The following is a 1,153,433-nucleotide window of genomic DNA, read 5'->3' as shown; positions in this document are numbered from 1 at the left end:
GTGGTAATATCAGATACTCATCAACTTTGGTTAACTATGTTTCAATTTTCTCCATTAGTGCATATTAATAATACTATTAGTCAATATTTATTGTGTTTATTATTTTGTGTTGAACACTCCTCTAGGCACCAAGATAATTATCAGAACTTGCCTATGAAGAATTTGTCATCCTCAATCTTGACCAAACACATAAGACTCTCTTGATCTTTTGTTTTGGTGTGGTGTGGGGGTTGAGGGAAGGCAAATAATTCCTATGCAAAGTGGACCATCTAGTTCCTAGGGCATCACATCAAATGATATAAAGCTCTAAAAGTAGTAAGATCTTAGTGCAGACTGGGGTCACCCATAAATGGTGTTCACTTAAGCTCTCCAAAAGGCTTCAACAATAGTATAAAACTTGGTCCTGTGCTTTGAATGTAGAGGAATGTGCAATTTAGATTTTAAAAATCAATGTAAATTAGTCTTAATCTGAATTCACTTCAAGAGAAAGCAATAGTCCAGGAGATAGTATAATGATTAGAAATCAATTTTTACTGGTTTCATTTTTTAAATGTCTCATATATTCAGTATATGAGACCAGCTTTATAATGAAGTTTAAAAAAAGGTAAAAATACCAGTAGAACATAGCAGATGACTGGCTCCTATTATTTACTTAACAGGCTTTCAGACAGTGGTTTAATTTAGGATTTACTGGGTGAAGCTGATGCTTGGAAGGGAAGCCTGTGGTGCAAATAAGAATCCCTGCCCAACTATCTGGGACCATAAAGAAATCGACCAAAGTTGCAAGGAGAGAAGGGTCACAAAATTGCTCATGGTCTGCAGTGAGAGCTGCTGGCCCAGAACACAGTGTTGTTGTTTTTTTGTTTTTTGTTTTTCATTTGACATCCCTTGGGGGATGGTGGGAGATAAGGAATTTGGTTGCATATTGAGGGTGGGGATTCTAGCTACACTGACTGAACAGCATTCTTTCTAAAACTGAACTCTTGAGGACATGCCAAATAACGGGGTCTGGTCAGGCTCAGAGGAGCCTGTCTAGAGTTTGTTCGAGGAGAGAATCCTTGTCAGGTCTCAGCTCTGCCAAAAACATGGGCAACATTAGGCAAGTCACTTAACTTCTCAAAGACTTGTTTTTTGAGGTGCTAATTTAAATCACTGCTTAAGATGTGACCTGAGACAATTTTGGTGAAATTTATGGTTTATAAACTGTAAAGTACAATGAGATTATTAGGTATATGTTTATTCTTCTATTTTTCATGTCAGTTCTCTCACATATCCCTCATTTCTCTTATAATCAATACTGGACCAATTCCTGCCAAGAGAAGGAGGTCACACCTAAAGCATGGAGGTTCTAGACCTGAAAGAAGAACTGTAAGTGTGAGTGTGTGCATGTGTGCATGCATGTGGGCCTCTATGTCATGAATCACAGGGTTTGCCATTGATCAGATGGAATAATAAGAATCAAAATACTAGCTACAATTTATTGAGATCCCACTGTGAGCCAGGTGCCATACATGTCTCTTTTCCTATATTATTTCCAATCTATACAAGTACTTATGGTTACATATCATCCATGGCCTATAGATGAGGAAACAAGGCTTGGAGAGGTTTGATAGCTTGCCAGGCTCACACAGGTAGTGCATAATAGAACATGGACTCTTCCCCTTGGCCACAGAGCCTGCTGTGCGATAGTTAGTATATCCTGAAATGATTTGTCTTCTGCCAGGCATGGAGAACAGCTGATGGAAACATCTTGTGGCTCTCTAGGCTTTCTTGGGTGGTGGAAGAACTTTCGGAAAGGAGAATAATTTTATTTTGGAAAACTGGGGTGGGGCTGGAATGCTCTCTGTGCAATAAAATAAAAACAATAACAATAGTAGTTAACACTCACTGAGAGATTACTGCCTATTACCTGGAGTGTAAGTTCCATGATTATTATCTGTACTTTTCCCTTTTCCCCTTAATTGAATCAGAGAAAGGATGAGAAATTTGCTAAGGTCACATGGATCCTAGAGGCAGATCCAGGGTTCACACCCATACCATTGGAGGGGCACACATGCTGAGCAGTTTCTCTAGGCAAAGCAGTCGGCGTGGAGGCCCAGCTCTGCAGATAACCAGCCAGTCAGCATGGCCCCTTGTGGCTCCTAAGCTTCTTTTAGAGTCCCATCTATAAAACAGGGGTGAGTTCCATCCTGGTGGTCCTCCCCTCTCGCTCACCTTAGCGATGGGAGGACTTCAGAGCCTGATAAAAGCAAGAAGAGAAATTCTTCTACCCATGCAATCTTTCTTTAGGGCCTGGTTTTTGTTTTCTTTTTTTTAATTGAATATTTTTATTGATTTTAGAGAGGAAGGGAGAGGGAGAGAGAGACAGAAACATCAATGATGAGAGAGAATCATTGATCGCTGTGTCCTACATGCCCCACGCTGGGGATTGAGCCCGCCACCAGGGCATTTGCCCTGACCAGGAATGGAACCAAGACCTCCTGGTTCATAGGTTGATGTTCAACCACTGAGCCACGTCGGCCGGACTTTGTTTTTGTTGGCACTCTTTGGCCTGTGACTAAAGTTGACAAGAGAGGAAGCAAGGAGTTCCCAGTTTAGGGCCCACTCAAGATTTGAAAAAAAAGAGAAGAGGAAAAAAAGCATTCTCTGTTTGTTTCTAGATCTCTGTTAGCTACACACTATATTGCTGAATGATGCAATCATATTGCCCATGTATTTTTTTCTGATCAGAGGGTTGGTTAGGGGATCCAGGTGGGACATTTTCCCAGAGCAAACACCATGCTCATAATTGGGAATCAGTGGCTCCGAGGAGCTCTCCCACCATAAGGGCCAAATCAAAACAAACTGGTACAAAACCTACAGAGGATGCAGGCTTAGGGCACCAAGACCACCCTGAGTAGACCCCAGCAGGGCATCCAAGAGCACTTAGGTGTTCCAGCAACCCCTCAGCGTTAACATTGAGGCTCTGCAGCTTGTGCCAATTTTTCCATCCCAAAAGGAAAGCAGCTCCCATGGCCACAGGCAGGAAGGCTTAGGTGTCAACAGATCTGATGTTCTTCATAGCCCGCCACTGGGGCCTGCCTTGTATGGGGTCTGGCTCCAGTGAAACCTCATCAAACTTTCTACCTTACTCTGTCTCTGGATATTTCACTTCTCTCAGAGGCATTTTCCTTTATAAAAGATCATAGTAACATTCACCTTGTGGGATCATTTGAAGAGACAATGCTTATAAACAAACTTCAAAGCGTTATATAAATGTGAGAGATGTAAGAAAGCTCCTTCTTTTTACCATTTCTCAGATATACCCAAAAAAGCAAACTGTCCCAGCACTCAGGGTACAGAGCCATGAGGGTCTAGGGACCCGGCCGCACAGGACATTTCGGAGGACTGAATCATGCACTGAAAAATGTAGTGTTTGGTTAAGGAGGATTTTGTAATAAAGCCCCTGATTCACACATAAGCCCATTGTTTCTGCACTGGTTTCTGAACAGAGAAATTTCCTCAGTCAGTGAACCTGCTCTGGTTGTCACTTTGGCTGTTCAATAGGTGTTTAGTTTCTCCCCTTCAGGGCACGTGAGAATCACATTTCTCTGCCCCTCCTTGAAGGTGGGATGCCCATGGGTGCTGAGAATTCTCTGCCCATTAGATATATTCCCTCCCTTTTCTGCTCAGCTCCCTGCTCCAGAGGGCCGATCTCTAGGGACTGCACATTACAGGGACCTTAATAACTTTGTCACCATCTAACCTAAATGTTAGAATGAGCTGTCTCCTCTTTTAAACTTCAGGTGAAACTAACCTACCTACCCCCAGCTTCGGGGATTGGCTTGCTATCCTGAATGCGCTGTCATTATTTTATATTTTTTCTCCCAGATATATTCTATTTAACAATGCCCACTCCCCACACCCACAATCATAAAGCTTTTGTGTGGATAACAGACTATTTGGAGAAGAAGGAGGCAGTTTCTATGACAGATAGGCAAACAGAAGTGAAAAGCAGATATTCTTGTCCTTTTGTTCTTTCCACCAATTCAGGCTTCTTCCAAACCCAACTCTGGGCCTCTCTGTGTAACCAGGGGGGCATAGTCTCTGGATCTCCCCTCCTCCTCCTGCACCTGTCTCTGCAGTGGGAAGGGAGCTGAACAGACAAACTAGTACATTCCCCTTCAACATAGAGTCTATCACCTTGTCCCCCCATCCTCTACAGCCCCCTCTATCCCCAGGCACCATCAGGACACAAAAGCAGGTACAAATGCTGACCCCTTCCATACACACCCACATTCCAGGTTGTGTTGCCTTTTTTTTGCTTCTTTTCACCATAGGTATGGGAAGTTTTGAAGGTGCTGACCAAGAGAAAAGGGGCCAAGGAGGCCTGGTTCTAGAAAAGTCCATAGACAACCAGGCTGCTGTGCAGTTGCTGACCACAGAGGCATCCTGTTGGGGTGTGGGAACCAGAGCCAGCTTGTTTAGCATCTTCGGTCAGCGGCTAGATGTACTCTCCTTAATCTCTGGATAGAGATACCCTATGAGCTTAAACAGGGGTGTTCCCAGCTTGGGAAGCTCTGGATCTGGCCATCTCTCCATTTCTTTCTACCACAAAACTCAGACTATCAAATCAAATACCTCGTCATTACTGGGCCACCAATGCAGCGCCTAAGCCACAGCTTGTCTAACTCAGAGCAGCTCCTCTTTGTCATCCTCCTCACTAGAGTGCTACTTCAGGTCCCCTCAGTCCCTGCCAGGACCAGCTGCCTCCAGATGGTTGGCACGCCTTCTGCTCCTCCATTACCCTACCTGTCCTCACACTGCCACTGGGGAGCCACCTAAAATCAGATGTGATTGGGTCAACACCTCCTCTGTTAGTATTTTAGTTAAAAAATACTCTCTTTCTGATTTCAGCTTTAACGGTAGAGATAGAACTTACCTATTAAAAATACAGACAAAAAATATTTGGAGAGAAAAAGTGTAAGTCCTTCAGACCCTGCTTCGATCACTTCCTGGAGGTAGCCATAGTCAATAGTTTATTGTGTATCCCTCTGTACATTTTTCTATGTGTGTACAAGCACGTGCACAGACATAAATACACGTAACACACACACACATACATGCACGCTTTGACACATACTTTTCTGCAACTTGATTTCACTTAAAAATATATGGAGAGATCTTCTAATGTCAGTACACATCAACCTACCCTTTATTTTCAAAGGCTGTGAAATAGTCAATTTATTTCATGGATTTACTGATATTTATTTAACCAGTCCCTACTGATGAACATTTAAGTTAACTCTCTTCACTGTTACAGACTACTTGTTTCATTGAAGTCGTATATCTATCAACCTGCTGACTTTTGCTGTCAAACTTGCAGCATTTTAAAAAATTCAGATCATTTCCTAAGTCATAAATTTACAGTTTAAATGATCAAATAGCACAGCTAGAAGTATAATAAAAACAAGAGGATCCCTGTATGCAACTTTTTTCACCTCTGTTTCCTATACTATAATCTAACTTCTTGTCCCATTCAATTTATTATTTTCTCTTGAATTATTTATTATTTTTAAAATTTTCCATGCAGGTATTATTTATTCACCCCCAATTTATCAATAGAAGTGGAAATCTTCTTTCTATACTTTTTAAAAAATGTATTTTTATTTTATTTTAGAAAGGAAGGGAGATGAAGAGAGAGAGAAACATCAGTGATGAGAGAGAATCATTGATAGGCTGTCTCTTGTGTGCCCCACACTGGGGATTGAGCCCACAACCTTGGCATGTGCCCTGACCAGGAATTGAACCGTGAACTCCTGCTTCATAGGTCGAGGCTCAACCACTGAGTCATGCCGGCTGGGCTCTATACTTTTAAACTCTTTGGTCATTCCAACAGCTTACTTTTTTCTTGGATACACATTTTTCTACAGATTTCTGTCCTTTTTATTCCTAATCAGAGATCATTTTTTCTAGGACTGCTGCACAACTGTCTCAGGACTTGCATTCACATCAACTTGGGTCCTCCCTTCATCTCTCTCCTCTGTCGAATTTCCTGTTTCTTCAGTGATAGGTTTTCCTTTTTTTCTCATTTACCGTGATATTTATAGCACAATACCTCCAAAGAGGGAGTAGTCAAATATTTGTTGATTAACAGAAGGAATAGAGGTGTGACTAAATTAATTTCTTACTGCTAGGTTAGACCATTAGTTGAAACTCTAAAAAAAAAAAAAAGTATCTCCATATTTACTAAGAATTCAATAAAATTCTCAGAGAGTTAACCTGAGGAGACACCAGTAAAAGTAAATACACATGTGTGAAGTTCATGGTATATCTTAGTGGTGGAATCCATAACAGTGGAAAAGTCTAAAGCTAACTGGTCTTTGTAGGAATTCAGCCTCCTGCCCTTGACCTCATTAACTCCCTACTCTATTCAACTGAGCCAACCAGCTATAGGCAAGCAGCTCATGAAATAGCCTGGTAATCTGGCCCCCATAATACAGTCTCTGGATTTCTGTTCCTAATGAGGATGGCTATTGTCCTTGAATTTAGCCCAATTTCTCCCAGCAAGCTGCCCTTTAAGGATGTGTCTTATCAGCAGTCATTGCCCCAACAAGGTGAGGTGGGTTTCCTCCTCTCATAATGACTCTCTATGTATTTTGTCCAGACCAATTTACTACTGGAACCCACCTTCACATAGTGGAGCTTTGCTCTAAGCTCCAGAGGTTAAGGTCAAGCTTTCTTCAAAAGCCTTTCTTCCAAAACCTTAAATCATTTATTTGTTTGCCTTCCACTGCACTCTTTCAAGCTCAGTCAGCATTACCCTTTCCTTGCCCACAGTTCAGAATTGCAGGGACCTCATTGAACACAGGCTGTTGATGCCTCCCAGGGCCTCTTTGACTCTCAGATTTTCATGAGAACAGACAGCCTGCAAGTAAAAGCCATTCTCTTTTGGCTGCCACTGCGAATTTCAGAATTCTTGGTTGTCAGGCACACTTGCTTTCATTTGATTGCACAGATGTGGAAACGATCCAGTGAGCAGGTAAAGGTGAGACTGCACCTTTCAAAAGGGTATTAAAGGGCATGTGTGATGAGGCCGGAGGCTAGCCAGAGTGGGAGTTGATCGGGGCAGTTTTCTCTTTCATTTCCCAAGGTGGGAGACTTTCCCTCAAAATAATGTTGACTCATCCTTACCAACGACCTGTGCTGCTACTACATATACACCGAGTGGCCAGATTATTATGATCTCTGAACGCATAATAATCTGGCCACTCAGTATATATATATTAGAGGCCCGGTGCATGAATTTGTGCATGGGTGGGGTCCGGCCAGCCTGGCCAGGGGGAGGGGACATGGGTGATTGGCCAGCCTGCCTGCTGGTCGAACTCCTGGTCAAGGGGACAATTTGCATATTAGCCTTTTATTATATAGGATATACACTGAGTGGCCAGATTATTATGCATTCAGAGATCATAATAATCTGGCCACTCAGTGTATATCATATTATTGAATCTTTACAAAAACCCCACAAGGAAGAAGAAAAGTGGAGGCTTCAGAGGTTGAATAGCCCAATGAGCAGCCCAGCTGGAATTTAAATCCAGGTCTGAATATCTTCAAAGGCCAAGCTTATTCTCAAACCCAGTAGGTGGACCAGAAACAGGAGAGATAAAGTAAGAGTCAGGCCCTCCAGGACAGGGAGTATAGCACCCCTTCTCCCTGGTGGGGGAACCAGAGGTGTACTTCCCTTGTATTGTAGCAAGAACTGCCACCATGGGCTCAGCGGACAGCCTCTGCCTGAAGCCCCTTCAAGGTCTGCCTCAGCTTTGGGGCCTGAGACTCAGTGAGACATGGGCCCAACATAGAACAAGTGCTAGGGTGACCGGCTGTCCCAATTTGCTGAGGACTACGAGGCTTCTATGCGGCCAACTTACATTGCTGAAATAAGGAAAGTCTTGGGCAAGCCAGGACAAATTGGTGACTCTATGACAACACTGATGGGCCATATCTACTCAACAGAGCATCACTGGTTTGGCCAAGGCTTTGTCTGACCTCTGATGTGCATCTCAGTCCTACTTTTCCCTCTGTCCAATCTGTTTCTTCCCCTCTTTTCTATAAGCATTGATTCCTGATAAGCATCTTGCACATCACATTCTATCTCAGCTCTCTTTCTGGAGACCCCCTGCAAACTTCCACTGTTACAGAGCATCAAAATTGCAGAGGAATGCAAACCCCAACCAGCCAAAGCCCATGACATAAAGAGATACAGTATGTGGGAGAGATTTGGAGCAGGGCTACTTACATTTCCACTCTCAGGTACAGGGACTGAACTGCAAAAGTCATGGTACACAGGACAGGCTGATGATATTCTGACTTGCTAACCTCCCATTGGTTAGAAGAGAGGAGGAAGCAGGCTACAGGTAGCCAGAGACATGTGCAAGGGTGCAAAGAGTGATGGGCAGTATTAGCTTGCTCAAACATTTATACAGCTATTGCTCCTTCCAGCCCTGCTTGTGTCACCCTCTTGCCTCAGCTGCTTGGCTTTCTAATCCTACCCAGGCTTTTCATTGTGGCCTTATTTAGTGAGAATATTTTATCTCTGACTTAATGGCTTTCTAGATGCAGGTTTCTTAATTTAAAAGTGGATTTTGGTGAGGATGTACTGTTTCAGTTAAAAAAATCCTAGTCCTAGAAATGATCTTTGCCCTTATCTACAGGTCGTAGATGATCTTTTCCCCCTGGAAAATCCACCTCCAAGTCCCAATGTGGTCACGTGTCCATCCTACTCAGGTGTGCATGGAGACAGCACATGCCTCTTCGCCACCTTTCCTAAGGCCTCTGAAGTTGCCAAGGCAGGATGGTTTGGGACAGGTATTTGGACAGTAGCTGAGGAGGCATATCTTCTCCTAGTCAAAGTCCTCTCTGTCTGACAGCTCTGCCACATCCACATCACATACTTCTTTACACTTCATCACACTTGGTCACACTTACGGGCATTGACGAATCAATTAACAGCATCCTGTAGGTGCTCACACATCACTTTGCATCAAACCAACCATTCTTTTGACAGGGACTGACGTTTACCATCCTTGTTGGAAACTTGCCAAGGAATGAATCAAAATGCAACAAACTTGGCTGCAAAACCATTGAGAGGATTAGTAAGGTCCACAAGCAATTCAAGTTGTAAGTGAGAGTGAAATCTCTGTTATTTTAATGTGACAGCCATTGCAATGTGTGGTGTGCCAACTGCCACTTGTTGTGCATTTGACCTTGGGACAAGAAGATTTCCTCTGAACTGAGTTTAATCATTAGAAAAATGCAGATAATAACACCTACTATAATTTTTATATCACGGAGTTGTTGAGGATCTAGTGAAACTGTGTGTGAAAGCACTCTTGCCAAATACCAAAGAACTGTGTCATTGCTAGGCATTTGGTATACTGCAAAAACATAAACTATAAAACAACAAAACAAACAGATAATCCAATCTAATAGATTAATGAAGAAGATTATTGATTAGTATTAATTAGAAATACTGGTAAATTAAAAAAATGGTGGTATTGGTCATTACAGGTCACACAGCTAGATCAAATTAAATATTAAGGAGAGATTATTCTGTTGATGATATTTCTTAATGCTTTCTGATAATAAGACACCAAAAGTTTGATTAAAGTTAGGCAGAATGTCATTCTTAAAGAGTGGTGTGAAAAAAGCACAGAGAGGTTAAGTAACAGCTAGTTAAGTTTTAGAGCTGGGATTCAGTGCATCCAGGCGGTCTGTCCCCAAAGCCATGTGTGTAACATTCACTACACTGCATCTCAGAGGGAGAAGGAAAAAAGGTGGGTGTTTGACAGGCTCTGAGTGGGGCAAGGAGAAGAAAAGTATTTAGTGAAGAATATATTGTGATGTGCAGCTCTGAGCACTGTCAGGAAGCCATGGGGAAGGGGAGATCAGGGAAGCTGCCAGTTGATTTTGGCAGGCAGCAGAGGCTTAGTTTTAGCAAGAGCAGCTCAGCAGCAGTATGAACAGCCTGAGAAATGCAGAAGTTGATCCTCAGATACAAGATCTACATGGGTTTGTTGAGTGACAGACTGAAATTATGGGTGTCTGGAAACAAGAGGGCCACTGGGCATGCTCCAGGTTTTCAAGACACAGCTTCACACATGTGTCAAAACAACAATGACCACATCGGCAAATAGAAGACAGCAGCAGACTTGCTCTGGCATTCCTGTGTGAGATCTTAAGACTTTCTAGAGAGCTCTGAGCCAGGCCCTTAGTCAATACCAAGGCAAACGTGTACCACGAAGACCAGAGGAATAAAAGCCACTACTGTGCACAATCCCAGTCACCCCTTGTCAGTGGGAGAAGCCTCTTCCTCTAGTCAGTGTGCATGCTTTAAGTGGATCTAACCTTTTACCGGAATTTGAATGGATCTTTCATCCTGTTGCCTGCTCTGGGTTTCTCCGTCTGCCTTTTTTTTTCTCTCCCTGGGAATTGGCATGGTAGTTGCCTTGTAGACTGACTATCATTCTGTCCCAGAATGAATTTCTGTAAAAGGGAGTATTTCCCATCCATCAATATAAGGACTTACTCTTCTCCTGAATCAAGGATCTTGCTAGGCCTCAGGACAGGCATTTGGTCAGCTGTCCAAATCACACCACCAAGGGGCCCTCTTTTGTCCAATGGGTAGAGATACTTGGATGAGGTACCATGGTTCTTTTCCTTTCTTTCACCACCAGCCTTCTCATTCCTTAATCCCTGCACTTTGTCCCTATTCAGCCACAGAAAGAGATCTCCAGGTCACTGGTGATCGCCAAGTCCATCCACCTCCCCTTCATCCACATGCTTTATAATATCCAGGCTGCATTCAACATGGTTTCACTCCAGCTCTTTCTTAACACTGTCTTCTCCCTTAGAATCCTCCACTCTACTTGGCCCAGGTTTTTCTCTTCCCTCCCTGGGCATGGCTGCTCTCCCTCCTGTGCGCCCTGCTCCTTCCCATCACTGGGTGCCATGCACATGGCTTAGCTCTCAGGTGATTGCTGGGTACTGTCATGAGGGGCTGAGCAAAACAGGCTGCTTCAGGGATGGTTTCTCTGTACCTGGGGCAGCTTAGGGAACTTGGGTAGGGGCCTCCTATGCAAAAATATAGGGACATGCAGAATAATTTTGACTTCTGGCAATTTTACCTTTAATTGGAGAATTAGGCTTATTGAAGAACTTCATTTTTGCTTATTTTTCAAAAGAGACATTGTGTGCTTTGACAGTTTGGTACTGTGTATGAAATTGCTGATTTATCTTGTCTCAAGAACAGATCTGTCAGCTAAAGGTCTATGATTCTTATTTTTATAAATATAAATATTTCATAACCAGGCCTTTTAAAAGCACTGGTGTCAAGGGCCAGAAAAGCCTTCATCCTTATTGGGTGGCGAGTTTATGTGAAATTATGTTTTAAGAGGTGACAATGCCCTATGGTAAAGCTGGATCAACATAACAGGCATGCTATAACACTGGTCAGCCAGATACTAAAATGTGGTATGTTTGGTTTAAGATACACCAGGGTGATTTTGAGTATCATTTGCTCCATGAACGGTAACTGTTATGCTCCCTCTCAGTCTCTCCAACGAGGTTTCCCACAGTTACGTCGAGAATGAAAGCAAGTGAAATTTGTGTTTAAGACTCAGTAATCTTTTAATTCATTGAATTAAGGATTTCCCAATTAGAGGTAAAAGGCAGATGTAGGAAAAGAAATGTGTGAGTATTTACTTTCTGTTTAAAGACTTTTTGGATTAAAAGATATTGGAACAGATAACAGCACAAAATTAGTTTTTGCTATGATGGCAAGGTTAAGACTTCTGCTGTTGCTAGGATATACCGCCCTATCACAGCTGATCTTGAAGGTGAAAATTGGTGCCTTAATTTCCCAGTGGTCCGTGCTACTTCTGACTTAGACCTCATTCTGGTTAATCACACTGTCATTCTCGCTGCAGATTGCCTTTTGACATCTTCATCTGCACAAGGGTCCTGCAGCCAAGACTTGGTGTGTGGAGTCAATTCAACAGTCCTCAGTGGTCAGAGCCTGGTCTCTGGGACCTGGTGGCTGATGGGGGAGGAGAGGAGCTCAGGAAGGACAGCTGGAAGCAAGATTGGAAGTAAATGACATTTCTCTTTGTGAGCATGGGGCTGTGAGTTGGAGCTATACGTAAATGAAATTATGGGGAGAGATTTAATGTGCAGAGTTAAAGTCTGCAGTAATTAGAACCAGTGTTTTCTAGTGAAATAACACTAATGGGGGAAAAATCTATCATTTACATTTTTAAATTCTGGGAACGTGGAAAAATCTGGTGTATTGTACTTGAAAATTTAGCTTTAATCAACCCCTATTTTATATCTTTAACTAGTCAATTCTATATAATAAAAGCCCAGCGACCGAACAATGGAATGATCAGAACGACTGGTCAACAAGTTGCTATGACGCACACTGACCACCAGGGGGCAGAAACTTAATGCAGGAGCTGCCCCCTGGTGGTCAGTGTGCTCCCACAGTGGGAGCACTGCTCTGCTGACTGGGATGAGCAACTGTTCCCACAGCGGGCCAATCCCTGCAGGCCACGCCCCCCCCCCACCACCAGTGCAAGAATCCGTGCACTGGGTCTCTAGTACATGCATAAAAGTTTTTCAGCTCGGACCTCATTTCCTAAGTCTATGATGGCTCATCTAAAGTATTTCCATGTTGCCAATTACTTGTTCTAATATTTTAAAAAATGTCAAGAACAGGTGTTTTTCATTAGAGTGTTATCTCAGTGAAAGCTTTGACTTGAATTATCACTATCATTTTTTTCAGCATCCGATTTGAGATCTCGTATGTAACAGACATATCTCTAAAACTCACACAGCTCTATGCAGTAGGTATGAAGGAACTAAGGTCTGGAGATGTTAGGTCATTTGCCCTGGGACACAGAGCTAGTAAGTGGCAGAACCAATTTGAATATTTACCCTTCTGTCCTTAAAGCCTATAGTCTTTTCATTACAATATTTTTAAACTGCCTCCTTACCACACTGGAAGTTGTATCATATATTTCTGGATGAATATAACTCATAAATTGTAACTTACAAATAGTATGTTTACGCCTGTTTTTCCATTGCAATGTTTTTCCTTATGATTATGTTATAGATAGTATTCTGGGCTAGGGCCACCCAAAGAACCTATAATCTGTCAGCAAGAGGTTGCAAGTAGAGAGGGGAAGTAGGAGGTAATTTTTTTTTGCCACCAGGAGTTTGGGGAAATTACTTTAATAGAATGAAAGAGAAATATGACTTAATCCACTAACTCAACATGTGACCTTGGGCAAGTCACTTAAACTCTCCCAAGATTTCCACAAAATGAGCAGACAAGGCTGTGTGCTCTAGAGTTCTGTTCCAGTAAAAAATTATGTGATCAAAACCCTGGAGATGAACCGTGGTGATATTTAGTATGTTCACATGTTGGCAGGTTATGTTCATCCAACTCAATTATACTTCATCTCTTCATGCTGAGGGAAGCCTCACAGTTCAGAAAATGGTTCTTCCTCAAAGAAATTGCAGATATGCCTACCTGACAGGACAGCCTAAGGGGGCATTATGGGTTCGCACATAGTGATCCATTTTCTCTCCCCAACTTTTAGCATCTCAGTTTCCATACAATAAAACTAGCGAGGACTCACATTTTTGAGCACTTGCTTAATGCGTTTGTGAAATACTTTACCATGACTGATCTTGTCATCCTCCCAATATACCCTATAAGACAAGTGCAGTTCTCATTCCAATGTTTAGATGAGGAAACTGAGGCCAGAGAAGCACACTGACATACATTTAGACAGAGCTAATTAGTGGGAAGGCTGGATTGGAACCCTGTCTGTCTGACCCCCCGTCTGTGACTTCCCTCGTCATAGCACGGCCTCCTATTTGGTGGCTAATATACACCTAGGTCTGATTTCCATAACTCCAGATGTTAAACAGATGTGTGTTTTTACTCTACAGATGCCAGTATGAAAATAGTCACTGTTTTGCTTAATAGAGAGCTAATTAAAAACAAACAAACCCAGTCCTCCAATTTTCCTCTCTGGAGTGCTAATACCAGTAAGTCACATCTCTGGGATGGAGTGTGCATAGGGTCCTGCCGATGAATAGACCTCAGCATGCAGTGGGGCCCTCCCAGCTACTTCTCCTCCTTCCTTATTGCCCTATTGATTGGCCTCTTTCATTTACAAAGCATGTCGCACTTGAAGAAGGAGATAAATGGCCCAGTGTCTGCCCTGATCCCCTTCCTTCCTGTTAATGACCGAAGAAACCTGAAATACCAGGTTTGGGGGCCAGTGGATAGACACACCTTCCACAACACAAAAACTAGGAGTCAGACAGACAAAGAGGCAACAGCAAACCTGAAGCAGCCACTGCCTCTTCCTTTGTCTGCAGTTGAAGCAACATCTCCTCAAGACCTTCTCGTTTTTATAGGCCAAATGGATTTCTCAGTTCTAAAGAGGTAGACAGCTAAAGTGCTCATTCAAGTTTTTTCCCCTTTGTTAAAATAAGCAGGTTGGCAAGTCAAAAAAGTACTATATGGCATATTCTTGTTGAATGAAAGAAAACATTCCCCTGGAACAGACCATTTCTATCTTCTTTATTAACCACCTCTCTCTAAAATGTCAGTTAGGGCCTCGGAACATATCAGGGAAATTGACCTCTCACCTCTGCAGGACCCAGTGCAGCAGTCAGCACGTGCAGCTCAGAGGTAAAGGTTAATGCCTCTGTGACAATCCCCAGGTAGCATGCACAGTGTGCCGAGGAGGGTTTGCATATGCTGAAGAGGAGACTATTGAAAGGTGCCGGGGATCGGTGCCTTCACAAACAGCATGTGCGCCTGAAGCAGCTCAGGTCATGACAACAATTTTGGAAGAGGATGCAAGCTGGCCCTCATCCTGGGAGGTCCGTCCCCTCCCCTTTTTGTGGAGTTTGTCTTCGCTCTGGCCCCATGACTAAATACTCCACCCCAAATGATTCTGTTTTCCAGCGACGCACATTTTGGGCTCAAAGAATATGTTTTATTGATTTTTTTACAGAGAGGAAGGGAGGGAGAGAGTTAGAAACATCTATCAGCTGCCTACTGCACACCCCCTACTGGGGATGTGCCCACAACCAAGGTACATGCCCTTGACCGGAATCGAACCTGGGACCCTTCAGTCCGCAGGCTGACGCTCTATCCACTGAGCCAAACAGGTTAGGGCTCGCGACGCACATTTTGTAAAGTAGATTCCATCTCGTTTGACTCTGGCAAATTCAAGGGCTGCTTCCAGCTGACCACCTTTCCCCCATCGGTGCCAATCAGGTGGACAGAAGTCGTTTTTCCAGTACATCCCACCTGTGTGCGCTCCAGTGTTTAATCCATGGATCCCCACAGAACAAGCCCTTTAACTGTTTACAAGCCACATGCTCTGAATAGATGTAAAACTTGACACTGATTTCTGTTGTAAGCTTAGAGAGGTTTCACTCGCTCTTTCTGTAGTGGATGCTGCCAACAGTACGCTGTGCAAGTGTTCCAGATCGGCCAAAGCATCTGAAATAGCAGGAATGATCTAGAATGAAGTGAGCAGTTTCTTTTTCCTTCACTCTTTAGTACAGGTTGCAACATTTATCACACCTTGCTATACTTCAGTAGTAAGATATGTAGCATAGATATTTCCTTCTGTACCTTTCTTTCCTTTATAAAATAATTAACTACAGTATAAATAATCATGACCTCTCCTGTAGCACTTTTTAGCAAGTAAAGTATAGATATTCTTTAAAATACTAAGAGACTACATGGGGTTTTCAAACACTTTTGTGAGGTAGAGCATTCTCTTCTCCTTACTAGCAGAAGGGAAAACTGAAGCTCAGAGAGGTTGAGTGATTTAGCCAAGGCCACACAGGTAGGACAGGGCAGACTAGAAATACAAAATCAGGCCACATAGTTCCAGAATCAGGGCTGTTTCCATTATTCTATGCTGCCTCTTGAGAATGCCTTCATGGAAGAAATTTTTGCCTCTAAAACCCTGTAATGGTCTCTTCCACACACTGAAGTCAAAGTCACAGGATCCAGGGGCATATACCACCCGGCCACGTTCACAAAGAGCAGACAAGTCACAGAGGGACGCAGGGCATACAAACGGCTGCTGGAAAGCCCAGCCATCAATATGGATTACTGCACAGCTGATGGCGTCCAGGAGACCGCATCAATTTCCCAACAGGCAGTGATGAACAGTGGGAGCTCTGCCGTCGTCTATTTAGCACACACCTGGAGATGGGCAAACTTGCCACTTGAAAAATAGCGGGGTACACAACCCAGACAGCTCCCCTACTGCACACAAAGCCCTCCCTTCTGGTCTGTGCTGTGAGAGGGTCTGGCTGAGGCTGCAGCATTGTCACCATCAGCAGCAGAGCGGGCTCCATGAGAGCCAGCCTCTATTGGCGAGTCCTGGACCTTCCTGCAGGCTCTGTCCTTCACCTTCCCATCCCCCACCGCTGCCGTGCAGCTGACAATAAAAAACAATGCCCTAGGCTGCCCTGTTTTTATTATTAGTTATATGGCATCATAAATGTACATAGAGATGTTCAGTAAATGAAATTGTGCCAAACACCAAACAGGGCCACTGCCCCAAAGATCTTTTGGCCTTAGGGCAATGGCAGAACAATATAAGAGGAATAAAGGGAGCTGGGAGACAGATGATGTGAGGTTTTAGTACTGTTTGGCTTTTGAGAGGGGGTGGGAGGAGCGGTCAGGCAGGCTGATGGAAAGGTACAGCAGCAGAAAGCAATCACCGCCATGAAGGGACTTTGAGGCATAGAGACTGCCTCTCAGGAATGGGCTGGGGACGATGTGGGGAAGTCAGGGGAATCAGGCACTTCTGTTATTTAATAAGATAAATTCAAGAGGGGGAAAAGGTGCAATGACTGGCTTTTGATCGTGAGCAATCCGACTTCCTTAGGAGAGGCATAAACTGCAGGCTCACCCTCTTTGTAAGTGTCTCTTCGGATTCCACACAGTATTAAATTGCACAGACTTCTCCAGCAGATGCAATGTGTAAATATAGGACAATAACTGGAAATTTATGAGGTTAAATACCAAGGAATTGCTGAGTAGTAAAATGAAGAGACATAAATTACAGGAAATGCTGCCCTTCAATGAATACATTATGCATAATAATGAAACTTTTAAAAGGTAACAGAAATCAAATATCAGAAGAGGGTCTAAAAGGAGAAAAGCCAAGTAAAGAACTAGGACTAGGACAGTCCAAAGTCAGAGCTGCTTTGTCACTGTTAAATGGTCATATCAGTTCCCTTAGATTTCTGTGGCTCTTTGTCCTCAGGGACAAAGCAGTGTCATTCTTTAAAGGTGACCTGGTAGAGTGAAAAAGAGTATGGAGAGGGCAGTCTGAGGAAGCTGCCTCACTACCCACATAACCTTGTCCAAGTTACTTTATCTCTATTGTCTCAGTTTCCCCATCTGTAAAATGGTTTTGTAAAATGGGTTTCTTAGAATTATTATGTGAATTAAAAAGGACAGACATGTAAACCACTTAGCCCAGCATACAGGAATGTTTTTTTTTTTTTTAAATGAGTTCCCTCTACTAGTAAGTCCTATATAAAAAAATAACAACATGTTAGCAAAATACAGAGGAGGAAGGTAGATTCTGGCCAGAGAGATTGGGAAAGCCTTCTGAGGTGGGGAAGCATTTGATGCAGAGATGGGAAGGACATGAATCAAAGCAAGGGCGAGAGAGAGAGAGAGGGGAGAGAGAGAGAGAGAGAGAGAGAGAGAGAGAGAGAGAGAGAGAGAGAGAGAGAGAGAGAGAGAGAGAGAGAGAGAGAGAGAGAGAGAACAAGGAGTGTTCTGGAACCAGAAGGCAGGGGGAAAAAAGGGAGGAAGCAAAATGGGCATTGGGCCCAAATCCAGAGGGTCTTGTCTGGCATGCTAGTCATCTATCCGGTCACGACTCTGTAGGCACTAGGGAGACATCAGAGGCATCAGAACAGGGAGTGATATGATGAGAGAGCTATTTCAAGAACATGACTCTGGCACAGTGTGGAAAATATATTGGAGTGGGGACAGACTAGGGGCAGGGAAGCCAACCAGGAGATGGTGGCAGTTCTCCAGGTAAGAACTAATAAAGAACAGAGGCAGTGGGGGAAAAACGAAGGGACAAATGAGGAGGGTATTCTGGCTATTGATCGATTGTGGGGTGAGGGATAGCAAGGAGTGTAAGAAGGCTTAAGGTTCTAAGTCCAGGGGACAAAGATCTGATCATGTCATTAACAAAAAGGAAGACGGGGAAACGGATAAAATAAAGTTAGTTTTATTGAGTCTGGGGTGCCAATAACATTTCTAAGAAGGACTGTTGAAGAGATTACTGGCAATGCAGGTCTGTAGCTTGAGTCTTGATTAATACCAAGACTTTGGAGTCATTTACATTGTAGCCCAAGTTGAAACCATGGCAGTGATTGGTCCACCAAGGGAGCTAGAATGAGGTTGGGGTAGAAGCAAGTGGAAAATATGGCAGGAGAGGAGGAAGGCAAATGCCAGAAAATGTGTTTGTTTGGGAGCAGAAAAAGGAGGCTGCAAAGGAGGTGGAAACAGCATGAGAGAGACAGAGTCAAGGAGGGCATTTCTAGGAGACTAGACCATCAACAGTGTCAAAATCAGAGAAGACCCGAGATGGGTAAAAGCTAAGGATCCATAGGTCTTGGTGACTTTAGTAACTTGGATTTACTCCCTGTCTTCTTCCCAAAAGCAGTTGAAGAAACCTGAAAGATTAGAACACACCTCAAAGAGTACAGTTTAAATAAACATTTTAAGACAGCAATTCAAAAGCTAACTCGACGATGGCTCTAAGGGTCAGGTAAGTGCTACAACTGAGCACTAAATTGGCACTGCACCCCTGGCACGTAGGGAATTTTGAGGTGGTGTGCCTTTAAGGTTCAGTTACATCAGGAATAGGAGACACACAACTTAAAATGCAAAGGGATATGGAGCAAGGAAGGAAGTGGAAGAGCAAGTGTAGACCTCTGAGAGTGGTTTTGTGGTGCAGAGAAGGAGAAAGAAGGACAGTCTTGGAGCCTGGGATAGGACGTAAGTTGTGGTGCTACAGATAGAAAAAGGAGAAGTAGATACCCTGGCCAAGCAGAGGAGAGAGACCAAAGCAGCCTCTTATATACCTTAGCTACAGATATATATATATATGCATCAAAATGTATAAGAAATCAGAATGACCTGTGTGAGTCATAGGTAAAGCTACAGAGAAAGAACAGGCAATGGGAGAGAGGGGTGGGTGCAGCTACAGAAAGGTGCTGAGGTGGACAATGCATGGTGGCTCTTGAGTGGTGAAGAGTCTGTTTCTTGAACCAATTTCATGGTCTTTCTCTTGAGCTCCACTCAGTTTTCTAACTTCATGTGATTACACCATAATGACTCCCATAGCAGAAGACAGCCGGTCAGGATGAAGCCTTGAACCAGGCTTCTCCCATAAGTTCCTAAAATGGTTCCTACTGTGGCTCCAAGTACCTGTTGGCACGTATATGCCTCAAACAAACTGTATATGTGCATCTACAATGGGCATTTCTGTCACCCAACAAGTATTATGTCTGTTGAACTGTTCAACCGACAGACCTTGGACATTGAAAGGGGACAGATGGTAGATGAACACTGAAAGAGCTTGCAGACAGAATAGCCCATTATATACAAAGATGTGAAAGAAAAATCACAAACAGGGGCATAAAATGTATCCAGAAATGAGGTAAATAATAATTAATAGGTAATATTAAACCCTGTTATACAGAGGAAGAAACTAAACTATGGCATGTTTAGGCAACTTGCACAAGATGGAACAGAAATTTCCCCCAGTTTGTTTAAAAGCTCCTTCCAAGCAAAGAAAATAGGACCAGTGAAATGGAACAGAGGATCTATTTCATATCAGTTTATTTTCTCCCTTTTCATACCTAAATTCTAACATGCAAACAACATGGTAAACTGGGACAAAAATACAACTGGACAAAGGTAACTTGTTCTACTTTTTCACAGTATTCCTTTCACTAGTTTCATGGAGTACCATGACTTAACTCATTTCATCTGGCTGTTTCTTCATGACATATTTACTTAATTAAGCATCTTACAAATATTAAGTATACAGAATTCTAAAAATGCTGCTAAACTCTGGAGTTAAAGTGATAGGTAAAATATAGTTCCTGCCCTCAAAGGGCTCCCAGATCCCACAAGAGAAAACTTGTAGACAAGTCCACAAGTAATTATCACAAATCAGACTGTAATAAAATACCCTAAGTGAGGTAGGCACAGCAAGGTGTTATGGGAATTGGAGAAACGAATATGAAATAATTTTTAATGGAGGTGGGGGATCTGAACAGACTTCATGAAAACAAACCCACAAAAAAACCTCTTTTGAAAACTGGATCAAATTTCAATAGAGACTGGAAGGGAAAATCTGAGCCAGGAGCTTGATAATGAAAAAGCAAATTTTGTGCAGGGAAGCTGAGGGTGAATATATACAAATAGAGATGAATGGAGATAAGGATGGAAAGTCATGCAGGACTAAAATGTGAGCCACCATGAACATCATGGACTTTAAACTTTACTTGGAGGACAACAGGAGATATTTACACACTGTAGGTTAAGAGATTTGTAGACTGTTAAACAGCGTCCAGATGAAGGGCATGCAAGAAAGGACAGTCAGGGGGCTGCAGTACTGAGGAACGGAGTGAGCATTGACAATGGGCTTGGATGTCCGCCAGACCCCACTCTGAGTACTACCTCCTCTCCTGCTAGTTCTGCAGCTAGAAATAACAGCAAGTTATTTCTTCTCTCTGGACCTCAGTTTCCTCATATATAAACTGGGGAAAAAATAACACTTATTAGGAAGATTGAATGAAATACTGTGTACAAATCTCTTAATAGATAATAAGCATAGATGAATGAGAGCATAACCAAAATTAGGAACAGCCCTCTAAATCCTGGTGTCTCATCCACTCACCAGTTTCATTGGAAAACCTGTTAACTGCATTGTGCTGAGTTTTCACAATCTTCCCCATATTTAGCATACTCTGAGGAAAATTCCCATCACATTAGAAGATTTTGCTTCATTTTCCCACTCTGAGCATCAGGTTAGTGGCATATTTCCTGCAACAGGCTCTCTTTAAACATCTACTCAGCGATGACCACATCACATTGCCAGGATGATTGCACAGGCCTGATCCCAGGGTCTTGCCTGGGACCCCAAGTGAACTCTGGGGGAGAGGAAAAAGCAATTAACTGCTCTATGTCTACAGGGCAAAGATAATGGGAAGAAAGCCATCTCATGACTGTCCATGAGTTGGACTGAGACACACTGACCCAAGCGCCATGCCTTCCAGAGGGACAGTGACACCTCTGTGAGTTCATGCCTCTTTCAGATCCGATGTGGCTTCTAAGTGCACAGCACAGCCAATTACCTGTGCGTCCTTCATATGCTACGATTATGTGTTCAGTAAATAGCACGGAGATTGTAAAGACTTTATTGTGAAATCAAGCAACATTTACTCATTAAGTCAATAATTCATGGACTCTTTTATCTAAAGTGGCAACATCACACCATCAATTCACAAAACAGCCACTTCTCTGAAGTGTATGTGATGATAATAATGGATTTTCTAACAATACCCTCTCAAAGCAAGGTCATTGCGCCCAGATGCTGTGGACATGCCGATCTGACCCAGGTCAGCAAAACAAGCTTTATTATTGAACCTAATTATGAACTATCAAGATAATGGTCTAGACTAAACTGCTTCCTAGGGGATTATTTAGAAACTGGTAAGCCATTTTAGTTTTGAATTTACTATACTTGGCAGTACCTGCATTTGCTATGTGGAATATACTACAATTGGTTCAAATATTTTGGAATCTTAGGCATAGCAGTGACATTGCAATGTTACATTGTACTTGTACATAATTCTCAGGTTACTGACTATAGTTTAATGCCCATCTATCTATCTATATAAAAGCCTAAGCGACCATTCAGCTATTCGACTGGTTGGACCAGTTGCTATAATGTGCACTGACTACCAGGGGGCAGATGCTCAGTGAAGGAGCTGCCCCCTGGTGGTCAGTATGCTCCCACAGCGGGAGCGTTGCTCAGCTGACCCATGGGCGCCAGATGCAGGGCTCATGGCTGGCCACCGCAGCCTGAAGACCACAGTGGAGCAGCAGTGAGCCTATCGAGCAGCGGCAGCGGGCGCAGCAGGGCTGGGATGAGCAGGAGTGGCAGGCAGGAGTGGCAGGCCGCATTGCACTGCCGGTTTCAGCCCAATCTCTGCAGGCCAACCTGAGGGACCCCACCAGTGCACAAATCCCTGCATCGGGCCTCTAGTCTTATATAAAAATAGCTATGTAGGTATAGGGCAGATAATCAAAGCTCATAATCAAGTATGCCATTCTGAGTACCTGTAGTCAGTTCTATAATATGATATACCGGGCTACACGGTTTGCTGCAGCAGCTTTTGGGTCTTAACTTGGGAACTCTTCATGACTGCCCAACACTGGGTAATGCACCCACATTGGCTCACCTTTGAATAAGAGCCAGCATTGGGGACTAATCTCTGAGAGAAGGAGCCAAAGAACCCAATATTTCCTGGATTTCAAACCAGCAGGTTCATAGCAGTTTTTGGGCAAATCCCAGCTAAAGGTAGGCAATGGTTATAAGATAAACCACCAAATCAGAAACGTTAAATTGAGGAAAAAAATGCACCTTAGAATTGAGGAAATGAGCTATATTCTCTTTGACATACTCGTTAGACTATTCATCTTACATGAACAAAGACTGCATTTTCAGGTATAATAATGATATCATGATCAATGAAACCAATGTTATGTGACATTAGCCCAGTGTCATCATCTCTAACAAACTGAATAGAATACTATGAGGTCATTCCAAACCATCTTTGGTGATGTACAATCAGGTATAGGGTGTGTATCTTTCTTGTCTTCTTGTCACTTTAAATGCAAGTTTTAGCAGTTACCGGAGAAAAAGATTTCATGCATTATGTCAACTAAGAGCACCGTCAGCCTATAGAGTTTCTGCTTCATAATTTTGGTATGGAATTTTGCAGTAATTTGAATTATCTTTGAAACTCTTAAATTAGAAAAGAGGTAAATAGTGTGGTAGTTGATAATACGGTCTCTGTAACCAGAGTGCCAAGTTTGTATCCTGCCTTTCCCACTTTCTAGAAAGACCATGGGCGAGTTGCTTTAACCTCTTTAAACCTCAGTACTCTCAACCTAAAATGGCGAGAATAATAGCCGTTAATTATAGGCTGGCTGGGAAGATAAAATAAAGTAATATCCCAAAGTGCCTGGCACTTAGTGAATATAACAAATACCTTAGTTCTACTAAATAAAAATTATCATTCTTCAATATAAATTGCCTGAAATGACCATTTGTAGAATTTGTTTTTCCTTGGGTTGTCTTAAAATGTTTAATTCTTTATCTAGATTAAGGAGTAGGACTCCTACTATAGTTATCTTCTTTCTTCACTCTTAGCAGCTTAAATGTTATGAAGCTGGACTTTGATTAGACTGCAATGATTTATTTTTCTTGCCTCTCTGTATTTTAAACATTATTTTTATAATAAACATGTTATTGAATAGTTGGGGAAAGGGCTCAGAAAACAAAACTCTCTCTTCCCATGCATACATGTACACACACACACACACACACACACACACACACCACAGACAAGCCCCAGATTTAGAACGATTTCAATGACAATGATTCTGTCAATTTTGATCTATAAATCTGCCTAAAATAAATAAACTAAAAACTGAACAGTCGACACATGTAGGAATAGATTTTGTTAAAATATTTGCTTGTAGAGCATATTATTTTTTACATCTCATGCCATAAGAGTTAATAAGAAATCCTCATTATTTCTTATGGTTTTAAAAATGAACAGCAATAAATTAGGTACTAGAAAGAAATTAATAGAACTTTCACAAGAACTCAAATAATTACCCCACCTATAGACTTCACCCCTGTTCGGGTCATAATGAAATGGTTTTACATAATAAGTACATTTACTATATATGTTATCAACCACATAGATAGCTAAATTATTACATTAAATTATGTTGAGAGAGAAAAAATATATTTAAGTAAAATTATTTCATTTTATTTTATTCTAATTTTAAAGGGATAAAATTAACTAATGTCTGAAACATTATCAGTGGAAATATGCCTTTCTATTTATGAGGTGAAATAATTTTTCTGTATTTTTATTTCTTGTATCTGATTTTCATAATAACAACAAAAATAACAGTTGCTATGGAAAATGATAGTTGTTTTAATGGCTGGGAATTCTTTAACTTCAAGTAATCTTCTATGACTCAATTAATATAAAAAGACCCAGGATAAAGAGAGACTCTCATATATGAGCTTCCTCCAAATAAAGAGATATTTCTGTTAGTAGCTAATCAACCCTGCAGGAATTAGTCAACAAATTCTAAACTAGTGCCCGGCCCTCAAGAACCTCTTGCTTCTCTGAGGAGCACCCATCGGGGTTGGATTAGCACCTCTTCACTCAGAAGGCAGCTTCCAGATGCACTTAAACAATGAATCTGTGCCATTGCTCTTGGCTTGGGTGGTGGTTGGCCACATTTCAGGGCTTCAGGATGAAGAAGATGAATTACTCTGACACGTAATTCACGAGAGCCCAGGCCCCTGAAGCCCTGAGAACAGGCTTTGTGGTGGCTCCAATAGCAAGGTTTGGGCTTCTGAGGTGCCATTGTCAAAGTAGCATGATGGGATGGAGCCAAAGAACATTTGGGAGCCACACAGCTGCAGAGGTCCCTTCACTGAGAACGTCTGTTTTCACCTCCCCTGCTTCTGGTGGAAGCTCTGAATTATTCTTCTTGTATGACTTGTGGGTCACTTCAGGAAGGAGTTCATGTTTCTCATCAGCCAAAGTAGGGGGAGACCAGTTAGCATATTAATAATAATTATCCCTTGTAGTTGGTGCTTAAAAGCACCAAGAAAGAATGAGAGAGAGAGAGAGAGAGAGAGAGAGAGAGAGAGAGAGAGAGAGAGAGAACAAATGAATAGATTAAATGTATAAAGTGCTTTGTAATTTATAGAATTTAAATATATTATCTCAGTTCAGCCTTTAGCTGATGAGTTTGGTATCACTGTTTTTATTTTTAAAGGTAAACTCCTGTTTCTTCTACTCTCAACATTTCTGACACCAAATGTGTGGGTTTTGCACACCAAGCAGTTCTGACACTACCCAGAGTTAGTGCAGACCCCACAGGTTAAGGCCTCAGTTCCACAAGACTGCCCTACTTCAGATGCCAGTCACAAGTCACGTGCACTTCTGACTGACCTGCTATAAATCAGGGGTTTATCACCAACTTCCTCAGCTTACATAATTTGCTGGAATGATTTACATAACACAGCAAAGCTCTTACTATTACCGGTTTGTTATAAAGAATACAACTTGAAAATAGCCAATGGAAGAGATGATCAGGGTCAGGTACATGGGAAGGTGCTTGGACCTCCTGTGCCCTCTTCAGGCATGCCATTCTCCCAGCACCATCATGTGATCACTAACCTGAAAGCCCCCTGAACCTCCTCAGTTAGGGTTTTCATGGAGGCTTCACTGTATAGGCATGATTGATGAAATCACTGGCCATTGGCGATCTCCCGACAGTTGGGTGGTGGGACTGAAAGTTTCAACTCTCTAATCAATGGTCCCCATCCTTCAAGAGTCATCTGATTAATATAAGCTCAGGCATAGATAAAGGGGCTTGTTATGGATAACAAAAGATGCTCCTCTCACTACCACTGAGGAAGCACAAGAGTCTTAGGAACTCTGTGTCATGAACTGTGATAACATCACAACCTTAAAGGTGGGGAAACTAAAATTCTGAGCAGTGAAATGACTTGCTCAAACACATGTTGATTGGATGTGGCAAAGCCAAGGCCAGAACTCAGAAATTTTCTATATTAATCTGGTGGTCTTTCTAGTCTCTCAGATCTGAGAGGCTGAGCAGAGAAGACCTAGATTGGGGACAGAAAGAAATTAAGATGATGCAAAAGAAGGAAGGCACAGGAAAATGAGATAGAGAAAAAGTGGGCAAGGTCTTGCTCTGCTTGACCCTGTATATAATGTGTAATGAAAATATAAGATAATCAAACACTGGAAATTTACCAGTGGCCATGTGACTAAGTTCAGGCTGGTGATATTTAGGTAAATATGATGGGTACCCCTTTCAAATCTTGCCCATAAAATGATTGGTTGTTATTTTACCTAGCTTTTTGTCCTCTTCCTGTTAGCAGGGAAATAGCAAAAACTGGGACAGCTGCCTCTTACCCAGTGGGGCAGGGGTGGGGGACCTGTTTGAACTTGGCAGAGCTGACTGCTAGCCCTCGATGGCCTGCCCACCTTTGGACTACTACATGAGAAATAGATCATTTATATTTTTAAGGGGAATTGTGTTTTTTATCTTGGTTATAGCAGTTTAGCTTGCACCCTAACCCTAATAATATCTGCCATCTCATCCACACCAGATCTTAGTCTATTGTATGCCCTAAGAAACTGGACTCTGGCCACCAGGACATGGTCTCTCTGCTAATACTGCTCACCAGGGCTGCTGTGGCCAGTGATCATGTTGGGCCCAATAGATGGTCAGGTTTCTCTACTCTTATTTACACACTAGTGGCCCAGTGCACGAAATTTGTGCACATTAAAAGGGAATTAATTAGAGGACATATTTTAATACTGCTATTTGTCCTTTGTCTATAATAGAAGTGTCAGAGATGAAAGAAAATTAGTAAAATGTAAATGAAAATCTTCTTCCTATCAGAGTCTGGGGCCCGCCGCGGGACTCAGAGTCAAGTCCCCTCCCACCTGTGCATGCCTCGAAATCACGCGAGACCCAGACCCAGCCGGCCCCACCCCCATCAAGCCGTACTGGGCAGGGGGTGCAACCTCAGGTCCCCTGACCCGGCACTGGGGCAGGGGGCATAGCAGCCTGAGATCCCCCAGCCCAGCACCAGGGCAGGGGGCATGCCTTGAGGTCCCCTGTCAAGCCCTGCTGGGTGGGGGGTGTGGCCTGAGGTCCCCTGGCCTGGCACTGGGGCAGGGGCATGTCCTGAGGTCCCCTGTCAAGCCCCAATGGGCGGGGGGCATGGCCTGAGGTCCCCTGGCCCGGTGATGGGGCAGGGGGCATGGCCTGAGGTCCCCTGTCAAGCTCCAACCAGCAGGGGAGTGCTGCCCAAGGTCCCCTGTCAAGCCCTGCTGAGCGGGGTTTTGCAGCCTCAGGTCCTCTGCTGATCACTTGTTACGGGAACCCCACCTCCGTTGTGGGCACAGCCATCTTGTGATGGCATGAGGTTCAATTTGCATATCACCTCTTTATTATATAAGATGAGTTTCCCATGGTCTGCTCAGTCTGGCCAGTATAAGGGAAAATGTACTTTCTTGGTTTGGGAAGGAAAGAATAGTAACTAGGAGCCATTGTGTCCTCTTCCCTTGAGCCAAGTCTAGGAGTCAATCCTTCTAAGAGTTTTTCTGTTTCCCTGTTTCAGAGCTCTCTCTCTCTGAGAAGAAAGAGGAGGGAACAAAAGATACTAGTAGTGCTTCAGGAGCTACACACTAAGTCAAAGAGCTGTCATTCGGTGGGAAATCTTTTGGCACTTGTAACCTTCAAACTGCTTCCTGCTGGTCATCTCATGCCCCTTTTGTCTTTCTTAGTCCTAAATTTTATTGAGTTCTATCTTTTGGTTTGATATTTTCTTTTGAACTACACCAAGCAGTTTTAGGAAAATTTGATATATATGAATGATATAAATTTTTAAAATGTGATTTGCATTCATCTCTTTTATACATATATTCCACAAAATTAGTTTGTGGTCAGGATTGATCTTGTAAAACTGAGGAATCAATAAACTTTGTCTCCTGCCTTTATATCTTGCATTTTTCTGTCCTTTCCAGCTCTCTTTATTCCCCTTCCCTCCAGAAGATTTCTGGTTTCATTAAGCTTCCCTGATCACTCTTGCTATTTAAAACCACCCTTCTCAAAACTGATAAGGTAATCAAAAACAAGGGAAATCTGAGAAATCCACACAGCAGAGACTAAAGATACATGATGACTTAATGGAGTGCTGGGTAGGATAGCAAAAAAGGCAATCAGAGAACAAATATAAGATCCCAAAACCTGTGGGGAGTTTAGTTAATAGTAATGAACCAGTGTTGGTTTCTTAGTTGTATCACAGCAATGCATGATGTTAAAATTAGGCCCTAGTGGTTGGCAAACTCATTAGTCAACGGAGTCAAATATCAACAGTACAACGATTGAAATTTCTTTTGAGAGCCAAATTTTTTAAACTTAAACTTCTTCTAATGCCACTTCTTCAAAATAGACTCGCCCAGGCCGTGGTATTTTGTGGAAGAGCCACACTCAAGGGGCCAAAGAGCCACATGTGGCTCGCAAGCCGCAGTTTGCCGACCATGGAATTAGGGGAACCTGGTTGTGGGCTGCAGGAGAACTCCATAATACCTTTGTAACTTTGTTGAAAATCTAAAACTATTCTCAAATATTAAATGTATTTAGGAAAACACATTTTTAAAAACTAAAAGAACCTTGCAAGCTCCTTTACAGTAGGAATCAGGGGACAAAATGTAAAGCCATCCCTGGAGTATTTCACGAAGGCAGCATGTCCTGAAGTATGTTTCTCAGAATAATCCACTAGATGGTTTATGATCAAATGCTCATTGTGAAATGTTTGTTTCATATCAATCCTCCCTTAGAAATTTCTAATACAGATATATAATTCATAGTGCACGCTACACATTAACTCAAAAAGTGCCCTGAAATCAAGGCACCTCTTTATCTAATACAGCATTTCCCATGTTTATTTGGCCATGTGAACTTTGTTTTTCCTTAAATGATATCTCACTTCCTGTGGAAATAAAATGCTGAAAACATACCCCAGGAAAGCTGGTCCAGAGAAAGCAATCCTTAGCTTGGAAGCTTGAATGGTGTGAGATTAAGGATGGCATTAAACCTCTGGCGGCAGTACTGACGTGGTATTGCTCATGTCACCCCACACTTCTCCACTGAGCCACAAATGTGACCCCTCAGGGAATGATCCAGCTATAGGAAAATCACTAAGGTTTTATTATAGATACAAAGGATGCAAATTATACTTAGAAACACACAATGTCAGTCTCCTGACTCTGCTAATTGACTTCAACTTTAATGGTGCTAGGCTCATTATTCCCCTTTTAGCAGTGTCCAACATCAGCATTTGGGAGCCTTTGAAACCATATGCATCTTGAATAGGTTGCAGTTTGGTCATTTAAAGAACCAAAGATCAATTGTCCAGGCTCTAGCTATATAGGGCTGGAAAACTAGACTGCAGGACGGCTGATCCTCTTACTTCAGCTGCCTTCCAATTGATACTGATTGCTGCATCCTCATCAATCAGTCAGTGACTCACATCAATTAAAGCCGCTCAAAGGCACAGAAAGAAGTTGCTTTATCCAACTTGACTTCAGAAATATAGGAGCAGCTAAAGGGGGAAAAAAGGCTTTTGTGGGACTTCTAGCAGAATATATTCATCATACTGATCCATCGTCTGTCAATTTGCTTGAAGAGGATTCTGATGAGCTACCTCCTGGCTTCCCAGGAAAAAGAGTAGATTTGTGCTCCCACTCTTTCCTGCTTGAGTCACATTTAGTTAGCTTTGGGGACATGTGGGGGGGTAAGTCACCCTCTCCTCACTCACTTCCGGTATTCAGGCTGCCACTGGCTCCAGTGCAGGAACCATGATTTGCATTTGGAGATTTTATTACTTGGTTCACTCAACCATACCTCATTTGATTTAAATAAATATTGATTGAGCACACTTACTCTATGTCAGGCTCTATGCCATGATATATCAGTGAACAAAATACACCCTCTACCCTCAAGGCACTCCCAGGCTGGCAGGAAAGACAGACAAGAAAATAGACAATTACAGTACAGTAGGATGGGAGCTTTGATAGGGGGACGTTCCAGGTGCTTTGGCTACACTGTGACCTGTCTTGGAGTGGGGAAGGGGTAGAGGGACTCTCAGGGAAGACTTCCTAAGAGAGTGACATCTGATCTAACAAAATAGTAGTATGTGTCCTGTTCCATGATCTTCCTAATCAGCAGAATATGGAGGGATTTTATACAATAAGGACATCTACTAAGCCATGGGCTTCCTAAATGAAACAGAAGTTTAGCACCATGGAGACATTTTTGCATTCCATTTTGTTTAGGTACTGAGTAGTCTTTAACTTATTTGGCAAATATGGACAAGAACCAAACGTGTGTGACAAGTATGTTGAAGAAGTGCAACTTCTGATTTAATCGAAATACAATTTCACTGCTTTCTTCCCCGTTGCTCTACTTACACTTGACTCAGGGTGAGTAGCCTGGTGCTGCCCCCAAAAGAAATCTGGGCAAGTTCCTGAATTTTGCAGTGCACTCTAAGGTAGTAGAGAGACCTGCAGCCCCTTTAAATCACAAACACTAACTCAATTCAGAAAATCGGATGGCTAGAACCATGTAATAATAAAATCTCCAAAAGCAGGTTGCTGTGCCAGCACTGGGACCAGAGGCAGGCTGAACACCTGAAGCGGGGGGCAAGAGGGTGGGCTTCCCACACTGCTTCCTTCATTCCCAGCTCGAGCCAGTGCTGTGCTGCTCCCTGTCTCTGGGGCTAAGAGTGTGGTGGGGGAAGAAGTACAGGGTAGAAGGATTTGTGCTTGGCTAGGTGGTGTCTTACCTTCCGGGCCAGGGAGGTGATGGAAGCTGGCTCCCTTTGAAAAGAGACACCAGGCTCTGTGTCCTGACCCTGTAAATGCACAGCTATTCCAGGCTAATGGCTCCTTCCTCAGCCCCTGGGGATCTCCTGCTATGTTTAGTGTCTTTTCCTGCTGAAGCCACCTCACCTTGGATATGTGACTTCTTGAGTAAGACTTAGACCACCCCACATCTGCACCTCAGGAAACAATTCCCACATTTTGCACACCTTGCCCTTGTGAACTCGGGGAGAGCAGTTCCAAGTCGTCCGTGGAAGCTTCTTCTCGGGTAAGAGGTGAAAGGAAAGGCAGTCCCTCCCCAACCCCTTACATACACATCCCTGGGATGAGAGTAGTGGGGGACCCGGGGCTCGTAGACCAGTTTTCTATAAAGACATCACTCGCATAAAATTATTCTCTTTCCTTCTCTCTCTTTCCCCCTATCCTTTCCATGCTGTGACAATTTAAAAATTTGTTTGTTTGTTTAATTACTGACTTAGGTGTCACTGATTAAAAGGATGAGAGAAAGACTTTGGGGTAAAGAAGGCATGGAGCTGTGATGAATGATATATGTGGTGCACTTTACCTCATTTTGTGTTGCTGGTGCATAAAAGAAAATGGTGACTGGAGGCTCAACTCCCTGATCCTCAGGTGTGGGCTGTGCAGAGTGACTACCTTCCAAGGAGGAGTGAATGGAAAGAGGCTGGAAGTCAGGGGTCAGCCCTGCAGTGGAGAAACCTGAGGAACAGTACCTCAGCCAGGTGATAGGGGATCAAAGTCAACATTAACAGTGAAAAGTTATGTTGATTGCATATACTCTTGACATGATGTGATAAAAACAGCACTTTAACTGTGGTCCTTCTCTCAAAAACACATTACCCCAGTCCCATCATTCAAAAACAAACAAACATTGGACAGATTCTAGTAGAGGGACATTTTATAAATGACCGTATACTTGAACACTTCCAAGGTCATCAAAAGCAAGGACAGTCTGAGAAACTTAGAGGCAGGAGGAACCTGAGGAGACATGACAAGTAAATGTAACGTGGTCTCCTTGATGGGATCCTTAACAGCAGGGGACACTTAGAAAAACTAAGAAAATATGAATAAACTATGGACTTTACTTAATAATAATATATCACTATTAGTTCATTAATTGTAACGAATGTACTAATTAATTGTACTGATTAATGTAAGATGTTAATAACAAGGGAAACTGTTATTATGGGAACTCTTTATATATCTTTGAATATTTTCTGTAAATCTAAAATTGTTCTAAAGAATAAAGTTTATTAAAAAATAAAAGGAAGATGGAGAAGGAAGCAACACAACCTCCACAAACCTACTTTTCAGGTCCCATCCAAGCTAAGTCAGTTAGCCTTGGATTTGCAGACCACCTTTGTCTTAATCCTGCTCTCTGGTGTATTCCATCACTGTGTAATCATCTGTTTCCTCCCCCACTATACCATCATCTCCTGCAAGAAAGGAATCAGGATATATTTATTTTTATAACTCCAGGAGTTATAAAAATAAATATATTTTTATAAAAAAAATATATTTTAAAAAAAATATATAAATATATTAAAAAAAAAACTGAGAGAAGAGACAGTGCAGTGACTTAGTACTGCTCGTGTTCATGAAGTTGCCCAATATGTATATATCATATTGAAACACACCCTTGAATGTTAGTTTATGTTTCTACTTTGTGTAACTTATATTTTCCCATGACAAGTATTAGTATGCCAAAGAGTCAGATATCCTATATAATAAAAGCCTAATATGCTAAGTATCTGGCCGTCCAGTTGGCCATTCAACCAATCAAAGTGTAATATGCTAATGATATGCTAAGGCCACTCAACTGCTCTCTATGACATGCACTGACCACCAGGGGGCAGACAGTCGACCAGTCACTATGACGCACACTGACCACCAGGGGGCAAACGCTCAACACAGGAGCTGCCCCCGATGGTCAGTGTGCTCCCACAAGCGGAGTGCTGCTCAGCCAGAAGCCGGGCTCAGGGCTGGCGAGTGTAGCGGTGGTGGTGGGTCAGGGCTGGCGAGTGCAGCGGTGGTGGCGGGAGCCTCTCCTGCCTCCTTGTCAGCGCTAAGGATGTCTGACTGCTGGCTTAGCACTGCTCGTGTTCATGAAGTTGGCAGTCAGATATCCCCCGAGGGCTCCCGGACTGCAAGAGGGTGCAGGCTGGGCTGAGGGATTTCTCCGCCCTCTCCCCCCAAGTGCACAAATTTTGTGCACCGGGCCTCTAGTATGTTAAATATGACTGAATTCTCTTTTTCTCTCTTCAAAGTACTTTCTTTTGTTGAGAACTGAGAGAAGAGAGAGTGCAGGTGAGTGAGCTATATTTCCTCATCCTAAAACCCTCTGTTGTTTTTTTTTTCTCTCCCTCCACTGAGCGATCAGTTTCTGATTTTGACACATTCTTGTCTGCATTTTCATCTGCATTCACTTCTATCTTCTGTAACAGCACATCAATCTAAAAAATCAAAGCAGTACTAAATAATCCATATGCCCAACATCTAAGCACTTCTTCCTTGAACTGATGTGTTCTGTTTCCAGGTCCCTTGGTGACCCTTCAGGCTAGGAGCTCTAGGTCTGTGCTGTTTGAAAATGACCACTTTAGCTCCTCACTGGCCACAAGACTTGTCTTCTGGTACACGTGTGTTATTTACTCATAATCCAAACTTCCCTCAGGACCTAATGAGTGACCACACTGCTTGACTGATGGGGGTCAGTGCTGGTTCAAACATCAATGTTCATTTTCCAATCAAAAGCAGTTAATTTCAGGAAGATAATTTTGGCTGTAGGACACTTTCATTTTATAACCGCTGCCAAAAATAGAAAGCATATTAAAATAGGTAGCTAAAACACACACACCAAAAAACTATGGTTCATGGTTCCTCTCTCATTCAACTGAAGGGAAAGAAACTTCATGGTGAATATATCATTTGAAACACACACACACACACACACACACACACAATTAATTTTACAGTTATGTCTTAGTTGGATTTCATATTCAGCAGAAAGATCAGGTCATAATGATATTTTCTCATATGTATGCATAAATAAATGAACTCCAAATGATCCCAAAGGTTGAAAGGACACAGAGAATTCAAGCCTAAGATGAGAAGTTGGACACGATGGTCTTCAAAATAGGGTGAGCACCTAATGCAATATAGATGATATATTCTAGAATTGTACACCTGAAATGTATGTATTATTAACCAATAAATTTAATAAAAATTAAAAATATAAGTTACTAAATCTAAAAAAACATTGGTCTCTTTCAATAAGAGAAAACCTGATTCTAAGGTTCTGTAAAGTGTATAGTCAGAATATCATAGAGTGTATCTGAATGAAAATTTGAGTCAAGGTCCCCAAAAGGTTATGTTTTGAAATTAAAACCAGAAAAAAATAGAACATGTAGATAAGAATATAAGCAGAGGTGACCTTCATTGGAAGATAGTTTGTAGATATGTGCCTAATAAAACCCAAAACCAACATGTATACAATCATTACCCCAAAACTTTTAAAGAAACTGTGCATAAGACACTGAAATGTGTATTCTTTTATTTATTTATTTATTTATTTATTTATTTATTTATTTATTTTTAATTGAATTTATTGGGGTTACATTGGTTAATAAAATCATATAGGTTTAAGGTGTACAGTTCTATAATACATCACCTGTATGTTGTACTGTGTGTTCATCACCCCAAGTCATGTATTTTTCCATTACTGTTTATCCCCTCTTTACCCTCTGCTGCCTCCTCCCTCCCCCATTTTCTTCTGGCTATGACCATACTGTTGTCTGTCTATGAGGTGTTGTTCTTTTTTTTTTTACTTAATCCCTTCACCCTTTTCACCCAGCCTCCTTCTTAGGTAGACGCATCGGATGAAATATAACAGCTTTAATTTAATAGATGTTGGTATTGGACAAGGCACTGTAGGGATTAAAAGATGTAAAAATACCTCAATGCCATTCTTGCCCTGATTCCATAACATAGAAACAACATTCTGATGATTTTGTTTGTAGGGTACAGAACATAGGGACACTGTGGGGAACTGGCACAGGGGCTCTGGTTACTGGGAAGATGGTTCACTTTGGAAGAAATTTGGCGTTTGGTTTATAAATCACCCACTTATGAATTTGGTTAATACAAGTCAGACGCTGAGTATATGGTCACTCCTATGGAACAAATGAAAATAAGTTTTTGAACTTGAAAGGCTGAGGTGAGACCTTGGATCCACATAGACTCCATGAAAGATATAACCACATGGGAAGTTCACCTTAGACTGGCAAACTAACCTCACTCTTTAATATCACTGCAGTGCAGCCTAATCAGCTTAATCTTCAGTAGTATCGTTATCCCAAAACACTTCCTCTCTTAAATATGCCTGTATTTGACTTTGTAACACATTAACATTCTGGGGAGCACACTTTCCATCATGGTTTAAATTTCTAGTGAAATTATTTTTTTTCATAATGACTGTTATTTCATTATTAATCAAGAGAGAATGAGGAAACAAGACAGAAAATGGTAAGACCAGGGGACATTATATTGAAGTAAAAATTCATCCCAGATAATCTACAAACCTCATAATACCCACAAAGAGAAATAGAGGATCTGTCTATCATCTATCTATCATCTATATCTATCTATCTATCTATCTATCTATCTATCTATCTATCTATCATCTATCTATTGTGCATGAGCATACCTTACTTAAGTAAATTTCTTTTAGACATTCTAGACTTCAAATTATAGTTCAGAGTGTCAACAGCATCAATAACTGAAGCAAAATATTTAAGAGACTGATATTGTTTAGATAAAGGGATGTATGCTTCCTGTCATGCAGATCAGGGCCCACGACTCTGAGCCCCTCACCTTATGTCAGCAATCAACATGCTACAAAGGAAAAGAATAAACCCTAAACCCATGTGACATCACTTCTTCCAGATGCTCTCCCGATCTTTCCGCGCCTCCATTATTTATCAAGGAAGAGGCTCTCTGAGAACTCAGTGCAAGTTTTTGTGTGTGTGATGACCTGGACACTGGTTCAGGAAAGAAAAATAATTTCCTTGTTGATTCAATCGAGGATAGACGATTTGCTTTAAAATATGTCTTTCTCTGACTACTAGTCATTTTCTTCAGAGATCCTTGCCATCAATAAGAATTATAACCTCTGAAATGCTTTTCCCTAATGAAAAAGTATTTTCATTTTGATAATGTAGCGTGTGATTAGAAAGACTCTTTAACTGACTTATTTTCTGGAGGTTTGGGCATGGTTTTGAATTTTTTCTCAGAGAAGAGAGTTTTTTTCCATCAGAATAAAGCTGGGTTGACCCTTCCCATGCAGGTTCAGGTGGTTCTGCCCATCACCAAGGGCTTGCCTTTGTTGTTCTTTTGGGCAGAGCCCTCTTGGGCAGCTGCCCTGAAAACAGCCTACAAGTGAGGTTACTCTGCATATTGCAGGCAATTATTATATTAGCTTCCAAACCATGAGTACTTCCTATGCTATGGGTGTTCTGCAAGCACTTCATATGAATTACCAACCTCAGTCATCCCTACAACCCTATGAGCAATATCCCCATTTCATAGGAGAGGAAATTGAGTCTTTGAGAGGTTCAATGATTTATCTATCCAAACCTCCCTAGCTAACTAATGATAGGGCCAGGATTTGGACTGAGGTTAATTAGAAATCCAAAACATACTTTTGGCCAATTAGCTGGACCTACTTGTAGTTGTCTCTGTAATGTAATAGGAGCATTTAGAGACCTGGAAAACTTGTTTGGTTCTTTAAAATTTTTCATTTCCTCTTCTCTGATCCTGCCACTTTCTCTGTGAAACTGACCAAATCAAGAGGCTGCAGTTTTAGGAAATTTGTACCTTTTCTAAAAACAGCGTGCTTGGCAGTGGCAAGTACCTAACAAATGGGTTAATATTTATGTAATTTACTGTATTTCATCATACTAAGATGCATGGATTGTGAGAGGCACCATTATTTTATATATATTGAAAAAGGGAAAAGGCTGCCAATTAAGCTTTCTTATCTCTTAGAATTTTTATTTTAGACTTCTTATAAAAAGCTTAAACTCCACTAACAATTTTATAGCTTATCATCCATATGTACACAAGAAAAGAAAAAAAAATATTTAAAAAGTGGATTTGAGATTTTTTAATTTCCTCACATTTAGAGTCTTACTCTTCTGAATTTCTTTTTTACTCAGCCAGCTTTTCTGCACAATATCCTCCATGCCATCAAGTGCATTGAAGATGTAGCATTTCTTTAGAAATCCCACAAATAAACTAAAAACCATTTGTTCTAGGTTCCTAGGCTGGCTTTGCAATCATGTAGAGCTAGCCTACCTCTGGGAATATTGCTAAACATGTCTGATTTACCATCTCCTCCACCACACAACCATCTGGTTCTTAGAAGACAAAGCATTCTTCACTCTTGTCCCCTAGATTTTCTTCCAAGCCCTGGCATCTGTTCTGTAGGCTTTGAGGTTCTTTTAAGCATGCAGGCCAGTGGACCTGAAACTTGAGCGTGTGTCAGAATCACCTGGAAGACTTGTTAAAGCACAGACTGCCGAGTCAGATTCTTTGCTTCTGTTAACTGGGGTGGGGCCTATGAATTTGCATTTCTAACAGGTTCCCCCAGGTGATGCTGCTGCTGCTGGTGGAAGAGGCAGACACACTTAGAACCATTGGTACAGCAATCTCAACCACACCGCTGCCGTGCTGACAGCCCCTATGAGACGTCCTCGATTTTAAGAGGCAGTCTGATTTTTGAGATATTAAAATGAAAAAAAGTTCACACGTTTTTAAATGGATAAAATATGGTAAATCACATTTTCTCTTTAACATAGCTATAATATTTTCATTCTAATTGATTTTCATTGACTTACATTTAACTTGTTCATTCATTTATCCGCAATATCCTCTACTTGTTCCAAAGATGAACTGAAATGGCTTCTATGATTATAGCTAAAGTTTCATCCTCTTAATGTTTTAGGCAAGAAATTTTCTCTAAATATATGTATTTGACTATGTTTATATATGACTATGTGTATACACGTGGAGGAACTCATTCTACATAGCAAATTCTGCTGTCATAGAGAACTCACTGCTTCGTGAAGGAGCCCTCTTTGCTTCTGATAACTAAAAGGAACTTCCTTTTACATGTGTGACACGGAGGACCAACTAATCAGACAACATTATGATATGATTTAATAAAGAGCCCCAAGTGATGCATGACTATACCTGGACATCACGTACTTCTGTCTTCTGAGAAAACACATGAGAAATACTTCTATCCAGTCTTAGTATTGGGAACAGTTATGTTTGTCTTAAATAACTATTTTGTGCAGTTTTTTATAAATAAATTTTTAATTGAGCATGTTTCCCTTTTTCTCTTTGCTCCCTGGTAGCTCAGTCAAGTTTCTTGCCAGCTTTTAGCAACTAAATGGACTGTTCTCTCTCTCTGCTCCTGGTCGCCTGCGACCACTCAGATCTTAACCCTCCACTCTCAGAGCAGGCTGCTCACTACTTCATAGATGTTAGTACCCTAGAGACTGGGGACTTCTCACTGGGACTCATACACTTAATCAGATCCTTGAAGAAAGACTGAAGTCACTCTATCCATCTGAGCCTGAGACCTACTTAGAGGGCAGTCTTTGCAGGCTGTATATGATTTGTAGGATGCCACAGATGTGGTGGGTGCATTCTGTTAGCAACTTTGAGCCAGTCATACCCACCGCGTTCCTGAGGGCCAGGTTCTCTGGCTACTTATCTTCTCTAGTACCTTCCAGTTTTCTTCTTCAGCCAATCTTCCTCTGACCCGATCTTTCCACCTTGACCCCAGGAACTTTGTTGTCTGATTAACAAAATCCTTTGTCCTCTTCATTGAAAAATCCTACTTCCTTTCCCCATCAAAAACCTGGTTTCTCCTTGAGGACTTCATTCCCATCAGCCTCTAAAGGAGAGACAGCTTTTTCTCCCATTCCAAGTGCCTAGAATTAGGTGCTAAGGCCAGAACTGTCCTGGTAAAAACCCCTGCTCATTGGTACGTGTTAATAAGCTTAGCCACTCTCTATACCTCCCCATTACTGTCACCTATTTACTGAAAGCAGGGGCACCTAACATACAGACTTCTTCCCCCAGTCCTTTCCTTTTATTATTCTGGGCAATTTCATTTTTTTTTTTTAAGTCCTAACTGGAGGGAAACTTTTCCCATTAATTTCTAGAGAATGGAAGGGAGGGAAAAGGGGGAGAGAGAGAGAGAAAGAAATATTGATGTGAGAGAGACACATGGATTGGTAGCCTCCCACATGCGCCCCTATCAGGGCTGGGGAACCTGCAACCGAGGTACCTGCCCTTGAGCAGGAATCAAACCCACGACATTACCCTTGGGTGCACAGGCTGATGCTCTAACCACTGACTCAAACTGGCCAGGGCAAGCAATTTCAATTTGATATTGATGTTGAACCCAACTCATTTGCTACTTAATTATGACTGGACCTGATGAAATAACAGGGACTGAATTTACCCTTCTATCTGATAAAATAAAACAAACAAACAATGGTTTTCAATATATTAGACATTAGGTAACAAAGGACAGAGATCCCTGATGGTTGGAAAAATAAATGAGGTGAGCTGTATGCTTTCCTCAGCTAATTTCCCTGAGAGAGCTTCCAGGCTGTGGTGCAGGGAGAGGGGATCCAGGTGGAGCTCAGCAGTCTCTCTCAGTTGAGAAGAGGAAGCTGGGAATCCAGGTTGGCCAAGGTGGCTAGAGGTTATAAGAAAGTATACCAAAGAGGAGACAGCTTCACAGAGAAAGAGCTCTGAGATCTGAAGAAGGTCCCCCTCAATGTTCATTTGAGTACCAATTAGCATGTGGATGTGACAAAACTACCTGAGGCTTGGGAAAGAACCAACTGAAAAGATTGGAGGAAATAATCTTCAGAGTGAACATGGGGAAGCAATGGTTCCTGATTCCATTTCCACAAGCTAGAGATTACATAACTCATGGGGCATTAGTGAGAGCACTCAGGAGGAAAAATTAGTACTTGACTGAATTCTACTCTGGTTCAATCTAACAAAGTCTAAAATACTGCACTTTACAAGAGACTGCACTGTATTCCAGAATAAATTTCAAATATATATTTATAACAATACAAACATATCTAGCACTTAAAAATTTGAAATCACAATGTTTGCATTCCAATCACACAATAGTAGGTATGTGAAAGAGAAGGAAAATATGACCCATAGTAAGGAGATAAATTAAACAAAACCATCCCAGAAATAACTTCGATGATAAAATTATATTCTAAGACATAAAATGGCTATTACAACTGTATTTCATATAGTGAAGTAGCTAGAGGAAAGACTGAACATGTTAAGTAGAGATATTAAAGATCTTAAAAAGACACATGTAGAATGTTGAAAGATATAAAACACAATATCTTATACCAAAAAATGCATCTAGAGGAAAACATAGGGAGTTAACAAGCAGATTAGACATAACAAAGGGAAATTTATGACCTTTAAAACATAGCAATAGAAATTATCCAAAATGAAATACAGAGAAACGTATCTTTTTTTTGAGGGGGGTCATGATTCAACACATGATACAAGGTCATAGGATATAATACAAATATATTTCTATACTAGAGGCCCAGTGCACAAAATTCGTGCATGGAGATGTGTGTCCCTCAGCCCAGCCTGCACCCTCTCCAATCCGGAACCCCTCAAAGGATGTCCACCAGGATGGGGCCTAAACGGGCAGTTGGACATCCCTTTCACAATCCAGGACTGCTGGCTCCCAACTGCTCTCCTGCCTGCCAGCCTGATTGCCCCTAACTGCTTCTGCCTGCCAGCCTGATCAACCCTTAACCACTCCCCTGCCAGCCTGATTGACACCTAACTGCTCCCCTACCAGCCCAATTGCCCCTAACTGCCCACCCCTGCCAACCTGGTCACCTCTTACTGCCCCCCATGCTGGCCTGGTCACCCAAACTGCCCCCCCCCGTTTGCCCCCAACTGCCCCCCCACACCAGCCGGGTCACCCCACACAGCCTGCTGTTCATTCATTTGGTCGTCCCTCACTGACCCCCCTGCTGGCCTGGTCACCCCACCAAGCCTGCTTGTTCAGTCATTTGGTTGTCCCTCGGGCCAGCCCTGGGAGGCTGAGCAGCCACCATCTGAGGCTTTCCTGTACCTTGAGCCAGCCCTGGGCGGCTGGGGGGCTGAGGGTGCTGGGGGACTCCAGAGGCAGGCATGCAGAGTGGCCGGACCCACCTGGGGGCAGCCCAGCCGTGCTGCATGCCTGCCACCCTGATGGGACTGAGGGGACTGGGCGCCACCAACTTGTGGCTGTGGGCACTGCCATCTTTGAGGGCGTGGCAGTCAATTAGCATATTCCCTCCTTATTGGCGGTGGGTGTTGCCATCTTTGTGCTGGTGTGATGGTCAATTAGCATATTCCCTCTTTATTAGGTAGGACTAGAGGCCCGGTGCACAAAATTCATGCACGGGGACGGGTGTGTCCCTCAATCCAGCCTGCACCCTCTCCGATATGGGACCCCTTATCAGACATCCCTCTCACAATCCAGGACTGCTGGCTCCCAACTGCTCACCTGCCTGCCTTCCTGATTGCCCCTAATCGCTTCTGCCTGGCTGCCTGATCACCCCCTAACCACTCCCGTGCCAGCCTGATTGATGCCTAACTGCTCCCTTGCCAGACTGTTTGCCCCTAACTGCCCTCCCCTGCAGGCCTGGGTCCCCCACAACTGCCCTTCTCTGCAGGCCCGGTCACCCCCAACTTCCCTCCTCTGCTGGCCTGGACACTCCAAACTGCCCTCACCTGCAGGCTTGATCGCCCCCAACTGCCCTCCCTTGTAGGCCTGGTCCCTCCCAACTGTCCTCCCCTGCTGGCAATCTTGTGATGGCCATCTTGTGTCCACATGGGGGCAGCCATCTTTGACCACATGGGGCAGCCATCTTGTGTGTTGGAGTGATGGTCAATTTGCATATTACTCTTTTATTAGATAGGATAGAGGCTTGGTGCATGGGTGGGGGCCAGCTGGTTTTCCCTGACGGGCATCCCGGATCAGGGTGGGGGTTCCCTTGGGGCATGGGGCGGCCTGGGTGAGGGGCCTGTGGTGGTTTGCAGGGTGGCCACACCTCCCAGTGACCCAAGTGGAGGCCCTGGTAGCTGGGATTTATTTATCTTCTATAATTGAAACTTTGTAGCCTTGAGTGGAGCCAAGCCTTTTTCTTGCTCCGTGGCTGCAGCCATTTTTGTTGGGATTTATTTATCTTCTATAATTGAAACTTTTGTAGTGGAGGCCAAGGCAGGCCAGGGCTGTGGGAGCTTGGCCTCCTCCATCGCCAGGGACAACCCAAGCCTCCTGCTCTCTCCAGCTCCGTGGCTGCTGCCATTTTTGTTGGGATTTATTTATCTTCTATAATTGAAACTTTGTAGCCTTGAGTGGAGGCCTGGGCCCGCCAGGGTTTGTGGAAAGCTTGGCTTCCTCCATTGCCGGGGAAACCCAAGCCTCCTGCTCGCTCTGTTGCTGCAGCCATCTTGATTGGGTTAATTTGCATACTTGCTCCTGATTGGCTGGTGGGCATGGCTTGTGGGTGTAGTGGAGTGATGGTTAATTTGCATATTACTCTTTTATTAGATAAGATTACGCTTTGATTGATTGAACGGCCGACCAGTCAACCATACACTTAGAGCATATTAGGCTTTTATTATATAGGATGCTGATACAGTTGAATATATGTAGGCAAAAAATTAATCTTGAACCTATTAATCATACACAAAAACTAACTAAATGAATCATGTGCCTAATGTAAGAGCTAATACTATAAAATATCTAGAGGAAAACTTAGAGGAACTTGTTTATGACCTTGGATTAGGCAATTATTTCTTAGACTAGAGGCCCAGTGCACGAAATTCGTGCATGGGAGGGGGTGTCCCTAAGCCTGGCCTGCACCCTCTCCAATCTGGGACCCCTTGGGGGATGTCCAACTGCTGGTTTAGGCCCAAAACTGGCAGTCAGACATCCCTCTCACAATTTGGGACCACTGGCTCCTAACCACTTGCCTGCCTGCCTCCCTGATCTCCCCTAACCACCTCTGCCTGCCTGCCTGCCTGATTGCCCCTAACTGCCTCTGCCTGCCTGCCTGATCACCCCAACCACCTCTGCCTGCCTGCCTGATTGCTCCCTAACTGCTCCCCTGCCGGCCTGATAGCACCCCTAACTGCTTACTCCCCTGTGCCAGCCTTATCTCACCCCTAACTGCTTGCTCCCTCATGCCAGCCTGATTGTGCTCCTAACTGCCTGCTCCCCCGTGCAGGCCTGTTGCCTCCTAAGTACTTGCTCCCCTGTGCCAGCCTGATAGCACCCCTAACTGCTTACTCCCCTGCACTGGCCTGATCTTGCCCCTAACTGCTTGCTCCCTTTTGCCGGCCTGATTGCACCCCTAACTGCCTGCTCCCCCACGCTGGCCTCGTAGCCCCCTAACTACTTCCTCCCCTGTGCCGGCCTGATTATGCCCCTAACTGCTTGCTCCTCTGCTGGCCTGATGGCCCCTAACTGCCTCTGCCTCGGCCCCCACCACCGTGGCTTTGTGAGGGAGGAAGTGGGATGTCCAGAAGACATCCGGTTGACCTGGTCTAATTAGCATATTACCCTTTTATTAGTAGAGATAAGACACAAAAAGCATGGAACATAACAGAAAAAAATAATAAATTGTACTTCTTAAGAATTGAAAAGTTTTGCCCTTCAAAATACATAATTATTAATAAAATAAAAAAGCAAGCAACTAACTTGTAGAAAATATTTGCAAAACCTATATCTGATAAAAGACATGATTCAAAATATATAAAGGACTTGTCAAAAAGCCTATAATAAAATGATAAGCAACCCAATAAAAGGTGAGCAAAAATTTGAATAGACACTTTACCAAATGTATATAGAGATGAAAAAATAAGCATATGAGAAGATGTTTAACATTATTAGTCACTAGGGAAATGCAAATGAAAACCAAAGCTAATACCACTACATACCCACTAGAATGGCTAATATTAAAAAGACTGACAATAGCAAGTATTGGTGAGGATGTGCGGTTATTGAAATGCTCAGACATTGTAAATAAGAATACAAAAATGTTACAGCCACTTTGCCATTTGGCAGTTTCTTGAAAACTTAACCACACCTTATGGACTCATCAGATGATCAGCAATACCAATCCTAATATTCAAGAGAGATGAAAACATTTATTCACACCAAAATTTGTACATGAATGTTTGTAGTGGCTTTATTCATAATATCCAAAAAGTGGTGAATGTATAAATAAGTTGTGGCACATCCATACAATTGAATGCTACTCAAGAATAAAAATAATGAACTACTGATAATGCAACATGGTTGAATCTGAAAAGCATTATGCTAAATAAAGAAGCAGACAAAAATATTATCATTCCATTTAATTGAAATTCTAGAAAATTCTACAGTGACAGAAAGCAGACCTGTGGTAGTTGTGGCAAGGGGTGAGGGGAGGTGACTGACTGCAAAGGAGCATGAGGAAACTGTTTGGATTAATGGAACTGTTATTCATTATGATTGTGCTGGTGGTTACTTGACAGTATACATTTGTAAAAATTCATCAAAATGTGCATTTAAAAATCAAGCTGATTTTTAAAAATTGCAAGTGTCCTTTTTGTTGTTGTTGTTAAATTCAGTGGGTACCATTTTTATTTGTACTCTATATAGCATTTGACAATGTTCACTATTGCCTTCTTCTTGAAATTCTCTCATTCTTTGTCTTCTGTAGTACCACATTTTCCTGGTTCTTTCTTTAGCTCTCTGGGGATTCATCTTTAAGTATCTTTGCTGGAATCTCTTTCTTCATTTGTCCACTAAGTATTGGAGTTCCTTAATGGTCTGTCATGAGCCCTCTTTTTTCTTCCATACCTTTGGATGCTCTTATCCAATTTCCTGGCTTCAACTATGATAGATGAACTCATCTCTCCTGAGATTTGGACCCATATATACCCATATATATAGTCCTTTGCTGGAATCTCCATTTGGATGTACCACTGACCTGTCCAACTCAACAAGTCAAAAACTGGACTCATCTCATCACCTCTACATCTTCTCCCTATGTCAGTGAAGGGCATACTATACCTCACTCCAAGTTTTGTCAATTCCAGTTTCCACTCTGTTACTCCATCTGCCTTTATTCCCATCTCCACTGCTACTGTCATAGTGTAGACCACCACCACCTATCTCCTGGATCACCTCCAACAGCCTTCCAGCTGATTTCCTGACCTCAAAATTTCCCCTTTTTCCAATCCAGTCTGTCTTCTGAAAAACTGTAAGTTAAGGTCAGAGGATTTGTCCCTGAGTATTGCTTATCAACTCCCCCAAACACCACAGACTGTGAAACTTCATTGTTTCCACTTATGCAAGTGGGAACTTCAATATCCAAATTACTAGGTACATCGATTATGCTAGGAATAATAACTAATAGTAATAAAATAATAGGAATACTAACCTTTCCTTTCTGTAAACATTAGGCTTTAGAATGCATTGTCATATTCATATTTAATCCTTAAAGATGTTCTTAGCCACATTTCATAGATGAGGAAACTGAGGCTCAGAGTACTTGAGTCACTTTCAATATTCACGTAGTAGTAACAAATCAGGGATTTAAATTCTTCTATTTCCCAGCCCAATGCTCTTTCCTGTCCACCAAGCTATACCATATCAGAGACTGTGTTTTACATTTAAAATGCCAATGACTTGGTTCTTAAGTGGAGAAAAATGTGGCAATCAGAACCTGTGATGCACAAAGCTGCACATATGTCCATCAAGATGAATTGAGCAGAGGAGACTTCCTTTGATAGATTGCCACTTCTATAAATGTGATGAAAGTGTTAATGTAACATCAAGAATGCAGTTTCACACACAGGAAAGCCAGAACATCAGTTATGCCTATCACAACAATATTTAGGAAAAAAAACCACATTACTGGCCATCTTTGCTTCTTAGCATTTTTCCCCTCATTTTTTTCTGACTGTTATTGGGAAAAAAAACCAACAGGGTCTATCTAATTTGTTCATTCTTTGAGAGGGAAGTTGCTTTATTTTTAAACTATAATCAATCTTGAACATAGAAATGATATTTATAATTGGCCAACACATTTTTATAGTCGTAAAGAAATCCAATGAATGCATTCAAATTTTTGTTCAGAAGCAAGGAGTGGTGCTTATTTATTCCTTTATTTGAGTGCCTTTGGCTCTCAAATGCATTATGAAGCTGGAATGGGAGGACTCTGTACTTAATTGAGGAACAAATAGTAGCCTATAACCTGATCTGCTGTAGATGGCATTTGCCCTGTTCACTACGGAACAGATCTTCAAAAGGATTTCAAGAAATAGCCGCCAATGGCCCTAATTTAATAGCTGTGCTGAACTATTGGGGAGCATCCAGATGGGAAATAAACCCCAGCCAAAGGATTATGCTAATGTTTACCTGTGGGCCCAGGATTCCTGGACATTATAGAACTCAGTGTGTCCATCCTGTCTTTGTTTAAGGGGGTTATCAGAGTAATTACTCATAAATAGGCCAGCAGATGTTTTCCCAGTTGAGTCATCTTATACTCCAATGATTTTCAACCCTTTTCATCTCATGGCACACATAAATTAATTACAAAAATTCTGTGTCACATCAAAAAAGATATTATATTTTTATATTATACTAGAGGCCCAATGCACGAAATTCATGCAAGGGGGTCGGCCCCCACTGCAGTGGCTGCCTCAGCCCCCACTGCTGTGGCTTTGTCTGGAAGGTCGTCCGGAAGAACATCCGGTCTAATTAGCATATTACACTTTCATTATTATGGATAGATTTTTTTGCTGATCTGACAAAAAATAGGTATGATTTTGATTCATTCACACTGGACAGATATTGTTGTGTTGGCTGTTATCATTATTCTATTTGATAATCTAAGGGAAAAAGGGTCAGTGCCCCTGACTAAATAGCATGTATTGCATGCTTTAAGATGTTGGGGGGCACACCTGTTGGAAATCACTGACCTGAGCCATAATTTTCTCACCTGTAATAACTTTAACACTAGGGAAAGTAAACAATAAATAAACAAAAACAGGTGACATCTATCTCCATGCATTTTATTGTTAACTAGGGGTCTGCTGCACGAAATTTGTGCATGGGTAGGGTCCCTAGGCCTGGCCAGCGATCAGGGTCAATCAGGGCCTTCTGGCTGCCAGCCAGGGCCTTCCTTGGTTCTGCGCCACCCCCTGGTGGTCAGCACTCGTCATAGCAGGTGATCCAACTCCCAGTCTAACTCCTGGGGGACACTTTGCATATTAGCCATTTATATATAGAGATTCCTAAAATCACAAAGAAGGGCTGAGTTCATCCACCGATTGAAATGATCTTCAGATTTGAAGAGAAGCCTTTTATGCCCTGCTGTACTTCAGACTTCACTATTTTTATTATTGTCCAATTCATAATTCAAAAATAACACTGTTCTGCCTAGAAATTTAAGGCTAACTCAAAGAAGAACTCAGCATAAAACACAAATGCTTGAAAGTGTTGTCTCTGCAGCCACATAGAGGAACTAAAATTCTCAGAAAGCAAATTGTCAGATACACTTCATGACTTGCTGGCTTGGGTTAGATTTACTCATACTTGCCTCACAGACTCTAAACTATAAAATGATTATTTCAGTCCATATTAATTTCTGCAAACAAGTTGTTGGGGGGAGGCTTGGGAGGAGTGAGCGAAATTTAAGGGAGAAATAAATGTAATCATGGCATGATGGGTAAAAGCAGAGACCTGGGGGCCCGGAGATGTGGGTTCCAGTAGTGGCTTTGTCACTACTTTCTCCGAAGTTTGCTTCACCTCTCTCGGCCTCGGTTTCTCCTTTTGTTAAATGAAGGGCTTGGACCAGATGAGTAATGAGGTCCTATTGGCTTTGACATTTTACATTTTTATGGGAGATGAGCAATCCTATAAAAGAAGATAATGATTACAACCAGGCATTTTCTTCAACATAAAAGTCCATTTTTATGAGTGAAACTGGAAAAGCAACTAACTAACCCCAGAGAGGTGGCAGAGCCCTGAGGAAGTGACCATCTTAGTAGACATGTAGCTGGACTCCAGGGAATCATCAGTGCCTTCAGACAAGGAATGGAACTCTGGGGGAGAAGATGTAATTGGAAGAGGCAGCTCAGGCAGCTTGTGAGCAAGTCAGGACTAAAGAGAGGTTTGTATAAGGGACACACACACACACACACACACACACACACACACACACAGCAGTATTTCAGGCAGGCTTCTTTTTGTGTAGCTCATGCTTAGAAATCAAACCTATTGTTCTGCCAGAACAGATTTTTTCCCCTCGTCTTCAATAATTAGGAAAGAAGTTTGCTGGTCTATACTGTTTATTTCTTTACTTCCCATTGCCATGCCCCATTTCCAGCCTAACATTATGAAATGGCAGTTATAAATGGTAAGGAATAACATCCAGTGAGCTTTTAATTAGCATAGACATCTCGTTGTTGGGTCAGAGAGGAGAAGCTGAGGAAAAGACCTGCACGGTAAGACCCTGTATCCACACTCACTTGTTCCTTGGATGGAATGGTTCACTGAAGAGTCATCTTCATCCGCTCTCATCCAACTCCCATGCACCATGTTTGTCCCTGTCTCTCTCCATCCATTATTTTAAAGCTTATCCACACTGTTTTTCTGGAAATTTTCTTCTCTTTCCTCCATCTGTTCAGATCCAAGGACATTTTGAAACATCAGCAACAGTTATAACATCTTTTTATTTCAGAAGCTTTATATACATGTGGTCAGACATGTTTGTCTTTGCAAAAGTCAAGTTAAGTTAAATAATCAGACAGATACTTGCTTTTATTTGATTTTTTGCAGTGTGGTAGGTGATCAGCATTCCCATCTGTCTCCCTTTATGAATTCCTTTTTCCTCCTCCCTAATCTAGTCTCCTTCCCCTCAACATTAATTCTTTGTTTCTTGACTAGGTAATTCACAAACATGAGTATCCAGATAGCTAATTTACAGATGCAAATGGATCAACTTTTTAATTATAAGGGAAATATAAACCTAAACCACAATGAGATAGCTGTATTACCCATGAGAATGGGTAACATTAGAACAGTTGACAATAACAATGTTAACAACTTGATGAGAACAATGGAACTTTCATACACTGCTAGAAGGAGTGAAAAGAGGTGAAAATTACTTTGCAAAACTGTTTGGAAGTATCTCCATCCTATATAATAAAAGGCCAGGGACCATAAGCATAACGACTGGAACAACCGCTTAACCAGTTGCCATGAGGTGCATTGACCACCTCTCGGTCCCTCCCCTCCCCCACCCCCCACACCCCACCCCCGCCTGCAGGTGAATGGGGAATCACAGGGAAGTGGGTGAGTGGCAGCAAGGCAGGACTGGGGACTGGCGAACGGCTGACCTCTTGGTCCCTCCCCCCAGTCCCGCAGGCTCTGATGGATCAGCGATGCTGAACAAGGGAATTGGGGTGGGTGGCAGGAGGACCCGGCTGGCTGTTAGGCTGTTGGGATCACCAGCTCTTCCCCGGCTGCTTGGGGGCTTAGGCTGGCAAGAAAGTGGGTGCCGGCGACTTCACCTCCATGCACATGCGCCGGGCCAGCCGCTGATGGAACACGCTGCCCACTTGGGGCCACTCATGTGGGCGCTGCCACCACTGCCACTGCTTCTGCCACTGCCGCTGCTGCTGGGGCTTGCAGCGCTGACGGAAGCTGTGGGGCATGCCCACGACCTACCCGCCCTGGTGGCGGAGGCGGTGTTCAGCCTGGGGACTGGCGAACGGGCAGAAGATGGCCCTGATGGCAGGCTAGGCCTAGGGACCCTACCCGCACGATTTTGTGCGCTGGGCCTCTATGTACTATATATATTAACTACAGCTACACACAAAATGAATGAACCTCACAGACATGCCATTGAATGAAAGAGGCCCAGCAAAAAAGAGTACATACTGTTAATTCATTCATGTGAATTAAAGACAAGACTAATCTATGGGGCGATAAGAGTCAGAAGAGAAGTTATTTTTCCAGGGGAGGAGTGGTTATTGACTGTGAAGGAACATAAGGGAGCCTTCTACAAAATGTTGAAAATATTCTTCCTCTTGATCAGAACGATAGTTACATGAGTGTATTCAGATGTCAATGTTCATTCAGTTACATACCTAAGAACAGTGCATTGTGCTGTTTATTGTGGTATAATACACCAATAGTGGAAAAAAGCAAAAAAAAAAAAAAAAAATAGGCTGCTCCAGGTGGTGAATGCCACAGAGCCTGGTCATTCTACTTGTCATGTATCAGATGCTCTCTAAATCAAGGGTTACATAATTGTGTTAACAGCAATGTTTAAATGTGCTGAATATTACCTTCTAACGACTCTACTTCTTCTGATGTCTTGTGGATCATATTTGAAAGACTGTAAGACACTGTAAAGAAAATCTAGGAGTAGCCGCTCTGCACATTAAGACACGCCTTTAGCTTGAGCACTCAACTAGACACTGGAGAGAATCATTCCAAATAATTCAAAAGCAGGCTGGCATCTGCTCCGTAGTTGTGAGCACATTGGTTCCACTTACAATGAAAGAAAAAATTATTAAAAGGGAGAGCACCAGATAGTGAACATCATTCAATTAAATGAAATGTTTACTGTTACAGCAGATAGCGTTCTAGTAGCTGAGATGACAAAACTGAACATGTTCCTGTTCTCCAGGTGCTTATACTTACTGGTTATGAGAAGCAGTTGTGCATGGAGCTAAGTATCATTCTAGGAAGAGAGGGTAAGAGCTAGGAGGGAGGCATAAAATCTGACAAGGGCATACTGAGAAAATGGGAGAAGGCTTCCTGAATGGGTAGCATTCTACCTGAGCCTTGAAGGATGGGAAGGAATTTCACAGACTATATAAGTGGGAAAGGGGAAGGGGAGGAGGACACATTGTTATAGAAGGAAAACGAAGCCAACTTTGATATGACCACTATGACCACCCTTCAACTACTCTCAGTTTGAAGGCCCCCATCTCATGAACTGTCTTGTTTGTGCTGACAAGTGTTCTAGACTGAACCAGCAGCGTCTGCCCTCACTACTTCTGCTCCAGATGTTGATATATGAGAGTTTGTGACACTGCCAGTGATGGGTGCTCTGTAATGTCACTTTAAGACCTACAACACATTAGTGCAAAGGAGACCTTGAACATGGACCCCTAGCAACTCTGCTGCACTTAAGAGCCCTCGCTCTTCTGACTTGAAGATAACTTACCAAAAGGCCAAGCATGGGAATAATTTATTGCCAAACTGGTTTAAAAGTGAGAGCAAAACCAGACTTTAGCATTTGTTTTTTTGTCTGATTTACCATGAGGTTGAAGTCTATCTCTTTCGATAAGAAATCACTCTTATGGACAACGGGGGTGAGAATCTCATCCTGTGTCACATTTTATGGGCTCAGAAACATGAGGATAAGAATAGGTTTTTAACCTTATCTTATTTGACTGAAAACATATTTGATCTTTTGTCAGTCTCATAGCAATGACTCCCATATTTATTTTCCCTTTTTCAAAAAAAATCATGAAACTTCAAATGGATAAAGGCTCCCTGAGTTATTTAGGGTGATTGTTTAATTTATCTCCCAGACGGTGATACTTTTGACAGTGTTAGTGCTCAAGGTGGATGAGATGTCAGGACATAGGCATAATGTAGGACCATCATGGGCAAATGAGGAGATACAGGCATTCTTATTATTATAGAGAGAAAAATTTGAGGATGCAAAAGAAATACATTTTCAAACAGTGCCTTAAAATAAGCATCAGATTTGGAAATTGCCATTGAAAATCACTCTTATGGTTGGGCACAGTAGTTCTGCACAGTTATTGAAGAGGAGGGGCAAGTTTCATCTTTCACATTATATTTCATTGAAGAGTTAGAATCTCATTTCCTATCCTTGGCGTATTTTAGTATCTTTGTGACAGTGAAATATGGGTGAAGCTCTGAAACTGTGATTTCTAGTGCTTTTCTTTTGCTCCATGAAAGAGAGGGCCTATCAATCAGCATGCTTCCTATCGCCATGAGGTCTGGTGGGGAGGTGAAAAATGCAGGTCATTTCTAATACAAAATTCATCATTAGATGTTTGGAATAATGAATGTTTTACTAAATTTAATGTTTCCCATTATATCATAACCATGCATTCTATGCTTTACTTCATACTCTTTTTTTTTTTAATGTACTTTGTGTGAATGCATTCAACAACTGACGACACAAACTAGCTAACACACACTCATACACACACATTTGTGTACTGGCAGTGAAAAGCAGGTGGATCACTGTGGACCACTATAGATCACTCTGTATCCACAATGCTATGAACCTGAGCCCAAACTCCACTGATATCTGACCTCCATAATCCCCTCCTCTGGCTGGTGTCTCTCAGACTGGCATTTTGAGCCTTCAGGAATTAGTTTCAATTCAGAGCTATTATCCAGTAATCCCCTTCCACAATGCACAGTCATTCTGGTAAATGGCCACAGCTCTTTGGAGAAGACTGAAGGGGAAGATATACAGTATAAATTGTTGATAGAGTAGGGTATTTCCTCAAGGGGATCCAGCCACTCCCTCATTCAAGGGACTTTGGGTCTGTGAATTGCTCCAATCCTGAGAATTTGTGACTCTGTTATAGGAATTTAAATCAGGCTTCCTGTTTACCAGACTTAGAGCTTTTCCACTTATACCAATCAAGTAAGGCTTCAATTGTTTGCTTATCTATTTCAATTCCAGCCCTGATCTGTGAGGCTCAAACAATTTTCATTATTGCTTTGACTCTGTTGCCCTTTAGAGAACCATGCTCACATAGACTTTGGTGATGGTGTGCCACCACTTGGTCCCTGCCACCCACAAACTCATCCTGGTTGAATTCAAGTTTGATGGCAGCCTTTCCCACTCTCATTTCTCACTTACAAAGAACAGCACCACAAAGCTCTTCAAAGATGATGGGGCTCCTTTCATAAATGTAGTTCTCCCAGGTTGGATAAACAAAGTATACTTTAGAGCTTTACAGAGGACATAGTGAGGAGATGAGGAAAGTTCTTATGTGCTGGATACACTCTAACATTCCAGTCTGCCTGAAGTCTCAGGCCCCTTTAAAATCTATGTTCCAAAATTAAACCTTAAGAAATTAAATAAAGAAAAGTAGATCAAAGTAAGTAAAAGGAATAATTAACAAATACTTAAATAGTAATAATTAATAATAAAAATACTAAATATTTAGATAAATACATAAAATTGGAAGCAATCAATTGAGAAAATTACCAAAGGAGTACTATGCAGCTGTTAAAATGAATGCAGACTCTCATTATATACTACCATGGAATAATCTTTAGAATAAATTAAGGTGAAAATATGGATGTATGATGTTACCATTTATTTAATAGAGGGGTTTATAAAAATATACATGTATTTTGTTATGTTTTATAAAACAAGGGAAAGACAAATTATCAAAAATAGGGAAGGGACAGAATAAGGTGGGACAGAAATAGAAGGTAGATTTTTTGGAATACACCTTGCTTTAGGGATTTGACTTTAGAATCTTATAAGTAGTTTACATAATTATAAAATACAATTAGGTAAAAACAAATCTTTTAAAAATCCTTAAATTGTTTTAGTAATCATATTTTAATTGATACTTTTATTATCCAACTGTTTTATATATATACTAGAGGCCCGTTGCAGGAATATTCCTGCAAGAATAGGGCTTCCTCAGGCCTATTCCTACAAGAATAGGACTTCCTGTGGCCGTCTCCACCATCCTGCCTGCTTCCCTCCCTTCTCCACCGCCCCGCTTGCTTTTCTGCAGCTTCGCTCCCTTCTGCAGCGCTTGGCTTCCATCTATGCTGTCTCCAGTCTTTGCTCTGCACCTGGATATGCAAATTAACTGCCATCTTGGTTGGGTTAATTTGCATACTCGCTCCTGATTGGCTGGTGGGCATGGCTTGTGGGTGTAGCGGAGGTACTGTCAATTTGCATGTTTCTCTTTTATTAGATAGAATATTAGAATAAATCAAATAAATAATTTTCTTAGTGTTATTAAGAACTATAATTTTGTCACAGGAGAAAGGAGATATAGATGTAAGATCAATGAGGGTAATAAAAATACTGTGTCTGAATTTGAGTGGAAATACCAGAATAAATTTATGATCTATTTCATTTTTATTAAAAAATACATTTTTAATGACTCAGACTAATGGTGGAATTTGGTTTTTTGAACAAGCTTTCTTATCAATAATAATGAGAAATATTGGACAAAATACCAAGAACATCAAGAGAGTTTCCAAGACTGGCAGGATTTAAGGAGAAAAATATTTCACAGAATAGAAAAGCCCATGAAATGAGATATTGTTCCCTTTGAAGAATTTGCTGATTTGTAATGGGTTTGGGACTGAGAATAAAGCAGAACAAAAAGTGATAGCTCAGTGTTTGGGAAGCTGAGATGCAATTTTGTCAGTATTGTGGTCCTGGGGATACAGATTAGGGTAAAGGTGGGCCAAGGAGGAGGAGTGCAGTTAATAATTTCACCCTTCCATTTAGGAATCCTTAGTAAGATACACTTTGGTAAAGGAGGACAAGAAATAGACCAGCAAATGGACAAGAGTACAATCAAATTTCAAAGAACCTCAATCCCAATCATGGACTAGGTCTCTGTTGTTTTACTGCCTCCCTAAAAGCAAACATCTTCTCTGGAGAAAGATAACATTAACAAGAGCTACAAATTATCTCTGTAATGTTTTCATATACATTATCTGGTATTTAGTAAAATATTAGCAGGTATAGTAGAATACATGATCAAATTACCCAAGCCTGGGAGAAAATAACAATTAATAGAATTAGACTCACAGATAATAGAGATATTAGAGAAATCAGATATGACTTTAAAATAACTTGATTAATAAGTCAAAAAAGGAAATGGCAAAATAGAGAAATTCTCCAGAGAACTTAAGTCTATATATATATATAAGAAATTCAAATGAAAATTCTAGTACTAAAATATATAATTGAAATGAAGGACCAAACCAGATGTTTAACAGGATATTAGACACAGAAGGAGCTACATTAGTGAAATCAGAAGGTAGATCAATAGAAAATACCCAGACTGAAATTCAAAGAGAGAAAAAATGGATAGGGAAACAGAGAAGAGTATAGGACACATGATCTATGTCTAATATAGAATTAAAATACATGTTAAAAATAGAAAGTTTAGGAGTTAATGTGTTTAAGGTCTTTTTATTTTCATGGAAATGATGAAAGTAGTAACTTAGTTATGTGCTGCTTAACAACGGGTATACAGTCTGAGAACTGCATTGTTAGGTGAGGTGTTGTGTGAACATCATAAAAAGCACTTACACAAACTAGATTGTATAGCCTACTATGCAACCTGAGCTACATTGTACAGCCTATTGCTCCTAGGCTACAAACCTATACAGCATGTGCTTATTTTGTATGTATCTTCTTTGGTCAGGTGTTTGTTCATATGTTTTGAACATTTTAAAAACGGTGGTTTGTTTTCTTATTGTTGAGTTTTAAGAATTCTTTGTATATCTTTATCAGATTTGTGTTTTTCATATGTCCAGTCTGTGGCTTCCTTCTCATTCTCTTGACTGTGTCTTGACAGAGGTCTCTGGAAATAGACAGAACATATGTTTTTAATTCTAGTGAAGTCTATCTTGTGAATTGTTTTTCATGAATCATGTCTTTAGATATATCTAAGCTCAAGGTCATCTAGATTTTCTTTTATCTTATATTTTAGGATTTTTATATTTTTGTGTTTTATATATAGGTCTATGGTCCATTTTGAGTTAACTTTTATGAAGAGCATAATGTCATATCTAAATTCTCTTTTTTTGCATCTGGATGTCCAATTATTTCATCACCATGCTAATCTCATTGTTAAGGTATTCAATGAGTTATAAGTCCTAAATATTCTATTTTCCATGTTTAGAAGCTAAGGTGATTATTTACAAGTCATTGATCATTTTTATATATCGTACTTCCCATTCAAATCTTGTTCGGGCCAACTTAAAAAATTATGCACAATTATTTTAGAGTCTGTCTGATCATTCCAATATCTGAGATTCTTGAAAGCCTAAGTTTTGTGGTTGGTTGGTTGTGCTGCTTCTCAGCCATTGTGGCTTACTTTTGTATGTTTATGGCATTTTTATTGCAAGCTCATATTTGGCTGAACTTAATTGATATCTCAAGGAGCCTGGGTTTATAATGCATTCTTCAAGGGAAAAACAGTGCTTCTTACAAGTATCAGGGGCATTATTAAACTGAGACCACTTATTTAATTTCTTGGCATGCTGTTTTCATGACTAAACACAGTAGAAATTTGAGTCTCAAACTCATTTGAGAGCTGGTCTATATTTAAAAATTCTAAGGAGATGCTGTTATTATCATCATTGCTATTATTTTCTATCTAGAAGTGTGGTAAAGACAAGTTTCCTTAATGGCTCACTTTGAGCCAGGCACATTTTTATCTAGCTGTCATCATTGAGTCAGCACCACCTGTAGTGTACCAGCTCTATGTGGAATTTTCAGATTCAGCTGCAACTTTGCACAGGTATAAGATACAGTTTTCCATTCCTTTTATTACATTAATCCCTGAGTCCTAAGTTTTGTTTTATGGCATTTGCCATCCGGGTTACCTCTACTCACTTAACATTCTGGTTTCTGGATCTATTCGCTTATTCTGGTTTCCACTCCCTTTTAGGGATTTCCCTCATTTTTTAGCGAGTTCAACAATGTATAAGTAAATACAGTTTGCATATCATCTAGGGTTTTGCAGAAGAAAAGCTTTTCAAAATATTCAGTCTAGCATACCTCTAGAAGCTGATGATTGATTTTTGTTTTTACATCAATTCATGGTTGCATTGTCTTCTTATATTTCTCTAAGGGTATTGACTTTGTAGGGTTTTTTTTTTTTTTTTGTAAAGTTTCCTCTCTTCCCCAAAATTACTTTTCCAGGGATCATGTTTTCTACTTTTTTGTTCTTTAACATTCTAAGGTGTTTTCTCAAGTATCTTTGAGCTTAGCTTGCTTGCTCATATTTAAAAGTGAGATAAAAATATGATTGGGGATTTGTGTTATATTAATGCAGCTGTTTTCTGTTGGGCTTCTTAAAACACACACACACGCACACACACACACACACACACACATACACACACAGAAAAACTAAATGTCTTCTCTTGAAACCATCTAAATAATTTATTAAAAGAGAAACCTCTGATATATATTTGCCTATGGGATAGATGACTGACTTCTTGCCGGTGCTTCATGAAAGAGCAGAGGAGGAATTAGGGGTGAGGAACCTCTTTTGAGCCTCTTTTATCTGGGCATTAATCCCATTCATGAGGACTCTACCCTCATGACTAATTACCTCTCAAATTCCCCACCTGCAAAACCATCACATTGGGGATTAGGTTGCAACATATGAATTTTGGGGGATACAAATATTCAGTGCATAACAGAGTCTTCCAGTTCAGATAGACATATGCACATATATGTAAAAGATATATATGTAAAAGCTTGTGGCATTCTGAAGTTGAGAAGAAAATCTTGGAAAGAGCTGACTTCATACTCTGCAGATAGATTTCATAACAATTAAGAGCACTGACTCTGAAGGCAGAAAGATACAGGGTAAACCCCAGCACTGCCGCTTATCTATTTCATTCATTGTGTGACCTTAGGTAAGTCACTTCCCCTCTCTGAGCCTCTGTGTCCTCATTTTGAAAATGGGTATACCCACACTAACCTCCTAGACTGGGTGGAAGACTTAAATAAACATTCATAGTGAGCACTGAGTAAAGTCTACTCCTGTAATAATGTTACCTATAATAATTACTTGTAATAATGTTACCATGATGCCTTATTTTGTAGACTTACTTTTGCATTTGTTCAGCCTTTAGGTAAGAAATTCAGATACAGGAGGTCATGTTTCCTTTTAGTACAATCTGAAAAATGACTGGATTTCTGTCTCTCTAATCTGAAAGTCTCTGTCATTGTGTATTGGTCACCAGGCCCTCTCAAATGTAGCCAGAATTCTTTCATACAACATTGAGACAGAAAGGAGCTGAAGGATTTTTTTCTCAGAGTCCATGTTGAAGTACCTTCCAACATTGTTTAAGACCATGACAGTTCTTACTTGGCATTAACAAGCCTGAGAGGTACATGGGTATTAATATTATCATTTAACAGATAAAAAAGTTGAGTTGCAGAAAAATTAAGTTGATTATCTTGGGCCTTTAGATCTGAAAACTTCACTTCATTCTGGCCTTCTTGTGATGGCTGAGGGAATGTCTCCAGTTTAAGTCAGGGTCATCCTTTCCCCTGAAATTTACAGCTGTATTTCCTGTACTTTGGCTTTGCAGCTGTGATGGATTTGCTGAAAATTGGATGGCTAGAGAGACAGGGTTTTGAGCAGTATTCAAAGTGTATGCAAATCTCCAAATGCACAAATTATGATTAATAGAAATTGTTCTAATATGCGAATTAGCTGTAAGTGTATTTTTGTGATTTAATTTAGGTTGGAAAGTCTAACCTTAGAGGTTCTAAGTAATGAGGCATTAACTTCACTGCTATTTTTCCAAACTACCACCAAATATAAGCACATGTCACAAAATGAATCAGATGATGATAGCTGTTTTATGGGTGGTCTTTTTAATGTCATTATTGCCATCAGAAACCCAAGCAAAATGAATCAGTAATTTCAGCAAAATCTCAGTGAGCAATAGTGCCCATTCAGAGGTAAGGCTCACATCTTGGTAGGTTTGTCCACCGCTGCTCAAAGGAGTCCCAAGGCTGTGGAGCTTATCTTTCCTGGATTGAGGAGGGGTCTTCTGAGTTAAGATTTCTGGCTTGGCCTTTTAGGGTTCGCTCATACAGGAAACTGAAAAAAAAAATTGCTTTTAGGATCCATAGTGTTTTGGTGCCATTTTCCCTAACAGAATTGTCACCTCTGTGATTTCAAGGATTAACTTAAACTTCTTTTATTATCTGCCTTGTTTGACTTCATTATTTGGTTCTCTCTCTCTCTCTCTCTCTCTCTCTCTCTCTATATATATCTATATATATATATATATATATATATATATATGATCTTATACTTTCTTCCAGGTTCTGACCTCACATGCCCATAAAATCCTGCTCCTAGTAACTATGCCCTAGAACTTCCTACTAAAACCTCAGGCAACAGGTTGCAGAACATGATCCAGCTCAGCAGCCCTACTTTGGTCTGGTCCACGTAAACCCCAACCTCTGTCTGTTAGGGTAAAGGCGGGTAGGCAGGGAGGCTGAAAGAGCTCTCGCTTTCTTCTTGGTTTAGTATTTAACCAGTACTTCCTTCCTTCCTCCACACACACATGATGCACTCAGAACCATCATTTCCTTTCAGATTCACATGACGGATAATGTCAAGCAAGCAGTGTTTCATAACCTTTTAACTGCCAGGGACACAATTTACTACTTTCTTCTCATAGATGCCATGTTTTGAAATATTTTTATCTACATACAAAGCTTTATTATTAATTTGTTTTCAGATTTCTTTATTCATCACATACATGTACAAATGCCAAACAGATTTTTTTTTTATTGTGGTAAGAACACTTCACATGACATCTACCCTTTAACAAGTTCTTAAGTGTAACATACAGTGTTGTTTGACTGCATGTACAATGTTGTACAGCAGAGCTATAGAGCTTAGTCATCTTACTTGACTGATGCCCATTGGCTAGTAACTCCTAATCACATCCCCTAATCTCGCTTCTGACAACCATCATTTCACTCTTTGATTCAATGAATTTGGCTATTATTACATACCTCATATAAGTGGAATCATGTAGTATTTGTCTTTCTGTGACTGGTTTACTTCACTTAACATAATGTCCTCCAGGTTCATCCATGTTGGCACATATTAAAGAATATCCTTCTTTTTAAAGGCTGATTAGTGTTCCATTGTCTGTATATACCACATTTTTTTTCATCCACTCATCTGTCAGTGAACATTTAGGCTCTTTCTACATCTTGGCTATTATAAATAGTTCTGCAGTGAATGTGGAAATGCTACTATTTCTTTAAGATCCTGATTTCAATTCTTTTGGATAAATATCCAGAAGTGGGATTGCTGGATCATGTGGTAGTTCCATTTTTAATTTTTTGAGGACCATCCACACTGGTTTTCAGTGGCGTCACCGTTCTGCGTTCCCATCAACAGTGTGCAATGGCTCTGGTTTTCTCACAGCCTTGTCAATACTTGTCCTGTGATTTTGTTTTTTAATAATAACCATTTTGACAGGTGGGAGGTGATATCTCACTGTGGTTGTGATTTGCATTTCCCTGTTGATAAGTGGCATTGGTGGTATTGTGGTGAGCTGAGCTATTTTCCAATCAGATTTTATCAGTTGACTAACCAGGCTTACCACACTGACCTGATATCATCATTGCAGCCCAAATCAAAGGAACTTAACATGTAGTTAGCCTTTGCAGCTTCATCCATATTCTCCAGTCAGCATCTTTCTCATTGGAATCTTTACTCATAAGTTGCAATTACTGACTTTTTTTTCTCTCTCTCAGAGGAAGTTATTTGAACAGGGGAAAACTTCAAGCTAGAGAAATAAAACTCAAAAGGAAGAATTAGGAAGTTGCCAAAGAAAGATTTCTAGGAACATTTGGCCAATTGGTAGCACAATGTGTGGAACATATTAAACACTTAAGAGATTTTGTATTGTAGATTAGCCTATAAAATTTCAGATACAAATCAGTGTTATGTGAATTTGAGGATGGCAAACCACAAGTTCCCAAAGCTCTGTTATTCCCATGATGGCCCTAACGTGAAGTTTCTAGATCTGCAAGGCCAGGCAGGCCCTGAGTTTTCATCCTCTCTACCAGTTTCCAGGCTGAATGTCATTGCTCCAGGACGCAGCCTGGATACTTAAAGCTCATTTGTTTCCATCAATTGCACTAGACTCTCCATTTTTAAGATGTCAGAGGTACCTCTCTTGGCACTAGTTTTTGTGTGTTTTTTTCCTGAACACGTTTCAGACAAATTATTTATATTAGACTAGTAGCCCTGCGCATGAATCCGTGCACCAGTAGCTCTCTGCGGGGCCTGGCCGCTCCGCGCCTGCTGCCCAGAGGCCCATCTGCGCTCCAGCCTGGCCAGAGACACATCTGCGGCTGGGCATGGAATGCTTGCCTCATCGCTGGGGCAACGACGCAAGCATTCTGCACCCCGGCCAGGCCAGAGGCCAATCTGTGGCCAGGCGCGGAACACTTGCCTTGTCGCTGCGGCAACGAAGCAAGCATTCTGCCAGGCCGCTCACACTGCCCACTCTCAGCAGCCACCCTCCCCCCCCCCCCCCAGGACTGGGGGACTCCAGCAGGGCTGAGAGGACTTGTCGCCATCATCTTGTGGCTATGGGTGCCGCCATCTTTGTGACGGAGTGACTATTAATTTGCATATTGCCCTTTTATTAGATAGGATTTTTATTAATTAATTGGAACATGATATTTAGCAAGATATTTTGATCTTAAAATGGAAACAAACTTATCCTGATCTAAAAAATAAAATTATGCACCCTAATGGATATCATACACATTGCTTTCCTTTTTACCACGTTCAATAAACACATCTTTAGGAGTTAACTGGAATTTTTCTTCATTAGCAACATGTTACTAACCATGCAGCATCTGTGTCCTACATTCAGAGAACACATGGATGAGTAAGATGCAACCCTGGCCTTCCGGAGGCCCACAGGGCACTGAGCCTAAGGCAGCTTGGAGATGGCTATCAATCCCATGTGGCCCAGGGCAGCTAAAGGGGAGGCCCATGGGTGGGCTGGGCAGTGGGAGGGGGAGGCAACCCTTAGAGAGGAGACAGTTTTACCTCTTACATGGTGTATCCTTCTGAGGCTGCTTTTAATAAAGTAACAGAATGAAAGGAGGCTTCATAGGACCCAAATGATGAGCACGGCCCATTTCAGAAATACAGGAAGCAAACAGGATTCTTTGCTATAAGAAATTTGACTATTGTCAGATGGTAAAAAGTGAGACTCTGGGATTTTCAGGAATTTTGTTGGTTGGTTGTGATTTGCAGCCCAAATCAAAGGAACTTAAAATGTAGTTAGCCTTTGCAGCTTCATCAATATTCTTCATTCAGCATCCTTGTCATTGGAATCTTTACTCATAAGTTGCAACTACTGACTTTTTTTTTCTCTCAGAAGAAGTTATCCCTCCCACTCTAACCATCACATAGACCAACTCCACACACACTCCCCATACACATACACCCATCAAAATCTGTTTGCGCTGCTGCACAGCCAGCGTTGGCCACTCCAACTCCCACTCCGACTCCCTGGTAGACATTAAGGATAAGGAAGCAATTACACTCTTGACAAAACACATTTATGGACATTTGACATGCTCATTCAAACCCTTTCTCCTAGCAAGTCTTGCCTTTGGCTGCTTCCAAGTAAGGAGGCCATTTTAAAGCCATTATTACACGTGTGTGTACAATTGTAGCTTCAGAAAGCATTTATACATTTAGAATTCTTTTTTTACCTTTGCCTTCTGTTTAAACAAGCAAGGATTATGACATTTGATCTTTAAGTGTGGGACATTATTCAAACCCCCGAAATATAACTCCTTGGATTTGTATGGCTTACAGAGAATACATTCTCTTGTAAAACATGTTTTGTTTTTTTTTAATATATATAAACCTCATCGATTTTTAGATGGACTGTAGTTAGAGTGTGCACATTGATATCTATTCAGGAACACCTCTGGAGTTCTCTTCATATAAGCCAGTGTGCTGGTCTGCCTATAGAACAATGGTGAGATAATTTTAATTTAAACAGAATTTGTTTCTTTTACTATTGAGCATGTTTAAGGTTTTATTTTTCTGAATCATTTTTAATCTTAAATGAAAGATGTTCATTTCCAGGCTGAATTTTATTTTGCAAACCTTTTTCTCATCAGAAACTTTACTTGAGAAAAAGCAAATTTTTTTCTTGCTTCTCTGTGCCTGTAGAAATTTCCTATTTTTCTGTACATCTGCAGTATCTTTGTAGAGGCTTGATTTGGGCTTGACTTTCATTCCCCAAAACATTCCACTTAAAAAAACAAACACCTGCTCATGTATTTTCTGAACAAAAGCACAAACTAGCAATATGCATAGCCTGACATGTTAATTCATCTCAGGAAGAACAAGATGAGCGAAGAGGCAAAATACAAGGTGAGCAGAGACGTTGTCTCACATGCTTTGTTTGGAGCAGCACAATCTTGGGGGGGTGATTGTATCTCTGTCCAGAGGTTGTGGTGAGGGTTAAATGAATACACATAAAGCAATCAGAAGAGTGCCTGGCCCTGGGAGTGCTCAGTGATGGTTATCTAGTATTATTATTATCTGGGGGGAAAAAACACATAGAATTGAAAATAGCATTTATACCCAGTGCTTGGTGGTGGAGGAATTTGGTCAAGGATATATTGGCAGGAACAATTTTCAGTTTATTTTAAATGCCCCACTCCCTTTCTTTTTAGCTTTCCATCATGCTAGATGGAAGTCAATATTTTTTCCACATGGGAAACAAAACAGCTTCTCTGTCTCCTAAGGGCCCACCCTATTAAGGCAACACACAAAACAAGTAATAATAATAATAATAATAATAATAATAATAATAATAGTAGAATTCTTTCTGGATGCTATCCTTTTCTAAGTCCACATCTGTGCTGACTGGTCACTGGTCATCAGTCAGAGGGTCTTGGGTTCAGGGCTACATGAGCAGCTCTCTCTCCAACAGGATGACTCTCCACTAATTGGAATGAGAAGTTAATCTCTCTCACACTGAACCCAGCTGAGTCTCAGAGAGCAATGATGTATTTAAAAGATCTCTGGCCGTCCGGGGCATGTGGACTAACGGGATTTAGCTCATTAGCAAATCCACAAGGCCTGCTGACACTGCACCCAGAATAAAATACATGAGGCCAGCCCATGCCCTGTGGGCATCTACAGCATGACTACATAATAAAAAGGCATTTATTAATAATCTCATTGGTCACACAATACAAAGGGAGGCAACAAGAAGTCAAACGCTGTCATTTGTCGTGACTAGAGAGGCATAATTAAAATAAGTGTCATGTGATTAACCTTTGAAAAATTAATCTGGTATGAAAACAGGCACAAAAACAAGGAAGATAGGCTCTTAAAGTCAATTTAATACCATAGGCAGCTGTTATATGCACTTGGATCAAATTCCATGTGCTTGTGAAATGCTAGTCACTGATAGCAAGGGGAAATTAGCAAATTTAGTAAGCAAGTGTCTGTTATTAAAGGTAACAGCAGGCCGCAGAGAGGCAGAGTGGTACAGAGCGTAGGATTTTAGGTGTCATCCATCTGGGTTCGAGTTCAGGTTCCTCTATTTACCACCTAGGTATCCTTGAGCAATTTTCTTAACCTTTTATGAACTCAGTTTTTATATTTGTAAAATGGAGATATTAATATATATATATATATATATATATATATATATATATATATATATATCATGTGATTCTTGTGATGGATAAATAAGGTTGCAGAGTTAGGCACATTGTAAGTGCTCAAAAAACCTTAGCGACGATACAAAGTATTTGTTGAGGCCTTGATGTGAAAAAAGAAGCTTGCTCTGCATGGGAAACACGGAGTGCACGCTCAGCGCTGTGATCTATGATGCTGCAATGCTGGTCAGCGGAGTTTTTCCCCGGTCTTGCTGGCAGTGATCTTATCCTGTGATTCATTGTCAAGGGCAACACATCGGTAAACCTGAAGGAACGTTATGGGCAATGGCAGAACAAATTTCCTGAAGGTTCAAGGATAACATGTCTACATTTGGTCTAGCTTCAGAATGCTCAGCTCAGATATTATGGGGGCCAGGCAGTAACAAACTGGCCAGAAATTGGAGGCGGGCTGTGGAGAACGGGACAGTGATACCCCCCATGGAGGCAGCTGCCACCCGGATGCTGCCACTTTTTGCCATGTGCAAATGCAAGTCCAATGTTGCCAGATATTTACATGTTTACAAGGAATGCTGGAAATGCTGATTTTTATGGGAAATGTCCCACTTAAGAAACACTCTGCTAGCCATATCCAGTCTTTCATCAAGGGCTGGGGACTAGGGGTGAGATAAGTGAGGCAGGTGCTAAGTTTAAGGGAATGCCCCCAAATTCAAAAATAACCAAGTTAAATAATATCTTAACACAGTATTTTAAAAATCAAAATTAAAGCAAAAAATCACGATAAAGAAAATATCAAAATCTTAAACTAAGACAGGGTAAGTATTACTGACTTTTCATTTTGCTTTGGGCTCCGACCGGGCTCCGCGTGGCACTGCCTTCAGCCTCCAGCGTGCAGCCTCTGTCTGGGCTCCAACATGTCACTGCCCCCGACGGCCAGGCCCATTGCCAGCTTTGCATTAGAACATTCATGGAACAACCAAGGGATTGCCCAATTTTGTATGAATTACCAATTAGTATTAATGATATACTCAACTCCATCTATATTCAACAAAATGTCACTAATACCAACTAAGGAAGAATGAGTAAAAAGTCAGAATTAATCTGTTTGTAAGTGAAATCATTGTGTTGCTTTCTAGTACAGTTATTTAAAAAATGTACTGCTCACAAAATGGCTTCGAATGGATGACCCGTTTTTCTGAAGAGAAAAGAAGAGATTTATAGGTAGGCAGTAGGACAGCATGCTTGAGTTGAAAACCCTCTTTGAAGCCATATGCAGCATTGTCAATGTGTTCTGTTTCTCACCTTTCGTAAGATTCATATAAGGCCCAGGACCCCCAGGGGACCAGAAATTATTGCAATCTAACCTGAGGGTGTGAGCACAGGCTTTGAGCCAGTCAGACCTGGGTTTGAATCCTCTTTCCTGCCTTGATACCTTGAATAAGTCAAATGATCTCTTTCTTAGTTTTCTTACCCATACAACAGGATCATCTCATAGGCTCGCTGTGAAGACCACAGCAGGTAGTATGTCATGGTATCTGATTCCTGGGCTGGCAGCAGACACAGCATAGGCCTGTTGTTATTGTCATTTAGGTACTATTCACTGCAAACCATCATCCCCTGCCAACATCCTTAAAAATGCATGATTCCATTTAAGATAAATATGTCCTTTACTTGTGCTATTAATTTGCTTGGTTCATCTTTTCTTCAAAAACAGCACAAAATTCAGCTTCAGTTTGGGTGGACTTGCCACAAACCCTAAATTTAGTGGGCCTACATTGGAAAAATCTAACTATGCTTGATAGAGCACGTTTCCCCCTCTCAACTAAAAGAAAAAAAAACACATAGCATTAAAACAGTAAACTATAAATATAAGTGGCTGCAGTGTCTGTACATTCTGAGAGGAGAATGACTGCTGGTCGCTTAGCAGCACAACCAAATGGACTCTCGAGCTGCCGCGGGCTGTGGCCCAGGAGAATCAGTGGTGGAATTCAACCTTAGCAGCCAGGTTTGCTGATGTCAAGTTTTGCAATAATATGGTCGCTTCTGAGAAGAGAAACCGAGTCATAACTCAGTGGCTCTGGGTTCAAATCCCATTCCCACCACAAATTTGCAGAATGACTGAGGGCAAGTTCAATTAACTTAGAGGAGCCTTAGTTTCCCCCTGTTGTAAATTACTTCCCAGAGGGCTTCCCACTGGAGCCCTGTCATATGCACTAAAGAAAAATGTGAACCTTGCATAGCTTTGCTCTCCTCTGCAATACATCTTTATTTTATGTGCCTTTCCTCCCAACTGTTCTTCTAAGAAGCAGCTAAAATTTCTTACTTAATTGGGAAGCCATTTTTTATCATCAATGAAAGTGTAAAATCTCTATCATTTAGAATTGAGTATTTATGTCAGACTCATCTGATTGGAACTTAACTCTATTTCATTAATATGGAGAAATGTCACCCTTTTAACTACTGAAACACGACAGTAAGAGAGCTTTATTTTTAAAGGCATATCATCAGAAATAGCCACATGCAAAATGCCTTTCAAAGTACAAGCAAGTTCCTCTATAGAAGTCTCTCTTTGCTGTGTGCATCCCTGATCTGAGTGAAAATATAGTTTTGCTGGAGGGGGCAATGTTTTGTTATGGAAAAAAACACACAATTTCCATTGCTTCCCCACCTGAGGAAAATATTCCTGTGTTAGCCTCTCACTTAAGCATATTTGAAGGGCATTGTAAACCATTCACTTAAAACATTCAGTGCCACAGATGACACCCTGGAACCCACCCTGGAGAAAATCAGAGGATTTGTAAAAACACTTGAAGCAAGTTTATTTTGAGGCCGTTTGACCCCCACGAACAGTTTTCTCCTTTGCTCTTCTTCACCACCCTACAAAGTGTGTGACCAGAAGGTGCGAGGGAAAGGGGTTTTAAAACATCACCCCGTCTGTCTGATTGGAAGACCCAGTATTGTTCCTCTTGGCAGCATCTTCAACACGACTTTGCAGAAGCAAACAGTAGAGTCTTCAGAGGGCATCACTGAATAAATCATGCTCTGGGGTGCCCTCTCAGCTCCAACACAGAGCTGGCTGGGTTAGCAATGCAACCGGAACTGTAGCCCAGGGCCTCACACGCCTGGAGAAATTGGTTTTTTATCTCCCCTCCCTCCCTCCCTCCCTCCCTCCTTCCCTCCCTCCCTCCCTCCCTCCCTCCCTCCCTCCCTCCCTCTCTCCCTCCCTCCCTCCTCTTTATCCCTTGCTTACTTTCTTTCTTATTCTTCCCATTTAATAATTTATTCAAAAACATTTATTTATGGTTTGGTGATTCCAAGTACAGTATTAGGCTCTGGAATACAAATGAATGCCCCTGTTCTTCATGCATTAAATAACCCAACAATGGGATGCTCTATAGTAGAACTCAAAGGTGAGGTGATCACCTCTGCTTACTTGTGTCAGGGAAGAGGAGGTGACTTTGAAATGGCTTGTGAAAGAGCAATCATAAGCTCACCAGGTCAATCCGGAGGGAGGAAGACGTTCCAGGCAGAGGAGGTAACTGGTACAAGGGTGAGGTGCATGGCAGTACCCATGTGCCACTGTGCACTAGGACCAATTTAAATGGGTGGTATAGGGGGACCTGGGCACTGGAACAGGTAAGCTAAGTAGGGTGCTATTGCCAGATCAGGGAAGACTACTCAAATAGATTGGACAGATAGGTTTGGAGCCACTACTGTGGATCACATGCTGTTCTTGGTGCTCAGAATATAGTCCACATTGTCACAAAGCTTGTATTATTTGGTGCAAAGATAGACAATAAAGAAACAAGCAAATTCTAATATGCTGGACCTTGAGAAATGCTATCCTATATAATAAAAGCCTAGGTGGTGTCACGCTCTCATGCCATGCCATCATAAGATGGCCACTGCAAGATGGCCATCACAAGATGGCTGCCACAAGATGGCCACCACAAGATGGCCATGTGCACAGCAGAGGCAGGGCCTGGTGGCCGCTCTGCGTGGTGAGGCCTGGGGGTCCCGCGGCTCTGCAGGGCATGGAGGAGGCCAGTCCCAGCTTCTGGGCTGCCTCGTGTGGAGTAGGCGGGTCCCGGTGGAGGAAGCAGGTTGCAGCAGGAGAGGGTAGGTGTGGGCAATCAGGTCAGCAGGGGAGGGCAGTTGGGGGCCATAAGGCCAGCAGGGGAGGGCAGTTGTGGGTGATCAGTCCAGCAGGGGAGGGAAGTTGGGGGCCATTAGGCTGGCAGGGGAGCAGTTAGGTGTCAATCAGGCTGGCAGGGGAGTGGTTAGGGGGTGATCAGGCAGGCAGGCGAGCGGTTAGGAGCCAGCGGTCCCAGATTGTGAGAGGGATATCCGACCGCTGGCAATCCCGGATTGTGAGAGGGATGTTTGACTGCTGGGGTCTCAGATTAGAGAGGGTGCAGGCCGGGTTGAGGGACACCCCTCTTCCCCCCATGCACAAATTTTGTGCACTGGGCCTCTAGTCCTATATAATAAAAGCATAGTATGCAAATTGTCCCCTTGACCATGAGTTGTCCAGGAGTTCAACCAGGGGGCGGGGCCAGCCAGGGGAAGGGAGGAAGGCCCCGGTGGGCAGCTGGCAGTTGCAAGGGACCCTACCAGTGCACTAATTTCATGCACTGGGCCTCTAGTTAAGAAAATAAAACAGGGTAATAGGATTGAATAGGGAATTCTCTTATAAATAGGACCAACAGAGAAGCCCTCTCTAAAGAGGGGACATCAAAGGAATATGTATTTTTTCAGACTTAGTACTTTGGAGGTGAGATCTGGACATCTATGCTTTTAGAAAGCATCCCAAGATTCTGATGTGCAGCTGGGGTGGAGCAGCCTTCCACAGGAATGGCGGCCTGTCTGGGTGTGTCTTGGAGAGTTAGCTCACAGCGGGGGCACTGAAAGCACTCGGGATGCAGTGTGGAAATGTTAGATTGGAGGCAGGGAGGCCTGTTGGAGCCCACTAGGCAGTGATGGGCACAGGTGGGTGGAATTATATCTACTGGCCTCTGCTTACAGAGGTAGAAACAATGGCTTTAAAGGAGCTCAAAAATGGGGACCAAAAGAGGTGGAGGTAAGAACCACAACTAGCTGTGACCACATATTCCTGGCCAGCCAGACACCATGTTGGACAGCTACCCCAGAAAACCCTCACCCAAGAGGTGGAATTCAGTTTAGCTTTGCCTAAAACTAAAATGCTCTAATCCAGTGCTCAGCAAACATGTCCTGTAAAAGACTTGATAGTAAATATTTTAGAATTTGTGGGTCCTAGAGTCTCTGACACCACTCTTCAATTCTGCCATTTTGGCTCAAGAGTGGCCATAGACAATATGTGTTCAAATAAAACCTTATTTACAAAAACAGCCAGCTGGCTGGTTGGCCCATAGGTGGTAGTTTTCCATCCTCTGCTCTAATCTGTCCAGGAGATTCTGTGCGATTGTAGCCCTAGGCGCTAATGGAAGGAGGTCCGTGAGTATCTCCCTAGGTATGTTATACATATTATAAAATACTTTCATTTCTTATGTTGACACTCTTAATTTCTAGGTCTTCTGGTCCTGGTTTTGTGCTTTGTTGGCTCATAGAATTATAAAACCCTGCAATCACACAGGGCAACAACTTAGCACAGTGAGAGCATCCACAGGCATCAGAAGACTTGGGTTTAAAGTTCATCTACCACCCTGTGTGGCTTCATCTCTGAGCCTCTGCTTCCGTTTTAATAAATTGAGAGCATTGGACTAGATGACTCTAAGTTGGTGTGCTTTATACATTAGCTGGGATGTTAGTGATATTTGACAAATAGAGGCCCAAAGAGAAAAGGAGGAAGTCAACCAGATGAGAAATGACCCAGGTCAGAACGAGGGATTTGGCGGTGTGGATGGAGACAGCAGCATGCAGATGACAGCTGTTCAAAGTCTGATGCCAAGCACATGATTAAAATTAAATGAATCAGTGACATTGTCAATATGAATGACAATTGGATAGATGTGGATGTTGTTCATTGGGAAAGAGTAGAAGATGATCCTGAAACCTTGAGTGTGAAGGACAAAAGTCTTTCTCATGTTCAGCTTGAATGAAGGGTGGGGAGTAGATGGATGCAGACCCCACAGTGGTGTCTTGGAAGTAAATTGTTAAGTCAGGCCTGAAGGAATCTGGCTGAGGATCTTTTAAATATGGGTACATCCACTACCTGAAATTGACCTCTACTTCCCCCACTCAATCCTGTCTGGTGTGTGACTTCTGGAAAAATATTCTCCAACACACAGCTTTTACCCTATTATTTGACCACTCAAATAGCTGTGGCTCCCTATCACTTATATCCTTGCATGAGCATGCTAGACCACTGATAATTTGGCCCACTGACCTTTCAGGTCCTATGGTTTCCTTATACCTCTTCACAGATGCCACACTCTGCACCCTGGCATCTCACTGATCCCTGAGCATACCTAGGCTTCTTCACCTCCAGGTATACCTTGAATTACACCTAGAATGTATTGTCTCCAATTTCTTTATGTTTCTGAAACCCCTGTGTCCTTCAAGCCTCACTATTACTCTGAACCTTTCATGCCATAAGTCCATAGTGTCTTTGTTCTTACCCCAACACCACTTATTTGGTATGTATCACCTGTCACCTGGTACAAGAACCCCCATCTGCTGTGTATATCTTTTACATAAATGTGTGGCCTGTGTAGCTGGTCACTTCTGAGAATTTGAGTTCTACTTCCCATTTGGATTGATGGAAGTTGCAGGGTGGGCACCAGCTGACCAGAGAGAGGAGTTAGGCACAAGGAAGAACAGACGCTGATGGAGCACCTCATGTGTGCCCCACGTGTTGTTTGACACCTCAGAAACATTGTTTCATTTTGTAATAACTGTAAAGTAGGTTGTATAATTCCCATTTTTACAGGTGATAAAACTGGTTCCAAAAAAATTAGGTGACTTGTCCAAGAGCAAAAGACAACTAAGTGGTGGATCTGGAATCAGGAGGAACATGTAAAACTAAAGCCCACATGTTGTGACTAGAGGAAGAACAGCACTGCAAAGAGGTTTGAAGACAGGCTGGCCCCACATCATTCTGAAGATTAAATGTGAAGATGCCTAATCATCTCTAGCACAAAGTAGGTGTTTGATAAATGGTGATTATTATTATTAAATCACATTGAGAGGATACAGTATTTCTATTTCCTCTTTGAATATTCCATATTACTTAGTAAAGATATTACTTGTTTGTCATATAATTGACATGAGAGCTATTTGATTTTGCCAAGAAATTGGTTTGACATTTTCTTTTTTCTAAACTGGATGGGCATATTGTCTTCATATTCTCACATGAAAGGAGACAAAATTCAAGAATCCAAGGATATGGAGTGTCACAGGTAGTCTACATTAAGTACTTTGAGTAAGGGCTGTACTATGCTACCACATAGTAGGTGCTCGATAAACATGTGTTCCATGATGCTGTTGAATGAATGAATATGTTCAGGACATGCCTTCAGGCATCTATTATCACTCTGAGCACATTTACTCCTGTTCTGATGAGTCTCCTGAATGGATATGGAAGCCATTCCAGTTGTTCTTAAACTGGTTGATCATCAGAATGTCTTGCTTTTGTTCTTTATTATTTTTTAAAGCACAGATTTCAGGGCTGTATCGCTGGAAAATCTGATTTATTGACTCTGGATGTTAAGAAGCTCCCCAGGAAGTTCTTCTCACTAGCCAGGTTTGGAGATATCATATATCTAGGTGGTGATGACCAATTTCCACCCGAAACCCTGCCACCTATATGCTCTGTTCAATCAATGAGGCACTCAATGGCTGTGAGTTTAATTTCCTTGAGGCTGACCAACCACAGGTGGGAACAGCACCCTTCCTTCCACCTCATGCTGGTCGCAGGCTTCCTGAAGACGGCCCCTGCAGGAAAAGAGGCTGTCACTATTACTCAGGACACCTTGATGCTAGAAAAGCAAAAGAAAGAGAAGACAGAGGAAAAGATGAGGTACCGTAGTTCTTAAAAGCTACCCTGCCAAAGAAGGCCTCTGGGAGGGATGAGCACCGATCCATCATCATTGTGTGGTGTTGTAGCTAGACTCAGGCTCTGTGGTCAGATTGTCTGAGTACAAATCCTGACTCACACCTTTCTAGTTACTACTTAACCTCTCTAGGCCTCAATTTTCTAATATGTACGATGGGGATGAGAGGAATATCTACCTCCTGTGATTGTAAAGCTTAACTAAAGTGCCAGGTACGTTTCTGAATTCTAAATAGAGACTAACTGTGGTTAGTCATTCATTTGGCAAATATTTATTGAATTCATCCTGTGTGCCAGGCACAGGGCTGACATGGCACAGGTGATTAACATGGCCCTAGCCCTTCTTACTCTCAAAAAAGTAGACACAGGTGAAGGACAGATTCTATTGTGAAGAATATTATAATGGTCTCTACAAAGGGGAAGAGCAGAGGAGGGAGAGGGAGTGGGTGGGAGCAGAGGAGAGAAAGCCCCAGGGCAGAGGATACTTGTTTTTGGCTGACACCTATTGCATTTCTATGCTACTCAAAACAAATTGCTGAATATTTTGTCCAAAACACAATTTTAATATAAAAATTCTTAAAATGTATATATATTTAAAATATTTATCCTCCTCATCTCAATTGTAAATAAATAGCACTAGCCACCAGAAAATGAGAGTACACGGAGCTTTTGATGATGAAGAGAGGTTAAGCCAAACCCCTTGCCATTGGTACTGTTCTGTGCTGTGGAGAACTCACACTTCTCTTTGGGTCCAGGAGAGCGGTTCGGTAGGAACTGAATCTGACATTCTGAGCTGGTTTCCTATGTCAATATCACCACTGAAAGGAAGCCATTGATCAACCAAGCAAAGCTGCTAAACATGGATTCCAGCCTGGAAAAATTCACTGGGGAAACTGTGACTGTGACTGGCCTGTCTTGGCAAGGCTGGGCTCTTTGTGACCCCCCTGGGCGAGAGCTGAGGGCTGCCAGCCAAGCCCCTAACAATGGTAACCAGACTCCCCAGGCTCCAGATCCCCAGCACTCACTTGGGGCAGAGTGGAGGGTGGGAGGAAGAAGCGGGCCGCCCCAAGCCCACTGGGCCAAGATGCAGTCTGACAAGGCTCAGTGGCCATCCACACACCCTGGCTGATCCCAGCCTCCCCAGAAGGATGACGTAATGAGGGGCTGGGGTGGCCCTGCCTCATCTCTGCCCTCTTTCTGGCTTAGTGGCTCCTCACAGTTTGATAGAGATGAACAATGGGGGGAGGGGCTAGAAGGCCAGTGAGTTCTACAAAGAATGAAACTGTGCCTGGGCCAGATCCACGCCAATTATGTCTGAATAAACAAATCCACAGTACAAGCTAAGAGCCTTCCCTCCCCACCCCACCCTACCCCGGTTTTTATTTATTTTTATCTTGGTCTGGAAAGTTGGACATATTCCCTGCACCTTCCTGGTACCCAGATGGCCTGTTTGAGTAAGCAGTGGGGAAGAAGGTCAATAATACATCAGCATGCAGAGTCTCTCCGAAGGTCAGTCCTGCATAAAATATACCATGACAACCTGAGGGCAAGTTTAAAATGGAGCTCCACAATGGGATGGGGGTGGGGAGGACCGGTACCACCTTCTCACAATTACTGCAAAATTGACTTCTGCCCCCAAAGTATATTTTATTGGGTTCCTGTATTGGTCCTTTAGGAAAAGTTTGCTTCACATACAGGAGTGCTCATGATCTAAGTGAGGAGGGTTTTAGGAGGGTCTGTCTATGTATACAAATACCAGTCACGTTAGGGGATTTTTTCAAAAATGACCAGATCTAATTTCCCCAAACAGGAACACAATGGCTACTGCAGTGTCTCAGATTCTAATCTATTGAAAAAGCTCTCTCTCTCTCTCCCTCCCCCCATCCCTCTCTCTCTCTCTCTCTCTCTCTCTCTCTCTCTCTATCTATATATATATATATATATATATATATATATATTTTTTTTCAAACACACACACACACACACACACACACACACACACATATATATACACACACACATACATATGTTTGAATAAGATGCAAGGTGCTGAACTAGGCAATACAATGAGGAGTTTAAAATTCATTTTCTTGAGAGGCATTTCTCAATTATATTTGGATTATGACTATTTAACTAATAAATTTAAAAGCAGATAAATATATCTAGAGTCACCAGCAATTTTATAAGGGTTCTGCTTCCCTCTTTCTTTATTAAGATTGGGGAGAAATCCAGCAACACCTTTTTAATGCAAAAAATAGAAAAAAATCCATTTCATCTGGGGAATGTATTCAAATTGCAGGCGAATACTGACACAAATATTCTTGAAGATTGATCCAGGTTGAAGCGTGTTGCGCATGGGTTTACTGTTCAACTTGCAAGTAATTTGTAAAGCCAGAGTCAGTGTTGACTATGAAACATTGTATCACTGTGATTGGAATCAATAGTTCTTGCACTGTCATTTGTCACATATTTACAAGCTTGAAAAATAGTTCATTTTGTCCTCATCCCATAACTCAAAAGATTGAATCAGAGCCCTGGAGGGATCTGCCAACAGGACACATTCATTACCGATCACCCGTCTTGGTGAGGTTATAATCACAACCACACCAAAAACAGAATATAAATAAAAATTAAAGTACTACTCATTTGATACACTCTGAAATATTTTCGGCTTCAAATATTCAAAAGTCTGCTGGGAGACTTCAATCACCTTGGTGACCTACCTCAGTGACCACAAAGAGAAAAATCACTGTAGCTGATTTTCCCAGAACACTCTCAAGACATTCAAAGGCATCATTTTTTTTAAATGAAGAAAAATCAAAATCTAGAGTTAATGGTCCAAAAATTTCATAAAGTATACTTCTTCCAGTTATCTCAGATATAGTTCATAAACGACCTTCTATTCCCATGAAAGATTTGTAGAACGCATTTAAAGATAATGCTTTCAATTTTAAGATAAGAGATTTACGAATGATAGAACTTGTGTCTATGAAATCACTAATCTCCACTCTCTTATATTTCAGATGGAGAGCTTCATAAAATGAAAATACTGCCCATAAAGTTGTACTACACCTGCTGTCAGAGACAATCAGTAATAGAACTGCAAAGTGAATATTGAAAAGGATGTGAGAGATGTACACTTTGGGTTATAATAATGTATTTAAGTCCCCTTCACTCCACTGTTGTATTGATAGAGTATTAATGGGTGGAGTATTAGGAGGGACACCAATTCAGATTCTTTAAAAAGTCCCCAGATACTAACAGATGATCACATTGCTCATCAAATTTAGTTGCTAAAATAACCCCAAATCCTAGGATTGCAGCTAGTTTCCTCTGTCGTTTTCCTAACTAAATTCAGCCTGTGGGAGATAGACCCATTTCTCAAGTCTCAGCCTAAAGCAACCTAACAACTCAGGCTGCCTTCCCAATGCTCAGTTGAGTGGTTCTGCATAGATGTAACCTGGCATTTCTTTTGTTAGAACAAGGCTGAAAACGGATGTTACGTATCAGTCATTTCCTTCCTAAATCTCTTCAATTTGTAACTTTAATATTTGGGTTCTATGAGCTTAATATTTTTTTCATGAAGTGACACCATGTCCTCCATACACATTCTCACTGAGAATGGCTGAAATTCAATGAGAGGATCTGATCTATCTTTATCTCTTTGGAAAAGAGATGGGGAGGTGCCCTTCTCATGAAGGGGGAGGCCTGAACTTGAACACGTGTGCATTAAACAGAGTTCCTGGTGTCTGCCCATCACACATCTTCTTTTAGGAAGAAAGAGATGGTGGTGGAACAGGAGACATGTGCCCTCTCCCCCTGCAGCCCATGAGTCTAGGGGTGGACCTGTAACCCAGAGGAGCCCCATCCATAACACACCCGTCAGTCATCTGGGATTATGTGTCCTGGCTCAGAAATGAACTGGTCAGTCATTTAAACTGAGAGATCGAAAGAGAAGTTGCAGTGGGTGGTGCTAGAGGTGAAAGGTTTTATAGGGATATGTTTGGGGCAACCATTACTATCTGTGTGCAAAATGAGAGCGTGCCCTCAGAAAGAGAAAAGGAAGCAGCAAGTAGAGAGAGGGGCACTAGCTCAGCCTGCTCGGCTTGTGAACCCTCTCTGCAAATGCCCAGTCTCTTCCTTTGTTTGGAGCTGGTTTGAGTGAACCTCATACAACAGATGGAATGTATTTAATGTGGTGTCTCCGTCAGCGCTAACCTCTCAAGGCGGGGGCCATTGTCCCATTCATTTCATGTTTCTGCCGTGCTTCTTGAAGGATCGGTGCAATCTGAAGTTTAGTTTTGGTGCCCATCTTTGTACCTCTTATACTCTAGTAAGATACCGTATTTAGGCACAAGCAATCGACACATGACTGGCAAAATGGCTAAGTGCATATGCTGAGATAGGCTAGGAGTTGTGCTAATAACCTAACAAACTAATAGGAAGCTTCACATATTCTACTGATAGAGGTACCTTACTTGTAATTTGTGACAGGAGTATGGGGAGATGGCACAGTTCAAAGAAACATGCATTCTGAGTGGAGTCTAGGAAGAGGAAACTTTGTCCTTTTTGGGAAAAAGCATAAGGTAGAGTCAATTAAATCTGGGATTGAATTCCGACTGCCATTTATGAGCGTTGTGACCTGGAACAAGTTATGATGTCTCTGAGTCTCAATTATATTTGCACAATTGTGATAATACCTTTTCTTATAGGGTGGTAAGGATTAAATAAGATAATACATGCATCGGATAAGTAAATGTTTTTGTCATTTTGTGAGACTGAAGGAAAAGGTTCATTGTCATTGTCACAGAAGCTTATTTCTTTGTCAAAAATCTATGGAGAAGCTCAGCATATGTGCTCTTTAAATATGTTTATATATGGAAATTCAGGGAACTTAGTAAGAATCCCTTCTGGCTCACAAATCATTTCTGAGAGCTGATTTGATGGCAAATGTTCATACATCCATTTTACTGATGAGGAAGCAGTTTCTCAGGATAAGTAAACTCAAAACCAGTTAGCAGTGACAGCCTTGAAGCCTTAGGTAATTTGGGGGAATATGCTAAACCCTCTGGAGGCTTTTAGGGAGACCTGGGATTGTTACCAACCAGAACCGCTGATAAACTATTTAATTGTGTGGCTGTGGGATCTGATAAAGGTTTGGTTGTTTTTGTTTGGGCAGCAAGCTCAAATATTCAAACAATTAACTTCCTATGAAGATATCCTTACATGCTCTTTATTATGCAATTTCAGACCTATATGTCTGCTTATATACTTAAAAAAGGCATTAGGCTATGATCATTGTTTATACTTTAAGCTTATCATGACCATTTCTGATATTAATCTGTGGATGTGCTAATTTCTCATCTGCCACTTATAGCAACTTAGTCTCTCATGAAGACCGCGCCCATTTCATTTGTGAAGACACAGGTGGGAGATAATTGCTGAATGTATGTATTTCTTTGTCCTCTACGTCCTGTTTCATCGTCATGCTGAAAGATCCAAATTGTTCTTGACACATCTCTGTGGATATGAGAACATTTTTATTAACAGCTTACATTTTAATTTTATAATGTGGTGCTCATTACTTACTATTTCTTTTGCCTTCCTAACTTGCTGCAGCCTCTTTCTATAATTTAATTTTTCCTGAGACAAAAGTCATAGAGAATTAACAAGAGCAGAGTTAAAAAAAAAAATTACAAACAAACTAAAGAAGGAAATAAGGGAGAACACCCAGCGAGAACACATTTATAAATGCCAGATGTGGTTTTATTTGTGGCAAATACGTGGAGAAACTTAATAATACTTCTCCAAAGTAAGTAGACATTGTAGCATTATGAAACATCAGCATATAAGGAATGAGGTCGGCTATGCAAAAAGATGATCCACCCTACAAAATAAATGGGAAATAACTAGATGAGAAAGTTTCAAGTTTATTGCAAGTAACATATGTCAATCTCAAAGAGGGCAGTCTAGAATATGATCGAATAAGAAAAGTGTGGAACAAGATGAGCTGAATGTTACCCAGTCTTGGAGAAAATAATTTGTGGGTTGAAGAAAGATAAATCATCTGCATATACTCAAGAGGGGAGAAGCCAGGGATGAAGGTCTTGTAGCATGTTAATAGCTTGTACTCTGGCCAGAGTGCCTTGACTGGAGTCCTCTTAAATTCATTCAGCAAGGGTATTGAGCCCGACCCTGGACCACACACTGTGGTAGGCCCAGGGCCAATGCGGAAGCAGATGGATAAGCTCTCTGCCTCATCCTTTCCATTCTTTATTTTAGCAAAGTCTTTTACTCTGACATACCATTGGGTTTATATTTACTGTCTTTATTCTGTCTTCCCTGCAATAAAGTGCAAGTGTTACAAAGACAGGGATTTATATCCAGAGGTGTCAGTTCACTGCTATAACCCCTTTGTCTAGTAAGTCCTTGGTACCTGGTAGTGTCCAGTTAATTTAGTGAATAAATGAATCACAAGTAAACAAATAAGCAAGGGAGTTAAGAAAGTTGTAAAGAAGACAAAGAGAACATCCATAGGACCCTTCCCTTTGCCTATATTAGACACTTACGACTATTCCCATGTTGGTGCATATCCTTCCATCCACAAAACAAGTGAATGTGTTATTCTGCACCTTCCATTTCACAAGAAGCGTTTTCTTTTTAACTTAGCAATACATTGCATATCAGTTCCATAATGTAGCTTTCTATTGGTTGCTTGGTATTCTACTGTTCGGCTCATGCCATATATTTAAGCACTCACCACTGATAAACATTTAACTTGTTTCGATTATGTTGTAATATAGGCAGTGCTATGTTGAGTCTCTGTAAACAAGTATTGTAACACACTTGCCTGATTTCACCCATAGGATTAATTCCGGAGAGCAATTCACTAGGTTAAAAAGGTTGCATATTTAGATTTTGATACCTATTTTCAAATCATGCTCCAGTCGTATACAGTGTGTACTCCTAACACCAGAGAAAGAAAATATTTATTTCTTCCCACACCTAACACCTCTTGGTATTATCATTCTTTTTTATGTTTGCCAATCTGATAAGGAAACCTTTGTACTTCCTCACTGTCTCGATGTACATTTCTTTGATTTCTCTGAGGGCTAGACACCATCCTACCTAATAAAATAGTAATATGCAAATTGACTGCACATCTGCTATGCCCAAGCCACGCCCACTAGCCAAAGCCATGCCCGCCAGCCAATCAGGGTGAGTATGCAAATTACCCAACAAAGATGGCGGTTAATTTGCATACACTGAGGGAGGGAGGAGTGAAGACTGAAGACAACTTAGAAGGAAGAGGGAGGAAAAGCGGAAAGCAAGGTGGCTGCCAGAGGGAAAGCCTGGGCAGGGCAGAACGGGGCGGGCGGCAGCGGCGTGCAGGTGCAGGTGCGATGGCTGCAACTGCGGCAGCAGAGGCAGCTCACGCAGCTGCAGCGGCCGCTTGCAGGATTCTTCCTGCAAATGGGCTACTAGTTGTATATAACATATTAGCCATTTCTATTTGTGTGTGTGTGTGCGCTCATTGCTTGTTCTTGTCTTTTTCTAATTCTTCTACTGTAGTTACTCAACATTTTTAAACATTTATTATGAACTCTACCATTTTCCACATTGGCCCATTCAATATAGAAGGCCTAAAAACATAGGGTCTTTATTTCCAGAAGAAATGAAAAATACAAACACACACTTACACAGTAAGACAGCATTACATTAGACTTTTGATAGTAGCAGTGTACAGGGTGGGGCAAAAGTAGGCTTACAGTTGTTTGTAGTCAAAATAATACAATAATTAATCATTAATAATCCAAGAATGAACTGTGTTTTGCATACTCACAACTGTATAACTGCTTTCCCCACCCAGTATTTACTAAGAATTATTGAATTACTAGAGGCCCAGCATGAAATTCATGCGCGGGTACAGTCCCTAGTCCTGGCCTGCGATCAGGGCCATCTCCCCTGGCTGCCCGCAGCTGGCCCCGCCCCCCAGTTCACCATGGGGGGAGATTGGTGCCTGACGGCTGGGGGAAGGGACAGAGAGGTCAGCTGTTCCCACCCGCTTGCCAGCCCCACCCCACTGTGGGTCGCCTTCTGTGTGGGGGTGAACGATGGGGCAGAGGCCTTGGCCTGGCACCCCCCCACATCTATTGCCACCCACACCCAGTTCCCCATTCACCATCAGGCGATCGGAGCCTGCTGGCCAGGGAAAGGGACCAAGAGGTGGTCAGTGCGCCTCATAGTGACTGGTCCAGCGGTTGTTCTGGTTGTTCTACTGTTAGAGTCACTTTGCATATTACCCTTTTTTTTTTAATATAGGATAACTTCAAATACCTGCTTGAATTCAACCTTTAGTGTTTAGCGCAATATCCACTGTGCTATGTTGTGACAGCAAGGTCATAGCAACACTGACCCAGTGGGGACATGATGCCAGCATGCTGGAGAGATTAAGGAAGAGCTCACAGCCATGGAGGGCACCTAGGACATCGTTTCTTCAAGGATGCTGTAATCGGGCAGTGTGCCACCATCTCCTTAAACATCCTGGACGTACTTGGAAGTTTGGTGTTGCCAGATACACTGACCAACTGCCAGGGCAGGAAAGGCTCAATCTCTTTCAAACTGCAGCTTTTAGCCAATTTGGGAGCAGCAGCAGTGAAACTCATTTATGCTGGTCCCATGTGGCTTTCTGTCTGGTATGGATTGTTCAAGTCTCTCCATCCCACCAGCAAACCGTAAGCCTGATGCTAAGTTGTCTCCTGTGTACCATTTTGGCTCATATAGTTTTGCTCAGCCTGTCATCCTTCCTTCTCAGTCTTAGAGGATATAAAAAGGAGCCCTTGAAGGACATACACAATCCCTAAATATCCCAGCAACATCAAGATCTTGCCGTAAAAAGCATTATCCTTTATCTATATAGCTCCTCTCTAACTAGGGTAGAGAGATGAGCAATAAACCAAGGCTGGAAGCTCACATGTTTCTGTTCTGTAAAAATCTGAGGGAAGAAAACGTTGGGGCTGAAATTGCCTTCCTTTTCTTTTCCTGCTGCTGTACTTCCCTTTTCCACATGTCTCATCCATGGCAAGCCTAAAGTTCTGTCACTGGAGAAACACCGATCTTCATCGTACAACTTAGATTCCCTGGGGCGTGACCATGGAAGTCGCTCTCACTGTCTGGAAACAATATTCATACTTTTCTTCAAAATTCACATTTCCAAATTGGACTAGATTTGTGTGGGTTTTCTAATTGGAAACTGACTGAACTGTGCTGAAAATATTTAAATGTTGCTGGTAGATTACGAATAGGATTTTTGTATGCATTTAATAAACTGCCTCTCAGAATTGCTTTTGTTTGGTTTTAAATGTGGGCCCAGGAGTCACAACCCACACAATTTCATCCCAACTTTTAGAGATGAAAAGAATGTCTGCATATTCATTAAAAGTTCAAACATATTTAGTGTAAATATAAATACGGCCAAATTTTTTTCAAAATAATAGATATACATTATATGTAAAGTATATATAAGATATGTATATCTTGGAATAAAAACTAGACATATATGTGCTTATTTCATGTTGCATTTATTTAATGGATTAATAAAGCAAACATGGAAGTGGGCTATTCAGCTTCTTCTTCTGTCTATTTTATGTTCATCCTCCCCTGTCTTACTGTTCCTTCCCCAAGGCAATAAAGCTCTGTAGGGTCTTATATGTCATCATTTCAAGACCATGTAGGCATCTGTACCAAAGCTATTATTAAAATTGCTTAAGATGTCCTCTAGCATCCTCTTGGAGATTCAAAGGCTCATTTCCGATGCTCGTTCCTTACTTGGGACCACTCAGTAATAAAGCAGGAAGCTCCAAATGCAGGCCCCCTTGAAGATGGCTGAGTGGTGTTCAATCTGGTGACAGAAAAATAAGTAAATAAAATTATGCTGGTGATGAGACATCACTTACATATACATGCAGGAAGCAGAGAAAAGCTCTCCACGCTTGGACTTTATAACAAGTCACATATTGATGTGTCCTTCCCTCTAAAAGGGAGGGTTTACCCACTTAGCGGCAGCCGTGCAATAGGAAGGAGCGGCCTGGAGAATGCCCGTCAGGATTGGTTATCTTCACGGTGACTGGGGCAGTGGGGCGGGTCTTTCAAACATCCCAACAGGAAAGCCCAGAAGGTTTGTCCTGAGAGTCACAGCCAGTGTCTCTGCCAGACCCCTCTCCTGTTCTTTGCCAGGGGGTCTGGACTTACCATCTCAGTCCTGGAGCTGTCCTCTTGCTTCTTTGTGGGCATTGCTGGCTCAGCTTCAGTCCTTTCTCCTTCCCAAAGCCATCCCTGAGGCCGCAGGACACTGAAAGCATGTGGGACTTAGAGCCAGGTCCACCGTGTCCTCTGCCATACATGGACTTAGGTAACCTCAAGTCCCCAAACTTACAGCACAGGAGAATACTACCCATTTCTCAGGGTTGTGGTACGGATTATCCTATATAATAAAAGACTAATATGCAAATTGACCGAACAGCGGAATGACCGGCTGTTATGATGTGTACTGACCACCAGGGGGCAGACGCTCAATGCAGGCACTGTCCCCTGGAGGTCAGTGTGCTTCCACAGGGGGAGCACTGCTCAGCCAGAAGCTGGGCTCGTGGCTGGTGAGCACCGCAGAGGTGGCGGCATCCTCTCCTGCCTCAGCAGCAGCGCTCAGGATGTCCATGGGGAGTGGGCCTAAGCTGTCAGTTGGATATCCCCTGAGGGCTCCTGTACTGAGAGAGGGTGCAGGCTGGGATGAGGGACTGCCCCCCTGCCCCCTGCGAGTGCATGATTTTCGTGCACTGGGCCTCTAGTAAGGTAATATTGAATAGTCACAGTTGAAGCTGAAAACTGAGTACATGGGGTTCATTGTACTATTCTCTCTGCTTTTATGTATGTGTATTTCCATAATAAAGATCGTTCCATGAAAGGGAATGAATATAAAGTACCATAGTAGATGATTTCTATTTCCCCTTCCTTCCCAATCTTCACTCTCTTCCTCCTCCTCAGAGCTATATGATAGTCATTCCTAGCGTTCACGTACGTGTGCCTCAGGTAGAGCATGGTTGAAGGGTAGCTGGTCCTGCGGCATGTACCCTCAGATGCTCCTTGGTGAGGCCACTAAGGAAGACACCATCAGGCAAAGGAGCCCTTATTGTAAGCAGAGGTTCTAAATACAGACCCCAGTGTGGGTGTCCCATGGCCTGGTCCTGCTGTGGCGTCTATAGGGCATCCTTCTCACAGGCCAGAGGCAGACCTACAGCCTCAGCCAGCTGAGTAGCTTCTTCATCTTTACTTTGGGCCATCATCCTAATTTTACACCTGTAGATACTTCAACTCTCATAATGAGAAAAAATAAATTGAAGGGAAGGAAGAGGCAAAGAAAGTATTCTTCCCAAGGGCCTGAAGCTGCTCTTCTTGGGGACCAGGTTCTCAAGGGATAAATCAGAAAATGCTGGGGTAGGGGAGCCATGAGGAACAGAAGAGCTAACTCTTCAAGAGATTCCAAGTTGTATTCCTCCTTTCCTCATTCCTTCTCTTCATAGATGCCCAGGCCACATCCTTATTCATATATATATATGGCCCAGTGCATGAAAATTCATGCACTGAAGGGTGGGTACCTCAGCCCGGCCTGCCCCCTCTCACAGTCCAGGAGCCCTCAGGGATGGGAGGCAACCCAGCAATCAGGGGAAGCCAATGCCCCATCACACCTCTGCTGCTGCCACTGCCGGCAGCGCAAGCCTTGGCCAGCCCTGGTTTCCTGAGCCTCAGGTGGCCCTGGGTGGCTGGGCAGCCACGATCCGAGGCTTGCCTGCACCTCTGGCCAGCCCTGGGCGGCTGGGGGGCGGAGGGGACTGAGGGACTCTGGAGGCAGGCAGATGAAGCAGCCGGGCCCACCTGGGGGTGGGCCCGGCCTTGCTGTGTGTCTGCCACCCCAGCAGGGCTGAGGGGACTGGGCACCACCACCTTGTGGCTGTGGGTGCTGCCATCTTTGAGGGTGTGACAGTCAATTAGCATATTCCCTCCTTATTGGCTGTGGGTGCCATCATTTTTCGATGGCATGAGGGTCAATTAGTATGTTCCCTCTTTATTAGATAGGATTTTTTTTTTCTTTCAGAGAGGAAGGGAGAGGGAGAGAGAAATAGAAACATCAATGATGAGAGAGAATCATTGATTAGCTGCCTCCTACATGCACCATACTGGGGATCGAGCCCACAACCCGGGCATGTGCCCTGACTGGGAATTGAACTGTGACCTCCTGGTTCATAGTAATGCTCAATCACTGAGCCACACCAGCTGGGCCACATCCTCATTCTTAACGCTCTCTTCCTGGAAGGAGGCAGCCCATATGGGGTTGGTAGTGGAAAGAGACTTGAATTCTTCCCAGAATTTCTGAAAGCTTAGGGTAAAATGATTTGTTTGATGTTAGAAACCAGGGGGGCGGAGGAATGGAGTGGGTAGATTCAAAGGCAGTGAGCTGGGGGATGTGGGCTGAAATAAGGAATCTGACTCCATCTTTTGATGTTTGACTGCAGAGAGCTTTTAAAGCCTTACCTCTCTCTCTTCTTCTGCCCACACCTGGGAAAGAAGAAATCCCCATGCTCCTTTCCCACCAGATGACCAGATCATATAATCTCCTGCTCTCCTTTGGAAATGCTCGCCTTGGCACTACTCCTACCCATCATAAACACCCGGCCTATCTCCTTCCCTTGCTCTGTCAAGTCATTTTCAGACCAATCTGAGAGCTCTTTCCTACTACTCTCCCCAAAATGCCTCAATTATATCAATAATCAACCTTTTATAACCTCTTGGTGTGTGTGTAGCATCACCATTCTCAACATCTGTACCAAATACTGTTTCTAAAGAGTGGCTTCCACTCTATGTATTATATGAATAAAGGGAGTCATGGGTAATATTAACATTAGCTATATCTGGGTAATGAGATTATGAGAGATTTATTTTTCTCTTTAGCTCTTTTTCTTTCTTTTTTTGGTATAGGTCTAAGTAGTGAATATTTTAGGCTTTTTAGAACATATAGGCACAGCTACTCAACTCTCCTCCACACTCAACTAGCAGTGCGAAAGCAGCCACAAACAATGCTAAACAAATGGGCATGGCTCTGATCCAATAAAACTTTATTTGTGAAACAAGGTAGAAGGCCAGTTTTGACCTGCAGATCATAGTCCGCTCTGATATTTCTATGCTGAAAGTCTATTACATGCATGATTAAGAAATATAGACATAAAACTTTAAAAATTGGGATACATTGATAATCTTAATTAAGACCTAATGGTTGGCACTTTTGGGGGTGATAAAAGGAGACAATAAGAGCTGACCCACTCCTTATCTTTGGCTTCCTAAGGGGCTGGCTTACTTCTAGAGAGGAGTCTTAGAGACTTAGATTGCCCTGCCCCTCTCCTCTATGCTGGACCCCTGGTCCTGCCAAGATTAATAACAGCTACAGAATAACACCTTGCAATCTAGAATGAAATGCACATCCTTAAAAAGAATCAGTCAGTCCCAGCCCTCTAGTAGCAATAGAATAACTGAAAAGCTTGGAGAAAGCTTCTGAGAAATTCAACATGCTGCCATTGCATGGCCTTGACTTGGTTTTCCTCCTCACTTAGACTTAGGCTTTCTTGTTTCTGCTGACAGGACTGGGATCTTTTAGGATAATACAAGGGGGCCAAGACACTCCAGAGAACCCCACCCTCTGCCCAGCAACTCTGGGGAATTCCCACCACAGTTTATATTTTACCAGGAAAAATACTGACCAGACTTCCAAAACGCTGCCCTGTTCACAGGCCCCCAACTGTTTCTTTTAAAGTGTGTCTGTCTAATCAGCAGGTTTGCTGTGAAGGAACCTCCAAGTGTGGCAGAAATTGTCTTCCTGTGGGGAGAACAGTGGGGGAGCAGGTGCTTGAACGTGGGAATGTCAGAGCTCAGAGTAGAGGCAATTATTCTCCCCCATGTCACTCAGCATGGTGGAGAAATTAGCAAGGAAAAAGCAGGCAGCTGCTCTCCCCTGGGTGTCCTGGGCCGCTATGAGGAGAGGGCGCTCCGCACACCTGGGCACAGGAGCTGCGCTGGCGCCGGCAGCTCTCACGGGCCCGGTGCTCAGCTTTCTCAGATGCAGTGCAGAGGCCTGTCCCGGGAAGAAGCTGGAAGGAGATTGATCACTTCTGGACCCCTGGCAGGAGCTGGAGGTGAAACCAGGAAGACGATGCTCACCCATCTTCCCCAGCAGGGACAGTTTTCAAAATCAAAATTAACTTAGAGGAATAACATTATATCCCCTCCCCATCTTTTTTTTTAAAAATATATTTTTATTGATTTCAGAGAGGAAGGGAGAGGGAGAGAGATAGAAACATCATCAATGATGAGAGAGAATCATTGATGGGCTGCCTCCTGCATGCCCCACACTGGGGATCAAGCCCATAACCCGGGCATGTGCCCTTGACTGGAATTGAACCCGGGACCCTTCAATCCACAGGCTGATGCTCTATCCACTGAGCCAAACCAGCTAAGGTTATCCTCTCCCCATCTTGACACTCATTCATCCGGGCTTAATTTTTACCCACATTTAACGATAAAACCAATGGTGGTTTGATCCCCTTTTTATGAGCTAAGCCCAAAGATGGGGCCCCAAATAGCTTATCTGGAGAAAGGGAAGCATTTTAATAAGATGACCTTCACCCACATCTCCTTCAGGGCAGGACAGGCTATTAATTCAGGCTGCCCAGGGCATACACTGTCATACCCAACTAGACCCTGGTGACCAGAAGGTTCAAGTTCCTTTGAGGCATTTCTGTGTGAGGTACCTGGTCTCTCTCTGCTGTTTGCACTATGGGGAGGGTAAAAAGATTCTAACATAGGCCTGAGAGAAAGGACACTGTATTGACCAGAGGAAATGAGACTTTTAATGCAGTCACCTGCCATTTCTGTGTGGCTTGGCAATCCTATGTTAGACTTTAGGTTTCCAGAACTCATTTGTCTGAGAGGCAAAAATGAGAACTCCATGGGGTCCTACAGGGTTTAGTTTCTAAGTATGTTAATGATTATATTAGCTTCAGGCTGCAGCAAACCAGTCCACAATCTCGGTGGTTTTAAAAATATACACTTTTTTCTCACATCTGCAAAAGTTCAATGAGATGCTTCTGTTTGGAGGTGGCTTTACTCCACATGGTCACTCAGGGGCCCCAGGCTTCTTCTACCTTGCAGCTCCAGCTTTTCCTTGGGTCTCAACGCTTTTTCCAGTTCCTGATGGGTGGGGAACAAAGAAAGGGGGAAGCATATATACTTCTTATCCACTCAGACCCCAAAGGGACACACATCATTTCTGACCACATTCTTTTCATGAAAATTAGTTGCACAGCCACACTAGATGCCAGGGCACTGTGACACACAGCCACTGTCCAGCAGCAAGCTGACACTATGCATCTGGGAGGGTCAGCTGGCTGTCAGTCCATTCCCAGCCCTGCAGCCCTTCTCAAACTGCTGCTGATGCTGCCACTCACATCCAGGATGACTGCATGTCCTGAGGTACTGCTTCATTTTGACTTCACTGTCCCTCTATTATTAAAGGTCCCGCAGGTAGGTTTCTGCAAATGCTTCAGTCTAAGCCACCGGAAGATATGGAGCTGGGGGTAAGAGTTGGTAATCTCACCAGGAAGGCCAACCTGTCTGCCTAGTGAGAGAGAGGGGAGAACTAATGGTCATCTGTATGAGAGGTGCAGCCTCACACCTGAGGGATATAACTGGCAACTAGGAGCAATCCAAGATGGCTCGGTGAACAGAGCTCCGTTCAAAGTCATTGCTATATCTTGAGAAAGAACAAAGTTTGAGGGATCACAATACCAGATATCCAGTTATACCACAAAGCCACTGTAATCAAAACAGCCTGGTAATGGCACAAAAATAGGCATATAGATCAATGGAATAGAACATAGAATCCAGAAATCAACCTAAGCCATTATGCTCAATTAATAATTGACAAAGGAGGCAGAGCATACAATGGAGTAAAGACAGTCTCTTCAATACATGGTGTTGGGAAAATTGGACAGATACGTGCAAAAAAAAAAAAGAAAAAAAAAAGAAAGAAAGAAACTGGAACACCAACTTAAACTATACACAAGAATAAACTCAAAATGGATAAAAGACTTAAATGTAAGTCATGAAACCATAAAAAACCTAGAAGAAACCATAAGCAGCAAAATCTCAGACATCTCTCATAGCAATATATTTGCGGATACATCTCCTAAGGCAAGGGAAAATAAGCAAATGGGACCACACATCACTTCTACATCAAAATAAAAAGCTTGTGCACAGCGAAAGAAACCATCAACAAAATGAAAAGGGAGCCCACTGATACATCTGATAAGGGTTTAATTTCCAAAATATATAAGGAACTCATTCAAATTAACAAAAGGAAAACAAACAATCCATTCAAAAAATAAATAGGCAAAGGACCTAAGTAGAGACTTCTCCAAAGTGGACATACAGAAGGCCAAGAGACATATGAAAAATGCTCAAAGTCACTAATCATCAGAGAGATGCAAATTAAAATGACAATGAGTTACGACAGTACACCTGTTAGAATGGCTACATCAAGAAATCAACAAATGACAAGTGCTGGTGAGGATGTGGAGAAAAAGGATCCCTCGTGCACTGCTGGTAGAAATGCAGACTGGTACAGCCACTATGGAAACAGTGTGGAGTTTCCTCAAAAAATTAAAAATGGAACTGCCATTTGACCCAGTGATCCCACTTTCAGGAATATATCCCAAGAAACCTGAACACCAATCAGAAAGAATACATGCACCCCTATGTTCATAGCAGCACATAGCTAAGATCTGGAAATAGTCCACATGCCTATCAGTAGGTGATTGGATAAAAAATCTGTGGTAAATTTATACCATGGAATACTATGCAGCTGTAAAAAAGAAGGATCAATTACCCTTCGAGACAGCATGGAGGAACCTGGAGAGTACTATGCTAAGCAAAATAAGCCAGTCAGGGAAAGATAAGTATCACATGATCTCACTCATATGTGGAATCTAATAAACCAAATAAACTGATGAACAAAGAAGATCCAGAGACATAGAAACATGGAACAGACTGATGAATCTCAGAGGGAAGGTGAGGGTGGGTGGTGAGTGGGGAGAGATTAACCAGGGAATTTATATACATATATGCGTAGCCCATGGTCACAGACAATAGTTGGGTGAAGGCCTGGTAGGGATAGGTGCAGGGTGAAGGGGTCAGTGGGATGAAAAAAGGGGGACATCTGTAATACCTTTAACAATAAAGATAAATTAAAAAAAGAAATCAAACCCTAAAGTAAAAAAATACCCTAGCTATAATAAAATTCAATAGTTAAAGAAATAAGGTATTTGCGACTAAAACAAAACAAAACAACGAAGTCATTGCTCTGAGAGCAACCACCAGAGTTTCCCTTTCTTTACACTGAGCATGAATGATCAGATAATTATTTTAGGAAGAAAACGATAACCATCTGGATTTCAATGGTGCTAGCCCAATTCCCAGTTCTTTCTGATCCATTGCAACACAATTCTTCATATATGTTTATCTTTTATGCCTTTCCTTCCCGGGTCTTTACATTTCTAGGGCATTTTAAGGTTTCTAAGTCTTTTTGGATCTATTTTCTCCTTGTTTCTTAGAAAACTCCTATGGGCTAAGAAGTACCAAAAAAAAGCTTGAATGACACAAGGTAGCTGATGTCACATGGCCAACTCAGAACAGCACTATCACCCAGATCTCCCAAATGTCCTTAATGCTCTAAATTTAAGTGTACAGGGCTACTTCTCTCATCTCTTTCACAGTCCATCTTACCCAAAGAATTTCTGATCAGCCTGGCCAGTGGCTTAGTTGGTTGGAGCATTGTCCAGACACCAAAAGGTTGCAGGTTTGTTCCCTGTCAGGACACATATCCAGGTTTTGGGTTCAATATTCAGTTGGGGCATGATTGGGAAGCAACCCATTGATGTTTCTCTCTCTCTCCTCTCCTCTCCTCTCCTCTCCTCTCCTCTCCTCTCCTCTCCTCTCCTCTCCTCTCCTCTCCTCTCCTCTCCTCTCCTCTCCTCTCCTCTCCTCTCCTCTCCTCTCCTCTCCTCTCCTCTCTCTCTTCTCTCTCTCTCTCTCTCTCTCTCTCTCTCTCTCTCTCTCTCTCTCTTTCTCTCCCCCTTCCTCTCTTTCTAAAATTAATCAAAACATATCCTTCGGTGAGGATTAAAAAAAAAGAATTTTTGTTCAAAGCACCTTCTGAATACCAAGCAATGGTCCATCTACCTCCTCCTACTTCATTCCTCCCTACGAACCTTTCAACAGCAGTGAATCACAAAAGTTTTCTTCAAACCACTGAGACTAGAATTACTTACCACTCACGTTGGCACACCTTCATCAGTGTAGAAAGAGAAAGGATTTTTATAAATCATCATATGCATGGTCCCCAGCTCCAAATCCTTATAGTAAGTCAAGACACATCCGCACCTCATTTTGGATGGGGCATGGAGCACATGCAGAGTACCATGTCCATTCGTGGAAAAGAATCGCTGCTCTCTCTCGAAAAGCTGAAGTTCCACCACAGGCTCTCTTAGGGGGAGGTGAAGAGTTTCCGCTCCTGACATGCTGTCCTCGGTGGCCTTTGTTCCACATCTTTGGACTCAAATGGGTGAGAGACAATATAGCTGAATGCGCAGAGCAGGACTGTGAAAAACCCAGTCTCTGCCCCGTACTAGCTGTGTGACTGTGGACACCGTATTAGCCTTCTGTTCCTCATTTCTCACCTGTAACATGGGAATCATAACACTTACCAAGGTTGATGAATTACATGAGATATTTTAGGGAAAGAACTTAGCAAATAGTAAGTGCTAAAAATAGCAATAAATGATTACTATTTTAATTATTACCATAGACCTAGAAGAATGGATTTTGAGACAGATGAACAAATAGATAAGCAAATGATCAGCAACCAGAAGCCTAAAAGAAAATGTTCTGTGCCTTCCTGTCTAAAAATGCATCCTGGACTTGCACAGGTATGCAGGTATGCAAAGATGCATACACAGGGTTTTCACTGCTGCATTACTTGTAAATGCAGAACACAGGATATCTTTGACTTTGGCTAATTGATCCTGCTAAGTCTAGCATTGTATTAGATGAGCAGTCTACTTACTTTTATAAGAGGAACCATTCTGAATCCGGTGACCAGAAGTCATATTTAATCACCACAATAGAGAGTTACAGCCCCATCAAGCCCTGCACCTGAGCCAGAGTGCAGACCCAGAGCCCCTGAAATGGAGTTTGGGGTCCCCTAGAGGAAGGAGCTTACTACACTGCTGAAAATGTACATTGTGAATCCCTCTCTGAGACCTCTCTGTGATAAAAGTCAGTGGAAAACTATGACAACTCACTTCAGGCAAGACTGCCACTGCCCACTCCTCAGGAATGAAGATTTAGGTCATCCCACCAGACAAGGAACACCTGTAGCCAAGGGACAACTCTAGCCGAGACGCTGGCCAAAGACAGAGAAATATGGAATGAGTAATAGGAGAAAGTAGTTACAAATACCAGTATAACATGTGAGAAGTTGCAAAAACAAAGATTCAAATAGTTATGAGCATTTCTTCCTTATTTTGATATAAATACATTTGCATATATTTTAGCCAATTTGTCTTCCCCTTTCACATTTCTCTAACACAAAAATGTATTAATCAAATCTCATCCCAAGGAAAAAGAAATTATAACTATGTGAGATGTTGACTGTTGGCTAAACTTTTGGTGGTAATCATTCCATAATTTCTATATATAAAAAGCTAATATGCAAAGTGTCCCCTTGGGAGTTTGACTGAGAGACCAGGAGTTCAATCTCTCACTATGATATGTGCTGACCACCAAGGGGTGGTGTGGAATGAAGGAAGGCCCCAGCCAGCAGCCAGGAAGGCCCTGATCGGCCCTGATTGCTGGCCAGTGCTAGGGACCCTACCCATGCACAAATTTCATGCACTGGGCCTCTAGTATATGCATAAATCAAATCACTGTGGCTTACACCTAAAACTAATACAACATTATATGTCAATTATATCTCAATAAAACTGGGGGGAACAGATGTATCCATAGTAGTTAACCTTATAGCCACTATGTAGACTATCAAAAAGTCATGTGACTCAGAAGAAGAAAGAACATCATCCAGATATGAGTAAAACAACTTTCTGTTCTCTTTTGTGGAGAGGGTTAACATGTTTTGATTGGAGGAGGAATAGCTGCATCATGTTAAATGCGAAAGAGATTTTACTGTTGTCTTTATTTGGAAGTTAAGTTTGGTGAAAGAAGTGTGTATGGAAGCCACATTAACGAGGAGTGGACTGTGGGGGCTTTATATTTTATTAATTAACTTGGTAAGCTAAACTGCATTTCCAAAAATTCTCTTTCCTTTATGATTTTGGATTAGGGTTGGCCATAGGAGATATTTACATAAGATTGTGGAGGTGAAGTTAAGTAACAGCCTACTTCATGCTCTGCAGGTAGCTGTCAGGCACTGTGGCAGCCCTTACATATGGTTGCCGACACGCTGGCTCACCTTCTTAGTGTGGGGCAGCACCCAGGCCTGCAGCTCCTCCAGCTCCCACCTGCCCTATTTCTTTACCTTCCAGGGCCAGGTGTGAGTTCAGCCCCATGGACAACAGTGCCAGCTTCTGCAGGTCACCCACCTCATCAAGATTAGAGTAACTAAGACAGTCTTAGATTCCAGTCTGCCTTTGTTCTCTCTTTCTCCCAGTCCAGTTCCCCCCTCCCCCCACCCCGCTGCTATCACAGCTGACCTATAATAACCTCTGCTCAACACCAGGTGCAAGAGCCTTATGGGGACCATGTTATACACTTCACATTACTTGTAAATGCAGAACACAGGATATTCACAATTGCGTAAGGTCTAATCCCTATTAAGAATCCTTTATCCCTACCACTCAGAGTGGTCCTGATTCTCTGATCAAACTCTGACTGATACACTATGATTTTTGTTTTTATTTAACATTTGATCGTTTGGATATCTGGTTTTTATGAAAGATTGATTATGCTGAGCCCAGACTTCGCCTGGCCACAATTAGCTGGAGCTGAGCAGTGGCTATGCCCTGAGATGATGCATGAAGTGTCCGGTTTGCCACAATCCCCATATGGCCCTCATTTATATTTCATGCCTGGTCCCCAGAAGCTTTTGGGGTTTATGGTCCCTAAACTGGAGGTTTTCCTAAATGGTCTGGTCTGATTTCTAGTCACAGGGCATGAAGCCTTTAGTATTACCTGGCCGAACAAACTGCATTGTCAGGTTGACTGAGTAGCATGTAACAAAAGTACCAACACCTCATTCAAATAATTATTTATTCCTCATTAAATTATTACTAGTAGCCTGTTTGCACGAAGATTCGTGCAATAGACCTTCATTCACCTGGCTGCCTGCACCAGTTTTCTGCCGGCACCAGGGACCCAGGCCTTGGCTATGGCCACCGCCTTCTGCCTTCTTTCAGAGTCGGGGCTTAGCCCAGGGCGGTGGCCTTGGGCTCGGCCGCACCCAGCATCCCTGCTAAGGATCGAAGGAGCCGACCCCCAGTGGTTTCCTGCGATCCCTGCAGGCTCCCCGCTGGTGCCCAAGGCTGGGAAAGCCTCGGGTGGCTTTCCCAGCCTTGGGCTCGGCCACACCCAGCGTCCCTGCAATGGTTTCCTGGTGGGCGTGGTTGGCGGGCGTGGCTTGGACGTAGCGAAGGTGCGGTAAATTTGCATATTTGTCTATTATAAGGTAAGATTCCATCCTCAGTAAGCATAGCATAATACCCACATTTTATTCAGTTTAATTCATTGCAGTTGATAGAGTGATGGAAAGTATACTTTTCACAAACTTTGAAGTTGGAAGATTTGTGAGATAATACCTGGTTGAACAGGTTCCAAAGTCTGCTCCACCATCACCCAGGTTCCTCTGAGACTCTTTGGGGCTCAGAGATGGGGCTGTGCATCTCAGCGGGCGAGGCTTCTTCACTCTGTTCAACAAGAGAAGCTTCATGTTACTCATGTCATGTTGAGTTTCTGCTTAACTTTCTTTTGCTTTAAAGAGGGACCTTGTCTAAACCTCTCATTTCACAGGTGAGGAAATTCAAGGACAAAGAGCCCCCAAATTAACAATGAGCAACTGCATAAGATGCAATAAGATCTCAGGACTCCAGACTTCCACCCAAGGATTTAGTCCATTCACTCACTGTCTCAAAAGGCAACAATATTGGTTGTGCCAAGAGAACTCAGATTGTACCCAAGACCAGATGTCATGTGGGTAGATCCGCTTCATGATCACGCAGAAAGGGCTAACCCTAGGATGCTGCTGGTTTTCTCCCAGTGGCACAGAAAGACTCTAATCCCCTATTATTAGTCCTTTGTGTTTTTTGTACCAGGACCTGAATGAATAAGACATAGAGAAACATTCAGAAGTTATTTATTTCCCTATTTAACTGAAACAGTTTATTTGTTTTGTCTTAAAGAAGAGGCATCTTGTTCCCTTTAAATCCACTTAGACAAAAACTGGATGTTATTGACAGAAGGCCAGTGATATGCATCTCAGGTTTTATATGGGGATTTTCATTTTGTCACATCTAGTTTAAGCCACCAGCCTAATTTAATTACAATTAATGAATCACCATTTACCCTGAGGCAAAACCAGGTTTTCTTGCTGAAGAGGTGTTCAGTGCATAGCATTCAAATTCATGACCTAGACCTCAAATTAACGGGCTGTCCATTAAGAATGGATGAGTGGCTTTGAAGACTGCATTTATCGGTTGTCGACAGTCCTCTCTTGCAGTCCCCAGCAGTCCCTTTGGAAGAGACAATCAGAAAGGGAAGATACAGCTGATGAATGTCCCTGATAGCCTACCTAGTGCCCAATGAGGTTTCATTAAAGTGCAGCTCTGCCCTTGCGGGGGTGAGGCCCATGAAGTGGTAGAAAGAAATAAGCCCACTGAGAAGTCGGATTTTTCCCACAGCCCCTAGGGTCTTATTGTTGGGAAAAGGCTAATAGAACCCTACTCCAAATTTGTTCAGTAAGGATTTGGTGAGCATTTACTATGTGCCTAAACCTGGAGATATTTAGCAATGCCAAGATGTGTAATATTACCTATTACCTATAAATATGAGGAATATAGACAATCTTGGGCTGGGATAGAAAAGTTTACCTTGTAGAGTTGTCAGTCATGCTACTAGTATGTTTGTCAGGGTTGATTATTCATCTGGCCTAATTATTTGGCTTGGTGTCCTTTTCTTTCTTCCATTGCTTTATTGGCCAAAGAGGGTAGAGGCTATGGTAGGTGTGCTTCCTTGCTAGGACTTCAATGGTATAGGATTCAGAGACTAAGAAGGGTTGGATGTTGAGGAGAAGGGTCTCAGGAGGTGCCAGAATGCCCCTAAAAGGTGAGAAAGCCTGTGGGAATGCATTCCTGGTACTGATTTCAAGATGTTTTAAAGGTGATCCACAGCAAGGCCCATGGATAAGCAGGTCACTGCTCTGTCTGGAGGGGTGAGTTCCTGTTGGTGGTGACAGGAATTATTGCTGGCTCAGCCACAAGGACAAAGAGTTGCACTCCCATCTGCAGTGTTCTTTGAGTCGAGGCCGTGGCTGTGGTTGCTCTGAATGGAGCCCCACTCTCCCACAATCAGCCCTTTCATCTTTGTCCATTGCTGTGGTGACTTCTTAAGCCACAGCCATAGGCTCCACACTGGCCTTCTCCAGACCGTCTCAGGACTCCTGGATCACTGGCCTATCCCTATTTCTTCCAAAAAGCTTAAAACTAGATCACAATGTATCTTCTTGCAATTTCTACCTCTGCCACTTTCCTGTAATCATTCCATTATTGGAACAACCTCTCTTTTCAGGCTATCAAATCACCCTGCTGCTTCTCTCAGATTCTCTGTAGAAGTTCTAACAACACATGAGGCTGAAAAGTGGGACTGATGAACTGCATAGATGGGGGGAAATGTGCTAACTTTGAGAAATGAAGTTCATGAAGATTGAACTTGACTTCCTCCAGATAGCCCCTCTAATTCCTCTGACCAGCATCTCTGCGTTCTCTTTCTAACAGTCCTCGGCACATTATGAGCTAAGTTTGAATGTTCTCGTTAACATTTGATGCATATTCACTCATTTAGCAGGACGGAGTAGAGCCTGTGGGAAGCAACTAATCGGTTATTTCTTTCCCTCAAAGATTTGATCATCTTATTGAAGAGACATCATCATCAACACCACACACACACACACACACACACACACACACACACACACACACACACACACACACTCAATTAAATAGTAAGACAACAACATAAGAGTTGTTACATGACAAGGTACAAGAAATGTTAAATGAGTGCTCTCAGCTATAGGTGTGATATGAATTGCGGGGGGGAGCCTGGGGGCCTGGGCCTGGGATGTCAGGACACCCTATAAGACCGATTTAAGCTTTTCCAAAAACAGGGTGAGAATTTGATAAGCAACATGCCAGTTTGCCATGATAATAAAACATCACATTCTCTATTTATTTAATGTGTGTCCGGGTTGTCTCCATAGCCAGACTGCAAGTTTTTGAGTAGAGGGACTCTGCCCTATGTTCCTGTTGGATCATTCTCCCCTACGTCAGTCTTACAGAAAAAAAAGCATAATATCTTCCAGGATTGTATGCCAGAGACATGCACTGGATTGAATAGAGCAAGTCACACCCTAAAACATTCCTGCTGGGCTTTTCCAAAGAGGAAAGAACCCAAGCTTGGAGGCCAGCTTGAGTAAAAAGAGATCTTTAGGCAGCACAAGTCACCGAGTGCCAGGACTGACCAGGAGAAACTGAGAAACAGATGAATGATTACTCTGACACATGTTTCTGTGAAAGAGAGGGCTAAGGGACTGCTTGGCTGTAGGAACCAAACAGCCCCATTCACCTGCCTCCTTAGGCTTTTATTGTAGCAACAGCTTGAACTAAAATTAACCTCTAGATATCAGCAGGGTAAGTATCCTTGAGAAAGCACATGCTTCTATAAGGTTATGTCTAAAGACTAAACATAGAGATTCTAGTAAAACACCCGGGGGCTCAGACTTGTTTGGAAAAGTCAAGGCAGGGGCTGCTGCCTTCAGCAAGGACCCCTACAGGCCCCCAACCTTTCAGAGAATCCTCCTTACAGACTTTCCAACCACGTCTCGTGCTTCCCCACAACCAAGACCCTCACAGGAAAGGCAAACTTTCCTTTCTTTAGCATAGTCAGAAATTCTCCCTTGTAGCTTATAACTTTCAAAGGGATCAAAATAGTTTATGCTATTAATTCTTATAATGACCGTGTGATATCATTTCCCCCATGAAGCTTAAGATTCATGGACTCTCACTTGCACAGACATCTTCTAAAACCATGTACCTAGTCATCTTAAATTCCTTTTCATAATGAGGACCCTTCACATTGTATTTTTTAGTCCCCAGAAAATGAATCTGCCCCTGTAATTTATCATCCATTTGCTAAATGCTTTTCTTATGGCAGCTTGAGAAAACTATAAGCCAAATTACATATAACTTAGACTTTATGAAGAATCCCAGAGAGGTTAACTGACTTGCTCAAGGCCACACAGAAAGTTAATACAGGTACATTTAACATCTATAAATGAGTTTCAGAACAGAGATGAGATATTCTTAAAAATTATCCAAGTTTGAATATTGGAATCTTTTTATCTCCTCTCCCAGACAATGAAAATGAGAACACAGTTCTGAGAAACATTATGTTCTTTCGAAGCTACACTCTGCTTGTAAGGTGAGAAGCATGGAGTTGTGGGCCTAAGTCACCAGGTCTCATGGGAGAAGACACCAAATGGAATTATCCGGTTGTGTATTGGTGCTAAAGTTCACCACATTCTCCACTTCAAACTACAGCAGCAAACGGATAGAAAACAGCCTTGGGAAAACTGGCAATTTAAAGATATAACTGAACATCCAAATTGTTTATAGTTTCTGAGTTTCATTTTGTTTTCTGCCCTTTTTTGCTATAGTGTAGTCAAACGTGTCCCATAGAATGGTTCTGTTGTATAGGAAGGAAGTATACCAACATCCAGTTGTATATGAATAGTTGTTCAGTCATCAAATATTTAGTGAGCATCTCCTGTGGGCTCCACACTGTGTGAAGGGCTGGCCACAGCCTAGTTGTGAGTGCTGTAGAGTCACGGGCTATTTAAGCAACTATATCTCTTTCTGCAAATCCTTTGGCCTCAGATCCCTTAAAGTGAGGCTCCATCATAGGGCCAGGTACAGGAGTAGAGGGCCTGTGTGAGAGGGCCATGTGGCCAAGGTCCTCCACTATAGATTTCTAATATTAAAGTGAGGCTTTAAAGATATCATAGTAAGATGCAGCAAAGACATGCATAATACATCTTGAAATGTGTGCCGTTTCCAGACCACACAACCTGTAGTACATTACAAATTTATAAAGTTTTTATAAAGCAAAACCTTCCATTATCTTATAAACAACACATTCATATATCATGGCATTTGGGGCAACAAAAGTGTTAAATCTTCTACCAACATTGAGGTTCATTTAGTTTATATAAGCTACCTCCGGCAGGCGTGTCAATGAATTCCTCTCGAGAAAACCAGCACCATCTCCAATGGTTTTCTTATACATGCGGTCATCTCCATCTATTTCATGATTAGCCAATGCCTCTCCCACCTGGAGGTAAGCTCCCAGAGAGCAGGCACTGTGACTACCTTGTTCACTACCGAACCCCTAGTGCTTGTCTGACACAAAGCATGAGTACTCATTAAAACATTTGTTGAAGAAATGAATAAATGAAGTTTAACCCCAAAGAGTAAATAAGATGGAACGTGAATGACTATTTGGCAAGTATGATTAATGCTTTAATTCTTAACAACTTTGGGATTTGGATGGATAACTGTTGTTATCCCCATTTTATAGATGAAAAAATTAAGGCTTAGTGTTCTTTTAAAAGATTACAGTGTAGAGCGTACATTTAAACCCATGACTGCCTGACTCCATAGCATGAGCTTAAACCATTTATTCTTTTGCTTCACTATCTTCTGACATAGACAATAACAATAATAATAAATATTACTGAATACTTTGTTCTTATTACTGTGCTGACCACTTATAATAAAAATTATATTGATTATTTGTACCAAAAACTTCTGAAATAGGAACTATTGCTGTTTCCATTTTACAGATGGGGAAACTGAAGGGTAGAGGGAATCAACTAACCACTAATGAGCTATTTAGATTATGTTGAATTTCAACCAATAGAACAGTCACACAAGTCCATGTAACTTGATTTTTCTTTGCCTGATTTAAATTACAAAGTATTCAGACCTTTCTAGTAATATTCAGAGAAGCAATTGCATATTAGGAGTTTTCTCAGAAGTTGGTGTCTCACAAATGAGAGCCTCTCTGTTTTGTGTGTGTGTGTGTGGGGGGGGGGAGGGGGCTTTTGTGTTATTTCCAGCAATTATTTTCCATTTACCTCTGCTGAGCAAGCCAATAATTGGTGACTTTCCATCTTACCGCTTCCCTGGATGACAAATCACATTACTCTGAATTCCCCATAGCTTTCTAAGTCTCTCCAAGGCCGATGGTCGAACACAAGAAATGAAACTTTGATCACTTGTGTTCATGAGAGAGAAAATGGGCTTCTGGGGGCCCCAGGTGCTGTGGCAAGGCCCATGCACTCTGAAGGCCCTGTGTCCCTGGGGCTGCTGAAGGAACTCAGATCAGAGACAAATCTTACAGAAGGTGTGGGGCTATTTGCTTCTAGAAGGTGTGGGGCTATGTCAGTTCCTGTGGCTGCCATGACAAATTACCACAAGCTTAGTGGCTTAAACAATAGAAATTTATTCCCTCCCAGTTCTGGAAATTAATTCTCTTAATGAAGTTGAAATCAAGGTGTCTTCAGGGCTTTGTTCTCCTGGAGGCTTTATTAGAGAATCTTTCCTTGCCTCTTCTGCTGCTGGTGGCTGCAGGTGTTTCTTAGCTGTGACTGCAAATCCAACCTCTGCCTCTGTCTTCTTGTGTCTTTTCTAAGGACCCTTAGTCTCTGCTTCTTGGAATCTAATCAGACAGACTGATCCACTCCTCCTGATCAAATACTCATGATACAATGTGGCATGTTCTCTAAAAGAGGTATATGCAAGGATCATGAAATGTGTTTAGTGGACATGTAAGAAGGAAGGGCAGGCAGTCTAGATTCTCATTTATTCTCAGGTACCTGGGGACCAGCGACACTGATTGGTCAAAGATCCCACAGCTCAGACATGATGGAAATAAGGTTTGAACCCAGAGCTTCTGACGATGGCTCAGAGGCCACCTGCTTCTGGCAGCTGAAAACAAAGAGGTTGTCCTCTGTCAAGGTAGATCACCAAGGTCTTAGTGACTTTCCTTTGAGTTCTAGAGATTTTTATTAGATCTGGAGAGACACTGGGGGAAGGTCTTACAGACTGGTAGTTATCTAATGGTCTTGCTTTGTGTCCCATCAATCATTTTTTTCTTTACCTTTTCTTTTTTGAGGCAAGAGACGCTGGATATGGAAACCTGAACTATCTCTTGATAAAAAGTTTTCAAACATCAGTGAGACAGAATAGCAAGGTCCCAGGCCAAGAAATAGAATAGTGTAAATTGTAATTTTACTTTAAATAAGTTGCTAATTGACTTCCTCTTCAGCCTAATACCCTACGAGAAGACTTGGAGGTGAGCTTTGCCTCAGTGCCCCTCTTTGCCACTATCTCTATTTACTTTATTCCTTCGCTCAGAGGCTCCATCTAGGGAAATGGGGTAGAGACACAAGCACAATAAATTACTGTGGGCACATAGGGGGTCCTCAGGTTTGGGATCACCCAAGATAGTTCAGTTCAACAGACATTTATTGAGCATCTACCAGGAGTCAAGAATTGAGCTTGAGGTGGGACACAAGACAAGGACCGTGATGGTATAGGTTATGCCTTCAAGGGGCTTATTGTTTAAATGACTCAAGGGGAGAGACACTTGTTGCTGAGCAGAAGGAACAAATACATTGGAGACAAACCCATTGTCAAGGTATCTATTTAAAGGCCCGAGGGATGGATGGCTAAGCCATGGCAGATATGTGGTTGCAGATGGGTCACACTTTAGTGAGACATGGAAATGGAAGGAGAACACATTTCTATGTGCTTATAGAATAACTAGAGGCCCGATGCATGAAATTCACGCAAGAATAGGCCTTCCTTCCCCTGGCTGCCAGCACCGGCTTCCCTCTGGCACCTGGGACCTGGGTTTCCCTCACAGCCCTGGCTTCGTCCGGAAGGTCGCCCAGATGGATGTCTGGTCTAATTAGCATATTACGGTTTTATTATTATAGATGGGTTAGATTGAACCTGCAGGCGGCAAAGTTGGGGATGGAAGACTTATGGCAAAACAGTCCCAATCCAGATGGTATGGATCAATTTTGATGCCTCGAAGAATTTTGGCATTGAAAACAACCACCCACACCTCCTTTAATGGAAGAGTGTTATGAGAATAAAGGAAGTTAGTAAACTGTAATCAATAATTTTTACACTACCAATTACTAGTAAGCTGGGTGTGTCTTCTCGTCCATGCTTGCTGCTGGGCTTTTTCTGCTCTGAGACACATTTCAAAGAAATCCTGGCAAGTAGTTTCTCTGGGGCCGAGTTGCTTTTTTTATGGGGGCATAATCCAGTCACAGGTTTGTTAGTGAACCTTGTATATTTAAAAATGTACGTGTTTGTTTAGCAATTCCAAAAGGAGTTACTGTTAAAACCACTTTATGTAAATTCTAAGCGGCAGCTTCTTTCTTGTCAAAAGCTACTATTGCTACTTTTTGGACCCCATGGATAGTGTCACAGAGAAAAGAGTATTTCCAATACAAAAGAGAGCATTAAAAATGGGATAAATTAGCCCACCTGGTGTGGTTCAGTGGTTGAGTGTTGACCTATGAACCAGTAGGTCAGGGTTTGATTCCCAGTCAGGGAATATGCCTGGGTTGCTGGCTCGATCCCCAGTAGGGGGTATGCAGGAGGCAACTGATCTATGATTCTCTCTCATCATTGATGTTTCTATCTCTTTCTGCTTCTCCCTTTCTCTCTGAAATATATATATATAATTGCAAAAGGGAAAAAAGATAGATATAAATGCAAGGTGTACCAGCTGGATAGGAATCATCAAAAGACCCCTGAGGATTAAACAGGAGTTCAGGACAGCATAACCCTACCTCCAGTTGTAAGGCTTTGACATACATGTAGAATTCTTCCTTATATCTTGGACTGCTCCTCTATGATCTCCATTTCTGGTGTTGTCTGAAATGGTTTCTTGAACACAGGATGCCTTTCTACTTAGTGGGAATGAAGATTGGTGTTGGCATTTCAACAGGCAGCCAGGAAAGAGGTAGTTGATCCTGGGATGAGTGGTTGTTCTGAAGACTCTTAAGCAATTTAGGTCTTCTCAGCCTCACCTGTCTCTTCTGCCAGCCACTGCTGCAGGGACCAGTGCTCTGAGGGCTCCCACCAGCTTTGCCCAAAGCACCATGTCTCAGACTCATGCTACACATTTTGTCTCTTGCCCTGGGTCTGCTGCCTTGTGGGTCTCCACAAGAACCCATTTATTTGACTTCCTGTGTACAACCCCATCAATGAGCCTTTGATAAATGGGAGATAGGAGTGGATGTATAAACATCTTCTCCTTTGCACTCTAAGGAGGCACTTCTAAGATGCATTTCTATGACTTCTAAGAAGGTCCTCTAAGATGAAGCAATCTGTATGTGGTGGTGATGCAATAACTCAACCTTAAACTGACATATCCCCTTCCCTGCTTCCTTCCTCATCTTTCCCTTATACTCCCTGGGTTCACATGCCCAACAGTGTACATAAACATAAACATTTCTAGGGAATACAAGGTAAATGCTAATTATAAAAGAAAATGTTTTTGGATAGTCTCTAGATCTGAATTAAAATGAGTAATCTACCTTTGTCATTCATGACCTTTAGGATTTGTGGATTTTAATCCTTTTCATCAATTTGCAGGAGACTTTCAAGATCATTGACATATGATCATCTATACTAATTAAAGGGTAATATGCTAATTAGAGCAGACGTCCTTCCAGACAAAGCCACAGCAGCTGCGAGGGCTGAGGCTCAGGCAGCTGTGGGCAGCTGCGAAGGGCCCAGACTCAGGCCGGCAGTGGCAGCAGCAGTGGGGTGATGGGGGCAGTGCCTTCCCCTGATCCACCAGGTTGCCTCCCACAGAGGGAGGCTAGACTGCTGGGGGCCAAGGCAGAGGCAGTTAGGGGTGATCAGGCTGGCAGGGGAGCAAGTTAGGGTCAATCAGTCTGGCAGGGGGGCAAGTTAGGGGCATTCAGGCTGGCAGAGGGTCAAGGTAGGGGTGATCAGGCCAGCATGGGGGTAAGGCAGGGGCAATCAGGCCGGCATGGGGGCAAGGTAGGGGCGATCAGGCCGGCAGGCAGAGGCAGGGGCGATCAGGCCAACAGGCAGAGGGGTTAGGGGCGATCAGGCAGGCAGGTGAGCAGGTAGAAGCCAGCGGTCCCAGATTGCTAGAGGGATGTCTGACTGCCGGTTTAGGATTGGGCCTAAACCAGCAGTCGGATATCCCCTGAGAAGTCCCAGATTGGAGAGGGTGCAGGCTGGGCTGAGGGACCCCCCCCTCCCATGCACGAGTTTCATACACCGGGCCTCTAGTTTATAATAATGATGCTGAGACATCCTGGAAGTCTCATCCTGGTGGAGTCATTTGGCTAATGACTGACCCACTAATTAAGTGTCCTCTTGGTTAATGTTTCTAAGTTTGAGGATTCAGGAAAGTCTGAAGATTTACCTCAATCCAATGGCAGGGGTTTACTGTAATGGCAATGAAGAAATTGCACCCCATTTAGCAATTTTTTTACAATGTTTGTTTCCCCCCCTCTCTCTCTGTGGTCTGCTGACCACAGCTGAGAACCAGTGATGTAGAGGGTGGTGATGAGATGCCATAGGAACTTATACAATTAATAAACTCTTGTTTATACAATTATGGGAACTTAACTTTTATTTATATCAATTAGCCTATGGTAAAATTGGTTTTATTATATGTTGTTTCACTTAATGTCACAGAACCTATCAACACTATTAAGTGAGGACTTACTGAATAGACCTTGAGAGAGGCATAGCAGATCTACATAATACATAGTCACAAACCCAAACAGGCAGCCAAAATGAGGAGACAAAGAAACAACCCCCAAATGAAGGAACAAGATAATTCTCCAGAAGTGATAAATGAAATGGAGATAAGAAATTTATCTGATATAGAGTTCAGAATATAGATGGTAAAGATTCTCAACAGCATGATAAAAGATATAGTAACTATAAAAACAGACATAAAGAATGACATAGCACAAATAAAGAACACATTGTAAGGAATACACAGCAGATTAGGGGAAGTTTAGGATTAAATCAGTGAATTAAAAGAAGGGTTGAAAAAAAATCAGAGAACCAAAAAGAAAAAACAATTAGACCCTGGGCTCAGGGAGAATCTGGTCTAGAGCACTGTTTCCTCAAGTATGTTCTTCACAATCTAGTCTCATAGAGGTTTCAGTTTTTTTATCTATATATATAAAAGCCTAAGTGACCATTCGACCATTCAACTGTTTGACCAGTCACTATGATGCGCACTGACTACCAGGGGGCAGACCCTCAATGCAGGAGCTGTCCCCTGGTGGTCAGTGTGCTGCCACAGTGGCAGCGCCGCTCAGCTGATTGACAGGCGGCAGACACCGGGCTCACAGCTGGCAAGTGCAGCTGTGGGGGCGGTGCAAGCCTCTCCTGCAGACACTCCCCCTGCACACCACTCCCCGATCCAGACTGGGACCAGGACCAGCACTGGGACTGGCATTGGGATTGACTGGGCATGAGCTTGCGGCCACTTCTCGGTCATGGGCGCATCAGTATCACCTAGGACGGGCCCATGAAAACCACAACGGAGCGGCAGCGAGCCTATGGAGTGGCGGCGGTGGCAGGCGCAGCAGGGCCAGGATGAGTGGAAGTGGTGCGGTGCCCGGACTGGGCTGGGGCTCCTCCCTTGCTGCCTGCCACGTCGCTCACTACTATATCCATTGGGGGATGTTGGACTGCTGGTTTCAGCCTGATCCCCGCAGGCCACTCCGAGGGACCCCACTGGTGCACCAATCCGTGCGCTGGGCCTCTAGTCCTATATAATAAAAGCCTAATATGCTGTCGACTGTTTGTTTGACTGTTCAACCAGTCACTATTATGCGCACTGACCACCAGGGAGCAGACACTCTGACTGGTAGGTTAGCTTGTTGCTGGGGTCCAGCAGATGGGGACTAGGCTAGATGGGCCAGACATGGCCTGGAGACCTTCCATGGTGCCTCCCCAGCCCCTATTGGCCCTGATCGGCCCCGATCAGGACTGGGTGAGACAGGCCAGACACGCCGTGGAGCCAAACTCTCATGGTCCCTCCCCAACCTCTAAAATATTTCTTCTCATTAATTTGCTTTCAATATGCACAAATCTGTGCACTGGGCCTCTAGTTGGGAAATAAAGTTCTACATACTAATTTTTTAGTGTTTATTAGCCTTAAAGGTTTGAAAATGTCTGGTCTATAAAAATGCTTATCTTTGTTTAACTCAGTTTTTCCCAAATTTGAGAATGTAGACTCATATTCTGGGGAACATTAAGTACCCTGATGAGGGCTCAGGGATTCTTAATCTCTGGGCTCTCTCCCCATGTGTCGCCATCACTGGCCGGTGTAGGCCACTTTTCCCAGTCTCACTCAAATAAGAGAAAATTATTCAAAAATGATTCAGCAGTCACCTGTTTCAGCCTTTCCATGTGGCGGGTGGTGTGGCAAGTGCCTTATATAAATCACTTCCTTTGTCCATCAAACAATCCTTTGAAGCAGGTTTTAGTACCTGCATTTTACAGGTGAGAAAAACTAGGTGTTAAACTACAGCAGTTAAATAACTTTCCAGGAACACTCAATTAACAAATTTCAGTAATAAATACTGAACTCGTGACCATCTGACTCCAAAGATCATGCCCATTAGCAATAAGCCAGGGTTTTCCAAAGTGAGTTACCTGAGCTAACTTTAACAGAATAAGGAACATTGTTATATATACGGATAGTCATTACAATGAACATTAGAAAACTGTAGCTAGTGAAATAAATTTGTGATATATCATTTCCTTTTGAAATATAAGAAATTTTTCAGTAAGAAAAAGTAAGTAGGTTGAAAGAAAAAAACATTACTTTAATAATAATCTAAGAAGTTTGTGACAGTGTAGCAAACACTGTGTAGGTGATGCACAGAGAGCAAGAGTCTGGAAAGCACTGAACTAAGTCCAACTGCTTCCTATTGTTTTTAATATACCTGACATACCCCTGGGAGTCCACAGACCCCATCCCTCTGCTGACTTCACTCCTGGATGGTGCTCCTCTCACTCCTGGATGGTGCTCCTCTCACTGGGGGTAAAGTCTCTTGGAAGTCATGGGGAAAAACCCATGGCTCGGCCTGAGACTCTCTGTCTTGTAGACTGTCAAGAGATCCCAGGGGTGTGGCTGGTGGTGGGAGTTTAGAGAAGAGGCACACCCAAGAATGCAGAGACAACTTGCTGTTGCATTCCTGACTTGGCTTTCTAACCAACTGACCTCTCTGTTTGGATATTTCATAGGCATCTTTGCAGGAATGACAGCACCAAGGCAGAAATCACCCATGTATGGGAGGCATGGTGAGTGGCTTGGTCTAATTTTAGCCCTAACAAATGAAGAAAGGGTTCATTTGTTAGGGTTAAAATGGAAGCCAAGGACAAACCTTATAAAAAATGAGGGGCAGTAATATACTTACTGCCTAAGTTCACAGTTCAAGGGACACGCCAAGTCCAGGGTAGTCAGGACAGTGGTTCTGAAGAATTCAAACAGCACAGCCTGTTTTTCATGATCTTTCCCATGTTGTTCTAGCTCCTTTCTCTTTGTCAGGGGACTGTGAGGACCATATTCACCCTCAGGGCTTGTTGAGGAAAACAGGAAGAGATGCACAGCTAGAGCATGGACCAGCTCCTCTTTTTACATCACTGTAGTGGGTAAGTAGCAAAATGATAATTTACTAAAAAGACATTGGAATCTAGCTTGAGTTTTCACGTGATTTTATCTGGAGATTCTGATTTCTTTCTGGAAGTCCTCCCTGGTGATCACTAATACCTTTGTCTTACTGAGATCCCCACTTCTGTTATAAACACTATCTTAAATATAGCAACTTACTAGCTAATTGACTTTGGGCAAGTTACTTAAACTCTCTATCTCTGCCTCAGTTTCTTTATTGGCAAAATGGAAATAATAGAGGTGTCATTATGAAGTATTTTTAAAAAGCCTGGAAGACATACAGGCACCACTTTCCTTATTGTATCTATTCATATATTTACATTGACTTCTTCTTCTCTAGAGTCACACTTTCTACTCTCTGCCTCCTCCTGGGCAATAAGGTAGCATTCTGGGAATGGTAGTTGTAGTGTGCCCCATCTGTTCCAGTTTAAATAGCTCAATCCCTATAGTTGGCCTTACAAGTTGCTTCCTCAGTAGGACAAGGCTTGGACCTGGGCATTTAGGAAGATTTCTTCCACTAACTTGGTTTGATAGCTACTTCATTGATGTATCTCATCCCTGCATCATTCTCTCTCTTGAATATCATCCCACAGGAAAGGTATTAAAATGTCCATGGATTTAGTTAGTTTTGCCCTTGTAAACTTTCAAGTGCATATTTGCAAGAGTGAGGCTCTATCTGACTTGAATCTCTGTGCTAGGGCCTCTTGTTGTGGTCATAATCCCTCTAGGTCTAGGCCAGTTGCTGCTTCAAAGGGCCAATCATTTTGAATGGTTCCACTTAAAGACTTAAAGTTTGTCTACAAGGCCAGACTGAAAGAGCTCTTTTCCAGTTGACTTGGTTTTATCGGCCACAGTAACAGCCAGTCAATGAGCTATCTATGGATGCATGCATGGTTGATCCAATTCAGTTGTTAAGGTGCCTGAAATAACATCAATCCATTGATTGCTTCACCCTTAATGACAATCAGCCCTTATGATGACCAAAAAAAAACTCTATTTTATTGGGAAATTATCAATGGAGTAATAATCATTGCATGTAGATATGTTCAGGTGAGCACCAAAGGATTTTTTCTTTCCTTAATTCCCCAAAATGAGTCTTCCTGGTTGTGATGATCAGGAAATGGCATTGAGTGTGAAGGGGAAAGGGGTGTAGGGATAAAGGGTAGGAGCCACTTTAGGATAAACAGTCCTTTTCTCAGTGAGCTTATGTGAAGTTCTCCCTTTGATTAATAATCATAACCAAAGGGCCCATCTCTATTTTAATTCCTCATAATTGCTATGAATCTATGATAGTCACTTCATTCCTCACAGAGACCCACTTGTTCTCTCAAATCCAGATGAACTGTCGATGGCCTCTGGGATAGTCCATAATTTTAATAGCTATCCTGAATCGACCACGTGTGAACTGAGTCAATGCAATCTGATTGTCACACTCTGCTCCCCTCCCCCAAATGAAAGCAAACATATCTGTATATGTCATTTATCTGGTTTGTGTTCATTTTCTTCTTGTTTGAATATAAATGAACAAGTATAATCCACTACCCATTCAGAGGAAGAGAGTTTATAATCAAAGTTCCAAAATACATATTAGATTATTTTTAGAAGTTGATAGGAACTAAATTTTACATTTATTTTAGAATAAAAAAAATTGACAACCTGAAATTATATTGAAACATTAAATTTATTTAAAAAGAGAAAGTATACAAAAATCTGTTTTATATGAGAAAATAGAACTTTTATAGAATAGAATGCAGAATAACTATAAAAAGCTTGAAAATGGAAACATGCAAAATAAAAACATGTCAAAGCATTAAATACAAATACTGAAATTATTTCTCTACTTAAAAAAACCCACAGAACTAATATATTGTATGAGTAATGGAAATAATAGAAGTGTCATTGTGAATGACATCTGAAGCATTTTTTAAAAGCCTGGAAGATACATGAATCACTTTCCATATTATATATATTCATATATTTACATTGCCTTCTTCTTCTCTAAAGTAACACTTTCTACTCCATACCTCCTCCTGGGCAATCAGATAGGATTCTTGGAATGGTAGTTGTAGTGTGCCCCATCTGTTCCAGTTTAAATACCTCAATCCCTATAGTTGGCCTTACAAATTGCTTTGTATATATCTCCAGATTATGCATCATGGAGAAACAGAAGCAAAGGAGTTAACCTAGTTTGTAGTCAGTCTCTCCCATTAAAGACATTACCGATAAATCCAGGTTGGGAACACATCTATTCCCATTCGGGGTGGGCTTTTGTGCATTTCTCTTAACTTTGGGCCAGGAAAATTCTTTTCTGTGGGAGGGAGTTTGATTTCTGCTTCACTGACAGAGGTGAGGTACAAGACTTCATTCCATTAATGACTGTTTGAGTCTGCTTCACCTTTTCACTAAGACTGAGAAACTTTCTTTTTAAAATTTGCCTTGTTCTATTTTCTAAGACTAAATTACATAGCATAGTATCAAATAGACTCAATGAAACAGAACAACATCTGTGGTGTCATGTACATGATCTGATAGAAATTTGTGATTCAAATTGCATTACCAAATTACTTCCCACTTCTTAATGAACTTAATGAGTTAAACTTGACCACAGAAATCAACTTTGTGTACTTGAAGAAATGCTAACATCTTATTTCACCATGGAGGTAATCAGATAACATTTTTATGGGGGGTGGGGGAGCTGTTTAGTTTGACCAAACACCAAATTTTCTTTTGAAAATTCAAATTATACTTGTGCCAACTGATAGCTAAGGTCTTCAGAATATAAAATGTTTGCTTTTTAATTTAAAAAAAGTGCTCCATTGTGCCCAGTAATTACAAAGAAGGCTCTGGGACCATTTGTACTGCAAAAGGAGTACTCGGTCTGCATGGTGAGTGGTCCTCTCACAGAACAAGCTATGACTCAAGGAGGCTGGATTCAAGATGGCGGTGCCTTTGTCCAGCAGCTGCACTTTTGGTCCAGTTGAAACCAACATCCCAGCTCTTTCTTACTCACTGACTGTATAATTTATTTCCAAAGTAACTCATTTTTCCATCTGAAAAATAAGGGTTTGAGGCTTGCTCAGTGGTTGACAGCCATTCATTCTGAGGGCATATTTTATCCCATTTCATTCTCATGACACTATTAGAATACTATTATCCCAGTTTACTGATGAGAAAACCACAGTACAGAAAGGTAAATTAGGTGATGGACACAGAGGACAAAACACTGACTGTTGATTACAGAGCATGCGTTCTGAACCACCACAGAGCAGAATACAGTGCTTTTAGTCACTGGCCTCAGTGGGTCTGGGGCCAAGGTGTTTACCATCCCGGAGCCTCAGTTTCCTCTACTGCCCATTTTAGCTTCCACATTCTAGTTCCATCTCTGTTTGCTAACAGATTCACCTGCCTCTCTCCACTTCACCTTCTGCCCTTGTCCTCCTCCCCTCAAAAATAAAATAAAATAAAATAAAATAAAATAAAATAAAATAAAATAAAATAAAATAAAATAAAATAAAAATCTACTGTTGCAGCCTGGTGAGATATTAGGATGCAAACAAAACTTTAGCCTAAAACACAACTGCAGAACCATTCTTTTTTCTTCATAAGTGAGAGGATGCTGCATGTGCCAGGGTTGCCTGAATGTTTCTACTGGAATGTTGTGATTGTTATTTATTACAATTATGTCAAACTTTAAATCCCCCTTGCTGCATTCTTGCCAGCACCCCTGCAGGGGCCAGTTTCCCTACCCAGGGCCCTGCTATGCTGCAGTGCTGTTCATTAGAATGGGATTTTACCTGGGTAATGGCTTTTGAGGAATGCATCCCAGCATTTGAGGCAGCTCCCAGCTGAACAACCTGCCATTTGTGATGCCTCCTTCAGGTTAAACATTTTAGATTAATCAATAAGTAAATGGCAAATAAATGGCATGAGCCCATGTCCAATATAAATGAGATCAACTGCAGAAGCAGAAAAGGGCAGTTTCGGCAATGTCCAATACGCCTGAGCAGTGCTGCCTGCAGCTCATCTATTTGAGGTGAAATATCCAGATGAAAAGTGAACAATGAAGTGCATCCTCCAGATGTTTTAGAACATCAGGATTTCTGGCGTCCTTTATCTTAACACACTGACTTCATTGCGAGGTGGCAGAGGTGCTATTGTTCTGAATCTCTGTCACCCAGAAGGAAGGTCATGACTCTGGTGAGACATTCTCCCTCCTCCAATAGAGACCTAACCAGCCAGCCCGGAACAGTGCGATGAAAATGCTCAGGCCAGCACACAAGCCAGTCATTGGCTCTGAAGATTTGCCAAACATGCCCCAAATATGCATTTCATAAAAAATTCCATTTATTTCTCCCAATTCTTTCTGCTAATTTACTTCAGTTACACTTTTCAAATGTGTAATATCTCATTTTTGAGGAAAAATATATTGCAGCCAAAAGAGCTGACCTCCGTGCATTTTCAGACTCTCTGCTGTATACCTGACAAATGAGGCAGTGCGGCCTTTCCATATTCGGTCTGGGGGGTCTATTGGCTGAGGAATCCTTGGTCATCCCACCTGCCTGGCGTCTAGGATCATGATGAATTGTCTCCAACTCTAGCCTCAGATTGTTTTTTAACATTTAATTTAGTTTCTTCCTGTGCTTGGATGAACATGGCCATGTTATGGATTTCTGCTCTAATGTACACCAGCAGCCTGGAAGAACAAGCCTCAGCAAGCTGTGGAAATTAGAGAGGCCGGATCAATAGGCAAGGTCACGACCCCCCGGCTCTGATTCTGTACACTGTCCTGAAATTCTCTCCCCTGAAAATCCTCCCGCTGCTTCTAATGTGAATCCAGAGAGGAATTCATGTAGACCAGCCCACCCCAGATTCTCACGTCCCAGGGAGGGACCCCCATCATCACAAACACTGAAAAATTTGTGTAAACAGCAGCCTACAAATAGAAACATCTAGGCATTCACTTTATGTGAGGATGGTTAACACCATTGTCCCAAGAGCCTTTCAGAGGGAGGACAATAGACAAGGACAAAGAGAAAGCACACCTAACACTTTTGGAGCAAACATCTAAGAAATGAGCCTGTATCATACACATAATTCAGACAAAGGGACACAATCCTCTGGCCAATGCCTTGACATTTTTATGAAATACAAAATGGTAAAAATCAACCTGATTTCAACTCTAAGAAACATCTCTGGGTTCAGTGAAATTGTTTGAGGAGAAAATACTTGAAAATATTTCAAAAGATAGCAGGTGCCAATAATGCTATAAGATTTGATCTTGTCAATATAAAAGATCTACATTTCCAGCACAAAGCAATATTTTGAGCAAACTAGTTTTCCATCTGGAAATTGAGAAGTTGATACTGTTCAGAGTGATAATTTTTCTGGGTGGAAATAACTAATGCATCAAAACTTCAAAACCTGCAAAAGCAAACCCACGACTGGTAATTTATCATATTCACTAATCACTGGTTCCAAAATGACCTGACATCGAAATGATCTATTTAGAAAAAAAAAAAAATCTTAAAGATCTGTCTTTTGAAGAGAAGGTTAAGGGTGTGAAAAAAATGGGAGAAGAAGAGAGGTTCAGGTCACGGAGAGGGGGAGGAAGCCTGTGAGTGCCTTGTCTGGAATGTGGGCACCACTTTCACTTTGTAAATCTCAAGCCACACAGCTCATGAAGCAGAATCTCTTTTGTTTGGAGAGTAAATTCAGTATGTGATAAAGCATATCCTTATCTAAACCCCTTATTCAGGAACAGCAGAAGAAGCCCTTTCTGTACAACCCAGTAATTCCACGATGTTTTGCTTCAGAATTTAGATAACTAGGTTGTATTCCGAGGGGGTAACCTGTTTCATTGTTGACAAACCACTTCGCCAATCTCCTGTCTTTCTATCATATCAGGGATTTTAGGCAAAACGACATCACACTTTAAATCTCCAGGTGAAAAATTAGTTTATTGAGAATATTGCTGTGGACTTGGGAATGTAGGTCTTTGCTGGCAAAAGATTTATTTGCAAGAACTCTGGAAAATTAGAGTATTTTCTTTGTAGCACAAGACTAATTGCCAAAGAGTAAATCTTGTACTTTGCCAATACTTTGTTTTTAAAGGAAAATATACACACATACACTATTTTCTTTGTATGGGCTGCAAGAATCACATTTACTCTTATCATGTAGAAATAATCTCAGTCCAAGAGTATATATGAACACAGGATGGGTGAGGTTGGCGAGGGGGTGGTTCAGAAGACACAAAGAGGTGAGTGATGATGTTTTTTGTCCTATGGCTACTATTTTTTCTACCTAATTTTCAGTGCAAGCTTTTAGTTTGGAAATAAATCTCAAGTTTAATCAGAATGGCATGTCACAATAAGTATCTATATATATAAAAGCCTTAGTGACTGTTTGACCATTTGACCTGTAGCTATGATGTGCACTGACCACCAGGGGACAGAAGCTCAACGCAGGCGCTGTCCCTGGTGGCCAGTGCACTCCCACAGTGGAAGCACCGCTCAAGTGACCAATGGGCGCCCGCGGACACTTCCTCTGTGCTCCCCTCCCCGGTTTGGACCGGGACTGGGATCGGGACTGGCATCTGGCATGAGCAGGCAGCCACTTCTTGGTTATGGGTGAGCTGGTATCTGGCAGTGAACCTTCTTAGTGGCGGCAGGGCCGGGATGAATGGGAGCAATGCCGCCTGCCACTTTGCACACTACTACATCCCTCAGGGGATGTAGGACTGCCAGTTTCAGCTGATCCCCACAGGCCAGACCAAGGGACCCCCATTGGTGTATGAATCCATGCACTGGGCCTCTAGTTTAAATAAATAAGTGGCAATTTTGAATCATAAAGTCTAGAGCAGGATATAACCTAATCTTAAGAATGTTTTCTTTTATGAATAAATTTGTCATGTCAGTTTTTCAGATGAGGCCCATAAGATCCTGACATTTGGACATATGGTCCAAGGTCTCCCAGCTCGGGGTACAGGGCAGAATGGACTCTGTGTTTTGCCTCCTGATATAGAGTTTTATCTTCATATAAAGCAGTATCCTCATTTCAGAGCTGTGCTTGGATTCAGGATTCTACCACTAATGCAGGCTGTATCCCCCATACAGAATTCTACCACAATGCAAGGTTCTATTCCAATACAGAGCTCTACCCTAGTACAAGGCTCTGCCCTCAATGCAGGGTCATTCTGCTCTTACTGGTTGAAGCAATCCCAAGCCCTTGCCCAGATTCAAGGGAGTAGACCTCACCTCTCAGTGGGAGGTGCCTCAATATTTTGTGATGTCATAGGTGATTAAATGGAATGGAATATATTGTTGCATGTAGGAAAATACAGTCTGCATAATCTACCTCTGGCCACACAATTCAAATCCCCCCACATGCAAAATATACTCATGTCTTCTCTCCAAGCCCCCAAGTCTCATCCCATTGAGATGAACATGGCCATGTTATGGATTTCACAAGAAACCAATTAATAATAACATATTTATTAATATGTTAATAAAACCTATTTATTGAACATTGAGGCATCAGTTTGAAGACCAAGATCTCATATAACTCAGTTCCTGGTAAGAAGGAAGCTTGTCCAGTATGTTTCCTTGGTTTCAGGTCCTCTTGATATGAAGCCCTCTGAACTACAGAGACAAGTATGTACAGAGTAGGTAGCCTATCTCTGCTCCACTGGGCATCAGATAGGTAGCTAAGGCTTGGGGCTGGGATCATCTGAAGTATCATTCACTCAGATGTCTGGTAGGTGATGCTGGATATTGGCTGGAGGCCTCACTTTCTTTCCAGGTGGCATTCCCCATGTGGTCGCTCTGTGTGGTAAGTTTGGGCTTCCTCACAGCTTTCCCAGAACAAACATCCCGAAGAGTGGCCCAGCTGGAAGCTCTTTTTGTGAGCTGGCCTCAGAAGTCCCAGAGCATCACTCTGCTGCACTCTGTTGGTTGGAGCAGTACCAGACTCTGTCCAGATTCAAGTGGAGGAGCCCTAGGCTCCATTCTTGGTGGGAGAAGCCTCCAAGTCTCACTGTAAGAAGAACAGCTGGGATACAAGGTATTATTTACTGGAATTGGATGCTTTGCAAATCAGTGATCACCACAGCCAATGGTGCTGTAGAAGGGATTCTACTTTAGGCAGAAGACTTGACTAAGTGACCTTCCAAGTCTCAGATTCTATGACACTATGAAAAGGTCAACTGAGTGAGGTAATCTGAAGACTTTGGCGAGCTGGATTATATAGCCCTGTGGCATATAAGAAAAGGGGCAGGAGAAAGTATACGTATGGATAAATTGAAGGTGCCAAAAAAGCAGTCCTAGAATAGCTTGTGTCCCAATACTATGACCCTGTCTGATAACAAGAGCCATGACCTCAGCTGGAGTCCAGAGGTATACTGTCCAGGCTGTTGAGGAAGGTGGCAGCTCATATAGGAGTTTTTGGTAAGGACCCAAACCAAAGTGAACTTGAAAAAACAAGTGGAACAGTGCCTGTATCCTCTGCTGGCTCAGGATGAGGGCCCATACAACGAGCTATGAGTCTTGGGAGTAATAAGAGTAAAATGTGATTGTGTGTGAGAGGACTTTATAAACTATAAAGTGTTATTTATTGTGTTGGGACTTCATAAAGCAGAGACTTTTGTAAACATCCCTCTGAACCCTCTCTTGCTCTCTATCCCACACATGGATTGTTTACCTTCAGTCAGAACATCTTTTCATGGAGTGGTTTGTCTGTGTGCATTGCCTGTGAGACCCTGTCTTAACATTCTTAATCAATCAGTTTGGTAAAAATATTGGCTCCTAACCAATGACAGGGATGTAGCAGTGGATACAGCCTCAGAATGTATTGCTCTGGGTCTGTTTGTCATCTCTCATCATATCCTCTTCTCATCAGTTTTTCAAAACCAGGCACTTTTTCTGCTTCCCTACACTGGGCTGGCTTCCAACAGTACCTTGCTCTGGGGCAGAATTGTACTGGCAAATGCATAATTCAGTGGTTTGTACTTTGCATCTATTAACCATGGCACCAAATGCAAGAATGACACAATGTGAGGCTTTTGCTTAGATAGTGTTTTTTCCTGAGTAAAGCTTAACATTCAAGCCAATTTATAGTTCCTTTGCATAGTAGAAAGTCTCATAATAGTCTTTTAATAGATGACTTGACAGAAACACATACATTATAAGGTCAATGTCACGGGAAATTATTACAACAGGTCCAATTCAAGGTTCCTAACTCTCCATATTTAACTTTTACCACTAGATTATGCATAGTACATAGTAGGTATTTAAAAATATTCATTGGACTTTATTATATTATCAATAGGCAATTAAATAAAATGCAACTTCAAGACTTTTGTTTAAAATCCAAGACTAAGTTAAAACAGACTCATTTAACTGATTTGAAAATCTCTGGCAGAATAATAACCATTCCATTGGGTAAATGATGGCAGCTAGATAAGGTTTCAACTAACTAAATATGATATTTTTCATTATATTTTACTTGCCCTTATGTTATTTTTGGAAATAGAAATAGAGCTATTTTGGTAAATCTTTATTTATTTTCCATACCTTACACTTAAATATATTTTGCAAAGTATAAATATTCATTATTCTAGTTATTCACAGTACAAGCCTGGGAAACCTATTGGTATAGATATTATTCCCATTTAAAAGATAGGCGTCAAAAGGCTAGAAGAGATTCATTGGGAATTAGAGTTTAGGCTCATTTTCTGTTTCAATTTTCTTTCTATTATTTATTACCTAATAAATTAATAATAAAACCTATTTATTGAACATTTATTTATTTATTCCAAGTCCTGTGCTAAGCACTTTACTGTTATTTCATGTAATCTTCACAATAACTCTTGAAGTAGACACTATTATTTGTGATATTTTACAAATGAATAAATTCAGGCACAGAGTTGGGGAAACTTGTGACAAAGTTCTAAAGCTAGTAAGTAAAAGAGATGGATTTACAAACCATGCAAAAGTGTTAAACCACAGTGCTATGTAGTTTCTCATGTCAGGTACCACTGAGAAACGAGAAGATGGGAAAGTGTGGGTAAAAGAAGTATGTATGAACATTTTTTTTCCAAAAATAGCATTTTAAATCCTAAAATTAAGATTCAGCTATTATATGAATAATACTCTTACTCCTATAAACTTAAAACTTCCCTCCCGCTCCCGATTACATTATTACAGACCAGTGGATGTTGAAGTAGGAAGGAATGTGCTCTAGAGTGGGTTTATATTTTATAAGATGAAATAGGCCATTTTCATGCCCAATTCACTCAGGCTTGTTCTCTGTCTGTAACCTGGTAACACCTAAGTGTCTGTCCATTCAAGGATATCATCCAACTTGAACAGGCCGGCCTGTGTAATCCACACTTTCCAGTTGCCTGGTTATCATTACTGATGTATCGGAATCTTCCTGAGAACTGTGCACCTTTCAACTCAGTGAGCCACAATTTCTTATTCAACATCTGGTCTCTAGATATTAGGCTTCTTGTTTCATGTGATCCTTCTCCTTTGCTTCATGCTAGTCCTTCAGGGCCTCCACTGCAGGCTGTGTATCAGCTACTCTCCCTGACGCTAAAGGCAGTGATGGGGGTATTTTGATTAAAGTTTCTGTGAGAGCTCCTTATTCCTGATCTTCTTCAGTAAATCAAAATTTTGGAAAACATCAGTGTGTCCAGGAACTGAACTAAGTCTGAACCTGAGATGTCAAGTTCTATGTAAGATACTTTGATCCAAGTGTCAAGTAGCTAAGAGCAAGACCAGGTTCCTGCGTTCTGTCACTATGAAACTTCCTAATTTAACTCTCCACCACAGTGATGAGGAGCACATTACAACTAATTTTCTAAGTAAGAGACTCAAGAATATGTTGGAGTTAACATTGCTGATGGTTTTCACAAGAAACCAATGGCCCAAATATCCTTCCACTTTTCCATTCTGAACCTAAAACTATGACATAGGTCCAGACACGTCCATTTCTTTTCTTCTTTTTTATATTATTTTATATATAATATATATATTTTTTTTTTAAATGCTCTCTTCAAGTGTTCTTTCTGAATAATGGGAAGATAGATAGAAAATTCCCTTAAAATGTTTTTTAACTTAAACAAGCAGCTCCCAGGCTTCTAACCACTTGCCACCCCCTGCCATGTGTAATCATATCTTACAAATCACTCTATTTAAAGAGTGTGGACTGTGGTGAACTGGGATTGCTATGGTCTGAATGTTTGGGTCCCCCCAAATTCATGTTGAAATCTTAACCCACAAAGATAATGGTATTAGGAGGCAGGGTCTTCAGGAACTGCTGAGGTAATGGTGGTGGAGTCTTCATGAGTGAGATTAGTGTCCTTATAAAAGAGACACCACAGCAATCCCCCCCACTTCCACCATGTGACGACACCAGAAGAAGCCTGAGACTCAGAAGGGGACTCGCACATGAACATGGTGGCACATTAATCTTGGATTTCCAGCTTTCAGAACTGTGAGAAATAAATTTCTGTTGTTTATAGGCTAAGCAATCTGTCATATTTTGTTACAGCATCCTGACTTGGCTAAAACATAGTTTGTCTATACATATCACAACACCATGCCCAAGGAACCTAAAGTTTTCTATTACCCGTGGTCCTCAATTATCTGCTGTAGTAATTTTTTTTTTTCAAGATTACAATGATTTCTTCTGGTTAAATCCAGGGAATGGCATTTGGCCCATAGTTTCTATCTCTGCAGCTTTTACACTGGTGATTATTTATTTGAGTCTTACGACAAAATTTTTTCGAATGAATGGTGCACCCTGTTTCTCCTGGTTCTCTCCTACCTCTCTGATTTTTCTCCTCTGTAAGAACCTCAGTTCTTGATCATCAGCTCTTATTTCTCCAAAATTTTACCCTAAGAGTATTTACCAAGTCTTGGATTTCAGTACTATCACTGTGAAGATATTTTCAAATCTGCCTATCCTACTTATTGCCATATCCCTATCTTACCATTTTCTTACCAAGTCTAACCCATCATTTATTCCCCAAATAATTTTGTCCTGATTTTTCCATTTCTGAGAAAAAATAAGATGTACCGTTTAGGTGGATGTGGTTGATGTGGTGGTAGACAAAATTAGAAGAAAGGAATGTAATTTCAAGAAATTTTCAAGGGATACATGTGATTAATGACTGGTGAGAGATAGAAAATGATTCAATGGTAAACTGTTATCATAAGCTCAGTGTCCCTGCAACAGATTCCAAGTCACTTTTTTTAAAGGGTGTGTTGGGGGGTAGGATGGAACAGAAGTCTTTATTTCAAGGAGAGAAAAGCTAACTGGAATAAAGTGGAGAAATGTGTTTTTTAAAGTAAGTTTTTATTGACTTTAGAGAGAGGAAGGGAGAAGGGGAGAGAATCATTGACCAGTTGTCTTCTGCACGCCCCCTACTGGGCACCAAGCCTGCAACCTAGGCACGTGCCCTGACCTGGAATTGGACTGTGACCTCCTGGTTCAGAGGTTGGCACTCAACCATCGAGCCACTGTGGCTGGGCATAACTCCATTCTTTATTCATTCCTTTCCTCAGCTAGCTAATTTTTTTTTTCAAACTACTCTTTCTTATTTTTACCCTCTACAGAGCCAATCATAGCAATAGGCTAAATAAATATTTGTTAAAAGAATGAACAAATGCAATGAATGGATCTCATATTCAAACTTTCTTAAGGAGACCTTCCAATGGCTGCCAGCAGCTTTGAATACTCATTCTCTCAGTTCGGGTCTCTTCAGACAAGTTTTGGAAACCATTACTATTTCCGATTTGTGATGAGAATCTAAAATCCACATGATTCTTCCATCAACCACCTATGATCCATGTCAGAACACTCTCAGAATCACAATAATCTCAGGTCATGCTTGCTTAATTCTTGGTTAATCTCTGCTAAGAGACCCAAGTCTCTTTTGCAATTTCCTGCTCTATTCATCCATTTACCAGGCCCTGGGGTAGGCAGAATGATGCCTCCCTCCCAAAGATGTCCACCTGTGACTATGTTAGGTTACATGGCAAAAGTATTTTGCAAATGTGATTAATATGTTGAGATGGGAAATATCCTGAATAAACTGAATGGATCCAACATAAGCACAAGGGTCTTTATAAGAGGAAGAGGAAGGCAGAGGAGGAGGTGTGATGATGGGAGCAGAGGTCAAAGTGATATTGCTGTAAAGAGACCACAAGTCAAGAAAGCAGGGTAAACCTCTAGATTCTTGGAAAAACAAGAAACAGATTGTCCTCTGGAGTTTCCAGAAGAAACTCAGCCATGCTGACACAGATTTTAACCCTGAAGTTCCATTTTCGGACTTCTGACCTTTAGAACTATAAGATTCATTTGTGTTGTTTTAAGCCCCTAAATTTGTGGTAATTTGTGATAGCAGCTATGAGAACCTACTAATCCCCTGCACCAAACATTGTTTGCCATTCTATGATCCTGGTCATTGCCCAAGACTCACCCTTAAGTTCATCAATTTTCCCCCAGACTTTCATCCCACAACTGTTCTGTGCTTCCTCTGATGATCTAACTCTCACTGATCTTCTCCTCTTCAAATCTTTCCACTAAGTTCTCTAGGTTTTCTGTTACGTTGCACACACACTCCCCTGTGTTCTTGGGCTCTCCACCAAATGCGTCTACTAACTGCTGGCTTTTACGGTAAAATGATCTTTCCTGAGGACACCAGTACCCTTAAAATTTCCTCAAGAATACACTTTTATTTATCTTACATTCCAAGTATTTCACTCCCCAAAATATGCAGCTTCCCAAATATTTACTTCTCCCCTTGTCTGAAAATCTCTGGGCCTTCTAGACTACCAATGGTATTTGACCATATCACTCTTGGGTTCTTGTCACTCTTATCTTCTATCCTCATGATAACCTCCCTGCATTTATTGAAGATTTTAAATCTGGATCACTTAATTGGATCTCTGCACCAAGCTCGGTATCATCTTGGAGGATTTGAAAATTCTTAAGAATAACCTATCATAGCCAATCCACGTCTTAATCTCTTATATTCTAGTTACCTTCACATCCATTCTAGCCACTAATGGCCAAGGTCACACTCTGGGCCTTTTTATACTTAGAATTTCTCCACCTCTGAAATCCTGCATTCAAATATACTATAAACAATTGAATTTGGAATTAAAGACAAAAATAACCAGAATGTATTAGCCCAACCACACCACACCCCAAAGGAAATACCTGCTCTTTCTCTCCCCGTGCCTGGCTCAGTAAATGGCAGCACCACTCACACATGTTCCCAAGACAGACTGAGTACTGTTTTTAATTCTACCTTTGCCTTCCACTTTCCACATCTAATCAATCCCTAAGGTCCTGTCAAGTTTATCTCTGAAACCTATTCTTTCTCTCCAGCCCCATCATCACTACACTAAATAATTTTTTTTTTCTGGATTACTGCTGATCTCTAATTGTTCTCTCTCCAACTGAATCCCTAATACCTACCAAACTAAAATCTTTTCATTGTCAGGTTGATCTTTCTGAAAGACATTATGATCATGTTACTGCTCTGCTTAAAATTCTTCAAGAGTTTCCCATTCCTTTGCAATAAAATTCATCTTAACATATCCTTAGTGACTGACTGCTGCTTACCCAGTAGCTTCACCTGGTGTACCTGCCATATGCCATCTCCTTTACCCTACTACCCTAAGCACACTCATCCCATAGTTGTCCTAAACTACTTTCTGATTTTGCTGTCAGTGTCACCTCCAAGCTTTGCTTCCTGCAGAGGTGCTCACCACCTTTACTTATTTGATGACACCATACATCCTTCAGATCTTAGCTAACCTGTTGCTTTTTCTGAAAAGCCTTGCCTTATTTCCCATCATTCCTCCTCATCTCATTGAGAAGGCTCTCTTTCCATGGAGCAACCTGTGCTTACATCCATTCTAGCACTTGTCTCACTCCACTGCAAATGTCTCCTTTGTTATCTCTCCAGCCAGTTTATAAACTTGAGAGAGGACCATGTCTTTTGTACTCTTGAAGCCTCAATGCATGACACAGACAATTGGTAATTTTTACTGAAGTAACAGGTTAACTAAGTATAGATTTGTGTTTCTAAGTACATTCTGTCCCTTTTATCGTCTTTACTAGCGGCCCAGTGCATGAAATTCATGCACGGGGCGGGGGAGGGGAGGAGGAGGTTGTCCCTCAGCCTGGCCTGAACCCTCTCCAATCTGGGACCCCCTCAAAGGATGTCCTACTGCCGGTTTACAGGGATCGGGCCTAAATCGGCAGTCGGACATCCCTCTTGGAATCCGGGACTGCTGGCTCCTAACTGCTCACCTGCCTGCCTGCCTGATTGCCCCTAACCACTCTGCCTGCCAGCCTGCTTGCCCCCAATTGCCCCCCACTGCCAGCCTGCTCACCCCCAAATGCCCCCCCTGCAGCCTGATCACCCCCAACTGCCCCCTGTGCCAGCGTGCTCACCCCCAACTGCCACCCCTGCCAGACTGCTTGCCCCCAACTGCCCCCCCTGCTCTCCTGCTCACTCTAAACTGCCCACCCCGCTGTCTTGATCACCCCCAACTGACCCCCACTGATGGCCTGCTTGCCCCCCATTGCCCCCCCTGCTGGTCTGCTCACTCCCAACTGCCCACCCCCGCCAGCCTGATCACCCACAACTGCCCTCCCCTCTTGGCCTCTAACCGCCTCTACCTTGGCCCCGCCACCATGGCTTTGTCCAGGAGAATGTCCGGAAGGTCTCCTGGAAGGTATCCCAGTCTAATTAGCATATTACCCTTTTATTAGTATAGATAGAGGCCTGGTGCACTGCACGGGTGGGGGTCGGCTGGTTTGCCCTGAAGGGTGTCCCGGATCAGGGTGGGGGTTCCCTTGGGGCATGGGGCAGCCTGGGTGAGGGGCCTGTGGTGGTTTGCAGGCCAGCCATGCCCCCATGGGGTGAGGGTCCCCGCTGGAGGGGCATGGCCAGCCTGGGTGAGGGGCTGAGGGCTGTTTTAAGTCTGGCCACACCCCCATCAGGGTGGGGGTCCCCACTGGGGTACCTGGCCAGCCTGGGTAAGGGGCTGAGGGCTGTTTTCAGGCTGGCCATGCCCTCCAGAGACCCAGGTTCCCAGCTCCTCCTTTTTTTCCCCAGCCTCTCCTTGAGCGGAGGCCAGGGCAGGCTGGAAGCTTGGCTTCCTCCATCGCAGGGGGCAACCCAAGCCTCCTGCTCACTCCAGCTCTGTGGCCGCCATCATCTTTATTGGGTTAATTTGCATACTCGCTCCTGATTGGCTGGTGGGCGTAGTGGAGGGATGGTCAATTTGCATGTTTCTCTTTTATTAGTGTAGATTAATATGAGGCTTCTTAATATGTATCCTAATAGGAGCTAAATTTTAATATCTAACTTAAATCTCTTTTTTTAACAACTTTCATTTTTTAAAATATTTTTATTAATTTCAGAGAGGAAGGGAGAGGGAGAGAGAGATAGAAACATCAATAATGAGAGAGAATCACTGATTGGCTGCCTCCTGCACACCCCCTACTGGGGCTCAAACCTACAACCCAGGCATGTGCCCTTGACTAGAATCGAACCTGAGACCCTTCAATCCACAGGCCAACCCTCTATCCACTGAGCCAAACCGGCTAGGGCTAACTTAAATGTCTTGATGCATGCTTGTTAGATGGTTTGTTCTGTCTATTCACAATAACAAATGCACTTCTTTTCATGACCTGTATTTGACCCATACTGGCTTATGGGTATGGTGTTCTAATCCATCTACCTATCATTGATTCTGTCTTAAACCATCTCCAATTATCCAAGGATTTCCTATGCATCTTGTTCTGGCTCAAGCAGTCCAAATGACACAGGCGTCTGTGTGGTTCCTGAAATACTTCCGCTCCATCATCATCAACAACCCTAGTTATCATCAGAGAAGCTAGAAACCAACTCACAGTTTGTTCCTTGGTCAGCTAAAACCCCAATCTGTCTGCAGAGTGACCAGTTCTGCAGACCACTATACTCTCAGCTGGTCTAAAAACACAATTCAAAGATTTCTAGTCCAACCACAAAGAGAATGGAGATTACCAAGAAACTTTGAGGGAGCCATTTTAATCACATAATAATGAGACTCATGTCAATCCCTTTGTATACCGAATAAGGAGGCTCTAAACCTTTCCAAGTAAGAGAACTTTTCCCTGCAAAAATATCCCAAGATTCTCACATAAGAGGTATGGTGTTGTGGTTGATAGAGAACAAAGAAGCTCCTATGAAAAATAAATTTTTCATTATTAGTCACAGGAGCAATTTACATGCTTCTGAAAAATTTTAGTACATCCATGTGTAAGATGTATGAGCACATAAACTTGCAATAACTATAATGTCTCCTGGGCTTGAGAATTGCTCATAGTTTGAGAACTTTTTGAGTTAGAAAACCCTTAATCTATTAATCCATTCTACTACTGCTAACATTCTCTGATTCTATAGTATAGGTCAGTGATTTTCTACCCTTTTCATCTCATGGCACACATAAACTAATTGCTAAAATTTTGCAGCATACCAAAAAATATATTTTGTGCAGATCTGACCACAATTTTGGTTCATTCACACCAGATGGCTACTATTGTTTTATCTGTTATCATTTTTTATTTTTATTTGACAACGTAAGGGAAAAGAGTTCAGTGCCTCTGACTAAACAGCAGGTATTGCATATTTTTAAAATTGTTGTGGCACACAAGGGTGCCTACCGTGGCACACTGGTTGAAAATCACTGGGATTACATGATGCAATATACAGAGGGTGTATTATAGAGTTGTACACTTGAAACCTGTATAATTTTATTAACCAAGGTCATCTCAGTAAATTCAATGAAAAAATCACTGGTATAGGTCATTTCCACTGACAAGTTAGACAGAGTTTCTCACTCTCCTTAGTTCAGCATTTTCTAGGTTTTGTACCATGACAATATGATTGTTGATTAAAATAAATACTTCAGGACAAATAATTTTGGGAAATGCATGTAATATTGTCTTCTTAGAGATGCTTTATGGGTATAACCATATTAAAGTACAGTAAAGAAATTTGTTTATATTATTTAGTTCAGCATTTCCCAAAACTATTTGTCCATAGAGCAGGTTTCCCCCCCATGGAACTCCTGTGAACATATCATGGAGCATTGATTTGAGAAAACATGATTTGTAAACACTTTGCAAGTGGGTGTGGCACTGTCAGCCAAGGAAACATGAAATCCCAGAGTGCCGAATTCCACTGGTTATTACAGGCATTATGTATTCATCCTTTCATAGGGGCTGAGGCTGAGTAGATGTGCATGGCAGTCTGAAAGATTTTGATTTGGAGATGTGGCCACCCATGCTAATTGCATTCTCACTGAACCAAACTCAGGGCATTGTAGAGACTCTGAAAAACCCAGTTGGCCTCTCAGATTATAGTGTAGTTGCAAATATTTCTGTCCTAAAGACATAACCACATTCTGCAATTTCTCAGATGCTGACCCTTTAGAAGTGCAATCCATATAAGGAGGATTATTCTACACCAGCAAAGAGAATACTTGCATCTTCCCTGGCATTGCAGCATGCACTAGTCCATCCTGTTTACCAGAATAAGTGTGAAGGATCTTAGTCCTGTCCCTGGTTCAGCACACAAACACTTAGTATCCAAGGCAGGCTGGAGAAGAGATGAGGAAACTCTTCTGGCGTAACTGTAAGGTCAACAAATTGGAAAAAGCCACAAGTCACCCTTGGGAAGGATTAAATACACTGACATCCTCCAAATTGATTTACCTAGATCAGACCACATGTTAATGAGGCAGGCAAGTTACTCTAATTCATTGTTACTATTCTAAATGCAGAGACCTTTTCACATTAAAGAGGTGGGGCCATGGATTCAAATCAGCATCACTTATGGTCTGTCACTCAACCTGCCTGGGCCAGTGTCCTCAGAGCCATTTGTAATTGTTGTAATCCAAACTGCACCAAAAGTAACTAGACATTCAAAGAGCACAGCTCCCATGAAATGAAGTGAGTTTTCTTTCCCTATTAGCTACACTTCTGAATAGTGGTGCCCAAATGCTGTTAGCTGACTAAGTATGAGCACTTAGACTTTTGGGAACAGACATTTCTAAATACTTGAAGAATTTCTATTATTTGAAGGATCCCCTTGAAAATGTATCACTCACTTTTCAAGACTAACTCCTGAGTAACACAATTTATCATAGATGTGATTTATACCACAGATGTAAGATCTACAGATCTCAGCTTTGTCCAACTTGTAAGATTTCTTTTAAAATTTTATTTATTTTCATTTCAGAGAAGAAGGGAGAGGGATAGAGAGATAGAAACATCAATGATGAGAGAGAATCATTGATTGGCTTCCTTCTGCATGCCCCACATTGTGGATCGAGCACACAACCTGGGCATATGCCCTGACCAGGAGTCAAACTATGTGACCTCCTGGTTCATAGGTGGATGCTCAACCACTGAGCCATGCCGGCTGGGGTAAATTATAAGATTTCTTAATGGCTTCATGCCTACACGTGAGTTTTATCTCTATCAAAAGGTAAAGTTTATACATGTATAAAAGCAATATTTACTGGTGTGTTTATATGATAACTCATACACACAGTGCTTTGTAATAATCATCTAATATGTAAAAAACAAACAAAAAAAAAAAACACCAAGGGCCAGGTAGTAAATACTTTGTAGGCCATATGGTCTGTTGCAACTTTCAACTCTGCCATTGTGATGTGAAAGCAGACATTGACAATGTGTAAATGAATGAGTGTGACTATATTGCATACATTTTTATTTATGGAAGACACTAAAATTTGAGTTTCACATGGATTTTATTTCACAAAATATTTTTCTTTAAAATGTTTTTTCAACAATTCAAAAATGCAAAAACCATTCTTCACCGGCAGGGTCATACTAAAACAGGTGATGGGCTGCATTTGGCCCAGAGCCCATAGTTTATTGACCATTGCTTTAACCTGTAGCTTTGAAAACAAGACATATTAACCTCTTTGCTTACATTTTATTTTTAAGTTCTTTATCAACATAAACTCAACGTGATTCGATGAGAAGGTCAGTGGAACAATAAAAAACACATATAGAACTATTGCAATGTGCATAATATACCAGGAATTGCAGATTTCACTTTTATAGAGTCAGAAGAATATCCAGAAAAAAAATTAAGAGATATCAAGACTATGTTTATTACAACACATACTTTGAAAAATATTGCTGTGCTTTTCTTGTACTTTTATTACTCTTAATTTTTTTCTCAGAAGAATACACTCTTAGATCCATAACATATTCTAAATTTTGCTCTCTAAAAAATAAATATTTATTATTCGTAGTCATAAAAAAACCACATAATAAAATTACTTTTTTTCTGATTACAAAAGCTGCATTTTTTTTAGACTACATGGAAAATGCATAAAAACCAGATTACTTCTAGTTTAAGAAAGATTGCCATTTAAAACCAAAAGCTTTTAAAAATCTTCTCTCATGTGTCTATAGCTATTACCTAAAAAAAACCTTTCTGCTGGTGAATCAAATGTCAAACACAACACTTGACTATTTGGCTAGGAAGCTTACAGTTTAACCCTGCGTGTAGATTCAGGGTGAAGCAAAGGTCTCTAATTCTAAATATTTGTTGGTGGATGTTGCTCCATCAGCTACTTGGAAATCAGTTGCCACCAGATTGGGTAAAGCCTGATAACCAAACAAAGCAGCAATTAGGACTCCAGTCAGAAAACAGCCCCTGTTTTGCTTACTCCTGTGCCTGTGCCCTATGCCCAGTTAATTTGTCCTTGGCCTCTGTGCTCCCTCCCTTCGTTGTCTTGGGGATACAAAGTCTTTGGCGTGCAAAGCAACCTCAGTGAGTTTATTAATTCATTTTTGGACAGCTCGCTATGAGTCATGGGACTCACAGGTGTTCATTCTCTGAGCCGTCCCCGCCTGTGTGACTGTGGCTTTTTCGAGTCCTCTTGCCTGTTGGCAGGTTGCTCAAAGCGGCACCCCCGTCGCTTCTCTTTAATGGGAATATGAACACTGAGAGGGAAGCCCTGGACCTCCAGGGTTTTCTTAAAGCAAATTCAGCTCTTTAAAGAAAAATAACAACAATTCTTTGCCTTCAAATCCCTCTCCCCTGCCCCCAGTCCACACCCCCAAGTCAGACAGGCCAGATGTTTGTGAAAACTGCAGTTTCCACAATCAAAAGTATAACATTTACCATAGCTTTTATCAAAGATTTCAATTCCCCTCATCTTAAGGAAAATGACCCTTTTATTTTGTTGTGGACATAAAATTATGGCCCTGGGAAAATTGGAAGCATTTCTGTTCGGGGAAATCAATTTTCTCACTGCCATATATGATCAACATGTCACAGCCATCACCTAGATAATAACAGGAAAGTACAAGTAAAATAGCTGGTAATACTGGCTTTAAAGGTAGAAAAAGATAGAAGCAAGATAACACCCCCACCCTTTTTTAGAGCGTGTTTGCCTAAAGGAAAAAAAAAAAAAAAGAAAAGAAAAACGTCCAAGTATGGTTTTTTTGTTCTTTAATTTTCTTCCTTCCCGCCCCACGTTCTTCCCTTCCCTAGTGCTTTCTAGAGTGTAAGTATTTTATTTTGTGTCCTAATCAGCCAAAGCATTAATGAAACTGTAGTGATGTGTGTTCTTCCTGGAAAAGAGTAAGCACTTTATGTGTAAACCACTCTGGCTCCTTTTCAATCTTCCTGTTAATGGGTGGCTAATTGTCAAAAGATGTGACCAGAGTGAGATGACCCAAGAGTGTGTTTAGGTGGGAGGCAACAGGGAAAGTACAGAAGCAGCTTCTTAATTTGGATCCTGCAAACAAAAGGAAACATCAAATCTGACCTCACTGCTGGAGTGTTAATGGCTTTCTCCCCATCGCCCCTGCCACTTAGCATCTTTTGTGCCCCACCCCGGGAAGCTTCCCGGCAGAAGTGTGCATTAGCCGAACTCTACAGTTACAAAATGCTGCTTACTACAGACGAGGGGAAAAACCTTCAGAGTGATTAAGTGTTCTTTGGACAAACACATCCACAGCTATAAATGTGCCATTTTTATTTCAGGAAGGCCTCTCAGTGCGGTCCCTGCGTGGCTCCCCGCACAAAGGAGTGTTGTACCCAGAATGTCTTCAAAGAAGATCCAAACGTCACCCCTCTTTATGGGAAAGTTGGCCCCACATGGGAACATGGAAAGCTTAAAGCCAAAACTGTTAATTCAGGCCAAGGCCATACCTGAGAAAAAAATCAGGCGAGATTTTGGTAAAACTTCAAATATTTTAAATAATGGAACCATTTGCAAGCAAAACATAGACAAAACCAACTGGTTGTTTTACAATGAAAATCAGAGAGGACAGTAAGAATGAGAGGAAAAACTAACCTATGAAATCTAGACTAAGGGAATCTCACAGATACGGTAAATGTGTCTGTACAGAGATGTCCATAGAAGTATACTTTAGAGTTGAAAATAACCTGTATGTTTAACAATGAATGATTTAAAAAGCTAAACTATGGCATATACACTTGATAACATATTTTGCAGTTATTAGAAACATTGGTTTTGAGCAAATAATGCTTAAAGAAATAGGATAAAAGTATATACTATGGTCTAAGTAAAAAATAATAAGAAATTATAGGTATGGAGCAATGCCTGCTTAGGAAAACATACAAAAGAGAATGTTATGGTTGTGTTAGGATGGTGATATTATGAGTGAAGTTTGTTTTCCCTTCTATTTCAATTAGGAGTGATTTGGATATTGTTTTGATTATAAAGAAAACAAAACAAACCAAAGAAACCTAGGCAGAAATAGGCCCTGAGAAACTCTTTTTGGTGGGCAAGATCATCATTCAAAAAAGATTTTTTTCCCCAGATTTTATTAGAATTTGTTAATACCACATTTGTCCAGTGGTTAGGTAGTAAGTTGGGAATGAAAGGACCAATGGGCTCATTCTAGCCCAGGGGAGGCCGTTTTATTCTGCTGCTAACAGCAAAACTCCCAGTACCCTCCCAAGTCAATCTTCAAAAGGCCATGCACCTCTGTGCTGTGATGTTCACAGAGACAGTGACAGAATTTGGAGACTCTAGGCAATGCATGTAAGTACATAATGTCTGTACTCAAATGGGGGGAAAGGGCTGATGGTTTTTCTCATCCATTTTATAGCTTCTTTTTTTAACCCTGCTTTTTTTACACTGGATATGTGAATAGTTCATCTGCACATTTATTTCTAGCTCAATCTCTCTCTCTCTCTCTCTCTCTCTCTCTCTCTCTCTCTCTCTCTCTCAAAGCCAAGATTATTCTGATATATCCATATCCAAGCCCATTTCCCATTCACACTTCCAAAATGGGTGGGTTATCTTCAGGTCAGGATGCAAGTCTGGCATCAGAAAAATGCTCCTCCTCCTGGGGGAGACATGGGTGCCTGTGGCCCACTTAGCACTGTGACTGGTGAGGCTCTCAGCTCGCCAGACAGTGGAACAGACCATGTGTTGGAAAAAATCAAACTCAGTGGCTTATTGGAGTGGAATGGTTGGGAGAGAGGTGTTCAAAGAACACTTCCTCTTGGTAAGTAAAAGCACATCGATAAAAATAAATCAATGCCCACTTGTTTTCTAGGAATCTGTTTCATATTCAGCAAAGGCTCCCATTATGCTGCATTTCTGATCAAGTAACCTAGAAAAGATGTGTTTTGAAGCTTGAGTAAAATCTTTTGAAGGAAAGCATTACACCGAGATGCTGAGTCTTTTTATGTGCACCAAAATGCAAAGCACAGATAAACTCAGCTATAAACAAATAAAACTGCTCTGTGACTTATTTGAGAAGAGGATTGTGAAGGAATTGCATTGGGTTGGAAAACCTCAGTTTGATTTTTGACTAATTCATTGACCATCTATCTGTGTGGCTTTAAGTCTTCCCCTATTAAAGCCTTAGCTTTATTCATTGTAAAATAAAAGGGTTGAACTAGATCAGGGGACTAATATACACCACCACTCATCTGTACAACACTGTAACAGAAGTGGCTAATCACTTGTGGCTCTTTCCTGCTGATCCTGGCTGAGGCCTTAGAATCTTTCATTTGATAGTGCCCCTGGCAGCCATTACTAATTGATAAGTTTAGTTATAATGGATAAAACTTTCCCATTACAGGGAAAAATGAGTTCCTAGGTCCCTGCCCTCCATGACCCTATAAGCTCTTTCTCAACCCTCAACAGAGCAGAGTAAGACCTCTTCCATTAGATATCCAGACACTCAAGTTCATTGACACTCTGTAGGCTCCAGATCAACTTTGCTCCAAACTTACATCTAAGCAACCCTGTTTCAAGAATTATTGTGCTAAAAGAATCAGCTTATGCCAATGTTATTTCCCTTTTTAGTAGCCCATTTGTACCAATGACAGACAGCAAGTGTTTCTTTGTGTGGCATAAATTACCTGGCAATCCCCACCACATGTATTCTATACATTATGGTAAGAAAGCATACATTATTAATTCTTCTAAGTGCAGGATGATATTCATTAATTTATAATTCTAATAGTTGACATACAGTGTTCAACATAACTTTATTTTCTCCCCAAATCCATTATAAAACAGAGCAATGCTGACCCCTTCCATAGATCGTCTCAGAATCCATCAGAACTGCTGCTTTATATGCTCAAGCTATGAAAACACATACCACATTCCTTCTTCAAAACCTGAGGTTGCTCCACTGTTTCATTGAGTCCAGACTCATTGCTTTGTGCTTTATAAGCATTTTATTTGTTGGACTTATCCTTGTGCCACCAAGCCTCATTATTTATCTTCACATTTTTACCCCCTTTAGAGAGACCTGCCTGCTGTGTCTTTGCCTAGACCAGGAAGAGGATGAAGCAAGTGAGGAGACTAGACAAAATCTAGACAAAGGCACACTATCAGAGTCATGTGGGATGTCTCCTTGAATTTTGCACCCTAGCAGCTCATTTGCCTTATTCTAGCTACGGCCTCTCCTTGTACCATCCTATATAATAAAAGTGTAGTATGCAAATTGAACAAACGGCAGAACAACCAGTTGGCGGGGGGCGGGTCTGGCGAGCAGGCGGTGCCAGGCCAGCCAAGGTGCATGTCAGCAGGCAGAGGGAGGGAACAGTGATGGGGGGCAGCAACCAGCAATGGCGGAGGGGTGATGCGGGGGCCGGTGCTGTCCCCTGATCGGCCCGTCTGGTTCCCTCCCACAGAGGGAGGCCAGACTGCTGCGGGAGCGGGCCTAAGCCATCAGTAAGACATCCCCTGAGGACTCCCAGACTGTGAGAGGGCCCAGGCTGGGTTGAGGAACACCCCTCCCCCTGGTGCATGAATTTTTGTGCACTGGGCCTCTAGTCAAATAAAAAATCTTTATTGCTGTTCAGCTCTTCAAAGCAAATTCACACACATGATCTAATCATATCCTCTCTACCATTAGACATGCCAATATTATTATTTCCCTGCTCTACAAGGGTGAGGCAACCTGAGTCTCAAGAAAGTTAAAGATAGAGCGTGTCAGGATCAGAACTCAATATCACATCTTCTGAATCTGAGCAGAATATTACTTTCAGTAGAATGAGACTTAATCCCCTTTACTGTGCTCTGTGACAAGGCATGTCTTTCTCTTCTTTCAAGATCCACATTTTAACTAAACTTTTTAGTTCTAATTATTTCATTTACTCCAAGATTTCCCCCACACCCATGTATTATTCATTTGCTTTGAAAATATCTATTATGTGTAATCATTGCATTCTTTTTGTGTGTGTCTTGTTCCTTTAATACTGTGGTCGGCAAAATGCGGCTCTCGAGCCACATGCGGCTCTTTGGCCCCTTGAGTGTGGTTCTTCCACAAAATATGACGGCCTGGGTGAGTCTATTTTGAAGAAGTGGCATTAGAAGAAGTTTAAGTTTAAAAAATGTGGCTCTCAAAAGAAATTTCAATTGTTGTACTGTTGATATTTGGCTCTGTTGACTAATGAGTTTGCTGACCACTGCTTTAATAGATTGAATACTCTTTGGGGGTGTAAACAATTTATAATGAATAAAGTTGTATATTTTTGTAGAGCCTGAACATGTCAGTGGACTTTGTGAGGAATAGGGAGATTTGCTTTATAGCAAAGTTTACAAATGTGGAAACTGAGTGAATAAGAAAGACAATGACAACTAGCATATATTGAGGACATCAGTGTTGTAAGCACTTAGCAGGCAACATCTCCATGAATTTCATTAACAACCCAGTGAGATAGATTTTGTTATTCACATTTAAAAGGTGAGAAAATGCAGCTTTAGAAAACAGCAAACTGCATAAGGTCATAGTACTTGTAAGTGTGGAGGGCCAGGATTCATACCCAGGTCTGACTCCAAACCCCAGGCGTTAGAGTGATTAGTCCAGGGCTGCAGAACCAATGAGGGGTCAAGTTGGAACCTAAACCTGACAGTTTTGACTCCAATCTAGTTCTAGTTATCATTGCCCTAGTCTGCTTTTAATTCTCACAAAATAGTATAGGCACTTAATGCCTTTTTATTTTAAGTGAACTGGTATTATATTAAGAATAATTTTAGTCTATGTTTACTTTAGTGATTTACATGTCTCCTTACATGAAAGTAAAGCCTAAGTAGAAACATTACCAGCCTCTATCTCTGCTACTTGGTTATGGTATGGGATGGATGTAGTGTCTTTGGAGCATGCAAATCTAAAGACAACTCAGTCAGTGTAGTCTTCATGTCTGTGTCTTGCAGGTTGAGAAGCAAAATAGGACTTGTGATAATTCTGTGCTGGTTGATCCCCAAGGACATGAAAAGTGGGTTGAGGGAACACTATAGCACAGGATGGCAAATCAGCAGCATGGCTAATCTATCTCAGCCTTCTTTCCTCTGGGGGTCTGCAGTGGCCTCACAGTGCATTTCAACAAGCTCTCCAGGCGGCCACTGCCCATGGATCAGGGAACTTATTAGACATTGTAGGCTATGGACAGGAAGAGACTTAGTTCCCAGCCCTGGAAGTGCTACTCATTGGCTGAGTGGCCCTGGGCATGTTACTTAACTCCGAAGATTCTCAGTCACACCATTACTAGATAGAGATGACAATGGTACCTTCTTCCCAGAGTTGATGTGAGAGATAAAGAGATACATACAGCACAGGACCTGAATAGACATTAATTACCTTTGAAAGAAAACAGGAACAATGCCTCTTTAACTCCCTTTTCTAATTGCAAAATCATCCAGAAAAATAAAAAATGGCATCCACAATTCCAATATCAACTCCTACCTTTTAATTTTAACTTCTGAGCTTAATGAGAATAATTCTGAGTTTTTATACCTTTTTTTAATTTTTAAATGGTGCAAATCCATCAGTTCATGGCATTTGGCGTCAGCCAGACCTAGGTTTGAGTTACAATTCTGTCATTTACTTGGTGACTAAGAGTAAATTGTTAAACTCTCTGAACTTTGGTCTCCTCATCTATAAAATGAGAATAACATCACCTATACCACAATATTATTGTAAGATTTTAACAAGACAAAGCACAGAAGTGATAAATCACTTGGTAAATAGTCATTGTAATCATTCCTGCAAGGCAGGCCTCTAAAGGGCACCTGTGCCCATTCCAGTGAAAGGAGACACCTGGCCATGACACTGCACTTTGAGCTTGTCCTGGGTAGTGTGGCCATTGTGCTAGTTGCTGTTTACCTAACTCTGGTGAAGTTACTCAGTTCTTGTCCTTGGCTACTTCCTGGCCCTTGTGCAATACCTCCTGATTGGAGGCTGGATCCCTGCAGGTCATGTAACTAGTCTCAGCAGAAGTGGTTATGCGTTAACTGCCTTTTGTACTCAGTATTAAGAACTATCACGTAGAAAAAGACTGAAGGGACTGAGGGGTCAGAGTTGGAGACTATCAGGGATCCTGTTCTACCTGATCTTTTGCATCTGATTCAATAATTATTGATTACCTACCATATGCCAGGCTCCGGGGGTATAAACAGGACATGCCCCCTGCCTCTGGGAGCTCATAACTTGGTGATGCAGCGAGAATAAGTTTTCACTTATATGAAGTTACACAAATACTAAGTGGAATGTAATAAAAGATTCCTTCAAGAATTGTGTGTAAGTATGCACATGGCAACTTCAAGGAGAATATAAGTATGTTTACTCAAAATACCCCTTTAAATGTAAAAGAAAAATCCTTCTTTAAAGAAGGATATAACTAGAAGCTACTAAGGTGTATGCAGATTTTAATATGTGGGTGTATAATTTTTATTACATATATAGGAAAATTGAAAATATAATTTTTTGTTAAGTATATACACATATATACATACCATCACTGTAGAGCTCAGTGAAATCTTACAAACTGGACACACTTATGTCTAAAGATAAGAAACAGAACCTGACCAGCACCCCAGAATTTCCCAGCATGTTTCGCTTAGTCACTGCCCCCCAGAGTAACCAAGATCTTATAACCAGTATCTTATAGTCTTAGCATGAAATGCATTTTTGTGTCTCTGTATTTCATATAAATAGAATCAGACTTTAGAAACATTTCCCATCAAATTTCAATTCATTATTTGATGCTTTTTCATTAAACTAAACCAGCAGAGTTTGATCCACTGTGAAGCCTGGGCCGGGAATGAAGTATCCCCAGGCTTGCATAAGAATCGCTAAATCTTTCTGCACAGAGTGATGCCTTTGTACCTGGGTATTCTGATCTTGGAGGTTACACTTCAGAATGTGAACTCATTCATTAGAAAAACGCTTTATTTGATCGAGGGCTAGGCATTCGCTTCCCAGCAACACAGCTTAAGTAAATGCCCAACTCAGACAGTCAACATTACTGTCTCAAAAATCTTTCATTCTGACACATTATCACACATTTGTCATTAGGGAACTGCATACTCACATATGTCCATAAATATTTGGTCTTGGTAGACCCAGGTTGACCTGCTTGAGAATCAGAAGGGGGAAAAAAAATCTTATCTCTGTCCTTGGAAAACGTACAATTAAATGAAGGGAACATTTGAATGTGGCCTCTGAGAGACTTTGTTTCCCTGAAAACAAAATCATTTTGCTCTGGTCAATCAATAACTCTACATGGCAAATGTGAATCTTAGGCTCAGAAAGAGGTTATCGGCCATAACATTTCTTAACACTTTCATAATGTTATCAGGAATTAAAAGGTAACATTTATCAAATATTTACAAGTTACGTGGGACACAGCACAGTGTAAACATATGAATCTGATAATATTCAAGCTGCAGTTTTAAAACAGATCCAAAAAAATCTCAAAAATGTTTGCTCTTCAATGATGCATTCTCCATCATGTAAAAATTTAACTATTGAGGCACTCTAATGACACGTGGAATGAGTCACACAAGGAGGAAGATATCTCAGGTGAAAGGTCAGTATCAACACAGATGAGAGATTGCATTCGGCAGGGTATGCCAACCAGGAAGGTAACGCGTTTTCTAAATGAACATAAGGAAAAATATAACTTATACTAGTAAAATGGAAAATGTGAGACAAATATCATTTACTTCAGTTGATTATGTATGAAAGGTATGTTCTAACACACAAAGGAAATAGCCCACCTTCCTGTGGTCACCTCCACTCTTCTCTTTGTTGTCAGTGGTGCGTTTCTCCAGGTTCTATGGGGGCAGAACTTTACTTTTCTCCCTCCTCAATCCCTGGCACTTTCCTTTTGCATAAGGGGCGTTCAGTCCACAGCCACTATGCCTACTTCTCTTGTGGTGGATCCTTTATTCTATTAATTAGAGGAGGGGGGAGAGGAGAGAAGTGTAAGCTGGGAGGCAAGAGTCATTACAAATAAAAAGGAGAGTAGCACAGCCCCAACACTCCAATTTCCACACCCCCCTTCCTCCTGGTGAACTTGATGGCCCAGGACACCACTGCGTGGTGGGTGCCTTGCATGCTGCTGCTGTCTCTCAGGCCTTCGCGTCTGGGCCACGTATGCGGGCCAGAGCTCAGCAGAACTGCAGCGGGTTTGCTGGAGAGGAAGGGGTGGCTGCAGTGGTCTGACGGACGTAAACAAAGGAATATCACTTCCCAACAAAGAAAATGTTCTATAGTTGATTTTGTTGGTAGAACATTTGTTTCTTTGTTTTTAGAGTTCAATGTGTTTACGTTGTGACTTTTCTTTGCTTTTTAAATCTGGGAACTGTATTTAATTTTATAGTGTTGGCAGATGACAGCTGGAAATTCAGGTTACATTGCAAGGGTAATTGGAAATAAAGCCCAGATGGCCTTACAGAAAGAGAACAAAACAAAACAAAAAGATGTTTCTTTTAAAAATATAATGTGAAGGTTTTTATCAAATATACTTAGAGGCATTGAGGGTCAAAGAGAACCAGAACTTGACTATCACAAGACATTGGGCTTCTATAGACCAGGCCTATGTACGTTTGTTTGTTTGTTTGTTTGTTTGTTTGTTTTATTTTGTTAATCCTCACCTAAGGAAATTTTTCCATTGATTTTTAGAGAGAGGGAAGGGAGAGGCAGAGGCAGAGACAGAGAAAGAGAAACATAGACGTGAGAGAGACTCTTCAATTGGTTGCCTCCCGCATGCACCCCAACCAGAGCCGGGGATCGAGCCTGCAAGTGAGGTATGTCGTGCCCTTGACAGGAATCAAACCTAGGACTCTTCAGTCCCCTGGGCCAACACTCTATCCACTAGCGAAACCGGCTACTAGGGCTATACATTTTTTTAGTTCAGCATTTTGCTGGGTGTTAAATACTGCAAGATGTAAAATGTAGTTATTTTTATTTATATGTATAACAAATAATAAAATTAGGAACATCATAAGCTTTTAAAATTAGGCTGTAGAATATAAATCACAATTTATTAAAAATTCAAATTAGGTAAGGCGTACATCTGAAGATTTCCTTCCTGGAGCAGGCCTTTCCCTCTGAATCTCTTGGGCAGGGAAGGAGGGTCAAACATTATTTTTGCATCTTTTATTTTTTAATAACCAGCTAAAATCAACATCCCAATTAGGGTGGCAAAACTTTAGTCCCCTTCAATATTGTATGTGATAAGGTACCGAGAAGAGCGGTAAGTATAACCTTGCATATGGTAGTTCTGTACAACAGCAAAAGAACTTGATGAATTATGAGTCAATAAAAAAACAATTTCCCCCAAAAATGTTTTGTGGGTAATGCTGGAAATCATCACTAACACCAGTTAGCATTCGAGCCAAAGAACAAATAATGATTAATTCACTGATAGAACGTGGGTCAGTTATTATTTTAGCCTTTGAATTGGGAATGTAGACATTTATTACACAGTATTTCTGGACTTATAAAATCATATTATTTTCTCCCCAAAGAAGATAATACCCTTCACACAATATCCAAATAAAAAATAATTGGAACTTTAATGGATAGTCACCCTGTATAAGTACGTGTGGAAGAAAGGAGAGCCTCATAACTAATTGACTCCCTGCCTCAGGCACCCAAACATCTTTCTGCAACTCTGGATTTGTCCCTCCAGGATACTACTGCCAAAATGATCAACACAAGGTCCCAAAATAACAATTTATTCTGCCCAAAGGACACTGTGCCCTCAGTCTCCTGGCCAGATGAATTGGCACAATTACAACCTTCTCTCTTGCTTTTCCCCTCAGGATATCCTGGGTGTCAGGGCTTTACATGTTGTGATGATTCGGAGCAAAAAATCCACTAAAAGGGAAGACAGCGCTACAAGCGGCTTCTTAGACTCTTAGGTCCAAACTGATGGAGCGAAACACAAATCCTCCATTGGTTTGTTTCCTTCAAAACTTCGCTGCCCCTCAGGCACATCCACAGATCAAGTGAAGAGCTAAATCCTTTTCTGACTCCTGACACAAATATATTGGCATCAACCAACAACGGCCCCAAATTAGCCAATTTCCAGCCTTCTTTTCCACCTGCCCCTCTGCCCCCAGCAGGAGTTAGTGACTTAAAGACCATTGTGCAAATGCCAATTTAGTCTGTTGGGCTACAGTGCTCTCTCTGATAGAGAGGCAAGCACATTTATTTCTGCTTTAGGAAATAAAACTCTGTTCAACGTGGTTTCTCAATGATGACCTCTTATTTGCTTTGCCTCTTTTGGCTTAAAAATCTCTTCTCTCGGTACTTTCCTTTGGTCCGAGCTGGTTTTTAAAAAATGTTATTTTTTTCTCATTTTTCTTTCTTAGACTCACTGAGCATGTCCTTTTACTCAAAAGATCCCTTTAAATGTGAAAGAAAAAGCAAACCCTTTTGTCAGGAAACCCCACAGTTTACCCTGGGGATGATCAGGAACAGGTGTGTCTGCTGCAAAAGCTTTAAAGCCATGTAAATAAGCGCCAGGTGGGGCTCTTACAGAGAGCCAGGGAAGCTGGGAGAGGAAGGTGATCACTCCCTCAGAGGCTCAACATCTCGTCCCCCAAGGCGTCCCCACTGCTGTGTTAGGAGTGACTCTTGCCCTGCACACAGGTAGGCAAGAGCTTCTGACCTTTAAGCACTTCCTACTAGAGAATAATTCACCACCAATATTTAACTGCCAGTTAAAAAAGATAATGCTGTTATTTGGGTGTGAGGGAGGGGTGTGGAGAAGGAAAGGGCCTGGGGGAGATCATGCCCAATGAAAATGAAAAAGAGAAGGTATTTCCATAAGAACTCCTCTGTAGTTCTGCAAGACTAAAATCTTATTTACAAAATTTTGCAGCAAAACGCAGAAATAGGCTATCTCTGTGCACTGTCCATTTCACCTCTGGGACACTTTCTAAGAGAGACTTAGTTTTCTATTGAACTTTAAATTTTAATGAGGATTAATTAGTTTGAAGAATCATCTTGATTGTCCATTTGCTCATTTGTTCTTTCATTTATTCAACATTAATTATTGAGTGCCAACTATATGGTAGGAAACGGGGAAACAACAGTGAGCTGAACCAGGCACCTGAAGCTCTCCATGGAGATGATGAAAGATATTAATTAACTAATCACATAAATAAACATGAAATTACTAAGCCCTCCAAGGAGAGGGACATGGAATAATGAAAACCTACATTAGGTTTGTTTGCCTAATCAGGGAACACTTACCTGGGGAAGTTGATTGAGCTTGGATGTGAGTGAGCAGTAGTAACTCCAGGGAACTGAAAGTGTGGCTGGATTGGAGAGTGAGGATAGATGGGAGGTAAGATCATGCAGGGACAGAATTACGCAGACCCTCACTAAGGGTCCTGTGAAGGCCTGGCTTTATCTAAGAGCAATGGAAGGTTTTACATAAGATAAATGATATATGATATGATATGACATGTGATATGATGTGTTATGATATAATAGCATGAGGTTGGATTTCTCTGCCTGTAGTATGTCAGTGGTGGCAAGAACAGAAGTATAGGCAAGCTATCAATAAACTGAAAGACACCAGAAAGCTGATTGGTGGAGGTTATTTTATTCAGAAACCTGTACACATTTATTAAATCGGTCTGTTACTTATGAGGTAAGTCAGATCCTGGTTTTTGTCTAACACACCGTATAATTCTCCTAGTGGGGCCTATTTACCTTTTCCCAGCACCTTCCTAAAAGCCTGTTACCTCCATTTATTCAACAGAGGATTTGGTTTTGCCACTTAGAAACCAAAATCACTTAGCCAACCCATCTTAGAATCTTTGTAAGAAGGCTAATTATAGTCTACAAGCTTCCTTCATGGGGTTGATTATTTTAAGTATAATCTACAGTAATAGGTGTGAAAGTGCCTTGTACACTGGAATACATGAGATCAATGTAGGTAGGCATGATTGCAATACTCCTGCTTACGTGTGATGTCCACCTTCTCTGGGAGTTAACAGAGTGTTGGTATAAATATTTTGGCAGGAAAAAAAAAACTTTATATGCTTTAATTAGGATACTCATCCTAGCCAGTGCAATAATTAGTTCAGAAATAAAAGACACAAGAAAGGCAAAACTGGAGGGAGAGTGGGCTGAAGGGGTAGCCACTGCCTCAGGTCTCAGGATGCCAGGAGGATGTACTGCAATCCATTCACAATGATGAAAAGGATGTGTGACAGCAGCAGGTGGCATCACACCCTCAGAGTGCATTCATTCACAACTGTGAAGAGCCAGAAAGGCTCAGAGAACCAAGAGATGGCATCACTGTTCTCCTTGGGGGCAAGTGTCAGGGAAGAACCTCTAATCTCCCCAACAGAACAAACAGAGCTGTGCTTACTCTCCAACTTGTGTTTGTGAGAATATACCCGACTCATATTCTAGGGAGGGGTAGGCAGTCATAAGCTTGTTGTGGAGTGTGGAGAAAAGAAGGAAGGCGTCAGGAGCATCCCCTTCATCTGTGAGCATTGCCTCTAATGCACTGAGAATCAGCTCTGCCTTTGCATTGTCTAGGTCTCCTATTTCAAGTGGTATTGGAAAAACCCTCCCCTAATTGAAGCAGTGAATTCTAAGGAATGATAATCCTGCCTAGATATTTCTGTTCTCTCCTGGTAAGGTAGGACGCCCTGGGGAAAGTTGGGAGGACCCAAACCATGCTTTAGGATGCTTCAGTTTAAGAGTAGAGAGGGCTCATAAGGTCTGAGAAGATAAGACCTGAGATTCTCACTTCTTGTCTCTCAAAGAACCTTTGGGATGTTGGTGACTATTTATATGGCAGGGGTGGGGCTGTTGCACATTCACCTTTGTAAGAGATGAGGTATGTGGAGGGGAGCTGAGGAATTTTCTAAATGGCCTATCAAATGCAATAAATATTTGCTGACATGAGTGTAGTTCAGGTGGGAGTACCATTTAATCAGTCATTTCCAGAAATATTATTGAGTGTGACTATATGCCAGACATAGTTCCTGGTACTTGAAACACCTCAGGGGACACAAAAGATGAACATTCCTGCCATTCTGGGATTTACATTCTAGGAATGACAATCCACTTTATCTGCCATTGACTCTTACCGTTCATGAACTAATGTCATCCTTACAACCCTGTAAGGTTGGCACTAGGATTAACCTGTTTTACAGATGGGAAAATTGAGGCACAGGGAGGTTAAGCTTGTTGCCCAAGGTCACACTGCTAGTAAATATCTGGAGTTCTCTTAACTGTTGCATTACACTGTTGTAAGAGCTGAAAGAGCAGAATTTCAAGGTGGTGTGTTTGGCAAGGGGGACTGGTAAGGAGCAGCAATTGCAAGGCTGTCGAGACCAGGTGTCTGAATCAGCTTTGGCTACCACAACAAAACTGATTAAAAAAGAGTGGGGCTTACCCAACAGACAATTACTTCTCACAGCTCTAGAGGCTGTAAGCCTGAGGTCAGGGGGCCAGCATGGTCAGATTCTCTGCCTGGCTTGCAGACAGCTGCTTTCTTGCCGAGTCCTCACATGGCTTCTCCTTGGTGGGTGTGCATGGAGAGAGAGAGATAGCTCTCTCCCCTATTGCTCTTTCCCTCCCTCTGTTTTTTTTTTTAACTACTTTATTGTGGTCTGATTTACATACAAAAATGCTGTATGCATATACATACTTAATGTTTACAACTCAATGAATTTGGAGAAAAGTGTGAATGCATGAAACTATCACCACAATCTATGCCTTAAACACATTCATCACCTGCAAAAGTTTCCTCCCACTTTATCCACTTATTGATTTATTATTTTATGTGTGTTTAATAAGAACACAAGTAAAATAGTCAAACTTCTAGAACTAGAGAGTGGAATGATGGTTGCCAAGAGTAGGGGGAGGGAGAAATGGGGAGATATTTGTCAGTGTACAAAGCTTCAATTATCCAAGATGAGTAAGTCCTCGAAGTCTTCTCTAAGGGTAGTGCCTGTAGAGGATAATACTGAATTGTATACTGAAAAATTTGCTAAGAGAGTAGATCTTATATTAAGTGTTTACTTCCTCTTTTTATAAGACCACTAGTCCTATTAGACTAAGACCCACCCTTACTACCTTATTTCACTTTAATTATTTCTAAAGGTTTTGTTTCCAAATACAGTCACATTGGGGTTAGAGCCTCAACATATACATTTGGGGGAGACAAAATTCAGTCTATAGCACCAAGCAACATTAAGATTTTTTAAATTCTCTAGTAATTGTCCATGCTTGCTACGTCCATATTTTCCTTTAAACCACAGCTCCACATTCTGTGTACTGTATGGCACTGCCTGAGAGCTGCCCACATCTTAGCCTCAGTGCCTGGCCAAGTCCTGAAGGCTCTGTAACCCGGGACTGGGGGCTCTCAGCCTGTGCTGGAGGCCCTCGCTATAAAGATGGGGGCAGGCTCCTTCTGTACCTGAGGCCCCACAGGGGAGAGGGCAGGGCCTGGCAGAGCTTCCTGGGAGCTGGGAAAGAAGTTTTTGCTCTAAGAAACTCAGTCTGGAAAGGAGATTCAGAGAAGGAAGGTTTGGGTGGAGAATTACTTATCTAAGTCAGTTTAAGAAAAATAATTTATATTTATATTTGTAAAGGAGAACTTCAGGGGGAAACATGGTAGATAATTTTTCAGGGTGGAATTAGTTATTTGGGGGAAATTAAAATGTTTCATGTAAATGGTAAAGCTAAGCCTCCTTTTTTCATAGCTACCTTTTATGGATTTTCTTTTTTATATGCCTTCGTTCTCTCATTCATTTCTTCATGGTCTGCTATGAGCATGGCTCTGTGTAAGGGCTGAGGAAAATGTGTTTGAAATTAACGTGACAAGCTTCTGGAAAGTGCCCTGAAAGACAGCTCTGGTTAAAATTATGAGCATGCATTGGTTGAATTGTTCATTAAGTACACATTCATCTTTCCATCCCAACTATCTGATCTTCTAGATAGAGCCTTGCAGAGCTTGGATGCCTAGGAACTGACTCACCCCTCAGGTGACAAGAGTAAGTGAGCATTGAGGCATCTTATCACTTGGATCTGTGTACCAACAGCTCTGTGGGAAAGGTAAATCAAAGCGAGAGCTAAATTCAACAGCTTATATTTGCACAAGTTAATGCGTTTCTCTTAAACTCATAATAAGTAACATAGAAACATGGGTTTGATACACGATGTCTATTATTAATCAGCTAATATTTGCCTCCCAAAACTCTAATAGCTCATCTTTGCTTTTGAACGCTCCCAGATCTTACATTTACTTGAGTAGTTTATCTGCACTTAGAGAATTCACATATGTTAAATAAATTAATCTTAACAATGACCTACTAAGACAAAAATATTTCCATATTACAGTGAGGAAACTGAAGCTCAGGGAAATGAGTGATGCACACCTGTTCTAAGTTTGCTGTGCCTACATATGTCCGTCATACCTCCAGGGCTCAGTGAAGTATCTCCATAGTAGCTGCTTAATATTTTTTTGTGTGAAATTATTGAAAAGTAACAGAGCTAGATCTCAAACTCAGATTTTTGGTTTTAATGATAGCAAATGTCAGAATGACTTCTTATTTGGTAATATTGGAAAAATATTTCTCTCTGTTTGGCACTACTACTGAAGCCTGATAGACATACTTTGCAACATCCATTTGGATTTCTCTACCCTTCATAAAAGCATAATATAAGAAACACATGTTCACTGTAGAAGAATTGGGGAGTACAAATGAGAGTAAGAATAACAACTAACAAATTTAAATCACTTGGAATCAGTCCATCAGAAACACCTGTCTCTTAAAGTAGACTTCTAGGACTCCTCTTGCATAATAAAGTCTGTTTCCTAAATAACAGGGTGTCCTACCTCATACTGTTCAGTGGAAACAAGTTCAGGTGATTTGCTACTAACCATCAGTCTGCCTATCTAGTGCCTCCTTGTAAAGGGGAAGGTGATCACTCAGATGGTGACTAGGATCATTTCCAATCCAAGAATGCTATGTCTCAGTCAGAGAAGTGAAAAAGGCAACGTGTATAAGGTGTGTGTAGCTCACCTGCCAGCCTCCTCCCAGATAGGAAGGATGAGAGGGGTATGGGCTAGGGGTAGTTAGGTAAGCACTCCCCATCCCCATTGCTAGTTGCCTTATGGACTCAATACCAGTTGCTTCTCAGCTGCCAATCACTGCTGGGTAATAAGAAACTGAATTTCAGTGTTCTTCAGAGAAACATACATATAAATAATAATATAAGAATGTACCTATATTATAAAAATAAATATATATTTACATAGGAATTGGCTCACGTGATTATGGAGACTGAGAAATCCCATAATCTGCCATCTGCCAGCTGGAGACCCAGGAAAGCCAGTGGTGCAACTAAGTTTGTCTGAAGACCTGAGAAGCAGGAGGACTGATGCTTGGGGCAGGGGGGAGGGGGTAGGGGAGGGGGGTGTGGATGTCTCAGCTCAGAGAGAGGACAAATTCACCCTTTCTTTACCTTTTTTTATTCCTATAGTCAGTGGGTTGGGTGATGCCCATCCACATTGGGGAGGGCCATATGCTTTACTCAGTTTGTGAATTTAAATGCTATTCTCTTGTGTATACACCCTCACAAACACACAAAAATAATGTTTTACTTGCTATCTGGGCATCACTTAGCCCAGTGGTCAGCAAACTCATTAGTCTACAGAGCGGCAAACTGTGTCTCTCGAGCCGCAGTTTGCCGACCACTGACTTAGCCCAATCAAGCTGACACATAATATTACCCCTCACAGTAACACTGCCTCCTTGACTGTGGAGTCTGAGGGTGAGGACTCGACAAATATTGGGAGAGGTACCGATTTATCCCCCAAAATACAAATTTTCAAAGGACTTCTCTTGTTGCAATCACAATAACCCTAACTCTGAATGGTGGATAACAGAACCTTCCATTTACCATTAAAATATCCCAGAAAAACCAGAGGGTAGGTTTCAGGTCACTGGAGATGAGATCCAGACCTTTAATAGCCACCTAACCCCCAGATCCTGCTGGTGACTTACCTACCAGAACGTGCAATTTTCCATGTTCTCTCCCTACAAATGAAGATACAGACATGCTGCTTTATATTTAATTGATCAAAATGTGTGCTTGTTTCTCTTTTTCTTTGGCTTTATTTGACATAAATGATAACTAAAAGGTTGATCTGATTGGTAAGAGGTATTAAGGAAAAAGCTGTTCGGTCCAGTGAATTTCACCATAAGTTGTTCCCTCGGTTCTTTCCTCTCCTTTGTCCCCTAATGTGACTGCAACATTGGGCGTAGCCTGGCCATGCCCCATGGCCCTTTTTCCTAATAGCAATGGATGGATAGTTCTTAAGAGTCGGGGTGGGGGAGTTCTATTCTAAAGGGACTGCCATCACTCTTACTTCACAAGAGATTTTATTTTTTTGTTCTTTTATTATTTTTAAGATCCATGGGTTGATTTTTGTGAGGGAGGTATGGGAAGAATGGCAAATGTAGAGAGGATAAAAAGAGCAGCATGATATTATCTTCTACAGAAAAGTGCATTTTGGGTGTCAGGAGCTGACAGGGGAAAGCACACAGACGTTCATGGCAGAAGACTTGATGGAAGCTTAGGGGACTAATCCTGATGCTTACTTTATTTTCTTTTTAATGGGATGTCAGTTCTGAAGAATAAACAGTCTTTCCTGAATCCAGAGCTATAAGCACTTATTTGTCTAGATAAAGTACAGAAAAGAAATATTGTGTGCTGTGGCCCATAAGTCATCTTCAATGGCCTTTCAGGTAAACTACCAAGGATTTTTACTGTTCAACTCAGTGGAACACAAATTGGGAAACTGAGAGCTAACTGATGGCAGCCATTGCAACAGTCCAGAGTTGACACCCGAAATTTCATCTTAATCTGAAATGGCAACATCAATTACCAGCAGAAGTACCACAGTAGGGATGCCCATAAAAGGGCAGCATGCATCAGACACTTCAAGAAAAGCAACAGTTCAGGGACTGGTCTAAATCATCCAGCGTTTTCCTTTTTAAAATTGTATGTGCTCTAAAAATTGAAAGCAGTGATCAAGTTCTAATTCAAACAGAAAATCTGAAGAATGGTGGCCAGAACCAAATGTGTTTGGGGACTTCAGTTTCTATTTTTTTTAGCTATTTTGTCGGCATCATCTGGAAAATGGAAACACACCTTGGCTGGATTCCTAAATGCTTCTGGTCTCATCTGATCTGGTTCATATTATTATGAACCTTTTTCCCTTTGTAGTGATCATTATTGTGCCAGACATTGTATCCAAGGGCGAGGGCCCCAGAGATGATGGTACAGTCTCTCTCCTCCTGCAGGTCATGGTTGACGGGAAAGATAATAAGTATATGACTATGACACAATAGACTCAGAGTCATGTTAGTAGTTTGATTATAATTGGAACCTTAAAGAATGTGTCATTAATTCTGCTTGGAGAGATAGGAAAAATGATTCTTGAACTTTGACATCAGCCAAATTCTCTATCTTCTTAAACCTTTCATCAGGGCCACATACCCCTGACAAGAGCAAAAATAGAGGCCCACATAGCACTGTCCAAGTGTTGAAAATTTATAAATCAAGCTAACAGGCTGATAAATAGATCACGTTTTATCTTTGTACATTGAAAAAATATAACTGAATCACCACCTGAAAGACCAAGTTTGAATTTAGACTTCTGGAGTTCATGTAACGTCCTAGGGTGAGCAGTCTTAAGCTCCTGGCTCCTGCTTACATCCACCCATCTTCCGCTCACATTGTGGCTGCGGCCTGCATCACGGAGAGTCTCAGTGCTCCCTTGGAACCTGCAGATTGGTCAGTCCTGAGGCAGATGGAGTGGAGAAGAGTACACACAGGTCCAGGGATGGAGCCCAAAGATGTCTGGGCAGGAGATTCTGGATCCTGGTACCTAGAGCACAGTCTCAAAGAAGCACACAATCTGAGTGGGTACACGTGTGTGATCCCGTGGACCCCTTGCTCCTTGTGTCAGGGTGCAGACAGTGAAGGACAAAAGCAGAGTCCTCTGCTGTTTTGCCAATAACAGGAACTCCATGGCCAGGTCTGAGAGTGGTGGCCACTCTTCCCTTCCTGCTCTCACTAACTAAAACCTAGCTCTTCCTGAGGACACTGCTTCCCTGCAGCCCGCTCAGCCATGCCTGTGTTTAACCTTGCACTTCTTGAAGATGGGATAGGTGACTTCCTTGCTCCCTGTTGCCAGTTCCAGACCATTCTCCCTCCATCTACCCTCTTCCAGTTTAAGCTCTTGGACTATGTCATCTGCCACCTCTCCTTGTGAGAGACATCTACAAACCCACAGTCACCCGCCCCCCTCATTTCTTCAGGGTGTTTTAGCATCTGGATCGCTACTATTCTCTCCAACACAATCTGTGAAACTTTTAGTGTTTCAGTGTCCCCCTAGGTAATCCTTCTCAGTTTCTTAACCCCCTGCCTTTCAATAATCCTGTCTGTTACCCTACTTCAGCCAATCATTCCCAGGGGTCCGTGCTAGACTTGTCATTTTCAACAACTGCATCGCCCATAATGCTAATTTCAAGCAGACCTCCTACTTTTTCTAGTCACACCCTCTAACTTAGTCCCATGAATCTTGAACTAATCAGGATCTTTAATCTACTGATCCTATCACCTTCATTTTGATCTGTCCTTCGTCCATCTCATTTTGTCATTTCCCTCTTTACCCTAAGTCAAGTTCCACAGCCAGTCTTGCTTTCACCCCTGTCTCCCATGTCCAACTCCCCCTTCCTCATGCCCCCTTAGAAGTCCCTAGCCCTCCTCTTGTTCTGTGGCTGCATGCACAAAATGGAAAGTCTGGGGACACATGAATTCAGACTGCCTTTAAATCCAATACAGCAGAAGGGCTATGTAACAACCGTAATGACAAAAGGAAATGTAACATGGCTTCCCCAATTTTCTACTCAGGGAAGTTGGAAAGTTAATACCAGAACTATGCTGTCTATTATAACATTATAATACATGATTCTAATGGAGAGTCCTTTCTTGCAAACGGTTCATATATTCCTCAAGTTTAAACAATGCTGGTATAATGGAGTTGGGGAACCTGGCCTCAAGTCTTATCTATGCCTATTGCTAAATGCTCATTTATTCACTGATGTAGCCAATCAGTCATTCCAACAAAACTCTTAAAAACCCATTTATATTTTAGTCTCGATGTGAGCTTAAGCAACTGTCTTATAACTCTGAAACTCAGGATACTCATGATGGGGATAGCAGTTCCTATGCTGACAATCTTATAAAGTATACAGAGGATCAGATGAGATAGTGTGAGAATGAGCTGAACTACACATATAACTTTTTTTCTGGAAAATGAACATAAGCTCATCTTACTGATTTAGACCTGGCCTAAGTACTGTGGAGATTATCTTGGCACTACTCCTGCAGAATCGTCTTTGATCTTCTGAGTCACAAGTGAAAGTAGGAGCAGCACTCAGTCCTCACTCTGAGTGCTTTCAACAGGTACGGGGTTCAATTTTACTTGAAAACTGTCAAATATCAATTGAGATTAGTCTGATTCCATTGATCTCTTCATCCAGTTAAATAGAAAAATATCAGTTTCAGTATCTATCACATGACAAAAAAAGAAGAAAGTCCTTATTGTGCATAAACAGGTCTGGATGGCAGTAGAGAAGGCTCAAGGAACTGCTCCCTAGCACAGACACTCGTCGTCCAGCAAGCCCTGCCTCGTCATTGTGTCCAGCGCACTCATGTGCACTTGGTAGCATTCAGCATGCAGTGTGGAGATGCCTCCCACTCTTCCCTTCATGCAAAGGGGCCTGATTTAAAAATTCCTTCTGGGTAGTTATAAACTCAATTGCTAGAGCAGCCAGGATATTAGCACAGTGCATCTTTCTAGCCCACGGATGGTTTTAGGTGGTTGCACATTAATGAGAGAATACAGATGTACAGGGTGGGACAAAAGTAGGTTTACAGTTGTGAGTACACGAAACACAATTTATTCTTGTATTATTATTTATTGTATTATTTTCCCTATGAACAATTGTAAACCTACTTTTGCCCCACCCTGTATAACTGCTTTGTCTTCTTTTCTGACTTAATTTCTCACCAATGACCAAGCTCCTTCTTGCATGTAATGGGCCCTTTAGGAGGTAGGAAAAATATCCCATAATTATGTTGAATAACTTTAACCCCGTTATCAAGTTTTCAGTGTTTTATGGAAAGCCAGAGAAAAACAAATGTCTCTCAGGACCTGGACCAGGAATGGTCACAATGTCACCAATCAAAAGAGAACTTTCCTGACCCAATGTCCATGAAAAGCCCATTGAGTTGTAGCTGCTCTCTCCCTTGCATGTGACAAGCTTGTCTGCACTGAACTTTGGAGTTCACAGAGCATTGTTCTTGGCTCTTTCTCATTTTATAATCACAGCAACTCAGATAGGTTTATTATTCCCAATTTATAAAGGATAATTCCAAAGAATGAATTGATCCTCAGGGGCTCAGTGACCTGAATTAGAATTCAGGTCTCCTGACTCCCAAGACCTTGCTGGTGACTCTTTGAGCCAGGAAAGGGGAGCTAGCACTGGGTGATAGACAATTATCACAGCACCTTGGATGCTCATTGTGAGTCACCAATTTTGTTTATGGGAATTCACAAAGAGATCCCAAAACTTCACAACTTATTTACTACTGCCCTGGCCATCATTTTATCACTTTATCTACCTTGATAGGGTGCACTACATATGTAGGTATATTGTAAAACTTCTTCCAAGTTACTCTAATCCATCATATTAAAAACCATGCCTTCCCACCCCTGGCATTTAGCACTCCTATGGGGCTATTTTATAAACAATGTACTCTGAAGCTGCATGCTAGAAAGACAGTATTTGGGATGTAGAAGATGATAGCACAATTCTATGCTGCTCTGGCCACTTCTCAAACATAACTTTCAGTTAAGGACATTGATGAAGAAATGTTGTATACATTGTTTAAAAAATGTCATATACATTGATAAAAGAAGTATTGTCTGTGTCCAATAATTGTGTCTCAATCACTAGGACTTAGGCATTTAGGTTGGGGATGAAAAAAAATGTAGGGAGGACATGATTGCCTTCTTCGCATTTGGAAAGCCTGTCCCAGCAGACAGATTAGTCTCCCTCTGTGCTGCCCTCTAGGGCCACAGGAGGATCAATGGGTGGAAGGTGAAGAGAGGCAGACTGAGGCTCCACAGAAGGAAGACTAATCTAAATGATTAGATCAGGTCACATTGGCATGAGCTGCCTTGGGAGGTAAGAGCTCCCTGGGTCCAGAAATGTACTGAGCTATGCTTTGGCAGAACAGTCACTGCAGGTGGTCCAGCACTAGAGAGCATTTAAAGAAATAACATCTCAGATCCCTTTTACTCCAGATATTCTTGGGCCCTAGGTCTCACGGCGCAGCAGCCTGCTTAGAGCCCTCTCTCTTGTCTTCACACAACCGAAACCAGCTTTCTTGAACACTTTTCCCAACAGGCAAGCAGGAATATGTATATTGTTTTGGTATCCCTTTGGGTTTATTCTCAATTCTTCCTTACTTGTTCCTCATTTAGGCAGAAAACATTTACTCCATAGTGGAAATCCAGACATACTTGAAATTCTTATAAACTCTGAAATTTAAAATAAATTGTCAGTTTTCTCTTTTTTGTGTTTTAGAGACAATTTTTTAGAGCCATTTTAGGTTCACAGGAAAATTGAGGGGGAAGTAGAGAGATTTCCTATTCAGCCCTTGCCCCACCCAGACACAGCCTCCCCATTATCAACATTCCAACCAGAGTGGTACATGTGTTGCAAGTGATGAACCTATCTTGACACATCATCATCAGCGCAAGCGTGTACTCTACATCAGGGTTCATTCTTGGTGTTGTACGTTTTAAGGTTTTGGACAAATGTATAATGACATCTATCCATTATTATAGTGTTTCTTTTTATAGAAAGCATAGTACCACTCTGGTGAAAGATGGGAAGGTTGCCCATATGTGAAGGCAGGGGTATATGGGAAATTTCTGTACCTTTCTCTGAATTTTACTGTTTCTGAAAACTTCTATCAAAAAAGTCAATATACTAGTATATTAAAAACCAATAGTATTTGCATAAAAAGACCTTGACCCTGCACCTTCCTGAGAAGGGCATTGTGCTGCTCTTCCATGAACTCTTTTGGTCTTTTTTCAGCAAGAAAGAACTGCACACTCAAACTTCATAACTGAGTTGAGTGTAATATAAGAAATGATTTTAAAAATATGGACAGGGTTTAGGAAATAAATTGTACAGATGGGTCTAATATTATTGGGTGCACTTACCACCTTGAAAAAGCAAGAGACAGGGGCAGTTCTAAAAACACACTGAGGGTCACTTTATGGAAAGAAATACTGCCTGGAGCTCCAGCCGGTTTGGATCAGTGGGTAGAGCATCAGCCCAAGGATGGAAGGCTCACAGGTTCGATTCCAGTCAAGGGCATGTTTCTCAGTTGCAGGCTTGATCTGTGGCCGGTCTCTCTCACATCTATGTTTTTCTCTCTCTCTGTCTCTCCCCCTCCCTTCTACTCTCTCTAAAAATCAATGGAAAAAATATTCTTGGGTGAGGATTAACAAAGAAAAATAAAAGAAATACTGCTTGGATCTGGACCCCTGGTAGAGACCAAGCCAACCACCTTGACCTGGTAGGGATGGAGCTGAGGGAAACCTCCCTCATCCTCACTTTCTGTCCATCCTCTGTCATCTAGTAGAATCTGTCACTGTAGAACCAACTGGAAGCCAGTGGGCAAAGGCGCTTGTCGATGCTGTCCACCTGGGTCAGCTTCACAGGGCATAGAGAAGGATGGAGAAGGGTGCAGAGTGGACATGGAGAGGCCAGTGGAAAGTTTCCAGCTCTGCCCTCTTTCAGAGCAGACACCTAGGTAGCCATAACTGTCTGTTCTCCTTGTTGCCTGGAATGCACGTCCTGAGCCAAGCCTGTTTAATTGATTAACACTTGCAGTTGGCTCTAAAGTGAGATTAAAAGTAGTCATTTTAAAAGAAAATTTCTGTCTTCTGACTATGAGAGCTAAAATATTTATCAATAGTAAATACTTACATGGCAATAAAATATTTGAGACCACCTAAGAAAAGATTTTATATATAAAATCTTCTGCTTCTGAAAATGCTTTATCAGAATTGAGTGGCTCATTCTCTCAAGGAAACCATGGACATCTTATTGCTTTTCCCCCACAGCCATCTGGTACTGTCTTTGATGTGAAGTCTGTGATATCTCATCTAATTTCATTCTAAATATTCATATTCAATGAAACATTTCATCATCTTGTGTAGATAATCAAAATATTCACTTTTATTAGATGTACAGAACATAATTTCAATGTTAATATTTGTTGTAGAGCCTGTAACAAGTTGCCAAGAGAAGATATACACTTCGTTTATGGGATATGAAATACCACAGTGTTAGGAAATCAATGAGGTTATGACTGTAGAAAGGGAGATGGGCTAGCTGGCCATCCCAGATTCTGTGCACATACATCCCCCTCCTCACCCATAAGAAATTATCAGAAAGCTAGTGAGTCTGGTGTTTAAACATAAATTCGCCTGTAATTTGGTGCTTTTCAATTGAGGTTTTCAGAGCTCAATTTCAGTTTCATCTCAAAGTGGAATTTCAGAGTTACTTGACAATAACAGGTTTGCTCTTGAAAAATGAAAGTGCAAAGTGAAATCTGGATCACACCCCCCGACCCCCACTTACCCTGCTGTAGACTTTCAGCCTCTTCCAGAGTGAAGAGCATGCTCAATGTTGATGGAAACACAGTGAGCTACCTTGCGGGAAATACTTCAGTGCAATCCAGTGTTTACTGTACCAGACATGTCTGAATATCACTGAGAATTTCATAGCACTAAAAGCAAAAGCTTGGCATAACCTAGTAGATTTACGTATTTCATCTCCTGTAAAATCTGACATGCTTTTGGACTCAAACAAAATATATGTAAGTAAGCCCTGATGGAGTCCCATATTTTGATTCTGAATCTCTCTACTTTTGCATATAGAAGGGTTTTCTTTGTCATGCATCCAACAGGAAGAGCTGAAAAGACAGTTAAGAGCAAAGGTGTGCCGTGCTGCCCCCAAAAAACAGATCTAGATGGTCTCTAGAAAAGAAATCATCCCCTTACAATTAGCATAAGTTCTCCATTTGAGGGACTGGGTTGGAAGAAGGTGATTGAGCTGAGTATTTGGAGATATTTTCTGAAACTGCTTAGATCCTGATGGTGATGCAAGAGGGATTAAAGGCACAAAACTGTGGCTAATAAAAACTAAAAATCAAGTATTTTTAATACTTTGTAATTCAATTATGTTTATATTTGATAGAAAATAAAACTATTATTAGAATTCCTAAAAAATGAGGGAAAGATTAAAAGGAAACATATAATTCATTGTCAGTAATTAGATATAAAGTTGGTAAAAAAATCTATCTTGTGGTCTTAGTTTAATCTGTTTTTAGATAGTGCTGCTCAATTATTCTATACCAGTTACATTTAAGAATATAACAGGACTCAGTTCAGGTCATTAATTTATGCCTCTCTTATAATTTACTTTTTGATAACTATTGTGTAGTGAAAATATATTTATTCAGATTCAACATGTTTTGTTTTTTTTCTAGAAAATATTCAAAGCGGATAGATGCCTTTCCTAAGTAAAGCTGGAACTTGTACAGATTAATCAAAAGGACATTTTCAGTACAAAAAATGAAAAGCTACCCATTGGTCAAATAATTGGGGGTTAGGCAGAGGGAGAATCCAGAATATATTGCATTTGATCTCAATTGTACAAATATATCCTGGGAGACAGCCTGCTCAGTTCTTTTGCAATAGAGTCAGTTTGGGAAGCAATACACAATCTTTACTGTTTTACTATATCATGTGCATTTTGTACACTTACAGTGTTTGGTAATAAAAACAAAAATATGGAAAGGGTTTGTCAGAGTGTGAAAATGACAAATGATCATATATTTATGTTTCAGGTGCGAATGGAGGTAGAAAATAGTATACAATGGTCATAGTTTCTCTTAAATTATTGTACCATTTAAGAAATAAGATCAGTCATTGCTTACTTCCCCAAAGTAGTCCCTCAATTGGTAGAAAGAAAAAAGCAATAATGTAGTTAGCAATTAGCAAGAAACAGGATATAATTATGGTGCTTAGGCCAATGGTAGAATGTAGCATTTCCTTTCGAAATCCTGCAGATGTACACAAAGCAGAGACTAAGCATTCTTTGTTCCCAAGGTCATACTTTCTTACATGGGTGACCTTGGTCAAAACACCAAAACCTCATTATGTGTCAAGACACTGCTTTACCACTCCTCAGCAGTTCCCCATCATTTGGGGATGCCATTCTCATCACTCCAAATGGCATACAAGAAACTTTACAACCTCACCCTTGCCTGCCTCTTCAGTCTCATATCCTGACACCCACACATCTACTCATCACCATAGTGGATCACAATTAACTATTGTAGCTCCTAAGGGAACTCTTTCCTCAAGCCCCCATGCCTTTCTTTTCTCATTCAATAAATATTTGGGGGTGGGGATAGCTATACACCATGCCAAGGGCAATTGTATAAATAGGAGTAAGGCAAGAGGATCTAAGGCCTCCTGCAATTTATGGTCTAGTGTTGTTAACAAGGAAAACACCCACTCTCTGCCAAAAGTAAATAAATAAACAAATTAATTATTACAGATGGTGATAGGTTCTGGGAAGGAAAACAAAAACCCCAGTGTTAACAGAGACTGAATGGGGATGTGAGGGAGGAGGTTGTGATGTTTAAAGTGTGCCAGGTGAACCTGGGGCCAAGATTCCAGACAGAGGAAACAGCATGTGCAGGTTCTAAGTATGAAAGACTTTCTCAGGTTCAGGTTCAATGACTTGAAGAAAGGCCAATGTAGCTATAGTATGGTGTGTGTGTGTGTGTGTGTGTGTGTGTGTGTGTGTGTGTGTGTGTGTGTGTGTGTGTGTGGCGGGGGTACAGAACAAAGTAAAGATGAAGGGGTAGCCAGTTGTCAGACTAAGCAGGGCCTTATAGCTCATAGCAAGGAGTTTTGTCTCAGTGAAATCAGAAATTATTGGTTGGATTTAAGCAAAGTTGGATCATGATTCAATTTATTTTTATAAACAAATGCTCTAGCTTCTGTACGATAAACAAATTAGAGAATTACAAGAGAGAAAGTGAGTGGGACAGGTACTTAGGAGACTATTCTGGAAGACCAGAAAAGGGAGCAGAGTGGATGCATTCAAGAATTCACAACGCAATTGAGGTTCCCTCTTTTCTGACTAATTCCTACCACCTTAAAGTCCCAGCCCAAGCATCACCTCCCTTACAAAGCGAATCCCTTACAAAGGGGATGGAAAGCCCCTCAGTCCCCACAGGGTTAGAGACCCCCTCCTGTTCTCTAAGCAGCCTGTCACATGGCTCCACAATGTGACATACCATAATATTGGCTGCTTTGCCTGCCACCTAAAAGACTGAACTTTTTTGAGACAATGGCCGTGTCTTGCCCATCCCTGCAGCTCTTGTCCTGAGCCCAGAGCCCAATGCATGAAGTGCTCAATAGATGTCAAATATGTGGGGGAATCCTGCCCTCTGGACTGTGGGTGAGCTCTTCGTGGGACATGAAACACTGAATGGGAGCCAGATCTAAGGGCTTGCAATCGATTCTGATCGTGAAAGGACTGTGGAGGAGCCACTGCATACCAAGAACACCTACAACTGTACGAAGTGACCAAGAAATCACAGACAGGAAGCCGAATTGATTTTCCATGGCCATTTCAGGGGAAGGAGTTCTTGACTAAGGTGGACTCTCTCCAAAGTACTTTGAGTTCCATTTAAACCCTGCTGCAACAATTGCAGTTCAGAAACGCTTGCTTGCAACACATAGCTTAGCAGACACTGTCATTTTTGACAAGGGGTTTGCATTTATATCAGTCCTGTGCCTGGAAACTGTTGGACAGAAATCATAACCAAGCTGTCACTACAGCCTCCATTACCTTCAAACAGATTCATTTTCATTCCTCTCCATAAAGACTTCAGTGCCTCACACGAACCAGGTGTTGTGCCTGGCTGTTAGGACAGAGATGGATGTCAGGATATTTGTAAAGGGTGTCTCTGTTCCTGAGGGACTCGCAGTCCCATGGGGGAAACAACTAAAATAGCATTGCAATAGAAAAAGCTGAGTTATAATGGGAATGTGTAACATAAGTATATTCCTAGTGGAGAAAGCATAATAGGATAATTTATTCATTCTTCTGGGAAGAAGAGAGTATTTATTCAGAAAGAAGCTTAAGTTTAGCTGGATCCCTAGGAGTTCCTCTCTCTCTCTCTCTCTCTCTCTCTCTCTCTCTCTCTCTCTCTCTCTCTCTCTCAACTTCTCAGAGGCAGGGAAGCCTGAGGCTTAACGGCATTGGGTCCAGAGCTCACCTGTCTATGTTCACATCCATTCTGTTATGGCCCGTGTCACAACTGCCAAATTATTGAACAACGCTTCACCTTGGCTTTTTCAACTGTTAATGGGATAAGAATTTGTGCCCCATCATGTTGCTGTGAGGATTAAATAAGTCTGTGCTTATGAACATGAACATGTTATTCCAGGCAGAGGAAATAGTATAAGCAAAGGTGATGGGCGTCCAAGGAATGTCAGGGAAGAACAAGTCTCTGGTACGAACAGGGTGCAGGGTGGGTTTGGAGAACATTGGAGGGGAGATTGGAAACATGGTTTGTGGCCCAGATCCTGAAGAGCTTTGCAAACCACACCAAGAAATCTGGATTCTGTGCTACTGGGAATGAGGAACTGCCAAGGATTTCAAATGGCAGTAGTGTGATCAGGGAAAGAAAATGGGAGGCTGAGGGTACAGTCAGGAGGTGATAGCGGTAATCCGTGAGAGATGATTCAAAACCTGGAATAGGGGGATTGCTTACCCTACAGCTAACCTGCTAAATTTAAGGCTTCCCAAATGTTTTCACCATGAACTCTTTTCTCCTTATGTAACCAAAAAAATTTTCAGGACTCAGTTTGGAGAATGCTGACATTAACATCTCATTTTAAAAATATTTTTATTTTATTTCTTTACATCCTTCTGCATCTCAGATTGTTCATTTTTTATAACCCAGTGGGGAATCACGACCATGGACAAAGGTACTTGTAAGTTATCTGATGAGGATCAGTTTAGCAGATCAATGAATGAGTAAGTGTTCCATGGGAACCCAGTTTATGCTGACTTTCACCTTAGCCAGCCCTCTGACACATTGCTCTCTCCCTTTTGCTGTGGGAGAAGTTTGTGAGAGAGCAGTGTACTAGCAGTAGTATTGGGAAATAGGAATATATAGTTGGAATATATTTTAGATTCAAAGGAGAAAAAATGATGCTCTGGAGTCTTAGAATGTCCTTCTCAATGCATTTGGCACCATTTTCTCTGAAGAAAAAAATGACAAATCCTTAGGCTATCCTCGGTATTATTCTAAGTGCTACCTACATAAACACACACAAACACACACACTGTTTAATCTTTACAATAACCCTATAAGAAGCAACTGTTATTATCTTTTTAAAAAATATATATTTTTGGCTTTCAGAAAGGAAAGGAGAGGGAGAGAGAGATAGAAACATCAATGATGAAAGAGAATCATTGATCAGCTGCCTCCTGCATATCGTCTACTGGGGAGCGAGCCCAAAACCAAGGGCATGTGCCCTGACCAGGAATCAAACCATGACCTTCTGGTTCATAGGTCAACACTCAACTACTTAGCCACACCAGCCGGGCTATTATCTCTATTTTATGAATGAGGAAACTTAGTCACAAGGAGGGTCAGTGGCATCAGCTGGTACAAATAAATGTTGAAGGAATATGTGAGTGAATGAGTGATTGAGTGAACAGAATGAATGAACAAAAGATTGGTGGTAAATATTAGAAAAGGAAGAAGCAATTAAGCATTCAGGTTAAGGATAACATAAGGAGCAAAAACAGGAAAAGAGGTTACCTGTTAACCTGGGCAATCCTCCAAAGAAATGACTCTTCAAACGAGAGAGTTTGAAGTAGAGGTAGTAAAGAAGAGTGAAATTTACTCAAGATTACAGTAAATATAGCACATTGGGGAAGTTAACACATATCTCTGCTGTCAAGAAGATCAGCTCTTATATTATTACTGGCTCTTATAAGTGACATTTGAAACAGATACCATTTCAACTGCAAAGAATTTACTGAGGCCCAAGAAATGTTTTCAATTTGGTGGATTCTGTGACCTCAAGAATAGAAATACCATCTGTGTATCCAGAAAAAGGTGCAGAATGTGTCCTGTGTAGAAGGCTTGCTGACAGTTCTAAATAAGAGACTAGTCCCTACTTGAACCTGTCAATAGCGCTTACTCAGCTTTTAGGTACCTAACCCTGTGCTAGGTATCATCAGAGGACAAAGGCATACATATCATCAATCAGTAAACATTCCCAGAGCATACACTAGTGTTAAATACTAGGGAACCCAAAATAAATAAGATATAATATCTACTCTCAAAAGCCTCCTACTCAACTGGGAAGGAGATGATATAAACACAGCTCTACATGCAGACACCAGGTTTATAAAACCTGCTGTTGCCATAAAACATACCTAGAAAGGCATAGTAGGAAAATACAGTTCATGAATTATATAATAAAGGCCAAAGTGCAAAAACAATATTGAGTAAGAATAGCTCACTACAGATATAGGACTGGAGAAGGAATTTTCAGTGGGTCCAGATTATTAAGCAATGAATGATGAAAAGAAGAGAATGCCAAGGAGGGGAAGCAGCAGCATCTAATGTGGATAAAAGATCAGGGAAACTGTAAAAGGTTTTTATTTTTTTAAAAAAGCCTCTGGGCTTCCCTTTAGAGAAGGATTTAACTGACCTTGAATTATGAAATTACCCAGAGAGTATAATGCTAACCACAACTATTATTTCTTCTGAAAGCAGAGGCCCTGCTTAGATCTTTCATGATTTCTCCCAATCTTTCTACTTTGGAGTTCTTCGGTCTTCAGAGCCCTAGAAACATTCTCTTCCATATATGTCCAATTCTTTTGTTTCCCAGGTTGGCTGCAAGGTGTTCTGAGTCATTTGTTCACACAACATAGATACTCTGCCTTCTTACTAGTTTAGAATTCTGTTATTCTCTGACCCATCCTTGACCTCAGATGAAGCGCAGCTGAGCACCTATCCAATTAAGCTCATCCTTATGCTAAGAGGTAGACCCAGGCCAGCGTCCTCTGGTGCTGTACTTTTATATGAGTGCACAGCTCATGTGTCACAGCAGGCAACCTGGTACTGACATACAGCAAGCCCTGACTGCCATCAATCTGCTCCCAGAACCATCTACCCAACCATCACAAGATATCACTTTGGGGCTGACATCTTTGGGGGCCAGTCCCAGCCAGGAGATGTGAGTCACCCAGGGATGACAGTCTGATCAAAACGCATGATGGATAGGGCCTAACCATCTTCCCATCACTCATGAGCAAGGAGGCAAAAATCGTCAAGGTAGGAGTGTCAGGTGAGGGGAAGGTAATTTCTGACATGTGATTAATGCCAGGGAGCCAGCAATCATCCAGGTTCTGCCAAGAGAAATGGGCAGTTATATATATTTTTTCTATGACAGTGCCTCCCTTCCCCCACTCTTGACCTCTGGTTTTATAGTGCTGCAGAAAAGGCTCATGGGTGATTTTTTTCTTTCCCAGATTTTATATATTTATGCCCCTCAAAATCTAGAGCTTACATACACTGTACATACACACCTACACTAAATGTAATTCTAGTTGAAACCTCAGCCCCATCATCATTTGGAAAACAACTGCAATGTTCCCCAGTTGATATTACTCTGATGGTCATTAAAAAAGAAATAGCTCAGTCTGCCTGGGGCCAAAGTTGGTTTCATCCATGACCCTGAGCAAATGATTACACCTCTCTGTGTCTCAGCTTCCTCATCTATAAAATAAGATTGTTTAGAGGATTAAATGAGGATTTCTCACCTTTGTGGTTATGGTAAGTAATTAATAAATGCTAGGTAATGTTATTATTGTCCCTTGCTGTGCTTCTTATACGTGAGAAAAATTCAAAAACTGCAAAGATTTTGTGGAACATAGGACATCTGAAAGAACAGGTAAAATGGGCAAGGGCAGAGGGCACTTTGAACACAAAATGGGTGTGGGTCCTTTGAAATGGGACATGGAGCAAAATAGCAGAATGTAGGGAACAAAAGCCACACTTAGGGTGAAGGTGGTCAAATATATGGTGATGAGAGAAAACTAGACTTTGTGTGGTCAGCACACAATGCAATATACAGATGATTAATTATAGAATTGTACACCAGAAACTATATAATGTTATTAACTTTGCATTTTACATTTCTGTCTATAATCCATTTCGAGTTAATTTTTGTAAAGGGTATAAGGTCTGTGCCAGTTTTTTGGATATCTAGTTTTCTAGCATCATTTGTTGAAGAAACTATTAGCTCCATTGTGTTCTCTTTGCTTCTTTGCCAAAATCAGTTGACTACATTTATAAGGGTCTACTTCTGGACTCTCTATTCCAGTGATTTTCAGGCACACTGGTGTGCTGCAAGAATTTTTAAAACATGCAACACCTGACTAGTCAGGGGTACTGTCCTCTTTTCCCTTAGACTGTAAATAAATAAATAACAACAACCAATACAACAAGAATTATGTGGTGTGAATGAATCAAAATTATACCTATTTTTTGTTAGATCAGCAAACAATATGTTTTTTGGTGTGCCGAGAATTTTACTAATTAGTTTATGTGTGCCATGGGATGAAAAAGGTTAAAAATAGCTGCTCTATTCTGTTCCATTCATCTATCCGTCCATTCTTTCACTAATACCATGCTGTCTTGGTTATTGTAACTTTATAGTAAGTCAAAGTTTGGTAGTGTCAATCCTCCAGTTTTGTTTGTTTTTAATATTGTGTTTGGCCATTTTGAGACTTTTCACTCTCTATAAATTTTAGAATCAGTTTGTCAATATCCATAAAATAACTTGATGGGATTTTGATTGAAATTGTATTGGATCTATCAATCAAGTTGGGAAAAAATCAACATCTTGACAATATTGGCTCTTCCTACCCTCTAAAAGGAAATATTTTTCCTTTTAGTTTCCTTGATATTGTTCATTCCATTCTGTAGTTTTTCTCATATAGATTTTATACATGTTTTGTTAGATGTATACCCAAGTATTTCATATTTTGTGGTGCTAATGTAAATGATAATTGAGTTTTTGATCTTAAAATCCACTTGTTCATTTTTAGTATATAGGAAAGCAATTGGCTTTTCTACATCAATCTTTTATCCTTCAAACTTGCTATTATTACTTACTAGTTTCAGGAGTTTTTTTTTATTGATTCAGATTTTCTACATAGCCAATAATATCATCTACAAACAAAGACAGTTTTATGTCTTCCTTCTTAATCTGTGCACTTTATATTTCCTTTTCTTGTCTTATTGCATTAGTAAGGACTTCCAATATGTTGTTGAAAAGGAGTGGTGAGAGGGGACATTATTGCATTGTACCTGATCTTAATAGGAAAGCTTCATGTTTCCACAATTAAGTATGTTAACTGTAGGTTTTTAATATATATATTATTTATCAAGTTGAGAAATCTCCCTTCTATAAAATGGCTGTTGAATTTTGCAAATATTTTTCTGCATCTATTGATATGATCATGTTATTTATCTTTTTCAGTTTATTGATATGATGTATTACATTACTAGATTTTCAGATGTGGAACCAACTTTGCATAGGTGGGATAAATCCCATTTGGTTGTGGCGAATAATTATTTTTATAATTTCTTCTATTTGATTTGCTAATGTTTTGTTGAGGAGTTTTGCATCCTTCTTATCTTTATTCTTCCATAGGTAAGGTTTTTCCCCTCTGGCTTCTGTCAGGATTTTTCTTTATCCTTGATTTCCTATCATTTGAAAGCCATATGCCTAGGTGTAGTTTTTGCCATTCTTACATCTTGGTGTTCTCTGAGCTTCCTGAATATGTTTTTTTGTTGTTTGACATTAATTTAGGAAAATTTTCAGTCATTATTGTTTCAAGTATTTCTTCTGTTCTTTTACTCTTTCTTCTCCTTCTGATATTCCCGTTCTGCACATGTTTTACCTTTTGTAGTTGACCTACAGTCCTTGGATATTCTTCAGTTCCCCACCCCCCTCCCAAAGTATTTGTTCTCTCTGCTTTTCAGTTTTCAAGGATTCTATTGACATATCCTGTAGTTCCAAGATTCTTTCCTCAACCATTTCCAGTCTATTAATAAGCCTATTGAAGGTATTCTTCATTTCTGTTACAATATTTTTTTGTTCTTTTTTAGGATTTTTATCTCTGCTTACATTGGCCATCTATACATGCATATTATCTAGTTGGACCTTTAAAGCCCTTAGCATATTAATCATAGTTGTTTTAAATTCCAGTCTGACATCTTTAACATCCTTGCCATGTCTGGTTCTGAGGTTGTTCTGTCTCTTCAAAGCCTTTTTATGCTTTGTAATTTTTTTCTTGATGGTGAGCCATGATGTACTAGATAAAAAGAAGTAGTATCAATAGGTCTTTAGCAAGCATGTGGGGAGACAGGAAGTATTCTAGAGTTCTATGATTAGGTCTCAGTCTTTTAGTGAGCATATGCCCCCAGACTGTGAACTTTATGTGTGTCTCAGTCCCCTCCCCCACGCCCTCCCCTTATGTGGGACTAAATGGCTAGAAGGTCTGGAATTTGTGTTTTTTTTTTCTCTCAGGTCAGTTAGGCTCTTATCAAACCCCAGCAGGTGAGGCTCTGGTGAATTTCCTCCTGGGGGCAGGCCTTGTTAAGGAGAAAAGAATGCTCAGGTGTATTTCAGAATAGTTTCTTTTCCCCTTTGCCTGGGAGAAATATGAAGGGATTGTGCTAAGTCTCACCATATTGTGCCCCCCCACCCACCCCCTGGAGCTTTTAACTCTCAGACTTGTCCACACCGAGCCTCCCGGCACTTCATCAATTATACTAGCAGTTCAGGCTTTCCTCCCCAGCACAGGGTCCCCCGCAGTCTCCACCTCTGCTTCCATAAGCTGTGCTTGTATTTGCTGTCTCTCCAACCTCAGGAGCAGAGGCTTGCCCTGTTTTCTCTCCTCGAATGGATCCAAGAAGAACTGTTTGTTTTTCACTCTGTTCAGCTTTTAACTTGTTAGAACAAAATGGTGAATTCCAAGCTTCTTGCATTGGAACTGGAAACTAAAAGTTTCCTTTACCTATTTTTCTAAAATTTATTACATATCACCCTAGCTATTAAATAGAAATCACTGCCTAATATTTAAGCCTTTCTCAATGACTCAGAGTCTTTACCAGGAGCATTAATTAATTCGCAATTTATGAAATAACATAAGACCTTCAGGCATAAAGGGCTCGTTTGCCTCTATATTAAGTGGCCCAGCTTTTCTCTCCTCCCTTGCTCTTGGCTGCTAATAGGAAACCTGCCAGTAGCTTTTCTACCCTCTCCTAACAGGAAGCTAAATGGACAAAAGATTCCTTGGCAAAGAGTACCATCAGTACTCATGTCTGCGGTAACTTCCTGCCCTGCCCTTTTCTTCTCTTGAGGTAGACTCCATCAGGATACTTGCTGGATTTGTTTGATCTGAGCACTTTTGTGCCATATGGATGGTGTTTTTCTTCTCTGAATTCTCTTCTCTCCAGGTTCCAGATTGTGAATCAGGCTCCATTCATGTCATACGCACTAACTTGTGGAAAGTACTTAGACTAAGCTGATATAAAAAATAGGTTTGCTTGAGAATATCTTCAACCTCTAGGATGATGCAGGTTTAGTTCACATATCATCTCCTTCATGATACTTTCCACAATCCCTTTAGTCAAGTTCCTTCTCTAGATTCAAAGCATATTACTTTTATACTTATAACATTTATTTTATTGTACCTTCAATAAATATTGTACCTGGAGTTCAATAGGTTATGTGTGCCTGTCTTCCTATCCCCTACTCTATGCTACTACCAACACTGTACCCAGTCCCACTGTACCCCCCAACTCTAATTTTAAATAATAGAATCTGTTTAAATTCATAGTAAAAGCTCAATATTTGCTGCATGGGAACATTCTTATGAAATGTGATCAAACCTGCTAAATCTGACTGCCAATTCTTCCAAAAGCACAGTGACTGGGTAAAAAGTCTCTGGGCCGGAATATTCTGAGGCGGGTCTCAGTCGTGCTGTCTCAGATGGTTGAAATGATCCTTCATCTTTGTGTATCTAACTGCCCTTCAGAATTCCCTCCACGTTTATCTACTTAATGTGCATCATATTACTAGGGCACTCAGCCCCGGCTACCAATCCTCCTCAGACTGGTTCCTCCCCTTTGTCCAGCACTCCGCACCCTAGTTAGATTCCCTGTTCTCTTATGCAGTTTTCTGCACTTTGGTTCCGTAAAACATCATCTGCTGATTCTGTCTCCTCCCCGCGCTTTCATTCTCTAGCTGAGACGCCACTGGCCTCCCTCTGGCTCCTGGTTGCTTCCCTGGGGCTCGCGGCCCTCCTCAGGCCAGACATTTGGCTACCAGTTGTCTGCAGTCTCCCTACCTACCAACTGCCCCATGGGAGACTGATTGTATTGCTATATTTTTCTCTTTCTCACCCGATATATCACAAAAGAGTTATTTACTTGAACAGGAGGCTCATTCCCCCAGGAGACAGACCAGAAATTCTTTCCATGGCACTTCAGGTTTTCTCATTTTCCCTTCAGTAAAGCAGCAGGATCCCGAGACTGGGTTTTAAAGACGTCACTTTCCATATGAGTTTCACTGGCTTTAGAGGTCTCTGTTTTGACTGCTTTTTTTCTCTTTTTTTTCTTCTTCTGTTACCCCTTCATTGACAGAGAAACAAATGATATTAATATTGTTCTACTTTCTGATAGCAATACCCTGGTTTCTACCTTTAATGACTTGATAATAATGGGCTTCAGTTTTTTGATCACCAGCAGTACCAAGATTTTTTTCTGAATTCTATGTTCTCTTCCCATCCTCCAGGATTCACATCTGCTGGGAACTCCAGTTTAGAGATGTAGTTTGCTTTTTATTATCAACCAACATAACAGCAATTCAATTAGTGGAGCTGATTCAAAACCAATTTTTATTGATAGATGGATGAAAAGACAACGAGCTAGCTAGATACTTATCTCTGAGGGTTTCTCAGCCTTGGGACTATTGATATTTTTGTTTAGATATTTCTTTGTTGTGGAGACTTTTCTATTTATTGCAGGATGCTTCACAGTTTCTCTGGTTTCTCTTTACCTACTAGATAGTAGTCTTTCCAACCCTACACCCCCCACATCTTTTAATAAAAAATATCTTCAGATATAATAAAATGTTCCTGGGAGGCAAAATCGCCGCCAGTTAAGAACCGGTGTTCTAAGTCCATTTTACTCTAAATTATTACTAAATAATAATGACAAAAATGAATTTAATATACATTGAGTAAATACTGTAGGCCAGGCCCTTCAGAAAGCACTTTCACATATGACCTTATTCTGTACTTACAAGACTTATGGGTTAAGTATGAGAAAACAGGATTTAGAGAGAGTCAAATAGCTAGCAAATGTTAAAGCATTTTTTAAAACAGCCATTACCCAAGCTCATGCCTTTGACAGTTATGTCATACATTTTACATCTTGTCTTCTAAGGCATAGCTATATCTATCTATGTACACCTTTCTCTAGGAGGAGGAAGGGTTTTTATCTTGCTAGCTCATTAGTGCTAAGACTAAGAATGGTGCTTAGTCCATAACAGGTATCAAGGAATACTAGTTGAACTGACTGTCTTTTTGATTGATCTGAGAATAAAATATTGTCATACTTTGCACATAGTAGTTTCTTAATAAATATTTGCTAAAGTAACGTATTACATAGTCTAGAAAAACTAGATAGCTTACCCTCTGTTGGTTTTCTATATTTCTCTGTACTTTTATGATGAGGGGTAAGGGGATGGTGAGGGGTCAGGTTAAGATGGCATTTGTATAACCTTTCTGAATTTTTTCCTTTCATTCACTTGCTTGTTGTTCTCATCTGGTCTTGGTCAACAATCATAACCAGACTAATGTTGCATTATCTTCACACGGTGCCATTTTCCGAGGAAGCAGAGCTCTTTACAAACACTATTCAATTTATCCTAAGTCTTTAGTGAGGAGAGTAGGGGATATTATTTTTTCCTTTTAGAAGACAGGGTTAATTGGAAGCATCAAGTAACTGACACACCCAAAGATTATTAAATCAAATTCCTGGCTCTAATTCATAGCATTACCATTACTAAAGTTAACTTCTCTATTAGGAAATAATGGAACCCTTACTGTCTAACTCCCCACCTTGATTTAATCAATGAACTGGACTGTTTCCTATAGACCAGACATTATGGAAATGAGGAAAACGCATTTATTTTGTGTCTACATTATTCTGGCTGCTCTGATAGGCACTTTAAATTTGTCAGCTCATTTTGGAATGAGTATTAGTGTCTCCATTTTATAAAGTGAGGCTGAGTGATATTCAGAAACCCGCTTCAAATATATAGCTAGAAAGTAGCAGAACCAGGTATCAAAACAGGTTTATGATTGTTGTATTTTAATTAATTTTCACAAACTCTTCCATCAATAAGGAGCAGTCAGAACAAATCAGCACTTAGGGAAGGTTTCTTCAGTTCCCCACAGTTGCTCAAGAATCAGCCTTCCCACTAAAGCAAAGAACGTGAAAATGGAAGAGTTTATCTTTTGGATCCACAGGTCATACGTGTGAAACTAGAGAGTAAGTCATGTAGGTTCTGGAGGGGCTAGAAAAGTGAAAATACTTACTCTGGCCTTCTCCCCAAGAATACCCAGACTGTGGAATATTGCACGCACAGAGGGTTGCCACTGTATTGCAGCAACTACTTTATTTCTTCACTAGATGAAGTGATCCCAGGATACCACAGGACACTTTGGGATTCTTACAGATGAAAGGTGCTATATACACGTCAGATATTACTATACAGCACTTATAAAAATGGTTTCCACTTGCTGTTGTGAACTCACTGCTCAACAGCTTAGAGATGATAGTTATTACTGGTAATAGCAGTCAGAATAACGGTGTAAGTGGCACTCTTTGCAATACTTTGCTCCATATTTTATCGTTTTTTGCTCTATAATCCAGAGTGGCCTAGAACAGATATTTGCTGACAAGGCTTAAAAATAGAGAGACAGCTTTTTTTTTTTTTTTTTTTGTGGTCAAGGTCAACAAACAAGGTTAAGGAATTTTCATGAGTGCATCATAAACAAAGACCACATAAAATTTTAAAAATTGCTAGAATGTATCATTTATTGCTTTAAGACTCATGTTATATTCTGGCAATACAGCCATTGTAATTGGAAATGTGCACATTTTATTGATAGAAAATGCAGTATAATGCTGTCTTTATGTTTTCAATTTAATTTTAAAATCTCTTTTTAGGACAATCACCTGGCCCTGAGTTAGTTGGCTTGGCTAATTGTGCTACCCACCTGTGTTCACTGGCTTCCTATCTATTTATCAAGCATCTGTAAGAAACCACTAAAGAGATATGCCCATCACTTTACCCTGGTGTCAGTGAACTCTTCAAACCTGCTATTGTTCAGCTGAGCAAACAGTGCTACCTTGGGAAGCAAACCATCCCAGTTCTTTTTATTCCAGTTTAGCTACAAGCTAGATTTCCACTCTAGTGTTAGGAAAACCTCAGTATGACATAGAAATGAGAATTCTCTCTCTCGATTTGGCAATACAACTCTTCATATTCACATACACTGACTACAACTTTGCAACTACAAACCATTGTCATGTACATTAGCTTATCTAATTCTCAAAATTTCTTGAATTAGACATGATTCATATTTTTCAGAGAAGGAAACTTAATTCAGAGAAGTTAAATGAAATACCTAAGAGTATATTGTCATTAAATCTAGTCAGAACAAGGTATCAAATTCAGGTCACATTCTGTAAAAGGCTTGATAGTAAATATTTTCAGCCTTGCCGGCCATAGGATTTCTATTGCAACTACTCCACACTGCCCTTGTTGAGAAAAAGCAGACATAGATAATATGTAAACAAACGGCTGTGTTCTAATAAAACTTTATTTACAAATCAGGCAGTGTCTGATCTGTAGTTTGTCAACCTCTGCTTTATACTGTTTCCCCTGTAATTCTACTCCATTTGAGACTTATTTATGGACTTTTTTTCAGGTTAAATGTTTACAAAGTTTATTTATAAAGATTAGAAAAGAAGAGAACATGTTTCCTGATCTAAGCTTCTAGGCTGACAAAATTTACTAGAGTAATAGTCTATTAATAGAGTAGAAATAGCACTGGACTTAACAGTCAGAAACTTGAATTTGAAGTTGGTCTATCTATAACCTCAGAGATATGTGGCCCTGAGCAAATTATTAATTTCTCTGAGACTCAGGCTAATGTGAATATTATTTTAATAGTCATCTCACAGGGTGTTCCTAAGGATTAAATATGGTGTATGTGTACACCAGTACCTACTGTGTAGTAAGCCCTTAATAAGACTTGTCAAGTTTCTGTTTAATATAATGATGAAAGCTTTCTGTCTTCTAATCCTGAAGTATTGGCCAAAAAATTTGAGTGTGATACCAGTCAGGTAATTTCTTGCATATTTGTTGAGCTATTAGTTTGTTAAACCCAAATGGCGTTTGGGGCTAATAAAAGGCAGCCTTTTATAGAAATCTGGGGTTATGGATATTATATTTCTACTACAATGTTTTTTTTTTCAGTTATTTATTTTAATCAGAGGTGTGATAAATTTTGTGGTTGGTTCCTTCAATATCCCTTCTACTCTCAAATGATTAATCTAGGAAAATCCTGGTAATCTTATTTATCTTGTGGTGATTGCTTTGGGAACACGCATGTCTCATAGTCCTAGACACTGAGATAAGAGAGGAATTCTGCTGTTTGGAGGTTTCTAAAAAAGGAAACCTTCCTCCCTCCTAAGAAGGAGGCATAATAAGGACTCCTCCTTTCTTCCAATGCACATCCTTCTTGCTGGAGGTTTTGTCTGGAATTGACATAGTCAGCTTGCAACTATGAGGGGGCCATGAGGCAAAGCTGACACAGAGGATGGCAAAGCAGAAGGAGGGAGAGAACTGGGACTTCTGATGACCCTGTTGAGCCTCTGAAGCAACCAAGCTGGGGACCTTATGTTAGATGACAAGATTACCTACGGGATTGCTTAAGCTCATTTGATTGCAGTGTTTGATTCCAAAAGCCCTGATACTATAGGTTGTCTAATATATTGTTTTTTGTCATTTTTATGTAACTTTATTTAGGGGCTAAGATAAAAATGAGAAATGTTGGATTGCTATCTTGATTCTGCCACTCTGATCAACTGAATGATTTCCTGAGAATCATTTTACTTTTCTGAGTTTTGGTTTTTCTATTCATGTAATGAAAGAGTTAGATCAAAAGCTTAAACTTCAAATATATTTCCCCCCTCTAATAATCTAGAAGTCCACCATAATGCACAGAAATGCCTCTTCTCTCTGGCAACACATTTAGCCTATACTCACACTGTCCAATATGTTAGCCATTAGCCACTTGTAGCTAGTCCATATTAAGATGTGCTAAAAGTATAAAATATGTATAAAGTTTTGAAGACTTAGTATAAAAAGTGGAATATAAAATATAATATCTTATTAATTATTTTTGTGTTTCTTACATGTTGAAATGAGATTTTGAATACATAGTTTAAATAAAATATACTATTAATTTCATTTATTTCTTTTTACTCATTAATTACTGAAATCTAGTTTTTTGTTAATAGCTGAAATCTGTAGGAAAGGACAGCAGGCTGGTAACTCAGGCAGATAACTATGTTGCAGTCTTGGGGAGAGTTTCTTCCACTTTGGGAAATCTCAGTCATTTCTCTTCAGGCCTTCACATGATGAGATGGCATTCATCCACATTATGGAAGGTAAATGGCTTTACACACAGTCTCCTGATTTAAATGTTAAATGTATCTTAAAAATACTTTTATAGCAACACCTAGACTGGTGTTTGGCCAAATAACTGGTCACCGTTGCCTAACCACATCAACATAAAATTACCCATCTCAACTTCCAGAGTGTTTTTCTTCTACTTTAGAATTCATTTGCCTTCAGTATATGAAAAAATTTAATATGATATTATGCTTATCAAGGGTTTGGGTTGTATCATGTTCTGTAGTTTCTTACCACCCCTCACCCTCTTATTGTCAGCAGCATTCATTGTCTTAGGGGAAAAATGATAAGATACGTGAGAAAAATCACCCTTGTGTTTCAATAAGGCGTTTGCATTTAAAAATTCATAGCTCTACAATACCAGAGTATAATGTTTATGTCATAAATAATAAATCTGAGCAAATAGACAACAAGTCAGGCTGTCTCATTGCAGAAGAGGTAAAGATTACATGGAGAGGGCAAAGAGAAGACAAATAACTTTGATGTAGTTGGATTTCTAAAAAGCAATCCTGTGTCTCATCCACTGTCTGTTTCCTAGTTAGGGGTGGGGTACAGAATATAAATATGAGATAGAACTCAAAATTCAGGAACAATGGAGAGCTCTACCTGGATTTCTGGGTGGAGCTCAGGAGGACTGCAAGCCCACAGCATGCATCATGACACAGACATGGTGGGGACAGCCATGCTCCATGTCCATGAAGAGCAGATTACAATTTTTTTTGTTCACCTCGGTGGGCTTGGAAGGGGACTGAAAATGAGCCAGACTGCAGATGCTTATTGCTAGAAAAGAGACTGGAAGTAGCTGAGCTAAGTATGGACAGGTGATCAAAGACCAGATAGGAATGAGGTAAAACATTTTTCTATTTTTTACTTCTAGATACTAGGTTTCTGAATATAGTATTATATTATCTAGAGTCTATCTAATATGGACAGATGATGACTGAATATTCCCCAGACACCCATACCCTTCTACTACTAGACTGATATTACTAAAGTCAAAGGTGACAATATATCTCCATTTGCCTAGGATATTCCTGATTATACTGTTGGCCTCATGCCTAATTGGTAAATATCAGCCCTTTTCACTCTAGAAAGTGTCCTACTTTGCACTAAATACTATGTGGTCATCTACCTAAACCCTCAAAACTTAGATGCAACATAGGAGAAAAAGTGGGAAGCCTGAACTAGTTGAGATTAAGTTTATGCTACATGGAAAAGTAATGCGGAGAGTCTAACAGAAATTAAATTGATTTATAAAGAAAATAAGATTGGGTTTAGGCATATATGAGACTCTGTGCTGAAATTTGCCTTTCCTAATTTAGAAGGCCCCAGAACATCAGGAGTTTACATCCTGAAATCCATTATGCTATGCACAAACCTTACCTGAATGCATATAAAATTTCAATATTTTATATATTTAATTTCAGGTTCAAGTTCTTATAGTGTCTTTTTTTTCTAACAGCAAATGTAATCCTCACAATTTATTATTGTAAATGGTAGAAAGCAAGGGATACTTTATGGAGGACTTCACAAGCACAGCAGAGGGAGTTTGGACTATATTCAAGGGAGTGAAGGAATGATTTGTGCTTTAACAAATTAGCTTGGGCTACACTATGGACAATGGGAGGAACCTCAAGGAGTAGCCGGTAAACTCCCAAGGGAATATGGATGGGAAATGAGTCTGAACTGAGGAAGTAACAGTGGGAATGCCTTGCAAACAGATTTGATATCCATTTAGGAAATTGATGGAAGATATTTGGAGACCAATTTTATACTGGGAGTAAGGAACAGAGAAATCTGTGGAAGTAGGGAATGAGTTTAGCATGGGACACATTGGCTTCAGTATCCTGAGGGATGCTCAGTGGGAGACAATGGTTTCACAGGGGCATTTTGGGGTTTAGAGATTGACATGAAGATGTGTATGAGGGACATGTAATTTGGAGGCACCAGCCTGTAAGAGTTAGAGAAAGTAGTAAGCAAACTATATATATATATAAATTTTAATAGTATATGTTATTTAAACTATGTATTCAAAATCTCATTTGAACTTGTAAGCAATATAAAAATAATAAGATGATATTATATTTTATATTCCACTTTATCTTAGTCTCTCAGTAGATGCAAACTTAACCCACATAAGCTTTATGTGAAAGTCAGACTAGATGGTATTATTCTAAAATAAATAAAACAATATAATAATTTATGAACTTTTGTTTAGAAATTTACATAGAAATAATTTTTCCTTAGCCAGTGTTTCTTCAATGGGGGCAATTTTGTCCTTCCCTTCAGGGGACATTTAACAATGTCTGGAAAAATTTTTGGTTGTCATAACTAAAAGGGGGTATGGGAACTCTTACTGGCATCTGGTGCCAGTAAATATCCTACAGTTCATAGGACTGACCCCCAAAAAACAAAGAATTATCTAGCTCAAAATGTCAATAGTGCCGAGAGTGAGAAACCTCTGCCTTAGACAGTTGAACTAACAATTTTGTTGAAAGAGCTGAAATCATCCTTAAATTGTTTTTCTGATCAAGAAACACCACAGAAAGACTTTGATGTAATGCATGAAAGAAACTTGATATTCTGGCTGGGAAGTCCATTTCAGTTAGATTTTCTAACTCAACAGGCCACTTATCTGGTCAGAAACCCTTGTGTGTACAGGAGCTCTCTGGGTACATACCACATTGAGGTCTCCAAGAAAGAAAGTACAGGCCTTTCACCCACTGAACCCCACAACAAAGGTTAGCAATTGATGCAAAGATAAGTTCTATCACATGGGAACAGATGGGACATTATATATGACTAAAGTCATCTGAGAAATGGAGGGTTGAAAATGACCATTAAATTTGGCTACTACATTGTCAGATATGAGGACAGAAGATGGTGACAGTGGTCAGCACCATAGTAAGATAATGGATAAAAGCACAGGTTGCTGAGTTCAACTGTCTGGACTTGCAAGACTCTTTGTTCTATGATTTATTAGTTGGGTGATCTTAAGCATATTCCTTGTCCACGTGTAAAATGGGGATAAAATAATACCTGTTTCAAAGAGTTATGTTTGAGAGTAAGTCCAATATCACACACAAAGCTGATGAAGTGATTGGCACATGGTAATAAATTGCTTTGGGAGCTGGTGGAATGTGCTATCAATGGAGCAAAAGAAGACTAGACCCAGACCATTGCTTCTAAAGTGACTCTCCATTCAAGGGCTTCCAGGTCATTGACGCAAGATATTGATAGTATTATGCTGGGTTTATGACAATACCTATTGTTTCATTTTAAATCAAATCAATAATTTGCTGATAAATACTTGTTAAAAGTTGATTACACTAGTTTCTACCATAAGGAATGGGAATAAATAAATTAGATTTATGCTTTTCAAATTGTAGTTCTTATACCCCTAATGAAAAAGTGGGACCACAGATAAAATGGGGCAGTTATAAAAGACTCTGATTTCAAAGAGACTAAATGCAGAGCCTGCATGCATATAAACCAGTTATAAACCAGTTATATTTAAATTCTTTTTTTTTTTTTTACTGCTCACTAGCTGTGTGATCTTTGGCAAATTACTTAGCCTTCCTGTGTTTCTGTTTTCCTTATCTATAAATTAAGAATAGCAACTACCTCATAAAATGGCTGTGAAGATTGAATAAGAAACTCTATGTAAAGTATTAGGCAAAACACAACCAGAAAATATTTAGTAAATGTTAGCTATTTAAATTTTAAGCATGTAGCAACCATATATGTATATGCATGCAAAATTTAAGTGACTCTTTAAAGATCAGCTATGAGATGCCAGAGAAATTTCACATTTACAGTGTGCTATTGTAAGGCCACTTTTGTATATTATTTGGCTTTTCTTCTATGAACACTTTGGTGAATTTTTGAGAAGCATAGATATAGTGGCGTCCTAGGCTTCTGGACAGCTATCCAGGCCTAGAATATTTTCTAGGCCAATACTCTTAGATGTTATCCACAATAACCTAATGACAGCTTCATACTCAATATAATTTTCAGCTGTTCAGTGTCACTATTTCACCCTCATTAATCACACACTACACTCATTAATCACATTACAAAGGAGGACCACTAACAACTGAGGCCAGGTGTGCAGGAAATCCCTGCCTGGAAGCCAGCCTGCTGGATCACCCTGCAGACTGGGTCACACCAACTGTGGTAGGACAGCATCAAATGGGTGACATTGCTGTGAAGTTGAGAGGAACCCCAGGACCCAGGTAACTTCTTGAGCTATGATCTTCAATAACTAGAGACCTCAGACAGGGCAAGCAGAGGTGAGCCACTCAAAGATTCCAGGTAGTTAACTCTTTTGTAAATAAATTTAGTATGCCAACACTGGCTGTAACAAAATTTGTAAAGTTGGAATTTACTCACTATTTTAGGTTAATTGAGTTCTCTTCTCTGTCTCTCTCTCATATATATATATATATATATATATATATATATATATATATATTATGTAGATTCTATATGCAGTCATTCTATTGAATTACAGGAGATAAGGATTTAGCTTTCCTTTTTCCCATTCCCCACTCTCCTCACAATTCTCTCATCCTCCTGATACTTTCATTATCTTTTATTTTGTTGGAGTATTAATTACTTTGTAAAAACTATTATTGTATTATTCACAGTTGGACCATATAATACACCATGATTACATTTCTTCTTGGTCTCTTTTCATTTGCTTTGTTTTCTGTCATACACAATACCTGTCACTAATTCATTACCAATCCCAGCAACAGCACTCTGAAATCACTCTCAGTACAGCCAGACTTATTAGGTAATCTCCTGGTTTCATTGTTATCCTGGAGACCTCTCTCCTGGAATCTTCTACTCTTTGCTACAACTGGCCCTGTATACAGCAGTAGACATGCAATCTATCTTCGCCATTCTCTGGGGAATTTTTCTACTTTCCTATGTTGTGTGTGCTGCTCTTGCTTGTTTTACTCCATCTTGAAATTGGATCATACCCTCCAGTAGTTTTATAAGAAAGAGTGAACGATATAGATTGGCTATGTATAAAATTCCAGAGTGGAAATGGTTTTCATTAGGATATTTAAGTTGTTACTCCATTTTCTTCTATCATCGTTAATTGCAATTGAGAAGTAAATGCCATTCTGATTCCCTATTATTCTTACGGGGCAGAAGTTCACTTCCTCTTTCTCAAGTTTTTAAGATCATCTCCTTGTCTCTAGTGTTCTGAACTTTCACTAAAATGTGCCTTGATGTAGATCTTTTTCATAAATTTTCCTGAGCACACCATCAGTTCTTTTAATATGGAATTTGTTTTCATCACTTCTGGAAAGTTGCTTGATTTTATTTTACACTAGAGGCCTGGTGCATGAAATTCATGCACGGAGGGGGGTTGTCCCTCAGCCCAGCCTGTACCCTCTCCAATCTGGGACCCCTCGAGGGATGTCCGACTGCCCGTTTAGGCCCAGTGGGATTGGGCCTAAACGGGCAGTCGGACATCCCTCTCACAATCCAGGACTGCTGGCTCCCAACTGCTTGCCTGCCTGCCTTCCTGATTGCCCCTAACCACTTCTGCCTGCCAGCCTGATCACCCCGTAACCACTCCGCTGCCAGCCTGTTTGCTCCCAACTTCCCTCCTCTGCCGGCCTGGTCACTCCTAACTGCCCTCTCCTTCAGGGTTGATCACCTCCAACTGCCCTCCCTTGCAGGCCTGGTCCCTCTCAACTGCCCTCCCTTGCAGGCTGGGTGCCTCCCAACTGCCCTCTCCTGCTGGCCATCTTGTGGTGGCCATCTTGTGTCCACATGGGGGCAGGATCTTTGACCACATGGGGGCAGCTATATTGTGTGTTGCAGTGATGATCAATCTGCATATTACTCTTTTATTAGATAGGATAGAGGTCTGGTACAGGGGTGGGGGCCAGCTGGTTTGCCCTGAAGGGCGTCCCGGATCAGGTGGGGGTTCCCTTGGGGTGTGGGGCGGCCTGAGCGAGGGGCCTTAGGTGGTTTGCAGGCCGGCCACGCTCCCTGGCAACCCAAGCAGAGGCCCTGGTATGTGGAATTTATTTTCCTTCTACAATTGAAACTTTGTAGCCTGGAGCAGAGCCAAGCCTGGGGCTCCCTCTGAGGCCCGCAGCCATTTGTTTTGGGGTTATAATTGAAACTTTGTTGCTTTAAGTGGGTGGGCCCGGCCAGGGTGTGCATAAAGCTTTGCTTCCCCTGTTGCCGGCGGCAACCCTGGCCTGCTCCCTCAAGCTCCATTCTGCTGCCATTTGTTTGAATGTGTTTACCTTCTATAATTGAAACTTTGTAGCTTGAGTGGAGGCTTAGGCCTGGCAAGGGTAGGCGGAAAGCTTGGCTTCCTCTGTTACCTAGGAAACCTTGCTCTCTGTGGCTGTAGCCATCTTGGTTTGGGTTAATTTGCATACTCGCTCTGATTGGGTGGTGGATGTGGCTTGTGGGCGTGGCTTGTGGATGTGTCAGAGGTATGGTCAATTTGCATATTTGTCTATTATTAGATAGGATAATATTTTCCCTCTAGAGGTTTTCTTTTTCTAAAAGTCTCATTAATATTATTTTTAATATTGGACTTTTTCTAATTGAATTTATCTTTAAAATTTCATATTATTTCTCCTATTTTCTACTTTCTGGGATATTTCTGCAATTATATCTTCCAAACTTTCTTTTCTGAAAAAGAAATTGCTAGCCTTTGAGTATGTGTATATATTTTTTGTTTACTGCTGTATTCTCAATGGTTAGAACAGTGCCTAGCACATAATAGAAATTGAAAAAAAAAGTGATGGATTGAATAAATGAATGCTACCCATATATTTTTTTAACATATACTTTATTGATTTTTTACAGAGAGGAAGGGAGAGTGATAGAGAGCTAGAAACATCGATGAGAGAGAATCATCGACCAGCTGCCTCCTGCACACCCCCTACCAGGGATGTGCCCGCAGCCAACCTGGGACCTTTCAGTCCGTAGACCGATGCTCTATCCATTGAGCCAAACCAGTTTCGGCTGAATGCTACCCATATTTTTAACTTTGTGAATGTTCTTCTTTATTACCTCCTATTTTTGTTTCTTGAAGATACTTTTTTATCTTATCTCCATGATTATATTAACTATAGATGTTTTAGAATTTTCTTGTAAGAAACTATATTGCCTTTATTTTGTTCACTTTCTTTCATATTGGAAGCTTTCCTCATATATTTGTTGATATTTAGCTTTCCAACTGGTGAGGCATAAGAATACTTTGTGTTCCGGGCAGGCTAGAGAGCTGGACTGCTATCCGGTTATCTGGCTATGAGTTTGGGTGGAGGAGCCTGAGTGGTCAGTATCTGTAGATCTTTTTTTTTTTCCCCTCAGGGTGATTTTTTAAATTTAATGTGGTAAAGTACACATAGTGTCAAATGTACTATCTTAACCATTTTAAGTGTACAGTTCACTAGGGTTAAGTGTATTCTCATTGTTGTATAGATTTCAATATGCTTTCATCTTGCAAAATAAAAATTTTTCCCTATTAACAAAAACTCCTTATTTCTCCATTCACTCTCCCTCCCCCACTTTCTTGTAACCACTATTTCATCTTATGTCTCTATGAACCTGAGTTCTCGGGTAGACTCGTGCAACATCTGTCATTTTGTGACTGGCTTATTTTATTTAGCATAATATTTTCAAGATTTATCTATGTTGTAGGATGTATTCCAATTCTTTCTTGTTAAGGCTAAATAATTTTTCACTGTATTAATATACCACATGCTGTTTACCCATTCATCTGTTGATGGGCACTTGGGTTTGATTATTGTGAATAATACTGCTATGAACATGAATGTACAAATATCTCTTTAGGATCCTGCTTTCAAATATTCTTTTGGAAACGTACCCAGAAATAGAATTGCTGGGTTATAATTCTGTTTTGCACTTTTTGAGGCATCGCCATACTATTTCCCATAGCATCTGCCTCATTTTGCATCCACCAGTGCACAGGGGGTCCAGTTTCTTGACATTCCACCAAGGCTCGTGATTTTCTGTGGTGTTGTTTTGTTAATAGTAGCCATCCTACTGAGAATGGGGTGGTATCTCATTGTGATTTACATTTGTATTTTCTTAATGATTCATGATATTGAGTATCTTTTCATGAGCTTGCTGGCCTCAGTCTTTTTTTTTTTTTTTAGCAGAAAAAAATTATATGCCTCTTGTCCAGAGTTAATAAGAATGGTTATCATCATTTTGGAAGCAAAGCAGAAGGGAGTTAGAGTAGGGATGTTGCCATCAGTGTGCTGATTTTTATCCATCCTTCGTTTTCAGGATGATGCCCCAACCCTTACCTGGTACTGGTGTCCTGAGTCCAGAATCCCTCCTGTTCACCTGTCCAGGGAGGGAACCTCCAGACATCAGCTGGGTAGGGAAATGGAGGTGGGAATCAAAGATATTAACTTTTTCTTTTAAACTAGAGGTCTGGTGCATGAAATTCGTGCATGGGGGGTCCCTCAGCTTGGCTTGCACCCTCTCACAATCCAGGACCCCTCAGACATCCCTCTCACAATACAGGACCACTGGCTCCTAACCACTGGTCTGCCTGCCTGCCTGGTCGCCCCTAATCACTCTGCCTGCCTGCCTGATCGCCCCTAACTGCCTCTTCCTGGGCCTCCGCTGCTGCTTCATCTGGAAGGACGTCCGGAAGGTCATTTGGCTATCCAGTCTAATTAGCATATTATGCTTATATTATTATAGATAGTTTTCCTGTTTCAGTAACAACTGCACCCCCACTTAGAGAGATCACAATTGACTCTAATTTCTGAAGCTTAAGGAGCTCTGTAACACCCGTTCATTTCTTGGCATTATACCCTATGGCATTTATTTGCTTTTCAGTTTTTAAGTTTTTTCTGTTTTTATTCCTTTTCTCATTCTCTATTTCATCTGGGTTTATGTCTTTTATCCCATTGTTTCATTGGAACTTCAGAAGAGAGTGGAGTGAATAGGCCTTTAATTTTCCACTTCAGTTGAAAACCTCCATAGTTGTTGACATTGTCCTTTTTCTTTTTTTCCTTCCCCTCCTCTTCTTCCTCCTTCCCCTCCTCCTCCTCCTCCTCCTCTTCTATGTCCTCCTCCTCCTCCTCTATGTCCTCCTCCTCCTCCTCCTCCTCCTCCTCCTCCTCCTCCTCTATGTCCTCCTCCTCCTCCTTCTTCCTAATCAATGTTCTCTCTCTACTTAGAGAGAGAGAGGGAAAAGAAGGGGACAGAAGCAGAGGCAGATATTTTACCAGGGTGTATTAAAATAAAAACAAAGATGAGCATCCCTCTTCAGATGTTTGATGCCCCTGATACCACAGTCACCCCCCACTATAACCCTTCCTTGCCTTGGATTTTTCCACTCAGTGCATCCATTTCCAGATTTTTGTCTAATAGGAAAACATTTCTTGATACATACCATCCTCAGTGGGAAGATAGAATGGGATATACACTGCTTTACACACAGTCTCTCAGGAACTCATTCACTGACTTTCTAAGTTTCAGGGTACCTCTTTAGTGCCTATGTGTTTTGGTTTGGTCTCTTTCATCACACGCATATAAAGCTATAGAAACATGCTTTTTAGGGTCATCTGATAATATGAAGACTGATAAAAAATCTAGAGGGAAGCTATCTGTCATTTTGTATGACCTTCGATAAACCTGTCCCAATCTGACATAAAACATTCCCGGGAAATTATCTTTCAGGACCCAGAATTAAAGTTATTTACTATTTATTATTACCCACTAAGCTAGTGAAAGCCTTGTCTTTTCAATAAACTGTTGAAAACTTTGAAACTAGCTCTTGATCCTGGGAGTACTCAGCTAACATGAAACATTTTAAATGAAGAAACTTATTAAAACAGCCTATTTAGCTTGTTTATGCCAAACTGCTCTTTCTAATCTGAGTGAAAAGTTTGCTCAACAACTGAAGTGCCATATGGTAGTCTATAATTAAGATTATAATCAGGTATTTCTTGTATGTGCAGTAATTTCAATTATTTGTGATACTATATTCAATAATAATAGTACACAATATGGTGCTTGAGAAATTGGAATGATTAGTCCCAATGTATAGATGAGAAAATTGAGGTTCAGGGTATTCCATAAAACTACTTTTCTTTATATATATATTATAATATTTTACATCAACTATAGGTGAATACATATATGTATGTATTCACCTATAGTTGATGTAAAATATTATATGAGTTTCAGGTGATTAGACATTTATATAACTTATGAGGTGATCTCCCTGATAAATCTGATACTCATCTGGCACCATACATAGTAATTATAATATTATTGGTTATGGTGTACTTTACATCCCCATGACTATTCTGTAACTACAAACTTGTACTTCTTAATACCTTTACCTTTCCCCCACTTCCCTCAAATACCCCTTCCAACTGGCAACCATCAAAATCTTTCTGTATCTATGAGTCTGTTTCTGTTATGCTTGTTCATTTCGCTTGTTTTCACTCAGCACAATACTCTTTAGGTCCATTCATATTGTTGTAGATGGCAAGATTTTATTCTATTTTTATGGCTGAGTCATATTCCATTGTATATATGTATCACCTCTTTATTCATTCCTCTTTATTCAATCCAATACTTATATTGCTTTCATATCTTGACTATTGTAAACAATGCTGCAATGAACATGTGGATGATAGATATGCATTTATTGTCATTTTATTGTTCATACCCTTTGTCTTTCTTCTTTTTCTTCTTCTTAAAGACCACTTAACATGTCTTGTAATACTGGTTTGGGGGTGATAAACTCCTTTAGCTTTTCCTTGTCTGGGAAGCTAATTTATATGTCCTTAGATTCTAAATTATGGCTTTGCTGTCTAGAATAATATTGGTTGTAGGTTCTTGCTTTTCATTACTTTGGATATTGATTGCCAATCCCTTCTGGCCTACAGAGTTTCTGTTGAGAAATCATCTGACAGTCTTATGTGAGTTCCCTTGTAGGTAACTGTTTTTCTCTTGCTGCTTTTAAGATTCTCTACTTGTCTTTAATCTTTGCCATTTTAATTATGATGTGTCTTGGTGTGGTCATCTTTGGGTTCCTCTTGTTTGGAACTCTTGTGCTTCCCTAACTTGTGTGTCTATTTCTTTCACCAGGTTAGGGAAGTTTCCAATCATTTTTTCAAATAAGTTTTCCATTCCTTGTTTTCTCTCTTCACCTTGCAGCATCCCCATGATGTGGATATTGGTATGCTTGACTTGGTCCTAGAGCCGTGGTCGGCAAACTGTGGCTCACAAGCCACATGTGGCTCTTTGGCCCCTTGAGTGAGGCTCTTCCACAAAATACCACAGGCCTGGGCGAGTCTATTTTGAAGAAGTGGCGTTAGAAGAAGTTTAAGTTTAAAAAATTTGGCTCTCAAAAGAAATTTCCATCGTTGTACTGTTGATATTTGGCTCTGTTGAGTAATGAGTTTGCCGACCACTGTCCTAGAGGCTCCTTAAATTATCCTCTTTTTTAAAAAAATTCTTTTTTCTTTTTACTGTTCTGATTGGGTGTTTTCTGCCTCCTTATCTTCCAACTTGCTGGCTTGATCCTCTGCTTTGTCTACTCTAATGTTGATTTCTGTAAAGTATTCTTCATTTCAGTTAGTGTATTCTTCATTTCTGACTCACTGAGCCACAATCCCTGCTGGCTTTCACAGCCAGTCTGGCTGGGAAACCCTAGGTTTCTGGCACTGGAACCCTGGCTGGGGGACCAGGTGTGGGTCTGGGACTGCTTAGGGCAGGCGTCCTCAAACTATGGCCCGCGGGCCACATGCGGCCCGCCGAGGACATTTATCTGGCTCGCCGGGTGTTTTTGCCATTTTGTTTTTTTACTTCAAAATAAGATATGTGCAGTGTGCATAGGAATTTGTTCATAGTTTTTTTTTTTAAACTATAGTCTGGCACTCCAACGGTCTGAGGGACAGTGAACTGGCTCCCTGTTTAAAAAGTTTGAGGACCCCTGGCTTAGGGGAACCTCTGCAGCTTAATTTTTAACAACCACACATGGGTGTGGGACCAGCCTGTTCTGTGTCTCTGCCCCTCCTATCAGTCTGTCTGTGGCTTCTTCTTTGTATCCTTAGTTATAGGACTTCCATTCAACTTAAATTTCATGCAATTCTGAGTGACGTTTGTACTGTAGTTTAGTTGTAATTTTGATGTGGTTGTGAGAGAATGCAAATATCATGTTTACCTGTGCTGCCATCTTGACCAGAAGCTTGAAATTGCTTTTTTAATGCCAAATAACTAGTAAGAAAGTGAAGGAGCTTAGACACAATGACTGTATTTTAGACTCTGTCTTCAATGCCTCCTATAATTCAAAAAACTATGTAGATATTAGGGGAAAGTGATCAAGGACATGAAGGACAAAAGAAGTGAGAAGCATTAAAAACTAGAGTGAAAGATATTAGATAGAATCCTCTCCTCACCTTCCCCAAACCATGCAACGACCTCCCCAGACCTAGGAATTTAATAATCTTCTTCTCCTGTGCATCAGGGTGCGTATCCTGCTTGTCTTGACCCTCAGGTGTCTTGGGCCTCTCTGCTTGGACTTCATTTGATTTGCACATAGCAGTGACTTGAATGCAGTCACCTCTAGTTAGGACAATCAGAGAAAATGGCTTCATTTGAAAGACTAAAGGAAAATTTGTCCACATTTACTAAATACTCTGCTCCTTGGTTGTTTACAAAGAATAAAGGGACAGACTTTTACTATTTCCCAGGTGGTAGTGGTTTGAGGCAGTTTTCTTTCTTTTTCATCAGAAAAAGGCTTTAGCCCGAGAAACCGTAAGAGGTAAGATCCTAGTAAATAAAGAAACAGAAACCTAATATTACCAACATGTACGAGAGCAGAATATGACTTCTGTATTAAGGGGAATGATGAATGTTTTCACATCATGGGAACCACTTTAGCACAACCTTAAAATAGTGCTTTAGAGATATGTGAGGACATAGAGAAATTTGTCTGTACACTTTAAGCCTTTTCTCTTCCACAAAGACTTTCTGTAAGAATATGCTTTGGGCTAGAGCTAAGAGACTATAAAAGAACATTTCTAGCCTTGAGTGTTGCTGCCACCTACATGGCAGGGAGACTACACACAAAGCCCAACACCTTTCTGGGCAGGCATGCATTGCAGTATTTATATGTTCTATGAAAACATACTTTAGAAATCCCCAAATTCGTTTCCTTACTTTGACTATGCCAATGACAATTGAAATGATAGTATTTGTTATTTTCACCTCATTTCCTATCTCGAGTTCTTGCAGAAATTGGACCAAATGGTTTTGCTATGATTGGTGGGAATACACTGATTATTTGAAATAGAGGTTGATCCAATAAAATCTTCCTTATCATAAAAACAGTCCTAAGTATAACTTGATATTCATGGCTGTAACTGTCTCCGGGAGAGGATGAAAGCTCTTAATGTCACTGGGCTATAGGGGTTTTGTTGTTGTAGTTTGTTTTCCTGGCAGGCTCTACCATACAAAAGGAAAAATTAAAGAATGTTTCTTCAGTTGGCTATAACTATAAATTGATGTAAATGGAGATAACATAAATGTAAGAATTCTTTTGATGTAGATAAGAGTGGTTATTTCTGATAGGAAATGTGATTGCCACTGCAGAATTAACAGGACATCTCTTTAAAGTCTATAGGAAACTTGTGATATGTCAAGAGCACATCATCGACTGTCCTCTTATCTGAGATGGCATCATTTGAGACCACCAAGCTCAGTTACTGAGGCTGTGCGAAAACACTTTCTCCCTAGAAAACACAGGAGCAAGATCGAAAAGCTGATTGATGACTTTATAGATGATAGCAATTAAAATGATTGTTAAGTGAATAAATGACAGGTTTTGTGAGCATGGACCAAGCAATTATTGCTGTTGCATAATGTTATGAATATTGGCAGTTTGCAGGCATATGGCACTTTGCAGATTTAGGTGCAGTATTGTACTAAATCTGTACTAATTATTAAAAACCTTGTAACCTTGAGTAAGAAAATAAAAATAACTGCTGCCTTTACAATCAGCAGTGTGCTGAAGACAGAAAGGATCCCTAAAATCGATGATGGAAAAATACGCTCTGTGCAATGAAAAGAAAAAAAAGGCACTTGGAGAAACAGTGTCAAAAGAAAGAACCATATATTTCCCCTGTGCACCAACAGAAGCCATGTCAAACATTTGCAATGGTCTGTGGCTTTAGTTTTCACAGGGCATTAAAATGTGTTTTTTTTAACCATTTGTATCATTGTAATCATGCTCATAATGATGCAATGGTAAGTCTACTTATCTGCAGGATCCTTTTTGAGATAAAGGTACATTTTTCCCAGACTTAATAAATAGGGTTTAAGACTAGGGAGTGGCAAAAAACTCAGTAATCAAGATACATATATTTGAATACAATATTAATGAAAATCAAATGAATGAAAAACACACACACACCACATGTCAAAATTCTAAATAAAGATGGGATCTGAGGAGCTTGGAATGAAGGTGAGAGGAGTAAGGAGTTATGCCAGGACAGGCCTCCCCCAAGCCCTGCCCTGGGAAACTGTTTAATTCCAGTTTATACATTTTCCTTCATGCCATCTGTTGTGTCCTTATTGATGAAATCACAGCAAAGTGGCCTGGGAAACACTCACTATCCATGAAGCCATGTGGAACTCCATCAGAAAGATAGCTACTCAAGGAAGTTTTAACTTTGCAACTTTTTGGTTACAGCTACTTTTGAAAGTATTTTACAATGCTAACTATGTACACATTTACCAAGCAATGACTTTCTTACGTGATGAGATAAAACTTTGGGCAGTTTACACGTAAAACAACATTTTGTGGAGAATCAAAGGGTATAGAGCACTGCTTTTAAATAACCATATAATCAAAATGTCTGCAATATAAAAATTGCATGAATGGTCCATTCTGTAAAAATAAGACTTTAAAAATCAATTGGATTAATGCATTCTGAGCCGTCACTTTAAACACGTGGCATAAAACTCAGTTTTTAAAAATTCAATTATTATAATGTGCCCTCTAAAGATTGAAGAGAAACGTTATTTTTTGAGTAATTACTCACTTGAATAATTATAGAAGGTTTAAAAAAGAAGCAGAACATTGGAGAAAAATGCCCAAGGAAATAAAAATTACCCCAAAATACTACCAACTCGGTAGCATGGTACTATTTAGCAAAGTGTTTTCTTATCATTTTTCTAATGTGTCACGTTCAAAGTAGCCTTAACTTATTTTCTCAAATAGCAACAGAATGTTTCAGGCCTAAGGCCACATCTGTAGTTGTACGTTTATAATGCTATACATTTCACCTTCTATTGGGAGGACTTTACAGTGTTCAGCTTGCCTTCCATAGCCCATCCTGTGGCGTGCCTTCACACAGACCCTGTGAGGAGCTCTCTATGTGGACAGAGAAGCGAGGCTCTGAGAAGCACAGCAGGGACATGCTGCCTGGACACGTGGCAATGAAACCTACGTGCCTTCCAGATTCTGTCCTTCGTAGTATAGCCGGGGTGTAACTCAACAATGAAGAACAGAATTCCTACCTGCAAATTAGAAATATGATATTCCTTGGAGGGAAATATATAATCATAAATATCACCAAGATTATTGTCAGAAAAAAAGCACAAGATAATTTTTAATGAATTATTACAATGACAAAGAAGACTCTGGATACAAACATGTTTGCTCACTAATACAATTCATCCACTGGTTACTTAAGGCGAGGCCATCAGAAAGGACAGTCACATAATCAACTTTTGAGCTGTTAGCTGTGGTTAGGGTTGCCACGTGGTTGATCCAAATAATTGTCTGACAACTTACTAGTTTAAGTTCTCCTTACAATGGAAATTATTGAAATGTTGAATGTAACTCAATATTAAAAATAATTTTTAAAGAGACTAGATTTGGTTAATAAGTTACACATGGATATTAGGGAGTATTATATAAAGTCACATGTTTAGGAATTAAAATGTTTGATAGTTGTTGATGTTGGCCTCCAGAATTCATATTGATAAAGTATTTTAATTAGCCATGTAATATGAATTATTAATTTTAGCACCTACAAAATGATGCCAAAAAATCTTAAAAATCTCATTTAGTAATGTCAGGATTATGTCAGTTCTAATTTAATATGGCTAGGGACATCATAAAATATTCATTAAGGTTTCAGTATTGGTTTCCTTAGACCTAAAAAAATGCTAAATTGGGCAGTGGCTTAAAATTATCTTTATTCTTCTTTGAAAAGAGAATAATACACAATACAGCAAATAAAGCAGATTACCAAGGGCCTTCATAGATGAGCAGTTTAGGTCTGTTCCTGCTTATATTGCTTTGCATATTTTGGTTTAAGAATTCTTGCTAGTCAAGCTTCTTTCTGGAAAAAGACCTGCAAGAGTTTATCCTCCATAAGGACCAGTTGTGATGTGCTATAAGTATGGTGCCCTTCCCAAATTCACATCTATATGTAAATAAGATCAACCTTTAGCTAGAGACATCAGCTTCCGTGTTATTAGAAATCCAACTTAACTGCACAAGCTAGGTCCCTATTATACTCTGTATCACTTATTTGGGCTAATTGATGACTAAATGGAGCTGGCTATTTGTTGACAACATTTCATCCTTAGGGATTAGATTTACTGCAGGGTGATTGATCTGAATTAAAGCTTCTACTAAAACAAAATGTCCTAACCTAACAAATCAAACAAATTTGGTAAAGTTTTGATTAAATACATTGAAGCAACATTAAATTTAAAAGCATAGTGTGTTACACTGTTTAAAAGCAATGTGGTTTTAGTGTTGCTTGTTATATAATTCAGGAACTTAAAATATGGAAGAAAATCCAAAATGGTGTTAAATTTATGTCTGTGGGCTGACATTCCTTGTTGAAAATATTAAAATAAAAGTAAGAAGCAGGAGTATAGAATGAATTGGACAACGGTTTTCTAAAATTAGATAAATTTGGGTATTTTCTATCAGTAATTACACTTTTAATATACTCTGGCTAAAGTATTAGCAAATCTACTACAACCTAATATCCCGATCAACAACAACATAGCATATATACGACGATAAACAAATGGCATGTTTTGGGTCTCTTAATATGTTCAAATACAATTCCTATAGATGCTATTTCATTTAGCACAGCTTGCAGAAGCACATCTTTGCTATCCATGACCGATGCCTTGGCTCACCTGAAAAGAAAACAGATTATCTTGCATTATATGATGAAATAAAGAAAGGAGGAAGAAAGGTGGGGTGGAAGGGAGGAAGAGAGGGAAGGATTAAAGGAAAAAAGGAATGAGAAAAGAAATAAAGGAAGATAAGAAGAAAGGAAGAAAAAAGGAATTACCTATAATTTCTGCATTTTTAAATTTATATTAAATCATATTAGTGTAAGAATAAAATTATATTAAATATATTAGTATAATAAAATAATGTTATCTTGTAAACCAGGTTTCAGGTATATTTTAATTAAACAAATTATTAATATAGGTTGTTTTTTATTGCCAAAAAGCTGAAAGTTTTCAACAAGATGAAACACATTAGAAATTAGCAATTTTTCTTAAATTTCAAGGAGCTGAATTATTTTTTAAAAAGCCCACAATTGCAGTTTTAGGCTCAAATGTTTAAATGTTAGTTGAAATATGATTTGAATTATAAAATAAAAGAAAAACATTTATTTCTCACACTACTTAGATGATTGTTATTGTAGTCTAAAATATATCACTTGCTTTCAATTAATTTGATTATCAAACTAATTGGAGCACTGTGCCTTAGTTAACTACTTCTAAACACATTTATATCAGTGATGTGACCATACATACTAACTACCACTCCTAGTTGGCAAAAACTCAAAAAACCTGATTATTTGGTTTAGTTAAACCCTAGTCTATATTGTATAATATATGCTACATAAAATAATATATTAGCCAAGAAATTTTACATTATTTAAAAGTTATTAGTTAATGCTTTAAATGTTTCCCTTTGGGTAAATAAAAAAAAAATTGATACTTTAAACACAACTAGAAAGAGTTTAAATTTTTTTTTTTTTTTTTTTTTTACTATTGAAATTGTTTTTACTCCTTCTAGAACATTTTTTTTTTTTAGCAGCAACCATAAGAGTGTGTTCTCGATGGCTATGATTGATGGGCTGCTCACACATTCCACATTTTTTCTGCTTCATGCATCATCATCAGCCATCTCCAACACTCCAGTCCTGAATCTGTCCTACTTTCTGTTACCTGATTTTTGCCGGTGATTCATGAGCCAGAGTAGTAAAAGGAAAAAAAATCCACCTTAGCTCTTCACAATGTAGTATCCCCTGGAAACTGGGAGGAATCTAGTTTTGTTCATCAGATTCATGCAAATGCTATATTGATTGACAATGATGTATATAAATCTACACACATAACGTGCTATATAAAAATCACTAAAATGTTCTATTAATGGCAGAATGCATACTGATTATAAATTACTTCAGAATGACGTAGAAATGCTTGTCTGAGTGCTTTTTTGGTACTTTCTCTATTGTCACTACTATTTTCAGCTGAAGCTATGTTTATGTGTACTATCCCTAAGTGCACCAGGAAGTAAAATTCTTCATTTTCCAAGCCAATAAGGTGATAAAAGCTCAAGGTCTCTCATTAACACTAGGATAAACATTGTGAATGTCACACTAAATTTTTTATCATGAGTGCAAAGATGAGAGGCAAGAAGACTTTTATAACCTAGAGAATGGGAACTGAGCTTTAATCACAGCATGAAACAGAAAACAAGAAGTTAACCAGCAAAGGACTAAACTGAACTATTTTGGGGATAGCATCTTTCAGATTCAGAAGCGACCAGGCCTTAAAGAGCCAAAGAAAGAAAGCCTAACGGCCCTAAAATCTCAAAATAAAAGGGAGCTGCGAGTTCACAATGTGGTCTCAATGCTTCTATTACTAGACATCCAAGTTATTCCCACAGGTTTCAGGGATATATAAATGCCATTGAAGGAGAAAGTAGACTTCACAGACTCTAAGGCAGAAACTTCAATCTGGGATTCACCTGTGAGGCAAAACTCTTTGCTAATGAATTATTCCAAAGGAAAGACACAGCTGAGGGAGACCTTAACCTATCAGACAAGACCCCCAGGTTCACTAGCAGAGTCAGAGTAACAAGAACGCTCTGGTCTAAAGTTGCTTTGCCAACCTTAATGGACTGCAGTCACTCACCTGGGTATACAGCTTGAACCAATAAAGAGATCACAATGGCATGATGAACCAGGTAGAGCGCTCTGGAGACCAGCTGAACAACCACAGCACCAGACCTCTAAATCGTGACCTACATGCACACTCCAGCCCATTTACAAACGGTCATCCCAGTCTCTCCAGTGCCAGAGAGCAGTGATGATGGAAAAATAACACTCTACAGATGAAGTTCAAAACCCACTGTATTCAAATATAGTCAGTTCACGAAGTCAATCTTACTGTCTTATATAAATTCTAAAAATTTGGTTTTAGTAATAACATTTTAAATGTTCTATCAATGTTTAAAAAACTTCGACTTCACCTTTTAAAAAAGCTATTTTAGTTTTTCTATCTTCAATGCCCCTTTGCACTCTGCATGTGCAAATGAGTTGGTAGCAGCAATATGAAGCTAGAAGAACTAAAGTGAAATGTTTAGAGGATTTACAAAGAAAAGACTTTATGTGAAAAGAACAATATATGAGACCATATTCTTCAACTGTGCTTGAATGGGAAAATGATTTTTTTGTTTTCATTTTCTATATGCTGTCCCAACAACGGGTCTATTCATTAAAAAATGATGTAATAAATATGTTAGTCACTTAGAATTGCATAGATAAAACTATATAAGGTCAATATCCATTAAAGCTTGAAGACTGACCACATTCAATTTTGTAACTGGGGGATTTTGCACATACATGAAAATGTTAAAAGGAATTTTAAATTATTGATAATATCCCAGGTGAAAATGGTAAGAATGATGCATTCATGATTTAAATTCACTTCCTTCCATACAAGGAATAACAAATATACAAATACAATTATAAGCTTAGCTACTGAAGCACATGTATTGGTTTGAAGACACCTTACCAAAGCTTATCACTTAAAACCCCCAATTTCTTTTTTTTTTTCTAACAAAGGTGGTTAAACACCCTCTTACATGGTAAATAGAGCTAACTAGATCACTAAAGTAATATTTCTAGTTTTGGAGTCCTTATATTTGAATGACTTAATAGTTTGAATATTTGAATGACATAATAGTTTGAAGTTAATTTTTGGACATTGAGAAGTAGACAGTCATATTTTCACAGGTCAAGAAAGTCCCTCTCTGCCACCAATTTCACATATCTCCCTTCATGTTCGGTTTTAAGAATTTTGCTTCTCCAATGCTCATACTTCAAAAAAAATGATGCACTCTTTCATCAAAATTTCTTCTTACTAAACAAGCACCTCTGTCAGAAGTGTCTTAATTTCTTATCACAGAATGTTATCCACACAAGGAGCAATAAATAATTCATGCCACTGCCTCTTGGCTGTGTGTCCCTGAGCTGCACGGAGCTGGAAGGCTGGCAGCTGTGTCAGGACGAGCGCCAAAGATCTGACATGACAAGTGACTAACAAGTTTCTTTCAGTTCATAGTGAAAGAAGACAATGGCCCAAAGTGCAGAAAGAAATCCTGAAACAAAATAAAACTGCTTCTTTCTTTTTACCTAAGTGTTTGCAATGAGCTTATTTCCACCCCACAAGCCCTGGTCATTTTATAGGACTGCCCAGCCCCCTTTATTCCTCACACTTGCTTGGCCATTTACGCCTGGCCACGGATCAATATGAGAAATTCTTGGAGAAATACGATGTCTCCATGACAACCAAGCCACAAATTCTCAGTGGAAGGCAGTGAGACCAGTAGTGAACTCTCCAGAGGTTTCCAGGCCTATAAGGCAAGATGTCTTAAAATGCAGGAGTGGACAGAGGGAAAAGCCAGAGTAATTCATTCTTTATTACCAGTTTAATGATGTCCGATGTATAGACAGTACTCACTTTTTAAGTTAAGAATCTTTATCAGCACCTATATTTTCTAATTAATCTTTCTGTTTTTTGATACCTCCTTTTGTTGATGTCAATCAGATTTGACTATGTTATATTTGAATCTCACTACAATTCCATACAGAGGGATGATGGAAATTTATGCGACTTTTGAAATGGTATAAAGTGAATCTATTCTTGCCAAAGCAATGAACACTTAGGTAAAGACATGCCTCATGGACTTAACTGCCTGACAAATGGTTGATAGAAAACCAATTATTAAGACAGTTTAAAAACCTAGTCAAAATTAGGTGATTTGAGTCAAAACAAAAAGTTTATTTTAAATTAATTTTAATTTGGAAATGTAATGCTACCCCTATCCTCTCCCTTTTAGAGTAGGGTAGATCTACACTTGTCTTTTAGATATGGCAGGGGATGGGTTTACTGTACTGATGAGACATTTCTGTCATTGCTAAAGATGCCGTTTCTCCGTTTGCGGGAGAGCAGAAGTGCGGCTGAGAGCAGACACAGGGCGGCAGTCCATCTTTTGAGGAATCTTCGTGCAGTGGAGGGACTGAAATACAATGCCATCGCCACTGGGCCTATTGGGGTTCCGAGATGACTTAGGGGACCTGACATAGATTGCAGGCTGCACCTTTCACTGAAAATTAAATCTCAGTAGCTCTCCTCGGGGAAGGATCAGGGGACTGTTTGCAGCTGCCCCCTGTCAGCGAAGGCTACAAGATTTGGAAATCTCTTAACTAAGCTGACAGGCCACAGAGAGGATGAATCAAAAATCTGATACATGGATCAGCACACAAAGATGGGAGAGGGGAGAGGGTACCCAGCAGCCAGAGAAAATAGGAAAGAAAAATGTTTAGTGGAGGAAGATAGTTAACTCTTTCATTCATAACAATAAGGTACTTTTTAGCACCTTATGGCTTTGTAGTGATCCAGGAATGCCCTTCAACTTTCACAAAGATTTTTTTTCTCTTTAGCTAATTAGTTGTTAAAATTAGGCATGCTTCAAAAAGATAAAAAAACGGAAACAAAAATCTATGCTAAAGCGTTCTGGTCTTATTTTTCCAATACATTTCTGCCTATTCTTTCTACAAAGAAAATACAAACATAAATAACTTGACATTGGGTAAATTTTATTGCATGGGGAAGGATTATTATTTTCTTTTTCTTTCTTTCTAAACAGCTGACAACATCCTTTAGTACATTACTGTTATGCTAAAATCCTCTCATGCCAGGTAGAGTCCTGTTTGTATTTAGAAAGGTAAATAGATTGTAATGATGACAATTTGCGTCTCTTTTGTCCCTAATTCTCCCTTTCCGCTCGATCCTATTATTTGAAATATTTAAAATATTGCCATTTCTTCAGTTTCCAATCTCTGCCTCTATTAACCAGTTTAGCCTAAAATTGATGATAATGAACTAATAGTGTCAGCTTCCTTTTCAGTCATAAAGCCTTTGTACTTCCTCCAACTGAATTCTTGATGAAAGAGGAAAAGATAACAGCTCCACGCCGTGACCCCTGGAGGTGACCATTAATTTGACAGTGCAGCTGCTAAGAGCAAACAGCATTACAATGTCCTGTCTCCCCACCCCCTTCCAAGGACCCCAAAGCTGTGTCAAATTTATCATTTTATACTTGACTATTTTTAAATGGCTTTCACCTGGACTCTCAGACTCTTTCACGACACATCTGTCAGGCATGTCCTCAGTGTCTTGGAAGTTTGCCGAGTTTGAGTCGCTGTCATGCTTGACCAGACTGGCTGAAGCTATTAAAAAGAGAGAGCGAGAGAGAAAAGAAAGAGTGATGAAAAGTAGTAATAAACACCATTAAAACATTTCCTTTCAGTTCCACAGTGATTTCCAGGGACACATGATGTAAACACAAACAATAAATTGAAATAAAATGTATCCTCTAAGTATGTATTGGCAGACATGTAATTAGTTGAAAAATCTATAGATGAGACTTTATCTTAGAAGAAAAATAAGTTCATGGCATCAGCTTAAAAGCTACAAAGTAACAAAGTGATCCCTTCAAAGTAGAAATCGTATTTTTAATGCATAAATCTAAAACAATATAGTCAATTAATGGCAATAGGACACAGAGAGAAGGACATGAGGCTAGTCAATTAGAAAGACCAGTGCATGGCTGGTGCAATGGTTCCTTTTGTCACACAAATCATCACTGATGAACACTTCTCATACATTGTGGTTCTCCATCAAATTAAAAAAAAACTATGATACCAATTATCTAAAAAAAAAGGCCCTATAAAATAATTTTTAAAATATAGAATGAATACACTGCACACAATAATAAAGAGGGCTGGTATTTTCCATGGGAGGTCTCCAGGAAACTTGTCATGAGATACTATTTTCTGAGTAGGAATTATGAACAGAAACAGAAGCTATCACAGGAACCTAAGCACATTACAACCACTAGTTCCACTAGAGAAAACATAGACTCAAGTTTCCACATTTTCCCATAGGTTGTAATTCTTGGTCTAAATTATCTCCATAAGAAACATATTTCCATATTACATTTGTTCACTGAATCATATCTCAGGAAAAGTGGACATGTCTTCATGAGAAAAACCCCGTGAATAATGAAACAAAGCAAGCCTAAAATAATATAAATTGTCATACTTCTCTGGAGTCAAACAACATAAACATGTATATTTTTTACTACATTGGAATTTTATCTCTTACAAATTGCTGCAGCAAGCATGACCACTGTCTCCTCAGGTCTTGATAACACACAAGACATTTATAAGCAATAAGTGCAATCAAGAAAATATGTATTTATAACTCACGCATGAAATAACACATTTGTTGGCACAGGGGAATGTACAGGGACACTGTTCCCAAACCTTCGTTAGGAGATGAGAGCAAGTGCAGAGGCTGAGGCCAGGCCACTTCACACTTTCCATGAGTGACACAGGGGACCGGCCAGGTCCAGAGCGGCTTTAGTAGGGCTCTTGTTTTTTTGTTTTTTGTGGAGTGTGCATTGTGTTGGCGATCACAGCCTGAGGCTCATATATGCACACTTTAAAGGAGACTAGTAACATACTTCTGATCCACAGAGTCCGGTCCCACAGTTTCAGCACCCCTCAGAATGGACAGTACTCTGTTCCGTGGAAGTGCCTGCAGAGTTTGGATTCACTGCATCTCTAAAACCTTTGTTTGAGAACACATTATGAGGAAAATATATGAAATTCTGATTTTAAATGAATAAAACCAACTTTTTATGTTGTACATTTGAATTTTTTGAAAAAATAAATGAAAGTAAGTAGCCTGTTTTATTCACTTCTGTATATCATGGGCCATAGAAGGTATTTTTGAAGGATTTGCAAAATGAATGAATGAAGCAGAGGTACCCTGTTGGATGTCCTCCTGATCTGAGAGGATATGTGCTTTAAACTACTGTCTCCTGTTTAGGCCCACTTGGTATGAAGGATGCTTATTTGCAAAATGGTGGTCTGGGTTAGTCTGTGACTTGAAAGGAGCAACACGACACACATGGCCTAAGTTGTTATTGGTGTAGCTGCCTTTAATTTCCCCCAGGTTAGATCACACTTACAGATTATTTTTGAATCCAAAGGTTTTTGTGAACTGTTTCAGTGGGATAATTAAATGCATCAAAATTGCAGAACAATATGACATTGGTCAAGATTTCTTGGCCTGTTTTAATCATTTTTATCTCTATGTATCTTGCTAATTTTCTGAAATACTGATGTTAGTATTTATAACAAGGAATTAATCATATAGGGAAATCTATTATGAATGGCTAATGAGGTATAACCTGTGTTTATTTGGGCAAATGCAATAGCCCTTATCACCTCATACACTGTTCTTTCATAATTTAAAATGTTCACCTATTCATTCATTCATTCCTCCAATAAAACTCTGTTCTCTTCTAGAGGAAGACAGCATGGTATTAGAACAGCAAAGTAAATACCTGCAAACACTTTTAGTGGCATTAAAGGGGCCCAGGATGAATTGACATCTCAAGAAAGCCAGAAAGTTTGATGTAGTTTTTAGCTACATGATCTTCAGTAAACTCACAGGGGTGGGAGCCATGCAGCTATTTTTTTCTTCACCACTGATGTTGAAGGGTGTGGTTTGTGTGGGGGTAGGAGAATGGTGAAAGCTATTCTTCAGATATTTTGCTTCATTACACTTTAGCTTTCAAATCTGAGATGGTACGAGATTTGCCATTTTTACTGGATAGTTTATAGGGGTTCCAATTAAATTTACTGCAAAAGAAATACCTACATTCTGTCAATGGGGAACAACAAGCATTGGAAAGGTTAATTACCGCCATTCTACTTTTTTTTTTTTTTTTTTTGAGAGGCTAATCTTTGCAATTGTTCTTTTGGGTGTTTCCTGTGATATTTCATCATTAAAGTCTGACATGATGTGTGACCAAGGCTTCTCTAATGAATCATTTCCAAAATGATGAAATCAACAACTATTGATTTAGTGCTTATTATGGATAGAGCGCCTTGCTAGACAATGTGAGGGGTAAAAAATGAAAGCACTTTTTATATGCCCTCATACAACTTGTGATCTAGTTGAGGTAGATCACAAGTTGTATGAGGGCATATAAGTAACTAGTAACTAGTAGGATCATTAGAGAGAATATTTCAAGAGTGATATGGTTTTAAGGAATGCAGAGGTAATTTCCCTGCAAGAGGGTAGTCTGGAAGTAAAATTTGAATTAGATCTTCTTGATAGGAAAAACAGTTAGCTGAATGGGAGTTCATTCAGGTAAAAGAAAAAGTTGTGAACCTGGCTGGGTATGACCAAAGAAATATATTAGTCTAGTGCCACAAATATATTTGTTAACAAAATGTTGCTGCCTACTTTTGTATGTATTTTTAATGAATTCTCTTTGAGCTTTTTCTGAACTGCTGTTGTGGCTAATTTTTCTCACCTGTATAAGTTAGTTATAGACAGGTTTTTCCTAGCCCTAGATAGTCAATAATTTGATCTTTACTGATGGTGGGCCCATTTATCACAGTAAGTTGTCCTTTCACTATACATATTGACTTTTATTTATCAATACCAAAGTCCATTTGTAGCTCATCACTAAAGTTCTTGGATATTTTCAGTAGTTTTTGAAGATGCATTTTAGGGCTTGGCAAAGAGATACTTTTGACATCAATATAGTGCAAATGGTTGCTAGGCTCACCCTTAACTTAAAATCAACTGTTTATTTCCTCTGTAATGGATTCTGAAATAGTCTGCATTTGGGAGGCAAGGGTCAAAAAAATGAACTCTTCTTGACAGTTCTACCACTAAAGATGTTAGGCTCTTCCATTTACACATCACACACCTCAAAATATTGACAACTGAAAGGGAAGTGTTCTAAATATCTTTGTGATATCTTTGGTAGCTATATAGAGGGTGAAGTCCATGCACTTTGTATGGATGTGTTTGACTAGGGTGTGTGCTTAATGAGTGTAATTCTAGATCCTAAACAAATGAATGGTTCAACTGTAGACAATATCAGATCAGCAACTTTTAAAAGTGATTTTAGAGAGAGGAAGGGATAGGGAGAGGGAGAGATAGAAACATTGATCAACTGCCTCCTGCAGGCCCCCTACTGGGGATTGAGTTTGAATACCAGTCAGCAACCTGGGCATGTGCCCTAGGATTTGAACTCTTGGGGCATGGACTATGCTCCCGAGCCATACTGACTGGGCTGAAATCAGTAATTATTAAACCAAATTTAAGAATATCTAACAAACCCTGGTCAGTTTGCTCAGAGGTTAGAGCATCTGCCTGTGGACCTAAGGGTTGAGGGTTCTATTCCCAGTCAATGGCACATACCTGGGTTCTGTCCAAACTCAGGTCAAGTCCATGTAGGAGACAGCCAACTGATGTGTCTCTCTCACTCACACACTGATGTTTCTCTCTCTATTTCTCTCTCCCTTTCTCTCCTCACTTCCACTCTTTAAAAATCAATGGCATATATATATATATATATATATATATATATATATATATATATATATGGAAACCCAGAAGATTGCATGACAAAGGCTCTATAGAAGAATTTACTATAAAAAATGTGATGACAGGGTCATCAGTGTTTATGCTCCTTCACTTCCCTCTAGTCTCTATTTTGATTTTGGTTAACCGCTAAAAATTCCCTTTCCTTTTCAACTCATTTGCAAATAGATGGTATTAACTCTTAAAGGTGGGTAGACCTAGGCAGCAAACAGCTCCAAGAAATGTACCCTCGCCCCCACAAGAGGATCAGCACTGACAAAAATCTCTGTCTCCTTCACAAATAGGAACTTGTCTTTCCAAGCTAGGCCAGCATGCAGTATATGTAGAGTCCTTGTTAAAAATCCATATCATTTACAGTGTGAATAAAATCTGCAGTCCAAATAATGTTTTCAATACAATGACTTATATATGATTTAAAAATAGATCCCATTCATCTTATGTATGGACTTTTTGGAAGTATTTTAGATATTGATAGGAAAATCATTAATAAAAACATATAACAGTTTGAAATATTGGTCAACTGAACAAAATAAATCACTGTAGTAGCAGATAAAACTCAGACAAAAATCTTAATCACACTTTAAAAATAATGGAGAGTTTGCAGAGATCAGGAAAGACTAAAAGACTGCTCAGATTTGTGGAATGAGCAGGGAAAAGAAAGAAGTCAAAGTCCTGAGTTCAAGTCTACTAGCGCAATATGGTGGCCAAGAGGGTCACTTCCTCTTTGATAATTTAGGTCTCTTCCTAATCTTAAGGAGTCAGTATGAAATCAACTAAAAACAAAAAATATTTCCAGAGGCTTACAAGAAAAAAGAAAAAAAAATACATTAAATTCAAGTAGAAGTTAATACTAATGCAATACTCACAGATCACAAAAGACTGCAATAAATTTTAAGTTGAGGTATTAATTATTTACTAAATCTTTTAAAACACAGCTTATGCCTCTCAGGTACAGAAATTTCCTCTGTTCTCCAGGGTGTTTGAACAATGGACTGCTTTGGTAAGGCCTCTAAACAAGCAAGTGCATCTCTAGCCTAAGGCAGGTACTCGGAGTACTTATGAAATAGCTGAGTGAAACTACTAACAAGGATTCCTAAGAATTTAAAAAGCAATGATTAATTTCACTTGTAATTTAAGGGAGAACTCTTAAGGTCAGGCCTAGATTATAGTTCAAACATATCCAAACATCCCTCCAAATCTATTATTAATTTCAACAGTCTACATAATAAGGAAGACTCTGTCTGCCTTATTTCTGAATGGAAAATATAATTTCTCATTGTTTAAATTAATACATATATTTGGGTGCTAAACAAAAGTGAGTATCAATAATTTTACTGTAAAGAGGAACTTCTGAGTTCCTGAATATGCGTGTGTGGGGGAGTGGTTGGTTTTAGTGGAAGAAAGCTCAAGTAACAGGACCTGGAAGATCTGTTTTTTAATTCCATCTGTACTCATAACAGTATGTCCTTGAATATGTCATTTCACTTTCCTGGAATTTTATTAATAAAACTAGAGGCCTGGTGCATGAAATTTGTGCATGGGGGTGTGTGTCCCTCAGCCCAGCCTGCACCCTCTCCAACTGGGACCCCTCTCACAATCCAGGACTGCTGGCTTCCAACTGCTCGCCTGCCTGCCTTCCTGATTGCCCCTAACCGCTTCTGCCTGCCAGCCTGATCACCCCCTAACCACTCCCCTGACAGCCTGATTGATGCCTAATTGCTCCCCTGCCAGCCTGTTTGCCCCTAACTGCCCTCCCCTGCAGGCCTGGTCACACCTAACTGCCCTCCCCTGCCAGCTTGGTCACCCCTAACTGCTCTCCCCTGCAGGCCTGGGTCTCCCCCAACTGCCCTTCTCTGCAGGCCCAGTTGCCCCCAACTTCCATCCTCTGCTGGCCTGGTCCCCCGCAACTGCCCTCCCCTGCAGGCTTGATCGCCCTCAACTGCCCTCCCTTGCAGGCCTGGTCCCTCCCAACTGCCCTCCCCTACTGGCCATCTTGTGGTGGCCATCTTGTGTCCACATGGGGGCAGCCACCTTTGACCACATGGGGGCAGCCATCTTGTGTGTTGGAGTGACAGTCTATTTGCATATTACTCTTTTATTAGATAGGATGAGACAGGTGGACAGGACAACCTTCTTGACATTTTCTGGCTCTGAGATAAATATTCTGCGAGCTCAGAGTCCAACACCAACCAACCATTCAATATATCACTGAGCAGGATACTAGGAGCATAAGTGGCTACTACACTACCCTTATAGTAAATAATGAGAACTTCTGAGGCACTTTCTGAATTAAGTGAGATTGTTATTTTACTACACGTGGCAATGTCCAATCTCACTGAGGGACAGAAGAAATCAGGGCAGCTTCAGAGAGATACTTGGGTAGTTGCAATGCCAATGTGAAGCAGCCCTAAGAAAAGATGACCAAGAAAGGACTGAGGCTACAGTATGACTACTCCTGAGAACAAACAAGGTGAATCTTTAGCACAGAAAATCATCCACTAGATGTTTGCCGATGATGCAAAAAAAATCTTTAAAAGCAAATCTTACTTTTCTTAGAATCATGTTTATGCAATTAATTCCTTTAAACAACCCCTCTCTTCATCCATCAATTAGGCAAATATGTCTTTCAGTACAAGATAAATCATCCTAAACTAAATTAATTGGGTATATGTAATAATTACAAGAAACACAATTGCTGTGGACAAGCTCTGGCCTGGATGTGAGGTGGTCTGGGTTAGGTTAGGCTGTATGTGCACTAGACTCATTTGAAGTCTGGCTCCATCCTGGCTTCAGAGCTCCAGGCATGAAGAAGTTTCAAATGCCCTAGCTGGTTTGGCTCAGTGGATAGAGCATTAGCCTGTGGACTGAAGGGCCCCAGGTTCGATTCTGGCAAAGGGCACATGCCTGGGTTGTGGGCTCAATCTCTCTTTCTTTCTCTCTCTCTCTCTCTCTCTTTCTCTCTTCTCTCTCTCTCTCTCTCTCTCTCTCTCTCTCTCTCTCTCTCTCTCCCCTTCCTCTCTGAAATCAATAAAGGTATATATTTTTAAAAAAAGAAGTTCTCAATTATTGTTTGTCGAGTAAATGGACAGGTTCATGGAGAGGTGTGGTATTCCTGTGGAGCTGTATTTTCCTCAGTCAAATCTCTTAAAGGAGAATCAGTGGAGTTCCAACTCTTTCCATTCCATCCTATATAATAAAAACCTAAAATGCAAATTGACCTAAGGGTGGAATGACCAGTAGCTATGATGCACACTGACCACTAGGGGCAGATGCTCAACACAAGAGCTGACCCTCCCCCCACCCCCCCGTGGTCAGTGCACTCCCACAGGGGAAGCGCCGCTTAGCCAGAAGCCAGGCTCATGGGTGGCGAGCACAGCGGCAGTGGTGGGAGCCTCTCCTGCCTCTGCAGCAGCGCTAAGGACCCCTTGGGGGATGTCTGCCTGCCGGCTTAGGCCCGCTTCCCCTGGGCAGGCAGACATTCCCAGAGGGGTCCTGGACTGTGAGAGGACACAGGCCGGGGTGAGGGAGCCACCCCTCCCCAGTGCACGAATGTCTTTTATGTGTAAGGATGGGACCCATGACGTCATTTGTCTTAGTCAAGCCTGGCATGAAAACAAACTCTAATGAAGTTATTTAAACTCTCAAACTGAAACAGACTGTTGAGACATATTGGATGGAGGATGAAGAGAGTATGACATTGGAAACATGTAAGTTGAGAAGTAGGAAGGGAGAATAACAGGGAATGATGCAATTATTTCTCCTCTTTCTGCTGCATTTCCTCACCCCCCACACCCCCCAAAGGGTAATTTTCAGGGTCACCAATGAGAGGTTTGCTTGAATTTCTGTATGTGCCCTTTAGCATACCATTTCACTGGCAAGCGGTGCTCTAAGGAGAGGTGATCAGTGGAAGAGTACCCCCCTCCCCTTTTTAAACATCAAATCAAAATAATTTCCACTACTTTAGCCCCTGAGCATCTTCTACAACATTACTCCTTAATTTTCTTCTGAGTAAATTAAGAGTGGATATAACCCAGGAAAACATTACTTACATCATTTTTATACTTACCTATAATTTGGTAGAGAATTTCTAGGTGTAAGAAATAAACTGGTCAAATCAGCAAGCTTAAATGCTTTTTCATTTAAGCCATAGAGACAATTATTCAAGACAAAGGGACTCAAGAACATCTTATCTGAAAGGATCTCTTCATTACTATAAGGAAGTATAGGTGATGAATGAGTTCTAAGAATGTACGGAAATCAACTTCCACACTCTTCATGTAGTTGAGGTTTTCTGCAAAAGTCATTTGACATTTCTTATAAGGGCCAAATCCTATGGTAAGTACAGAAATGCATTACTGTTCAGAAGTTCAAGAAGTTGAAAGCAGGAATGTATTCCAAAGAAGAAAACAAGTAGATCCCCATGTATTGACAAATTGAAGAACGGTAAGTAAAGGGAGAATCCTAAGAAGAATTTATAGCAAACTTCCCAGCTTGCATTTAAAAATTTAGAAAAAAGTTGGGGAAACAAAAGAGATCCTTCAATCAAAAGAGTATCAAGCTAGCATTGAGATCAGAGATAAAGATGATTTATATAGAAACTTAAGATAAGGATTCACAGCATGGGGCAATTTAAACCACAGCAAAGTTTATGGTTTCCCACAAGAAAAAATACCCAACGTTTTCCTCTCGAATCGGAGGGAGAAGAAACTGTCATGTGGCACTACCATTGGAATTCTTAAGAGCAGCAACTTTTCCAGAGGCCGAACCTAAGATGACAATATCAGCATGGGGAGAATGGTTGGCAGGTAGTCTCAAATTCCTAGCTGATAGCTGTCTCTATCTCAAGGGAAAGCCTTTGTCTCAGATGGTTAGTCCAGTATCAGAGCACTTGTATCTCCTAGATAGAAAATGGAAAATAAGAAAATCAAATTATCTAGATTATACCTTCATCTTCTAGTGCTTTGTCAACATTAAGAAGGATGCAAGGAAGACTAGGTCTAAGTTACCATATCGTGTATCATTAGGCTTGGTTACTTCTCTGAATTGATTTATTTTTATTTGAATAACATCAAAAGGGTATGTTAGCATACTTGAGCACTTGCTGAAATTGAATGGAAGACATGTTTGGATGGTAATACTGTGACTTACCACTGTATTATAATGTACTCTGCAGCAAGCATCACTCTCTTGCACACCACACCCAACACATGCACTGGTGCCAAACACAGAAAGCATAGGTGGTCTGTTGGAATTGATTGCTTCTTATGGTCACACATTTAAAGTGCAGCCATTCATTTCAAAATACTAATTTTGCTGGGGGATAAATAATTAAAAGATGCCTTCTCAAATCCTTAAGCTGTGTCACTGTATTATAGTCAGTAATTGTACTAATATCTCTAAGAGATGTAAAGTGGGGGGGAGTGGGGGAGGAGTGACGGACATCTGTAATGGTGTCAACAATAAATAAATTTTAAAAAGAGATGGTTTCCCAAAATATAGAAATGACCTTGACCTTGACAAGTAGTAGAGTTTCATTTGGATACTAGACAAGCCAGTGCATCTATAAATAAAGGATAAGAGAAACACACCTAAAGAAAGTAAACTTTTAAAGAACAAGTATGATATGAATAAAGGGAAATGAGCAACTATAATGAGACTTGCACAAAACTAAATTCCATACAAAAGAGAATCATAGAGAAATAAAGAATAGAAAACAAAAGCTAAGAGATAAACAGATATTTTTACTATTTATTTTTTAATCCTTGCCTAAGGGTATGTTTATTTATTTTAGAGAGAGAATGGAAGGGAGAGAGAAAAACATCGATGTGGGAGAGAAACATCAATCGGTTGCCTCCATAGGTGTCCTGACGGGATGGAACCTGCAGCCTTCTGGTGTATAGGATGATGCTCCAACCGACTGAGCCACCTGGCCAGGGCCCATATTTTCAGATAAGACAGTATAAAATAGTCTCCTAGATTAGTGTAAAATATGCCTCTTAATAAATTTTTACCAATCTTTTGCAAGAATACATGGTGAAATCTCCAGGATTTATGAGGACACAAAGGGTTCCTGAATTGTGAAATGTTAGACTGATCAGCTTAACTACAGAAGCAATTTCTAAATCCAAATCAGTGAGAACACCTGCTATATACACATTTCAGTATAGAAAATCTTAGGAAACATTAAAAGAAAACATGATCCAACGTATATGTAATAAGAACATGTCTCTTAGCTACCATTTGCTATGACTCAAGGACCTTAGCCAATGTAAAAATGTAGGCAAGTGGTTAAGAGAAGGCTGGCACTTTAGGAAGGGGATGATCAACACAATAAACCAACCACAAGAAAACCAACAAGTGAGCCCAGGAGGCCTCCACACCTGGGATCCTGTGTGTGTCGCCAGTGATGGTAGCCAATACAGGATACAATGGCATTTAAGGCCAACTACAGGTCTGGGAGGAAGTAGGGGTCGGGAGGAGATTTAATAAAGTATCAGAATATCTCTGGAAGAAATTAGGAAGACCAAGACTCCATTACAAAGAAGAATGTAACTGATAATTGTAAAATTGCCAAGAAGTTATACATACCTATGCTATGACTGCCATTTTCTAACCTTTAGTTCCTCCAACCCCTCTCATCCCATTTTCCATTACCAGAGTCACTCCTCTATTTTAATAGCCTGATGAGACATATCTTTCTCTCCAGTAATTCTTTAAACAGACAAGTCATATCCCTAAAACCAAGGTTTAATCACATGTAGCTTCTATTTAGAAAAACCTACAATCACTTCTCTTGTCAGCAATGAGGGATTCTGGAGCCATGGAATTGAGGGCCTTTCATGATATCTTTTCAACTCACATCTAGAGGTTTCTCGATGGATGAGACCCCCACCCCCCTCCCCCTTTTAAATTCTGATATCATATCCTGTAGCTGGATGTCCCCTAGGTATGCTATTTATATTCCACCTCGGTGCTTTTGAGAGCCTCACCAGCTTGATATATCCTCTCTCATTCCAATCTCCAAATCTCTGCTTGCCAAAATACTCCTCCTTATTCAAGACTCAACTCAAATGCTACCTTTTCCTAAAGTTTTCATCAACCTACAAGTTAACATTATTTTTTCTTCCCTATTCTGTGTTTCTTAGCAGTTTATTTGGCCTGTGTTATTATTCTTATCCCATTCTTTGATTATTGTGTCTGATTTTTTTCAATGAGCTACATTAATAAAGAAGGAAGATATTTTAGGCACATCTTGAAATTTTGAAGCTGATGTGAGGACAACTTTACTTCACTACAATCAAACCTTTAGTGCTGCAATCAGAAGACTGAACTGGAAGAATCATAGGCCCGACCCATTGTTTCAATTTCTGTCATCTGTAGCTTGTCTCAGGTAGTTGGAAATTCATAGACAGTATGAATTTCCAAACAAACATGATGCGTCTCATGCTCAGGGGACAGCTTCCTTAAGGCAAGGACAGCAATTGCTAGGGAAGTCTTCCTCTGTATTGAGTGAGATTATGTAGACATTGGGTGATTATGTAGACAATCATGTTGAGCAAGATTTCTAGCTAGGTCAAAGCATCATTACAACACTACTTTCCCTCCCTTCAAAGAATTTTGTAAACTAAGAGTCCTACATTGTAAAATATTATACCTGTGCCCTACAACAGAAGAGAAAATTCACTGATTTTCACTCTCTTTTCTTTTCCCTCATAAATCATAAAGTTAAATTTACCCTAGGGATTTCATTTCTCTGAACTCAATGTACAGGCATAAAGCAAATTTTGTTCTCACAGGACATCCCATTTTTGTTTCATTAGTTCAAGGAAAGGGTCACTCAATTTTTAAAGCTTTTGATTTGATCTTTGCTATGATTCATGCCATCTAACATCCATAGACTTACTATACACTGAAATGTATCTTATATATAAAATGTGTCTCCATGGACCTGGTAATGGTTGTACCTTCACATAAAGTACGCACAAGCTACCTTACAGACACATGAGTCTGGGAGAGGGGACCCGAAACAGAAAGCACACTTATTTGTTGAATAAACAATTTTTGTTTTGCCCAAGTTCTTATTCTAAGATAGATTTTTTTCTCTTTTTATGAAAGGCAAAATGCTTCCATGGAGATGGAGGTGAAAATGCTCTTATACATTTTCCCCAAATATGAGGCTTACATTTATTCTTTTTTATATATTTTTATTCATGCCTAACCATCTCACTGGTGATAAAAAATGTTTTATTAATGTAATAAAGGAACAAAGAAATAATGATAAATTTGTTGTAATTTAATTAGATAAAATGAATTCTTGTGGTCTTAATGTAAGAATAGATTATGTTCTCTAAAGAAATATTGAATTATAGAAACATGATTTTTATATAATATCATTTAAACTTACCATTTAATCATATTAAATACTAATTCTTATGGATCTAGTGGTTCATATGCTTTTTTGTCTCTACATTCTTTCTATGGATCAGTTACATGATTTTAAAAGGTTCTCTCATCCTATTGCTATTGAGGGGCTTTGCCAATGTTCTCCAATAGCCAAAATGTGATTTCCCACGCTGGGCATCTACAGGGAACCACGATCATAGGCTTTGCATAGAACCTCCATCTGGTCATGAATTAAAGATTATACAAATTTATTCCTCAAAATCAAACAAACAACAAACAAAAAAAACCGGAGAGATTTGGATTGAACTTGTTTTGACTAATGATGGTAACTTTTTTTGTTTTAAAATCTTCCAGGTGTTAGGAGGCTCAGCCCAACACAGCACAGGTGGAGTACACAAAATGGCAGCTTGAGCCAGGAGGAAGCCATTCTTCCCAGGGCATTTCTCTTCTATTTTTTCCCCTGAAAGAAGTCCAACTTAGAGCCATTCAGAATAGTCAGAGTAGGGAGGTAAACAAAAATGCTTTCCATTTCATTGACAAATCTAAAACACAGTGCAAATTGGCCTTCCTCCAAGAATAAGCAGCCCCGACATTGTCCCCATTCTGTGGAAAAGAATCTCAGAGATTCCAGCTCACATGCGGCAGAAGGCCCTGGCCGCCAGTCAGCCAGCTAGTTATCCACGGAAGTGGCTCAAGGCTGACACTCAGATTAACTGGTTCACACTAATTTACTTCACACAGATTCCATTTATCTCCTAGAAGATCCCCTGGCAGCAGCTTATAATGGCATATCCTAGGATGCCTGCCTGCATGCGTTTTTAAAGCAGCAGTGCTTGATGAATCTGAGTTCAGAAAACAGTTCACAGATTGAGGAGTAGGTGCAATCAGAAAACATCAAGAGGCACAGCTGGGACTTGGTAGCTTGCTTGACTGGTCTGAGCAGCTGAGCATTAACTGTCTGCTTTTGTGTGGACTGCTCACTGCCATTGGGACAAATCAGAGAGCCACTCCCATTTTCCTTTACTACTCACCCTCCCAAGGAAATGAGAAAGTGCATCACCCTCCAAGTAGCATGTGCAGCTGTAGGGAAAGCTAATTTGACCATTTAACCTTTACTCTTCAAATTCAATGATATTGCTGATCTAGGTAAAACTGCAGCTGATAGTTCTAAGGTTAACATGCTGGATAATTGGACTAGGCAAATGTAGCTAGAAAAAATAAGTAAAAGTGAACTCCAAATTATTTTATTTACTTTCCTCAGTGAGGTCCAAAGAGCTGGCTAAGATGCCATGATTGTGGGGCGAGGTGGTTACCACCTTGATGCCTGCTCTCCCATGTCTACCTACCATCAGGCTTGGGAAACACACAAAAGGGCTCCATATTGGTGTCAAATGAATAAATGGGTGGATGAGTGCACAACCAAGTCACTATTCTCTATTTGACATTTTAGAAGTGTGGCGAACCACTCACTGTTTTCAAATTAAGGTGCAAAATACTGGAATCCTAACGGTCAGTATCCAACGGCAGAAGGAATTGAGAAGATCTAATGGCAGCGAGGCTAACAGAATTAAACAATAACCATTCGTGGCAAATCTACCAGAGCAGTAACAAAGCACATTTAGTATTTAGAAGGTTAAACACTGGGCTGCCATAGCTGGTTGATGGAAAAAAGTAGGATTAAGGCTTTTGCATGAGCCTTGACATGATCGTGTTGTCTGCCTGCTGTCATAAGCTTTGAAAAACAGCTGAGATCACCTTCTTATAAGCTCCAACTCAAAGATGTTTAAGCAGCCCCAAATCCAATTAAACAGGGGTAAACAGGAGGAAGAATTTTACTGAGCACAATCATCACATTGTTTCTTAATGCAAAACAGCATAATTGCAGGTTAGACAGCGCCTTAATCTCCCATTAAATCTCATAGATTGCTGATTTATACAGAGAGTGGCAGTCCTGCTTTCTATATCGGTGTGCTTAATTTTAGGTCATTATCCTTTATTATGTGACTTGTAATCCTTAAAGCCCATGATTGTGTCTGGGTATTTGGGAAGGATTGTACTTGGCAATACACGGCTTCTGCTTCTAAGAGTGATGATTTAATTGAAAGATATAGTATGATTAGATGTTGAATTACATACATTGCCTTTCTTTTGTAATTAGCTAGTTTCTTGTAAGTATTTCCTTCAACAAACACGGTTTAAGATCACTATTCATTTTTAAGAAGGGGGTGGGGGGTGGGGAGTGGAGACAGCTTTTATAACTTAAAGGCAAATAGCTTATTGTTATGGAAATTTATCCCTATTGAATAGACAATTCAAATAAAATCCTGGCTCATCCACAAACAGGGTAGTTTTAGTCCAGTTACTTGTTATTTTTGTATCTCAGTTTTCACATCAACATAATAATAATAGTAATAATGATTGATAGTAATAATTCTACCAGATGCATAGAATTGTACAATTAAATGAGTTAAAACACAAAAAGTGCTTAGACTAGTGGCCAGAAGCAGAAGGCCTGAATAAATTTAATATTATTACTTTTATTTAGCCCTAGCAGGTTTGGCTCAGTGGATAGTGTTGGACTGCAGACCAAAGGATCCTGGGTTCAATTCTGGTCAGGGGCACTTACCTTGGTTGCAGGCTCCTCCCAGACCCTGGCCTTAGTAGGGGTGTGTGCAGGAGGCAACCAATATTTGTGTCCCGTCAATATTTCTCTCTGTCTTTCCCTCTCTCTTCCACTCTCTAAAAGTCAATGGAAAAATATCCTTGGGTGAGGATTAAATAAAAATATTATTACTTTTGTTTATATGACTTTGCCTAGAAATGTGTGTAAATGGCAAAATGTCCAGCCTTCAGATTAAGGCACTTTGTTTTTACTGTATTTAAAATTTCTCTGACCTAAGAATAAAAAATTCAAATAATTATGTAATTTTGAATTTCACTTTAAATTGTAGAAATCTAGAAGATAATTGTAGAGATCCATTAAAAAATAGTTTAAGGAGGCATGTGGGTTTGTGTCCATTTGATAAAATCCTGCACAAGGTCATTTGTAATCCTCCCTTTTTCCTATCAAGCATGCTAAATATAGAAAGAAGTAATACCTACTGGTTTCTGATAGTGCCAACAAACTAAGTACATATCTTTTACCATCACTTATGTGTGATCTTTGATTGCCAGTCATTTTACTGGTTTCCATTCATGTATTATGAGCTAGTATTGAAACTGAAAGTCTAATCTAGCTCAGCCCCGACAAAGGCAAAAACATTAAAGGAGGGTAGTCATTGGATGGATTCCAAAACTAAAACACAGACATAGAGGCTTCTCACTGCCATTTCCCTTCTCTCTGGTTTCTAGGATAGAGAGCACCGTATCAAATAATACAATGAAACCTTTTCCTGGACATCAAGTTAAACAAGATCAAAAGCATGCTTACATACACCTTAATTAAGCACAAAGTTGAAAAACCTATTTATTTCAGCTCAATATTATGTTTCATAAACATAAATCCTAAGTTAAGATTGTTTTATATCCACCTTTGGCCATAACTAAAAACTCATCTTCTTTGACCAGATTATTTACTGCTGCTTCTCTCGCCCCTGTATCTTCAGGATAAAAAAAAAAAAAAAAAAAAAAATGATCAGAACACTATATGGCTGATGCTTTTGAAACAGCAGCTGAAATAACTGTATCAGACTTGGTGTTTGGCAAGATCTTAGCAAGTACATAAGATATTAAGCAGTGCCTTGCTTTTGGTCTTTGACAACACATCATGAAATCTCACTAACATGAATTTACTGATTATAGCACTATTACAAATTCGAACAAAGTTTCAAAATAGAATAAGAAGTGGGTCAAGTTACTCATAAGAGAAAGAAAATCAGATTGTCATAAGATTTTGATGACAACAGTTTACCACAGAAAATGAAGGAGTAACGTGCTTTAAAAATTCAGGAAAAGAAAAATTTGAGCTAAGATTTTCTAACCAGCGAGACTGACCTTTAGATATAAAGGCTGCAAGCTAATATGAGCACGCAATAACTTAAGGAATATATTTTAATAAACCTTTCCTAAGAGCCTACTAGAGAATGAGCTTTAGACAACCAGCATACTTAAAGAGACACTTGCGTAAGAACAAGTGGTAAGTGTTAATTACAGGAGTGAGTAAAAGCAGGTTTACATAATACAAATAAATAATATAATAATTAATAAATAATAATGATACAAAAATAAATTCTGTGTTTCACATACTCATAACTGTACACCTACTTTTGCCCACCCCTGTATACATTTACCTGTAGGACTAAGTCTAAGTGATGTCCATAGAAACATGACTACCTGCTCTGACAATGCAGGGACAGAACTGTGGAAAAACTGGGAGGGATTAGAAGGATACAGAAAAAGTATAGAAAGCAAGATAAACTCACTGATTACAAGTATTACCTGGGATTAAATATTATTTCAAATTAGATGCTGGGTGAGAGGGAGCTGATGTGTTACCAGCAAAGTTATTTCAATATTGCTCATAGTTGAGAACCAATTGGCAATGGCAAATATATATATTTATAAAGGTATTAGCCTAGAGGTAAGTATTAGAACAAAAATAAACTTTCCCAATAGTTTCCCATTCTTCCCCCTAAAAAAGGCAGAAAGAAGAAAGAGATTTTGAGAAACTGACCATATAGTGAAAGAAGACATACATTTTAATATATTTATTTGTATGAAACATTATCAATAAATGTCAATACTGTAAACTTTATTAACCTATTAGAAGAAAAAATGATATTAGCTAAAAAAGTAAAATCTAACACTATGTTGTATAGAAAAGACCCACTAAAAACAGAGATTAAGAAATATTAAAAATGAAAAATGAGCAGAATATAAATAAAAAGAAAGCAGTGGTCACAATATTATCGAACATGGTGGAATGGAAATCTTTCCATTAATTAAGCATTAAGTAAGGACACAATGAAGGGCATTTTATGATGCTCAGGGCTACAATTCACAATGAAGTTATTTCAACTACTGATATGAGTCATATTAATATAATACAGTCACTTAATAAAAAAGACTAGGAAGTCCAGAGAGAAAAAAAATTAATAATAGATAATTTAACACATCTCTCTCAATCTGAGATAGTTGACAGAAACAAAATATTGACAAATATATAGAAAACTCACACAACTAAATCAAGAAGGTAGATCTAATAATCAAATTCTGAATGCCAATAATAGACAGAACACATTGTTTTTAAGTGCACGTAGAACACTCAGGAAAATTGGCCATATCTTAAACTCCAAAGAAAACCCACCAATAGTCCAAGAAAGAGAATTAGCATAGACAATATTCTCTGATCACAATGCAATAGTAGAAATTAATATCAAAAACCAAAATGATCTTTTCACCTAGAAATTTCAAAACTTTCAAAATACTATACTGAGTAACTCTGGGCTCTAAATGGAAATTCAATACAAAATTGAAGAACTTTTACAAAATTACAATAATAAAAGTCTAACATAACAGAATCAGTGAAATTAATCCAGCTAGGAAAGAACATTTTATAAGATTAAAAACCTAATTAATAAAAATGAAAATGAATTAAATACCCAACTCAAAAAGGTAAAGAATAAAGTAAACCAAAAGAAAATAAGAGGAAAAAAATATATGGGTTAGAAAACAGAAGAACAAAAACAGAGATTCAAAAGTTATTAAACACACACACACACACACACACACACACACACACACACACGAAACAATAGCCCTGGAAGGTGTAGCTTAGCTGGTTGGGCATCCTCCTGTGCACTGAAAGGTTGCTGGTTTGATTCCTGGTCAGGGTACATGCCCAGGTTGTGGACTCAATCCCCTGGTGGAGGGTGTGCAGGAGGCAGCCGATTGATGTTTTGCTTTCACATCTCTCTCTCTCTCTCTTCTCTCTCTCTCTCTCTCTCTCTCTCTCTCTCTCTCTCTGTGTGTCTGTGTTTCTCTCTCTCCCTTCTTCTCTAAAAATTAATAAAATATTTCTAAAATAAAAAATAATCAATAAAACTAACAAGCCACTAGCAAATCTAAGAAGTAAAGGAAAATTCATACATACACAAAATCAAAAACAAAAGAGGGGAATAGCTATCAATAGGAAGAAAGTTTTAAAAAGTCATGAGATGACAGTGTTTAAATCTGTACAAATTAATCTGAAAAGCTAGATTAAGCAATTTTATGGAAACTTTGGGGAAATGGACAATTACCATAGCAGAAATGGGAAAGAAAACTAACTTGACAAAATTTAACACTCTGCTATGATAAAATATATATATGCCTCAGCCCCAAAGCCAGCATCCTACCTAATATAGAAATTTTGACTTTCTCACCAAAGTAAGAAAAACAGCAGGATGTCTACTATTTCCAACTACTATGTAACATTGTGTTTGAAGTATTCATTAATGCAATTAGCCAAACAAAAATAATGAGAGCCATGGTAACTGAAAACGAAGTAATAAAGCAATCCTATATAGTAAAGAGATAATATGCAAATTGACCATCACTACAATACAAGATGGCCGCCCCCATGTGGACACAAGATGGCCACCACAAGATGGCCAGCAGGGGAGGGCAGTTGTGGGCAATCAGGGAAGTAGGGGAGGGCAGTTGGGAGAGACCAGGCCTACAAGGGAGGGCAGTTGGGGGTGACCAGGCCTGCAGGGGAGGGCAGTTGGGGCCGACCAAGCCTGCAGGGGAGGGCAGTTGGGGGAAACCAGGCCTGCAGGGGAGGGCAGTTGGGGGTGACCAGGTCAGCAGGGGAGGGCAATAAGGGGTAATCGGGCCGGCAGGGGAACAGTTAGGTGTCAATCAGGCTGGCAGGGGAGTGGTTAGGAGGTGATCAGGCTGGCAGGCAGAAGTGGTTAGGGTCAATCAGGCAGGCAGGCAGGTGAGCCATTGGGAGCCAGCAGTCCTCAAACGGTCCCAGATTGGAGGGTGCAGGCTAAGCTGAGGGACACCCATCCCCCTGCACAAATTTCATGTACCGGGCCTCTAGTTTTTTATTATAAGATACAGTTATGTATCTTGAAAACCCAAAGAATCTATGAAAAACACATATCAAGCAAAAGGAGAATTTAGTAAAGTAGCATGGCATATAAATCAATAGTCTTCAAAAATTCAAACAAAACCAGTTAGAAGATATAATGAAAACTAAGGCTGTATTTACAGTAATCTTAATAAATAATAAGAAATATCCAATATTTATATGCAGAAAACTCTAAAGTACTCTTAAAATACACAAAAATAGATTTGAACAAATGGCAAGATATACCTTATTCTTGTAAGAAAAAACTTTGAGTAACTAACTAAATTATTTAACTCTCTGAATTTAGTCCTATAGCTTAATATCATTAGAAAACAAACAAAAAATAAAAAACAAGTTCAGAGATGTTAAAAAAAATAAGGAAGAGCATGGCCTTATCTGAACTCATGATTTGGTGTTCAATAGAATACACCCGGTCGCCTAAGAATTATAACTATCACATGAGAAGACATACAAAAAATATTTTCAGTGTAAAGTTTTCAAACATAAAATTTCAACAATGGCGTGGTTATTTTCATTAAAACATCTAGAAATTATTTGTTAGAAATGAGTTGCACGAATCGTTCATGCTCTGATATTGCAGAATAACTGAAGCATTACTATTATATGATTAACTCCAAAAACAATTAGTGGTGGCTGAGTATCAGCTATGTGAGGTGTCAGGTAAACAGTGGTAATCAATTTCTATAATTCACTGAAAATCTTTGTATTCCAGTGGTAATATCTGTATTTCAGGTTTTGGTGGTTCTAGGCACTAAAAATCAACCATTAACAAGAATAATGTTCAACAAAGGGTAAAGGGGCAGGCTGGAAAGCCAGGCCCAGAGCAGACAGGAACAGGGAGCATCCAAAATTTCTTTGTAGAAAGAATGCCTTAGCCTCTATTAGATGCCACGCCTGGAATAAATGAACTTCATCCACTGGTTCTGCCCTTGCCTTGTTCAGTGTAAAGTTTTGAGCCTCGGCAAATTAATTGATTGGTTGAGCTACAGGCACCTGCTACCCATTGGCCATATTGGGGGAAAAGACAGAAGAATTAATCTGGCAGTAGATGCTTCAGGCATGCCTATGGCGTCTGAAGTGGAAGGACAAATGAATTTATTGTCCCTGCAGAAATGCACAAAAGAAAATGAGGTGCTCCTGGGGCAGCAATGAATGTTAGGCAGCTAAAAAGAACAGATGCCACTGATTTCCCAAGGTTGACACGATAAGCTGCGTGCCTTTTTTGTAATTGACCACTTGGGTTTGTTTGCTGTATAAGTCTATACTGAATGTGAATTAATCTTTTCCAATGGATGACAAATATAATATTGGTCATAGGGCACTCATCAACTTAGCTCACTCCCTGTAGTAATTTAGAACTACATGCTGACCATCTCCTACCTAAATGTTCCTTTCTTTAAAGTACCATATTCCTGACCTTCCTTCTAAATGTACCTATGATATAGTATATTTAATAGGTAAGACTTCCCAAATAAAAGAGAAATGGCCAGTGCCACCTTGCTCCTGTGGATTAAGCAGAGCAAACCTGGTGTGAGAACTTGAACTCTAAGATGCAACATGGTTAGTTTCCATTACACACTGGGCTTGGAATTCCTGTCGTGCCTCCAGACCATGTGCAGAATTTCAGCTGACTTCAAAGAAAGCGATTTTGAGAAGAGTGAGTTAGTTACCAAAAGGAGAAAGCAGGGTATTAATCTTTGATAAGCCCCATTTACTAATTTATAAAGGCAATGGGAATTGGAGTGAGGTGAAAAAGTAAGCTCTGAGGGAAATATTTGTAGTGAATGCTAATGATTTCTCCAACCATGTCACGAACTGTGCTTCTTTTGGGGGAAGGGGACAAGATGCATAGCTTGACTGTAAAACATTACATATTATTTGGTTGTTTATAAGTGATTATCAGATAAAAACAAAACAGCTCTGGCCACTGAAAATGGAAGAGCCATTTGCTAGAAGGGACTTACTCAAAGTTGTTACAGAAGACATTTGTGGAATTCCAAGTCCACAGGAGAGATTAGCATAGTCAGCAGTGCAAATAGTGCTTACATGTTTGTGTTCATCATCTTAACGAATGGAAAGAAGGCTGGGAAGGACAGGCAAGAAGCTCTTGAAAGAATCTGGGGCAACTTAGAGAAGTATGAGAACCCACAGCTGTGCCCCGAGCATGAAGAACACAAACATAAACAGCTAAGCACAGTTTGTGGCAGTAAGTATGAATGACAATGCATTCTTTATTCTTAGGGATTTTAATTTTATTCACCATTTAGATGGACATGGTTGGTGCCCTTACAGATCTTACAGTTTCCCAGGGAAGAGACACTGAACAAGGAATTGCAATCGTGCACATGTGATGAAGGCCATGTTGGGGGACTAGAGTGCTTTTGGAGCATTCAGCAAGAGGATGTTAGAGCATTTCGTTTCTTGACAGAAGTAGAATATAGCAGATAGACTCTGTTTAAACATTGTTAAGTCAATTTTCAGAAGATTTGATTGCACACACACACACACACACACACACACACACAAACACACACACACTCATTCTTTATATACATAAGTAAAGGCCCGATGCATGAAATTCGTGCAAGAGTAGGTCTTCCTTCCCCCTGCTGCTGGCACTGGCTTCCCTCTGGCACCCAGGACTTGGGCTTCCCTCACAGCCCTGGCTTTATCCGGAATATCGTCCAGAAATGTGTCTGGTTTAATTAGCATATTACACTTTTATTATTATAGACTAGAGGCCCAGTGCACAAAATTGGTGCATGGGGGGGGGGACCCCTCAGCCCAGCCTGCACCCTCTCCAACCCAGGACCCCTCAGGGGATGACTAGGCTGGCAGGGGGGGGCAGTTAGCGGTGATCAGACTGGGTTAGGCCCGATTCCTGGGATTGAGCCTAAACGGGCAGGCAGACATCCCTCTCACAATCCGGGACTGCGGGCTCCTAACTGTTCACCTGCCTGCCTCCCTGATCACCGCTAACCGCCTCTGCCTGCCAGCTGATCACCCCTAACTGCCCCCCCTGCCAGCCTAGTCACCCCAACTGGCCCCTACTGCCAGCCTGGTTGCCCCCAACTTCTCCCCCTGCCGGCCTAGTCACACCCAACTGACCCCCACCAGCCTGGTTGCCCTTACTGCCCCCCTGCCAGCCTGGTTGCCCCCAGTTGCCCCCCTCTGCCTGCCTGGTCGCCCCTTACTGCTGGCCTGGTTGTCCCCAACTGCTCCCCCCCTTGCTGGCCTAGTTGCCCCCAACTGCCCCCCTCTGCTGGCCTGGTCACCTCTAACTCCTCCCCCCCCCCCCCCAACCAGCCTGGTCCCCCCTCACAGCAGCAGCAGCATCACCTGGGAACTTGAGAGACACGCACATCTTGCACCTGACCTCAGACCTACTGAATCAACAACTCTGGGTGTGGGCCTAGGAACCTATTTTAGGAAGGCTTTCTGAATCTGACAACCCCAGAGTAACTCTCCACTGGAGGTTTCATTATTTTTAAGTGCTCCTCTGGCTTTGTATACATGAGTGTCAAAAGATATGAAGGCGGAGATTTACTTAAAAGACTGGTTTGTGTTTTGTTTCTACATTAGCAATACTTGAAGAATCAAGTGATCTGCATATCTGTTTTAGAATAAAAAACACTGAGTTAGGAGAAGTTAGTGACTCTGATCCAAGTGAATGAAGTAGGAGGTTAAGAGAGATCATGGGAAGATCATTTTTGGTAATGTAATAATTGAATGACAGAGTTCTAACCACCCTGAGAAGGCTACCTGAATTCTGATTTGAGGTTTGACATACCCTTCATCTCCCAGTGTCACCATCTCCGCCACAGCAAATGTTGGTACTTCCACAGAAGCAATGGTGAGAAGATTGTCATAAACACCAGAGGCTTCAAACCTACTATACATTAGAATCACTTGACACAATTTATGAACATAACTATGACTGGTTCAACTGACAATAATTAAATCAAAATGGGGGTAGGGGTGGGGTTGTAAAGCTCAGGTGATTCCAGTTAGCAGCCAGCATTGGGAACTATTGAACTGGGCAATTCCATGTGATTAAATTAGATGATCTATTTAAAGTGCCTGCCCTAGTTGGTTTGGCTTAGTGGATAGAGTGTCCACCTGCGGACTGAAGGGTCCCCGGTTCAATTCTGGTCAAGGGCACATGCCTGGGTTGTGGGCTCTATCCCACAGGAGGCAGCCAATAAATGATTCTCTCTCATCATTGATGTTTCTGTTCTCTCTCCCTCTCCCTTCCTCTCTAAAATAAATAAAAATATATTTTAAAAATAATAAAATAATAAAGTGCCTGCCATAGTACAGGGCATATAGAGCAGGTGCTTAGTAAATGTTCCCTCCTAAATTTTTTCCATGCTCAACAAAAAGTTGTGGAAATAAAAGGTACTAATTTACACCTTTTCTAAGCAGCTAGAGTCCATATACCTCTCTCTCCATTTCCTGACCTCACATAACACCTTGCCTTTCCCAAAAGTTTCCATAACTATTACATTTCATATTTTCCTACCTGTACGTTGTTTACTCAACCTAGATGTAAACTCCTTGAAGGAAAAGAATCTATTGTTATAATAGATTTCAAAATCCCCTCTTTTTAGGACCTGTAGTTCATGATTATTCTGTTCTTTCCCCCCTCTTTCCAGTACCTACAACAGGTAACCACAGAGCTCCTGACCCCAGAATCAGCTTGTTCCTACTGAATATACTCTATCCTGAATCATGATTTATTACCTACTAGAGGCCTAGTGCATGAAATTTGTGCATGGGTAGGGTCCCTAGGCCTGGCTGGCAATCAGGGCCTTCCTGCTGCCAGCTGGGGCCTTCCTTCACTCCACGCTGCCCCCTGGTGGTCAGCTCACATCATAGAGAGCGATCAAACTCCAGGTCTCGCGGTTGAACTCCTGAGGGGACACTTTGCATATTAGCCTTTTATATGTATAGAAGATGTCTGCCTTATTCTTGTACTCAATTCCATAATATATTCCCAAAGTCAAGTACTTAAACCCTGGCTTTAGACTTAGGTCCTAGGGTTTCCCAGAGTTATCTGTTTCATCTGTCATAATTTGCTTTTCATTTCATTCATGCAGATACTTTTCATTCAAGAAGATACCAAATTACCTTCTGACTGCTGGTGTTCTCCTTAGTAACACAAGCTCCACAAATCAGTTTCAATTAAACCAGAAAAATCCAAGTTTAATTAAATGCAATCATTGTTCATTGAATACTGTTTGGTGGCAAGTACTGTGATAAGTGTTGAGGAAGTAGGCATGATGAGACATAATTTATGTTCCACAGTTGCTTCCCCCTCTCAAGGGTCTTGACCAGGATTAGCAAATTTTTTCTTAAAAGGCCAGATATTAAATATTTTAGATTTGTGGGCTATACAGTTCCTATTGTAACTACACAACTCTGCAGTTGTAGCATGAAAGCAGCACAAAAAAATACATGAAGAAAAGGGAACCCTCACTGGCTGCTGGTGGGAATATAGACTCATACAGACACTGTGGAAAACAGTTTGGAGGTTCCTCAAAAAATTAAGAATGAGTTACTATATGACACAGCAAACTGTCTCCTGAGCATCTACCCAAAAAACTTGAAAACATATATTTGCAAAGATATATACTACACCCCTGTGTCCATTGTAGCATTATTCATGGTGGCCAAGACATGGAGACAATCAAAGTGTCCTTTGATAGAGACTTGGATAAAGAACATGTAGTACATATACACAATGGAATATTACTTAGACATAAGAAAAGATGAAATATTACCATTTGTGATAACATGAATAGACCTTGAGAATATTATACTAAGAGAAGTCAGTCAGTCAGAAAATGCTAGGAACCATATGATTTCACTCATATACGGAATATGAAACTAAAATTCATAGACACAGACAACAGTATGGTGGTTACCAGAGGGAAGGGGTGGAAGGGTATTGAGGGGTAAATAGGGCCACATATATGGTGATGAAGATGGTTTGATTGTGGGGGGGTGGGCAAACAATGCAAAATACAGATTATGTATCATAAAAACGTACACTTAAAACTTATATAATACTATTAACCAATATAACCCCAATAAATTTAATAATAGTGAAAAAGAAAAACTGAAAAAAATTCATGAACTAATTGGTGGTGGTTGTATTCCAATAAATTTTATTTTAAAAAACAGACAGCAGGTTGGATTTGGCCCACAGGCTATAGTTTGCAAACTCCTGGTCTTGATCATTTCTGGTTGACTCATCAAACCACCAGCTGAGCCCAAGTTTCCACAGCACAATGATAGTGTTAATATTAATGGAGAGCTCCTTATACCTCTACTTATTAAACATTAAATTAAACTTGCTGCCTTTTTCATTTAAAACCCCATCCAAACACCACACTAGTCCATTTTGACCTCCTCCATAAGGAATGGTTAGGAAAATGGATAGAGACTTTCTATACACACACTGTCTTATCAGATAAATAGGACTCCATTCTAGAAGTGCTATAAATCAACAAGTAGTTAGAATTAAATCACCATTAATTTAAGGAATATTTATTGGGCACCTACTATGAGATAAGTCCTGGAATATAGGTCTTGAAGATGGAATAGCAAACACAACACACATGATCTCCATCCCATAAAGATTAGAAACTTACTAGGAGATATATAATACATACATAAACATTAAAAGTAGAAATAATTACTAATTACACATGAAAAGAAGTGATCTGAAAGGAAGTCGCAGGGTGTGAGAATGAATAATGGAGGGAACATAATGAAGTCTGGACCTCAGGCTTCTCCAAGGAAGCAACCTTTATAGTAAGGCCTGAAAGATGGGTAGAAATGAGGTGAAGATGGGAAAGGTCACAGGATGAATGGGTGCCTTCCTGAGGCAGGAAGGAGCTTGGCCCAGTCTGGGGATTGGAGCGAGGCCAGAAGGACCGGAGTAAGGAAACTTAGGGAAGCACCTGGCAAGAGACTGAAGCTGGAGAGGTAGAAGGTCAAACCATAGCCTAATAGAACTTGTTGAGGGCTTTATATTATATCCTACTTCCAATGAGAAGGCACTGAAATAATTGATGCAGGGAATGGCATGATTAGACTTACATTTTTAAAAGACCATTCTGACTGTTGTGTAAAAAATAGCTTAGAAAGAAAATTTGATCAAACTCACTCTGTATCTTCCTCCTTCTAGCAATTTCTCTGGAGAAATTGCTTTGAAGCAACTATGTACACAGTAAGGATATGGGTAAAGGGAGAAACTCATACCTCTCATCTCCAGATATAACTGGAAACATTTATTACCATAAATTTGCTTCCCTGTGCAAACACACAATCATATTGCTATATACGAATTCCATTTATAAATCCTAGAGTCACCATATAAAACAATTAATATTCAACCATTAGATGGTCTCTGGATGAAGAGAGCAGGGTATCAGAGGTGGAAACTCCTTCGAGGAGGACTCTGCTAAGGAAAGGCATTAATTGGGAGTGGTAACAATAGCCGTAGGGTGATAATTCTGATACGGAGAGAGACATTTTAGAATAGACAGATACACACACACACACACACACACACACGCACACACACACACACACACTCACTCACTCACACACACTCACAGACATCCAAACAGTATTTGCTGGGCAGGAAGCCCCTGACCCTGTCTGGCAGTTGGTCTCCATTTAGTTCATGGTCCTGTGAGATGAGGGTGAGGAAGGAAAGGAAGTGGCCATTCGGCCATCTGCTGCTGAGCAGATTCAGAGAATGGAAGGAGTGTGGTTGCTTGGAATGCCCCATAACTGTCACCTGACATTTTTACACGATCCTCAAATGAATTTTTCTACATCTATCTCTGCCTTTGTGTGTGTACTATTATGTATAAATATTCCAAAACACAGAGTCAATATCAGGGAATTTCATTTTGGTGATAAAGCTATACATCTAAGATTAGAGTTCTGGCTTCGGCTGTATAGTATATCAGTGCCTCCCTGGGTTCATGAATGCCACATATTCTCCACTATTTGTTTACTGGCTTGTCAGAGTTATTCATCATATACAGTGTCACAAAGCACATGGTCACATCTCATTTGTCTGTTTCAAGGGCAGGACCAATATGACCTTTGACTTTTCTACAAAAGATAAAATAATTCCTTAGAAACATTGTCTATTTGCACAGCTATTAAAGGGAGTCTCAATTTTCTGCAATATTGCTTGTTAAATGTTTATAGCTAATTTTATAGGCTAGACTAGATATCTGAATATTTTCTAATCTCTTAATTGTTTCTCTTCCCTTATGTTTTATGAAATGAAATATCGGAAATAACAAGGTGGTTTAAAAAACTCTTTCTTGGCTGAAAAACCTGTGTAATATAGAAGAATGCTCACAAATATATTCTGCATTGGAAGACATGTTAAGACATTTGTTTCTCACTTATTTTTCTTTCCATCACAAATATTAACCAGTAAATACCTAATGCCATTTGATTCACCCACTTTTGCTTTTGAAACCTATGACTACCCAAATTCAGGGAGAGTCAGCAGGGTTAGTCCTTGTTTCTCTGGAGTACAGAAGCCCTACACAAAGTGATGGAATTCCAAATGTGGGTTGAAAGGTTCAAATCACAGCCAAGAAAATGACTTCGACCACTGTCAACAGTCAATATCATTTAAATCTCTAGAAATCTTACTTAAAACGAAAAACTAAAACCAATGGCATTCTTTTGAGGCCTTCCCACAGAATATTACAGGATTAGATAGGGGAGGAGAAAATCCTATTGCCCAGTAGAAGGTAGAAGTAATTTTATTATCTGGCAAAATAGTGGCTTCATCATTAAAAAATTCAGCCAACGAGAATACAACGTCCTTTGACCTAGCAGATAAAAGGTCAGAAAGCAATTTTGAATAATAAATGAGACCTGTTGACCTAGTGACCCAAATCTGGCAGGGTCAGTGTTTCCCCTTTCACCAGATGCTGATGGCAGACACATACTCACAGACAGCTCAGCTAATGAGCCATCTCAGCCCAGGCTGTAGGTGCTGCAGTATTTCAGGGTTATGTAGCACAAGAGAGAATAGGATTTTAAAGCTGTTGTGTCATATAAAAAGATATCACAGAAATAGTTCTATTGTTCTCTCAAAGAGGATCCTTTCCTGCCTCCTCATGCTTCTACTTAGCTGTAAAATTTAGCAGAAACGTAAGCAGTGGTCAAGGTTTATCTTCTAATTTCTTATTTTAGCTATGGAAAAAAGAGCTCCTTTTATTATATTTATTTCAGTTATGTTATCATTAAGGTGATTGCATGAGGATTTTCTGAAGGTCAGAATGATTCTACTTATCTTTAAAGATGTGACTTTTGCCCTTTGTTTTATAGCAAATAGTCCTCATGTTTAGATATTTAGAGTGCAATTAAGCTATATGAATATTTCTGATATAGTAGTTGAAATTTTTAAGTTTATTTATATGACAAAGTGGTCTAATATAGAAATATTAAAAATTTCAACAAAAATAAAAACAGAAATATGGCTTCAAACTAAGCAATCCATTCTTATAATTTTAATCTTTTAAAATTTTGTTATTGCTTTTGGGAAAAACAGATGTTATAAAGTCAACTTAGTAAAGGTTTATAATATTTTAAGGAATGTCATTTTGACATCTTTGATTAAGACAATGCACAGTACATTTAATTTGTGTTTACTTGGTATTCTTTTAAATAAAAAAAGTCAGGAGTCTGGCCAAATTCTAGTTTAACTAATTACATTTTTCTTGCTAAGCCCCCTTTCAGCTTTCAACTGAAAATGATATTCTTTTCCACTCTTCATATTAAACTACTGCCAATGTGTGAATTGCAGAAGGATCACTTAGTAAAATGTCATTATTTCCCCTTGCAGTAACATAATACAGGAGTGCAGGGAATTTTTAAACCAATAGTTTATTGTTTATTATAAATTAAAAACAAACACACCTGAACAATGGAGGATTTGAAGAAAAGCCCATCACATATTCATTAAAATTCCCTATATCTTCAAAAAACAGAAGGCAAAATGGCAGCCAAAGCTATTCAATTTGTTTCAAGTTTATTCAAATTGACTCAACTGAATAAATGCATATTGAATATTTTTGGTGTGCAGAGTCTTGATAAGCATCATTGCGGTATGTGAAAACATTTTGTCTTTTGAATACTGAGCTTTTCTATCAATTCACAAACTTTCCAAGTAAAAGCACTTGACTTGGATTTATGGTGAGGTCACCTTCTAATTAATTTATGGAATAGTCCTGCACCTGCTGAGCTGTGACACAGGAGAAGAAATGAAGTGAATCCACAGGCTTGAGGAGAATAAAGTGACTCGTAATGGGTAGTGTGGGCATTTCTTTGTCCCACCAGAGCACTTCACATTCCTTTTCATTTGGCCTCCCTATAACCTGATTTGGAACATATGCAGTTATGTAATGGTGGATTTTTAACAACCTGCTCTAAAAAAATAGAAAAACCCCCCAAAAACTTAATTTGTACCATTTGCTGATTTTCATGGTGCAAATACTCCCACCATAACCAATTCAAGCTACCAGTGAAGCCTGGAAGAGATGTGTACAATGGGCCCCCTGACCTGGTGCTGGCTGGCTCAATCACACCACTGGATATAGGGCAGATATTAGTATCCTCCTTTTAAAATTGAGAAAACTGATGTGGAGAGATTAAGGAACTGATCAGAGATGAAGAGGTAAAGAATAGCAGGGTCAACACTAGATGTTTTTACTACCAGTTTCTGAGCTTTTCTCCATTTCTGTACATTTAGGGGGGAAATAAAAGGAAAAAGCATTAAGTGACAGAAGAGTAAGAATAGTGTACACCGATGCCGGGAAGCACATACCCTCCATAGAGACGAGAGAGGCAGGGCAGCCACATGGAGATCTCAGATGCAAAGACAGGAAATTAGGAGATAAAGACTCATACACAGAGGAAAGAATGGTAGAGAGAGCTGGACAAGGATAGAAAGGTAGGGGGAGAAACACAGAGAAATAGCCATCCGATATAATAAGGAGGTAATATGCAAATTGACTGTCATGCCCTTGCACAAGATGACTGCCCCCATGTGGTCACAAGATGGCCACCCCCATGTGGTCACAAGATGGCCACCACAAGAAGCCATCAGGGGAGAGCAGTTGGAGGCGACCAGGCCAGCAGGGGAGCAGTTAGGTGTCGATAAGGCTGGCAGGGGAGTGGTTAGGGGTGATCAGGCTGGAAGGCAGAAGTGGTTAGGGGCAATCAGGCAGGCAGGCAGGTGAGTGGTTGGGATCCAGCAGTCCCAGATTGTGAAAGGGATGTCCGACTGCCGATTTAGGCCTGATCCCACAGGCAGTCGGACATCTCCTGAGGGGTCCCAGATTGGAGAGGGTACAGGCTGGGCTGAGGGACATCCCCCCCCCCAGTGCACGAATTTCATGCACCAGGCCTCTAGTACACACACACACACACACACACACACACACACACACACACACACACGTATATATGTGAGTGAGAGAGGGGGAGAAAACAAGAACCAGAGAGAAAGAGCACCAGGGTGAACCAGCATGTCTTACAGGAACAAAGCCTACCTCAGGCACCTCTGGTCTCAAATCCCTTCAACTGGATTTGCCTTCTTTCCCTAAATAAGGATTTGTTTGCCCCTATTTAAGCAGGTACTCATAGAAACATATATGCTGAGGATGTATTGATCTCTTTTTCCAATTTATAAAGTACTTTTACATCTCTGGCCATCCAGTGGTAGACCACGGAGTTCATCCTTGAATAGAGTCTATTGTTTTCTGCAATTCCTTCTTTCTCTTATAAAGCTCATCTGAGGTTGTACTTCACATGAACTATTCTGTGTGAGGATGCTGGGGAGGGGGAGGCAAATAGTCCAATCCACTTCCTGAAAAACAAAGCAAAATGAAAACTGCAAAAAAAAAAAAAATGTTCCAAGTGGCTTTGTTTAGTAGGTTTTCATTCACTAGATTTTGAAAATCAGTGAAAAGAATTTCACATTAAAAGAGGGTGGGATTGGCTGGAGAGAGGTCAAGGGAGGAAAAAAAAAAACTATTGTAATAGCTATGTATGGGGCAGGTGGTGGGGGGAGGGGTACTTGAAATATTAGGAGGACCACTCTGTAAAGTATATGATTGTCTAACTGCTGTGTTGTGTATCTGAAACTAATACAGAATGGTATTGAGTGTGAACAATATTGGAAAAAAAAGATGGAAAATTGTATGTTATATGTTTTTCATGATAATTTTTTAAAAAGTCTTATGCCGGGGAGAGACACCCCTGGCCTTTGACTTAATTTCATCTAGGCAATAAGACAGATTAAATATAATATCCTGATTTATTCTTATAATTAGTAAAAGGCAAAGTGCAGTTGAAGGTTGTCATCTATAATATATTAAAATGTCACAAGTATAGGGCTATCATTCCATAACATTTCATCTTTCTCTCTCTTTTTGGATGTGTATTAATTTTTCCCTTTTGGCTCATTTCCCTCTTTCCCATTTTTATTTCTCTTCTCCTTCATGCTGTAATAAATATATTTCTTATTTGTGGTATTCTTTCCAGTTTTTGAGTCCCTATTAATATAATGACTAACCACCTTATGTTTCATTTCCCCCACTCTTCCACCCTATCACTTGCAATGTAAGTAAATTAAAATGAGGTTTGGTTTATTTGTTTTATAATCAGACCACTTATTTGATTATTTTGCTGGATACCTGCTTTGCAACTAACAACAAAATGTTTCCCGACTCTTCATGATAGCATTACTTTGCAAAGAAGATGGGGGGTTTACATCTACTACATAAAAATTCTTATAGCACCCCTTCAGAAAAATGGGCTATTATGTATTTTCATTTTACAAAATACAGAAGACAAAGGAAATAAGGTAATTTTCTTTTAAAAATAGCAAAATGAACTCAGGATTGAATCCATATTTATAAATTATTATTTTAGGTTATTTTTCACTATGATATACTATTTCAAAATTGAAATATACACTAAAAATTTAAACACCTTTTCTTTGAACATTAATGTTTGGGTAAAAATATATTCCACCATTTCTCTGTAGAGAAAACACATAATAATGTTACCCTGAACTTGCCAATGTAAATGTTAACAGAGGTATAATAAAGAGGCAAATGGGTAAATGGGATCCATCTCTTGGAGAAAACACTTTACAAGCAGTAAAATAATAAGATTGGATAGATTAACATTAGTATGAGGATATGGATCATGATGATGAAACTTTACAGCATTAAAAATATGTAGAGTATTCTTTTTAGAACTAAAGGTTCACGTTTCCTCATTCATTTCAGCTTTCATTATGTTGCAAAGAAGTCACTTTTCCTCTCATCTGTGAGTTCACAGAATTCACATAAGTGTTTACAGAAGCACTGCTCCTCGCAGGGTCTGGGAATCAGCAGGGTGACGCTCGCAGTGCTGCTGTGCATGGATGGATGGAACTGACTCATCAACTGTCACCTATGTCACCCAAATCATCCATGTGAAGCAGGCTGACTGGGCACCGAGCTGGCAATTATCTGGTGAACCCAGCCAGTAAACTGCCTAGACTGATAAAAGTTCAAAGAATAAACATAATTGCATTGGGAAACTGTTGAGAATCCTTTCTAATGGTTCAAAATGCAATATCTTGACTGGATTCAATTCACAACAGCAGGCCAATCAAGCCATATAAAATCAGATAAAAATATAGAATGCCATTACAGGTATTTTAATAACTACTTTAAAACATAGCATAAATCTTATCTTTATAAAAATGTAAATTACTGGTATAAGTCACGGTGAATACATGTATAAAAGTTACTCGCCAACGTCACAAAATATACATTACACGTACAACAAACACAATGCATACATACACTCATATTGCACACGCATTCACCATAACCTGAATGAAGAATTCAGATTAATAGGGCAATCACAAGAGTTTCACTCTGTGTAGGTAAAAGAGTAGACGTCTGACTTCAACAACTAAACAATGGGTATTGCCAAGGTTGTCTCAGGCAGAATAAGAAGCTGCACTCTGAAAGGTAATTTACTTTATTAGCTCTTAGTATATCAGGCTATCCAGAGAGCATGGATGCCAAGAGGCAGGGGCACAGCAATCAGAGCAAAATGAACAATTATAATGTCATTACACTTAATTTTCTAAGGTTAGGAAGTCCTTTCCTCTTTTCTAAATGAAGAGAGCCATGCTGTGTTCAGCATTTATTAAATTTTCTTGAAATGTCAGGCAGTCTTGGGGAAACAAGTTGACTGTGCCTTTAATATGATATAAGGTCCCCGAAAGTAAGGAGCACTATATGGAAACTTATTTTGGGTGAGCTTCAGGGTTGCTTAGACATTGAGATGACAAAGAGTTTCACCTCACATGCCACATCCAAGAAAAGTGCAGTGACTGCTTGAAAGGATATGTCCAGAAGATTTCTAATGTTCTATGTGGACCTAACAAAAACAGTGCCTTGATCAGTGAGCAATGTGTGCTGTAAGCTAGGAATGAAAAGAAAGCTCATAGGGCACCTGTTGTGATCATGTGTAATGAGATCTGGGCTGAGGTCAAGAGATATCCAGCCCCGTGAGCTTGGGAAAGTGGCCATCAACCATCATGAAGCTAATTTCTTTAACTTTTAATAAAGGGGGCACTACTAAATAATTTTCAACGTTCTCATTAGCCCTAAGATAATTTACTAGTACCTAATATTTGTACAGTGATATTACAATTCAAAAAACATTTTACATATATTAATTTCTTATATTCTTATTATTCATCTCTCTATATAAAAAACCAGTGACTGGAATGCCTTAACTACGGGAACGACCAGTTGCTATGACACCCACTGCGGCCAGCAAACCACCCAATCAAAGGCGGGCAGGCAGCCAACCCTCCCCGCCCCCCGAGGCCCTTCCCCCTGGCTGGTCTGCCCTTGATCGACCTGCCCCACACCAATAGGGGGTGGGGCCAGCCTGCCAACATTTTGCAGCCCCTCCCCCTGGCCAGCCCTGTCCCTGATCATACCCCCTATCCCAATAGGGGGCGGGGTCAGCCAGCAAACCTCCTGCAGCCCCTCCCCCCACCCTGCCCCACCCCTGATGGTCCCTCCACCCCAATCAGGGGCAGGGCCGGCCAGCCAACCACTCATGGCCTTCCCCCAGGCTACTGGCCCCTGCTCAGCCTCCCCACCCCATTCGGGGGTGGGGCCAGCAGGCCTACCACCCACAGCCCCTTCCCATGGCCAGCCCCACCCCTGATCAGCCCCCTCCACCCTGATCAGCCTATGGCCCCTCCCCTCTGCCAGCTCTGCCTCCAATTGCTCCACCTACACCAATTGGGGGTGGGGCTGGCCAGCCAACCTTCCACAGCCCCTCCCCTAGCCAATGAGCCCCGATAGGCTCCTCCTACCCCAATCGGGGGCAGGGCCCACTGGCCAATTGCCTGAAGCCCCTAACTCCAGCTGGCCTGGCCCTGCTCATGCCCTGATCAGACCTGATCCGGGGCAAGCCAGTGGCTAACCTCGTGCAGTCTCCTCCTCCCAACAGGCCTGGCCCCGATCCACCCCGATTAGGGCCAGGTCGGCTGGGCCCCACCCATGCACAAATTGGTGCACTGGGTCTCTAGTATATAGATAAAGAAACTAAAGCTCAAGGAGGCTACTCAAAATGAGATACATATCAATGGTTCTGGGATTCAAACTTAGTTTTCATCCAATGAACACATTGCCTCATACATATTCAAGTGTACATTTCTATGGACATGTCAATTGTATTTTCTATTCCAGCACCTACCAAATTATCAAGTGCCTCTCCTGGCTTCTCCCTCCTGGGGCTGTGGGGAGAGATCCCTAATCTATCATGGCAGCCTTTCTTGCTTAGCCCAGACTTCAATACATTACTGCTGGAGCCACTGCTTGTTGATGGGCTTCCACCTCAGAAGGGACCAGACCCATAGACTTCCCTGCAATGCTAACGATCTCTAGCCAGAGCCCAGCCTGGAACTCCAGGAGGGAGGGAAGCAGCAGATGCTTTTTTCCCCTCAAGATCCTGCTGTCTGCTTTGTGGGTCATAAAAACAAATGAGCTGAGACATAAGGTTGTCATTGGGAAGCATTAAAGGAAGCAGTTTATGTTTGCTGAGATTAGCTTGAACAAAATAGACAATGGTTGTATAGGAACCTGAAAAAGAAAATGCTTCCAGTACCGTCACTGCTGTACTTGGATTATCTAATCTAATAAAAGAGTAATATGCAAATTGACCATATCGCCACTGCACCCACAAGCCACACCCACCAGCCAATCAGGAGCGAGTATGCAAATTAACCCAACCAAGATGGCTCCGGCCATGAAGCTGCAGCAAGCAGGAGGCTTGTGTTTCCCTGGCAATGGAGGAAGTCAAGCTTCCCTGCTGCCCTGGTCTGTCTTGGCCTCCGCTACAAAGTTTCAATTATAGAAGATAAATAAATCCCAACAGAAATGGCTGCCACCATGGGGTGAGCAGGAGGCTTGGCTCTGTTGAAGGCTACAAAGTTTCAATTATAGAAGATAAATAAACCCCAGATAACAGGGCCTCCACTTGGGTCGCCGGGGTGTGTGGCCGGCCTGCAAACCACCACAGGCCCCTCGCCCAGGCCGCCCCATACCCAAAGGAACCCCCACCCTGATCCGGGACACCCTTTAGGGCAAACCAGCTGGCTCCCACCCGTGCACCAGGTCTCTATCCTATCTAATAAAAGAGTAATGTGCAAATTGACCATCGCTCCAACACACAAGATGGATGCCCCCATGTGGACACAAGATGGCCACCACAAGATGGCCAGCAGGGGAGGGCAGTTGGGAGGGACCAGGCCTGCAAGGGAGGGCAGTTGGGGGCGGTCAAGCCTGCAGGGGAGGGCAGTTAGGGGTGACCAGGCTGGTAGAGGAGGGAAGTTAGGGGTGACCAGGCCTGCAGGGGAGGGCAGTTAGGGGCAAACAGGCTGGCAGGGGAGCAGTTAGGCATCAATCAAACTGTTAGGGGAGTGGTTAGTGGGTGATCAGGCTGGCAGGCAGAAGCAGATAGGGGCAATCAGGATGGCAGGCAGGTGAGCAGTTGGGAGCCAGCAGTCCTGGATTGTGAGAGGGATGTCCAACTGCCCGTTTAGGCCCTAAACGGGCAGTCGGACATCCCTCGAGGGGTCCCAGATTGGAGAGGGTGCAGGCTAGGCTGAGGGACACACTCCCCCATGCATGAATTTCATGCACCGGGGCTCTAGTTTTATTAATAAAATTCCAGGAAAGTGAAATGACATATTCAAGGTCATACTGTTATGAGTACAGGTGGAATTAAAAAACAGATCTTCTGGGTCCTGTTAATTGAGCTTTCACCCTCCCTGCGCACGAATTTCGTGCACTGGGCCTCTAGTCCTATATAATAAAGAGGACATATGCAAATTGACCATCACTCCATCACAAAGATGGCTGCACCCACAGCTGAGGCCAAATTCCCATAAGGAGCCTTAACGAGCAATCAGCAGGGACCTGAGGCTACACCCTCCCCTGCCCCCATGGGGCTTGACAGGGGAACTCAGGCTGTGTCCCCCACATAGCAGGGCTTGACAGGGGATCTCAGGCTGCACCCCCCACCCGGCAGGGCTTGACAGGGGACCGCAGGCTGTGCCCCCCACCCAGCAGGGCTTGACAGGGGATTTCAGACCATGTCTCCCACCTGACGGGCTTGACGGAGGACCTCAAGGCATGCCCCCCACCCTGGTCTGGGCTGGGGGACCTCAGGCCATGCCCCCCATCCTGGCGCCGGGCCAGGAGACCTGAGGCTACAACCCCCTGCCTGGTAGGGCTTGACAAGGATGAGATTGGCGGGGTCTGGATCTAGCTCAATGGGGAGCGGGCTGGCTGGGTCTGGGTCTCATGTGATTTTGAGGTGCATGTGGGTGGGTGGGGACTTGACTCTGGGTTCCGTGGTGAGCCCCAGACTCTGACAGGAGGAAGGTTTTCATATACATTTTACTAATTTTCTTTCATTTCTGACACTTCTATTATAGAGAAAGGGCAAATAGCAATATTAAATTATTTCCTCTAATTAATCCCATTTTAATGTGCACGAATTTCGTGCAATGGGTCACCAGTATGAAATAGTGGGTAGGAATAGCTTCTTCCCCATTGACAATAAAATAGTAGTGATGGTAGAACCATGGCACAGTGGGTAGAGCTCAGGGCAAGAGCCCAATCCATTGTCTTCCCAAGGACACTGATTGACATGGTTCCACTTCTACCATAAATGTGACCTGGAATCTATTGCTCCTTCCATAATAGGAATTCATAAACTCTAATATTATTTGAATGCATCTTGATAGCAAACTATTATCCTGTACTAGTATATCCTTAATTGTCCACATTTTAAACATTTAATTCCAGATTACCTCTTCCTATCACCTAGCAGGTTTTTGGGATTGTTCTAGCAGACACTAATTATTCAAGCAAACCAAACTAGAAGTATAATATAAAGTAGTCTTGATGTCAAAAAAAGAGAAGAAAAAAGAATACTAAAAAAAAAACCTGATTATAAATTCCACATATCAAATGTCATTAGACAATTGAAACTTCATTGAATATTATTTCATATATACTACCCTTTGTCTTTGATCTTTAGAGAAATGGCCTAGGGATGGAGTGAAGGAGGAACAAAGATTATTTGATTACCCCTCAAAATGATGATTTAGCAATTCAACATCCATTAAAGTATGTTTAATGCAATGTCGATTGATTTCCTAATTTATAAATTCAAAAAAGTTAAAGACCACAAACTAGGTTGCTGTGTAAAAGAGAACCCTGTAATGCATTCCAAAACCTTATGCAGATGACTTTTTGATTTTATATGCAACTGCTTTCTTCTAGTCCAGCCAATGAGTGAGGCTGGCTTATTCTGATTCACAGCAGTAAATGTTACTTGCCTTTTGATTTCATTTGTGTGATAGGTTTTTTTTTACAGTGAAGCAAGAAATCAGTTTCAGAATTAAAGTCTCAATAAAATCTTTTGCCTTTCAAATAAAATGGGGCATTATGCTTTTTAACTTACTCTATTTGCATAATATATATATATATATATATATATATACACTTCAATTCACTTTCTTGGTGAGTTAGAATCTCTGGTATGCAGACAAGCAGTTATCTGTTTGGTTTATCAATTTATGAACCAAACCCAGGATTAGTCCAAAGAAATATAATTCAAAAGCAATAGCAACCTTAAGTGGGTATTTACTTATAACTTGCTAGTATATTTTCTCCTTGGTTATCAGCACTATTTTTTTTTTTTTTTTTTTTAGGATTGAAAGACATGGACTCTGCTCCTGTAGAGCATTTTCTTTTCCTTTTAACCATGGGCTAGAAAGCAAAAGGAGTTTTCATTCCCAATATGAACAACCTTTCATGAGGGTAATTGTATGGATTTTTTTTTTAAGTACAATGAAAGAGTAAGAAAAAGCATGCAGATTTTCCTCTCTTTTTAAAATACGTGTCTTAAAGATTAGGTGAAGATCGGCCTCCCCGGTAGACTCCTATTTTTCCTTACAGTATCTGCAGGAAAAACTCATTTGCAGACAGCTGCAGTATGAGCTTCCGTTCCTTGCCCTGTCATTGACCTCCAACCTGATCTGAAAGAACCACCTTCTTTCAAAGTGAGAAGTTATTCATTTACCATAATAGCTCAATTCTGAGCCTCTTTAGCAGGAACTGGCAGTTGTGCCCAAATAAGAAGGTTTTGTGATCCTGACTACTGTCCTTACACAAGAGGACAAAACCACTAGGAAATTTCCGTTCCCATAGCCACAGTAGGTAGCCATAAAGTTGGTGTTTAAAACTATGGCTGATGTGCAGCAATCACAAAAAGAGAAAGAGAAATCATTAGGAGTTTGCACTTGCTCTGCTTATATGCCAGGGTTTGCCAATTATGTTCTCTTAACTTGACAGCTTATTCATTGAGCAAGAGCTGCTACATTAATAGTTCCCCGACAGTCTTCTGTGTGCAACTTTAAAATAAAACCACTTCACGAAGAGAAGTGATAAACATAAATGGTAAGCCTATTGGATAATCATTACGAATAAATAAAAAGCCTTTGATACAAGCAATTAGTCACGAGCATTACAAGTGGAAATGCAGTCCAGTGTTAAAGAGACAGTTTAGAAGTGCGTGGCACATTTATCACAGCTCCACAGACAAGTTATTGAGCTGTCTGTGAAAAAACAGAGCCAAACAGGAAAGCTTTCAACAGCGAGCAGCGGTTGAGGTCCTTGATTGATAGAGCTAGATGATGCAAAGCTGTCCAATGGCTTTCTGCAAAATAAAATGAAAGAACTCAAGGTCTTTCATGGTGCTCTCTGACCACAGATGAACAGCTACTTTATTATGGCCCAGATTGAGGTTACACCTTGCTCCACAGTCTGCCACTTTCTGATGCACACTGTTGACTTGACTAACCAGCCATTGTGTTTAACATAAGGGGGTCTCCCATCTTCAGTTTTTTTTTAAAGGTTTATTATAAAGGGCAGAAGACTGCACTGGCTAAAAGCTGTGATTCTTCATGTCCTTACCAACAGCTCTTCTAATGGCCATGGTGTAAAGGAAGAGTGTTATGGTGGGTTTCCTGAGTTCATCCACTTTTTTCTTCATTTGCATGTTGTCATTCAAAAGAGACACAGCAAGGAAGTACTACAGGCCCAACGTGCCAGGTGGTTTTTTTCCCCTGAAGAATCAAGGTGCTGCCCTTATTTATTTTTGAGGATGCTGTATTTATTCTCATTTTCATTGTATGTTTTAAAATAGGGATTGAGTTTTAAATAGGGCAAGGGCAGTATTGGGAGGATTGTTTAAGAGAAGGCCATCAACTTTTCAGTTGCTTTTAGTAAGTTTTAGTAGCTGAAATTTTGCTAGGGCGTTTAATAGGAAATAATAAAATGCTTTGATCTTAGTTTCTAGCTTGATTTTGCCAACTAAATTTATTAATTTCAAAATAACCATTCTGTATTCTTCTAAAATTTTCTTATTTGTGTATGCGTGTGTGCATGAGAGAGAGAGAGAGAGAGAGAGAGAGAGAGAGAGAGAGAGAATAAGGAGAAAGAAGAAACTTGCTCTGGAATAATTTTTTAAAGATTATATTCTTTCAACTATCTCTTTATACATCATTCCCAGAGTTCACTCTCTAAAGGTATTATTACCATAGTCCTTTGTTTGAGATTAGAGCATCATAAATATTCAAGTTCTAATTCTTTATTGGCATTTTTTAGTTGTATTATTTGATTTTGAGTACCAAATACTGCATTGTTCTGAACACTTGAAATTTTATCTTTAATAAATGACTAAACTGATATAGCACACTCAACAAAAAGGACTTCATATAAAATTAATTCAGATCAGAATATATTTCTATAACCTAAATATGTGACCAAAACCTAATATTAGAACTCTTCCCCCTAAAGAAAATTAGCAGTTGTACTATATTGTAAAATTTCTCGAGAAACAAAACAATGATAATGAAGCTATTAATCTATTCAGAGCCCAAATTTGTATCCCAAATGTAAAAATATAAATACTAAGCAAAGTCATTATTAAAATATAGCCAAAGTATAACAGATTGACTTTGGTTAAAACTGAGGGCAATGAGAGTATTCCTCTACATAAAACAGGTAAGTGCTTTAGCACATTCTGGCTCTGTTTTCTCTCACAGCTAAAACAAAAGTTTGTTTCTCCCTAGAACCTCACATATTTCTCAGTACCTGAATTCCTTGTTATTCAAAGTACCTGTCACCTGGGGAATTCTTAGACTATCTAAGACCTCACCCGACAAAAGCAAGAACTCTGAATTTTAACAAGATCCCTGGGTGATTCATATGCACTTCAAGTTTGGAAAGCCCTGCTTTAATGCAGTAGTTTTCAATCCTGCCTGCATTTTATGTTAACCTGAGGACCTCTTTAAAAATAGAGATGCCCGCATTCCACTATAGACCAATTAAATCAGCATGTCTGACAGTAGGACTCCAGCACTGGCATTTTTTAAAGCTCCCTAGGTGATTCAAATGTGCATTCAGAGATAGGGACCACCATTCCAATCAAAGCTTTGTGATCTGTTGTGTTTAACTTTTTAGAGCAGCTGCTAGGAACCTCAAGTAGTTAACATGAGTCTTTTTTACATAAATTAGAATATACTTTAAAGTTTCAGCTTTATTGTGATACTAGAGGCCCAGTGCACGACATTCCATTCGTGCACTGGTGTTGAGGGTCCCTCAGCCAGGCCTGCGCCCTTTCACAGTCCAGGAGCCCCGCTTGTAGCTGAGCAGTGCTTCCCTGTGGGAGCATACTGACCACCAGGGGGCAGCTCCTGCATTGAGCGTCTTCTGCCCCCTGGTGATCAGTGCGTGTCATAGGGACTGGTCATTGTGCTGTTCGGTCGATTTGCATATACCCTTTTATTATATAGGATAATTGACATATAAAACTGTAAGATATTTACTGCACACCTGGTGATTGGATATACATACAAAGGGTTTTCCCCCATCTAGTTAATTAACACATCCATCAACTCACATATTTGTGTGTGTGTGTGTGTGTGTGTGTGTGTGTGTGTGAACATTTAAGTTCTATTCTCTTAGCAAATTTCAATTACACAATATAGCATTATTATCAATTATAGTCACCATATCTTACACTAGATCCTCAGACCTTCTCTTTTATGGTTGAAAGTTTGTACCCTTTTACCAACCTCTCCCTCCCTATTTCCCCCACCACCCAACCCTGGCAACCAATTTTCTACTTTGTTTCTATGAGTTTGACTTCTGAGTATTTTTTTAAAGACTCTACATATAAGTGATACCATGCAGTAATTGTCTTTTTCTGTCTGACTTACTTCACTTAGCATAATGCTCTTAAGGTTCATCCATACTGTCATAAATGGGGTAAATTAAAATATTAATTATCATTTTATATTAAGAGCAACAGACAATAAGTTAAAAAGCAATATGCATATATCTCATGCTAGTCACCACAGTATGCTTTCTTACACATTTTTTTTTCATTTAGCTCTCAAAGCAAAGTTATTTTTCCCATTTTATATTTAATCAAACTAAGACTAGGTGGGGTTGAATAAATTGAATAAAAGATCAGATAGCTCATCAGTAGCAGAACCTCTAGGAATCAAAATCCCCTGTGCCTAAATACAGAGCTTACACCCTAAAATCTCTTTGAGTATTCAGTTCTTGTAGCTTTTAGAATCTGTAAAATGGCTTTCTTTTAGTTGCCACCTCTCTTCCCTAGACACTCTCTCTCTCTCTCTCTCTCTCTCTCTCTCACACTCACTCACACACACACACACACACACACACACACATCCTACTTATTTCTTAGTTCTTAGCGTTAGTTTAGACTCTCAAAATGAAAGTGGGTCTCACACTGTGGTGTGACTTACAATAAACTGGGAAGTTTGTTAAAACATAGATTGCTGATTCAGTATGTCTTGGGTGGGGCATCAAGAATTTGTATTTCTAAGCAATTCCTGGTCTATGCTCTAAGAATCATTGGGCTGGTTTAATTGTAATGGATCTTATTATGTTACCTGTCTTAACTATGAACATCATAAAATCATTTATGTAAATAGAAAAAGTACATACAAATAAAAATAGAAAAGAAGGGACAGAGGGCTGGTGATATATAAATTATGTCAGTTAGAATTGATAATAAGACTTTAAGTAAGAAGTGATTTCCTATCCCCTACTGTGAGCCCTTCCCAAGAGATAAATAGACTTCAACATTATTTTCTTTACAAAGCTAAAATTAGACTTGGTGTATGATGACAGGCAATGCAAGTATTCTAAAAGTCAAAGAAACTTACATCTTGACATTGTTTAGAAAATAAATGAGCAATTATGAACAATTTTAAGGATTTCTCTGCTTTGTGTTCCCTAAGTTACTTAAATCATATCAAGATACATTTAATTATTCCATGAAATGTTTTGCTTCAAGTTATAAATTATAGTGTCTGAAACAATAAAAGCAAGGGAATCTTGTTGAGTTTATCTCAGTGATTTATGCTCTCAGAGCAAAATTGACAATTTAAGATATACACTTGGTTTTTCTTCAGCACTTTTAGAAAGAAATCTCCCACACAACTGAATAGTAGCTAGGATGATACCCTTAATTACTGTGTTGAATAGTGGTCAGATGAGATTCAGAGAATGCTATTTACATAAATCATTTTTAGCAAAGACAGTTCTCTATGACTTAAAGTTAACAAGCAGACTCATTTATTAAATTGAAAATTTGGGATTGAAAATATGCAATTATTTTAATGGCTTCTTTCTCTTCCTGGCCTGAGTAAAGTTTAAAAGAAACACATTTGCATCTTTCCCCTATCACTTCAATGACACATGTACTTTATTACTTGAGCTGTTAAAGAAAAGCAAGACCCACTTGTTAAAACAAAGGTATTTTTAAAATGTCCATTAACAGCCAGGTTTGAGGTGAAGCTGTTTGATCCAGTAATAGGACTGTCAGCTAGAACACAATTCTTGAGGGTTTTTTTAAATGTGAAATACTGTTCCTGCAGAAAGTTGGTTGGATGACATGAAGAGCAAGGCTTGCCTATCACACTGATTACTTGATGTAATAGTAAGCAAGCTTAAGTGAACTGTGTGTCTTCAATCTTTCCAATCACTTAGGGATGGGCATCAGAGCTTGCCATCCATCATCCCTGGCCTGAAACATACGGTGCATCAGCAATCTTGGGCTGACCTAAATGATAGTAAAAGCCACTGTGCTGTTCACAATAAGAAATTGTTGTCCACTGAATTACAGGTTTGTGATTAGATTGCTAACATGGCCAACTTGATGTATAAGTGAAGTGTCTAGGGAAGATATTCTTTAGGGTCTTCTGAAGATTAATTTATACCCTTGAAATGTAGACCAATCACAGAGTCAAAAAATATGTCAAGGTATTTTTCTTGTAACCAAGAAAGCCCAGCTGTTGTAACCGTCATTAATTTATTTTTGGCACCTTTATCTGCAGCAGAATTTAATAAACAAGGTGTCTAATGGCTATCATTCAGCATGGCCAGAATTGCTCAATACGATAATTAATATTTTGGCGTCAAAATTCACATGGGAGGAGTTATATCCTATTAGGAGTATAAACCTAAAATGTCAACGGTTCCCCATAATTTTAAATTTTTACATTTCAAAAGTTTTAAATCTCTCTAAATGCCTATCTAAAATTTCTGGTTGTGTGCTGTGCTATGCTCTCATATCTCAGAACTGTCTGAAGCTATCATGTAAATCACCTGTAGACACGCTATATATTACTTGTTTGCTCCCCTTCCCAAGATTAAAGAAGCTGGAATTTGAAATTCAACTTTAAAGACATTATCTCCAGGTCAACGAAACAGGCCTAGAAGAAGATTGGCACAGAAGGAGGTGGCCAGGCTTTGATCCAGTGTCTGTGTCTGAATTTCCCATACAGCCCTAGACAAGCACGTGGCTGCTCTTACCACTAGTATCCACATTTGGAACATAACAATGATGTTTGTTGGTTTAGCCAAAGTCTTATTCAGGAGAAAAGGAAATAATTTTACCCTATTTTTCACCCCTATTTTCAGTCACTCTGCACAGTGAATAAAATGATGAAGACACAAGTACTGCCGACAGCCCAGGGGAAGGAGGCAGACAGGAAAACAAGGCACGTGATAGAGAGCTCAGAATGCAGACAAACCAGCCAGGTGCTTACATCAAATGAAAATTCTAGGGGTCCAAAAGCTCAGATTCGGAGTCAACAGATCTAGATACCTGCCGTTTTAACGTGTACTCTATATGATTCTAGTACAGACAGTCCATGGACTACAAGAGAGTTCCCTAAGTGCCTGGAATAAGTGCTGGGTGCTTTGGGATACAGGAAAAACGTTTTACTTAATCTTAAAAGCCCAGAAAAGATTTTGGGAAAAGGTGGTAGAAAAATAGAAACTTCACGAGCATAATCTGGGAAGATAGTGAAGTGTTGCTAGCGAGGGACCTGCATCAGAGAGCGTGGGGACTCCAGCAGCTGAGTTTACAAAACTCCAGAGGCCAAGACAGGAGCTGCATTTCAAGGAATTGCAAGGAGCCTATTATGAAAGACATCTGCTTCTTTGGGTAATAATTTGTTTTTGAACATGTGTGGATGGAACGAAATGTGTAAAAGGCTACACAATAAAAAGTTTCCCTTCCATCCTCTCCCCAGGGACCCATTTCTCCTTCTGGAAGGAAAAGGCCATTAACCATTTCTTGTATGTCTTTCCATAAATATTAAATGTATTGATATATAGGGTATCTGAAAATGTATACACATTTTAACAGCTGATAACTCACTTAATTTTCACTCCTTTTCAGGTTTAACTGACTGAAATAATTGGTGAAGCCAGACTAAGCTTTGAACAAAGAAAATTTATCCTAAAGTGCCACTAGACTTTTTTTTTTATGGGGATACATAAAGATAAAGTTTATGGTACAAAACCGGCAACAGTCTATGAATTGAGGGCACACAAATACTGCACAAAATGATTCTTGATGTTTGTGATTCCATTGCTTGGTGTTATCAGCAATGCCTGGACCAGAATAGTCATCAGTTTAAAAACAGGCATTGACAAAAAAGTTACTCATTTCTGTAGATTCCTTAAAATTTTAAAAATGAACTGTATGTTAATAACTACTGACTTACAATCATTCAAACTGTGCATACAGTTTATTGGGACACCCTGTATATTCCTGATGCCCTGTCTCAATAAATTAAAGAATAAGGTATACTATGCACAGTTCTGCATCATACTTTTTTGACATAATATATTTTAGAGACTGAACCACATCTCATTCTTTGTAAATACCCACATAGTATCTATTATATACATACATTTTACCATTCACTTGCTGATGGACAATTAACTTATTTCTAATCTTTTGCTTTATAAGCAATGCTGTAAAGACTAAACTTATACCTAAGTCATGTCAAACACAGACATATGTTAAATTCAAGAAATAGAATGTTGGAATCACAGGCATTAGCATTTAACATGTTAGTAGATTTTGGCAAATTGTTCTCCATGAGGCTATAATAATGTGCAATCCCATTTGCAAGGTATGAGAAAACTGTTTCCTTACTCTCTGAGAAGTTTGGCTTTTACTTTGAGAACACTGGGGAGTAAACCAAGGGTCTTTAGAGGAGGAATGACCTCATTAGGCTTATATTTTAGAAAGATATGCTCTCACTGCCATGTGGAGAATGGATGGATGGGAGTAGGTAAAACAGGAAGCAAGAAGGGCAGTGAGAAAGCTGTGAGGTAGTTAGCCAAAAAGAGAAAACCCAATATGGATGATTTGGAAGGACAAGAATATTTATTAAGCAACTATTATATGCTAACGTCTGTGCTGAGCATGTAAACTGTATTATCTCAGTTGTTACTTATGACAGCATTGACGCATAGCAGTTGTTATTTTTTATTTCAGAGAAAAAAACCGACAAAGCTGAAACTCAAGTTAATTGTGCATTTTTATGCAGGGTGTTCATGGAAAAGCTGGGGTTGAAATCCATGGAAGTATTAGTTCCCAGCAAGTTTTTTTAACCACTGAACTATACTATTTGGAATGGAGGGAAGCTGATGCATTTGAGATTTATCAAAGAAGTAGAACTGACAGAATTTGGCAACTGACTGGATGCAGAGCAGAAAGAAAATGGGACATATCAGTATTACTTATGAGACTGGGAACCCATGAAGACTTAAAATTGGAAACAAGGAAGAGGGTGGGGGGTACATTGATTTTGGGTTTGAGGTGGGAGGTAAAGTAGAGGACGTCCACTGGGAAGTCACCAGGATGGATGAGCTCACCTGGGGAGCAATGTTTCGGGAACAGGCCCAAGATGGGAAGAACATGAACAAGACTAAGAATAAACCAAGAGATAAGAAGAGAGGAAAGAAAACCAGAAGACAATGTTATCTCCAGAGCCAACTAAAACCAAACTAAACAAAAAACATTTTGAATTACTTTACAAATAAGTTATTGTGTTTTTTTCTTATTTCTAAGATCTCTCATATATTATGAAAGTAATGTTCATGAAATGTTCCCGAACACAAGAAAAGAAAAGGTTGCTAACACATCCCCACCAGTACTGTCTTGTGGAGGTGATAGTCCAGGGGAAAATCGCTTTCCCTAAGCTGGCTGAGAGTTCTGATACATTTCTTTAAAGCTCTAATAACCATGCAGAAAAGTGTCAAATTGAGGATTTAAAGGCAATGGCTATAGTCTCCAGAGAATGTCTGGGAGTGATTCCTATGTACCTGACATAACTCAGAAGCAGGAGAGTCACACTCAATGGCTAGAATTCTCCTGCACCACCTCGCATAAATCTATGAGGGCTACCCGAAGGTTTATGTGAGCTGTGTGTCTAACATGTGTTAGAAAATCAGTCTCTTTATATTTTCCCCGTAAATCCTTCCAGGAGTCTTCTAGGTTTAAGGGGGACCTTCACATTTGGAATCAAGAAATGAGTATAGATTTTCTGAGGCTGCCTAGATTGTGTAATATGCAGTTCATACAATATATTTGAGGGGAAGAATATGTAGGCGCTGTCAGTCAATTGATGGATTCAGTCTCAAGAAGTTCCAACCTGCCCACTCTCCCCAATTCCCTCCCAAGAAAAAGAAAAGACCTCTTTTTCAAAGGGAGGTACATTCTCTGAAAGTGGCAGCACAATTTCTGTGGCATATCTAGTGTGTGGCATGACCTGGAGAGATGGGACTTATTTTCGTGTTTAACAGTTTATAGAACCCATCTTGTAAATTTTACAAATAATATCTTCTAAGTTAGCAAATTTCATTCCACTTCTGAATAAATCTCACCTAAAAATTTATTATTAGATTAAAGTGTAGAATATAAACATTTTATGTGTTTAAACTGGTCTTTATAGGAACAGAAGCCTTGAGAAGCATATAAATAAAATTATAATATTATTAAAATATTCTGGGGAAAAAAAATCATTAAATACCTAGTAGATACTATTAATATTTAAGTCAAAATAATAGCTAATTTTTTAAATAAATACTTTTAAATCATTAGCCCAGATTTTATATTTTATAGATAAAAATACAGTACTGGAATGATTATTTCTTAAATTTATTAGAAATATCAAAATTTCAATATTCTTTCATTCTATCAAGTTTTATCTTCAACATCAATTGCTCTCTATCCTGAAAATAATGAGCACAGTCATCATAAACAAAGATACAAACAAACAAAATTATTGATTATTTAGGATGCTTCAAAGCAAGTTTTTATTTTAGGCATGTTTTTTCCTAAGTTTATTTTCTTTAAGTAAACTCTACCTAATTACTAATCAACAAATATCTGATTTTTAAGCAGGTGGGCTTACGTATATTAAATACAAAAGAATTCTTCACCATTTAACATGTGAATCATAGGTGTGTGGATTATATGTATGTGGAAGTATTATTATTATTATTATTATTATTATTATTATTATTATTAGAGGCCCGATGCATGAAATTCATGCACAGGGGGTGTGTGTGTGTGGGGGGGGTGTCCCTCAACCTGACCTGCACCTTCTCCAATCGGGACCCCTTGGGGGATGTCCTACTGCTGGTTTAGGCCCAATCCCATAGGACTGGCAGTAGGACATCCCTCTCACAATTCGGGACCGCTGGCTCCTAACCACTCACCTGTCTGCCTGATCACCCCTAACTGCCTCTGCCTGCTGGTCTGATGCCCCTAACTGCTCCCCCACCTGCCTGATTGCCCCCTAACTGCTCCCCATACCTGCCTGATCCCCCCTAACTGCCTCTGCCTCGCCCCCCGCCACTGTGGCTTTGTCTGGAAGATGTCTGGTCTAATTAGCATATTACCCTTTTATTAGTGCTGTCTAGATTATTATTATTATTATTTAAAATATATTTTATTGATTTTTTACAGAGAGGAAGGGAGAGGGATAGAGAGCTAGAAACATCGATGAGAGAGAAACATCGATCAGCTGCCTCCTGCACACCTCCTACTGGGGATGTGCTCGCAACCAAGGTACATGCCCTTGACCGGAATCGAACCTGGTACCTCTCAGTCTGCAGGCCAACGCTCTATCCACTGAGCCAAACCGGTTAGGGTTTATTATTATTATTTAGATACTAAAATCCTTGAACAAACAGCAGCAGCTTTAAAAAGCAGTTCCTGTTAAGCACGTAAGCTTTGTTTTTACAGATCCTTGAGATGCTCAGAATAGTGAAATTAATTTCTCTGGAGTGGAAAATAGGGATTTTTCTAACCAATCTCATACCCAAAATAGTGATTCTGGCTTCCTGATCCCCACTATTAGAACAGTAACAGGGATTTCACCACCTAATGAGTCAGCCTGTTTGTTCATCATTCAACAGATCCCAGAGTTCTAATCTTTTTGCTTAAATACTGTACACAAATTTCCCTGTATGTCTAGCAGTGGCCCTCATTCTGGCATTTAGAACAAACCAGTCTTCCACCTTTTCACTAGGATGGCACCTAATCATGTCTCTCAGGCTAAGGTTTTACTTTTTGAGGCAAAGCACTCCTATTTTCTCTAGTCATTCTTCTACCTTATGGTTTTAAAAGTCACTCATCAATTCCTGCTCTAAAAGCTTCTGGTCATCTCTAGTAGGACTATATAGATGATCTAACTCCAATATCACACAACTCCACCTGGAGGGTTATTATTTCCCAGGTGTTGGGCACTTAGCTTCTATCAATGGAACTGATAGTATAAGCATACTAGAGGCCCGGTGCACAAAATTCGTAAATGGGGTGGGGGTCCACTCAGCCCAGCCTGCACCCTCTCCAATCCGGGACCCCTCATGAGATGTTCGGGCCTAAACCGGCAGTCAGAAATCCCTCTCACAATCTGGGACCACTGGCTCCTAACTGCTCACCTGCCTGCCTGCCTGATCACAACTAACTGCCCGGCTGCTGGCCTGGTCATCCCCAACTGCCCCCCCTGCAGGCGTATTTGCCCCCAACTGCTCCCCCCATCAGCCTGGTAGCCCCCAACTTCCCCCCCACCACCAACCTGGTCGCCCCCACTGCCCCTCTCTGCTGGCCTGGTTGCCCCTCACTAACCTCCCTGCCGGCCTGGTCACCCCTGCAGCCTGCTGCTCAGTCATTTGGTCACCCCTCACTAACCCCCCTGCCAGCCTGGTTGCCCCTAACTGCCCCTGCCCCGCCGGCCTGGTCACCCCTAATGCCCCCCACTGCTGGTCTAGTCGCCCCCAACTGCCCCTCCCCCACTGGCCTGGTCGCCCCTAACTGCCCCCCACCAGCCTGGTTGCCCCTTACTGCCCCCCATGCAGGCCTGGTAAGCCCCAACTAGCCCCCTCTGCCGGCCTGGTCGCCCCTCACTGCCTCCCCCCTTCCCCCCGCCGGCCTGGTCGCATCCAGCTGCCCCCTCTGCGGGCCTGGTCACCCCATGCAGCCTGCTGCTTGGTCGTTTGGTTGCCCCTCACTAACCCCCCTGCCAGCCTGGTCACCCCACACAGCCTGTTCAGTCATCCGGTTGTTTCGGATGCGATGGTCGCTTAGCCTTTTATACATATAGATATAACTCGAACATACCCTTGGCACATATAAATTTCCATTGTCTTTTGGAGTTTAGCACAAAAAACAAGGGAAATGTTTAATTATAATATATTTAAATTGCAAAATAATATTTAATTTACCAATATGTCTTAAGAGGAACTAGGAGAATTGGAAGAAATCAGAATATTTAAGCTTAATGGGGAGTTTATTGAAACATACATACAAGTCCAAGGTGTTCTTTACTCTTTACAGGGCTATGGTCTATTCCTTTCTGCACATGTGAACATTCTTCTTTCCCTCTCTCTGCAGATGGGCCTGCAATGCTTTGAATTACTATAGCCAACCCATCCTTGTCTTTATGTGGTCATTCTGATCTACATAAAATAGAAACTGCATTTCCTCTATATTCCCACCTTCCAATTCCTGGGTCAGAAAATCTCATCTATCCCAGGTCTCTACCCACTATTGGTCCAATTAAAGATGAGGGTCACAAGGACACATGCCCTGTAACCCATGTATTTGCATTGTAGGTCCAGGTTATCTGAAAGGTCATGGACAAGGTTTTGGGAAAACCATCAACCAGACAGGCACCCTGAGAGTTGTCTACTGTAATACTATCGAAGCATGTGCCTATTTGGCTAAACCACAGTATTAAATATAGAGCCAGGATACTTAGCATCATAGAACAGTCACTCTGAATCATGCAAGTCATGAGAATTTCATATATCAGGAATTCCATCTAATATCTTGGCATACTCTTATCAGCTATTTATTTGCATGCACAAGACCAAATATACAATGTGGGTATCACAAAATATGAGCCACCTGGACATCTTTAAAGAGGTATAGTTGCTATAGCTTTCATTAAGCCCCTCCTCTCTGAGTGCTCATGCTCTCACAGGAGGAAGGATCTCATTCATCATGCTCCCCTCACCAGGATTCCATTATGAGTGAGTAAATATAATTTGTATTGTTTTCCATGTTTTTTATTTTGGATTTATTTATCTTTGCATTAATAGTGAATTAGGAAAAAATAAGGCATGAGATCAATGAACCTTTAAAGTAGGTGGTCTTTGTAGTCTTTAGTGAAAGGTGTATAAAGGTGATTCACACTCAACAATTCAGTAGAAATGAGTTGATCTTCCACCCAGGACAATATGCTTTTGTAGGAATGCATTCTCTCTCTTTTTCTCTTTCTCCTTATGATATCTTTCTCTCACACTGAAAACTTAAATTTTTAAAAAGCTTATTAATACAAAAATTAGGAGAAGAATTTTCAGGATCTGGGGCTAGGCCAAAGAGTTGTTGGTTAAAATTGACTCCAGAAATGCAACCCATAAAAGTAAAAATTTGATAAGTTGGACTTCATCAAAATTATTATTTTTTCCTGTGGGAGATAATGGGGTTACTGCTACTAGAAACTCATGGCCTATCTCTGAAAATTGACCTTAGTAGATGGGCATCAACTTGACTAGAGATGCTGGGACATTGAATACCCCACTGCAGTCAATGATGAACTGATATTGGGATTTAAAAAAAGCCCATGTCTTTTGTCACTGTCCTTGCTGTGCTCCAGGAATTGCTCTTCTGGAAACACTTCCGACCTTCACCAGCATCCAGCAGCAATTAAGACTCTCTTTTTCAGAGAACCACATTTTCCCTTACTTCACCACAAATACAAATTGTCCACAGTCACTGGGTTTTTATTAATTGGAAATACAACCAAAGAAAAACACCATTATGTTGCTATATTGCAAACCAGTGACCTTAGAGTTGGAATTGAAAGAAGAGAGGTGGCAAATTTTCAATCAGGATACTTTCTCCCATGGTCACAGACTCCAAATAGTGCTGATGGCAAATGTTGTCAAAACTGTTTATCTTTTTTTTTTCTATAACATTCAAATGTCAACTAAGTGAACTTTATTCATTTTTACTAAGTACCTCATTTTGTCCAAATGACACCCCCCAAAAAAATATGTGAGTGTGTGTGTGTGTGTGTGTGTGTGTGTTTCCTTCATTCCAAATTACCATCAATTCTAAATGTGTTGTTAGGCTGAATGAGATTCCACATTAATTGTCCACATTTTGTATCAATTCACAATACAGTTATTCATAGAATACATACCCTTTTCTTTTCCAATATCCTAATAATGTTGAGCTATAATCCTGTGTGTGTTCAAAGACATGGATTTTTCTGATTCTTTTTGGCTGATGCCTTTTTGTACAATGTCATTTGATAAAGTGCTTTTTCTAATTCTTGCTTATAATTTTAACTCCTTTATCAATTTTAATGTTACTGTTTCATGCAATTTTCTATTTGTAAATGTTATAGTTTTGTATTTGCTTATATTTCTTGAATTGAATGATATGTCTAGAATATTAAACAGATCCTTTTCAAATTCTGCTGGAAACTTGTTAGTCCTTTATGGTGCATGAGTCAGTTACAAGAATATCTCCAGATTGAAAATCTGATGATTTCTTATGAAAGGATTACTTGTTTCTACTGTCTTCAATCATCTCTCTTCATGTGTGACAGGCAGTCTTCTGTATACAAAGCAGTATTTGTTTCAGTGCTATATCACAGTGTCATTTTTCTGAATATATTATAGATAACTAAAAATCCAAATTTAATTTAAAATTTAGCCACAAACAGTGCTACGAATGCAAATAATTCAAACAAAGTAAAATGTAAATGACGAGATAGATGCATTCAACATGTGCATAAGTTCATGTATAGGCAATGACTAATTCTTTGGATGACTGGCAACTGTTTTTAACTTAGATTCATGCATTCATACAACAAATATTTATGTTATAGCCTAATATTGACAAGTACTGACCTAGGTACAAGGGAAAGAGGATGAATAATATAGATAAAATCTTTACTCTCATTAAGCTTATGTTCTTAAATTCCAAATATGCATCTCAGAATAAAGGGGGGAAAATCATGTAGCTTTCTGGTCTTCCAGATATTCTAATTCAACTTTATCAAAAACTTTTCCTGCCCTAACCTGTTTGGCTCAGTGGATAGAGCAGCAGCCTGCAGACTGAAGGGTCCCAGGTTTGATTCCGGTCTAGGGCATGTACCTTGGTTGCGGGCACATACCCAGTAGGGGGTGTGCAGGAGGCGGCTGTTAGATGTTTCTCTCTCATGAATGTTTCTAACTCCCTATCTCTCTCCCTTCCTCTCCGTAAAAATATCAATAAAATATATTAAAAACAAACAAACAAACAAAAAATTTTCCTAAAGAGACTGCTTTAGTATTAAAATATTTTCCTTGAAAAGATGTTTCTTTCACTATATAATTTCTAATGCAAAATACTACAAGTATATAACAAGTCACATAAAACCGAGACCTTCTCCTCCTCCTGCTGTTTTTACTTTTATAAAACAAATTAACAGAAAATTTCATAGGATATAGTCCATTGGATATAGTCCATATATTTTCTCTGAATTCAGATATGAAAAAGTGCATATGAGAAGTGGACAAGGAGATACATAGGTATTCGTGGTGGTGGTGTGGGGTAAAATTAAAACAACTCACACATCAAACATTCACTTCAAAGGAAGGAAAAATTCTAACAGATGCTGTCCCAGAATGCATTTAAACAGGCTTGTAAAAATTAAAAATAATACATATATTTAAATTTATACGTACCTATATGTGCATTATAATTTATATATGTGGGTATGTTTTGATACATATTTTAAAAAGCAATATAGGGAAACTAGTAGTAAATTTTTTTTTCATGTCAGTACTAACATATCATATGTACCTTACACAACAGAACCACTACTAACTATATTTGAAAACTGCCCAGTGAGCATGTACTTTCATGTGTAAATGTGGATTTAATCTTTGATGTTCAAGGGAAATGATTCATGGCCAGTTTCCACAATATGCCAAGGAAATGCTTTATATCTCGGTACTGACACTTTATGTATTAGGCTATAATCAATACTATTGGCTACATGCTCTGTCACTGAAATGAAACTGTGATTGCTCTGTGAATAAAGTTTTAATTACTAACACAAACATCCCTGTTTTGAAATGTAGTAAATCTGTGTATCCTCTAACACAACCTTATTACTAGGCATAAAAATCAACCTAAGGATTAAAAGTCTTAAAATGTTGATACTTGAAAGGTACAACCTGAGCCTGTGTATTGCTTTTGATTTTTTATGCAAAAGGTCATGCGTCTTAGAAGTGAGACTGAACTCAGTTTCTTCATCTGCAAAATAGATGTAATAGTTGCCAGCTCACAAAGTTGTTACCAAAATTAAATTAGGCATGTGCAAAGCACATAGAATTTGGGGGCTGCCACTAAAATTGCAGAATGATAAAAACCTGAATTTGAGTATTGATATTCATATTTAGATTAGTTTTAATCTGTGCATTTCATTAGCTGCTATCAATACCCATAACACACAGATATTTAACAACTGATCTCCCTGCATTAGTCCCTTTGATCCATCTACCATACTGAGAAATGTCTAAATTACAAACCCCAAAACTTCCTAGTACCTACAGGATAGCATACAAAACCTTTCATAAAGCGCTCCCTCTCCATTCTAAACCTGCTCTACACTCCCAAAAGATTTACTCTAATTACACTCCTAAAATAGCCCACTTGGCACTGTGTTATCATGAGTTCATCAGGAACCTAACCTTCTCTAGATAGTGTATCAGGGGCTATACCGCAAAGTACAAGAGTTGGCTGGGGAAAAGTCAACCAGGGTATGCCTTCCATATCTCCCAACATAATCACACTTGAAAGGATTCCCAGTGGTTAGCATCTTTTCAGACCCCTTGAGCTATCAGTAGATGAACATTTGAAATTAAATTTTAAGGATATTCAGAAAAGAGGAGTAAAATATAATGCCTCCCACCCCTCTGAAGCTCTCCATAAGCAGGTGGGTTGAGGGCAGCCACTTCCTTTGTCCTAAGCCAGTGATGGGCAACCTTTTGAGCTTGGTGTGTCAAACTTGGCCAAAAAACTGAGCATAACTCAGGTAGTGTGTCACTTTGAGGAAAAAACTAACTCGAAGACTCTAGTCGCAAATGTTTCATCCTCAGGAGCAGCAAATGTTTCATCCTCGGCATGCGGCCACGTGTCATCAGAAATGGCTACGCGTGTCGGTGCTGACATGCGTGTCATAGGTTCACCATCACTGTCCTAAGCAAAGGATACACCTTAAAGTAATCCTGTGTCTTATTCCTTTTTGTATATATATGAAAACTTGTACAGTGCCTATTAATTAATAGGTGAAATGTAGATGCCCTTCAAATGTTAACTCCTTTCCTCATCTCTTCCTCTCCCATCCCTACAAACGGACACATACGGAATTTTCCAAGCTACACTTTATGGAATTGAGCAAGTGAAAAACTCAGATTCCTGTCAGAACCTAGTGAATAAAGCAGGTTTGGTTGATACCGAGATGACCTGGAGAGCACACACTCACTATGGAAAGGTTGTCACCCATAACCATCTGCGTCTCAGCTCCAGTCTCATGTTACCACATTGAATAAGAACTAAGTGTGTCCTCTCTTGCTAATTTTTATGTGAAGCCAAAGAGCCAGATCATTTTGTGAGATCTCCTGATTTTTAAAATGTTGACAATGAAGTGTTTTGGGGTGTGTGTGTGTTTTTGTTTTTTTTGCCATGAGGTACTGTGTAGTTCAGGCAGAATCCATATACAGAAAACCAGTTTGAACCTGTGCTACTGAGCTCTAAGACCTGGCAGTCTTTAGAAATTGCTACTATGCATCAGAGCCTGAAAAGATCCACTCCTCCTTCCAAAAGATTAGGATGCTACTTGTAAGCACCCAGGCTGTTCATGGCTGGATTCCAGCATGCTGTCTTTCCTTATGTAAGAAATTTGGTCAGTACCTGACTCATAAAATTATGGCTCTCATTTTAATCAGCAAGGAAGAAATTTCTGCACTGTAAAATCTTATTAAGGGAATTTGATTTCAAATTGAATGTGGTCCAGCACCTCTCCAAAGCTCATTTAAGATATTTGATATTTGAGAGAAAAGGCCTAAATGGGCATGTTAACTATCCATTTACCTACACAATTCCAAATTCTATCCCTGCACTCTCAGACCATCAGAAAATAATGTCTTGAACCACATTATCTTAGTCAATCAAAGACATGGCTTCTGAGCTATGGCTTAATGTCATGCTCTTGGAGTTTATAGATGGCCGATCACAGACAATGGTGTGCTGAAGGTCAGGAGTGGGCCTGAAACCAGGTGGAGGGGGGCAATGGGAGAAAATGGGGGACATCTGTAATATTCTCAACAATAAAGATTTTTAAAAGTGTCATATTTAAGTGTACTTTTTGTACCTTTTAGAAAGCTGGTTGGAGGTATATTCTACTGTGTGGCTTGTTACCACTTTACATTGGAACTCATGTGATAAAGTTCAGGAAAAGTAGTTCCAGGAAAGGATGTTCATCCTCACAGATGCATCCGTATATGATACCTTAATGGAAAACAATTTATTTTCTTTAGGGCCAAGCTACACTTCAAAAACTGCCTTACCTGAGAATAAGAATCCTAGATTCCTTTCTGTGTTTTTAAGGCTCTACGGACTTTCCTCATTATTTGTCTACTAATGTTAACACTGGCTTTGGATTTTTTTTTTTTATATATATATTTTTTATTGATTTTTTACAGAGAGAAGAGAGAGGGATAGAGAGTTAGAAACATCGATGAGAGAGAAACATCGATCAGCTGCCTCTTGCACACCCTCTACTGGGGATGTGCCCGCAACCAAGGTACATGCCCTTGACCGGAATCGAACCCGGGACCTTTGAGTCCGCAGGCCGACGCTCTATCCACTGAGCCAAGCCAGTTTAGGCTGGCTTTGGATTTTAACCCAGGTATAGTAGTTTGCTTTTATTCAAGTGATTTGATTGTGGATAATCAAAATTTTAAAATTTATTTACTCTATTTTCTATACTATTAATATTTATATTAATATATATGGAGCATTTCACTAATATCATAGACTTTGGTGGGAATCTCCCAAAATATCTTCTTCATTACTTATAACAGGGCCTAATATTTTAACTTTAGAAATATATCGTGGTTTCAAATGCATATTGAAATTCTAAAATTCCTGTGTTATATGAAAGGAGAGGAGGTTAGCAATTCTAGAATTCCTAGAATTGTCACCTACATATTTTTTTAAAAAAAATTTTATAGGTTTTTATTGACTTCAGAGAGAGAGGAAGGGAGAAGGAGAGAGAGATAGAAACATTAATGATGAGAGAGAATCATCTACCTGCTGTCTTTTGCACATCCTCTACTGAGGATTGAGTCCAAAACCTAGGCATGTGCCCTGAGCAGGAATTGAACTGGGACCTCCTAGTTCATGGGCCAACACTCAAACACTGAGCCACGGGGGCTGGGCTTGTCACCTACCTATTTCTTTATCACGTATTTCTCGAGTATCTATCTGTGGAGAACCTGTCCCTGACGTAGGCATTGGAGATATAATGGTGCGCAAGTTAGTAATATTCTTTTCCCATCATGGAGCTCATAATCTCATGGGGAGTAGATAAGAAATCAGGCAATGTCAATCCAGGGCAGTCAGTGTTGTGACAGATGCACAGGGTGGGCCACCTCACCTATTTTGAGTGAACAGAGAGGGCACTTCAGAGGATGTTAACATTCAGTTAGAGACAAGAAGATTTCAAGCAATGGTAGGAGAGGGGAAAGGCTTTTAAGAAGGGTCTATGGACTCCACAGAGCTGATTTTCTTCATTGTATCCTCCCGGCAAGCTATGCCTATGAGTTGTTGCAAAATATATGACTGTAAGCAGAGTGGCTTCCCCAGATGACTCTGGACTGCTGCAAAGATGCTCAATGAGGAAGGCCTGCTGCTGCCCTGCAGGCAAACTGTGGTTCCTAATCTGTCCTTCAGAGTGGAGAGGTGTCAGGTGTGGTGCATGGTCACCTCGTGAGTATGAATGTTCAGTTGAACCTAAAGAAGAATGCTTGGTGGGCATTGCACCACTGCAGGGTTTTAAGTAGGATAGTTCATATGAACAGATTTGTTTCTTATAGAATCACTTTGGCTACTGAAAACAATTGCCTCTAGGGCAGGTTACTCTAATAATACATTAACCAAAATTAGTGTTGCTGAAACAAGAGGAAAGCTTACAAAGAGGGAGAAAAGAGAGGAAAGCACCCTCTACTAATAAGTTTCATCTAGAGATACTAACAACAACAAATGGGATTTACAGAAATGCAACCTCCCTCCATATCTTTTTGTGTATGCAATTCATTTGCCACTTACCAGAGAAAACAATAAGCTTGACTGGCAAAGAAGCACAACCAGAGGATATGAATGAAAAACTAAATGGGACTACCAGGCCATTTAAAAAAAAATCACAAATATTAAAAAGGGGTAGGTTTGGATACTGTCTCCCTCCTTATCTTGCTGTATGACCTTAAGTAAGTCACTACTGAGCCTCTCTGAGCATCAAGTTTGTAGGCAGGAAAACAAAGGGCTTAGACTCAATAACCTCCAAATGATCTTGACTCAAAGGTCAAATGAGTCCTTTATCAGAGTACCACTCATATTCCAAGTGCTATAGTAATCTCTATCACCCCTTCCTAACCCCTCAAAGGTATTTAAAATCAAGTAAACACCAGATACCGATAATAGAAAGATCAAGGAATGGGGACCAATAGTTGGAGTCAGTCCTTAGTCCAAGGTGATTACTCCATTCTGTCTCTACACCCGAATTTCACCCTGGGAAACATGGTGATCACATCAATCACTGAAGGGCTTTATGTGCTTTAGATTCCTCAAGGGACAGGTGCTATGGTGGGCTCTGATCGGCCAGTCTAATCTGAGATCACCCAAGATAGCTGCCCACATGTCTAGAGTACTTACTGCAACATCTGCCCACCATAAACTCTCAGTGACTGCTGATGATTGACAGAAGTAATAGAAATTAGTAATAATTTAATACTCCTGTGTTCTTCAACCATCTTGAAGTAAGACATAAAACTCGGGTATAATTTAAGCTTAACATCTGAAACAAAATGATGTGAAGTGAAAATAATAATAACTTAATTTTTAAAAGGATATCTCCAAGAGATCTGAGCACTTTCATATCTTAGGGGGACACAAAAATGTACTGACGTGGTTGTGTGACAGTAAGAATGCAGAGGAAAACCTCCCTTTTGACAAAAAGTTTTGAATTAGGAAATTTTAGTGAAATCATTGAGGGTACTTCTAGGAAATCTCATCATGATCTCAGAGTAATAGCCATTTGTAACAGAGCCCTGGACTGAGTCCATGCCGGGGAGCAGTATTGGAAAACGGCCCGCGCTGCTGACTTCCTGGAATTCCTCTCTGTGCCAATCAGCAGCTTGCCTGGCACCAGCTGGGCACGAAGCTGAGGCACTGAGAAATGTAAGGACACATTCTGGAGTGATGCAGTATGTGATTTATAACTAGAGTCTTAAAGCATGGCAGCCAGGCAACAGCTCACACTATTCCTATCACGAGATCAGCCTTCTTTAAAAAAAATCAAACATACAACTAAAAGTGGTCATTAAAGTAATTGGTGTAATAATTATGCATGTATTTATTGCACTGCCACCGTTTTGTACAGAAGAAATGATATAGATTATCTCCTCATAACCTGTCCAGTGGTTTCCAAACTTCAGGTCAGGGAATCTCATCAAGTATCAGAGAGAATTACATAATTGTCTGATTCAGAATTTTTTAAATGTATATGGTGTAGAAATTGTTAAAGAACTGTGATCTTTATACTAAGTTTTAATAAACTTGGAAACCATAAACATGTTGATTTATGCTGGCATATAACTGTTTCCGTACAGATTCAAAATTAACCTCCATGCCTATATTTATATTATAAAGATATCACTGATTAAAGAGGTTGTGTTAGTGGTAGATATCCCCCTCATGTAATGTTATACAAACAAGTGCTATTGTACCTACCAGGATGACTGATATTTTTTTCATGACAATTTATCCAAAGCAATTTACCAAAATGAATTAGATGTTGAGACCAACAGTTTACATGACTGTTATCCATCTAATTTCAATGCTCATAATTCATTGAAATATACTTGATTTCAGTGTTTAACTTTGTAATATGTAAATTATTATCATTAAAATAATAGGATAGTTTTATTTGACTGGTTACTTCATTTTCACAAAAGATTTAGATGCTTACAAAACTTTTAAAACACCAGTTTAGATCATTTTTCAAATAACAAAAGAAAGCTAGTCATTGGTAAAAATCTTTAGAAACGTTGATGCTTTACATAGGACATAGAAGTTATCAGTGAAGCGTGGCTTTATTTTTTAATATTTTGCAAAGTTATCAGTGAAGCGTGGCTTTATTTTTCTAATATTTTGCAAATTCTAAATTACTGCTGTGTAGAAAGCCACACAAAGGGGAAAACAACCTAATTCACTTCATAGTGTAGGAATTATTTTATAGTAACTTTCTGATATTTAAGCATCTATGTATACGGGGTTAGCACACAGCTCCTTCCTCAAGGATCAGAAATGGAAAATGTTAGAACTTGTGCTCTAAAAAAGTACTTCAACCTAGAAAAGGCCTATGAAGGATACTGGGCATATTCCATGGTTGATCTGATAGAAGAATAATCTTGGATTACTGCTACACATTAAAAGAATATATTAACATTTATAATTATGCCTTGTGAAATTAAGCAAATGAGGATTGGGCAAGAATGGACAGGGGAAGTAAGATTATATCCAATACAACTAGGAAGGGAAATCTGCCAATTGTAATAAATAAAATGACTTATGATGCCTTCACCCTCTTCATATAGTTGTTATAACTGGAGCAATCTAAGTGCTTTCTACCATTAGTCACTACTATATTGCAGTTTCATTCTTACATTTTTCAGTACCTTTTATACTTATGATTTATACCTACAGAATAACTAGGAAAATCAATCTATGCCTTCCATACAGATTCCAGAAGGAGACAGAACTCAAATTAGTAAACTTATTTTTTTAAATCCAGTTCTGCACTGGTGTTCTAAGACACATAGTTTTCCAGTAAAACATACCCCTGTAGCTCCACTTTCCACACATGAACTTCTTTCAGGGCTGCACTGCTCTCTTAAGCTATACCACCATGGAATCTTATCCTTTATATTGTTTTGGAGAAAGCTGAGGGTGGCGCCTGCACAATTTGATTTGGTGTAAAAATACACACCAAATCTGATTTCTGTTACATTAAGGCATTCTCTGGCAAAATATACAGAACAAGAAATGAAGTGAATTGCGTTTTAGAAATATCTTGCAAGCTTGTTTCCCCGAATACCTGACCACTAATTTTAAAAAATGGATCAAAACCCACTTTAATTGAATATTTAATAGATGATTTAATGGTCAAGTTGAGATGCATTTTAAATGCTAAATATAAAAATGATTTGTGTTTGCTTACTGGAAATATTTGTAATACAAGCAAACATATATAAAAACTAATATTTAAAGCAAATTTACTATGGAAAAAATGAAATGACGATCTTTAATTTATAAACATACTACATTCATCAAACTATATTTTTTACTAATAGTTGGCTTTTATATTATGAATGTCATAATAGTGGATTGCCATTAACAGTAGACATAGTTTAACTAATTTTTTAAATGTGTAATATATTTTCTTTAAAATGAGCCATTGAAAATATAAAAATGGCAATATCCTCTGAGGGAAAGGCCTGCATTTAGTTAGAGAGAAATGCATCATGAATTTATTCTCTTGTAGATTCTGTCCTCTACATAATGCCGATGAAATAGTGTGATTTACATAAAAGAATCTGAGAGTAGCAACTAGGAGCATGCAATCTAGTCTAAGGCCATTTTCCAACAAGTCATATCAATATAGTAAAGGTACTTAAGTCTATCGTGTCCTACTTTTTCTCTCAAAGAAACTGGCAAAGGCTCACTTCATTTAATATTTGCAAAGAGAAATAAAAAGACATGCCAAAAGAAGAAATCTGTTTAAAAAATGTGTTATGTAACTACTAGAAAAGGATCATCTATAATAATAAAAGCATAATATGCTAATTAGACCGGATGACCTTGCAAATAAAGCCGCTGCAGTGTGTGTGTGTGTGTGTGGGGGGGGGGGGGGGGGGGGGGAAGTGGGGGCAAGCCCCTTGCACGAATTTTGTGCATCGGGACTCTAGTTTGAAAATAATCCCCCTAATATTTTTTTTTCTAGTTTCTGAAAATAATGTTCAAGTAGATATTTCCAGGGTCCCGAAATAGCCATTTCTTCAGAGTACATTTTGAGTAGACTTTAGCTATTTGGGAGAGCTTGGAATATGAAATCCCTAAGATAATTCGAAAAACTCCTTTGCATCCCACAATTTTAAGTACATAGATTATGGTATCTGAGTACTATTATCCAGAGATTCCCCTGACCATCTTTACTACAGAAAAAAATGACTGATTAAAACCTTTCATTCCCTTTCAGTCTAATGAGAATCCCAGACCAATGTTAATGGCTAGGTTACTGATTCACACAGGTAAGCAGGCAATTCTACCCTGTGTTACAGGTATTTTGCCATTACCTTATGAAATACTGTTTGATAGTGCAGGGGGTGTTATATTAAAAAATAAATGATACTTCTCAAACTCAGTAGCCTGAAGGAAGCATAAATCAATGGCATAAGGGAAGCAGGTGATGTAATGACTCTAGACTGAAGTAGATGACTCGAAGAGATGGATCAAAAGTTTAACCTTTGAAATCATTCATTGATATTAATATAAACACACAGAAAAGCACATTTCAAAGTTACCTTGCTATGCTAAAACTCAATTCATTATGTTAAGATTTTTCTTAAGTGTTAAAGAGAAATAATATATTATATTCCTGGAAAATAGATAATAGCAAATACTTAATAAGCCTGAGCTTAATGTTTCAGTTTCAATAAAAACAAACAAACAACACACACATACAACACACAGGATGGTAACACCCAACCTTGTCAATAAATGGTAAGTGATAAAAAAGTATCCAAAGGAAATAAGAAGTCAGACCAAATATTAGTGCATACAAGCTGGGAAAAGTTTAAGAACTGATTCGGGAGATTGAGATAATAGCCACATATATTTCAAATTAGCACCCAGAACCACAGCAACACTGATGATTCAGAAGAACATTCAGTGTTGTCTGGCCTAAAAGCAAGAAAGCAAAACCCCCCTCCTCTATGTAATGCGAAGGTATTTTCTCCATGAGGGACAAGAAGCATTGAGAGTCTATTTAAATAACCTAGCAATAAAAATTAAGAAAAAAAAAGTATTGCTTTACAAGGAAAATACTAAACAGAGAAATACTCTGACAAAATTTGGACACAAGGGGTTCTTTGTATCTGCTGCTTTACTAACTCCCTACTTTGCACTGGAAAGGACTCATTTTTCTTTTGAAAGGAATTGATAATGATTCCCACTATCTTTCAGGAATAAAACCCCACCAAAGCCTTTACCTTCTAGGTGTCTCCCCTTCTGGATCCAGACTGGAGGGGCATCCTCTCTTCCTATATGCTGCCCACACCAAACTTATCCCCATTTCCTGACCAGAAGACACTGCATGTCCCCATGTCTGTCCTTATCCATTCCTTTTGCCTGAAATATGCTCCTCACAACAAACTCTTTCCCATTGGTGTCAGCTGGGTGTCAGCTGTAACACCAGATACAGGTGTTAAGATGGAGTTAGCAATGCAAAGGGTGTATCGGGAGTAACACCTGAGAAAGAAAAAGGGCAAAAGCAGAATCGAGTAAGGAGCTTTCGATTCACTATGCAGACCTGATAAAATCTCTATCAGCCCAATGAAAACTCCAGAACAAAATCAGCTATTGGGGGTTTGTATAAATCAGAAATAGTGAGGCAGGCCCTGCACCACCACCTTGCTCAGTCATTATCCCAAGAAGAGTCTGACCTCTGTTCCAATGTGGGGGTGGATCCCAGAGGTGCCAACTTCCGGAAGCTGTCAGCCAGCACACTCCTCACAGCTGGGCCAGTAGTTCTTTCTTGTAGAGTGATCTCAGCAGTGCATCTCCCCACGTCTGCCACATTCTTCTCCAAGCCCACGTGAATGCCTGCACCTGCATGAAGCCTCCAGAAAGCATCCCTGGCAACTAGTGGCTCTCCGGGCTTCCACAGCAAAGTGAACTTTAACATCTCATACTGCCCTGTGGCCTCATTATGTTTACAGGACTCTACTTTTAGAAAGTAGCAACAATATCATATTCTTCTCAGATTCGCAATAGAGAGCACGAGAAAAGAATTCTAACATATAACAGATTCAAAAGAAGATTGTTGGGTGGCCCCACCAGCTAGGTGATCTGTCAGGTTGGTTATTCTCTGCTCTGGTGCAGACACACTGAGGGGTGTACCTTATTATGTCAAAGGGTATTATGAACTTCTCCAAAATAACTTTAATATACTTTAAGTACTAACAGACTACTGAACATTAAGGATAAAATGTATCAGAATTAGTATGTGCTAAGCCAAAGGTTTTGTTCTGTTCCCAATTATTTAATGAACCTACTTGTGTAACACTTTCCACCCTTTTTTCTCATTCCCAGTTTCCTCATTTCACAGATTAGGAAATAGGTCATCATTTAATTTTTAAATTATAAGATGTGCTGTATTTGTTCTGTTTTGTAAAATAATTTCATTTCAATTGTACATTTTGGAGTTTTCCTTGATGGCTTCCTTGGAGAAGACTTGGTAGTTCATGCACTGTTTATTTAATCAGCCAACAAAATTGACTCTATGTTAGGCCCAGACCAAAGGTGAAAGGGAGAAAACAAGACAAGAAGCTTTTCTTCCTTCCTTCCTTTCTTCCTTCCTTCCTTCCTTCCTTCCTTCCTTCCTTCCTTCCTTCCTTCCTTCCTTTCTTTCTTTCTTTCTTCTTCCTTCCTTCCTTCCTTCCTTCCTTCGTTCCTTCCTTCCTTCCTTCCTTCCTTCCTTCCTTCTTTCTTTCTTTTTTTCTTTCTTTCTTTCTTTCTTTCTTTCTTTCTTTCTTTCTTTCTTTCTTTCTTTCTTCTTTCTCTCTCTTTCTCTCTCTCTCTCTCTCTCTCTTTTAATGGAGGAGACAGAACTGCGATTTGATGATTTACTGCATAGCCTGGGAAATACTGCAATCAAAGAATAATCCACACAGATGGAACAAACACAGGGCGTTAGGGAAGGACCTTCCCGAGTTAGCTGAAGGTTACTAATTTGGTTTCATTTCCAAGCGTGCACTACTAAAAGGGAAGAGAGACAGAAACAAATAAAGGCCTCAGAACATACACAATCCCTTTCCTGAAAAAAGTGCTACTCAGCAGGGTTGGTACTGCCCCCTAGGGGAAGGCGTTGGAAACTGTTGAGGCAAGGGACATTTGGTTTCCCCAATGATACTGGAGACACTTACTGGCACTTAGAACAGAATTGCCAGATGTCCTGTAATGCTCAGCACAGTCTTTGACAATGAATAATTGTCCTGATATTTCACATGGTTTCCAAATAATCCACTGGCCAACTGTGGAAGTGCAAGCTCTGTTTGTAATTCCCTGAGCCCAGAATCTGACTTTATTTTACACATAAGAATAGTTCAAGGTGTTTAATATACCCTGAATTTTCTAGGAAGACCACTAACCCTGTATATTAAGGAATGGCCATAGTTTGCTGCTGCTGTTGTCTAGAATTTTACTGTGAAAATCCATCTGAACACCTGTGTCACACACAGCACCCGCACACATGCGCAGGGATATGCAGTGGTAACTGTTGTCCTCTCACAATGGGATGTGTCCCTGTTAGCATTTTATTAAATCCTTTGGTACAGTCATGTCCAAGCTGTTATCTACTGAGACACATATTATTATAAATTACTTACTCTTTGTTTTTCCCTTTCAATTTTATGTAAATTATGTGAGTAGATAAGTTGTATTACTCCAGAATTTTATTTTAGGATGATAAATAGTGACTATAAAGTCAGTGCTGAGATTGAGAAGAGTTGAGAAACACTACACTTAATTTTTCTGAAATGTCAAGACCGACCTCATTTGTATGACAAGAAACCTAGGAAGCTGGTAGAGTGTTCACAATGACCATGCTTATGTTTAGTCGGCTAGTAAGGTGTGCTCTGACATTTTCCCACCTTAGTAGGACTGCCTGGCTGGGTGCTCCTGCACAGATATAAATAAAGGGCCCATGTTCACCTGTAACAGGTAAAAGAAAAAATACAACCAACAACTCTTCTCTGAACGGTCTTCATTTCTTGTAAGTTATTCACAGGGATTGAAAATCAAGTCTTTGCCTTTTTTTTTTTTTTTGCCTTAAAACATCAGCATTATTTTTTTCCTGGTGGCTCTCTATACAGATAAATTGCTCCTGAACTAAACAGATAAATTTGAAGTACTGCCTGTGGATTAACACTTTAGAAGAAAACCAACATCCCTATAATAATCTTTTTTTCATTCTCTTTCTACCTACAGACCATTAACATGTTACTTAGGATTGCTTTCCTTCTGCCTAAGCTCAGAATTCTTTGATGCGTGTCTGTCACCATCATTTATCATCCATTCGCTTACCAGGCAGCAAACATTAAATGAGCACCCATCATGAGCCACGTGGTTCATTAGCTGCTAAGAGCATAAGATTAATATGTTCCCATTTTGCCCTGAAGGAGTTCAGAGACATGGTGAGAAAAGGCAAATAAACAAACAATTAGCATGCCTGATGATAAGTACTATTTTAGAAGGATACGTAAGAAGTGTAGAACGTGATATAATAAAAAATTTCCCCAGATTGCATTGATCCTTATACATAGTAAGCCCTTAATAATAGCTGTTTTGAAGTTATTCAAATTGTTCTAAGACTAAGAATTGGGTCAATATTTTGATGTGTTAAAATGGAAAAATAAGGCTCCTGCCAGCAAGGTGAATGGCATTCTGATGGAACGAGACATTTCAATGCCATGGGGGCAACTGGATAATTTTTCCTTTAGCCACCATTTCTCCAGCAATTGCCTTTCCATGTGCCAGACACAGTGCTAACTGCAGAGAATATAAAGCTGAGTAAATCCTTGCTTTTCCTCTCAAGGAATATTGTCATACCAAAATTGTTTCCAGAATGAGGAATGCATATCCATACCATCTAATGGAATTGCATTTTAGGGAGGAACTAATATCACACAAAGTCCCAGGCTCAGAAGTAGGAAAGGAGTCCATGGGGAGGAGGTTGACCCAGTGAGCTGGGTTGTAAAGAGGGCCCCAGGTTTGCAGCCTAAGGGGTCCTGGCTGCAAAAGATCAGGAATGAGCCAGAAGTCCAGATGCTGAGGAGATAGTGTTTGACGTAGCAGCTCCTTAAATATTTCCATGAGAAGCTGTAACTGAATAAGAATGCAAAGACAAGTTTAAGGCAAGGCTTGGGCTCTCTAAACACAGACTGAAACCAGATCATGACAAAATGAGGAGGGAAGAGCCAAATACTAGTAATCAGCCATCAGCAAAGAGCCGTGTTCTGGATGGTTACAAATGAGATTCATTCATGTGTCTATGTTTAATTTTTTTGTGTGAGCCTGCTGTGTATGTTCCACATGAGCCTAGGGTGAGGATGCTTAGGAAGCACAATTTTAGTTTATATTCCAGACGATCTCTGGCTGCTAAAGAAAAGCAATCAGCTGATTTTCCTTGTCTCCTCTTTCTCTTACTAATTAGGAGTTAACTGAATCTTTAGTACAAGCCTTCCCCCGGTCCTTCCATTCATCCATCCACTCAATAAACACTTATTACCAGCTACAGGGTGAAGGACCATCCTAGGTGATGGGAGGAAAAAAGATAAATAGACCCGACCCTTGTCCTTGAGGGGTCAGTATTGGGAGGCCAGTCTCAGCGTGGGAGAACAATAGCGCAAAACACATCGATTTCAGCGACAGAATCTAGATCACTTTTTCTTTGTCAATAAATTTAAATGGGTATGCAGACGATAATCAATACGTGGTGCCTGCACAACTGTTACCAAGGAAATATTTAACTCAATCCCTTGATGCTGCAGTCTCTGTGCAGTCGGGCCAGGTTGGCATGCTGATTGCTCAGGAGGAAAAAAGACGATGAAATACTCGAGTTCTTCATATGCCAAGATGAAAATCATCAATCTCAATCTCTGTGAAAGGTGAAACTACTTTTGGAAAAAGAGCAGTGAACTCTATCAGTCTCTCTAAGGCAATGTGATCTTTCAGATGATACAGAGAGGGCAGAGGCAGTGGAGAAGTTGAGAGGAATTTATATGGAGGATAAGGGAAATGATGAGATTTCTCCATCAATTTTATGAGGAGCTAAAAATAAAATAGGACGTATATTAAACTCAAATGACAAACAGTGTTTTTTTGAAGTGTATGCAATATATTCTAGGTGCTCAATAATTTATTTGCTTACCATACATAAATTTGTCTTCACCTAATATGAATACCTTGATATTTGAGTAAGATTGTCTAGTACATGATTCAAATTAATGCAAAAAATAAAAATTTAAATTTCCTCATCTCTTCCTTGCACACTGCTAACCATTAACCCCTTTAACTAATATATATGCCAGGTCTTTTTCATTTCTACCTTATACCAGTTGGCATTTCCAGCTCCCAGTTGTAAAACATTCTATCTTTTAACCACTGAAACTTGTAATTATCTAAATTTATATTCCAAATAAAAATCTTTAGTATTAAGTACATTTTTAGTGGAATAGCTTATTTTTTGTAGAAATTAGGTATTTGATATTTGCTGACTAACTTCTTTAAGACAATCTTTCCTGTGTGGTTATGCCAAATATTTCAGTTTGTGCTGCCTTTTAATCTAAACAAGGGTAATACTTATCTCTGTAACTATCATAGAGGACACGCTGGCAAATATTTGCTGAATTAAGAAGTAGTGAAGGTTAAATGGTTAATTGGGATGCAGTGCCTGATAGTTATAAAGAATCCAGATACTGAAACCAGAATGCCTGGAGTTAACTCCTGGCTCTGTTGGTAGTAAGACTCTGTGCAAGTTTCTTCACTTCTTTTATCTATTTTCTCATCAACAAAATGGGCATGACAATATTACCTCTCTCCACAGAATTGTTGGTTGGATCAAATGCTTTAAGTTAAGTAAGGCACTTAGAACATACTAGGCCCTATCGGTGTAAGCTCTTACTGTCATTCCCGTTATCATTATCATTATTCTGGAAGCATGAGAGTTAGGAAAAGAGCGGCGCTGGCACAGCCAGATTCAAGGAAGACATAGGTGTGTCCCAGAGAGGAAATTCAAGTCATAGGTTTCTCTCTAATGTACAAGTTTCCCTTTCAGGCAGGTGTTAATCAGGTAATTCTTGGGAGGAAGAAAAGAGCATAGATGGCTTCTCTGGTCTTCGCAAATAGCTAGCTACCTTCTCCCTCTCCAACTTATTCATTGGCTGAATCATATTCATATTTCAGGATTTTGATTAGGCCTCTCTTTTTCCCAAGAAGCCTCCTTGATTCCAAAGACTGAGTTAGGTGCCTCTTTGAAGTGCTCCTGCAGCCTCTTCTGGGCTGTCTGACACGCTTCTATGGTTACCTGACACTAGTTTGTGTCTTCCACTGAAGATTTCCAATTCATTCTCTGTGGTATCCCCGACTCTTGGATCAGTGCAGAGAGGCAGAGACAAGTGATATAGAGGAGTTATGCATAAAGACTTTTTAAAAAGTTTTAGGGATAGAACAGTGTGCAATATAGACTATGAAGTTACCAACCCCACATAACCAAAAGCTTATCACATCTGCCTACTTAGCTCAATCCATCCAAAGGCTGCGGTTGGGACACTTCCTTGCAGAAAATAACAAGGAGGAGCTCTGAGGCATGCACCACCAATATATACAGCAGACACACACACACACGTATGACATAGCTTAAGATAACTTTGCCAATGTAATTTACATCTTATTTGCTTAAGCTTGCATTATTAGTATTGTCTTCTATCCATAGTTACTTGGCAGGAAACTCTTGTCCATTTTCTGAGGGTTAGTTAATACTAGAAGTCATCTAAGCAGGGACACTTGAAACTGAACACAGCAGGGGCAGGTGGGAGGGTGGAGTGGGTTTTCCACTCTTCCTTCAGCATACCTGGAATACCAGATGCAACACTGCACTGCCAAATCAAGCCAGAACAGCAGGGTCGATCTTGTATCAAATACTTTTTGTTTGAAATAATCTAAGTATAGATTTTCATCTCCACTCCTCCCTACTCACCCCATCAGCAAATACTGTCAGTTCTACCTTCAAAATACATTTGGAGTCTGATCAATTTTCATCTTCTTCATCCAGGCTACCATATTTGAGCCAGGCTGCCATCTTCAAGATTAGTATAATGGCTCCCAACTGGTCTCCCTGCTTCTGTCCTTGGACCCTCAACCTCAGACAATGTGATTCCATTGAAATGTGTGCCATTTGTCTGCTCAAATGGTTTCTCATCTCAGAGAGAAAAACCTAGGATCTCACTATGACAACCAAGGCCTTCTATGATGTGCCCCCCACCATTACTTTTCTGCTGCTTGCTCACTCGTATCACACAGACCTTTCCTAAATGACTTCTGTGGCCAGAAAGAAGAAAGTCTTGGTATTCTCACTTAGCCTGAAGACCTCATAGAGGGCGGTAGAAGATGCATTTACTATAAATAAAGACAGTTTAAAAAGTGTGGTCCCTGTGAAGTAGTCAACTGTATTTCAAAGCCTTTTAACAACTGGACAGATTTCCTTCTAAGAAACTCAGCAGGCAAAGGAAGACCATCCCAAGCCAGTCCCTCTGCTATCGGCCACCAGGATCACAAAACTTTTCTGTTGAATCAATGTTTATTTCCTTGATTTACTATAAACAAAGTTCACATTTTCATTATTTAATTCTGTAGATAAGTCTTTGAAAATGGTGCATCTAATAAAGATTATTTGCAATACCCATATTTGATGCATGATCTTCACAACTACAGTTTAATGTGAATTTAAATTCAGCCAATAATTTCAGGTGACAGCTTTATCTGCAAAGCCTCCATTTCTATTTAAACCAATTTATTTAATGGAACAATTTAGAGCACTTGTTTAAACTGATCCAAATAACATTCAAAAAATAAAGGAAAATAACTTTCAAATGTATTTTAATAATAGGAAACACTACTATTTTTAAATCAATGAATCTTAGCCTCAAATGTGAGTGTTAGTTATATAATTTCTTAATAAAGAGATTTAAGGAAGATAGCGAAGTAATCATTATAAAAAAGTAAACTCAGATAAAATCCACCACTCTCCCATAAAATACCAATAGACAAATATTAAAACCTCAAATAAAATACGTGCTGTGAAATGTAAGAAATGAAAACACTGAAAATAAACAAGATACGGAATTATAAAGTTCAAACGCATTATGCTTCAATTTTCATTTCACTCCCATTTCCACTGCTTTCTAGATGCATCTCACGTACAAATAGTTTAAAAAAATCTGGTGATTTTCTTTATTATAAGGGCTGAGAGGGCAGCGATTGAACACTCTGCATTTTCTTTGGTAATAGAAAGTATGATTTATGAGAGAGGAATAAAAATCTAAGAAAACCACTCAATAAATTATTCAATTTTCAGACTGAGCTGATTTAGAGCAAATTTCCTTCAAGCTGCCAGTGTGGAAAATGCAGTTTACTGGACAAGAACACAGTGTTTAAGAGAATATGCATCCATGTTTTCAGTATTTTTTTTACTGTAGACAAGGTACTCACCCTTTTTTAAATCCCAGTTTTATTCATTGAAAAAAAAATAGGATAATAAAAGAAAGCATATCTCAAGGTACAAGATATACACTACTGGTGGCATTCAAGATAGCTGGTATGGTGATGGAGTTATTTTTTTCAAATATTATTTATTTCATGTATATGAGGGAGATATATAATTAGTGTGTCAAATAACAAAATTACAGGGGCAATTTCTCAGGCTCTGTCTTTCTCAGAGAGTAGTTTCTTTCAGCTGTACATTAAAAACTTCATTTCCATGAACATGGACATTTAAAAACTGTAAAATTGATTACACAGATGACTCAAATGTTGAAGACAGATTTAAGGTTCATGTGAATTATGTCTGAATCAAAGGAAAAAGTGAGAGAACACTTACAATTGTGTTGGAATGTACTAAGAATACGATAATTGTTGTTATTATTATTTTTTCCATATCTATTATTGCTATATTACTATTATACCAATAAACCAATTATACTATGCCCTGGCATAAAAGGAGTTTTTGAGTATCTGTGCATCATAAAACCATCATCTCTTACTTTCCAAATGATTAACAAAGAGGATGCATCAAGTAACCAAAAAAAAAAAAATAATAATAAAAAAATTCAATTAAAAAGAAAAAATAATTTTAAAAGGGTGTGGAGGGGAGCTCACAGACAACAAGCGAACAAGAACTTGATAAAATTAAATGACATAAACCATTTATTATAATAATATTTGGTAAAATAATAGATGTTTCAAGGACATTCTGCCTACAAAATTTGAGGAATAATCACACTGATGAAGAGTACCACACCATCTCCATAACCTTTGAATCCAGACATTTGAAATAAGTAAAATAGTTTTTTTACTTATATATATTTTAAAATTTCTTCAAGTAATGCAATACATACTACTGTAATAAAAGTCTAAAATTTTTCCTGTCATTTTTCTAAGTTTCTCTGAATAGGCAGTGTTAATGTAAATATAATATTACTTGGAAATTTTCCTCTTCAATGCATGTTATATGTTTCTGATTTACTTATAATTGCAGTTAATATTTTCCTACAGGCAGCATTTCCCCCCCAAAAAAAGATTCTCAGCATTTTTTGAATATATTTTTTTTAGTTAAAATATTCTAACTTTCATCTACCAACATATAATACAACATATAAATTGTAATATTTTTGTGTTCCAATTCTTATCACAAACAAACCCTAAATTTTCTTTTAACATTAGCAAAGCTCATTCCATAATGATTTAAAGATAGTTAATATCTAACATGAATTCTGAGTGTCTCTAGTCACAGTAAGATGACATTTTATAGTATTAACTAGAGGCCCAGTGCACAGAATTCATGCACGGAGGGGGGAGTGTCCCTCAGCCCCCCAATGTGGGACCCTCTCCAATCTGGGACCTCTTGAGGGATGTCCGACTGCCCAGGATTGGGCCTAAACTGGCAGTCGGAGATCCCTCTCACAATCCAGGACTTCTGGCGCCCAACAGCTCGCCTGCCTGCCTGATTGCCCCTAACTGCTTCTGCCTGCCAGCCTGTTCACCCCCTAATCACTCCCCTGCCAGCCTGATTTATGCCTAACTGCTCCCCTGCCAGCCTGATCGCCCCTAACTGCCCTCCCCTACCTGCCTGGTCGACCCTAACTGCCCTTCCCTGCTGGCCTGGTCCCTCCCAACTGCCCTCCCTTTCAGGCCTGGTTCCCCCCCCATCTGCCCTCCCCTGCTGGCCTGGTCACCCCTAACTGTCTTCCCCTGCAGGTCTGGTCCCCCACAACTGCCCTCCCCTGCTGGCCTGGTCACCCCTAACTGTCTTCCCCTGCTGGCCTGGTCCTCCCCAACTGCCCTTCTTTCAAGCCTGGTCCCTCCCAACTGCCCTCCCCTGCTGGCCTGGTCCCTCCCAACTGCCCTCCCTTTCAGGCCTGGTCCCCTCCCCATCTGCCCTCCCCTGCTGGCCTGGTCACCCCTAACTGTCTTCCCCTGCAGGTCTGGTCCCCCACAACTGCCCTCCCCTGCTGGCCTGGTCACCCCTAACTGTCCTCCCCTGCTGGCCTGGTCCTCCCCAACTGCCCTTCTTTCAAGCCTGATCCCTCCCAACTGCCCTCCCCTGCTGGCCTGGTCCCTCCCAATTGCCCTCCCCTGCTGGCCTGGTCCCTCCCAACTGCCCTCTCTTTCAGGCCTGGTTGCCCTTAACTGCCCTCCCCTGCAGGCTGGGTCCCCACTAACTGCCCTCCCCTGCAGGCCTGATCATCCCCAACTGCCCTCCCCTGCAGGCTGGGTCCCCCCTAACTGCCCTTCCCTGCTGGCCTGATCGCCCACAATTGCCTTCCCCTGCTGGCCATCTGGTGTCCACATGGGGGCGGCCATCTTTGACCACATGGAGGCGGCCATCTTGTGTGTTGGAGTGATGGTCAATTTGCATATTACCTCATTATTAGATAGGATAGTTTTTATACCCAATAAAACTGGGGACAGAACAGGGCCTCAGTGAAACTTCAAATAATGGGTAATTCATGTGACAACAAAACTCATCAGAAGTTTCACCTTGATTTCCTGCCATGAATTTCTCACCAAGAAAAAGGTCTTTGGGCCAATGGATAAGTTAGACACTCATGATTAGGAATAAGGCACAGAAATGCCACCTAAGGAGCATTTACACATGATGAATGACATTAGCTGTGTTTGGACAGTTGGAAGAAACCTATTAATGGCATATGGGTGCCTCTCCAAATGAATTGAAAACTCAAACATAGTAATAGAAAATTAATTTAAAAGGGGTTTTTATGCTTCTTGCTTGAAATGTGTCACACAACTACAATTATATGATGTAATAAAAAAGGAGCTCCTTGAAGTGGGTGAATTTATCAGTTAATTGAAGCTAATTTCTGGTCAACTAACAAACAAATGACTTGAGATCACCACTGAGATTTATCAAATTACTTATTGGATTTTCCATCTTCAGTAACTGTGTTGGTATCAGGAAATATTCTATTTTGATTTTTGGCCTTAACTGAAGAAGCTTTTTTTCTGCTATGTACCTTCTTTCACTACATAGTGCTCTCCAATCAGTATCTTATAAAAATAGTAAGAAGAAAAAAATGTAATGCATTTTTTCTTTATTGATGAAAGTATTACATATGTGTCCTTATCCCTGCATAGCCCCTCCACTCCCTCACACATGCCCTCACCCCCCTCTTGTCTATGTCCATTGGTTAGGCTAATATGCATGCATACAAGTCCTTTGGTTGATCGCTCTCCCTTACCCCAAAAAATGACATCTCTTCTAAGATTTAAACATTTTAACTATAGCAACATTTTTCAGAGTCCCAAATAAATAAAAAGAAAATCTCTTTTTGAGTACCTAACAATTTTAAACAACCTGCAACATGTAAATTTGTAACATGTTTTCCTGACAAAAATATACATTTGGTCATATTATAAATCAATTTTTTCATCAAAAACTTACTAATAAATTTGAAAATCAAATTGCACTTATTTTTAACTGTTTTTTACTTATTTTTTTTAAGTCACAGCTAATGACTGAAAAATGAGTTAATGTTTTACAGCAGAAATTTAGATTCATTTGCTTGCCATAAGCCATAAACATTATCATTATAAAGTTATAATAAAATGTGTTATAAAATCAAGTGGACCAACTATAAACCAGTTTATATATGTGCTGCCGAAGCGAGCACATATAAACCAGTTTAATTTTAGTTTCTATTATGTCTCTTATTCCCAGAAAAGAAAAAATCTGGCACATGGGTACTATCATGGTAGCAAATGAAAACAAACTTAGGACCCATTATGATGAGGTATTCTTATACTGTATATCCCATTAAGCTATTACTGTTAATCCTGTTTTCATTTTTAATCACTTAATTTCAAAACATTTTTAATAAATAATATAGATTTTGTTTTGGAAAATATTTACTGATTATAATAGAATTTAGAAGTTCTTTAAAAATCTGACAATTATAAGAGGAAATTGATGGCAGAACAGGTCAGATACAGGGCACTTGGCATGGTTTTTGCAGAAATGATATATTGTGAACTCATATTCTCAAGAAGTTCTAAGTAGTAGAAAAAATCCTGATGAAAGAGGATGCCAATAAATTTTGCACTTACTTTGCAGAGACAAACTGTCTGTAATACACTGTAACTCTAGTTCCTCCGTGCATTCCATCCGTGGCTGGATCTGCATCATCCGGTAGTTACCATTCTCATTCACGGACCCTGGTTCACTGCTGACTGGTGTCTTTCTCAAGGTCTTCATGTGCTGTTGAACTTCCGCCAAGAGAACAGCTTGTATTGCTTCAATTACCTGTTAAGTTTGTGTTTCCATACAAATTATATTTAGTATTATTACAAATAATAATAATTTGTTTTGCACAAAACCCAAAGCCTGAAATTTCTATTAGGAAGGTTTCACATAAATTGCAATGTTCCATTTCACTAGGATTAGCATATGAAATAATTAAAATGCAGATACTGAGAACTGGCACCCAAACCTTCACACTGATCTTTTGTAAATGCAAAATACTATACAGGAAAGTTGAAAGGAGTTTTGAATTCCTTCTCTTTAGATATTTTCACTGAAAAATAAAGGAAATAAAGGAAATTAATTTGAATATGTCATAATGCTCTTAAAGACAAGTGTAGTTCCTCAAACAATGTCTAGCTCTAAAGCACTGTTTAGCTAAAAACACGTGATTTAAACTAGGTTTAATACAGAAAGTTAAAGACAAGACTTTAATAGTAAATCTTACTAAACTCTGTGTATATGCACGTGGCTTTATATAGATCAAAATACTGCAAGGTGCAATTTCCCATTATTGTACATGCCCACTCAAGGACCTGTGGTTGACTGGAGGAGATGGGGGAATACTTGTCACAGGGCACCTAATCCACTATGTTCATTTTCAAAATAAATAATATGGTATATGACATCCCAAGTTCTACACAGACTTGATAGACAGGTCTTCTGAGCTTTGTTCCTCTGTCCTTTTTGCATAGCTTGTGCCAAGTTTCTTCCCCTCTATCGCTGAGTAAAAAGCTGGTGTACCTTAGCCTCTTTCTGGAAAGAAATGAGATACAGTCTAGGTGTTAGGTCAAGTTCAAGGAAAGCCAAGTGAGGGAAAAATGAAGGACACTGCTGATCTAGGTGAACTTGGGACACCTTCCTATTATCCTTCTCTGGCTGACAGTTAAATCTTTCATATAGCCACCACCCAATGCCTGCTCCTTTCTCCTCTGAAACCTGCCCTCCAATGACTCAGGTTCCACAATTGCCACTGCCCCCTCCGCATTATCCCCAGTCTGCTCTTACAATGCCTGGGGCGTGGGCTTTGGGGCAACACTAGGGTGATGGAGAGAGGCTGATGCCAAAAACAGAACATGTATTCATCTAAATATTTATTTAGTCTCTTTTATGTGGCATGACCGCGAATGAGACTTTTAGGCTCCAGGGACACTCAGAGAGCTGTTGCTGAGGGCAGATGCTTACTAAGAGACTGTGGCAGAAGGACCTGGGCCCTTGACCTTCCAATATGGGAAGCTTCCTAAAAGTATCAGAGGTTTCTTGATTACTGATCATTCCTCTGTTCTTAACCATTCAAATGCTCACACTCAAATGCTTGGTTAGCTTGTGAAAAAATAGATAATGAGTGAAGTGATTTTACTATACCAGTGGTCGGCAAACTTATTAGTCAACAGAGCCAAATATCAACAGTACAATGATTGAAATTTCTTTTGAGAGCCAAATTTTTTAAACTTTTTCTAACACCACTTCTTCAAAATAGACTCGCCCAGGCCATGGTATTTTGTGGAAAAGCCATACTCAAGGGGCCAAAGAGCCACATGTGGCTCGCGAGCCGCGGTTTGCCGACCACTGTACTATACCATGTCTACCAACACTGTAGTACTGCCTGTCACAGTACAGGTACATAATGCTCACTCATGCATATCACGTGATGAGATTCTCAACACTGTGTCAGTTATTGCATACCATGAATCTAACAGTTCTACAAATCAAGGTACTAGTGAATCATGATATTAATATCTACATGTTATAATATGTGATATTGTATTAACTATTAGAAATAATGTTTGCTAGCATACACTCTATACCACAATATAGGTGATCCATGCTTATTTATGTGTGTCATATAGTGGACCAAACTATATTAATTATTCATGAACAATTTCACATCAATGAATTTTACTTTAATTTTGTCACACATTTTATTTGACAGCACTGATTACAAGATGTGGATGATGTGGTAAAAAGAAATCTAAATAAGAAATGAGAAAGCCTGGGCTTCTGATCCAACTATGACAGTAACTACAACCTTTGACAAGTGCGGGTGGTACTCTGGGACTTCATGGCCTCAGTTATGAAACAAAGTCTGTGATACTGAGAGCGGCTAGAATGAGAGCTTCCAATCACAGAATCCTGTGTGGAACTTTCTTCTGCGCATAATTGTAATTCAGAAGGCTATTGGAGGACATCCTCAGACCCATGGTCCCTCCAGATTTTGGCCTACCCCTCCAAATGAGCAGTTTGGCCATTTGCCCCATGGAAGTATGGCTGCCTCTCACTGTGATCATTATCATCTCTAGGAACGCCCACCACTGCGACTTAGAAAGTCCTCTATCCCACTGGATACAACAGTCTATAACAACCAGGATCAATATTCTTTCTTAAAAACCTATAAGGGTGTATGTAATTTCATCTAACATTTCTAATTATTGGATTTATATATAATGACCACATTTTTTAACTATTGTATTTTGGGGTTTTTGACATATTTGTCACTACAAATACATATCAAAAGAATAATTAATAATAGTATCATTGAAAACAAGAGGAAGTAAAAATAACAAAATGAAACATTAATCATAATGAATAGGATACTCAGAGCCACAAAACTTAAAAGTGAATACTGAATGGCATACACCTAGCTGGAGACAAACTCAAAATATACACTTGATGCTCAGTGTGAAATCAATAAAGCATGGTTCCAATTCAGAGAAACTATACCGCTTATAAGCAGGTTAAAATAACATTATCACTGTATCTGGTATACAGTGGGCACTAAATAAATACTAATGGAATTGAAATAGATCCTGAACACTTTAAAAACATAAACTGTGGAAAGTATAATTTATTGGTTCTTTTAAACTATCAATACTTCAGCTTCTCTAATATATAAATATAGTAGATAAATTTTATAGATAGTAGGGATAAAATTTATGCCCCTAAATGTAACATTTATACAGTATTTGTGATTTTAATAAAGAGCTAGAATTGAAAGCACTATGGATATCAAGCTGTCTTCTGAATGCAAGTTTCTCTGCAAATAGATATGCAAAGTATTAAACTCTTATGAGGGACTGTGCGGTGATTTAAAATAAGGTTTACTAATCCATTAGCTGGAAAGAGATAGCCACAAATCTGGGCCATATACTTATTACTAGAAGTATTACAGTGCCATAGGCAAGCTAAAAATTTTAATGTTTTTTTACTAAGACCTTGAAACAGCAAAGTGAAATAGCACAGAATGTTATAAAGACTCATAAGAGCCCCCAAGGCCTGCTTATAGTTCCAATGTCCGGATTTTCTGGTATAAAAGCATTTTTCCAATATCTGGCTCACACTGGTCTTTGCAGCATCTCCTGAAAAAAGCCACAACACCTCTGCCTTAGAGGTGTTGATGTCATATTTCACTCACTGGAGTTCGATGAGAAAATCCCAAGTATGTCAGTGCAGCTTCAGAAACATGCAAATTAGCAACCCCAAAACCTTGCTGCTGCTTTTTCATCCCTTATTCCAATAAGATAAGTTGTATAGATAGTAGGGATAAAATATGGGTATGTTTCTTGTGTGAGAAGCAAAAGAGACAATTTCCAGACAAACTTATTCATCTGAAAAATACATTCCTTCTTACTTGCTCCCTTAAAGGTACGCCCCCATTCAACTTCTGAAGTGGGATTTTGCTCTATTTTACAAAAGCATTCCATTCCCACCTAGTGATTCTAAAATACATTGAAAAGTAGATTCAAGTTAACATGATTTCACAAACTACTTAAATGAACAGCTTTATCAGTAATTTGTGGACTGCTTAATGAAGAATTTAAATGGATACTTGCAAAAATTCTCATTCCCACTTTATACATGAGGAAAATAGTCAAGTTAACCCTATCTTCCAGAGTCATTCATCAGGCTAGTGGCAGAGATGAAAGGCAAACTGTGAAGCTTGGACTTCCTATAGTGTGAGTCATAAATACTCTGGTAATATTTGTACCTGCTCCCAGCATTTTGCACAAGGTCATAGTATCATAGAACCTTAAGGATCCACTAGTCCAAGCAAGTCCAAACCACATTAAAACTTATCTGAAAGTCAAATTAACAACTACAAAATATCTTTAGTTAGAGCAATTCAGGATAAATGTTCTGTTGAATTCATTTTCTTAAGGATTTCTCCCAATTGTGGAATTCGTTGGCTAGTAGGAAAAAAAAAATCGCACCTTTAATAGATAGACTCCTTTATTGATAATATGCTGGTAAAGTAAACATGTACTGATGTCCATTTGATTATCACAGAGGCTTTTGCATAGCTATTCATTCATTCATTCATTCATTCATTCAGTATTTATTGACTGGCTACTGTCACTACTGCTTTTCTGGGCACTGGTCAAAGAGGGGTGAGTGATACCAAGCCCCTGCTCTCAGCAAGCTGAATATAACAGTGAGGGAACAGAAGATAAGCAAGCAAAAAAATAAAGGTGTAGCCTGGCCAGCGTGGCTCAGTGATAGAGCATTGACCTATGAATCATGAGGTCACAGTTCCATTCCCAGTCAGTGCACATGCCCAGGTGGCAGGCTCCATCCCCAGTGTGCAGTGTGTAGGAGGCAGCTGATCAATGATTCTCTCTCATCATTGATGTTTCTATCTCTCTCTCCCTCTCCTTTCCTATCTGAAATAATAAAAATATATTAAAAAATAAAGGTATACTCTCCATTTAAAAAAGCACACAAAAAAGAAAATAAAACTGGGTAATGTGATGGTGGCTGGAGGCATGGGGTTGGTGAGGGAGGAGGTGGCACTATTAGATGGAGTGATCAGGGTAGACCTCTCTAAGAATTGACTTCTGAGCAAATGATAAATGGAAAAATGAACAGCTCAAGAGAACAGTAATGATCTAAGGTGGAAATGAGCTTTGTATGTTCTGGAAATATAAAGATGCTCAGTATGGCAAAAATAGGAGGGAGAAGGATGAGCAAAGAGGTTAGGCTAAGGGCAAATCATATAGAAACTTGTTGGCCATGGTAACCCCCCATGGCCAGTTTCAATAACCATTCCAGTTGTGTTTACTTGGTTTTATAGTGTCAACCCCCACAGTTTATTCTGAGTTAATTTTCTTTTGTTTTCCTGTACCCAAAATAGCCACTTTTAATTGTCATTACAGCTATTCTTGTCTTGCAAATTTGATATGCATTAAGCTCATGAAGAAGAACAAAGTTCCAATAAGTACCCATCTAATCAATGCACAGATTTTTTTTGTATGTATTCAGCTATCCACTTACTTTTAGGACTGAAAAAAGAAAATACTTCAATTGGGCATTGAAACCAGCCCTCTAAATTAGCTCACAAATGAATTACTCTCAGGATAGAAAAAGAATTTCTAATTACACTTACCAAATTCCTAAGCCTAGGGACATTTTGAAATAAAATAATAGACAATTGTGCCACAAACTGAAATTTCAATGAGTAGTAAGTTACTGATCCCATGAACATCTCTTCCTTAGCTCCCTCCATTCAGACCCCCTAACTTGGTGCACCCTCGTATATATTATTTTCCACTTTCCCCCTCATTATTAGTCTCTGCGTTAATCCTGTTAAGTGAAATGCCCTGGGAGGACATTGTGTGAGGACAAGCATGCCTACTCAGTCATACTTTTAAGCAAAGGGGAGGATGAATGAACCACAGCAGCAATAAGCTCTTCCATAATCAAAAACATGCGCTGTGTCATACCTGCACAGACTGGTCTCTCCAACAGGAAATTAGCTTCAAAAGAGAAACATCAGCTTCAGGTAGATGGGGTTCATTCTTACCTAGAAACATACAGAACACATTTATATCCTGAAAGTATTCTAAATGGATGCACCCAATAGTCCTCAACTCCAGCTGCGCAGAAGAATCACTTGGGGAGACTTTTTTCATAAACCAAAGCCCAGGGTCAGTCTTTTAGGGATTCTGATTTAATAAGTCTCAGGATGACAGTGGGTCAGGCATGAATACTCTGTAAAAGTACCTCAGATGATTTTCATGTACAGAGAGAGTCAAAAACCACTCATTAATGTACGTATTTATAATAATTATACTAATACATATCTATGTTAAATCAAATTCATCTTTACACCTTAAACCCATCTTTGTACCTTTTTTTGCCAACAAAATGTAATGACTAATATTACCACTCAAACAGATCACCAAATTTTATAATTCTTTCTTAATGCAAATAGTTCCTGAAATTGTACATTGCGTCTATCATGCAGAAATCATATAAAAGACTTCCCTTGATTTGTCCTCACACAGCTCTGCTACTCTGATCAATAGGTACAGCACTTCGGTTTTAATTTGCCTCATTTTGTTATGTATTGTTTCTTTTAAGTCTGCCCTCTTGAATCTCCTTTCTATCCATTTGCCTTAATGTTCAGTGTGAAATTTTAAGAGTGAGCTAGGGCTTGGTTTATTTAAATTGATCTATAGAGTGTCCAGCAGTTTCCTACACAAAAAGCACTTAATAAGTACCTTTTCATTAATTGAAAATGTACATATTATCACCTAAGTGAAAAATCGATGAATTAAGGCTTTCTGATGGGTAAAATATATTATCTAGGTACCAGATCCCTGAATGAGATAAAAAACAATGAGGGCTTGCGCTGGAGAGAAAAATGACTATGATTGTCTATTTAAATTAATGTATTATATAGGTCTGAAATCCTGCTATCAACTTTTAAAATTAGTACTAGTCTAATATGTATTTCATTAAATCACCATTTTAAATATTAATAGATATATGTATGTGTGTATTATATTAGTGGTCAATGGAAATGTGCTAGAAGGTATTAAATATACTATAAATTGAGAACATGAAAGAAATGTATACAATACATAAGAAACTTATAACTCATTAATATCATTATTTTTCCTGATGAAACATATTATGTGAATTTGAAATGACCAAGATCAGGGCATAAAACATGATGGAGCACTATGATTTTGAAGTCATATTTTCCATTTCTTCATGAGCACAGCAGGTAAGAGGACACTTTTTTTATCTCTCTCCTTTTGTTGACTTTGTGACTCTACCATCAAAGCGAAGTATTGGTCTCAACTGTAACTGCTTACTGGCATCAGGGGGTACTTCACAGTGCACTTTAATGTGATATTAAAATTTAATATGAGGTGGAAATGAGAGCCAACTTTTCTTGGCAATGTCAGGGAGTTAAAGAATTAATTGCAACTTAAGGGGGAGAGATAAAAAGAAAACATCCCAGGTTTACCACTATTACCTAGTCACCATTCTTGCTGACAGAAGTGGGCATTGGTTCCTGTCAACCTTTTAGAATGAGTGCCACAGTATAATTTTATTCTTCAGGCGTTGATTATAGAATTAATAGCTCGAAGTAAATCCCTTCTTTCCCTTTACCTCTCATCTTTCAATTATTAAAACACATAACATTTTCTTATTACCTAACTGGGTTTTAAATGCTATAAAGGCCAACTTTAAACATCAGGGATGCATCAGTAATAACACTAGTTGCTCTGGCTGCTTTGGTTTCGGCAGCCATAGGAAAATCTGGGGCTCCCTGGCTCTGGTTAGCAAGTCTCTTGGTCTCTGCAGAAACCACCTATATTATGCCTCAAATTCCAATCCATTTCCTAGTCTAATAAAAAAATGAAAACAAGAATAAGTACCCTAACAAGAACCACTATCTAAGGAAAAGACAGGTGACCCAGAATGGGGCCATATAGGGAGAACATTACTAGCAATCGTAGATGTCAGAAGTGGCCTGACATACTGGAAAAAGCCAGGGATTTGGAATCAGACAGAGTTGGACTAGAATCTGGCCCCTCTTCTTATGACTATAAGTAAGTCATCTAAGTTCCCTGACCTCCACTTTTTCTAAGGGTAAAACAGAGATAGTTCATCCTACTACATAGTGTCCTTTATATATCAATTGAGATAATATATGCAAAATTATTAGCATAATTCTTTGAAAATACTCAGTAAACTAGAAGCTATTACTAAACTCCCACTCTAAAATATCCCAACTATTCTTTTCAATAGTCCTATGAGGGTCTGCATGTGTTGCTGTTCAGGCCATTCCAATGTAGTAATAATATACACTAATAAAAGAGAAACATGCAAATTGACCATACATCCACTACACCCACAAGCCACACCCACCAGCCAATCAGTAGTGAGTATGCAAATTAACCCAACCAAGATGGCTTCGGCCACAAAGCGAGCAGGAGGCTTGGGTTTCTCCAGCAATGGAGGAAGCCAAGCTTCCCGCACTCCCTGGCTGGCCCTGTCCTCCACCTATGGAACTTACATTTTATTAGCAAGACATGATGACAAATTTAAAAAACAAGTATGTCAGATAGTGAAAAGGATTTTGGAAAACAGTAAAACAGGGAAAGGGGTCAGGTTGCTGGGAGAAGGGATGAAATGGCATGTGAGCAAGCATTGAAGGATGTGTGGTGGAGGTGAGGGGCAGCAGGCTGACCTCTGAAATCTGGGGAAAGAATTCCAGGCAGAGGAAACAGCCAATACAAAGGCCCTTAGACCTGCCTGTCATGTTTGGGTATGAGTAAAAAGACCAGTGTAGCTGGAGTATGGGAAGCAGGAAATGAGTAGAAAGAGATGAGGTCAGCTGGGAGTGTGAACAATGATGTAGGCAGAAAAGCCTTGTGAGTTATCCTAAACACTGTGGCTTTTATTCAGAGTGATGCAGAAGCCACTGAAAGGTTTTTAAGCAGAAGCATGAGGTTCTGACTTTGTTTCTAATAGGTCTCTCTGGTTGCCTGGTTGGGAATAGAATGTAGGAATGAAAAATAGGAGGCCTCTGTAGTCATCAAGGCAAGAGATGATTAAGGATCATGAAGGGTGGTTCTGTAGTGGAGAGAAGCAGTCAAAATCTGGGGTATATTCTGAAGGTAGAACCAAGGTGATTACTAAAAGGTTAGATCTGGAGTGTGAGAGAAAGGGAAATGTCAAAATGGCCTCAAAGTTTTTAGCCTTAACAACTGAAAGGATAGAATTGCATCATAGTGAGATGTCAAATATTTGAAGAAGCAGGTTTTGGGATGAATCTAAAAAGCAAGATTGTCACAGATTTCAAGGACCATTATATGACTTCTGAAATAGCTCTAACATTCTCTAGTGTAATAATCACTTATTTGGTAATAAAGATACTGATGCGCCCTAGCTGGTTTGCTTAGTGCAGTGGTCGGCAAACTCATTAGTCAACAGAGCCAAATATCAACAGTACAATGATTGAAATTTCTTTTGAGAGCCAAAAACCGACTTCTGCGCATAGGCCACGAAGTTTCAACTGCACTTTACGTGCGTGCGCGCACACTTGTGGTATTTTGTGGAAGAGCCACACTCAAGGGGCCAAAGAGCCGCATGTGGCTTGTGAGCCGCGGTTTGCCGACCACTGGCTCAGTGGATAGAGCATCGGCCTGTGGACTGAAGGGTACATGCCCTGGTTGCGGGCTTGATCCCCAGTATGGAGCGTGCAGGAGGCAGCCGATCAATGATTCTCTCTCATCATTGATGTTTCTATCTCTCCCTCTGCCTTCCTCTCTGAAATCAATAAAAATATATTTAAAAAAGATAATGATGCAATAAACTTCAAAAATCATGTAAGACCTTAACTTAATATACAAATATTTCAGACTTTTAGAAAGTTTCAGACTACTATGCTTTTCAAATACCATTTGATAAAACCAACACATAGCATATTATTTATTTTAATTAAAATGTTCACATATAGCCCTAGCCGGTTTGGCTGAGTAGTTAGAGTGTCTGCCTATGAACTGAAGGATCCCAGATTTGATTCTGGTCAAGGGCACATGCCTGGGTTGCAGGCTCCATCCCCAGTGCGGGGCATGCAGGAGGCAGCCGATCAATGATGCTCTCTCTTCATTGATGTCTCTATCTCTCTCTCCCTCTCCCTTCCTTTCTGAAATAAATAAAAATATATTTTAAAAAGAAGACATGCATAAGGCTAATTTAAAAAAAGGTATACTTTAAAAATTTTTCATATATATGTCAATATTGGCAGAATACAAAAATATAACCATGTGAAATGTAGACTAAATAATATAATAAAAGACACTTGCTTATTCTAAATTGTAGAGTGCTATTCAGTCATAGAAACTAGTTATTTTATGTCATAGAAATAAAAACAGAACAGACTATATCTGTAACTTTACCATTTCTTAAGTAACTGTAGAAGCTTGAAATATGCAAAATATCATTCCCAGGACTTTTCACTTTGTTATGCACAGAATCCATTCTGAAAGAGCTATTGAAAAAAAAAAAAGATTTAAAGTATATTATTGAAAATGTATGAAAAATATTTTGAAAAATAGATTAAATAAATGAAATATATGAGCGTATGACCAATTTAACAAATTTGGGAGGTGAACACAGATTATTTTTAGCAATGTCTTCCACATTAATCTCTTTGATGAATCTTATTCCCTCATATTTCTCCTACCTAACACCTTAATTCCAATTGAATTCTGAATCTTAGTTTATCAGTATTTCTTGTGATCTACTTTTACAGATGGGGTCTTACTAATTTAGGTCATGCAATTTGTGGCTAATGCAAAATAAACATTTATTTTTAATCCTAATATGTTGACATCTGCCAAAGATTTCTCCCCAGGTTCCATGGGGACGTGAGGAAGGCAGGCTATGCTCTAATGCAGTGACTCAGAAGCAGCTTTCAGAGACTGCCAAGGATGTGCTCAGAGGCAGTTATCTGTTTCCTTAAAATTCAGCTACATCATGCACCTGATTGTTAAGCAGACAAGGACTTCTCAGCCTTCACAACCACAGTGAAATGGTCAAACTTGTTGGAAGGATCTGGTGAGACATTTAATGCACATTATTTTGATTTCCTGCAAAAGGACATGCAGTCAGAATATCAAATCTGAAGCAAATGATTGAGGGTAGCAGTCTCTAATCCTGACACCTCCATTGGATAATGTTTTAATTAAGAAGTCTGTAAAGAATTTGCTAATGTGTGCTAACAATTTCTTTTTAATCCTCTCCTGAGGATATGGCTTTTTAAATTGATTTTAGAGAGAGAGATAGAGAGAAACATGGATCAGTTGCCTCCTGTACATGTGCTGACCCGGGATCAAACTCACAACCTTTCAGTGTATGGGATGATGCTCCAACTTAGCCACTCGGCCAGGGCTGTGCTACCGATATTAAGGGAAGGCATGGTGAAAGTCTATCATCTTCCCTAGTGGGCTTGAGACACATCCTGTACTTTGTACTTGGTAATCAGGAACAAACTCAGAACAAACACCTCTGACAAACAATAACTAAGTCCCTCACCTGCTCTGTGGGATCACAATTAGGGAAATACATATACTTTTGTAGCAGCCCAAGTTTTTTAATAATTTGAAGAAATCTTAATGATCACCTATCCCATCCACCTCATTTTAAAAATGAGGAAAGCAAGGCCCAGAGGGTTAAGTGACTAGTACAAAGGCACATGGTTAGTTAACAATAAAATCAGGATGCATTCCTGGGTTTTCGGGCTCCTGGCTGCCTGCATTTTATTTTTAACCTGATTTTAGGTACGATGTAATTTTCTTAGTAATAGAAAGAAAAGTAAATGAAGCCTATCTGAATTAAAATAAATAAATAGGAGAAAATAGAGGATGGTAAAGAACCAAAATTTACCAGTCTGTTTTCTCATTGTTAGGGCTATGAACAGAAAATGGAAAACCCAGTAGCACAAAAGCATTATAATGGAAGGAAGTATAATACTGACTCCTGCATAATCCATAGGGACTGCTTTGCTACCAGACTGTTAGTTCACTGAGGGCAGGAACTCTGTCCATTACACAGTGCCTGGCACAGGTATCTGTTGAATTGAGCTCTTATCAAAGAACATAAATGTCAAGAACCATTTACCACCATGTATTGGATAGTTCAAACAGTATCTCTTCTGTAAAGGCTTCTAGATGTTTTTATCTCACACTAATTATTCTCTTTACAAAACCACCTAAAATACCTGTATTACAAATGGTTTTCCTAGTTTTTCTTTATCTTACTTCAATGTTTTCTATGTATTTTATGTGCATTATTTTAATCATTACAATGAGCTCATACCCAAATGAGAAATTTTTGTATATTTCCCCTATAGGCTGGAGAATTGCATTAAATCTTCTAATAGCAAACTGAAAAACTGCATTGCATTTTAGCAGTGGGAGAGGGTAAACACTCAGAGTCAAGGTTAGTGATTAATAAGGCTTTGGAAAGAAACTGGTACTCAGCCTTGAATCAGACTCCAAAAAGCTGAATTAATCAGACTCCAAAAAGCTGAATTAATTAGTCTTCTCTCCAAAAGCCTTAATATCGTCACCTACACAATGAGCAAAATAATAGGGCCTATAGCACAGCTTTGCTGTGCATACTAAATAAAATCATGTATGTAAAGGGCTTCCATGGTGACCAGCAGATACTAAGCACTAAAAAAACCCAAAAACACAGCAGTTATTATTACTAAACTGTACTTTCTACAAATTAATTACTGATGGTCTCTTCTATTTTAAAATGCCAAAGTATACATTAAATGGTGAGATTTCAGGAATGAAATTTTCAAACTTTTCCTTTCTCTATGATATATGAAACATATCATTATAGGCAATTACTTAAATGTTCTTTGTTCATATATAATTCATAGCAACTGCAATGTATTTCAAGGTTGTATATATGTATGTATGTATGTATGTATGTATGTATGTATCATCTATCTATTTATTGAATCATTCAGCATCCAGGACTCTGATTTTCCTGGCACATATAATGAGAACAAGGGTTATTTGTTGAACAAATATATTTTAAAACAAATTTATTGCTCAAATTATCCTCCAATCCCAAAAATTAAAAGAAAGGTTTTTTTTAAATGTCTTTGGAGCTAAAGGAGTTGTTGCATATTCATTCTTCATGTAAATGAAGAAAAGAAGGAGAAAGGCTAGAGAACTGAATACAACAAATAATGATAATTTTTAAAATATCCCAAATAAGAATAATCAAAATCTCTTGGCATGCCTTACCTATCAGTTCCATATGCCAAGTCTACAGGCATGTTAACTAATTTGTTAACTAAAAATAGTCTTCTCAATAAATAAATGATAGTGTTTGACTCATGCAAAGCATCACAATTATTTTCCAGTCCTCTTGGCATCCCAGCTTGATTTGGAAGAGTGGATGTGTATTTGTTTGACAAGTCCAACACTTTTCTGGAAAACAAATTGACTTTTGAGTAGTCTTTCTTCATTTCGGCATTGCATAAATCCCAACCTGGCAACATCAGTGAGAAGTGATCTTCATTTGAAGCAAGTCCTAAAGAAACGGGACCCTGAAGCTTCAAAATATTGAGATGTTTAATGCAGAGGTTATCTAATTCCTTATCCACTCCCCATGGCAAAAGGCAAGATAGCAGCAATTTGGCTGCATCTATTATGAGGTTGGCATCAAATTTTCTTGATGGCTTAGGGTGTGTCTTTTTGGAGCTCTTCATTTTCTTTTGCCTTTTAATTCCATCATATTCTTCTAAGACCATGATGGAATTATCTCCGTGGGCTGGGGCTTCACTCACAGGCTTGGCTTGTGCCTCTGCCGAGAGAGAACCACAGGCAGTTTTATTTCTCTTCAGCGTCAGTGTTTTCTTCTCAACTGTACTTTTGGCTCTTCTCAGGATCTCACTGCCATAGAATGAATTGGAAGGGTCACTGTCGCAGACTGGTGTTGACAGCAGAAGCTCAACAAGATTTTCCAAGTCAAATAGAAGGATATGAAAGCCAATGTTACTCCATTTGGTCTTCACAGGCAAGACATTAAAAGGACCTGAGAAAGTCTTGGCATCAGCAACCTGAAGGAGATTGAAAGAAACACAAAACTTTATGTGTTAAAGTCCTTATTTTTAAGTGATTTTACTAAAGGTCCCATGGGGTTAAAGTGGCATAAACAGAAAGTATTAAGTAGCAGTACAAGTACTGGCAAGTCATTTTAATTTTTTTGTATTAATTACAAAAATTCTCCTCTAAATTAAACATTCTATATTCTAATATACTTAAATCATTTTTTTTCTTTCTGAAACTTTTGTTTTTCTTTTAAAAAATATAAATTAGAACCCATGGAATATTATGGCATTAGATTGACATCTTTTCATATACACTTTCACATCTTCCTATCAGTATGGCCATGAAGACATACAATAGGGGAAAAATAAGTTTGAAAATTAAGGAGAACAGTTAGAATACTTGCAAAAATATAGAAAATCTTTAAGAAGAATGGTCTCTCCAAACTTGTTTAACATTTTATTTAAATTTTTAAATAATTGGAGGTAATCTAAATGTTAACCAATGTCAAATTGTTTTTATTTTTTTTTAAAGGTACACTTTGTTCTTTCTCTGCCTAAAATGATCTTGCCCTAAATATTGGCATGGGGGATCCCATACTTCAATGAGTTTCCTGTTCCTTGAAAAAGCCTTCCTAAAGTACCTCATCCCCTCATGCCAACCTAGTACTTTCTATCATCTTCCTTTTTTTTCTTTCTTCCTAGTACTTATGTTTTATACAATATTTATTTGTTTACTGTATATTTTCTCCAATAGCATTCAAACTTGACCTCTGCAGGAGTTTTGTATGTTGTTTTATTCCCAGTGCTGCTCTACAGCATTATTAGGGTCTTTTTAAAAAAATTTATTTCAGAGGGGAAGGGAGAGGGAGAGGGAAATAGAAACATCAATGATGAGAGAGAATCATTGATTGGCTGCCCCTGCATGGCCCACACTGGGGATCAAGGCCACAACCCGGGCATGTGCCTTGACTGGAAATCAAATATGACCTCCTGGTTCCTATGTTAACACTCAACCACTTTGCCATGCCAGCTGGGCCACTATTAGGGTCTTAATAAGTATTTGTTGAATAAATAATTAGCATATGTATATAATGACATACCATTCAAATATTTTGAAATAATGGTGTAAAACTATATTTACTGGGGAAAATGTGTTCTATAAGGCAGAGAAATAATACCTTTCTAATAAAGCCATGTGTGTATGAATGTATAGGTATCCTATCTAATAAAAGAGTAATATGCAAATTAACCATCAGTCCCCTACACCCACAAGCCATGCCCACCAGCCAATCAGGAGCAAGTATGCAAATTAACCCCAACCAAGATGGCTGCGGCCACAGAGAGAGCATGAGGCTTGGGTTTCCCCGGCAATGGAGGAAGCCAAGCTTTCCACATACCCTGGCGGGCCCAGGCCTCCACTCAAGGCTACAAAGTTTCAATTATAGAAGATAAATAAATCCCAACAAAAATGGCAGCAGCCACAGAATGAGCAGGAGGCTTGGCTCTGCTCCAGGCTACAAAGTTTCAATTATAGAAGATAAATGAATCCCAGATACCAGGGCCTCCTCTTGGGTCACTGGGGGGCATGGCCGGCCTGCAAACCACCACAGGCCCCTTGCCCAGGCTGCCCCACACCCCAAGGGAACCCCCACCCTGATCCGGGACACCCTTCAGGGCAAACCAGCTGGCCCCCATCTGTGCACCAGGCCTCTATCCTATCTAATAAAAGAGTAATATGCAAATTGACTGTCATTCCAACACACAAGATGGCTGCCCCTATGTGGTCAAAGATCCTGCCCCTATGTGGACACAAGATGGCCACCACAAGATGGCCAGCAGGGGAGGGCAGTTGGGAAGGACCAGGCCTGCAAGGGAGGGCAGTTGGGGGCAATCCATCCTGCAGGGGAGGGCAGTTAGGGGTGCCCAGGCTGGCAGGAGAGCAGTTAGGCATCAATCAGGCTGGCAGGGGAGTGGTTAGGGGGTGATCAGGCTGGCAGGCAGAAGCATTTAGGGGCAATCAGGAAGGCAGGCAGGAGAGCAGTTTGGAACCAGCAGTCCTGGATTGTGAGAGGGATGTCTGACTGCCCATTTAGGCTCGATCCCAGTAGGATTAGGATTAGGGTTAGGGTGAGAGGGATTCCGACTGCCCATTTAGGCCTGATCCTACCAGGATCAGTTATCCCTCGAGGGGTCCCAGATTGGAGAGGGTGCAGGCTGGGCTGAGGGACACACATCCCCGTGCCCAAATTTTGTGCACCAGGCCTCTAGTAGATAATAGCTGCAAAAACATTTTACATATTTAGTTACGTTAGAGCAAGAAGAGTTTAAAAATTACCTAATCTGATCCCCTCCCCTTTAATGAAGGGAAAATTAGGAACAGAGAACTAACTTGTTCACAATTACCTATTTTGTAAATATCCAAGTCAGGGTTCCAAGTCTATTTTTTCTGATTCTTCAGCTTACAGTATCCACTCAAAGTTTTCAAAGACTGGAATAATATTTCTTATTTGTCATGTCTAAGATATATAAGGAGTCCTCATTAGCTAAGCTTTTATTTAATGAGCATATTCATTGCAATGTATAAGGAAGAGTCATCCTTATATGAACATATTCACTAATGAACTGATTACATACAAAATTAGAACCAAGCCCTCCCCCCTTTGTAACATAAAGGGCCATCCCCATTCATTAGACAAGTTCTGATGTCCGGTCAAGTCCTTTCTCCCTTTCCCAGCTAAGTTTACTAACCTCCTCTGGCATTTGATTGGATTTCTCTAACTGACCCTCCTACAAGTTTGTGATTCCCACATGTGAGTCGTTGCCTCTACTCATTACCTTAACAGCATCCTCCTAGTCTCAAGCTCTACCCCAAATCCAACCTCCTATGGTTTGCATTTTCACCTACTGCAGTCCCATATTCTCTCTCTCCTCTCTCAACTCTTCAGCAATTCACTTGTAGCCTTAGTCATGAACATTTTCATGCATGAAATTTAATCTTCCCCGAGGAAGGAGGCAACTTCAATCCAGGAATGATAGCCTATATCTTCTGGTATGACTTATTTGAGAGTAGGATTCACATCTGATTCTTTTGGCTACTTCTGAAATGAACTATTTTACAAATAGTAAGATTTAAGAAAACTCATAAGAGCTTATATCTCCTACACAACCAGGAAAACAAATAACACTGACTAATGAAAGCAGTTTTTCCTTGAAGACTAAAAGGAGTAAGTGTAAATGTCAGCCTCACTCTCACATCACCAACAAAGAGCTGGGAATAATTCTGAAGATATGTATGTCCAATCTCTTACTGTAACATTAGACAGGGTCTTTTTTTTAGGGGTGATATGAGAAAAGTTCAGCACCACCGTGGGGGCTCTCTAAAGGCAGATCCATCACTGCCTGATATCCTCTGTGCCGTATGGAGTTAGAGAGAGATGCCCAGGTTTAATTTCCAGACCAGCATGGCTTTCCTGTCCTGCCAGTCAGACAACAGAGGATTCTCCTAAACCAGAAAAGTGACATCAGGAACCAGGACCATTCTACTCCACTGCATCATGGTAAAGGCTTATTTAAGCATGGCCCTGGAAGTCAGGGAAAGTGACAGTCACTGGTACAACAGATACCCTTGTAGATTTGTGATCAGGATTTTATATTGTCTCCTCATCACATTTTTCTGTTTGCCAATGCTTTTCACCAAATTACAGGGAAACATATTGAAAAATCAGAAAATTTTTGTAACTACCAAGAAGGCATTATTTGTGCTCTAAAACATGCTTGTTAAACCATGGTTACTGCTTCACCAGCATCGTAGCTAAGAACATCTACTCCATCTCCTGAGATGCCTGGCAGCATTCTCCCAGAGAACCAGGCTTAAATCTGGATATTATTCTTTCCTCCTCTCTTCTTAAGTTCTCTCTTTCTTCAATGCCTCTCACACCAGGTCCTCAACTTAATATTTTATCAATCATCCATCCATCCATCCCCATCCATCCATCCATCCATCCATCCATCCAACCATCATATGTTTACTAAGCATCTATGGCTGCTTGCTGTGCCATGTGTGAAAGACTCAATGGTGAGCAAGACAGAGTCCTTGCAGCATGCAGCTTGACAGTTTAGTTCCTCTCACTCGAATACTTTCCCAGCCTCCTCTCCTAACTGCAATCTGTCCGTGGCACTGCTGCCTGACTTCTCTGCTGTTTGTCTTGGCCTCTCAACCTTTTCTGATGTCTCTGCCTCTGTGTATCTTCTCACACTGAGAATGTCCTAACACCATCAACAGAAATTCTACCCTTAAAGAAAGCTCATTTTGCCCTAGCCAGTTTTGCTCAGTGGATAGAGCGTCGGCTTGTGGACTGAAGAGTCCCAGGTTAGATTCTGGTCAAGGGCACATGCCTGGGTTGTGGGCTCCATCCCCAGTGGGGGGTGTGCAGGAGGCAGCTGATCATTGATTCTCTCTCATCATTGATGTTTCTCTCTCTCTCCTTCTCCTATTCCTCTCTGAAATCAATAAAAATCTATTTTAAGAAAGAAAGAAAGAAAGAAAGAAAGAAAGAAAGGAAGAAAGGAAGGAAGGAAGGAAGGAAGGAAGGAAGGAAGGAAGGAAGGAAGCTCATTTCCCCCAATTGATTTAACCTCATATACTTTTTCTAATGTCCCCTTCTAACTGTAATCTTGCTTTTTCCTTGGATGTCTCATGACATGTTTTTTTCCCAACAGTTACCTTTTGTAATCATCATATGTATATGTATCCTTATTTTCATCGCCTGCAATCTCTAAAAAGCTGAGCCTGCCTCAATCTCAGTGCATGACATCAGCAAAAATTTTTTTTAAATAGATCTTTATTGCTCAGATTATTACAATTGTTTCTCCTTTTTTCCCCCCATATCACCCCATCACCCGGTTCCCTCCCCCCCGTTGTCCTTATCCATAGATGTATGATTTTTGTCCAGTCTCTTCCCATACCCCCCACACAGACACCCCTTTCCCCCTGAGAATTATTAATCACTCCCATTCTATGCCCTGATTCTATTATGTTCACCAGTTTATTCTGTTCCTCAGATTTTTAATTCACTTGATTTTTAGAATCACTTGTTGATAGATGTGTATTTGTTGTTCATAATTTTTATCTTTACTTTTTTCTTATTTTTCCTCTTTTTAAAGAATACCTTTCAGCATTTCATATAATACTGGTTTGGTGGTGATGAACTCCTTTAGCTTTTTCTTATCTGTGAAGCTCTTTATCTGCCCTTCAATTCTGAATGATAACTTTGCTGGGTAGAGTAGTCTTGGTTGTAGGTTCTTGCTATTCATCACTTTGAATATTTCTTGCCATTCCTGTCTGGCCTGCATAGTTTCTGTTGAGAAATCAGCTGACAGTCATATGGGTGCTCCCTTGTAGGGAACTAACTGTTTTTCTCTTGCTGCTTGTAAGATTCTCTCTTTGTCTTTTGCCCTTGGCATTTTAATTATGATGTGTCTTGGTGTGGTCCTCTTTGGATTCCTCTTGTTTGGGGTTCTGTGCACTTCCTGAACCTGTAAGTCTATTTCTTTCACCAGGTGGGGGAAGTTTTCTGTCATTATTTCTTCAAATAGGTTTTCAGTATCTTGCTCTCTCTCTTCTGGCACCCCAAAAATTCAGATATTGGTATGCTTAAAGCCATCCCGGAGTCTCCTTATGCTATCCTCACACTTTTGGATTCTTCTTTCTTTCCGCCCCTCTGGTTGGGTGTTTTTTTCTTCCTCATATTCCAGATCTTTGGTTTGCCTCTTCGGGTGCGGTGGTCTACTCTGTATATTCTTTATTTCAGACAGTGTATGCATAATTTCTGACTGGTCCTTTTCCATTTTTTTGGTATTCTCATTTAGGTCCTTGAAGGTCTCTTCAAGTTTCTCAGCGGTTTTTAGAAGATTCTTGAGTAACCTTATAAATGTGGTTCTGAACACTGTGTCGTCCATTAGTTTGCTTTCATCTATCTCTCCTACTTGTGACATACTTCGATGTCTCCACATTTTGGCTGCCTCCCTGTGTTGATGGAGTGGCTTCGTGTGGTCAGTGACCTATAGGGGCCGGTAGCTCAGCTTCCCCAATCACCCTAGGTGGTCGCTCTTGGTACTCCCCTTTGTGGGCTGAGTGGAAAGTCTTGGTGTAGTTAAAAGCCCTGATTGCTGTTGGTACACTGGGAGGAATTGACCTCCGGTCCAATTGGTTGTGAGGGCCTGCTGTGTCTATAACAGAAGAATTGCTGTGCTGGAGACACAGTAGGGCTTTGGTGCTCACTGAGTCTGCCTCTTGAATGTGTCCCTTATGAGAGTGGTTGAAATCTGGTGTCGTCCACACCGACAGAAAAGTCACTCTCACTCTCCGACCGATGGCCGAGAGTCCTGTAGGCGTCTGGGTCCCCCGCGTGTCCCCAGAAACTGGAGTTCAGAGTGGTTGGGATTTTTGGTATCACTAGCGGGAGTTGATCTCCAAGCCAGTTGGCTGTGAGGATCAGCAGTGTCTCCGCTGGGAGAGCTTCTGTGCTCAGCTTGGATGGGGCAGAGTCTTAGGGTGGTGCAGACAAGCTTTGGTTTCCCATCTGCTCCGCCCTAAGAGGGGCGGTTTCTCCGTGCCAGAATTAATGGCTGCGCGCCTCTGAGAGAAGGCAGCTTTCGAGCCTCGCCCGCTGCCAAATAGACCAGTTTTTTCCTGACTGCAGCTGGATTTCAGTGCAGTCAGGAGGTTTTGTTTTTCTCCCAAACGAGAAAGCTAGCCACGCGCGTCTGCTGCCCTCCCTCTCCGCGCGCCGCCGTGTATTCAGCCGCCAGCCCTTTCCGCGCTCACGGGTCTCCGCACCTCCACAGCTCCTGAGGTTCAGCGTCCCCCTCTCTTTTTTTTCTCTAGTTGTAGGTTTTCCACTCTGCCAGCTTTCCGGTGGTTCTGGACGGTGTGCGCTCTGTTTTCCAGTTGTAGTTTCAAAATTGTTGTGGCAGGCAACAATTAGGTGTTTACCTTATGCCGCCATCTTGGTTTCCCTCGCAAAATTTGTTCTGTTAAGACTTCATAGAATATGAGGATTTTTACAAAATACTTTATTGAGCCTAAAAGTGCTGGATAAGCTGAGTCACATAACCATTGAGAGTAAACGTACTGAGTTTATGGCTTTCTCTAGTAACTATTAAGTGCTGAAACATAGTGATTGAAGATGTTATTCCAGGTCTTCTTGAAAAATAACAAATAAAATTGGGCACACTTTAAAAAATCATTATTAAATTCAGTTTTGTTTGCAGTAACTTGGGATTCAGCCTTTAGGTGTTAGTTCTTCACATTTCTGTAAACCCAACTCTAACCTCTGTGTGACCAGAGAAATTCACTTAAAAAACTGTCGCCTAAGTGAAAAATAAGTGTCTCACAACACTAGCCCATTTAAGCACCTAATTACAGGGTCAGTCAAGAGTCAACCTGCTCCCGTAACAGATTGCCTTTGTCAGGGGGATCCGATCTGCCCAGAGCTTCACTCAGGGTGCCCCCACTCTTGGCTCCTGGTATATTCAGATATCATTGCCTTGACTTTGAACTATGTCTCTTCAAAATCTTGTTGATGCAGAGGCTGGGGTAATTTGGAAAAGAACAAAAGTGTTCTATAACTAAGCCATTTCTCCACAGACACAAATGAAACCACTATTTCCTATCCCTTCTCTGAACACACCTGTGCCTAAAATCATAGACCACTTTCCTGGTTCTCTTAAAAATTCTTTGAAAAAGAATTTCAGGGTGAAATGGTTAGAATGTGCTCCACCAAGGCTGTTTCAAAACACACTTCAACCAAGAGTGAATCTATATGGTATTTTGTTACACATGCCCAAGATTCCTCTTTTTCTTAATTTTTCTTAGGTCATTTTATATATTTATTTTTCCAGAGGAAGTTTGTAATCAACTCATCAAGTTTCCAAAAGCCCACCCAGGAGATTTTGAAAGTTATTGTTATTAAATGTATAAATTTGTTACTATGTTAATTTAAAAAGTGCTGTGCTTTCTCTCTGGAGTTGCATTATATTATTAAATCAATATATTTTTCATGTCTTTTAGTAATTTTAAAAACATGTATTCATATGGGTGTTACATATTTTTTTAAAATTTATCCCTATTTATTTTCTATTTTTGTTGCAATTATGAAGAGAATTTTTATATTTATTGTATTTTCAAAAAAGTATTTTTTGTATTATTATGTTAATTTTGGTTTGAGTACTCCCATGCTTATCTTTATTTTTTGTGCTATTAGGTTTTCTGTTTTATTCATATTTTTATGTAGAGTATCCACCATTATTATATTTAAATAAAGGCAATTTGTTCCATTCTTTCCATCCTTATTCTTTCTATTTCTTTTTCTTTTTCTTTTTCTTTTTTTAGTTAATCCTCACCTGAGGATATTTTGATTTTCAGAGAGAGTGAGACAGGAGAGAAATATTGATGTGAGAGAGGCACACCAATTAGTTGCATCCCACAAGTAACCCAACTGGGGCCGGGAATTGAGTCTGTAACTGAGGTATGTGCCCTCATCCAGAATCGAACCCAAGACCCTTTAGTGCATTGGCCATTGCTCTAGCCACTGAGCCAAACTAGTTAGGGCATATTTACTCTTCTTAACCCCTGGCATTTGCTAAAATGTTAAAAAATATGTTCAATAATAGTAGGAATGGCATATTATTATAAATTAAATCAGTATGATTATTGTTGGGTGTTTTTTTAATTTTTTAAATAATTTGATTCATACATTTTCCTAATACTGGATAAGTTGGAATGGTTTCCTAAATCCATGTATGTGAATAGCTACTCCTCTTTAATCTCTGGACATTTAAATTAGATTTATACAGTAATATCAGGTAAATGAAAGAATACTATTTCAACAGCATAAACTAGCAATAATCATATATTAACATATAGTTCTAAATATCTCCCCCATCAAAGATTTCTGAAAGAGAAAAATAAAATAGTAGTTATTGGAGGCTTGGTTAAAAATCTAACCAGGGTACTGATATAGAAGGATGTACTCCAAATATTTCTCATTTGTCAAAGCAACCTGTCAAATAAGACAGCATCTATAATATAATCGCATTTCTATATGAAAACAAATTTATACATATGCACACAGACCTATACACATGCCTTTATTCTATGGTCTAGAAAGAAACACATCAACAGCATCATAATAATGAGACTAACACAAAGGCAGTGGTTTGAAGAGGGAGAGAGGTTTGTTTACTACCCATAAACGTCAGGGTCCTCCCTGTACTGTCAAGCACTCATTTCCTAAAATTCAGCCTTGATCCATTAGTGATGCATGAAAACCAATACTGCTACATCGTATTTTGGAAAGTCTTAAGTTACAACATAAACCATACCTGAAAAGTCAAATTACTGTATGTATTACTGACATGATGTCCCGGAAAAGAAAATGCTTTTATATTTTCCCTCCTCAAATATATCAAGACATGCCATCTACTTTAACTGATTTAATACACAGAACCGCATAAAAATTTCATGGAAAGTACAACTTAAATGCTATTTTACCTATCTACCTTCTTGTCTCCAAAGGCTGTTTACCATAGGGATTCAACTTATTCTGGGAACTCTGCTACCTCCCTTAGAAGACACATTTCCATTAGCTGATGGAGAATCCCACATTGGTTCACCCTCTTTCCCGAGACAATAGTCATTTTTCTAACCAGACACACACTCCTGATGAACAAGCTCCTGCTTTGTCTGCGCTTTGCCCTTTGGCTGATTCCAGGGTAGAAAATGCAGGTTAGAAAATATTGATAATTAATGTAATGATAAGCTAACATTTATCCAGTGCTGAAATCTTTCACACAATTTCACTTTAAAATTTTAGTTCTAAAAATTCGAACTCTGAGCTAAAGCAGATATTGCCTTAAGGATTCTTTGGCTTATGAATATTAGTGATATAGGGGATAATGAACGCCTGACCTCCATTAGTTAATTAATTAATTGCATGTCACCCAGCCAGTGTGGCTCAGTGGTTGAGTGTTGCCCTATGAATCTGAGGGTCACCAGTTTGATTCCAGGGCAGGGCACATGCCTGGGTTGCAGGCTCAATGACCAGTAGGGGGCGTGCAGAAGTCAGCCAATCAATGATTATCTTTCATCATTGATGTTTCTATCTCTCCCTCTCCCTTCCACTCTCTGAAAGTAATAAAAACATATTACAAAATTAAAAAAATAATAATTCCATGTTTATTGAGTTCAAAATTTTAATTCAGCAAGTCAAGCAATTCCTCAAAGTGCAGAAACAGGTTATTAGGATTTATTTTTTTATTTCTGAAATGCCTTTCTCTACCAATCCTTGAAAAGATGATGCAGTTCCACTCTGGCCTTCAGAGCTGAAGTTCGTAGTTGTTTAGAAGTGCAAAGCACTGTGGTTTCTAAAATTGATTCGAGGTAGCTCGGGAAATGCTTCCCATCAAACTGCCTTTGGAATACTCAGACACAGTCCTGAGAACCTTTCAAAATAAAAGCAGCTGGTGGAGGAGAGGCCGACTCTGGTCTGTAGCTTTCTACTCATCACAGATCTAGTTGTAGATAATGTTTGCATAGCTTAAAAGCTGAAATGCGTGTGTGTGTGTGTGTGTGTGTGTGTGTAGAGAAAATAACATTTTCAACGATTTATTAATTTTCATGATTTAAACCAAAATGTCTAAACTTTAATTAAAGTGACATTTCCACGAAGCATTATAATAGCACATCATTTAATTTTAAATATGCAACCCAAATGTATGAAAGAGTACTTTAGCCATTAAACATGCATACAGTAATAAACCTTTAGTACACTATCTGGACCCTCATTTATGAAAACAAAGTCAAGATTGTTATGCTGAACTATAAATGCTAAGTTAATATTGCTTTCTACGTATAATTATTTCAGAAATAAATTTAAGTCATGAGATGAAGCAGACCTGGAAGTGAACACAAATGTTTGAGGAAGGTAGGAGTACCCATCTGCTTACTGCCTTTCACTCTTTCTATAAGGGTGGGGCTGTTATAAAGCAGACACAGACACAAACCAAAAACAAAACCCGCACCTTCCATATAAAATTGGAAATGTGAAATAAGATTTATTTTACCATGTCTGTGCTGGCAATTAGGAAATTCTCTCCTTTAATCTATCTTTCTTCAGTGCTATATACTTTATCTTAAGATATTTTTATGGAAAAATGTCTGGATGTTCAAAAGAGCTCATTTATATTTCTCCATGGGAATTTTATCTTCATTGACAGAAACCAGTAACTATTTTTAAAAGGACTTTTTTTTTATTGATTGACTAAATGAAAAAGATCTACAAAGGGCTTTGCTCATATTGCACCAAATACATTTCAACATTTATAACAAATGACTTAATTTCATAGAAACCATGAACAGGTAGGGATATACTGGTTACAAAAAGCATACATCTTACAAAGATATGAAAACCCATTGGTGGAACGACAGGAATGGGCAGATATCCCAACAGTGCATAAATCAAAGAACAAGGGGTAAGTGAAAGTGCCAGCCATTCATTTTTAGACCCATTGAGCCCAAGGGTTGCTGGAGATGGTTGTTGGTAGTAAAAACTGTCACCCTCCAAAGGGCCAGGGGAAAGCAGTGTGACTGGCAGCACAAATAGAAGACAAAAGAGAAAGCCTTCAATCTGCAGCTGATGTGCAGGAAGAACCTGGGGAGCTGAGTTTACAATAGAGACGACATTACCAAGCTAATGGCACAGGCAATCATGGGGCCACCACTCAACCCTGGTACCAGCAGGGCATCTATTTTCAGCTAAGTGTTAGAGGACCTTTTTGCTTTCTCTCACCACTGCAGGAGTAAAACAACCTAGTGGGGGAAACCCACTGACTGGTAATAAATTACTATATTGGATACTTTTTGTTTTCTTTCAGCAATAACTTTACTGGGTATTCTTGCTATCATTACCAATTAAAGTGGAGCCTGCTTTAGCGAACTGCATCTAACGGTATATCGGTCCCGATGTTCCAATTGCATTGGCAAGTATCACAGGGTCAAGAGGCTCCTTTGACCTTGATCATCTAAGTCTTTCTGACCTCTCACTATTTAAAGCAATCTCAGCTGAACAGATGGACACTCTCTGCGACACTATAAAGCTTAGAATATAAAGATAAATGAAATTGTGTTTCAGGCTTCAAATTGGTTTATGGGTGTAAAATATTGTTCATGTATCCTACAGAATCTCAGTTTTAAAGTGCTCACTCTGACTCTGGCTAATGAACAAAATTACATGCTTCTTTTATAATTAATTATAGGTTAAATTATGCCATTCACCTACTAGAAAAAGAGTATAGAATTTTTTTCATATCTGAATATGAAAGGGAAATGTTTAACCATCAACTGTATACTTTATTAATCTCTTTGTGTTAGTATATTATCATGGTTATTTAATACTTTGAGATATTTGGTTTAACTTAAAGTAGAAGATACATATAATTTTCTTCACTAGAACTGAACTCTCCTTTAAATAAAATGACTGTATAATTTATTGTTCAAACCAGGCCAATTTTGAGGGTGGAATAGTGCACTATTAATAATTACACTGGAACAATAGGCATGTACTAAAATTGTCCCTGTCAAACTGGATGTATAGTAAGTAACCCTATCTTAAAGGAATATGGCAATTGAGTATGCTTATTTAAAAAAAAAAATCTTTCTGTATCACTCTTGAAATGTGACTATTTTTCTGTAAATCACAATTATAACTCTACTAGAGGCCCGATGCACGAAGATTCGTGCAAGAATGGGCCTTCCTTCCCCTGGCTGCCGGCACCGCCTTTCCACTCCAGCCTGGAGCTGCCTTTCCACTCCAGCCTGGAGCTGCCTTTCCACCTTCCCACCCTGTCCCCAGCCACTCAGTGCCTATGTATGCAAATTAACCCGCCATCTTTGTTGGTGGCTTAATTTGCATACTCACTCCTGATTGGCTGGTGGGTGTCATGAAGGCATGGTCAATTTGCATCTTACTATTTTATTAGTGTAGATAATTCTATTTCTTATGTGACTAAAAGAAGTTTATTTTTAAACTTTCAGATTCAATATATTTAGTTCCAATTCTTAAAAACTTTTAATAATGCTAAGTAAAAAAAAATAAACAAAGCCCCAATCAGAATATTACTACGTCATTCAAAACTTTTTATTTCTATACTTTTTGCTTATGAAGTCGATGCAGTTAGTATTCTGCTATGGTATATCCAAAATATTCTCTCAGCAATCAACTAGACTTCTGTAGTGTAAAAAGATTTGGTTGCAGGCAAGTGAGAAACAATGGATATAATGGCTTTAGAGATAAACAAACCACTCACTACTTTGTGAAAAACTTACAAGTTCAGGGAGAGAGGGAGGGATAGAGGAAGAGAAAGAGTAAAACAAAATTACTAACAGGTCAGAAGGAATGTTTCAGGGCAGCCTGGATTGGGAACTGACTAACAAACTAGAAACAAAGTTTAGGGACCCTTTCATGACATCTGGTCCTCTCCAAAATTCCATGGAGATATTTGACTCATGCCAAAAGGTCCTTCAAATGTGGTCCTATCAAGAACATCCATGAGCATATTGGTCCATGACAGATGGTCCTTGATATTTGGTCTGCCAGAAACATCCACACTTAGAAAACATCCTTGGGTTCAAATAGCCCACTTTTATTTATACTTTTGGTTTACAGGATTAATACATAAAAATACCATGTTTTATTGTCCCAATAATTGTGTTGCGTTTTTATTGCCAATAATATCCATTCTTGTCTCAGTAGACCTGCTACAAATTTTTGTGGCATTTTGGACAGGACCAAATGTCCCCTAATCATTAGGGACCAATGCGGCCTCCCGAACAAAGAATAACCATAACCAGAAGTGTGTCCCCACATTTAGTAAAGGGATAAAGACCAAATACCAGCTTTAAAGTTTCAGGGTTTTATAAGTAATTCTGAAAAGCAAATACACAACATAGTCTTCTTTCCATGAAATGAAATAACGAAGTGACAGAAATCAACTTCAGGGAAAGGCTCTGAGAGAGTTCAGAAAAAAAAAAAATGGCAAGTGGAGGTGTGGCCAAATAGGAATTATGGAAAATAATTCACATAACCTAATGCTATGGACTGAATGTTTGTGCTGCCCCCAAATCCATGTTAAAACCCTGATCTCAATGTGATGGTATTTGGAGGTGGGAACTTGGAGAGGTAGTTATGAGGATGGAGTCCTCAAGAATGGGATTAGTGCCCCTCTGAGAAGAGAACAGAAAGCCAGATGACTCTTTCTGTCATGTAAGTCTGCAATAAAATCCCCTGCAGCCACGAAGAGGGCCCTCACCAAACACCAAATCAGTTAGCCTCTTGATCTTGGACTTCCAAAACTCCAGAATTGAGAAATATATTTCTCTTATATAAGTCACCCAGTCTATAGTATTTTGTTATAGTATCCCAATATAAGATTTTTTAAAAATCTAGGAATAATTAAGGGTCTTTGCTAATAAACTTATTTAATGTTCTACCGAAGCCCAAAGTCTTCCAATTGTAGGGCACCACCAGAACTGTAGACAATATGGAAAGAATTATTCTATTGTGGTGCGAAGCCATGGTGAGGACTCCATCAGAATGCTGGATACATCTGGCCAGATCTCAAAAACAAAATGCGCAGAGGTGGGATTACTTCTGCAGACAGAAAGACTGAAAAATAACATGACTCAGTCTGGAAAGTTGAAAAGGAATATTTCATTGTTATGAAATAATAATAATACAGAACGTGAAATGTTAACTCAGGCATCAATTTTTGAATTATTAAAGAGGGTGAAGATATTTATATACACTCATAGATTTTTTTTAAAATTAGTAAAGTAAACAAGGGACATTTGAATGATATACTTAAATATAGAAAAATAACTTTTGCTATATTGCTTTGCCTTTAGTAAACAATACTAATACTACTTATATAATATTAAAAATATAGATAAACAAAAAGAAAATTAAAGTCACCCATAATCATAGCATCTAAGAGAGTCTTAACTTTTTAAAATAGAAATCTGAACAAAAAACAAAACACAACAGTCATTCCCACAAAAGTTCATAGACTTTTATAGATACCTGGATCTTAGAAATTAATACCTGTGTAGTCCTTAGCATATTTACCAAATGTTTCTAGTTCTCCATCTTCCCCAGCACACGGCTTTGACTTTATTAGCTTGATCTCTGTGACTGTCAAGAGCAGAGACCCTCTTTTGGCCTCAGATAGGTGCATGGAGAGAGCAAAAAATAAACTTTTGACTGTTTTTACTTTTGAGGCATTCTTTGTTGCTACCTATCCTAATCTAGACTTTATGCAACTTGATCTCAGTAGATGGATGAATAGATAAAACAGACAGATTCATTGCAAAGGAAAGCACTTCTTAACTCTTCTATCATCATCACTCAAGTTTTTGTTCTCTCAATACCCTGACAGCACATGGGTGGGAGTTTTACCCCAGCAATTCTCAGAAACCTAGGTAGGTGTCCTACAATTAAACTGAATTCACACTATCTACCTGGAGTAAATATCAGATGCCACAAGTGATGAGCTTAACCCCACAAGACTGCCCACTTCAGACATCCATTGGCGTCCAGGTTGTTACCTATGCTTTTGACCAACTGACTATACATCATAGGTTCCTACCACCCTCTCCTCTGGTTCCAGTATTTGCTAGAATGGCTCATAGAATTCAGAAAAACACTTTACTTACTAGATTGCCAGTTTATTACAAAGAGTAATAAAGGATACAAATGAGCTGCCTGATAAAGAGATATAGGCATACCACATTTTACTGAGTTTCACAGATACTGCATTTTTTTTTTTTTTTTTACAAATTGAAGGTCTGTGACCGTCCTATATGAATTGAGCCCATATAGGAAGGTGAACTTAATCAATAAATGCTGTGTGTGTTCTGACTGTTTCACTGATTGGCCATTCTATCTGTCTCTGTCTTGTCAGGCCTCCCTATTCCCTGACACATAGCAATATTGAAATTAAGCCAATTAATAACCCCACAAAGGCCTCTGACTGTCCAAGTGAAAGGAAAAGTCATATGTCTGACTTTAAATAAAAAACTGAAAATGATTACTAGTAAACTTAATGAAGAAGGCATGTCAAAAGCCAATACAGCCTGAAAACTAGGCCTCTTGTGCCAAACAGTTAGCCAAATTGTGAATGCAAAGAAAAAGTTTTGAAGGAAATTAAAAGTGCCACTTGAGTGAACACACAAATGATAATAAAGCAAAACAGCCTCATTGCTGATATGAATAAATTATATTGGGCTGTATAGAAGACTAATCCAGCCACAGCATTCCCTTAAGCCAAAGCCTAACCCAGAACAAAGCTCTTACTCTCTTCAATTTTATGAATACTGAGAGAGGTGACAAAGCTGAAAAAGAAAAGTGTGAATCATGAAATTTAAGAAAAGAAGCTGTTTCCATAACATAATAGTGCAAGGTGAAACAGCAAGTGCTGACGTAGAAGCTGCAGCCAGTTATCCAGATCTAGCTAAGATAATAAACAAAGGTGGCTGTGTTTTGTTTTGTTTTGTTTGTTTTGTTTTTGTTAATTCATACCTGAGGACATTTTTTTCCATTACTTTTTTTAGAGACAGTGGAATAGAGGGAGGTAGGGAGGAGAGAGAAACATGGATGTGAGAGAGATACATTCACTGGTTTCACTGGTTGCCTCCTGCATGCACCCCAGCCCTGACTGAGGGTGGGAAGCGAACCCACAACCCAGATACGTGCCCTTGACCAGGAATCCAACCCTTGACCCTTCAGTGTGCAGGGCTCTAACCACTTAGCCACAATAGCCAGGGCAAAAAAGGTTTTTAATGTAGACAAAACAACCTTATATTGGAAGAGGAAGCCATCTAGAACTTTCATAGCTAGAGAGGAAAAGTCAATGCCTGACTTCAAGGCTTCAAAGCCTCAAAGGACAGGCTGGCTCTCTTGTTAGAGACTAATGTGAAGCCAATGCTCATTTACCATTCTGAAAATCCTAAAGCCATTAAGAATTTTGCTAAATCTACTCTGCCTGGTCTCTATAATTGAAACCACAAAGCCTGGATGATAGCACAACTGTTTAAAAATTGGTTTACTAAATATTTTAAGCCCCCTGTGAGACCTAGTGCTTAGAAAAGATTTTTTTCAAAATATTATTGCTCATTGGCAGTGCACCTGGTCACCCAAGAGCTCTGATGGAGACTGACAAAGAGATTAATGTTCTTTTCATGCCTGCTAACACAACATCCATTCTGCAGCCCCTGGATCAAGGAACCACTTTTACTTCCAACTCTTATTATTTAAGAAATGCATGTTGTAGGACTAAAGCTGCCATAGTGATTCCTCTGATGAACCTGAGCAAAGTAATTTGCAAGCCTTCCAGACTCACCATTCTAGATACTATTAAGAACATATGCAATTCATGGGCAGGGGAAAAAATATCAACATTGAAAGAAGTTGATTCAACACTCCTGGATGACTGAAGAGGTCAAGACTTCAGTGAAAGAAGTAACTGCAGATGTGGTAGAAATGGCAAGAGAACTGGAATTAGGTGTGAAGCCTGAAGACGGGACTGAATTGCTGCAATCTCATGACAAAAAAATTTAACAGATGAGGAGTTGCTTCTTATGGATGAACAAAGAAAGTGGTTTTTTAGATGAAATCTACTCCTTGCGAAGATTCTCTGATAATTGTTGAAATGTCAGCAAAGGATTTAGAATATTACATAAATTTAGTTTACAAACAGCAGCAGGATTTGAGAGGAATGACTCCAATTTTGAAAGAAGTTCTGAGTAAAATGCTGTCAAACAGCATCTCATGCTACAGAGAAATCATTCATGAAAGGAACAGTCAATCAATGTTGCAATCTTCATTGTTGTCTTTTTTTTTTAATATATTTTATTGATTTTTTACAGAGAGGAAGAGAGAGGGATAGAGAGTTAGAAACATCGATGAGAGAGAAACATCGACCAGCTGCCTCCTGCACACCCCCTACTGGGGATGTGCCCGCAACCAAGGTACATGCCCTTGACCGGAATCGAACCCGGGACCTTTGAGTCCGCAGGCCGACGCTCTATCCACTGAGCCAAACCGGTTTCGGCTGTTGTCTTTTTTTAAAAAAATTGCCAGAGACACTCCAACCTGTAGCAACCCCACCTTGATCAGTCAACAGCCATCAACATCAAGGCAAGACCCTCTACCAGCAAAAAGATTATGTATGACTCACTGAAGGCTCAGATGATGGTCAGCACTTTTTTTTTTAGCAATAAACTATTTTTTAATTAAGGTATTTACATTGTTCTTTTTGGACATAATGCTTTTGCATAGTTAATAGACTACAGTATAGTATAAACATAAATTTTATATGCATTGGAAAACCAAAAATATTTGTGTGACTGGCTGTATTACCATATTGCTTTATTGCATTGGTCTGGAAAAGAACTGCAGTATCCCTGAGGTATCCCTGTACAAAGGGCAGAGTATATGGGAAGGGGTGTGGTGCTTCCATGCCCACTCCAGGGGAGTCAGGATAGCTAAATTAGGGTTCCGGGCCCTCCTCCCTCTCCTCTACGTGGAAACAGACTTGCAAGAGGTAACAGTCTTGTAAGAAACTGCAGAGACAAACAAAAACCAGTTCTGTCCAGCCAGGCCAGGAACCCTGACTGAAGAATGACCTATAGCTAACTGCTATGCTATTATAATACTATTATTATTGCAGATAGATCAGTACCCAACATGCACCAATGTCATGACACTTCCCAAGAGGACCAAATGAAGACAAAAATCCCTCCTCTTGTCGGGAAGGAGGTGCTTCACTTACCCCTCCTCAACTCCACCCAGGACCACCCAAAATTTGCCCTTTCCTGAGTTCTTCCTCACTAGCCCAAAACTTAAACCTAGGCCCCAGACTCTGAGAGGCAACTCACTTCTGGAGTCTGCCTGCACTCCCTTATCTGTGTGTACTTTCACTTTAATCAAATCTCTGTGTTTTACTGAGTCTTTCTGTTTCAGTTAAGGACCTGGACACTGCCACAGGGTTGAGGCCTCTTTTGGCCTCCCCATCAGTCTCCGAAATCACAGGTGTATCGCCCTCCCAGGACCTCTATGTGTTCAACAACTCAGAAGCTCTCTGAACCCTCTCCTTTTCAGTATTTATTAAGCTTCACTACATAGGCATGATTGATTAAACCATTGACCACTGGTGATTAATTTAACCTCCAGCTCCTCTCCCTGCCCTGGAGGTCAGTGTGCAGGGCTAGAAGTTCTACCCCTCAATGGACATGGTTGGTTCAGCTGGCAACCGGCCCCCATCCAGAAGCTATCCATCCAGGGCTTTTCCAAAAATCATCTTATTAACATAAACTCCCACGTGGTTGAAAAGGCTTGATATGAGTAACAGAAGACACCCTTATGGCTCTTATAGCTTAGGGAATTCCAAGGGTTTTAGGAGCCGTGTGTCAGGAACCATAGATGAAGTCCAAAATATACACTTAGTGGCCAGATTATTATGATCTCTGAATGCATAATAATCTGGCCACTCAGTGTGTGTAGTGTGTGTGTGTGTGTGTGTGTGTGTGTGTGTGTGTGTATTAGAGGCCCAGTGCATGAATTCGTGCGTCGGGGGGGGTCCGGCCAGCCTGGCCAGGGGGAGGGGACATGGGCGGTTGGCTGGCCTGCCTGCTGGTCGAACTCCTGGTTGAGGGGACAATTTGCATATTAGCCTTTTATTATATAGGATATACACTGAGTGGCCAGATTATTATGCGTTCAGAGATCATAATAATCTAGCCACTCAGTGTATACTTCTTATTATATCACACTATCACAATAGCAAAGAGAGGCTTGGTGACTGATTCAAACTCATACAGCCATTGATTTAATTAACCCAACCACTTAAGGGCCACAGTTTAAATTAGAACACTGCAATGCTCTTTCCACCATATAAAATGGGGTCTCTCATGCTTATGTGCCTTGTTTCTCTTAGAAATTACTAGAAGACACTGAAACCACCCTCCCTCCCACCACTTTTCAGAAAGATGGTCATAGCTGAGCAAACACATCATAATTAAACTTTGGTTTGCTTTTCATCCTATATAAAACTTCAATGACACTAAGAAAAAATTATTCAATATCAAATTCAAAAGCAATTTCATTAAGCAGCTAAATTATAAGTGGCAAAAAGATGCTATTTCATATACTCTCCTTAAATTGCAACTGTTTTCATCAATTTTTGTACTACTCTCTGTATATAATTGTCAATTAAGATAACAAGTAAGGTTGCTAAATTACTCTGTACTCACTCCCTAGAGATGAAAACTAATTAAAAGACATGTGCTGTAGATATGCTAATTTGACTTACGGCTAACACCTTTGCTTCCCAAGTATGACATGTCAGAGGCATCATGCTGATGCTTTCCAAACATCATACTAATAAGCTTATAATTGGCCAAGAGGTCAGAAAGGATGTAGGTTGAAGAAAAAATAACTTAGAATTGGTTTACCACAAAATAGACCAAAGTACAAAACAACAACAACAAACAAACAAACAAACAAGAAACACTACCACCACTAACAATAAAACAGTGCTACTTCTCTTTGGAGTGATTTTTATGTGTATTTACATAAAGAATAACCAGCCAAATATACATTTGGGGTATATGTCTCTATGTAGTCACCAGATATCTTAGTCAATTGAATTTAACACATATGTATTAAATTTAAATCAATACCTAGAGAATACCCTCATGTAAAAAAACCAAAACGTATAATTTAAACTAAAGTTAATGAAATGCCTGAGGACATGGGTTCTTTCAAAGGACCATAGAACTATAGATTGTCCATATCCAGTAATTGCTCAATAAGATCATGTTTGAAGACTACCTTAAAGAACTAAGAGTGGGGAAAATAAAAATGTCCAAAAGTCAATATAGATTTTATAAATCAGGGCTCAAAAATTGAGTGAAAACATTTATAAAATTTAGCAAAGAAGGAGCATTACAATATTATCTGTTAACGACAAAAACCAAATATAATTTTTCCAGTGAAAAGCTTCTATTCCTCTTTTCATGACCTATTACACTGAATTATAATGGAATCTAATCATAGTCCTCCCTACTGTAGAGTTTAGAAAACCATGGCCAACAGGCTAAATATTGACTACCACCTTTTTTAAAAAAATAAAATATTATTTTAATACAGAAAAATGTATCATCTTCGGCTATTTGGATATTATAAAGAGTTGAGTAGCTGTGACAGAGACCATATAGCCCACAAAGCCAATGATATTAACAACTGGCCCTTTACAGGGAAAGTTTGCCAACCCTTGGCCTGTTCTAAATTAACAGAAATTTTAAATGTATACAGAAACATTTTTATCTCAAAAACCACAATATAAATATAAATCATGCAATTTAAGGTGTTAAATCCCCTTGATTAGGAAAGTTTTAACAGAGACTCTATTATAAGGTTATATTGGCTGTTTGTTTGTCACCTATTTTAGTTTTCATTACAAATATAAGTTGCTCTCAGATGTCCAAGGCTGGGTTCAAAGACTTGCTTTTCCTGCTGGAGTATAAGACACAGTCATCCTCTACCATTACCGCTGTAAATACTACCTCCAGTCATATCAGCTTCTCATCAATCCCCTACTGTAGTGTGGGCTTTTGGATCCAACGTTTCCCCATAGCAAAAGCATATCCATCAAGTTTTAGACCTAACATTATTTCTAGCATTCTGTGGGCAGCATCAGCTCACCATCTACAGGGGTTCTCCTGGCACTTTGGGATGTAGGTCTACCAGAGCACATATATTCTATCCTATTATGGTCTTTACCAATCTGGTATTCAAAATCTCAATACCAACTAACAATTTCTCTCTCTCTCTCTTTAAAAATTTTATTGAATTTATTGGGGTGATATTAGTTAATAACATTATGTAGGTTTTAAGTGTACAATCTAGAATACATCATCTGTACACTGAGTGGCCAGATTATTATGACCTCTGAATGCATAATAATCTGGCCAGTCAGTGTGTGTGTGTGTGTTTGTGTATATATATACTAGAGGCCCGGTGCATGAATTCGTGCATGGGTGTGGTCCCGCCAGCCTGGCCAGGGGGAGGGGACAGGGCCATGGGTGGTTGGCCAGCTTGCCTGCTGGTCGAACTCCTGGTCAAGGGGACAATTTGCATATTAGCCTTTTATTATATAGAATATACACTGAGTGGCCAGGTTATTATGCATTCAGAGATCATAATAATTTGGCCACTCAGTGTATATTGTATTGTGTGTTCACCACCCAAAGTCATCTCCTTCCATCACCATTTAGCTATCCCCCCTTTACTCTCTTCTACCTCACCCAATAATTTCCTCCTCTTGATGCAACTATGCAATAGCTTCCTCTTTCTGACACTCCTCTCTGCTAATATAATTTTTCACATAGCAAGCAAGTGATATTTTCAAAACAATAAATCAGATCCCATCACTTCTTTTGAGTAAAATGAAGACTCCCTTTATTACTTACAATAAAAGTCAAGCTCCATACTCTGGATTACCACACCCAGCATGGTCTACACCACCTCACTCTTGAATATGGACTTCTAATTCTCTCCCCATGCGTTTCTCTCCAGTCACACTGGCCTTGGCTTCATTGCTACTTTAGGCTCTTTACTTTGCCTAGAATATTCTCCCCTCTGCTAGTCACATGATTAGCTGGCTTCTTCTCCTCATTCAGACAGTATAATGCTATCTTATCCTCTGACCACTCAGTCTACACTAAATTTCTAGGCATGTCTATCACCCCACCTGTTGTTAATTCCCTGTAGAGCCTTGATCACTATCTGACATTGTTGTGGTTTTGTTTTGTTTAAATTATGGTCTCTCTCCTCTCCCCAGAAATGTTAAGTGGCATGAGCTCCAGGACTTTGTTGAAAGTACTAGTATCAAGAAAAGTATCTAGACCTGGCCCAGTGGTTGAGCATTTACCTATGAACCAGGAGGTCATGGTTTGATTTCCGGTCAGAGTATATGCCCGGGTTGCTGGCTTGATCCCCAGTGGGAGGTGCATAGGAGGCAATCGATCAATAATTACCTCATCATTGATGTTTCTACCTCTCTCTCCTTCTCCCTTCCTCTCTGAAATCAATAAAAAATATTTTTTAAAGGAAAGTGTCTGGCACGTACTAGGTATTCATTGAATATTTGCTGAATAAATGAAGTATTCTGTTCTTTATTCCATGCTACAAAATTTACATAGCATACAGGCACTGTAGTTCTTTATTTCCAATGAGCTTAAGGCCTAATTGAGAAGATAAGACAGATACATACTTGAAAAATAAGCAGGTAATTCATAGTTAATTAGCAGTCGCATGTTAAATAGTGCAGACAGATGCTGTAGTGTGGGTGGGATTTAAACAGGTGGAGAGTAGACCATCTCCTGTGCATGAGATTGGGCAGAAAGAGATGCAGAGAGAGCAGAGTCATCAGGGCAGCCACAAGGAGGAGCACTGGCTTGTTCACTGTCACTGAGTCACCTCCTCCCTGGAGGCAAGCAGACAAGGAAGAGAATCCCCATGGGGCTCGATACCTCCTGGGACTGCTAATCCAGCATGATACCCTATATCTCTGCAGTAAGGAGTTACATACAAGCATTTGCCATTATACACATCACAGAATAGAATCAGTCCTCTCTTCACCAACCTGTGATGAGAGGGAGATTTCTGCAACTTTCAAATAATCTAGGAAAGTAGGAAGCAATGCTTGCCACTGGAGCGATGCAGAATTGTGCCAGAGACTCTGCATCTGGGAAATAAAACATAAATCAGGCCTCTTCATATTTATTACACTTACATTTCTAAAAGTTATTACAAACCCATTGATTAGATTGTAGCTGGCTTCAGGGTTTTTGCATTGAGGAGAGGTCTTAGTAAAGTAATTATTTAAGGGAAGCGGAGGGCCCACGATATACAATATAATCCTCAGGCTATTTTTGAGTGCTTATTTTAGGTAATTTTGTTACTAGAAAAAGGAGTCTGAGATTTAAGGACAAGTGAATGGGGCAATAATATAAAGGTTGTTGGTATAAGGAACCATATAACCACACTGTCTTTTAATCTTTCTTTATAAATCTATATCAGCTCACTTTTGCCCATCTTACCTATAGTGAATCATTTCTCCCCAATGTACTAAACATGCCAAATTTCATCACCAGTGTTTAATATATTTTTTTCTTATAAACTTTTGAATTGATTTGGACTGGTATATGCCTTATAAACTTTTGAACTGATTTGGATTGGTGTCTAAATATCAGTGGGGTACCCATTGTGTTTTAACAGCCTCTTTGCTGGTATTGACTATTGTTACTAGGTCGCTCTCCTCTGTAAGATCAAGTCACATGCAACCCAATTTTGACTGAAAGCAAATGACTGACTAAATATGTATTTTGGGGCAGTTATTTTTTCATTTTTCCCTTACAATTCAAAAAAGGAAGGATCCTCCACTTTCTTACCACCTATTTTTCATGTCTAGACTTTAGTAGTATTTAGTCCATGTGTTTATTCAACAAATATTTCTGAATGCCTGCCTTGTGTCCTACATATGCTAGATGATGATTTCATTGTGATAAACTAGTAAAGCAGATCACTGACCCCTTTGAACTGAGGGTTTGCTCTTCCTTGTCCACTTGCCTCCAAGCAAGATGGTGGGGAGGATAAAAAAGTAAAATAAAAAAAATGCCAAGAAAGAGAATGGAAGGTGGGCTGCTACTCACTTAATAGGGAAGTGCCATTGAAGCTTAAACTTCACGGTAAAGAATCAGAGGGAAAAGAGTCTGGCAGAAGACCAGCAGCAGGGGGAATATGAGTTTCTTTCAAGAGGCCAGGTAGCTGGGAATTAAATATCTGCGTTATAGTGCCAAATATACAGTTGACATTTTTCAATATATTTTTCATGTATGCTTCATAATTTTGAATTGTATTCCAAGGATGAATATAACACAGGTTAATATAACTGGATGTCCATTTCCAAGACTCTTTTCTTCTCATCCAGGTCATGCTATTGGAAGATGAAAAGCCAAATTCATAAACTATGATGTGAGTTCAACAGATTGGAAAGTCATGTGGCTGAAGAGTGTGTGTAACCTTTATAGGACATTTACCCTACCCTCAAGATAGTATCAAAATCAAATTTAAAACTCAGAAGGCATTCTTGCTAAGAAAAGAGTAGAATTGGTTTCCAGTTTAGGAGATAAAATAAAAATCACCCAGTAATAATACTAGTTAGCATTTTAATTTTATGAACATTTTGAAATATTAAAGGGGATATTTTCTAGGTTTTGATTATGCATTAAGGTGTCCAGAATTTGGAAACAAACAAAATGTCACCAGATAATAGTGAAAATCAATTAAAATTTTCTTCAGGTACCAGTCTTTGACTACTGGCTATACCTGCTTTAATTCTCAAGTGAGGAAACTTTTAATTATAATATGGTGTTGCATGTTTTCTCTGAATGAAATTCAGCATCTCCTGAGAATGAGAATTAGAAACAACCATATTAAATGATTTATCAAGAAGACATCAGGCAAAAGCTTTATGGGATATGTTGTATCATTTATAGGTAATGAAGTACTGAGTATCTTGTAGATTATACTGCTTAATTCTTTTGTACTTAATGATTTGCTATGAATGAAGCACCACTTACAATGCTTTATTATTATTATTATTATTTTTGCAGATAGATAAAATAAGGGCCCAAATCCTTAGGTTTAATCCTTATATTTTTTATAATTAATTCCTATTATAAAACTGAATTTTAATAAATAATAATAATATAATGTTTTAGACTGCAAGAGCTTAGTTCTAGAATCAATGAACATAGAATACTAGTGTAAGGCAAAAACTGTAAAGCTGTGGCCCCTTTATTGGGCCTCAATACTAGTGAACCAAACCATCATCTGGGGTGCTATGTGTTATCCGGGCACTCTCTCCTTGGGACACCCATTGAATCTTCTGTACCTGATTCTACTGCTCTTTTAAGTCTGATAGAAGAGTAGATCATTTAAGTCAGATGTATATTTCAATGGCATAACTTATGATTAATGGAATTATCATAAAAATTTGTATAAAATATCCTCAACACTGGTAGTTTTCTGCTATTATTATTAATTCTAGACATTCTTAATAACTTCAGAAATTTCATGCCTAAGGTCAAAGAATGTTCTAAGGATTGGCTAAGCTGATCATTAGCATAATTGAACATTAAAGCATAAAGAAAAAATATGCTTAAGAGGGCTTAAAGCCCTAGTTGGTTTTGCTCAGTGGATAGAGCATTGGCCTGTGGACTGAAGGGTCCCGGGTTCGATTCTGGTCAAGGGCATGTACCTTGGTTGCGGGCACATCCCCAGTAGGAGGTGTGCAGGAGACAGCTGATTGATGTTTCTCTCTCATCGATGTTTCTAACTCTCTATCCCACTCCCTTCCTCTCTGTAGAAAAATCAATAAAAATATTTTAAAAAAAGAGGGCATAAAGACAAACAAATTTTTACTATCTATGAACTTGACTTTAACTATAAATGGCAGAGTTGAATAAAATATAATAAAAAATGTTGGACTGCCAATCATACAATAACAAAGTTTGCATAAGTTCTGGATTCAGGTGACTTCTTAGATTTGGAGAGCCCTATCAACTATAAAATTATTTTCTTACTTAAACCTCATGATAATCATGTAGGCAGAGACAGGACTCCTATTATTCACTTCATACTCTGCCACAGAATCACATGATCAATACCACACTATGATTTTTTGCATAACAGGGTTTGGCCTGAGAGTCAAGAGAGACAGATCTGCTATACCACAGGTCAACTCTTCAAAGGAGCAGACAGGGGGAAGAGGTCCCAAGGAGAAACAGGAGTCTTGATTCATGACAGCTAATCAGAGCATTTAGGCAGAGGTTAAATGTTCCAGAATCAGAAGAGAGTAATGGTCCTCAAATAGCAGTTCCCGTCTGTAGGCAGAATCATAAAGTTGCCCCCAAGATTCCCCGACCCTGGTGAAATATACCTTCTTCCAATTAGTCATCCAAGCACTCGATACTGTGCTGAAGGGATTGTGTTGATGTAATTAAGGTTCCAAACCAGTTGACTTTAAAATAGAGAGATAGAGTCATCCAGACTTAATCACATGGAGTTTTTGAAAGCAGAGAGTTCTTTATAGCTGGTGGCAGAGGGAGACGTTAGAGATTCAAAGTATGAGGGGACTTTATACACAAGTTCTCCACTGCTTGTTTAAAGATAAAGGGCACTATGTGGCAAGGAGTGTATGATCCCTAGTCAACAGCCACCAATAAATAGGACTCCAGTCTTGCCACCACAAGGAACGGAATTCCACCCTTAACCTGAATAAGCTTGGAAGAGGACCCTCAACCTTGGATGACATAGCAGCCCAGCCCACACCTGGATATCAGCCATATGAGACCCTGAACAGAGAACTCAGCCAGGCTATGCCAGACTCCCAGAACATGGGAAATGGCGATAGAATAAATGTGTATTGTTCTAAGCTCAAACCTACATTTGTGGTAATTTGTTACATAGCAAAATAACACTACAGTACCACCACCTCGAAGGGCGCAGGCAGATGAACCCAGAGACGATGGAGATTGAAGATTCTGGTTCCTAGAGAGGCAACCTGGAAGGAAGAAGTATACTAAGCCAGGTAATCAGATAGAGAAACTAAAAATCAGAGATCCAGCAAAAGTTAAGTCTCATCAACTAATCACATCAAACACAAGGAATTCTGAAGTTCTAGGACTACAGAAATAACCCAAACTAACTTGTAGTGTATCTGATCCAAGCTTAGCTGGCAATGAATGTTCAAGAAAATAAGGTGGGGAGGTGAAGATGGGACAACATGGGAACCCAGCAGTGAGAGGAGAAATTGGGCAGGTTGGAGCCTGGATGCAGGGGCCATCCATCAGTGGATTCAGCTACACTGGGGCTAAGACAGTGGAGATAGGAACCAATTTACATATGATTCAGTCAAGACTGGGCTCCAAAATCTAAGGAAAGAAAGAAAAGGAGAGAACAGGTATCTTGACCACCTGGCATTCTAACATGCTATGGCTAAAAATAAAGGTTCTGGCAAACCCTGTACCCCTCCATTACTACTTATTATGCACCTAGATTAATATTTTAGTTCAAGGAGCAAAAAGAAAAACAAAATGTTGAGAGTAAATGGAGGCCAAGTTTTGTATAATGAGCAGAGACCTCTAGTGGGAGCTGGGAAGAAAGGAATAAAGGTGAGCACAGCTGTATTCCATTTCAAATGGCCTTTGACAAACCATCAGGTCTTGGACAACATGTAAAGACAAAACACAAAAACAAGCAGAAAAACAACTAAAATGATCAGTGCTATGTGGATGTGCCTGGAGTTTAATGTGTGTATAAGAAGCCCCAGCTGCTTCTAGCAGCCTCTTATGAGCATTTTTTTATACCTGGTATGAATAAGCATATTTAGACTACAAGCTTATGGAGGGCATTTTAACTTAGGATTAAAGCAGCCATTTTCATAAGCTTAATAGTATGTAGAAAATTACAAATAATGTCACTTAGTCATTAATTGTATTTAATGTCATGAATGCCATTTAAGGATGCAGAGAACTGGCTGTGCCACCAGGATGTCACTAGTAAATGTAATTCAGAAAAATAGATGGGGATATTAGTTGGATATCTTTTTCAATAAGTTCATGCTCCTAATATCAATGAATAAAGCAAAAGTCTTAATACATTTTGTTTTTACCAGCATAGGGAAAATATTTCATTAGAATAAATGCCTTCTTTTTTCCTGAGAATGGCTTCCTGTTACATTTTTGCATTTGCTGCTCTCTTAGGACCAGCTTCAACATAAGTCATTGGAACAGAAGGAGTGCCTGTTGGGGTTCCTTTAAATGGGTCCAGATGGTACTCGCAGTCAATAAGAGATTACCAGCTTTCAAGAAGAAAGATTTTATTTTCCTTCTTTTCTTTCCTGGTATAAGCCACTAACCCTTTTAGGTAACTCAACATCCAAATTTCTACAAACTTCACTTTTTTACATCTGACAATATCATCCACTGTGTGGTAGTCATCAAAAATAGGATATAAACACAAGCTATTACTGATGCAGGACAACAACTTGGTTACCAAGGAAATGCCAAGTCTCTGTAAAGGGGTAACATTTAACATCACCTTTTAATCAGAACCACGAAGTTGCTCAATAATGGAATATTCAAGGCCATTGAAGTGAATTTCTATCCCAGCCGATACGAACTTATTTCAGTAGGATGAATAAGTTCATCTTTGTGTCCTACAAATAGCTGGTTCTTAACCAATTTGGAAACATCAAAGGTTTTTAAAAAGCAAAAACAATTTACAACTGAGAAGAATAAAAAGGAGGGAAAAAAGAAGTGAGGGAGGAAAATGTCTATAAACGGTTATGGGTAGATAATATAGGATTGAGATGATTACAGAATTCATAGTTTTAAAATATCTACATAAAAATTATTAATGCAAGTTTAAAGATACGCTTGATAAATTATGCAACATTGTCCCTACGTTAAACTAACTACAAAATTATAATGCCTTTTATTCATATTTCTACACTAGAATCCCCAGCCCACAAGTCAATTGATGACTATAATCAGAATGTTTAATTCAAAAGGTTATAATCTTAAGATTCTCATGTTTCTTAAGAATTAATGAATATTGTAGGGTTAGAGGGAGAAACTGAGATAAACCTAGGTTAAATCTAATACTAAAAAATGACATAAGCATTCATTTAGTAAAAAGGTTTACTTTGGAGTTAACAGAATAACTAACATTTTTTGAAATCAGCTAAAACCAAAGCAGAACAAATCCTTTGGTAGAAATCCACAACTGCCTATCAGCAATTATAAAAACAATAACACTGACCTTGAATCAGCCTTAAAGGTCTCTGAAAACAATTATTATTATCAGCTTTATGAATTTTCAGTTGCAATCTCAGCCACAAATTCAATAAATTCAGAGTTGACGACTAATAGGAAGATGGCTCTTTAACAGCTTTCATTGGAAAAGGCTTTTGAGAAAGTACACATTTTACCAGCATTTTCCATGTTACAAATGACAGCTCTTTCAAATCCTGCTCAGCACACCTTAGATGAAGATTTATGATATCTCAGGCAAATAACAATAAAATTCAAAATCAAATTCAGTCAAAACTAGAAATGATTTAAGTAAATCATATCTGCAATCTTGGGAAATCAACAGTGAACTAAAAGGATTTTATACCTGGAATATTTTTTTATTCAATGCAACTCTTGAAACATTTTTTTTTATCATCTTGAGTATATAATTTCACTTCCTGCTCTCTCTTAATAGCTAACACAGTGGAGAAACCCAATGAAAAAAGATCCCTTGCATGTAGTCATTATAACTAACAGATTCAAAATCTATTACTGACAGTCAGGTACCATAACAACCTTGCATTGCTGAAAACTGCTAGGAAAGTCTTCAAAACCAGCAAGAGTCTGCTTTAGGGAAATCCTGGACAACACCGAGGACATTACTGGTAGTCAACATCTGTGGGTGTTGCTATGGGCACAGCCACAAAGAACCCCGCCATCTCTACAAAAAGGAATACACACAGAGAAGATGGGAGGGTCGCAGAAGGTAAATTAATAAAGGAATCAAAAAGAACACGTACGCCGGCAGTATAGAATAGGTACACGATTTTGAGTCCATGCTTTACGCTAATTCTTTTCTACTGAAGCTGGAGAATCCAAATTCAACTGGCCTGTAATTGTGACTAAACATGAACCAGGGGGCGGAAATAATATCCTAAAACTCTGCACTTGTACCATCTTATCACAAGCCTTCATTTGAAACTCAAAGTCAATTATATTTAAAATAATATTTAAACTTCCACTTCTAAACCCTTGATGGTCGTTTATAAATGTACAGAAGAGAAAAGAACAGGTTACTAGGAACAAGAACCCAATATTGATTTTCGGCAGTGCAGTAAGGCATCTCCATTCTATTTGGCTGCTGTCAAAGCCACTCTTTTAACAGCTGGAGTCAAATTGCACTATTTACAGCAAGAGCCCTTGTCAAGTGGACCATAAGTATCCTAACAATACACTATTCAAATGGCACTTTGCCACACAAATTGCTGACTTGATGAATAACCTATGTCAATGACTAAGGCCAATATAAAAGTTTCATTTTTATGAGAGGTTTTTACATTCCCACATTAAGTGAGCTTGCTTCGGAGAACTATTCGGCTATATATTGCGGGCCTTTGGACGATGAAAATAATTAAAATCTGTTTAAATACATCAAGGGAACTTGACAACATTAATACGGATCTGGTGTTAACTACATTTGTCACACGAGTCAGAACCGTGCCCTTCTGTTGCTGGCACTTCCCACCGGCACGTGCGGCACAATGCAGGGCTTCAGCCGGCCACGCACCATGAAATACGAGCATTCTCCTTTTGTGCCTCTGATTTACGTCCAACGAATGTTTAGATACAAGCCAGCCTTTGAAGTCCTGTGAGGAAATCCGAGGTTGCTTCTGTGTGCAAGAGGACAGCTGGAGTCACTGAATGGTGCATGGTGCATTTCCTGCTCTTCCTAGTGCCGCTGAGGCCTCCTAAATTAGTTTGGAAACAAAGCTGTGATAGGCTTTTCATAGTGTTCCTCAACATTGAGGCAACTTTGTACCAAAAAATATTTAAACCCATACCACAAAGTGAGAAGAGGGACATTCTTCATTAAGCAGATGTAAAAAAAAAAAAAAAAATGTATTATTTAAAAAATTTTTTTATTTAACTCCATGATAGTTAAAATATAAATGTAAAATACATACTTGTGAGAAATGGGTATCCTCTGTCAAAAACATGTATCACTTCACATGTGTTCCAAAAGCAAATTGCCTTGTATATTTCTTCACCTTTGTATTGTATATTTCTCTATTCTATCACTAGGAAGGGTGTTACTGTGTAGGTGAATCCTATATATCCAACTCTCATTTTAACATGTGGTGCTAGGCAAATTTCAAGTGCTCAACAGCCACGCGTGGTTAACGGCTACCATATTAAACAGTGAAGCTCTAAATAAGCAACAGGGGGAGCCATTGGGGACGCGTTCTCTAGAAAATCAGTTTTTTAAACACACATGCCCAGGACAGACAGTGCAATGGGTTTACATTGTAGCAGTTGAAATAATCCAGTTTCTCCTCTTACTCATTTTTCAGAGAAGCAATGCAGATAAAGAATTTAAAATCAACAAGCCAACAGGCAAAGCAGGCCTTCTTTCTTTAAAATATAATGAAGCTATCAAGATTTCTGCCTTGTAGAGATGATTTTAGTAAGATTGTTTATTTCTTACTTTGAAGCTAATTTCCTCCCACTGCAATTTAAACAGTTTCTATCTTGTTTCATCCTCAGCAGAATCTGAGAAAAATCAGTTCCCCATCACTAATATATTGTGTTTCTTTAAATCCTTTGAGACCTTGGCCCTCTCCTTCCCTGAAGACTTTTCTTTGGGTAACTGCACAAATTCAACTCCTCCAGCATTTCAAATTGGACTCATTTTAAAAATGTTTTATTGTAGTTGTTGTTCTTTTTAAAACCTTTCCCCAAATCTATGTGCGCTCTTCAAATGCAAGAGGAAAATATGAATAGACCACGCTAATAAATTCCAAATATTGCCAAACACAAAGAACTCACTCAATAGTTCTTACAAGCTATGCGTCCACTTAGACAGTTTACCATTCTAAAATGTTTCATTTGTGTTTTACTAAAATTCACACTAAAAAATCCTGAAACACAGAGTACCCTTAAACAGTTCTAAATTTCACTGGCTTATTGTACCTCATTTTTCCCACTTCTAAAATGAGGGTTCTTTATATCTTCTTTTTCAAAAGGGATTTTTTTCTGGTAAAAACTTATCAAGCATTTTACTATATTAATAATAAGGAAAATGGAGAATTTATAAGCACTCTTGAAATTTCACCTTTATCAAATTGATAAATAGGATTAAGATAAAAAATCTCAATGGCTCAAATCTAAGAGAATGAAATGAAGAGATGCAGTTCATAAGTGGAGAAGAACAAACGAAAAAAGCTCTAGTTAACAGTAAGCTCATTAGAAGCATAGGATATAGAACCAAGGAGGGGATAGCCCTGTCTAATTCAACTCTCTTACTCTGTAGACAGTGAAGGTTGGAAACTGTAATCATCTAAGGTAAAGCACTAAAAAAGTAAAGTGGAAGTCAGCCTAAGAGTAAGAAAACAAGACCCTGGCATTTTATTGCTTCCTGGAGTCAAGAAAGAAACAAAATTGTATAAAGAAAATAAAATCTATATATACTATTATCACTACCTAAAGGGTAGCTCTGAGGTCCTTTAAGAAACTGAAAGAAATAGTAACGAGTTTACCTTCTGGGCATTAAACTCGTAAAATGGGCACTTAATGAATGAGATTTGCTCCTGCAGACCCTAGACATTGGAAACCTAAAAAGCTGGTGATCCTAGTGATGCTGAGTGTATCTAAATAATTGTCCCCACAATGATCCAGTTTTTATGATACATTTTTAGTTTATTTGTAATTAGCACTATAAAAAAAGGTAAAATACTCTCAACTAAAAAAAAACAACCAACCAAATAAACAAACAAACCAACAACAAACCTAGACCACAGAATGTACGTTTCTTTCCTCTTATCAATGGAAAACCATCCATCTAGAGTTCAAGAGTTAATATAAAATTGGCTCAATTTTTATAAGCTACAACCTATTTTATCAAAAAGAATGCTACACCAAGAGAAATAATCATTCAAAAAGATATCCTGATTTACAGAAGATCACTTGGTGATATGTCTGGTAGATGCAGATCATATGAGTTCTTGTTTTTGTGCTGATATTTACTCACCACATATTTATAAGGCATATTAGTTCTTAGTCAGGGTTGATGATGTCTGTTAAGCAGCAGCTTGATTTGAACTTACCTTACATGAAGACTCCACCTGCAGACCAGGGCAAGGTATTGGCCCAAACTGGTAGGAGCTGGAGGGTCTCTGCTCTATACTTTTGTGCTTATGTGTCTCTGAGGCAACTGAAAGTACTGACTCAGGCTTTAGAAACTGTGAATCATCACAATTAAGAATAATTCTTGCTCTTTCTCCTGTTTCATGTCTTTCCAAAGTGCCTGGAAAACAAGATTAGAAATAAAAATGTATGAAAAATATTTGTCCCAAAAGAATGCAAATTAAAAAAAAAAACACTTTGAACAGAAAAATCACAATTCTTTAGCTTTCTCTAAATTATTCAAATAATGGTCTTACAAAGGCTGAAATTATGGATTTGAAAAGCTTATCTTCCTCTTTGTGCTTTTTCATCCACTGAAATCAACATGGCATTCAATAATCTTTAACAGTAAAATCTCTTACTTATTATAGAATAAGTAAGTGATCAATAACAAAAAACGATAGAATATTTTAGGGCCGTTTCTTAGTGTACTAACTCACAAACAACAGAGAGCCCACAGTGCTTTGCTTGGGTTCCTAAGCTTAAAAGATTTGTGTTGGTGATATAGTTCAAGTGAATAGGGCAAGTAAGAACTCACATGCTTTATTACTACCTCCCTCACCCAAGTGTTCTCACAGCTTCAGGAATGCAGGCCACTCTAGGGTGTTGTTGTTGGTAATGTTGGTATTGTAGCTGTTATAACATTTGACCTTTATTTCTTATGTTATTAGAAGAGGAAAAAAATCCTTCGCCCTTTTCTCTGCCATTCTTGCAGTTTCAGAATTTCAAGGTGTTGGCAAGTTCAATTTAAAGTTAAAAGGAACAAATATAAAACAGAGCAACAGTATCAGAAAACAATTTATAGAGTGTTTTTATGAAATACAGTGCCATATGCTCAGTGAAATCTCAATATATATGAATTAATTATGATCATTGTCTCATATCAGTTGAGTTTAGTTGCATTATTCAGACCTTATTAAATACACAACCTATATAACTACAAAATAAAGAAAATTAACTTGACATACAAACCTATTGTATGTCAAACCCTGACAGCAAATAGGTAGAGAGTCCCATGTGTGCCAGTTATTGGTTTATTAATTTATTACTTTATTGTCTTTTAGTTCCAAATCCACCCTTTATTGCCTGCTCTGGAAAATAGATATGGTCCCTTTAAATATTTTTCTTTTACCAGCTGTTGCAATGTTAACCTGTGTGGATAAAAGGTGCTGGAAAGGCCTGTAGAAGAAAGGACTATTTCTTCTCGTTTCCATGCTCTACTGCAGCAGCGTGGGGGGCTTCGCAGCACCTGCCTCCTGCAGGGCACGGCAGCCAGCGGCACCCAGCAGACAGCAGCTTCCTCGGGGACACTCGGGATGATTTTGTAACAGAGTGCCTCCAGGGAGACATTTCCGGCAACACCATACCACCCCACATCACAGCGGCTTCTTTACATCCTGACCACAGCTATGTGCTCTCCTATAAGGTCAGGATCTTAGTGCTGGGGGAACCTGTGCCTCGGGCAGCTTACTCCAGCTCTAGGGATAGTGGTTGCTCCTTAATCTGTTATTCCTGTACCTTTAGTTCTTATTAACCAGTCCCTGATATTCTTTGTGACTGTTAATAATTCTTTATGTTAAATTTTCTCTGTTCAAAATACTGCGTCATTCCTCTTTCCTGATTAGACCGATTAATACTATATACCATAATAAATAATTTCCGATGCAGAATGTTCCATTAAATATATCCCTAAAACTATGGAATTACACAACTTCAGAGATACAGTTAAATAGAGAGTAAATAGTAAAAACAGTAACCTAGGAGGGAGGGCATGACCCCAGGGAGGTCCAAGGAGTGACTGTGCAACTCTAGTCCAAAGAGACAGAATAGCCCCTGTCCCTGATATTAAAGAAATAACAAAACCTGAAGGGTAACAAAACTACTTAGTTCAATTTCTAATTTAAGGAGGCCCTTTGCTTTCCAAAGTGCATGAATGATAATTAGATCTTTTTCTTTTCCCTTTTGTACTGTGCTATGTCAAGATGATGAGTTAACTCACACTCTCCATTTGGATCGATCGGAACATGGTAAGCAAAGATGTAGAGACATATTTGAGTTAAATATTATTGAAAGTGACAATTGCATTTCCACCCTCAAAGTAAATGTTGTACAAAAAAAAAGAAATACCACAAAATCTATCCCAAGTAAACTCTTCATTGTATGACATGTATTCCAGTAAATACCTTGCATTTTCTATTATTTTATTAATATGTGTTTTGATATAATCTGTTTTGTCCTAAACTATATAATAGTACATTAGAGGATGTTATAAATCCAGAAGAAAAGGGAGTTTAGAACCATTGCATCCTAATAGGAAGTGAAGGAAGGAGGGCACTAGCAAGCATCCAAAGCAGCTTTCACTGAGGCAACGTCGCCTGTCCCTCCAAAGTCACACACAGAAACATAATAAGCAGCCAAGATCCTGGTTGCAGGCCCCTATGGATGATAGTTCCCCCTGTATGCCCTGCTTTTATCACCAACTCAGCACAGCCCAGAGAATACGTAATCTCAATTTTCAACCAGCACTTTCTCTACGACCCCCTTTGCCAGCCTGTACCAAGCAGATGCCCTGCCCACCTGTCAAGGCTGACAGCCAAGACATCACTGTGTGGTGGGTAAGAGCAGACTCGGCACCAGCCCGCACTGCACTCCACTCCTGGTTTTACCCTTACCTGTCCTGTGGCCTCGGGCCAACCAGTTTATACTTCTGTGCCTCACTTTCCTCATCTGGGCAGTGGGGATAAGAATTCTTATCTCACAGGGTTACTATGAGGATGAAATCGAGCAGCTATTTGAAAAGGTTCCTGAGGTTTGACACACAAGGAGTGCTGTGCTATACAGCAGCCCTCTGACACAGGGCAGGTTCTTACTCAGCCCCGTGAGCAGTTTAACAAACCTCTTTGGCTCTGTGGCTTTGAGATGTCTGATACCCGGGCCCAGTGTGCCCCCCACACCCCCGCCTCCTACCTGAGACTCTAACCTCCTCAATAAAAATCTGGGTAGGATTATATATTTGACTTATTTTTTTAATTCTCCTCAGTGAACCAGACTGAAGTTTGCCATAAATTAAAGGCTAGATAAATACTTCTTAATGGATTATATGACATCAGCACCCTGGCTAATGAGTGTGTACTGTGGCTACACTTGGGATTAAATCCAAAATCCTTGACCTACAAATCATATTCTTGCCTCTACTTCCTCCCATGTCATTCTCTCCTTGCTCACAAGCTACATCTTTTTTCTTTAAAAGTTCCCTGAAAATATATCTTCTACTGCTAACTCCATCTCATTCTTTTTTTAAAATTAAACTTATTGGGGTGATATTTGTTAATAAAACTATATAGCAGTGATGGCGAACCTATGACACGCGTGTCAGCACTGACACGCATAGCCATTTCTGATGACACGTGGCCGCGGAGGCAGCCGCATGCCGAGGATGAAACATTTGCTGCTCCTGAGGGTGAAACATTTGCGAAATAATGTTTTTTCCTCAAAGTGACACACTACCCGAGTTATGCTCAGTTTTTTGGCGAAGTTTGACACACCAAGCTCAAAAGGTTGCCCATCACTGCTATATAGGTTTCTGGTGTACAATTCTAGAATACCTCATCTGTATATTGTATGGTGTGTTCACCAGTCCAAGTCAAGTCTCCTTCATCACCATTTATTTCCGGTGTACCCTCTTCTACCTCCCCTCCCATTTCCCTCTGGTAATCACCATACTGTTGCCTGTGTCTATGAGTTTTGTTTTGTTTTCTTAACCCCTTTACCTTTTTCACCTTTTTAAAATAAATCCTTCTCCAATCTTGCATTGTTTTCTACCTCAGTTTCTTTACTTTGAAGAGCTTAACACATTTGTAATTGGTATATTTTTATTTGCTTGCTTAAATTCAGAGCTGCCTCCCTACTAGATGCTAAATTCTTTTTTTAAAATATATTTTATTGATTTTTACAAAGAGGGAAGGGAGAGGGATAGAGAGTTAGAAACATCCATCAGCTGCCTCCTGCACACCCCTCACTGGGGATGTGCCTGCAACCAAGGTACATGCCCTTGACCGGAATCGAACCTGGGACCATTCAGTCCACAGGCCAACACTCTATCCACTGAGCCAAACTGGTCAGGGTGCTAAATTCTTTTTGATAAATATGTAGTCTATGAGCTTGATATAAAGTAGGGCTTAATCCATGTTCACAGAATGAGAATAAATCAAATTGTACCCTTTACCTGTACCAGTGCAGGGAGGCAGCTAAGAAAGCATCAGAGCCTACCAAGGTCTTGGTGTGACAGATGTTACCACCAAACTGCACCCTTTATAAACTTGCCCCCTAGAGTCCAAGGGGGGCCCACACAAGGAAAAGCAGAATTCACATGCCCCTGCCAGTTCCAGCTCTCAGGTCTGCTGCCAGGTGGGTTCTGAGGCCCCAAGAATTTGGAATTGGAAACAGTAAGTCAGTCTCTGAATGTGACATGTTAGCCTGGCGAAGAGTAGCCATTTCTTGACCTGCGGACTGAGGAGCAGAGAGAAAAGAATAAGAAAATGCAGAATCACGGGCAGAGATGGGGAGGGAGAGAGAGGGAAGGATGCAGAAAAGGAGAAAAAGGAAGAGAGGAAGGAGAGAGGCAGGAAGAAGGGAGGGACAGAGAGAGAGAGAGAGAGAGAGAGAGAGAGAGAGAGAGAGAGAGAGAGATTTTCAACTTCTAGTTCTCTTTTTAATTCTTTCCTAAAGACTCCTGCCCCTCTGAGATCTCTGCAACAGAGTCCTTTCTGATACAAATACCTCTTTCTGATAAAACCAACTTCGTTTGGCTTCTGCAGCTTGCTAGCTACCTAAAGGGCCCTGAAAAAGAAGGAAAGAGATGTTTGTTCCTACTGTTGTAAAGGCCAAGTTTGAAGACAACCAAACAGACATACAATGTTAATATGCAGAGTTCTAGGTAGAGATCAGGGGCAAAGGCTTAAGCATTGTTGGCAAATGGGTGAGGATTATATCCCGAGGAAAGAATGCCATCTCCAAGAGAATTTGGAGTGAGCTGCATCAAGAGACCAGAACAAAACCTTCACCAGTTTTTGTACATAAAAAGGAAAGGAAAGGAGGAAGATTCAGAAGATGTTGAAAACCAGTATGTTGCTAAAGTACAGCTGTACTGTAAATGCATTGGGATTGTCAATATTCATAGGGCACCTACAGTATTTTGTATTGTTTTTAAAGAGGGCAAATGATCACTAAACTTCTACCTAAACATTTTTTTCACAATCAATAACATTATCACATCCTACTATCAATTAATGAATAGTTTTCAGTTACATATTTAAAAGCCCTACCTAGACAAATTCCATCTCACAACTTAACAACGAGGTCACTAATGTAAAAAAAGCAATTGCTAATATCCTCAAAGGTACAGAAATGGTTTAAAAAAATCATAGCCACTTGACGAATTCATCTACAAATGATCTGGAGTAAATTAAGATTCAAAAACAATTCCCAGGCTAGCCGGGCATAGTTCAGCAATTGAGTGTCGACCTTTGAACCAGGATGTCACTGTTCAATTCCTGGCCAGGGCACATGCTCAGGTTGTGGGCTCGATCCCCAATAGGGGCCATGCAGGAGGCAGCCTATCAATGATTCTCTCTCATCATTGATGTTTCTATCTCTCTCCCTCTCCATTCCTCTCTGAAATCAATAAAAACATAATTTAAAAAAAGAAAGAAAGCAGTGCCATGTGAATACATAAGACAAACCAAAATTAAAAAAAAAATCCCAAGTGGATTAATATTTTATCACATTGTACAGAAAACATTTTATAACTTTTTTAACATAAAAATTATACATAAATAAATTTGAGACAGTAATTAACTTACTGTACCCCAGTTGCTTCTCCTCAGTAGAACATTATAGAAATTGCATTGCTACAGGAATGTAAAATCTTCCTCGCTCCCTAAAATCACATACATTGTAAACCAATAAATTTTAAACCATTTGTTTCACAAAAAATAAAACATTTCCAATTAAGTATTCTACTTATTATAGGATTGTGTAAAGAAATATATAAACAATTTCTAATATGTGATAGGAATGAATAAATGTAAATTGCACTTACATAAAATAACAGCAAGAACATGTGAGTGGATACATTATAGAATTAGGTCTTTTTCTACATGAGGCCGACATTTCCTAACTGAATTCACCACAATATTGGGCAATGATTAAGAGGACAGTTATATTTCAAAACGGTTCTCTCTAAAACAGAATAGACTAAAAAAATGGCCTCATCTACCAAATTTAGTAGTCAAGTTTGAAAAATCAGATTTCAACAAATCAGCTGATGGACAGCTATAATCAAATTCTACTTATCAAGGAATTTGACCACTGGGTCTTTTGTAAGATTTATCATTTATCTTCAGTTACACATGAAGTTCATTGTCTTGCTCACATAAGTGTATGGAGATCGACCTGATGCCCTCTTTCTAATAAAGCCATTTCACAGTTACTGCATCTTACTCCAGAAAATGTATCACTGATGGGAGTTCTCCCCAGGGGCAGGGGATCCTAGAGGTATCAAACTTAACTAGGTAGAAAATAGTGGGGGGGAAGGAATAAATCTGAAAATATTAAATTAGGCATAAAAGCACGTACCATCATTCCTAAATATATATGAATACAATAAAGTCAGCTGTAACATAGATTGTCAAGGATGTGGCTCATTTTGTTCTATAAAAAGATCCTATTTTGATAACAAACTCAGGATTGGCTTTATATCAACCTTCTATTCCTTAAGGGTATATAGAATACATTTTACAAAGTCCCTGACCACTTTGACCTTAACCCCAGCACTGCCACTGCCTCCAGCACAATCACAGCAACACTGGGATTTATCAGCTGGGCCACCCCACCCTCACGTCTAATTCTGACTATTGACCTCCAGAAAGACAGCATATAGGGTTGCGGGGGCGGGGGGGGGGGGGTGGTGGAAGAAAAAATATAAGAATCAAAACACATAGAGGTTTAAAGTTGTTGAGATATAGAAGGAATACAAATAATGCATTGATTTTAAAGCATAATTTTCTGGATGAGGCATTTACTTATTAAATAATCCTTCTTCTTAAACATGCTAATACCTTAGAACCAACTATGACTAAATTTTAATTTTTAACCTTACTCTAAAACTTAACACAATTTGTAACCAATTTAAGAGGTGCGTGTATATTGAAAAGTGTTTCTGTATTATGATATAAAGTATATATTTAATTAAGTTCATAATTACTTATATGCAAAACATTAAAATTATATAAAAACTTTATAAATATCTTTTACATACAAAACATGAAAAAATATTGAAAATATCATTCACTTTGTTGTTTGAATTTTTGATACCAGGCATGCTCATATTTAAATTTTAAAATATTTCAAACACAGATCTTTTCTTTCGTCATGCTCTTAGTTGAATGTTAAGTACCTTAGGAGAGATTTGACTTCATTGTTTATTCACTCTGGTGTCAATTAATTTAAATATTTTGCTGAGTTGATCTGGCATTTTGCCTGGAAAAAAGGGAGAGAATTGGAAAAGAAAAAATTGGGGTGCAGTCTCCTGAATAAGGTGCTGGATGAGGATTGAAGTCATATAAATTAACTTTATTTGCAGGAGGTTGGGGGGACATGGTGAAGATGGAAGGATGAAAATATTTTAATTTCACATAGTCCCGGGGACATGGGAGTGGTTTTCTTTAGAGAAATAATGGACAACCAAAGCTTCTGCAGGAATGTCAGGGTGCTGCTTTGAAAGCACCAACTCTTGGTCCCTTTACTACAGTCCTGGCTCCCCTGGCCACTTGTGAAATTTCATATCATGTTTCTTTCCAATGACCCAAAAGGCTTCTCGCACACATCTCTTCACTCTTCTGTTCCATAGACTCACTTACCCAGAAACTACCTACCTGAGTACTGATGTAATAAGCAGATTCTAAAAAACCCCTAATAATCCTCATCCTTATGTGATTCCTTCCCCTGTGCATATAATGGAATAGCACGATGATATTGCTTCATGGCAAAAAAAAAAAAAAAAAAGACACTGCAGATATAATTAAGGTTTCTAAACAGTTGATCATAAATAAAATATGGACATTATTCAGGTGGGCTAGGCCTAAATAGGTGAGCTCTTTAAAAGCAGAGTTTTCTCCAACTGATAGAAGGAAGTCAGAAAGAGTTAAAGCATAAGAAGAATTAAAAGTGCCATTGCTAGCTTTGAGGATGGAGGAGGCCATGTACAAGGATCACAGTGACAGCTGGCCAACAGCCAGCAAAGACCTCAGACCTACAAGTACTAGGCTAAATTCTGCATGAGCTTCAAGTAGATTCTTCCCCTGAGCCTCCAGTTAAGAGCCCAGTTGGCTGACACCTTGATTTTGATCCGTAAGAACTTAATTGAGCTAGCCTGGACTTCTAACTTACAAAGCTGTGAGATAATAAACAGGTGTTGTTTTAAGCTGCTATACTTATGGTAACTTTTTATACAACGATAGGGAAGTAATACAACTAGGACTTGGCAGCAGTACTTTTACTCTGGCCCATGGATTTAGATCTCTTTTTTTATTCTTATTTGTTTTATGTTTTAATCCTCACCTGAAGATAAGTTTTGGCTAACTGATTTTGAGAGAGACACACAGAGAGAAAAGGAAGCATTGATGTGAGAGAAACACCGATCGGTTGCCTCCCATACACTCCCTGACCAGGAATCAGACTGCAACCTTTTGGTATATGGGATGATGCTCCAACCAACTGAGCCACCCAGCCAGGGCTCTTCTTTTATTCTTTTCTCCCAGTGGTTTATATGTGCAAGCCCTGCCTCTTAAACAAAGTAACTAAATACATAAATGCAAAAACAATCATAAAAACAAATAAGTGTGAAGCCTGGTTAAACATTTCATACTTTTTGAATAGAAGGAATCATAAAAATATTCACTAAATAACTGGTGATTGAACAATCATATACCACATTCAAAAAATGCCTTTTTAAGCATTGGATTACTTCAAATGAAATAACCGGTAAGATATATTATCTTCTCATCCTTTTATCATCATCAAAATTGTCATTAGCTGCCATTACTTGAGTTATTTATTTATTTATTTATTTATTTATTTATTTATATTTACTTCAGAGAGGGAGGGAGAGGGAGAGAGAGATAGAAACATCAATGATAAGAGAGAATCATTGATCAGCTGCCTCCTGCACACCCCACACCAGGGATTGAGCCCACAACCTGGACATAGGCCCTGACCAGGAATTGAACCGTGACCTCCTAGTTCATAGTTTGATGCTCAACCACTGAGCCATGCTGGCTGGGCCATTACTTGAGTACTTTTACATGCAAAGTGCTTTGCTTAGTATTTCACATAGCTCATTTAATTCTTAAAACAATGCAGCAAGGCACAAAGGAACTGTAGTTCAGGAAAGGTAAGTTGAGGGGTACTTGTGTATACTGTGGTTGGGAGGATGGTTAGGGGAGGTGTTTTAACTAAAAAGCTAGGAAAGGATGGCAATTCCCTGCAGGGAGTTACATTTCCACCTCACATCATAGGGAATCCACTTTCAGGGCTGAGTTTAATGTAGAGAATGTTTGTTTGGAAAAACAGAGAAGAGAATGGAAGGGTTTGACTAGCAAGATAATCAGTTAGGAAAACTTTCAATAGTTCATGCAAAAGATGATGAAGATCCCAATCCTTACTGGCCCTATAGCATTTTAACTTTAAATGTTTTGGGTAGCTCTGAACTACATTACATATTCCCATGTTTTACTGGAGGCTTACAAAAAATGTAGCACACAGTTTATCTTTCAGTTGATCCAAGTACCTCACTAGATATTATTGATAGTATTGGGGCTAAGAAACAGTAATTCCTTCTGGAATTAATGATCAGGACATTCATAGAATGGCTGTATAGGTTCCAGTGGTCTTTGGCAGGATCTTAACACTATAGAACCATTCCCTTCTTCTTCTTCTTTTGCCAGTTCATTTATCCTATTCCTCTCACCACCATCATTGTTCCTGTAGTTTATCATCTGCTACAACTTCCTGCAGGCAGTTTGTATATAGTTGCATATACCTTATGTCATAGAAGGCGCCTTACAGAACAGATAGGTCCTTTCGGCATCAGTCTTTGTTCTATTTCCTTCCATACTGTATTGTGGTCCTTTGTCAAGAAAAGATCCCATTATGGGTGGCTGCTTACCTCTGCCACAATCTGCCACAACCCACCTCTCAGGATGTGTAGATAGTAGTTGAAAGACCTGTGTTGACTTCTGAGTGTGTACCCAAAAGAACTGAAAACAGAGTCTTAAAGAGACATTTGTGCATTTGTGTTCATAGCTGTGGAAGCAACCAAAGTGTCCATCAAAAATGAATAGATAAAGAAAATGTGGTATATACGTACAATGGGATATTGTTCAGTCTTGAAAAGGAATTTCTGACCCAACATGGATGAACCTTGAGGAGATTATGCTAAATGAAATAAGCCAATCACAAAAGGACAAATGCTGCATGAGGTACTTAGAGTAGTCAAATTCATAGAGACAGAAAGTTGTCAAGGGCTGAGGAATGGAACTTAATGTTTAATGGGTACAGAATCTCATTTTGGGAAGCTGAAAAGGTTCCAGAGATGGATAGAGGTAATGGTTGCCCAATGAGGTGAATGTATTTAATACCAGTGAATATGCATGTAATAATAGTTAAAATTGTATATTTAATGTTATATCTATTTTACCACAATTACACACACATACACACAATATCTCTGTTGATAAAGCAGCCCAAGGAAAACACAAGTAAAAAGAGAAGGTAGCTAGGTTAGAGCATCTCGATATGCCAAGGTTGCAGGTTTGATACCCAGTCAGGACACATGCAAGAATCAACCAATGAATGCATCAATAAGTGGAACAATAACTTGATGTTTCTCTCTCTCAAATCAAGCAAGTAAAATAAAGAGAAGTACACTAAGAATAAATCCAGGGAATAATATAGAGAGCACATGCAGAAGTAAAACCACCTGAGAAAGAGGGGCCATTGGCCATCAGGAGAAGGCAGTCTCAAGTAAGGGTGAGGATGGAGACAGACAAGAGAGGTAAATTCAGACTAGTCAAGTACTTGGAACCCAGAGAATGACTACTGAACTTGGAAGTGAGAAAACCTCAAAAAAAGAACAGTTTCATTGGAGTAGTGTAGGGAGATGCCAGATTACAATGTGTGAAATAAATGGGAGGCAAGAAAATAAAGACATGGAGTAGAGATGGTATTTTGTAGAAAACTATCAATTACTTTGGGGAGGATAACAAAGAAAGATAACCAAAGCCCACAATCCCATACCCAAAACATCTCAGACCATAGGGTTTTAGAATTCATGATTTTTCAGATTTTGGAGATATACGACAATGCACATATTTTTAACAGCTATAGCAGGGCCTAGGAGAGCAGACAATAATCAAACATGTCATATATCTGCAGCAACTAACGAAAAGAATATTTGGACATGGTGAAGTAAATGGACTCGTGTGAGGTTCAGTTTTGTTGCTTTACTACAAACTAAAATAAAGAGGGGAAAAAAGAAAAAAAAAGCTTTTTAGGTTTTAAATTAGGGCTAAAAATGTGGACATGTATTAAAAATAATTGGTAGCCATGAGGCCACAGCTAATGAAAAAGATATTCTCTGAGATAAGTTGGTAGAATGTTTGGTTTTGTAGAATACAGGATATCCGCTCTTGCATTTGACCTCCCCTTATAGCTATTAGATGACTTAGGTAAACTAAGTCATCTAATTCCATACCCCTAATTTTTCTGATGGCTTTGTCTATGTCACTTATGAGTAGACTATAATGTACTAAAGATTATTTTATTTCCAATGCTTTAACAAAAGCACAACTTATAAAATCATTGATGAGGGATAGCTTTGCCAGCCTACCAGTCTTGGGAAAACAACATGGTTATAAGAAATAAAGACAACAGTATTAGAAATATATAACAATAGGATTTTAAAACTAGACTTACAGTTGATGCTTCTGGAAGAAAGAGAAACTGTGAACACTTAGGAAGTGTAAATCTAGTGTAAATCATGAATTCAAAGTAAATTGTCTTGTCAAATCTTATTCCAGTTTTTTTCTTGGCATCTCAAGGCATAAATGTTCTTAATTTTGATCTATTGGGATAAATTACTATTCATTTAACTAAATTTACAAAGACAACTTGGTGTCTGTTCAACTACTGAACTAACTCTCAGGTGATACCCTGTGTCCCTCAGGGGAGCTTCTGGCACTCTGATGCGTCCTGGTGGCCGAAACAAGCCCTTGTCTTCCCAGTGTATGAGTCTAGAGTGGAATGGAATCTACTTACACTGAATGTGAAAAAGATGGGGAAAATAGCAGGTCAATCCATGCTGAGGACTTTTTGACAAGGCTGAGATTAGCAACTGACATTCCTGGTAGCACTCAAGATAAAATCTGACACCATTCCCACAGTCAAATTCTCTGCTCACCACTCCCAAGCCTAGAACTTGACCTTTGGGTTTGTTTTCACCTGATTCATCCCTAGAAACACAAAAGATCGTTCCCATTGAATCCTAACAAGTAAGTTAAAGGTACAAGTTGGATATTATTGATACACTTGAATGAATCAAGGGCATCCAATATCCTTTATCTCGCTGCCAAATCAAAGAATCTGCTTTCCCAGAGAATAACAATCATTACAGTCCACTGAGTCTTGCTTTTCCAATAATTTCTGTGGCAGCTGGCTACTGGGAAGTTGCTAGGGAATTAAAAGGAGGCAGCATGGGGAGGGGCAGATGGCTCCTTTGGGTTTATTTTGCCAAACATGGCAGCTGTGAAACCCACTAACGTTCCAAATGTCCCTATAAAATGTTTGTGTGGGGTGGGGGAGGGGGGCGGCAAAGTAAGGAGGAGCCACAGAGCAGCCATCCTGACCTGTTTCTCTTTCTTCTGCTGTAATGTAAGCCCCAGAGATCACTAAATGCAGATATGTAACAAGCAAATCCAGCCAACACTGGATCCAAAAGTGTCATCAGCTGCAGGAATCAGCGAAAATGTTTTCTTTACTAAAGTAAAACCCAGGACGATAGCAACTGAACAGGAAAGAACAAAGGCAGCAGCAAAGGATGCAACTTAATTGTCAAAAGTAATTTTAAGAGCAGAAAATGTTCATTGTATCATCAGAATGAGATTATACTGATATTTGTTTCTGAGCATACAAAATGTTCCAAAGACACCCTAGAAATACCTCAATAATATGCCTAATATATATTAAGATGCCAGAGATTAATTCCTTAATTAAAATACACACACACACACACACACACACACACACACACACACACACACACACAGTATATGTGTTTTAACAGATAAAAATAAATCACATAAAGTAGAATTTTGAAAATGAGTCTGGGGTATCTAAAAACAATGAAAGTATAGTTCTATAATATAATGCCGATAATTGTTCAGATGTTTAGACTAATAAGAACTGAGAAAGAACCAAATTCACGTTTGGGAAAAGAAAATTACTTGTGCTTCTTTTGTTAATGGCCTTCAGTGTGACATCTGGATTTTAAAGAGCACAGCAGAAACTACCCCATGCAGATCTTTTATTCTCTTGGATTTTTCTACATCCTTGGAATTTCCTCACTTTGAAGAGTTTGTAAAATTATAAGATCAAATTAACATTTATATAGTTTCACCAAAGAGGAGGTCCATGTTCATTAGGTGGAATTATGGAAGACTACTGTGTTGGGGGCGGGAGGAGATTTGGGGGATAATGCGGTCCTATTCTGTGTGCACACACGCACATGGGTGAACACACATGCATGTAAAGTTGTCTACCAAAACTTTATATTGAAATTTTTAAAATTATACAGTAAGACTTATATGCCTTTCTTCAGTGATCCAGTGTTAATTGTTGAATTTTTTTAATTTGGTTGAAAATAAGGTTAAACTCTTTATTATTGTACTAGAGACCCAGTGCATGAGGTGGGGGGGTTCCTCAGCCCGGCCTGCACCCTCTCACAATTGGGAACCCCTCAGGGGATGTCCAATTGCCGGTTTAGGACCTGTGGGATCGGGCTTAAACTGGCAGTCAGACTTCCCTCTCGCAATCCGGGACTGCTGGCTCCTAACCACTCTGTCTGCCTGCCTCATCGCCCCTAACCACTCTGCTTGCCTGCCTCATCGGCCCTAACCACTCTGCCTGCCTGCCTGATTGCCCCTAACCACTCGCCTGCCTGCCTGATTGCCCATAACTGCTTGCCTGCCTGCTGATCGCCCCTAACTGCTCAACTGCCTACAGATGCCCCTAACTGCTCGCCTGCCTGCCTGGTCAGCCCATCTGCTCACCTGCCTGCCTGATCGCCTCTAACCACCTCTGCCTCAGCCCCCTCTGTGGCGGACGTCCGGAATGATGTCTGGAAGGTCGTTTGGCTGTCCAATCTAATTAGCATATTACGCTTTTATTATTATAGATTTTTCCTCTGGTATTAAAAAAAGGCAGATATCTACTTATATTCCCTAACTGTACTACCATTGAGTAATTTTGATGCATATTTTAAAAAAATTTTTAGACTAATGGAATTCCTAACCTTTCCCATGCCATGAACCCACCCCTTCAGTAGTTTGGGAAACCAATGAACCCTTTTTTACAATATTGGATTAAAATGTTGCTAATAAAACACATATGCTAATGAAGGATAGCAATTATATTGAAATACAATCATCAAAATACTTTAAAAAAACAAACTTTTTTTAATTAATGTATTAAGTAACAAGAGCTAGAGGTGTGCCTAAAAGTTTATGGCAGTAAACAATATAAAACTTGGAGATATTGTTGACAACTGTAAAGTGATATGAAAATATCTGTGATGTCTATTGGTGATGTCACAGGTATTGCTAATGCTGCTGTAAAGTGTTCCTTACATTCAAAAGGGACAGCAATACTTAATTTCTTTTAGGCTTCACAAACCCTTAAATAGGGACTTGCAGATTGTGGAGCCAGTGGAAGGAAATGGCTTTCTAAAACCTCTCATTACACCTCCCAGGGTGTTACATTAATAATGAAAATAATGAACTGATAATTGGATAACCCTTACAAAAGACTTGTAATATAAAAAGAAATATAAGCATGCTTCTGTACAGATTAATATGTAAAAGGAAAAAACACTGAAAGTATTTTTACTAACTGTTATATACTCACTGTTAATAAGGATAACCAACAAATATTGACAGCAATAGAAATTGCTTTTAAAAATTATATTATCTGTAGTAAGGTGAAATTGACATAATGTACAGTGAACTATTTCAAGGTATACAATTCATTGGCATTTAGTGCATTCACAATTGTGCAACCAACAACTCTAGTTTCAAAACTTCTTTTTAATCTCCCCTAAAGATCCGTCTATACCCATTAAGTAATCACTCCCCATTCTCTCCTCCCCTCATTTCCAGGCGACCACTAATCTGCTTTCTATCTCTATGAATTTGCTTATTCTGGACATTTTATATTTTAAAAAAATCATACAATATGCGATCTTTTGTGTCTGGCTTCTTTTGCTTAACATACTACATTCAAGGTTCATCCAAGTTGTAGCATGTATCAGTACTTCATTCCTTTTTAGGCTGGAATAATACTTCATTATAAGTAAATACCACAATTTGTTTATCCATTCATTCATTGGTGGACATTTGGATTGTTTTCACCTTTGGACTATTATAAATAATGCTACTGTGAATACACATGCTCTGTGTTGACATATTTTCTTTTCTCTGGACCTATGCTAGAAGTGAACTTGCTGGTTCATGCAGTAATTCTATGTTTAAGTTTGAGGAATTGCAGAACTGTTTTGTACAATAGCTACACCATTTTATATTCTCATCAGTAATATAAAAGGGTTCCTATTTCTCCACATCCTTGGCAAAACTTATGTTCCTTTTTTAAAAAAATATGTTTTATTGATTTTTACAGAGAGGAAGGGAGAGGGATAGAGAGTTAGAAACATCGACGAGAGAGAAACATCGATCAGCTGCCTCCTGCACACCCCCTACTGGGGATGTGCCCACAACCAAGGTACATGCCCTCGACTGGAATCGAACCTGGGATCCTTCAGTCCACAGGCTGACGCTCTATCCACTGAGCCAAACCAGTCAGGGCTCCTTTTTTTTTTATTATAAGCATCTTAGTGAATGTGGAGTGGTATCACAATGTGATTTTAATTTACATTTCCCTCCTGGCTAATATTATTGATAATCTTTTTGTGTGCTCCTTGGCCATTTGCATATCTTTTTTGAACAAATATCTATTCAAGTCCTTTGTCCTTTTTAAAATTGGGCTATTTGTTTTTTTGTTGTGTTTTACGTGTTCTTTATATATTCTGAATATTAAACCTGTATCAGATATGTGATTTGCAAGTAAATTCCCCCATTCTGTAGGCTGTCTTTTCATATTCTTGATAATGTCTTTTGATGCACAAAATTTTTAATTTTTATGAAGGCCCATTTATCTATTTTTCGTTGTTGCTCTGGTTTCTTTTTTATTAGAGTAACCATATGTCATATACATATATATGTATATGGTTTTATTTTTTAATTGTCTTTTGAAGACTGTGTACTTTGAAACCACAGAAGAACAAATGTTTCATTTCTATTGAGTCATAGTGGATTGACTAATTTTCTAGCTAACTGCTACTAATTTTACTAAGAAAAGTAAATTAAGAAAGAAAATTTAACCTTTGTAGTGAAAATAACTCTAAAATGTATTATCTGCTTTATTACTTCCTCAGTTGCATATACATAGGTTTTGTTCCAGTGGCCTGTTCATAAGATGGTTGTTCTAAAACACAGAATGTGTCCTCCCACAGAACCACATCATAGACAGAAGCTGGGTCCTCAAGCCATGCTACAGGAGTAAAGCTTCCTGCTCGAATCACATGGTTCCCATTACCTGAGCAAGAACAGGAAAAAATGAACAAAAATAGATTCACATTCACCCTAAATTCTACGTTCTCACTGGCCAAAGACTTCAGTGTCCCTGACCTCCAGGTCCCAGGCTGCTTCTGATATCACCTTAGGTCTGCAATCCACCATGGATATAATGAATACATTTAAATATGCCTACTGAAGCCAGACATGCCCAATAAGGAGAAAGCCCAGATTTCCAGCAGGCGTCATGGGACCTGGGCTGGAGGCTGCCCAGAACCTGTGTAGGCATCGCTAAGAGCTTCCTGAACGGTGGAAACAATTCAAGCTTCGGTTTGGTGATTGTCCTCCTGTGAGCACAGGAAAGACGGCCCTGAGCAGTGAGACAGTGTTGCCTCTCCTCCCTTCCTGTCAGCTGTCGCTTCTGCTATCAGAGTGCCTGCCACTAACAGCCTCCCCGCTTGTGATTTGCTGTTTCCAGTCTGTGACCTGGGAAATCAGATGACCAGAGCTGTTAGAACTGTGTGTCAATGGAGAGCCGAGTGCTGAGAGATAGACAGAGATCATCTCCTATAAGAGAGCAGGCAGCAGGCTTCCTGGCAGCCGTTTCTTCTCAGAGCTTTTCTTAGCCAATTCCGTGCTTGACAGTCTCACAAAGCTGACCTCCACCTGCAAGGTGTTCCTATTGTTTGGTACGGTGGAGAACACACGAGAATGAGAGATATGAACCTTCTAGGGCAGGTGCCCAGCACCTAACCCGGGAACCTTCAGGCTCAATCTCTCTCTGTTCCACTTTCTCACTAGCAAAATGGGTATAAGCATATAGTCAGTGAAGTATAATAAATTAAAACTATAAACTGCTTTAGAATAAGCTATTATAAAAATAATGATCTTTAAAAAGAACTATCATCAGTCTTAAAGGTCTACAAACTACATCTGCAGGCCAAATCCAGCCTGCTGCCTGCTTTTGTAAATAAAGATTTAATGGAACACAGCCTTGCCCACTTCTTCATGGATTGTCTATGGTTTTTCTTGTGCTACAAGGGCAGTGTTCAGCAGTTGCATCAGAGATCATCATATGGCCTACAAAGTTGAAATTATCCAGCCCTTTACAACAAGATTTTCTGATCTATCTTCTTAGGAGTTGTTTTATTTTCAAGCAAGTCAGGTTTCATTTTTCCACACAAAAAAATCCAGTTGCTTAATATGGCGTATTTTACAACGTAAACCATAAGCTTAACAGGAGACCTTCCATCATAATAATGTTATATTAGTAACATACAAGAAATTCATTACACAAGTTTTCTGCTTGTGAATCCATTACTGTGAACAGAAAAGTCCTTGGAATTATCTAATTTTAAAGGAACAATAAGCACAGAGCTGAGACTTATTTCTGGTGTGCATTTTAGGGGGGGGGCGGGAGAGGATCAGTATTACATTATCCCTATTGTGCCTCACAGCAATGAGGGCCACAAAGCTGCCCAGAGTTGTCGGTGCCAAACACACTGTGGGAGCTGAAAGATGAATCTAAATGACAACTCCAATTTTTTCTCCTTCCTAATCAGGCCTAACCATCATGGGACATCCGGCAAATCAATAAGCAAAACTGGATGCTATCGTCACTCCCAACCTGGCAGCACTGCATTTTTAGAGCCAAAAGATGAGGGCCTTCACTGTGACATAAAGAGTCCTCTATTCGGTTGCGTACTTCTTCCCTGAGAGGACATGCCAGTCTACGATCCTGAAACTCACCCCGGCATGCACCTGACCATGCCACCTGTCACAGAAAGAAACACCTCTTGTGATTCAATATAAAATGGACATGAGGGTAAGTGGCTCTAGAATATGCTTGTATATTCTACCAAAGAGTTTCATGAATAAAGCAGGAATAGACTATTGTATAGTGTTTGTGAAAAACTGAAGACGTTTTATAGCCTCTTCTCAACACCTAGGAGAAGGTGGCACAGGGATTGACCTATACTCAGTCTCTCTCAACTTTTCACCAAAGCAGACTGTTGGCACAGTTGAGAATTACTGACTTCCTTACTTTGGCTTCAAGCCGCTCCCTCCCCCTGCCCCCTCGCCTTTTCTTTCCAGGCCCATTTCTCCCAGCCCTTATCCACTGACACCTCCTGTTTTCCTCTCTGTGGGCTCTGAAGTTGCTCTAGTGCTGAAAGATCTGATAAATGCCTAAGTGTCAATGTATTCCTCTTGTGTATATAGAGGAGGCAGAGTGCTGGAAAAGAGGAGCAAAGAATAGATCTGTTCATACATACCATTAGAATTAAGATTGACCTTTTAGCAAAACTGAAAGGCAAAGGCACAGAAAACACTGGCAAGAGTAGAAAACACACAGACTTATACCTGCGGTGAGATATGCTCTGCAAACTCCAGGAACTCCAGGGGAGACGTGGAGGAGAAAGCTAAGAACATACCTACATTTGAGCAGCCACGATCTACGAGCCACCACAACTGGCCAAGGTTAAAATGAACTCATTTGTACTCAATCTACTGAGACCCAAGAATATTTGGGTTATTTAGTTCATTCGTTCATTACTTACTTAATTAATTAATTTATGTGCCAGGCACACCAATGAGCAAATGCATCCTATGCCCTCACAAAACTCTTTTCAGACTAACTGTATTTGGTCTTTAGCTGATATTTCCACCCTCAGTTTATGACACTATAAATGGAAAAGTTTCCTGATCCTAGATTTGTCCACCTTTAAGGAAAAAGATGAAATAGAAATCAAGTACAATAAACATGATGAAAGCATCATAGCTACCTGAAATCCAGCTTGGGAAAGAAAAAAAGATCATTAAACTTTAAGCAAAATTGGAATTGCAGAGTTTAAAGGGAAGCCAAAGCAAAATTAATGCCAGGCACAAGATTAAAGGAATAACGTAAACTTATTTAAAAGGAATGTGTGTGGTAAGAAAATTTAGGCTGCCAGCCACCTCCACAGAGTGTTGTGGGACTACGATGAGATCATCAATGAGAGGATGCTTTGAAAAAGTGAAGAGGCACATCTCAGATGGGAAGGCATTGATACAATGATTAATAATATTTTCACCTATAATAAGATCCATCTTAGGTTGAGTTACAGTTGTTTATAAACTTAATGTAGATAACCTAGAGATAAACAGCTTCACTGTCTCATTTGAAACAAATATTTTGTAAGTTAATATGGCACATTAATTAACTATTAATATTAGACAATGCACACTAAACGTGTGCATATTATTTGATATAACAATTCTAAAAGTTTTTTTAATAAAATATATTTTTTATTGATTTCATAGAGGAAAGGAGAGGGAGGGAGAGAGAAACATCAGTCATGAGAGAGAATAATTGATCAGCTGCCTCCTACTAATACATGTCCCCTCCTGGGTATCGAGCCTGCAACCCAGGCATGTGCCCTGACCAGGAATTGAACCGGGACCTCCTGGTTCATTCGTCAGCACTCAACCTCTGAGCCACACTGGCCAGGCTAAAACATTTCTACAGAAAGCAATATAAATAACCAACTGTAGGAGATTCCTTAGTTAAAGCATGATGTATTCATAATGGCCACTATGATGATTATTGTCCATTTGACAATCCACTCCATCTTTCCCTCCCCTTCTCTGTCCTCCTCTGTCCGCTGGCTGATGCCTAGAACTGAACATCCTTCTCCTCTGTCTTCCAGTTGAATTCAGCTAAGGGAGGTTATTTCAGAAGGAGAGAGAAGAGAATTTTTTCCAACCCTTCATCTCAGTCCTGCATCTCTGGTGGGAGCTGTTTCTCTTCCATCATTTCAGGAAGTGACCACTCCTCCTTTGCTTCAGCCAAACCTGGGCTCCAGCAACACCATTTTCTCCTCTTCCCACTTTAGCCCTAGAGGTAGTAAGCACTTCCTGATCCTGCCAGTATCTGGGTATTGGGGACCTCACTTGTCTGTTCCCTAATCCCTATCCACACCCCTAAAATAATCCTTTCATTAAAGTCTCTTTATTTGAGCCACCTGGGTTGAATTCAGTTTCCTGCCAGGACCATGACTTAAACACAATACAGGTATCTTTTTATTGACATAGAAAGATGTCTGACAGAAAGTATATCAAAATATTAATAGCAGCTACCTTTAGGCAGTGAGATAGGATTATTTGGTGGTTATTTTTTATGTTTCTCTGTATTTTTCAAATGTTTATATTTTTGGAGTATAAAAAGAAATAATGAAATTACTTGTAAAATGCAATGTGGGAATAAATATGGTCTCAAGAAGTCCTAGTGGGGACATGAGAAGAGATAAACCAAAGAACTTATATTCTTATATGCATGGCCCATGGACAGGGGCAATAGGGTAGTGAAGACCTGGAGGGGTGGGTAGGAGCTGGGAGGAGGGGGCTAAAGGGGGGGATGGGAGACATCTGTAATACTATCAACAATAATATATTTGTATATGTGGAGATTATATATATATATCTCCACATATACAAATATATTATTGTTGATACACACACACACACACACACACACACACACACACATACACATACATACATTAGAGGCCTGATGCACGAAATTTGTGCAAGAGTAGGTCTTCCTTCCCCCGGCTGCCTGTACCGGCTTCCCTCTGGCACCTGGGGCCCGGGCTTCTCTTGCAGCCCTGGCTTCGTCTGGAAGGTCATCCAGAAGGACGTCCGGTCTAATTAGCATATTACGTTTTTATTACTATAGATATATGAAGTACTAGCAGTTTGGTTTCCCTCCTTTACTGCCTACCCCATCAAAAAATAAATTAAGAAAAAAGTTGCATAGCCTAAAAGGTATGATGGGGCAACAGAACCATAAACACTTGTAAGTGGCCAGAGGTCTCTGTATTCTAGCTTGATTCCATTTTCTAGGAAAAATATTTTATTAGCAGAATTCACAACAGAAAACAATGCAACTGCACATATTTATAAGTGCATGTGTTCTACAGACTCAGACTTCACAAGCAGAAGTCAAGATTTTGCCGCATTCTTTCATGATGTTAATGACAATAATAATCTATAATAATAAAAGCATAATATGCTAATTAGACTGGACAGCTGAAGGACCTTCCGGACATCTTTCCGGAATGACCAGTGGGTGGGGGTGGGGCCAGCGAGCCTGCACTGCCAGGCCAGCCATGGTGGTCCCAGCACCCCCTTTCCGCAGAGGCAGTGCGAGAGGCTGCAGCACAGGCCTGGTCCCAGGCCTGGTCCCAGCGCTGCCCCTTCCACAGAGGTGGCAGGAGAGGTGACACTGGGATCAGCCCATGCCGCCGCCTATCCTGGTGCAGCTGGAGAGGCCAAGGCAAGGGGTGGTCCCAGTGCTGCCCCTTCCGCAGAGGTGGCAGAAGGGGCTGCGCAGTCCAGGTCCAGGTGCCACGCCTTCCACAGAGGTGGGGGTGGGGGGGTTAAGGGTGCAGCATGGGCCCAGAGCCACTGCAGAGGCAGGACAGGGTGCAACCCTGGTGCCTCAACCTCCCACAGCCCCTCCCCCGGCCAGCCCAGCTCCAGATCACCTCCTCCACACCAGTGGGCAGGGTATGGGGCCAGTGCTAAGGAGCAGTAAGCCGACTTCTGGTTGAGGGGCACTCGCCCACTCCACCCCCCCACTAGCCAGAAGCCTGGCTCAGGGCTGGTGAGCACAGCAGAGGTGGCATGAGCCTCTCCTGCCTCTGCAGCAGGCGGGCAGTAAGGAACAAGGGGTCCTGGACTGCGAGAGCCCCGGACTGCAAGAGGGATGTATGAGTCCCAGCTTAGGCCCGATCTCCAGGGCATCCTGGACTACGAGAGGGCACAGGCCAGGCTGAGGGACACCCCCCCCCCCGTTCCCTGCACGAATTTCGTGCACCGGGCCTCTAGTAGTAATAATATTTAACTATTGCTAAGGGCTTAGCACCTATAGGCACTGTTACAAGCATTGCTCTTAATCCTAACAGGAGGGCAGAACTATGACTCCCACTGCACAGATGAGAAAATCGACATGTGAAGAAGCCAAGTCATTTGCCAAGGTCTTATAGATCTTTGCTATCAGGCCCTGTTGGCAGGCCTGGACTTTATAGTCTATTTTATCCATTATACTTAACTGTCTCTCAGGTTGATAGGTTATGTAAGAACTCTAAAACTCTCCTAATTTTGTATATATTGTGCAAACAACAAGGGCCCTTATATTGGTTGCACATTTATACATCAGAGCTACAAATTCCACATCAATAAAATGGAGAATAAGACCTTTCCTTTCTTTCCTAGAATTGTGACAATCTAATGTGAAAACAAGCATGAAATCCTGTCCAAACTAGGAAGCAAGGTACACATACAGTATAAGATGGATTATGTTGCACCCATTATAAACCAGTACATTAGCCATCATTATTAACACACGAGAGTCGAATGTAAAGAAAATAGCAATTATTTTGGTGAAGTACAGCTCTAACCTAGAATATTACAAACTATCCAGTCTGTTAGTAATACCTGGCATAAAACCACCACTGATTAATCAATAAATATCATGCAATGGTTTCAGTAAAATGTACTCTCCAGGGTACTCCCTGATTCATTTATTAATTACCTTGCCTTATTTGATATGCTCCCAACATTTGCCTGAGATGTGTTACTCTCAAGTTATATATCCAAACTTTCTTTTAAAAATTGAAGGTTCAAACTATACATTCGCTAAGACATCAAAAGTTCAGGTGAGCCACTCAATTTTCAGTTTCCCTGACTCAACTTTTTGGAGTTTTTGTAATTAATAATATTCCATTGTTACTGGTCATCAATTCACTCAAAATGTTTCTGAGATGGTGAGTATGCTGAAGGAGGCAGAATTGAATGATAATCTGAGACTTGGTAGGACACTAAATTTCTCTCTTGTTAATAATTAAAGTAGATAACGTATGCCTTTATTTATAGCTTCCAGAAATATCCGGCTTGTTCCTGTGCACTGCCCTGTCAGCTAATTATCATTGGTCAGGACCTGATGTGGGACATTGTGTTTTATTTTCCACACCCACCTTCCCCTGAAGCCATCAAACGCAGCCCACCCAAAAGTTAAAGAGGCGACCACAGCATATTCTCTGGAATTCTCCACCTAGCCAAATGTTTTGATGCATAAAAATGTAAAGGATGAAAAGGGGTAAAATGTCAGTTTACCTGTTTCAATCTCCCAGATGTAAACGGAGTCATCTGCACATCCAACAATCAAAAAATTCTCAACCGGGTGCCACTTGATCACCTTCACCGGGAAAAGGTGCTTCCGGGCACAGAAGAGGAACCGCTTCTCCTCCAGGTGGAGGAGGGCCACGGAGTGGTCACCGCACACACAGAAAACCACCTGATTACTCCTCAGCTGTGGTGGAGCAAACAAGCAATATCCTTTGTAAGTAAACAGCCAGATGCTTTCTTTAAAACTGATTCAGACGCTCCCCCTGCTAATGTAAAATGTTTATTAAAGCCCCATTTGTAAAATGACATTCTACAGCACGCCTTCAACTAACACGCTGGAGGAGAGCTTTAGACACCGCGTGGATTTTAAACCCAATACCCTCTCGGGAAGGTCAAGAGATGCAAGTAAAAAGGAGAATTCCAGGCCAGATCCACTTGTAAGATAAATGAAGGACTTGACCATCACTCAGCAAATTCAGGCAGTGTGAGGCAAGACATCGGAAATAATGCAGAGTGAAATAAACCCCAGAGCTAATTTGTTGCCACAAAAAGAAGCTATTTGTAGACACAAGCTTAGGCCCAAGGGTATCATGAGCTGGTATTTTCCACTTAAAGCCTCAAAATGTGATTTGGTGCTGTTCCCAGAACGATACAGATTCTAATCCAAACAGGAAGCTCGGTGTAGACACAATTTAAAAGAAGTCAGCATTAGATAGTTCCCAATTAATGTTCCGACTCAAAGACACAAGGACCAAAAATAGGCTCATAGGATAAAGATTCTTAAGATACTTTGGAAAAAGTCAGCACAGTTTAGGGCCAACACCGTCCATGCTGGTGCTGCTGAAGGTAGTCGGGGAGGAGTTTATAGCAGCTCTGGGTGCGCCTCCCCACCACTCACACCATAGTCAGACCACGGATGCAGGTGGGCTGGGGTGGGGTGGGGTGAGTTAGGGTGGGGTGGGGTGGGATGGCACACACAGGTGGGGTGGGGTGAGGCAGGTGGGGCAGGAGGAAAGCAGGTAGTGGCTTTTCTACCTTCTGTTTCTTTTCTAATCACCTGGCTATATGGATGTTCCCACTTTCACAAAGGCAACTAGCCAGAGTTTCAGCTGCTATGTTTAAAGCATCAGTTGGGATCCCTTGAAAATCTCCCAGTGCCCATCATTGGCCACATTCAATGGGGCATTGGGGAGCATGTTCTTTTTGAGGAGACTACAGAAATCCTGAGGGAAACAAAGTCACAAAGTGGCAGGTGAATAGATGGGGAGAGCCTGGACTTGAGAATGGGGAAGATGGCATTGCCTCCCCAATATTACCTCCTGAAGAATGTGCACAACCCACAGCCTCTAGAATGGACAGCCCAATGTACTTCAGATAAAAACATACAGATGTGAACATTAGGCCAATAAGAATCTTTTCTCCAGGCATTTGAATTGTAAAGTTAAAAAAAGGCATAGGGAGAAGCAAGAGGAATGAGCAATCACAGAAAAGTAGACTTCTGAGGTACAGAGACTTGAGGAGTAACCTTGGTTTCTGTATTTCAATTCAAGTTCCACTAGGGACTTGCTGTAGTGTTTCATATTGTATGTATAACGATTGCCTCTTATGTCCTTTCAGCAACCTCCCTTGTTAATCTGACTTGGTTTGAATGGGTTCTGATCCTTAGAGTTAAATTATCTCTGAGTGAAGCAGAGGTAAAAGGGGTCAGGAGTGGAACTGACTTGGACTACCATGCTGGAGCTGAGAAAAAAAATAGTTTAAAAAAAGGATAAAGGAGGGGAACCTCAGAAATAAAAGATATAGCAAGATATCCCAAATCAGCACATGGAAGTTTATTATTTTAAGTCAGTTAGCTTTATTTCACTGTTTTTTTAAATTATTTGTATTGCTGAAATATTGCTTTATTTATGTCTACTACAAAAACACAGTGTAAGTTTTGTCCAAGTTTACTTAAAGCTGATTTTTTATAATCTTACTATGAAGAAATAATTTTTACAAGCCAATTAACTAACTTAAAAATTCAGGAAACTCAAAGGGTTAGTTTAACAAATATATAAGATCTGTGGAATTTAAATCTACATTGCATAATAAAATTATACCTGAAAGTATTTCCATTTGCCCCACACAAGGTAGATGCTCATAAATTTATTAACATTTATTATTTGTTAAAAATATGGAAGAACAAACAAAAATTTATTTAAGAAAAAGAAAATGTACCTATCAATAGTATTATAAAAGTAAATTGTTGAAGGCAAAAATTTCTAATTTGTAAATTCCTATATATTTGATTTTTTTACATTGTCATCACTTTTATAATTTTACTCCATCAACAATTAAAAACTAGAAGAAAACAGACAAGAATGTAAGTACTTTAGAATTAACTGGCTTTTCTGAAGGCAAGAGTTGACAAAACCTTTGCTTTAAAATCAAATTATTTGTTTAAGCTGTAATAATAAAATGCATACAAAAAGATTAGAAAGGAATGCATAAAATCATCTAGTTTTAATGTTAAATAACTTTTAAATTTATGTGATATATTTTACTATTTGTCTGAACTTACTCTGAAGTTCTCTGGTGGCATCAAAAGACTTGTTACTGGACCAGCTTCCAAAAAGAATTTATGCAAAATTTCTTCAGTAAAGATATCCCACATGATAACACAAGAGTCCTGGTCCCCAGACACCAGCCAACTTTGGTCCAATTTTGAAGAGAGACCATGTGGGTAAAGTAATGAAATAACACTTTGGTGATGGCCTTTGAGAACTTTGTAAGGAAGGGAGTCTGAAAAACAACCAACACCAAATAATACAAAAGTTATTTTTGTTCAAGAAATAGTCCTGAGATTGTCTTTTATAAATTTTTAATGTAAGAAAACTACAAAAGTAAGGCAATTGGCTAACAAAATTATTAAACAATCCTTGGACCATCTCAAAGGCAAGTGCCTCCTCCTAAGCTAGATCATTACTGGTGAAGCACTAACACTGCTTGTTCAAAATCTACTAATTCTTTAAGGACATTAGCGAGTTACCAACACCAGTGCCAAGAAATAGCAAATGCTGTACTAAAAGAGTGAACAATTTTGAAAGTTTTGCCTCTACAAAAAAAATTTAAAACATTACTGCTGTACTTTTAATTAACATGACCAAATGCATAAAAGGAAAACAAAGTTTCACAGAGCATTTTTGCTTTCCAAGATATTAGAGATTACCTACTTCCAAATCTTAGTTTTACAGATAAAGTATTTGAGGCCCAGAGAGGTTAGGTGACTTGAATCCAAATGAAAAAGCACAGCATAATGTTTAATAGCATAGCTTTCTGTTAAACAAATATGACTTTGCTTTTCTGGATCTATCACTCAATAGATATGTCTCCATGGACAAGTTATTTTGTGCCTAAAAAACAAAACAAAAAACTGAGGTAATAACAGCACATCTTCACACAAGACTGTTGTGTTGTGAAATAAATAAGATAGAGGCCATAATTTCTTAATACTGGCACTTGGTAGAAAATGGTATTTTATACCATAATTATACTAGAACTTGGGGCTACTGACACCTAGTCTCCACACTGTTTCTTCTTTTATTAGCTAACTAAAAAATTTGGAAAGGACCACAAGACCACAAACTCTATTTATTCAAATTAAAAATGAGTGTCAAGGAGTCATTATTACTTCTTTAAAGAATCACTGTTTATTTCTATTCCATCAGGTATGCCCTCACTTTATATCCCCTGTGCAAACCAAGATAAATATTAATTCATTTTAAGAGTTAGTGCTCAGGCTGGTTTTCTCAGTGGTTAGAGCCTCAGCCCACAGACCAAAGGGTCCTGGGTTCGATTTCCAGTCAAGGGCATATACTTGGTTGCAGGTTCTACCCCAGGCCCCAAGTTGGGGCATGAGTGGGAGGCAACCAATCGATGTGTCTTTCTCACTTTGATGTTTCTCTCTCTCTCTTCACGCCCTTCCTCCCCTTCCCCAAATCAATTAAAAAAAAAAAAATCCTTGGATGAGGATTAAAAAAAAATGAGAGTTAGTGAAAATAAAACCTACTAGTCAAATGCAGGTTTCTGCTTATTTTCTGGGTAAGACAAAATAGCCCTGGTAAAAACTGCTAAGGTCTTAAGCTTTTTCACTAACTTTAACAGCAGCCATTGAGCTGTATAAGAGGACATTACTTCTCCTCGGTTCGGTTCATTGCTATTCACAGCTCTATTTCAGTCAATTACTGAGTCACAAGTTAGTAAGAAGCCAAAGTAAGCTGAGAACATTAGTAGACAAGGTAAAAAGTTTTTCTTTTCTTTTTTCTTTTTTTTTTTTTTTTAATGAGATTTGGTCTTTACCATTAAGGACCTTGCAATCAAGTAGGATCTGTGGAATAAAACATAGAATACAAATTCTTCTACACATCTCCAAATCTCAATCACCTCCTACATTTCCTGCCTTTACTTAAGACAACTTACTACATAAATCTTTATTTAATAAGTATTCCCTGTTGCAATGCTCAAAGATGTAGAACAGCATATTTAGATTTCATTAATAAAGAAATAAAAATTAAAGCAGGAAGATACCTTTTTCTACTGACTGGCAAATATTAAAAAATTTACTAGCATACAAAGTTGGCTAAGACTTGAGGAATAAGGCATTTGCATAAGCTGTTAGTGGATGCACATAGACATTGGTGCATGTTCTTTGGAGAACATTTTTAGATAAATTTTCAAAATTAAAAATTCACACAAATGTTGATTCAGTAATTCTGGGAATTAATACTATAGATATATTCACATATATGTGCAAAGACAGTTAATTCTGCATTGTTTCAGTAGCCAAAGCTTAGAAAAACTTAAACATCCATGAACAAGGTATTTTTAAAAATTAAAATTTGATAATTATTAATCATTTAAAATGAGCTCATAAATAATGTGCTCCAAAATATTTTATTGAGATTTATTTAAGAACATTTCAGTAAAGTGTGCATAATATGTTTCCATTTGTATAAAATAATTAAATAAATGCATATTGCTATGCTGTATATGCTTATATATGCATAGAATTTTTTTGAGAAAGGTATAAAGAAATGCATTAGCTATTGCCTTTGGTGAAGGAAACAGGAAAATCAAGGAAGGACAGAAACACTTCTCAATGTATAATCTTCTGTTTGAATTTTTAAAAAACATATTACTTTAACTTTAAAACATGTTTTAAAGTTAACAAATTTATTAACAAATGCCAGCAAACTTTTTAAGCTTCAGCAATCTTCTTAGTACAATTTGTTAAAGTTGAAACTTAGATAAATTAAATAAATAGGGTTAAGTAAAATTCAATGACCTTTTAATAGAGAACCTCCTTCCAGAAGTCCTGCTTTGGCAGCACTCAAAGCCTGTGTAATGAAAATGTTCCCATCTTCACAGCCACATACTAGTTTATCAAGACTTGGGACATACTCTGATGAAGTGACCACCACAGTTCCAGCTCCGTCTTTAAACCCGGAGAAGTAGTCGATAATGCTTTGTGACATAATATGATGCTTATCAAAATTATCTTGAAGGGTCCAGGTAGTAGTTATTGGTATCTCTAAAAGGAAAACATACAAGAAGGGAAATTGTGGTTTATATAGCCAGCATAGATTGGGAAAATATTATCAAGACACCATCCCTTGGGGGGTACATAGAGGCTCCTTTGCTATCCTAATAGTGGGCTATAGGCATAAAAGTTCTCCTGAATCCACTGTCTTCATTCAAAATGCAATTTTATTGGTCTTCTGTCCTTCGAGGAGCCTTGAAGAATAAATGTGTATGAATGCATTCATTTTAGACTTAGGTCTACTGAACAGAACTGAGGAACTACTGCAGTGATGTAAACTGTAAGACCAATCTCATGAGTTCTCCACTTGCCTTAGCAATGTTAAGAAAGAAAATTGGTGTGTTTTTTTTTAGTTGTGTGAGATAAAGGGAAGAAATTTATTCTTTTAATGTCAAGGATAGGAACATCTCAAAATTGTACCATAACCCTAGGCAATTATCTATGGCTACCCAAAGTGCTGGTTACCATTTTATGTAGCTGACAACCCAAGCATGAGAACTGGGCTTTGGATAGGCTCAGGAAGTGAGAGAGGCTTGGCATCCAGGACAGCAGAAGGCAAGTTAAAGCCAACCTATCTCGCTATGAACTGGCCTCCTTGGCCTTATGGTCCCCATGCTACAGTGACTGTGAAAACCTCGACCCCAAAACTTAGACTAGCACCAAGAGTTGTCATAAATGTCTATGGCTCTCATTACAAAGGAGGTTGACTGGACATTTAATGCTGCTGCTGTAAGTAGAACAGACATGAAAAATCCTAGAGCCACCATCAAGTGGCCTCAGCAGTGGGCATGGCATACTTTTTTAACTCTTAAGATTGGCTTGTAAGAAACTTTTCCACACACTACACCAAGCTCTTAGTCTATTTCTCGACCCATTTCTTATTAATCTCGGTCTAAATAAACCATTTTGAAAACATTTGGGTCAGGGACACTAAAAGTGATACCAGTGAAATAATTTACTAATGGAAACTTGTGTTTGGAAATGCAAGTATAAAGAACCATGATTCAGCTGTGCCCCAGACAAAGATTCACAGAGGTGACAAACTGATTAGGAATAAATGGGAAAGAGTAAAATGGGGTTCCTCAATTTGGAACACACTGTCTCAGGAGTTTGAAAGTTCTCCACAATAACATTTACGTTGATGATTTCAGTGTTTTATTCTAAGAAAAAATAAAATAAGCAAATGTGAAATCATCTAATCATTCAAATTGTCAGATGTTTTAGTGCCCATGTTTATATATGTGCTTCCTGTTCCAAGCAGCTGTAATAATCCCAATCGAGGAATTGGTTAAAAAAGGCGTACAGCATATGGACACGACAAAATAAAAAATATGAATATGATGTAGCAGGCTGCTCTATATTGTTATTGCCAGCATTCATTTTACTTCAATAAGATATCACTCATGTTAAATTAATGTTATTTTGTATTATATTGGCTGTATAGCTGCATATAAGACCTATAAGGGATTTATGTTGGCATCTAGTGCATAGTAATACATGAGAAATTTTTTCCTGTTTGTAATTCATGTTACTCAACTTAGAAAAGCATGGAGTTGATTATAAACTAGTTCTCAGGAGACATGTGAAAGTCATCTTACCTCCAGGAGAGCCATCAAACTTGGATACAGGAACATCGGGGATGTGCCACAAAGTAATTCTTCCTGAGACTTCTCCAGAGAAAAGTACCTTATAGAAAGGCTCTTTCCTTTCATTCATGTAGCCCATAACACAGGGCAGGCTCTGGTCCAAAACAAGAAGTTAGCTTTTATGTAGGAAAATATCTAAGTATACAATGACAGCCACTGTTTTTAAATGAAGGAACAAAACTTCATAGATGAACTAAATTGCTTCTGTTTTATTTCCCACTGTTTCTAAATTTTCAAGTACTTATAATCTCTTATTCAAGACAAAAACATTTTTATAAAATAAAAAGAAATGCCATCAGCTAGACTTCAGAGAGTTAATAGGAATATCTAACATTTATTGAACATGTTCTGTGTATGTATTACATATACTACTAGGAGCTTTGCATGTATTCAGTTAAATAATCCTCTCAATCATCCTGTGAAGTTAGTACTATTATTGTCTTCACTCTACATATGAATAAACTGAGAGTGAAGATTTGATTTATCGAAGGTGATATAGACGGTAGTGAATTTGAGTCCAACAATTCTGACTCAAGAGCCCATATCTTGATAACAATAGTCTACTGTCCACTAAGAAGGCTTCATTTTTTATGTTCCATCTGTCCATTAAAATAGTAACAACTAATGTTTGTATAGTAATTTTGAGTAATTAATATACGTTCCACTTTCTGTTGACCATTTTTTCTTCAAATTCAACATACTTGATATCAAATTTCCTAAGTGGCCACAAAGAAAAATAAGAATGAGTCCATAAATTGTTAAAATATGTATACTATATAACTTTAAGTTTATATTGATGTTATATGTTTAGAGAGAGTTACAATTTTGCTGAGGCAGAGTATGAATATTGGGCACCAATGCTCTGAAAGGTAGGTTTCCATTAGTGAATGAGGCTAGCATCTCCCCAGGAACTCAGTGCAGTGTAGATGTGCTTTGGATAGATTGGGATTATGCACAAGGGACCAAAATGATCAGATGATTAGAAAAACAAAAATTACTTTTGATTTATAAATAAAAAGGAGCACTGAAAAGAAAGCCAACTGCTGGTGCTAAATGAAAGATGCCTAAGAAAGTCTTATTGATTGGATCACTTCGTAAGTTATATAAATGTCTAACCAGTATGCTGTACACCTGAAGGTAATATAATACTGAAAGTCAACTGTAATTAAAAAATGTTTAATTAAAAAAAGAAGACTAAGAAAGTCAATTTCCTCATCAGAAAATACATGTTTGAAGGTCCAAACTTAAATAAATTAGTGGGAAAATTCTATAATTTATCTTTAGAAAATATTAGGGGTCAAAATACTGCTACATTCAATCCTCACAACAAAGCTACAAAGTAAGTAAATATTGTTATTCTACTTGTTATGGAGATAAGGAAAGAAAATAAGAAACTAATCCAAGACAGTTCAAAGAAGATATGTAATCCTCTATAATCCTAAGAAATGAAAAGAAAAACAGTTCCTATGAAGTCAGTTCTCTGAATAAACCTTGTTTTGTCTTGTTTTTAAGATTCAGGAGGCAATGTGGGGTCTTAGAATTCTCATAGCCATCATCATTGTAAGTGTTGGAATGGTGTTGATAAAACTTGGTTAAATTAACTTCTCAAACACGCTCAGCCTTTAGGGACCTTAGAATTGACCAGTCCAGCCTCCTGCAATGTGTTGATGAGAATGAAGCTCTAGAGAGGCTGGTGGGTTACTCAGGTTGGGTCAGAGCATCTCTTCCCTCCCAGCTCCATGTGCTGTTGTTCCCTCGCTAGTTCGGCAATTCACCTGAAAGCCTGCTCAGAGTCTCTTACCATATGAATTCTGATTGTTCATCCCAGGATACAGTACCCATCACAAGGAATATCCATCCTCCAAGATGTAATAAAATAGTCATTGAGAGTGAATTCTTGGGGGCTAACTGCCTGGATTCAAATACTGGTTTTAGCACATACTAACTCTATTATAGGAGCTAATTACTTGATTTAGACAATTTACTTAACTTCTTTATGTCTCATGGTCCCTAGCTATGCAATGAAAGCTAATAAAGACACCTACTATAGCCCAGCCTGCGTGACTCTCGACCAATGAACCAGGAGGTCACGGTTCGATTCCCAGTCAGGGCACATGCCTGGTTGCAGTCTCGGTCCACAGTATGGGGTGTGCAGGAGGAAGCCAATCAGTGATTCTCTCTCATCATTGATGTTTCAATCTCTCTCCTTCCCCCTTCCTCTCTGAAATCAATAAAAACATATTTAGCCGAAACCGGTTTGGCTCAGTGGATGGAGCGTCGACCTGCGGACTCAAGGGTCCCAGGTTCGATTCCAGTCAAGGGCATGTACCTTGGTTGCGGGCACATCCCCAGTAGGGAGTGTGCAAGAGGCAGCTGATCGATGTTCTCTCTCATCGATGTTTCTAACTCTCTATCCCTCTCTCTTCCTCTCTGTAAAAAAATCAATAAAATATATTTCTTAAAAAGCATAATTTAAAAAATAAAGGCACCTACTATGTGGGACTACTGTCAGGACTGAGTTGATAAGGTAAGGTGCTTAGAATGGTGCCAGGCATTTGGCACATACTCAACAAATATTAACCAGTCTTATTATCCACTTTCAGAACAACTGAGAAACTCACTCCAAAGACCCATTACCAGACTCTCGGGCCAAACTGCCTGGGTTCAAATCCTGGGAATTAACCTCTCTGAACATCCGTTTTAAAATGGGAACATGGCGGGTACTCATGGAAATGAAGCTGTGTGTATGTTTGACACTAATAAGAACTGTCATCACCATCGTTGTCATTACTCAGTTCATGCAATCAAATGTCTTACCTGCAACCCTCGGGTTGTTTCTATCCCAGTTACTCCCCCTCGGACTGCAGCCGTACTCCTCAGCTAAGACCCTGGGAAGCCCGGCTCCTCATTGTAACAGCCAGGAGCCCAGCCACAGGCCTCATCAGATATGACTGAAAGCTTGGAAGACTCTAAGGAAGCTGCTGAAAAGAAGGGGAGGCCCCATTCTTGCTACTACAACTCCATCAGCAGATATGTCCCCTGCATCACAAAGGGTGACCCTGAGAGCATATTACTATCAATTCCTGAGATTTAATTCTATGGTATCTACCCTCTCCTCCCCCCAAAAAACCCAGTTAATACTAAATATTTACACAGCACTCTTTCCTAAGCTCACCAGGTCTAACAAACTCATCTCCCCACTCCACCAAAATGCTTTCATACCTAATTGCAAGTGCGACTAAGAAGTCTTATAATTAGTGAGTAGTGATGATGTTTTGAATAAGGTGAATAATATCTGACTTCCTTTTCTTGGCTGGATAAAGGGCGAGCAAGTGTCTAGGATAGAACATCATCTTTCAGTTTTAGATCATTCTGGTATATTGCACTGGTTTACAAGCACTTCCCACCTTTCAAATACAGACACAACTGCGGTTGTCTAAACAACAATCACTGATAGAGGGCCCATCAATATTTATCTTCACATTTTGAGAAACAAAACAAGGTAGCTTCCCACAGATTTGTACTTTTTAAAGTAGCTTTGTAATTGCTGTATTTTTTCCTTGTAATTATGTGTACAGTGTTCATACTTGCAGTAGACTAGAAGCTCCTAAAGGACACTACGTATATGCAGCTTTTAGGGAAAACTGAGCTTTGTAAAATTGCAATCTAGAGGTAAAAAGGAAAAAAGGGCAGGCCCTTTCAAAAGAACTAAAAACGCCTCTTGAGTCAGCCACAATGCTGCTTTTGTGATCAACGGGACACAGATGCATTGCTGCCCACAGACGACTGCAGAAATAGCGCTGAATGCCATAATTCTGAGGTCTGCCTACGCCCCAGCGGTACCAGCAGTTCTAATTTTTGGCTGACAGCTTCTTAATCAACTTTTTGCAACAAAACCTCACAGATATGTCAGCGGAACAATCACTGAACTGTAGGATTTCCGACAGCTATGCTGTCTGATTATGCAAACCATCACTCTGTAACAATTAACATGCTTCCTTGGTTGACACATCAGTAATTCAAAACTCCTCCATTCTCCATGAAATACCTTTTCGATAATTAACTGATGACTAAGTCCAATAGGTTAAAAAAAAAACACCACTTTGGTTAACACTACTATAACAAAATAACTGCTTAAATTTTCAGGCTTCATAGAGTGTCAAAGATATAATTCCGCCAAGTCAAAGCTCACAATTATATCCTCAAATTTGTCAGGAATCATAAATAAATTTGTTTTAATTCGAACAATTATTCATAAAAAGAGCTAAATACGTGTGAAAATGATTTCAATATTTTTTTAAAAAGCGGGATATAAACATTTTGATAAAGTTTAAAAATTGGAAAGATACATTAAAAGGTTAATCTTGTATCAAACCATATATTAAAAGGATCAGTGAAAAGTGTGTGTGTGTGTGTGTGTGTGTGTGTGTGTGTGTGTGAGAGAGACAGAGAGAGAGACAGAAAGAGAGAGAGAGAGAGACTAAATAAAGTAAAATGTTGGCAACTGGTGGATCTAGGCAAGAGGTAAATGACTGATGATTGAAATAATTTTGCAACTTTTCAAATATTTAAAAAGTTTTCCAATTACAGTGAGTAAATACACATAATAAAACATACTTACAATGAATATTTATGGTGGCAGAGTTGGAATTTTAATTCCTCCTTTTTAAAAACATTTATAATTTTTCTATAATAGATATGTATTGTTTAATCAGACTTGAAAACAGATTTTTTTTAAATGCAAAGTTTTCTCTTTAGTAGCCACTAACTGTTAGATTTGATTTTCTCATTAACAAATTGATGTGATTCTTCAATTCAATTTTTCAAGCCTGACTCTGTGACAGACAAAGCAGCACTTATCTGAGAACCGGAGCGAAGCAGCACTGAGCAGCCCCTTTTCTTGCATTACCTTATTTTCCTGCACAGACGCAGAGCACAGTAAATGAGGATAAATGGTCTCTCTAAGCACTCTTCCATCAGCAGGGTATATGCTTTTTGAAAGCCCACTGCGTGGCAAAAAAATAAAAAGCAAAGTTTAGAACTTTGGGGCTCTTTATTCGTGTGTGTGTTTTTTCCCCTCCCCAATTTCAAAAGCCGGATGGTACCATTCAAGTTTCTAAACTCTAGTTAGAAATTGTTGGGTTAATAATTACAAGTGACTTTTTGAAAGCCCAGCACCAGCTGTACAAGTTATACATGGCTAATCTCATTCCTTCATCCCCTGCTGTTTTATACAAAGGCCGAAGCCCACCAAGCCCAGAGTAAATCTTCCAGTGCCAAAGTTGTTTTGTTCTGGTTTTTGATCATGGGCAGCATGCGGGGATTTTTCCATAATAAACCTCCCAAAGTTCATTTCCAACCTGAATGTTTTGTATGCCGCTCCCATCTGAGCCCACCTGTTCAGCAGCTGATAGATGTAACTGTGACCATCTTCTGTCCAGATGATGATTCTGTGGGCAGCAAGCACCTCTCCACCAGCAAAGAACTGCCCACTTCTACTGACTTCAGTCCGCAGAAGGGAAAAATCGCAATAATCATAAACCTAAAGCCCAAAATGAATGATGCACATTAGCAAAAGCTTCCAATCTAATCTGCCAATGAGGTGAAAGATAAATTGTGCTCATCAAGACTATTTAGATGACAGTATTAATGCAACAACATACTAATTATTGATGATAGCCCACACTGTACTCATGTATTAAGATATTCTACTAGTACTTAGTTTTTCTTATTGTCCTAAGGTAGGTTTCAGTAGGTAAACTTTATTTGGCTAATGTGTCCATTAAGCTCAGAGACTAGAAATCCCAAAATCTCTATATGATTTTATTCTTCCCATATGGGTAATCCACTTTAACATTTGAAAATTTATTACACAAAAAGTCTAAATAGTAGAAATCATTTGTTAGATCATACACTTAGTATTTTTGTTTTAAATTGTATCAGCATATACATAAGACAATATAGAGTCATTAACTGAACCCTGTATATGAAACATCAAAGGAAAAGAGAGTGCTATCAAGTGATGGTAACTTTGCTTTTTTTTTTTTTAATCTTCTTGGAGACATCAGTGAATATATTTACAAAAAATAAATATACATCCCCTAAAAAACAAATGTAGTGACAAAGCAAACAAAGAAATACATCCTATATAATAAAAGGGTAATATGCAAATTGACTGAACGGCGGAACGACTGGTCACTACGACGTGCACTGACCACCAGGGAGCAAACGCTCAATGCAGGAGCTGCCCCCTGGTGGTCAGTGAGCTCCCACAGGGGGAGCGCCGCTCAGCCAGAAGCCAGGCTATGGCTGGTGAGTGCAGCAGCGGTGGCGGGAGCAAGGGCACCCGAACTGCAAAAGGGCGCAGGCTGGACTGAGGGATTCCCCTCGCCGCCTGAGAGCACAAATGTCAAATCTCGTGCACCGGGCCTCTCGTATATAAATAAGACTGATTTATGTAGGTGAAAGTATTAGTTTTATTTTTAATTCTAAAGATCAAGCATCAACTTTTGAAAATAATCTAGAGATAAATGCTCTTTACTAATATGGTTTGTTATTAATAACATGAGCACTTACTATTTACATGTACAATCTCCTGAGAGGTAAAACAGCAGAACTAATAAAAGTCAGTCAAAAAAGATAGGTCATCCATGCTGTGGTCATAATATAATAAAAAGTTTGTATTATATTTTAAATCATATCCTTATAACTGTTGCACTGAACAAGAAAAAAAATTTAAAAATTATATTTGTATACCATTGGTATTTATTATGTTGTTTTATAATACCTTCCAACATCTAGAAAATACCACCAACAGAAGTCTCTCTGTATATGTGCAAAATCGTATTGTCCGGCAGTTCAGGGAGTCAAGAAATTTGGATTCCTTTTCATAGACATCTTGCTTTTCCTTCAAAAGGAATGAAAACATTTTAGTACTAGTTCTAGGTCATTTACATGCAACTGTATCAGAAGATTTGCTTGTCTGAACATCTGAAGTAGATCACACCATTATTAAAAAATGAAAAGCACCCCAGTTTCCTTTTTAGTCTTCTGAACTACGAAGTTACTTTGCAAAAAATAGCATGAGCAGGAAACCCACTTGGACTCAAGGATTCATCATGTAAACTCATTCAACAAATATTCTGTGGGGGACTAGGCTGGATGCTGAGAATGTTAAGATTGAGTTACTGACATTCAGACTTGGCAGAAGGACAAACCAAGAAAAAAAAAAAAAGGAAAATAAAATTTTTAAACCCTGCAGTATCTTAATTGCTATCACAGAAAAATACACAAAATGCTTTGAAAAGATCGAAGAGTGGCCAGACACTATATTCTCAATCTGAAAATGCTGGGTGTGTGTTTCTTGGGCTCAGGATGCCAATACAGTTCCGAGGCTTCCTCATTCTAGACACTCCTGAGGAGAGCCCAGAGCCCCAGGGGGCAGCCAAAACAATTCCCTCACCAGCAAGCACAACAAATACTATGACTGTTCTTTTGTCCATCACCTCAACTTGCAGCCTAAAGCCAGGGAGCAGGGGAATATACTGGACTCCCAGGGTATGTGACCCCCGGCTGCGCATAGTTATCTCCCTGCCACTGCTCACACACACACCCAGAAGAAAGAGGGTCTCCTGCTGTAAGGGACAGAAGGAGATTCTTCTACAATTTGTATTTTTAATTAAAACATAATCTGTGTGTGTGTGTGTGTGTGTGTGTGTGTGTGTGTGTGTGTAAAAACATTTGCATGTGCATGGAGAAAAGGATGGAAGGACACAATGCAACTGTTTCCAGTGCCCACCCCTGGCACTGGAAGCAGGAAGAGGAATAGGGGAAGCACACAGAGATACACCGAGATAAAATGTAGACTCTTCTATATTCTTTGAACTTCTAAAAATAAGCATGTACTATCCCTGTAATTTTAAAAATGTCCATAAACAGGAAGGGGGAAAAAAAGTTTCACAAGCCAACCTGAATGCTGTTGATAGATGAAGAGAGATCCCACACTTTGAGTTCACCCGTCACTGATACCACCAAGAGAGAATCTTCTGCAAAGACAACAATGGTTGCATATCAGCGGACCACTGCAGTAACTGGCTGATGTAAAGATCATTGCATAGTCATTTAGGGATTGTGCAGGGCTATGCCAGTGGAAAATATTCAGCTTTGTTGTTTTCTTAAATAAACATTGTAGATTAGGTTTTACATTGATTTTAGCATTCCAAAGTGGCCCCATGTAAAAGGAGAGCCGCGCTAAAAGCAGAACCACATAAACACCATCCTGTTGGCAATATCACACCTTCCTATCCCAGGCGTCAGTACGGAGCCAGCCTTCCTTTCCCTGGGCAGTCGCTCATTATAGAAATGAAATTCTCTTCACTAGCACATCTGGAAGATACAGCAGGATGAGAGTTCCAAGAGTCCTGCTAAGCCACAGGAAACCCGCTCTTGTCACGTTTAAACATGTGCCAAGCAGAGTTGGGCGGTGGACACACAGGTTCTCCTCCTTCCACATTTTAACCTTGTGCTGACTTCCCAACAACACCCTGAACCACTTGCCTGGGTGTTCCCAGTTTTTCTTAACCTGGCTTAGGGAGCTCTCCCCACTACCAAGTAAACATAAAGAAGCATTCTAGCTGCTTGCCCAATAACTTAACAAATAGTTCCAAAGTGATATTTTCATAGACAGTCTCCTAGTGTTATGTATTACCCAACCATTACCTTGAATTCTCATGGAGTGAACGATGCACATGCAATTGATCCAATCAGGAGATTGGGACGATGTGAAAGTGTGAACTAGAACCAAGGTTTTGGCGTCAATTATAAGAATGTCTTGATATTCTCCACAGCATAGAAGCCAGCCTTCTCCTGTCATCCGGAATGAGCAGTGGTAATACTGTGCAAATGGAATTCAAGCAAAAATGTAATTATCACTAGCCATTAACATAAATTCTCTGGATTTGAATTTTATCATCTATTCAACTAAGGTATCAGACTGAAGAGCAACTAAAATTTCTTTGACTTAGGTTATTCCCTACTTCTAAAGTGTTGATTTTGCACTTTAGTCTCATTTGTATTTCATAATTTCTTTATAGAAAGGGGGATCTTTCGTGAAGAGGGAACATTATTCCAAATCATGGAAAGCTCGCAAGTCTATTATTGCTGGAGTGCTGTGTAGAACTAAACAACAACAACAACAAAAAACCAGATTCCTTATTCTAGCAACATTGCTACATGTTAAGAAGAGATAAAAGTGTTTGAAGAGCATTGGAGGAATTCTGGTGCTGAATAAGTTTTGAGAATGGCTTTCATTAAAGATTTCGTAGTATGGTGTACCCTTGAGGCTCTCTCACTGCACCGGTTTTGGTTGCTGAAGAGAGTTGGTTTGTGTTGCAGTGCAGGTCATGGATGCTAAAAGCAGTAAGTGAAATATGAAAATCAGTCAGCACCACTGGGATCATGCAACTACCTTACATCTATGCTGGAGTCTGTCTACCAAAAGCCAAGACCCGTATTAAATATTGGGAAGTGATTACAAAGGTTATAACTATGCCTCTTGCTCTCTTCATGGATAACAAAATCAGAATCTATCCACTCAAAAAAAGGTTAATATTGGAAACCAGGAAAAAACACACACAAAAAAAAAACTCTTTTTGCTTTATAAAACAGCACATCATTAAAATTGAATCTTTCTGTGTGTGTGTGTGTGTGTGTGTGTGTGTGTGTGTGTGTGTGTTGTGAGTGTACCTAAGGAAAAAATAAGAAAATCGTCTTTCAAATTTATCTATGCTAAGAACAGAAAAAAATTGGCTGAATAATAACTTTGGGGGGAGAAAAATGCCAAAGTAAAAGATGATAACTGACCGCTTTATAGTCCAATGACAAAAATAAAACATTCAAGAAAAAAAAATATCCTCCAAAGACATTTCTTCGAATGTGTGCCCGGCGATGCCCTGAAGGAGTTGCAGAACCCAGCAATGTGCTGAAGGAGGTGCCCGTACTTACGCAGATTGCGGTGTGCCTGTAGGGAAGGGTGGCCTTCTCCACGCACTGCCCGTTGGTGACATTCCACACACACATCTCCCTAGCAGAGATAACCTCGTATTACTCTCTGTCATTTCCACTCAATTGGCTGGAATAATTTTTGTGCCACTAAGTTTTTCTTTAGCGCTGCACTTAAATGCGGCCTGATCGTTTATGGGGCTTTTTGTTACAGATTACTGGGCAAGAAAATGTCGTGGTCATTAGCAGGGATGACATACTGTATCTGTGTCTTTTTGTCTGGGTAATTACACCCTGCCGCCAGCCTGCACACCTTCCCTTAGTGCCAACCTGACCTACAGCAGATTGTGAGGATACAGCCATCACAGCCTTTTGGAGTGACAGTACAACAAGCTTTCCTTGGAAACTGCCTCCTCTTGAAAATGGTTGATTTCACTGAGCTTAAACTACATATTCTGAAAAGCATAATGCATCCTCCTGTGGAGGCCAGGTAGCAGTTTTGTAAAAATGAACAGTGCCACCAAGAGGCCACATTTGGTCTCTCGTTGATGGGGTTTATTTCTTTGCTTCTGAAATCCTGAAATCGTCCTTGCAACTTAATGTTTAAAAAATTTTCGTTGTTTAGAAACCTGACTTGATTACATATATGTGACAAACAGATAGACACAGTTGTGAAATACAGCTTTAAAATACATCGAGTGTAAGGCAGTTTAAATCTCTATGGTTTCTGTTCACAAAAACCAAAATGGCTGTTTCAGAATTGTTCTGTAATATTCTTCTATTTTGACAGTTTCAAAACATAAGCACAATTTTTCATGGAAGAAATGAAAGTGTTATTGGCATTAAGGGAGAAGCTATTAAGAAACAAGATATGGCCGAAACCGGTTTGGCTCAGTGGATAGAGCATTGGTCTGCGGACTGAAAGGTCCCAGGTTCGATTCGGGTCAAGGGCATGTACCTTGGTTGCGGGCACATCCCTGGTAGGGGGTGTGCAGGAGGCAGCTGGCCGATGTTACTCTCTCATCGATGTTTCTAGCTCTCTGTCCCTCTCCTTTCCTCTCTGTAAAAAGTCAATAAAATATATTAAAAAAAAAAAGAGAAAAAAAGAAACAAGATATGGACTAATATTGTTCATGGTACTTTGTGATTGGCAGGCTCTTTTTTGCTTTTTTAGTCAAACACCAGGACTCAATGTTTAAATCAGTGATTTTCAACCTGGGTGACTTTGCCCCACAAAGGATATTCGGCAATGTTTAAGAATAGTTGGGTTGTCCCAATTTAGGAACACACGGCTGGCATCTAGTGGAGAAAGACTAGAATGCTGCTACACATCTTTAATGCATAAGATGATCCCCACAACAAAGAATTTTCTAGTGGTTCAAATGCCATTAGTATTAAGGTTGAGAAACCATGTTCTAGAAAGAAAATTTTCATGTTTCTTCATCTCTGTTAATATCCAACCTTATTCCAAAAATAACTTGAGTCATGGGTGAGGGTATCTGTGTGTGTCTGAAAAATAAGACCGGAAGAAAGGTAGAAAGTGAAATAATGTATCTTAAAGGTAAAAAACAAACAAACAAACAAAACAAAAAACAACAAAAAAATGTATGTCAAAAGTAAAAATAAAATAGAATCTTAAGCAGCCATCAATATAAATTTTTTATCTCTATAAGGAATTTGAGTTTATTAGCATGGTGCTCAATTTTTCTGGGAATAGTTCAAAAAATACCCTCATAAATTCTAAATTTATGATTCAGTGTTTGGGTCCTAGCATGTGGAGTTTCGAAAATCTCCTGGTCAGTTAACCTGTTCCTAGGTAAGTCTATCTCTAAACTAGTGGTTCTAAACTCTGGCTATCCATTAGAATTATCGGGAAGTTTTCAAAAGTACTAATATCTGGCCTGGCCAGAGTGGCTCTGGGATTAAGCACTGGTCCATGAACCAGGAGGTCAGAGTTCAGTTCAATTTCCAGTCAGGGCACATGCTCAGGTTGTGGGTTTGATCCCAAGTGAGGGAGGGGCTTTTGGGAGCCAGCTGATTAATGATTTCTCTCTCATCACTGATGTTTCTCTCTCTCCCTCTCCCTTCCTCTCTCTGAGTACAATAAAAAAATATATATATTTTAAGTTACTGATATCTGGGACCCAACCCAGACATCAAGCCAGACTAATTAAATCATATTGTTCAGGCTTAAAACCTGGACATCAGGCAAAGTTCCCCCAGTGATACTGATGTTTCTACACTCTCAACTACAAATATGTTCTCTGAACCAGCAGCATGAGCATTGTTCTGGAATATTCCAGCAATGTCCAGGAAGGTGTTAGAAAATGCAAATTCTTGAACCTCAACCCAGACCTACTGAACCCATTCCTCCAAGGTGGGGCCCACACATTTTAGTTAAACAAGCTGTGCAGGTAATCTGATGCAAGCTCCGGTGAGGATGTTTGCCCATCTCTTTAGTCTCATCTCTTGCTGGTGCTTAAAAGTTTTACTAACACGCAAAAGCCCTTTTTATCAATGCCAAGACTTTTTGCCTTAAAGAATATCTGTTAATATAAAATATTTATTAATATAAAATATTAATACTACTATATCAACCTTATTTGGGATGTTATTCATCTGATAAATCTTTTTTTCCGTCCACTTACTTTTAACTTTTCCATGTCCTTATGCTGGTTTGTGTTTTGTTTTCTTTTTAATTGTCTGCCAATCTTTGTAATTTAATTGAAGGGCTTAGAACCTTTACATAATTTAGATTGCTGTTCTATTCCAAGTTATTTCAACTATCTTATTTTGTGCTTTCTATTTGTCCCATTTATTTGTGTCTTCTTTAGATTAAACAACATGTGTTTTTTCTTTTTTTAAGTTGGAAGTTATATATTCTATTTGTTTTATTTTTATTTCTTTTGTCTGTTCTTTTAGCAGGTACCCTGGAAATGTCACCATGTACTGTACATCTAGCTTAAAGTCTAAAGTTAATCAACATCTTCACATACTGCTAAAACACAAGAACATTTGGAATCTGATCATTACACTGTTATATGCAACTGTTGATTAGGATTGTGCAGAGATGGGGTGGGGAGTGTATATAAATATTATTGTGCCTTACAAAAAATATTTTTATTTGCATTTTTAAAATATTTGCTCTGTTTTGTTCAATATTTCTTCTCCCATCTCAGATTCCCCTTCTGAAATCACTATCTTTACTCAAGAACATAATTTAAAATTTTGTTACTTAGAGAGCATCTGTTGGCAGTGATGAAAAGTTTTACTAATATTCGACTTAAATGTTACTATTTTGTTTTGAAGGTATATTTGTTAGAGATACACTTCTAAATTGATAGATATCTTCTGAAGCTATTTCTCTGTGTCTAGTTTCACTTAGTGTTGAGAAGTCAGCTCTCAGTCTAATTAGCATTCTTTTGTAAATAATGCTTTTTCTCACTGACTACTTTCAGGATCTTCTCTCTCTTTCTCTTATTCTCTCTCTCTCTTTCTCTTGCGCATTCAGTTGTTTCATAATCAGGTCTCCAATTGTTTATTTCCTCTCATTTACCCCAGAATTTACTGGGATTCCTGAATCTTAGGATTTATGCTTACACATGTAATACTTAGGGGGGGGGGGGAAACACATGAAAAACTGGGTTATGAGGCAATTTTATGTCCCCTCTGATCATCTTGGAGGCAAAAAGGCTAAGCACCCAGACATATCCTGAGACTTCTGAAAACTATACAAAATCATTGTTGTTTGGGAAATAATAGGGCAAGTCTAGTAATTTTCATAATTTCTAACAGATTAAATTAGCATATGTTGAGTATGCAATAGCTCTAAGAAATATGTTATAGATGCAGGATAAGTTTTGGACACCAAAGGAACCGAGTTCTAGAAAATTCAAATTCTATTGGAAAAGGAAAACCAAACCAGACTCCTTGGCTGTTTAATAATCATATTCACAGGATTTATACAGCTGAATTCATCAATCATCAAGAATAGACTCTTTTTTTGGAGTTAGACCACTGTGGGCAAAAACCTCAATCTGGAACTCAGTTACATTTCAGATCTATTTCTCACATAGCTACTATTTTTCTCAATTCTCCAAGTAGACTCAGAAAAAAATCACACACACACCCAAATTCTCTAGAGTGGGAATACATATTTCAGTATGTGTAGCAGGTTTTTGTATGAGAATTACTGGCAACTGTTAAAAAAAGAAGATACTAAGACATTTCACTTTATTTAGGCCTTATCCAAAATTCAATCTCTCTAAGTATAACAATTATGGGAATAGGTACTTCTGTGGTATAAGCTATGGAAATAAGTACTTTTTAGATATCAGTTCCTCTAGCTGTTTTGTTATAAACTATTTAGTTTCTCCAGGTTGGACACTTGATTCCTCATTATTTTAGTTCTCAGAAATTAGAGCCATGTAATTTCTCTTCGGATTAAAACCAAAAAAGGAGGGGTTCTCTTGTTTCAACCAGTAACCCAACCCCTCATTCACAAATGCATACTCATTCAATTTTGTGTTCTTGAGTATACTTGGGCAAATAACTCATCAGCCGGGTCTGCTTTCTCCTAGCTCTTTCATCAGTGGGGCTTTTTCCTACAAGTCCTGTTTCATTGAAACACATCTCACTTCTACAAAACAGAACCCAAATCACTGTCTACGTTCCTTTCCCTTCTCTCTCCCACCATTCCACTTACAATTGAATCCTCTCCTCTGTTCATTTTATAATGATTTTAGACAAGTGTACAACACGAGGATTGTAACAACTGAATTGTTTCACAGAACTGCGAAGGCTTGGATGGGTTTGCTTAAGAGCTCAAAGTGAGTTGCTACATGAAAGAAGACAAGCGCCCAGACTTTCCCACTTTCAATTCTGTAATAGCTGGCATTTGCCAGTGTCCCTGACACAGTGGGGCTGCCAGAAAGCAGAGTACACACACACTGGGATGTTTCAATATTGGGAGTCCGAGTACTGATTGCATTCCTTGGGATCATCACACTAATTAATCAACCCCTCAAAATCTAAACTTTTCTATGTACAAAAGGAACATGTTCATCACTAAGGTTTCCTTTGACCCTAGAATTCTGTACCCCATGTTTTTAAAAAAATAGAGAGGAAATGGAGACGCATACAAAGTTTCACACATCATACCTACCCATTTTCAGCAGCACTAACGACATAGCGCTGTTTAGAGAAGTCTCTGGCTTTCGCCACACATATTACTGAAGCTGAATGACCAAACAGAAGTTCTTTGGCTGAAATCTGAAAATGATGAGGGTAAGCTTTTAAAGAGCTGTAAACGTTTTATTTAAAAACATACAAAAAATATGCACGACACGTTTATATTTAAAATTCTGCTAAGGAAATCCTGTTGTGTTATGTTACATACATCAAGAAAACTGATACATGGCATATCCAAATCCACAGAACAATAAACTTCTAAGTAAAGGAACTGTGTTGTATAAATTTTTTGGTTTGTTTTTGGTTTTGTATCCACCATGAAACCTAGAAGGTGGCCAGACCAGTTTTGCAACATCTGGCTTTTGAATACAAATAAGTCAGTGTTGATGTTTATTATGCACAAAATGTGCCTCATATAATAGTAGGATATTAATATGCTAGTTTCAGAATTCAGAAATGAGTTTACAAAACACAAACAAAATATTTGCCTTTTCTAACCATTATAATTCCTTACTTGACTTCTTGCCTTTGAAATAAACTTTTCTATATTAAAAATAAAATTGCAACTAAGCTGTTATTTAAAATGCCAGTTTTTTCTCTAATCTGTGAATTTAAAGCTATGGCACTAAGGCCTAATCCTCCCATTATTTCATTTGTGAAAGAAGTCTATTCCTCATTATTTTGTAAAACTTGATTATAAAAATCAAACTACAAAATGGAAAACATGCAAGATACCCTGAAATGGAGGAATTGTTATTAAGAGACTAAAATTTAATTTGAATAACTAGAAAGTATGTGGTTAATAAAACTTGTCTCATGAGTAATAAAAATCTAATTTCCTAATGAATTAATATTCATGTTGTTGTTTTTTTTCTGAACTCTGCAGACATAGATGGTTGTGGATGATAACCCAACCATATCAATGAGAACAAATTATTTCATAGCATAATTGTTCTCTCCATCATCTTATTTCTATCATAACCAGAAATATTTCTTTAAAAAGTCTATTATCAGACTACATTTCAAGTGCTACAAGGAGGGTTTTGTGGTTGATTAGAATCACTTACAATCCAAGTTCTGACTCTACCTTATTCCTGGGAAATTCAGAAGGTTCCATCTCAGAACAACATTAGTAAGTTTCCCCATCATCATACTTGGAAATGCTTACCCCTAGGAATTTAACCCCATGTCCCACATATTGCAGACCCAATTAAACAATGAATTGGGGCACATCAGGACATCCCTTCCTCGAGAAAAAATCCACTATGGATAAGATATCAGAATGGAACACCATTGCTTTTCATATGAAGTTCTCATTCTGCTACTAAATCCCCACATGGAGTTGAATAAGCTTGTCAATTCACTAGTCGCCTAACTTTATCACACTTTAGATCTGCTGTGAAGAATAATTTAAAAATTCTGCAATCACACCTAGTCATTATCATGATGAGAGCCAGGAGACCTTTACTTCTATCCACTGGCTCTCCCTCTATGAAGCAGTGTCTCCCCACCCCAACCCCGACCCCAGGTACCTCCAATGGCACAGATGATAAAAAGCAAAGAACACACAAGTTGAGAAGCATCTACCAAATTCACTGGCACTGGTACAACTATGAACAGTGCTTAATCTTCATTTCAAAGGTGAGGAAATCAAGGTTCAAAGAATGTAAGTCATTTGCCCAATAATACAAGAGTTGGTAAATATGAACTAGAACTTTACCCAGGTATCTCCGTTCTTTCTTCATTTTGTCATTGTTATGTTTCCTTGTGAGTATTAAACAGAAAGAAAATAGAGCATTCCAAAACTAAGGAAATGTATGTTCAACTCACCTTTTTTATGCTCAAAGGTATGATGAATACCAGCAATCAATACCAGCAAACCCAGGTGAGAAAGTTCCTAGCATGGGACTTGGAGAGCTCCTCATTAGGAGACAAAAGTTCCAGAGGTCTTTGGGTAGACCCTGAGCCTGGAAGCAGCATGCATAAGCTGTACCCTGCCATCCTACACCCACAGACAGGGACAGACTGAGATATGTACCCAATCCTCTGATGAATATTTGGATACTCCAAAATGTCCAGAACTTAAACAACCTTCTTTCCCTCCCTATTCCTACTCTCTGATCACCTCTATTCCTTATACAAGTACACAATGCCATGATCCCACCTATCCCACCCATCCCACCCATCACTCAAACTCTAAATCTGAAAGGATTCTTTAACTGCTCCTGCTCCTTTACCCCACATCTAACTGTTGCCCAGTTCTCTTTTCTTAACAACTGTCCAGGCTTCATTTCCTTTTCTTTCCCAGGGCCACTGATTTGGTTCATGCTCAAAAACTCACCGGAATAACATACTGTAGAAGTCCGCTATCCATAATCCCTGGCCCTTTCTCCTCTCCCCCTCCCTTCAAAATGCCCTTCACATTAATACCCAGTGATATTCTAAATCACAAATGTAATAATATAGTATTATGTTATCTCTTTGCATAAAACATCTTCAATTCTCTCAATAGCACCATGTTTAATTAACATGTAGTGTTAGCTCTTGCTAGTTAAATAAAAATCTAAACCCCTCATCATGTCAAACTCCAAATTGAGTCTGCTCCATCCCTTTAACCTACCTATCACCTCTAACTCACCTACTCAACTGTGTTCCAGGCCTACTCAACTACTTTTAACAGTTCCCTGAAAGCAAAATATTTATGCTTTTTATACACTCTTATTCTGTCTGCATTCTCCTCTGACCTTCTTTTCCTCTTCAAATCCTGTGCATACTCCAGAGTTCAGTTCAACCATCACCCTCAGGAAGCTTTTCCCTTCAAAACCACAATGATAGCACGTCATACTGATTAGGATGGCTATTATAAAACAAACAAAACAGAACATAATAAGTGTTGGTGAGAATGTTGAGAAATTGGAACCCTTGCACGCTTCTGGTGAGGAATATAAAATGTAAACTGCTATGTAAACCAGTTTGGCAATTCCTCAAAAAATAAAAAATACAACTACCATATGATCCAGAAATTCTACTTCTGGATATATATCCCAAAGAAGTAAAAGCAGTAGCTCAAACAGGTAGTTGTATACTCAGATTCACAGCAGCATTATTCACATTAATCAAAAGGTAGAAGCAACCCCAGTGTCTATTGATGGGTGAATGACTAAACAAAATGTGGTCTAGACAAACAATGGAATAGTTTTCAGCCTTAAATGGGAAGGACATTCCGATACATGCTGGAGCATGGATGGATCTTAAGGACATTATGCTAAGTGAAAAATGCAAGTCACAAAAGGGTAAATACTGTATGCGTTCATTTATATGATATACATAGTCATATTTATAGAAACAGAAGGGATCCCACTGCTTTACAACTTAAAGTCTGTCTCCTACATTAAACTGAGAAACTTGAAGGAGGGATCTATGCCTAGAACAACAACAACAACAACAAAACACCACATCTGTGTAACCTGTCTAATAACTGCGTGAGTAAGTGTCCTTAAGTTAGTTTTACAACTACATGTGGTGGCAAGTGAGTGTTTAAGACCCTAGAACCTGATGTATTTTCTTACCTAAATCCTTTTGGAGAGGGGAAGGCACTTTCCAAGTTTAGTATAAGGAGAAAATAAATGCTCCCAGATTATTTTACACTCCACTCCCTGCAACTTCCTTCTCCGCTACCTGCTGTCCTCACCTTGATATGCCCTTAAGCTTCAAACTGCCCAACAGCCACTCAGTCACCCACATATTTATATCCTCTCTCTCTTACAATCTCCCATGTCCTCCAGGTCTCCCTTCTACCTCCCTTGCCCAAATTATGCCTTTTTATATTCATTTTTTCAAAGAAAAATAAAATTAAACCACTAAGTATTAATATCAATGATGGACCACTCACTTGACTGCCTTTCCGATCCCAAAAGGATTAAAAATGTCCTTGATTTTTGAAAAGCCTATATTTTTTTCCTTCTAATAGTTAATACATTGTTGGATGAGATTTATGAGAAAAATAAGAGATGTTCATTCTTTCTGGCCCTATGGTTAGCCATAGAAAATGTTAAGGAGAACTCTCATGTGGAAAATCTCACATTGATACTAATGGTTATCTTATTCATGTTACTAACTTTCTCAACCTATCCTCACAGTAAATTTCCAAAACATAAAGCTGATACAACCTCCTATTTAAAACTCCCTAATGGTTCTCCTTGTTTCTTCCATGTCTGCTGATCGGATTCCAATTCCTACATCATATCTGTAACTGTGGATTTCTCAATATCATTACTACAGGACTGGCATTTTGGATGGGATAATTCTTTGTTGTGAGGGGCTGTCATGTGCCCTAGAGGATGTTTACAGCATCCCTGGCCTCTGTCCACTCCATGCCAGCAGCACCCCCCTTCCTCTAGTTGTAACAACCAACAAGTTTCTGCCATCATTTCCAAATGTCTCTTGGGGTGTGGGAGGGCAAGAACTATTGCTCTAATCCCAAGCAAAAGACTTGCTTCTAAGAAAAGTGTAGCTTAGTTTCCCATGGACGATGCAGTGCAGACCACTCCCTACTTAGAATACCTTGTATTATAACATAACTGCATTGCATTCGTCTGCATTGTTCCTCTACTGCAACCCCTGGGCAGCTAGCACCAGGTCTTCTCGTTCATGTTTGAACTCAGGTACCTAGCATACTACCTAACTTATAATATCCACTCAATAAATGCATATTGAATAAATGTTAAATAAATACCAGGAACATACCTAAAAAAATACAGAAGTGAGGATTCGAAATTTCTTAAGCTATAGCAACCTACATATTATAAGACAACTATTCCAGCCAGAAAACACAACACTTCAATATTAAAAAGAATATCAAGACATTTTTAGCCATTTAGGGGTCTGAATTTAAATTATGAGATAATAAGTGTGAGGGCCACCATTTTCAAAGCTCAACTGCTGAAATAACACCAGTTCGTTCTCTCAGGAATATTCATTAACGTTGAGCTGAGCTGCTCTGCTATGCAGTTCTTGGCAGTCCTATAGTGAAACTGCTCAGTGATGGGAGATGTTAACTAATCACACTATAAAATAGAATTACAATTAATTGTTAATTTAGGTTTTAAAGTGACAAACTTTAAAGGCTAAAAATAGTCTTTGATCTTTAAAAGGCTTCTTAATGAGGGCAGTATACTTTAAGTACATCATTAGTTTAAATGTTCAAATTGGGTCCATTGGCTGCTAGCACTAAGCAAATATCTCTTCCAATATGTTAAATGTTTATGACTTGGGACATAGACAATTAATTGCTAATCAATGGGCCAAATCTTAGGTGAGGTCAGGTTCTGAAACAGGAGGACGACAATAGTAAATTGGATTTAGGGCTTTGTGATACGATCTGTGAAAATCACAGGCAAGTGGAGACTAAAAGAATAGCAGGAAGGCCAACTGACAGAAACACCCAGATAATTAAGATATTACTCATTTAGTTAATAGTGGTTTTCAAGGATGCCCTTTGTTTAGATTAATGAGCCATAATTTTTAGAATTACACTTACACGTCTGTAGTTCAGTTACTTAAACATATAATTCAGGATATAAAATAGTAAAACTCAGCATAGCTTAAAGGGTGATAATATCTGATAACTAAAATTAGCATTAGCCATAATATAATTTCCAATATGATCTTGATCCACCATGTAACACTTCATTCTCTCCAAATCCAGAAGTAAAACCAATTTATGACTTTAAGAAGCATCTCCCTAACAATCATGCAACTCTTCCACTGTCATTGCAGACAGATGCAAGCTGTGCTTATTTTGTGAGTGTTGTCTATTTCTATATAATATTTTCACTAACCTTTAGTTCAGGTGAGAGACTCCAGAGACAGAGCTGACCCTCCTGACTTCCAGTCACAATTGTTTGCTGGTCATCGGTGATCATGATGGTGGTGATGCTGTGGGAAGGGGCCTTCTCCCCCCAGAGCGCGACTGCCTGCAGGGAGGACCTCATGTTGAGAGAATCCTGGAAACACAGAAATGAAAGAAGCGTACACAGTAAACAGTCTTAGATTCAGGAAACTGATCACATCGCAAAGTGGATTTATAATGACACAAATTTGAGTATGTTCTACCAGAGCCATCCATTAGAGGGGGAGGTAGTCATGAGACACTTAAATGACCATGCTTAGTGTTAATCTGTCCAAGATGAATGACTTTTATTCCAATTCTTGATAACTGATGCTGATGAAGAGAAGAATAGAAACAGTCTGCCCACTCCACACCCAGCTCTGATGCTAGGCGATCCTGACCTCTCCAAAACCCAGCTAGGCCTCTCTAGAATAGAGCTGTCAGCCCAGCCAGCATGGCTCAGCAGTTGAGCACCAATCTATGGACCAGAAGGTCGTGGTGCAATTCCCAGTCAGGGCGTATGCCAGGTTGCGGGCTCGATCCCCATTATGGGGCATGCAGGAAGCAACTGATCAATGATTCTCTCTCATTATTGATGTTTCTATCTCTCTCTCCCTCTCCCTTCCTCTCTGAAATCAATAAAAATATATTAAAAGTAATGAAAAATTAAAAATAAACTAAAAAGAATAGAGCTGACTATATACTATAAACTTTCAGACAGCTTTGCAGACTCTCTCTCCCCAGAAATGTCACCTCAACTAATTAACAATTATTTGAATTTTGCTATTAAAAAGTAAATCTTTTCCATAAAACCAGTGTTTCCTGGTCATCAAAGATTGATATATGACTGTCATGATTTCCATCATATTCATGTTCCATCTATACTACTTTAATAATAATTTTTATTTGACTAAATTTTGTATTTGGTAATCTTTTTAAACAGTAATTTTCATAAAATTTATACTTTCATGTGTTAGTGACAAATGTTAAAATGAATACATAATTATCATTTTAACCTGTGTACCACCCAAAATGATCTGAAAAATCATCTAGTGATACGCACATTACATTTTGTGAAACATTGAGTTAAAAGTTTCTCCTCAAATAGGCATTCTTTTCAGAAATACAAATAATTTGGGAGTGAATAATGCTTTAAGTTGTCAGAATAAATTAGTAAGTTTTCTCCTGTGACTTAGTAATATACACTGAGTGGCCAGATTATTATGATCTCTGAACACATAATAATCTGGCCACTCAGTGTATATCCTATATAATAAATCCTATATAATAAAAGGCTAATATGCAAATTGTCCTCTCCACCAGGAGTTCGACCAGCAGGCAGGCTGGTCAACTGCCCATGTCCCCTCCCCCTGGCCAGGCTGGCCGGACTCCACCCATGCATGAATTCATGCACTGAGTCTCTATATATACACACACACTGAGTGGCCAGATTATTATGCGTTCAGAGATCATAATAATCTGGCCATTCAGTGTATATTTCCTCTCAACAAAAATATCAAAGATAAGAGAGGAGGAAGGTACCAACCTTACTTTCCACATTTGGCTTGAGAAATTAAAAAAATGAAGACCTGTCCTGCAAGACCTCTGGTACTAAAGCATTACAAGGGTAAGAACCAATATAAAATTTAAAAACCTGTAGCATATGTTATTTAGAATGTTCAGTTATACAGATAAACACACAGGCACATAACCTTGAGTACTCATTGATAGCATGAACATAAAATCAATATAGGCAGTGCTTAGCTCACAAATCAGTTGCCTTCAAAATTTTATTTGTTGTTCATTTATTTGGAATTTAGTAACTAATTTCTCATGGCTCACTTCTTAGGCCAGCATACAAGAGTATGTAACCTATAATAGATCTGTACTAATCTTACTATAGTACCTAAGCACCATGCAAACAAGATTTATTTATAGGAAATATTCTCAGCGTTGCAATTCAGTATATCAGGATCACACATTAATCCTAGTACTAAACTAACCCAGGAGTTCTGAGTTCTGGTTTCAATAACACTATAATCCCAACTTGAACCTCTTCTGCTTCAAACACAGAGAAGTAATACTATATACAGGAAAAACCTATCAGACACCACCTTAATCACATAATGAAAGTAAACAACTTCAGTGATGGGACAAAAACAAATTCATGTGTCACTTGACAACATGCAATGAGAAGGAAAAATGCAATGAGAAGAACACATATCAATTCTGTGATATTCCTACCAAAGATGCACAACCTGAATCTTATCACGACAAATACAAATTGAAGGACTCTCTACACAATAACAGGTCTGTAATCTTCAAACATGTCAAGATCATGAAAGTCAAAGAAAGAATAAGAAACTGTTCCAACCATAGGAGACCAAAGAGACATGAACTAACTGCAAACACCTTGTTCTAGACTGGATTCATTTGCTCTAAGAGACTCACTGGAATAACTGGCAAACTTGAATGAGGTCTAAGGATTGAATGGTAGTAATCCGATATAATAAAAGCCTAATATGCTAAGTGTCTGGTCAACCAATCAAAGCATAATATGCTGATATGCAAAGGCCGCTCAACCGCTCACTATGATGTGCACTGACCACCAGGGGGAAGATGCTCCAACTGGTAGGTTAGCTTGCTGCTGGGGTCCTGAAGATCAGGACTGAGTGAGATGGGCCGGACACACCCTAGAGCCCTTCCACAGCCCCTCCCTAGCTGGCCAACCTCCCACGTCTCTCCCTGGCCCTGATCATGCACCAGTGGGGTCCCTTGGCCTGGCCTGTGCCCTCTCGCAATCTGGGACCCCTAAAGGGATGATGGAGAGCTAGTTTTGGCCCAATCCCACAGGCCAGGCTGTGGGACCCCCCACTGGTGCACAAATTCGTGCACTGGGCCTCTAGTATATCAATATTAACTTCCTAATTTTGAAGGATTTATTGTGATTGCAAGGGTTAATAACCTTGTTCTATATACTAAAGTATTCTGAAAAGATGGTGGGGGGAGGTAATACTTCGGCAACTTCCTATCAAATAGTTTTCATGAAAATAGATTTGTGTGTTATCCTTACTACTTGTCTGTGAGTTTTAAATGTTTTTAAAATTAAGCATTTGAGCTTCATTGTTCTCATCTGTAACATGAGAATAATAACTATATAAGCGCAGGGTACTGTGAGGATGAAATGAGAACATGCATACAATATAGAACACAGAATGTACTCAGTAAATTACTACTGTTTTAATTCTAGCTTCCATACCTTGGAATAATAGCAACAGTTACTCAAAGCAAACTTCACGCCATTACACTTTTGCTTTATTCTGATTCATATGAAATTCATTTCAAATTCACTAGATTTTAAATTCTCTTCCAAAGACAGGGACTTCTTTTTGACTTGCCCACTAGTATATTCTGGGGGCATAGAGAGGGTTTAGGACAGGCAGGCATTCGGTAACTATTTGCTGAACAAATGAATGAAAATATACATTATAATATGAAGACCCCCATCTGATAAAGCATCTACCCATGCAAATATGGACAAATGTTTAAATACCTAACAAAATACAAGACATTTGGAGTTTAGAAAATCAAACAATTCAAAACATTTCATAGATTAAAACCATTGATAGTCATAGGGTTCTTAATATACAGATCAGAAAACAAAAACACCAAGACCAAAGCCACAAGAAATCAGATCTTAACCAGAATTGATCCTGAACAATCTGGATTGCTAAATGTAGTGGAAACAGACATGGAATTCAGATACCTGTCCTAGGGTGGCTATTGTGACCTTTATATCTAGATTATACAGGTAATATGTAGTAAAATGAGGTTACCATCACCTGTGTTGCCTACATCTCAGCATTCTTATGAGGAATATATTCATAATGTAAATAAAAGCACATGGGTATAATATACATAGTATGCTATCATTATACCTTGCATGTATAATCTAGAACTCAGGGCAAGAAGTGGCCTTGGAGATCATTAATCTAATCCCCATAATTTATAAGAAAGCTGACAATGAGAAATGTGGTCTAGATAACTATTAAGATCATTTGAGACTCTGAGACACTAAACAAATTGTGCAGTGAGAATGAGTAATTGAGTAAAATGATGCACATCTTTGAAGTCACTTTTTAAAAGGCTCTCTTTCTCTCTCTCTTATTTTTTTGCCTGCAAAATTTCAAAAATCACCCCAGAAATTTAGTGCCTTGCTAACAATAGGAGAGAGAGTAAATCCATGTGTTCTGAGACCCTGGACAATTCCTCAGAAATCTCTAATCTATACTAATAATAGCCTAGGTGGCGTCACGCCCTCACGTCATCACAAGATGGCTGTCACAAGACGGCCGTCACAAGATGGCTGCTCATACAGCAGAGGCAGGGTCCAGTGGCCACTCTGCAAGGTGAGGCCTGGGGGTCCCATGGCTCTACATGGCACAGAATAGGCCGGTCCTAGCGTCTCCGCCATCTCACGAGGAAGAGGCAAGTCGTGCCAGGCGAGGGCAGTTGGGGGTGATCAGGCCCAGGCAAGGGAGGGCAGTTGGGGGCCATCAGGCTGGCATGGGAGGGCAGTTGGGGGCCATCAGGCTGACAGGGGAGTGGTTAGGGGGCAATCAGGCTGGCAGGCAGGTGAGCGGTTAGGAGCCAGTGGTCCCATATTGTGAGAGGGATGTCCAACTGCCAGTCCAGCAGTCGGACATCCCCCAAGGGGTCCAAGATTGAAGAGGGTGCAGGCTGGGCTGAGGGACACCCCTCCCCATGCACGAATTTCGTGCACTAGGCCTCTAGTCAAAAATAAATCTCAAAGGGAAAGGCAGTCTACTGTAGAGTCTCTAAGTTAGAGGGGAACTCTGACATACAGCAGTTAAGTTGTTCCCCTGACAGATGCATACTGTCCCATTTCAAATAATTATGCATTCAGCTAAGTTGTTAAATCTTTGGAAAAAGATTACAAACCTCTATCACAGCCCTAAATTTATAATTATTGTATCCTAAAATGAGCACCTGAATAATACTTTGAAATGTCTAAAAGATTATGAATAGTATGTTTATAGTAGTATATAGTGCAATGTTCTGGATGTGTTTATAGGTCCTTAAATAATTTTTAAATCTGGTCCATTTAATGGCAATTTAAAACAAACACACACTGGAGGGGGAAATTGGCATTAAACAAACAAAGAAACTCGACCTAGCTGGTTTGGCTCAATGGATAGAGTGTTGGCCTGCGGACTGAAGGTCCTGGATTCGATTCCAGTCAAGGGCACGTGCCTGGGGTGGTGAGCTCAACCCCCAGTAGGGTGCATGTAGGAGGCAGCCAATCAATGATTCTCTCTCATCATTGATGTTTCTATCTCTCTTTCCATCTCCCGTCCTCTCTGAAATCAATTTTATATATATATACACACACACACACACATACATATATATACATATATATCCTATCTAATAATAGACAAATATGCAAATTGACCACACCTCCGACACACCCACAAGCCATGCCCACAAGCCAATCAGAGCGAGTATGCAAATTAACCCAAACCAAGATGGCTACAGCCACAGAGAGCAAGGTTTCCTAGGTAACAGAGGAAGCCAAGCTTTCCACCTGCCCTTGCCAGGCCTAAGCCTCCACTCAAGCTACAAAGTTTCAATTATAGAAGGTAAACAAATTCAAACAAATGGCGGCAGAATGGAGCTTGAGAGAGCAGGCCAGGGTTGCCGCCAGCAACAGGGAAAGCAAAGCTTTCCACACACCCTGGCCGGGCCCACCTGCTTAAGGCAACAAAGTTTCAATTATAACCCCAACACAAATGGCTGCCGGCCTCAGAGGGAGCCCCAGGCTTGGCTCTGCTCCAGGCTACAAAGTTTCAATTGTAGAAGGAAAATAAATTCCAGATACCAGGGCCTCTGCTTGGGTTGCCAGGGGGCGTGGTCGGCCTGCAAACCACCACAGGCCCCTCGCTCAGGCCACCCCACACCCCAAGGGAACCCCACCCTGATCTGGGACACCCTTCAGGGCAAACTAGCTGGCCCCCACCCCTGTACCAGGCCTCTATCCTATCTAATAAAAGAGTAATATGAAGATTGATCATCACTGCAACACACAATATAGCTGCCCCCATGTGGTCAAAGATCCTGCCCCCATGTGGACACAAGATGGCCACCACAAGATGGCCAGCAGGAGAGGGCAGTTGGGAGGCACCCGGCCTACAAGGGAGGGCAGTTGAGAGGGACCAAGCCTGCAAGGGAGGGCAATTGGAGGTGATCAACCCTGCAGGAGAGGGCAGTTAGGGGTGACCAGGCCGGCAAAGGAGGGAATTTGGGGGCAAACAGGCTGGCAGCAGAGTGGTTAGGGGGTGATCAGGCTGGCAGGCAGAAGCGGTTAGGGGCAATCAGGAAGGAAGGCAGGCAAGCAGTTGGGAGCCAGCATTCCTGGATTGTGAGAGAGATGTCCGACTGCCCGTTTAGGCCCGATCCCAGTGGGATCGGGCCTAAATGGGCAGTCGGACATCCCTCAAGGGGTCCCATATTGGAGAGGGTACAGGCTGGGCTGAGGGACAACCCCCCTCCGTGCACGAATTTCGTGCACCGGGCCTCTAGTATATATATATATATATATATATATATATATATATATATATATATATATACACACACACATATATATTACACACACACACACACACACACTCTAGAGGCCCGGTGCATGGCGGGGGGTGGGGGGGGGGGTTGTCCCTCAGCCCAGCCTGCACCCTCTCTAATCTGGGACCCCTCAGGGTATGTCCAACTTCCGGCAGTCGGATGCCCTCTCACGTTCTGGGACCGCTGGCTCCTAACCACTCGCCTGCCTGTCTGCCTGCCTGATCACCCTTAACCCCTCTGCCTGCCTCTCTGATCGCCCCTACCTTGCCCCCCTGCCAGCCTGATCGCCCCTCCCTGCCCTCCCCTGCAGGCCTGATCACCCCTAACTGCCTGTGCCTTGGCCCCCAGTCTGGTCGCCCTCTGTGGAGGCGACCTGGTGGATCAGGGGAAGGGACTGCCCCCATTACCTCACTGCTGCTGCCACTGCCAGCCTGAGCCTCAGCCCTTCACAGCTGCCCACAGTTGCCTGAGCCTAGACCCTCTCAGCCACTGCAGCTTTGTCTGGAAAGACGTCCAGAAAACAACCACTCTAATTAGCATATTTCCCTTTTGTTAGAATAGATATATACACTAGTAGCCCTGTACATGAATCCGTGTGCCAGTAGCTCACCAGTAGCTCACTGCCGCCCTTCAGTAGCTCTCTGCCTGCTGCCTTGCTCCTGTAGCTCCCTCCGCCCCCCCCTCCTCCATATAGCTTGCTGCCCTGCCCCCTCCTGTAGCTCTCCGCTGCCCGCTGTAGCCAGTAGCTCGCTACCGCCCTCCTGTAGCTCTCTGCCCACTGCCCCACCCTCCTGTAGCTCCCTTCGCCACCTGCCCCCACCATAGCTTGTTGTCCTGCCCCCTCCTGTAGCTCTCCACCGCCCGCTTGTAGCTCACTGCCCCACCCTCTTGCTGATCCATGATCCGGTCATTACGTGGTCGGTCGTTACACTTCACAGCATAACAACCATTTGCATATTACATCTTTATTATATAGGATATCTCCTACAGATGGGGTAAAGTCACAGAGTATATTGTAAAAGTCAAATAAATTTTCCTCATTTGGGTCTAGTCATAGTAGCAAGTCACAGAACCAAGTAGAACACTTTAAATTTTGATAAATTGTATTTTGTATCTTATATAATCAATATTTTATCATATAATCAGTATAGCTATTAGGAAAATATATATATATATATATATATAAAACCCTAATATGCAAATAGACCAAACAGCGGAACAACTGAACAACTGGTTGCTATGATGTGCGCTGACCACCAAGGGGCATGCGTGGAACATGGCGGATGTTAGCAGCAGGCGGCAGAGCATGGAACATGGAGGGCATCGGCCATGGCAAGATGGTGGAGCAGGTGAGCAGGGGCACCAGACCAAGGCAGGGCACCAGTCGTCATCAGGGCGAGCCTCTGGTGGTTACTGAAAATTATTTGCTCCTGCGGGCCGTGGTCCCGCCAGGCACTCACACCTGCTGCCAACGCCTGCATCTGCTGCCAGCGCCAGCCCCGCTCGCACCCACTGCCGTCACCAGAGCCGCCACTTGCACCTGCTGCTGGCTCCTGGCGCTGGCCCTGATCGCTGGACACCATCAGCGGGTGCCAGAGGCGGCTGCCGGCCCTGATCACCCCTCAGGGCTTCTCTACTTCCCCCTGCTCCTGAGGGGCGATTGGGGCAGCAGCCGCTGCTCGAACCCACTGATAGCGCCGGCCCCACTCACACCTGCTGCTGGCATTGGCCCCAATTCCTCTGAGCAGTCAGTGGGTGTGAGTGCGGCTGGCACTGTCAGTGCCTGGGAACATCAGCAGTGGGAGCGGGGCTGGCAGCAGACAGGGGACTGGGGACCATGGTGGGAGGGGCCAGGCGGGAATGCGGAGGATGGGCCAAGACCCTCCCCTGTGCCCACAGCAGCTTTGCGGCCCACAGTTGCTTTCAAAGTGTATGAATCCATGCACTGGGCCCCTAGTAGTTATATAAACACACACATGAACACACTGTACTCTTAAGTGACTCTCAAATAATTTCTGCACAAATTTTTACTGCAGCCTACCCAGATATCACAGTGGATTTTCAGGGTGAGAAGACAGATGACCTTCAAGAAGCTTACAGTCTACAAGTAGAATACCAATGTAAATATGTTACTCACTGGTTATAAACTTCCATATATATATAGGAGCTAAAATTAAAATATTAGCAATTTACTGAATACCACTCTGTATTCTCATTATACAGAAGTTCTCATTTTCCCACATGATACCCTGAGATAGGAATTGTTATTATTCTCAAGTTATAAATGAGAAAACTGAAGCTCAAAGGGCTTAAGTAACTCACATTAATTCTAACCCAACGAAGTCCATATTCTTAACTCCCTCCCTTTTGGAATATAGAGCTTAAAATCATAATGAAAGGAGTTTATTTAAATACTAGAGGCCCATTGCACGAATTTGTGCATGGGTGGGGTCCAGCCAGCCTGGTCCTAATCGGTGGATTGGGGCAGGGGCCTGTCAGAAGGAGGAGACGGTGGGAGGTTAACTGGTCGGCCTGCCACTATCGGGGCCTGACTAGGGCCGGGCTGGCCAGGGGGGAGGGGCCACAGCCAAACTGGCCAGTGGGCCCTGCCCCCGATTGGGGGAGAGGCCGGCTGTGGGGTGGGGCTGTGGAGGTGTGCCATTCTGGGGCAGGGGCCGTAGGAGTTTGGCCAGCCAGCCCCACCCTTGATTGGAGTGAGGGGGCCAATAGGGTGTGAAGTTGGCTGGGGAGAGAGGCCAGGGGTCAATCAGGGTTGTGGCAGCCCATCAGGGGCGGGGCTGGCTGGGGGGAGGGGCTGCAGACCAATCAGGGTGGTGGGGGCCCATCGGGGGTGGGGCAGGCTGGGGGGAGGGGCTGCAGGAGGTTGGCCAGCTGGCCCCACCACCTATTGGGTTAAGGGGTGGCAATCAGGGGCCTGGCCGGCCAGGGGGAGGGGCTGAGGGCCAATAGGGTTGGGGTGGGTCATGGGGGTGGGGCCAGCTGGGGAGAGGGGTCACGGGAGGTTGGATGGCTGACCCTACCCCCAGATTGGGCTGGTTCACTGGCCGCAGTGGGCGTCATAGTGGCCAGTGGTTCTGGTTGTTCCGGCATTCTGGTTGCTGGCTTTTTATATATATAGATGCACAAACTGTACTCTTGTGTGTGTGTGTGTGTGTGTGTGTGTGTGTGTGTGTTCCACCAATTTTCCCGCAGTGGCTTTAATACTATGTAACAGCATAGTTCAGTGCTCTGGATACATGTTAGCACTATGGGAACACAGATAAGAGTGTGTTGTGACCTGTAAGAGTATCTGGTGTTTCAACTTTCCCATCCATTTGACTTTTGTCCTGTTTTTCAATAATATGTAATCTCTCAAAACCCTTTTCATATATATACCTATTATTTTGTTATTTCTTAATAGTGCAATGAAAAATAATTTTAAGAGAAAACAATATTTTATATTTAATAATTAATAAAGTGTGTATGATAAAGTTGATTTTGATAGTTTAATTTTATATAAAGACAAATTCAATTTATATCCTACCTAATAAAATGGTAATATGTAAATTACCATCACTCCGCTATGCCCACGATTGGGCCAGTGGGAGGCGCAGGGGGCGGGACTCAGGGTGGCCGGGGTAGCCGATTGGGCCAGCAGGACGCTGAGCTCGCATCGCCAGCGGCGGCATGAGCTCAGCGTCTGCACCATGGCTGTGCTATGGAACAGAAGGGGCCTCTGGGGCAGCGAGCTCACGTCCCGCCGCAGACCATCAAAAGCGGGGGAGCTGGGTGCCTGTCTGCTCTGGCACCAGGCCTTTCGGAAGCCTCCACTGCGCCGGAGGCTTCCGAAAGGCCTGGTGCACCAGCGGACAGGCACCCAGCTCCCCCGCGATCGAAAGCAAAAGCGTGTAGGGGACCCTACACGTGCATGATTCAATCATGCACTGGGCCTCTAGTCTAACTATAAAATAAAAGCATAATATTAAATTTAAACATGATTTTAATATTACTTATTTAAATATAGATAGAAATTAAGGTACATATCAAATAAGACCAGTACTGCATTTGTGCCATAATGCTTAGATTCCCTATTATGACTAATAAAATCAAACATTCATTTTATAATCTCCACATTTTTTTTCTAAATAAGAGGTTTCATACTGTTAATTGCCAATCGTTATTTGAATGATTTTTAGTCATTCAAAATACATAAATGTGTGATTTTTTTTCCTTCTAGGAAAAGCCATATTCAATGAAATCATTATGATTTTCCTCATTTTAGTATTGATTTTTAAAGTACTAGTTACAGCTTGATGTTTTATATAAGGATTTTTATCAAATGAATGTACCTTATAGATTGAAGGAACACCTTCAATACTTACTGCTTTCATTTTCACTGAAATAGGATTTCAACAATAGAAGTCTTTGTCCTTCCTTCCTATAACCTATGATGTAAATTAAATAAATCAGAGCCTCCCAACCTATGCCATGGCACATACTGGATCATAAACAGTTGACACAAAGGGTGAGAGAAATAGACACCCTCAACCCAGGGGTATACAAAGACAGTCTTTTTCTATATTTATGTTTTGATGTGGAAAAGAATGGGAAACACTGAATTAAGTAAAACTTGTCTAGGAACATAAATGATTTAAAGCTATAGAGAGTCCAAACTATAACATGGTTGGAAAAAACATACTGGCAACTAAAAATAGCCATCAACTGCTTCCAGATTTATTAAATAATGTTTAGAATAGGTCTGTCCTAAGAAATATTTGGGACATGTGTACACACACATGCAAAAACTATTGCCTATTGTATGGGACATGCTGACAAAAAATTATTCATTGTTTAACTGAAATCCATATTGAGCTGGGTATCCTGTAGACATCCTAGGGCCACTGGATACCTTAAACTACAGCCAAAATCCAGTCTTGGAGATCACTATCATCCCCTTTCCTCCTACAAATGAGGGAATGAAGGCCGGGACAGTTGGTTACTTGGCCAAAGTAACCCAGGAAGAGAGTGGCTGAGCAAGAACCAGAACTAGGCTGTTTGCTAATAGCCCACCAAGAAGTCTCCCCAATACACTATGACAAAGTCAAACCAGACTTCCCCACCAGACAGTCTTAGTGATCTGCTAAGCAAAACTCTTTGTTATTTTGGTGCTTACTGAAAACAAAATTTTAAATATAATAAACAAAAAACAAAAAGTCAAGCAAAACAGCAACAATAAAACTTCTTATGCATTCAGGCTCCAATATAGCCACCATTACCTTTCAGAAACCTGGGCTAACACTTTCTAGCCCCTTTTCCATAAATACAATATCTGGCAAGTGCAAGAAAAGGCAGTGCAGCATTAATTACAGTCTTATCCTCCTTCTCACCTTCATCTTCTTCCCCGTAACAATTTGTTTTCATCTCTCTGACTTAGGTGAGGCTAACAGAATGCTGAGTATGATGCAAATGTGGTTTTGTGGCTGGTGTCTACTGGACATTGGAATTGTTTGCCTGGTTACAAATAGCTTTCTTCAGGGACACACCCAGACATTGAGTCTCTGCCTCGCCAGCCTCAAAGACACAGACAAATTTCAACCCCCTAGACTGCAGGCTGCCAAACAAAAAATACAATGGATGAAGACCTCAGTTACCAGGCATAACAATAACTTCCTGAACAAGGTAACACCTTGTGAGGAAAGTACAAATAGCCTAGCAGTTAATAATATAAGCTTTGAAATAAGATCTGTGTTAAATTCTCAGATCTGCTACTTATGACTTGTGCTACCTCTCTGAAATTAGAGAGAAATCCCAACTACTTCTTCAAAACTCAGACCTGGATGTTGTAAGGGAAACAAATTACTTCGTGTTCCTGGCTTCACATAAAAGATAACTTGGTCATCTAGAGGCCAGAGAGAGTTTTGTTTCTAAATGTGGAGTTTAGGTTAAAAGAGTTTGGAGTGTTAAAATTCATCAAAATGTACACTTTAAACGGGTGTAGTTTATTATTACACCTTAATAAAGTTGAAACCATAAGAGAGACTGGAGACCAAAGTTTGGATAATGTCACAGAGCTAGCTAGTCTAAGTGTTAATAAATTGGGAGGGCAAAGAGGGCTTTCTGAAGGAACAAGGAGTAGAAGTAAGCTGGAGAGAAAGTATCTGGGTATAAGATAAGGCAGAGTGAGGGCTACTTTAACTACAGGGGAATATGAAGCGAGCAGCCTCAGGGTTCCAAGCACAGCTGGGTGGGGTCTCAGAAGAAGGAAGCCCTATCCCCCAAAAGTTGTGTGCAGATGCTCTGGAAGCAAAAGACAGGTTGTAATTCAGATCACTCCTTAGAAAAAGTAAAAACAAACAAAAAACAAACAAATAAATAAACACTCTATGGTTTCTACAAAGTCAAAGGCTGCCCAAGGCATATTTGAACAACACATAAAATTCCACCTGGTCTGCCCAGTGGAGCATGACTATTTCAGAATTAACCCTTAACCACTACCAACGCCACACGCCTCCAAAAATGTTATTGAGTGATTTGATTAACTGGTACTTAAGAATCTCTAGAAAGTAATGTATTTTAGGTAAGGAATGCCTTGGTAGGTAAAATAACCCAGAGAGCAAGGGAAGAATTAAACAGATATGCAAATTAATCCTGAACTCAAAACACCCATGATCTGGAACGTGTATAAAGCAAAAGAAATCACAATCCCTTTCACTATACAGGTGAAATTTCCATCACAGTTCTCAGCAACACCCAGGCTTGTGAGAGATTTTCACAAAGTACTGAATTACCTTCAAATTTCACCTCCTTGCTCATTAAGCTGTAGTTCAACAGAGGTCACTCAACTAAACTAATACCAAGTGTGTTTCATTGACAGTCATTGTTAAAGAGATAGCATTAGGGTAGTTAAAGAAAAACGAGGACAGTTCATTTCTTTCTGGGTGGCTCCTTTATTTGTCACTGAACAATTTCATGGATTTCCAATCTGTTTCTAAAATCTTAGTTGTAGGCTTTAAGAAGTGACTATGTTTTCTTTTAGTTTATTCTACATGAAACATGCTGAATTTTACAAAATCTCTTTTTTTAACTTAAAGGCATTTACTATGACCCAAAACACCACTATTCTAGTCCATTCTTAAATAAATTCAACAAATACTTATTGAAAACCAAATGTATTGAAGGAGGTGGGTTGGGCTACAGAGAGCACAAGGAACAGAAAAACACAGTCCCTGACCTCAAAGTATTTAAATTGAGTCATCTTATGATTCATTTTAACTAAGTATTCATACTATTAGATAAAAAAACATTTTTGTGTGAATTCTGTAAACCTATTTCCAATCATGAGTGATTTTTTTTTGCTGTATTTAAGTATAATCTGTAAAACTATTTGCCTAACATTACTTCAAATCAACTCACTTTATTTTAAGTATTAACTTACTTAAGAATAAATTAAGATATCTAAGAGTCTCTTTAAAATTATTTAAATCATTAATATCCACAAAACCAAGGAATATGATGTGCTGGCTAGATTTTCTCAGAATATAAATAAAATAACTACTGTGTAAGTACTTATCTTACTTGTGATAAAAGTTTGCTGTGCACTACCTAAAATCATATTGGGAAACATAACTCTAATTGATTCCCATAGTGAATTATTTTCCTCTAATTCTTAAACAAACAATTCCTTGCCCCAAAGCACTCTTAGTTGACGATTCTTCCTTCCAATTAACCAAGAAAATCCAGCACTTAGAAATTAATGAACTTCCTTTCATCATTTCAATATTCTGTATCTGTTCCTTATTTTAAGCCTAGTTTTCTAAGATAGACATACTCATCTTAACATAATAACATTTTTCTCTTTACCCCAAATTTCATCTTCTGTCACTTCAGTTACTCCATGTATTAACCCTTTCTTGTATATTCCACTGGTCTCCCTTTTCCTTGGCCTCTTTGCCTTTACTTCTAGACAATTAGTTAACAAATATTTATTGAGTATTGACTATGTGCCAGAGACCATGCAAAATTCTAGGGATGTGGACCTGAAAGTTAAAGACCGTTACAAACCTCAAGGAGCTCACTGGCATCTAAGGAGACAGGCATGTCCTGAGTCACCACACGTGTGATCAGTAAACTAAATACAAGAGTATTTGGGGAGAAAACACAGGTGGAGTTTGAAATCAAACAAGGAAAAATTCGCCCAGAAAGATAAAATTAAATGTTATATACTTGCTGGTTTTGTGACCCAGCAAGTTCCTAGTTAATTTAAACTTTATTTTACTCACCCATCAAATAGAATGATATCAATCTTATCTGGCTATAATAAGACAAAGAAGGAAGTATGTACCCAGTGGTGAGGCCCTAGAGGTCATCAACCTGGATTGGAATGCCAACTCTACTACTCTATGTCCTTGGGTAGGTAGCTTACTTTACAACTGCATACTGGTTTCTCCTCAATAAAATATAAGTAAATAACAATATCAATCTAATAGGGTTGATATGAAAGTGGGACAATCTAGATAAATTTTTAGAGAGTGAGAATTCAATAAAGTTAGCTGCTGTTATTGGCAGGTATTTTTAATCTCAAAATCTGTGTATAGCCGAGACCGGTTTGGCTCAGTGGATGGAGCGTCGGTCTGCGGACTGAAGGGTCCCAGGTTCGATTCCGGTCAAGGGCATGTGCATTGGTTGCGGGCACATCCCCGGTGGGGGGTGTGCAGGAGGCGGCTGGTCGATGTTTCTCTCTCATCGACGTTTCTGGCTCTCTGTCCCTCTCCCTTCCTCTCTGTAAAAAATCAATAAAATATATTTAAAAAAAAAAATCTGTGTATAAATCCTGCTAAGTAAACAGCAGTACAACAAATGGAATCTTGTCATTTATAATGCTTCATTTCATTATTCATAATTTATAGAAGATTCTGTTTACTAGCAAATTAAGCAGGGGAGATGAAGATAGAATTATATAGCTATCAAGTTGGTAAAGTAGAGCAAAGTCTACCACTTTCCCATCTGTTACGGTTGGATTGAGCCCACGCCAAAATTCATATGTTGAAGTCCTAAGCCCCAGAACTTCAAAATGTGACTTCATTTTGAAATTAGGTCATTGTAAATATAATTAATTAAATAAAGATGAGGTCGCCCTAACCGGTTTGGCTCAGTGGATAGAGCATCGGCCTGCGGATTCAAGGGTCCCAGGTTTGATTCAGGTCAAGGGCATGTACCTTGGTTGCGGGCACATCCCCAGTAGGGGGTGTGCAGGAGGCAGCTGATCAATGTTTCTCCCTCATCGATGTTTCTAACTCTCTATCCCTCTCCCTTCCTCTCTGTAAAAATCAATTTAAAAAATATTTAAAAAAAATAAAGAATAAAAATAAAGATGAGGTCATACTGGATTAGGGTGGCCCTTTATCCAATATGACTGGCATCCATATAATGTAGGGATATTTGAAGAAAGACACACATAGGGAGAGAGCCACGTGAAGATGAAGGCTGAGATGAGATGATACTTCTACAAGCCACGGAATGCCAAATATTGCCAGCAAAACACCAGAAACTAGGGGGCAGGCAGGAACAGATTCCTCCTCAGAGCCCTCACAAGGACCCAACCATGCTTACACCCTGGCTTCAAGGAATAAGTCTCCTTTCTGTCCACATTATAGGTTCCCTGTGGAAAGAATATATTCATTTAATCGTTCATCAGGTTATTATTAAAAGCCCTAGTAAATGAAAGGTGAAATAATTTTTTTAAAACACAGTTTCTAACCTCTAGGAATTCAGAACCTATAAGTCAAGTCATAAATACATAAATAACTGATACAGAGTGGGCTGAGATGAATATTATCAAAGCACAAGGGCAGAGCTCACTTCATTCCCAATGTTGCTGATGGCGTATCCCTTACAACGAGGCTTCCCTCTTAGAAATATCCTGTGTTTTTCCATGGGCCACTGTCTCCTTCCTTGGCTCTGACATCTACATCCCTTCTCCCAACTTCAACACAAGCTGACACTGGAAGTCAGTCCACAGCCATCATGACAATTCTCCTTTCCTCCCAGAATAAACATGGAAGGCACACCCACAGGCAGGAATATGGATTTATTTAGACAGTCCTATTTGGAGAAGCCTCCCTAACGCCCCTGATGCTGGTGTTTTCTGACTGGACAGAAAACAGGGATCCTCTGCCAACAATCCCACCCTCTCGCACTCCAGGATCCTAGCAGAAGCTTGATTAAAATAGATTTACATTGAGAAGGCTATGAATGCAGAATTTCATGGTAGTTTAGAAAAAGTAGTAGAGGGAGGAATAGGACTTGAAGGTCAGAATCCAATGGAACTTTAGCCTTACTGGAATATCCAATTTTTAAAAAGATATATTCTGGGACTTCCAGCCCATTCTAACACTAATTTAAGACACGGGAGGTGGGTTGTTTTCAACCATTCTTCTCATCTTTGTGAATTTCTGTCATGATCAAAGGCAAATCCTATCTCCTTTTGATACTCCCCTACCTCACTGTTGTATAATTGATTTCCTAGTCCTGGGTCCTCCCACTTTCCCTATTCCAGAACACATCCCCACTTTCTGCCTTAATTATCCTTTCCCCTTTTTCTTAGTCTTAAGACAAAGTGTTATAAATTCAATTCATCAAGTGTTTTTTCTGAATGGTAACTAGAATCATGGGTATTCCAGATGTGCCGGGAGATTTTCCATGCATTTACATCACTTAACCAGTGCACCCACCATCAGTGTTATTGGGAAAATAACACTGAAAATATGCTTGGTAAATCTAAATGAAAATATGCTTGGTAAATCTAAATCCTTTGGCTTTGATAACATCCTAGATCTGTCTGACTTCAGGGACCATCCTCGTTCTCAAAGGGGTTGAGAGTGAGTGAATTCACTCAATAATGACACTAGTACCTGTCATAGCTTAGAGTTCCTGTTTACAGACAGGCCAGCCCACCTATTTTTAAAATCAAAACAAAACAAACACAACACAGTTTCAACCACAGTGGTGGTTAAGATGCCAAATCACTCTTTACTCTGAGGGTAAATGTATAAGTAGATTTTGTCTACTTAATCTGCAAGACCTATTCATTACATGTGTAGAAGTGCATGCATGGGCAAGAGTGTTTTCAAAGCATCGGGGCATAAAACAACAACAAAGCCCACAGTAACCCCGGTGCCATGGAACAAGACTCACAGTACAAATTTGGATTTCCACACTGCGATGATTTAATACAGTGAATGTCACAGAGGCAGCTAAGGGGGACGGGGAAGAGCTTGACTGGACCTATAGGCCAACAGAAACCAGGCAAATGGAGCACTTTCTAATATCCCCGGCCTCTGCTTATTCTAAAGGGGAAAAAAAGTTCCTGGCAAGGGGGACCTCTGTCGTCTCTGCTCTGCTCTGCTCGGTTTCTACTGGCCAAAGAAGTCACTATCCAGTGATATAAAGAAATTCCCTGGGACATAAATAAATATCCAACGCCCATAGTTTACGGGTATATGTGAGACTGAAAGGTCTGGAAAAGATCCAAGCCATTTTAACTAGCAAGAAACTAGCTGGTAATGCCTGGTTTGTATTTCTTGGAGGAGGGGCCCCAGAAACACTTATTTCATTCCACACAATAATTCACCGCAATCAGAGGGAGCACAGCGAGGGCAACACCATCTCCCAGCTGCTGATTACATCAAGGGCTTGCAGCACAAATTCAATTTTATGATGTTAATCTCAGCCTGCCACTCAGAAATTTTCTCTGAGGGATATGATTTTTCTCTGGATTTCATTTTAAGAATGATTTTCTTCATCCACAATCAATAAAGATATGTTTTCATCAAAAGACTCTATCTTGGTAGAATTCAATTGGCTATTTCAATCCCTTTTGGTGACACAATATTAATTAAAATAGTTTATGTTGCACTTCAACTGGAAAAAGAGGCAGCGAAAATAGCAGCTACTCAGAACATATGTTCTATACACATGAACACGGAGGGCAGAAAATAATTTTCTCCTTCAGTAGACAGACATTAGCTATTCAAGAGAGTTTCTCGGACTTGGTTTATATCTGTGATCTAACTTAAAAAACAACAACAACAATAAGACAAAACAAAGAAAAACAACAACAAAAAAATCACTCTTTCTGTATTTATTGTTCAATAGGAAATCAAAATGCACATAAAAAGATGCTTCAAATGCTCACCTACCAGTGCCTCAGAAGAGGAGAAATAAGTACCATTGTGCTCATGTGACCTGATGGGGTATCAAAAATCACAGTCACTGTTTCTCTTAACTAAAATAAAAGTATATATAATGCTACTAAAATTTATTTTTACTTTCAGTTTCTAAAGAGTGATTGTGGTTGAATACACTGTATTTTTCAAAGCAAGCATCTAGAATTAGCACAGAGTTTTTCACATTTACAAGAGAAAAGAAGCCCAGCTGGTATGGCTCAGAGGTTGAGTGTTGACCCATGAACCAAGAGGTCCCAGGTTTCATTCTCAGGCAGGGAATACGCCCAGGCTCAATCCCCAGTAGGAGGAGGCAGCCAATCAATGATGTTTCTCATTGATGTTTCTAACTCTCTATCCCTCCCCCTACCTTGATGTTTCTAGCTCTCTATCCCTCTCCTTTCTTCTATCTCTAAAAATCAATAAAAACATTTTGTAAAGAGAAAATTATAAAATGTGTTACAAAAAATAAGTAAATTTTGTTTCAATAGTGATTCCAAACATAGTGGTTAATTTGCTTAACAAGTATTTACAAAGCACCGACTATGTGCCTAACTCTGGTCACCCCTTGAGACTGGGAGGAAGGCTCCAGTCCCCATCACCACACAGTGGGAAGGGCTGAGGCCTGATTCCTACAAGGTATATGGAGCACTCATGGGAGGCTGCACTTAACCCCAGCTAGGGAGAGGATCAAAGAGGGCTTCTCAGGGAGGACTTTATTTTATTTTTTTTTATTTTTTTTTTTTTTAAATTTCTTTATTGATTAAGGTGTCACATATTTGTCCTCATCCCCCCATTCCCATCCCACCCCTCTCCCCACGCATGCCCCAATCCCCTGTTGAACTTAACCGTTGGATAGGCTTATATGCATGCATACAGGTCCTTTGGTTGAACTCTCCCCCTCCCCCCACCCTCCCCCTACCCTCCCCTATCCTCCCTCTGAGGCCCGATAGTCCGATCGATGCCTCCTTGATTCTGGTTCTGTTCTTGTTCCTCAGTCTATGTTGTTCATCATTTCCTCTAGATGAATGAGATCAAATGTCACTAGATATATACTAATAAGAACTGAATGTGAGACGAGCAATAATATTTATGCTGACAGGCAAATGAATCAATCTGTAGCGAGCTTCCCCCTGGACCAACAGTTCTTTTGAGACCCAATTTCGATGTCCAGTAGTTCCTTATGTGTACATGTCAGCACTGACCCCTCAGCTCTGGATGGTGGACAAATGGTGGTAATGGAGGTCCGACTCCCTCTGGTTTGGTCTCGGCCGAACCCAGGGGCACGGCGTCACCCGGACTAAGGGGCACGTGGCCTCACCCATACCCAAGGGGCGCGTGGTCTCACCCGGGCCTGGGACCCAGCCTCACCCGGATGGATCCAGGGGCGCACGGCCTCACCCGGACCCAGGATCTGGCTTCACCCGTACCCAGGGACGCTTGGCCTCTCCCAGACCCAGGGGCACGTGGCCTCACCCGGGCTTAGTTGCACAAGGCCTCACCTGGATCCAGGGACACATGGTCTCACCCAGACCCAGGAACGTTTGGCCACTCCCATACCCAGGGCCACTTGGGCTCACCCGGGCCTTGGTGCACGAGGCCTCATCCGGATCCGGGGACGCATGGTCTCACCCGGACCCAGGGATGCTTGGCCTTTTCCAGACCCAGGCCCACTTGGGCTCACCCGGGCCTAGGTGCACGAGGCCTCACCCGGATCCAGGGACACATGGTCTCACCCGGAGCCAGGGATGCTTGGCCTCCCCCAGACCCAGGGCCACTTGGGCTCACCCGGGCCTAGGTGCACGAGGCCTCACCCGGATCCAGGGACATATGGTCTCACCCGGAACCAGGGACGCTTGGCCTCTCCCAGACCCAGGGCCACTTGGGCTCACCCGGGCCTAGGTGCACGAGGCCTCACCCGGATCCAGGGACACATGGTCTCACCCGGACCCAGGGATGCTTGGCCTCTCCCCGACCCAGGGCCACTTGGGCTCACCCGGGCCTAGGTGCACGAGGCCTCACCCGGATCCAGGGACACATGGTCTCACCCGGACCCAGGGACGCTTGGCCTCTCCCCGACCCAGGGCCACTTGGGCTCACCCGGGCCTAGGTGCATGAAGCCTCACCCGGATCCAGGGACACATGGTCTCACCCGGACCCAGGGACGCTTGGCCTCTCCCCGACCCAGGGCCACTTGGGCTCACCCGGGCCTAGGTGCACGAGGCCTCACCCGGATCCAGGGACACATGGTCTCACCCGGACCCAGGGACGCTTGGCCTCTCCCAGACCCAGGGCCACTTGGGCTCACCCGGGCCTAGGTGCACGAGGCCTCACCCGGATCCAGGGACACATGGTCTCACCCGAACCCAGGGACGCTTGGCCTCTCCCCGACCCAGGGCCACTTGGGCTCACCCGGGCCTAGGTGCACGAGGCCTCACCCGGATCCAGGGACACATGGTCTCACCCGGACCCAGGGACGCTTGGCCTCTCCCAGACCCAGGGCCACTTGGGCTCACCCGGGCCTAGGTGCACGAGGCCTCACCCGGATCCTGGGACACATGGTCTCACCCGGACCCAGGGACGCTTGGCCTCTCCCAGACCCAGGGCCACTTGGGCTCACCCGGGCCTAGGTGCACGAGGCCTCACCCGGATCCAGGGACACATGGTCTCACCCGGACCCAGGGATGCTTGGCCTCTCCCAGACCCAGGGCCACTTGGGCTCACCCGGGCCTAGGTGCACGAGGCCTCACCCGGATCCAGGGACACATGGTCTCACCCGGACCCAGGGACGCTTGGCCTCTCCCAGACCCAGGGCCACTTGGGCTCACCCGGGCCTAGGTGCACGAGGCCTCACCCGGATCCAGGGACACATGGTCTCACCCGGACCCAGGGACGCTTGGCCTCTCCCCGACCCAGGGCCACTTGGGCTCACCCGGGCCTAGGTGCACGAGGCCTCACCCGGATCCAGGGACACATGGTCTCACCCGGACCCAGGGACGCTTGGCCTCTCCCCGACCCAGGGCCACTTGGGCTCACCCGGGCCTAGGTGCACGAGGCCTCACCCGGATCCAGGGACACATGGTCTCACCCGGACCCAGGGACGCTTGGCCTCTCCCAGACCCAGGGCCACTTGGGCTCACCCGGGCCTAGGTGCACGAGGCCTCACCCGGATCCAGGGACACATGGTCTCACCCGGACCCAGGGACGCGTGGCCTCTCCCCGACCCAGGGCCACTTGGGCTCACCCGGGCCTAGGTGCACGAGGCCTCATCCGGATCCAGGGTCGCATGGTCTCGCCCGGACCCAGGGATGCTTGGCCTCTCCCAGACCCAGGGCCACTTGGGCTCACCCGGGCCTAGGTGCCCGAGGCCTCACCCGGATCCAGGGACACATGGTCTCACCCGGACCCAGGGACGCTTGGCCTCTCCCAGACCCAGGGCCACTTGGGCTCTCCCGGGCCTAGGTGCACGCGGCCTCACCCGGATCCAGGGACACATGGTCTGCCTGGACCCAGGGGTGTGTGGGCTCTCCCAGACCCAGGGGCGCTTGGCCTCGCCCGGGCACGGGATCCAGCGTCATCCGGGTCCAGGGGCACTTGGCCTCACCCGGACCCGGAGTCCGGCCTCACCTGGACCCAGGGGCATGTGGCCTCACCTAGACCCAGGGACGTGAGGCCTCACTTATACCCAGAGGCGTGTGACCACACCCGAGCCCAGAGGCGCGCAACCCCGCCCGCACCCGGGTCTCAGTGGGGCCCCGTCTTCCCGATCCCAATTCCTGCCGGTCAATCCCCCCTCAGCAATTCCCCTGGCCATCCTTCCGGAGCTCCAGTATGGCTGCTGCAGAACTCGTCGGGCGGCGGCTCGGCGAAGCTCCGGTGCACCCGGTGCATGGCGGTGGGCCAGTCTGGCGTCGCTGTGTCGGCCCTTGGGTCTGCATCGGTGGCCGGTCGCCGAGCATGCGCACCTGGCCGCTTCCGGGGCGTTGAGATTCTTGACGGACTCAGAGGTCAGCAAGCGCGGAGTCTCCCACCCCATGTCTCATAGGGGCTCGTCTGTCCGTGCTTGGCTGCCAGTGGAGCTGTCCCCTCAGCCGGAGACCGCCGGGGGAACTGCGCCGAGCACGTTCCAGGCCGCTGTTGTATCGCCTGAGCCATAGTTCTTTTGTGTCGCCTGAGCTGTAGTTCTTAAAGTGTGGTCTTTGGGTCACCGGCATCAGCATCATCCCACATCCCCCTCTTTTATTCTAGTTGTAGAGCATCTACTCAGCCAGCCCTATGGTGGTCTTGGATGGTGTCTGCTCTGCTCTCTTGTCGTAGTCTCAAAGTTGTTGTGGTAGGCAACAATCAGGCTTCCGCCCTATGCCTCCATCTTGGTCCTCCTTTGTATAGTTAAGTCTTGATTGGTGTTGGTGTCACTGGGGGGGCTCTCTTTGTCTATAAAGGAAGAGTTGCTGTGCAGGAGATACGTTTATGGGCCGGGTCTTGGTGCAGCAAAGCTTTGGCACTCACTGAATATTCCCGTTGAATGTGTCCCTTATGCACGTGGTTGAAATCTCTCAGGGAGGACTTTAATTACTGTAATATTCAGCTGGTAATTTACATTCACATTTAAAAATGCTTAAGGGCCCTAGCTGGTTTAGCTCAGTGGATAAAGCGTTGGCCTTGGGGACTGAAGGGTCCCAGGTTTGATTCAGGCCCAGGGCATATGTCTGGGTTGCAGGCTCGATCCCCAGTAGGGGGCGTGCAGGAGGCAGCTGATCAATGATTCTCTCTCATCATTGATGTTTCTCTCTTTCTCTCTTCCTTCCTCTCTAAAATCAATTAAAAATATTTAAAAATAAAAATGCTTAAGGTAAGCTTAGTCTCTAACCAGGTCTCTACAGATGGAATCTTTTCATTTTCATAGGCTTGAAATCACCCATCCATTATATCTTAAAGTGAGAGGGTGGTAATGAACTGTTAAAAGATTTTATTTCAGCAAAAATAGATTTGAATCAGGCAGCATCAAATTGTTAGAGGTTAGGAGAGCAGCACCAATAGGATGAGCTCAGGGAGAGATTTTATAGAGAAAAGGCAGAAGCAAAATAAGGAAATTATTTCTTGGCTATAGCTAAACATGTGATGTATGTATAGGCATGCTTTCTAACTGAGCATGTGTGGGAATGTCCACACCTGCACATGTGATGAGAAAGCTCAATGTTTATGCATGAATTTCCCTGAATCAAAATAAATCCCATCCTTTGTTCAGGGACAAACCAATTTGGGAAAGGATCTTGCTCTCCCTCTTGCTCAAACACACACACACACACACACACACACACACACACACACACACACACGTCATTGTCTGCAGGCTCGCAGTACAGTACCTTCATTCTCATGAAATCTTCTCAGAGTGGTCTTTTTGCAACTACCGAGTAATTGCACCAGGTTCTGTCTGGTAAAAGAATCTTTAAAACTGGAACTAAAATTTAACTCCTTTTGAGGCAGGACAGTAAGCTAGAAAAATTCCTTAGCAAGTGAAATGGGGAAACTGAGACAGATGGCTAATCAAGGCTGAGGAATTTTACAGCCAGCGAATAAATTGAAAGGTCTTATTTTCCCTAACCACTGACACTTAGAAGCAGTGGTTTTGCCCTGGCCAAGTCACTCAGTTGATTAGAGCATCCTCTAGATATGCCAAGGTTTTGGGTTTGATACCCAGTCAGGGCACCTACAAAAATTAACAAATGAATGAACAAATAAGTGGAACAACAAATTGGTCTCTCTCTCTCTTTCTCTTTTCTTTCCTCTCTCTCTCTATAAAAATCAATAAATAAAAACTTTAAAAAAGGAAGTGGTTTATTCCAGACCATGCAAGGGCAGACCTGCCTCAGTCCGGTCCCTTTCAGGTGACACTTTGAGCCTCCCCTGGTTGATATTTAGAACTTCTCAACTCTCACCTTTCCTTTTACTCCCTTTATCAGAGCTTTTATCACTGCTGTAACTATTCCTGTCTGTTACCTGAACTACATACTATGAATGCTTAGAGGGCAGGAACATGTCCCTTTTTCCTTTGCATTCTACCGTCAGGTAGATTCACATATATCAAAAGGTGAAAAAATGCTGAGGGGCAAGTCAAAGTGTTTTCGTTATGAATAAATATGATAGGGCTCCAAGAGTTGCCTCTCCTTTCTTCCCTGAGAAAAGTCATTGTGTAAATGACCACCTTGAGTGTAGCTCTAAGGTCTGCACAAAAAGCAAAAGACAAATGTAGAAAAAAATATCCTTGGTTATAGAAGTGCATTCCAATTTCCACTAAAGCAGCCAAAAATCTTGCTGGGCCCTCACAACCCTCTGCTGACTCAGGGGAAACATACAGTCAATTAACCATGAGGTTGATTAATTACAACTTCCTCATCCTGTACTTGCTTATTTTTTAAAAACTCATACATAGAACTTGACTTTTTTTTTTCAGGTTAACTGTTATCTTGTTAAAGTAAAAGAGGGGAGAGGTCAGTGTTGAAAACAAACAATTCTTACTGAAAAGAGAAAACTACAGGCCCAAAATGGTGTCGCTCTTGCTGAAAAGCCCACATACCAAACCTAGATTTAATACCTAATCTAATTGAAGTTTCAACACTCCCAGACACATAATATTAATCAGTCTGGAATTTTCTGGTCAACACCAATGAGGTAATCTGTTATATGGGCCCTGTCCATCCACCCCACACCCCTACCGCATGGACAGTCAATTTGCATGGTAAGAAACCTTCCCCAAGAAACCTTGCCCTTGCCCAAGAGTATTCCCTTTTTTCTTTTGTTAATAACTCCCCCTACCCTTCTTCCCATCAAGACCTTTCATTTTCAGAACCTTTAAGAGCACTCCAAGTTGCTAGATGGGATGCTGACCCATTCATGAATCTCCTAATAAAACCAATCAGATCTTCAAATACACTCATTTGAATTTTGTTTTGCAACACTACCGTGTATTAACTTATAGACACTGTACTACTTACATTATGTGCATCACTTCACTTGACCTTCATGACCCGAGTAATTATTATTATCTGTATTCTAAACTGGAAAATGAGATTGGAGATTATATGTAGCTTGCCCAAGATCAGAGCTGGAAAATGGAGAGATCCATCAGTCTTAGAACTCATGCTCTTAACCATGGCACCACACTGCTTACTTAGGTGGGGTCGGGGCAGTGCCTAGCAAGTTAGGACACCTTCTGGAAACTCTAGAAGAGACTTCTCTAGAGCAGTGATACCTACCTCTAGAAATAAGGATTTGACTTTTATACAAGAGTTCAAAGAGATCTGAATGTCCTTTTAGTAAGAACAATGAGAACCTCCTTATTTTGAAGGAAAAAAAAATGGCATATATAAGTTTCCCAGAATTAACTTGGGAACTTGCCAAGACTTCAAAGCTGATCTGGCACTAGAACTCAGTGCACAGGTTCTCTTGATCCTCACCTCCTCTCCCTGTCTCTAATTCAGTCTAGAGCAGAACTAAACCTAAAAATATTACCAACTCAGTTGGAAAAAAAATAACTATTCATTCAAAATAGGGTTCCAGAGAGAAGCCCTTTATAATACACTGACAGAATTATTAATAAGAGATGTCACATGTTATAACATTATTAAATACCAGAAAGAATAGGTGAATTTTTCAAGCCACAAAGACATCTAACTGAATGTAGAAATCTTGAAACCTTAAAATATTCCTAATATCATTATTATCAAGGTTCCAAAAAGTCCTTTATAACTTAAATACACTTCTATTATAGTTGATCCCATGTTAACCAGAACCTCATGTTTCTAAGGCATTCACTCCATTGGGTAGATTTCACACACAGGGAGAGGCTTAACAGTGAATGTTTTTGTTTTGTTTTTCTAATATATTTTTTTATTGATCTCAGAGAGGTAGGGAGAGGGAGAGAGAGATAGAAACATCAATGATGAGAGAGAATCACTGATTGGCTGGGGATCCAGCAGGCAACCCAGGCATGTGCCCTGACCAGAATAGAACCCTGACCTCCTGGTTCATAAGTTGACACTCAATCACTGAGCCATACCAGCTGGGCAACAATCGATGTTTTGTTAATATTTTGTTAATATTATAATTAATTTTAAAACATCTTTCCTCCAAAGAGGTAAAAATATTGGAATTCAATGGAGTTCCAACTTTTGCAGTTTAAAAAAATAATCACTTTACTAGACCACTTCATGGGCAGTTTCCTTTTCTCCTCCATCCCTTGGCTTTCTTTACAGAAAACACAACTAGTACATTCTAATAATGAAGGAACTAAATAAAGGAAGGCTAAGGAACAAATCACGAGACCAAATTAACCACAAGTATTTGCGTGGCAATAGTGGTTGCATTCCTCTCCCCAGGTGGAGAGGAGCTGCCCAGTGCACAGTGGGGCGAGAGGAAGGGGGAAGGGGGAAGGGACCCTTTCTTTAGGTAAAAACATTCCCAACAGGTGACCTAGTCTCCAGTGGGTGACCTTGAAGTCATTTAGTACACAACTGGAGGAGGGAGGAAGGAAAAGTTAAGGTCGCTGAACTGCAACGTTCTCTTTACACCTTAGTTAAATGTTTAGGTAAGTACCAAAACATGCTCTAATGGAGGGGGAATAAAAAAGCGCCCATCGCGAAGGCAGTATTCCTAGTATTTCACCTTTTCCAGATTTTCGTCAGTGCAGACATCACACACACACACACACACACGCACACACACACACACACACACACACACTTTATTTCCCTGCTCTTTGTCCAACTTTACAGGTGACGAAAGTCCCGTGTCTGCATTGGTTATTGCCGGCTCAGCCGCAGGTGCGCTGGGGGAGGTTTTCGCCAGGCCCGCTCCCCAGCAGCCCCGAGGCTGTCACCCCCGCTCTGGCTCAGGCCCACCGGGTGGTGTTTTACGGAAATCAATTTGGAATTAAAGTAAAGGGCGCCGATTCCCTAGCAGCCCGACTTCCGAGTCTCAAGGAACTGTCCTAAGGAACAGGCGGGTCTCTAAAAGTCTCTGGAAGCATCTCCTCCCAGGACGACAGGTAGGAATACTGAGCCCCTTGCCAACTCCCCGCCCCCCATCTCCACACACACACACACACACACACACACACACACACACACACACCAAAGGACGATCTGACAGATGCGCGGCCTGGGTCACTCCTGCTGCCACATCTGGACATTTTCCACGTGCAGAAGAGGATGGACCCACTGCTGCGTGCGCTCACCTTCCTTCCCCGCCCGAGGGCTCTGGGAGCGGGAGCCCAGTGGCGGCACCTCTTGGGCAGCCGGAGACGCCCCGCCTGGGATCCGAAGCCTGAGCCGAGCCAGGGGCTGCCGCCTCACCTGAGGCTCCCTCCGTGCGATGCGACGGAGCAGCCGGCCCGGCAGCCTGGCGGTCCGAGGGCTGGACAACCGGACAGCGGGACCGCCCTTCTGGACGGCGAGGCCACGCCCCTTCCCCCACGGGCCCTCCCCTCCCCCGCTCTGCCCCACCCTCACCTCCAATAACCTCCCCTCCTCCGCCCCCTCCGGCCTGGCCCGGGCTCCCCGTGCCCCGCCCTGTGGTCGCAGCTCCCTCCCTCCCTCTCTCTCCCAGGGCCTCGGCGGCTGGAACTGGCCCACCCACAGCTTGGAGGTGCCTGTCCGCCCAGGGCTGGAGAGAACTGGCGCTAATTGGAAATTCAAGGTAGGCCAGGTGAGGTGGCAGGGACTCGCCCAGGGCATTAGCAGGGACTGGGACCCCCAAGATTTTTCATAAGGCAGGAGAGGAACGCCCCCTCAAAACTGCATCCTCCTGCAGGGAAGATACCTGGAATCTGTCTGGAATGGGTGGAAAAGTCAACAGGGAAACCGGCATCCTAACCTAGGAGTGGCCCAAGGACCAGAACTGACTGGGTGGTGTAGGAAAATGGGAGAGACAGTTTGTTTTTCTGCAGGTTTCTCAGTTATTTTACTTGACCCTTCAAGCCCTCTGGGCAATTTAGTCTTGGGTTCCTGAAGCAGGTGGGGAGAGATTTTAACCACTCCCTGTTCACTAAAATCTGGCTTTCCCAATACTAAGGGTATTTGGTCAGGTACAAGTTTTAGGTCGGCTCTGAGGTCAAAGTTTAGATATCGTGGATCTTCCTGTGTGAAATCCCTCAGACTAGGACACTCCTGGCACCTTCCCGAAGTTCCTATCATTGGTCCACCTGGAATTTCACTTTCCCCTGGGTTAGGTGTTCCTGTGGTTCACCCTCAAGATTTCCTCACTTCCTCTGCCCGTAGGTAACACTAGTCACAACTAATTGAAATTGTTTGTTGCTTGGCTTCCCTGCCTGTGAGCTGAGTCACATAGTAAAGGTGTTTTAGGCAGCAGGAATGGCACCAGGTGTCTGACAGGTGGGGTCAGATCAAACGTGGGTTCAGCAACCTGGCTACTTGGGTTCTGGCTAGGAAAGAATTCAGAGTCAAGACCCAACTGTAAGAGAACACTTATTTGATAAATCACAGACTAGAAGAAGTAATTCCTAGAAGAAATGGGCTGAGGAAAGGAGTTATGGAAGCAAGGGAATAGCTTTAGGAGCATGGGGGTGAGGAAGGTAATAGGAATGCACCTGGAATGGCCTGGGCCGGGGGTGGGGGTGGGAGGGAAAGGCACCTGGCCAGTGCACTCTGGGAGGGGAGCTCTGCTGGGTCCTTGTCCCAGGGTGTATTTTATTTATTTATTTATTTATTTTATTTATTTATTTATTTAATCTTTATTGTTGAACATGTTACATTAACCTCTTCCCGCTGCTCCAATCCCCTCCTACTCCTCCCAGGCCCTCATCACCCTATTGTCTGTGTCCAGGGGTTATGCATAAATGCATACAAGTTCATTGGTTGATCTCTTCCCATCCACCCTCCCTTGCCTTTCCTCTGATGATCAACAGTCTGTTTACAATGTCCTAAGGATTTTAAAGGTGGAGATTGGAGGTTCCAGGAAAAGATCTCAGTGGAATATTCAGCAGTTTTCCAGGTGTGTCCTTTCAGGGTGTGGTCTCCACTAATTGATTGGCAGGCACCAGGGCAGGGGATCATTATTCAATGAGCTGGTCCTGAGGTCAGCTTTGGCTGGTTTTGTTGCTCTTCTGGGCCTGGAGCTGAAATACAACTGAGACCAGATGTTATCTCTAGGGAGGAAAGGCCAGGGGATCCAAACCTCAAGATTGGCCTTATGCTAGGGAAGGAAAAGTCACCCTGGGGGCTAGGTCCCACCCTACAATTGTCCTTTGCTAGGCACCTGGGCTTTCCACCCTGGAGAATATAGCCCATCTTCCTTGCTCTGCTTATGCCTATCTAATTGCCTACCACAAATGCATAATAAATGTTGTTGAATGATGACATGCATGTAACAGACTATTAAAGCACCCCAGGCCCAGTTCTTTAAGGAAATTCCCTCACCTGTCTTTACCTTATAAGTCTGCAGGATCTTATCTCACAGTTGGTATTTCCATCTCCTCCTCACCCCCGAGTCTTCATCCTACCTCTGAGCAGAGTCGTCTTCATTTTCGTAGAGGTGCCGGTGTAGTAAAAACCTGGGACTTGGTTCCTCTTGTCTGAACTCTGCAATAACTAGCTCTGTGATCTTCAAGGTCTTTAATCTCTCTGTGTCTCAGGTCAAAGTCCTAGATACTTTTAGGGCCTACCAAATTGTAAAAAAGATTTTAAAAAACTATTAGGGTGAAGAAAGTTATATTATTTGGTCTGTATAGGAGTGTGGTTCTTAACAATGTTCAACTTTACTCAAACCCTGTAATCCTAGAAAACAGTAAGTTCAAGAAGTCTTCCCACCTATTTGTGTTCAGAAAATGGTTTGCTGCAAATGAAATGACTTTCATAATACTTACTGACAAAACTTACTTTGTTTATCTATGATAAGCTACTCACAGACCCTTCAAATCCCCCCTTTTTTATTCCCTCACTAGAGGCCAGGTGCATGAAATTTGTGCATGGGTAGGGTCCCTAGGCCTGGCCAGTGATCAGGGCCAATCTGGGCCGTCCGACTGCCGGCCGGGGCCTTCCTTCATTCCACGCTGCCCCCTGGTGGTCAGTGCACATCATATCGAGCAATCTAACTCCCAGTCGAACTCCTGAGGGGACACTTTGCATGTTAGCCTTTTGTGTATATATAGATTCCTATCTTTAAAATGGAGAAGTTGTATTAGATAGGCCAAGATCTTTTATGGCTCCCAAAATAATGAATTCTGAAGCAAAATTTCATTAAAAAGAAGAAGCAAGTCAGACCTTTTAGACTTCAACAGAAGAGCAAGGTTGCAGCTGAGAGCCAAACTGGGCACTTACAGGTATTTTATTTGACTAGCCTGGTATTGTTGTTGCCATTATTTTTTTAATTGGATTTGAATATTAAAGGCCTCACCTCTCTTTATAGTCTTCACCATTTATATTATCTCTTTGGCCACTGAAGACACTTAGTTTGTGTTTCTAGAATACTTTTGTGCTCTCAGAAAATTACAAAAATGCCTCCTTCCTTTCTTTCCCTCCACATCAACAGAGATAGCTAGGCAGTGATACAATGATGTCTATTAATCTCTACATGGTAGGGGTAGGATTGGGCATTTGAACAAATGGACACATTTCATTTATAATTGAAATGTGTTTCTTTGGTATTCAGATGCTATCCAGGACAACCCTCTCTCATTTTTAAGCTCTGAAAGATTTTTACCAGATAACATAAATATCCCTGGAGGTGTGTGGTAATTTAACTTTAAATTGTAATAGATTCTCTGGCATATTATAATACAAAAAATGAAGAGAGATAATGCATAAAGAGATTAATTTGGTCATTTCTGGGGGGAAAATAACTGTGATGTTTTAATACATCTCCAAAAATTCTGATATTCTTCCTTTTGGTGGAGCCCAATTTCCCTCCCTTTGAGTGTGGGCTATACTTTGTAACTAGCTTCTAACAAATATGGTGGGTTAGGAATGATGAAGAGTCACATCTACATCCTAAAGTGACATTGTAACTTCCATTTTATTCTCACTCTTGCTTGGATCACTCTCTGTAGAGGAAGCCAACTAGCATGTTCTTAGGGCATTCAAGTAGCTGTACAGAGAGGCCCATGTGGTTAGGAAGTGAAGCCTCCTGCCAATAGCCGTTATGGAACTGAGGCCAACTCATATGAAGATACCATTCTGGAAATGGATCCTCCGATCCCAGCTGGCATCTTGACTGCAACCTTTTGAGAGACCCTAGACCAGAACCATACAGTTCAGGCACTCTTGAATCCCTAACACACAGATACTCTGCTATAATAAATGTCGTGGTGATTTGTTCCACAGCAATAGGAAACTAATACAAAAGTTATTTAAGAAACGTTCCTGATGATGATGTGCTAAAAATGATGATACTAATAATATTGGGCATTTTTAGATGTTTCTGCAGTCTGATGTTTTATATATCTTCCAAAGACGTTTTTGATAGCATGAACTATGTGGACACTTATCATCCTTCTTAACTACCCAGTCTTTCACCCTGTTTTTGTTTTTTTTTATGTTTGCAAAATCCTCACCCTCCTAATGATACAGAGCCTATTTCTTCCTGGAGAAACTGCAAACCCGTGCCATTGTTTACTCTTTAATATGCCATTGCACACAGCACATAGACACATATTCTAGGCCATGCCAATCCGATTCACAGCCCCAGACAAAATCCATCCTGGTGAGAGAAGTGGCAGCACCACAGCCACATCTGGTTTCCAGAGGCAGCAATCTAACGTGTGTGGCTGCTGCATCCAACCACTAGCAGCAGAGGTCTCAGTGTCTGTGCCCAATGCTGGTGGCAGTGATGCCTCATGGTACAGTGCTGCAGTGTGATTCTGGACTTTGTCATGACTACATAATATCCAGTCTTAGTTGTTGTTGTTTTTATTCCCCTTTGCATTTAGGTTAGCAAATATTACTTTCTTTTGCATACAACTAAAAACCCTGACTGCAAGAGGCAGATACTATCTCCATTTTAAAGATGAGAACATTGAGGACCAAAGTTGTTAAATGATGTACCATTAGATACAAGTAGCAACTGATAGAATTGGAATACATCAATTAGTACAGATTGAGCTAAGAAAACACTTAACTTTAGCATTTAAAAGACAAAGGGCTTACACACTTTAAAAAAATATGTTTTTCTTTAAATCAGATGAAATGGTGCTTTCCTGCCCTGGCCCACATATTAAATGTCAACATTATGGCATTGAACCCCCTACTGCTTCTGCATGGACCATGCTCTTTCAGGCTTCCTTGATATTGCACAGGTATTTCTTTCTGCAGATGCCTTTCTCTGTCCATCACTGCCTCCCATCCATTTTAGTTAATTTGGCTCTTCTTCAAAACCTAGATTTAGTGATGATTCCTCTTTGCAGTCTCTCTAAGCCCTAATTATTCTCACCCACTCCTCATGCTCTCCCAGGATTCTGTTTCTATTCATGATAAAATACTTGCTAAGCTTGTTTACCTTTCTTAAACCCATGTCATCACAACAACAAAAAAACAGAAAGAATCCAGACTCTGCCCAAGCAATGGAGGGTGTCCTGAAAACTAAGGGGCTAGGAGAAAGTTTACATACTGAACAGGGACCCTGTGCTTTAATTCCATCAACTGAAAGGATGCTGACAACTAAGCATATAACCCTATGCAGTATACTGGAGACATTTTCTCAAAGAGAAGAAAATGGTTCTAGAAAAAAAAGAAGAAAAGAAAAGAAAAAAAAAAAGCATGCCAGAAGCCAGTTCCAGCATGTCATAATTGCAAGAGTTTCATCAAAAGGTTGATGGAACTTGGGGACTCAACAAGGGCTGAGTCACATATGTTATCACCTGTTGGGAATGGCTGAAGGCATTTCCCCCAAACCTGAATAGGATGATTGTTTGCTGCCAGAGAGCTCAGGGCATCTTAATCTACATGTTATTGCCTTCTACTGGCCAAATACCTGAACAGCCGTAAGCTATTCCCCAATCTGACAATGCTTCTGTAGGAAACTCACCCTTTGAAGTGTGTATCTCCACCTTGCCTTAGGACAATTTGTGTTAATAAAAAGCAAGGGTTCCTGAGACAAGGAGAACTTAGCTCCTTTAGCTGAAGCTCCTCTGACCCCCAATGCCTTTCAAAATTATCTTTCATCTCTGGACTCTTACTTCAGTTACACACGGCCTTTCTCTAGATTGCTGAACCCTTCTTAATGCTGGAACAAGAACCCTGGCAAAAGCATCAAGAAAATGACTTTTTAAAGTTTCTCAAGTAAATGGGTGAATATCCATCTGACTCTGAAGGTCACTACTTCACAAGTCCAGCACTTACACAAATAGTGTCCACGCAGATTTTTAGTACATCAATTTTACATTTTAGCAAGAAACAAAGGATCACCAGAATTATGTGGAAACCTCCAGCATGAAAGAGATTAAAATATATCAATTAGAAAGGGTAAATTAAAACAAAAAACAAAACACAGACCATTCAGGGAGCAGGATAAAATTTCAAATAAGAAATTAATATTTTCAGCCCTGGGCAGTGTGACTCAGTTGGCTGAGCTTCATCCCATGCAGGGAAAGGTCACTGGCTTAATTCCTGGTGTGGGCTCAATCCCCAGTATGGAGCTTGCAGGAGGTAGCTGATCTATGCTTCTCTCTCATCCTTCCTCTCTCTCTCTAAAATCAATAAAAACATTTTTTTAAAAAATAATATTTTCTTGGATAAAAGAATTTGAATCCATGAAACAAGATTAAGGCACTCTATATTTTAAAAAGAAATAGAGAATGAAAAGTTCTTTTGAGTTAAAGCAGTGCTAAAATGTATACATTTCAATAGAAAGATTAAAAAACAAAGTCAAGGCAATCTGAAAATAAAAAAAAGATAAAGAATTAACAGTGGGAAGAAAAACTAAATCAATACAGGAGTTCCAACACCTTACCAACCATTCCCCTAAGAGAGAACAGAGAAAAGGTGGAGTTTGAATGACCAATAAAAAAAGTAATAATGACAGAAGAAAATCTAATAGAAAAGAAAAAGGACATGAATTTCTAGGTAGGAAGAGTCTACTGAGCACCCAGAGAAATAAAAATAAAACCTTGTAGGCAAATATTTATTGCAGTTTTATTCATAACCAGAAATAACTTAAATATCCTTCAACTGGTGAGTATACAAACTCTAACATATCCACATACACTAAGGGGAAGACTCAATAGTTTAAAAGTGTTCCCCAAACTAATGTATAAAATTGGTGCATCTCAAACAAAATTCCATAAGAAAATTGTATACAAATTGACAAACTGTTTCTAAAATTATATGGAAAAGTGAAGAAATTAGAATAATAAACAATTTTGAAAAAGAACAAATTTGGAGGGCTTACATTCTCTGACTTAAATATAAAATAGCACACTACATTTCAGTAGCAGTAGTGAAAGAGCAGACATACAGATCAGTGAAATATAATAGAGTTCAGAAACAGATTCAGACATAGTCACTTGATATTTTTTATTTTTCTATTATTTTTTAAAAAAATATTTTATTGATTTCAGAGAGCAAGGGAGGCAGAAAGAGAGATAGAAACATCAATGGTGAGAGAGAATCATTGATCAGCTGCTACCTACATGCCCCCCTCTGGGGATCGAAGCTGCAACCCAGGCATGTGCCCTTGACTGGAATCGAACCTGGGACCCTTCAGTCCGCAGGCTGACTACTCTGTCCACTGAGCTAAACCAGCTAAGGCTCAATTGATATTTTTTTAAAGATGCAAAGGCTATTAAATGGAGGATAGTCTTTTCAACAAATGGCACTGGAACTATTATCATCCCTATGTTGAATGAATGAACAAACTTTAACCTATATCTTGCATCTAAACTCAAACTGAATCATACATTTAGATAAATGTAAATCATAAAACTAAATTTTCCTGCCTTAGCTCAGTGGTTGGCAAACCGCGGCTCATAAGCCACATGCAGCTCTTTGGCCCCTTGAGTTTGGCTCTTCCACAAAAATACCACATGCAGGCGTGCACATACAGTGCGATTGAAACTTTGTGGCCCATGCGCAGAAGTTGGATTTCGGCCTGGGCGAGTCTATTTTGAAGAAGTGGTGTTAGAAGAAGTGGGGGTGTCGGTCGCATGTGGCTCGCGAGGCGCAGTTTGCCGACCACTGCCTTAGCTGGTCTGGCGCAGTGGATAGAGCATTGGCCTGCGGACTGAAGGGTCCAGAGGTTTGATTCTGGTTGAGGGCACATACCTTGATTGCAGGCTCAATCCTCAGCCCCAGATAGGGCACATGTGGAAGGAAACCAATGGATGTGGCTCTCCTCACATCAATGTTTTTCTATGTCTCTTCCCCTCTCTTCCACTCTCTCTAAAAAATAATATTCAGTGGAAAATATCCTCGGTGAGGATTAACATAAAAAACAACAACAACTAAGCTAAATCTTGAAGAAATTATAGGAGAAAAAAATTTGTGATTTTTGGATTAGGGCAAAGGTTTCTGAATATGACATCAAAAAGCATGATCCATAAAAGAAAAAGATGAAAAATGAGATGTCATAAGGACTGGTCCATGAAAAGCACTAAGAGAATGTTTTAAAAAAGTCACAGATTAGGAGAAATTTTTTCAAATTATATATCTGATAAAGGACTTGTATCCAAAACATTAAATGAAATCTCCAAACTCAGTAATAAGTTAACTAACAACTAAATTTTAAAATGCCAAAATATTTGGCCATTTCACCAAAAAAATTATGGATAGAAAATGTACATATGAAACACATGCTCAACAGTACTTACTAAAGACATAAAAATTAAAATGGCTAAAATTAAAAACAAACAAACCTGATATTGATAGATGCTGGTGAAGATATAGAAAATCTGGAATTCTTATACATGGTTAGTAAATTTGGAAAATGATTCAAACACTTTAGAAACACTTTAACAGTTTCTTCCAAAGTTAAATATATTCTTGCTTTATGATCTAACAATCCCACTCCCTGATATTTACCCAAGATCAATGAAAATTTATGTATACAAATGCTTATGGTAGCAACTCAAATGTCTTTCTGCTGGCAAATACGCAGGTTGTGTTATAGCCATATAATGAAATATTAATCAGCAATGAAAAGGGAGAATGGAGGTGGTTCTGGTGATAGGATCCAGTTCCTGCAGCAGCAATGAAAGTTCTGCTGGCTATGCCCAATAGTGACGGCATTCACATCTCCACAGGACAGTTCTAAACTGTTAGCTGCCCTTAGCAGTGCTCACAAAACCTTTAATAAGTCAATTTTCTGCTGAAACTTCTAGAGTAGGTTTCTATCATTTACAACTTAAACCAAAAGTACATAGTAAGAATTTAGCATTTACTGTTGACACTTCATATGCATTTTTATTACTAGACTACAGGCCCGATGCACAAAATTCGTACAAGAGTAGGCCTTCACAGCCACAGCTGCCTGGATTCCTCCCTCGCAGCCACAGTCGGCTGCCTCAATCCCAAGACTGCTGCCCCAGCTTCATCCTGGAAGGACATCTGGAAGGACATCCAGTCTAATTAGCATATTATGCTTTTATTATTATAGATTATAATCTTTTAAACTAATACTGTGTAATATAAAAACTATGAAAATACTGGACAGTGACAAAGACCTATAGAGACTGGAAAATTGTCCTTCTGATTGGTTATTGGGGAGAGAAGTACAGGACTTTCAATTTTTATGCTCTTCAGCTAAAGCTCTAACTATTACAATGATAGGATTTTAAACATTATCAAGTCAACATAACATTTTAGCTACGAAAATGGAAGCCTTAAGAAATTGAGACCTTCTGCAAAATTCCTTTAGGTCACTCTTAACAGAGTTTCTTTTCTTCTATTGTTTTGTGCACTGTAATATATGAAATTGCTTATGTTGACCTATACTGAAAATTATGGTAGTTATGTGTTTATGTATATTTCAAGGTAAAATGGGCTTTCAGTTGACCTAAAGAGTACATGCAGTTTGAGAGAAAAAACCCCTCCATTATCTTATGCTTCTGGTGGGAAATAAAGCAGTTAAGGGATTCACTAAAGGCTGTGCATTTTTTTATGACAGAGGTGGGCTCAAATATTAACCTTTCAGCCCACTGGTCTTCCCACTACCCCCCCCCCCCCCACCATCTTTGTGAATATTTAGATCATGCTAGTAACTTCTTGCTTATTACTTAAATCAATAATTTAATGGTTTTATAAACACATATTTGGGAAAACAGGCTGAAAACTTAAAATTGAATAACCGTGTGTGTGTGTGTGTGTGTGTGTGTGTGTGTGTGTGTTCTTTCCTGAAATGACAGTGAGATTGAAGATCCTTGGGTGACTTTTAAAGAAGTTATGTCTGTGAAACTAGGAGCTTAAAAAATGATGGCAGATTCTTGATTATAGCAGTACCATTGAGCAGTCCCTAAAATATAATATTTTAGATGAAAAGTAACAGTTAGACAGGTTATTTTTCTAGCACTTGATTTCAAGGTCAAATATACTTCTTCATGTATTTTTTTTGAAATGCCTACAGTGAAGACAAAATTATAAAAGACAAGTAATTGTATTTTTATGGTAGAATTGTGCATCTTAGAAAAGGTAGCTATTGAAGCAATTTGAAGTTATTACTACAACAGTGACCAAACCAAGTTATTTTTCATGCTCTAACTGCTTCATGCAAGAAGAAGAGTAATTATCTGAGACAATGTTATAGAATGACCCAGATACAGTTTGGATTTTGCAGTCTCCTGGTGAATTCTGCTCAGCTGTCTATATAAATGATTGTGACATTGTGTACTTAATCATCAGCAAATGGAAGTTTCTAGAAGAAAAAACGTCCCATAGATTTCAGCACTCTCTGACATGAAAGGAAGGTTAATCCCAGAACTTAATTATATTAATATCCCAGAAAGGGTCAAGGAACAGAGTAGTCTATAGTAAGCATCCTAGTACTATATATGTTATCCTGAGAAAATCAATTCACAAAGTAGGACTGAACTTCAAATTATAACAGCAAAAATGCCTGGCATTTAGATAGTGCTTCTTCAACAAACTTTCATACATATTATTTTAACTGATACAATGAAAGGAGAAGTTTCACAAGTAACCAAGAACGTTACATATAAATTATTTGCTTGTGACTTTGCATTGCTCTTGACAATTCTGCATGATGCCATTTTGAGGTGAACTCTAATTGTCATCTTAAGGAGTTTTTATTTTTTTTTTGGGTTATCATCTATATATTGGTCCATTTAACTGAATCCAGCTCATTCCATGGATACTATAAACTTCCTTCAATTCTCAACTTCCATTCTCAGAAATAATCCATATCAGTTCCCATTTGTTCACTCTTTTCATGTTCTCTGGTTCCTCAAAGTACTCTCCTCTGGGATTTAACCTGTGGCTGCCTAACTCTAAAGTTTATTCTTAGTCCATTTAAAGGCTTTCACTTCTATTAAAATATATCACTGGGGTCAATTTAGGGCTCCTGAGATAACAATAATGGGAAGCTCAAATCTCCTTGGTTACCACAGTGACACTGCCAGTAAAGATTTATTTACAGGTCTGGCTGTTGACAAATTTGTCAAATGAGAGAAGTTGGTGTAGTCTTATTGAGATCTTTCAGACAGTTTAGTTATTATGGCTGTCACTTCAATGTTATCTCCTTGAGAAAACACTGTTTCTAATTTATCCCCTCTAACTCCCATTTCATCAGAGAGGGCACTGGGACCCAATTTATCTCATTAACCCATGCTGATAGGCCAATGGTATTGATGGGTTATCCCATTTTGTTGTACATCTAAATGCAATCCTATATAATAAGAGAGAAATATGCTAATTATCCATTACACCGCAATGTCATGACCAATCTACAAGTGGTGGGGAGTACAGGAGGGCGGGCCAGTGGGCGGAGAACTCCAGGAGGGTGTGACAGTGAGCTATGAGCAGTAGAGAGCTACCAGCAGCAGTTGGGCAGTTGGCAGGTGGCCAGCTGAGGCAAGTGGCAGCAAGCTACTCATGCACGGATTTGTGCGCAGGGCTACTAGTAATTAATAAATGTGTTGGCTCTTATTATTGACTCAACAAATATTTAGTAAACGTCTATTACATTTTAGGTGCTGGTGAAAAAGCAATGAACAGTCTATAAGACCTTACTTCTGTCTTATAAATGAAGACACATCCTTTCAAACTGATAGTCTGAAAGTCTAAGAAAAATTCCTCTCCAATCAACCTCTTGGTTCCAGTGCTTCTTTTGTACTCCCCTACTAATGTTCTCTCTCTTTACTTTCATCATTATTATTTACTAGAGGCCCAGTGCATGAATTTATGCATGGGTGGGGTCCGGCTGGCCCACCCCAATCAGAGCTGATGGGGGTTAGGGGGAGGGGCTTCAGGAAGTTAACCACTAGCCCCACCCCTGATCAGGAGTGGGGAGGGCTGATTAGGGGTGAGGGTGGTTGGGGGGAGGGGCCAAGGGAGGTTGGCCAGCCAGCCCCACCCCCATCAGGCTGGTTGGCTGGCTGCAGTGGGCATCATAATGACCAGTCGTTCTGGTCCTTCCAGTTGTTCTGGTAGCTTGGCTTTTATATATATACTAGTAGATTCCCCATTTAGTGTCATAGGAGAAGCCAGAGGTATTGAAATTTTCTTTATCCCTTAACAGTGGATCAAGGTATCGGTAGCTGGTGCACTAATTGATCACTGTGCTTACTACATTTATCTCTCTTCCTTAGAGGCAGATATTCTAATTCCCAAAACCTTATCATGATCTTCCTAATTTTAGGCTATTTTTTTCCTCATTGATTAGCCCTTTCTTTCCTACTCATTTCCAGATAACAACTAAAGACATTAATTTGAGTCTCTCAGAGATCTAAGTCTTGTGCAAGAGTCCTAAAATATCAGCGTTTTATTTTTTAAAAAGTATTTTATTGAGTTTTAGAGAGAGAAATATCAATGTGGGAGTGAAACATCAAATGGCTGCCTCTTATGCACTACCAGGGATCAAGCCTGCAACCCAGGTGTGTGCCCTAATCCCTGACTTGGAATTGAAACAGCAACCTTTTGGTGCACAGGACAACACCCAACCAACTGAGCCATACCAGCCAGGGCTAAAAAAACATCAGTGTTTTAATCCAGATTAAGAATCTATCGATGAAATTTCAGATATCCTAGCAGGGACTAAATAATGAGAAAAATTCACATTCAGAAAAGGAACCCAATTGAATGAACCTCCCAAGACCCCTCATGGAAACAAATAAAAGTGATGGTTGTAACAATCTAGTCATGTTAAGAGGCCTCTTCTTCTTTGGTACGATGACAGAACAGTAAAGACAGGAACGATCATCAGGCAGTAATTCTCTACTGAGGGCATTTTTGGTGGTGACAATGCCTGAGTTTGCTCCTGGAATTTAATGCCGGCGTCCCACATGCCCACAGTGTAGCAGTGCCCTGATAAGCAGCACTGTCAGGCCATTCTCTTGCCAAGGGAAAGGAAACACAAGGCGGACTCTTTTCCCCAAAGTTGTATGCCTGGCCAGTGCCAGAGCTGGAGACAGAACTTAGAATTTTGTTCCAGAATTTCTAAAATTGGAACCACTTTTCTACATAACTTCTCCTTACACAGCCAAAGGGAAATTGTCCCATTCAAAAGTTTCTTTAAGGTCTGATATTCTCCTTCTTCTAAGATGTTTTCTCACACTCTAAATTCTTCTCTGGATGTGATTTTAGTGATACAAGAAAATGTCTCATTCTGTAGTTGTGATGTTTAAGGGAGGGGAGCTGTTACATTATCATACAAAAATACTTATTAACCTTGATCATTTGCTTTGTCTTCCTACTTTTGACTACTTTAGAAAACAAAACCTACTCTTTTTAAGTATTGAAAGGAATGAGTGTGCAGTTCTCATTCAACATATAACATACATTCCAAGTATATCATGTGCCAGGCGTTGTGTTAGGTTCTTTAGGTGCAGGAGACATAATGTTAACAGTAAAAAGCATAATCCCTCCTTCAGACATGTGAGAAGGTGAGTCCAATATAGTAGTCACAATGATATGATAGGATGCTATATGACCGTAGAGAAAGGGCACTTAACCCCAACATGGGTAGTCAGAAAGGCCTTCAGGAGGTTTGATATCCCAGTTGAGAATTGAAGGGTAGCAGGTGATAGTCAGACAACTGGTAGTACGAAGATGGTTGGGTGAGAAGAATAGAAGATGGAAATCTAGATAAAAAGAACAGTGTCTGCAAAGCTGGGGTTACACTAGTAAATGTGTCACAATTGTGGAAAAGCAAATAGTTTAGTTTGTCAGAAACATAGATAAGCTTGTCTGTCAGTTGAGAAATGGGGATGGAAGGAATAAAGAGGCAAGGATGAGATTGGATAGGACAGGTCTTATTCATCCGGGACATAGAGCTTAGGTTTATTTTGAGGGAAATAAGTAACCATTGAATAATTTTAAGAAGAGAGCTGGTAATTCAAAAAATAGAGTTTTGAATAAATAATCAGCTTCTAAAAATTAGGGCTTCATTGGACAACTCTCATTAGATGCAGAACATATAACCTAACATTTTTGTTGAAATTCATCACATCCACTCCCATCGATGTGGTAGACATGTTTCTGACCCTGGAGTATCTCTGACATGAATCCTGTCCTCCCTTCTACATCCAGTGGCAGGCCTCTGTCCCCCCACAAAATACTCCTAATCAGTGCTCATCAGTTTTGGGGAGAGATAGTATCAAAGTAAATAAAGAGGAGACAGAGTACTTGAGGACAGTGTCAAAGAGGGAAGTTTTATCACATAATTGTACACAGAGTGCAAATATTAATGAAAAATATCACTTTTCCTATCATTACCAAGATTTTCTTTTGCAAAGATAATCTACTGGACCAAATGGTGAACAATACATATAATAGTGTTTTCTGTCTGAGTGAATGTTAGAGATGTGATTACAGTGTTTTGAAAAACAATGTGATTTTACAAATTGCTAAAGAATAGATTGGCAAAAAATGTTCACGAGAGACAATACATGCAATAATTAAAGAGTGATTTTCCAGTCTGATCAAGGAATATTTTTGTGAAATAGTAGTAGAATTCTATTGATAGTCTTCCACATTAAATTAAAGCACCAACCATACTCACAGGTTTAATTTGGAGGAGCTGTTCAATTTTGCATAGTTATATGCAAGTGAAAACTCAGTTTCAGCCTCAATAAAATAGAAGTGAAACATTCTTCAGAAAATCGACTTTGAAAAAAGTAATAATTATGGCAGTAGTAAAAGAGTAAAGGTTTTCTCAAGATAGAACTTGGTACTTATTTAAAACAGATAGCAACAAGTCAGGTGACAAGAGAATAAAAATACTGGAGAAGGAAAAAGAAATAGGACATTAAATTTTTTTTAGACAACACAAAAGAATGAAACAAAATAAAAGGAGATATGAGAATGTAGAGGCAAATGATTGAGAAACAAGAAAATCATTGCTTATTTATACCTTCTCTATTTTCTAAAAGAATTTTAGGCAGCTTACAAGAAAAGACACAGGAATAAAAATATTAATAAACAGAACTGGCACACGGTCTAAAGAGCAGCAAGCAGAACTTGCTTTTATGACTTTAGACATGGAAGTCACTCAGAATCATTTCCTCTGTGGTTCTTTAAAGGCAAATTTCTAAGGCTGATCTGTTTTCAAGGTAAGGGGACTTAGACTCCCCTTTTTGAAAAGAGAAAATGCCAAATAATCTGAACCATCTTTTAAAACTACTACACGATGTAATAGATTTCTCACTGTCAACAAGGTGGTAGTGTATCAGTCATCCAAGCTGGTGTTTAGTAATCTTTTGTTTTAGATGAAGTGAGGGGGAAGAGCATCAAGCATAAGAGTAGAGAGGAAAAGAGAAAGGTGTGTGTCTAAAATATCTCCTCACAGGGGCATATAACCCCAGCATAGTAGAGCCTTGCTTCTCAGAGTGTGGACTAGGACCAGTAGCATTTGTACAGTGAGAGCTTGTTAGAAATGTGGAACCTTGGCCCCTATCTCATACCTACTGAATCAGAATTGCATCTTAATAAGACCACAGGGGATTTCTATGTGGAATATAGTTTGAAAAGCATTGCTGAAGAGGTCAAATAAAATTGTAGGGTAAAAGGAGGAAAAATTATTGCCGTGTACACACTTAGAGCAGACCATGTACCCTCCTTTATGGAATAGTAATAGAAGATAAGTGGGATAAGGAAATTACTAAATAGTAAAAGTTCCATGCATCCATTGACCAAGATGTCTAGGATGAGTGTTGGGTATTTGGGTGAAATTGAGTTGGGAATAAGATCTAAATGTGTCAGGAGAGAGGAGGTACAGTTACAGAGGATGATAGTTGAAATAGGCTGGAGAGCCGATAATGCAGAAGTACAAATAATAGTATCCAAATAAATGTAGCCAAAAAGGAAGAATACCAAGTTAGTGTTCAGAGATCAATAAATATTATTGTGGTGCACTAGAATACTGTTGTATGAAATGTTATTTAAAGCAAGTAGGTATGGGGATAAGGGAGAAAGATCAACCAAAGGACTTGTGTGCTTGCATATGAGCCTAACCAGTGATCACGGACAACAGGGGGGTGGGGGTATGCGTGTGGAGGGGTTTGGGATGGGAATGGGGGAGGGGGATTTGTGGACAAATATGTGATACCTTAATCAATAAAGTAATAAAAAATAAAATAAAGCAAGTAGGTAATTGAGACATTAACTTTGTTTTACTGAATTATCTGTAGTAATGATATGTGTTATCCTGAAAAACATTCTACATATAGTTAAGGGCCAAGAACCAACAGAATGGTGCAAAAATATTAGCAAATTGCAGTTTATCATCACTGATATTTCAAACTGTTTTGTATGTGTGGCTTGTATTAAGAGTGTAGGGATCCTTGGAGAAATGGCCTATACCAATTCTGGACCAAGAAAGGCATAAAATGTCTCTGAAATATCTTATACTGAAAAACAAGAAAGCTATTAGAGACAGCTGGATTCATGTCAAATGGACACCAGAGCCAATTTGAAGTTGAGTGCACTTGCCAAAGAAGGGATAATATTAGCAAAAAGAGGGAGGGGGAATAATGATAATGGATTGAGACAAATCAAATATGTTAAAATCCACTAGTTCTTAATACTACATACAAAAACTCTCATTTGGTCACCTTTTGAAGATACTATGGAATCAACACTTTATTCTGAAAACTAGTAAGTGCAGGGATGCAATTAAGCATTTACATCACATTTCTTGTAGAAATAGTATTTAAGGGTGCCAAATGGTTAATTTTGGAAAGATCCTTTAAGAGTGAATAAATATTGAAGCAATAGTAGAATTAGAATATCACCATTGAACTCCTAATGAAATAATGGATTTAGGCCATGATCATCAACGGCTATTAAAGCCATTAGGTGAATTGCTGATGGGGAGCTTTATAATGGTGGATCAGGCTGACAACAGCAAGCCCATTGCCCAGTATTAATGTCACCCACACAATATGAGAAAGGACTAGACATTATGTGTCTCCTAATGGAACTATACAACACCCTTATAAAATAGTCATGTCATAAATCTCAGCTGCATTTGATCAAGCTTTTAGCTTTCCAGAGAATATAGGAAACAGAAGAATATGTGAAAAGTCCCCATAAAAGAGGCAATCAGCAAAGTTTAGAATATCAGAATCTACTTTCTTCAACAAAGAAATCATGAGGGAAGAGAAACAGTGAGGGGAAATTTATAGATTAAATGATATGTAAGACTTTGGGTTTCAGTTCTGACACATAAAGAGCTGGGAAATGATCACTTCTATTCTTGCAATAGGAAAAAAAAATGCTGATAAAACTGAAAAATCAGTTATTTTCTTGTGGAGATACTGGAGTCCCAGGACAACTGCCACCCCAAATCTGGAGAGACAGGTGAAGACAGAGAATCTTAACTGAGATCAGCTTATATGGAACAGAAACCACTGGGTCCATAAACAGGTAAGAGTATTTAAATGGAAATTTGAATGTTTGGAATCTGAGTGTTGAATAACTTGAGAGTGAGAAACTACCAGAGCCTCAGGTTTAGGGTCTCCATACTTTTTGGAGTTTTACCTTCTGAAACTTAACTTTCCTGTCTCACCTAAAGGGAGGAAAACATTTTTTTAAAAAGACTAAGAAACTTTTGTGAAAAAAAAAAAAAAAAAGAACTTTTGTGAAGGTCACAGCTCAGATACATAAGCCCAGTAAAAGGTACCTGCACTACCTATGAAATAGCACAGTATTATTTAAAAAGTAAATTTAGATTAGCTGTCAATGTGTATTTCAAACTCTAAGGAAACCACTAAACACAGGGGAAATCAAATATAATGGATTTGCTGAAAGAGGAGAGAAAATGGAATCATGTGAAATGTTCAGTTAAAACCAGAGAAGGGAGAAAAAGAGAAGATTTTAAAAAATGAAACAAAGAACAAATGTGATGAATAGAAAACACTTTAAAACATAGCATATATTAATTCAATTATATAAAAAATCACTTACAATGTGAATGTTCTAAATATACTGATTAAATGACAGATTGTGGTAGTAGATAAAATACAAGACCTAACTCTATGTTTTCTGCAAGATGGTAACTTTAAATATAAAGAAATACACAGATCCATTAAAAATAAGGGATGTGAAAGGACATACCACAGTAACACAAGTAAAAGAAAGAGAGAGTACTTATGTTAATTTCAGACAAAGCAGACTCAAGAACAAGGAAAATTATCTGGGGTAAAGAGGGTGTTACATAAAGATAAATTGGTCAGTTCTCTAAGAAGACATAACAATACTTTAAATGTTTGCATCTAATAACAAAGCATCAAAATATATAAGGCAAAACCTTATAGAACTGCAAGGAAATATAGCCAAATCCATAACTATGATTGTAAACTTCAACACCCCTTTTTTCAGTGATTGATAAATACAAGTAGAAAAAAATCAGTATGGATATAGCTGAACAAAACAGTGACATCAGCTAATTGACATTTATAAAATACTTCCTCTAACAACAGCATTATACATGTTATTCTCAAAATCACATGGAAAATTTACAAAAATAAGCTATGTTCTAGGACATATAACACTGAAAATTTTTAAATAATAGGAATCATCAAAATTATGTTCTCAGACCACAATGGAATCAAACTCAAGTCAATTAGAAAAATACAGATATAGATTAAGCAACACATATTTAAATAAATAAAACATGCATCAAAGAAGTTTTTAGAGATATTAGAATATTTTAAACTAAATGAAAATACAACTTGGAAAAAACTATGGGATTCAGTGAAAGCAGTGCTTAGAGGAAAATTTATAGCACTGAATATGCATGTATTTGAAAATAAGATAGGTATAAAATCAAGTTAAGCTTCCACATTAAGTAAGTATAGAAAAAAAGAGTAATATAAACCTATCCAAGTAGAAGAAAAAAATAATAAAAGTTAAAGCAGCAATCAAATAAATTGAAAACAGTAACTTAATAGAGAACATTAACCAAATCAAAAGCTTATACTTTGAAAAGATCAATAACAAAAATGAGAAAAGATGCAAATTATTAATATCAATAATGAAAGAGGAGGTATCTACTGATATGGATATTGAATAGAAAATAAAAGAATATATAAACAACTCTATCACCAATATTCTGATAACTTAAATGAAATAAGGGAGTACGAACTTTTCCTCTACTCATCTTAGATTATCCACTGGGATTCTGCAACAAAAAACAAAGTTGACAAGAGCAAAGCAAACAAGTTTATTAACATACTAGAGGCCCAGCACATGATTAAATTGTGCGTGTGTAGGGTCTCCGAGGCCTAACCTGCCATCAGAGCCATGTCCACCACCCTGTGAAGCCTCACACGCTCTGCGGACACTGCCAGCACCCTGTGACGCTCCAGAAGTCCCGCCCACTGAGGCCTCCATGGGACCCAGAAGTCCCACCTGCCGAGGCCACCGCGGGACCCATCAATGCATCTCCTGGTGAGTCTAGTAGTTGGTTGTGATGCCATGACGGTATCACGACCACAGGCCTTTTATGATATAGACTAGAGGCCCAGTGCATGAAATTCGTACGGGGGGAGGGGTTCCTCAGCCCAGCCTGAACCCTCTCCAATCTGGGACCCCTCGATGGATGTTCGACTGCCCTAAATGGGCAGTCAGACATCCCTCTCACAATCCAGGACTGCTGGCTCCCAACTGCTCACCTGCCTGCCTTCCTGATTGCCCCTAACCACTTCTGCCTGCCAGCCTGATCATCCCCAAACCACTGCCCTGCTAGCCTGATTGATGTCTAACTGCTCCCCTGCCAGCCTGTTTGCCCCCAACTTCCCTCCTCTGCTGGCCTGGTCATCCCTAACTGCCCTGTTCTGCAGGCTTGATCGCCCCCAACTTCGCTCCTCTACAGGCCTGGTCCCTCCCAACTGCCCTCCTCTGCTGGCCATCTTGTGGTGGCCATTTTGTGTCCACATGGAGGCAGGATCTTTGACCACATGGGGGCAGCCATGTGGTGTGTTGGAGTGATGGTCAATCTGCATATTACTCTTTTTTTAGATAGAATAGAGGCCTGGTGCATGGGTAGGGGCCAGCTGGTTTGCCCTGAAGGGTGTCCTGGATCAAGGTGGGGGTTCCCTTGGGGCGTGGGGCAGCCTGGGCGAGGGGCCTGTGGTGGTTTGCAGGCCAGCCATGCCCCTTGGTGACCCAAGCGGAGGCTCTGGTATCTGGGATATATTTATCTTCTACAATTGAAACTTTGTAGCCTGGAATGGAGCCAAGCTTTCTGCTCACTCTGTGGCGGCAGCCATTTCTGTTTGGGTTTATTCACCTTCTATAATTGAAACTTTGTAGCCTTGAGTGGAGGCCTAGGCTGGCCAGGGCAGGTGGAAAGCTTGGCTTCCTCCATCGCTGGGGGCAACCCTAGCCTGCTCTCTCCAGCTCCGTGGCTGCCACCATTTTTCTTGGGATTTATCTTCTATAATTGAAACTTTGTAGCCTTAAGTAAAGGCCTGGGCCGGCCAGGGTGTGCGGAAAGCTTGGCTTCCTCCATTGTCGGGGAAACCCAAGCCTTCCACCTGCTCTCTCCATGGATGCAGCCATCTTGTTTGGGTTAATTTGCATAATCGCTCCTGATTGGCTTGTGGGTGTGGCTTGTGGGTATAGCGGAGTGATGGTTAATTTGCATATCACTCTTTTATTAGATAGGATATCTCATATTTACATGGGCAGAACTCAGAGGTGAATAACTCAAAGAGGTGGTTTGGAACTCTGGCTTGGATAGCATCTTAACTAAAGAACAATGATTTTTAGAGGAGTGACGAGACAAAGAAAAAAAAAGTTTTAGTGGTTTCAGGAGTGGCAACCTGTGAGAAAGTAAGTAGTATATGGGGTGAAATTAATAGATTAATGGTTTTCTACTGACTCCTCTGGTGACATCTCTGGGCTAAGTGTCCAGATCAACAACTTTTAACCTATTTGTCACAAGAATTTTTAAAACATGCAATACATGACTATTTAATCAGAGGCACTGAATACATATATATATATATATGAATATATATATATATATATATATATATATATATATATACATGTATATAATTTATTTCAGAGAGGAAGGGAGAGGGAAGAGAGATAGAAACATCAATGATGAGAGAGAATCATTGATTGGCTTCCTCCTGCTAGCCCCCAGCTGGGGATTGAGCCCACAACCCAAGCATGTGCCCTTAACTGGAAATTAATAGAGGACACTTCACCCAGTAGGTTGATCCTCTATTCACCAAGCCAAAGCAGCAAGGGTGGTACCAGAAATTCTTATATACAAGTATAGGTAGCTGATTTTTTAAAAAGTCACCTTGGAGCCAAAAAGGTAAGTAATTGCTCTTATTATTTTTTTTAATAAATCAATAAAAATTATACCTATTTTTTGTCATATCAGCAAAACATATAGTTTTTGGTGTGCTGCAGAATTTTAGTAATTTATGTGTGCCATGAGATGAAAAAGGTTGAAAATCATTGGTCTAGATTTATCTTCAGTAAAGAAAAATTTATATCCTTCCTCTAGGCAGAAAAAGGAAGCATAAAGAGAGCTTTTCTTATATTTACTGCTTCATAATTGCCTTAATCTCAAAATAATTCTTGTCAAACAACCATATTATTCAGTGCTAAAAAGAAATGAACTACTAAGCCATGAAAGACATGTAGGAACTTTAAGTGCTTAATACTAAGTGAACAAAGCCTGTCTGAAAAGGCTATGTGCTATATGATTCCAACTGTATGATTTTCTATAAAAGGCAAAACAATAAAAATATCAGTATTTGCCATAAGCAGATAGAGAGGTGAGTAAGAAGAGCATAAAGGATTTTTAAGGCAGTGAACTTATATACTCTGTATGATATTATAATTATAAATGTAAGTCATTAAACATTTGTCTAAAACCACATATGTTCAACACCAAGAATGTCTAAACTATGATTGAAACTATGGTCAACTATGGACTTTGGGTGATTATGATATGTCAATGTAGTTAGCTTCATACTTGGTAAAAGTTCTCTACATTTTTAAAAAGGATTTGAGCAGGCATCTCACTAAAGATATACAAGAGTCCTCAAAAAACTAAAAATAGAACTACCGTATGACCCAGTAATTCCACTTCTTGGTATTTATTCAAAGGAAAGAAAAGCACAAATTTGAAAAAATATGCAACCCGATGTTTATTGCAGCATTATTTACAATAGCCAAGATATGAAAGCAATCGATAGATGAATATATAAAGAAGATGTATACATATAATGGAAAATTTGCCATATAAAATAGCAAAATCTTGCTCTTTGTGATAGCATACATGTGAAAGAAGACAGAGGAAGACAAATACCATATGATTCCACTTACATGTGGAATCTAGAAATAAAACAAAACAAATGAGCAAACAAAACAAAAACAGGCCCATAGAAACAGAGAACAATCTAATGGTTGCCAGAGAGGGGTGGGGATGGTTGAAAAAGTTGAAGGAGAGTATAGTTAATAATATTGTGATCACTTAGCACAGTGACAGATGGTTACTAGACTTATTGTGGTGATAATATTGTAAGGTATATAAATGTCAAATCACTATGTTGTACATCTGAAACTAATATATTGTTTGTCAACTACACTTAAAACAACAACAACCCACAAGTTCTGTCTAATCGTGACAAAAACATCAGACAAATTCTAACAGCGAGGCATCCTATAATGTATTTGACCAGTACTCCTCAAAATTGGCACGGTTATCAAAAACAAGGAAAGTCTGAAAAACTGTTACAGCCAAGAGGAGCACTCTTCGAATAGTTTCCTTTTATTTATATGTGTTAGTTTAAACAAAAACGTAACTACTCTGCTAATAGTATCATAGGTAATCTGGATGTGAATTTAGTTTGACTCCTCTTGTTCTTGAGTACAGGTCACCCATTTCTGTCTCATTGCAAATCTACTGAGTTTTGATTGGATACCTGATATTATGAATGATACATAGCAGACACATGGAAGAGTAACTTTTATTCTAGTTAACACTTTAACTTGGCTGGACTGAAAACTTCACACTCCGTCTCCTCTGTAGTCAGTAGCTGGTATTTCCCTCAGACCTGTAGTGTCCAGCTCCGGGTTTTTGTTTGTTTTTAACTAGTTCCTCTCTGGTTCCCCTTGCAAATGTTGTTTAATGGTCCGCCGACATTGCAGGCCAATGTTGGTTGCATATTTTGGGACTCATTCCCTATATGGCTCTTCCCTTCCAAGCTTTCTTCTGTAGCTTTGTTTGCTCTCCAAACCCTGCACTCTGGCGTGTTATGCTTCAGAGCAGTTCGTCTTTGTCTTGCTGCCTTGAGCTGCTGTACAAATTGGGGAATGTCCTCAGGGAAGAAGCCACAAATTTTCCATTCTCACCAGGTGCAATTCCTGATTCTCCAGATCAGATATCCTTCCAGTTTTCACTTGCTTTTGATTGTTCTCCACTGTTTCCAATGAGTTTTCTTAAATAATTTAGTTCAAGTTTTACAACTGTAATCTGTGGTTAGTTTGATCTATCCAAGCTAGTATCACTATCTCACCAGTATCACTGTCGGCTCTTACCTGGACTACTGTGCCAGCTTTTTAACCTGGATCTGCCTTCTGGTTTTCTCCAAGTTCCAATCCATTCTCCACATGCGTGGCAGATTGATTTTCTTTGGAACAAATTAAATTATGTCATCCTTCTGCTTAAAATTCTAAATGGCTCCCCATTCTCTTTGGAAAAGCATCCCATTATCTATGTTAATTTGGAAGATTTTTTTTCATGCTGTGACTTCAGTCATCCTGCTTAGTCCTTTCATCCATCCTTCCCACCTTGCTCCAGTCACATCTAACTGTTGGCAATTTCATGAACAGTCATGCCTTTTATTTTTGTTCGTTTCAATATCCTCTTTATGTTTAGATCCAAAGTACTTAGTAAATGGTTGTACATATAATAAGTACCTAAACAAATATTATTTGAATAAACAACACATTTTCACATGTTCTCTGAGGTTGAATTCAGGGAGAGAAATTGCAAGACTCAAGCATTTCCAAAAGGCAGTGAAAATCCAGGTTATAATAATAACTAGAGGCCCAGTGCATGAAAATTTGTGCACTCAGGGGGAGGGGGTCCCTCAGCCTGGCCTGTGCCCTCTCGCAGTCCTGGATCCCTCAGGGGATGACTGACTGATGTATTAGGCCCATTCCCCATAGGGGTAAGCCGCAGTCTGGCCTCCCTCTGTGGTAGGTGACCGGGCGGGCTGATCAGGGGACTGCGCCGGCCAGCAAGCAACCGGCCTTGCCCCCCAGATTGCCCCTCCACCGCTGGCATAAGCCTTGGCTGGCCTGGCACTGCCTGTTCACCAGCCACGCCCCCTACACCCCCACCTCCCGCCCCCGATCGTCATTCCACCATTCGGTCGATTTGCATATTGCACTTTTATTATATAGGATAACAATAGTAATATTGTAATATCATTACTAATATTATTAGTAACAATAGCTAGCATTTATTAAACACTAACTATGTATCAGGCACCTCTGTCATAAGACACATTAAAATATCCCTTTAATTTTAGGAGGTGGATACTACTATCCCCATCAAGCAGAAAAGTAAACTGAGGCATAGTTTGGTTAAGTAACTTGCTTACATTAACCTGGCCAGCAAAAGATGTAGTAAAAAGATTTGAATACCATCAAATACCACTAGAACCTGCATATTACACTGATTTGAAGTACACTGTAGTTGAAGAACTTCTGTGGCATGAAACCAAAGGTTGTTGGTTTTGAAAAATTTGATGAATTGTAGTGTCAAAGTATAAAGAAGAATATTGACCTGTATTTTTTATTACCCATTAATTGTCTACATTCCTCGCTAGCAGGAAAACACCATAGAGGAAGGCAACTGGTCTCTTTTTTTTTTTTAATATATTTTATTGATTTTTTACAGAGAGGAAGAGAGAGGGATAGAGAGCTAGAAACATCGATGAGAGAGAACATCGATCAGCTGCCTCTTGAACACCCCCCACTGGGGATGTGCCCACAACCAAGGTACATGCCCCTGACCGGAATCGAACCCGGGACCCTTGAGTCCGCAGGCCGACGCTCTATCCACTGAGCCAAACCGGTTTCGGCGCAACTGGTCTCTTTTTCACATTGAACACCAAGTGCCTAGAAATGTTTAGCGCGTATCAAGTAGGTACTCCATAAATACTGAAGAATGGAAGGAAGTAGGAAAGGAATTACAAAGGATGTGTTGAAATTACAAAGGATCTGTTTTAGGCATTGGCCTCATTTTACCAAGCGTATTTTAAATTCCTTCAGCATATGTAACTTTCCTTTCCTTACCCTGTAGTTAGTCTGACTCTGAATATAACAGGTGTTTAATAAGTAATTATTGATTGGTTGAGGAGTATCAGAAAAATTAATGAAAGTATTTGAAATGGGCACCCTTTCTGCTTTCAATATTTTTTATGATTTTACAATTCAATAAGTTGTAGAAAATTTAAAATAATGCAAATTATTTTGTCCATAAAATGCAAATTAGCTATATCTGGTGAAATGCAATTGATTATTGATCCATTTCATTTCAGAATTTCTTATGTGTCTATATTCATGTGTTCCTTGAATTCTTCTTTGAACAGGTTGTAAAAATTTACTGGTTCCCTCATTAATTAGTGAGTTAAGTAAAATATTTGAAACAGGATCATTTATAGGGTTATACTCTCTTTGAAAAACTACCTTTTGATAAATGCAAACATTTTTCTTTCACAGCCATACCTCTTCCTAGAAATAGGCAGTATTTGTGGGATCTCTAGACCAATCATTAAATTATGAGAATCCACCCTGAAAAGTTTATGTTTAGGATCAAGCGTGTGTTTTATGCCCAGTTGAGGCACTGCCTCCTTTTGAAATTTGTAATATTTTCACAATTTTTAAAGAAGTGGGAGTCAGGTAGAAATGTTGTCTTGCTAGACATGTTACCACTGTTTGTCCACCAGGTGTCACCCTGGCATCTTAGGATCCATAGAAAATAAAATAGCCAGACTTCCTTTTATAATTAGGTTATTTTTGCTAGTGCATATATAAACTGTAACTTAACAATTATAGACATAATTTTGCAATCAAATCAGAATACTAGGCAATCTCAAAAATAAAATAATGTGTTTTGCATTATTTAGTCTCTGTTATTATTGACAGTATTTCTACTGTCAAAAATTAATATCCTTTCACTTTACTCCAGTGTAAACTTTAATTGATGTGTATGTGTGTGCACACTCTATAATGATAAGTCAGAATTTGCATTCTTCATCAGAGACCTTCCACCATCTTCCAAAATTTGTTCTTTGATATTTTAATTTTTACATGAATTTTCTACTTAAGTCAAATGATTCCCAAAATTAAATTTTATTTATTAGGAAAAATGAAGTTAATATGAACAAAGAGCCAACATTTCTGTAACATCTACTATATGACAGGTACTTTGGATGTGTGATTTAGATATTGCTTAAATTCTTTTTGTCCTTTTTAAGATTTGCTTTTGACTGATAGAAATCCCATTCTATGCAGAGTAAGCAATACCACCTGCCTGATTATTTTTGATGGGGGAGAGAGTCCTGGATGGCTGACATTTCTGTTCATCACCTCTGGCTCCATTGTCCTGAATTCTTGATCCCACTTGTATCTTATTTTTGATAATTGCATTTTCCTATACTCTCTAAAGACTCAATATGAAACAGAAAACGTTCCCCTCAATTTTCCTCCAAACCCTGCTCTTAAAAAGATTCAGAAAATTTTAGTAATTTCCTTAAGAGAACAGTGATGGAACAGGAACATGACTTCAAGTTTGCCTCCATCACCAGAACTATTCCTGTTTACCTTTATTTCCAGAATATTTGTAAACTATATACAGTGGGTTTGGAGTTAATAAAGAAAATGTATTTATTGTGAGATAGTAGGATATCTAAAATGGTGAGAATTTATAAATTCTTATTTCAAAGGGAAATTTTCATTGTTTAGAGAAACGATTCTTATATCAAGATCAATTAATTAGAGATATTATTACCATAGATTGTGTAAATGTTAATTATATGTAAAATCATATAACATTCAAATATGTACAAAGCAACTGTGTAGTTACTCCCCATTTCTCACCCTTCTCTATGTATTATACCACAGTGGGCCACCAGATGTCGCTCTAACACAGAAATTATCTAAAAAGTTTCAAGCTGAGTTCACTTAGAAGGTAGAAGGAGGGTCTATTTTGCCTTGTCAAGTACAATATAAGACTTTTGTGTCAACTCAGTCCTGGATATCTATCTGCCCTGGGGGAAGATTAAAATTATTTTACTGAAATAAAACTATTTTACTACCAAGAGAAAGGAATAGATGACTTTTGATATTCAAAATTATAGTCCTAACGCAGTGGTCAGCAAACTCATTAGTCAACAGAGCCAAATATCAACAGTACAATGATTGAAATTTCTTTTGAGAGCCAAATTTTTTAAACTTAAACTTCTTCTAACACCACTTCTTCAAAATAGACTCGCCCAGGCTGTGGTATTTTGTGGAAGAGCCACACTCAAGGGGTCAAAGAGCTGCATGTGGCTCGTGAGCCGCAGTTTGCCAACCACGGTCCTAATGGATATAATTTTAAAATTATTTTAGAATAGCAACAAAGATGACAATATACCTAGGAATAAACCTAACAAGAATATGCCAAACCCACATGGGGAAAACTTTACAGCAGTCTTGAAAGACACACAATGGACATGAGCAAATTAAAGACATCCCTTCTTTATGGACAGGATGTGTCAATGACATGTAGATGTCAGTCCCCCAAAGTTAACAGTGTATTTACTGCTATCCCAATTGAAATAACACAAGTATTTCTGGAGCAAAACAAATTAATTCTAAGCTTTGTATAAAAAAATAAAATTGCAAAAATATCTATGAAAGTCCTGTTTTAAATAAAACGGAACAATGAGGGGGCTTAACCCTACCAAGGATTAAAACACACTATAAAGCCTCTATGATCAAAATATCATGGTTCTGGGGAATAACAGACTAATGAAGAAAACATCAAATCCAGAAACAGACCAAAGTATGTGTGTGTGGAATGCCGGGGTTCTTGATCCAGCATCTAGAAGGGTTCAGGAATCTGGAGAAGGTGCTGTGTGTACATTAATCAAGAGTCCAGAGATGAAACATAATTTTGAAAGGCATTTGGGGGGCCAGAGGAGCTTGGCTAAAGAAAACCAAGTTCTCTCTTGTCTCAGAACCCCTTGCTTTTTATTAACACAAATTGTCCTAAGGCAAGGTAGATAGATATACACATCAAAGGGCAGGATTTACTTCACAGAATCCATTGTCAGATTGGTGAAACTACCTCTGGCTGTTCAGGTGCATATATATATATATATATATATATATATATATATATATATATACTAGAGGCCCGGTGCACAAAATTCGTGCACAGAGGGGGGTTGTCCCTCAGCCTAGCCTGTACCCTCTCCAATCTGGGATCCCTCTCACAATCCAGGACTGCTGGCTCCCAACTGCTTGCCTGCCTGCCTTCCTGATTGCCCCTAACCGCTTCTGCCTGCCAGCCTGATCACCCCCTAACCACTCTGCTGCCAGCCTCTTTGCCCCCAACTTCCCTCCTTTGCTGGCCTGGTCACCCCTAACTGCCCTCTCCTGCAGGGTTGATCACCTCCAACTGCCCTCCCTTGCAGGCCTGGTCCTTCCCAACTGCCCTCCCTTGCAGGCCGGGTGCCTCCCAACTGCCCTCTCCTGCTGGCCATCTTGTGGTGGCCATCTTGTGTCCACATGGGGGCAGGATCTTTGACCACATGGGGGCAGCTATATTGTGTGTTGCAGTGATGATCAATCTGCATATTACTCTTTTATTAGATAGGATAGAGGCCTGGTACAGGGGTGGGGGCCAGCTGGTTTGCCCTGAAGGGTGTCCCGGATCAGGTGGGGGTTCCCTTGGGGTGTGGGGCAGCCTGAGCAAGGGCCTGTGGTGGTTTGCAGGCAGGCCACGCCCCCTGGCAATGCAAGTGGAGGTCCTGGTATCTGGAATTTATTTTCCTTCTACAGTTGAAACTTTGTAGCCTGGAGTGGAGCCAATCCTGGGCTCCCTCCAATGCCAGCAGCCATTTGTGTTGGGGTTATAATTGAAACTTTGTTGCCTTAAGCGGGTGGGCCTGGCCAGGGTGTATGGAAAGCTTTGCTTCCCCTGTTGCCAGCGGCAACCCTGGCCTGCTCTCTCAAGCTCCATTCTGCCGCCATTTGTTTGAATTTGTTTACCTTCTATAATTGAAACTTTGTAGCTTGAGTGGAGGCTTAGGCCTGCAACAGCTGGCAGAAAGCTTGGCTTCCTCTGTTACCTAGGAAACCTTGCTCTCTGTGGCTGTAGCCATCTTGGTTTAGGTTAATTTGCATACTCGCTCTGATTGGATGGTGGGCGTGGCTTGTGGGTGTGTTGGAGGTATGGTCAATTTGCATATTTGTCTATTATTAGATAGGATATCTCCTATATAATAAAGAGCTAACATAATATATAATAAACTACCTCCGGCTGTTCAGGTGCATATATATATATATATATATATATATATATATATATATATATATATCTCCTGTATAATAAAGAGCTAACATAATACATCTCTATATAATAAAGAGATAACATAATATATATATATATATCCTATATAATAAAGAGCTAACATGCTAATTAGACCGAACAGCAGGACAACCATCTGGACGGCCTTCTGATGAAGCTGGGGCTGCGAGGGCCTACTCTTGCGTGAATTATATATATATTCTATGTGTAGCCACTCAAATCTCTGGGGGAAAGATATGCTTTTAAATAAATGCTATTGTGACATCTTGGTGGTCATTAGATCCATAATCTATCATGCATAATAATAAACTCCAAATGGATCAAAGGTATCCGTGTAAAATAAAAAATCATAGAAATTAGAAGCAAACTGTGGTGGATTCCTTTAAACTTTATTTCTAAGAGAAACTCCTGTATAACTTTATAATTATAAATTATTTTCTACAGTTAAAAGAGCCAAATGAAATAAAAAAAGATAGTTAAATTGATAACAGAAGAGGTATCAGGTTGTAGGAAACAATATATTATTTCAAGATTAGGTTATATATTAGGATCTTTTTATTTTTTTCCTATTAATATAAAAGGTTGACATCTAGGATTAGCATTAGTAAACCTCAGCATAATAAAATGATATATTGCATTTTTATAGTTCTTTAGTTTATCAGACTTTACCTTGTGGTACGTATCACATGAACTTGACAACTTCCTAAAACCTAGATAATTTCCTGATGAGGTCTTTGGCCATGATAACAAATATGACTTTTTTCATTGTAAAATAAAATGCATCAATTTGAATCATCTTCATAACTTCATAAATCAATATTCTACAAATGACCAATGTATGATATTATAAAATCATATATATGAGTAAACAGTTTGTTATAAGTATAAGATAGACCAATGGATATTAACACAATAGAGTATGGCTTTATATTTCATGTTGGAAGTAGTCTAAAACACTACCATCTGTGGATTTTGGTATAATATTAAAGAATATCTGTAATTGTATGGATTGCCATTAAAAGAGTATTTTTTTTCCTAACTACATATCTGTGTGAGGCCAGATTTTCTTTATATACCTCAACCCAAAGAGTATATTAAAACAGGTTGAATGTAGAAGCAGATATGAGAATGTAGTTTTCTTCGACATCAAGGGGTTCCCAAAATTGTGAAACAATGTCACAAAATTTTCACTAGTTTTGAAAATATAGGTAACTTTCAAAAACTAAGTTTTTTAATGTTAAAATGTCATGGCTTATTATTTTTAATTAAATAATAAATATTTTTAAAATTCTCAGTTTATTTCCTAATTAGTAAATATTGATAGAGAGATGTGTTCAGAGACTGCTTTTTGTAGTTCCAGAGAATGAAACAATCTAAGTGACCAATATATAGCAATATGGCTCTAGCTCAGGACACACACATATTTCAAATATGGTTCCATCCTTGATTTAAAAAACAAATGCCTGCTTGGAATACGAATTCAAGTTGACTTGATACATTTTGGGACCAGGAGGACAAATGGAAGACCCAGATAATTCTTTTGTTGTATTTCCTCCAATTTTTCACCATAACTTATGGGCAAAGGTTTGAATTTGACATGATTTGGAATTAAAATTTCTTTTCATTTCTTGCTGACTCTTGTCCAAGATTGTCATTTTATTAAAAAATATTCTCCTCCATAATGTAGACACATAGAAAATTACACATTTTAAATTACTACTCACAACTTAGTGTTTTGGCCTCCTTTCATGACATAATTAGATAAACACTTAAAATATCAAATGAAAGAAAAAAATGATGGGGCAATCTGTAGATAGAATTGCAAATTATTCATCCAAGAATTAAGACATTCTTGGTTATCACTATTTAGAGAAAACTAATTAAAGATGCAATAGTATTTTCCCAGCTCGACTCTGAGTACCTTCTGATCAATAGCTGAATACCACTGACTTTTTTTTTAATTTAAGTTTTTTACATTTAAAAGCCTTTATTCATCTCATTATATATTTTCCATGTCACATAATGTATTATTTTGGAAAAAAAAATAAGAAAAGCTATCTGGTCAGAATCAATGCATTGAAGATCCACAAAGTTTCCTCGTACATAATGTAGCTATTCTAAGAGATTTTTTTAAATTATTTTTTTCTTTATCACTTGGTAGAAAACACTTTTCACAAATAAAATACTTCTTTATTTTTATTAAGGCAGATGGTTAATTTAAATGGTAAATGGGTATTATTGGAGAAATATACTTAAAAACAAAATTTTCTCCCAACCCAGAAATCATCTCCACAAAGTTAGGTGAGATGTGATGTGCATCACAGGCATTCAACTAAGTTCTCAAAGACAGAAAGAAATCTTCCCCTTTTACATAGCCAAGCAGATACAACCCATTATGTACATGTTCTCAAAATAAACAAAACTGGTCCTCAAGTAAGGGGTCTTGTCACACCTTTTGTCATACAGAGTTTATCCAAACCGTATTTGGTTATTGGGGTGACCATCTATGCTGTTGAATTATCTTCCTCAAGAGGAAAACCAAATGTCATATTTCTATGACAGGAGGTAGTTTTGCAAGATGCACAGGAGATTAGGCTCCTACCCTCCCCTGGAAACTGACAGATAGGAGTGCTATCTCCCTTGATGGATGTATACCTTTCAAACACATGGCTCCAGGTCCTTGAGAAAGATATTCCTAGGTCCTAAGGCTGACAAAATGCCAATCTAGTCTTCAAAGGGAGTTACATACATTTCAAAGAAAGTACATAGTATTTATATTTATGTTTTCTAAAGTAAATGCTCAAAGGAAAGAAAAGGATAGAAGAATCTCTTTATTTTCAAAAAAGAAAATTAAGCCTCTGACTTTTAATTTGTAACTATCATTACAGTATCTACTATCTGGCTGCTTTAGGCAAATATCTATGGTAATTGAGTGGGAGTGGTGAAGACAGAGAGGGAACACTACTCTCATCTCACTCTTCCCTGTTTTTTGTTTTGAATTTTAGTTTGTCTCTTTCTCATGTTTCTGAATAATAAACTTGGCATTTGTTGGCCAAGCCATGACCTGAAATGACTATTGCACTTAGTTCTTGAAGAGCTAGGTTTGTTCTTCAAGATCCTGGCATGCTGAGAGATCTGCACACAGCTTTCTCGGCTTCCTTCTCCTTGGTCTCAGGGTCACAAGCCCCCAAACCAACCTCTGGGAAATAAAAATACCAGGTTAATAAGTAAAGAGATTAAATGTCCTTTTAATAAATATCCAAATTATTTCTCTTTTTTTCCTTTACAAAATTATTATTTGTTATACTTTCTGATTTAAAACTTTTTTTACTCCACATAGCAAATTTCAACTATTGGCCAATAGAAGGTATGGTTCAGAGGTTTGGAAAAGCTTTTATCTCTTGCCTCCCACCATGCTTCATGCTCCAGTTTTTCCTCCTACTTCACTGGCTCCCACTTTTTGGTTTTCTTATAGGATCCTCCTGCTCTGCTTGACCCCAAATGAAGGAGAGCATCTGGATGGAGTCAAAAGTTCTCTATTCACCATCACTTCAAACGTGGGTTCTTCTCGTCCGATGGATTTAGTACCATCTGATATTGATAAGACCACATTTATATCTACAGCTCAGATCTTTCCTTTCCATTGCAAACCTTTATATCCCATAGCTTGACCTAATAAGCACCTCACACTTAATATGTAGAAATAGAATTATTGATGTCTCCCGGTTATGCCCTTCCTCCAGGTTTCTGAATTCAACAAATGACACCATTATCCATTCAGATGCTCAATCAAAACACAAAGCAAAACAAAAACCTTAGAGTCATTGCACTGACTTTTATGGCCCACATCAAACCCATCAGTAAATCCTGTTGGTTCTACTTCCAAATATATTTGATAGCCCTCTCTCTATCAGTTCTTATAGCCACCACCCCAGTCCATACCACCATCCTTTCTCATAAAAGGATGGGAAACTGCCTTTCTACCAGTCTCTCTCTTTTACTCTTTAACCTCTTTCCCCACGTATAACCACCATGGTCTTTTAAGAATATGAATCTTATCACTCGGCAATCTCATGATAAACCTTTAAGAACTTTCCATTGCTCTTAGAACTAAATTAAAAATCTTTATTGGAATGTTTTTTATATGTTTTTGTTTAAATGCCCCTAGATATTTAAACATGGACAACTAAGAGTAAAATTTGAGAAAAATCCCTTGCATTTAAAAAATACAGCATTTTAAAATAAAAAGGTTACACAATTCTCCTAAATATATTCAACTAATAATTAAATATACTAAGAACAATCATTTAATAAAATAATCCCTGAGTGCTGCATAACACTTTTTTCCAAATAGATTATATTTCTGTAGATTAATATTTTTATACTAGAATAAGAAGCGTTCAGGATTCAGCATTAGTTCCATTTCTATTGTGAACTTTAGGGTTTTTTTTGCAAAGCCAAATTTCAATTATATAGGTTGTTTCAATATGCCTTAATAAGTGTGATAGAAAGATGAACACTGATTATACGTGGTCACATTTGTAATTTCATTTCATGGTTGAAACTATTAATTTATAATTAATTTGATGGAACAAGCACATCCTATCAACATCTGAGAGGGAGGAATCCATCCTAATTGACCCAAGTTGGTATTCTATACTTCAGAACAGGTAATTTGGGAACATTTTGTTCTATACCCATACTTAAAGTGGATAATGTGCAATTTAATCAACTTTGTAGAAATTAACAGCAAAAAAGAAGCTAAAATATTAGTCATTAAGCATCCTTTAAAAGAAAACCCTAATATGCAAATCGACCTAATGGCGGAATGACCAGTCACTATGATGCGCACTGACCACCAGGGGGCAGACGCTCAATGCAGGAGCTGCCCCCTGGTGGTCAGTGCGCTCCCACAGGAGGAGCGCTGCTCAGCCAAAAGCCAGGCTCACAGCTGGCGAGCGCAGAGGTGGTGGCAGGAGCCTCTCCCACCTCTGCAGCAGCACTAAGGACCCCGCGGGGGATGTCCGCCTGCCGGTTTAGGCCTGCTGGTCGAGAGCGGGCACAGGCCGAACTGAGGGGCCCCCCCACCCCACAGTGCACGAATGTCATGCACTGGGCCTCTAGTGTGCTTATAAAAGATGTACAATTTAGAGGAGAATCTATAGCATATTTATGTTAATTTAAATCTAATAAATGAATCATGAGAATACATAAAATAGGGGATAAGCGGCTGAGTGACAATAAGCAGAAGGCTTTCATTCAACTAAAATAATAAGTGATCTTTTAGCAAAAATTAAATGAAATGTATATTTTTCAACTCTGAATAAATACTTAAGAAAAAAAATTTAAAACTTCCATCTTATTTCCAATCTATGTATTTTTCTAATGATCTAATGTTGATCAAAAGTAACTTTAAAAATCAGATCTCTTCGCCCTGACCAGTGTGGCTCAGTTGGCTGAGTGCCGTTCCATGCAAGGAGCAGACACTGATTCTGTTCCCGCCCAGTCGGAGCATATGCCGGGGCATAATCCCCACTAGGGAGTGTGCAGGAGGCCGCCAATTGATGTTTCTCTCTCATTGATGCTTCTCTCTATATATATAAAAGTTGACCTCTTTAAAAAGATTGTGCAAAATATGCAACTGAGACAGACAGTAACAATGTATAAAATTGTTTTGACTGGATTACCAGAACTCACTCAAAATTATGGCTTTCCTTAGATCTGTATCTAACTGGTCTTGTGTAATACAGAACTTACAGCGACTGATTCTAGGAGTATATATCACATACAGATTTCAGTATACTCTTTAGATTTCTTTCTAAAAATGCTTATAGTTATTGAGTTTTAATGAATGCCATGATATCTTGTTTAATTTTTTCCTACTTAAAGGGTTAATATGTCTTTCAGAAAATTAGAACATTTAAAAATCCACATGTTTTAAATAATGTATTTAAATTCTTAAAAGAATTTTAAGAATTAGAACTGAATAATGATTTTAAAAAGATAAAATGGGTTCACCGTTAATTTCTTTTTCAAATCACATACTTCATGCCACTGCAGTCTTCGTCTTCTAGTTTAATTCTTTTGAAAACTGTGATTCTGATTACAGATGCAATCAAGCAGGCTATCTTTCCAAGGTTTGGGTCATTCCATCAGGAAATATGCAGTTGCTTGTTTTATAAAAACAGTCTCAGCAAGAAGTGGGCAATGGAAATTTATTCATGCAAGACATTATTCTATAAAACAGGTTGTGCCCAGCCAGGGTGGCCCAGTGATTGAGTGTCAGCCCATGAACCAGGAGGTCACGGGTTTGATTCCCTGTCAGGGCACAGACCCAGGTTGCAGGCTCGATCCTCAGTAGGGGGCATACAGGAGGCAACCAATCAATGTTTCTATCTATCCCTCTCCCTTTCTCTCTCTAAAATCAATAAATATATATATTTTAAGAAAACAGGTTGTAATTTTATGATAGGTTTTGTAGTCACCTCAAATTTGGTATATTAATCCTTTAATATTATTTTACTTTTCTACATGACAAAAATATGGAGAATCTTAAACATTTTTTTTTTGGTAAAAGTAAAGCATGCTTATCATATAAAAAGTAGAGAAATTAGAAGGAATAAAATACCATATCATTGGCAATATGTAGATTCTTAGGGTGTAATAAATTAGGTTCAAATCCCACCTGTGCCACCAACTAACTGTATGACCTTGGAAGTGTTATTTTCTTGTCAGTGCCTCAATTTTTTCATTCATAAAATGGAGATGATATTAATAGTAACTAGACTGTATGGTTGCTGTGAGATAAAATGAGTCATGAACTATCTGGCTCCTGTAGCTCAGATGATTAGAGCATTTTCCTGATACAACAAGATTTTGGGTTCTATCCCCTGTCAGGGCACATATAATAAGCAACCAATGACTGCATAAATAAGTGGAACAACAAGTCTCTCTCTCTCTCTCTCTCTCTCTCTCTCTCTCTCTCTCTCTCTCTCTCTCTCCCTCTCTCTCCCTCTCTCTCTCCCTCTCTCTCTCTCTCTCTCTCTCTCTCTCCATCTCTCTCTTCCCTTTCTTCTCTCTCTCTAAAATCAATACATAAACAAACAAATAAACAAACAAAAACATCTGGCTCCAGAAAGTATTCAGTAAGCATGAACTCACATCATCTAATATGACAACTGTTCATGATTTGATGTTATGCTTTTTTTCTCATGTGTTTTTAAAATTTGTAATAATAATAATAATGTTTTTTTGTGTATATGGGCAACCTGCTTTTCTTTTAACGTTAAATTTAAAAATTTTTATAACTACAAAATGGTTACTCTTTGTAGTAAAAAAATGCAGGTACCACATTGGCTCAGAAATACTGTTTTGATCATGGAAGCTATTTACTAGTAAAATGCTTGTTCTGGAGTGTCTGAGAACACTGGTATAAACAGCTGAAGACATCCTTCTTTCTCTGTGAGAAAGCACAATACTGCTCTGAAGATTGGATGCTTGTCCTAAGGGAAATTAGACCTCATTCCCCATAACACATCTTCAGAAGGAACTTGTAAAGCGGTCCTAATGCTGGCTGCCTCAGCGATGGATGTGTGACTTAGTGTCAGTATCTTGAAGAGAAACAGTTCCATTTACCACCCCTCGCCAGGATAGTTTGTTTCACTCAGGATACAGTTCTCAGATGAGTCCTTCAGCAGCAAATAAGCTCTAACAGTTTGTGGAACAGAAATATCAGAAGACTCCTGTCTTAGTCAGCTTATGTTGCTGTAACAAAATAACACAGGTTGAGTAACTTCAACAAAAATTTCTCACAGTTCGGGAGGCTGGGACGTCCAAGATCAAGGTGCTGGGTCACTTGATTTCTGGTGGGGGCTCCTTTTCTGGCTGGCAGATGACCACCTTCTTGCTGACTCTTCACCTTCTTATAAGGCCACATGCCTATCAAATTAAGGCTCCATCCTTATGAGCTCATTTAATCTTAACTTCCTCCCAAAGATCTTCTCTCCAGATATAATTATACTAGTAGCCCTGTGCACAAATCCGTGCTCCAGTAGCTCGCTGCTGCCCTCCTGCAGCTCTCCGCCCCTGACCCACCCTGCAGCTCCCCCCCACCCCCCTCTCCCCCTCATAGCTTGCTGTCCAGCCCCCTCCTGTAGCTTTTTGCTGCTTGCTTGTAGTTCACTGCCCCACCCTCCTGCAGATCCGTGATCCGGTCTTTACGGGGTTGGTCGTTACGTCTCAAGGTGTAATGGATAATTAGCATATTCCTCTCTTATTATATAGGATTGGGGCTTCAACATATGAATTTTTATGGGGCAACAATTCAGTCCATAGCAGCTCCCATGTCCTGTACAGATGAGGAGGAATTCAGGGACTGTTAATCCTATTATTTGGGTGATTGCATTCTCCTTGCCCTATTAGTACACACAGACCAAGGGAAAGGTTGTGGCACTGCAAAGCTACCTCTGTAAGAGGAGGGCAGGGAAAGATCTAAGAAAGAAGCTAGTCACTCCAGTCTTGTAATTAATAGTGTATTAAGAGAAACTTATATACGAGGCATATCTCAGGGGGGGCTGTAATGGCAGAAGCAAAAAAATTATATAGGGTAAAGTGGGGGATAGTCGTGGGACTAGTAAAGAAAGGCCACCAGATACAAGGAATTACTTTATATGCTTGACCAGATCAGAGCAATGGCCTGTCCCAGGAGCCAGCACAGAGTTTATGTCAAGCATCAATTACGATGAGAATCTCCAAGGAGGGTTTTCGGAAAGCAATCTCCCTCTGCTAGCCTGAATCTAGCTCGTGGATCAGGTAGCACTCCTGTGTTGAAACAATCTCTCCTCCACAGACAGAAAAGGAATTTCTGTTTGGTTTAACATCCAACATGTCACCATGATAACGTATTGTGAACATCTTCCTGTGAGCTAGGAACTGTGCTGGGTCCTGGGGCTTGAACTCTGTTCTACAGAAAATGTGTTGCCTCCATATCTAAACGCATCCTGTTTCAAGACTTTTGATGACTTTATCTCATCTTTTGGCCACACTTAATCTCTCACATAGTACTCCAGTATGAACCACTCAACCCACTTCCTTCCTCCGTTCTATACACAATTCTGAGTGCTTACCTCATGCTGGGTTGTTGTAGGCTCTGGGGATACAGAGGCCATCTAAACAAAGGCCCTGCTCTCATGGATTTTAAAGGCAGTAGGGCATTCAGACAACAAACAAACTAACATGGTGTCAGTTAGTAATCCTTATCGTAAGGAAATAATCAGAGGGATAGTAGGAGAGAGCATAATTTAGATGAATACGTGGGCTATTTCGGACAGGTTAGTTAAGGGAGTTTTCTTGGATTATGGGGCGTTTGAACAGGGACTTGCATAATTGAGGGAGGGAGTTGTTTGACTCTTTAGGGAAAGAACATTGCAGGCAGAGGGGAGAATAAGTGAAAAGTTGTTGAAGTGGAAAAAAAACCTGAGGTATTTGCTGAATAGAAAGCTGGCCAAAGTGGATGAGGGGCATGAACTCAGGGAAAGAATGGTAGGAAATGTAATTGAAGACACAGTCGGAGGCCAGATTCCATGAGACTGGAGGGCATGGTAAGTCTTTGAGTTTCGGGCAGAGAGGAAGCCCGCAGTGGGTTTGGTGGCTGTGTGGAGATCAGGAGGTGGGGGGCCCTCGTGCAGACAGCCGTCAGCCAGTGCAGAAGAGCCATCTCAGTCCCTCATGCATCACCCGGATGCCTGCTTCCTCACCTTTGCCCTGGCCCCCTTGTTCAGCGCCATCCCACCTCTCTTTTCACTTATTTAGTCCTTCGTGGTCCAGCCCATGTCATGGACTGACGTCATTCACTTCCAGCATATTTTATCCTGGAAAAAATACGGCAGGCGACTTCTCTTCACATCTTTTAAGTAGCTTAACATCCCTGGATTCTGCAGACTAAATTTGTTATTTTAAGAATGACTTCCTCATTCTGTATGAGTCTCTCTTACTAAAGTAACACTTGTCTTACCTGAAGATTTCTGACTCCAACGTCTTATCGGAATCAAATATAGAAGAGAATCTAGAAAAATACGCCTCTGCGCTGCCAGGAAATATGCTGCAAACCCGTGCCCTGAGGCCCACGTTCTCCTCCTATAGCCTCATCTCCACAGGTGGCCACTGAGGTGATAAATGTCCGTGGCGCACTGTGGCAGGAAGTTTCCCTCCCTTCTTGTTTCTGGGGATCCCAGTTACTATCCAACTGAGTGTGAAGAAGAATTTGCTTTCCCCAGCCCACGGGATGCACCGTTAAGCTCACTCGGCATGCTGGAGGGTGAAGTCAGTCCCTCCCACATGCCTAAACCTCCCCATCAGTAGAAAATGTTGGGGACACCTGAAGAAACAGACAAGGCAGTCCAAGCAGAAGGAGCAAAGAGATAGCTGGCATTTTTATAGTTTAGAAATGACAGGTCCTGAAAGGGCTGCCGTTGACAAAGTAGAAAGCGTTTCTCACTCTTATGCTTTCTGTTTTTCTCCTCCAAGTTCGTTTCTTTGTCCCTCTTCCACTTTGTGTATCTTTTTTTTTTTTCATCTTTGGGGGAAAGGGAAGGTGGGTTTTGTATCTCGTTCTAAGTAATCGATTCATTCTTTAAGAACTGGAGAGGAATTTCTGGAAATCATGAAAGAATAGAGTAAAATGTGTATAGGTGCCCGTTAAAGCATTACTCTTTATAATGGCGACCGCATACTGCATTTATTTAAGTTTAGCATCTCTTTTTTTTTATGTTGCAGAGCTGGCACCTAAATGAATCAAGATTAACGAGCTGGCCCTGCAGATAATGATCAGTGTCTAAATGACTGTGGCATGGGTTCTCAATGAATGCTTGTTGAATGGGATTCAATTTCAATACTAATCTGCCCCATTTAAATGAATGATATAAATCCTGAGAAAGGCAACTAGTATATCCGGCTCATAATTAGGACAGCTGTGCGGAGACAGGAATGCTCTTGTTAGGCTCCTGAAATACAATAAATTGGACATTTTACTCAGGTTTCTTATGGGCCTCATCCCAACAGATCTGCCTTGAAGTTTGCTACTAACAGTTTCGGTTGAGAGAGGCATACGTTCTCTGTCTCACTTTTCTTAGCTATAGGATGGTCATAAGGATTGACACTGCTCTAGGACTTTGACAAGAGAGGCCCCTGTTCTGGGCCCCACTCCAGCCCTTTCCTGACTGTGCCCCTCTGCAAGGAGCGAAGAGTTAGCAGGGCCAGGAGAATGTACCCACCTAGAGGCTACAGTGCCCTGGCTCCCCCAACAGGCCACTTCTGAGGATCTAGGGCTAAGTTGGTGGGACCCAACCTGCCCAAGATGTCCAGGGAGGGGGTGGGCGGAGCTTGTATATTCCATTGGGGATCCATTGATATGCATTTTGAAACCGGGGGTCCTTATGACTTCGATTAAATTCAGGTTTAAATTCTAGCTCTAGGAATCATATCCCTCTCTTTTGATACCTAGCCTTTACCCCTGATAATTAGACCCCCACAGTCTGGACCTCTGGCAGGCTAATGACAAAGTCTTGACCTAAGTTATGTTTTAGTTCCTGAGCCCTCAGGTGGAGCAACCCACTAACTACTTTCTCATGAGGCCAGACAGGAACACCAGAAAAGACCTCAGAACTGTCCTCAAGACCTGGAGAAACGATTCATTACCCTTACCTCACCTCTGACCAGTTCAGCTCCCAGCATGACCCAAACCCCTAACCCACAGTTTCTTGTAATTTTTCCCCTATACTAGTATAAGCTGTAACTTACGGTTCATTGAGAGAGTTCAAGCTTTTGAGTATTAGCTTCTCATTCTCTTAAATGGTGCCATCTATAAGAAAATAACCAGACTTCCCCACTGCAATTCTTGGTGTCTAGTGTTTGGCTCTGCGGGTACCAGGTGGATGAACTCTTTCTGTTCTCTAACAAGTTCAGTCACTTTGTGCAGCGTAGGTGAAGCCTGGGGGGTAGAAAAAGAGGGGTGCACCTGGAATCGATACCCTAGAGTAGCCACACTCCAGTGTAATACTCTAAGAAGTGAGAGACTATGAAATTTGAACTTGGAATTCTATGTAGTTATGGAGCACATTTTAAAAACTAGGGGATAAAATACATTTTATTTATACATGGGGCTTGTGGAAGGGTTTCTATTTCCTCTGATTCCTTGGACACGCTGTGTCTCTGCTCTTTACTGCTCAACACTTCACATTTATATATTGTTTACTCAACACTCCTTTTGTTCCTTATTGCTCAATACTTTGCGTCTATGCACATAGGAAAGCTGACCTGAGATAACCCTCATATTTTAGCAAAGCTCTTAGGCTTCCTAGGAGCTTTGATTCCCATAGAGCTTGTAGGAGGGTTGTGGACCATCCTGCTTATCTTTTTAGGATGTACAAACTTCTCAGATTTATACTCTACCCTGGGTATAGACTTTTAGGGTAACTAGGTTAGCTTATGTTCTACTGGGGCAGTAGAAAAGGCAGAGAGAAATTTTTTCCCTGCTAATCGTGAGAATTATTATGGAAAGGGGTGAAAAGGGAGAAAGCACTATGAGATAGGGGATAAAAGTAAGACCCTCATGGAACGTAATCAAATGAGAAAAATTGTAGCTAGGTTATCATCAGGGTTTAGGTTGCAACAGGTCCACCCCTGAACTCCATAAAGCTTGTCACAGATGTTCTGTAGGCCGCCCTGAAATCCTTTAGATGGCTGGCAGGCGCCTCTGGTCTGCTTCCCTTCACCAGAGGCAGCTTGTTGGCTAGCTGAGCGACCAGCTCATTCTTCAAGCTCTTCTTTTCCAGTCTTTTGGCTTCTAAGTATCTGCATTTCCAGCAGTTGATTGACTCCTAGCAGGAGCCAAAACCTAATCTGGGACTGAAGCCAGGACCCAGGGCAGCCAAAAGGCAAAAATTGGCTGTGAAAATAAACCCAGTACTTCCTCAGGGACTCTGGGAGGTTAGCAGCATCATGGAGGCAAATCTTTGCTTATTTTAGGGTTCATTTTTTGGCCCATGTGTTAGACAAATGACTGGAACCCTAAAATTAATGCAACTGAGAGCATATGTTGTAAGTAGCTGCTAAGAACATCAGTTTGGGTAGCAGGGTTACAGGGAGGAGTGGGAGCTAACAGAAGAGAATTCGTCTTGTAACTTGAGTGCAGTCAAGTCATATTGAAGGAGAAATTTAATTGATTTCCGTTTCATAAATCTTTGTTGTTTCTTTAATTTAAAAAACCCAGAAAGATCATTAATAAATAAAACCACTAATTTACCATACAGAGAAAAATGACTATTAATATTTTGATTTAGTTTTTTTATCCATATATTTACCATAAATTATATTTGCAAGAATTTAAAAGTGATAATTATCTGAAGTAATAAAATAAAAAATAGAAATAAAATGTAAATCAACCATAATTTTACTACTCATAGCACCACTATTAACATTTTGGTGTATATCCTTCTAAAATGTGTGTGTGTGCCTGTGTGTACCATTTGTTAAAACATATTGCAATATATACTTTAATAAAGTTGAGTTATATATATGGCCTATTTTATAATTTGTCTTTTCTACTTAATGATGTGTCTTGAACATTTTTCCATATTCTTATAAAACATGACGTTTATGATAGATAAATAGTATTATATCCACAGATATGCCATAATTGACTTAAGACTATTCTCATTTTTATATTTGAGTGGTTTCCAATATGTCATGATAGAAAAAAAGAAAGTGGCAAGAATTTAACATTGGGTGTCAGAGGGACTTGCTAAAAATGATTCTCCTGCTTCCATCCCCTGCTGTTTTTGGAAAGCATCAACCATCTCCTGGTTTTCTGTGAAGAGCATGGATATGATTATAAGACTAGAGGCCTGGTGCATGAATTTGTGCATGGTGGGGTCCCTCAGCTGGGCTGGCGATTGGGACCAATCGGGGCCATGGGAGGTTGGCCAGGGGGAGGGGCCGTAGGAGGTTGGCTGGCCACCTCGATCAGGGCCATTGGGGCCAGCCAGCCAGGGGAAGGGGCCACAGGAGGTTGGTTGGCTGCCCCAATCAGGGCCAATGGGGCTGGCTGGCTGAGGGGAGGGAACATGGGAGGTTCCACTGGCCGGGGGGAGGGACCACAGGAGGTTGGCCGGCTGTGGGAGGTTGGCTGTGGGAGCACACTGACCACCAGGGGGCAGCTCCTGTGTTGAGTGTCTGCCCCCTGGTAGTCAGTGCGCATCATAGCAACTGGTCGTTCGGTCATTCAGTCGTTCGGTTATTCAGTTGTTCAGTCTCTTAGGCTTTTATATATATAGACTACAGGCCCAGTGCACGAAAATTCGTGCACTTGGGGGAGGGGGTTCCCTCAGCCCAGCCTGCACCCTCTCGCAGTCTGGGAACCCTTAGGGGATGTCCACCTGCTAGTGTAGGCCCACTCCCTGAGGGATCAGGCCTAAGCTGGCAGTCAGACATCCCTCTGGCAGCCCAGGAGCCCTTGGGGGAGGTCCAACTGACTGCTTAGGCCTGCTCCCCCGGCGATTGGGACCTAAGCAGTCAGTTGGACATCCCTAGCACTGCCGAGGCTCCCACCACCACCACTGCTCTCGCAGCTGTTAGCCCAGCTTGTGGCTGAGCAGAGCTCCCCCTGAGGGAGTGCACTGACCACCAGGGGGCAGCTCCTGCGTTGAGCATCTGCCCCTGGTGGTCAGTGCGCATCATAGCAACCAGTCATTCCCGGTCATTCCACTGTTAGGGTCAATTTGCATATTATCCTTTTATTATATAGGATGATATAGGTGAGGGTATGCCTGTAGCCAGGCCAGACAGAACAGGATTCTAATCTTAAAACTGCCATTTCTCAGCTCCCAAAGGCTCCATTATGTCATCTGTAAAACAGAGTATTTGGTAAGGATTAAACGAGCCAGTGTATCCAAATGTATGTAGTTATTTAGCTGGTAATAGTGTTGTTATTTATTGGCTCATGTTTGAGACATATTTTCTGAGCATTTTAATGTGGCAAGCATCCTGTTAAGTGCCAAAGATAGGAAAAATAAGCACAGCCCTGGCCTTGGGCTTTTACAGTCCAGCATTATAGAAAACCATCAAGCAGTCATGTCTTAAGACATTCACAATTGTAGCTATGCCAAGTGCCAGGAAGGAGAGAGGCCTGGTTCAATGAGGCCTGTCATAGGGGATGTGATGCAGTGCAGAGGGGCTCTTGTGTTCTCAAAGGGGCTATGGATCTTATGACTCTGCTCAAGACGAGAGGGCTGCATGAAGATGGCCCCAGAAAACACACTATTTGCCCTGAGGTCCTTTTTTAAATCTTTTTTTTTTTCCAAATAAACAGAAACTATTTAGGGGCTTTGCAGTGAAACAATGCAGACTGGGACCAGCAGGAAATATCCTTAACTCTCCTCTACCCACTGTGCCTGTTACACATGCCTCCAGGATGGACCTTGGGACTGGGCCTCTTTGCCCAAATGTCTGTTGTCTCCCACCCTCTTTACCCTGTCATCTGTCAATCTTTGTATTGCTGGAGCTTAGCCGGGTATCTGCACACCACAGTTTCTCACAACATACCAAGCAAGTTGGCTTAAAAGCTAACATAATATTTCAGGGAAGGACAGACACCTGCCCAGGAAAATGTGGGGAAGAAGGAAAAGACTTCTGGTTCCTGGATATACCATAAGGCAATTCAGTGTGGAAAAGAGGGCAAAGAAAATATCAAGGGGCAGCTGCTCAAAAGGGTTCAGTGAAAAAGGACGAGATTCCAGACAAGGAGACATGAGCTGCATACTTAAGAAAGGTGAGCAAAAATATCGCCTGCCACAGATATATCCACGTATGGCTATACCAGAAACAGAGATGCGGGGCAAAGGCTGTTAGGTGGGGAAAATAGGAGATAACATTGGGAAGGTGGTTGGAGCTGAGTTGTGAAATGTTTTCTGTCATTAATACTATAAACAAATTTCAATAAACACAGGCTGGATTAGAGCTGAGAGCTTTAAAAAAAATAGAATTTAAATACCGCTAATTATCTGACAGCACAGAAAAGCAACACAGAGCAAAACAAATCTTCTCAGCTGTGATTAGCATGCTTAAGGATCTTGAACTGCTCAAGGATATTAAACTTGGAAAAGCTGAAGGACCTAGGGAATTAAAACCTCCACGGTCTGGTGTCCTTGCTCCTGACCTTATAATCACAGGGCTACTCACATCTTAATGTCTGAAGGTAAAGGGACCTTTAGGCCAGAGAAATATAGCTTCTTATTCTTTAAAGTTTTGGCTAGTTTTCACATATTTATTTTAGAATCCTATCTAATAAAAGAGTACTATGCAGATTGATCATCACTGCAACACACAATATAGCTGCCCCCATGTGGTCAAAGATCCTGCCCCCATGTGGACACAAGATGGCCACCACAAGATGGCCAGCAGGAGAGGGCAGTTGGGAGGCACCCGGCCTGCAAGGGAGGGCAGTTGAGAAGGACCAGCCCTGCAAGGGAGGGCAGTTGGAGGTGATCAACCCTGCAGGAGAGGGCAGTTAGGGGTAACCAGGCCGGCAGAGGAGGGAAGTTGGGGGCAAACAGGCTGGCAGCAGAGTGGTTAGGGGGTGATCAGGCTGGCAGGCAGAAGCGGTTAGGGGTAATCAGGAAGGCAGGCAGGCAAGCAGTTGGGAGCCAGCAGTCCTGGATTGTGAGAGGGATGTTAGACATCCCTCGAGGGGGTCCCAGATTGGAGAGGGTACAGGCTGGGCTGAGGGACAACCCCCCTTTGTGCATGAATTTCGTGCACCGGGCCTCTAGTATATAAATATTTTGTAATTTTACATCATGAATAAATTTCTCATTATTGAAACTGTATACATCAACAGATTAGAAAGTTTATTTGTATAATCTTTCAAGTTTATGCAAGATGATAATAAATCTGTCTGGAATAAATAGGTGCTTAATTTGCTTGCTTCTATTCTGCTATATGTGAATCATAGGTAAGTTTTATGTGAACATATCCCTATGTGTAGAACTGTGTAGAACCAAATCAGGAGCTGATCTGATTTTTTGAGATCTGAATCACAGTGTTTTCCTTAGTTTGCTAAGTGGTATAAGCATCTTCATTACCTCTCATCCTAATTTCTACCAAAAGAGGTAATACCCTTAAGGGCTTACTTATATTGCCTGGGCTATGAGGTGGCCAGCTACCTAATTCTGGTCTTTTCTCCGATGGTTCAGAATTCCGGACCTCAGCCAGGACAAATTACACTGAGCAGTGGACAATCACTGATTTTGCCACCAAACATTGTGATTTGGTGCCCACGCCTGGGAAAAATAGATGTATGAATCAGAATTCAAGAAAACAGGTGTCACACTCAAATTAGGGTAATCTGAAGAGGGTTTATATGTGAGGAACTAATTAACAAATGGTTATATCAGAATTTCTAAGAGCTGAGCAACTCCTTTCATGCCCAACTTTGCATATCATCATTTCTTTGGAAAATAGAATGCAGTGCATCTGTGTATACATCAGTAATTTTATGTACAATTAAAATGAATGAAGGAGAGGAAAATAGCAGACTAAAGAAAACCTGTCATAGCTGTCCGTGAGTGTTGAAACCAAATCACAGTTTTGTGATGTAGAATACATTGCCCTACGCTGGAGCACAGTTCTAGAGAAAAGTAGCACCCCAGCCGGCTGCTGGAGCACACGGGCAGCATCTGCCTTCTCCATTTCCAGCGCGGCTGGGGTGTCTGTTTTATTGCCTGGCTGCCCACCAAATCAGGAGCTGATCTGCCTGTTTGAGAAGCCCTGAATCACAGTGTTTTCCTTAGTTTGCTAAGTGGTATAAACGTCTTAATCTTAAACAGCACTACAGCACCTGCCCTGCCGCCTTGAGTTAACTTGATCCTCCTTCTCAGTCCTGACTCTGTTCATGGGTTTTTCATTGGCCAAGGTGAAGGCTGACAGGTTTCAGCTGCCTTGTTAGAAAAGTGGTGTCAGGCAGCATCCAAAGCAGCATGCAGACAGCATTAGGGGACAGCAGGAGTGGGAGGTAATAGTCTTTTCTGAAAGTTTAATTTTGTAGTTCTGTATTAATATAATTGGAATTGGCTTTTGTGTATAGTATGAGGTAGGGATCCAATTTCACTTTTTAAATACGGATTCCTCCCCAGCACCATTCATTGAGCAGCCCACCCTTTCTGCACTGATTTTCAATGCCACTTGGTTAGAGATCATTTTTTGGGGGGAATATTTTTTGCTGTTCTGAATACATTTTTAAATTAGTTTATAATTTTCCATGAAAAAACCCTGATAGAATTTTGATTGGAATTACAGACATTTATAAATCAATTTGAGAAGGATCAGTATCTTTAACTATTGTCTTTCTATCTATAAGCATGATATAATTATCCATTATTTGTCTTCTTTAATAGTTTCAACAAGTTTTATCATTTTCTCCATAAAAATATCACATGTATGTTATGCCATTCCATTATTTGTTCATTCTGAAAGGATTTTAGAGACAGGAGAGGCAGGTAGGAAAAGGGGGTCCACGGGAGAGGAATGCCATATGATGGGCAGAGACCGCTCCAAGCCGCCAGATTGTTTACACGAATGTTATAAGGGGAAGAAGAAGAAGAGCGGGTACCAGCTGAGATTTGAAACTGATACCAAGCAGGGAAAAGGGGGAAAGTGGCCAATTAGGAAAAGCATTGGGGAAGTAATATAAGGAAGGGTCCAATTAGGAAGTGGGATGAACAGACAAGGAAGCAGCCAGCATTTATACACCTGTACACAAAGAGATTCACTAGACTAGGTTTCTTTCAAATTTTTGAGGCGAGAGCAGGTTTTTCCCATCTAACCGCCTCTACCTCGGCCCCACCACCATGGCTTTGTCCAGAAGAACATCCGGAAAGTCTCCTGGAAGGTCTCCCAGTCTAATTAGCATATTACCCTTTTATTAGTATAGATAGAGGCCTGGTGCATAGGTGGGAGCTGGCTGGTTTGCCATGAAGTGTGTCCCGGATCAGGATGGGGGTTTCCTTGGGGCGTGGGGCAGCCTGAGTGAGGGGCCTGTGGTGATTTTCAGGCCAGCCATGCCCCCATGGGGTGAGGGTCCCCACTGGGGGGGCGTGGCCAGCCTTGGTGAGGGGCTGAGGGCTGTTTTCAAGCTGGCCACAGCCCCGTCAGGGTGGGGGTTCCCACAGGGGTGCCTGGCCAGCCTGGGTGAGGGGCTGATGGCTGTTTGCAGGCTGGCCACGCCCCCCAGCGGGGACTCTTACTCCATGGGGGTGTGGCCCGCCTGGGTGAGGGACTGAGGGCCGTTTTCTGGCTGGCCACAGCCCCTTCAGGGTTGGGGGTCCCCTTAGGGTGCCTGGCCTTCCTGGGTGAGGGGCTGAGGGCTGTTTTCAAGCTGGCCACACCCCCGTCAGGGTGGGGGTCCCCACAGGGGTGCCTGGCCAGCCTGGGTGAGGGGCTGATGGCTGTTTGCAGGCTGGCCAAGCCCCCCAGCGGGGACTCTCACCCCATGGGGGTGTGGCCTGCCTGGGTGAGGGGCTGAGGGCCATTTTCAGGCTGGCCAAACACCCCAGTGACCCAGGATCCCAGCCCCTTCTTGAGTGGAGGCCAGGGCGGGCTGGAAGCTTGGCTTCCTCCATCGCTGGGGGCAACCCAAGCCTCCTGCTCACTCCAGCTCCATGACCGCCACTATCTTTGTTGCGTTAATTTGCATACTCACTCCTGATTGGCTGGTGGGCATAGCGGAGGGACGGTCAATTTGCATGTTTCACTTTTATTAGTGTAGATTGCAATGTTTACTATAGGTTTTTATAGATTTGTTTTATCAGGTTAAGTTTCCTTCTAGATTTACTTTTTACTATGAATAGATGTTAAATTTTATTGACTGCTTTAACTCATTTGTTGCGATATCTATATGGTTTTCTTCTTCTAACTTAATGAAGAAAATTATACTAATTGATTTTCTAACATTAAACCATTCCAACATTTTTAATATACATTTGATTTATTATGATGAACTATGTTTTTATATATTTAAGTTTGTCTTGACATTTTATTTAGGATATATGCATTGTTTTATGAGAGGGATTATTGAAAATTTTAATTCTCATACTGCTCTTGATTGATTTTAGGTCAAAATTTGCTATTCTCATAAAACAATTTGCTCATTTTCTGTTCTCTGGAAAAGTTTGTAGAAACATTTGAACATTTGGAATAAATTGCAAGTAGGCCCTAAACTTAATTATTAATTAAATTTCTGGTTTCAAGTAAATCCCAGTTTTTAATTTATTAAGTTATCTTTGGTAAGTAATTTTCCAGAAAACTTAAAATCTGTCCAGGTTTTCAAAGTCATTTGCATAGTAATTCAAAATATTATATTCTCTTATTATCTTCTAAATGTGATTGTATCTTTGCTGTAACCCTTTTTGACCCCAAGTACTTTATATTTGTGCTTCTCTTTTCCCTAATAATTTCTATATTATACATAAAGTGTGTCTATGCATATCTATATGGGCAAGTGTAAATGTGTATATGTATATTTTTGTTTGACGTGTGTGTGTTTTTCCTTTGTGAGAAACCTGGTTCCCCAAATCATCACATTGATTTATTTGTTCAGTTCTATAATACATCTCAATTAATTTTAGAACTGGGTCACTATATTATCTAGTGCCAATTTTTTTATCACTAAGAATCCTATTGTTTTAAAGTTTATGTTGTCTAATAAAATATAGCTTCACTAGCTTTTATCCCTTATTGCTCACACTTTATGTTTTACTTTGACTCCTATATGCAATTTTAAAAAGTTTATAGTATATGTGATAAACTAGTGCTTCCCATGAAATGCCCTAAAAATAGAAGGTTTGTGATTTGGGTTAGAAAAAAATTGTTTTCTTAATAAGATCTGTGCTCTTATTTAGTGGAAATGAATGCTGGAAAATTGTCAGGGATCTTATGTGGATTTGCGCTACCTGCCAGAGATAGTAAATGAGTTGTCTCTGTAGCTGATTAATTTTCAGGACAAAATTTGCATCTCCTTTCTGCAGGGATATTGTTGCCATGGTGATGTTATGACACCAAGCTTTATGGAGAGGATTGCTGCTTCTTACCTGTAGACTTTGGCATGAGCTGGATAGTAAAAATTACTGGACCATTTGGGAAAGATTTTTTTTTTAATATGTTAAATCCTGGATAAATGTAGAGGGTTGATCATTAAAATGTTGACTCTGTGACTGTCCTATTAGCTCTTTCAATTTTGATGTCCATTGTTATATTCTGAACATGAGTGAGAACACCAAACTACATATTTTCATAAATCTTAGCTTTCAGTAAAGTGTTTTTTCTTTTCCACCCTAAAAAAAATCTAGTCTCTTATTTCTATTGAGTAGGAGAACTGAAATCATTGCATAGTGGGAAGAATAATGACCTTAGGTTGGGAAATAGAAATTAAAATCATACTGTGTTTTACTATGTGACTTTGAATTTATTCTCTGGAATTTGGTTTTGCTCATTCATAAAGTGTGAATAATGTCTATTGTTGAGAAGATTTTAAAAAGCACTTTTCAGGTAAACACAGCAAGGTTATATATGAGCGAGAGAGAAATCTGGCCACTGTAAGAGTGAAGCGAGATGTTTATTAAAGGTGACAACACAGATTCTATTCAGGCTACTGCAATAGAGGAGAGACTTCAGTACAAACTGAGCTCATTTCTACTGAGTCAAAAGATGGGGAGCTTTGTAATGTCGGGATGTGCTAAAGGAAAAGTCCTGAAGACATTTGTGGTGAGGGCAGCTGTGTTTGCTAACTGCTACTCACCAAAGTTAGGTTCCAACCTTGGCACAAAGATTGAAAGACAGGGGCCCTATCCATCTTGATCTTTATGATTACCTTTCAAACGGATGGCTCCCAGATCTTTGAGAAAGACATTCCTGAGTTGTAGGAGATATATCTTAAAAGGATATAGAAAAGATTTACAATTGCAAATTTTCTAAAGTAAATGGAGAAAAAAGAGATTAGAAGTCCATAGTCAGGTTTTAGCTTGAACAGACCGCAAATTCTTTTGGTAGCATTGAGCTTCCTCAAGCAGGCATTTTAACGGGGCTGGTCTTGACATCCTGGGGGCATAGTCCTCAGCTGATAGAAGACTTGCTAGAGATCGGCCAAGTAGAGGGTGTTTGTCACCACATTGATGTTCAACTTTCAAGACCACTCTGATGTGGATGATTCAGTTTTGAATCCAGGTGATGAAGTAGGGATCCTGATGTATAAACTGACATTTAAGCAATACCAGAGAAAGCTCTCCAAACTGATCACATAAAAACTGATGACACAATGTTCCATTTAGAGCAGGGGTGGGGAACCTTTTCTCTGCCAAGGGCCATTTGGATATTTATAGCATCACTAGAGGCCCAGTGCATGACATTCGTGCACTGAGGGAGTGGGAGGGTCCCTCAGCCCGGCCTGCACACTCTCGTAATCTGGGACCCCTCGGGGGATGTCCGCCCACGGGCTGGGAGTGGGCCTAAGCTGGCAGTCGGACATCCTCCAAGAGATCCTTAGTGCTGCCATGGAGAAAAAAGAGATCAGAAGGAGGCGAGAGAGGCTCCTGCCACTGCCGCTGCACTTGTGAGCCCAGCTTCTGGCTGAGTGGCGCTCCCACATGGGAGTGCACTGACCACCAGGGAGCAGCTCCTGCATTGAGTGTCTGCCCCCTGGTGGTCAGCGTGCATTCTAGCGACCAGTTGTTCCACCGTTCAGTCGATTTGCATATTAGCCTTTTGTTACATAGGAATTGGCAGGTCATACAAAATTATAAACTTAAAAATTAGCCTGCTCTATTTGATCAAACATTTAATTAACTCCCCCCTAATGCCCTGGCAGGGCCAGACCAAATGATTTTATGGGTCTCCTATGTCCCACGGGCTGGATGTTCCCCACCTTGATTAAGTGCAATGTGGAAAACTGAAACAGACAAATAGGTTAAAGTACACAACCCCACAACTAGAGACAGTAGAAAGGTCTATGGGGCAGAGCCTGAATACAGGCACAACCCTCCACTTTGCCTACAAACTTCAACAGTATCTTGTAATATGGAGCTGGTTTTTAATGCCACAGTACATTACCTCACCATACATTCAATGTTTTCTTCATTCATGAGATTTATTGAATGCCTATTCTATGCCAAGCACTGGTCTAAAATGAAAAGCTCAATATAATTGTCACTATTTATTAATTGTGTACTGTATACATTCATGCTTAATTTGTGAGTACATTGTATGTTATAGTCCATAAAGTGTTGAAGTTCTATTAATGGATCTTTTTATTTCCTGTAATGTCCTAAATTCATAGAGATTTTTAGGCATCATCAATGAGATGTGTTTGAATTGGAACAGACCCAATTAACATTTACAAGCAGCACCATCTGCACCTTATGGGGCAGAATCTATATACTGAGGTGATTCCATCAGATCTTTGCATTCACATAGCATTGTGTAATGTGGTAAGGTTTGACACATAGCTAATGAATCCATGAGATTGGATATCTTAGACAATTCGGACTGCTATAACAAAATGCCATACTCTGGGTGGCTTATAAACAACAGGAATTTATTTCTCACAGTTCTGGTGGCTGGGAAGTTCAAAGTTTCATGTCTGACGAGGACTGCCTTTCTGGTTCATACATGGCTGTCTTTCACTCTGTCCTCACATGCCACAAGAGCAGGTGATCTCTGTGGGGTCCCTTTTATAAGGGTACTGATACTCATGAGGGTTCTGCCCTCACAGCTTAAACACCTACCAAAGGCTCCAATCGCCTAATACCACCAACTTGGGGATTAGGATTTCAACATAGAAATTTTGGGGGTACATTCAGTCCTTAGCATTTAGTAATGCTCTTCATTTGGTAAATAGAATTCAAATTTATGGTGATTCTTTCTTGTTTGTTTGTTTTTTGCTTATATTTATGTAATAGTTTTAAAAATAACTAATGAATCCACAAGATTAGTGATGCCACAGAGTTTGAATTTCAGAAAACTATGTATTTGGGCAAGTTACTTAATTTCCACATTTATGAAAAGAGAGTTTTAGTATTTACTTTGCAGCATTGTATAAAGATTAAATGAAATAGTGCTTTCGATTGCTCACAGCGCCAAAGCCAGGCATATTCATGTATTAATATGGTGATAATTATCTGCTGTAAGACATTTTTAGGTAGTTTTTAAAAATGGCATTAAAAATGCGGGTTTTACTGTGCAGAAAAGACACTTCCTATTTCTTATATCCTAACCCAACTTATTTTCAAAAATAATGTTTTCAGGAAGGTAGTTCATTTAATAATTCTAAGCTCTTTTAGGAAGAGCCTTCAGCTATATCTTGGTGATATATAATAACTGTACTTTGAGGAAAAGTGAAGAACATCCCAGACTATCTCTGGAGAATAAGGCTCAGTAAATGAACAAATGAGCCATTTCAGAGGAGTCAAGTCTCTGCTGATAGGGCTCAACGACAGAGCCCAGGGTTGAGAATAGTTATACTGGAAATATTGGGCAGAGACATTATCCTAGCCTTACAACGACCTGAGTGCAGTGACAGGCCATGATGTTAGGAACAAAGAAAATACCCAGGAAAGATGTACCTGGACCCAAGATCCAAAAGCAATGTGTTTTTTTCCTTCGTGTCATTCTTCTTTTGCATGAGGATCTTCCTTCAACGTTGCTTTTAGTGCAGGTCTGTTATAGTTTTCTGTTTACCTTCATTTTTGAAAGATGTTTTGCTGGATATAGAATTATAGTTTGAGTATTTCTATCACCCCTTAATCTCTTTAAAGATTGCCATTTGATTTCCTTTTATTTTACACAGTGTCTGATACAAACCAGCAGTTATTCTTTGTTACACTGAAATAATTTATTTCTTTTTCTGGCTCCTTTAAAGTTTTTTCTCTTTATCACTAATGTTAGCAATCATCATAATAAAAAGCTAATATGCAAATGGTTGTCATGCCCTCATGCATAACGACTGATCAGCAGGAGGCAGGGCTTGACGGGGGACCTGAGGCTGCATCTCCAGCCTGATGGGGCTTGATGGGGGTGGGGCCAGCCAGGTCTGGGTCTCACCAAATGGGGGTGGAGCTGGCTGGATCTGGGTCTCCCGCAATTTTGAGGTGCATGTGGATGTGCAGGGACTTGACTCTGGGTCCCATGGCGCACCCCAGACTCTGACAGGAGGAAGATTTTCATGTACATTTTACTACTTTTCTTTCATATCTGACACTTCTATTATAGAGAAAGGGTAAATAGCAATATTAAAATATTTCCTCTAATTAATTCCCTTTTAATGTGCATGAATTTTGTGCACCAGGCCACTAGTCTATATATATATAAAAGACTAAGCGACTGTTACAATGGAATGACTGGTCAACCAGTCACTATGATGTGCACTGACCACTAGGGGGCAGACCCCATGGGGATCCAGCCTGAACTAGCTGCCGGACATCCCCCAAGGGGTCCCAAATTGTGAGTGACTATGTCATAGCTTATAAACTGCTACATCCTACACACAGTTAAACAAGGAAGTAGCTTCTGCAGTGTTTAAAAAAGAGATCTGTGGCTGCTTAATCCTAATTCATCAGAAGAATATCCAAATTGTCCACATTCTGTCTATTCTACATGGGGATGAACATGCATTCTTATATATTGGGAACAGTCTCTTAAATTTAAAAATTAAAACCTGCAAGACTACTCGAACACTGAAAAAACAGGATGACAGCAATGACATGCATGGACTCTGGCTTGCACATTTTGCGGTCAGCCCTGATTCTGACACAACTGCGTGACAAAGCCAATTACTTAACTTCTCTCTGCTTCAGTTTTCCCACCCATAAGATGGGGAAAATGGTACTACTGCCTCAGAAGGATCATGTTATGTACTACTTTTTATAATCAGGGCAAAAAAAATGTAGCTGCCCATACAACAGCAAGATGCCTTTCACCTGTATGAAAAGTATGGTCACTGGTGCATGCAGTGTCCCAGATTGCGAGAGTGATGTCCAACTTCTGGTAGTTGGACATCCCCGAGGGTCCTGGATTGCCTGAGGATGCAGGCCAGGCTGAGGGACGCCACCCCCCCCCCCCCGTGCACAAATTTCATGCACCAGGCCTCTAGTTTGATTATAATGAGCCTTCAGGTGATTTTCTTTATGTTTATTCTATTTGGGCTGCCTAACACCAGTAATGCTCTAAGAGTCACAGACCATGTTTTTAACCCTCTGCTGCTGGCAATGGCTGTCTGCTAAGGGAAATAATGCAAGGAGAAAGTTCCATTTTTTCCTCAGATTTAGGCAGCAGACTGGGGGAAAAAATTATGTGAAAAACATAATGATTTCATGTAAATGTTATATGATAAACTAGCACTTATTGGGTGACACTTGCCTTATTAGGCTGAAAATACAGTGGTGAGTGGGTGTGAAGATTTTCTTCAATATTTCCTAAAATAATAAATGCAAAGTTATTTTTAAAACACCTTATGTCACCCAGAATTTATTTAATTCCCAAAGGCAGTTCACAAATTAAGAGTTACAGTTAATATGCTGCTTTCTCAATTTGGAACATGTTAGTGTAAGAAAATGACAAATTATTTTGGAGCTTCTAATTGAGTTCTTGCAGAAATGGCATTTCTATGTTCTATGTGAATGTTATATGTCATGTTGATTTCTTCATGTTTGATATGTACATCTATGATATTGGTGGGTAGATAGAAGGTGAGTAGGCAATATATTAAATAGTATTTTATCAACTGGCAATGTTTTATAGCATATTTACACACAGTGAAAATTGAGGATGATGTAAAACACTAGAAGATTTTGATAGACATTTTGAATCATTTGCTTAGGAATATTATTAAATTAAATTATGCTTGATTTCATTTTAGTATTGTGACACGACTGATATAATTTAAATGATAAAAATAACTCACAGTTATCATAAATTGTATCATTTTTCTCATAATGATATTTGGAAATAGGCTCAGAAAAATAATGTTTGTCTGTGGCCTAATGGCTAACACATTGCCTCTTAAATTTTACAAGTGTAAATATGCATAGAGTTCATATTTATGATTTACTTTAATTCTCAGAAGAACTGATATAATGGTTGGAATAAGTACCCGGCAGGACTCATTCATAGTTGCATAATTCAACTATAATTTTATTCTAAGACATTTTATTTGAGGTTGAAGTATTAAGAAGTTCTTATATGCACTTAGAAATATTTCTGAGTAATGATGCTTAATATTTGAAATCTGCTAAATTTAAATATTCAAAATTATTAACTTGTTTTTTCTTCTTCCTTACCTGCATTTTATAAATGAATATGTACTACTCACAGAAAAAAAATAGCTAGTTACCTAGCATTTATCAAAGCAGTTAATAAACACAATAAAACAAAATTTTAAAAAATCCTAAATAGTCTTTATAATATTTTATGTTATTTTAAATTTTTGAATATTTGAACATTAATAAAATTGTAAGGTATGAAGAAAATAATTTGTACCATTATTGGCTGCATTTGCCAGATGAATTGATTCTTAAACCTTTTTTTAGTCCAAACTTAACATAGTACCCTGACTACCTCACAAAATTAAATTGCAAACATAAATGGATTTTCTGAGCCAGTTGTTTCCAGGTTTTAAAATTTCACAGACTGGTGAAATTAGAAGGAAGACAAGTGAAGAGGTTGGCCCAGACTTTAGTACTTCCTATTACCAGTGAGAGCATTAAACAAAACAAAATTATTTTCCATTATAATTTCCTATAAAATAAAGGATATATAAACATCACTGCCTACCCACCTCCAAAAAAAAAAAAAAAAGAAAAAAAGAAAGAAAGAAAGAGAAATATTATAATCTCATTCAGAATAAGTCTTTGTTAACAGGTTTTAAAACAAATCCTTTTTTTATTTTATATTTATTTTTTGTTTGTTTGTTTTTCATGCTATGAACTTTCATCCTCATGTTCAGAAAACTTCATCTAAATGGGTATCAAGGGAACACAATTCTCGGCTGTTACCCAGACCCTGTTTTTATCTCCCTGGCCAGATTCTTGGCTCCACACCTCATTTCTCATACCTGTCTTTCTATTGCATAATTTTTCTGAGTCAACTCCTGGCTTTGCTGACAGGTTTTCTTTAAAGCAGTGGTTCTCAACCTTTCTAATGCCGCGACCCTTTAATACAGTTCCTCATATTGTGGTGACCTCCAACCATAAAATTATTTTCGTTGCTACTTCATAAGTGTAATTTTGCTACTGTTATGAATCATAAATATCTGTGTTTTCCGATGGTCTTAGGCGACCCTGCTGTAGAGCCTAAGACCATTGGAAAACACAGATATTTACATTACGATTCATTAACAGTAGCAAAATTACAGTTATGAAGTAGCAACAAAAATAATTTTATGGTTGGGGATACTGTATTAAAGGGTCGCGGCATTAGGAAGGTTGAGAACCACTGCTTTAACCCTTTGCACTCGCTTGCTTTTTTCTCGATTCCTGCTACTGATGCTAACCGTGTCGAGTCACACTCGACATCCGAGTGCAAAGGCTTTGGGAACTCCTTTGCTTTGTCATTCTCAGCTGTTTCCGGTGAGAGATCCTTGTGCTACCCTTGTGCCCCTAGGAATCCCCACCTTCACTGTGACAGCCCCAGTTTTGATAAAAAACAAACAAACAAATAACAACAATAAAACTCCCAGCCATATCTTTCCCCCTGAATCATATTTCAGTTCTCCTAGCTATATCAGCACCCTGCATCTTCTCTTCCTGGATATTAAAGCTTCTTTGTTGCCCATTACATTTAAAACAAGAATACATTTTGTTCGTAGTGTAATATAGGTGTCTAGTTGTCAGGCTTTGAAGATGAGTGCAGCTTTTTATTACTTAAAAACTAATTTTCTGAGGTGCGTTTCAATGGTAATGTGCTTTAAATGATATTTTACAGGTTGTTTCTATGACCTAAAATGTTCAAAATTACACCATTAAGGAAGAATGTTTGAGGATCTTCCAGCAGGTAACTTAGGGTGGAAGAGGACCATAGAGGGCATTGTGCCACCATTCCACCCACAATGCATAGCAGCAACATCTCATCAACTGGTCATTCAGCCTCTGTTTGGAAACTTCTAATTATGGGGAGGTCATCACTACTGAAGTCTGGGCACCATTGGAAATTTCTCTCTTAGAATTATTTGAAATCTGTAAACCTATATATATATATATATATATATATATATATATATATATATATTTCTAATAATAGTCCTTCAACTATTTGAATTTAAATTTCAAGATAAATAGTCCTTCAACTATTGGAAGATAAATACTCCTGTAAAATAACCCAGGAGTCTTTGGTTCTTTAGATTAAGTAATCCTACTCCCTTCAATGATTTACTTTTTGTGACGTTTCTCAGATTCTTAATTTTTCAGACTTTATTTCCCTAAATACATTGACTATGTTAACAGTGCTCCAATTCACATTGACTCCCAAAGCTGCATAAAATATTCCTAAAAAAGTCTTACAAAATAGAAAATAATGAATCATTCTTTTTGAGTCATCGGAATGAAGTATTCCTTAATACAACCTAAGATTGGATTGTATTTTTAAAGGTGTTCACATGAATTTTGTGATCAACTAAAATCCCTAGTATTAATCTTTGGTCAAAACAGGTTATTTCTACACAGTTCTTATACATTTAAATTTCTGAACCAAAATTCAGGGCTTCAGATGTATCTTTGTTAAAATTAATGTTGGCAACATATTTCAGTATTCACTGTAAGATGGAGATGAAGCATCCATCTTATATCAAAACTGCTGTTTGAAATTTTAACCCTGCTATTTTGGCTTCTGTAAATGCTTGCTTGCTTAAAAATAAGGAAAATAAGACTACTCCAGAGAGGCCATAAACCTTCCCCAGACGAAGTTATCAGTGCTGGCACCAGGCCACGCCTTTGGTTGAGGTCTCAAAGCCCCAGCACAAAGGGCTCTTTAAGAACTTGCAAAGGGGACTGGAAACACCCCATGTTTGGGAGACAAAGAAGGTAAAAACATATAAATAGAGAAAGTTCCTCCATGTTGGGGGGCCGGAATTTGAAATACAGTTTCTCTCGGCCCGCGCGTAATAATAAAGTGTAACTCCATCTCTCTAAGTGTTGCTTGGTTCTTCTCTGGTCTTCTGTAACAGAGATACTTTACATTATAGAATGAGAACTTTTGGAATTTCAATTTATTGTTTACAATATTATATATTTATCTTAATTTCTATTATTTTCACATTAAATTTAGTTTTTTAAATAAGTCTATGTCAATAACAAATATCAAAATAAATCTGTTTAAGGACTCTATATTTGAGGTCTCCCACTAAATTTATAGTTTGTTATTAATTCATATTATTTGGGTATACTTCTCTAAAAGTCATGAATCTAATTGAGCATATGTTATCAGTCAGACCATGCTTTTATACAAGGGTATAATTGGAAACTTAAGTGTTTGTAGTTTGAAGGTATCTGAATAGCCATCTCAAACAGAAAGTAACCCAATTCAATATTTTTTACACATATTGTTTTTGTTTTCTAGAAGTTTATTGGACTTTATTCTTATAATAAAATATACTGTCTTTATAAATATATGTTTCTTATTCTGGTTCCCTTAGAAAACAGCACCTGAGGCAACAATTAGGTGTTGCTGCCTAAAGAGGTACAAACACATGTGTGGTAAGATACAGGATAAAAGAGAAGTGAGGCAAAACGTATATGAAACACAGTGAGCTGGAAGCAGACCTAGTAGGTTATTCAAAGGGCATGTTTGCTTGGTATTCAGAACTTCCCAGAGGATCATAAGAGGAAATCACACCTTAGTCTATGGAAGATAATTAAAAGGGAGAAATATATTTTTCAAGTTCTGTGCTGTCTCCTGCTTTACATTAGTCAAGTTTTACCTAAACTAACTCCCTGTATTACCACCAGTTCAGCTATCCTGTTTCTATAATTTAGTTCTCATCTGGTCTATCTTCACTAGCCAGTACATGTTAGGAGGCTTCAAATCTCAAGCCTGGAATTAAACCAGGTGTATAGTCTGCTCAGGCTGCCATAGTAGAACACCACAGTCTGTAGACTGGGTGGCTTAAACAACAAAGTTTTTTTCTCATTGTTCTGTAGGCTGGGAAGTCCAAGGTCAGGGTGCCAGCATATTAGAGACCTGGTGAGACTCTCTTCCTGGATTGCAGATGATTGCCTTCTTGCTGTGTCCTTACATTGAAGGAGATGGAGAGAGAGAGAGAGAGAGAGAGAGAGAGAGAGAGAGAGAGAGAGAGAGAAGAGAAGAGAAGTGAGAAGAGAGCAGAGAAGTTACCTCTTTGCCAGGGGTCTTATCCAGCATCTAGAAGGGTTCAGGAATCTGGAGAAGGGGCTGCGGTAAATTAATAATAAAGAGTCCAGAGATGAAACATAATTTTGGAAGGCATTTTGGGGAGCCAGAGGAGACTTAACTAAAGAAACCAAGTCCTCCTGTATCTCTGGACCCCTTGCTTTTTATTAGCACAAATTGTCCTAAAGCAAGGTAGACATACATATCAAAGGCCAGGTTTAGTATACAGAATCCATTGTCAGATTGGGGGAACTGCCTATGGCTGTTCAGGTGTTTGGCCAGGAGGAGGCAATAACATGTAGATTGAAATGCCCTCAGCAAGCAACCATTTATGCATTTTTTTCAGGTTTGGGGAAATGCCCTTAGCTGTTTCCAACAGCCAATAACATGTAATTTTCCAGCCCTTGCTGAAGGCTCAAGGTACACCAACCTTTTGATGAACTTCTTGCATTTATGACCTGCTGTAATTAGCTTCCGGCACCTCTTTTGTCTCTTCCAACTCATAACCTCATCTAAACCTAATTACCTCCCCAAACTCCATCTCTAATTATCATCACATTGATGGTGAAAGCTTCATCATATAAATTTTGGAGGGACACAATTCAGTCTATAGCATTGACCAATGCCGCCCTTTCCCCAAGTTCATGTTCTTCTCTCATGCAAAATACATCCATTCCATTCTAATAGGCCCCAACATTTTAACTCATTCTAGTATCAACTCCAAAGTGTAAAGCCCAAAGTCTCACCTAAATGTCATCTAAATCAGATATGAATGAGATTCAAGATATGATTCATCTTGAGGCAAAATTCTTCTCCAACTCTACACATGTGAAACCAAACAAGTTATGTGCTTTCAAAATACAATGGTGGACAGGCATGAGATAAATATCCCCATTCAGAAAGGGAGAAAGAGGAAGGAAAAAGGGGGTAACAGGTCCAAGTAAGTCTAAACCAGGCAAGGCAAATTCCGTTAGATCGTAAGTCTCGAGAAATATCCCCTTTGGTTTGATGCTTTGACACCCAAGTTCCCTGAAAGGCAGCATCACCCACATGGCTCTTTGGGGCAAGCATGTTCCTTTGGCTCAATATTGGGCAGGAAACAACAGAAATAACATACACAGTTAATTGTGTAAATTAGCACAATCTTTCCAAAGGGCAGCTTTGCAATGCAAATCAAAAGCCATAAAATTCTGCATATCCTTTGATGCAGTAATTCACATTTGAATTATTGATAATAATGATATTGCTATAGTAGCACAAAATATTTCAATACAATAATGTTTATCACAATTGTTATATTATAAGGAAGAAAGTAGAAACCCTAAGTGCCCATAAGTAGAGATTGATGTAGTCATCCAATAGATTAGTTTGCAGCCAAAAGAAGTGACAATTAATATTATACTGAGACCACTTCAGATCCTGAAAAAAATTCAAAGTACATAAACGAATGAAGCAGGTTATCAAACAGCATTCCAATTGTGGTGGATGCTATGTGTGCCACAGCCAAATGCCCTCACACTCACTATTTCAGCGTATGCTTGCTGTACTTTCAATTACTAGCATCTACTTCTGTTTGCCTGAGCTTTGTCCATGTGCTTACCAGGCCAGAAGTGATGAAGGATTATGCCCCTCACCTAGTAATTGATGTAGCTCGCGTACAAAGGGCCCAGGTCATTCACCCCTTGGTTGAGATAAGGTTGAGATCCATATTCCATACTGACTCCCAGAGTTCCTCATTGAGATCAGCTTCAGTTACCCACAGGAGTAACTCCCCAGGGGTTGTACCCTCTTATTGGCAGCTTTCCTTCCCTCTCTCACATCTCTCCTCTCCTACCTGTGTTTCCTGGCATCATCACTCACATGAATTATGTACCCTCAAATCCTTGTCTTAAGCCTTTCTTCTAAAAAAAAAAAAACAACCTAAAACTCTAATTGAAAAATAATTCTCATTAAAAATAATATTTACATCTATACAAAACTGATTAAAAGCATATACACCAAATTAGCAATATTGGTTATTACTGGGTGTGGTGACATTATACATGGGTATTTTCTTTCTTTTTTAAAAACTTATTTACATTATCTTTAATGAACCTGGAAGATGGAAAAAAATAAAAGGTTTTTTTTTTAAAACAGAAAAAATCAAATCCTTTCTCCCGTTCACTATCAATCCCATTCTTATTTCAGTCCCTTGAAAGGAAAGCTACTTAATATGAGTTCCATTGATTTATAATGCAATGACTTATTACATAATTATATAATGACTTTCAGTCAAAGAAATTTAAAGATAGTCCAAGCCTCAAGCAATTTCCATAGCAAGTGAATTTCAATTTTAAACTTTCAATATTCTCTCTGTCTTGGCAACATCTTTAAATATGCCAGAACTAAAAAATTCTTTTTTTTTTTTACCACAAAAGGAATGACCTGTAGACACCATTGTATTTTCAGAATTGTATCCTCTTCCTAGATTGTATTATTTATTATAAAGTAACACTGAATCCTTCTAGAATCTAGATGAAAAGGTATCAAACCTTATGATGGGCTTCAGGAATGTTTATTTTCACAAAGTAGTCCTTTGACTATCATCCAATTCTATTTGTAGGGACGAAGAGAAAACTAAGTTCTCTATACAAATCTTTGAATTTGTGAAATGAGTAGTTAGTGAGTGGAAAATGACATTGAAACAAGAGTCAGGAGAGCTGAATGCATGGCCTTGGACGAGCTATTGACCTGTTTGTTCAGCTGTGGGTGTGGTAAACTTCAAGCAGAGAGAAGAGAATGAACAAATTAAAGGAATGAGTTAATGTCTTTGGGAACAGACAAGTTCCATAATGAGTGAAGAGATCTAATTGGGGCTTTTTTTTTTTTTTTTTTTTACATATGATTAAAGCATGGCTACTGAGAAGTATTTCTTTACCCTAAGGAAAGCAGCAGTACAAGTGTGACTGATAAATAGTAAACGCAGTTGGCCTCAGTGAAGGGCGTGGTGGGAACTGTGGTCTATGAGTGATTGAATTAGTTAGCTAGAGCTGCCATATTTCAACTGGGTGGCATAACAGAAACCATTTTCGCCCAGTTCTGCAGGCTGGAAGTCTACGATCAAGGCTTCAGCGTGTGTGGTTTCTCCTGAGGACCCTCTCCTGGTCTTGCAGATGACCACCTTCTCATTGTGTCCTCTCCTGGCCTTTTCCCCTAGGCACAGGGTAGTGCCTCTTCCCTTCCTTAAAAGGACATTCGTTCTGTTGCAGTGGTTCTCACCCTTCCTAATGCCGCGGCCCTTTAATACCGTTCCTCATGCTGTGGTGACCCCCAACCATAACATTATTTTCGTTGTTACTTCATAACTGTAATTTTGCTACTGTTATGAATCGTAATGTAAATATCTGTGTTTTCCGATGGTCTTAGGCGACCCTGCTAGATGGTCTTAGGCGAACTGCTGCTGTAGAGCCTAAGACCATCGGAAAACACAGATATTTACATTACGATTCATAACAGTAGCAAAATTACAGTTATGAAGTAACAACGAAAATAATGTTATGGTTGGGGGTCACCACAGCATGAGGAACTGTATTAAAGGGTCGCGGCATTAGGAAGGTTGAGAACCACTGTTCTAATGGATTTGGAACCCACACTGTAATGGACTCACTTTAACTTAATCACCACTTCAAGGACCTTATGTCCAAATAGGGTTACATTCTAACGTACTGGGTGTTGAAACTTCAATTGACAAATTTTTGGAGGATACAATTCAGCCCATAACAGTGACTTAGAAATGAAGGTGGAAGAATGATGAAGGCTCAGGTTTTGAACCCACTGAACTCCATAGTTTAATGATCCATCAAAATCTATTTTGAAGTTTCTTGATATTGCTTTGAATATATGGATCTATATTTCTATTTTCTACTTTATTTTGAATTGTAAATATATAAATTTGCTAAAAATTGGCTCCAGTTAAAAGTAAGTTGACTATGAAGGATTAACACAGAAAGATTGATTACATATTAGGCCAAAAGAAAAATATCAATATGCCCCCTAAGTAGACATCCTGAACCTACAAAGCACAGAGCAAGGAATCAATCACTAAAAGGTGGTAAAAACAGAGGACAAAGGAAGACAGTAAAATAACCACAAAGAAGTCATTTTTAAAAAGAAACATAAAAACTTAAGTTAGAAAGGCAAATAAAAACTATGTAGGAGAGATAGTAAAAAAAAAACAAAAATCTTTTCACTTGTTACTCTTTAGTACTTTGAAATTTTCAAAATGTAATAGAAATCAGTTGTAAAAATATGTATATAATTTTTGGGGACATCCTGTATTTATACCAACAGGTTTGAAAAAAAAAAGAGTTCTCTCTCCCACCTCACCCCTGACCCATAGGTACCAGATGCAATTATTTGGCAATAAATCCAATTCAACTTTCAAGTCACAAAATATTTAAGATATTAAAGCTATTAGCTATTACAAACATAGATTAACATATACAAATTAGCAATTCATATAATGAAAGTGGTTTGTCACTAGTTCCAAAAAAGAAATTTGCAGACATCCTTTATGAACACAGAAACAAAAAATATTTTTAAAAGCCAGCTAGCAAAATATTAAAACAACACTATGCCATATTTCAGAAATTCAAAGATGGCTCAATGTTAGGGAGTGTGCTGATGTAACTTACTATATCAGTAATTAAGGAGAGAAGGATGTGATAGATGTTAGAAAGGCCATTAGATGGAGTTTAACATCTATTTTTGAGGATTATCTTCAGTAACTTGGAAACTAAAGGAAACATGCTGAATTTAAAGTTTTGGGTTTGTTTTTTGTTTTAATCAGGAATTAACAGCAGAAATCATACTTATGGAGAGACAACAGAGGACTTTCCAATAAATTTAGAAAAAAGACAAGGATGCCTACTCTCATTACTATTATTTAATGTCAGACTGGAGGTCAAAGAATATAAATGGGCAGTTAAAGAAGGAGAAATGCAAGTGAACAATAAACAATAAACATGAGAGAACATGGTCATCTGCAGTAATAATAGGAACAAAAACAAAAATCTACAATAAAATACAACTTTTATCCATCAGTTAAAACATTAACAATGCGTGATCTTGACACAATTGCTCCCATTACTTAAGCCCTTTTTATGTGCTTCTCTCTCCTAATGCCCCTACTTCTTTATGGATTACAAAACGTTACTAGTTTGTGTGTGTGTTTTAATTTTTATTTATTTTTATATGTTTTTACTGATTTTTAGAGAGAGAGGAAGGGAAATGGATAGAGAGATAGAAACAGCCATGAGATGAAAGAAGAACATCATCAACAGGCTGCCTCCTGCACACCCCCGCACTGGGGATCGAGTCCACAACCCAGGCATGTGCCCCGACCAGGAATCAAACCAGTGCCCTCTTGGTTCCTGGGTCCATGCTCAACTGCTGAGCCATACCAGCTGGGCTTGTGTGTTTTTTTAATTCCAAAGCCTCAAGGCACCACTAAAAGTGGCTTTGTCTTCTGGGGAAAAAACTCTGCAGGTCTGAGTAATTGAGAGGGAGTGGGGAGTGGGGTGCGGGAAGAGCTCTGATCCTGTGGGCGGTGGTTGTTTTTTCCTAAAGTATTGAGGAATAAACACACCTTGCCACCATGAGATTGATTTCCTTTCTGCCCATTAATGTGATTTGGATTCTATTTCCTGTAGAATAATAACCCTTACATTATTTTGCTAATAATATCTTTGCTCCCTTGTTCAAGTTTATATTAAAACCTTTATCACATTAATCTATCTACGAATAGGAAATGGCCAAGTTGCTGCTCTCTGATCCCCAGAAATCTTCACTGACCACCTGACTGGATGGATTTGCAGTAGGCAGGGAGGGGTGGAGGACTTTTCAATGCACTCCCACCTCACTGGAAATTGGAAAAGCAATTGTATTACCTGCTTGGACTGATAACAAAAAAACGCAGTCAGGGGCCATTTGGACTTGTAGTCTGTGGTTCTTTGTAACAAAAGGACTGATTTGAAGTTAGAAAGTAGGTATAATGACCCACCTGAGGATCAGCCCTGGGTTATCTGTCCTGCATCAGGAGGCTGGATGCTGAGCTTGTGTCAACTGTGCTGCAGGGGTCGGAGGAGGTGTACCTGGGAGACCTACTTCAGGCCTGTGCGGCCTGCTGTTGCAGGGTCCCTATCTGGGCTTACCTACTGGTTATTCTTGCTTGGGAAAGTGCCCTGTCCAGAAAAACCATCTCTCTCCCCTTGTGAAACAGCAGGCAGGTAGGATTGTTGATTTTGCTTTTGGCTAAACCATAAGGAGCTAAAAATAACCCGTAGAGTCTGCAGGGATGAAAGTAAGTTACATTTTAAGATAGAAACTTGATTCCATTACTCAAGGGTGTGAAAAAACTTTCTATAGACTTAAATTAGGGCCAGGTTTACAAGCAATAATAATCATAAACACAGAAAGCTAACTGTTAGTCTGCTATATTGGATGAGCCATGGAGATTCTGGATCAAAGTTTGGAGTTTGAAGGCATATACAGTATAGGGTAGTGGGTGACCAATGGTCCCTGCAGTCATACGTGACAGCCACAGGGGGGCAGCAAACCTTTGTAACCATGCAATGGCCCGCACCACTTGCTTGGAATCTGTGACTCAGATGAGATAGCACCTATGTCATGAGCTACTTAAAAACAAGTCAAGCGTTCATACACCGGCATAAATATTCATGACTTTGTTTTCTTCTGAAAACATTTCATGAGAAGAAGAAAATCATTAATATTTCCCTGATGTCATGCATTGCATCATAAGAGGTGTATCTATAGAAACTCCCTTACTCACTTTTTTTTTTTTTTCAGTATTAGAATATATTCCCCCTCTCCTTGAAAATGATTCATTAATAGTATTTGGGGGTTCCTGTAGCTGTGTTTTAACTACTTTAATTTTTGCAATCTCCAATTACATGAAGATCAAATCCTTTGGGTGCCTCATTATTCTTATGTAATACAGTTTTGCCTTTTTCCTACTTTTCTCCTTCAAGCAGTTGTTTTATGTCTTTATATAACATTGACATACATTGAATATCGCTAGCTGCCAACTCTCCTCCTGGTATGCATTCTCCCCTTTCCTACTAGTATAATGACACAACTCCTGCATGTTAGCTGTACATGCCATTCCTTCTTACCTTTCTTTTCCTTGTTCCTACTGGCTGGAATGGAGATGTCTTGGGCCATTAGGATAAGTGTATCATCTCAACGATGGCAGAGCAACAAGATCAAGGGGTCCTCGTCCACCTAGCTTGCCTTGCAAGGACTGCTTAAACCTGGGTATCAGAAACATGCACTCTAACTTATTAAAGCCACCTTAGTTTAAGGCTTCTGTTGCAGCAAGTGAGCCTATGTCCTAAGGAGTACAAGCGTCTACTATACACCAGGTAATAGTTGAGTTGTTTATGTGCATTATCACTTGAATCTTCATAAGCACTCTATAAGGCGGGCCTTGTCATTATTTACACTTTACAAATGAATAAACCAAGGGACAGAGGTTTGAGAAGTTTGGCGAGGGCCACACACTAACAAATGGGAAAACCAGAGCCTCTGCTCTGAAGCTCCAGGCCATTCTTTACTCACGGATGACTCCAGCCCTTCCCTCATTCCTCACACATAAGGAAGGCCAAGGCCTGCAAATCACTCTTGGAATCGATTCCTTTCTCCCCAGCTCTACTGCCATCAGCCATTGTCTTTCTCCCAGTTGGGTTCACAGCTGCCAGTCACAGTCTCCTCTAACTCTAATTCATTCTCATTTAACCTCCAAAGTTACCTGCTCCCAAAATAAATGTGACTGCTGTGTGTTGCCCTTGAATTCCTTGTCAAGTACCTTTACAAAAGCATTCATTTACAAACCCCTTTATTTATGATATGGCCCTAGAATGTCTTTAGGACCTCCTTATTCCTGTTCCACTTCCCCTGCCAACCCCTTCCCCCAGTCTCTAGATTGAGCAGGAAAAAAGTGGGAATGAAGAAATGAGTGCTCCCTTTGTTCCCTGGAAACCTATGTCACTGGTTGTTATATATCTCCAGTAGTTCTTGTGCTCTGCGTTACATAATTCCGCACTGTCCTGGCTCTAATTTTTTTTTTCCATTGTAGCATTCTTTACTCAAGCACTAGAGATCTATAGTTGTGCCTTGTATCTTCTGTGTATCACGGAGTGCTGACCCATGGCAGGCAGTCCATGGAGAGTTGTTTGCCCGCATACTCAATGTTACTTCTCTGGAAGTAACAAGTGGTGGTGAGGAAGGAACATTCATTAATCCTATATAATAAAAGGCTAATATACAAATCGACTGAATTGCAGAACAATTGGTTGCTATGATGTGCACTGACCACCAGGGGGCAGATGCTCAATGCAGGAGCTGCCCCCTGGTGCGCTAAGGATGTCCGACTGCTGGCTTAGGCCCGCTCCCCGTCAGTTGCACATTCCCCAAGGAATCCCGGACTATAAGACGGCACAGGCTGGGCTGAGGGACCCTCTCCCCCAAGTGCACAAATTTCATGCACCGGGCCTCTAGTATTTTATAATTTGACATTATTAAAGAAGTTATCTCAGAGGCCTGAGTATAGGGCATGTGTTCTAAAATGCTTTTGTTTGGCTTGATCCCATATAACAACCTTTTGTGTTAAGTATTCTTTCTCATTCAAGATAAAATATCTTTCTCATCTGACATATATGATGTGATCTGAGTTATTTGTGATTGTTCTTAGCTTTTGCATTTTGAAGTTCAATATGTACAGAGATCTTGGCATTCTGTGGTGCTAAATTTACTCATTAATACATTGGAGTCTGTGTTCCTAATTTTTTTGAAAGTTCAAAGCTATATTAGTAAAAGCCCAACTATCAATACTTCTGTTGGGTTTCAGGGAGGCACCTTCTCAATTGAGTCCTACTCAAAATTAAATATTTTTATTTCAATATTATATTTTAAAGTAAAGGCTTGAAGGATTCACTCATTGTTATGTTGTTGATCTTTGTAGGCATAGTGAACAAGCCTGGCAATTCAACTGCCTGATGTTATCTGCTACATTATATAACTAGAATGTCAAAATAGCAAGAAAATCCTAAGGACATCTGTTGATTTTTTTTCTATAAAAACCTTAAGTCTCATAGTACTCACATAACTTGTCTCAGAAATTAAATGAGAAGAAAAGAAACTGCTGTCAATGTTGTTTGTTGTTGTTGTTCTAAATTGTTTTTATAACATTATCTTTGGACAAATCTGTCCGGTTTATGGTTTTTACAAAATATAGGCAACAAAGTGGGTGTTGACTGTTATAATTACCTATTCATCTCTGTCTCATCCTAGAAGTATTCATTATATCTTTAGTCCTTTTATTGTGTTTATACAAACAATGTACTAAGTTTAAAACACAAACAAACACGGAGGTGGGTAAGAAAGAGATGGCTGCCTGTGTTCCTCTCCGCGGAGATAACCACTGTCACCTGTTGCACTGTTTCTGTCTGGTGGAAGAGATGGGTAGATAAATGGGAATCTTGGTGCTTTGACCAAAAGAAAAGGAAATGGTGTTTCTGTAAGTCCAGTTATGGTACATTGTTCAGGAACCATTCAATTTGTTTCATCTTTGGCTTTTACTAGTATGTTGGTCTAAGATCCAACAACTTCAGTGGGGGATGTTACGTAACACCGTGGCTATTGAAGGACTGCCCACTGACTAGAGTTTAGATTTCAGGCTGTTAAGCACTTCTGTACAGTAATTTACATTAGCGGTGAGTTAACTTTGTGGATAACTTATCTGGTCATGAATATTCTGGAAGTGGGTTCCCTGGATAGTTTAGGAAGTTGCCAAGGTAAGTTTCCTCTGGGATAATAAAGTCAGGTTAAAAAATGCATTTCAAGATAATTATTCTACTTGATTAGATGAATCAAGAAAAAAAAAAGTTTCAGGGTTCCCTGAGTAGTGTGTAGCCGAGCTGGAAAAGAGTCCTGTTCTCCTTCACCTGACCCTCTCCAAGGTCTCCTACCCCATCAACCCCTCCCTGAGGGCGAGCCTCTGACAATCTCAGGCTTAGGGAAGACAAATCTCAACTGTAGAAATGGATGAGGTTTAACATGTGTATACACATGTTTAAACAATACCCAGTAAAGATAGAGATATTACCTTCACTTCTGACAAGTTTCTTCACTCTACCTCCAGTCTGATCTGTCTTCCCCCTCCCTACCACTCTGATAACTTCTATCACTATAGATTAGGTGTGAGTGTTCTTGATCTTCATATAAATGGAATCATACAGTATGTTCTCTTTTGTGTCTGGCGTTTTCAGTTTCTTACAATGTTTTAAAGATTCATCCATGATGTTTGCAGCATAATTCTTTCTTTTTCAGTGCTGAGTTTGATTCCACTTTATAAATTACCACATTTACCCATGAAACTTGTCTTTCTGTTTCATTTTATTTGAGTTTTTTTGTATTGTGTTCTGGTTGCTGCAATTTCATTATTCACACTGAACACAAAGAGGGACCAGATCATTTGGAAATCCTATATAATAAAAGCCTAATATGCTAAGTGTCCAGTCATCCAGTTGTCCATTCAACCAATCAAAGCATAATATGCTAATGATATGCTAAGGCCACTCAACCACTCACTATGACATGCACTGACCACCAGGGGGCAGACAGTCGACCAGTCGCTATGATGTGCACTGACCACCAGGGGGAAGACGCTCTGACCAGTAGGTTAGCTTGCTGCTGGGGGATCAGAACTGAGTGAGACCGGCTGGACATGTCCTGGAGCCCTCCCATGATCCCTCCCTGGCTGGCCAACCTCCTGCATCTCTCCCTGGCCCAGATTGCACCCTCTCGCAATCCGGGACCCTTCGGGGGATGTCAGAGATTCGGTTTCAGCCCAATCCTGCAGGCCAGGCCAAGGGACCCCAGTGGTGCACAAATTCATGCACCGGGACTCTATTTAATAATAATTAAAATCTGCAGTCAATTTGGAAACTGGTGAACTTCCCATTATTATCATCTCCTCACTCCCAAACTTTAAACCAAGGCTGGTGTTCTCTGAAGTGTCTGGCTCTACTTGGGAATAATATGTCACATTCATGCCCGACTCTACAGTTTATAAAGCATTTTCATACCCAGCATTTTCTTTTACCTTGGTCAGCCTTGAGCATTTCTAGGAATGAGACTTTGAAATGGTGAGTCAGGTACAGGGACTTTCTGTTCCTTTTCCCCCATATTCAAATTTTGGGATATGATGCTCAGTCAGGTTTCTTTGGGACCCATAAAAGGAATTGCTAATTCTCTGTGTGGCCATAAGGGCCTGGCTAAGGTTTCAGTGCAGCCAACTCTACTGCTTGCTGAGGGGCATGTTTATGGCCACATGCCTCTTGTCTGTGCTGCCCTTTGTTCTTTTACACATTGCTTTTTAAACATGAGGAATATTTGCCTAGCCAGCATGGTTTATTGATTGAGTGTCAACCTATGAACCAGGAGGACATGGTTCAATTCCCGGTCAGGGAAAATGCCCAGGTTTCTGGCTCAATCCCCAGTGTGGGGCATGCAGGAGGCAGTCAATCCATGATTCTCTCTCATCATTGATGTTTCTATCTCTTTCTCCCTCCCCCTTTCTCTCTGAAACCAATAAATTATAAAATAAAATGGAGGAATATTTGGACACTTTTCTAAAAAAAAAACAACAACTAGGGGCCAAGTGCACGAATTCATGCACCTTGAAAGGAACTGTGGGCTGCGAGGCTGCGGTAGGCACAGGGGCAGGTCTCAGCCCATCCTCTGTGCCCCTTCCCAGCCCCTCCAGAAGTGTCCCCTAATCCCCTGTCTGCTGGCAGCCCCACTCCCGCTGCTGCTGCTCCCACGCACTTACGGTTCTGGCCCTGCTCATATCCACTGACGGCACAAAGTGATTGGGGCCGGTACCAGCAGCAAGTGCGAGTGGGTCCGATGCTGTCAGCAGATACGAGTGGTGGCTGCTGCCCCCATTGCCCCTCAGGAGCAGGGGTAGATGAATAAGGGGTGACTGAGACCTGTAGCCACCGCTCATACTTGCTGATGGTGTCAAGCGATCAGGGCCAGCACCGGGCACCGGCAGCAGGTGTAAGCGGCGGCTCCAGCACCAGCAGCGGGTGCGAGTGCTAGGTGGGACCACAGCGTGCAGGAGCAAAGAATTTTCAATAACCACCAGAGGCTGACCCTGATGACAGCAACCAGCACCCTGTCTTGGTCTGGCAACCCTGCTCACCTGCTCCACCATCTCACCACCACCAATGCCCACCATGTTCCTCAGGCACCCCCTGGTGGTCAGCACACGTCATAACGACCAGTAGTTCAGTTGTTCCGCCATTTGGTTTATTTGCAAATTAGGGTTTTATATACATAGATAGGAGAGCTGGTTCCCTGAAATCAAGATATTTTCAATCCAATTTGGTTCTATAATTACTTAAGGAAAAAAATAACCTTTAAGTATCCTACTGCATTACTGAAAGATGACTTCTGCTTTGTTCATGGGACCAGCCAATAAAGGAACCTCTGGAGCAATGAATGTGCCTATTGCCTATACAAATCACTTGATGTCCGGAGGAGTGATGACCTTTAGAAAATGTGCTACATTATATAATGAGCTCTTTGACTTTTCCTGTAAAATTATTTTTGATGTGAACAATGAAGTCAAATCTGGTCATGGTTCCCCTGGAAGCAAGAGTCACCACCAGCCTCTCTTCATAAAGAAGAGATGCCTTGTACTCTTGATTATCTTATAAAAGTAGCATGCTGGAAAGTAAAAACATTTTTGTAGCACAGAAATTATTCCACATAATTTTAAATAGGTTCAATTTTTGTCAAATGTATGTGTGGAAATAACATTTATAGACCCCATAAATAAGTAATGAGCTTTGTACATTAAGTTCTATTAAGTATACCTGTGACTTTTTTATTGAATTTATTGGGATTACATTGTTTAATAAAATTATATAGGTTTCGCCCAAACCGGTTTGGCTCAGTGGATAGAGCGTCAGCCTGCGGACTGAAGTGTCCCAGGTTCGATTCTGGTCAAGGGCATGTACCTTGGTTGCGGGCACATCCCCAGTAGGGGGTGTGCAAGAGGCAGCTGATTAATGTTTCTCTCTCATTGATGTTTCAGGATCTCTATCCCTCTCTCTTCCTCTCTGTAAAAAATCAATAAAATATATTTAAAAAAAATATATATATAGGTTTCAAGTATACAATTCTATAATACATCATCTGGATACTGTATTGTGTGTTTGCCACACAAAGTCAAGTCCATTTATCCATCACCATTTATCTCCCATTTTCCCTCTACTACCTCCTCCAGACCTCTTTCCTTCTGGAAATCATCAAACTGTTTGCTGTGTTTGAGTTTTCTTGTGTTTTTGTTTTTTGCTTAATCCCATCACCTATTTAACCCAGCCCTGCAACCCCTCTCCCCTCTGATAGCTTTTGGTCTGTTCTTTGTATATGTGTCTGTTTCTATTTTGTTATTTTTGTTTATTTCATTCACTAGAGCCCTGATGCACGAAATTTGTGCAAGGCACTCAGCCCTCGCAGCCACTGTGGCTTTGTTCAGAAGGATGTCTGGAAGGACATTTGGCTGTCCAGTCTAATTAGCATATTATGCTTTTATTATTATAGACTAGGGGCCTGGTGCACGAAATTCGTGCATGGGGTGGGGGGTCCCTCAGCCCAGCCTGCACCCTCTCCAATCTGGGACCCCTTGGAGGATGTCCGACTGCTGGTTTAGGCCCGATCCCCGGTTTAGGCCCTAAACTGGCAGTCAGACATCCCTCTCACAATTCTGGACTGCTTGCTCCTAATTGCTCATCTGCCTGCCTGCCTGGTCGCCCCCAACTGCCCCCCCTGCCAGTCTAGTATCCCCTCACTGCCCCTCCTGCTAGCCTAATCATCCCCAACTGCCCTCCCTGCCAGCTTGTTCACCCCCAACTGCACCCCCCCTGCCAGCCTGGTCACCTCTTACTACCCCCCCGCCAGCCTGGTCGCCCCCAACTGCCCCCCTCTGCTGGCCTGGTGGCCCCTAACTGCCCCCCCTGCCAGCCTGGTCGCCCCTCATGTCCCCCCCCCCACCCCCGCCACTGGCCTGCTCACCCCACACAACCTGCTGTTCAGTATTTGGTCATCCCTCACTAACCCCCCTGCTGGCCTGGTCATAGGCAGCCATCTTTGTGAGTGAAAGATGGTCAATTTGCATATTACCACTTTATTATACAGGACTAGGGGCCCAGAGCACAAATTCGTGCACCTTGAAAGGAACTGTGGGCTGTGAGTCTGCAGTGGGCACAGGGGCAGGTCTTGGCCCATCCTTCATGCCCCTGCCCAGCCCCTCCCAACATGGCCCCTTATCCCCTCTCTGCTGGCAGCCTCATTCCCACTGCCACCACTCCCATGTGCTGATGGCACCAGCCCTGCTCGCACCCGCTGACTGAGCGGAGTGATTGGGGCTGGTGCCAGCAGCAGTTGCGAGCAGGGCCAGCACCATCACTCGGTGCAAGTGGTGGCTGCCGGCCCCAATCGCCCCTGAGGGATTCTCCACCTCCCCCTGCTCCTGAGGGGTGATCAGGGCAGCAGTGGCTGCTTGCACCCACTGATGGCACAAAGTGATCGGGACCAGCGCCAGGCACTGGCAGAGGGTACAAGTGGAGGTGTCAGCAGTGGGTGCAAACAGTGGCTCTGGCGCCGGCTCTGGGTGCAAGCAGGGCCGTCGCTAGCTGTGGGTGCAAATGGTGGCTCTGATGCCGGCAGCGGGTGCAAGTGGGGCCTGCACCGGTAGCAGGTGCAAGCACTGGGTGGGACTGCAGCGCATGGTAGCAAAGAATTTTCAGTAACCACCAAAGGCTCGCCCCGATGAGAACGATTGGCACTTTGCCTTGGTCTGGCGCCCCCACTCATCTGCTCCACCATCCCGCTGAGGCCAACACCCGCCATGTTCCACGCTTTGCTGCTGACGCCACCATGTTCTGCACGTGCCCCCTGGTGGTCAGCGCACATCATAGCAACCGGTTGTTCGGTTATTAGGTTGTTCTGCCACCTGGTCTACTTGCATATTAGGGTTTTATACATATAGATTAAAGTGCACATATAAGTGAAACCATATGTTGCTTGTCTTTCTCTGACTGACTTATTTCACTTAGCATAATGCTCTCCAGGTCCATAAATGTACTATAGATTTTTTTATACACTCATCTACTGATGGGCACTTGGGCTGCTTCCAAATACTGGCTACTATAAGTAATGCTGCAAGGAACAGGGGGGTGCATATATTCTTTTGAATCAGTGTTTCAGGACTTTTTGTATATATTCTCAGAAGTGGAATAGTTGGCTCATAAGGCAGTTCCTTTTTTAATTTTTTGAGGTAATTCTATAATGTTTTCCACAGTGGCTGCTCTAATATGCATTCTCACCCACAGCACACAAGGGTGCCCTTTTCTCCACATCCTGACCGGTACCTGTTTGTTGATTTATTGATAGTAGCCACTCTGACAAGTGTGAGGGGATACCTCATTGTAGTTTTTATTTGCATTTCTCTGATGATTTGTGATGTTGAGCATCTTTTCATATGTCTATTGGCCATTTGTATGTCCTCTTTTGAGAAGTGTCTATTCAGATCATTAGCCCATTTTTAAATTGGATTGTTTGGGTGGTGGTGTTGAGTTGTATAGGTTCTTATAAATTTTGGATGTATCATTGGTGAATATGGTCTTCCATTTAGTATTTGTTTGTTTTTTGATGGTTTTCTTTGCTGTGCAAAAAACTTTTTAGTTTGATGTAGTCCCATTTGTTTATTTCTTCTTTTGTTTCCCTTGCCTGAGGAAATATATCAGAAAAAATACTGCTATGAGAAATGTCTGCGATTTTACTGCCTATGTTATTTTCTAGGACTTTTATGGCTTTGAGTCTAACATTTCAGTCTTTAATTCACTTTGAGTTTATTCTTGTGTATGGTGTAAGAAGGTGGTCTAGTTATATACCTATGGCTTTTTAAAAAATAAATCCTGATTCTTTTTTTAAATAAAAAATTATATATAAGCCATATAATATAATGCACATTGTATAATACATTTAAATACATTTCTTATGCTGCACACGTGGTGTGTGTGTGTGTGTGCGCGTGTGTGTGTGATTTTTATTGTTTGTTTTCAGGGAACACATTTTATCAAGGATGACTGGCAGTTTTGTTTAAACCATGCATTTTCTCTATAAAACTGTGAAGTAGACAAGACAAGTACTCAGACCATTTAACAGAGACAGAAAGACGACCCTGCATTTCAGGGTTGGCAAAAGTAGGCTTACAGTTGTGAGTATGTAAAACACAGAGTATATTCTTGTATTACTTTCCATACGAACAACTGTAAACCTATGTTTGCCCCACCCTGTATAAAATGGCTAGAAATAGGTGAGGCTGGAATTAAAATTTAACCCCTCTAAGAGATTTCCAGTGTTTTCCCGGCTACACTTTTTTCTACTTATCATTTCAGTTTTGGATAACCACCCAAGGAGAGAATCAGGAGCAAAGCCAAGAACAGAAAGAGTCTGCAAATGTCATTATGAAAGCTCTGGATAAACAGTAATTTTACTCAGATCTGAGAACTCGAAAGCTGGCTGAAAAACTGTAGTGTAAAGATTGAGGAAACTGGATGGCAAATCAATATTTATCCAGAATAAACTTTATTGACCAATTACTTAAATTTCAAAGAAGTTAATTTGTGTTGCAGCAGCTTTGCAGATGTTTTCCAAAGGGCTGAAGACAGCCTGATCCTGTTTGGGTTGCAGAAAGCACTGTGTGCTGTGCTTTAGAGTAAAACCAGGGGTCAGCATTTTGGTGACAGCACAAAAGGCCTTTAATGCCAAGAAGCTTCTGTGAGGTTAGTTGGGGGCTGGCTCTCCAGTGATCGAATCCTGATCTCTAACCAGGATAACCCAGTCTGCTCTTGAAATGAGATTTCCAACAGGAATTAACCACGACCTCTTTTTCTTCTCTTTAAAAAGCAAGCTGCTTTGTCATCCTTCCTTTACTGAAACTGCCACAAAAGAAGAGTCTGAGAGAGTTGTTCTGCTGAAGAAGGTGCCGCAGATAATAGACAAAACAAGTTGTAGGCAATTGCTCACTGCCCCTCCCTGCATCACTGCTCAGAGAAGACTCTTAGAGAATGCCCTTAGAGAATACTCAGATGGGTTTTAGGGTAAACATGGATTGTAGGATAACAATGGCTTGGTTTTAATGTTCATGAATAAAAGAAGGAGCCTGTGGATAAGAGTGAATTTGGAAGGCAATAGAGAAAGTATCAAGAGAGAAAAGGAACTTTGGGCTGAATTTGAAGAAATAGAACGGGAAAGAAGCAATCTTTTTTCTGTATCACCCCAAGTGACCTTGGCCTTGTCAAATGCATCACAGTTTTCAGCAATATCTCAGCCACAGCAAGGAATAAGCCCATCCTTAAAGGGCTGCATTAACTCCTCTAAGCTAGTTGGAGAAGGTGTGTGTGTGTGTGTGTGTGTGTGTGTGTGTGTGTGTGTGTGTGTAAATTTCAATCTAATTGGTTTTGTTTGTATTGCTCTGTGAAGGGAGGAGAAATGGAACTTAATAAATGCCTAAGTTCTTCTGAACCTCAAAATAGCCTCGCTGGTTGGAGACATTGCTGCTTACCCAACTGTTCATGGTTATAGGGGACGGTATAATTGAAAATTGCATCCATGTCTGAGGAACTGTACTCTAACCCTATCCCGATGTCAGAATGGTCATTTTAAATATCTTCAAGTTAAAAAGCTTCATCTTGTATTGGGATCATAACGTATGACTTGAAGACATTTGAAATCAAATTTATGCACATTTTTAAGAAGTGTTGCTCACCCACACATACAAACATTTCAGCCACCGTAAGTCATGTGAATGTGAATGTGAGTGAGAAACAATGTACAGAGCATCCTTTAGAGCAAGCATGTGAAACTTGCAGCCCACAGGCCGCATACGGCCCACAATGAATATTTTTGCGGCCCAGCCAATATAACGGTGTGTAAGAAACGTTTTAACAAAAATTTTGTAACTTAATTTTTACAATATCCTGTTATACATAATTATTAATAACGAACTACAACGTTCATTAATGACTGATTACTATAACCGTGTTGCATTCATTTCCCTTACGAGCCTTACGCACAGGTGCACCATTTCTCACCACTAATAGTAGCAGCGGATACTTTAACAGCCGATTACCATGTCATTAGTCTTGGTCTTATTTGTTTGGTGTGCGCAACAATAAATATTTCACTTTTGGAGAACAAGAAAAATAGGTTTATCTGCGTTATGCTTATTAATTTGTGCAGTTATTCAATGTCTGGTAAGTTAATGTTCAAGAAAAAATATTAATTTTTATTAAAATGTTCTATTACTTTATGTTAACAATTACTCATTTATTTTAGCCCTTTGTATTCAGCATGTCTCCGTTGAAATAAACCTACGTTTCTATGAACATTTGAGCTTTTGTTTTTTTGTGGCCCACATAAACTTAAACCTTGTTTATTTGGCCCGTGTTAGCCTTTGAGTTTGACATGCTTGCTTTGGAGGATGAAGAGGGGCTGTCAGCTTTGTCTCAATCCTCTTCCTGGTCACACAGTTCTGTTATCCAGCTGTGGGCTTCTGGATGATAACCTGCCAGCCAGAGCTTTTAAATATCTGTTTAGAAAATTATTTAGTCAGTTTTCTCTCTTCATGGAAATTGTGAGGTTTAAATGTTGATTTTGTCCCTTGTAATCAGAGTCGTGGGCAATATATTTATTCATTTGGGGGATATTTATAAAAGTTACGTTCTCAAAAATCTCAATGGATTTCAATAAGAACTATTTCTATAACAGTTGCATCAAACAAAAAAGGACACTGTTAAAATACAAATATTATGGAAAAGGACTGCACATCAAGTCTTTAACCACTGTGATCACTTTAACAGTACTATCTAACTGTTATCAACATCTTTGAGTCTTGCTAGAAAAATCAGCATAGGTTAGTTGCAAAGGAAAAAAAAAAAAGGCCTGAAACAAGGATCATTCCTGAAACAATAAATTTTTGGTTTGAAGATGCCCAGGTGTATGATTATGGGAAGTTAACTTCCATAAAATGAGCATAAATAACACTTAGCTCTGAGGATTGTCTGACGATTAATTGGCATAATACATATTAAGGTGTTGAATATGGTGCCTACCTCTTATTTCATGTTCAGCAAATGTCAGCTATTGCTATTATAATAAAAACTAGAGGCCCAGTGCATGAAATTCATCCACTCGAGGGGGGTGGCTCCCTCAGCCTGACCTGCACCCTCTCACAGTCCGGGAGCCCTCGGAGGATGTCTAATTGCCACGGAGGCCGGAGAGGCTCCCGCCACCACCACTGCGCTTGCCAGCCATGAGCCTGGCTCAGGGTTTCTGGCTGAGCAGCGCTCCCCCTGTGGGAGCACACTGACCACCAGGGGGCAGCTCCTGCATTGAGCATTTGCCCCGTGGTGGTCAGTGTGTGTCATAGCAACCGGTCGTTCTGCCGTTTGGTCAATTTGCATATTAGCCTTTTATTACATAGGATAGTGAAAGCCTATATAATAAAGAGGTAATATTCAAATTGACATCACGCCCTCACACAAGATGGCCACCTCCATGTGGTCACAACATGGCCGCCCCATGTGGTTACAAGATGGACACCACAAGATGGCTGGCAGGGGAGGGCAGTGGTGGGTGATCAGGCCTACAGGGGAGGGCAGTTGGGGGTGACCAGGACTGCAGGGGAGGGCAGTTGGGGGGGACCAGGCCTGCAGGGGAGGACAGTTGGGGGGAACCAGGCCTGCAGGGGAGGGCAGTTGGGGGGATAAGGCCTGCAGGGGAGGGCAGTTGGGGGTGACCACGCCTGCAGGGGAGGGCAGTTGGGGGCAATCGGGCTGGAGGGGAGCAGTTAGGCATCGATCAGGATGGCAGGGGATTGGTTAGGGGGTGATCAGGCTGGCAGGCAGAAGTGGTTATGGGCAATCAGACAGGCAGGCAGGCGAGCGGTTGGGAGCCAGCAGTCCCGGATTAGGCCCATAGGGATCGGGCCTAAACCAGCAGTCTGACATCCCCCGAGGGGTCCCAGATTGAGAGGGTGCAGGCTGGGCTGAGGGACACCCCTCCTCTAGTATTTCACATAATTGAATATGTTTTTGATTTATGAACTACTTCAAAATCTTCCATCATTTCATTAATGTTTAGTTTTTATTTACAGTTCTGTTTAAAAATATGGTATAGTCTTTGAGATTTGCACACCTGGAAATGTACCAGTACCTGTGGTACCTGTGTTGACAATAGTTTTTGTGTATACCTAAGGTAATCACATTGTAGTTCGTTGTTCATGACCCTTTGTGTGACCCAGAGTCATTATTTCTATTTATATCTGTGTCTGTGTACAATTAATTTTAAATGCAACTGACATTTGTCTCGTGACAGGAAACCAAAATCATTTATATTGGCAAGCCTTGATGGCATCCATGGCCCTCCAGAAAAAAGACATTTTAACACTTTTTTCACATCTCAACACTTTTCTACCATTTGATAGGATAACAGAGCTAATTGTGACATAATTTACATTTATGGAATATACATTTACTGATTTTAGCCCACTTTCTTCAACCAATACATCCAAGAAATAGTTTTGTGGGGAGGTAATATTCCTGAGGTTCTCATTTATGGATTGGCATAATCTCTACAGAGATCATTAAGCATTAGTTGGACAGCCTTTAGAAAAATGCTATTCTCCACTAATAATGATATTACTATTTTTTTAGTGGATAGCTTCTGGTCATCATTTTCTAGTGCTCACAGAATCTGGGAAGAGCTATATAGTTATAGCATCTAAGAAAACCAGTCTTGTAGGAAAAGATATAATGGAGAACCAGCAACTGACTTTTTAAAGCTACAATAACACAAATTTATTATCTTACCATAGTCAGTGGTCGGCAAACTGTGACTCGCGAGCCACATGCAGCTCTTTGGCCCCTTGAGTGTGGCTCTTCCACAAAATACCACGGCCTGGGCGAGTCTATTTTGAAGAAGTGGCGTTAGAAGAAGTTTAAGTTTAAAAAATTTGGCTCTCAAAGGAAATTTCAATCGTTGTACTGTTGATCTTTGGCTCTGTTGACTAATGAGTTTGCCGACCACTGATGAACACGAGCCTTAGAAAAGGGCAAGGCAGCCAGTGGTGAAGATGGTCTGCAGGCTGTAACTTGGGGGCTCTCAAAAATGGAGAATTTGTTTCTTTTCACTCTGACCTTAAATATTTTTGCTTTGACATATTTCCTCTTGCTATCAGTCATAGCCCTGCAAGGACTGACAAATGGAGCAAACTTTGGTTTTTGGGTGAAGTCACAAGCAAAAGATAACTCTTAAAAGACAACTGTCTTTTTGCATCAGATTTGAGCTATTTTGCTTTTCTTAACCTAAAAGGAGAGAGCCAAATGCCAATTCCAGTTTATCACATGTCCTTTCACAGAGCTGCTGGTAAAGCAATTAACTTCGTAAATGACAGCCATGGTAGATACAGGTTCCATTATTGCCATTTTGTGCAGACAGAGGATGTGTTTTCCCAAGATTAAAATTTTATGACAAGATATTTTTAAGTCATAATACAGAGCTGTTATTTGTCAAAGAGGTTATATTTGTTTGGGGCTGTAGCAGAAATCTCAGAGGAAAAATTCCCAGGCTCCATTGATACTTTTAAGAAGTACATAAACCTGAATGATAAGGCTTTGCTTTCAGAATAGATTTTGTTTTGACTTTGCAAGTTCAGACTTCCCCTAAGCATTATAATATTTGGAATAGGCACATACAATATTGGTGTCAATGTTTGTTTTGTTTTTTTTTTTTTTTTTCAAATATTCCTAGGGAAAGTCTGAGGATAGATTTCTTCTGTTTTCTCTCTACTTTTCCCAGTTTCCCTGAGTGGCCTTGATGCAGTCTGGGCGAAGGGCTTCAGGTCCCATGTACACCCAAGTCCAGGAGCGCACGAGGCCAGTGGAGACCACTGCTGTTGTTGCAGTGTTTAATAAAAGAGATTCACTGAGCGCCTAAGGCTGGAAGGGATTGTCCAAATCAAACGTAGAACTCTGTCACTTTTCAAATGGGAAACTGGGAGACAGGGAGATGGAGGGGCCTGGCAAGGTCCTGTCATTCGCTAGTGTCAGAGTTGTGATCCAGGCAAACTGACTCTCCATGTAGTGATCTTCTCAGTGACTCCCCAGTGTCCTTTCTACTTCCCTCTTGATTTGCTTCCATCCCATTCCCTCCACTGGTCCCTGATTCTGACAGGATATGGCTTTGGCCTCAGTCCTGCCCTTTGGATACACTTACTCAGTGGGATTTCTGTGGCATTTTCTGAGCCTCTGGCGGTTTTAGCTCCTGATGACCTGGAGAAGGACTCTTTCTTCATCTGTGGGCTTTTACTACCATGCTGTTGCTGTGTCTGCTCCCACCATCACCATGATTTGTTCAGTTACTACCTTCTGTCAGGGATTGCGCTTGACACACAACAGCTCTTTAATTGGGTATTTTACCACCTTGCATTTGAGGAAATAAAAACTCAGAGAGGTTAGATCATGTTCCCATAACTTAGAGTGGTAAATGTGAGCTGTGATCAAAACCCAGGAATGTCCAAATCCCATTTGCCTCTCCAGGACACCCTTCATCCCATCTGAACTGCTCACAGCTCAGATTTTGACTAACAAACCATGGCAAGTTGTATGAGGCTTCCCCCTTGGGGCTTGTCTGGTGCTGGTCTTTCCCAGCTTTCCGCTCTCGGGGCTCTGCTTCCTACCCCACGTCATTCTATTGGCTGAACAAAAACAGTAACTCCTTTTTGCTGAAACGGTCACTTCCTGATTGAAACCCCAGCTGAAAACAGACCCTCCAATGGACAGATTATAGAATGCTGTGATATATTTGAGGTAACACAACTGATTTCATGTTCTTTCCTACTTGCCACTTCTGCAGCTCAGGAGACAGATTCTTTTTCATCATTTCACTTTCACTATCTTGAAGGCAGCACGGTCAGAAGGGCTCCTGGCAGCCCTTGTTCCAGCAGCTGCCAAAGCATATCTGCTGCCCTGTGGCTAAAGCAGGTTGCTTCCACCTGCCTTTCCCTACCTGAGAGTTAAAGGTCCTTAGAAGGCTCTCATGTGACAGCCTTTCATTCAGTAACTCCTGGTAGAATACTTCACTGCATGAGTGGAAAAGGAGGAAAAAAATATTCATTGACTACCTATTATGTGCATATAGATATGCTAGAAATTCTCACATATATTATCTCAATTCATTTTCCCAGTAATTGTATGAAATATGGAATTTTATTCTCATTTTAAAGCGACATTAAATGGCTTATTCCAGATCACACAATTAGAAATGAGCACAGTTGGCATTTGAATCTGGGTGAGACTGACTCTATGTATATGACTAGGCTGCCCCTTAATACTCCCAGGGGCTGGGGCCCAGGCGTCTGTCATCCTGTCCATCATTATTCTCACCCTAGGAGGGTTACACAGGGACCCTGGCTTCACAAATCCTAAAAAGGATCTTCACTAATCTTTGAAATACTTATCGCTGTTTAACAAAGAATGGTGATTTCCGTTGTCATAGACCCGTGGTCGGCAAACTGCGGCTCGCGAGCCACATGCGGCTCTGTGGCCCCTCGAGTGTGGCTCTTCCACAAAATACCACGGCCTGGGCGTTAGAAGAAGGTTAAGTTTAAGTTTAAAAAATTTGGTTCTCAAAAGAAATTTCAATCGTTGTACTGTTGATATTTGGCTCTGTTGACTAATGAGTTTGCCGACCACTGTCATAGACAAACTAAATTAGAAATCTGTAACTTCCTATAGTTTCTATTTTCCACACTCCACTCAGTGACTGCATAGACTTATGGTGAAGAATGATACCCTGGTAGGCGAAGACCCAGCGGATTCTTCTATCTGGTGATTTGATGAAAAACCAAGGTAATATCTATTTTGTCTATGTGTTGAGTCCCAAGGGAAGAAACTCATCTGACTAGAGTGGCTGATGAATTTTTCTTACTCTGGATTGATAGCTCCATGCCTGAACTTGAAAAGGAAGAGAACTCTCTTCCTAACCATTGTGATCTTCCTCTTCCCCTCAGATCCCCTCCTGGTTTCCTCCTCTATGACAGGCTCCATCCATCTCCGCAACACCTGAGCCCCTGCACAGGGCCAGTGTGCATTGAGCCTTTTTAAAAAAGACATTCCTTTCTAAGAAGTGGGACGTAGATTATTTATTTTATTTTTTATAATTTATCTAACCTTTCTAAACCTGAATTTCTTTCTTTTAGAATAAGAAGGTTTAAGTTGAAAGCATTTCAGGATTCAGTATATTTCTAAAACAGGTTAAGATACATGAACCTTAAGGAGCCATTTGTATTCTTTACGCAGCATAGAATGTTAGCAGTGGTCTCACCAGCCACAGGGTGAGCCTCTGTCCACTGCTGTGGGGTTTGCTGCCATTTCTCTCAGGTTCTATTTACAGAGCCTCCTTTCCACGTCCTCTTCACAGCCATCCATTCTCTCTATCGTTCCTTTATTCTTTTCTCGTCACACACCAGTTCTCTCTGCCTCTGCCCTCAGGGGCTTATGGCCCAAATTTTCTCCTGATTTCCCTACTAAGGCTGGTCCTGCTCAAACTTGTTATAAATTTCATCAAATGATGTTCAATTCAACCAATGCCTGTTTAGTGTCAACCATGTGAAGGCCTGGATTGATTGCTACTTCCATGCTAGTGATACAACCTCATCCAGTAGAAAGTTTTGTAGAAAGAGAAGCCTGAGGTAATTTTATTAATCCTTCTCCCCTTTTGAAGGATCTTTATGGTGTTTTTTTATGTGCAAATAAAATATTATTTTGACAGTAATCTTTGTTATATATCAATAAGAATTTTAATAAGAAAACATATATATGACATGTTACTTATCCAGTTTAGGCACTCAAAAGGAAGAAATAACATACCTACTGAGTTTTATATTGTTTTCAAAAGTATCCATGTCCAATCATGAGGTTTAGTGTTCTAAAAGCCTTTATTCTGTGTTTAAGAAATTTCATGTTATAGGGAAAAATAGGCTTAAATAGTTGAGGTTGCTTATGAATTAGGAAAGTATTTATTAATATATTTTATACTCATTAAGATAATATAGTAAAGCCAGCCAATTAAATAAAGAGAAAGTCAGTAATAGTTTACACATCTTAAATTAGAGTAAAGGGGAATATATCATTCTTTGCTCAAAGAAACCAGTTTTAGCCATTTTAGTTCTCCAAGTTTTAATAAGATGCTTATTAATTTAATCAGCTTGTATGGTATTATGTAGGATTATTCTACTAAATTGGTATTTGTTCTAAAAGCAATGCAATTGAATTGTTGACTCTTGCCTTCTAGGTACCACAGTGAATCCAGAAACACAGAATAATTAATGACTAAGATGAAACAAGTAAATAAAACATTGGAAATTCTTTAGCATATGTAAAAAAGCAATTCTCAGCCCTGATATTCCCTCTTAGTTTTGTTCATGACCACAAAACACATCCTAGGCCAAAACACATCCTAGAAGTTTCTCTTTTGTAAGACCCCTTTTCATTCTTTCCTGAAAGATCCTTAAATGCAGTTTTAAAGCTCAGGGTTTCTGTCCCTCAGATTTATTTAATGTCTTGTTGGCAGCTTTGCAGCACCCTCCCCTTCCAGTTGAATATCACTTCTTATATGAAAACATTCTTGAACTATCCATTGAATTGGACAGTTCTCTTTTTGAAATCCCATTCTTTTTATTCAAACTTCTGGTCAGTTACTTTGATAGTTACACTATTTATCTTCATTATATTGTAAGCTTCTCAAACACTATATTCCCTCATCTTAGTTTGCCCAGCAGCATCTATCATGAACCTTGCAGTCAGTGGCTACTCAACAAAGATTTGCTAAAATGAATTATTGAGTTACTATTTGGTACCAGTGTGCTAGCAATGGGAAATCAATATGTGTTGTTCAGAAAAGAATGGCCAAAGCATGCCCTTTGTCTACTCGCATGATTATTTCTTTTTAATTTTATAATATATTAGATTGCTATTTTTATAATTCAAAAATTAACAAAGGTTGAAAGTATTGACAATCTACATATTTAAAATTGTCATTTAAAAATTTTCTTTATTTCAGTATTTTATAGGCATTTGTGTACTTTTTAGACACTCAGACCAACTATTAATCTTTCAGATCCTAATGAGGTTTTTATAATATAAAATCTAATTTGTGATAATTCAAACCATTTTATCTGAACAGTCTACAATTTTTTCCTTTAGTTTTTCAGAAACAAGCTCTATCTTATTACAGTGGTAAGGTTAAATGGCCCTCAAAATTTCAAAACCATATGTGATTTTATGTCTGTAGAAGCATTTAAGAGTTTCAAAATCAGTGATCCTTATTTTGTTTATGTTTTTATTTATTTTTAATTAATTAGTATATATAGAATACATGGATTCATTGGCATTATGTGTTTTCCCTTTTTACCTACAATAGAGATTTATTTGGGAAAAATTATATGGATATGGGATTTTTGTCCCTATCCAGTATGGTATTCAATCTGTTTTAGCAATCTTAAGCTTCTCATATCAAAAAAGTAAACTACTCGTCTACTCCTCCACAAAACCTCCTCATCTCTACTAATGACAACTTCATCTTTCCATCTGACCAGGCCAAAAAGCATGGAGTGATTCCTGGGTCCTCCATTATTTCTTACCTGTATTACTATAATAGCCTCCAAAAAAACACACCACCAACAAAACAAACAGACAAACAAAAATCGCATTCCTTCTATTCTTGTTCATTTATTTCCTATTCTCAAAAAGCAGTCAAAGTAATATTTTTAAAACATGAATCGAATAATGCTACTTTTTCTGCTCCAAACTTTCAATGACTCTCCATTTCACTCATTGTGAAAGGCACGGTCCTTACAATGATTTACAAGGCTCTATGATCTCCTTCCCTTACTACCACTCCAGACCTGCCTTGTCACCTCTCTGACTTCTTCCCTTCACTCATTTTGTTTCAGCCAGCCAATCTTATTGCTATCACTTGAACATGCCAGTTACTCTGAGGGCAAAAATCCAAACATTTGCTTTGCATATAAGTAGGTGCTCAATAAATATTTGTTGAATTAAATTGAAGTTAGTTCCCAATTAGTAGCTATTATAAGATTTAGAATTTGGGATTACCATTCTTCTTTTGTTTGAATAGTATTTTGCAGCATCAATCTAATACACAAGTTTTTTTACTCTTTCATATATTCTCCTTACCCCACTCCCTAGTGGTAATGTGGGTTTGGGTAAATTTGGATGGTATATTCTGAAAGACAAATAAGATTTGGAAAAGCATAATTATCTTAATTGTTAGAATTACAAATAAGCATGTTGTTTAGAGAACTGACCAAAGTAGGAGGGCTTTTCTAATTTTATGAGATGATTTAAAATAATTATCTGTGATAGATTTAGAGATGTATAAGGATGGATTTTCTTACAATTGTCTCAAGGATACCACCTGCCTAATTTAAATATACCAGTAGTAGAGAGTGAAATAGATTGTTAGATAAATGCATAGCTACAAGTGTTGTTTTTAAATAATTTATTCATAAACATGATAATGTTTGTAAGTAGCCTAAATGTTAAGAATTTTTTTGAACTAATAAATAAATTATAACACATCTACAAAAATTTGTGAAAGCTTTACTAAGTTTTTTAGATGACATTTCATAGAAATAACAAGTAAATTTTTTTCAAAAGGAATTATAAAGCACAATATCATCTTGCCTTCTGTGATGACCAGTGTAAGAAACTATGTTTATGTTTGCCTATGCTTGAAGTACTTTATATACAGCATCAAGTTTTATAATTTATGATATTAGTGTTTTCTAGGACAATGTGAATAAAATACAGAAATGCATTGCATTTAATTTTTTTATTGATTTTAGAGAGAGAAAAGGGAGAGAAAGAGAGATGGATTTGTTATTCTACTTATTTATACACTCATTGGTTGATTCTTGAATGTGCCCTGATCAGGGATCAAATCTGCAACCATGGTGTATTGGGACAACATTCAAACCAACTGAGCTAGTTGGCCAGGGCCAGAAATGCACTTAATTTAAATTTTTTTTTATTATTGGTCAATAATTTGTTTATAATAACTACTAGAGGCCTGGTGCACAGATTCATGCACATTGAAAGGAAATAAATTAGAAGGTGGCTAGCATGGAGGGACTGGGCAAGTTGGGCCAAACATGCCCTGGAGCCAACCTCCCACAGTCCCTCCCTGGCAGGCCGCAACTGGAGTGGCGCCAGGGCTCAAAGGGCACCTGTGGAGTGAGCAGGGTCTCTCTGGCAGGTGGGGTCCCTCAGCCTGGTCTGCGGGGATCGGGCCGAAACTGGCAGTCCAACATCCCCCGAGGGGTCCCTGAGTGTAGGAGGGCATTCTGCAAAGTTGCTATCACTGGGCAGCTCCTGCGTTGAGTGCCTGCCCCTGGTGGTCATTGAGTGTCATAGCTACCAGCTGGTTGGCTGATCACTTAGGCCAGGGGTCCTCAAACTTTTTAAACAGGGGCCAGTTCACTGTCCCTCAGACCGTTGGAGGGCCGGACTATAGTTTAAAAAAAACTATGAACAAATTCCTATGCACACTGCACATATCTTATTTTGAAGTAAAAAAACAAAACGGCAAAAACACCCGCATGTGGCCTGTGGGCAGTAGTTTGAGGACGCCTGGCTTAGGCTTTTATATATAGACTAGAGACCCATTGTAGGAAGATTCCTGCAAGAATAGGGCTTCCTTGGGCCTATTCCTGTAAGAATAGGGCTTCCTGCGGCCTGAGTGAAGCAGAGAAGGGAGCGAACTTCCTGGTGCCTTCCCCTGGCCAGCAGGTCCCGATAGTCCAGTCAGGGCTTGGCCCTGGGCTGGGACAGGGAACCGGGAGTGGTTGGTGGTGGATGCTGGTGGTGACGGAAGGAGGAGGTGGGGAGGCAGGGAGGTGGGAACCTGATCAGCCCTGATTGCCAGCTAGGCCTAGGGACCCCACCCATGCCCAAATTTTGTGCACCGGGCCTCTAGTTTGATAAATAATGTTGAATTTATTAATAAAGCTCAACAATAAATACATTTAATTCTATATTTTGTTACATTTAGAATAGCTGGTATCTGTAGGCTTCAGGAAACTGTGAGGATCTAATTTTTGAGAACAAAAATATAAACATTGATCTTATTTAAAGTGTATTTCATACATGCCAAGATTTTAAAATTACAACAACAACAAAAATGGTGTATTGATTTAAATACACCCTAAATAAGATTTAAGAGCCCCATTCAGGAGTTGTATTCAAAAAAATATAAATTTTTTGTTAAAGCTCAGATACTACAATGCTTTATATAAAAAATGAATGATCAGCTTCTGGTTTTAGCTTTGACATATTATAATTTAAAGTCATCACTTCCATGCTCCCAACAATGAAAAAGCTGAACAAACTGAAAATAAATGATTATTCTTGGACTCAGCAGATAATTTAGCTCACAGGGCAAACCACACCCTGAAATCTGTAGGTAAAGGTGAGTAGAGAAAATTACAGATGCAATCAGCTTATTTAGAGCACTATCCACTGAAGCCATAAACTTGATTCCTACCAGTCTCTCATGGTGAAGATCCAAGAAAAACCCTTTCATATTTCTGGCAGAATGAGGGTAAAAGTAACCACTTTGAAACATTTGTGAAGGTCACAGCCTAAGGACCTAGGCCCATTAAAAGACTGATTTAATCATAAAACTATAGAAAAGTTTCTCTCACCCACACCTTACTACTATATCAATAGGGCTCCAGTATAATGGCAGTGGATTATACCTGAGATCTGCAAGATACAGACACTATTTAAGAAGGAGTCCTCAGGGAAACAAAAATATCAATAGTAGAGACAAAAACAAAATCACCAGAGAAAATACTGTCTTTGTCTGGATGGCCATAACAAATACCTTAGAATGAATGGTTTATCCAACAGAAATTAACTTCCTCACAATTCTGGAGGTTGGGAAGTTCAAGATCAGAGTGCCAACAAGGTTCCTGGTCAGTTTATGGTGAGAGTTCTCTTCCTGGCCTGCAGATGGCTGCCTTTTTTCTCTACTTTCATATGGTCTTAACTCTGTGTGTGCATGAGGGGGTAGGATGGAAGGTGTAGAGAGAAGGGGGGGGGGTAGATAGAGAAAGAGAGCAAGTGAAATAAAAAAGATATATACATATATATATATTCCTCTTATAAGGAACCCAATCCTCATTCTTATTGAATTAGGATCCCACCCATAAGACCTTACTTAACCTTAATTACCTCCCTACGGACTTATTCCAAAATATCGTAACATTGGAGGTTACAGTTTTAATATATGAATGTTTTTGGGTGGAGGCACAATTCAGTCGATAGCAACAATGATAAAGGCATGTTCATATTAGTGCTATTACCCAATGCATTATGTACAATATTCAGCAAAAAAATTACTAGGCATGTTAATAGGCAAGTAACCCCACAGACCGAAGAGACAAAGCAAGTACCAAAACCAGACTCAGGTATGGTATAGATTTTGGAATTATGAAATAGGAAATTAAAAATAACTATAATAAATATGCTATATATTCTAAAGAGAAAATAAATATGGAAAAGTAGATGGATAATTTAAGCAGATAAATGGAAATTGTAAGAAAGAATCAAAAGGAAAATCTTGGAGTTCAAGATTGCCTTTGATGGGCTCATCAGTAAACTGGACAGGGTCAAGGAAAGAATTGGCGAGCTTGAAGATATGTCTGTAGAAATGTACACAACTAAAATGTAAAGAGAAAACAAAAACCTAGAACAGTGTTTTTAAGAACTGAGGACAAAAGACCAAATATTACAACAAAAGATGCTCTCATTACTCTTATGGCTGAGGAAATTGCAAGGGTTTGGGGAGCTGTAAGCCCAGGAAATGTGGACAAAGATCAAACAAAAAATGAAATATTATTAAAGTATATACAGATTGGGGAAAAAGAAATAAAATTGTCTTTGTTTGCAGATTACAAGATTGTCTATGAAGAAAATGACACAATAGACAAAAATGAAACAAAACCTCCCTGAATTAAAGGGTAAGTGTTATAATGTCACAAGTTGATACATAAAAGTGAAATGCCCTTCTATATGCCAGCAATGCATAATTGCAATTAAAAATATTTTTATTGATTTCAGAGAGGAAGGGAGAGGGAGAGAGATAGAAACATCAATGATGAGGAGAATCATTGATTGGCTGCCCCCTGCACGCCCCCTACTGGGGATCAAGCCTGCAACCCGCGTGCCCTTGACCAGAATTGAACCAGGGACCCTCCAGTCTGCAGGCCTATGCTGTATCCACTGAGCAAAACCAGGTAGGGCCATAATTGCAATCTTAAGTTAAAAACATAATACCACTTATATTGTTATAGCACCAAAAAGTTATACTTAGATATAAATCTAACAAAGTATGTTATAAAAATGTCCATTATCATCTGCATCCTCCTAATACTTTATTACATAATGTTCTATGTAATTTACTCTGTTCTATGCAGTAGAGTATGAGTAATTATATTGATAATGATAATGCTTCCAAATTTAAATATTATGTATCATTCTTCAGTGAAAATTTTCATGAATAAAGATTTTTTATGTTGTTAGGATTATTTCTTAAAGGTGTTTCCTTAGAAATGAAATTATTAGGTCAATGGATAATGGTTTTTGTCTATTGAAGATTTAGGCATGATATGATACTATTTAAATTTTAGATGATGTAATTAAATGTTCATAAATTGACAATAAAAGCATTTTCTGTAAAACAAATTTCAGAATGCTTCTATAACCTAATTAAAATCTATTGTAGCCTAAGCAAGCTATATATCTAACTAATAATACATATAATCCCCTGTAGATAAGTTTTGTGTTCTCCAGCTGTCTGTGAGATTAGAATGTGTGCAGATAGCTGAAGAAGGAACACTGCTTTCTGTGTTTCTTAGGAATTATAGATGAGAAGGATTTATCTATATCTGAATTCATTATCTATAATAATAAAAACATAATATGCAAATCACCCAAACAACCGAACAGCAGAACGACCATCCCGATGACCTTCTGGACGACCATGCTATGACATGCACTGGCGCCAGGCCAGCCAAGGCAGGTGTGATGCGATTGGTCAGGGGGCCCCACCATTGCCCCACGATTGCCCTGCAGAGGGAGGCCCAGGCTACTCGGCAGGCAGCACTGCAGTGGATGGGCAGGGCATCTTTCTGTGCGGTGATTGATTTGGGGGCCCCACGATCGATCGCCCCACAGAGGGAGGCCCAGGCCACCAGCCAGCATTGCTGTGGCGGGTGTGCGGGGCCGGCCAGTGATCACCTGGCAGAGGGAAGCCAAGGCCAGCCAAGTGATTGCACCCCACACCTGTCTCCTGCAGAGGGAGGCAACTGGTGGTTGGGGAGGGGGGCAGCACCACACAGATAGCAAGCAGTGGCAGTGGCGGGGGCGGGGCCAGTTGCCTGCAGCTGAGGGAAGGAAAGCCCCAATAGGCCCTGATCTCCAGCCAGGCCTAGGGACCCTACCCAAGGGGTCCCACATTGTGAGAGGGCACAGGCTGGGCTGAAGGACACCCCCACCCCGTGCATGAATTTCATGCACCAGGCCTCTAGTATCATTAATATTTTCCACCAGCTTTATAACATCTACTTCAATTTCTTCAAAGATTTGAGAAATCACTGCTCTTTGATGAGCATTGAAAGCATGAACAAATTTAACCCATGGTTTAATCTTGATGTCTTTAATAAAGATAGGACTCTTGTAAGTTGTAAAATTTAAGAATGTCTGAGTCTGAAGGTGAGGTTGAGGCCATTCAGTCCAGTGTTTTTCCTTTTAGCATTTCTTTGAGGTTTTTCAGAGTTCTGCAACCATTTTATTTGATTTTTACTTGAAAATACATCTAAAACAAATTAAAATTATAGTAAGTAAATAAATAAAAAACATATGGATCTAAGTTTGCTATTGTCAACTATGGCCCATTCTGACCATCATCAGGTTAATCTGAGTTGCCAATGTAATATACTTTTGTGAAGTCCCAAAAACAACACTTCTCTAGTCATATACAGAAATACATTTGAGTATTTTATAAACATGTTCTTGGTTGAAGAGCATGTAATTATCATTGTTTCATTTGGTGTTTGTTTTATTTTTAAATTAGTTGTGATAAACTTGAGCAATATACTACTAGGGGCCATATGTGCCAAACCCAGTTAAGTGACAGCAAGTCTAAATCTAATAGTAAATTGTGTCTTAACCTTTCATCCTAATTTTTGCACTGACTCTTTCAAGTGCTACTTTGCACTTCTGGTTCAGTTTAGTGGAAGATTTCTCTGAGCTTTCATGGATTGTTTGTTTTCAAAAGTATCACTTGTACATACTTGGTTATAAATCAGTATTTCCTTTTTCATGCTAGATACCAGTATAATAATCCTATATAATAAAAGGCTAATATGCAAATCAACCAAACAGCAGAACAACTGGTGGCTATGACATGCACTGACCACAAGGGGGCAGATGCTCATGCAGGAGCTGCCCCCTGGTGGTCAGTGTGCTCCCACAGGAGGAGCGCCACTCAGCCAGAAGCCGGGCTCACAGACTGGTGAGCTAGCAGAGGTGGCGGGAGACTCTCCCACCTCTGCGGCAGTGCTAAGGATGTCTGACTGCCAGCTTAGGCTTTCTCCCTGTGGGGAGTGGGCCTAAGCTGTCAATCAGACATCCCCTGAGGGCACCCGGACTGTGAGAGGGCACAGGCTATGCTGAGTGACCCCCTGAGTGCAGAATTTCGTGTACCAGGCCTCTAGTATTATTATAATATCTAATATTATTACATTAAAAGTTTGGATGCTGAAGTAGATACATTTGTACGCCTAAGAATTATGGCAGGCTAATTGCTTTTCCCATTCACCCTTTATCCCTCTTTCTTAACTGCACCTGGTTTAGGGCAACTGAATCTTTTTCAGCAGAGACACTCAGACAGCTGAAAATTATCTATGTTTCCAGCCTTCCTGAAGATGCAAGGGGTGGGATTTTGAGGAAAGTCTGGCTTTCCTAATGCAGCCACTCTTATGAAATCCTTGGCACACCTATTCCTGCCATGCCTGGGGCATGAATGTCAGATAGCTGTCTTGCATGATGGTCATGAGTATATAAACCATAACCTGAGGACAGTGAACAGAAACACTGAAGGCACCCAGGACACTAGTGACATCGTGAAACTTTGTACAAGTCCTAGGCTACATACCGTTTACCTTCCTGTTAAATGAGAAAAGATAAATTTATTTGGGAAAGCCAAATAGTTCATTTGTTTGGGTTTCAGTGCATGTAATTATTTAAAGGCTGTGATGGAGTCCAGCCCTCAGAGAAACTGAGCCTGACTCTCCTCTTGCCCTTTGCAACAACTTATCCAATTATATTCTTTTCAAGGTGCCTAAAATCAACTGAAATTATATACTGATTTATTTACTTCTTCATTTACTATAAATTCTATGAGGTTAAGGACTAGATTTTTCTTGTTCATTGCTATATCCCTAGCACCTTGAGCAGTGTACAGTCTCACATAGCAGAGACGCGCAATGTTCATTCAATAAATTAATAAATCAGTGAGCCCTGGTTCCAGTGACTAGATCAACAAAATGGTAAAATAGGCATGAAAATCCAATATCCTGATAACTAGCTCAGTAATCCTTCATTATACTACTTGGTGCTCTGTGAGCTCTTTCTAATCCTTGGATAGCAATGAGAATTCTATACACACTTAAACAACAACACATTACAGTTCAATTGAATCTACTCACTATGTCATTAAACTCTTGTAGCTCCATCTCTTCAGAGTCATATAATGACAGTTTTGCCACATTTCTTGGAAAAATCACAAAGCACGTACATATTAAATATTCTGATATGTAGTATAATAAAAAAATAGTCCATTTAACTAGCTTAACACTTTCCAAATTGATTTTATCTAAGAAAGCCCTTCCTTATCTTCATTTTATGGCTAACCCCTTCTAAAAATACCAAGGAATTAATGTTAGACTTTGAAAAGTTGTGGGTCTTGACCACTGTAGTTCTAGTTGGGTAATTTGTGTCCATCAATTTTGTGTGATAAAAGCTTTGATGAACATTGGTGTCTGATAATAAAAACCCTGCTCTATATAAGTTTCTCTTATTGGGCTAACTCTTCCAGCTGTGAGATTTGTGTTGGTCAGTTCAATATATAAAAAATTCTAGACTTTTCCCCCCTCCCATCTCCTTTCCCCCCTCCCTCCAATTCCCTCTCCTCCTCCCCCTTCTCACTCCTCCTCCTCCTCCTCCTCCTCCACCTCTCCTCCTCCTCCTCTGCCTCCTCCTTCTCCATTTCCTCTTGGAGCCTTTGGGCTTGTTATTTCCAATGCCTGGAATAGTCTTCTGATGTGTTTTCATGTAGCAGTCTCATTTTCACCACTGAAGACTCAGGATCAAGGTTACTTCTCAGCGAGGTCTTCTCTGAGCTCATTACCTCCGGTAGGTCCTGTGCATATAAGTCCCTCTATTTTGTTGCACTCCTTTACTTATTTATGAACATACTTGTTATCTGTCTATGTCCACTGGACTCTATCTTTAAGGTCAAGGACTTTGATTATTTAACATCCCCAGTGCTTGGTAGAGAGCTTCCCATAATAAGTAAGAGCTTTTTCACTGTCTGAATGAATTGGATTCTTATGGGCACTTCATTGTCATCTTTGTCTCTAATCTCTTTCTTAAAATCATTTTTATCCCAATTAAACTTCTTGAAACATTAATTTTTTGTGTTCAAAGCACACAATGGCTTCCTCAAACATTAAAGTTCCAAAATACTAATTTTCTTAACCAACTCTTCTCATACACACATTTTAGTTACTTTTCCCCTACATGAACCCTGGGCTGGAAGACTGATTTTCCCTGTCCTGGGAAACGTCCCTTGCCAGTCTCTTATCATTGCTATTTCTCTCCTACTAGAAATTACTACCCAGTCTAACGTGGTTCAGCGTCCCCTTCCCCTCCAAGTACTACCCAAGCCTGTGAAAAGCTCTTCCTTTTCTGTTACATGTATCTTATTTTTTATATTGTCATCAGGTTGGTCTAATATATTCTTAGCCTATTTTATTTATGTCTAGGTAACCCCCTGAAAGTGAAGACTGAATCCAATTATTAAAATGCCACCTCAGCCTCCTAGCACCATGTTCCACAGAAAGCACATCTATTTAATCCCAGTTTTACTGGATAGGGTAAGGGTGATGACAAAAGGCAACTGACATTTGATGTATTATCAGGAAAATGATAGGGTATGGAGGTGAGGGTTATGGACAACTGCAATCATGTAACTCATCTAAGGAGGGCAGCACAGGGCATGCCCAGGGGATTATCACTGTAGAGAAACAGAGCCCAGTGCTCACTGAGCTTTGGGTGTTTTCCAAGGGGATCAGAAATTCATATATTTTGTGTTAAATCACCCAATTTTTAAATGTTCAACATATCTGAGACCAAAATCTGCAACTTTTATTTTGTACTTTTGCAATGCTGACTCAGGCAATGTTCTATTAATTAACTGAGTTCCAGCAATCAGCATTTTATTCCCCCCACTTGATCTTCATTTTCATGTGTGCTTAGCAAATATTCCTTTTTTTCTATTCTCTAACAGTAGTCTTAATAATTCACCAAATATTTTTAAAACATTATACTATATGCATTTTTCTGATAACAAAAGTAATATGGCCTATTTATTTTACATAATGAAATCACTGGGTTTATTTTTTCATAAAAGAAATTCTCCACAGAATTAAAATTCTTGGTAAGCATTATTTTAATGTTTGCATAGATTTCTATTGCTTGGATTTACCATAATTTATTTAGCCACTTTTCTGGACAATTAGGTTGTTTCCAGTTTTTCTCCCATGATAAATAATGGTGTAGTGAACATTTTTATACATAAACTTTCATCTACATTTTGAGTTATTTTCTTAGAAATGATGTCAGTAGACTCAAATATATTAATATTTTTGAGGCCAAATTGATTTCCAAAAACATTTTGCCAATTTACAGTGCTGCCAGCAGTTTAGGTGTATGTTTTCTTGTACCCCAAATATTTGGATAATTTCTTTAAAATTTTTTAACGGTAATTGATGATTCCATGTCTCTATCCTCGTCTCAACTTTTCTCTCTTGCCACTGACTTAACAGATGACCTTTATTCCTATTTAAAGTGAAAATTGAGAATTCCTATTGCTTAATCTACTAAGTTTCCCATAGCCACACTCACTCTTGTTCCTCTCCACTTGCTTCAATAAAAGAAATTCTCTTTTTGTTTTAGGCTAAAACCTCCATGTGTGCGTTAGCTCTCATCTTTTTCTACAGGTGTCGCCCCAAAAATGTATATACATGTTAACAGCAGGTAGCTCAATTTTGAAAATGAAATTTATTTTAATAAATACTACCTTTATAATTATTTAAAATGTGTGTATACACTTTTTGGGACACCCTTTAATATCTTCCAAGATCATACTCTCTTAGTTATACCTCTGTCTTCAGTGTTTTCAGTATCTTCCTCTCTTATGGTTCTTTCCTCATAGGTTATAACTATACTAGAACTTATTTTATTAATAAATCCTTTCTTCATCCCAGTTTCTCTTTCTAGTTGCATTCTTATTTCTGTTTTTTCTTTTATGGCCAAGTCTATTTGAAAGAGTGGTCTTAACTCCCTACCTTTACTTTTTTCACCTCCAACCTTCTCTTGGGCACCAAGTTATGTGTAAATCCAAGTGGGCTCTGTTTGTAACTCATCTTACTTGTCTTCTATGTTTCTTTAATACCCTTTGACCCTAGTCCTTTCTAAATGTACTTTTCTAGCGATGGCAGACAGATAGATTGAGGGAAGTTGCAGCCAATTTTTTTTTACCTCAACAAGGTTGCCAGGTGTGACCAGGGACTGGCAGTAATGGAAGAGAAAGAAGACTGATGTATTTAGAAAGTGCACTGAGAAAGGAATTGTGCTATCAGCTAGTGATTGTGGAACATGGGGACATGTTGAGTAGTTTGGGGTAGCAGGAATCCAATGGGGTAGCAGGAATCCAACAGAGTACCAGGAGAATTATAAGGAAGAAAAGAGACCTACTAGTAATGACAGATAGGACACCAGAAAATAATTGAGACTAACAAATCTGACTTATTTACTTACTAGAGGCCCGGTGCACAAAATTTGTGCATGGGGAGGGGGTTCCCCTCAGCCCAGCCTGCACCTTCTCCAATCCGGGATCCCTCAGGGGATGTCCAACTGCCAGTTTAGGTCCGATCCCGATGTCCCGGCAGTCAGACATCCCTCTCACAATCCTGGACCGCTGGCTCCTAATTGCTCACCTGCCTGCCAGCCTGATCACCCCTAACTGCCCCCCTGCCAGCCTGGTCACCCCTACCGGGCCCCCGCTGCTGGCCAGGTCACCCCCAATTGCCCCCTCCCTGCCGGCCTGGTCGCTTCTAACTGCCCCCCCCCCTCCACCGGCCTGGTCACCCCTAACTGCCCCACCCTGCCAGCCTGGTTGCCCCAAGCAGCCTGCTGTTCAGTTGTTTGGTCATCCCTCAATAACCCCTTGCTGGCCTGGTCAAAGGCAGCCATCTTGTGAGGGCATGATGGTCAATTTGCATATTACCTCTTTATTATATAGGATTCATTTACTTAATTAACTCATTAAAAACTTCCTATATGCCAAGCACAGGAGATACCATGTTTCCAGGGATAGATAAATCATTGCCAATATCAGCACAATCAAGAAATTTGCAGTTATAGAATTTAGGAGGACAAAGATACATAGTGATTGTAGCATAAATAGATCCTGGTATCAACAGCAGCAGAGAAGGCAAGAGAAACTCATTTTAGTATAATAATATAAGGTATAAAGGATGGGAATAACACTTTAAGAAGAAATTATAGGAGAGATAGAGGAATAAAAAGCAGAAACAGTAGACGCTTTAAAGGTGGCAGTGATAAGGCTAGAATGCTGGGACATGGGTCCTAGTAAAAGTACCTTTGGCAGATGCCAATGGAGATCACATAGTCAGTGTGAAGTTTTATTCTATTTGAAATAAAGACAAGATAATGCTGATGCAATAATTTGTTTGCTTACAATGTATTCTCTAACACAGGGGATAAAGTCTTCATAAAAATTCAAATACTATTGTATGTCAACTGTAATTGAAAAATAAAAAATGATTTAAAAAAAGAATATAGACATTGTATCCAATGAAAAACAAAGAGAAATACATATTAGTAGTTACAAAATAGTCATGGGGATGTAAAATACAGCATAGAAAATATAGTCAATAATCCTATATAATGAAGAGGTGATATGCAAATTGACCCTCACACCCTCGCACAAGATGGCTACCCCCATGTGGTCAAAGATGGCTGGCAGAGGCGGGTAGTTGTGGGTGATCAGGCTAGCAGGGAGGGCAATTGGGGGTTACCGGGCCAGCAGAGGAGGGCAGTTGGGGGTGATCGACCAGCAGGGGAGGGCAGTTAGGGGCAAACAGACTGGCAGGGGAGCAGTTAGGCTTTGATCAGGCTGGCAGGGGAGTGGTTAGGGGGTGATCAGGCTGGCAGGCAGAAGCGGTTAGAGGCAATCAGGCAGGAAGGCAGGCGAGCGGTTGGGAGCCAGCAGTCCTAGATTGTGAGAGGGATGTCTGACTGCTGGTTAAACCAGCAGTCAGACATCCTGCGAGGGGTCCCAGATTGGAGAGGGTGCAGGCTGGGCTGAGGGACACCCCCTCCCAGTGCAGAAATTTTGTACACCGGGCCTCTAGTCCTATCTAATAAAAGCCTAATATGCTAAGTGTCCGGTCATCCGGTCATCTGTAATATGCTAATGATATGCTAAGGCTGCTTAACTGCTCGCTATGACATGCACTGACCACCAGGGGGCAGACACTCTGACTGGTAGGTTAGCTTGCTGCTGGGGTCCGGCTGATCAGGACTGAGCAACATGGGCTGGACACACCCTGGAGCCCTCCCATAGTCCCTCCCCAGCTGGCCAACCTCCCGCATCCCGTCCTGGCCCTGATCGTGCACTGGTGGGGCCCCTGGGACTGGCCTGCACCCTCTCTCAATCTGGGACCTTTTGGGATGTCAGAGAGCTGGTTTCAGCCTGATCCTGCAGGACAGGCCTAGGGACCCCACTAGTGCATGAATTGGTGCACCGGGCCTCTAGGCCTATCTAATAAAATACAAATATGCAAATTGACAGTACCTCCGCTACAACCACAAGCCACGCCCACCAGCCAATCAGTAGCAAGTGTGCAAATTAACCCAACCAAGATGGCTGCAGCCACGGAGAGAGTAGGAGGCTTGGGTTTCCCTGGCAATGGAGGAAGCCAAGCTTTCCACCTGCCCTGGCCTGCCTTGGCCTCTGCTTAAGGATACAAAGTTTCAATTATAGAAGATAAATAAATCCCAACAAAAATGGCGGCAGCCGCAGAGCTGGAGAGAGCAGGAGGCTTGAGTTGCCCCCGGTGATGGAGGAAGCCAAGCTTCCACAGCCCTGGCCTGTCTTGGCCTCTGCTTAAGGCTATAAAATTTCAATTATAGAAGATAAATAAATCCCAACAAAAATGGCTGTGGCCACAGAGCGTGCAGGAGGCTTGGCTCTGCTGAAGGTTACAAAGTTTCAATTATAGAAGATAAATAAATCCCAGATACCAGGGCCTCCACTTGGGTCATTGGGGGGCATGGCCAGCCTGCAAACCACCACAGGCCCCTCTCCCAGGCTGCCCCACGCCCCAAGGGAACCCTCACCCTGATCCAGGACACCCTTCAGGACAAACCAGCCAGCCCCCACTCATGCACCAGGCCTTTATCCTATCTAATAAAAGAATAATATGCAAATTGACAGTCACTTCAACACACAAGATGGCTGCCCTCATGTGGTCAAAGATGGCTGCCCCCATATGGACACAAGATGGCCACCACAGATGGCCAGCAGGGGAGGGCAGTTGGGAGGGACCAGGCCTGCAAGGGAGGGCAGTTGGGGGTGATCAAGCCTGCAGGAGAGGGCAGTTAGGGGTGACCAGGCCTGCAGGGGAGGGTAGTTAGGGGCAAACAGTCTGGCAGGGGAGCGGTTAGGCATCAATCAGGCTGGCAGGGGAGTGGTTAGAGGGTGATCAGGTTGGCAGGCAGAAGTGGTTAGGGCAGTGGTCGGCCAACTGCGGCTCACAAGCCACATGTGGCTCGCGAGCTGCGGTTTGCCGCTCTGTTGACTAATGTGTTTGCCGACCACTGGACTAGACTAAATGTCACCATGTAGTTGGAAGCTGTGAGGATTAGGCAATTGTGGCATATTGTATGCAAAGAGGTAAAGGGTAGTATATGACTGGTCGGCAAACTCATTAGTCAATAGAGCGGCAAACCACGGTTCGCGAGCCGCGGTTTGCTGACCACTGGATTAGGGGCAATCAGGAAGGTAGGCAGGTGAGCAGTTGGGAGCTAGCAGTCCTGGATTGTGAGAGGGATGTCCCATATTGGAGAGGGTGCAGGCTGGGCTGAGGGACACATCTCCCCTCCCCCATGCACGAATTTTGTGCACTGGGCCTCTTGTATATAATAACTATCTATGGTGTCAGTTGGGTACTGGATATGTCAGGGGGAACACTTTGTAAAGTATGTGATTGTCTAACCACTATACTGTACACCTGAAACTAATATAGAATAATTGAAAATGTGAACTATAACTCAAAAAATGTTTTTAAAATAAAAATATATAGTAGATGGTTTTATAAAAAATTCAAATAAGTTATGATGATATGTAGATATTAGTTTCCATTTTTGGAACTGTTAAGCTAACGCAAACTGCATGACAGCAAATCAACTCAGATTTCAAGATTGCCTTGACCCAAACAGATGTGACACATTAGAATTTCCTAGTGTAAATAAAAAGGCCTAGACATATTGTTCTACATCACAAGATTTCTTGATGGCACCTATCAAAATAAATAAGATGCACATTCATCAAATGTCATTTGAAATATTTCAGAGCATAATCTCTCAAGAGAAAATAATTTCCGTTCTAATTAAGTTTCCTGAAGTTGAAATCCACCCAGAGCAAGACAAATCTAATCAGAGTCCTCTTCACTAATTTAAGGTTGTGATGATATCTCCATGTGGAACTGAATGGCCACGAGGCTGACCAGATAATTAGCCCATCTTCAATCCCGTTGCCTTCAGTCAAATCAATAGTGACTGGATCCTATCAGTCTCCAAGCTATTCACAGTGATCAGACCAAGTTCACTGCTGTCCAGAGACTTTTTCTAGCCTGAGAGCAGGCAGAGGAAAGCAGGCAGGAGGAATAATCTGACACTGGGAAACTGGAAATTGAAGGGCTGTATTCAAGTTTAGATCAGGCAGGAAATCATATGTACAAGCAAATTGGCAGTGAATGAAAGGATTTAGTGACTGAAGACCTCTCTGAGAGCTGCTTTGGTGGTTGTGGGATAGTGAAAGAAAAGGGAGATAATGCAGCTTCTCTCTGAGAGAGAGAGAGTAGTTTTTAGACCTTGAAAGCACATAAGAAAAGCAAGATAATGTGAAGTAGAGATGACATTGTGCAGGTACATAAAATGTGAACCTCAGTGGGTCTTTCACATGAATATCCTCATACCTAATAAATATAAATTGATTGGTTGGCTGATTGGTTTACTTGACCAAATGCAAGCCTTATAATTATGGTTTTAAATTTTGACACTTCAATAAAGAAGCCATTGGTTGGGGGAAACTAAACTTTACTTATTCTTTTTTAAAATTTTTACAAATATTTTTTCAGCCTGGTTGTTGTGACTCAGAGGTTGAGCATCGACCTATGAACCAGGAAGTCATGGTTAGTTTTTTGGTGATAAGGGCACATGCCAGGGTTGCAGGCTCGATCCCCAGTAGGGGGTGTACAGGAGGCAGCTGATCAATGATTCTCTCTCATCAATGATGTTTCTCTCTCTCGCTCTGTCTCCCTTTCTCTCTGAAATCAATAAAATATATTTTAAGTTATAGTTTATATTAAATATTATTTTGTACTACTTTATGGTGTACAGCACAATGGTTAGACAATCATATACTTTACAAAGTGTTCCCTTCCATATTTCCAGTACCCACCTGGTACCATACATATTACAATATTATTGACTTCATTCCCTGTGCTGTACTTTCTGTCCCCTGAACATTTTTTAATTACCAATATGTACTTCTCAATCCCTTCCGTTTTTCACCCAGTCTCCATGCTCCCTCCCCTCTGGCATCAGATTCTTATTCTTAAATCAAATGTCCTTTTCACCTACTTCAAATCAAATCAGATCTTCGAGAGAAGACTACATTTTCATGTTCATGAGCATAAATTTTGGAATCAGCTTCCTGGCTTTATACCCTCTCTTCACTTATGATGCCTCATGTCCATCTGAAGAGTGGTTATAATGGTCCTTACAACATATAAGTGTTGTTGTGAGGTTTAATGAAATAAGAACTATAATAAAACAGTAACTTTATATAATAAATAGTAGATATTTCTTATTTAAAAATCTCTGTAAGTAAAATATGTATTCCAACGGCCTTGGAACAGAGGTGTGCCTCTAGAGGAAATCACAAGCAGAAATGGTTCATGATTCATATTCATTGGTTAACATGGAACTCCCTGCTTCGGGGTAGAGGCATTAAAAATATAGGGCATGTCCTACCCTAGACACATTAAGCAGATTGAAATGGCAAACATTATAATACAGACTTAGAGAACATATAAATATCCACTGTCCCAAAGTCCTGCTACAGGCTGAGGGAACCATGAGAAACCAAAAGTCTCTGTAATCAAGTTATATAAATAGCCCTACTCCTGCTCCAGGTCTATCAATGCAACATGGGCTATTTTAATTGATGCATTGCATTTCAACATAATTCTGGTGTTCAATGTCCATGTTAGCAACATCTGCTTAGGCTGCATCTGTAGATTCTGTCTGGCAACTGTTCTCCAGGCTTCTAGTAATGGCCTCCTCCTCCCTTATACATGGCTTGTAGATAGAATAGTCAATCAAGATGACCCATATTTCTCTAGCTGAGGGATTGGCCAAGGGCAATTAAACTTTTACTCCAGGATACTGAATCTTGAGTGGCCTGATTCAGGGACTAAAACGGTTATCACCGATTCTTCCAGATGGCAGTGCCTGGAACCCAGAAGAGGTGGTGTTTGTGTGTTTGTATGCTTCTTTTTTTTCCCACCTGAGAACCTCAGAGCTGTTCTGCTTTCTGCTTTATTCAAAGCCTGTTTCTGAACTTTTTCTTCAAGTATATGAGCTACTCAATATCTTTCCATTAATAGCATTATTTTTAACTTCTATATAATTTTGAGCACATAACTTGGCATAAGTTTGGTGGGCAGGGTGAATAATTAACATAACATAGTTTCTGCTCCACAAAGCTCACATTTAAGCAAGGAGTCCAAGCCACGAATAATTAGGTGTAATATAGAGAGGAGACTTAATGCTAGTTTATGCCTGCTGGGTTTTAAAAGAGGAATAAAATAACCATGCTATAGAGAAGACAGGGTCTCAGGTAGAGACAGAAATAGAAATTGTGAGACAAAGGTAGCAGATAAAATGAAAATTAGAGGTAGAAAAATCCTGTATATTTATCAAACATTTGGAGAGAAAGTACATTTTTATATCATGTAAAAAAAGCAGATCATAAATGAAAACATTTATAAGTGGAACTACTTACTATGATTTAAAAAAGTCTTCACTTACTCATATGAAAAATTTCAAACAAAAATAAGAATATAGACTATAGAGTGGAATAATATTGTAGCAACCATGACCAAGAAAGAATTATATTTTTTATACTAAAGTGTCATATAAAATTATAAATAGTCAGAAAAGCTTCAAAAGACAAATGGACCAAGGATTTAAATGGATATTTCAGAAATATCCATTTATGGAATACAATTAATAAACAAGTATTTGAAAACCATATTCAACTTTACTAACCAGCAAAGAAATGCAAATTAAGCAAGTTTGTATCATATTTTGCTTATTACATCAGAAAAAAATTATAAAAATATAAGTCAATAATGTTACACTGTATTGTATCAAATAAATATTTGTTGAATGAATAAATAAATGAAGAGATGGATTGGTGAATATAGGGGAAGTAGAAGATACAAATTATTTTATACTAAGATAGAAATCTATGCATATAAATAAAATATATATTTATAAAAAAATAAATATTTATGGAGCGATGTTCATTGCTCTTTATTTCAATCTCCTTATCTGTAAAATAGAGGAAAAGTAATGTGTTTTACTTTTAATATTTTTTCCTTTAATTTATTTTCCCAAATTTTGTCATAGTATTATATTTCTTATATTTTTTAAATAAAAATCTATAAAAATAAGGGCTTCGGAACTAAATATATGTGTATATATATGTCCATATCCACATCCATCTCTATCTCTATCTCTATCTATCTCTATCTCTATCTCTATCTCTCTATCTCTATCTCTATCTCTATCTCTATCTCTATCTCTATCTCTATCTCTATCTATCTCTATCTCTATCTCTATCTATCTAAATTAGACGTAGATTGTTGTAACAGGGGGCAGTAGAGCAGGGTTATCTAAGATCAGGGCTCCTCACATTTCAGGGAATGGTAATAGAAGAGTTGGCAGCCCAAGGCAGAGACCTCCAGTACAACCTGTCATTAGCTGTACCTGAGCCAGGAAGGCTGCCTGGGGGAGCTAGCCTTAGGAATCTGTCCCAAATTAGGGTCTGTACAAGGCATTCAGGTTCAGTGAGGGTGGTACAACATGATTCCTGGGAGGACATTCTGAGCAATGAGAATCCTCTTTTGTCTCTACTATAGTTGCATATTCCCTGAAATATCCCCATTCTCTAAAGAAGTTTCCTTTTGCATTTGCATCAAAGAGTTGGCTGTCCTGGAACAGAAAGGATGGGGGAAAGTAGTGCTGGGGAAGGAACCAGAAGAAGAATGGTAAAGGCCAAAGCTTGCAAGACAAAAGGAAACTGAGACCTGCCAGTCCTCAAAGGGTTGGGAAGTATAATGGCTGCCTTGTCAAGTTCTTAGGAACTCTATGCAGCATAGTGAAAAGTGGGCTCCTCTTTCCGGAGGACCAGTTTTCCTAAAATTGCAGGTTGTTAAACCGAATCCCAGTCCTGATTATATCCATTTCATACTTCTTCTCAAAGTGATTCTCATGCACGTTATTTATTTTTAACATTTTTATTGATTTAAAAGAGGAAGGAGAGGGAGAGAGATATAGAAACATCAATAATGAGAGAGAGAATCATTGATCGGCTGTTTCCTGTACACCCCATACTCCGGGATTGAGCCCAAAACCCGGGCACGTGCCCTGACCTTCTGGTTCATAGGTCGACGCTCAACCACTGAGCCATGCCAGCTGGGCTTCATGTACTTTAAATTGTGAGAACTATCAAATGGCTGCATGCTTAAGAATTGTCAGGAAGCTTATAAAACCTCTGCATCTCTGAATTCTATCACTGCAGATTCTGATGCACTGCAGCTTTTTAAGCGAGCACCTTGGGGCTTTGAGGCAGGTGGTTCACGAATTACACTTAGGGAAACAATGTTATAGGGTTTTTGAATAAAGTAAAAGTTGGCAACAAACAAACAAACAAACAAACAATGGCATCTGAATTCCTTATCTATCTATCATCTATCTACCTACCTACCTACCTATCTGATGGTCTAGTCCTGGTGAATTTGTTTATTATTATTATTTAAATAAACATAATATGATAACTTTGTAAGAGAATCTTGTCCTTTCTCATTCCCACACCCTCATTACTGGTTATCACGTAGGCTGCAAAGCAGTTATTTGTATGAGCTCACTTCTGGAATGTGAGAAGTGATTTCATCCAGGGGAGCCTCCCAGAATTCTTTAACAGGTGGCTGCAGTGAATGCCTGAGTCAGAACGTGGCTAGCCCGTGGTGTTGAACACCCTGCTTAATGGCTATGCCATTAAAATTGGGCAGGGGGGGGTGGCACAATGCTTTCAGAGATTTTAATAAAGAAAATACTAAAGAGAAGAGTAAAAGAAAATTTAGTTCTCTTAGTAGCCCCAGAAGGGAACTTATATGAGTGAGTATACCAGTTCTAACTCAATGGTAATTCTGACCATAGACAGAACGTGACACAGAGGAAGGGACTCTTCTCCACCTCCTTCCCACTTCCCTTCCTCGCCTCCACCCCCATCCCACCCCCCACACTCACTCACACATTTTGGTCACACTGTTATTTTTCTCTAGAACATAGGAAAGTGGAACAGACAAGGCATGTACAAAGTGGAGCTAGCTCTTTAGGCTTAGGACAACAGGATTGGAGGCTGTATAAAGTGCTTGGCTACTTTTCATTGATTTTGTTTTTGAGAAATGGCATTTGATTTTTATTATTCGGTTACTATTTCATTTTTTGCTGTTCCTAAGTTTTTTGTAACTTAAAACATGGTCACCTGTCTTAGCTGAGAGACGAGAATGAAAGGGTTTTGCTCCATATTCCTTCATTTAACATGTTTTGAGGAGGGTAAGACATTCCTGGTGCTGAGCGTGGTGGTGTCAGTAGGGTCAAAAGAGGAGAATCCAGAGGCGAAGTAAGACTAGGAGAAAGAAACTGAATACTGTACTTACACAACAAATTCTCCCTTTGCCCCCAACAAGGCTCCCGCCGGAATGGTATTCGCTTAAAACGTGAGTGGTTTTTAAATTCTGTTTTAATAAGGATGATTGATTATTTACTTTCTACTCTGACTTGTTGTTGTTGTTGCTTGTTTTGTTTGGCTTAGGAAAGCCATTCGCCAGCGGAAGCCACAGAATCAATGAATCAGTGGTGTGCGGAGCCTGTTTGCCCTGTCTGAGCTGCTCTCACAGGCCAAGCTGGGCTCCAGGGAGATGCGCAGGTATCTGGCCTCAGGCCCAGTTGCCTTCCTCCCATGGTCAATAACTGTTTATTTTATTTTCCTGCTAAGATTCTTTTTCTCACCCTCTTGTCACAAGTCACACGTAATAACTGGTTGTTAACAACTTTATTTTATTTTTTGGTTAAGGCAGAGGTGAAAATCATATCATAACCTTCAACCTTTCATAGCTCATAAAATGATCCTCCCTCTCCCTGGAGGAGCATCAGTCTGTGACATTGATGGTTTTGTCCCTGGCTAGTGAGTCTTGTTTGTATCTGTTCCCTGCTATGACACCCAAGACCATGCTGAGCTCAGGGACTGTCCCAGCCCGTGTAGCTGAGAGTACACACTGTCTGGAGCCACTGGAAACTACACACACCCCTTGCCTGGTGACTGCGGGGGCCCACAGGGACTTGGCAACTGGCTGTTTCCCAAGACAAAGACTAGTGGTAAAGTAAGGCTATTGAAGCCTGATGCTTGTCTGCAAGTGCCTGGCATCGGAGAGCCTCTAACCCCCACACTAAGCATTTATCTTTAGTATACGTCAGAGGCTCGAGAATCTGTGTGTGGGGATTGCATGGTGCTTTAGAGTATTTAGAAAGACAGGAACACAAGGGACCTTTCTACAGACACAGCCCGTGTGCTTCCCTGACTGGGTAGGAGGGAGAAGTGAGCAGGGGCATTTCTTTTCTTTTCCTGTCTGTTTTATTTTTCTCATATGTAGAGATATAAGAAGCTCTATAATTATGTACATTTAAAAATATAGAGTTGAAGCAGGTATTTTCTACTTTGCCACTGTTTTCTAAATGTTGAAAATTGCACAGTTTCAATATAACACAGTGTAATGGTTACAGGGCTCTGCGTTCAGGTCCTGACCAGGACACCTACAGGCAGGTTATGTAACCGTAATGGTCTCTGGATTCCTTTTGTTTAAAAAGTGGGGGTTGATAGTAATGCCTAACCTGTGGGGGGAGAAATGGAGTAGCGCGGTTGGCGTGCTGAGAGATGTGTTTGGCGCATAATAAACAAACATAGTAGACCTTAGTATGAATATTAGAAGGGGCTGCTTGTTTTCCCAGGAGACTGTGCACCCCGCAGTTTGTCAGTGCTCTTAGGGGAGAGCTTCCTTGGTTGGCTATAAATTAGCTCTCTGGTTGGAACCAGAGAGGGGTTCCCAGCAGATGGATCCCGGTGGCTGCTGATTTCTAAAGAGAAAGCAACTGAGCTTATCTACAATCATATCTACATGTGATTGGAGGCACACTGTGATAGCTTGAGAAGCTGGCACAGTCTTTAGTCGAAACAATGTTAATTTTAGAGTCTAGCCACGCATGCTCAGTAGTTGTAAATCACAGAGTTTCCGAGAATCAGACTAGGCATGTATTGTACTTAGTCTTCATTCAAAGACATAATCCAGTCGTTCTTTACACTGGAAAATATGCCACATATAACATCATATACTATCTCAAAATAAGTATCTAAAATTTTGGTGAAAACATACTGCAGTCAGCCTCTGAGTATTAATTTATGTAAATGTTTAAATGATTAACTTGATTTAAATAACATTATGACAAAATAAAATCATTATAATCTTATCACACATAATCTTATTATAAGGTTATATGACACTTCTGTGTCAGGTGGCCTTTCTTTTCCATGTTCTTTTCCAATCTTTATAAAAACATAATCTTTGTATATTAGAAGATAATATATAATTTTATATTTTGTTCTTATTTGCTTAGCTTTATTTACTTGAAAATTTTTCTTTTTATAACATAATCTTCATAATATTTATTTTAATGTATAGACAGTCTACTGAATACATGTATTATGTTTAACCATTTTTTCTTATTAGATACTGAGGTAATTTTTATATTATTGTCATGATAACACTACAGCATATTTGTGCATAACCTTTTCTCCCTTCTCTTGGATTCATTCTATAGACATCAACTTAAAAAGTAATATTATATTCACAATTATTAACTAGATTGTCTTATTCTTATAAAGCATTAGCTCCTCAGTGTATTGGGCCCTTTAGAAATAGATCCCAGTTTGTAGGAGGATATCAAGCATGGCAACTGAGGGTGGGTGGGTGGAGTCTTTTCCAAGAGAAAACCCTTTATTTTCTCAAAAGAGAAAAATATTAACTGAGTATTTTGCATGTCTCAAGCACTCTGCTAGGCCCTGAGGATATGATGGTGGAAAAAAAAAAAAAAAAAAAATATAATAAATAATATATATATATATATATATAGTCCGTGGCCTGTTAGAGTTGAATCTAGTGAAAAAGTCATTTGTAATCAATAATTACACAAATAAATAATAAGTCATAACTTCTCACAAAAGCTGCAACTATAAAATGTGTATATGCCATAAGATCTATTGAAGTATGGTAGCAACCATACTTGGGTAAAATTGCTGTTTAATATTTTAACCTTGCTGTTTTGGGTTCTGTACTCATTTAAGAGTTATTTTGATTTTCTGAACTTATGTATGATTGAATCCTCCCTTGATGGCAGTTTGAATATCCCATTGATTGTGATCTCACTGGTCATCGAAGCACATTCCTCTGGGACTCAAGACAGTTCAATTATCCTAAATTGTCTCAGTAGCTACAGATAACTGAGATTCGGTTGACTCAGTGGTCCTGGAATCAGAAGAGCACAAATTATCCTAAATTGCTACAGATAGTGCATTCCTATTGACTCAGTGATCCCAGAATCTGGACAGCTCAATTATTCTAAATTGCCCAGGTGGTCCCATATAATGTGTTTCTGTTGATTCAGTGATTCATGGATACTTTAGATAACTAACTTGCTCAGTTTCACTTCTGTAAAATCATGAAAGAGGTTCCTTATTCCAGACCCAAAGATGTAATCAATACTTTTGTGATAGTCTGCCAATATAAGCCAGATGTGGCAAGCTGTTCAGGGCTGTGAGATTTAGAGCTTTAGCCCCTCGTATGCCGCCGGCCTTTAATAAATGACTCCATAATTCGACTTTTTTTGAGGCGTCCCTTTGTGAGATTCGGGGTACATCACAACATTATGGGGGTGTTATGGCTGCCTCATATTTTCTTGAGTCTAAATTTTCTAAATTATTTTTCTTTTTCTTATTGTGTTAAAAGTCCAGTTGTAGAACCAGAACAGATTTCAGGATTTTTTTTTCAGTCTAAAGATGGTTTTAACAGAAAGCAATGAGTTTTAAAGCTGTGTTCAAATTGAAGCTCTGTAACTTCCTATGTAAGTGGCTTTGGTAAGTCACATCAAGTCCCTGCAGCACAGTCTGCTGATTTCTACACTGGGGCTATATGAAAAAAGGTTCTCAGGAGATGTTTAATCTACATAAATAGGTTTAGAAATGCAACACATGTTCATACACAAAGACAAGAAATATACAAGTAAATGGTTCGCAGCCAGGAATGGGCTCAATTTTATAGGTGACAAATAGAAAAGGACAGGGGCAAACTGCTGTTCAATCAAACCACTTAACATGAATCACAGTAACATCCAGGTTTCCTGGCTCTTGGTCATTCACAGTTACCTCCATTTTTGTCCTTCACCTTCGGAATTTCTTTTTCTTCCCCATGTTCTCTTATTCAGGGATTTATTTCTTTTATATTAAGTATGTAATAAATAACATCTATGAGTTTTATTTTCATGACCCTCTTACCTCAAACTACAACTCTTACATTTTACAAAAACCGCCTCTAACTATGAACTATTGACTTACAATAGGGCATGCAATGTTGCAGAAAGAATCTAAAGTAGACAACAGGAAACCTATGTTTTAGTGTTTTGTTTTTTAAAATTTCAGTGATTAACTGTGTGCTTTTAAGTAAGACACTTAACCTTTATTTAACTTATCAAAAAACAAGACTGAGCTATAGCTAAGTGGAAGGTTGGAGTCGCTCAAGGATATAGGCAGACACAGCGAGCAAGAGGGGAGTTTATAGGAGGAAATGGAGATGGAGCCCCAACTCGGGCGGCTAGGACTCAGTTTCCACTGTCCTTGGGGTTGAATATTATGTGCAAAACCCCTAAGAGGAGAAGGCTGGGGGCTGTAAGTGTCCTAGTCTGATTAGATGGAGTTTGTTGTCCTTCAGACCGATTAGTGCTGGCTGTTGAGGCTGTGGGCTGTAAGTGGCCCTTGTAATTGATACGGAATTTTTGGACTGGAACCCAGATTCTTTGTCCACTGGAGTCGAAGAATGAATCCACAGATAGAGGGTAGTACAGCAAAGGTGAAGATTTATTGAAGAACAAGTACAGGCTCCCACATGGGGAGAGGGAAAGAGTCCCACCAACTTCCTGTTTCCATGGTTTATAAAGGCTGCAGTTCCTGTGTCCAGATATTCCCTCTGATTGGTCAATATTCCCTTTCGAATTGGTTACTATAGTGACTCCAGAGGCCCTCCTCCCTCATTGTCCTCCTATTCCTTCTGGGCTTTCTTCCTTCTTCTTTATTTTGTAAATATAGACCTTTCTTGGCTACTTCCAGTGCCCTTTTCTTATGGAAATATACCTGTTGCTGCTTCCTTGTCTTATAGAAATGTGACTGCACCTGGCTTCCTTGTGTTATGGTAATGTACCTTCTCCCAGTCTGTAGCCCTATCTTTTTTCCATGGACCCCAATTCTAAAAATTCCCTAAACCTGCATATGCTCCCCTAAAATTCCTGTTTCATTATCATTGGCCTGCTGTCTCGCCCTTGGTGCGACTGCCTCATGTGCTGGATAGGGTGTCCGCTGACTGTTCCACGAAATGAGGCTGGGGCCACTTTCTCATTCAGGACTTTCTATTCTGCCTGAGCCCAATGTCCTCTGCTGGCCTGTTACTAAGAACTTTTCTACCCTTAATATTTTGAGAATCTATGCATAGATGTAGTAATACAGTGAAATGTATGAGGTGTGTATCTGCAGTTATTAGTTACTGAGATGTTCGGTATATTGTTCTGGAGGTTTTTCTTTTTATTAAAATATTTCAGCATTAGGTTAATAGAGACTTCCCATGGGAATTCATGTATTCATTTATATTTGTACTAGAGGCCCGATGCACGAAATTAGTGCAAGGGGCTCAGCTCTCGCAGCCATGGCAGCTTGCCTTGGCCCTCGCAGCCCCAGCTTCATCTGGAAGGTCATGCGGAAGGACATCCTGAAGGAGGGCCAGTCTGATTAGCATATTATGCTTTTATTATTATAGATGTTTGTGAACTGCAGCAGGGATAAAATACTACCATTTATACTTCTTGTTTACTGATTTACTACTTAATCTATAAGAACTAGATAAAATGACATAATTTCTGTGAAGCCTTCCCATTCACCAAGTAGAAGCAATCACACCCAAAGCATTTAGTTATACCATCCACCAAGAAGCATGTGGCAGTGTGGTTGTTTATGTCTCTCTCCTATACAAGACTCAGCATGTATCCTCAGGATCTAGTTTAGAGCATGGCACATAGATTCTCAATAACCATTTACTGCTTGAATGAACACTCTGGAAAAACTGGTAACTCTCTATGTGTCACTGAATGTACTCAACAGAAGAAATTTCAGATTATTCTAGGATTGTCTTCATTGCATTTTTGATACTATGTGATGTTTGTGGTAAAAACAAAAATGAAGAGGGTGTGACAACTGGAGTCAAGGACAACCCTGAGGATTTGCAGGAAACTGCCCCTGTGACCCTTGGTTGATATACAAAGAGCAACTCAGGGGCTTACGGAGGGAGGGCGGGGTTCTTCCTTGGAATGGAACTATCCCCTTAAGCATCTTCCCTTGGTTGACAAGTCCCCCACGGCTGTTCTCAGAAACTTTTCTTTCATGCTCACTGAATTTGTAGAACTATTGATGGAGTTCATTTAGAGCAGATTGGCACCGATAGCAGTTTTGGCACCAATAGCAGTTTGAGTGCTAAGTGGATTAGTTGGATAACCGTGAAGTTTATTCAAGAGAGGCTGCATGGTGCAGTTCAGTGCCAATAGACTACATTCATTTCCAGCTCTGCCTTTTACCAGCTGGGTGACCACACAGGAGCCCTGTCATCTTTCTGACACTCACCTCCTCAAAAGAGAGTAATGATTCCTTCTCTTCTCTTTCAAAGAATTGCTGTGAGGCTATATTTAAAAAAAACAAACAGGTAAGTGTTTGAAAAATGTAAGATATTATTTACCTCTCCTGTTTATCTTTTACTTTCATGAATTAAGAAAAGAGTGACAGTCTGTACTATATTTTTTGCTTGTGGTTAAGGGTGATTTTAGTTTGGGATAATTTAGACAGTAACACTGGCTTATAATCTTGTGCTCAGTTTACTCTAAATAGTTATTCACTTTTCACTGTGAATTTAGAGGACTTGATGTGCCACATATACTGGCTTTTAATCAGAAATGTCAAAAACAAGAGAGGTCCTTTTCTAATTCCAAAAACATCCTGTGTTTCACTTGACTAAATCATAGACTTTTGAACACAAATCATCTGAGTATTATTGCAGTCAAAAGTTGACTTCTTTAAGCACAAGTAAACTCTGTTGATTTAAAAAATAATGTTTTCCCTTTAAGATGGAATCTACACTAATTAAAGAGTAACATGCTAATTGACTGTACCTTTGCAACACCCACCAGCCAATCAGGAGTGAGTATGCAAATTAACCCAGCAAATATGGCAGATTAATTTGCATACGCAGGCTCCAAGCAGCTGGGGGCAGGGCAGGACGCTTGCGTTGGCACCATGGCAATGACGCAGGTGTTCTGCACCACCCCAGCCACTCTGGGCCTCTGGACAGCATGGGAAGGTTGAAAGGTGGCTCCTGGCTGGAGTGGAAAGGTGGCTCCAGCCAGAGTGAAGGCGGTGCCCGCAGCCAGGGGAAGGAAAGCCCATTCTTGCATGAATTTTCATGCATCGGGCCTCTAGTGTTATTCATAAACACATATGGCTATGGGTGTTTACAAGCCTGCTTATAACTAAGAATCACAGGGTGAGATGGAAATTAAGCTATCAATTGAAAATTGTGCTTTCACAGCAGTTCAGGGGGCCAAATATTAAATCAGACTATTGTTTCAGTCAATGGTTTTTATAAAGAAAAAGTAGCACTTAGTTTCATGGGGAATGTCCCAGAACAAAAGAAATCCATTTGCATAATCCTGCCTTTTCAGTGGAAGGGGTAAATGTCACCCCGTGGTTATTGCATACTCATGCACTTTTATAAGCAATCACATTAGATTCTTATTTCAGGTAGTCTCTCTTAAAATAAAGCATGCCATATTAAATCCTTTAATGTTGCAAAAAGTTAAACACTGAAATCTACATAAGGAGAGACAAAAACAAGACACTTATTTGGGGCCTATTAATGTTTCAAACCCCAAGGCTCTGTGTTTGGCCATACAGCCTGCCCTCCCCCAGGGAAAGGCTGGTTTCTCTGTGGCGATGAGCATTTGCCATACACCTGAATTTGGAAGGACTTTTGTTGTGAGGGGGGAAAAAGAACAACTCATTTTAGGGCTTTGGTATAAGGATAGAAGCAGAATACTAGTATAAGCATTTATGCATTTATGGCTTTTCTTAACCACCACCCCACCCCCCGCCAAAAGGCCCTTTTGTTTATATTTCAAACATACAACTCTCCAGGTAAAATTGCAGGCTCTGAGAGTCTCTAGCTGCCTCATTTAATTTGTGGTGTCAGGAGAAACAATCCCCAGTGAAAACGTAAACACCAGACTATTATTTACCAGTGACACTGGCTCTGAGCCTAATCTTCAGGTGTCTCCAAAAACTGTTTTTTAAAGAAAGATCTTCCTTTTTTAGATCTTATAAGAAACCTCCATGCCTGGTCAGATTCTTCTCTTTTGTGAACATCTCTGCTTGGGATATAAAATATGAAATGACTCTACAGACCAGGCATCCTTATCTGGCTCCAAGGACTTGGTGCCCTTGGATAGTACCCGTGGATTTTGATATCACCTCCAGGGTGACACAATATATTTTAAAATGACATCCATCTGGGAATTTACAAGACACACTTATAAGAAATGAATGCATTTGACAAGGAGCAACACTATTCCTCCTGATTAAAACAAGATAGTCATTTTTTTTTTATGGTGAAGTATGTATTTTACAGACATTAAGGTGTTGCAGAAGACCAAAGAAAAACTAAGTGACACTTTAAAGAAAAGAAGAGACACTGTTGAATACGCCAGTGGACTTAGGGAATAACTTTCCAAATCTGAGTGAAGAAACATGCAGGGGGCTTCTCTTTATATCTCCCTGTGGTCTTTGTCCCAAAAATATGGATTATGCTTCCGGTCCTTTTCGGGGGCCTTGCAAGAAGGCCCCCAGGTGTTGGGGGTCTCCAGGCCATATCTGATGGTCTGGCCTGGCGCCAGCATTAATAACCCTCCCTCTGGGGCAGTGCACTGTTCACAGTAACAGGTTCTACAAGACCAGTATCTGGGAAGGAGGTAGTGACTTAATTATAGGTTATCAAGAATGTACACTGAGCTTGCTGGCATGGATTCCAATTGCTAACCCCCCCCCCCCAAATATCAGGGTTACATTGGAATTAGCCCTTTTAGCCTTCTCAAAGGCAGAGATATTCTTTAGAAAGAGGTGGAGGGGCAGTATCATTAATTTCCTAGGATGTAACTAGTACAAACTGGTCATCTTGAAGGGATGATTGTGAAAAAGACAAACAAACAAACAAAAAACATATGAGTTGGAATTGAAGGCCCTGGATTTGAATAATGGCTGCATAATCCCAGGGAAACCACATAACTCCTGAGACCTTGGTTTTCTCACTAGTAAAGTGAGGATAACTTTTTTTGTATTTTATTCTATGGCTCAAAATAATATAATATGGTTTCAAAGTGTTTTATGAATATTTAAGCAGCAAGATATTATTATTAATTCTTACTAATGATACCATTGGGATAGAAGAGAACATAGAAAATAAATACAAACATTTGTTGTATCCTATGTTCCATACTAGGTACTATGTTGTCCATTAAAGATATAAGGACACATGACACAATCCCTGACCTCAGAGAGCACGCCTGGTAGGGGAAGCAGGCTTGTCAAAAATATAATTGAAAGACAATGTGGTAAATGGAATAATGGAGATGTCTACTAGATTCCAGAACAGGACAAAAGGAAGTGAATTGTTTGGTTTGAGTGAGTGTGGAAGGGCTTTCAAAGGAAGAAGACATCTAATCCTTTGAAGCTTGAAGGATTAGTAGGATTTCACTCGGCTTCTGTGGGGAAGAGGGCATTCCAGAGAGAAGGGCACGGAGGAACGAGATGGCAGGGCAGGTTATGGATCTGCCAGTAGTGCCCTGTGCCTGAAACCCTGCTCTTATTTGGAATAAGAAAAGTAAACTGAGGATGGACTGGTGAGCAGGTGGCAGATTTGATTATGGAGGGTCACTTTCCCCAAGTAAGCACTATCCTTTAGAGAAAGTTTTTAAGCAGATAAATGGCATCCATTTATTTAACAATTGCTAACATTGAACTTTCTATATGCCAGGCGGTGTTCTATGAGCTTTATAGATGTTAATTCATTTTATCTTCATAACAATCAGGTAAAGTAGATATTATTTTTACCCCTAGTTAACTTCGGAGCATAGTGAAGCATAGATATGTTAACTAACATTGCCAAGATAACACAAGTAGTAAGGGATGGAACTAGGTTTCAACACAGGCTCTGGAGTCTACTATATTCTGAACCACTCCTTGATGCTGCCACATGGTATTAGTTCCATGTTTTAGAAATATCACTCTGGCTACTGTGCAGGGAATGGTCTGGGGAGGAGGCAAGGCTATAGTCAGGGAGACCAATTGGGATACAGGTGCAGAGAATAGGTAAGAAATGATGCATTAATGAGGAAAGAGAGAGGGAATGGTGGGTTCAAAGGATGTGTTTCGGGCAGAATTTATAGTTATTAATGTGGGCTGACTTTGGAGTATAGGGGAGGAGTTAAAGATCTCCTCCCCTATACTCCAAAGTAGGGGTAGGTGGTGATTTTATTAACCAGACAAAGTATTGGGCAAAGAATAGGACGGGAAAGGTAATTAGTCATGTGGAATTTGAAGCAGCTGTGGAATACGCAGGTGGTCATGCACAAAGGCAGATGGTTATGTGGAGCTGGAATTCAAAGGAAAGGTCCAAGTCTGAAATTTAGATTTGGGAGTCATCACAGGAAGCTGTGGGTATCTATGTGATTGCCCAGGAAAGCTAGAAAGAATCCTTACTGAGGTCACCTGGCTTGGAGAGGTAGATATTTGAGTTTGCCCCTGTTGGAATACACCAAAGAACAGAGAATTTGGGATAGAATTCTAGGGAGACCCAGCTATTTTGGTGTCTTCAAGAATGATATAATGAGCAAAATCATGATCAGTGTATTCTGCCAGCAATTAGTTGAATAGGTAGATGCAAGTGCTCAATTAGAGCTTGAAAACTGCAGAAATAATAGTTTATAAAAAGAAGGAATAAAGCATGCTTATTAAAGTTTATATTCCTTCTTTTTATAAACTTTTTAAAGTTTATAAAAAGAAGGAATAAAGCATGCTTATATGTTGAGCATTTCAGCACTAAGATAGAATATCTGACTAGTCAAAAGGGAAGTTCTATTTAAACTCCCCTGGGAGGACACTTGGTTCATCTGCTTTTAGTTTTGTTATAAGAAAGTGTCATGGTAGGCTTTTGCAGTTGGGATTTGTAATATAGTGAGGTTTACAGTGAATAGCTTTCTAGGGGCAGGCTAGGATGCTTTCCTAAGGCACCGCTGCTTTCTCACTGTACAGGGTAGTGTAACTTAGTATTTCACCTATTGTGTAAGTAATCTTAATGTACAAAAGATTCTTTATGAGTGTGGGAGACCAAGCTATTCCAGGAGTGGCTCATGGCTTTTATATTCTGTTTGGGAAGACTTCATATTGAAATTCAGCCTGGAAAAAAAGGGATGAGGACTACTACATCATGACACAAGTCATAAAAAAACAGACCCTACTTAGTGTTCACTAGGAGGTTTGATAGTTTACCTCAAAATACCATATTATTTTGAAATACCACTAAGTAAGATGAAGTTGCTAGAGATATTTTTAATCCTTACCAGAGGATATGTTTCATTGATTTTTTTTTTAGAGAGAAAGGAAGGGAGAGAGAGAGAGAAGAAGGAACATAGATATGAAAGACAAACACTGATTAGTTGCCTTACCCCAACTGAGTATCGAACCTGCAACCCAGATATGTGCCTTGACTGGGGATAGAATAGAACTGGGGATAGAATAGGATTCCAGCTTTATTAGAGACTTTTTTGCTGAGTGAATCTACCCTAAGTAATTTTAAAGCATCTCATACTGAAATTTAGAATAACAGGGGAGAAAATATTTGTGATTAGAAAAAAAAATGTATTTAAATATGTAGTTAACTATATAATGGATCATCTTAAAACTGAATGATTTTTATAGGTGCATGGAGTAGGGGCAGGCTACATTCTATTTGGGCCTTGTTCTTCTTGAACTGACTATTTATATATCAACCAAACATTAAGAATAAAACTTCTATCCATTTGAATATTTCAAGTACAATGAATTTGATTATAAACTATTCAGAGACAGTCTCCATTATATTAAAAGTCATGTTGTCTGGCGTTGTACCCATTAGGAAGTTTTAGAAATCAGCGTTTTTGGAGTATAGCTCTTCATTCTAGAAACTAGTTTCAACACTACAGCTAAAGAAAACAGGGTAGAATTTCTACAAGAAAAGTATAAAAGAGAGAGAGAGAGAAGCAATGGTGACATAGAAGGAGAGGACGATGATGTCATTTGTATTAGTTATCTATCACTATGTAACAAGCCACTTAAAACATAGGGGATTAAAACAATAATGGTTTTATTATTTCTCACCAGTCTATGGTTGACTGGGGTTCCTTCTGCTCCAGGTAGAGTCACTCAGTTGCCTGTGTTCATCTATAATCTGGGCTGGGCTTTAACATCTAAGAAAGTCTCCCTCATGCTTGGGCCTTAAAGGTGACTGCCAGCTGGGCCACCTGGGTTCTCATTCAGGGTTTCATATGGCCTCTTTCAATGGCATCTTATCTTCCAGGGTTTCTCCACGTGACCACTTTCTCCAGTAGGGGAGCATGGACTTGTTTATAGCATGGCACTTGAGCAAAAGTGGGTGCTACCAGTCATCTCAATGACTAGGTCCTGACTCACACATTCCCTGCCATTGGATTCGATCTATCAAAGCAAATCATAAGACCAGACTCAAAGGAAGGGAAAATAATCTCTGTCTCTTGGTGGAAGGAGTAGCCTGCGTCTAGAAGGACGGGCAGAATTGTCGGCGGCCAGATGTGGAGACAAATCAGTCACATCATAGAAAATAGATTTTCTGGGAAGAGGCTGCTAAGACTTTTTTTTTAGGGCAATCGTACACTGAATAAATAGAATACTGGTATTAAGAAGAATCATATTGGCCCATATGTACTGGGGAGAATTGCTTCTTAGTAATCTTTGCTGATTTTTTTTTTTTTTTTGTATCTTGGCCCTCTGTACTCATGTGTTATACTCATTACTTGACAATCAATACAATTTCCAGATTTAAGGTTGCACTCTAATTCCTTCACTTGGCAATTACTGAGGGCCTATTAAATGTTAGGTCGATGCTGGGGAAACATCCATGAACAATGCAGACATAGTTGCTGCCCTCACACCTTTTAGTTCTGAGATCTGTTAAAATTTCTCTCTGGCAAGATTTAAACCCAAATAAAGTTATCATCAACCTCTTCAGAGAGCACTTTATCATGTCAAATGAAAAATACTATCTAGTCATTGTCTAATGGATTTTTCCTAAATTGAATGTGCCTAACTGGTGTTTAATCAAGAGGTTTCCCCGGGAAAGAACCAAAGCATGACAACTGTCTAATGCCATTTAATGACAGTGACTTGTGCTTAAGCGAGATGAGCTTGCCATCTCAGGCAGAAAGGTGTGTGTGTGTGTGTTTTTTCTTCTTTTGATTATTAATCATGAACTTTGTATTACAAAGTATCCTATCTATTAAAAGGCTAATATGCAAATTATCCCCTCGGGAGTTCAACCGACCGGGAGTTCGACTGCTTGCTATGATGTGCGCTGATCACCAGGGGGCAGCGTGGAATGAAAGTCCTGGCCAGTGGCCGGAAGGCTCTGATTGGCCCAAATTGCCGGCCAGGCCTCTAGACCTTACCCATGTCGTGCACCAGGCCTCTCGTATATGTATATGTGTCTGTGTGTAAATTGTCTTTGATTTTTTTGTTTTGTTTATTTTTTTGTTTGTTTTAAATCCTTGCTGGAGGATATGTTCATTGATTTTAGAGAGGAAGGGAGAGAGAGAGAGAGAAACATCAACTAGTTGTCTCTTGTTCCTGCCCCAACCTAGGACCAAACACATAACCTAGGTATGTGCTCTGACTAGGAATGAAAACCACAACCTTTTAGTGTGTGAGACGATGCTCCAACCAAGAGAGCTACCAAGCCAGGTTGATTTTTGTTTGTTTGTTTCTAATCAGGGTCATGTTTTTTAATCTACTCTGTAAATATCTGTCTCTTATTGGTATATTTAGATGACTTACATTTACTATATTATCCTAATATATAAAAAGCCAGGTGCCGTCATGACCAGATGGATGATAGAACAGCAGGCTAGGGAGCTGAGGGCCCTGGCTGCCTGCAGCACAGCGGCAGGAGGGAGCTGTGGGCCCCGCCGCCTCAGGTGCAGTGGTGAGAGGGAGGTGTGGGCCCTGGCCACCCGGGGCACGGCGGCACTCTGGGTCTCACATGATCAGAGGCATAGCTGGCCTTTAAACTGGACCCTGACAGGAGGGACGAGGGAGTCCCATTCCTTGCAGAATTGGCCATTGGTCAGCTTGCTGTCAGCGGCCTGCCAGCCAGGAATCCCATTCACCTGCATTCCAGACGCTCCCTGGGGAGGGCAGTTGGGGGCAATTGGGCCAGCAGGGGAGCAGTTAGGCTTCAATTGGGCCAGCAGGGGAGCAGTTAGGCTTCAATTGGGCCAGCAGGGGAGCGGTTAAGGGGCAATCAGGCAGGCAGGCAGCCGAGTGGTTAGAAGTCAGCAGTCCTGGATTATGAGAGGGATGTCTGACTGCCAGTTTAGGCCCAAAGGGATCTGGCCTAAACCAACAGTCAGACATCCCACAAGGGGTCCCAGATTGGAGAGGGTGCAGTCTGGGCTGAGGGACACCCCCCCCCCCAGTGCACAAATTTCATGCACCAGGCCTCTTGTATTTAATATAAAATGGCTTATGTCTGCCTTACTAAGATGGCTTCAGCCTTCCTAACTGTTGTCTCTTAAAGCTTAAAAAAAAAAAAAGAAATTAGTTATTTTATTATTTTTATAATTTAATTTGTTTGGCTTAATTTTAAAAAAATGTCATTAGCACAAAGTAGGTTGTAATAAAGTCTCTAGATTTTTATTCTTTGTATGGGGACAAACATAAAATATGCAATTTTTTCTTTTATTTTATATCTTTCCAAATGTAAGTATAAAAAAGTTCATCTCAGACCTACAATGATGACTGATGTGCAGTTGATCAACAGCAATCTATGTGGCTGCTCTGGATTCTTTAATCTATGCTCTGATTCCCAGGGCTGTACACCATCCCAACCCTTCAAAGTAAAAATGCGAAAAGTAGATAGAGGATTTTAGACTCTGAGCTCCATTAGGGCAAGAGCTTTGTCACTTGCATTTACCATTTTATACTGAAAATATAGTATAGTGTGGGCTATAGAAGACATTTGATTAATATTTGTTTAGTGACTCAATGAACAAATGAAGCAGAGAATTGATTCATTAGCCTTCAGCTCAAGAACAGTCCTCCATTGCTAGAATAACCTTGAATCTTCTCCTGTCCATCCCAATTCCCCATCCTTCAGGGCACAATTCAAAGTTAAATTCCTTCACAATGTTTTCTGAATCTTCTCCCAACTGGAAGGAGTCTCTACTCTTTCTGAAATCTTACATCACTTTCTACCTCTTGTTGGAGATATTTATGCACATGTCTTGTTATGACCCTGCAGCTCTCTTTAGTCCCTGAAATAAGCATCCATCTCTGTTATCACCACAGCACTTGGTACTGTGTTTGTGTCCCCTTCAGAGGCTGTTGTTGAATGTCTCTGGCTGAAAATTGTGACTGCATGAGGTGGATGCTGCTATTGTCTTGGAATTGTTCCATGATGATGGTGAAGGATTGACAAGGTTAGAAGATGACCCTTCAGGTTTCATCTGCAAAGAAACAGATGGTCAGAACAACATCTAAAAGTAGAACTTGTCAATGTATTGCAATGACTTTGTCTTCAGAACTATATTATGACATAAATTTTGGAAAGTGACAGTATCTCTTGAGTAAAAAGTCAGCTGCAGTTTTGACTTTGTCAGCAGAATTGGTTTGCTATGTCATTCAGCAGTGAAACTTGATAGCTATATCATAAAGATAAATAAGCAAGAACTGAAAGTAACGAAAAGACCAAGTATGGCTTGGCCAGCATGGCTCAGTGGTTGAATATCCACTCATGAACCAGGAGGTTGTGCTTTAGATTTTGGTCAGGGCACATGCCCGGGTTGCTGGCTTGATTCCCACTGGGGGGTGTGTAGGAGGCAGCTGATAAATGATTCTTTCTTATCATTGATGTTTCTCTCCCTCTTCCTTCCTCTTTGAAATAAGTAAAAACATATAAATAAGTAAAAAAGTAAATAAGTAAAAATATATAAATAAGTAAAAAAGACTGAGTTATGGACTAAATCCAAAATCTTGATTAAAATAAAAACTTTCCATCTCAAAAACTAACCAGGCAAAAACTACTTAGACTTTTTAACATACTTCTTGTTTACTCTTTTTTTATTTTTAATTGTCTAAAATGCCAGTTTACTAAATATTATTTTTTGAAGTAGGTTCTCATGGAAATTTTAAGGACAGACAAAAATGATACTGCTTTCAGAAGAATGTACTCTGTTCAGAAAACTTTACCTAAGAAAGAGTTATAGTAGATAAACAGCAATGTATTTATTATATTCTTGCAACCTAGGACCAGGGTCCTTTTATTTTTTGAGGTCTTAGATTTTTAAAAAGTGTGTGTGTTGGGGGCACTGAAATGACTTTAGAAGCTTGTGTAGTAACTAGCCAGGTGAGGAAGTAGTTTTTTAACCAGAGGAAATGGGGAGAATAAAATTATGTAGCAGGTACAAGGTATTATGTACAAAGAGACCTTAGACTGAAGTGAAAGGTAGGGGAATGATATGAAATAAAACTAGAGAGATAAATTCAGAGCCTTAGAGGTGCTTAAATAGTTTTGAGTCATGTTTTATTAAACCAGTTAAGGTATTTTTCATTTATCCATTCATAACTATTTTTTGTGCTAGGTATTTTTCTAGGTGTTGGGGATATGGCAGAGGGCTGGACACAGTGCCTTTCCTCACAGGACTATATTCTAATGAGGGGTATGGAGAAATGAATAGGCAATTAAAATATAATAAATGTGTTACTGTTGTCTGCAGTGAAGAGACTTGGCACATTGTAGGAGCTGTGGGTACTTTAGATTGCTCACTCTTGGTACAGCTTGGAGATGGTTGCAGGATGGCAAACATGAGATGCATAAGATGCTAATGTTATTTAAGTAAAGAATCTGCTACTACATAGCAGATACTTAGTTAATGCCCCAAATCCTAGACCACCTCCTAATTGTTGGAAAGGAGATTGGCAGATGTTTAAAAAAAATTAACTGGACTAGGAATTATTCATGGAGATAACCCAGAAAATCCATACAGGTTTCTTTTTGTTTCATATTGTGCTTATCTGGTATATGTCTGTTGTGTTAAGAGAGAAAAAGAAAGTAAACTAAAGTAATTTGTGTAGAATAATTTATCAAAAATTTCTTTAATTCAAATCTGGAGTGCTTAGTCATTTTTTCTTCTATTTTCCCATAGCATCCTGGCAGATGTCCGTTAGTAGTTGCTACAGTACTGCACTCTCTGATTACACATCCCAGGCTTGGACTACTGTGAGCACTTCAGGACTCAAAGGTGAATCCTCAGCAGAGAACCTGGGATGTCAAAGGGATATCATTCTCTAAGCACCATACCAAGACTACCTGAGGGGTTTGCAAAAATGCAGATTCTTAAAGCCCTGCTCCAGAGTACTGAATTAGATTTTATTAGAAGGCCTTGGGAATTTGCACTTTAAATATAATGCTCACAATATTGTGATATATACTAATGTTTGAGAAGCATTGAATAAAGACTCAGTAAAATGTTGGTCGTTGAACTGATATTCAAGAACGTATTCTTTTTGACTGGACAAGGTATGTTATAATGAATTCAGGTTTATCTAAAATTATATTTGACCTTAAAAATCCCCACTACCTATTTTTGTTCTATTCATATTTTTGGCACCACTATCATCAATGTCAGAAACACTCACAGGAAGAAGATATAAACGTCAGTATGCAGAAATGTATCTAGAAAAACATCTGTGACACTCTTACCTCAGTATATTATATCAGTACACATTGGAAGGGAAATATTCACATTAATCCTACTCAGGCAACTGAAAGTCATCTCTAAGGCAACTTCTAAACTTAAAATATAAAGAAGGGGCTGGGTACAGATGGTCAGGTAATGAGAGACCACCATGTGCCACACACCTTATGTTTATGAATTTATTTTTGCAACAGTCATATAAGATAGACAATTTTCTTTTCATTTTTTAAAAAGAAAACTTAAACTTGGAAAGGTCAAGTCATTTGCCCCAAGAAGGTCTCTTTGTTTTTTCTTTTTTTATAAAAATAAATAGTCTTTTTATCCCTTTTTCTTTGTCTATCTAAAAAAGTTATCAGCAACAACAAAAACAGATGCTAACAAAGACTTTCGCCTCTGTAGGATTTGTGTTCAGTAGCTAATTTGATGCTAACTTTTCTGTTATCATTCTGAAGTATGTTTGTAGTAATGTCTCATCTTTGACAACAAAAGACAACTGTTGGGAAATCAAAGGTTTCAACTGACACACCAAGGTTTTATATTTAATTTTGGATGACACACAGTAGGTCTACTTCTAGTATACATCCATACTGCAAAACATGGAATGCTTCTATAAGACAGGAAACTGATTGAAGAAAGCCATGTCTGATTCTGGATTGGGGACACACAAAGAGTAAGTAGCAGCCAGAGATTGTATATTTTTCTCTTAGCTGAGAGAGCAAGCTAGGGGTTAGCATCAGACTACAACACTTTGTTATCCTATCTAATAAAAGAGTAATATGCAAATTGATCATACCTCTGCTATACCCACAAGCCACACCCATCAGCCAATCAGGAGCAAGTATACAAATTAACCCAACCAAGATGGCTGTGGCCACAGAGTGAGCAGGAGGCTTGGGTTTCCCGGGAAATGGAGGAAGCCAAGCTTCCTGCACACCCTGGCTGGCCCAGGCCTCCACTGAAGGCTACAAAGTTTCAACTATAGAAGATAAATAAATCCCAGATCCCAGAGCCTTTGCTTGGGTCTCTGGGGGCTGTGGCCAGCCTGCAAACCACCACAGACCCCTTGCCCAGGCCTCCCCATGCCCCAAGGGAACCCCCACCCTGATCCGGGACAACCTTCAGGGCAAACCAGCCGGCCCCCACCTGTGCAGCAGGACTCTATCCTATCTAATAAAAGAGTATTATGCAAATTTACCACTCCAACACATAAGATCCTGCCCCCATGTGGACACAAGCTGGCCGCCACAAGATGGCCAGCAGGGGAGGGCAGTTGGGAGGGACCAGGCCTGCAAGGGAGGGCAGTTGGGAGCAATCAAGCCTGCAGGGGAGGGCAGTTAGGGGTGACCAGGCCAGCAGAGGAGGGAAGTTGGGGGCAACCGGGCCTGCAGGGAAGGGCAATTGGGGGGAACCCAGGCCTGCAGGGGAGAGCAGTTGAGGGAGACCAGGCCTGCAGGAGAGGGAAGTTAGGGGTGACCAGGCCTGAATGGGAGGGAAGTTAGGGGTGACCAGGCCTGCAGGAGAGGGCAGTTAGGGGCAATCAGGCTGGCAGGGGAGTGGTTAGGGGATGATCAGGCTGACAGGCAGAAGTTGTTAGGGGCAATCAGGAAGGAAGGCAGGCAAGGAGTTGGGAGCCAGGATTGTGAGAGGGATGTCCGACTGCCCGTTTAGGCCCGATCCTGGTAGGATCGGGCCTAAACGGGCAGTCGGACATCCCTTGAGGGTTCCCAGATTGGAGAGGGTGCAGGCTGGGCTGAGGGACACCCCCCACACTGTGCACGAATTTTGTGCACCGGGCCCCTAGTCCTATATAATAAAACGCTAACATGCGAATCGACCTAATGGTAGAATGACCGGTTGCTATGATGCACACTGACCACCAGGGGGCAGACACTCAATGCAGGAGCTCTCCCCTGGTGGTCAGTGTGCCCCCACAGTGGGAAAGCCCCTCAGCCAGAAGCTGGGTTTATAGCTGGTGAGCACAGCAGTGGTAGCAGGAGCCTCTTCTGCCTCTGCGGCAGTCGGACATCCCTTGAGAGGTCCTGGACTGCGAGAGGGCGCAGGCCGGGCTGAGGGACCCCCCCCTCCAGTACATGAATGTTGTGCACCGGGCCTCTAGTGCATACTAGTATATAAGACACATTTGTGTTCAAAGAGGCTTTTATGAAGAAAAGGCAAATGCATTTTCTTCATAAACATATTTCCAAAAGTTTTAGGATTTTTTGTAACAACATTTTAAAAATATATTATAAAGACACATTTAATACAATAATTGGATTAAAAAACAACAACAATGCTAGAGCCCTAGCTGGTGTGGCTCAGTTGGTTGGAGCATTGTCCTATGCACCAGAAGGTTGTGGGTTTGATTCTCAGTATGGGCACATGCCTAGGTTGTGAGTTTAGTCCTGGTTGGGGCACATACTGGAGGCAGAATCAATGTCTGTCTCTCTCTCTCCCCCTATTACTCCCTTTCTAAAATCAATTAAACAAACAAACAAACAAATAAATAAATAAAACCCTGGAGTATTCTCCATTTTCTGATAATCACTGTGAGCAGAATATGGGAAGATTATACCTTCTCTCTGAATCTGTTTCCTATACTATAAAGTATGAGCAATGGACTGAATAATTTCTAAGGTCCCTTTTGTCAATAGTTATTTAATGACTATTTATATATGTCTATAACAAACGTGAAAATCATTCTTTTCTCTTAATCCTGATTTACCTCAATTTAACTCAGTGAAACTACGTTGATAGGTGACTTGGCATAAGAAATGCCTTGTTAAAGAGTCAACATACAAGTTGAATCAAGAGGACTGAATTCTAACTTGACTTATTTCAACATTTTTATCCTGATTTCACATCTGTCTATCTATGAAGACCTTTTCATGGTGTTTAACACAGTAATGTGAATTACCAAAACATTTTTGGGATGTTCACTATGTGGGGTGGACAGGTTGACTCTCTATCCCAGTTTGCCAGGGACAGGACCTGTTTATAACTTTATGACGGGTTAATTAAAACCCATTAATTATTTATGACCCCTTTTTCACTCCCAAAAAGCATTCGGGTTTCAGTGATAAATTACATGATCACCCTCTTTCTTACACCACCTTTGTAAAGTATGTCTTGGTCTCCTAATCCCACAGATCACAAAATGTACCTGGCATTGAAAAGTTGCGCAGCTTGCTTAAGCTAGCAAGTAGTGAAGCCAAGATGAATATTAGTTCTGTCTGATGCTAAGACCAATCTTCTTCACCATTGCCTTTCAAGGATTCCTTTCCTTACCAAATACTGGAAAAAAGGTCATTTAAAAGGTAACACTAAAGGGGTATTTCATCCTTTGTTTTTATTATTTGTTAGGTACAAATAACCTTCACCCTTAGGATATCCTTCCCCCCGCCCCCGCCCCTCCCCACCCCCACCCCATGTTAAACTCAAATCTACCTTGTTGCAAATTCAAGTGATTCCATGGCTCTGACCCAGCAGAGCTAGAGACCAGCTGGTCTGGAGGATTTCATCTTCGTTCAAGGTGTTTTTGCCTCTTAAGTCTCAGTAAATGGAAGACTTTGGCTGCAAAGAACAAAGGGTAGAGGTTGCATAGGATAATATGCCCCTTCGGTTTACATATCTGCCCCAGGACATCTTGGGAGCTTAGGCAATGTTGAGGCTTGTAGTGGTGGGCTAAGGTGATATTCTGAAGGTAAATGATGCAGTAAGCTATTCCTTGAGCAGTCACTGTTCTGAGAAGAAAAAAGGAATCTTTTCTAAAGATTAAGGATTCTAAATATCTGAACACATGGCCTGGGGAAGCATGGTCATTGCCCTAAAGTTGTGCATATTTGAATGAAAGTGGGAGCTTCATAAGGTGGTGAAGAAGTAAATGGGGTAATGGTGGTTAATATAATTACAGTGTTATTTTTAGGACAATATTATTATTTCAATTACATAGAAAAGGAAATAGGTTCATACAACTCATGACCTGTGTGCCCAATGCTAGAAGTAAATAAGCTAGATCTCGAATCCATGACTTCTAACTCTAAATCACCCTGCCATTCATTCTCTCTTTCCTTATCAATCCACCTGCCCAGTTATAGATTAATCTATATCATCATTATTATCAAACATTTATTGACTACTGACTTTGTAGCTAGGCCAGTGGTTCCAACTGTAGATGTCTATTTGAAACATGGTGGATCTGTTAAAAATGTTGATTCTTGCCTGGCTGCCAACCTAGATTTTCTGATATAATTGGTGGGCTGTGTTCTGGGCATGAGGAGTGTTAAAAGCTTCCCAGGTGATTCTACAGTATAACCAAATTAGGAGTCCACTGTGCTAGGAACTTAGTTAGAAGCTAGGAATAAAAAAGATAATGTAGGCAAATTTATACACTTAAAAATTGCAGTGAAATAGGAATTCAAACCCCATCCTTCTTACCCCACGTATTCAGAGAGACCATTACTAGTACAGCACAGGGACAAAATATTCAAAACATTCAGGGCATATATAATAAAAATTGTAACATTTTACAATCTCTTAGAATGTTTGATTTTTTTCTTTGAGAGAGGTTTGGTGAAGAACATAGAAAATGAAAATAAGTTTGCTGGAGTGTCTTGCATTTATGTGAAGTGTAAAATGTGAAATACGTGTCATTTCTACATTCAAAATATTAAGTAAAATAGTAGAGTGAATAGAGCAGAATTAGCACCTCCCAACAGCTGCTCTCAGAGGGGTAATTTAGGCTTCTTTTTATATCATGCTTCAGACTTTGAGGTGCTGAGACAATTTTGAAATGCCCTTTGAGAATTCTTTTCCTCAGATTCATATGGCTAAATGATCAGAGATCACATTTTATTTCGACATGGAAAACCTCCATTAATTTGATGCAAAGCAGGCACTCTTGAATCCCCAGGGAAATGAGAAATTGATGGCTTTCCTTCTAAGGCAGGGACCTACGCTGTGCCTATAAGTGGCCACTGTGTGGGCCTCCAGGGTCTTCCCCTTAGGATGGCCCCAAAGTCAAGGCACATTACCACAAATCTCCAGCTTCTGTCCAACTCAACCCTAGGGAATCTTCAGACCCAGGGATGTTTCTGAAGCAGCAATATTTTGACATCATCCAAGAGTATGACAAGACAAGCAAAATAAACATTCTCCTTTTCGGACTTGGCTGAAGCTTAATCACGTTTGCTCTAAAAATGGATGCATTACAAATTGGGGCAGTTGCTCTGTGGCAGGGACTGGAGGCAGTGACTCAGAGGCCGAACAGATATTTAGATATAATCTACATGTCCCATAGCATTTGTGATTATACTTGTCATCACATTAGGTATTAATTTTGCTTGTAAAATCATAGGATTGAAAGGGATATGAAAAGACCTTAGAACATTCTGGTTTCCTGCTAATTGCCTCTTAGTCATTCAGGAATGATAGGTTTTCTTATCACAAATCTCTCCTTGCTCTTACATCCCTGGAAGCAATGTCAGCAGAATCCAGAGCTTCCTGTTAACTAGCTGGCAGGTGCCAATTGGGTGTGAACAGGCGCTGTGACTGTGGAGGGACACAGGGCAGACAGGAAACGATGCATGGCTCGGAGCTTCCAGTGGAAGGAGCATCAGGGCAGCATAGCTTTCCTTGTCCTCTCTCTACCTTGCCTTCTGGCTTTCCCATTCGCCATTTCCTACTCGCTGTTTAAAGAGCCTGGATTTCTTGTAGTGATGGGTTGTAAGAAGAATGACTACTACATGCCTGTCAGTTTTACATATGCCATGTCATTTAGCTCAAATAAACCTGTCAGGAGATATTATCATCATCACCTCCTCAGCCGCTGTCTGGCCAGGTGTTCCTGCTGCATCCTCACAGCTTACTCCATGTCTAAATCTCTATTGGCACAGTGTCTCCGTAGGCTGTGTGCTTCTTGAGGGTAGAGACAATGCTTCCCATTGAACTGTTATTGTTTAGCATTGAAAATTCACATAATAGATATTTAGCATAATTAAAATTTATTTTACATTTCAGTGACTGATATCTACAAAGAAAGTATTAATTGAATGAGTAAGGAAAACTGAAGTAAGAACTTTTGAAGTAGTTTGCACGAGGTAACACACATTTATAAGTTGATCAACCTGGATTCAGACTCCAAAGCTCCAGGTTCAGGTCTCAGGGCTTCTCCAGGACCATACAGTCTCTTTGGATGAAGGGGAAATCCAAATGTAGATGTTACTGTACATTTTCACAACATGCTATTGCGTGAGCTTTCCATCTGTAGGCTTCAAAGGAAGTTATGAGTTAGATTCATCAGTTACAAAAATATAAATGTAGATGGCTCCCAAGGCACGCTTAGGAAGTAATAGTAAGATTTCTCCTAGATAGTTTGCTTTATGTTTAAGGAAACTCAAGGGAGAAACTTTATATAAATAATAAAATGCTATGGGTAAGACTATATTTCAAACATTATAATAAATAAATAATATGTTTCTAGTCTTACATGGAATGTCATTGTACTGCTATTTTAGGACTTTAAGGTTTTTATTATAATTTATGGTGATACTGAAGTCAAGATGAAAGGTCAATGCTAAAGGTCAAAGTGATTAAGAAATCATTATATTTTCAGTTATAATGTTAAGGTGAGCTGATTAGAACATCTGAAATTTAACTTTTTGGTTCTACTTTTGATATTTTGGCCAATATAAGAGAATTGGAGCATATATGTTTAATCACAGAAACACCAAAATATCAGTACCATTAAGCATAAGGCAATTTCCAGCATATATATATAGTGTGAATTATCTAGACAATATCTTCAGTTATCTATAGTATTTCTCCTGTGTAGATATAGATGCTGGCTGCTCTGTGAAGATTTCTACTTCTTTTAATACAATGAAATCAAAGTTTATGATTTTTTTCAAAGAGTCATATATGTCCAATCTAATTAGGAAAAAAGTCATAATGAGAAAAAAGCAACTTAGAAATAATCTTTAATATTGAACATGTTGAATCAAGGGATTCAAAATTACAAGAGACAGGGTCAGTAAGAGATCTAATTTTTCAGTGGCTGTATTCTTATTATTTCTATTAAGAATGAAAGGAACTAGGAAATGAGAAAAATTGAAACTGCTCCGGCCAACATGATGTGGGTAACTAGGGAAATCTGCCTTTGGCGGAAACACAACCAAAGTGACAGGGCTGTTGAAATTTCACCTCCCAAACATTTAAATACAGTTAGAGAGTATTCTCTGCAGGAATTTGGTGTAGTCATAATGTGATGAGGTATAAGTGGATGGTGGCAGCAGCTCAAGAAATACACGGAAGGCAGAGTGCACACACACAGAGAGAGAAGCAGTGGGAACTAAAAATCCCAGTGCTTTACACACACACCATCCGCTGTGTGGTCTGGCATTCCCACAACCACCTACCTACCCCAACCTGATACAGCCTCATGCTAGTTATTTTAAAAAGATTTCACCCAGCCCTAGCTGGTTTGGCTCAGTGGATACGTCAGCCGACTGAAGGGTCCTCAGTTCAATTCCGGTCAAGGGCACATGCCTGGGTGGCAGGCTCGATCCCCAGTAGGGGGCGTGCAGGAGGCAGCTGATCAATGATTCTCTCATCATTGATGTTTCTCTCTCTCCCTCTCCCTTCCTCTATGAAATCAATTAAGAATATTTAAAAAATAAAATAAATAAAAAGATTTGTCCCATTTAAGAATATTAAGGGTTGAGGTGTTCACACAGCAAATATGTATTTACCGCCTATCACATGTAGGCACTCTGCTGTACAGAATGTTCATTGCTTAAAAACACACATACACCATCCTGGTCCAGACATCTGAACTATTAGGTGTCTTAAGTAATGTTTGTATATAAAACAAAATGTAGGGAAAAAGAAATTTAGGGTATTGGCAAGGTATGATGCATTTTAGAATATAAACCGCCTAAGTTAAAAAAAAATAAACTGCATAAGTTGGCTAGGGAAAAAGGAAGGGAAAAGTTGTAGATTGGGATAAAATTAGGGGTTCAAAGAAATGGATAGCTCATTGAGTTTGCAAATTGGTTATACTGGGAGCAGATGAACCAAGGAAACTGTGAGCAGACAATGATTGTGTAACTCAAGCATGTCAAACTTGCGGCCTTGGTGTAACTGGAAGAATTGTGGATGATGACTATGTCATGGTGTGCCCCAGGGAATGCATGGTGGACAGAGCATGGAGGAAAATACCATCAGGGTTAAGGAGATCATGGAACTGTGGGGCAGCATTTTGGCTGGGCTTTTCATGGGGGGCTGGTAAAGTTACGGTGCAGAGTGTGTGTATGTGCATACTTGGATGTGTAAGACATGGGCACTCTGCATCTCCAGGTTTATAAGTAATTTAGAAACTCAGAGTATTACCCATAAGGCTCAAAACACTCTGATATTGCCTTCACAAAAATATTTTACCACTAAAACAAATGTCAAAGAGCATATATAATTACTACTTGTATATTAATTATACCAGTCCTTACTCTGAAATTCTAGCATATGCAAAGTGAGAATTTAAAGAAATGGCAATGTTCTCAAAGTTGTGTTTTTAAAGGTGGTGGTGTGTTTCTTTGTAGATACTTTTTTGTTTAATAGACTTTAAGTTTAATCTTAAAAATCCTCACAACACTGTAAATGTACTAAACAAAATTAATAGTAAGTTTTGTTATGTGTATTGTAATACATATATCAAGGTGATCTGAATGCCTGTGCTCAGTTCCTTAAGATATCTTTGATATCCCAGAGATTCTAACTAGCTTGGTATAAACACCACTTTCTTTCTGTGGTTATTGTTCAACATTCAATTATAGCACATTACATGAATAAGTGAAAGAGAGGAATTTGGCTTTATTTTAAATTTGGTTCAAGTCAAATACACATGTAGGGAACTTCCCAGGAGATGCCAGGAACAGTGCTAAGCCTTGTGTAGAAGGCTACTGAAGGCAAAGACCAACAAGTAGTTAACATATAAATGTGAGAAGTCTGTCAGAAGACTGATGGACTTTGGTATTCAGCAAGGGCTGAGAGTCAGCATTGTATTACCCTGCTGCTGGCTGAATGGCTGAAGGCAATCACCTGACCCAGTGGTAGGCAAACTCATTAGTCAACAGAGCCAAATATCAACCGTACAATGATTGAAATTTCTTTTGAGAGCCAAATTTTTTAAACTTAAACTTCTTCTAACGCCACTTCTTTAAAATAGACTCACCCAGGCCATGATATTTTGTGGAAGAGCCACACTCAAAAGGCCAAAGAGCCACATGTGGCTCACCAGCTGCAGTTTGCCGACTACTGCCCTAATCTGATAATCCTTTATTGTTTACCAAACCTTACCATTGATGTCTGTTTGCTTTGCTAAAGGGCAAATGTATATTCTAGTAAATAAAAAGCTATGGGTCTGGAGATTCAGGGAGCCATTCCACTAGAGAAGGGCCTCTGCCTGGTTCCCTCAATGCCTTCCAAATTTATATTTCTTACCTAGTATATCCATTGGTGTGTGGCCCCTTCTCCAGATTCTGAATCCTTGCTGCAAAAGGTTGCGGCAGAAGGCAGTAGGAAATACCAGAGTACCTGCCCCTTAGAAGCTCGCAGTTTATTGGGAAAGAAATAGGCATCAATATACAGATCTCTTAGGAAGCAAACTAGGGTTAAAGATTCCTACATGGGCTTAAACAGTGTGTTTTGGTGAGTGGGTAAGGCGAAGACTGAGGATGACCTTGTTCCTTATTTTCAGAGAATTTTTAAAGAGGTAGTGAAACCGTTCTATGCTTGCCATATAAATTAGTAGGAGCATGAAAATCTATAGAGCCAATGCTTACGGAGCACTGATGAGCTATAGGGAATTTTAGACAGGGTTTGTCATTCAGGCCCATTTCTTTTCACTAGCTATACCAATGCTTAAAGGATTGGGGTTAGGCTTCTAGAATCTGAACCACCTCATACTCGGACAGCTCTAGAGACCCATCACAATGTCCTCTTTTCTCTCCAAAAGTTCAATCTAAACTTCAAATAAGCTCAGCCTCAGGGTTCCACAATGACTGCTTCATTAGGAGGACTCCGATTCTTCCTGTTTCCTTCACTGCCAAGATCGGGGTGATCTGAATGCCTGTGCTCACCCTTGTTGCCTTTTCACCTGGTCTTGAGTCCTTTGTGCTGTCTTTCTTTCAGAGACAGAGATCATACTCCAAAAGAAGTTAAAATGCATCTAATGCAGATGCTTCAACTTATTGATGAGGAAACGGAGTTCTTAACTTGCCTGAAGTTATCCAATCTTTTGATGAGTTGTGATACGACTTTAGTTCTCTGATACCCATCAGAGGCTCCTCATGCCACCCCTGCCTCCTGTCGCCTCTCCTACCCTTGTTAGTGTTCATGTGAGAGGGGGGCGGGGGGGGGAGGGGATCTTTGTTTAACCCTCACTGTTGATTTCTCACCCACACCTAGTAGCTTCCCCAGAGTTTTGTAAGGCTTTCTTTTGGTTTCAGAACTCAAACAAAGGCTTTCTAACCCAGTTTGATAAATTATTGTATGCAGTGTTACTTAAGAGAGATTTCCTGGCAATATTTTATGTATTAAGTCTCACAACAGAAAACAGATCCAAGCTTTAGTATTAAAATAGAAACTCAATATGGTCTCAATAGTACATGTTAATCAGAATAAATCTTACAGCCAAATACATTTCCATTCACATCTTTCTATAGACTTACAAAATCTGAGCTGGGTATCACTGTAATAAAATGAAACAGAAGAAGCAAATCCTTACAGAATAGTCACAGAGATATAAATTACAGCATAGGGAATATAGTCAATAATATCATAATAACTATGTATGGAGTCAGTTAGGTACAGGAAATATTAGGGGGCTACTCTGTAAAGTACATGATTGTCTAGTCACTATGCTGTACATCTGAAACGAATACAGAAAAATATTTAATGTAAACCATAATTGAAAAATAAAAAAAAACAAATCTTTACAGATTACTTTTAGAAGAGAAAATATTATGACATTTTAGTAAATGTAATGAAGTGACCAGAAGGTGACATTTAGGACTTCTTAGATAAGCATTGCTCTTCCCATTTTAAAATAGTTTATACTTATTGAGAACGTGGAAATCACCTTCTTAGCCTAATCGCAATCGCTAAGACGATGTACTATGGCTAAGTAGTTGTGCCATTTTCACCCATTTCATGCAGTTCCTTAAGGACCATTTGCATCTGAGTAGAATCAGTTCTGGGTTGAGATCCCCATGCTGCCATGTCATTTCAATCAAGTAATAAGCTAAGTCTTTTTTTCTTTATCTGTATGATGGGCTATCAACTGCTTTAGAGGGTTTGTGAACACTGTATAGAATTCTACAGTAGTCTTCTGAGTATGGAGCCCACCACACTGTATCTCTTTCCTTTAATTGCTGGCCTGGGTTTTGTAGGATCACAGTAGCAATTTTTTGAAAGAGTGTTTCATACTCTGTCTTGTTCAAAGTTTGATTAAACTTCTTAGACCATTAATGTACCACTTAAAGAAAATCTTTGTAAATAAGAGGCCCAAAAGCTATACACTGGAATGTACATGAAAACTGACAAAAATACTTCTTATTCAAGATTACTATGAACATGTATTGGTACAATGTGGTCTGGAAATTATTCAGATTACTAGTTCAACAGTAACTAACCACCCATACAATTAGATCTCAAAGTAGATTATTTTAGAAGGTGTGGCATATTTGCCCAGTTTTATTATTTTAATAGTGAATCATTTCATATCCATTTTAACTAATCCTAATGTTAACTTAAGTGTGTGCATTAAGTTTCATGCCACAGATATTCTCACCTTTTCTGCAGCCAACTTCTTACCCTCAGATTTTCCCTAGTTTTTTTTTTTAATATTTTATTAATTTTTTACAGAGAGGAAGGGAGAGGAGAGAGAGTTAGAAACATCGAGGAGAGAGAAACATCGATCAGCTGCCTCCTGCACGCCCCCCACTGGGGATGTGCCCGCAACCAAGGTACATGCCCTTGACCGGAATGGAACCCGAGACCTTTCAGTCCGAAGGCTGACGCTCTATCCACTGGGCCAAACTGGTTTTGGCCCTAGTTTTTTTTTTTTTTTTTTCATTTACCCTCCTCCAGTTTTATTGAGATATCAAGATAAGATTAAGGTGTACAATGTGATGATTTGATACACATGTTTATTGCAAAAAGATGATCACAATAAGATTAGTAACACTTCCATCCCCTCACATAATTTCAAGTTTCTTGTACAGGATGATAACATTTAAAATCTGCTCTCTTAACAACTTTAAGTATGTAATATGGTATTTTAATTAAAGTAACCATGCTGTATATTAATCCCCAAAACTTACTCATCTTATAGCTGGAAGTTTGTACCCTTTGAGTGACATCTCCCCATTAACCCCACCCTCTGGCCTCTGGCAACCACCATTCCACTCTCTATTTCTATGAGTTCAGCTGTTTAGATTCCACTAGAAGTGAGATTTCCTCGTTTTATATAATACATAACAGGCAAAGAACATGATGCAGGTATTTTAAACTATCCTTAGTGATGGATAAATTACAAAATTATTTGTAAAAGTTTCTGTGTGTATGTGTGTGTGTGTGTGTGTGTGTTTATTCCTTTATCTAAAATGTATAGATGGGCAAAACAACCACCCTTTGAGGGACTACTTTCTGATGGCCTCCAAGTCTCCTGGCCTCAGCCTTTCCTGAGGCTCTGCTACAGCTCAGTCAGTGAACAATTCCCTGGAGCTCTCAGAGCACTCCCGGACAATGAAACAAGGTTCATGCATGCAAGTGCCTAGCATATAGGTTTGATCGTTGAGTTATGCAGTAATTAGTTACCACAAACATGGAGATAATGCTCCTTATACAAATATGTGCTGTAGCAGGATAAATTGTATTTTGTAGGATGCATCAGCATGAGGAATATATAAACCAACCTCACAGTGTCAAGAATTTGGGAGGAAGACAAACCTATCTTCCTCCTCTTTATTTATTCCTCTTTCTTATTGTTAATGGTTTTCCTTATTTCTTCACTAATGTTTATATTATCAAACTTTAGGAGTAATCTTAGATCCTTGCTTGTATTTTGTCTAAATTCTAGGAATGACATAATATCTCACAATGCTAAGCATTTTGCTGGATTAAGGAATATCATTTTATACACTAACAAATGTAGTGTGAGCAGATCAGATGAATAAATGCATAGGTTATTAGATGAAACATAGAACAGGAAGCACAGATTGAAAGCTACTAATTTGCTAATTATTTTTAGATATTGCCCTTTAAAAATACTGATGATATTTAAGTAAATTAATATTTTGTTATATTCACTATCTCATTATAAATATATATATTTCTTTTAAGTATGTGATTTAATATTTTTTCAAGTGTGTGTGTGTGTGTGTGTGTGTGTGTGTGTGAGAGAGAGAGAGAGAGAGAGAGAGAGAGAGAGAGAGAGCTAGTTTGTTCCACTTTGGGCCCACTCCCATTTCTTGGAGAGCACATGTCTGATTGATTCCCTTAGCTCCAATGAAGACTTTAGCAAATTTAGTGACAGTTCTGTCTCAAGAAGCAGACAACACTACAACATGCTGACTATTTCATTTTTGTGTTGCAGCATTAATCAGGTAACTGGCTGCTAAAAAAGAATACTGCATTATTAAAGAGGATAGAGAGATAGATGGGAACAAATGCCAAGGTTTTTAGTGTCTTTTTTTTCCTCAGACATAAAATGGAATCACAAAGGTGAGCTTCTGCTCTAATTAATTCTTATCTTAGTTAGGGCATTATCCTTCTCTGCTGCCCTCATCAGAATCACCTGAAGGGAAGAACTAATAAGAGTTCATCTGCCATCTTTTGTATATGACAAAACTCAGATTGCCTAGAAATCAAAGACAGCAAATGTCCCTACCTGCAAAGAAATCATGATAGTGCGTATTTGTGCAGTTCTCTGAATTTCATAATTAGTCATATTGGCTCATGGAGGTCAGAAAGCTGATTTTGCTGTCCTAATTCTAAACAGAGAAGGTAAGGTATGTTTAATTTGAAACACAATTTAGATTCGCCAGCAGGTGGGGCCCTAGTGCCCTAGCCACAAGAAAGGCTCCGGCTGACATTCCCTTTTATGGAGGCCAACAAACTTACACTTTTGCCTAGGCAGCAGGTTTTCAACTAGTGTGCCTCCAGAATTTTTAAAACATGCAACACCTGACTATGTTGTCTTTTCCTTAGATTGCCCAGTAAAAAAGATGACAACAGCCAACACAATAATAGCCATCTGGTGTGAATGAATCAAAAAGTATACCTATTTTTTTTTTTGTCAGATTGGCAAAAAAATACATTTTTTGGTGTGCCACAGAATTTTAATAATTAGTTTATGTGTGCCACAAGATGAAAAGGTTGAAAACTGCTGCTCCTAGGTGTACCCACACACTTATACTAAGTTATTTTTTTGACCTTATTTTAAAAGATATCAAATTTTAATGCATTATATTTTCTCTGTTAATGAAGACCTTCACAGGTGTCTTCCTAATTCACCAAATTATACCCAAACTTTTGTTGTAAACATTCTTTCATTTTTTCGGGAAAATAAGCTGTTATAACTGAAGGCACAAAGCTTTATTACATCAAGCCTGCCTGGGTTTAAAATCCTGGGAGCTGTGTGACCTGAAGTGAATTTTGTGACTTCTCTGAGCTTTAGTTTCCTCACTAGTAAAATTGGGATGCTAAGGGCATCTACCTCATTGTGTTGCTGAGATGCTTGAATCAGATATCACATGCAAAGGATTTAGCTCTATCAGCCACGTGGTAAAATCCCGGTGTTATAGAGCACTAGCAATGAGTACAGATCCTGGGAAAGAATAGACACACAAAAATATAAACAATACCTGGTAGAGAAGCCCTGCTAAGACTGAATTTTGGGAAGATGAGTCTGCAGACATGAAAGACAAATGAGGTGCTCAAGGAAATCGGATGCACATTCCAGTTAAAAGTAAATCTGCAGGAGTATGGAGCCAGTGACTCAAGTTCACGGTTCACAAACCTAAAACGACTCGAGAATAGTCAGGGGAATTGAGTGCTGCACATGCAAATGGAAATAAAACAGGCTGGATGGTTTTATATCCAGAAACATAATTTACAGTCCAGCAATTGTGTCAGGACAGGGATTTTCTGCATCTAGTTTAGCACCCAAGTTCTTTCTGGCAGGATTTGGGCTAGAACATAGCTTTTGGAGTTTGGCAAATCCCAGATAGGCCCATCTGTTCTGGAAGGAAATAGTCTTTCCCCATTGCTCTTTTACCGATTGGAAGCTTGACAGATGAAAGCTGTCAGCTCTGGGGAGCGAAGATGGGCTACAATGGCAAGAAATAACATCAGAAAGGACCAACATGTTTATGGAGTAGAATGAGCTCTGAGACATCTCACGGGAAAGACCGTATCTACCTCTTCTTCCTGAACGGTGTACTCCGAGGGCCACTAAATCACAGAGCTCAATAAGAAGGGTTTGGGAGCAAATTAACAGTTTTGTGGGGATGTTCGCCTACTTGTTGGAAAGAGTCAATACAGTTGATCTGTCTCCCTAAATCCTGAACACTCTGTAGAAGTAGTATTTTAAGTCTAAGAATTACATTTAGTACAAGCACTATATTTTTACAGTTATTTGTCCAGAGCTATCCCTATGGGCACCTGTGAAAAATAGATAAAAATGGTCTTTCTTCAAATAATAACGGAGTAGTCTATATTTCTATGCACTCTGAGGGCATGTAATGCAACTTAATCAGGCAAAATAAATTCTGCAGTGATGTTCAGGTATTCTTCAGAGGTATTTAAATACACATCTAAATAAAAGAGGCCTACATTCTTACGTGAGCCACAAATCTACCACATTAAATCCAGACTTTACTTTTATTACTAAAGATGAAATAGGAAATGCCATACTTTTCTGAAACTCCAGGTAGTGTTTTAGAATAACATCTCAGCTAGAGTCAGCACCAGATGAAGATCTGACAAGCCCTTTGCCTCCTCAGAGGCTCTGACAGCAGCCACTGTTGCTGGAGGGAGATGTAGCACAGCTTAAAGCCATGTTGTCAGCCACAGTCATCCACATGTATTGCATGCTAACATGATTTCTGAATTTCCACGCTTTATGGGAGGCAGCATCTTGGAAGAGACTTTTCCCTCCAGTGATGGAGGGGCACTTGTCATTTACAGTACTGTTGTCCTGATATAGTTGGCATTAAGATTTTTCTTTGTGAAGCTTGTTAAATTTTGCATCAGGACTCTCCAAAGTCATGTGTCATGGTGTTTAGAAATATTTCTTGATCCTTTCAAGGTTGAGATAATTTGGCCTATGTTTTGTCCCCAGATATACCTCTTCTAAACAACAACAAAAGTGCAATTGTACAGGAAAGTAATACTAAACATGTTATATGTTATCTCTCTGATTATGCTAATAAACCCCAAATAATTTTTATTTTTAAAGATATATAAATATTTTGTATATTTACTTAAAGGGCAATAGCCCAAAATAAGCTGGTTTAGTTACAATGTAATCATTAGGCATAAGATGATTTGAACTGTGCTTTATTATGTAAAAACTTTTTTTGTGTGTGTTAATCCTCATCCAGTGATATTTTTTCCATTGATTTTTAGAGAGATTGGAAAGGAGGGAAAGAGATAGAGAGAAACATTGATTCTGTAACCCTCCTGTACCCCCACCAGGGCCGGGGATCAAGCCACAATGGGTATGTGCCCTTGACCAGAATCAAACCCAGGACACTTCAGTCCTCAGGCTGACATTCTATCCACTGAGCCAAACTGGCTAGGGCTAACATTTTAAACATAAAGACTAGACAGATTATGATAATGCACTCCTATGTGCCTATCAACTGGCTTCAATGGTTATGAATCCATGACCAATCTTTCATCTATACCCATATCCAGGCTTCTTCAGCCTAATTTGAAGCAAATCTCAGATATTACATCATTTTACCCTTAAGTATTTTAGTATACATTTTTAAAACATTTGACCTCTTTTTTAATACAACCTTCTATAGCATTGCTTCATAAGTTAGCATTTATTCTCTAATATAATTGAACTAGAGGCCCAGTGCACAAAATTCGTGCATGGGGGGGCGTGTCCCTCAGCCCAGCCTGCACCCTCTCCAATCTGGGACCCCTCGAGGGATGTCCGACTGCCCATTTAGGCCCAATCCCAGTGGGATCGGGCTTAACAGGCAGTCAGACACCCCTCTCACAATCCAGGACTACTGACTTCCAACTGCTCGCCTGCCTGCCTGCCTGATTGCCCCTAACCGCTTCTGCCTGCCAGCCTGATCACCTCCTAAGCACTACCCTGCCAGCCTGATTGATGCCTAACTGCTCCCCTGCTGGCCCAGTCACCCCTAACTTCCGTCCCTTGCCAGCCTGGTTGCCCCTAAGTGCCATCCCTTGCCAGCCTGATTGCCCCTAACTGCCCTGCCTTGCCAGCCTGGTCCCCCCTAACTGTCCTCCCCTGCAGGCCTGGTTGTTCCTAACTGCCCTCCCCTGGAGGGCTTGTCCCTCCCAACTGCCCTCCCCTGCTGGCCTGATCACTCACAACTGCCCTCCCCTGCTGGCCATCTTGTGGTGGCCATCATGTGTCCACATGGGGACAGCTATCTTTGACCACATGGGGGTGGCCATCTTGTGCGTTGGAGTGATGATCAATTTGCATATTACTCTTTTTATTAGATAGGACTAGAGGCCCAGTGCACAAAAATTTGTGCACTCGGGGTTGGGGGGATCCTCAGCCTGGCCTGCGCCCTCTCGCAGTCCGGGATTCCTCAGGGGATGTCCACCTGCCGGCTTAGGTCAGCTCTCTGGGGGATTGGGCCTAAGCTTGCAGGCAGACATCTCTCTGGCAGCCCGGGAGCCCTCGGGGGATGTCTGACTGCAGCTTTAGGACCTGACATCCTTAGCACTGCCAAGGAGGTGGGAGAGGCTCCTGCCACCACTGCTGCTCACGCAGCCCTCAGCCCAGCTTGTGGCTAAGCAGAGCTCCCCCTGTGGGAGTGCACTCATCATGGGGTGTGGGGCAGCTTCTGCATTGAGTGTCTGCCCCCTGGTGTTCAGTGCTTGTCATAGTGACTGGTCGTTTCTGATCATTCCGCCCTTAGGGTCAATTTGCATATTACCCTTTAATTATATAGGATATACATTTGAATGCTTAAATTTCCAATTATCTCACAAAGATTTTCTCTCACCTTCCTCCTCCTCTTCCTCTTCCTCCTTTCTTCTTCTTCTTCCTTTTCCTCCTTTCTTCTTCTTCATCTTCATCTTCTTCTGTTAAGATATTATCAGTTGTGTTAATAAACTTTGTGTTCTTTTATTTCTGAAATAATTTTACTTCTATTTCTAATCATTTTTAGTTCTATAACCTTATTTATAATTTTAATTTTTTATTCTTTTATATCTTATATCATTGTCTTAACATTTTAAAAACTTTTTGAAATATTATTTTTTTTCTATTTTAGATCTGTTTTGTGGGCTTTCATGCTTTTATTTTCTAGAGGGATTTATTCTGCTTCATATATACTTTTTTCCCCTTATAATAATTCTGTATGGGATTTGATATATTTCTTTTCTATTCTTCACTTTTTCACAAAATTAATTCTCAAGAACATAGATTTTTTTCAATCATCCTGAGTTGAAGTATTCAGCTACTGTTCTCAAATGATTCAATGAGCTTTCAAGTGAGTACCTTTGTTTAATTGTAGGTCTTTTATATTCCTGTTGCTTCCTTCTATTTCCTCTCATACAAAAGCCTGTACCAGAAGGGTCTTACAGCCATTTATATTTTAGAATGAGAATATTTTGTCAATTATTTTGCATATTGGTTTTCTGTGTGTTTATATTTTTATTATTAATTAATTATTACTATTGTTATTACTCTGTCTAGTTTTAAGTGATGTTCTCTTGAACTAGTCTCAAAGGACAGCTTTTATCATATAGATGGGAGCAGGAGGGAAATAAGCATAAATTATATTAAGTTCTTTTGCTTTAATGAAATATTTGCCTTTATTGAAATTAAATAACTATATTTGGTACAAGCCAGTTTGTTAAAATTAGTTTGGTGGTTTTGTATAGATAGTAATACTATGGAATAATATCAACCATGATGGGTTGTTTAGGAAAAATATATATCTGTGGCTCCTATAAAGTTTTTGTTCTTACAATAAGTAGCTTCATTTTTCCCCTCTGACTTATATATCTCAAAATATTCTGCATACTTAACTTGGAAAAACTAACCGGAAATCCATATCTGGATTTGGATTTGTACATGCAAATGTGCATAATGAGGGATGTCTCTTATGGTAAAATGAGATTGTTCTCATGTCTCTGGAGACTTGAGTCTGGATACAAAGATGAAAAACTAAAATTGTGCTCTGGACCAAAGGGGGATGTGACCCAACTTATTGCAAATCAGACAGTAATTCACAGAGGAGAAAAGAGATTGCATTATGTCATATTACAGAAGCTAATTTCTTTAGGTAATCCTAGTGAATAATGCAGTGGCCCTTGTTATTGGAAGCCTTCTCTTGATCCAAGACATCAATAGAAATAGTGGAAAAGCAGAAGATATCAATCATTTATCAGGATGAGAAAGGACCCAGGGAACAAAGCGAGGGAAGCAGATACAACATGACATTGGCTGACAAAGGAAAGATGGCCTCAGTATAACAAGAGAAAGTCAATGGTAGGAGCTTTTGGAATTGGAGCCTATCAACTAACAATAGCCCATGGAAGTCACTGATAATGAGATGAAACATCAGAAAGGATTTTGGGCTAGGGAAGGATCCCATAAGGTCTCATATTTGGGTCATGAGAAAAGGAGTCAGTCCTCTTTTTGTATATAATTTGGAATTAGGAGAGGATCAGAATCCCTTATCTCTTTGAGCTTTAATAGCAAGAATTAAAAGCTGGTGAGTAAATTTTGAAGAACCTACAGAGTTGTTGTTGTTGTTGTGTGTGTGTTTGTTGTTTGCATGAAGACTTCTTAAAATTGCATGTTTTTACACAAATTTTCAGATTTCTGGCCTATCTTGAAAAAGAAGCAGATTTCATTGTCTGGTACTTCTGTCACTAAGCAGCTTTCCCTTTTGCATAGCCCTGTACTCTGTAGTGTCCTACAGTCTTAGCTCTGAATTTTATCACACTAAACTTACGTAAACCATCCCCATGACCTTCTGACCTTTAGAAGGGTCTGTGTTTGCAAACTATGAGAAATATGAGGCACCTCAGGATGACCCTTCCTCTTAACTATCTCAGGATGAAGGCAGTTTCAGTATTTTATTTTCTACCATGAGTGAAAACTTTTTAAAGGAAACTTCATACGATTTTCCATTGAGGCCACACCTTTCTACATTCCCAATAACAGTGCACAAGAGCTATAATTTCTCCATACCCTTGTCAACACCTGTTTTCTGTGTGTTTTGTTTTGATGATGGCCATCCTAATGGATGTGAAGGTGATATCTCACCATAGTTGGCTTTGCATTTATCTAATGATATTGAGTATATTTTCATACGTTTGCCATTTGTATATGTTTCATATTTTTGCCATTTTCTTATGTTGGCCACTTGTATTTATTATTATTATTTGTAAAATGTCTATTTAAGTCCTTTGCCCATTTCTAGACTGGATTATTTTTGTTGTTGCTATTCTTGTTGCTGCTGAATTATAGGAGTTCTTTATGTATTCTGGATACTAACTCTTTATCAGATAAAGACATAGAGACCAATGAAATAAAATAGAGATTCCAGAAATAATGTCTCACATATATAGTCAAATGATCTTTGACAAGAGTGCCAAAGACCACACAATAATAAAGGAACAATATATCTTCAACAGATCGTATTGGGGAAACTAGATCTCTACATACAAAAGAATGAAGCTGGACCTTTACCTTATACCAAAATGGATTAAATTAACTCAAAATGAATAAAAGACCTAAATGTGAGGCCTAAATCTCTAAAACTCCTAAGAGAAACAATAGAGGAAAAGCTTCCAGATGTTGAATTTGGCAATGATTTCTTGGATATGACATTAAGAGCATAGGTAGTAAAACAAAAAGTAGACAAACGAGGCTACATAAAACTTAAAAGCTTCTCAGTATCAAAGAAAACAATGGAGTAAAAAGGCAACATACAGAATGGGAGAAAGTATTTTCAGGTAGCAGTATTTTAATATAGGGTGATTTATTAATCTAAAAAAATCTCCACTAGCTGTTGGAGTTTCAGGTATTATAAGAGAGTAATATTTTTAAGCAGAAGATCTTTCTGGAATTCTTTAAAAAATACTTATATTCTTATGTAAAATACTTATGTTTTTAGGTATATATTTGGGAACTGTTTAAAAATTCATCCACAGCCCAGCTAGCATGGCTCAATGGTTGAGAATTGATCTATGAACCAGAAGGTCATGGTTTGATTCATGGGCAGTGCACATGTCTGGGTTGCAGGCTCGATCCCCATTAGGGGGCATGTAGGGGGCAGCTGGTCAATGATTCTCTCTCATCATTGATATTTCTATCTCTTTCTCCCTCTCCCTTCTTCTCTGAAATTAATAAAAATATATTTAAAAATTCATCTACATGAGGAAGGCTTGTATTCTTTTCTTTTTATTTCGTACTAGAGGCCCGGTGCATGAAATTTGTCCATGGGGGGGGTTGTCCCTCTGCCCAGCCTGCACCCTCTCCAATCTGGGACCCCTCGAGGGGTGTCCTACTGCCTGTTTAGGCCCGATTCAGGTAGGATTGGGCCTAAACGGGCAGTCGGACATCCCTCTCACAATCCAGGACTGCTGGCTCCCAACTGCTCACCTGCCTGCCTTCCTGATTGCCCCTAACCGCTTCTGCCTGTCAGCCTGACCACCCTCTAACCACTCCCCTGCCAGCCTGATTGATGCCTAACTGCTCCCCTACCAGCCTGTTTGCCCCCAACTTCCCTCCTCTGCCGGCCTAGTCACCCCTAACTGCCCTCCTCTGCAGGCTTGATCTCCCCCAACTGTCCTTCCTTGCAGGCCACCTTGTGGCAGCCATCTAGTGTCCACATGGGGGCAACCATCTTTGACCACATGAGAGCAGCCATCTTATGTGTTGGAGTGACGGTCAATTTGCATATTACTCTTTTATTAGATAGGATATGATGCTATTGGATACTTCCTTCCACCACTTCCTGCAGTACAGCATCTCCTCCAGCACCCATTAAAAATGATAATGATGACAATGATGATAACAATAACAGTTGACACTCTATCAACCTCTTTATATTTTTCACACATTTAATTCTCAATACATACACAGGAATGGGTAGCTTCTCTTTAGTGTCCCTCCTTTTATACATGCTCCTTAAATAAAAATTACTGATTAAACTTAAATCAGAATTATTTTTAAAAGACTATGGTTCATTGACCTAACTTCCTCTTTCTCCCATGTGATACACTTTATTAATTTACACCATAGAGCCCTTTTTCCATAGGATAGCCAAAGTAAGCAAAAGCGGATGAAGGAGAAACGAAAAGAGGCAAAGACCTGGAAAGTGAAGGGCTCTGAAGGCAAGCTTTGCTTCATTCCCAGTTGACTTAGAGCCAGCCCTCTGATGGGAACCAGGAAGGGTTTGTGGCTTTGCTTTCTCACTTACAGGCTCTGTGGGGTGTGGGTGTGCTCTCTGGAGAAAACAACCAAGAACCTGAGAAGAATATGAAATACCGTGAAGAGGAAAGGTTTGATGTCTGGTCGTGTTAAATAAAATGTCCTAAATGGCTCTATTTTTGATACAAGTATTTTAGACAAATTTAAAGGAATATATTCTTGACTTGCTTCATGGTTTGTATATGTCCTAGATAGTTATTGAAGTTGGGTGAAAAGGACTTTGAGTATGAGACATGAACCATTGCTTATAATCAGAAACTGGGCAATTAACATCTCTTTAGGAGCAAATACAATTTTAAAAAATCTGTTAGACAAAGTATGTATCTTCACAAAGTTCAAATCTATGCAGTTTCTTGTCAAGAATGATTCTCACCTCATTAGCATGGAGTTTTTGTTCAGGTCATTTTCACTTCTCTTGGAGTGATCAGCACAAATTGATTAACTCCTAAAATACTGGCAAGTAATATGACTCAAAATTAATCTTCTCAAGAGAAAAGACATCATTGATGGGTTTTCTTTGAAGAAAGAAAAACCCAAAATAATTTATCACTCTATACATCAATATTTTATCTGAGACATTTATTCCTTCAGAAATTGAACAAGAAATCTCAATTTATATATGCACGTTAACTATGTACTAGTGAAAATGTCTAGTGAACATAAAACATTTAGCAAGCAAATATAAACCATTAAAATGATCATTTTTAGTTTTGTCAAACCAAATTGAAACTTGCACTTGGAGATCCGTAAAGCATGGAAAAGGAGAAAAGGAATAGGCCAGCTTTGCTTAGTTCACGTTGACCTAGAGCCATAGAGAGCACGCAGCACACGCAAACACAGGAAATGGGCTCCGGAAGGTTCAGATCTGGTATAAGGCCATGGAGGGACAAAGCAGCGGAGCTGTGAACCAGAGGCATGTCCTTTGGCATTCTAAAACTTTGACTAAAAACTTATTATTGAAATTTTAAAAATACTCCTGAAAACTTGACCACAATGAATGGAGGGCTGGTTAGTAATAGTAGAAAATAATGATAATGTTACCTGGTAAGAAGTTTGATATAGTAATTATTACCAGCTAAATTTATGGTGGAATCAGTTTTGAAGTAGACATCGAATGCCTGATTTCTGATTTAGAATCCACCACTTACTCGTACTATCCAACCAGGTACTCGTACTATCCAACCATGCACCAGGCCTCTAGTGTACTTTATGAACCATCATCTTTGTCCACAGTCGAGTAGCCTTTCTGAGTCTCTGTTTTAACATTTAGTATGGGGACAACAGCAAGACTACTATAATGTCTTGTTGGTTTTTTTTTTAAAGTATATTTTTATTGATTTCAGAGAGTAAGGGAGAGGGAGAGAGAGATAGAAACATCAATGATGAGAGGAAATCATTGATTGGCTGCCTCCTGCACGCCCCCTACTGGTGATCTAACCCGGAACCGGGTATGTGCCCTTGACTGGAATCAAATCCAGGACCCTTCAGTCCACAGGCCAACACTCTATCCACTGAGCCAAACCAGCTAGGTCTGTCTTGCTGTTTTTTAAAGATAAGTTTTTAATGAGAATATACATATGCAAAAACAGTTTGTAAGGGTGTTAAACAAACTTTAGCCACTATTATTGTGTTACTGACTCACCACTGTTGGGATATGTAGTTAGAAGGATTGTTCTGGTGTATATTTATGAGACAGCTGGTGAGAACTAAGGGTGTCATTTGGACCAAGAAATAGAACAAAGCTAATTGGCTACACAGGGATGCAACCCATGTCCTTAGCCTCATTAACTCTGTGCTCTACTAACTAAGCACATTGTTATTCACTCACTCAACCTACCTTTCATGAGTCTGTCCTTCAGCTAGGCATTGGTGATACAAAGCTGAATGAACCATCATCTTTGTCCTCAAAGAGGTCACAGTCGAGCAGGGAAGGCAGGCAGATGAATAAATCCTATCTAATAAAGAGGGAATATGCTAATTGACCCTCATGCCATTGCAAAGATGGTGGTGCCCACAGCCAATTAGGAGGGAATATGCTAATTGACTGACATGCCCTCAAAGATGGCGGCACCCACAGCCACAAGATGGCGGCCCCCAGTCCCCTCAGCCTTGCTGTGCACCTGCCTCCAGAGTCCCTCAGTCCCCCAGTCCCCCAGCTGCCCAGGGCCGCCCGAAGCTCAGGTAACGAGGGCCGGCCAAGGCTTGCGCTGCTGGCAGTGGCAGCAGCAGAGGTGTGATGGGAGCAACGCCTTCCCCTGATTGCAGGTCGCCTCTCGCCCCTAAGGGCTCCCAGACTGTGAGAGGGGGCAGGCTGGGCTGAGAGACCCCCCCACTCCAGTGCATGAATTTTCATGCACCAGGCCTCTAGTGTACTTTATAATAAACTAATGCTACAACAGAGGTTTATAAAAGTGGTAAGAGGACTCGGAGAACTATCAATATTGCATAGGGAAAGATAGTACTCTCCTCTTGTTACTGAATTTGTTGAACCAAAATTTTTTTACATTTTAAAACATTTAGATGGAATCAGTTTTGAAGTAGACATCGAATGCCTGATTTCTGATTTAATCTACATATTAAATAATAGTTCATCTAATTCATCAGTTGAAAGTTCCAAAGATATATTTCTTCTCATTTATTTATTTATTTATTTATTTTTAATCTTCACCCGAGGGTATGTTTTTATTGATTTTAAAGAGAATGGAAGAGAAAGGGAGGGAGATAGAGAGAAACATGTGAGAGAGAAACATACATTCATTGCCTCCCATATGCACCCCAACCAGGGGTTAAACCTGCAACTTGGGTATGTGCCCTGACTGGGAATTGAACCCATGATCTTTTGGTGTGTGTGCGGGACCGCCCCCCAACCAAATAAGACACACAGGCCAGAACTCTTCTTTGGATATTTATTTATTTATTTTTTACTTAAACAATGAACATTTATTACCTCACAGTTTCTGTGGGTTATAAATTTGGGAACAGCTCAGGGGGGTTCATACAGCATGTCAGCAGGGGCTACAGTCAACTCAAAACTTGAATGTGGATAGAAGTTCCACTTCCAAAATCGCTCTTGCACATGACTGTTGGCACAGCGTCTCAGTTCCTATCTGGCTGTTGGCAGGAGACTTTAGTTCGTTGCCCCGCGGGCTTCCTCTTAGACTGCTTGAATGTTCTCAGGTCATGGCAGCTAACTTTCCCCAGAGTAAGCAAACCAAGGGCGAGTGGGCAAAGAGAAAGCTGCAGTGCCTTGTATAATCTAGTCTTCACAGTTAACACTTTTTAAGTAATCATAATTTAATGGAAAGCTTTAATTTAAGAACAGACGTCAGTGCATTCTTTACTATCATGAAATCAACATTTTGCGAATCTTTCCAAATTGCATTGGATGCTTTATTCCCAAATATTTCTTCTCTTATACAATTATACAGAGCTAGACACACCAACTCCCTATTTTGGATGTAATTGTGTTGTTGTCCTCAATTATCTTGAAAATAAATCCATTTCACCAATTCATTTGAATTAATGCAGAGAGCCAATGCTGGTCACAATTTTTGAAAAATAGTGAGGTCCAATGATTGGTTACCCATTCCCTGAAATAAAGAATGAGGTCTTCTAGAATGCTGAAAATACAATTCAGTGTACACGAGGTTGATTTATGCTTTTTCAAGAATTCCTCTACTGCTTAAAGCCAAGTGCACAGGCAGTAATAGAATTATTTACGAATGATCCTTTTACTTGATCCGTTTGCTTTAGTCAAGCTTTCCTACCAATAAAAAATGACCAATGACCCAGACACTTTGGTTTTCTCCCACCTGAACCATAAATGAAACAAATGATCTGCCCCAACTTATGTCTTGGGGTATGAGAGGTGAATGGTACCCTAGAGGTTTTATTCCTCCTAAAACCACTGCTGAAAGATGTAGAGGAGAAATGATCATATTTTCTTAATCAATCATTCCATAAGTTTGGGGCATGCACCTGTGTGCTGTGAGCATATCCATGTATTGCATTCCTATCCTGTATTGTTAATGTTATTAATCCAATCATTTGAAAAGCTCTTTGCAGAAATAGAATGTGACTTATTGACTAGAATGTGTAGCACTCTGAATGCTATAGCATATCATATCAGGTGCTCAGAAGCTGAAAACCACCCATCTAGAGACAAGAAAGTTCTGCTAGGGATTTTGGTGTCCCTGCACATCAGTAAAGTCATAAATCTCTGTCATTCTCTCCAGCAGTGACATAACTTATTAGCAGCCGGTGTCCCTCAGATACATGAGTCCTGCCCCTTTCAGAGGTGTCAAACTATTTCCATTTTGAAATATATAACCAGAATACTGATAATTAGAACTGAGCAGTGAATCTACCAGTACACACTGCTTCTACTAATGTAGCTGATGCATTCATCAGACATTTCTTCTTAAAAAGCAAAGACTGGTAATCACCATCCCTGTTGTTACTTTTCCTGTGAGAGTATTTGATTTTGAGCAATATTTTCACATCTCTTTTCATTACATCATATACACATCCTGGAGACTGCTCAAGGTTAGGATTATCTTACTTGTATTTCCTGATATATGTTTAGACATTTAAACCAATAACATTATATCTCAATTCCCTGGGAACTTGTATACATTACACTATTTGAGGTGCTGGGGGTTCTTAGCTGAGTATATCTTTTTTTCTGGGTATTGCTCACCAAAAAAATAAAATAAAATAAAATAAAGAAAGAAGAAAAACTCTGAATGGATGTTTTTTCCTCTGTGCGTTGAAGAGAATTCAAAACAGTGTCAGCTAGCCAGATTTTGCCAGATCATCATCTACTCTGAGGTCTAACCAGTTTTCCTTTGCTACTGTTGAGTGCTTACAGCCAGGGGCAGCCGCGCCTTGTCCTACCTGCCACTCTGGTGGCTGCTGAATGTGGTGATCACTCTGCTCCGTGTTTGCCTGCTGATGAAGCTCATTAGACCTTGAGCAGCTGCTCAAGTCCATTAACAGTCACTTAAGCAGCAGGTTGAGGAAGCTGTGCTGTTAGGAGCTAAAGGTGGGGCTGGGAACAAGAAGGCTCAGTACCAGCACCTGCCACATAGATGGTCGGTGGAATGTGTTTTGCCAAAAATGTTCTATCAGGCTTAACTGTTCATTTTGCTGGCAGCTGTTATGTATTAAGTATTTAGGTAAAATAGTCAATTCTAAATTCTTGTTCATCCTTTAATGTACAGGAAAATGCCATACAAATCTATGTGTATGCTTCTTGTCCTGTTTGGTCTCAGCTGATAGTTGACTGCTCCTCAGTCCTAAAAGGACCCTCCTATTAAAAGCAAAGACAAGTGCATTGAAGTAAGCCAGCAGACCAGATGCATCTAACAACCTACACAGTATTTCAGGACTTGAGCTTCGCAAAGGCTCTATTTTAAGACCCAGTACTTGTTTTGTTTGTTTCAACAGGAGGGTAAGAGGATAAAAAAAAAATGCTTTATTGATGGAAAGTGGGAGCTGTTACTCCCCTCACCTCCTCTACTCAGCAAAACTAAAAAAGAAAGCAAGCCCATTCAATTCCTAGCCAGCTCTTTAACATACTAACATCAAACGGGTAGACATTATTTCCAAGTGAGAAGCAAAAGCTTTGCATCACTCTAAGTTTTCCACTATTTCCCACTTTGATTTTGTGTGTGTGTCTTTAATTCAGATATTTGAGGAATCACCTTCAAATGGCTTTCCACACATTAGAAAGAAAAAAAGAAAGCCACCTGGGATGAAATACCAGCCTCTCCTCTATGGAAACACCGGGTCCTGTTAGCTGCCTCTCCGTGGCTAATTGGGAATTATACCGTGTGCAGCGTGCTTTTCATGATCGGAAGCACAACCAACTACACCTAGACAAGTCATTATTCCATTATCCATGTTATCAAAGAGGCTGCAAACGCGGCCAGCAGAATGGGCCGTCAGAGTGTCTCCTTAGGTCATCACTCAGTGATAAAGGGAAAATTAGGCTGAGAACGCTCCCGCCTCCGGGTTTTTCCCCCGGTGATGAGGTTACGCCCTGAACAGTTAGTTGCCAGTGCGGTGGTGACGGCCACACCTGGCAGCGGCCACAGTGCCTCCTCCGTGAGCAAGGGCTGTGTCTCAGCCCGGAGAGCTGCTCTGTGCAGCAGCGGCGGCGGCAGCAGAGGGAGCCTCGGAGCGCTGGGCAGAGGAGGCCGGCGATCGCCGCGTCGGTGCTGCATTCCCCAAAGCATTGGCCGCGGCCGGCGCTCTGGGAACTTCCCCGCACACGCACTCAGCCGCGCTGCTCCGCACCCTCAATTGTTGCTGAGCCTGGGCGCTCTGGCAACAAAGCAGCTAATTTTTGCTTTCTTAGAGAAAGGGATGAGAAATGAGCTGCCGGAGGCATTTGGCAATGGGGAGAGGGAAAGGCAGTTCCGTGCCAGCAGCTAAGTTGTGAGATTGCTTCGGAGGCTGCCCGGGGAGCACGATAGCATTGAAAAGAACAGACACCGTGGCAGACCAAAGGCATGCCTGCTTGCACTTGAGTCCGATCGCCGGGTCGCAGCCTCTGCTCCTGCTCTAACTCCTTGGGGCCGAATAAAGGGAAGGAGACTAGAAACACGAATCGCAAGTGGTATTCCTGAAAGGAAAACACATATACTCCAAAAGGAGGGGAGGAACAGCCTAGCTGGTGTGTACACTTTTTTTAAAGGCGAATCCCTCAGGTATGTTCTCTTTCTCCGGAATGCGCTGCCGCCTTATCTGCATGAGATATTTTTTGTGTTTGCCTTTTCTTGCTGATTTATTTCTTTTTTGTTAGCACTTTGAATCACAACCATGGGGTTCTACTAATGTAGCTGATGCATTCGTAGATGCTTAGTTGTCCTGTGTTTATAATAAGGATGGTTCTATTAAGGATCACGGACTTCTCAGCCGTGGCTTTATTTTAAATGCAGAGTAATAAATGATTGCTTAGTTTCCGCTCAACTTTCGGGGGGAATATCTGTTCAGGGGAAAACAGGGATGGGATAAAAGGCTGGGATATTTCCTAATCTCTTGGGATTTGGGGGTGGGGGGGGCGGGGGGTGTGGATCAGAGCCAAACAGAAAGAGAAAAGTTCAGGGCTTTTCAGAAGGGGTTAAAAGCCAAGATGTCATAGACTAGCTGTGTATCACCCAAGTGTTTTTTCCAGCTCAGCATTGAGTCTGGAGCAAATTGAGCTTTTCCAGAGGTTCTGCATTTTGACCCCTCCATCAGTCCTTTAAGATGAAGATCCTGAAGATTTGCTTTCAAGAGATGAATTGCTTAAATTGTGAACTTGGCTCTGTTGTACAGTTGTTCTATGGTGCCGAAGGAGGCAGTCTAAAAAAAAAAAATCCCTTTGCTCCAACAGCTTGAATGAACCCTAACTTCTGCAATTACATCATCGATATACTTGTATAATAAAGAGAACGATATGGCAACAATAGTGATGTTGGCTGTCTTTAGGACCTAGGCTGAGATGACAAAGCTTAAAGTCAATTTTCCTTCTGAGGCTCTTAAAGAGAAAAAGGGAAGAGGTGGGTGGATAACACATAGAAATGAATTTTTAGAAATACTCTGCATTTCTTTAAAAAGCCAAGAAGATAAGTTTGTCTCATTTTTGAATTAATAATAAATGTAGTACTTTTAAACTAATGCTATCTTTTACACTTCAATACATTATTTTCATAAAGTAGGTAAAATTGGTAATAAACATATATGTATTGAAATTAAATGAGCTTTACAGGAGGGGAGAAACAAGAGGAGGGAAAGTTTGCTACATTTTTATATATGTCAAAATATTTTATAGATATGTTAAATGTTTCACTAATACCAAGAGTTGATGCCAAAACTCTAGGACCCCGACTTTTAAATATTGTTGGACCTACTTGCTTATGATTTAAAAGCCCAAGATGCAATAGAGGCAAATAAGATGTAATTATAATTTGTGCACACTGTAAAGTAAATCACCACCTTGCTCTTTTAAAAGGAAAACCTTATTTTTGCCAAATGGTAGCTGTCTGGAGCACTGAATTGGGCCATACAACAATATCAGGAAATCAGTGGTTTACTATACATTACTATAACCACAACAATATCACAATTGTTGTAAGTAACTGCAAGCAGTTTTGGGGCCAGAAGAGTGGTTTGAAAGATGAACAGAGTCAAGTTTACATTCATTAGTAGGGTGTGGAAAACATTGTATATATTTTTTCTCTGTTGACATCTTGTATGAGGAGGGCTTTAATATCTGTAGATGAAAGACTATAGCAATGATACAACAGTACTTTTACTGAATCCATTAAATGATTGTTTTCAAACTAATAAATAAACTAGGCTAAGATTCTTTTAAAGAATATCTGAAACACTCATACACAAAGTTGCCTTTTCAAACCACAGTGGAATTCTGTTGAGAGTAATTTCAATAGAATTGTGGACTTGGATTTGAAGGTCAATAAGCAGGTATGGGTTTCTTTTCTAGCATTTGATTATTTGTTGTTAGACTTCCATCATCAAAATTTGGAATTTTCTTCCAGAAATCGTTATCACCATGTGTTTAGACAAATCTATGCCTGGGTGAACTATGAAGTAAACATGTTATATAGCTAAAATAATTCACTTTCCATGTGCTTATTATTAACAAAGTAAACTTTTTTTTCTAGGCCATCTAACACCTTTCTATGGTTGCTAGTCTTTAAACATGAAGCAATGAAATGCCGGGAGGGGCAGAAATAGCGTTACATTTATAGAGTGTGCAAAACATGTTATTCTTGTATTATTATTTATTAATTATTGTATTATTTTCCATATGAACAACTGTAAACCTACTTTTGCCCCACCCTATTTGTGATACATAGAACTACTTGCTTCAGAACCCATTAATCATTAAAAACAGATGACAACTGTGGTGATTCCTCTTGCAAAGACAAATTTGTGTATCTGTGTGTGTGTGTGTGTGTGTGTGTGTGTGTGTGTGTGTGTGTGTGATGTGTATGTAAGGGCCAGATTAGAAGGGAATGTTCTGCATATCTTTGTTGATTTAGGGCAAATCTGTGATTTTGAATATCAGTACACTTTTGGCATTATGTATTTTTGCCAATCCTCCAGGCATTTTCATTTCTATTGACCCAATGCACATACCCTTTCTTGAGTTCTCTGAAGCATTATGCCACCTGTACATTATGTTCCAATTTCAATACTATCTGCTTCTTATTCATTATTTTATCCTATAGTTTTTACTACATAAAGACTTCCTCTAGAATGTTTGAAAAATGGCAATCACCTTCTCACCTGTGGAAAAATATTTCTGCTTTCCAGCTAGAAATTTTGGAAATTTTAAATACATGCCAAATTTGTTTCCAAAATGCACTTTTAAAGAAAGAAGCCACTTTCTGACTCTATTATGGTTTATACCTAATGCTACCTTATTTGAAAACATACATTTAATTTAATATCACTCAAGCACTAATGACAAATTTAAGGATTTAAATTTGTTGGTGCTTGTTGTTACAAATAATATCTGGATCTTAAGTTGTCTCTGCTTGAATGGGTAGGTTCCCATTCCCCTTCCAGATTAACAAAAACGTGGAGGGTTATTAAGAGCTCTCAGTCTGTAGGTTTTGAGCATGCAGAAGACTAAGCTCTCAGTTCCGTAGTCTCTATGGAGATAATAGGTGTTCCACTTGGAGTCTTTTAAGGCAAAGTTAGGAGGACAGATGTTATTGTGACCTCTAGACCAAAAGTCCTCCAGAGGAGAAGTAGAAATGAAGACACAAAATCATTTCCTTTTCTCTTGTGAAAATGGTTGTGATCCAAGGGACATAAATCGTTCCTATCTCTTGCATATCCTAGTTATATTGTACAGTTTGAACTCAGCATATAGAAATTATTATAATCTTGATACAGGAAAACATTTTCTTCTTCTTACATAGGATATTAAAAATATTATGTGAAAATAAATCCTGGTTAGCAAGATAGAAATTCAACATTATAAATTTTACTCAGAGTTTTCCAGTATGAAAAAAAAAAGTAATCAGAGAAGTAATCAAATGTTTTCTTATCTTTCTTAGACTTTTACAACCTCACCTTTAGCCTATCTCTATTCCCAACAGCCATTCTCCAGTGGCCCAACTCCTATGTTACAGGTGAAACATACTTTGTTTCTGAGCATTCTGGATCTTGAGAATCTGGGTGCAATGTGTTTGTGTGATTTTTATAGACAAAAACTGTTTTGAGTGAAAATACTTTGCTTCATGTATTTTATAAGTTGAAATGACTTCTTCTAGAAGTTACTTTTTCAGGCATATTGAACCTGAGGGAAAATAAAGAAAAAGAAAAAAAAAAACTATCAGACAGGATGACTGTTTCTGTCTTACCAATTGGAAGAACCGATGGTGTAGTAGGCAGGATCACTGAGGCATGTTTCTGAGAGAGGGACACTGTTGATCTGATCATAGAAAATCTGGAGAAAGAATGGATGTGATTTGAATTATATCATTGTTAAGTGCCACATAGCTGAGAAAAACCTAAGCAATTCCTTTGTCTATCAATGAGAACTATTTAGTCAAAATTGCCAATGAAATAATGTAGAGAATGAATGCACACACTCCAAAAGGAGTCCAGTGTTTTTTGCTATTTAGTAGAAAATCACTGGAATTAGTCCAATACTGGCTCTGTCTCCAACTGACTGCGTGAACGTGGGTTGTCACTTTCTAAGCATTGGTTTTCTCATCTGTAAAGGAATACTATTTGTTTGATGATCATGAAAAGCCCTTGTAGTTTTTAGACTCAGAAATTCTATAAAATCTACAGGATGCAGACTCTATAGGGTTGACTCAATTTGAAATGTCACTACAGAATTACTTGACTCTGATTTGCTTCTCCCAAGGCTAGTGGTTTGTAAATATCATTGAGCTGCCTGAGATGCTGGAGAAACAATATTAATCATTTTGTAAATTTTCATAAATTTGTCAACTTGTTTTCCTTTGTACAAGTAGGCAACGATAAGTATTGGCTGAATAATATTTCATTTTAACTGCATATTTTGATATTTTGTATAAGGCCCTGTATTTGTGGGTCATAAAACATTTGCTGCACTTAGATAGATGTTGAAATGCTGCCATTTAGTTACAAGAAACAAATAGTGTTTAGGTACTTAGCCACTCACTTTATTAGTCATTCAATAGAATAGTTTTAAGAAATATTTTAATTCATTTTTAGAGAGAGAGGGAGAAACATTGATGTGAGAGCAAAGCCTCTATCAGCTGCCTCCTGAGTGCCCCCTCCTGGGGATTGAACCCACAACCAGGGCATGTGCCTTGACCTGGAATCGAACCATTACCTCCTGGTACATGGGTTGATGCTCAACTACTGAGCCACACTGGCTGGGCAAGAACAGCTTTTTAAAAAAATAGCAAATGATAAGACATAGCTCTTGATAAATAAACACAACAAATTACAATAACTACATACATCAATTGCTGTCTTTCTCCATTTAGCTTTGAATTGGAGCATTCTCTTGATACTCTCTGTCTACTCTCATTGAGGGGATTTATATTACATGCCTCACCAGGGTTAAGAGATACTACCTCTCTAGTTTCCCCCAAACAGCCCCTTTTTTCTGATTTCCTCCATCCCTTAGTCTCTGTAGTCATCCTTACTGTCTTATTCTTCCTCATGACCCCTACTCAATTATCTACCAAATCTTGTTTCCTCTTTTATACATCTTTTCCAGCCATGCCTTCTTTCCTACTCCTACTGGCACCACCTTGGTTCAAGCTCTTATCACTTTATGACTGGAATACTGCTCTAACCTTCCAATTGTTATCTGTTATGAGCTTCTCCTCTAAGCATCTGTTCTGCATACTACTGCCCGATCCATTGTGCTAAAATGCTTTAATCATGGCACATATCACACCCGGCTCAAAAACTTTCAAGGATACCACATTGTATATGAAATAAATCCAAATCTACTTTGTGTGGCTAAAAAACACCTTTTATAGCCAGATCCCAGACTGCCTTTTTAGCTTTCTCTTACTCTAGTTCTTTATCTACTCTCTGCTTCAATCAAACAATTCTTCACAATTTCCAAATCCTGAAATATTATGCAATTCAATAATATCAAATTATTTGCACAAATTATTCATTTACTGATATATTATATAATTTCTTATGAGATTTCTCCTTTTGTCTTGACCTATAGTTTAAACCTTTACTGTTGTAACTTAAAAAAATTCCTAGCAAGATTATAAACTCATTAAGTACAGTATCTGTGTAAAACTTTATCAAGTAACTTAAAATTTCTTTATTTTCTCAACTATAAAATAGCATTGCTTCACAGTTTTCATGAGCATTAAATTAATAATATAGATTAAGTGCCCAAAGAATGCTGCCTATTACTAATTATAAAAGGTGGGTGCTCAATAAATTTGTTTACTTCTATATATAATTTGAATTCTATAATATCAGTTATTAGAGGAAAAGACTAGTAAAGGAAGGAGAGAGACTGGTATACAGAATAGGAAACAATAAAAAGAAAAACAAGAGAGGAAAAGTCAAGCATCTACTGAAAGGCAAAAGAAATGTAGTTTCAAGATGGGTGGAAGACGAACAATAGAGGGGAACAGCCTGCTTGCCTTTAGAACAGAACCATATCATGTATAGATCTATGTCAATTTGCAGTGGCGTTTGTCTTCCTATTCTTGATCAGGGGTTTTGAGACTATGTACTACCTTATCAATTTGGTGTTTCTAGAAAAAATACTTCCTTCACTAGCTCTGTGTCCATAGCCTTCATCATTTTCTTTGATCTAAATCTTCCCCTTTTAACTTTAGCTGATAGTCTAGAATGTGGTTTACCTCTCTTCTATTTAGTCCTGAAGCATATACAACTTGTGTCCACATTATTAGTTTTTATCATCCTGGCTCCTGCTTTATTGTATCTAGCACCCAATAAAGTCAGCAATAGCAACAGTTGTGGAAAGAAATCCAGAGCATCCCCCATGGTCTTTTGTAATTTCCTAGAAGTAATTCTTAGTGTATCTGCTTATCCTATACTAGAGGTTTGGTGTATGAAATTCGTGCACGGGTGTGTGTGTCCCGTAGCCCAGCCTGCACCCTCTCCAATCTGGGATATCCCTCTCACAATCCAGGAATGCTAGCTCCCAACTGCTTGCCTGCCTGCCTGCCTTCCTGATTGCCCCTAACCGCTTCTGTCTGACAGCCTGATCACCCCCTAACCACTCCCCTGACAGCCTGATTGATGCCTAACTGCTCCTCTACCAGCCTGTTTGCCCCTAACTGCCCTCTCCTGAAGGCCTGGTCACCCCTCACTGCTCTCCCCTGCAGGCCTTGTCACCCCTAATTGCTCTCCCCTGCAGGCCTGGGTCCCTCCCAACTGCCCTTCCCTGCAGGCCCGGTTGCCCCAAACTACCTTTCTCTTCAGGCTTGATCACCCCCAACTGCCCTCCCTTACAGGCCTGGTCCCTCCCAACTGCCCTCCCCTGCTGGCCATCTTGTGGCAGCCATCTTGTGTCCATATGGGGGCAGCCATCTTTGACCACATGGGGGCAGTTATCTTGTGTGTTGGAGTGATGGTCAATTTGCATGTTACTCTTTTATTAGATAGGATAGAGACTTGGTGCATAGGTGGGGGCCATCTGGTTTGCCCTGAAGGGTGTCCCGGATCAGGATGGGGGTTCCCTTGGGGCATGGGGCGGCCTGGGCGAGGGGCCTGTGGTGGTTTGCAGGCCGGCCACGCCCTCTGGTGACCCAAGCGGAGGCCCTGGTATCTGGGATTTATTTATCTTCTACAATTGAAACTTTGTAGCCTGGAGCAGAGCCAAACCTTCTGCTCGCTCCATGGTGGCAGCCATTACTGTTGGGATTTATTTATCTTCTATAATTGAAACTTTGTAGCCTTAAGCGGAGGCCAAAGCAGGCCAGGCTGCAGAAGCTTGGCTTCCTCCATTGCCGGGGGCAACCCTAGCCCCCTGCTCTCTCCAGCTCTGTGACTGCCGCCATTTTTGTTGGGATTTATTTATCTTCTATAATTGCAACTTTGTAGCCTTAAGCGGAGGCCTGGGCCGGCCAGGGTGTGCGGAAAACTTGGCTTCCTCCATTGCCAGGGAAACCCAAGCCTCCCTCCTGCTCTCTACATGGCCACAACCATCTTGGTTGGGTTAATTTGCATACTGGCTCCTGATTGGCTGGTGGATGTGGCTTGTGGGTGTGGCTTGTGGATGTAGCGGAGTGATGGTTAATTTGAATATTACTCTTTTATTAGATAGGATAATTGAAACTTTGTAGCCTTGAGTGGAGCCAAGCCTCCTGCTTGCTCCATGGCCGCAGCCATTTTTGTTGGGATTTATTTATCTTCTATAATTGAAACTTTGTAGCAGAGGCCAAGGCAGGCCAGGGCTGCGGCAGCTTGGCTTCCTCCATCACCAGGGGCAACCCAAGCCTCCTGCTCTCTCCAGATCCATGGCTGCCGCCATTTTTGTTGGGATTTACTTATCTTCTATAATTGAAACTTTGTAGCCTTGTGTGGAGGCTTGGGCCCGCCAGGGTGTGCGGAAAGCTTGGCTTCCTCCATTGCCAGGGAAACCCAAGCCTCCTGCTCTCGCTGTGGCCGCAGCCATCTTGGTTGGGTTAATTTGCATCTCGCTCCTGATTGGCTGGTGGGCGTGGCCTGTGGGCATGGCTTGTGGGTTTAGCAGAGTGATGGTTAATTTGCATATTACTCTTTTATTAGGATAATAAAGCCCTAATATGCAAATCAACCTAAAGTTGGAACGACTGGTTGCTATGATGCCCACTGACCACCAGGGGGCAGATGCTCAAAACAGGAACTGCCCCCTGGTGGTCAGTGCACTCCCACAGGGGGAGCACCACTCAGCCAGAAGCTGGGCTCATGGCTGGCGAGCACAGTGGCAGTGGTGGGAACCTCTCCTGCCTACGCTGCAGGTGGGCGATAAAGAGCGAGGGGTCCTGGACTGTGAGAGTAATGTCTGCCTGCTGGTTAGGCCCACTCCCCATAGGGTATGGGCCTAAGCCGGCAAGTGGACATCCCCCTAGGGGTCCCAGACTGTGAAAGGGTACAGGCCAGGCTGAGGGCCCTCCCCCAGTGCACAAAATTTCATGCACCGGGCCTCTAGTTCTCAGATAAGAGGCAGTGTGGCTGATTATATAGGTGCTTTCACCTGCAATTTTTCCAATTGGAGGAAAATTTCCCAAAAAGGGGAATGAGGAGTCTAAGCAAAATCTTCCCTAAGTTTCTTGGTTAAGCTTGAAGTCTCTAAATTCCTGAATAATGATGTTAAAAGGAGGGAATGTCCATTAGTTGGGACAATATAGATCAGGCATCCTCAAACTACAGCCCGCAGGGCACATGCAGTCCACCGAGGATATTTATCCAGACCGCCAGGTGTTTTTGCCGTTTCGTTTTTTTTACTTCAAAATAAGATATGTGCAGTGTGCCTAGGAATTTGTTCATAGTTTTGTTTTTTTTTTAAACTATAATCCGGCCCTCCAATGGTCTGAGGGACAGTGAACTGGCCCCCTGTTTAAAAAGTTTGAGGACCCCTGATATAGATCAACTCTAGAATCTATTGAGAGAAAACTTGAGCTTGGCCTTTAAGTTTTTCTTATGAGTGTCTAGATTTTATATTACCTTCCTCTTAAGACACTTGAAACTATAAGACTTCATTAATTTCTCTCATAGTTGCCTCCAGTTGTCTGCCCTTTAGACCCTACCCACAAGATATTACTTGCTGGTTGTTGTGTATGGAATATAAAGCTTCCTTCCATGAGAATGAAGAAGATGTTTCTTAGAATGCAGAAAATTAAAAAAGTCCATCAGATGTGACACAAGTTTCAAGTCTCAAATTTAATTACAATTGTGAAAATTATAGAAGCACCAAAAAAGTAATTGTCAAAGTACTTACAGTTTCTGAATGTCTGTTTTTCAATTATTTCTCAGTTAATTCATGTTTTATTGTGAACCCAATCTCTTAGACCAGTTATCTAAAACTCCTATTGGACAGATGATTTATTGTACTGCTTAATACCAGATAAAAATATACCACAAAGTAAAGCCTGTTCATATTTTAATGCAAAACATTTGTTACTATATGTCTGTGAATATTAATGAGTGGTAAAACCAAGCAATGTGAAATCTAATGGAGAGATACTGTGAACTCCTATTTACCAGGAATTCAAAAATTCTTAAACAATTAACTAATTTGTGGCAATAACTCTCACAATAGATATTTATGGATGATGATACTACTTACAGATTAAGTTAAGATGCCATTTTCTATCTACTATTATATAATATCATTATATTCATTATGATGGCATGGCAGATTCTCAAGGTTTCCGTTTAGTGCTTTCTACATTATAAACTATTAAATTATGTTTGGTATAATTGGTCATTATTCACTACTTTCTAATTATTTGAAATTGATAAGTAGGTATTTTAGAGAAATGGGTGTTTTTTATTTAGTAAAATAACCATGTTAGTGATGAGGGATGGCTGCCTGGGTAATTAGAATTCTATTGATTTGGTATGGGAGTTAGTATAAATGACCTTTTGAAAGTAAGTTAACTTCTATATGGATTGATTATTAGCCCTGAAAAATGTTGACCCAAGATCACAGCCCTGGATCCCAACACATAATTTTGCAAGAGGAAAACAATTGGTCATAAAGAGAAATAGAACAGCAATTACTATTTCGCAAAATCCATTTCCTTTTCCAGAAAAGAAATTCAAAGACAGCATCTAATGAAAGGAAACTAGAGCATCAAGTCTATGCTTGAAAGAAAGTACACTTTTTATATTTCTGAGTACTAGCATGTTTATCTGAATTACATTTTGCTTAGATTACTACTGACATTAGTCTGAGGGTCTGGAGGACTCAGCCAGTGGCTATAGAAGAGGGTGGGGCAGGAGTGTCATAGCCAAGATTGGAAGAAAGCCAAGCTCGGGCTTGAAACATGTCCACAAAATTTACATTTCAGAAATCCCAGCACACCAAGGTGACTGTGTTTACATTTTCTACTTCGCTGTACGCCTTAGGCTACCTGAGGGACATCTCTTGCTCCTCCTTTCTGATGGAGAGGTATATATCCTGCCTCTTGAGCTGCTGCCTTTGTCCTAATTAGACCAGCTAGAAAACACTTGGAGTCCAAGGGATTCCTTCTGGGTTAATTACAGGACTGTGAGCAGCTTTGCAGGAGAAGCAAAGCAAGTTCAATCTCAGACAAGATGTGTCTGTGTGCTTTAATGTGTGATGACCTGTGCAGGGGCCAAAAGGCTGGGCTTTTCTGCTGCCTCTCTCTTCCACCGGCTAGTCTGCGCTGAATGTCCGTGCCTGTACCTGTCTTCTCTTCACTAGATTGTGAGCTTCTTGAGGGCAAGGCTGTGCCATTGTTCTCTGTACTGCAAAACTGGTAGTTTATTACTTGCAGAGTAAGAAATAACAACAAAAACAAAAAGCAAAACCTCTGGAGAATTAAGATGATTCTGATGGGAGACACAAAACAGTTTCCTGTGTTTGACATTATTAGTAACAAAAGATAGTGCTTAAAAGAGTTTTTCTTCATATTTTAAAGGAAAAGAGTGACATAGATTATGATGATTGGCCAGAGAGAATATTTCAGGCAGAAGAAATGCTTGTGGGTAAAAGGAAATAACCAGTTTTTGTGAGTGGAGAACAACAAACTGTTTTTGCAGATGTTTAAGATGATTTGGGGTACTTTGCTAGGCTCAACAAAAGAAAAGTGAAAATGACTAAAAAGAGGACCTGCCATCAAAAGCTTTTATATTTATTGGGGGAGAAAAACATGAACACAAATTATTATACAAAGAGTGAATTAAAGGAGGGGGGGTTTTGGACTAAATATGAACTACAAATGGAAGGAAGGAATTATAAGATTCAGATTGCAACAGTGGTAGTCTGGTGAGGATGCAATAAAAGTATATTTTATTCATGCAAAGAGGTAAAGAGATGTCTTGGGTTAGAGCAGAGACTATGTGGTGAGGATTAGGGCTGTTGGTAGGTCTGGAATGCATGGAATAGGCACCAAAGAGTCACTTTTTGGTGGAAATGATTAGAAAGAAAATACTCTTATTTATTAAAATATCTTGTTTAAAAAACTCTCCCTGTTCATTCTGATCTTACAGATGGAAGAGAATATTGCTATTTTTGTTTGTTTATTTGTTTTTGAGACCATTGATGTTTTGCTCCCCATTGTATTCTCCCAAACCTAGTGCAGGTAGCAACACTTAGCTGGTGATCCATAAATATTTGTTGGGGGAATGAGTAAAGTGCTGATGTCTCCATAATATAATTATTTTAAAAAACGTTTGAATTTAAATCTAAATTTTTAATTCGCTTGATTTTTCTTGAATGTATCTTTCACTTCTTTATTAGTAACCTATTCTGTGTAGAACACCACGAATATATGAGGATTAGAAAGAATTGTCTTTCAAAGGAGGGGCTCATAACTTTATGAGGGAGAGAAGCCAGACACAGATGCCATGCTTGGTATGAATAAAACATAGAGCAAATTGAGCTCTTTCCCTAATGTCAGCATATTGTTTAATATTTTGGAATTTGTTAGATAAATAGCCCCCCTTCAAATTGTGATTATATGTTTCTCATCTGAACATTATGGCTCAATTTGCATTTATCAATGAAGGCAGGGTTATGCAACCTCAATTACAATCTTGGAAAACTGTCAACAAATTCTGATTAATAAGTACTACGTAATTGTTGAGAAAACTAGCAGTCTTTCTTGGTTTCTTCCTAAAATAATAGAATTCAGGGATAAAAATGGAAACAAATATTATTTAGTCTAAACAATTCCCAAACATACCAAAAATCATTAAGTGAGACAGAAAAAGTGACCAAAGAGCAGACCAGGTTGTTGGGAACCACACTTATTTACTTCACAAACTTTGTATTTTAGGGCAAGGCATTTCTGTACTTCTCAGCTCCTAGGCTCAGACCAACCGACTAACTCCATTGGACGGCTAGAAAAATGTTTGATTATTCTAAATTCCATATTTGAATACAGCTGGCAGATGGAGAATCTGCCTTGGAAATGAAGTTTCTAATAAAGATTCAGCAAGAATGATTTCTCAAGTTCTGTACAAAAGAGGGTCTTTTCAGTAAAAGATTTACTACATTTTATTTACCATATTCAATAGTATACTTAAGTGGATAATCAGGCAGTTTAAATTCAAAGTATGTTCTTTCTGACATATGTATGCATTTTTTTCCCCATTTTGCAGGTTACCTGTATAATTAGTGATGCAAGGTGAAGTCTTTGGAGTTTCATATCCTGCATTCAGATGTAGATATTACCACTTCCTAGAACTGTGGTGTTAGGCAAGGTGCTTACTTGTGCCAGGCCACAATATTTTCCTCTCTGACAGGAATATTATAGTAAATTTTTAGAGGAACAAAGCAAGCAAATATTAAATGGCAACTATAATTATTTTTCTTTGTTAACCATTAGCTGTCTCTGCTACTTGTGATATAGTGTGAAAATAAAGGTTATATATTGTGTAGATCTGGAGTTACATAGTCTGAAAGTCAAAACGAGAGCATATTCAAAGACAGTATGGAAAAGCTGTGAGCTGGTATTTGTGGCAATCCAGAAACCAAGACCACCTTCAGTTGAGGGCCCTTCCCAGAGATGAACTCTGGATTGAGTACCTTGGTCCTAAAGGTATCACACCTTGACATCCACAAGTCTGCCCTGTATGCCACTCAAACCCACTTGTTTTATGTGGCAAGTTAAGGCCATCTGGAATAGCTGGCTGGTCTCTTCCATGAAGAAGGTTATTGGCAGGAACTAGACCCCTTGTAATTGTAGCTGCTTTCCAGACCACAACACATCATCTCCCTGCTAGACCTCCCATTTCAGGTATCCCTGGGGTGACCAAGATTATCATTCCTGAATGAGCCCCTAATCATTTTGCTATTTTTATCCATTTACCATCAAATCAGGAAAAGGTTTATGAAGAATTTTCTCAGTGGCTTCTCTGGGTGCTAAACATATTTCTCCTTGTCCCTATAGTGTAATTTCAGTCCTACATTCTCCTAATAATCAGAGTCAGTTTCTCCTGCTGTAAGTCTGAAGTGACCAGATGACAAGTCTGTCTTAAGGTTTCATGATACTTTCATTATGTATCTTCATAGAAGCCGTTCCTCCCATGGAAACCAGGAGCTCACTGCTGCACATCCACTACTGTGAAATAGTCCCCTTGGTCTAAGATGAAATTATGTGGGTAGGGAAGGCAAATTTATATCTGGAATTGTGTTGGTCCAGTTAAAATGAAGTACTGCCCTTTCCAGAGTAAAAGTTCAATGTAATCAATTGCTACATGTAATCAAGTGGCTTGTAGATTTTCTTGAATGATGTTGTTGTATTACTTGTTCAGCGTTGGTCTCTGTTGCTGTCAGGTTGGCCATTCAGCAGTAGCTGTGCCTCGATCAGCTGTGTTGAATAGGAGCCCATGCATACTCTCCATCTCAACCACAATTGGTCAAACTATTCTGTTTACTTGGTTATTTATTGCTACTTCCTTGAGGATACTTTCTGGTGAGCCTCAATATGCAAACAGAAAATATCACATTTTGCGCTCTTTCCCTTAAAAGCCATCCACCTGCTGCTTCTCTAACTCTCTTTGACCATGATTTTCCAATTTTTCTTTTTATGGGCTCCTGATAGGTTAGACAAGCAATTCGCCATTGTTCATGAGTCCACATGCATTCTTACCATGGGCCACTTCTCTGTCCACACAAGTGCATGCCCGGATAACCTGTCTCAAATTCTGTGCATTGGGAGGATTTTACTTCACTGCTGTGTTTCAGTGACATGTTGAGTGGGACTGTGTATCATAGTCCATTTTCATGTACTCTCACATATTGAGACACCCACATACTGAGATAAGTTGTCCAGACTCTAAATCACTAAGTTTAGACTTCTTCCTTCTTCCCTTAGCTGTTTATAAGGGATATATTTGACTCCCCCAAAACCTAGTTGTTCTGCAGTTGTTCTCCAGGACTCCCTGCAGATACCAAAGTCTGCGGATACTCAAGTCCTCTAAGTAAAATGGCATAATGCATGCCAGCTGCCTTCCACATTCATAACATCCCAACCATGAATCCAAAAACAGTACAAGTATTTATTAAAAAATATTCTCATATAGGTGGACCCACACAGTTCAAACCTGAGTTGTTCAGTTGTTCAAAGATCAACTGTATATTCTCATTCTCTCTCTCTCTCACTCTCTCTCTCTCTTTCTCTCAAATCTACCTCTGTGTGTGTATGTCTATCTCTCTCATACACACACAGACACACACACACACACACACACACACACACACACACACACACACTGAGGGAGAAGAGACACTGCTGCAATTGTAATGGATGACAAAGGTCTAGGCCACATCCTCATGCAGCTTACCTGTGCCCTGTGACCCTGTTCATGCCTGATAGTCCCAGCTATACTATTTCCATTGTACAGTGGATTGCTATTGGGTTTACCCAATGTCACTATTTGATGGGTTGGACAGAACTCAATTCATGATAGGTAGTTCTGGCCGCATGGTTAGTGGCTGCCACATATTCAAGTTCTCTGTATGTATTCAAATCCAATTGCAGTCTGAGAAGTATTTTTTTGAATCGATACTAAGTTTCTACTTCAGATGGAACAAACTCTATGAAAAAAACAGGGGTCAACATTTGATACCCCTATTGTAGCTCACCATAAATTCCACAAGGTGACTTTCTTACCACAGATATCTCTGTTCACAGAGTGTGAATTATATCAGCCTTTTGGATCACCAGCATACGGGGCAGAATAGCGTTCTCACGTATGGAGGATATGATTTCCGAACTTGAAAAGGACACCACACTTTGGATGTGAGAGGCAATGATTTACTTTTTACTTTGGAGGTGATATTGAGGTATTCTCTAGACTACGTACCCCTAAAAAGCTGGCTTTAAGTTGCCTCATTGTTGCCACATCATGGTAATTGTACCCAGCTTTTTTTTCTGATAGTTAAATACTACCTAACCTCAGTTGTTTTGGTATCCTATTATTTCCATTGTTATTAGAGCCTGGCGCTATAGCATCTCTGACTTAGAGAGGATAGTCACCACTGAGATGCTCAATGATGTCACTGAGAAACTTACCATTACTTATCACATTGGTAAATGGTATGTCCTTTCATGGAACATTTTCAGCTGGTGAGTTTTATGGTTTTATGTAGTATATCCACTCTATCACAACTATACTTCTCTGAGGCTTATGATATCTTTCTCTGTTATTTGCCAAACTATTTCTACTAAGTGCAGGCCATTGTTTTTTAAAAGCTTCAGAGAAACAACATAGCTTTGTGTTAATAGTGTCTTCCATGGTCCTTGTCAGGCGTTAAATTCAATATCATAGGAGAGTGCTTCCATAGCAATAAATTCTTCCCTAATTAAGTTTACATACCTCCCCATTGATCTAGCATCCACAGAATTCAGTTCATAAGTACTTTCTTAGTTCCTGTTGGTGCATATATGTTGGTGGGATCCTATAGTTTCTTCAACATATAGTCTCTTTCCTCCCTTAACAGACCGCACATTTACTCAGCTACATTATGTTGTGACTTTGCTCTTATTATTGTTCTGGAGGCCCATGGGGATGTTTGTGGTAGATCTTTATGGAGGATGCACAGCTTTCTTGCAAGTCAGAGACTTCTGTATTGTCTTCAAATGAGGGTAGCGTACTAATCACTAAAAGGGAAAAGCAAGTCACTTTTGCAGTCTGGGATTCAGAGAAGCTGATGATTCAAGAGTTCTAAATGATTCTGGCCAGCATGGCTCAGTGGCAGGGCATCGACTTATGAACCAGGAGGTCACAGTTTGATTTTGGTCAAGGCACATGCCAGGGTTGTGGGCTCGATCCCCAATGTGGGGCATGCAGAAGGTAGCCAATCAATGATTCTCTCTCATCATTGATGTTTCTATTTCTCTCTCCTTCTCCATTCCTCTCTTAAATCAATAAAAATATATTTTTTAAAAAGTTCTAAGTGAATTAACCCACATGTCCTCATCCCATAACTCACAGTCCTATTTTTTCCCTCTTAAGGCCTGAACTTGGCATAGCCATCCTACCTACATTGAGGAATCTTCTCTGGAGCTTTGACTCTCTTATAATTAACTAGAGGCCTGGTGCACAAAATTTGTGCACAGGGTGGGGCATGTGTGTCCCTCAGCCCAGCCTGCACCCTCTCCAATCTGGGACCCCTCTCACAATCCAGGACTGCTGGCTCCCAACTGCTCGCCTGCCTGCCTGCCTGATTGCCCCTAAATGCTTCTACCTGCCAGCCTGATCACCACCTAACCACTCCCCTGCCTGCTTGATCGACACCTAACTGCTCCCCTGCAGGCCTGATTGCCCCTAACTGCCCTCCCCAGCCAGCCTGGTCACCCCTAACTGTCTCCCCTTCTGGCCTGGTCGCCCCCAACTGCCCTTCCCTGCAGGTCTGGTCCCCTCAACTGCCCTCCCTTGCAGGCATGACTGCTCCCAACTGCCCTCCCCTGCCAGCCTGGTCACCCCTAACTGCCCTCCCCTGCTGGCCTGATCGCCCACAACTGCCCTCCCCTGCTGGCCATCTTGTGTCCACATGGGGGTGGCCATCTTGTGTGTTGGAGTGATGGTCAATTTGCATATTACCTCTTTATTATATAGGATTCCTGGGGCTGGTGCTCAGCTTTTCCTGCATTTGTTGCAAAAGGTGAGAACTTACTTAACTGATGACATGGCTTTCCAATTGTCTTTACACTAAGCCATAAATTGGTGATTCATCACTCTTAGCCTTTTGTTCTTAGTCTTTTGTTGTCTTTGTTTATTACATCAAAAGATTCCAGAAACAGCTATTCTATTCCAAAATGCTAATCACTTCCTCTCCTCAACCTATCAAATAACATGGGACATTGTATGCATGAATTCATTCCCTTACACTGGTATCCCTCCCAGTCTATCAGTAGTGCATATTTTAGCAGTTGGAATGCTACAGCACACACAGGCTATCCAATTTTCCACATAGTGTCAGTGATTAGGTTCTCATTGCTAGTCCAAGAGGGAGGACCCAGATAAAATATCTCAATTTAGAGTCACTTCCTCAGTGCTCCCTTGACACCAACTTTCTTAAGTCATTTTCCCTGGGAAACAGACTATGAAACAGATATATATGCATAGAATTTCTCTTGGATTGGGTAGAGGGGGGAGCTGAAATGCAATATTTGCAACAGAAGCCTCAGCCAATCTTACAGAAAACTCTGATGCGGGGATGGCCCTGTATTAAATCAACAGAGCATTTGAACACCTATCAATTAGTGCTAGGCAGTTGAGCACTTATCAATTACTCATTCAATTTGGGCTGCCCCAGAGGAGGAGGATAACCCTTTGGCCATGGACCATTCTCAGAGTGACTCAGCTATGTGTCTTTGGCAATGAATACAAATGGAGAGATAAGTGACTTTTATTCCTGAAGGGGGTATCTGTGTGGTACTTACAGCTGTGTCACACAAGCTATTTCCATTGATTCTGAGGGTAGACTTGGATGGGAGGCTGAAGTGTAAACATTTGGAGTGGAGGCTGAGGGTAGATTTGGATGGGAGGTTGGTGTTGAAATTACATTGGTCTTAATTAAGGGTATACACAATGTGTATGCTTCTGGGGTGCCCGTTTATGTTCTTCTTCCTCCTAAGGCACAGAAGTATATTTAGAGGGCTTATTCACTGATTACTTTTTAAAGATATTTTAAATGTTTTTAAAAATTAGCAGATGGTGTCAAAAAGAGTCTATCTCATTTCCCACAGCATTCTTCTGCATCTTCGTTTTCTAACTGTCATCAAAACCTAAGTAAAGGGTCTGGGCTGAGTTAGGATCAAGAGAGACAAACACAGGTACAACCAGAGCTTGAATCTTAGAGCTTACCTTCTTTTGTGACAAGGGGCTTTGGGAAACTTGAATTTAGATACATAGACATTTCATATGTTTACCTCTGTGGTTACTTAGAGATATACACATTTTTGTGTATCCTTCTTAATTTCTTCCTAGTTTATTTCAATTATAACAGCACCTAGACTTTCCATTGATCAGGTTACCAAATGCATTTGTTGTGATTATTTATTTCCAGATGCTCTTTGAGGTAAGAGCTGGCTGATGCTAAGCATGTTCAGTTTTAAGTTGAAGAGACTTTACACATATAATTTAGTATTCTATAATAAAATACAAGAATTTTTAAAGAACTAACTCTGATAATTGAATTTGCACAGGGGACATATATTACCTATCATTATATAGAATGGGCTATATCTTTGCTGAACAAGTTAAAATATGTACTTCTATTAGGCATTTCAAATGATTTCTTTATGGAATTTCTTTAAAAGTACCCTGTGATTTAGGAAAAGGATGAACTTGCAGCTCTATTTAGTGAGACATTAATTTTAATTTTTAGCTATAAGTATCACATCCATTTTGCTTGCAAGCTTTGAAGCATGAGTAATTGGCTTTCACCCAAGAGTTAGAATCAAGGGAAGTTCCATTGTGTGAGGAGAAGTGCACTGGATACTCTAATGGAAAGGGAGGGGGGATACTAATTATGTAAGCATCTGAGTTTGGGTCCATTGCCACGCTAGACAAAATTTATTGAAATTTTAAATTCTTGCTTTTACTACAGAACAAAGACACATCTAGAGTTGTGCATAATCAGTGAGGTGAGAACAGCTAGGAAGTCATTTTCATAATCAAGTGTAAATGTCTGTGGTAAGGATTAAGTGATATTGTTGTTTAATGAATATAATATAATGATTGGAATATTTTAGGACCTACATAAAATGTTTAATTTTTTTGTGAATTTTCTTTTCTAAAAGAAGATAATGACCTGAGCTGAACATTGATGAGGGTCTGAACTAAAATGGTAGCTCTGGGAATGGAGAGGAGGTATAGGGATGGGAGAAACTGTAAAGTTAAGGCCTGTAAGGCAAGTTTGGGACAAAACAATAGAGGAATTAGTGGTGAAACTGGAGTTTCCATTTGTATAAGTAAGAACATGTTGGTTTTGTTAATAAGTACTATATGAGAAAGTTAGAGAAGATTGTCATGTAATGAAGATGAATTTGAAATACTGAATTTGAGATGATAATGATTTTTCAGACAAAGCTGGTCAAAACATGAATAGGAATTAATACAAAAAAGAGAAGCTAGATAGAAATATATCAATTTTGTAGTTAAAAGAAAGGAGAGTAAAAGAAGGCTGAAAAGAGGGAGAGAGGTCGGTGGAGGGTGTTGCTAGGACTTCTTTCTAAAAAAAACCCACTTACTTAGACTGATATCTCACCTAATTAGACAAAACTAACACTGGCCCCACACCTACGCCTAAACAGCAACCAGAAACAAAGGGGTCCGCTTTCCTCTGTGCCCATATTTTCTCTCCTTCCTGCTTTTCACCATTTGTCTGCAATCTTTTCTTTAATGTTTTTTCACTGCTAAATTTTTACAAAGTTTAAAAGTTGGCTGTTCAAGTCAGAACTTTATGTTGCTCTGTTGTCAAAACGCCTGTTTCAACTTACAATTCCCAAGAGAAAAAAACGTAATTGGCCCAGTTTTTATTATATGACCACTATAGTCAAAATAACTGTGTCCAGAGAGAGACTCAAGTAGGCCCTGTTGTCACAGAGCTATATAGAAATATTTAAAGACAGACAACATGGTAAATGGTTTCAGATGCAGTAGGCAGAGTGGGGAAGATTAAGACATTATACAAGTATTATCCATATCTCAGAAAAGAGAAATTTTAGTAGACTGCTGGGGTTGGAGCCAGACATCAAGAGGTTGAAGATGAATAGACTCATGAGAAAGTGTAGACAGCGGGTCTCCACTATGCTTTGGAAGAGTCAGTTGGAAGGTGCAGTAGCCTGAGAAGGTGACAACGTTGAAGGAAGGTTGAAGGCTGTGCTGTTGGTTTGTTTTTCATTTACAATAAGATAAGTTGTGAACATGCTTATTGCTTAAGTTGGATGGACCCTTTAGAGAGAAAGGAACTTAAGATGTGATCAAGAGAAGATATAATATCTGGAGCATTATCTTATAGGGGATTCAGTTAAGATCACAGGAGCGTATCTGACCCTTGCAAAGAAGATATTCTAAAACAAAGAGCATTAAAATGAATATCTTTCTGAATAATTATTCCAGTTGCATGACAGGGAACCTCTGGACAACTTCAGTCTTTCCCCAGTCAAGGAGGCTTTTCTGCGTCAGTTAGAGGATTTCCAAACAGATATGAGAATTGCGATTTGGCCTTTTTGATGAAGCTGAATGTCTAAAGAAGCTGTGTTCCCTAATTATATTGTCTTTCTGCTTAGACCTTTGAGTGCATTGTTCAATACTTCTTATGTGTTCTGCATGTTCTGAAATTGCACTAAATTCAGCAACTAAAAGAATACCTAATTTTTATACAACAATCAAGTAAACCAGTTTCCACGATTCCAGGAAATTGCTTCTCATGTGCTACTTCCATTATCAAAGTACATGTTCCATTTTTCATTTTTCTTTTTATATTATTTCACTGGAATAAGATTTGTAAACAGTAAAATGGAGATATCTCAAATTTATAATTAGAATAATTTATAAATGAAAATATACCTACTACCCCAATTAAGATATAGAGCATTTCTATCACCCCTAAATGTTTTCTCATGTTTCCTTCAAATCAGTCCCCACCCTTCATATGCAACAGCTTTTCAGATTTCTATTATCATAGCTTAGTCTTGATTTGAACTTAATATAAACAGGATCATAGAATATTTACTCCTTTGTATCTGACTTCTTTTGCTCTATATAATACTTTCAAGATTCACAAGTAATAGTGGCTCATTCTTCTTTATGCTTATTAGTGTTCCATTATTTTAATATACTGTAATTTGTGTATCCATTCTTTTACTGATGGATATTTTCCTACTTTTTAGATATTATTAATAAAGTATCCATGGAAATTCTCATACAAGTTTGTTTGAAAAAATATGCCTTGTTTTTTCTTGGGTAAATACTTAGGAATGCAATTGCTGGGTCATAATGTAAATAAAGGTTTAACTTTATAAGAAATTGCCAAAACTTCTAAAGTGATTATATTCTTTTACATTGTCCTTTGTACTGTATAAAGTTTTAGTTGCTCCACAGCCTCTCCAGCATTTGGTGTAGCCAGTATTTTTACATTTTAGTTACTTTTGTCTATATGAAATGGTATCTCACTTTGTTTTTTAATTTGAATGTTTTTTTGTAATTAAAATAATGCTGTAGAACACATTTCCATTTGCTTATTAGTCAGTTAGAAGTTAGTCTGAAGTTATCACTAATCATTAACCCATTGTCTTGCTTTTAAGGATGGGCTCTTGGCATTAGAGTTAATTTTGGGGCAGGTAGAAATAATAAAACTGAGCAAAATGAGCTAGCAGCACCTAATCATCTGTGAAGCACACTTTGTGAACACATTTTTATTGAGACACTGAAAGTGCAGAGCTCTTTAGATTTCATTAATTAGATGTGTGGACATCTAATCAATGTACCAATTTGCAAGCAATATTCATAATTTCTTGTTATAGATTTATTTAGTGTAATGGACCCTGAAGCCAGTTAGTTTGGGTTGCAGTTCTTGCTACATCACTTCCCACCTATGTGGCTTGGGGCTAGTTACTTAGGTTCTGTTTCTTCATCTGTAAAGTGGGGATTAATAACAGTACCTACTGCAGAGATTACTGTCAGACATTAATGTAATAGTCTATACAGAGCATCCAAGAAAGTGTCTGGCATATAATAGACAAAAAAAAAATAGAAAAACATGTGCAAAGACTATTTGATTAATAGTTTAGAAGAATAATTAAGGAATAAATTTCATGGTTCAGACAATAAGGACAGGAAAAAAAGAAGATAACTTCAGTAGTTAAATTTTCATGGAAAAGTTTAGTTTTGATCTGTCCTCAATGGTTGAAACCAGATTAACAGGGGACATTCTAAGCTGAGTGAAGAACAAGTATAAAAGAAACCACAAAAATAAGCTTAGTGGATCCATGTATGGTCCAGAGTACAGGGTATGCAATAGTGTTTAGTAGGAGATAAAAAAAAAATAAAAAGGAAAATGACATTTAAGGAAGGTTAGATGGAAATCAGTCCATGGGATGGTTTGGAATGGTGGAAAATATTACTTTAGGAGACCAGAAAGCTATTGTAATATTAAAGGTCTAAACAGGAGAATGTAAATTATTCAAGTGTCCCTACCTGGTTCGGCTCAGTGGATAGAGCATCAGACTGAGGACTGAAGGGTCCTGGGTTCAATTCCTATCAAGGGCACATGCCGGGGTTGTGGGCTTGATCCCCAGTAGGGGGAGTGTAGAAGGCAGCCAATCAATGATTCTCTCTCATCATTGATATTTTTCTATTTCTCTCTTCCTCTCCCTTCCTCTCTGAAATCAATAAAATATATACATATATTTAAAAAATCATTATTGTGAAGAAACCAAGCTTTAAAGTCAGGAGACACCAGCAACTATGTGAGCATCTAAGGGACTCACCGTCTATAACCATAACTGGAGATAATACATTTTCAAGGTTACCATGAAGATCATACAACTTTACACACAAAAAATACTTTGTAGATTCCAAAGTACTAGTAGAAGTATTAGTACTAGGTGTCATTGTTTACTACTAAATCAAAGAGCAGCAATGGAAGTGAGTAACAAATACAGATGGGCTATAGTTGAATGAAGATCTATCTTAATTCTAGAGATATTCACGAAAGGAATGGAGGCAGAGAGAACAGCTTGAAAAAAGGCACATTTGTGAGGCAACTATGTGGTAATCAGGAAACTGTTACTTCCTCAAGTGGCTGGGGCAGATGTGCTTGTGGGAGTGATAGGAAATGAGTCTTCTAAGACAGGTAGTGTTTTAAGTGGAACACTTTTTATCTTTTAAGAATATACTCATTTTTTGTATACCTGAAATCTAAGTAATTTAATTATTTTTTTCTTTTAATAATATATTTTTAATTCTTTTTTTTTAGAGAGAGAGTTTTGTTGCTTCACTTATTTATGCATCCATTGATTGCTTCTTGACCAGGGATTGAACCTGCAACTTCAGCTGCACACCATGTCAACCTCTAACCAATTGAGCTACTCTCGGCCAGGGCTATATAATTTTATTTACCAATATCACCCCAATAAATTCAATAAAAAGGAAAATATATTAATTTTAGAGAGGAGGATTTGAGTGAAGGGCCAAATTAGAGTTAAGAATACCACATAAGATACATTTGTAATAGTCTAGATAAGAAATGATGGAGTTCATAAATAAGGCATTACTAGTGGGATGAGATAACAACCATTGGATATGGCTATGGAATAGATTGTATGAATCTAGAATGATATCAATCTAGAATATACCCAGGAATGAGTCCTGGGTATAAGTCTTGAGTAAGCAGATACTTATTATGATATTAATTGAGATGAATAATTAAGAAAAATGACTATGTTTGAATAGAGTTTAATTAGGGGCAACCAGGTGAAGATATTTAGTAAGTGACAATTGTTTTAACTTTTAAAAATGAGTTTGGATATAAGTATACATCTGTGAAACCATCAGTATAGTCTATGCCATAAACATATCTATTATCCCCAAAAGTTTCTTCCTGCCTTTCCTTCTTGCTTTATTATTACTCTTTGACATAAATACTTAACATGAAATCTGCCCTCCTAGCAAAACCTTTAAGTATACAATACAGTCTCATTAACTATAGGTTTTATGCTATACAGTAGAGCTCTAGGATTTATGCATCTTGCATAACTGAAACTTTGTACCCTTTGGGCCAATTCTTCAGCAGATAATTCTTGAGTGCTTATTATGCATGCTGGGTTCAGTATGTTTAAAATAGGACAAGTCATAATTTTTACTCTTAAAGAGGACATAGTCCAGCAGGTGGAGACAGAAATGAGATTATACTACAGAATTCTAATAGCTTATGAGCTAGGTTGTGGGACAGTGTGGCAAAGAGAGACAAATGCTCAGTTTGGGTGGTTGGTGAAGTCTTCACAGGACAAATGATTTTGGAGTTTAAACACAATTTTTACAGACAGGGTTGCTGGCATGAGTGATATTCTAGGTAGAGGGAACAGAAAAGTTACTGAGGTGTGAAAGAGCATGGAGCCCTTAGTGAATAACAAGTCACTGTATGTGATTGGAATATAGAACAAGTGAATTAGTATGTGTAAACGTGGATACATGCCCTTGGGTTCATGTTTTCTGAACCAGGATTTCATTTCGGGTTGAATTTTTCTGCTCAAAATTTTTTCAACAATTATTTTGTAAAGTAATAGTTCTGAACTAATAATAAAAGTCAGGAAGTCTAGACATAATTTCATGAAAATATCAGAAGCATTGACAAAATTACTGCTTTCATTTAAACAAAAAGTAGGTGTTTGTTTTTAGGTTTGGGAGACCCAGGATCTTGGACTGAGTGATTAGTAAATAGAACAATTTATTCTACCAATTGATTTTAAAGTAATTTATTTACCATCCTACTACTTAACTTTCCAAAGTCTTTTCTCCACACGGAGAGGTCACATGGGGTACAATAAATACTATTTTAAATTTAATTCAGGAGTCAATTACTTGACGTTTTTATTAGTAGAAAACAGATTCAGGCTTATGCTTATAATGAACAGCAAATTGTTTCAGACAAGAGGAGCTGAGTAGCTGGTCTCTGACAACTTATGAAACCCAGAAGACCTGGACTTCTTTAGAGTCACTCTGTTTCTCTCCTTCTTCTTTTCACTTCCCTTTCTCATTCCATAGCCCCGCCTCTCCTGAAGCTTGGCTCCTGCCAGAGCATGTTTTCTCTAAGTCCCTGCAGAGCCTGAGGGAAGAGAAATGGCAGGTTTCCAAGTGAAGGGAGCTGGTAACGAGTCAGTTGACTCCTAAAACAATATGCAGTTCGTGATGTAACTTTAAAGATTTAAATAGATTATTTATTTACCCACATATGTAGTCCAATGTCAGTACAGGCTTTTGGCTGCTACCATTATTCTGTGATCTATTTCAACAATAAAACAGTAAGTTAAATTTAACAACATTTCATTTGAATGAAATCACATACAAATCATACTGCTAGCGAACCGGCAAAATTCATATAAACTTCCTTCTCCTACTCCTCCTCCTTCTCTTCATCTTCCTCCTCCTCCTCCTTCTTTATCCAACCAATTCTTGATTCTCCATAGGAACATTTTATTTGTGGCACAGTTTCTTTTTGTGATTTGATAACCAATGGCTATTCATGGTGCTAACCCTGGGGATGAGTCTCCCGCCATCTGCCACAGGGCTGCACTGGGTGATTAGCATGGCTCTGCTCTCTCAAGTCACATCCTTTCAAAACTTGGATGTACTATCTGCATTTCAAATATATTTTCCTAATTGGATTTATTGTTGTTATAATACCTCATTTGATATAACCTTCTATTTCTTTTCAACCATTGTATGTCATTGACAAATTTGATGGCTGTAAAAGATGTATTTTCTCTTAGTATTTACTTCAGCATATGACATATGTCTTACTTGGATTACTTTAATCATTATTTAAGTAATTCCAAATCATTAAATGCCTAGAAAAGTAAAAGATTACTTGAATAAGAAAAAGTCTTACATATATGGATAATATTAATTTGATTAATTTTTAAATGTCTGGGGTAGGGGGGTATACATTTATATTTAAATGCTTATGTGTTTCTAAGTAAGTGCAATTTAGGAAATAAAATAATGGGGAAATGATAATATCATGCAGTTAATATAGCTTTTAAATTTGTCATCTTATACAAACCTTTATAAATTATCATTATCTTTTATTACCATTTTGATTGTGTCTGCCCATAGATAATTTAGAAAAAAATATAATTTAAACATAAATACGGCTACTGATTTGCTTTATAGTTGTTTTAAAAGCAACTGTATATTAAAATTAATATATTACCCTGCTCCCTCTGCAATTTTTTTACACATTATGTATCTTGAATACTTTTGAAAAATGTTAGAAATGGGATAAGTCTAGAATTAAATTCTGATACTCACTTTTACATTGCTTTCTTTTAGACAATACTTGAAGTCATGTGGAAATGAGAGCAACTCATGAAACCCCTTCTCCAAGAGAGAATGTCTTCCATAAATGGAACTTGGCTTCGGTTTTCACAGGACATTGACCTTGTGGCAGAGCCACGCTGCCCTTCCTGCTATTTTCAATGATTCAGAGAACATCTGAACAGTGATGCTTGCCTTGGGTTTACAGTTTTTCATCCTGACACCTTGTTTATGTTTTTGGAGTAGAGAAGCTTGCGCTAATTGCTCTCCATGGTGGCTAATCTTTTCAAGAGCCTGATTTTACCTTACATACATAAGCTTTGCAAAGGAATGTTTACAAAGAAAGTGGGAAATACAAACAAAAAAAAAGAAAATCGTGAGCAGAAAAGGGATCAAGACTTTCCTACTGCTGGCCACACCAAAGCCCCCAAACTTTCTAATACCTTGAAAAGTACCGTAAAGAAGATTGCCAAGTGTTCATCCACTCGCAACTTATCCACGGAAGAAGACGAAGCTAACAGAGAATTTTCTCTCTCACCAACATTCAGTTACCGAGTAGCTATTGCCAATGGCCTACGAAAAAATATTAATGTAACCAACAGTGATAATGAAGATCTGCTTCAAGAGTTATCTTCCATTGAGAGTTCCTACTCAGAATCACTCAATGAACTAAGGAGTAGTGCAGAAAACCAGCCACAGTCAACACTCACGATGCCAGTTAAACGCAATAGAAAGAGTTCAAGCAGCCTGGCTCCTTCGGAGGGCAGCTCTGATGGGGAACGCACTCTGCATAGCTTAAAACTAGGAGCTTTACGTAAACTGAGGAAATGGAAAAAGAGTCAAGACTGTGTCTCCTCAGACTCAGAGTTGAGCACAATGAAGAAAACCTGGGGAATAAGAAGCAAATCTTTGGACAGAACTGCCCGAAACCCAAAGACAAATGCCCTGGAGCCAGGATTCAGTTCCTCTGGATGTATTAGTCAAACACATGATGTCATGGAAATGATCTTTAAGGAACTTCAGGGAATAAGTCAGATTGAGACAGAACTTTCTGAGCTACGAGGGCATGTCAATGCTCTCAAGCATTCCATCGATGAGATCTCCAGCAGTGTGGAGGTTGTACAAAGTGAAATTGAACAGCTACGTACAGGGTTCGTCCAGTCTCGGAGGGAAACCAGAGACATCCATGATTACATTAAGCACTTAGGTCATATGGGTGGCAAGGCAAGCCTGAGATTTTTAAATGTGCCTGAAGAAAGATTTGAATACGTTGAAGTTGTGGTGTACCAAATTCTAATAGATAAAATGGGTTTTTCAGATGCACCAAATGCTATTAAAATTGAATTTGCTCAGAGAATAGGACACCAAAGGGACTGCCCAAATGCAAAGCCTCGGCCCATACTGGTGTACTTTGAAACCCCTAAGCAAAGGGATTCCGTCTTAAAAAAGTCATATAAACTCAAAGGAACAGGTATTGGAATCTCAACAGATATTCTTACTCATGACATCAGAGAAAGAAAAGAGAAAGGGATACCATCTTCCCAGACCTATGAGAGCATGGATATAAAGTTGTCTACTCCAGAGCCCCAAGTCAAGAAGAATAATTGGCAGCTACCAGATGACAGTGATGGAGAGCTGGAATCTGACCTCAATCGAAACAGTTATGCTGTGCTTTCCAAGTCAGAGTTTCCAACAAAGGGAAGTATTTCCAAGTCAAGTTCAAAATCACACAATGCTAGAGCCAAAAATAAAACTGCTAGTAGCAGCAAAATTTCAAATAAATCAGATTATGATAAAATTTCCTCACAATTGCCAGAATCAGGTACCTTGGAAAAACAAACTACAACCCATTATGGAGATGCAACACCCCTCTGGCATTCACAGAGTGATTTTTTTACTGCAAAGCTTAGTCGTTCTGAGTCAGACTTTTCCAAACTGTGTCAATCTTACTCTGAGGATTTTTCAGACAATCAGTTTTTCACTAGAACGAATGGAAGCTCCCTCTTGTCATCTTCAGACCGGGAACTTTGGCAAAGGAAACAGGAGGGCACGCCTACCTTGTATGACAGTCCTCAGGACTTACTTTCGGATGGGACTATTCAGGGTGTCCAGGGGAACACAGAAACTGTGGATAGCGGAATGAGTAATGGCATGGTATGTGCATCTGGAGACCGAAGTCATTACAGTGATTCTCAGCTTTCTTTACATGAGGATCTTTCTCCATGGAAGGAATGGAATCAAGTGGAACAAGGAGCTGATTTAGGTTTGGATTCATCCACTCAGGAAGCTTTTGACTATGACACAAACAGTCTATCTGATCAACAACTAGATGTTTACAGTAAAGACCAAGAAGACTCGGGGAAGTGCCATAGTGACCTTCAGGATGACTCTGAGAGCTATGATTTAACCCAAGATGACAACTCATCTCCATGCCCTGGACTGGATAATGAACCACAAGGCCAATGGGTTGGCCAATATGATTCTTATCAGGAAGCCAATTCTAACGATTTGTACCAAAATCAAAGCCAGTTGTCCATAATGTATCGAAGTCAAAGTGAATTGCAAAGTGATGATTCAGAGGATGCCCCACCCAAATCTTGGCATAGTCGATTAAGCATTGACCTTTCTGATAAGGCTTTCAGCTTCCCAAAATTTGGATCTACACTGCAGCGGGCTAAATCAGCCTTGGAGGTGGTATGGAACAAAAGCACACAGAGTCTCAGTGGGTACGAGGACAGTGGCTCTTCCTTAATGGGGAGATTTCGGACATTATCACAATCAACTGCAAATGAATCAAGTACCACCCTGGACTCTGATGTTTACACAGAACCTTATTACTACAAAGCGGAAGATGAGGAGGACTATAGTGAATCAGTGGCAGATAATGAAACGGATTATGTTGAGGTGATAGAACAAGTTCTTGCTAAGCTAGAAAACAGGACTAGTATTACTGAAACAGATGAGCCAATGCAGGAATATGATCACTCTTCTTATGAAACACCTTATGAAACCCCACAAGATGAGGGATATGATGGGCAGGCAGATGATGTGGTTAGTGAAGGAGGGTTGGAACCCTTAAATGAAACATTACCTGAAATGGAAATAAAAGAAGATGAAAACCAAAACATTCCTGAACAGCCTGTGGAAATCACAAAGCCAAAGAGAATCCGTCCCTCTTTCAAAGAAGCAGCTTTAAAAGCCTATAAGAAGCAAATGGCAGAATTGGAAGAGAAGATCCTGGCTGGAGGTACTCATGTTTAAATGATACATTATGAGCTAATTGTGTTTTAACATTGGGTGGTGCATTTTTAGAGCATGTTTATTTGTGGGAGAAAAATTTATTGCAAGGAACATGCATGTTTATTCTGGCAAGAATTTTATTTTACTCAGACAGCTCTCCCAACAAGTTGGGATTGATGATTTAAAATCAAAATGTTTCAAAACAGGTCATACTGAAATGAACCCTGCACTCTGCAGATCAATATTTCTCTTCCAGGATTATATATAAACCCCATGTCATATTAACCAGCTGTGTGGCATCAGTTATCAAGGAAAGGATGATTTAAATAAAAGAGCAGCCTGGGGTCTGTTCCTTGGTGCTATTAGCTTTATAGTGTTGGGGAGAAAGGTATAGATAATCTTAAATAATTAGGAAAGAGGGACTACCTTATCTACCATTCCTTGTCCCATTCATTCTACACTGTGGGGGCTGCCAGTAGGAAGAGCTGGGTCTGCACAGCCAACCTTAACCAGTCCCATGGAAGACCACAGCCTCCCTTACTATGCACGGATGCAGCTGAGGGAGTGCAATTGGGCCAAAACCCTAGGCCATGCCTGAGTACTCACAGTTCACTCCACTACTCAGTAAGGTGGCAGTCAAGAGGTTTTCTCCTAAAGAGTAGAGCAGAAGTCTCTTGCCCATTATGGAAATGAAAGGAGTTCCTTACCTAAAATTTTACTTGATTTTTTTGGGGGAACAATTTCAGATCATACTCTTTGGAAAAGTAGCTGCATATAAATAAATAATATGTTGACTTTTAATTTCTCAACCAAAATTCATCTTCACTTACCTTAATCTCTTACCATTTATTTTATTTGCATGCTTATCATTTTATATCTTCGGGGTAGTTTTATACAGTCTATCTCAATTTTAATGAATTATATATTGTTAATATTTTCCTTGATCATAGCATTATCTTTAATTAAAATAGTTACTCAGCATAATATTTCATAAAGGCATATATTTATGTAATATTTATATTTATGTTACTTGCTATTATGAAATAATAATTTCTGCAGCCAGTAACTGATTATGGTTTCTTTGTCTTGACCAAAGTTGGGATCCGAAACTATTCAAAACTGGCCATTTTCTGTTTGATATGGGTGGGTTGTTGAATAATCAGATACCTTTATGGTTAAACTGTTGTAGGTGCTAAGACAATTGAAATAACGACTTGAGTTCTCCTTTCTAAAAATCTGTCTATATAAAACTGCACATTCCATGTAATTTATTTAAAGAACACCATAAGTCAAGGGGATCTTGGGTGCATTGACTGGGTTTTTTTTGTGTTTTTTTTTTAGGGTAAAGTTCTATATTAAAAACTGATTTGAAAATTCAAAGTAGTCAATTTTTTTGTAAATAAAGTTCTTATTGGAATAATGTCTATTTTATTTCAGAGTGACTTAAAAAGTTAGGTATTCTTATTACTAAAACTTAGTTGACAGTTTCTTGGGAGATAGGCCAGCAGTCTGACATTGTATTTTATCTTCTGTAGATTCAGAGAAGTCTAATCAAAGACTTAAGACTAAGCAATGTTTGTGTGTGTGTGTGTGTGTGTGTGTGTGTGTGTGTGTGTGTATTGTGATGCAATCTATACATGTGTTAATGCCAATTGGTTAAGGTATCTGAAATGTTAGGCAATAGTATAAACACAAGACTATATGATTCAGAAAAAAATGGATCTTCAACAACTTTTAAAAAAATTTCAAATTATCAAACCTCTGCAAAGTAGAGTGTTGCTGGTAATGACCCTTCTCATTCAACTAGCTAACAACCCTAGTCATCCACTGGCACTCATGCTTAGAAAACACAAATGCACTGGTTATCCACACACCAGCAGCTTAAGAATCCAAAAGTAGGTAAAAAATATTGTGCCATTTACTTGACATACTAGGCCTGGCTACAGAAAATGCAGACCCCCTCCATCTCGGGGCTTCGTTTGTTATCCTGTGAGCCACCTTTGAATGGAATCTGTTGGATATCATCTATCCTAGAGGAAACCTGATACACATTTTTAAGTCACTCTCTGGATGCTTGAAAGGCACCAGATTGACTACCCAGGAGGCTGCCGTAGCCTAGATTTTAAAGGCCATCTCTTCTCCCCTTGACACCAGTCAGGCAGTTGTCCCCCTCCTGTGCCACCAATATGCCTCACGGAAGGGCAGCCAAAAAAGGGCATTTTTCAGTCCCCTTCCTTGCTCAGAGCACCCCAATGAGGTGCCAATTGTCATGATAGATTTTGTGCCCACTGCCATCTGCTTACTGGATTTTGGATAAATGTCAATGTATTTTTCTCTCCATGACCATCCAGTCACCATTTGGTAGCAGAGCTGCTTTTCTCCACTACTAACCTGGCGAGATGGACCATGGAGCTCTCACTGTAAACAGCACGGGATGCTGATAGCTTTGTGGGATTAAGCTCATAGATTTGAGTTATTTATTTCAACTTTTATCTGCAGGGTCCTGGTATAGAGGAATTTTAAAGACCTCCATGTTTATATACAGAGATATTTGGCACTGGTGTTTCTGAGGAACTTCACCCTGAACAGCATGCCTATGGGGAAAGAGACTTAGAGTGTGTGTAGCCAGAGACTCTATGAGGTCATATTCTTCCCTTATGGCCAGACCCTGCTGAGTGGTACCTTTTGTGTAGGTGGCCTGCACTCCATACCATGATGGTTACTATTTGATTCCCACCTTCAGCCCTGCACCACTTATCAACTGGAATGAACTGTTGTGCTCACTGAATTCCCATATACCTGCCCCTGATGGCATGACTTTCTACCTGTGCAATGATAATTTATGCACATTTCTTGTTTTTTTACTTGACTCTAATCAAGAGGAGTCTTTTTTTAAAAGTATATTTTATTGATTTTTTACAGAGAGGAAGGGAGAGAGATAGAGAGTTAGAAACAACGATGAGAGAGAGACATCGATCAGCTGCCTCCTGCACACCCCCTACTGGGGATGTGCCCACAACCAAGGAACATGCCCTTGACCAGAATCGAACCTGGGACCTTTCAGTCCGCAGGCTGACGCTCTATCCACTGAGCCAAACCGGTTTCGGCAAGAGGAAAGAGTCTTATCTTCTTCATCCTTTCATATGCCCTGTGCCTAGACCAATGCTTTATCCCGAGATGGCACTGTGATAGTCAAGGGACGCAGGATACTAAGTAAAAGATACAAGCTTCGAAGTCAAAGGCAAATCCAAGCTCTGGCCTTAATTGTTAAGACTATGACTTTATGTCTTTTTGAGAGTTCAGAAGTATGATTAGAGAGAAAAGCTTATTACTGATTACTACTATAGACCAGGTGTTTTCCAAGCAGTTTATCTGTTGTATTCTTTTACTTCTTACAACACCACTGTGAATTTGATCCCATTATTTTCATTTTGCACATGAGTAAACTGAGATACTACAAACTTATGTAACTTAATGTCATACAGGTAGTAATGGGTGGATCTAGAATTAAATGGATAATTTTTTTTGGTTATTTCAAGCAGCCATATGCTTACTCACTTCAAATGCTGTTTTATTCACGTTCTAAGGTGGGGAAACATGATTAAAGATGGAGGGTACCATGAACCCTGAGGTTTATTTCAACTAAAGGATTTTCATGAGAAATTAATAATACTAGTAATATGAAAAGCACTGAGGTTTTGATATGAAATAGTTAATTCTCAGTTTTTCTACTTCAAATCCTTGGTTCATCTTATAAATTAAGACTGGTAGAGTTGTACAGTTAGCTGCTTGACGGATGATGTATTTGAAGTAAATGTTTCTAGCAGAACAACAAAAACTTTGTTTTGTCTTTAATGTCACTTGTGGGCTTCTGTAGATTCTGAAAAGAACTATGACATCAGCAATTGGCATACCATATTTTCTGGCGTATAAGACGACTGGGCTTATAAGATTTTTCTGGGTTAAAAAGTCGTCTTATACTCCGGAAAATATGGTACCTTTTCTGAAATAATCCCCACCCTCTGTTCCATCGTTCCTGTTACAATTACCGTATTTTCTGGCATATAAGATGACTTTTTAACCCAGGAAAATCTTATATGCCCAGTTGTCTGATACACCGAAAAATACGGTAACTACTAATATTTTTATCATGGTGTACATTTTGTTTTCTGAATAGTTATAAAACTTGTGGAACTATCTTGGTTCCTAATAATGACATGAGTTTCAATGTAAACATTTTTCCTGAAGTTAATATTTAGACTAGTGGTTCTCAATCTGGTTGCTAGATTCATCTAAGGAGCTCTAGGTAGTACAGTAATTTTTGTCCCCATAGTGATGGTGTAAAATTACAAATTATTAGGGTTCTGTCACTGAACATTTTGATTCTGCAATGGTCATGTAATGGAGCCCATTAAATGACCATTATGTATCCAAACTTTTATATAATTAATAATTTGTAAATAAAATAACCACCACCATCACATATATACAAATTTTAAAAAAAACAATACAAAATGCTAAAAATTAAAAGTGAAAGTAATATAGCTCATCCCATTCTTCAGAGAAAGATAATTTGTTCCAAACTATATGTATAAATACGTATATACTCCTTTTAATATAAGTGGTATTAACCTGTCATGTATTCATGTTGTTTTGAAATGTTTTTCATGTAATATATATTTAAAAGGTCTGATTTTATTGCCCATTATATATTTAATGACACATATTTCTACTATATAGTTATTGCATAATTTAATAGCATAGTCTCCTATCATTGAACAGTTAAATTTCTTACAAACTCATACACAATACAATCTAAGAAAATGAGATAGCATATATGTAAGATATATTCCTAGGTGTAGAATTACTTGGTCAATGGATTTAATCCAATTTAGGAGAGTTAGGAACTCATGAATTCTAGGTCAATTCCAAGTACTTTATATCATAGCACCTTTCATGAATGCAAATTTACATTTAGGTATATGATTCTTTGATTATTGTAGATCTCTGCTACTATACTAGATTGCAAAGTCAATGAGTGAATTTTTCATTCTATTGCTATTATAATGCCAGAGCCTTCCCAGGTATCTGTTATAGAGTAAATCTTTGTTAAAGAGTTGTTGAATAGATAAAAAATGCTAGCCTCCTCTCTAAAGGGCTATCTGGTTCCATATAAGGCAGAGAATGTTTAGAATCCAAGTAACTTTAGTTTTATTTCTTTCAATTAAAAGAACATTTTTGATTATATATTGTAATACAGTACATAAGTACAACATAATTGAAAATGAAAACATGACACCCCCCCTTTGGCTCAGTTAATCACATCTATGAGAAGGCCAGCTATTATTTCTATGATGGCATAACCTACACATCTCCAAAAACCTAGTCGAATTTATTAAGAAGAATACATATTTTAACATGTATTCTTAATTTATTAATAATACATACATAAATATTTAGGCCTTGGTGGCCCAAATCTATCAAACTCTAGAGTATATTTGGGTCTCACCTTCAGAGAGTTCAGTTCAGGAGTGATGGGGTTTGTACCATCTTTGAAAGATGTGTATAAATTGAAAATTTTAGAAATCACCTATTTTAGAAGTTCTCAGAGATTCTGCTGTAGGAACCACTGAATGCATTACTTTGCCTATAAATAAATCCTCATCATCCAACACATTCCAAATTTTATCTGTTTTTGCAAGTTATTATTATTATTATTATTATTATTATTACTAGAGGTCCGGTGCATGAAAATTCATGCACTGGAGGGGAGGTCCCTCAGCCCAGCCTGCCCCCTCTCACAGTCCGGGAGCCCTCAGGGGCAGGAGGAGACCCTTCGATCAGGGGAAGGCAATGCCCCATCACACCTCTACTACTGCCACTGCCGGCAGCACAAGCTTCGGCCAGCCCTGGTTACCTGAGCCTCAGGTTGCCCTGGGCAGCTTGGCAGCTGCCATCCAAGGCTTGCCTGCACCTCGGGTGGCCCTGGGAGGCTGGGGGGCTGAGGGGACTGGGCGCTGCCATCTTTGAAGGCAGGGCAGTTAATTAGCATATTCCCTCCTTATTGGCTGTGGGCGCCGCCATCTTTGAGGGCAGGGCAGTCAATTAGCATATTCCCTCCTTATTGGCTATGGGTGCTGCCATCTTTGCAATGGTGTGAGGGTCAATTAGCCTATTCCCTCTTTATTAGATAGGATTATTATTTATATCTTTCTTCAAAACAAACATAGCAGTACTAATAATGGTAGAAGGCAGCCCATTTGTAAAATTTCCATGCAAATGAAGCATGTAGTCATAAACTTTTGGCTTAGTCTTGTTTGTTTCTATGTACTCTAGAATTGTCTACAATATGAAAGGACTGTCTTGGTTTTTGAAAGAATCTGTGACTAGAAAGGAGACCTGTGAGGGCTGAAGTAGCCGAGGGCCCCTTGAAACAGCAGAAACAGCTGGTGTCTTACTTCTTGATAAGCATAAAGCCCAAATGGCCCAAGGGCATAATTCTCCTAGGGGATAGGGTTGAGATTCAAAGAACATGTGTGTCTATTAATCAATTGAGAGGGGAGATAGATAATGGGGGTGTGTATACGAGGTTAGTTACAAGTAGAGCCAAAGGTCTTAAAGTATACTCTGGTGTGAAATTCAACTAAGAGAAAGGATGAGAAATCAACATATTTAAGGATTTCCTATCAGATCCAGATCTAGAAAATTAAGTACATATTTAAGCCTCACTATCATCTTGGGAAGAAGGTAATATTAGCTCTACTTTACAAATGAGGCAGCTGAATCCCAGAAGCCAAAGCAGATCTAAGTTCACGCAGCTAATAAGAGTACTGATGGACTCTGATATACATCTGACACAATCCAAAATTTGCTGCTGTCTCCATGACATCAAGTCTTGTCATGAAAGGACATGGCTCATGCATTTAAGCATATGAGTAAGTTGTGCTTTCAAGGTCAGCCAGTTTTGTGTTAGCAGCTGTAGTAAGTATTAATCCTATCTAATAAAAGGTTAATATGCAAATTGACCATCACTCCAATACACAAGATGGCCTCGCCCATTTAGTCAAAGATGGCAGTCCCCAAGTGGACACAGATGGCTGCCACAAAATGGCCAGCAGGGGAGGGCAGTTGGGAGGGAACAGGCCAGCAGGGGAGAGCAGTTAGGGGCAACCAGGCAGGGAGGAGAGAGAAGTTAGGGGTGACTGGGCCAGCAGGGGAGGGCAGTTTGGGGGGACCAGGCATACAGGGGAGGGCAGTTGGGAGGGAAAAAGCCTGCAGGGGAGGGCAATTGGGGGGGACCAGGTCTGTGGGGGAGGGCAGTTAGGGGCAACCAGGCCAGCAGGGGAGGGCAGTTGGGGATGACCAGGCCTGCAGGGGAGGACAGTTAGGGGTGACCAGGCCAGCAGGGGAGGGCAGTTAGGAGCAATTGGGCCAGCAGGGGAGCAATTAGGCATTGATCAGGCTGGCAGGGGAGTGGTTAGGGGGTGATCAGGCTGGCAGGCAGAAGCAGTTAGGGGCAATCAGGCAGGCAGGCGAGCAGTTGTGACCCAGCAGTTCTGGATTCTGAGAGGGATGCCCAACTGCCCATGTAGGTGGGATCGGGCCTAAACAGGCAGTTGGACATCCCTCGAGGGGTCCCAGATTGGAGACAGTGCAGGCTGGGCTGAGGGACACCCCCCACCCCCCTGCACAAATTTTGTGTACCTGGCCCCTAGTCTCTTATAACACAAAGTGAGTGATCATAGTTTGGGCTATACTGAGAGTATACCTCAGACTACAGATGAGCAGTAAGTTGCTTCCAGGAAGGCCTTTTGCTGATAGGGACTTGGTTACATGGCTAGGGACTAGGGAAGGCTCTAAATATCCCAGAATAAGAATTGTTAGGAGGAAAGCAAATCCCAGAGGGATTGAGGTATTGGACAGGTCATCAAGAGAGTGTCCTAGTTACCTGAACTGGGGTTCAAGATCAGGAATGAATCTCTAGTTCAGGTAAAAAAGCCTGATTGGCCAAAACCGGTTTGGCTTAGTGGATAGAGCGTCGGCCTCCGGACTGAAAGGTCCCAGGTTCGATTCCGGTCAAGGGCATGTACATTGGTTGCGGGCACATCCCCGGTAGGTGGTGTGCAGGAGGCAGCTGGTCAATGTTTCTCTCTCATCGATGTTTCTAGCTCTCTATCCCTCTCCCTTCCTCTCTGTAAAAAATCAATAAGATATATTAAAAAAAAATAAAAACCCTGATTGTTCCACTGGCGTCCAAGGACTGAGCCCAATGTGCAGGCAGGATGACGTGATATTGAGTTCCAGTTTGCTGGGATTGCCTAACCATAAGTAGAACTATTCCCCATACTGTTATTAACCGAGGCCAGAGATTTTTAACCTGTTTCATCTCGTGGCACATATAAACTATCATTAAAATTCTGCTGCACACCAAAAATATATATATATTTTACCAATTTGACAAAAAAAGGTATAATTTTAATTACTTCACAAAGGATGGCTATTGTTGTGTTGTCTGTTGTCTTTTTTTTTTTCATTTGGTAATCTAAAGGAAAAGAGGTCAGTGCCCCTCACTAAATAGTTAGATATTTCATGTTTAAAAATTCTTATGGCGTACCAGTTGAAGATCACTGACTTAGACTGTCTCTATAGATTATAAGACCAGAGAGAACTAAATGCCTGAATAGACTTCTTCCCCATGGCTCCTTCCTTCCTTCCTTCCTTCCTTCCTTCCTTCCTTCCTTCCTTCCTTCCTTCCTTCCTTTCTTCCTTCCTTCCTTCTCCCTCCCTCCCCCCTTCCTCCCTCTCCCTCCCTCTCTCTCTCTCTCTCTTTCTCTCTTTCTTTCTTTCTTTCTTTCTTTCTTTCTTTCTTTCTTTCTTTCTTTCTTTCTTTCTTTCTCCTCACCTAAGGTTATGTTTTTATTGATTTTAGAGAGAGAGAAAGGGAGAGCAAGAGAGAGAGAAACATTGATGTGAGAGAGAAATATGGATCGGCTACCTCCTGCATATGCCCCAACTGGGGACTGAACCCACAACCTAATCATGTGCCCTGACTGGGAATCAAATCTGAAACCCTCTGGTGCATGGGAGGATGCTCCAACCAACTGAGCTCCCCAACCAGGGCATCCTGTGGCTTATTTCAACCTATGGTACACTTTTTCTCCTCCTTCTCCTTTTATTTAGGGAAAGTGTGCTATGAAATTTTGTCAACTATCTTATTCATCAAACTTGGTTCATCCTGGCTCTTAGGTACTTTCTGAAATAAAAATAAAAAAACCCTCAGAGAATAAAAATGGCTAACATTCGTCAGATTCAAACAACTGTGATGTGACTCTGTAGGCAATCCTAAAGGCTCCCAAAGATACTTTGCGCAATGTCATTTTATTTGAGTAAATGTATCTCTCCCCATTCCCTTCAACCATCTTCACTGCCTTCAACTTATTTCTCACTTCTTTCCCAATTCAACCATGATTACTTCTTTAAAAAGGATAGTCCTTATTTTGAAGTATAAAATTTAATGTTTGTGTGGGCATTTTGTTTATGTAGTATTGACACAACACACACAGTTTCTTAAGAACCTTGTAAGGTAGGTAGCTGAATAATGAGCAACATTTAGTGAGTCCTTCATTAAGTGCCAGAAACTATTTTAAATATTTAACACTATATTAAGTCACATAATTCTCACAATAATTCTATTATCTCCATTTTCTAGATGAGAAACAGAGACACAGTAACTTACCCATGGGAGGAAAAAACAACAACACGCCAGGAAGTGGCAGAACCAGGATTCAGAAATAGGCATTTTATTCCTAGATTCCATGTGCTTACTCACTGCAGCCTACTTTAAAAGATTTCAGAAATTAAATGTTGACATTTAACTTATAAGATGGAGACCTGAGTTGGCAAAATGCTTATTTACCTGACAGTACCAATTTGAAAGCAGAGCTACAATTTTAAGCTGTATATAATTATCCAAAATTATAAACCAGCACTCAAGCTACCAGACCATTCTCTCATTTTACATGATCTTTCTACAGGCAATATGATTACCCAGGTATCATCATTGTGTAACGTGATAAAATAAATTGTCGACTGTATATAATAGTGGTGACAAGAAGTGACAGATTGAATATGATCTTATTTCCCAAAGATGTAGGTTAAGCTTCCTCTTTTTCTAATGCCTCTTCTGATGCTTAGTGATGTCTTGTGGAAAGCTCTTGGTTTTAGTTTTCTATTTCTGTTTTCCAGTGATTTTAGTTAAAGACACACACAGCCAAAACCGGTTTGGCTCAGTGGATAGAGCTTCGGCCTGCGGACTGAGGGGTCCCAGGTTCGATTCCGGTCAAGGGCATGTACCTTGGTTGCGGGCACATACCCAGTAGCGGGTGTGCAGGAGGCAGCTGATCGATGTTTCTCTCATCGATGTTTCTAGCTCTCTATCCCTCTCCCTTCCTCTCTGTAAAAACTCAATAAAATATATATATATAAAAGACACACACAACCTTACGGATGTTCACATACACAGAAAATGTGAATTCACTTGATTAACAGAGTGGTATTTTACTACATGAGGGAAACCAATAGGAAATTTCCATGTTAATACTCACTTTGCATTTCATAACACATAAAGCAATTTTAATATTTTTAAAAGGTAACTATTACATATACTTAATCCTCATAAAACATCAATGAGATACCAACCTCCCCAAGTTTCTGTTCCCTCAAAGTAATTAATAGTAGTTACATAGGTTGTAAAACTAGCAAGTGATGGAACCAGCTATCAGCCCAAGGACTTGTAAATCCTACTTTGGTAGTCTTTGCACAACTACATGTCTTAGCAACTTGCTCACATTTATACTTTCTCCTGGACATTCAAACACCTGGGCTGAAATACAAACTTCTGGGGTTGTGTCAAGAGGATATTTCTACTGATTTCTAAAGTTAGTGGTTCTCAGATGTTAGAATGTATGGTAATCACCAGGGAGTAATTATTAAAAATATGAATTCCAGAATTCAATTTCCAGTTGATTCCAATGCAGGATGATCCATGGATATCACATTAAGGAAAGCTTAATAGTTACTAATAGATCCTAAGTGCTGTTTTTCTTTCACTGTTTCTGGAGTGGTTTTATTTGCTCAATTGGCTTGAGTTACCATCTGTGTACTGATTATCCCAAATCAGGGTCTTTGGGTTAACTGTTTCTTCTGCAAACATAGCCTATTATATACATTTTTCTTTCAGTCTTTAATTCACTCACTTGTTCACTGGTTCTTCAATAAATATCTAATTGTCTGGGCTCAGCATCTGGGATATAGAAGTGCCAAATCTTATTTGCTCTATGTCTTTGTAAAGTGGGTGAGATTAATTTAAATTCTAAAAATTACACAGATATAAATTTGAACTTTGATAACTGCTATGGAAAAGTAAATACTAAGTGTTAAGAAAGCATATTATAGTTTGGAGGTCAGAGATGACTTCCCTGAGGGAATGAATGACATTTGACCTGAGTTTTGAAGGATGAATATAGTGAATTTAGCTAAGAGGAAGGAAAAGGAGCATGCTAGGCATGGACCAGAGTTCTAAGGCAGAAAGTGACATGACATATTTGAGAAACTTAAAGCCTGGTGTGGCTGGAGTACATCAAACACGATAGACAACGCTGTGAGACAAATCTGGTGCAATTTTCAGAGGCCAGATTTTTCTGAATCTTGTGGATCACTTCGGGATTGTTTCCCCCTCCAAGTAACCATGGAAAGTCATGTGCCAAGTAGGATATCCCTCAGGTCTCAAACTCATCATGCCTAACACTGACCTCTGTTCTTCCTCTATATCCTAATCCTGCTTCTCCTCCTGGGTTTTCTGTCTCCATAAGTGGCATCACTATCCATGCCATTCACCTGTTTGCCCAGATCACAGAGTCACCCTTCTTGGCTCCTTTCTGGTCACACTGTAGTGGACATTTGTTCCTCCCTCCCTTTTTTTTTTTTTTGGTTGCTCAGCATCTGAATTCCTTTCTTATTGGTGATCCTGAGTTTGTGAGCCCTTGGAGGGATGGAGTGCTGGCCGCAGAAGCCCGAGGGAGCTGGGAGTTCCTTCTCCCCACCCCTGGCAGTCGTGGCTTGAGTAATTTAATAATTACTCCCCAGTGATTATCATAGACTTAGCTGATTGGAAGCTTCTGCCCAGGACTTTGAATTTGTACCAATCATTTAACAAGACCTGACAATGTTAATTCCCACTTCTCTCTCAAATATAGCAAATTTTCTCACTCTCCATTGTCTCTACCATAATTCTAGTAACAACCATTTCTTGCCTGGACTATTGCTAGAAATTCCTAACTAGTCTTCCTTTTCTTTGCCCTGCTCCCACACTGATCTTTCTACCAATCTGTCATCTCTCTGTATCTAGAGATTCATACAAAGGTGCAAAACTGAAAATATATATATTTGTAGTACTTTCAGGAAGAGCTCCAACCAAGCAGAGTCTTGTGTTGGAAATGCTTATTTCCTTGCCGCCACCCTCACTAGGCTGCAAGCTCCTGGGAGTCAGTACCCAGGGTGCCCTGTACCCTGGCATCTCTCCTAGTGCCACCAGTGACCAGCAATGGGGCAGCTGAGCATAGTGCTTAAGAGCATTGGGCTCTGGAGTTGGCCTACAAGTTGTAAGATCTTTAGCGAGTTGTTTAATTTCTCTGTGGCTCAGTTTCCTCACCAGCAAAATACAAATAATAATAGTATCTCTATATGATAAAATAAAATAAAGTAAAATAAAATAAATAAAAATAAGATAGCTTTTCAGTCAAACAAGTACATTGGGAGCCAAGCTTCCTAAAAAGCATTAAGACTTCTTCCTTTGATCTTAACCTATTTCTGAAAAATGTGAGCCAGATGGCAAACCCTACAATTACAGAGCTCTATATTTCTTAACTGAACTAAAATAACCATCCAGAATGCATTTGGGGAAATGACCAATTGTGTGATTATTTTTGTGGTTTGAATCCTTGAAAGAATTTGGGCACAGGCAGCTTGGCACAAGCTGCTCTACATTGTATGCATTAATAGCTACAGTTATTGATGTTTTCATGAAAAGCAAAAACATGCACCTGCCTTAACTCTCCGGCTTGTTAAATGCGTTGCCTTGGGGCATTTTCAACATGGAGACCCAAGTAAGTCCATCAGCATTCATTGATTGCTAGCAGTGTGGTGAGCTCAAGATTAGGGCAGTGGAAGGGAGAAAACAAAAGATGCAAAGACATGAATCCTTTCACTGAGAGGGTGACAGTCTGGTTCAATTCAAAGTTATTTCTTGAGCTAAGTATTGTGAGAGACATTGTGGCTTATAACCAAAGATTATCATTATTCAGTTATTCACTTAACAACATTTATTAGCACTTACCTAGATATATAGTTCTGTTAAGGACATCACAGTTATAATTAGAAGACACAGAAAAGATAATTTATAACTAGATGGCTAACACCAATTTCTATTTAATTATTAATTAATTATTTCATTCATAGCTATAATTATTGCTCTTAATAAGCTTAGAAGATAAGATGGTGCATAGCATTAATAATAATAACTAACATTTATTCAACCCCAAGGACATGACAGAGGTGAGTGCTTTGCATGCCATTTTCAACGGAAACTTCGAGAGGTGCAGCGTTTGTCTCTGGAGCTCCAGGTCACCCTCCTGAGCTTTCCTCCTGCTGCTGCTGCAGGGTGGTGGGCCCCAGCATGGGAGCTCAGGCTCCCCTTTCACGAACAGCCTCCCCCCACAATTGGGCACCTTCATTCTTTGAGATTTCTACCTCCTAATCCCCTCATGTTTAGGGGTTCCCCTCAGCAACCTTCAATGAGGGGCACTCATTCAGGGCTGTTAGCTCAAAGCTGCAGCTTCCACTTGCTGGAGCTTCCAGCTGAGTTAACCCCTATTGTCTGCGTGGCAGCCTCAGCAATGAGCCCCTCAATTGGCTTTTTTTCTCTGTCTTATTCTCCCTGCTCCTCATTTCCATTTCCAGGGACTACCTCCCCCAAAACCTACTTGCCCTCATGTCCTTTTCCAGCCTCTACTTTTGGGGGGAGCCCCAAATAAGACCTGAGGTCATGATTATTATTAATAGTCATTTTACAGAGGAGATAAATAACAGAGCCAGAGGCCATTAAGCTGAAGGTCACTTACCGACCTGGCTCACCTTAAGCAGAAGCAGGGTTTGAATACCTGCCCCTGTTCTTAATTACTATCCAATCTCCTGTAAACACTATAAAGGTACTAGTGAAAAAGGTCTAACTTATTGCAATCAGAATGCTTAGGTTTTAAGAGGCCGTGGAAATGGTCTCACAGTGAGGTGAATTGGGTTAGAAATTCTTAGTGACGTAGTGAGCGAGCAAAAACACTTCTGTATATGTGGAAAAGCAAGAAGGCAAACTTGTATAGCAGTAATGGGGCTTCCATCACCCTCTCCTGTCTCCCAGGCTCCACCCCAGCCCCAGCCTCCTGGCCTGGCAGTGCTGTGTCTTCTGGTTATTAAGTGTCCTGTAGCCACCTGTTCTCCGCCTTATCCTTCCTGCCCTTTCCCACATTGTTTTGTAGAAGGACTCCGATATTTATTGTAATTGATTCTCGGTTAATGAGCTGCATCTCCTGGGGATGTTTGCATTTTTATTCTTTTTCCATTATACAATGACAGATTTTCCTGCTGATAAAGGCATATTAAGCTTTGGCAAGCAGGTGGGGTATAGTTTTTGGATGGCAGAAATTGTTCAATTATCCTAAAAGCACACATAAGGCGAGGCTTGAATAAAATCATTTTTAACAGTGTGAAATGTCTACATTCTCAGGTGGAATTGAAAGTGCTGATCGAGTTGGAAAGAATCAGATAATTATTTATGTCCAAATAGTTGAGAAGGGACACGGGAGCATGTGCTTGCCTGTGTGGATGCGCATGCAGGCATGATGGCCTAACAGTACAGGCCACTGGGCAAATGGATTTCACTGATTCCTTTTATAGACACTATAGAAATAAGGATCAAATACAAGTAAGCCTTTGATCTGGCTGCATAAAGTTAACCGTAGTCACAGTCAAGTACATTATTAAGTATGTTAACATGATCACATTATTAAAACCAATTATTAAGCAAAACCAGTTTTTGCATATCACTGATGAACTTTGTCATAAATTCTGTTTGTTACAACACTGAATTATTATTACACGGTTGCTTGATTTTTATGGTCTTCTGCTTAGGTAATTTTATTCTGCCCACAACTTAAACAGTGGATTATTAATTAGAAGGATTTCCTTTTCTTATGAAAAGACTCTACATGTATTAAAGGCTGAGAAATACTATAGAAGGAGGAAATAGATCTAATTTACAGTTCAGAATCATATGATTGTTTTGTGCTGAGTAGTATTAAGTTATGAGTATTCATTTATTATTGTAATTTGATTCTGTTGGTAGCTTTGATTTCTCTGGCATTGTTCAGTGTGAGTATAAATGATTTAGAAAGGGAAGCTGTCTGTGGGAAAGGAAGTCAGTTCCATGTCAAGGTAAATAAAATCAGATTGAAAAGAAAATGCTCCTTTGATTACAAGACCATAGATATGAGGGATGCTTGGACAGGCCCAGAAGCTGACTCTTCAAAGAAACTTTGCCCACCCTCTTGGGCTTCCCCATTGCATTGGGGAATGATTCCTCAGGTTTGAAGTGCAACAAACTATTGGAGAGTTGTTTATTTGTCATGCTCCTCTTTGCACAAGGGATAGTATGAAAATAGAGACTCACTCTTTCAAAGTGCAATAGCGGAAAACATGTAGATTTAATGTTGCATTTTTTAGACTCATGGTATTTTAGGCTAAAAATTCCTTTCTAAATTATTTAGACCAATTCTGTCATTTAAGAGTTGAGGAAAGTGAGGTCTTACTGGTGAAATGTTTGTCCAGGATCACACAGTAGTTGTGCTAAAGAACTTACTAGAAACTGGTTCCCCTCATGTAGTCATTTGTAAACTACATGCTGAGTTGTATTAAAAGGATGGTGCTGACAAAATAGCTGTTCTTTAATAATGCCATAGATACAATTAATAATATGACTAATTACCTCAGAGCTTATCACTTAATTTACAGAAAGAAACACACATGCAAAATACTTAATGCACTTCTACTTACCAATATTAGAATGAAAATCTGAAAATGCAAAAATAAAAACAAGTTACTGTTAAAACATTTTTGCATTATGTTAGTTAGAGAAACAGCATTACCTTGGCTGTATCTTAATTCCTAATTTTCTCCATTGAGTGATAAGAAAAGTGATTATTTTAAAAATTAAAATTTATTGGGGTGACATTGGTTAATAAGACCATATAGGTTTAAATTATATATTTCTATTATACATGATCTGTATGGTTCTTTAGGTCACCTTCTAACTATATATTCTTATCTTGGAATTTGGGCGTGGGAATGGATCTTACAGATCATTGAGTAGAGTTATTCCCAAGCCTGGATGCATGCCAGCATCGCTGGGTGAATGTTACATACAGAGGCTCTGGGATCTCACTGCTGAGGGTTCTAATTGAATGGGTCTGGAGAAGGACCTGGGAATGTGTATTATCAACAGGATTCTCTAAGTTTCTGAAGACAAGCTGGGTTGGAGAACTCCCAAGGTAATCCGATCCCCTTGTTTTGCAAATAAAAGAAGTTAAAATCCAGGTATTACATGCCTGGGTCATTTTTAGTTTTTTAGCACAATTTCATGAACATTCTCCTACTGACCTTGTTGCCTGTATGTCCTTTTACTGTTTATTTTTGTAGGCTAGGAAAAGTATCCAACAGGAATGAGCTCTCTAGTAAAACCCTATTGTATACAGTGGAGTCTCCTTATAGGGTCATTGAATCAGTACAACTCCATTGGTGGGGTGTTGGGGAGGGAGGGAAGGAGAGAGAGAGAGAGATTGAAATAGTGCCAATGACCTCTTGCCAATTCGTTCCGTGAGCTTTTGCCCCTGAATGGACTTCTCTGGCTTGCTCTCTGCCGCAGGGCCTGGCCTTTGCTCCTGCATCCACTCTCTTTTGCTTCCTTTGGCTTCTGGTCCAGTTTGCAGGAGGTCAGCTGGCAGAAGGGAAAGGAGGTCAGGCAGGGTATCTCTTCTCACTCCCTACCTCAGTGCTTATAGCTGTCTCTCTGGTTCACAGCTTTTTTCATCTCCAGAGCAGCTCTCACCAGCCACTATGCACTGTATTTCCTCCCCTCTGTCCTTAAACCCTGGGCACAGTAACCATTTCCCACTATATCCAGTCTCTGGGGACATTACTATTTCTATTTTGTTTTCTTTACCCAATTTACCTCTATAATGTGTTCCTTTCTTCAAGACACCCATTTGAATCACTGGCATTGATTTTGTTTTCTGCAGGCAATTAGATTATTTGTTTACCTCAGTAATTCTAAATTCTTGAGTTTCTTTATAGTGCCAACATCTCCTTGAACTAAAAGAGATTTATCTTTAAGAATATATGTGAAATTCTACTTTGCATATATTTACTTGATTTGCAGTGGACATTACTGTACATTTATCATTTTAAATATATAATTAATGGGCAAATTGGTTGACATTACACACTATGTACTCTATGAGCTGTTTAAGATGTTTTCAAAGGTAATTTTGACTGCATAGGTTTTCCTCCTTAGACACAACTTCAGAACTTCATTTCATGGTTAAGTGCAATTTCTCTCTGTGTATCATCCTACCTAATAATTGACAAATATGCAAATTGACCATATCTCTGACATACCCACAAGCCACACCCACAAGCCATGCCCACCATCCAATCAGAGCAAGTATGCAAATTAACCCAAACCAAGATGGCTACAGCCACAGAGAGCAAGGTTTCCTAGGCAACAGAGGAAGCCAAGTTTTCCGCCTGCCCTTGCCAGGCCTAAGCCTCCACTCAAGCTACAAAGTTTCAATTATAGAAAGTAAACAAATTCAAACAAATGGCAGCAGGATGGAGCTTGAGAGAGCAGGCCATGCACCGGGCCTCTAGTAAGATATATTAAAGCTGGAGGGAGAATATAGAATGAAAGTATCAGAGTAAAATTTATGTCTTTCCCATAACCTGCAATTTACTTTGTCCCAGAAGTTTGGAAACAAAACTCTTCAAAACATCCCCCAGAAGAGTATAAATTGTTGCAACCACTTTCAAAAACAATTTGGCAATACCTACCAAAGTTTTAAATAGGCATATTCTTTCTCCCATTATTTTTTCTCTTATGAATGATGCTACAGCTATACATGTAAGTCTGTTCATCTCAGCACTATCAGATGAAACACAGTGTACACTTCAACAGCCATAAAAAATGTAATGTTTCCAATGGATTGCTCTGCTGTTATTAAAAAAAAATTAGAGATATATAAATGCTTAAAATATAAGTTGAAAAAATCCAAGATGCAGAACAGCATATGAGAGGTGACCCTATTTGTGAGACAGATCCCTATGTTTTCCATTCCTTTTTTAAAAATCATAAGCACATAGTATTTGTGAAATTTAAAAACCGTAATGCCCAGTGATGGTAGTGAGGACTTAGAAGCCCCCAGCAAACACTTACTGCCGATAAATCAACTGACCTCATAGGAACTCGTTGTCTCCAGTTGAGAGACACATCTGTATGGAATCTCCCTTCCAGTTTCCCTGCCCTCATTGCAACTGCGCTAAACCTGAAGCCTATTGTATTGCTGGATGCATGCACCTCTGTCACTAGGGAGGCGACTCCAGCTCTGACTTTATTTACTGGGAAATGCCTGTGTGCACCATCACTCAGAGGGGAACGTGGAAGCTGTTTCCTGCAGGTGATGAGAAGGTTTTCATCATCCAAGATGTCAGTGACATAAATGAGAATGAATGAGAGAGCACGATGCCAGGAAACAGAGAGAGAATCCAGAACAAGACTCCAAAAGCCCGAGGACTCACAGAAATGTCACACGGAGGGAATATGTGAAACCAAAGAGGAGGGTTTACATATTCAGACAAAGTCATTAGCTGCCAGAAAAGAGACAGGAAAGATGCAGATGTAGTCATAAATCCCTCTGTCTTAAGAAGCAGTTCCGGTAGTAACACTTCAGCAATTTTGTAGGCTGGCCTGCCGGGACTTGAGGTTACAAAGAATGAGTATACTGCTAGGGGCTTGCAAGCCAAGGGGAGAGAGCTTTGCCACCATAGCACAACCCCTTTCCTTTGCAGGGACACTCTACATACCTTCAGCCTTGTATTCATTCCCATAGAAACTTGGAATTCCAGGATTTGATAAGCTAGTCAAAGGTTATTACTGATGAAAGCTTGAAAGTATTCCCAGAACCCCACTAGGTTAGAGCTGAAGAGGCCTCACTGTGATGAAGTGGGGCTGCTCGCTGCAGGTGCTGGTGGGCAGAGGCCAGGCTTGCTGCCCATCATCCCACAGCGCACAGGACAGCCCCCGACAAAGAACACTCCAGCTCAGGTGGAGGAATCTTGATCTGATCCAAGTCCTTCAACTTACCAGAGAGAGGGGAGGTTATGAATTTCCTAAAGACACTAAGAAATATCTCCTATCTAGCACATTCAAAAAAACTTATTTTTTAGCTTTTTTTTTTAGATGCTTCTTTGGGATCACATTTCAGTGTGCCAGTAATGACCTGTTTAGTCATAATAAATCCACTCTTCGCTGCAGTTCCCCATAAATAAAGAGAGGAGCAGGATGGGGACCAAGTAATTTCTGCTTTGGTCTGCGCCTGTCCAGGCAACGGTCGCCAGGCTTCTGAATCCCTGCACTACATCCCTCCTTCGCAGCCAAGACACAATGAAATTCTCTTCCCTCTCTTCTCCCCATCTCCCGAATCTGGCATTCCTCTGAGGGAGTTGTGGCAGTTTGCTTCTCTGTAACCTAATCTGAGGTGGTAAAAGATCAGAACTGAATGGATAATTTACCAACTTCTTTTATCTCTGAATTTCTCTGATTGAACTTGGAAAACCACCAATGTCTCAGTTGAGAGGCTCCTGGATACAGCAAGGAGAATCACTGAGCTAATAAACTTTCTGCCCTTACTTTACTTAATTACCAGAAGCAGGTCGCTCTGTCCACACGAAGGGCAGAACTGCCCAGAAACGGAGCCCGGTGGAAGACTGAATTTGATTTATTTTGTATTGTTTGGGCTACCGAAGGATTTAGCATTAAGAGGAGACCTATTCTGTGTACTCTCTGTGCTTTCCGATGAAAACAGTGTTCCTAAGCCTGGAAGGCTCCTGAAAGAGAAATGGCTGCCTCCAGTGTAACATCACTGCTTCCAGCTGTGGTATTTTGAGTACTAGCTATCCTTTTAAGCCTTCACATAATATTGCAGGCTTCCCCTTCAATAGTAGTTGTTCTTTTCGCCACCGCGGTGTAGTGGTTCAAAGTAAGTGCCTTTTAGTCAGAAAGACCTAGGTGTTCCGCTTGGAGTTTGTTCAGAATGTGCCCTGGAGAGATTGTTTCAACTCCCGAGTCACTGCCTTCTTCAGCTAAAAAATGGGGTAGTAATGATAATTTCCTCATTAGATCATTGTGCAGAAATAAAACTGTACCTATTATGCTTAGCATAATGCTTGTCATTGGGTAAGTAATCAGAGAATGTCAATAATCTGTTTGCTATTTTAGCATCTATTGATTATGGCAAAGAGCAACTTTGCATTCATTTATACATTGAAATGAGTTTATAATTCATTAATTACATGAGCATCTTTATACATTTCAAAAATAGTAGCAGATACCTATTTGACAGTGTATTTACTACCCTGACTTCTAATAGTAGAGATTAAATTAACCTATGCTTGGATGTAGGGTTCATTTAAAAAATTGTCCAGTTCATATCAGATTTTCTCTTGAATTCTTTTATAACTATTCTAATGCTATTTACTTAGCAGTTAGAGACAAAATGGTTAGGTTTATTATTACTTGTAACAGTATTTTGAGAGTGTACATTCAGCATTTTGGTTAACTTATTTTTCTGTCCTATTGCTTGTATTTTCTAAATCAAACTCATATGTGCTTATTATATGAAATTTTGTAAGTACAAGTGAATATGTATCATTTTACCTAAAAAGGGGGAAATATAAAATTAACCCCCCCCCTTTTTTTTGGTGTCTTTGAGGAAATATTTTGAGAAAAAAAAAATATTTACACATACATATAGTGTTTTAAAATTTATATTCAATATTATCCTTACAAATTGTTTTTGTTTTGTTAATCCTCATCCGAGGATATTTTTTCCATTAATTTTTAGAGAGAATGGGAGGGAGAGGGAGAGAGGGAGGGAAGGAGGGAGGGGAGGAGAGAGAGAAAAACATTGATATGTCTGATTAGTTGCCTCCTCCATGCACCCTGACTGGGGTGGGGATTGCATCTGCAACTCAGGTACATGCCCTTGTCCGGGAATCGAACCCACAACTCTAACCACTTATAAACACTGGCCAGGGCTATCATTACGAATTTTTAAGAGACATAGCTTTCCTTATGCTTTTAAGTTCAGCTTGTATATCTTTTTTTAAAAATATATATTTTATTGATTTTACACAGAGAGGAAGGGAGAGGGATAGAGAGTCAGAAACATCGATGAGAGAGAAACATTGATCAGCTGCCTCCTGCACACCTCCTACTGGTGATGTGCTCGAAACCAAGGTACATGCCCTTGACCGAAATTGAACCTGGGACCTTTCAGTCTGCAGGCCAACGCTCCATCCATTGAGCCAAACTGGTTAGGGCTCAGCTTGTATATCTTAATGTATTTATAGATGTAGTACATTTTAGTAATCACTTGTTAAAATCAAGGAGGCTTTAATTAATGTTATTTGTCATTTATAAGTTAGGTTAGCTAAACAATTTTAAACTTTACAAACTGCACTTAAAGATTAAAATAATTGATTTTCTTTTTGAGTACTGTAATACAAAACCTTCCCAAGTGAATAATTCTTTAAAATATAATAACTTAAACTTATATCTATTTCTCATAAACATCTCAACACACTTTAGAAACTTAACTATTAATTCTCTTTGAATAACTAAGATCACCATTCCAAAATCAATTATATTTAAATTTAGAATCCTGAGGCTTATAAGTTAGCTCCACAATCTTAAATATTTCTAATACATTAACTACTAAAGGTAGACAGATTGACTCTATTTCTACAGAAACCAGTTTTCTAAACTTAACCCAATATTTTAATTATGGGTTTGACTTATCATCTTTGTACTAAAACCTAAACATTCCTGTTTAAAGCCAGTTGAGGCTACAAATCAATGAGCAATTCTGGGCCGAGATGCAGTATTTGATTCCTCCTGGGTCACTTACCTACAAATTGACCTGCTTTTTATAGTTGCTATAACAACAGGGACTCTGTGTCCTATGGAAGACATTGTCATTGTTACGTGACGTTTCTGTCCGTTCCCATTGAGATTGATTGTAATTCCCTTCATGGCTTGCTTGGGTTTCACACTTATTTGATTCTCTTAATACATTTTAATGTTTTCCCATCTGGTTGAAAACACACTTTCTTTCTATGCTCTCTGATATTTCACACACATATGGAATACGTTTGAAATCTCATTTAACTTTATTGCCTGATTTGTGTTGCTGAAATTCTGTATTCTTTTCATATTGTTCGCAACTGGCAGAGCCACAATGAGATCAAATGGCATGGAATTGGATATTGTGTGTCCCTCTGGTCTTTGGCTCCACAGACATAACACTGAAGTCTAGCTAATGACAGTGAGAAAAATCACCACCACCCAAAACCCCTCCACACAGACGAGGATCCTGTTGGCTTTGAGCATACTGACTTCCAGTATTCCTAAGGTTAAAGCGTTCCTCTAGTTCACCTGCCTCACGTACGATAGGTGAGTGCAACTAGTTTATTTTAAAGGTGATGCCGGGTTAACACTGTGTAGAGAGCAGAAATGTCAGGGGTAGGAAGGAAACTGATAAAGGGTGTGTTATTACTGGGGTCAAGTAGGCCCAAAACCACTAAATAACTTTAGGACCTCACTCCCTAAGGTGTAGTCTGTGAATGCTGCTGGCATTGATATTACTGGGAGTTTGTTAAAATGAGAAGCTAAGGCCTCACCTGAGACCTACTGAATTAGAATCTGCATTTTAACAAGGACTCCAAGTGATTCTTATGATCTGATTGATGTTCGAGAAACACTGCTCTAGGAGTTATCCTACCCAAGGGCAGGGACTCTGAAGGTATTTATCCATCAACTCCTTACCTGTTATTGGTAGAGTTCTGATTTCAGAGCCATTAATTTCCAGGTTGCCTGACATACTGACTGAGCATGCTCCATGGCCTGAAAATAGGAGCCTGCAGGAACTGAGTCACAGATGTTTGCAGTAAACTGTCTCCAGGTGTGTAGAGGTGCACACCCAGATTATGAGTAGGGTACCAACAGCATCTGCTACTACACTCCCACTCTAGCTATTCTTTCAGCCTGAAATGCTCTTCCCCCCAGGTGTTCACATGGCTGCATGCTCCCCTCCTCTAAATCTGCTCAATGAGGCTTTCCTTTATTTAACTTTGCAGATTTCCAAATTTTCATCATCCTGCTCTTCCCTTTCTTTTTCCAGTTGTACTTACCCTTTTCATTCACTGTATAATCCATTTACTTACTATACTAATTGTTTTCCTGTTCCTCTAAAAAGTTTGCTCCATCAGAGAAGGAAACTGTCTGTTTTGTGTACTTATCTGAATACATTTCTATATTTTTTAATATAAATAAGGTAGTAGTATACATAAAATTTTGTATCCTGCATTTTGCTAATCAATATTTTCCATACCATGAAAACTCTTAATCAGTGTCATTCCTATTGACTCTCAAATATTCCATTGTCTTTACAAATTATAATTATTGTAAACATTCTTGAAAGTTTTGGCATTTAGATTCTTTCTATTTGTGTGTGTGTGTGTGTGTGTGTGTGTGTGTGTGTGTGATTATAAATAATGCTGTCATGAGCTTCTTTGTGTTTAAATCTGTTTCCTTTTCAATGTTTTTTCTTTAGAATGGATTTCTGGAAGTCAAAATATTGAGATAAAGGCTAAAAATTACTGTCAAGACTCTTGATAGATACATATGATATTGTTTTCCAGAAATTTTGTTCCCAAATACTTCTAGCCAGCAATGAATAAATATGCCTGACTCACCATACCCTTTTTATTGACCTGAGGCAGCATAGCATAGTGGTTAGGAGCGTGTCTGGTAATCTGGCTTGGATTGAACATCAGTTCTCTAACTAAGGAGTTGTGTGACTTTGGACAAGTTATTTCTCTTACTTGTGCCTCACTTTCTTCATCTGTTAAATGGGAATGATGAAAATAATACTGCTTACCTAATGGAAATGTTGTGTAGATTAAATTATTTAATATACTTAAAGCACTTAGATGAGTAACTAATACATTCTAAACACTACATAGCTAAAAGCTATTATTATATTGAGTCCTTTTTAAATTGATAAGTGAAAAGTAGTACTTTGCTTTTGCCTTATTTGCATTTTGAAGTTTCATCTTAAAGTTGAGCTCTTCTCTTTATATTTGGCACTTACATTTTCTCTTTTGAGAATTTTATGTTCTTCTATTGATTTTTAAATTTATTTGTATAGCAAGGATATTAATCTTTTATATTTGGGGCAAACATTTTTTTATAAATATTTGCTATTAATTGCTGATACCCATAAGTTGTATGTGTTATATGATAACATATTAATATCTTCCTTTATAAAATCTTTATTTTTTTAAGTTTAGAAGATTTTTTTTTCATTCAGAAATCAGAGAGATATTTACCTGTATTTTAGATTTATTTTTATTGTTATGGGGTTATTTTTTGCTTATTTTATCTCCCTAACATGCATTTTAGACGATAAGTTCTAATTTGGCTTTTATTTTTCAAGTTAGCCTACTGTTTCTGAGGATATTTAAATAACAGAAGAGGGGGACGAATTCTCTAATTCAAGCTATGGTGACTTGAACTCACATAAGAAATCTCTTTTTCAACATTTTGCAAGTACTCCAGGGTGCTCCTCAGAGCTTCAGTGTGACATACCCATGATATTTTTAACTGGCAGAGGGATTAACTCTCTCATAGCTGAGACATTTAACTTGAGGGTAGGTTCTGGGAGAGGCTATGGAATAAGAATTCTCATATGCACACAAAAGGTCTGGCTTCATATGAATCATTTGATGTCATCTGTTGAAAGGCTGTCGCTGGGCACCACTCCGGGTAATGGAACATTTCTGTCATTCATCCTTATTGAATCTTGTCTGTCCTGGAGTATAGTGCTGTCAGTGGTGAAAGGAGTATTTGGTAAGATTTATGGAGACTATAATGTTTCAAAACCTGGTTTTGTACTTTTCAATTTAGTGTTATAGAGTTGGCATTATAAGAAATTGGCATTATAAGAAATCACAACACTGCAGAGTCAGGTGTTAGAGCTCTAGATACAAATGATTGTTAGAAATTTATTATTTTTTTAAAAAAAATATGTTTGACATAGTCAAACAAAAACACATTGGAACATTGGAACTTACCATTGAAAATGCAAGTGAACTTATTGAAAATGCAAGTGTGCAGATGTAACCTTAACTGTGATTTTGCTACCAGTAATATCTGAGTATGCCTGTTTTGTCAGAGCCTTACCAACAATGTGTTGTCAAATTTATATTTTTGCCAATCAATAAATATGACATTGTAATGTAAGTTTAATTTGCATTTCTCTTATTTTGAATGAAATTAAGCATCTTTTTACATATGTAAAAATTACTTGTGAATATGTTTTTGTAAACTGCCTAGTCATACTTTTTTGGTCCATTTTTATAATAGTTTTTTTTTTTAACTTTAATAGTATTTTTTAATCCTCACCTGAGGATATTTTTCAATTGACTTTTAGAGAGAATGGAAGAGAGAGGGAAAGACAGAAAGAAATATTGATGTGAGAGAAACACATCGATTGGTGGCCTCTTGCACATGCACTGGCTAGAGCCCAAGCTGGGGAGGAGCCTGCAATGGAGAAATGTGACCAGAATCAAACCTGGGACCCTTAGGTCTGCAGGCCTTTCCTCTATCCCCTGAGCCAAACTCGCTAGGGCGCTTTCACTTTAATAGTATTTTTTATACTAGAGGCGCAGTGCACAAAATTCATGCACAGGTAGGTCCCTAGCCGCTGCAGGCTGCTGGCTGCCAGCTGCTGGCTGGGGTCTCCCTTTGTTCTGCGCCAACCCCTGGTGGTCAGCGCATGTCATAGCGAGCGATCAAACTCCCGGTTGGTCAAACTCCCGAAGGGACACTTTGCATATTAGCCTTTATATATATAGACTAGAGGCCAGAGCCTTACCAACAATGTGTTGTCAAGTTTATTTTTTTGCCAATCAATAGGATTAAGACATTTTAATGTAAGTTTAATTTCCACATTTGTGCACTGCAGGGGGTGGGGGGCGGGGCGGGAAGAGGGTGTTTTCCCTCAACCCTGCCTGCATTCTCTTGCAGTCCAAGAGAATGGGAGCAGGCCTAAGCCAGCAGTCAGATATCCCCCGAGGGGTCCTTAGCACTGCCTCAGAAGCAGGAGAGGTTCCCGCCACCTCTGCTGCACTCTCCAGCTATGAGCCCGGCTTCTGGCTTAGCTGCGCTCCCCCTGTGGGAGTGCACTGACCACCAGGGAGCAGCTCCTGCGTTGGGCATCTGCCCTCTGGTGGTCCGTGCACATCATAGCGACCGGTTGTTCTGCCATTCGGTTGATTTGCATATTAGGCTTTTATTATACAAGAGTGTTATTCCTTTACTTGTGATATATGTTGCATATATTTTTCCTAGTTTTAATTTTTCTTTATTTTTCCTATTATGACTTTTACCATGTCAAAATTTCACACTATATAATCACACTTACCAAATTTTTATTGTATCTGTATTTTAGTCATAGTTGGAAAGGTGTTTAGTTTTTTTCTATACCAAGGTTTTAAAGAAATGGACCCATATGTTCTTTTAGTAGTTTTATGATTTCATATATATCCTTGATCCATTTGGAGTTTATTCTGGTTGTATGGTATAAGAAATGAATTTGACTCATCATTTTTCAAATCACTATTCAGTGTCCCAGCATTGATTATTTAAAGTATGTATTTTTTTACCTAGTAGATTAAGTTGACATCTTTATAATACACTATACTAAATTTTTATATGTACTTGGGCTTTTATCTCTGGACTTCCTATTTTTTATCACTGCTTCATCTCTCTGTTCATGTGCTATAGCATAATATTTCTGTTATAGAGGTTTTATAATCTATTTCAGAATCTGGAAAGGCCTGCTGCTGACCTGAGAGGTGGTTTTCTTTTTCTGGCTTTCTATCTGTTTCTAAGTTGTTTGTCTATATGAACTTTAAATTCAGTTTGTTAACCTAAAAAGTTTTTGTTGGTATTTTCATAGAGATTGCTTGTTTATGGTATTGAGAAGTAGTATCCAAGAAGAAGGGATGCCTTTTTATTTGTTGAGCTTTATCTCACATTTTCATATTTAACTCTTTGTATGCTAAAGTTTATTTTATAAGTTATTTTCCTTCTTGAACTTTAGGGGTTGTACTTTACCATCCATCACACCTCAGGCCTGTTTTTCTTTTTGGTTCGATTTCACCTAGCATCTAGGATAAGTCTCCTATAATGGTTTATTTGATTTTATAGTTATACAATGATAGAAATAGAATTCTCAGTGAAATAGTTACTGTCTAAATAAAAGAGTATAAAGAGCAAATTTAGAAATCCAAGTGACTCAAACTCTGTCCTCTCTCATCTTTAACCTGAACTGTGTACTAGGAATTTTGGATTGATTAGTATGTAAATACAAATACAAATCCCACAAGTTTAAGCATCATGTATTTTTTAAATATTCACCCACGTGTGTGTGTGTGTTTGTGTTTATTTGAGAGAGAGAGAGAAAGAGAAACATTGATGTGAGAGAGAATCAGCCAACAGTTGCCTCCCATAAATTCCCTGACCTGCAGTTGAACCACAACCTAGGCATGTGCCCTGACTGGGAATAGAATCCAAAACCTTTTGGTGTACATCATAACACTCCAACCAACTAAGCCACCCAGCCAGAGCGAGCATAATAATTTTTCTGGGACACATGCTTCCCTACCCACCTGTGATTTTACAGCTCCCTTCTCAGGGTCTCCACTTACCCTTTAGACACTGCCATCAAGTACACATGCATTCCTTTGCTCTTGTCACTCTCTCCCTCTTAGACTGTAAGCTCCTGGAAGGCAATGGCCATGCCTTATGGGGCTTTGCATTTTCCCATCACAACGCCTGTCTTAGGGTTGGACCCTATTAAATATTCATTGTATGATTTGGTGCAAACAGAATTTTGTGAACAGAGTTAAATGTTACAAATCAAGGACGTTGTACTTTAAGAGTTCTGATACTTTTTCAGAATCCAGAAACTAGGCTCCTTAAACTGGATGTTTAGCATCCACTTATATTATATAATCTAAATATGGAGTGTGATCCAGATTGATAGACTTTCTTCACTCCTTAATAACTTTCCATTTTCCCTGCCAGTTCTAAAATGTACTAAGTCAAATATTTTCTATCATAAAATCATATCACAATATCAATTATTTGTCTCAAATATGTATTTTTCTTCTACACCCTGCTATCTATATGAGAGTCTAAGTAACATTTTCACCAAGATTTTTTTGGTTTGTTTTTTATTTTATCTCATTGGCTTTTGATGAAAGCTAGGCATAAACTCATTTGGCTTTTGCATAGTTATTTTTTCTTTTTCTTTAAGATCATGATGTGTGTTGCCCAATGAGTTGGATCAACTACTGCAATATCTAAACCCACTGTGGTCTTCATTGTTCAATCAAGGTTGCTAGATTGATTTATGTACTTCCTTGTTTCATAGTTACAGTCCACAGATAAACAGACATTACTCTAGGCATTGACCTTGGTTATACTACATGTCCCATTACAGGAATCACTCGTTCTACAAAGGCAAATTGATTTGATTAAATTCATTAAAATGCAATGCCATATAATTAATTTGTTGTAACAAAACTAGAGGCCCAGTGCACAAATTCGTGCATGGATAGGGTCCCTTGGCCTGGCTGGCGATCAGGCCTATCGGGGGACTGGTCAGCTGGGGGTAGAAACCCTAGGAGTTTGGCCAGCTAGCCCCCTTATCAGGGCCTATTGGGAGGGCTGGCCAATGGGGGGGAGGGACTGCGGGAGGTTGGCTGTCTGGAGGGATGAGCTACTGGAGGTTGGCTAACTGGCCCCCCCCATTGGGGCTGATGGGGAGGGGGCTAGTGGGGCAGTGGGGAGGAGGGACCATGGGAGGTTGGCCAGCTGGGGGGAGGGCCCATGGGAGGTTGGCTATGGGAGCGCACTGACCACCAGGGGGCAGCTCCTGTGTTGAGTGTCTTCCCCCTGGTGGTCAGTGGGTGTCAACCAGTCATTCAGGTCGTTCTGTCATAATGGTCACTTAGGCTTTTATATATAGAGACTAGAGGCCCGGTGCACGAAATTCGTGCACGGAGGGGGGTTGTCCCTCAGCCCAGCCTGTACCCTCTCCAATATGGGACATCCCTCTCACAATCCAGGACTGCTGGCTCCCAACTGCTTGCCTGCCTGCCTTCCTGATTGCCCCTAACCACTCTGCTGCCAGCCTGTTTGCCCCCAACTTCCCTCCTCTGCCGACCTGGTCACCCTAACTGCCCTCTCCTACAGCGCTGATCACCTCCAACTGCCCTCCCTGCAGGCCTGGTCCTTCTCAACTGCCCTCCCTTGCAGGATGGGTGCCTCCCAACTGCCCTCTCCTGCTAGCCATCTTGTGGTGGCCATCTTGTGTCCACATGGGGGCAGGATCTTTGACCACATGGGGGCAGCTATATTGTGTGTTGCAGTGATGATCAATCTGTATATTACTCTTTTATTAGATAGGATAGAGGCCTGGTGCAGGGGTGGGGGCCAGCTGGTTTGCCCTGAATGGTGTCCTGGATCAGGTGGGGGTTCCCTTGGGGCATGGGGCGGCCTGAGCGAGGGGCCTGTGGTGGTTTGCAGGCCAGCCACGCCCCCTGGCAACCCAAGCAGAGGCCCTGGTATCTGGAATTTATTTTCCTTCTACATTTGAAACTTTGTAGCCTGGAGTGGAGTCAAGCCTGGGGCTCCCTCCACTGCCGGCAGCCATTTCTGTTGGGGTTATAATTGAAACTTTGTTGCCTTAAGCGGGTGGGCCCGGCCAGGGTGTGTGGAAAGCTTTGCTTCCCCTGTTGTCGGCGGCAACCCTGGCCTGCTCTCTCAAGCTCCATTCTGCTGCTATTTGTTTGAATTTGTTTACCTTCTATAATTGAAACTTTGTAGCTTGAGTGGAGGCTTAGGCCTGGCAAGGGCAGGCAGAAAGCTTGGCTTCCTCTGTTACCTAGGAAACCTTGCTCTCTGTGGCTGTAGCCATCTTGGTTTGGGTTAATTTGCATGCTCGCTCTGATTGGATGGTGGGCGTGGCTTGTGGGCGTGGCTTGTGGGTGTGTCGGAGGTATGGTCAATTTGCATATTTGTATATTATTAGGTAGGATACTCACACTTCATTTTAAATTGGTTTAAACAACATATTGGTGGTATGTGAACGAGATACACATGGAAAAATTATGTTCCTATGTATTTGGATTTTTTTTGAACACCAAATTATCTGCTTAGGAATTGGTCTTTGCCAACTTTGTTCTGTCTTCTTTTCTGGAATTTTTCTAGTAAAGTTATACCAATTTAACCACTCAATTATTCTTTGGAAAGTATTCTCCTTGGGGGAAATATATTTCTTGAGATTCATTTTCATGTTCTTGTTTTGATCTGTACTGCTACAAAACACAGAAGTAAGTACTCTTGTATTGACAAAGATTTTATTTGGTACTTCAGGCTGATCAACTGAGGGATTTTAGTCTGTAACCATGTCTAGACAAAATGCAAATGTGGGTATTTGATTTTTTTTTTTTTTTTTATTGTCAGTATGCATTTGGAAAATGTTGAGCATACTTCTCTGAGTTGATTGTTTTATAGAACTAATTTTCAAAGCTTTTGAGACATCTTGGCATAGGTGATGTTTTATTTTTCAGGATAAATTTATTCCTACATACATTTTCTAAGAAAATGTTGATAGAGTCAATCAAATAATAGGATAAAACAGAATTAAAGTGATACTAATATAAACTAAAAGGTCATGAAACTGAAATAAATGTTTTGCTTCCAATTGGTGCAATTTATAATGCATACCAAGAAAGTTTAGGACAACCATGATAGAAGAGGAGATTCCAAAATGACTGTAGTAGAGCTGTGGTGCTCTCTCCACTTCCATTGGACACCCCTCATTCGCTTCTGTGAACCTCAATCATTTCTCTGGCTGTAGGAGCATGCATGGCCCAGCTAAGGACAAGCCAGAAATGTCAGTGAGTTCACATCTTGGGAGCATTCTTCAGCTAGTGCCTGGAGCAGGGATGGGGAAAATCCAGCCTGTGAGCCATAGCATTGGTTCTGGCTCTGCCAAGGCAACTACAGGTGGGACTTGAAATTTAATAAATCTAGGAGTTTTTTTCACAGCAACATAATTTTTAAGTTGATGATTTTTATGACCTTGGAATGATGTTATAAATAACCAAATGGCCCTTGGCAGAAAAAAGGTTCCCCAACCCTGGACTAGAGGAAGTTGGTAGATACGCCTCCCAATTTCCTTGCACTTACGTGAGACAACTCTGAGTTGTGTTCTATACCATTTTCTAGATTTCACAACAAAAATGAAACCAGTACCCAATGGGGCTAACTTTTCTGTAGTAGCTTCCTCCCTTCTTTATTTTCTCACTTTCTACTCCTCTGTCATTGCTTTCTAGAATTGCCTCCCAACTAAACTACTTCAGGGTCTGATTCTGGGAGCATCCAATCTGAGATGGTGACCAACGACTGTGCTCTCTCAGAATCCAGTTTGCTGGAAGAAAAATAGTACTCTACTAAGCAGACTTTGGTTGTACAAACAGAGGAACACTTTATTTTTGCTCTAGGAAGCTTTCCTACCTTTTGCCCTGGTCTAGATACTTTTTTTTAATTGGACCACTGCCTAATTTCCCTTAATACCAGATCTCTCTCTGGTAAAGTTGTGTTGGAACAAAAAGGAAGTACACACACACACACACACACACACACACACACACACACATACACACACACACACCCCTCCACACACACAATGTGCAAGTCCATATCTTGGAGTTTAGCCTCTCTTGTTAGCAAAAGTGGTACAATAAGTTTCTTAGGCAGGCATAAGTGGGAAAGAATAAAGAGCAAGAGAGTGAAGAAAAGAGTGTGTGAATGCCCCAACATGGAGACAAGAGAATGTACGGGAGAAGAATCTCATTCCACAAAAGCTTTTCATGCATGATGGCCTTGCTTAGTGTAAATACAGCATGAATAAGGTTCTAGAATGCCTTAAATGCCAGAAGAACCACGAAGAAAGGAAGGGGAAAGGAGTGGGAATACCTTCTCATCCTTTGCTCTTACCACGGTATGTCAGTTCAATCAAGGTCATGGATGTTTATAAATTTAAAATTACATCTCAGAATTTAGGCTGTTGGTATTATACACCAGTAACTTGATTCTTAGTTGATGTAAAGATGGGCAATGAATCAAGATTACTACACATATTTTTTAACAGTTCCCATTCTCTGTTACTCTCCTAACAACTTAGAGGTCACCACTTCCTAAGACGATGATCCCAGCACCATGTTCTAAATTGATGTGTTATTCAGTACTTGCTCCAAACTCCCTCAACTTCATTGTCCTTCCCCTGAATTATCTGTGGTGAATACCATTAGCATTTTTCTGCACACGCACACATGTTTGTGCAGCTCATTGGAAACGTAGCATTTCTTTCACACACTGAATACAAAGAGTGGTCACTTTTTAGAAGGCGAGCTATTCCATAGCATTCACTGGGTACCTCGAATTTATTCACTCTCCAGGGAAAACAAAATGCCACTGTTACCAAACTTATCATGCTCTTTTATATCTCGATGTTGTTGAGTATACTCTCCCTCCTTTTGGAATGTTCTTTTTCTTCCATATGAAAGGGAAGTTTCATTTAAAAGGCAATGGTTCTTAATATGTTGTCCTGGAACCAGCAGCATCAGCATCACCAGAGATCTCATTAGAAATGTATAATTTGGCTCCACCTAAACATACTGAATTAGAAACTTTGGAGGTAAGCCCTTCAGGTGACTTTGATCTACCATTCATTTTGAGAACTTCTTGTATAATGATAGGCAGCTGTAAATATTGGGAACTAAGATAAGTAGGCCCTGCTGTAGTGTTGTGTAAAGCTAGACATCCCAGTTTTTCTACCCCCACTCTTTGACTAAGAGACAAGATTGTCATTAGGGAGCTCATTGGTCTTGAATCAGGAAGTTGGTGAGAGGGAAGAAAAGGGCTCTCTCATTCCTATCAGGGGTAGGCTGGGAATTGGTGTGGGGATGGATTAAGAAAAAACCTGTGTTTGGAGTTTTGGCTTTTCTCCTTTCTATTCCAAAACATCTCCTGCACACAGACTAAAATGTCATCAATTAGAGTTAATAAAACATTCCTGAGTAGGTTAAAGAGTATATGGGGAGATGATTAGTCATAAACTTAAGGTGAATTACTTTAATTAGCTCTCATTCTAACCTGGCAGAGATGTCTAAAAGAAAATGAGAGTTTTGATTTAGGGAAAGGGAAATTCCAAAGCAAGACATACATGAGGAGAGCAGGGCCTTCAGGGGGAATGGCAAGAGGGTAACGGGGAAGAAGACAGGCATTAGAGGCCTTAGTGAGCTTGCACAGGGCACCAAGGTATGAGGCAGGTACTGAAGGTATATGCTAAAGCAAAGTCTCACTTAGCATTGTCAATAGGTTCTTGGAAACTGTGACTTTAAGCAAAATGACTGACATATAATGACATATAATGAAACTAGTTTTACCACAGGCTAATTGATATAAGCAAGGGTAAAATTCCTATGGCATATTTCTGGTCACAAGAACATCACCAAACTTCTAAATGAAGACCTCAGACATCTCTAATTTTTTGGGGGAAAAGTGAGTCATACCTACATTTTTAAAAGATTAATAAAAATAAGTAAGATCCTTATTTTCCAATCCGTTTATTTCAGTTCAGGGTTTAATGCCGGGAGTCTTGATCCAGCACCTAGAAGGATTCAGCAATCTGGAGAAGGGGCTGTGCATAAATTAATCAAGAGTTCAGAGATGAAACATAATTTTGAAAGGCATTATAGGGAGTCAGACAAGACCTAGCTAAAGGAACTAAGTTTTTCTAGTCTCAGGACCCCTTGCCTTTTATTAACACAAATTGTCCTAAGGCAAGGTAGAGATATACACATCAAAGGGTAGGGTTAGGTGCAGCATCCATTGTCAGATTGGAAGAATTTGCCTATGGCTGTTCAGGTGTTTGGCCAGTAGGAGGCAATAACATGTAGATTAAGATGCTCTGAGCTGTCTGGCAGCAAGCAATAATTTTTGCATCCTTTTCAGGTTTGGGGAAATGCCCTTTAGCCATTCCCAGATGATTCAGCCCTTGCTGACATGCTGGAATTGGCTTCCAGCAAGGGTTATAGATGCCAGAGACTCTCTTGGAAACTCAGGGCATGAGGTGGGACCCAACCCTTGAAAGGACATCCCCTTCTACCCAAGGACACACTCACTCACACCCACACTCACCCAGACTGAGACAATTCAGACTTAGCAATTAACTAAAGTACACATCTCTGGGAAGTGGGAGAAAACCCACAGAGATGTGGGGAGAACAGGCAAAGTCCAGGCAGACAGTGGCCCCAAGCCAGGAATTGATTTTTATATTTTTCTCATCAGTGTTATAAGGAAATGACAAACAAAATGAATAGCAAATGGCCTGCTGTACTGGTCCTCACTTTTATTTTATATTCTTCTTAAAAGCCATCAGTTCTCAGTCAGGTATATATCTGTCTTGTTGTTGCTTTTAGCATCCCTACTTACATCCCTGTCACTTAGTTTTCATTTTCCTGGATTCAAAAGATAGAAATGTATGAAAACAAAGAAGAATTTTTTTCTGACAGTGGCATGGAGGAAAATTTTTAAAGGGAATTCTCTCATAAATAAATTCAAGGTACTCGGTAAATACTAGGAGAAGAACTTTCCCTTTAAAAAATGACCACTCTTAGGATTCAGTGTGTGAAAGAAATGTTAGGTTTCCATCGAGCTCCACAAATGTGTGTGTGTGTGTGTGTGTGTGTGTGTGTGTGTGTGTGCACTTGTGTGTGTGTGCGCAGAAAAATGCTAATGGTATCCACCACAGATAATTCAGGGGATACCAAATGGGAGACACAAGAGCTGCCCTGGAGCAGCTGTCACTGAGGATGAGGGAAAAGGACAGTAGATAAATAACTCTATCGCAACCTGGAAGTAAAGGGCGATAGGAGTTTCACGGAGAGAACAATGACCATTTGTTGCTACCCAGGAATTTCTGAAAACTTATCCTTCACCAGGTACAAAAGGAGCCAGATGGAGAAGGCTTGTTTGCCTTTATCTGTATCCAACTTCTCACCATCTCCCTGCCGCAGTTTCATCTCCTTCCTTTAGATTCTTAAGGTATACACGTTTTTGTGTCTAATTTTTGTTGCAATTGCTCTCACAAAAGATGCATAGTCTATAAAGGTAAGACTAAGGGAATCATTTAGAGATACTCCCTTAAAGTCATAGGGCTGTATTGTGTGACACAGAGATCCAGTGTTCCATGAGCTAGCCATGATTTTATTCCTGTTATCATTTCTGCCTATAAGTAGATCTACTGGTAATACATAAACGTGGTCAGTTTGTTGCTAAAAACAAATTATTAAAAATGATCACATCTTTGAAGTTTGAACAAATAATTTACTTAAGAAGAGGAGAGGAGGCTGGCAGATCAAGGCCTAAAATTCACACGGTGCTTCCCTTAGGATCAACTGAGAAGGAATTTGTATTGAGCTTGAACTGCTTCATTCAATATGCAGATGGGAGCAGTGAAACAAATGCAATGTGACTGATTTCCCAAGAGATGATGCTAACATGAACTATAAGCTTATTCAGAAGAGTTAAATGGAAATCTTCCAAATACAGAGACTCTTCCCTCTCTGTTTCCCATGCTTCTCACTCCTGGGCACTCAATCTATCAGCAGGAACCACCACCTAAAATCTTGTTAAGAGCAGTTAAATGGGAGCAACTAGAGGTACTGTTTAATTTACCTCCAGGAAACAGGCTTTAATTGAAGAGTTCCCATATTTTTGGATGTGCTTGTTAAAACCTTAGAGGTTTGAATTTGCTGTTGTGCACCAGTGTTGAGAGCTTTCTTCACTGGTGAGGGTTGAGAATATTTGAGAAGTAAAATGTGTAAATAAATAAATTAATTCTACAAGGACTTCTAACTGACTAGCATTAGTTTTATTTTAGAACACTGCCTGGGTTTAAGATTCATTCATTCCAATTTCATGGCACCCTTGGAATTCTCAGCTAATATCTGGGCCTCCAAATTATATCTGCAAACCACAGCGTCTTTCTCCAAGCTCTGGACTACAGTATGCATGCCAATTGGTTTGGCTATACAGAAACTCACCTTCTAACCTGGATCAGAGATGTAACTACCAAATACAGTCAAGACAATCCTCAGGGTCTTTCCTCTCTGTTGGTAGCCTGCCTTCCCATGCCTAACAAGGGAGTTGGCTTCAGGATGTATTCTCCAGCTTGTCTCAACCTCTGCTACTTCTGCCTTTGATTTGCCAACAGTCTGAGAGTCCCTAGGTTCCCAACTCCACTCTTTGCTTTGCTTTTCCGAATGACATGATCTCTGCTGCCAACCTTTACTGTTTACAATTCTCTCATTACACCCTTTTGGACCTGTGACTATTTTTCCTTGACAATGAGCTGTGCTACCATCACTCAGAATACTGGGTCTAAGTGAGGCCCTTCCTTGAGGTCGGGGTGATGCTGGTGGTAAACTGTAGTAAACAATGACAAAATCTCAGTGGCTTAACACAACAAGAATTTCTTTCTAGTTCACATGCAGTTCAACGCAGATTGGGAGGCTATCATCCAGATGGGGCACAGGCATCTGGGCAGTTTCTTTAGGGTGGCTTTTACTCCCAGTTTAGTGGGAGAAAGTCCAGGACCTCAATCTAATAGCAAGTGAGATGGGGAAATGTACTCTTCCTACATGCCTGGGAAGAGGAAATGCTATTGGTGAACATGTAGCCACTCTCAGCTACACCTGCCACTGAATGACTTAATAGCTGCCCATAAAGGGAATAATATTTAGTGATTATAATACCAACTAGGGGGGAAAGCAAGCAATTTGATTTTGATTATTTTCTCTTGAATAAGGAATTAACCATCCTCACAAATTTTACTCAATATTTGTATGGGTGTTCCATGTAAAGTTCTGGAGATCTGAATGACCTTATCTCTGTTTATGACTTTAATGCAATTTGAGCTAGACTTAAGCAAATGGGAAAAAAAAATTCCCAAAACCCATTAACCCAGCAAAGTACACCCAGAACAGCTTCTGGGAATAGTTGATGTCACCGTTACAGTTAGTGTCAATAAAAGATGCTCATGGATGGTCTAATAAGTAAGTAATTGTAGATTTATTAAGGTTTTACCTAAGGCTTTTCCTGTTTCCTATCATGATGGTCAGCAGCTTGGTACAGAACAGGTACTGGAAAAACTGAATTTATTTTCTCCTTCTCTGATGACTAATTTTTCCAATGAATCTGGGGTAGTCTTTTGAAATCCTTTCCTGGTAGGTTTGTTGAGAGCCAGCTTATCTTGTCCCCACTGTTTAAAAAAAGATTGCTAGGTTTAGAAGTTCATGTTCTAATTCAATGTTACCTTCACAGTTGTTATGTTAAATAGGCACAGAGAGAGGTGCCAGGAGCCAAGGGTTTTATTCAGCCTTTAGCCCCGCCCTAAGGTGGCTGCAAGGACCTCTCACCCAGAGAATTCCCCACTTGAGGAAGCAGGCTCACTGCAGTGACATTCGTGATGCTCAGAGGAGGTCACACTCTATCCCTTCTAATAGTCATTTCCAGGAAATAATGACCAAATGGACAGACTATTTTTTTTTCTTGTGAGAAATGGAAACCAGAAATGGGGATGTTGAGCACCCACAATTGAAAAAGGGGAGAAAAAGAAGACCTAGACATATTAGTGTCAGCACATCCACCAGGTTTTGTTCAGCATAATATTCCAGAAGGCAGAACTGCTCCCACAGAAATATCTAACTTTGATCACTGAAATATATGCATTAATGTTGAAGGGATATACACAGCATTGCCTTTGGTTGTTTTAAATCTAGGCAGAATAGATTTTGCCATGCTAGTTCAAGGTGTTACCATACTCCATCTGACACTTGTTTGTTTTGACAATGTTTTAGTTTATAGTCCTGGATGCTGCTGCTATTTCTCAAGGTAAATGAATTTCTAAGATTATTAAGACTAATTTTTCTCCACGTTCCTATTTAGTTAAAGTTGATGACTATTTTCTTAATTGTAATTGAGTGTTCCTGAAAGTGATGTTCTCTGAGGTAATTACTTTTACCTCAAGGTTGTCTTTATATAAACATTATTGAATATTTAGATCAATGCCATATTTAAAATGACTTTTAATCTTTTGCTTAATCTTTTGAGAGATCAAGTATATGTATTAGATTGTCTTTTAGGGCAATACACTCCACACCTAATTTTGGATTCTGTATTCTTAGATTTAATTAATGTGTTATAAAATTGTTAAATATTGAACTTTCTTCAATTGGTTAAAAAAATTGCCCTTTCTCCCAGAGAAGGAGAATTCATTGTTTCAGTCAGCAAGCCATGCTGTGACAGGTAAAGGTTGTCCCAATGATAACCCATACGAATATTACTTTAAGAAATAACTATAAATGATGGCACTGTGTAGATAAAATAAAATAGAAGGAAACTAAGGTTTTATACTTTAAGTAGGTATATCTTTATGAGTGCCCTATTTTACAAAGTAGATGCCAATTCCATTATGAATTAAATGTATGTATCTGGAGTTGATTTGGTTATTCAGACTGATTTGTCACTAACTCTCTGAACTTTAGTAATTCATGTCTTTGTACCTCAGCTTTTCTCTGATTAGAATAAAGACAATGCTCCCTATGACAAGCAGGTGTAGTTTTGTGAAACAGAACGAGATCAATCCATGTAAAAATATATTGTAAAGGTGCCTACGGTCTGACTCCTTTCTCAAACTAAAGAACTGGAGTAATGTTGCCAGATGAAATACAGGATGCCCAGTTAAATGTAAATTTTACATAAACAACAAATAATTTCTACTTGGTAAATCTGGAAACTCTAGAATGGGGTTATTGAGAAGCTGTACAGGCCAGTCTCTATCACTTGTCAAAGGAAAGATAAATTTCCTATCCTCTCTGTCACCTATATTGATCTCTGATAACTCTGAGAGGCCCTTCAGTTATCCCTTAGTCAGTCTTAAGGACAACATTGATAAACCATTCTGAATGTAGCTGCTGTGCAACTTGAATAATTTAGTAGCCACAACTGTTCGAGAGATTGTAAGAAATGGATCATAGATATTTTGAAATTGAAATCCAATTAAAATTATCTAATTTATTATATTTTTAAAATTAAATTTATTGGGGTGACATTGGTTAATAAAATTATACAGGTTTTGAGTGTACAATTCAATAATACATCATCTGTATATCTATTGCGTGTTTACCACCCAAAGTCAAATCTACTTCTATCACCATATATTTAACCACCTTTACCCTTTATTACTTCCTCCCTATCTCCCTTTTCCTCTGGAAGCCACCATATTGTTGTCCATGTCTATGAATTTTTGTTTGTTTGTCTTGCTTGTTCATTTGTTGCTTTCAGTTTTATCTCCCACATATGAGTGAAATCATATGGTTCTTGACTTTTTCTGTCTGACTTATTTTACTTAGCAAGATGTTCTCAAGATTCATACATGCTATTGAAAATGACAGTGTTTCATCTTTTCTTATGGCTGAGTAGTATTCTATATGTACAGGGGTGGGCAAAGTAGGTTACAGCTGTAATATAAATAAACAATCCTATATAATAAAGAGGTAATAGGCAAATTGACCATCACTCCAACACAAGATGGCCACCACAAGATGACTGGCAGGGAAGGGGAGTTGGGGGGAACCAGGCCTGCAGGGGAGGACAGTTAGGGGTGACCAGGCCTGCAGGGGAGGGCACTTGGGGGGGACCAGGCCTGCAGAGAAGGGCAGTTAGGGGCAACCAGGCCTGCAGGAGAGGACATTTGGAAGGGACCAGGCCTGCAGGGGAGGGCAGTTAGGGGTAACTGGGCTGGAAGAGGAGGGTAGTTGGGGGAGACCAGGCCTGCAGGGGAGAGCAGTTGTGAGTAATCAGGCCAGCAGGGAAGGGCAGTTGGGGGGAACCAGGCCTTCAGGGGAGGGCAGTTGGGGGTGACTGGGCTGGCAGGGGAGGGCAGTTAGGGGTAATCGGGCCAACAGGCAAGCAGTTAGGTGTCAATCAGACTGGCAGTGAAGTGATTAGGGGGTGATCAGGCTGGCAGGCAGAAGCGGTTAGGGGCAATCAGGCAGGTAGGCAGGTGAGCAGTTGGGAGCCAGCAGTCCTGGATTGTGAGAGGGATGTCTGACTGCCTGTTTAGGCCCAATCGGTGGGGCCTAAACTACAAGCAGGTATAGTTTTGTGAAACATAACCACCGATTGGGCCTAAACGGGCAGTTGGACATCCCTTGAGGGTTCCCAGGTTGGAGAGGGTTTGGGCTGGGCTGAGGGACACCCCATCCCCCTGAGTGCACACATTTCATGCACCGGGCCTCTAGTCTATATATATATAAAAGCCTAATATGCAAATTATCCCCTCAGGTGTTCAACCGGGAGACCAGGAGTTTGATCGCTCACTATGATGTGCACTGACCACCAGAGGGCAGTGCGGAATGAAGGAAGGCCCCGGCTAGCAGCCAGAATGTCCCGATCGGCCCTGATCACTGGCCAGGCCTAGGGACCCTACCTGTGCATGAATTTCGTGCACCGGGGCTCTAGTACAATAATAAATGATAATACAAGAATAAACTCTGTGTTTTGGTGAGCAAAAGCATGTTTACAGTTGTGAGAACACAAAACACAGAGTTTATTCTTGTATTATCATTTATTCTTGTATTATTTATTTATATTACAGCTATAAAATTACTTTACTCACCCTTGTATATGTATCTTTATTCAAGTATCTATCAAAGGACACTTTGGTTGTTTCCATGTCTTGGCCGATGTAAATAATGCTGTACTGAACATAAAGGTGTATATATCTTTGTGAATGTTTTCAAATTTTTCAGGTAGATACCCAGAAAAGGGACTGCTCCATCATATGGTAACTCTATTATTAATTTTTTGAGGCTGTACCAGTTTACATTCCCACCAGCAGCGAATGAGAGTTCCTTTTACTCTACCACCTTTCCAACACTTGTTATTACTAGTCTTGTTGATAATAGTTATTCTAACAGGTGTGAGGTGGTATCTCATTGTAGTTTTGATTTGCATTTCCCTGACAGATAATGAAGTTGAGCATGTTTTCATGTATTTGTTGGTCATTTGTATGTCTTCTTGGGAGAAATGACTGTTCATTTCCTCTGCTCATTTTCATTGGATTTTTTATTTTTTGTTGTTGTTGTTAGTTGTATGAGTTTTTTTTAAATATATATATTTTGAATATTGACCCCTTATTAGAGGTATTGTTTGCAATACCTTGGTAATCTTCTCCCATTCAGTTGGTTGCATTTTTGTTGCCTTGACAGTTTCTTTTGCTGTGCAGAAGCTTTTTAGTTTGTTATAGTTGCATTATTTATATTTGCTTTTACTTCCCTTACCTTTGAGGTTAAATTTATAAAATCCTAAGACCAAGGTCATTTTGAATTAATTTTTAAATACATGACAAACAACAGTCTAGTTCCTAGTTTCATTCTTTTACATGTGGCCTTTCACTTTCCCATCACCATTTATTGAAGAGGCTTTCTTTTCTCCATTGTATGGTTTTGACTCCTTTGTTGAAAATTGTTTTCCCATATAAATTTGCTCCATTTGGAGATGAAGACTCAAGCCCAAAGTTGTAAAGTAATTGCTTGCCATAATACAGGTAACTAGAGAAAGGACCACAGCTAGAACTACATTCTCTTCACGCCCAGACCAATGCTCTTTGCATTTCACCACGCTGTGCCTAACTCCAGACAGTCACTTGCTTTTATAAATATTGTTTCATTTAGAGCACAACCACAACTACTCATTTACATATTATCAATGGCTGCTTTCACTCTACAATGGCAGAGCTGAGTCATTGCAATAGAGACTGTATGGCCAGTAAAATCTATAATATTTATTTAGCTGACTTTATACAAAAACAGCCTGTTGATTGCTGTCAAAGGAGAAAGAATTTTCTTCATGCCATTTTTGCAAGGTTATAATTGGGTTTGCACTTCAATTATTATTGCAGACCATACTAAATGTAGAATTTCATTTTCAAAAATGATAAAACATAATAAGCTGCATACAATCATGAATGAGTATAGGAATTACTGTAACTGTAGGAGACATTTAATTTCAGTAAGATACACTGAAATTGTCAGGACAGTTTTTTTTTCCTTTATATTTTTGATCCCATAATGAGGGCAAACTACATGATTAGCGAGGAAGACTTATGGAGAGATCATTGTGCACAGAACATTATGCCTGTTTTAGGCAAGCTATACCAAGGCACACTGCATGGGTTTTGCCATCAAGATGACATCTAAAAAAAAAAAAAACCCACTAGATTTATTCTGTATTATCTATCACATCTTAAATTATTCCAGGAACACAATAGGAAATATATTTTATATGCATATAAATATGGATGCTTACACATTAAAGCAGTGACCAGCTAATGGACAATAGGAAGCAGCTCCAAGGTAGCTGGTCTTGTCTCGGTTTTATTTCTGTCAATATGGTAAAGGTTATCATAGGCAGGAGGAAGTTCCCTTTCAGCTTGGAAGTGTTCAAGCAGCTCCAGGACCACCATTAGGAAGTTGTAGCGATAAGAGCTGAATGAGGTGGCTATTAAAGGCCCTTTCTATGCTGAGATTATATGATTAACAGCCTGTGACATGTTACAACTCATATTTACTGTCTCCTTTTTATCACAGTCATTGGCAATCTTCTGTTTATGCAGCCCATGTGGATAGACATTAATAACATCACACATATGTCTATGAATACTGAACCGCTGCACATGTTTTCCTAATGAAACTTTATTTTACAAATTTATTACTTCCTGCATAAAATAATTCTGGGATCCACATCCTTGACTCAATACTTCGATGCATATTTTGAAAATTTCACATGGCTTTATGCTTTGCCAAGTTTGCCTCAAACTTTTTTTTCTTTGAAGCTACAACTATCTTCTAGCCACAGGCCTTGCACTTGGAGTATTTTGGTTGCTTTGAATGAAAATAATAATTTTCAAGGCAACTCAGAAAATCATAGCTGATTTAAAATCACACAAGATACACTGGAAAGTTAGATCATGTTTTAACCTGTTTGTAAGATATAGGTAACCCTCAGGCATTTCACAGGACTTGTTTGACCTGATTTTCTGTAGGTGATGAAGAGTCATAAGAGGGGTAGTTTTCAATCTTCTGTAAAATTGTTTCTTTCTTAGGCCACATAGGCAAGAAGGAGAATCAGCAGATACTGACATCTGTTTCATGCTGCATCATTTATACATTATTTTATTTAATCCACAGACTGAGTTAAGTATTGCTAACTTTTCAATGAACAAATGAGGAAACTGATTCTCGGGGAAATTGTGTGATAAACTCAAGGTCAGAGAACTTAAAGCAAAGGAGCTGGTTTTCTGGCGGAGGTCTGCTGGATTCCGAAGCGCCGATTAAGTGTTTTTCCCACAATGTCTCCCACTTGCGATGAGGAATCACAGTAACTCAGACTTGGGGCTGTTCTGATTTAGCTTGAGCTATTTATAGTCTGTTTTCACATCAATCCAAGTGTTTTCATTAAGCTCTTGCTGTGCTCAAGGCACTGTGCCAGTTATTATGGAATGCAGATACATTGTCACCCTCAAGGACCCTCAAGGATCTTATAATCTAATTAAGGATAAAAGACATGACAATATGAAAAAATAACTGAGAATTGAAGGCGACCCATGCCAAGAGCTGACTAAGTGGAATATGTAAGTGATACGGAGGTGAGGGAAGGGCAAGTCGCTTTCAGCTGCAGGTGATATCAGAAAGGAGCGGAATTAGAGTCTGGATGTAGTATATCCCATTATTCCATCCCAGGGCCAGTGGAGGGTTGCTCATGAACATCACATTTAGCCTAAAGGCCTGTTGTTGAACTGCATAATTTTGCATTATTTTAACTTTAGATCAATTCACATAAAAATCTGGTTTTTGTTTTTGCCCTAATAAATTTTTAGATTGAGTCATGCATGTTAAATATCTTGTGCTTTCCAGTTTGCGAAGGCCTTTGCCCTCCCAGGAGCCACAGCTGCTCTGCTTCTCCCATTTATGTTTTGCCTGCCTGAGGGGTATTGAGTTTAGAACCTCTGATAAGATGAGGAAAAGGAGACCCAGAGAGGGTGAAGTAAGTTTTCTAATATCTCAACTAATTAGAAACAGGATAGATTAGATGCAGACTCCTGACTATTAGTCTAGTTTTCTTTTTTACAAGACATACCATCATTCATCAGAATCATTCTATGGACTTAAAGCAGGTGTGCAATGCATTACCTAACTAACATTCATAGAACCAGGTACATTTGGAGAGTCAGAATTTTTAAACCTCAGGAAGGTAATGCTATTCATATGTCACCTATTGTGGGAAAAGTCCAACAGGGTGTGGGATAGCATCTCAAATAAAACAAATTAATATTTATGCTCTCAAAGTATGAATGTGAACCCTAAGTGTGAGAAATAATGACTATGCCAAACTACATGTCTATTCAAGTCAGTTTTTGTTACCAAATCAGTTCAGGGTAGGCCAGGTTTTACAATAAATTTTTCTATTTCTAAACTTTTAAGATTTCAGAATTACAGAAAATGTCTTATGAATAGCTATAGCTATCTTCTGTTTTGTGTTTTTTGTTTGTTTGTTTTTTGTGCTTATCCTCACCCAGGGATATTTTTTCCATTGATTCTTTCTTTCTTTGTTGTTTTTTTTTTTTTTTTTTTTTTTTTTAGAAAGAGTGGAAGGGAGACATGGGAGAGAGAGAGATATAGATATGAGAAAATGAGACACACACATCGATTGGCTGCTTCCTGGACACACCCTGCCAGGGGGTGGGGAGTAAACCTGCAATCCAGGTACATGCCCTTGACTGGAAATCAAACCCTCAACCAACCCTTCAGTGCATTGGCCAATGCTCTAACCACTTAGCAGCACTGGCCAGGGCACTATAGCTATCTTAAGACTCTTTTATTGGCTCAGTTTTCCAATCTATAAAATGGAAATAATGATAGTTTTTGCTTTATCGAAGATGTAATATATATGAAGAACACTGTCTAGAACCTATAGAACATAGTAAGATCTATATAACTAATAGTTGTTTTCTATTATTGGTATTTTTGTTTGAAAAGTTTATTTCATAAATCAGATTCTTGATTTATTTTTCTGTAACCACCCCATAAGTATCTACTTTTAAGTTCACAGAAGCACTCTATACAATCAATTCTGAATGGCTTACCCTGACAGGAAACAATGACCCAGGGACCCAAAGTGGATAAAAACAATAATAAAAAAATAATATTTTGTAACATGTGAAAATTATATTAAATTCAAATTTCAGTGCCTATATGTAAACTTTAATAAACACAGCTGTACTTACCTATTTTCATGATTTCAATGGCTGTTCTGGCAGTTACACAGTTGCAGCAGAGATCATATGTCCTGCAAATCTTAGAATGTCTATAATTGTCCCTGTTACAGAAGTTAGCCAGTCTCTGCTCTGACCTATTTCAGGCCACATATGCCCTACTGCTCCAAGTTTCTCTGGCTCCTGACTTGGTTGCCCTTGTCCTCCCTTGTCTTGCTTTGCTGAGTAAACCCATTTCACTCTACCTGGTTTTCTAATATGACCTTGGGTTTGCTTCTATTATAATGAGGGGGATCCTCCGTCTCCATTGCAGAATTCAGCCTTCCCCTTTCTTTCCTTATCACTTCGACCACGGACTTTATATCCCCCCGTGTTCCCAGTTCCAGGAAACCAGGGGCCTGATCTATGGCTCATCTGTGATTGACCTCTGGAGGCAGAGGGTGGGGAGCAGAGGTGAATTTACTCTGGGATAATCCAGTCTGCAATTTCTGTTGTTATATCAAGAAAGTCAAAACTGCAGTTCAAAATAAGCCTGCTAGGCCCCGTTTTGAAAATCTTTACTTCCTACATTATAGGTATTTTGCAGCCTAGTTTATCTGCAGATAAAATTGATGATAAACATAAATCTAGGGCAACCTGAATTCTCCCTCAGAGTGAATAGAAAAAGCGCTAACTGTTGAGGCTGTACTTTATACCCAATTGTTACTACCTGGAACCAATATGGCAGGAGAAAGGGAAAACTGTGCACATCACCTGAACTGCGTGGGAGTTGGCCATGGCACTGTTACCTGGGCCCTGATGTGCACACAGCACAGGCCTTTTCATCCCCCCTTTCTATCAAGCCACTGCATTTACTTCTTTCATACAGCAGTGACAGTCATGGGAAGTTCAGCTTGGGGTAGGCAGAGGTAAATTGAGAAAGGTATTTGAATTATCTAGAAACTCATAGCAAGAGAGCTCTGTCCTCATTTCTCTTGGGTAATGTGCACTTTCGAGTCTTTCAGGCTGATCTGTATATAGGAACATTTTACTACTTGTAGGTGTAATTATATAATTGAATAATGAACTTGCTAACCAAACCTTAGGTGCTTGCCAACAATTTAAACTTTAGTAGATCCACAGCCTCTTTCGATTCACGTTTTTTAAATAATTGATTGCCTTAAAGAACTGTCTTATCGGTTATGCAGGTTTTCAGGGTCATCAATATTGTGCAGTTCAAATCAGGCAGACCCTGTGCTCCAACATTTACTAGTAGCCTGACTCAGTTTCCTCTTCTGTGAATGTCTTCTCACAGAGTAACGAGAGGGTTAAGGAAGAGGGTATAAATAAACTGCTTCACCCAGCATCTCAGACTTAGTGAACTTTCTTTAAATGATAGTTGTCTATACTATTAGAAGTACATAGTGAGCAGCCATTGTGTTAATATAAGTCTGGCCAACTATACTTCAATTTATTATTTCAAATAGCTCCTGGGTAATCTAGATCAATTGAAAGACACATCAGTGTGCATTTCATTTATGGCTTCATGTGTACATATATTTAAAATAATTCTCTGTGTAGCTACTATCTCTAGATATAATATTGCCACAGAATAGTTTTCAAATATTAGATGAATAAACATGCAAATAATAATTATTTTAAAACTAAAAGCTGAAGAGGGTCTTAGAGAACATCTCATTAATTGGCTTCATATTATAGATGAGGCTGCTTTGTAATTTTCTCACAGTCACACAGCTATGACAGAATCTTACAAATGCTTACAATTTCCTAGAAAATCCTACATTTACTGAATAGTTGAAATATAAGTAGCTCAGTTCTCTACAAAGTGCCAGGAGGCTGTCAGCAATGGAAAGAAAGACTCTACTTTTAATTCATTATGATTTGGCTTCAATATAAAGAAAAGAGGACTGGAATTATAATCATTACCTCTCACCCCAACATATACACAAATGCACACACACCATTCACTTCACTTCCATTCACTGTTTTAGGTCAATTTCTTGTGAGAATATTCTTTGCTATAAAGGATAGGTGAAGGGAAAAGAGATGGATGTAACTGAATAAATATTTCTACCTGTTGTTTTTTTTTTCTCCATGAAAGTTGCACTTAACATTATTAGAGTGATTTAAATAAATGATTATAAACACTCACTTTGAATAGATCTGTACAAATTATTTTAATATATTTGTCTACTCTGTACATTGGACATTTTACCCCCATCCTCCTATATAATAAACTAGAGGCCCAGTGCACAAAATTTGTGCACGGGGGTGGGGGGAGGGTGTCCCTCAGCCCAGTTTGCATCCTCTCCAATCTGGGACCCCTCGAGGGATGTCCAACTGCCCGTTTAGGCCCAATCCCACCGGACATCCCTCTGACAATCTAGAACTGCTGGCTCCCAACTGTTCACCTGCCTGCCTTACTCATTTCTCCTAACCACTTCTGCCTGCCAGCCTGATCACCCCCTAACCACTCCCATGCCAGCCTGATTGATGTCTAACTGCTACCCTGCCAGCCTGTTTGCCCCCAACTTCCCTCCTCTGCTGGCCTGGTCACCCCTAACTGCCCTCCTCTGCAGGGTTGATCGCCTCCAACTGCCCTCCCTTGCAGGCCTGGTCCCTCTCAACTGCCTTCCCTTGCAGGCCTGGTCCCTCCCAACTGCCCTCCCCTGCTGGCCATCTTGTGGTGGCCATCTTGTGTCCACATGGGGGCAGGATCTTTGACCACATGGGGGCAGCCATATTGTGTATTGGAGTGATGGTCAATCTGCATATTACTCTTTTATTAGATAGGATAGAGGCCTGGTGCATGGGTGGGGACCAGCTAGTTTGCCCTGAAGGGTGTCCTGAATCTGGGTGGGGTTCCCTTGGGGCTTGGGGAGGCCTGAGCGAGGGGCCTGTGGTGGTTTGCAGGCCGGCCACGCCCCCTGGCGACCCAAGCAGAGGGCCTGGTATCTGGAATTTATTTACCTTCTACAATTGAAACTTTGTAGCCTGGAGCGGAGCCAAGCCTCCTGCTTGATCTGTGGCTGCCGCCATTTCTGTTTGGATTTGTTTACCTTCTATAATTTAAACTCTGTATCCTTGACTGGAGGCCTGGGCCGCCAGAGTGTGTGGAAAGTTTGGCTTCCTCTGTTGCTGGAGAAACCCAAGCCCTTCTGGTAGCCATCTTGGTTGGGATTAATTTGCATACTCACCCTGATTGGCTGGTGGGCATGGCTTGACTAATGGGCATGGCTTGTGTAGTGGAGTGATGGTTAATTTGCATATTACTCTTTTATTAGAGAGGAAGGCTTATATGCAAATTGAACAAAGAGCTTAAGGACCGGTCGCTATGATGCACACTGACCACTAGGGGACAGACACTCCCCTGGTGGTCAGCGCTCCTCATGGGAATGGGCCTAAGCCATCAGTTGGACATCCCCTGAGGGCACCCAGTCTGTGAGAGGGCACAGGCTGGGCTGAAGACCCCCACACACACTGCACAAATTTCATGCACCGGGCCTCTAGTATTTATGATAAGAAAACAGCATCTGAGAGATGAGTGATTTATCAGGTTCACTTGTTTAGTCAGTGGTTAAACTGGGTTTAAGATTTCCATCTTTAGGCAACAAGTCCACGGTTCTGAGAAGACCATGAGGTTTCTTTCCTCACTCTATGAGGGTTTCAAATAGCCTTAGAGGTTAGAATAAAGGAAAAAGAGGGAAGACTGCCCAGCATGGCTATGCTATTGCTCACTGAATCTTTCTTAGACAATGTTAAATATGCCTTCTTAATACATATTATTAAATATTTTACTTTTTATGTTACATTTTCAATGCATCTTCTTATTTGCAAATTGCATTTCTCCAGTTAGACTAATTCTTAAAACATCTAATTCAGTAACTGGCACAAATAGTTGCTACTTTATTATTCCCATAATATCTAATTAAATTTAATAACAATAATTATAAGCTAACTTGCTAAATAAGAAATTGCTACCTAAACAAATAAGTCTGTGTGATTTTCTTTTCCCATCACCTTTTCTTGGTTTCTGTACTCTTTCTATTCTATTATTCTATTTATTTAGTCAGTTGGGTCTAAGTTCCTCAGGTGTAACAGAATGGTTGGGATGTAATTCTCTCAAAGTCCTCTTTTTGCAATCTCACGTTATGGGTTAATCAGTTGTCTTTATAACTCAGGAGAAGTTAATGTGGAGGCATATCCATCTTATTTTTTTCTTAAATAAGTTTTATTTAAATAATGATTTCTGGCTTTACAAATTTCAGGCCTCATGCTTGGATTATTTTCCACCTAGTTTTCAAAATTCAGGGGTTCTGGTTCTGAACCTGTCCTCTCTACTGCCATTTTTTAGGCATGTAAAGAGATACATCTAAAACATGATGATTCATAAAATTTGGAAGTAAAGGGTGGGGAAAAAAGTATTATACCAATACTAATGGAAATAAAGTTATAGTGGTTATATTAATATTAAGAAAAAGAAAACATTCAGTCAAAAGGGATTATTAAATATAATGAGAGAACTTCATAATGATAAAATTTTCATTTACAGGCAAATAATTTTAAATTTATATGTACATAATAACTTAATAAAATATACAACTCAAAAATTAATAGGGATATAAGAAATCAATAAAGCTACAATCAAAATGGTTGATATTGAATACATCTTTCTCAAAACCTGGTAGAACTAGCAGAAGAAAAATTAGTAACAACATTAAAGATTGGAAAAACACTAGATATAATGGATATACATAGAGCATTGCAACCCCAGGCTGCACACATAATACAAATTCATTTTAAGTACGCATGAGATATTTTCAAATTTGACCAAATATAGGACAAATCTCATCAAATTCCAAAAGAAAAAATTATGGTGTCCTAAGTGAACATGAAATTCAGCAAGAAATAAAGACCCATTAAAAATTCTCATATGCTGAAACCGGTTTGGCTCAGTGGATAGAGCGTCGACCTGCGGACTGAAAGGTCCCGGGTTCGATTCCGGTCAAGGGCACGTACATGGGTTGCGGCACATCCCCAGTGGGGGGAGTGCAGGAGGCAGCTGATCGATGTTTCTCTCTCATCGATGTTTCTAACTCTCTATCCCTCTCTCTTCCTCTCTGTAAAAAATCAATAAAATATATTTTAAAAAAAATTCTCATATGTTTAAAAATTAAGAAATATACTTCTAATATATCATTCAATGGTGAAATATGGATATTGTGGCTTATTTGGTTATTACACTAAAATTTATGAAAATTGGGAAAATTTCAACCAACTCAATGGTGGGTTACATTAAAGAATTATAGTGTTCATATTTTTTAAAAGAGTTCTTATATTTTAAGTTATTTACAAATGTAATATTTACCAATGATTTGTTTCAAAATAGTCCTGAAAGTGAAGTGGACTAATAGATGGGAGATAAAGGTAAAAAAAATGAGTTAAAAATTGTTGAATCTGGATTTTGAGCCCCAAGGTGGATTCCTGAAACTATTATCTCAACTTCTATATATATTTGAAATTTTCTGTAATAAAAAAGCTATTTAGAAATAACCCCTGAATCAAATAAGAAATTTCAATGCCAATTAAAAAAATTTAAACTAAATGATAATTTAAAATGATATATAAAACTGTGGAATATAGTAAAGCCAGGTTTTGAGAAAAGTTTGTAGTTTTAATGGCTATATTAGAAAAGTAGAATTGTTGAAATCACAAACATAAGCCTTCTCTCTATGGTATTAGGAAAAAAAACACACAAAGTAAATACAAAGAAGTAAATGAAGGTAAGAGTAGAAATTAATGACAAAAAAAACCCCACACAAATATAACAGTGTAATTAACAGAACTGAGTTCTTTGAAAAGACTAATAAAACTGCTCAACACTTGGTGAAATTGATCAAAAACAAAAGAGAGAATAAAACAATTGTTGATGAATTAAAAAAGAATTATCACAGCTTTTCAAGACCTTTAAAATATTATAATAGGATATTATTTATCTTATAACAATAAACTGGAAAATTTAAATAAAATAGACAAAATATTTAGAAAAATACAATTGCTATAACTGACACATAAGAAATAGGAAGTCTAAATAATCCAGTAACAATGAAAGCAATTAAATATTGTTTTTAATTTAAATTCTTTATTGTTTAAGAAATTACATGTCTCTTTTCCCCCTCATTGACCTTTACCCAGCTGCTCGCCCCCCCCAGCACATGTCCTCACCCCCCTACTATCTGTGTCCATTGCTTATGCCTATATGCATGCATATAAATCTTTTGGTTGATCTCTTAAGCCTCTTCCCTCTCCTGCCTTCCCTCTGAGGTTTGACAGTCTGTTCCATGCTTCTATGTCTCTGGATCTATTTTTGTTCATCAGTTTATGTTGTTCATTATATTCCACAAATGAGTGAGATCATGTGATATTTATCTTTCTCTGACTGGCTTATTTTGCTTAGCATAATGCTCTCTAGGTCCATCCAATTAAATCTTTAATTTAAAATGTTTTTACATGGATAACTGAAAACCCAGATGGCACACTGAAAAATTATACCTAATTTTCAAAGAACAAATTATGCCAATTTTTACAATCCTTGGAGTCTGAAAAGAGGATACAATCTAACTAGTTTTATAAGAAAAGTACACCTTTGATATGAAAACCCAACAAGGGCATTATGAGAAAAAAATTACAAAATAATATCATTCATGAATATAAACACAAATATTCTAAATACATTTTAACAAACCAAACCTAATAATATCTAATAAGGACAGGATTGTGAGGGCGATCTGGCTGCGACATCTGTCACCCCATTGATCGCCAGGTTGATTCGTTCCCTCCTCCCTCACCGATCCTTGTGAGTCCCTCCAGAAGCTGCATGCTTGGTCAAAGAGGACGAACTTCCCCCCAGAGGAGAGGACTGGTCTTAGGTCAAGGGTATAAGAGTAGCTGCGCTCCCCTGCTAGAACCTCCAAACAAGCTCTCATAAATAAGTTGAATTTCTTCTAAGAATACACATTTGATAAGACTTTAATAGCAAGTCATGGCATTCAAAATTGCCAGAAAAAAGGAGAAAAATTACATAATCCTCCCATTAGATAACATTTTAAAAGTATTATGTAAATATCAACATCCATTTTTATTAACCTCCAGCAAACTCATACAAAATGAACTTTCTCAATCTCAAGGGTATCTATAAAATGGTACAGCGAGTGTCATATGTAGGGGTGAAATGTTGAAAATTTTCCTAGAACAAGAACAAGACAAGGATGCCTGTTATCACTGCTTCAATTCAACATTGTTTTGAAGATCCTGGACAATGAAGTAAGGCAAGAAACAAAATAAAATATATACAAAAATATAATTATGTTACCTTTCACAAGAGATACAGTTGTATATATAAAAAATATAAGACACAATGCATAATTTACCTACTTAAAGTGTACAAGGAAATGGTTTTTAGTTAACAAGCTCTTTTGAAATGCAACGTTAAACATTTAATATATTATTTTGCAGATCTATAAGATAGATTTTTATTGTAATTTTTTATTATGAAAGCTTTCAAAGATTCATAAAAGTAGAAAATTATATAATGACACCCCCCCAGGTACCTATTTCCTAGATTCAAACATTTTTAAAAGCTTACCAATTTTATTTTATTTACCCCCTACCATTTTGCTTATATATTTTAAAGTAATTACCAGGCATCAGATAATTTCACCTTCAAACACTAGTTTGTACCTCTAATTAAGAATTCCAAGACATCCTTGATGAAGAAGAGCAAAGTGCGGTTTGCTTTTTGAATATTAAGACGTATGATAAAGTTATAGTAATAAAGTCAGAGTGGTATTGATCCTAGGATAAATAATATAGAACAATGTGTGTGTGTGTGTGAAAATCCAGAAATTGACCAATATATTATGGACACTTCATTAACAACAGAGTAGGACCTACAGAGCACTGGGGAAAGGATGATATTAAAAAAAAAATGCTGCTGGTTAATTGGATATCTATATGAAAAAAGTAAAGCTCAGTTTCATCCTCATATTACACATAAAAATCTATTTTATTATTTGTAAAAGACAAAATAGTAAAGTTCTGAAAGATAATACAGAAAATTATCTTTACATCTTTTGGTTATGAAAATATTTTTTAAAATACAATGAAGCACTAATTATAAAGAAAAGACTGATAGATGAATGCCATTAAAATGAAGACATTCTATTAATCAAAATAGCATTATGAGGATGAAAAAAGGAGCCACAAAATTACAGGAAATGTTTGCTACTCATACATTATGGAATGAATTGTGCCCCCAACCCCCACCCCCATTCCATGTGTTGAAGCCCTAATCCCCAATGTGACTATATTCAAAGATAGAGCCTTTAAGTAGGAATTAAAGTTTAAAAAGGTCATAAAGGTGGACCCTCATTCAATAGGCCTGGTGTCCTTACAGGAAGAAAGGAGACACTAGGAGTACCCAGACATAAAGACCATGTAAGACATTTGTCTGCAAATCAGGAAGAGAGGTCTCACCAGACAGCAACCCTGCCAACACTTTAATTTTGAACTTACAGCTTCCAGAACGATAAGAAAATATATTTCTATTTAATCCATCCAGTCTGTGGTATTCTGTATGGCAATCCTCAAAGACTAAATGACATGTAATTGAAAAAGAGCTTGTATTCTGTAATACATAATGAATTCTACAAATCAAGCAACTCAATAGAAAAATGGGCAAGAGCTATGAATAGGCATTTCACAAAAATGACAGTCAATTCGCCAATAAACATATAAATAAAAGCACTCATTTCCATTAGTAATCGTGATGTACTAGTTAAAACTGCAAATTAAATACATTTCCACACCACCAGGAAAGTTAAAATGAAATGATCACCAATGGCAAATGTGATGGTATAGAGGAGTGGGAATATTCATGGACTGTTGATAAGAGTATCAATAGGTTCAGCCACTTTAGAAAAAGTTTGGCTTTCTCTACCAAGGTTAAAGAGACCAATACGCTATGACCTTGTGATTCTGATCCTAGATATGCTTAAGATCATTATTAAGACACAGGCATGAATAAGAATATTCAGAGCAGTATTATTTGTAATAACCTCAAGTCTGCAAACAATCTAATGTTCTCTAATAGTGAAATTATGGTATAGTCATATAGTGAAATACTCTACCGCACTGATTTTCAATAGGGGGTGATTTGGAATTCTAGAGGATATTTGGCAATGTCTGAAGACATTTTTGTTGTTGTTGTTTGTGTGTGTTTTTTTCCTTTATTGATTAAGGTATTACATATGTGTCCTTATCCCCTCATTGCCCCCCCACTCTCCCCACTCATGCCTTCACCACCCTGTTGTCTGTGTCCATTGGTTAGGCTTATATGCATGCATACAAGTCCTTTGGTTGATCTCTCCACCTTATCCCTGCCTTCCCCAACCTTCCCTCTGAAGTTTGACGGTCTGATTGATGCTTCTTTGTCTCTGGATCTGTTTTTGTTCATCAGTTTATGTTGTTCATTATATTCCACAAATGAGTGAGATCATGTGATATTTATCTTTCTCTGACTGGCTTATTTCACTTAGCATAATGCTCTCCAGTTCCATCCATGCTGTTGCAAATGGTAAGAATGCCTTCTTTTTTACCACAGCGTAGTATTCCATTGTGTAGCTGTACCACAGTTTTTTAATCCACTCATCTGCTTGTGGGCACTTAGGCTGTTTCCAAATCTTAGCTATGGTAAATTGTGCTGCTATAAACATAGGGGTGCATATATCCTTTCTGATCAGTGTTTCTAGTTTCTTGGGATATAGTCCTAGAAGTGGGATCACTGGGTCAAATGGAAACTCCATAATGTTCATGAAGACATTTTTTGGTTGTTATAACAGACTAGGGATGATATTACTGGTATCTAATGGGTAGAGGCCAGAGATGCTGCTAAATACCCTCCAATGCAAAGAACAACCTTTCTTAACAAAGAATTATCTGGCTTAAAAGTCAATAGTACCAAGTTTGAGAAAGCTTGTTCTTTGGTAATAAAAATTAACGAAAAGCATCTGCATAGACAATTTGAATGAATCTTACAAACATAATTTTGATGGATATAAAGCCAATCTCAAAAGAATGCTTAACTGTATGATTCAATTTACGTAAGTTCAAAAAACAATCTAAACCACAGGTCTTTACTATAGCTCATGAAGTAAAACTAGAAAGGAAAGCAAGGTAGTGATAAGCATAGAAGTCTGAATTGTAGTTACCTTTCGGGGAGTTGGAGGAGATAGTAATTTGAATGTGGCACAAGATGAGTTTGAAGGGTACTAGCAATATTTTATTTTCTCACCTGTGTGTATGGGGATGAGGGTTACACAGGCATTAACACTATGATAAATTTTTAATTCTATTTTGTGCAATGCACTTTTCTGTCTGCACAATTAAAAATGCTTAAAAACAAAGTAAATTTGAAAAAGTGAAACTATTATTGGAGAGCTCTGGAGTTGCTTAGCCTTTCCTTTTTTTCATCCCAAATGAGATGACATTCTTGGAGAAATGTGTGTAGATTGTACGAAGCATCCCAAAATATTTTTTAAAAGATCCATTCCTAATATTCTCAGAAACGATGCTTCCTATCTTCTTAAGGGTTTCATGGCATAGCCAAAACTTTAACAGCAAAATGATAAAATCAAGGCTGCTAACTGCCTCAAAATAAAATGTTAGTCAAAGGGCCTGGTTAGATGGGTGTGATACTCCTCTAACAAAGGAAGAATGTACTTCTCTTCTCAGCTGTTGTATTTGTTTTGTAATCTCCCTAAAATCAGAGTTCTTAAGAGGGAGAGCATGGTGGTGAAAAAGGAATAATAAATTTGTTAAAATTCAGCAGTATGTTGCCATGGAAATTGTCTTATTTGTTGTAGATTTGATACATGACCATTGACTTCATAACGCACCATAGGAGTTACTCATTTTCTACCTCAGTGCTTTTCCATTGCTGCAAGCACTATTTACTTGTCTCCTAGCAACATAAATTGAACTTACCTGATTCAGACAAGTGTCATTCACCACTTCTGATGCATTTTTCTTATTGTTTCCATTTTAAGCACTAGTTATATAAATGTTACTCTGGACAGTGGAATAGATTTAAAGTCTGGTTTTCTTTATGTTAAATATTATAATGTTAATTCTAACTTCTGGAGGTGTATTATTTGTCTTTGCATGTGCTATGCTTTTGGGAGGAAACAATAAATCAATTTAATTTTTTATGGAATCTTGAAGTTTAGAGAGTCCATGGAAATCCTCTAGTTCATCAAATATGACAGGTGTATTTCTAACCTAAACTTGAAAACAGTTGATATGGGAAGCTCATTAACTTATAAAACACAAACATACTCTCCCTTCCTCTCTGCATTTTTGCAAAGCTCTATTTATGAAAAAATTATCTTCTGTAGTTAACAAAAATATTCAACTCTGATTTTACCCTTATTCTTACCCCCTTTGTTAAATCCTTATTGTAATATTTGTGATCATGTTTATTTATTTTTTTTTTTTTTCAGTAATGAGCATTTGGCAACTGGTGTATAGGGATTGTCAAAGATTCTCTAAAGTCCACACCTGTGCCGGTTACAGACTTAAATTAGTTTGATGGATGTTACACTGCAGGTGGATTTCCTGTGCTGAAATACTTCAGTTATCACTGCCAGATGCCTGCACAGCAGTTGCTTTAGGTAGAGCCTTGTCTAGGCATATAGGAGAATTATTATAGATTAGCTTTCTATAATGAAAACAACTTTCTGTTTCATATTCTTCCAACTCGTTTTCTCTAGTGACCAAAGTTTTCATCTCTACCAGGGACTGCCCTGTCTGAGAAAATAATCAAATAATTTTCAACTATGATAATCAATTCTGGTGAACATGGATACTGAGAAGCAAGAAGCTTAGAGATAATTTCCAATATTGCTTAGAACGAAACTAGTTAAAATGTAGGCCAAATGGAAAGAATGTAATTTCATTTACTTAAAATTACACCCAATATTGAAAAACACATCCATCTGTTTTTAAGACATTATTGAACTATATACAAATGATCATATCCTAGGAATTCAGAATATTACATACATCTGTTTGTATCAACTGAATTGTCTTTTATTTTAAATGCATTAGGCATAGACATAGAAGCAGCTATAAGCTCCATCTTTTACTTTATATCTTTTTTTTTTTACCAGATCATCTATTTTCACAGCCCTAATTCTTAGGATCCAGTCCCCTGGGATCATTTCTCTCCACCTCCCTGTCCCTATTCTTGCCACTGACCTTCAGTGTGAGGCACGGCGGGCACTCTCTCTCAGGAAAAGTTGGGCAGTAGGAATACATGCTGTTCTGACTGTGAAGGGAGGGTAGCATTCTTTGGCAGCATCAAACTGATTGTACATGTGATTTCAAACAATAAATGCTTTTAAGTGGATGGGAGGCAGTGCTAATTTATAGGTATTTAAATTTTTCTCACAAACCACTGTTGTTATTATTGGGACAAAACTAGTTAAAATGTAGACCAAATGGAAAGAATGTAACTTCTTGTTGTTGATATTGTCCTTGTTTAGATCAGAGCTCAGCTGCAAACAGGTTTGCCCATTCCTGGATCGTAGCTCTTACCAGTGCATGCTACTTCATTTCTCCAAAAGACTCTCTTAAGGTTAAATTCAATACAGGAGTTAGGATCGTGGTTTAGGAAGAGAATGAATACCCTCATGTTATTTTTAAATCTTTATTTGCTAAGCATATAGAGAACAGAGAAAATGCCATGTATAAATTGACTCAGCACTCATATTGCAAGCAATAAATGAGGACTTAAACATTTTCTGTTTTTTTGTGTTTTTTTTTTCATGATTAATTTACTCTTCTTTCTAACAGTGTTGGGACAGGGGAAGATAAGAAAAAACTAGTTCCAAACTAATGAAACAAAAATTTGGGGGATTGATCCACCTAGCTTTGGAGCTGGGGAGAAAAACAGCCTTGGAAGTTCCAGAAACTTGATGCTGGAGTTGGCAATACTGTCATGGCTCCATCTTTTACCACACCTCCCTGCTCTGGGACATCTCAGCAACCTTGTCCCACCTTTCTCCTCTGCTTCATTAAAATGCCTCCCTTTTCCACCTCCTTCCTGCTCCTGTGGGTGTGGGGTCATGGCAGAGAGTAGGACTTCCAAATTTGATGTTTCGATCCTGAATGGCGTGTATGAGAGAGAGAGAGAGTGCAGATCACAGCTGAGCTCTAATTCCTATTCTTGGGAAGCACTTTGGCCCTGACACAAACAGCCAGGGGCTCATCGGTGGTTTCTTTGCTGTTGTACCAAAGAACTCTGGTATTGGTTGAAGTTCTTTTTCTGAGGATGTGTATCACCTGCAAATGTCAAGTGATAATTTTGTGCTGGACAAAGGGTATCCGATCAGTGAAAATGGAACCACTTTAGGACTGCATGGGGAGGATACATTTTGTATGGGACTTCTCCTGGGTCCTTGTAGGACATTTTGAATTATTTCTTCTGATACTGTTTAAAAAAAAAAAAAGATTTGTCAGTTAGGAGTCTGCCATTTCTGTAGAAAAATAAATGTTTGACAAAAAGGCTTAAGGATGATGGGACAAAAAAAATCTGTCTACCCAGGATTAAGTGTTCTATTTAAAATAAGAGCAAGTGCTTTTATAACACTATGTAATAAACATACTTCTAAATGCTTTTTATATTTGCTTATAATCCTCACAGCAGTCTTATAGGATAGTAACCCCAGTTAACCCAAGATAGGCCTAGAAAAATTAAGTAATTATCCACATTTAGAAAGTAAGTGACAGAGTCAGGATTCAAACTCACACTCTCTAGCTCAAGTCCATGCTGTTAACTATTTATGTTATACTAGAGGCCCGGTGCATGGAATTTGTGCATGGGGGGGGTGTGTCCCTCAGCCCAGCCTGCACCCTCTTCAATCTGGGACCCCTCAAGGGATGTCTGACTGCCCGTTTAGGCCCAATCCCACTGGGATCCCTCTCACAATCCAGGACTGCTGGCTCCCAACCGATCGCCTGCCTGCATGCCTGATTGCCCCTAACCTCTTCTGCCTGCCAGCTTCATCACCCCCTAACTACTCCCCTGCCAGCCTGATTAATGCCTAACTGCTCCCCTGCCGGCCTGATTGCCCCTAACTGCCCTCCCCTGCCAGCCTGGTCACCCCCAACTACCTTCCCCTGCTGGCCTGGTCACCCCAAACTGCCCTCCCCTGCTGGCCTGGTTGCCCACAACTGCCCTTTCTGCCAGCCATCTTGTGGCAGCCATCTTGTCTCCACATGGGGGCTGCCATCTTTGACCACATGGGGCTGGCCATCTTGTGTGTTGGAGTGATGGTCAATTTGCATATTACCTCTTTATTATATAGGATGCATCCAGTCATTAAGAAGTTGATTGTGCACACTGCCAAACATGAAAATTGAAGTGTTTGAAAAAATCAGAAGGGCAGGACTTATCCCATCTATTCCCATCAAGGTCCACCCTTTTCCCATCTCTATGTGGAGATGGTGGAGGATGGTGGCTCCTTGTGGACAGGTTGTTGGCTGGAATCCTATGGCTGGGCTAAGCTGCCTGAGATTTAGGCAGGTACTTCAACTCTGGGAAGCATCAACCTGGTTCTGCCTCTCCATGATGGACAGTGCATGATGGGACAAATACATGTTGGAAGGTACATGATGATAAAGACCAAGAAGCACTAGAAGCATTTGGAGCCTTTGTTCAGAGAGGTGAGAATGCTGTTGGTGCCCTGTTTGCTTTGTTTCTAACTTCTAAAGATCATCTCCAAATGCCCAAGTATTATATACCTTCCACAAAGGCCAGTGAGGGTTGCCCCAGCAGCCTCCCATGGCCCTTCTCATTGACTTCCTCTGCTCACTGAACTCACTTTGTGATGCTGGTTTGATCCTGCCTCTGATTTTTCACTTAGAATTTGTACTTCTTCCTCCTGAACTTGTGTAGAGCCTCAATCTATTTTTGTCTTGACTATTTTTCCCATTTATTCTTCTGGATGGGTTTTAGAGTGTTTTCATAGGTTCCAAACCGTTCATTGAAATTAATATTGGAGCTGCTTTAAATCTGTGAATTAATTTGGGAAGAGTTGATATATTTATAATGGTGAATCCTCTCACCCTTCTATTCTGGATTTTACACTTACTCAAGGTTTATTTTCTGTCTCTCTAAATTTTTATAGATTTGAAATGTAGTTCCTGTATATTTATTGATATATTTATTTCTATAGGTTTTATATTTTTGTTACTCATTTGAATGAGGTATTGTTTCATTATCTTTTCTAACTGCATATTGCTAGTATATAGAAAAACTATCAATGTCTGAATATTTGTTTTGTAACTTGTTCTCTCCTGAAAATTTTATTAGATCTTGAAGTTTTTCGGTTGTTAGACTTTTCAGGAGGCATCACCTTATTGAATTTGTGTTTCACAGGACTTAAGCTTTTTTATTTGGCATGGTTCCTGCTACCAGCATTTTCCTGTTGAGATTTAGTCCCTAAGTTTTAGTGTTCTCATCATCGACAAGCTTTGCTTATTATGCATCAAACCATGTTTCTTTCCTTAGATATCAGTTGCTTGATATCAGTACTGGCTTGTATGGAATTCAAATTTAATATACCTCTTAGACTTAAGAATTGGACATGCAGCTTCTCTCTTAGGAACTGTTATGTCTTTTTAATTTTACCCTCCCACATTGCCACTGTTCAAGGTCTTGGCTATGATTTTCATGATTTAGGATGCTACCTGCACAAATAATTCAAGAATGATAGGGTACGGTATTACAGAGTCAGGTATTTAACATGATTTATTTTCATTATGAACTTCCACAATCTTTAAAATTAGGGACTATTATTGGGCTGATAGTTAGGGTCACAAAACCCATGAACTCAATCAATATTTATAGACTGCCTGGTATAAAGTCATGATGACAGTGTTAATTTATCATCATTTTATAATAACTACATATGGTACTATCTAAGTCTTTACATACATTATTTCATTTATGCTCACACCAACACAGTGAGGTAGTGTTATAACCCCAATTTTAACTGTGCCTTGAAGAAGTTTCTAAGTTGTTCAAGAAAACACATTTAGTGTGGAGCCAAGATTCAAACTTGGAAAAATCCTTATTAATTACCAAGAACACTGCTAGTTGCTGATAGTGTAAAGGAGTACTCAATATCTTCAATACATTTAGAAGTCTTTTGAGGATATAGACATTTTATAATTAACATGTTATATGTCAAAATAATTATGCTGTAAATTATACAGGTATAATGGACTTAGAGGGGGCCTAGTTATCTATGATATTATAACATTTGGTTTTTAGTATGAATTTTGACATTACAGTTGACCCTTGGACAACATGTGAGTTAGGGGCGCTAACCCTCTGTGCAGTCAAAAATCCATATATAACTTTGGCCACTCCCCAAACTCAACAACTAATGGCCTATTGTTGACTAGAAACCTTACCGGTAACATAAACATTGGATTAACATATATTTTGTATGTTACATGTATTATATACTGTATTTTACAATGAAGTAGGCTAGCGAGAAGAAAATGTTAGTATGAAAATTATGAGGGAGATAAAATACACTTATAATAGTGTACTGCAGTTATCAATACCACAAATTTTAAAAATCTGCATGTAAGTGGACCCATGCAGTTCAAACAGCTGCTGTTCAAGGGTCAACTGTACCTCATTGGAGGCCTCAATGAAAAATGGTTTTTGAATTTCCAGTTATTCTATGACAAATATAGGGAATATTTTTTTCCTTGCTTACAGATTAAGGATCTGATGATATCTTCCTTTTAGAGAGAGATGCAATGATCTTAAAGAATCCCCTAGCTTTCAAGATTAGAGTATTTATTTCAGTTCCCTTTAGTCTTCACTTATTCATGCCCCATTATGTTAGGTTCCTTAGGATCCTATCCTTATTTGGCATCTATTCCAGTCCTACTCCAACTTATATTTATGCTGATATTATTCACCCCTAAGGCTATGTTTACAGGATGCTAAAATTATGGGTAAAATGTTTTTCAAAAATATGTCAATCTTTCTATTTTTATAATACAATCAAAGGCAGTTTCCAAACAAATAGTTGAGTCGGTCAAATATGTTTAACATATTTATTTCTTATTGCATAGATAAAATTACTGAATTAATTTCTTACTTTCCCCAGGCCCTTAAGTTTTATAAACATTTCTCTAGAGATGGCTGAAGAGTTAAACTAGTTGTGTTTGCTTTGCATCCATCTTACTTCTTAAATTGTTCTTTGCTTTTAGTAAAGGAGTCATTTAATGATTAGCAATTAAAGATTACAATGTTTGGCAAGCTGATATTAATTATACTCTCTTGAAATAGTTTATGAGAATATCTTTTATTTTAAAATGAGTTTGTATTTTAAGATCATGTTCATATCAGTGGAAGATAACCAAATGCTATTCAGTATGCTTCAGTGGTCTGACTTAGAGTGATCTGGAAGTCCTTGGAAAGCCATATTCAGATTCTTGCTGTCATGGAGATATATTCTGGACTCAATGTGAATGCCTCTTGATACTGTTGAATGTATGCCCATATTAATAATACCCTTTCAATTCTGATGAAGAGAAATAGTCACATTCAGCTTTATAAATACATTTCCCCAGAGTAATCCAATAATACCTTCTCAAAATATGACAACATGAGCCATATTTCATCCTGAAAATGCTATTTTATTAGTTCAAGGTCCCAGGGCAAAAATAAGTAGGTAAGTAAATTGAAAATTAGTATAACCACTATAGAAGTTATGAAATGCACCTCTCAGGTCTCTGACTACTAGGAGCATGATTGACCTATTGCTGCTGTGCTCTGCAGTCCATTACTGTGTTTCCACTGAGGCCATGCTTCTTGTGAGCTCTGCCAGTCAATGACTGAGCAGGGCAGAGATGCAAAGGCAGACCTGGTGACAGGAGACTCCTCTGACAAATGACTTTGATGTAAGGACTCTCCAAAGGCTTTGCCAAATTCACTTAGAACTATACTGCCATCTAAGACCCCTCCACCCAGGAGCAGTTGTGCATCTCTGACAGTTCTCTCAGCCACTCCTGTCTCCCTCTATATTTTCCCTAACAAATCTTTATGCAGCTAATAAATCCCATCTTGACATTTGCTTCTTGGAAGACCTGGTCTAACACCATCACCTTTCAAGCTAAGATATTTACTGGCTTAGTTTTAAGGCCAACTGGAACTCATAAATTTGTGAATTTTATATCATGTTTTGAAGTCACTGTGTAATTATGTCTTTAAACAAGCTAGACTCATCTATTTGAAACTTTGAAGTAACTTTATTTTTGTCTCAGGCTATCCTTTCAAACTTATTTTGGGGGCTTTTCCTTCCCACCCTCTTAGAGTAAGGTTGGGCAGGTGTCATTGACCTTTATGTTATCCCCAGATAACCAAAAAGTTCTTTGAACATTTTAGTTTACCAAATTGTCTCAAGGCATCAATTGAAGTGCCCACTCCCATGTAATAGTCAAAGGTCTATTAGAGTTTTAATAATGTTCTTCCTCCCCTTCAGTTTAGGTCTATGGAGCCATCTCTGAGTTTTAGAAAGTATTTAAAGCTGGGTCTTTTTCTCTATGATTGTTGGGGCACCCTGTCATTACCAGGGGCCTCTCACTCCTGTTTTCCTGATAGAGCCAAATGCAAGATGTATGGTTATTTGTTCAAATTCTCTTTCATCTCTGGAGGAGCTCTCCTAGCAGCTGCAGTACCTTTCTGGTGAGGTCCCTTACACATTCTGATGGCCCTCCTGAGCAACACCTAAGACAACCCTACACTGACTGTCATGGTTGTGTCTACATCTGCTCCATAGGAAACACAGATCCTTTGGCAAACTCTGGGCATGCAAGCTGCCTGAACATCACAGTCTCCCTGAAGAACACTGTCCACTTCAGCAAACACAGTCTCCTTTTCTTTGGCTTTCTCAGGCATTGTGTTTCTTACACTCAAGAGGATCCAAATCAAGTTATATTTTAGTCCCATTCTAGACTTTTCTCAAGGCTTGAGGGATGAAAGAGCGTCTTTTCTCTATTTCTCATAAGTTGGGGGTGGGCGGGGGCAGGCAGAACCTTTAGTATGCAACATTTTTTTTTTTTTTTACCAAAATTACCCTAAACTTCAAGCCCCCCTTTTGGCCACTCAAACCTTTCTTGCAAGTTAGAGATGCATTTTATGTTCCATGTCACTAACATTAAACATCCTTCTTTGTAGTGTTAAGAAACCTACTTTTGTGGTCCCACTTTGTTATGTGCACTTGTCGGCACCTATTCAAGACATTGATATTCAAAATGTAGTCCAAGTACCAGCCACATCCTCATGAGAGAGCTTGTACAGATGCTAAATCTCAGACCCCATCCCAGACCTGCTGAATCTGAATCTGTTTTAACCTGGTCCCCAGGTGATTTGTATTCACAGAAACTTCTGAAAAGCACCAGCTTAGAGGACACACTGAGACAGGGTTAAGAAATACCTTATTTTAACATTCCGTTACCACTGTCCTTAATATTTATCCAATAAATATTTATTGGCTACTGTTAGATACATGACATATTCAAAAGGCTTAATTAGAAACTTGAAGGGGAGCTTGAACAACCTCATACATAAACAAAATGCAAAGAATAAAATTAAAATGCTAAGAGATAATACAGTTCTATAGGATTTGGGAGGAGGAAAGATGCTCTTTTTGGCTGGAAATTCAGAAGGGAAATCATTTGAATTAAGCCTTAAAAAACACATATCACTGGGCCATGAAGAGTTGAGGAACTGGTCATTTTATGTAAAGAGATTCGAGTAATAAAGGTACAGGGAGGCAAATCATAGGCACATATACAGAGAGTAACTATAGTTGACTGGAAGAGAGGGTATGTGAAGGTGATACTGAGGGCAACACTAAGGAAAATACAGCAGAGTTTTGAATGTTGAGTTGGAATTTATATTTCATTTAGAGAAGAAGAGAAGGGGTTATTCTGGTGATGTATTCTTCAGCAAATACTAGTGTTTTGGAAAAGTAGCTTGGGACTTTAAGTTCTGAGTTAAAATCTAGCTGGAGCAGAAACTATTAATCTGGAGATGAGGGTTGGATTGTGCTAGGTCAGTGATCCCAGCACTGACCCCACCATCTTTGATGCTGCTCATTTCTCTATTTGAAAAAAAAAATCCATGATAAACTGAGAACTATGGTCTCAAGGGCACCCAGGGGAATTTGAAGAGGAAGAACATGCTGAATAAAGTGTTTGGGAGCCTGCTTTGGAGCAATGCCAATTTTCTGCTTCCCTTCACAACAAAACTTCGCTAATTGCCTATATTTACTATCTCTAATCCTTCAGCTCTCAGTACCTCTTCAGTATGGATCAAGCCCCATTCTGATAGTCTCCACTCAGCTGCCAGAGTGTTCTTTAGACATAGCCTGATTATGACAATTTTCTGTTTGAAGGATTTAAAAACAGTGTAGAATAAACACCAGTTTCTTACCATTGCCTAAAATTTAACATGCTCTGGTTCCTGCCTTCCTCTCCAAGTTTATCTTAGATTTTTCCACTTCTCATTCACTCTACTCTGGTCTCCCAGGCCAGAAGCAAAAAAAAAAAAAACACACACAAAAAACAACAACACACAGCACAGTAGGAGAGATGTAAGCTAAAAGAAAAGGAAAATTCTATATGTTTCTCTATGTACATGTATGTATGTAAATACATTATTTTACTATTGAGAATAATATATGACACATTGATAATTGTGGCTATTTTGGAGGTGGGGGAGAGAATGAGATGGAGAGGGGGACATTTTTGTTCTTTTCTATCTGTAATGCTTTACCTATTGTATTTGAATCTAATCCATTACCTGTACAGGAAAAACACACTGCTGGGTTTCTCCTGTACTCTTATACTACTACATGTCACATCTGATCACCAAATGTGTGGAGCGTTTTTTCACACATCAAGTAATTCTCTGCAACACCAGCTGGGTGTCCTCTAATCCAATTCAATTCTGACACCACCTGGAGTTAGCATGGATTCCACAAGTTAGAGGTTCAGTCCTGCAAGGCTGACTTCACTTCAGACACCAGTCACAAGTGCTAGATTGTCACCTGGACTTCTGACAAAACAGCTATAAGTACGGGTGCCCACAACCCCTTCCTTGGGTTCAGTAATTTGCTAGAATGGCTAACAGAACTCAGGGAAACACAATTAGCAGTTGGTTATAAAGGATATGAATGAACAGCTAGATGAGGGATTATATGGGGCCAGGTCCAGGAGGGTCCTGAGCCCAGGAGCTTCTATCCTGGTGATGTCGGGCTGCACCGTTCTTCTGACATATAAACGTGGTCCAGCCTCTGACCCCTGTGCTATTGGGATTTTTATGGAGGCTTCATCATTTAGGCATGATTGTTAACTCAATCTCTAGCTCCTTTCCCCTTCCTTGAGCTGAAAGTTTCAAGCTTCTATTCAAGTCCTTGTATTTCTGGTGACCAGCCATAATCCTGAAGCTGTCCAGGAGCCCACCAAGGGTCACCTCATTAGAACAAAGACACTTCTATCACCCAGGAAATTCCAAGGGATTTGGGAACTCTTTTTTAGGAACTGGGGTCAAAGATGATGTTTTATTAGAACAAAAGATGTTCTTAGAGCTCTTTCTAATTAGGAAAGTATAAGGGTTTTAGGACTTCTGTGCAAGGAACCAGGAAGAGACATATATATATATATATATATATATATATATATATATATAGTTTCTATTATTTCATACCATCTTAAAATAAACTTTTGTATCCTTTAGCAAATTTTTAAGTTAGATTTTTAAAAGAGTTGGTTAGAATAAGTCACTGTGCCTGCTATTTTGATGATTTTCAGACTTTTTTCATTAATTAATTAACTTACTAATATAGGAATCTGGGGCCCAGAATAATGGATTATATTCTAGGAAGAAAATCTCAGAGACTCAGAAATTCGAATAACCCACTCATCTTTGTAGCAAATTCTAGGAATAGACCCAGAGGGAGCTGTGGCCTTAAGTCTATCGGTAATTCATCTAGTGGGTCATCTATCTGTTCACTTGTCCTTCCCTCTGGGTCCACAGAGGATTTAAAATGATTAATTGGGTCTCCTAATGAGATTAATATCCTTAGATGACTGATACACCATCTCTAAGAGGTAGTCATCAAAATAATAATGAGATCATTGTTGGACTAACTTGCATGCAAAATGAGTATTCTGAAGACAATAACGTTTATTTGCATGTGTAGACACTGGAGTTTTAATAAAAAAGTAAGTCTCCCTCCAGTAGAGCCATATTTCACATGTGCTAAAGAACTAGGAAAGTGTCTCTGCCATATTGGTTTCAATTTGCACTAACTGTTCTAGAAGAATACACTTTTTACCAGCACAGAGGTCAACACCAAGTCAAGGTGAATGGTCTCCACCAGACAGAGTGGCCTAGGGAGGTCCTGGAGGGATGGTTGGGGGTGGTGACTCCCTTACAGATTCCTTTCTTTCCTCCCAAATTCCTGGAACTGCAACAAGCACTAGATCCCCAATCTTTATTTATACATATGCCCCATGTTCTTTCCAAGAGTAAGGATATTATATTTTTATTTTATATGTGTGTTGTTGTTTTTTTTCCAATGGATTTTTAAAGGAAAGAAAAAGAAATGCCACACCAGCCTAAGATAGATATATAGGTCACAAGGAATTACACTTTTCCGAGTCATATCACAGCAGGCAAGTGATATACTCTGTTGAACCTTTTCATGGGCACATTGTTAAAACATCTTACCAGAAAATACGTTTCAACCAAAAGTTAAATATTTTATTTATTATAACTTGTAAATAATGATCTTCCTAATAGAGATTTCCATCTTTATCAAATGTCAGTGAGTTCCTAAAGGGCAGTTTTATCCCGCAATACCCTGCAAAAGCGGGTCAGCAGAGTATGAAATCACTGAAGATTGAGGTATGACCACAATTGCCTCTGTAACTCAGTTAGAAAATGGATTGTCATTTCTGTAACTTTGTAATATGTGACTGCCTTGTGTATTTTATTGACCTAAATACTCTTATCAAAGCTCAGCAGTCTCTTTGCATTAACCAAAGATGTTCAAAGAATTTGATACCACTTGATAAACTTGTACAGCTCTTTACTTGGAAAAAGGCAATTCTGTCAGAGTAGAAACATGCTAAGTGACAGCAAATCCAGATTCTCCATTCCTGGCTTTTCTGTGCATTGTGTGACAGGAGCTATCTGCAGTATATCTGTGTAAGAAGCTGTAGCATCTAAAAGAATAAAATGCCCACTTTTCTTTCACATGCCTCCTATAGAAAAATCAAAGCCATGGCTCGATCTAATATCCCCTGACTCCCATACTGTGTTCCACACCTGCACTATTGAACTTTGAGAAGAGAGCAAAATTCAATGTGTGGTATCACTAAATATATTACCTATGCATCTCAAAGGAGACCTTTCCAGCATCTCTGTTTATTTCTTAATAAATTTCCTTCCTAATTCCCTAAGATGACCATTTCATATCTTTTTTCTTTGAATATCCATGCCCCCACAATGATAATTTCTTTTTAAAACTTTAATGAGAAAGTAGAAGCATTCAAATAAGAAACCCATCATATAGCTGTCAGAATTTCCCTCCTGATAAAGATGAAAGAAAAGCCCATCTCTCCCCTCCACTTGCAGTCTTCACCCATTCACTGATTTTTTCCAAACATTTTGTTTCTATAAAGTGGAAACAGACTTTAATATAACTCATATTAAAAACAACAAAAAGCCCTGGCTGGTGTGGCTTCGTTGGTTGGGTATCGTTTGCTGGTTTGATTCCCAGTCAGGGCACATGCCTGGGTCTCCTGCTTGATCCCCAATGGGGGGCCTGCTGTAGGCAGCTGACTGATGTTTCTTTCTCACCTCGATATTTCTCTCTCATTTTATCTCTCCCTCTCCCTTCCTCTCTCTATAAAAATCAATGAAAATATTTAAAAAACACACAAAAAAACCAAACTGTTCTTATACTCCTTCAGCTACCACCTAATTTCCTTTCTCCCTTTCACATTATGGAAGGATTATCTCTATTTTTTTTTTTTTCTTTATTGACTAAGGTATTACATATGTGTCCTTTAGGATTATCTCTATTGGTTGTGTCAACTTCACCTTTTATTTTCATTTAGCTAACTTTTTTTTTTGTTTGTTTTTGTTATCACCACCCACTGAAATAGTCTCATCAATAATGAACCTCCATTCATTAAAATATCAAACTGTATCTTACTCAATGTCTCATTATAATTCAATATTATTGACCACTATTTCCTTATTTACATATTGTGCACTCTTGCCTTCTTTGACACAACATTTACCTGACTTTCCTCCTGCCTCGTAACCTCTCTCCTTTTCAATGTTGTCTTTTTAAATTAATTTAAAAAAAATAAGCTACTTTATTGAGGTATTATTGACATGGAAAAAGCTGTACATGTTTAACAAATACAATTCAATGAGTAAATGTATCCATCAGTTAATGTTTCCTTCCACTCTCTTTATTATTTTTTGTGTGTGGTAAGCACACAACATAAGATCTACCCTCTTAGCAAATTGTAAGTAGGTAATACAGTATTGTGAGTGATAGGCACTATGCTTTATAGCAGATCCCCAGAACTAATGTATCTTGCATAACAGAAACTTCGTGCCCTTTGATCATCATCCCCCTCTCCCCCAACCCCTGGCAACTACCATTCTAATCTCTGCTACTATGGGCTTGACTATTTTATATGCTACATTTAAATGATAGCATAGAGTATTTGTATTTCTGTGTTTGGCTTACTCCACTGCACACAATGCCCCCCTAGTCCATCCATGGTGTTGCAAGTGGCAGGATTTCCTTCTTTCAAATGGCTGAATAACATTCCTTTGTATGTCTATGCCACATTTCTTTATCCATTCATCTGTCAATGGACATTCAGGTTACTTTCACCTCTTGGCTATTGTGAATAATGCTGCAATGAACATGGTGCAGTTATCTGTTTTGAGATCCTGATTTTAATTCCTTTTGATAAATACCCAGAAGTAGAATTGCTGTATCATATGATAGTTCCATTTTTTTAATTGAGAAAAGTACCTCAACACAATCAAGGTCTTATATGACAAGTGCACAACTAATATACTCCACACTGGGAAAGCTGAGTTTATCTAAGATTCAGAACAAGACAAGGCTGTCCACTCTTGCCACTTTTCTTCACTATAGTACTGGAAGTCCCAGCCAGAGCAATTAGAAATAAAAAACATGCAAATAAGAAAAAAAAAAGAAGTAAAATTGTGTCTGTTTGCAGATGGCATGATCTTTATGTAGAAAACTCTAAAGACTCCATCAAAACCTACTAGAACTGTCCTAATTGGTTTGGTTCAGTGGATAGAGCATCAGCTATGGACTGAAGGGTCCCAGGTTCAATTCCAGTCAATGGCACATGCCTGGGTTGTGGGCTTGACCCCAGTGGGGGACTTACTAGAGGCAGCCAATCAATGATTCTCTCATCATTGATGTTTCTATCTCTCTTTCTCTCTCCCTTCCTCTCTGAAATCAATAAAGATATATATTTTTTTAAATTTAAAAGAAACCTACTAAAATTAGTAAATTAATTCATTAAAATTGTAGGAAACAAAATCAATATACAAAATCAGTTGCATTTCTATATACCAACAATAAACTATGTGAAAAATAAATTAAGAAAACAATCCATTTTACAGTAACATCAAAAATAAGTAAATAAAATACTTAGAAATATACTTAATGAAAGAAGTGAAATATTTGTACACTGAAAACTATAAAACTTTGATGAAAGAAATTGAAAAGGACATAAATAAATGTAAAGATATCCCATGTTGATGGACTAGAAGAATTCATATTGGTAAAATGTTTATACTACCCAAAGTGATCTACCGATTCAGTGCAACCCATATTAAAATTGCAATGGCATTTTTCACAGGAATAGGAAAAAATTATAAAATGCATATAGAACCACCAAAGATTTTGAATAGCCAAAGTAATCTTGAGCAAGAAGAATAAAACTAGGGGCATCTCACTTCCTGATTTCTAATTAGATTACAGTTAATATTTTTAAACTTTTATTTAACAAAAATCTCACTTTTTGTCAAGCATTATAATTTTTATAGATACTAAATTATTTATGTTCTCAACAAACTAATAAAGTAGGTATTATTACTATTCCCATTTTATAAATGATGAAACTGAGACAAGTTATGAAACTTGTGAGAAGAATCACTACACATGGAACATATAGGGCTTAACCCTGTAATATTTATGTTCCTAGTAACTACCAAGGTGCCTGCTTTGTAGAAGAATTCTCCATGATCTCTTCAAAGTTAGTGTCACTGCCAAATTATTCACAAGGCTTCATACTATCTGAATTTAGCTCTGCATTTAGTAGTGATTTAAATCTCAACCTCATGCTCTCTCTCTCACTCTCTCTCTTTCTCTCTCTCTCTCTCTCTCATACATATACACCAGTTCCCTCTTTTTTCTTACTTTCTCCCTTTTCCTCCTAGCACTTTTCATCAGCAGTTAATGATTAGTCAAAGAGAAATTTATAGGTATATTGGAATTACTTAAATCAAAATTTTTCCAGAACGGAATTGTATACTTTTTTAACTAGAGAACACTACCTTCATATTACATGTCTGGAAACAGAGGTTTACACAAGTTAAATGACATATCTAAGATCATATACTTGGCTGGTATGGAATTTAATACAAGTTTCCTGATTCACAACCTACTATTATTTTTATCACTTCTCTTTGCCGTGTTGAATTGTATTAGATTAGAGATTTTTCCCTTTGGTCTGTTCACTAGGGAGAGTCCCCTCCCCCTTCCCCTGTTGTTTATGATTGTATTTTATATTTTTAAAACAGAACAACCTGTATTTTTTACTACATAAAGTCTTATGCATAATTCTAATGTATGGACAAGAAAAAGTGGAGCTAACTTCAGATCAAGTGCAGGTGGGTCATGGAGTCCTCACCATTCACTGACCCTCATTCTCCGCCTCACTGTTACACTCCTCCTTAGTAGCGGATAGAACCAAAGAACAGAATTAAATAACACTGGTAGGCTGAATCAGTTAAAATATTAAACCACCTATCTTTGTTCAGTGCTTTTGCATTACAGAGTTTTGGGACATATACAGGGTGTCCCCCCAAAATGTATGCACACTTTGAATAATTATTAATTCCAGTGGGTTAAATCTGAAAAGAGAGAAACATCCATTGAGCTACCAGCGGTTAAAGTGTGTATACATTTTGGGGGGACACCTTATATTGTCTCATTTGATGCTTGCTGCAGCCTGTATGAGGTATCTGAGGCATGGGAGTGTCACATGCCCATATTATAAAATAGAAAACTAAGACTCAGGTTAAGCAAATTTCTGTAAATCACAAAAATAAAGAAATATCCCCAGGCTGCAAAATAATTTATCTGCACCCTAACTTGGTGAAAAGGCAACCTGCTTTATTTAACTATGTGTAGAATTCTATGCTAATCTCTGGAGATTCTTATTTGAATAAATTATAAAATAAGTAAAAGAGTGGCTTTGGGTTTGGGGTTATATAAAGACAAACTGACTTTCTCCTTTGAATACATTAAGAAATTTTACTACTCTTCTTTTGGGTGAGTGCAAGAGCAAAACAAATATTTTGAAATTATAGTAAATACTTTTTCTGGATACATCTACTATTTCTACTCTCTTAGCATGGAGTATTTTTTAAAAGCCATATCCTTTTAAATGATTCTCAGTTACCATTGTACAGTTGAAGAAATGTCTGTCTTTCCTCCTCTTCATCTCTTTCCACCTGTACTCTCCTTGTATGCCAAGAACAAGAGCTCCAGGGTGTTCACTCAGTCCTGGTGCCTCTTGCTTCCTGGGAGAAAAATGAACAGGGAATGTGATTAGTCCTCCTGCAGAGCAGCCTTCTCTGCTCCGCGGTTGCCACAGTACTGGTGTCCCATGGAAAATAAGAATCGTGGCCAGATGCACGGATTCCCCTGTTGGAAGTGTGTTGATGGCTTTAGCAGATGGATGCTTCTGGTGGCCGGGAAGGAAGGCAGATTCTGCCTTCTGTGACTGACGATCATAGTCTGGCATTTTCTCAGGGTGTAAACCTGAGAGAGCAAGACCTTTCTACAGAGTTTGCTCAGCAGTGGTGTTTAATGCCCATTAGACACTGTCCATTATGGCTGTTTGATGACTTGTGCTCACACACACACAGGGACACACTCTCACATACACTCACACACACACATACACACACATCTACACTTACACTTGTCCTTAGGGGTGCTGACCAGGGTGACTGAGCACAGCCTGTCTTCGTCGCCTTAATATTCAGGCCTTTTGAGAGTTGAAATTTTACCTTCTTAGACACAACGCCTGCTCTGTGTCCTCACACAGATGAATAATATTTACTCCAAGTAAAAGCCCTAACTGGTAGTGTTTATAGAATACTAGAGGCCCAGCCTAGCCTGGCCTCCGTCGCATGGCCTCTGCCGCCCTGCGATGCTATGTGAAGCTCCCTGCCCCAGGACGCTCCGCGATGCTCCTGGTCCCTCGACTGACTGCTCCACGAAGCTTGCTGCCACCCTGCGAAGCTCGCCCGCTGGACCCTCCGTGAAACTCCCTCCTCCCCCATGCCCCCCACCCCCCACCCCGCAACTGCTCCGTGAGGCTCCCCTGCCCTGCGACTGCTTTGTGAAACTCGCTGCCACCTGGGTGACTGCTCTGCTAAGCTCACGGCCACCCCGGGAAGCAGCTTGCCACCGCCGCTCAGCAGTCCCCAGTCCCACCCCACCGCCAGCCCCACCTCATGGTGAGCGGCTCAGGGGCTGGGGGAGAGGGGGGACCGAGAGGTGCTCCATGCACTTCATGGTGACCAGTTGCCCGTTCAGTCGTCTGTTCGGTCGTGACGCCACCTAGTTCTTTATATATATTAGGATTTTATAGTTTATAAAATATACTCAACCTAATTATTTTATTTGAAAACACAAGAGTGTTGTTTCATTTTTATAGATTAAAATGAAAACAAAGCCCAAGGACACACCATTTTAAAAAAAATACATATTTTTATTGATTTCAAAGAAGAAGGGAGATGGAGAGAGAGGTAGAAACATCAATGATGAGGGGAAATCATTGATTGGCTGCATGCCCCACACTGGGGATTACCCCACACTGGGGATGCCACACACTGGGGAGTGAGCCTGCAACCCGGGCATGTGCCCTGACCTGGAATCGAACCATAACCTCCTGGTTCATAGGTTGACGCTCAATCACTTAGCCATGCCAACCTGGGCAAGGACATACCATTTTATATGACAAACTTCTCTCTCTCTGTTTCTTACATATACCCCAATTTAGGGTGCTTTATTTTAAAATATTACAAATTATTGTAACATAAGAATTAGTCAGATATGAAAATGTAAAAAAAAAAATAATGTAACTAGCATTCATGCACACATCACTCAGTTTAAGAAATAGAATATTGTGAATAGAATTGAACCCTGTGTGTATCTCTAATTATCCATTTTTTCATTTTTCTCTTCCTGGTAAGTAATCACTATTCTGTATCTGGTGTTTATTATTTTCTCATTTTTTAAATTTTATTACATATGTATGGATTTCTGAACAATGTCTAGTGTGTCTTCTGACAAGTTCCATAGTTTTTTGTCTCAGTTTGTCATTTATAAAATGGAAATAATCATATCTACTTTATTAGGTTGTCAAGAGCATAAGTGATAAAAAGTGTTTGATTTACAGTGAGATTTTGTTTAAAATGTTTTAAAGTACTCATTTTTCTACTACTGATTTTTTTCACTAGACTATAGGTTTATGAGATTCACCCATCTTGATACAAGTAGTCCCAGTTAATTCATTTCCTCCACTTTCGAGTAGGCCACTTTTTATTATAATTACATTAGTTTTTTTTATACATTTTCTCTTTTAAAATAATGCTGCTATAAACATTCTTATACATGTCACCATGGAAGAGAGCCTCTAAGAAATTTATAGAAGGATTTAATTTCCCAGTCAAGGAAATGTACATTTTGAACCTCAGTTGTAGAAATTCTTCATATTCTTTGATTATAATTCCTTTATATTTAAACTAGAGGCCTGATGAATGAAATTCTTGCAAGAGTAGGCCTTCCTTTCCCCAGCTGCCAGCACCGGCTTCCCTCCAGCCCCCAGCAGGCACCCAGGACCCGGGCTTCCCTTGCAGCTCCGGCTTCATTTGGAAGGTTTCCAGAAGTATGTCCGGTCTAATTAGCATATTATGCTTTTATTATTATAGATTGGCTAATTGTATCTTCTTACATCATTTTTTCACCCTCTTATGGTTACTTTTTATAAGTTTTATATTTAATGTAGTAATATTTAACATTTTCTGCCTTTATGAGATTTTTTTTTTGGGGGGGGGGTTAAGTGAAGACATTTTGACCTATCCTGAGGTCATATAGTTTCTTAAATATTCTTCTAAATTTTTTTTAATTTTAATTTTTATAGATCTCTAATTTATTTGTTTTTTAAGGAATAATGAGATAGAAATCCAGTTTTATTTTTTCATATCTACATATATAAAACCCTAATATGCAAATAGACCAAATGGCAGAACAACCAAACAACTGGTTGCTATGACGTGCGCTGACCACCAGGGGGGCATGAGCGGGAAATGGAGGGCGTTGGCAGCAGGTGGCAGAGCATGGAATATGGCAGGCATCAGCCATAGCAGGATGGTGGAGCAGATGAGCAAAGGTCCCAGACAAGGCAGAATGCCAATCGCTGTCATTGGGGTGAGCCTCTGGTGGTTACTGAAAATTCTTTGCTCCCGCGTGCCCTGGTCCCGCCTGGCACTCACACCTGCTGCTGGCGCCGGCCCCACTCGCACCCACTGCCAGCACCTGGAGTCAGCCTCGATCACTCAGCACTGTCAGCGGGTGTGAGTGGTGGCTGCTGGCCCCAATCACCCCTCAGGGCTTCTCCACCTCCCGCTGCTCCCGAGGGACGATCGGGGCTGGCAGCTGCCTCTTGCACCCGCTGCCAGCGACAGCCCTGCTCACACCCGCTGCCGGCACTGGCCCCACTCTCACCCATAGCCAGTGCCAGAGCTGCCGCTCGAACCTACTGCTGGTGCCCAGCACTGGTCCCGATGGCTAGGCACCTTCAGCAGGTGTGAGCAGTGGCTGCCGGCCCCAATCATCCCTGAGGGCTTCTCCACCTCCCCCTGCTCCTGAGGGGAGATCAGGGCAGCAGCCGCCACTTGCACCCACTGACGGCACCATCAATGGGTGCGAGTGGGGCCAGCAGACAAGGGACCGGGGGCTGTAGCAGGAGGGGCCAGGTGGGGGCACAGAGGATGAGCCGAGACCCGCCCCTGTGCCCACCACAGTCTCACTGCCCGCAGTTCCTTTCAAGGTGCATGAATTCATGCACTGGGCCCCTAGTGTGTATATAATTATCTCAGTATAATTTATTCAATCTTCCTTTCCTTACTGCCACTTCTGTCTTGTATCTAGTAGATAGGTAGGTAAGTAGATATATAGATATATAAGATAGACTCAGCATCAACTGGAGTTTTTCTCTTCTGTTCCATTGCTACATTTGTCTCTAAACCAAATCCACAGTCTTACTTGCTTTATCTATGTATTAAGTGTCACCTAAAGTAATATTTATTATAGTTTTTCTTTTTATATTTTCAGCCCTGTATTCTTTCATAAAAATTTAAGGATCTTCTCAAATTTGGTGAAAAAGTCTATGAACATTTTGATTGTCATACTATTTTCATCACTCTATACTGCCCTTCCTGTAAAATAAAACTCTTTTATTTTTTTTCTCTGATTTATGAATATATGATTTTGGTCTCATCAAGGAGGTCCATTTTGGATCTGGATTTACTAGTATGTGTGTGTTTTTAATGTATTCAATAAGTGGTAAGGCTGATAACTACCCTAAAGCACATGGTATAGCTTTTAGAATTCATGTAACTAAAAATGACCACTCCTGACCTAGATGATTTGGCTCAGTGGATAGAGCTTTGGCCTGTGGAGCAAAGGGTCCCGGGTTCAATTCTGGTCAAGGGCATGTACCTTGGTTGCAGGCTCCCCCTCAGGCCCGAAACCTGTCAGGGCTCATGCAGGAGGCAACCAATCAATGTGTTTCTCTCACATCAATGTTTCTCTCTGTCTTTTTTCCGCTTTTCCACTCTCCTTAAAAATCAATGGAAAAAAATATCCTTGGGTGAGGATTTAAAAAAAAAAAAGGGAGGGAGAGAGAGAGAGAGAGAGAGAGAGAGAGAGTCAGCCGGTGGACTGAAGGGTCCCAGGTTCTATTTTGGTCAAGGGCACATGTCTGGGTTGCAGGATCAGATCCCCAGTAGGGGGCGCGCAATCGATTATTTCCTTTCATCATTGATGTTTCTATCTCTCTCCTTCTCCCTTCCTCTCTAAAATCAATAAAAATATATTTAAAAATAAAAGCAACCACTCCCATCAGTAGTTTAGAATTATTGAAAAACCAAGGACATTATTTTACTTCTATGATGTCAGGAGACTTTGCTGGTAAGTTACACCTTAAGGATTATTATCCTTTTACGTCATTTAGGCTCTTTTGTTGCTACAATAACACATAGTAGACACAGTTGAAAGAACTCTGACCTTGCAATCTCTGGCCTCTACTTCAGGCTCAGACTTCCCAAATTATGGTTGATGGGGAATCATTTACTTGAGCTTGGGTTTTCTCATCTGTAAATGAAAATAATAATATACAGCTTGCCATTAATTTTAGTAAAAATAAATGAGATAATAAGTGCGAAATGACCTAGCATACTATCTTCTATGTTATAGATGTTTAACAAAAATTAATTTCCTTCCTCTTTAGAGGAACAAATTTCAGGATATCTTACCCAAATCTTTGCTAAGTAGCAAAAAAGAAACATTGCTTGCAGGTGATTTAACTAATTGTTAAAGTAATGACAGTAATGGCTTGATTAAATTTTAATGGCTAAAGGAGTATGATTTATTTCATATTCTGTAAAAATTCTAAGTGACTTATGTCAGGATTGGAACAAGATTCCTTTCTTAGAATCTTAGCTTTACTATTTGCTAGCTATGTGATCTGGAGAAGTTAGTTTTTGTATTGGTGATATGGAGACAATGCCTTTAAGGTCTTTATAAAAGGTAGAGATAGTAGATTCAAACTTCGCACTGCACTGCCTGCTACAGAGTAAGTGCTTAATCATTAGTAGCTGCTAATTTTAGCATTTAATAGGACTGAACTTTCAAATGCCTTGGCATAATTAGAGAAGGAACCTCTAAATCTCCCTCTCCCTACTTGAGAATAATGTCATTGAGATTTGTCAATAAACAATAAATCATTTTCCTCTCTTTAATAATGTGAGCCTTAATACCAGGAATTTTCACAGTAACTTTCACAATCATCATTCAATGTGTGTACATAGGTAAGTGGGATAAAGGAAGATTGATGTTTATTTATTCTAATTATTATCGCCAGATGTGTATGCAAATCATAATCTCATCAGGATGCACTCAAAGATTAGTAAAGAAATCAGGGATCAAATATTTTCAAGTCTAGTATTGCAATGACATAGAAGGAAAGAGAAGAGATTTTGGACTTCCTGAGTGTTAAATTGGAGAATTGTGATTGACAAGGCACTGTCCAAAGACATGAACACACTTTTATATCTTTTCAGTAAAAATGCAAAGATATTTTAAAATCTGCCATGGGTTTTCCCTTTTTGACAAAGCATAAAAAACATGAAGAAAACTACATCAAGGCACATCATAAGCAAATTGGTCAACACAGGTAATAAAGAACCAATTTTTAAAAAAGAAATTTAATTATACTTTGTATTTAATAGAATACTAGAGGCCCAGTGCACGAAATTCATGCACGGGTAAGGTCCCTAGGCCTGGCCTGTGATCAGGGTTGATTGGGGCCTTCAGGCTGCTGGCCAGGGCCTTCCTTTCAACTGCCAACCAGGGCTTCCCTTTGGCCTGCGCCACCCCCTGGTTGTCAGCGCATGTCATAGCGAGAGCGATCAAACTCCTGGTCTCCCAGTTGAACTCCCGAGGGGGCACTTTGCATATTAGGCTTTTATATATATAGATGTGGTGATTGGGGAAGAATCTAAATGATATAATTGGTAATGTTTTTCTAGCCAAACTGTAGCTTTTAGGTTTTTCTTCCCTATGGTTATAATCCAGGACCTGTAATTACAGACATACCTTAGAGATATTGCAGGTTTAGCTTCAGACCATTGTAACAAAACAACTACCACAATAAAGCCAGTCCTAATCTTTTTGCCAGCTGAGGGTTTACCTTCAGGTTTAAAAAAGGTAACACCTGTGAAGTGCAATAAAACCAAGGGCAATAAAACCTGGTATTGCCACCAGTTTTCTCCACTGGGTGCTGACCCCCCACCCCCTCCTGAGCCAGATGCCTGTGGGTGACCTGGGCGCCCACGCCCATTTCCCCTGAGCCAGGCCTCATTTCACTTTGCTCCATCCCATCCCAGACCCTGCCTTTGCCCACCATCAAGAATTGGGCCCCCTCCTCTGCACTTTAGCATCCAGGTGCCAGCAGGCTGGGAGCCCTGGGCCCTCCAGCCCCACCTGCGGTCACTTCACGGGTGGGAAACAGCTGCTGCCGCTGGAGGAGCGGGTGGGCGGGGACACGGAAACAGGACAGGAGGCGGAGGAGGGAGAAGCGCCAGGAGCAGGGACCCTAGGACCTTGGGGAATCCTGGGAAGAGGAGGTAGAGACGGGGGGTGAGTTAGGGAGCGGGGAGCAGGCTGCACCGCAGGGATGGGACCAAGGCCTGTGTCACAAGCAGCCACTGGAGACACAGGCCTCCATCAAGCCTGGCAGCTCCAGGACGGAGAGCAGGTAAGGGGCCACGCCCGGGGATTGAAGAAGCCCCTCCTCTCTACCTCTGTACCCCAATGACCCCGACGCCCCAAATGACTAAACTTAGGTCCCTCTCGGAGCTGGCCTCCCAGCAGAAGTGGTGAGATCCAAGGGCACCTGGGTATATACCTCTCCCCCGACACACACCTTGTTGTTGACTGAACTTACTAGCATCTTAAAAGCAAATACGACCTTTCACGTCCATACGTAAAAGGCTGAAGTGATAATACAAAGGGGGAGAGTTTCCTGGCCCCGAATGTGTTCATAGTGAAGCGCCGGGGACGGAGGTGGGACCTGGCCCAGCCCTGAGAGAGGCGCGGAGGACGCCTCCCCCTGGAAAGGGCCCTGGAACGGGAGGCTGAGCCTGGGAGACGGACTTCCCAGCCTCGCCCTTGTCTCCTGGGCCCGGTGCACCGAGACCAGTCTCAGTGCAGGAGGCCTGGCCGAGCAGAGCTCCTGGTGTGGGCAGGGGCGGCCCTGGGCAGGGTCCCTGCTGGAGTTATCGCATCTGTGAGGCCACCAGACTGTGTGTAGAAGCGATTCACAAATCTCTGAGCCGCAAATGCTTCCAAGGGCTGAGTTCCAGAAGGAGCTGCTATTCGTGGGCACGGACCCAGGGAACAGATACGCCGCACGGAAAGGGACAGATGGACACGGGAGGCTTCCTTCCCTGTACTGATTCCCTACGTAATATAACAGACGCCCCTCCCCGAGTCCACAGCATCTTGTCCAGAGTGACAGGAACTTCCCCTTTGGCTCAGCTCCTCCTCCGTCTCCTCGGCCTCCCCTGCCGCAGTCTGGGGACAGCTTCCTTCCCAAGTCTGCCCGCCAGGGGATGGGGGCTTGCAAGTCATTTCAGCTGGTGGAAGCCCGATTTCTCAGCCTTTTCAAATGGCCTAACCTGCATACACCTGCGGTTACAGTGGTGGCTCAGCCCCTGAGTGAGCGGACAGTTTTTAACCCATAACAAATGTGTTTGCAAGCTCTCTAACGCCCCCTCTTCCTAATCAGGACCCTGAAAAGTGCTGGGACACGGAGTTCACCGAACCACCCAGACACCCCTCACTTAGACTTAAGTTCTCTCTAAAGTGTCTTCACATTTGTTGTCTCTTTTCATTCAAGGCCGGTAAAGGAGGCAGGGTGCATGCCCTTCCCCTCATCTGACAGCTCAGGGAGGAGAAACAAGCCCAGCCAGGGTTTGCTGTGGTCACAGGGTAAATCAGGAGCAGACCTGGATCTGGAAGGGAGGTCGCCCTGTGGGTGGTCCCTGACCCAGGCGTCAGAGCCTCAGGGCTGCCTATCAGGCCTGGTGAACTCACCTGACCCTCACTACCCCGACCTGCAGGTGAGGCCTGGAGGCCGCCCTCCACGGGGAGGATCAGCCATCCAGCCAGGGCCCCCCTCGCTCCAGGCAGAAAGGGTGTGGGCAAGCTGAGTCAGGCCGGCCATCCCCAGCCAGGGACTAATGCGCAGTAGGAGCCAAGGAGGTTTGCATCTTTCATAGAAACTTAGGTTCTTAAACTGGGACTTGTGGTAAACAACATCCTCAAAGTAACAAGTGTCAGCCGTGGCTAAGATGTTCTAAATAGTTAAACTTTACAGCTGATTGGAAATCTCACGGATCAAGGTGCTTTGGCATAGGACACCACACCTCCCTCACGGAGGGGCTTGCTCTAACTTCTCTGCGGGGGTGGCCGAGTCGGGGTCTGTGTTCCCAGACCTGTGTGTCTTGATCAAATCTTGGGTCATTCTCTGTCCTCTTGGGGTGTGAGGGTAGGAAGGGTGGGTGTGTGTAAATCTGTGCAGCACACCAGCGCCTGATTATTCTATTACATGGGCGTTGCTGTCCTGGCTACAAACTTTCTCTTTTTCCTCACTCTGTTCTGAAGGTTTTTGTTCAGATCATTGACTCCATTGGTTATGTCAGCCTCCCTCTCCCCATCTTCAAGAAGGGAGAAGCTGTTTACCTTTCTTGAGAAATTTTATGGTTTAGGTGGGAAAGATCTGGCTCCCTGCAGGGCCCTGAGAGGAAGATCCCAGAAAGAAAATAAACCTGCATTTGTGGCATTTCCTGGCTGCCCAAGCATTTCTCTGCAACTGACATTGATAAAATTTCATCAAAGGCGTTGGCCCATCAGCCCTACTGGTTATTAAAACACCATTTACTGTGGGAGTTACATTAGCATTTAAGATACTGGTCTTTTTTTTCTGCTTAGAACGTGGCATATATTATCTCTATTTTTCATGTTATCGCATTCCTGAACACTAAATATAACTCCTAAAGTATATGGAAAGCAAATTTAAAATGTAGTATGACAGGTAAGGAAGCATTCTTAAACAATGGAAGGACACGTCCCATTCTTTCGTACAATGACTCAGCATTATAGATTTCATTTTCCCTACGTTATTTTTTCATTTTTATTTTTTCAGTTTTATTGAAATAAAATTAACATATAGCACTGCATAAGTTCAAGTGTATGACATAATGATTTGACCTACATATATGGTGAAATGATTACCAAATAAGTTTAGTTGACATCTATCACCTAATATAGATACAAAAAGAAAAAGAAAAACAATGTTTTTCTGTCTTGTGATAATTACTCTCTTAACATCTTTCATAAATACTGTACAACTTTCAAATATACTGCATGGTTAAATATAGTCATCATGTTGAATGTTACATCCCTAGTACTTATTTACTAGATGTTTGTACCTTTTTATTACCTTAATCCAGTTCTCCCACCTCTGATCATTGTAAACCTGATTTCTTCTTCTATGAGTGGTTTTGTTGTAGTTGATTTTGTTTAGATTCCACATGTAAGTGAAATACCGTTTTTGTTTTTCTCTGACTTATTTCCCTTAGTATTCCCATTAAGATTTAGCCATGTTGTTGCAAAAGGTAGGATTTCCCTTTTTTTATGGCTGAATAATATCATTGTGTACATATATCATATTTTCTTTATCCATTCATCAGTAGATACTTAAGTTGTTTCCATGTCTTGGCTAATGTAAATAATGCTGCCATGAATATAGGGGTGCAGAAAGCTCTTGGACATAGACTTTTTGTTTCAGGTATGTTTCCAGAAGTGGAATTTCTGGATCATATGACAGTCCTATTTTTTAATTTTTTGAGAAAACGTCATGCTGTTTTCTATAGTGGCCGTGCCAGTTCACAATCCTGCCAACAATGCACAAGGGTTCCCTTTCCTCCACATCTCAGCCAGCATTTGCTATTTCTTGTTTTTTGAAGATAGCCATTCAAACAGGTGTAAAGTGATACCCATTGTGAATTTGCTTTGTATTTGCCTAATAATCAGAGCTTTAAGCAACTTTTCATGTGCCAGATAGTCATTTGTGTAGCTTCCTTGGGAAAATGTCTACTCAGGTCCTTTGCCTATTTTTCAGTAGGTTTATTAGTTCTTGTTTTTTGCTTGTTTGTTTTGTGTGTGTGTGTGTGTGGGGGGAGTTTGCTATTGAGTTATACAAGTTCTTTATAAATTTTGGGGGTTAACCCCTTAACAGATATATGCTTTGCAAATATTTTTTCCCATTCCATTGGTTGTTTTTTCACTCTGTTTATGGTGTCCTTTGCTGTGCAGAACATTTTTGTTTTATGGAGTCCCACTTGCTTATTTTTTATTTTGAGGCTTGTACTTTAGGTGTCATCCAAAAAGTTATTGCCAAGACCCATGTCAAGGAGCCTTTTTTCCTATGTTTTCTTCTAGGACCCCTAACCCTGACCTTAACCCTAACCCTAATCCTGAATTTAAGTCTCTAATTCATTTTGAGTACATTTTAGTGAATGGTATAAGGTAGGAGTCTAGTTTCATTTTTTACATATGAAGCTCCAATGATCCCAACACCATTTACTGAAGAGGCTGTCCAGTAAGTAGTCTTGGCTCCCTTGCCAAATACTAGTTGCCTATATATGCATGAGTTTATTTCTGGGCTCTTGATTCTGTTTTGTTGCTCTGTGTGTCTGTCTTTATGCAGTACCATATTATTTTGATTATTGTAGCTTTATGATATAGCTTGAAATCAGGGAGTGTGATGCCATCCACTTTGTTCTTTCTTAGGATTGTTTTGACGATTTGGGGGTCTTTTGTGGCTTCTTATAAACTTTAGGAATTTTGTTTTACTTCTGTGAAAGAACAAACTTTAAAAACAGCCATGAGTAAAAGACACCAACAGAGCCACACTCCAAGAAACGTTGAAGTCTTTCAGGAAGTGGGAAAATTATACCAGATAGAAATATAAATCCACACAAAAGAATAAAATGTCAGTTTTATGGGAAATGGGTAAGAGTGTCTCTGCTCATAAGGGATTCAAACTCATTAGGAAGTAAAAAGCTGGGTGGAACAATGTATTATTCAGCATAGTCAGCCAAATTAAATTATCATTAAATTAATATATTAAAATAATGCATTTTTATCTTAATCAGTGATCTAAAAATCTTTAGTGAAATTAGAATGTGCTTTACTTCTCTTTCTTCTCAGGACTTTACAACAATCTCTCAAAAGTCTTTTAGATTCTGGGGTTTACTTTCATATGTCAAAATAATGTGCTTATACTGCCATTCCTCGGTTCTCATTATTAATTGTCATCTATTTGATTTATATAGCATAGATGTATTAAAATCTTCAACATCTTTTTTCTTTACTCACCCTTCTCTGTTTCTCATTTTTTATTGAAATAGTTCTTTTTTATGTTCACTATGCATATTTTTATTGCAAACCCAGTAGAATCCTTCTCCTAAGTTTATTTACTTGAACATCTTGTGTTTTTCCTAGAATTATTGATTGCCTGTTTCTTCATTTCCTTTATTTTCTATTACCCTACTTTCCCCCACATGCACTGTGTTACCTGGCTGACAGCTGTCAATATTATTCCCCAATATTATCTCCTCAGGCATGGGCCAGGGCTGCTTTCTCTGGATCCCGGCTTTATTGTTCTTCCTGGGACTTGTGTTGGCAACCATTCTGGGAGTTCCTTTCATTGTTTTCAAATAAGGCCTGGATCCTATCTCTTTGGGGTTTGACTCTGTTTTCATGGAGATCAGTAGCTTCCTGAGAAAGACTTCATTGGACACATTTTAATCTATTTTTTGAGGGGGGCAGCATATTCATACCACCAACACACACTATGTTCGGAAATGTCTTTGTCCATTGTAACTTTTTGAAAAAGTTTTCAAGTGTTCATTTTTTCACAGATTTCTTTGTTCTTATCTCTGGAATTCTTTTAACTTGAAGTTGAACTTCCAAAGTTGATGTCTAATTTTTATCTGTTCTTTTTTATTTTTTTCCTGTCTGTTCTGACTTCTGAGAGCTTTTTTGAACTATGTTCCTCAATACTTTAATTGAATTATTTTATTACAGCTATCGGATTTTTAATATACAAAATTTTTAATATACAACAACTGCCCTCCCTTGCAGGCCTGGTGCCTCCCAACTGCTGGCCATCTTGTGGTGGCCATCTTGTGTCCACTGGGGGCAGGATCTTTGACCACATGGGGGCAGCTATATTGTGTGTTGCAGTGATGATCAATCTGCATATTACTCTTTTATTAGATAGGATAGAGGCCTGGTACAGGGGTGGGGGCCAGCTGGTTTGCCCTGAAGGGCGTCCCTGATCAGGTGGGGATTCCCTTGGGGTGTGGGGAGGCCTGAGCGAGGGGCCTGTGGTGGTTTTCAGGCCGGCCACGCCCCCTGGCAACCCAAGCAGAGGCCCTGGTATCTGGAATTTATTTTCCTTCTACAATTGAAACTTTGTAGCCTGGAGCAGAGCCAAGCCTGGGGCTCCCTCGGAGGCCAGCAGCCATTTGTGTTAGGGTTATAATTGAAACTTTGTTGCCTTAAGCGGGTGGGCCTGGCCAGGGTGTACGGAAAGCTTTGCTTCCCCTGTTGCCAGCGGCAACCCTGGCCTGCTCTCTCAAGCTCCATTCTGCCGCCATTTGTTTGAATTTGTTTACCTTCTATAATTGAAACTTTGTAGCTTGAGTGGAGGCCTGGCAAGGGCAGGCAGAAAGCTTGGCTTCCTCTGTTACCTAGGAAACCTTGCTCTTGTGGCTGTAGCCATCTTGGTTTGGGTTAATTTGCATAGTCGCTCTGATTGGATGGTGGGCGTGGCTTGTGGGTGTGTCGGAGGTATGGTCAATTTGCATATTTGTCTATTATTAGGATAGTCACATTTTATTTTTATTTTTTTATGAAATAGTGCTTCTTATCTCTCTAAAGAAGTTATATTTATAGTTTTCATTTAAGTTGTGCTTCCTGACTTTTCCATGTATTGATTATGGTTCATTTGGGTTATTTGTGTCTGTCTTTCATATGAGCTATTTGTTTTTCTGTAGGTGCATGTGAAAGAATGAGGTGCTGGGCAGATGGCTGAAAGCTCTTTGCACTTGGATGGGTTTTGATAACTGGTGGGTTTTATTGTAGGGTGATATGGTGACAAGACTGAATTTTCACTGGGGTGTGTGTGTGTCTAAAAGGGGTGCAAATGTCACTTTCTGGAAATCACTTCTCTGAGGCTCTTCACTGTGCCCAGGGGAGAAGCCTCCAGTTCTAACTGAGGGGCATATCCTGCTCATGTGGTTTTGGGAGCAGAGCAGCATAGGGTCTGATAGTTCAGCACTTAATATCTAGAGTTTTATTTAACTTTCATGGTTTTATCTCATTTATTTCTCATGAGAATAAACCTTGGGTCTCCTTCCTGAGGCAGTGACAACTTGATGGTGAACAGGACCTGGGGGGCCAAACACTGTATATGCATATCTATGATTATTTGTGGCCCTTGCCACCTGGTGACTTGCAGTTTGGATACTGTCAGGGGTTCTCGTGACACAAATAAGTTACTTCTGATAGTACTACTCACTTTGGGCTCTTTCCTATTGCTTCTTTCATTCTGGAGAGTTTTTGTATTTTAACTAGAGGCCTGGTGCATGAAATTCGTACACTGGGGGGGGGGGACTGTCCCTCAGCCCAGCCTGCACCCTCTCTAATCTGGGACCCCTCAGGGGATGTCCAACTGTCCAATCCTCATAGGGATTGGGCCTAAACCAGCATTCGGACATCCCTCTCACAATCTGGGACCACTGGCTCCTAACCATTCACCTGCCTGCCTGCCTGATTGCCCCTAACCACTTCTGCCTGCCAGCCTGATCACCCCCTAATTGCTCCTCTGCCAGCCCAATTGACGCCTAACTGCTCCCCTGCTGGCCTGATTGCCTGCAACTGTCCTCCCCTGCTGGCCCGATCACCCCCAACTGCCCTCCCCTGCCAGCCCGATTGCCCCCAACTGCCCTCCCCTGCTGGCCTGATCGCCCCCAACTGCCCTCCCCTGCTGGCCTGATCACCCCCAACTACCCTCCCCTGCTGGCCAGATCACTCCCAACTGCCCTCCCCTGCCGGCTATCTTGTGGCGGCCATCTTGTGGTGGCCATCTTGTGACAACATGGGGGTGGCCATCTGGGGGTGGCCATCTTGTGACAACATGGGGGAGACTATCTTGTGATGATGTGAGAGTGAGACACTACCTAGGCTTTTATTAGTATAGATATTTTATTATAACTTTGGTAGAGTCACAAAATGGAGAAGAGATACATGTTTTTGGCCAATTGCATCAAGTTTAAATATGAATTCTGTGTTGCGTTTTAAAGTCCTTGGGTGAGTAAGGAGTAGAGAGATTAAAACAAAACAACACCTTCTACCACAAATGACCAAAAACCTCCACTTTACTTATCAGCTTTTGATGAAAATCCAGAAGCAGGGAAATCATACTGACTATTGCAGAAATCATGAAAATATGAACTAAGACAGTGACAGAACTGAATAGAAGAGTGTTAATGGGAGAGGGATTTAGGAGGTGGTTTCAACCAGACTTAGTGACGGGTTGAACATGAGTATGAATGCAATAAAAATTCAAAGATGATTCTAAGGCTTTTGACTTCATGACTGGGTGGAAGCCGCCACCATCTTTTAAAGAGAACACAGGAGGAAGATTGGCAGAGGAATAGATCAGTTCTATTTTAAACTTACTAAATTTGAGATGCCTTAGGCTCACCCAAGTAGAGGGGCTCTAGATAGATACTTTGCTCTTGAAGTTTGAAGGGCAGTGACTGTAATGTTTGCTAGTCTTCCCCAATGTCATGGTTGTGATGAGCTCAGATAATTATATTTTGTTAGTATAGCAATATTTCTAGATCTCTTGACTCATTCAGCCACATATTTAAGAAATACAGTAATTCCATTTCAGAAACATCTGCCTTTATTTGAAATGAGAAAGAATTATAAGACCTCTGAGACTCATGTTCATAGAAATAAGGGATGATATATATGGACCAGGATCTGAAGCCTAGAGTTTAGGTTTGTCAGAGTGGGTGATTTCCATTCTCATAAAATTAAGCATTACTGAATCTCAAGTCATCTTGAAGAGAATAAATATTAAAACAAGGACTTGAAATATTTCAGTCCAAACTCCTCTCAACCTTAAGAAAGCACACTAAATGAAAATATTTTCAGGTTTGCTGTGAAAAACCAATTCAGATTTGGGAGTTTACACAGAATGACTTGAGGTAGACTTGCTCAGAATAAAAAGTAGCATATAATCATTATTTCACATACATACTTGTTCTTATTTTCTTTAGATTCAGCAGAAAATAAAATCAACCCTTCTTTCTTCAAAAAAAATTAATTCTTTACTTTCTGTTCTATGTACTATCTCTTCATATCATTTTACCCACCAAATGTCTTTCTCCAGTCATTATTCTCTTCCATTCTTCCTCTAAAAAGTATTTTAATCAATACCTACCATATGACTCAGGCTTAAACTGGCCAAGATATTAAATCAGCCTGTGTTTAATGGCAACTGGACAATAGTGAAAGTTGAATGAAGTGTGATACTGCTAGTCGGTAGTCTGACAAGATAGAAAGAAATTTTTCCTTTTTTTGAGTTTTTAGACTAAACTTCACATTGCAGAATACTGGCTCAGGAAGTACTCTTGCTCATGTATGTTTCCCTACTGTGTGTGTGTGTGTGTGTGTGTGTGTGTGTGTGTGTGTGTGTGTGTAATGAAAGCTGCTTTTTGAGTGAAGTTGCATTCCTAGGAACATAAATTCTCCAAATTAGTTTGTTATATAAGTTAGTATGCAATAGGCATCATCTGACCGTGTAGAAATTAAATATATATTTGTGCAGAGCAATATCAAAAAATTTGAAAGCACATTATTACAACATCTATTTTAATTGACATGAAAAAGTTTTGACTGATATACTTGACAGTTTTTTAAACTTCAAACCTCAATTCCATATTGCAATTAGATGCCTGATCCATTGTCTGAATTTTTACACAAATAATTGAATAGAATAAAGCTGAGGATAAGAGCTACCTAGGAAACAAGGGGGTAAAAGGACTATAACAAAAACAGGCATATTTATATGTTAAACAGTGATTTAAATGTCAATTTAAATAATTCCAAAATGGTAGCTTAATGTAGTTTCTGACACACATGCAGTATTTTAATGTATTGTTTGATATACACAAGTGTGTGTCAGGCACTGAGTTAGAATGTAGAGTCTGCTATAAAGGTGACTACCTGGTTTCTATTTTTGAAGGAGCTGCACTATGTAGGAGAGGCATTGAAATAAGGCAGTCCTTACAATCTATGCTTTTAATTGAACTTTGAAAACAGGAGCAGAATTGGCTTCAATAGCACTACCTTTTTTCTATGGAATGAGAACTGAGCTATTAGTTTAAAGGGAATTAATGTGATGTGTAACACTTAAAGGAAGTAGAGTCTTTGCTCAAGCTTTTATATTAAACTAGAGACCCGGTGCACGAAATTCATGTACAGGTGCGGTCCCTAGGCCTGGCCCACAATCAAAGCACAAGCGTCTGGTGTGGAAGGGCAAGTCCCAGCTGACCTCTGGGCCCTGGGAAGCACCTGGGCCCCCGGGTCCCTGCGTGCCCCGCTCCGCCTGAGACATCGGGCCCCCTCCCAGCTCCCTCAGTGCTTGGGAACCAGGCGGAAGCCCCACCCCCCACCACTGCCGATGGTTGCCATCTGCAGGGTGATCAACAGGGCGATTGGGCAAGCTTGCACCTGCCTTCGCCTGGCGCCGCCCACTCACCTACTCCACCATCCCACCATGGTCCCGGCAGCGCCTTCACTGCCGCCTGCTTCCAGCGCCAACGCTTGCCATGTTACACGCCACCCCCTGGTGGTTAGTGCACATCATAGTGAGCGGTCAAACTCCTGGTCGAGGAATAATTTGCATATTAGGCTTTTATTATATAGGATAGCATTATTTCTGTTACTTTGGGATGGTTCTGCCCTCCACTTTTAAGGAAACATGAGAATAGATTAGATCATCTACAAAGATCTCTCTATTTTCATTCTAAAGTTACATAAAAAGGACAGAAGCATCCTTTAAAATGAAACTCTCCATTAGAAGATTTGGGTATTGAGAGGATTAAAACTTTAATCTTTTTTCACTAAAAGTTACCAAAAACTGGTAGGAACAAAGAAGAGAATGATGGTTTCTGTGACTTTGATACCACACACTGTAAAACAGGAAAATGCATACTTCAGAGAAAAATTCAAGTGTCTAACAAAGTACAAGAATTATTTGGTTTTTATTCTGTTTTGTAGGAATGACTGTTTGCTTTCAGAATCTGTAGCATATTTTTGGAGATAATGGCTTGGTGATAGTTTTTCTGTTATTTCAACAAAAATGTATTTTATTAAATAATGCTTTTATTTAAAATATCAAACAATTTAGATCAAGAAAAAAGAATCTGGTATAATCATAGTATTATAGTATATTTGATTTCAATTTTCAAATTATACTAAGTTACTTTAAATTCCCCCCATAGCATATAAATTTACCTGCAAAGCCAGATATGAATTATTGATGATTATAGTAAGGGACTTGCCCTTCTCTATGCTGTAACTTGACATTTTCTCTCCATTTTTATTTTGTCTAAAATATAGGGGTAGTATATTTAAAAGAAGTAAAGGTATAAAGCCAGTTTAATTTATTTCCATTGGTTGAGTTAGTGATTGATTATAAGGGAAGGAGTCTGCTGTGGGGATACTATACATACAAGCAACTCATCAGACAAAGGCACTCCTCAGCAAACTCAGAGTAAGAAGCCTTCCATGTAGCCATTTCATCTTGGGGTGGTTTGCTCTTACACATTCATCTGGGAGGAATTCTGATATATGGAGTGAGAGTCAAAAGTGGAATATGGTGCAAGCTTTTAGTTCCTTGACCTGGAGTGGAGTCCCTTCTCCACCTGTCCACCCATGGGGATACTCCACCCACCTGCTGTTTTCTGTACTGCCTGCATTGAGAGATGGTTCCTACTTAGGCTGGAAAAAATGTTTTCATCTATAGCTGTCTCAGTTTCCAACTAACATTTTACAAAACTGAAAGCTGAAAGTATCAAGAAAAGTACTTTTCTTCCAGCAGAGGCAAACTTTTTATAAACTATATTTTCTGACTAATACAAATAATTTTTGTAGTTCTCCATTTTCATTCAGAATAATCCAGACATTATAAATTCTGTGTGTACAGTACTCCTGGATATGTGGTAGAATTTTATGAAACATTATGAGTTGCTATGATGGGGATATGGGTGTATTTGGAATATTATTGGATACATTATTGGGATAAATATTATGAGATCTATTTTTCCTCCCCTATAAAATCCATTCAGACAGACTGTAACAACACTGTCCCCATCAATGTCACTCTGTTTGGTGGCTATACCATCTTCCTTGGACTCTAGCAGGGAAGGAAAGGGCTATTCTAAACATTATCTCCAAGTATGGCTGCAGGTCCTTTTGTTTAAACTAGAAACATTAATAAATAATCCATAACCTGGTGAATTCTATAAAAGACACACATTAATTTTCAAATATTCTATTCCAGGAAGAGTAGAAAGAATTGTTGTCATTATTCTATGTGTGGAGTCAAATGAGTCTGAAGGCAGGTGAACTCTGGGTTTTCAGTGTAACCTGGGAAGTGGGATTGCTTTCTGTGTTTTGAAGACTTGTGGTGAAGGTATTACAGGAATAAACAACTCATTTTGAGGTAGTTGGTTTCAAAATTATTTAAAGAGGCTTCCATGCATTAGAAAAAAGTATAATTGAATGTTATCTGAACACTATAGCTCTAGCCATATGACATCTCTTGTAAAAATTAATGATTATTAGTTTTCTAGACCATTAAGCAGAGCCTGGAGTAAAGATCAAAGTTGGTTTTGTGAATTTTCTTCCTCACAAGTTTTGGTGCCTAATATAATTATCCCAATTTTTAGTGATTTCCTTTTGAAGAGAAATGATTAGCCTCATGAATGACTTCATTAGAGATTACCAAGCTAACAGAGGCAGGAATGAATCTTGATGGCGTAGTCCTTCCTCCTGCCGCTTCAGACAATAGTAAACAATTGCTTTCCAAAAGCTCATACAACCATTGCACTGTCTTCAATGCATAATGCTTACTTACAGGGTTATTCCTAGGTTAAATGAATCCAAAAGTTATGTTCATAGCAATGGATGATGACTCTAATTCTTCCGACTGTTAGAGCAAGGAGTGATGCACACTGCAAAATCTGAGAGAGCTCAACCCCTCCACCCCTTCACCTGTTCTCTCTCTCTCTCTCTCTCTCTCTCTCTCTCTCTCTCTCTCTCTCTCTCTCTCTCTCTCTCTCTCTCTCTCTCTCTCTCTCTCTCTCTCTCTCTTTTTGGTTGTTAGTTAATTTTGTTTAATAGATTCCACATATAGGTGGAAAGACTTGGTATTTGTCTTCCTCTGACTGGCTTTTTTCATTTAGCATAGTGCTCTCCAGGTCCATCTATGCTGTCACAATGGGTAAGATTTCCTTTTCTATGGCCAAGTAGTATAAATGTACAATAGCTATTTTATCTACTCATCTACTGAGGGGCAATTGGGCTGCTTCCAAATCATGGCTATTGCAAGTAACGCTGCAATGAATGTAGGGGTGCATATATTCTTCCGAATTAGTATTTCAGGTTTCTTCAGATAAATTCCCGGAAGTGGAATTGTTGGGTCATAAGGCAGTTCCATTTTTAATTTTTTAAAGAGAAAGAAACTCAGGGACACAGACAACACTGTGGTGATTGCTGGGGGTGGGGGTGGAGGAGGGTATAGGGGGGATAAATGGTGATGGATGAAGACTTGGGGTGGTGAACACACAGAATAGTGTACAGATGATGTGTTGTGAAATTGTGCACTTGAAACCTGTATAATTTTGTTAACCAGTGTCACCCCAATAAAAAGAAAAAAAACAAACAAAAAATTGAGAAATTCTCCTCCTCCTTCCTCCCTGAATTTATACCAGAATTACTGGGTTGGCAAACTAAACATATTTATCTTTTCATTTCTGACTTGATACTTAGAGGAACATCCTCCTGTTCATATGATATGGCAGGATTGATATAGAAACCAAAGGCTCCCACCTGTCTTTCTTAACGGCTTCTCATTGTGCCCAGAATCCTGTAAACATCAACTCAATTAAACATGGAGGAAATATGAAGACTTGTTAGAAAATGACTTTAACTAATCTTTATATTACTTTTAAAACAGAAAATAAACTAAACCCAGTGGTTTTTATTTTCCTTTCTAAGAGAGAAAGTGTTTTAGTAAACATAGTCTTATTTGGTACCCCAATTAGAAAGCAGATAAAAACAGAACTTTCGCACGGGAATGAGAGGTGATGGGTATGGAGTCCTAGCTGCCACACCCCTTTCTCCGGGAAGCCTCTCCGGGAAGCCTAGGACTTCTCAGAACACATTTTGAAAACCACTAGGCAATAGGATCTCTAAAAGCCCTTTGGTTCCAATATACTGTAATTCCAAGAAGTAATTACTGAATGTGCCCGTGTTATTCAATCTATACTCTGCTACACCACATGGAGAATGGACAGAGGTCCCTTTCATCAATGGAACCATCCTTTGATGGGAAAATGGAAAGTCGAAGAACACTTGAGGGTGTGTGGGGGCCAGTATGGGAGGCAGAGAGGAGAGTTGTGTTTGGTGTTAATAAGGCATGAACAGATATAATGCTCTTTCATAAAGATTCTTTGGCTCGCTGGTCCCATGCCCTTCCTTTCCCAGGGACACAACTAGAAAACATTTCAAGAGTGTCCTTCCAGGCTGTGTTGTCATAATTTTACTCTCCATAAGTACTACAGAAGTGGAGATTTGTGATTTAAAAAATGTATGTAAATGATGTCATACTAGATAATTCTAAATTTTAAACTCACTGTAATGTTCTTGAAAACACTTCACAGTGATGCTTACTGGTCTAATTTATTTATTTTAATGTATTTCACAATATGAATATATCAAAAATTACCCATTTCCTATGAGTAGGCACTAATTTTTGCTATTACAAATAATGTTATAGTAAACATCTTCTACATGTAATCTGATATATTGCAAGAGTTGCTTCATGTCAAATACCAACAAGCAGAATTGCGGGGGGGGGGGGGGGAAGTAGCAACTTTTAACTTTATTAGAAATTGCGATCTTGTTCTTCAAAGTGGTCTTATAAATTTTATTACCAAAAACTCTTCATGAATTTTCTATCCATAGAAACATGGCAGTCTCAGATATTTAATTTTGCTTCCATTTCAGTGTCTGGGAAATAATATATCACTGTTGTATTTGCACAATTCTCATAGCTGAAGAATCCTAGCATCTTTTTCAATGTACCAGTGTTAGTTCAGAATCCCTCTTAGTGAATTACATGTTAAAATGCATTTCTTCTTTTTCTGAGTTATTTTTCTTCAAGTTCTTTTATTATGGATGCTAAGCTAATCTTCTATTTGTTACATGTGTTGTAAATGTCTTCTCCAATTCATTTTTTCCTTTGAGGTGATAATTTTTTCATTCTTACTCTTCATGATTTATGCTTTCTGTATCTTTATCTCATGCCAATATATATTAGTGTGTGTACGTTTACCATAGATACAATATTTCTAAATTTAAAATTTTGTTCATATTTAGGTTTTAATATATTAAAAAATGTATTCATTCACATGCTTTGAGAAATGAGTCTAAATTTCTTTTATTTTTTTCATGTGAAAAACCAGTTGTGCCAACTTCATTAATTGCTCATGTTTTTTACTGCTATGTCTTCCATATAAGTCCATGTATGTGCATGTGTGTGTGTGTGTGTGTGTGTGCGTGTGTGTGTGTGTGTGTGTGTATTCTGGGACTCTGTTTTATTCCAAAGATTTTTATTTGTTCTGTGATAACACCACACTGTCCAATGATCATACCTCTTGAATCATTTATTTATTTATCCTTGAATCACTTTTTAACTTATTTATCCTTATTGTTGAAAGTATTACAGGTGTCTTCTTCCCCCTCCCATTGATCCCCTCCACCCCGCGCCACCCTCTAGGCCTACCTCACTATTGTCAGTGTTCGGGGGTTATGCATATATGCATATAAGTTCATTAGTTAATTTCTCCCTCTGCCCCCTTCCCTTTGAGATTCATCAGTCTTTGTCATGATTCTGTGTCTTTGGATCTGTTTTGTTTGTCAGTTTATTTTATTTAGATTCCACATATGAGTGAGATCAGGTGATACTTGTCTTCCTCTGCCTGGCTTATTTTGCTTAGCATTATACCTTCCAGGTCCCTCTATGCTGTCTCAAAGAATAAGAGATCCTTCTTTTTACAGCTACATAGTATTCCTTTGTGTGGATGTACTGCAGCTCTTTGATCCACTCATCTACTGATGGGTACTTGTGCTATTTCCAGATCTTTTATTTTTATATTTTTACAAATTTTCTTTTATTGTTTAAAGTATTACAAATAGTAGTATATATATGTCTTCTTTTTTTTTCCCCATTGACCTTCTCCTGGCCTCCCCTACCCCCAGCACATGCATGTCCAGATCTTTTTTGGATGAAATATTCTGTATATAATCATTAAGTCTACCTGAGATAATGTATCATTTAAGACCATTGTTTTGTTATTAATTTTCTGTCTGGATGATCTAAGTCAGTTATTAAAATCCCTTACTACTATATATAACTGTTATCAATTACTTTCTGTATGTCTCTTGATATTTGCTTTACATATTTAGGTGTTTCTATGTTAGATGCATAGACATTTATAAATGTTATACCCTCTTCTTGAATCAACCCCTTTATTATTATACAATGTCCTTTGTGTATTTTAACAGTCTTTGTTTTAAAGTCTTCTTTTTTCTGATATGAGTATTGCTACCCCAACTTTCTTATTTCATTTCAGTTTGCAGGGAATATTTTTTAAATCTCTTTACTTTTAGTCTCTGTGTGTCTTCATATATAAAACGAGACTCTTGTAGGCAGCATATAGAAGAGTCTTAGTTTTTTGTTTTTGTTTTTATTCATTCGGCCACCCAATATCTTTTTATTTGAACATTTAGTCAATTTACATTTAAAGTTACTATTAATATGTATTTACTTATTGCAGTTTTTAAACATTTTTGTAATTCTCTGTTTCTTTCTTCTCTTGCTCTCTTTTCTTGTACATTGATGACTTTCCTCAGTGTTATATTTTGGTTCCTTTCTCTTTATTTCTTTTGCATCTTTTATTAGTTTTTGATTTGTGGTTGCCAGGAGATTCATAAACATCAACCTATATGCATAGTAATCTATTTTAAGTTGGTAGGCTTTTAAGTTGGAATGCATTCTAAAAGCACTACATGTTTATTCATTCCCTCCACTCTTTGTTTTTAACATCACCTTTTATAATTTTTTGTTTTGTATCACTTAACTATTTAAATAGATATAGTTGATTTTGCTACTATTGTCTTTTAACCTTCATACTAGCTATTAAGTGGCTGATCCACTGCCTTTACTATATACTTGCCTTTATAAGAGATTTTTTTATAAAAAATAAAATTTTTCTAAGTCTTTTAAAAATTTTTTCAATAATTATTTGTTCTTATTACTGGTTATGACTTTTCTTTTCCAATTTTAAAAAAAATGTTAATAGATTTTGTAAAGCTGTTTTTGTGGTGATGAACTCTTTAGTTTTTGTTTGTCTGAGAAGCACTTATCTCCTTTTCGAATCTGAATAATAACCATGCTGGGAAGAGTATTTTAGATTGTAGATTTCTTTATTTAAACACTTTAAATAGAACCTGCCACCCACGCTGGTCTACAAATTTCTGCTAACAAATCTGCTGAGAGCCTTATAGAATACTAGAGGCCCGGTGCACAAATTCGTGCATGGGTGGGGTCCCTCGGCCTGGCTGGCGATCGGGATCTTCTAGCCCAGTCCCTGGGAAGGGACCATGGGAGGTTGGTAGGCTGCAGGAGATTGACTGTGGGAGTGCATTGACCACCAGGGGGCAGCTCCTGCATTGAGCGTCTGCCCCTGGTGGTCAGTGCGCATCATAGCAACCAGTCGTAAAGGTCGCTTAGGCTTTTACGTGTATATATATATATACTAAAGGCCTGATGCAAGAAATTCGTGCAAGGGGCTTGGCCCTCGCAGCTGCGGTGGCTTGCCTCAGCCCTCACAGCCCTGGCTTCATCTAGAAGGTTGTCCGGAAGAACATCCAGAAGGTTGTTCACTGTCGGGTCTAATTAGCATATTATGCTTTTATTATTATAGATATAGAGCCTTTGTAAGTGACTAGCTGTTTTCCTCTTGAAGCCTTCAAGGTTCTCTCTTCATCTTTGACTTTTGGCATTTTAATTATATGTCTTGGTCTGGATCTCTTTGGGTTCATATTATTTGTGACTCTGTGCTTTCTGGACCTGGATGTCTGTGCTCTTCTCCAAGTTTTCAATAATTATTTCTTCAAATATGTTTTCTGCCCCTTTCTCTCTTCTCTTTCTGTGACCTTTATAATACAAATGTTAGTATGCCTGCTATTGTCCTGGAGGTTCCTTAAACTTTTTTTTTTTTTAAATAGCTCACATCTTCATTTTCTTTTTCTTTTTTTTTTTTTAATATATTTTATTGATTTTTTACAGAGAGGAAGGGAGAGGGATAGAGAGTTAGAAACATCGATGAGAGAGAAACATCGATCAGCTGCCTCCTGCACACCCCCCACTGGGAATGTGCCCACAACCAAGGTACGTGCCCTTGACCGGAATCGAACCTGGGACCCCTCAGTCTGCAGGCTGACGCCCTATCCACTGAGCCATACCAGTTTTGGCTCCTTAAACTTTTTTAAAAATTCTTTTTTATTTTTTGTTGTTCTGATTGGGTGATTTTCACTATTCTGTCTATTTTTTTCTATATTATTTAAGCTATTGTTGATTCCCTGTAGTGTTTTTTTTTTCTTTCTTTCCCTCCCCCCCCCCCCAGTTATTGTATACTTCAGCTCTAATTGGTTCTTTTTTTAAATTTTTTCTAAGTCTTTATTATTCTCACTGTGTTCCTTTATTCTTCTCCCAAGCTTCTTGATCATCTTATGACCATTACTTTGTATTCTTTATCAGGCAAATTACTTACCTCCATTTCATTATGTGTTTTTCTTTTTCCGGGTTTTTTCTTGTCTTTCATTTGGAAAATATTCTTTTGTCTCCTCATTTTGTTTCTATGAATTAGACAAATAGCTACCTCTCCCAATCTTGAAGGAGTGGCCTTGTATAAGACCGACCTCTCTGTAGGCTATATGGGCTGGTTGGCTTTAGCAAGCTGGCTAGTGCCAAAGCCATCACATGAAGCACCCATGGTATCCTGGCTAAAGTTGGGGCACGCACCCACCAGGGTTTCTCAGGCTACATGGTTTAGGGGTTGCTAGATCTGGAGTGCATATGGGGGGGTGGTGCTGGCCTAAGGAATATGGCTCCTGTGGCACCCTGACTATTTATCCATTTTTCATGGGTAAATGTTTTCCATTTATGTCTCTAGATGTATGGAAAATTTTCTTGTTTTTCTTTATTCTCATAGATAATTTTTATCTCATGAATTTATATTGTGATTTTATTTACACTGGATTGACTCATGCTCTATCCAGATAGCTCCAATAATAGTTTTATCTTTTCCTGTGCCCAGATTTTGTGGTGTGGACTTACTATTAAAGTTCCATGAAAAATAGTGATATTTATCTTTATTTTCAAATGTTATATTCTTAACCCTTAGCACTCAGGGGCACTTGCTTAATGTTTGCTGAATGAATGAATTTTTCCAATAACCCTTTTGAATGCATTTTTGGCATTTATTTAATTCTTTATTAGTTTTGAGATGCCACTTCATTTGTAGTGATTGGGGGGTTATATTTGCTTTTTTAATGAGCTTGGATATGTTTTAAAGTTTAAAAATTATTACCTAGAATTTGTGTATGTGTATGGAATTGTGGTCTAGGTGAACCAGAACTCAGAATACTTTCATATCATCTTATTCTGCTTTATTATCCAGAAGACTGGCTTGAATTTTTAAAAACAGAAAATAAAATTCTGATTATGTTTCATGCCACTGTGTTGCTTGAAAATAGTCTGTGATTCCACATTGCAATTATGGTGTATTTAAATTCCTTAATATATTATATAAAGACTTTAATGTTATGAACTCTATTCACCTTTCATTTCTTAAAATTCTTTACTATCACACTTCCATGTTTCAGTTCCTAATTCTCTATACTCTGTCAGGCTTCAATGCCTAGACAAGTTCTTTTCCCTCTACCAAAAATTCTTTCATTCATCTGACAAACACCCACTCATAAATCATCTTCTGCATGATTTTTTTCAAAACCAACATCCTTTCTGGCTGTAGAATTAGGAGATCTGTGCTCTCATATCACCTGTTCATATCTTTCATATATTTATATCATATAGTACTGTCATTGTGACTCAATTTTTCAGGTTACCCTAGCATAGAAATGAACAAAAAAGTGAGTGAAAAATGCATTACACTAGCATTAGTCTCTCTCTCAGCACCCACCCGTTGCATCTACAACTGACTGAAATGTAAGAAATGCTGAAGTGCTTTCTTTGACTGCAGCATGTAACAAATATTGATACCTCTCAAGACAGATGAGATGATTCAATAAAAGAACCAGTAAAGGGCTTTGCACAATATTTAGCACTTAATAGGTATACTCAAATGGTTAATGGTGTTCCTTCCTTTTTACAGCAGCATAGTATTCCAGTGTGTAGATGTACCACAGTTTTTTAAATTTATTTGTCTGCTAATGGGCACTTAGGCTATTTCCAAATCTTAGCTATTATAAATTGTGCTGCTATGAACATAGGGGTGTATATAACCTTTCTGATTGGTGTTTCTAGTTTCTTGGGATATATCCTAGAAGTGAGATCACTGGGTCAAATGGGAGTTCCATTTTTAGTGTTTTGGGGAAACTCCATACTGTTCTCCCCAGTGGCTGCACCAGTCTGCATTCCCACCAGCAGTGCACGAGAGTTTCTTTTTCTCCGCATCCTCTCATCACTTGTCATTTGTTGATGATAGCCATTCTGACAGGTGTGAGATGGTACCTCATTGTCATTTTTATTTGCATCTCTTGGATGATTAGTGACTTTGAGCATGTTTTCATATGTTTCTTGGCCTTCTGTATGTCCTCTTTCAAAAAGTATCTATTTAGGTCCATTGCCCATTTTTTGATTGGATTGTTTATCTTCCTTTTGTTAAGTTGTATGAGTTCCCTGTAAATTTTTGAGATTAAACCCTTATCGGAGATAACATTGGCAAATATGTTCTCCCATGCAGTGGGCTTTCTTTTGTTTTGTTGATGGTTTCCTTTGCTGTGCAGAAGCTTTTTATTTTGATTAATGTAGTCCCATTTGTTTATTTTCTCTTTAGTTTCCATTGCCCTAGGAGCTGTATCGGTGGAGATATTGCTTCGGCATATGTCTGAGATTTTGCTACCTGTGGATTCCTCTAAGATTTTTATGGTTTCCCATCTTTCCTTTATCTATTTTGAGTTTATTTTTGTGTATGGTGTAAGTTGGTATTCTAGTTTCATTTTTTTGCATGTATCTGTTCAATTTTCCCAACACCATTTATTGAAGAGATGGTCTTGCCTCCATTGTATTCTCTTGCCTCCTTTGTCAAATATTAATTGAGCATAGTGGTTTGGGTTGATTTCTGGGTTCTCTGTTTTGTTCCATTGGTCTATATATCTGTTCTTGTGCCAGTACCAGGCAATTTTGAGAATAGTGGCTTTGTAATATAGCTTGATATCTGATATTGAGATCCCTCCCACTTTTTTTCTTCTTTCTCAGGATTGCTGCAGCTATTCAGGGTCTTTTTTTATTCCAGATAAATTTTGGAGAGTTTGTTCTAGGTCTGTGAAATATGCCGCTGGTATTTTAATGGGATTGCATTGAATCTGTAGATTGCTTTGGGTAGTATGGACATTTTAATGACCTGGAGAGCATTATGCTAAGCGAAATAAGCCAGTCAGAGAAAGAAAAATATCACATGATCTCACTCATTTGTGGAAAATAATGAACAACATAAATTGATGAACAGAAACAGATCCAGAGACAGAGAAGCATCAATCAGACCATCAAACCTCAGAGGGAAGGCAGGGGAGGGTGGGGGTAAGGGGGAGAGATCAACCAAAGGACTTGTATGCATGCATATAAGCATAACCAATGGACACAGACACTAGGGGTGTGAGGGCATGAGCAGGGAGAGGTACGGGGGGCAATGGGGGAATAAGGACACATATGTAATACCTTAATCAATAAAGAAAGAAAAAGAACATTAACAAATAAATAAATAAAGGTTAATTGCAACTCAACAACCCTCTGATTACATTATAGGCTTTCCTCTGAACTGTTTGCAGTCCCCATCTCATGACTTTCAGGCATACTGTACATACTTTAAAAGTCACATGTATCCTGATATAGTGGTAAATAAACCAAACCCATTTCCAAAGCAGCTAGTGAACACTATTATCCCCAGTATAAGATTTATATTATCATTGAAGGACTTTAGAGCAAAGAAGTTTAAGAAAAATTGCTAAAATACTTGAGTATAGAAATCAATCTTTACAAATGTCAAGATCTCTTCCATCCAAATTTCCTTCGAAAAGTATGTTATATAATGGAAAAACACCAAGAGAAGGAACACAATTTTTACTTTTATCTTAGAAAATTGTGAAATATCTCAAATTTAGGCATTAGGTATTACTTTAAGACATTTACTTTTGGTGGTAATTAGCAAATATTTCTTGTTATACTGAAATTCATTATATATACAAAATCATAGTATTTAGAGCTAGGAGCTTTAGATATAATCTGCTCAAACTTTCTTATTTCGCTCATATATGGAGGTAAACTGAGAGCTAAGGATGTCATATGTTATCTTAAATCACATTTAAATTTATTTCTCAGGGATATAAACACAAGAACCTCTGATAGATTTAATACTCAGGAGATGCATGTATACGGTGTGCAATTCTATAAAGTTAGAGTTTTAGTTTTGTAGGTTCTCGTGCAGCATGGTTGAATAGTGATGTTCACTTCCTAAATATTTTCTAAGTTTAAAAAATTTGAAGAGGTGGTTTCACGATAAAGTAGATAGAGGAGGTTTCACTATAAAGTAGATAGAGATACTATGGTCCCATATTAATGATATTAAGTAATTGAACTACAAAATGACCTTGTAAGATGATATGACTTCTAAGACAAGAAGCATTGTGAGCAGCATGATAGGAAGTATCATATATGTCATTTCAGAGGTTTAGCCAGAATTTGACTAAGCAAAACAACTAATGTAGAATAAAAGTCAATTCATTAGGGAATAAAGCCATCATGTGTGTGTATTGGGTACATAAATGTATCATGTATATACACCATAAATATTTTTGAACATTTTTGATAAACTTTTAAATCTATTTATTTTAATAGTTGCAAATTATTACATCAAGACCACAGAGCATAATTTTCAACCCATATGTCTATACTTGTTCACGTATACCTTTTTCCAATGTTTTATTGTAAATTATGAACCAATGCAGATCTTTACATATACATTTATTTTCAGTATTTAAAATTATATTAGTTTTCTAGGGATGTTGTAACAAGGTAGCATAAATTGAGTGACATAGAATAACAGGAACGTATTGTCTCACAGTTCTGGACCCTAGAAGTCTGAGATCAAGACATATCGACAGAGAAATGTTCCCTCTGAACATTTTAAGGAAGGATCTTCCCAGGGCTTTCTCAGAGCTTCCAGTAGATAGTTCCTTGGCTTGCAGCAGCATAATTCCAATCTTTACCTAATATTTTCCTGTGTGTACATTTGTCTCCAAATTTCTCCCTTTTATAAGGACACCTGTCATATTGGATTGGGACCAGGCTACTCCAGTAAGATCTCATCTTTGCTAAGCCACATTCCAAGGTACAAGGGGTTAGGCCTTCAACATATAAATTTTGGGGAATACAATTCAATCCATAACAAAAATAATTTCTTTAGCATCAACTTCCAAAATAAGAATTCCTCATCAAAACAATCACTAGACATCACCAAAAGTTCATGACTATTTTTTTATCATTTTCTTTGTCATCAACCATGCATTACAATGTCTGGTTCATGACACTATTAACAGGCTTGGGAATTATTTGTAATATCATGAAAGTATCATTATTCAAGTCTGTTAATTTTATAATCATAATTAGATATTTTATAAATTGGATAATTTTTCATGCTTATTTACTCTTGTTGCCTTCTAATTTGTGAATTATCTAGTTACATTCCTGAGCATCTATTTATTGGAGTGTTGTCATTTTTATAGACATGCATGTTCTTTTTATATGCTGAACATATTAGCAAATACATGTTTTTTATTTTTTTGTTTTTATATACAAAAGTAATGAAGGAACATAACAAATTTATCAAACTTTTTTGGTATCACTTTTTTACCTCTAAGTTTAAAACATACCTTCTCATTCCATAGGGTTAATATTGTTTTCTAGTTTTACTTGATTTTCTTACTGTATTTTATATTTAATTTTTTAATACATCTCGAACTTTGTGGAATATGTGTGAGATAAAGATACAAATGAATACTACAGATAATTAATCTATGGTCTAAGCATCATTTATTGACTAGTGCTTCTCTTTCTCTGTAATAACATATGTCTTTTCTTATTCATTGAATTCTTAAGTATAAGAGTTTATTACAAAGCTATCTTTTGTGTTTCACTGAGCTTTTAATCTATTATTTGCTGGGTCCATAAAATTTTAGCTTTTATGAATTTTTAATATTTATATCTGCTCTCCTCACAATTATAATTTTAAAAAGTCTTAGATGTTTTTACTTATTAATTCAGTTACACTTGAAATTAGGATAATTTCAGGTTGCAACAACTTATCATTATGCTTTTAATTCTTAAATCTATAAATCTGTTGGAAGACGATTCTTCCTCCCTGTAAGAAAAATGAAATGTTTCCTTGATTCAGATATTTTAGATACTTTCATGAAGTCATGTGCCTTATTTAAAGTTGTTCATTCAGTGTTCAGCAAACATTTATTGGTCGCCTATATTTCAGAAATGTAGTAGAAATTAAGAAAAGGTGATTAATATAACCGAGGAGCTTATATCTAGGAGGATTGCCGATATGAAAATCAGCAAAGGGTAAGAATTAACCAAAAGGAAGAGTGCATAGTGTACAGAGGAGTTATGCTTCAACTATGTTTTAGAGGCTGACTGGCAATTAGCTAGCTGAAAAGGGGGGCATTTGTTTTAGGAAAGGAAACTGAAATTGCAAAGGCACACAGGTATCAAAGAGCATGGCATAAAGATGAAAGGGCAAGAATTTAACTAGGACAAAAGTATAGGCAGGTTGTGAATGAAGTCTGACGAGCCATCAGCCAGCAGTATACACAAATCTGATTTTCTCTCATGTGGGCATTGGATAACAATGGTGGGTTTTAAAAAGGGAAGATATGTGATCGTGCCTGTATTTTAGAAAGGTTTCAAGGGGGAAAATATCGCAGGTAGACAAGAAAAGAGTGGAAATGAACAAAAAGGGTTGGTTGATAATAAAAATGTGTTCAGTGAATGAATAAAACATTGAATTAATCATTGAATGAAAGAACTGGAATGCATGATTAGAGTTAGATGCTGAAAAATAATTGATGACTTTGTTTGAGTTATCCTTATTTTAGTGAGATAGTTGATATAGAAACCAGTTTTGGGGAATATAAATCAGTTTTCAGTTGGAGATGTCAAGTATTAAATATTTGAAATCATATCTCATGTCATTGTTTTTTTAAGCTAATTGCTGATAGTATGTGGGAAATAACATACTATTACTGTTTTATTTTGTTTATGTATTGGTTATATATGTTCACATTCATAACTATTTTACTAACCCTAATAGCTGACCAGAGTTTTGTTTGTTTATTTTCTGGGTTTAAAATTGTAATTCCTGAAAATAACAACAACATTGTATCCTGTCTTTTAATACTTACATATTTTTTCCTATTTCATGTTTTAATATGTTGGTCAGAATTTCCAAAAATCAGTTAAATTAATGGTAGTAGGTGTTTTTGTTTTGTTTTTAATAATAATGGGAATGCCCTAATATTTCACACTTAAGTTGATAACGCTAATGACTTTTATTTTTTTTAACGTATTAAACTTAAGGAAAACTCATTCCAATTATATTTTTAAAAAATCACAAGGTTGTGAAATTTTATCAAATGACTTTTTGGGGTCTACTGAAATGCAGATATATATTTTCTGACCAATTGATATGTCCTATTACATTAGTTATTCCATGATTTTAAATCATGCTCAGAATAAAATATATATGGTATGATAATTCTTTTTCAGAAATAATGATTAATTTTATTTTTTATATTTTATTTAGTATTTTAAAATATTTATGGCCATAAATAAGAGTGGTCTATTATTACTTTATACTGTGCTTACCTTGTTTTATCTTCAAAGGTATAACCCTGAGATATGTAAAATCTCTAAAAATTGAACAAAAATATTTAGTTACAGTAATTTTATGATTCAAGAAAACAAATTGATTTCATAGTTTCACCAATAAAAGTCATCACTGAGCTATGTGACCTTGGATAAACCTTTATCTCTCTGTAGTTCATCTAGAAAAATGAGGGGTTTGGACTACATGTACCCAAGGTCACTCTAGCTCCAGCTTCCTGTCAACTTGTATTCACAGAGAAGTACCTTCAGCTTTATGATAATAAGCAAAGCTGAATTAATAAGTTTAAGAACAATAATACTCTGTAAGGTGGAATTGGATCATGCCATGATGAGCCTGGAAGCTTTAGACTTGAGTTCTAAAAAATACTTATTAGTGTATAGTTCTCTACTTGGGCCCTTGAATGGTTGAAATTGAAAAATGTTGACCTTGTGGTTTATCTAAAATTTCACTGGAGAAGTGTGGACCAGCCAACCCTCTCTGTTCTAGTCAATACACTGAAACATTGGCCCGAAAGGGCAGCATATGGGAGATCAGAAGCCTTGGATTTGTGTCCCACTTCTGCCCTTAACTAGCCTTGTAATCTTAATCAAATCGCTTACCCACTTCTGGCATCAGTTTTCTTATTTACAAAATGGAATGTATTTAATTACTCTTGTAGCTCTTAGGTTCTCTGATATGAGAATCCATACATAAATAACCCCTTAGTAAAATATCCTCCATTAATCTGGTCACGTGAGGTTTACTTTTGAATATATTGATCTCAGTTGACCCTCTCAACAAAGTTTGGAAGCAAATAGGAATAGTATCAGGGGCCTTTTTAAAGCTAGGTATAGACTCTAGAGAATTGGGTGGTTTGCTCAGTGTGCTTAGTAAGTGGCAGAACCTCAGCTGGAGCCTAGGACTTCTGATTCTTCAACTGTTCTTTTCTTTGTATAATACATTGTCTTTCATTAAATCCCGTGATCACCCTGTGATACTTTTCAAGCATTCTGGCACATTTTTCAACTCTTTAAAATTATGAGGATCGGCTAGCCATCTTCCCTTGGAGTTCAACCTTGAAATTCTGTTCATTTATGATTTTAAATAATGTAACATAGTAACACTTTGTTCATGTGCATGTTTAAATGATTTCTTGAAAAGTACTCCATCTAACATTTATCCCTTCTTTTCCTGATTCTCTTTCAGATAGCAGTTCTGTGGATGAAAAGGTTTTAAATCATGCATTTTCTTCCCTGCTGAGGGATCTTGTCTTTTGTACATGTTTGTTTGTGACATATTAGACCTGTTTTGGTTCCTCTGTTTTAGTTGTGAAATGTGCATGTTATCGCAGCTTTCCATCCTTTGGTTGTCCTTTAAGTGTGCCCCCGATATGTTGCATTTATGAAGAGGTTACACCTTGCCAGCTGCGCTTCTTTAGCTTACACTTGCCAACCTAGGGGTCTGCTACGGTCAAACTCAGCATCTGTTCTTAAGTCTGGCTAATCATGATCTCCTGGACTGACCCATGATCTTCACTGCATATACTGAGTTTTAAGGGAAAACAGTATTTGTAATATGATATACTTTCCTGGACTCTGCCAGTGCCTTTGTTTAAATGCTGACAGCTCATTTCAAAACCTGCACTCACAAAAACATGTAGCTTTGACTTGGAGCTGACCCTGCTTAGCATTTGTCATACCAGGTGTTATGTGTCTAGTGCAGTTGACCCATGTCCCAAATTCCCCTCTATGCAGTTACTGTATGCTAAAAGTCTGTTTTCTTTTCTTTTGTTTTTTTTTTCCCCCTCATGTTTTATTTAAGGCTCGAATAGTAAGTGGCAATGATTTGGATGCTTCCAAATTCTCTGCGCTCCAGGCATTTGGTGGGTAAGTACATTCGTAACCTTTCTAAAGTATTCCTTTCATCAGTAGTACTTGGCTGTGTTCTCAACATATGTATTTTGAATGCAGGATGTTGCATGATGGTATAATTAGATAGCTTCGCTGTTGCTTTCTTTTTTCACAATAAAGTAGCTCCTAGAGTGGTTTTTTTTAAAATATATATACGTATAATTACGTATGTATGTATCTATATACAAAGACTCTATATCAAAACCACCTAGCCAGATTAGGTATTAACATTAACATTCCATACACAAATACAAACACATAATTTTACTAAATGTGTTCATATTAATATAGTTAATACTAACTTTGATCTGCTTGTTTGTACTTAATGATAAGTGTGTAAAGTTTTCTATGTAAATGAGTTAATGAATGTAATCTCCACTATCATTTTTATAGTGGCATTTAATGGATGGATAAAAAGTATTTAAAATTTAATCACAAAATAATGTATGAATTATATTCTATAAGATATGCAAACAAAAAAAGATTGGCTTTAATGCTCACAATTATACATTGGTATCAGTTTGACATTTATGTTCTTAGACCTTTGCTGTGTGCCTTCATACATATCTAAGTTCAAAGAAAATTGTTTTATATTGTGTATTGCTGTATATTTAGCATAAATTAGGCCATTTGGTGTATAAATAAACAAGCACTAGGTTAGTGTTGACTTTGTAGCAGGTACTTTTACTATTGTTTTATGTATAATGACTTTTTTGATACTTACAATGGCCCTGTGAGGTAAGTGTTATTTTGACTTGCACTTTACAAATGAGAGAACCTATGTATAAAATAGTTTTAAAAAACAAACTTCCCCTTCATACAGCCAGTAAGTGACAAAATCAATATTCAAACCCCATTAGTCTAGTTCCAGAGCTTACTCACTGTGCTTTATTGTATCTGCTTCTCATGGTTTCCTTTTCCATTTCCTTTTATTTTTTCCATCTAACAGCTTGTCTTGGGAAACTTTCCATTTCCTTATTTCTAAGTGATGCAAATATTTTAAAATATTTATGTAATATTTATTTGTTCATTTTTCTATTAATTGATTTTTAAAGAATATTTATAGGTGTTATTATTGTAAATGATACTGCAGCAAACATATAACAAATTGTTAATTTGTTATGGGTGGACCAAGGCTTATTCATAGTATAGGCAGACAGATTAGTTGTTTTATTAGAGTTGACATTTGAACACATTTGTATTCAATATAAATAGAAACAAAATTTAGATGCATGTTTTAGGGAGTTTTTAGGCAAATAAATACTTACAGTTATATTTATAATACTTTTATTCTTCAAAAATGAATATTCTGTTAAGTACATCTACTTAAATGAACATATAAAGTTTCAAGTTTAAAGCTCCTGGAAAATAACATATACCTTTTTTTTTTTTCAAGTAAAAGTAATTATGATGTTATTATGTCTTAAAACTTTCTATGTCTTTATATATGTGAAGAATTTACTCACAGTCTTATTGTGATATCACAATGATTTAAATTTAAGAAAACCAGCTTGCATAAAAGCTTATCATAAATTATCTATAGAAAATTCATGTAAAAAATGGATTACTCTTTTGTCCCTGTCTCACACAAACTATCTCTCCAAGTTTACTAGAAATAATAACTTGACAAAATGAATGACAGGTTACCATAGAAAATAATTAAGTTGAACTTCAATTTACTTATGAAAGAAATGTTGTATGTCAAAATGTTGGAGGCTAATAGAGTTTCTGGTCTTATAGTTCCTGTAACTCCTCCTTGTCAATGGCATCCTTCATTTCATAACAACTTGCTTTCCTAACTTCTGTCTGAATATGGACTTTATTATTGTCAGAGCAACAGAGTTAGTCTAGATTCATGTTTTTAAGTGCAAGCTGTGTAAATGCCTAGCTAAAATAGGTCATCTTTGCATTTTGAATAGATCCTTTCCACATGGTTTTCTTAAGAGACTGCCCATTTCAAGGACTTTCTAAGGGATTTTATAATTCTGATGCTATAGGAGAGGGGTCATCATGACAATTTGCCATTATCTGAATCTGTATTTCCCCTTGAAGAATCTTGAAGATACCCTTCAGTCATAACCTTTTTCAGAAAGATTTGCTTCTTGTTTTATTTCCCCATACATATTTTAAAATTATTTTTAATAAAATGAAATATTATTACAATTCTTCTAAATATTATAACGTCACTAGTCCTGGGAAACTAAGACTGGAGCAAACTTTCAAAATAGGGAGTCATTGCTTCTTTTTGACAATACTCTTTTATAATTCATTCTTTTACCTTCAACATTCCTGATCAGTTCAGAGCCATTCCACATTCATCATTCTCTCCCCTTTCTCAAATGTCAATAAAAGAATAGTCTATACTCATTGAAACAGGATAATGGAGCTAACCATGCTCTTCTCTGGTTTCTGCTGATCGCTTCATACATTTCTTGTAAATGTTGCTGGAAAAAATCATGCCAAACTTTATTCTGCCAAAGTTTTTCCATCTATCACAATAAATATAGACAGGTTCTAGAAAAGGAATTGGGAGATAGAGATAGAAAAGATAAACAGGAAAATGAACGCGAGAGAAGACTGGATGGATGCATGTTTCAGTGAAATTATTAACATTTTACATCCTCTAGTAGTTGTACAGAAGCTTGGTAACTTTTGTTAGATATGTAAGCTACAGGTAATACTAGAAGCACACACCATGATGGTGTTAGAGAAGTACAAGAGCTTTCTTGGAAGAAACATCCCAGAGATGAAGTAGAGAGATAGCAAGAGCAGGCAAGAAGGGCATTTGGACCATGGCATTGGTCTGACATCTGGGAGAGGAAAAATGGAAGAGAGGAAGGAAGGATTGGGTATGAAAAGTCTTAAATGAGGTTACAAGAAAGTGTCAGTCAAACCTATGAGGAGTCCCAGAAGAAGATTGTATGTTAGAGGAGTCCCACATTGAGCATAAGTGGCCATTTCTATTACTTCCACATGCTCAGTCATTGGTTGGGAGCAGCTCTAGGAATGTGGCCTTGGGTTAATGGTGCAGTGTATTCTGTAGGTGAAGGCTGTCATCCGGCTACACTTCTCTGATATTTTCTCTGAGGGATGTCTGAGTGATGCATGCCCATGGCTACCCAGAATTTGATAAGTCAATTGGATGAAATTACTTTAATAACTAATAGTAAATGAAGTCACACAAGTGCCTTCTCCAATATAAACCAATTTATTAATAAAAATAATACACCTTATGCATATGACATAAGTTCACCCTTCCCTGGTCATTTGTAATAATAGTTTTATTGGTTGTATGATGAATAGCATTTCAAGGCCATTTTATATGTGTTTTTTTCTTTGTAATCTCAAGGTACTAGCTTTGTCTACACCAGAATTGAGAAGAGTCTATAAAACAGTGGTGGAATAAGGGGAAAGAAAGAAAGTGTAAAAGACGAGATATTGATCTTTGTTCCCTTTCTTCTCTAGTCACCTAAGGTCTGCAGGATAGTTCTCATAGAACTAAGTTCCTTGAGCCAATATAAAGGAAGTTTTGGCTTCTGTCCATGGTTCTGAACTAAGCTATAGCTGCTTTCCTTAATCCCAGGAATCTGGTGATTGTTTTCCAATGCATTGCCAGGATTATTCAACCTTATTAAGAAAGAGGTGATGTTGAGAGTAGTAACAAAAATCAGAGATAGAGAAAAATCAAGAGATACTGATTAAGGGCAGGACACTGAGAGCACTAAATAGAAAAAGAGAAGGTTCTGTTTTGACCTCAATTTCAGATAAATACAACTGAAATATCTATATATATAGAAAAAGCCAGCAACCAGAACACTGTGAAGAGTGGAACGACTGCTTACTATGATGCCCACTGCGGCCAGCAAAATGCCCAATCAGGGAGGGGGGGGAAGGACCTGCAGGCCAACCTCCTGTGGCCCCTCCCCCCACCTGGCTGCATCCCAGATCGGCCCCCCCCACTCTGATCAGGGGCAGGGCCAGCCAGCCAACCACCCATGGCTCCTCCTCCCCCAGGCCACTGGCCCCCAATTGGCACCTCCCACCCCATTTGGGGGCAGGGCTGGCCAGTTCACTGCCCACAGCCCCTCCCCATCCCAATTGGGGGCGGAGCCTGCCGGCCAATCACCTGCAGCCCCTACCCCCAGCCGGCCCGGCCCTGATCAGGCCCCAATCGGGGTGGGCCTGCTGACCAACCTCCCTCCGTCTTCTCCTCCCAACAGGCTTGGCCCCAATCCGCCCCAATTGGGGCTGGGCTGGCCAGACCCCACCCTTGTACGAATTTGTGCACCCTGCCTCTAATATACTAGAGACTCTACTATATTAGGGGCCCAGTGCATGAATTTGTGCACCAGTGGGGGTCCCTTGGCTTGGCCTGTGGGATCAGGCTGAAACCAGCTCTCTGACATCCACTGAGGGATCCCAGATTGCGAGAGGGCACAGGCCAGGCCAAGGGACCTTACTGGTGCACAATCGAGGCTGGGGAAGGACAAGGGATGTTGGCCAGCTGGGAAGGGACTGTAGGAGGGCTCCAGGGCGTGTCTGGCCCATCTCACTCAGTCCTGTTCAGCCTGACCCCAGCAACAAGCTAACCTACTGGTTGGAGCGCCTGCCCCCTGGTGGTCAGTGCACATCATAGTGAGTGGTTGAGCAGATTTAGCACATCGTTAGCATATTACACTTTGATTGGTTGAACGTACAACTGGACACTTAGCATATTAGGCTTTTATATAGGAAATATATATATATATATATATATATATATATATATACACATATATATATACATATTTAATATTTTCTGAGATTTCAAAGATTGTTCAATTATTGTGTTGAACAAATCCTATATAATAAAAGGCTAATATACAAATCGACTGAACGGTAGAACAACCGGTCGCTATGACATCCACAGGGGGACTGCCACTCATCCAGAAGCTCTGAGCTGGGCTCATGGCTGGTGGGAGCCTCTCCCGCCTCTGTGGCAGTGCTAAGGATGTCCAGCAGCACTAAGGATGTCCAGCAATGCTAAGGATGTCCGACTGATAGCTTAGGCCGGCTCCCACTGGACATCTCCCAAGAGCTCCAGGATTGTGAGATGGTGCAGCTAGGGCTAAGGGACCCCCCCGCCCCCGCACTACCCAAGTGCATGATTTTCGTGCACTGAGCCTCTAGTAATTTTATAAATGTGAACAAGCCAATTATCAGCCAAAGTTCTGAACAATTTCTTTGTTTTTAAATTTACCTTGATTAAAATGGTATTTTTTTTTTCTCTGTTAAAATTTGACACGGGTTAGGTTGTAGAATATTTGGATATAGATCATTTAAAATACTCTTGATATTTCTTTCACAGTACTGGAATTGCTTTTATATTTTTCTATAAAATTTAGGAGTTTTTATGCCTTGCCTTCTTCCCTGCTCTTAGTCCTGGCTTTCATGTTATCCAGGGCCTAAAATCAGCCATTTAATGTGGGAGCTAATGTTGTTCTTGTTCCCCAGGGGCTAACCCATCTTTTATCATAGCAACAGTTTTTTCTATGGAAGTTTAGAACTTTCTCTTTGACTTATGAACTATAAAGAAAAAAAAAATAGATTCTTCTCTATACCCTCAAGTAACTTCATTATTTCTTAAAGAAAGGGCCAGAGATTATCCTAAGCCTAGAAAATGGGTGTTTCTACAGCTGTAATACCTTCCCTGGGTCAATGGTTTATCCTGCACAAACATCCTTTCATGCTTGAATAAGTTTGCCAAATATTAAGAAAATGACATAACAGTTTATGTCAATCTCAGTAAGAGGTTACTCTTTGAAGAAAAAGGGAACTCTTTCTTTTTCTTTGACTTTTCAGTCAGTTGTTTTTATGGAAGAGATCTTTCCCTTCCAGTGAATTTGGTATAGGAGTTCACTAGTGTTATGGCTATCAGATGCAAACAGGGTCTCGTTTCACAGTCCATTATCATGCAGCAATTCAATCTTACATTAATAATATTTTAACTTACTTCTACTCATATTGCCATCAGTCTAGTTTTAGTCCTCAATACCTTCTACCTAGACAATTGCAAACTGATCTCTCTTCTTTCATCCCTTCCTCCCCATTAAGTCCAAGCTATATACTGTTAAAGATTAATCTCCTTAAAGTACAGTACTTTTCCATTTAAGTGCTTTTAATGGCTCCTCATTTATGCAATGTGAAATATAAATTCTTCTACATGGCTTTAAATGTCCTTCTTGATTTCTATTTATCTCTCTTTACAATGGAGAAGTATTAACACAATTGTTATGGTCCTACATGTTTGTCATTCCTATGGTACTTATGAGTTTAAATTGTATAATTTTATAAGATTTCTATCCAACTTGATTTTAAGCTCAGAGTTGATCTTTGTGGTTTCTTTCCACAGAGCTATGCCAATACCTTGTCCATATGAGGACCTCATTCATGAATTAATCTTGCTTCAGAATGGCTGTTTCTTAGATCAGTTGGTTTGAATCACATTTTAAGAGATTCAGGTCCACTGCATTTTAAGAAAATAATATTTCTCAAGCAATCATGGATTCAGTATGAGATACACATGAGGAGCACTGTGAGTTTTAAAATAAATACCATATGATCTCACTTATATGTAGAATTTAGTAGACAAAATAAAAACAGAGGCATAGGTACATGGAACAGATGACAGCTGTCAGAGGAGGGGAGGCTGGGGAGTTGGATACAAGAAAGTAAAGGAATTAACCCAAAAAACATACACATATCTAGATAAATAGAGAAATAGAGATAGAGACAGAGACAGAGATATATAGATATATATATATATATATATATATAGAGAGAGAGAGAGAGAGAGAGAGAGAGAGAGAGAGAGAGAGAGAGAGAGAGAGAAGACTCAGACTGTGGTGGTAGCCAGAGGGAAAGGGGGGTGGGAGGAGGTGGAGGTAGGCAAAGGAGAGATAAATAGGGACAGAAAGAGATTGTGCTTTGGACAGTGGGTGGGTAATACAGTGTGTACTGTAGATGATGTTTGGTTGAGTTGTACACTTGAAACCTGTATGATTTTTTTAAAAACATTTTTTTTAATTTATTGATTTCAGAGAGGGAGAGATAGACACATCAATGATGAGAGAGAATCTTTGATCAGCTGCCTCCTGCATACCCTCTACTGGGAATTGAGCCTGCAACCTGGGCATGTGCCCTTTGCTGGAATCTAACCCAGGACCCTTCAGTCCCAAGGGCAGATGCTCTATCCATGAGCCAAACCGGCTAGGGCAAAACTTACATGATTTTGTGAACCAATGGTACCCCAATAAACTAAACTAAACTTAAACTAAACTAAACTAAACTAAACTAAACTAAAATAAACTAAAATAAAATAAAATAACATAAAATAATAAAATAAAATAATAAAATAAAATAAAAATAAGTAAGTAAGTAAATGAAAGCAGCTTAACTCACACCCAAAGTTAGTGTTACTAAGCCCTTACTGTGTTGGGGGAGGGATTATTCAGGCAATTTTTTTCATAGTAGCTCTAACTCCAATTGATAAGGAGGCCACTTCGCTTTTGATCATGAATCCTCTTTTTTCTTCGTTGGAGACACTTTTTGAAGAGTGTATCGAGCAAATCTATTAAAAATATCACTCTAATTATGCTGACACAAATGTTATTCTTTCATTCTCCTCTCTGAAAACCTCAGCACTTTAGAACATTCTCAATATAAACTCATACTATATTAAATACTATATTGCCTCTTATCAGGGGCCTTATTTCTTCTTTAGGAAGGAGACCTTTGTAATAGCTGAATCACCTGTTTTTACCTTGCTTTTCCCCTTATCTAATGTCAGACACAATCATGCCACCTGGCAGTTATATTAGGAAAGAATCTCATGGGAGTCCAAGGGAAGCCTAACCCTATCATAGACTCTTGATTAAAGGAGGCCGGCTACTCTTTAGCACTCTGCCCGCAGTCCTCCCCGCAAGCCGACATATTAGTATTTAAACTACATATCAGGTGTGGCAGAAACAGACAGCCTACTGATTAGCAACAAGGCCACTAGCTTTCTAAAACCCATGTCCCAAGAAGCCATAGCTTCCTGATGCCAGAAAAAATTCCCTGCCTATCTAATGTTGGCCTAGCAGTAGCAATCACTTCTCTAGGTCAGGGTCAGCTGAATGTTTCACTAGGCTTTCTTGGAAATTACTTAGGAAACACTTGATCTCTTTTCTATTTAGAATGTCATGGGGTCATTTGAGTAAAGTTTGACATTATCCAGAGAGACCAGCCACTTGACTGACTCCTTTATTATGTGGACCCATAAGACATAAGGACCACAAGTTGGACTCCGTAGGAATTACAGTTTGGCATAGTAGCTATGGAAGTAAGGTTGCAGTTACTAACTACAATATGTAAACCAGCCTTATAAATGCCATAGATTGTGTGGTGTGGATTACTAATCATTTCTTTTAAGTTTTTTTCCTACATAGATAGTAGCAAAGAATTTATAGTACTTGCTCATGGATTAAGAAATAGATCTGTTATGCTCAAGCTACTAATAACTTATTGTTCACAAAGTTAGAGACTCACACCTCTTTCAGTATCTCATAATCTGGTCTGAATTTGTAACTTTAACATTCTTTCTTACTGCGTAATACACTACAAATGCAGAAAGGACAATTGAGTATTGCCCACAGTCAATCCAGAGATACTGTACAATTCCCCATCCTCTAATAATTCTATTAGTAAACAGATTCCTCCATTCCCACACATCCATAAGAACCCTGATGTTTACTCAAATAGAGGTCATTTTCTATGCTTAGAAGGCTCATCATAGAAATTCTCCCAAATCACATTTTTCTGTTATTTAGTATTAGTTAAGATTATGAAACCTCAGGATCATCCTGGGTGGCAGGCAAGGGAAACCCCAAATTTTACTCAACACATAAAGGCTACTTTTTATCCTTATGATGATGGGTTTACATTATAGATCCAGAAGATGCATATGATCCATGTCAACCCAGGATGCAGATAATGTCTTCATTTCAGGGAAGGAAACCACAGCCACCATCAACTCTCCACAGCTTTCCTTTAGCCATTTCCTGGCACCAGATCCATCCATAATTATTGCACATAATGATTGGCTCCTTAGGAAGGGACCACTTTCCCTTTTATCTGTGGGTGACTGCCAACTAAAACCAAACCCAGCAAGAAGGCTACCTTTCCCTAGCTTCTAACTCTACACCACTGTCCTTGAGACACACTCTAAAGGAATCCCATGCATGCATATAAGCCTAACCAATGGACACAGACAACAGGGGCGTGAGGGCATGAGTAGGGGAGTTTGGGGGGTAATGGGGGAATAAGGACACATATGTAATACCTTAATCAATAAAGAAATTAAAAAAAAGGAATCCCAAATTGTGCACTTTCCAAAGACTAGTGTTTTAGCAATAGAAATTGTATTTTATACCCAGCCGCTAAGGCTAAATCTTTTCCTTATTAGGAAAGGCTACCATCATAAACTTAAGCATGATGCTAATTCTACCTCCCTACCCTCATGACTCCCATTCAAAATCATTTTTCTTTCTCTTGGCTTCACTTCAACAGTAACAACAAATACTCTGACACCAGTGCTTGTCATACGTTCTTCTCTGAGCATCTCAGGAAGACCCACCTAATTAATGTAGCAGCTACAGTAGATATACAGTCTCAAAAAAAAAAAAATTCTGAGGTAAGAAACCTAAGGAGAGCATATATGCTGGAGAAAATAATGCTATGTTTTTCTAAATACTTTCTGTGTTCAAACTGCTTATTGAACACTTATAGGTTACTATACATTTTCAGTTCTTTAAAATGGATTTTTAATCATGACCTCTCAGTCTCTGGTTTGGCTTACATTTATTAGAAAATTGTAAATCTTTATGGATACACCACACAGAATCAATTTTAATCTTCCACTGCCTCCCAGATATGTTACGTGTTTGAGGAGAAGCAAATTAACATCACTGCTACATCCTTTATGAAGACAGTATTTGAGTAGTCAGTCTTAAAACAGTGCCAGTTCAATAACCATGGAAAATGTCATCTGTCACATTGAGCAGAATGATCACTTGTTAAAAAATTACCATTTATTAGACAAAAACATTGAAAATAACTCTACTAGATAAGGTGGCAATTATAATGAATAACATGGTTTCTAAGCCTGATGGTTACTTCCAAGATGTAATTGATTGGGCTATTGAGTACATCTAGCATGTTTAAAATATCGTAGGGAGAAAAAAAATCAAGGAGCTTGATCATTTTATTTCCCAATAAAGCCTATATTAAGTGATTTTTAGTATCTTTCAATAAGTGAACATCATATTTCATGAAGGTATATAATATAGCTTTCCTCTTATAGGCAGACAAGAGTAGTGCTATCTATCTATCTATCTATCTATCTATCTATCTATCTATCTATCTATCTATCTAAAAGCCCAAGTGACCAAACGACCAGTTGCTATGATGCGTGCTGACCACCAGGGGCAGACGCTCAATGCAGGAGCTGCCCCTTGTGGTCAGTGAGCTCCCACAGCCAACCTCCCGTAGTCCCTCCCCCTGGCTTGCCAGCCCCAATCAGGGCCAAACAGGGCTGGCCAGGGGTGGAGGTTGGCCGGCTATGGGAGGTTGGCTGTGGGAGCACACTGACCACCTGACCAGCTGGGGTGAGAGACCCCATCTGTGCACGAATTTGTACACTGGGTCTCTAGTAGAACAATAAAATAATCACCACTAACAAAATACCATGCTTCTGTAACATTGTTATTATAGGCACTAGAAGCCCGATGCACGCAGATTTGTGCTAGAATGGGGTTTCCTTTCCCTGGCTGCCAGCACCGCCTTTCCACTCCGGCCCAGCGCCTTTCTGCTCGGGCCCCAGAGCCATCTCTTTCTGCTCTGGGAGCCGCCTCTTTCCGCTCCGGCCCCGCCTTCTCATGCTGCCCAGAGGCCCTGAGAGACCGGGGGTGGGGCAGAACGCCTGCATCCCACCCCCGTCACTTGGTGCCTGTGTATGCAAATTAACCACCATATTTGTTGGGTTAATTTGTGTATTACTCCTGATTGGCTGGTGGCATAGCGGAGGTATGGTCAATTTACATGTTTGTCTATTATTAGTTAAGATACCTTATTTTTTTACCTTTGCTTTATTATGCACCAGTTCTTTGTAATTACATATTATATTTTAAACTTAATGTTTCATCATGTATTGGTTTGACAAGGTTTCTACAAAGATATGTAAAAAATGTGAGATTATACACACACACATATACATATACATCCTATATAATAAAAGCCTAATATGCTAAGTGTCCAGTTGTCTGGTTGTCCAGTCATCCGGTCAACGAATCAAAGTGTAATATGCTAATAATATACTAAGGCCGCTCAACTGCTTGCTATGACATGCACTGACCACCAGGGGGGCAGATAGTTGACCAGTCAACCAGTCACTATGACGTGCACTGACCACCAGGGGGCAGACGCTCCAACTGGTAAATTAGCTTGCTGCTGGGGTCCAGCCAGTCGGGACTGAGCAAGATGGGCTGGACACGTGCTGGAGTCCTTCCACAGTCCCTCCCTGCCTAGTCAACCTCCCACATCCTTCCTTGGCCCCAACTGTGCACTGGTGGGGTTCCTTGGCCTGGCCTGCACCCTCTCGCAATCCGGGACCCCTCAGGGGATGTTGGAGAGCCAGTTTCAGCCCAATCCCACAGGTCAGTCCGAGGGACCTCCACTGGTGCATGAATTCATGCACCGGGCCACTAGTGTGTGTGTGTGTGTGTGTATGTGTGTGTGTGTGTGTGTGTGTAGGTTCAGGAGAGACATTTAGTAAGAAATTTCAGAATACCTCCAAGAAAAACATTACCTAAATGGGTCAAATATGGGTTGAATGACTGAATCCAAAGTGTGATAGTTCTGAATGGTTTGTATAGGGAGGGCTCCTAGTGGAATGCTTCAGGAGTTGCCTTCAGACAGATTATTTTTAATTAAACCAGATGAAAACATAAAAGTTGCAATTGTAGGCTTTGTGCATGATATAAGGCTGGGCAACATCACTAGTGTATTAGGTGATGGGATTACTTTCTTGAAAGATCTTAGCATACAACAAGAAGCTGAATCAAACAGGATGAAGTATACATAGTGTATCAGTCAAGATAAGCTAGGTCAGTGGTCGGCAAACTCATTAGTCAACAGAGCCAAATATCAACAGTACGATTGAAATTTCTTTTGAGAGCCAAATTTTCTAAACTTAAGCTTCTTCTAACGCCACTTCTTCAAAATAGACTCGCCCAGGCCATGGTATTTTGTGGAAGAGCCACACTCAAGGGGCCAAAGAGCTGCATGTGGCTCGTGAGCCATGGTTTGCCGACCATAGAGCTAGGTTATAGTACAGTAACAAACAACTATCAAATCTTAGTGTATAAATCAAACATTTTCTGTCACCCATACTATATCTTAAGCGCATATAGATGCAGGGGAGATGGATGAACCTTTTTCTTTATAGTTGCTCAGGGCATACCTTTGTTCATATTGCATTGGACACAGCAAATTACACAGCAATAACCAGGCTTAAGGGGAGGGTTGAAGTACTACCCTGTCATATGTTCTAAAAGGAAAATAGAACTGGAATGTTTCTGAACAGCCCTAATTATCACAATTAGGGATAAGTAGAGATCTTAAACTCAGACTCTGCAGAAGAGAGAAAGTGCAGTTCAATATCATGGAATGAAAAAAATATCTAAAGTATGCATCGAATCTAGCGGCAAATTAAGTAAAATTGTGGTGGAGGGCAGTAGACCTGAGAGGGCATAGAGAGGAGGGCAGTGTGGGAAGACCGGAGAGAAGCTCGCTGCGTATGGAACGCTGCTGCAATCAGGGCTGCTGCGTTTGGATCAGGCCACAGCACTTGGACAGGGTTTAGACAACAGAGAAGGCTCGCCCACCAAACAAGCTGACTGAAAAGGGGTCCCAAATCACGCCATCTGAAAAACCACCAAAGCACCAGGATGGTGAATCTGGAAGAGAGAAGATTTAGGTGAGAGTATGTTCAAGGTCTTCAAATAGTTAAAAAGATTAGGTATGAGAAAGAAATTAAATTGTCCTGATCTTCCCAGAGAGCAAAACATGGATCATTAGAGAAATTATGTGTAAGCAGACTTCTCAGTATGAGGAAACATTTCCAATAAGAGCTGCCTTTATAAAAATGAAGTTGCCCATTTTTAGGGATATTTAAATAGCTTGTTAGAAATGCTGCAAAGGAAATGTAAACATTAGATGCTGGATTCCTTAAAGCCTCTCCCAATCTTAAGATTTTATTACATCATATACTAATATTATATCCTATCCTAATATAATCACTGTATCAGAGAGATGTTGTTCTGTAACAAACCACCCTAACACTCAGTGGTTTAAAACTATGAATCCACTGATCTTGTCTGCATTCACTTTCACATGTATGGTCCTCTGGACAGGGCCTACTTCTCACATGGCTGTGGGTGTCTGGCTATTGTCTGGGCAACAAAAGGGATTGGACCATGTACAACTCATCTTCCAGCTAGCCAGACCAAGCTTGTTCCTATGGCAGTGCCAGGACTATGAAGGAACAAGAGGAAGCATACAAGGACACTTGAAGACAAGGATGGTACTGACAACCATCACTTTGGATACATTTTCTTGTCCAAAACAAGTTATAAATTCTGCTCAGGTTCAAAAACATAGAAATAGATGCTGCTTATTTATGGGAGGAATGCACTAAGGCCATTTCTATGATCTACCATAATCGTGTATACCTACAATTAGATGTTCTTCAAAATTACATATTTTTCATAACTTAAAGAAAGTAGAATGTTATTGCATATATTCACCTTCAATTAAAATACATTTTCAGTACTTGGAATGATAAAAAATAGCAATTACATGAAAATATCAGAATCTCACTTGGCATTTTCCAATTACCTCAGCTACAATACAAGGTACAGGCTGATTTACTTTCTAGTGGATAAAATGCTCTGAAATTAAGGAAGGTATTTCTGACTTGGAGTTATCGGGACAGACTTTATAGAGAAGATGGCATTGAATCAGGATTTGAAGTTTGGTTTGAATTTTGAGATGTAGATATAGAAAAGAAAAGGCAGAGCAGGAAGAAGTACAAAAACTTCAGTAATGCCATAGCATCATGGGCAAGAGCATGTACTAGACAATAATGTGTCAGAGTATATGATGGAGCAGTGGAAAATGCATTTGGAAAGGTAAGTTGAAACTCTGAATTCCTGACTAAAGATATTAAATATATTAATCTTTTGAGCAATATATCTATAAATTTGAATACCTGTGTCTTGTGAAAATGACTCAGGTGTTCTGAGAACATAGTGGCTGAACAATAGCTACTGGATAATGACAATGAGAGGAAAGAAACTATAAATTTATATCCACAATATTGTATATAGTTTTCATTAACCAGAGCAGATTCACCTGCCAAAAGTACAAGAACCTTAATTTTCAGAAAGACATTAGTCTGCAGAAGCAAGTGTACTCAGGCATAGCAGACATCTATTTTGCTTTGAGTACTTTTATGTAACTCTATCAACAATGATAAACATCACTGTAATTCCTGCTCATTGTCTTGATGGTTAGACTCTAAGTAGGAAAGGCCAAAGGATGAGATTGGTGGAAGCCATCACTGCTCAGAACACTCTGAGTATAAATCTTCTCACACAAGGAGACACCATCTGCCACATAATCTTTACATACAATGATGGCTTCAGGAAGCAATACTTGAAATGATTGTTCTGGAGTGACAACTACAGAATCTCATGTTTCAGGAGATTTCCCCAGATTCATTTTAATTTGCATTTATTTTGATCAAGTGTGGAAATGCCAAAGCTACAAAATAGGAGTGAATGAAGTAATGGATTGCATGCAACAGAGCATTCTATCTGGGCAGAGCTGAGACTCAGTTTTGACCAACATGATGAAATCTGTGAAAACTCTTTCCAGTGTATATTTGCCTCCATCAGTTTATACAGTCTGAGGAGAGTACTTGGACAGCTCTCCCAATTAGGGTCCAAGCTTAGACATATATACACTGGGTTAGAGTAATGAAATTGATGGGCAACAGAATTGAGGGAAAGAGAGTGGGGTTCCTGTAAGAAGTTTTATCATAAGGGAACAAAGAGCCTGATATGGCAATTGAGTCTCAGTGGTAAGACCTGAATTTTGGTTACTGTGAATATGTTTTAAAGCTATCCTTAACTCAGCTACTCTGATTGCATAAGTAACTTTTAAGGAGAAGAGGAAAAGGGTATATGTGGCTTTGTGCTATTTCTTTAGGAACTAAGCAAGACTTCTGAGTGCCCTTGCCAAATGGATGTGAGCATCTCAAAAAATACGAATTAGATATAAAATACTAAGTGAAGGCAAATAATGTCTTCCCTGTTTCCATTTGCTCATTGGAGCCCGAGGAGGGGAAATGCTACATAATTTCTGGGCAAAAGACAGGCAATAAAGTGATAAAATAGTAAACACACAGAATTTGGAATTAAAAGGCCTAGTTTTCAGTCTTTACTCCACCATTTATTAGCTAGACAAGTCATTTAACTTGTGAGTCATACTGCCTCTCTTGAAAAATGCAGATTATTATAACAATTAGCTCATAAGGTCACTTAGTTCATCTAAACTTTTCCACCTACATATACACAAATAATAGATTTGTGATACATTACAGAAAAATTAAAAGCTTTGGTCATGGTAGCCAGAAATAGGGTTTTCTGGAACTAAGGGGTTTTTTACAAAACAGAACTTCAGTTCTAAAAATGGCAAAGTCCTGAGCAAACCAAGATTAGTTGGCTATCTTACAAGATCTGAGACATTCTTGCTGCCCTAATAGGCCAATGAGAAGGTTTCTCCAAGAAGATTAGCATACCTATAACACATGTGTAGCTCACTAGAAGCTCTGAGAGAATGAAATTAGGTGTTATATTTCTGTCTATGCAGGTATCTCTGGGCTTCTGCCTGAGAAAATGTATGATTCAAGCTTGGAAGGTAATTGCCTACAAATTGAATTCGGTATATTTCATTAGGCATGGCTGTTTGCCCTGAAAAATACAAGGGTCATATCTCAAGAAAGAAAGAGGGAAGAAATGAGCCATAAAGGGTAAAATGGAGAGTCCTTTTCTGAACTGAATTGATAGTGAGGAGGAGGATCTTGGGTAGAACAGAAATCTGTTTTCTTTCCCCATTGAAGAAGCCATAGTAAGTAGAATTTAGCAGGGCTCCCTCTAGTTTCTAAAATCATTGATGTTTGAGTGAAGCTATGGCAGATATTGACAAACTTCTATCCTTCCGGTGTGTACTACAATTCAGTTTTCTGTTTTTAATTGCTAGATATTAGCTTTATCATCTCAACTGAGATGAGCTTTTTCCTTACAGTTACTGCAAGCTGGAGCATAAGAGGGTTTTATTTCATTACTAGAGGCCCAGTGCATGATTGAATCATGCACGTGTAGGGTCCCCTACACGCTTTCGCTTTCGATCACGGGGGAGCTGGGTGTCTGTCCGTTGGTGCACCAGGCCTTTCAGAAGCCTCCAGCGCCGCAGAGGCTTCTGCAAGGCCTGATGCCTGAGTGGACAGGCACCCAGCTCCCACGCTTTTGCTTTTGATCGCTGGTGCACCAGGCCTTCCAGAAGCCTCCAGCGCCACAGAGGCTTCTGTAAGGCCTGATGCCTGAGTGGACAGGCACCCAGCTCCCACGCTTTTGCTTTCGATCGCGTGGGAGCTGGGTGCCCGCCAGAGGCTTCTGAAAGGCCTGGTGCCTGAGCGGACAGGCACCCAGCTCCCCCGCTTTTGATGGTCCGAGGTGGGACGTGAGCTCGCTGCCCCAGAGGCCCCTTCTGTGCCGCAGCACAGCCATGGCGCAGACGCTGAGCTCGAGCCGCTGCTGGCGACATGAGCTCAGTGTCCCGCTGGCCCAATCGGCCACCCCGGCCACCCTGAGTCCCGGCCCCCCACGCCTCCTGGCCAATCGCGGGCATAGCAAAGGTATGGTCAATTTGCACATTTGTCTATTATTAGGTAGGATCTTTGGCACGAAGGCCAACTTCTTGGAGTCAAAGCTGAAAACAGATCTTACCACTGCTTAGAAACTTGATACTTTTCTGCATCACACTGTTAAACATCTCTCTAAAGAAAACATGTTTTATTATACTTTATTTCATGCTCACTATTGTGCAGGCTACAATTGAACTGTCTAGTAAAGATGCTGATACAATACTTTCCAAGTTTCTCTGCCATCCAAATTCTATTGAGACTGCAGGGCCAAGCAGAATAAACATAATAAAAATCCAACACAGTGTAAGTATCAGTGGGTTTGAGTTGAGAGGAAAAACCTAGCGGGGAGACTGTATAAATTCATTCAAAGTCAAGTCAGCACATTCATTGAGGGTACACCAAAGCAGAGGCACTTTTCATCCTGTGGGCCATTTTTAATTATAGGATGCAGAAGCAGGAGGTCATCTATCTCCTATGAATGCTGCATTTAGCAGAGAGCATAGTTGAGGGGATAAGACAGTCATGCGAATTATAATGGATCATAGGAAACAGAAAAGAAAAACCAGGTGGCCTATGCCCAAAATGTTAATTAATGATCTGTATCTTAAGTCATATTTAAGATAGGTACTACTTCTGACATGAACAATGCTTGGACATGGGGATTAGTGTTTGATTTTAGAAGATGAATACAATTCACAAGGTGTATTTCTGAGACATGAGGATTTTAAAGATAGGCCAGTGCTAGACCAGGAAGAGCCTTCAATAACAGCTAAGAACTATGGGGTTTTTGTTTGTTTCCTAACCCACTTTTCTTACGGCAAATACCCCAATAATCTGTTGGTTTACTATTATGGCAGCGGTGTACTAGAGAAAGTACCAGAATCTTCTGAAGGCAGGGAAGAGTCATGTTACCTTCCTCTTCTTTTAGATATTACTGTATTGCCTGCATTATATGGCACCTGTTTTTCCTTGATGAAACACCAATTTTAGGCAATCAGGTGGCAGGGAAGACTTTTGAACAGTCAATTAAAAAATTAAATCTCTGTTCTATGAAGATTGGAAGTTGTATATAATATATACTGGAATGAGACAGTTTGGAGACTTGGAATATTATTTATAAAAAGAGAGCAAAGGGATTCCTTTATCATAATAAACGATGATTTAAGCTTTCAGCATCTTCAGCTTGGGAAAAAATGTGAACTGGATAGTCCAGCAGAAATCTTAAGGAAACCTCTAGAAGTGAATGACTAGATCATTGGTGAAAGTTTAGGACTAATATAGAAATTTGAGATTCAACTCTGCAGAAGTGATGGATAGATGGGAGTGGCACAGATTGAGTATAGAAACCTAGGTTGAATGACGATGAAAAAAGGATGTTGCTAAATTCTCATAAAAATGCATACTACTATTTTCCCTATGTCAGGTAACAGAAAGTTAGGACACATGCTGTGATGTAGGGACTGTAATACATTGTTGATCCAGGATCTCTTTGACTGAATTATGTTACAATACTACCTTACAAAGCTATAGTCTTTCATCTTCTTTTTGATATAGAAATGGGATTCATGAGCTTTAAATCTGGTATAAGATTCTGATGCATGGATTTGAATTCCAGTTAAATAGCTATTCAGTAGTATAACCATAGACGAGTTACCTGATTTCTCTAAAATTATTTTTTCATCTGTATAAGGAAATAATTACAATTTCTACCTCATTCCATTGCTATGAGTTTTAAATTAGTCTGCATATGTAAACATTTCACAGAATGTTTATAGCACATAGAAAGCAAATGTCCTTTACAAGCTGGACATTAATAATTGTTCCATGTTTTCAAATATGCTTCAACATGTATATATCTGATAATAAGTTTAGATTTTAAAGATCAAACTATATTTTAATGAGAACTTAAGTGTTCACATCAGAGAATACCCTTTGCAATGTAAAAAATCCCTATATCTGCATATTCAAATTGGACTATGATATATCATTCTGAATGGTCTAAAAGAAACCAATGTAACAGAGCAGCCCCACAATTAAACCAAAGAGCTCAGCTAGTCTGCACCCAACGGGTTTCTAAAAAATAACTCTTTGATCCATATTCAATTTCAAAGTTATTTTGTATAAACTGAGCAATAAACAGAAAAAGTAAAATTGAACAACTTGGGCACAGAGAATGGACATCTTAGGGTAGCATTAGTTATAAAGCCATGACTTGCTGCCAGGCATATGTGCTTAGTTTGACATTGGTGTAAGACTTCCTGACATTGGTGTAAGACTTCCTGAGACCACTTGTTCAGTGAGCTGGCCAATTCTATTATTTAATTTAATAATATTTCAATGAATTTGGAGAATTAATAACACTGCCACAATTTCTCTTTTGATTGGAATAAACATATTAATATTATTTTATAAGTTCAGAGTTTTATTCTTTTTTATTTGGTGTTTTATTTTATATTGTGTATAGTAGGTCAGTTATTTGAAGTTTGGCTTCTTCCAAGCAATTCCATGTCTGTGTCATAGAGGGATGTGTGATTTCGCTGAGGCACAAATTTTATGCTGGTGTTCCCAAATCCCCATTTTCATGCTGCCTTGCTCTCTAGTCACTTGGAAATTACATATGATAGAGTTATCTTGTTGTTTTTAAGTCTCGTGTATATATGACAAGTTCCTACTGTTCAATACTGTTTGTTTTTTTTCCTTTTGGCAAATAACAACCTGTAAGTTCAAAATGGCTAAGATGAGTTCAGGCAAGTGACTAGAGTCTAGTCTTTGGTAATTTCGTTAAAAGGTTAGGGACTCGTCTGTTTCCCTGTTTGGTTCGCTGTAGGGCTCATTCCTGTGATTGCAGAATCTACAGACCCAACGCTCTTGGCTTGCGCCTTTATGAAATCATGGACAAACCAAAAGGCATTCAGGACAAATCACCCAGATGGGTCAGCCTTGCAATTAGAGGAAGAACAATGGACTATTGTGGTCTCATGCCAGAAGGTCTCCTGGAAAGGAGATTTCAAAGCCTCTCATCCTTTAAAATAAATTCTCATATTTTATCACCTTCACTATCTGATGAAGGTTCTGTATGTCAAAACCAGAGTCATGCTTTTAATTCCATTTATCTTATTACATCTTCTCCCCTTTTATAACAGTTCCAGAAAACAGAAAGTTCTCTGGCTCTTAGTGAGGAAGTTCTTCTGGGGTCTTTGCCCTCAGGAATCTTCCCTCACCTCCCTTCTCTGCATCCAATGCAAACTAACTTACATTCTGGTTAACATACTCTTTGGTTTTCATTTAATTCATTAGCTCTCTCATCTCTTACAGAGCGGTATGTTTAAAAATTCTACTCTTAGTTTAAAATACATAAATAATCCCTTATTCAAACTCAGCTAGGGTAAGCATGATGAAAAAGATCGAGAGAAAATATATGTTGAATGATCCAAGGTCACTGCTCAGTTTTAACTTTTCAACTTTGTTCTTTGAACAGGTCAGAAATCTTTAGATAAAGTAAAGTTATGCCATATTTTAGCATTTTCTTCTTTTTCTCTTTTTTACACTATGTTCAACAGACTAATAACCTGGCAAAAATGTCCATATCCTAATCCTTGAAATCAATAAATATCTTACCTTACATGGTAAAATGAACTTTGCAGATTTGGTTAAATTCTAGATCTTGAAATGGAGAAATTATCAGGACTATAGGCAGCTTCTGCCTCTAGAAGCTGGAAAAGGCAAAAAAAAAAAAAAGATTTTAGGATATCTGATCAGACTGTAAGATAATAAACTTACATTATTTTAAGCCACTTTTTGGACTTTATGATAGCAGCAATAGGAAACTGATATACTATCCCTCTATTTTTTTTTTTCCAGTGGGACAAAACAATCTCTAAAATTTGCCACCAAAGCACTGTGCAACATCTGGAACACCTGTTCTTTTTAGTTTCCTCTCTCTTATCTCATTTTGGGATGTGTGTGTGTGTGTGTGTGTGTGTGTGTGTGTGTGTGTGTGTGTATCTGTGTTATAGCAGAGCCTCTTGTGCACATTCACTACTGTCCCTTCATCAGAATTGGGATTGCATCTATCATCAATCTAACCAACTATGTATCCAGTGTCTGCTAGGTACTCAGTGCTGTGCTATGTGTTGTTTTAATGTTTCTTCTCTAAGAGGTTATAATGTCTTTTGCAATCATGAGTTGAGAAATAAACTTGGAGAGTGAAATTACTTGCAACCTGAAAAAGCAGTTATCTTTTCCATTAGCTGGCGTAGAAAAAACATTTCTTTTCCTATCTGGAGAATTATGTTCTCAACTGTAAATTCTAAGACCACTTCATTCTGGAAGTTATTACTCATAAAGTTATTTGCTTCTCTGCAATGTCAGGAGGACAGTGCTAAACTGAAAAGGAGGGAAGCGTGAGGCTCACATCTGCTAAATGAGAACAGGTATGACAAGTGGAAGCAGCTTTTATTTTGTCAACTCAGCAGGGTTTCCAGAATCAAGGGCCTTCTTTAGGGGCCCCTATGACTGTGTTGTGCATGTGTGTTACCAAATCTGAAGTTCAGTGGCAAGTGCTCTAAATTGCTACAAACTTTCGGATTTTCTTAGCAACCAATCTGGTAGGCACTTGAAGGACTAAACATAATGAGAATTTTATGATTTTCAAGCAGAAAAAAATAACCAATAGCTCTAGTTTGGGATGGTTTTACCATGATAATTTATAATTTGATGTTTTAACCAATAAGGTAATACTTTGTTTACCTTTAGGTTTTTGTACATCTCGTATGATTGCTAAATATGTTTTTATTAAACAATGGAAAATATATAAAAGAATAAATCAAAATTAATTGCAGAATCCTACCATCCAGAGATAACTAGAGAGGACATTTTGGGATGTGTGTGTATGTATTTTAAAATAATCCATTCTCAGTTCAAAATTTCAAAGAGCCCAAAGGTGAAATAAATAAAAAGCCCAAGTCAATTTCTCTTTCCCACTTCCCATGATTGACCAGTGTTTACTTTTTCTTGCATAGTCTTCCAGAAATTCCCTTTCTTTCTCACTCTGTGTGTGTATACACACACACATACACTAGAGGCCCAGTGCATGATTGAATCATGCACGTGTAGGGTCCCCTACACGCTTTCGCTTTTCGCGGTGGAGCTGGGTGCCTGTCCGCTGGTGCACCAGGCCTTTCAGAAGCCTCTGGCTGGGCGGAGGCTTCTGAAAGGCCTGGTGCCGGAGCAGACAGGCACCCAGCTCCGCCACTTTTGATGGTCCGTGGCCACTGAGGGGGGCTACCCTGCTGTTGAGAGGCGCAGGGGGCGGGAGTCCCGCCCCCTGTGCCTCTCAACGGCCGCTGAGGGGGGCTGATGCAGACACCTGGCTACCCTGCCATTGAGAAGCGCAGCTGGGTGTCTGCGGCAGGCCCCCTCAGCGGCCGGGGATCTGGCCATTGAGAGGCACAGGGGGCGGGAGTCCCGCCCCCTGCACCTCTCAACAGCTGGGTAGCCCCCCTCAGTGGTAGTGGATCCGTGCCTCTCAATGGCTGGATAGGCCACCCCGAGTCCCGCCCCCCAGCCTCCCGCCGCCCAATCGTGGGCGTAGTGGAGTGATGGTAATTTACATGTTACTCTATTATTAGATAGGATATATATATATGTATATATATAATTTTTAACAAAATTGGAATTATATTTAGTATTATATTTAAAAATCTATTTTCATTTAAAGGTGTTACTACTAATAATATATAGTTATTATAAACATATTTAGAAAATTTCTGGAAGAATGCAAAAACAAAACAAAACTGTTACAAGAACTATGTTTCAGGTACTTGTATTTATTTCACCTTATGCCACTTAATTCTCACAACTGTATTAGGTGGTTCCCATTATTGCCACTTTACAGATGTGGAAATTCAGAGTTAGACATTAAGTCCAAGGTCACACAGCCAGTAAAAGACAGAAGTGTGTTCTGATTCCTGCCCTGGCTTATTTCAGAACTCAGGTATTGTAGACTTCTTCTCATGCCAATAAATGTTTACAATTATTATTTAATATGGCATAACATTAAATATCATGATATACCATAATTTAGCCAAATTTTATCATTAGATATTTAGGTTATTTCCTTCTCATTATTCTAAATAATGTTCTTCCTAAATTATTTTGCTAAAAACATTTACTAGAAGCTTTCCAGTAATTACTCGGTTGGTAAATTATCTTCAACAAAGATTTTATCATTTATTTACTTGTACTATTATATATTACTAGAGGCCCGGTGCACAGGTATATTACTAGAGGCCTGGCCTGCGGGGATCAGTGGACTTCCACATCTTCCAGGCCTGGTGTTACCAGCCAGCTCATCCAGCTCCAGCCAGCTGTCCCTGTCAATCCCGCACAACACAAAGTAGTGCACGAAGCTGCAGGCAGCCAGGGAGGAGCCGGAGCGCTGGCTGGGTGCCGCCCACAGCTCCCACTCATCCCAGTCCCACTGAGCCTGCCTTCACCTCTGGGGCGTGCATGGGGGGTGTCCGTGGGAGAGGCTCACACCTCCACAGCTGCGCTCACCAGCAGTCAGCTCTGTGTCTGGCACCCGTCTCTCAGCTGAACTGTGCTCCTGTTGTGGGATCACACTGACCACCAGGGGGCAGCTCCTGCATTGAGCATCTGTCCCATGGTGGTCAGTGTGCATCATAGCTACTGGCTGGTCATCCGGTTGTTCGGTTGCTTAGGCTTTTATATATATAGATTATTTATATTATATCATAATTTTATCTCTTGGCAATCTGAAAGGTCAAAAATGCATCTCATTTCTTTCATTTGAATTTGTATTACTAGTAAAGTCACATTTCTTATCATCATTGTGACTTGCATTTTTTAAAATTTTTATTTTGTGATTGCTTTTCCTATTGATCTTCTCTGGTAAATTATAATTTTTATTCAAGTTTTTTGTCTGTGTAAAAATCATTTATAGATTTAAGGCTTACATATCATAATAATTTACAGTTTATCATATTTTGAATATTATTTATGGTCTTATTCTCCTTGGAGAAATTTTAATCTACCAATATTCCCTTAGTTTCTTTGGATAATAATTATAAAACTATTCTCCATACCAAGATTATAAAATGATTTTCTTCCAGCCCTCTTAAGGCAAACATTTGTATCTTTAGTCTATCAACTTATTTAAATTTATGGTATGAGAGATGGAAAAAACTACTTTTTCAACTATTCGTGTAATTAATAACATTTAATGAAGAATATATTCTCCAGCCGAAACCGGTTTGGCTCAGTGGATAGAGCCTCGGTCTGCGGACTGGAAGGTCCCAGGTTCGATTCCGGTCAAGGGCATGTACATTGGTTGCGGGCACATCTCCCAGTGGGGGATGTGCAGGAGGCAGCTGGTCGATGTCTCTCTCTCATCGATGTTTCTGGCTCTCTATCCCTCTCCCTTCCTCTCTGTGAAAAATCAATAAAATATATTTAAAAAAAAAGAATATATTCTCCAGATATTTTAAATTTGAGTATTTATCATAATGTATTTGTAACCAAATCATATTTGGTTATTTCTGGACTTTCCTTTTTCTATCAGTTTTAAAATCAATTCCAGAGCTATTTAAAAATTACAGACATGTAGGTAAAAATGAAATGTCATAAATTTTGGAAAGAAAGAAAGAGAGCTATTTCTTTGTAAATTGAATGATTATATAGAGAAGTCTAAGGAATCTACAAAACAATTACTGGAACTAATAGTAAAGTTAGCAAGTTAATAGGGATTGAAGGTCAATATAACCAAAGTCAAATTTATTTTTATACACTATTGGTAAACAATTATAAAGTGAAATGTTTAAAATTTCATCAAATTGCATCAAAACACATATGATAAATAGGAAAAATTTTTAATGATGTGCTAGATTTGTATCCTAATATATATATATATATGGGTGAATGAAGTTAAAGAAGACCTAAAATATGATTATGTCATGTTTCTGGATTGGAAAATGCCAAAATTTTTAAATGGCAATTTTCTCAAATCAGATTTCTAGACAAACTTAGTCATAATACTACCCACTTTTTTTTTAACTAGAAAGTGACAAATTGATTCTAAAATTTATGTGCAAATGAAAAGGACTTGAATATTCAAAGCAATTTAGACAAAGAACAAGTTTGAGGACATGCACTGACTTCAAGATATAATATAAAACTAAAGCTGCAATAATCAAGCAGTGGGAATTGTCATAAAATGGAAGTATATCAATGGAATGCACTTTTTGGCACTTTTATTGCTTTTGAAAGCAGAGTTATAGCATTAAATTGGAAAGAAAAGAGAAAACAAAAGAAAAATTGATCACAACATGGATGGACCTTGAGAATATTATGCTAAGTGAAATAAGTCAGTCACAAAAAGCTAAGAATCATATGACTTCACTCATTTGTGGTATATAAAACTGAAACTCATAAAAATAAACAACAATGTGGTTGTTGCCAGAGGGAAGGGGGTGAGGAGAGAGGTGGGTCCTAATATAACAGGAGAAGATTTTACTTTGGGTGGTGGGCACACAGTGTAATATCACAGATTTGTAAGATAGAAATCCACACCTGAAATACGGATGATCATCCTGACCAATGTCACCCCAATAAGTTTAATTAAAAAAATAAAAATATAATTATTATGCATGCATATGGAATACATTTTTTGAGAAGCTAAACATTTGGAAAGACATGAATGAATCTTGCAACACACAAGGCATGTGTTTGTGCAATCAACAATGATCAGCAAGAATCAGAATCGGTAACAGGGATTATTGAAATGGAAAAATATTAAAGGTGTGGCTGGAACATCTGTATCAGTTTGGTTACATGTTAACAATGTTAATTCAGAAGAAGGGTAAGCATGATTGAGTCCTGCTGATGAAACTGTTACAGGCTAAAGGCCATCCAAACAGGTATAACATCAAAACAAATGGCAAGGAAACTTTTGTGGGTTACCCAGCTATTGAAGAAGTAAAAGTGTCAGAGATTATCAGAGGGAGTAGGCATTTGCTTAACTTTTTTTTTTTTTCAATGTAGATGAAAATGGTCCTTTTAAGGAAGACTGAGGAAATGTTTAGCAGATTATATCTGGTTAAACATCTTTGATGGATTAACTCACACGACTATTTGGTGGAAATGCATCTAATAAGCTTAAATGTCTCCTAGACATTTTGAAACCGTGTGCTAATGGAGCTATGAGCATCTTTTCAGAACCTAATCTCTTCCTAAGTATGTTTATTTTTCTAAGAGACAGCCATTTCAATTGAACAGTTATAGGATTTTATCCGTTATGCATCCTGTACCTTAAGATCTTAGGATGTTAGATTAGAAATTGTGCAGCATTCCATGATCAAAATAATATTCTCATGTTGCCTTTCTAGTCATGAATAATTTGACTGTATAGACAGATAGAGCAGGTGAAAATAGTGATAGTATCCCTGGTGTCAATTTCACAAAGATGGCAATTGTCCAAAGTTCACAAACTCTGTATTTAAATTTATTTAGAGAAAAGCACACATAAGATTAAATTTGATTTTGCTAATTGCTGCTAAATCATTTTGCCAACCTCAGGTCTATTAACCTCACTCACTTGCTTCTACTTAAATTTCCCAATATTGTGATTCGCAGTGCTAGTGAGAAGCAAAGTGGTCTGTCTTTGCTCAGCTCTTCAGTTCCTCAGGCCCTGGCTAACTAACCTTCATTACTTTAATGGAGCCAAAATATTTCTTTTCTACCATTTATTTTTTTGTTGCAACAGAAACTAACTTTCCATGGAAAAGCAAACAATTCATCAGCCCTGGCTGAGAAACAGACTAAAGTGGGTGGAGGGGATGTTCAAAACAAACACAAGAGGAGCAGAATTCATGATGGCTACATTAGCATCAATGGCAATATCTTACTCTCCCTATCAGTACCCCCCACCCAAAAAAAAAAAAAAAAAAAGTAGACCAAAGAGCTGTAATTTTAAAGTGAGTTTTCTCTGGTGCCAAAAGAATTCTCCTTCATGTGTATCTAATATCAGCTGTAGTCGTAAGTTGCTTAACTTGTTTCTCAATGAGACAATTTGCTCTCAAATGCTAGTTCATCAACTAAGCTGTCCAGACACCTTTATGTTATTTAATTTTAAATTATATTGATGGCATGATAGCTAGTAATCTTTAAAATTCTTAAACCCCCTCTCTCTCCATCAGCTTTTATTTCTTTTTTTTAAATATGCTTTTATTGATTTTAGAAATAGAGAGGAAGGGAAAGGGAGAGAGAGAGAAGCATCGATCAGCTGCCTCCTACACACCCCCTACCAGGGACTGAGCCTATATCCCGGGCATGTTCCTCAGTAGAGAATTGAACCAAGTGACCTCGTGGTGCATGGGATTACACTCAATCCCCTGCGCCACACTGGTCAGACTTCATCAGCTTTTCTTTATGTGAAATTCCGAGTTGCCAATATAAACAAGTATTACTTTCTTAATACATAGACCAGTGGGATTCTCTGCAAAACTCATATAAAGCACATAGCTTAAACTGAAGACCTAAGTGTATCTCAACCTCTTTGTAAAGTCTGGATATAAATATTGGAATCATAACATTATGTGTTGGCTTCAGCAGTCAACTTGGACCTTCAAGTGAATAGAGGATAATAGCACCAGCTGGACATGCATCCACCAAATCACCAACTTATGGAGTATAAACTGGGGAGGGGATGGCAGAGAAGTGGAGTAGGAGAAGGGAAGGGAGAAGAAAATAATTCCCTGAGTTTACAACCACTACATGGAAGCCATATTTTAATGCAAAATGACCCTATCCTACCTAATAATAGACAAATATGCAAATTGACCGCACCTTTGCTACGCCCAAGCCACGCCCACCAGCCAAGCCATGCCCACCAACCAATCAGGATGCATATGCAAATTACCCCAACCAAGATGGTGGTTAATTTGCATATCAAGACAGAGTAGAAAGAAGCCAAGAGCTGCAGAAGGGAGCAAAGCTGTGGAGAAGCAAGCAAGCCAGGGGGAGGAGAAGGGAGGAGCAGGCGGGCTGGCGGAGAAGGCGGGGCGGGGGAGAAGGGAGGAGCGGAGGCGGGGCCAGCGGAGAAGGAAGAAGAGTGTGTGGGCTGGCGGAGAAAGGAGAAAAGCAGGGGGGCTGGCGGAAAAGGCAGGGCAGGGGACAAGGGAGGAGAGCAGGCAGGGTGGGGTAGAGTGCAGCAGGAAACCCTATTGCAGGATTTTTCCTGCAATGGGAACGCTAGTACTGTTATAAATATATACAACCTAACATTGTGAAGTTGACCAAAATGAAATAAGATTCTCTACTTTTGTGAAGAAATGAGGATGCAGTTAAACAGAAGAGGCCAGAGGAAAAGAGGCACTTTGTCTTCAAAAACCCTATTGTGGTCTAAGAATCCTTACCATTTCACAAGGATATATTCATAAGTTGAGAGTAAGGGTTTAGACAATGTTATAGTGATTTGACATTGTTCCAACATTCAAATTCATGATCAGTGGACTGATGTTATTAAATAGGGGTATGAATCATATGGTGTAAGCTCTAAACTAGTTATGAGCAGTAAGACCACACAGTGTGATCTATCATGAATAGAAAAATGAAAAATTAACTAAATTTTGACTATTACCATAGTTTGTTTGAGAAGCACTACTATAGAATATATTGTTAGTGCCTAAAAGAATGTCCTGTCAGCGTTTCTTTTACCTCACCCTTTAGACAGACTGCCCGTTAGACTCAATGTAGATGTCCACTGTTTTCTTTGCTTATCCTATATAATAAAAGGGTAATATACAAATTGACCCTAATGGCAGAACGACCGGTCGCTATGACGAGCACAGACCACCCGGGGGCAGACACTCAACACAGGAGCTGCCCCCTGGGGGTCAGTGCACTTCCACAGGAGGAGCACCACTCAGCCAGAAGCCAGCTCATGGCTGGCCAGCGCAGCGGCGGTGGCGGGAGCCTCTCCAGCCTCCGTGGCAGCACTAAGGATGTCTGACTAACAGATGTCCCTGGGGAGCGAGCCTAACCTGTTAGTTGGACATCCCCAAGGGCTCCCGGGCTGCCAGAGGGATGTCTGACTGCCAGCTTAGGCCCAATCCCCCGGGACCAGGCCTAAGCCGGCAGGTGGACATCCCACGAGGGCTCCCAGACTGCGAGAGGGATGTCTGACTGACAGTTTAGGCCCAATCCCCCGGGGACCAGGCCTAAGTCAGCAAGTGGACATCCCCCAAGGGCTCCCAGACCGCAAGAGGGTGCAGGCCTCGCTGAGGGACCCCCCCAAGTGCATGAATTTTCATGCACCAGGCCTCTAGTGTTTTTATATTATCCTTCTTTATTTCAACTTTGTGAGATCATAGATTGAATCATCCTGAAAAAAATCTTAGAAGGAATAGGCAGTCTAATATTCTTTTTTACCCATAGTCTTCAAAGTTGTAGATTTAAAAATGTTCTATTACATTTTTTAATGGACATCCTCAACGATGTATAAGAAAGTGTTTCCCACTTTATAGTAGCATCACTAAATCACACTATGAATCAGGGACTTTGGGAAGATAAGAGCCAAGTACAGTGAAAGTTCTGGGATTATCATCTTTGATTAAAAAAAACGATGTCTTTTGACTTTGGTTGTCTATCCTGTCTTCCTGCCTGAGTATTTTTGAGTTTTGAGATCTGGCTTACCTTGCCCCTATAACCTACCATCACCTTTTTAATATATCCTTTAACCCCTATTTACTTTTTATTATAATGTTTCTACAAATATATATAATAAGGTTGGACCAATTGTTGAAAGACTTAAGCCCTTTATGAAAAAGTTTTTAAGGAGAAAATGATAATTCTAATAATTTATATCCACAGTAAGATCAAGAGAGTGAAAATAAAATATTTAAGCCTATAAAGCTATGTTTCATAAAAGTTTGACATTGAAGAATAGATTTAATATTATCAAATAGTACTTTAAAAGCACAAATATGATGTGGGTTTAATACTTGAAGACTAAGATACTAGATCTAGAATTAAAATTTTGATTCACCATGCAAGCATTATTTCCACCTTGCTCTATACAGCAAAAAAAAAAAAAAAAAAAAAAAAGGAAGAAAAAGAAAAAGAATGGTTTATTTTAAACAAGCCTTACATTGCTATAAAAGAAGCATAAATGCTATGGTTGGAAGAAATTATCAAGTTAAGCTGAAGAACGTGTAATATTCTTTATCAAATGAAGAACATTGAGACTGACATTACTAAACTACCTTTAAATTGACTGGCTGGATATGTGATTGAGTTGCCTAGCTCTGACCTTCCAAGTGAATACATTTCTCTGGTTATAACCTAAAAATCTGAAAACAAAATGTTTCAAAGATAGTCTGAAGAATGATCTTTAAAAATCATCTACACTTAACAATATAATACATTTTAGGATCACACCAAGCAAATGGGTAAGGGTTAACACAGTTAAAGAAAAATTATTCTATACAGGCACTATTCTATAAAATGCAACTACTAATGGCCCTACCACCAATAGTAATAAAAATAATGGTGATTCTAATAGTTACCAGAAGTACCAGTACTGTGTGTATAGACTGGGATGATGACTACATTAATCCTTTGGATTCTCCCATACCAGAAGAGGTCTTTTACAAATCAGGATTTCATAAACACCCACACACACAAATGGGCTAAGGCAATTTCTCATACTCTGGGAGAGGACTACCTACAGCTACCTATATTAATATAAACATATATGAAAGAATCAAATAAATATAACTATGGTGTAGTTGGTTAAAGAGAGGCTATAAACCAATTCAGAGGAAAAGCGGAATGAACCTTATTTCTTCACTTTTGTTCCAATGTATACTTGCTTCTGTGGTTCTTTTTTCTAATAACTAAGAAGTAAGTTTCTGTTAAAGCATCACATATATACAATCAGACATAGTAAATCGTTATATAAATCTTGGAAATAGTGTGTCCACCCCCAGAGGCACCTGGTGTTTCTGAATATTCTATTAGAGACCCTGGGGAGAGTTAACCTAGAGGGTCTTATACCTGTGTTTTTTAGGTTTCTTGATAACATGGAAGTGGCAACAGCAGAGGTAGGAAATCCTAAAGATAATTAACACAAGTCATGAGCCATGCAGCTAAAAATGCAGTATTTCCTTGAAAAAACTTCCCTTTGCTGCTTCCAAAGTTCAGACATACAGAAAATTTTTTTATATTTAAGATAAATTAATATTTTAAACTTTATATTATAGAGTTGATTGTATTGTCATGAAAGATTATGCAAACAATGTCCACTTTTATTAGAGAGAATAGCTCATAGGAAATTCAATTCCTATGTGTTTGTCTTCTTCTTGAGTTAAGTATAACTGTTATTTTATTCCCAAGAAAATTATTTTCTTTTATCACAGGTAAAATTCTGTTTCATTCATCATGTGTAGGTAGTATTGTTAAACATCTTTTATCTTCCTTTTGTTTTTTGCTCGTCGACTCTTTTAATAGTTTGTGGGCTGTAGTCCTACAGGAATTTATTACTCTAAACTTTTCTGACTATGCAATTTTTTAACACAGTTTTGATTAAAATAATATAAAAATGTTGTACTTTCCTCCATCTTTCCCATTAGCTTCTGCCATATTTTTCTTTTAAGCAGGAAAATTATAGTATGTTTTTTACCTACAGTAAACCATGTATTTCAAGCTATAAAATCCTGTATTAAATGGGTCATTGGATATAAGTTGAATATGTAAAACCACATAAAGTAGATATATTTTGTTTGAAGTGGAATTTAGAAATCAATTCTAAAGAAATAGGGGGTCCTTTCTCCCCATTCTCTTCCCTACCTAAGTCAGGATAGCCTTAATAAGCCTTTAAATCAGTCTTGGTTTTCTCAAGAATATCAGCTTAAAAATTGTTAGATTTGAGTTATCCCCTGATTTCAAAACAAAAGGCATCTACTAATACATAGAAGAGTAACACTTGAAGCCTTAAATAACCTGTGTTTAATACATAGTTTATTTTAAAAAGAAAGTGTGGGACATAAAGGATAGAGTGAACAAAAATGCCTAGAGGGACAAGCCTTTCCAAGGTACAAAGTTGGGCACCTGTTATTTTCCTCCCTGGAAGTAATTACCAATTCTCTGTTTGAGTTAAGGATCAGACTTTGCTCACACAAATGGCAAAGTGAAATGAACAAATATTCTGTGCAGGTTGTAAATGCAGCATTTAAGAAACACTAGGAACTCCAAAAGTCTACCTGTTTTTCTCTGGTTCATTGGCTGAATTTTGGCATCATGATGAAAGCTACAAAACTGTATAGGGAAGTCTGACATTTTTCCATAGTTTTACAGAATTAACAAAATAAAATTCCATTTGAGGAACAGGTCTGCCTCAAACACACTGTTAGTCTTCTCAAGACATACACCAAATTTTGAAGTAGCATGAAAGGGAAGGTCGAATAGCAAAACTCAAATCTACAAAGGCTGACTGAGTCTTTCGTAGTCATTTAGACATAATGTAAGGTGGTTAGAGGCAAAAGCCTGAGGGACAAAAATCAGAAATAAATTTTTATTAAACATTTATCCAACCAATGACCCATCTCAATCCACTATTGTGTGGAAGTGATTAACCACCCGCACTCTAGATCCCTTATAGAAGAAAATGGAGACTGCATCTAGGAAAAAATATCAATTAGAACTTTTAGGTTTTCTTTGTACACAATGTGCACATGTAATAAAAAATTACTATACTCATGAATAGGCAGAACAAATATGACCAATGATTACAAGAAACAAACAAAATAAGCAGACAAACAATCTAATATTTGATTTAGTAGTGACAGACTTTAAAATAACTAATATTAATATATTAAAATATATAAGGTAGAGTAAGTATGTGAGTAGATACAAAATTTCACCAGAGAATTGAAACATATAAGTTGACATCTAGAGCTAAATAACATAATATATAATATTAAAAATTCATTGGATGGATTTAAGTGGAGGGACATGAGGAATATATATAAATTTACTTAAAAGATAAGCACATTCCAAATGTCTAAATGAGCCATGGATGAGTAGCTCAGATGGTTAGGTTGTCATCCCAATATGCCAGAGTTGCGGGTTCAATCCCCAGTCAGAGCACATACAAGAATCAACCAATGACATGATATTGTACATAGAAAACCCTAAAGACTTCACACAGTAAAACCTACTCTATTTAATAAATGAATTTAGCAAAGTTAATATTTAAAAGCCAATGGCATTTTTATTCAACAATAATACATTATCAGAAAGAGAAACTAGGAAAAGAATCCCATTTACTATTGCAACAAAAAAATAAAGCTACCAAGGAGGTAGAAGACTTGTACTTGGAAAACTATAGGACATTGAAGAAAGACATAGAGGAAGACACAAACAAGTGGAAGCATATACTGTGTTCATGGATTAGAAGAATTAACATTACTAAAATATCTGCACTACCCAAAGCAATCCATAAACCCAATGCAATTCCTATTAAAATACCAGTGGCATACTTCACAGATCTAGAACAAACATTCCAAAAATATATAGAGAACCAAAAAAGACCCCTAATAGCCACAGCAATCTTGAGAAAGAAGAATAAAGTTGGAAATATCACAATACCAGATATCAAACTCTACTACAAAGCCATTATAATCAAAACAAGAACAAGCATATAAATCAGTGGAACAGAACAGAGAGCTCAGAAATTAACCCATGTCTTTATGGTCAATTAATATTTGACAAAGGAGGCAAGAGCATGCAATGGAGTAAAGACAGTCTCTTCAATAAATGGTGCTGGGAAAATTGGACAGGTGCATGCAAAAAAAAAAATGAAAGTAGACCACCAACTTACATTATCCAAAGGAATAAAAAAAATGGACAAAAGACTTAAATGTAAGTCACAAAACCATAAAAATCCTAGAAGAAATCATAGGCGGTAAAATATCCAACACCTCATGTAGCAATATTTTTGCTGACATGTCTTCTAGGGCAAGGGAAGCAGGAAAAAATGAACAAATGGGACTACATCAAAATAAAAAGCTTCTGTACAGCAAAAGAAACCAATCAAATGAAAAAGGAGTCCAGTATCTAGAAGAACATATTTTCCAATGATACATCTGATGAGGGTTAATTTCCAAAATACATAATGGACTTATGCAACTCAACACCAGGAAGACAAACTGTCCAATAAAAAATAGGCAAAGAACCTCAATAAATACTTCTCCAGAGAGGACATACAGATAGCCAATAGGCATGTGAAAAAATGCTCAGCATCACTAATCATCAGAGAGATGCAAATTAAAACCACAATGAGATATCATGTCACACCTGCCAAAGTGGCTTCCATCAGTAAATCAACAAACAAATGCTGTCAGGGATGTGGAGGAAAGGGAACCCTAGTACACTGTTGGTGGGAATGCAGACTGATGAAGCCACTGTGGAAAACAGTATGGAGTTTGCTCAAAAAAATTAAAAATGGAACTGCATTTTGAGCCAGTGATCTCACTTCTGGGAATATATTCTAAGAATCCCGAAACACCTATTCAAAAGAACGTATGCTCCCCTATGTTCATAGCAGTGTTATTTACAGTCGCTAAGATCTGTAAACAGCCTAAGTGCCCATCAGAAGATGAGTGGGTAAAAAAGCTGTGCTATATTTACATAATGGAATACTATGTGGCCCTAAAAAAGAAGGAAATCTGGTACTATCTCACACCTGCCAGAATGGCTATCATCAACAAATCAACAAACGACAAGTACTGGCTAAGATGTGGAGAAAAAGGAACCCTCGTGCACTGCTGGTGGGAATGCAGACTGGTGCAGCCACTGTGGAAAACAGTATGGAGTTTCCTCAAAAAGTTAAAAATGGAATTCCCATTTGATCCAGTAATTCCACTTCTAGAAATATATCCCAAGAAACCAGAAACACCAATCACTAAGGATATATGCACCTCTATGTTCATAGCAGCACAATTTACAATATCAAAGATTTTGAAACAGCCTAAGTGCCCATCAGCAGATGAGTGGATTAGAAAACTGTGGTACATCTACACAATGGAATACTATGCTGCAATAAAGAAGAAGGAACTTTTACTATTTGCAATAGCATGGAAGGAACTGGAGAGCATTATGCTAAGCGAAATAAGCCAGTCAGAGAAAGATAAATATCACATGATCTCACTCATTTGTGGGATATAATGATCAACATAAACTGATGAACAAAGATGGATCCAGAGACAAGATGGCACTGAGCAGACCGTCTAACCTCAGGGAGAAGGCAGGGGACGGGGGTGTTAGAGATCAGCCAAAGGACTTGTATGCATGCTTATTAGCATGACCAATGGACACAGACACTGGGGCAGTGGGGGCTTGCGCTCAGGGGTGGGAGTGGCTAGGGGCTGTTAATTGGGGGGAAAGGAGACATGTAATACTTTAAACAATAACAAAAAGAAGGAAATCTGACCCTTTGTGACACCATGGATGCACCTGGAAATTATTATGCCAAGTGAAATAAGCTAGTCAGAGAAAGATAAATACCACATGATCTCACTTATGTAGCAATGTAATTCACAACATAAAATGACAAATAAAATAGAAACAGACTGACAGCTATTAAAGGGGAAGGGAGGTACTGGATGAAAGAAGTTGAAAGAATTAGCCAAATAACATATATACATATCCCATAGATATAGACAACAGTGCGAGTGATGGCCAGAGAGAAGGGGGCGCAGGGACTGGGTGGAGGTAGGCAAAAGGGGTGAGATGGGGACATCTGTAATAGTGTCAACAATAAAAAGTAAAGCTAAAAAATGTAAAAGTCAGGTTAGTATCATGAATAAAAATTTATAGACTGTCAAATAAATTGAATCAACCAATGAATGCATAAATAAGTGGAACAATAAGTAGATGTTTCTCTATCATGCTTATACTCTCTATCTCACCCTCTTTCTAAAAATAAAAATTTCTACATGAAATTCTTGGAGAAATGAATAATTAAAGAAACAAGGAAAACCATAAAACATATGAGCTATAGTGAGAAATTCAAATATATGTGCAATTGCAATCTCAGGAGAGAGACATTAAATAGATGAAAAATTAATATCTAAAAATAAAATAACCACAAAATTTTCAAAAGTGATTAACAGCATCAAATCACAGATTTAAAAACCCAACAAATCCCAAGCAGTATAAATAAAAAGAAAATCTCACCAATGTACATTATAGTCCAATTGTTGAATTCAAAAGAAAAGATAAAATCTTAAATGCAGATTTTATATATTTTAAAAATAAATATATATTTTATATATGCTATCTTAAAAGGAGAAGCAATAAGATTTACAGTTTTTCAACAAATTATGGAAGTTACAAAATAAAATGACATCTTTAATTGCTAAATTTAAAAAAAAAAAAAGTTGACCTAGAATTTTATTCTGTATAACAGTATAGACAGAGAAAATATTCTTTAACAAAATTGAATTTAGTAACATAACCTTACTGCAAGATATACTAAAAGTTTTTTATATTGAAGGAAATAATTCCAAGAGTAGCACGAAACTTTAGGAAAGTCTGAAGACCACCAGAAAGGAAATATGTATGTTGTTATAAAGTAATTTTGGCTATATAAAATAAATAAAATGTCATGTGTGATCTATAACATATGTAGCAATAAAATAAAGGCCCACAATATGGTGTAAGTGGAGTTAAAATATTATGTTCCATTCGTTGCTCAGGGAATGTTAAAAGTGCTAATTTGAGGTTGACTTTAATAAGCAAGGATGCAGTTTTAATATCTAGAATAACCACTATAATAAAATAACATAATGCAAAAGAGAAAATGGAGAAAGAGGGAATAACAAAAACATTTGCCTCATTAAAAGAAGGTAAGAATGGTGGGGAAAAAAGCAAAGCAACTAAAATATGTGGCAATGAATATAAAATATTAATACTTATTATATATATACTGGTTTTTCATCTATTATAGTAATAAAGTTTATTTATAAATATCTTACTTAAATTTGCAAAGTAAGTTGACTTAAAGAAAAATATTAAATACAAAGTGATACTGATTGTACATATATCATACACATTTGGAAAACACTAGCACTAAATATTCCAGGGGAGTAGAGAAAATACTTTCTGCATTTAGGCAAACTGGATCCAATACTCATTGTGCTATCAACTATCTGTATAACCAGGGATAGCAACTTGTCTTGACAAAACAAAAGGTAATTTTTAAAGTTTTTCTTTAATGCATATATAATTCTTCCATTGTTTTTCTGAGAAAATGAGTACTATTATTTGCCTTGCCTAAATATTTACACATGTAATGACAAGGTTATTAAGGATCAATATATTGCTTTTTTGTGTTAAAAAATAAAAAAGAAATTTACCCACATACAGAATTTATAAAATTGACTGACATGAGTTATTGAAATCACATTCTGGAGAAGGAGAGTAATGAACCATGTTATAAAATTCAGCCTTCGTGCAATGAGTATTTATTGAGCACCTGATGCATACACACCAGTCTTTGTGATAGGCACCAGGCATAATGAGGCAATAAAAGCATTTCAATTTATTCCTGGAGATGCATCATTGCAGACTGTGAAAGTAGTACAGGAGAGGTACGTCCCAGATTGAGCAGGGCACAAAGAAAAGAAAATTTGATTTTGTTAGAGTGAGACATGGAAGTCTTTACAAAGGACTAGATACCTTAGCTGGGTCTTAAATATTGAGTATATGAATTAGTTGGAGAAGGAATACTTAACAGTTTTGAAAAAAATTGCAAATAGATTTATAACCTTTAAAAAGTTCTGAATAAAATGTGTAAAGATAATATTAAGATGTATGACAAATTTTCAGCCATTGCAAGAAGTGTTAACAGTAGAAACAGATTTAGTTTCCTTAGTCTTGTTTTGTTTCTGAAGTATTAGATGCTAACAAGAAAGTTAACAAGAAAGCAAAGTCAAGGTGTTTCCTTATGTTGAATTTTTTAATGTTTCTCTATTTGATTTGTTATCCATTTGCTCTGTGATTAAATTTATTTTGCTGAAAGTGGATGGAGAAAATAAATTTTGGTATATAATTGACACACTGAAAAGTTACATCTTATGCTATAGACAAAATGTGTGGAATCAATCAAGTACAGCAATAATGTTTTGGCCAATGACAGACCACATATATAATGGTGGTCCCATAAGATTATAATGGGGCTGAAAAATTGCTATTGCCTAGTGATGGATGTCATAACCATCATAACACTGTAGAGCAATGCATCCATTCCTCATGTGTGTGTGTTGATGTTGGTGCAAACAACCTACTGCACTGCCAGGCATATAAAGTACAGCACATACAGTTGTGTACAGTACATAATAATTGATAATGATAAAAAATGACTGTTACTAGTTTATGTATTTGTATACCTTTAGTTGTTAGAGTACATTCTTTCTACATACAAAAAAATTTTACTTTAAAACAGTATGCCCTGTTATACCAGCAGCAGCCTCATATATGTTTATGTCTTTCGATTGCATCATTCTCTTTTGTGTTTGATTTAATCTCATGTTGTTCTGTACAGCAACATGCTATACAGGCTTATAGCCTAGGAACCATAGTTATGCCGCATAACCTAGGTGTGGAGAAGACAGTTCTATCTAGGTTTGCGTAAGTGCAGTCTGTGATGTTCCCACAATGATGAATCATTTAACAATGCATTTCTCAGAACATACCCCTGTCCTTAAGTGGTACGTGACTGTATTAAAATATTTCCCCCTCAATTATACAATGTATTTGGGGATTCTAAAAACAAATTTGTCTCAACTTCATATCACATAATGTAACTTTTCTCAAGGTGAATAGTTTGTTATAATTTTATAACAAAATAAATCCACACCACTGTAGATTAGTAATAAGAATGAGTCAATACCATCTCCATATATTAAAAAAAACTTAATACCTTTAGGCTTTTGGAGAAAATCTCTATTAGGTGGTTGAGAAAAAAAAGAGTAGATCTTTGACTTAAAAATACATTGCCCTTAATCACCAACATATTATGCTCTACGATACACAAGAAACAGAGTTGGTATCATTTTTACACATATAAAGTTGATCTGGTATTTATATATTTATACATATAAAGTATCTATGAAAATGGGTACCTATCTATTTCTGAGAGTTATTTTTCAAATTAAAGCAAAATTCTAACTATCTCCTAAATCTCTCTGTGTATCTCCATCACTATGCCCCTGCTCTGACCTGGATTTCTACCATCTCCTAAGTGGCATGCCTACGTCCATTCTTGCCCCATACCAAGTTGTTCTCCCTACCTTAGCCAGAGTGGGATATTTCAAAATGCAGTTGTGAACACCTTATCCTACTGTTTAAAATTCCTTAATGGCTTTTCCTGGCTCTTAAAATAAATATCAAAACCATCCATAAAATGGCCTGTCTTTGCATTTCAGTTACACTGAATTTCCAGTTTCTAGAATGTGGCTAGCTCTCTCTACCTGTGCTCATTTCCCCAGGACCCTTCTGCCCAGAGGAGTCTGCCTACTATTTTCTTTGCATAATTAACTCCTATTTATCCATCAAATCTCAGTGTGTTCTCAATAAAAGCCTTCCTTGATATCTGTGACAATATAATTAACTTTTATATGTCCTCATGACACTGTCTTTTATATGTCCTCACAATATTGTATGTCTTTTATGTCACTAAGCCATAATGATGCAGACTGTGTTTTTTACTTACCACTAGCTCCCCAACATCTGAGTGTGCCTGGTACATAGTAGCACTTAACAAATATGTTTAATCTTCTTACAACTCAATAGAAAGTCATTATATATCACTCAGTAAACAATATTTAATCTTCTTACATTACTTTAAGTAGAAATGCATTGCAATTGAAGTGAATTCCAATAGAATAAAAGGGCATAAAATGACCTAGTTTTAGATAAAACAAAAATTTGTTAATTTTCCAGTTGTAATGTATATGAAAGTAAAATATTTGTTGAGCTTTTATCTTACTCATGTACTGGAAACAGGCAAATTGTAATTATATAAGAAAAGATTTTTATTTATCATTTGATCAGATATGTAATTTTAATAGGATAATTTGATATAAAGATTTTATGAGAATGATGATAGAATATAGCAAACTATATTTTAATTCATTATGTGATTGGTATTTGCCAAGCAATTTGCAAATATTAGTTTAATACTCATATGTGCAATGTTGAATTGGATTCAAACCAGGTTGCCTGACTCTGGAGGGATAAGCTCTTAATTATATGACTGCTTTGCTATGGCAATTATATGTGTACTAGAGGCCTGTTGCACAAAGAGATTCATGCAATAGGCCTTCCTTCCCTTGGCTTCCAGCACTAGTTTTCCTCTGGCACCCGGGACCCAGGCCTTCGCTCTGGCTGGAGTCTGCTGCCTTTGCTGCAGACTTGGCCAAAGTCTGCCTTCTTTGTCTTTGCTGCAGGCTGCGGCCAGAGTCTGCTGTCTTCATCTTCGCTGCAGCTGGAGTGCTGCTCCTGTAGATCCCTTTGCACCTACCCCTATCACTCTCATGGCAGGCGTCCTACCCCGCCCAGCCACTCCACGCCTGGAGCAGCTGGAGGGCCGCCATCTTTGGCCTTCTAATTTGCATATCCCCTCCTGATTGGCTGGTGGGTGTAGCGGAGTGATGGTTCATTTGCATGTTTCTCTTTTATTAGTGTAGATAATATTAACTATCATTTGTTAAGCATCTGTTATATGCTGGGCGCTCTGCTAAGGGTTTATGTAATTGATCTCACTTGAACCTCATTGCTAAGTTATCCCTACTTATTAGATATCCTCTTTGTGTATTTGCATGTATTAGAAATTTAAAATTGTTGTTATAACAGATAGTGGAAATGAGCAATGCTTAAATGTGTATTATCTTTTCTAAATAGGGGCTTTTCTGAGGAAGCGATGCAAGCTCATTCTTCCATTGTTATAGTTTACAGATTCTCTAACAGCAATGAAAATGTTTACATAATACTATTTTGATTAAACTACATTAATGACGAGGACTGTTAGTGATTTGTGGGTTGCGTTTGGTTAAATGATATTCCAAAAAAATCAATTATTAGAAGTTAGAGATTTCTGCATTAACAAAATATACATATAATATGGTCATCTGCTCTTTAGATATGAGAAACTCATTTTCTTCATCCTATAAATAAGTATCTGGAATCAGGGTAGAATGTATAAAAATGACACAGGAGATGATCTCTTCTCCTCATCCAGAAAATCAACATTCCCTCAGTATGCAAGGGAAAAATGAGTTGAAGGATGTGGGTGTTCAGCTTGCTGTTCATATTCTATTTATAATTTCTTTTCTTATAAAGTGAACTCTTTGATGTTACCATTTTTAAAATTTCAATTTATTTTAATAGCACTTTCAAGAAAAACAATACCTTCTTAGCACCAGTTGCCTACTGAATCTTTGATGCCTATTAGGAAAATATTCTCCCTAAGTAGTCCTACTTCAATTGAAATTATTAGGAAATTTGAAGAGTATATTAGGCTGTGGAGATATGTCAACATAGATAGAATGAAGGAGCATTAGAGGCAATTTTCTAGATATTTGGGGCAAATAGAAGCAAGATCATTAAGAAAAAAATTGAATTATGTAACTCAAGAAGTTTTCTGGTCATGAGACAATATTAGTTACATCAACATTTATAAGACCGTGTGCAGGTCAGGTTTTCAATGCTATCCACAGCTGTTTTGTTATGGCATTTGATGCCACCACATACCCATTTCAGTTAAAAAAAAATCCTGTGTTGAAAGGAATCTATGTATATAAAAGCCCAGCGACTGAACAGTGGAATGACCAGAACGACCAGTCGACCAGTCCTTATGACATGCACTGACCACCAGGGGGCATATGTTCAATGCAGGAGCTGCCCCCTGGTGGTCAGTGCGCTCTCACAGTGGGAGAGCCACTCGGCTGACCGGGATGAGCAGCGCTCCCCTAGCGGGCCGATCCCCGCAGGCCACACACCCCCACCAGTGCACAAATCCATGCACTGGGCCTCTAGTAATATTATAAAGATAGAATTGATTTAGATAATTTAGAATAAAAATTCATCTAAATGTGATGTAATACTCAGGTAAATGGTCTACATTTTAGTTAATGTTTTGCATGTCTAAGAAGGCTTTGGGGCCAGAACTGATTTTGAAAAATTCTATGAACTTGTCCAATGTGGCAATGCCTTACTTGCGAGGGTTAAAACAATTGTACATAAATCTGTATCTATAAAGAAAGACAGAGAGATACTTAACCATATGATACATTTCCCTACTATGGGCACTTATGAATGGGATTAGTGTCCTTATGAAAGAGACCCCAAAGAGAACATTCACCATGTGAGGTTATTGAAAATGATAATTGTCTGCAAATCTAATACCTGCTGGTGCCTTGATTTTAGACTTCCCAACCTCCAGAACTATGGAGAATAAATTTCTGTTGTTTTGTAAGCCACCCAGTCTATGGTATTTTGTGATGGCAGCCCAGTCTCAGTAAGACACCTCCATTCTTTTATGGTAAACTGCTGCATGAGTAAGTGGCAGGATCAAGACTTAAACCCAAGACCTACTAAATTGAAAGTTATTTCTTTAAAAGATCGTTTATTTTAAAAATAGGCAATACATATATGGTGGAGCAAAAGTATGTTTACAGTTGTGAGTATGCAAAACAAAGTTTATTCTTGTATTATTATTTATTAATTATTGTATGATTTTACATACAAACAACTGTAAACCTACTTTTGCCCTACTATCTATATGCAAAAATGTAAAAGGCAGCACAAGAACATAGTGATAACTAATTCTCACAATCCTCTACTTTTAGTTCATTTTTCTTAGAGACAACCACTGCTACCAATTTACTTATGTATTCTTGTAGTGATATTCCATACATTATAAGCATTTTAAAAATGCTTTTATGTAAGCATTTTTATGTGTGTGAAAAAGTATATGGTAGAATGCCATATATGCTATTCTGCATGTTTTTTTTTTAACTTTATGTATCATAGAGGTTCTTCCATGCTAACAGGTATAGAGCTGCTTCAATCTCTAGGAGCTATACAGTATTTCATAGTATAATGTGTTATAGTATCCAGGAGGAACATTTACATTGCTTCCAGTCTTGTTTTATTACTAACAATATTGCAAGGACTATGATCTATACTAATAGAAGAGTAATATGTTAATTAGACCAGGACACCTTCCAGATGTCCTTCCAGACAAAGCCATGGTGGTGGGGCTAAGGCAGAGGCAGTTAGGGGTGATCAGGCCAGCAGGGGAGAGCAGTTGGGTGCAATCAGGCTGGAGGGGAGAGCCGTTAGGGGGATCAGGATGGCAGGGGAGGGCAGTTGGGGGCAATCAGGCTGGCAGGGGAGGGCAGTTGGGGATGATCAGGCCAGGAAGGGAGGGCATTTGGGGGCGATCAAGTCGGCAGGCAGAGGTGGTTAGGGGTGATCAGGCAGGCAGGCAAAGTGTTTAGAGGTGACCAGACAGGCAGGTGAGTGGTTAGGAGCCAGTGGTCCCAGATTGCGAGAGGGATGTCCGACCGCGAGATTGGGCCTAAACCTGCAGTCGGACATCCCCCAAGGGGTCCCAGATTAGAGAGAATGCAGGCCGGGCTGAGGGATCCCCTCCCACTGTGCACAAATTTTGTGCACCGGGCCTCTAGTTTTTATATATACCATTTAGTAATTTTGTCTAGATGTATCTTTCTACATATAATAGAGTTGAATTCTGCTTTTTGACCTAATGTTATAATATTTAAACCATTTACACCATTGATATTACAGGCTTAGTTCTATCATTTTTTCATTTTATGATTTGTCTTTATAACTTATAATTTCTTTCATTCTTAGTATGTGTATTTGTGTGGTATGTATGTATTGTTGTATTTTTATGACAGTTTAAATGATTTAATGTTCTTCCAATTCATTTGTCATAGTTTCACTTCTTAGTTGAAATTCATCCCTAATAAATCATATATAATTAGTGTAGTCCAGATTATTTTATTCCTTCAATTTTCTCTACTTTCCCCCCCATTGTAAATTTATCACTTATTTATTTTAAATGTATTTCTGAAGTTGTACATAGCCTTGAATACCAGCCTTACCCATGATTATAAAAATAACTAGAGGCTTGATGCACGAAAATCCATGCAAGAGTTGTTCTTCCTTCCCCTGGCTGACAGCACCAGCTTTCCTCTGGCACCCAGGACCTGGGCTCCCATCTTCCGGCCACTGGCAGGCACCCGGGACCTGGGCTGGCTTCCCTCCAGCCCCAGCTTCATCATAAAGGACATCCAGAATGAAGTCCAGTCTAATTAGTATATTACCCTTTTATTATTATAGACTAGAGGCCTGGTGCACGAAATTCATGCACTGGGGAGGGGGATCCCTCAGCCCGGCTTATGCCCTCTCACAATCCTGGAGCCCTCAGGGGATGTCCAACTGATGGGAAGCAGGCCTAAGCTATCAGCCGGACATCCTTTGCACTGCCACAGCGGTGGAGATGATCCCACCACCGCTGCTGCACTCGCCAGCCGTGAGCCCTGCTTCTGGCTGAGCGGTGCTCCACCTATGGGAGTGCACTGATCACCAGGGGGCAGCTCCTGTGTTGATCATCTGCCCCCTGGTGGTCAGTGCATGTCATAGCTACCGGTTGTTCTGTTGTTCGGTCAGTTTGCATATTAGCCTTTTATTATATAGGATGAGTTCAGCAAACAAACCACTTTTCAGCTTCTGTTTCCCTTCCCATCCCAATTTTTTAAAAATATTTTTTTATTGATTCAGAGAAAAGAAGGGAGATGGAGAGGGAGATAGAAACATCAATGATGAGAGAGAATCATCAATCAGCTGCCTACTTGGGATTGAGCCCACAACACAGGAATGTGCCCTGACCAAGAATCCAACTGTGATCTGTTTCAACCCTGTGCCATACCAGCTAGGCTCCCCTCCCAATTTTTGTCAATTGCATCATTTTGTGTCATCAATGCTTATATTTACATTCTTTTTTTTTTTGTAATTTTAATGTTTATACCCATTTCTTTTTTTGTATGACAGTTAAAATGAGTTAATGTTTCATCCTATGCATTTTACCATAATTTCTTCATTCACTTCTTGGTTAATTGAAATTTATCTTTACTACTATTTCCATGAAGGGTTTATGTAGCTGTATTCTCCGAATTCTCAACATTTAAAAACATGTTTGCTTATTATGTTTATAATTGAATATTAACTGGTTTATTCATCAGAATTCAATGCAGGAAACTCCTTTTCCCTTGTATTGGTAATTTAATGTCTTCGCCTACTTACTCCTAGTTCAGTAATTTTATATATATATTTTTAAATATACTTTATTGATCTTTTACAGAGAGGAAGGGAGAGGGATAGAGAGTTAGAAACATCGATGAGAGAGAAACATCGACCAGCTGCCTCCTGCACACCCCCCACTGGGGATGTGCCCGCAACCAATGTACATGCCCTTGACCGGAATCGAATCTAGGACCCCTCAGTCCACAGACCGATGCTCTATCCACTGAGCCAAACTGGTTTCGGCCTAGTTCAGTAATTTTAATAAGATATACCTTGATATTGATTGTTCTGAGTCCTTTTTCATTCTGGAACATGTTTTTAAAATTTTATTTCTGAGATATTATAATTTGTCTTAAATTATAATTACTATCATTATTATTTTAGTCCTTTACCTTTGGAGCATTGAATATGCATAGATGGGATCTCTTTTCGTTGGACTTCCATATCTACCTTTTTACTTGTAATTCTTTTATATGCTGAATTTATTTTCACCATAATAATCTCATTCTTTTCCATCTTATCCTCCTTGTTTCTTTCTGTATTTTTAGTAGTGTCTGTTCCCTTTTATTCTAGTTCTTTATTTCTGTTTTCTTTTCCTTTGCTTCTTTTCTTCTTTAGTTCTATCTTCTAATGATTTACCTCTAGAGGCTATTTAATTATGTTTTCTCTGAGCTTGTGTATGTTTCCTGTGAAATCTTGTTTTAAACAGCAAATTATTTCATTATATTTCTTGAATACAAAATAATGTGTTTGTCACAATTTTTCTTTCATTAAGGAAAATTTTTTATGTATTGGTTGCATTCTTTCTTGTCATTTTTCTTATTCTTTTCAACTTTATTTTGGTATTATCTTTATGTTGATCTTGTCTTAGTTTTCTATTGTTATTATTATGACTATTATTCAGTAATTTAAAAAATAAATTAGTTACTTTGAATCATCTATGGATAGAGGAATGTCCCAGGCAAGAATAGCTTATCCATGATTCACAAACATACCTGATGGCACAGGGCTGTGCATTCATAAATTCTTTTAGCTTTTACCTCTCTCCAGACAACTGAGATTAACAATTGCCAGACTGATCACATTTTGCTATTATGTCTAGATAATTTCTTTTTTGTTGGTTCTTCTTTGATTTACTTAATCGTTATACAGTGTTGGGGACATACCTTTTTTCACCACTGTAAAGGATTATTGACTTTATTGCTCAGAGTGGGATATCTAATTCTGATCATTGTGTGCTGTTGGTTTCAACTCAGAGATGTAGCTATAGACTACTTTCTGAGCTTTTCCCTGTACCCTATTCCACCTTCACTATATTTGGTAGCCTTTTCTCATATACTGTGATTTGAATTACAGTATCTCCAGGATTTATCTAAGATCAAATTTGATTCTCTCTTTTTCTTTCATTAATTTCAGATGAAAGGAGAAAGTAGGAAGTGCTATTTTTTTCCATTTTCACCATAGCAACCTAAGTAACTCAAAGTTTATATTCTCAGTTACTCTGCTACACTACTACACTACATTATTAATGCCCCTCTATTGTTTTTCTAGATAACATATCATGTTAGATTCATGGTCATTCCAACTGGGGTTCCAGGTATTTACAAAGTTGTTATTTTCTTTTGCTTTATAAAGTACTAAGTGAGGTAATATTTAATATGTATCAAGTAAGAAAGAAATTAAATATTTGAACTTTTTAAGAACAATTGTTGTTTTTGAAGTTCTGATCAGAGTCATCATGTATCTCCTAAGAATCAGGAATTTGTTTTTAATCATCACTGGTCACTAATGACCACATGAATCCCTTCTCTAAGAATCCTGAGTGTATCCAGCACAGTATCATGCCATTACCTAGTACATGTTGACAAGTCCTCATTGAAAAAATAACTTCTTTCTTTCAAAAGCTAATACTTTTTACTTTTTCCCTAAAGCACATCATTTCCCACCACGTTCTTTTCCTCTCTCCCACTTCTTCACTTCTATTCTAGAAGCTTTCATCTGTGTTGTCACCATCAGCCTTACTCCTTTTCAGTATTTCCTCTGGTCCTAAATACCAAAAACCTCACACTCACATCCTCTAGTTCTTCAATCTACCCTGCCATTTCTATTTTACCCTTTACAAATTAACCAGCTGATGTAGGCAGTCTACTGGTGTCTATCATTAACTTCCTTTTACGGATAAGGGAACTGAGGCAGTAAGAGGTAAAATGACCTGGCCTTACTTTAATATAAGGCCTTCTCCTCAGGGAAATTCATTTTCCTGTGAAGATTTCTCTGTTACCTATATTCACTGCTTCCTAATGTACATCTCTGGATTTGATTTCTCATTCCCACTTAGGTCTCCTTTGTACATAATTAATTAAAATTGAGTTATTCTACAAATAAAAATTAAATATTTAACTAAAATGTTTTATCCACTTTATTTTCATACACAGAAAATAATGTTTTATTTTTATTTTTAATTAAGGGTGACATTGGTTAATAAAATTATATAGGTTTCTAGTATACAATTCTATGATACATCATCTGTATATTGCATTGTGTGCCCACCACCAAAAATCAAATCTTCTTCAGAAAATATATTTTACAATTATACTTTTTCTCAAACCGTTGCAACCCCACCTGCCTGCATCCTAAGGGTTAAAACCCTGCTAGTACTACTAAGCTCTTCCATCTTTTCTCCCAGACAGTATAAATTCTTTGAGCAGCCTCTCTTCATTTAAATTCAGTTTAATAAGGCAATTAATCATGGATTTCTGCTAGCCATTCTATTTTTAATCTTTTCCAAATCTAATCATATTTTCACACAACTGCTATGTGTTTCTGAACAATTTATCAAATAACTCCCTGCTCAGAAGCTACAGTAGTTCTCTGTTGGTTAATAGAGAATATTCTTTAATTCACCTGTTCAACAAGTGGTTATTAACTTCCTGCCATGTTTTTGGCTCTCATGAAATTGTCATAAACATGATCTTCTATGGAACTTAAATTCTAACATCCTACCTACTAATAGACAAATATGCAAATCGACCGCACCTTTGCTACACCCAAGCCATGCCCACCAGCCAATCAGGATGAGTATGCAAATTACCCAACCAAGATGGTAGCTGATTTGCATATCAAGACAGTGTAGAAAGAAGCTAAGAGCTGCAGAAGGGAGCACAGCTGCAGAGAAGCAAGCAAGCGGGGAGGGGGTGGGTAGAGGAGAAGGGAGGAGTGGAGGCAGGGGCGGGGGAGAAGGGAGGAGCGAAGGCAGGGCTGGGGGAGAAGGAAGGAGAGCAGGTGGGCTGGTGGAGAAGGCGGGGCAGGGGAGAAGGGAGGAGAGCAGGAGGGGCGGGGTAGAGTGCAGCAGGAAATCCTATTGCAGGATTTTTCCTGCAATGGGAAAGCTAATATAAATATAAACAAACAAACTAGGAATTAACAGATAATATTAAGCAACATAAGGAAATAAAACAAGATAATGTGTTAGAGAGTTCCAGGGTAGCTTTTGGGAAAGTTTTTCAAGATAACATATTTGAATTGATACCTTGATTATTAGATCTGGAGCCAAAACGACTCTATTTAGCAAAGGGTCAAAGGGTGGAATGAGCCTAGCCAAGCAGGGAAACAGAAAGAAGTCTACTGTAGTTCAAATATAGTGAACCAAGAGGAGGAGTGGCTGAATATGAGTTTGGCATAAGGCAAAGGCTAGAACACTGAGGGCCAGGGGTGCCTTCATACAGGGTATGGACTTTAGTCTTCATTTAGTGGAAAGCAATTAGGAATTTTAATTAGGGAATCTGACATACATGTGGAGAGATCATTCTGGCAATTCTGTTGAACCAGTTAGGAGACTATGCAAAAATCCAGACTAGAGAGAAGCACCATTTAGACTAGAGCAGTGATGGATATAGTTGGTCACATTTTGAAATTCTTTAAGGTCTTTAGCCATATCCTATTTTATCAAACTCACTTCTTGTTTTCTGTGGCACATATTCTTCATTAGCATCATATGTGGAGGGATTATTTCTTGCTTGTGATAATGATTAAATCTTCTATTTGTCTAACTGAAATTTTTTTTCAAAGTTCTTTGACATATTTTGTGCCAAGAACAATATTAATCTATAATTTACTTAAATCGTGTTCTTAGTGTTAAATAAAAGACAGAAATTTAAAAATCGAAGCTTTTAGATAAACATTTGTAATGAAGATTGATGCTTTAATGTACTTTTCTACATTGACATATAAGAATTTGATAATGTTGCTTGATTCTTTGGATCAAAACAAAATGATGCAGAACATTTTTTAATCCAAACTGCTTCAGAACTTGTCTGTGAAATTTAAATGTGAAGTCTGGGTAAATGCCACAGGGTGCACTTACCACTGCTTTGGGAGTCCAGTGTGGGGTGCAGAGGTGAAATGGAGCGGAGTACTGTCCAGGAACAGAAGACATTCATACACTCCCACATGCTGGAGAGGAAACCTTTCCTGCTTAGTGAGCCCTAAGTCAGCCATGCTGCCTGCTTGTCCCCACAGGCAGAGCTGAGTGGGGCTCTGCTCTTGAGATTAGGTGCAAAAATATAAAAAATAAGTATATTTTTTAAAATAACATTAAACAGTAAGCAGGTTTATTGAGAAAAAAGGATCAAAGAAGAAACCACTCAAAATCTTTAATAAACACAAATAGGAAATGATAGAATCCATTAAGTTCCTCTTCATGTCATTTGTCATCACTGATGAAAAATTATATTTCTCTATTGTTTCATGAGTAGAATATTGAGTTTAGTTAGCCTTTTAGCATAGAGTTTTGTGTGTACGTGTTTATGATTTTTTTGTTCTTCCTCAAAATCTCTCTCATTACACATATAAGCAAGGTGATATTTCAATCCTGATGTCTCCAGTAGGTAACCGCTCCATAAATGATTATACTAGAAGAGAAAAAAATCCTCTGCCCTCACCAAGAGGTAGGATTATGGTCTACATGGCCTTATCAGTAGAATCCTGGCTAGGAGAAAAAAAAATGTAGGTGGGAGAATAGTCATTTGATAATTTTAAAATAACATCACAACTTTTCCAAGACACCATTCCATTGTAGCTTTGATATGGAGCCAACATAAAATAACTGACAGTGGTTTTGAAGAGAGTCCTGGATGTGCCAATCTTTCCTTTATTCATTCAGTAAATATTGTTAAGTAGCCAACTCTGCACTTTTTGAGCACAGAGGGAGAGTTGTGAGAGGAGGAGAGAAGTAGCCCCTTATGTACCACAGATGGATCAATAGATACAGGCATGCATTATCATAAAGGTCCACAGGTACAAAGCTGGTCAAAGGTCGCATAATCCAAACTCCCTCTCTCAATATTCAAAATCCTGAGCAACTTGCTCTTCAGTCTCCATAATCTTAGTGGTTCAGCCTCATTACCATCCTATTAGTACTTTCTTTTCAGGGATGCTTACTAATATTGCTTTGTTTTAAGTGCCAGAGTATGAGGTTTCAGGAAAGTGAAACCAAAGGAAATAGTGCTGATGACTGCAGAGGGAGCATCTTGTTGCAGTTCAAATTAACTTGTTTTATAATACATTACAGTTGGGTTAATTTAACATGAGCTACACAGCTTGCAGTATCAGAGCTGCATCTTATTTTGTCATTACTGCCATCTTGCAAATGCACATGCTCTCCCCCTTTCTCATAAAACTGTACAGTCATGGCCATCTTCTTTGTTTCATTCCCAACTCACCAACTCTAAGAATATTTCCCTGTACTCATTCAAGATTATATTTCACCATGGTAGAAAAGCTTTTTTTATGAATAGGAATAGGGTTTACTTTTCTCTTTACTAAAATTATGACATGCTCTCATTTCCTAAGTAAAATATAAAAATCATCATCTTAAATGTACAGCTGAGCTGTCAAGAAAGTAAGGAAAATCCTCATGTTCCACAGGATGTGGGATTGCAAATACAGAGTGAAGCAAGCATCAAGAATCACTGCCTGGGGGCCGTCTGCTGATCTCAGAAGCCTAGACTTTTAGCTTTAGCAGTATGCAGGTCACAGGAGAAAAGACTCAGGCACCTCCAAAAATAAGACTTCGTAGTGGAGATTCTTGCAAAAAGTAGAACCCCAGAAAGACGCAAGCTACATTTATTTTTTGTAGGTAACAAAAAAGAGGGATTTTAAATTTATTTTAAAATTACAGAAATTCTCCAAGTCATTTTATGGAACTGGTACAACCTGGGTATTCAAATCAGACCAGGAATATAATAAGAAAAGTTACAGCCATGCTCACTCGTGTGTAGATAGAAAATTACTAAACAATATAAAATGGTATACAGCAATGCATAAAAAGACAATATATTATGACCAAGTAAGGTTTATCCCAGGAATTCAAGTTTTGTTTAATAGCAAATTATCTAATTATAGTAGCTGAATAAAGAAGAAAAATTATATGAACATTTCAATAAAATTCAATTAAGATTTAAACTCATTAGTCATTTTTGAAAAAAATCCTAGTTTATCAGAAAGACAAATGTCTTAACTTCATAAATTTATATAACAAAAACCTAGAGAAAATGTCATGCTTAATGGTAAAACTTTCACATTAAGGCCATGAATGATAAAATATCTCTGTTACATATAGCATTGTTTTGAAGATTCTGAACAGCACCACAAGATAAGAAAATAAAAGTAAAAGCAATTAATGTTTGGAAAGTAGTAAATAAAACTTTCATTGCTTGAAGATGACACACAGGTCCACATAGAAAACTCAAAAATATTTTCAAACAAATTATTAATTTTAATAAGTATATCTAGAAAAAATACTGGATAAGTTTAATATGTAAACTCTATTGCATTTCTATATGTTAGCAACATGATTTATACATGTAATTCAATAAAAATGAAGAACCCAAAATGTTAGTAAGAGTATAAGAATAATCTGTTAGGTTATATTTGTGTCATTTATTTTAAAATTACAGAAATTAATTGAAAGCATTTAAGGAAAAAATAAATGAAATTATGTACCATGTTGATGGATAGGATGACCCAATGTAAATATATCAATTTTCTCTAAATTGATTTCTAGGTTCAATATAATTATAGATTTTTTAAAATAAGTTATTTATTGATTTTAGAGAGAGAGGAAAGGAGAGAGAGAAACATCAATGAGGAGAAACATCAATCAGATGCCTCCTGCACAGCCCCTACTGGGGATCAAATCCACAACCCAGGTATGGGTCCTGCCTGGGAATCCAACCAGTGACCTCTTGGTGCATGGAAGTGCAATCAACTGAGCCACACTGGCCAGGGTTATCATTATAGAATTTTTATGGAAGACAAAGGAGAAAATAGCTAAGTAATCTTTAATAAAATAAACAAGATAGAGGTATTTACCCTACCAGATAATTAAATTATTTTAAAACTATAGTAATTAAAATAGAGTAATGGTGGAAGATCAAAGTACTTACAAAATTTAGGATGATAATAATTTTGCAGAAGAGAAAGAGGAATAAGATGCAGGACAGTCATTAATGAAATAATATTTGAACTGAATAGTCAATACAAGAGTGTTTATTTTTATTTATGTTAAATATGTAACATATGAATTATTTAATAATAACACTGCTTAAATTTCATGTTAAAATAATATTAAGGTTAAATTATGCTTTATTCTTTTAATAACATTATTTTAATATTGACTCTCAGAACCCTTGAATCTTAGAATTAGGCGAGATATTAGAGGTAATTTTTCCTAATCATGAATCATAACCAGAGTACCAAAGGGGTTTTTAAAAGTATAGATGGCATGGCTCTCGAGATCTTTTTAATCAGCATTCTGCTAAACCAGATCTTGGGTCAGGGGACTAGGGGATAAAGGGAGTGATGATTGATAGCGTAGTACTCTGTTTTAAAAAACAAACATGCAGCGCTGGCTGGTGTGGCTCAGTTGGTTGAGCCTTGTCCCATGTGCCAAAAGGTCGCCAGTTTGATTCTGGGTCGGGTTGCTGGATAGATCCCAAGTAGGGGTATGTAAGAGGTAACTAATCAATGTTGAATGTTTCTCTCTTTCCCTCTACCTTCCTCTCTGAAATCTGATGATCTCTGATTCTGATAATCAGTTTTCTAATTCTTCCTCTCCTGCAATATAAGACTTTTTTTCTGTACTATCATAATAGGCAGTCGATCTGTCTCAGCCTGTATATTTCATTGGTAAGAAGCTCATTAAGCAATGCTACTAACACTATGTTCACATTTTTCAAAAGTGTTAGCAATGAGAAAAAAAGGAGGTACTTTTTGTATAGCTCTTAGCATTGTGCCTCATGCCTGGCATGCAGTAAAGACTAGAAATGTTACTATTTCTATGTTTATTATAATTGTAGTTATTGGTGATGATTCAGTTTATAATTCCCTGTTGTTTACCAATTGGTCCTAGTTCTACTTTCTGGAGCAACAGAGAACAGGTCCCTTTTCTCTGCTATGGGACTTTTCTTTAAACATTTAGAGTCTTATCATGTCATCTCTGAATTTCCTCTATTTGTTGCAAAATATCAGTAGTTATTACTGTCTGGAGCTCAGCTGAGCTGGGGGAAAGAGAGAAGCTCAACTGCCAAGTATTAAGAATAGCTGATTAAAGAAACAAGCCAAAAATGAAAGCGTTAAGAGTTTCATCACTTACTGTGATGATATAAGCAGGAGTCTAAAACCAGAGGAGGTGCTGACTACCTCTGTTTTGATATAAACATGGCATCCTCACAGTTGAGGGAGTCCAGACCAAAGGGCCTCAGCAGCACTGACCCTGCGGTGAGTGAGTGGGGAGAAGGCAAGGGGGAAGGCTCAGGAGTGGAAAAGTACGGAGTCAGAGTGGGGCAAAGTGTCTTTAAGGTCTTCTCCTCCCTGTATAAGGAGACCCTGAAGGCACTTCAGATAGAGAGACCTAGGACTGAGGCACCAGGGCTGGGAATGTGAATTTGTGAAAGAGCATGTTCCACCAGGGATCTGAGTCCTGGACTCCATTCCCTCCAGAGAGTACAATGCTGTGGCTATGCACCAAGTCTGGTCGGGGAGGGCAGCTTTCTCCCATGAGAACTGCCATGTAAAGCCTTCAGAATGCCTGTGGTCAGGTCTGAAAAGCATTCATAGGTTTTTAACCAGGAGCCAGACTCCTCACTTACAACCATGTAGAGTATGATTTGGCATGCATGCCCCTCGCCTTTCTGAACACTCTGTATTATAGGGCACAATAGCACAGGAAAGGAGTGTATTGTAGTAACACTCCAAAATTGGGGCAACAGTGGGTGACAAGGCAATAATTAAATCAGCTGAAATTACAGCTGTGCTTCTGAGAATTTATGACTGACATAGGATTAAACTAGGCATATCTAAAGTCAAATTTCTCTAGCTGAACTATTAAGTTCTTACTTTGAGGGATCAGGGCATAATTTAATTATTCTTTTTATTTTTCAATTACAATTGAGATTCAGTACTATTTTGTATTAGTTTCAGGTGTACAGCATAGTAGTTAGATAATCATAATACTTTACAAAGTGCCCCCCTCCGATATTTCAAAAAACCACCTGGTGGCACCATTCACAGTTTTTACAATATTATTGACTATATTCCCTATACTGCAGTATACTGCATTGACTATCATCTGAGATGACAGAATATAATGAAATCAATGACATAGTATTAACGCATTAGAGATTGGATTTGTAGTAAAGTCAAAACTTAAAGGTACCAATATTCATGATGTTATTATGCTCTTTACAAAAACTAAAAAATTATCATAATAAAAATACTTACATATTATTTTTATGTGTTTTTGGGGAGTACTCTAATAGTATTTCTTCTTCTCTTTGTGTTACTCATTCACTTCTTCTGCCTAAATTGATCTACCTAAGAATTCTATTCCCTCACTCTCCAATCAAATTAAGTGTCCATTTACAGGAATAGAAGTTATTGTCTATAATAGCAAGGGCTTGGTTATTTTTTTTCCCATTGGAATTATTCTGAACTCAGTTCTACCTTCTTGAAGCAGTTTGATGTAGCATAACATCCCTAAAAGAAAATAGTGATTGAAATTTTATATTGTCTCTTCAGACATTCAAATGGTTGATGATTAGTTATGAAAGCAGGTCCATAAATCAGTGTTCATGGTATTTAAGGGCTCTATCACCTTGTTTTTACTTCCTAAAGCAAAGCAGGTCATCCTCACAGTTCAGCAATAAAGCAGGATCAGGTAAATGAAATGCCTGTCAGATATGATTCTGTTTAGACCAGACAGTAAATTGTGTTAAAAAGGTATTTGCAGCAAGTGTAAGGTAAAAATGGGAGTTTTATTGTGTTTCTTTCTAATAGAGTGATTCTAAGGACTCAGACCTTGGTATGGTCAAACAATAAGACCTGGAAAATTACAACAAAGTGAAACTACAAGGAAAAGGCTCTTGGCTTATGAAATTGCTCTGGCAAGAATGTAATTCATGAATATCATAAGTCTATAATGTGATGACCTAGGTTATGTTTATTTGTACTGGGTTTGTTAAAATATAACCTACTTCTAATAAAAGCCGAGGTATCTGAAGTAGCAAGAATAATTGGGGCCCTAAGTAAAAGTTATAACTAAAATTTTGAATCTCACAATAACAGAGAGGAAACATTCTTATCCAATGCAATGAGCCAATTTAAATAGCAGTGACACATTATTAATATTGATGATAGTTACTAGTATAGTGATGATGATGACCATTTAGAATTAGAGAAGAGAGGGAGGAACCAACATGGTGACATTGGTAAACACTGGTACTCACCGCCACTCACAACCACATCAAAATTACAACTAAAATACAGAACAACTATCATTCATAATTGCCTAAATATAAGTCCTACCCTTAGAGAAATAAAGAAGTACATTGAGACTGTTAGGAGGGGTGGAGGCACAGAACAGGATGATCCAGCACACACATGTGGTGGGTTTCTTTTAATCGGGAGAATATCTCTGCTGTGGAAGTCTCCCATCAGAAGCAAGGGGTCCCAGCCCAGGGTTCCAGAGCTGGGAATAGATTGTGGCTGAGTGACATAGAGGCTACTGGAGACCCAGGCAGTTCCTTTTAAAAGGCCAGCACACAAACTTACACGTCCCATTCCCTCTGAGCTCTAGTGCTGGGTGACAACATTGAGGTATTCAGGGACATACAGGGAGAAACTGAATTGTTTGGCATCAGGGCAGGAACTCCAGGTTGGCTTTCTCTCAGATGGGGTGCTTGCAGGGGTCATTGTTCCTGTGCTGGGACTTCCCCTGTCACAGAGCTCACAGCCATATCTGAGTTTCCATCAGCATGGCTCATACTGCTTGATCCACCCTGGTGACTCCCTGACACCCTGCCCCATCCAATTTACAGCCTCACCAAAGCTATATATAGTGGCTTTTCCATATAATGGTCTATTCTGGCTCAGGCTTCAGACTTTCCTAAAAATCTCTCAAACAAGCAGCTCCTGGTGTCGATGTGCCCCATACCTATCAATAAGAGTTCCAAGACCCAGCACTAGCACCAGCCTGCATTTCTTTACAACTTGACCTCACCTGGGCACTTCCAAGCCCAATACAAGTAGCAGCCATCTGCAGATCTCTTTTTAGCTCCTGCTGGGTGGCACCAGGCAGTGGCTGACTCTTTACCTCCAAGGAGGCCCCAGAGCTAGTGCATATGGTAGATAGCTTCAGACTATACCAGATTTCAACTGTACACATCCACAAGTGACACACTCAGGGAGTAGACTCAGTGAGCACCAAAGAACCACTGAAGCAAGTTCTGCTCCATAGGGATGTCTCCTGAACAGTAGACACAGCTGGCCTAGAGGTCAATTCCTCTCAGTAATGCCAACAGCAATCAAAGCTCAACTACACCAAGACTGTGCACACAGCCCACGTAGCGGCGTACCTAGAGTGCTCAACTCAGGTGACTTGGGAGGCTAAGCCACTGGGCCTTCCAGGATACCTACTACACAAGACCACTCTACCAATTCTAGGAGATATAGCATCTCTACCATCCATAGAAAGAAACACAGGAAAGTAGCCAAAATGCAGAGACAAAGAAATATGTCACAAATGAGTGAACAGGAAAAAAAATCTCAAAAAAAATAAGTAAATGAAATGGAAGCAAGCAAACTACTGGATATAGAGTTCAAAAACAATGATTATAAGGTTGATAAAGGTTCTTAATAAGAGCTTCAAGGGACTTAGTGAAACTTTCAAGGATCTTAGTGAAAATTTCAAAGATATGAAAAAAGACCAGTCAGAAATTAAGCATAAACTAACTGATATAAAGAATAATTTACAGGAATTCAACAGTAGAGTAGAGAATTCTGAGAATCAAATAATGATTTAGAATATAAGGAAGCAAAACACACTCAATTAGAAGAACAAAAGGAAAAAATAATCCAAAAATATGAAGATAGAGTAAGGATTATCTGGTATAAATTTAAGAGAACCAATAATCACATTATGGGGATACCAGAAGGAGAAGAGAGATAGCAAGATATTGAAAACCTATTTGAAGAAGTAATGACAGAAAGCTTTACCTGGTGAAAGAAATAGATTTACAAGTCCATGAAGTACAGAGAGTCCCAAACCAGAGGAATCCAAAGAGGCCCACACTGAGATACATCATAATTAAAATGCCATGGGCTAAAAATAAAGAGAGAATCTTAAAAGCAGCAAGAGAAAATCAGTTAGTTACTTACAAGAGAGTGCCCATATGACTGTCAGCTGATTTATCAACAGAAACTTTACAGGCCAGAATGGAGTGGCAAGAAATACTCAAAGTGATGAATAGCAAGGATCTACAACCAAGATTACTCTACCCAGCAAAACTATAATTAAGAATTGAAGGTCAGATAAAGAGCTTCACAGACAAGAAAAAAGTAAAGAAGTATTACATGAAATATTCTTTAAGAAGAGGAAGAAAAAGAAGAAGAAAAAAAGATCAAAATAACCAACAAGAAAATGGCATTAAATACATATCAATAATTGAATCTAAAAATCAAAGTAAACAAACAAGGAATCTAATGAATAAAATAAACTGATGAATAAAATAGAATCAGAGGCATGGAATTTTGGAACAGACTGATGAATCTCAGAGGGAACTTGGGGGAGGGGAGGGGAGACAAGGAAAGGAAGAAATTAATAAAAAAAAAACACAACTTATATGTGTGTATGCATTACCTATGGACACAGACAATAGGGTGGTGAAGATGTGGGGCAGGGCGGGAATCAGTGGAGGGGAGAAATAGGGGAGGGAAAGAGGGATATCTGTAATACTCTCAACCCTTAACAATAAAGATTTTTTAAAAAGAATTAGAGAAGAGAAAGGATAAGTGTGAAGCAATAAAGAATGATTAGAAGAGGAAAAGAAGGAGAAGAAATTATAGAAACAGAAATATTCCTACTATAATTCTGCAGTTAACCAAGTATTTGAGAAAATGGGATAATCTGTATAAGTATCCAGGTAACTAAAGCACCTATTAAAGATACCTAAATAATTACTATTTTATTATAATAACTTTGATTAACTATCTTTCTAACAAGTAAAATATACATCTCTGACTTCTTAAAATATTCAGAACATTATATTTGTCTTTTCTTGAAATGGATCAGGTCACCATTGTGATAACTCCCTGATGTAGTAGTTACAAGGATAAGTTCAGAATCAGCCATATATATCCCTGGGTTTAAAACTCAGCTCTGTACTTGCTAGTTGTGTAATTTTGGAGTAAGATACTTAACATCTCTGCACTTCAATATGCTAACCTATAAAATGAGGGTAATAGTAGTTCCATCTCATAGATTTATTATAGTGAGTAAATTAATGTGCTTATAAAGCAGCTATGACAGTATCTGGCACATAATAAGAGCTAATAAATAATTATTATTATTGACCAATAAAGGTTGTTTACTGACTCATTCAATCCCATAATATTTACTGAGCAACTTTGTGCCAGGCATTATTCAAGGCACTTGGAAACAAGTGTCAAACTTGAGTTCTAGTAGGGGTAACAGACAAAAAATAAATAAGTAGCCACACCAATGTGGCTCAGTGGTTGAGCACCAACTGATGAACCAGAAAGTCATTATTGATTCCCAGTCAGGGCACATGTTGCAGGATCCATCCCCAATAGGGGGCGTGCAGGAGGTAGCTGTTGATGATTCTTTCTCATCATTGATGTTTCAATCTCTCTCTCCCTTTTCCTTCCTCTCTCCTCAGTAAAAACATACCAAAAGAAACAAACAAACAAACAAATAAACAAATAAATAATGTAATGAATGTGTAAGAGGGTCAAAACAACTGTGGGAATAAAAAAAGTAAATCAGGATAAAGGCAATTGGGAGTGGGGAGATGGAATTGAATTTTGGATGGGGAAAAGGGGCAGTCCATAGGTTGCAATATTGAATAAAGTGTCAAGGTTAAGTAAGTTTATTGAAAAGATGATATTTAAACAAATATATATATATATATATATATATATATATATATATATACATATACATGTGTGTGTGTGTGTGTGTGTGTGTGTGTGTGTGTGTGTATACACATATACTAGAGGCCCGGTGCACGAAATTCGTGCATGGGGGGGCGGGTGTCCCTCAGCTCAGCCTGCACCCTCTCCAATCTGGGACCCCTTGGGGGATGTCTGACTGCCTGTTTAGGCCCGATGGGGATCGGGCCTAAACAGGCAGTCAGACATCCCTTTCACAATCAAGGACTGCTGGTTCCCAACTACTCGCCTGCCTGCCTTCCTGATTGCTCCTAACTGCTCTGCCTGCCAGCCTGATTACCCCCTAACCACTCCCCTGCCAGCCCGATCAATGCCTAACTGCCCTCCCCTGACACCCTGGTCACCCCCAAATGCCCTCCCTTGCATATTCCCTCTTTATTAGATAGGGTTTTTTCTTTAGCATATTGGACAGTCCTAACTGGTTTGGCTCAGTGGATGGAGCATTGGCCTGCAGAATCAAGGGTCCTAGGTACAATTCTGGTCAAGGGCATGTACCTTGGTTGGGGGCACGTACCCAGTCGGGAGTTTGCAGGAGGCAGTTGATCAATGTTTCTTTCTCATAGATGTTTCTAGCTCTCTATCTCTTTCCCTTCCTCTCTGTAAAAAATCAATAAAATATATATTATAAAAAAAGAAACATTTAAGATTCCTCCATATCTGCCTGGCTGGTGTGACTCAATGGTTGAGACCCCAGGCTGCCACCGCTGGAGGGGTTCGGGCCCTGGCCAGTCTGAGACCCCAGCCCAAGGCTGCCACCTCAGCCCAGCCAGGCTGAGACCCCTGCCCAGGCTGCCATCTCAGCCTGGCTGCGGATAGCCTGGTGGGTGCCTTCCCTGGCCTGAAGATCGCACATGGGGGGTGCATTGCGCTGCTGGCCCCATGCCCCACGGCCCGCTTCGCCCCAGATCACGCACAGCTCGGGTGCAGGGTGCTGCCAGCCTGAAACCCCGCCCGCAAGCCCCGCGGCCCGCTTCGCCCCAGATCGCACGCGGCTCAGGGGCGACCAGCCGGACACCCCGGACTGCCGCCACTGGGCTGGGATTGCTGTGTGTGGGGCAGGCGTCTCCCAGCTAGACACCCTGGACTGCCACTGCTGGGCAGACTTGGGGACTCCGCTGGGGCTCGGGGCTAAGAGGACTGGGTGCCGCCATCTTGTGGCCATGGGCGCCGCCATTTTTGTCGCGGAGTGATGGTTAATTTGCATATATATTATATATATTATGTATAATAAACAGCCCTAAACTATAGTATTTTTGAGTCCTTGTGTTTGATTTGTAAGAAAAAAGTAAAATTGTTTTTGGGTTATACTAGTATATTATTTTGGCCCAAATATATAGGGTGTTCTCAAAAATTGTATACACACTCTTTGAATAATTATAAAGGCATCGTTATTAAAATACATTTCATTTTCAAAATTGAGCTCTCAGCTGTTAAAGTGTGTATACATTTTTTGGGGTCGGGGGGAACATCCTGTATTCATGCTTGTCAGCATTTATCTACATAGTCAAACCAAAATGGAGCAAAGGCTTTTACTCTGTGTGATTAGGTCTGCCAAGACCATTAACAAGGCAAGTCCCTGGACCTTGAGCACCTTGTCCTTGCCCTCCTCATGGCTCAGGCTCCTGTACTGAAAGCAGGTGTCAGTGAGGTATTGTATGCTAGTATCCAACCCTTGTTCTCACCCCTCTTTGCCTCTGTCTCACTCCACTCTGAATGTTTAGCTGTATGGAGATTTAAGTGCCTGAGGAAGAGGTTCAGGGTAGAAGAAGAAGCATAGTGGGGGAAATGTCCTAAAAACCTTCAGAAGGGACAAAAGGTCATGCTAGCTATCCCATATGAAGTTCCTTTTAACTTTATTTGATATCTGAGTGGAGATTATGGGCAACCTGGAGCCTCAATTTTATGTTCCAATTATAAACTATCCTAAATAATCCAGAGATAGAGTGGCACATGTTATTCAATATATGCTTATTTTGTTAAAAGTATATATAAGCCCAGCCGGTGTGGCTCAGTGGTTGAGCGTCGACCTATGAACTAAGAGGTCACGGGTTTGATTCCTGGTCAGGGCACATGCTGGGTTGTGGGCTTGATTCCCAGTAGGAGGTGTGCAGGAGGCAGCCAATCAATGATTCTCTCTCATCATTGATGTTTCTATTGCTCTTTTCCTCTCCCTTCCTCTCTGAAATCAATAAAAATATATTTTAAATATATATATATATAAGATACTGTTTTATAATTACTTGTATAATATTACTTGAATCAATTTCCTGCTATTTAGTAACTGAACTAATTTTGAACAAATTCTTTAGGTTCTCTAAACCATTTTCCTCTTCTATAAAATAGAAATAATAATTGTTACTTGAAAATGTTATTGTGAGTATTACAAATTTACTTTTAAAAAGCCTCATGAAATTACCATGCATATATTGAAGTTCAAAAAATTGAAGAAATGCTTAATATCACTTATTAAGAAAGAAAACCTTACTAAACACATTTTTTTTTTTGGTCTGGCAAAACAAGTGTTAACTTTCCTAGTCAGTAATTTTTTTGAAAGTCATTTCTATTTTGGTTCTTTAAATAAGTTGCTTTGTCACTAATTAGATAATCAATGCTCCTGTCTTACAAACATTATCATGAAGAAGGTTGTGTGGCATAAAACATTTATTTGTGTAATGAAATGCAATTCAGGACCATACATTTCTTCATGATGAGAGTTCCAATCATTTATGATACAAATCTCCCCCTTTTGAAATACTTGATATAGCTTTACAGTATATATTTTGGTTACATGCAATTCTATGATTTGTAATTATATACATTCATACATCACCACACATCTTCTCAACAATTTTATATGTCTCTGTAAGGCCAAGAATAAGCTTATTTTATGTCCTCCATGTCAGGAACTATGAAGGGTCTTATATTACCCAGCCTACCAAAGTTCCATAGATGCTAAAAGAAGACATGAGAATTCTGGGTCAGAGACAAAGGTCCTTATTTCTCATGGTACAACAGGAGGCTAGCATGAGCTTCATGTTTTGCATCAGCTTCTCTGCTCTCCTAAGCCCAACTGGGCAACATGGAAGTAAACCTAGGTGGATGCAAGGTACATAGTGCATTTGTGTCAGTTTTCAAGCTTAGGAATCCTTAATCTTTTAAAATAGTGGTTCTCAACCTTTCTAATGCCACGACCCTTTAATACAGTTCCTCATGTTGTGGTGACCCCCAACCATAAAATTATTTTCGTTGCTACTTCATAACTGAAGAATTGTCTCCCAAGAGCATGTAGCAGGAACTCAGTTGAAGTGAATTAATTTGACCAAAAAAATCATAAAATCATTGCTATAAATTACATGACTATTTATGTGTACTGAATTGAGTTGCTGAGGAAGATACTGATTAAGAACTCAAATATTTGTACAAAAGATGATGTAGGAAAACACTGAATGCTGACATCAATCAAAGATAGAGATGAATAGGAACAACAAAGCTAGTTCAGTTAGAGAAATGACAAATTATAGGAATTCCTTATTGAGAATATTAGCAAGACTTGTGATTAGTGTATGCTGGCCCTGCAGTTGAAAAGATCCTAATTTTTACTGTTTGCCTATTTTCCTGGTCTAATTTACTCTATCATGGACAATTTTAAGCTATCAGTGTGATGTCTCTGAATGTGGAGTTGGGGAATGATGTTCACAATTTGTTCTCCAGAGGTATGAGTCCAGATTCAGTGCACCACTTATTGCATTGGACAAAATGAAAGTAATAGTACCCAATACTCATTTCCCAACTCTCACTCGTTATCCCAATATTCTCCCTCTATGTTATAAGGGTAATGAGTGCAATGGCAGGAGGATTTGGGGGAATCCTATCTAATAATAGACAAATATGCAAATTGACCATACCTCCGATACACCCACAAGCCACGCCCACAAGCCACGCCCACCATCCAATCAGAGCGAGTATGCAAATTAACCCAAACCAAGATGGCTACAGCCATAGAGAGCAAGGTTTCCTAGGTAACAGAGGAAGCCAAGCTTTCTGACAGCCATTGCAGGCCTAAGCCTCCACTCAAGCTACAAAGTTTCAATTATAGAAGGTAAACAAATTCAAACAGATGGCAGCAGAATGGAGCTTGAGAGAGCAGGCCAGGGTTGCAGCCGGCAACAGGGGAAGCAAAGCTTTCCGCACACCCTGGCCGGGCCCACCCGCTTAAGGCAACAAAGTTTCAATTATAACCCCAACACAAATGGCTGCAGGCCTCGGTGGGAGCCCCAGGCTTGGCTCTGCTCCAGGCTTCAAAGTTTCAATTGTAGAAGGAAAATAAATTCCAGATACCAGGGCCTCTGCTTGTGTTGCCAGGGGGCGTGGCCCACCTGAAAACCACCACAGGCCCCTCACTCAGGCCGCCCCACGCCCCAAGGGAACCCCCACCTGATCTGGGATGCCCTTCAGGGCAAACCAGCTGGCCCCCACCCCTGTACCAGGCCTCTATCCTATCTAATAAAAGAGTACTATGCAGATTGATCATCACTGCAACACACAATATAGCTGCCCCCATGTAGTCAAAGATCCTGCCCCCATGTGGACACAAGATGGCCACCACAAGATGGCCTGCAGGAGAGGGCAGTTGGGAGGCACCCAGCCTGCAAGGGAGGGCAGTTGGAGGTGATCAACCCTGCAGGAGAGGGCAGTTAGGGGTAACCAGGCCGGCAGAGGAGGGAAGTTGGGGGCAAACAGACTGGCAGCAGAGTGGTTAGGGGGTGTTCAGGCTGGCAGGCAGAATCGGTTAGGGGCAATCAGGAAGGCAGGCAGGCAAGCAGTTGGGAGCCAGCAGTCCTGGATTGTGAGAGGGATGTCCGACTGCCCGTTTAGCCTTGAGGGGTCCCAGATTGGAGAGGGTACAGGCTGGGCTGAGGGACAACCCCCCTCCGTGCATGAATTTCGTGCACTGGGCCTCTAGTCTTACCTAATAATAGACAAACATGTAAATTGACCGTACCTCCCCTATGCCCACAGCCAATCAGAGTGGGTATGCAAATTAACCCAACAAAGATGGTGGGTTAATTTGCATATGCAGGTGCAGAGCAGTTGGGAGGGGCAGGACGCCTGCTATGAGGGGGAGGGAGGGCAGCAGAGGGAGCTACAGGAGTGGTGCTCCAGACAGAAGCAAGGATTTGCCGGCCCCTGGGTGGCTGGGAGTGAAGTCAGGGGAAGGAAGGCCTATGCTTGCACGAATATCGTGCAACGGGCCTCTAGTATACTGTATTTGACAGATCTAGTCTTAGTTGTTTTTGAGAAAGATCAAAGAGAATGTGCTTCCATGACATCTCCCTTGCCTATGAGTAGAACTCAGGTCAGATGCACTTAGCTCCCCCACAACACTGTTATGATCAGTGGCAAATGTCTGCCCTGCCCTGATGTATTGCCCCAGGGTCATAAGATAAGAGCCAGTAGATTACTTCTCAATGCTTATTCGCTCTTAGGACTTACTTATTTTATAAGGTGTCCCAATTGTCATTGGCTCTGATGTGTTAGCTTGCATAGGGAGGCTAATGAATACATTATGATTCCAGGAGCCAATGTATTCTCTGACATTGAGAACAGAAAACAACACTTGCCACTTTTGTTTCAGTATCATATTGCTTGGAATTTATAAACAAATTTGACACATATTCTCTTTTCCTCATCTCCCGTGGAGAAAAAAAAATCACAAAAACATAAGTAACTAAGCTCTCATTGTGCCCAACTGCTGAGAGAGATGCATGTGATGGACAAATGCCAGGTAGATATTTGTATCATCTTTGCATTAATTACAATATTCAGAAACTTGCCCATTTTTCAAGTAACTTTACTTATAAACTTCTAGCCAGATGGTTCTTGCCCAAATCCAGAGACTCGTAAGTTCTTAAAAAGTAACAGCTCCAATAGCAACGCACATTGAAAGGAGACTTCCCATCATGCCCAGGATAAGCAGCTCCTCATAGGGGCTGAGCAGAATAAGCAAGGTCCTTCTGCTTTCTGCTTCTTCAGTCAGCACAGCCAAATGCCCTTCATCTATATAGTTTGGTCCCTCCCTCTTCTTTCCATTCTAATTAGATCTATGTTTGTTGGTTTCTCTGTCTCAAATACTGGGATTAAAGAGTGTTTCTAGAATACTAGTTTGACAGTCTGCTAGCAGAGTTGATTACACATTACGCTAAACATAGATGAATTTGCCTTTGTTTAAATAACTGTAATTGCCTTTTGGTAGGATGTGTGTTTTTAAAGCTCCATTTCAGTTCCAATAACTGTACCTAAAAGTGCAAGGCATAGCCATTAAGAACAGAAAACACTAATTCTCTATTTAACCCCTGATTGCATTGAGTAGATAAAGTGCTTCAATGCTAAGAACAGTAGGAACAACATTTTGGATTTTAAAAATTGCTAATAGATTTATTTTTCAATTTTCAGAGAAGCATACCTGTTAGAACAATAATATTTGTTCTAAATCCTGAGGTGGGTACGAAAACTGGGACAATTTTTAAAATTTTAATTACTCAAGATTCTAAATGTATATGTTAATTTGCCTTAGAAATGAGTGCCTAAAAAAATAACTAAAAGGAATTCTTCCAATCATTGCTTTTACAGTTACTTATTAACTAACTAATATGCAAACTAGTAACAGTACATGTAAAATCCTATAATAAACACTAAAAATAAAAAGACAAATTGTACATGTTTTCTCTTTTCAAGGAGTACAAAATCTGGGGAAAGTCAGATTTTTGTAAATAATTGTAGCACATTATAAAAGGAATAATTTGAGTGCAATGGTAGCATGGTCAAATTGGTCTAGGCCATTAATTTAAGAGCATGTAGTTGAGTTTTGTTTATTTCATAAGCTTTCAATATTTTTTATTTTGTTATTTTTATTTTATTGAATTTATTGCAGTGACATTGGTTAACAAAATTATATAGTTTTCATGTGTACAATTCTATAACACATCATCTGTATATTGTATTGTGTGTTCACTACCCCAAGTCAAGTCTTTCATCACCATTTATCTCCCCTTTACCCTCTTCTACCTCCCACACACTCTTTTCTCTCTAGTAACCACCATACTGTTGTCTGGGTCTATGAGGTTTTTTTTCCTTAATTCCTTCACCTTTTTCACCCAGCCCTGCAACACCCCTACTTCTGAAAGCTGTCAGTCTATTCTTTAACACTCTTAGATACCGAATTCCTTTTAGTTATTTTTTAGGCACTCAGTTCTAAGGCAAATTAACATATACATTGTTATTAGTTCATTGTGTTCATTAGATTCCACAAACACGTGAAGTCACATGGTATTCGTCTTTCTCTGACTGGCTTATTTCACTTAGCATACTCTCCAGGTCCAACCATGCTGTCATAAAGGGTAATACTGAGTAGAATTTCATTGTGTAAATGTACAATTTTCAAAGTTTTTTATTAATTGCATAACTCTTGCAATACTCCTTTGGATACATTCATAGGTTGCAGAGGAATGATTTTGCAGCAGCTGGATAGGTTATAGAAGCCACATTTTAACTTGCCAAGCATGATGGGTAGCTATGCTTGAAACTTTCAGAGGCATGAGGATGTTCTCTAGTTTGATTTTTCCAGGGGGCTGCTAGCCATAGCACTTGAGATAATATATCCAGGGACTCAGAACTCAGAGATAGCTAATAAGGCAGAGAAGTAACAGACTTGGAATCAGTAGTGAGTAAAACATTTTTTAAATAATATAATTGATGATACAATATTATTATTCTCTATCCCAGCATGTTTGCTTCAGTTGGAATCCTTCCACCATCCAGCCCCTGGTAACCAATTTATTAAAACAGTACTTAGTATATATTCATTGTTTTTCTAAAATTAGATTTTAATTCTACTCTAAGAATTCTGGAATAGCCTTAAAATAATGAGACAACCATGGGCTTGACTAGGTGTCCTTATCCATGAATGAGGTGCTTCCTGAGATACACATAAGCGTGAGTTTTGTTTGCTCTTCATCCTTTTCCTTTGTGGTGAGCAGGACCTCAAGGCGTTTCTTGGTACTGCCTATCAAAACTCGAACCCCCGGTGTTCTGGGATGTGCCTTTATTCTGAGCTGAATGCTCGATATTGCTTTGTGTTTCTGTTAGCATGGAGCCGGCAAACTGTAAAAAGGATTCAAGAAACATTGTCTAAGAATAAGAGGGACTTGGGCTGTCAAAGTCTGGTGACCACCTAATGGCTTTAGTCCTTGCGGCCAGTTATTACTAATGTTCATTAGTGATTGGAGAGGGATTGTTAAAATATTTCAGGGGATTAAATATGCAGCATACATTTAAAGAACAGTATAATTAAAAAGAACCTGAGGTTTAGCTTTGAGAAATGTAGTTTCTTTGCTATTGAATATTTGATTGTGTTTAATGGCATTTAAGTAAAGCATATTAAGAAGCTGGCCTTTCATTAACTTACGAATAATTGTACTTTATAAACTATGTATAAGTGGATGTTGAGATTTTCCAGAGAGTGTTTACTAAGAAAATTAGCTTCAAACCAAGGAACATTAATAGGCACAATTTCATCTTTACTACAGCTTTGGGCCACAGAAGCATGGTTTAGGAGTTTTAAGCTACACTCTAAATTGCGATCCTATGTAGCATGAATTTTAATTAAAGGGACACTTTTTCCAAACAATATTGGATGCTCAATTATGAGCAAGTTTTGGGGCTGCATTTTTAATTTGCTTTCTGTTCTGTAGCAAGTGAACATCTCTGAGGTTAACTTAGTATAGATAATGTTCTGGAAGGGGTAAGAAAGGTTTTTGGTATAGGGAATTGCAAGCCCTAGAAAAGGCTATTTTGCCTCTTTGATAAGCAATCTACTAAGGGAATGAACCCTAGAAAGTACATACTGTAACTGAGTGGTTAGAAGTCAGTCCCTGACACCTGACATTGTCCTTCGAGCCTAACATTGAGGAGACCTTCAGTGGAGTGTTCAACAGCTGCATCTTAGGTTTTCACTGGAGCAACTCATTGTAATAACACCTAGGACCATTTGGTTCTTTTCCTATGAAAATTATTATTATTATTATTATTTAGTCCTTAAGTTCTTTTGTTGTTATAACTCTGCATCCATAATTTTGAGCACTATTTGATGTTGTGATAAATGCAGCACAGAGTGGTAGATGCTTGGGGAAGTACAAAGGAAAAGAATATCACAGTCTTCACTGAAAATTATTTTTAATCACAGGAAATATAACTTGAAACCCCCCTTACCACCAGCACAGTAAATCTTTCACATCTCTTTTATCTCTTTAAGAACTTAAAAATAGCATTAGCTTTAAAATAATAATAATGTACAGATGGATAATGAAGTAGTCAGCATTTCCAAAACCACATTTCAAAGGAACCAGTGTTTGAAAGAAAAAGCTGCTTAAAGTGTTCAGGAGTATTGCGGAGTGTTAAGAGGTCAAATGCCTAGGAAAGGAGAAAGTAATTTAGTAGACTACAAAGGCTCTCCCTGACATGAGGTCATTTACTCTGTAAAATATTATAGCGGTTTGAATTGGGAATTCTACCAGAGTTCATAAAGTAGAATGAAGGGGTCGAAAAAGAAAGTGGTGAAACCACCTCAGTCAAGACCCAAATTAAGGAATCCATTACAGAATCAGGATTATTTCAACAAATTTTTAGACCATCTCTTTTTCTCATTTATTTGTCCTCTGATCCATCATGAGTAGCACTGCCAGACTGGTCTTCTTAAAACATCGCGTTCATCATGTTAGTCTCGTGGCTACATACCTATATAGAAAGAAGGACGCGGCTGTGTTGTTCAGGCTAACGGAAGGTGACATAAACTGGAGAGAGGGAAATTGGTAATTAGAAAATCAATGAAAAGCATTTCAGGCATAACACAATAAAACCCACAACAAAATTGTGATGATCCAAATATAAAGAAATATGCAAATGAGTTAGGATGTGAAAATGCCTGTTACCTCTTGGATATTAGAAGCAAAGAAGAAAAAGACTGCAGTGAGCCTCGAGTATTTCTAGGTTGCCGCCAATAATCTTGGACAAGCATTTGCAGCTCAGTTTCCACATTCCTAAAATATAAGAATGTTGGAATATATAATTTCTTAGGTTGCTTGAGTTTTACAACCAGGATTCGTTCTTATTAAGGATTTTAGTCCCCTACAACTGGGAAAATGGTGATAGTATGAAAAACAGATAAATTAAAAGGAAACAGCCAAAAAAATTACAGGCAAAATTTTAGTTCTAAAAATTGGTTCTAAAATGGATCTCTTGTCTTAAAAGTGCTAATAGGTTTGTGGAAATATTCAAGAACATTTAAAAACTATTATTTTTTTTTAATTTATCTTCATGGTTGAAAGTATTACATATGGCTCCCTTTTCCTCCATTGACTCCTTCCTCTCCACCCTTGCCCTCTAGGGCCTTCACTGCAGTATTGTCTGTATTCTTGGGTTATATATACATGCATATAAATTCTTTGGTTAATATCTCCCCTCCCTGCCTCTCCCTCTGAGAATCTTCAGTCTGTTGCATGCTTCCATGTCTCTGGATCAATTTTTTTATTTGTTTGTTTCTTTTGTTCATTAGATTCTGCCTGGAACACAGTGGGGACCAAAACTATTCTTGATCCCCAGTGTGTTCCAGGCACTCATCAGAACAAACATGCTCTTTGCCTACCTCAGTGGAGTCACTTCAGGTACAGATTTACTGCATGGACTAGAGAAAGAGTAAGAGAGTGAAAGCAAGACAGAGAAAGAGAAAGGAAACCATATCAAAATAATGGGCAATTCAACATGCCAGCTCACTATTTTATTAATACACTAGTGGCCCAGTGCATGAAATTCGTGCACGGGGTGTGTGTGTGTCCCTCAGCCCGGCCTGCACCCTCTCCAATCTGGGACCCCTCAGGGGATGTCCGACTGCCCGTTTAATTGTGACTTTGTGACACTAAGACGATGCCGGGGTGAGTCTGGCTGCCAAGGCCACGTCCTGGCCCATGTCCAGGCCTACACTCCACAGTGAAGCCTGCAGTCAGGCACCGACAGGCAGCTCAGGGAACTGACATAGCCATGTCAGTACCACTGCAGTTTCTCTATGCACGTTTAAACCATCCGCGTTCTTCCGGAAAGAAGGGCTTTTTCTCCCACTCTGGACAGCCACACTCCCCCGGTGGCACCTGAGGACCTGGGGCCTACCTGGCACCCCAGCCTCGCTGACCCCACGGGCCACTGCCCTAACAACTCTGTACCTCTGCGGCCCTCCACGCAGCCCTCCAGTGCCTTCCAGCAGGGTCCGTCCATCTGCATGACACCCGAGGCTGCCCGGCCACATGCACTCGGGCTGCTCCCGCTCAGACTCCACTTTCCCGTGCCTGGCAGTGGGCCCAGTGTGCCTGCATGGAGCTCCCGCCTGGACCGGTCATCCGTCTGGTCGTGACGCCCTCTGGGCATCTACATTATTAGTATAGATGCCCAGAATGCACAAGAATCGGAACATATGAATATGCTGTACTCTATTTAAGAATTATTTTCTTCTTGCCTCTCAGACATGAATGGTATTGTCCCATTCTCCATAATTTTATATATTTTTCATACAACCATGTACTCTAACTCAAGCAAATTATTTCATCTCATGTTCAACAAAGGAACTAGTGATCACTCCAAGGCAAGAGAAAATATGGCTGTAGTGGTTTTATCAGGGGGTGGCGTGTTGATCTCTAATGTAGGTCCATCTAATGAGGTTACCATGGGTAGTTTAGAGGACTATATGCCGTCTCTTATAAAAACAAGCTTCCCAGTTAATGGCCACAGTTAAGAGAATCCAGGAGGTAATAAAGTAAAGATGGAAGATTCTGGAATGATTAGTACTTGGGAGGAGTTTTATGCTTTGAATTTTATTACTCTTTGCAACAGGGCTTGAAAATTATTTGAGAGTATAAAAGTACTGGTTTTCAGAGATTAGAGTTAACAGAAAAAAAAAAATAAACTGGATTGGGCATCTATGAGACCTTTGTTAGACATTAAGTGAAATAACTGGGACCAGGACTGTAGATAAGAATTAAGCAAGTAATAATAAGCTTAGCCAAGATATAGTATCAGGGCTGAAGTGCTAACCAAATGGGATCAGAAGAGAGGAGTCTAGACCAGAGCTGAGTCAGAACAGTTAATAGAACTCAGAATACAATAGACGATGCAATCTCAACTTTGGCTTTCTTCCCTTCTCTTTCTTTAATTCTTTAAGTAGATAGTTATCTACATATTCATGTCTGCCAGTGACTCTGTTACTAATCTTTTCTTTATATTGAGAAATGTGAGTAACCCTGGGACAGCAGTGGGTCAATTTCAAAAATGTTCCTGTCGAAACAAGTTTATAACAAAATAATTGCTACCAATAATTTATAATCTACTTACATATATTATCCCATTCAATGCTCCCAACAATACTGCAAGGAAGGTAATTTTTCTATTTCTATATGAGATAACTGAGATTAAAAAGGGTTATAAAACACTGACTTTGACTAGTAACTAGGACTCATCTTCTTCCAGTGACTAAGTCTTTGCCTATGAAAACCACTTTAGTGGGAGGTCCTTGACTTTCTCCCTGATCTTCAGGCTTCTGTCTTTCTCTTTCCAGGTATTATTTTAAAGATTACAATCTTTAAAAAAAAAAAAAAAACAAGACCATGATTTCTTTAAATGTCTAATCTCACCTCTACTTTTCATTCTTCACTGCTTCACGCTAGAGTTGGCTCTAGGAAAGTAGAGATAAGTAAGATTTCTTCTTTTTTTTGAAACATATTCTAGTGGAGACAAACATGTAAACAAACAGAATGCACTTTCACAGGGATGATGGCAAAAGACTTAGAAGAGCTGTTCTGACTTTCCTGCCCCAGTTCAACCAAAACGTAGGATATCCTCTTGCCAGAAACATTTACTTTTTAACCCATGCAGTGCTGAAAAGTCCACCTTTCAGGTAGGAGCCATGATTCTACCCTCTCCTTTTGAGCATTGACCATTCTGGGTTGAAGAGCAAATTCTAAAAATGTGGACTCAGGATGAGAAGTTTAAGAAATAACTATTTTGTTTATATTTCCTTTTTATATATAGAAAGTATGATTGATATATAACAGAAATTTGTGTCATAGATGAAGTCAATTTAAGAGGGAACTTAATCATAAGAATTAAATTCTAAGTACTAAGAAAGCATGGTATCAAGAGTTTAATTTGAGTTTTTTCATAATGGTATAGCTATAGGCTACAACAGATGATGTCTTCATTGTGATGAAATATGGAATTAAATAATATTTAGGTATGTAGGTATTCATTGTTGACAATAATATAAATTAAAAAGGTGAAAAAAGAGGAAAAGAAAATATCCTAAATAATATAACTTAATGTGCAGCAGTAAAACAATTAAGTAAAGTATATAAAAGATAGAAAAGTTTGGAATGATTAGTACTGGGGAGGAGCTTTATGCTTTGAATTTTATTACTGTTTTGCATCAGGAAAATTAAAATGTTCTCAGAGGGAAGGCAGGGGAAGGTGGGTGAGTGGGAAGAGATCAATCAAAGGACTTGTATGTATAACCATGGACAGGGACAATAGGTTGATGAAGGCCTGGGGCAGGGCGATGGGCAGGGGCAGTTCAATGGGGGTAAAAAAGGAACATATGTAATACTTTCAACAATGAAAATGTTTTAAAAATGTATGTAAATTATATAATAATAAGCAAAAAAAAAAAGCAAAATAGAGTATTTTATGTTTACCGTTAAGTAACTAAATAAATACAGAGTTATTTTTAAAAGTCTGAAAGAGAACACAGCTGAAGGATTATAGGAGAGGGCTTTAGAGGGATTTATTATTAATCTTTTTCTTTGCCTTAATGTTCCACAATGCTTAAAAAAAAGGTTAGTTATATAGTCCTTCCCAATAATTGTCTTGGAGACACTGAAATAAACAGAAGCACTATGATTTGTTTTCTTTTAGGCCTATAGTCTTCAATTAATTTAAAAACTCCCTTGGATATAAACAGTGTCTGCCAATTCTGATTTCTAATGAAAATTAGCTGGTCTAAGAATATGACTAACCATCAACCATCCACTTGTGGAAATAGCACACCTTTGTCCCATAATCAGAAAGATCTACCTTTGGAAAATCTGCTTGATAGCTTTCATGCAATACTCTCCTGCTGCCTTCTGAGAATTCTCTTCCAATCTATATACATTCAGTATATTGCCAGATCAATTTTAGATGAAAGTAATAATTAATATACTTAGTAAAATCAACTTGTACCTCCTCTATCTAGATAGCAGATATCTTGAAAAGTACAGAATATATGTCCTTTAGATCATTTGTATTATGTATGTTCTGTAACCGAACCTGAGTCAAGACATATAGCAATGTACTTTTATCTCAGATTTCATTTAAGTAGTAAACATCTTTTAATATAAATATGCAAAGAACTGAGAAATAAGCAATAAAAAATATTAAGACTGTGTAATAGAACAAATGTTGAATTAGAATACATCTCACTTAATTTAGCCATAGTACCAATTTTATGTTATCATTGACTTTCTAGATATGTAGATCTCTTGTCTCTTTTATCCCATGTGCAATCCCTGTAGTCTAAAAGACTCTTTTTTTCTTAAGGAGTACCTCTCAATGGCTGGAGAAGAACTATTTGGGAAGGATTGGGACTATTTTCCAATGATAATACTATTTTGGAAATAAGTTGAAAATTTTTCAAATAATTACTTATAGATGAACTGGGACAGTCTTCTTATTTCCTCCTAACAATTTTGTTATAGCTATTAAGATATGGGGGGAAGGAAGGGACATCTGTAATATGTTCAACAATACAGATACATTTTAAAAATAAATAAGATAAACCACTATGAGATCACTTTTTAAAAAAGCATATGAGTTTTGAGTTAAGACAGTCTTGCAATGGAAATTAATTTCTTTTTCTTTTAATTAATTTATTGATTAAGGTATCACATATTTGTCATCAACCCCCTCCCCCCGTTCCCCTCCCAATCCCCCCCACACGCAAGCCCCCCTCCCCCTGTTGTCCATGATCATTGGTTAGGCTCATATGCAAGCACACAAGTCCCTTGGTTGATCTATCTCCCTTGTCCCCACCCTCCCCTACTTTCCCTCTGAGGTCCGACAGTCCGATCATTGCTGTTCTTGTTCCTCAGTCTATGCTGTTCATCATTTCCCCTAGATGAGCGAGCTCATGTGATACTAGGAATACACTTATAGGGACTGAAAATGAGACAAGCAATAATGGTTATGCTGAGAGGCAAATGAATCAGTCTGTAGTGATTCTCCCTCTGGGCCAACAGTTCTTTTGAGTCCCGGTTTCCATGTCCAGCAGTTGTTAATGTGTTCATAACAGCAATGATATTGCAGCTCTGGATGGTGGACAAACGGTGGTATTGCAGGTCCGACCCTCTCTGGTTTGGTCCTGGGCAATCTGCAGTGACGCATATCTGCTGACTGCTAGTATGGCAAGGCATCGTCAGCGTCTTCGATCTCTGGACTGCTTCTCTTCTGTCTTCATGGCTGGAGCAGTCCTGTCAATTCCTCTCTGTTGCAGGAATCCACATGTCTCGGAGTTGTTTTCTGAAAATATACAAACATATTCTCGACCAAAAGTTAATAAAGGAATATTTTCTATAAATTTGACTTGCGATCCTTTTTCATTTTTTTGCCCAAATGATTTTCCTTTGGCTTGTTTTGATACCATGTATGTTTTACCTGGGTGACTTGCTGTTAGCATTACAAATGAAAGTTAATTTTCTAAAGTAAAAATTTTCTAGATGTAATTTATTTGCAGGATATTTTTCCTTACATGATATTCTTCTACTATCCCCCCTTTTTTGGTTTAAATATTGGGAGGCTTTTGGAAATTTTATGCTGTAATCTTGATAGCTTTTAAATTTTACTTTTTTGCACTAAAATGTGACTGCTTTAGGTTCATTATATGTTACGCAATTTTATCATGAGATGAACTACTAATAAAAATTTTAGTTAACACTTTAGTAACAGCTTTTTTGTCCAGTACAATTGATTTTTCTAGAGTATTTGCTTATTTTGATTGGCCAATTTAAATAAGTCTGAAAACTTGACTACTATTTTACTGTCAAATTTAATACTCTAACAACCATCTTGTTTTACCCTGTAATTATTAGTGGAGAGGATTATTTGCCTTCTTGAGTAGGCCCTGAGCATTCCTGGTGCTAGGCTGGATTTAGATATCCTAGACCCCAGTTCCCCAGATCATGGGTGCAAGACATCTCTATCAAGTCTTGTTGCAGTGAGAAGGCATCTGCTGTCGGCCAAGTCTCTGTTACCTGGGTCCCGATTTGATCTGGGCATGTGAAGCTGAGCAGCCATGGGGGCAGGAGATCTCCTTCAGCAGGGGTGAGGGTTCAGGCCCCTGCAAACTTGGGGGGGTGAAGGTCTGTGCCCCACCTCTGTTGACCCCCAAGTTCTCTTCTGATGGCTCCTGTGCGACTGTGCCTGTCTTAGGTTGTTCCTTCCCTGAGGAATCTTACCCATCTCTGGCTAACCAGCCATCCTCCAGGGCCAAGCAGGGTGATGTGAGGTTTAGTTCTGTCTCCTTGGTCGCCTATGCCCCATGGCCTCCGCGCCCAGCACCTGTCTTGGGATCCCCTCGCCTGCTGGCAGGGTCCCAGCACTGATCACATATCTTGTGGAACCCAGGTTTCTTCTCCAAGGAGGCCCAGTTCACCCCACTGGGCGAGAGACACATCCCTGGTACCAGCCATCATGAGGTTTCACCCTTGGCATGAACAGAAGCTCAGGCAACAGCTGTGGACAATTGGATTGTGAGAAGCAGGTCCCTCTTGGCTAAAAGGGCAAGAGGGGCCAATTTAGAATGCTCAGGTCCCTTCCCAGGGGGCCCTCTACATAGTGGAAGGGATTAAACCCTTTCATGTCCTTTTTAAATTGCTGCCAGACATTCAAGGAATTAGTTTGTAAGTTTGTTTGGGGTAATCCAGAGATGTGCTACGCTTGTCTCCAAACGTAACACATCTCTAGATATCCCCCCCCCCCCATGGGTGTGAGGAATTATTATATGTAATGGGGGTGATCCAAGTCTGGGAAAATTTTTAATGACAGTGTAGAATAATATCATGTAAGGATATTCTTTGTTCTAGTCCATGGCAATACCCTTTCAAACTGGCTGTCTATTTCTTTTTGTATAGACAAGGTCTTGGTTACATTCTCTGCACTTCTACCTCGGGCAAGTAGTGATAGTAGTGACACCCTTTCTTTGGTGTCCACACAAGCCAGAAACCTCTCTTTAATTTTACACACAAAGGGGCATTGTTTTGATTTTGTGTTATACAAAAGGGAAGCTGGGTGGAGACCCCTGTGTATTTATACTTTCTTGCCCCCCCCCCATGGACCTCCTGGATAACCAAGGTGTTTGGTATTATTGGTGACTACATTAATCAGGGGATCAGCCTATATGAGTGGTCTTACCCATGAAGAGTCAGGAGCATAAGTTCTTTTTTCTTTTTATTAATCCTCACTGGAGGATATTTTTCTATTGATTTTTAGAGAGTGGAAGGGAGGGAAGGGAGGGAGGGAAAGATAAACATGAATGTGAGAGAGACACATGGATTGGTTGCCTCCCACACACACTGACCAGGGCCGGGGATTGAGCCTGCAACAGAGAGAGGTAAATGCCTATGGCTGGAATCTAACTCTTGAGCAACCAGCTCTGGGTTCAATGGAAATTAAACTTTGCCATGTAGTTTTAAGCCTGGGTAAATTGCTTAACTCTATTTTCATTAAAAGTAAAATGGGATTAATTGTAAGCTTCAACTCATTTTATTGTTATAGATATGGACTAATCCAATCCTGTCAATAGTAGGGTATGGTAAGCCAAAGAGCTTAGGTTCAAATCCTGCCACTGGTCTCTCAGTTAGATAATTACCTTGGGGATGATTCTAAACTATTCTATGCTTCCATTTCCTCATTTAAAATTTGAGAGAAATAATTGTATTTATATCTCACTGGATTTTTGAGAATTAAATGAGGTAATACATGTAAAGATTGTATAATTGCTAACATTATATGTGGTTCCTGGTAAGCATCACATAAATATTAGCTAGGCTTGGCTAGTTTGCTGGCTACAGTTAGGAACAGCCTAATCCAATCAGCTCTACCACAAAGGGATGAAATCAAACAGCTTTCAGAGAATCAGATCTTACCATCAGAGTTACTTGTCTGCTATTGCCTATGTGAATGATTCCTCACCTTCTCACCATTTTGTCTAACTAATTTCTTCTGGATTTAAGTTCCGGGATATATATCCCTGAACTTTAACTCTTGCCTGGAAAGTCAATGGTTTATTTATCTACTGACATTTTCAGTTTTCACCATGTTTTGTTATTTAATCTGTTCCAGATCTCTCCTGGTTATGGAGTCTCTTGATAAATATTACACATATATTTTACATTTTGTGGAACTTTGCAGTATTTACCAAGCTCCTCTCTACCCATGAGAAGGACAGGCTATTTTTTTTTAGGACTCAAGGTTGAAATAAAAGCTTATTACTTGATGGATAAGCCCATGAAAGTATATGTTTATATTAAGTTCTCATAGGAATGATGAAAATGTAAAATTATAGGAAAACACAACCTGATAGAGAACACTTTTGTAGTTACTGGAAAGTTAAGAGAACTTCTTTTACTGCATTGCAATTTTATAAATTACAAAGTATAGGTTCAACTGATCCCTGAATTTGTGAGTCTACAGAGTTGCTCAAGATTCTCGGTGTACTTGTGAATTTGAATGAAGTTCCATGAGAAGGAAACATAAAGAAAATAAATCATTATTGATGGAAAGAAAATGCACAACTCTTATAACACTCTGCAGTGTATAAATCACTTTCTCAACCATTATCACAATTCAGTGTTTCTTTACATAGTTATTAAATTCACATTATTTAGGAGTCAAAACATTTCAAAACACTTGAGGGCAGTTAGTATGATTTCCAAGTAATGTTGTAGAAATACATTTATTAATGCCTACTTTATGCCATTATTATTTCTGTTCACAGAGGGGAAAAGTAGAAACTGTTTGGAACCGGAGCCTTAAGTTAGAGCAAATAATACTGGAAAAATCCTTTCTTTCTGTGAACAAAAAAACCCCTCAATAATCCTTTTCCCTTTTATTTAATATTTGGAATGTGGGAGGGTCAAACTTGAACTGGCAAGGAGAGGGAAAGAATGTGGAGAGAGGTTAGAAGGGAAGCAAGAAGTTACGCTCATAGAGAGATTGGCTTATTTTCTGAGGATGGGTGTTGAGAAGACAAAATAAAAATTCACTACTATTTCTCTCTGCTCCACTCTGCAGTTTCTTGCAGTTCATAAAAGCATGCTGCCAATGATTCTCTTTTGTTATGCCAATTCTTGACCTTTGGCTGTCACGTGACCATTACAGCAAGTGGGCTAGAGAATGTTAATTGGCATTATTCTGGCAATGATGGAAACTATATTAAGTCCTTTCTCATAGGATCAGTGTTGGGCAGTATCTTAAATGTCACCTCCTCCGACCACGCACACTGTTTTCCAGTCTACATTTTCTCCTTTCATTCTCTTTTTTCTTTCCTTTTCCATAATCTCTGCCCCACAATATTCTTTTCCTGTACTCCATGATCTAAACTAAAGGGAACTCTTAGTTGGAGTGCCTGACCTTAAGCATAATTTGTTCATTGACATCCATCTTACTCATGGAAAGTGGTTTTAATATTTCATATTTATCACCACATTTGATCCTTGTTTTTAAGTATATATGTTAGGGCATTATTACTACTTATTACCCTTTTATCTTTGTTGATATTTTTCTTTTATTGATATTTTACAAGGGTTGTATGATGCATTTAATAAGTTGTCCAAGATCAACAAGCTAATGATTGATACAACTCGAATATTGAAGTTAAGACCATGGCTACTAAGGAAAATCCAGTGAGACAAAGGTCTCCCTTCATTAAGCCAAACAGCAAGAGCAAAGAGGCCATCTCTGTGTCAGTGGAAAACTGGACTGTAAAATGTTGTGGTAGCCTGTTCCAATGGCAGAGCTGCCCAGCTAACAACCAGAGTTATGAATTGTGTTTTTCCTAGTGAAAAGGCTGACTCTAGCCTGGCCAGTGTTGCTCACTGGTTGAATGTCGACCCATGAACCAGTAAGTCACCATTAGATTCCTGGTCAGGACACATGCCTGGGTTGTGGGCTCAATCCCCAATGAGTGGGTGCAGGTGTAGCTGATCAATGAGTCTCTCTCATCATTGATGTTTCTATTTCTCTCTCCTTTCTTCCTTTCTCTGAAATCAATTTTAAAAAAAGACTGACTCTAAAGTGGAGGTTAGCAAAATTTTGTATGTTAGGTGAGCATAAGGAGAAGCTATAATCTGTATTTTAGCACCATTTTGGTTGCATAAAAAAACTAGTTTTAATGGAATAAAAATTAAATTCAATGTATTAAACTCATTTTAATAAGCATAACTATTAATATATTTTAAATTGCAAAAGTTGCATATGCTTATTATAAAAACACTGACCATAACCAAATTTATAACATAGTAAGAGTCTTCTCATTTTCTCTCACTGATTTCACTCTACAGAGGTAACTGTAGTTATCAATTTGATGAATATTGCTCTACATATTTTCTATGTCTATATAAACACACGCATGGGATCATACTAAGTTTACTAACATGCAGAATTGTAGTGTGTTTTTTTTTACATAATATACTATGAGTATTTTTTCATATAAACACAAAGATTTATTTCATTCACCTTAATTATTGGGCTCTTCCCATTGTATAACATACAATAACTCATTTAATCAATATATCATTGCTGAATATTTAGGTTGTATAGCTATTGTTGCTACTATAAAAAATTGCAGTGAACATTCTTGTATAACAAATTATTTTAATCTGTGCATTTTATCTGTGAATAAATTATGATAAGTAGAAATTCTTGTATTAGCGTAATCACTAATTTTTTCAATGTATATCCTTGAGGTGCCACTTTTCCGTTTAATCTGTGAAAATTAAGCACACACATATATACCATGGTATTTTTATTATATATATAACATATATTTTAGTGTGTGTGTGTGTGTGTGTGTGTGTGTGTGTGTGTGTACCATTGCAAGCAGACCAAACTTGCACCAAATGATTTGGTATAAAGATTCATACACCTAACAATTTTTATTATCCTACCTGTGATACTGAAAATAAAACAGTGCATCAAAACAGGCTGTATATATTTTAAAGTTTCAATGTATGAAACTATCCAAAAAGAGAAATAATCACTATGCGTGGTAGCTGGAGTCTCTCCTCTCTTTGGAAAGGTTGTAGTTTATTGATTTTAGAGAGAAGAAGGGAAGAGAGAGAAACATCAATCTGTTGCCTCCTATATGTGCCCCAACTAGGGATCAAACCCACAACCTGGTATGTGTCCTGACCGTAAATAGAATCTACCTTTCAGTGTAGACAGCAATGCTCCAACTAACTGACCAGGGCTCTAATTAATCTTTTTCACAGCTTTTTTTATTATGAACACTGGAATCTTTCTTCTAGGAAGTCAATTGCTCATTGAAATCATTTCTTTTTCCCTCCATCAGGGCTGGGTGGGGACTTTATGGTATTGACAGTATGCCAGATCTCCGAAGGAAAAAAACTTTGCCTATTGTACGAGATGTGGTAAGTCACTCCTGTTGAATTCTCTTTGATTGCATGTGTTCTCTTTGTCTTTATTAGATGTCATATTGTTCTTCTCATTAAATAACTGACTTATAAATATTTCATAGAATAGAACATATAAGAAGCTGGATTCTAGCAAGTGTTATATTTATTATTTCTTTAAAATCTATTAGGTGAAGAAAATAACTCTAACCTTTTGACAGCTCTAGATATTAGTTGAAATTACAAATGGAGTTAAAATGACCCTGTAATTGAGCAAAAAGAAGTCACACAGCATGTCAAGCAAGCTGCTGCAACTGGCTTGGATGTGTTCCATGTTATGAATGACCAGAAGTTTAATTTGCTGTTCAAGGCTTGATTTGAATTTATTCACCTTAACTCAGTAGACTTTAACACTTACAAAGCAAGCAGATAATATTAATCATTTTTATTATATTCTGTTAATATCAAGTCTAGCCAAATTAATAAACTATTCCACTGCCTAAAGAAAACCATGGCTCCCAAGTCATTATAACATTCATTAGCCCTGAATATAACTCTGAGTAACTCAAGCTCTCCTATAATGAGATATACTGGGGAACATCTAGAGATGCAAAGAATTAATAATGTTCTGTATTAGATTATGAAAACAAATAGCCCATCAGCATAACAAAGAATGTTTTCTGACATCCACAATGTCTTCACATTTTTTCTGGAGGCATATTCTTAATAGTTTATGACATAAAAATATATTTTATCTCAGAGAAACCAAAATTTTCTTGTATCAGTAACTTCTTTTTAATCTTCACCCAAGGACATGCCTTTATTGATTTGAGAGAGAGAGAGAAAAGTAGAGGAAGAGAGAGAAAGAGAAAGATCAATATGAGAGCAAAACATCAATCCGTTGCCTCCCCACATGTGCTCCAACAGGGGATCAAACCCACAACCTGGGTATGAACCCATGACCTTTCAGTGTACAGGATGATGTTCAACCAACTGAGCCACACCAGCCACGGTGATATCAGTAATTTTTAATTCTACTATGAAAACCTTCGTCTGAAAGCCATCACTTTAGTTTTAAAGTAGAAAGATACAATCATGACTGGAAAGATCTTTTTCTGAAAAGCATGCTATCTATGTCTGTCCTATTAGCTCAGAATCCTGCCATTGTAGTGTGGATGTTATCTTGAAGTTTTAGGTTTATTTAACATCATTATACTCTTTTCTCACCTTTCTTATGTCTAATTATTTATATTTTGTTTTCTCTGACACGTGGAATCTTCAGGCCATGGTAAGTGATTATTTATTTATTTAATTACTATTTGCCAATTTTCTCAAATGTACAATACACTTATTCATGGAATAAAAGTGGACAAGTTAGGAAAATAGAGACATACAAAAATAATATGTTTGGGTTCTCCAAGAATTTAACATCTAGTTCAATTGTGAAAGACAGACCAACTTATGTAAACAGGTACAGACTAAAATAGGGTAAAGCATTATTTTAGGGACAGTTGGTGTCAGTAATGGATGATAATCTTGGATAAACCCTTGGATGTAGGCCCTAATAGGTTTACACAGTAGCGGTGGAGATGGGAGGAGAGTGACTCTTCCCTCACTTAGAATTGTGCTGAACTTGATCTGGGTGTCTGGCTTTGTAGCTACAAAGAGATGTACTTATGACCAGATGCATTATTCTACTATGATTTCCTGTAGCTTCTAATGGGAGACCAGATCTAATATTCCCATATAGAACTTCTCATTTCCGAAGTTTCCTATAGTACTGTTGAGTTTATTATCTATATACTAGAGGCCTGGTGCATGAAAATTTGTGCACTGGGGGGAGGGCTCCCTCAGCCCAGCCTGCCTCCTCTCACAGTCCAGGAGCCCTCAGGAAATGTCCTACTGATGGCTAAAGCCCGCTCTCTATGGGGAGTGGGCCTAAGCTGCAGTCTGGCCTCCCTCTGTGGGAAGCGACCGGCCAATCGGGGGAAGGCACCACCCCAATCACCCCCTTGCTGCTGCTGCTTCTGGCCTCCCTCTGCGGGACGTGACCGGACCTATCAGGGGAAGGCGACACCCCCATCACACCTCTGCTGCCGCCACTGCCGGCAGTGCAAGCCTCGGCCGGCCCTGGTTATCTGAGCCTTGGGTGGCTCTGGGCGGCTGGGCAGCCACCATCCGAGGTTTGCCTGTGCCTCGGGCTGGCCTTGGTCTTCTGGGAGGCTGAGGGGACTGGGGGACTCTGGAGGAAGGCGTATGGAGTGGCCAGACCTGCCTGGAGGCAGGCCCTGCTATGCTGCGCGCCTGCCGCCCCAGCAGGGCTGAGGGGACTGGGTGCCACCATCTTGTGGCTGTGGATACCACGATCTTTTAGGGTGTGGTAGTCAATTAGCATATTCCCTCCTTATTGGCTGTGGGCACCGCCATCTTTGTGAGGGTGTGGCGGTCAATTAGCATATTCCCTCTTTATTAGATAGGATGTGCTCATGACCACCTTGGGAAGAAAAATTCTAAAAGCCTCTTCTAGCCTTGAAGCTATAGCTGATTACCCTGCCTTACTGGACCTCAATGTTCTCATCTATAAAATGTAGGAGTTGGGTTTGATGATCTAAGGGGACTCTTTCAGCTTTAATGTATGATTCCTCATTCTAGATGAATTGGCTGGCTACTGAAAATGGCAGATCCTTATTGACCAAAACATGAACAATAGTTTATATTCTTACATTTTTACATTCTGCTTAGCAGTCACCTCATGTACCAATAATTCATAATTCTGTCTGTTTTAGACATTGGCTGCCCGGAAATCTGGACTCTCCCTGGCTATGGTGATTAGGACATCACTAAACAATGAGGAACTGGTAGGTACAAAGTCCATTGCTATGTATCCATCATAGTCTGGTGGGAAAACCATCCTGTTTGATGCAGTCATTTGTAGTGTTTGTTCCAGTACAACAGGAATAACTGGAAGTATGGGAAGAGTCTGACCCTAAAACAAATTTCCCCTGGGCCTCAGCTTCACTATCCTACAAATTATCCTTTGTTGTTCAACTATGCATAAAATGTCCCATCTTTAGAAATGTGATTCCATCCTAACACAATTTAGCTTTTATTCTGCTTCTGAAAAAAATCCTGTTAAAATTTTACATAGTTCAAATTTTGCCTAATTTATGAGGCTTTTCAAAACACCTTCTGGCTGAGCTATTAGTTTCCTTTTTTTAAAAAAAAAGCATTTAATTACTACCTCCATAAGGTAGTATACTTAAGAGTGGGGGCTATTTGGGGTGACTCCCAGATCTTCCATTAAATTATCATTTTTGTATCTGGTAAGTTATGTAACTGCTGTAAACCTGAGTTCTTTCATCTGTATAGTGAGGTGACAATAAGAGGATTAATCGAGTGGATCTATGTTTAACACCCAGCGTAGCCTAAGATATAGTAAACAATAAATACAGGTGGCTCTCTTTATTATTTTTCTTATTACACTTAATTTTATTATTTGTATAATCAACTTGCATAATCCTTACTTTTAGACTGATATCCCTGAGGGTAACATAATATTTTGTTTGTTGTTAAATATTTTCATTTGTGTTGCTTAGTACACTGTCTGGCATGAGGTAGAAGCTTTGTAATTCTTACTGAATGAAAGAAGATACAAGTAAGCTGCAAATATCTAGGTCAGGGATTCTTAATTTGGCTCCTCAGATTCACTGGGGGGAGCTTTAAAACACACCTACCTCTGTCTGGGTCTCATTCCCAGTGATTCTGATTTAATTGGCTTCAGGTGTAGCCTGCATAGTTTTGAAAGCTCTCAGGTGATTCTCACGTGCAGTGGATGTTGTGAAATGTAGCTCCATCCTGTACAGACACTGCTGAGGCTTTCACTCAAGACAATGTATCTGTGCCCCTTTCGTATGGAAATTAATATACTCTACCTCTCTCAATGTTAGTGATTTTGTCATTCTTATAGAATTTTTTTTGGCAAAAACATTACTTGTTATAAATTTCTATACCCTTGATATTTACTGTAAACATTATTATTTATGTTTTTCATTCTCTTCTTGTCATTGTCATCTTTCAAAAGCCCAAATTTCCTAAGTCTTATCAGCAAACTCCCTAATCTTTTTTTTTTTTTTTTTTTTTTTATTTTATTGATTTTATTACAGAGAGGAAGAGAGAGGGATAGAGAGTTTAGAGAGTTAGAAACATCGATGATAGAGAAACATCGATCAGCTGCCTCTTGCGCACCCCCTACTGGGGATGTGCCCACAACCACGGTACATGCCCTTGACCGGAATCGAACCCGGGACCCTTCAGTCCAAAGGCCGACGCTCTATCCACTGAGCCAAACCGGTCTCAGCAAACTCCCTAATCTTAATTACATCAGCAAAACAATACATGTTTATTTGAATATCTTAGTGTAATGGCAAGTTCAAACATTTTCTAATGTGCCAGGGAAGTGAAATACTATGGCTGCTTTCCCAGGATCCTGGGACACCATCTAATATTTTGAATATAATTTGGATTTAAGAGAATGTATACATCCTCTGTATGATAAAGCCCCATATTGCTTGCTGAGTGTCTAGTCTTTTGCTTTTGAGGAAATAATCAAGGTCAAGGATTTTTATTGATATACTAGAGGCCCGATGCATGAAGATTCGTGCAAGAATGGACCTTCCTTCCCCTGGCTGCCAGCACTGCCTTCGCTCTGGCCAGAGCTGCTTTTTCGCTCTGGCCTGGAGCCACCTTTCTGCCTTTTCATGCTGGCCAGAGGCCCAGAGTGGCTGGGGCGGTGCAGAATGCCTGCGTCGTCACCATGGCGACGATGCAAGAGTCATGCCCCGCCCCTGGTCGCTGAGCGCCTGCGTATACAAATTAGCCCTCCATCTTTGTTGGGTCAATTTTCATACTTACTCCTGATTGGCTGGTGGACATCGTGAAGGTACGGTCAATTTGCACCTTACTCTTTTATTAGTGTAGATTTCTACACTATTCCTTTTTTATATTTTAAAATATGGTAATTGGTGTGAAGTACAAATACTCATTGCTATAAGAACCTAAGAAGAGCCCAGCCAGTGTGGTACAGTGGTAGAGTGGAGGTCACAGTTTGATTCCTGATCAGGGCACATGGAGTAAGATCTCTGAACATTTTCATCTGGCTTAATAATGCAAAAGGGGATAGCAATCTAGTATCCATATACAACAACAGTAGTCTGCCTGGTACTAGGCTACCTAGCTTTGTCCTTGCTCTCAGCGTGTTTCCTCAGTGTAGGCTCAACAATGCGACAATCAAAGTAGATCCATTCAAAATTAAGGAAATATTAATTGACTACTATGTGTCAAGCATTGTTTCAGATTCTGGAAATAAGGCAGTGAACAACTCAGCTAAAATCCCTGCTATCATGAGGCTTTAATATAGGAGGAGGGGAGCTTGCAGAGAACAGACTGGTGGTTGCCGGAGGGGACAGGAGTTGGGAGAATGGATGAAAAAGGTGATGTGACTGACAAGTACAGATTGATAGTTACAAAATAGTCACAGGGATGTAAAGTACAGCTAGGGGATATAGTCAATAATATTGTAATAACTATGTGTGGTGCAAGTGAGTATTGGAACTATTGGGGGAATCACTTTGTGAAGTATATGATTTTCTAACCACTATGCTGTACACTTGAAACTAATACAAAATAATAGTCAATGCAAACTGTAATTGAACAATAAAATTGTATACACACACACACACACACTAGAGGCCCAGTGCTTGAAAATTCATGCACTGGAGGGGGTATCCCTCAGCCAAGCCAAGCCTGCCCCCTCTCACAGTCCAGGAGCCCTCAGGGGCGGAAGTTGACCAGGTGATCAGGGAAAGGCAACACCCCCATCACACCTCTGCTGCTGCCACTGTCGGCAGTGCAAGCCTCAGCCAGCCATGGTTACCTGAGCCTCGGGTGGCCCTCGGTGGTTGGGAAGCTGCCATCTGAGGCTTTCCTGCACCTTGGGCCAGCCCTGGTGGCTGGGGGACTGAGGGGCGGGTCTGGCCGCACCACACGACTGCCACCCCCCCCCCCGGTGGGGTTGAAAGGACTAGGGGACTCCGGTGGGGCTGAGGGGACTGGGCACTGCCATCTGTGGCTGTGGGCACCGCCATCTTTGAGGGTGTGGCAGTCAATTAGCATATTCCCTCCTTATTAGCTGTGGGCACTGCCATCTTTATGAGGGCTTGATGGTCAATTAGCATATTCCCTCTTTATTAGATAGGATAGTGGTAAGGGAGGTGAGATACAATGTTTTAGACTGTTGTTACAAGTCATGATGGAAGCTTCTAGCAGGCAGGAGTTATAGAAACTCAAGCAGAGTGAGGAATACAATTCACCAAGCCTAAAAAGAATTCTAGAACCCTGTTTTTTCTATCTGGGTTTAAGACCCTGTTAAGAGTCTGGTCTATTGGCATGCTTCCAGGATTTTCCATTCTAAGTAAGGGTTGGTTTGTCTAGGACAGTGGTCAGCAAATTCATTAGTCAACAGAGCCAAATATCAACAGTACAACGACTGAAATTTCTTTTGAGATCCGAAAACTGACTTCTGCGCATGGGCCACGAAGTTTCAATCACACTGTACGTGCGCACCTGCACGTGGTATTTTGTGGAAGAGCCACACTCAAGGGGCCAAAGAGCCGCATGTGGCTCGTGAGCCGCAGTTTGCTGACCACTGGTCTAGGAGACTGTGGGTCCTTCTTCCAGTAACGGGATTCAGGGCCAGTAAAAGGACTTACAAGAGCTAGGTATGGGACTAATCAGGAGATCGGACCTGGGCCATATTTCTAGCATGATACTAGAGAGATAACATGGAGGGTTGAAACCGGTGAGAACACCTGTCTGCTCTGGGGCTCAATCCAGATGTTGTAGGCTCACATAAACGCGGGTGCTCAGGAACAGGGGCCCTTTCAAGCCACATGGACAAGTGTTGAAGTGAAATGGGCCTGAATTACAACCTTAGCTCCACCTCTTACTACCTCTGAAAGCTTGTTTCTTATCAGTGCTCCTTGTCTCCCTGAGACTTGTTCACCTCATCCTTAAAATGAAAGCGATAATACTTATCTCACAATTTATGAGAATTAAAAAATGCCTTGCCAGGCAGAGCAGGTGGCAGTCAGGGAAGCAGGACAGGGACTTGTGTTGAGGTATCCAGGATATATGCTAAGTTCAATGTCTCCCTGTCACTTGGCAGCTGAGGGTCCGATTCCAAGGAGTACTGAGTTGGAAACCAGCAGTAATGACACCAAATTTAAACACCATCTCATCTGCAAGTGTTGCTATTGGTTCTGCTTTTGTCCTTCTTCCAAAGAGCGCAGACATTGGCTTGAGATAGATGTCGGGCCACTACACCATTAGCTATGGAAACTTGAGCAAGTCACAGAAACTCTCTTGACCTTGATTTTCTCATATGTTTGTGAATTATATAAGATTTTTGCATCTATGTTCCAATGGCCTTTGATTACTGTGTATTTCGGCATCAATAATAAATCAGCTTCATAAAGCAAGTTGGGAAATTTCCTTTTTGTCACTTCTCTGCGATGATTTGCATGAAATAAATGCTGCTATAACTTGAAAGACTGGCAAAACTTGCTACTTAAACCATCTTTATTTTCTTAGGATAGCTATTTGACAACTGAATCAATTTATTTAATATAATAATCCTATCCATTTTTAAAAAACATTTTTTCTTGAGTCAATTTTTCCCAGAAAGTTGTCCTTTTTTCCCTAAATGTTCTAATTTAATACCACCAAATTATTCAAATAATCATATTATGATATAGAAACGCTAGTGCTGTTTTTGTCTTCTCATTTTTATACTTTCTATCTTTTGTAAAATCAGTACTGTAAGAGATGTATCTGGCATTTGTTTTATTGACTCCAAAGTGTTTCTTTGTTATCTATTTTGTTTATTTCTGTTCTTGTAATGTTTAGAATCATCCTCTATTCTCTTTGCATTCATTCTGATGCTACTTTTGTAACTTATTAACTTGGATATGTAGTTTATTAATTTTCATTGTTATCAACTATTGCATACATACAGAGAATATTCACAAAATAAGTGAAGGAAATAAATATCAATAATACATACACTTAGGCATCCATGGCTCAGTTTTAGAAAGAGAATATTTCCATCCTGTGTGTTTCTTCCTCATTTTCTTTCTTATTCCTGCCTTAAATATTTTATGTCTATTTGTTACCACACTTGTCTATTTTAACATAATTTCCTTTTTTTCTTTCGAACATATGCATTTAAAGTTATTCATTTTCCTTTCAGTTCATTTTAGTCGCATCATACAAGTTGTATATATAATGCTATTGTCATATAATTATTTTCATAAATGATCCACTGATTAGTATTTTGGCTCATCAATTATGTAGAAATGTTTTTTTATCCTCCAAAGATAAGTCATATGGGTTTAATTTTCATTACTGGATTGTGTTCAGAGGACATGGACTGTATACTCAGTCTTTAGTATTTAATTGAGAATTGTTTTATGGCTTATTACATAATCAATTTTGTAGATATCCCATATGAGCCTTTCTTGTTGGGTACATTAATTTTGGGAGTTCTATACTACTAATAAACTGTTTCATTCAGTTTTGCTAACAAGCTTATATTTTAGGTGCTTTTTCCTTTAATTATAGTCTATGTGATATTAATACAGCTACACTAGATTGATTAGGTCAATATTTTCTTGATACATTTTCTAGCCCCTTTTTAAATATCTTAATGCTATATGTGTATCTCATAAACACACAGCTTAATTTTAAAATTCAATTTGAGAAGTTATCTTTTTACAGATAAATTCAGTCAGTTTATACTTATATTTGTGCTTTGTGCTATTTCTTTTAAAAAAATTACTGTCTCTTTTTTCTTTATCTCTTTTCCAATCTTCCTTTGTATAGATTGAGTTTTCTTTATTGTCCCTCTTCTCCATCAAATGGATTATCTATACTATTTTTAAAATAGTTAATATATTTCTTAAATGTTTTATAAGCATACTTTACTTCTCAAAATTTAAAGTCTAATGAACAAAATAAACTGTTGAACAAAATAGGTCCAGAGACATAGAAGCATGGAACAGACTGTTGAGTCTCAGAGGGTAGGCCGGGTGGCTGGGTAGGTGGGAAGAGATTAACCAAAGAACTTGTATGCATAAGCCATGGACACAGATAATAGGGTGGTGAAGGCCTGGGGCAGGGGTTGGGGTGGGCAATAAGGAGTCAATGGGAGAAAAAAAGGGAAATCTGTAATACTTTCAACAATTAAGATTTAAAAATAAAATAGTTAATAATTCTGTTCTGAAAAAAACACACCATAAATAAAGACCTGAAAATGCTTAGGCTCCCATTACTACCTTCTCTGTCCACATTAGGAGGAAGGCAAGTCTAAAAATCATGTCTGGAATTGGTCTGGAAACCCCAAGTTCCCAGCTCATGTGTTTTAACTGAGTTGCAAACACATCTCTTGGGTTTCCACAGAAACAACTTTTGTAATTCTGACATTAAGTTTCTTTTTTTTTTCTTTTTTATTCTAGGTACCTGGGGAATTTATTTCTTTTTGACTCTTTTACATATTAAATCTTTTTTCTAATACTTCTCAAGTAGGCTGTATTAACTTAGTCTGCCATGTTGCCAGATAAGTTTTCCAATACGTAAAATGAATGTACTTATATTTCTAGAGCCATTGTTGGGGGGATAAAATAAGATAACAAATAGAAAGCCCTTCAACAATTTTTAATACATAAACATGTAGTAAATATTAGTTATTATTAACTGTTTGCACCACACAAATTTCCATGGCTAAATGACTGGTTTTGCTTGGTCACACAAAAGAACAGTAGAATGAGTTCTCTCTAAAGCAAATAGTTATCCCCTTCCCTCTCTTCCTTGTAAAAAATCCTAACCCCTATTCCTGGTCTTCCATGGCCTCTGTCAGAATGTTGTAAGAACTCTCTTCTTACAAATATTCTGACAGAAAAAAGAAAACATCAACAAAACAACAAGAAAGCCCACTGCATGGAAGAACATATTTGCCAATGTTATCACCGATAAGGGTTTAATCTCCAACATTTACAGGGAACTCATACAACATAACAAAAGGAAAATAAACAACCCAATCAAAAAATGGAAAAAGTACCTAAACAGATAATTTTTTAAGAGGACAGAAGGAAGGCCAAGAGACATGAAAACATGCTCAAAGTCACTAATTATCCAAGAGATGCAAATCAAAACAACAATGCGGTACCATCTCACACCTGTCAGAATGGCTATCATCAAAAAATCAATAAACAACAAGTGCTGGTGAGGATGCAGAGAAAAAGGAACCCTCATGCACTGCTGGTGGGAATGCAGACTGGTGCAGCCACTGTGGATTACAGTATGGAGTTTCCTCAAAAAACACAGATAATAGGGTGGTGAAGGCAGGGGGCGGGGGTGGGCAATAAGGAGTCCCAGTAATCCCACTCCTAGGAATATATCCCAAGAAACTAGAAACACCAATCAGAAAGGTTATATGCACCCCTATGTTCATAGCAGCACAATTCACCATAGCTAAGATTTGGAAACAACCTAAATGCCCATCAGCAGATGAGTGGATTAGAAAATTATGGTACATCTAAACAATGGAATACTATGCTGCAGTAAAAAAGAAGTAATTCTTACCATTTGCAGCAGCATGGATGGAACTGGAGAGCATTATGCTAAGCAAAATAAACAAGTCAGAGAAAGATAAATATCACATGATCTCACTCATTTATGGGATATAATGAACAACATAAACTGATGAACAAAAACAGATCCAGAGAAAGAGAAGCATCGATCAGACTTTCAAACCTCAGAGGGAAGGTAGGGGAGGGTGGAGGTAAGGGGGAGAGATCAACCAAAGGACTTGTATGCATGCATATAAGCCTAACCAATGGACACAGACACCAGGGGGGTGAGGGCATGAGTGAGGGAGTGAGGGGACAATGGGGGGGCTAAGGACACATATGTAATACCTCAATCAATAAAGAAAAAGGAAAAAAAAACACCTCCCTAAATCATATGCCCTAAAGCTTAAAAAAAAAAAAAGAATATTTGTAAGAACTCAGTTTCTACCCCAAGTAATCAAATTTCTTTCCATGTTAAAATGACTAAAGTTGTCCCCAGTGGAGGAATTCACATTATATTTGGCTTTATTTTTAATAAATTACTCATCATTTATCACCTCCATTATATATATATATATATATATATATATATATATATATATATATATACAGTTTTATTGAAAATTTAAATTGGAGAAAAACTGATACTTATCGTACATGACAAATCTACCCTAATTTCTTTTCAGACCATGTTCTGTCATAATACAGGGCACATCCCATCTTCTACTCTCCTTGAATTATTTAATTACCCACTTGTCATTGTTCTGCCTTTTTTATTTGGACTCACCCTGCAAGTTACTTAGGTCAGTGATAATAAGTATCTGTTATAAAATAATCTGTTAAGTAAAAACAAATTACTTAGTAGTCTTCCATGGATAAGTACGTAACTTTTAGTCTCTATTTGTATTTTATCCAACAAAAAATAATTTACCTGAGTAATTTTAGCTTCTATAATTGTGTGTGATGATTCTGATGAGTAAATCAGCCCTAAATTATGTCTGATTTTACACTCAGGAACTTACAGAGTGGGGCAAAAGTAGGTTTACAGTTGTTCATATGGGAAGTAATACAATAATTAATGAATAATAATACAGGAAGACATTATGTGTTTTGTGTACTTAGAACTGTGAGCCTACACTGTATTTTGCCCCACCCTGTATTCCACCATTATTCTGTCTTCATGCTTATTAGAAATTTTAAAGGGCATGCACCTAATCTTTGCTCTGCAAATGTTTCTGATGACTTTGTCCAGAAATAATAACATGATACCTGTAGGACAGAAATAATTTTTTTTCTAAAAAGCATGCAGCAAGCACACATCAATTATTTCAAAACAGTGCAAATTTTTTTTGAGGCTAGGGATGTTTTCATAATTCCATGAGGGAAACCCACAGGATGAAGAGGACAATAGACCTTCATTAGCCAAGTCACTGGTTGCCATCGTAGGGAGGAAAAGAGAAAAGCCACATGGCAGATAGAGGTAGGTAAGCAGTATTCCTGTCCTAAGTACTAACAGTTGGTAGATTGGAATATTGATGGTCTAAAAACACTAGTCACTGCTCTTGGCAGGAGGCCTGATTTCTTTATTGCTCAGACTCATTTTAATTTCCTCATATAGAAAAGGCAATTCATTTCCTTCCAGTGTCCTAATTATTCAAAAAGTGACATATTAAGGCAACTCACCTTATATTCCAATTTCTTGGATCAGAAATCCTTAACAAAATATTTGTCTAGAATATGAACATCCTCCACTTTGTAGTCTATAGTTTGTACTTGGCTACAGTGGTTTACCAGAATTAAAGCATTTCTCTTACTGTCATTTCTACAGATTAAAACAGTTTCTGCACACAGTAAAAATTGCCTCCTTTTCTTGAACCACTTTATTAATGTAAAAATGTTCTTTTTTCCTAATTTCAAGTCTCTCATCCTATCTATAAATAGGGGAAAAAGAGATACAGACCATTCCTAACTTTGAAAAATTAAATTGAAAACTTTATATTTTTAAATTTTGTGCTTTATAAAATTTTACAATGAGCATATATTTTATTATAATCAGAAAATACATACATATGCTTGCTGCAGAAGATTTGAAAACTTTAGAAACCTTTAAAATAGATTAGCATCGAGTCTCCATAATTTCTGAATTCATTCTGTCCTCAGGACCTAGTCCCAGTAACTAGAGCTCTGCTTGTTTTGGGGGCCACTCTCTCCATGTGTTTGGTTCGTGGTTTACTGAGGCCAGAGACCCTCTCATGATAACATAGCCAGTCCTATCCTTTCACTTCAGCTAGGATCCTATTAGCTGTACCTACCTACTTTTTTGCTGCTCAAACTGCTACATTAAAAATAATCTTCTCTTCCCTGTAATTGAGCTCCTATGGTGAGTTACAGCCTTCCATTTCCCAGGGCTAGTTTTAGTGTGTCCCCTTGATTTCTTCTGACTTGCTTTTATGCAGTGCCCCTTAACCTATCTTTTTGCCTTATTCCACAAAATCCCACACTCTCTGTTCTTATAATCTTGCTTGATCTGGTCTTATTTTGCTGCTAAGAAAGCACCTTCTTTTCCCAAAGATGCGGTATGCCTCTGAGATATAAGAATCCTCTCCTATGAGATGTATTTTTACATGTTGTCCTTGACTATTCACGGAACGAGTTTCTAAACTGACCATAATTACATCTTACGCTTTGTTTGAGTAAGAAATGTTTTATGTGTCATTTATTTTAGAGTAATTTTCAATATGTCAATATCCCAAAAATCAAGAATGAAAAAGATTCATGTTATCATTTTCTGAGACTATGGAGATATACCCTCTAGTACTGTGGTCGGCAAACTGTGGCTTGCGAGCCACATGCGGCTCTTTGGACCCATGAGTGTGGCTCTTCCACAAAATACCACGGCCTGGGCGAGTCTATTTTGAAGAAGTGGCGTTAGAAGAAGTTTAAGTTTAAAAAATTTGGTTCTCAAAAGAAATTTCAATCGTTGTACTGTTGATATTTGGCTCTGTTGACTAATGAGTTTGCCAACCACTGCTCTAGTAAATTATTGAATGTTTTCCTTCAACATCTACAGCTTTAAAATGTTGGCATTTGTTTTAATACTCCATTCAATTGATTTTCAATGTGCTATCTAATAAATGTTTCACGTTTTTATTTTTTGAAAGTAGCTTCACTCTCTTTTCATAAAATGGATCCTGGCTCTTTAACAAAACCAAACCAAACAAAGCATTTCAATGAAATTATCTCAGCTGTCTATCCAAAACTCTGTTTTCTGTCAGCCTATTTAATTTTTTAGCAAGTGTTTCTTATATTTATTACTCTTATGATAGCCTATGGATTTAGAGCACTGACTATATATCACTTGAATTCAATAAAAAGAAAATGGACATGGGGATTAGATGAAATATATTAATCACTTACTTAATCTTAAAATATAAATCATTCTTCAAAAATAACTTCTTGCTCAACTCTGGTTTCTAAGTTCATATGTATTTCTTACTTTTCTATGTCCAGTAACACTCTCTTGTATTTCCACCCAGTGTTCCTTTGAGTTAGAATTATAATTATTTTTCCTTTCTAAAAGAAACAACAAATTACCCGATATGATTGCAAATATAACTAAATTCCTTCCTTCTTTTATTAGCTAAACCAAAAATGCTACATCACACACACACACACACACACACACACACACACACACACCCTACCTCTGCAGCCCCTCAACTCACCTAGAACAGGAAACTATAACTGTATGAATAGCTCATGGAGCATCTGTAATGTCAAGAATCATTCAATCCAGTTTAATAATATTAAAGATACCAACCTTGCTAGGTAGTAAAGGGGGAGCAAAGCTAAATAATACATTCTCCTAATTCTGAAAGAACTTTTTTTTTTATTGTCTAACATTTTACATATGTCTCCTTTTTCCCTGCTTGACCCCCGCCCCCAGCCATTCCCACCTTGGGCAAGCCCCCACCACCCCAGTGTCTGTGTCCATTGGTTATGCTAATATGCATGCATACAAGTCCTTTGGTTGATCTCTAACCCCTCTTCCCCTGCCATTTGTCTCTGGATCTATTCTTGTTCATCAAATTGTGTTGAGCATTATATCCCACATATGAGTGAGATCATGTGATATTTATCTTTTTCCAACTGGCTTATTTCGCTTAGCATAATGCTCTCCAGTTCCATCCATGCTGTTGCAAATGATAAAAGTCCCTTCTTTTTTATAGCAGCATAGTATTCCATTGTGTAGGTGTACCACAGCTTTTTAATCCACTCATCTGCTGATGGGCACTTGGGTTGTTTCCAAACCTTAGCTATTGTAAATTGTGCTGCTATAAACATAGGGGTGCGTATATCCTTTCTGATTGGTGTTTCTAGTTTCTTGGGATATATTCCTAGGAGTGGGATCACTGGGTCAAATGGGAGTTCCATTCTCAACTTTTTGAGGAAACTCCATACTGTCTTCCACAGTAGCTGCACCAGTCTGCATTCCCACCAGCAGTGCATGAGAGTTCCTTTTTTCTCTGCATCCTCACCAGCACTTGTCGTTTGTTGATTTGTTGATGATAGCCATACTGACAGGTGTGAGATGGTACAGCATTGTCGTTTTTATTTGCACCTCTTGGATGATTAGTGACTTTGAGCATGTTTTCATATGCCTCTTAGCCTTCTGTATGTCCTCTTTTGAAAAGTGTCTATTTAGGTCTTTGCCCATTTTTTTGATTGGGTTGTTTATCTTCCTTTTGTTAAGTTATATGAGTTATCTGTAAATTTTGGAGATTAAACCCTTATCTGAAATATCATTGGCAAATATGTTCTCCCCCTGCAGTGGGCTTTCTTGTTTTGTTGATGGTTTCTTTTGCTGTGCAGAAACTTTTTATTTTGAGGTAGTACCATTTGTTTATTTTCTCCTTAGTCTCCATTGCCCTGGGATCTGGGTCGGTAAAGATATTGCTGCGACATATGTATGTCTGCTATTTTGCTGCCTATGGAGTCTTTTAGGATTTTTATGGTTTCCCATCTTACCTTTAAGTCCTTTAGACATTTTGAGTTTGTTTTTGTGTATGGTGTAAGTTGGTGATCTAGTTTCATATTTTTGCATGTATCTGACCAAATTTCCCAGCACCAGTTATTGAAGAGACTGTCTTGACTCCATTGTATGCTCTTGCCTCCTTTGTCAAATGTTAATTGAGCATAATGGCTTGGGTCGATTTCTGGGTTCTCTGTTCTGTTCCATTGTTCTATATGTCTGTTCTTGTGGCAGTACTAGGCAGTTTTGAGAACCGTGGTTGGTAATATAGCTTGATATCTGGTATTGTGATCCCTCCAACTTTGTTCTTCTTTCTCAGGATTGCTGTGGCTATTCAGGGTCTTTTCTTATTCCAGATGAATTTTTGTAGAGTTTGTTCTAGATCTTTGAAGTAAGCCATTGGTGTTTTAATAGGGATTGCATTAAATCTGTAGATTGCTTTGGGTAGTATGGACATTTTAATGATGTTTATTCTACCAATCCATGAACATGGTATATTCTTCCATTTTTTTAATGTCTTCCTTTATCTCTTCTTTCAATGTCCTGTAGTTTTTCCAAGTACAGGTCTTTTACCTCCTTAGTTAAGTTTATTCCTAGGTATCTTAATATTTTTGGTGCAATGTTAAATGGAAACTTTTTTTTCATTTTTCTTTCTGTGAGTTCATTATTGCTGTATAAAAAGGCTATAGATTTCTGGGTGTTAATTTTTTTATCCTGCTACATTTCCAAATGCATTTATTAGCTCTAATAGTTTTTTGATGGAGTCTTTGGGGTTTTCTATGTATAGTGTCATGTCATCTGCGAACCAGGACAGTTTTACTTCTTCTTTTCCAATTTGGATGCCTTTTATTTCTTCTTGTCTGATTGCTATGGCTAGCTCTTCCAGTACTACTATATGGAACAGGAGTGGTGAAAGTGGGCATCCTTGTCTTGTTCCCATTCTCAGGGGAAATGAGTTTACTTTTTGCCCATTGAATATGATTTTGGCTGTAGGTTTGTCATATAAGGCTTTTATTATGTTGAGGTATGATTCCTCTATTCCCACTTTGCTGAGAGTTTTTATCAAGAAAGGGTGTTGGATTTTGTCAAATGCTTTTTTCTGCATCAATTGATATGATTATGTCATTTTTGTCTCTCAATTTGTTTATGTGAGGTATCACATTTATTAATTTGTGGATATTGTACCATCCTTGCATCCCTGGAATAAACCCTACTTGTTCATGGTGTATGATCTTTCTAATGTAATGTTGAATCCAATTTGCTAGAATTTTGTTGAGGATTTTAGCATCTATGTTCACCAAGGATATTGGCCTCTAGTTCTCTTTTTGTGGTGTATTTATCTGGTTTTGGAATTAGGGTAATTCTGGCTTCATAGAAAGAGCTTAGAAGTATGCCTTCCTCTTGAATTTTTTGGAATAGTCTGAGGAGAATAGGTTTTAGTTCTTCTTTGACTGCTTGGTAGAAAGCCCCTGTAAAGCCATCTGGACCAGAGCTTTTGTTTGCTGGAAGATTTTTTATCACTGCTTCAATTTCTTCAGTAGTTATCAGCCTATTCAGGTTTTTTTATTCTTCCTGTTTGAATTTTGAGAGCTTGTATTTTTCTAAGAATATGTTCATTTCGTCTAGGCCTGTGGTCGGCAAACTGCGGCTTGCGAGCCACATGTGGCTCTTTGGCCCCTTGAGTGTGGCTCTTCCACAAAATACCATGGCCTGGGCAAGTCTATTTTGAAGAAGTGGCGTTAGAAGAAGTTTAAGTTTAAAAAATTTGGCTCTCAAAAGAAATTTCAATCGTTGTACTGTTGATATTTGGCTCTGTTGACTAATGAATTTGCTGACCACTGGTCTAGGCTGTCCATTTTGTTGGAGTAGAGTTATTCATAGTATTTTTTCATAATCCTTTGTATTTCTGTGGGATCAGTTATTATTTTGCCTTTTTCATTTCTGATTTTGTTTATTTGGATCCTCTCTGTTTGCTTCTTGGTGAGCCTGGCTAGAGAGGTTCATCAATCTTGTTTATCCTTTTAAAGAACCAGCCCTTGGTTTTGTTGATCTTTTGTATTAATTTTTGGTCTCTATGTAATTTATTTCCGCTCTGATCTTTATTATTTCCTTCCTTCTGCTTACACTGGGCTTTTCTTATTGCTCTCTTTCTAACTCTTTTGAGTTGTAGGGTTAGATAATTTATTAACATTTTTTCTTGTTTTTTGAGGTAGGCCTGTAGAACTATGAACTTCCCTCTCAAGACTGCTTTCTCTGTGTCCCATAGATTTTGGATTGTTGTGTTTTCATTGTCTTTTGTTGCTATGATGCTTTTTATCTCTTCTTTGATATCTTTGTTAACCCAGTCATTGTTTAATAGCATGCTATTTAGTCTCTAGGTGTTTGATTTTTTTCATTGTTTTTATTGTAGTTGATTTCTAATATTATGCCATTGTGATCTGAGCAGATGCTTGATCTGATTTCTATCTTCTTGAATTTGAAGAGACTTTTCCTGTATCTCAATATGTGGTCTATCTTTGAAAATAACCCATGTGCACTTGAGAATGTATATTCTGTGGCTTTGGGGTGAAATGTTTTGAAGAGGTCAATTAATTCCCTCTGATCTAGTGAGTCATTTAGGATTGATGTTACTTTGCTGATTTTGCTGATTTTTTTGTTTAGAGGATTTATCCAGTGGTGTTAGTGTGGTATTAAAGTCCCCTACTATGATTGTATTTCTGTCAATCTCTCCCTTGATATCCTCCAGAACATTTTTTATGTATTTGGGTGCATATATGTTTACCAGCGTTATATCTTCTTGTTGAATTGCTCCCTTTAGTATTATGAAGTAGCCTTCCTTATCTCTTATTATGGCCTTCACTTTGAGGTCTAAATTGTCAGAAATAAGTATTGCTACTCCAGATTTTTTTTTTCATTTTCATTTGCCTAAAAAACCTTTTTCCATACCTTCATAATCAGTCTGTGTGAGTCCTTTGTTCTGAGGTGAGTCTCCTGTAGACAGCAGATATATGGGTCATGTTTTCTTATCCACTCAGCTACCCTATGTTTTTTGATTGGGGCATTTAATCCATTTACATTTAAGATTATTATTGATAAGTACTTGTTTGTTGCCATTTTTATTCTTTATGCCTGTGTTCTTCCCTTCCTATTTCTTCTTTATACAGCAATCCCTTTAGCATTTCTTGCATTTCTGGTTTGGTGGTAATAAATTCCCTTAGTCTTTTTTTGTCTGTGAAGCTCCTGATTTCACCCTCAACTTTGATTGATAGCCTTGGATAGTACAGTATTCTTAGATTCAGACCCTTCCTTTGCATGACTTTGTTTATTTCATTCCATTCCCTTCTGGCCTGATGTGTTCTGGTTGAGAAATCAGTCGATAGTCTGATGGGAGATCCTTTGTAGGTAACTTTCTGTCTCTCTCTGGCAGCCTTTATGATTCTTACTTTGTCATTGGTGTTTGCCAATTTAATTATAATGTGTCTTGGTGTTGGTCTTTTGGGGTTCATTTTGTTTGGGACTCTGTGAGCTTCTTGGACTTATGTGAGTTTTTTCTTCTTCCCAATATCAGGGAAATTTTCTGTCATTATTTCTTCAAATAGGTTTTCTATTCCTTGCTCAGTTTCCTCTCCTTTTTGGACCCCCATTATGCGGATATTGTTTCATTTCGTGTTGTCCCAAAGTTCCCTTAGGCTCTCCTCCTGTTTTTTAAGTTTTATTTCCAGTTGCTACTCTGCTTTGGTATTTTTTCCTACCTTGTCTTCTAGCTCACTAAAGCGGTCCTCTGATTCTTCTAGTCTACTGTTGATGCTTTCTATTGAGTTCTTTATAGCAGTGGTGTCATTTTTTATTTCTTCTTGGTTCTTCTTCATTTCCTCTTGGTTCTTACACATATTGTGGAATTTGTATTCCAACCTTTTCAGTGTCCTTATGACCATTGCTCTGAAGTCTTTCTCTGACATATAGCTTGTCTCCATTTCTTTTACTTCCTTTTCTGGTGATTCCTCCTTTTCTTTTTTTATGGGGGCTGTTTCTTTGTCTCCCCATGTTCGCTCCTCTCAGGGTGTCTGGTTATGTAGTTCTGTCTCTCCTGCATTGTCTTAAAGGCACAAAACACAACATGAGAAGACACAACACACAGGGCACCAAACACAAATGTATTCATGATACCAATAACCCCAAACAAATATGACCACCAGAGAAAAGAAAATTTGGGAGAGAAAGGAGTGGAAAATGATATTGAGAAAAGGACAAAATGTAAGAGAGTAAAGAAAGATAAGAAAATAGAAGGGGAAAAAGTATATGTATATGGGGAGAAAACTCAAAAAAACCAACAACTAATCCAAAAAATGCAAACAACAAACACCCAGAGATGAATACAAACAACTAATCCAAAAAATGCAAACAACAAACACCCAATCAACAAACACCGAGCTGAATCTGAGAAGGCAAAGCTTATTTCCAGAAGGTAAGGTCAAGGAATTGACTGAATGGGGAAATGGCCACAATTCAGTATAGAGGAGGTAGAAAGAGAATGAGTTTATAAGAAGAAAAGTAAAAAATAAAATACAAAGAAAAATAGTAAAGAAATACATAAAACATTTATATATATATATATATAAATTTTCCCCTTTCTTTAACCTATCTATGTATTTATCTATTATTGGAAAAGGAGAAAAGAGAGTATATAGGCCTGAGTTGGTGATTGGAATTAATTAAGCTATTATTAGAAGAAGAAAACAGGCAAGGAGAGGAAAAAAAGAAGCAAAAAAAAATTTAAAAAATGAAAAACTATCTAACAATAATAATAAGACAGAAAGAAAGAAAAATTTTAAAAATTTGCTAATGAAGAAAGAGAAGAGATAAGTATACATGGACTTGGAGCAGGGAAGAGGAAATTAGATATATGAGAAAGACCAATTTTTAACAGGGAGTAAAAAGAAAGGATAGAGAAAAACTAAAGCAGGAATAGGGTAGGAGAAATGGGATGAAAAAGGGGAAAAGTGAGGAAGAGAGTGTTGGCAAAAAGGAAAAATTGAGATAGAGTAAAATAATGCTAAAATAAAAATAAGAATAGAATGTAGAACACTAATCCCAAAATAAAATTAAATTAAATAAAGAAAAAATAAAACTTTTTTTAAAAAGGTAAAATAATATTAGTAATAATAATAATTAAAAATAAAAATATAATAATAAAAAAGTAAAATCAAGTGAGAAAAAAATTTTAGTTTCTCAAGTAAAAGATAAAAATTAAAAAAGTGAAGTAGTGAAGGTTGTTCACTTCCTCTACTGTTCTGCCTGGCACCTCTGTCTCCTGTTCGGTAGTCAGCACAGTGTTAAAGTTCCCTGCGATCCACCACTCCTCTGTGTCATAAGCCACAACCTTGTTTTCAAGCAGGCTGGATTTCTCTGCTCACTTTGTTTCTCTGCCTGCCTTCAGTTGTATTTACACAAGAGTCAATTTCTGATACAATCTTTGGGTGGCGGTGTTTCTGTATTAATTTACGGGACTAAATGGCCCCTCTACCCAGTGTTTAGATTCTTCTTTCCATGCTGCACTTAATACTGGGTTGGTGGGACGGACGGACCCAGAGCTGGTTTCCTGCTCATCTCTTCTTATTCTGATCGCCAGTTTCCGCAAAAACAACTTTCCCCTGCAGTCTCGGTGAGTGTTTTTAATTGGAAGGTCCTACGTACTGGATTTAGTAAGCAGAAGCAATGAGGTAAAAAAAAAAAAAAAAAGACAAAGGAACAGCACCATCTCACATCTTGTTCCCCTGGCACTGTGTGGTCGGTATAGAACTTCAGCCTGCCTTTCTGGGCACAGTTTCCCTCATCCTTGGGCTTATATCTAGAGTCCCTTTCTGCCAGCAGCCCTGTGGACCCCCTTCCACATTCAAGGGCTACACTGACCCCAAAGGCCATGGATTTGGTGGGGCTCAGTCTCCCTCTGAGATTCTAGTCCCCAATGCACATGTTTCTCCCTCCAGCCTGGATCCCAGATCTCACCTCTCTCTAGGCCAGTGATGGGCAACCTTTTGAGCTTGGTGTGTCAAACTTCGCCAAAAAACTGAGCATAACTCGGGTAGTGTGTCACTTTGAGGAAAAAACATTATTTCGCAAATGTTTTATCCTCGGCATGCGGCCACCTCAGCGGCCGCGTGTCATCAGAAATGGCTACACGTGTCAGTGCTGACACGCGTGTCATAGGTTCGCCATCACTGCTCTAGGCGATCTCTGAACTTTCCTTCCATGGATTGCCTCACCAGTTGTGTTTAATTTGCCAATTCCGGGTGGATGTTATTCAATTCAGCTGTTCCTTCTAGCTCCTCTGTGAGAAGGTGCAGGGCCCGTCCCCATATCCAGCGCCGCTTTGTCTCCCCTTGGACAAACTTTTTAGGCACCCGTGACCAGGGAGGCTGAAGTCTCAGTGTTTGTGGGTTCACAGCTGAGGCATCTGGTCCCTGGGCATTGTGGTTGTAGGGTCCTGGGAGATATCCAAGGTCTCCCCGGTTGAAGGTAAGACTGGGCTTCTGATCATAGCCACTCTCCCCTTCAAGATGGTGCAGTCTCTGTGGCAGAGCCGGCCGCTCTGGGAGAGATTTCAGCAGCAGTAGGGGCTGCCCAGTTAGGGTAGCCTGGTCCGCCAGTCCCCAACAGTCCTATGGAATATAGCTGTCTCTCACTCATACATACACACACTCCCCACACATTCACGCACTCTCCTTTTGCTCTCTCATTCATACACTATCTTGCAGCCTGCCGTCCCATCAGCTGCCATCTTCATGAACCTGAAAGAACTCTTAAGAGTTCTTTGCAACACATCTTCATTATAAAATGAACTTAAGAGATTTACTTGGCACAGCTACCTTTGAAAAGTGATAGATTTAGTTGTTCTACCTATATAAACCCTAATACAGAGTCTCCCACTTGAGGTATTCCCTTGTTTGACCATCCTGCTGCTCGGTAGACAAGAAGCATAAAAAGCTCTGACTAGATCCTCATGGGTAGCAAGCCTGGATCGTGCTGTTCACAGTTAGAAAAATAGTTAGTAAAGCTTAACTCCCTAGTAGAGAATCTCCCAGGGCCATTACCAAACAAATTCTTGGAAAACACATAATGAGGAAAATCTATAATAATAAAGGTGTAATATGCTAATTAGACCAAATGTCCTTCCAGACATCCTTCTGGATGACCTTCCGACAAAGCTGGGGCTGCGAGGGAAGCCCGGGTCCCAGGTGCCAGAGGGAAGGCAGGGCCTTCTCTTGCACGAATTTTGTGCATCGGCTTCTAGTATAATAATAAAGGGGAAAATGCTGTTACCATACTGTGGAATTGGAAAATAATGGGAAGTTGGTCATTTTAATGCTGTGAGAAGATATTCCAAAATGAGTTTTAAGGATGATGAATGTAAAATATAAACGCCTCCCTTCTAGTATTACTTATCAGCTAGGCTCTTACAGGATTTAGGTAAATATCCATTTCTTATGCATCAGGCAGTTGTGTGAAATTACCTGTAAATGTAACTTCAGGGATGCTGGTCTTTCTCTCAGGAAGTCACCTGCATAGTGGGATATGAGAAGTCTAGAGAAAGACTCATCCAAACAAGCCTCTTTTTCTATTGATTGACATTTGTTGATTGAAAATCTATCACCAATACTACTACTTTGTATTTGCTCAGTTTTTGAAGACTGTGGATGTTACCATCATATAATTGGATCTCCAAATAATACCAGATAGACAGGGTAGAGGGGAAAGTGAAGCTTAGAGACCTTAAATGGTTCTGTAGATTATAAGACTCTTGGCAGAATATTCATTCATTTCACAAAAGCCTATGCCGTGCCCCTATCATGTGCCAGGGACAATGACAGGCACTATTTAGGCACTAAGGAAAGAAATACGAAAGACAGTTGTGGTCTAGCAAAGCCCATTTTAAATATCATGTGATGTGGCCTATGCTAGGGATCTCACATCTCCTAGCTACCCATCCCGTAGATTTCCCCAACCCACCAAAGGTTTGTTATTAGAAAGTATTTCATGTGCTATTAAAATCTATCTCCTTTTAAAATACAAATTACCATGGGTGTGTGCCACATTTAACCTTTATCTGCTGCAATTCCTTTCTTGTGAATTAGTTGTTCTGCTCTTTTCTACAGGATAGGCAATGAAAGCAGTTCTTTGCAGAAAGAACTATGGAAGCATAGTTTAGGGATGGGGAGGTGTGAAGTGTCAGCGAGAGTACAAAGTCATTTTAGAGAGGCTTAGGTAGGATCCAAAAAGAGTGCTGAGGATGATTCTAGAAGGTTAGGGTCAGCATTGAGAATTCATTTCACCCACTTTACAAATTACCATGAATGAACCTAGACTAAGGATAGTAATAGAAATTCTTTTTTTTTTTAATTAATATTTCCTGGGCACCTACTTAAGCCTGAGACTAGGTTAGGCTCTAAGGATCCATGTAGCTTTGAACCAGATTGGTTTCATCCTTGTCCCCATTGAGATTAGAGTATAGCAGGGACATAGACATTGTTAAGTAATTTGAGCTCTTTAGTGCTATGCAAGAAGCACGTACAATAGTAGAGCCCAGTCTAATCCCGTAGATGAGGGAGTTCTTTGAGTTCATAAAATTGAATTGGGCCCTAGAACACTGAGAGAAGAGTAAGTGAGTAGAATTACTGTGCTTACTGTCTTCATTTAAATCAGTAATCAGGGGACTCTCTCAAAAATAGCATTTTCAGGGAAAAGTGATACAAATTGTTTGCTTTATGTTGAATCTAAATCCACTGACTTGGCTTGCCTGGGGAACTTCTCTCTTCTTGACAGAAAATACATGTCTTCAAGAAGACCCTGCAGGCATTGATCTACCCCATGTCTTCCACCACCCCCCACAACTTTGAGGTCTGGACAGCTACGACACCAACCTACTGCTACGAGTGCGAAGGGCTCCTGTGGGGCATTGCCCGGCAAGGCATGAAGTGCTTGGAGTGCGGAGTGAAGTGCCATGAGAAGTGCCAGGACCTCCTGAACGCCGACTGTTTGCAGAGTGAGTACTTGGTTAGGCTGAAGAGGTGGTTTTGCAGAGCCTCCCTTATCCTATATATCCTCAGGTTAGTCCTCTCAGCTCTTGCGAGTTTCCCTACCATGTATCCAAAGAAACACATACTGCCCATTTGGTCATGTAGTTGAACTTGGTGCGATTCCTACAGTGTTGAACTCACTCGGGGCAATTAGATTTCTCAGAGTGAGTACCTAGAGTACAATTGCATTGACATCCAGTAGAAAACTTTACAGGACTCCTAGTTGATTTTCTCATTTTACCTCATCATAGCTCCAGGGGGGTAAGTGGGAATATGTAGCGTCATGTTCCTCAAATGGGAGCTAACACATGCCCCCCCCGCCCCCCCCCCCGCCCCCGTGATTCCAGCAAATGGAATTTTTTCCAAGCCTATTTGGTGTCTGATTGAAGGAGCCATCTTCTTCTATGTCCCATGCACAGGTCTTAGATTGGAAGATCTTGTGTTTGAATGTCAAAGACAAACCTCCGTTACCAGATACGTGACCTTAATCAAGAATTTTAAATTTGGGGGCTTTATTTTCCTCCACCAAATGAACAGGAATCACAAATTTACCTCAGAGAGTTATTGGAAATAGTCTCTTCTAATTGTCTGGCACACAGTAGATGCTCAGTGAATCTTAGTGGCCCTTCCGCACTTTCACACTTCCAAATAGGTACTTGTGTCAACCTTTATGACGTGTGTTACCTTAAATTTTCCATTTTCAAAAAAATAATTATTTTTACTGATACTTTAGATTCAGTCCAGAAATGCCAATGTATCACACTCTAAAGTACATATTACAGTCTTTCACTGCCTTATTTATTTGGTCATGTGTGCTGACCTTAAATAAGTTAAAAAAGCATTGCCCAAGAAATATATTTGAATATGGATTTTTATTTGCAAATAATGCTTTTTTTCACATTTAAACACTGTCCCCTCTGTTCATTGTTTATGTAAATGTGGTCAATGTTAGGTTCATGGGTTGCTGAAATTGAGAAGGGACAGAGGAAAATGTCAAAGTAAGGATTAAATAAGAAATGCTTTCACGGCTGGCATTTGTAGTAACAGGAATGTACATTCTACAGTTTTCTCTACCTGATTAGTATTCTTCCTACACAGTCAGATCAGATTGAGTCTATTAATGGTAATAAATGTATTTTCTTAGCAAAAAAAAGTAGTAGTATTCCTCTGGGATACTACTGGAAAAAAAAGTTATATATATATATATATATATATATATATATATATATATACATATACATACACACACACACACACACACACACACACACACACACATATGACTGACTGCTGAAGAAGAAGGGGGATTAACTCAATATTGCTCAGTTAATTTACTTAAAATATCATAATTCAATTAAAATCCAATCCATTTGTTTAGAAAATGAATTGTAAAATAGGCATCTAAGAAATAAGCTTATTAGGTCAAGGACGTTTGAAAAACAGATAGGAAAAGTATTGCCATCTTGAAACAAATGGCTTGAATCCCTTTAAACAATGATACAGATCATAGCTGAGAAATGAGCTTATCCTTCTTTCAATCTTTTAAAGAACAGAAATGCCACCCATTTATTAAGCTTTAGAAACATTTTCATAATCCATTTCCTTTTCTTAAGGCAACATATATTATTGGATTTTGGCCAATAAATTAGGCAAATTTTTCAGTGAGGTTATTCATAAAATGTACCTATAAATGGGAAGAATCAACAATAGTTCAGAAAAATGAGAGTAGGTATATATGTTCCAGGAAGAGGGTATTTTTTTTTAAGTAACACCTCCCTTTTTTGCAAAAAAATTCACTTCCACATTGAACACAAATGGGTTTTCAAGTATATGAATCCAGCTTTACCACTTTCCACAACAGCTATCAAATTTAAAATTCTTCCTATGGAATCAGTGACATTTCTTTAAGAAATTTCTCTTGATCATTGCTTTAAGCCAGATATTTACAGTGGGAACCCCTTGCGTGAGATATTTCCATGTATGCCATCATTGAAAAGGAAAGAATAAAAAATTAAGAAGTTAAGAGAAATCAGAATTGGAAGGTGTAGCTAATGCAACCTCCTTTTCAAAATGGTCATTCAGTCTCTGAACACCTCTGGGGGGAATTAATTACCTTGATAGACAGCTAAATTCATCACTGGAAAGTTCTAGCTTATGAATTAAAATTTGAACTAAGTCCTTCCTGCCTCCTCTAACTTCTATTATTTAAGCCAAATCTTACCTCTAGAGAAAGCATTTAATACATTGATTTCCATTGCATATAATGGTTTTCACATACTTGAAAATAAGTTTTCTTCAGGTTTCTAGGACTCATCATTTTGCTAATCCTTTTTCTGCAGTCTGTCAATTTACACACATATTCTCTCTCATACATACACAAAAGAAAATAAAAATACTTTACAAATGGTCTGACCAATGACCCATGCAAAAGAGAGAGTATTTAAATTTACTTCAAATTGAGTTGAGTTTGTTATTTCATTTCCATCAAGTGTTGTTGGGTCTGTGACTTACACATTTGCAGTCAAGTGGGATTCAATCAGATTGTTATAAAATCCCATTCACTGCTTCAGTACTTCTTTGAAGGTTCGGAGATATAGAAAAACCTCAAATAAGTTCCCCAAACAGTCTCATCTTAGCTCCTCTTTGACTAAGTTTAGTTGGAGGTGCTTCTTGTACTTGTCTGTCTTCCTGGCCCAAGGCTCTTAGCTATAGAGATAGCTGTGAACAGAGGAGACGAACGGGAGACAGAAAGGTCAGTCCCTGAGAAAGAGAACTGGCTTTTCTTCCTGTCTCAGTTCCAGGCCAGTGGCAGGAGCCAGGGTCTGACTGCGCCCCCACCCCCTTTTTTTTTTAATTAACTCATTTGGGTCTTGCTATCTAAAAAGATCTTTTTTCTTTATAATTTTCGTAAAAGCTTAGGTGGTTGAAGAATTGAGATGTTAGTGACCCTGAATGATGTTAATATAACCCATAAGGAACTTGCTATTACAGTTATGATAGCAACTTTAATCTAGAAAAAAAGCACACAAAAAAAAGCATATGTTGGCTGGGATGAGGATGTGTGCAGCATGAAGCATATGTAGAGGAGAGATCATATGTAAAATATTTTCTTTATCTTTTCACATTGGAAAGGAAACTTCAAAATTAGAAAAATATGCAAATACCATGGTACCTAACCCAACGGGCCTTTACTTCCTTACACATTTCCCAGGAAGGAATCCCAGAGTCCCACTGAATAAACATTCTGCCTAATAAGGATGGAAAGTATTTCTCCAAAAGTTAAAGAAAGCAGCATCTCATGGGCGTGTTTTTTGTTTGTTTGTTATTTTGTTTGTTTTTGTTGTTCTCTGTGTTCCCCACGACACTGTATAAAGCTCATGTGTCCTAATTATTACCCATTGCCAATTCATAACATGAGGAAGTCTGGCTAGTGTACTCCCTGTGTGCAAACTAGAGACTGATGCTCTTTCTTTGTGTCTGTGTTGCCACATTTTGCAATGGTGATACCTTAAGATGGTTATTTGTATGGAGCAGCTTCTGTGGGTGAGAGCTCTATTCTGGGCTTTCAGAGCTCAACAGGAAGTAACTGATGTTGTCCCTCAATGCAAACCTATTTTCTAAAACTTAATTCAGATGAGTAGATGTGAACACATGTCTTGGAAACTTTTGACATCTACTCTTTCAACAGCAATTGTACAAAATATGCTTATGTGATGAGTACTCAGGAAGCTTAGAACTAGGATTCTGTGTATTCACTGCTATACAGGGAGACCATAGCCTTTATTTCCCCGGAACTTAGACACATTTAAGCACTGGTAACTGCTTAATAAATGTCAGTTTATTAATGAGAACCTAAGAACTATAGTTAGAAATGTCATGTAATGATTTGAAGATCATTCTTTCATAGAACCATAGACTTTTAGAGGAGCTTTTAAGATCAGTGGATTGAGTTCACACAATTTAGTATCTTGTCAAAAAAGAATCAAGTGGATATTATAGTTAGAATTAGAACTCAGGTCTGTGCACTCCAAGCCCAGTGTTGTCTCCTAATTTATAAAGAAATATACAAAGTTGGCCCTAAGGAGAGAAAATGAAAGTTGTTGACTTTTATTTGTAGTGCTTTTCCAGTCTCGCATAGAGTTTTCCTGTCTGTAAGACATCCTGGGCCGCCCAGATAGATCTTGGCTTCACAGAACTTCCCATCATGATGATGCCTCAAGGCCTGTCCGTGGCCAACATGCCAAGCTTGGCACATACCCCTATCACAACATGCTATTGCATTGACTCTTCAACCACACTAAAGAGGAAATAATCTGATACATTAATTGGGGTAAAAGTGGAATCAGTAGTTCAGTTACTTTAATACAATGACCAATTCCTTAACCCAAAAGAATAAACTAATAATGGAGTATTTTCAATTGCTGGGGCTTCTGTAGGGGGATAAAAGGGTAACTATGCCTTATATTATGTCATATAGGTATCAACATAAACATAAGAAAGATCTAGTTTCTCATCCTGCTACTACTGGAATTTTTTTTAAAACCTCTCTGAGCATCATGTTCCACATGTGTGGTAATATCCATTAATGCCCTCCAGCTAAAGACTACCAGGAACACAATTGTAGCTTTAAAAGTTTAGTTTATTACCCATTGCTGAAGGGAGCATGCAGAGCAGGGTGAGCTGAACAGTGTGTCAGTAAGAGGCTTTTAGACAGCAGATGTTCGCCTGGATTGGGTATTGTCTGGAAGTGAGAACAGCTCTATGAGTCTGCAGGTTAACAAACCTTACCTACAAGGAGGGGGGACTCAAGTGAAGCTAACAGCTGTACTTAGTAAAGAAACAGTGGCTGCTTAGTTAGAACGGGGGATGTTTGGTATCTGGAATTTTGTGACCTTGTATTTATTTGATTTTATGTTATTGGTAGAAGTGGAGGGCTGGGGTGCTGCAAGGAAATTAATTTCCTGAGGCCCCCCTGGGAGGATGGGGTTTTTGTGGAAAGCTCTATTGGTGATGTAAAATTAAGGAGGTTCCCCTTCAAGGTCCCACCTTTGTCCATCTCACCATGGAAGAAGTCTAATCTTACCTTCAGAAGGGCCAGAATTAAGGCCACTGCCTAGAATCTCTGTTTCGTATTATAGTCCAGTCCAGTCCAGTATCTGGTTAACTTGGCTTGTGTTCCCAGCTCCAGTCCAGTATCCTGAGTGTGGAGTCTACGTTGCCATGGGCCGTGTGGCTGCTTAAGGCCACATGGCATGGGTGAGTGCAGGTCAGAGAGCAAGCGAGCACGTGGGAGAGGGAACAAGAAGCAAGAGAGAGAGGGGGAGAGAGACGTTTTAACTTTGCATTTCTGATAGTGTATACCCCCTGACCAAACCATTGTCGCCCAGGCTACACTGACAGGCAAGCATCTTCCTTGCATCACTCCAACTTCACTGTGTATGCACCCATCTCCCCTTTTGTTCCATCCCTTCCCCACTCCAACCCCGCCCACCCACCCACCCCCATCCACCCGCCCCTGTGATTTGTTGGACTGGCGGTATTCTGGGGAGTGTGATGCTACAGGTTCCTGGTGAAGCTGCCCAGATGACCAACCTCCCCATTGCTCTCTTCCTATTATTAATATTAATAATCAGTTATGATGATAACACTTAGAAAAAATATCAAGTGCCCTTTTTTGTGTCACTTTGCACTGTCATAGAATGACTGTGTGTGAGGTGGCTGTCCTGTGAGCTTGTTCAGGTCCAACAGGAGAACAGCATGGCCTAACTGGGAGTGCCAGGCCAGCTTCCAATGACGCTGAACTTGTGTCAGTCAAGTTCCTGGCTGTCAGAGTCTATGTAAGAAAAGATGGGGGAAAAAGAATCTAGTGCTTAAATTTCTCATTTTTTTTTAATCATATTTCACTTGTTTTCTGAAAAGAATGTGAAGAAATCTATGTAACTAAAAATAGCAAGAAAAAAAAAAGGTCTTTTCTCCTTCCATTCCCCCATTGCTTTCTTATTTTTCTTCTTACATAGTAAAAGTAATTTGGAAATTGTTCATTTTTTAACAATTAACTCTTTTCCCCTAATTCATATAGATAGTTTTTGACTCTGAAATGATTCTGAAATTTTTAAAAAGAAAGTATCTAGATAATGCTTAGGAGATGTAGTAGCTTTGGCATACAATTCTGTGAGTGGATTCCGGATTTCATCTTCTTTTAATATGCAAATGTTTCCAAACTTGTTCTAAATGTTTGTATTTACAATTAATGGGACAATTGAATATTGTGGAGGTGGAGGGAGAAGAACTGTTGCTTTTTGTTTGTTTTTGGACCCAAGTTCACTGACAGTGAAGTCACTTCACAGAAGGTGGCAGTGAGGGGGCCACCCTTGGGAGTGGGGGACGATGCTATGCTAGATCTGTGTTCCTCCACTTATTTTTCTGCTAATTATCAGTCCTTTGTCGGTTTGCCAGAAATCCTGTGGAGTGTGTGGCTTTGATTATATAAGAAAAAGGAGGTGGCTGACTTGAAGACTGGGGGAGTTGCAGGTTGGTTCTTGAAAAGAATAAAGACATGTTAAAAGAGGGGGTTAAGATGATCTTGGGGGTGCAAAGCAACTAAAGAGAAAGGGTAGGAAATACTAAGTACATGTCCACCTACATGATTTCATGGGAAATAAAACCAGAGAGGCACCAGAAGCAAGCCCACCTACATGGTTTTACTGGCAAAGAAATGGAAAACAACCAAGTTTTTCATATAAAGGTCCTAGAGAGGGAAATGCCTCAGTGCCGGGCCCTCTGTGCTTTTCATGTGTGCTAACAGGTAACCCCTCTGAGTTCACCAGCCCCGAATGCAGGTAAGGATTTATGAATGTAAAATAATAATTGTTATATTTATTATTGCCATTATGTATATATTATTTTCTTTAAAATATCATAAATATCATGTATCATATAAATAACACTTAATATTATAATAAAGATTTGTTATTATTATATGTTCTAGTTTCTTGAACTCTATTTTCTTTTATCTTCAAGCACTTCATTGGCTCCCAATGAGCAGAGTTATGGAGCATTTAGCATATGGTAGACATTGCGTGTGGCCCTGTCCTTGGGAGAGTTTTCAAGGAGTTGCTTCATGGGTCAAGTACAGAACCATAAAATTTTTCAATGTGAAATTCCTTAATAAGCATTTGTATCTTCACCCTTTTGACATTCTGAAATCCCTATACATGTCCAATTATTAGTATTGAAACTATAGTCATTTTCTCATTTAATCTTTACAAAGACTCTATTAAGGAGGATACTATTATTTTTTCCTTTTGTTTTTCAGATGAAGAGATTAAGGCTTACAAAGATAAAGTAACTATCCCAATTTCAAATGGTTATTAAATGACAAACCAGGATTCACACCCATGACTCTTTCCTCTAGACCTGTGGTCGGCAAACTCATTAGTCAACAGAGCCAAATATCAACAGTACAACGATTGAAATTTCTTTTGAGAGCCAATTTTTTTAAACTTAAACTTCTTCTAACGCCACTTCTTCAAAATAGACTCGCCCAGGCCATGGTATTTTGCGGAAGAGCCACACTCAAGGGGCCAAAGAGCCGCATGTGGCTCTCGAGCCGCAGTTTGCCGACCACGGCTCTATACAAAAGCATCATGAGCCACTATGCTCTTTTACCTTATTTAAAATTGATTTTCTTGATATATTTCTTCCATTTATATTTGGACTTATGCCCTTGTTTTACACTGATGACTAAGTGCATGAGATATATAGGCCTACCAAATTCTGCTTTCTAATGATGGGCACACAGCTTTTGTTTTCAGAAAATTCCAAATGCAAAGCCAGGGGCAAGGTACAGTTTATATCTACATTAGGTGCTCCCATGGCACATTTATCATTTTACACTAGATTTATTCTTGTTTAATGCAGGATTATGGCCTAGCACATTAAATGAGACCCAGAGCTAAATGAGTTAAATATGGTAATCATTTTATTTTAGGCTCCCCTAAGAAATATTTTGTCTTCTTTGTATATTGAGTGTATCCTATTTTCTAAGCAGTGTGCTAGATACTTGGAAAGCACACTTAAGTTAATTAAGGTTGGTCTTGCAGGCTAGTATATAGGATATATATATTATTCAGGTAGCTGTAACACTGATGATTGATAAATATTCAATAATTTTGTGAGGCAGTTGCTTGAAATCCGCCATGTTAAGCATAGTTACACCATAAAAATCTGCTAATGCTACAAATCAAGTTAGTTGTTTTATTGTTGTTGTTTGTGTTTTCTGTGTGTGTGTATGTGCGGGAGGAATGGATGTGACCACTGAGTTTATCTCTCTCTTCATCTGTTAAGAGAGATCATTTGCTGGATTGGAGGGTAATGGGGTGAGATAGGTGAAGAGAGTTGAAGTGTTTGGAACAGCTGTTGAGAAAAGTAGTCAAGAAGAGACTGAGACCAAGGAGAATATTGCAGTTGGTATGTATAGATAGATAATTATTTGGAAGATGCACTAAAATTGTAAATTGCCATATAAAGGTGGTGAAATTGTGAATTTCACATGAGATTTATATTTTAGGTAATAAATAAAAATTGGCTGTCTCATTAAATTATGTAGAAGAGAATCATGTGGGATAAGTTTGCCTCTGTTTAAGGTTGAATTCTTTTGCAGTTTTGCTGTGCATAATTGTATTGACTGATCTGTCAATTGTTTTTAAAAATAACAATGATGCATTTCATTTGTACAATGTATTATACTTTACAAAGTGCTTTTACTATAAATTATCTCTTTTTATTTTATTTCTTTTTTATCTCTGGTTGACATATTACTATATTTCAATTAGGTACTAGACACTTCGAAGGAAGACTCATATAAATGCAAATGTAAGTTTATCTCTGATGACTTTGAGATAAACAGAATATTCAGGACAATTTGTACCTATTTAAGAAATGGTGTGTGTGTTTTTTAAGACAATATATATGGATTTACACAATAGGGCAATAAAAAGTACTTACAGATTAGTGACAAAAATTAATTATGAATTGTCGCTGTATCTCTGAACTAAACAAATCACAGTTGAATTATTTTTTTCAGATCAAAAATATAAAAGTAGAACTTTAAAAAAGTTATATATATGGAGTGTCCCCCAAAACTGTATACATACACTTTGAGTCATTATAAAGGGAGATTTTATTAAAATACCTTTTATTTTCAAAATGGAGCTATCAGCTGTGAAAGTGTGTATACATTTTGGGGGGACATCTTGTATATTTCCTAGAAATAACAGATAAAAGGCTTAAACATAGGTCTCTGCTAACTTATTCTCTTAGCCTGGCTATTTCACAAGTTGTGGGTCTGTTGTCTGTACAAGTTAGAGATTTTCTACTCCAACATCAAGAGTATTTGTGAATGTGATGCTTTCCTAATTAATTCTTTAAAAGAATTCAGGGAGCAATCGTTAAGTACAGAGATTTGATTTCTTTAAATGAAACATCTCTTGACATTCCAGCCTTGAGTTTAATAGTTTTTACTTGAATGAGCATTTATTATGTGGTGATGGTCAGGTGGCTCTTCCTAAATTTAAAAAAAAAATCATCCAAAATATATTTAACTCTTGGGGACTTTAATACCCTTTCCTGGAGCCTTTGGGAAAGTAATTTCACGAAGATAATAGTTGTTTAGAGTATTGGAGGGAGCCAGCATTTTTATGATGCTTCTAACTCTTTGAACATTTTTAGACTGGCCTTTGCAAACCAAACATTTGGGACACTTTTAATCTCGTAGGTAACATTTCAAGCCATCACTGCTCTTTCTATTTAATAACGATTCCAGTACTTGTAAAATCTGCTCATTGAACAATTCTGTTATTGGTGGGGTGCCCTCTCTCTCCCCACCTGTTACTGGTGAAAGTAGAGCTCTTGGGGTGCCACGGGGAAAATAATTTCCTGAGGCCCCATCGGAGGGTGAAGTATCATGGAAAGCTTCATTGGTGTAAAATTAAGAGGGTTCCCCTCCAAGGCCCCATCTCCCTTTGTCTCGCCGTGGAAAAAGTCCAGCGGTGTCTTCAGCTCGGCAAGGATTAAAGCCACTGCCCAGAGTCTCTGCTCCATGTTTAAGCACAGTCCAGCCAGCATCCGGCTAGCTTAGCTCCTGTTCCCAGCTGCAGTCCATGGCATGTGGGGTCCACATGGCTGGGCAGTGCATGGGCAAGTGCGGGTTACAGAGCAAGTGAGAAGCAGAAGAGCAAGAGCAAACAAACAAGAGAAACACAATTCTCTGTCTGGGATTAAAGCTGGGAGCCTAACCAAACAGCCCTTCCGGATTCTGTGTGCTTGTAGTGGCTCCACTCCCCTAGTCAGGTGTCCTTCTCCCAGGTTTCACTGACTGACACGCACCTGCCATATGTCACCTTGGCTTCACTGCACATGTGCCCATCTTCCCCTTTGTTGGACCCCTAGCCCCAGTGGTTTACAGGGAATAGACCTGTGGTTCCGTGGGGTGTGTAAAACCACAGCTTCCTGGTGAAGCTGCCCAGAGGACTATGTTTACAATGTCTGCCCTTTCCTTTGCTCTCTTTCTATTATTAATATTAACTAGCTAGTTACAATGGTAACAATTGCAACTACTGTTTAGTCTGGCCTAAGTTAATTTTGCTGTGTAAGAATTATATACTGTGAAGTTATGCCAACGTAAGCAACATCCAAACCTGTAAGAAATTTTATGAGTTTATTTGAGGCAAACTCAGGACAACTGCCAGGAAGCAAATCCTCAAAGGACTAAGAAAATGACACTTTTGCATCTTATTTTATGCATTAAAATAAAAAGAGGAGGCATAAGTGGGTGACATGAAATCTATTGGTGATAGATTAGGGAGGCAGGAGAAAGTAAAGTGAGAGACAGGAGGAAACCTCTGGGATTGGATAAAAAAGTAAAATGATAGACACATTTATTTTACACAGGAGGGTACAGGAAAGTTAGCAGTTAACAATTAACACAATAACAATAACAATAACAATGAGGGGATTTGTGTTCTTTGCTCAGGTGCAGTGATTGTGCTTTGAGGGGAAATTACTTTGTTGGTACAAAGACATGTTTATCAGGTATGTTATCCTAGATGCAAAAACAGGACAGACTGGATCAGTTAAGACTGACTTTTGTTAGGGAAAAATACTGCCCTAGGTCATGCTATTGCCATAAATTGCTTTTAAAGGAGTGTTAACTTCAGACCATCCTATTTGGTTACTTTAGGTCTCTGAGTTTGTCAAGCAGCCATGCAGGCATTCCCTGAGCTTGTCAGGTTTAGTATGTGGCACCTTTTAATCCACAGTTATTGAAAAATTACAAAAATGCTTAATTGCTTAATGGTACATAATGTTTGAATGTGTAGCTATTCTAGGGCATGTTTTAACAGAGGACTAGGGCATTTAGAAGGGCAAATTATTTTAAATGGAATGCACTAATTTATAGTACTTTTTTTAAAAAAATGTGACTTGTCCTCAGAGGTTCTTTGTGTGTTTTTTTATATTATTATTATGTAAGATAAAGACTGGGAATCTGTTCTTTCTACCAGCAGAATGGCCCTCTCTTTTAACTGTCTCTAATTATACCTTGATTATTATTAATAAATTTTTCCACTTTAGTGAATAAATGTTATACTTTCAAATTAATAAAGATTTTCACTAAATGACTGCTGTTAAATTGTATATGAATTTATAAAAAGGAAAGTTAGTAGTTGACCTTTTCTCTTTTAGCTTCTATACTTAAGTTAGCTTAAGATTCACTGAATTCATTTCAAAGAACATTACTGAGGCTATCCTTTTAGGAGGAATTGTGCAGATAACTTATCCCATTTAATCTTAACGTTTTATGAAATATTGTATGAGTATACCTATTTTCAGAAACATCATATTTCAAAAAATCTAATACACATTGGGAATCCTTAGACAGGTAGAGGAATATTGGAACAATTTCTAATTATGAACACAAGTTTCTTAATCTTTTCACTACATCTTAATTGCTTCTGTGCCAAAAAAACATTTGCTTTCAGCAGTGGTAGTTCCTATAGATGGGCTTTTGCTCTCTCACTTCAAACTCACTAAAAAACTATGAGAGTTGAAATCACGGTTCACTAGTTACTTGTTCTGTAATACTGAGCAACCCAGAGGCCAGACAAAGCACGGAGAATATCTGGCTGGTAATTGGAAAAGGTGAGGGATCCAGGAATGAACTATTGGAAATACTTCACTGCCAGAAGGACTTGTGTTAAAAACAAAAAAAGCCCAGAAATTTGAGATCAATCATAAAAAAAAAAAAAAAGTCCTAGAAAAACAAAGAGTTTTGAGTGGAAAGTGAGAATTCAGTCTGTTCAAAACCATGGCCTTATTATAGAATAATAAGTCAAGTCTATGGTTTCTTCGATACTTTAGAGGTTTTCTAGCTCAGTGGTTTTCAAATCTTTTTTAAACAGCAGAATCACTTTCATTTCAAGTATAATCTTACTCTGTATTTCAAAATACAGCAAATAGTGGTAGCTTTTATTTTATAAGAAAAAAAATTAATCACTTAATTATGATAAATTCCATCAACAAAAATATTAGATACTTTGGATGGACCCAAGTATTTGAGATATTGATTTTGAGTGATATTTGCCATATATATTTCCCAATTTGATTTGGTTATCCATTTAGTAGATGTGTGCAGTATATAATACATTTGATTGTGTTCATTCTTTTTTTGGGGGGGTTTCAAATTTTTTTTTGAAAACTCAAACCAAATATTTGCACAACCCCTGATTTAGTCCAATAATACAAGTGAGAAAACTAGGGCTCAATGAGGTACATTCACTTGCCAAAAACACAAGTTGTCCTGAATCTCAGCATTGTGACTTGTACTCATATTTTTCCAAAAAAGCTACTCTGACTCCTCAGAATAAAAGCATTCATTCATTCTCATGTTCCTCCTCCTTTTCCTCCCTTTCTTGGGTCATCTAAAAGTAACCAGACATACATTTACACCACTTGATTTTTCCATTATAGGAGCAGCAGAGAAGAGTTCTAAGCATGGTGCGGAGGACAAGACTCAGACTATTATTTCAGCTATGAAGGAAAGAATGAAGATCAGGGAAAAAAATAGGCCAGAGGTTTTTGAAGTAATTCAAGAAATGTTTCAGATTTCTAAAGAGGATTTTGTTCAGTACACAAAGGCAGCCAAACAGAGTGTATTGGATGGGACATCTAAGTGGTCAGCAAAAATAACCATTACAGGTAAAAATAAATCTTTAAAATTTTTATCCGGCATTGAGTTTTTATGTCTTAGAAATCACTGCTTAAAATAACTGCAGATAAAATAAATATAATTTTCAATCTTGTCAATATTGACAAGAAGTCTAATTGGTACTTCAAATTTCTAAAATATATAATGGATAACTGAAGTAATGTCTCGTCCTATCTGTGTTTTGTTTAATCAAAAGCTATGTCTTGATCTAATCGAAAGCTCTTCCAGCAGAAGAAGGTTCTGTTTTACAATATACCCATCAATATCCTGCACTTTACAAGAGATTATTAGCTTGGTTGCTTCCTGCAAAAAATAAATTGCAAGAGTACCCAATAATCTCCTCAGTCAGTTTTTCTTAATAAGAAAACAAATAACATTTTACTTACTTCTGGATCAATAACTCTCATCCATTTGATCTTTGAGTCAAGAAAATTTGAGTTTAGTAATGTCTAGTAATTTGAACTTCTGAGGTTGCTTGTAACATTAACAGTAAGTGTGTTATTTATCATGTTAAGATTTACCAAGCTCTCTATATATGCACATACTGGAGTCCCAGTGCATGAAATTCATGCACGGGTAGGGTCCCTAGACCTGGCCAGTGATCAGGGCCAACCTGTGGGGCGACTTGTGGGGCAGTTGGGGGGGAGGGGGCCACTGCTGGAACCCACCTTGGCTGGCCTGGCCCAGCCTGCTTGCCAGCCGGCTCTACCCCCACTGCCGCCACTGGTTGCCAGCAGCAGGGCTACCAGCGGGATGATCGGGGGTTGGGAGACCCCCACTGGCACCTACCTTGGCTGGCCTGGGGTCTGCGGGCTGGGAGTAGCTCCTGTGTTGAGTGTCTGCCCCCTGGTGGTTAGTGTGCGTCATAGAGATCAGTCCTTCCACTGGTCCACCGTTGTCGATTTGCATATTAGGCTTTTTATTATATAGGATATAAAAGCCTAAGCGACTGCTCAACTGGTCACTGTGATACGCACTGACCACCAATGGTGGGGGGCAGACACTCAATGCAGGAGCTGCTCCTGGTGGTGAGTGTGATCCCACAGCAGGAGCACCACTCAGCCACAAGCCTGGCTCACTGCTGTGAGTGCAGCTGCAGGCGCGAGCCTCTCCCACCTCCGTGGCAGTGCTACCCAGTGGCAGCTGTGGCAGGCCCAGCGGGGCCCAGATAAGCGGGAGCTGTGCGGTGCCAGGCCCTGGTTCAGGCTCCTCCCCGGATGCCTGCCACTTTGCGCACTACTACATCCCTCTCGGGGGATGTCAGACTGCTGGTTTCGGCCCGATCCCCGCAGGCCTGCCCCCTGAGGGGTTCCGGATTGCGAGAGGGCGCAGGCCAGGTTGAAGGACCCCACCAGTGCATGAATCCGTGCACCAGGCCTCTAATAAATACAATTCACTATTCACTACAGGCAAAAGCATATTAGTTCAAAGGAAGATTTTAATGTACAGTGTACCCTGGTATTCATAATTTTATTAAACATTTTTTAAAATCCCTGCTGCTCATGAGAATAAAAGCAATGGGAATACATCTTCAAAACCAGGGACAAAGTGATAGAAAAGTTTCTTTCATTATTATTTGTTTCTGGGGAACCCTTTATATTAAAATGTTTATTTTTGTTATTTCAGTGGTTTCTGCACAAGGGTTGCAGGCAAAAGACAAAACGGGGTCCAGTGATCCATATGTTACGGTTCAAGTTGGGAAGAACAAAAGAAGAACTAAAACCATTTTTGGAAATTTGAATCCAGTATGGGATGAGAAGTTTTATTTGTGAGTATATAATGTGAGACTATTACAAATAATACAATATTTGAGTATACATTTGCGATAGGCATGCAAGATACACAAGCAGTTATCTCATGTTGATAGTATTTATACAATTTACAAAAAGAATAAAACTAATGTTATGAACTTGCTTAATACTCTCATGATATTTATTATTTATTGTTCAGCTTTGGAAGCAAGTGATAAGAATATTTCAAATAAGAAAATGTGACAGCATTTGGGTGACTTTGCAGGAAAAAAAAAAAGATTACAACCTTATCCATAACAGGTTGACCTAACATAGCTAGGAATTACAGGCTTGATTCAACAATACTTTGACATCTGAAGATTTGTGGCTAAAGACAATGAGAGACTTTGGATAACACCTGGCCCATCACCAGCCTGTGCTGATGGAATGGTTGCTCATAACTTTTACAACCTCTCATTTTCCCAGGTCATTTATTTTTAAATCTCTTATGTCTTGTACCAAACAGCAAGAAATCATTTTTTCTCTCCAGGATTCTTTTCTTTTTTCAACTCCTTCTTGAAGAGACATAAAATGAGTTCCAATCATCATTTGGTAGAAACGAAAATCCCTAACCATGAATATAAAGGCAGTCCTTTTTTTTTCCCCCCTACTCTCTTTGCTAATAGTTTCAACATGGATCTCATTAGCATGCTAAGTAAGCAATCCCAACACAAACTGCTTGTTTGGGAATGTGGGCAATAGTGTGTAAGAGATATGGAGTGTCTTGTGTATGGAGGCTGATAAGAAATGGGTTTGGAAAATCAGTTGAGACCAAAACAGAGGATACCATAGACTGACTTAAGGGAATTGGATTGTTTCTCCCTTAAAGACTGATGGGAGTAACTATTCTATTTTTTTAATTGAATTTATTGGGATCACTTTGGTTTCATGTGTACAATTCCATAGTACATCCTCTGCATATTGTGTTTTCACCATCCCAAGTCAAGTCTCCTTTCATCACCATTTACCCATTGATCTCCCCTTTATTCTCTTCTACCTCCCCCAACCCCACTTTCCCTCTGGTAATCACCATTTTGTTGTCTATGTCTAAAAGACTTTTGGGGTTTTTGTTGGTTTGTTTGTTTTGTTTAATCCCTTTAACTTTTTCACCCATCCCTGCAATCCACCTCCCTCTGACAGCTGTCAGTCTGTTCTCTGTCTTCGAGTCTGTTTCTATTTTGTTAGTTAGTTTATTTTGTTCATTAGATTCCACATATAAGTGAGATCATGTGGTACTTGTCTTTCTCTGACTGGCTTGTTTCACTTCGCATAATATTTCTTTGCTTTTTAACAGAAGACAAGAAATTAATCACTAGACATGAATTCAAATTCCTAAGGCAGTCAAGTAAATGAATAAAACAAGATACCAGCAACAAAGGGGAGGGACAGGGACTGTGGCAAGCCTGACAGCAAGTGACTGATAGAAAAGGGACAGCTTCCGTCACAGTGCAGTCATGCAGATGCAATGCAGCTAGAGCTTTCTCGGGAGAAGCTGGAAATTTTAAAGTGTAAAAAAAAAAAGCTTTATTAAGGTATAACTGACAAAGCATAAAATCCACATATTTAAAGTGTACAATTTTACATTTTGTTATATGTATACCTCCATGAAGTCATCACCACAGACAAGATAATGAGCATACCCACCCCCTCAAAAAGCCTCTCATGCCCTCAAGCCATCACTGAAGTCCCCCGAAGCCAAGGTAATCACTGAGCTGCTTTCCCATGCTATCAGGAATTTTTCATTTTCTAGAATTTTATACAAATAGGTAATTCAGTATGCACACTTCTTTTGTGTGGTTCCACTCAGCAGTTATTTTGAGATCCATCCATGTTGTAGGGTTTAGGAACAGTTTTTTTTTTTATTGCTAGGCATTATTATATCAAAATATCAGAGTTTATGCATTCATCTTATGATGGATATTTGGTTTGCTTCTAATTTTTAGCTATCCTACCTAATAAAACAGTAATATGCAAATTGACCGCACCTTCGCTACGCCCAAGCCACGCCCACCAGCCAATCAGAGCGAGTATACAAATAAACCCGGCCAAGATGGCAGTTAATTTGCATACATAGGCGCCCTGAGCTTACCCCCTGCGACGGATTGCAGGGAGCTGGGGTCCGCTCTGGCACCAGACCAAAAGCCTCCACCAGAGGCTTTTGGCCTGGAGCCGGAGCAGACACCCAGCTCCCCTCTTTAGATGGATGGTGGGCGTGGAGGACACCCAGCTCCTCACTCTGATTGGATGGTGGGCATGGGGAGCGCACCCCCTGCCATCGAAAGCGGGGAGCTGGGTGTCCTCTCCGGCTCCAGGCCAAAAGCTTTTGCTGGAGGCTTTTGGCCTGGTGCACAAGCAGACACCCAGCTCCCCTGCCATCGAAAGCGGGAGCCGGAGTGGACACCCAGCTCCCCTGCCATCAAAAGTGGGGAGCTGGGTGTCCGCTCCAGCTCCCCACTTTCGAGGCTTTTGGCCTGGTGCACAAGCGGACCCCCTGCCATCGAAAGCGGGGAGCTGGGTGTCTGCTCAGGCACCAGGCCAAAAGCCTCCAGAGGCTTTTGGCCTGGTGCACGAGCGGACCCCCTGCCATTGATTGCAGGGAGCTGGGCATTGCTTCAGCCTGGTACACCAGTGGACCCCCTGCGATTGATCACCTGGGCAGGGAGCTGGGGGTCTGCTTTCGGCCTGGGCAGGAGTGGACCCCCTGCGATTAATTGTAGGGAGCTGGGGGTCTGCTCCTGCCCAAGAGGCTTTCTGTCTGGGCAGGCCTGGGCAGGGGCTGAGCCAGTGATCAGAGAGAGCTGGAGAGGCCTGCCCAGGCCTAAAGCTTCGGCCAGTGGCTTTAGGCCTGGGCAGAGCCCAGCCCTCCATTGGTGTGAACTATAGAGGAAACACCTTTTCTGACTGCACATTGGCTAAGCTTCCTGTATGCCACTGGTAATATTCTTAGTAACTTGGGTAATAAGAATCCAAAAAGGTGATCTAGGGTTTTTCCACCACACTTCTGGAGAATAAAATGAAGGTCCACTGCTGGAAAGCTAAGAAATGTCATATCCTGCCCTAGCCGGTTTGACTCAGTGGATAATGCCTCAGCCTGCAGACAGCAGAGTCTGGGTTTTATTCTGATCAAGGGCATGTACCTAGGTTGCAGGCTCCTCCCTGGCCAGGGCCCAGATCAGGGCTCATGCAAGAGGCAACCAATCCAAGTGTTTCTCTCTGTCTTTCCCTTTCTCTTCCACATTCTCTAAAAATCAATGGAAACATACCCTCAGGTGAGGATAAAAAATAAATAAAGAAATCTATATCCTATGAAAGATACATCTTGAAAATGCTTAAAGAAAGTTGTCATTTTTTCTTGGTGAAGGGACTGGAGTCTGTGTTGATGAAAACACCTTGGTGGCTGCGGTGACTGACAGTGGCTGCAGCAGTGGGGTGATGGGGCTGGTGCCTTCCCCTGACCAGCCCGGTTGCCTCCCACAAAGGGAGGCTAGACTGCGGCTTAGGTACACTCCCTGTGGGGCGCGGGCCTAAGCCGTCAGTAGGACATCCCCTGAGGGCTCCCAGTATGTGAGAGGGGGCAGGTTGGGCTGAGGGACCCCTGACCCCCAGTGCATGAATTTTGTGCACCGGGCCCCTAGTTAAAATAAAGCAGTTAAAAAGACTTGTGCATACATATGTGTATGGACACATGTTTACATCTCTCTTGAACAAATACCTAAGAGTAGAATAGCTAGATATATAATAGGAATATGTTTAATTTTTAAGACACTTTCCCAGTGGTTGCACCATTTTACATTTCAACTACCACTATATGGGAATTCTAGTTCATAAAAATCTGTCCAACACTTAATAAGACCAGTCTTAAATTTTAGTCATTCTAATACGTGTGTAGCAGTATCTTACAGTGATTTTATCTCACATTACTCTAATGGCTAATGACTTTAAGCACCTTTTTATGAGCTATCCTTTATCTTTTTTAGTTAAGTGTTCAAATATTATACCAATTTTTGGTTTTGCATTTGTATAAATGTTATAGTTTCATGTTTTACATTTAGGTCTATGATGCATTTTGATGTAGTTAATGAATATATTATAAGTTGTAGGCTCAATCTCATCATTTTATATATGGATATTTAAAAAGCACTATCTTTTCTCTGCTAAATTGCTTTTGTACATTCAATGAAATTCAGCTCTCTCTATATGTGTGGATCTATTTGTGAATTACCTATTCTCTTCCATTGATGTATTTATCCATCTGTATGCCAATACCACAAGGTCTTGATTACTACAGTTTTACTTTATGTCTCAAAATCAGGTAGTGTTATTACTCCAACTTTTTCAAAGTTATTTAAGCTATTTTAGAACCTTTGAATTATTTCCATATAAATTTTATCATTTTTCACACACATGCATTCAAAAAAGCCTGATATAATTTTGTTGCCCTATATCCCTGGCTAAGATTTTCAGCATGATGCTAAATGGAAGTGATAAGACCAGACATCCTGGCCTTGTTCCCAACCTTAGATGGGACACATTATTGATTAACTCTGATATTAGCTGTAGGTTTATTGTAGATGCCATTTATCCAGTTAAGACAGCCATCTTCTATTCCAAATACACCGAGAGTTTTGTTCAGAAATGGATTTTGTATTTTATCTGAAGCTTTTACTACATATATTGAAAAGATCATAGGATTCTGAATGCCATTTTAAAACTTTACTCTGAAGATATTGCTCCAATGTCTTTATGTTTGAATTGTTTTCTTGTTTTTGATAAAAAATCTGTGGTGCTCATTTTTGTTCTTCTGTACATGTCTTTCTTTTTTTCCTCTACTTGCCTTCTTAAAAATTAAATTTATTGGGGTGACATTAGTTCATAAAATTATATAAATTTAAAGTGTATAATCCTACAATATATCATCTGTATATTGCATTGTGTGCCCATCCTCCAAAGTCAAATCTTCTTCCATCACCATATATTTGACCTTCTTTGCCCTTTACCACCCTCAGTTTATGATTTTGTTTTCTTTATTCATTTGTACAACTTAATTATGGTGTGCCATGGTGTAGTTTTCTTTATGTTTTTGTGCTTAAGCTTTGTTGAGCTACTTGAAACTGTAGGTCTGCTGTTTTCTTCAAATTTGAAAAACTTTTGGCCATTATTTCTTTAAATATTCTTTCTGCCCCTACCATTTGGAGATTCCATATGTATATATGTATTAGATCTCTTAAGTTTGCCCCACAGCCCAAAGATGCTTTGGTTTTCCTTTCTCTTCACCTCCTTCCTTCTCTCTCTCTGTACTTCACTTTGGATTATTTTTATTGCTATGTGTTTAAATTTAGTAACTTTTTATTTTGTAATATCTAATCTATTGATTCAAGCCACTGTATCTTTCACCTCATATATTTTATTTTCTATCTTGGGTAATTCAAATTGGATTTTTGCATTTTCCGTGTCTCCACATAGCATTCTTCTTTTTATTAAGACTTTTTTTTTGAGAGAAGTATTAAGTTCACAGATAAATTGGGGGGAAGGTATAGTTATTTCCAATACATCTCCTACCCCACATCTGCATAGCCTTTCTCCACCATAGTGGTGCATTTGTTACAACTGATGCTCCTACATTGGCACATCATTATTGCTCAACGTCCATAGTTTACATTACGGTTCACTCTTGGTGTACATTCTATGGGTTTGGACAAATTTATAATTACATGTATTCATCATTATGGTATTTTAACTGCCTTAAAAGCCCTGTGTACTTGACCTATTCACCCCTTCTCCGTCCCATGGCAACCATTGATTGTTTTACTGTCCCCATATTTTTGCCTTTTCCAGGTCATATACAGTTAACCCTTAAGCAGCTGGGGGGTTAGGAGCACTGGACCTGCACAATTGAAAATCTGAATATAACTATTGACTCTACAATCAGCCCTTAGCATCAGCAGATTCAATCAACTAAGGATCCAAAACAATATTTTGGGTCCACAGTTAGGAATGTGCAATTGGGAAACCACAGTTAGGAATGAAAAAAAAAATACTGGCTTTGATCCATGATTGGTTCAATCAGCAGATGTGAAACCCACTGATAAGAAGAGCCAATTGTATTTATTGGAAAAATATCTGCATATAAGTGAATGCTTGTATTTCAAACCTATGTTGTCCAACTGCAGTTGGACTCAGACAGCCTTTTCAGATTGGCTTCTTTCACTCAGTAATATACATTTAAGCTTCCTCCATGTCTTTTTGTGGCTTGATATCTGATTTCTTTTTATCACTAAACTAGAGGCCCAGTGAACGAATTCATGCACAGGTGGGGCCACTAGCCTGGCCGTCAATGGGGGCCGATCAGAGCCATCTAGCCCATTCCGGATCCTGATCAGGGCAGTTCAGGGCAGCAGGCTGGGGGAGGATTGTTTAAGATGAACCCTCTGGCCTGGATGGTGTGGCTCAGTTGGTTAAACATCATCTCATGTACCAAGAGGTTCAATTCTCGGTCAGGACACATGCCTGAATTTTGGGCTCTGTTTCTATCTCTCTCCCTCTCCCTTCTTCTCTCTCTAAAATAAATAAAAACCTATTAAAACTTAAATAAAAAGATGAACCTTCTGCAGCTTGTTAGAGTTTTTCTTCTCTTCAGCTCTCTTCTTTTTGGTAGTATTCCCTGTGACCTCTGGTGCCTTTGTCTTCTCAGATTTTCCGCTCTGTCTTTTTAACTCAGAGAGTTCAAAGGGTTCCATTTGGGTTCCCTCTCCTCGCACAGTGCCTAGAAATTCTCTTGACAGTAAGCTGAAGTAATGAATAGTAAGACTCACCTTATTAGTTTTTATCTCCTTATTATCACTGTCCTTCATTGACAGATCCCTAGTATATTTAAAGCCGTTGTTTGATATATTCTGTTCACTTCTTGATTTTTCATATGGGAGAAATCTCTAGTCCCTATTATTCCATCTTGACTACAATAGAAAATATTGAAATCTGAATTTAATTGATAAGCAAAACAAAACAGTATGAGAACAAACATGTATATGAAAACAACATACAACTCTGGAGATATTTGATACACAGATTGAAGGTTGAACTGTGAAATAAAGCATCCACCCCCCAAAATGCAGTAGTACAAATATCTATTCTATTTTTTTTTTAATCCTGCAAAGGGTTCTTGAGAAATCAGCTGAATAAGTGCATGTGAGGCAAGACCAAGATAACTACTACCAAAAAGAATTAGATATGACAGTACCCAGTGCTCATTTCAGGGCAAGAATAGTGTTTGTTCCCACTAGACAGGCTATATTCTATATTCTAATTGGCAGTTTTCATATAATTTATTATACTGTATGTCTCTGTTTTCCTTTTGCTAGAAAGCATCATCTATACTGTCAATAACAATGTACCTATTTTTAAACAGAATTACTTTCATAGAAAAATAATTCTAATTTAAAACTATTGCACTCCTCCATCCCCCTTTCCTCTGAGAGCTGTCAGTCTGTTCCATGTATCCATGCCTCTGGTTCTATTTTGGTTGTTAATTTTGTTCATTAGATTCCATATATAAGTTAGATTATATGGTATTTATCTCTCTGTCTGGCTTATTTCTCTTAGCCAGATATCATATATACATAGCCCATGGACACAGACAATAGTGTGGTGATGGCCGGGGAGGGAGGGGTGAAGACGTACAGTATAATAAATTACATGAAAAATGGGTGGAGGTGGGTAAGGGAGAGGGGATGGGGGACATCTGTAATAATGTCAACAATAAGTTAAATAAATAAATAAATAAATAAATCCACTGCAGTACTGTGAATGTTATATATATATATATATATATATATATATATATATACACACACACACACACACACACACATATATATGCATGTATGTGATTTGCATAATTTTCAATATTTTCACTTTATTGACAAAATATTTATTATCTTTAAGGGAAGTTACACTCACAATTATCTTTTTTTTTTTTTTAGAATTTTAAAATGAATGCCTAAATTTTCAACAGCAATTCTCTTTGTTGCTAGTTTTCTGAACTATAAGATTCCATTTTTAGTATTGAGTTTTTATATCACTGTGCTTCCAGTAATACTATCTTGAGTTTACCTGTGCACACTTTCATTTTACAATGAAAATGGCATGACAGTTGCAAACCCATCTTCCATTATAAAGGGTTTTCTTTTGCAGGAGGAAGTGAATTCATAGTGAATTTATGTGCAGATTTATAAAAATGCATACATATCCCGGATGAACTCATCCATGCCTCCCATTACCTTGGCAGTTCTGCCCTGTGAACTGGAGTGTAAAAGCGTGTCCCAACATTCTGAAAATAGAGTGTCTTATTAACAGTATGGCTTTAGTTTCCTTTTAGGGCAGCTTACTTTAGCTCTTCTAATATGAAAAATTGAGATAATAATACAAGATTGTTGTGTTTGTTGAGATAATGTCTATACAGCTCATGGCACTTGGTAAGCATTAAACGTGGTAGTTGTATTATTGTCATTATTAGCATCAGTGGCACAATCCCATCCTTTATGCTGAGATTCTATACTTTAAAGCCAACCCTGCAGTATTACTTTCATTTCAAAAAAGTCCCAACCTGAATAGTGAGACTGAGAGAAGACCAGTGAACAAAGTGCGGTAAAATGACAATGCTGATATAAGATTTAGATAACTGAGCGTAGGCAAAGGATCTGAGAGATTGTTTTATCCAACTCATTTTAATGATGAGGAAATAGAAACTCAGGAATAGAAAGCAGCCGCCTGTTGTGAAGCCACAAATAAGATACAGGTAGAAATAAAAATGTGTATTTTTTTTTCCTGCTTCCAAACTCTTCCCTTGGAAAAAGTGCCTTTGATTTGAACAAGGCAGGTAATCACAAAGCTGGTAATGAAAATGAAGTAATTTTTTTTTAATTTTCTGTTTGAAAGCTTAATCGCCCCCCTCCCACCACAATTGCACTTTGATGCCCTCAAGAGTTAATGCTAAGTAATTTCCATTTTAATTTGATCTCACTCAGCAATGGTTAAAAAAAAATAGCTTGAAATTTTAATCTTCAAAAACTATGAATGTTGTGTGATTCTAAAATGGGGTACTCTGAAGAGCATTTGCAGAGAATGGAGGCATGACCAATTAAGCCTTTGCAGAAATATGGGTTAAGAGGCATTGTAAACTCATGTAATTTTTAATGTATCACTAGGATTAATTAAGATAATGTATATGAAGGTGCTTAGTATTACATAAATCTAAGGTGTTTGTTATCTTGCTCTTTGGTCCTAGTAAGTTGTATATTTGATCATTCCATAATTAATTTGACATTTGATTTTGTTTTCCTGTGCTGCGGTTAATGAAATATTTTATGCTTATCATATATCATTCATTCCCTTAGGAGGAAAGGAAGTAAGTTTCTCCCATTGGGTTCTAGAGAGAAAATGGCAGTGTAGTCTGCCCCTTTTAATAAGAAATGTTGTGTAAGGAGACTTACGATTTATGTATATATTGATTGATAGTATGTTTTGTAGGGAACTCGATAGTTGATCCTTGGTGCTTTATTTTTGCTAATTTCTGAAATAAAAACAAAAGTTCATGCTGACTCTTACCTAGAGGGGATGTAGGTCATAACTGCAATAGCAGACGTGTTGGTTATTCTTTTAAAATTGGTATTACGCATTGAAGTAAAGAATTATTTTAAAAACAGAAAGTTTAGTTAACACAGCGCCTATGGGAGGAGTGCAAACATGCCCTTATTTATTTAGACATGTGCATTCTACTTAAGTAATTGACTGTACAGCCAGCTCCACTTGCTTAGTGGGGTATCAGTTCAATTCCACCCACACTTTCTGAGTGTCCATTATATGCAAAGCACTGTACTAGGTCCATGAAAAGTACTGACTTGAAGAGTGACTTCATGCTATACTTGGTACCTGGCCTGCAAGTTTATAAACCCAAGTTCCAGAATGTTCAGGATCTAACATGTTTCTTGATTCCAGGAAACCCCTTAGTTAGTTATGTGAATCTCATTTTTACAGTGGGCAATGTGCAAAAAGAATACTGTCCATTTGACTCAGCGACAACATTGTGAAGAGGCAGTGTGCATGGAAGCTCTTTTAACACATAAGCTCCAAAAATTCATAACACCGTTGTGTAGAGGGCTATAATTGCCTCAGCCCTTTGGAGCATATGGTAGCTGCGTTCAATTCACAGCTACCCAGATGTGGTGGCATGTAGAGTGCCTCAGGCCCATGTGCTGCTGGGCCCAAGGCTGGGTATAAAGTAAGCCTCGACTAAGCTTCCTAGGAGATAGCTTATTTAATACTACAATTGAACTAAAATATCTTCATAGCACAGCAGATTAATATTTTAAAATGACAGCCTGAATGTAATCAAGGCTTTGATTTATTGCCTGTCTCTCTAGCACGGGCTTTTTCTGGGCTACATGGGAAGGGACTATTTCCTTAGTTGTCTGAGCGTTGGAAAGTCATTTGTCAAGAAGTTACCACAATTGTCTAAAGCAAGACGGAGTTTAGTCACAGTTTATGGGATTAGAAATTTGTTAACTGATTATGGTCTATGTTGTAAATATGCCAGGTACTAGCATAACCATTACTGCTGTTCACTTAGTAAATTGAATTGAGTCATTACTGATCCACATAGAAGTGCCAGGTATCATTTACTTCATTACTGCTTCATACCAGAACCTAAAGGCTTTGTAATAAGGAGAGGGAGGTGGCTGTGAAAAGAGACCTGGACTGAATTCAATAAAGTATGAACTTAGGGTTACCAAAGAGAATTGATTCACAGTCAACAAACCTTAAACTTTAGATCAGAACAAATGCTTTGAAACAGCACTGTGAGAGTCTATTGGCCAAGATGTAAGGGACATGTAATTCTCATAGTTTTATACAAAGGATCAAATAGAATTCAACCAAAAAAAACCCCAAATGGTTAGGGAGCAAACTCTGAGGGCAATGAGGACTATCCTGTAGGAATCCTTCTTACTGGGAAGAAAGAGAAGGCCCACATTTAAAATGGTCCATGGAAAAGAATTAGCATGGAGCACATTTTATTGTGTGGACACAGAAAACCCTTGTAGGAAGCCAGGAATATCCAAACAACAAGAACTCCAAAGGGCAGCAATTATTATGCCCTTTTATTTACCTTTTTATTTTCCTCTGACTGTTTGTTCATATGCATTTTTATGCTCTGTCTCTGCCTCTCCATTATATTTCCTTTCTCTCTCTATTTCTGTCTCTATCTCTCTTATCTGTCGCTCTGCCCCTCTTTCTTCCTTCCCCCTCTCTCCCTTCTTCCCTTTTCCCTCTGTACTCCAGTGTTGTTCCTAATCACTATTCAATAGCTTTCGTATCATGAGCTTCTGTGTGATTCATAATAGCCTAGGCCCTGTGGCCATGTGTCTTTCAAGTCTAGTCTTCACAGTTTGCTTCCAGGAAGTGTCTTTGCATTTTTTGCCAAATAGTCCAAGTCATCGTAACAGGACAGACCGTACAAGTTATGTGTTATGGGTCAGACTGTGATAGTGGTGGTTACACGAGTAAATACATATGACAAGACCTATCAACTTATGCATTTTAAATATGTACAGTTTATTGTATGTCAATTATATCTCAATAAACTTAAATCAACCTTCAATTAAAAATTATCACTCTGTTAATAGAATCAGTACTTCATTAACTATATATGCTCTACAAATTCAAGATGATGTAGAGCTGCTGCTTCTGGGTAGGATCATAATGATGATGACAACCACACAATGATGGTGTCAGTGACCCCCATCACCACTGCCCCTTGTGTTCTGGCAGTTTGTAGTTTACAGTGTTTGCCTACATACCTAGTATCATTTAAATCCTAGAAGAAACGCAGTGCCATCGGCATTGGTATCCTCACATTTACGGCTGAGGAAAACGAGTCTCAGACTTTCCTGGTAGCAGAGCCCCAGCCTCTGCCTTTTCCCCTAAGCACTAGACTCTCCCTAGAGGTTTCTGGAGGCGCTACTTTGCACGTAAAAATCTACATTTATCACAGCTTACTCATTGATTTGTATGTAGGAAGCCATTACTCAACATTAAAAGAATGTGCTATCTAGGCACATGTATGTGCATTGACCATTTCATTAGTTATCCAACATTTCAGAGCTTTTTAAAAATATATTTTTTCCTTAATGATTTTGATCTCCCTCAGGGAGAGAACCTCCTAAAATAATGTTGGGTACAAAGTAAACTGAAAAATCTAGTCAATTTTTTTCAAATGACAATTTTTTACCAATGAAACTACCTTTTATAAACATTCACTGTTATTTTTTCTTTTTATTTTGTACTGTTGCTTCACCCTGGTTTCTCCCTTCTTAATGTTCTTTTCATTGTACTTGAAAAAGATTCTTTTTAATTCTCAGAGAAATTCCACAGGTAGATCTTTCTTCTCTGTGTGTGCTCCTTGAGCATTATTTGGTGAACTCAGATATTTAATTTTGAATTAGCATCTCTAGTATAATGAAATTTTTTCTGCCTAATGAAATTTTGACTTTAGACTTCACAATTTGTTTGTTGTTTTCTTTCAGTTATGTTTCTACCTAATACACTTGGGTGCTGCTTTGGATTAGAATTGGACTTGAAGGGACAATAAAAGGAACAATATGTATTTTGGCTTAGTTGTAAAGCACTGAAATATGCAGTAGGAAGCAACCTCTTGAGCTATTATTATGACTAGATCTTGCCATCCTCTCACTCTGTCCTCACAGAACTAAGGGGAAAGTTAAGAAAACACAGGATGGAAAACTACCACTACCTAGGAGACATTTAGCATGCCTTTGCACCTCAAGCTGATCTCTAGGGCTCTTTCCTGCATCAGAGGTTTGTTAGTTTATGAAACTTTACTGTTGACAGAGACGTAAGTATGTATACTTGTTGGGAAAATTCCATCCAAAAAGGGGAACGCTGTTGTTTTTAACACTGCGAACGTAAGGGCCACATTTAAAGTGTTTTAAAGCATCCTTAATTAAATATTTAATTTTCAGTCAATTGTTATTTATACTTTTCTTTGTTCCAAGGGAGGAATTAAAACAACCAATCCGGTTTTATTTTTCAATTGTGTGAAAAATACAACTGATTGGAATGAAAAATGAAAGATCCAAACCCAAACTATTTTGTCATGCAGTAGTAAAGTTGTGGCAATAATGGGACGTTGGAGAGAATTGAGTTGCTGATATATTTGTGCACTGGAGTTCTCAGAGGTTGGGGCCTACCCTAGAGTGAGGTGCCTTTTAAGTACAGGTAGAAGCCAATTGACAATTAGAGTCAGTCCCCTTAGGAGACTGTTTTTGGGAAGGGGATCAGTGCAGCATGTAACTTAAGAGTACCTCTTTTGTGAATGCCATGTACTCAACTGGCCAACTTTCTGACTCTCTGTGGCCAACTGGCCGTGACCTAAGACCTCTGACCATTTTGCCCAGCTTTTACTGTGCCTTTATCTTTATGCTGACACCCTACACTCTTTTCATCCCTTATTTAAAATTATACCCTCTTACAGTAATGTCTTCTATTACAATAAAAAATCTTAACTTTCATGCTCTGGAGTGTAGTGTTTTTTGTACTTTTTAAAACATGTTTTTCATTGATCAGATTAGGTTACTCTATTTTCATTACACAAACTTTTAGAAGTTGAAAAACATTGCAATAGATGTTTGGCTATATTTTTCATCTAAATTTTTTAATAAATATTTATAATGATATAGATTCAACTTTAGTTTTCAAGACACTTGAGTTTGCATTTTAACAATAAAGAGTGACCAAATATTGAACTCAAATACCACAGGTGCTGTCAGGTGATTTGTTGTGTTTGTGCAGCAGCTTGGTATTTTTTCCCTTTTAAATTCCATCTCTTTGCATTTTTATAACATCCAGCGAAAGAGTCCAGAGAGGACTGAAGTATAAGCAGTGTTCTATTTGTGAATTCTTAAGTACAGTTGCTCCATTCCAGATAATTGGTTGAAGCTTGATTTAAGTGGAAACATTCATTGAAATGTAGGATTTCCTCACATTTCTTCTGTTCTTTAGCAATTCCTTGGTGATTTGTGCAGTTTCCCATAAGCCCATGCTGTGTTGCTGATATTTGGAATGCTAGATAAGTAGTGTTTTCCTCTATGATTGCTGCTTCTGATTCAAGCGTGGTGTTCAGATGAAGTTGGTCAGACAACTGATGCAACTGCCACTTGCTGCTGACATTTCCATCATTGCTTTAAAGTGTCTTGGGAGAATAGCAGCTCATTGTTCTTGGGAGAATAGCAGCTCTTCTAGCAGAGAGTGGAGGGAAGAATCTAAGAGAAAGGCAATCTAGGTGGCTATAGAAATGAATGCTGACAATTCTGTTTTCATGTCAGGGATACATTCTGGCTATTTAGTTTAACCCCTTTTCTCTGCCATGAAATAGGCATAAGTTCTTTAAAGGTCTCTTCTATACGCAGTAAGGGGGTAAGAATTCTTTTCGTGCATTTTTTCCCTTTTAAAATGGACTGGTATGGTAAAGTAGGAAGTATTGCACAAATATTATATATACATATTTTGTTTAATGTATATATACATATTTTGTTTAATATATATGCTCCCTAAAAATCAATATAATATGAAAAAGTAGTTTTCATTACCTGATTAGCAAAGATTAAAAAGTGATAATGCTCAGGATTAATGAGAGTATAGAGAAATATGTATAAGAATAAACATTTTTTTTGCAGGATACATTAGTAATGTATATGAATGTATGTCTATCTTTATACAGATGTATATGTAATCAATATAGATTTATTTTGGCCTAGAAAACCCACTTTTAATAATTAGCTAGACTAAAATATTTTCACAAGTTCATAAATATATACACATAGAGAAAACAATGTATCAAACATTTAAAGGTAAATACTAATACTATGCAATATATTTCTATTGAAATATTGACAATAACAGTCAAATAATGCACTGAATACAAATATATAATAATATGAATTGTGCTTATAGCAGGTGGAAATTGGATATGGGGATTGTCCATGTTTCTGAAAATACTCTGTTATTTTTAAAGTCTTTAAAGCATCCATATACTTATACAGTGACTATATAAGTATCGAATAGTAATAAAATAGTTCATATTTATAAAGCACTATTATTTTTCCAAAGCAGTTTCATGCCGATTATTTTCTTTCTAGATCACTTACTGTGTTATCTAGTGCAGAAATGTTTATCCTTCTTTATTTGTTCATTTCCTTTCCTGAACTCGGAAGTTAGATTATAACACTCTAGAAAAATTATTTTTAGCATTGAAGAGTTGTATCTATCTAGATGCAGATTCTAAGACCTTTCATGGAAGGACAAAGAAATACCGAAAGAAACAAGAGGGGGAAGCAAAGAAACACTTAAGCTAAGTGTATAATTTTATGTCTCTCTCTCTATGGCATTTTCTATGTGAGTTTGGCATATACGTGTGTTGGTCATTTGCCTGTTTGATCTTCTATTTTTTCCCTAAAGTTTCTTTGGTATGCTCTGTATCTCAGGAGCCTGAACTCTGAAGTCTACCTTCCGGCAGATTTCCTTGCCCATAGGTTTAGACATGAGGAAGCACTGCAGTAAAATTAAATATGGGAAGATAGGAGAAGCCAGAGGATTTCTTCCCTTGACTCTGCCTGGAGAGCACCTAAAACAATGTCTGGGTTTCCTCCATGATTTAATTTCTCATTGGATGGGACCCCCTCTATGGTCCCAGTCTCCATCTATCTTTTCCCATTTAGTCTGGGCGCCCTTGTCAACAAACCTTTGTGCAATGTTGGTGGGAATGCAAACTAATGCAGGCACTATGGAAAACAGTATAGGGTTTCCTCAAAAAAAAAAAAAAATGAAAATAGAATTACAATATAATCCAGCAGTCCCACTTCAGAGTAGTTGAAATCAGAATCTTAAAATGATATTAGGACTCCCAGGTTTATTGCAACATTACTAGCATCCAAGATGTGAAAACAACTTAAATGTACATCGACAGGCAAATGGATAGAAAAAATTGTGTGAACATACAATGGAAAAAAAAAAAAAAAAAAACAAAGAAAAAAAAAACATACAATGGAATATTATTCAGCTGTACAACAGAAGGAAATCCTGCAATATGAAACAACATGGATAAGCCTTAAAGACATTATGCTAAGTAAAATAAACCAGTCACAGAAATACAAATTCTGCATGAGTCAACCTATTTAAAGTTTCTAAAATAATCAAGTTTATAGAATCAAAGACTGGAATGGTAGTTCTCAGGGGTGAAGAGAAGGGGAAATAAGGAGTTATTAATCAATGGGCAAAAGGTTTCAATTAAGCAGGAAAAATAACTTTTGAAGATTTGGTGCACAACATTGTACCTTTAATCAATAGTACTGAACTGGACACAAAAATTTATAGAGCTACCAAAAAGTGTGGTACTGCCTTAAAGACAGACATATAGACCAATGGGACAGAATAAAGAGCTCCAAAGTAAACCATTAATAACTAAGCGAGATTTGATTGTATAAGTATAAATTAATTATTCATTTTTCTGTGTTTTGATGATTAGCTGATAATTGTTTCCCTATTTTATATATATTCAGGAAGTTGTTCTTTGCTATTAAAGGAAAAATTTATATGTTTGGATGATATAATTTGACTGGTTTGCTAGGATTATATATATACTAGGGGCCCGGTGCACAATATTCGTGCACTGGGGTTGGGGGGTCCCTCAGCCCAACCTGCCCCCTCTCACATACTGGGTGCCCTCAGGGGATGTCCTACTGATGGCTTAGGCCCGCTCCCCACTCTCCTTTGTGGGAGGCAACCGGGCTGATCAGGGGAAGGCACCAGCCCCATCACCCCACTGCTGCAGCCACAACCAGTCACCACAGCCACGAAGGTGTTTTCATCAACACGGACTCCAGTCCCTTCACCAAGAAAAAATGACAACTTTCTTTAGGGAGGGAGAGACAGAGAGAAACATCAATGTGAGAGGGACACTTTGATTGGTTGCCTCCTGTATGAGCCCTGACCATGGGCACCAGGCTGGGGGGCATGCAGGGACCCCTGGGCCGCACACAGTGGTGGCCCCCAAGGGTCTCCACACACCCCAGAGGCCAGCAGCCAGCCCCCCATCATGTGCGCCAGGCTGGGGGCGTGGACCCAAACTGCCTCTTGGTGCTGGAGCATTCCCAAGCGGCTGGGGGCACTATGGTGACAGGGGATGTTTCCACCCCGCCCCGCCCCCAGCCCCTTGGCTCCTGCACCTATAGGCTCAAAGTGGCCAGGGGGCGTTCTGGGAACCCTGCCACTCAGGATCTAAGCATCGGCCTACAGGCTCTGAGCAGCTTTAGGTCCCAGACCCCAGACTGCTGCAAGTGTTTGGGGGCGGGAATGTTCCCGCCCACCAAGGCTCCCAGTGGCCAGGAGGCGTTCTGGGGCCCCCGCCGCTCAGGACCTAAGCGATCCGCCTGGGTCCGGAGGATGTTTATGGGACCCAGGCTGCTCAGGACCTAAGCGCAGGCCTACAGGATCTGAGAGGCTTGGGTCTGAAGGATGTTTCCCAGACCCCAGACTGCTGCACGTGTTTGGGGGCGGGAACATTCCCGTGTCGCCATAGCGACACGGGAATGTTCCCGCCCCGCCAAGGCTCCCAGTGGCCAGGGGGCTTCTGGGGCCCCTGCCACTCAGGACCTAAGCGCGAGCCTACAGGCTCTGAGTGACTTAGGTCCCAGACCCCAGACTGCTGCAAGTGTTTGGGGGCAGGAACATTCCCGCGTCGCTATGGCTCCCGTGGCCAGGGGGCATTCTGGGGTCCCCGCGGCTCAGGACCTAAGCGATCCCGCCTGGGTCCGGAGGATGTTTATGGGACCCAGGCCGCTCAGGACCTAACCGCAGGCCTACAGGCTCTGAGCAGCCTGGGTCCAGAGGATGTTTACAGGACTCAGGCTGCTCAGCACAGGCATATGCAAATTAACCGCCATCTTGTTCGTTCTGATTGGCTGTGGGCATAGCGAAGGTGCGGTCAATTTGCATGTTTGGGTATTATTAGGTTAGATATATATATACATATATATATATATATATATATATATATATATACACATACATATATATATATATATAATCTTTAAAAGTATTTATTGATATTCTAATTTAATAGATTGGACATAGAGGCTCAGTGTGGTTATGTAACTTGACTGAAGTCATATTGCTAGTAAGTGGCTCAAATGAAAAAATTTTAAATATGTATTTTATTAATTTCAGAGAGGAAGGGAGAGGGAGAGAGAGATGGAAACATCAATGATGAGAAAGAATCATTGATCGGCTACTGCTGCACACTCCCTACCAGAGATGAAGCCCACAACCAGGTCATGTGCCCTGAGCGGAATCAAACCATGACCTCCTGGTTCATAGATCAATGCTTAACTACTGAGCCATGCTGGCTTGACTGATGCCATTTTTATACACCAATAATGATCTCTCAGAAAGAGAAACTAAAAATAATCCCATTTACCATTGCAACAACAACAAAAATAAGGTATATAGAAATAAACTTAATAGGATAAAAGACCTGTACTCAGAAAACTACAGGGCATTGAAAAAGAAGAGATATAAAAAGATATAAACAATTCAAAGGATATACCATGCTCATGGGTTGGTAGAATTAACATCATGAAAATGGCCACAATACTCAAAGCAATCTATAGATAAAATGAAATTCCTGTTAAAAAGGAATATTTCACAAATCTAGCACAAAAACACCAAAAATTTATATGGAAGCAGAAAAGGCCCCAAATAGCTATAGCAATATCCTATATTTTGTGAGAACAATTAGATCTTCCTATTTTCTTTTATTTTAAAATATAATTGAAACATATTTGACATATAACACTGGAAATTTAAGGTGTACAACATATGGATTTGCTACATTTATATATTGCAATATGATTGGCATTGTAGCTATAGATAGCACCTCTATTGCATCACATAGTTATTTATTTTTATGTGGTAGGAATAAGTTAATATCTAGTCTCTTAGTAAGTTTGATAATTATAATGCAGTGCTGTTGTCTATTTTCACTACACTGTGAAAATAGACAACAGTACTTATTTATCTACTAGTTGCAAGCTTGTACCTTAAACAGCATATCTCTTATCCCCCCACCCTCAGCCCCTGATAACCATTTTACTCATTTTTATGAGTTTGAATTTTAAATTCCACATATGAGTGATATCATATAGATATTCCTGTTTTCTGATCTCCCTTTTCCTAAGTTTTCTCTTCTTTCATATCAAAATAAACACTAAAGTATTTTGTAAACACGTCTCTTACCTTAATTTCATAAATATTAATTATTAATAATAATTGTTTTAATATTTAATAACTAAAACAGCTGTTAAAAATAAGTTTATTTTGCAACATTAATGTCTGGGGACATATTAGATATAAAAACAGAATATAAAACTTTCAGATATTCTGATCTAATTGTGGAGCTGGCAGGGGCAGGGAAATGGATTGTACTTTATAAGATCATACTCGCCCCTTGGTTCTATGATCTATGACACTACAAAAACTTGCTTTAGCCAACTCTAACTGCTCATGCATAAATTCCCCTTCACTTCCTTTCTTTTTTCAAAAGTGCTGCTATTAATAAAGTTTATTTTTGTTCTTGTTTTAATGGTCTTTTATATCATTGATTGGTAAAATGGATATACAATGCCCAAATCCTACAAAGAAAAATCTCAAGAAAACTTAAAAGTAAAATGTTAGGTACTGTCTTTTTAAAAAAATCCTAACTTCCATAATTAAATTGTCCTTGATAAATGCAAGTGGGAAAGTTGCTGTGCATTGTCACTGGGTTTCGAACTTAGGGTTTGTCCATTTCCTGTCGTGGAATTCAAAGATAATAGTGTTGGGGATCTTGATTCAATAACAAATCAGACACCACTATTGCAATGGAAGTGGTTTACATAATTTATAATAAATCACTGAGAGGAAATGTGAATGTTGAGTATCTAATAGTATTTCCATTTGGTGGGTCAGAGTTTAAGGAATTAAACTGTAACTAGAGAATTAAATTACTGTTTGAAAGACTGCTGCTGCTTTGCCTCAGGATGGCTCTTGCAGGTTTCTGGCTGATGATCTTTTAATCAGTGCCCTGCCTTCCAGCCTGAGTTAAAATGGAATTATTTACAATTATTAAATATTTTAAAATACAACTTTATTGATTGTAAAAGAAAAATATTTAAAAATCAAAATTTATACTAATTATATGACCTACTTTTTTTATATACACTCATAGCTTATTTCAATGTGTGTGTGTGTGTGTGTGTGTAAATATTGAATATCTGTCTTATTAATTTGCCTATTAACAAAACCTGGTCATTTAAAATAATACAGAATTTTATTTGCTATATTTATAATATATAGCTAGAATTTTACATATTCTCAAAAAATATAATTTTAAAATTGCTGACAGTGTTACATGTCCCCCATTTTTCCCTTTTTGCCCCCTTCCACTCAACCCATACCCACCTCAGGCCTTCCCCACACTATTGCCTGTGTCCATGGGTTATGCATATATGTGTATATGTTCTTTAGTTAATCTCTTCCCGCCCCTCCATACCCCTCCCCACTGAGATCTGTTATTCTGTTCTGTGTATCCATTCCTCTGGACCTATTTTGTTCATCAGTTTATTTGTTCATTAAATTCCACATATAAGTGAGATCATGTAATATTTATATTTCTCTGACTGGCTTGTTTTGCTTAGCATAATACTCTCCAAGTTCATCCATGCTGTCTCAAAGGTTATGAGCTCCTTCTTTTTATAGCCACATAGTATTCCATTGTGTAAATGTACCACAGATTTTTTTATCCACTCCTCTACTCAAGAGCTGTTTCCAGATCTTGGCTATTAATAATAATGCTACTATGAACCTAGGGGTATTAGTATTTTGTAATATATTAGTATATTAGTATTTTGGGATTCTTAGGATATATTCCCAGAAGTGGGATCACTGGGTCAAAAGGCAGTTTTATTTTTTATTGTTTGAGGAACCTCCATACTGTTTTCCATAGTAGTTGCACCAGTTTGCATTCCCACCAACAGTGCAGGAAGGTTCTCTTTTTACCATATCCTCACTTTCCAAACCAGCACTTGTGGTTTGTTGATTTATTGATGGTAGCCATTCTGGTAGATGTGAGGTGATACCTTATTGTAGCTTTAATTTGCATTTCTCTGATGATTAGGGACCATGAACATTTTTACATTTTCTATTGGTCATCTTTATGTCCTCTTTGGAGAAGTGTCTATTCTGGTCCTTTGCTTGTTTTTCAATTGGATTGTTTGTCTTCCTGGCGTTGAGTTGTATGAGTTCTTTGTATATTTTGGAAATGAACCCCTTCTCAGATGTATCATTGACGAATATATTCTCCCATACAGTAGGTTCCCTTTTAATTTTGTTGATGTTCTCTTTTGCTGTGCAGAAGCTTTTTATTTTGATGTAGTCCTATTTGCTTTTTTCGTCCTTGCCCTAGGAGATATATCAGTGAAAATACTGCTACTCGAGATGTCTGAGATTTTACTGCCTGTTTTCTTCTAAGATTTTTATGGTTTTGTGACTTACATTTAAGTCTTTTATGCATTTAGAGTTTAATCTTGTGTATGGTGTAAATTGGTGGTCTAGGTTTTTGCACGTACCTGGGCAATTTTCCCAACACCTTTTATTGAAGAGGTATGCATTTGGGCCATATCCAGGAAACTCTAAATATGAAAATATTTGCAGTGAGACCATTTGTTAAGTTGGAATGAATAATTATATTTAAAAATTAGTTATTTGGATGGCTGCCCAAAGAAAATTGGACAAATAGTGATCGACTCTACAGAGATAATGGTGCCTATGAATTATAAACAAAACAGCGCGCGCACACACACACACACACACACACACACACATACACACACACAATAATCCTGAGTCCCCAAAGGCAAAATGTTTTCCCTTAACAATAAAATAAATAAATAAAATGAGTCCTCTCTTTAAGAATGAAAAATCATAAAGTTAGTCATGAACCACTCTATTCAAAGGGAATTATTTTTAATTAAAGAAAAACTACAAAGTAAATGGTCCTAGCAGTACTTATTTTATTTATCAAGAGTTTGTACAATAAAATACCTCATTCTCTAATAATAAAAAGGGCGAATTCACTAACTGGCAAATTAAACCAGGAGTCATGATTAGCTAATAAATCAGCTTGAAAATGGTGTAGCAGATTAAGATTTAATGGGACTGTGCTTTTTCTCTCTATTGTATGTGATAGATTTTTCTCGTGTGTGTGTAGACATTTCTCTTGTTGAATTTTGTTTAGTACATGAGCCTATTGAAATGCAAACCTTTATATTTTCATAAAAGTCAAGATCTGTGAAATTCATGTTAAATATTTAAGGAATAATTCAAAACATGGCAAGAATAAAAAATAGTACAACCGTGTCTTGCAAGCGTGATATGACTGAGATGGGAAATTCACTAAGTCAAAACTGAGGAAGACAGAATGCAAGAAAGAAATCCGCTGCCCTCAAAGGAAAGGATTGAATCAGAGAAGCAAGAGGTGGATCGTACTGAGGCACACACTGGCAATGTGCACTTGCATCCCACAAGCATTGCCTTCTCATTTTCCTTCTTTTAGCCATTTAACTTTGTAAGTTGCAAGGAGGTTGGATCAGTTTAAATAACGCTGCTGCCCTTTTTCAGATCAGAGAACTGACAATGAAGACCGCCGCGCCTGCCTCTCCCATCTGCCCGTCTGGCTGGCAGGGGAGGAAAAGAACATGCGTGCTGGTGAAGGAAGAAGCTGGGTGGGAGGCAGTGAAATCTAGAGTGAAAGAGAAGCTGGTCCAAGGGGTCCTGCAGGCTGTAAAATACAGTCTGATCAGAGTGCCTTTTTTGTTGTTCCTGTGCCAATGATATTAATTATTGAAATGTACAATTTTTAATATGCAAAAGGTTTTAAGATCTGAAAAATATAGTAACAGTTAATAAATTAAACACATTTTATATCACTTTATGTACTACTAGAAATTAACTTAGTAGATCCTTCAAATTAGTTTCCCATTTGATTGAATTAGAATTTCACCCAGTTTCCTATTAAGCCACAATTGTGGCTTAATCAAAAAGAGATTTATTTTATTCAATAAGAATTCCAGGTATAGGCATTTGAGGGCCATATCTTAACTCAATTATCTCATCAAAAAACAAAGCTTACTCTGTCTTCCTGTTTTAACATCCATGTAGGCTACTCTACATCCATGTTCCAGGGTAATAGAAAATAAAATAGAAGAAATAGGACCAGAAGAATTTTGCTTAGATCTCATTGGAAGAACTATATCAAGTGGTCATCTGTAGTTGCAAGGAAGGCTGGGATATTGCATAAAAGTAGGAAAGGGAAAAGAGGGGTTGCAAGTTTGTTGCATGAACAAACTTATACAGTATTGCCACCTTCCACCTTTGACTAACTTAAATGTATATGCAAATTTTATACCTCTATAATTAAATCAAATTAATTCATCCCCTCCCTTTCATGGCAGGTAATCCAAAAATTATATCCGGTTACTGCATTTAGTTTTAAAGTCCAGGATCTATGGTAGTCTCTCTACCACTTCCAGGCTTCGCTTTGTGATACTTGGACCTATAAATTGTCTCATTCAGTAAGAGGGAAAATGAGAAATTCATGACTGTTGGTATATCTATCCTGCTGGATAGATATACCTGCGGGACTCAAGACTTCCTGTCCTAGCAGTAGAAGTAGTTACTTGGCTAGCCAACATGGCAGGCCCTGGTACTTTTGGGGAGGGTAAATTTTTTATTATCCATTTTCCTCCAATTCTCTGGTTGTACCTCTTGGGAGAACATCCTTGCAGTTTGTCAGTGCCTACACACTCTAAGCAGGTACTGTGTAAAGTGACAGTAAATGAATGAGAGCTCTAAAATTGATTGAAAGGCTATATATATATATATATATATATATATACACATACACACACACACACACACATATATATATACACATACATACATATATGTATATATATATATACACATACATACACAAACGTATAACTATACATATACATATATAACTATATAGTTATATGTGTATATATATAGTTATACGTTTGTGTATATATGTGTGTGTGTATGTGTATATATATGTATGTATATATATATATATATATATATATATATATATATAAAATAACTATAACTATAAATTGGCACCATCCCAGGAAATCCAGGCATATGGGCCATATGGTCTTCCTAATTGGGAAGAGAATGTACTTGGACCCCACTTTCTATTGTTGTGACTCAAGAACTTAGACATTCCTTTAAGTATGGTTATAGCCAGTCAAACTAGAGGCACATTTGGGAACACTATTCCCTGAAAAATTTACCAGGCTTCCAGGAGATGGGCTTCAAGCCAATTTTATGAGTAATCACATAAGCTGAGAAATTGTAACTCTTTGCTACTGGCTCCTCTGTTCTGACTAATTCCTCTCAATCTAATGGCTTCTGTCTCGGGCCCTACAATATAGTATGTCAGCATGAAATTACAACACCATTAATTGGATATTTGCCGACAATTTCTCCTTCATTGTCACTGAGAGACTTCCTAAAGGAAGATGTTTGAAAAGCTCTGGGGCAATAATTGTATCTCTTTTTGAAGTTGCACTTAGAAACCTCTGCTTGTATAGGTGCATTTTTATATCCAGAAGTAACTGGCTTTTCTCTACCCTGCAGGCTTCCAAATTATGATCTCAGTCAATTTACATGGCAGGACACAGGTAGAGTGATCCCCTCTTGGCATAGCTGTGCTCCCTTGTATCTCTACATACAGATTGTCTAGCTGTATTTTGAGTGCACCTCTCCTGTAGTATATTTTTGAAAGCAGAGAGGTTTAATAAGCATACGCCAACATTCTGAGTTTTATTTCTACCATTCATACTAAAAAAAGCTTCAGTTGGCATATTGTTGGAATTCTAAGATATAACGAGCACATTTTGACTAGCTTTTCTGCCACTGAATTTTTAAGTGCATTGTTTTTTTCAGCCTGAGGTAGTTAAATCTTTACTGTATTCCCATATCCTCTCACAGAGTCAGTTCCTCATTTTAAGTTCTGTTATTGCAACTCCCTTAATTCTTTTAAAATTACTGTTAGTCTGTATCCTTAGTTGAAAATAACAGTTTACTCTAGTTAGCTTATGTAGAAAAATATTATTTCATAGACTTTTAGGTTGTTCGAGAATGTTTGGAGAGGTCAGAGTACCAGCCTCTGAAGCTACTATGCAGAAACAATGTCCAATTATATCATAGGGTTTCTTTGAAGAAAACACCATTGCCACCACTGATCAATACTTTTGCCCCTGAGAACTAAATACCAGACACACTACATCAAAGTACTAAACCCTCCACTACTGCTGTTGCCAAAAGAGCAAAACCCAGAACACTGCCTCACTTTGCTAAATTTTGAGTTCAGATCTTACTTGAATGCAGGTCAAATATGTTGACCATAGCTGCAAAGGAATCTAGCAACATGAGTTATCTGTGATTTATCGAAGGAACAAAAGGGGACTTTTTTCTGCTTTTATCAAATTCTGAGTTTTAAGTTTATGGCATTGATTCCTACCATATTTTCAGGCATGTATTGTTTATAGTTATCCTTGGACTTTTTAGTAGATGGTAGACAGCTGTGCTGTTATCTACTCTGCTCTCCTTGGTTGGAAGTGGGCTTTGTTAGCTTCTAGGGATATAGTATCATGAATTAATTCTTTCTTTCTTCCTCCTCACTATTTCCACCACATTTTACCAATAAAATAGCTATCAAATTTGGAGAATTTGATAATTGTTATATTTCTAAGAATTATTTTCCTTCAAATATAATAAAGGGGATTTTATTTTGGAAAATCTTTGCAAATTTTTTAATGAAAGATGCACATTAGAAACTGTGTCAAGGATAGAGATATTAAATAGGCTCTACCTTCAAAAAGAACTTATGGAATAATGACATAATAATATGACCAGTATAGATCAAACACTATGTGTCTATCATGTGCTAAATGCTGTAAGACATTATTTCACTTATTTTCCATAAACATATTGTAAGATATTTATTATTACCCCTTATAGATAAAGAAAATGAGATTCATAGAGGTTAAGTCATAGCAATAGTAGTTCTCCCATTCAGTGGGTTGTCTTTTCATTTTGTTGATGATTTTCTTTGCTGTGCAAAAACCTTTTAGTTTGATGTAGTCCCATTGGTTTATTTATTTATATATTTTTTAGTTTCCCTTGCCTGAGGAGATATATCAGAAAAAAATATTGCTACGAGAAATATTTGAGGTTTCACTGCATATGTTTTCTTTAAGGATTTTTAGGGTTTCAAGTCTAACTTTTAGGTCTTTAATCTAATTTTAGTTTATACTTGTATTTGGTGTAAGAAGGTCTGATTTCACTTTTTGCATATATCTGTTCAATATTCCCAACACCATTTATTGAATAGACTATCTTTATCCATTGTATGCTTTTTGCCTCATTTATGAACTATTAGTTGACTATACAGATGTGTGTTTATTTCCAGGCTCTCTATTCTGTTCGATTGACCTAACATGTATTTAAATATGTAAAGGTAGACACAACTAACCTATAATACATAGGTTAGTAGACAACATACTTTCATCTGTAAGTAGAATTAGCATGATTGTGACCATCTCAAGTGCACCTGATACAAATATTTTGATTCAAATACTTTGAGTGGTTTTGACATTGGTAATGTAATTTCTCAAAATAAAAAACAACTCTTGGTAAAGTTCTGAATAATAACAATTATTTACTAGTGATTTTATGTACTAGTTGTTTGCCAGAAAATTTTAGTATCTTGTTAAACATACAAAAGAGTTGGTGTTTTTATTTAAAGAGTTAAGTTCCAAACTGAGGTTTGGTTTTACATCTTCATCAATGCCTTTGGGTCATTTTAAATCATGTGAACTGTTCTTTAGATGGTAGAGTATCTTAATCCTTTATCTAGTCCATTGAATGCCAAGAGTGCCCTTCAAGGTTTGTTGAAGAGACCAAAATGTCCCAGAAATTAGCAGAATGTTCTGTATTAAAACTCTTACATTAAGCAAAAATAGGGTGCTACAGTTTTGCACATTGACATGTCAGACCTCAAGTCTCATTATTGTATATCCTATATTATTTTACCTCATAGGTTAATGGGAGAGAGAGTATACTGTCAGAAGTTGTTAAATAATTTATGTACCATGAGCCCATTGGCAGCTGGTGAAGACTATAAAAACGTTTTTCAAAATTTATTTTTAGATGCATAGGATAAAATAGAATTAAAATTTATTTTTAGATGCATAGGATAAAATAGAATTAAAATCAAACCAATTATGTTAATTTAGCTTTAGTATAGTAAAAATGGTTATAAACAATAGAATAGTTTAATTCCATAATACATGTAATGTTATATGTAAATAACTGTGGCTTTAATGGTGAGAAATATCTCACAGATACTGATAATACTGCTGTGGTTTGGTGCCTATATTAATAATTGAAGGAAAATAAAGATGATGTTGTTTTATTAATTTTTTTAAAATTCAACTTCAGTGATGCTCAGAACTCAGCCAATAACCCCCAGTTAAAGACCCCTGTGCTAAAGTGAATGCATGTACAGAGTAAATTGGGATTCAGGGTTGATCATTCATACTGGCTCCAAAAGCTATAGAAAAAGTTATAAAGAGCAGGTGACCAGTTGATACTTAAAGAATGATTAGTTAGCAGGCAGAAAAGCATTAAGGAACAGTATATATAAAAGCCATCCTATCTAATAAAAGAGTAATATGCAAATTGACCATCACTCCAATACACAAGATGGCTGCCCCCATGTGGTCAAAGATGGCTGCCTCCATGTGGACACAAGTTGGCCACCACAAGATGGCCAGCAGGGAAGGGCTGTTAGGAGGGACCAGGCCTGCAAGGGAGGGCAGTTGTGGGCAATCAGGCCAGCATGAGAGGGCAGTTGGAAGGGACCAGGCCTGAAAGGGAGGGCAGTTGGGGGCAATCAAACCTGCAGGGAAGGGCAGTTAGGGGGACCAGGCCTTCAGGGGAGGGCAGTTAGGGGTGACCAGGCCTGCAGAGGAGGGCAGTTAGGGGCAATCAGGCTGGCAGGGGAGTGGTTAGGGGGTGATCAGGCTGGCAGGCAGAAGTGGTTAGGGGCAATCAGAAAGGCAAGCAGTTGGGAGCCAGCACTCCTGGATTGTGAGAAGGATGTCCGACTGCCCATTTAGGCCCGATCCCTGGTGGGATCGGGCCTAAACGGGCAGTCGGGCATCCCTCGAGGGGTCCCAGATTAGAGAGGGTACAGGCTGGACTGAGGGACACACCCCCATGCATGAATTTCATGCACCGGGCCTCTAGTAGTATTAAGAAAGACTGTTTTATGTATGGCCAATATTAAGTAGTTTGCATCAGCAAGATAGAGAGGAAGAATCCTGGAAATGATGAATAGACTAAAATGTGCAGCTTATTGTTAAAAACAAAAGGATGTTATAAGTCTACTTGATTTAACAATATATTATATGCTACTGGGACTTTTAGTTTATCAAGTGGATTGTGTGATGTCTGCTTTTGCAACACCCATTGCAATAAAATTAGTTTTATATTTATGATGCAGAATTTTTTAGCATAAATATGTTGTTATAGACAACTGTTATGAATAAGAAATAAGTCAAAATACCCCAAACAAATATTTCTGACCCAAATTTAATTATATCTAGTTTAGTTAAAGGAAATAGATGGAATGGAATAGGATTTTTCTCTACTTGACATTATTTAACTAATACAACTTTCTTCAATATCCCTGATACCTACAACATACCATGGATTGAATGGGTCAGTGGGGAATATAATTTTTCATGTAGTATACTATGCCTTCCTGGATTATACAGCTTAAAATAAGTTGCTAACATCAAATGCCATTTAGAGCAGTTGTCAGTGGTTGTTAACTTACCCACATTTATTTTCAGTGAGTGCCATAACTCCACAGATCGAATCAAAGTCAGAGTGTGGGATGAAGATGATGATATCAAATCCAGAGTCAAGCAACATTTCAAAAAGGAATCAGATGATTTTCTGGGACAAACAATTGTAGAAGTGAGGACCCTGAGTGGAGAAATGGATGTTTGGTACAACTTAGGTGAGTATCTGATAAAAAGTTAAATAAATTTCCAGAATATCTGTGGCATATATTCTATTCCCATATAGACAAAAATGACCAATGCCTTTCTAGAAAATTCAGTTGGACTTTATGTGGTCTAGTTTCATTAGAAACAAAATGGGATAATTCTTTATTCAACTTCAGTATTATTGGAAGACATTGGTAAGTTTGAGATGAAAAGAGGAAAGTCAAAGAATCAACTAGATGTAGTTCAGGAGAAAAATATTAGCCCATTCTTAATTTTTAAATCAGAAAAATGAAGTTCCAAAAACCTTTGCCAAATGTAATAAAAACTAATAATCAACCTATGACTTGATACTGTTTGAGTTATTTCCTTTTGGTCCCTTAATGAATTTTGGCAATAAAGGAAATGTGTATTTTAGATATTTTTCAAATGGTGATATAAATGTCATCTTTAGCTGGCAAAGCCAAGTACATCTGTGAACTTATGCTTACTCTAATAATGACAATATTGAGAATATGTTTAATTGGCATACTGTTAAATGAAATTTTATTATGCAACCAATAATTAAATAAAGATAACTTTTAATTTGACTTTTACTATAATTGAATAGTAGTCTAGAATCTTCAGTGCTGATTTAATAGTAGTAAAAAATATGGATCACCTCCGTTTCTATAAAGTATATGATCCAAAATTTCTTAATCATGTCATCGGAAATGTTTTAATTAAATTATTAAGGGCTGGTGGTGAATCAAAGAAGGGGTTACAGAGTTCCAAGATTACAAAGAGTTTCCATTTAAGATAGCAATATATTTTAGCAAATTGAAGAGTGCTTCTGGGTTTTTTAAAATGTGCATACTTCAAGTAATATAATATTTGACAAATAGAAAGATAAGGTCATGGAATTAATATAACTCTAAATTATATAATAATTTAAAGAAGGAGCAATATATAACTTATCTGCACACAAAATTCAAACTACACTAAGAATTAATTATCAAAAAACTATTTTAAAGAAGTTGTCCTTAAAGAGAATTGGTGCATCTACATTACTGACATAAAATTTTTACCTCAGTTATGATCATCATCTTCCCACATCTTATTTTTACTATAAAATAGCTTTATATATGAAAATAGAGATGTTAGGCCAGGGTAAACTTTAGGCCATTAACTCTGTGCAATACTCACATATTGTGTTTCAATTAAAGAGGTTTGCCTATACTTGGACATTGTCCTATAATAAGTTAGCATATCCTTGAATTGAGGCAGTTAGAATTCAGAACAGAAATTTCTCAGATTGTTCTTTTGACAAAAGACACATGGGTATATTATTTGCCAAGGAATTTGAATGTGCTATTAGTAAAGTCAGCTACCCAGCTCTCATGCTGAAAAGGCCCTTCCGTCTATGGAGAGGAAAACATGATATTACACAGCATGAAAGACTTTGCCTGCTCATCCTCCATTTGCACTTCTGTGCCCTCTTTCCTGGTTTATAAATTTTTGAAAGAGGAGGGATGGAGGACAAGTTTTAGCTTTGTGTAAAATCCTTCAGTGGTTCAGTCCACATAAGCACCATATTTCCATTCTTTGTATAGCGTTCTTCCTTCTTTATCACTTAGCATTCATTCCACCGGGCAGAGGAGAACTGGCCAAAAACTCTGGGCATCCAAGCAGAGCCTGTGCCCCTTGAATGCATTGGGATGATGACAGTTACAGAACCAATAGTGTTCCCCTGGGACTATGGAAAGAGCTCCGTGGGGAAAAAAAAAAGCCCTGGGAGTTGAATTTCTCTTGGCTCCAGCAGAGAACTTTAATATTTGTTGAGAATCAACAATCTCTCAGCCAGCAAGAGAAACTCTCATGATACTGACACCCCTGAGGGAAGAACCTTCACAACACAGTGACTATTAAATATTAACAATAAAAAGTCAGCAGATATTTCATAAGAAAAAGAAGTAGATTTCATGATTTAAATTTATCTCATGGCTAAAAATAGTTATACTTAGAAAGATACCACTATTTTGTGGCACTCTCCCTCCTGACACTTCATTTATGAAATGGGTCAGCTTGCCTCTCTATGTTTCATCTGTGAAGTGGGTGACAAACGTAGGTCCCCTACCTACATTCACACTCTAGGAAATTTGTGACTGCTTTTATTTCTCTCAAAGCTACTGATTAGTATTGAACGTATGTGTGTGTACATACACATTACTTGACTGAATTAACTACATATTGATTCCATTCAAGTAAACAGTTAATCCAAAACTCATGAGTAAGCACAGGCAGTAGACTGTAGGTCTTGATGAATCACTAACAAAGAAAGCAATAATTCTTCTTTTGTTAGCCAGAGCTTTGACTCATCTTTTCAAGCACAGAAAGAAAGAGTAGAAGCTTTTAGATAAATTACTTTCCTGGTTAATTTTATGTTTATGTTACATTGCTTTTCAATGGCCAAATAATTTAATTTTATTGGATATTCTAACCGAGTACCCAGACATTTATCTCAGAATGGCAAGGTCTTCTGATTAAGCTTTTCTATATGAAGTATCTATAATGTAATTTGACAATCACAGTGACACAATAGGCACATTATTTTAAGTTGTATTCAGCAGAATCATTATGGTGGGATAATCAAGCCTGATCTAGAAGAGTGGCTTTTAGCAATGTAAGCCCCTTTTAAGCCTCTCAGAACTTGTATGCGAAATATGGGGTTATCACAAATGATTGACCAATTCCTTTTTGTTTTGTCAGAGAAACGGACAGATAAGTCAGCTGTATCTGGGGCCATTAGATTAAAAATCAATGTGGAAATAAAAGGAGAGGAGAAGGTTGCTCCATATCATATACAGTATACATGTTTACATGAGGTAAGAAACTGGAATTGTATTACTGAAAATCCTAGAAAAGAAATTGGTCTGGATTGTAAATCATACAATAAAATTTTTGGTCTAAAATATATAATTGAGTTAGCTTTGTGGAGTTGTTTCTGGAGTTCTTACGCTATACTCTAGCAGTAAGGATGCAGGTGGGTGTCCTCTAATGGGAGTTTAGAACAAGCACATGTGATGGGTATGAATAAACAAGGCAATGAGATAATAAACTAATAGACCAAATGAAATTACCATTCTTGCAAGGAGAACAAAGCATGTTAAAAAGCATTTATTGCATAAATAAGTCATGGTGAATATTTTGGAAGCATAAAAGATATAGTGGTACTCCAGTAATGAAGAAGAGGATATAACTAATGAATGTTTTTTGAGAACTCTGAGTTAGTGTTTAGGTTTTATTGAAGGTTTAATTAATAATACTGTTTACAACTAGAACTATAAAATGCTGATGTTGTACCAAAGGAGTTGGGAGCCAGTGTAATAAGCAATATTTTTTTCTTCCTTTTTCTGAGTACAACAAAGGGCTTCATACATATTGGACCCTCTGCATTTTATCTACCCTTTCCACAAGCATATCTGGGTATGAGAGTGTCAGAATTTAGTTACTCACTCATAGTAGTAGACAATATACCCACCCAAAAGGTAGGGCCCGGCTGGGTTAGAGAGAAGTAAAGACCACCCTATGTGATTCTAACAGGCAGACTCACCATTTCCTTTTTGTGTCTAGGTGTAGATACACAAATAATCTTGGGCTTCTATTGGATGCTTTGCATCGGAGAGCTTAGTTAGAGGTGTTACCAAAACCGTTCTCTGATACAAATGACACTTGTCCCATGTATCAAAAAAAAAATACTAGAAGAAATTGAGGAATGTACCTTTCCCTGTATCCAAAGAGGTAAAGAGAAAGTACCCTAAGACCAAAAACAAGCTGAGAGAATCTTCACATATTATTTTTTCTAAATATCTATAAATATTTATGTGCAATTAATTATTTGCACCTCCATTTACTAAGGAAGTAATGAGGAACAGTATTTAGATCTTTTATATATTATATAGTAATTAGATATAGGACATAGGCTTAATTTTCTGACTACTATCTGTCCAGTGTTATCGTTCCTTCAAGAAGGAATTCTGAGAAACACAATCATGTTAATACAGAAAAAAATGGTAAATGTATGATAGTTTAAAAGAGGAGAATCACCCCTCCTTCGTTTTTATCACTTGTATTTTTTCTTACCCTTTAACATATGTAAACAACAACAGATGATATTTAAGTTTTCTATTCATAGTGGTTAAGTTTTTAGACAAATAAAAAAAAATCCTGGAACTGGCAAGATGGGAGCCTTAAGGTGTGGGCGGAGAAGATTTGGATCAGGACAGCATTATGCTTTGCTTTTTGGAGATTTACCTGCTGGTCAAAGAACAAAACAAAACAAACCGAAACCAAATGCCTGAAATTCAAGAAAGGCTCCTTCAGGCTACCTCCATGCAGCAGTTTCTAAACTTGTTAGAAATAGAAGGAATTCTATGTAGTGAGATTTTCTATTATAGAATTCTCAAACATGCATTTCAAACTCAGTTCTTTGCCCTGATTCTTTACCATTTTGCAGCAAAAGCCCTTTAGTATCATTTACATACCTTGATTCTGTATTAACACAGACAAAATCAGATTATTCAATCAGGGCTCTAAAATTTACTCAGAGCCCATATGCAAAATATGTTCTAGCATTTAGAAATGCTTGCATGTAAAAACTGTTACTTTCTCCTAAAATGATTGGATACGTATGAAACATTTTAATTATTGATCCTGTATAGACCCAGGGAGTAATATAATCAGAATTTGCATAAATTTGATGTTAGAATAAAGACCCAAGCTATTCCTATTGTGTACAGATACTGATGAAACATTAGACGCAATCACAATGCAAGTATAATTTACTGAAAGTTACAGTTAAATACTTTTGGCCTATTCTAATGAATTACTGAACAATTGAAAACCACTTACTTTTAGAATCTGTTCCATTACTTGACTGAAGTGAAATCTAATGGTGCAGTGAAAATCCCAGAGGTCAAAGGGGATGAAGCCTGGAAGGTTTTCTTTGATGATGCTTCCCAAGAAATAGTCGATGAGTTTGCCATGCGCTATGGGATTGAATCCATTTATCAAGCTATGACGTAAGTACCATAGGTCATTTATGTTCTCAAAAATCTCTGTTGAGATCTTAAAAACACACACATTCATATCTCTTCTTCTAATTTAATTGAAATTTTGATGTAAAAGACAATTACATTTTCATGGGCCATTTTAGTGTACCCTCTCTCTTACAGCTTTAAAATATTAATGATGTGGTAATTCACTACCACTATCTACTCAGGCTGTTATTTTGTTCTCAAAGTGTGGCCCCTGAACTACCAGCATTCACAGCACCTCAGAACTTAGAAATGCAAATTTACCACCCTACCCCAGACCTAGTGAATCAGAAACCTGAGGGTGGGGCCCAATGATCTTTGCTTTAACAAGCCCTACAAGTAATTCTCATACACTGAAGTTTGAGAACCAGTGCCTTGTTTGATATCTGAGAAAGTTAAAGCCTGATGATGATCGAAGTGCATCATCCAAGGTTACAAAGCCTGTTAATGTCAGGGATACATCTAGAGCCATTATAATGCCTTAACCCTAACATTAGACTATATCATTCCTTCCGACATTGATATCATTGATGCTAATTCAGTAAAATCAAGATTTATTGAGCACCCGTAGAACCCAAACGCCACAGTAAATAAGGCACTACCGAAGGGAGCCATACAGACACATACCCTGACTGAGGCGGTTCAGTAAGGATTTAGAATTGGGTTAATACTTGCCTATCCTTTACCTTTTGAAACCTGGTCTAAGTTCATAACTGCATTTTGTTCAGATATATACTGTATATAATTATGTAAACTATTTATGTACAAATATTAGAGGGCTGTTCTTTTATATTAATGAACTGATTATATTTCACATAAGCTGAGTAGATGGTGGCCCAGCTAATCAGTCATTTTCAACCACCTTACTGATGGATGTGTACTGAACCAAAATCAGTGTTCTTCGTCAAAGTTTACTATTCATAGCCTTCAATCACCTGTCGTCATTCTAGAATAGCATATGCAAATTTCTTTAAAATTTCTGATAAAATGTGTGCTTTTTCAGTTTACAGAAAGTCCTAATGTTAAATAATAATGACTTACAGATTCTTAGATGCAATATGAAAAAGAACTTAGAATTTGCCCAGGTGAACCCCCCCTCAAAATCTCTATTACTGCATCCCTGACCAGTCGTTATTGTCCCTCTGCTTGCTCATGTCCACTGGCAGGGTTCTCACTCCTTTGGAGGCAACCTACTTTGGAACTGAGTAGCCATAATGGAGTCTGTGATTTGCCATCTGCTCTGTCCCATGTCAGTGGCGGTAATAATTCAGCAGGACACCTTCTATAAAATTTGAGTGCAATTAAAATGCACTCTAAAGTATGTGAAGTGGTCTGCTAAAAGAGAGCTATGCTTAAAATATAATTAAAAATAAATTTAAAAAAAAAACACTCGGAAAGTATCCGAGTAAAAGGAAGTTACATTTATTATAAAATATCTCTTTGAGCTGATTCAGATTTCTTTAGTTTCGTATTTCTTATATTCTGAGAAGCACAATCATGTTAATACAGAAAAAATGGTGAATGTATGATAGTTTAAAAGAGGAGAATCACTCCTCCTTTATCACTTGTATTTTTCTTACCCTTTAACATATGTAAACAACAACAGATGATATTTCTAGATACTTATTGGTATCAAGTGACCTGCAGGTGACTAGGGTCACCTATTATATATCTGTGAACTCACTTTTTACAAAGCTCCTGTCACTCTAGGAACTAGTCTAAAGCAGGAGTCGGCAAATTTTTTTCTACATACGGCCAGATAATAAATATTTTCTGCTATGTGAGTCATGAAATCTCTGTCATAACTGCTCAACTCAGCACTCCTAGTGCAAAAACAGCCAAAGACATTAAGTAAACAAATGGGTATGGCTGTATCCTGATAAAACTTTACTTTAAAAACGAAAACTATGGACTAGGTTTGGCTGTGGGCACGTGATTGCCAACTGCTGGTCTAAAGAGGGAAAGCAAGGCCGACAGGCGGGAGGAAAAAGAACGCCCGGTTTTTGTGTGATAAATTGACCATTGCACTTTGAGGATAACACAGTGTGGTAGATTATCTCTACTCGTGGTTATACATTTGATTTGATATTGATATTTTTATTTTCTAAATGTTTCTTTTAGTGTTAAATATGAACCAAGATGGCCTTAACATTTCCCTCAGCTGGGCACAACTCTATACTTCCTTCTGCCTGTCAGTCCCTGCTCTCCCCCTCACCTTTGTCCTGGCAGAATCCAGAGACCTAACCCCAGAGGCTCTCACCTCCCTTTTCTTAGAGCATTTACTTTGGAAATATTAGAATTGTAAATTCTTTCTCTGACCTTTTAAGATGGAAACTTTTAACCTTTCCCACTCGGATGTCAAGTGTGACGGACGGTTATTGAATGTATCAATAATTTGAAATATAAAAAAATCCAAATAAATAAGTTTGTATGAAAAGAAACTCCAGTTTTTTATTCTACTGCCACGCTTTGTAAAATCTGGGGTATTTAAAAAATTAAACCCCGAGTAGAATAAAGGAATCGAGAAAAAAGCAAGCGAGTGCAAAGGGTTAAAAAGACAATTGCCAGTTTTACAACCCAGGGCTGGCTTTCTCAAGGATATGGGAGGGCCAGAGCTTTTGAATATAATCATCAAGAAAATAGGCCCCTGTTTCCCAGTCTCCATGGAGGGTTTCTAACTTGGGTTGGGGCCTTGCCCAAGTTGTAATGCTTCCTCCTGTCATGAGGATAAGAGACAGTTTACTTTTCCTTTGGGTAAGGCCAATTAGCAAATACAGATGACTAGGGTTCCTCTAACTCAGAATCCCTACCCTCCATTCCCCACTTCAGGTCTTGAAATCTTTTCCATCGTTTATGTCAGTAAAGTTGAGTTCAGACTGAATTCTGGATTTTCTTTCATTGAAGAAAACTTTCCTAATTCTGTCCCCTGTCATTTTTGCTTTGACAGCACCCATCTGACACCATACATATTTATTACAACATTGGCTATATTCCCTTAGCTCTACTGTACATCACCATGATTAATTTTATAACTAGAAACTTTTACTTCTTCATTCCTTCACTTTTTTCAACCATCACCCTAACCCACCTCCATCTGGCAACCATCAATTTTTTCTCCGTAACTATGAGTTTGTTTCTGTTAGTTTGTTTTGTTTTTTTTTAGATTCCACATATAAATGCAATCATATGGTATTTGTCTTTCTCTGTTTGACTTATTTCACTCAGCATAATACTCTGTAGGTCCATTCATTTTGTTGCAAATGGATATTTTATTATTTTTATGACTGGCTAATATTCCATAGTATATTTATACCATATCTTCTTTATCCATTCATCTATCAATGGACAGTTAGATTGCTTCCATATCTTAGATATTGTAAATAATGCTGCAATGAACATAGGGATACATATATCTTTTCAAATTAGTGTTTTGGTTTTCTTCAGATAAATACCCAGAAGTGGAATTGCTGGATCATTTGGTAGTTCTGTTTTTAATTTTTAAGAAACCTCCATACTACTTTTCATAATGGCTGTACAAATTTATTATCCCACCCACAGTACACAAGGATTTCCTTCCCTCAACATCCTCACCAACACTTATTTGTTGTCTGTTTGATGATAGCGATTCTGACAGGTGTGAGGTGATATCTCATTGTGGTTTTGATTTCTATTTCCCTGATGATTAAATGATTTGAGTATCTTTTTGTTTTCCATTGACCATCTATATGTCCTCTTTGGAGAAATGTCTATTCAGGTTCTCTGCCCATTTTTAAATCAAATTGTTTTGGGGTGCTTTTGTTGTTGTTGTTGTTGTTTGGTGTTAAATTGCATTAGTTCCTTATATATGTTGGGTATTAGATATATCATTGGCAAATATCTTTTCTCATTTAGTAGGTTATCTTTTGGTCTTGTTAATGATTTTTTTTGCTGTGTAAAAATAATTTAGCTTGTTCTAGTCCAACTTGTATGTATTTTTTCTTTTGTTAGCCTTGCTCAAGGACACATATCCCAAAATATGTTGCTAAGAGCAATTTGACAATCTAATAACACTTAAAAAGTATTACTATCAATGTAAATATGATGTCTTCATTTATTATTCATTGATGATCATTAATTGAAAATTAATTTTTATAGAAAAATACACATTTTATGTTGATGTTAATTCTATGTATAATCATGTTTATAAGAATTGTATTTATTCCCACGTTCTCCTGGCATTATTTTTCATGTCAGACATTTTCAGTTGTCAAAAGCAAGCAGAGTGGAACTGAAAATTATATTTATGTTGATTTAGGTATCTGTTTTACCATTTATGTTGCATTTGAGTGTTTTAGAAAATATTATGTTGATTATTCCTAATAATTTGGATAAGTTTCAGAATACTGACATTCTTCTGTTAGGTGCAAAGTATAACTTGAAGAACAGCTTTTGACAATATTTTCCATATAATACTCTTGTATTTGAAGTATAACTTGAGTCCTAACCTATTGTTGGCCAATGAATAACTCAACAACAACAACAGTTTATTAATAACCAACCATATCTTTGAATTTAAACTGGGTGCCTATTGAATCAATATTTTTCTGTTTTTCAAAACCTTGCTTCAGGGGACCAGAAAACCAAACAATGACAATACTCAACTAGACATGGCCAGCTTATCTCAGAAGAATTTGCTCTTAATTTTTAAACACACAAAATTGGGGAATTCAACTTTAAGGAAGAAACATGTGTCCTATCTGTGTAGTAAAGATACTTATAAGTTTGGGAAGGAACAAAACTGCTTAATTCTTCTGGATTTTACTATGCACCATGCGATCAGAAAAATAAATCAAATTAGTGTTGTTTTTTTAATAATATTTAAAGTCCTCTTATGCTTAGCCAAGTCCCCAGGTAACTTCATAACCTTCCTCTTACATTAAAGATTGCTTGGTTTCTTTAGGCATTCTCCCATATTTTTTAAGATAAATTTGGAGCACAAATAAATAAGAGGAAAGTGTGTATTAACTCAGAGCGTCTGGTTGTTGAGTTTTCCTCTTGTGTATTTCTTATCATAAGAAAGAGGCTGAATCGATTTTGCTAGTAAGTAACCTGACTGTTAATTCGGAACTGCCCAGTCCTCAGAGTTCCTCCTACTTATTATAAATCCTCTCTCCTTTTACCACAGAACATTTTCTATGAGGACACTATTTATTAACCCTATTTGCTGCATAACAATGCATCCTTTGTTTTGGAGCATTCATAAGAAAGAGAAAAGGGATTGCAGTTTTCCTCTTTGTCAAGTGTTTGATCAAGACCAGGAGGATTTGTTTTCATATGGTAAATGCACCCATCCAACTAAAATGAGAGCAGTTTTCCAGTTTATGACAGTGATAAGGAGCATGTGATCTATTTTTCAAAGGAGCACGCTATCCCATGTATCTCACACTATGAGGTTGGGCATAGATCCTGTTTCCAGGTTGAGAATTAGGGAATCCTTGATGCTTTTCATTTATTTATGCAAACGTATGTTTTTAACAGTGTTCTGACAGACCAACTGTTCACCCCGGAACACATGCAGGAAATTTCATGTCAAGCATTAAGGTTTAAATTGTCCTCTGGAAATGATCTCTGTTGAGCAAATACATTTTAACTGAGTACTTAATGAGTCTTTCGTTTATTGTAAAATGAAACCCAAGGTTTCTTACAAAATCTGAGATTCCATTAGGCTACATAGTCATCCCTCTGTAATCCTATATAATAAAAGGCTAATATGCAAATTGTCCCCTTGACAGGGAGTTCAACCAGGAGTTTAACCAGGGGAATGGGGCCTGCCAGCCAACCACCTGCATCCCCTCCCACTGGCTGGCCCAGCCCAATTGGCCACCATTGGGGTGGACAAGCTGGATCCCACCTGTGCACAAATTCATGCGCCATGCCTCTAGTACCAAATAAGAGAAAAGTATTAGGTTAATTTTTTTTCTTTGGTGAGCTTAACAACCTATATTTTGGCACTAATCATCTTACTCTAATTCATATTTAAACCACAACTGTTGGGATATAGTTTACTTTAATGCCACTAGTCTATTTTAGCTGCTTGAGCCAGGATCCTGCTTTCTAAGGAGATTGCTGCTCAATTAAGTCATTCATTCCTTTAAGAAATATTTATCGAGTGCCTACCATGTGCCAGGAAGTTCTCTAGGCACTGAGGATACATCAGGAACAAGAAGGCAAAGTCCAGATCTTCATAGAGCCCACATTTCAGAAGAAGTAATGTATTTATTTGATAGACACTTTCTAAGTATCTAAGAAAGAGGACTTATACAGGGCAATGGGATTTAATAATAAAAGATGGCTCTTGTACCCACTGAGTTCCTAATTTAGGGGGAACAGGAAGAAGAAATTAAAAAATAACAAAACAGTATAATAGAGATATGCATGTGTGCTATAAGAACATAGGCAGGGGGCAAATTAAGGCATATATGAAGAGAGGTGTCAGAGCTCATGGGCCACTTGCATGTCCCATTGACTTACTATCCAATTTTGATCATTTCTCTGAACCCTATGCATTTTATTACTTTATTTCTCAAAAACCTCTGTAATTGAGCATCAACAATCAATAGCACCTATGAAACACTGATGCTTTTGACCAAAAAAGAAGTGATCCTTAAAAGTTCAAGCCCCTCTTTAGCGACAAGGATGAATAAAACATTTACTCATCACTGAAATGCATGCTACTCTGAATTCTCTGGAGCAAATGTGATAAATACTGTTTTAGTATATTTCTAACATCAAGAATACAGATATTCTTTCCTTTCATCTTGTATTGTTTCTCTGAAAACCCTTATAAGGGTTTAAGAATCACTATCTTTTTGGTGCTGCTTTCTAATCACCCTGCTATTGTGGCCATTAAAAATAGTTGAGAGATTTTAAAATCTGTTTAATCAAAGGCATTTTCATCCCTTGAAAACCACAAAATGGGTGTCATTAGGGACAGTTATCCATGAAAAGACAGAGAAATTAGATAATTTTTTCTCCATTATGATACCGGCAAAACAATAGCGAGCTGAATCCACATGTGTTATTTGAAGTACATACACATGACTTCCAATATTTCCCAGTCATATTTTGAGAATTAATGGTTGACAATGTTTTGGCAGTTGCTTCAGCCAAGATGCCTAATAACAATCTCATTATTGCCAATTCAAGCATTGTCTTTTTGGAGTTTGTTACTTCAACTTTTCGCATGAAACTGAAATTCCATTGTGCTAAATTGATTTGACACTAACCCTACTTTCTTGCAAAAATGAAGTCAAGTGATTTTAACATTATCAATTAATTGTTTTTAATTAAGTCTGTGTAGGGAATTGTTACGCATTTCCAGAAATTATAGTAGTATTGTTTGACCTATTTTATTTGAAGGTATGCTTTTTGAAGGGGTGGTTTGCTGCAAGGATGTACTCTGTCATTTAAATTGCTAATTGTACTTTTAATCCTGTTTCATCTCTTCCCCTTAGGATAATTTAAGTAGTATTGGAACTGCACCCCTTAAAAGGAAATGATTTTCAAAGAGATGGTTAGAAGCAAAAAAGCAGACCTTGGCAGTAACCACATATAAAGAAAGGGCGCACAAGCTCTGAGGCAGACACATTGCCAAAGTGAAGACCATGTACAAGCCTGTTAGCCGAACACTCAGAAAGTCAAAATGCCTCAGGCATTGCATAATCCACAATTATGGATTGACCTCTAATTTGGGCCTAACAAACATGATTACTTATGAGTAGTTGGGGGGAGAAAGAAATGCAAAATCATAGTGCTAGAGAATTTAAATTTCTTTTTTCAATATATTTATGTAAATTTGTAGTATTTAATAGATATTAATAAGAATTAATTTAGTGTATAATAAAGTCAAAATATTTACCCAAAGGAAGCAATCAGTGATAATCTAATTCCAGGGTTAAACTGCACACGTCATGTAACTCTCAAGTTATGTTTGTTATTCATGATCCTCAGAGATCCACGTTTAAAAATTTAACCTACTTTTATTAGCTGGTATTGTCACAAGCTCCAGGAGAGTGGCCTGGCTGAGATCTAAGAGAAGCCACCGTTAGCAGGACCACCAGCCATTTCATTTGAGGTGCAACTCAGGCCATTTCCATATGTATGTGCACTCTGTGCTTGTACTCAGTAATACAAAATCCACTGAGGTCTAGGAGGAGGACACGTTACTGAGGTAGGACAGCAACATAGGTTCAGATTATGTACTGAAATTTCCTTCCTCCATGCATAACTTATCTTTTCACTTTCATCCCTAAGCTGTGCTTTCAATGCTCAGGTCTTTTGTTATGGTTCAGATGAAACGGGTTCTCTTGAGAGGAGTAACAGAACTGAACACTTATTGCTTCTGATGTGTGTCTATGATACTATCATTCAAGGTTCAAAAGGAATGGTCTTTAAGTATAAAGCTGGCATAATCCAACTTGCCCTCACTACTCATCTGTTGGCTTAATTAAATCCTGGCTTTAGCAAAATGGGAGACAGAACTGCTTATGAAAGATAATCCTTCCTGACAAAAGCTCACAAGCTGGACTCCAGGCAGATGTTACATTTACTTGTTCAGTCACTGTGCAGTATGAGGAGGGCCTCGTGCTTTACCCATGAAATGAGTGGGAACACGGTTGCTGGGAAAAGGAGATGCCTGTGTTATTGCTTCCCCACGGTGCTGGAGTCCTCTGGAAATTGCACTTTCGGTGTGTACACACAACACTCTCACAGTTGAAAGGGTTTATGCACCCATCCCTGTGGCAAATCATATTCTAATTAAACCACTTCACATCTGTGAGTGAGAACTTGGGCTGAAATTGCTTTCTATTTCAATTAGAGATATGGGAGTTTTTGGTCCTTTTCACAGATGCAGTTGAGGAATTATTTAATTGCTGGTGTTAGAGGTTATGCTATTGTTTGAATTATGTGGCTCCTGTTTAAAGGGCTCGATGTTCTTGTCTTGCAGGCACTTCTCGTGTCTGTCTTCTAAATACATGTGCCCTGGTGTCCCTGCCATCATGAGCACCTTGCTGGCGAATATAAATGCTTTCTATGCTCACACGACAGTTTCAACAAATGTGCAGGTTTCTGCCTCGGATCGATTTGCTGCTACCAACTTCGGTGTAAGTATTGTTTTGTTAATTATGAAATTTCTAGTAGCTTATGGGAATTACATATTAAAGGGGCACTGGACTCCAGATATTCTTGGAATCTCATTGCAGAAGGTATATCTTAGGGAATATTAATTACATAATTGGGCTAAAGCTTAAAGTCCATTTGAAACATATTCAGTGAAATAATTTTGACAGTCAGTAAGCATCTTCATTAGATGAAATCTCCATATCTGGAATGAGCTTTTTCAATGGGGGAAAAACATACATTTTGTGAGAGTATTGGTATTTTGTAAGAAATTCTCCATGTATGCAAATTTGGGATTCACCATTGCAGACACTTTTCCCTGGTAAATATGAGCTTGGTTGACTTCTCTATTAGGCTTCATTTGTACTTTCTGTTGGTTTCTACTGGTACTGATGGATAACAGCATATCTTCTAAGTAAAAAATAAATAAATAATCCTATATAATAAAAGCATAGTATGCAAATTGTCCCCTCAACTGGAGTTCTTCTGGGAGTTTGACAAGGGGGCAGGCTAGCTGGGGGAAGGAAGGGAGGCCCTGGCTGGCAGCTGGCAGCTGCTAGGGACCCTATCAGTGCTCGAATTTCATGCACTGGGCCTCTAGTAGATGTATAAAGAGTCTAACAGAACTATCTGTATCTAATTAAGATTGTCCACATGAAGTATTCAAATGCATTAAAAACGCATTGAAAAATAAAAGTGCAGGGATCCTGTGGAATCTCATTATCTACTGCCCCTATCACTGGAGCTCATTCTCTATAAGCATTAAATTAAATTGAGCCTGGCCATTGTGGCTCAGTGGTTGAGTATTGACCCAAGAACCAAGAGGTCCCCCGTTTGATTTCGGGTCAGCAGCCAATCAATGTCCCTCTGTCATCGATGTTTCTAGCTCTCTATACTTCTCCCTCCCCCTCTCTCAAATCAATAAAAACATATTTTTTAAAAATTGAAATTGACAAAACTGGAAATAGGATATAAATTAACAGTAATTTTAGTAAAGTGGTAAAGATCTAAACTAAGAATTAGTGGAGATCAAGAAGGAAGAACAAATTTCAGAGCTTTTCAGGGTATAAAATCAACTTCACTAAGTATCTTTAAGGATGTGGACAGTGAGGGAAATGGAAAAATGCCTGGAAAGATTCCCAAGGTTTTGGCCAGGGCACCTGGGTAGTCTAGTAGCTCTATTCAGTATCCCTGAGAGACAGGTATTTTTCCATGAGACTACAGTTACATTTCCCACTGAATCTCCAAATTGGTTTACTGAATAGATTTTGTGATTGATCATGGTGTTAGAAATCAAACTGAGGACATTATGTGTCATAGAGTAAAAAAATGAAACCCAGCAAATAAAAGGGTGTAAAGCCAGTAGGGGGGAAAAAATGTGCTGCTGTGTTTAGTTTCTTATCTTTTTCATCTAAAAGAAAATGCATATGAGGTAGATAAGATTAGGTGGGATGAATCAAAGGAAAAAGTGATTGTTATTTAATGACAAGTCAAAATAAACACTAGTAGAAGAAAACTCTATCTATGGAGGAGTCATGGGATTGGAGTTTGTACTCAAAATTAGTCAGTTCAGTCATTTAAACCTATTTCTCAATCTGCTCTATGTGGACAAGAATTATTTCTTTAACATGTTTCTCAAATTAAAATGAGGTAAGAGGTGCTAAGCCAGTTTGTAAACATTGAAAGTTCTCTATATAATAAGATATGAGGATTGCATTTCTCCTGCCTTACCTATAGTCTAAACCAAGCATGTCAAACTCTCGGCCTGCAGGCCACATGCGGCCCACAACAAATATTTTTGCGGCCCAGCCAATATAACGGTGTGTAAGAAACATTTTAATAAACATTTCATAACTTAATTTTTACAATATCCTGTTATACATAATTATAACGAGCTACAGTGTTCGCTAATGACTCATTACTATAATCGTGTTGCATTCATTTCCCTTATGCCCCTTGCGCGCAGGCGTACCATTTCTCTCCACTAATACTAGCAGTGAATATTTTAGCAACTGATGGCCATGTCATTACTCTTGGACTGACTTATTTGGTATGCACAACAGGAAATATTTCGCTTCTGGAGAAAAGAAAAATAAGTTTATTTGGGCTACACTTAGTAATTTGTGCAGTTATTCAGTGTCTGGTAAGTTAATGTTCAAGAGAAAATATTAATTTTTATTAAAATGTTATATTATTTTATGCTAACGATTACTCATTTATTTCAGCCCTTTGTATTCAGTATGTCTCTATCGAAATAAACCTACATTTCTATGAAAATTGAAGCTTTTGGTTTTTTTTTGCAGCCCACATAAACTTAAACCTGGTTTATTTGGCCTGTGTTAGCCTTTAAATTTAACATGCTTGGTCTACACAGTACACCACCAGGTACTTTTGTTATACAGTTTGTCTCTTGCAACAGTTGGGACCAAAGAACATTCCCTAACCAGCCCAAGAAAATACAATCATGAGTCATACCAGATCATAGAGTAGTTTTGTTATAAAAACCTCGTCTTGGTAACAGCATTGATTGTCCCAGGATTTTACCTGTAACATAAAGCGTTCAGTGTTATGAAATTGTTTTGCTTTTAATATTCTGCCTGGGAACATTGTGCAGAATAAGCCAACCTTGTGGAACACGGAACCACTTACCACTGAGAAAGAAGATGTGTTTACATGATTAATATCCAACGTAAATGCTACCTGGAGGGAAATAAGTAGCATGCTTTTTCACTTCACGCTGACCCAAAGAAGAGAAACCAAATTGATTTCAGTTCTTTTCAGTGTTTTAGTGGCAATATGGTTATAACAAACGTCATTTTGTAAATCCAAATGACTTATTGTAGAGGAGGTTTCAAAAAGAAAATCTTTCTCAAACTACGTCTGGATACATCCGTGAGATGGTATGCAAATGTAACCATATTTTTCTCTACCTATTGAAAATAATGTTATTTGTACAATATATGTAAGTAAAGTGTCTCCTACGTGCACTTTAAAGCTTGGCATTCTTATTTACCTGACTCGTGAAGCTGATACTGTCACTTGTAACTTAGGAACACCATTATATTGGCCTTTCTTTATCCTTCACAAAGGTGTAACCCAGATATATTGAGTCTTCAAAAGGTAAACCAGTGGGAAAAGTTATTTTACTGATGAGGATTTTAAAACAAATACTCAAGGGAAGAAAACCATTTTTGTGTACAGGTATTATTTGAAGTCATAGTTTAGATGAAAATATTCAAGAATAAAGTGAAACAAACAGAACTTTTGGGGGTGAAGAGGATGGGCAAGCAAATTTTGCTAAGGAAAATGGTTAAAGAAATTGAACAAATATGATAATAAAAATGTTATGCTTACTATGAAAGGCAAGGTAACTATTTTGAGAAAAGGGCAGTATATAGCATTGCCAGGTGTTGCAAAAAGAGTTCAAATAATATAAGGAAAGAAATGAGCCTACTGGATTTGGCAATTAGGAGATCATTGCTTAGTGAAACAGTTGAGGTTAAAGTCTAATGTCATAGCGTTCCTCAGTGAAGGACGGAGATGAATAGTTGTGTGAACTAGGGTTTATTTATTCACTAAAATATAATGTAATCATTAAAGTCAAGGTTTTAAAGAAAAGTTCATATAATTGAGCAATGCCCATGTTATAATGATAAATGAAGAAAAGGATACAAAGCTCTAAATAAGACAGTAACCTCTATTTCCTCACCAACTTTTACCCTTGTTTTCACATTTTTATGATAAAATTTATACAAAATAATGTAGAAATGGAGCAAGGCTTTTAGGGATGAGTAATATTTTTTGATGTCCAAGAAGTAGTAGAAAAACTACCTCAGGCATGGGAGACATTTGAGGAAAGGAAAGGAGAAGTAAAGATGCAAAATAAGTTGAAAGAAGTTTGTGTAAGGTAGCCTGCCTACTGAGTATGGCAGATAGAATAAAAGATGAAACTATAAGACGGTGCCGTGTTCTTGGGTTGATATTAAGTTGCCCACTGAAATGTTTGGACTTCATCTTGAGGCAAAGGGTATACTTTGATAGAATTTTTTACTTAGATCGCTCTTTAGAGGAAATATTACAGGGTGGGGGGGAGATAAAATGAATATGAGACAGACAGAGTTCAGTTGTAGTAATAGAAACCATCCAAGCAACTTTAAATTGAAAGGGTTTTGGCACAGAGAATTAGATGCTTATAATTATCATCTGAGGGACTGGAGGAGGATCCTTCTGTAATAATTCTTAAAATATCACAGTGAAACTAATTTGCAAGAGAAGCTATGAGCTTTCCTACAGTCAGAAAGATAAATCAGAAGTCTGCTTCTATTTACAATGCAACAGTCTTGATAAAACCACAAAGCTAGAGACCTGGGACTGAGAAGTAAATATCTCCAGGACTTGACTTAGCAGCAGAAGTAAACCAGGAAGCAGGAAGTGGGCCTCCACTTCATGTCTGCTTCCCAAAGGTAGTAGCTTCCATGCATCTAATAGGCAGAAACTAAGATAATTGCAGAAACCTAACTGCAAAGGAGTTTGAGAAATACAGCATTTAGTTTTCTAGTCTCAAAACTACAGGGAATCACAATGAAGAAAGGAGAAATGAGTAAACCAGTTCCTGGTATTGAACACAGAAGGACTAAATGGAAATCAGTGAGGAGGCTGATGCGCTAGCCCTGGTGAGACAAAGTAATGCTGCATCTAGACAATGGTTTAGAGAAAATGAAGTGATGGAAGATGAAACAGAGGGCCGGAGACCATGGGATACCAGGACACAGGCTTTATTGGCGATCACCCTGCCTGCCGCCTTCCAGAGGAGGAAAGGGAGAGAGAGAGAGAGAGAGAGCGCCGGGGTGAGAGTGCCTTTTAAGGGGAGGAAAAGAGGGGACGGGGCTTAGGGCACTCAGCACATGCTGATTGGTGGTTTCATGTAAGGTACCTGGTTAGGGGCCTAGGGATTTAGGAATTGGGGGCTTAGGGTACATGGCAGGTGCTGATTGGTGGTTCAATGTACAGTCCATATAAGGTGTTCAGGAATGTCCAGCTGCAGGTGGAGTTTACGTCATACTCTGTCCATCAGTTGGGGGAAGGGAGGATCTATCATTCCAGGCTTTTGCTAATATTAAAAAAATTGAGAGTCCGGGCAGGGTCAGGGGATGAAGGTCCGTCTTCCATAGCTACTTCCTGCTGAGCGGGGGCGTCGTTAGGGGCGTCTACCCGGGGTCTCAAGGATTCTTGTGTTAGGTTCTGAATTCAGTGCCAGATAGATCTCTCCCACCTTCTGGTTGGCGAATGCCTGCATTCTGTTCTGCAAAAGACTAGAAAACAGCGCATAAGAAAGGGGGCTAAAGAGCAAAATTAAAGGAATAGACACCAGTTGGCCTAATGATGGGAGGCTGGACGAGGAGTGCAGCAGCATAATTTATCCAAGAGACTGGTTGGTGAAGTCTTGAGAGCGATCCTGTTGAGTCACTTGGGAGGTAGAAGCTGGTCCTGAGGCTGCCACAGCGTCACTTGTCTGGTTTTGCTGCTTTTCTGGGCCTGAAATATAACTGAGACCTAGATGTTATTTTTAGGGGGAAAAGAGTAGGGTCTCAGTTGCCTCACTAGTGATATGAAAGGGGAGAATAGGTTACCCTGGGAGTGAGGTTCTTGCTTTCCCAGTTTTGCCCCTTGCTGGGCATCCACATGTTTCTTGTAGGTCCTGAGACAGGGTTTCAAAGTATGGGTAGAGCAGTGGTTAAGCTCCCTGTGGCAGTTCCAACTCCTGCTGTGATGCTGAGGGTTAGGAGGAGAGGGATGATCTGGACTGCCCTTTTGTGTCAGATATGATGGGTTACGGGGACAGGTAAAGACTGATTATTGGGGTTACATTGGGTGAGAGATAGATGAAAGTACAGGTTCCTGTCCAGCTGATGGGGAGACAGATATATGTGTTTTCCTCACAGAGGAAGAAAAATCCCTATCATGGAGACAAGCTGAAAGGTGTAGGGAGAAGAGGTGGGCTAAAGGGATGAGATTCCTTTTTCTAGTTCCACAATCTAAGCTGAGAGGGTGGTCACCATGGCGCTGCCAATAAGGGGTGACAGATGAGTGATTGAGATTGTATTGCAGTGAAAGTGGGAGGGAAAGGGAAGGAAAGGAGTAGTGAGAGCCAGGGACCTGGATGGTTGGATAAGAGGTTAGACACTGAATATTCTGGTTTAGCTTAAGAAGTATCCAGCAACCTTGTCCTGCCAGGCTTGGAGACTGAAGCCTCACTTTCTTGCTCAGAGTAACTTCTTTCTTTCTTTTTATCTTTCTTTCTCTTCTCCATCTCATCACATGCACAACCTTCACAAAAACCTTCACAATTTCAAATTAGCCTTCAAACCTTCTTTCTATGTCCTTCAAAAATGCATAACCATGCCTCAGACCTTCTATTAAGTATTTCTAAACATGTCTAGCAATCAATGTTTCAGTATTATGTGCTAGAAAAGGCAGTGGGGGAAGGAGCAGGCTCCGAAGCCTGTTCCCAGGCTAGCCAGGCCTCTAGCCGCTTGAGTCCCAAATGGCCACATTCTTCCTACAGATAATGATCATAGAGGAGATAAGGAGATAAGGCGTTTACAGTCCCAGGAATGGCTTGGCCTTTTGGGGTAAGAGAGTGAAACTGAGGTAGGTGACTGTGGTTTGGGACAACTGGGTTTTAAGAGGGGATGCATGGTAGCCCCGGCCGGGCACCGAGGTAGAATGAAAAAAGAGTGAATGGGGGAATTTAGTAAGATGCAGTGTAGACATGAGGTGGCTAATAGCTGTGAGACTAATCTGTCAACCTCCATAATAGAGACTGAGGAGGGGACAAGGGTCCCAGTGAATTCAGAGAGGGCAGAATAAGTGGCCCTAGTGTCAATTAAAAAGGAGATCGGCTTACCTGCCACCACAGTCATTCCCCGAGGCTCTGTCCTGGTGATGTAAGTCTGTGGGGCCCTGTCGGGGCCTGGGCAGCTTCTTCAGTGGCCAGTCCCAGGAGGTCTGGGAGCTCCAGGCCGGATCCAGAGGGCGGCCATGCTGGACTGGCTGAGGCCAGACCTGGAGGGGCCAGGCTACAGTCTGATTTCCAGTGGCCTTCCCTCCGCACCTTGGGCAGGGCCCAGGTGGGGGTCTCGGGTTGGAGCAGGAGTTGGCTCAGTGTCCTTCCTTGCTGCATTAGAAGCATGGGCCCGGAGGAGGCTTAGCCCCTGACTTACCCTTGGTTGGAGGACCGGCACTCCGTTTGGGGTTTGTGAGAGTGGTGGCTAGGAGCTGGAAGGCCTCCTAATGGGCCTCCACCTTGGCCTGATCTCATCTTTGATTTTGGATTTGGGTCTCCTTGTCTCTATTATTAAAGACCTTAAAGGTTAGGTTAACGAGGTCTTTTTGAGGGGTTTGTGGACCTGCAGTTGCGGCATATGTCGGGGAGTAAAAATGGTCAGGTCAGTGGGAAAGGAAACCTGAGATGCCTCTCAATCTGTGAGGCTGGACATAGACTCAAAGAGTGTGCCCTCAGTTCCTGCTGCCTTCCTCAGGGGTAGAGTGGACGCGAGAGTAGAAGAAGCTGTTGAGGAAGGCAGTCTTTGGGCCTGAGAATGAATGTTAGATGGGAAAGGCTGTTTTAGAGCTCAGGTTCTCAGGATTTGGGCTCCGGGACTGGGGAGAAGGCGGCTGCTGGTTAAGAGGGTCTGAAGAGAAAGAGCCTAGACGTTTTTCAATTTGAGAAAGGTCAGAGAGTGAGAAGGGAAATGGCCAGCCACCTGTGAATTTGTTTGCTGGAGGCCACAGGAGCGGAGATTAGGCAGAGAGCACAGGGGGGGGGGGGGGGGGGGGGGGGGGGGGGCGGGGTGGGTTAGAATTCTCAGAGGTAGAAATGCCCCATCCTGCCTCCCATAATGAGGGCGGGACCAGGAGGGACGTTTCAGGGAGACTGAAGCTCAGGAAGCCAACACCCTGAGGGAGAGGAAGGGCCTGTAAATGCAGCCGCTGCCGCTGGTCAGTGGGCAGGACCAGTGTGTGTAAAGGAAAAAAAAAGCTAAACGCTAAACCAAGGACTCCTGCACTCCAGCGTTGACCTGGGAAAAAGAGTGCTTAGTCAGAGAGGGGCAGGTTTAGGATTGTAAGGAGGTGGCGAGATTAAGACACGTGGAGAGAAACGATCCGCTGGGTTGAAAGAGTCAGAATACAGAGAAAGGGGTTTGAGAGGACAAAGAGGACTTCCAGAGGAGGATCTGATGAGTGGAACACGAGGAATAAAGCAAGTGGGGAGAGCGGGAGGATGGGTGGGGAGGGGAAAGCCTGTTTCGTAGGAATCTCGAATGCTTCCCAATCCGGTGGCAAAAATTATATATTGTGGCCAGGTAGAGCTTCTTTGAAGTTACGAGAGGGTTTGGATTGAGGGGTTCCCTTGACCGGAGGGAAAGGGCCACCGAGAAGTTGGGGAAGGAATAAGAAGCGTCCTTCTTTTCCCTCTGCCAACCTGTAGAAAAAAGGACAGGAGAAGGTTGCAAGGTCGTCACCCTGAACCTTTCCCGTGGAGTAGAACAGAGTTTTCCCGGCCAGGTACCTGGGCTTTCGTAGAAAGTAGAACGTAAAACGTAGAACGTAGAACGTAGAACGTAGAACGTAGAACGTAGAACGTAGAATGTAGAGCCGTGTACGGGAAACTCTGAGGCCTTTCCAGGTCAAGGGAACCGGGAGTGGGGGGTGGTTGGGAAAATCCCTGAAGCCTACCGGTTAGAAGGAAGCGACGAGATTCCCACGTGTCCTGGTACGGCAGGGTTCGAGGAGTGTTCTGAGCAGGCCAATCGACTCAGAACCATGCCGCCGAGCAAAGCCAGAGCAGGAGTCAGAAGCTCGGGGCTAGGTTCGAGGATAGTCCATGCTCACCCAGGTTCAGCACCATGATGAAAGATGAAACAGAGGGCCGGAGACCATGGGATACCAGGACACAGGCTTTATTGGCGATCACCCTGCCTGCCGCCTTCCAGAGGAGGAAAGGGAGAGAGAGAGAGAGAGAGAGCTTGCCGGGGTGAGAGTGCCTTTTAAGGGGAGGAAAAGAGGGGACGGGGCTTAGGGCACTCAGCACATGCTGATTGGTGGTTTCATGTAAGGTACATGGTTAGGGGCCTAGGGAATTAGGAATCGGGGGCTTAGGGTATATGGCAGGTGCTGATTGGTGGTTCAATGTACAGTCCATATAAGGTGTTCAGGAATGTCCAGCTGCAGGTGGAGTTTACGTCATACGCTGTCCATCAGTTGGGGGAAGGGAGGATCTATCAGTGGCAAAGGAGAGAATGAATGTGGAAAACATTTGGAAATAAATTATTTCTTTATGACTTGCTTAAGCGATTAGTTCTAGTTTTTGTGCTGTCTAAACCTTAGACTATTTGGTAAGACTCTCATGAAGAAGAATGTAAAATTGTCAATGAAAAATTTGATATACATTTACTATTTATTTCTAATAAAAATAAATCACAGTGAGGTAGAAGTTATTATGACAAATTCCACAAATATTACAAATTCCAGAGAAACAACATAATATTTTTATTAATTAACTTCCTGACACATGTCTATAAAAGTTTGTTTTTACAGTTTTTGACTGCAGATGCTAGATCACTTCTTCATATGAAAAAAACTCTGAAATATCCTTTTTATTGATAAAAAGATAATTCACTCTTATCTAGCATATTTGATCAAACTTTAAAAATTGATACTTTAGAAAGGTTTCTTTCACTTTCATAATTCATTGATAATGGCCACATACCTTTCAATGATTTATCAAACTTGAGAATACATTTATTATACTTTTTTTCTTGTGTGATGTCAAAGCAAAAATTGCACCCAGTGAAGTTAAATAGTTAAGGAAGACTTCACTTAAAGCTATTGCAATAGGGAAGAGAGGCAAGCTGAAGCTCAACTCCCCTGAAACAAGGGCTAGAATAAGATAGAAAAAAAGTACATGAGGATATTAGGGGGAAGGTTGATCAATAGGACATGTTCAGCATATTGAGTTTGTAAAAGTCTTTCTGTGGCTAGGCCATCTGTGTTTGCTAATTGACATCCATCAAAATTAGTCTCCTACCCTCCTGCCAAGACTGGAAGATAGGAGTGCTATCTTTTTAATGCTTACATTTCAAAGGAATGGCTCTCAAGTACTTGAGAAAGACATTAGAAGCTTATAAAACTGGTAAGAGGCATCATTTAAAAAGATTTACATCTCAAAAGGGTACAGAAGAAATGTGCAATTATAAAGTTTCTAAAGAAAATACTCTAAAAATAAAAAAGGGAGGTCAGGACCTAGAGTCAAGAACAGAAGCCTGTGTAAAGCTTAGTCAAACTGAGGGAAGCATCTGAGCTCTCTTGGTCAGTGAATAATAATATCTCACTGCTTTTCAAGTTTACCTGTGGAGGGACTTCTTAAATGCTCTTTGAATTGATGACATTTATTAATGTATTAAGATGTTTATCCTTGATAGCATCATTGTAGTGGCATTTTATAATGTTGTAGAATCTCTGTTGGTATAGAAATATTTCTCTCTTTTCCGTGACCAGCACGGCTAGAGAGCAGACAAGAGTCCTGAGTAGGGCAACGGGGGATTGAGGAAATGAAAGAGACAGACACAGAGATAGCCAGACACACAGATATACCCCTTCCTTATAAGAGCTTTTCCTTCCATAGTTCCAGGATCCTACGAGACTTACTAAGAATGCAGTTGTGCGGTAGCAATGGCTTCCCCCTACTCAAAAGCTCCCCTCTGCCCAAGGGCCAAAATTACTGATTTTGTATGCCTCATGAGCTAAGATTGGATTTTAGATTTTTTAAATTGTTAAAAGAAGCAAAAGAAGACTATTATTTGTGGGACATCAAAATGATATGAAATTCAAATTTCGGTGTCCATATACAAAATTTTATTGGGGAAAAACCCAGCCCCATTTGTTTATATATTGTTTATGGGAGCTACTATGGTACAACACAGAGTTTGATAGTTGTGACAAAGGTTACAAAGCTGAAAATATTTACTATATGGATCTAGTTTTTCTTATCAACTAGTTAAATCTACATTTTTGATAACTGATAATATTTAGTATTCTTGTTATTGATTTTGCTCCTAGCAAATGCCAGACATGGAGTCCTTACCCAATGCAAAGAACTGAATAATATGGCAGTTTCTGACACAGTGGCATGCACCTTAGGGCAGTGGTAGGCAAATTCATTAGTCAACAGAGCCAAATATCAACAGTACAATGATTGAAATTTCTTTTGAGAGCCAAATTTTTTAAACTTCTTCTAACGCCACTTCTTCAAAATAGACTTGCCCAGGCCACGGCCTTAGTAGAAACAGTCTTTAATCACCCAGTCTTTTATTCTTCAAATCACACCATGCAGGCAGTAGGCCTCCTCTGCTCCTGCAAAGGCAATCGCACTCAAGTTGAATAGAAATACGGAAGTTAAAATTAAATTTTAAGCTGTCCTGCTGTTTAAAGGATCTCTATGAAAATTTAATCAGCAGTGCACTTTTAATTTCACATTATCTGATATTGTTTGAGGTTTTGTGACAAGCCTCACAGTGTTCTCCACAGTTTTCTATTTATCTTGAATGTAAACTTTCCAGCTGGTTACTGAAGACCTAGGTAGAAACCACATGTGTGATCTGTAAAGTCAGGGTTTTGTTCAGTGTCATGAAACAGAAACTCAAACAAACTTAACTAAATAAGATTTGTCCCCATGTAACCTAACGACAGAGGTAATAGGAACCCAGGGCTACTGTAACTGCTCAGAATTGTAATTTTTTGAAAGGGTGGGCAGACATGGCAAGGGTGAGGTGTGGAGACTCCTAGCTTCTTGCTCCATACACTATTGTTCCATTTATTTAGCTTTTCATCTTATAGCCACAGGATGACTGCTTTACCTTTTAGGATCTAGTCTATGTTTAAGGTGGGAAAAAGGAAAACACAAAGAGCAAATGGGAAAAAAACTAACAAAGACTTACATGTCAAACAGTAATACAGCAAACACTGTCTGCCACGCACTCTTTTGAATCTTTCCAAATAGTAAGTCATTGATAATAGGCTAAGTTCACCCCCTGACCTAAATCAGGCTACATGGTCATTCCTAGAGGCAAAGAGGTCTGGGAAAGTGGGCACCTTATAATGGACACATTTGACTCATGCGATTCCATTAGTAAGGAAGAGTGGAAGAATGGATATAGAGCAGACAACCAGAATGGTTGGTCCTAGTGTATATAATAGGGCCAGTGATTTTGGCCAGAGCATAGTTGACTAGGGTCACGTCAGATGTCTTGATGATTTGTATCAATCACAGAGGTCAGATGAAGAGGTCAGAGATATGACATGAACATATTTTCTTTTATAATCCTATTTAATAAAAGAGTAATATGCAAATGGACCATTACTCCAACACACAAGATGGCTGCCCCAATGTGGTCAAAGATGGCTGCCCCCATGTGGACACAAGATGGCCAGCAGGGGAGGGCAGTTGGGAGGGACCAGGCCTGCAAGGGAGGGCAGTTGGGGGCAATCAAGCCTGCAGTCATTGAATAATTAACTTTACTATGGACTAAACTGATGATTATAATAGCTCTCTTCTTTTTTTTTAATTTTGATTGAGAGCAACTGATCCATATGTATGGGGGAATAAAAGGTTAATAAAAGACAGTATAAGCCAAGTCCTCTCCTGGGAAGGTATGATGGAAATGGAAAAGAAAAATTTAATACAGTCAACTCAACAGTATTTTTCAGTAATTTTATAGGAGAGTCTTATCCACTGAACAAGTGGCAAACTTCTGAAAAGCAAGGTTCATTTATCAGATTCTTTTATTGCCTCCATAAGAGTTAACACAGAGGCAATATTCAAACTATGTTCATGAATGTGTAAACCTGATAAATTTTCACTTTATTCAGAAAATTGAAATTTCAACTTAGGAACAATTCATCAACTCAATTGATATTCAGCTCACTTCATCAAGATCAGTAACTTCAAGGGATAAGAGTTCTATACCCCATGAATCCATACTGTATGTGAAAATATTAGAAAAAGTTTTCACTTTTGCCAGTATCTTCAAAATGCATTTTAGTATTTACAGGATATTAATGTAGGCAGACACATTTACTATCATTTACTCTTACCTCCATATACTTTTTATTTTAAGTTTTAGTTAGAAATCTGAGATTCAGAATGGTGGAACTATCTACCTATAAAGTTCATGCATAAGACTGATATTTTTACTCAATGTTTTTAATCCACACAACTTCATCCTTATGTTATTAGCAAAACTTCTTATTCTTATCATCTTCAAACCCCTCTATGAAGAGGTTGGTCCAATACCAACACAGAATCAAGGGGAAGCATTAGTGTATTGTTGTTGTTTTTGCCCGATATTTTATACTTTTTTTTAGTACTAAAACATAAACATAAGTTAAAAGCAATCCTTTCAGATTGTGAAGTCTGTACATGTTACCAAAAGGAAAATGCTTTTTAAAATTGTTTTTGAAAAAACAGCAGCTGTTCCCACTTCCATAGGTGGGAGAAGTATTAAAAAAAACCACTACCATTTATTTCTGGGGAGGTGGGCTGGTGTGTGTGGGTAGAGAGATGGGTTATATTTTCTCTTCCTGACTCATATTGTCATGAATCAGTACTGTGACAATTCATTTGCTTGCATTCTTTCTACAGTACATAATTCTCTGGATACTTTCTCATTCATCACAGAGAGCCAGTGTGACTTACTGAAGGAATGTGAATTTGGTATCAAAGAGACCTTATTTTGAGACACTGCTATGTCACATACCAGCTCTAAAATCTTGGACAAGTCATTGATATTTTTGAACCTTGATTTCTATAAAATGGGGACAATAACTGATAGTGACCATTTACTTCCATTCTCCTATTTTGTGTTTTGTTTTTTTTTGGACAGAGGGAAAGATTCATAAAACTACTAGACCAGTTGCACAACTCTTTAAGGATTGACCTGTCAAAGTATAGGGTATGTACAAAATGATTTGACTAAAAGTAAATATTGTGCTTGGCTCAGATGATTTCTTGTCATATTGTAAAAAGCTATTCATTATGTAATGGAAAAGCAAAATATCCTGATTATGGGATCTCATTTCCTGTCACACTAGAAGGGTCTACTAAATACACAAGCATTTGTCCCTTGGTCATGTACCTAGCCCCACATAAGCCTACAGCAATACTGTGTGTGTGGCTTAATTTTATGATTCTTTCAATAACCATCAGATTGAGTGGCCGTCAGATAATTTATGGAGTATATATATGGCCCAGTCCTCATCTTTAAAACTCATTCCTTGTTACTGAGATATCCTGCTGATGTATCCCTAGCTTTTGAGATTCCTATGGGAACTTGCTGCTTAAGGCATTCCTTCTAGATCTTTGAAGCTGTGCAGAGTTCATTGTCAATAATTCTATACTGTCTTTCTAGGTGAAACACACACAAGCACAAAGATATATATTCATGCATAAATATAAATACACACATACAGTTTTCGTTACAAAAAATAATTATAATTGTTATTCACAAAAAAACTATAGTAATAATGATTGCATTCTTTAACAGTTTACCCTAAACATCTTTTTATATCTGCACACATGTATTTCTCCTGTATCCAACTCTCAGCCTCTTGTTGATGGACATCTTAATTGCATATTTCTAGAAATTATAATACCAAATTTTGTCAAAATCACCCTTTATATTGAACTGGGGCCAACGCTATGAGAAGAGAACTGCCATGCCAGGCAATGAAAAGATATTTGGGTATAAACATCATTTAGATACCCCAACTCTGCTCCAGTTCACAAATAGCTAAAAGTTACCTATGACTTTTTCCAGATAGCAATTTAAGAAGCTAGTCTGAAAACATCTCCATTTTTGTTGACATATCTCACCAAATCTCAGTGATAGAAACGTTTTGTTAAAATCCACAGTACTTCAGGGAGAGACTTTGCAGTAACGTCTTATTTTTTAAATAAAGCTTCTTTGTGATTAAAAGTCATGTAGCACATGTAAATATTCTCAAAGTATTTTTGAAAAAAATTACCTATATTGAGGAAATTATAAATGTTTTCAAATATATGCTGTCATCCTCTCTTTTAGTAGCAAAGCTGTTAAATAACAAGGAATAATATTGCAGTCATAATATTGTTTTGTATATTTTTATTGGATTATGGGAATAAATAAAAGGATATAGCTTCGTAAGACTAAGAAGAGTATATTTCCATACTTTCTGTGATGTTTTACATTAATGCTGATAATTTACCCATTTTCTGTTTCCTAATTAACCAGGAAAACTTTCCTGCTGGCAATGCTGAAAGACTGCAAGACCTGAAATCAACTGTGGACTTGCTAACAAGTATCACCTTTTTTAGAATGAAGGTACCTTATTTTATTTCTGACACTGACTTAGTGTGATACAACACATTTATTTCCTGGTTAAAGTCTGGTTTTACCTTTCATTTTGATTGAAGTATAATTTGTATACAATTTTATAATATTTTCTGGTGTACAACATAGTGTTTCGATATTTATAAGTGATCACCATGTAGTCACCATACAGTCACTACAGTATTATTGATTATACTAGAGGCCCTGAAATTCGTGCACTGGGCGGGGGGGAGGGGGGGAGTGTCCTTCAGCCCAGCCTGCACCCTCTCCAATCTGGGACCCCACAGGGATTGGGCCTAAACTGGCAGTCGGACATCCCGCTTACAATTTGGGACTGCTGGCTCCCAACCGCTTGCCTGCCTGCTACCCTGATCACCGCCTAACCACTCCCCTGCCAATACCTAACTGCTCCCCTGCCTGCCCGGTCATCCCCAACGGCTCTCCCCTGCCAGCCTGGTCGCCCATAACTGCCCTCCCTTGCTGGCTATCTTGTGGCAGCCACCTTTAACTACATGGGGTAGCCATCTTTGACCACATGGGGCAGCCATTTTGTGAGAGGGCCGAGGTTCAATTTGCATATTACCTCTTTATTATATAGGATTCTGTATACTGTTCATTACTTCCATGTGACTTATTTATTTTATAATTGGACATTTGTACTCCTAATCCCCTATACCCATTTTACCCATTTCCCCACCCCATCCCTCTGTCAACCACTAGTTGGTTCTCTGATTCTATGAGTCAGCTCCTGTTTTGTTTTGTTTGTTCATTTGTTTTGTTTTTAAGATTTCACACATAAGTGTAATCATATGGTATTTGTCTTTTTCTGTCTTATTTCGCTTAGCATAATACCCTCCAGTTTTATCTATGTTGTTAAAAATGGCAAGATTTTATTCTTTTTATGGCTAATATTCTAGTGTGTGTGTGTGCGTGCATGTGTGTGTGTGATACATTTTTTTATCCATTCATCTATCTGTGAACACATAGGTTGCTTCAATATCTTGGATATTGTAAACAATCCTATATAATAAAAGGCTAATATGCAAAACGACAGAACAAACGACTGGTCGCTATGGCGTGCACTGACCGCCAGGGGAAAGACGATCAACACAGAAGCTGCCCCCTGGTGGTGAGTGCACTCCCACAGGGGGAGCACAGCTCAGCCAGAAGCTGGGCTCACGACTGGCGAGTGCAGCTGCAGTGGCAGGAGCCTCTCCCGCCTCTGCCACAGTGCTAAGGATGTCAGGCTCCCACACTGTGAGAGGGTGCAGGCCGGGCTGAGAGACCCCCCTGAGTGCATGAATTTTGTGCACTGGGCCTCTAGTGATGTAATGAACATAGAAGTGCATATGACTTATCAAATTAGTGTGAGTTTTTTTCTTCATATAAATATTCACAAGTGGAATTTGTGGGTCATATGATAGTTCTATTTTCTGTTGTTTAGTTTTCCTCCTATCTCCTTGGCTGCTTTTTTCCAGTCTTCACCATTTTTTCCAGTATTCACTGCTTTGTTCTTCCTCATTTGCCTGATGTCGGAGGGATAGAATTTCCCAGAGTTTATTTCTTGGACCGCTTCTCTAACCATGTTCCATTAGTGTCATTTCTTTAAATTTTTTTCTAAGCTAATAATTATATATATATATATCTCCAAGGAATCTCCACAACTCTAGACTCATTTATCCAGATGTCTACTTGAAATCTACTTTTATGCATGACAGGCTTTCAATCTTAACCTCTCTGAAACTGAGCTCCTGATCTCCCAAGCAAAGCCTTGCTCATCTAAGTTGAGGCCACCTCCATTGTACCAGTTTCTCAGGCTAAAACGTTGGGATCCTGACTCCTCTCTTTCTCTCACATCAATCATATAATGTCAGCAAATCCTGCTCTTCATTTCAAAATTAACCCAAATAGAATTTTTTTTTTATAACAGCCAGCTCCTAGCTTACCACTGTAGTCCAAGCACTGTCTTCTCTTGACTGGATTACCACAATATTCACATCACTGGTCTTTTCTCTTATTCTATAGCCCACCTTAAGACAGCATAAGGGAACCACTTAAAGGATAAGTCATTTTGCTCTTCTACTCAAAGAGTCCAATTTCTTTTCACCTTGATCAAAGTTAAGGTTCTTTCAATAGCATATATGTGGTTTTTTCCCAGTCCCATCCTCTTACTTCTCTGAGTTCATATACTATTGCTGTATTTATTCTACTCCATTGAGATACCTCTTATCATCTCTTCTCTATTTTTTCTTTTCAACATGCATCATCATCTATATAGATAAAAGACTAAAATGCTAAGTGTCCATCCAGGTAATGACCTCACATAGCAACGCCTGGCTTCCTCTCCTTAGCTACTAGCCTTCTTGCAGTTTCTTCAGCCCAGGAACACGACTTGCTTTATAGCTAGGTGGAAACATTTCACACTGTAACCAAATGTCTGTGAAGCATTTTTCTGTGCCTTATCTCATTTGATCCTCACAGAAGTCCTAGAATAGGTAGATAGGAGACTCAGTGGAATCCTATTTCCTTTCCATTAGCCAGAAAACGGAGATTTAGAAAGCTTAGAAACTTGACCCGACTGAAAATAAGTAAGAAATGGTGGACCTTGAAAATGACTTCAGGTTTTCTCACTGCACAGAATATATTCAAACACTGCTGCAGTTAAATATTTTACCCTTTGTTCTCCCTGTGTGATCACAATAATAATCTGCTTTGTGTTGATATTTACTGTTGTGTTGCTGACAATTACCTGAAAGAGAAGTTGGGGTATTTCACTGGGCTGGAAAAAGTTTAGCTAAATCAGAAAACAGGTCTAATTAAGCAGGTTTATTCTATATCTATAAAAGGCTAAGTTGGCTCTCGCATGCATGATACATATAAAGCCCTTACTGGCGCCAATCGCACACGTGTGTTTCTATCTGCCATTGTTGATTGTGAATTTGGTTGACACTTGTATTATAGAGAAAGGGCAAATAGTGATATTAAAATATTTCTTCTAATTAATTTTCTTTCAATGTGCACAAATTCATGCACCAGGCCACTAGTGTAATATATTTTACTGATTTTTTTAATCTACTAAAATTTAGCTCCATAATGAAAGGGATTTGTTAAAATAATATTTTTTATTGATTTAAGAGAGGAAGGGAGATAGAAATATCAATGATGAGAGAGAATCATTGATTGGGGGGGATTGAGCCTGCAACCCAGGCATGTGCCCTTGGCCAGAATCAAACCCGGGACCCTGTAGTCTGTAGGCCGATGCTCTATCCACTGAGCAAAACTGGTTAGGGCTGAAAGGGATTTTTGTTTCTGTTGTTCATTGCAATATAACCATTATCTGGCATATAAGTGACAAATATTTGTCAAATGATTGAATTAATTAATTAATTAAATGATGTGATTGTTCACATTTAGTGTTTCTATTTGAATATTTACAACTATGAACATTTTCAATGAGTTGTCACATTAGATAGTTAAAATGAATATTTACTCATTTATAACATTCTATGACCACATTTTTCCTGAACTTTGAAAAATCAACTAAAAACATTTATTGAAATAGTTCGAGTTGTTTATACTAGATTGCAATGTTCCATTTTTTAATTTAAGAAAATAATTTCTCTGTCAGGTTCTGGAGCTGCAAAACCCCCCAAAGGCCAGCATGGTGGTAAAGGACTGTGTCAGAGCTTGCCTGGATTCTACGTACAAGTACATTTTTGATAATTGCCATGAACTCTATTCCCAGCTAATAGACCCGGTAAGAAGAGATGTGTGTCTTTCTGTTTTAATATCTGTTTCCATAAGTTCAGAATGACAATAAATGGGAAATTATGTTCATTTAATTTCAATTACCTAGATGTTTTAAGAATTTTCATATATTTTTTCTTTATATTTGAACATCACTTTTATATACATGAAATAATTCACTTCTTACGATAACTGTATATAGTAAAAGTGGATTTATTGTTCAAGTTTTCAGGTGAGAAATCAGTTTTAGAAGAATTAAGTGATTTACTCAGGGTCACACAGTGGACAAGTGTCAGATTTGGAACTAGATGTAGGATTCTAACTCCTCCTCTTATGTTTTTCCCTTATTTCATACTGCCTCCTTTATTACGTTTTCTCATAAAAATGATTGATGGAGAAAGTTTTATAGAATTCAATGGTAAAATTGTCATACATATTATGTAAATTTATTATTAAGAAATATTTTTAAAATATAAAAGGAAATACAAAGAGTAAGTCAAACATGCATATATTTACCACTTAGATAACCACATGTTAATATTTAGCAGTAATCACTCTGCTTTTTATTGTTTAAAGGTATTAAATGTTATACATGAAATGGCAATTCACTTTGCAGTTCTTCCAAATTTTATTTCCCTCTCTTCCTCATCCTTAAGAGATGAATACTATTTTAATATTGGTCTTTAAACATCTTTCCATATATGCTCAATGAACACTTCAGTTTTATTTTCTGTGAATTACCTATTAATCTTTTGCTTATTTTTCTTTTGGCTAGCTTATATTTTACTTATTAACTTGTAGTAAATTCTAAAACATATTCTAAATATTTTTTGTTGATTATGATATTTAATATATTATTTCCTTCTTTAGGTGTGATGTCTTTTGATTGCATTGAAGTTTTCTAATGCATGCTATGATTTATACATTGCTATTGCTTCTATAAAACTAATGTTAGACAGTGGCTTTTTAACATATATCTATTGCCTACTTCCCTGAAGAATGCAGTTTTTCCACTAGGTATTTATAGTTGTACAGTTATATATGAACTTCTTGGTTAATTGAGTGGGGCAGATTCTAGAAAGCATATATTGTATGAAGGTAAGTGGTAAGTTTCTCATGGCATTGAATCTTTCTGGGGCCATTGATTCCTTAGCTTAATAGGAGAGAAAAATAAAGCTGATGTTTGTCAGTGTATAAGCAAAACAATATATAACCACATAATTGCTTATAACTTTAGTTTGTCATTCATGCTAGATGAGCTCTAGTTTAGAAACTTGGTTCTCTGACATTTCTAGGGATTAAATTGTCTCTCACTTACACGCTCCCATGGGGTGGCTTTCTAGTGGCTTTCCTTCGTCTGTTTTCTACTCTCCATCTTCCATTGGAGTATTTTTCAATTGTTCTTTTACATTTTCACATCATTATCTTTATTTCACCTAAAACATAAAATTGAAACTTTTATTATACCTTATAAGTTACCCATATGCAACCTTACTAGTCCCAATTTCCCACTCCTTACACCTTCAAACCCAAACTTATCCCTTTCATGGGCCCTAACCCCTATTATTACCATAAATTCACATCCATGCACTTATGTTTCCTGTTCTATATGCCTAAAATGTTCTTCTTCTGTTCTCTGCCTTCATTATAATCAAACTTAAATATGACCTCATTCTGCTAAATTGCACCTAGCAAATGAATCAAATCAAGGTAAAGTGGCATACCTTATTTAGTGTCTTTCTAATATAATAATAATAAACAGTTTTATTTATATGAGAGATATAGAAATGGGGGAGATCCCATAAAGCAAACATGCCCCTAACAAAAATTCAATAAATTGTTATATCAAAATGAATCTAATATACCGTAATATTTACTGACTTGATTTTCAAAAAAGATACGTAATTTACCAGCCAATTTGTTTTCATTATAAGTAGAAAGATCTATAGATTTTATATAAAGTATTGTCAGTTGTGTGGAATGGTTGCAGCTAAGCTTTAATTCTAATAAAAAGACTTTTCTTGTAAACTTTGTTATTATTTGAAATTCTAAAAGAACGCCCATTAACACTGAGTAGTTTAAGAAACGAATGCTTTCTAGAGACTTTCTGAAACCATTTCAGGCCAATTTCAATAATTAAGGCTCATCTCTTCTCAGTTGACCTGTAGCTTTGTTGTCCTGGGATCTTAAGTCACACCAGGAATTTCCCTCAAATTCTGATGATGGTATCTTCAAAGTTAAGTACCTTCACAAAATTAACCATCTTCATGATATATCCAAAATCTGATCACTTTTCACGAGCTCCATGTGTCCACGCTGGTCTGAGCCACCATCATCACTCACTTGGATTGCTACATAACTTCCCAATAGATCTCAATGTTTCCACCCTACCACCTTATGTCTGTTCTCACCAGAGCAGCAAGAATGATCCTTTTAAAAAATTAAGTCAGACCATGCCACACTTTTGCACAGAATATTCTAAAGTCCCTTCATTTTAGGCAAATTTAAATTCCTTAAAATGGCCTATGAGACACAGGATCTGGCCCATGTTGCACCTTCCACCCCACTTACTCTATTACTCTATCCTTTGCACATATCATCCTGTGAGTGACAGCCAAATAAGAGTTTACCCACAAGAAAGTAACATGAATAATGCTGTACCCCTGGTGTTATGACAGTACCTGGATTATAGCAGATGCTCAAAAAAGCATTTATTGAGCCCTGGCCAGTGTGGCTAAATTGATCAATTGATTGAGAGACATCCAGTGCACCGAAAGGTCACCATATCGATCCCTGGTCAGGGCACCTGCCCAGGTTGTGGATTCAATCCCCAGTCAAGGTGTGTACAAGAAGCAACCGATCAATGTTTCTCACATTGATGTTTCTCCCTCTCTCCTTCTTCCCCTTCTCTCTCTCTCTCTCTCTCTCTAAAAATTGATGAAAACATATATATTTTTAAAAGCATTTATTGAGTGAAGTGAATAAAGGAGTAAACAATTTTTCTCAAACAATAAGTATATACAAGTATCTTGGGCCTATTATAAATAAGACTGAAAGAAGTACTCTGTTCTGTGGTAGACTCTCAACAGAGCAGCAAGAATGTGCTCTCTGAGAGGAATTGATGAAAGCCTCATCTAGTCCCAACCTGTAAACACATCCTGCAATATCCTTCAGGTCTCTTCTGCTTCAGTAACCTGGAAGGACACACATTCCAGATGGTATAGCTCCCAGATGGAGGAGGGATAGCCAGCCAGTTCTAGTCTTCGGATATTTAAGAAATAATCCATTATCACATTAACTCACTGAAATATAGAGATTTATTACCACAGCACAACTTGGCTTATTTTGACTAATAGACCTTTAAATCCATTTCCAACCTGCCACATGAACTATTTACTGTTCATTTATGTTTATATGACTCTCCTATCTATAACTCTATAATCTCCATTCATTCATGGGACTAAGTCCAAACTCTTTGCCATATCCAAAAGCCCTCCAACAGCTGAGCTCTGACTATCTTTCCTCATTTCAACCTCATTTCCACTTTATATTCTATGATTCAGCATACTAAACTTGCTGATGCCTTTGTCTACATTGTCTTTGGATGCTTTTGAAGTTGCTTCACCTCCTCAAGCCTCCTCATAGCTAACTCTAGCTCATCTGAACTGTTCTTCAGAAAGCCTTTAGGACCTCTCCTACCTGAATTAGGTGTTTCTGCTCTCAGTGCCCATAATACACTGATATTAGTACACCAATGCACTCATGCTGAATTTATTAGGTGCATAAAGTAATATCTGTTTTGCCTATCTTTCCAAGTAGGCTGTGAGTTTCAGCTTTGTAGCCCCAATGTTCAGTTCTGTGCCTGACACAGAATAGGGTTGATAAAATAATTAATAAAAATAAATTTTATAAAAATAGCTTTATGTTACTTAGTTATTTAGTCTCCTTCAACAACTCCACTTTCAAACCTGTGGTTTAGAACTTGATCTCTGATATCAAATTCCAACTCTACTCCTTATTAGTTCTGGGGCATTGGATGAGCTACTTAGCCTCTTCACGTCTCACTTTCTTCATTAGGACATATTTTTAATATTCATGTTACTTCTGTTTTATCTGAGTTTTCTCTAGATGATTTAATGCCTGAAGCCCAAAAATAAGAATTTCAGGGTTGTTAGACACAGTATAATTCTGATTATTTAAATGGAGAAGCATACTTTCTCCAAAGGGGTTTTGAAGAGCCAGATGAAAATAGTGTTTGGAATAAAAATTGAAATTACTTTTGACAGAAAGTCAAAATGATCACAGTTAGAAGAACAGGATAGGAATGTGGTCTCTAGAGGCTGGCTGCTCACTCATGGAGCAGCATTTACCATTTACCTTCAAATGTGGACATACATGACTGATCTCTTGCATAAAGATACCTAAGAGATCAGACTATAAATTAGACCAATGTTGTCAATTATATTTTGTTAAATAATAATGAGTTCTAAGAATCTTCACATAAGCTTATTAGCTTTTTGAGTAACCATTTTATAAAATGCCTTTTCTATCTTATGCCAATTTTTAAAAACTAGAATCTCTGTCTGTGTGTTTTTTTCTGGTTGATATTTGGCATTTGTTAGTTCTTTGTCAACTTTTGACATGGCAGAGATTTCTCGCAACCCGTAATTTTTCTTTATCTTTGTCTGCCATAGCATAAATTTATATAATGAAATTGATCAATATTCCTTTTTAAAAGTTGTTTTTTGGAGTTTTAATAAGTCTGTCCTACCCATCCCACAGATAGAAGGTCTCTTTGTATAGACAATAAAATGGATATGTTCTGGCTTGGTAATAATCACTGTTAATTAAGATCACCCAGCTAATTTCTCAGGTGTTATTCCATGTTCCTAAAGCAATCTACAGATTTTCTTTTTATATAGATAATCTTCCAGGGGAGAATAAAACAAAACAAGTCTCAAGTATATTTGTTTGTTTGTTTTTTATTGAAAAAAAAACAACCCACTAATTTGTTCCCTAAGCTCTCCTCAGAACCTACACTAGTACCTAGCATTAATAGCACTGAATATCTGTCTGTCTGTCTGTCTGACCATCATCCATCCATCTTTTTACTTACCTATCCATCCATCCATCCATCCATGAAAAAATTCATATTTTTGCTTGAACTCTCTTTGTTTCCCTCCCAAATCAAATTTCCCTGTCTCTTACCTCTGAGGCAATCTCTATTATGAATTTGATATTAGCTTTCTGGTTCATCTCTATGTACATTTATTATATATCTATTATCCATTTTTGGTACTTTCTGTATCTTCATCAATTTCTCATATACTACCTCATAAAGACAAGTAGTACAGTGGTATGGTTACATGTGCTAACTCCAGAACCAGACTGCCTAAATGTTATTTGGTAGGTCTGAAATTTTTAAAGCTCAATATTCCTTTTTTGAGAACCAGTGTTCTCAAAACTATACCACCTGTACAGGCTGATACAGTTTGGTACATTTTACTGAAGTTTTACAGCTATCTATCACATTATTACACCACAATTTGCATATCAACTCCAGTGTCTCATTTTTATAAAAAATAGTGCAATGAATAGGTTTGTGGTGGAAGTGATGTGTGCAACTTCCAGTCTGTAACCTTAAAGAACAGGAGCATGCTCTCCTTTTCCCAGCCCTCCCATTTCTGTTTAAAATACTATAAACTTGCCATCTTGTGTCATGTGGTCAAAAGCACCCTCTATTTTTTCATGTGTTAAATGCCTTTTCACTTGCGTGATTCCTATATAAACACTGAGTTTAATGAGAACAGAAACTCTATCTGTCTTACTATTGAATTTATAGCATAAAACAGTGTGCTTCTTATACAGTAGCAGAGATCAATAAATGCTTGCTTACTTAATGGAACTTTGATACAAAAACCTCTTTTTTAAAATTTATTTTCAGTTACAGTTGACAAACAACATTATGTTAGTTTCAGGTGTACAACATAGTGATTAAATATTTATAGACCTTATCAAGTGAACACCCAGTAAGTGTAAATGTCCATCTGGCACTATACATAGTTATTATAATACTAGAGGCCCAGTGCATGCGGACACCTGGCTACCCTGCTGTTGAGAGGCGCAGCTGGGTGTCCGCAGCAGGCCCCCTCAGCGGCCGCGGATCCGTGCTTCTCAATGGCCAGATAGGCCACCCCGAATCCCGCCCCCCAGCCTCCCGCCGCCCAATCATGGGCGTAGCGGAGTGATGGTAATTTACATGTTACTCTATTATTAGATAGGACTAGAGGCCCAGTGCATGAAAACTCATGCACTGGGGGGATCCCTCAGCCTGGCCTGTGCCCTCTCGCAGTCCAGGACCCCTTGGGGGATGTCCCACTGAAGGTGTAGGCCCAATTCCCCAGGGCAGTGGGCTTAAGCCATTAGTTGGACAACCTTAGCACTGCCGTGGAGGTGGGAGAGGCCCCCACCACCACCGCTGCCCTGGCCAGCCATGAGCCGGCTGAGCGGTGCTCCCCCTGGGGAAGCGCACTGACCATCAGGGACAGCTCCTGCTTTGAGCATCTGCCCCTGGTGGTCAGTGCGTGTCATAGCGACTGGTCCCCAGGTGTTCTGCTGTTAGGGTAAATTTGCATATTACCCTTTTATTATATAAGATTATTGACTATATTCCCTATGCTATACTTTATATTTCATGACTATTTTTATAACTGGCAACTTTTGCTTCTTAATCCCTTCACCTTTTATACCCATCACCTTAATGCCCCTCTCATCTAACAAGTATCAGTTTGTTCTCTGTATATATGAATTTGTTTCTATTCTGTTTGTTCATTTATTTTGTGAGGTTTTTGTCTTATTCTAAATATAAGTGAAACCATATGGTATTTGTCTTTCTCTGAATTGTTTCACTTAAAAGAATAACCTCCAGATCCAGTTTATCTCAAGCAGCAAAATTTCATTCTTTTATATGACTGAGTAACATTCCATTGTGTATATGTAGCATATCTTCTTTATTCAGCTCTTGATAGACACTTAGGTTGCTTTCATATCTTGGCTATTGTAAGTAATGCTGTAATGAACATAGAGGTGCATATATCTTTTCTAATTAGTGTTTTAGATTTTTTCAAATAAATACCCAGTAGAATTGCTAAATCACATGGTGGTTCTATTTATTTTTTTTTAAAAAAAACACCTCCATATGTGGTTTTTTTTAATAGTGGCTGCACCAATTTACATTCCTACCAATAGTGCACAAAACTTCCCTTTCTCTACATCCTCACCAGTACTTACTCTTGTCTCTTTTACAATAGCCATCCTGACAGGTTTGAAGTGATATGGCATTGTGGTTTTGATTTGCATTTTCCTGATGATTAATGATATTGAGTATATTTTCATGTACCTGTTAGCCGTCGTATGTCTTCTTTGGAAAATGTCCATTCAGATCAAATGTCTTGAAGGAGTGTCCTCATTTACAAGATGAACCTCATCGTGCAACTTTGCTACCTAAGTTGTCTCTCAAACCTAGACAGCTCTTGGTTGTCTCTACAAGTGTGACAAACTCGAAGCCTGTCACTCAGGCCAAAGCTCCAGGAAAATAAATATTAATACTTATTCACTAAAAGTAATTTTTTTTAAAATTTCTTTATTGATTAAGGTGTCACATATTTGTCCTCATCCCCCCATTCCCATCCCACACCCCTCCCCACACATGCCCCCACCACCCTGTTGTCCTTAACTGCTGGTTAGGCTCATATGCTTGCACACAAGTCCTTTGGTTGATCTCTCCCCTTTACCCCCACCCTCCCCTTCCCTCCCTCTGAGGCCCGACAGTTTGATCCATGCCTCCTTGTTTCTGGGTCTGTTCTTGTTCATCAGTCTATGTTGTTCATTATTTCCCCTAGATAAGTGAGATCATGTGCTATTAGAAATACACTTATAAGAACCGAAAATGAGACAAGCAATAATGGTTATGGTGACAGGCAAATGAATCAGTCTGTAGTGAGTTTCTTTCTGGGCCAACAGTTCTTTTGAGACCCAATTTCAATGTCCAACAGTTCCTTATGTGTACATGTCAGCACTGACATTACAGTTCTGGATGGTGGACAAATGGTGGTAATGCAGGTCTGACTCTGTCTGGTTTGGTCCTGGGCAACCTGCAGTGATGCACAGCTGCTAAATAAAAGTAATTTTGTATTTTGATGTAAAATGTGATGAAAGTATTATCTTGAAGAGTATTTTACTGCAAGTTTAGAAATAAAAGCTAAGAATGGATTATAGTGTAGAATTAAATCAACCAATAACATTTTTTTTGCTGTTTTCCCTTTCTGAAATACAGCCTGGAGAACTGTATAAAGACTCTTGTTTTCTTATAGTATGTAACAGGTCTGTTTATAAATGGTTTTCATGAAATGTTAAATTTGAAAATAGTTGTCAAGGTCAGCTTTAGGAATAAAATTATTTTTTCCATTTTAACCTCCATACCTGAAATCCTAAAAAAAAACAACGTTAATTTTTATCCTACCTAATAAAAAGGTAATATGAAAATTGACCACACCATCGACACACCCACAAGCCACACCCACCAGCCAATCAGAGCAAGTATGCAAATTAACCCAACCAAGATGGCTACAGCCACAGAGAGCAAGGTTTCCCAGGTAACAGAGCAAGCCAAGCTTTCTGTGAGCTATTGCAGACCTAAGCCTCCACTCAAGCTACAAAGTTTCAGTTAATAGAAGGTAAACAAATTCAAACAGAAATGGCGGCAGAATGGAGCTTGAGAGAGCATGCCAGGGTTGCCGGCGGCAACAGGGGAAGCAAAGCTTTCCGCACACCCTGTCCGGGCCCAGCCTCTGCTTAAGGCTACAAAGTTTCAATTATAGAAGGTGAATTAACTGCCACAGAAATGGCTGCCGGCCTCAGAGGGAGCAGCAGGCTTGGCTCCGCTCCAGGCTACAAAGTTTCAATTGTAGAAGGAAAATAAATTCCAGATACCTGGGCCTCCGCTTGGGTTTCCAGGAGGCGTGGCTGGCCTGCAAACCACCACAGGCCCCTCGCTCAGGCCGCTCCATGCCCCAAGGTAACCCCCACCCTGATCTGGGACACCCTTCAGGGCAAACCAGCTGGCCCCCACTCCTGCACCAGGCCTCTATCCTATCTAATAAAAGAGTAATATGCAGATTGACCATCACTCCAACACACAATATGGTTTCCCCCATGTGGTCAAAGATCCTGCCCCCATGTAGACACAAGATGGCCACCACAAGATGGCCAGCAGGAGAGGGCAGTTGGGAGGCACCCGACCTGCAAGGGAGGGCAGTTGAGAGGGACCAGGCTTGTAAGGGAGGGCAGTTGGAGGTGACCAACCCTGCAGGAGAGGGCAGTTAGGGGTGACCAGGCCGGCAGAGGAGGGAAGTTGGGGGCAAACAGGCTGGCAGGGGAGCAGTTAAGCATCAACCAGGCTGGCAGCGGAGTGGTTAGGGGGTGATCAGGCTGGCAGGCAGAAGCGGTTAGGGGCAATCAGGAAGGCAGGCAGGCAAGCTGTTTGGAGCCAGCAGTCCTGGATTGTGAGAGAGTACAGGCTGGGATCGGGCCTAAACAGGCAGTTGGACATCCCTCCAGGGGTCCCAGATTGGAGAGGGTACAGGCTGGGCTGAGGGACAACCCCCCTCCGTGCATGAATTTCGTGCACCAGGCTTCTAGTTACTATATATTTTACTATATATTTTCACATAGCTTTTGTACACTAATAAATTTTTTTAAAAGATGAAGCAGAAATTAAGAGGTTTTATCAAGCTCCTATATTTAAAAAAATACTTCAAGCTATAAAAATAGATAAATTGCAGGTGTAAACTTTTTAGGAGAGACTGACTTAGATAATCACTAAGATGGCAAGTAGAGGTGGGAATACAAGCGAACAGACTACAAAGGAATACAAATGCTTTCATCCTTTTAGTAGACTATTCTGTGGTTAACATATAAATTACCCTTGTTCTTGGCATAGCATTTTCTTACAAAACTCATTCTTCCTTTTTTAAAAAAAATGTTTATCTTTCCTTGATTATTATCAAAAGCCAAATAGGCCTTACTATGCTAGTTATAGTGTTTCCTAAAGATATCTGACTCTATTTGTTTTTGTGTTTTAAAAAGGCTTAAGAGGATTCTGTATTTAATCAATATGCAATCTGGATTCTTTTCTTAATCAATTTAAATGTTCAACATTTAATCATGTGAAAATGTAATGGACTAGGAAATACAGTCAACACTGAGCTGGGGAAGCACCAAGGATAAATTTTCTTTGCTGCACTATTATCTCTACATGTAGGGTGACTTTAAGCCCCCCAAATTTGCCAATCTGTGTAATAAGTTGGTATTTGTCTTTCTCTGAATTGTTTTTCTCTGTGTATTTTCTATTGCAGATAAGGCATTAAGCTAGATGCTAGGTGAACTAGAGTAAATAACTCAAAGCCTTGCTTTCAAAAATTATTTTCTACTAAAGAGTTCACAATGTGTAGTCATGGGTTATAGCATCAGCATCATCTGGGAACTTGATAGAAATGCACATCTGAGGCTCCCCTCGGATCCCAGCAATTACTGAATCCCAGAAACTCTGAGGGTAGGATCCAGCAAACCGTGTTTTAGCAAGCCCTCCAGGCGATTCTGATGCGCACTCATGTCTGAAAATCACTGATCTACTGCATAACTCAGACAAGGGGCGAGTACAATACAGTGTAGAAAGTGCTCTGAGAGAGAAAAGATGGGGTGTTGTATGAGCACATGGGAGGCTCATGTAATGCCCTGTGGGGGTGAGGAATCAGGGAAGGCTTTCAGGAAGAAGTGACTTCCAAGACAATGTAAAGGATAAGTAAGAGTTAAGCACGCAGGGGATGTTAGGAAAAAGAAGGATGGCGAGGGACAAAAGGCAGAAGAGTTTTACAAATGAAGGAGTGTTCCACATATGCAAAACCTCAGAGGTGAATGAGGGTTTGATTCCTCTCAGAACTGAAGGCTGGAACAACTGTGACAGACCAACCACAGTGCTGAGCTGATCATGAGGCTTAATCAGGGGTGAGGAATGTCACAAGTTATGTGATATTAGTAATAGTGAAAGTTATAGGGACCACAGATAGTTTCCTTCCCTGGTGATAGATGAGGCGGAAGAGGAAAGTAGATGCTTTGAAAACCAAGTTAAGGAGTTTGAATTTATTCTGCAGGAAACGTAAATCCACTGAGAATTTTAAGTCAAAGCAAGGCATGATGGGATTTGTGTTTTATAAAGATGGGTCTGGCTGCAGAACAGAGAATCAATTGGAGGGGTAAGACTAGAAGCAAGAAGACCCTCTAAAAGGCTAGTTGGGTAATCTGGCTGAGCTATATTTTGTAATAGACCTTGACATGTTCTTGCTATAATAATTTATTTACAAAAATGTGCTCTGGGTCATCAATGTATGTTGAGTAAGAATAATGCATATGGAAAGATTAAAGTCTTATTTCTTCAATAATGGCTTTCAGTTTGGGGGATTCTGGGCAACTGTAGGTGTGTGTAGAAAGTAAGAAAAATCACGATATTTTCAGTGTATCCAAATGTCCAACAAAAGCATACACTCTGTCAAAGCAAAATTAAAAACTCATGTTTCTTTCATTTGGGCCGAAGTTAGGGCAATTCAGTATAGATACCCTTGTCCTTTAACGCTGATTAGGAACTCCAGCTTGACCTTTACATCTCACTGGAGAACAAGAGTATGAGAAAACAGTATTTTTGCTGAGCTGATGAAGTATGAAAGAAAATGAAATGGGATCCATGAGAGAAAACTAAATACGTGTACTTAATATTTAAAGATTACAAACCATGACATGTTTTCTATTATGTGATGTTTTGGACCCAGGTGAATTAGGTGGCTACTCAAGCATTATGCATAAAACTGACTTGAAATGCAAAAAAAAAAAAAAAGAAGAAGAAAAATTAAATTGCATGAAAACAGTTCAGTTTTTGAGATAAAAAATGGTATTGTATTTGCAAGTAATTACACGCAGGGCTGCTGTGAGATGGGAAAGCATCAGCTTCCATGAAAGCCTGGCCTTCTTGATATTTGAGCAGGGCCCCAGTTCAATGTTTATTTTTCTTAAAGGTAGGAAGCCTGCTGGGGCTTAATGACATTTTGTTCATATTTAAATCCAATTCCTCTTGGATTTTTTGTTTGTTTTTTGAGTGGCATATGCTTTTGCAGTTTGATTGAGCTGATGACAGTCAGTACTTTTCGTGAGGAACAGGAATAATTTAGTTTTAGTAATTTTTTATGGGAACAAACTCATATGAATATAAATAAAAAGACAAAGAACTTTATGGCAAAGAGAGGTATCCTATCTCAGGTTCACCTCAGAGCACCAGCAGTGTAAGATGGCACTGATTGTACTTATCGTGTTCCTCATTAAATGACTTAATGGACCTTATTCACTGTGATTTGCATCTAGAAAGGGCTGGCAACACACTTATCTAGTGATTGATTCTCACTGATCATGAGTGTGTGAACTAGGAAACCACGAAGGAGTCTAATTGTAGCATGCTAGAAGGACTTTTGGCGGGACATAAGAACAATCCAAGTGGGTCATAACTTCTAGGCTGGCTACTGCATTTCCATATTTGATGCTGACTCTAGCACTGTGTCTGGAACAGTAGTTCTCATTGCATTACAGAAAATTCTAGCTTCTGAGATGGTGCAGCCCCACAATCATCCTAATTGTGGAAGTCCTTTCCTCTTGCCCAGCAGAGGAGAACTCATCTGGAAAGTTAAACTAGTCCCTGTCAGAGCTGCAGAGCCAGCCAGGACCTGGGCTGTTTTAATGGTCCTTGCAGTCCCTTCCTGTCTACACTCTGATCTTGGTTTCACTGGATGCAGTGACTTCGCTGGGATTGTTTCCTTCACATCCTTCCCCTCTGGCCAGCGGACCTACAGGGACCAAGTCACCGTATCTACTGGAAGTCTCCCCTCATCTTCATAGTTCCTTGGGGAAGGGCAAGTCTCTTGTTACTGTCCGCAGGCTCTACACTGAAGTAGTCTTTCTTTTTATTTGCAATTTTATTTCTTTATATTTGCTAGATGTCCTTTGGACTCCTTAGGAATTTGGGATAGCACGGAAGTCCAGTTGATTTACAATTTTACACATGTCATCTATGTGTCTTGGGAGACTTAAGCTTTATAGTAAAGGAGGCTGAGTCTTTCTGGTCAGTTCTCTTGTGAAAGATTTCTTAGGTTCCCCACCTGTTCTGTACCCCACCACCTTGAACTCCCAGAAGCAGCCCTGTCTTTGTGAACATTGTAGGAATATCCTTTAGAACTTCATCAGTTACTCTGTCTTCCTGAAGGTTCAGTACTTGATCTGCCCATCTTATTCAGTTGTAAAAATTTCACAGGCTTTTATCTCTATATATAAAAGCCTAGGTGACCGAATGACCAGTCATATTGACATGCATTGACCACCAGGGGGCAGACTCTCAATGGAGCTGCCCCCTGGTGGTCAGTGCACTCCCACAGTGGAAGCGCCGCTCAGCTGACTGACCCATTCTGGTGGCCCACCAGCTGGGCGGCAGCCACTCCCTCCCTCAGTAGTCCTGCAGGTCCAATCTCTGGAGAATGGTCACTGAGGGACCAGTGCCACCGGCATGATCCCGACAGCTCCGCTGGCCTCCTGGAAGTTGGCCTTGGGCACCACGGCCTCGGGCACCGTGGCCAATCGCATCTCCTCCCCCCCCTGCCCTGAATGGGTGCCAGATGCAGGGCTCATGGCTGGCTGGTGTTCCTGTGGTAGCACCAGCCTCTTCCAATCAACCGACTGGGCTCGAGCCTGCAGCAGGTGCAGCAGGACTGGGATGAGTGGTAGTGGCAGGAAGGAGCAGCAGGTGGTGTTGGACCCTGGGTTTCAGCCCGATCCCCACAGGCCACCCCAAGGGAACCCACCCACACACAAATTTGTGCACCGGGCCTCTAGTAAGGAAATAAAAATATATATCTGTTTCAATTCCACATTTTAAAAGATATTTAGAATTATATTAACATTTCTGATCTTTGCAGCATTTTAAGTAAAAGTGTTCTAGGAGAATTTGTTTAGTTGTTCCATAGAGGAAAAGCAATTTGGGACAATACCTATGTGTGTTCACTTATTTTCTAATTTTATTAATGGCTCTCTTTAAAATGAAGAATCTCTTGTTCAGGTGCAAAGACCTTTTATTTTAAAAGCATCTTATGATCATGATTATCTATTAGTAAGAATTAATGACTGATGTTTCATCTACATATAATTTTGTTGATGTGTTTTCTAGATGTTATACAACAGTTTTTATTTTATAACATGGCAAAACATAATAAAGAAGCTGGCAGCTTAGAGTACTTATGTGTAGCCCTTCCAGATTTCCCCTATGGCTTTGCAGTGTGGGTTTTAATCCTGCTTTGTATTTTGTCTGAGATTCATTTTCTAGTCCAAAGTCAGATCCGTGGGATAAAAAGCATTCTTGTCTGAAAACATTTTATTATATTCTATTAATGTGCACACAGACACATCCATACTGGTAAATGTACTTTTTGTTGTTTTTGATTTCTTGGTTCTAAGAGGTGTGTGTACGAGTATTACAAATATTACCTTTTGATTGTTTTGAAAATGACTAACTGAGCCAAGATATTGGCAGTAATTGTAATTCCAGCTTGCTAGGAGGAACAGGTCTGACATTGATGAGAAGAAGAAATCTCTCAGTGATAGTTCTATTAAACACCATCTTGAAAACAGATGGTGTTTCATTGTGGCAATGTGCTTGAGCTCTCAAAGATACTTTACAGAAAATCCAAAGAAGATGTTGTTTTCATTTTTCTTTAAAAAAAAAAAGCAGCTAATCTTTCTGTAAAGCATATTTGGACAGCTCTTGATTGTATGTGTATAATACATCCAGTCATCTCAGGGCTGCAATGCACTAATGTCCCCATAAAACAAAGGACGCTATTCTCAAAACCCAGTTAGATCAGGAATTATTGGGATCTAGCACTGCTATCTTCTCATGTGAAAACTGGCTGTATGCCATCAAACCTCAAGGAGCTTTAAGTGACCTTAGAATTCATGGAATTTAATTATGCATAAGATCAGCTGTTAATGAGTTGAAAATTATTTATTTAAATCTATTTATATTAAAAGCCTATTTATATTAAAACTTTTTCTTAAAAGTTATCAGAACAGCCCGGGCACTGTTGTTCAGTGGTTGAGTGTTGACCCATGAACCAAGAGGTCATCGGTTCGATTCATGGTCAGGGTACATACCCAGGTTGCAGGCTCCATCCCCAGTAGAGGGTGTGCAGGAGGCAGCCAATCAATGATGTTCTTCTCTCATCAATGTTTCTATCTCTCTGTCCCTCTCCCTTCCCCTCTTTCTAAAAGTCAATAAAAAACATATTTTAAAAATAGTTATCAGAACAGAAGTTACCAAGAAATTAAAAGTATAACAATTCCCACACACCTTATATTCCAAGCAAACCAAAGAGTTCCTCCCATATATGGCTCACATTTTTCTTCTGTCTTGTGATTTTTTATATTTCTCTCCAGCTACTATATTCACATTTCCTAACCCTACCTATCCCTAATGGCTCAATTTAAATACCATATTTTTAATAAAAATTTCTTGACAGATCTAATAGTAAATAACTTCTATTTTTAACTCCTAATTTCTTCCACTTCCTATTGTTATTTTTGCAAGTCTTAGCTAGCCTATTACACAACAGGCCCTTTAAAAGAAAGACTGAGTCTCATGCATGTCCGAGAATCTCTTTCTTCCTCCCCCTCACCTACACACAGTGCCTTGTATATGGTATCTATTCAACAAATACTGATGCAGCAAATCAATTCAAAATAACTACAATATTTAAAAGTTTCTAGAGTAAAAATGCAAACGATTCAACAAATTATAGCTGTTGTGGCTAGAACAATTGAGGAACCAATTTTATTCAATTTTTATTTAAATTTCACTAGCCACATTTAGCTGGTGGCTACCATATTAGAAAAGAAAAAAAAAAAAGCAGCTCTGGAACTCAAAGCAACTGTTGAAATCCATGCTGCGTTACAATGCTACAGCTGGGCAAGGACCAGGATCCACTAGGATAAGACTCCTTCAAATGTGAAAGTGTAGAGTTGTCCCTTAAATTTACACTCATGGCATCTCAATTGTCGTAACCTAGTCTCAGCCCCGCATTTCAGTGACTAGTAACAAGACCATCTCACCATGACATTTTGCTTTATAATGGTGGACCCATCATAAGCCACAGACGGCACTGGGGCACCACTACATTACAGTTAAGAACAACGTCATCTATAGAACGGATTGCTCACATATCTAAGAAATGGCCTTTCTGCTATTGTGGGAATCAAGACACGTTTTCTTACCCCATCCATTTTTTTGGTGGCTTCTTAAATATCACATCTCTTTTCTATAATCAAATTAATGATCTCACCTTTCTAAAGTGACTCTTGGTGCTTTGTATTTTCACTTCTGACAAAATTGGATTTAAAAAGTGAATAGGCAGGTTGATCTAATCAGTTAGTATTTATCTTCTCTAAGTTTTAGTTTCTCTCCCAGCCCCACAATACGGTGATATAATACCCAATTCATGTTTATTTTCTTAATAACTACTTAATGAGTGCCTTCTATGGGCCTAGAATTTGCACCAAATTCAAATAATTCACTCAGCGAAGGATATTTGGCCTTTTGTTGCACAAAGTAGATCTAGGTCAATAATTTAATGAGCAATTGTGATGTGTCTATGATATGCTTGCAAAGCTTCTGTTTCAGTAACTGAAGCAGAGCAGGCACTTTTAAGTATTGAGTTTTAGTATTATCCCTTTGATTATTATTAAAGCTGAAGAGTCTACTTCATAAAACCCAGAGAATGAATAAGTCAGTATAACATTATTGTGTTAAACAACTATATGTTTATTTCAGTTTGTTCAGTTTGTTCTTCAGTTAATACAGGAAGAACCATTAGAATCATATGTTTCATGAAGGAATGATTTGTTTAAACATACCTTATAAGAAACCCCAGCACTACAAATGAAGAAAAATAATAAATTTTGTCTAGCCACCACAATTGATACAATTGAACATCATTGTATTTTTATATCCAAAAGTAAATTATAGAAATAGATTTTGTGCTTTAAAGGATTGTTAATAAACCAGGAAAAGGTTGAATTTTAAATACTGGTGTCCACCATTTAAATGGTAGGGTATTACATTTTTATTTTAATGTTGGTAGTTTTGGACTGCAGTTATTTGGTATAGGATTAATTTCCTCCCTCAACAAAATATTGCCTTTTCTAAAGCTTTTTTCTTTCTTTACTTGCTAATTGCAATCTACAGTAACAGACATACTTACAACTAAATTGGTAATTGACTATTTAGATCACTGTTCCCTAAGCAACACTAAACTCGTAACTAATGATTCAGACATTAATAAGAAGCAATACAATTTTTAAATGCACCACAAATTTTATGCTTACCCAATGAATTGATAAATCCAGAAGGAAATTCTAGATGGGTGTTATCGTCTGTAAAATTTAAGATAGAGTATGAAGAAAGCACAGCCTACTTTTGGTTATTTGCAGATAAGTTATCTAGTTGAAAAATCCTTAGATTCCCCTTTGCTTATGACAATTTTACTGATTTGTTATTTTACTAATGGGTATATAAACAATGATAAGAAGTGGTACTCAGATTAGTCAATTTACAATTCATTCTAAAGAGGAGATAAGGCCCAGCTGGTGTTTCTCAGTGGTCATTGACCCATGAAACAGAAGATCGCAGTTTGATTCTAGTCAGAGTACATGCCAGGGTTGCAGGTTCAAGCCCAGTAAGGGATGTGTAGGAGGCACCCATTCAATGTTTCACTCTGATCATTGATGTTTCTATCACTCACTCCCTCTTCCTTAATCTCTCTGAAGTCAATTAAATAAACAAATAGGAGCTAAAGAGAACAAAAGGATATAAGGACCAGTTTTGTGCTCTTGTAGTTGTGTGTCTTACCATTTCCTACCATTTTTAAGAAAAATGAAAGTTGATTGTATTGGAATTTTTGGGTTAGAGTGTCTCAGTTCCCATTGGCAGTGTTTTTTCCTTGTGAGCAGAAATAATAGGCAACATTTGTTTTTGATGAGCTCATTGTTTATATGAGCCTTAAGAAACTACCAGTTGTTGAGGTTTTCTGTGCTGTTATCACTGATGTATTATGCCACTTAGTATTTGCTTAGTGCCACATTAGCTAGTTCTATCTCTCTCTAAACACAGATTAAAACAACAAAACAAACAAAGAAAATGTATGGTAGCTTGCAGCACCTATTCAGTAAGTGATGGAAGTGAGCTGATCCAATCTGTTTACTGACCACATTTGGCATGGCTGTTAAACACTGAGAAATAGTTAATTTTAGAAAAGCAAGGCCCTAGTGATTATCTATATTTGCTAAGTCTGACATAAATTTTGGAAACTTAATGTCTCTCAAGCAATTTAATTCACTACATGAAATCAATAAATTCCTTATAATGAAATATAGACATTTAAGCATACAGATAAAGTTTGCTTACTTATTATTAAGCCTAGAGAAAAAGTAGAACTTGAAATCCTTAAGGCTTCTTTCAACTTTAAACTCTCTGACTCTGAACTATCTGACAGTTATATGGCAGCATCTATATGTACCTCAGTGCTAATTATTCGCAAATTTCTCTTGACTGCATCTTGACTTTTAGTCTACTTTTGACAAAATAGGAATTTGGTGTTTTCTAGTTGATCATTCTGATTTCTAAGCTGACAACTTATCATGTTTTTATTTATAGATTTCAGAACTAAGCCAGCATCCCAAAGACTATTTACAGCTTTCTGGCTTTTGGCTTATAGTAAGAGTCTCACAACTTATTATCTGGATAAGGTATAAGCATCTAAATGCCTTGCCCTAGCCGGTTTGGCTCAGTGGATAGAGCGTTGGCCTGCAGACTGAAGGGTCACAGGTTCGATTCCGGCCAAGGGCACATGCCCGGGTTGTGGGCTTGATCCCAGGGGGAGTGCAGGAGGCATCCAATCAATGATTCTCTCTCATCATTGATGTTTCTATCTCTCTATCCCTCTCCCTTCCTCTCTGAAATCAATAAAGAAATATATTTAAAAATAAATAAATATGTAAATGTCTTATAGTTATAAGAAATCTAAAATTAGGAGGGAAAAAAACAACACTGACATAAGCGTAAAAATTAAAATATCAATCTTCATTAAAAATGTAAAATTTCACCAATCATTATTTTTCTTATTTGGAATGCATGTCAAGCATTTGAAAGAAATGCATAGAATAGAAGCTCTTAGGTTCAATTAAACACATACACTAATCATCTCCCATTCTTGCCATTAACATGGCTCCCTATTAAGTTCCCAAGTTAAATAAACATACCAAAGTTATTTCAAAAGGTTTTTGACTGGTCTGAGGCTTATCAGCAATTCTTAGTTCACTATTCTGTTCTGAAGAAGACATGTTATAGAAATTTTAATGGGATATAATTAAACTATAGGTCTTACAATTCTGTTTGATATATTTAATATTATTTCCATTTGTAAATTTTGGATTCTCAAGATTTGTCTATGATTTACTATAGCTTTATTGAAAGTAGAAAAACTCCTTAATAATGGTAATATGTCATATCAGTGAGTTCTCTCTTATGTATACCTGTTCTCTATTAATAATACAAAAAGAGTCAACTTCCTATTTTTCCTTAAGAGCCCAGATTATTTTTAAAATTCTTTTTATTTTGAAAAACGTCCTAAATAAAAAAATAGTGAACATTTATGTTTTTAATAAAATAATAAGATAAACACCTAAGTACTTGCAACCCAGATCTAGAAAGAGGTTACCCTGATAGCATTTTGTTCCCCAGAAATAACTACTTTCATGAAGCTTATGTTAATGATCCCTTTGCTTTTCATTGTACACCTATAAGTATGTCTGTAAATTAATTAACATAATTTTACTTCTTTTTAATTGATACAAATGAAAGCATACTGCATATATTCTTCAGTGTCATCATCTTTTTTCTCAGCATTATGCGTTTGAGAATTATATGTACTGCTATATGTAACAATTGGTTTTGTTGTGTTGTAAATCAGAGAATGAGATACAAGACGCCTTAAATGAGCCAATTAATTAGGAGTCGTTTATTGCTCGCAGCCCAGAAGGAGGTGTTTCTTCCAAATCTCTGAGCAACACATACAGGAAGTTTCCTGTATTTATACTTTTTGAGCTTCTTTGTTTGCAGATATTACAAAGAGCTCTGTGTGAGTTATTGTTACAGACAGTTTGTAATCTTGGATACATAAAGAACAAACATTTGGCATAAGAATATGGGAATTATTATCAGTATTAGTCCATTATGTTAGATGGCTAGCTTGCAAGGTCAGACAGTAAAGTTTTTATCTTTTTCTATTATTCAAACTAAAACAGTTATTTTATAGAATAAGAGACTGTCTAAAAATGACAGAGTTTACAGAACAAGGTACTGTCTAACAATAGCAGAGAATTCAAACAGCAGTTTTATACAAGATGGAGGTTACTATGCTTCAGTTTTAGTTCGGGTTCCCTGGATTCTAAGTGAATTGCATACAGAAGTTTCACCTAAGTATCGTAAAGCGGTGCTGTCCAATAGAACTTTATGGAATGGTGAAAGCATTCTATACCTACACTGCCTACTATGATAGTCATAGCCACTAGCTACATAAGAGTATTGAGGACTTAAATTAATTTAAGTATAAATTTAAGTATTAATGTCTAGTTAGTGGGGTACTGTATTAAACAGCACAGCTCTAGATGTACATACCTGTAAGGAAGTGAGAAAAGCACAATCAGGCACCTATGGAAAGGTCTGGAGATTGGGTGGACCTTCAAACCTGTCCCTAATTGAGGCAAAACAACTGAGCTTTAGTATCACAGAATAAGCCAGTCACTGGTGCTGTCTCCTGGAAGGAGTAACCTTGTGGGAGTCAGATCCTTGCCTCTAAGGCAATTCCCAGTGAAGAGCACAACAACTACCAGCCTTCAGCAGCCAATATCACCAGAAGCAAGAGGTGATATTTAAATGGCTCTTTCTGACATAATTTGGTCCTCTGGAAGCAGAGACTGAAAGAGGAGCTTATAGGTAGTTTATCTGAGACATGAACCCAGGAAAGAGAAGTTGAATATATAGGGAAAATGAGATAAGAAAGAAAAATAATACAGGGTGCTACAATGAGCTGGTTGTCTCTGTGGCCATCTGAGATTCTGTTCCTAGGGAAACCTGCTGGGAAAGCATACAGAATATACCTCTGAATTGTCCCAAAGGAAGATGAGGAGTGTAGTAGGTACCTTCTCCAAAAGATAGGTTCACGCAGAACCTCAGAATGTGACTTCATATCAAATAAGGGCTTGTGCAGATATAATTAAAGTATCTAGAGATGAGAGTAAGCCTCAAATCCAATGATAGGCATTCTTATAATAGAAAAGAAAAGACACAGAGTAAAGAAGGATTGGAGTTATGCATCCACAAAGCAAAGGTTGCCCCTAGTTATTGGATGCTGGGAGAGAGGCATGGAGGAAAAATCTCCCAGAGCTTCCAGAAAGAACAAACCAAGCCAATACCTTGATTTTTGACTTCTCAGCTCTAGAACTGAGAGAATAAATTTCTGTTGTTTTAAGCCACCAAGTGTGGGGTAATTTGTTATGACAGCCCTCGGAATCTAATACGGGGAGGCCGAGCCCTTGATTCCTCCATACTCTCGGCCACAATTGGAGTGTGACAGAATGGCCTTTTATGACTTGATAAAAATCTCCAAGCAGCAAAGCAGAGAGAGGTTGCCACAGGTGCTTAATGTGGGACCCTGGCAACATAGATGGAATCACTCACCATAGATACATTGAAATCAGGTGAGCTGACGCAATACAGCACGATTATCCATGAGCGAGCGACCGTTTACTCCACCAATCAGTGATTTAAGAGAACTGGATTTCTTCTACCCTGTGACTCTACCATCTTAAACATGGTACTGAAGGTACTGAAATAGCTGTGCTTTTGTGTGTAGCAAAGTGGGAGAAAGAAAAGGAACACAGAGGATCGTGCATGGGAAGTTTTTAGGCTATAGCACTTCTTGCATTCTATTGGCTAGAACTCAGTCCTGTTTCCAACTGCAAAGGATGCTAGGAAATATACTTGTCCTCGTTATCCATTGCTGTGTGATAAACATGTGACAGTGATCGGGGATTGGGTGGTGGCAGGCAGAAGGAAAGGCCTCCAAAGAGATTGATTGTTAGTGAAATCTGAACACGTGTCTGTCCTTCTCCACATGGCCCTCTTCACAGGGCCACTTGGATGTTCTCACCGCTTAGTGGCTGGATTTTAAGAGCAAATGGTACAAGAGACAGACATTGGGAATCGCCAGTTTCTTAAAACTTAGCCTAGAAAATGACACATGTCACTTCTATGTTCTATTGGTCAAAGTCACCCATATTCAAGGGAAGAAAACATAGGCATTCCTTTTACTGGAAGGGTTATCAGAATTTGCAGTCACCTTTAGTCCTCCACAGTAGCCTAGCTCTGTACTCCAGGGAGAGGGAAACAGATTTGGTGAAGAGCTATTCAGTTTCTGCCACAATGTATTTCTAGCATATTTATTTTATTTTATTTTATTTATTTATTTTATTTTATTTTTAGGAGACAAAGATGTATTTTATTAGCAATGTTTAACCAACATTTTTAAATACTGTCTTCAGGTATCCTGAAGATGGGGTTTACTTGTTGGGTGTGGGGGCTCTGGTGAGAGGATCTAGAGGTTTATTGGCCTGAGATATCTACTTGTACTTCCTCATTCCACCCGTTGAGAGTTTTTCCTAACTTCTTTCTATCCTGCCTCAGGACCGCCTTTGTCTGAGCTATGGAACTCTCTGATATGGTGATTACATTATTCACATAAAATTAATACATCTTAACAACATTTCTCCTTTGTCGTTTTTTCCTCTTCTATGTGTAAGCCTCTGTGAAATATTTTCACATCCTGCTTTTTTTTTTTTTTTTTTACTTCCAGTCTATACCTTCACACTTTGATCAGAGATGCATGTCATTTTGCTTAAGTGTAATTAGTCAAGTGCAAAGTTAGCCTTCCAGAATTACCAAGATAAGCAATTTCAGTAAAGTCATTATGGACACTAGAGTATTCTGATGGTTTTCTATTTGGGCAAGCAGAGTAGCAAATCTGTGAAGAGCTCAGAGCTGCTTTCTCTGGATCTTCCTATTATGTCCATGTCTTATTGTCCATGTTACCTAAAATAGAATGAAATATCACAGACACTAGTTGGGACAAGCAGATGAAGGGACTGTGGTGATATGAACAGTAAGGATTAATTAATAACTTCAGTAGGAGTTTTTGGGGCAACAGGATGCTAATGGTAAAACAATGTCAATTAAGAAAGCTCTAAAACTGGGGGTGTGTGGAGGTGGGGAGAATGCCTTGCTTGTGCCTATAGCTATCAAACTGCAAATATGTGCAGAGAAGTTGTGATAGTCTCAGGAACCTAGGAAGTGTGTAGGGATTTCATATAAGCAACAATAACATTATTCTCTGAATGCTTCCTTCCCATTCAAGATATAACTCAGAATAAAAATCAGCCCAATATTATTAGTGGGAGGTAATGATTCTCATGTGTCTATAAACTATGTAACTAAGTCTTCGAGTTGAGGCTATACAGGAACAAAAAATACAAGTTTTTAAGTGTGGTCTATATGCTTGTTTTCAGTTAAGAAGATGGCTGGGAATTTAGGTAACTCTGTTTCTTTATCTCTGAAATGCGGGTTTTAATATTTGCCTTTGATATTGGAAATGAATGAAGACCATCCAAATGAGAATAAACAGAGGCTATTTATTCAGATCTTGCTATAAGAAGGAAGGCAGTCAACATCACTTTTATTTGGCAGAGACTCAAAGGCAGGCAGGGAAGTGGGACAGCTTTACAGAGAAGAGCAGGGAAGGCATCAGATCTGATGAGATCGGAGCTTGTTTGAGGGGGGAAACTGGGAGTCAGCTAATGAGAAGGGCATTCTGTGTGCTTGGTTCGGGAGCATAGTTGGCTTCCTCTGGTTGATATCAAGTTGGAAGGGGGACAAAATATGAGGAAACTAGTGGTCATCACCAAGTCCTGACCGTTCCCAGCTGACTGCTGCAGAAGCTATGGTTTGGCTTCCCAAATGGGTTGTTACAAAGATTGTGGGTCAGATTTCTGTCATCATGGTCTGGCCATTGTTCATTTGAATATTCGATCTTCAAGGCTAATGATTTTGTTGTGAGGATTGAATAGGAAATGAGTTGAAAAGATGCCTCTTTTGCTGCTTTGCGGGGTGGTGAAGTATTAGATTGTTAAGAGAAGGCAGCAGTATCTGGGAGAAAGAAGCAAGAAGGGTGACTCCACTGACATAAAGAAAGTTCCAGCTGGTTACCCTGGGCAAGAGGAAGGGTACCTAGAGAAATTCGGTCCGAGCCTATCTAGATATAGGGCAGCATAAATGTCCTTCCTTCTCCTAGCTGATAAACTGTCCACCTCGCTCTTCACAAGAATCTCAGATCTTCTGAGCACCTGAAACTTTGATCTGCTTCAATAGCTCTGGGTAGAGTTTCCATTTTCCTAACCAGTGTACTGCCAGGGCTAAGATTTCCTTGTTTCAGAGGAGGTATACAGCCAACTCAGAGTCATAGGAAGTTCCAAACGTATATGAGATATCTAATTAACAGTTTAATATGAATTCATCTTGCCAGCCTTTTTTTTTTTTAATCACATTTTAAGCTTCTTTCTTTTTAAATATTCAGGCCACCTCAATGTGTGTGTGTGTGTGTGTGTGTGTGTGTGTGTGTGTGTGTGTGTGTGTGTGTGTCTTTATGGCCACACTATCCGAGTTTTCAAATTTCTAACATCTGTAAACCTTATTGCCAAAACCTTTAATTGCCACTTACCTGCCTTGAACCAGTTATCTCCCTATGCACATTGTAGCAATCACCTACTTATACACATAAATTGTGTAAGTTACTTATCATAGACTAGAGGCCTGGTGCAAGAAGTTTGTGCATGGGAGGAGGGGTGTCCCTCAGCCCAGCCTGCACCCTCTCCAATCTGGGACCCTTTGGGGGATGTCCCTTTGGGATCGGGCCTAAACTGGCAGTCGGACATCCCTCTCACAATCCGGGACTGCTGGCTCCTAACTGCTCACCTGCCTGCCTGCCTGCCTGATTGCTCCTAACTGCTTCTGTCTGCCAGCCTGATCACCCCCTAACCGCTCCCCTGCCGGCCTGATTGATGCCTAACTGCTCTCTGCTGGCCTGATCGCCCCCAACTGCCCTCCCCTGCTGACCTGATGGCTCCCAACTGCCCTCTCCTGCCGATCTGGTTGCCCCCAACTGCCCTCCCCTGCTGGCCTGGTCGCACCCAACTCCCCTCCCCTACTGGCCTGATTGCCCCCAACTGCCCTTCCCTGCTGGCGCAATTGCCTACAGCTGCCCTCCCCTGCCAGCCTAATCACCCACAACTGCTCTCCCCTGCCAGCCATCTTATGGTGGCCATCTTGTGGTGGCTATCTTGTGATGACATGAGAGTGGCCATCTTGTGGTGGCCATCTTGTGGCAGCCATTTTGTGACAACATGAGGGTGGCCATCTTGTGATGATGTCGTGCAAGGGCGTCGCGCAAGGGTGTGACACCACCTAGGCTTTTATTATATAGGATAACCACAGCTTCATTATCTTACCTAAGGATTCATTTTCTTTGGCTCTTCTAGACCTCAACTCTAGGACCCTTTACCTAATCCCTATTCCTGCCTCCCATTCCCATCATCTAAATGCTTAAACACCATCTGCTGTCTTTCTACCTTTCATACTCCCTACTCCTTCTTCCCTTCCATTTCCCTTCTTTCTTCCTCTGGACCAAAATAAATGTTTGTTCCAGCATTTCAACCATTCTTGTCAAACACTCAAATTTGTTTCTCCCTTCCTCCTTTCATTGCACTCCAGTAGCAAATCCAACAGTCTTTCCTTGGCATCTACATTTAGTACTGGAGAGAACTCATGATGAGGTAGAGCCGTGTCACCCTACTTTCAGCGACCCATCTCAGCAGAGCCCCCAAGCTACATGGCAGTGTCACTTGGGTTCAACTCAAGGCTCTCTCCTATTCTTTAAGCAGCTATTTCAAACCTTTACTATCTGCTCCTCTTCTCACAGGATGGAAATTCCTAGCATTTCTTGTTCACCATCAACAAGATTTATCTATAAGACTCTTTATCAATTCCAAGGATAGCATGTTTTTCATTTATATTTGAGGCTAATCTTCCCACATACACACTAGATCCCATTCTCTTCCATTTCAACAGGGGCCTTATTTCCCCATTTATGCCTCTCTTTAAAATGTTTTTATTCTTTCTGTTTTTTAGAATTTCCCCCCAAGGTTTTATTTCTAGCCATCAATTCTCTTCCCTCTCTTTGAGTAATCTTATTTACTCCATAATTTCAGCTACCATTTATATCCTAGAATTCTTCTATCTATATTTAATAGTCCAGAATACTTTTTCATGTCAGACCAATCTACCTAATTACCTTCTGAATATTTCACTTGGTTTCTCTCTTCTTTCTCACCAACTACTAGGCAATGAGTTGTATCAATTTTACTTGACTCTTTTATACATTTGATTTCATTAAATTTACTGCTATTTCCAAGTCATTTAAAGAAACAAATGTAATTAAATACTCCCATGTTTAAAATAATTTAATGAAGTTTTGTTTAAATGCAGATTCCTTAATGTGACACACAAAGTACTTCAGGATTTAAAAGCATCTATCTCTAGAGCCATTTTCCCCTAAGTATTTTCAGAGGCACATTTATTCTGTGGAAAATTTTGCAACATGGGGTGTGGAAAATAGGAGGGAGTGCAGAGTTTATCAAGTTCAAGTACATTTGAGAAACTATGCTCTAGTATTAGCTCTCAGAAAAGTTGTTCTCAATCTAGGCCCTGAATCAGCAGCAACAGAATTACTTGAGACTCCATTATATATGCATATTCTCAAGTATCACCCTCGACCTACTGCATCAGGAACTCTGTGGGAAGGGCCTAGCAATATGTATTTTAGCAAGCCTTCCCAGCAATACTGATACCTATGCTCTCCATGACAGGGTGGATCAGTTGGTTGGAATGTCATCCCATACACCAAAAGGTTGTGAGTTTTATTTCCAGTCAGGGTACATTCCAAGGTTCTGAGTTCGATCCCTGGTCAGGAAACATTTGGGAGGCAACTGATCAATTTCTCTCTCTCTCTCTCTCTCTCTCTCTCTCTCTCTCTCTCTCTCTCTCTCTCCCTCTCTCCCCTCCCCTTTCTCTCTCTAAAATCGGTAAAATAACTCTGCTGCATGGTTCAATGATTGAGCGTGGACCTGTGAACCAGGAGGTCATTGTTCGATTCCCAGTCAGGGCCCATGCCCTGGTTGCAGTCTCAATCCCCGGTGTGGGGAGTGCAGGAATCAGCAACCAATGATGCTCTCTCATCATTGATGTTTCTATCTCTTTCTCCTTCTCTCTTCCTCTCTGAAATCAATAAAAATATATCTTAGGTTGAGGATTAAAAAATTATATATGCCCATTGAACAAATAGATAGAATGTCACAGAAATATAGCAATCTTAGAAGTGTTGCATAAGTCTTACTATCATGAAGATATCCTCTATTATTCAACACTTTTGTTTTTTGCACATAACAGTTCTTGCTATATGTTGATCTTTTCTTGGAGTATCTTCATATTTTCTTATTTGAAATTATGAAGGTATAGTATAAATCTTATCAGCTTGTCTGTACCAGCTTTTTATGGTACTAAATTATCATTTTTAAAAATAACTATTGGGTACTTTATTCAGCTGACCCTAGCAACTTTGCACTTTCAAAAATTCCTCTCCTCATTACTGTCACAGATTTCCTTTCAAGTTTCTTTCCTCAATAGTCTATTAACAAAATATATTTTAGTTGTTGTAATAATGATGACCAAAATTAAAATTGAACTACTAACTCATAGTTTTATATTTATTGTACTTTGTTCATTGTTATTGAGTTTATAATTATAATACTTGAATATCATATAAATATATTATAAACTATATTATTATAATAAGTACTAATTTTTAAAAGTTTCTGCCGGGAACCAATTCCAGCATGTAATAATTGCAAGAGTTCTGTCAAAAGGTTGATGAGACCTGGTGGGCTCAACAAGGGTGAGCCACATATATAGTTTACCTGTTGGAAACAGCTAAACGGCACTTCCCCCAATCCTGAATAGGATTGTTAACTGCCAGACAGCTCAGGGCATTTTATTGCCTCCTGTTGGCCAAACACCTGAATGGCTGTGAGCTATTCCCCAAGCTGATAATATCCTTTGATACCCTACTTTGAAGTATATTATTTCCACCTTGCCTTAGGACAAATTGTGTTGAATAAAAGCACAGGTCCTTGGTCAAGGTAGGAGTCTTTAGCTCCCTTCAGCTGAAGCTCCTCTGACCCCCAATGCCTTTCAAAATTATCTTTTGTCTCTGGACTCTTTAATCATCTATAGGCAGCCCCTTTCTCCAGAATGCTGAACCCTTTGTAAGGCTGGGAAAAGAACCCCGGCAGTTTCAATAAATATTAATGTACTTATTAGCTTTTCAAAATGTTTACTATCATTATTTTAATTTTCCAAGCCTAAGTCAAATGCCCTAGTAGGCCTCAAGGAGATAAATAAAGTCTTACTTAGAAAATGTAATCCTTAATATATCAGGTATATATTCTAATATACCTCATTATTTAATTTTTATTTACTTTTTTAAATACTATTTTTAAATATGTTTTTTATTGATTTTAGAGAGAGAGGAAGAGAGAGAGAACAACATCAATGTGAGAGAGAAACTTTAATCATTTGCCTCCCCTACACACCCTGACTGTGATTGAACAGCAACTCAGGTATGTACACTGATTGGGAATCAAACCAAGGACCTTTTAGTGCATGGGAGGATGCTCAACCAACTAAGCCCCACTGGCCAGGCCTATACCCCGTTATTTTAAACATATTATATTAAGATGCACTAGTCCTTCTGGCCAGTGGGGCTCAGTTGGTTGAGTATCGCCCCATGCATCCACATGTTACTTATTCAATTCTTAGTCAGGGCACATGCTGGGGTTATGGGCTCGGTTCCTGGTAGGGGATATGCAGGAGGCAGCGAATCAATGTTTTGCTCTCACATAGATGTTGCTCTCTCTATATATAAAATTCAATTAAAGATCTTTAAAAACAATGCACTAATAAAATAGGGAAAACCTGATTTATGATATTGCTCTGTGATATGTAAAAACTTACTGACTCAGCATTCCATTTGGTTTATTTTGGTGCAACATACAGAATATGATGCAAAGCATTGTACTATCAATAATCTTCTAATGTCACAAAAAAAAAGAGTAATGGAAGTATATTTTGTGACTTTAGAATTAATGCATATTCAGCTACGTACTTTAGTCTCTCCTCCTTTCCATATCACTCTTTGCAGAATGATAAGTGACTGTGATGTTAAATATATCATCTATAGTCATTTCCTCTCATTTAATTACATTACTTGACATAAGTTAGACATACAGTTTGGCTATGTGCACATCATGATGATGAATGATAGTATTCTAATATAGTCTACCATGGCCATCAGAACTAATTTTATTTATAACCTTCACAACTCACCAGTCTCTCTGATTTCTAACTACATCATAGAGAGGGAAATCCATTGATCTTAATGTAATGAGTAAATAATTACATTATTGTGACAACAATAAAGTTCTGTTCACAAAAGAAAGAGAAATTTTAGTAGAAAATGTAATTTAAAAGTAGGCAAGGCTTGCTCAAGCTGGTGTGGCTCAGTGGTTGTCTGTAGACATGTGCACCAGGTTTGATTCCAGGTCAGGACACATGCCTGGGTTATGGGCTTGATCCCCAGTAGGGGGCGTGCAAGAGAAAGCTGATTGATAATTCTCTCTCATCATTGATGTTTCTCTCTCTTCTTCTCCCTTCTTATCTCTGAAATCAATTAAAAAAGAAACATAAAAATTTAAAGTAGGCAAGGCTGAATATTTGTAAGCCTGCATTGCTGCCTTTATCTTCTAAAAGATCTACTGATGTGCCTTGATGTACCTCAGGAATTGAAAAGGGAAGCCTGCCAAGGACTTTCAAGTGGTTCTCAGGGACCAGACATACAAGGTTCTTAAGATCCTTTGAACACTGCTTATTGTTCACTCTGGAAATTTGAAGTAATTTGTGCCAGCCACTAATTTTTGACTATTTTAATTTTGTTTTCCAACTTTTAATATGTTGCATTTTGAGCATAAAGGTTAATCAACAGCACTTGAAAGCACCCTAGAAAACTATGTGTCCCTAAAGGTACATTACAGTCTGTGTGTGGAGGTCTGAAATAGTTAGTGGATTCCACATAGGGTTGTATTTTAACTTAAGTGAGAATAATAATTGGGTGATGACTCACCCAAATCTGGTTACATGTCTTTGGCAGCATTAGAAGATCTGCATACAACCATTCAGCAGAGGGTAGCTGATTTTCTGATAAGACTTGGTAGTTAAATATGGCAATTGGTTGGGCCAAATATAATCTAATCTACTTTTGATATCAGGGATCCCATGAAATTTCTGAGCCACAAATTGAAGTTTTCAGATATTCTGGACCTAGAAACTTATAAATAATTTAGCAAAAACAGTAAACGAAGCCATCTTGCCTTTATCATTTCTTTTGCCTAATTTAAAAAAGTAAGTGTAAAAGAAGTGCTCTAAGAAGAATATCCACCAAACAAAATAACCAGCATAATTTATCAGTATGTCTGAAAGAATTATATGCATAGAATATGAAGTTTATATGTGAAACTTTCAGGATTATTATTGTACTTCCTTAATCTCAATGTAAATTTAGACCATCCTGGCTACACTCTTCTTTCTAGAGGTGAGAGTTGGAGAATTCATTCAGTATGATAAATCAAGAAGGATTCAAATATCACGTGCGCGCGCACACACACACACACACACACACACACACACACAAATAGGCTTCCAAAGTTTTAGTTAACTAGATACATTTGCAAGTGGATTAAGAGAGTTATGGGCCATGCATGTAACATGTATATATTATAGAATCTAATAGTACTGACTTTGTTACCAGGCAGCCTTGCATTCTGCCCACTTGCTACCAACTTGACCTGGAACGAAATATTTTGGCAGGATAAATTTGGATAAATTTTCACACACAGCCATACACACACACACACACACACACACACACACACACATACCTTTGTATACAAAGAATTCAACCTTTCTCCTTGGGTGAAACCCCATAAAAAGGATAATTTCCACAATAATAATTCTTAAGACTATAGTCAGAAGAAGAGAAACAATTACTCCAGAACCAAAGCATTTAGAAATAAAGCCTGGCCACTATCTTATGGGGTCCTATTTAATGAAGAAAGGAAATCTGAATTTTGTAGTTTTACCTCACATGATCTAAGAATTTTTTCATCACATTTTTCTCTGATCCTCTTGTTTGACAGTGACATCTAACTAAAGTCACACCATTTAACCCGGTTTTTTGTTTTATTTTGTTTTGTTTTTTGCATGTTATATGACCTGTGAGCAGAATAAGAAACAGGACATTCCTCGGGAAGAACAGGGACCAACCACCAAGAATTTGGATTTTTGGCCTCAACTTATTACCCTGATGGTCACAATTATTGATGAGGATAAAACTGCCTACACACCTGTCCTGAATCAGTAAGTACACTGTTTTACAAATGAATTGATTTTATTCAACTGAAGTTAAAATAAGTATTTGAAGTACAGCTTATAATCTCATGTCAATGATAGTGGTACACAGAAAGAAATATCTTTGTTTTATTTTCTATTATTGTTTTTAATGTCATGTTTAGAGTCACATTTCTTTCAGTGAAACCTAGTCCTTAAAACACCAAATGTCTTTCCTCTATTTGGAATCTATGTTTTATACTGAAGATATCTATCACCCACTGAGTTTCCATGTGTCTTGCGTAACCCATACCAGATAACCACTGGTCTGCTTTCTGATACAATAAACTAGTTTAGAGATTTTATCCTGTTTAGTAAAGAAATAATAAGTGACATATATTATTTTGTCAGATTTTTTCACCCATATTTTGAGATTCATCCAGATAATATTGTCAATACTTCATCTTGTTTTATTTCTGAGTAATATTCCACTATGTAGATATACCACAAAAATGTGTATCCATTCAAATATAGGGTTAGGTTTAGTGTTAGTGTCACCATTGTTTTGTGTTGTTTTTTTTTTTCAGATTAGGTTGCTTTGAATATTTGTTTATAAGTTTTTGCATAGACACACTATTTCATTTCATGTTGTAGGTACATTTTTAATATTTCGTTAAACTGCCAACATGCTTTACAAAGTGGTTGTACATTGCCAACCCTTGGTATAATTGGACTTTAATTGTAGTTATTCAAATAGTGTACATTAGTAGCTCACTGTGGTTTTAATTTGTGCTTTTCTAAATACTAATACCAGCCATCTTTTTATGTGCTTATTTGCCATCCAGATATCTTTTTTGGTGAAATGTCTATTCAAATCTTTTTGCCATTTGCAAATTGGAATGTTTATTTTCTAATTCTTGAGTTTTAATAGTTCTTTATATATTCTAAATAAAGGTATGTTGTCAAATATAAATTTCAAAGTATTTCTCTTAGTTTGTGACTATTTTCCATTTTCTTACCAGTATCTTTTGAGTAGCTTTTTTTTTAAATAATCCAATTTATCACTTGTTTTCCTTTATAATTTTGGATTTTTGTGCCCTATTTAAGAAATATTTGCAACACCCAGTCAACTTGCAACCACAGTTTTCTTCTAGATATCTTACTTTGAAGTCTATGATTCATTTCAAGTTTTTGTTTATTTGTTTGTTTTTTGTATATGCTATGATATAGAGTTAAAGATTCTTTGGGATTTTTTCATATGTTTATCTAATATTTTCAACTCTGCTTGTTAGAAAAATTATCCTTCCCCCTTTGAATTACTTTGGCAACTTTGTAAAATAATCAATTTAAGTATATGTGTAAGTGCGTAATTCTGTACTCTGTTCCATTGATCTATTGATTCATACATTGGTAAAGCGGTGATAAATGTCTTCAGCTTTAGTCTGGAAAACTATCGCTCCCTCAATTATGAAAGAAAATTCTGCTAAATAGAATATTCTTGTTTGACAGGTTTTTTCTTTCAGCACTTTTAATATATCATCTCACTCCCCTCTGGCCTGCAAAATTTTTGCTGAAAATCCACTGATAGCCTTATAGGAATTTCCTTTTTTTGTAACAAGCTGTTTTTCTCTTGCTGCTTGTAAGAGTCTCTCTTTGCCTTTTATATATTCTTTGTTGAAATTCTCACGGTGTTCATGCATTGATTTCCTGACATCAGTGAGCATTTTTATGCCCATTATTTCAAACTTCCTATCAGGCAAATTACTTACCTTCATTTCATTAAGATCAGTTTCTGGTAATTTTTCTTGTTCTTTTGTCTAAGACATCCCCTTGCGTCTTCACTTTTCTTGACTCTGTGTCCATTTCTGTACTTTGGATAAAACTGACCAGACTTCACAGAGTGGTCTTCTCAATCAGTGCAGCCCGAGCTCTGGGTTTTCTCTCAAACCTTTATGATAGTCCAAGCTTCTGTCTTTGTTCTTAGTGGCTCCCAGCTGAGGGTGTACCAAGACCTGTCAGTGTCCCGAAGGGGAGGAATGCAGCCAGCCCGGATGCAGGCTAATTAGAAGCCAGACCCTGAGGCAACAGCTGGGAAAGAATATAATTAAGCTCCTTTCAGGGAGAAACTGGAAGATGGGCACTTTTTCCTGCTGTGTTCTACGCTGAGCCCAGGAATAGAGCCACAGGGGTAGGAGGTGGGGAAGAGGATACACCTGCCCCTATTGCAACTCTGCTTATTTGTTTGCCATAGCCCTGTGGGACTTGTGAATGCAAGCCCTATTAGTATCAGAGCTGGGTGATTTGATGACCTGTCTCTCTGGTGATAGCCATAAAAGTTGGGGCACTTAAAGGTGTGGAAATCTCCTTTTAGGAGATACTGGCAATGTAATTTTGTTATTGGAACAAGGTAAGGGGAGAACACAGGAGAAGTGCCCATTGGCGTTCCTATGCTCTGAGGAGGGTCTCAGCCATCCCCCAGATGCGTGCTAAATTAGAAGCCAAGCCCCCGGGCATCAGCTTGCAAAGTATGCAGTCCAGCCCGTTCCAGAGAAAGACTAAGAGATGGACATTTTTGCCTCTTCTTTCTGGACTGAGCCTCCAGGGGACAGCGGCAGGAAGTGCTCATGCACACATTGGTAACAGCTTCTTTATTTGCTATGGTCCTATGAGTCTTCTGTACACAAGCACTGTTGGCTTTTGGAACTAGTTGTTTCTGGAGTCCAGGCCTCAGATGGGAGTCTTAAAAGTTGAGATACTAGGTATACTCTAGTAGTCATACATTCAGTACATGCCTGGATGAGGGAAGTTCAGGAGCTTCCTTGTCACCATTTTGGTTTTCCCAAACCTATTGTTCTTGAGTTTTTGTAGTTTGTGACTTTTTAAAAATTTATTTTATTTAATCTAAGTGGTCAAATTTGTTATCATATGATTGATTACTCAGGACATTTTGTATTATTCTTTTAATGTCTATAAATCTGAATAATTTCTCCTTCCTCATCTTTAATATTGATATTTTACATAGCCTCTCATTTTTTCCTGTCCAACTGGCTAGACATTTATTAATTTTCTGAAAATGAAACATTTTGGTTAATTAAAACTATTGTTTTTTGTTTGTTTGTTTGTTTGTTTGTTTTAAAGTAAACCGGTTTCTTTTCTCTTCTTTTTTTTTTTAATTGTCTAAAGTTTTACATATGTCTCCTTTCCTCTCCCCGCCCATTGACACTCACCCCCCAGCCATTCCTACCCCAGGTAAGCCCCAACAGCCCCAGTGTCTGTGTCCATTGGTTATGCTAATATGCATGCATACAAGTTCTTTGGTTGCTCTCTAACCCCCCAACTCCTGCCATTTGTCTCTGGCTCTATTTTTGTTCATCAAATTATGTTGATCATTATATCCCACATAGGCATGAGATCATGTGATATTTGTCTTTTGATTGGCTTATTTCGCTTAGCATAATGTTCTCCAGTTCCCTCCATGCTGTTGCAAATGGTAAAAGTTCCTTCTTTTTTATAGCACGTAGTATTCCATTGTGTAGATGTACCACAGTTTTTTAATCCACTCATCTGCTGATGGGCACTTAGGTTGTTTCCAAATCTTAGTTATTGTAAATTGTGCTGCTATGAACATAGGGGTGCATATATCCTTTCTGATTGGTGTTTCTAGTTTCTTGGGATATAGTCCTAGAAGTGGAATTACTGGCACAAATGGGAGTTCCATTTTTAACTTTTTGAGGAAACTTCATACTGTCTTCCACAGTGGCTGCACCAGTCTGCATCCCCACCAGCCGTGCAGGAGGGTTCCTTTTTCTCCACATCCTCACCAGCACTTGTCGTTTATTGATTTGTTGATGATAACCATTCTGACAGGTGTGAGATGGTATCTCATTGTTGTTTTGATTTGCATCTCTCAGATGATTAGTGACTTTGAGAATGTTTTCATATATCTCTTGGCCTTCTGTATGTCCTCTTTCGAAAAGTGTCTATTTAGGTCCTTTGCCCATTTTTTTATTGGATCATTTATCTTCCTTTTGTTAAGTTGTATGAGTTCTCTGTACCCTTATCTGAAATAGCATTGGCAAATATGTTCTTTCATGCAGTGGGCTTTCTTGTTGTTTTGTTGATGGTTTCTTTTGCTGTGCAAAAGCTTTTTTATTTTGATGTAGTCCCATTTGTTTATTCTCTCCTTAGTCTCCATTGCCCTAGGAGCTGTGTCGGTAAAGATGTTGCTACAACATATGTCTGCTATTTTACTGCCTATGCAGTCTTGTAGGATTTTTATGGTTTCCCATCTTACATTTAAGTCCTTTAGACATTTTGAGTTTGTTTTTGTGTGTGGTGTAAGTTGGTGATCTAGTTTCATTTTTTGCATGTATCTGACCAAATTTCCCAGCACCATTTATTGAAGACTGTTTTGACCCCATTGTATGCTCTTGCCTCCTTTGTCAAATATTAATTGAGCATAATGGCTTAGGTTGATTTCTGGGTTCTCTGTTCTGTTCCATTGGTCTATATGTCTGTTCTTGTGCCAGTACCAGGTAGTTTTGAGAACTGTAGCTTGGTAATATAGTTTGATATCTGGTATTGTGATCCCCCCTACTCCCCAACTTTGTTCTTCTTTCTCAGGATTGCTGTGGCTATTCAGGGTCTTTTCTTATACCAGATGAATTTTTGGAGAGTTTGTTCTAGATCTTTGAAATATGCTGTTGGTATTTTAAGGGATTGCATTGAATCTGTAGATTGCTTTGGGTAGTATGGAAATTTTAATGATGTTGATTCTACCAATCTATGAACATGGTATGTTCTTCCATTTGTTTATGTCTTCCTCTATCTCTTTATTAAATGTCCTGTAGTTTTCCAAGTACAGATATTTTACCTCCTTAGTTAAGTTTATTCCTAGGTATCTTAAATTTTTTTTTTTTTTTTTGTGCAATGGTAAATGGGATTGTTTTTTTTGTTTCTCTTTCTGTGAGTTCATTATTGGTGTATAAAAAGGCCATAGATTTCTGGGTGTTAATTTTGTATCCTGCTACATTGTCAAAATCAGTTATTAGGTCTAATAGTTTTTTGATGGAGTCTTTGGGGTTTTCTGTGTAGAGTATCATGTCATCTGTGAATGAGAGTCTTACTTCTTCTTCTTTTCCAATTTGGATGCCTTTTATTTCTTCTTCTTGTCTAATCACTATGGCTAGCAGTTCCAGTACTATATTGATAAGGAGTGGGGAAAGTGGGCATCCTTGTCTTATTCCTGTTCTTAGGGGAAATGGGTTTAGTTTTTGCCCATTGAGTATGATTTTGGCTGTAGCTTTCTCACATAGGGCTTTTATTATGTTGAGGTATGATCCCTCTATTCCCACTTTGCTGAGAGTTTTTATCAAGAAAGAGTGTTGGATTTTGTCAAATGCTTTTACTACAGTGATTGATATGATTATGTGATTTTTGTCTTTCAGTTTGTTTATGTGATGTATCACTTTTATTGATTTGCAGTTATTATACCATCCTTGCATCTGCAGAATAAATCCCACTTGGTCATGGTGTATAATCTTTCTAATGTAATGCTGGACCCAATTTGATAGAATTTTGTTGAGGATTTTAGCATCTATGTTCATCAAGGATATTGGCCTATAGTTCTCTTTTTTTGTGGTGTCGTTATCTGGTTTTGGAATTAGGGTAATGCTGGCTTCATAGAAAGAGCTTGGAAGTGTGCCTACCTGTTGAATTTTTTTTGAATAATCTGAAGAGGGTAGCTTTCAATTTTTCTTTGAATGCTTGGTAGAACTCCCCTGTAAAGCCATCCAGACCAGGGCTTTTGTTTGCTGGAAGATTTTTGATCACTGCTTCAATTTCTTCGGTAGTTATTGGCCTATTCAGGTTTTTTTTTCATTATTATTATTCTTTAACGCCGGTGGTCTTGATCCAGTATCTAGAAGTGTTCTGGAGAAGGTGCTGTGCATAAATTAATCAAGAGTACAGAGACAAAACATAATTTTGGAATGTATTTTGGGGGCCAGAGGAGCTTAGCTAAAGGAACTAAGTTCTCCTCTCAGGACCCCTTGCTTTTTATTAACACAATTTGTCCTAAGGCAAGGTGGAGATATACACATCAAAGGGTAAGGTTAGGTACAGAATCCATTGTCAGATTGAGGATTGCCTTCGGCTGTTCAGGTGTTTGGCCAGTAGGAGGCAATAACATGTAGAGTAAGATGCCCTGCCCTAACAGGTTTGGCTCAGTGGATAGAGCGTCGGCCTGCAGACTGAAGGGTCCCAGGTTCGATTCCGGTCAAGGGCATGTACCTTGGTTGCGGGCACATCCCCAGTGAGGGGTGTGCAGGGGGCAGCTGATCGATGTTTCTAAATCTCTATCCCTCTCCCTTCCTCTCTGTAAAAAAAATCAGTAAAATATATTTAAAAATAAATAAATAAAAAAGATGCCCTCAGCTGTTTGGCAGCAAGTAATCATTTTATGCATCCTTTTCAGGTTTGGGGAAATGCCCTTTAGCCATTCCCAGATGATACAGCCCTGCTGACATGCTGGATTTGGCTTCTGGCATTCCTGATTGAGTTTTTGGAGCTTGTATTTTTCTAAGAATATGTCCATTTCATCTAGGTTGTTCATTTTGTTGTTCATAGTATTTTTTCATAATCCTTTGTATTTCTGTGGAATTGGTTGTTACTTCACCTCTTTTTTTTTTTTTCTTTTTTTTTTTTTTTTTCTTTCTGGGCCAACAGTTCTTTTGAGTCCCGGTTTCTATGTCCAACAATTGTTAATGTGTTCATAACAGCAATGATATTTCAGTTCTGGATGGTGGACAAATGGTGGTATTGCAGGTCTGACCCTCTCTGGTTTGGTCCTGGGCAATCTGCAGTGACGCATATCTGCTGACTGCTAGTATGGCAAGGCATCGTCAGCGTCTTCCATCTCTGGACTGTTTCTCTTCTGACTTCATGGCTGGAGCACTCCTGTCAATTCCTCTCTATTGCAGGAATCCACATGTCTCGGAGTACTTCACCTCTTTCATTTCTGATTTTATTTGTTTCCTCTCTCTTTGCTTCTTGGTGAGCCTGGCTAGAGGTTCATCAATCTTGTTTATCCTTCAAAGAACCAGCTCTAGGTTTTGTTGATCTCTCTTTTTTTTTTTTTTTTTTTTTTTTGTCTCTATGTAGTTTATTTATGCTCTGATCTTTATTATTTCTTTCCTTGTGCTTACACTGGGCTTTTCTTGTTGCTCTCTTTTTAACTCTTTTGAGTTGCAGGGTTAGATAATTTATTACCATTTTTTCTTGTTTTTATATAGTACAGGTAGGCCTGTAGAGCTATGAACTTCCCTCTCAAGACTGCTTTCACTGTGTCCCATAGATTTTGGATTGTTGTGATTTCATTGCCATTTGTTGCCATGATGCTTTTTATTTCTCCTTTGATCTCTTTGGTAACCCAGTCATTGTTTAATAGCATGCTATTTAGCCTCCAGGTATTTGATTTTTTCCCCCATTATTTTTATTGTAGTTGATTTCTAATTTTATGCCATTGTGATCTGAGAAGATGCTCTTTTCTCTTCTTTATTATTATTATTATTATTATTATTATTATTTTGTAAGTGGAAATAACTATTAAAAGGCTACAGCAGTAATACAGTGAAATATTTAAGGGTTTTGTATATGATAATGGAGAAGTAAGATCACATTTGAGAGATATTAAGGTGATAAATGTAGATTTATAATTATATTTTATTTTATTTTTTTGCTAATTACATTAAATGAAGTGTTTAGGGAGAAGGTTGACACAATGAAGATGCTATAGTTATGGAGGCATCATTAATTGAGATTGTAAATTCAGGGGGAGATATCAATTGAAAAGTACAGAGTTTAAAAAATGGAAGTACATATTGTGTTACACTTTGACATATAGAGATTTGACTACCTGTGTGACTTCCATGAATTCTATGCAATAGGAAATTTTATACTTATATGCAAAAGTCCATTGGACTGTCATCAACCACATGTATAATATAGAGGAGGTTCACTATATATGATTGGAAGTATGAAATCTCATTTTTTTAAATACTCAGAAAATTTTACTCTCAGTTCATTTAAATTATTGTGACTCTACATTACTTTGTTTTTCTAATGCTGGTCAAAATATTATCAGAAATATGTTTCATCAATTCTATGATCCTGTTTGTTTGCATGTATTTTATTATTGTCTGTAATTTCTTTTCATTTCCTCTAAAGCTATACATACAAATAAGACTCAATTTAGTTTCTCTCTTCAGTAAGAATACATATTATAGGATTCAATATGTTAAGTAGAAAAGGTTCCAATTTTCCAAAATATGCTATTTTATTTTCAAAAATAATATATCATGCATTTATTTTCTCATGGCTATGGGATGAATCAGAACATGAGTTTTTCAATTCGACATCTTAGAAAATAGTATATTTCATTTTCTGCAGTGAGGAGAGTGGATTGAAGCTACTTTGACCAGGGATTTACATCTTATTCTTTCTGTTTTGGAGCTAATGGTGTTCAATGTATTTAAAATATTGATTTATTTGCTTGCACTGTGCCTTCCATAAATTATTTTTATATTTTAAAAATTGTTGCAAAAGTATTCATCATACTAAAAAGTATAGACTATACAATTAAGTCATATATCCATTACCCAAATTCAACAATTACCAAGATTTTGTCACATTTTCATGTATATTCTTGAGATTTCTTTTTCTTTGCTTTGCTGTTATCTTAAGCAAATCTTGGACATTCTATCATTTCATCCCTACGTACTTCAGTATTCATCTCTAAAATATTGGTGGCTATTCTCTTGCATATCACAATGTCACAATTACAATTAACATTAATAGTAATGCCTTGGTAGCATGTCCTCCCTGTTCCATAATCAAATGACACTGCTTTTCTTTAAAACTGCCTTTTTACATTTGGTTTGTTTTAATCAGGGTTCAGATAAGGCCCACATGCTACATGTGGTTGTTATGTGTCGTAAGTCTCTCTCATTGGGCTTCAGCTCCCATCCCTTTTTGTTTATCAATGCTACTGACTTAAAGAAGCTATGTTCATTGTCCTTTAGAATGTTCCACATTCTAGATCATTCTGCTTGCCTCTTTATGATTAAGTCTTTCCTCTGTATTTGTTAATCTACATAGTTAGCATTAATAGCTCTAGAGGCTAAACTTTCAGGTTCCTTTTATTTTATTTTTTCCAAGAATACATCACAGGTGGCTCTGTACTTCATATTTTATCACATCAGGAATCACATTAAGTCTGACTATTCCCCTGTTGTGAGGCTAAGATGATCAGTGCTGACAGCTTGATCCCTCCATTCCCAAGTTTTCTATTGATCTCTCTTCTATTGGACTTATTTATTTATAATCACTTCAGAACCAGTTATTCCATTAGGGACTACAAAATTGTGGTTCTGTAATATTATTCCTTCCACATTTATTAGAATTTTTCTGAAAAGAACTTCCCTTCATTAATTCGGGATACTTAGTTGGTTACCCTACAGTAGATTAAGTACAGGAAAGATAGGGAAAATATTTATTTCTTTTATCTTACATATTTTTCCATCTGTTCTTTTTCTGCTCTATTTACTTTTGTTACTTTTCATCAACATTACCATTTAAATTTGACAAATAATATTGAATATTCTATACATACCAGGCACTATGCAAAGTTGTGGCCACAAAAGTTAACTGGGAAAGAGATAAGTACAAAATTAAATATGGGTCTTAAGCTGGCTAGTCATTGTGCCTTCCACATTCACAAGTCATTCTGGGATTTAATTCCTCCCCTCACAGTCCCTCGTTGAGGTAACCTAGTGAGAAAAGCTAGATTTGCTCTCTATGCCTAGACTGAGAAATCTAGGGAATGAGATAGTTGACAAATAGACATTGAAAGTTTACAAGTTTGAAAACAGCTATAGTAAGTGATCCAAAATTAACAGTAAATCAAAATGATGTATAAATAGAAGCCAGGAGATTAACAGTGTTGAAAGAGAAGGCAGTTGTCAGTGGAAAAAAAGAAAAGATGAATAAAAGGAAAAGGATAAATGATGAGAATAGCTGAGTCCTGGTATGGCCAGACATCTTGAGTGAGGATCCCATCTGCAGTCAATTACTGCACTAACCAGGCTGCCTTCAACTCTGAAGGAGATTCTTGTCCATGGTTTCATGAGACTTGACTGTACTAGACATTGCTCCATCTGCTAGACTGAGTTCAGCTTTCCTTAGGTTCTAGAACAATATGGAAATGTAGTGTAGTCTTGTTTCTCCACTATGCTAAACATGCTTACAAAAATTACCTTTTAATTATTTGAAGTTACTTGAGTCTATGTCCCTTATAACCAAAGTAACATAACTAACCCAGTATGATAATATATGGAACAATATATATGTATTTCCACTACAGTTGCAGCAGTTTGCTATTGAAGTTTAAAGGAATGCTTTAATTTGAATAAACAATTTATTTTTTACAAGCAATCTGCAGAGTTAGGATTTACAATGGGAGAATGGATAATTTAAAAAAAAATCTTTTAAAATCTAAAATCTAGGCTAAAACTACCCGAATAAAGGTACAAAAAAAGAGAATGTAAATCATTTTGTAAATCAAGTTTTTTTTTTCATGCTAAGTACAGCCATTTTTGAATTTTAAAATAGATCATATTTTTCTCTACAAATGCCCCAAACAATACATTATCTGGAAATAATAAGAATATTTTAAGAGCACAAGAGCACTGTTCTAAGAATGCTTACTAAGAATTTTACTAATTCAACCACTTCTGAAGATTTCAATGTTCTACCTCCCTAATTGTACACCATGGAAGAAAAAAAGGTTCATCTTGGATTTTTTGTGTTTATCATGCTAGCTAGATGATTTAGGCAAAACTAGACATCTATATGTTATCATAATCATCACTGTATAGGGAACTATAGGGAGTTAACTGGAACCAGGCACTGTGCTAAGCACTTTTACAATTTAATGTTTAAGTTAATCCTAAATTTAATTCTAATGACACCAGTACTGTTATCCCCAAACCAGGTGATGAAACTGAAGCACAGTGGGGCTAAGTAACTTTCCCAAGATTACACATCTAGTAAGTGACAAAATCAGAATCTAAGCAACCCTTTGAATAAACAAAAATGATTAATTGTAAGAAAAAGACCCCATATGTAAGATGATGGCCATCAACCCTTTAGTCCAACTGAAACATTGTTGATGCTTTGATGATTAATCTGGATTTGATCATGATAAACAATTAACAGTAGTTACTCACAAGAAGTTAAAAATACCAGACATACCATACAGTACCATGTGCAGTGACATATAAACCAATAGAAAAAAAATGTATGCACCCTTACAGATTTTTTTTCTCAAAATTCACTGTTTTTAAGTACTTTGCTGAAAAATTGGGATACATAAAAATTACCAGTTTTTCTTTGTGGATTAGGTGCCAGAGATGTCAGAATTGAGGCCCCCATTTAGTAACTCTATGGAATCAAACCGCATACATTTCTACGTCTACCCTCACTTATTTTATATCCTCATTTTTTAAATTTCTCTACTTTTCAGACAAATCTTATTTTATTATAGTCATTTTTTAAAAACACCTTAATATTTTTGTATGAGATTAATACAGTAGTCCCCCCTTATCTGCAATTTTGCTTTTCACAGTTTCAGTTACTTTCAGTAAGCTGTGGTAATAAAATAAGTAGAAAAGTCCAGAAGTAAACAATTTATAAATTTTAAACTGTGCACCATTTTGAGTAGCATGATGAAATCTCACCATGCCCCACTCCCTTCTGCCCCAGATGTGAACCCTAGCTTTGTTCGGAGGATCCACACTGAATAAGCTACCTGCCCATTAGTCACTTGGTAACCATCTGGGTTATTAGTTCAACTGTTGTGGTATCTCAGTGCTTGTGTTCAAGTAACCCTTGTTTTACTTAATAATGGCCCCCAAACCATTCACATAACTTTTATTATAGTACGTTGTTACAATTGTTCTATTTTATTATTAGTTAGTGTTGTTGGGCTCTTACTGTGCTTAATTTATAGTAAACTTTATCACAGGTATATATGCATAGGAAAAATATAGTGTATAAAGGACTAGGTACTATCCAGTTTCAGGCATCCACTGGGGGTCTTGGAACATTTCTCACATGGATAATGGGAGACTATTGTACATAAGGAAAAAGTAAAAATAAAGAAAGAGGACTGTGTTTTAACTATGCAAAGATAAAGGTAGCTTGAGTGGCTTAGTTAGTGACCTAACATATTTGAGTGAGACAGATACAAAATCAAATCGGGAGGTAAAATGTAACCCGTAGGACCATTATCAGGACTAGAAGAGATAATGCATGCTAAGCATCTAGCCCAGTGCCTGGCTTTGTCTCCAAGCTCCTCAGATGGTAATTCTCATCTCTCTTCTACTGCCTCAAGCTTCCTGCCTTGCAGTGTGCATCTGAAGACTTGTTCTCCCCAGGTCTTTAATCAGGAAGTGCTGGGATAGCTTCAGAAATAATTATCTGAATCCAGTAAATTCCACTTATTCCCCTTATAGGCATATTACCCAAGGTTTATAGTCTATTTCTGGTCCTCTCCACCTCCTTTGCCACTGCCAGGTGGCATTTTCATTTTCTTACAAATGCTAATTTTAATAGTTAACCTGGATTCATCCACAATTTTATTTTTCACATTTAAATTAAATATGTCTTTAAATATCCTAGTTCATTAAAATAATGCCTTGGTTGTAAATGTACATTTAAAGAAAAAATGGAAGAAAGAGTGATTGTATTTAAATGGCATTTGTGATCCACTTGTTTTTTGGTACAAGAGAACTTAAACACAAAGGGAAAAATAATCACCATGGGAAATGTTCAATTAGATGAGTTCACACTCCAAATGCTTAAGCTGGCTTTCACCTTAACTGCAGTGTGATGATATGTTTTAATTTCCCTTGGCTATGGTTTTAACTTGAAAGGCTAGTTGATCATTTACTAGTAGAGTCCTGCTTAAATCAAGTTCATTCTCCTTGGCTGTTCTCTTCCTGATACTCGTAGTTAATTGTATGTCAAGTATTCTTAAATGGAGAATAATATAGTAACAAAAGCTGATTTTTTAAATTTTAATAATATGAAAAAAGCACAGCAAAAAAAAATGTCTCTTGAATTCTGGCTATGATAATGAAGCTTCAGCTGCATACTCAAAACACTATAACAACACCTTTGCTTTCTCATTTGTGACTCATTTGTGGCAATGAACACACTTTTCTTCAAAGACAGACTTTGCATATCAAAACAATACTTCACATTTAATGGATTCCGATTTTATCTGTTGTGAATAATGAATCAGTACTATCAAATTTTGACAATGGTAGATTGTTTTCCTTATTTCACTAAGAGATTTGCAAGACTAATTGGGTTATTAAACTGTTGTGTCTCACAGGATTCAAGGTTTAAAATGTTTATGCTTTGTATTAATTGCTGCAAATTAAAACCAGGAGACATTCAAATAATGTTGGTGTGGGTCGGTTATTTCATTAAACCTTTTATAAATGATAGATTTTTACAACTGCATTGAAAATGAACATGTGAAGCTATACATTTGAAAACTTAATTTGTGTGTAGTAAAACCTCACAAATTCAGACTAGTATGAGAAGGGGTTAATTTTATTATTAAAATGTGAATAATTAGTATACATAGTATATATGTACTTGTTTTGAAGTGTGTGTCAAATTTATATATAAATTTCTACAAGGTTAGGAAATAGTTGTGGGAAGTTAAAACTTCTTTCAGTCCTGCCTGTATGGTAGTTTGGAATTTATTTGTAATTAGCATATAAACTGTTAGTGGGTAGCTAGAGATTTCTGAAGTTTGTGAAACCAGTTTACTCCTATGAGAACATAAAAATTCCCTCTGTAATCAATTTATTGCCATTAATTTTATTAGCAACTTCTTTATCCTAGGAATTAAAACTAACAAATGTAAATTTCCATTCAGTTTCTGTGATAATTATTTTCACATTAGAAATCAATGGAATCTAAATAATATTTTCCTATATGTCTCATTTAGAGTTAAAATGTTATTCTCAGTAAACATTTACTGAGTGTTCACTATGTTCCAGTGGCTGTACAAAGTATTTACATGTAAAATCTATTTAATCCTCACCACAGCCCTAGAAATAATCCCAAATTATGCAATTTTTATCACTTCCAGTTGATAGATGAGGAAATTGAGTTTTAAAGAGACTAATCCCAGCTCCACTGGGCAAATTAACTAAATAGCAGAGGAGAAATCAAATCCATATCATTTGGATTGGATTGGAGGTTTAACCACTACATAATACTAGTGTAGATTGTGCAGGGGAAATCACCAGAACTGTGTTAAATTGCAGAAAATAAGCTTCTAGCAAACATGCAGATGGTGTAGATTTCTTAGCCAATTCAAAGAAGAGGCAAAAATATTCAACTGTGGAGTGTGTTGGAAAAAAACAACTCTGCCTTTGAATCATGATTTGGTACTGGGTATATAGCACAGATAAAACTTATACAATTGGATGCCAAAGTGAGAGTGTGTATTTGCAAATCTACAAAGGAAATTTGGACACAGTGCAAATAGCACTCTTACTGGAATATGGTTATTTGTGGCCTGTTAAAAGTTGGAAACAAAATGTAGCCAGCTTGGTAAAAATCTGCTATGAAAAATACTAGGTGTCCCTCCTCTTGCTCAAAGTACTGATTTGCTTCTTTTGTCTGTAGTATTTTGCTCATAGTTGTAAATTTTTTCTCCTCTCTTTTTCACTCGGTAGGTAGGACTAAAGAAATTTTTCTAAAAATTGTCAGCGTTGCAGATGTTGCCTCCAGATTATAGCCTGGATTCTGGAATTGTTTAAATCTTGTAGATATAGGAATGACTGTGTAAGCATAATTCATATTATTTGGTAGTGAAGAGATGTTAAGTGAAGAAAAAAATGTTTTCTAATGTTATACAAAATTGGTTAAAGCAAAATAATATTATTTTCTTCACTTTTCAACTATAAAACCAATGCCAATAAAATTATACTAGGTAAGTTAAATCTTGTGTCAACAGTAAAATTATAAAATTTATTATCCAATGCTATTACTAGCTCTTAATATTAAGTGAGCAATGGTACAGTTTGTAGCCATTGTATATATTATTTTTTGCTCTTGGGGTTCAGAGATAATGAATGACTTTTAACTCTGCCTTAAGTACAACAGAAGACTTTAGAGGGAGATGATACTTGATCTGTACTTTGAAGGAAGAGAGTATTTAAGATCAAATGAAAATTGAGGAGGAGAGAGGACAGGGAAAAATGATCATCAGCCTCACATATATTGAGAAATTATAAGTAATCTGGGTGGCTGGAGCATAGACAGCATTTGAGAGTAGAGACAGAAGTTAAGCTAGGGTCTAATCATCACTGGCGAGGAAAGTCACGATGACTTGCAATTTTTCTCTGTTAATGAAAGTGTCACAAACAATCGATGGTTTTAAACTGTGGCTCCAAATATTATGGCCTGTGTTCTTAAGAGGTAAATTAGGTGGTAATACAAGGGTGTGATAGAAGAGGAAGGGATGGAGGCACATAAACTAACAGGCTAATGCAATTCTTGAGGCAAGTAAGAGTGAAGACTTGAATTAGGGATGTGACAGTAACAATAGGAAAGGGACAGGCAATTCCACAGGTATGTCAAAGGAGGAATCCACAGGAGAGTAGAAAAGGGAAGATGCTATGGATTGTGGCAGAGTTAATGACTTGGTTTGCTGCCTAGATTTAAGATTAAATACGTTTTGTGTGTGGGGCGGGGGGATTTTTTTAACTAGCATATAGGCTTCAGAAGAACCTGTGTAACTATTAAGTAAATAAACTAGCTTTGAATTCTGTTTTTCTAGCATAGAATATTCATTATCTTCATAGGTAACAGCAAGCACAACCAAATTTGAAATCAGCATATCATAATGAGCTACAAGCAACACTTCTTCTAAAGCAGATATCAGAAAATATCTCAGACCCCAAAGATTGCCTTCTGCATAGTAGAGTTTAGCAAGTGGTAGAGATTGAGGTTTAGATTTAAATAGGAACTCTTGCATAAATATAAAGGTAATATTTTGAACTCTAAATATTTTAAGGCAAAATCAGTAGGCAAATACAAAAAAAAAGTAAGAAAATATAAGCTGTGAAGATATTTTTAATGCTTGGGAATTACTGTTATTGTCATTAAAAAAAGGATAAATAAGAAATAATGCCAAGACACATAAGCTCAATTTCAGATTCTGCCATTGATTTGTTCCATGTTTTAGGATGCATTTCTTAATATTTAATGTCCTGAGTCTAAAATGAATGTAAACAAAGTTATCTTTATGTCTCCTCCAAGTATCAAATATATAGATATAGATAGATATATCAATATAGATATATAGATATAGATAGATATATAATTGAATATTTTATTCTTTATTGGAGAGATCATGAGCTTTGGAGAGGCAGTTCAAGTCTCAAATCTTGACCACCGATTTCTCATTTGTAAAATGAGAATAATAACAACAAATAGGAATTTTGTGAGAAATAAATGAATGTTAATTCATCTTTAAAAAACTTGCATAGTAAAAGTCCATTGATTTTATATCAAAAGAGATATTGCTTAAAAAGCTTGTGGTCACAAAACTCATCTTATTCGGTTTCATAGGACTGTATAAAGTAAAAAGTAAAAGTTTAATGTTTATGTATCACTTTGGTGAAGAAAACAAGTAAAAAACAAAACTAAGACTCCCCTCAGCCAAGCCTTATAAATTTTCAGTAATTCAACTAATATTTTCTACGCATACAAGCATAGATATGCAGTTAATAATGTTTATTTTATATTTTTCTTTTTGCAAAATATTGGAATATATTATGCACACTATTAATCTGTAATTTGCTTTTTTCACTTAATACTGTCTAATAGATATTATTTCATGTCGATACAAGCAGATATACCTAGCTCTTTTTAATAGTTGTATGTTATTCTGTGTATTCATACATTGGGATGATACAGCCCATAGAGGGGACTTCTAGGGTACATGAGAGAAGGGTGTGGGGATATCACAGGTATTTGAATAGCATAAAAACTGGAAGCCTATAGTCATTAGATAACTTTTGGGAATCAGGATCAACCAAGCCCTAATTTTTAATTTATGTTTACTAGTTTGAAATTTTTGTAGTAAAAAAAAAAAGTCACTATTATTGCAATCAAAATTTCTTTGAATATTAGAGAGATTGAATATCGCTCCCATTGCTTTTGTGTGTTTTTTTTCTTTCTAACTTGCCCATTGATTTCATTAGCCATTTCTCCTACTTCATATTTTTCCTATAGGTTTGTAACAGTTCTTTTCCTATGAATATTATTATCTCACTAGTGGCCTGGTACACAAAATTTGGGCATGGAGGGGAGCGTCCCTCAGCCCAGCCTGCACCCTCTCCAATTGAGGGCCCCTTGGGGGATGTCCGACTGCCGGTTTAGGCCCGATCCCTAGGCAGCCATTGGCTCCTTACACTTCACTCCTTATACATCCCACAGGGATCGGGCCTAAACTGGCAGTCGGACATCCCTCTCACAATCTGGGACCACTGGCTCCTAACTGCTCACCTGCCTGCCTGCCTGATTTCCCCTAACTGCCTCTGCTTGCCTGCCTGATCGCCCCTAACTGCCCTCCCCTGCCAGCCTGATCTCGTCCCCAACTGCCCTCCCTCCTGGCCTGATCTCGCCTTCAACTGCCCTCCCCTGCTGGACTGATATTGCCCCTGGCTGCCCTCCCCTGCAGGCCTGATCTTGCCCCCAACGGCCCTCCCCTGCCAGCCTGACCTCACTCCTAATGGCCCTCCACTGCCAGCCTGATCTCACTCCCAATGGCCCTCCCCTTCAAGCCTGATCTCGCCCCCAACTGCCCTCCTCTGCAGGCCAATTTGGTTCTGATTGGTCAGTTTCTATGCCAGTCATTGTCTCTGGCCTATCAATAGCCCTGGTGGGGGCCTGGAGAGAAATGGAGGCATGGCTGCTGGCCAGACTGGGAGAGAAAGAGAGAGGCAAGTGCTGATCAAAAGCTGCCACAGAGGCAACAGATCAGTCCCTGCTTCTCTCTTCAGGCCTCTCTTTGGCCCTGATTTGCAGCCCCCTCAGCAGTCAGTGCTGAGGCAGCACTACTGCAGCGGAAGCAGTCAGTGCCAGGTTGCCACAGCAACCCAGCTGACTGCAGGACTGACTTCCGGTTGGTCGAGCCTTGGTCTTTACTGGTCATTACGACCCAGGGTTTTTATATATTAGGATTGCCTCTTCTATATTGAATGTTGTTGTTTTTTGTAGTGTGTCATTTTTATTTTAAATGATAGTTTGGTTTTGGTTATGGTTTTGCCATGTTGAGGGTTTAATAGCACTGATGAGAACCCTTAAACAACAGTTCTCCAAGAATGAAAATCAAACTGGACATTGCTTATGCAACTGAGAAAATCTTGAGACTAACAGCTTATTTTTAGATCCCTTGTTTTGAAGTTATCTAAATTATAGCTTCTCGATTAAATAAAAAATATTTTATAAGTCACTTTCAGATAACTGAGATGCACAGCTCATCTCTTCCACCAATTAATATTTATCCTCCTTAAAAAGTACACGCAACTCTTGCTTTTTTCAAGCAATTTCTGGGAATGACTGCCCCAGTATATTCTTCTGTGCCTTATACTCTTAGCCTCATTTTGTTCAGTAGTTTGCACTTATTGCTGTAATATATTTTTTTAAAATTATAACCCATGTTTCTTGAAGTAACATCAACCTTAGGGTAGAAAATCAAATAGAAAAACAACATCCCCTTAGAATATTTTTGGCTCTTTGCATTCTGCTTTGATCTAGCTCCTCATAATCCTTTCAGCTATAGTTTAATGTTCTTCATTCTCCTTTCCTATGTATTCTCCATGGAGCTGTTCCCCATGTTGCTCTTTTTCTGTTCCCCTGTGGTATCACTGCCTTCTACAGCGTACACCCAGTTTCCTATCACTGCTGGTGCGTGAGAGCAAAGTTCTGAGTCCCCAATCCTGTTCATGCTGCTGCTTCCCATATCCATAGAGATCACAGGAGTGATCCTCAATTGTAAATAAGCCGCTGCCACAGCTCCTGAGAACCAAGGATGAGCAGTTGTTGTTTTCCAAACACTTGATATAACAAAACCACTGTTTCCCACAACCACACAACCATCTCTACCTTTTCACCTTGTAGTTTTCTTCATGAGACTTGCCATGATATTTATATCTATATCTATATCTATATCTATATCTATATCTATATCTATATATCTATATCTATCTATGTCTATGTCTATATTTATGTCTATATCTATATTATTTATATTTAATTTATATATGTATATTTATATTTGTGAGATACCAGACTGTAAAGTTCAGAAAGGCAAGGACCATGCCTGTTTTGTTTAGTGGTATGTGCACAACACATCTTAGGCCTTCAATTAATAGCTACTTATTAGAGAACTAGAGGCCTGATGTATGAAATTCATGTAAAAGTAGGCCTTCCTTCCCCCAGCTACCGGCACTGGCTTCCCTCTGGCACCCAGGAACTGGGCTTCCCTCGCAGCCCAGGCTTCGTCTGGAAGGTCATCCAGAAGGATGTCTGGAAAGACATCTCATCTAATTAGCATATTATGCTTTTATTATTATAGATGTTAATAAATGCTAAATGCATTACAGCCATTTGTATTATACTACCTCTTACTTTACTTCTCGCAAATTTATAGTTTTTTAGACTTTTTTCTAAAATAAATAAAGCATTATAAATTTGATTGAAGCCTCATGAGTCCAATTCCCTTTACTTCTTGCCCAAACATTACTATGAGAATATATTTGATATTTTTATTCCCCTGAATTTCTTTATATCTTTATGATATGTGCATGTATTTATTAGAAAAACATGTCAGATATGTGCCAATATCTGACAAAACATGTCAGATATATCCCCTAGAGGCACTGACTGATTTACCTAGAGGCAAAGTCTGAGAATTTGAGAAGCTAGACAGAAAGCACTGAAAAACTGAGAGAGCTGAATACAAGAACAGGAGAATAATTAAAATTCAGGCTCTACAAAGTAATGAATCTAGGTGAACACCCCAAGCATAAGTATATCCTAGGAGGAGGAATAAATATTGACCTGTGTTGAATGAACCTAGACCCTGGTTGGATGAAGGTCATCTCTCTTAACCTTAAAACACTACTACCAGAAGAAAATAAATTCTTTTTGAAAGAATAGTAACTTAATCCAAACACTCAAATTATATGAGCATTTTTCACACACAAAAAGTCCTTTATTCAATCAAAAAATAAGCAGGCATTATAAAAGAATAATATAGTGGAATTTAGAGACAGATGTTACAGTAACTGTGATTATGATTTTTAAGAAATCCTAAGTGTAAATAATTGATGAATGTACATCTGCATTTAAGTTTTAAAATATCAATCAACATCCTTAGATAAATTGAGAGATGGTGGTTGGTAAGGGATATTTGATGAAATATACCTTGCTTTTGGTGGAAATTTGGGCTAAAATATTTCATATAGTATCAATGTTTTTTTTCTTATTTGAGGTCATATTTACTCAGGTAATACTTTCTATCTCATTCAGAATTGTATTACTCTTTTTAATTTAGACCCTAAAATATAAATTAATGTGAGAGCTATTTTTCTTTTTTTAAATAAAATTATTTATTTATTGATTTCAGAGAGGAAGGGAAAGGGAGAGATAGAAACATCAGTGATGAGCCCTAGCTGATTTAGCTCAGTGGATGGAGCATCAGCCTGTGGACCCGAGAGTCCCGGGTTCAATTCTGGTCACATGCCTGGGTTGCAGGCTCGGTCTATCGTGCAGGAGGCAGCCAATTGATGATTCCCTCTCATCATTGATGTTTCTATCTCTCTCTTCTTCTTCATTCCTGAAATCAATAAAAATATATTTAAAAAAATCAATGATGAGCGAATCATTAATTGGCTGTCTCCTGCATTGCCCCTACTGGGGATTGAACCTGCAACCTGGGCATGTACCCTGATTGGCATTGAACCTCGACCTCCTAAATTCATAGGTCAACACTCCACCACTGAGCCACACCAGCCAGCCTATTTTTGTTTTTTAATATTTGTCATTTGTATATATGTATATACATATATATACATGCATTATATATTTATATATAGTATATTGATATATGCATGCATTACATATTTATATAGTATGTATATGTTAAAAAGAAAATGCTATCAGTCTTACATATTGGCTTGGGGTGAGTGTTTATAAGGTTATGAAAAGACTTGGTATATTCACCGGGCTTGGGCTTGTATTACCAGGAGCCTTATTGCAAGATTGAAAACACATGCAGAGTACATGTTCAGCAGCAGTAGGAATCTTGTCTTTAGCCTAAGCTTGTTTAATCTAAAACACAGACCTGCCAAGGAGCTCTGTAGTCCTGACTAATGGTCCACCATGGGCCATTTACCAGAGGAATGAGAAATCTTTCTTGAAATAATTCATTGTAAGCAAACAGGAAATGAAAGTATTTAAGCTTGTTTCAAGAAAATTGCTAACAGGTGAATGTGAGGTGTGGTTTTGGTATTGCATGGTATCTGCTACTCCGATCCATCTGATGTATCTTCAAAATTAAGACATATGAAGATGGAGTGTATGATACAACTGAAGAGTCTCTTTAAAGACAAACAAACATTCCAGGACATCCATCAGGAGCTACAAGCACCACATCACATTGTCACTGATCAAATGGAGTCTATTTCCCTGATACCCAATATTGTTTTATCAAAACATTCCAGTGTGTAGTTTTTTTTTTCCTACCTAGGAAAGTTCATAAAGAGATATTACATAAATAAAAGTATTTATGATCTATATAATAATTAATGTGGTATATAGGTAACGTAAGGTACTTTTTGTGGGTTTTTTAGGCACGTTCTTCTTTTTGATACACTAATATGTGTTTAATTTTAGGTTTCCTCAAGAACTGAACATGGGAAAAATAAGTGCTGAAATTATGTGGACCCTTTTTGCTCTGGATATGAAATATGCACTAGAAGGTAATTCCAAACATCTATTTGTATTAGAACACACATTTTAGTGAAATCATTATTTCTTGTTCTTGTTTTTAAATGCAAGAATTGATTAATTAAAACATGGATTGCTTCATATGACAGTTCTATTTTTTAAAAATTCTTTATTGTTTAGAGTATTACATATGTCTCCTTTTTCCCCCATTGACCTCTCCCCAGCCACCCCTCCCCCCAGCACATGCCCTCACCCCCCTAGTGTCTGTGTCCATTGGTTATGCTTATATGCATGCATACAAGTCCTTTGGTTGATCTCTTACTCCTCCTTTGCTTTTCCTCTGAGGTTTAATGGTCAGTTTGATGCTTCTCTGTCTCTGGGTCTATTTTTGTTCAACAGTTTATGTTGTCCATTATATTCCATAAATGAGTGAGATCATGTGATATTTATCTTTCTCTGACTGGCTTATTTCACTTAGCATAATGCTCTCCAGGTTCATCCATACTGTTGTGAATGGTAAGAGTTCTTTATTTTTTCAGCAATGTAGTATTCCATTGTGTATATGTGCCACAGTTTTTAATTTATTTGTCTGCTAACAGGCACTTAGGCTGTTTCCAAATCTTAGCTATTGTAAATTGTGCTGCTATGAACATAGGGGTACATATGTCCTTTTTGGTTGGTGTTTCTGGTTTCTTGGGATATATTCCCAGAAGTGGGATTACTGGATGAATGGGAGTTCCATGTTTAATTTTTTGAGGAATCTCCATACTGTTTTCCACTGTGGCTGCAACAGTCTGCATTCCCACCAGCAGTGCAGGAGGGTTCCTTTTTCTCCACATCCTTGCCAGAACTTGTTGTTTGTTGATTTGTTGATGATAGCCATTCTGACAGGTGTGAGATGGTACCTCATTATCATTTTGATTTGCATCTCTCAGATGATTAGTGAATTTGAGCATGTTTCCCTAGTTTTTATTTTGTGAAAAACCTCCATACTGTTTTCCATAGTTGCTGCACCTTTTACAATCCCAGCAATGGTGCACGAGGGTTCCCTTTTCTCCACATCTTCTCCAACACTTGTTGTTTATTGTTTTATTGATGATAGCCATTCTGACAGGTATGAGGTAATATCTCATTATGGTTTTAATTTTTGTTTTCCTGATATTAGTGATGTTGAGCATCTTTTCATGTCTATTGACCATTTGAATGTCCTCTTTGAAGATGTCTGTTCAGGTCCTCTGGCCATTTTATTTAATCTGATTGTTTGGTTTTCTTGGTGATAAAATATGTAAGTTCCTTAGGTATTTTGGGTGTTAACCACTTATCAAATATATCATCACAAAAACAAAATAAAAAAAACACCCAAAACCTTGTGAACAGTTTAGTTCTAAAAAGTATTCCCACAATAGGAAGATAATTTTCTCAAAGATAATTTTCTGTAACTTTGAACAGATGCTTATGGATTATAGGTTAATAATTTTGTGCAATAACAGTATCCCAAAATGCAGAGATTGTATTTTCAAAAATCAGGTCCAAGATCAGCGGTAATTAATAATTTTGTGATCATCTTAGCTGGTTGGAGACAATTTTATTATTAGTTTGACTTTTTCAATAGCAGATTTGATATTTAAGTAATATACCATATAACTTACCTACTTAAAGTATACAGTCAATAGTTGTTACATTTGCTTATTTATACACATTGTCAAGAAGGCAGGTAAGGGAGTAACTTGGATTGCAGTTCATGGTTTATGCATCTTCTCACACAGATGAGAGGGCTTTTGAGTGCAAAGATTATATATGTCATCTTTGTGTTGATTGAATCTTAATAGAAATTCAATAGGCGCTTGTTTATTTGACTCGAATTGCAAATGTGACAACTCTACACAAAGAACCTTGGAAACAAGGCCAGAACACTTGCCATGTTCAAACTTACAATTTGTAATATTGCAAGTTGGAAGGCAGCCAGAGATCCGAGTCTGGAAAACCCAATTTCAGAAAGCTTCGTCATGTATGAGCTGCACAACCTTGGACAGTTAATGCATAATCTCTCCAAACTTCAGTTTTCTTTCCTATAAAAAGGTGATAAGAGTTTTCAGGTTGATGTGAGGATCACCTGACACATTAAATGTACTTTGCAAACTCTAAAGCACTGTGCTGGTGGGAGGAGACCATTGCTGTTATCTATAATAATAAAAGTGTAATATGCTAATTAGACTGAACAGCCGAATGACCTTCCAGACGACCTTCTGGATATCCTTCTGGAAGAAGCCAGGGTTGCAAGGGCTGAGGCAAGCAGCTGTGGCTGCGAGGGCCAAGCCCCTTGCACGAATTTCGTGCATTGGGCCTCTAGTTATTAAGTAAGGGAAGAATGTCCTGACAGAGTTCCAAAATAGTCTCCTTTAGGGGTCATTTAAGGTTTAAACTCCTAGGAGAGTGTTTACAAATGCTTGTGAATCTGTTCACTATCTCTCCCTCCTTCCCTTTCATATGAAGGCTAGTATTTATTGAATATTTATTTTGACAATTTTGAGGATTATAATTTAGTAAACAAGAATTTGGAGGCAATTTATAATGCCATTAAAATGTCTAGATGCCTCTAAGTGACTGAAATGTTGACTTGCCAATTCCAATTGACTGCAGGTATTTCATTTATCATCTTGGTATCCACAGAACTTCATTGCCTGGAAATTCTTAAATCAGGACATTCCTGACCAGGGCATTGATTGTATAACATATAATTGTCTTCAAAGTCTCTATTAAAAGCAAATCTTACAGGGCCTCAAGATAACCACTAGAGAATGGATTAGGTCCACAGGATTCAGGTAGTTTCCAATTAATCCTATATAATAAAAGGCTAATATGCAAATAGACTGAACGGTGGAACCACAGGTCACTATGACATGCACTGACCACCAGGGGGCAGACGCTCAATGCAGGAACTGCCCCCTGGTGGTCAGTACGCTCCCACAGAGGGAGTGCTGCTCGGCCAGAAGCTGGGCTCACAGCTGGTAAGCCCAGCAGCAGTGGTGGGAGACTCTCCTGTCTCCACAGCAGCACTAAGGGCCCCTTGGGGGATGTCTGACTGCTGGCTATCCCCTGAGGGATCCCAGACTGCAAGAGGGTGCAGGCTGGGCTGAGGGACCCCCTTTCCCCAGTGCATGAATGTTGTGCACCAGGCCTCTAGTAATTCCATAAAAGAGTGTTTGGGATGCCTTAAAACACTGGTTTTTAAGTTGGGGTTTGTGGCTGAGCTTCAAATTGCATTCTGAATTTGCATCCACATTTAGGGGTAGGTGTGATGGAAAAGGGGTGTCGAAGGCATCTGCCAAATTCTCAGATGAATTTTAAATATATGAACAAACGTCACTGAAAATAAATCAATTGAAAATGATTTTTATTTAATTAACTTAGGCAGAGATAGAATTAATTATAATATGTAAAACACAATCATCTTTAAACTGGCATTAGTAAAGTCTCCCAGATCAGTGCTCCTCAAACTTTAATGGCACTTTAGTGTTCGAAGGCAGATTCTGAATGAGTAGATCTGTGTGTGTGTGTGTGTGTGTGTGTGTGTGTGTGTGTGTGTGAGTGTAGGGGGTGATTCTCTTCATTTCTAACAAAATGTGAGGTGATGCCCAGACATCTGGTTGGTGTGTCACACACCAAGTAGCAGTGAGGCTTTAACACTGTTATTAAAATAATGTATTAGTTCTGGGCATTCTATCTTTTTATCACCAATCTGTTGTCCGCTGCTTAGTTATGTTGGATCTCACTAGTATGTGAAGATTCTAAGACTGCCTTTGTAAGTTTTCCTGGTCTCATCATTCCAATAAGCACAACTTTGCCATCACAATTTTTATGAGCTATCCTCTGTTGATTTACTAATTTGAATATTTGCATATTAAATACTTTCAGAAAGTTCTTTACTCTCCTCACATTTTTTTTTTTTTTGGCTCTTCTCTCAAAGAAAGATGCTCTCATTTTATTACCCTTTATCCAAATATACGTCTCAGGTCACCCTGTGCATTTAGAACATTGCCCTTGACCTTGTAGCCACAAAGACAATGAGTACACAGAGGCATGGTCACATCTCTCCTGATCTTACTGACTACCTTGGCTATGCCCAAATAATTGACTGTTGTGTCATGAAGTTATCTCACCTCACTTAGAGTATTCTCATACTTAGCATCTTTCTGGTTTACCTCATACTTGGTTAATCTCACACCTCTCATCTTTCTGGTCTACCTATCAGCAATTTTCTGCTGACTTTCAAGTCTACCCTCATAAATCACTGGTTGTCAATTTATGTAGAGCCTCATTATTTGGTGGAAAAGATTGGATTCTGACTAATATCTACAATGAATAAAACCTCCCTGGAAACAACCAATTGCTTTCTTCTCCTGTTTACTACTTTTAGTTTTTCTTAACTTGACCAGAATGACAGACATTAATTAAAGTTATGTCTCTATTCACTTCAAAGACTGTGGATGGAGGGAGCAGAGATTGATTGCACTTTGTAAAGGACCTACATGGCCTCATTTCCTTACAGCAGTAGTTCTAAACCTGTGTGGTGTTTCTCCCCTGCTCCAACATACCTCAGAGGTACAGACACTTCCATGAGTAACAGGAATTCTGGTGTTTCTTAACCAAGAAGAGAGGAAAGGTGGCTTTCCCACCCATCCTATTGAGAATAATCAGTATTATTCTTATCCAGAGAATTACTCAAAGAAATAACACAATACTTATGTATTAATTAATAGCTTTTAATGGGTGTAATGTATTATACCTGAGAAAATTCTATCCTAAACTATATAATAAAAGACTAATATGCAAATAGGCTGAATGGCAGAATAACCAAACAACTGGTTGCTATGATGTGCGCTGACCACCAGAGGGTGTGCGTGGAACATGGCAGGCATCGGCCATGGCGGGATGGTAGAGCAGATGAGCGGGGACTCCAGACCAAGGCAGGGCACTGGTCGCTGTCATAGGGGCGAGCCTTTGGTGGTTACTGAAAATTCTTTGCTCCCTCACATGGCAGTCCCTCCAGGCCCCTATCGCTTGGCACCATCAGCAGGTGTGAGCAGCAGTTGCCAGCCCTGATCACCTCTCCAGGTTTCTCCACCTTCCCCTGCTCCTGAGAGGTGATCTGGGCCAGCAGCCGCTGCCAGAGATGGCCCCACTCGCACCTGCTGCTGGTGCCAGAGCCGCTGCTTGCACCCGCTGCTGGCACCCAGCACCAGTCCTGATTGCTCGGCGCCATCAGTGGGTGTGAGTGGTGGCTGCTGGCCACAATCACCCCTGAGGGCTTCTCCACCTCCCCCTGCTCCTAAGGGGCGATTGGGATAGCAGCCACTGCTAGGTCCCCTGTCTGCCGGCAGCCCAGCTCCTGCTGCCACCACTCGCACCTCCTGCTGTCACGGGCCCCAATGGCTTCGTGCCATCAGCGGGTGCAAGTGGGGCCTGCGCTGTCAGCACATGGGAGCAGTGGCAGAGGGAGCTGAGCTGCTGGCAGACAGGGGACTGGGGGCCGTAGCAGGAGGGGCCGGGCAGGGGCATGGAGGATGGGCTCACCTGAGCCTCGTGGCCCACAGTTCCTTTCAAGGTGCACAAATTCATGCACTGGGCCCCTAGTACACTGTATGATTAATAATCAAGTCATTTTCCTGTCCTTAAAGTTATTTGCTAAGATTTAGCTACTTTGAATACCAGAATACCACAGAGATAGTTACATGCTACTTTAGCAAACATTCACATTCCTGATATAATAATAGAGCATCACAATTAATCCAATGGCCTGAGCTAAAAATTGGGAAGACATCATTGACTTATTTTTCTCTTCAGCATTCATTTAGCAAATCTATACTATAAGCTCTATATAAACTTTTCTCAACAATTTTCTTCCTATGCTTCTTACAACTGACCTTCATCAGACATATCACCTTTCCTATTTCCACCTTGAATGATAAGTTCTTCCTTTGTGGATGCCTCCCTGACCGTTTCTTAGTATAGCCTGGACTTACCTGTAACCTACTCTCCTTTCTGTACCTGATCTTAGACCTAGTGCTAATATTTTTCCCATACACATACTATATGCTTTAGCTATATCCAACTATTTAAAGTTTCCCTGAAGTCCTTACATAAGTTTCTGCCTCAAGAAACTGTGCATTATTCCCCTCACCTCACCTAAGCTTTTCCTTACTTGCCATTCCTAGCAAAGACATGTATTCTTCAAAGTCCAATTCAAATGTTACTTATTGTGTTAATTTTTTTGTGAGATTCTCAGAGAGAAATAAGTACTTCTTTCATATTTTCCCATAATTCATCCTATTATAACAGTTATACTTGCATTATACTTCACAAATAAAATACATCACTCACAATATCCTAAGCTCTTATTCATCTTTTATAAATGTCCCTACTCTTTCCCCTTTCTCTGACACTTAAGAGAAAATGTTATAAACCAGTGATCGCCTGCATGAATATAAGCCCATGTCTACAAAAAGGCAAATCTGTTCCATTCCCAAATTCTAATTTCCAGTTGCAATTCAACAGAATCACACAAACCTGAAGCAATCATTCATACAAAGGAGAAAATATTTCTAAGTATGTAGTCCCAACAATTATTTTCACCACATGTAGTTGTAGCAGTTTTAAGAAGAGCTTTATAATCATAGATGTGGGGAGAGGGGGACCCCAAATACCTTTTATTTACCCACAAAGACTCTATGTGTATGTGTTACTCAGGTGTTATAACAAAAGATGACAAGTTTACATGAAGTATACAAGCTATGCTTCCTTGGGAAATTGTGAGATAGCTCTTCCAGTCACACTCTGTTCATTAGTCCCTACCTTCTTTTATATAACATCTCATTAATTTTTATTAACATATCTTTATACAGAATTCCAAGTCTAGATTAATGGATTAAAAAAAAAAAGAAAACAAAACAGATACCAATGGTTAGTAATTCTCAATGCTCATTACTGCAAAAAGGAGCAGTCCTATGCATTTAAATTTTCAGTGGCAGATCACATGAATCAATCCACGAACTAAAATATGATTTCTGGATTAATATATTAATTTAGACAAGACTGTTTATTTGAGAAATCACTTGTTATAGTTGCCTTCCCCAACCCCAAATAAAGGCAAGAAGAAAATTTATTTACTGGTTCTTCAGTTTTCCTGATTCATCAGGTCAGTGGTTCTCAGAATATGGTTCCCACCAGCAGCAGCAGCATCACCTGGGAAAATGCTTGGGTCCCACCCCAAAACTGCCAGTTCAGATTGGGGCCCAGCAATCTTTTTTTTAACATGATTCTGATGAATGCTCAAGTTTGAGTACTACTAATCTGGAGAATATATAATTCGCATATATTCCATTGTTGTTTGGAACATGCAATGATTTTTTAAGACATTTAACTGTCAGAAATATGTCTCTTATAGTGAAAGTCAAAAATGGAGGTGCTGTTATGGATACATTAACCATGTGAAAACAAACCAGGAAAGGAATAAAATCATAAAAGGAAAACAGTTAAAGGAGCAAATTAATTGTGGCTATCAATGTTTTTTAAAAAGTTAAGTAAAGAGAGAAGAATTAAATAGTAATAAAGAAAAAAAGATAAATAAAAAATCTCAAGGAGATAAAGGGAGAAGGGGAATAGACTAGGCCAAGTTTATTAACTTAATGTGAGAAAAATGGCAGGAAAGGTGCTGATGACTCAGCCAAGCAGGCATACAAGTCTTATGTTATGAAAAGTCCATGGAGTACTCAGTAACGTAGAGGAAAATGAACCTCCATTTTAAAAGTATGAAATATTGTTTATTTTGCCTAATCTTCTATTTAAAAGAAAAATAGAAACACATATTGCATTTATGTCAAGTCATTTTTCATTTTTTGCCTCGGAGTCAAATTCCAACAAGAGCATATAAATTTCTGCTAATGTCCACATCTTTTATTGTCTTTATTATTTTTTAATAGAACAAAACTCAATGCATTTTAAAACAGTTAATGCTTTTTTTATATCATAATGCTACAAAAGTCAAATATTATACAATGTGGATAACTTGCTTTACCATTTATTTATATTCTACTGATCTTATCAGTGAGACTTTAACAGGATTTTGTTGAAACTTTGCATAACAATGTTTTCCATATTTAACCATTCAGCATGCTTTGTGTTGAATTATTTTCCATAGGAACAACTGTAAACCTACTTTTGCCCACTCCTGTGTTTTATAGAGTAAATGTTTTTATTGTTTTTAAGTGGGATGGGTGGTAATACTAGTGACATTCCCAGTTATATGACATGAATTTTTTGGCCAAAAGGGACCACATTGACCATGTTCATTTCTTAACACAAGCCTGGCACATGTACTTGCTTAATAAAGAATCATTGAATGAAAATCCAAGGTGCGCAAAAACAATCCTATATAATAAAAGCCTAATATGCTAAGTGTTGGGTTGACCTGTCGGTCATTCAACCAATTAAAGTTTAATATGCTAATGATATGCTAAGGCCACTCAACCACTCGCTATGATGTGCACTGACCACAAGGAGGCAGACACTCGGACAGGTAGGTTAGCTAGCTGCTGGGGTCCAGCAGATTGGGACTGAGAGAGACAGGCCAGACATGCCTTGGAGCCCTACCCCCGTCCCTCTCCAGCTGGCCAACCTCCTGCATTTCTCTCCAGCCCTGATTGTGCACCTGTGGGGTCCCTTGGCCTAGCCTGTGCCCTCTCGCAATCCGGGACCCCTTGGGGGATGTCAGAGAGCTGGTTTTGGCCTGATCCCACAGGCCAGGCCAAGGGACCCCACTGGTGCACAAATTTGTGCACTGGGCCTCTAGTGTGTATATAAATGCACATGTGTAGGTTAGCTATCCTCTCTAATAAAAGAGTAATTTGCAAATTAACCATCACTCCGCTACACAAGCCACACCCACCAGCCAATCAGAGCAAGTATGCAAATAAACCCAACCATGATGGTGGTTAATTTGCATACATAGGCGCCCTGAGCAAACCCCCTGCGATTGATGACAGGGAGCTGGGTTTCCGCTCCTGCCCAAGAGGCTTTCAGTCTAAGCAGGTCTGGGCAGGGTTGAGCCGGTGATCAGAGGGAGCTGGAGGGCCCCTGCCCAGGCCTAAAGCTTCAGCCAGAGGCTTTAGGCCTGGTTAGGGCCCAGCCCATGATTGGTGTGAACTATAGAGGAAACACCTTTTCTGACTGCACATTGGCTAAGCTTCCTGTATGCCACTGGTAATATTCTTAGTAACTTGAGTAATAAGAATCCAAAAAGGTGATCTAGGGTTTTTCCACCACACTTCTGGAGAAAAAAATGAAGGTCTGCTGCTGGAGGGCTAAGAAATGTCATATTCTGCCCTAGCTGGTTTGACTCAGTGGATAATGCCTCAGCCTGCAGACAGCAGGGTCTGGGTTCGATTCTGATCAAGGGCATGTACCTAGGTTGCAGGCTCCTTCCTGGCCAGGGCCCAGATCAGGGCTCATGCAGGAGGCAACCAATGAAAGTGTTCCTCTCACTTTGATGTTTCTCTCTGTCTTTCCCTTTCTCTTCCACATTCTCTAAAAGTCAACGGAAACATATCCTCAGCGAGGATAAAAAATAAATAAAGAAATGCATATCCTATGAAAGACACATCTTAAAAATGCCTAAAGAAAGTTGTTATTTTTTTCTTGGTGAAGGGACTGGAGTCCGTGTTGATAAAAACACCTTGGTGATTACAGTGATTAGCAGTGGATGCAGGAGCGGGGTGATGGGACTGGTGCCTTCCCCTGATCAGCCCGGTTGCCTCCCACAAAGGGAGGCCAGACTGCGGCTTAGGCCCGCTCCCCGTCAGTAGGACATCCCCTGAGGGCTCCCAGTATGTGAGAGGGACCCCCAACCCCCAGTGCATGAATTTCGTGTACCAGGCCCCTAGTACTAGTATAATCCAGAATGATTTTTATCTTGATGACAGACAGGGATAGCACAATGTTAATACTTCCTCTAGATTTTCCACTACATTCTGTATTATAGTACATTATTCATCAATTTAATTGTCTGCATTGATATGTGGACAACAACATAGTAAAGCTTCAGTTCATCAGGATACCTTTCCTCAGATAAACCTTTGTGATTCAATCTTTAGCCAAAGCTTTTGAGTATTTAACAATCTATTTTACAATAGCAAGCATAGCACACAAACATATGGTTAAACTCTACTTTTAAAAGATAGAGCTAAATTGTAGCCATCAAATAAATTTCAAAAACTGATTAATAAAAGTCAGCTGTCAAGCTGTGTAATCTGACATCTAAAGACATTCTGTTAAATCCCCACAGCATTTAATGGGGGAAATAGAGATCAGTGAGACTAAATCTCAAAAACCAGGGCAAGACCAAGGTCTACAGAAGTGCTTCAGCCACACTTTCCTTTGTTCGTTTTCCTTTTTTCTTCCTACTTTCTAGCCTTCCATCCCCTCTTCTTTTTAAAAAAATATATTTTATTGATTTCAGAGAGGAAGGGAGAGGGAGAGAGAGAGAGAAACATCAATGACGAGAGAGAATCATTGATTGGCTGCCTCCTGCACACCCCCAACTGGGAATAGAGCCCGCAACCCATGCATGTGCCCTGACTGGGGATGAAACCATGACCTCCTGGTTCATAGGTCAACACTCAACCATTGAGCAACACCAACCAGGCCCTTCCCCCTTCTTTATCATCCTCTTGAACCCCTGGTACATTCAGGGCTTCCCAGCAGATTGAATACACTAAGATGCCTGGGACATCTTGGTTATCCTCTTCCAAAATATATGAAATCAAAATAAGTAAGAAAACGCATTAAAATTAAGAATTGGAGAAGTGGGGATGGCAAACAAATCCTGCTTACAGTGGTGAGCTGAAAGCGGCCATGTGGGCACAAACATAAAAGGAACTAAAAATGAATGCTATTACCCATTGCTTTTCACCTTGTAAAGATGCTGTTTCTCAGATGTTAAGGGATTTCCTGCCTCCTTTCATCTTTACTCTGAAGGAAAGCATCAGTGTTAATTCAAATGACCTAAATGAGGGGCTTAGAGCCCTTTCACACTTAACAATAAATGCATTTCTCAGTTTCCTCCTCTCTGGCAGTTCCCTCTCCTAATCCTCAAAACTACTTGTTTTGTATTTCTGGAGTAGACAGAGAGGGTATGTTGTGTGTGTAATTAATCTAGAACATGCTGACTAAATATCCAGCTTCTAAATAACAGAAAAGAAAAATAGGCATTCAGGAATGTTTGTAATGCTATTATTCATCTTAACTTTTACCATCTACTAACTCACCTTGTAATCTATTTCAGTAAAATATAATTAAAATACGTTGACCAGAGTTATATTGTGTTTCTTTTATAGAAATGAGTTATCTGAGTAGGATGTCATTAACTGGTCAGTCACTTTCTGTTAGTTCCCAAATTTCCAATTCAAAAGTTATTGCATGGCAAAAACAGGTCTAAATTATCTTAGGCTATGGATGTGGTCTTACTAGCAATATAAGTAAATCTATTTGCCAAACACACCTCATGTGTGTCCTGAAATTAAGTTCAATGGTTTGTAATGCTATCTTCCCACAGTGATGAACTTTAGCAAAATGTCAGGTAAATGGAAATGATTTTCTTAAAAGCCCAGTGACCACATTAATTAGAACCAAGAGATGGAGCATTACCTAGTCAATTATTTTAAATTGTTGCCATGACCAGTATATAAGTAGCACATTAAGTCTTCATGGTCATTTTCTCTTTCCCTAAATTCAGGCTGTAACAAAAAATTCTAGTTCTATCTCACAAAAGTCTGTTGTTTATTTGTCTTTGAAATAAAGAACACCAATGGACCCTGACAATTCAAGGGTTTAGATAAGCAACCAGGCCACCTGTGTCCTTAAAGAAACACTGTGCTTTCCTCCATTTTTATAAAATGGTATCAGAATTTACATTCTTTGTGGGCTCAATTCAGGGTCCCTGTTGTCATGAGCATAGGTGGCCTCTAACTGTTGAGCTTGGTTCAGCTCAAGAGTCTTGTGACTTTTTTTCTCTTTGACTGAAGCCTCGGGAAAATATAAGGCAGGATACTGGGTTCTCTTTCTTTCTCCCTCACAGGGTATGCCCACTTAACCAGCTAATTATTTCATAATATCTTAGGTAGTCTTAAAGGGTCACAAAGGAATAAAATGAGCAGATCATTTGTAGTAGCACCAAAATACCAAAAGTAAAACTGTCAGCTCAGGTGTCTAAAAAATATAAGGTTTAGGGTTATAGCGCATTAGTTATCTATCACTGAGTAACAAATCATCCCAAAATTTCATGAATTAAAACATAAATAAATATATAATATTTCTATGGACAGCAAGTTCTGGGTTGGGGTCTCTTGTGAGGTTGCAGATGCTGAACCCTAAGGGATCAGCATGAACCAACTCTTGAAATTTTATGAAGATAAATTCATTGGGAAAGAAAGTCTGGTTCCCTGAGAGGAAAGTAGCCCCACACTCCCACAAAGAGCATTTATTTCTTGTCCTCTCTTCATTGTGTGTAGTGGTGTTCAGTTCTGGCTGTACATTATTAGAATCACCAGGGTTAGAGCCTAGACTTAAAAACAAAAACAAAAACAAAAAAAACCTCCCAGGTTTTTAATCTTATTTAGCCACCACCTAATGAGCACTTATTAAGTACTGCTCTAAATTATATGCAAACATTAACTTATTTGAATCTCAAAACAAGCGTATGAGGCTGGTACCACTAATATCCCCATTTTATAGATGAACTAGAGGCAAAGAGAGGTTAAGTGTTTTGCTCAAAGTCACACAACAATTAAATGGAAGAGGCAAATGCCCAGGGAGTCCTATTATATATTCACTAGAGGCCCAGCGCATGAAATCGTGCATGGGTAGGGTCCCTAGGCCTAGCCTGCAATTAGGGCCATCTTCCGCCTGCTTGCCAGTCCCCAGTCCTGCCCCACTGCTGCCACCCACCCCAGTTCTCCGTGTTTCCCCGTTCCCCATCCAGGCGATCAGAGCCTGCGGGCCGGGGGGCGGGACCAAGAGGTCTGGCTTCCATCTTCTCACCAGTCCCCATTCCCACCCTGCCACCACCCACCCCAGTTCCCCAAGTTCCCCATTCGCCATCCAGGAGATCAGAGCCTGCGGGCCGTGGGGAGGGATCGAGGGGTGGTCAATGCACCTCATAGTAGTGACTGGTCGATCAGTCCTTCTGGTCATTATGCCGTTACAGTCACTGGCCTTTTATTATATAGGATAATTAAGAACTACTTACTCTTAACATTAATTAAAATTTGAAGGCCTTCTTTGAGATTCTGCTGAAATATGCAAGCTTTATTACCAGAAAAATGCACAAAGCATATACATAAAACATCTGAATATATCCATCTAGGTATGCACATATAAACACCCTGCAGCCCAGTTGTAGATTTTTTCCCCAGGGATCTAAGAATCCCAGACTACGAATCTTGGCTTGCTAGAGAACTGGTTTTTCCTGGACCAGCATCACCTGGGAAGATGTTAGAAATGCAAACTCTCAGGCCCCTCTCCAGACGAAATCAGAAACTCTGAGAATGAGGGTCAACAATCCCTCCCTGCATTAACAAGACCTCCAAATGAATCTCATATGTGCTGAAGTTTGAGAACCACTACTCTAGAAGGTCTGGTGGGTAGATGCAAGTGAATGAGTGAATCCTAGCTTCATATAGGTTATGTATAGACATTTCATTGTTCTTGGCTCATCATCATGTAAATAGAAATTTTCTTACGCTAAAACTTGATTTCTTTGAAAAAAGATGATGACCAAAAGGAAGTAATTTATTGGTATTCATTTAAGTATCTATAATAATAAAAGCGTAATATGCTAATTAGAACAGACAGCCAAACAACCTTCCAGACGTCTTTCTGACAACCTTCTGGACAAAGCCAGGGCTGCGAGGGCCGAGGCAGCTGCCGCGGCGGCAGGAGCCAATGCAGAGGCAGCCGCTGTGGCAGTGGGGGCTGAGCCCTTTGCATGAATTTTGTGCATCGAGCCCCTAGTTCATTAATACCAGCACATATATGTCATCTATTCAATAGCTACTCCCTGAATGCTTGCTATGTGCCAGGCATGCAAGACTCAATGCAACACACAAAATTATCAAAAACAGGCATGACCTCTGCTTTAGGGTTACTTTTACTGTATAATAAGCAAATACTTACACAAATAAGTGTGTAATTATAAAATTTAGTAAGTGCTATGGGTGAAAAGTGTATGTTAGAAAAACATGTTGAAAATTAGCCTCTAGAATTAAAACATCCTTACCCAAACCCTATTCCTCTCTTGGCCTTTCCTATCCCAGAAAATGATGCTACCATTTGTTTAGTGCTTAGAAATTATCTTTGATCCTTTATTTCTCTTACTGTACCACCATCCCCAGTCATACAACACATGCAAATTCATAAATAAATGCTACCTGCTCCATCTCCAAAACATGTCTGGCTTTGTATCTTTCTCTCCAGCTCTATTACCTCCAACTAGTTCTAGCCACAGACCTCCTTTCCTGTGATAGCAGTAATAGCCCCAAATAGTTCACCTATTTCTACTTTGCTTTCCTATAATTCACTGTTCTCATAGCGTCCAGACTGTCTGTACAAATATAAATTAGATCAAGACATCCTTTGACTTATAAAAGTTTCAAAAAACATTTTCCTTTCCATACACCAAAATCCTTTTTATTTTTCACCCATGGCTTATATTGCAATATATAGGTTCTACCCCTCCCTCCAACTTCATCACTTTCTCTTTCCTTCTCCCTAGGCACACTGCCCTCATCCTTGTTTCTCAGCTGGACCAAATTTGTTTCCACACCAGGGCATTCACGCTCGCTCTTCCTTCCACCTATAAAGTTCTATCCTACACGCTGTGTACCAGTTTTTTCCTCATCCTACAGATCTCAGTTACAAGTCACCTCTTTTCATAACCCTCCTGACCATCCCTTCCCTCACTACACTTCCACAACACCCCCTTCTCCACAAACTCTTGCTGTATCACAATCATTTTATTTAGGCTAGTTAGTTGTTCACTTGTTTACCAATGTTTTTTTTTCTTTCTTTTATAATGTTGTTTGTGAAAGTGTTTGGGTCACAATCCAAAGTAAAAAGTATATTGTTACGGTAATACAATATACACATACACACAGGTATGCACAAAACCAAAACAAAACTTTTATGAAATGTGGATTTTTTATAAGAATAGAGATGATAAATTCTGAAACTTTATTTCTTATCTTACTTTTTCAATTTTATATTTATATATTTAAATTCTGGTTATAATCTACTAAATTGATTTCATGATCTACTGATGAGTTGAGGCCAGCAGTTTAAAAACACTATTCTTAAATTTTAAAATAAACTGAATGGCTTCTGGAGCCTTCTAATCCTATTTACAATTGAATCCTCACTCCAAAAACATGTTAGGTATCCAAACAATAATTTTTGAATAATTTAAAAATATACTATGCAGTAAGCCTTAAATACCACAAAAGAATACCTAGACATATTGCATATTCACAGAGTATATACATACATTCTATAATAATATTTGGGCTTGTGAGCCAATTTGGGGCCTGTTTGTGTTACCTAACTCTTTATTTTAAAGTATTTATAATGATAACTAGAGGCTCCGGTGCATGGAAATTTGTACACTAGCGGGGAGGGAGTCCCTCAGCCTGGACTGTGCCCTCTCGCAGTCTGGGACCCCTCGGGGGATGTCCACCTGCCAGCTTAGGCCAGCTCCCTGGGGGATTGGGCCTAAGGTGGCAGTCAGACATCCCTCTTACAGTCTGGGAGCCCTCGGGGGATGTCCACCTGCAGGGAGCAGGCCTAAGCTGTTAGTTGGACATCCTTAACACTGTCATGGAGGTGGGAGAGGCTCCCGCCTCTGCAGCTGCGCTGGCCATCTGTGAGCCTAGCTTCTGGCTGAGCCACGCTCCCCCTATGGAAGCACACTGATCACCAGGAGGCAGCTCCTGCATTGAGCATCTGCCCCCTGGTGGTCAGTGTGCATCATAGTGACCAGTCATTCCTGGCCAATTTGCATATTACCCTTTTATTATATAGGATGTTATATTTAAGCTTTAAATTTGTTATCTTAAGACTAAGACATTCCTGGACAACTATCACATCTCTTGTGCAAGGTTTTTAAAGAGAGAATTTTAAATGGAAATCTGTAGTATATCATAATTGCCAGGAGAAAAATGTAGCAAGAATGCAATTAAAAATAAAGTTGGCATTTTCGGAAAACAAAGGAATGGGTATGCATATACCAATATCATAACAGTAAATTATCACTTATATAAAAAGTATAAAGCTCTTCATTTTTTCCTCTTTTGTTTTACAGCTATTAATTTTTCAGCCATGCCTCATCTGGGAAAAGATAAAGAAAGAAATTAAAAGATAAATAAGAAGTGATAAAAACTTGCTTAGATGTTTCTTCCTTATCAGCAGTTTCTTTTTAAAAAGTTAGAGAAATAACAAATTGAAAGTAATTGGAACAGACTTTGGAATCTCAGAGGGAATGCTGTGGGTGGTGGGTGGGTGGGAAGAGATCAACCAAAGAACTTGTATGCATATATGCATAACCCATGGACACAGTGAAGGTGTGGGGCAGGGGATGGGGGCGAGCTAGAAGGAGTCAATGGGGGAAAAAGAGAGACATATGCAATGCTTTAACAATAAGATTTAATTTAAAAAAAGGAAGGAAGTGCTAAAATCTCTTTAGAGAAACTCAATTTAAACAGGAAATTAAAATATTAATATATTATGGCCTTAGATGCTAATTGCTATATTGCCCCTGGTAGATATTAAGACAAAATGAATTAATGTAGTACATGAACATAATCTAAACTACTTTGTGGAACTTGTAAATTCAGTTTTATTATATAGAATCAAATCAGTCACAAGTGCAGCAATGCATGCAGATATATAGATGGAACCAAGGATAGAACTATCTATCACTTTTTTTGTACTATTTTGGTTAAGAATATTTTAAGTATCAGATTGCTGATACTCAACCAGTGAAAATGTTTTGGCAACAAAGGAACTCTGGGAAGGAGATGCAATTGGTGTGAAATCAGATTTCAAAAAAAATTTTTCTAATGAGAAGTCTAGGAAAACGTACTTTTGCCATGGATTTTGTTTTGTTTTGTTTGAGACCTTCCAAGGAAAGAATTGAAAGAATGACCTCCTGTTGGTTCCTTTGGGATGAATGCCAATCATATAGCCTATGACTGACATATAGAAATGTGACCTGAGGAGAAGGTGAAAGACTCTACATAAAGTCTCTTTACCAGTGGTTCTCAACCTTTCTAATGCCGCGACCCTTTAATACAGTTCCTCATGTTGTGGTGACCCCCAACCATAAAATTATTTTCGTTGCTACTTCATAACTGTAATTTTGCTACTGTTAATGAATCGTAATGTAAATATCTGTGTTTTCCGATGGTCTTAGGCTCTACAGCAGCGGTTCTCAACCTGTGGATCGTGGCCCACAGGTTGAGTACCGCTAGCAGGGTCGCCTAAGACCATCGGAAAACACAGATATTTACATTACAATTCATAACAGTAGCAAAATTACAGTTATGAAGTAGCAACAAAAATAATTTTATAGTTGGGGGTCACCACAACATGAGGAACTGTATTAAAGGGTCGTGGCATTAGAAAGGTTGAGAACCACTGCTTTATGCTTTAGACCAGAGCTCTGTGAGAAAACATGCACATATGCTTTACCCTATTAAGAAACTACCTGTGAGTAGTTTGTGGTGAAACCTCAGACTCATATCTACCCCATAACAGTGGCATATTTGTTACTGTGTAAGTTATGATAATTTCTTCAACATTTTGGTTAGGAGTTGATAACCAAACCCAGCTGGAATCAGTTACCAAATTTTTTAGATCACTTGTGATAAAATATAGAGAAATATTAAAATTATATTATTAATAGTCTTTGCATGCTTCTTTCTTATTAAATTCTGCCTTTCATGGATGTTTAGACATTTTTATAATGTGCTACTTGCTCATATTCATTAGCCTTTCCAATATACTATGAAGTAAATCAGTACTAAATGTTATTAATTGTTGGGGCTGACCCGCAGACCCTGAGCGACAGACGGATGATTACTCTTGACACGTTTCTGTGAAAGAGAGGGCTAAGGGACTGCTTGGCTTGAGAAACCAAATAACCCCATTAACCTGCCTCCTTAGGCTTTTATTGTAACAACAGCTTGAACTAAAATTAACTATTAGATACTATCAGCAGGGTAAGCATCCTTGAGAAGACATATGTGTCTGCACTGTCCTTTAACCAAGGATGTCTAAAGACTAAACATAAAGATTCCAGTAAAGCACCCAGAGGCTCAGACTTGTTTGGAAAAGTCAAGGCTGCCTTTAGCCAGCTCCCCCAGAGGGCCCTGACCTTTCAGAGATTTCTCCTTACAAACTTTCCAACCAAGTCCCGTGCTTCCCCACAATTAATAGAGATTAGAATATACAAAGGTTAAATGACTTGTCAAAGCATATTTCCTCTGTCAGTGCTTTTAAAAGAGTTATCTTGCTTAAGTTTGCACTAACTGAATAAATACTGTTTGCATGGGAATTTAAATCACATTTTCTTTCCACTACATGGAAGAGCAAGTCCATGAGATTAATAAACTACACTAAATACTATCTCTGGAACTTTAGAAACAGAATGAAATGAGCCTGCTGGGTAATGAAGGTCTTTCATTCATTTATTCCACCGAGAGGATCTGGAATTTGGCAACTATGTCCAATAGCTAATGTAACCAAGGGAACACTTGGAGCGTGGGTTGGGACAGATTTTGCCTACTTAGTGATTCAATTCGTCCCATGGGAAATTTCAGATACCATGAACCATGTGGCAAATTCTCTTTAGAGAAAACCGGCACAGGAAATAACAATACCCCAAGTAGTAACATTAGCATGTTTTTGCTTTCCACTATCCTTACAAGGAAAGTAATTTGTTAACTCACTATTCAGGGAGGAACATTCAAGATTATTGCAAATGGAGTACCAGATTCGGAGGTTTATTTTGGTGAATATTTGGTTTTGTTAAATTATATACTTAAGAAAAGTAATTCATAAAGCATTATAACATGAGCAAATTTCCTGGAATAATTATAATTTTTAAGTCTCTGATTTGCTTGAAGACTGTGTTACCATGGACCACCATTGCCAATTTTACTTCTCTGAATCACAAGATTTTTTTCCTACCTGGTATTCAATACTTTGTCTTTATATAGTAATTCTCAGAATGTATCTCCTCTGTCTATAATATTGAAAAATGTCTAATGCACTATCTCATCTTGTTAGTGCATGCCACTACTTTAAAATATACATCCATCTGGTTTTATTTATTTTGAATTCTAAAGCTGATTAAATTAATTTTTGTTCTTTCACCATTTTTATAAGATTCACATTCCATAAAACATCTACTTAAAATACATGCTAGCCCTAGCTAGTTTGGCTCAGTGGATAGAGTGTCAGCATGCAGACTAAAGAGTCCCAGGTTCTATTCCAGCCAAGGGCACATGGGGATCAGGCCTAAGCCGGTAGTCTGACATCCCTCTTGCAATCCAGGGCTCTTGCAGTCCAGTACCCCTCTCTCCTTACCGCCTGCCTGCAGCAGAGGTGGGAGAGGCTCCCGCCACCACCTCTGAGCTCGCCAGCTGTGAGCCCTGCTTCTGGCTGAGCAGTACTCGCCCTGTGGGAGCGCACTGACCACCAGGGGGCAGCTCCTGTGTTGAGCATCTGCTCCCTGGTGGTCAGTGCATGTCATAGTGACCTGTCATTCCAAGGTTTGGTCCATTTGCATAGGATGTCTATTCTGTGTCAGGCATTGTGGTAGGTACTTGGGACCAAAAAGAGGGAATCTCTGCCCTTGGAGAGCTCAGAATCCTGTCAAGGAGATAGGTATAGATCAAATATTCACATGTATTTAGGTAAAAGTAACTATGATATCTGCTATAAAAGATGAGTATATTGTATTTTAAGAACACTTGAGAGGGGCATTTGATTTTGTCAGGCTATTTAGAAAAGTGTTCCCCAAGGAAGTGATTTTTGAGCTGGGCTATCAAGAACAAACAGGAGTTAACCAATTGAAAAGGAATGGGAAAATCTGTTTCAATGAAAACTTTAAAACCAATAAATATATGGCAAAATCTTTTCCTTAAAACTACTAATTATAAATATAGACACAGACACTATATGTCAATAGCTTGTGAAATTTAGAATTTACATGTGTCTGTTGGCTGCCTGCAATGAGAGTATTTTGGTGTTGTGCATATGCATCCACCAATTTAGCAGGTCTGGTAGCAAACCTGCTTTTCCCCCATTGCAAAATTAGCTTCCCCTGGATAATTGCTCTCATTGGTTACCACTTAGCCTCAACTATATTTTTGTATTGGCAAGTCTCCAGAAAATTCCAAAAGGGGAAATTCATGTCCATCTTTAGCTGTTTGGTTATGTTCATGATATTTTAGTCACGAACTAATTTCCAGCTTGACATACATATTCAACAGCATCTGAATATTGTTGTTGCATCTATTACATAAGCTACAAAGAAACGCACTCAACAGATGCTCCAAATTTTAAAAAACTTGTAATTCTCAAAACATTTGGTGTTTTTATCATAAAATCTGAGTCTATTTATGATTGATTTGATTGTTCACATTATAGCCCTTCCTTTCCCTTCCCTGGATCTGGATAGTTTGTTTATTTTCTAGGTTCCCATATGTTCTATTTCATCAGAGTTGGGCCATTTTCCCAGTAGTCAGGCCATGGGTGAAGTTAGTGATAGGGAAGCTTTTATGAGGAGAATATTGCCAGTTTGAATTTAAGACACATCAGAGGGAAGCAAGTTAGCCCAACTCTGTCTTATTGCAAACAAGGAACACAGTGTGGCATATGAACCTCCTTTTCCAGAATCTGTCCAGTATAGATCATATTGTATATTTCATAGGATAATGATTAAAATAAACACACACACACACACACACACACACACACACACACACATATATATAGTTATTGATTTCAGAGAGGAAGGAAGAGGGAGAGAGAGATATAGAAACATCAATCATGAGAGAGAATCATTGATTGGCTGCCTATTGGACAACCCCCCACTAGGGATTGAGCCAACAACCCAGACATGTCCCCTTACCAGGAATCTAACTGTGACCTCCTGGTTCATAGGTTGATGCTCAACCACTGAGCCACTTCGACCAAGCTAAAATCAACTTTAAAACCCATGAAGTTAAAAACTGTTTTTTACTAAGATAGTTCAAAGTTACCCTGCTACATTGTGGGTACATGATGAAAGTAACTACACTTACTAGTATGCCCTTAGATCTCTTATATTCTTTGTCGAAAATCCTTACATTTCTCTAGTTAGCAGGGTAAGTTCATAAGTGGAAATAGGATAAAGAAAATTGTAAGTAATCACCAGTTTAGTTCCTTAATAAAACATTTAATAAAATTTACTCTTAAAGACTATAGACAACCCCTCCCCAAAAAAGGCCACATTACTGACCCAACTCAGATCAGCTGTTCAGTCACCCAACCAGCAGCTGTGATCCCACAGTAAATTCTAAACTATGTAAAGTTAGTGACTAAATCCTTATGAACTCCATTAATTCCCCAAAGTATGTCTCCTGATGGCCCTGATTCTTCTATTAAGGGATAGAAGGGGATCAGTGATACACAGATGTCCATCTCTTTGCTTTTCTCCTAGTATAAAATGGAATGTTACAAAAGAGTTGTATTTTAAACATGCAGTTCTCTTGTTTCCAAGGCATTGAACTCATCAATTGTAAGCATGTTTTATTTTTTATTTTATTTTTAAAATCTTTATTAGTGAAAGTATTACATACTTTCCCTTTTGTCTCCCATTGACCCCTTATAGCCTGCCCCTGCCCCCTGCCCCAGGCCTCCAGCACCCTATCTATTGTCTGTTTCCCTGGGTTATGCATATATGCATACAAGTTCTTTGTTTTAATTGTAGATATAAATGTGGTTGACTCCTCTACTCTGGTCATCATGAGGAGTCCTCTTTCTAAGTTCCTGGGTTCATATAATCAGATTTGTCTTCTCAACTCTAAAATGGTAAATAGAATATACCTTGATGTTTATACCCTTTCCATACAAGCACATGTTCTCTGATTTGATATCTAGGTATCATTTCTCAGTCTTTTGAACTGCTTTGATCTATATATCTCTGAGTTGCAATTAGCCTCTCTTGAGGGTTGATGGTGGGGAATTATCTCTAGAACCCCAAAAGCACATCAAGAATTTATCTTGTTTTTCTTCCTACATTTCTTTTTTTAATAATATTTTTTTCAATTAGAGTTGAGGTACAGTATAGTTTCAGGTGCATAACCCAGTGATTGGACATTTCTATAACTTATAAAGTGATCATCCTGATAAATCTCATACCATCTAACACCATACATAGTTATTATAATATTATTGACTATGTTTCCTATGCTGTACTTTACATTCCCATACTATTCTGTACTTGCTAATTTGTACTTTTAAAAAATTATTATTGTTGAAAGTAATACATATGTCCCCTTTATTCTTCCTACATTTCTTATTGTACTTGACAGAATCACTCTGAGACCAGCAACCCCAGTCACATCCTTGGATTAGATAACTTCTCCCCTCTCCCTTACTCTTCACTTACAAAGTCAAAGCTCTATCAGTTCTCACTTTTGAGTATCTTCTTTTCCCTTCTTCTCACACCCACTCACAACTGCACTAGTTCAGGACAACATAATTTCCCCATGGATTCCTTCCTAGGTGCCAGGCTTCTCAAATTCCTCTCTCCTACTACATGAAATCTCTCTAAACTCCAAACATCTCTCCCTGCCTCCCCTACCAACAGTTGTTCTAAATATAAAACACTTTGGTGGGATTCCATTAATAACCATATTAAGTCTATATTTTGCATTTAATAGATACCCAACTCTTCATGAAAATGCCATTTATGAGTAGGTATATTACTACTCCTAAAACAGCAGTCACAACCAAGTGCCTTTGCCACTTTTCATTATCCTGTGTAATCTAAAGTTTGAATTGAAATACACAAAATACCAGTCAGAGAAAGACAAGTATCACATGATTTCACTCATATGTGAATCTAAAGAACAAAATAAACTGATGAACAAAAAGATCCAGAGACAGAAATATGGAATAGACTGATCAATCTCAGAGGGAAGGAAAGGGTGGGTGGTTGGGAAGAGATCAACCAAAGAATTTAAATGCATATATGCATAACCCAGTGGTCGGCAAACACAGCTCACAAGCCACATGCGGCTCTTTGGCCCCTTGAGTGTGGCTCTTCCACAAAATACCACGTGCGGGCGATTGAAACTTCATGGCCCATGCGCAGAAGTTGGTTTTCAGCCTGGGCGAGTCTATTTTGAAGAAGTGGCATTAGAACACTCAAGGGGCCAAAGAGCCGCATGTGGCTCGTGAGCCACAGTTTGCCGACCACTGGCATAACCCATAGACACAGACAATACTGTGGTGAAGGCCTGGGGCAGGGGTTGGAGGGCGGGCTGGAAGGAGTCAAGGGGGGGAAAAAAGGTACATCTGTATTACTTTGAACAATAAAGGTAAATTTTAAAAAATCAAATACATAAAATAGAAACATAATTTCTCTGTTTCAGGGTACATGAAAACTAGTTCCTTTGTTGATAATTTTTAATTTATTTAACCTATTTTTATTTAATTATTATAATAGAAATAAAAATTTAAATTAGCCATGATCACCCTAGCTGAATTGGCTCAGTGGATAGAGTGTTGGCCTATGGACTGAGGGGTCCCGGGTTCCCTTCTGGTCAAGGGCATGTACAAAGGTTCAATCCCCAGCCCTGGTCAGCTCACATGCAGGAGGCTACCAATAGATGTCTCTCTCTCACATAGATGTTTCTCTCTGTCTCTCCCCATTCCTTCCACTCTCTCTAAAAAAATATCAATGGAAAAATAAATATCCTCAGGTGAGGATTAACAACAACAAAAAATTAGCCATGATCATACCACTGCATTTTCTACCGCTACATATGCATACAAATTTTATATCCTATATAATAAAGAGGTAATATGGAAATTAACCCTCACACCCTCATAAGATGGCTGCCTACGACCAGGCTGGCAGGGGGGTTAGTGAGGGACAACCAAACAACTGAACGAGCAGGCTGCATGGGGCAACCAGGCCGGCAGGGGGGTTAGTGAGGGATGACCAAATGACTGAACAGCAGGCTGTGTGGGGTGACCAGGCTGGCAGGGGGTATGTGAGGGGTGACCAGGCCAGCAGGGGGAGGAAGTGGGGGCAACCAGGCCAGTGGGGGGGGGGGCAGTTGGGGTGACCAGGCTAGCAGGGGAGGGCAGTAAGGGGTGACCAGGCTGATGGAGGGGGCAGGTAGGAGCAACCAGGCCAGCAGGGAGGGGGCAGTTGGGGGTGACCTGGTCGGCAGCAGGGGGCAGTTAGGGGTGACCAGGCTGGCAGGGGGGGCAGTTAGGGGTGATCAGGCAGGCAGGCAGGTGAGCAATTAGGAGCCAGTGGTCCAGGATTGTGAGAGGGATGTCCGGCTTCTGGGGATCGGGCCTAAACCGGCAGTCAGACATACCCCAAGGGGGTCCTGGATTAGAAAAGGTGCAGGCTGGGCTGAGGGGAACCCCCCTCCCCGTGCACAAATTTCATACACCAGGCCTGTAGTGATTATAATACTAGCATAAATGCACTTTTGCATTTTTCACCCCTTTTTCCCAGATTTTGGCATATTGCTACAGAGATTGAGTCATTTTAGTGGTTGCATAATGTCCCACCAAATCCATAAACCTCAGGTTTTTAACCAATCCTCTATTTTTGGATAATCAGGCTGTTAGCATTCTTAAACACATAAATAATGCTACAATGAAAATGTTCTTATAGTATGCTTTTTCTTCATTTTGTTTGTAACCTTGGGGAAAATTATAAAGATTTACTGAGTCAAAGATGATTAACACTGTATATTTCTTCAAATGTATTGCTATTAATGCACCAAAGTTTTCAACCGTGCATATAATCAGAGATGGATCTGTGTTCCTGTTTCAGCATAACTTTGACAGAATAGAATACTGAAATGATTTTAAGTTGGCTGTTGTAATAATTATAAAGTAGTACCTCATTGTTTGTTTACATTTTGACTTTCATAGCTAAAATGTTGAATTTTTTTGTTTGTTGACTAATTTTATTTCTTCTTATATTTTTTCATCCATGCCCCTGCCCTTTAAATATTGCTCTTCAATTCAATAAATATTATTGAGTAGGCTAATAATATGAAGTCTTGTATATAAGAAGAGATCTTAAAAACAGAAACAAAAAAACTACAGTAAATGAATGAGTACTAAACACTGTTCTAAACTCTATGGCTTTCTTTATAAATTATAGCTTTTAATTTTTAACATGATTGTATGATCTAGGATAAGATTTTAGGATTAAAAATTCATTTAGTAATAGAAAAATCTCATACCAATATGTTTTTATAGTAATGGAAATAATTCAGTTGGGCAGAAGAAAATTGATGAGTCAGAAGAGACAGTATACCATTGCAACAGCCAAGCCTTTGAGTGGGAGAAATTCATATCATTCATTACACAAGTGGCTTTAGAAAGTAGTATGAATATTTCAGCCATAGTAGCAGGAGAGGAAGCAAAGCATATGGTTATATAAGAAGGCAGGTTGTCAAATGTGGTAGTTAGAGATGTGGAATCTAAGTGATCAACTGAGATTGAAAAGAGGAGAGGGGTTCTTGAATATTTATAGAAAAAGAACATGAGTATGAAATAACTCGGCATAGGAGACAAGGTGCTTAGCTAAATGTAGAGATTGCTGTCAGTACATACTGAATGAAGCCTTTTTGAGCTCTGTGACCATCACTTTAGATAACAGTCATCATGCTTGTATTTTTTCCAGTCATGCTGAGGCACTGGGATACAGGCACAGAATAGATAAGGAATTGGATTTATCCAAATCTGGCCTTTCCCAGGTGAGTATGACAAAGACAAAGCGAGGCTAAGTGGTTGAGGTTGTGTGTAAAAGACAGGTTACAATCATGGAGCACAGACTCTTAGTTAGATAAGGGTAAATAAAGCCATGAAGGACTTCATTCAGAGAGAAATCTTGAGTCTCAGTGGATATAAGAGGGAGTGAGATAAGGTAATAGTCAAAGAGCTGAATGCTTTTCAAAGAGTAGAGTTCTTGAAACTGAGATTTTTGGAGGAAATGCCCTTGTTGGTAAAGACATAATCTAGCATCTTTACTGTGATGGAATGGAGGACAAGCCAAAATGAGAAGTGCAGGTCAGAGGCTGAGACCCAGGACACTAAATTGGCCCTCCACATAGTTATAAAGATCACACACACACAACATGATGACAGGAGTGATGGCGCAGAAAAAGAAGTAGTGTGCTATGGAATCCAATATTGATAGTAATTTCCAGTAAGTTTGTTTCACTGAAGATTCCCATTGAGGGTATTTAAAAGTGCCTGCTTCTTCATATCTTGCCAATAGTAGGTGTTATCAATATGCTTAATTTTTATTAGTCTCCTATGTGAAAAACAATATTTTAGAATTGAATTTTCCTTTTCTAAGAATTAATACAGTTGATCATCTTTTCCCATATAGCATTTCCTTTTCCATTCAGTACCTTTGCCCATTTTTTTCTGTGGGTGTGTTCACCTTTCATTTGAAAGAAATCCTCCTAGAATAGAAAAACTCCCTCTGAACTATCAACCATCTTACAAGTATTTTCCCATTATTTTTATATTGATATTTTAGTAAAGTATTAATAAATATTTCCACTTTTGAAAATAAACATTACAATTAATGTAGTTATCCTATCTAATAAAAGAGTAATATGCAAATTAACCATCACTCCACTACACCCCAAGCCACGCCCACCAGCCAAACAGGAGCGAGTATGCAAATTAACACCAACCAAGATGGCTGCGAGCAGGAGGCTTGGGTTTCCCTGGCAATGGAGGAAGCCAAGCTTTCTGCACACTCTGGCGGGCCCAGGTCTCCACTCAAGGCTACAAAGTTTCATTTATAGAAGATAAATAAATCCAAGATACCAGGGCCTCTGCTTGGGTTGCCAGGGGGCATGGCTGGCCTGCAAACCACCCAGGCCACCCCACGCCCTAAGGGAACCCCCACCCTGATCCGGGACACCCTTCAGGGCAAACCAGCTGACCCCCACCCATGCACCAGGCCTCTATCCTATCTAGTAAAAGTAATATGCAAACTGACCATCACTCCAACATACAAGATGGCTGCCCCAATGTGATCAAAGATGGCTGCCCCCATGTGGACACAAGATGGCTGCCACAAGATGGCCAGCAGGGGAGGGCAGTTGTGGGCGATCAGGCCAGCAGGGGAGAGCAGTTGGGAGGGACCAGGCCTGCAAAGGAGGGCAGTTGGGGGCAATCAAGCCTGCAGGGGAGGGCAATTAGGGGTGACCAGGTGGGCAGAGGAGGGAAGTTGGGGGTGACCGGGCCTGCAGGGAAGGGCAGTTGGGGGGACCCAGGCCTGAAGGGGAGAGTAGTTAGGGGGGACCAGGCCTGCAGGGGAGAGCAGTTAGGGGCAAACAGGCTGGCAGGGGAGCAGTTAGGCATCAATCAGGCTGGCAGGGGAGTGGTTAGGGGGTGATCAGGCTGGCAGGCAGAAGCGGTTAGGGGCAATCAGTAAGGCAGGCAGGCAAGCAGTTGGGAGCCAGCAGTCCTGGATTGTGAGAGGGATGTCCAACTGCCTGTTTAAACGGGCAGTCGGACATCCTTCGAGGGGTCCCAGATTGAGAGGGTGCAGGCTGAGCTGAGGGAAACCCCCCCCCCATGCACAAATTTTGTGCACCGGGGCTCTAGTCTATATAATAAAAGCCTATGTGACCATTATGGCAGAATGACCAGAACGCTCTATGCAGGAGCTTCTCCCTGGTGTCAGTGCCCTCAGCCAGAAACCAGGCTGGTGAGCACAGCAGCGGGATCCTCTCCCACCTCCACGGCAGTGCTAAGGAGCAATGAGCCGAGTGGTAAGAAGCAAGCAGGCGGGCAGTAAGAAGTGAGGGGTCCCAGATTGAGAGAGGGATGTCCGACTGCTGGTGAGGGGTCCTGGACTGCGAGAGGGTGCAGGCTGGGCTGAAGGACCCCTACCCCAGTCCACAGATTTCATGCACAGGGCCTCTAGTTTATTAAATAATTTTAGATAAGGCATCAGATTGATGTATTTGTTTATTTAGATTAAATATTTCTTTCTAAAGGATACAAACTTATTGTATGAGTTAAATATATTTTTAAAATCCCATAGTCTCTGTAGTTAGCTCAAGAACAAGAATGTGTTTTAAGTCTGAAAGCCTTTTAATTAAAATTTCATTTGAATAGCTTAGGTTCTCAATATGGTTGCTAATATTTACATATTATAGATAGTACTGCTTCAGATTTTTTTTTCAGTAGAAAATGAGAGTAAATTAATGAATGGCTAAGAGAAATGGAACTTTATTGACTTTTACCTTGACTGACAAGAAGGTACTTAGATTCACAAATGAAATGCTCTTAAGGGAAGAATTATTTCAGAGGAATTCATACATTGATTTTCTCTTAATCTTACAACTTCTATAATAGCATGCTTCACTAAAATATTCATTTATTGCCCATCTCCAGTGATAATGGAATCTTATTTTCTATGTAAAACAATATAATTTTTGAATATTAAATTGATAGTACATATCTCCAACCAGCATTCAGTATCATGCATTTTCAATGGGTATTGATGCTATTGTTACCTGCTTTTGGAAAATGTCTGTTGGTACTTCAGCTTGAAAGAAGCCATAAATGAACCAAAAGGAGACAACTAATGACTCAGTGAAGAGAATAAGATAAATTGCCAGCTTTCAAATGAACTATTTCCTGACACCACTCATCTTAAAATTAACCTGTTTATATTCAGTCACCAAGAATACATCAGAAGATAATTAATTATATAATGTGGTATTCATAGTTTGTTTAGCTAACTATTTTGGTCTTTGAATGATGAATTCCAACTCATTTATTCAAAGTTTCTGACAGTGATGAAAACACTAAGATTGACATAATAAAAATAGGGATCTCAGCATAATAGCTTGTTTAGGATAAGAGTTAATAAGGAAACAGGAGGACTTCATTAGCATGACTTCCGAGCTGAGTAAGAGGTCAGTATGAAATACTACTAGCAAGTGATAAAACTTCTAATACAGTGGGGCAAAGTAGGTTTACAGTTGTGAGTACATGAAATACTGTTTATTCTTATATTATTATTTACTAGAGGCCCGGCACATGGAATTTGTGCGCAGGTACAGTTCCTAGGCCTGGCCTGTAATCAGGGCCATCTTTCCCAGCTGCCTGCAGCTGGCCCTGCTCCCCACTGCCACCCACCCCCAGTTCCCCATTTGCCATCGGGTGATTGGTGCCTGATGGCCGGGGGAAGGGACCAAGAGGTCAGCTGTTCCTGCCCACTCACCAGCCCCACCCCCACCACAGGTGGCCATCAGGCAATCAGAGCCTGCCAGCCAGGGAAAGGGACGAAGAGGTGGTCAGTGCGCCTCATACTGACTGGTCCAGCAGTCATTCTGGTCGTTTTACCGTTAGGGTCAATTTGCATATTACCCTTTTATTATATAGGTAGAGGCCTGGTGCATGGGTGGGGGCTGGGTGGCCTGCCCTGAAGGGGGCCCCAGATCAGGGTGGGGGGTCCCTGCTGGGGGTGGGGCCAGCCTGGGCAAGGGACTATGGGCAGTTTTCAGGCCAGCTATGCCCCAGATCAGGTTGGGGGACCCTGCTCGGGGGTGAGGCGTGGGGCCGGGCTTGGTGAAGGACCACAGGATGTTTGCAGGCTGGCCATGCCCCCGGCTTTTTCAGGAAGGACATCCGAAATGACATCAGGAAGATGCCTGATATATCCAGCCTAATTATCATATTACCCTTTTATTAGTATAGATTAACTAGAGGCCTGGGGCAAGGATTCATGCATCAGTGGGGTCCCTTGGCCTGGCCTGCGGGATTGGGTCAAAACCAGCTCTCCGACATCCCCCAAGGGGTCCCAGATTGTGAGAGGGTACAGGCCAGGCTGAAGGACCCCACCGGTGGCAAAATTGGAGCTGGGGAGGGACACGGGAGGTTGGCCAGCCAGGGAGGGACCATGGGAGGGCTCCAGGGCATGTCTGGCCCATCTCGCTTTTCCTGATAGCAAGCTAACCTACCGGTCAGAGCGTCTGCCCCCTGGTGGTCAGTGCTCGTCATAGAGACCGGTTGAGTGGCCTTAGCATACCATTAGTATATTATACTTTGATTGGTTGAACGGATGACCAGGCAACCAGACACTTAGCATATTATGCTTTTATTACATAGGATTATTGTATTATTTTCCATACGAACAACTGTAAGTCTACCTTTAATCCAGCCTGTATGTGTAATTGGGGTTTCTGAAGATGTACAGAGGGTCAAAGGCAGTTGTTGAAATGGAAGGGAGTGAGAGAAAACCTAAAATGTGTTATTGGAGTCACTGAAGAAGGAAAATGAAACAAATAAAACTTATATTTAAAACTGTAATAAAGAAAAACTTAATAAAAAAAAAAAGCAAAGAAAAAGTCTTCAGGGTACACATTGACAAGGATCACTTGATAGTAAAAAAATCAATCTGAAATTGTTAACTCTGAAACACATCCTAGTAAAATTATTAGATTTTAAAGATAAAGAACATATCTTAAGGTTCTCTAGTTACAAAGAACAAAGGACAAAAAAAACAAATGATGTTGCCCCAGATGTCTCAAGAAATACATCAAGGCACCCTCAGTAAAGCAGTATTTTAAAGACACTCAAGAAAGTGTGAACTGAGGATTTTTATGTCCATGAGCCCTTTGTGAGGAATCTACTAGTAAAAGAGCTTTATCCATTAAGAGATGTGTGAGGAAACTCCAGCTAAAGAATTTATGGTGTGCACTTAATCAATGTAACTGTAAAGCTAAGACTAAAAGAAAGATAATAAAAATAGCAACAAGAGGAAAAACAGTACATAAATGTTGTATGTTCTGACAAAGAAAAATATAGAACTTATACATGTATCACTCATTAGATCACAAAAAAAAAAGCATTAGTAAATTCCATGAGGTTAAAATGTGAAAAAATACTCTGATTAAAATGCACTAAAATAGAAATCAATGAAAAAGGTCCTAATGAAAATTACAATACATTAACAAAAACCTGTATTCATGGATGAAAGAATAAATAAAAACTCAAAATATAAAATTTTGTAAAAATATAATAAAAATGTCTACATTATTTATAGGTTATATATTAAGTCCTGACCAGAAGGAAGTATATAGCTTTAAGTATTTATATCAATAAAAATATATAAATGAAAATAAATAAATTGTATCATCAAATTAAATATCTAGAAAAAAAACAGCAAAGCAAACCAAAAGCATGCAAAGGAAGAAGATAATACAGATTAAAAGCATTCAACTAATTTAATCAACAAAAGAAGGAGAAAGCAAAAATATGTTAAATAAGAAATGTCAAGTGAAAAATAATCACTGAAACAAAGAATTTTTTAAAAATTATGAGACTACTGTGCAAAACTATATGCAAATAAATTTTAAAAACTAAATGAAATTGATAATTTCCTAGAAAATACAGTATGTCAACTTTCTCTATTTCTTTTGTGGATATTTATGTGTTTAAACTTTTCATCCCTTTAGTTGTCAAATTTGACATATTGATGCAAAGGCATTAAATTAAATATTAGCAGACAGACTCCAAAACATATTAGAAAAATAATTCATCATGCTCACATGGAATTTGCTTCAAGGTTGAAAAGTACTATGGTTTGAATATTTTTCCCCTCAAATTTCACATGTTGAAACCTAATGTCCAATGTGATGTTGTTGGGAAATGGGGCTTTTGGAAGGTGATTAGGTCAGAAGGGAAGAGCCACACGAATGGGGTTATTGCCCTTATAAAAAAAAACCCTAGAAAACCCTTTGCCCCTTCCACCCTGCGAGGACACAAGAAGTCAGCAGTCTGCAAACAAGAAAGGGCCCTCACCAGAACATGACCATGTTGGCGCCTGGATTTTGGACTTTTTAGCTCCCAGACTGAGAGAAATAAATGTTGTTGTTTACAAGCCACCAGTCTATAGTATTTTGTTATAGCAGGCCAAATAGACTAAGACAAATGGCTAGTTTAGTTTAATATTAGGAAATTCAGTAATATCATATAACATATTAGTAGATATAAGAAGAAAAAGCATGTGATAATCTCCATAGATGTATAAAAAACACATGACAAAATTCAATACACATTGCTGAAGAAATATTCAAGAAAAGTAGAAATTGATAGATATTTCCTTAACATATTTCATAAAAAGAATTATATATGTTTACATGTCTATGTATGATTATATGTCTATATATATGTGTATATATATATATATATATATATATGAAATTTTATTTATATTAAATTTGATTTATAACACATTTGGCAAATCTCAGTCATTGTTGAGTCTGAGTAAAGTCTGTCTGAGTATTTGTTGTACTATTCTTACAATGTTTTTATAATTTTTATATTACATCACAGTAAAATATTACAAAATTCATTATTTCTGAATATTGGAGATATTATCTAGTCCTTGCCTTTGACCCTTTTAACTATCCTATATAATAAAACCCTAATATGCAAATGGACCAAAAGGCAGAATGACCGGTGGAACAACTGGTTGCTATGATGTGCACTGACCACTAGGGTGCAGATGCTCAATGCAGGAGCTGCCCCCAGCCCACAGGCTTCTGGCCAGCCAAGGTGGGTGCCAGCAGGGACCTCCCAATCACCCTGCCGGTCACCCCACAGATCGGACCTGATTGCTGGCCAGGACTAGGGATCCTACCCATGCACAAATTTCATGCATCAGGCCTCTAGTGTTACTATAATAGTCTCCTCAGCTGGTGGTTCCTGTTACACCCACACTCACTATTACTGTCATTTATAAAGTATATTTCAATGTTGACATTTATATAATGTTACCTCACTGGATTACACGCCCCCCCCCCCCCAAAAAAAAAAAAAAAAACACTAAAAAAACCTGATAGGATGGTGGAGTTCCAGTTTCATTTTATATAAGAGGAAACTGAGCCTTCTAGGGACAAAATGGCTTGTCAACAGTGACAAGGCCAGTAAGTGATACAGCCTAGACTGAAGTCCATGTCTTCTGGCTTCCTTGCTTTTTGCAGTCTTTCCTCCAATGTAACCCTTTAACCCATATAACAGATTAGTCTTTCTATATACTTTTATTTAAATGTGGGGACCATGCCCTAGGCTTCTTTTGCATCCCTATAGTATATAGAATGGTGGCTTGCACATAATAAACAATAATACTGTTCAGTCGAATTATATTACAATGTAGTGTGAGTAAATAGGAAGGGAAAAAGAAAAGATTAAAAGTCTGCCCTGAATTAGTTCTCTGTATATATTGATTCTGTTTATCTGAACTTTCACTTAAAGAGTAAAATTTATTAGCTAATACAAAGAAAAAGTCAGATAAATGAATATGAGTGGAAGATTGATTATTTAAAGGTAGTGTTTATTTGTCTGAACTTTTGGCTAAAGAGAAAAATTTATTAGCTAACACAAAGAAGAAGTTAGATAAATGAATATGAGAAGATTGATTATATAAAGGTAGTATTTAAAATGTAATTAAAAGATGCAAAGTATTTTACTAGTATTTTCACCTTTCAGGTGGGATTTCTATTGATAGTAAATTCTAAATAGGGGAAATATGCCAAGGAGCTTCTTAGGTCTTTTACACAGTCTGTTTTGATAAGTGTTTGTCTAGACATAGTGTAGTTAACATCATGTAATTTTATGGTCATAAATCTTCAAGTACATGAAGGACTGTCAGTCACTGACCATTGCTTAAGGGACGAGGTTAATTTTTACTAAGTCAACATTTTATTGAACAACTAGGGGCCTGGCACACGTAATTCGTGTACAGGTATGGTCCCTAGGCCTAGCCTGTGACCAGGGTCATCTTCCCCAGCTGCTGGCTGCCGGCCCTGCCCCTCGCTGCCACCCACCCAGGTTCCCAGTTTGCCATTGGGCGATTGGAGCCTGCAGGCCTGGGGGAGGGACCGAGGTTGGCTGTTCTGCTCACTTGCCGGCCCCACCCCCACCACAGGTCGCCCTTTGTGTGTGGGGTGACCAGTGGGGCAGGGGCCTTGGCCTAGTGCCACCCCAATCCCCCTCCCTGGGTCCCCATTCGCCATTGGGTGATGGGAGCCTGCCGGCTGGGGAAAGGGACCCAGAGGTGGTCAGTGCACCTCATAGTGACTGGTCAAGCGATTGTTCTGGTCATTCTGCCATTATGGTTGCTGGGCTTTTATTATATAGGATAGCATATATAAAGCACACATATCATAGGTGTCCAGCTGGCTAAATTTTCACATGCTGAACTTATCTGTTAACAGAATTGTAGAAGTCCCTACCATGCTCTTTTTCCAGTCATTACCTAAATCCCTCTAATAAAGTTACTCACTGCTTTGACTTTTAACACCATGCAATAGTTTTGCCTGTTCTGAAACTTCATACAAATCAAATTATAAGATGTATTCTATTTTGCACACTCAACATTATTTTTGTTATTTTACACAAAAATATTTGATGCATATTGTTACATCATATTATAGTTTGCTCATTCTCATTATTGTATTGTATGCCAATGCACAAATATGACACATTTATTCATTTTACTTTTGAGGTTTATTTGGGTAGTTTCTGCTTTTAGGCTATTATAAATAGTGCTTCTGTGAATGTCCTTATACACATCTTGCAGTCAATATACATAGATGTATCTGTCATAGATATTCTCAATGAGTGGACTTACTAGGGATGCATATGTTCAGTATAGAACATATTGCAAAATAGTTTTCCAAAGCAATTACACCAATTCCTTTCCCACCAACAGTAAAATTTCCAATTACTCCACATCTTCACCAACTTGGTATTGTCTCTTTTTCATTGTAGCCATTTTAGTAGGTATATAATGAATTAACTAAAATACACTTGCTGGCTATTTCGATTTCTTTTGTAAACTACATTTTCTATCTTTTGCCCATTTTTTTTATTGAGTTGTCTGATGTCTTCTTAATATTTTAAAATTCTTTATGTATCATAGATATGCATTGTAGCATTTTGTTGAATATTTGTATTGCAAATATTTTTCCAGTCTATCGCTTGCTTTTTGTCTTTTGTCTTTATGTCTTTCTATAAATAGAAGTTCTTAATTATAACAGTATAATTTATTGATAACTTACTTTATTATTAGTGCTGTTTTTGTCCTGTTTAAATAATCCTTGTATACCCAATAAAAATAATCTCCCTTGTTTTCTTTCAAAAGATTTATTGCTTTACTTTTCAATTTTAGAGATATAATTTCTCTAAAATTCATTTTTCTGTGTGCCAAACCATGTTTAAGGAAGTTGTATGATATAAAAAGAAAGCTTAGATCCTAAAGCCAGACAGATCTAAGGAAAAATAACATATGTAAAACTGCATGCCCAAAAATATTGTTTCTTAGAAACAATGATGATCTAAATCTAATTTAAAATGATGAGGTAATTCTTATTTATTGACATAAAAAAATGTTGATTAAACAGAGTGGGCTATAGAACATAAAATATTTACACATATTGTATTCACACATATTTACAAGTAGATAAATTCAGAGAGTATTATTTGAAGGGTATTCAGTCATAGTTTAACATCATATCTGTGAATCATGGAATTTTTGATAATCTTTATTTCTTCTTTGTACTTTATTGTTTGATTTTTTTCAATTAATATTTTTAATGAATATTCCAAAACAAAAATTAAAAATCACTCTTATTAAAATACATACAAGTACATAGAGGAATAATCTCCCATGTTTTCTTCCAAAAGCTTTATTGTTTTACTTTTCAATTTTAGAGTTATAATTTCCATTTCAGAGATTTAATAGAGGAAAAGAATTATCCAGGGATAACCACATAACCTTTAGGATTTTTCCATTCAATATTTTTCTTTGTTTATTTATTTTCATCCTTTTAAAATGTTATCCTATATAATAAAAGGCTAATATGTAAATTGTTCCCTCGACCAGGAGTTCCACCAGGAGGCGGGGCCAACCGGCCAATCGCCTGCAGTCCCTCCTCCCAGCCAACATGGCCTGATTGGCCCTGCTCTGGGCAGGCCATCCAGACCCCACCCATGCACGAATTTGAGCACCAGGCCTCTAGTTTTATTATATTATTTTTAATTAAACTTATTGGGATGACAGTGGTTAATAAAAGTATATAGGTTTCTGATGTACAACTCTATATTGCATCATCTGTATATTGTACTGGAGGGCCAGTGCATGAATTCATGCACAGGTGGGGTCCCTCAGCCTGACCAGCAATCGGGGCCCATTGGGGCCGGGCCAGCAGAGAGGGGAGGGCCATGGGAGGTTGGCCACTGGCCCCCCATTGGGGCCAGTCGGGGCTGGCCAGCTGCGGGGAGGAACTGGGGAAGGTTGGCTGGCCATGGGAGGTTGGCTATGGGAGTACACTGACCACCAGGGAGCAGCTCCTGCATTGAGTGTCTGTCCCCTGGTGGTCAGTGTGAATCATAGCAACCAGTTGTTCTGGTCATTCCTGTTGCTTAAGCTTTTATGTATATATAGATTGTGTGTTCACCACTCCCAAGACCCTCTGGCAATCACCATACTGTTGTCTGTGTCTGTGTTTTGTTTTTTGTTTTTTTTTCTTTGTTTAATCCCTTCACTTTTTTCACCCTTTTTCTTGGTAAAGATAAGTGGCTGTTTCATTCTTTTATAATAAGTGTAATTCCTATTTAATTAGATTTCTGAATCTGAGGAGAGAGAGGCTTTAACATAGGAACTCCTTATATCCCAAAACAGATTTATTCCTATAATGAAAAATAGTGATTCATGATAGAAATGTATGGCTTTTAACCTTTATCTACATGCTGTTACAAAATAATGAACCAATACCTCGATATCTTTGCATATTTATTATTGGAGCCAGCAAGTTCAGCTGTGTGTACTTTGTCTTCCTGTCAAAAATATGACTGAATATACAATTCTTCAGTGCTCAGAAAATTTTCCTCTCAGGACTCTGTATATGTTGTTTCATTATCCCACAGCTTCTAGTGAATACAAGAGTCATAGGCCACCCTATTGTAATTGTATGTGTGATTTTTTTCTGTTTATAACCCTGTAAGAATTGCTTATTTTATGCCTTCAAACAGTTTGCCAAATGTGTCTATTCATTAGTATTTAGATGTGAGTATTTTTACTAGTGGAGAATTCCTTAACTTCATACTTATTTTGCTCTCCCCCTACCGCAAAATAATTTAATTGTGCCTTTTATTGTTCTGCTCCATTTGTTTAACTTTTCTCTTATGTTGGATCTGCTATCCAGTGGTAGAAGTCTCTCTGATTTCCATGTCAGTCATTTATTGTCTAATTTTCTAAGAATTATCCCTACATTCTGAAAAATGTTAAGCTATTCTTCAAATTACTGGTTTGTTTTCTTAAATTTTCTATTTTGTTCTTTACTATTTCTGGTATTTTAAAACAAGGTATTCATTTTTGAAAATGTAATAGATGTACAATTAGGACAGAAATCCTATCTAATAAAGAGGGGTTATGCTAATTGATGGTCACACCCTCACAAAGATGGTGGGCCCACAGCCAATAAGGAGGGAGTATGCTAATTGAATGTCACGCCCTCAAAGATGGCAGCGACCACAGCCACAAGATGGTGGCACCCAGTCCCCTCAGCCCCACCAGGGCACCTGCCTCCGGAGTCCCCCAGTCCCCTCAGCCCCTCAGCCACCCAGGGCCGGCCCAAGGCACAGGCAAGCCTCTGAGGGCAGCTACCCAGGGCTAGCCCAAGGTGCAGGCAAGCCTTGTATGGCGGCTGCCCAGCCACCCAAGGTTACCCAAGGCTCAGGTAACCAGGGCCGGCTGAGGCTTGCACTGCCGGCAGAGGCAGCAGCAGAGGTGTGATGGGGGCATTGCCTTCCCCTGATCACCAGGTTGCCTCCTGCCCCTGAGGGCTCCTGGACTGTGAGAGGGGGCATGCCAGGCTGAGGGACCCCACCCCTTCCAGTGCATACATTTTCATGCACCAGGCCTCTAGTTTATGTATAAAGTTTTTCTTGGATACCTGTTCAGTCATTGTCCCCAAATATGACCACTATTTTAAGTTTATTGTGTATTTTCAAAAATGTTCCAAGCATATGCATGTATGTATGTACATGTATTTGTCTTTTTCACACAAATAGTAATATATTATCTATATTCCAATGTACCTTGCTATTATCCTTAACAGTATAACTTGGAGCTCATACTATATAAACGCATTTAGAATCTACCTCATTCTTTGGAGTAAATTCTATTTTCAGTAGAATGGATGTATAAAACATTTATTTCCATATCAATAAATACATAGATTACTTTTAGTATTTTACTAAGATAAATAGCTTTGGACATATACTTTTTGTTTACATGTGCAAATATATTTAGAAGTGGAATTCTTAGAAGTAAAATTGCCAAAAGTTTTGGCATTTAAAATTTTGACATATGTTGCCAATTGTTCCCTAAAAAGCAAAAGGTATAGTTTCTATTTTTAATCTGATAGATAAAATCCATCTCAACACATTTTTATTTCTTTAAATATGAATGAAAATATGCATTTTCATATGTTTAAGAATAATTCCAAAGAAATTATCAGTAAAGTAAAAAAATATTATTGCCAATAATAAAATTAAAAATAATACATATTTAGGATTTTTAATCATTTCCAGCTAAAATATAAATTAAGTAAAGCATTTTTCACCTTTGTTCATGACATATCAATTGTTTCCATTTCCTCTGTAAGTAATAAAGAAATGATGCCAACTCAGGAAGCTGAAGAAAAAAATAGCTTCATTAATATCCACCACAAAGAAAAATCCCTACCTTTTATTTTTGTATGCTGTAAATAATTGATAGAAATCAATTTTATCTTACAAAAGGAATCTAAACTACAGGTTACATTTAAATAAGTAATGAGAAAATATACAGGAAATTATAAGATGTGAAATCCATAAAGATTTGAGTCTTTTAAGAAAAAGTTACAGACAATGATTTTACCATAAAAGCTACGTACTTCTGAGAAATACATGAAACTGGTTAAGAGTAGTTTATATGAGCTATGTGTATATGGAAGAAAAATTATGTTTATATTTTATTGGCAATTCTTAATAAAAATTTTATTGACATAGACAGGGCCTTTTATTTTAATACAGAAAATTAGACTTATATTTTAAGACACAGCAGTGACTTTTCCCCATGTGAAGTTATAAACCAGCAAACGTGTAGACCAAGTCCAATGTTGAACAAGTCCCCTACCAGCATGATTGATGAACCATTCTGTTTTCAATAAGAGTGAGGAAAATAAGGGAACAGATATGGCAAAAGAGCTGTTTACATTTTTGCCTGTCTATCCCTCCCTCTATCCATCTGTGATTCTAACCAGACAAGGTGGTGTGGGAAATAAACATTTTAGTAAATTGTTATATCTGTTCTTAGAGAGTTTACCAAGGAAGGGAAGAGATGAGAAGCACGGTTATGTAATGTTAAGACACAGAACCAAGATTAGACCCCCTGGCTCCTCACTTCCAAGACAATCATCACTATTACTGCTCAAGTCCAAGCTTCCCCTTCCATCTATTGTTTGTTCTACTCAATAGTCTCCTATAAACAACTCTTGCTTTCACTTTTGCATCCTTACAATCTCTTTCCCAGACAGCAACCAAAGTGATGTTTTACAAAATCCTCCAGTGTTATTTGTAACTCTTACAGGGAGTGGTCTGTCTCAGAGACCACAAAGTCCTGTGTGACCTGGCCTTGGCTTCCCTCTGAAGTTGGTTCTCACCACTTTCACTCCCTGACTCTGCTTTAGCCCCACTGGCCTCCTTGCATCTGTTTGAACTTAAGCACACTGTGTTGCTTGAGAGCCACTTTACTTGCTGCATTTTCTCCCTGGAATGCTCACTCAGTTCTGCTTCTGTGTCACCTCATTAGAGATCTTTCCCGAATGCCCTATTATTGTAAAAGGCACTCTGAGCTAATTTACTTCCTTATTCTGCGTAATTTTCCTACTTTCCACTTTAACACCTACCACTGCCTCACTTTATATTAAACTGTTTGTATTGTTTGCCTCTCCTCACTGAATAAAAATTCCAAGATTGCCCTAGCCGGTTTGGCTCAGTGGATAGAGCATGGGCCTCCGGACTGAAGGGCCCCAGGTTTGATTCCAGCCAAGGGCATATGCCGGGGTTTCGGACTCATCCCCAGAAGTGGGTGTGCAGGAGGCAGCCAATCAATGGTTCTCTCTCATCATTGATGTTTCTATCTCTCCCTCTCCCTTCCTCTCTGAAATCAATAAAAATATATTTTAAAAAAATTCCAAGTTGATGGATACACTGTTTTCATCTATGCTGTACTCTCAGTATATAGAATAGTAGCTGGTTCATATTAGATAAACAATAAATAGAAGTTGTATAAATGAAGGAAATCCACATTTTTGTTCCTAGTTCTAATTCTTACAGAAATATCCTGCAGTACATCTATCGAACTCCAGGTAAAAATACAATGTAAGTGAAGCCGAAACCGGTTTGGCTCAGTGGATAGAGCGTCAGCCTGCGGACTCAGGGGTCCCAGGTTCGATTCCGGTCAAGGGCATGTACCTTGGTTTCGGGCACATCCCCAGTAGGGGGTGTGTAAGAGGCAGCTGATCGATGTTCTCTCTCATTGATGTTTCTAACTCTCTATCCCTCTCTCTTCCTCTCTGTAAAAAATCAATAAAATATATTTAAATAAAAAAATACAATGTAAGTGAAGCTTGTTTTTTGTTGCTTTTTTTAATACCCTTTTTATATAGTTGTCAGTTAATGACAATAGCTTCTTTGGATGCCTCTATTTCACCATTGTGTTCCAGACAGTTGGCTGTCCCTATCTTTTTGAACACTCTTTCCCATTTCATCTCATTTTTTACCTTATAATTATCCATCTCTAGTTTCCTAACACCAGATTATGTGGGTCTGCCTTCATACTGCTTTCTGATTTTCCAAGGTCTATGGCTCAGACAAGTCATGCAGCATTCTTCCAAGTCATACCATGAGATGGTATATACTTTCTTCCTTGTGTTATGGGAGAGTAGTTCCAGTTTTTTGCTTGGCTGCAAAATACTTCACAGATGTAGGAGTTGGTGTCATAGATTATAGGAAAATTTTCATGTTGTACTGTTTAATTTTGGCAAAGAAAAGTTTGAAGTCAAAAAGCATGATTGCATTATACAGCTCATTTATTAATGAATATTTTTATTCACAAATAGAAAAGTGTTCAAAAGGTTTTGTTTTCAACAGAAAGAATGATCTTACTCTAAACTGGTGTCTAGATTTGTGGGTTATTGATCTCCGCCAGAATTCTAAGCAGATATATCAGAGATGGTGTCTATGAAGTATGCCTGACCCCGTACTCCCTGGTTTAATGAATCCAGGGATCCTGAATTCACCCTGGGATTCTGCTGAGAGACTGGCTGTAATAATGAGTAGGGCTACCCAGCTACTCCTCTCCGGGGTAAAACTCTCTGGCATCAGTTTCAGTGGTCATGGAATAAGGCATTATTTTATTAATTTGCTTGGTTTTTTTAATAGTGATTTGCTAAGACTTAGTTATCAGAAATGTGTCATGAAAGAAACTTCAGCATCTTCTTTCTTACCCTATAAAAAATTAATGATATTTGTTCCTTTAGAGTCATTAATTCCTAAGTTGTGTACAATAATGTACTATTGTGGATAGTGGCTTTTTTCTTGTTTGCTCATTTTTCTTTCTTGAAGTTTCACATTGGTCTAAGTTACTTTTTGCAAACATGTTATGCATAGTCATTTATTTTCAAAACTAGTGGCCCAGTGCATGAAATTCATGCATGGGGGATGGTGGAGAAAGGGTGTCCCTCAGCCCAGCCTGCACCCTCTCCAATCTGGGACCCCTCATGGGATAACCGGCAGTTGGACATCCCTCTCACAATACAGAACTGCTGGCTCCTAACTGCTCACCTGCCTGCTTGATTGCCCCTAACTGCTTCTGCCTGCCAGCCTGATTATCCCTAACTGCTCCCCTGCTGGCTTGATTGCCCCTAACCACCTCTGCCTCGGCCCCGCATCCGGGACCCAGGATTCCCTCCTCCAGCCGGCCACAGGCACCCGGATCCAGGCTTCCCTCCCTCTTGTCAGCCATAGGCGCCCAGGCCGGATGCAGCTGCAGGGGATGGTGGGCAGGTGGCTTCGCCTGGGCTGCAGCCGCAAGTGCTGGCGCCTGGTACCGTGGGGTGGGCGGCTTCTCCGTCTACCAGGCTGTAGCCAGCCGCAGATGCTGGTGCCTGGACTGAAGGTGGGCAGCTTCTCCGGCTCCAGCTGGCTGCGGCCTGGAATCATGGGGCAGGTGGCTTCTTCATCTCCCGGGCCACACCCAGCCTCAGGCACTGGGGCCCAGTTTTTCCTTCTCCCCCAGGATGTGGGGCAGGCGGACGTGAGGCTTCTGCTGCTGGCTGCAGCCTGGGATCACAGGGCAGGTGGCTTCTTTGTCTCCCGGCTGCAGACAGCCTCAGGTGCTGGGGCCTGGTTTCTCCATCTCCCCCAGGACTTGGGGCAGGTGGACGTGAGGCAGGCGGCTTCTGCGGCTGGCTGCGGCCTGGGATTACGGGGCAGGTGGCTTCTTGGTCTCCCTGGCTGCAGCCAGCCTCAGGCACTGGCGCCTGACTTCTCTGACTCCCACAGGCCCAGAGCGGCTGGGGACAGGGCTGCTGCCATCTTTTCAGGTTAATTTGCATACTTAATCTGATTGGCTGTTGGGCGTAGTGGAGTGACGGTAATTTGCATGTTTCTCTTTTATTAGTGTAGATGTTTATTTCTCTAAGCTTCATACCTTGTTAATACCATAGCTTACTTTGGCAGCCAGAAGTTTAGGTAATTTCTCACTCTAAAGATGTGCTGATACTATAAGACCTTTATAGAGCTGCTCTAAAATGGAAAAAGATAACTGTTATTCTTTTTTCTTTACTTCTAGTTACATGGCTTAGCATTCTAAGTGTATAAAGAGACCATGATCTCATCAATATACTATTAATATGAATTTATGATTATCTTTAATAGATGTTTATATGTGCATGTTATCTATAAAAGTCTGATCCAATTTGTTTTTAGAACCAAAACTTCTGGGTAATGAGGTTTTAGGTTTGTGAGCACATAATATCTCACAAAGCCTCAATGCATTGGGCCCCTACTACTGGCTTTTTATTTTATACTAGTGGCCCAGTGCACAAATTTGTACACATTGAAAGGAAATTAATTAGAAGAAATATTTTAATATTGCTATTTGTCCTTTCCCTATAATAGAAGTGTCAACCAAATTCACGATCGACAATGGCAGATCAAAACACACACGTGTGATTGGCGCCAGCAAGAGCTTTATATGTATTGTGTATGCACGCGTCAACTTAGCCTTTTATATAGAACTAGTGATCTGGTGCATGAAATTCCTGCATGGGGGTGGGGTGTCCCTCAGCCCAGCCTGCACCCTCTCCAATCTGGGATTGGGCCTAAACTGGCAGTCGGACATCCCTCTCGCAATTCGTGACCACTGGCACCTAACTGCTCACCTGCCTGCCTGCCTCATCACTCCTAACCACTCTGTCTGCCAGCCTTCTCACCCCCAACTGCCCCCCCTTGCCAGCCTAATCACCCCCAACTGTCCCCCCACCAGCCTGATCTCACCCAACTGCCCCTCCACCCCCACTGGCCTGGATCACCCCTAACCACCTCTGTCATGGCTTTGTCCGGAAGGACGTTCGGAAGATCTCCCAGAAGGTCTCCTGGTCTAATTAGCATATCACCCTTTAATTATTATAGATAAACTTGCTTAATTAGACCTGCTTTCTGATTTAGCTAAACTTTTTCCAGCCCAGTGAAGCACCCCAACTTCTCTTTCAGGTAATTGTCAGCAACACAGCAGTAAATATCAACACAAAGCAGATTATTATTGTAGATCACGCAGGGAGAACAAAGGGTAAAAGATTTAACTGCAGCAGTGTTTGACTATATTCTGCACAGTAAGAAAACCTGAAGTCATTTTCAAGATCCATCATATTTTACTTCTTTTCAGTTGGGTCAAGTTTCTAAGCTTTCTAAATCTCCATTTTCCAGCTAATGAAAAGAAAATAGGATTCCACCGAGTCTCCTATCTACCTACTCCAGGACTTCTGTGAGGATCAAATGAGATGAGGCATGGGAAAATGCTTCACAGACATTTGGTTACAGTGTAAATGTTTCTACCTGGCTGTGGAACAAGTCGTGTTCCTGGCCTGAAGAAACTTCAAGGAGGCTAGTGGCTAGGGAGAGGAAGCTGGGCGTTGCTACGTGATGTTATTACCCAGCACCCACAGCGACCATTTCCAGGCTGGCCATGGGGTCACGGCAGCATTTGCTGAGACTTGGTGGGCTGTCGCTTCGGGGTGGTGGTGGGGTCTGAGTCCCACTTGGGGAAGCCAAGTGTTGCTTTGTCGGCCAGGTCCACGCTGCTGTTTCTATGTAAGTGGCAAATGTGAGTCACAGCAGTTCCTGCGTTGAGCGTCTGCCCCTTGGTGGTCAGTGTGTGTCATAGCAACTGGTTGGACAGTGGGAAGGACACTTAGCATATTAGCCTTTTATATATATAGATTCTTCCAGACCTTCCAAGCTGTCAAACATTTAGACAGATGTTTGAGATAGTCCCACAAAATTGTATGCTACTAACTATAGGACAGCACAGTGTTTATGCAATAAAATGATGCCACAAATTAAGAACTAGAAAACAACACTTTGATAATTTTTGGCAGCCAATTTGCTTCTTTTTTTCTATGATCAACTGGGATTTATTCCAGGGATGCAAAATTGTTTGAACATACAAAAATTAATTAATGAGATATACCAAAATTAACAGAATAAAGAATAAAAATCACATGATTATCTCAATAGATGCATAAAAAGCATTTGATAAAATTCAACATTCTTTCATGATAAAAACCCTCAAGAAACTAGGTATAAAAGGAATGTACCTAAACATAATAAAATCCATATACAGTAGCAAAGGTCAAACTCAGTTTTGAAAAGCTGAAAGATTTTCATTTAACATCAGGAACAAGATAAGGATGCTCACTATCACCATTTGTATTCAGCATAGTATTTTTTCTTTTAGTTCTTTATTGTTGAAAGTATTACATATGTCTTCATTTTCCTCCATTAATCTCTCCCAGCCCACCCTTCTCAGCACAGTCCCTTACCCCCATATTGTCTGTGTCAATTGATTATGCTTATATGCATGTATACAAGTCCTTTGGTTGATCTCTTACTGCCCACCCCCCCCCACCTTGCCTTCCCTCTGAAGTTTGATAGTGTGTTTAATGCTTCTACGAGTATGTCTCTGTATCTATTTTTATTCATCATTTATGTTGTTCATTATATTGCACAAATGAGTGAAATCATGTGATACTTACCTCTCTCCAACTGGCTTATTTCAGTTAGCATAATGCTCTCCAGGATCAACATAGTATTAGAAGTTCAAGTCAGAGCAATTAGTCAAGAAAAGAAAAAATATGTCTACATGGTATTAGAATTATATATGAAGTTGTCTTATCCCCCCTTCTAAACACCTGGGAGACATACTGCCTAGAAAGACTCTTGTATATAATAGACAATCCATATATTTTATAGAACTGATTAATTAAAAGTGAAATTGAATAACTGTTTTCTAAAAGGACCTGTGTTTTGAAGTTTCCTGTCCCCTCAAAGACACACTCTGTCTTTGACTAAGTAGACCAACATTATCATTACCTACATCCCAATCATCAAAATTTACTGAGCACTTACTACCTGCCAGATGTGCACTGTTTTTTAAAAAAAATTATTGAATTTATGAGGTGGCATTGGTTAAAAAAATTATATAGATTTCAAGAGTACAACTCTATAATGCATCATCTGTACATTGTATTGTGTGTTCAAAACCCCAAGTCAAGTCTCCCGTTACCATGTATCTCCCCTTTACTCATTTGTACCTATCCCTACCCTTCTTTTACTCTGGTAATCACCATACTATTGTCTGTGTCAATGGGCTTTTTTTTTCCTTTGCTTAATCCCTTCACCTTTTTCACCCAGCTACCCAAACCTCCTCCCCTCTGATAGCTGTCAGTCTGTTCTCTGTTTAAAATCCAAGTGCCCATCAGTAGATAAAAAAGCTGTGGTACATTTACACAATGGAATACTACTCAGCTATAAAAAGAAGGAAATCTTACCTTTAGAGACACCATGGATGGACCTGAAGAGTATTATGCTAAGTGAAATAAACCAGTCAGAGAAAGACAAGTACCACATGATTTCACTCATATATGGAATCTACTGAACAAAATAAACTAAAGAACAAAATAGAAAGAGACTCATCAATGCAGAGCCAATTTGCTTTTGATACAAGAATGGATTAGGAGTATACCACTCCTATTCCGTAACTGATACATAATTGTACATTTCTGTATTTTACACAAAACTCCATGCATAAACACTAACTTTCAGAAGACAATATATTCTTTTCAATAAATACTGGTTCATACCATCTATAGCAAAAGAGGCAAATTTTTCTAAATTGCTAAGCTTTTTTTGGTATAACTTTAATAAAGCATTTTTATTCTGATAGTAAAATATTCATAATTCTCATTGAAATTCAAAAATTAAATTTTGTACAAATTTATCATACTGCTGTTTGGAAAACTAATTAAATGTTGTAGTTAGTAAATGTATTTAGCTAGTTAAATCTTTGTTGCCAATATTAAAAATGCAGGAGGATTGATGGCTAAATAAATTCTAGGAGTCATTCTTATCATATGAGATACCAGTAGATACAATTTTGTCAATGTTGTCTACCACTAAGCAGAAGATAATTTAGGTAGAATTAAAGATAATTTAGAGTATGTTTCTGAATGTGATATTACAACCTCTTACATTGATATTTGATAGACAATAGTTAGGGTATACTTTATTTAAAATATCTCATAATATATAATTATACATTATGGGAGGAATATAGCAGGACATGAAAAAAACAGACATGGATTTGGAACAGTAATAGCTCTTTTTATAGAATCATTTAAGTGATAATAATAACTACTGAGAATATAGCTGGGAGCGCACAAGTATGAAACGAGGCTGACAGGAAGATAAATAGTGATATTATTCTATCTACAATGTCTACATATTCTACTTTTATGATTATTATTCTCTCAGAGCCTATGTACTATTTTCTTAACATCAATTTAACAGGTTTGATTAACTGATTTCCTCTGTGATGATGGATTAATTCACAGTGAGGTCTGCTAGAGGTTCTTATGCTAATATAGTACCACAAAGCAAGAGGACAGCCTGAATACATGTGTGTGTGTGTGTGTGTGTGTGTGTGTGTGTAAATTAGAAAGAGGAAATTGGAGGTTAATTAATAAATTGAAAATATCTTTGTGATACAATAGACAATTAACCCCGTGTAGCCTAACTCCATACAATTTAACACAGTACCATTTTGTTTATTTCTTACTTGTACAAGTGAAGTATGCACAGTGGTCTCCCCTTATCCCCTAGGGATAGGTTTCTGAAACCAAAAATAATGCCAAACCCTGTACATACTATGATTTTTTTTTCTTAAACATACATATATTTTTACTCAGATGAAGCATTTTATGGTTTCTCTTTAGAATATTTGAATTGCCAGTATCACTACTCTTGCACTTTGGGGGTATTAGTATGGAAAATAATGGTTACTTGAATGCAAACATGTGATAGCGCTGATAGTGATCTGATAACAGAGACGATTTCTAGTGACTAGTGGGCAGGGAGTATAGACCATGTGAATATGGTAGACAAAAGGGATGATTCCTGTTCAGGGTGAATGGAATAGGGCAGTGTGAGACATCATCACACTAAGAAAAACTGCATGCAATTTAAAATTTGTGAATTGTTTATGTCTGAGATTTTCTGTTTAATATGTTCAGACCACAGGTAAGTGAAATCATGCAAAGTGAAATCGTGGAGAAAAAGGGAGTTACTGCATTTCGGATTAGGGAGCTCCTCTGAGAAGTGGCTCAAAGACCCAGATTTGTACCCTTTTGTAGTTCTATATGTGGCCAGTAAATGTGGGAAAATAGGGAGGATTTCACAAGAGCTGTTTTAGGGCATGACTGGAAGTGGCAATGTTACTTCGGCCCAAAATTCAGTTATAGGATATACCCATTGCAGGGAGGATTGGAAAATGTAGTCTGGTTGTGTGCCCGGGAGAAAAAGGACATGATTTGGTAATCAGTTTAACCTGCTGCAAATCCTGGGGTTCATGATGATTACAAACCGCTACTGAAAAATGTTTAGATTATAGTGAATATTTGCTACTTAAGGACAAGCGTTACAGGCAGGCCTTATTATACAGTCGCATACCCTTTCCATTTTTGTTTTCATTTTCCCTAAGATCAAACCTACATCACCAACTAAACAAACTGAACATCTCTGGCTGTATCAGCTGAAGTGCATAATGCATGTAAAAATGTCTATTACTCTTCTGTTTACTTGACAGAATATGAAAACAGATGATACTAGTCTCCTGTTTCTGCCTACAGAGAGCAGTAAATATCAGTTGACAATGCATGAGAGATACATGACTTAAAGGGTAGGAAACAATTGCTATGGGTGTGAAAGCAATTCTGTAAGGAGGAAACTACTAGTAATCCTTCCAAGTTATTCTTTCAGCAAAGGAACTGGGTAAAACCCTGCTAGTTTAAATTATATCAGGTATATTCTTAAGAACTAGAATGGATGGTCTCTAGATTATAGCAAAACCAGAATTCTTTTATTAAATATATTTTTATTGATATCAGAGAGGAAGGGAGAGGGAGAGACAGAAACATCAATGATGAGAGAGAATCTTTAATCAGCTGCCTCCTGCATGCTCCACACTGGGGATCAAGCCCACAACCCAGACATGTGTCCTGACCTGGAATCAAACTGTGACCTCCTGGTTCATAGGTCAATGCTCAACCACTGAGCCATGCCAGCCAGGCCATATTTCCTCTTTAAAAAAAAATAATCTGTATCCTTTCTCCTTTCCCATATCAATCCACAATGGATAGACGGGATTTGGGGGGGAAAGGGGATGTGGCCTGGCTAATGTGTGGCTACAGAACATTAGGCATATACAGTGTTTCTTTTCTGGAACTGTGATGATGTAGGGAGCTTGCAGAGTCCTAGAGAATGGGTTTGGGGAGGTCTATAAGTTCCAAGCAGGGTGCCCAGATAAGGAGGAAGGAAAGACATTCTACAATAGTGGAAAAGTAAATTGTAAGTGGGTTAAGCAAATAAACTTAAGGTTGTGCCTGTAAAACTGACTGGGACACTGCTCAGAGCTACCTTTTACCTGCTTTCTAAAGTATAGAGGTGACTTCATTGCAAGGGGAAGAGATGGATGAGCCTTTTCTTTCTTCTTCTTCTTCTTTTTTTTTTTATCCTCACCTGAGGATCTATATATATAAAAGGCTAACTGACCAATGGAATGACAGACTGGCCAGTACATATGACATGCACTGGCAATTTAAAAATAAACGTTGACTCGCACATGTGCAATATTTGTCCCCTTCTGACACTGGCCTCCCACAGGGAGCGGGCCTAGGCCATCAGTTGGACAACCTTAGCACTGCCGCGGAGGTGGGAGAGGCTCCCGCCACTGCCGCTGCACTCGCCAGCCGTCAGCCTGGCTTCTGGCTGAGCAGCACTCGACCCTGTGGGAGCACACTGACCACCAGGGGGCAGCTCCTGCATTGAGCGTCTGCCCCCTGGTGGCCAGTACACGTCATAGAGACTGGTTGTTCCGCCTGTTGGTCTATTTGCATATTAGCCTTTTATTATATAGGATTTTAGAGAGAGAAGAAGGGGGAGAGAGAGAGAGAAAGAGAAAGAGAGAGAGAGAGAGAGAGAGAGAGAGAGAGAGAGAGAGAGAGAGAAAGAAACATGGATTGGTTGCCCCCTGTATGTCCCCAAACCTGGGATGTGCCCTGACTGGGAATCAAACCGGCAAGCTTTTGGTGTATGAGCAATCCTCCAACCAACTGAGCCACCTGGCCAGGATGGTGAACCTTTTGCTTTTAAGGCACAGCGTGAATTTAAGCTTCACTCAAACCTAATAATAAAACATGTAAAAACATAAGAAGAGAGGGGAAAAGAGCCCAAGGTCTTAATTGAAAGCACAGTTATATCATTTCACAAAGAAACACATACATATTAAGTAGTATTTCTTATAAATTAGAAGTCTTATTTTATGTAACATTTGTCCTCTTAATCAAATTCTACTTTGTGCATTAAACCACTAACATCAAATCATTTCTCTATTGAATCATTTATTAAAAGCACAAAGTTGGGCTCAATTCATCTCCTCAATAGACTAGTCTCTTGTACATATCAAATCGTGGCACATGGCACATGCCATATTGTCACATGTCACCCTTTCTCCTGAAGCTCTATGAGTCCTTCGTTATTATATCCCCTGTACCTCACACATGACCTGGCACAAGATACATGCTCAGTAAACATTTTTGGTATTCGATGGAACTGGGTTCCCTTCCCTTCAGGATTCAGTTAATGTGCAAACACTCTTGAAAGAGGTAACACATTAAGTCAGGCTCACTCCTAACATTTGCAAAGGCAGTAGCACAGTGAAGGCCCACATGCCGTAGACCTAAATGCTTATGATTTCTAAATCAAGCTAATAAACTGTTATATAAAGTGTGTTCAATGTTCTACTTCAACACATAAACTTACTTTCATATCAATGTGATATTCAAAAATATATATATTTTACCTTTATTTCAGCAAAATTACTAATGTTGTTATAATAAAACAGTTGAAATTTAACCTTTCTATTCTTTTTTTCTGTTTAAAAAAAGTGTAAGAACACTGTTATTGAACTTTTTTCTATTTTCAGCCTTTTTCCTGAGGTTCATTTATTTTTTTCCATCCAATCTCAATTTATGCACATTCTTGACATTTAAAGAATTAAAAAAAAGATATTGTATTCAAAATGGACATGATTTGAATATGTATTTTATAAAAAGATGCAATTCAAAATAAACTATAAATACAAATATTAGAAATTTAAATTACATCCATGTGCTTTTAGGTATAGTTTATAAATAGTTTTTAGAGAGCTATTGCCCTCTAAAATATTAAAATTAGTTATTAAAATGAGGACAAATGCAAGTAATTATTCATATACAAGCTTATATAAATTATTTGAATAAAGTTAAAATGTAATGAGCTAAATTTCTTTAATCCAAATTTCAAAAACAAGCAAACACTTCAATAGTCATCTAGTTGGCAAAGAATTAATACCAGGCTTCATGTATGTTATATTGAAACTATACATATACATACAAACTTTGAGAGTAATATGAATCATTTAATATTTAAAGCTGTTTCCAGGCAGCATGTATACCTGTTTGCAGCATGCCACATTGCTGGATGAGTGCCTTTGAATGCATGAATTAGAGCAAAGAAAATGGGTGTTAATACTTGAAAATAATGCTTTGTTATGCAACAATTGATTGTATTTATGCTATCCAGAGGAAGAGCCTGATGAGTTAGTTTGCCTTTTCTTACTTAAATGCTCCCATGGTTCCGATTCCTTCCCATGCTCCAAAGCAGTACCTGTGTCTGTTGTTAGCAATGGCGATCTGGTTGCATTTGTTCACAGTCACTTTCTGTTTTTAGGATAGAGAACAAAATACAGTCCAAAGTGTTTCTCTTGGGCTTAGAGGGCATTAATCATAAGAGCAGGTGGTGTTAGTTACAAGGCCAGAAGTTTAGAGTCTGACTTGCTCTGTACCAGCACCAGGTATGGGATCCCAAGTGACAGAGGATGCCTGAAACTATTTAATTTTTGAGTGTGTATTTGTGATAAATAGAGAACACTCTTAATGTGTGGGCTCCAGGGCAAGAGACTTCCCTCATCTGGATTTCAGGGTTGTATTGCATTAAATTCTTACCTGTGAGTTTATCAGATAAATGTTTCCTCATAAGGTGTGAAAGGACACTAGAAATCAGATGGGGGTGAGCCAACATTGATAGGGGAAAAGGTAGCATTTAATTTGAAGGGAGTTGAAGCAAAATATCACACAGTTCATAATTTTTGGGGGGAGTTTGTTCTAGAGTATTAGTTTATTACTCTTATTTATCTATGCGTGTTCTCTCTCTTAGTTCTACAGATTGTCTTTAATTATTGTTTAGATAATTTGAAAATGTTCTATTTGGGGTTGTTTCCTCTTTTGCTTATCACTTGGATTTAAATCTCTCTATAGTCAGGTTTTGAGAGGCAAGAATGTCCTCAATCCTATATAATAAAAGGCTAATGTGCAAATCGACCAAATGGCGGAACAACCGGTAGCTACGATGCACACTGACCACCAGGGGGCAGACGCTCAATGCAGAAGCTGCCCCCTGCTGGTCAGTGTGCACCCACAGGGGGAGCGCCGCTCAGCCAGAAGCCGGGCTGACAGCTGGCAAGTGCAACAGCGATGGCGGGAGCCTCTCCCGCCTCTGCAGCAGCGCTAAGGATGTCCAGCTGCTGGCTTAGGCAGGTTCCCTGTGAGAAGCGGGCCTAAGCCATCAGTCACACATCCCCCGAGGGCTCCCAGGCTGTGAGAGGGTGCAGGCTGGGCTGAGACTCTCTCAAGTTCATGAATCTCGTGCACTAGGCCTCTAGTTTGTTTATAGCAACATAATTTCTTCAATTAGTATTTTTATCCTGGAATATAAAGTACTGGTATAGGATGTTTCTACTGTAAGTCAAAGCCCTTAGCTTAAAAGAGATTTACAGACCTCGACCAGAGCTTCTCAGAGGATACTTTCAGCCTGAATATAGTTAGGGATATTTTAGGTTTGGTTGTATCTACTCTTGACGCCCCAATTGGCCAAGATATTAATAGTGGGGGCCTGAGGAAAATAGAAAAACATATTCAGTAATATTATTTGTCTCTATTCCCCAGTACTGTATGTCCAGATCAAAATATAGATTTAAGCTATACTTTTTGAGCAAGAGAGAAAAAACATCACATATTAGGAAAATCTGCTCAAAAAATGTCAAAAAGATCACAGGGTATAAAATAATTTTAGCTGAACTTAAAAGATGAAGAAGAAATAATCTGGCTTAAAAGTTAGATATATTCCCTCTCCTTTTCAACTATCTTAGTGTTTTAAGTGTGAAATATCCAGGCCAGAAATGTGAGCTACTCATTCACATATCCAGTATTAATCGGGGATTATGTCTCCCAGTTTAATCATGTTTTATTCATGCTTAGAGTTTTAATGCTTTCTGGCACTTTTATCGGGCCCAAAATAGTAAAAATATGAGAGCTTGCAGATAAATAGAAAGAAAAGTCAGAGTTCTCACCTTTTTCAGGTTAGAATTATTTCTCATTACTTCTTGACCTATTGGCATAGGATATATGATTTTTACATTTTGTAAAATTTCAGGTTTGTCTTCAGCTATTCACTTTGCCTTTATACCAAATACTTGATTTTCTTCCTTTTGAAAATACTACTAATAAAGATAGATTGGAACAAAGCAGCATTGTTGGCAAACCAAACTTTATTAAATGTTTGATTTTATCTGTTCTAGAACATGAAAAGCAGCGGTTATGTAAGAGCACCGATTATATGAATTTGCATTTCAAAGTGAAATGGTTTTATAATGAATATGTGCGAGAACTTCCTGCCTTCAAGGATGCCATTCCTGAATATTCCTTGTAAGTAGTGATTTTCAACCCCAAGTTTGTTCTCAATTCAAAGTCTCACATAATTATACCTGAATTATGCAGCCCTAAAATCTGTTCATGTAGTTGTCTTCTGAATACAGACATGTCTATTATAACATTAACATTAAATGATTCGTAGGTCTTTGGAACCATATTTAATTGAACTGTGTTGCATTTTTCAAGTATATCTGACTTGGCTATTAAACTCAAAGAGAAAGAAATACATGACCGGATGTGGCTCACATGATGAGATTAATTTCTGTGAAAGCGCTTGAACTCAAAATTGGGAAAATGAGGGTGCTTGTACAGGGTGGAGCAAAAGTAGGTTTACAGTTGTTCATCTGAAAAATAATACAATAATTAATAAACAATAATACAAGAATAAACTGTGTTTCTTGTCCTCACTACTTTTGCCCAACCTTGTATATTGAGCTATACAATCAGATGTTTTTCTTTAATTCAACCTGAAAAATGTGTTAGAAGTTAAAATTGAAGTCATTATTAAACAGGTAACATTTTCATAAACATATCTCTATCAAATACATTTGTAATCACACAATCAGACTTGTAATACTATGCACTGATATTTATCAGAATTCTATTTTATTCCATCAAGGGAGGTCTTCCATATGCCAGGCACTGTGCAAAGTGCTGTAAGTTTATTTGTTGAGTTAGAACATAGAACACATTTTTGTTTTTAATCCTCACCCAAGAATACATATTTATTGATTTTTAGAGAGAGAGGAAGGGAGAGAGCGAGAGAGTGAGAAACATAATTGTGGGAGAAAAACATGGATTGGTTGTGTTCCATATGTGCCCCGACTGGGGGTTGAACCCACAACCTAGCTATGTGCTCTGACTGGGAGCCAAACTCTACTGCCTTTGCAAATGTGAGGAGTGAGCCTGATTTAATGTGTTACAACTTAGAATTCTACAAGTATCAAAAATATCCTTCAAAAATAAAGAAAAAAAAAAGCTGTACAGGGACAATGCTATGACCAACTGAGCCACTAGGTCAGGGCCACAACACATTTATACAGCAGTTTATTAGCTTAGTTTGCAAATCATAAGTATTTAGATCTACGGCATGTGGGCCTCCACTTGTGCTACTGCCTTTGCAAATGTGAGGGGTGAGCCTGATTTAATGTGTTACTCTTCCAAGAGTGTTTGCACATTAACTGAACCTTGAAGGGAAGGGTAACCCAGTTCCATTGAATACCAAAAATGTTTGAGGTCATGTGTGAGGCACTGGGGATATAAAAATGTGTGTACAGCTTCAGGAGGAAGGGTAACATGTAACACTATGGCACATGCCATGATTTGATATGTACATGATTTGATATGTCCCTTGAGGAGAAGAATTTAGCCCAACTTTGTCCTTTTAGTGGACAAGTCAATAAAGAAATGGTTTGCTGTTAGTGGTTTAGTACAAGGCGTATGTGAGTAAAATTATAGAGGTCTAATACACAAAAAATTGGACCCCCCCAAAAAAAAAAAATAGAAGAGAGAGAAAATAATGCCAGAGCAATGTTTTAAATGATACTAGATATGAAATTTATAAAACCAATTAAAAACATAAAGCATAGTTCAAAAATTCCTGTAAATCCTAAGCAGGATAAATTCAAAGAAACTACCTACAGGTACATCATAGAAAACTGCTTAAAACCAAGAAGAAAACCTTTAAATGTATTGGGGGTCAAGAAAGGGAAAACACTTTATCAGAGCTACTATACTCTTGGCTGACTGTTCAATGAGAATGACTAAAACCAGAATATAATGCATTGATATATTTTAAGTGCCAGAGGGAGAAAGTCAACTTAGAATTCTACAAGTATCAAAAATATCCTTCAAAAATAAAGCAAAATAAAGACACTGACCTAACTGAGAATCTGAAATAATCCATTACCAGCTCTCACTAAAAATGTATACTAGGAACCATGCTTCAGATAGAAGGGAAAATGACACAAAATAAAATTACAGCAATGTAGCAAAGAATAAAGAGCATTTATTTTGTAGAATGAAAGAGATATAGAAAGAGATAGAGACTGAAGGTAAAAGAGAGGGGGATGTATTTAATGAAGTAAAGCTAAAGGAAGCTGAACTGGAAAAAGAAAATGAGAAGAGATTTGGGGTCTTAAATTACTCTCATGTCAGAAAAGAGCAGCATTCACTGCTGATTAAATGTAAATGACATTTTTATAGTTTGTAATATTAATTTTTTAGGTGGTTTGAACCTTTTGTCATGCAGTGGCTAGATGAGAATGAAGATGTGTCAATGGAGTTTCTTCATGGAGCACTAGGAAGAGACAAAAAAGATGGAGTGAGTTTCAATTACTTTAAGATTATTTATTGTCAAGATTCAGTCACATCATTCATCTTTAAGCTAATGTGAATTGTTAGGCTGTTGTTATTTATTAACGTTTATTTTAATCCTTGAGTGACCAAAATAAATTTAAAGCAATTTTAAAGGGCTGATCGGGACCCTAGGAAATTGCTTAAATAAAAATTAAATAAAAAATAATCAATCACCTTTTGCCCCAAGATTCTTATTGAGTTGGTCAGAATCTACAAGTTTAAGAGACGTGTACAAAATTCCCTGTGGTCCTATAACCTTTTCTAGGATGCCAAAATTATGAGCAGATACACTCCCTGTGCCTCTGAAGCAATTCAAAAGTCTTGAACCACAGTCTGCTTGCTAAATCATCCTAATACTTATGGGGAATGAGAAACAAACAAACAAACAAACAAAAAGCAGTTCCCCAATTTAGAAATGGAGAGACCAATTAATAGCAGCCTGCCCCATGATATTAGTTTCACTACATCTTCCAGAAAAGGAGATGAATAATTTTAAAACAGATAGGCACTTTATTACTAGAAAATGAAAGTACGTGATATGAAGGTCCATGATACAGGAAATTCAATTGTTTGTGAGGAACAATGAAGACGGTCTCCACAGTCCTGCTAATGTGTTTGATGGAATGGTTTCACCTTCTCCCCTCAGTTTCAGCAGACATCTGATCATGCCCTCTTCTCTTGTTCCGTGGTTGATGTCTTTGCTCAGCTTAATCAGAGCTTTGAGATTATTAAGAAACTGGAATGCCCTAACCCTGAAGCATTATCTCACTTAATGAGAAGATTCGCAAAGGTAGGTTAAATGGAATGAATCCTTTCTTTGCTGGGACTGTGCCATGCTATTACTTGCCTGCACGGAACCTGAATAATGCTGTTGTTTTGTAGTCTTTCTTCCCTGACACCACTATCCCAACTTAATTTCTAATTCAAGTATTAAGAGATTCTGTTGTTTCAGGTTTGCCATCTCCCTTCACTTCTTGTTTCTTGAATATGGATTTATCATCTTTAAAAACATCTATGTGTTATTTAAATGAATGACTCAGTCCTTTTTAATTAAAGACATTGCCATGGATGGTCAAATTATTTCTATCTCAAATGTGGTGCTTTAGGGCCGAAAATAAGCCTTGGCATTTCATATTCAAACTGCAATTATTGTTTAGCTGACATTGTAGTACACCGAAAAGTATATTGAACTTGGAGTCATGACAACTGCATTCTAATTTAATATCATCCAGTAACCGTAGTGTGAGTCTAAGCAGTTCCTTTGAATTTTATGAAGTTAGTTTTCTTACTTGACAGATTTTATCTTGATCAACCAGATTCCTCTTAAGACCTCTTCTTCCTCCTAGAGTTTAAGAAGGCTCACACAGTGCTTACTACTTTGCCAAGAGTTTCAGTAGAAATATAAGGAATAAAATATGAGGTCTCCATCTTTCCAATAATATATCTACATGTATGAATTGACCCCCATACATTTTATATATAGAGAGAGAGGCCCGATGCACAAAGATTCGTGCAAGAATGGGCCTTCCTTCCCCTGGCTGCCGGCACCACCTTCACTCCGGGCCGGAGCTGCATTTCTGCCTTTGCTTCTGCCCGGAGCCGCCCTTCCACCTTCCCACACTGCCCAGAGGCCCGGGGCAGCTGGGGCAGTGTGGAATGCCCCCAGCCACTCAGTGCCTACATATGCAAATTAACCCACCATCTTTGTTAGGTTAATTTGCATACTCACTCCTGATTGGCTGGTGGGAATCACGAAGGTACGGTCAATTTGCATCTTTCTCTTTTATTAGTGTAGATAATGAAGACCACATGACATGAACTAATTGGAAGATTACATGAAGAGGGACACAATTTGATCTCAAGTACTGGTATAATAGGATCTACAGTAAGTTGAGGATAATGAAAAATAATAAGAGCTGAAATAGCCAGAGGTTTCATTGGAAAATGGGGCTCATTCAACCAAAAAAAATAAGAAGTATTCTATGCCAAGGAAATAGCAGGAAGGAAGGAAGAGGTAAAGCTGAGCTTTCCATGTAAAGAGGGAAAACAACTGTTCTGGGAAAAGCAGTAGGAAAGGTTGGGGGAGTGAAGATGGGTCAAGATCTTGAAGAGTTTTTCTTTTCAGGTTCAGAAATTTAGACTTTTGAACAATTTAAGAAACACTAGCCCTAACTGGTTTGGCTAAGTGGATAGAGCGTCGCCCTGCAAACTGAAAGGTCCCAGGTTCGATTCTGGTCAAGGGCATGTACCTTGGTTGCGGGCACATTCCCAGTAGGAGGTGTGCAGGAGGCAGCTGATTGATGTTTTTCTCTCATTGATGTTTTTAACTCTTTATCCCTCTTTCTTCCTCTCTGTAAAAAATCAATAAAATATTATTTTTAAAAAAAGAAAAAGATAGAAAGAAACACTAAACACTTGGAGACTAGAGGCCTGGTGCATGAATTCATGCACAGAGGGAGGAGGGGTACTTCAGCCTGGCCTGCACCCTCTTGCAATCCGGGACCTCTGGGATTGGGCCTAAACCGTCAGTCAGACATCCCTCTCACAATCCGGTACCGCTGGCTCCTAACCACTCTGCCTTCCTGCCTGATTGCTCCTAATTGCTCACCTGCCTGCCTGATCTCCCCTAACCCCTTGCCTGCCTGCCTGATTGCCCCTAACTGCTCACCTGCCTGCCTTATCACCTCTAATCCTTCTGCCTGCCTGCCTGATCGCCCTAACCCCTCTGCCTGCCTGCCTGATTGCCCCTTACTGCTCACTTGCCTGCCCAATCACCCTTAAATGCCTCTGCCTTAGCCCCCGCCACCACAACTTCATCTGGAAGGACATCTGGAAAGATGTCCAGAAGGTCATTCAGCTGTCAGGTCTAATTAGCATATTATGCTTTTATTGTTATAGATACTTAAGTAGGGTAGTGATATGACTAATCTATATATATAAAAGAGTAATATGCAAGTTGACCAAACAGTGGAATGACCAGAAAAACCGTTCAACCAGTTGCCATAAGGCACACTGACCACCTCTCCGTCCCTCCCCATGGCCAGCACGCTCTGATCACCTGATGGCGAGTGGGGAACCAGGGTATGGGTGGCAGTGGGGGGCGAGGCCAGCTGCCAGCAGCTGGGGAAGATGGCCCTGATCACAGGCCAAGCCTAGGGACTGCACCCACACATGAATTTTGTGTGCTGGGCCTCTCATAGAGTACTAGGGGAACAACCTGCAGTCCTATGTCTTACTGCCCTAAGGATAAATCTGGCCACCTGGGTCCGATGCTAGCAGAGGTCTCAGCTGTTCATTCAAGTGCTTGCTTATTCGTTGCCTCACCTGCACACTTGACTAGCCCCTTTGAGAGATTATACATGAAATAAACATAATCTCTGACCTCAGAAAACTTATAATGGAATGCCAAACCTGTAAACAACTATGACAAAGTCAAATGCTATGTAATCAGAGTATCTGAGAGGTTGAAAAGAGCCCAGAATATCTATATGTTTATCTCATGTGTCGTATTTTTCTTCTGAGTCTTCTCTAGGTTTACAGATGCAGCCTTCTTACTGTGTCCTCACGTGATCTTTTTTCTGTGCATGTGAACCCCTGGCTTTTCTATGTGTGTCCAAATTTTCTCTTCTTATAAAGACAACAGTCAGATTGGATTGCAGTCCACACTAATGACTTTATTTTCACAGTCACCTCTTTCAAAGGCCCTATCTCCAAATACAGTCACATTATGAGATTCTGGAGGTTAGGATTTCGACATATGAATTTGGAGGGGACACAATTCAACCCATAAAAGATGCATATATTTAACATGCTTTTAGCCACAGACACAAACACAAGGGTATATAACTTCATTTGCATTATCACAAAAAGTCTAATTTTGAAATCCTTTATGAATGGAGAATTGATCCTAACCAGGCTCTTAGAAAACTGTAAACCTAGTTCACTAGTAGAGGAATTAAGAAAGCTTTCTTAGGAAACAGTTTATTAATTACTAGTGGCCCGGTGCACGAAATTTGTGCACGGGAGGGTGGGGGGGTAGAGTGTCCCTCAGCCCAGCCTGCACCCTCTCCAATCTGGGACCCCTCGAAGGATGTCCTACTGCCTGTATACAGGGATCGGTCCTAAACTGGCAGTTGGACATCCCTCTCACAATCTGGGACTGCTGGCTCCTAACCTCTCACCTGCCTGATTGCCCCTAACCATTCTGCCTGCCAGCCTGCTCACCTCCAACTGCCCCCAACCCCCGGCCTGCTCACCCCCAAATGCCCTCCTGCCAGCCTGATCACCCCCAACTGCCCCCAGTGCCAGTGTGCTCGCTCCCAACTGCCCCCCCTGCTGGCCTCTTCACCCCCAACTGCCCCCCGCTGGCCTGCTTGCCCCACCTCCCCTCCCCACTGGCCTGCTCGCCCCCAACTGCACCCCTGCTGGCCTGCTCACTCCCAACTGCCTCCCCCGCTGTCCTGATCATCTTCAACTGACCCCCACTGATGTCCTGCTTACCCCCAACAGCCCCGCCCACCACCAGCCTGACCACCCACAACTGCCGTCCCATCCTGGCCTGATCACCTACGACTGCCCTCCCCTCTTGGCCTCTAACCACCTCTACCTCAGCCCCACCATCATGGCTTTGTCCAGAAGAATGTCCAGAAGGTCTCCTGGAAGGTCTCCCACTCTAATTAGCATATTACCCTTTTATTAGTATAGATAGAGGCCTGGTGCACGGGTGGGGGCTGGCTGGTTTGCCCTGAAGTGTATCCTGGATCAGGGTGGGCATTCTATTGGGGCATGGGGCAGCCTGGGCAAGGGGCCTTGGTGGTTTGCAGGCCGGCCATGCCCCCATGGGGTGAGGGTCCCTGCTGGGGGTGTGTGGCCAGCCTGGGTGAGGGGCTGAGGGCTGTTTTCAAGCTGCCCACACCCCCTTCAGGGTGGAGGTCCCCGCTGGGGTGACTGGCCAGCCTGAGGGGCTGATGGCTGTTTGCAGGCTGGCCACGGTCCCCGGCGATCCAGGATCCCAGCCCTCCTTTTTTTCTTTTTTTCTTTTTTTTTCTTTTTTTTCAGTGCCTCCTTGAGCAGAGGCTAGGGCAGGCTGAAAGCTTGGGTTGCCCCTGGAAACCCTGGCTCCCAGCCCCTCCTTGAGTGGAGGCCAGGGCCGGCTAGAAGCAGGTATCTGGAATTTATTTATCTTCTATAATTGAAACTTTGTAGCCTTGAGCAGAGACCAGGGCCAGCCAGAGCGGGTGGGAAGCTTGGCTTCCTCCATTGCCAGGGGCAACCCAAGCCTCCTGCTTGCTCCAGCTCTGTGGCCACCGCCATCTTGGTTGGGTTAATTTGCATACTCGCTCCTGATTGGCTGGTGGGCGTGGCTGGTGGGCATAGAGGAGGTATGGTCAATTTGCATGTTTTTCTTTTATTAGTGTAGATGGTAGGACAGTTTATGCTGAAGTAACTAGTAAACTAAGAACCTCTAAGATTTGAAACAAAGATTTACTTCCTGCTCATACAACATCAGATATGGTTTGGATAACCCTATAGAGGAGTGTTTATCAAAGATAAACAAAGCCAGACTCTAAAGTGGTAAGGACAGATTTAATCAATACTATACTATGACAATAGAGAAGAGTCCAGAATGGATGACTCAATTTTGATTTATACAGAGATCACTGGGTATTTTAAAGGGAGAAACAGGGAGTAGGGGCAAGTGGGTGCTCAGTAGACTCAGGGTGTTGGTTCATGTAAAACCCATCTGGGTTTGCTCCCTGGTGGTTATCTAATTTAGGTTCCTACCCTCCCACAGAGGTGCGGAGACAAGGACCCATCTTCAGATTTTGGCTGCAACAAACAGTCAATTATTTTGGCAGCTTTGTATTTTTGCAGGCAGGCACTTTAAGGAGCTCTAGTGTTTGTTCAAGTCTGTATAGGCCAAGGTTGGGGCATGGAGAAACCTGGCTAGAGTTTGTTAAAGAAAAGAATCTTTATCACCTCCCACCCCCACCATTCAGTGACTCAGGGATTCTAGCCTGAGAGGTCCCAATGAAGACAGAGCATAGGATTCAGAAAGAGCAGGTGGAACTATGATTAGAAAGTTAGATCCATATTTGTAAGGAGGCTTGAAGAACGGGCAAAGTGGCTGAACTTCTTTAGTAGAAAATGAAAAGCCAATGAAAGCTTTCCGGGAGATAATCTGTCAGTCCAAACAGTATTGCATTATTTATCTGCCATGAAATATTTCTAGTTTTTATGACTGTTAATTATGAAGACTAAAATAACCTCTAACTTTTAAAGATGATAGCTAAAAAGCATTGATTGGGATCATTCCAAGAGGGGACTTTCTTGGTAATAGCTGATTTCAATTTCCAAATATATTGAAATTTGCAGTCATTCTGCAAGAGAATTGCTCAAAAAATTCTCTAAGTAACTTTTTTCTTTTGGGTGACTGCCACGAAAAGAATAAAATGGGGCCATCAGGGATACTGCTTTAAAGAGGTAGTCACATGCTATTCTTGGAACTGCAGGGCTTGTAGTGGAAGCAGGATCATACGAGAATTTAATAACCTCAGAGTTAATATATTTAGTAACATACTATTATAATTGCACATGATATTAGAAAAGTAACTAGAATTCACCCTCAGAATAGTGAGGTAGCAGGTTATGTAAGGTGAGAGAGAGAAAGAAGAAAGCTGAACTGAGACTGGTAGGCCCTGGGTCCCAGCCCATCATCCACCTCTTGGTAGCTCTGACCTGTCTCCAGCTGTAAAGCTGAACCTAACCATGTTGACACCACTGGGGATATAACAAATGGACTGGAGGGAAGACAAAGAGGTGGGAGGTCACAAAGAAGGTTGTATGTATTAGAATTACATTCAGGTAAACACATTCTCCAAAGAAAAAAGAAAATAAATAGACTCCATATGTCACTGAGGAAATGTGAACTTTTATTGGCACAAAAAATAATTTCAATTAAATAACACATTTTTAATCCATGGGAATTCAATAATACCCAATTATTGTCACAAGGAAATCATGTAAACATTTTCTGGGAAAGTAAAAATTGGCAACTTTCTTTGAAAAATAGATTCTATTTTATTGGAATGATTTTTTTAAAATCATAAAAATAAAAATGAGATGTGATTAATCTAGTTAGCTATTTTGCAATAACTTCAGGCAACTGGAGTTTATTTTATCAGATGTGATCTTTGGTCTTAACAACCCTATCTTTCTAAGGATTGGGTTCCTTGTATCAAAATATACTGAAATCATATTCTCTTTCTGGGACTTATATAGGTTACTGATGTAAACCATCTCTTGTAATGAAAATATATTAATAGAAGACTTCACACTCTAAACTGGAACTTAAAAGGATAGCTTGTTCTTACTAAAGTGTGTATAAGACTGAATAAGATGCCAAACCAATGCTTTAAATTTCATAGCAGCTACATCTAGAAGCTGTGATAAGTGGTAAAATGACATATGGGTACTGAATGTTCCTATGGCAGTACTGTTGCTCTGGACAAGTATGGGTAGTTTAATTGTTGAGAGAGAGAGAGAGAGTGAAAGAGAGAGAGAGAGAGAGAGAGAGAGAGAGAGAGAGAGAGAGAGAGAGGAAATAATATCTTCAGTACTACTTAAAAACAAATCAACTATTAGTTGACTCATTGCTCTAAGTCTGGCTGGCTGCCAGGGGCTGGAGAGCCTATGGTGAATGATGCATACATATTCCTTATTCTTTGGGAACCTAATTTTAATTAAAAAAAATAATAATGATAATTAATTGAGTACCACTATGTACTGATCACTTTACCTATTCTGTTTCCCTTATTCTTTACAACAACCCTATGGGATAGATACTGTTATTTTCCCTATTTTTGTAAATGACAAAAGCCCAGAAAGTTTAAATAACACAAACAAGGCACCCATCTATAAATGCACGTTTGAAATGTTTTTGACCACTAAGTTATTACACCTTCCCATTCTGTGTCATCAGAAATCAATCGGTAAGTCGAAGAGCATATTCTCACCATTTATTTTTACCCTTTGGGTCAAACCTAGGCAGCTATGGGGGGTTTTATCTTTGTTGGATGCCTTAAAATATACTGTTATGAGGTCCTGAAGTGACATTTCTAATGTCACTTAACCAATACCACACAGTCTTCCTGTCTTCTCTGCGTTGCTCTGATACCGTGATGTTCCATGCCTAAAATGTGACTGCAAAAATGGATTTTGGACCAGAGCTTTTATCTTACTGATTATAAGAGTAAATCTCTCGATGAAGCAGCCGGTAGTGTTGACAGGCTATTTAGCCTATTCCTACTAGTGTGGCATTAGCTTAGGAGACCATAAATGACTTTGAGAAATTGATGGCCATCCCACTCAATAGTACCAGAGGCTACATGTCAAATCACAGTATATTGAAGCTTGGATATTTGAGTCACTCTTTCTGATCCATTAAATACAGCAGAAGCCCTCTCTTTACTGCCACAATCCTATTAGGATTTCACCTTATTGAATCTGAAGCTCTTTGAATGAAAGTTCCTTTGCTGCATCCATAAAAGAACTGTCTCCAACTCATGACTATCTCTTCATTTATACTGTTTCATTATAGAACACAAGTGGCCCAGTGCACAAAATTTGTGCACGGTGGCGGGGGAGGCGGGGGTCTGCCCAGCCCAGCCTGCACCCTCTCCAATCCGGGACCCCTCAGGGGATGTCTAACTGGCAGTCGGACACCCCTCTCACAATCCAAGACTGCTAGCTCCCTAACTGCTCACCAGCCTGCCTGCCTGATTACCCCTAACTACCCCCCCCCGCCATGCTGATCGCCCCCAACTTCCCCCCTGCCACCCTGGTCACCCCAAACTGCCCCCCTCTGCCAGCCTGGTTGCCCCTAACTGCCCCACCCCACCGGCTTGGTCACCCCTTACTGTCTGTCCCCACTGCCAGCCTAGTCGCCCCCAACTGCCCCCCTCTGCTGGCCTGGTCACCCCCAACTGTCCCCCCTGCTGGCCTGGTCACCCCTTACTGACACCCTCTGCCAGCCTAGTCAGCCCCAACTGCCCCCCTGCCAGTCTAGTTGCCCCCAACTGCCCCCCTGCCGGCCTGGTTGCCCCTAACTGCCAACCTCTGCCAGCCTGGTCACCCCCAACTGCTCTCCCTGCCAGCCTAGTTGCCCCAAACTGCCCCCCTCTGCCAGCCTGGTTGCCCCTAACTGCCCCCCCCTGCTGGACTGGTCACCCCTTACTGCACCTCCTGCCAGCCTGGCCACCCCCAATTGCCCCCTCTGTCCAGCCTGGTCACCCCCAACAGCCCCCCTCTGCTAGCTTGGTCACCCCCAATTGCCCCCCCCTGCCAGCCTGGTTGCCCCTTACTGCCCCCCTCTTCTGGCCTGGTTTCCCCTAACTGCCACCCCCCCCCACCGCCAGCCTGGTCACCCCCAACTGCCCCCCCTGCCAGCCTGGTCACCCCACGCAGCCTGCTGCTCAGTAGTTTGGTCGTCCCTCACTAACCCCCCTGACAGCCTTGTCTCCCCACACAGCCTGTGTTCGGTCATCCGTCCAGTTGTTTCAGTCATGATGGCCCCTGGCTTTTTATATATAGGATGATGCAAACAGCCCCTGCTAGGCTATCTTTTCCCTCTATATATATCCTGTCACCACTTCTGAACCCCAGTAGTCCCCCAAAGATAAAATAACGATCTAAGTTGACACACTCAGAAATCCTACCTTCCAGGCTTTACTAGGTGCCCCTTCCATCAGGTCTTCTCTCTGAAGAGTTGCCTCTGCCCTGCTGTGATTAGTTAGCACAATGGTCCCTAAACTTCAGCTTGCATCAGTATCACCTGCAGACTTTTTAAAACAAATCGCTGAGACCAAACCCCAGAATTGCTGACTCTATAATCTGAGGTAAAATCAGAGAATTTGCATTTCCAAACAAGTTGCCAGGTAACCCTGTTGATGCTGGAGACATGTCTTAGGTAGATGTGTCTTAAGTAACTACTTACTAGTATTAACTAAAGAAACAATATAGTGATTTATTTTGTTGAATAAATTACAGTGAAATCAAGTTGCTCCTAAAATGTATATATATATTTTCATTCAGGTATACTTTGTATCTTAGTAAAGAAATGTATGTTATTACAGCCAGTGCACCCACAACTCTTATGGCACATCCTACATGGCTGAGCACTTTTCCTTACAACACATGCTGACTTGCTAACCACTGGTATTTGTAGGCAAGTGGGTGTGAGATTGTCTCCCAGCAAAAATTCAAGGGACTAAGGTTTTCCTATGAAGTAAAGTCAAGTGTTAGACCCTGGAGGGTACTTGAAGATGATCAGAAATAGATGTCTGGGTTCCATGCCCAAACTTTATCTTGAACAAGTGATAATGTTTGTGTTGCAACAAGCTCCTAAAATCATGCTTATGTTTGTTTTTGTTTTTGCAATTTAGTGAAATGATTCCTACAGTTTACATTGTCATTAGAACCTATAAATTGAAAGTAGTGTTCATATGTGTGAGTGAATTAGTACTCCATAGGTAAGTCCCCAAGTTTCAGCATTATATCTAAAGCAAAATTTGAACAGCTGCACTTGCAAGATACTGCAGTCTGATCAGCCATCTGTTTTCCTAGATTTATTGGTCTGCTGCTTGATAAGATTTTATATTTTCCATTGCTGATTTTCTATTTAAATGGACACATATTGTCATTTTAGTTTGTACTTCCACAGAATATTGATTATCTTCATGTTGTCCCTAATTTCAGGTTTTCATTGTGATCTTAAAAGTCTATAAAACAAGTACATAGTCACAGTTGGTGAATTCAATTTAGTAGATTAAACATGTCTCCTTTAGTTAACTCCTTAGAGTGTCTCCCTGAGCTGATTTTAAGCCATAAAGAAAATTAAGATGGATATACTTTACAAAAAGAAGATAAGAGCTTTTGTGTTCTTGTTTTTTCTATTAAAAGAAATGGCACATATATACTGTTATTATTGCTTCCTCTCTTCTAAGAAAATAATATCCATATTTGACTTATGATCACTCAAGCTATCTAAGTAAAAGCAGTAGGATTCAAAGTCATAAATACATTTTTAAGTACTTGAAATAAAATGTAACAAAGTTTCTTTTTCTTGTTTTGCATAATTATGGAAGCAGAAGGCATCTATAGGCTCAGAAATGGTTATTAGATGGAGAAGGAAAGTTTGAAATTAGGGTGAAAAGGACAGAAAGAGGGGAAAGATTAGGCAATATTTTTAGCAAATAATGCATCAATAAATAACTTAATAAATTAAGGTAAATGTATAGAGATTTTCTGATAGAACAAAAGCAGTTTTGTATTTTAAGAAGTCTTTGATATAATCAGTAAGCCTCTTTATCATAGAAAATTATTGAAAACTAGAGGCCCGATGCATGAAATTCATGCACGGGGGGAGGGGAGGTGTCCCTCAGCCCAGCCTGCACCCTCTCCAATCTGGGACTCCTTGAGGGATGTCTGACTGCCCTCTCACAATCCAAAACTGCTGGCTCCCAATCGCTTGCCTGCCTGCCAGCCTGATCACCCCCTAACCACTCCCCTGCCAGCCAGGAACTGGCCCATTTGCCCCTAACTGCCCTCGCCTGCCAGCCTGGTCACCCCTAACTGTCCTCCCCTGCAGACCCGGTCCCCCCAACTGCCCTCTCCTGCAGGACTGGACATCCCCAAATGTCCTTCACTGCAGGCCTGGTGACCCCTAACTGCTCTCCCCTGTAGGCCTCGTTGCCCCCAGCTGCCCTCCCCTGCAGACCTAGTCCCCACAACTGCCCTCTCCTGCAGGACTGGTCATCCCCAACTGCCCTTCCTTGCCAGCACAGTCACCCCTAACTGCCCTCCCCTGCAGGCCGTGTTGCCCCTAACTGCCTTCCCTGCAGGGCTGGTAACTGTCCTCCCCTGCAGGCCTTGGTTCCCCCCAAATGCCCTCCCCTGCAGGCCTGGGCCCTCCCCTGCAGGCCTGTGCCCCCCCCAACTTCCCTCCCCTGCTGGCATGCCCCCCTAATGCCCTCCCCTGCTGGCATGCCCCACCAATGCCCTCCCCTTCAGGCCTGGTCCCCCCCAACTGCCCTCCCTTGCTGGCCTGGTCTCCCTCAACTGCCCTCCTCTGCCAGCCTGGTCACCCCCAACTTCCCACCCCTCCTGGCCTGATCACCAACAACTGCCTTCCCTGCAGGCCTGGTCCCCCCCAACTGCCCTCCCCTGCAGGCCTGGTCCCCCCCAACTGCCCTCCCCTGCTGGCCATCTTGTGGCAGCCATCTTGTGTCCACATGGGGGCAGCCATCTTTGCCCAGATGGGGGCGGCCATCTTTGATCACATGGGAGCAGCCATCTTGTGTGTTGGAGTGACGTTCAATTTGCATATTACCTGTTTATTAGATAGTAAATTTATTGCTAAATGACATATATTAAAATATTCTGATCCCACTTAGAACACGGCATTTAGGAACAAGGGAAAAAGTTGAGAAAATGACAAAGAATTTTGCATAGTATATGTGTGCAAGGGTAGTAACTAGAAACCATAAGAGATGGTTCAATGCATAAGATGTCATTTATTCAGAAAAAAAAAGAGAGAAAGCATTATGGGTCATCTATACTAATAAAAGAGTAATATGCTAATTAGACCAGGAGACCTTCCGGAGACCTTCCGGACATCCTTCTGGACAAAGCCAGGGGCTTGGCCAGCCTGCAAACCACCCCCAAACGGCCTTCAGCCCCTCGCTCAGGCCAGCAACGCCCCCCAGAGGGGACCCTCACCCTGATGGGGGCGTGGCCAGCCTGCAAACAGCCATTAGCCCCTTGCCCAGGCTGGCCATGCCCCACAGCAGAGACCCCCCACCCTGATGGGGGCGTGGCCAGCCTGAAAACCGCCCCAGGCCCCTCACCCAGGCTGGCCCCACCCCCCACGAGGACCTCCTCCCTGATCCAGGACCCCTTTCAGGGCAGACCAGCTGGCCCCCACCCATGCACCAGGCCTCTAGCTATACTAATAAAAAGGTAATATGCTAATTAGACTGGGAGACCTTCCGGGAGACCTTCCCAGACAAAGCCATGGTGGTGGAGCTGAGGCAGAGGCGGTTAGGGGCAACCAGGCCAGGAGGGAAGTGCAATTGGAGGTGATCAGGCTGGTGGGGGGGAAGTTGGGGGCAAGCAGGCTGGCAGGCAGAGTGGTTAGGGGCAATCAGGCAGGCAGGCGAGCGGTTAGGAGCCAGTGGTCCCGGATTTCAAGAGGGATGTCCCGACTGCTGGTTTAGGCCCAATCACTGTGGGGTCCCAGATTGGAGAGGGTTCAGGCCAGGCTGAAGGACCCCCCCACTCCGTGCACAAATTTCCTGTACTGGCACATTAGTTAGTTAATAAGTATTCAATCATAGAGGAGGTTGCCACAAGAATAGTTGATGTATCTTCAGAATATTTACTAAAGAGAGAGATAAAGACCCTTGTGCACATTGCATATTATATTAAAACTAGAGGCCCGGTGCATGAAATTTGTGCACGGGGAGTGTAGCCCTCAGCCCAGCCTGCACCCTCTCCAATCTGGGACCCCTCGAGGGATGTCCAACTGCCCGTTTAGGCCCGATCCTGGTAGGATAGGGTCTAAATGGGCAATGGGCAGTTGGAGATCCCTCTCACAATCCAGGACTGCTGGCTCCCAACTGCTCACCTGCCTGCCTTCCTGATTGCCCCTAACCCCTTCTGCCTGCCAGCCTGATCGCCCCCTAACCACTCCCCTGCCAGCCAGATTGATGCCTAACTGCTCCCCTGCCAGCCTGTTTGCCCCTAACTGCCCTCCCCTGCAGGCCTGGTCCCCCCCAACTGCCCTCCTCTGCTGGCCTGGTCACCCCTATCTGCCCTACCCTGCAGGCTTGATTGCCCCCAACTGCCCTCCCTTGCAGGTGTGGTCCCTCCCAACTGCCCTCCCCTGCTGGCCATCTTGTGCCCACATGGGGGCAGCCATCTTTGACCACATGGGGGCAGCCATCTTGTGTGTTGGAGTGATGGTCAATTTGCATATTACTCTTTTATTAGATAGGATAGAGGCCTGGTGCACAGGTGGGGACCAGCTGGTTTGCCCTGAAAGGTGTCTTGGATCAGGGTGGTGGTTCCCTTGGTGCATGGGGAGGCCTGGGCGAGGGGCCTGTGTTGGTTTGCAGGCTGGCCATGCCCACCCCAGTGACCCAAGTGGAGGCCCTGGGATCTGGGATTTATTTATCTTCTATAATGGAAACTTTGTAGCCTTGAGCGGAGCCAAGCCTCCTGCTTGCTTCGTGGCCACAGCCATTTTTGTTGGGATTTATTTATCTTCTATAATTGAAACTTTGTAGCGGAGGCCAAGGCAGGCCAGGGCTGCGGGAGTTTGGCTTCCTCCATCGCCGGGGCAACCCAAGCCTCCTGCTCTCTCCAGCTCTGTGGCTGCTGCCATTTTTATTGGAATTTATTTATCTTCTATAATTGAAACTTTGTAGCCTTGCGTGGAGGCCTGGGCCCCCCAAGCGTGTGCAGAAAGCTTGGCTTCCTCCATTTCCTGGGAAACCCAAGCCTCCTGCTCTCGCTGTGGCCGCAGCCATCTTGGTTGGGTTAATTTGCATACTCGCTCCTGATTGGCTGCTGGGTGTGGCTTGTGGGTGTATTGGAGTGATGGTTAATTTGCATATTACTCTTTTACTATATAGGATGGGATGAATCCACATGGAATATCTTCTAAATATACTCATAAATATAATAAATTTTTACCTAAACAGTTTAGTTGTTCCTTTATTTATTTATTTATCTATTTATTTATTTATTTATTTATTTTTGGTGAGAGTATAAATTTAATCATTGCTTCATGAAAGTTGAAAAAGACATAGAAAGTTTGCCTGATGAGCATTAACCCCTATAGTATATATATAAAACTATGTACTTACCTGCATATATTTGACAGTATTTTTGTTGTTGTTTTTCCTAGACTATTAATAAAGTACTGCTTCAGTATGCTGCAATTGTATCAAGTGATTTTAGTTCCTACTGTGATAAGGAAAATGTGGTAAGTAAAAATGTCTCTACTTTCAAGTATTCTTCAGTTGAGATCCACTTCTTCCAGCTAGTAAAAAAGCAAGAGGCATTGTTTTCTTTCTGTTTTCATACAGGATGACAGTTGAGAGGTATTTCAACAAGTTGTTTGAATACTTCTCTAGTCATGAACTGGATACAACACAGAATTCAGAGGAAGGTTGAGAGCATCTCAATGCCAGGTTCCAAGATGATAACGAACAAGACAATTCATTGAAAACCCACATTATTGTCAAGCATTGGAACTGAGAACTAGGGAGTTAAAAAGTTGTTTAGTGTTGACACCAAGTAGTTTAGTTTAGTTTTGTACCAGTACTAAAATGAGTAAACTTCTCATGTCTTTTTCAACTAAAATTTATTCTTTTGGTTTTCAAATAAAATGAGGATTGTTAATTTAAGGAATGATGCTGATTTCCACTCTAAATTATTAATTTAGCTTTTAATTTTGGGGATGATTGAGAATGTTTGTAAAAACCGAGCCTGTATTGCAACTTAATCAATAAAAGGCATAAAGAGAAGCAAGATAAACTAAAGTGATTTGGAATATAATGTGTTTTTTAAGGTAGAAGATGAAATCTTTCTTATTCACCATATGTATTCTTAGAAGAAATATGTTGGTAACAATATAGAATTTATTAAAAAGCACTGAAAATAGTATTTAAAAATCAGTGCAATTGTTTTAAAGAGGAAAACCATCCCCCACCCCTTTAAAAAATCAGTATTACCAGACAAGTCTAAAGTCACCAGTCTTCCCCCTGAAAACTCATTGACCTCTTGCTGACAGCTCATTAAGTTAGGTCAGTTCTAATTGTTTTTGAAGGTCCCAGAAGATTCTTCTTTCTTTTTAATTAATATGCTGCCTAGGAATTTTATTAAAACTCTGATATCTCAGCAGATCTTTAATTGCCATTGATTATAAATACCCTAATGGTCAAGAAAGACCATTTATTTATTGAAAACACATATTTTTAATTAAAGGCTTATATATTTGAAAAGTAGCACACTGAAATTCATAACAGCACCAGAAAATTTCAGAAAAGATTTTGATTTTATTAGTATAGTCAAATTGAAGATTTTGAAAGGGGTCTCTGAATTACCAAGACTAATTCCTGTCATTCAGAGAGGAACATTTCTTTTTAAAGGCCCCTTCCACTTTATATGTTAATGTTTCAGAGTATATTTTATTTTTTAAAAACTGAGAAAAAAATCATAAATCAGTATTTATTGTATTATTTTGTCTTTTTCTGTATATTTTATAATTTTCAAAATCAAATTTTTATAAAGAAGAAAAAACAACCTTACAAATATTATATCCCAGGAACTTAACTTTTTCTTTTCCTCAATGTTTCCCCCCCTAATTACTGATATCTTGCTTCTCATCAAGAGCCATGGTCTTACTTTACTTTGATCTTAATTTTCTCCCTGGTGGGATTGCCCAAATTCCAGCCAATCTTCCCCCTCTGCAATGAAAATTAAAATCTCAAAAACCTTCTTCCCCATTGGGGAAAAACAGTGGATTACCTCAGTTTGCTGACTTTGGATCTGATGCTGAGTTCCTGAAAATGTGACCATGCGTGCCTTGGAAAGGACTAAACCTGATCAAGTAGCTCTCAATCATGGCAGGAAATCAGGTTCATTTGTGGTATATGTGGCTCTCAGCTTACTGAACAGCATCTACAGGAGATTAATAGCTATCTGTGTTTAAACAATAAAATATTTATGTGACTGTAATCAAGGGAACAGAAAAGAAGTTTAAAATCGTTTTCATAAATCCAAGTTAGGATGTGGTCACTTGAAGAGTAAAGCAGAACATTTTCAAAGGTCAGTAATGCAGTTAAAGCAAAAACAAAATCTTTCCACTGATGAGAGCTAGTGCCTTCCTGATGTCCTATGAGTCCTTTGCATGCCTCTCTCTGATTCATTGGCTTATTTCCCAGCAACTTGGAAGATACATCCATTCTCCTTTCTTTCCTGTTTTTCTTTCCCTTGATGTAGTGGCTCTTTGGGATCAGTATGCAGCAAACCGTAAATTACTCTAGAACTGTTCCTGAATTCCCTTTTCTAATTATACATTAATTCTTACTATTCAAAGGTTACATCTAGTCCTTTAAATTTTTATTGTTATATTTCTGCCTTCTTGGGGGCGGGGCGTGGGGACAAGAAAAGAAACATGTTGTAGGCAAATATAAGGCTCTATGCAATACTCTGGGAGGAAAAAAAAAAAAAGCTAAAAGGCACAGCCGCACATACAGTGGGTTTAAGACCAACTCATGAGATAGTGAAAAGCAACTCAAATGTATAGCAAAGTAAAACAAATGTCAAGTAAGTGGCCAAAGGATACAATGTAGGAAAGAGAAGGCTTAAACCTGAATGATGGATTTGATTCAAGTAGGCAAAGAGGCAAAGGGAAGAGGCCGCATATTCAGCAAAGTCACAGCAAATGGAAAGTGCAGGTATTTTGGAGGGAATTAGTTGCGGAGAGTTGGAGATAATCATAATGCAGTGGACGGAGATGAGAAGAAATCACTCTTAGGAGCCAGATAATGAAGGACTGTGAATACCAACGTGGAATTTTTAGCCTAAGAGAATCCACTTAAGGTTTCCTTGGTGTTTTTGTTTGTTTGTTTTGTTTTGTTTTGTTGTTGTTTTGATTTTTAAATTTCAGATAGTGTTTTGGTTTTTAAAAGAGAGAAATAATGAAATTTTAAACTAACCTGTTTTCCTTGAAATAAATCTTTAAAAAACAGAGTTTGGTTAATTTCTAACTATAAAATACCAAGATGTTAAGAATTTAAAAACAAAACAAAAACCTTAGTAGCAATTCTTCAATGCTTTATTGTCTGAGTATATTGTTAAATTTCTTTCTTTAAAGTGGTTGTTATATTTTCTCCTTCCATTTAACTGTTTAAAAAGCTAATCTTAAAGTACGGAATTATTACATTTGCCAAATACAATAGGGCTTCAATGATAGGTTGTATACTCTTACATTTAAGGTAAACTCATTCCATAATTTAGTGTATAAAGGATTCTCACACTATTTGTTTTGTGTTTGCTTTACTTAAAGCCCTGTATACTGATGAACAATATTCAGCAATTACGGGTCCAGTTGGAAAAAATGTTTGAATCCATGGGAGGAAAAGAGGTGGGTATGTTTTCATGCCTACATTTGCCAAATGCCTACTTAGAGATCATTAGCAGCATATCTCTGTCATTTAAAGGTTCATAATCAAGTTTTACATGGTTTAGCTAAAGAACAGGAAATGATAATAGCTGAGGTTATTATTATGTAAATATAATATAGTAAATATATTAGCAGTGTGAATGGGATGAGGAAGATGGTCAATAAATAGCCTTTTGCAGTGTATATATATGGTCATATATATGCACAATTAAATAGATATGCTAATGATCTTTAAAGTTTCACAAAGTGCAGATTTTTTTTTGCCATATTGTGCAATGCCAACTTGATATCAATGTTCATTCTGAAATGTGTTTTGTGGCGCTGGTGGTTTTGAGGTATTGGTGGTTTATTCACGTCTAAAAATATCTGTGAAAAACGTCTTGTGTGCTGTGTCTGTAATGTGTCGTGTCTTTGTCCAACATCTTATGACTTGCAATCCCATGAGCAGAAGAAGGAAGGAGAAAGATTCTCTTATGAGGTTTGTGATAGTAAGCATCGTATCCTTTACCTGGCTGATTCCCCCACTAAACCTAAAGCCCAGTGCACTTCCTCCTTAATCTCATCTGCTTGTCCGGATCAGGCAGACAGTGAAGTACTAGCTCTGTACCTGCCTCGTCCTGCTGCCGCAGCTCCTTTCACAAACCAACAGGAGCACCTGGGGAATGAGGTCCAGAGATGGTGCCAAGAGGGCAGGCAGGCAGCTGGCATTCTCCCCCACCCCATCCCCCACCCCCTTTCACCATCCAGAAAAATATCCCAAGGGTAGCTAGAGGGGGGAATATTTCTGGTCAAGATTTTATTTACATTGTTCCTTATGTATATCTCATACACTTACTCTGGTAAGTGTATGAGATATACATAAAAGTGGGTTTATTTCAAAGCAAAGATCTCTTTTTATGTCTAAATGTATAAGGCCCCAAATGCTGCTTTAAAGATTGGGCCTCTTCACATGTGAGGTTGACTCCAAGGAGACATTTCTATATCCCCCTCCCCCTGCTCCCATGTCCTTTTTGTCCTCTGTGAGCCTGTCTTTTGAATAATGAACTTGCTATTTAGCATCCTACAGGCAAGAAGCACTGGGATACATGTGTGAAGGTGCAACAGTTCAAGGACGAACTTGGATGCACTGTGCTTCCTGCCCCTGCAGACTTGGTCTAATTTGTTTAAAATAAAAATCTCTTCCCCAAAGCATGCTATTTATTGGTTTTGCACGGTTTGAGAGCATCAATCTCATTGTTAGAATTCTTTCACTGAACTAGGAGAGCACAAGCAATTAGGGATCAGAAGTGAAGATTCCCTTGGTATTTTTAGCTTCATACTATATTCGGATTTTAAGTTCACTTGCTGTTTTGAAAAGCAGTGAAGAAATTACTGATTTCTTGTGGGAAATTCTACCTCCTTTTAGTGGCTGTTAAAGACCACAAATCATTTATGGATGAAGTTATACCAAATGTCCTATTTCCAGAAATTTCTCCTAATCCTACTACTATTTTATTATTCTTTGTGGCTGAACTCTAATGTGAGGGATATATTGCTAAGCTGCATATTAACCAGATGAATCATATCTGTACTTAAATAAACTGTGTGGGCCAAACCACTTGCTAACCAGAAAAGTTGTGGGGTGGCTTGTTCACTAATCAAAAATGGATTCCTTATTTCAGATAAATGCCCCAGCTTGAATTGTGCAGGTTTCACATTATAAATTTAGTTGCAAATTTATGGCTACCTCACAGGACTCTTCTTTACTAGAGAAGATAATGAAACTAGAAATACTGAGCTTGGGGCCTTCTCCCTTCATAACATTCGCAACGTCAATTGCTAAATTCCTCTTACATAATTTAAAGGGAAAAGTCCATTAAGTAAATGAATGTCTACCTTCTAACAATATAATCTGTTAGAGGGACAGCATGGACCCTACCCCCTTTCTTTCCAACATTTAAACATTTTTTCTTCATCCTCTCCTTTTCTTTGCCCTCTTCTATTCTCCCGTCTCCCTTTCTGGGCAGAGTTTCTTTTCTCTCATTCTTTTCCATTTTTATATCTTGTAATTTGCTGCTAAGAAAGAGCTTTAGGCAGACCCATTCAGTATTGCCCATGGGTTGATGAAATGTGAGAGGAAACAAGACCTGAACCCAAGTCTGAGTGTAACATGCAGCCTCCCAGACAGAAATAAGCTTTATTATTAATACAGAAGTATGTGAAAATTGCTCATTGCTACACTTGGCCTCCCCTAGGCACCAGAATCTCAAAATAACAGGCAGGGACCTTCCAATGCAGTTATCTATAAACGGCAGTGTCTTAACTCGGGGCTTTTACAAAGATGAAAAGGATTTTATTAAGAATGACAAAATTCACCCTTTCATATGAAAAATATATGTAGCACTTAAAACAGGCTTATCCAAGCCTTTAAAGGTACGCTAGTGCCAATTTCCAGTTTTTCCTCGCAGTGGAACTGGTTATAAAATCTTGACTGGCATTGCTAAGGGAAACTTTCCAACCTAGATCTTACCCTTCTTTTAGGAGTTTCTTCTTATTTTCATCCTCTACCATCTGTGCTAGGATGTGCACTTCTTGCCACAAAAATCTAACTAGCAAATGATTGCTTGTGTACTTGCTCAAAATAGCTTTTGATGCCACGTGTTAATTAGTTGGCTTCTAACCGCAGTGTTGCTTGCCTCGCCTACTGTCTGCGTAGTGCTGGCCGCTTGCAGGCCTGGCTGCATGACGCTGCAGCTCTCAGCCGCTTTAACCCAGCCAAGGTGGGGGCAGCTGTTCTTTCTTTGCAGGATGAGTCTTTTCCCTCTGCAAACGGGAAGAATGCCTGAAACCTTTTTTGGGGGGCGGAAAGGGTCACTCTCTGTACGGAGTCCAAGATGAAAACATTGCCTAACACGATGACCATTTTGTGCTGCTGGTGTTGACAGTGGCTCCCAAAGCAGTCACATGAGCAGTCACTGTGAACATCTGCCTGCACAGCGTCCTGTGCCCCATGTTGGCACATTCTTTTCCAATGCCCTATTTAGAAAAAATATCTAAAGGAAAAAGAAAACCATGAAATTCCTTCTCCTATAAAGTGATTTTCCAACATTCTTCCCTGCATACAACTTAAGAGCATGCTTTGGCATAACAACTCTCTGATTACCATGGAAAAGTTTTTTTTTTTTTTGTTTGTTTGTTTGTTTTTAATGTCACACAAACTCTGGAGCAAAAGTAACCTTTAGGAATGATGCCCAGAGTCTTTTCCTTAAAAAGCAGCTCAGGTGATTTTTTTATGTGCATATAGTTTTGGGAATCCTTATACTGAAACAAATAAAATGGCCCACCCATAATATGGGCTGACTTAACCCTTTGCACTCGCTTGCTTTTTTCTCGATTCCTTTATTCTAATGCTAACCGTGTCGAGTCACACTCAACATCCGAGTGCAAAAGGTTAAGATAGAATTTTCATTTTTTTATACCATGATCTCCAAACTGTATTACCTGTCCCTTTATCATGCAATAACAATAAAGTGATTATCAGGATGCCAGGTAATAATTTTCATTCATTGGTGAATGATCGTGTTATTATCCGACAAAAGCACTAGTAGCTCAAAAGCAAAACAGATATGTTTTGGTTTATGTTATTTTAATAGCTTCATTATTTCATGAGTATAACTTTATTACTTATCAATTGCAAGTAAATACCTAGTCTGTATTCATTTTTCATAAATTCATAATGCTATGGACAGGACTTAGTTGTACTTCCTTGATCTGCAATATAATTTGTACAAGTACATGAAAAATAAAATCTAAAATTTAATTTCAGGAAGTCATAATACTCATTATGAAACTCTACAGAACTTATTGATTCAGAAGAATTATAACTGTATTGTGTAAGCAGAAGGCACATCATTCCTTCACAAACCTGTGCTGGTGCAATCTTCTTGAATGGTAGAATCCATAATTATCACCAGGCCTACTAACCTATTGACAGCACTTCAGATTCTAGAAGTTAGCCATTATTAAGACATTTAGAGGAAATAGGGGGTTTGTTTTCCTACCTAAATTCTCTCATTCTGCTAAACACAGAGGAAACCAATTAGGTACAACAATAATGTTATGTTTATTAATGTGTTTCAAAAAATTTGAATTTTTTGACTCATCTCATTGTGGTAATCTTTCCTGAACAGGGCCAGGGAATCTGGAACATAACTCCATCTACCTTAAAACGTATATATTTTATTGAGCAAATTAATACTTGTTTTGCTTCAGAGATGAATATCTATAATAATTTTCATTTTTATTTGTTTTTTAATATGTTTTTATTGACTTTAGAGAGTCAGAGGGAGAGAGAGATAGAAACATCAATGAGAGAAACATTCATAAGCTGCCTCTTTCTCGCCCCCTACTGGGGATCAAGCCTACAACCCGGGCATGTGCACTGACTGGGAATCAAACCAGTGACCTTTGGTGCATGGGACAACATTCAATCCACTGAGCAACACAGACCCGGGCTTACTTTTCATTTTCATGATGAATTTGATGTATCAGTTAGAAATTGCATCTGAGTGCCAAAGCATATGCATGTAGCTGATTGAAATCCCTTGTAAAATATGTTAGCCATATGGACTCAGTCTTCAGCTATGTAGACCAGAGAGGACAGAAATTATCTTCTGTCATATTTTACTTAGCACTATCCTCTCAACTTTATACTTGCTGGTCAATAGGGGATTGAAGATCACTTCTTTATAGGGAACACTACTCCATGCCAGTAGTTCTTGAACGTTAGCATATATCAGAACTACTTGAAGAGCTTATGAAAACATTGCAGAATTCCATCCTCAGAGTATTTGATTCAATACATCTGGAGTGGGGCCTGATGATTTGCATTCGTAATAAATTTCCATGATGTTGATGGTACTGGTCAGGAAACCACATTTTGAAAATTACTGCTCTTTGCTTTTAGAGTAGCAATCAGGTATTTAAGAAATGGCTCAGAATACCTTTGTCGTATCCTAACTGACCTACTTAATGTATTTTGAATCTTGAGAACATATGGGATTCAATTGTTTGAATGCACCTTAAGACAATGTGCAATAGTGCAGGCAAATATTTGGATTAAAGAATATAATATTCTCAAAATATAGGTAGCCAATTTGTAGTCATAAACAAATATCCAGCATATTTTTAAGCATCTGGGACTTAGCTTACATTTTATATTTAATCTTATTAAAAGAGGTGGTGTAGTCAAAGAGGCTAAATGTTTAGTCTAAATGATCTGTCTCACCTTTACTCCTTAACATAGAGATCTACTTGATACATAAGGAGAATCAATCTGCTTTTTTATCTCTTTTATAGCAATTACAAAATAAAATTAGAAAAGTATTTCTTAGATGTCACTACATAATAGAATAAACAATTTTAACTAGTTGTATTATGTCTTCCTTTTAATTCTAAAATGCAATTTCCAAAGTTCTTCCTATTTAACTGAAGGGTCTCTTGTTACCTACTTTTATCTCTAGAGGGGTAAGAGTTGAGATAAAAAAATAAAAAGATTTCAAACCAAATGCATTGGGCTTCAAGAAGCTTACAAATAGTAAGACCTTGTAAAATAACAGAGCAGATATTCCTTTTAGCACCCATTGGAAGAGTTATTTAAAAGCCGACTCCCTGTTTTGCCTGGACCTCTTTAAGCATCTCTTCCCTTGGAATTGATCGCTTCATGAAAAACAGAGGTTAGAGCACACTGAATATGAAGACAGAATGTATTAGTTCATCCAACACACATTTATTTCCTGAGCACCTATTATGAACTATAAGTTTTACTAGACACCAGAGATACAATAATTACTAAGATATAGACCTCACCCTCAAAGAACTCGAAGTTTATTAAAGAGGTAAGGTTTATTGGGGAAGGACACCCCCCCCCCAACATTTTCTAAATTTGAAAATATACTTCAAATGAAAGTTGTAGTTGTTATATGATATACTCCAACAAAAGAAAACACTTTAAACCCATAGCCTTTAATTATGTAAATAAGGCTCAAAGGTGAGATGTCTTTTGGCTGAATGACAGTTATTTTTAGTTTCATGGCAGCTGATAACAAGAACTAAATTTTTGCATTGCTGGCCTTTTATTTTAGCAGTATGCAGATATTGCCTGGTTAATTTCTCCTAACCATCTCTTCAATTGGTTAACAAATAGGACTTACCATCTCAAGGCATTTGGTTGATTTGAAGCACAAAGACAGTTGGATTCACTGCATACTCTTTTTAATTAGAATGAAAGACAGCTAGTGATGTTTTTCAACTTTTTGAAACCAAGAAGTTAGAAGCATGAATTTATAGAAATACCTCTACTATAACAGTTCACTCAATTATTGATAGCATAAGAAAAATGCCATAGTCTAACTCTACAAACGGTCTTGTACATTCTTTGGGAGAGTATCTCCTCAGAGGAATACAAAATGAAACAAAAAACACACAGGACAATTTTGGTAGATCTGGGGCATATTTGTTTGTAGTAGAGAAGAACATATATTCTTTTATTTCTGACTAGAAGCCCAGTGCACGAAATCCGTGCACTCAGGGGATCCCTCAGCCTGTCCTGCACCCTCTCGCAATCCAGGAGCCCTTGGGGGCTGTCCAACTAATGGCTTAGGCCTGCCAGTCAGACATCCTTAGCATTTCTGCGGAGGCGGGAGAAACTCCCACCACCATCACTGCGCTCACCAACCCTCAGCACAGCTTCTGGTTGAGCTGCGCTCCCCCTCACTGATCACCAGGAGGCAGCTCTTGCATTGAGCAACTGCCCCCTGGTGGTCATTGTGCATCATAGCGACCAGTTGTTCTGCCGTTCGATCGATTTGCATATTAGCCTTTTATTATATAAGATAATGTACCATGTTATCCATGCTGAACACTGTAGATCTATAAAGTGATTTAGGGCATTTCAAAGAAAGTAACTTCCTACTGGAATCACTAGGGAATTTTTACTACTTTTCAATCATATATTTTAATTTGAGCCAGGCATTTTTAGGATAAGTAAATTTTTGGTCAAATAGAAGGGTTGGAGATAAGTAATCTTTTCAAAACAAAGAAATAACAAAAGCTAAGATCAGTTTATAAGAAATTGCTTGAAGTAATTCCTTGATTGAAAGCCACTCGGAGGATTAGCAGGTACTATTATCAGATTTGGACTTTATCATAACAACTTCAGGAACAGTTAAGAAGATGAAGTAGAAGAAGGAAAGCAAGGATAAGAACACAACTTAGAGATGATTACAGTATAATCTGAATAAGAAAAACTTTGCACCAGAAAAAAAAAAAAGAGAGAGAGAGTAGGAAAGATGGAGAAAACACTTCAGAGACACTATCAATTGTATTGGGTATCTAAGTGAATGTGAAAGGAAGAAGAGAAAGGTGTCAAAGGTGACTTTCACAATTCTGCCTTAAACAATTGTATGCTTTCAATCAAATTAAAGACAATAATAAGAGATAAAATTTAAAGATGGGCAGGTTAGAAGATGACTCTTTAATATGTTGAGCTTGAGGTCATCAAAGTAGAAAAGGCTAGTAGATACAAGGGAATACTAGACATGATGTGGCAGGCAGGTATCATGTTAAAGCTACTAGTATAAGATAATAGACTTGGGGGTCATTAGCATAGAGGTGATAATTGATGCCATAGGCAAGAGTATGATTTTTCAAGAAGAGAAACTATAGTGATAAAAGGACTGTGAATGGAAAATTGAAGGACATTAGTATTTAAGGAAAAATAGAGAAAAGTCAATAAAAGAGATAGACAAATCATGGACAGAAAAATAAAAGTGGTAGAAGAAGATAGTCTCTAGAGAAGCAAGAAAATAAAGAGCTTGAGAAACAACAGTATGAATGCAGGCTGCATAGGAAAAATAGTCATTGGACTTAGTAACCAAGAGATTATTTGTGACCTATATGTGAACATTTCAGTGGAGTATCTAGAGCAGAAACCACACTACAAAGACTAAATGCATATTTAAAATTAGGATGAGGAATTTGTACTTAAGTTGCAAGCAATTCAAAGAGTAGAAAAGATATTAGCAAGATGTCAATAGGAAGATAGTTTCAAATAGGTTGTTTTTTTTCCCTTTTATTCTACTTTTTATTTTAACATAAATGTTATTTGAGCACATTTATAAAATAGGGTAATAAAAATAATGATTGAGAGATGGAAAATAGAAAAAGGGATATTTAATGAAACAAAATCCAAAAGAAGGAACCAAAAGCTCAAGTTGAACAACATTTTTTCTTGGAAATGAGGCTTACTCTCTCATGGAAGTAGTGTAGCAGTTAGCATTTATTAAAAGATTTTCTGCAAAAATCTTGAGAAGTGTGTGAAACCTACCAGACTAATTATTCAATTTTGGACCCTGTGAAGATGAGGGCAATGAGCCTCCCTAATCTGCACTGCTTTAGATAAATAATGAAAAGCTAACACTGATGAGTTGAACATGCTAAAAGGTAGTCTAGTAGCCTGTATAACAGAGAAAGGAAATGAGATAGCAATGCACACTGGAAAAGAAATAAAATTCACACTAGAGATCCTTAACTTCTTCCATACAGTCTTTATTTTTTCAAGAGTTTGTATTGAGTCTTCAAAGGAGTTTAAATGCCACTTCCCAGCCAATGAGTTATAAATCTAGCTAAGACCTTAATGGTTGGTTTAACAATTGCTGTTGTAAGAGGCTGAGATAACATATCCTCCCTTTACATCTCTTAGGGAAAGATTTTGTGCTGGAAAACAAACATGCAGTGTGGGTATGGTAACCATATTTTTTGAGCCAAAGAAATATCAGGACATAATCTGACATGGTCTGGCAAGCAGAAAAATATTTGACTAACTTGTAACTCCAGAATATATGGTTGCCAAGGAATGAAAGATTCTATTAATAGTCACTGAAAAATATTGATTCAAGGAAAAGGAGCATTCTGGACATCAGAATTTTCTTTGAGGGAGTCTGTGCATACTTATTTCTGCCCTTGCCTCCCTCCTCAAATATTTGGTAAATGCCTAGGCATGCAAGGCACTGAGGCAGACACCTAGATAGGAAGCTAAATAAGATAGAGTTCCACCATGGAAGGTAGAGATTTATGAGAGAAGAGAGTGTTGTGTGGGCAGTAATAGGAAAAAGCAGAGCTAGTACAGAAGCTAAAGCTACTAACAGCCTAGGGTGAACATGTGGAGGAAGATTTGCAAAAGGAGGTGATAAGTGAATTTTCTTTTAATGGAAAAGTAGAAGAGCTTTAAGGACAAAGATTTAAAAGATACCTTTCCTGCTAGCTATCTTTTCCAAACAAGTTATTTATGTTACCAAGGCTGGATGGTATAAAATATCTCAATGGTGTAAAATTCAGACATTATATATGACTAAAGTTCATTCTGATCACTAGAGCCAAACTTTACTAGCCTAGATTTTGGAATTCTTAAACTTTCCATAGAGTATCTATAAAATCTGTTTTGTGACCTTTATTATAAATTCAGAATTTGATTTAGTATTCTTAAATTTTCATTGAGTATATTCCTCTTTACATGGATCCATTTATTGTTTAGTTTTTGTCAGCCATTTAAGTTTTTCAGGTACACGTGCTACTTCAGTTTCTAATTTTAAATAAATTTATTAACTGTGACTTGAGAATGCTTGATTTTTTTCTTTTTTTAGGCTTTTTAATAATTTGATAATGAAACAAAAAAGGTGCAAGTTCATTTTTATGTTTGCCATCATATAACTTATGAACTAGGCTAAGACTTAAACCTTTGTGAAAAAATTAGGTAGCTTCTGACCTTTCCAAAGTAGCCAATAGTTTATAATATATGCTTTTGTTAACTTAGGCAATAAGCTCTCAAAGCCCAGATTATTATTTCTTACAAACTCTAGGGAGTTTATAGGAGTAAGGAAAATTTCCTCAATTTGGCCATATAAAGAAATGGAAAATTACTCAAGAATTGGTAAATAGTGAGAATTTATTAAAGGACTTTCTGCAAAAATTTTGAGGAGTGTGTGAAACCTACCAGACTAATTATAATTATAAAACACTCTAATTATAAAACAATCTCTTCAGGCAGTCTGAAGAGATTGTTTTATAATTAGAGTATGGTATTTATGCTCATTATTATTGCAAAAGACCTACAATTCGAATATTGGACTCAAAATTACTGTTCCTATTTTAATGGTTTATGCTATGATTTGGATCAGATAAACATTGAATACTTAACTGAAACTAAACATTTTCTGGGTTTCTTTTATTTCCCTTTGACCTGGTTATAAGCATTCTGTCAGCACCTACTTAGAAACCCATCCTTCTCTCAGGAAATGAAAACTGTCAACCAACATTTAAATTTCTATAGTTCAACTATTTCAGATGTTCAAGTAATAGCCAATTATTTGATAAGAAATCTCCATTCACAGAATACCTAAAGTGGACTAAAATAATTTATGGGGAAATAGCATAATTTTACCCAACTAATTTATCTGAATGATTTTAAAAATCATTTTCTTAACAGATGAACAAACTATCTCAGAGTAGATATCAAACAAGTATGAAAACACAATCTGATTTTAAATAAGAACCAACCACATTTCCTGAAGGGAACCCTACTATCTGAGCCATTTCCTTGAAGATGGCAGATATGTAAGAAACTATCACCTACACCCACTTTTTCCAAGGTGTGGGGAACCTGAAGACAACCATGTGGAAAGGCTTCTCTTATATTCCCTATTCTGCAACATTTTTATCCAAATAAAATCAGATTAAAATTGGTCTTAGGCCAACATCATCAGTAAAATATAACAGCAAAAAATTCAGCTTGCATGGTTCTCTAGGATTGGGTCGGACAATCCACATACTTATTTTGTTTAAAGGTTGAGGAGTTATGGTTTATCATGCTTCAATGCATATTAGTGGAGGTCTTATTACATAGGGACTATCTAGTTGTCTTTATAAATCACTCCTTGCAACTAGTTGTAGCTGAGTGCAACTCCCAAGGACATTCTGGTTTTCCAACTCCTAGAAAAGCCTGCATTTGTTATGGTGGCCTGTGTGTCTGTAGGTAAGATAAATGGATTCCAAAAGAATCTAATAAAGAAGTAGAAACTAATCATATTGGCTCTAATAGAGTAGTAGAAACTAACCAATCCTGAAATCACCTGGATTTGAGTCAAATTTGACATCTAGGATTAGTTTGATATAACCAATAAAGCATTAGATGTCAAATGCAATTTTTTATTTCTATTCCAATGTTTTCAGTCACATCAATACAACCTAAACTACCCAGTGGCTAAGGTATAAAAATAATACTTTTCCCTAACAGTTATTTAATATAAAAAATGCTCTTGGGAGGATTACAGGATCAATGTATACTGGTTTTGTCCTTGGGCTGGCTCCAAGTATTTAAACTGATGTTGGGTCCTGCATGTATTTGGTAGAATCATAATCCTTAGATTATATTACTGTAAGTCCTCCTTTGATTTGTTCTGTTCCCAAAAGTTGGCTTTATCCCATTCTCTTGTTTTCAATAGTAGACCCACCTCTATAAGAACTATAGGTACTAATGATAGGAAACTAAATTTCTCAAGACTCAAAGGAAGATTGGCTTAAAAGATAATAGTCTAAATTTCCCTTTATATTGACTCAAAAGAGAATAGTCTAGATTTCCCTTTATATGAATTTCTAGCAGCTTGATACAATACATCTATGGAAAGTCATCATATTTACAACTCATTTGCAAAAACATAATTAAAAACAGGATAAAATATTCTGAATGCTGATAAATTTTGTGTTGATCTTAAACACAAATTACAAAAATATTCTTTCAAGATGGTAGATTGTTGTTTGTTTATTTTTATAGTGTAACATTTTGTAATATTAAATCTGCCTGACCAGTGTGGGTCAGAAATTGAGCATTGACCTTTGAATCAGGAGATCATGGTTTGATTCCCAGTCAGGGCACATGCCTGGGTTGCAGACTCAGTCCCCAGTGGGGGGGCATGCAGGAGGCTGATGGATGATTCTACCTCATCATTAATGTTTCTATCTCTTCCTCTCCCTTCCTCTCTCTAAAAAAACAAACAAACAAAACAAAAAAACATAGGTACTATCTAGTTGTCTTTTTAAATCACTCCTTTATAAAAACAAAAAAACAACAACAACCAAACACAACTAAACTAAACTAAAATCTAATAAAAAAAAATAGTTGGCTTTTAAAATTTGTCCTGTATGAACAAACATAAAAAATCTATTTTGATTTAATTAGTATGTTTTGCCCCCAAATTTGCTGAACAGCTTAGTTCCAAGATATAAGTACTTAAATATTAAAAGAGAAACTTTAAAAAATAAATGTGTAAAACTTTGAATCTTGAACTCTGAGTTGCAAATTGACACCCAAATAGAGAAATCAGGCCTGTCATTTTCAGAGAAACATTGAAGAGCTTGGATAATTTGTATATCCTGTTACATTTAAATTCATACTTAGAAAAATATGAAAACATATTTTAAGTGAGGTGCAATGCAGTTCTCAAAAATTAATTTCACCAGTTTTTTTTTAATGGGCCTATTCATTTATAGAGATATAAAGATGAAAATGTCTTTTGAAGCAACCCATATATTTAAGTAATGCATTGATAGTTTTTCAAAGTTATGACAATCAGACCCTTGAAGCTGATGTTGTTATGCCTTGCATCCCATTGATGCAAGCAGCAAAGGCTTTGCTATCTAGCTATTATTTGTATGCATGCGATGCATTTTGATCGATTTTTTCATTTATAAAAACTCCTCTGATTTATGTAGAATTTCCTAAATTTTGCATTTGGCTTCAAAGATAAAACAGGGGGAAAAATTCACAAGTGTTTTATTGTTTAACATTACTTTATAACAAGCAGAATACTTGTCGGAGAAAAGCATGTTTTCTCAGAACTCCAAAGTAATATTGTTTGTGGTCTCTCTGCAGTTAGATCCTGAAGCTAGTGCTATTCTGAAGGAACTCCAAGTTAAACTCAGTGGGGTTCTAGATGAGCTCAGCATCACTTACGGGGAAAGGTAAGTGGCCTAAGTAGTTATTTTATTATACTGAGTTTCAATTCATAGTAGTTATGCCGTCTGTGCTGTTTCTCTCCCCTGACTGGCTAAATCCATTTAACTTGAAGACTTAATCTAAGCATCATCTCCTTTGGAAAGTTTCCATGACCCTGCAATCTGTGTTATCTGGCTATGTGATCCTCAGGACACTGTGCATCCTTCAGTTGGATGGCACTTACAACACTGTGCTCTAAGCTATGGCTTAACTGCTTGATTCCCTCCCTTTACTATATGCTTCATAAGGGCAGAAGCCATATCTCATTCCTATTTGCAACTCTATGTTTAGAGCTTACCAATTGGTTATTGAAAGAAGGGAGGGAAGGAAGAAGGGAGGGAAGGAGAAAGAAAACCTTTACATACATAAGTCTGAGTTGCATTCATGTCATACATATCAATGTGGTTGTACTTTCAAATAACTGAACTGCTTCCCCATAATTGAATTAAGTCCAGATTCTAGGTTTTAGGGCTTAGAAGTCTTAATGAAACTACTCTGTGGGAAATTACTGACACATTCATATTTTCTCCATGTTTTAAAAAAATATTAGCTCTACTTGTCCATGGCATTGTTCTAAAGAGGGAGAAGTTTATTCTATATAAGATTCACTTGGTCCTCTAGAAAAAAACACTATCATCTCATCTTCAAATGTTAAAATAGATAAGAAAGCAAACACATCTTTGAAGAGGTTCTTTCATTTCATATATAATATGTTTTAAAAGTTTTGATTATTGATATTTAGAGAGAGAGAAAGAGAGAGAGGAAGGAGAGAGAGAGAAAGAGAGAGAGAGAGAAAGAAAAAGACATCAATTTGTTGTTCCATTTATTTATACATTCATTGATTCTCATAGATGCCATGGCCAGGGATCAAGCCCACAACCTTGGCCTATCAGGACAATGCTCTAACCAACCGAGCTACCTGGCCAAGGCCAGAACTTGGTTTAAATATTAGCTCAATAAATGTTGACTTACTATTACAAATTATGCATTCAGTTATAAAATGAAGATTAAAAATTACTCTTATGGCACGGACTCTTTGAACTCCACTCATTACTCACTGTGGTTTGGAAAGGTACATTTTAATGGGCATTTTATGGATTAGTTATGCCAGTTGAAATCAGAGACCAAAAAGTAAATGACACTTGAAAGCATCATATTTTCACTCAAATACAGGAATGAGGCAAAGTAAAGAAAAATCCCTATTGGCCTCCTCTTCAGGGTTAGAGGTGTGTTCTTTGTCTTTGCGGAGCCCATCCTCACAGTTCAGGTGCTGAGTGAGATGAAGCCTTGCTGTATCCAGCGTAGGGCAGTCACTCTGCCTTCTCTCTGTGTTGCTAGCTGACCTGGGTGATCCTGCTTACTTGACCTGGATGTGTATAAGGAAGTTGAAGGTTTTGTTTACCTGCAGTTGGAGAAACTGACATTGTCCCAGACATTTGGAAACTAATTGGCTCTGACTTGGGGGTGACACCTAGCGATGGTGCCTTCAGTCAGCTATTTTAGGCTTACCTCTTTATTCCAGTTGTGAATTAATATGTGGTTAGCAGAAAGACTGTTACCTTCAGCTAGGAAGGCAAAAATAGAGATTATTTAGCAAAGTGAAGGGGAGAAAAAAGTGGTCAGGAATAGCTAGGGGTGTTTGGAACTTTTTCTGAAATAAGATGACTAAACAGAATAGAAACTAGAATATAAATAGAAAAAGTATATTTAAATTACTTTCTGTAATATATCCAAGTCATCTTTATGAGCAAGTACCTTTTACTTTGGACCGTGTTATTTTGTTTGAAAAAATTGGAGCAAACTTCAGTTATGAAATAAGGAGTGGTGTCCTTAGGTGGGCTCTTGAAGTACTCTATTCATACAAAGCCAGCTATTTTAACCTAGATAGTGAAACTCCTGGTTACCCAATATCTATCTCTTCGGTAGTCGTTGCAAATAGGAAAAATCTAATACTTTGCTTACTTAGGGCTAGAATTATTGGAATAAATAACCCACATGTCATGCTTTCCTTATAAGAAGAATAATTCTTACGTCTTTGTTGCTATGGTTTGATTTCCCACACTACTAACCAGGTCTACATCACACACATGGGGTAGGTGGGAAGCCCGTAATGATCAGTGAGATCATGTTATGAAGTTAAACCGGATACTTTTATCTGAATCTTAAGAGTCTCAATTAGTGGTCTAGAGCTTCAAAATTAAGTGCATAATTAATTGCCCAAACTGCATTTTATCTGTTGTTATTAAAACCCACAACAAAATAATTCTACTATATGTACCTAGTAGGATGATTTTGCAGTAAAGCCAGGAAAGCCAAACCACACATCCGAAGGCTGGGTTCCTGGGTTCCAGGGTTCCTGACATGGTCACAGAGCACCCACCTGGGAAATGAGACTCAGCAATACCACTTCAATCTATCATATAGATGTTTTTAAAATTGCACAGCATGTGCCACTTGGGTTTTTGCTTACACATATATTTTTCAGTTTTATTTTTTGGATTTCCTATATTTATTTGAATGAAATATTTGGTACCAGCAGCTGGCTGGATTAAGTAAACAAATAATTCAGGAACATTTTATAGGAATTCTTCTATAAAGTGAGTGTTTGGCTTTTAAGATGCTCACAGAGTCTGTCATTTTTAACTGGTAATAACTCAAGCTGATTCCTAAAGACTTTTCTCAACCAAATAAATAGATAGAAAAAAATCTTCTTAGGTGAATTTACCAAAAATTGATAGAGATGAGATTTTTAGATGAAATGCATATGTTTGTTCACCCTGGACTGATGCCAAAATAGAAAGCCATTATCTCTGATGCACTGATCCCCTTGCTTCATATTCCTTATTCCCACACACAGAGCTCATTTCTGGTGGGGTTTTACCATATGGGTCTGTTGTAGAAATCTATTTATGCATTTTAGGAATGTGAGTATCATACCTTCTGCTCAGTCTATCCTCTACTGACTTGAAAATTTGTGCAAAAGAAAGTAGCTATCTCAAAAGTGATTATCACTACACTCTACAGGACCACTGATGACCCAGGGGTAAATCAACAGGTCAAAATGCCCAACATTACTTACCTTCCTTTTCCATTGCCCCAAATATCCTCCACCTCTACTCTTACTAAATAAGCATAGCACCATCTCCACCACCCCCTTTCTCACCTTCTTCACCATCCCATCCATCCTCCCCAACAAAAGTCCAAAGGCAGGTCTAGCCAAGTAAAAGGCGAATGGTCATGCATTTGGATTCCTTTGGCCCTGAGCCTGAAAGAGCATGTTCCATTGAATTAGATAAATATGCAGAGAGCCAAGAAATGAGCCACATCCATAGGGACATGCTGATATCCAAGGATCAAGGAACCAGATACAACTGCCAAGTCCAGAGGAACAAGAATGTTGTCAACAGTAAAATAAGTCACAAAGAAGGCACAAAGCAAAGATGGCAACAGGCCAACATGACAGCAGAAGTAGAATCAAGCCTTGACTATGCATTCAAAATTATGGAGCAATATTTATAAACCTGCTATAACAGGTCCAGGAGCAAGAAAAACACCCAATTTGAGATCATTTAAAATTTATCATAGATTTCCCATATTACTCAGTTTAATAAAACAGTCTGGAGTTCAGATTACAAATTATGTCTCCAGATGTATATTTGGGAATTACCAGTGTATTGATTTCATGAAAGCCATTGGGATTAGATATGATTGCCAAGAAAGTGATTTTTATGGAGAGATGGAGTGATCCAAGGATTGAGCCTAGATGATTACAATGTAGGGTTGCCAGATAAAATATAGACTATGCCCAACCAAATTTGAATTTCAGATAAACAATGGATAAATTTTAGTATGAATATGGGGCATACTTATACTAAAAAATATTCACTATCTGAAATTCACATTACTGGGTATCCTGTGTTTTATTTGCTAAGTTTGGCAACCCTACTCCAATGGCTAACAGTCAGGTAATAATTGAGAAGGAGCAGCCAGTGATGTTAGAGCTTAGAAGGAGTGGCATCTCAGAGGCCAAGTGAAGAACGTGAACCCAGAAACCAACTATCTTTCAAGAATAGTCATTTTCCCAAATAATTCTCAGAAGAACACCTCAGCTATTACTGTGAGAGATAAGGGCCAAATGAACCCCGCTCAAATTCATTCAATGTGAAGAGCTTTAGATGTGTGAGTTCCAAGTAAGCTTTCATTACAACAAAAATTTTTTTCAGCTGAACAATTAAATTTGAAAATTAATGAGCAAGGGAATTTACACTACTTGAAACAGATCAAACTCCTGTGGGTTTATGAGCAAAGAAAGGCATAAATGCTTTTATTCAGGTATTTATATTCCTTATTTTTAGTTTCCAGCTTATCATTAAGGAGTGTATAAAACAGATGGGATTTGAACTAAATCAAATGAGAACAAATGGAAATACTGCATCTAATAAGAACAGTGCGGCAATGGATGCAGAGATTGTATTAAGACCTCTCATGGACTTCTTGGACAAAACGTAAGTTTTCTACCCAGTTTTCTCTTTATTAATTACCCTAAATTTGACTGATGTGGTTTTAAGGGGAACAATTGTTTTCCTCTGTGTAGGACAGTTTTAAAAAGGCTTCTACAATATTAATTCATCAAAAAGCAAAACACTTTTAGTCCATTACTAGTGACCAAAATCAGGAGTGATTTTGAACAGGAAAGGAATCATGGAAATGAAACAAATATTGGTAATTGAGGAGGTTGCTATTCTGAGGGGGAAGAGCTTGAGGATATTATGCTCCTCAGAAAGCATATCGTTTTACAACCTGTTGGACATTAAAAAAAAGACTGAGTTAAGTCCAGAATATCTGATTTTGTGTCAGAAACCTACTGAGGCAGAGAATTGCACAAATGTACTAGAATTAACTCAGCTCAGAGGCAAGTAAATAGCTGCCCAACTCAACCTCCAGCAACTATTTGTGGAGTGCCCATCTGTACCAAACCTTAGTCTAAGTATTAGTGAAAAAGAGAAGCAGAGTCCCTGACTCCATGGAGATTACAGGTTAGTTGGTGGGAATGGGTGGAAATGGAGGCCTTTATGACCAACTAAGACAGAAGTCTTAACCAAAAAGTTTTGTTTGTTTGCTTGGTTGTGTGTGTATGTTTTGTTTTGTTTTGTTTTGTCTTCAAGTTTCTGCTCAGTCCCTAGTCTTAGAAGTTCTAATTTCATAAGTCTGGAGTAGACTCAAGGCTCCTATGTTTTAACATGTGTCCAAAATTGGGAACTCTTCATCTAAAGCAACCGGAGACATGACTTCTTAAACAGTGATACTTCAAACTAGAGTTGAAGGTAGAAGAGAAAGGCAAAAAATAATTTTGAATGCCGACCAAGGGACCGGTGTCATACCTGGAAGTTACATATGTTACTTCATTTAATATTGTTGCAGCAAATTAATGAATGCCAAAGGGACCAAGATAAATGAGAAGGATGTTATACTTCTCTTTAAAGATAAGAAAAGCAAAGAAAACCCTAGGGAAAACCTCTTCTATATATTTACAACTTCTATTTTAATTTCATTTTCCTTTGCTTATAATCTTACACAGAAGGAAAACTAATGTTCTCATCACTTTGATTTCAGTATTTGGTAGGTATGTTACGTCTTCTTTTCTGTCCTCTATGAGGAAATATCTAGAAGAGAGGTGAGTAGGTAATTAGCTTAGCAGGAGGTAGGCAGGCAAGTGGGGTGGAATAAAGAAGTAGCGGAAAGAAGGAAATAAAGGCAGGAAGAAAAGAGAGAAAGAAAGGCAGGGAGAAAGACTTCTCATTTATTTTGTTTCTTAATGTAGACTGTTACTCTTATCACCTACTACCTTATAGAACCCCTAAAGGTTTATTGTATTGTATGGATCTTTACTATGGGCAACACAGGATTGAACCACATGAACACACTACCATTTTGGTGCCCATGTGAAGGTGAATCAAAAGCAGGACAAAGCAATTCTGATCCTCTGAAAACTCCTACTGGAATGCCTTATGTTTTTAGACTTCTAACAGCAGTATATAGATATGTTATTTATCAGTAGCAAAACTTTGTATTTTTGGATATACTGTAACCAAAAATTGTGGAACATACAGAAAGTTTTAAGTTATCCTGATATTGTCAGCTACTAGCTGAGGGACCTTCAATCCATTTTACTGTCTATAAAATGAGGCTAATACATAAAAGTGAGTAAACCCTTCTTTTTAGTATATTTTAGAGTCTTATTTTACTCAGTTTTAATTTTCTATTTGTGATTATACTTTATTATGTCATCATACATATAATTATAAATATTAGTAAAGACAGTGTTTTTTTTTTTAAATCATATTAATTCTATTCTCAAGATTAGGACAAAAAAATAAGGAAGGTATACAAGTAAACACAATGAGGTCTAAAGAAATAATCTCCTGGTCAGACAATCAGTATAAATTTTATTTGGGTTGGGTTGTTTGTTTTTTTTTAATGATTTTTATAGAAAGAGAGGAAAGGAGAGCAGGTCAGAGAGAGCTGCCTTCAAACCGGCAACCCTATAGTACCCTGGACAATGCCCAACCAACTGAGCCACACCAACCAAAGCTGATTTGGGTTGGGTTTATAAAGATGGATTGGGTTTGAATTTATGGAAATGAGGGATGAACATTTCCAGGGGTTGGGAGGAAAGTTGGATATGTTATGAAAATCTTATCAACAATATGACAGGATATCTCTATGGTCAACTAATATACAGGGCATTTGACAATTTTCTGGTTAATTGGTTCTGTGATCAGAGAATCTAGACAGCTCTGGTTCCAAATACATACTTTTCGGCTTGTGTTATCAAGTTGGTTATCTCTGACTAAATTAAGGAAGCAGTCGCTAGATGCCCCATCTTAGGGTATGTTGTTGTCTTTCCTGTTATTTAAAATTAGCAATAGTGAGCTGAAAGTCTTCCAGGTAGCTCTGAGAAAGTCTCCTTATAAACTGCAGAGGCTCTCTTTGTCTTTGTGCAGCCTCTCTAAATAAGACATCTTATTTGTTTATGTTTCATTTTCTCTACCACAACCTCACCACTCTATAAAACGAGCTGTAAACTTCCAGCTGGCAGAAATCTCACGCAGAGCTGCAAACATGTCAATGATCCCATACCCATTCATTCAGTTCCAGTCTAAGCAGAGGTAGTTAGCACGCCAAGTTCATGAGCTGCCCATAAAAACAAGATCAATTCTTAAACTCAGATCTTTTAAAAATGGAAATTACACATCTGCTGGAAAAGTGGCAGATTTTTTGTGTCTTACATTATCCTAGGGATTCCTCTGAGGCTAGAGAAATCCTGGTGTTCTGCCGTGAGACATCTGCTGGCTTCTGCCCTATGTCCAGATAATAAATAGCCACTGGCGGGCTAGAAACGTTACCCTTGAACAACTGTTGCTAAATAACTGGGGCTACAGATTTCATGAATATGCCTCAGGGTTCCCAACTCTCCTCTTCATCCAGAGGAGGTTCTCATGCATTTTTTGTTGTTGTTAATCCATCTGAGGATCTTTTTTCCATTGATTTTTAGAGATAGTGGAAGGGAGGGAGAGAGACAGAGAGAAAGAAACATCGCTTTGAGAGAGACACATCGATTGGCTGCCTCCTGCACGCGCCCTGACCAGGGCCAGGGATTGAGCCTGCAACCGAGGTACATGCCCTTGACCGTAATTGAACCCAAGACCCATCAGTCCATGGGACGATGCTATAAACACTGAGCGAATCCAACTAGGGCTCACGCATTTTTATATATTAAGTATTCACATTCTATAGCGTTAGGAGAAATACTTCTACATGAAAATGCATTTTGGAAATCTCTCTCTTTGCCTGTAATTATTAATTATTACTTTGATTATCTAAAGGTTACTTATATATTTAAATACTTAAAGCAGTCAATTCTACCTCTCTCAGAACCAGAGCCCAGGTTATAATTCTTGAGTCCAAAAGTATACAGATTATTTAGCAACACTGTCAACAATGAAGTTTTCGTGACATGAATGACTCACCTTTGGCTCTCTGTGAAATGGTTTTGATTAGCTCTTCTTAAAGTCTCAGAGTTCATTGTCATCTTTTGGGACATTGAGTAAATATTTATGCAGCAGTGTGTCTTCATGTACTGCTGGTCCTTCATACACAAACACACTTATCAAGGACAGTGTGGGACATGTGGATTCAGAGAAAGGGCCTGACTTTGAATCTAGCCCTCACCGGCTTCACTTCTTTGGGCAAGTTCCGTAATCTCTCTGAGTCTGTTTCTGACTTCTGAAATGTATACAGTAATAGGTGAGAAATATCTGTAGCGGAGGTTACCAAACAATGGTGTTATATAAATGTTAGACGACGTCACCATCGTTATCTCACCATGGGAACAATTTGTAACAGATGCCTTAAACCTATTAAAGTTGGTAAATTTGGAATCTTAAAACAAAACTGAACTCGGAGAAACAGAACAACTTTGGAGGTTGCCAGAGGTGGGGGATGGGGATGTGGGGGAAAGGGTGAAGGTGGTCAAAAAGTACAAACTTCCAGTTGTAAGAGAAATAAGTCCTGGGGGTGTAATGCACAGCGTGGTGACTGCAGTTAGCAATAATGTATTGTATATGTGAGCATTGCTAAGAGAGTAGATCTTAAAAGTTCTCATCACAAGAAAAAATTATAAATATGTGAGATAATAGATGCTAACTAAACTTATTGTAATCATTTCAAAATATATACATATATCAATCATTATGTTGTACACCTTAAACTTACCACCGTGTTATATGTCAATTGCATAGCAATAAAACTGGAAAATTAATAAAGTTGATAAATATCGGCTCTTGAGGGAAATTGTATGCATCTTTGCCATCTTGTTATGTTGGCTCAGAGCCAGGTAGTGATCAGATGTGTTTGGTTGGTGTTTGGCCTGAACCATGGACACAGAGCATGTGGTAAACACCAGTCGGGAATGAGGGTGAAAATCATACACTTTGGGAGCCTTGGTGTCACTTTAGGAAACAAGTTAAGGAAATGCATAGTCTGAACTCATTTTCTACTATTAGTGAGTTACTTAATGTATCGTATGATGAAATAGATTTTTGATAGGTATTTTTTATTTGAAATTTAGCATTTGAATACTATACAGGCCTATTCGGGTATTTGAACCACAGTATTAAGGAATGGAAATCTCTGATCAATAAAATAAGTTCATAAGTGATTATATGTCTTATTTTACTTCAGATTAAGTCTCTCAGCAAAAATCTGTGAGAAAACAGTTCTGAAGCGACTTTTGAAAGAGCTGTGGAAGCTAGTTCTAAACAAAATAGAGAAACAGATCGTTCTCCCTGCTCTGACAGATCAAACAGTAAGTGTTTAAACTACGTTTGGTTTTACTTTCAATAACCCATCTAATTGATTTCTGTTTTAGTGAGAGGATTTGACCAAATGAAGTATCAAACCCACTTTGAGAAAAAGTGTTTGGTATACAAGGTCTTAATAATGATCATTCAAATAACATTATTCTATACAAATCAATTTTACATAATGGGAGTAGCAATCACACTTCATCTCTTGAAAAAAAATGTAACAAAGTTAAACTTATAGGGTTATCTGGTCTACACACATAATTTTTTTAAGTATCACTGTGAACCGCCAAAGAATTTGATTTAGGCTAGAACATCCCCACTGTGTTTCTTTCTGAAACCTCATTCTTTAAGGAGATAAATTCAGCACTACCATATGGGATTTTTTTTTTTCATCTGTACATTTTGCTTTCATCTATTACCTTCCCCCGTGGAGGTTAATAGAGGAGACATCTTTTAGAGGATTTGAAGCACATAATTGTATCATACACAGTAAAATGGAAAAAGAACCAGAAAGGTCAATTGGCAGCAAAGTTAGACCATGGCCAAATGGATATACAGTGCTAGGATTCTCAATTCCCAGATCCTGAGCCTATTAAGTTAAAAAATAATCCTAATAAGCACCCATTGTAGAGTAATTTTCTTTTCTTTTTTTCTGTGAGGAAGACAAGTTGATGCAAATAATGAGTAATTTAAACTAAAATCTGTGTTGAGCCCTTAATTATGCATACTCAGTCCATATTTATCCAATGAAATTATATAGGAAATATTTTCATATGAAGTGTTTCAAGATGCAAAGTTACATATGTTTTTGTTGATTTACTGCCAACAGTGGGTGATAAACTATAAATTAATTTACATTTTGCTTCATGCCATTAATGTGTGGTATCATCATTTGTACATATGAGTAGCCAAATCACATGTAAACGCCCCCCACACACACACACACACATACCACGTCCCCACACAGACCCTGCTCTGCTACAATATGTAAGGCATTTCTAAAACATCAATTAGTGATCATATAATTGACTTATATAAAATTTTCCTAGGTGAGAGGCTTTGGAATATAATAGAAGAACTATAAACTTCAGAAAAAAGAAAAAGAAAAAGGACTAAGCTTGATTATTACATAAGGAAGAGTCCTTTCATCCCCAATTTTAAAAAATAATGATTTTGTCTGGCTGGCATAGTTCAGTGGTTCAGCATCGACTTATGAACCAGGAGATCAGGGTTCGATTCCCAGTCAGGGCACATGCCTGGGTTGAAGGCTCGATCCCCAGTGTATGGCATGCAGGGGGCAGCCAATCAATGATTCTGATCATTGATGTTTCTGTCTCTCTCTCTCCTTCTTCCTCTCCCTTCCTCTCTAATTTCAAGTGGGGGGAGAATCCACTTGTCCATAAGCCTTCGATCTAGAAAGACACACTTTGCATGACACACACGGCAGGCTACCCTCCCCCTGCTTGTATGGGTATTTTCTCAGCCCATAACTGTACTCTACTGTTTTGTTATTCTTTGTTTGGGGTATGTTTTTGAATTTTTAATATTCCTTGAAGCAGCCACTATCCTCAATGAGCAAACTGCATGCTATCTCCCAAAATTGCATTTATTGTTTTTGACAGTTATTTGTTAACAAAATTACATAAGCTTCAGTGATGCTGCCCACTGCTATTTCCCCCATAAGCCCTACTGTTTCTAGTGCACAATTTTGTCGAGTATGAGAAGACATAAATCATGATATAGCAAAAATACTATAGATAACATTTCAGTTTTGATATAGACCTTTCCTATGAAAGCTGACCATAACCTCAGTTTTCTCTAGCATTGAGATCTCTCAGTATGAAGCTATATCACTTATTAATTCATTCCATATACGTTCTTTGAGGTTCTACTATGTACTAGGTACTATGCTGGGTGCTGGAGATAAAATAAAGCAAAATTAGACATGGTTGCTGTGTTCATGAACTTTGTAGTTACTAATTTCCTAATGAATATACAAGCTCCACTAAAAAAAAAAAATATGGATATTTGTTACTCCAGAATGATTGTTTTTCTTACTGTGAAAATATTCCAGACTACCAATGAACTTAGTCAAAGTTATTACTTTTCTTGTCACATTTACCCACAGATATGCCTCTAGCTATTCATTCTAGCAGTGTGTTGGATGGCTTATTCCAGTGTTTTATTTCCAGGATGTTAGGGTTCTAGGAAGAGACTACAGCTGAGGGAGGGTTTGGGAGGGCAAGTCTCTGAGAATTGGCACAGCATCTCAGGAGTAAGGCTCACCTTCTTCAGCTCTGTATCTTAAAATTTTGCAGATTTATTTTGGGAAGGAATGGAGTAAAGGAGTTACCTCATTTGAAAGTAAATTAAAGAAATATAAAGATCACTGATTGAATCCACATGCTAAACTGACTATGGAAGCAACAATCCATTCAGTCACTGAGACTTAAAGCCTGCAGAAGTAGGGTACCTGTAAGGACAATTATAAGCTAGCAGTACTAGATATCTTTGACCCAATCTGTAAAATAGACCTACTAAGGGCATGTTGCATAAAAGTCACCAATATTATAGGGAAATAAAGCAAATTATCTATTGACCCCATTTCTAATGCAACTATTACTAAAGCTTTTAAGACTAAATCTTCTCTCTCTCTCTTTTTTTTTTAATGTGTATCTCTAGGGACCCCAGATGATTTTCATCACTGCTAAAGATCTTGGACAATTATCAAAACTGAAGGTAATAAGAATTCATAAAATTACTGGTTGTCTGTGAAAAGTTATGCGCTAACTGCAGCTCTGCAAGAAACCATCCTCCTACTGGTCATGGTACCTACTATGGCAGGACTAAGAACATGTGTGTCTGGGATCTCACCATCTTCTTGAAGGAGGAATCAGGTCAAATTTAGGGACTGAATTTTGCTTTTTATCCCTTTCCGCCATGTTGCTCACATTTTCCAATTAGTAGGGCAACTACTAATTGACTTTGTATTGTAGCATGCAGCATTTTGCTTTTGGAATAAATTAGAGAACATACTTCCTTTCATATATTAAAATGGCTTTATGTGAATAAAGGCAAGTTGCAATGTTTCATAGAAATCCAATAAAGTCTAGAGGTCTTATAGGCAAAAGGCCTAATTGGGAAAATGAAACTCCTCAAAGCGGACATCAAATTTTCAACATATTAAACACCATTATAAATGAGAATTTGCTGACTAAATAACCCTGCCCTTTATTATTGTTTGAGATCCCTAACACTTTGCAGCTGTGATAGGAACTTGACTAGTCAGGATAGGAACTTGACTGGTTAAAATACATATTATTGTTCTGTGACTGGCTTATTTCACTTATCATAGCATCCTCCAATTTCATCCATGTTGTCACATATGGCAGGATTTACTTTGTTTTAAAGGCCAAATAATATTTATTGTATGTATAAGCCACATTTCTTTCATCCATTCATTCATTCATCAGTGGATCACATATAGGCCAACATTGTGACTATAGTCAAAATACATGCTATTTTGTTTCATTTTTATGGATTAGAATATAGTGTAGCATGGGGGTGGGTTCCAGACACAGATCACCTTGGCTCCAGTTCTACCTCAGGTGCTTCCAACTAGGGGGACACCAGCCTAAGTATTTAACCTCTTTAATGTTCAGATGTGGTATTTGTAAAATGCAAAGCAGTTTAACACTTGCTCCATAGGACTGTTGTGAGGCTAAGTGAGATAATGGCGACACTATCTTTGCATAGTAACTACAAAGAGGATGCCACCTCCTACTCCTAGAAACAGCTATTTGTCTCCTCCCCCAGCTGGTAGCTCCCAGTTAGGTATCACAGAATTGTTTTGTGTGTAAAACACAGGGGGAGGATAATCCATTTGACTGTGTAATTACTTACTCTGATAAAAATAGCTGCCCTGTAATTTCAGAATTCTATTTTATTACCTACATTATCCCCTTCCTCGGAAAATAAAAAGCCAATAACCCATTTAGAAGACATAACCATCACCTAAAATTGTTTATACAGGTATTCAGTGATGTCCATAGTTCAAAGGCAAGGTAGATGTCACTGCCAGACTATTATTTTGTATCTTGGATCTCTTACTTTATCCCTCATATACCTTTCTGGGATTTCTAGTTTCTACTTTGAAAAATGAATTTTACAGTGTTGAAGTTGCTCCTATAAAACCATGAAGGTGAAACAGCATAGTGTGTCATTACAAAAGAAATTGCCCTGGCCATGCTTCTAGCATCTGTGTGATATTAGGAAACATACTCCATCTCCTCAAGTTTCAGTTTCCTGAATGGATCATTATATCAGCTAGAAGTGTTTCAATTTCAGGTGATGAAAAGCCAGAGTAACATAAGCAAAGAAGGATTTTATTTCTACGTGAAACTTTATAGTCCTGGGATAACGCTGTTTTCTATCACTGCTTGATTAATAACTCAAATGATGTTATAGAACCCAGTTACTTCCTCTCAGCTGCTCTTTCCTTATGTGATGTGTTGCTGTAACATACCTCCCTTTCTGTTTGTACAATAGCTATCTCTGCTCAGTATCTAATGTCTTTGAACATGAAATCTTGTAGAGAATACCCACCTTGATGCAAGGAATTCCAGCAAAGTCCACTGGCATATCATCAGCTCTGATGGAGTGTTATCACCATTCCCAAGCCAAAAAGTCTGGCCTGGGGAATGACATATGCTATTTGCCTTAACTCACATAAGCACCCCTGACTGCAGTCAGGCCTATTCAAATCTTACTAGAGGTCCGGTTTACGAAATTTGTGCATGGGAGGGGGGGGGCTTCAGCCCAGCCTTCAACCTCTCCATTTCGGGACCCCTTGGGGGATGTCTGACTGCCAATTAAGGTCCCACAGGCTCTCCTCTGCTGGCCTGGTTGCCCCTAACTGCCCTCCCCTGCCAGCCTGGTCGCCCCTAACTGCCTCTGCCTTGGTCCCCACCACCGTGGCTTTGTCTGGAAGGACGTCTGGAAGGATGTCGAGAAGATGTCCACTCTAATTAGGATATTACCCTTTTATTCATATAGATCAGTGGTCGGCAAACTCATTAGTCAACAGAGCCAAATATCAACAGTACAACGATTGAAATTTCTTTTGAGAGCCCAATTTTTTAAACTTAAACTTCTTCTAATGCCACTTCTTCAAAATAGACTTGCCCAGGCCGTGGTATTTTGTGGAAGAGCCACACTCAAGGGGCCAAAGAGGCGCATGTGGCTTGCAAGCCGCAGTTTGCTGACCTCGGGTATAAATAAACTCTGAGTGAGATGGAGACTGGCTCTCAGAGGGTACATGCATGCTAGGTGAGAAAAATCAGAATCCATGCTAAGTTAGGTCCCTTTGGAGCCCCCAAATTTGATCAACTCAATTAATTCTCTTTTGTATGTAATAAACTAAAAACAAATTATGAATAAAATGTCCAAAAAGGTTTAGTGAATCAACATTGTAATAATCTGAAGGACGAAAAATAGAATCTTGGTATACATAGGTGATGGAAAGTAACTTAGTTCTGCATCATATTTTTGCTGATCCTTGCTTTTTATTTTAGTTTTTAAATGATTAGTCCATTTAATTATTACTTGAATTACAAAGCAATAAATCCTCTATAACCATATGCAAAAACTTAAAATGCTAGCAAAAAAAAAAAAAATTGAAAATTTGCAAAGCTATTTTCCCTTATGTCACTTGAATATTACTACCAATTTTTTTTTAACCTTTGGGCCTTTGAATTGTTTATATATTAGTTTGAGAGCAGATTTGATTTACTGGAAAAGTACTATCCTATCTAATAAAAGAGTAATGTGCAAATTAACCATCACTCTGCTACACCCACAAGCCACGCCCACCAGCCAATCAGAAGCGAGTATGCAAATTAACCCAACCAAGATGGCTGCAGCCATGGAGCGAGTAGGAGGCTTGGGTTTCCTGGGCAATGGAGGAAGCCAAACTTTCCGCACACCCTGGCAGGCATAGGCCTCCACTCAAGGCTACAAAGTTTCAATTATAGAAGATAAATAAATCCCAACAAAAATGGCTGCAGCCACGAAGCAAGCAGGAGGCTTGGCTCCACTCAAGGCTACAAAGTTTCAATTATAGAAGATAAATAAACCCCAGATACTAGGGCATCCGCTTGGGTCACCGGGGGGCATGGCCGACCTGCAAACCAACACAGGCCCCTCGCCCAGGCTGCCCCAAGCCCCAAGGGAACCCCCACCCTGATCTGGGACACCCTTCAGGGCAAACCAGCCGGCCCCCACCCATGCACCAGGCCTCTATCCTATCTAATAAAAGAGTAATATGCAAATTGACCATTACTCCAACACACAAGACGGTTGCCCCCATGTGGTCAAAGATCCTGCCCCCATGTGGACACAAGATGGCCACCACAAGATGGCCAGCAGGGGAGGGCAGTTGGGAGGGACCAGGCCTGCAAGGGAGGGCAGTTAGGGGGGACCAGGCTGGCAGAGGAGGGAAGTTGGGGGTGACTGGGCCTACAGGGAAGGGCAGTTGGGGAGACCCAGGCCTGCAGGGAAGAGCAGTTGGGGGGGACCAGGCCTGCAGGGGAGGGCCATTAGGGGTGACCAGGCCTGCAGGGGAGGGCAGTTAGGGGCAAACAGGCTGGCAGGGGAGCAATTAGGCATCAATCAGGCTGGCAGGGGAGTGGTTAGGGAGTGATCAGGCTGGCAGGCAGAAGCAGTTAGGGGCAATCAGGAAGGCAGGCAGGTGAGCAGTTGGGAGCCAGCAGTCCTGGATTGTGAAAAGGATGTCTGACTGCCCATTTAGGCCCTATCCTGGTAGGATCAGGCCTAAACAGGCAGTCGGACATCCCTCGAGGGGTCCCAGATTGGAGAGGATGCAGGCTGGGCTGAGGGACACACACACCCGCTCCCCCTCTCCCCACCCCCGTGCACAAATTTCATGCACCAGGCCTCTAGTTTAAAATAATTGTACTGATGGATAAATTTAGAAATTCTGTATAGAAATATTAACAAAAAGTAAGCTTACTTAAAAGAACACAGGATCAAAGAAAATAGAATAATGAGGGAACTAAAATTTTGAATGGATTCATAAAACAAATATTTATTCAGCAGTTGGATATATATTTATTACCTCCTGTTTCTGGAACTTCATCATGTATGAATATTATATATAACCAACTTTTGACTATTTAATGGAATCAGATTTGCCATAATTTTTTGAATGAATACATCATATAGACAAGTGGTAATATAATATCAAACCAATGAAGAAAAATGCATTTTAGACTATGGGTTTATCATAAGCAAGCATAGCTCATTGGACAATAACTCATTGCTAGCCTCTTTTAGATACTCCCTTATTTGAATGAGGTATTGTTAAATCGCAGAAAAACTTTTCTAGCAAGAATTATGGTTTTCTACAACACCACATATATTATTGATTAACATCTATTAAACAATTTGAACACATTGTAAAGCTAGTGATGACTGATGAAGCCAGATATTTAATATAAAATATTTGTATTTACTTGCTTATCCTAAAGCATTCCCCCCTATAATTCAGCAAACATTTTTTATTACTGTTTGAGTCTCAATGGTTATTTAATATTTATGCTTAAAAATATTAAATGGACACACATGTTTGAGTTGAAATCCCTATATCAGAAAGATGCAGTGAGATGCAGACGTATATGCCGTGGGTCCTTGAAACATTATACCATGGATTCAACCTTCAATATTCAAAGGAATTTGATTCTATTTAAGTATGTTGAACTTTACAAGATAAGGTGAAAGGAGTGCAATTCAGTTCTAAAAATATATTGAATGCCTAGCAGGTGATGTTTGCCAAGATAGGACTGAAAGGCTGCAGAAGTAAGACACAGAAACCACCTTCAGGAAGTCGTGGCATCCACTAACAGCATAAGGCCTAGAACAGAGTGATGAGCCACTAGTTGTGATGGCACATTTGTGAATTGAACAGAGTTAATGAACTGGTTATTTTATAACCATTCCTGGCTAAGGTGGCAAGTGATGGTCTAAATAAAGCCCAGGCTCCATTTGCCAAGCAATATGTGCTGATGTGGAGCTGTGCCCCATAGAAAAAGAGACACCTTTTATTACGGACCAAAGGCACTGACCCATGAGTCAAGCCATGCATTCCCGAAGCTGAGTACACCCATAAGGCCGTTTCCTCTAATTCATACAAAGGCACCTGTAGAAGCTAGAATTTAAGTTCCAGGGGAGCAAAAGTCTTTCTTTATTCAACAGTATGTCTCAATCATCTGGAACAGTACTGGCACATAGTGAGCATTCAATAAATATTTGTTGGATCTTATTGATTAGAATGGTGGCAGCCTGAGGGAGATTGTATTATTTGGGAATTCAGTAGTTTTAACATTTTTCTCTTAGACAAATTTCTATTTCTATTGTTGTCTTCAATTTTCTGCCATCATTTCCCTACAGAAGCTTTGACTAATGGGTTGAGATAGTCCACACTGAACAATGAGAAAAATCCACTGTAAAACATGGAAATCAGTTCTAAAGTATTCAAAAATTATTTTGAAATATTGAAAATATCTAATCCCAAATTCAGTTAACCTTTTCCTAGTAATGACTAAGCAATAAGGGGCTCTAAGAAAGAGAATAAATTGGAAGAGTGATACGTAGTCTTTATCAGTAGTAATTGAGAGAGTCTAAAATTCACCTCTTAAGTCTTTTCCATAATTGACCTGCTTTAGTCTTAAAGAACATAAAGCAAGGAATTAAGGTGAATTTTGCTTTGAATCATGTTTTTCAGGTTTCTCTCTTTTGTTTTAACATTAACTTGTAAGTGGGGAAAAAAAACCACAAATGAATCAAAGTACTATTCTTTAAGTAAATACTTAGCATTTCTTCTTTTGGCAAAATGGGTATTTAATATATGACAAAATAATCATCTGAAAAGTGTTGATAAGAAGAAAATATTTCAAATAAAAATGTTTTCATATGGGGATTATATAGATTTTGTTTGAAAATAGTTGTTAAGTTGATGAACTGGTTATTTTATAAGCAATTATTAACCTGTTTTACAGGAGCACATGATTCGAGAGGATGCCAAGGGTCTGACGCTAAGACAGTGCACCATAATGGAGGTGGTCCTGGCTACCATCAAGGTAAGGTTACAGTGCCTCTGGATATGCATCCAGAATCCCCCGTGAGCCCTCAGCGAAAGGTACCCCAGATGCATCTCTGTAGTGCTGTGCCATTCATGAACAGTTATGTAGATACATTCCTGAAGTGTGTCTGGTTATCCCATATCACCTTATTACATCCATATTACTGTCCTTTAATTTGCCTCCTTTGTCTATCTCTAAAAAATGTGTGTGAAACCTATCTTGTAACATGTTTTCAAAGAAAGATATGGATTATCCCCAAAGCCCAGTTACACAGGTGCCTCGTGGGATTTGAGGTTAACAGAATTTCTTTTTATGTGTTCTATACTTGTTGAAATGGTTTTTAAAAGATCAATCTCCTCTCTCTTAGCGCAATAATTAATTTTCTGCTCAAAACTCAAAGGCATTGTGCTGTGTGCATCAATTTTTCATAGCCAAAGGTTGACCAAAAGTGGTAGTGTGGGCTAAATGTGGGAAGATCTCAAAATTTAACTTAGAATTTCTTTGTTGTCATCGATCCCTTATATATTTATGTACATGAATTTTGTACATATATATTTAAGTTTGTTAAAGTGAGAAATCAGTTTATCTCCTAAATTTAAACTGTGTCCAATGTCCCCTCACTTCACTGTAGGAAGCATCTATTATTCAGGATGTGTGAACAGTGCAGCAAAACGTGTCAGCTACCAGGAGCTGTTTGCAGAGCACAGAATAGTCTCACTGGATGCAAACAGACTTTATAATTCATTAGAACAGAGTTCTAGCTGTCTAACAATTGGACACCTTCACAAAACTACCACCTCATGGCTTTTGTTTTGCAGGATCAGCATTCAATAAGAGGCCATCTTTTACTTCTTTAATGTCAAAACCTGCAAAATGAAATTGGTGAGGTGAAAGCTTTGTAACACCTAGTGGAAGCTAGGGAGTAGAATTTAAGCTGTGATATTACAGAAATAGAGTTTCTAAAGAAACAGCAAGAGTATTGTCTAGAAGTATGGAAATACTACAAAATAATTTTCAGAAGAAATGGAAAAATGTGAATAAGAACCTTTGGAAATGTAAGAAATGGAAAACTGTGAATAAGAGTGATAGCAGTGCTAAGAACTATACACAGGAAAATGCCAGTAGAAAAAAAAAAATAAGAACTCTGCAGTGCACCATAAAGAAGGGAAAAAACGTAAAATTTATAGAATCTAAATCCAGCCCTTTATGGATTTTTTTAGATCAATGTATGACTTTAAGAGAGAAAGGAAAATGTGTTCTGTGAAAAAGACTGGCGTTCATTAACAGACCTGGCTCCTGCCCACAACCCTAATATTTTTCTAATTCTCTGTGGTCAGGACACTTGACCAACACCTGTAGGCTGAACTCTGCCCAAACTCTGGGACAACTTTGACCCCTAGAAATCTACATCTTGACAACTCAACTATCCCATTTTCCTGTCTGGGTCACCTGTGATGATCCTTTAATACAGCCTCAGCCACCAAATACTTGCCTTGATCTTTTGGACTTACCTGATATCCAAGATTGAATAAAAGGGTCTGTGTTATTATCTTGTTATTTTAGGACTGGATGGAGTCTGACCCTGGTACTCCTGAGCCTCAGAGTCTGAGGTCACATCTCCAGTCCTCCTATTCCCCTTCTTTGATGCCACCTCTTTCTCGGGGGTCTCCATGCTAGGCTTGCTATTAGACTCTTGTCCCTGTGGCCTGCCCATCTGCCAGGTCATTCCCCTGATACCTGCTTTCAATGGCCTTGTCAGCTGTTAGCCAAAGCTAGGACTCCCTTTATCTTGTCTGCAGCTGATATTTGCACATACCGGCTGCCATAGCAAGCACTACTTCTCACCTTGACTACAAAGGAGCTCAGGAGAAAGAAGAAGACTACTTAAAATAATTGCAACCCCAATGTCTGCCTGGAGCCTAGCAAGAGGAATACCGTAAGGCAAGCAGGGACCTCAGGAGGAAGATGTTCTTAGAAGCAGCAGATGCTAACCAGACTAACACCCAAAGGCTGCCAAAGAAATGAACCTTTATTTCTCTTTAGCTCAATTTAAGCAAATAAGCTGGGAATAAGAAAAGAAGGAGGAGAATGCTATGGAGTTTGTAGAATATACATTGAAATCATGTTTTTAATTTTTTTCAAATATCTTTTAGATTCACCTTGCCTGGCCCTTATAAATATCCTGGGTGGTAGATAGATCAAGATTAATGATTCGCATTTTATAGATGAGAAAACAGACACTAAAAGGGTTTAAATTATTTGTCTAAGGACACTGACCTGCTAGTAATTGGAAGAGCAGAGAAAAATCTCCAAACTCTATAGTCAATGTCTTTGCTTCTATGTCACACTATTTCCCTAAATGTTAACGAAGTGTAGATAAAATGTAGCAAGCCAAAATGGATATATTTTCAGAGTGATTAATTCTTTCTAAATTAAAATATCATATTTCAATTATTAAATTATTTTCTAATTATCTAAATAATTTAAAATATTTCAAACTCTATGCAAGTATTAATACAAAATATTAACTCTCTTAAGTAATAAAAATTTTATTTTTAAAATATATTTTTATTGATTGCAGAGAGGAAGGGAGAAGGAGCGAGAGAGAGAGAGAAACATCAGTGATAAGAGAGAATCATCGATTGGCTGCCTCCTACATACCCCCTACTGGGGATTGAGCCCATAACCTAGGCATGTGCTCTGACCAGAAATCAGAGAAACCCGATCTGGTTCATGGGTCAACACTCAACCACAAAGCCACGGAGCCTGGGCTGGAAACTTTCTAATATCAGTCCCATGTAGTTTTAATTATAAGCCAAAAGGTTAGAATATGGTACAAGTAACAGAAGTTATAACGATATACTGCAGGTAGCATGGTTGGGCTTTGAGACATTCCATTACCTGCCAACACAGCCAAATCAATAGCATTTGAAAATAAAAGTAGCAAGACGACAGCTATGAGGCAGACAGCCAACAACTTAATCAGTATGTGCAAGCTAATAGGCCAATTGGGAAACCCTAGTTTGAAAAGGTCCTTGTTGAGCTTTTGCATCTCAGACCACATGTCAGAAGACTCAGGACTGCTGTAGGATTCCCTGAAATGTGGGTTTCTTTCAAAGATAAACAGGAGACATTTTTCCAACAGCAGATACTGGACCTGAGCATGAGTCTCCAGACTTAAGGGAATTCTTAAATATTGAACATTCCTCAAGTTATTTTATGATGAAGTTTTAAATACTCAGAAAAAAATAAAAAATAAAAGCTGACTGCTTTTATATTTCCTACCCTTCCAATTCCCCTGGAATACTTGTCATTTGGACCTGACATGACTCTGCAATGTGTGTTGCAGGTGTGGTTGACTTCATGCAGTGGCGATTTGGAGGTTTAACAATAATAAACATGGGGATCAGCGCCCTCTAGGAATCTGCATTTCTTGGTATAAAGAAAAGAATTTAGACTAAATATGAATATCTATTCAAATAGTGCTTTGGAACTTACTTGCTCATTTAATACTAGATAACACCATTTCTGCCACTCAGGATTCCAGACAAATCGTGGGATATGCGACGTTATACCTGAGGCTGTTACCCTGACTAAGGTCTTACCCCATCCTGTTACCTGTTTTTCACATGGCAATTTGGTGGCTGCTTCTTAGCATCTTCGTTTTTATCATTATAAGTATAGTTTTTGCATTATTTTAAATCCAGCTGCTTATGGAAGAATACATGTCTTACCTAGTTTTTAGCATTGTAATTCAAAAATTATTATTTGAAAGTTTACTGCATATAGCAAATATGTTGAGCAATGAAAAGGTGGCAAAAGATAAGAGACTTTGCTCTTAACTTATGAACAAAAACATCTACAATTGATAAAAAGAGATGTGGAAAAAGTGGTTGGGGATGCAAGAAAGGGTGATAAATTCTTCATGGGTACCTAGGGAAAAGCTTCCTAGAGAAACAAATTTGGAGTTTAGAAGATGAATTGGGGAAAAACAAGGGGAAAGTTGTTGCAGAAAAGCATGAGTGAAATGCGAGAAGGTGTGGGTCAGCCTGAAAACGTCACTTAGTCTAGCGAAGAGGACTAGGTCATGACTGGCTGCATATTATAGGGAATAAGAGAGGAACATTGGCCCTGACTGGTTTTATTCAGTGGTTAGAGCACTGGCCTGGGGACTGAAGGGTCGTGGGTTTGACTCCCAGTCAAGGGCACATACCTAGGTTGCAGGTTTGCTTCGCACCAAAGAAGAAAAAGAAGAAGGAAGAGGAGGAGGAAGGAGAACATTGGATTGGAGCCAAAATACTAAGGCTTAAACATACAAGTAAAGAATCTGAACTTCTGATCTGATATGGAAAAAAGAAATCCAGTTGTAGTAGGAAATAATTTTGAAATATTTATCAAATAATTTTCTTAAAGTAAAACTCAGCTATTAAAGGCAGGTTATTATTATATCTAAGTTTACAAGATTGCAAGATAAACTGTCTGCCAGAATTTACCAAAACCATGATTCAGATATTGTAAAGAAAAAAAAATGATGATGGGAAATCACTACCAAAATAGTATATGTAACGAAAAAGTAAATTCTTCCTGCAAATTCGTGAAGAAACATTAGCATGTTCCCTTCAGTCAGTAAAAATAGACTGTGAGAGATCTTCAAATATGTGACAAACATGACGAGTTGAAGAATTTAGAAAGGTTTTAACTGGGATTATAAAAGGAATGTCTTGCTAAGCATGCAGGCAATATTTATCTTGATTTTTTTTTTTTATTTAGCAGTACTATTTTTCACCCTCACAAATTACAATCAGGTCTGAAGTGCTTTAGTTTTTGCAGTTTCATGCAGAACACACAAAAAGGAAAAATATCTCTAGATACTTATCAAGAAAAAGGAAATGATTCTTTATTCATAGTTCTTTTCATTCGGATAAATAACAGTGCTCCTCACCAGGCCCCCTTACGTCAGTGAAGTCAACATATTACTGTGAAGGATGGAAGCCTTTACAATTATCAGAAAATGAATATAAATAAAAATGTCAATAAAATATTTGAAACTATGTGGGCAATTAGAGTAGCAGGATGTGGGTGATTAAGAGAGAGAAACTCAAGTGTGCAAATTACTGCCCTCTTTCACCCATGGGAATGAAAGAGGATCGAAGAGGTTATTGTCAGAAAATTAAATGAGTTACCACATATAACGTAAGTAAAAACAGTTCCTGTCATAGAAAGCTCTTTAAATGTAACTACCATGTTGCCTGGGAACTGGGTTATTTTGGAGGAGCCCCACTCTGCTGCTAACCTCATAGAGCACGTACCACTTTTCCCCCTTTCTTAATAAACCTTTCATTCTCTCTCAGGGAAGCTGCCTATTAAATCTGATTCTTTGCCTCAAGCAATAGCTCAAGTCCTCAAGGCCTTGTGCTCTGGCCTTTGGTTTCCTGTGCACAGCAGCTTCTCACTATAAAGAACACAACTCCCCCCACCACCACCACCCCGCCCGCCCCGAGATTCTTCAGTATTTTCTGAGACTTCTCTTTGGGAAGCAGGGCTGTTCCTTCTCTCAAGGAGTTTTTATTCTGGATTTAAAGATGGGAAAGGCACATTAAAAAGTAGATAATGATGTGTGTTAATTTATGAGACAACAGTGTAAGAGGTAAAACAGGGTGATACAGGTGCTAACTGAGGGGCACAGGTTAAAAAGTGGTAAGGAGGCCAGCTGGCATGGTGCAGTGGTTGAGCATCGATCTATGAGCCAGGAGGTCACGGTTCGATTCCCAGTCGGGGCATATGGCCAGGTTGCGGACTTGATCCTCAGTGTGGGGCGTGCAGGAGGCGGCCAATCCATGATTCTCTCTCATCATTGATGTTTCTATCTCTCTTTCTCCCTCTCCCTTCCTCTCTGAAATCAATAAAAATATATGTGTGTTTAAAAAGAAAAAGTGGTAAGGATTTAGAGGAATAAGCCACTACTATGAATTCAAGGGATTGGGAAAAGCTGAAGGAGTAGTCTTGATGGATGGAAGGGAGCCCCAGGCGAGATGGGAAAGACATCAGAGTGGGAACGGTGGAGAAAGACTCATGACTTGAACATAATCAGGGAGAAAGGATTTCACCACAGCAAGCATAGGGCTAGGATTCAGTGACCAGACCATTCTACTCACCAGACTGGATGTAACTGGACTTTTGTACAGTAAAAACAGTGTAAAATGAGGTTTGGATTGAAAGTACAGTGGTCCTTTTGCAGCCTCTGTGGATTCTATAAATGAGGACCCATTAGCGTTTTTGAAACTATATGGCATGCCAGAAGGACCATTTCGGCAATGGAAATTTTATAGGAATGTGCGAAGTGGATTGAATGATTCAAGATTATGGTCACAGAGGTCAGTTACACTTATTTGGTGCATAAGAGGGATGAGGGCTATCACCAGGGTGGTGGAAAGTAAAAGATGAACACGAGTGGCACCAGAAAGGGACATCACTGGAATTTGGATCTGAAATTGGGGCAAGAGAAAGAGAGGAGCCCAGGGTGACTCCGAGGTATCAGGAAAGTGGGAAGCATGGCTCCACTGAGAAAAATGGCAACGTAGGCAGGAGGGTCGTTTTCTTCTTCCCACGTTGGAGTTAGATATGGTGGCAGAAACATTAAAATAAGTGCCCAGTGGCCTGCTAGAGGCAGGGACTGGTGCTCAGGAAACAAAGCAGGGCTACAGTTTGGGGAGTTGTTCTACCAATTAAGTATATTTTCTTACAAATAGAAAGATCTTTACAGTTCACAAAGCGGTTGCAGTAATTAATTTCCTCTTTACCACACTACACTCAGGAATGGAGGCTATTTTTATTCCCATTCTAAAAATAAATGAACTGGTAATCTGTGAGGTTAAATAATTATGCAAAAATCACATTGTGCAGAGGAAAGATGAAGAGTTACATCTTAAAATATAGGGCAGAGAGTCAAAGAAATGAAGAGGATTCTAAACTCTTAGAATTGGATTCATAACCCAACATACAGAGAGATGCGTCTGCAGTGTTGGCCCGTGGCCAACTGGCCACCACTTAAAAGCCTCACTAACTCACGGGACCTCACTAACTCCTAAGCAATAGCTCCAATTTTAAGATGCACTTATTGTGAGAAAGGTTGTCATATTGAACCAAAAACCTGCTTCCCTGATACTTGTAGCTATGCATTGGTCCTTCTCCAGTCCTTTGAAAAATTCTACTTCTTTTTGTATAGGATAGCCCTTCAGTCATAGAAGAAAACTATCATGCTCCCTGACGCTGTTGCAGCCATATATTAAATAGCATGTTCCTACACTTTACAAAACCCTGCTCATCTACTTTGGGTGCCCTTCACTTTTTTATATTTTTCATTAAAAAAAATAAAGCCTAGGAATGAATTAGGAATAACTCTAGTATCCCAGTTTTGTTCTAACCAGAAGAGAATGTTGTTGCTCTCTCACACCCTTTGTCTTGACCTGATCACCTATATGAATGCATAAGATTCCATAAGCTTTGAGAGCTGCCCTATCACTTGCTAAATCATGTTGAAGTTGAAAGCAAATAAAGCCTTATGGCTTTTTAAATTTTACTGATGTTAAGCTAAGTCATCCCTATCCTGTACTTTGCAGAAAACATTGTATCATAAATAAAGGCCTTTTTTATTCCTCTTTGTCATCTGATACTATAAATATTGACCCACCATTCCAGGCTGCCAAGACCTTCCCAAAGCCAGATTCTGTCCTCCAACATAATAACTTTGAGCTTTGGCTCAAGTGCACACTTGAAAAACATGCCTTCTGTCTTTGTCTGTCTATGTCTGTGGTGAAAATACCAGCCAGGACGGGGCCAAGGGTAGGGAGAAGGTCACCCGGCTGACATCCTTTTCCTTCACAGCACTGAACAGCCACCCTCTCCATGGTCCTCTCACTGCTTGAAAATTCCTTTCTTGAATGAGGAGGAAATTGGTTGTCCCAATGTGTTATTTTGCCAGTTATTTTCTGCTTATTTGCACCAGCCTAAGCAAAACAGCTGAGCACATCAGAAATGTTCAGGGATTCTGCAGGTTTCAGAGGAACAACAAGAAACTGAGTCATAGTTTTCTTGTTTAGAACTAATGGAGATAATCCACTTTCCATGTGCATAACGGAAACATTGAGAAGGCTTCCAAACGCTGCATTCACAAATTCCCTCTAGGACATAGTTCCCCTCCAAAATACTTACTATAATGAATCGAGAGCAACTCAGCTGCACTGAGCTGTGGACAGTGGATTTTAATAGCTAAGACATTCACTCCCACATATCAGCCTCACATGTATATCCTTCAAACCCAAGCCTCAGCAAAACACAGAGTCTACTCTCCTGCTCCTTCGGGGCTCTTGCAAAGAGTCAAAACTGAATGTGAAATCTCTGAATAACAGTGTACACAGTGCCTGATCCGCCTTTCTGTTGATTACCTGTGCTGGTGAGATTAAAAGACCTGTGCTCTTAGGAGACATGGCCCAGGTTCTGAACACTGTGAAAGGCTTCCCACAAAGTGGCATTTCATCAAGGTTTCTTTTGCGTAAACCTAGAAGTCACTTTCTTTGCTCTTTGAGTAAGGAGCCTACAGCATGTGTTCTTTGTCTGTGTTCACTGAATGGAGACTTTCATTCACAGCACCTTACTTTCTTGTTTCCCCCCCTAACTTTGCTACCTTCTGTCCTGGTTGTGTCTTGCAACATCTCCTATTATATAATGCACCCAAAACACAAAGGCATCATTTCTGCCCTTACAAATCTTCCGCTCACTTACTATCCTGCTAGTGGTTCTCAACCTTCCTAATGCCGCGACCCTCTAATACAGTTCCTCATGTTGTGGTGACCCCCAACCATAAAATTATTTTCATTGCTACTTCACAACTGTAATTTTGCTACTGCTATGAATCATAATGTAAATATCTGTGTTTTCCGATGGTCTTGGGCAACCCTGCTAGCGGTTCTCAACCTGTGGGTCGCGACCCACAGGTTGAGAGCCGCTGCTGTAGAGCATTGTGAATCTTTAAGACTACAACGTCATCTCTTAACTTGAAGCTTATAGACAGCACAAGTTTAGTGTAGAGAATATAATAATAGTAGCAAACAAGTATACCAAACAAACATTATTCTGGGAGTACTTATCTTGTTCCCATCAGGTTGACCCAAATAAATTCTTATAAAAAATTTAAAAAACACATTATTCTGAGAACTACAAGTACCTAAATCCTTCTTAAGTGTTTCTGGGACTCCTAGGGTTCCTCTTGGATACCCAGGGGCATTGTCCTTTTCCTCTAGTCCACTCCAGTGACCTACCAAGGTGCTGCTGGAATTTAAAATGGCAGTGCAGATAAAATTATAAACATCACAGATGTCACCACTTTATAAACCTCTACTGACTCCTTCCCCAATAGAATTGTTTGCCTCCCCATTATCTATACTTCAAATAATTTCTCTTATACCTGCAATGTGTTATTGAAGTCATTTTGGCCTTTTGGTTATATTTTCTATTAGATTATAATCCCCTTGAGAGCAATCTCTGGCCCTCTTTAGCTTCGTATCCTTGAGACCAGCACAAGTTGTGGCTCATGGTATAGGATTAATAAATATTTATTAAGGAACAGAGGGAGAAAGAACAGGCAGGAAGGCGGATGCCATCAGGGTGAGCCATGGGCCCATGGCCCTATTCTCACAAATTAGACAGTAAAAATTATGGTCACCCTTATGAATGCTGTCTCCCACACTACTTTACATACACTATTAAAGAAAAGTTTTTAAAAGGGGGCATAATTGTTATATTCAGGGAATTATAAAACAAGCAAAAATGTTATTTAACTCATCTATTAATGAGGAAGCCAGTAAGCTTTTACAAGTGGCTCAAAGGAGAATTTCAGGAACCACACATAAGGATAAGCAGTAAGAAAAGCTGAAGGAAATTTACAAATAGAGGTAAAACAGATCTACCCACACAACAATAATCAGTTACACACTACCAGAAATAATTAATTTGCATTTCTATGAACAAAGGTCATTTATATTATTAACCATTTTCTACAACTTAGAGAGTTTTAAGTAGCTTAAAGACAATGAAAAGCAGATAACCCAGATGCGTACACTATGGAGAATACCCACTAATCCTTTTTTCCTATTTCAAAATCTTTCACAATCTTTCCTAACAACTCTCTTTAGTACCGAGAGTTGGCAAAATACCATTATAGCTGCTGCTTATTCTTCTTCTTATATGTCTTTTTATTATAATCTTCTAGTATTTAAGCTTAGGTTTAATAAAACCGGAGCTTATTTGAGAAACGGTGAGAGGGAGAATGTGTTTCCTTTAGAATATCCTGCCTTTTCTTGGTTCAATTTACCGCACTGCTCTTTACTGTCTGGGTGAGTTACTGCATTTGATGGCTCCATGGTTCGTTATGTAAACAGACCTCAAGAGAGCACCCCACCCCATCACTCCTCTAGCAGAAATGTCAAGACCAAACTAAACCTTTCCCTTCTTTAAAAAAAGAAATATTTTTTGTTATTGATTTCAAAGAGGAAGAGAGAGGGATAGAGGTATAGAAACATCAATGATTAGAGAGAATCATTGATTGGGTGCCTCTTGCATGCCCCTACTGGGGATCGAGCCCACAACCTGGGCATGTACCCTTGATCGGAATCAAACCTGGGACCCTTCAGTCCACAGGCTGACACTCCATCCACTGAGCCAAACTGTCTAGGGCAGTGGTCGGCAAACTGCGGCTCGCAAGCCACATGCGGCTCTTTGGCCCCTTGAGTGTGGCTCTTCCACAAAATACCACGACCTGAGCAAGTCTATTTTGAAGAAGTGGAGTTAGAAGAAGTTTAACCTTTTGCACTCGGATGTCGAATGTGACGGTTATTGAATGTATCAATAATTTGAAATATTAAAAAATCCAAATAAATAAGTTTGTATGAAAAGAAACTCCAATTTTTTATTCTACTGCCACGCTTTGTAAAATCTGGGGTATTTAAAAAATTAAATCCCGAGTAGAATAAAGGAATCGAGAAAAAAGCAAGCGAGTGCAAAGGGTTAAGTTTAAAAAATTTGGCTCTCAAAAGAAATTTCAATCATTGTACTGTTGATATTTGGCTCTGTTGACTAATGAGTTTGCCGACCACTGGTCTAGGGCAACCTTTCCCTTTCAATACATCTATTTAATATTTTCTCACCTCAAATAGCATATCATGTTTCATGAAGAAAGGAATGATCATGTGTTTTTTATTCACCAGGGAACCTAAAACAATTCTGGATTCATATTCCTCAATAAATACTTTTTACTTGTGAAAAAAAATTAACATTTTTATAAGAAGATCAAAGTGTAATACAACTTTAAATATTATATTTTTGTTCTTTTTAAAAAAGAAAATGGCTTTTTCTATTTTTCTATTGGAATTTTAAGTGACCATAATTTTTCTCCTTGGGGAGGGTGTCTATAATTAGAGCAATCTTTCTTGAGATTATATCCCCAATTCCTACTTTCTCTGATCTATGCCATGAATCTTCTCTACATTATACTATTTAAAAGTGCACTCAGATGCCTACAAATGCACAGAATATTTTTCTACTCCTCCCCTTGAATAGGGGAGAAAATTGAGATAATTATGAATGGGATAGAGTGATGACACACATTCATTTGAGAACATGTATCAAAATTATTTGTTGAATTTCTTCAAAACATGTCGTTTTGTGGGATCACAGACCATAGTGAGCCACGTTGCAATGAGTTTGAAGTTTAGCATTGTTGGTACAGAGAGAGAAAGCAAACAATTTATCTAGTAATTACAGAATATTATAAATAGTATGTATTATCATCTGTAAATGATTGGGGAAAATTTTTTTATTTATTTTACATATCTCTGCATATTCTGCTTTCCAAAAAGATGTCATGCATAATACTTGCAGCAGGCAAATGCTAACATCCTTCGATGACCATATTAATAGTCAAAAAGCTTACAGCTTCTATATTATCTTACCTAAACTATACTGTTATAGTTTTTGAGTTTGTTGGATGGCATTACAAAAAAAAACAAACACACAAACACACACACACACACACACACACAAAAACCCTATTTGATTTTATCAGACATAAGGTATAAGGTTCAGGGATACTGATGTTCTAAGTTCCACTCTGCCCCTTTAGATTGGCCTATTATCTGCACCATTGCATGATTACAGGATGGGAAAGTTGGACTAGCAAGTATCTGGCCTTGAAACACAAATTAGTGTCTGTAATTATGTGACTAAGTTACCTTCCTTGTGAAACTTTGCTAACCCTGGATAGTTTTCTCATCCTCTGGAAACAGAAGCTTATAGCCAACTCAATTATTATGTAAATGTGTCATTCTAAAGGATGCTGACCTCTGCATCTTCATGATCTCATATGCTTAAAGTTTTGAGTGAGAGGAATAGCCTTAAGCCTCAAGGATCTGGGGTCCATGATGTAGAGCATCATTTCAGAGATATTGAGGGAAACTGAACTAGATGGTGATGACTTAGCAATGAGAATGTGGTAGCACTTTGGAGCTACCTTACATTGGACATACTGTATCATTCCATTTGAGCTTTATTATTATAGCAATAAAACCTGTCCTCCAGTGTTATTTCCAAATGCCTTTGCTTACATTACTTATTTTCCTTTTTAGCAATACTTTCATGCGGGAGGAAATGGTCTCAAAAAGAATTTCTTGGAGAAAAGCCCAGATCTTCAATCTCTGAGATATGCTCTAAGTCTTTATACCCAAACGACTGATGCCTTGATAAAGAAGTTCATAGACACTCAAACCTCACAGAGTAAGTAACACATTGAATGTGATAATAAACTGAACACCTAGGTAAAATTCAACATAAGAATTATTATAAATAGTATTAATAATTTACTATAATAAATTAAAGCAATAAGAATGGAGGATATGGTCAACAGAAAATTACCAAATTTTTAGCATTCATAAATTATAATCTTATGAATAATTTTAATATTAGTAGGGTATGCTTAATACTAAAACTGTATTGAATGGTTGACTCTTCTTGGTGATTTTAACTTCAAAAAATTTAGCAAAGCCTAGTTTTGAATATCCATAACTGTGATAGTCTCTTCCATTTAGTATGAAGATTCAGTGTTTGCTGGTTTTGGCAACTCCCCCAAAGTGATAATTCCCCAAATCCTGATTTCAAATGTAAAATCTCCTGCTTTAGTGTTTCCAGAAGGGAAATCCAATCTTATCCTAATTTTATATGAGAAAAGTTTTCAACTTTTACTTTGAAATGGGACAAGAGGTAATTATTTTATTTAAAACTCAAATCTGTTTCACATGGCAAAGTTCCCACCTCATAGCTTCTAGGATATTACTGTTAACCTTTATTTCAAGTTGCTTTGTGATTGATTATATTTTGGTAATTATGTGCATTTATGATCTGGCATTTCTGAGAGATTATTGAAAATGTCAGTATGAGTCAAAAAGACCCAAATGCAAACTCAAACTCTAGAACATAATAAATCACACCACAGAAATCATGAATATAAATAAAAGGATATGGTTTTCATTCATGAGAGATCCTCAGAAAAGAAAGAATAGATTTTTTTCCTGTGATGAAAATGCTCCAGGCTTATTTTTTCCATTGATATTTAATTTATCTAACTACATCGAAGATAATGACAAGGTAAGTGCCATGTAGGTGTTTGGCCTGTCTTTAACACTTGGTGCTTTCTGATAGTGTCCACATAAATGCTCTTTTGTTTTTTCATATGATATGCAAACCTAGCCTACATCTTGGGATGGTTTCAGAAAGGAAGAATAAGCTGAGTTCATGAGAGCTTATCAAGAAATACAGAAATATTCAGAACATTACCCCTGAATCCATGATCTTTCAAGGTTTTCTGAACTTTATAAATATCAATACAATTCTAATAAATCATACAAATAGTGTTATAGCTTTGTTCCCAGAGTATCTAAGAATATAAAACTGTGCTTTGTTTTTATAGGTGTGCATTTATAGAACACACACACATGTATACAGCCTATGTTTTAGCATAGAGTCACACCAAAAAAAAAAAAACCACCCTGCAAATATATCAATTTTGGTATATGGAATTTGGCACATGTATTTATTTTTATACCATGTATTGTATAGCAACATTAAAAATGGCTGGTGGTAGGTAAGAGGATCTGCAATCCCAGTAACCACCAGATTTAACATAACTATTTCAGACTTGGTCTCCCTTTTTCTTTTTTACTCTACTTTTCTGGCTTTATTGAGTATGTCTTTTGGTGGGGAGGGGCATAATTAAAATTCAATTAAAATATGAAACAGCTTTGCATTTTCTCCAATAGCTACCTTCAGTCATGCTCTATGGAAACCTATCCCTACCAACTTCATCTTCCCCAAACAGGCATGATCAGATCCAAGAACCTGCAGGGTAAAGGGAGCTTGGTGTACCCTTTGCTCCCCTTCTCTGCCCTCGTCTAGATCCCTTTCTGCTACAGCAGTTTGGGGGGAGGAAACGGAAGGGAAGGAGGGAAATGTCTGTAGCGTTCTCTGTATGGTTGCATCTAAATGCTGGCTTTCTGAGGGGCCCAGTGTTAGGGGCCATTGTATATTTTCAGCTCCTTGAGGAGTGTACCTTGTTCCAGCTCCCTTCAGGGACTCCTCGGTGATGCCTCCTGCAGCATATGCCATAGCTTCTTGCTCCTTTATAATTTGCTCCTAGTGGCCAGCCCTCTGGAATGGGGCTCCAGCAAAAGGCTGAAGCCCAGCTTCCTCCTGGGGGGTTCACTTGAGCCAGAAGAAATGCAAACATTCTTTCTACATCTTTGGTGATAATGGAGGATTCTCCACTGTCACCTGCCATCTCTTTACAGTTCTCTTCTCCACCTGCTCAAATAGAGATTTACGTATATTTCCAAACTGAGGCAGGTTGGAGAGAGAAATACTACTGCCTAATATAACATAACCATGGTTCAATCAAAAACAGAGGTAAGCCAAAGTATTTGATTCATGGTTCAATCAAAAACAGCGGTAAGCCAAAGTTTATATTCATGCCCTGTCTTCTAATTCCATCACAGATCCTTTTCAATATTCATTAGCACAGACTGAATAATCAAGTTAGCCAACAATACCATATCCTTTATAAAATAATAAGGTAAAGGGGAGATAAGATGAAAATTTGCTGAATATTTGAATTATTTATTGCACAGCCTAAAAGGAAATATAGTAGAGAATACAATCTTCATTTCTAAAATTGGCCCTTAAGTCATGGTTTATACTTATGACTTCCAAATGTCCCTTTTCATATTATGTTCCCTTGGCTTCAAAGGAAACTCAGCTTCTAGAGTTGTTAACTGAGAAGCATAAAAAGTTGAATTCCAGAGGGTCTTATTTATGTGGGTTTCTATACTATTCTGTGAACATTTGACACTGAGATAGAGGAACTTGGGTTCCATCCTTTGGATTACTTTGTACTTGCCCAGCAGATGAGCATTTGCAGTTAATTGTAGGATCAATCATCCCCTTTATCCACCTGATATCCTGGTAGCATGAAGAGTCCAAAATGACCAAATGAAGTCTCTGTTTCCAGTGTAAATATTATTGCAGTTATCTAAATATTTATCCTAATATTTATTATATTGAAGTTTTGTTAATCAAAACCTTATATTTTGTTAATTCAATTTAGAAAGATCACACTGGTGTTATGATAACTTTCAAATACACCATTTGAAGTGTAAGCTAGCACTGCATACTGCAAACCCTGCCACTTTCTGTCTGAGGAGCCACAGGAGCATGCTCAGTGCCACGAGTTAATGCCCCAGGAACCAGCCCACAACCAAGGAAAGATAGGAAATTGGCAAATTAAAAAACAAAAATACAAAATCCAGCTTCCTCAGTTGGGTCAATTCTCACTTGTGTTTTGCACAGACTCCAGAGTTCCCCTATAGTACAGAGCTCCATTCTCCCTCCGAAGGCTGGCTTGATACCATATTGCTTTTTCCTTTTCTCACCTCTTCACTCCCCTATCAGTGTTTTCTGGGATTCCTTCCCAGGTAGACCATTCACCTTGAGTGCTTGTGTCAGAGTCTGCTTCTGGGGGAACAGAAATCCAAGGTCACACAGCTAGAAAGCGGGGAGCCAGATTCAAACTCAGTCTAGACCTCTAGATTCAGTGCTCTTAACCATTGTGTGTTCATCTTCTTGATAATAAGTGTAAAGGCCAAATACTCAGAATGACATTACTTGTACTTTCCCCCTCGTGACTTTTCAAGTCAACAATACTGAACTAAATGAAATTCAACCTATAGATAAGTACATTTTCTTTTACCACATGATCAGTAAAACAAAGTAATTTTTGTTCCCTTAATCTCTAACTCATACTCTACAAAGAAATAATTGTTTTAAGTTATTCAAGTGTTATTTAATAGATCTACATGTTATATGAAAGGACTTGGGATCCATTAGAAATATGTGTGCTTTCTGAAACATTCATATTTTACTTTTTTTCTCATAAAATCTTTCCTTATTTCATTTTCTTCCTTGTCTACTTTTTGTTAAAATTTTCTTTCTCATTTTTTTCTCTGTTATGTTTTTTCCTTGTATATCTGTGTTAGGAAATTAACTATAAGATTAAAATTTTAAAAACCAATTACTATTAAAAGTTTTATCTTCAAATTAAAAGGTATATTTTCCTTTAAAAATATTTTTATTTGAATTCAGCTTTTTTAAAATGGGTTTATAAGCATAGAAAAACCTGCTGATCTTGTTAATATTTTTTCTTCCTCTCTTTACTTTTTAGCTCCTTTTCACTTTACCTTGCTTTTTGCTTTTTTTTCTTTTTAAATAGATTTCTATGTCATCTTTTTCTAGTAGTTAAAAAAAGAAAGTCATAAAAAAAAACTACAAGGAATTAAGTCACATTAGAAATTTATGAGATCTATCAATATGGACAAACACTGTCTTCTCTCCTCTTTCTATTCCAAATATTGAAAAACAAATCCAAAATGGATGTAGAAGCTTAAGTCCTCAAATGAAACTGGAAGTTCGCTTTATAAGAGTAGCATGTTTCGAAAAGCACTGCAGCAATAGAACACCATCTTACTCTGCATTCTTTACCAAGTATTTACTGGGCATCACCTCTAAACAAAGTCCCATACAATGAGGTATATGTTCAAAGGTGAACATGAAGTTATGTGCACAAGTTGCTCTAAATCAGTGGTTCTCAAGCAGAGTTATTTTGTTCATCCAGGGGCTTTGGGCAACATCAGAAGAGCTTTTTGGTTGTCACATCAGGGAGTGGTAGCTGTGTCACTGTTTTCTTTCCGGTGGAGACCAAGGAAGCTCCTAAACATTGTACAGTGTATAGGGCAGCTACCCATGACAGAAATGTATGTGGCTCCAAATGGCAATAGTGCTGAGGTTGGGACATCCTTCTATAAAAATAGACTAACAAGTGAGAAGAGATGTAATGAAGGTCATGTTAGAAGAGGGGGAAATTTGACTTGAGAAGAAAGAGAACACAGAGGTCAGTGGGTAACCTGGGTCATGAGGAAGTAGAAAGAGAAAGGTGTTTTGAATGAAGAAACTCCAGGAAAGTATATGCTTGCACTCTTAATTTTAAAATTCCTATATGTCAAACATATCCATAATATATATTTATTAAGACAAACAATTTTATTTTGCTTTTAGAACAAAACTCACCATATCACTAGTTAAAAGTGCATTAGATTTCCCTATGCCATTGAAATATACAGAAATACTATGTGTAAGCTTTGTATAACATGAGTAGGAATTATTTTAATATTTATAGTAATTATCACATATTATTCCTCTTAAAGTTGACCCAATGGTTTAAATTGGATAGTTAGCTTGAAAAGTTATACTTCCTTGTTGTTTCTCAAGAATGTGTTACTTATAGTTTTAGAAGCTGTTACAAAACTCATTTCTTGCATCTTGATTATAATATTCATCATAAAAAAGCTTTTCTAACATTTATTTCATTATACTAAGGGCTTCTTGAATATTTCGTGCTGTAGTAGACAGTGAAAATGTATAAAACAAAAGCATGTTAAGTAGAGTTTTTCCCAATGGATAACACAATTTGGAATGAGGCTCAGAATGATTAATTGCTAAGCTATCTGTGTCATATTGTTTCCTTATCTGAGCTTTTATTACAGCTTGAGGATCCTAAGCCTCAAAACCTTTACACACAAAAGGGTTATTTTATGTCTAAGTTATAACTGACTCACAAATTTAAAAAATTTTATATTTAACAACTAAAAAAATAAAGTATATGAGATTAATTTTTTAATTCTATGATCTGTCCTCTTTTTAATTTTTTGTAACAACTTTGAGTCTCTGCTTATTTAAAGTTTCTTAAAATTTAAACCATATCCTTTTGGTCATTTTAATAACTCATTTTCTGCTAAAGTGAAGTATAATGTAGTTTAATTTGAAATGGAAATGAGAGAGCTACAGATTCACATTTTGAAATCTATGAATATGCTTCAATACACTAATTATATATATAAAGTATTAATTATTCTAATCATGTTCCTTAAACTTATCAAAAATATGTCCACAAGTAGAAAAGAAACTTTTCGGAAGTGGTTCACTGTGGTCTCTTCTTATCAGAAATGTAGGAGAACTTAACATTAATAATATTAAGTGGTAGAAGAACTGGCATCAAAATAAAGAAATGAGCTTTGGGGCCAAAGTCTACAACTGAAACTTCAGCTGGATGCCACCTGTGGAAGAAAAGGCTCAGGAATGTCTTTAGCTTATGTGGAGAAATAATAGTAAAGTCCACTTAGCTACTTCAATTTAATACTGATTTGAAAACATTGTTTAAAGTAGTTTCTCACTTTATCTGATAAGCCTTTCAGAAATAACCAGAGATCTAGCATCCCATCCAGCAACTCTCGACCCCTGTCGTATCCCTGGGACGATAGGATACAACTAGCTAGCGTTGCCTTCCAAGACCAGAGGTTAGCACATCTCGGAGGCACAAGTGGGAAAATGGAGGAGAACTCATGAGGTTTGGCTCTTTCAGTGTTGCAGTGAGTCTGATGATGTTCAAAGCGTGATGAGGCTCTGCAGTGCAGCCATAAAGCTGTGCACAAATAACTTTAATCGGAGCATTTGTTTGATATGTGATATGGTTCTGCGTACACTGAATACTTTCCCAAAGTAAAAATGGAAAATATTAGATAAGGTTACAGTAATGCTCAGCAACACTGTGATCCAGGCATGTTGTCTACCACTTTGCTATTCTTTGAAATAATCCTGGGAGGCTAGTAACATAGCCATATTTCTCAAGGTAAGAAACTGAGTCACAAATAGATTGAGAGATTTGCTAGAGTTGTGTAGATAAGTGGCAGAGACAGTGCCCTTCCCACAATCTCACACTTATTTTAATCAACAAAGAAATCAGAATGTAAAATTATTACTTTCTACAGCCCATATGTTCTTCTCCTTCATTCTGAATAATTGGTTTTACTTCACTTTTCATTTTACTGTGACTAAATAACCCTTCTGTTCAGGAGATCATCTTTTAAGTTAATACTTTTTTTTCTATGTCTGCAACAAACTCTATCCCCCAAATTATTTCTTTTTAATTGAATTAGTTGGGGTGACATTGGTTAATAAAATCATATAGGTTTCAGGTATACAATTCTGTACGTTTATATTGTGTGTTCACCACCCCGAGTCAAATCTCCTTCCATCACTGTTTATCCCCTCTTTACTCACTTATACCTCCCCCAACCCCCTTTCCCTTGGTAATCCATACTGTTGTCTATGTCTATGAGGTTGTTGTTTTTCTATACTTAATCCCTTCACCTTTTTCACCCTCCCCTACCACCCCTCCCCTCTGACAGCTGTCAGTCTGTTCTCTGCATCTATGAGTGTGTTTCTATTTTGTTTGTTAGTTTATTTTGTTCATTAGATTCCACATATGAGTGAAATTATATATTTGTCTTTCTCTGACTGGCTTTATTTCACACAACATAATATCTCAGGTCTGTCCATGCTATTGCAAAAGGTAAGGTTTCCTTATTTTTTTATGGCTAAGTAGTATTCCATTGTGCAAATGTACAACATCCTTTTTATCCTCTCAATCACTGATGGACATTTGGGCTGCTTCTAAATCTTGGCTATTGTAATAACTCTGCAATGAACATAGGGGTGCATATATTATTTCTAATTAGTGTTTTGGTTTCTTTGGATATATTCCCAGAAGTGGAATTTCTGGGTCATTGGGCAGTTCCATTTTTCATTTTCTGAGGTAACTCCATACTGCTTTCCACAGTGGCTGCACCAGTCTGCATTCCCACCAGCAGTGTACGAAGGTTCCCTTTTCTCCACATCCTCGCCAACACGTGTTGCTTGTTGATTTATTGATGATAGCCATTCTGACAGGTGTGAGGTGATATCTCACTGTGGTTTTAATTTGCATTTCTCTGATGATCAGTGACACTGAGCTTATTTTCCTATGTCTACTGGCCATCTGTATGTCTTCTTTGGAGAAGTTTCTACTCTGATCCTATCCCCAACTTCTTTCTTCTTCCTTTGCTTTGTAGTTTCTTCTTATTCTGGCCTCAGTTATTGGACATGCTCAGTAGCCAGGGCACCTTTTGAATATTAATGAAGTATTTAAGTTGTAGGAATCCAAGTGCAATGTAAGAAAATGCATCCTACTTTTAGAAAACCCTTTCTAATATAGCCTTTCATTCTTCTAGAGCCTGCTGTGTTTGGGTATAGAACATTGCTGCTTTGGTTTTCCCTCCCTATCCCACTCTTCTCCTTGCTTGTTCCCTACCAGCAAAAGGATCATTTTGTAACACACCCCCTAGCACATTGGATCATATCAGGATTGCTAGTTTGTATGTCTCTCTTCTCCCAATGTAAGCCCTACAAGGACAGGGACCTTACTCATCTTTGAAATCTAAGTGCTTAGTACAATGCTAGATAGGAAGAAGGTACTTAGTAAATTTTAGAACAAATAAATGCTAGAGTAGTAAATGCAGAAAATTGTGACTTGATGTAATCATATTTGAATTGATATGATTACAAACCTTTATTGAAAGTATGCTTACAGCCCTATGCTATACACTATAGAGCACTCAAAGTGTGTGTATATTTAGCAGAGAGTGAGTGAGAGAGAGAGAGAGAGAGACCCCTTAAGGAAAAAACTTACCACTTTCTCACTGATTCTGTTCAGTAGTTTTCACACAAGATAGAAAACTTTAAGTGCCATTGGAGAAATACAAAGGGGTATATAAAGTTAGGGAGAATAAAATTACTCTTTTAAAATTATTGAAATCATGGGATTTTAATCAATCTGAAACATGAAACTCAATGGGAACTAGGAAAAAATAATGTATATCACTGCGTTTAGTATAGATCACTAACAGATTCCATATGCCTTTCATTGGACTAATTTTGAAGAGCATTTACCATGGGCTAACCTTGTGCTAGATGCTAGATAAACTGCAATGAATCGCTAAGCTGAATACTTCCCATTTGCCCCTATAATTCACCTTGCTGGGTTGTATGGATTACAGCTATGGGCTCTCTTACTTACTGTTTCCCATTCGGGTTCAGCAGTAGGGAGATCCTCCAAAGCTCTGTGGGAGGAAAGAGTGAGTTCAGGTATTCATTATCTAGGCTCCCTCTAGGATGGTTTATTCAAGCTGGCTATATACTTTAACTCTCAAAGTTACCTTCCCTAGAAAACTGTCTCCTTCTAGACCCCAGTGGTACTTCCACTCCTTATGTTTTATGGACCGAGAGTGTTAGATCCACTATTCCTTGTATTTTCCTAAACCTGCATAAATAGTCTCTTTCTTAAGCCTTCCTCAAATTACCCTTACTTCAGTTTCAATCTATTTGCTATTGATATCCTGACTGATACAAAGGCTAATCTTCATGGCTCTGTTCTGTTTTGCATCCATGACTCTTTCATTTTGGTCATCAAAGATTAACATGTTAAAATAATCAAGTCAAGCTCCAGAATAATTCTCTTTGGGGTGAGGGAAAATACTGTATTTTGATGGCCAAGCTGTCCAGAATGAACAAAAGAGTATGTTAGCTATTCACTGATAGGAATATTTCCATTATACTCTGGTCATGTCATCAAAATACCAGATCTCACTTTCTCATGATGCAGGTTTTCTTGCCCAGCATCTCATTTTCTCTGGAAACCAAATAAGTTGAGACAACTGGGAGTCATTGGTGACATCATTTGCAGAATTTAAGAGTCTTCACAGCACAGAATAAGCAGGTGTTTGCTGTATCTCATGCAATGGGGAAATTGTCATTCTTAGTACACTAATCTCAGTATGTGTCTAAGTCAGAACAGGTGTACTTTTATTTTTTATTTTTATCTTTTTCCATCAATAGTTGAAAGGTTAGTTTTTTATAATACTACCCGTATCAAATCAATGTGCACGTGTGTGTGTGTGTGTGTGTGTGTGTGTGTGTGTGTGTGTGTTGCATCTTTTCATTTCTCAGTTGTTTGAGAACCAGATCTCATTCCAAGGCCATGCAGAATATCAGTGGTATTAGAACCCTGTTTTCTGACTTATACTGTTCTTGGCTGCTTTCCACTCAAAGGCTAACATTGTTTCAAATAATTCTGAAAATAATGTATATAATTTTCTAAAATTTAACAAAACCAAACAATTAAAATTGAAATCAAAGCAAGAAAAACACTTTACATTTGGCATTCCATTCAAAGGCCTAACCACTATCCACTCACACTTGCAGCTTGTGAGTTTATAGGCTTCTTCAAATACCTTTTTCTCACAAATACCTGAGTCTCAGAGCAATCCTGCAAAGTAATTCAGAGGTCTTTGGATTATTGGACTGATATTGCACTCTGCTTCGTGGTGCTTTTTTGAGATGATCATTTCATCCAAAAGCAATAAATGTCATTGAAGTGATTTCAGCAAGGGTGCAGTGTGGGAAAAGTCTGAAGGGAGGCAAGATAGAAGCGGGCAGACAAATTAGAGGCTGGGCTGATGGGAAGAGTGATGGAGAAATTGGGCAGATTCAAGATGTAGCAGTAGAATAGATGAGCACTAGTGAAAAAACCTTGTTAACTTAATCAACATTTAGGATACTAAATTTATTTTAGATTCCAAAATAAAGCAACATTTACTTCTGTGTGCTAACATTAGGGTGATTTTTTTCTGCCTGCTCATAATTTTCTGCACTTTCCAATTATTCAGAATGTCCAGGTATTTCTTTTTTAATCATAATTTTTGTTTAAAAAAGAAATATGAATAGCACACTTTGCTATGCAAAGTAAATTAGTTTAATTGAACACAAAGGTATAACTAGTTAAAAGTGGTAGATTTTGAAGTCTTTCCAGGGCTTGGATTTAAATCTGGAGGATTTAAATAAACAGCCCAATTAAATTCTCTCTTTAGGATTCAAAGGATCTCAAAACTGCTCTGTGGGCAAGAGAATTATCTGGAGTGGGATCTACATACATGTTATATTTTCACACATATATATTATATATGTATATGTAATGTAATGATTTATAAATCATATTTTATGAAGACATTCATCCAACAGAATGATTATATACTGCACTGATTGAAATTAAGCAAAAGTTAAGTCAATTATAAACTAGGTGTTTCCAAAGTTGTCTAATATTTTTGTATTATGGGTAACTGTAATATTCTCCAAAGTTTTGGTTATTGTTGTTTTTGGTTTGATTGGAAAGTAAAAACAGGTTGAAATCAGTTGTTTGGGAATTTTATGGAAATGGTGACAAACTGAGATGTCAGAAAAACATTCTGCAAATAACTGAGTCAAGCAAGCAAAATGCAATACAAATTCGCTGGACCCACTGAGCCATAACGTCTGTTAGAACAGGTTATGTGAGCAATGGGGTCAATGGCATTAATTGAAAATTGCAGACTGTTGCCACACAACCTTCATATGCCCTTTATAACAAACTTCCAAAAAAGATATGGGATGATTTCCCCTTTAATTATCCCTTAGCACTAGAAGTTAAGACCTGTTATTAAATGTTTGATTTATCTTTTAAAAAGAAAAATGTATTGTATTAAGTGGCAAGGGAATAGTAAATCTAAATCTTAATAGTTGGAAACCAAGCTTGTATAAACCTCTGGCTTAAAGGTCTCTGCTTATTTAAAGAGAAGAAGGGGAAAGAAATCAGTGTGTTGATTAAGATAGGGGAGTGGGAAACCATGCAGTCATGGCCCAAGCACCTGCTCTACCTTTGCCTGGCTATAATGACCTTGAGATAAGTCACTTCTCTAAGCCTCAATTTTCTCATCTGTAAAATGGGTAGCATAATAATTCCTAAGCCCACTGGTTGCTTGGAAGATCACAAGCGGTAATAGATGTGAGACACCTAGCACACAGCAATCTCTCAATAAATATGAATTCTTATTACATCATCATCATCATTATTAGATGTACTATCTAAAAATTTCCTCTTTTTTCTCCAAACATAACAAAAAAGAGGAACTCTTTCAGTATGCAGCTCTCTAAGGAAGGAAGCCACACTACCAAGAGGCTCTCAGACTGACTGGGAAACCACTGACATCTGAAGAACTCACACCTGCAATTATTATTAACTTCTCCATGCATGCCATGGTTGCCAAATAATCATATATTTATTGATCTCTAGCTATGCACAAAGCACTGTGCTGGGTAGGAAACACAAGAAAATCCCCTGCCCCCAAGGAGCTTACAGTGAAGCTAAAACAAGTGTATGAAGGGAAAAGAATCTTACAAGGTAGCTTACATTAAATACCAGATGAATCTAAAGACAGGTACTAGGGCTTTGAGAAGAGGGAGAAATTACTGTGGGCAGGAGAGTTGGGAGGCTTCAGAGGAGAAGCGTGGCTCAAGGTGGGCTAACAAGGATATATGAGATTCAAGTAATGGGAGAAGACAAAGGCATGTCAGCATTCATGGAGGCCAAGTTGACAGAGAAACTCATTAGGGACAACTAAAAAAGTGCTGCTCAGTGTAGTCCTGGGAGCAGCAGCATCAGGGTCTCCTGGTGCGTCAGTCATTTAGACAGAACACCACAGACTGGGTGGCTTAAACTACAGACATTGATTTTCTCACGGTTCTGGAGGCTGAACATACTGGCTGATTGGATTTCCAGTGAGAGCCCTGTTTCTGGTTGTAAATGGCTGCCATGTCATGGTGTCCTCACATGGTGGAGAGAGACAGTGAGCCCTCTAGATCTCTTCTTATAAGAACACTAATCCTATTGGGTCAGAACCCCACTCCTTTGACCTCATTTAACCTCAATTCCTTCCTTAGAGGCCCCATCTCCAAATACAGTCACATTGGAAGTTAGAGCTTCAATATATGAATTTGGGGGGGGGGGGCGGGAGGGAGAGGGGATTTTCAGGAGGACACAAGCATTTGGTCCATTAACACCTGAGAACTTGTTAGGAATGCAACATTTTTGGTTTCACCCCAGGACCATCTGAGTTTAAAACTCTAGGAATAGGGCCCCAAAATCTGTGTTCTAACCAGACCTAATGGTGACTCTGAGTTTGAGAACCGTGAGAGTAAATAATCTGTAAGGAGGAGTGAATGGAAGGGAGAGGAAAGAAGTAGGCTGTCATCAGAACTTTGAGAGCTTTAAATGTCAGGCCCAGGAGTGTGGAGCTTGATCTGTAGTTGAAAGAGGCCCATAAGGAGAGGAGGTCAAACAGGTTAATACAAAACACTCATGCTATGCCACCTACTTTTGCATAGGAAGGAGAGAAGAGGAAAACATTTTGGAAAACAGACTTTCAGTTTAATTATTGAGAGTCTAAATACAGAAACAGTAGGAATAGACAAGAAAGGATGAATATGAGAAATATCATGAAGGAAAAACCTCCAGGCCATTACAAGGAAAGCAAGCAAAGGAGAAAGATCGATAAACTTAGGTAACTTGTAGATCTATGCAAATTACCAGGTCTTTGAGGCAAATGATAATTTCAGTTTAACTTATTTCTGTCAGTGTTAATAGCAAGACATCTGCCCACTGGGCAGATGGGAGAGGGAGTTAGTTCTTAAACTACATTCAGGAGGTGAATGGGTGCAAGCTCTGAGAAATGGCACACAGAGAGGGAGGGTAAGCAGAGTCGCAGAAGGAGTTGCCGGAAATAGAGGGTGAAGATCACATCAGCACAGGGTAAATATCAGCGCCATTTAAACACTTTTGCTGCTAGCAACTCAAATGGTCTCTAATTTGTGTCTGAGCACTTTCAGAAGGGACTTGTTTATAACTCATTGTGAGTCCTTGAGTAAATTATTGTGCTTGTGAATAGGGCCAACTATGGGGGGAGGGGAGGGAGGGGTTATGTGACCATCACTGCAACTAGCCTGACACATTGTTAAACAGGATAATAGCCTTTAGCACCATCTGAAGGACCTAAGGATGGCCATTTATATGTACTTAAGAAAAGTGTCACCTCATGTAGGGTTTCTGTAACAGTAAACCTGTGGTTCTCAAACTTTAGTACACCAGAACCACCTGGAGGGTTTGTTAACACACAGATTAACCCACTCTTAGTTTCGAATTCAATGGGTAGGTGAGGAGTCAAAATTTGCATTTATAACAAGTCCCCAGGAGCTGCAGATGCTGCTGGGGCAGGGGCCACACTTTGAGGACCATTGTAAACCCTCACACAGAGGAACTCTAGTAGCTATTCCAGGTTGACTTATTGGTTGCAAATTATAACTGCAGGCAATTCTTTTTAGCAATGTGTTTCCAGGCTGAAACCTCTAGATAAAAGGAGCACTCAAAGAGCATATGGAGTCAATAAAAATGTCCTTTTCCAAATGAAAGCCTGTGTGTTACAGCCTCAAAGGAAGATCCTCCTGTACACGACACCAAAAATAAAACAAAGCAATAAAAGGATCTGAAAGCTAAAAGAAAGGAAGGCCTTTATGAAAGAAAAACAAAAACACGTTCATGCTTGCCAGAGTTAACATGCAGGCTTACACATTTTCCTCATATTATAGCTTTCAATTAAAATGACATTACTTTTTTACATATAATAAAAGAATCTAGAAACTTGATCCTTACCTGTTATTTCAAACAAAAGGAATTATTTTCAATTGTTTTCTGTTTAGATTTTGTTCAGTGAAGGACCTGAAATCCAGTTTCTGTGGAAAGCTTAGCTGTTCACCTGTGTTTATAATGTAAAATTTTTATGGTGGGATTAGAACGCATTAGATCATTTCTAGCTCTAAATTGAATTGCTATCTTGTAGTATGCAGTTATGCCTTTTTATTTTCTACTTAAAGTCACTTAATTCTCTTATTTTTTAAACACCTTGAATTCTCTTTAGCTGAAAAGGCAAGTTAACTTGATAGAGCATCCCCCTTAGCAATAATAATCCCCGAGGTAGAATCAAATTAAACAGCGTAAAACTATGATATAGCAACATGCCATGCATCATTAAAGAAAAGAAAGAAAATGGTGATGAAAGGCAGCAAAGCCACTCTGAAAAAATTCAAAAGAGTGGAAGAAAAGACAGATGTAATGAAAATTGAAAGGAAGAAAATCAAGTTTATTTTCCTTTGGAGTAAGCCAATTTGGAGGTTAGCAAGTAAGTATTACTGCTATTTATTTTTTTGTTTGTCATTTTGTTTTGTTTTGTTTGAGGAAGAATTTTTTTATCATTTATTTTCTTTTATTATTATTGCTTGGTGTGCTCACCACCCAAAAATCAAATCATCCATCACCATCTATTTGACCCTCTTTACCCTTTACTAGCCTCCCACTGCCTTTATTCTGGTAACCACCATACTGTTTTCTGTGTATGAGTTTCAGTTTTATATCCCACATATGAGTGAAATCATATAACCATTGAAGCTATCCAAGAAATGAGATGCCTTTTTAGATAGTGATATCTACAGCAAATAGCTAAGCTAAAACTGATCACAACTATATAGGAATATTATAGAAAGGACTCATGCAATGAGTGGAAGATTTTAACCTCTAAGGTCCTTTTCAATTCTAAGTCTATGAGATTGCTTTAGGATTTTAAAATTACAGAGTAAAATATCTGTCCAGGTCCTGAGTACAGTCCTGCAGTTTTAGCCTCTACAGAGATATGCCCATACACATGATGTATGATTTAGGTGGATTTAAATTCTATTGAGTCAAGATGATGGAAGCAGCCCTAGGAAAGGTGCAGCATAGGGAACATAGTCAATAATCCTATCTAATAAAAGAGTAACATGAAAATTAACCATCACTTCGCTACACTCACAAGCCAAGCCCACCAGCCAATCAGGAGCGAGTATGCAAATTAACCCAACCAAGATGGCCGCAGCCACAGAGTGAGCAGGAGGCTTGGGTTTCCCCGGTGATGGAGGAAGCCAAGCTTCCTGCACACCCTGGCCTGCCCTAGCCTCTGCTCAAGGCTACAAAGTTTCAATTATAGAAAATAAATAAATCCCAACAAAAATGGCTACAGCCACAGAGCAATCAGGAGGCTTGGCTTTGCTCAAGGCTACAAAGTTTCAATTAAAGAAGATAAATAAATCCCAGATACCAGGGACTCTGCTTGGGTCACCGGGTGGTGTGGCTAGCCTGCAAACCACCACAGGCCCCTCGCCCAGGCCGCCCCACGCCCCAAGGGAACCCCCACCCTGATCTGGGACACCCTTCAGGGCAATCCAGCCAGCCCCCACCTGTGCACCAGGCCTCTATCCTACCTAATAAAAGAGTAATATGCAAATTGACCATCACTCCAAACACACAAGATGGCTGCCCCCATGTGGACACAAGATGGCCACAAAAAGATGGCCAGCAGGGGAAGGAAGTTGGGAGGGACCAGGCCTGCTAGGGAGGGCAGTTGGGGGCAATCAAGCCTCCAAGGGAGGGCAGTTAGGGGTGACCAGGCCGGCAGAGGGGGGAAGTTGGGGGTGACCGGGCCTGCAGGGAAGGGCAGTTGGGGGGGACCCAGGCCTGCAGGGGAGGCAGTTAGGGGCAAACAGGCTAGCAGGGGAGCAGTTAGGCATCAATCAGGCTGGCAGGGGAGTGGTTAGGGGGTGATCAGGCTAGCAGGCAGAAGCTGTTAGGGGCAACCAGGAAGGCAGGCAGTTGAGCAGTTGGGAGCCAGCAGTCCTGGATTGGGCCCAAACGAGCAGTCGGACGTCACTCGAGGGGTCCCAGATTGGAGAGGGTGCAGGCTGAGCTGAGGGACACACACCCCTGTGCACAAATTTTGTGTACCAGGCCTCTAGTATCCTAATAACTATGTATGGTGTCAGATGGGTGCGAGACTTAGTGGGATAATCACTTAGTACAGTGTGTAATGTCTAATCACTTAATATATGTCAACTATAATTGAAAAATAAATATCAGTTAAAAATGGAAAATATATTAAAATTTTTCTAAAAGTGAATTCAGTGACTGTATCCTGATTTAGTTTAAGCACTGTAAAATTCAAGTTCTAAAAATAAAGTCCATTTCTGTTGATTTAGTTATAATTTTTATTAAATTTCCTAAACTTTCCTTCTATTTTCAGAAAAATTTGGCTGCTTCCATATCAGACACTACTTTAAGCATAAAGATTCAGCTCCTAAAGTTTATGTCAAAATATTCATAAAGCATTTGTTACCAAGCAGGTGCTCAGAAGATGTTTGCTGTATTGTGAGGCCAGGCTCTGAGAGGACATGCAGATTGTTAGGCTGTTAGGCTAAATCAAATGGATGCTTGAGTTACTCTACTTAAGAGCTACCAGGTAAAGAGGAGCTCAGTGTTTCCCATTTTCTTTAGAATGATTTTAGAGGATATAATGGAAAAAATAGAGAAACAACAACAAAAAATAGATTATGTGGTCAAATTTGTTCTGGGACCTCTGACTTAAAATTAAAAGTTAAACATTTTCCCTAATTTTTAATTTTTTAATGGACATAGTACAATATTTTCAAATATATATTTGTTTATGGGAATCTCTTATTTAAAATCCTATTTGTTATAGGTGACTCATAATATCATTTATAAATATTGATTAAACTAAAACACACTCATAGATACTCATACTCATGACTTCAAAGAGTTTGTTTTTCTTCAAAAAAATAAAAAATGCCAGCAGAGTTATTTGTCTGTTTTGTTCATTTTTTGTACTCCTGGTGGCTGATACTCAATAAATATGTATTGAATGGCAAATCAGCAATGTGCTATGGCAAAAAGAGAAACCATCCGACTTCTTCCTGCTTAAGCTCCTTGAAATAATAATCAGACCCTATAGGAGTAGTACATTTTAGAGTTTATCAAATATATCTGTATTCATGATCTTACTTGATCCTCCTGGAAACACAAGTAGAGAAATATTGTCATTCCTATCTTATCAATAGACACAAATCCGTTTCAAGTTTCCACATCCAGTACATTCTCTACTAAGCATGAATATTTATGCCAGGTTCAGAGGTACAAGCAGGAAATGTTAAAAGCCTGAGCAATTTTCTCTACATTTGATTCTCCCTTCTTTTGCTTTGGTTTTGTGTCTTTTATAAGCCTGCAATGTAATTTATATTTCCTCAGTAATTCCTTGCAATCATTCTTACCATTTTTATCTACAATTGTATAAAAGGTAAAAACCTTTTCTCTAACTCTGGTAAGATTGTCCAAGTTTTGAAAACTAAGATTCCCCAATAATATTTGTTTTATTTATTTTTAGAGGATGTATTTTATTTATTTGTTTATTTATTTATTATGTATGTATGTATGTATGTATGTATTTATTTATTTATTTAAATTCTTGATTGTTTCAAGTATTACATATGTCTCTTTTTTCCCCCATTGACCTCTCCCTGGCCATTCCCACTCCCCAGCACATGCCCTTACCCTCCTACAGTCTGTGTCCATGGGTTATGCTTATATACATGCATACAAGTCCTTTGGTTGATCTCTTACCTCCCCCACCACCCTCCCCCGGGCTTTCCCTCTGAGGTTGGATGGTCTGTTCAATGCTTCTATGTCTCTGGATCTATCTTTGTTCATCAGTTTATGTTGTTCATTGTATTCCACAAATGAGTGAGATCATGTAATATTTATCTTTCTCTAACTGACTTATTTCACTTAGCATAATGCTCTCCAGGCCCATCTATGCTGTTGCAAATGGTAATAGTTCCTTCTTTTTTATAGCAGCATAGTATTCCATTGTGCAGATGTACCACTCTTTTTTAATCCACTCATCTGTTGATGGGCACTTAGGCTGTTTCAAAATCTTAGCTGTTGTAAATTGTGCTGCTATTAACATAGAGGCGCATATATCCTTTCTGATTGGTGTTTCTGATTTCTTGGGATATATTCCTAGAAGTGGGATTACTGGGTCAAATGGGAGTTCCATTTTTAAATTTTTTGAGGAAATTCCATACTGTTTTCCACAGTGGCTGGACCAGTCTGCATTCCCACCAGCAGTGCAGGAGGGTTCTTTTTTCTCCACATCCTCGCCAGCACTTGTCGTTTGTTGATTTGTTGATGATAGCCATTCTGACAGGTGTGAGATGGTACAAGCCATTATGTTCAATTAATATTTGACAAAGGAGGCAAGAGCATACAATGGAGTCAAGACAGCCTCTTCAATAAATGGTGTTGGGGAAATTGGACAGATACATGCAAAAAATGGAACTAGACCACCAACTTACACCATACACAAAAATAAACTCAAAATGGATAAAAACTTAAGGTGGGAAACCATAAAAATCTTAGAAGAATCCATAGGCAGCAAAATATCAGGCATATCTCATAGCATTATGTTTACTGATACATTTCCTAGGACAATGGAAATTAAAGAGAAAATAAACAAATGGGACTACATCAAAATAAAAATCTTCTGCACAGCAAAAGAAATAATCAACAAAGCAACAAGAGAGCTTTGCCAGTGTTACATCCAATAAGGGTTTAATCTGCAAAATCTATAAGAAACTCATACAACTTAACAAAAGGAAGATAAAGAATCCTATCAAAAAATGCAAAAAGGACCTAAGTAGACACTTTTTGAAAGTAGACATACAGAAGGCCAAGAAGCATATGAAAAAAAACATGCTCAAAGTCACTAATCATTGGAGAGATGCAAATCAAAATGACAATGAGGTACCATCTCCATATTGTTTTCCACAGTGGCTACACCAATTTACATTCCCAGCAATAGGGTTCCTGGGGGTTCCCTTTTCTCCACATTCTCACCAAAACAGTACTTGTTGTTTTGGTTATTTTGGGGGGTTTTTTAATAGGTGTAACTTAGCAGGCATATGATGTTTATTAACACCTTATTCTACTGTGCTTTGGGCTAAAGAGAATAATGAACATCTTCTCTAGTGTGTCTTGATCTAATCCACCAGGGCATAGGTAAGGATGGGACCATAAGAGGGTCATTTCAAGGCAGCACATATTAGTATGGGAACATGGCAGATCCTGGACTGTTCTTTGATCTTATTAGATTGAAGCCTCCATAAATCCCCAAAGAATAAAATTGTTATCCAAGGAACGCCGGGTGGAAAAGAGAAGTCTAGGGAAGGATCTTAATTATAATTAAGAGAAGAAGGGATTTTCTATGGACACCAAATGGTATCACCAAAGACAAAGATGTAGGAATAGGCAGGCTGTGCTCAAGGCATGGATAGCAGGCCAGGTTGGCTGTAACAGAAGGTCTAGTTTGAAAACAAGATGAGCTCAGGTAGATGAAATTAGATTATAGGAGACCTATTAGATTTCTTTATCTATTTAGTACTTTCATAGTGCTGAATGCATAATAATCATAACAACTGAATATTCACTACAATTTACGTTTTTGGTGTTCTATTTTTTCAGATGTTTATTGATAAACAACATTTCTGAATTACGGAACATCCTTCTCATCATATCAGGTTTTTACTTATGTAAGAATATATTTTCTCTAAAAAAAAAAACAAACCACAACTCAGTTCTTTTATACTTTAAAAGAACTATAGAGATTGATTGATCATTTATTCATTCATGGTACTAAAGTTAGCTGAATGTTTATTGTGAACCAATCACTACTCTAGATGTTGGTGACAAAGCATTGAGTACTTCAGCCCCTATTCTCAAGTAATCTACAATCTAAGGAATTAAGTTATATTAGAGTGAATTACTGCATTATTCCTAACAATTAATTCTTTAGTTTCAAAGAGTATTTGGCATGCCATGCAGTGGCTATGAGTAAAATAAACTAAGCAACAAACATATTTTAATGATCTACGTGCCAGAAACTCTGCTAGATACAACACAGAATTTAGGGGGCTATATAATAGGGTATGTAACATCAAGGAAAAGATAACTTCCTGGGGGAATAGGCCATAAACAAAATTCCAAGCCAGGCCTATAGGAGCATTATGGGGCAGTGCTAAGGGTTTAGAGAAGGGAGAGAGCACTTGATGGTGTGAATGGGCTGAGATGACATAGGAGGAGCAAGACATAGCTTGGTGTTGAAGGATGGGTAGGATTTGAATAGTCATAAATAAGAAGAGTAGAAAGACATAAAAGGTGGTATAGCGGTTGCCTTATTTGCATCAGTTTTTTTGTAGGCAACTAATAAAAATTAACTTTGACTTTCATTGAATTTGTCAGCAGAAAAATGTATTAAAGTTTTGCTGATCAAGAGAGTACAAGACTTACTCTGACTATGACCTGAATGCTCTTTCATTTCAGGGCATGGTTGAACAGTCCAGACATCTATCTCACTTCCCCCTTACCTTAACCTAATGGAGTTTTGCCAGTACTGTTGAGTTTAACAACTGGCAGAAGGAAATAAAATCATCCAGATGCAATCCTAGGGCTGCCACCATTCATCTAAGCTCCTGTCCCCCCTCAAAACAGAGAAGTGGACACAGACAAAGATAAGGCAATGGTGAGGATGAGAACTGCCTGGTCTTTGCAGTTTTGTTGCACTGATTTCTCCACCCACTGCCCACCTGGGAAAAATGACAGGATTGACTTGCACTCTCTCCTGCTTCACTCCTTCTGTTATCCCACAGCCAGCTGGCTTCCCAGTCTTCTATTCCTGCCCTCCTCACTAGCCCCTTACTTGGCTGCTTCTGCCTGGCTTACACTCAACAGGCAACATTTTCTCCATCAATTAACAGCTATTGAGAAGGGATTAGTTTGTTCCTGGCCTCTGAGGACCAAAAAAGCATCCAAAGGAGGCAAAGTTCTAGGTGGTTTTGATGGAACTCTGCAGACTGGAGGTAGAGGGGATAACTTTATTTCTGAAAGACCTTAATTACCATAATAGCTCTTTAACACACTACCCGGAGTAATAAACACAATTATTTCCAGTTTTCAATGAGAACAATAGATTAATTTCACTGGGCTAAAAGTCAGACAGAGTTAAAGCAAGTTAATTCTCTAAGAAGAGAATTCTCCCATCCCCAACCAACTTTGTAGAAATAAGACACAGGCATATCCTTTAAGTGGTTACCACCATCCTAATATCATGTAGGTAGAACATATTAAATATTTTTTTTTATTTTTAGAATATAATATCAACAGATTTTATCTTTTGAAGTATTTTTTTCCTTTAGGAAAATAGATATATAAAAACACATACAACAAAGATGAGGCCCACAAAAGTCAACAAATAGAACTTTGTCAGTCACCTCAGAAGCTTCTCCATGTGCCCTGTCCCAGTCATACCCCACTCTCCTTTCAAATATAACCACTGTCCCAACTTTGATAATAATCACTCCCTTGTACCTTAGAGTTATACCGTAGAGTTTCATCTTGCTCTTTCTTTTTAATCTGATGTTTTCAATGTCTCTTTATTTACAAGTTCCTCCTCCATCTATTTTCTTTACAATTTATCTTTTGAAGAACAAGGGTTGCCTTATTATAGAATCTGGATTTTTCTGATTGAAGATGCGGAGTGTGTGTGATTTAACATGTCCTTCTGTGTTTCTGCAAATTGGCTGCTCGGCCCCAAAGTTTGAGTGGACTCAAGTTCCATCCCTTTGCAAAAGAATATGTAGGGTTAGCAGGGAGAGTTCACAGGGGCTAGGTTGCTCCTACCCCTTCAGTCCTTACTTTGTTCCCTGCACACTCACCGATTCTTGGTAGGGGAGATCCCCTCCAATTCCCAGCTGTTATCTCAGATTGGCCCTCAGTAACTTCAAGTGGCTAATCTAGGGTTCTCTGGTTCTCAAGTCTGTAAGATGTCCCCATGCTTTCTTCCACACTGACACTAATTACACAGAAGCCTTGTGGCTGTTAGTGGTGCCTCTTGTAGTCTCATATTTAGGGAGTTATGGGGCTATCTTAAGACTATGTTATTTCTGGTGGGATAATATTTCCATTAAACATCTTCCAGGGCCAGCACAGGGCAACCCTGTGGCAGCAATATCCTGGAAGACATTGAGTTGCTCACAGATGCTAGTATTCTGAAAGGTCATTGAAGAGAAATGTCATTATAATAGATTAGAGGCCCAGTGCATAAAATTCGTGCATGGGGGGTGGGGTCCCCTCAGCCCAGTCTGCACCCTCTCCTATCTGGGACCCCTCGGGGGGTGTCCGACTGCCGGTTTAGGCCCGATCCCAGAGATCGGGCCTAAACCGGCAGTCAGACATTCCTCTCACAATCTGGGACCACTGGCTCCTAACTGCTCACCTGCCTGCCTGCCTCATCACCCCTAACTCCCCCCCACCCCCACCGCCAGCCTGATCAGCCCTAACCACCTCTGCCTGCTGGCCTGGTTGCTCCTAACTTTCCCCCACCTGCCAGCCTGGTCTCCCCTCACTGCCCCCACTGCTGGCCTGGTCACCCCCAACTTTCCCCCCACCAGTCTGGTCACCCCTCACTGCCCCCCCTCTGCCAGTCTGGTCACCCCTCAATGCCCCTCCCAACCAGCCTGGTTATCCCAATGGCCCCCCCTGCCAGCCTGGTCACCCTCACTGTCCCCCCATGCTGGCCTGGTTGCCCCATGCAGCCTGCTATTTAGTCGTTTGGTCATCCCTCACTAACCCTCCTGTCAGCCTGGTCACCCCATGCAGCCTGCTGTTCAGTCATTTTGTCACCCCTCACTGCCCGCCCCCCCTGCCGGCCTGGTCATCCCATGCAGCCTGCTATTTAGTCGTTTCATCTGCCCTCACTCACCCCACTGCTGGCCTGGTCGCCCCACGCAGCCTGCTGTTTAGTCCTTTCGTCATCCCTCACTAACCCCCCTGCCAGCCTGGTCACCCCACTCAGCCTGCTGTTCAGTTGTTACTGTGAGGACGTCCTGATCAATTCTAATATTACCCTTTTATTAGTATAGATGACATGAGAAAAGTAGAAAAAAAATGGAGTCCTTCTTATGCTTTAAGAAAAAGTAGAGGCTAGAGCTTCATTAATAAATGATCTGAACCCAGGCCTACCTTAAAACAGCTTTGTTCTCTATATTGAGATGAGTAATTCTCTCATCTCATCTCCAAAGAATGTTGTATCAACAGGGGACCCTATCAGGATTTGTTTCCAGCTAGGGGTTAGGAGCCACTGCCTTAGACATGGGCCACAGGACCTACTAGGTAGGAAGAGGTGATCAGAGGGGAAAGGAGACACAGGTAAATAGTGGCTCCAGGGAGGGGTCAGATAATCTACATCCAGTGCCTGAAAGCAGGGCAGCATTCTCAGCACTGGTCTGGATCAGGTGGCTGAGAGCCAAGAGGGACCACTGTTAGAAAAAGGGCAGTTTCAGTGATTTAGAGTGAGGTCACTCAAATTGGGTTTTGAGGGTCAGCTCCAGACCCAGCTCCCAGAGGAAGCTTTCCCTGAGCAAGTCCATGCCTAGTCTCCGTTATGCCTTTCTCCTTTGTGTGCTGCCCAAGCTCCCTCCCTTCCTATCATAGCACATATCCCACTGGACTGTGAGTACCTGTCTACTTCTCTATCTCTCCATGAGCCTATGAGAGTCTACAAAGGATTGTGTGTCTTGCCTGGGAGCCACTATACCTGTCGCTCCTGTTCTTGGCAGCATATCCAAACACCTGCAGAACTTTTAAAAAAGTACACACGCTGGCGCTCCACCCCAGAGATTCTAATTTAATTGACACAGAATGAAGCTCATATCTATATGTGTTTAAAAGTTCTCAGGTATTTCTAATGTACAACCTGAAGAGTGGAAATCATTGACTTAAACTACCTTTGGTGCCTGAGAAGTAGGAGCCCAGTAAGTGGTTGATGGATACCTGAGTGAATGAATGAATGAATGAATGAGTGACTCAAGATGGCTTCAGTCAACTAGGATTCAGCTAGAACAGAGCAGGAACTGGTCAGACCTATATAACTCCATGGCTTCAGTGCTTCGCTAGCAATATATCAAGTTAAATATATTAACCAAATGAAGATGTTTATGTTTATTTCATTTATTTTAAAGCCTGTACAGTAACTCAATATTTACATATTGCAGATTTTAAAGTGTTGTTCAGTACAGTTTAATAATCAATAAGCAAAAGAGACTAAAGAGAAGAAAAGGAAACACAGAGGGTTTATTGCAATAAGTTCCTCTGTTCACATATCTGCCGGGAAGTGGAAGCTATTGGTTCCCTATTTCTCTTCTGACAAATGTTATCCATTCTGTCCATAACAGTCCCTTCTATGTCAATATATTGTCCTTGCTAAATTACATTAGATTAGAGCAGTTCTTGATTAAAATGTCAGAGCAATATATTATTACCAAGCTCTGATGCCTTTTCTACAGAGGAGTTAATTTGTGTACGCTGTCTCCTGCAGAGTAGCTGCCTCAAAGTGATGGTGAGAATTACATTTTACTATTTCTACACTAGCCTCTGGTTCTTCAGTTTTTTGGCCTGCAATAACATCTCTAGTATTAAATGATCTCTCAGCCAAAGCTCTGACCCTGGGACCTAACTGTTGATAACTGCAGTTATCTCTCGGATCTGTTTGTGTTGTCCATAACACAGCTAATTTTTTAAAATGGCTCTGAATGTTGCTCCTTGAGAATATTCTGCTGGGTGAGCATTCTGGACTGATTATTTAAGGAAGTCAGTTCTGTTGTCAGACAGGTATCTATTACCGGATCACCGTGGACACTGCTCCATTTACCCATCAGTGTACATTACACATTTCCTCTCAATGCATTCAATTACTTGATCACATGCTGCTTTCAGCAATTTCTTCATGGTATCTGCTTGGCAGGATAGATAACATACTGGTCAAAATGACAGCCCCATCAGGGCAGAGAGGGAAAGCACAGGGTTTTATATCAGTGAACGAAATGTGTCATCTATATTTTTCTACTCTAATCTTCTGTTTCTTTTTGTATATTTAAACATTTTATTTAAGAAGTGGTAGATGCTCACTAAAAACAAATCAGATAACATGAAAGTGTATGATGATAAAGCTAATACACTCAGCTGATTCCATCCCTACTGTGTGTACTTTCAAGTTTATTCTCCCAGACCTTCAATTATACACATATAAAACTTATATTCTTCCCCCACAAAACAAAATTGTATAACATGCATACTGTTAGGCTATTTGACCTTTCACACTCATCATTTCATATCTTATATACAGATTTCCTTTTTAGTGTGGGATTTATAATATTTCATAATAACATGATGATATACTCACTATTTCACTACTTATAAATATATAGGTTATAGGCAATTTTTTAACTATTTTAAAAATATTGCCATTAACATCTTTCTTTATATACATCTTTGTGTATTTTTGCAAGTATTTCTGTATGGCAGACTCATAAAAAGGAAATTGCTAGGAGATGAAGAGTTTAATATTTTAATAAACAACAACAATAATATGAAAGATTGTCTCTGTGCCAGGTACTTTTAATAAGTCCCTTGCAGGTGAAAACTAATTTAATCTTTATAATATTTGAATGAGTCCAGTACTACTATCATTCCTATTTTACAATTTAAGCAGAGAGAGACTAAGTAACTTTACAAGGTCACTGGGCTTACTATGTGGTGGAGCCTGAATTCAAGTCTAGACAATATGGCTTAGAGACTGAGCTCTTACCTTCTATGCACACTGCCTCATGATTATGTTGCATCTCTAAAACTTAGTTCCCAATTAACATTAGTTATCTACCAGCTTTGTCAGTTGTGGATATTGTCTTTTAAATTTAACATTGCAGCTGTTTTAATCTTGGTGTAACTTTGTGATGCAATAAAGCTTGATCACTATGAAAAAATCACAGCAATACATGATGAGGCAGAATATTATTAAATGCCAAAATGAGTGTTATGAATAAGAACACAGAAGTGGCTCCAAGTGACTATGAACAATGGGGACTAGAGTGCCTGAGAAAGCTATGTAAAGATGCAAGAGCTTGGAAGAGGGCAGTATATGAAAGGAAAGCTAGTGGAAAGGGATATTGTTGAGTGCATGAGAGAGACATTTGATTGTCCTTAATGGAGGAAGATTTTTAAAGCCAAAAGTTATTCAGGGAATTTGAAATTTCCCCTCATAGCAACAGGCATTAAAAGGAGAAGAGTAACAGGATGGAATCTTTATCTTTGGAAGCTTAGTCCTGCTAAGTTATATAAAATATAATGAAAGTATATGAAAGCAAAGTGAGCTCTTGGAATGTAACAGATATCCACATAAGGAGAAGGTCTTAAACAAAAGAGTAGAATGTTGAAGTAGAGAGTGAATCAAACTATGTAAAGAATAATGGACAAGATTTTTTCTTTGGTTGGGATTAACAGATAAAGCAAAGGTCAAGCTCTGTATGGTTTTCAACAACTTGAGCTTGGCTAGCAGAATGGTGTGAACAAGGTTGGAAATGGGGAAGTTGAAAACTGGAGTCTTGAGAACACCGTAAGTTAATTTTTTTACTTGATGTGGTTAAGCTAAGATGAAAATACTAAGCAAGAATATCTGTTAGACGATTAGAAATAGGAATCAATATAAAGATCAGAATAAGGACTAGAAACATAGATTTAAAAATTAATAGAATTGAGATGAGAGATGTCACTATAAAACCTGGGAAAGGAGTATTGAGGAGAAATCTAGGGATTAATATTGGGGGATGTCACATAACAAAAAGCTGAAAGAAATGAGGAGGCTACAAAGAAGACAGAAGAAGAGCAAGTCCAAGAAGTAGAGTGAACCAAGAAAGTAGACAGTGAGAAAGGCGAAGAGTCAAAAGAATGCAAGGAAGTAGCCAACCATGTCAAGGCCAATGGAACTGGAAAAAATATATATTTGGTTAAAAAAATATCATTAGAGACTCTCAAAATGTTCAGTAGAATTATGCTGCAAGATGAGGTGACAGAAAACTAAATGAGAAATAAGTGAGTAATTTTGGACGATACTTTCAAGAATTCCAATGACTAAATATGAGAAATAAGACAACATCTAAAGAAATCAGAAGGTCAATGCAAAGGCTGGTTGAGTTTTAAAAAAATATTTCTGAATTAATCTCTAGAGAAACTTGTAGGAATCCCGGAAGATTATGCTATTTAAAATCTCTTTATCAAAATCTTCTGAAAAAATATATAGATATATTTTTTCAAACCTCTATAATAGAAGCTTTAAATTCTTATTTATTAAATTTTGTGTTGGCCAATATTAAATCAAATAATCTTGATACAAGTTTTACAACATTGTTTTAACTAGGTTTATTAATTTTTATAATAAAGGTGTAACATATACATATTGGAAAACAATAGAAAATACAGAACAGTATACAAAAAGAAAAAGATTACTCAGAGAAATTAAACTTGATATTCATTGTTATTTGTTTTTCATACTTTAGAACTTTATATGCAATTATGTATTCCTTTCATATAGCACTTCAATGTAAGTACTTTATCTGATATCAACTCTTGTCAATAGGTCATGCTTATATTCAATCACAGAGATATTTTATTGATTTACTAGAGGCCTGGTGCACAAATTCATGCACAGGTCAGGTACCTTGGCCTGGCTGGCCATTGGGGCGATTGGGGCTGTCTCACCCAGTCCCAATAGGGGCCAATCAGGCTGGCCGGCCGGGGGTGAGACTGAAGGAGGTTGGCCAGCCGTGGGAGATTGGCAGTGGGAGTGCACTGACCACCAGGGGGCAGCTCCTGCATTGAACGTCTGCCCCCTAGTGGTCAGTGAGTTGTCATAGCGACCGGTCAATCAGTCAACCTGTCATAACGGTCGCTTAGGCTTTTATATATATAGATTCCCCAATTGCAAAACATTAAATTTTATTTATAATATTCAATCAATATTTTCAATAACATTTTTCATGTAAACTCTTTCTGTATTCAGAATTAAATTTTCAATAGAAGTTCATAATGGAATTACTAAACCCCAAGTTCTAGAAAGCATGTAATACTCAAGTGGTTTTCTCACTGAAATTTAGTTCTAATTTTCATTTTCATCAAAAGTGGATTAAATATTAGATTTTCCACAAAGTCTCTAGCATGAGTTGTTTGCATTTATTTAAAACTTTTGCTAATATAATAGACAATGCTAGGTATTTTATTTCAATATACATTAATTTGATTATAAAAACTTTAAACATTTTCAATATTTATTAACTACTAGAGGCCCAGTGCATGGATTCATGCACTGATGGGGTCTCTCAGCCTGACCTGTGGGAATCGGGCTGAAACTGGCTCTCCGACATACCCTGATGGGTCCCAGATTGCAAGAGGGTGTTTCTTGGGTGATGCGCCCTGGAATCGGGATCCTTCCTCTCTTCCCCCAATATTATGTCACTTTCTCTCTGTATCTGTCTCACTTCTTTCATCTCACTTTACCCTAAGTTTGGTGGTAACTGATGACTTGTAAGCATTTAGCACAAAATGCAATTGGTTAGCAAACAGGATTTACTTAGCCTGGAATCTAGTTGGCTCAGGGCAGTACCCTGCTCAATATCAGGCTCCCGCCCAGGCCATTCGGCCCAGGCCATTCCGGCCAGGTGGAGTACTGTGGCGGCAGGAACCTCCTTCTTCCCACCTGAGCTGCTCCTTTGCCTCCTTTCCTCCCCGGAGGTTGCCCACTGGAGCTACTGTCTGCCCAGAAGGACAGTAGCCGGTTTCCCAGCCAAGAGTGGTAGCAGGAAAATTCGCTGCCTCCACCAGGAATCGATATTAAGCAGATGGGCCCGCGCAGGCGCCAGAAGTCAGGGGCCGCAGCAAGTCTCATCATTTAGCTAATAGAGTCAAAAAGTTTATGTAAGGGCCAGACCCATGACCTTTGCAAAGGGCTAGCGGCCCAGTGAGGAGTCAGAACCAAAGTGGGGAGCCAATGGGCTAGAGGCCCGGTGCACAGACCCATGCACCGGTGGGGTCCCTCAGCCTGGCCTGCAGGGATCAGGCCAAAACTAGCTCTCCAACATCCCCCGAGGGGTCCCAGATTGCAAGAGGGCAGTTCTCAGGTGACACACCCCCGAATCAGGCTCCCTCCTCTCTGGTTCCAGGTGCATCACCTGAGAACTGCAGCTGCCACGTCACCGCAGCTCAGCAGCTTCTGCGTTGAGTGTCAGTGCATGTCATAGCTACCAGTCGGACAGTCAAACAGTTGGCCAGTCACTTAGGCATGCATATATATATATATATATATGTATACATCCTATATAATAATAGACGAATATGCAAATTGACCATACCTCCGACACACCCAGAAGCCACACCCACAAGCCACGCCCACCATCCAATCAGAGCGAGCATGCAAATTAACCCAAACCAAGATGGCTACAGCCACAGAGAGCAAGGTTCCCTAGGTAACAGAGGAAGCCAAGCTTTCTGCCAGCCGTTGCAGGCCTAAGCCTCCACTCAAGCTACAAAGTTTCAATTATAGAAGGTGAACAAATTCAAACAAATGGCGGCAGAATGGAGCTTGAGAGAGCAGGCCAGGGTTGCCGCCAGCAACAGGGGTAGCAAAGCTTTCCGCACACCCTGGCCGGGCCCACCCGCTTAAGGCAACAAAGTTTCAATTATAACCCCAACACAAATGGCTGAGGGCCTCGGAGGGAGCCCCAGGCTTGGCTCTGCTCCAGGCTACAAAGTTTCAGTTGTAGAAGGAAAATAAATTCCAGATACCAGGGTCTCCGCTTGCATCCCAGGGGGCGTGGCCCACCTGCAAACCACCACAGGCCCCTCGCTCAGGCCGTCCCACGCCCCAAGGGAACCCCACCCTGATCAGGGACACCCTTCAGGGCAAACCAGCTGGCCCCCACCCCTGTACCAGGCCTCTATCCTATCTAATAAAAGAGAACTATGCAGATTGATCATCACTGCAACACACAATATAGCTGCCCCCATGTGGTCAAAGATCCTGCCCCCATGTGGACACAAGATGGCCACCACAAGATGGCCAGCAGGAGAGGGCAGTTGGGAGGCACCCTGCCTGCAAGGGACGGCAGTTGAGAGGGACCAGGCCTGCAAGGGAGGGCAGTTGAGAGGGATCAGGCCTGCAAGGAAGGGCAGTTGGAGGTGATCAACCCTGCAGGAGAGGGCAGTTAGGGGTGACCAGGCCAGCAGAGGAGGGAAGTTGGGGGCAAACAGGCTGGCATGGGAGTGATTAGGGGGTGATCAGGCTGGCAGGCAGAAGCAGTTAGGGGCAATCGGGAAGGCAGGCAGGCAAGCAGTTGGGAGCCAGCAGTCCTGGATTATGAGAGGGATGTCCAACTGCCCGTTTAGGCCCGATCCCTGGGATCGGGCCTAAACGGGCAGTCAGACATCCTTTGAGGGGTCCGAGATTGGAGAGGGTACAGGCTGGGCTGAGGGACAACCCCCCTCCGTGCACGAATTTCGTGCACTGGGTCTCTAGTATATATATATATATATGAATTTCTCCTTTTGTGAATTGTCTGTTTATTACCTTTATTCATTTGTGTATAGCAGCTTAGAGTTTATCAATTTGTTTGATGTCTTTATGCATTAAGGACAGTAGCCCTCTTTAACATTTGTTGCAAACATTTTCTGTTGATTACTTGCATATGATATTTCTCCCTTTTTATTGAATTTATTGGAGTGATACTGGTTAACAAAATTATACAGGTTTCAGGTGCACATTTCTATAACACATCATCTGTACACTGCATTGTGTGTTCACTACCCCAAGTCAAGTCTCCCTCCATCACCATTTATCACCCCTATACCTTCATCCACCACCCCCCCCAGCAATGACCACATTGTTGTCTGTGTCCATGAGTTGTTGTCTTTTAATTTGTTTTTTTAAATTTATCTTTATTATTGAGAGTATTACAGATGTCCCCTATCTCCCCCCTATTATACCACCCTACCCCAGGCCTTCACTGCACTATTGTGTGTATCCATGGGTTATGCATATATGCATATAAGTTCTTTGGTTACTCTTTTGCCTCCTCCCCTCTTCCCTCTGAGATTCAACAGTCTGTTCCATGTTTCCATGTCTCTGGAGTTATTTTGTTTAACAATTGATTTTTTTCATTAGGTTCCACTGATAAGTGAGATCATGTGATATTTATCTTTCTCTGACTGTCTTATTTACCTTAGCATAATATTCTCCAGATCCCTCCAAGCTGTCTCAAAGGGTAATAGGTCCTACTTTTTTACAGCTGCATAGTATTCCATGGTATAAATGTACTATAGCTTTTTTATCCATTCATCTTCTGATGGGCCCTTGGGCTGTTTCCAGATCTTATCTATTGTAAATAGCGCTGCTATGAACATAGGGTTGTATGTATTCTTTCTGATTGGTGTTTTGAGATTCTTAGGATATATTCCTAGAAGTGGGATTACTGGGTCAAATGTTCAATTTTTAACTTTTGAGGAAACTCCATACTGTTTCCCACAGTGGCTGCACCAGTCTGCATTCCCACCAGCAGTGTATGAGGGTTCCTTTTTCTTCACATCCTCACCAGCATTTGTTGTTTGTTGATTGATGGTAGCCATTCTGGCAGTTGTGAGATGATACCTCATTGTCGTTTTAATTTGCATTTCTCTGATGATTAGTGCTTTGGAGGATTTTTAAAAATATATTTTATTGATGTTTTACAGAGAGGAAGGGAGAGGGATAGAGAGTTAGAAACACTGATGAGAGAGAAACATCGATCAGCTGCCTCCTGCACACCTCCTACTGGGGATGTGCCCACAACCAAGGTACATGCCCTTGACCAGAATCAAACCTGGAACCTTTCAGTCCACAGGCCGATGTTCTATCCACTGAGCCAAACCGGTTAGGGCTTTTGAGCATTTTTTTATGTGTCTCTTGGCCATCTATTTGTCCTCTTTGGAGAAGTGTCTACTTAGGTCCTTTGAGTTAATTTTGTGTTTTGGTATAGTACAGTGACTAATTAAATTTTTTTCCATATGGCTGTTCAGTTTTTCCAACACCATTTATTGTAGAGACTGTCCTTTCCCATTATATACTCTTGTCTCCTTTGTTATGAATTAATTGAACATGTATGCATGGGTTTATTTATGGCTAATTTCTTCCATTGATCTATGTGTGTGTTTTGCTAAATCATAATGCTTTGATTAATATAGCTTTGTAATACAGTTTGAAATTAGGAAAAGTGATGCCTTCAGCTTCCCCCTCCCCAGATTGCTTGGCTATTCAGTATCTTTATAGTTCCATACAAATTTTAGAGTTGGTTGTTCTATTTCTGTGAAAATTGCCATTGTCATTTTTTTAGGGATTACATTGGGTAAATATCAACATTTTTACAATGTTAATTCTTCCAATTCATGAACACTTAGTATTCTTCAATTTATTTGTATCATCTTCAACCTCCTTGGTTAAATTTATTGCTAAGTATTTTATTCTCTATTTTTTTCTTTTTTAAAATATATTTTTATTGATTTCAGAGAGGAAGGGAGAGGGAGAGAGACATAGAAACATCAATGATGAGAGAGGATTATTGGTTGGCTGCCTCCTGCATGCTCCACACTCAGGATCGAGCCAGCAACCCAGGCGTGTCCTGGCCAGGAATCAAATCAAGACCTTCTGGTTCATGGGTCAACACTCAGCTACTGAGTCACACCTTCTCGGCAGTATTTTATTCTCTTTGATGCTATTGTAGATGGGATTGTTTCTTAATTTCTCTTTCTAATAGTTTGTTGTTAGAGTGCAGAAAAACAGCAAATTTTTACAAATTGACTTTGTACCCAGCAACTTTACTGACTTTGTCCATTCATTCTAACAGTTTTTTGAAGGAGTTTTTAGGGTTTTTTTCTATATATAAAATCATGCCATTTACTTTGGCCTTTCCAATTTGTAAGCCTTTATTTCTTTTTCTTGCCTGATTGTTCTTCCTATGACTTCCAATATCATGTTGAATAAAAGTAGCAAGAGTAGGCATCCTTGTCTTATTCCTAATCTTAAGAAAAAAATTTTCAGCTTTTCAGTATTGAGTAGGATGTTTTCTTAATTTCTCTTTCTGATAGTTTGTTATCGGTATGGAAACATGCAATCAATTTCTAAATATTAATTTTGTATCCTGCTACTTTGATGAGTTCATTTATTAATTCTAATAGTTTTTTGATATCTATACAGAGAATCTTTGGAGTTCTCTGTATAGATATCATCCACAAATAGTAACAGTTTTACTTCTTACTTCCTAATTTGTGTGCCTTTTATTTCTCCTTTGCTGCTTAATTGCTGTGACTAGGACTTCCAATGCTATGTTAAATAAAAGTGGGCATCCTTATCCTATTCCTGATCTTAAGCAACAAGCTTAGAGCTTTATGCCATTGAGTATGATCTTAGAAATGGGCTTGTGATATATGCCCCCCCCCCTTTTTTTAATATAAGGACTCTTCTTAAAAAAAATTAAGAGAAATTATTTTTTTTAATTATGTATTGGCTTCAGGTATACAGCTTAGTGGTTGGACAGTCATATATTTTACATAGTGTTCCCCTTGATATTTCCAGTACCGCAACTGGCACCATACATAGTTATCACAATATTATTGACTACTAGAGGCCCGGTGCGTGAAAATTCATGCACTGGAGGAGGGGGTCCCTCATCTCAGCCTGCCCCCTCTCACAGTCCAGGAACCCTCAGGGGTGGGAGGTGACCCAGCGATCAGGGGAAGGCGACGCCCCCATCACACCTCTGCTGCTGCCACTGTCGGCAGCGCAAGCCTCAGCTGGCCCTGGTTACCTGCGCCTCGGGCCAGCCCTGGGTGGCTGGGGGAATGAGGGAACTGGGGGCTGGGGGACTCTGGAGGCAGGGGTGCGGGTGCCGCCCTGGTGGGGCTGAGGAGACTGGGCACTGCCATCTTGTGGCTGTGGGTGCCGTCATCTTTGAGGGTGTGGCAGTCAATTAGCATATTCCCTCCTTATTGGCTGTGGGCGCTGCCATCTCTGAGGGCATGCCAATTAGCATATTCCCTCCTTATTTGCTGTGGGCATCGCCATCTTTGAGGGCAGGGTAGTCAATTAGCATATTCCCTCCTTATTGGCTGTGGGTGCCGCCATCTTTGTGATGGTATGAGGGTCAATTAGCATATTCCCTCTTTATTAGATATTTTCTATCATTTACTTATTTCCCCGTAACTATTTTGCAACTATCAATTTGTGCTTCTTAGTCCCTTATATAGCCTTTATTATGTTGAGGTATGTTCTATCTATATGGACTTTCTTGAGAGTTTTTATCATAAATGAATATTGAATTTTTTCAAATGGTGTCTCTATATCTATTGGAATGATCATATAATTTTTATCTTTTATTATGTTAATGTGGTGTATCACATTGATTTGCAGATGATTAACCATCTTTGCATCCTTTAATCATTGTTGCATCCCTAGAATAAATCCCACTTAAGTATGTGTATTAACTTCTTACTGTATTGTTGAATTTGGTTTGTTACTATTTTGTTGAATATTTTTGCATCTGTGTCTATTAGGGATATTGGTCTGTAACATTCTTTTTTTTTTTTTTCTTGGTCTGGTTTTGTATCAGGAAAATGCTGGCCTTGTAAAATAAGTTTGTGAGCATTCCCTCCTCCTCAATTTTTTGGGAAGACTTTGAGCAGTATAGGTTTTAAGTCTTCTGTAAATGTCTGGTAGAATTTACCAGTGAAGCCATTTGATCCCAAGGGTGGGAGGGTTGATTACTGATGCAATATCTTTACTAGTAATTGGTCTTTTCAGATTTTATTTTTCTTCATTATTCAGCCTTGGAAGATTGTATGCTTCAATGAATTTATCCATTTCCTCTAAGTTGTCCTACTTGTTGGCATATAATTGCTTATAGTGGTCTAGGAGCCTTCATATTTCTTTGGTCAGGTGGGTGTAGACACCCTATTGTTCCTGCTTGCTCCCTTTGTTCAGAGGCCAAAGACTCCAGGCAATATGATCAGCAGCTAGACCTGCCTGTCCTTTCAAAGTGGAGCAGGACATAATGGCACTGGGGAATTTGCACAGCTCCCTGAGGGCTTCCCCACCTTTCTATTCCATCTCTTTTTTGTTGTCAGAAGCTGTTCATTCAATGCTCAGTTGTGTGGGGGTAATTGCTACCTATATACATGTATATTTGATTTTAGTCATGGGAGGAGGCGAGTTCACCATCTTCCTTTTCTCCAGCATTTTGGACCTCCTCTTCTCTTAGTTGTAGTTCTCACTGTGTCCATCTGTTCTTCTCGTGAGCTTGGTGAGCATCTTTAACACCATTACTTTGAACTTGTTTTGCAGGGGGAAGGAGGGTGTAAATTACTTATCATTGGTTCAGTATCTCGTTTTTTTTATTTATTTGGAACATATTTCTTTTTTCCCTTATTTTGCTTAACTTTCTATGTATTAGCTCTCCCTTTCAGTTTTGAAGGAGTAGCCCTGCACAGGAGATAAAACGCAATGCTTTATCTTGCCCTAGTTCTTGGTTGTCTCTTGAACAGTCTGTTTCGAAGGCACAGGGCCTAGAAATGCAATCCGCCTGGCCACACCTGCTGGTTTTGCGGGGGGCTGCAGGAGCGGGTCAGGCTGGGTAGAGCCGGCTGCTCACCCACTGCCTCTGGCAAATGCAGCATGGCTGATTGCAGCTGCTTGCCTGCAGCCTCAGGAGGGGCTGTTTCTGGGAGCAAAGGAATGGGAGTGGGCTGCTTACTCACCCCCATTAGCAAATTAGAGGAAAACTGCAAAAGTGGCCCCTGCTGGTGCTGGTGCTGGTGCTAGCAATGAAAAAGGAAAGCACAGAAATGGCTCCTGCCAGCACCTACATCCCTAGAAAGAGTCTCAAAACACTTCTGCCCCTCTGGAAGAAGCTTTACAGTTAGCAAATCTCTTTCACATATGATCTAGGCTCTATTCCAACTGCTGCTTTTGTGGGGAGTCCCAAGGTGGGTGAGTCTGTGTGTGAGCCCTTGGAGAGCAGGGTCTCTGTTCCCTACAGCCCTGTAGTTCTCCAGGTTGTAAGCGCAGTTGGCCTGTTGGCTTTCAGAGTCACGCGTTTTGCTTTGGGAGTTGGTCTCTCTGGTGCAGGCCCCCGATATGGGAGATGCCTTGCTCCTCAGAAAGAAGGGAACTGTGGTGGTTTTTTTTCTCTTTGGTGGTATTTGTGGAGATTTTTGGATCCCTCCCCATTGTGGGTTGCTGTGCCAGGGGTGGTATTTTTGGCGAAAACGTGCCTCTGCCTTTCCTACCCATCTATGTGGCCCTTTTATCCTCTGTTGTGTGTGAACTGAACAGATGTGCAGTGACCAATCACCAACAGACTTGAAAGAAGTGATGTGATTGGTAAGTGATGATACATATCTGTTCTTTACATAGGGACTTGTGGACTAAAATACTAGTAGCAAAGTTTTTATTTTATGCAATGACACACATTTAATGTACCATGATGACTGAAATTTGAATGTCTGGTTGGGACGCAGGCATTATTGAACTAAACTGTGGGAATTGAAATCCAGGCATATCACTTTGCACATACCATGCAAAGTGAGGATGGCTTGTATACCTAATCAACAAATAAATACAAACTGATCATTTAATATGTATCAAAAGTTTATTACATGAATTAGCAGTGTGCAGTATGGATTATTAATATTAATAGAGGTTTACTGATTATAGAATGTAGTTATGAAGAAAAAAATCTGCATAATTAACTGCAAAATAAGGCATACCATGGTGCTCAGAGTGGTATAACTCCAGGCCATGAAAGCAGACACCTGGCATTTTTTAAAGTGACAATTATGAATAGCATGACTATTAGGCAATAATTGCAATAACAGTAAACTCTTTTAAAGCAGTTGTTTCTACTCTATTACTTTCCTAATTCCACAATTTTAGGGTGTGTCACATTAAGCAGACAGTTCTCAAGACTCTTTGCTTTGATTGAGCAGTAAGTTTCACATTTTGTGTTAGAAAAGAAAACTGCAGTTGAGAGTCTGGGAAATGTTTCCACCCAGGAGGTTTCACAAAGATGTTCAGGCACTGCTGAGTGCCTAGGTGGGATTTTTAATGTTTTTTTTCCTCCCAATGCAACTGTCCATATTTCTTTAGAAAGCACACGCACAGGATGCACAAGTGGAAGACTACAGAACAGCAATTTGTGAAAGAGGAACACTTACATCTGTGCATTTAAAGAGAACCTTTTAAAAGGTTTTAGATACTTTACTTCAGCTGTTAGTTGTTTTAAAACAGCACAAGATTTTTCATCCATAACCAAAGACACCAAACAGAAACTCACATATTTTCCTAATTAGAATTTTATATTTTCTACCATACAAATCTCTCCAATTCTATAACAACACAACTAAAGCCTTTAAATTACCTTGGCGGTTAGAAACTCAGGTGAAGAAATAACACCTGGTGAGTGCTTTGATGGAAGGCTTTCTCATTTAAAAATAATATCAAGAACTGGCCTGACTATTTTTTTTATGGCTACACTAGCAGAAACCAGCCATTGCTACCTTACTGCTTGTAGTAATACATGATGATCACCCATAAAAATTTTAACCACAAACCCAAGCACTGAGCAGGCTCTGAACCTTAGCATAACACCAGAGGCAATTATGCATCCTGCATGCATTTTCAGAGATGCTGAGAGGCCTTTTATCAGATTCATGGTTAATGAACGTTTTTAATAGAAGGGAGCAGTTTTCCCTCTTAAATATTTGATGGATCTAAAAATCTGCCATCATTATTCTACTGAACCCAGAAAAGTATTGGGAATTCTGAATTTGTTAGGAAGAACTCCAGTCACTCCAGGGTGGTCTTCTTGCAGTCTTTGACCCGGGTAACCACAATATCCATGGATTTTTAAAACCATTTTTATATGTGGGCATTATGCATGAATGTTCAAGGGGTTTCATAACTTTGAAACATTGTATTATTAATTATTGAACTCTAATAAATTTGGATTCATTTGCTGGGCAGTTATTATATAGGCATTATAACAACTGTTACATGGGAAGGTAGGAAATAGTGTTCATTTTTTTAATTAGCTAGTTTTATTTTTTTTAAATATTTTTATTGATTTCAAAGAAGAAGGGAGAGGAGGAGAGACAGAAACATCAATGATGAGAGAGAATCATTGATCAGATGTCTCCTACACTCCCCACACAGGAGATCAAGCCTGCACCCAGACATGTGCCCTGACCGGGAATCAAACAGTGACCTCCTGGTTCATAGGTTGATGCTCAGCCACTGAGCCACACCAGTTGGGCAAAATTAGCTATTTTTATTCTCACTACAAAGCTGCCTGGTAGGTGCTACAAAAATAAGGAAATTGAGGTTGTTGGAGTTTTAATCACCCCTTAATAGGTATCTGAGACCATATTCATAATTTGAGCAGTCAATTCCATTGCCCAGGGTTTTTGTACTAGGGAAAACCATAGTATTGAGGAAATCAAGAACATACTTCAGATTATTTACAGAATTTTTAAAAATTATTTTATGGTAGAGGAATTTGGACAGGGCTTCCTAGGCTAACGGACAAATGATCTTCCAAACCTGTGGTTTGCCTTGATGAAAATATGAAGTATGTTTTGAAGAATCAGGCTAAAGATAGCAGCATGGCCAGCTGTGCAGATGAAGTAGAAAGTAATCAAAAGCTTCCTAATGAAGGGCTGGACTGCAGGACTTGATTCATGGGATAATGAGATGCAAATATTTGGCTTTCCAGAGAGAATGGAATGATCAGAGTAATCCATACTTTACACAAATTATTTTTTTTCTAAAAATAAATCTGACTATGCCACCCAGGGCCAAAAATTTAAGAGACTTCTCAGCAGCTCTAAAATAATGTCTAAAGATTTTTAAATCGTATTCAAGATACCACCATTATGCTCCATCCACACTGAACTACTTGCAGTTTGCAGGACACAGCATTCTGTTTTATGCATCCACACGTGTGCTATTTCTTCTGCTTCCTTTGTTTCAAAGATGAATTCTAACTCAATTTTAAAGAGCTTCCTTAAGCATTTTCTCCTTTCTGAAACCTATAATGATAAAAGTGGCTGCCCTTCCCTGCAAAAGAATGGCTCATTATTCCACAAAACCTAAGAGTATTGAGAAAATACTAGGAGCATTTTCATTCAAGTTATGAGCAAATCACAGATGTCAACTCTATACACTAAGGACCCAGCAGACAAATGGCGCATCCAAATTAAGATTTTTGATAAGGATTTAATACATATACACAAAGGTATGAATAGGATATAAAAGAAGACAGAAGGAAGAGTAAACTAACCTCCCTTAAACAACAGTATCAAGGGAAGAAAAAGCAATAGAAGTAGGAGAAAGGCTGTCTCTTAGCAAGGAACCCATTTTCTACTGCATAGATACCTCCCTTACTGATACTACAGTCCAGGTCCATGCCATATCAGTGACTTGCACTATTATAAAGTCATTCCAGTGTTTAAGACCTCATCCTGGTCATATTACTTCTTTAATCACTTACTGGATTCACGGTCCCTTCTCTCTCTGCAAGCAGACAAAAATGGGAGGAGGAGAAGGAAGGCATGGGCTTCTCTCCTGTGAACCTTTCCTCTCCCTCCAGTTGGTAGGTCCCCTGATGTTGGGAAGAAAGAAAAGAGAGGAACAAGACAAATGACTCTTTATTTAAATGTCAGTGGTAAACATTGCTGGTCGTTGAGTAGTGTTACAGCTCTTCCAGTTTATTGTTTTGGGGGATCTAGAAGCTTGTGAAGCCGGTGGTGTGAGACTCATTTCCAAATAGCAACTGGAGCATTGATGGATTCTTCCAAACTCTGGACTGGGCTACTCATCCCCACTGCACTTCCGCTGGTACTGGCATGCTACAAGCCTCAAGGTGCCTGCCTCTGCCCCATCTGTGAAATCCATGACAAGACCACAGTCTATGATCACATCTTCCCTCTCTTGTCCCCAATTCTGGCACTTCAAGCCCATCCAGGAACCATCTCCCATACTTCTTAGCAACCATAAATTTAAGGAGGTGGTCCCTGGCCCGCCTCTGGCTAGTTGTCCCCCACTTGGCCATGCTCGGGTCATATTGTCTGCTAAGTAAGCAGCCAATTCAAAAGTGGAATGCCCATCTTTCTGGCACTTCCAGAGTTTAGGAGTATTTCTTTTGGATTTCCTTTTCCTCACCTCCAGGAAAGGGAACATTTCCCCTCTTCCTTTCCCCAGGAGCAAAGAATAGTCCCTTTACTAATGCCCGAGTGATTACATTCTCTTTTAATTCTTTTATTATCGAGGGAGAGGGGTCCTTGTGGTGAACTCACTCTTCTCAGCAGGTCCTATTGAGAGGTACAGGCCCCAAACTAGCAATTATCTAAGATTAGAAACCGAAGGTTTTTTAGAATCGTCTATTTTCAGATTCGATTATTAGCCATTTATTTTAGAAAAGTACGTTTCTTGTTGATCTTCTATATTACATATAAAAGTGTAAATTGTTAAAATCTCTCTGGGGCAAAATTAAAATTGACAAATAAATTTTATTTCTAAGAATTACACTATAGATAAACTTGTAAATATAAAAATAATTATTATAGTTTGTAATAACAAAGGATTGGAAACAAGTGCAATATGGTTAAATTATGATATGTTCATATAGTGGAACAATGGCCAACCATTAAATATTTTACTGTTTTGATTATTATAAGCAATGGCTCAGTAATTTATTTATTTTTTAATCCCCACCCGAGGATATTATTTCCCATTTATTTTTAGAGAGGGTGGGAGGGAAGAAGGAGGAGAAAGAGAGAGAGAGTAAAAGTAAGAGCAACATTGATATGAGAGAGACACATCGATTGGATTGGCCGCCTGATGAATGCACCCCTACGAACCTTCAGTGTGAAGGCTGACACTCCAACCACTGAACAACACTGACCAGGGCTCAGTAATTTATTTTTAAGCAAATACTCTTGGAACCTTTACTTTGTAGTTAGTGCTGTGATATTCCAGGCTACATTAAAGAATGAGAGATAACTTTACATATATTTTTTTGGGGGGGTGAAAAATATAAGATAAAGGATAGTTAGGGTATATACAAGTGTATATATATTAAGAGGTTGGTGTTATTATCCCTATTTTACAAATGAGCAAATTGAGATGTGAGAATACAGCAAATTCTTATCACAGAACCAGAAATAGCATAACCATGATTTAAATTCAAGTTTTCCTGACCCCAAATCACAGGTACTTTTCAATACAACATGCTTAACATTTGACTAACTTTTATGCCATCAAGTAGACTTATCACAATATACTGTAGCTGTATGTTGGTCTCCCCTGGCGTACTGTGGGCTTCATGAGGGCAGGTGCTCTAGAGCCATCTTTCTGTAATAGTAACACAATATCTGAGGATCATATGAAATTTTAGCTCCTTGGGCAAATATGATTATATCCAAGTCTCAAACCTGCACAGCAAATTGAATTTAGTGAAGATATATCAACGTTATGTGCTATTAATAAAAAGAACCATTCATTTCTAGGAAAGAACACTTTCAAGCCCCTTGTGCAGATAATGTAGATGTCCGTTATTAAGTCGTTTGAAAGGTCAGGCCCTAAGCTTCTGCTTATTTGCAGGTCGCTCCTCCAAAGATTCAGTGGGTCAGATATCTGTTCACGTGGACATCACCACCACTCCAGGCACTGGAGAGCATAAAGTCACTGTCAAAGGTACATTTTGGATCCATATAGGTCAAACCGCTCATCAGACTTTAATCTCTGCAAAATTAATGTTAAAATGTCATTTTTATCTGTGTTTGAATATGTGTATTAAATTATTTTAGGGGTTTAGAATGTCTTTCTGAACCAGAACTTTTATTTAAAAACAAATACACACCACAGATAATTAACCTATGTAATTTGAAATATTTAAATACATTGGCGATTACATTACAAAACTGTATATTTTCTCTGTGGTTAATCCTATGACATATATATAGTAGTGCTATGGTTGGCTTACTATTCACATATTTCTCTAATTTATTTTCAACAACTGATTTGATTTTTTAATGATGGCTTAATCTATTGGTTTATGTTGTAAAAATATCATCTGAATGCAAGGGTCATTTCAAAGATGAAATTAAATGGTTAATATTTTGCTCAATAGAACCATATTCTAAATAATATCCACTTCAATCAAAACCATGCCCTTCTAATATATTTAAAATTGCATTACTGAATGTATCTTTGTATAATAAAAATATCACTGCTATCTATCGTCTATAACAAATTATGTGCAATGTAGAGAAACATACAGATAAATATGCATGCCTATACATGCCAGTATTCTAAAATATTTTGTCACTGTAGAGCAAATGCTCAGTGTTTTATGAAATTTTTGCAATAGCAATTTTAGTTATAAGATACTTCCTTAAGAATGTCATCATTAAAGAATGGGCAAAGTATAAATAAAGAAGGTACACAAGAATTATGTGTGATGCTTGAAATTAAGAAACAACTGTGTTTAACAATAGATGATTGGTTAAATATAGGATGGAATATATATATAGTGAAATATTTTCAGTTGGAAAATATACATTGAATTAGAAAGATATCCATGATGAACTTAAAGAATACAGCTACTTATAAGACTGCAATATATTATCCCATTCTATATATGAATCAAATATTGAAACCATATACAAAATATTAAGGGTTTGCCTCTGAAAAATTATAGATTTTAAATCTATCTTCTAAATATTTAATGACAGATATAAACACTATTTTTAATGTGAAAAACATCATGTTTTTACCTACACAAGAGGAATGATAACTTTTCGCCACTCCAGTATCACACAGCTAAGAGCTGAAAGCCCCATCAAGTGTGCATTCCAGAGAGTAAAATGTTTTTCTTCAAGAATATTTTCTTATCATTGGAGTTAGGACACTATCAAATGCAAGTTATGGCTTCACACATCATTTTTTAAACAAAAATTCATTGTAAGGACCAAAAGGAGAGGCAAAGATTCCACACAGTCATTTGCTAACACACTGCATCCCATCCCCTTTTTGGTTTTACAGTGTTGGCTATTAATAACCTGAACTGGCAGACCACCGCCATGTTCCGCCCCTTTGTGGAAGTTTGTATGCTGGGACCCAACCTTGGAGACAAGAGGAGAAAACAAGGCACAAAGACAAAAAGCAACACCTGGTCACCCAAGTACAATGAAACATTTCAGTTGTAAGTCATGACCCAACTCATTTCTTCAACCAGGCAATAGTCACTGTGCAACTAATCTTACTTACTGAGCATCACTGATCCCAGACAGATGAAAAAGGCTATGTTTTTCATTCCTTCATTGAGTCAGTATCTGTTCAGTGCCTACCATGTATCAGGCAATACTATAAGCATTGAGTATGCATAATAGGATTTCTCTGCTCTCATGGAATATACTTTCTAGAGATGAGGGGCACATGATAAACAAAAACCTATTACAATAGTATTATGCAAAGAATTAAAATAGGGCAGTGTAATAGAGTGATTACTTGGTTCCTTACATTGGGTGTTCAGGGGAGCCTCTCTGAGTTTTAAATTGAAACCTAAAAAAAGTAAAACATCAGTCATGCAGAGGAGTGTTGACAGCATTTCGGGCCAATCAAAAATGTTAGTGCAAGGACCCTAAGGCAGAAGCCTGCCTGGCCAGTTTAAGAAACAGTATATACTGGACAAGAGAGTGAGGTGAACTGAATTTGAAGAGGGTATCAGGGTACAAGGCTTTGTGGTCAGGGTAAAGGGGACTCGGTTACATTCTCAGTTCAACAGGAGACCCTGAAAAATTATCAGATTAGGGGAGGAACGATCTGCTTTACATCTTTAAATGATGATTCTGTTTGCTGTATAGAGAAAAAGTTACAGGGACTCAAGACTAAATATGTAAAGGTAAGTTAGAAGGTTGTTGCAATGGTCTAGGTAAGAGATAACAGTGACTGGGGAGATGGTAGTGGGAAATGGAAGTAAGTAGTAGAAAGATTCTGGATATGTATTGGGAGTAGGTTCTATAGAACTTGCAGTGAACTGGAGGTAGAACAAGAAAGAAAGAAAATATAATTAGGTTCCTGAGAACATATCAATTTAGAATATTTTAAGACAGACTTATGTACAGAGGAATTTACAAAGATGTAAGAGTAGAGGGACTACAAGAAATGTAACCTGGGGCAAGTAGTGGCCAGGATGTGGCCCCTAGGGCCCCTGAGGAAGGAGAGGATGAGGTATTATTAAAATTGGGGAAGTGAAAACTTCCGGTGCAGTGGGCCATCTTAAAAGAGCAGTGGCCTTCCTTGTCGGGAACAGCCTCACAGGCAAGGAGCCAGAAACAAAGACTCTGATCTTACTCTCGTCATTACTTCGGATTTCATGATAGGGCTTCCTTTCAGCCAAAACCACTGGAAGCCAGAACACAGAGAAACTCTATTTCAGTCCTAACAGGCCAGCATTCCATTTATTACAAAGTGCAAAAAGATAGATGGGGAGTGCATCCAATTAGGGCAAATGGAAGTTACCTGACACTGAATAAAATAAAAGGCACCCCCTAGATTCTGGGGTAGTTGTTTACTGAGATGGGGGCATAGGGACAAGAGATACAGAGATCAGAGATTTTTGTTGGATTTGGAAATGCCTATTGAACACCCAAGAGGAAATATCAAATATACAGTTGAATATGACTTGAAAATGATCTGCATACAGATGAAATTCATTCCACACATCTGGATAATCTGAACTAGGGACAGATAAAGAAGAGAGGGAGACATCGGATCAAGCTCATGCAAGTTTGTGTCTACAACATGCTTGATTAGAAAAAGACACTTTAAAGGGAAGGAATGTGGATGCTTGTTCTGCTGAGCAATAGATGTGCATTTATGAGAAAATCAAGAATATCTGAGAATGAATTGATGTTAAGTGCAGGAGAAAATCGTTCTCAGCATATCAGGATCTAGTCCTCTACATTATACTCACTTGTGCACTGACAAGCTGTCTTGAGTTGTTATCAGTAGAGGCCACCCTCAGCCCCACACTTGGCAAGCCTAACTGTTGCCATATGAAAGAAGTGGCATTAAAGAATCAGCCTTTGCTGGAACTAATGTACTCTGGAGATTTGTATCCAATTTAGCATCTTGTAAATAGTGCTTGATAGCCTGTGCAGTGAATTCCCCTGAGAAAAGGCTCCTAGATGCAACATATTCAGGAGCTTGAGGTAAATAAAAGAGGCTTTAATAAATGATGTTGAAATGACACCGAAATTCTTCCAACATATCCCTTACCCAAGCCTAGCTCCCATGATCCCCAGCAACCCTATCCTACCCCTATATCAGAGGGGAGACCCTGACTTCAATGATTAAGTACAGCATAATGCTTTAATTCCAGTTCCTATTGATATGTTTAACAGCAAGGCACTAATGCATATTTAGATGGATTTCCTTTTTTATATCTAGGGAAAGCAGGAGTTTTAAAGTTATATTACAAGTAATATTTATGTAAAGACAGTCTAAGTAAAATTTTAAATATAATTCTATATATATATCAGAATTAAAATACAGTGATGCTCTATTTCCCAATATAAAAATGTATAACATTTTTAGAACTGTGTTGATCCCTAGGTGAAATAAGATTTTTGAAATAAAATTCATAATTTTAATCCATACAGCATTCTGGGTAATGAAAATCACCCAGGAGCCTATGAACTTCATCTCTCAGTTAAGGATTACTGCTTTGCCCGAGAAGATCGGATTATCGGAATGACAGTAATTCAGCTACAGAGCATAGCAGAAAAGGGAAGCTATGGGGCATGGTACCCCCTTTTGAAAAATGTTTCTATGGATGACACCGGTTTGACTATTCTTAGAATACTCTCTCAGAGGACCAGCGACGATGTGGCTAAAGAATTTGTAAGACTTAAATCTGAAACAAGATCTGCTGAAGAGAGTGCTTGAAAGGAATACTGAAGATACCATCTTCGAGAATGCATAAACTATAATTGTTTGACTACTGCATGCATGTGCAAATACATGGGAATGTTTATTTCACTACATTTCAGTGTTTGCCAGTAATCACGTGCAATGTCTACAAGGTATGTGGAAAACCTGCTGAACTTGTATACATACCATCACTGGTCTTTGGGAAATAAATGTTCCATGAAGTGCCAAAACTATGATGTAAAGTGAAATATCCAGATCTTTTTAAATGTTTATTTCATCTCATTAACAATTTTTCACCCATTAAGCATACTGAAAAACAATTAAGTCTTTTCAGTTCATCTACTAGTTGTTTTTGTTAAATTAGTTTCAATTGCCCATAGATCAGAAAGATTTGTTACTCAAATTCTGTTTTATTTAGACTTACCTCATTGTAGATGTCTTAGAAATACCCTTTTCTATTATAACTAGAAATGCAGTCACCACTAGAAAGCATTTGTAATTTTATAGTTGAAGATATATTGTGATGATTTTTGCATACAAATTAAAATAGAAAAGGTGGGAAATATTTTATGCTGACCAGTTTCCAACCTTTCTGAAATATCACTGTGAAGAAATGCTATTAAAGCAAACTTACACAAAGCAATGCTAAATAGTTTGTTAACAATGTTTGATACATTGACAAAACTTTGTTCTTCAAAACTGCCACAGTCGCATCACATTTGTTAAAAAGGTAAGTTGATGCACTTGCCACCTAGCATTATGGCTTGGCTTTATCAAATTTCATTCTTTACAAAATCATGTGATGGAAGGTTTTTTAAAAAATTATCTATGATAAATAACTGCTATTAGTGTTTTCCCTCTGACAGATATGACTAACTCCTTAATTACTTAGCACTGTAATCAGTTAAATGCTTTTTTCTTTTAAAAAATATTCAACGATTTGTACTAAATACAGCATTACTATACATTGCACTGGAACAAAAAGCCTTGTCTTCATCTACTTAATGAAAAATGTAAAACAGAATCTAAAGAAATTGCTTACAATCTTGTAATTTATGTTATTTATAAGACCAAGATGCATCAGATGAAATAGGAAAACAATAACTAGGCTGGATTTTGAATATGAAATACTTCATGAATATTTGCATTTTCTGTATTTTTATGGTTTGACTTTTCAGAGTCTATCTAAATAGCTGGCTGTAGAACAGTACTTTGAAACATGCTCATAACTGTTAGTGGACAACATATACCTGCAGAAACAAGAACCAATTACGATGATTGTGTTTTGTGAACAAGCTGGTCTGGTATGCTAAGAACAAAATTAATATTATCATGAATCTCAGAACCATTCTGCTACTGGATGTGAGAACACAGACCAGTGAAATCCACTAATTCATGTTAAATTGTTAGGCCATTGCTTTGTTAATGACTTCTCCAAATGCATAGTGCAATGTGATCCTGTGGCATATGCATTAATAAATGGATATATATTGAGACCATGCAACACTTTATTGTATTTGCTGCCTTCTTATTTAATTTATGAAGCATCATTTCATTATTTAGGAATAAAAACTCCAGGGTTTTTTTGTTTGTTTTTTACTAGTTAGAACAATCTTCACAGGACTTATATTCATGGAAGCAGCTACATACTATAAAATAATGATCCTGAAAACAAGATAGAACTGATGTATCTAAATACTGTTAAGCACTAAAAGAAAGTCAATATTCATCATATAAACAAGCAACATGAAAAAATGTTTCATTATTTTAGTGAAGGATTCACTCTAGATTTATCTTATAATGATTTTACAGAACATTGACTTGAGCTCTTTAAGAGCACATTAGTGCCATAAGGCATGATACACTTGAATAAATTATATTTTGGGTTTGCAATGATTGATTATTTAAAATGTTAAGCTAAGTATTTTTTCCAAGCAATCGTTTAATTATATCTATTCATTCCTTTTTTTGTATAAAATATATATGTAATGACAGCATGAACTAAGTCTATTAATATCCTAAAGTACAGGTACTAATATTAAAAAAATTATAAATTCTACAGTCCTCATTGTTTCTCCCAAGACAATTTCTCTTGTCTCCAGAAAAAAAGGCTGTTGTGTTTACATATTAAATTAGTAAACACTCTGAGGCTCAGAGCAATCTCCATCAACGATGGGCTCCATTAAAGTGTTGGGCAATTTATCTTATTCTAGATAAAATGCACAAAGACAACACTCTGTTATTCATATACAGATGAACCTCTCTCATTAGAAGCTCTTAAAGAAATAAGTGAAAATCAAATTTGGCCAAAATAAAGTGCTTAAAGCCATAGTGGAGCATTTATTATTTGAAGGCACTCTAATAAATGATTATTTAATATAAGTAATCAGATGTCCCATCACATCTGCTCTATTCTAAGACAACTTATATATTTAGTTTCCCTTAAACGAGACACATTTATAAATGACAATTCTAGTTTAATGTTTTTTATTTAGTCTTTGTCCCAAGGAGATCCCGGGAAAGGATGTGGGGCATTCATCTAAGGCGTCCCTTGAGACAAACTTTAAATGTGCAGGTGTGAGACATTCAAGTAGTTGCTGATGGAGAGACTGCTCTGCATCAGCAGGACCAGAGTGGCAGGCTTAGGACCAAAAAAGACCAGAGGCTTTAATTTAAATTTTAAGCCTACACAAAATAATCCAATTAACTGCGGGAGGAATTACACCACATGAAACATATGCAGTTGCAAGTCACACAGTTCTTTATTACTCACACAAATTCCTGAGCGGCTGCGAGTACAAACTTAGTTAGGGATCCCTGTGGTGTTGTCCTCTGTGGTCCAGCAGCTAGGCTGGTCTGGTCCGGGTGCAGGGGGAGCCGGCATTCTTCTCCCAAGAGCTAGGTCATGTCTCAATTGGTTCTTCTGTCATCTGGCAGGAAGAGGAGCATGGAGCGGCATCGCTTGTCAGACTGACAAAGGGATGGGCCTTTGTAATGTCTGGACAAGACGAGCATCGTTGGCTGGCAGGGATCCATATTTAAAGCTTGTTCGTACCCATAGCAGCCCAGGTGGCTATCATTGATTTACGTCAATGCACATATGTTAATCTTAAACAAGGCGAGGGGGCTAAGGAGCGTACGTCACTCAGGCAAGTGTTTATCTTGACACAAGTCACTATGCGTCAATTAAAATCCTTATCTCTGGGGTACACACGCCTCAGGGCAGTGGGGAATGTATCTTTAATATCAGACTTTAAGTTTTAAGGGAAGTTAACTCAAACATTTTTAACTTTTCTCACATTCTTTAAGCATTTTTAAACATTTCTATATTTTACTACTACAACAGTCTTCTAAAAGAATGTTTGAAGCGAGGGTTAGTTTCTTCTTTTCTCTAAATTATATAAAGCTATGACTATACTGGTTTTTTAATGGACTAATATAGTAAGTAGCTTTAATTTTTGCACCCAAATAATTAAAAATAATTGTATTTATACAGAATTCAAGAAATACCCTTGGTTGATATCTGATTTCCCCATTACTACTAGGCAGAATTATTGGACACACCAGAAAAAGCAATTCACAGAAGAGAAAAGCTAATGACAGTAAATACATGTAGAGATATTGTAGAGATATTCTCCATGGAAATAATAAAAATTCAGAAGTTTTCTCTCATCAAGTTGGCAAAAATGTTAAAAAGTTGATTCAAGAATCAGCATAATATTTTGAACAATGCCTCGTCAATGTTGTTAACAAGATCTAAGTATACACTGCATCTATGAACTATAAGAGACAAGAGCTAAAGCAAATATATTTTAGAAGCGATAAGTAGCACACATTGTAATGATGGTTACAGCAAAGAGAAGTAAATAACGAAAGTATTACCTTTGTATCAGGATATTCCTGTGTTGTAGGGATCTGACCTGTGGATCGTAGGATGTTTAGCAGCATCATTGGTCTCTTCCCTGAGTCCTAATAACCATGGCCTTCACCTTGGAAGTTGGCAGAAACCACCCAGCACAGTCAAAGAACTGGTAAACCAGGAGCAAACAGGTTGGTTGCATAACAATCCTCCTATGTCTCCCACCCTTCTAAATACTCAGGGCCAAAAAAATTACAACCCAAGGAGTCTGTGTCCCTCTAGTGTTGATTCTTTCTAAGAGTTTAGAAATAAAGCTCTGATGAAACAGGACATCAGTATCATGGTAGCATGAGAAAACCTTTTGCTCTCTCCCCTTATAGTTACAAGTTGGACAACTATAATTCAACAAAGGATTCCCTGTGTAACACGCAAACAAGTCTGAAAGGCTGGTGCACTGGGACATATGAAAATGGGTATATCAGAGTAACAGGGCAGGCAGGATGGGGGAAGGACAGAGGCAGGGGCCACAGACACAGTCTGGCACTTGACATGCCCCAGTGGACATGGTAGTAGTGGAGGGTCAGGTTACAATCCCCACTGGAAGGCCAGAGGGGCAGAGGGGGCATTCTGGCCTGAGTGACTGGTACACATTGAGGCTGAGCCCAGGGACCAGGACAGAGAAACCATGCAAAGGGTGGAGGCTGTAATCAAGCAACTGCCATCACCAGGGGAAAGGGGTGTGGAGGGGGTGGGGGGGAACAAACCTGCAGACACATGAATCCATCCCCCCTCACCCTCCCATGGCCCGCTGGGCTTCAGCAGATGTGGCAGTAACAGAGGGAGGTCACAAAGGGCAGAAGCAACATTTCAGCCTAAGTGGCCTGTACTCATTGCAGCTAAACCCAGTGGAAAAAAACAAAGACAGACATGTGAACCAGCCTCCCTCCATCCAACCACCTCTTTTTCACCATCAAAGAAGAGCCTAGTAGAGGTAGCTGGGACATCTAGATAGCATGGCCGAGCTGGTGGATTCTGGTTCCAGAAAAACAATGCCAGGAACTCATATGCCATGATCACTCTTGCCCACCACACCCATCATGGGGGTGGTGCCCTAAGACCTAGGTGACCAGGTCTTATAGGGGACACCAACTTCCTTGGGGAATATGAGGTATTTTCCATTTTAAAGACAACACCACCCCACCAAGATTCCAGAAGTCCCAGCAATGTAAGAGAAAACAAAAATTTTGCACTATAGCACCATCTACTGCAAAACAAAAGAAGGTCTCTACCGATCAACCCCCTAAATGGTTAAAGGCAATGGGTACTTAAAAAAATTTCCATCCCTCAAATGCTGAAACAAAGACATATATATCAAGTACTACCAACAACCAAGGTACCAAGGCAGTTCAGAAAGTAGATGAAAATTTCAAGAAAGTAAACTCAAAGACATGGGAGATTGGGATTTCAATGACAGCGAATTCAAGAAAGCAGTTCTGAAAAAATTCAATGAGATACAAGAAAACTCAGAAAGTCAGTGAGCTCAGGAATAAAATCAATTAACAAAAAAAGTACTTGACTAAATAGATTGAAACTATCAAAAACAAATAGAAGTGCTGGAGCTGAAGAGCACAGTAAATAAAATGAAATGAATTAAAGACCTTAGGAAATAGAGCAGACTAGATGAAAGAAAGATTTAGTGATATTGAAGATAGAAACCTAGAAATGGCACAAGTGGAAGGAGAGAATTGGGAGGGGGATGAAAGAACTCTATGAGATCTAACTCCATTACAAAGAACAATATAAAAATAATAATGGGTATACCAGGAGGAGAGAGAGGAAAGGAAACAGAGAGGCTATTCAAACAAATAATAGGTGAGAACTTCCTAAATATATGGAAAGATCAGGACCTTGGAAACCAAGAAGCTAAGAGAACATCTAATTATCTCAATGCAAAAAGAACCTCTCCAAGGCACATTATATTAAAACTATCAAATGTTTTACAAAGAGAGAATTCTCAAGGCAAACGGAAAAGAAAACTGCAGCCTATAAAGAAAATTCCATTAGATTAGCACCAACATTTTCAGCAGAAACCTTACAAGCTAGGAAAGAGTGGGAGCAAAAATTTAAAATATTGAAAGAGGGTAATTACCAACTAAGAATAATATAACCAGCAAAGTTATACTATAGATTTGAAGGGAAAATAAAGGCTTTTCCAGACAAATAAAAGTTGAGGTGAATTACCACAAGACCAGCATTACAAGAAATGTTGAAAGGAGCTCTTGTACCTGAAACAAAACAAAAAAAAAAAAGACGCAAAACTGTAAGATGACAGACAGAAGCAGGAAATTGCAACTCTTGTTCAGAATAGGGTATTAAATATAGCATAAAGATTAAAGAAGGTAAACATCTTTTTTTTAAACATAATAGCTACTGCAATTTGTAAAATGAATTCACAGCATAAAAAGAGATCATTTGTGACAATCTTCTATATATATAAAACCCTAATATGCAAATAGACCAAATGGCTGAACAACTGGTCGCTATGATGTGCGCTGACTATGAGGGGGCATGCACGGAACATGGCAGGCATCAGCAGCAGGTGGCAGAGCACAGAACATGGCACGCATAGCAGGCATGGCAGGCATCGGCCGTGGCGGGATGGTGGAGCAGGTGAGCGGGGACACCAGACCAAGGTGGGGCACCAGTTGCCTTCAATAGGGCAAGCCTCTGGTGGTTACTGAAAATTCTTTGCTCCCGCATGCTGTGGTCCCACCGGGTGCTCGCACCTGCTGCCGGCACCCAGCGCCAACCCCAAGTGCTCTGCGCAGTCAGTGGGTGCAAGCGGGGCTGGCACGATCAGCGCGTGGGAGCGGCAGCAGCAGGAGCGGACTGCTGGCAGACAGGGGACCGGGGCTGCTATGGGAGGGGCCGGGCCTAGGCACAGAGGATGGGCCCAGACCTGCCCCTGTGCCCACTGCAGCCTCGCAGCCCACAGTTCCTTTCAAGGTGCACAAATTCGTGCACTGGGCCCCCTAGTAAAGGCATAAAAGGGGAGGGGTAAAAGGACTAAATTTAAACAGGTGAATGGAGATAAGATGCAATGAGAAGAAAAAGGTCTATTGTACTTATGAAACATTTTTCATAAATATAATGGTAACCACAAAACAAAAATCTATAATATTAAAAAAAAGAAAATAAAAATTCACAGAATACCACCAAATTAAAATAGCAGACAGAAACACAAAGGAAAAGAAGCAATGGAGACACAGAAGAGCAAGAAAACAAAGGATAAAATGTCTGTAGAAAGTCCTCATAGATCAATAATTACCCTAAATGTATACAAACTGAATTCACCAATTAAAATGCACAGAGTAGCTGGATGAATTAGGAAACAAGACCAAACTATATGTTGCCTTCAGGACACCCATCTCATCTACAGACAAACATAGACTCAAAGTGAACCAGTGGAAGATGATACGCTACAGCAAACTGCGGCTCGCGAGCCACGTGCGGCTCTTTGGCCCCTTGAGTGTGGCTCTTCCACAAAATACCACGGCCTGGGCGAGTCTATTTTGAAGAAGTGGCGTTAGAAGAAGTTTAAGTTTAAAAAATTTAGCTCTCCAAAGAAATTTCAATCATTGTACTGTTGATATTTGGCTCTGTTGACTAATGAGTTTGCTGATCACTGCTCTAAGCTAATGGCATCCAGAGAAAGTGGTGTAACTGAACTTATATCTGAAAAAAAAAAAGATTTCAAGATAAAGAAGGTAACAAGAGACAAAGATGGACATTTTATAATGATAAAGGGGACAATACATTAATAAGACAATATTTATCAATACATATGCACCCAATCTAGGAGCACCAAAATATATAAAGCAATTACTAACAGAACAAAAAAGAGAAACTGACAAAAATACAATTATATAAGGGATCTAAATACCTCATTGACAGCAAATAAATAGATCATCCAAACAGAAAATCAGTAAGAACATATTGGCCTTAAATGACACATTAAACCAAATTGCATAATAGATATTTACAGAGTTTTTATCCCAGAACACCAGAATATACATTGTTTTCTAGTGCACATGAAACATTCTGGAGAATAAACCATATGTTGGGCCACAAAACTAGTCTTAGCAAACTTAAGAAGGTTGCAATCATAGGAAGCATACTCTCAGACCACAATAGTTTGGAAATCAACTGCAATAAAAGCTGGAAAAATCACAAATATATGGAGTTCAAACAACATGCTACTGAACAACTATTGGGTCAAAAAGAAATAAAAGAAGAGCTCAAAATATACAGAGACAAATGAGAATGGCACTACAACATATCAAAACTTTGAGGATTCAGCAAAAGTGGTAGTAAAAGTTTATAGTATTACAGGCCTACCCTCAAGAAACAAGAAAAATCTCAAACAATTTAACATTTTACCTTAGCACCAGAAACAGAAAAAATGAAGAAATAAAGAGCCAGTAGAAGAAATAAAATAATAGAAATTAGAGTAGAATTAAACAAAATAGAGAACCAAAACACAATAGGGAATATTAATACAACAAAGAGCTGGGTCGTTGAAGAGATAAATAAAATTGGCAAACCTCTGGCTAGACTCGGGGAAAAAGCACACACAGAAATACTCAAAATTGGAAATGAAAGAGAAGTTAGAACACACCCCACAGAAATACAAAGGATAATACAAGAATAGTATAAAAGGCCATATGCCACTAAATTCAATAACCTAGAAGAAATGGATAAATTATTAAAAATATATAACCTTCCTAGACTGAACCATGAAGAGCTGGAAAACCTAGATAGACCGATCAACAGTAAGAAAATTGAAACAGTTATCAAAAACCTCCCAACAAAGAAAAGTCCAAGACCAGATGGCTTCATCAGTGAATTCTACCTTTCAAAGATTTAATACCTATCCTCAAAACCTCCAAAAAATTGAAGAAGAGGCAATACTTCTTATCCCATTTTGTGAGGTAAACATTACCCTGATACCAAAAACTGACAGGGACAACACAAAAAAAGAAATTACAGGCTAATTTCTCTGATGAACATAAAGGCAAAAATCCTAAACAAAACACTACAAATCAAATACAACAACACGTCAAGATCAAGTGGGGTTCATTCCAGGGACACAAGGTCCCTCATGCACAGATGGATCAGTGTGACATTAACAAAATAAGGATAAAAATCCTATCATATCAATAGGTGCAGGAAAAGCATTGGATAAAATACAACATCCATTTATGAGTAAAACACTTAATGAAGTGTGTATAGAAGGAAAGTGCCTCAACATAATGAAGGCCATATATGACAAACCTTCATCTAACGTCACACTCACTGGTGAAAAATTGGTACCAGTGGGAATGTAAATTGGTACAGCCACTATGGAAAACAGTATGGAGGTTTCTCAAAAAATTACAAAGAGAATTGTATGATCCCACAATTCCTCTTTTGAGTACATATCCCAAAAATGAAATACTGAAGGGAGATATGTACTGCCACATTTATTATAGCATTATTCACAACACCTAAGATACAAAAGGAAACCTAAGTTTCTGTCAATAACTGTGGATAATAAAAAAGAAAAATACATAAGCTACACACACACACACACACACACGAAATTTATTTAGCCATGAGAAAGAAGAAAATCCTGCCACTTGTGACAACATGAATGGACTTTCAGGATATGGTAAATGAGATATGCCAGACAATGAAAGACAAATATACTGTATAATATTATTTACTCTTTTTTTAGATTGAATATATAAACGCACAAAAACAGAGAATAAAATGGTGTGATTACCAGGGATGGGGGGCAAGGGGATTGGAGAGATATTGTTTAAGGGTACAAAGTTGCAACTAGTAAGTAAGTCCTGGAGTCCCAATGCACAGAATAGTGAGTATAGATAACAATATTATGTTATAAATATCAAACTTGTTAAGAGACTAGACCTTCATTAATCCCACCACAAAAAAGAAATAATTATGTGATAGAGGTACTAGCTAATGCTTCAATGACAATCATACTGCAACATAAAAATATATCAATTCAACATTTGTAGCCCTTAAAATTATATAATGTTATAAATCAAATAAATTTCAATTAAAAAATAAATAGAACAAATCTAGGCCATAGAAGTAAGGATTAAAAGCAAACACTGGTTGCAATTTACAAAGATACTGACACACCAAAATAGAATGAAAAATACAAGATATTTGAATAATACACTTAAGTGTTGCAAATTTTATAAATAGTGCACATATTTTCTTAGGCCATATAGAACATTGGCAATAGTAATCAAATATTTTGCCACAAAGGAAATATCATTAAATAGGTAGGAAGAAAGGGAGGAAGGGGAGGGGAAAGGAGAAAGAATACAGGCCATACTGGACCCACACTAAAGGTAATGAAATAAACAATACAATTAACATACCTTAAGCAAAGTGAAAAGATGAAAATATAGGCAAAATAATAAGAAAAATTGGGAATGATAAAGTTGTGATTTTATAATAATACAAAGACTTAATGTTTTTAAAAAGTAATAAGAAAGTGGTGATAAAAAATCAACTTTTCTGGCAAACTTTTATTTTCTAAATATATTACTCAGTATAATGGTAACTTCTGTAGCAAGCAATGCAAAGTCTTAGTGGCTCAAAATTATTAAAGGTTTACTTCTTACTCACAGAAATCCAATGTGGGTTGGTTGACACCTGGACAGTTTTCCTATAAGCAACAACTTCAGTGTTCTTCCTCCATTTACAACCACCTAGACAAGTTAAAGGACAGCAATGGAAGTTATATGGACCATTTCAAGGTAGTCATGAGAGTAGCATATATCATTATCATCCACTTTCATCTGGTCTAATTGCAAGACCAATTAACTGTAAAGAAGGCTGACAAAGTCGGTATGCTGTGTTCCTTGAAAGGAACCCAGCATCACTGAGCATGTAGCCAATTTCTGCCATATCAACATTGACTGGATAAAGCAGAAAAGATGGCTGAGCTATAACTATGAATGACATTGAAATTCTTATAAAAGAATCTTGTCCCCAAAAGTTCTGGGGGAATACAATTTAATTCAGTGATTTTCAAACTTTTTCATCTAATGGCACACATAAACTAGTTACTAACAGTGTGGAATTGGCCAGAGGGAAGAGGAGGTGAAGGCTGGGTGAAGGTGGGCAAAGGGGGTGGAAACAGGGACATCTGTAATAGTGTAAACAATAAAAATAAAGTTAAAAACACAAATTCAAAGATTAAAAGATGTCAACTGCAAAAAAATAACTAAGTAAACTAAATACTAAAATTCTGAGTCACACCAAAAAATATATAATTTTGATTCATACACACTGGACAGCTATTGTTTGTTCGCTATTATCATTTTTAAATTGTCACTCTATGGGAAAAGAGGTCAGTGCCTCTGACTAAACAGTCAGGTATTGCATGTTTTAAAAATTCTTATGGCACACCAGTTGAAAATCACTGGTTTAATTTATTAAGTTCATTCAAATATTCAAGAAGGATTTCATCTTCATACCCTATGAAGAGTTACATAATATAAAAAAACTACTCAATTTATTGTATGAAGCTACTTTAACACGTATTTCTACTGTTATAGAAATAGTGTCTCTACTATTTCAACTATCTTGTTAAAGTAGCGATAACAATATTCCCAATGTTGGAGTTACTGAGAGGATTAAATAAATTTTGTAAAGTGCTTAAATAATAAATGCAACATAAGTAATATATATATATATTTCTAAAATTATCATCATGCCATAAGTAAATAATAGACTAGTCACAATTTTAAATAAATTTTAATTGTAAGTAAAATTATTTCAAACTGTATTCAATAGCATTGTAAGAAAATTATCTAGCAGAGTAATTTCTTTTAGGAATACAAAGATCAAACATTAGAAAACCCATTAATAAAATGTATCACATTGATAAACAAAAGGATCATCTCTTTCAATGCTACAAATTATGAGATTTAACAAATACTAGTTAAAAGTTTACAGAAAATAAGTAAATTAACATATCCCATCATAAGAAAGTTCTCCTTTTAAATGAGGAAAAAGACAAATTTTCCTACTTTTAGCAATATTTAATACCTTTCTGTTATTTTTTAATATATTTTATTTATTTCAGATAGGAAGGGAGAGGGAAAGAGAGATAGAAACATCAATGATGAGAGATAATCATTGATTGTCTGCCTCCTGCAAACACCTCCCCCAACCCCAATGGGGATCAAGCCCACAACCCAGGAATGTGCAGTAACCTCCTGGTTCATAGGTAGAGGTTCAACCACTGAGCCATGCCACCTGGGCTTTTCTGTTATTTTAAGAGAATGCAATAATGCATGAATCAAAGTAAAAAAGTATGCTCCCTGCTTAACTCATAAAAATTACTGAAATAGCAGCAGATTTACAAAATAATTATTTTGTTGTTTTATACAGCCACTGATAAAATTGATGGCTATGAGTATTATGTGAAAGCATGGGACCATGCTTAGAATGTACAGTAGGTCCTTGGGTTACGTTGGAGATCCGTTCCTACCACGCGATGTAACGCGATTTTCACCGTAAGTCAGAACCTACCTACATAGGCACCTACGTCACTCACATGAAGCACAGACACAGCAGTAATGAAGTGAAACAGTAAAAAAAATAAAATAAAGATAACAGTTCCTGACCTTTGTGGTAAATAAATAATAAAAAGCATAAAGCACATATGTACATATGTCAAAATGATGAAACTTTTTTTTTTTTATAAATAAACTAGAGGCCTGGTGCTTGAAATTCATGTATGGAAGGTCCCCTCAGCCCAATCTGCACACTATCCAATTCGGGACCCCTCGGGGGATGTCCAACTGCCATTTTAGGCCTGATCCCTGGGATGGGGCCTAAACCGGCAGTTGGACATCCCTCTCACAATCCAGGACCACTGACTCCTAACTGCCCCCCCCCCCCGTCAGCCTGATCACCCCTAACTGCCTCTGCCTGCTGGCCTGATCGCCCCTAACTGCCCCCCCCCCCCCGTTGGACTGGTTGCCCCCAACTGCACCCCCACCAGCCTGGTCTCCCCCAACTGCCCCACCTGCTGGCCTGGTCACTCCCAACTGTCCCCCCTGCTGGCCTGGTCACTCCCAATTGCCCCCTACTGGCCTGGTCACTCCCAGATGCTCCCCCCCACCAGCCTGGTTGCCCCCAACTGCCCCCCCTGCCGGCCTGGTTGCCCCTCACTGCCCCCCTCTGCCGGCTTGGTAGCCCCTAACTGCCTGCTGTTCAGTTGTTTGATCATCCCTCACTAACCCACCCCCCCCCGCCAGCCTGGTTACCTCACACAGCCTGCTGTTCAGTCATTTGGTCATCCCTCACTAATCCCCCTGCTGCCTTGTCACCCCATGCAGCCTCCTGTTCAGTCATTTGGTCATCCCTCACTAACCCCCCTGCCGGCCTGGTTGCCCCACGCAGCCTACTGTTCAGTCATTACTGTGATGGCGTCCTGGATAATTTGCATATACCCCTATTATTAGTATAGATGGGAGATGGCGATGTAACCATGAAACGATGTACGTCGAGTCCGGCGTAACCTGAGGACTGCCTGTAATCTTAAATAGGAAAGCAAGATACAAAATTACATTTCAGTATAGCTATGAAAAAGTAATACTCATATATTTAATAGAATAATTTATTTCTAGAGCAATAATTTTGAAATCCAAGTGGACTTTCAATCCTGTATAATAGAAGGCTAATATGCAAGTAGACCGAACAGCAGAACAACTGGACAAACTGCAACCAAACAACCAGTCACTATGACATGCGCTGACCACCAAGGGGCGTGTGCGGAACATGGTGGGCGTTGGCAGGTCGGGATGGTGGAGCAGGTGAGTGGGGGCACCAGACCAAGGTGGGGTGCCGGTCACTGTTATTGGGGCAAGCCTCTGGTGGTTACTGAAAATTCTTTGCTCCTGCATGCCACGGTCCCGCCAGGCACTCGCACCCGCAGCCGGTGCCAGAGCCGCCACTCGCACCCGCTGCCAGTGCCCAACACTGGTCCTGATCACTCGGTGCCATCAGCAGGTGCAAAGAGCAGCTGCCAGCCCCAATTGCCCCTGAGGGCTTCTCCACCTCCCCCTGTTCCTGAGGGGCGATCAGGGCAGCAGTCACCGCTCACACCCAGTGCTGGCACTGGCCCCAATTACTCCACGCCATCAGTGGGTGCCAGTGGGGCCAGCACCATCAGCATGTGGGAGCAGTGGCGGGAGCGGGGCTGCGGGCAGACAGGGGACTGGGGGCTGCAGTGGGAGGGGCCAGGTGGGGCATGGCGGATGGGCCAAGACCTGCCCCTGTGCCTACCGCAGCCTTGCGGCCCACTGTTACTTTCAAGGTGCACAAATTCGTGCACTGGCCCCTAGTCTATATATGTAAAGAGCCAGGGTCTGTAACATCCACAATGACTGAAGGCTCGACCTAACGCCCAGGCTGCACCCACAGCAGGCTTTGGTGGGTGGGGACTTGTGGCAGCGGGGATAGGGACAGGGGTGGCAGGGCCGGCACTCACATTCACTCACAACTGCACACATGCACAGACACACACAGCTCCCACAAGCTCACAGCATTTTCTCCCTTTCTTTCCCTCCCTTCCAGCTTGCTCTTGGAGCTTCTCTCAGAATGAGGCCCCAGGGCGGGCAGAGGGTGGAGCTTCCCCCACTGGCCCCAACCCCTCTAAGCTGGGAAAGAGGAAGAGGGAGAGAAGGAGGCCAGGAGGCCTGGAGGACTGCTGAGAAAAACAAAGAGAGACAGAAACTGGGAGAGACTGGCATGGAGAGATGGAAACAAAACAGCAATATTAAAATATTTCCTCTAATTAATTCCCTTTTAATGTGGACAAATTTCATGCACCAGGCCACTAGTATTTATAATAAAAACTTCGGTATTTTCAAGTATCCACACAGCCTATCACTTTGAAAATAACCCCCAAAGCTAACATTGTATAGCATTTACAAAACACAATTTTCACAGGTAATATGCCATGTATTCTTCTCAGAGGGTTTTTTTTTAAGGTAACAACGCCCATTTAAAGCAGGTTTTAGAATTAAATGTGTTCTGTGACAAAGAGATCTAATGATCTACTTGCCTACTCCTATTCCTTCTCCTTTTCTTTCTATGAGAAGAGGAGAATAGACTTGTATCAGGTGGCAAAGGGCCCTGTTAAAAGATGGTGTTTCTCAGCTTCCCTCGTAGCTGTGGGTGGACAGTGTCCTTTTCTTCTGCTTTATATTTGCTTCCAGGAGTCTGGCTGTAATGGCTGGAGGTGTAGCAGTCATCTTAAATCATGAGGCAACCTAAAGATCCTAGGTTATGTTCTAAGTCTATAATCCTGATAACTGTGGAGTCAGTATACTAGCCCCAAAAAACAATCTCTAGACTCCATTTACATGAAGAAAAATAATCCCTTGGTTTGTTAAAGACACTGTTATATAGAACAGAATCAAATTCCAACTGATATGTGCTATTTCTTCTATACCATAGGTGAAGTAATCAAATTTTATTGTAAGCATAGAACAAAAATATTTTAAAATATTTAAAACAAATTGCATCTGATCAGAAGCATATTAGACATTCTTCTTTTAGCACCATTACTTTAAGTGAGGAATTGACTTATAGGAGGAGGAGGAGGAGGAGTGAAGGAGAAGAATAAGAAAGAAATAAAAATCCCAGCGGTGCACATTCAACCATACCTATAACTTCAATTACCATCTGGCCCCAGGACCCCCAAATATATTTTACTATCTTAGACGACTTCTGTGGACCCTAAACATCAATACCCAACTGCTTACTGACATTTCAGCATGAAAGTCTGAAACACTAGACTTCTCTTCAAACCTGGCTACCTTAACTCTTTCCTATCACAGTAATTATCTTTTGTTGAATTAAGCCACCAGTAACTTAAAGGTCAATTTAAGGAACTTCCTACACCCAATCCATGACTAAGTACTACCCTTTCAAGCTCCCAGATAGCTCTTAAATCTGCCCACCTTTTTTTTTTTCTCTCTCTCTCTCCCCACCACCACCCAGGTCTACATGAATGTCATGACTCTTATGTACTAACTAGAGGCCCAGCACACAAAATTTGTGAACAGGTGGGGTCCCTAGACCCGGCCTGCGATCAGGGCCGATCTTCCCCAGCTGCTAGCAACCGCCCCCCCCACCACCGCCACCAGTTGCCCTCTGTGTGGGGGGCAACCAGCAGGGCTACTGGCGGGGCAATTGGAGCCCTGGCACTGCATGCATCCATCGCTACCCACCTCTGATTCCCGGTTCCCCATCAGGGATTGGGAACCTGCTGGCTGGGGGAGGGACCAAGAGGTTGGCCATTCCTGCCCGCTCACTAGTCCCACCCCCCTCCACCACCACCGGTTGCCTTCTGTGTGGGGGCAACTGGCGGGGCCCCTGCGCCCACATCCACCGCAACTCACCCCCGGTTCTCTGTTCCCCATCAGGCGATCGGGGCCTGCTCCTGGGGACAGCTCCTGCATTGAGCGTCTGCCCCCTGGTGGTCAGTGCGAGTCATAGTTGACTGGTCATTCTGCCATCTGGTCAATTTGCATATTACACTTTTAGAGAGAGAGAGAGAGAGAGATAGAGACAGAGAGAGAGACTAGAGGCCCAGGGCATGAAATTCATGCACTGGTAGGGCCCTAGCGGCTGTTGGCTGCTGGCTGGGGCCTCTTTCCCTTTCCCCAGCTGGCTCTGCCCCCTGGTCAAACTCCCCAAAGAACTCCCAGTCAAGGGGACAATTTGCATACTACACTTTTATTATATAGGATATCAAAAACTCCAAACCTTTCTACCTAAATCTATTTTGGCCTCTCCTCCTGTCTCCTCTGCAGCTTAGCAACCAGTGTGACTTTTAAAAAAAATCAATCCCCTCATGTAAGGCCTTTGATTAAAATAGCATAATGTTTTCACATTGGCTTTACAATAAAGTTCAAAATAAATAACACGACCTAAAATAAAAAGCTATGATCTGGCCCCTGGTACCTCTTCAACATCATATTCTATGCCCCACATTCTCTAATCCCTTTTATAGTCATCAAATGTACCTTCTGCACTCCCCTTCAAAGTCTTGGCATAGGATGTCCCCATTCCCTGAATTTTCTTTTCCTCCTTTCTCTATTTACTCCATACTTTCTATTTCTTCTTTTCTACTCAGCATTAAGATCTTATCTTAATTCTACTAAAATCGTTTTCTCTTATGATGTCTCATGTCATATGTTTTTCTCCACAGCACTAAGTCACTGTGGCAGTTATCTACATGTCTGATTATTTGGTTAGTGTGTATCTGTGCTCTCTCCCAAAACACACAGTGGGTGTTCTGAGAGAATGGATTAAATCTGTTTTGCCTTATTATGGCACTCTTTTGCACAAAGTAGGTACTGATATAGATGTAGTAAATGTGGAGATATAGATTAGTTAAATAAATATAATAAATGAATGAATAAATATTCTAAAATATTAATGAGTGATAAGGTTATGAATTATATTTTTTACTCTTCTGTGTTTTGCATTCCCCACAATTAGTATTAATAGTAATTTTTAAAGATAGTTTACTTTTCTAAATTGTGAAAGACACAGACAATTGAATTCTATCAGGTAGGTAAGGAGTCATAATTGAACCAACAATATTATCTCTTATTCCTTGATAGCAGTAGCCTTTGCAAAGGTTAAGGAATTCACAGAAAAACTGAATGACCCAAAAAGTCCACAGAAAGATGTTTTCCACAGATAATAAACATGTGTTAGCTTAGTCTTAAGCTAGAAATAAGAGAACTTTAATTATTCTCAAACAAGACCTTCAGTATCCACACAAGTCGCCTAAGTGCTTCTTTATCCAACATCATTGTAAAAGGGAATAAAAGGACTTCCTCAGGAATAAAAGAACCATGTAAATCTTCAACATAGTGCTTAGTGAGATTTCGAGATCCTGCCTGAATGTACACAGTTTAAATGCCCCTTTACTTAACCCTTCCCCAGGAGCTTCCATTAAAGTCAAATAGCTTGTGGTTTTTTCCATAGAAGCAGCTGTTGTGCTAAGATTTTGTTGATGGTTCTGACCTTTGCTTTTCTATTCTGATCCTTCTCCCTCTTTCTAACTTCAGTGCAGTCTTCCCATAAAAAGTATCTATCTTAGATACTCAGTAAATGTTCTGTAAGTGCTGAATAGAACAATATTTTATTATCATCCATTTAAAAAAAAAAGCATCCACAAGAGTGCCTAGGTTTCTTGTGTACCCATACGACATTGAGGATTTTTAACATTTACAATTCTTATTATTAAACATAATATGAGTTACTAAAATGTTATCAAATTGCCAAATAATTATATGAATCCTGGTGGGGAAAAAAAACTAATTGATTCAAACAAATCTCTCCCTTCTTTGGGTATTGTGTGGAAGTATTATTTATTTGTTTTAATAATTTTATTTTTGGTTGTTAATGAAAATAGATCAATTTAAGGATTTTAAAACCAACCAAAAGTTTTGTACAGACAAAACATCTCAAATTTCATACTTTGTCAGGAGGAATGAAGATTTATGTTAGGTGGGGGTTATTGTTGTTTGCTTTGTGTTGTTTGATTTTAGGTTTTTGAGATGCTAGGTACTAAGCTGTTTCCTGAAACAGTAACATACATTAACACTTTTCTTTGCAGTTGAGAGCCCATGGCACCCTGAAGTTTTGGGATTTTTCCTATTGGTGGATAGTGTGTAAGAGAATGAGGATGACCTCTCCGGCATCATGTACACTCCAGCTCAGATCCTTGCTCAGAATTAACTAACCGTGTGACCTTGACCAACTGTCTTACCTCTGAGTTTCAAATTCCACTTTTATAAAAAGACAGCATAATAATACCCACCTCATAAATTTGTTTTGAAAATTGATTAGAAACATATAAATCATCTAGGCACTCAATAAATGTTAGCTCCCTTCCCCCTTTTTCAGAAAATTCATTAAATTTTGAGTAGCATTTAAGTAAAGGATTTTATGAGGTGCTCAAAATAGAGATTTAAATAAGTTTCTTGTTGTTTTTGTATGAAAAAAAATATTTGTTTGGGTTAAACTGTAATAGGAGATGTCAAGATAGAAATGTTAGAATAGGAGCATTTTTAAAAGAACATTCTGTGATTGGAAACATGTCACAAATAACATTACATAGGAAGCTTGATGTTGAGGATGTGTGAAGTATTTAATGAGAGCTACAACTTCTAGAGAACAGAGCATGATACTTGCTAAAGGTCATCTCAGAAAAAAATATCACACAACACTTTGAAGATGGCCTTTTGTATAATATCATATAGACAATTGCCATCAAAGTTTTCTTGCCTTTTACTGCTGAACAAATATGAACAAATCTAACAAAACTTTAACAGCTAATCAAGTTATTAACAGCTTAATTATCTGATGAGCTAATTAATTACATTATTTATTGAACAAATACAACATACCTGTTTTCTCATATTGTAAATATTAAGTCCTTTTTTTTTAATGGCTCCGAAGCCAGTTTGTGTGAGTCTGAAAAAAAATCTTTCATATGTAGTTATTATTAACTAGAGGCCTGGTGCACAAAATTTGTGCATGGGTAGGGTCCCTAAGTCTGGCTAGTGATCAAGGCCAATCAGTTTCCCTGCCTCTCCACCTTCTCTTTCTCTCGCTCCCTCAGCGCCCCACCACCACTGGTTGCCTGCCATGTTCTGTGCCACCCCCTGGTTGTCAGTGCACGTAATAGTGAAAGATCGAACTCCTGGTCTCCCGGTTGAACTCCTGAGGGGACAGTTTGCATATTAGTCTTTTATTATATAGGATTAGAGGAGAAGAAACACAGAATTCTGTTACTATGGAAGGAAAGAATCCAAAGTCCTGACAGATAGTGTGTAAGAGACAGATAACTTTCTTTATTAAAGATTATTTTTCCTGGACTCTATAAAGGTTCAGTGAAGGCACTTTAGAAGATAAATTCTCATGCATATATTTCCCACTGGATAGCCAATTCCCAATCAGTGTTTGTTCCTCACTGCTGAGTAAGAAATCCCACATATTCTCACCAAATAAACAGTGTCTCCTTTGAAACAGATACAAACAGGTAGGTTTAAGAACTCTAATGAAGAAGGCACTTGTTAAGCCCTTCATCCCCCTTCAAAAAAGTATTCCATCCTTATCAGGGAACCCATTGTAACTTCAGATCCACCAACTCCTCAAATGTCCTAGAGAGCATAACCTTATGACCTGTTACATTAGTGTTTCAAGGAGCTCTTCTCCTTCAGACAGTTTCTGCCACCATCAGCCTTCATATGGAGCCACAACTCACTTATTCTTGAATGGGAGGAAAAGAAAGCTTTCAGGGAACAAAATGCCTTTCAAATGCACTGATGATATTGCAAACATCTCTCTGAACTGATAAAACAAAATGTCCAAGTAGGAATTGACTTCCAGGTCTGTCCTCAGTCTAGAATGTCTTTGCCTTCATCCTTTCTGACCTGGCCAGCTCCTACTTACCTTCCTTTATCTTAAGTCCAGAACTCACATTTTTGTAGGAAACCTTAGTATACACACACACACACACACACACACACACACACACACACACGCAAGCCTCTTTCTTGTCCTATGTTCCTGTTTACTTATCCATTTCAACTGTTAAAACTTCACTTCTGCATCCTCAAAGCTTCTTTTCAGCAAATAAGTATCAAATGAACAAATGAGAAGCTCCCCTTAGGCACATCTGCACAGAGGACAGGACTAAGAAGCCCCAAATATTTGCACTTTCCATTATCTAAGTACAGTACCCAGAGGTGACCTACAAATGTCCTTTCCCCAAGAAACATCCTAAGACTCACTATTTGGCAGCCAGTTATATAAAGCTCTAATATGAGTCATATGATTCAAGAGTTCTATCTCCTTATTATTTTCATAGTTCTTTAGCCAAGTCAAGTTCTTTTAAATCCTCAGTTGCCAATGTAGTAACATTTCATTCCAAGTGTGTGACATTCAGGATGATTCTCTCTCATCAGGATGAGAAGCTTGATAGCTAAATAGGCTTCTGGCATCTGAAGTCCAGCTGGGGGGAAGGAGTGAATTGGGAGATCCCCTTTTTTTTCAAAGTTTCTGTAGGCAGTCCTGTCTGTGGTCTGCATTAGGGCTAGCCATTTCTCGAGTAACAGTTTATTTATCATATTGTTTTTAATCTCTAAGTCACAATAATAATTATCTTACTGATGAACAAATCTGACCCAATGAATACAATGAGGTACATGGTACATATTGACTATGAGTTTGATAATATATAAACTACTAATTCTTATTCTATTTATCAATAAAGGCTTTGAGATTTGCTTTTTCTTCCCATTGCTTCCAGCCTAGAATATGATACTACTACTACATTGGTCTCCATATATTCTGTTTTATTTACAAACTAGTGGCCAAGTGCACAAAATTCGTGCATGGGAGGGAGGTGTCCCTCAGCCTGGCCCGCACCCTCTCCAATCTGGGACATCCCTCTCTCAATCCGGGACCTCTGGCTCCTAACCACTCACCTGCTTGCCTGCCTGATCACCCCTAACCACTCTGCCTGCCTGTCTGATTACCCCCAACTGCCCTCCCTTCCGGCCTGATCATCTCTAACTGCCCCCGCCCCTGCCAGCCTGATCACCCCCAACTGCCCCCCCTGCCGGCCTGCTCACCCCCAATTGCACCCCCTGCTGGCCTGCTCACCTCCAACTGCCCTCCCCTGCTGGCCTGATCGCCCCTAACCGCCTCTGCCTTGGCCCTGCCACCATGGCTTTGTCTGGAAGGATATCTGGAAGGTCTCCCGGAAGGTCTTCTGGTCTAATTAGCATATTACTCTTTTATTAGTATAGATCATTCTGAAGAATTACTTACAACTCCATATTGAAAGTCCTTGCCTAAAATTTAATACTGGCAAAATTTTGCCACCACCTTAGTCATAAGCCCACTTTCCATACATTTATTGTTTGTTTTAACGAAGCTGGTCTCCTTGTACTCCCCACTTCCTCTTCACTACCTGTAACTCATATGATGCTTAGTCCCACCTCAGAGCCTCTGTTCAAAGTGCTATCTCAGCTGGTAGCATCATATAATCCTGTCTATCTGGATCAAGTTCCCATTCTCTTGGCTCAACCTTTTCCAGCTGTGTTTAAAATGAGTGTACAGATTCCATAGTGGTGGTAACTAGGAGAGAGAACATTCTGACAAGATGTATCAGGGACCAATGGACATTCTGTCTGCACAGAGCATTGATAGGTTTGCCTGTCATGAGTATGGGAATTCACTTCAGTATTCAAAGGAAGAAACCAAACTTACTTTCTCACATAGAAGTTTCAAAGTATACATTTCATTCTTATCTAACACTCACAATTCCTTCCAAATATCAAAATGTTCAATGTCTAAAACAAATGCAGAAGAGAGTTTGCAAACTGAGACAGTTAGCCTAACCAAAAAAAAAATAAAATTAAAAAAAATGGGTTTTAGATGAGGCGATGCGATTAGGGCAGCTGGGTCCCACAAATGTACCAGGCAGCCCTACTTGTGTGAACTGGCAATCACCATCTGTGGAATCAGATCAAGTCCAGATTAGTCTACCTTTCCCCTGGAAAGGTATCTAGGAGAACATATCCAGCTGACTAAAGTAACGTTCTCTACCCAAGAAATGATATAAGATTGTTTGGCAGCCATTTTTATTTATAAAGCTAATAGGAGTCAAACGTTTCAAGGATTTTTTTGGTGCTGGCTGTGATTCTTTTTTTTTTAATTTCTTTATTGATTAAGGTATTACATATGTGTCCTCATTCCTCCATTAACCCCCAACCCCCTCCCACTCATGTCCTCACCCCCCTGGTGTTCATGTCCATTGGTTAGGCTTATATTCATGCATACAAGTCCTTTGGTTGATCTCTCCTCCTTTCCCCCACCCTCCCCTATCTTCCCTCTGAGGTTTGGCAGTCTGATCGATGCTTCTCTGTCTCTGGATCTGTCCCTGTTCATTAGTTTATGTTGTTCATTATATTACACAAATGAGTGAGATCATGTGGTATTTATCTTTCTCTGACTGGCTTATTTCACTCAGCATAATGCTCTCCAGTTCCATCCATGCTGTTGCAAATGGTAAGAACTCCTTTTTTACTGCAGCATAGTATTCCATTGTATAGATGTACCACAGTTTTTTAATCCACTCATCTGCTGATGGGCATTTAGGCTGTTTCCAAATCTTAACTATTGTAAATTGTGCGGCTATGAACATAGGGGTGCATATATCCTTTCTGATAGGTGTTCCTAGTTTCTTGGGATATATTCCTAGAAGTGGGATCACTGGGTCAAATGGGAGTTCCATTTTTAGTTTTTTGAGGAAACTCCATGCTGTTCTCCACAGTGGCTGCACCAGTCTGCATTCCCACCAGCAGTTGCCGAGGGTTCCTTTTTCTTCGCATCCTTGCCAACACTTGTCATTTGTTGATTTGTTGATGATAGCCATTCTGACAGGTGTGAGATGATACTGCATTGTTGTTCTCAGATAATTAGTGACTTTGAGCATGTTTTCATATGTCTTTTGGCCTTCCTTCTGTCCTCCTTCGAAAAGTGTCTATTTAGGTCCTTTGCCCATTTTTTGATTGGATTGTTTACCTTCCTTTTGTTAAGTTGTATGAGTTCCCTGTAAATGTTGGAGATTAAAACCTTATTGGTGATGACATTGGCAAATATGTTCTCCCATGCAGTGGGCTTTCTTGTTGTTTTGTTGATTGTTTCTTTTGCTGTGCAAAAGCTTTTTATTTTGATGTAGTCCCATTTGTTTATTTTCTCTTTAGCTTCCATTGACCTAGGAGCAGTATCTGTGAAGAAGTTCCTTTGGCATATGTCTGAGATTTCTCTGCCTGTGGATTCCTCTAGTATTTTTATGGTTTCCTGTCTCATGTTTAAGTCCTTTATCCATTTTGAGTTTATTTTTGTGTATGGTGTAAGTTGGTGGTCTAGTTTTTTTTTTTTGTTTTTTTTTTGCATGTATCTGTCCAATTTTACCAACATCATTTGTTGAAGAGACTGTCTTGACTCCATTGTATGTTCATGCCTCCTTTGTCAAATATTAATTGGGCATAGTGGTTTGGGTCGATTTCTGGGTTCTCTATTCTATTCCATTGATCTATATGTCTGTTCTTGTGCCAGTACCAGGCTGTTTTAAGAACAGTGGCTTTGTAATACAGCTTAATATCTGGTATTGAGATCGCACCTACTTTGTTCTTCTTTCTCAGGATTGCTGCAGCTATTCGGGGTCTTTTTTTATGCCAGATGAATTTTGGAAAGTTTGTTGTAGGTCTGTGAAATATGTCGTTGGTATTTTAATGGGGATTACATTTAATCTGTAGGTTGCTTTGGGTAGTATGGACATTTTAATGATGTTGATTCTACCAATCCATGAACACAGTATGTTCTCCATCTGTTTATGTCTTCCTCTATCTCTTTTTTCAGTGTCCTGTAGTTTTTCGCATATAGGTCTTTTACCTCCTTAGTTAAGTTTATTCCTAGGTATTTTAATTTTTTTGGTGCAATGGTAAATGGGATTGCTTTTTTAGTCATTCTTTCTATAAGTTCACTATTGGTGTAAAGAAATGCCATAGATTTCTTGGCATTAATTTTGTATCCTGCTACATTGCCAAATTCATTTATTAAGTCTAATAATTTTTTGATGGAGTCTTTAGGGGTTTCTATGTACAATATCATGTCATCTGCGAATAAGGACAGTTTTACTTCTTTTCCAATTTGGATGCCTTTTATTTCTTCTTCTTGTCTGATTGCAATGGCTAGTACTTCCAGTACTATGTTGAACAGGAGTGGTGAGAGTGGGCATCCCTGTCTTGTTCCTGTTCTTAGGGGAAATGGTTTTAGTTTTTGTCCATTGAGTATGATGTTGGCTATGGGTTTTTCATATATGACTTTTATTATGTTGAGGTATGATCCTTCTATTCCCACCTTGCTGAGAGTTTTTATCAAGAAGGGGTGTTGGATTTTGTCAAATGCTTTTTCTGTGTCAATTGAGATGATTATGTGATTTTTATCTCTCAATTTGTTTATGTGATGTATCACGTTTATTGATTTGCGGATATTGTACCATCTTTGCATCTCCAGGATAAATCCTACTTGGTCATGGTGTATGATCTTTCTAATGTATTGCTGGATCTGATTTGCTAGAATTTTGTTGAGGATTTTGGCATCTATGTTCATGATGGATATTGGCCTATAATTCTCTTTCATTGTGTTGTCTTTATCTTGTTTTGGTATTAGGGTGATGCTGGCTTCATAGAATGAGTTTGGAAGTGTTCCTTCCTCTTGAATTTTTTGGAATAGTCTGAGAAGGATAGGTTTTAGTTCTTCCTTGAATGTTTGGTATAACTCCCCTGTGAAGCCATTGGGCCCCAGGCTTTTGTTTGCTGGGAGCTATTTGATGACTGCTTCAATTTCCTCCATAGTTATCAGCCTATTGAGATTTTTATAATCTTCCTGATTTGAGTTTTGGAAGGTTGTATTTTTCTAGGAATATGTCCAATTCCTCCAGGTTGTCTAGTTTGTTGGAGTAGAGTTATTCATAGTATTTTTTAACAATCCTTTGTATTTCTGTGGGGTCTGTTGTTATTTCGTCTCTCTCATTTATGATTTTGTTTATTTGAGTCCTCTCTCTTTGCTTCTTGGTGAGCCTGGCTAGAGGTTCATCAATCTTGTTTATCCTTTCAAAGAACCAGCTCTTGGTTTCATTGATCTTTTGTATTGTTTTTTTGGTCTCTATGTCATTTATTTCTGCTCTGATCTTTATTATCTCCTTCCTTTTGCTCACTCTGGGCTTTTCTTGTTGCTCTCTTTCTAATTCTTTGAATTGTAGAGTTAGATGATTTACTACCATTTTTTCTTGCTTTTTGAGGTAGGCCTATAGAGCTATGAACTTCCCTCTCGGGACTGCTTTCATTGTGTCCCATAGATTTTGGATTGTTGTGTTTTTGTTGTCATTAGTTTCCAGGGTGCTTTTAATTTCTTCTTTGATCTCATTGGTAACCCAGTCATTATTTAATAGCATACTATTCAGCTTCCAAGTGTTTGAGATTTTTGGATTGTTTTTATTGTAGTTTATTTCTAATTTTATGGCATTGTGGTCTGAGAAGATGCTTGGTATGATTTCAATCTTCTTGAATTTGGGGAGACTTTGCTTGTGACAAAATATGTGGTCTATTTTTGAAAATGTCCCATGTGCACTTAAGAAGAACGTATATTCCGTGGCTTTGGGATGCAATGTTCTGAAGATGTCAGTTAAGTCCATTTGATCTAGTGAGTCATTTAGGATTGCTTTGTCTTTGCTGATCTTTTGTCTAGAGGATTTATCCAGTGATGTCAGTGGTGTATTGAAGTTCCCTACTATGATTGTATTGCTGTCGATCACTCCCTTGATATCTTCCAGGAGTTTTGTTATGTATTTGGGTGCTCCTGCGTTGGGTGCATATATGTTTATCAGGGTTATATCCTGTTGTTGTATTGATCCATTTAGTATTATGAAGTGACCTTCCTTATCTCTTGTTATGGCCTTCACTTTGAGGTCTATTTTGTCTGATATAAGTATTGCTACCCCAGCTTTTTTTTCATTTCCATTTGCCTGAAAGATATTTTTCCATCCCTTCACTTTCAATCTGTGTGAGTCCCTTGTTTTGAGGTGGGTGTCTTGTAGACAGCATATATATGGGTCGTGTTTTTTTATCCATTCAGCCACTCGATGTCTTTTGATTGGAGCATTTAGTCTGTTTATGTTTAAACTTATTACTGAAAGGTACTTGTTTGTAGTCATATATATTTTTGTGTCTGTGTTCCTTCTTACCTTTTTATTTCTTCTTTTTACAGTATTCTCTTTAGCATTTCTTGCATTGCTGGTTTGGTGGTGATAAACTCCCTTAGCCTTTTATTTTCTGCGAAGCTCCTAATTTCCCCTTCAATTTTTATTGATAGTCTTGCTGGATAGAGTATTCTTGGATTCATTCCTTTGCTTTGCAACACTTTGTATACCTCCTTCCATTCCCTTCTAGCTTGATGTGTTTCTGTTGAGAAATCATTTGATAATTTGATGGGGGATCCTTTGTAGGTAACCCTCAGTCTCTCTCTTGCCACCTTTAAGATTCTCTCTTTGTCGTTAATATTTGCCATTGAAATTATGACGTGTCTTGGTGTGGGTCTTTTGGGATTGATCCTGCTTGGGACTCTCTGTACTTGTGTAACTTTTTTCTTCCCCATATCTGGGAAGTTTTCTGTCATTTCTTCAAATAGATTTTCTAATCCCTGCAGCTCTTCTTGTCCTTCTGGCAGCCCTATTATACCTATGTTACTTCGTTTCATGTTGTCCCAAAGCTCCCTTATGCTTTCCTCCTGCTTTTTAATTATTTTCTCCAGTTGCTGTTCAGATTGGGCTTGTTTCTGTACCTGATCTTCTAACTCACTAATTCGGTCCTCTGCTTCTTCTAGTCTGCTGTTGAAACTCCATGGTGTTTTTGATTGTAGCTATCTCACTTTTCATTTCTTCCTGATTCTTGCATAGGTGGTTGATTTTCTCATCCATCTGATGTATGAATTCCATGACCATTACTCTGAATTCTTTTTCGGTCATGTTGCATGCTTCAATTTCACTAATTTCCTTTCTTGGTGACTCCTCATATTCTTTCCTCTGGGGATTGTGTCGTCTCCCCATTCTGACTATCACCAGAAGGTTCAAACTTCGAGTTGCGTGGACCTGGGCCATGTGTCGTGGGAGCTTCGCACCACCTGAGTGTCACTGAAGTGCTCCGACACTAGGACATGTGGCTGCCATGGGTTGGTGGGAACCAGGCTTGCCCAGGGTCAGTGTTACCAGCGTTCAGTGTGGTCTCATGTGCGCACCTAGAATCATGGACCCCGCCTGCACTGCACTGTTGGCGTGTGCCGAAAATGAGTCCCCTAGCGCGTGCCAGGAGTCAGAGTTTCCCTGTGTCTGCACCAAGAATCAGAGTCTCTGTTGCCTCGTGCGGCTTCTCGCTGAGAATCAGGGTCCCCGTGTGCGCATGCACCAAGAATTGGAGTTACTGGCTCTTAGTGTGAATGCGCTGTGAGTCAGAGATCCCAGGTGCACGTGGTAAGAAACAGAGTCAAGTCAGTGGTGCTCAGTGCTGCCTCTTGCCGGGAGAATCTGGGTCCCGGTCACCATGGGGGAATGGGTTGCACAGTAGCTCTGTGGTGTGCCTACGCTGTGGAAAACAGACTTCCATGTGCACTTGCCCAGAATCGAAGTCAGGTGGCACTGCCGCCCTGCGTGGGCTTCGTGTTTGGTCGCCTGATTTTGTTGCAGGGAGCAGATTCCAGTCTCTGTGCATGCGCAGGCTCAAATTCCCATAGCAGCGCTGTGGTCCGTGTGCAAGCTCCCAAGCTCAAATTCCTGTAGGGGCGCTGAGGCCCGCGTAAGGGGCGGGTCTATCAGTTACTATGGTGCTATCCGCGATCCTGCGGGGTGGGGTATAGGCTCTTTGACTCACAGAAATCTGCAGCCGGGAAGTCTGGATTCTTGTTGTCTGTTGGTCTGAAGCTGTGGTTGCAGTTCTCTGTCCCCAGTGGCTGCAGGGTCCTGGTTTGCATCTGAGACGCAACTGGGTGGTGCTGAGGCCAGGATCCTAGTCTCAAGCAGCTCTGTTTCTCAAGATGGCGTGGTCTCTGTGCCCGCACTGGCTGCCCAGAAGTGTCTGCTTTGTGCACGAGGTCCTACCGTCTAAGAATGCCCAGTTTGGCAGCCCCTTGGAGGACATGCAGAATCTAACTGTCCCTAGCTCATACACACACACACCACACACGTCTACACTCTCCTCTATGGTTCCCTCACTCTCTCACACTCTCTCCCTCCCTACCTTCCTGCAGGTCACCATCTTCTAAACCCTTGGCTGTGATTCTTAAGAGCTATATACTTTGGACAAGTTGCTTACCTTCTTTCTGCATTAATTTTACTTTCACCTCTGAAATAAAATGTGGTGATGGAGTACAGTCCTGTTGAGGGCAAAAATGCTGCTCATTCCTTCTTTTTGTGTATTGTTACATTAACCAACATCAGCTCTATGAAATCACATCCTTCAAAAGTCATGATGTAAGCTCCCTATATCTCATCTTCCCAAAAGACTACCTCAATTACCTGGACTAAGTTAACTAGTCTGCCTGGCAAGATATTATATAATAGTAGAGGCCTGGTGCACAAAATTCATGCATTGGGGTGGGTGTCCCTCAGCCCAGCCTGCACCCTCTCACTGTCTGGGAGACCTCAGGGAATGTCCTACTGACCGCTAAGCTGCAGTCTGGCCTCCCTCTGCAGGAGGTGACTGGGCTGATCAGGGAAAGGCGCCACCCCCATCACCCTGCTGCTGCTGCCACTCCCAGCAGCTGCAGCCACCAAGGTGTTTTCATCAACACAAACTCCAGTCCCTTCACCAAGAAAAAAATGACAACTTTCTTCAGGCATTTTCAAGATGTATCTTTCATAGGATATGACATTTCTTTCTTTCTTTTTTTTTTAACCTCACCTGAGGATATGTTTCCATTGATTTTTAGAGAGCGTGGAAGAGAGAGGGAAAGACAGAGAGAAACATCAATGTGAGAGGGACACTTCGATCGGTTGCCTCCTGCATGAGCCCTGACCTGGGCCCCAGCCAGGGAGGAGTCTGCAACCTAGGTACATGCCCTTGATCAGAATCGAACCCGGACCCTGCGGTCCGCAGGCCGAGGCTCTATCCACTGAGCAAAACCAGCTAGGGCAGAATATGATATTTCTTAGCCCCTCCAGCAGCGGACCTTCGTTTTTCCCTCCAGGAGTGAGGTGGAAAAACCCTAGATCACCTTCTTGTATTCTTATTACCCAAGTTACCAAGAACACTATGAGTGGAGGCATACAGGGAGCTTAGCCAATGAGCGGTCAGAAAAGGTGTTTCCTCTGCAGCTCACGCACAGAGACCTGCTGGCTTCTCAGAGCATGCCCCCACCCCTATTGTGTGTCTGCTGGGGTGGGGACGTGCTCTGAGCCATGCTGTGGAGGCTCGGAGCAAGTGCCCCAGCCCCTGTGTGTTGAGTCTCCACTCTGGCCCGCCCTCAGCCCCAGCCTTCCCGCATCCGCTGGGGCTGGGGACGGCATGCAGTCCCCTCCGGCCCATCTGCCCGCAGCTCCTCCTGAGCTGGTTGTGATGCAGCCTCCTGCTGAGCCGCTGGTGATGCCTTAAGGCGTCCCAGCTAATTTGCATATTACCTTTATATGTATAAAATAAGTCACCTATGTCTAATATTTGATGAGAAATAGTTGACATGTTGAAAGTACTATCTTTTATTTTTGTGATAAAACATACTACCATGACCTTCCCCCAATCCCACACACACAGAAGAGCCTTATGAGTTTCTTTTACTCTTTTCAATACAATACCTATTTGGTGCACTGAAATTCTATGTTTACCTCCAAAGCTCTTAAGGCTACAGCTTAACTTTCTCTCTGTGGAACTTAGCATTCCAGTAATTTTCCAGCAACCTCTTGAATGAGGAGACTATTTCACAGAAGCTCCCAGGGTGTGAAGCTAAATGCCCAGTTAAATAGTAAGTTGATATTAATGGGAAATAGAAGTTCTGGGTCATAACCTAGGAGACCTAAAATTTTGCAAAGTATTTTCTACTTCTTAAACCAAAGCATTTTCAAAGTAAACAATGGTAAGGGAAGTCTTGACAGCCTAGACAAAAGTAATGTAATTAAGATCTGCATAAATAATTTATGTTAGTTTATATGGAATATGTTTTGTCCTTACATTTTGACTAGTTAAAATAATTTCTAGAACTAAATAGGTCTTCCATCATCCTCAGTAACATCCCTTTGCCTTCTATAAGCACACACTCAGAGTATGATTTATAGTAGCTAGCAACATTAGTGTAGTGCTCTATGACTCATTTTTTACATTTTCATACAGCTACTGAAGTAAGTTAATGTTCCCATCTTGATAGATTCTTTGGTAAAGAAAGGGCAGTATGGATTGATCTTTATAACCCTTGCATTAAAAAAAATAAAACATATCATGCTTGTGCCATTGAACTGGCAAGCTCATTTTCCTTGTTTTATTATAATTATTGTTGTTTTAAATAACACCATCCATTGAGTTGTAGCTGGCATTTTGGGTATTGTGATGACTGAATTCAAGGGGAAAAAGAGAGCTCGTATTTACTATGTGCTATAGCATACAATAACATTAGATGAATTGCTTCATGGAAACCTACAAGCAATCCTATCCAGTAGGTATAATTCCATTACACAGAGTTAATCATTCATTTATCCATTATTTACTTATTAAATATGTGTGTATTGTAATGTGCCAGTCATGGTTCTAGGTTCTACATTAGTAATCTAAATAGATAAAAATTATTCACTCTGGTGGATTTTGCATTCTTATGTGGGAAAAATGAGGAAACTGAAGCTCAAAAATGCTATGCAACTTGCCCAGTATGATTAAGAATAGTGTTTCTTAAAGTGTGGTTCCAGGAATATATGTTTTAAAGCCACTAAGGATGCTTGTTTAAAAGTAGAAAGTACTGGGTTCCAACTTATAATTATGGAAGGTGGGTAAATGCCAAAAATTTCCATTTTAAAAAAGAACCTCTATTTCCTTATGCACAGAGATTTTTGAAAGCCATGAGAAAACAAGTTATTTAAACTTATTGGTATATCTTCACATCATGAAAATATGCCTCTTTTTTTTTTTTTTACTATTCAGTCGCTGTCTTTCCCCCTCCCCTCCAAAAAAAAAAAAACAAACAAATAATCACACTACACTAAAACAAAATTTTAAGATAAACTTAATTAGCAAATTCCACTATGGCTGGAAGGAGGTTTGATTTTTTTTTTTTTAGAAGGGTGGTCAATGGGGAAAATAAAAACAAAAACAAAGGGGACATCTGTAATACTTTCAACAATAAAGATAAATTTTAAAAAAAATAAATTTAGAATATATATATTAACTTATATACACACACCATGAATGTCTTTCTGGACTTTGTATTCTGTTTCCTTGATTTATGTTTATTCTCATATACAATAATACACTGTCTTGATTAGTATGATTATAGAAATTATTGGAATCCTTGATAGTAAATGTTTTCCAACACTGTTTTTACTTTTAGAAATGATTTAGGATATTCTAATTCTCTTATATTTTCATTTTTCCTTATATTTTCAATATAAATTTTAGAAGCAGCTAAATTTGTATTTTAAAAAAGAAGGAAAAGACTACAAGTGTTCTAACTGGCATTCTGATGAATCTGTAGAGGATTTTCAGGAGAACTGGCATCTTAACAGTATTGAATCTTCTGATCCATGAACATTTATATAACTCTTTCATTTCTCTCAACAATGTTTTGTAGTTTTCAGTGTACAGGTCAAGCATATATATTGTTAAAAATTCCCTACTTCTTATTTTTGATGCCACTTTAAATGGTAATTTTTGGAATTTTATTTTCCATTTGTTTTTTTGCTACACTATTTAATTGATCTTTTATATAATAAATCTGCATTCTGAAAAAATATTAGCCTCATAAATTTTATGCGTTGTTTCCATTTTGAGTTTTCCCTCATGAATTTTTTGTCCCATGGTTTATTTAGAAATGTATTAAATTCCAAATATGTGTTGTTTTCCTCATCTGCATTTTGCTCCCAGCACCACACTGCCAAATACTCTAGTGCTTGATTCCTCTCAGGCTGTGAGCCAACAGTCAGGAATAAATAGAGGCTGAGGTTAGTAAACTCTCTTATTTCTAACAGAAGTTGAGTGAAAGCTGCTAGAAATCCATGATTACACTGAGCCCTCCTTTCTTCCATCTTCAGCTCCTTCAGAAACAATGGCACCGCAGGGAGCATCTCAATCAAAAGGGATGATTGAAGATTGTTGGATAAAGGACTGTTCACAAAAGGTAGGCAGAGTTAAGGGAAATCACAAAGGATGGTGAGGCATCCTGGGGCAAGCAACAACAGGAAGCAAGTAGAAAGAATGGTTACTGGAAACAACTGAAAGTCACAAGAAAGGGTCCTTCAACAGGAGCTGTGGCCTCAGACAGAGAGACACAGAGAGAAAGGACCAAAGAAATAAACACTCCAACCTCTTTTTCTTCTCAAGCTCCTTTTGGTTCCTTCCGTTGGCCATTCCAAAACAAAGTTGAAAGGCAATGGAGCTTGGTTTACACAATGCATAGAGGTCAACCTCCTGAAACACATAGCAAAATAAAGCTGGAGAGGGAAGCCCAAAGGGCAGATTGAGAATGTTCAGCAAAGACAGTACATCATCAATTTCTATGCAAGTTCCAAACCTTATCATTGAAATTGCCAGCTTTGAAAGAACAGAATGAGATCGTGTCCACGGAGACATCCTTTTCATTAAGATACAAACCACAAATAAAAGGTATTCTGTTTCTAAAGCATATGATTGTCAAACCACTATGCTGTACTTGAAACCAATACAAAATAATATTGAAAGTTAACTATACTTGAAAAAATAGATATTCTGTTCCCACAAGCACTAACAACATCTATTTTTCCTCCTTGACTTTGTTACTAGGGTCCTATTAAGCCAGGCTGATTGACACATGGATCTGAAATGTAATCCTACGTGACATTTACTCTTCCTTTAAAAGCTGCTTAGCTCCAGTCTGTAGGGCTATTAGTTCACTCTTGACTCACTATAGAAAAAAATGCCAGGAAATGATATCCGAACTCCTAAAAATAGTTGGATAACTCTATCCAAATACTTTTTGGGACATCAGGAAACTATGATTGAATATGTCTGGGCATTTGGCCTTCACTGTAGCTCTAGGTGTGTTTCAAATGGAGGAGAATTCTCAGGCAGCTGCCAACACACATCCAGCACTGTGGTCTGTCTCAGCACTTACTTTAGGATCATTCAACCAGGGACTGGTCTATTATTATGTCTAATCCGTTCCAACTACTGATAAGTACATTCCTTTTTAGGATCCACTGGGCAACATTGCAATTAGAAGAGGTCTATTTGTAGCTGCTGTAAATTAAGTTTTTTCCAGTGATGGGTGTTAATCAACCCTGTCTTCTCTTTAAGAAGGGAGGGTAGTAACTGGCCACCAGGAATCAACTCCAGCTACCTCTTGGGGCAGTCCCTTTTCAAATATTTTACTGCTCCCAGTGACCTTCAGAATTTTGAAAAATATTTGGGATTTGGAAAATAGTTTCTTCACAGCTATGACTAATGGACTGCTATTATCCTGATGCTGAACTGAACCCGCTGCAACCTGGAATGGAAACTCTGGACACTGGCTTTGCTTCTAGCTTTACTGAAACCCTAGCTACACTTGTTCTATGCCTGGACTAGGGGAAATGGGACTTTGGAATGTAATTCTACTTAAATAAAAGTCACTTACCCCAATTTCTCCAATAACAGTTTGAGGCATGAGGAAAGACTCCATTTTTGTTTTAATTCGCCCCAGAATGTAAATTTTTAAAAACTTTTCAGTCCTGCATCAATGCCTGCATGTATATCTGGACCTCCAGGTAACCCTCTACCCCATGAAAGATTCAAGTACCCAGGCCAACTCATTGTCCCTGAAGGATTCAGATATACATTCACCTGACATCCATTATCCAAACCCCTGGAAGTGACCAGATCTCCTAGAGCCCACCTTCCAGACCCACTGATATCCATCATCCTCCCTGCCTGACATCTGGCTGATAACCACCCTGGACCAACCCAAGGGCTAAGAAAGCAGGACTGATTATTCTCAGGAATGCACTTTTTACCAACTTCTCTTTTATCTTTAGAACACTTCTGAGTTTTTGCATAGCAGTGTTTTCAGTTTGCAAACTCTAAAACCCTTGAATAAATCTCTCATTTATTTCTAGGGAAACTTCCAGACTCTTTTTGAGGTTGTTTGACAATTTGTTGAGATGAAAGATTGTCTCTGATCACTTTGCAAACTACAATAAACATAGAGCCTGAGAAATTCTAGTATTTTGGGAGACTGAGCTATTTTTTTTTCCTTAATAATAATTATTCCTCTTTAAAAGAGCACCTACTGCATGCCAGAAACTGTGCTAAGCTTTTCGGAGCTTTATGTTAATTCTCATGACAGATGCATGAAACAAACAGAATTATCATCCTTCCTCAGCTGAGACTCTGACATTTAGAAAGGTGATATAACTTGCCCAAAATCAAGCATCCAGTAAGTGGTCAAGCCCTACTGGGTTAGAATGCAGGTTAGTCTGATTCTGATGCCCATATTCCTAGACACACTGTATGTATTTGTCTGCTCACCAAACCATCTGATAAAGCACCAATCTCTTAACCTCACAGGACTGGATTAGCCATGCATAGAGGATGTAACTATGTACACAAGTGGTAACACGTCAGCCAAACATTAGGCATTGTTATTCTCTCTTTATGGCAAAGCCTTAATTAACTTTGCATGATTCCTGACACCATAGAGTCATGAGCTCACAAGTAAGATTTGAATTTTTCATGTCTCCTTTCGGGGATTTCTGGATTTTCTTTGGCTAGTTTGGATATAATGCTTTCTCACCAGGGATGTCCCAAACAGTTGGCAGCCACTTAATTAGAAAGGACAGCCAAGAGGTTGTTAATGTACAGAGAGATGATGCCAAAGCATGTTTTTCTCAATGCATTTCCTTTTAGTAGACGGACATGGAAAATATATGCTAAGTGAAATAAGCCAATCTGAGAAAGACAAATATCACATGATCTCACTTATTTGTGGAATCTAATGAGCAAAATGAATTGACCAACAAAATAAGACCTGAAGCATGGAAGCATGGAACAGACTGACATATATAGATGTGGGGATGGGGGGACGAGAAGAGATAAACCAAAGAACTTATCTATATATATAAAAGCCTAAGCGACCATTACAACAGAACAACCAGAATGACCAATAGACCAGTCGCTATGATGCACACTGACCACCAGGGGTCAGATGCTCAATGCAAGAGTTGCACCCAGTGGTCAGTGTGCTCCCACAGCCAACCTCCCGCAGCCCCTCCCCACCCCACACAGCCAGCCAACCTCCCGCAGTCCCTCCCTCCTGCCGGCTGGCCCCCCCAATAGGCTTCAATCACCAGCCAGGCCGAGGGACCCCACCCATGCATGAATTCATGCACTGGGCCTCTAGTATACTTACATGGATAGTCCATGGACATGGGCAATAGGGTAGGGAAAACCTGGAGAGAATAGAGGCTGGGAGAAGGACAGTAAAGGAGAGGGGAGATGGGAGATATCTATAATACTATAAACAATAAAAATATATATAATAATTAAAAAAACACTTAACACATTGCAGATGGATCACGAGAATTTGCCAGCTTTGTTTAGTTCCACTTCATATTATACAGTGTTTTACAAAGTATCATACTTTAAAAATATATTAGCTTGTAAGAACACGTAATAATTAACTTCAAACTGCAATGGGTATTTAATTTTAAAGTGTGCCTTTAATATTTATGTAAAACATTTTTTGTACTCGTTCAATAAAAACTTATCTGGCCACTGGGTAAAGCTAGCAATGTGTTAAGTACAAGAATAGTCAGCTCCTGGGTATCTGACCAAACCTTTGCAGAACAAGCATAGAGTTCCAAATGGAATTCAATTGAAATGAAAATTTAAGAACAGGGCTATTTACAATGATAATAAGAAACTGCTGGTTTCAGACACTGTCAAATAGCACTGGGACCCTCAGGAATCTCAGGACCTAATGTGTGAGCAAAATAATAAAACAGTCACTGACCACCACTGTCTCATAAATTTACAGACTATACTGGTATGATCCTACATATCTAAAAGAATGTATGATTGGACATTTATGAATATTTTACAAATAATAAAAGCCATTTGTGCAACATCTGAATGTTAAGAAAATCTCCTAGAGTTCAATAGCTTTCCAGAAATCTCTGAGATAAGAAAGCTCTAGAGTTCAGGTCGGACCCAGTGCTGACCAGATGAAGAAGGAACATGGAGAAGAAAAGGACAAGCCTCTCATTTCAGCAAAAATGGACAAAAGTTCACTCATTGCCTCAGAAACTGCATTAGGAAAACATCCTTCATATCATGCATAGTTTTCCTGCCTTTGACAAACTTCTTAAATAGGTTAGAACTCCCCTTCCCCACAAAAAAGTATGTCCCACAGCCAGCTCTCAGATGCCACAAGAGGTGCCAATCATAGTAAAAGTCTCTTTCAAGGCAAACATTTGAGCAAAATACACCTCATACATGCCTTGACACCCTGCAGTGCTGTTTGTGTGTCTGATAACCAAAAAACACAGAGACCAGGAAGGGTCCAGGACCTAGGGCTCATAGCACCCGTGTGTGTGTGTGTGTGTGGGGGGGGGTCACCAGGGTTAGACTATTATAATGCCTGAAATGCCTTCGGTGAGAGTCTGTGATTAACATATGAGATTCCTTAAGGGTAAATATGTTACTTTTCTCTAAAGCATGGAGTGGAGTGGGCGGAATGCTTATGCTCTTTCCCACTGTCAGTAACAACTTTGTTATTTCAGACAAGAACTTCACCTCTCTCAGTCCACGTCCCCCACATTTGCTCAAGTCGCTCACCTAAACAAATAAGCAAACCAACAAATGGCAGAGCTAGAATTCACACCACAGTCCTAGCTACCAAGCGGCATGCTCCGCTGCTTCCACTAAGTAAAAACAAGTTATTATTGAGTTTACTAAAAATGCACGAGTTTGGTATAAATCTGAGTGTTCTACCCGTTTCCATTCACAATGCCCCTAAGAAAGGTTAATTTATGGAAATGAATGGAAATCTAATAGATTCAATGTACATTTGGGAGCCATTCCTCAAATTAACAGAAGTATTTAAACAGTATTTAACAGAAGTCATTTAAACAATGAAAGGAATGATATAAGCCTGTTCATTAACCCCTATGCATCTATATATATAAAAGCCTTAGCGACCATTATGATGGAACGACGGGTCGACCAGTTGCTATGATGTGCACTGACCACCAGGGGGCAGACGCTCAACACAGGAGCTGCCTGGGTGGTCAGTGTGCTCCCACAGCCAACTTCCCATGGCTGGCCAACCTCCTGCAGCCCCTCCCCACCCCACACACATCCCCATAGGCCTCGATCGCCGGCCAAGCCAAGGAAACCCACTTGTGCATGAATTCGTGCAGCGGACCTCTAGTATGACTATAATGGTTGTTGGTCCTGGGCTAAAAGCAGTACTTAACATTTTCAGTAGAAAATGAAATAGGAAGGTCTCTAAGAATCTGGTAGGAGAAACAGGGTATCACATAGGGATCTCAAAGTCACTTAGCTATGAAGTATTAGAAATGAAATTCAAGTGTAGGTTTTTCTTATTTCAATGTGTTTTGTTATCACAACAATATAGACATGTATTGCTACACTCTAATCTAGAACACAGTACCCTACACTGCACTTTAATTTTTAATAAGTCATTAATGTGACTTGTTTCTGAAAAGTTTAACTGGCAGGTTAGCATATACACAAATTGTTTATTACCTAACTTACATTCTAAATCCATTTTAGCAAAAATTGATCTGTATGTCTCAGAGTAGGATAAAAGAATATTAGATCTAAAAGCAATATCTTTCAAAGTTAGAGATGTAGCAACAATTAGAAATTTCAAAAGCTTCTTACTGAAAAATTCACAAATTAATTATGAATTCAAGTATTAAAATAAAATGGAAGTGCACTCAAACAAAAAAACTTAGAAACTGACCCTTGGCCTATTCTCTACTTGGTATTTGATTTTATATCTTCAAAGCATTATAGAGTTGAAAGGGCATATATTTGTTGAAGGGTTTTCAGTAGTGCCTGTAAATTCTACAGAATACGATGGTGACCAGACTTTCCTGGAGCCAATTGCAGTGCTCTGTGAACAGAGGAACCAATGGAGCAATGCCCTCTATGACATGTAAAATATAAGTAAGTTGTAAGTTTTGATGCCTGGCATAAATATAGAATACTCTCTTCATGACCTGTTTAATTTAGTCATAAATCACAGAAAATCAAAGAAGACAAGGCTCTAGAGAAAAATAGACATCAGGATCCTCTTCTCTACCCTTTGTTATATGGGTTTAAATGGAAAAAGGACCTAGTAGGAAAACAAAAAATATCATATTACTAAACTTATAAAACAGTCATGGAATTTCTTCTTTCTAAGACAGGATTAGATTGATCAAGACTTAGTCTGATGGGCAAAGAGTAGATGAGTGGGTAAAAAAGCTGTGGTACATTTATACCATGGAATACTATGCAGTTGTAAAAAAGAAGGATCTATTACCCTTTGAGACAGTATGGACAGACCTGGAGATTATTATGCCAAGCTAAATAAGGCAGTCAGAGAAAGACAAATATCATCTGATCTCACTTATATATGGAATCTAATGAACCAAATAAAATAGAACCAGAAACATGGAAACATGGAACAGACTAACAAATCTCAAAGGGTATGGGGGCGGGGGCAGGGGCTGGGAGAGATTAACCAAAGAACTTATATGTTAATATGCATTGCCCATGGACATCGACAATAGGGTGGTGAAGACCTGGGGTGGGGCAGGAACCAGGTGGAGGGGGAAAATGGGGGGATATAAGAGGGGATATCTATAATATTCTCAACAACAAAGATTAAAAAAAGAAAAACATAGTCTGATTCCCACTACATGGTAGAAAAAAAAAAAAAAAGATACTTGAACTTTTCTCCCTCTTTATGGTTCCCCACAACCATAAGGGCAGTTGGTTAATGGGAGAATGATCCCAATACATGGAGAAACCAAGCGTGTCATTTACAGATAAAGTTGTGAATGTGATATGCTGCTAGTGACAGAAAGAGAACTCATCCATAACTTTGAACCCTGAATTAAATGAACAAGCTGTATCTTTCTAAAAAGAGATCTAGTAATATTTAGAGAAATCTGAAGCCACAATAATGGATTTAAGGAATATTTATTGAGTATCTACTATAAGCAAGGCACAATCCTAGATACTGGGGACACAAGAATGAGCAAAACACAGTAATCCTTGCCCTCATGGTTTTAACACTCTAATAAGAAGACCACTTAAAATAATTTTTAAATTAAAAAAATAAACTCCCCAAGCAACATATAACTTAAAAAATGTAAGTGCTACAAAGAAAACAAACAAGATTTAATGAAAAAGAATAAACAGTAAGACCAGTGGGAGAGACCTAGATATAATTTAGATAAGATGGTCAGAGAAGAAAACTTTATAGGTATGGCATTTAAGCTGAAATACAAAGAATACACAGTCTTTGCACAGCTGTTTGGGTTATTTTTTTCCTAATGGGAAGCACTCAAGACAGTATTGGGGAAAAGTCTGTTTTGTTGGAGTTTGTAGAAGAAGGAGCCTAGTTTGCAAGAAAATACAGGAGCCTGATATCAGAGGGCTACATAGGAAATAAATAAATTAGGGCTTATTTTTGTTATGATGATAAATTATTGAAAAGGAGTAACATGATCAATTTTATTTTTTAAATATCTATGTACTGTTTGTGTGTGTGGAATAGATATACTACATTGGCTCTACAGAATACCAGTCAGGTAGCAATAATCACCAACAAAGGGAAGATAACAGAATGTATAAAAATTCAAAATATTAAGAAAGCTTAACAAGTTTATTGATATAAGATCAACATAGAAAATGTATTTCTAAATACCAGCAAGGGGCATCTTTTTAAAAATATTATTTTTAAGGAAAGATCCTGAGTTTTAATTCTGGAAATGGCAGTCTATTATTGGACCAAACATCCTGCTGAAAGTATAATTAGAAACCTGGAGATATGTATTCTAAAAGTCATTTTTAGTGGCATAAGAAAGCTACCAAGGCATTGAGGAATTGTGGAGCCAAGACATGGAAGAGTAGGTAATCACAGAGAGGTAAGCCCTGCATGTGCACCAATGTTTATTCTCAAGTTTTGTGTTGATTTGAATCACCAGTTTAAGGCTAAGGACAGAGCATATGGAATCATTATACTGTTGGACAAATTTTGGAGTTCAGGGTCCAATAAAAAGAGTAAGCCATCCAGTGCTTCACCTTAGTGTAATAAGGGTAAAGTAGAACTATATCTGCCTCATAGTGCAGAATCATCTCATTTCCTGATTGGATTATGATACTCTATGCCTAGCTGCCTCTAAGACAAATAAAAATGACTCCATATTACAAGATCATTCAGAGCTTCAAATTAGTTTCATAATTTTTCCTAAACAATGTTCGGTACACAATAGAAAATAACTAGGCCTATGAAATGTATGAGGTAATGTAAAACAAATAGAAAAAAATAAACAGACTAAAGGGTGATCAAGGCAATGGTTTTATTATGATTCAATTTTTAAAATAATGAAGAATAATATGTTTTAGAAATTATATGTCAAACAACAATTTCTCATAGAAATGAAAGTATAAAAAGGAGTCAAATAGAAATTCTGGAGTGAATTATACAACTAATAAAAATAAAGAACTGAATTAATTGGACATTGCTAAAGGGACAAATGTTGAATTATTAGAAAAATATTTAAAATTAAAAATACAATAAAATAAGAATATAAAAAATATGATACATATTAAATATGATAAAACAAACAACTCCAGCATTTTAACTTGGAATCACAAGAGAGAAAATAAAGAAAGTAAATATGTGGAGGGAAATTTGCTAAGAATTTTCCAAAATTGATGAATGGCACCAAGCCACAGATCCAAGTAGCACTATGAACCTCAATAAAGATAAATAGAAATAAACCCTCATTATAGTAAGCTTCAGAAAATCAAGGACAAATATTTGTAGGAAGCAAGATAAAAATGAGAGATAATCTTCAAAACAACAACAAAAGTAACATTGATTTTTTTCAACAGAAATAATGGATAATGGAAAACAAACCAGTAATTTTTTTTTTAAGTATTGAGAAACAGTAACTGCCAAACTAGATTTATGTATACAGTAAAATATTCCAGAATGAAAAGATAGCCTGGACGGCATGGCTCAATGGTTGAGTGTCGACCTATGAACCAGGAGATCACAGTTTCATTCCCAGGCAGGGCACATGCCTGGGTTGCCGCCTGGATCCCCAGAAGGGGTCATGCAGGAGGCAGACAATCATTGATTCTCTCTCATCACTGATGTTTCTATATCTCTCTTCCTCCCCCTTCCTATCTGAAATCAATAAAAATATTTTTTTAAATAGAGAATGAAAAGATAATTAAAGATATTTTCTGATAAATAGAACTGAGTGAAATCTTACCAATACACCCAAATTATACCGAGTATTAAAATATCATGCCAAATGGAAGGTCAGAGATGAAGGATGGAAAAATAATGAAAAGGATAAATATTGATTGTAGGAAATAACAATCATAATGATAAAGATTTCTTATGTGGATTATAGTTAATGAGAATTAAATGAACATTCTCAATATGTAACTTGAGAGATGTAAATGGAGTCAAGAATTCTCAATTCTTTTCATTGTCCAAAAATAATTACATTTTAATCTATATTAGACTTTAATGAAACAATGATGCATGGTAATCACTGGAAAAAAAAATTTAAAAAGAGTGTATTTGTGGAATATAATGAACAACATAAACTGATGAACAAAAACAGATCCAGAGACAGAGAAGCATCGATCAGACCATCAAACCTCAGAGGGAAGGTAGGGGAGAGTGGGGGTAAGGGGAAGAGATCAACCAAAGGACTTACATGCATGCATATAAGCATAACCAATGGACACAGACACCAGGGGGGTGAGTGCATGAGCAGGGGGGTGGGGGGCAATGGGGGGGATAAGGACACATATGTAATACCTTAATCAATAAAGAAAATAAAAAGAGTGTAACTATCTAGCTAATAGAAGAGAAAAAGGGGAAATACATTTTTCAAAATGAATTGTAAAGGAGGCAAGAATGCAGAGAATTTTGTATGTCTGTTAGTATAGTAAATATAAATGGAATACATGTTTCAATGAAAGCCATATTTTTTCTAAAACATATCTTCAGATTTCAAATTGCTGCCTGAGGCTGGGGATAGAGGAATGGGGCACAGGGGTACATCATGAGGGTGAAGGAATTTGTTCTATATCTTGTTGGTAGCAATGGTTACATAGATGTATACATTTGTCAATATTTTTAATGTATACTCAAAATGCACACTATTATAATAATTTTAAAAATAAAAAGGATATTAGAATCAGCTTGAATGGATGCCCACTGGCCAAATCTGCAATAATTTAAGCACCAAAATTAATAATAATAATGGATTGACAAAATAGGAATCTATAAGTCCATACTATATAAATGAATAAATAAATAAATGGAATAAGGAGGATCTGTTCCTGACAGCAGGATATCAATTAAATAATTTAAAAATAAATAATAGAAATAGAAAATCACTATTTAAAACCAAGATGAGGGTAGTTAATTGAGTCCAGAATCATCAACAAAGGCTATGGGTGGTGGTTGGATGTTTGATAAGGAACCAGATATTGACATAGAGTTCTTCTCCACTGAAGACCTATTAATTAGAAAAGGAAAATAGTGACATCATTGTGGAACTAGTTGACAGACACCACCATGGCCAGGTGCTCAAGGTTAACATCACCAATGTTGAGATGACAGTAGCTATTTGTACCTGATGTACTTGAGAAGAACACAGCATAACCTTTATCACATTCCTGCCAAGACTGTATGACCTGAAAATGGTCATGAGGACACAATGAAGAAACCTAGGTTGAATAACATCTTACAGATTGAGAGGCCTGTAATCAATAAAATTCATGAACCATAAGAAAGTGATAAAGTCCAAGGAACTATTCAAAAGAGATTTGAAAAACATCACAACTAAAATCTGTATGTAATACTGGATTGGAGCAAGGACAGACCAAAAAAAAAGATACATTGTTGGGATAGTTGGTATGATGTAAATGGGGTCTGTGAGTTGGATATTGACTTCCTCTTTGGATAATTATATTATACTTATGAGAAAGTAGGGGGAATAGAGAGTGGAATATTTTGGGGTGATAAGGCAATTTCCACTCAAGTGGTTCAATAAATAATGATGATAATAAGCATAAAATATATAGTATATACATGTACAAATATATGGAAACAAAAATGGAATATGAGTGATAAACCATATTTGGTCAAATATCAATAATCAAGGCATTTATGTGAAGGGAATAATAGAGTATAAGAGGTTTTTTTGTTTTGTGGGATTTTTTTACTATTATTGCTAATTTAATGTAGTTTGAAAAGATTTCAAAATAAATTATGAAAAAAGTAATGAGGAATATCTCTATACACAGATATGGAGTAATCTTCAGGATATATTTAAGTGAAAACAAAATGTAGGGATGGTGTGCCTATTGTTAGTAATATTGTTATTTTGCAATTATTATACATACAATTTATTTAATGAAAATAATTATACTAATATTATTCAGAACTAAGACATTCAGTTGAAAGAGAAAAAGTAAACATATTATTAAGTAAAAACCTGCATTTTAAATCCTGAATTATAAATATCATTATTAACCCATAATTTCCTTCTTTCTTTTTAAAAAAAAAATGTATTTTCTAGATCTTCCCATTGAAATAACCCAGAAGTAATTAAAACCCAGATAAACATCACAACTATTCAAATTATGGTCTCTAAAAGCCAAACAACAATCAGGACTCCTTGGAGAAATATATAATGCCAGATCTCAGTCAGGAAATATACAAAATGAACCTGCTGCATATTCTTGTACAAGAAACAAAGAAAAATATCAGAGTACTTACTGGGCTAGTATCAAAAGGACACCAAAGTAATTTCAAAGAAACACCATGGCTCAAAGTAGAAAAATTAAGCATCAAAAGAATAATGGCTACAATTGATTGAAGCAACAAATGTATTAGTTAAAACTTATTAATTAATAGTAATGTTTTTAAAACTAAAACTATTAGTTCCCTTTGGAGGTTGCCAGGATGTCAACATATTCATCTGAAAGCTGAAAAGTTAAAGAATCTAAACACTGATCCTGCCTTTCTGTATTAATTATATTTCAAATTAAACAAGTATATCAAGTAATACATTATGTGACCTGCATAAGTTTCTTCCTCTCTGAGTCTTGCTAGTCATCTTAAATGACGATAATGATGCCTACCACATAATGATGTTAAGAGCATGAAAACAGACCAATGTGTAAGGCTTCCAGATCAGGGGGTTGTCTCCTTTGCAAAGGGATTTCTATACTCAAGTACAATTAACATGCACTTCTTTTGTGTTCCCCATTTCATTAGCGTATCATTAAATTTTACTCCAGGACCTACTATGTGTCATTCACTATTAGAGGTGAAATATGAAGGAGATTAAGACATTGCTCCCTGACCTCAAAGCACTTTTAATCTAGAAAAACCACTACCCAGGAGATAGTTGAGACTTATTAAATACTTGTTGAATTAAACGGAAATTTTTAGATTGGTTTAGATTTCAAGAGCCTGTCATGCTTCTTGTGCTATAAAAATGAAATAGGAGGACAGCAGCAATCTCGGTATCAAATTGCCAAAAAGATAATAACAAAAGCCAAGCTAAATTAACAACAAGTCCACGAAAAGAATAGATTTCATATTACTTCGATTTACAGGTAAGTGTCTGGAGGGTATGTCTGTATTTCAGTCCCAGCCAGCCTGCCAGCATAGAGACACCATTAAGCTATTCAGGTCACATTACCTGTATAGGACAAATGGAACAAGAGTGAAGATTAATGAAGACAAATAGCATTTGAAATGGCAGGATCTAATTCTAGGTAGGCTGCCTTAGAGATGACAGCTGAAATTCACTCAGACCCTCAAACTACACCCAACAGCAATTTATTATATGCATGAAATGAGATGAGAATCAATGGCCCAGCATGTGCGTGCCTGCTGGGAATCTCATGCAAAAATCAGGCAACAAGCCAGAAGCAAAAATCTATTCCACTCTGGGTAGAAAGATTTCTATTGAAAACACACACACACATAAACAGGCTCGTACCCACTGAGAAATCCTGAGAAACAGTGATGGAAAATGATTCCTCGATTTAGTGTCACCTATTATAACCAGGTGTGGATTAATTTTTAATTACAGTACATACTTTTTCTGAAATTACTACCAATAAACACTGGAAAGAAAGCAACAGAAAAGAATGCAGAAGCGGCAAACATGTAAACTTGTAAAACTTGTTAAAGATACTACAAATTGTTCATTAAGCTATAAATTGTTGTGGTGCTTGTGCAGTGAATCTGTAGTCATATCTATGATGATAAAACTAACTTAAAATCAATTTTGTAGACTAGTGCTTACCAATATTTTTCACATCATGACATAAATAGAATAGAAAATAGAAGTGTTTATACAGCTCTACACCAATTGGCCAAGAAGTGTTGTTGTCTAGATGCCTCATAATGTATTCACTATACACCTGGTGCTATTCCTCACTATCCTAGGCTGAAGGGTTTCAAAAAGTTCTGTGAGTGGCCTCCTGGGTTCTGACATACAGACTGAGGGATCCTGGTTAGACAGACCTCCACACACTCATCCCAGAGCAGCTCCACTTTTTCTTGTTTTATTAAAGAAAAAATTCCACTACAAAAACAAAACAAACAAAAAAAACACCAAAAAGTATTTGGAAAATTATTTATTTGGCTCTAGAACCATTGAAATGGGAATTAAAAATAAAAGTGAGCTTGGAAACTAGAAAATAAATTACAGCAATGTTTCTCAACTGTCTGTCCATCAGAATCAAGTGGGAGGTTTTAAAAAATACAGAGGCCTGAGTCCTATCCTCAGAGATTCGGAATTAATCATGGTGAGTCTTAGGCATTTAGTATGTTTACAACCTCTCCAGGTGATTCTCATGTTTAGCCAGGTTTCAGAAACATTGACTCAGAGAGAAATGACCTGTAATAGGAATCATTTGAGATTCAGATATGTTTGCAGTTTTATTTGCCAGTTGCAAATACTTATATTTAAGACAGTAATATTGACACTTGTAGGGGGTAAGTTTTCCAAACTAAGGAATTTTACCTGCAAAAAAAAAAAAAGCCAAAGTGATCACTGATAGAGGGAAGATTGGGAGGGAGCCTTATGGATTTTCTTTCTAAAAGAGACAGAAAAACAGTACCAAAAAAAAAAAAAAAACACCATGTAAATTGGTGAGGATTGGTTTGTGCTGAGACCTCATATTATCTGTTCCTTCCTTGCATCCTCTCAGACCCCAGTTAATGAAAGGCAAAGGATCCGAGTCACTTAAAAATGGAAATTGACTATGAGAAAAGATAATTCAACTCTAGAAACCTGAAGTAGGACAAAGGAAAATAAAAGTCAAGGGAGTCAAAGAAGAAAAAATCTGAAGCAAAGATCTGGTTTGCCTGTTTTGTTTTTTAGAATCCTAGAATTTCCAGTGAAAAGGGTAAAATAAGAAACAGGATAAAGAAAATCAATAACACTTCTGGGACAGGATAAAAATAAGCTGTGACACCAGGTACAAGACATTATGAAATCTTTGTCACTTCTTAATTGGAATGTATCTAGAGCTCTCATTTACTTAAATAACACTGATCACTTAATGAACACTTTCTATGGGCCAGATGTTGTCTTAGATGCTTTACATACATTTGCCCTAAAATGTATATGTGTTTATAATCACCCTTTATATATACTGTCTCTAATTTTTATTATTTCAGTGTTCTGAATGGTATTGTTTGTATTTTACAAAGGAAGAAATTGAAGCCCGAGGAAGCTAGATATCCAGGCCCCATAGATCAGAACCCAGGAGTTATTTGAATTGCATTCTATTTGCCTCTAAAGTCTAATGTCTTACCACAGCACCAAAAAATGCTCAGGAATTAAACCATTTGACACAGCATTGGGTAAATACATATATAATTTTGGAAACTATAGCAATAGGAAGAAAGGGGCCAAAGAGATATTTTTTCATTCTCTTTGGAATGAAATGCTTGTTGTAAGAGAGATCTGAGTAAAAATGGCCAGGTTTGGATCTAGGAAAACAGAGTAAAATTGTGGCAAGAGAGATTAACCAATGCCAGGTGCTTTTCACTTAGGTTGAGGTAAGGATTTAAAAAAACACGTTTTATGGATCTAGAAATACAATGAACATAATATATAGTAAATAAAAACATCCAGCTCTTCTTAAAACAACTTTGCCACTGTTCTTACTGCTGGAAAATATGGGGCAAAATTTTGTATAACCTATGTTTTAGGAAAGTACTAAACAGTTCATGTTGTAAAGACTGTGGAATGATACAGATATTTGCTCAGGGCTCTGAACTCAGGAGGAGAAAAACAAAAAAAACAGTAGGTAAATTTTTTCCTAATAAATGCAGGATAGTCTCCTATGCTAAAGGAAAATTTCAAGAGGGGAATTCAGAAAGAAGTGGGAGAAATTAAAAATGATGATGAGTTTTTGGGATTGGGATAAGAAGGAAGACATATTTTCACTAGGAAGATGAAGATTGTTCGGTAAGTAAAGATACTAGATTTCAAAGGAAAAGAGGAGCCAAAAACTTATTTTATAAAAGAAAGAAAGAAAGAAAGAAAGAAAGAAAGAAAGAAAGAAAGAAAGAAAGAAAGAAAGAAAGGAGAAAGAAAGAAAGAAAGAAAGAAAGAAAGAAAAACTTGGTCAATCAGATACTGACAGTATGAGGGAGTTTTTGTCTTTTCTGTCATTCAGTTTCTAGTCAAAAGTCACCTACTCAGAGATGCTGATCCCTACTTTACTTTTCTTCAAGGCACTTATTACTATCTGAACATATTTTATTTTATGTGTTTAGAGTCTGTCTCTTCCCAATAGAATGCAAGCTTTGTAAGGCCAAGGGATCGCTTCTATTATGTAACCCCTGAGTCTGCAGCACCTTCAATGGTGTCTGATTCACACTGTAGATTCTCAAGTATGAATGAATAAGTATATTCTAATCTTCACAACAGTATGAAAATGATGCAATTTAAAAAATTACATTACAAAGTAATAAACTATTGCTCAAAGTGGTTAAGTTTGTCAATGCTCCCTGATAGTCAGTGGCAAAACCGTGATTTCCAGCTAGTATTGTCTTGCTACAAAAACAAGTGTGTAGATTCACTGTAACACCCAACCTCATTGCATTCCCAGACTTATATTTTTAAATCACAAGGGACTATCCTTAAGGACTAAAAAGTACACAAATTTAGATTGTTCATTCAGCTATTGTTGCATAAATATCTAGAACCAAGAATAAGCAAAATGGGTAGATACCTCTTTTAATATGAATGGGGCAGGGGATTCTACTGCCAATAATAGAAAGTTGGGAAAAATATAACTCATTCTAACAACAAGAAAAAAGTTAGAAAATCTACAAAATTGTAAATTTTCTTGAGCCTGTCAGAGAGCTGAGGCTTCAGAACAATTTGGTGACCTGAGTTCCTAAGGAGAAATGGGCACCAGAACTGTTTCACCTTCGAGAAAACACAGGAGAGAGGGGCACCTACCAAGAAAGAGATTAAGAAAAAAATCAGTGAAATAATTAACACTTAGGCTGGCTGTGGGTTAGTGAGACCGTTTATAAACCCTGGACGCAAGGGGTAACTCATAAACTCTTTTCCATAGGCCTCCACAAGGTACTCACAAAAGATACTGGGATCAGAGCAGGAGATTCAAAAGAGCCCCCGTGGTGGTAAACAAGCACAAAATATGTCTATCTTCTGAACCATTCCATGAAACAAAAGTCTTGAGCTCTGGAGAAGATCTAGGAAATCATACTATCTGTCTTTAGCAGCCTGGGAGAAAGATAGTAACAAAAGTTGTCTGCTGCTGGTGGAGGGGTCAGACTGTGGAGAGAAATCCCCACTGTGGCCCAGATATGCAAAGTGGATCATGAAAGGGAAGTATGAACACAATGAGGAAAATGTGGCACTCCAAGCCCAAGCCCAAGGTAGCAGCAGCCCACAGCATTTGAAATAAATACTAATGTAACAATAAAACTCAAATGCAGCTCACTGTTTTCACTCAACTCCCACACTAATGACTTGATAGAAGAAGAGGTGGGCCAATATCCAGGCATAAATATTTATCTCAGTCTCTACCATTCTTTTACACAATGTTTGTCATTTAACTAAAGAGTATGAGACACACAAAAAGGCTAAAATGCAAACTACACATTGTCATGGGAAAAGCAAATAATCGAACTAGACCCAGAGATGTCCTAGATGTTGGAACTTACAGACAAGGACTTAAAAATATCTATGATTAATAAATTAAATGATCTATGTATGCATAAACAAATGAGAAACTCATTAAAGAGATAAAAACCTAAAACACAGTCAAATAAAATGCTGGAAATATATATGAACAGATTCCATATCTATAGTGCATATCACTTTTAAATTTTCTTTGGCAAACAGAAAATTCTAATACTATATATGTATACATTGATTTTTACATATATTTAATTATATAGAACTAGAGGCCTGGTGCATGAAATTCATGCACAGCGGGGAACGGGACTAATCTGGCAGTCAGACATGCTTAGCGCTGCTGTGGAGGTGGAGGAGGCTCCCAACACTGCCACTGTGCTCACCAGTGGTGAGTCAGGCTTCTGGCTGAGTGGCATCCCCTCACCCTCCCCCCACCCGTGGGAGCGCACTGACCACCAGGGGGCAGCTCCTGCATTGAGTGGCTGCCCCTGGTGGTCATGTGAGTCATAGCAACCAGTCGTTTCGCTGTTGTCGATTTGCATATTAGCCTTTTATTTTATAGGATAAGTGTCATGTCCTAAATTTAAACGTAACCAACTTTTAAAAACCAATATATTTTGTCTGATATTGGTATTTTTCTCAGTGACAGAAAGTCTCCCATTAGGTGAATTCTCATCCTGGTGATATTTTATACATTTGTGAGAAGACTCATATCTCCTCTTCCTCTAAACTCTTCCTCCTGAGACTGTTGGGAATAGTCAGACCAAGCCTTAGCATAGCTACTTACTGTTATTTACTAGTACTGTGCATGTGAACTTGAACAAGGTAATTTGCCTTTCTGAGCTTTAATGTTTTCATTAGTAAAGTGAGAAACAATAGTTACCAGCTCACAAGTTGTTAGAATTATAAATAATATCCTCAGGTGGGTAGTATATATGAGACACCCAATAAATGGTGGCTTTGATCTATAATTTAGTGCTTGTGTTCACAGTTCTCATACACTTAAAGGGGCAGAAAAGGGTTGTTTGATCTAGGATCTATAGAGCACTTTGACATCTGCAACTGAAAAAGAAGGCTTGTCATGACAGTCAGAACCAAATTGTTCCTGATCCAAGCCAATATCATCAGAAGAGACACATCGGGTTCTGGCCCTGGTTTCCTCAAATGTAAAATGGCCAAGCCAGCTCACTGTAAGATCTTTTGAAATCCTAAAATTTTATAATTCTAAGCCAACAGGAGTCCTTAAATTTTGACTTTGCATAAGATTAAGGAAATTTATTTTTATTTGTAAATAAAATAAAATGTTTGCTATTTCTTTCATGAATTAACATATAGTATAATCAGGAGATAGGATAATATCTGGCATGTATCTGTGGAATGAATGAATGACAAATATACGCAAGGATCTGGAGTTCAGGTATACTCATTTTGTCTAATAGCAGGCAACTATATTTTCTTTCTTCTATCTTTCCTGCTCAAAGTTCAATTTCTGTTTATTTCCTGTTATTTTTGTGATGTGAATTACCACTTTGTTTTTTATAAAATTGTATGCAGAACTATGGCATTAACCAATCACCACCTAATATACTCCTGAATCTCCACTGATCTTTTTCATTTGTGAAAATTTCTTTGTACTTTAAACAATATTTTTGCAGCATCTGGCTTTATTCTTGAACCACATGTGGCAAGATTAATGAAAATGAAATTAATTACGCATTGAATTAACATGAAACATTTAGTGTTGCCATCAAGAAGGCTTACTGAGCTGGAAATTACTGTAAGCAAAATATTCCAGAGAGTTGATGTAAGGCCACTTAGGTTTTATTTTTGTTTTTGTTATTTGTGTGTGTGTGTGTGTGTGTGTGTGTTTGTTTGTTTTGTTTGTGTGTTTTTTTGCAACTTCATCATTACAGCTACAAAAAAACTCTGGACTAGCATTCCTCTGAATTTCAAGATAATTATAGGAAAAGTAACATTATAAAAAAGGTTAAAATTATATTTATCAGTCTTTTTCCTAAAAGATAAACATCAAAATATTTGGAAATACCTGGATTTTAGCCAAAATTTTTACTATTTTATTTCAATGTCACATAAGCCCAATTTCACCAAAAAAAATTTGATATTAAAATAAGCTAGTAAAAATCCCTCTTATTCTAAGAAAGTTGTAAGCACTAATTATTTTTTAAATACAAAAAAAATATTTTGTACTGTAGGGAAAAAAGGTCAAGAAATATTCATTTCAAAATCAAATAAGTTTAAAGTGAGAAGAGGGTTCATGATTTTCCGGGAGAAAGTGATTTCAGGCCATTTTCCTCTTAGTTAGATAACTATGATACAATGCAGTAGCATCCATTTACACCTCACAGAGGACCTTTGATCAATATGCTGAATAATTTAATGCAGACACAGATAGAATACATAAATTAGAATATATCATGTTTTTTAGAAGCCATATAACTTTAAAATGTGGTTTTAAGAGTCAAATATCCATTTTCCTTTCATGCTTACAAAAAATAATTACTTAAAATATAATACAATAGTATAGCTATTTTTAAATCCTACTTTCACAATGTTGAGTGCTAAGGAGAAAATGTCTAAGAGTAAGAGTATAATTAGCCTCTCAGGGAATCAAAGGGGGAGAAGATGAAAGAATTGCTGCCTCAGACCTCCTTGTTTAAGGGGACCAGAAGGGTCCTGGCACAAGACAAATCAGCAAATTCATATGAGCAATAGGATGAGGCAGTGCCCATTGGCTAACAACCTACTCTGTCAAATCCAGAGAACTCTTAGCAGTGCTATATCCTACACTGCTACCAGGGTTAACAGGTTTAACTTCCCAAAATTAAGATAGAAGTTAGACTATCAAATTTCTGAGAGTGGAAATAATAGTCCCCTGTTTATAGTCAACTAGAGGCTTGATGCATAAAATTTGTGCAAGGGGCTTGGGCCCCCACTGCCACAGCTTCGTCCAGAAGGTGGTCTGGAAGGACATCTGGTCTAATTAACATATTATGCTTTTATTATTATAGATACATCAAAAATCCAATGGAAATAGTATATCATAAATTATGTGTATTCAGTAGATAAAAACCTTCTTAGGATAGATTCCTAAATGAGAAAGACTAAAAATTATCCTTAGTAGTAAAAAAACAAATTAAATTTTTTTGAGAATCTGAAATATATTTAGGCAGTAAAATGAGAGCCAAAGGGAATACATTATTTTTTTCTTCCCCCGCTCTCTTTATTTTTAATTTTCATTTTCTCTGTGTTCTCTTTTCTTTTCTTTCTTTTCCTTTTTTCTTTCTTCTTTCCTCTATTTCTTTTTTTCTCTAACTTTTACTATCTTAAAAACTCAACCATCCTTTGGATTACTGGCAGACCCTGAATGAAAACAATCCCCTTGAATCTCCAAGTACTAGTACCAATATTCAATTGCTCTGTTTCTTACAGCCCACAGCGATACATCAGATGCAATGCAGGGGAAAAAAGTGCTTTCATTCACAAGTTAATCTTTTTATTAGAGATTTTATGGCCTTAAGAAACAAGTAGGTCTTTCAAAAAGGTCATATATCTATTGGCTTGATCCA

At 39.1% G+C, this 1,153,433-nt stretch overlaps 2 protein-coding genes, 1 long non-coding RNA gene and 1 pseudogene across 4 annotated transcripts; 2 read left to right on the top strand and 2 right to left on the bottom strand.

Annotated features, from left to right (window-relative positions):
• Positions 1-72,179: 72,179 nt before the first annotated feature.
• Positions 72,180-73,763, bottom strand: LOC114231983 (uncharacterized). Its single transcript, XR_003618017.2, has 2 exons — positions 73,584-73,763; positions 72,180-72,440 (listed from the first exon to the last, which is right to left on the bottom strand). It is a non-coding gene; the product is annotated as an uncharacterized LOC114231983 (long non-coding RNA).
• Positions 73,764-188,870: 115,107 nt separating this feature from the next.
• On the bottom strand, positions 188,871-372,624 carry WDR72 (WD repeat domain 72). The gene is made up of 19 exons (XM_028147777.2): positions 372,472-372,624; positions 366,606-366,712; positions 361,445-361,523; positions 360,161-360,335; positions 359,411-359,487; positions 358,230-358,349; positions 356,839-356,984; positions 356,352-356,448; positions 351,395-351,536; positions 349,542-349,787; positions 346,779-346,999; positions 344,207-344,402; positions 320,015-320,214; positions 285,126-285,943; positions 282,258-282,349; positions 277,779-277,858; positions 271,869-272,064; positions 194,446-194,550; positions 188,871-188,926 (listed from the first exon to the last, which is right to left on the bottom strand). The coding sequence occupies exons 1-19, from the start codon at positions 372,622-372,624 to the stop codon at positions 188,871-188,873; spliced, it is 3,306 nt and encodes a 1,101-aa protein (XP_028003578.2).
• LOC114232073 (U6atac minor spliceosomal RNA) lies at positions 253,061-253,142 on the top strand (annotated as a pseudogene).
• Positions 372,625-583,927: 211,303 nt separating the features above from the next.
• Positions 583,928-1,099,624, top strand: UNC13C (unc-13 homolog C). 2 transcript variants are annotated; one of them, XM_008143163.3, is made up of 32 exons: positions 583,928-586,907; positions 695,066-695,088; positions 695,681-695,745; positions 777,471-777,549; positions 778,814-778,819; positions 780,318-780,389; positions 802,066-802,285; positions 815,346-815,573; positions 817,210-817,351; positions 846,485-846,654; positions 849,389-849,504; positions 851,537-851,700; positions 860,702-860,858; positions 874,818-874,886; positions 876,204-876,293; positions 879,931-880,059; positions 911,804-911,937; positions 933,961-934,046; positions 987,974-988,100; positions 990,333-990,429; positions 991,111-991,254; positions 1,005,433-1,005,510; positions 1,008,601-1,008,678; positions 1,021,682-1,021,770; positions 1,026,160-1,026,309; positions 1,031,048-1,031,171; positions 1,033,855-1,033,911; positions 1,040,247-1,040,327; positions 1,053,008-1,053,155; positions 1,095,275-1,095,367; positions 1,096,718-1,096,877; positions 1,099,339-1,099,624. In XM_008143163.3, the coding sequence occupies exons 1-32, from the start codon at positions 583,931-583,933 to the stop codon at positions 1,099,622-1,099,624; spliced, it is 6,639 nt and encodes a 2,212-aa protein (XP_008141385.2). In that variant the 5' UTR covers positions 583,928-583,930. The 2 variants fall into 2 exon arrangements, with proteins under 2 accessions (XP_008141385.2, XP_028003580.2); XM_028147779.2 differs by lacking the exon at positions 778,814-778,819 and having other exon boundaries at positions 583,931-586,907.
• Positions 1,099,625-1,153,433: the final 53,809 nt, after the last annotated feature.

The sequence above is a fragment of the Eptesicus fuscus genome, chromosome 5 (genome assembly GCF_027574615.1).
Source record: "Eptesicus fuscus isolate TK198812 chromosome 5, DD_ASM_mEF_20220401, whole genome shotgun sequence".
In the NCBI taxonomy this organism is placed as follows: Eukaryota; Metazoa; Chordata; class Mammalia; order Chiroptera; family Vespertilionidae; genus Eptesicus; species Eptesicus fuscus.
Note: the sequence above shows the minus strand (reverse complement) of the source record. Positions and strands in the feature narration are given on the sequence as shown.

Coding starts and splice junctions, on each gene's coding strand:
- UNC13C (XM_008143163.3), top strand. CDS start 583,931: ATGGTGGCTAATCTTTTCAAGAGCCTGATTTTACCTTACATACATAAG. Junction 876,294..879,930: donor TCACCTTTTTTAGAATGAAG/GTACCTTATTTT, acceptor TTTCTCTGTCAG/GTTCTGGAGCTGCAAAACCC. Junction 1,031,172..1,033,854: donor CTGCTCTGACAGATCAAACA/GTAAGTGTTTAA, acceptor GTGTATCTCTAG/GGACCCCAGATGATTTTCAT.
- WDR72 (XM_028147777.2), bottom strand. CDS start 372,624: ATGAGGTCCTCCCTGCAGGCAGTCGCGCTCTGGGGGGAGAAGGCCCCT. Junction 361,524..366,605: donor GTTAGTGCTGCTGAAAATGG/GTAGGTATGATG, acceptor TATCTCTGCTAG/GGAGATGTGTGTGTGGAATG. Junction 359,488..360,160: donor TCACTCCATGAGAATTCAAG/GTAATGGTTGGG, acceptor TTGTCTTTGCAG/AAGATTCTCTCTTGGTGGTA.